Source organism: Microcaecilia unicolor, chromosome 5, assembly GCF_901765095.1.
Source record: "Microcaecilia unicolor chromosome 5, aMicUni1.1, whole genome shotgun sequence".
Taxonomy (NCBI): Eukaryota; Metazoa; Chordata; class Amphibia; order Gymnophiona; family Siphonopidae; genus Microcaecilia; species Microcaecilia unicolor.
Window position 1 is genome coordinate 351837143 of NC_044035.1, and position 1153433 is coordinate 352990575.

Below are 1153433 nucleotides of genomic sequence, written 5' to 3' on the forward strand. Positions count from 1 at the left end.
CAGCCTCCACGATGCCCTTGGCTGCATCGCCGGTGCCACTGGGGAAGGCTCCAAAATTACTGCAGCACTGCCCTGTGTCTGAGGAAACTGTGCCCGTGAATCTGCTGCGCAGAAAAACAGGCCTCCATCACTGCCGACTCCACGCAGCCTCCTGCACACAGCCCCGATGCTACTCACTGCTTCCCACAGCCATCCGGAGGACTAAAACAAATTACCACTAGACAGGCAAAACAAGGGAAAGCCAGTGACACCCACACTTACTCTTCTGCAAACAGTGCCTTAGTCTCCCACAACCACGGTCTACCCAGGCAGCCCCCCTGCAGCCAAAAAAGACAGCCCAGTGCCTTAAGCAAAGGAAAGGGATTTTGTTTAGGGGGGTTTTTTTCAGCAAAGAGCCCTCAGGGAAAAAACAGAGGAAAGCCAGATAACCAGAGGCACCTGGGGTAACGAAGGGAGAGTGAGAGACCCGGGGTGACCAGGCATCCCGCTAAAGCTGGCACCAAACAGCCAGAGCACCCCCCCCCCCTCGCTCCACTGAGCTAGGCGACCTAGAAGAGAAGTTCCCCAAAGCAGAAGAATCCAGGACCTACTGGAAGTCCGTCCATCCGCCCGCTGAAGACAGAGATATACTGACTATTGTGGGAGCTTATCCATCCTATATCACCGAGTTCAAGTCAGTGATTTCTATCTCTATCTGCTGGTAGATGGACACAGCCCACTATCTCTGGATTCATCTGTTGTAGATGCTAAGGAAGGTGGGTTTCATGTTTAATCCACATCTTAGGCCCGTTCCCTGTGAATGACACACTGCATCTCTTCTAGGGCACTCGTTAAAAAAAAAGAAAAAAAAAATTACCACCAGAAGACTCGGGAGGAATACAACAAGAAAAGTCACAGCTGCAAAAGGGGAAATGAAACCAGGTGTTTTGTTGCTGTAAATATCCCTTTCAACACTTGTGGCACCAGTGTGCCCCTATTTTGGTCCCATTGCTGAGTCTTCAAAGATTACTACATTATTTATTTTCTAATACTTTTACACATTTTTTTTCACAAAATGAGCCCCCCCTCCCACCACCTACAGAGCCAGTGGTGGGAGGGGGGCTGGTTGGGAGGCGGGGTTAGTGCTGGGCAGACTTATACGGTCTGTGCCAGAGCCGGTGGTGGGAGGAGGGATAGTGCTGGGCAGACTTATACGGTCTGTGCCAGAGCCGGTGGTGGGAGGCGGGGATAGTGCTGGGCAGACTTATACGGTCTGTGCCAGAGTCGGTGGTGGGAGGCAGGGATAGTGCTGGGCAGACTTATACGGTCTGTGCCAGAGCCGGTGGTGGGAGGAGGGATAGTGCTGGGCAGACTTATACGGTCTGTGCCAGAGCCGGTGGTGGGAGGAGGGGCTGGTGGTTGCGAGGCGGGGATGGTGCTAGGCAGACTTATACGGTCTGTGCCAGAGCCGGTGGTGGGAGGCAGGGATAGTGCTGGGCAGACTTATACGGTCTGTGCCAGAGCCGGTGGTGGGAGGAGGGGCTGGTGGTCGGGAGGCGGGGATAGTGCTGGGCAGACTTATACGGTCTGTGCCAGAGTCGGTGGCGGGAGGCGGGACTGGTGGTTGGGAGGCGGGGATAGTGCTGGGCAGACTTATACGGTCTGTGCCAGAGCCGGTGGTGGGAGGCAGGACTGGTGGTTGGGAGGTGGGGATGGTGCTGGGCAGACTTATACGGTCTGTGCCAGAGTCGGTGGTGGGAGGCGGGACTGGTGGTTGCGAGGCGGGGATAGTGCTGGGCAGACTTATACGGTCTGTGCCAGAGCCGGTGGTGGGAGGAGGGGCTGGTGGTCGGGAGGCGGGGATAGTGCTGGGGCAGACTTATACGGTCTGTGCCAGAGCCGGTGGTGGGAGGCGGGGATAGTGCTGGGCAAACTTATACGGTCTGTGCCAGAGCCGGTGGTGGGAGGCGGGGCTGGTGGTTGGGAGGCAGTGATAGTGCTGGGCAGACTTATACGGTCTGTGTCAGAGCCGGTGGTGGGAGGCGGGGATAGTGCTGGGCAGACTTATACGGTCTGTGCCAGAGCCGTTGGTGGGAGGCGGGGCTGGTGGTTGGGAGGCGGGGATAGTGCTGGGCAGACTTATACGGTCTGTGCCAGAACTGGTGGTGGGAGGTGGGGCTGGTGGTTGGGAGGCGGGGATAGTGCTGGGCAGATTTATACAGTCTGTGCCCTGGACAGGTACAAATCAAAGTAGGATATACACAAAAAGTAGCACATATGAGTTTATCTTGTTGGGCAGACTGGATGGACCGTGCAGGTCTTTTTCTGCCGTCATCTACTATGTTACTACTATGTTTTGGTTTTTTTTTACTTTGTTCACAAAGTCATTCAGGGGTTTTCTAGCTTCTACAAGAAGATGACTCAAATCTGCATATAACAGGAACAATTATTAGAGAAACAAACCATCTTTATCAGTAGTAATAGAAATTTGCCAAAAAAAAATGTTTCTGTGAACAGAACAAGAACAAACTTTCTCCAGCTGCGAAGCAGACCATCCCCGACCCAGTACAAGAGACATCACTGGTTGGGTAACAGCATTTCTCATTTCCTAGGAATACCTGCTATTTTGTCTTTTAATGGCCTGCCACTGACCCACTTCATATGCATTTTGCTGAAAGTCACGGATTGGAGTCACGAAATTGCCTAAAAAGTGGCAGAATGATGGTCTGCTCTGAAAGCCACAGGTATCTGAAATCCTGTGCGGCAGTCTCATCTTCAGTGCAATGTGCTTGGTTAAGCATTGCTCTCTTCAGACGCCACCTTCAGTAAAAGCCTTGGCCATGGCATGTGCTACTTTCAGTACTTTCTTCTCCTTGGCATCTGGACCCATGTTGTCACGAGCAAGCCTCAGCCAGTAAGCCTCTGTCCTCTGTAGGTAGTCTGTGTATTTCTCTTCAGGCTGGACAGGTGGATGCTGCTGCTCTTCTAAGAAACAGAAAAACAAGAGAAATGGAAGCCCTCCTCATTCCATGTTCTGCTTCAGAATGATCTTGCATTCAACACAAAGTCCTAACAGACCTGAGCTTTTAATCACCCCCTCCCAAATGCAGATAGTTTATGTCAAATCACCGCTCTTAAAACATGCTCAAATTACCCTATGAAGATGCAAAAATGAAAACTTGATGTCAATCCCCTACCCACTACAAATTCAGTGGAATGGAATGGGTCGATGTGGAGAGTCTGTTTACGCTTTCCAAAAATACTAGGACAAGGGGGCATGCAATGAAGTTGCAGTGTGGTAAATTTAAAACGAAACGGAGGAAATTTTTCTTCACTCAACGCCTAGTTAAACTCTGGAATTCGCTGCCGGAAAAAGGTGGCTAAGGCGGTTAACTTAGCAGACTTCAAAAAAGGGTTGGATGGCTTCCTGGAGGAAAAAGCCATAGAATGTTATTGAATGGACGAGGGAATACAGTATTTCTAGGATGGGCGGGACAAATTGCTTGTTCTTTGGGCCGCTGTCAGTGACAGGGTGCTGGGCTCGATGGACCCTTGGTCTGTCCCAGCATGGCAATGCTTACGTACTTATGTACCTTGAGCAAGTCAGATAACCTGCAAATACTGCCCAGCTGAGCTCAGAACCTTGTCAGCAATTGTTCTGTCTCCCATCTGCTGGTTCGTGGACATAACCCCACAGGTTCTGGACTGGTTTGGTAAGGAACCTAAGGATCTAATGATTAAACTTTTGGAGTCTCTACTCCAATTACTATCAAATAAATGTCATAATTAGTACCTAGCACTGGTTGCCAGTTCGGGCACAAATAGATTTCAAGTTGGCCTGCTTCATTTTTAAAGTTTTAAATGGCTTAGCTCCTGAGTATATGTATAATTTGATTTCCTTATCCGCTAGGGGCACTTTTAGATTGAGAGACTGTCGACTTTTAAAATTTTCCATATTTAAAAGGGTAAGGTTTAAGAAAACATTTGAACAGTCTTCTCTTATCAAGCTACTCCGATATGGAATATGTTGCCGCCTTTCACTAAATGGTCGCCTACTTATATGATAATTCGTAGTAATTGAAAAACCTACTTGTTTCAAAAATACTTGCCATAACTTCCTATAAGTGCTCCGATTAGATTAGAAATGAAAGCAAGAACACCGTGTATTTCAGATAAAACCGAACAAGTTTGACTTATGGCTTTCCTTCCCAACAAAAAGAGTTCATATCAGTCTGATCTTACCTTCACTCTCTTCAGAGTCTTCCTCATTCTCATCTTCCTCATCCCCTCCTTCTGCACCTTCAGCTTCATCTCCCTCCTCTTCTGAGTCCGACTCTTCCAGCCACTCCTGGGTTTCTTGGAGAAAAGAAGTAAAGTAATAGCAATAAACAGGAGAACAGATTTGATGGCAACTTTTCACTATTTGGGATTGGAATGCATTTCACAAACATGCAACCACCTCTGGGCATATGAACTGGCTTTTTGACTTGGACGAAAGCGTCTCAAAAGGAGCGGTGAGGACCCAGGCTACTTTTACTTGTACTCAGCAGAGGTACGAAAAGAGAGGCAAAGGAGTAAAAACAGAATTTACTCAACCTAACAGCAGCTAAGACTACAATTCAAAGCTAGCTCTGTGCTCTAACCCCTAGAACACAGGGGTCCTTTAACAAAGGTGTGCTGAAAAATGGCTTGTGTTAGTGTAGGTGAGGGTTTTGGCGCGCGCCAATCCATTTTTCGGCGTACCTGTAAAAAAAGCCTCTTTTTATTTTTGCCGAAAATGGACGTGCAGCAAAATCAAAATTGTCGCAAGTCCATTTTGGGTCTGAGACCTTACCGCCAACCACTGACCTAGTGGTAAAGTCTCACATGGTAACTGGGCGGTAATGACGTACGCGCCTCCGAAAATAAAAATTATTTTACAGAAGCGCGCCAAAAATGAAATTACTGCAAGGGCCACACGCTAGCCTGGTGGTAACTCCATTTTGGCATGCGTTGGGCGCGCATAGACGCTTATGCAGCTTAGAAGAAGGGCCCCATAGTCTTTCCAGAGGCCAGGCAGCCAGAAGGCAATTATCAATTAATCCCACACTGCAGGCACAATGGAAAGCATAGTAACATAGTAGATGATGGCAGAGAAAGACCTTATGGTCCATCCAGTCTGCTCAACAAGATAAACTCATTATGTGCTACTTTATACCTGACCTTGATTTGTATCTGCCATTTTCAGGGCACAGACCGTAGAAGTCTGCCCAGCACTAGCCCCGCCTCCCAACTACTAGCCCCGCCTCCCACCACGGGTGCTGCCACCCACTCTCCGCTAAGCTTCTGAGGATCCATTCCTTCTGAACAGGATTCCTTTATGTTTATCCCACACATTTTTGAATTCCGTTACCGTTTTCATCTCCACCACATCCCGCGGGAGGGCATTCCAAGTATCTACCACTCTCTCCGTGAAAAAATACTTCCTGACATTTTTCTTGAGTCTGCCCCACTTCAATCTCATTTCATGCCCTCTAGTTCTACCGCCTTCCCATCTCCGGAAAAGGTTCATTTGCGGATTAATACCTTTCAAATATCTGAACGTTTGTATCATATCGCCTCTGCTTCTCCTTTCCTCCAGGGTATACATGAAAAGTCACAGCTCGATCATTTACCACACTTGAATTTTATTTCACTATTATAAACCATTGATCAAATAAATTACTTCAAACTTTTCATCATTAGGTAAGTAGAGGTCACCAACAATATACAGGTTACCGATTGGCTGTCCTAGCTGAATGCTACTAGATTTCAACTTATTGTGACCTGGAATAGATTTGGTCTGTGTATGCAAATTTAAAATGAACTTTGATGCGGCCTCCTCCTCTTCCTTCCCCCAGTCCCCACACCAGATAGATTAGTAGCTTCAACTTACTGGGATCCATTTCCACCAGGACCTTCCACTCATCCATCTTATGGAGGTCAATGCAATATAGATCGTTCAGGGTGAACTGGCGGTCTCCAACTTCGAACATGCCACCGTACACGTAGAGAAGCCCATGTTTCACTGCTACCATGGCACTAGAGCGAGGGTATGGCTCCACCTGGGGTCCAGAGGCGGCTTCACCTTCTTCATCACTCTCATCCGAATCGGACTTCTCTGCTTCCATACTGGGGGCCGGAACCATCTGTTTGATGGTCAGCATGGTACCGTCCTCTGTGATCACCTCTTTGGTGATCTCCGTAGGTCCCTGAGGGGTCGGGATCTCACTCTCTTCCCCCTCTGCTGTTTTTGCCTCAGTTTTTCTACCTCGTCGGCGTTTCTTCTTTTCTGATTTTGGACCCTGGTGACAGAAATGGTGGATAAATCATCTGTACAACTAAACAATTGAATATCGTACTATTATCTCCACTTAATTCAACGCCTCCTCTTCCCTCCGCAACCCCAAGGAATCTGAAAGCTTGTAAGCATGGATTTTGTCTGTCAACTGCTCTCAACCAAGTCTTAACATAGCAACATAACATAGTAGATGACGGCAGAAAAAGACCTGCACAGTCCATCCAGTCTGCCCAACAAGAAAACTCATATGTGCTACTTTTTGTGTATACCCTACTTTTGATTTGTACCTGTGCTCTTCAGGGCACAGACCCGTATATGTCTGCCCAGCACTATCCCCGCCTCCCAACCACCAGCCCCGCCTTCCAACCACTGGCTCTGGCACAGACCGTATAAGTCTGCCCAGCACTATCCCCGCCTCCCAACCACCAGCCCCGCCTTCCAACCACCGGCTCTGGCACAGACCATATAAGTCTGCCCAGCACTATCCCTGCCTCCCAACCCCCAGTCCCGCTTCCCACCACTGGCTCTGGGACAGACCGTATAAGTCTGCCCAGCACTATCCCCGGCTCCCACCACCGGCTCTGGCACAGACCGTATAAGTCTGTCCAGCACTATCCCCGCCTCCCAACCACCAGCCCCGTCTCCCACCACCGGCTCTGGCACAGACCGTATAAGTCTGCCCAGCACTATCCCCGCCTCCCAACCACCAGCCCTGCCTCCCGATCTTGACTAAGCTCCTGAGCATCCATTCCTTCTGCACAGGATTCCTTTATGCTTATCCCACGCATGTTTGAATTCTGTTACCATTTTCATTTCCCTTCCCTTATGTGCATGTCTCCCCTCTTCCACAGTCTTGTCACTGACTTTCCTCTATCATAGCAAACCAGAGACTGTTTACCTTCCCCCACCCCCCCTTTTTTTTCAGGCCTCAAAAGTAGTGCACATATAGGAGAAACTTCAGAACAGCAGACATATTTAGACATGACAAGTCTAGGGGAAGAAGGGTTAACCAACTGGCAGCACAGATATATGTAAATATCGGAGGAGCATCTGGGCTGAAAAGAGCCTTAGTGCAAATAGTAGATCGTGAAATTTGTTAATTATGAATTATTTTTTAAATTTATCAACTCTACTCCATTACAGCTGGCAGCAAAACTGGGTTGATGAGTTCCTAATACTTAATGCAAGTAGAAGGGCCCATTTACACATGAGTTTATATAATGCAGTCACCATCAGCTTGTGGCCATTCAAAGTCTGGGTTGTGAGACAGATTTCCTGTTTCGAGATCATATTTGCAGATGTGCTTGGCATTTTATGCTATACTGGTTGTAAGTGGAGTGGAGTAGCCCAATAGTGCAGTGGCCTGAGAACTAGATTCGATTCCCACTGCAGCTCTTGGTGACTCTGGGCAAGCCACTTAACCCTTCACTGCCCCAGGTACAAAATAAGTACCTGTATATAATATGTAAACCAGTTTGATTACGTAAGTACATAAGTATTGCCACACTGAGACAGACCAAAGGTCCATCAAGCCCAGCATCCTGTTTCCAACAGTGGCCAAACCAGGTTACAAGTACCCGGCAAGATCCCAGAACAGTACAATACATTTTATGCTGCTTATCCCAGAATTAAGCAGTGGATTTTCCCCAAGTCAGTTTAATAATGGTCTATGGATTTTTCCTTTAGGAAGCCGTCCAGACCTTTTTTAAACCTCGCTAAGCTAACCGCCTTTACCACATTCTCTGGCAACGAATTCCAGAGTTTAATTACACGTTGAGTGAAGAAACATTTTCTCCGATTCGTATTAAATTTACTACTTTGTAGCTTCATCGCATGCCCCCTAGTCCTAGTATTTTTGGAAAGAGTAAACAAACAATTCATGTCTACCCATTCCGCTCCACTCATTTTATAGACCTCCATGATATCTCCCCTCAGCCGTCTCTTATATATCGTACCCCATCCCCTTTCTCCTTCCCTTTGAAAGTGAACAGCAGCTGTCTTCTAGTTCTCTTCAAAACTGAAGTCCAATTTTTGAGCACGGAAAGAACCAATGTTTCCAAGGGAAAGATATTTGGATAAGATGGAAATCTGATCACAATACTGGACTGAAGGCCGGCACAGGTGCTCTAGCACTGGGACTGGGTTTTAAAAGTAAGATAAGACCACATATCACTTTAGACTTTGATGTTTTGACGGCCAGGATATGGAGTTTGGCGGGCAGTGCAGGGCTTAGAGAGTGCCAATATCGCATTCTCCATAGGGCCTATCTAACGAAGGCTCAAATATTCAAGATGGGGGGAATATCTACGCCCTTATGTGGGAGGGCTCCGGGATCTCTTTTTCATTGTTTGTGGAGCTGCTATAAGGTGAGACATTTTTGGGACTCCATTGCTCAATATCTGGCAGATCTTTTGGACTCGAGAGTCATGTGCTCTCCGATGGGAATTTTGTTAGACAAATATGAAGCTTTTCTTTTACAAGGTGGCTTGACCCGTCAGTTGGTTCGGAAGGCCTTTTTGATTGGTAAGAGGCTAATACTGAGCCAGTGGGTGGCGGAGACCCCTCCGGATTTCTGGCACTGGCGAAACAAATTGCATGAGTTCATGTTGTTTGAGAGGAGAAATGTGGGCAGCTCCCCTGGGCGGCGGAGGCAGTTTCTAGATATTTGGGGGCCATATATTCACAGGCTGTCTCCTAAAGGGCGGAGTTTAGTGGTGAACTCGCTTTAGATACACACTGAGGTGGGGCCATCCTTTGTTGTAAGGAGTTGGGAGTCTGGATATCTCTTAGCAGGGGGAGGGGGGTAGGTAGGGGGGGAGGGAAGGATTTTAGTGTTTGTCTTACTGTTCTAATTTTTGATAACATTTCTTGTTCCTTAAGATTTCGAGAGTGGTGGAAGTTTGGTATGGGTTGGGGGAATATATGAGTCCATAGTCCACTGTTCTAGCATGCTGGCAAGGGGGGAGGGGGGTTCTATACCAAAACATTGATGATAATGTTATATGTTAAGGTTTTTGAGCTGCGAATTTGTTAATTATCAGAGTATACATTATGTTTTCTTGGTACTGTTATCCGTGTAATATCTCTATATATAAAAGGCAACACCAACGTTCTATGAAGCCTCCAGCCGGAAGTGTGAAGGGGGAGAGATATCCGGTTTCCCCATGAGTGTCTGCCCCGCCCTCGCTCTAACACAAACAGTGAAGGAAAACAGCAAAGCAGGAAATCAAATCGTTCTCTCTGTAACAATGAAGGACTCAGAAGGGGGAGGGGAGAGAGGGCAGGGACACACACACTCCCACATGCACACAGAAGAAAACCTTGCTAGCCCCCCGTTTCATTTGCATCAGAAACGGGGCTTTTTTTACTAGTCATCAAGAAAATTGTTGAACCTTAAAAGTAAGATAAGACCTGTATGTTAAATAACCTTTAGCTGCCCTGCAAACCAGCGGCTCTTCTCCATTTCATAGAAATATATATCATTGAAGAAGTTCCCTTCGATGCTCTCCTCCTCCTCCTCATCATAGACGCCACCAAACAAGATACTTCGGCTGCCAGGTCCCACTGCCACCGAGAAGCCAGTCCGAGGAGAGGGCTTCATTCCGGAGGCGTTCAGGCGTGACCAGACCCATTTATCTGCAGGCAAAGATCATGGAGAGGGAGGTTCAGTATCTTACAATCAAGCCAATTTATATCAGCTAGTATTCCCCCCCCCCCCCCCCCCCCCCAATTAACCCAGGTGGCTCATTTTCAATTTTTCAGTCTCAGGAAATAAATATATGTATTTAAATAAAATGAGAGAGCAGCTGTTTTGCCTGAAATCTTCCGTTTGGAAAATCTGTGCTGGATGAGGAGAGGTGGTATTTGGGTTTACAGATGTTAGAACGACAAGAGTTAGTTGAACATCTACCTTTTGCTGGAGGAAGATGAATCATGAGCAGCTGCAGAAGACAAATTTGACTTCTAGAACCAGGTGAAGTTGAGCTGCCCTGTGCCAGAATTATGGAAAGAATATTTGGCAGTAAACAGTGTCACACAAGTGCTGCACAACCTTTCATCTTAAAAGACTATTACTACTATTTAACATTTCTATAGCGCTACAAGGCATACACAGCACTGTACACCATACACAAAAAAAGACAGTCCCTGCTCAAAGAGCTTACAATCTAGATAAGACAGGTAAACAGACAGAACAATTAAGGGTAAGGGAATAAATAGGTGAGGATAAAGGACAGGGCAAATGAGTTGAGGTTAGGAGTCAAAAGCAATGGCAAAGAGGTGGGCCTTAAGTTTGGACTTGAAAACGGCCAAAGTCTGTTCAGAACTCTGCTGCACGTCTCATATTCCGCCAGAACCGATATACTCATATCACCCTTCTCCTCAGGTCACTTCACTGGCTTCCGATCAGATACCGCATTCAATTCAAGCTTCTCCTTCTTACCTACAAATGCACTCAGTCTGCTGCCCCTCACTATCTTTCTACCCTCATCTCCCCTTACGTTCCCGCCCGTAACCTCCGTTCACAGGATAAATCCCTCCTCTCAGTACCCTTCTCCACCACCGCCAACTCCAGGCTCCGCTCATTCTGCCTCGCCTCACCCTATGCTTGGAACAACCCTTACGCCAAGCCCCCTCCCTGCCCGTCTTCAAGTCTTTGCTTAAAGCCCACCTCTTCAATGCTGCGTTCGGCACCTAACCCTTACCGTTCAGTGAATCCAGACTGCCCCAATTTGACTGCCCCTATCGGACCGACCGTTCACTTGTCTATTAGATTGTAAGCTCTTTGAGCAGGGACTGTCTCTCTTTGTTAAATTGTACAGTGCTGCGTAACCCTAGTAGCGCTCTAGAAATGTTAAGTAGTAGTAATAGTAGTAGTAGTAGACGCACAGACTCTGGAAGTCGGTTCCAGGCGTGAGCTGCAGCAAGCCAAAAGGAACAGAATCTAGAATTAGCAGTAGAGGAGAAGGAGACGGATACGAGAGATTTATCTACAGAACGGAGACTGAATTCAAACCTCATAAGGTGCCTCGGGACACAAATGTGGAAGGTCCTAATTTATAAAAGAGTAAGTTCCAGCAGGAAAAGAAAATAATTCCCTTTAAAATGGTGACTGAAAGGCTCCAGTCCAGGTTTTAGATTAAAGAAAAGAGAAACTGCATCGTATTTTGATGAAAGCAGGGGAGTAGCCACAGGGGACCGCAGGTGCCTAGACCCCTCCACACACTTTGGGCTCAGGCCCCCTTCCAGATGCCTGGCAGGCAGGGACGCTCAAGCCCTGCCAGCCAGAGAGATTCTCCGCTGGAGCCGCTGCCTGTGCTGCTTGATGCCGGAACTTCTGCACATGCTCAGTCCATGCACTCAAGTGCAGGCATCGGAGGCTGGAACACCTTGCTGGCTTTCTCGCTGCTCGGGCAGCATGGGCAGGAGCTCCAGCAGAGAATCTCTTGGGCTGATGGGACTCGAGCATTCCAGCCAGCAAAGGTATGATTCAGTGGTGGTGTGGGGAAGAGAACAGAGAAAATGCTTGGAGCCCCAGTCCACCCCTGCCTCCCCCCCAAATCGAATTCTGGCTATGCCCCTGGTTGAAAGCATATGTATGAGGCGGAGCTCCAGCTCCCAGAGTAGCTGCTTGGGATTCATATGGATTCAGAGTGAAAATGGGGAAAGGAAATGAAGGCAGAGTGCTGTGGCTCTAAAATATGACCAGCTCCGGCAGTACTTTCAAAATCTAGCTGGTTATGACACTTTCCATCGAACCAATGTAAGCATTATTTGAAAACTGCAGAACGTAAGTCACCAGTCACAGCTGAAGAGGGTACCCAGGAAGTCCGCCCAGAACATGACATACTCTCCAACTACTGGAGTTGCTGTCGAAGTCCACTCCAGCACATCCAGATGTGTCTAGCCATAATCAGGGCACAGACCGTACTACTACTACTACTTAACATTTCTAGAGCGCTACTAGGGTTACGCAGCGCTGTACAAGTTAACAAAGAAGGACGGTCCCTGCTCAAAGGAGCTTACAATCTAAAGTACGAAATGTCAAGTTGGGGCAGTCTAGATTTCTTGAATAGTGGTTAGGTGCCAAAGGCAACATTGAAGAGGTGGGCTTTGAGCAATGATTTGAAGATGGGCAGGGAGGGGGCCTGGCGTATGGGCTCAGGGAGTCCGTTCCGTCGGAGCCTGGAGTTGCCGGTGGTGGAGAAGGGTACTGAAAGGAGGGATTTGTCCTGAGAGCGGAGGTTACGGGTAGGAACGTAAGGGGAGATGAGGGTAGAGAGTTAAGGAGGGGCTGCAGATCGAGTGCATTTGTAGGTTAGTAGCAGAAGCTTGAACTGAATGCGGTACCTGATTGGAAGCCAGTGAAGTGACTTGAGGAGAGGGGTGATATGAGTGTATCGGTTCAGGCGGACTGAACGGACTGAAGGGGGGATAGATGGCTAAGTGGGAGACCAGTGAGGAGTAGGTTGCAGTAGTCAAGGCGAGAGGTAATGAGAGAGTGGATGAGAGTTCAGGTGGTGTGCTCCGAGAGGAAAGGTCGAATTTTGCTAATGTTATAGAGGAAGCAGCGACAGGTCTTGGTTATCTGCTGGATATGCGTAGAGAAGGAGAGGGAAGAGTCAAAGATGACACCGAGGTTGCGGGCAGATGAGACGGGGACGATGAGGGTGTTATCAACCGAGATAGAGAGTGGAGAAGTGGGTTTGGGTGGGAAAACAAGAAGTTCGGTCTTGGCCGTAGAAGTCTGCTCGGCCCTGGCCTTATTTCCCAATTACTGAAGTTCCCATCTAAGCACCGCTAAGTTTTGTTTTGCTTTCATTCTCTTTCTATATAGGAATCCTTCAGTTTATCCCACTGAGCTGGTACTTCTTTCCTTGCTAGAAGAAATGTAGTCAGTCTTGCATAAGGAATGCGACTGGTTTCTTGGTCTTCTGCATCTGACCTTCCAACCATTCCCTGCTGCTTAAATGTCTTTGTGTTCTAGGCGTAATGAGTATTGTGTTGGACTAGTTTCTGTCTTTTTGAAAGGACCGCGCCCAAAGGGTAAAGGTGCCCTATTCTCAAGCCCCTTGGAGAACAGACCCGTGGAGTCTCACAGGGTTCTCTGTTTTTCCCAGTTCTGTTCAATGCATTTCCTCAACCTCTGGGGCAGTGATCAGAACTATGCAATGTTCACACTTTTGCTATGTCGACAATGTTCAGATTTTCTGTCCAGTGAAAAGTTTGATTGTGGATACATTTGCACTGATCGAATCTTAAGTATCATAGACACCTGAATGTCAGCTAATCGAACGAAATTAAATCGTGATAAGACTGAAGTACTCTGGATAGGTAGGAAGTACCACCCGCCCCCCCCCCAACCTTAACAGTGGGTCCCCTCTTGAACAGCTACGACTAAGTTTAGAGATGTGAGCACTACTTAAGATGCTCTAGTGACCCTGGGACAATCAAATTACAGCCATTACTTTAAAAGTTTGTGTGCGTCCGAGAATGGTTAGATAGATAAGATCTTTTCTTTGCCTTGTTGACCTCAAGACTGACAACTACATAATCTCACTTGGATTATATCCAAATTCACCCAATAAATACCTAGTAGGCAGTGGGAAAAGGACCTCACCTTTGTTGAGGTCTTCGTATGTATTTATTGATTTGGATTTATTAACCACCTTTATGAAGATATTCACCCAAGACGGTGTACAGCAGGTACAGTTTAACATAAAACTTACAATTTTGTTAACAGAATAACAATAGTAAAATAACCAAGAATAAACGAAATACAATAAATGAGGTAAACTTGAAACAGTATCAATCAAAAATATACATATTTAACAGCACTGGAATTCAAATACCAGAGATATAATACAATGTTAGGATAATACTAATGATACACCTAATAAGCAGCATTCAAACATTCAACTGACATAGATATGATGCTAAAGATTTTCTACAACATGGCTTACCATATAGCTGAGGGACCAAGAGCAGCTATAGGATGGGAACAAGATGCCTGGTATATTGGTTTCCATCATCTTCGGACTGAGTTGCAATATTATGATCTTAATGTTTAGGGCTTTGCGCAGCTTAAGTCCTCAAGATTTTCCATCTTTGCTTCCTTATTATCCAACAAGACCTAGGATCGAATCAGAGCGCTGATCTTTGGATTGGTTCTGTCCACAAGACGTGGCTGAATTCTACCTTAAGTGTACCGTATCAAGGTCAGCTCCCCCTCCCCCAAATTATTGAATTTACTTCTTGATGAGCGTAGAGTGAAATCAGATCACATGGTACTCTCTGTTTGAGATTTAGATTTGCCTGCCTATGTTTGTTTTGCTTTATTAATTGATTTATTAAGCAATTTAGTTACTATTCATAAATATAATTTCCTTAGCTTTCTGTTATTGCTATAACTATTATCATTTTGCTGTATTCTTGTTTTTGTTATAATCATCTTTATACTATTGAACTGATGTTATTATATTATTTTAACTTTCTCGTACTCTGCCTCAAACCAGATTGCCACTGGAAATAGTAGCATATAAATGCCATTTCAGATCGGATTATTTTAGCTGCGTGCCAAACTGCTGAGTGACCGTGTTGAAGCATACAAATGTGAGCCATTAAGAAAGCAGACATGGAAGCAAGCAAAACATTTCACTTTTCCTTCCCATTATTCAGGAGAATTTCATTGCTGTCATCTTCTCCGATACACTGTGGATTTGGTCCTTTCCCTTCTCCCGTGCAGAAGAACATCCTTCCTGCCACCTATTTTGTAGGACTCTGTCTCCTAGGAAAGAGCCTGCTATTTATTTGTTCAAGTACAACCTTTTGTAGATACAGCCTGACACTTTCTCTAATTGCTCGTTAGCTCCACACAAAAAAGAAAAACAAAACATGTTACCACCTGATTACTGTGTTCACTGCCAAAGTCCGTCCCCAAGAGGAAGAGTCGTAAGATGTGAGTAATCTGCGGTGCTCCTATCCAGAGATCTGCCATGAATTTAATCAAGCTGTGCCGCTTTCTAAGCTTGCTCTTCTCCTGCCCCTGCTTTCACTCATCTAGACACCCCGTCCTGTCTTTCAAAAGAGTGTTACTATCAGGCCTTTGAGTCGTAGGCGAGTGCTCAGCAAAGGCCACTTAGTCCCTAACAAAATTTCTGAAAACGTTTGTGCAGATCCAGAATAAATGGAAGACAGGTTTCATATGAGAACACACGTGCTGAAGGGGTTGGTATTTGCTTTTAAAATGGGCATAAGGTGACAGAACATAATAACATAGTAGATGACGGCAGAAAAAGACCTGGACGGTCCATCCAGTTTGCCCAAGAAGATAAATTCAAGTGCTATTTTTTTTATTTGTACTGTCCTCTTCAGGGCACAGACCGTATAAGTCTGCCCAGCACTGTCCCCGCCTCCCACCACCAGCTGTGGCACAGACTGTATAAGTCTGCCCAGCACTATCCCCGCCTCCCAACTACCAGTCCCGCCTCCCACCACCAGCTCTGGCACAGACCGTATAAGTCTGCCCAGCACTATCCCTGCCTCCCACCACCGGCTCTGGCACAGACCGTATAAGTCTGCCCAGCACTATCCCCGCCGCCTAACCACCAGCCCCGGCACAGACCGTATAAGTCTGCCCAGCACTAGTCCCACCTCCCAACCACCAGCCCCGGCACAGACCGTATAAGTCTGCCCAGCACTATCCCCGCCTCCCAACTACCAGCTCTGCCACCCATTCTAGGCTAAGCTCCTGAGGATCCCTTCCTTCTGCACAGGATTAACCACCACACCTTTAAAACGAACATATTGATATCTCAGTGCCAGAATCTCCAAGACTCAGGCATCACAAGCCTCTATGACCTCTGGTATTTCAGGAAGTTCTGATACTTCATGAATTATAATCTATTCTGCTGCTGCAAGAAGAGAGGGTGAAAGCAAATGTTCTGTAGCAGAAATGCAGGGAGGTTGTAACGCACTGGACAAGAGGTGGGAAGAAAGTGCTGTAAGTATCATGCAAGCAAAATTTTAATACCGAGGCTTCCTCTCAGTGTTCAGAGGATTCCTGCAGCTGCAAATATACCACTCAAACTGACAGGTAGGTGCAGTGAGAAGATCAAGACTAAGAAGCAGTGAGTTAACTGTGGACCAATGCCTAATGCAGCTTAAAATGATGTACCGTGGGATGCACTCAGGCAGTCCGGTGGGGAGGGGGGGGGGGGGGGCTTCCTGCACTAATCAGTTAGCACAGCTAACATTATTGCTCACTAGCTGGTTATCACAGGGTTACCACATGAGTCCTTACTACCTATAAAATAGGTGATGGTAAATGCTTATGCTATTTATTTATTTACTAGTAAAAAAATCCCGTTTCTGATGCAAATGAAACGGGGGCTAGCAAGGTTTTCTTCAGAGTGTGCATGTGGGAGTGTGTGTGTCCCTGCCCTCTGCCCTCTCTCCCTTCCCCTCTGCTGTCTGTCCTCTCTGTCCCCTCCCCCCTCGGAGTCAAGTCCTTCAGTGTTAAGTTTCCTGCTGCGCTGTTTTTGTGTTACAGAGATAGTGAGGGCTTCTGCCCTCTCTCCCCTCCCCCCTCTGAGTCCTTCACTGTTACAGAGAGAGCGATTTGATTTTGTGCTTTGCTGTGTTTTCCTTCACTGTTTGTGTTACAGAGCGAGCGAGGGCGGGGCAGACACTCATGGGGAAACCGGATATCTCTCCCCCTTCACACTTCCGGGTGGAGGCTTCATTTAGAACGTTGGTGGTGCCTTTTATATATAGAGATTTTATTTATTTGCTGCATTTGTAACCCACCTATTTGCAGGCTCAATGTGGCTTACATAGTACCGTCAAAAGCGTTTGCCCAGTCGGTGGATAACAAATACAAAGTTGTATAGTGATCGTATGAGGTATAAGTGGAGGGTCGGAATGGATGAAGATTGCGTGATGTCCTGTTCGATCATAGTCATGCTGTGTTGGTAGGTGAAGAGGGTTACGTGGGGTCGTTGGGGTAGGCCTTTTTGAAGAGGTTGGTGTTTAGTGATTTCCTGAAGTTCAAGTGGTCGTGGATTATTCTCACAGCTTTTGGGAGCCCATTCCATAGTTGTGCACTTATGTAGGAGAAGCCGGCTGCGTAAGTTCTTTTGTATTTCAGTCCTTTGCAACTTGGGTAGTGTAGGTTTAGGTAGGATCTTGACGATCTGACTTTGTTTCTTATTGGTAAGTCTATAGGGTCTGTCATGTATCCTGGGACTACGCCTTACATGATTTTGTGGACTAAGGTGCAGATTTTGAAGATGATCCGTTCCCAAATTTGGTCCTGGAGGCCCCCCCGGCCAGTCAGGTTTTCAGGATACCCACAATGAATATTCAAGAGAGATACTGACATACAGAGAAGGCAGTGAACGCAAATCTCTCTCATGAATATGCCTCAAGGACCAGGTTTGGTGTACTAGATATAGTGGAATTGGAAAAGATGCAGCGAAGGGCGACTAAAATGATAGCAGGGATGGGACGACTTCCCTATGAAGAAAGACTAAGGAGGCTAGGGCTATTCAGCTTGGAGAAGAGATGGCTGAGGGGAGACATGATAGAGGTATATAAAATAATGAGTGGAGTGGAACAGGTGGATGTGAAGCGTCTGTTCACGCTTTCCAAAAATACTAGGACTAGGGGGCATGCGATGAAACTACAGTGTAGTAAATTTAAAACAAATCGGAGAAACGTTTTCTTCACCCAACGCGTAATTAAACTCTGGAATTCCTTGCCGGAGAACATGGTGAAGGCGGTTAGCTTGGCAGAGTTTAAAAAGGGGTTAGATGGTTTCCTAAAGGACAAGTCCATAAACCGCTACTAAATGGACTTGGGGAAAAATCCACAATTCCAGGAATAACATGTATAGAATGTTTGTACATTTGGGAAGCTTGCCAGGTGCCCTTGGCCTGGATTGGCCGCTGTCATGGACAGGATGCTGGGCTCGAAGGACCCTTGGTCTTTTCCCAGTGTGGCATTACTTATGTACTTATGTAAGAACAGTCTTTTGGTTCATTATTACATCTTAAAGTCACTCAAATAAAAAAAACCTTCTTCCGAAAAGCTAAATAGCATAGTTCAGTTCTAATATATGAAGGAAAATAATTCCAACTCTGTGAAAATGCATATTGCAAAAGATCGGAGGGCAAAGTATCATCTGATTACTTAAGCGACATGACAATATTGGAAGAGTTACAATAACTATGATCATCATCTTTCTGGTCGTACTTCTCATGTTCACTGTTAATCAATGCACGTCTTCAGAAAAGTCTTTATCTTGTAGAGTACCACACGGATCTATTCCATCTCCCCTCCTTTTCAATATTTCCCTAAGTCCTCTTGCCACTGTTCTTCAGAATTTCAATGTTTCTTTTCACATTTCTGCTAAGCAGAGAAGGGAGATAGTCCGTGCTCAGAACACCAGCTTCAGCAGTTTAGAAGTAAGATCAATGCTGGGCAAATTTCTACAGTCTCGGTCCCGTAAATGGCAAAAATGGACCAGGATCGAGGCTGGAGTGGGCTTCAACGGCAACTCCAGTAATTGGGGATTAGGACCGCTGCCGGGCAAACTTGATGGCCACATCACAGCAAGCATTGCCAGCATCACTTTTTCTGTTTAGTTGAAAAATCACACAGTTATTAGGCGATTTCTCCGCAAAGGAAACAATCCATTAAGGTTATTGTGTCCCTCGCCCCTTCTGTGTGCCTTCCACCTAATAACGTTTGAATCGTTCCTCCAAAGTCATGCCAATCAATGTCACAGATCATATGACACCCAGTGACCCTCAGCTCAGAATCTCTTTTCTCTTTCCTATAGGGAAAAAGACCAGCTCAGTTCAACTCAACCAAAATCTCAAGGAGAACAGCATTTCCTGTGATGTCGCTGAGCATTTTGAAAGCTACCCTGCCTTTGGTTAGTCATTAGAACCATATACAAATGTACGCTAAATAAAAGGAGGAGAAATCCTGGCATCATGAAATCTTCCCACATCTCCTTGTCAATATATACTTCATTTGAATCCCAACTCAGATGTACTGGGCCTCATCGTGACTCTTGCCAAGGTTAATTGTGCTTCCTCAAAGAAAGTGCTGCTAGCACCAGAAATCCTTTTCACACATTTTACCAGTTCTGCACTAAGCACACATCTTCACTCGCATTAGCACCTCCGATACTCAAAAGCCAGACGCCATAAGGAAAGCTGCTGGCCACCAGCTGATCGTACCTTCCTTTTCTTTGCCTTCATTTTTCAGCAAGAACATGTCTGTGTGCAGAACGCCTTTATCCACATCCTTCTTAACCTTCTGCAAAAGACAACACCAAGAAGCAAATGGTCAGTCAACTTTCACCCTAAGCTCTAATTTTTAATTGCCTCAGAAAAATGAAAGCCCAAGTTAACTTCACTAGGATCTGAGCCCAAGCAATTTATGTGCTTGATGTGCTACTTTACAGTAAAACCAGCCCCCTGCTGCTCATCAACTATCCATCGAGCAACTGAAATTCACTATCTTTTTTCCCCTCTTTTTAACTTGTCTTGTGTTTTCCTGAACGTATTTTGTAAACTAGTAAGAAAGGCCTGTTTCTCAATCAAATGAACTCTGGACTCGATTTCAACAAAACTAAACTGTATAGTCAAATAACAAGCTGAATCCTCATAAACTATATGTAGACTTGTATATATGTATAATGCGATATCTTATTTTCCTTAATTTTTATTTGATTTTTATTTTTATATTCTTTTCAAAAAATGGAGAAAAAAGACCTCATCAGTCCCAGCATGACGATGATATTATTCAATTTCTCAATCGATTTAATCGTCTGCTTGTTCTAGGACTCCATTATAATCCTCGGTCTTAAAAAACTCCACCTCTCTTTTAATGCTAATAAAGTTATTCAATTTCAATGCTCAATTTCAATATTATAATCGTGATTGTTTTCAACAACGAATTCAACACTAATGTGCACAGTAAAAAGCTAAGTAACATTAGTGTTGAATTCGTTGTTGAAAACAATCACGATTATAATATTGAAATTGAGCATTGAAATTGAATAACTTTATTAGCATTAAAAGAGAGGTGGAGTTTTTTAAGACCGAGGATTATAATGGAGTCCTAGAACAAGCAGACGATTAAATCGATTGAGAAATTGAATAATATCATCGTCATGCTGGGACTGATGAGGTCTTTTTTCTCCATTTTTTGAAAAGAATATAAAAATAAAAAATCAAATAAAAAATTAAGGAAAATAAGATATCGCATTATACATATATACAAGTCTACATATAGTTTATGAGGATTCAGCTTGTTATTTCTCAATCAAATGAAACAGGCACTAGCAAGGGTTTTATCTATTTGTATTTGTTTTGACCTGAACTGTTTTAATATATGTTTTTTTTTTTTAATTATTGATAGTTTGTGTTTGAGTGGAGTTCCTAAGTGTTGTACATCATTGTTCTATTGACAGAGGAGGGGTAGTTGTTTGTGTAGTTCTTGGCTTTTTCAGTGTGTGTGTATATGATTCAGACAGTAACTGTGTATGTGATAGTTAGATTGTGTGTGTGCGTGTTTCTGACAGTGACAGTGGTGGGGGTGGGTTTGATGAACTGCGATGGTGCATGTGTGTGTGAGTCAGTAATTGTGTGTGTGTGTGTATGACAGTTACCTTGTGGGGGGGTGGGTTGGGGAACTGTGTGTGTTGTGTGTCACAGAGAGAGATCGTGTGTTTATGTGTGAGACAGGGGAGGGTTTTTGAGAGGGTGGTAGTTTTTTTTAATCTGTCAGAATGAGAGAGGGGGGTGGGGTGATAGGTGTGGTGAAGTGGTCTGTGTCGGTGTCGGGCTTGTATTGGGGTTCCGAAGTGTTCATCATCTGTGTTGTATTCTCCAAGGAGGGGTCAGTGTGTGTGTCTATGAGACAGACAGTGATTGTGCATGTGAGAGAGTTATTGTGTGTGTGTGTGTGTGTGTGTGTGTGTGTGTGTGTGTGTGTGTGTGTGACAGTACCAGAGGTGAGGGTTACATTTTTTTTTCTCTGTCAGAATGACAGAGGAGGGGGGAGGTTTTAGATGTTGCATGAGTGTGTATGTGTGAGTCAGTAATTGTGTGTGTGTGTTGGTGGGGTGAACTGTGTGTGTTGTGTGTCACAGAGAGAGATCGTGTGTGTATGTGTGAGACAGGGGAGGTTTACTGACAGGGTGTTACATTTTTTTTCTCTGTCAGAATGACGGGGGGGGGGGAGGTTTTAGATGTTGCATGAGTGTGTGTGTGAGTCAGTAATTGTGTGTGTGTGAGTCAGTAATTGTGTGTGTGTGAGGTGGGGAACTGTGTGTGTTGTGTGTCACAGAGAGTAGTATGTGTGAGACAGGGGAGGTTTTCTGACAGGGTGTTACTTTTTTTTTTCTCTGTCAGAATGCTGCTGCTGCTGCTTGGGCTCTCTGAATGACATCATCCGAGGCTTCAGTCCCAGGCACAGCCAATCAGAATGGAGGCACGGACCCAAGCAGCTTCATGGAATGTTCATGGTGCAAATTATTATATAGGATAAGAAATAAATAAATGATGCAGATTTGGGTGGAGAGGAGTAAACAGGTCAGTACAGTGATTCCCTGCTGGAAGGCATAAGAGCGGGTGACATTTTAGGAAAGCAGAAATGAGATGAGCATTTTTGGCCATATCAGGGAGATGTATTGCCACAAGTGTTTCGTTGATGTTTCTGCAAGTGTGAGCTCAAAAGCCATGTCCTGTAACAGCACCGTTCTTCCAAGCTCTGACTCCATACCATGGCTCCTAGTTTGTGGCATTGCTAAAACAACTGAGCAGAAGGAAATGACTGGTCTAGATCAGGGGTGGGCAACAACCCAGTTTCCATAATGAATATGCATGAGATCTATCTGCATACAATGTAAGCAGTACATGCAAATCAATCTCATGCATATAGTAGCCCAGTGGTTAGTGCAGTGGACTTTGACCCTGGGGAACTGAGTTCGATTCCCACTGCAGCTCCTTGTGATTCTGGGCAAGTCACTTAACCCTCCATTGCCCCTGGTACAAAATAAGTACCTGAATATATGTAAACAGCTTTGAATGTAGTTGCAAAAACCTCAGAAAGTCAGTATATCAAGTCCCATTTCCATTTATTGTGGAAATCTTGAAAACCTGATTGGGTTCTAGTCTTTAAGGACTGTGGCTGCCCACTCCTATCCTAGATGGTAGGGAACTTATGGGGGGGGGGGGGGAAACAAATTAAAAAATATATAAAAGGTTTGAAATGTCATAAATCGTGCTTGTGGCTGCAAAATACGAAATTGCCTGTTACTGGAAGAAGATTTTGCCTATGGGAGGGAGGGAGGCCCCTGACAGGCTTTGGAACATGAGCAAGATTTCAACGGCAGAAAAACAATTTAGTCCAATTATGGAAAAACATGGGGACCTTTTAAAAAAATGATACGAAGAGAAAGCGTTATCTGAAATGTGGGGGAAGAACAGATGAACAAAGGCTTTCTCAGACAAATAATTTTACTGAACTAAAATGTTAAATTTAACAAGACTGCGTTCAAGATTTAAACATTAGCTGTTATACAAAAGAAATGCATGAATGGCAATGCAAAAGACTGTATTGTTTTTGTTAAAAACACAAACAAAAAAATATGTAACAGATTTGAAAAATCCACTTGCCTGAAGCAAGTGAATTTATTGAGGGAGGTAGTAGCGTCTTGAGCTAAGAAAGCTGTATCTTCAACTCAATCAAGGACAATAGGAGGATTCAAGGGACACAGTCTGTGGCTTGGGGGGAGGGGGGTTGTGAACAGAAGAGGGACATGAGAAGGCTGCAAGGGTAAGGGAACGTGAGTGGAGGAGAGAAAGGACTACTAACAAACATTTCTGAGCAGCACCATTTTAGAAAAGTCATGGATGTCAGCATACAGACATTTTAGACAAAACGCCTAGAGTAGGGGGTGGGCAACCTCAGTCCTCAAGGGCCACAACCCAGTCGAGTTTTCAGAATTTCCTCAATGAATATGCATGAGAACTATTTGCATGCACTGTCTCCATTGTATGCAAAAACAGACCTAATGCATATTCATTAGGGAAATCCTGAAAACCCGACCAGATTGTGGCCTTCAAGGACAAAGGTTGCCCACCCTGGTCTTGAGCCTGTGATATATTTTACAAATGTAGAAGCCTAATGTAAAATCGACATCTCTCTGCCCCCTAAGGCATCCTAAAACATATAGCACATCAACAGCAATGTCTCAAAATGTGGTACACAGCCCACACAAGCTCACACCATCATGCCCTGCCTCCATAGGGCAGGTGCATAGTGACAAGGTCCCCGCTGCATCCCTGGTGTTCATTCAGTGTAGTGGTACTAGTGCTCTAACCACTAAGCTATTTCTCCACTCAATTCTGCACTGCTCTGGGTTGCAACACATTTTGCAGCTCGGACTTGAGTGGAAAAGTAGCTTAGTACTTACAGTACCAAGCTTCTTGTCCTGGGGTTCCTGGTTCAGATTCCCCTCACAGCAGTACAAAACATTTATCAACTGGCTTTTTTTGTTGTTTTTCTTTAATTTATTTATTTTTACTCAGCACTGCACAGAAACAGAACAAGGTAATACACCATTAGTAAATACAAGATAAAGGGCATCAAATCACAAAAAACACTCGCCTCCACATACCCTCCCCTCCTCCTTCCTGTACACATTAATTGATTTGCTTACTTTATTTTTTGTCTATTAGATTGTAAGCTCTTTGAGCAGGGACTGTCTTTCTTCTAAGTTTGTGCAGCGCTGCATATGCCTTGTAGCGCTATAGAAATGCTAAATAGTAGTAGTAGTAGTGAAATACAGTAAAAAAGAGTGTTGTCCACGGCCAACCGAGCAAGGAGTATGGGAGAAGAGATAACCTCCATGACATAGGGCCGCAATTGAAGCAGAGTCTTCAGGGTAAAGCCTGGTTTCAGCTAGGGCAAGCAGATGAAGGGTATGAGAGATAAAAGAGGACATGGATGTAGGAGAGTTTGTTGCAGTCAGAGCGGGCGTTCCAAAGAGCACAAGAGAAGGGTAGAGAAGAAGGGGGGGGGGGGGTGGAGAGGAATAGAAATAAGATTGGAGGTATCACGGTAAGGCCTACACGAACAGGATGTGAACCAAATCTGGCTCACATTTGAATACCAAGCTAGAGAAGGTGCTGGGTTTGATAAGATAAGTGTCACGCAACCACAATGCTATACCTATGCGTTGTTATGATTTTCGAAAGATAGTTGTTTTGTTGATTGCTTTCAGGTCTATGGAATGCATTACCCGCAGACCTGAAAGCAATCAACGAAACAACTATCTTTCGAAAATCTCTGAAAACATTCTTCTTCAACAAGGCCTACAATGAACACCTATAATCTCACTAAGTCACCTCACCAACCCACTCAATTATGAACGCTCACCTTATACAACTATCCTAATCACTCCTTTCCTTCTTCCCTCTTCCCTTCCTTGATCGTTACACATTACTAATTGTATCTGATATCTTGGTACAATAATGTCAACAAATCTATGTAAGCCACATTGAGCCTGCAAATAGGTGGGGGAATGTGGGATACAAATGCAATAAAATAAAATAAATAAGTAATCGTATAAGTGATTTCAGCATAGGGAGGTTGGGGGAAGAGTCAATGATAAAAAAAAACATACATGAGCGCAGATTCACCGAGGGAGTGAAGTGACAGTAGTCGTGTCTTGCTATACTAGCTGTTGAGCCTGTTAAAACGGGCTAGTATGGGGTTTTGGCAAGGCCCCCTCCCCTCGCCACTGCCCTCCCCCCCCCCGAGGTCGCCGCTACCGGTCCCCCGGAGTCGCCGCCACCACTCCTGCACCCAGCCTGGGCCCTCTCTTCAGTATTGAACTTACACTGGCGAAACGCAGGCAGCACGCAGATCAGCTGAGCTCCTATCGGCCTTCCTTCTCTGCCCGTGTTCCGCCCTCGTGCGACGTTAACGTCGGCAAGGGCGGGACACAGGCAGGGAAGAAAGGGCGATGGGAGCTCAGCTGTTCTGCGTGCTGCGTTTCGCCGATGTAAGTTCAATACCGAAGAAAGTGCTCGGGCCGGGTGGAGGGGGAGCGGTGGCGGCGACCCCGGGGGGGGGGGGGGGGGGGAGCCGTAGTGACAGCGGCTGCTTCGTGCAGTTTCCCTCTCTGTCCCGCCCCTGTCATCACGTATTGACGCGGGGGCGGGACAGAGAGGGAAGTCTCTACTGCGCATTTGCCAGTGAGTACGGTCACTCGCCATTTATATGTTTGATGAGACTCTACCTCATTTGACTTAAGAAGATTATTGAGTTACTCGAAGTACGCTCTACTATATTTTTGGTTTTTCTCTACCATTTGAAGAAACAGTAGGTGAGAGCCAGCATTTTTTGACGGGTTTGTAAAATGGCAGGCATAGATGTTTTGCAGCACTAAACATTTAAAGCTGGCTGCAGTTTCAGAAACTTGGGACATACCAAATAGCAATGTTTACAGCCCTCCCACCTAGACATCTTTCTAAGGCATGTATTTAAACATCATGCTTGTTATTTTACAGTCTCTGGCAGAGGCTGTTTGGGAAGGTTTGTACTGGCTCCAAAAGCAGCAGTTCTTAGACAGTGCCAAGGGGGCAGAATGATGAACATGCTTAGGACCATTCATAATACGCAAACCCCTGGGGATGTGTTGTATTCGTAGGTATTGTAAAATAGTAAGGTAATGTAATTCATTCTGTATTATATTTTTGTTCAATTGAATGGTTTCCATCCATTTTTCTTCTAAACTTTGTGAATTCAATACATCACCTTCGTCCAAACAATTCTGATCTTGTAAAAGTCTTTGTAATCTTCCATCATCAAAACTTAACACATTAGCCCAAGGGTCAAAAGACATGGTCGTTCTTCGAAAAACGCTATCAACAACACAGAAGAAACCTGTCTTCGCAAAAAACAATAGTAGTCAAAAACAGCGAAGATCACGTCATCTTCGCTGTTTTTGACTACTATTGTTTTTTGCGAAAGGTTTCTTCTGTGTTGTTGACATGCTTAGGACCAAACAGGATCACAGAAGGGACTCGAAGCACCTCGGAGGAGGGAGGGGAAGGAAACAGGCGAGGGGGCAAGAGGTATTTGGAATGGTACTAGAAGGTGGGGGGAGACAGCAGGAATGGAGACGGAGGGTTTCAGATGACAGACCTGGGTGGACAGAAACGACAGTCAGAGTCAGCACCAGTGCAAATGGTCACAAGGACAGCGTTGAGGTGTCACTTATTCATGATTTAAAGGTGGTCTATGTTCATCTGGTGTTGGATGTACATTGGCATGCTATCCGGAACATGGGATGGCCATTGCTAACACAGCGCTGCCCTTGACACTCACTCACCTGCCCTACACGTTTTAGTGGCTTAAATATTTTGACCTGCCCTTTTGTAAAATACTGGCTTATACGTTTTGACCACACAAATGCAGAAGTGCCAAGATGGAGAGATTTAAAGAACGAAAAAATAATGACCATCATACAGTTAAATGGATCCTCAGAAGCTTAGCGGAGACTGGGTGGCAGAGCAAGTGGTGGGAGGCGGGGCTAGTGCTGGACAGACTTCTACGGTCTGTGCCCTGAAAATGGCAGATGCAAATCAAGGTCAGGTATACACAAAAAGTAGCACATATGAGTTTATCTTGTTGGGCAGACTGGATGGACCGTGCAGGTCTTTCTCTGCCATCATCTACTATGTTACTATGTAAATGTGCACAGTAGTGTACAGATAGAGTTTGCTGTCCGTGGAGTCAAGGTCAGACAAAGGACTGTGCTCACCATATACCCACACCCCCCCCCTCCAAAAACCCCCCACAAATTATTTGTGGGGGAAGATGGCAGAAGTACATACAGAGTGCATTTTACCTCCTGGGGGACTTTCAACTCTATAAGATCTAAACATCACCTCTTGTAGGTTAGTACCTGAAATGTTACAAGTGCTTCTAAATTTGGTGAGAAAAATTTTCCATAGTAAGGAAATACCTCATTATGCATGGCAAAGTGATAATTGTTTTCCTCTTCCCGTCTTCCTTGGTGACCTTGCAAAGTGGACCTGTAGGTTGAACTTTTCCATACCTTTGCCTATCTGCCCTGTGTTATGTGTCCGAAACACTCCAACCCCTTGACAGCTCACTGAAACACAGGTGCATTGCGTGTGACTCCACTGCCACTCGGCCACAGAGCTAAAGGAATTCTGCAACGTCACAAGAATTCCTCAGCAGGTCAGACAATATTTTCAGAGGCATAAATTAAAATGTTGACATTTTCTATAAGTTTTGATTGAATGAAGTTCATTTCCTACTTAAAATTTGGAGTGGCCTAGTGGTTAGTGCAATGGACTTTGATCCTGGGGAACTGAGTTCAATTCCCACTGTAGCTCCTTGTGCTCTGGGCAAGTCACTTAACCCTCCATTGCCCCCAGTACAAAATAAGTACCTGAATATATGTAAACTGCTTTGAATGTAGTTGCAAAAACCTCAGAAAGGCGGTATATCAAGTCCCATTTCCCTTTCCCTATTTGAGATTCTACATGGAATGTTGCTACTATTGGAGATTCTACATGGAATGTTGCTACAACGCGGCCGCACAGGCGTTCTGTGCAGGACGTCAGACTCACAGAAACAGAAGCCTGCACGACCGCATTAGTGATCTGCAAGGGCAGACTTCTACATGGAATGTTGCTAGTGGAGGAGTAGCCTAGTGGTTAGTGCAGCAGACTGATTCTGGGGAACTGGGTTCGATTCCCACTGCAGCTCCTTCTGACTCTGGGCAAGTCACTTAACCCTCCATTGCCCCTGGTACAAAATAAGTACCTGAATATATGTAAACCACTTTGAATGTAGTTGCAAAAACCTCAGAAAGTCGGTATATCAAGTCCCATTTCCCTTTCATGTTTTAGTCTGTAAACAGCTTTGCTCTGCTAGGCCAGATAAAGTAGTATAGTCAATATTAAACAAATAATATTCCTCGGAAGCAGACACAATGGTTTTGACTTGGTTCTTGCATACCATCTTCGTACCGTGTATGCCTGAAACCTACATATTTGCTATAAGAAAGTCTAACCAAGCCTCGCCTCTGGCTTTTATATTATACTGTGTGGCTGGTCCATTCTGCATCCACATTCCTTTCTGCTAATATGCTATTGTGTGTGTGCAGAAGGTTCCTTTAGCATGCTTTTTATTTTAAGGTGTATTTCATCTGTTACAATCCAATTTATATCACCACCCAGGATTACATTCATCAAAGTATGTCCCTGTGTGTGTGGTGTGGTGGTGGGGAAACAGAGGATGCACAAAACTAGACACCTACATTTTTTTAAAAATGGCAGGAAGGAGGAAGGCACTGGGCAAATTTCCTCAGGATTATTTTACCAATAAGCATTAGAGGGGAAGGAATTTATTCCATCCTGTAACAGGCAGTCCCAGAGGAGGAAAGCAAGCAGACTGAAGGAGCTCAGTAAGCTGACACTGCGTGTAGCCAATATCACTCCGTCCTCTCCATTTCACAAAGACAGTGGGGGTTGGAGGCTATCACTCAAAGCAGTGACCCAGCTAAAAGTTTGCCCCTGTGATTGGGAAGCAGCAGGAAAAAGGGAGCAGGAAGCTCTGCTAAATGAGGGCCTTTTATTATTTTCGCTCACTTTAGTTTCTTTTACAAATGCTGGTTTTCTTTCCATGCCAAACTAACTCCATTTAAGAATCCCCACACGTATGAAAAGGAAAAAAAAAAGAAGTCCGCTCTGCATTGCAGAATAGAACTTTCAAATTCACCAGCTTCCTGAAGAGGGGGGTTCCAGGTAATCGCAAAAGTCAGCCCCTTAAAATATTCATTAGCTTGATCGAGATATCATCATTTCTATCCAAACATTTTTTTCCAGTTTTCTTTTAAGTTACTTGCATTTGTTAATGTTAGGGTAGTAGTGTACACTTTCAAACATCAGTGCACAAAAAAAAAAATCCTGTTGACTGTATTTATAATTCCTTGTGAAAGTCTTCACTTTCTGCTGCCTAAAAAATACAATTCAAAATGCCATAAAGGAGGAATTTGTTTCACTGACTTACAAAACATATTATCAATGTGAAAGGACTGTTATAGAAATATTCAAGAGAGAGACTTTGACGAGGCATTGTAAATATAGTCAACGGTATTTAGGATACACGCCTGAAGCGTAACACTGATAAAACTAAATTCTTGCCATTTAATAATTACTACTACTACTTAACATTTCTAAAGCGCTACTAGGGTTACGCAGCGCTGTACAATTTAACATAGAGGGACGGTCCCTGCTCAAGGAGCTTACAATCTAATAGACAAGTGAACGGTCAGTCCAATAGGGACCCTGATACGATGGTAGCTCATAAACTGGTTGATCAGATCAAGTATACACTCCCCCCCCCCCCCCCCCACGGTGAAGATCTTGGGGGTTCATGTTGACCAAACTCATTTGAAACACACCTTTGCTTTTTGACGAAGAGTGCTTTTTTTTTCTTCTCCGGAATCTAAGGTGAAGAAGCAATTTTCTTTTGAATTTGAGCAGTTTAGATTATTAGTGCAGTCGTTATTGTTATTAAAGTTGGATTATTGTAACATAGTACTTAAGTACATAAGTAATGCCACACTGGGAAAAGACCAAGGGTCCATCGAGCCCAGCATCCTGTCCACGACAGCGGCCAATCCAGACCAAGGGCACCTGGCAAGCTTCCCAAACGTACAAACACGTAACATTCTATACATGTTATTCCTGGAATTGTGGATTTTTCCCAAGTCCATTTAGTAGCGGTTTATGGACTTGTCCTTTAGGAAACCGTCTAACCCTTTTTTAAACTCTGCCAAGCTAACTGCCTTCACCACGTTCTCCGGCAATGAATTCCAGAGTTTAATTACGCGTTGGATGAAGAAAGCTTTTCTCCGGATTGTTTTAAATTTACTACACTGTAGTTTCATTGCATGCCCCCTAGTCCTAGTATTTTTGGAAAGTGTGAACAGACGCTTCACATCCACCTGTTCCACTCCACTCATTATTTTATATACCTCTATCATGTCTCCCCTCGGCCATCTCTTCTCCAAGCTGAAAAGCCCTAGCCTCCTTAGTCTTTCTTCATAGGAAAGTTGTCCCATCCCCGCTATCGGCAGATAAAGACCTGTACGGTCCATCCAGTCTGCCCGAGTAGATAAACTCATTTCATAAATGTATGAGGTGATCCAACATGATCTTGATTTGTTCATTCCACTTTCAGGGCATAGACCGCTGAGGTTTGTCCAGCACTGTCTCCATTCCCAAACTTCTGAAGATGTCATCGAAGCCCCTGAAAAGCTCCAGTGCATTCCATCCACATGTATCCAGGCCACGATCAGGGCACAGACTGTAGAGGTCCGCCCAGCGCCGGCTTTGCTTCTCAATTATTAGTGTTGCCACCTAGTTTCCGCTAAGCTTCTTTGGATCAATTCCTTCTAAACAGGATTCCTGCGGGTTTATCCCATGCATTTTTTGAATTTTGTTACAGTTTTCATCTCCACCACCTGGCGCGAGAGAGCATTCCAAGTATCCACCACCTTTTTGGTGAAAAAATACTTCCTGCCATTTTGTCCTCTAGTTCCACCTTATAAAACAAATAGAACGTTAGGTATTATTAGGAAAGGAATAGAAAACAAAAGTGAGAATGTTATAATGGCTTTGTATTGGTCCATGGTGCAACCGCAACTCAAATATTGTGTTCAATTCTGGTCGCCGCATCTCAAAAAAGATATAGTGGAATTAGAAAAGGTACAGAGAAGGGTGATGAAAATGATAAAGGGGATGGGACGACTTCCCTATGAGGAAAGGCTGAAGCTTCTATGGCTCTTCAGCTTGGAGAAGAGATGGCTGAAGGGAGATATGATAAAGGTCTATAAAATATTGAGTGGAGTGGAATGGGTAGACGTGAATTGTTTGTTTACTCTTTCCAAAAGTACTAGGACTAGGGGGCATGCGATGAAGCTACAAAATAGTAAATTTACTACGAATCGGAGAAACCTTTTCTTCACTCAACGTGTAATTAAACTGTGGAATTCGTTGCCAGAGAATGTGGTAAAGGCGGTTAGCTTAGTGGGGTTTAAAAAGGGTCTGGACGGCTTCCTAAAGGAAAAATCCATAGACCATTATTAAACTAACTTGGGGAAAATCCATTGCTTAATTCTGGGATAAGCAGCATAAAATGTATTGAGCTTTTTTGGGATCTTGCCAGGTATTTGTGACCTGGATTGGCCACTGTTGGAAACAGGATGCTGGGCTTGATGGACCTTTGGTCTTTCCCAGTATGGCAATACTTATGTACATGATTCCACTACTCAACATTATCTCTTGGTCTACATGCCTTCGTATAAGCAGATGACATTCAGATTATTGCTACTTACACCAGATCACTCTTTCTGATCTTAATTCAAAATTAGCTATCTTCGGCAAAATTGAAACTGAGTCCTGAAAAAAACCTGTGCTCTTACTGTCTCAAATTGCTTCTTCCATTCTTATTCCTTCAATTATTGCATGTTCTTCAACTTCATTTCAGTCTTCACTTAAAATTCTTAGATCACATTTGACTCAACTTTTTCTTATCATTCACATATCTCCAACGTGGTATAACGTTGCTTCTATAAACTTTTTCTTCCATCCACCATCTTTTCACAAAACCAGCTCTTCTAGTATTCATCCACTCCCTAGTTATTACTGTACTAGTTTTTATTATGGAATTAAACATACAGAACTAAGACTACTTCAACTGGTACAAAATACAGCAGTAAAGTTAATAACTGGGACAAAGAAAATTTGATCACGTTACTCCTCTCCTTCCAAGAACTACTACTACTTAACATTTCTAGAGCGCTACTAGGGTTACGCAGCGCTGTACAAATTAACGAATAAGGATGGTCCCTGCTCAGAAGAGCTTACAATCTAAAGGACGAAATGTCAAGTTGGGGTAGATGAGATTTCCTGAGAAAAGATGTAGTGATTAGGTGCCGAAGGCGACATTGAAGAGGTGGGCTTCGAGCAATGATTTGAAGATGGGTAGGGAGGGGGCCCGGCGTATGGGCTCAGGGAGTTTGTTCCAAGCATGGGGTGAGGCGAGGTAGAAAGGGCGAAACCTAGAGTTGGCGGTGGTGGAGAAGGGTACTGAAAGGAGGAATTTGTCTTGAGAGCGGAGGTTACAGGTAGGGACGTAAGGGGAGATGAGGGTAGAGAGGTAAGGAGGGGCTGCAGATCGAGTGCATTTGTAGGTGAGTAGGAGAAGCTTGAACTGTATTCGGTATCTGATCGGAAGCCAGTGAAGTGACTTGAGGAGAGGGGTGATATGAGTATATCGGTTAAGGCGGAAGATAAGACGTGCGGCAGAGTTCTGAATGGACTGAAGGGGGGATAGATGGCTAAGTGGGAGGCCGGTGAGGAGTAGGCTGCAGTAGTCAAGGCGAGAGGTAATGAGAGAGTGGATGAGAGTTCGGGTGGTGTGCTCAGAGAGGAAGGGCAAATTTTGCTAATGTTATAGAGGAAGAAGCGACAGGTCTTGGCTATCTGCTGGATATGTGCAGAGAAGGAGAGGGAGGAGTCGAAGATGACACCGAGGTTGCGGGCAGATGAGACGGGGACGATGAGGGTGTTATCAACTGAGATAGAGAGTGGAGGAGAAATGGGTTTGGGTGGGAAAACAATAAGTTCAGTCTTGGCCATGTTCAGTTTCAGGTGGCGGTTGGACATCCAGGCAGCAATGTCGGATAAGCAGGCCGATACCTGGGTTTTCGCAGTGATTTCTGGTGTGGAGAGATAAAGCTGGGTGTCGTCACCATAAAGATGATAGTGGAAACCATGAGAAGAGATCAGGGAGCCTAAGGAAGAGGTGTAGATTGAAAAAAGAAGGGGCCCAAGAACCCACCGCATCACTTTAAAAGCCCCCACTTTAATTCATGAAATTCTTAATTCAGGTACACCACTATACCTTTCCCGTTACTTAATTCTTTACACCCCCTTCTGGAGCATTAAGATTGTCTCAATCAAATTCACTATACATCCCCCTCAGTTTGCCAAATCCGTTTCAATTTTACCCGATCTAAGGCATTTAGAACCACTGGTCCAACTTTCTGGAACGCTTTACTTCTTCGACTGCAACTGACCACCTCTTATACAGACTTTCGCTCTGGTCTCGAAACTTTCCTCTTCTGAGACGCCTGTGCCACTAATTGCTAGGCTTTTTAAGTCACAGTCACCAATTGGGTCCTGCTCGGGGAGCCCTGCATACTACAGTGTTTAACCTTTCACTGTCGTTTCCACAACTTGCTCTGTCCTATAGTAAACGGAGTTCTTGATTTTCACTCCCCTTTTTCATTTGCATTTAATTTTAAAATATAAACCGCTCTGAAAGTTATTACACAGGTACATCAGATTTTTAATAAACCTGAAACTTCTCCACATTTGGCAAAGCTTCATTGGCTGCTGGCATCCTTTCAAATACAATTGACATTTTTGTGTTTAGTGCGGAAGAGTAAACATAACGAGGGCTCCAGTCAATTTGTAGAAAGGATAAAGGAATAAGGCTCCTGAAGTACGCTCTGCTTAGCTGGGATATTTATTGAACAAGCAGTCTTCAAGGAGGGCAAACCAAAGTCTTGAAATCAAATGTTTTCGATTGTAGGGCCGACAGCATATAATCATTTCTCTACTGAAATTAGGAAAGAGGAAAGCTTTATCTTACAGAAAGAGACTTAAAGCGTCTTTGTTTATTAAGACTTTTGGGGATACAGGTTGTTAATATAGGGGTCCTTTTACTAAAGCACGCTAACAATTAGCGTGCGCTAAATGATAAGACGCCCATAAGAATATAATGGGTGTCTTATTCAGCGCGTACTAATCATTTGTGCAAGCTAAATCTGTTAGCGCGCTTTAATAAAACGGACCTCGTAATTTGTAGTTGCCTGCTATTTAGTGATACTTTTGTAATTAGATGGACTGTTTATGAAATACTAGCCGTTAAGCCCGTAAAACGGGCACATATTAGTGCAGACCAATTTGATGGGGCCCCATCTTAGCCCCGCCCCACCCTAGCTCCACCCACCGAGCTCCTGAGCTCCAGGGCCGGCCACTCCACCCACCGAGCTCCTGAGCTCCAGGGCCGGCCATCCCTCCCTCCGAGCTCCAGGCCATCCTCTCCAAGCTCCAGGACCATCCCTCCTCGCTCCAAGGCCCCCCTCCCCCCCCTGTCTCCCAGCTCCAAGGCCCGCTCCCTCCCCCCTCTCTCCCAGCTCCAAAGCCCCCCTCCCTCCCAGCTCCAAGGCCCCCTCCCTCCCCCCTCCCTCCATATTGTAAACGTCATCTTACCTCATCGGGTTACAGTAGCAAGCAGCAGCAGTGAAACGCATGTGAGCTGTGCGCTTCAGGTGCCTTCCTTTCTCTCTCTCTCTGCTCCCGCCCTCATTTCCTGTTTCCGGGAGGGCGGGACCACAGCTGAGAGAGGGAAGGGAAGGCTCTTGAAACGCCGAGCAGCTTGCATGCTTTTCACTGCTGCCGCCTGCCGCCATAACCCCGACGACGTAATTTTGATGACGTTACAATTCTGAGGGAGGGGGAGTGGAACTTGACGGGCGGTCGGGGCGGAGTTGCCCTGCCTCTGGTTGACGTAACAACGTGTAAACTTCAGAGGGAGGGGGAATGAAACTCGACGGGTGTTCGGGCGGAGTCGCCCCGCCTCTAGACTGTTGCTCTTTCAACGTTCGGACCGCACATTTACAGGTGAGTCGGTCACGTCTCATTTATATGTTTGATGACAGACTGTGATATTGAGGCTATTTTAGGGAGTATGTTGGGTTTTCATATTGTGTCTAATTGTTTCATTTTAGTTATGTACTGTTTTGTCTGTATGTTATATTTATGTATGTTACTTGTAACTCAGTAGATCTTTGATGGGCTAGAAATAAATATAATAATAAAGACATCAGACACTACTAAAATGTACCATACAAGAAAAGCTGCCCTTGAACAGAGCCAAAATAATTAGTTAAAAATCTGAAATAGTCAAATGGGTCATCGTCTTCCTAATAAAATTCCTGAGAACTAAAACCTCTCACACACAAAACTAGTCAAAACCCAGCAACATAAAATTTTTTTAAAAACTTAAAAAAAAAAAAAAGCAGGTTTTATTATTTTCCTAAAAACATTAGATCTCCAGTCTCTTTTGGGTGAGCAAAACAAATACTCTTATATTAAGGGCCCTGTTTACAAAGGCATGCTTGCATTCTTTAGCGCAGCCTGCTTAGACGCCCGCAATATTCCTATAGGTGACCACACAGCATGCGCTAAAGAACGTTAGCACGCCTTTGTAAACAGGGCCCTAAGTATTTTGCAACCCGAGTTCCTTGACAGGAGGCATGCATCAACATGGAGGCCAGCCAGGGGTAGGTTCGGATGAGATTATATGAACTGTAGTTTTTGGAAGCCCGACATGGCACATTCTGGTGACGGCAAGGACAGCTCTTACCTGTTTAGAATAGCCCCCGTAGACAATCACATTGCCATCCTGTGTGGTAACCATCTTGCAGCCGGACCGCGGGGTTGGGCCAGTCCCCAACGGACACAGTTTTGCCCAGGTGAATGTGTCCAGGTTAAAGGCGTACACATCGTTGTAATAGATGTAATCTCTAGGTAAAAGCAATAAGCAAAACTCACACCAAGAATAAAGGGAAAAGTTCTTAAAGACTACAGAATCCAAACAATACTAAGATTCATTTCAAGAAATACAAGTGGTTAAACCAGATGGCAGGAATCCTCTAGAAATAATACAACCAATTTAGCCGCTCAAAATGTCTGTACCTTATGGAACGTTTGAAACAAATTTAGCTTATAATGGCAATAAATATTTGGTTCATGCTTCTGCCTCATTTAGATCTGAACTTGGAATGTCAGCCTTCTTATACAGGACACTATGAGGATTGCTGCTTAAATTCACCCCCCTTTATTGTACCCTGCTTGGCAGGTAAAGAAAAGAGAAGCAGAACATTTTTTTTGGTCAAGAAAGTTTACAACAGAAAAGAAACACATGGATCTGGTTTTCCAAAAGGCCCTTCCCATCCTGTGCTTCAAAAGGCAGGGCCTGTTAGATCAGCTCAATGCGTGGCAAATGGAAAAGTAACCAGCTCCAGTATTAGCAAGACAGATAACGCAGCTGTAGTTGTACAAGAAACAAAGCCAAACAAACAAAAAACCCCACAAAACACTTATTGTAGTCAAAGATATTGAAGTTTTAAGTTTTGAAAGCTTCTACTGATGGTAAGAGGAGAGGAGAGATGAATAAATATGGATTTGCTGTGCTGACATTCCTCAGAGCTACATGTAAGTATCACTCTGATTACATCTTTGATATACCACTATATCAGCGCTGCGTACGCCTTGTAGCGCTATAGAAATGCTAAATAGTAGTAGTAGTATATCAAAAAATATATCCAAGCAGCATACAGCTAAATTAAGAGAAAGGTGTGAGTAACCACAGTATGAAAATTTTTTTTAATTTTAATTTTTAATCCACTATAAAGAGGATTATTGATTGAATCTAGAAATATATATTATCCTCGTTTGGTTCTCTAAACTTTTCTGTAGTAATAACACACAAAAGGAGAACAAGGAACACATGAAACAAGCACAGGACACATCGCTGGATGTCGCAGGGCCGGGTACCTAATTCTCAGCCAGAAAATGCCTGGCTGAAATAATACATTTTCAAGGCGAATGCTCAAGAGCAAATCTGTATGCCTTGACACAAACCTGAATTACTAGTATGATCTAAGTGAAGTTGAAGGTGAGAAGGATTAGCCAGAAGATTCTTTGACAGGAGTGAAGATTTTGAGATGGAGAATACTGTATGAACATAATAACACCCACCCCCCCTGCTAAAAGTAACCCAGATCAATAAACCTGGTGGGTAATGGCTACAATTTTAAACGGTATCCAGTAAGAAATCAGAAGCCAGCACCAACAGGGGAGTGATATGATCATACTTTTTAGCACCAAAAGGCAATTTGACAGAGGTATTTTGAATCAATTGCACTCTCTTAATAGAAGAAAGATTTGAACTCTGGAGAATGGAATTGCAACAGCCCAAACCATGACAGTACTAAACAGTGGAGACGATGGAGAGTATTATGGTCCAGGATGGATTGGGTATCAGCAGTCGTTTCAAAATAAAGAATGTTTTTCACAAGATTTGATACATGTGGTTCAAAAGGTCAAATATCTAACTAGAGTTAATCCCAGAACCTTAACAGATTCCTGAAATGGAAATGAACTACCATTATGCATCCGAGAGTAAGAATTAGCAGCCGATTTAAACCAAGGAAACAGAATTGCAATGGATTTAGGAAGATTCAATTTCCTCCAATCGTGGAGAAACTATGGACACAAAAATCAAGAGCGGCTAGAAGATGTACATCAACTGCATAAAGGAAAAATATGAAGCCGAGAGAGGGAATCAACAATGGAAGGGGAGCCATGAAAATATTAGAGTACAGAACCCAGGACCGAGCTCTGTTGCTCACCACAGGAAAGGTTGTATTAAACTGGGGTGGACTGGGATCAGTACACTTTAAGGGAACAATTATTTACATAGAACTGAAACCATGAAACTGCATTTTCTGAAATATGAAAATCGAAGAGACTCTGAAGAAAGACAGAGTGGTCCACTACGCCAAACGTTGTAGATAAATCTAATGACAGCATAAGAACATTCTTTCTTAAAACCAGGTTAGTTAAAGTCAGTAAGGCCCAGAAGAGAATGTCCATTAAGAAAACTGGTATGACTTAGATGTAAGACAGAAACAAAAAAAGGCAAAGATCTGCCACAGAAATAGCAAACAAAAAGAAAAAAAGCAGATCAAAAAAGACAAAAAAAATGGAACAGGAGGGTAACAGAAGAAGCGGTTTATTACAAGTTACCCGACATGGCCATGTTTCGCCCTCAGGCTGCGTCAGGGGTACAAAAACCTAGTAGGGGTAAAAAGCAAAGTGAACCCCTAAAAGTAGTCATACAACCACCTTACATAAGTGCTTCCCAAGCTTAGCAGTCTTAGCAATGCTATGTTGACTGGCATTCATTTTGTCCAGATATGAGGAAAGCTGAGTGGTCATGAGCTTCTCAACAACTTTAAAGATGAGCGGTAAGCTTGAAATGGGACGGTAATTACCCGCAACATGAGGACCACCTTTTGCAACCTTTAGTGGAAGATAAACAATTAGTAGTTTCCATAATTAATTTGACTATAATATACAAGAAGGGAAGGAAAGCTGTAAGAGACAGGTAGGTGTAGGATCCATCAATGCTCTATGTGGGTATGTTTGTTAGCAGTCTATGAGATTAATTTACTTTCCAGAAGATGGAAGGTATTTACTGTTTTAATTGTTATTTGTACATTTGCGTATTAATTTGTTTGGGACTGTGTATGTTTCCCTGTTATCCGCATACATTTATGTGGAATATAAATGAATAAACTAAAACTGAAGTAGGATTCATAGCTTGCACTGAGGCATATTTACAAAGCACTTAGCCTTCCAAAGTTCCGTAGGTTTCTAGGAAACTTTGGAAAGCTAAGTGCTTTGAAAATATGCCTCACTGTGCACTCAACCTCCAGTAACGAAGGGAGCCTGAAAACAGAGAGACTCCTAATAGGAGGATTACAGGAGGGAAACTGGTAGTAGAAAAAAAAAAAAAAAGGGGGGTGGGGAATGTCTAAGGAAGTGACATCAAGAACATCTTCGGGTGACCTATTAACTCAAGCAGGAAAAGTAGACTTTAACTAGAAATGCTTTGGCAAAATCATCAGCTATTACACTCAAGGAACTAAGATGCATTTGAGGAAGGTTATTATTAAGTTGCCTGACCAACCTAAGAAGTCTAGATGTATTACTTTCTTGAATAATGTGCGATAATAATTTCATTTGGCATTGTTTACAAAGGCGCTATAAAATTTAGCCAATTCTTTATATTTCGATAAAGCAGCAACATAGGAGACTTTTGCCATAAACGTTCACAGTAGAGCAGTTGATCTTCAAGAGCCATAAGCCCTGATACTATGGCGAGGAATGTCTCAACTGGTGGGAGAATTGCTCCTGCAGTGGAGCTGAAGCGTACAAAGCTGATTGCAGAGTAGAGTTCCAGAGGTCAGCTTGGGTTGACGATGGCAGAGTAGAAAAATATCAGGAAAAAAAAAACAGCACAAGACGACACAAAAGATTCTAAAGTAAGAGCCTTAATATTTCTAAATGTCTGCAAGGGTGGGGAGAGGACTTATAGACATATAGTTAGTGGAAGACCAGAGAATAGTGGCAAGGTAACAGTCGAGCCAAGGTACTGGGGTTTCCTTAAGACAGATAATAGAAGATGTGCTAGCTTCATGATTGATTAGGAGGTCGACTGTATGCCCTGCAATATGCATTGGGTCAGACACAACCTGAAACAGGCCAGAGTCATTCAGAAAAGAAAAAAAATCTGAGGCTATCAGACTTGATGAGTTAAAAAGGTGAAAATTAAAATATCCTAATGTAAGCAATATAGGGAGTTCCAGTAGAAGAGATGCTTGAGGCAGAGAGCAGCAGGAAAGGAATCTGTGGAGAGTTACAGACAAATCACAAAGGTTACAAATACCCTGTTTCCCTGAAAGTAAGACATCCCCCGAAAATAAGACCTAGTAGAGGTTTTCCTGAATTGGTAGATATAAGGCCTCCCCCGAAAGTAAGACCTAGCAAATTTTTGTTTGAAAGCAGGGCTGCCGAGAGCCAGACAAGGCCGCCCCCCCCACCCGAGGTCGCCAGCCCCCCCTCTACCCACTCTCTGTCGCTCCCGGAACTAACCTTAAACGCCTCCTTTCACCTTCGCAGCAAGCAGCAGCAGGGCAGACCTCTCCTTCCTTCCGTGCTCCGCCCTCGCGGACGTTACGTCAGGCGAGGGCAGGACATGGAAGGAAGGAGTTGCCTGCCCTGCTGCTGCGAAGGTGAAAGGAGGCATTTAAGGTTAGTTCCGAGAGCGACGGAGGGCGGACGGGCCAACCCCGATCCAACCCGATGTTTCCCCGAAAAATAAGACAGCCCCTGAAAATAAGACCTAGCGCATTTTTGGGGGCAAAAATTAATATAAGACAGTGTCTTATTTTCGGGGAAACACGGTAGTAAAATAAATCAAAAGCACAGATACAGCACAGACAGCTGAAGAGTGGATCTTCACATTCTGGTATACCTAAAGCTTGAACACAGCACTGACAACTGAATGGATCGCCATTAAAAACACATGCAGGCACCATATTGATACACTAAGCATGAACACCACCACAAGAGACTAAAGCCGACTTGATGGAGTTTGTGTTCACATATGGAGCCTGGCCATAGCTTTAATTCAACAATCCTGGTCACCTCCGACTCATGGTTTTTGAACCAATGGAGGCTGTCATTCCAGTTAGGAAACTGTGGTCTTATGAAGCCCCGTTAACGTACAGTCCAAACATAAAACACACCAATTACTTAGACCCGACACTAAAGCAAGTCTACTTTCTATAACATGACATATGAATGTATCCATTACCTATAAAAACAGCACGTTCATCTGGGACAGAATCCCACTGTAACATGAATGGAGGTAACCCCTGCTCACAAACTGCTGACGTTTACCTCTGACATAAGAGAGATAGGCTAGTGCTCTCCTATACTCAGCACAAGCAGCACAGGAAAAGATTCTTCAAATTTAGCTGTGAATGGACGTGATGAATCACAGCACCAGAGAAATCACTGCTCACCTGGAATATCACATTTATATGCTCAATGAAGTTACATAGAAATACTTTTAAAACAAATAGGACGAAATAATTTTTTCACTCAATGAATAGTTAAGCTCTGGAATTCATTATCGGAGGATGTAGCAACAGCAGTTAGCGTACCTGGGTTAAAAAAAAAAAAAAGCTTTGGACACATTCCTGGAGGAAAAGTCCATGGTCTACTATTGTGACAGACCTGGGGAAAAGCCACTACTTGCCCTGGGATTGGTAGCATGGAATGTTGCTACTATTTGGGTTTCTGCCAGGTACTTATGACCTGGATTGGCCACTGTTGGAAATAGGATACTGGGATGGATGGACCACTGGTCTGATCCACATGGTTATTCTTTTGTTATGTTATAAGCAGCTTATTTCATGTACTGCTTCTAGGGTGCAAAACTCCTAATATTGTGGCCTGACCACCGTAGTACCCAACTTAATGTAAGAGCAATCACTGCAGCAGAAATTTTAAAATAAAATAAAAAAAATCCATGCTGTCAAAATGCAGGAATTTTATAAGTACGTAAGTATTACCATACTTATGTACAAAAGGCAGGAATTTTCCTGTACATTTAAAGAGGTGAGTGAAGAGGAACACATCAAATAATAGTATCTGTAAAACACAGCAATGCTAAGGAGAAATTAAGTCCTAACCGAACATTTTTATTTCATTTGTCCTTCCCACTATTCCAGAACCTGTGAGATAGTTATGTCCATCAACCAGCAGGGGGAGATAGAGAACTAGAAAACTGAGCTGAGACATCTCTCTCTTGGCATCCAGTCCGGTTTCTCAGTGTTTACATAGATAAGCAGTAAGGAGAAACTCAGAATAAACAACAACAACCTTAAACTCGCTAACCTAACAATACCCAGATGAGCAACCATGTGTGAACCTCTCATCTCTACACAAGTTGCAGAGAACAAGAGATATGCCGGAAGCACCATGCAAGGTGATAGTCGTTATCTGGTCCATTACTTTGCACCGACTAAACATCTCAGAAACCCTGGGCAGGCCTCTGGCATAGTGGGAAGGACTAATGGAAAGAAATTTATCAGGTAAATTTCTCCTTCCATTACGTAGCTTCCCATTATTCCAGTACCTGTGGAAACTCCAACTAAGAAATTCTTAGAATGGTTGGAAACATGGTGCTACTGCCCTTAGGAAAGAAGCCCCAAACTGGCGTTTGAGCGCACCGCAACGTCCACCCTGTAGTGTTTGGCAAAGGTTTACAGCGTCGACAACGTCGCCACCTTGCAAATATTCACCACAGACAGTAAGGTAGTTTCCGCCCAGGACGTTGATGTACACCTCATAGAATGAGCCCGCAAGGCTTGAGGAGCCAGCTTCCCTGCAAGCAAATAAGCTGATGCGAAAGAATCCTTCAGCCAATCTAGTAACTGTGGACTTGGGAGCCATAAGGCCAAGCCTCTATTTATCAAAAAGCACAAACAATCTGTCTGATTTGAAAAAAACATTTGTGAATTCCAGATATCTAATGAGGACTCTACACGCATCAAGAAGCTTCAAGGAAGAATACTGAACTTCATCCTCTCTGCAAAAGGATGGAAGCGCCACAGATTAGTTGAGAATAAATGCCGATACCACATTCAGAAGGAAAGAACCATGCACAGAGAGACCCCTTCGCCTCCAAAAAGCAGAGAAAGGGATCCCATCAAGTCTGGTTCTTTCCAACGGCTGAAGAACTTGAGCACTTTGGCATTCAATTTCACCGCCATCAAATCCAGAAATAAAGAACCCCATCGGTCCACTATCAGCTGTAAACTCTGGCTGATAGTTCTCATTCTCCCGGGTCTAGGAAATGCCTGCTGAGAAGTCAGCCTCCGCATTCAAAGATCCAGCGATATGAGCTCCCGACAAGCAGAGAAGGTTATTCTCTACCCAACTCATGAGGGAAGCCACCTCTACCTCCAGTGGACTTCTGCGGGTCCTGTCTTGCATGTTGATATAAGCCACCACTGATGTATTGTCGGAGAAAAGTCAGACCGGGGCCCCCACCAGAAAGAGAGCAAAGTCGCACACGGCAATTTATCAACCACAGAGACTCCTGTTCTGTCCAGGTGCCCTCTGCCAGATGGAACTTGTAATGAGATACTCAACCCAACTTGCTGGCATCCGCTGTCACTATCTCCCATTGTGTTACTGGAAAGGGAGCTCCAACAGTCAAATTCCTGGACAATCACCATTGCATACTTTGTCTGGTAACCAGCATCCAAGAAAGATGAAAGTCGTACTTCTGCAGCACCAGAGTCCAGCGGCTGAGAAGGGGCTCCTGTAAAGTCTGCATATGAACCCTTGCCCATAGCACCACTTCCATCGCTGTCATCACTGACCCTAGAACCTGAGTCTGCCATGACTGAGAAGACGAATCTGTTGAAACAGCTTAAACCACCTGCGTTCTGTGAGAAAGATCCTCTCCCTTGCTGTGTCAAATAGAATGCCCAGATACTCCAGCATCTGCGATGGAGTCTGCTCTTCTCGAATTGATCACTCAACCCAATGACTGCAGAAGATGGACAACTGCCTGTCGCCGCCACACTGTCTAAATAGGATGGCGCACAAATGAGCAAGTCATCAACATACAGATGAACTCCGATTCCCTGGTGCCGAAAGAAGGCCACCACCACCACGGTAAAGATGCTTGGTGCCATGGCGAGACCTAAGGGGCAAAGTCCTGAACTGAAGTGATGGCCCAGCACCACAAAATGTATATGCAAGTACGCCTCCTTGAGATCAAGGGCAGCAAGAAATTCTCCCGGTTGAACCAAGGCTATAACTGGTCAGCGTTTCCATGCAAAAGTAGGACACTTAGAGGCAGCCATTTAGACCTTTGAGATCTAGGGCGAGTATCTGACTTGTCCCTGTTCGGTCTTGGGAACTGGAACAATGGCCCAGAGTGCCAGCAAGGAATATACAGTGGCCTGAACCATGACCGCCTTGGTTCCCCCTTTCAAAAAGGAGATTGCAAGGAGCGACCAGGAGGTAGAACTCCAACTTGTAACCTTCTGTAAGAATATCCAGAACCCACTGGTCTGACATGATTTTGGCCCACTCCTCTCTAAACTCTTGAAGACATCCTCCCACCAGAAGAGAAGAGTTGACTAGTTCGGGAGGCATTGGGCGTCCTAGCAGAATGAAAGGAGGACTTCCTGACGATTGGCGTCTTTGAAAGCGGGACTTCTGACCATTGTTGTTCATGACTAGGTTGGTACCGTCTGCTGTCTTGAAATTCAGATAGAGAGCCCCCTGAAGACAGATGACCAGTGGCTTTCGGCTTATCTTTTGGCAACCGCTGTGACTTAGTTTTCCCCAGTTCTTTCACCAAGTTACTGAGATGATTTCTCAATAGCCACTTGCCCCAAAAGACCAGTTGAACTAGACGTGACTGATGCAGCATCCGCTGCCCAATGCCGTAACCAGTGTTGCCGATATGCCACAACAGTCACAGATATTCTACGGGCCGTAACATGTCAAATAGCATCCGCCAAGTAGGCCAACCCCACCTCTAGCTGGGTGTTATGATGTCCATCTTGTGCTGCCGACTGCTGATGCCACTTCAGGCATGCTCTTGCCATGAATGAGCTGCATATTGTCACTTGAAGGTCCAAAGAGGCCACTTCAAAGGCTTGTGTCAGTGAACCTTCTAGCTTCCTATCCTGTAGGTCTTTTATGGCAATGCCTCCCTTCTACCAGCAAGGTGGTCTTCTTAGTCACTACGGTAACCAGGAAGCCCAACCTAGGACGCTGCAATTTATCTTCCTCCTCCGGAACTAAGGGGTAGAGGCGAGCCATGGCTTCTCCCACTCTCAGCCCCGCGTCCGGTGAAACCCATTCTGCTGTAATCAGGCCCTGAATGTCTGGATACATCTGGAAAGCTTTAGAAGGCCTTCTAAGCCCCCTCATGAATGATGAAGATGGAACTTATGATGCCAAAGTAGAATGCTCCTCAATGGAAAACATTGCCAGTGCCTCAGAAATAAGAGTACTAAGCTCCTCTTTATGAAACAACCTCAGTACTTTCGGATCATCCCCCTCCTCAAGAGGGAGCTCCCCTCCTCTAACAGCTCCTTCAACAATGGCTCCTCTGAATAGACCAAGGCCACATCAGATAAGGAGGAAGAAGCAGACAGAGCCTCATCTGCCCACTCCTGAAGGTGTGAATGAGATCTCTTAGGAACCGAAGACGCAGTGGGGCGAGAAACTGAAGCACCTTGCAGCAACTCTGACTGTCCCTGCTTCAGTAAATAGGCCTGGTGTGCAAAATGGTGCCCGTTCCCGCACTACCCTACATCAAACTACACACCAGCCCTGCAGGAGAGCCGGAAGACCCCAGAATGTTCGGATGCTGTGCCAAATCAAAAGATGTGCTGCTGCTGTTTCCTCCGTGTCCCGTGGAATTCATGGCTTGACAAACTTCAACGCTCTGATGCTGGGTCCCACAGCAAGACCACCACTTAACTGCTTCCGCGGGAGTCACCATTCACCCTGTCACCAGTGCAGTACATATCCCAAGCGATGAGTCAGGATCCCTCACCTGTAACAAGTAAAACTTGCAGTCCTCCAAGCGGTTCTGAATTAAACTTTAGTCAGACTTACCACTGCTGGCTGCTCCCTCCAAGCTCAGTCTCCACAAGTCTTACCATAGATGAGAAAGAATAATGACTGATACTCTGTCCCACACTCTCCAGGAAACTTCTTTCTTTCTCCTTTCATTTTATTTTTAAAGATGGTTGAGCTGGAAAAGGAGAGATCCATGGGAAACAGGAGAGAGATGAAGGGATGGAAGAAGTAAATTTGCAGGCCCCACAGACAGAGATCTGAAGACCTTTAGATATATCTCTGCAGACTCAAGCCACCCCCAAAACTCAACTAGGGACCAGATGACCACTGGAACAGGAGCAAATCACTCAGAACCAGAGACTGAAAAGCGTGTCCATCCACCTATTGAAGATATAAAACACCAAGGAGCTGGACTGGATGCCAAGAGAGAGATGTCTCAAATCAGTTTTCAGCTCTCTACCACCACCTGCTGGTTGATGGACACAACTATCCCATAGGTTCTGGAATAGTGGGCAGCTATGAAATGGAACTGCATTTTCTTCCATCTGATAACCAACCTTGTGCTCTCATGAAATCCCCCAAAAACAATTAACTCTCTCTTGCAGGCCACCAGTCGGTGGCCACTTCTCCCCAAGGGACCACCAGGTACTCTGAAAAGCAAAGAAGAAAATTTTGTCAGTATGCATGGGGGAAGGGGGACAGGAAGGAAGATACACAGGGGTAACAGGAAATACATTTTTATTGTTCTAAAAGGTTGCAAAATGTTTAGATAGAAAACTCAATTCTGAAGTATTGCCTGTAAGCAAAGAAATGGAAAGTGTAGGTCTCTATGAGCTTATAAGCAGAGCCGGTAGTGGGAGGCGGGGCTGGAGGTTGGGAGGCGGGGATAGTGCGGGCAGACTTATACGGTCTGCGCCAGAGCCAGTGGTGGGAGGCGGGACTGGAGGTTGGGAGGCAGGGATAGTGCTGGGCAGACTTATACCGTCTGTGCCAGAGCCGGTGGTGGGAGGCGGGGATAGTGCTGGGCAGAGTTATACGGTCTGTGCCAGAGCCGGTGGTGGGAGGCAGGGATAGTGCTGGGCAGACTTATACGGTCTGTGCCAGAGCCGGTGGTTGGGAGGTGGGGCTGGTGGTTGGGAGGCGGGGCTGGTGGTGGGCAGACTTATACGGTCTGTGCCCTGAAGAGCATAGGTACAAATCAAAGTAGAGTATACACATGCCCCGTAGTCCATTTGGAAAAAGTAAACAAACGATTCACGTCTATCCGTTCCACTCCACTCATTATTTTATAAACCTCTATCGTATCTCCCCTCAGCCATCTTTTCTCCACGCTGAAGAGCTCTAGATGCTTCAGCCTTTCCTCACAGGGAAAATAACTCAAAAAGAGGAAGAAAGGAGACAGATATCAATCCACACTTAAAAGATAGCAGGATTGTGGCAGCGAGTATGAAAAGCAGAAAGATTATACAGGCCTTCCCATGGAAGCCAATGGGCCGTTATCTGTCAGACAACGGCTCTGAAACAGCAAACATCAGCAGTACAGGCTACACAACATTCTCACACTCTGAGCTCAGATCACCAATGCTCCCCTCTGTTCTCCATTACCTTTTTAGTTTTATGATCCTTACAAAAGAAAATAAATGGACCTACACATTCTTTTTCACAGAAGTGCTTCATCGATTCCTGAAATTAGTCCAGGGGTTTCAATTGCTCAAATGACCTAGAATTAGGCAGGAAATGTTGTCTCAGCGGCTCTAGTCTAGGACGCGGGGGTGGGAAATGCTTTGGCGGCTCTAGTCTAGGTCATAGGTCACGGGGGAGCAGGAAATGCTGTGGCGGCTCTAGTCTAGGTCATGGGGGGCCGGAAATGCTGTGGGGGATCTAGTCTAGGTCACGGGGATGCAGGAAAAGCTGTGGCGGCTCTAGTCTAGGTCATAGGTCACAGAGGGGCAGGAAATGCTGTGGCAGCTCTAATCTAGGTCATGGGGGGCCGGAAATGCTGTGGGGGATCTAGTCTAGGTCACGGGGGCAGGAAATGCTGTGGCTGCTCTAGTCTAAGACATGGGGCAAGGGAGGCAGTGAGATATCAAGCATCAGAGAAATGTGTGGAGGAGTGGCCTAGTGGTTAGGGTGGTGGACTTTGGTCCTGGGGAACTGAGTTTGATTCCCACTTCAGGCACAGGCAGCTCCTTGTGACTCTGGGCAAGTCACTTAACCCTCCATTGCCCCACGTAAGCCGCATTTAGCCTGCCATGAGTGGGAAAGCGCAGGGTACAAATGTAACAAAAATAAAATAGATACTATTGGAGATTCTACATGGAATGTTGCTACTATTGGAGATTCTACATGGAATGTTGCTATTCCACTAGCAACATTCCATGTAGAAGCCTGCACGGCCACATTGGTGATCTGCAAGGGCCGACTTCTACATGGAATGTTGCTAGTGGAATAGCAACATTCCATGTAGAATCTCCAATAGTAGCAACAGTGGAGGAGTGGCCTAGTGGTTAGGGTGGTGGACTTTGGTCCTGAGGAACTGAGTTCGATTCCCACTTCAGGCACAGGCAGCTCCTTGTGACTCTGGGCAAGTCACTTAACCCTCCATTGCCCCACGTAAGCCGCATTTAGCCTGCCATGAGTGGGAAAGCGCAGGGTACAAATGTAACAAAAATAAAATAGATACTATTGGAGATTCTACATGGAATGTTGCTACTATTGGAGATTCTACATGGAATGTTGCTATTCCACTAGCAACATTCCATGTAGAAGCCTGCGCGGCCACATTGGTGATCTGCAAGGGCCGACTTCTACATGGAATGTTGCTAGTGGAATAGCAACATTCCATGTAGAATCTCAAATAGTAGCAACAGTGGAGGAGTGGCCTAGTGGTTAGGGTGGTGGACTTTGGTCCTGAGGAACTGAGTTCGATTCCCACTTCAGGCACAGGCGGCTCCTTGTGACTCTGGGCAAGTCACTTAACCCTCCATTGCCCCATGTAAGCCGCATTGAGCCTGCCATGAGTGGGAAAGCGTGGGGTACAAATGTAACAAAAAAAAAAAAATTTTTTTAATGTGGAACAGGCTGCACATAAGCATCAGAGAAACATTCCTGCAAAGCTGTACGCGAGCAATTTTCAAAGTCATCTCGACAAGTAAAACGGTGTTCTACCTGCAAAATCTTCCCACCATGCCTATGGATAAGCACACGCAGCACATCATTATCCGCATAAAAGAGGTCTTCCCAGGAAGAGGGTTTGGCCAGGGACTTTAGTCAGAAGAAGCACCCATAGAAAAGCCAATTTCTGCAGATTCTTTTCATTAAGCCAATTTTTGGAGTGACGGTATGCGCGTACTTTCACTCTCAAAACTGAAGCAAAATACTTGTGCAGTAAATACACCCAGACTTTGCAACAATATGGACTGAGTAAAAACTTCCCTCTAATATAGCAATTAATTTGTAAGGTGCAGGAAAGGTCAGTACTTTAGTGAAGGGGGAGATGGATGTAATAGACATCATCCCACGGAGGAATGTGAGGGCAAAAAACAGTAAAGGACCGAGTTAAACACCGATGATTGTTAGCTATCAAGACAAAAATTAAATGGGGTCTAGGACACTGCAAACAGAAGCTAACATAAAACATTTAACATAAAACTACGTTACTTTAGACGTGTAACATGGCTGCAGATCTCCGGTCGATTAGCACCAGTGTTTTCACTAGTAGAATTCATTTAAAACCATGCGTTCTCCAACCAACTGAATGGAGAATAATCCATATTCGTTCATGGCAATATATTAGATATGTTTACATCGCATTTTTTCTAACTTTATCTCAGTTCTGTCTTCTCCTCCGTTCTCTATTCGTAGGCATTGGATTTATATACTTTGCATATTTCTTTACCAAATCCTGGTAAGAATTTTAGCCTTTTCACCTTAAATATAGTACCTTGAGTAATCACAATATACAATGATGAAACGCAAAATAGGTACACAATTTTTTCTTTCGTTTTTATCATTCCTTATTATTTTATATAGCATTTTGAATATATAATCCAAACCCCAGTTTTACTGACACTAAAAATGGATAACACTACAATTAGTCATTCACAAATGCTATTTTATATATCTACATGAACACATTAGACATCATTTTTTAGTCTTTAGTAGTATATCTATTTTATCATTCCTTTTTGATAAAAGTCTGACTATATAGTACACACATGAATGTGAATATTTCACCTTACATTATCATATTTATATATGGATATTTATGTATGTTTTTTTATTGGATTTCCTTTATAAATTTTAAATACAGAGATTTAAATGTATGTATTTTGCTTTATACTGGATGTCTATGTATGGATCTGTATGATATATGCAGTATTTTATATATATTTTTCATGGTTTTCTATATATACAAACATCCATCATTATTATCCTTTATATATATAAATATAACTCTTATTGATTCAAGTCCTTCATTGTACTTTTACTATTATTATGTTTTTATAATCTATGTTACTATTTTATTGTTTTTTATAATCTACATTATTACGGTTATTATCATGATTATCATTTTTTATTATTATTATTTTTTTTTTTTACAGATGGTGCATTCCCCCTCCCCCTCGTTCCCCTCCCCTGTCCCCCCTCCACCTCCCTCCCAGTTCCAGGGTCCCCCCTCCCTCCCTTCGAGTTCCAGGCCCCCCTCCCTCCAAATTTTAAAAGTCATCTCTCTTACCTCATTGGATTTAGGGCGGCAGCAGCGGTAAAAAGCATGCAGGCTGGGCTCGGTGCTTAGTTGTTTTCCCTTCTCTCTCAGCTCTGGTCCCACCCTCATTTCCTGTTTCCGCAAGGGCGGGACCAGAGCTGACAGAGAGAGACGGGAAAACAACTAAGCACTGAGCCCAGCCTGCATGCTTTTTACCGCTGCTGCTACCCTAACCCCGACAAGTTTAAATAGATTACTTTTAAAATTTGGAGGGAGGGGACCTGGAAGTCGATGGGAGGAGGGAGGGAGGGAACAAACTTCCGGTGGGTGAAATACTGGGGGTGCTCGAGCACCCACAGCACCCACGGAGTCGGCGCCTATGCATGTGCAAGTCTCCTTGACTTGACTGAAGAAAGCTATTCTGCTATCACTGTGAACTCAACACAAAGGACAGTATTTATCCCTTCCCCCCTTTTTTTTTTGTGCAACGACATTAAGAATTACAGGTTTACCCCCAAGAAGCAAAGAGAAGCCCAGCTGTGAACTCCTTACTTGATCTGCTCCCATATCCTGGTAGCCAAGTGCAGCACCCATAGGTCCTTATAATGGTAAAACTGTTCTCCATCTGGCGACGCAAACTCACCACCAAACACCCACAGCTGGCCACCTCCCTGTGGCACCACCACAGCCTGTAGGGAAATAAAGGAGCACAGTTAAAAACCCTTCCGACCCCGAGAGCCTCACACTCTGAGAAGGGCAGATATGACAAGGTGGCTCAGCTGAAATGTTTCCAATACAAAGGGTAAAAAAAACACAAAAACAGAGGAAAAACCTCTGCGCAAGTCCAGCAGGAATCGAGGAGGAGTGGAGGAAGACACTAATGACGACCACCAGGAGGTTAAATATTAAAAATTATTTAACAAGAGCACCAGAACAATATAGAGACCTGCACGGGAACCCTGCAGAACCCACAGGATTCCCGTGGGCACGGAAGCAGTTCCTGCGGGGTTCCCGTGGGCATGGAAGCAGTTCCTGCGGGGTTCCCGTGGGCACAGAAGCACTTCCTGCGGGGTTCCCGTGGGCACAGAAGCACTTCCTGCGGGGTTCCCGTGGGCACGGAAGCACTTCCTGCGGGGTTCCTGTGGGCACGGAAACAATTCCTGCGGGGTTCCCGTGAGGATAGAAACAATTCCTGCGGGATTCTCATGGAAGTGTACGCTGCACTTGCGCCAGCCTCTCACCTACCGAGTACCAAGTTCTTTGAGTGCTTTCTCCTCCTCCTCCTCCTTGCTTTAACAGCACAGATGCGGAAAGTCTCCATTAAGGAGGTGGTAGAGACATAAATGGTGATGGAATTCAAAAAGGCGTGAGATGAACACAGGATCTCCAATTAGAAAACGGAAGTTATGAAAAGCCTGAACTTAAATGGCTGCATGTGTGTGGATGTGTCGAGTGACGCATAGATGGCGACTCCATCTGTGATGAACTATGGATAATAACAGGAAGACTTGTATGGTCTGTCTCTCATATATGGCAATCTGGTTTAGGATGGGCTTAGACAGCATAGTAACATAGTAAATGACGGCAGATAAAGACCTGAACGGTCCATCCAGTCTGCCCAACAAGATAACTCATTTTACATGGTATGTAATACTTTATATGTATATCAGAGTTGGATTTGTCCCGGCCTTTCTCAGGGCACAGACCGTCGAAGTCCGCCCTGCACCGGTTTTATTCTCCATATACCGGCGTTGCCACCCAATGTCCGCTAAGATTCCTTGAATCCATTCCTTCTAAACAGGATTCCTGTGTATATCCCATGCATGTTTGAATTCCATTACCATTTTCATCTCCACCACCTCCTGCGGGAGGGCATTCCAGGTATCCACCACCCTCTCCGTGAAAAAATACTTCCTGACATTACTCCTGAGTCTGCCCCCCTTCAACCTCAATTCATGTCCTCTAGTTCAACCGCATTCCCGTCTCCGGAAAAGGTTCATTTGCGGATTAAAACCTTTCAAATATTTGAACGTCTGTATCATGTCACCCCTGTTTCTCCTTTCCTCCAAGGTATACATGTTCAGGTCGGCAAGTCTCTCCTCACACGGTTTGCAAAGCAAATCCCGTACCATTTTTGTAGCTTTTCTTTGCACGGCTTCCAGTCTTTTTACATCTTTAGCCAGATACGGCCTCCAAAACTGAACACAATACTCCACGTACTCCAAGTACTCGGAGTACTGGACAGCAACTTTAGTAGCTGGAACAATGACAACAGCGCTGGACAGACTTTACAGTCTGTGTCCCGCAAATGAGAAGAAAAATAGGCTGGAGTGGGCTTTGATGGCAACTCCAGTAGTTGGAACATAAGGACAGGGCAGACTTCTATGGTCTATGTCCCAGAAACACCAAAGAAAGACCATAATCAAGTATATAAAATCATGTTCATTGTTGATTTAATCATGAATTGATAATGACTGTGATTATTGGGCAGACTGGACAGACTGTTCAGGTTTTTATCTGCTGTCACTTACTGTTACTATTAATGCTCTCTGCTCCCAGGCCGATGCGCAGACCTCAGCTCTGACATAGGCATAAGCATCAGATGTCACCTGACCTACTGGCGTGTGCACGTGGCAACCTTGTGTTAATATGTGTTACAACTAGAGACTCCTCCACCGGAATAGTGGTGGGCTGAGCTCTATAGCCTAGGCTGCTAAGAAGCACTGATTAGGCCAGAAAATCTGGTGATGGCTTTGCAGCTGAGTACTTGCTGAAGCAGGGCCCAGCTGACAAGCCTTATCAGGATCTGGGGTAACATCCAGATACAGTTTTAAAGGTTAGATGAAGGATTAAATGAATTGAATAACTAAAACTTAGGTCAAGCAATTGAATTTAAAATGGAGTCCTTTTCATAAAATGGATACCTATCCCTGCATTAGTCAGAGAGTTGTTTACCAAAAAGGATGTTACAGGTATTGAGAAATTGTAAGAAGGGGAAGATTTGGGCTTCCGATCTAGCTTGTGGTCAGTGACTGAAGGCGGATGGGATTTGCATGGTGGAATATACTGTCTTAATGAGTGAAAAAAGGTATATAAGAGCTGCCAATCTGGGAGGAGCTTGGATTTTTCCCCAACTCTACCCAGAGGGCAGAACTACGGTCGGTTGTTCTGACACTTTGACTGATGAGAGTACCAGACTGATTGAACTTGTAATTGGGTAAGATTCAAATAAATGTTATCACCTAGCTCCCTTGTTTGTGTCTATTTCTTGGCTATGTACCTTCTTTCTCCTAATACACCTACACAGATAAATTATCCTCTATAATACCCACATAAGTAAGAAACCTCCCACTCATTAACACAGTACGTGGAAGAATAGATTCACTAAGATGCTCTTAGAAATTAGGAGCCAGAAAACAGAGGTCATATTTGAGAGACTTATTCTGCGCCTTCTGAAACCCTCTCTCCACCTCCGTGGGCAAGGGTCCTGCGGGGGTCTAGAGAGGGGTAATTAAAAACAGTGGTGACCCCGACTGCTCATTTTCTGATTCTTGTATTTACGCACTTATTCTCCCTGACTCTCGCCAGACGTAATGCATTCTTTCAATAAATTAACTACATAAGTTGCACTTCTGGTCTGTTTAAGTTTTGCCTTTCCCCAGATAGATACAGAAGTCACCTTGCCGTCTCCCACAGAGGGAACCACCGTCAGCAAAGAAGAGCTACCCCATAAAGTATCTGACCTGAAGGCTATATAGCTGCCAAGGATCGCTAGATTAAAGGACAGATGAGCAGACCCCAACATTACCCGGTGTGGGCTACAAGATATCATTATGCAAGAATTTGTACAGATGCATCAATTGATCCATGGGGGAAAAAGAAAAGCACTCCACTTACTGGAGTTGCAAGAAGCTTTGTCCTTTGTCCTTATGTCTGAATCATCTAACTCGTAAGTCCTGCCAGTGAATCAGGGACAAATCTTACATGTGTGCACCAGACTGTTCCAAGTTCCAGCTTCCGTTCCTTCCTTGCCTGCAGTGCTGCGGCTCAAACCCAGATAGAGACTAAGAGAGCCGACCGGATTTTTTTTTTTTTTTTAATGTATCATTAAATTCTTTGTCGAAACCAATTCTTCCAGTGAGTCAGACTCTGAAGGCTTCACTGAAACAGATTTCATCGAGACCTTTAACCAGACAAAACGAGCAAAAAGCAGCCGATATCTACAATATGTTAAAAGACACCGATATAGAAAAGTCTGCAGAAATGATTAGCGACTGGTTGGAGTGGGACAAAAATAACGATGCTGGTGTTCCTAATACAGAATTTCTGTTAGAAGAGGACATTATAAAGGCTGTTCAACCATATCACGATATTCCAGAGAACAACCAAAACGATGAGGATGAAGATGATGATGTGCCAACCATGACTATGAAGCAACTAGCAGTTGAGCCCGTAAAAACGGGCTGGTATTGGGGTTTTCCTTCCTTCCTTCCTTCCCTCCCCACGAGGTCGCCACCGCTACCGTTCCCCCCGGAGTCGCCGCCGCCATCACTCCACCCGGCCCGGGCCCTCTCTCTCTCCGCTACTAAACTTACACATCCATTCGCCGGAACGCAGCACGCACATCAGCTGAGCTGCCGTCGGCCCTTCCTTCTCTGCCTGTGTCCCGCCCTCCTGTGACGTAACGTCAGCGAGGGCGGGACACAGGCAGGGAAGGAAGGCCGACGGCAGCTCAGCTGATGTGCATGCTGCGTTCCGGCGAATGGATGTGTAAGTTTAGTAGCGGAGAGAGGGCCCGGGCCGGGTGTGTGTGTGTGTGTGTGGGGGGGGGGGGGGTAACGGTAGCGGTGACCTCGGGTGGGCGGGTGCGGTATCGACCTCGGCGGCGCAGTTTCCCTCTCTGTCCCGCCCTCGTCATCACGTATTGACGCGGGGGCGGGACAGAGAGGGAAGTCTCTACTGCGCATTTGCGAGTGAGTCGGTCACTCGCCGTTTATATGTTTGATTGCTGCCCTTGATAAAGTTATCAGATTTATGGAGGAACGTGCGGCCGAACCTTTAGAAATCATGCATCTTAGGCAAAAGACTGATTTGGCAAGAAAAAAAAAAAAACATATGAGTAAAACAGCTAAAGATTACCGACTTTAAAAAATGAGAAATTGCTGTACAACACACCACAGGTATTTATTTTGTGTTTTGTGTTGCAGATGATTGTTGTACTGTAAATACACGCAGTGCTGTAAATAAAACATTTTCCACACTTAATAGTATTTCTTTGTTCCGGTAATAAGCGTACTGATAGTACGTGGTTACATAACCATGTATCCCGAACACCACACACTGTGCTCCACTATAAAACTAATTTCTATAGCGCTACTAGATGTACGCAGCGCTGTACACATTACATGAAGGTACTTTTACTGCCCCTAGAGGGCTCACGATCTAAGTTTTGGTACCTGGGGCAATGGAGGGTTAAGTGGGGTTAAGTGACTTGCCCAAGGTCACAAAGAGCTGCAGAGGGAATTGAACCTAGCTCCACAGGACCAAAGTCCACTGCACTAACCACTAGGCTACTCCACCACTAGCAACATTCCATGTAGAATCTCAAATAGGGAAAGGGAAATGGGACGATATACTGTAACTACACTCATAGCGGTTTACATAGTATATACAGGTACTTATTTGTACCTGGGGCAATGGAGGGTTAAGTGACTTGCCCCAGGGTCACAAGGAGCTGAAGTGGGAATCGAACCCAGGACACCAGGATCAAAGACTGCTGCACTAACCATTAGGTTAAGCCAGGAACATTGATGAAAAAAATGTGAAGAGGTCTGTGAACATACAACAGTTCACCTTCCCCTCCTATCAGAGTTCTATGGAACAAAATGTATCAGACTGCATTGCTCACACTGTCCTGAGGAGTGTATAAAGCTCAAATAGGACTTGCAGCAAGCAGCACTTATGGACCACATAAAAATTTAAATAATTTCCACACTTGCTGGTGCTGCTGAAATAAGGAAGGGTGTGAAATAATTATGAAAATACTATCTGGAGCACCGTTTCGGTCCAGACCATCTGTTCTCCTAAGAGAAGCCACCACAGTGCCACCTGCTGGACGGCCACATGCCTGCTCAAGACAAGGAGCAGCAGTCAAGCCTCATGGCTGACACTCAGTTCTCACAGACTAGCAGATTACCTTCAAAGGAAATGATCAGTTATCAAACCCATATTAAAGGCTAGAGAGAAAAAGATGTGTGCGAATTATAGGCCTCCAGCCAACCAACCTTGGTTACCTAAGCTTCTGGATAAAGCTGTTTGTAAACAGCTAACAGAATTTCTGGATGCTTATTGAAGACTAGTAAAAGAGGCCCGTTTCAGAGCAAATGAAATGGGCGCTAGCAAGGTTTTCGTCGCCAACAGCCCCTCCCTCCCTGGCCAACCCCTTCGTTGTTCTGCCATTGCTCCGCCCCCAACATCATGACATTTGACGCGAGGGCGGAGCCCGGAGCAATTCCCCCCCCCCCGCCTCCCTCCCTGCCAACCCCTTCGTTGTTCTGCCATTGCTCCGCCCTCGAGGGCGGGGCCCGCAGCTATTTTGGTGGCTTCACCACCACGAACCTTCGAACCTTTTTGAAGGAAGTCAGGGCTTGGCCTCACTGACGTCAGTGTCCTCAGAACGTTGAGGGTGAGTTTTATTATAGTAGATTAGATGTAGCTGTCAGGATTTAGGGAGAAAAAAAAACCAAGACAAAAACAATTTCAGCAGTGCCAGAGCATTCCATTTTAAAACGTCTGGCTGAAGGAAAGGAAGTGCTGTTGGTTCTTTTGGACCTTTTAGCGGCTTTCGATTTAGTACAATACACAAGATTATTTATTTATTTATTTGTAACATTTGTATCCCACATTTTCCCATCCATTAGCAGACTCAATGTGGCTTACAAAATACCGTAAAGGCGTACACCAAGTCGAGAAGGGTAAGCAAATATAGATTGAAATACTGGTCAGGTAAGGTTAGGGTATAAGGTACAATAAGGGTCAACGATAATAAGGAATATATTATGTCCATACGATCTAAGGTTATGTTGTGTTGCAGAGTTAAAGCATTTAAGTAGGGTCAGTGGGATAGGCCTTGCACAACAGGTAAGTCTTTAATGATCTCCTGAAGTTAAGATGGTCGTAAATCGTTTTCACAGTCTTTGGTAGTGCATTCCACATTTGTGTGCCTAAATAGGAGAAATTGGATGCATAGGTTGATTAATATCTTAGTCCTATGCAGCTCGGATAGTGGAGGTTCAAATGGGTACGTGATGTACTAGTTCTATTTCTGGTTGGAAGATCTATCAAGTCAACCATGTATCCTGGAGTTTCACCGTAGATAACCTTGTGGACCAAAGAGCAAATTTTGAAGGTAATGCGTTCCTTGATTGGGAGCCAATGCAGTTTTACTCAGAGAGGTTTGGCACTATCGAATCGTGTTTTGCCGAATATCAGCCTGGCAGCTGTGTTTTGGGCTGTCTGGAGTTTCTTCATGAGCTGTTCTTTACATCCCGCTTATATTCCATTGCAGTAATCTGCATGGCTCAGAACCATTGACTGTGTCTGGTTATGGAATGTTTCCCTCGGGAAATAAGGTCTTAGACGTTTAAGTTTCCACATAGAATGAAACATCTTCTTTATAATGGAGTTAACTTGGCTCTCAAGTGTAAGATGGCGATCAATTGTAACTCCTAAAATTTTGAGGCTATCAGAAATAGGAAGAGAATGATCAGGAGTGTTTAGGGTTGTGGGTTTATAATGATTACGAGGGGAAGAGAGGATAAGACAATGTGTTTTTTCGGTGTTTAGTTTCAGTTGAAATGAGTTTGTCCATGATGTTCAGACTGTGCATGATATCATTTGTAATTTTCAGAAAGGTCATGTCTGAAAGGGATGTAAGTGGTGACATCGTCAGCATAAATGAAGGGGTGAAGTCTTTGATTGAATAAGAATTTGGCCAGAGGGGACATCATTATATTGAAGAGTATTGGAGATATTGGGGATCCTTTAGGTACTCCGCAATGTGCTTTCCACGGTGGTGAAATGTTTGTTTTTGATTTAACTTGGTATGTTCTGGTGATTAGGAAACCCTTGATCCAAATAAGTATATTTCCTCCAATCCCAAGGTGATCAAGTAAACATAAAAGTATATTGTGGTTTATCATGTCAAATGCGCTCGACATGTCAAATTGGAGGAGGCGTATACTTTTACCTATGGCAATTTCATGCTTGAATTTAGCCAGAAGAGTGAATAGTACAGTTTCAGTACTATGGAAGGGGCGGAATCCTGACTGTGATTCGTGTAATAATGAGAACTTGTCCATATATTCCATAAGCTGTTTGGACACCATGCTCTCTATCAATTTAACTACTAGTGGGATGGATGCGACTGGGCGATAATTGGTAAGGTCGTTCAATTTTGTCTTTGTGTCTTTCGGTAATGGGGTGAGTAGGATGTTGCCATGTTCATCAGGGAAGAGACCATGTTGGAACATGTAATTTAAGTAACATGTAAGATCTTCAATGAAGCAATTGGGGAGGAATTTAAGTAGGTAGCTGGGGCAAGCATCCAATTTACAATGTTTATTGAAGAATTTTCTAATCGCTTGGGTAACAGATTCAACAGTGATAAGAGCAAATTTAGACCAGTAACGGTCAGCTGGGTTATTCTTCTTAATTTGGATTCAGTCCATTGATGAAGTTATTAATGTCAATGTTATACTGAGGAAGTGTATTACGTAATTTTACCATTTTTTCCTTAAAGTAGTTGGCAAGTTCATCTGCAGATGGGATGTCTGAGTTAGTTGTTGTAACGACATGCTGATATTGGATCGGGTGGTTCAGTACTACAATGGATTATATCTTTTTTGACCAATAAGAAACTTGTTTTGGTTTGTATTTTGTTGTGTTTGCTATCAATGGCTAGCTTCCTTTATCGGGACCTGTATATTGTGGAATACAAGAACAAACACTGGATTGTACAGAAAAATCAGAACTGAGTTTCAGGGGGATGTCTCTGAATGAAAGGATAATATAAGCACCTTTGGAGGAAATTAGAAGACAGTAGGTTGGAAACACTATATTTATGCAAATGATAAAGTTAATTATTCCTATGAAAGATCTCAATACTTTTTTTTATTGCTTGAAAAGCCGAAAAGAAAACGATGAAACCATCGTAAAAGTCAGGAATGAAAATGAAGAACTATGATCGTTCATACAATAGGCAAACTATTATCAACAGACACAGCAGTAACAAAAAAAATAAAAGAAAAAAAAATCACCTCAACAGATCCCGATAAATTTTACGAGTCAATTTGTTAAAGGAGAATATTGAATACTAGTAAAAAAGCCCCGTTTCTGATGCAAATGAAACGGGGGCTAGCAAGGTTTTCTTCTGTGTGCATGTGGGAGTGTGTGTGTCCCTGCCCTCTGCACTCTCTCCCTTCCCCTGTGCTGTCTGTCCCCTCTGCTCTCTGTCCCCTCCCCCCTCGGAGTCAAGTCCTTCAGTGTTAAGTTTCCTGCTGTGCTGTGTTTGTGTTACAGAGATAGTGAAGGCTTCTGCCCTCTCTCCCCTCCACTGTTACAGAGAGAGCGATTTGATTTCGTGCTTTGCTGTGTTTTTTCCTTCACTGTTTGTGTTACAGAGAGAGCGAGGGTGGGGCAGACACTCATGGGGAAACCGGTTATCTCTCCCCCTTCACACTTCCGGCTGGAGGCTTCATTTAGAACGTTGGTGGTGCCTTTTATATATAGAGATTTTTACTTGGTTGAAGAACAATGTTTGGTTGTAAATATGGATAAGACAGAAGTGGTGAGAATAAATAGAATTAAATGCTTCCCTACAAAACTTGGATTTGAGGTTATATGGGCCAATGATAACTACTACAGAAGAAAGCGGTAAAAGATGAGAGTTTGGATTTCTCCAGTTGTGATTTTGTGAAGCATTTTCAATGAATGGTTAAAACAGCTTAATGGAAATTGAGGTGGATAAGGCTATGATCAATATGGTTGTTTCTATCATCATTGGATTACCGCAGTGCCATTTTATTAGGGTTCCCCAACATGTTGATTAGGCACATACAAGTTGTACAGAATGTTAACAGCTCAATTTCCGGCGGCCATTTTAAACAAGCGGCGGCGAGAGGATCAGCGGCAGCGGGCAGGAAAGCGTGGGGAACTTTCCTGTCCCGAAGCAAGACACTTGACCACCAGGGTAATCTGAGGTATGTGTGGGGAGGGAAAGCAAAGTTTTATGGTTGCAAAACACCCCGCAGGACCCGGGTCCATCCCCGTGGGATCCCCGTGGACCTCGGTCCATCCTCACGGGATCCTCGCGGTCCTGGAGGGAATCCCCGCTATCCCTGTTCCCACGCAGCTCTCCAGTCAGGAGAAGGCAGAGCCCCTCTAAGCCTCCAAGTGTACACAGTAGAAAAGGAATTAATCCAAGCACAGATCTAGATGCCTTACCTGGTGAGCACAGCGTCTGGGTGGTGGGTTGGGTATGTCAAATTTTGTCCAGGAGTTCTTTTTGATATTGTAAATATACAGGTCATTGTACAGGAACGTCTAGGAAGAAAGATGGGACACAAGCTAATAAAATGTCAAACGTTAAAGTAACAAAATAATAAGTTAATGCTTTATTGTGCGGGTATATGGAAACCCATTAACTTTTTTTTTAATGAAATTTGAGTTTCTTCCATCCAACCAACAATAAGCTAAACAGCTCAATATAAGGCACTAAACTGAAGAACCTGGTAAACCCATCAAAAGGTGAAGAACACAAACCAAATTGTGTGCATGGGTCACTCCATGTATACAAGATCTTCTAATTTTTTATAAGGACAGGCAGACATCCTCTTCTCCTGAGACACAGGAGAGACTCACACCTCCTTTCAGTCCACAGGAGACAGAAGTGCCAGGTAGAGAATGAAACGGGGACAAAGTTTGTCTCTGTCTCTGCCCTGCCCCCGCAGGCCCTGTCCCCGTGCCCGCTCCATCTCCATGGGATCTGCAGAAGCCTACAACAATTATAATTTTATATTTAAATCTTTTTCTTAAAGTATACAATGGAACAATATGCTGTGCAACTGTTGTGTATAAATTACAAATAGAAACAATAACAGTGAGCAGCTATAATAACCCTCCTCATCATCACCCTCTACCCTTCCAACCCCAAGAGTAACTGATTTCTACTACTCCAAGGAATCCTAATCCACCCTGTTAAAATGTCCAAGGGTACAAAATACAACCCATTCTGTATGCCCTAGAGGGGAGAAATATGCCTTATGAAGCACTGTTATTATTTGGTAATCTGTGGATGAGTAAGAAGTCATCAACAATCTCAGGATTCAGTCTAGCTCTCCTGTCTTCCACAGTCCTTCCTGCAATAGAAGATGTGCTGGTAGCAGGAATGTACAGGATCCCCCATGCAAATTTTGCTAGCTGTGGCCAGTGTGTTTGCTTGTTCTTCAAAAAAAAAAAATCAATCAATATATCGTTGTCTGCATCATTCAAAACATAAACAGTCCAGTTCATTAACAGGCTTCAATGTAGAAAATGACACAGGGACAAAGTTTGTCCCCATCCTCGTGGGCTGTGTCCCCATCCCCTTTATCGTGGGTTAGGGAGGGCTCACCGAGGATTTGCGGGGCGGGAGTGACGAGGGAGCCAGCCAGCCAATTACCCCCCCCCCCCCCCCCCCCCCCCCCCCCCCCCCCCCCCGAGCGTAGAATCTACGCTAAAATTTTGAATTCTGCATGACTGTGGAATTCTGTGCAAATTTTGCGCTCTGCAGTCACACAGAATTCCAGCAGGAGTAAAAAGCAGAAGACTACGAGCCCTTTGTCCTAACAGGTAGACACCTCCACAAATGAAACCCAGACCTACATCTTATCTAACCCATCATTTCACTGAAAAACTTTTCTAACACAACAGGAAGTACTCAGTTATCTGGTTTACATGGGAAAAATGGGACCCCTTACATAGTTTTCAAAATACTTTGCAACTGTTTAAACATTTACTATGACTTTTGAAAATACATTAGTCCAACCTTTATCAAGGAAACTCCCTTAGCAAATATTTTGCACCGTCTGCTTTATTTCGTTGCAAAAGTGTAATCGCAACTATCATCTTTGCTAAACCAGATCTTAAAGGTCATCTCCTGAATGACATTTTTGGAAACAGAGATCATCCAGTTTTTACAGCATCTTGCAGTTAACACCTGTCAATAAATGTAATAATGGTACATCTGTTTTGGGGTTGCTTAGATAAATGTTGGGGGGGCCCATTTTTTCTACACACTCTGTACATAAAACAAGCTTTGTGCTGTGCTTATTTTTTTTTTTTTACCAGGTTGAACCACCACCAGCTGCAATTGAGAAAAAGCAGTAATATGACTCTAGGGAGGAACCCATGAAAAAGAAAATAGGAAGGTGACAATAATATTAAAACATAACACTGACACAGTACTGCAGAAAGCAGGAATGCTATTTCTTTTCAGCTTTAGAAACTCTTAGGTGTGAATGTGCTCTCACTGTCGCTGCTTGCTAATAATGATGATCGATGAGTGACCTGGGTAATATACTCCCGGGCCAAACACCAGGACCATGAAAGGCAGAAGCAAAAGAACACACAGGATTCTATGACAAAGAGCGAGGGAGAGCAGCAAGTTATCACCGACTGCTGAAAGCACAACTGACTTCTTTACATGTAGTGAGTGTGGTAAAAGCTTTACTGAGAAGAATACACTGACCAAACACCAGAAAATCCACACAGGAGAAAAGCCATTTAAATGTAGTTAGTTAAATCTAGATTGAAAGCCCACCTGTTTAACATTGCTTTTATCCACTCGCCTCCACCAACCCTCCTCTCCTCTTTCCTCTACACATTAATTGATTTGATTTGCTTACTTTATTTATTTTTTGTCTATTAGATTGTAAGCTCTTTGAGCAGGGACTGTCTTTCTTCTATGTTTGTGCAGCTCTGCGTACGCTTTGTAACGCTATAAAAATGCTAAATAGTAGTAGTAGTAGAACTTCTTGCTCTTTTCCCTCCGATTTACATTTTTATTGGGTTGATAAAAACACAACTATTTCATTGTTTACAAATGCAGGCCCACAATTTCAATAGAAACAGCCTCCCTTCCACCCTCTCCCAATTAAGTGCACTACTACTGCTAATCATTTCTATAAAGCTACTAGATGTACACAGCGCTGTACACATTATAGGCAGGTACTTTCTCTATCCCTAGAGGGCTCACAATCTAAGTTTTTGTATCTGGGGCAATGGAGGGTTAAGTGACTTGTCCAAGGTCACAAGGTGTTGTAGTGGAAATTGAACCCAGGTTGCCAGGATCAAAGACCACTGCACTAACCATTAGGCCACTCCTCCACTCTCTTACAGCCACACCTATTACTTAATCCCTTTCAGTTATACGCCATGCATATCATAACCCTCTTGACAATTCTTATTTTCCCACCCTCCACCCCTGTGTGGAGACCCAAGCTACAAAGGGCTGCAGCTGACTTCTCTTTCTGAGTAGATGGCACACAGGAATCAGAATGAAATGGGAAAGGGTCTGATTAAGGGAGGGGAACAAACACACCCATCACTTGCATGAGCTTAATAACGGTTCGAAGGCATTCCAGGCTCATTAAGTATTAGTGTGAGAATGATCCATCATAAATCTTGATATGTCATTCATGGTTAGTGTTTTATGTAGCCACAAGGAGTCTTTAAAAAGAATATTCATACATTGAAAAAAAAGATATAAAAAAAAGAATACTTTACTTTTTGCCCATTGAAATATTCACCTCCAAAAAGAATCAACTCATCTTTCTCAGGATGTGCAGAGAAGGAGGCGTTTAACCTGCAGGAGGCAGAGAAAGGAACAATCAGTATGCAGAGATGTTTATATTGCTGTACCATATGCCTGGAATAGACTTCCTGAGCCGGTCCGTCAAGCTCCATCTCTGGCCGTCTTCAAATCTAAGCTAAAAGCCCACCTTTTTGATGCTGCTTTTAACGCCTAAACCTTATTCACTTGTTCAGAACCCTTATTTTATCACCCTCACCTTAATATTCCCTTATCTCTTGTTTGTCCTGTTTGTCTGTCCTAATTAGATTGTAAGCTCTGTTGAGCAGGGACTGTCTCTTCATGTTCAAGTGTACAGCGCTGCGTACGTCTAGTAGCGCTATAGAAATGATAAGTAGTAGTAGTAGTGTTTGGGATTCTGCACAGAATGCTGCTACACTTTGGGATTCTGCATGGAATCTTGCTCCTCTTTGGGATTCTGCATGGAATCTTGCTACTCTTTGGGATTCCGGAATCTTGCTACTCTTTGGAATTCTGCATGGAAACTTGCTACTCTTTGGAATTCTGCATGGAATCTTGCTACTCTTTGGGATTCCTGAATCTTGCTACTCTTTGTCCTTATCCCTTATGTGTGCTGTCTGTCCTGATTAGATTGTAACTCTGTTGAGCAGGGACTGTCTCTTCATGTTCAAGTGTACAGCGCTGTGTACGTCTAGTAGCGCTATAGAAATGATAAGTAGTAGTAGTGTTTGGGATTCTGCACAGAATGCTGCTACACTTTGGGATTCTGCACAGAATGCTGCTACACTTTGGGATTCTGCATGGAATCTTGCTACTCTTTGGGATTCCGGAATCTTGCTACTCTTTGGAATTCTGCATGGAATCTTGCTACTCTATGGAATTCTGCATGGAATCTTGCTACTCTTTGGGATTCCTGAATCTTGCTACTCTTTGTCCTTATCCCTTATGTGTGCTGTCTGTCCTGATTAGATTGTAACTCTGTTGAGCAGGGACTGTCTCTTCATGTTCAAGTGTACAGCGCTGCGTACGTCTAGTAGCGCTATAGAAATGATAAGTAGTAGTAGTCTTCAGGATTCCGGAATCTTGTTACTCTTTGGGATTCTGCATAGAATTTTGCTACTCTTTGTTTGTCCTGATTAGATTGTAAGCTCTGTCGAGCAGAGACTGTCTCTTCATGTTCAAGTGTACAGTGCTGCGTACGTCTAGTAGCGCTACAGTAATGATAAGTAGTAGTAGTGTTTGGGATTCCGGAATCTTGCTACTCTTTGGGATTCTGCACAGAATGTTGCTACTTTTTGGGATTCTGCATGGAATCTTGCTACTCTTTGGGATTCCGGAATCTTGGTACTCTTTGGGATTCTGCACAGAATGTTGCTACTCTTTGGGATTCCGGAATCTTGCTACTCTTTGTCCTTATCCCTTATGTGTGCTGTCTGTCCTGATTAGATTGTAACTCTGTTGAGCAGGGACTGTCTCTTCATGTTCAAGTGTACAGTGCAGCGTACGTCTAGTAGCACTATAGAAATGATAAGTAGTAGTAAGTTACCCGCTCCTACAGTAAACCGTCTTATAGAGATCGTACAGCAGTCATTGCTGCTGTGGTTCATCTCACAGACAGATCTGAGACAGGAACACCCCATTACAAAGCTTCGTTGCAGTAAATGTACTCAGACTCCCATATTAAGACACTCCCTGGAGAACTTCTCTATACTACAGCCATAAAAAACACACAAAGTTATCAGCAGCAAAAGACAACTTGGTCCACCCAGCCTACCCTGATCATACTCAATCTGTGCTCTTCTACCTTCCCTGCTCCTGCCACTTTGCACTTGTCCCAAGCTAAAAGTCGGTCAATGTTTTGGCTCTTAAGACCTCTACTGAAGTCTGGTACAGGTGTCCACCACCCTCACTGGTGGGGGGGGGGGGGGGGGGGGGGGGGGGGGGGGGGGGAGGGGAGGAAACCGTAGTCTTATAGTCAGTTCCCTCCAAGGACCAGGTTAGTTTTTCAAGTGCTAAAATTAGCAGTTACATTAATTACCCTGTGAGCAACTGGAAAAGTATTTATTGAAATGACATGTTTATTCAAACTATTAGGCTCCACAAGAGCGTAAAATAAAAATATTTCCTTACGAAGGTGCGATACATTTGTGAGATGGAGAGACTGACAGCCATTAAAAGAAAATCCTTGCCTATGTGGGAAAAGGCTTGGAAACCCTTTTTGAATGTGTGCACTGGATGAAAGGTTGAAGGTCAATGAAGGGGGAGGGGGTAAAAGGGATGGGAAGGGAGGGTTTTGGGTTGGAAGGGAGGGTTCTGTGGGGTTAGGGGGATAGGTAAAATATGGAGGAACTTTAATAACAAAATTTAAAATGTTTTGAAGTGACATACGTATTCGAATTGACATGGATAATTGATTAGAATATCTGTTCAAGAAGGTACTCTGCGCTACAATCTAGACACCTGTTCTATTGTGTGCTGAGCTGAGCTGAGTATATTTTGTACTGTATTACCAAAGTTCAATAAAGACTTCTATAAATTAAAAAATAAAAATATTTCCATTTACAAATGCAATTAGGGATACATTGAAGCCAAGAACTATCGGCCAGTCTCTAATTTGCCATTCCTCTCAAAAATTGTGGAGTCGGTCGTTCTAAACCAGCTTCAATCCTATTTTGATTTTATTAATGCCTTGCACCCACGCCAGTCAGGGTTCAGGACTGGGTTCTGTACTGAAACTGTAACCACTACCCTCTTAAGCGAGCTTCATAGTAATCGAAACACAGTAAAATAGCTCCGGTAGTCTCTTTAGATCTTTTAGCCACACCTTTGATCTGATTAACCACAATTTTCTTTTGTATCGTCTAGCATCCTTAGGAATCTCCAGGGTGGTCTTTGCACAGTTCTTGCAGGGTGGTGGACTCTGGTCCTGGGGAACTGAGTTGGATTCCCACTTCAGGCACAGGCAGCTCCTTGTGACTCTGGGCAAGTCACTTAACCCTCCATTGCCCCATGTAAGCCGCATTGAGCCTGCCATGAGTGGGAAAGCGTAGGGTACAAATGTAACAAAAATAAAATAGATACTATTGGAGATTCTACATGGAATGTTGCTACTATTGGAGATTCTACATGGAATGTTGCTATTCCACTAGCAACATTCCATGTAGAAGGCTGCGCAGGCTTCTGTTTCTGTGAGTCTGACGTCCTGCACGTACGTGCAGGACGTCAGACTCACAGAAGCAGAAGCCTGCGCGGCCACATTGGTGATGTGCAAGGGCCGACTTCTACATGGACTGTTGCTAGTGGAATAGCAACATTCCATGTAGAATCTCAAATAGTAGCAACAGTGGAGGAGTGGCCTAGTGGTTAGGGTGGTGGACTTTGGTCCTGGGGAACTGAGTTCAATTCTCACTTGAGGCACAGGCAGCTCCTTGTGACTCTGGGCAAGTCACTTAATCCTCCATTGCCCCATGTAAGCCGCATTGAGCCTGCCATGAGTGGGAAAGCGCAGGGTACAAATGTAACAAAAAAAAACAAAAAACTGTCTTTCCAAGTAAGACAATCCATTTCTTACTCCACCTCTTTCCCTCTGCCACGTGGTCTACTCCAGGGATCAGTGCTCTCTCCATTGCTTTTCAAATCTCTTTGTCTGCCCACTAGCTTTACTTATCCAGTCCTGAGGGATTAGCACCTATTCATATGCTGATGGCTTTCTTTTGGATTTCTATACTAGTGCACTCACTATTGATTTATAGCCCCTTCAAAACTGTCTGCACTCAGTGGCACAATGGCTGAAGGAACAACGCCTTGTCCTGAACCCTGAGAAGACAGTGGCATGTGGGATCTCGGGCTCTTTGTCTCCGCCCTCCGTTGTTCCCATTCTGTTCGACAGGCACATCATGCCGGTCTCCTCTTTTAAGTATCTTGGAAATATCATTGATTCGGCACGGTTCTTTATCCCCCTCCCCCCCCCCATTTGTCACATTGTTAAAACTGGTCTCTTTTTTCTGCACAGATTAAAGTCAATCCAAAATCTGCTTGACTTCGATTCTCTGCTCTCTCTTCTACGCTGGCATTACTAAGTCTAATGTTAAGCGTCTCCAAACTTTACAAAACGCAGCAGCAAGCATCATCTGCTAGACAAATCATGACCATGATTCAGCACTTCTCCACCATCCATCTTTACTAGCTAGCGATTGAATTTCAAGTTAAATTTAAAATTCTCATTATGACCACAAAGTTCCATACAGTAATACTCCTGTTATCTTGCGTCCCTAATAATTCCATATACCCCTTCTCGTATGCTTCGCTCCCTGAGTGATAATAGATTAGCAGGATGGGGGGAGGGGGGGGGGAAGAACCAAAGTAAGGGCTAGTGCCTTCTACCTTCTCGCACCTGGTTTATGGAATTCTCTTCCACGATACCTCCAGTTAGAAACCTGTCATATCTCATTTCACTTTTCTCCGAAGACCTTTCTTTTCAGTTGGCATTTAAAACATGACTGCAGGTTGTTCCTGTGATGTGGGAATTGGCTTTTAGAACTGATAGATGTAAATTAATTGTATGTTTGCTCTCCTCTTGAGTGTTTGTGTACTTTTAACTGCTTTTAACTCCTAACCCTTATTCACTTGTTCAGAACCCTTATTTTATCATCCTCACTTTAATATTCCCTCATCTCTTGTTTGTCCTGTTTGTCTGTCCTAATTAGATTGTAAGCTCTTTCAAGCAGGGACTGTCTCTTCATGTTCAAGTGTACAGTGCTGCGTACGTCTAGTAGCGCTTTAGAAATGATAAGTAGTAGTAGTTGATCTGAATCAATTTAATTTTACAGCCCTGTTTTGTGAGTGTAAATTCTGTGTGCTTGATCTTTCCTATTTGCAAATGAGTTCCTTTTCTTTTATTCCTGTTTTTTTTTTAACTGTTTTATTGGGAACCCCCTCGATTTGTCTACAATTTTTCACTCTTTCAAAAAGTACAAAGACCAGAGGACACTCAATGAAATTACATAGAAATACTTTTAAAACAAATGCTTTTTTCACTCAAAGAATAGTTAAACTCTGGAACTTGTTGCTGGAGGATGTGGTAATGGCAGTTAGCGTATCTGGGTTTAAAAAAAAGATTTGGACACGTTCCTGGAAGAAAAGGCCATAGTCTGCTATTGAGATAAACATTGGGGAAGCCACTGCTTGTTCTGAGATTGGTAGCATGAAATGTTGCTACTATTTGGGATCCTGCCAGGTACTTGTGACCTGGAATGGCCACTGTTGGAAACAAGTTACTGGGCTAGATGGACTAACGGTCTGACCCAGTATGGCTATTCTTATGTGGTAGCTTACAGGAACTATTTTTATATCCCTTTTATGCTTCTTTCCTTTACCTTTTCTCTTTCATCTTTCTAACCCATGGGAAATGCTGTCATCTGTATCCTACCGTAACGTACCAGATATTTGAATACTTGCCTATCTCCCCTTTAGGAAGTACACATTTAGTTCCCTTGGTGTGTCTAAAGGGAAACCATTTTGCTGGATCTCCTTTCAAATACTTCTACCTAATGTTATAATGCCGTTGTATCGCTCCATGGTGCGACCGCACCTTGAGTATTGTGTTCAATTCTGGTCGCCACATCTCAAGAAAGATATAGTAGAATTGGAAAAGGTGCAGCGAAGGGCGACTAAAATGATAGCGGGGATGGGACGACTTCCCTATGAAGAAAGACTAAGGAAGCTAGGGCTATTCAGCTTGGAGAAGAGACGGCTGAGGGGAGACATGATTGAGGTATATAAAATAATGAGTGGAGTGGAACAGGTGGATGTTAAGTGTCTGTTCACGCTTTCCAAAAATACTAGGACTAGGGGGCATGCGATGAAATTTAAAACAAATCGGAGAAACGTTTTCTTCACCCAACGCATAATTAAACTCTGGAATTCATTGCCAGAGAACGTGGTAAGGCTGTTAGCTTAGCAGAGTTTTAAAAGGGGTTAGACGGTTTCCTAAAGGACAAGTCCATAAACCACTACTAAATGGACTTGGGAAAAATCCACAATTCCAGGAATAACATGTATAGAATGTTTGTACGTTTGGGAAGCTCGCCAGGTGCCCTTGGCCTGGATTGGCCGCTGTCGTGGACAGGATGCTGGGCTCGATGGACCCTTGGTCTTTTCCCAGTGTGGCATTACTTATGTACGTAACCAATGACCTTTAGTATGTGTGGCCTTCAGAACTGAGTATAGTCAGTACTCAACATCAGAACTCACCAGAGACCAGCACAAAGGTAATATTACTTCCTTCTTTGTAAAAGAGATACCTCTCTTTATCTATCCGAGTATACTACTAACCTATTTTGTGAGGTTCCCATACTACAACACTGTATGGCGCTCTCACACTTCTTGCGGCTTAAACTCATTGCCACTACGATTCAGCAGTTGAACAGGCAGCAAAAAGACTATATCGGAGTATCCAGTCCCCTGAGGAAGCCGTTGGGTGAAACGAGCCCCCATTGAGACCAGGATTCCACTGCCGGAGACTGCCTTTTAAGCTAAGTTCAACTTTTTGTTGCCCTTACATGGGGCCACTTTACTGTCACTATTTTTTGGATGAAATTTGTTTGCACCGTAATAAATTGTTTTTCATAATTGTTCTTATAAAAAATTGCTCACAGGTATGGTTGGGGTTTTTTTATGATCAATGACAGAAGCTGTGAACTGTGGCTTGGATGCTTTGCTTTTCATTGGCATCCATCTGAGGTCTTTTCCCCCACCATTTCCCCATGGTGCTAGATGAACAGAGGCTTTTTCTCACTCTTCAGTTTTAATTGAGCTTGGGACATTCATTGAGTGAGTTTCCGTTTATTCTCGTTACTACCCTATACTTTACCTATTGGGACTGCAGAGATTTGAGCCTGTAATACAGACTTTTAAGTTACAAATAAAGCAGCTCTATCTGAATTAGTACAAGCCCTTAAACTGGAAAGCTAGGGAAATCAGGTGTCAATAATTTCACTGCAGCTAGGCTGATTTTCAAACTTAACATCTGAGCAAAATTAACAATCTCACACTGGCTTCCAATATGCCAGTGCATTTTGTTTAAATCACTATGCTTGTTGTTTCAAGCGGTGTATAGCTTAACCTCTGAATTATAAGATTTATTACAACCATCGTTATTTGGTTTTTCCATCTAGATTGTGCAATTTATTAATTTTTCAACCCCCTTGCAGAATGTGGCATTTGATATCTGCATATTTTTAATACATTATACACTTTCTATTATCTCAATATACAACAGCCTGCCTACCTGCATTCGTCTAGAATCTTACTTGATTTTTTGAAAAAAATTAAAAGCATTTCTATTTGAGAAATAAATAATATTGTGGTTGGAGGTCGAATGGGACTAGATTTTATATGATGTATGCTCCAGACTATATGGTACCATTAATAAACTTACCTCAAAGAAATTATCTCAGACTCCACCTCCCAAATTGCAAAAAAGTGATCTACAAAACTGTCCACTCTGCAGACTTCACTTACCTAGGAACCAAATGGTGGAACTCCTGACCACCCAAAATAAGAAATATACAGGAATATCCTAGATTCCGCAAAATCCTCAAATCGTTCCTATTCAAACAAACCCTCACAAAGAACAACCATATCTCAAACAATTATTACCTGAAATGGTTATTACTCTATTTACCATTAACCTTCTCTTTGCTTCATGTACAATTTCTCATTCATAATAGATTTTCTAAATGTTAAATATCCATAGCTATCCCACTAGGTTTATGATACTGTATTGTAAAATTGGATTCTTACAACAAATTGCTTTCTTATGCATTATTCTTTATTATGTATGGTAAAATTATGTATCATACCTGATAATTTTCTTTCCATTAATCATAGCTGATCAATCCATAGACTGGTGGGTTGTGTCCATCTACCAGCAGGTGGAGATAGAGAGCAAACTTTTGCCTCCCTATATGTGGTCATGTGCTGCCGGAAACTCCTCAGTATGTCGATATCAAAGCTCCATCCGCAGGACTCAGCACTTAGAGAATTACACCCACAAAGGGACACTCTGCCCAGCTCACCACCGCCGAAACGGGGGAGGGGAATTAACCCAGCTCATCCCCACACAAGTGGGGGAGGGGAATCCGTCCAGCTCATCCCCGTGGAGCGGGGGACACCACACCCGCCGATGCGGGGGGATCTGGCTTATCCTGCAACCGCAACCGCGGGAGGAGCTGACTGACCCTAGCACCGCCGAAGCGGGAGGGGTACAAAACTGCCCTACAACCGCACGAAGCGGGAGGGAGTGCCGGCAGAATTTATGTCTCAATGCAGCCCCGTAAAACGGAGGGGAGAGGAATGCAGCAGCTCACTGTAACACAAACTCGTCTCAACTCTTGAAGAATCCAAGTGAAAGAAGAACTTGAACACGAAGTCCTCCTGAAGTAACTGAAGGCTAAACTTGAACCTAAAATTCAACCAGAATATAAACAGTACAGATATCTGGGAGGGGCTATGGATTGATCAGCTATGATTAATGGAAAGAAAATTATCAGGTATGATACATAATTTTACCTTCCATATCATCAAGCTGATCAATCCATAGACTGGTGGGATGTACCGAAGCAGTACTCACCCAGGGCGGGACATAGAAATCCCTGACCGCAACACTGAAGCTCCAAACCGGGCCTCCGCCCGAGCAGCCACAGTCAAGCGGGAATGCCTGGCAAAGGTATGGGCCTTCCCCGCGGCCACCCAAGCCGCTGCAATGGCTTCCTTGCCCATCTTGCCACTGTAGGCTTAGAAGCCTGCAGACCCTTACGAGGACCTGTAAACAGGACAAACAGATGATCCGATTTCCGGAAATCATTGGTCACTTCCAAGTATCTGATGATGACTCGTCTCACATCCAGAAATTGAGAGCAGAGTATTCCTCTGGTAGACCTCCCTACGAAAGGAAAGGAGACAGAGCTGCTGAATCACATGGAAGCGAAAAACAATCTTGGGCAGGAAGGAAGGCACTGTGCGAATAGTCACTCCTGCCTCAGTGAACTGCAGAAAAGGCTCTCGACATGAGAGTGCCTGGAGCTCGGAAACTCTTCTGGCTGAAGTGATAGCCACCAAAAAGACTGCTTTCAACGTCAGGTCTTTCAGAGATGCCCTCGACAAGGGTTCAAAAGGCGGCTTCTGCAATGCTCTTAGCACCAGGTTGAGATTCCACGCAGGCACCACTGAGTGCAGAGGAGGGCGCAGGTGATTAACTCCCTTGAGAAAGCGCACCATATCTGGCTGCGAAGCCAGGGAAGCACCCTTCAGGCGGCCCCTGAAGCAAGCCAGAGCCGCTACCTGAACTTTCAGGAAACTGAGCGACAGGCCTATGTCCAGACCTTCTTGCAGGAACGCCAACACTGAAGAAATTGGAGCAGTGAAGGGAGAAAGTGAGCCTGCTTCACACCACGCTGCAAAGATACGCCAAACCCTGGCGTAAGCAGTAGAAGTAGAGCGCTTCCTCGCTCTCAGCATAGTGGCGATGACCTTGTCTGAGAAGCCCTTCTTTCTCAGACGCTGCCGCTCAATAGCCAGGCCGTAAGACCAAAGGGGGAGGGATCCTCCATCACCACGGGACCCTGATGAAACAGGCCCTGCTCCACTGGCAGCCGCAGAGGATCGCCGACTGAGAGCCTGATCAAGTCCGCATACCAGGGACGTCTGGGCCAATCCGGACCCACCAGGATTACCCTGCCGGGATGCTTTGCCACCTGGTCTAGCACCCTGCCCAACATGGGCCAGGGCGGGAACACATAGAGAAGCTCTTGTGTCGGCCACTGTTGAAGAAGAGCATCTACTCCCAGGGATCGAGGGTCCCGTCCTCTGCTGAAAAAGCGTGGCACTTGACAATTGGCCGATGACGCCATCAGATCTAGGCTCGGCTGGCCCCAGCGCTTCGTGATGCCCAAGAACGCCTGAGCAGATAGCTGCCACTCTCCGGGCTCCAAGGTATGGCGACTGAGAAAGTCCGCCTTGACATTCATGACTCCGGCAATGTGGGCCGCTGACAGCTGTTCCAGGTTCGCTTCCGCCCACTGGCATAGATTCATGGCCTCCTTGGCTAGAGGGGCGCTCTTGGTACCTCCCTGGCGGTTGACATAGGCCACAGCCGTGGCATTGTCCGACAGGACCCGTACAGGCTTCAACACCAGTACCGGGATGAACTCCAACAACACCAACCGAATGGCTCTGAGTTCCAGGAGGTTGATAGACCACTTGCCTCTGCAGCAGACCAGAGCCCCTGCGCTGTCCTTCCCAAGCAGTGGGCTCCCCAGCCCATCAAAGAGGCGTCTGTCGTGACGACAATCCACTCCGGGGTCACCAGAGGCATTCCTGCAGACAACTTGTCTGTCTGCGTCCACCAGCTCAGCGCCTTGCGCACTGCTGGGTCCAAGGGAAGGCGCACAGCATAATCCTCCGACATCGGAGTCCAGCGCAGCAGCAGAGATTGTTGTAGTGGTCTCATATGAGCCCTGGCCCAGGGCACTACTTCCATCGTGGCCATCATAGAGCCCAACAGCTGCACGTAGTCCCAAGCCCGAATTGGAGAGGCTACTAGGAACTAGTCCACCTGAGCCTGAAACTTGACAATCCGATTGTCTGGCAGGAACACTCTGCCCACTTGGGTGTCGAATCGAACTCCCAGATACTCCAGGGACTGAGTCAGGCGCAGCTGGCTTTACTCCCAGTTGATGATCCACCCCAGGGAGCTCAAAAGAGCAACCACCCGGTTCACAGCTTTGCCGCACTCTGCATAAGAGGGGGCTTGGATCAACCAGTCGTCCAGATAAGGATGGACTTGAACTCCTTCCTTCCTCAGGAAGGCCGCGATGACCACCATTACTTTGGAGAAGGTCCGCGGCGCAGTAGCCAACCCGAACGGGAGGGCTCTGAACTGGAAGTGTCGGCCCAGTACTGCAAAACGCAGAAAGCGTTGATGAGGAGGCCAGATGGGAATATGCAAGTACGCTTCCTTGATGTCCAAGGATGCCAGGAACTCTCCTGCCTTCACTGCCGCTATAACAGAGCGGAGGGTCTCCATGCGAAAGTGCCGAACTTTCAAGGCCCAATTGACCCCTTTGAGGTCGAGGATAGGCCGTACAGAACCTCCTTTCTTTGGTATCACAAAGAAAAAGGAGTAACATCCCTTGCCAAGCTGATTTTCTGGCACCGGAACGACCGCCCCCAGGCGGATCAGATTGTTCAAGGTCTGCTGCACTACCACAGCTTTGACCGGAGACTTGCAGGGAGAAAGTACAAACCCGTCTTTTAAGGGTCGGCAGAACTCTAGCTTGTAGCCGTCTCTGATGACTTCCAGCACCCAAGCGTCTGAAGTTATTGTGGTCCACTCGCCCATAAACGAGGACAGCCGTCCTCCAATCTGCACTGGGGCGTGGACCAAGGCCCCGTCATTGGGTACGAGACCCTGGGGGAGGACCGGAGGGAGCACCTCCGGGACGGCGGTCTCTGCGAAAGGAATGCTGCTTGGGGGAGAAGTTCCTCTTGAAGGAAGAGGGGGCAGAGGAGCCCAACCTGCCCGGGCGGTACCGACGGGCTTCCTGAAACCGTCCTCTGGAGGTACCAGGGCGAGTACTAGCCCGAACCCTGACCTCTGGTAACTTCTTGCCCTTAGACGTGCCGAGATCGGTCACGATTTTGTCCAGCTCGACCCCAAAGAGCAGCTTGCCCTTAAAAGGCAATCTAGCCAGGCGGGATTTAGAGGCGTGGTCAGCAGACCAATGTTTCAGCCAAAGCCACCGCCGCGCAGAGATTGTCTGAGCCATGCCTTTCGCTGAGGCCCTCAAGACATCATACAGCAAGTCTGCCAAATAGGCTAAGCCCGACTCCAGGGCCGGCCAATCAGCCCTCAAGGAAAGATCCGAGGGGAAAGCCCGCTGCACCATAGTCAGGCACGCCCTGGCCACATAGGAGCCGCAAATTGAGGCCTGCAAACTTAAAGCAGCTGCCTCAAAGGACGACCTTAAGGCCGCCTCCAATCTTCTGTCTTGGGCGTCCTTTAGGGCCGTGCCACCTTCCACCGGCAACGCCGTTTTCTTAGTCACCGCAGTGATTAAAGAATCCACGGTAGGCCATAGATAGGCCTCACGTTCACTTTCAGTCAAAGGATAGAGGCGGGACATAGCCCTAGCCACTTTAAGGCTCGCTTCCGGGACATCCCATTGAGCCGCAATTAAGGTGTGCATGGCATCATGCACGTGGAAGGTTCTAGGCGGGCGCTTCGTCCCCAGCATAATGGCAGAGCCAACAGGGGCTGAGGGAGAGACGTCCTCCGGAGAGGAAATCTTCAAAGTGTCCATGGCCTGTACCAACAGGTTGGACAAATCCTCTGAGCTAAAAAGCCGCGCTGCAGAGGGGTCATCCGCTCCATCCGAGCGGGGATCCGTCTCCTCCAAGGAATCCGCAAAGGACCGTTGGGAGACCTCAGATACGCTGCCCTCATCTACATCGGAGGAGACAAAGTCCTCCAAGGCCTGGGAATCAACCTGAGGGCGTTTACCTCTGGGAACCTCAACCTCTTTACCAGACGAGGGAGCAGGGGCAGCGTTTTGCATAAGGAAGGCCTGATGCAGCAGCAAAACAAACTCGGGGGAAAACCCCCCAGACTGTGTACTTCCGCAGCCTGGGCAACAGCCCTAGACGCACCCTCAACCGGCGCTCGCAAGAGCGGGGGAGAGACATGCTGCGCATCCAAAATGGCGTCCGGCGCAACACTCCGCGAAGGAGCCGCGCGGGAAGAACGGCGCTTAACTTTAGCCGCTTTTGTGCCGTCGCCCAAATTAAGGGCGTTCATGGCATTAATGTCTCCAACCTCAAGGGCGGCCCAAGAAGAAGCCGTCCGAGCCGCGTGGCCGGCCAAGATGGCGGAGGCGAGGAGCGGGGGATGGGCGTTTATGGCGGGAAAAATCGCCACGCCGGAGGAAGGACCGGGACATTCATCGGCCACGAAACTGTCACCCAACAAGGGCGAATCAGGCTTTAAGACCCCCGCATCCCCTCTAGAAGCGCCCAAGCGATCCGGGGAGCGACTCTTTACGCCCTCGCCCTCCGACGCCATATGCCACGTGGAGATAAATCGGGGAACCCCCTGCCCGCTATAAAAAGGTAAAAATTACCTGCTGTCCGCTCCGAGCTGTAACGACCTGGTGTCCCAGTGAGTAGCTGCAATAAACGTTTAAATAAACGTCGAAATAAACGCCTTTAAGGACGTTCAAAATTTTTTTTTTTTTAACGGAGCCAGCGGGAGGGGGGAGAAAAGGAGGGACCTGGCACCACCAGGTTTGCACTTGCTCAAAAGAGCCCTCAACCCCAGGCACTCAACAAAACCTAAGAATTAGGCTTGGAGGCCTAGCCAGAGCTGCTGCTGTGTGTGACCACCACCTGCTGAGATAGAGAACATACTGGGGAGTTTCCGGCAGCACATGACCACATATAGGGAGGCAAAAGTTTGCTCTCTATCTCCACCTGCTGGTAGATGGACACAACCCACCAGTCTATGGATTGATCAGCTTGATGATATGGAACCTTTATTATGTATGTTTATTGTAAGCCACATTGAACTCAAACTTGTTTGGGACAATGTGGGATATAAATGTCACAAATAAATACATATATATGATGTTATTTTGCAGAATTTCATTTGTACGGTGTGAACTGCATTGAACCCAAAGTCTTTTATTGATAATTTGGAAGTTTGAGCAGGCCTGAAAGCAGTCTCTTACCGGGGAGGAGGAGGAGGACAGGGTGTCTCAATTATTTGGGTCTTCTTAGCATCAAGGGTTTGGAACTCTGCTATCAGAGCTTCGAGGTCTTCCTGAAAACAAAAACAAATAAAATAACTTCGCTACAGGTTGCTGCTGAATATCTGTGAGGCTTGGACAGTCTACCGTTGTTTTGTTTGACTTCTTTACACAAATCACCTTTACAGCTTCATGAGGTGTAGCTGTGTTAGTATGCAATAACAAAAGCAACAAAGAGGCACTTTACAGACAAACTGATTTATTAAAGTATGAGCTTTCAAGGTCAGGGGTCCACCATTAGATACATGACAGGTAGTTGAGGAGGTAGATATGTATACATCTAACGAAGCTGACTCCTAACCTTGAAAGCTCATACTTTAATAAATCATTTTGTCCATAATGTGGCACCAGTCTGTTCTTATAAGATTTATAGTTATAATTTCACTTTCATTGGCACCCTAAACAATCCAGAAAACAAAACTGATTAAACCATTTTTTCTTCTTTTGTGCGGAAGTACGCTTTCTAAAGATCATACACTGTGTGAACACTGGTCTACAAAATATTGAAATAAAAAGAAATGTTCAGTGCATAATACAACAAAATGTAACAGCCATATAGAGAAGGCGGGAACTATGTTTCAGGGTTAGGCAAGTCAGTAGTCAGAAACACAGTAGCCTGGTTAGAGCAGCAGACTGTGAATCAGAGAGACCAGAGAGAGTTTTAAATCTCACAGACTCTCCTTCAAGGAGGTCATTTCATCCAATCCTCCACTACCTCAGGTACAACTTTGATTGTAAGTCCTCTTGGGACTGGGAAATACCTACTGTACATGAATGTAATTGACCTTTACCTACCACTGGAAAGGCGTTAGTTAAATACTAAAATAAACAAATGATAAAGACCCCCAGGCTCATACAGATGGTCCATTTTCATTATCTGCAAATGTACCTCAGAGTCTACTTCTCCAGCTTGTTGTAACCACTCAAGACCTATGTTACCACTTTTACCCTCACCAATATCACTGGAAGATTTGTCCTCCAGCACCCTTCTATGAATTTAGTCAACATATTAATCTGGAAGAAACCTGACATTTCATACATGGTTTTACTGCAAGTTTGAACTTTATGTTTCTTTTACTTGAATTTGTTTTTTAAAGAAGTATATTACTTTATAACCTAGAAGTTATGTTCTTGGGCACATTACCAAAGGATCTTGTTCTGGTTCGCTGATGACATTTTGCTCTTCATGCTATCACTGGAATGTCGTACAAGGTACTTTATGTTAACAGCAAAGAGAGAATTGAAGGCTTATCACAAAGACCTCATGAAATGTCCTTTACACGTGCCCCATTGAGGCTAGAAACACTGGCCAGAATACAAGTGTTCAAAAGGCTGAAGGCCTGGAAGCTGTAAATTTCCACACATAAAAAAAGAGTGATTTCCTTACTATAATAACCACCATACCTTTAAAACAAATATATTGATATCTCAGTGCCAGAATCTCCAAGTCTCAGGCATCACAAGCCTCTATGACCTCTGGTATTTCAGGAAGTTCTGATACTTCATGAATTATAACCTACTCTGCCGGTGCAAGAAGAGAGGGTGAAAGCAAATGTTCTGTAGCAGAAATGCAGGGAGGTTGTAACGCACTGGACAAGAGGTGGGAAGAAAGTGCTGTAAGTATCAGAGAATAAGCTGAGGTAGGAAGACAGAGAAAAGCAGAGTACTCTATGGTGGGAGATGAAAGGGTGCTGCATCTGGAGGATGGAGCATGCAGCGCCCTTAGGCACAGGAGCTGAGCACCCCTAATATTGAGCAAGCTTCTTCACTGCTGTATTGTTTGGCATCCCCAATCATTTTGAAACATTGGTATCTATGCCTTCTGGAGAGATGCAGTATTCTGGGGGGGGCGTGTACAGGATAGAGGCTTAGTAGAGAGCAGGAGTGTATTGCCTCATGGAAAATGATGGTGGAGGTGAGACAGGTAAGTACACTATTTTGGTTAAACAGTTGCCAGTAAAGGATGTACTACCCCCCAAAAGAATACTACAATATTTCAGTGGAAGGAAGACAGTGCAGTACTTTTTTTTTTTTACATTTGTACCCTGCACTTTCCCACTCATGGCAGGCTCAATGCAGCTTACATGGGGACAATGGCGAGTTAAGTGACTTGCCCAGAGTCACAAGGAGCTGCCTGTGCCTGAAGTGGGAATTTAACTCAGTTCCTCAGGACCAAAGTCCACCACCCTAACCACTAGGCAATTGTCCCAGACGAAACCTTGAGCTAGCAAGAGATGTTCCAGTATTTTGTAGAGTTATTTATAGTTAGATTAGATTGCCTGCTGTTCATGTAACTGAAACAGTCAGAACAAAAAGGAAATGTCTTTCTTATTTTTTTCAAAAAGAAAAGCAAAGAAGGAATTTCCCAGCAGATAGGTACAGATTATATCCCAGCGTACATCAGCAAAGGTGGGCTGCTTAAGGCACACGTTCGGGGTTACCAAAATGTATTTAATTTGCGTGTTCCCCCACCTATTCTGATCTCATACTTTGAAGAGGGAAGTATAATATTCCGGGGCTGAGGAAAGCACTAATGAGGAGGGGAAGGGGTGCAATATTTCAGGGGAAGGAGCATACAGTAAGGGAAGCACAATATCCAGGGAACTGGGGGGGGGGGAGGGGCAGAAAAGTGTAATATAGCAGAGGATGAAGTGTGCATCACTCTATGAGTGTAGTACCCTGGGTTAAGTGCAGGTGCAGTTTCTTGGTGGCTGGGGTGTGCAGTACTCTGTGGGTAGGAAGAGGTACAGTATTCTGAGAGTGTGCAGGGCTCTTTGGGGAGGAAGAGGGACAGTGTAGTGTAAGCTAATGCACGCCTCAAAGTTTACCTACTTGAGCACACAGTTATGGAATGCATTGCCGCGCAACTTAAAAACGATTTACGAACTAACGAACTTCCGCAAACTACTGAAGACCCATCTCTTTAACAAGGCTTACCACAAAGATCAACCAATGTGAATATACACAACTCCTCCACATATATTCAGAGCTGTCTTACAATAATTGCTTGTTACACTAAGATCATGTTTTATCATTACCATGTTGCCCAAGATCCTTCTATAACACTAAATGTCTATTTTCTAATATATTTCCACCTTTCATGATTATTGTAAGCCACATTGAGCCTGCAAAGAGGTGGGAAAATGTGGGATACAAATGCAATAAACAAATAAGGGGGTTGCAGGGCTCAATACTCCAGGTCTCTGGGTGCTTGAGAAGCCCCAATATAGAGCAAACACCATTACTCTGAGTACAGAGCATTCGCTTTTGTTGACTTTTCCACCCCAATCAATTCACAAGTTCAGTCCCACTTGCCTCCTCTTTCCGGGACCGCTTAGACACCTTTTTCTCCAGTTTGGCCGCCGTTTTCTCGGCCCCTTTCCCCTTCTTTTCCTTCCGCCCCTTCTTCCCCATGCTTCCCAGAGGCTGAGCTCGCTGCTGGCGCTGGACAGTGACGTCACATCCGCTTCCTGTCTGGAGTTGGAGAGACGGTACAGCTCACAGCGCCCTCTGCTGGCTGGAGGACGTATTACTGCGAGACCAGTGACGGCCCTCACTAGTGCATGCATGGATTTGTAGTTCTGGTTGCCTGATGCACTCCCAGGTCTGTTATCAGGCTTCATTCAAGATAAAGAGATTTGGGACTTTTCGTCCACAGATTTTGGCTATGGGAGCACAGTTTGTCCTCCACTTTCCCTGAAAGTGTTTCCTTAATCATCATCTGCAGCTTCCTCCTCCTTCCCTTGCGCTGTTCTTCTTTTTTCCTTCCTCTAAGCCTGGCAGCTGCTTCTGTTTTCACAGCTGCTCTTCACCTGGCAGATCCGCCAAGTTACCCAGTTCCAGGAGGGAGACGTTCTAGGTAGTCCTGGTTTTAAACTCACATCCTAAAGCAGTGTGGGATGTGTAGTCCCTGATTGATCTACCCATTGAAATCAGTGCGGCAGGTCCTACTACTACTACTTAACATTTCTAGAGCGCTACTAGGGTTACGCAGCGCTGTACAAATTAACGAATAAGGACTGTCCCTGCTCAGAAGAGCTTACAATCTAAAGGACGAAATGTCAAGTTGGGGCAGTCAAGATTTCCTGAATAGAGGTGTAGTGCTTAGGTGCCGAAGGCGACATTGAAGAGGTGGGCTTTGAGCAAGGACTTGAAGATGGGCAGGGAGGGGGCCTGGCGTATGGGCTCAGGGAGTTTATTCCAAGCATGGGGTGAGGCGAGGCAGAAAGGGCGGAGCCTGGAGTTGGCGGTGGTGGAGAAGGGTACTGAAAGGAGGGATTTGTCTTGAGAGCGGAGGTTACGGGTAGGGACGTAAGGGGAGATGAGGGTAGAGAGGTAAGGAGGGGCTGCAGATCGAGTCCATTTGTAGGTGAGTAGGAGAAGCTTGAACTGTATTCGGTATCTGATCGGAAGCCAGTGAAGTGACTTGAGGAGAGGGGTGATATGAGTATATCGGTTAAGGCGGAAGATAAGACGTGCGGCAGAGTTCTGAATGGACTGAAGGGGGGATAGATGGCTAAGTGGGAGGCCGGTGAGGAGTAGGTTGCAGTAGTCAAGGCGAGAGGTAATGAGAGAGTGGATGAGAGTTCGGGTGGTGTGCTCAGAGAGGAAGGGGCGAATTTTGCTAATGTTATAGAGGAAGAAGCGACAGGTCTTGGCTATCTGCTGGATATGCGCAGAGAAGGAGAGGGAGGAGTCAAAGATGACACCGAGGTTGCGGGCAGATGAGACGGGGACGATGAGGGTGTTATAAACTGAGATAGAGAGTGAAGGGAGAGGAGAAGTGGGTTTGGGTGGGAAAACAATAAGTTCAGTCTTGGCCATGTTCAGTTTCAGGTGGCGGTCCCAGGCCATAGTCCATCATGAATGATGAGGTTGGCAGACATGATCCAAGACTGGTCTAAAATCTCGCTCCAGGCTGGACCTGAATACCTTGGAAGCTCTGGCACGAGCTTTCGAGGACCAGAGTACAATTCATTTAAGGGCTAACAGAACGCCTCCAAATGTTTTGACAATAGAGTTTCTGATACAATACAGTATTCTGTATGTTATGTATGTAAATATTAGTCACGCCTAGGTTCTTCCCCTGTAAACGTCCCCTTGCATGTACACGCTAAGTGAGTTGTGAGTGTCTAAAGCCAAACAAAAACCAGGATGTTTTCCAATGTGCGGCCAAAATTGGCCATTTGGTTTTCACTGAACCAAAGTCGAAGACAAAACTACTACTTATCATTTCTGTAGCACTACTAGACGTATGCAGCGCTGTACACTTGAACATGAAGAGAACGTCCCTGCTCCACAGAGCTTACAATCTAATCAGGACAAAACTAGTCCCGCCCTGGGCTGGCCCCTGAACAGCATCCACTCCCTACCCCTCCCCCGACCAGAAGAGCCCCTCTCCTGAACCCACTCATCAGTGGCAGCCCCACCTCCAGGGGGGCAGAAGCAATCCCCACTTTCTCTTGCCCACATTGGCTCCAGTCTCAAAATGGCTGCCACAGCCTCAAGCAGCAGTCTCATAAGAATACTGCTGGAGGTCCCAGAAGCTATTTTGACACAGATAGGCCTGGGAAAAGGGATGCTGCTGACACTATACAGAAGTTATGGTTAAAAGATGGCCGCCGACTAAACATCACACTGTCAGTTAGCTCCGGGTGCCTTAGTTTCACCAGACAGCACATCGGGCTAAAATTGAGTCAAACCAGCACATCCTATACATCACGCCGAGAGTTAACTACAGCAGGGCTGAATTTGAGCCGAAAGGGGTCTGTTACTGTGCAGAAATAAACTGACAGCAGGTCGGTTTTGGCCACTGTTTGAACATTGCACTGACGGTTAGCTTCAGTTATTCCCCGTTACCCAGACTGACCAGTGAGCTGGAACTGGACTACTTTCGGCCACTGCCTAAACATCTCGCCGACAGCTGAAACTGAAACCGGACTACATCGGGTCACCACCTGCACATCGCGCTTCCCTTTCCGGGGCCGTTGGTCTGCTTTCTGTTGTCTTTCCCTGCACGCCTCGCTGACTGAGAGTGGTTCCGGCGCTGCATCCTTCGCTCCCCATTCCTGCGTTGCAGAGAAGGTGCCCCGTCCCATCGCTAGTCAGTTGTTACACTGGTCAGCTGTTCCTTGGAGTTGTAGTGATGGAGGTCCCTGGCTGGAGTGCCCCGGCGGTTGAGGCTGCGGAGGATGGCCGTTTGGTCCGCCATCTTGTTTCCTGCTCCGCTGACTCCGTCGCTGTGGATGCCTGCCTCCGGCTTCATTTGTTCCACATGGCCTGTTGCAATCCCGGCTGGGATCGACTTGCTGGATCCATCTGTGTCAGCCTAGACTTTCATCTTTTCCCTTGGCCGCCAGGACTTTCGCCGTTCATCTTTGCCTCCCTTTGCCTCCATTACTTTTCCCTTCTTTCCCTCTTTTGCCTCTCTAATTACTAAAATGTAACTATAATGTATTTATTTTAATTGGTTCATTGTAAGCCGCTTTGGGGCCGCATCACTGTGGCAAAAGGTGGGGTATAAATGTACTGAAATAAATAAATATGGACTACTGTAATGCCCTTTATAAAGGAATCAGAAGTAAAGATCTACACCTCTTGCAGCTTATACAGAATACTGCCATTAAAGTCATCACAGGACACAAGAAATATGATCATGTCACCCCTCTCCTCATCTGCACACTGGCTGCCATTGTTGCATCACATAATCTTTAAAATCTTGCTTTTGGTCTACAAGGTTCGTACTTCTGGGGAACCCCTTACACTTTCTAATCACCTGACTCCCTACTGCCCTCCCAGATCTTTCAGATCATTCCAACAAAATCTTCTTGTCGTCCCATCATTCACGCTCTTAGTCATGAGACCATGTAGCACTCTATTTTCTTGGTCAAAGGCCCAGACCTCTGTAATAAACTTCTTAGATTGTGTCACTCCCTCCAACAGTTTCAAACTGAACAGACATTTCTGTTTACTACAGTCTCTATGACTGACCCTGCCCCGCTTTGGCTCTACTGACGGCTGGCTTGAGTTTCATATCTTCTACCAATTATCTTTCTCCTCCCCCTCCCAGCTTTCCTATCAATATTTATTTTATTTATTTTTATTTTTGTTACATTTGTACCCCGCACTTTCCCACTCATGGCAGGCTCAATGCGGCTTACATGGGGCAATGGAGGGTTAAGTGACTTGCCCAGAGTCACAAGGAGCTGCAGTAGTTCTACCCCCTCTTCCTCTCTTTTCACCAACTCTCCTGTGCTCGGTTCTTATTTTCTAATTCTCCCTCTCTTAATTGTACTAGTTTGTAAACCACCCAGACATTAACTTGAAGGGTGGGGTAGAAGCTCTGAATAAATTGGAAACGTGGAGGTGCGTCCAGGAAGGGGGGCTGTTTCTGGTCAGGGGGAGGGAGTGGGGGCTGTGCAGCACAGTTTCAATTTAAGCTGAAAATGCAGTGAAATGTTTGGCTTAAACAACGCCAAACCACAAATTGCTGAAACCGAAATCCGGTCAGCCTCGACACTGAGAGTTCAGCTAGCATTTATAGTGTGCGACGGCAGCCAAAAAAGCAAATAGGATGCTAGGAATTATTAGGAAAGGGATGGTAAATAAGACCAACAATATTATAATGCCTCTGTATCGCTCCATGGTGCTACCTCACCTTGAGCATTGCATTCAATTCTGGTCTCCGTATCTCAAAAGAGATGTGGAGGGGCATAATCGAAAGGGACGCCCAAGTTTTCCTGAGGACGTCCTCGCAAAACATCCCGATGGAGGAGCAGGAAAACCCGTATTATCGAAACAAGATGGACGTTTCGATAATACGGTCGTGGACGCCCAAATCTTGAAATTTAGGTCGTCCTTAGAGATGGTTGTCCTTAGACTTGGTCGTTTCTGATTTTCAGCGATAATGGAAACCAAGGACGCCCATCTCAGAAATGACCCAATGCAAGCCCTTTGGTCGTGAAAGGAGCCAGCATTTGTAGTGCACTGGTCCCCCTGACATGCCAGGACACCAACCGGGCACCCTAGGGGGCACTGCAGTGGACTTCATAAATTGGTCCCTGGTACATAGCTCCTTTACCCTGTGTGCTGAGCCCCCCCAAAACCCAGTACCCACAACTGTACACCACTACCATAGCCCTTATGGGTGAAGAGGGGCACCTAGATGTGGGTACAGTGGGGTTTGGAAGGCTCACATTTACCACCACAACTGTAACAGGTGGGAGGATGGGCCTGGATCCGCCTGCCTGAAGTGCACTGCAGCCACTAAAACTGCTCTAGGGACCTGCATACTGCTGTGATGGACCTGAATATGATATTTGAGGCTGGCACGAAATATTTTTAAAGATTTTTTTTAGGGCGGGAGGGGTTAGTGACCACTGAGGGAGTAAGGGGAGGTCATCCCTGATTCTCTCCGGTGGTCATCTGGTCAGTTCGGGCACCTTTTTGTGCCTTGGTTGTAAGAAAAACAGGACCAGGTAAAGTCGTCCAAGTGCTCGTCAGGGACGCCCTTTTTTTTCTATTATGGGTCAAGGACGTCTATGTGTTAGGCACGCCCAAGTCCCGCCTTCACTACGCCTCCGACACGCCCCCGTGAACTTTGGTCATCCCTGCGACGGAAAGCAGTTGGGGACATCCAAAATCGGCTTTCAATTATACTGATTTGGGCAACCCTGTGAGAAGGATGCCCATCTTCTGATTTGTGTCGAAAGGTGGGCGTCCTTCTCTTTTGAAAATAAGCTTGATAGTGGAATTAGAAAAGGTTCAAAGAAGAGCGACCAAAATGATAAGGGGATCATATGAGGAAAGGATAAAGTGGTTAAGGCTCTTCAGCTTGAAAAAGAGATGGCTGGGGGGGGGGGGGGGGGGTATGATTGAGGTCTGCACAATCCTGAGTGGTGTAGAATCAGGTAAAAGTGAATCGATTTTTCACTCTTTCAAAAAGTACAAAGACCAGGGGGACACTCAATTAAATTACATAGAAATAATTTTAAAACAAATAGGAGGAAATATTTTTTCCCCTCAAAGAATAGTTACGCTCTGGAACTCATTGCCAGAGGATGTGGTAACGGCGGTTAATGTATCTGGGTTTTTAAAAAGTTTGGATAAGTTCCTGGAGGAAATGTCCGTAGTCTGCTGTTCAGATAAACATTGGGGAAGCCACTGCTTGCTGAGAGATTGGTAGCTGTTTGGGTTTCTGCCAGGTACTTGTGACTTGGATTGGCCACTGTTGGAAGCAGGATACTGGGCTAGATTGACCATTGGTCTGACCCAATATGGCTATTCTTATGTTTTTATGCACTAGTGCTCACATTCTATAAATATGCACACACAGTCGGTGCATAAGTTAAAGGCACCAAGTCATAGAATGTGAGGTATATGCAGTGCATTTTTTCTACCAAAAAAGGTGCCGGTACTCAAATGCTAGGCCATCCTTCAGGGGTGGGATGACCACTGAGGGACCCACCCCACAATATCCAGGCACCCTGCAACTAGTCACAGGATCTATCTCAAGGCAGAATTGGTGTGTAGAGCCTGAGCTCTTTCATTAAAACTTGGGGTCCACGGGTCAATTTTAGCAGACAATGGAAAAGGTGCCGGTACTCAGTACCCCCAAGTACCCCCTCAAAAAAAAGCCCTGGGTATATGCATACTCTATTTTTATAAGACCCACGTTGATTTCAGCTTCTGGGATGTACAGATTCAGCGTGCGCTGGTTCTTACAGATTTTTTCATAGACACAAAGGAGTTTACGTGTTCTTGAATTCAATTGTTAGAAATCATGTTTCTGTTTTTCCTAGACTTTCTTTTCCTGCAGGACAGCCTCTCATTAGGAGAACAGCATTTTTTCTCTTCCAGTCATCAAATCTCCTTCCTCAGAGCTTTCAGCTGTTGGTAGCCATGTGCATTTGTGGGTATTAGATACCCAGATAAGATTTCCGACAAATCCTCTTTGCACACAATATTTTCTTTGCCATGATAATCAGCTCTAAGAAGTAGTGGAGGTTTCATGTTGCAGGAGTCTGCACATTTCTCCTCTGGTAACAAAACTACACGAGTATTGTTTTAATCTATTGAAATGCAGATCTTGCCTTCCAGGCCCAGTGGCAGGGTTGGTTTTCTAATTGTACAGATTGTTCATTCAACAGTGTCCTAAACCCTGTAATGTCAGCAAATTAAAAGCAACCTGCAGTGATATGTTAAGTTCTGGACATTGCTCACAAAAGGCACATTAGATCAAAGGAGATTAAAGGTTTTTTTCTCCTGTTCAAGTAGTGGCTTTGTTTCACACAGACTATCCCTTCTTCAGAGACCTGAGGAGACTACAGTGAAATGTTGGACTGAGTAAAGGGAAGTGGGACTTGATAAACCGCCTTTCTGAGGTTTTTGCAACTACATTCCACACTCTTATCACCTCCTGTCTTGATTATTGTAACCTACTTCTCACCGGCCTCCCTCTTAGCCATCTCTCTCCTCTTCAATCAGTCCAAAACTCTGCTGTGCGACTCATTTTCCGCCAGTCACTATGCTCACATTAGCCCCCTCCTTAAGTCACTTCACTGGCTCCCTATCCGTTTCCGTATTCAGTTCAAGCTTCTCTTATTGACCTATAAGTGTATTCACTCTGCTGCTCCCCAGTACCTCTCCACTCTCGTCTCTCCCTACGCCCCCCCCCCTCGGGTTCTCCGTTCTGTGGATAAATCTCTCTTATCTGTTCCCTTCACCTCTACTGCTAATTCTAGACTCCGTTCCTTTTGTCTTGCTGCACCTCACGCCTGGAATAGTCTTCCCGAGCCTGTGCATCTAGCCCCGTCTTTGGCCGATTTCAAGTCCAAACTTAAAGCCCACCTCTTTACCACTGCTTTTGACTCTTAACCACTGCTCACTTGCCCTGTCCTTTAACCTCACCTATTTATTCCCTTACCCTTAATTGTTCTGTCTGTTTGTCTTATCTACATTGTAAGCTGTTTGAGCAGGGACTGTCTTTTGTGTATGGTGTACCAGGGGCGTAGCCAGACACCCAATTTTGGGTGGGCCTGGGCCCAAGATGGGTGGGCAGAAGAACCCCACTCCATTCCACATGGGATTTGGTCTCTCCTTCTCTCACCTGCATGCCATATGGTCTCTCAAACATCCCCCCTCTCCCGTATGCCTTTTAAATAGCAGATTTTCACCAGTAGCAAGCAGCAACTAATATACACTGTTAATGTTGGCCCCATAGCCTTCCCACTGATGCAAATTCCTGTTTCCACATAGGCAGGAATATGTCAGAGGGAAGGTTGTGGGGCCGGTGTGAGTAGTATGTATCAGTCGCTACTTGCTGCAAGCGAAGATCTGCTATTTACAAGGTATGCAGGAGGGACAGTTGTTGGGAGTTTTCAGCTGGTGGGGCTTGGGAATCCCTGCCAGCCACATTATAGGTGTGTTGCTACTGGGTGTGCCTGAGCCCAAAGTGGGTGGGCCTGGGCCCACCCAGGCCCACCCTTGGTTACGCCACTGTGGTGTACAGCGCTGCGTATGTCTTGTAGCGCTATAGAAATGATAAATAGTAGTAGTAGTAATAGTACAGTCAAAGCGGTTTACATATATTCAGGTAGTTATTTTGTACCAGGGGCAATGGAGGGTTAAGTGACGAGGTCATTACCAGCACATTTAATTTTGTGGGCAAAATTAGTGCAAAATAAAACTAAATAAAATAAAGAAATAAAAACAAAATAAAACTACAGAAAATTCACAGCTCAGTTTGTTGAAGCATATTTGGAAAAAGTGCATCTTTTACACCAGTGTTTCCCAAATCGGTCCTGGGGTACCCCCTTGACAGTGTATCTGAAATGAATACGCATGAAAGAGATATGCATACAATGGAAGCACTGTATGCAAATCAATTTCATGCATATACATTGTAGATATCCTGAAAACCTGACTGGCAAGGGGGTACTCCGGTACCAACTTGGGAAACACTGTTACACAATGATTTAATTCCGTGCATCTTTTTTTTTTCTAGGGGGGGGGGGGGGGTAGGAGGGAAGTCACAGTTTTTGCACAAGCTTTTTGCTTGCTGGATTTTTCTTTTCCTTGTATATTATTCTCTTTCAAAAGTTGCAGGGAAAATGATGCAAGAAAGCTAGTGTAGACACTTAGGGGGGGTCTTTTACTAAGGTGCGCTAGTGTTTTCAGCTCATGCTAAAAATCAGTCGGCGCTAAACGCCAAGACATAAGTACATAAGTGTTGCCACACTAGGAAAGACCAAAGGTCCATCAAGCCCAGCATCCTGTTTCCAACAGTGGCCAATCCAGGTCACAAATACCTGGCAACATCCCAAAATACCTGGCAAGACATCCATTATATATTCCTATGGGTGTCTCAGCGTTTAGCGCAGAGGCGTAGCTACGTGGGGCCAGGGGGGCCTGGGGGGCCTGGGCCCCTGTAGATTTGGCCCTGGACCCCCCTGCCACCAACCCTCTCGACCCCCCCCTGCCGCCAACCCTCCCCCGCCGTGGGCTACCTTTGCTGGCGGGGAGCCCCAATCCCCACCAGCCGAGGTCCTCTTCTTCCCGTGAAGGCTTCGTTCTGTTTCAGAACGAAGCCTTGCGCCGGAGGAAGAGGACCTTGCTGGCTGATCTGCAAGGCTTCGTTCTGTTTCTGTGAGTCTGAAGGACGTCAGACTCACAGAAACAGAACGAAGCCTTGCGTCGGAAGAAGAGGACCTCAGCTAGTGTTTTCAGCTCATGCTAAAAATCAATGGGCGCTAAACGCCAAGACATCCTATATAATAAAACGCACCTCCAATGTTCTGAAGCTGACTCTGTGGCTGAGGCATTCCTGCTCTCTGGCTCCAGGCAGCTACTAAACTGACGCGTCACATAGTTCCGGGTACGTCACCAACACGAGGCCCCCCACTGCCGCCCTCGCCGCAACACCACACCCCACCAGGTCGAACGACAGCAGCACAAGGCCCCGCCTCTGCTGCCCGCACCGCAACGACCCTGGAACTTGGAGGGAGGGAGGGAGGGGACGGACGACCCTGGAACTTGGAGGGAGGGAGGAACGACCCTGGAACTCGGAGGGAGGGAGGGAGGCAGCCACCATGGAACTCGGAGGGAGGGTGGGGCCACCCTGGAACTCGGAGGGCGAGAGGGAGGGGCATGAACCTGGAACTCGGAGGGAGGGGGGGGGCCCATGGCACACACTCTCATTCTCACAGACACACTCGCACCCGATCTCACTCTCTCTCTGTAACACACACACAGTCGCACATTCACTCTCTCTCTCTCACACAGTCAGTCTCACACACACTCTCTCAAACATACTACACACTCAAAGGAAAACCTTGCTAGCGCCCATTTAATTTCTTACAGAAACGGGCCTTTTTTACTAGTAAGTACATAAGTATTGCCATACTGGGAAAGACCAAAGGTCCATCGAGCCCAGCATCCTGTTTCCAACAGTGGCCAATCCAGGTCACAAACAGGGCCGTGCCTAGGGTCTCTGGTGCCCCCCTGCAGACTATCGGCGCCCCGCCCATGGTACCCATGCCATGTATTTAGTTTGGAATATGATGGTCTTAGATGAAAAAAATGGACTAATTTATGTAATGTATGTGAAATTTGTGCACTAGTAGGTCAAGCTGGCACATGGTATCACACCATATATATGGCTTTGACTAGGATTGTCTAGTTGAAGGGAATGAACTATATGTGAAATCTGTGCATTAGTCAGGCCAATTCACTAAAGGCTGCAGACAGTATGCATGGCAAATACCACCTTATTCATATTGCAGCCAGTCATCAAATGGTTTAAGAATCGCCCATTTTTCTATCAAAAGTATATTTCCTGAAGACCTCTACCTGCTGACCCAAAGTAATGGCTTCCTCCAAGGGCTGTCTCCCCCTCTGGGGGACTTTCTATCAGTCCATCTATGAACTAAGAAACCTCTCTGGGGCTCCTCAAGACCCCCAACCTCTCCCTGCTGCCCAAAATCCCAGAGGTAATTTCAATCTTCACCTTCCTGTCTGCATGGCTTCCACACCCTGAATAGTGGCAATTTTGGTGGACACAGAAATGTTCTGTGATCTTTCTTCAGAATGATCTAATGTACCTGCAACCAAATGACATGACACAAGTATTTGAATGCTTCACTATGTTGTGAAATCCCCTTAAGCCTTAACTCATTAAAAAGCACTTATTCTCCTTTGCCTGGCGCTTGCTGACCACATTAGAAAACAGAACCATGCTTTTGTTTTTTCCAAACACAGCTGTAATGATTCATTAAGAAAAGCTTACTGTGAGGAAATGAAAGCCTTCTCCCACCAGACTGTCGGCTTGCCATGTTCTCCTGGTGTACAGGAGGAAGGTTAATGTTTTTAAAAAATACAACTGGACGGCGCAGCGCCCTTGAAGGCAGGTGCCCCCCTGCGGTGCTTACCCCGCTTACCGGGTTGGCACGGCCCTGGTCACAAATACCTGGCAAGATCCCAAAATACCTGGCAAGACACCCATTATATTCCTATGGGTGTCTCAGCGTTTAGTGCCAGCTGATGTTTAGCCTGAGCGGAAAACATTAGCACATCTTTAGTAAAAGACCCCCTTAGGAAACTAACTTTTGAGTTTACAGAAGAGTATCCAACCTCATCGGCCATTCAGGGGAATCCTGCTTCCTGTCCCGAGTCTCTGTGAGGTCTTCTCCATATATATGACCAGGAAAAAATGACTATTTTCAGGTTTGTGATAAGGTGCACAAGAGGTCTGACTGATCTATCATCTCCTCCAAATTCAGAGACAAGCTTTTTGGCTGAGTGGGCTGATCAATCAGTAACAATGCCAATAACTAGGGTTGCCAGCTTGTCCCAGTCGACCAAACACGTTGATCCAGTCCTGGTTTTATCCATAATGTAGCAAGATGTGAGCACAAATCCAAATTGTTGCCTATTAATGACAATAATTGATCATTAGTGCCCAATTATTGGTGCAAATTGGCTTATTACTCAAATTGTGAGTGATGTATATGTTATTTGGGGGTAAAATGTGTTTTTAAAAAGACAGAAGGTTGCTTGTACCATCTCCCAAATTAGCACTCACCAACCACCCGCAATTTAGAAGGAGATAAAAGGCTAAGACTGTGCGTCTATGAGAAAGTATTTTTATTCATTGACCAAGTATATTGATACAATTAATATTTTCTCATGGGAGGATAGAACTGCTGCGTACATATGCTCTCTGTATCCATCGCTCCCACATATAGAACTGAGACAGCTATTTTTATACACTTGTGTTTAACAATGATTTACAAGCCTTCAATAAGTTATCTTACCCAGGATCATCTAGTCTACTTTCAAAGCCATCTGGTCTTTTCTCACCTGTTAAACCACATTCCCTGTGTTTATGGTCTCCTCACTGATTACCCTTGAATGCAGACTACAGTTAGTGCTTACATTGCTGAGGGAGCTCTTATATGTGTAGCTACAGGAGGAGCACCTGATAGCCTACTTGGGGGGGGGGGGTAAGCAAACACTTACCTTTCCGACCTGTCTCTTATTTGACACCAGGCTTGGATAGAGACAGTCCTGGGAGGCAGGTGGTGGTGGTGCATAAAAAGAATGCGCCAGTGTTTTAAACAAAAGTGCACCAGGCAAAGCTTTCAGCGTCACTGAAGTTTGGCTGTCACCGTAAAGACATGTTTGTCAGGGAATAACTGTTGGAAAACATGCATCGCCTTATATGGACGTCCATGCATAATGGACGTCCTTACAGTTCCATATATGGATGACCATCCCATATATGGACAGGTCAGCATGTGGACGTCCTAGCATATATAATGGGTCCGCACGTGGACGGCCGTCACGCATGGATTGTCATCACGCATGCGGGGCCTTATTTGGATGAATACGTGTTCACACGTGCGGAGTCTTCCTTATATGGATCATTATCAAGTGTGCGAACCTCTTCATATATACACAATAAAATATGTATGTTCCTTATATTTCCCATAGCTTACGGCGGGCCTGTAAGAGTGATGTCCTTTGGCAGTTCTGCAAGAAACATGTCCTTGTTACTGTACTTTGCACTTATGAATATTCCTTATATTTCCCGTACCTGGATGTCCGCAACTACATGCACTGTACTTGTGGAACAACCAGATACATCAGAGAAGTCCAAAGTATAGTAATAAGGACGTCTTTCTCGTAGAACCGCCGAAGGACAATCATATGACAAATGTTAGCAAGTACAGTGAATGTATTTGCTAACATTTGTCTTGGGGACAACCTTTGGCGGTTCTGAAAGATGGGCGTCCTTTTTTACTATACTTTGGACGTCCCTGATTTGGACGTTTCGCACTGCAATAATGAAATGTCTAAGGACGCCCATACTATTTTTCGATTATACCTACCTGATTTTGGATGACTTCATGAGGACGTCCTAATTCAGACTTGGATGACCTTTCAAAAATGCCCCTCCACGTTACTATGAGCCAACAGCCGCGTGGCTGCTCCCTGCACCCCTTCTGCAGCGTGCACCACAGAACAAGAAGTAACAACAGAGGGAGAAGGGAACTGGTGGAGCCGACATCCGTGCGGCTGCTCCCTGCACCCCTCCTGCAGCATGCATCCGTGGCGGGCCGCTCCTACCACCCTGCCTTTGGTACACCACTGATCTGAATTCAAGAAAGCATGGGAAAGGCATGTGAGATTCCCTAGGGGGAGAAGAGATAGCGGATGATATGGCTGGGCAGACTGGATGAGCCATATGGCTTATATCTGCCATCATTTTTGTGTGTGTGAAGTGACAGAGCTTTGCCACCAGGTGTCACAGGTTTCTCGTGCGAGCTTCAAGAAGTTTTAAAGCACCCATTCCTCACCACGAATCTCTTGCGTGTTCTGTCTGGTGTAATCATAGCCAGGCTGTTGCATCATTTTCTCAAAGCTTTTATACATCTGAATAGAGTAAAACAAAAATACAGGAACTAGGCACTCTAAAGGTAAGCTGATTAACCACGGTGACGGGAAAGTATTCAAACATTCATTGACTCCGTCAACAGCTTCCTTTTCCTGACCTCAACGTTGGATGTTTGTAGCACAGAGCCAGTCTGTGTGCAAATCCTGCACTGTCCTCCTGTACTTAGGATCATTTTCTGTGGATTCGGTTACTTGAGTGCATTATTCTACTGCTTCCTCATGGGGTTATAGTGGTTCATCACCTGGGTGAACCAGCGAGGAGGAAGAGCAGTAGAAGGGCTAGCATGTGTTATCCAACCGTACTTTACAGAAGAGAATGAGTAGAGGAGTGTGGTAGCCGTGTTAGTCCACTCTTAAAGATTATCAATAGAAATCAAACCAAATAAAACATGGAAAAGAAAATAAGATGATACCTTTTTTATTGGACATAACTTAATACATTTCTTGATTAGTTTTCGAAGGTTGCCCTTCTTCCTCAGATCACCTACCAACACCCATTCTGTTAGAATATCAATGAAATGCTTTGATGTCCCCATGCATACCCCCACCCTCCCACTCTGTCAGACTGTCAAAGTAATGCTTTGATGTTTCTCTCATATCTGCTACCACATTTGCTTATTTCCGAGCTAAAAACGCTACCGCGGCTTAGTTAAAAAAAAAACTCTCGATGAATAGTTAAGTTCTGGAACTCATTGCCAGAGGGTGTGGTAAAAGCAGTTAATGTGGCTGGGTTTAAAAAAAGGATTGGACAAACTCCTGAAACAAAAGTCCACAAACTATTATTAAGTTAAATTTGGGGGACGCTACTGCTTGTCTTTGGGATTAAGTAGCATAGCTTCAGTTAGCAAGCATATTAAGATGTGAAGTGTGCTGCTGGAGAATATAAAGAGATGGATCTCTCCAGCAGTGGCGTCGCGAGAGCAGCTGACACCCGGGGCGGGTCGCTGCTGCGCCCCCCCCCCCCCCCCGGGTGCAGCGTGGTGCACCCTCCCCCCTCTGGAGCGCAACCCCCCCCCTGAGAACATACCTGTAAGGCGGTGAGGGGCGGGCGGGAGAGCCAATCCGCCGAGTGCACGCCGCTGGGGGGTGTCGGTGCCTTGCTGGTTCCCTGCTCTCTCTGCCCCGGAACAGGAAGTAACCTGTTCCGGGGCAGAGAGAGCAAGGAACCAGCGAGGCGCCGACACCCCCCAGCGGCGTGCACCCGGGGCGGACCGCCCCACCGCCCCCCCCTTCCTACGCCACTGCTCTCCAGTAGGATCTGTTATGTATTTGGAGCTGGGAGTAAAGAACAAGGGTTAGGATCTGTTAAGTATGTCTTCTATTACTGAGTGTTGGAAGTAAAGTACAAGGGATGGACCTATCCAGTAGGATCTAGGTACATAAGTACATGTAAGAACATAAGTATTGCCATACTGGGATAGACTAAGGGGCCATCAAGCCCAGCTTCCTGTTTCCAACAGTGGTCAATCCAGGTCACAAGTACCTGGCAAGATCCCAAAATAGTACAATACATTTTATGCTGCTTATTCTAGAAATAAGCAGTGGATTTTCCCCAAGTCCATTTTAATAATGGTCTATGGACTTTTCCTTTAGGAAGTCATCCAAACCTTTTTTTAAACCCCGCTAAGCTAACCGCTTTTACTACATTCTCTGGCAACGAATGCCAGAGTTTAATTACACATTGAGTGAAGAAATATTTTCTCCGATTTGTTTTAAATTTACTACTTTTCTAGCTTCATTGCATGCCCCCTAGCCCTAGTATTTTTGGAAAGAGTAAACAAACGATTCACGTCTACCCCTTCCACTCCACTCATTATTTTATAGACCTCTATCATATCTCTCCTCAGCCATCTCTTCTCCAAACTGAAGAGCCCTAGATGCTTCAGCCTTTCCTCATAGGGAAGTCGTCCCATCCCCTTTATCATTTTTGTCGCCCTTCTCTGTACCTTTTCTAATTCCACTATATCTTTTTTGAGATGCGGCGACCAGAATTGAACACAATATTCAAGTGCGGTCACACCATGGAGCAATACAAAGACATTATAATGTCCTCATTTTTCCTCTTTCCTAATAATACCTAACATTCTATTTGCTTTCTCAGCGGCCACCGCTATGGCCGTTAGGTTTCTTCTAAGCAACCTAAAATAACCTCTTCCATAGACAAGACACTGGGCTTGATGGACCATTGGTGCAACCTATCATGATACTCCTCCTTATGTTTTTAAAACCCATGTCATCTTACAGCCTAATTACTTCCGCCCCTTATTCTTTGCTCTGGGTTTTGTGCTTTCTTTTGTTCAAATATCATATGCATCATTCTTGTCTGTTCCACTTTTAGCCCAGAATAGCAGTCAGAAAATTAAATATTGATTCTACCAGCAGGCATAAGTGACACACTTGGCTTCTTAGTCACCAACCTGTCACTGCCAGGCAGATCAGTATCCCCAGTGTGGACGTGAAATAGACAAGCACACATGACATTAAAACCAGAAAAGGTACCTGGGCAATGAAAGCACAGTTTTGTGTCCAGGGTGAGAAATCACAGGAGAGCATTCCTGCATTGTTAGGCCTCAGAAAGGACCGAAGAATATGCTTCCCTCCTTACACTTATGGGGAAGTAAACATCTCATATTCATAGGGTTACCATACATCCACTTCCCCCCCCCGGACATGTCTTCCTTTTCAGAGGACTGTCAGGGGTCCAGGTGGTTTTTACTAGCCTGCCCGTTTGTCCAGGTTTCTGGGCAGGCAGGAAAGCTGGCTGGCCTTCTCCCCCCCCCCCCACCCCCCCCCCCCCCCCCCCCGAATCTACTGTAATGTGCCCTGGTGGTCTAGTGGCCTCTTCGGAGCAGGAAAGAACCCCATTCCTGCCCGTCTGCTTCCGCCACTTCTTGAAAATGACTGCTGAGACATCAAGCGGTAAGGTAGGCCCGGGGGGGGGGGGGGGGGGGGGGTTGATATGCTGCTCATGGATAATGCTGCTCATGGATGGGAGGGTAAGGAGCTATTTGCATACCAAGGAGGCAGTGCATGCAAATCTCTCTCATGAATATACATTGTGGATATCCTGAAAACCTGACTGGCTGGGGTGCCTCCAGGACCAGGTTTGGGAACCACTGAGGTAGAGTATTAGATGATTTGGGAGATCATTAAGAGGGGTTCATTAGAAGAGAAGCAGAGATGCCAAGAGGGAGATTTTAGCACACTCCCCTCCCCCCCCCCCCCCCCCCCCCGCCAGCCTGCCCCATTCTGCCCCAACCCCACCCACTCTAGCTTTCTAACTCCATCCCCTGACCCACCTCAACCAGTGGTGTGCTGGAGCGGGCTCTCACAGGCTCACGAGATCCGTTTGTTAAGTTTTTAAGAATTTTGGGAGCCGGTTGTTAAAGTAGGCCTCCCCATGGCTACTTTAACAACTGACTCCCAAAATGTGGGCTTGGGCCCCCTCCTGAATTCATTTGTACTTTGCTGGCAGTAATGCTGGCCCCACCAGCCAAGTAAATAGACTGCTGCTGCTCCCCCCTGCTCCTTGTTTCTGACTCTGAGCATCAGGCTGGGACTTTTCATGAAGGTTCCATCATGCTGCTCAGAGCCAGAAACAAGCAACAGAGAATGGTGGCAGTCCATTTATTGGCTGGTGGGGCTCGGCAAAGGTATGCCTAGCGTGCCCGCACAAGGGAGGGGAGAGAGAGGCATGTATTCCCCCTCCCCCCAAAAAATTTCAGGGCCGGCTATGCCCGGAGAGAGAGCCCGTTGTTAAAAATTTACCAGCACACCCCTGACCTCAACCCACACGGTCATTTCAGAAAATACTTTATTTATACCAGTGACAAATAGGGATGGATGAGAACTACAGCTAACCATTTCTCTTATTCTTCCCGTCATCTTCTCTCACAACTTGTCTTTTAACTTAGCTTCCCAATCAGTCACTTTCCTTGTCTTAGGATGTAGGATGACACTGTCAATGTTGCACCAGGCCCTAAAGTAAAAATGAAGCAGCAATTGGGAAACTAGAACAAGCTGGGCTGCTGTAGATCTGTACGCAGGATCTACACGTTAGCAGAATTCTTCACTTCAGTCACACATGTAGAACATGGACAGACCCTCATCTAATACAGAATAAGAGACCGTAAGTTAGAAAGAAACGGACAAACAAATAGAAACATCTAAGGAAGCCAGACTCTATGAACAAAGCAGCACTAGTACACTAGAAACAAATGTTTTTCCTTCTGTACGTTACAAAATACGAAACTGGAATGATGGACTTCCCCCAAAGCTAATACTTTCCAGTTCCTATAAATTAAAAAAGTAAATACATTCTTGTCAGCAGGGGGACAATTCTTTCTTTCATGTCTTCTGAAGACGTAATGGTATCCAGGCTTTTTGGAGAACAATTCATAGATACTTAAGGGACTCTTTTTGATCAATGTATAGTCTTTTCTTGGAAGAGAGTTTTTTTTTTTTTTTACATTTGTACCCCACGCTTTCCCACTCATGGGAGGCTCAATGCGGCTTACATGGGGCAATGGAGGGGTAAGTGACTTGCCCAGAGTCACAAGGAGCCGCCTGTGCCTGAAGTGGGAATCGAACTCAGTTCCTCAGGACCAAAGTCCACCACCCTAACCACTAGGCCACTCCTCCACTGTTGCTACTATTTGAGATTCTACATGGAATGTTGCTATTCCACTAGCAACATTCCATGTAGAAGTCGGCCCTTGCAGATCACCAATGTGGCCGCGCAGGCTTCTACGTGGAATAGCAACATTCCATGTAGAATCTCCAATAGTATCTATTTTATTTTTGTTACATTTGTACCCTGCGCTTTCCGCTTTCCCACTCATGGCAGGCTCAATGCGGCTTACATGGGGCAATGGAGGGTTAAGTGACTTGCCCAGAGTCACAAGGAGCTGCCTGTGCCTGAAGTGGGAATCGAACTCAGTTCCTCAGTTCCCCAGGACCAAAGTCTACCACCCTAACCACTAGGCTTATGAGATTCCTGATAAAGATTCCTGTTCACGTCATAGCAAAGCCTAGGCATTGGGGAGGAAGTGCACACTTAATCGTTGGTTGCAAGATGTGCCTCCCTCTTTTCGGTACTGGAGAAATAGACTACATGTGTTAATGTTATGAGAGGTGTAGGCTGCCCTTGCTACTCACACAAGGCAAAAGGCTTTTTTGTCTGTTTGGAGTTGCTGTCTACAAACTATCTCACACAAGGCCAGAAATACATTCCAGAACATATCATGATTTGGTTATCGCCTACAATAGGCTGTCTTGGGGTCCTCTGCCTGGGTGGAGGGGGGGAGGATGGGGTTGGGAGGATGTTGGGAAATCTTGGGCACGCTAATCTTAATAAGATGGCCTGGAGTCATAAGAATCCAGACAAGGGACCATCAAAGTTGTATTCTCAAAGGATCAGGATCATGGGGATGGGTGGTAGCAGGCTGGTCACAACTATTTGGATCATATATAAGTACATAAGTAATGCCACACTAGGAAAAGACCAAGAGTCCACCGAGCCCAGCATCCTGTCCACGACAGCGGCCAATCCAGGCCAAGGGCACCTGGCAAGCTTCCCAAACGTACAAACATTCTATACATGTTATTCCTGGAACTGTGGATTTTTCCCAAGTCCATTTAGTAGTGGTTTATGGACTTGTCCTTTAGGAAACCGTCTAACCCGTTTTTTAAACTCTGCCAAGCTAACTGCCAAGCTAAGTTTCTTTTGTCTCATGCTGTACGGTGCTTTGTTCATTGTTATATATTTTTGGTTCTGTGTTCTCAAGTACTTGTCTGTTGACTTTGCCTTCTATTATTGTTCAGCAGTATGCTGTATGGTTCTTTTGATCCTGAATAACAACCATTACAACTTTTTAAAAAAAACTTTCTACCTACGTTGTTCTGGCATTTTATTTTTCTAACTGGTTTAGTTACAATCTCCCTTTTCCATTTTCTTAAATGATTTTTTTAGCGTCTCATTTCCATTTTTCCCTCTTCTCGTCTTCCCTTTGTCCCTGTCTGTCTCTTACCTTTGCCAACCTATTCTGCCTTTGTCTTTTACTCACTTCCTAATCCCCATTTCCATCCTCATATTCTTCCCCTCCCAAGTTCTCATCTATCTTTATCTGGCTCTCATTTCCTCACCAACCCCAGCCCCTTCCCTATAACTCAACCTTTCCTGACATCTAGGCCATTTCTTCTTCCTCTTAGCCCCTACCCAGCTTCCCATGCCTCTTTTTCAACTTCTCACCAGTCCCATTTCCATTTTTCTCTGTCCTTCATAGTCCCATCTCTTAACATTGCTTTCTAAGTCCACACAGCTCTCTGATCCTTCACATCATCTCTCCATACCCTCTCTAGACACACTTTAATCCATCCTTCCCTCACTAGAGGCTCAAATCCATTTGTCCCTGTCTCCAACCTACTACAGGCTGGTCCATCCCCTCCTCCTTTCTAGAGATGCATGCTTCATTTCCTCTGTTCACCCTCCCTCCCTCTCCCCCCCCCCCAACGTAGAGGCTCTTCCCTCCCTTTTTTTATTTGCTCCTCTCTCTTGCATGCCCCCCTCTCTACAGACTTCCTTTCCCCCACCAGAGACTACCCACCTACTCATTTGATGTTCTTTCTCTCATCCTCACCTCCACCCACCTACCCACTCACTCACATCCATCCACTAGATGATTTTTCCCTATTTTCACTCACCTGATGCTCATTCCCCCCAATATCACTGTCACACATCCACCTGATGCTCTTTCCCCTCATTCTTACCCACCCACTCACCCGATGCTCTTTCCCCCCATCAGCACCCACCCACTCATCCAATGATTTTCCCCTCATTCTCATCCCCACTCACCCACTCAGTGCTGTTTCTCTAATTCTCACCCCCATCCACACAAATACCCTTTCCCCCCATTCTCTTCCATTCACCCAATGCTCTCTTTCTCCCAATCTCACCCCACCTATTGACACTCTTTTCCCATTCTCACCCACCCAATGCTTTCCCCCCCCCCCAATCTCACCCCACCCACCAATTCAGCTAATGCTCTTTATTATCATGCCACCTGACCCCCAGCCAGCAGCAGGAGAAGGGTTAATAAGACGTCATCTCCTGCTTCCGTGGGACCAGTCTTACAATAAGAGATGTAACATAGTAACATAGTAGATGACGGCAGAAAAAGACCTGCACGGTCCATCCAGTCTGCCCAACAAGATAAACTCATATGTGCTACTTTTTGTGTATACCTTACTTTGATTTGTACCTGTCCTCTTCAGGGCACAGACCGTATAAGTCTGCCCAACACTATCTCTGCCTCCCACCACCAGCTCTGGCACAGACCGTATAAGTCTGCCCAGCACTATCTCTGCCTCCCACCACCAGCTCTGGCACAGACTGTATAAGTCTGCCCAGCACTATCCCCGCCTCCTAACCACCAGTCCCGCCTCCCACCACCAGCTCTGGCACAGACCGTATAAGTCTGCCCAGCACTATCCCCACCTCCCAACCACCAGCCCCGCCTCCCAACATGTGAGGTTTAGCTGTTTGTATTGCAAGACTGCTCCCACTGCAACAGGAAATGGCACCTTATTATTGCTTCTGCTGCCACACCACACCAGACCTGCTGAGTGGGAGTGTCAGCCTCATTGGTGGGAGTGCGGGAGATAACCTGTGAAAGCGGGAGACTTGAATGGATTATGGAAAAGGGGGCTCCTGCCATAAGCTGATCAAAGAGACGTTTTCTGAGGTGCATCTATGTGCTCATATGGGGAGGGAGGGGGGATATTATTTGCATTTGCAACTCTCTTTAAATTAGTCCCTTGTTTTCTTACCCCTGTCACTCTATTTTATCTATCTACATAAGTACATAAGTATTGCCATACTGGGACAGAACAAAGGTCCATCACCCCCCCCCCCCCCCCCCCAGCATCCTGTTTCTAACAGTGGCCAATCCAGGTCACAAATACCTTGCAAGATCCCAAAAAAGTACAAAACATTTTATGCTGCTTATCCCAGAAATAAGCAGTGGATTTTCCCCAAGTCAATTCTATTAGATTGTAAGCTCTTTGAGCAGGGACTGTCTTTCTTCTATGTTTGTGCAGCGCTGCGTATGCCTTGTAGCGCTATAGAAATGCTAAATAGTAGTAGTAGTTAACAATGGTCTATGGACTTTTCCTTTAGAAAGCTGTCAAGACCCTTTTTAAACCCCGGTAAGCTAACTGCCTTTACCACATTCTCTGGCAACGAATTCCAGAGTTTATCTATATGTTCCATCTTTGTTTACATCCTATGCTGTCTGTTAAAATGTTTTATTGTGTATTGTGTTGACATTGTAAGTAGCATACTATGTCATGGAGGAGGAGTGGCCTAGTGGTTAGGGTGGTGGACTTTGGTCCTGGGGAACTGAATAACTGAGTTCAATTCCCACTTCAGGCACAGGCAGCTTCTTGTGACTCTGGGCCAGTGGCGTACCAAGGGGAGGGCGATGGGTGCGGTCCGCCCCGGGTACACGCTGCTGGGGTGGGGTGTCGTGTGCCTGTCCACTACGTTCGTTCTGTGCTCCCTCGGCCCCAGAACAGGTTGCTTCCTGTTCTGGGGCAGAGGGAGCATGGAAATGAACGAAGCGGATAGGCACGTGGCACCCCCCCCCCCCCCAGCGGTGTGCACCTGGGGGGGGTTCTTTCGCCGGGGGGTGTCATTTCAGGGGGGGAACATTGGACACCAAAGGGTTAAATTAAGGGATGTTCTCAGTGTAATCCAGTGGCACTTGGGTGAGATCTGATATTGCTTCCTTTTTCCCTTGCAAATTTTCCACCTGGGCAGGAGGAGTACAGAGGGAGACGTTTGTTGTTTCCATTTGAAGTCATTTCTGATCGCAGGGACTGTTCCAGGAAGTTTCATTAGCCGCCCTATCTGCTCTTATCACTCTGTATTAATAGGAGAACGGAGTCAGCTCTGCTGCAATAACAGCAGACAGCGGTGCAGATAAAGCTGCTCTCTGTAATGGCTCCTTCCTTTAATAGGAGAGGAGGAATCTTTCCTGACTCATGACTGCAACATGATTACAATCATTTCACTTCTTTCTTTTGAAATGTAGCAAACAGAAATAAAACAAAAATAGAGAAGAGAAGATGATACTTTTTTTTATTGGACTAACAATACATATTTTTTTTACTAGCTTTCGAAGGCAATAACTTCTTCTTTGGGTCAGTAAAGGAGTGTGGTAGCCGTGTTAGTCCACTCTTAAAGGTTATCAATAGAAATCAAAGCTTTCGAAGGTTGCCCTTCTTCCTCAGATCGGAAATAAGCAAATGTGGTAGCAGATAGTATATATAAGAGAAACATCAAAGCATTACTTTGACAGTCTGACAGAGTGGGAGGGTGGGGGTATGCGTGGGGACATCAAAGCATTTCATTGATATTCTAACAGGATGGGTGTTGGTAGGTGAGAGGAGGGTAATAAACAGAGAAATACAGCTTTATGGTTTATAATGGGTTAGAAAACCCAGATCCTTATTAAGTCCTGTTTGTTGGGTGTCAAAATATTCACTCATTCTTATTTCAAAGGTCTTACGTTCCTGTATTGTTTTAAAATTACCTTTCAGTATTCTTACTGTGAAATCACTGGTGCAGTGTTCTGGTCTTGTAAAGTGTTGGCCCACAGGGGTGGGGGGCCTGACTGGCACCGGCTATTTTCATGTGATGTCTGTGCAGATTGAATCTTGCCTTAAGCATCTGGCCTGTTTCTCCACTGAATGATATATACCACATTGGAAGATGAGCATGTAAAATAGTCCTTTATGTTGAATATTTTTCCTTTGTGAATGACTGTGGGGTCTTGTGAAATGTTTTGGCATAGTTTGCAGCTGGCTGTGTTACACGGAAACGTGCCCTTTTCTTTTTCCGTCTGTGTTGGAAGTTTACTTCAGATCAGCTTGTGTTTTAAATTTGGTGGCTGTCGGAAGGCCAGCACTGGTGGGGATGGGAATATCTCTTTCAGTAATTCATCTTCCTGAAGTAGTGGCTGTAGGTCTCTTATGATTTTCCTCAGTTTCTCCAGCTCTGGGTTGTATGTCACTACAAGGGGAATTCTGTCTGTGGCTTTTTTTTTCTTTGTACTGTAGCAGATTTTCCCTGGGTGTTTTGAGGGAGGAGGCAATATTCTTGGAGATTATTTTGGGGTTGTAGCCTTTCTGTTTGAAGGATGCAGTCAGAGCCAGAGGATAGAGACAGACACCTTGAAACCCTGACTGAGGAAAATCATAAGAGACCTACAGCCACTACTCCAGGAAGATGAATTACTGAAAGAGATATTCCCATCCCCGCCAATGCTCCCCCTTTCCAGTGCAGAGGCTGTGGTAGAATCCAGCCAATGAGAAGGCTCTAGTAGTCACAGGAAGGGAGGGGCTGATCTGCAGGGGCTGTGGTAGAATCCAGCCAATGGGAAGGCTTTAGAGGTCACAGGAAGAGAGCGGGGCTGAGCTGCAGGGGCTGTGGTGTGGAAGCTGAGCACTGTGCAGGGTCTTTATTTAGAGACAGTCAGTGAGTTTTTTTGGGGAGGGGAATAGTGTTGTTTCATCAATTGAAATCAGCACTTCGGTCCCATAATGTCATTTAGGGTTACCATATGGCTCCAGAAAAAGGAGGACGGATTGAGCCAGCCGGGTTTTACTTCCATTGCTTTCAATGGAAGTAATTGAGCCAGCCAGGTTTTACTTCCATTGCTTTCAATGGAAAGCAATGGAAGTAAAACCCAGATGGCTCAATCCGTCCTATAATGTACCAGGATAGGGTTGAAGAAATCCAGGACTGGCTCGGAATTTCCCTCCTGGAACTGGGTAACTTGGCAGCTCTCCTTCTCTACCCATTAAGCCTCTCCATAAAAAGCATGTGCTTGCATAGTCCCTATACTCACTCACAAACTATTACTGATATCATGATCATACCCAGAGCTTAGGCTCTGCACTTTTCACTGCTACTTCTGGAGAGGTAAAATGGGGGATGGGGTCCCTGGTAAGAGGGCCCTTAAATATGTTTCTCTAAGGCCCAATATAGTGTTAATCCTGCCCTGCTGGCTGTGTTGGATTTTGGGAGGAGACGAGCTAATACTCTTAATCCTTTGGAAAGCAGAGCTGCCAGTTATTGAGATCTCTGACACAGCTCAGTTCCCATAAAAATGTTGGCGGCGTCCAGACTTTGCCTAGAAATGGATTGGGTGTTGGCCAATTTAAGGCAACCAAAATCTTAAAAGATCTGTATCTATCTATAGCCATGTCCACTCTGAGTGGAGGAGTAGCCTAATGGGTAGGGCAGTGGGATTTGATCCTGGCAACCTAGGTTCAATTCCCACCGCAGCTCCTGACCTTGGGCAAGTCACTTAACTCTCCATTGCCCCAGGTACAAAACTTAAAGTGTGAGCCCTCTAGGGACAGAGAAAGTACCTGCATATAATGTATACAGTGCTGTGTACTTCTAGTAGCACTATAGAAATGATTTTTTTGTGAAATATTTTATGTACATTGTAAACTGCTTTGATGCAAAAGGCAGTACATTTATAGAGAAATAAATAAACCATAAGAGGGCTGTAGTTTTTGCTCAGAATGTTAGTCCAGTCTTAATCGAGGATCCTATGGCATGGGATCTTTCTCTTTTGAAACAAGAGAATAAAAACATATTTTAATGACTGTGTTTGATGCACTCAAGTGAGTTGATTCCTTTCTTGTTTCAGGTTATCAATAGAAATCAAACAAAATAAAACATGGAAAATAAAATAAAATGATACCTTTTTTTTTGGACATAACTTAATACATTTCTTGATTAGCTTTCGAAGGTTGCCCTTCTTCGTCAGATCGGAAATAAGTAAATGTGGTAGCTGACAGTGTATATAAGTGAAACATCCAAGCATTACTTTGACAGTCTGACAGGGTGGGAGGGTGGGGGTGGGTAGGTATGCATGGGGACATCGAAGCATTTCATTGATAGGATGGGTGTGGGTAGGTGAGAAGAGGTGATAAACAGAGAAATACAACTTTGTGGTTTATAATGGGCTAGAAAACCCAGATCCTTGTTAAATCCTGTCTGTTGGGTGTCAAAATATTCAATCATTCTGACTTCAAAGGTCTTACATTCCTGTATTGTTTTAAAGTTACCTTTCAGGATTCTTACTATGAGCCATGAGTGGGAAAGCGCGGGATACAAATGTAACAAAACAAACAAACAAACAAACAAAACAAATCACTGGTACAGTGTTCTGGTCTTGTAAAGTGCTGGCCCACGGGGGTGGGAACCTGACTGACACCGGCTTTCTTCATGTGATGTCTATGTAGATTAAATCTTGTATATACTTATATATACTATCTGCTACCAGATTTGCTTATTTTCGATCTGAGGAAGAAGGGCAACCTTCGAAAGCTAATCAAGAAATGTATTAAGTTATGTCCAATAAAAAAGGTATCATCTTATTTTCTTTTCCATGCTTTATTTTGTTTGATTTCTATTGATAACCTTTAAGAGTGGACTAACATGCCTACCACACCTTTCTTGTTTCAGAATTTCTTCACACTGGCTTTGTGCTAACTCAACAATTCAACCCATGAAGGTAGGGCACCAAGCTGTTCCTGCATCTTCTCTGAAATCTCAGGTATCAGAGCTCCTGTGGCAAAGATCAGTGAATCATCGGGGAATGAGGTGGCAAGGAGCGTCTTTGGTTTTGCTTTGTGTGTGGAAAACTTAATCCATATATAGCTTGGGGATATTTGGCCCCAGCCCTGCATCTCAACCACTTGTCTTTGGTGCATTGCTGATCATAAAACAGTCTTCTACGAGGGATTAAATATTACCATGTTATTGCAATTCATTTTGTTGGCTGGGGATATAAGACAGCCTGTAGGGCTGCTGCATGTCTGGATTAGCAGCAACACTAGCTTGGCACTGGGAAGGATGCCTACCGCTTCATACATGGAGAGGCTTGCTTCTCAGCCACACATTCAAAATAACCAGAGCAGCTTTTTAAAGAGGGGAGAGAGGTACAGAGCATTTGTAAAAGTTGAAAGCATTTTTTTTTTTCAGTGGCTTGAGTGTTTTATTGGTCCTGTTTTAGTTTTGTGTGTCTATGCTATGGAACGCACTACCGAAGGCCATAAAAACAACGCAAGACCTAACTATCTTCCGAAGGCTACTGAAAACAGATCTGTTCAAGAAGGCATACCATAAACATCCATCCTAAATACTAAATAATGAGAATATACCCAACCTAGACACAACCGAAATCTTATCACTTGACTGATTAACCTCTTTGCTATTAGTGAACAAGCAACATCACTTCAATCCTTATGTTGAATATGGTCTCTCCATAGTCGATGACCTTATGTGTGTTATAATACAATTATCACTCTGGAACCTTCATGCAATACCATAATGTATTCTTCTTTACCATGTATGAATGCACACGGTATATATATATATATATACCATGATCTGTCCCATATATGTTATGTAAAAAGAAAAACACAAAAGGCAACAGTCTACTTGCTACATAAAAGTCTGTTATAAAAAGTAGACCGATACACATATATAAAAACAAAGAAATAATTTATTCAAACCAAGATAAAAGCAGTACCCGACGTGGCCACGTTTCGCCCTCAGGCTGCGTCAGGGGTAAAACTACAAATAAAAACATAAAAATAGTGATAACATCATCTCAAGTTATGTGCATATATATATAAAAAGTCATAACAGCAAATGATAAAATAAAGTACAATAAATACATTACACATTCAAAAGTAAAATGGAGGAGGAGATAAGACAAACCACTTTCCAAACATATAAAAGTGTATAAAACGTTGGATGGATTTAATCAAATCTAATAATGTATCAATACATACCTAAAAATCAGGGGTGATCAACATACCCCTTCAAAAAAAGCCTAAATGAGCTTGTTTGGTGATTGAGGGAGAAATAGAGTGTTTTCTCTTTTAAAAAAAGGGGAAGCCACAGCACAGATAGTATTGCTGTTGCACTTTGATCCAGAGCAGTGTCTGCTGACAAGTAGTCAGCTTTAATCCATGTGATGTTATGGGAGATGGCAGCATTGAGTAAAGCAGATGTATAAGTATATTTACTATAGAATGAGTTATGGCTTTTGAAAGTTAGTTTCATTTATGCAGCCATGTCTTTTGATGATGCTGTATAGTAAAGGCTGATAAAGTTTTAGGATTCAAGGTGGTCTATTTGTAGAAGATTTATAACAGTGAGTAATTGAATGCTTTACACCATGAAATATAGTCAATTGTTGATATGATGAGAATTTTAATTGAGCTGACTGGTGAGTTGTAGAGTTTGTGATACATGGGCTGATCAAGATGGGATTAATGTATATCTTTTTAATTTTGTTTTAGGCTTTTTTTGAAGGGGTATGTTGATCACCCCTGATTTTTAGGTATGTATTGATACATTATTAGATTTGATTAAATCCATCCAACGTTTTATACACTTTTATATGTTGTGAAAGTGGCTTGTCTTAACTCCTCCTCCATTTTACTTTTGAATGTGTAATGTATTTATTGTACTTTATTTTATCATTTGCTGTTATGACTTTTTTTATATATATGTACATAACTTGAGATGATGTTATCACTATTTTTATGTTTTTATTTGTAGTTTTACCCCTGACGCAGCCTGAGGGCGAAACGTGGCCACGTCGGGTACTGCTTTTATCTTGGTTTGAATAAATTATTTCTTTGTTTTTATATATGTGTATCGGTCTACTTTTTATAACAGACCCATATATGTTATGTTCCATGTATGTTCCAATTATGTTACCATGTATGTATGCACCTTAACGCAACACTATTTGTAATTCTGTTACCCGGAAATGGCAACCGGCATTACGGCAAATGTAAGCCACTTGAACCTGCAAATTGGTGGGCAAATGTGGGATACAAATGCTACAAATAAAAATAAATAAATTAGCCATCAAGTATTATGCGCTTACGTTTTATTGCTTTGTTTTGTGTAGTGTGTTTATGATATTGTTTTATTTGGTTTGATTGTTACCTGCCTAGATCTTATGTGATTGGCAGGAGAGAAATGTTTTTAAATAACTAAAATGACTACATAGAATCTGAGGAATTGGTCTTTCATGGGACGTAGCCAGACCTCAACGTGGAAGGAGGCCAGAGCCCAAAGAGGTACATTTTGGTCCGCTCCCCACCCACTGCCGCCACTGTACATACCTTGGCTGGTGGGGGTCCCCAACCCCCGCCAGCTGAAGCCTTTGCTCAGCACTGGTCTCCGGCGCCGCCACACTGCCTGCTCTCTCTTCTTCTCACACCCAGCACGCTGGTTTTAATGACATTGAACATTTGATGTCCTGGAAGGCTGCAGTGGTCCAGCTCTTTTGCATCCCTGCTGTACTCAAGCCTTCTTCTGAAGAGCTACTCCTTCCTACGAAGGGCAGGTGTCATCTGTGGTTTTCACTGTCACTGAATCTAGCCGTGGAGTCTGCAGGTGCAGTAGAGGCCTTCACAATATTCTGCTCAATTTCTCTAAAAGGAGCGTACCTGACGTGAGAGGAACAGACACCGCTGCCGCAGGCCAGCAATGGACAAAGTCTTCAGCTGGCGGGGGTTGGGGAGCCCCCCACCCCACCAGCCAACCAGGGGCCCACAGCAGAGGGGGGTGCCCGAGCCAGAAAGCAAACCCTTGGCTTAAGAGAAGGATATTACTACAGAGGGGTGCCCTGTTCGCAGGGCTGGTGTACCCCTAGAACAATGGACTGATCATATAGGGACCCCCCCCCCCCCCCACCTAGCTACGCTGCTGCTTGCTACATATATTTTTTATTTTATTTTTGTTACATTTGTATCCCGCGCTTTCCCACTCATGGCAGGCTCAATGCGGCTTACAAGGGGCAATGGAGGGTTAAGTGACTTGCCCAGAGTCACAAGGAGCTGCCTGTGCCTGAAGTGGGAATCAAACTCAGTTCCGCAAGACCAAAGACCACCACTAGGCCACTCCTCCACTGTTGCTACTATTTGAGATTCTACATGGAATGTTGCTATTCCACTAGCAACATTCCATGTAGAAGTCGGCCCTTGCAGATCACCAATGTGGCCGCGCAGGCTTCTGCTTCTGTGAGTCTGACGTCCTGCACATACGTGCAGGACGTCAGACTCACAGAAACAGAAGCCTGCGCAGCCTTCTACATGTGGAATAGCAACATTCCATGTAGAATCTCCAATAGTAGCAACATTCCATATAGAATCTCCAATAGTATCTATTTTATTTTTGTTACATTTGTACCCCGCACTTTCCCACTCATGGGAGTGGTAAATGCGGCTTACATGGGGCAATGGCGGGTTAAGTGACTTGCCCAGAGTCACAAGGAGCTGCCTGTGCCTGAAGTGGGAATCGAACTCAGTTCCGCAGGACCAAAGACCACCACTAGGCCACTCCTCCACTGTTGCTACTATTTGAGATTCTACATGGAATGTTGCTATTCCACTAGCAACATTCCATGTAGAAGTCGGCCCTTGCAGATCACCAATGTGGCCGCACAGGCTTCTGCTTCTGTGAGTCTGACGTCCTGCACGTACGTGCAGGACGTCAGACTCACAGAAACAGAAGCCTGCGCAGCCTTCTACATGTGGAATAGCAACATTCCATGTAGAATCTCCAATAGTAGCAACAATCCATGTAGAATCTCCAATAGTATCTATTTTATTTTTGTTACATTTGTACCCTGCGCTTTCCCACTCATGGCAGGCTCAATGCGGCTTACATGGGGCAATGGAGGGTTAAGTGACTTGCCCAAAGTCACAAGGAGCTGCCAGTGCCTGAAGTGGCACCACTTTTGCATGTTTTCACAGCAGGTACGTACTTTTCCGTTGAAAAATGACTACAGAGAAATCACTCCCAAATACTCACACCTGCTTTTTCTATGGGTAACACATCGATCTAGAGTAAAATTCAAGCTCCTGAATCTCGTATTCAAAGCACGCACCCGGACTGGCTATTCAATGCACTGATCTCTCATGCTCCTCCATGCCTATCGTACTGGCAGAACAATATGCTTTTAACAATTCCCCCTCCCCCCCTCTTTGTCAGGCACATTTGTGGAAGAAACCCAGGTTTCCTTTTTCTGTACTGGTCCCATTATTAGGGAATTCTGTCCCTCATTATTTACGAGTGGAAACCTCACTGGCCAGATTTAAGACAGGCCTTAGAGACTGTATTCAGGTCTTTGAGGATCGCTTGCTGCAGTGTAATGGTGGGGGGTGAAAAAGGCTGCAGCAGCTCAGTGGCGTTCCTGGCCTGGATGGCACCCGGGGCGGAGCGCCGATGCGCCTCCCCCCCCCCGGGTGCAGCACGCCCCCCCCACTAGATGACACCTCCCCCCCTCCAGCAAAATGATACCCCCCGGGGTGCACGCCGCTGGGGGGGGTGCCGTGGCGCGTGCCTGCTCCTCCGAGTTCGCTAAACTTCGTTCGTTCGCTGCAGCTCCCTCTGCCCCGGAACAGGAAGTAACCTGTTCCGGGGCAGAGGGAGCTGCAGCGAACGAACGAAGTTTAGCGAACTCAGAAGAGCAGGCGCGCGCCGCAGCACCTCCCAGCGGCGTGCACCCGGGGCGGACCACCCCCACCGCCCCCCCCCCCTTGGTACGCCACTGCAGGAGCTGCAGTAGAACTTTTTTTCTTTCTTTCCTCAGTCTCTGGTGTTTCTTTTGTTTTTTTTTCTACTCATTACTTGTGTCTCCTATAGGAGTCCTTTTACTAAGGTGCGCTGAAAAATGGCCTGCGGTAGTGTAGGCGCGGGTTTCGGGCATTCACCGATCCATTTTTCAGCGTACCTGTAAAAAAGGCCTTTTAAAAATTTTTTTGCTGAAAATGGACGTGCGGCAAAATAAAAATTGCCGCTCGCCCATTTTGGGTCTGAGACCCTTACCACCAGCCATTGACCTAGTGGTAAAGACTCACGCGGTAACCGGGAGGTAATGACCTGCGTGTGTCCGATACACGCGTCCGAAAATAAGAATTATTTTTCAGACACGCGTAGCGGACGGACGTGCGCCAAAAATGAAACTACCACAAGAGCCACACGATAGTCATGCGGTAACTCCATTTTGGCATGCGTAGACGCTTTCACGGCTTAGTAAAAGGGAAAGGGAAATGGGACTTGATATACCGCCTTTCTGAGGTTTTTGCAACTACATTCAAAGCGGTTTACATATATTCAGGTACTTATTTTGTACCAGGGGCAATGGAGGGTTAAGTGACTTGCCCAGGGTCACAAGGAGCTGCAGTGGGAACTGAGTTCAGTTCCCCAAGGGCCCCATAGTTTGGTACTTGATTATACAAATGGTGGTGTAACAAGTCTGGCAATAGATCTGTAACAGAGTGGACACCCGGGAGGGAGTGGAAAACATGAAAAAGGATCTGAGGAAGCTAGAAGAATGGTCTAAGGTTTGGCAATTAAAATTCAATGCGAAGAAATGCAAAGTGATGCACTTAGGGAATAGAAATCCACGGGAGACATATGTGTTAGGTGGGGAGAGTCTGATAGGTACTGGCGGAGAGAGGGATCTTGGGGTGATAGTATCTGAGAATTTGAAGGCGACGAAACAGTGTGACAAGGCGGTGGCCATAGCTAGAAGGTTGTTAGGCTGTAAAGAGAGAGGTGTGACCAGCAGAAGAAAGGGGGTGTTGATGCCCCTGTATAAGTCGTTGGTGAGTCCCCACCTGGAGTATTGTGTTCAGTTTTGGAGGCTGTATCTTGTTAAGGATGTAAAAAGAATTGAAGCGGTGCATAGAAAAGCTACGAGAATGGTAAGGGATTTGCGTTACAAGACGTATGAGGAGAGACATGATGACCTGAACATGTATACTCTGGAAGAAAGGAGAAACAGGGATGATATGATACAGACGTTCAAATATTTGAAAAGTATTAATCCGCAAACGAACCTTTTCCGGAGGTGCGAAGGCGGTAGAACGAGAGGACATGAAATGAGATTGAAGGGGGGCAGACTCAAGAAAAATGTCAGGAAGTATTTTTTCACGGAGAGAGTGGTGGATGCTTGGAATGCCCTCCTGCAGGAGGTGGTGGAAATGAAAACGGTAACAGAATTCAAACACACGTGGGATAAACATAAAGGAATACTGTTCAGAAGGAATGGATCCTAAGGAGCTTAGCCGAGATTGGGTGGCAGAGCTGGTGGTGGGAGGTGGGGATAGTGCTGGGCAGACTTATACGGTCTGTGCCAGAGCCGGTGGTGGGAGGCGGGGCTGGTGGTTGGGAGGGGGGATAGTGCTCGGCAGACTTACACGTTCTGTGCCCTGAAAAGGACAGGTACAAATCAAGGTAAGGTATACACAAAAAGTAGCACATATGAGTTTATCTTGTTGGGCAGACTGGATGGACCATGCAGGTCTTTTTCTGCCGTCATTTACTATGTTACTATGTTAATAGACATGACCTAAGCTACTGCAACTAAACATTTACAGAGTAGGCCAAGTGTACACAGCACTGTACAGACATAGAAGAGAGTCCCTGCTTCCTGGAGCTTACAGTCTGGTTGACAGATGGATACTGATAAGTTATACCTCCTGCAGTGTGGTCAGGATAGGAGACCAGCACTCTTGCTGTCTGTCTTGAAGGTGACCATCAGGGGGGAGGAATGCTGGCTTCGACCTAACCCCTGGTAAGCCTTTCCTTGGCTGAGAGGTGCCCAGCTCTACCACCAGCTGCCTTTCAGGTGCTGTGGAGGACTTGCAGCTCATCTGCTTATCCTTACAGCCTTCTCCGGGTTGACTCCCAGGTCCACTCTGATCCACTCAGGGCACCCGACGGCACGAGGGGCATTTTTTTCTTTACATTTATTTTTCTCCCAGTTACTACTTATGGCTCCAGTACACTTTCTCGTCTTGGCACTGTCCCTTCCTAATCTGTTTCTCCATCTGAAACCACTGTACCCTTTGTATTCATCATCTCACCATCTCTTTTTTCCCTCTTCCTTCTTCTCAGCTCTCAACCTTCAACATTTCCTTCCTTCCATTCATCCATCTCCTTTCTTTCTGAGTACATCTCGCCTTCGTCGCTGTCGTCATACCTCTCCTACTCTTCTCCGTACTCTCTTGCTCCTTCTCCTGCTCTCCGCCGGGGACATTAATCCCAATCCTGGTCCTCCACATCAGCTCTCATCCTATTTGTGCAGGTCACACCGTGATATCTCCAATCTAATTTCTGTTCCTCTGCTTCCCCCTTCTTCTCTGCCTTTCTCTTGCGCTCTGTGGAATGCCCGCTCTGTCTGTAACAAACTTTCCCACATCCATGACCTCTTTATCTCTCGTACTCTCCGTCTGCTTGCCCTAACTGAAACTTGGCGTTACCCTGAAGACTCTGCTTCAGTCGCGGTCCTAGGCCATGGAGGTTATCTTTTCTCTCATACTCCTCGCCCGGTTGGCTGCGGAGGTGGTGTCGGGCTACTACTTTCACCCTCTTGTAGATTTCAACCTCTTCTTCCACCTCAGTCTCACTGCTTTTCTTCCTTCGAAATCCATTCCCGTCTATTTGCTCCTCTGCCTCTCCGAGTAGCAGTCATTTATCGATCCCCTGATAAGACCCTTTCTTTCTTTCTTTCTTTCTCACTGACTTTGATGCCTGGATTTCCTTCTTTCTTGAACCTTCATCTCCTTCCCTCATTCTTGGGGATTTTAACATTCATGCTAATGATCCCTCTGAATCTTATGCTTCTCAGTTTCTTGCTTTAACATCCTCTTTCAATCTTCAACTGTGCTCCACTGCCCCTACTCACCAGAATGGCCACTGTCTTGATCTTATCCTCTTCTCAAACTGCTCACTCTCCAGTTTCTGTGCCTCAACTCTTCCCCTCTCTGACCATCATCTGATAACTTTCACACTTAAGCACCCTCCTCCCCAGTCCCGTCCAATCTTAACCAATACATTTAATAATCTTCAGGCTATTGACCCTTCTACTCTGTCCTCCAGTGTTTCAAATCTCTTCTCTACCACTATGTTATCCAAGTCTGTCAATGAGGCTGTCTCTTCCTATAATACTATTCTCTCCTCTGCTCTGGATACTCTCGCTCCTCCCATTCCCCTTTCTGTAAAACGTACCAAACCCCAGCCTTGGCTGACCTGTAGAATCCGCTACCTATGTTCCTGTTCCTGCTCTGCCGAACGCATTTGGCTGAAATCCCGTGCCCATGCTGACTGCATACATTTCAAATTCTTGCTGACCTCCTTCCAGTCTGCTCTTTTACTTGCCAAACAGGACTATTACATCCAGTTGCCTCCCCATTGTCGTGGTAAGACCAGGGCAAGTAAATGCACAAATATTTCACCATGAAAGAGAGACACTTTCCCATCGTCTGGTGTTGCTCACCTTTCAAGGGCATCGTTCTTCTAATGACATCCCACAGACTTCATCCTCTTCAGTGTGGAAAACTCTCTCACTACTGAAACTCAGAAACTTAAAGCTCTTCCCAGGACTCTGCAAGATGAGAAGAAACAAAAAGAATCGAAGGTAAGATCAGAGCGGGCCAGGAAATGCAATGTACAAAGTACAACTCTATATGATACAACTGGATTTATTTATCTTTATCATCCTGCCTTATTGCAGGGCTGGAGGTACAGGCAGGGCCAGCCCAACCCAGTAAGCGGGGTAAGCACCGCAGGGGGGGCGCCTGCTTTCAAGGGCGCCACATGGGCTGCTGCCCGCCCAGAGCGGGGTCGTCCCCTCCACCAGAAGTTCCATTCCAGCCCAGAATTTTAAAAGTCCCTCCCTCCCTCCCTCCCTCCCTCCCTCCGTATGAATTTTAAAAGCCATCTTCTTACCTCGTCGGGGTTACGGGGGCAGCAAGCAGCACGCAGTGAAAAGTGTGCAGGCTCGGCGCTTCAGCCTTCCCTTCTCTGTCTCTCAGCTCTGGTCCCGCCCTCATTTCCTGTTTCCGCAAGGGCGGGACCAGAGCTGAGAGACAGAGAAGGGAAGGCTGAAGCGCCGAGCCTGCACGCTTTTCACTGCGTGCTGCTGCCGCCGTAACCCCGACGAGGTAAGAAGATGGCTTTTAAAATTCGGAGAGAGGGACCCTGGAACTGGGAGGGAGGGAGACTCTGGAACTGGGAGGGAGGGAGGGAGGGAGGGAGACTTTGTTCTTCACCTTTTAAGGCACTGGGCTGAAAAAGGGGGCAGGGTGGGAGAAGAGGGAGGGAGAAGAGAGAAAGAAAATGCTAGATGGGGGGGGGGGGGGCGCCAACTGATAGTCTGCAGGGGGGCACCAGAGACCCTAGGACCGGCCCTGGGTACAGGGAAAGCAACTCTATGAAGGACCAAACAGAGCGCCCCCTGCCCCCCCCAGGCTGCTGATGGCCGAAAGTAAGAGAATAGCAGGAAGAGGCACTCTTCCTTCCCCTCCCCCCGGGCTGACGGCAGCCTGGTGCATGTTCTGTTCTGAACTGAAATGTTTGAAATATGCTTCAGTGCTGCAGAAGCGTGAAATGCTGCTGTTGGGCAGGTTCTGGCTGCTCACTGATGTATTTAAAATCATCTATAATCCGCCCATCATACATTCTGAGCAGAGTGCAGGAAGTACCAGGCATCAGAAAATAGTACAGTCAGACAATACTACAAATAAGGCCACGTAATATAAAGTTAATTAAATCTCCAAGCACACCTAAAACCACTTCAAAGTCCCTCTGCTCATGCTTGCAAGACAAGGATACATTTGACCTTCCTTTGGAAAGTTAAAAGACCAGTCTCCAATCACAATTCGATCGGCAAAGAATTCCATAACAGCGGACCAATAATTGCAAAATGTCTGACTCCAGGTAAACACTGAGTGGCAGCTAAAAGACAGGATCCCAGAGAACACCCTGTCTGATACAAGGAAATTACTGTCTGGAAATAAAATGGTGCCATGAGAAGTAAAGCCTTTCAGATCAGCACTGACACTTCAAACTGCACGTGGCATCTGCTGGGTAGGAAATATGGAATTGGAAAAGGTACAGAGAAGGGTGACGAAAACGATAAAGGGGTTGGGATGACTTCCCTATGAGGCAAGGCTAAAGCGGCTAGGGCTCTTCAGCCTGGAGAAAAGACGGCTGAGGGGAGATATGATAGAGGTCTATAAAATAATGAGTGTTTAGTCTTTCCAAAAATACCAGGACTAGGGAGCACACAATAAAACTACAAAGAAGTTAATTTAGAACGAATTGGAGAAACTATTTCTTCACTCAGCGTGCAATTAAACTCTGGAATTCGTTGCCAGAGAATGTAGTAAAAGCAGTTAGCTTAGCAGGGTTTTGTATAGCTTCCTAAAGGAAAAGTCCATAGACCATTATTAAATTGGACTTGGGGAAAATCCACTATTTCTGGGATAAGCAGGATAAAATGTTTTTTTTTTTTACTGTTTTGGGATCTTGCCAGGTATCTGTGACCTGGATTGGCCACTGTTGGAAACAGGATGCTGGGCTTGATGGACCTTCGATCTGTCCCAGTATGGCAATGCTTATGTACTTATGTACTTGGGATTCTGAATGGAATGTTGCTACTCTTTGGGGTTCCACGTGGAATGTTGCTACACTTTGAAATTCTGCGTGGAATCTTGTTATTCTTTAGAATTCTAGAATCTTGCTACTCTTTGGGGTTCTACATGGAATGTTGCTACTCTTTGGGTTTCTGCCAGGTATCTGTGACCTGGATTGGCCACTGTTGGAAACAAGATGTTGGGCTTGATGGACGTCCCAGTATGGCAACACTTATGTACTTATACAAGGGGAGTAATGGAGCACTTCTATAACAGGGCATCTCCAGTTCAGTGCCCCAATGACATGTAATAGCAGTATATTCCCTAATCACACCTGGGCTATAGAATACCAGCATAACCCAGTATCAGCGAGCCTAACATCTAGGCACCTGGAGTTAGACCAGCCTAAATGTGGCTTAGACATCCCATAACCTACAATATTCTGTAAGTTACACGTGTAAGAAGGAGCCCCACCCATATGTACACCCCCTTGCGGTTATGTGCTATAGCTTCCATTAAAGCTGCCAACTGGATCCAGATTCGCAGGACACGGTTGATCCAGTCCCGGGTTTACCCCGTTGCATGGTGGGACTTGTAGTTCTGATTTCTCCATTGCAGTCCCAAAGAAAAGCAAGACGACTTTCTAAAGAAAGAGTCCATAGACTATTATTAAAATGACTTCGGGAAAATCCACTGCCTATTTCTGGGATAAGCAGTATAAAATGTTCTGTACATTTTGGGGATCTTGCCAGGTATTTGTGACCTGGATTGGCCACCGTTGGAAACAGGATGCTGGGCTTGATGATGGACCTTTGGTCTGTCCCAGTGTGGCAATACATATGTACTTATGACTACAAGTCCCAGCATGCACTGGGGTAAACCCAGGACTGGATCAACCCTGTCCTGTGAATCTGGATCCAGTTGGCAACCTTCGCTTACACATGCCCTGATAAAGTGGCGCTCAGGGTGCTTAAGTGTGTAAGTGTGCATTTAACCATGCAAAGGGGCGTGTAACTGAGCACCTATAGAGCTGCCCTTCACACCCCCAGTCACAAGCAAGGCTAAGTGCATTGATTTTAACATGGCAACTGGAAGACTGAGAGTAATCCATCAGTGGAGCACACACTGGCTTCCCATTAAGGAACGTATTGCCTTTAAGGTCTGTATCTTGATTCATAGGATTATTTACGGAGAAGTTCCTGGATACATGCTAAATCTAATTGATCTACCACCCAGAAACAGCTCCAGTTTCTCCCGATCCTACTTAAATTTACATTATCCAGTTTGCAATGGCCTTAAATATAAATCTACCTACGCATCCAGCTTCTCCTTCATAGGCACACGGCTATGGAATGCATTACCCAAAATCTTAAAATTAACTCAGAACCATCTAAATTTCAGAAAACTGCTGAAGACCACCCTGTTCAAGAAGGCTTCCCCTCCAGACCCAACCTAACTTACTTCTTTGTTATCGCAAAATTCATGGACCTTACTATCTTTATTTCTCTAATTATCTTTGTTGTTTTTACGATACCTATACGATTATTATCATCCATTACATTGTCTAATTGTATTTTCTGAATTGTAACCTGCCCTACGGTTTTGTGTAAGCCACATTGAGCCTACAACTAGTGGGAAAATGTGGGGTATAAATGTGTTAACTAAATAAATAAATAAATGAAGGAATGACACACCAAGTAATAGATTTAATCAATGGAGTAGTTGCAGCTTATACTATCACACATTGACAATATTCTTCACCTGCAGTCTCATCCAGGATAACTTGGATTCCAAGTATGAGGTGGAGAGATGATGCTCTCAGCCCTGAAGCTGATAAGAAACCATGCCACATGCTCACAGGTAACGAAGAAAGCGAGCTACAGTTTCAGCACAAACCACACACTAGGGCTGCCCTGTTAGCCACAGGGATCTCAGCCCTCAGCCCCCCCCCCCCCCCCCCACACTTGTCAACACTGCCCTGTCTTTGCAGAACTTGCGGTCTCAGCAGAACTGTAGACTCGTTGTGCCTGATGTTTTCCTGGAAATTCAATGCCGGAGCTCAAACGTGACCTGGCATTAAATTTCTCGGTATAGTACTGGTGGCAGTAGCCAGCAAAATGCCGATCACCACCGGCTGAATATCAGACCCTATGGGGCTGATATTCAGACCATGAAAGTTAGCTAGGTTGACTTCCGCGGTCGGTGCTGAGCCCCAGATGTTGAATTCCGGGCTGTTTCCAGTGACTGGCATTGAATATTTGCTTTATTTTTGGCCAGTTTCAACTTAACCAGCCAAGTTAATAGCCGGTTTAAGTGCGACCGCACATTGAGTATTCAGTTCTTGTCATCGAATCTCAAAAACGATATAGAGGAATTAGAAAAGGTTCAAAGAAGAGCAACCAAAATGATAAAGGGGATGGAACTTCTCTTGTATGAGGAAAGGCTAAAGAGGTTAGGGCTCTTCAGCTTGGAAAAGGGCAGGATTATATGATTGAGGTCTACAAAATCCTGAGTGGTGTTACATAAGTACATAAGTAATGCCACACTGGGAAAAGACCAAGGGTCCATCGAGCCCAGCATCCTGTCCACGACAGCGGCCAATCCAGGCCAAGGGCACCTGGCAAGCTTCCCAAACGTACAAACATTCTATACATGTTATTCCCGGAATTGTGGATTTTTCCCAAGTCCATTTAGTAGCAGTTTATGAACTTGTCCTTTAGGAACCGTCTAACCCCTTTTTAAATTCTGCCAAGCTAACCGCCTTCACCACGTTCTCCAGGCAGCGAATTCCAGAGTTTATGTGTTGGGTGAAGAAACATTTTCTCCGATTTGTTTTAAATTTACTACACTGTAGTTTCATCGCATGCCCCCTAGTCCTAGTATTTTTGGAAAGCGTGAACAGACGCTTCACATCCACCTGTTCCACTCCACTCATTATTTTATATACCTCTATCATGTCTCCCCTCAGCCGTCTCTTTTCCAAGTAGAAGTAAACTGATTTATTTTTACTCGTTCCTAAAGTACAAAGACTAGAGGACATTCGAGGAAGTTACACGCAAATACTTTTAAAACAAATAGGAGGAAATATTTTATCACTCAACGAATAGTTAAGCTCTGGAACTCTTTACCGGAGGATGTGGTAACAGCAGTTAGTGTATCTGGATTTAAAAAAGGTTTGGACAAATTTCTGGAGGAAAAGTCCATAGTCTGCTGTTGAGGTAGACATGGGGAAGCAACTGCTCACCCTGGGATTTGTAGTATGGAGTGTTGCCATGATTTGGGCTTCTTCCAGGTACTTGTGACCTGGCTTGGCCACTGTTTGAAAATAGGATACTGGGCTAGATGGACCATTGGTCTGACCCAGTAATGGCTGTTCTTATGTTCTCTGTAGACAGTGGAGGAATGCAGCCACACCTCCCCCAAGACACACAGTGTGCCTGAATTTTCATTGCTTGTCAACAGAGAACTTATCTGATATTATTTGTATAAAAATTGTAAGTTTGCCATCATTTTGCAATTGTTTCTGCCTGTGTATCCTGCACCTCACCTTCCTCTTACTGAGCAAACTAATTTGTTCCTGACTTTTGTCTTCTAGGGGCTCCCCTCCCCTTCCGTCACCTTTCTAACCTTTTTTGGTTTGTTTGTTTGTTTTTGTCTTTTCCTGTCTATTACCTCTGGTTTTACATTTTTCTGTGATATGCTGAAAAATTCCCTTTCTTTGCTGACCGGGCAATTTTCTCCTCTGCACACTCTTCATAAAGGCGGTTCATAAATCCCAATATAAAAGTAGGGCAAAACCAAAAAGATTTTTGGCAATAAATCCAAATGGTTAATCAACAGAGCCAAGAAACGGATACAATTCCTTAAGAACTGCTACGCTGTGGGACTCTGGAGGGGTGTAGCCAGACTTCGGCAGGAGGGGGGCCAGAGCCCGAGGTGAGGGGGCACATTTTAGCCCCCCTGGTGCCGCCTCCCACCCCCCATTACTGACCCCCCCCCCCCCCGCTATTGCTGACCCCCACCACCACCGCCGCCAATTTTGATGACCCCTGCCGACGACCCTCTCGACCCCCCTCTCACCGCCAACCCTCCCCTGCCGTCGCCGTGGTCTACCTTTGCTGGCGGGGGACCCCAATCCCCACCAGCCGAGGAGGTCCTCTTCTTCCTCTGAAGGCTTCGTTCTGTTTCTGACGTCCTGCACGTTGTATGTGCAGGACGTCAGACTCACAGAAACAGAACGAAGCCTTGCTCGGCTGGCGGGGATTGGGGTCCCACGCCAGCAAAGGTAGCCCACGGTGACGGCGGGGGAGGGGGTCGAGAGGGTCGTCGGCAGGGGGGTCCAGGGCCAAATCTACGGGGCCCCACGTAGCTACACCACTGCTCTGGACTGATCCCTGGAACATGTGTCTTATCTTTGTCAGTGCTCTGATGAAAACTATCTGGCTGTTCTCATCTCTTTGGCTGGTTGAGGTCTGCATCTAGCCTGAATTCTCAGCAGCCAGTGTGCTTTGCTCTACATTTTCTCTCTTCAGGCAGAAACTGCTTCTGTTTCAATGGACCAGTTCCCATTCTTTCAACTGAAAAGGGCTCTGAGCTGTGCTGATGCTCATCAATCTCAAAGTTTCAACTTGATGCAATCAAGGGACAGAGTTGCATGCTGCAAAGAGAAACCAACATCCTTGGTTAAAAGATATGCATCACTAATTGCTGTGTATTAACTTGCCTTGGGCTTTCAGATAAGATAGCAGTGCAGCTGCACTCACTGGAGCCCTGGTGCACATTTTCTCCCCTCCCCCCACACTGCCACTACACAACCATAAATTGGGTATCAAAGGATGCTTATTTTAAAACATGGCGTGCCTGATTTTAAGTTTAAAACATAACTTATCGTTTAAAATTGCACAAAATCTAAAAATCCTAGGAGTTACCATCGACCGAAACCTCATACTCGATACTCACGTGAAGAACACAACGAAAAAGATGTTCCACGCCATGTGGAAACTCAAAAGAGTAAAACCTTTCTTCCCGAGATGTATCTTCCGTACCTTGGTACAATCAATGGTAATAAGTCATCTGGACTACTGTAATGCACTGTACGCTGGCTGCAAAGAACAAACCATCAAAAAAACTCCAAACAGCCCAGAATACCGCCGTCAGACTCATATTTGGAAAAACCAAATACGAACGTGCAAAACCCCTAAGAGAGAAACTTCATTGGCTCCCACTTAAGGAATGAGTTGCATTCAAGATCTGCACAATTGTACACAAAATCATTCACGCAGATGCCCCATTCTACATGCTAAACCTCGTGGACTTGCCTCCCAGAAACGCCATGAGATCATCCCGCAAATTTCTCAATTTGCACTTCCCCAGCTGCAAAGGACTAAAATACAAGCTGATACACGCCACCACCTTTGCTTACATGAGCACGCAGCTGTGGAATACACTACCTACAGCCCCGAAAGCTATCGATGAAATAACTAATTTCCGCAAATCTCTGAAGACACATCTATTCAACAAGGCCTACAAAGAGAATCCATAGCCTTACAAACTACCTCACCAACTCACCCAACCACTACAGTCCACCTATATCTTGCCTAACACATTCCTTCTCTCTTCCCTCACCTACGTCTTGGTACTTTACTAATTGTATCTGATATCATGGAATGATTATGTCATAACCAAACTCTGTAAGCCACATTGAGCCTGCAAATAGGTGGGAAAATGTGGGATACAAATGCAATAAATAAATAAATAAATAAATTCCTTATTGCTACCCCATATCCATTCCTATCTATCTTCCTACGCCTACCTTCCAACGCGCATTTCCTCCTGCACCCAATTCCTCCTATATTTATTTTATTTGTTTATTTATTACATTTGTACCCCGTGCTTTCCCACACATGGCAGGCTCAATACGGCTTACATAGCAACAATATAAACAATTACAAAGTCGTAGAAAGAATATACATTTTGTGGTAAACGCAAAACAATGGGGTTAACGGAAAGTAAGTTAAAACATATGAGTAATATTCTATTTACTTACCCGTGAACCCCATTAATACTGCGTTTACTCAAATTGTATATTCCTCTTACGACTTTGTAATTCTTTATATTGTTACTATGTAAGCCGCATTGAACCTGCCATATGTGGGAAAGCACGGGGTATAAATGTAATAAATAAATAACCTGCTTTTACCCAATATTTATTTTTGTTACATTTGTACCCTGCGCTTTCCCACTCATGGCAGGCTCAATGCGGCTTACATGGGGCAATGGAGGGTTAAGTGACTTGCCCAGAGTCACAAGGAGCTGCCTGTGCCTGAAGTGGGAATCAAACTCAGTTCCTCAGTTCCCCAGGACCAAAGTCCACCACCCTAACCACTAGGCCACTCCTCCACTGTTGCTACTATTTGAGATTCTACATGGAATGTTGCAACATTCCATGTAGAAGTCGGCCCTTGCAGATCACCAATGTGGCCACTCTGCTTCTGTGAGTCTGACGTCAGAGACTCACAGAAACAGAAGCCTGCGCAGCCTTCTACATGGAATGTTGCTAGTGGAATAGCAGCATTCCACGCAGAATCTCCAATAGTAGCAACATTCGATGTAGAATCTCCAATAGTATCTATTTTATTTTTGTTACATTTGTACCCCGCGCTTTCCCACTCATGGCAGGCTCAATGCGGCTTACATGGGGCAATGGAGGGTTAAGTGACTTGCCCAGAGTCACAAGGAGCTGCCTGTGCCTGCAGTGGGAATCGAACCCAGTTCCCCAGGACCAAAGTCCACCACCCTAACCACTAGGCCACTCCTCCACTATCACATAGATAATAACCATAAAACACGTCAGAAACAGGTCATCACAACACAGTAACATGTAGTTCATTAGTAGCTGTGCAATGATAGAAATGCCAGGTGAAAAAGATGCTTCTTCAGTAACCTCTTAAAAGACATAGCCCTCCCCCCCCCCCCCCCCCCCCCCCCCCAATATTCAGTGCTATTTAACTGGCCAGGAACGGCTCCTGGCCAGTTGAACTGGCTCTCTGGGAATATTCAGTGGAAGATAGCCAGTTATCTTATCTCCGGCTGAACATTCCCAGTCAGCACTTAGCGGATATTGTGTGATATAGCTGGTTATCCATGAATATTCAGTATTTTATTTATTTATTTATTGCATTTGTATCCCACATTTTCCCACCTCTTTGCAGGCTCAATGTGGCTTACAATACATCATGAATAATGGAAATATGTAAGAAAATATACAATTATCCTTGTCGAACTGGTTTTCAGTCGGCGCATAGCCTGGAAACAACAATCACTATCATTGTCTTAGTTGGTGAATTACACTCTCATCTTGATTCTGGGAAAATTGTTCTTCTAGTCTCCTTAGACCTTTCTGCAGCTTTTGACTTAGTTCATCACACTCTTCTCCTTTCTTGTCTCCACTCCCTGGGAATATCGGGTACTGTCTTGTCTTGATTCTCTTTCTACGACTGTTCATTCTCAGTAAAGACTCACCTTTCTATTTCTCCCTCCCTTTTTCTCTTGTGGAGGCCCCCAGGATTCTTTGCTTTCACTGCTACTCTTCAACGTCTTCCTGAGCCCCCTGGCAACGTTACTTTTGGATTTCAATATTCACTTTTCCGTTTACGTTGATTTTTTCCACTCTTGTGGGTTCCGTTGATCTTGCAGCTCTCCAGTGCTGTCTTTCTTCTTTGTCTCATTGAATGTTGGCTCACAGACTAGTCCTTAATCCTTCTAAGACCATGGCCTGTTGGGTCTCTGGTATGCTAAATCCTTTTGATCCTGTTCTCTTTGGTGTCCCTATCCCTGCGGTCATCTCCTTCCATTATCTAGGGGTTATCTTACACACTCCTCAAGCAAGGCTTTCTCTCTTTGTTGTCTGCTTTCTATCCACAACTGTTTAGATTTCCAATCCCTACATACTTTGATGCGTGCTCTGGTCATTTCTCAAACTGACTATTATAATTCTATCTGTATGGGGATTCCTCGTTCATAACTTTGTCGCCTACAAACGCTCAAAATACCTGTGCATGTTTTCTTCTTAGGGCAAAAAAACATTGATTGTGTATCTCCTCTTTTTATACAGGTCCAGTGGTTACCGGTGGAGTGTCAAATCTGGTTTAAGGTACTTTCCCTAGAACACAAAGCATTACACTTGGGTACTTCCTCATACCTATCCTCCATACCCCGGCCCAGTTGCTCTAGTCTATTCACTGCAATTGCCTTGTGTTGCCCTCCCCCCAAAATGCCCAGAAGTCTACCTTCTTTTTCAAATCCCTAAACTGTGGAACGATCTTCTGTCTGAAGTTTTTTTCGTTATCCTTGATTAAATTCTACTACTACTACTACTACTATTTAGCATTTCTATAGCGCTACAAGGCGTACGCAGCGCTGCACAAACATAGAAGAAAGACAGTCCCTGCTCAAAGAGCTTACAATCTAATAGACAAAAAATAAATAAAGTAAGCAAATCAAATCAATTAATGTGTACAGGAAGGAGGAGAGGAGGGTAGGTGGAGGCGAGTGGTTACAAGTGGTTACCAGTCAAAAGCAATGTTAAAGAGGTGGGCTTATTAAAGGCACACTTTTTTCCTAGTACTTTCGGTGTGTCACTGGAGTGTGGTCAGCTGTGAGTTGCATTTGCTCCTGTAGTTCTGATGTGCATATTGTAATTTTGTTTTATCTTCTATCTTTCCTTTACTTTTATCTATCTTTTGCTTTTAATATTTGTTACATGTTGTCATTTTGATTATAAACCACTTTGTTCCTTTGTTGATAATTGCGGTATATCAAATATTTTTAATAAACATAAAGAATATAAGGGGACACTCCCCCCCCCTTTTGGCCTCTCCCACATAGTTCCACCATTTCCAGCGTCTTCTTCCCTCCACCCTTCTAGCCCAGCAACTGCTCCCTTCTTCTCTCCTCCCAACCCTCATAGCCTGATATATTTCTGTCCCTTCCACTCCCCCCTGCATCTTCCTGTCCCTTCTCTCTTCCTTCTAGTCCCCCTCCCCTGTGGCCCACCATTTCTCCCTCTCTCTTCCCTCCCTCCCATTATCCAGCTTCTCTTCCTTACTTCCTTCTGCCCCTGGATCCAACATCACTCTTTCTTTCTCCCTTCCTTCCCTCTCCACCCCATGTCCATTCTCTCTTCCCTTCTCTCTCACTCCCATCCTTGTGCCCTGGGCCAACATCTCTTTCTTTCTTTCGCTTCCTCCTCTTCCCCATGCAGCATATCTCCCTCCTCCCACCCCTGTATCCAAAATTTCTCCCTCTCCCCCATGTGCATCTCTCCCTACCCTTCCCTTCCACCCCCTGTCCAACATTTCTTCCTCTTTCATCCCTCTCCCCCCATGTGCAGCATCTCTCCCTCCCACCCCACCCCACATCCAACAATTCTCTCCCTCTCCTCGCACTGGAACAAATGTATCTATGCACGTACTAAGGGAAAGGAAGTTTTAAGCCCAGAGAATTTACCCAGCTTGCAATTAAGTTACTTGGGCAAATTCCTTTGAAAACTGACCTAACACTGCCTCCACTGCCTATATCCTTTCAGGAGTATCAAACAAAGCTGAATATATTATTGTGATTCTTCCATTTGTGAAGTTTTTTCACACAAAACTTTGTAATTTTATACTTCAGATATATTTTCTGTAAATCTCACTCTTTGGGGCTGTCCGGCCTTGGCATTTCTGACTTGTACTAGAGGCAATGGAAAGAGAAAATGATTTGCCCAATTACCTTGGTTTTCAACTCATTACTGCAGAGCTGCCAAGTTACCCAGTCCCAGGAGGGAGACTTTTTGGCCAGTCCAGTTGTTCAACTTATATCCCAATTCAGTGTGCTATTTATTGTCCTTGATTCTACCCACTGAAATCAGTACTACAGGTACCATTTATTTATTTAGAACATTTATATCCCACAGATTCCCACCATGGGGGGGGGGGGGGGCGCTATATGGCTAACAACATTTATGAAAAGAACATCATACATATTCAAGGTCGGGGCAGAGAATAAGGAACATCGTGGGAGGGGAGCAAACAACAGGAGATACAAACGAGCAGTGGCGTACCAAGGGGGGGGGCGGTGGGGGCGGTCCGCCCCAGGTGCACGCCGCTGGGGGGGGGGGGGTGCCACGCGTCTGTCAACTTCACTCATTCCCTGCTCCCTCTGCCCCGGAACGGGTTACTTCCTGTTCCGGGGCAGAGGGAGCAGGGAACGAGTGAAGTCGACAGGCGCGCAGCACCCCCCCAGCAGGTAAAGATGCACCCGGGGAGGAGTGTCATTTCACCAGGAAAAGGTTCCGTTGTTTCACCACTGGGGGGGGGGGGTGCCGCGCGTATGTTGGCAACGCTCGTTCCCTGCTCCCTCTGCCCCGGAACAGGAAGTAACCCGTTCCGGGGCAGAGGGAGCAGGGAACGAGTGTTTCCGATAGACGCGCGGCACCCCTCCAGCTGGTAAAGATGCACCCGGGGGGGGTGTCCATCGTTTCGCCGGGGGGGTCACACTGCACCCAGGGGGGGCGCATCGGCGATCCGCCCCGGGTGACAGCAACCCTAGGAACGCCACTGCAAACGAGGGCTGGTAGGAAGTTAAATAACAGAAGAGTATGCTCGACCACATAGATAAGTCTTAAGGGACTTCTTGAACAGATTATGGTCGGTGGTCTCGTTTAAAGTAGATGGTAGAGCATTCCAGTAACGAGGACTTGCAAAGCAAAAGGAGGAGCTGAAGAGCAATTTGTATCTCAGATTCCTGCAGTTAGGGTAGTGGAGAGTAAGATAGGTTTGAGAAGGCTTTATAGAATTCCTGGAAGGGAGGTCAATTCAGGCTGAACATATAAGCTGGAGCTTCCCCATATACAATCTTGTGGGTTAGCGCACAGATTTTGAATTCGATACGCTCCTTTATCGGGAGCCAGCGAAGTTTCTGTCTAAGGGGTTTAGCTGCTTCAAACCTTGATTTTTCAAATATTAATCTCACAGCCGTATTTTGCACCGTCTGAAGTTTCTTTAGGATGAGTTCTTTCATACCATAATGCATTAGGATAGAGTTGCCAGAAATCCAGGACTGGTCTGAAATATCCCTCCTGGAACTGGGTAACTTGGCAGCAATGCCAGCAATAACCATTAAGCCACTCTATTTGAAGCATGCGTTTGCCTAGTCCCTACAGTATGCTCTTTCACAAAGCACGAGCAGAAGAAAAAAATGGCTAAAGATGTAAAGAGAGGTGGCAGGACCTTTTTCAGATATATTGGAGAAAGGAGAAGAGATAGGAATGGAATTGCGAGACTGAAGGATAATGAGAATGGCTTTGTGGAGAGTGATGAAGATAAAGTGACCGTGCTGGGCAGACTTCTACAGTTTGTGCCCTGAGAATGGCAAGGACAAATCAAACTCAGGTATACACATAAAGTATCGACTGGATGTACTTATTAATGTACAGGTCTTTAACTGCCATCATTTACTATTTTACTGTGTTACCTCCTCTGTACCCAGTTGAAATAAGTGTGTGATAGGGGGAGGGGGGGTTAGAGGTCATGAATGAAGATCTTGGTGGGGCCTACAAATGTATGTTTGCTCTGCCCACAGATCCCAGATCTTCCTAGCTGTAATCTGAAAATTTCTATCCTCCTTAGAGCCCATCCCTGGACCTCTCTCTCTCTCTCTCTCTCTATTTTTCTCTGTCTAAGCTGCTTCTTTCCTCCTTCCATTTCTCTTAGTCTTTAGAGCAAGAGGCTAGGGTTCTAGTGAGCCACTGAGTGGAGAAGGATCCCCACCTTATACTTCTTTACATGTGGAGTGGAGGAGTGGCCTAGTGGTTAGGGTGGTGGACTTTGGTCCTGAGGAACTGAGTTCAATTCCCACTTCAGGCACAGGTAGCTCCTTGTGACTCTGGGCAAGTCACTTAACCCTCCATTGCCTGCCGCATTGAGCCTGCCATGAGTGGGAAAGTACAGGGTACAAATGTAACAAAAATAAAATGCTCCATATTTGAACATTCTCTGGAGGAGAAAACAGCAAGGCTAAAGCACATCCCTCCAAAAGCTCATACTTAAATGTCATTGGGCCATTGTTCACTCTTTCACTTTGACTCGTCCCAGTCAAGGTGGGCTCCATTTACCACTGCACTTTGCTTTCTGCCACTCAACCAGCTCCTCACCCAACTTACTGACTTTTTTGGCCTACCTCAACACCATCCAACCTGTTGACCCGTCTCCTACGTGAAGACGTATGAAAGGTCTTACCGAAACAAACCACATCCACTGCACCTCATTCATTTACCACAGGTTTGGCTACCTGTTCAACAACTCTCCCTCATATTTTTTTCTCTGAATTGTATGCCAAGAAAAGCTCAGATCTACTGGTGAGCGTTCGTGCTCTGCTAATCTCTCAGCAGGTGGCCAAACACCCCCATGGACTCTAGGCCTTTCCTCCATGGTTTCCTTCCATTGTTGTACTGGTGCCTTTCAACCTGCTGTTTTGCAGATCCTCACACTTGGGTTACTAACAATGGATAGCTCGGTATATTTATTCAACCTTACAGCTATTCTATTTGGTCAGTTGGACTGTGATACTGTGGAAAACTCCATTGTTGTCCCAGAGGAGATGCACTTTTCATCTCACCAGGACTTTCCTGACTTAAATAACTCTGGGCTAGTAAACAGTAGTTCTGTCTGTGAGTCCACTCCACTTCCTTCACCATGGGAAGCTCAGACTTGTGGCGCCTTGGCAAAATCAGATTCAGTGGCCGAGTGCCAGCAATAAACAATATGGATTCAGGACTACCACTGGCCAGCTTACCTCAACATATCAGTCCACTAAAGATAAAAAAAAGTTTTAATTGAAAATATTTTGAATTTGTGCTTTATGGGCCCTGTTTATATGGCCCATAGTTAATTACCTCTGCCAGCTCATAAAATAATGCTCCTGTTAGGAAACGGTATGCCAACGGAGGGTCAGAGTGTCACCTTACTCAGTCCACAGAGGTGCCAAGAATGACACCTCAGTTTGTTGGAGGTTTCTTGTCTTAGAGATTTTCCTCATTTGCCCCCTTCCTTTTTTCATTCTCTCTCTTATCTGTCTCCCCCAGTGCCCTTATCAGTTGCCAGTGCAATACTTCAGCTGTTGATGGGATAAACTCTACCAGTCCTTCTTCTCTCTCTGTCTCTTCTACTGGACGGTGGTAGGGGCTCTCCTGGCTGTCTCACACACAGCTCCTCTGACTGTCTTTTCTAGACCTACTGGCCACCTCACACGTGTCTCCTCTCTCTGCCTTTTCTAGTGGATGGTGGTATGAACTATACTGACCCACTTCACATACACGTCCTCTGTCTAGAGGGGCTGATATTGAAAGCAATTTAAGCAGACATATCACTGTTCTGTGTGGCTGGAGACCAGTAACCAATTCAACAAACACAGGCAACGCCACTGTTCTCTTAGGCTATATTCAATGAACAGCAACATTTAAAAGGAGATGATGCACTGCTTGCGTGATGAGGTCAGGTCTGCAATAGCAAAATCCTGTTTTAGATTTTGCTATTTCATTTGGTTTACCGAGGCATAAGTACATAAGCATCGCCACGCTGGGACAGACCAAGGGTCCATCGAGCCCAGCACCCTGTCACCGACAGCAGCCAAAAGAACAAGCAATTTGTCCCGCCCATCCTAGAAATACTGTATTCCTTCGTCCATTCAATAACATTCTATGGCTTTTTCCTCCAGGAAGCCGTCCAACCCTTTTTTGAAGTCCGCTAAGTTAACCGCCTTAACCGCCTTTTCCGGCAGCGAATTCCAGAGTTTACGTGTTGAGTGAAGAAAAATTTCCTCCGATTCGTTTTAAATTTACCACACTGCAGCTTCATCACATGCCCCCTTGTCCTAGTATTTTTGGAAAGCGTAAACAGACGCTCCACATCGCAGTGGCGTAGCCACAGGTGGGCCTGGGTGGGCCGGGACCATCCACTTAGGGCTCAGGCCCACCCCACAGCAGCAGCACATATTTAGTGCTAGCTAGTGGGGATCCCAAGCTTCGCCAGCTGAAGACCCTCCCCCTGATGGTGCTGAAAACACTGCTCTCCACTTCAGCAGTCTAAGCTTCCTAAGCTGCTGATACTGGCCTCATCGCATTGGGGGGGGGGGGGGAGGAGAGCACTTGGTGCCCTCCCACTTCTTGACTAGGCCCACCCAAAATCTGCTGTCTGGCTACGCCCCTGCCACATCGACCCATTCCATTCCACACATTATTTTATTTATTGCATTTGTATCCCACATTATCCCACCTCTTTGCAGGCTCAATTATCTTGTAGACCTCTATCATATCTCCCCTCAGCCACCTTTTCTCCAAGCTGAAGAGCCTCAACATTTACATTTTGCTTCCACTTTTACTTTTAACCGTAAGCATCAGACGTAACTGAGTAAATGTCATAAAAATTGGCAAAATCAGTGGTGGCCACCTGAGGCAGGGCCTCAGACCGCACTCTTTTGGAGCGGCATCCACGCCCACCGTGCTCTGGCATTGCCCCCTGCCCTTCCTTCCCTGAATTTACCTTCTTTTCTTGCTTTCCAAAATCCAGGGCCCCCTGAGTTACCTGAAATCCTTTCCATGGGGATATATAGAATTCAAAAACGGGCCTGGTCAGAAATTAAAGCTGAACCCAAATAAGACAAAAATTCTATGGTTCAAGAAACCTGATGTGGTTGTACCTTCCCATATTAGACTGACTGCTGATAGGACGCTGAGTCACGGGTGTTAGGAGCAATCTTGGACTCTTCACCGTCCTATGGTCCGCAGGCTAACCATCTTTGGAGGAAATCATTATTTAAGTTTATTTTATTTATTTATTGGGATTTATTAACTGCCTTTATGAAGAGATTCACACAAGGCGGTGTACAGCAGCTACAGTTTAACATAAAGCTTACAATTTTGTTAACAGCACAACACTAGTAAAATAAACAAGAATAAATATATCAAACATATAAACGGAGAGTGACCGTACTCACTCGCAAATGCGCAGTAGAGACTTCCCTCTCTGCCCCGCCCCCGCTTCAATACGGGGGCGGGACAGAGAGGGAAGTCTCTAATGGCATGCTGCAGACGTCGGAACCGCTCCCCCTTCCCCCCTCCCCCGGAGTTGCCGCCGCCCCTCCACCCGGCTCGAGCAGCACTGTAAACTTACATCATTCAGCACACAGCAGCAGGCACATCAGCAAAGCTGCCGTCGGGCTTCCTTCTCTGCCTTTATCCCGCCCTCGCCGACGTTACATCACACGAGGGCGGGACACAGGCAGAGAAGGAAGCCCGCCCCGACGGCAGCTTTCCTGATGTGCCTGCTGCTGCGTGCTGATGTAAGTTTACAGTGCTGCTCGGGCCGGGTGGAGGGGCGGCGGCGGCGACTCCGGGGGGGGGGGGCTCGGAACCCCCCCCCCATTCCAAAAGTAGCCCGTTTTCACGGGCTCAACGGCTAGTAAATATATTAAAAGAGGTAATCTTGAAAATAGTAAACTGAAACCTAATAGAACTACCGTGAAACTGTATCAAAAATTATACACATTAACAGCACTGGAATTCAACGTTAGGATAATACTAATGATACACCTAATAAGCATTAGAACATTCAACTAACACAGATATGATGCTAAAGATTTTCTACAACACGGCTTACCACATAGCTGAGGGACCAAGAGCAGCTATGCGATGGGAACAAGATGCCTGGTACAGAGTCAGTTGGGATAATTTGGTGGTTAGCTAAGCTGAAGTCATACCTACAGACAACTGAGACTAATTCGATCATTTTTTACAACAGAGACTTTTGCTCTTCTGGTACAGCATGATTATGTCAATGTGTTGTATATGAGAATTTGTTCTAGATATTTTCACAAGTTACAGTTGATTCAGAAATGTGCAATAAGATTAATTTTCAGACTAAACAGATTTACCAGTGTTTCAGAATATATGATGAGATTGCATTGGCTTCCGGTAAAGGAGCGTGTCTCTTTTAAAGCATTATGGGGTCCTTTTTACTAAGGTGCGCTGAAAAATGGCCTGCGGTAGTGTAGACGCGTGTTTCGGGTGTGCGCAGAATTATTTTTTAGCGTGCCTACAAAAAAAAACGCCTTTATTTAATTTTTGCCGAAAATGGACATGCGACAAAATAAAAATTGCCGCATGTACATTTTGGGTCTGAGACCTTACCGCAAGCCATTGACCTAGCGGTAAGGTCTGACGCGGTAACCGGGCGGTAATGGTCTACGTGCGTCAAATGCCATGCCATGCGCCAGAAAATAAAAAAATATTTTTCCGGACGCGTGTGGTGGGCGTGTGCCAAAATTGAAATTACCGCAAGGGCCACGTGGTAACCAGATGGAAACTCCAATTTGGCGCACGTAGCCACCTACGCCGCTTAGTGAAAGGGCCCCTATGTATATTGCATTAGATTTGATATGGTTCTGCTTCATATCTTTTGATCATTGCAGTTTTAAGATCCTTGTTTGATCATTCGCCAAGATTGTCAAGTCAATTAGGGCCCTGTTTACTAAGCCGCGTTATAGGCACGTTAGCGTTTTTAATGCGCATTAACCATTGTCGTGAATTAAGGGGTCCCGAGCCCCCCCCAAGAAGGCTTAAATGACCTTAATCTTGACTCCATCTCTGAATAGCCCTAGAACTGGGGCAATCAGGGGGTTGTGAAGTTCTAAGAGGAGTTGCCACTGAAAGAGACGATAGATCTAAGAGACCCGCATTAGTCCGCCTCTCAGCACTGGCAAGGAACAGATACCAGCCTTATGACAAACTGGATTTAGGTTACAAGTTATATAATGCAGCGAGTGATAGCCTGATACAGCAGAAGCATTTATACTTACAGCCTTTCATCATTAAGTTAAGCCCACAAATCATCATTTCGAATAAGGATTTTATTTGTACATCAGGCTTTAATCAGGTACATTCAGCAGACAGATTCTGGGTACAACCGGACAGAGCTTCGCCGTCTGACAGAAGCTTTGGAGAAGACTCTCTCAACTAAGGCAAAATCTCTCCTCTTTTATACTCTATCCTCTCCATAGAAGTGAATGGTGAGATACCTAGCTAATATTTCGCATTTCTGAGAGCATACTTTCCCATGCTGTCTGCTGTCGGATGTGCCCACCTCCTTCCGTTCTCAGCTACTGCTAATTATCAACATGTTTTGGGAAGCGTTGAGATAACAGTTTCACATCTTCCGGCTGCAATACTTTTCATACCATCTCAATACCTTTCATACCATCTCATGAACTCTGTATTACCTCTGTATCATTGTATCATCTGCTTTTTTTTTCAGATTCTATTAACTTGCAGGAAGAGCAAGTCCTTGCTCAGCCAGTCATAGATTTTTAAACCTAGCTGGTATTTTTACAGCCTGAGTCCTAAAATCTGGCCTTCCACCCTTCCGGTGGGCATCTTGCTGTAGTATAATTATACATTCCCCACTTGTCACCCCCTCTGAGGAGGGGTGACACAAAGCTCGTCAAGCTCGTCATCATCCATTCCAGAAGGTGGCAAGCTATCAAACGAGAGGGGGAGTTTTGGTCTTACAAATTGATAGAAGGTATGGTGCAAGACAAGAAACTTCATTCTTAGGTGGTATATTTTTGGGCATATGGAATTCCCTTTATATTACCCAAACCCTTGGGCCTTAATCTTGATGTTACCCCTCTTGAGGCGTACTCAAACCTGTAGTGAGAGAGGTTTTATGAATGAGTTCATCTACAAAATCCCATGAAGTATAGGTATGCGGGTAATAGCAATTTCAGGTGGATCATACTAATAAATACTTTCAGGTCTTTCTATGGCTTCTATTGTATCTGTAGCATAGTGCATGGGGAGATAATCCAATGTATCTGTCTCAGTGGTCCTTGGAAGGAATAATGGTTTTGATTAAGCATTGTTATGGGCTCAACAAATAGTACTCTGATTGCAGGCTGTTTAAGGTTGTAGGTATTCAGAATCCTTAAACAGGTCGGGATTCCTGGACCTTACCAGTACTCATCATTAGCATCCAATCATGAGCACTAATAAGTGGATAGCAAGTATGAGGTTGCCTCATACAGCAAAAATGGTCAATCCTAGGAAAATTTATATTAACCAAGGTCATGCATGGATCTTGACATATGCATAATGACCTGGAAGTATGGGAAGCATTGTATATATCCGTTACCCCACTTGGAGCTTAGTCAAACCTACAGAAAGACATGCAGCTCAAGTAAGCCTACACCACAGTTAAACAATTGCATAACAGGTTGATACTAACAGAGTTTACACCTACATTATGATATCAGAGCCAGTATTAGGGTTTGATGTTACATAAACAGAAATAACGGGGAAACTCGTGGAAAAACAATTAGAACAATTAAAGGAAATAATAGGAAAATAAAAATAAAACCTTTTCAATATCTAGACAGGATTGCTGCTAAACTGAAAATAAAACATAATATGAATCTATAATGTCCATAAACAGCAACAGTAGTTCTCAAATTAAGTATCAGTTCAAAAGTTTCTTTCATCGAACATGGTCGAGGCGGTGGAAGCGTTGAAGAATCTGGACGGAGTTCTGGAAGATCCAACAGGGCTGGGAAGTGGCCGGTCTTGAGATGGTTAGGCTGGTAACATCTGGTTCTGCGGCTGAGTAAACACGTATATCTTTCACATGTGGTCCAGTAGTTTGCAAGGTGTAAAGATTATTGCCACAACCTTGGGGGATCTAACATCATTTGGGCCAGGATAAATTTTGAAGACGTACTTGTGGTGTACAAAGTGGGATCCTTTCATGTCTTTATTCTAGGCATACACTATCATAATCAGTCCATCAAGAGCCAGAGGCTGGCAAAGGAATAAGCAAAATAACTGTATGCCTGAATGATATATTGCTATATCTTAGTGGGCATAATCAGTGTGAATTGAATAGACATGAAAGACAATGTCAACATGGAGAAAACAGTGCTAATTAAGTGCAAAAGCAAAAGGGAAACCAGAAGGGTTCAATAATGAAAAGCCAATTTACATAAATGCAAGACAGATTGGTAATTATTACAAAGGCATGATCAAATAACAATGGTAAAGTATATGGAACAAAAGAGAAGATTACAAAAAAAAAACAATTAGAATTTAGAGATGATGGTAAATGTTCAATTATTGATGTATGGAGGGCAATGCATCGCAATCTATCGCCAATAGATATGGAATAAAGAAGGGTAGATTAGCAAATAGTCATAGTCAAAGTTGCAGACCAATGTGCAGAAATTTAAAACTCATAACTAGTCCAGGTATTGGAAGTATCTTGTGGAATCACGGTCGCTGTCTGTTGTAATAGAGAGTTCATACATAAAGTGCCATGTATGTTCTGGAAAAGATGAGCAGCATGCAAAAATATTTAATATAGCAGAATATTTAAGAGCATAACCAAGAAGGTCTAAATTAAGGACATCATTTGGACAAAAGAAAATTCTCATTGGAGAAGTTGGTGCTCCTTTTTCTTGCCAGAGGTCAGTTGCAGTAGAAGTACTAAACTGGAATAGAGGCGGTAGATCAGGAATTGGATTTGCAGTCTTCACTCATCCTACATGACTTAATAAATAGAGCTGAGATGTTGCTGGCACAGGAAGTTAGCAGAGTTTGAGGAAACATTGTGGTCAGAGTCTGCTCTAGGAAAATACAACAGCCTTTAATATGATATTTAGAGAGATAGAGAAAAGCCAATATCAGAAAAGAAAGATGTAAAAACTATATATTTCTATGAGGCCTCCTCACGTGACCTTTACAAGGTTTAAATAGATCAAATGAGAAGGACAGTTACCTATAGTCCTCTGTAACAGTTCAGAGCCAATTTGGAAAATGAAAATTATATTAAATTTTAAACTGATCCTTTCTATGCTTTCACAATTTGGGCCCTAAATTATGACAGCATATCAAGATTCACATTCAGAGGGATAGCTAAAAATAAGCTTATATATTCCCAGGAATCAATTTACAATTTAGAGTATATTTTAAATACAGAGGATAAGCAGCTTTACAAATAGAAGCAGTTCTTTAAACATTTTAGTAAAAGTCAAAAATCAAGGATATAATAACAATTTTGATTAATGCAATAAATGCACAAATTGACCCGTAGGATATGTGCATATGGACCAGTATGGTAATTAATACTTCAGAAGAGGAAAAGGAGGAAAAGAAGGTTATTACTTTATCTGTTTTCCATAGGTACGGGTCTCAATAAAAAGGGAGCTGGCAATTGTAGCTAGTCTTATCTGAACATAGCTCTGAAATAATAGCAACCTAAATTTCTTTAGTTCTGATTTACCAGTTAGTTATGTTATGCAAGGGTTAATCTCTAAACCCTATTGAGAACCAGAAATGCTGGAACTCTGTCTTAAAACCATAAATCTTTAAGAGGCAGGGAAGGAAGTTTGAAAGTTGTAGATAAGACGTGAAAAGAAAAAATTAAAATACTTAATACATTCTTACGGAACACATCCCCAATAAAGAGCCAGGAAGTGAACATCAGCACTAGTTATTTTAAACAACGTCACAAATAAACAGTGTTTTTGATGGCATATAATATAGAACCTTTTATAGTAAATATCTGGAATAATTAAGCAATTTTCAAAGAACACATACACGGACATACACTTATAAAATTACAACTAAAAAGTGCTTGCATTTCTAATGAAAGCAATTTATCAGAAATCAAAAACATCATGTCACAAATCAAACAAACATTTCTTAAATGAAATAATATACAATCCTGGAAAAAAACACTCCTTTGAGATTTACTACCACTGCAGTTGATAGGCAATCTCGCAGAGTAACCTTAAAGCACTAATTTAAAACTAAAGAAATGATTCCTTAATAAATAGCTGGTGTAATTTATGCTATCTATCACAGGACACATAGCAACATATAGACATAAAATTAAAACAGTAATCAAACCCTGATTAGTAGAAAACTTAAAGCTCAGAAGAGGAAGCAAGATATTTCTAGATGTAGTTCAAAACCAATCATTGGAATTGTGCACGGTTAAGGAATTGTTTAGGCTTTCAAAAACAAAAGACATAAAAATAAATATTCCAGTAGCCAATCACAAGTCACAGCACACAGACAGAAAAGGAAAACCACACTCATACACAGACACAGTTATAGTCCTACATAAAGAGGTCCCTCTGTATTGAGGACAAAATCTTAATCCTAAATTTGGTAAAATAAAACATTTAAATTAGAGATAATCCAACAGGCCATGAAAGTATACAAAGGCAAGCTTAATAGTAACACATACAATAAATGAAAATGTACTCACGATTCGTGCAATGTAATCTCCAGCGCAGAAAATCAATTGAGAAAGAGAACAGTTGGTGGGATCACTATGCCCTTCCGAACTCTCGGTGGCATAGGGAGGTCAACCGCAAAATAGAAAGGTTTGTTTCGGAAAGTCCTTACCAGAGATCTGAATAGATGTCAGATCACCGGTATCTTGGTGTTGGGTGCGGAGAGGAAGATATGATATAATGGGTAGTGAACAATATCACCCAATATATATAATAACGGGACCTAGCGAGCAAGTGGTCTACAAATAAATTTCAAACCTGTTATTTCCTATAGAAAAATGAACTAGATTAGTAACATATATATTGACCAGTCCTAGAACCTGGTACAAGGTCAGTAGTTGAAGAAGCAGCTTCAGAGATAGCAGGGAGACCTAGAAATGATATGTGTTAACAGTTTACAAAAACATGCAATGATTATCCTGATAGTAGAACATGCAGAGACATAACACAATCATACTCACGCATCTGCTAATGTACTCCAACATAGGGATCCAAAATAAAAATTACTAATTGGCGGAAAGCTCTACGCTTTCACCGCAAGTGCCATTAGGAGAAAGCAAGACAGAAACTGCAAACAGAAATATGCCTAGAGAGACAGTACAAAAGTAAATAAATACGTAGTGTCAGCTATTATATATTTATACTACTCTATCCCAAATTAATAAATACTACTCCCCAGAGTGTGCTTCTAAAGACAGCTACAACTTGCCTGCCAAAAACTACACTGGTAATTATTGGCCACGGGCTCCAACACCGTGATAGAGCCCCCAAAAAGGGACATTGCAAACACTCCCAAAATAAACCCAAAAACCTGCGAATAAGGTCCTCTGAGTCGAGGAGCAGCGGTCCAATGGGTTTCCGCTGATTAGCTACAACATAATCACCCCAATGAACCTTAAATGGTCTACAAACCCGTAGCGCTACAACGCAGTAAAATAAAAATTTTATAGGTTAGGCTCTCCCGCGTATACAACTAACCATTTCTAAAATTTTAAATACCCGAGTCAACCTGTACACAATCGCAACGAAAGTCGTTAGACGTCTCTTTATTAACCCCGCGGTCATCTATACAAGTAACTCATAGGTGGGCAATAATGCCGAAACCGCAGGCCATTCCGAAAATGGAATGGAAGTCTGCCCCTAATAAATAAGATGCCGTCATCCATTGAAGGATCCCCTTCAATGCATGTAAGTCCCAGACATCGGTATCAAAGTTAATTGCATGACACTAGTAGAATAAAGTAGACAGAAATATTAAGAAATAAAGGAAAAAAGGGAAAAGGAAATAATAAATATGGCATGTCCCTAGAAAGAACCTCTGAAATCTAATCCAGAAGTAGCAAGGAAAAAAATTGTATTAAAGGGAAAAGAAACAAGAAAGCTCTTCGGGTAAGGCACCTTAACTTTACCGGGTATACTAAGGTTGCCACACAGCAAACTATGAAAGGAAAGCTTGAAGGTGGTAGAGCAGAACAGGAAGGTATACGTAGCTTAATGTTTTCTTGTATGGCTGATAAGATTAGTGTTAAAAACATGTAAAGATTATAGATGAGCAGCGGACCAGCGCAGCCATCGCGGAAGTAAAAGGTATGAAGATTTGAGCACGAATATTTTTACAAGAAAAAGTCTGTATCTAATATGCCTTGGAAACCACGCTATACCCCTGTGTCATAGAACACAAGCACAATATGATATCATTTAAATAGAACAATAAAACAAAATATGCAACAGCCTTCCTAAAATACATTATAGTGGACTATTAAGATATATCTCTAGGAAGTGAGTAATACCATTTACAGTATAAGTCATGGGGGGGCCACTAGGACAAAGAAGGAGAAAGTCGGTTTTTAAAGGGGAAAGTCAAGTAATGTATGTTTAAAGGAAAGATACCCTTTTAATACTTTGTAAGCACATGGTGTAGCACAATAAGGTCTATCAAGCTGTCAATTGCAGCACAAAAATAAAGGAACCTGTCTCGGGGTTAAAATCATGGCTCAGAGCCAGAATGAGAAAGCCTTTGTTTAAGGGAGATGGAATGAAATAGAGAGCAACACCCAAAAGTCAAAGCAGTATGAGCAGTGAATATTGGGGAGTGGGAGATAACGTCCTAATAAAATGACACAAAAGGAGAAAAAAGTATGCCTTGATAAAAGGAGAATGCAGAGTAAGACTAAGATACAGTGAAAGCCAAGAAATACATCCGTACATTCTTACATGTTCAGAAGTGCACTTACAACGGACTTGGCATGAAAAGATAAGTCATTTTACAATTATGGTGCCTGCTTAAGGAACCAATTTTGAGGGGAAACCGGAGTTGAAAGATACCTGTGTAAAAGACTGTTATACCACTTCAGCATAGAACAGGGACAAAAACGAACGGAACAGGGGGAAAGGAGAAAAAAAAAAAATCACTTTCTTAGCTTTTAAAAGTGAACTGTAGAGCCTCCTCTGCCAAAGCAGTGCTGGACTGATAAGGCAGCTAAAGTGGGCAAGCTTCCCAGAATCTCATGTCCTTGAGATAGTGAACTACAGCACTTGTTAGGGAAAACCTTTAAAAGCTACAGAAAGAAATGGCAGTTTCGGAAGCCTGGATAAGGATATTAAAAAATGTAAGAAAAAGGGGTTTAGAACTTACAACTCTTCGGGCAAGTTTAAATAGATTTACAAAGGCAGATTCGAAGCCCAAGAGGGAGTATATATTTACTAGTAATGTAATAAGCTTTGATCCGGAAAGAGAATCAAACCTCACACCACATGGGACTGAGAAGGAGAAAGAAAAGTTTTCTAGGAAATCCAAAAAAAAAATGATTTCTGGTTTGCACAAGAAGCTAAAAAGGTGTCTGTAAGGTATTAAGTTACCCCAATTGGTACCGTGCGGGCCACACCCTTATAAATTTTACACGGACCGCAGACATATAGTGTAGGAGTCGGCAGAGCACCAGAGAGGAGGGCAGGGAGGATTATTGTGGCAGAAAAAGGGGGACAAGAACAAAATGTTGTGGAGGAAGGGATTCAGATTGGACTTAAGGAAGGAAAAAGGGCTATGGGGGTGGGGTGAGAGCACAGGACTGAACAGTTGTGAAAAAGAGCAATCAGTTGAACTACGCAGTAAATAATAAAGATTTTGACAGGTGGAAATGAGAAATAAGAAAAGCAGAGACAGAACAGTATAGTTCACACAAAAATACAATTCAGACAGAGCGCAAAGACACACACAAAGATGCAAAAGGAAAAAGAACGGAATAAGAGATACTACGCAGTAATTCATAACAGCTGAAAAGATACATCTGTCACATAAGTATACCCACTACAGTTTCCCACAGGCATAAGGAGAAACGGAAATCAGAGGTTGTAATTCAGCGCTAAGAAAAAGAGCCAAGAAAAGTACAGAAAGAAGGGGGGCTGGGGTGTTAGAGGGGAAAGCATAGTGCAGAGGACTGAAAGAATACTTAGAGAGATAAGGGGAAAACAGCAGTTAGACGACGGTAATCAGCTACAAAGCTGAACACCGTAATTACTGTTTCCAATAGGAAAAAAAAAAGAGGAGGAATAATAAAAGGGACAGTCCCGAGACGTGAAAAGAGTCTCGTGGATAACTGTTACAGCACAAGATCAAAAGTATGTGTCGCACACACAGAGTGAAGGCAATAGCAGATGTGAAAAGATGGGGGCTGTATAAGAACAGAGAAACCAAAAGGATTTTAGAGGAGAGCAATCTGAAAGCGTGCTGTTCTCCTAGAGTAAAGGAAATTACCTCGATACGGGAACATACAGAAGAGAAAGAGCAGGATTAGACCCAGGGGAGTAATAGGAAGAGGTAGGTAGAAGAAGTTAGGATGAAGGAGAACAGGAAAAGGGATTAGGGAGGAAAGTAAGGTCGACAGAAGAAGAAAGAACAGAATACATAGTGAGAACAAGGGGACAGGGATTTGAAAAGGAGGGATTAAGACAGAACACAGGGTGGGATTGGAAACAGAAAATGCGCAATCTCTAAGGATTGTTAAGCGAGAATGCTAGCATAAAGACCAATCCAAAGATTTTGAACATTGAAATAAGCTTACAGCAAAACCCAAATCGCAGTCGCCTGGATTCGTTGTTATGCTTCATTCACACAACAAGCACACTCTTGCGCACATCACGCAAATCAAAGAGATAGACAGGATAGGAGAAAGAAAAGAGGGTGAGAAAAACAGAACAGAATATTGAAAGACAGTGATGGGGCAAGAAAAGGCAAGAAAAGGACAGCAATCAATTGGAAGATAAAACAACAGAATTTTAGTCAAGAGCTAGAATCAATCCCCACTTTGACAAAAATTCGCATGGCGTGTTTAAATCGAACGCTGGGTCACCAATGTCGTGAATTAAGGGGTCCCGAGCCCCCCCCAAGAAGGCTTAAATGACCTTAATCTTGACTCCATCTCTGAATAGCCCTAGAACTGGGGCAATCAGGGGGTTGTGAAGTTCTAAGAGGAGTTGCCACTGAAAGAGACGATAGATCTAAGAGACCCGCATTAGTCCGCCTCTCAGCACTGGCAAGGAACAGATACCAGCCTTATGACAAACTGGATTTAGGTTACAAGTTATATAATGCAGCGAGTGATAGCCTGATACAGCAGAAGCATTTATACTTACAGCCTTTCATCATTAAGTTAAGCCCACAAATCATCATTTCGAATAAGGATTTTATTTGTACATCAGGCTTTAATCAGGTACATTCAGCAGACAGATTCTGGGTACAACCGGACAGAGCTTCGCCGTCTGACAGAAGCTTTGGAGAAGACTCTCTCAACTAAGGCAAAATCTCTCCTCTTTTATACTCTATCCTCTCCATAGAAGTGAATGGTGAGATACCTAGCTAATATTTCGCATTTCTGAGAGCATACTTTCCCATGCTGTCTGCTGTCGGATGTGCCCACCTCCTTCCGTTCTCAGCTACTGCTAATTATCAACATGTTTTGGGAAGCGTTGAGATAACAGTTTCACATCTTCCGGCTGCAATACTTTTCATACCATCTCAATACCTTTCATACCATCTCATGAACTCTGTATTACCTCTGTATCATTGTATCATCTGCTTTTTTTTTCAGATTCTATTAACTTGCAGGAAGAGCAAGTCCTTGCTCAGCCAGTCATAGATTTTTAAACCTAGCTGGTATTTTTACAGCCTGAGTCCTAAAATCTGGCCTTCCACCCTTCCGGTGGGCATCTTGCTGTAGTATAATTATACACCATGTACGCACCTTTACCATGTATGTGCCTACAATATCCCTATAGGCGCCTACACGGTTAGTGCACACGCTAATTGTAGGCACTTTCAAAATGCTCACGTGTCTTAGTAAACAGGTCCCTTAATTCTTCGCCCAATGTCGTTTGGTAAGATGACATTTCGGAAGATTTAATATTAGTTTTGTTGTTATTCTATAGAAATCAAACAAAATAAAACATGGAAAAGAAAATAAGATGATACCTTTTTTATTGGACATAACTTAATACATTTCTTGATTAGCTTTCGAAGGTTGCCCTTCTTCGTCAGATCGGAAATAAGCAAATGTGCTAGCTGACAGTGTATATAAGTGAAAACATTCAAGCATTACTATGACAGTCTGACAGGGTGGGAGGATGGGGTTGGGTAGGAGGTATGCATGGGGACATCAAAGCATATCATTGATATTCTAACAGGATGGGTGTGGATAGGTGAGAGGAGGGTGATAAACAGAGAAATACAGCTTTATGGTTTATAATGGGCTAGGAACCCCAGGTCCTTGTTAAGTCCTTTCTGTTGGGTGTTAAAATATTCAATCATTCTGACTTCAAAGGTCTTACGTTCTTGTATGGTTTTAAAGTTACCTTTCAGGATTCTCACTGTGAAGTCACTGGTACAGTGTCCTGATCCTGTAAAATGCTGACCAACAGGTGTGGGAACCCTACTGGCACCAGTATTGTTCATGTGATGTCTATGTAAATTGAATCTTGTCTTAAGCATCTGGCCTGTTTCTCCAATATAGCATCCTTCCTTACATTTTTTACACTGAATGATATATACCACATTGGAAGATGAGCAAGTGAAAGATCCCTTTATGTTGAATATCTTTCCTTTGTGGGTAACTGTGGGGTCCTGTGAAATATTTTGGCATAGTTTGCAACTGGATAAATTACAGGGACGTGTGCCCTTCTGTTCCTTTTCAGTCTGTGATGGAAGTTTACTTCTGATTAGCTTGTGTTTTAAGTTGGGTGGCTGTCGGAAGGCCAGTACTAGTGGGGATGGGAATATCTCTTTCAGTAATTCATCCTCCTGGAGTATAGGTTGTAGATCTCTTATGATTTTCCTCAGTTTTTCCAGCTCTGGATTGTATGTCACTACAAGCGGGATTCTGTCTGTGGATTTTTTCTCCTTGTACTGTAGCAGATTCTCCCTGGGTGTTTTGAGGGAGGAGGCAATATTCTTGGAGATTATTTTGGGGTTGTAGCCTTTCTGTTTGAAGGATGCAGTCAGGCTTTTAAGGTGTCTGTCTCTGTCCCCTGGGTCAGAGCAGATACAGTGGTATCTTGTGGCTTGGCTGTAAATGATGGATCTTTTTGTATGTGAAGGATGGAAGCTGGAGTTGTGGAGGTAGCTGCATCTGTCTGTGGGTTTCTCTCCCATTATCTATCAGAATTGAGAATAATTATTTAAAGTTTCATAAATTGTTAAAGACATATTTTTTGGGGATGCTGTTATTTCTATTCTTGTTAATAGTATGTGTGAAATATTACTCTATCAGTTACCGAGGCCTTGGAAAAAAATCTATACTGTATTGATTTAAGGCATATTATCTTTAATGCTATTAAAAATTGTTAGTTTTCAAGTATATAATGTTATTAGGATTACCTTTGGGTTTTCTTAATTTGTAAATCACATTGAACCCTTGCAAGAGGGAAATTGCGATAAAAAAGCCTTACATTGACATTGGTCCCTATATGGGAAAATCCTCTTGATATTCCAGGCCATAGGAGGGTTGTCAATAGCTTTTTTAATGCAATGTCACACAAAGTGAGTGCAAATCTCTCCACGTGCTATATGCGTTCCCATTTAGTAAAACGAAGAAAGCCTCCAAAAGCTTCTGTTCTGTGTGTAGAACTTAGTTTGTAAACAGGAATAGCCCCTGGCATTCATATGTTACTGATGCAAGAGGAACCGGACTGTTCCGGGATCGGCTTCAAATGCAGCAGCAAGAATAATCAGAACCAGCCACTTTGCAGACTAGGATAGTACGTTTCTTATGGAATTAATTTCTGCCACAGTTTCTCTGTTATTCTGCTGTATTGCAACATAATATCTTCGTGTTCCTATGTTTCGGGGTCCTCTCCAGTTCTTTTTAAGTGAGTTCTTATGGGTTTCAGACTGACTGGTTCAGCTCAAGATGCCAAGACCCTGTTCTCACTGAACCTTTTTCAGTTTAAAACTGATTTAAATGTCCCCAAGTCTCTCTAGGCCAGGGTGTCTTAGCCCAGGGCTCGGGACACACCTAGCCAGTCAGGTTTTCAGGATACCCACAATTTATATTCATGAGAGAGATTTGCATAGAATAGAGGTAGTGCAATCAAATGTATCTCATGCATATTCATTGAAAGAATACCAAAAGAGTTATCGTACTCTACCTAAGTACAATTATCAATATAATAATTCAAGTACCAGTCTTTTTGTTTTAGAATCACATAGAGGGGCATAATTGAACGAAAACGTCTATCTCCATGGGCATTTATCTCCGAGAACGGGTCCGTGAAGGGGCGGACCGAACTGTATTTTCGAAAAAAATAGACGTCCATGTTTTATTTGACAGTTTGTGAGCTGGGCGTTTTTGTTTTTCAGCGATAATGGAAAATGAAAGCGCCCAGCTCAAAAACGAATAAATCCAAGGCATTTGTTCGTGGGAGGGGCCAGGATTCATAGTGCACTGGTCCCCCTCACATGCACCCTAGGGGGCACTTTTACAAAAACAAAAAAAAAGGTAAAAGAGCTCCCAGGTGCATAGCACCCTTCCCTTGTGTGTTGAGCCCCCCAAATCCCCCTCAAAACCCACTGCCCACAAGTCTACACCATTACTATAGCCCTAAGGGGTGAAAGAGGGCACCTACATGTGGGTACAGTGGGTTTGGGGGGGGTTGGACAACTAATAAGCATTAAGCAGCACAATTGTAACAGGTAGGGGGGGATGGGCCTGGGTCCACCTGCCTGAAGTCCACTGCACCCCCTAACATCTGCTCCAGGGACCTGCATACTGCTGCCAGGGAGGTGGGTATGACATTTGAGGGTAAAAATAAAAAGTTGTGAAACATCATTTTTTGTGGTGGGAGGGGGTTAGTGACCACTGGGGGAGTCAGGGGAGGTCATCCCCGATTCCCTCTGGTGGTAATCTGGTCATTTAGGGCACTTTTGGGGCCTTATTCGTGAAAAAACAGGGTCCAGGAAAAGTGCCCTAAATTCTAGCTACAAACGCATACTTTTTTTCCATTATCGGCGAAAGGCGCCCATCTCTCCTCGGCCGATAACCACGCCCCAGTTCCACCTTCACCACGCCTCCGACACGCCCCCGTCAACTTTGTACGCTTCCGCGATGGAGTGCAGTTGAAAACGTCCAAAATCGGCTTTCCATTATACCGATTTATTCGTTTTTGTGAGATAAACGTCTATCTCCCGATTTGGGTCGAAATCTAGGCGTTTTTCTCTTTCAATTATAAGGTGGTTCGTATACAGGATTGAATAGGGAAGTGGAGTGGGGGAATCTATAAAAGGTAGCAATAGTGTGGGAGGTTTCAACCTCATTTTCTGCGTAAGCGGAGCTGTAAGGCCGATTTCATTTCCGGCATTCCATGAAGGTGGCCATCTTGGCGAATGCCTATAGTTAGGAGAACCTACAACAGTTGAGGTGAGATACAAAATATATTATATAGCATTGGGTGTATATTTGTAAAGGAGTGGATGGTAATGATATTCCTGTCTTGTTGCTGTGTATAGAACTGGAGCCCCTGAGGACGCCTAGTGCGAAATGCGTCGGGCTTGGACCTACCACGCTTGTGAGGGTTTGGACTAGAGAGTTGCACGGGGACAGAAATCCAACCCGTCCCCACCCATCCCCACTGGAATCCAACCCGTCCCCACCCGTCCCTGTAGGAAATCTAACCCATCCCCGCCCATCCCCGTGAGGAATCTAACCCATCTCCGCCCGTCCCCACAGAGAATCTTACCCGTCCCCGCCTGTCCCCGCAAGAATTTAACCTGTCCTCACCCACAAGAATTTAATGGTACATTAAAAGAAAATTCCTGTCAGCTCTCTCAGTCTCTGGGTTTGAGCCGCAGCACTGCAGGCAAGGAAGGAACGGAAGCTGGAACACTCTGGTGCGTACATATAAGACTTCTCTGATTCACTGGCATTGTGTGCTAAGAGATCACCACATGCACGCGCCAGTAGGTCAGGTGACATCTGATGCTCACGCTTATGTCAGAGCTGAGGTCTGCGCATCAGCCTGGAAGCAGAGAGGATTAATAGTAATAGTAAATGACAGCAGATAAAAACCGGACCGGTACATCCAGTCTGCCCAATGTTCACAATCATTATCAATTCATGATTAAATCAACAATGAATGTGATATTATATACTTCTGTGGTGTTTCTGGGACATAGACCATAGAAGTCCGCCTGGCCCTATCCTTATGTTCCAACTGCTGGAGTTGCCCTCAAAGCCCACTCCAGCCTATTCATCTTCTCATTTGGGGGAAACAGACCGTAAAAGTCTGTCCAGAACTGTCCTCATGTTCTAGCCACTAAAGTTGCTGTCTAAACCCTTTCCAGCCCATCCAAAACCAGATTGCCATTTATGAGACACAGACCGTACAGCCAGAGTCACCATGTGAGTGTTATACAACACATCCACACACATGCAGACATTTAAGTTTAGGTTTTTTATAACTTCCATTTTCTAAATAGAGATCTTCTGTGTTCATCCCATGCCTTTTTGAATTTCGTCACCATTTGTATCTCTACCACCTCCTTAATGGAGGCTTTCCACATCTGTGCTGTTAAAGCAAGGAGGAGGAGGAGACAGCACTCAAAGAACTTGGTACTCAGTAGGTGAGAGGCTGGCGCAAGTGCAGCGTACACTTCCACGGGAACCCCGCAGGAACTGCTTCCGTCCCCGCGGGATTCCCGCAAACCCCGTTCCCGTGCAAGTCTCTAGTTTGGACTAAACGCTTTCCTACAAGATGGTTTGGAGGGCTTGAACTTACTACGTTGGTAAAAACCAAGGAGGCGGTACACAGCTGAGGAGCTTTTAAAATGCACCGCTCACGATAACATTACGGGAATATGCCATTGCTGAGTTTTGCTTAGAAGAGAGACTTTGACAATTTGAAGATCTACTACAAAGATGGCAAAGAACTTTGATATGAGTAATAGAGTGATATAATGAGCAACTTGTTATATTCAGAATTGTATTTGTATTGATGTGAGACTTCTGTGATTAGGAGAGGTGACTATAAGCTCTATTAATTTTGGCATGCATGATGGTATGAATGGTTGCAGTGGCGTAGGAAGGGGGGGCGGGAGGGGCGGTCCGCCCCGGGTGCACGCGCTCGGGGGGTGCCGGCCCCACTGGTTCCCTGCTCTCTCTGCCCCGGAACCAGAGAGAGCAGGGAACCAGCGGGGCCGACGCAGCTCCAAGTGACGTGCACTCGGGGCGGATCGGCCCTCCCGCAGGTAAGAATGCGATCCAGGGGGGGTCGTGCCGTGCTGCACCCGGGGGGGGGGGGTGCGCAGCAGCAACCCGCCCCAGGTGCCATTAGCCCTCGCTACGGCACTGAATGGTTGTATTATTTGGTTAGACTATAGAGTGTAGTTCATATATTGCAGTACAAGCAGGAAGTATATCCACATAAGAAGTGTAAACAGTTTGAATAGTTTATTAAAAAATAATAATAAAATGATGTATACTAAGTGATTCTAAAACAAAAAGACTGGTACTTGAAGTATCTCATGCATATTCATTGTGGATATCCTGAAAACCTGGCTGGCTAGGTGTTCCCAAGGACTGGGTTGAAAACCCCTGCTCTAGACCAGTCTGTGCACTGCGGTTGAAAATAGAAGCGTTTTCTATAGCAGAGAACCAATTGACTCCTAAAAAGAAGTTTATGGTTCTTTCTTTCATGCTCTTCTCAGTATTGTACAGTCAAAAAGCACCAAGAGCCTTTCAGAAATAAGGTGGCCTAGTGGTTAGAGTGGTGGACTCTAGTCATGAGGAACTGAGTTCGAATCCCACTTCAGGCACAGGCAGCTCCTTGTGACTCTGGGCAAGTCACTTAACCCTCCATTGCCCCATGTAAGCCGCATTGAGCCTGCCATGAGTGGGAAAGCGCAGGGTACAAATGTAACAAAAATAAAATAGATACTATTGGAGATTCTACATGGAATGTTGCTACTATTGGAGATTCTACATGGAATGTTGCTATTCCACTAGCAACATTCCATGTAGAAGGCTGCTGTTTCTGTGAGTCTGACGTCTGTGCAGGGCAGAAGCCTGCGCGGCCACATTGGTGATCTGCAAGGGCTGACTTCTACATGGAATGTTGCTAGTGGAATAATCTCAAATAGTAGCAACAGTGAAGGAGTGGCCTAGTGGTTAGGGTGGTGGACTCTGGTCCTGAGGAACTGAGTTCAAATCCCACTTTAGGCACAGCTCCTTGTGACTCTGGGCAAGTCACTTAACCCCTCCATTGCCCCAGGTACAAATAAGTACCTGTATATGTAAGCCGCATTGAGCCTGCCATGAGTGGGAAAGCGCGGGGTACAAATGTATCTAAAAAAAAAAAAAAATCAATATTCCAGTATAGACCTGACACTGTATTTCGGAGCACAGCTCTCCTGCGTCAGGAGTCTGCATTAAACCCAAATAATTAAAATTGACACACAAAAAATGGCTCATATTAATATAAAAAAGAAAAGTGTAAATGATGTCTGATAATACTCATAATTATACCAAAGATATAAAACAAATGTACATCTAAAAACAAAAGGGTAAAACATATTCAACATTGTTTCATCATAAAGAACAGGGAAAATGGCTTAGTTGAATTGTAGACAAACTTAAACTATGAATAAATATGTAAATGAGCTAAAATATAAAAAAAAGGCATATACCTAAAAACAAATGAGTGACTGTACAGACACAAAGAGGGACTATGAATTATAAATAAATATGTATATAAATCTACGATCTTAAGAAGGCTCTTGATGGTTTTTTTTTTTTTTTTACTTTGTTTTGTACTTTGAACCTTCTCTGTACTATTGTATTGTACTAGTACCACAGTAGATGATGGCAAAAAAAGATTAATTGACTTATCCATTCTGCCCCATTACTCTATCCACACTGCCAAGGACACTTTAGAACTGCCATAATGGGACAGACAAAAAAAAAAAAGGTCCATCAAACACAGCGTCATGTTCCCGTTCACAAGTACTTGGCATGATCCCAAAAAGTAGATGGACTCCATGCTATTTACCCCCAGGCGAAAGCAGTGACCTCCCCCCAAGTCCACTTTGACAACAGTCTATCAACTGTTTCTCCAGGAACTGGCTCAAACCTTTTTTGAAGTTCAGCTCCCCTAACTGTTTTTTACCACATTCCTCCACTTAAGTGCCTATGTGCGCCCAACGTGCGCCAATTCCGAGTTACCGCCCAGCTACCGCATGGCCCGGGCAGTAGTTTCATTTTTGACGCGCATCCAATACACGCATCAGAAAATATTTTTATTTTCTAGCGCATGGGCGGTAATTGGCCTTAAAAAGCTGCTAGAGGAACCTTGAACGCACTCTGCAGAGTGTACCTTAGCCATCACAAAGAGCAAAATGCAACATGCAACACTATTTCTGGGATAAGCAGTATAAAATGTTTTGTACATTTTGGGGATCTTGCCGGGTATCTGTGACCTGGATTGGCCACTGTTGGAAACAGGATGGTGGGCTTGATGGACCTTCGGTCTGTCCCAGTATGGCAATACTTATGTGCTTATGTACTTAGGATTCTGAATGGAATCTTGCTTCTCTTTCGGGTTCTACATGGAATGTTGCTACACTTTGAAATTCTGCATGGAATCTTGTTATTCTTTAGAATTCTAGAATCTTGCTACTCTTTGGGGTTCTACATGGAATGTTGCTACTCTTTGGGTTTCTGCCAGGTATTTGTGACCTGGATTGGCCACTGTTGGAAACAGGATGCTGGGCTCGATGGACCTTTGGTCTTTCCCAGTATGGCAATACTTACAGTGGGGGAAATAAGTATTTGATCCCTTGCTGATTTTGTAAGTTTGCCCACTGACAAAGACATGAGCAGCCCATAATTGAAGGGTAGGTTATTGGTAACAGTGAGAGATAGCACATCATAAATTAAATCCGGAAAATCACATTGTGGAAAGTATATGAATTTATTTGCATTCTGCAGAGGGAAATAAATATTTGATCCCCCACCAACCAGTAAGAGATCTGGCCCCTACAGACCAGGTAGATGCTCCAAATCAACTCGTTACCTGCATGACAGACAGCTGTCGGCAATGGTCACCTGTATGAAAGACACCTGTCCACAGACTCAGTGAATCAGTCAGACTCTAACCTCTACAAAATGGCCAAGAGCAAGGAGCTGTCTAAGGATGTCAGGGACAAGATCATACACCTGCACAAGGCTGGAATGGGCTACAAAACCATCAGTAAGACGCTGGGCGAGAAGGAGACAACTGTTGGTGCCATAGTAAGAAAATGGAAGAAGTACAAAATGACTGTCAATCGACAAAGATCTGGGGCTCCACGCAAAATCTCACCTCGTGGGGTATCCTTGATCATGAGGAAGGTTAGAAATCAGCCTACAACTACAAGGGGGGAACTTGTCAATGATCTCAAGGCAGCTGGGACCACTGTCACCACGAAAACCATTGGTAACACATTACGACATAACGGATTGCAATCCTGCAGTGCCCGCAAGGTCCCCCTGCTCCGGAAGGCACATGTGACGGCCCGTCTGAAGTTTGCCAGTGAACACCTGGATGATGCCGAGAGTGATTGGGAGAAGGTGCTGTGGTCAGATGAGACAAAAATTGAGCTCTTTGGCATGAACTCAACTCGCCGTGTTTGGAGGAAGAGAAATGCTGCCTATGACCCAAAGAACACCGTCCCCACTGTCAAGCATGGAGGTGGAAATGTTATGTTTTGGGGGTGTTTCTCTGCTAAGGACACAGGACTACTTCACCGCATCAATGGGAGAATGGATGGGGCCATGTACCGTACAATTCTGAGTGACAACCTCCTTCCCTCCGCCAGGGCCTTAAAAATGGGTCGTGGCTGGGTCTTCCAGCACGACAATGACCCAAAACATACAGCCAAGGCAACAAAGGAGTGGCTCAGGAAGAAGCACATTAGGGTCATGGAGTGGCCTAGCCAGTCACCAGACCTTAATCCCATTGAAAACTTATGGAGGGAGCTGAAGCTGTGAGTTGCCAAGCGACAGCCCAGAACTCTTAATGATTTAGAGATGATCTGCAAAGAGGAGTGGACCAAAATTCCTCCTGACATGTGTGCAAACCTCATCATCAACTACAGAAGACGTCTGACCGCTGTGCTTGCCAACAAGGGTTTTGCCACCAAGTATTAGGTCTTGTTTGCCAGAGGGATTAAATACTTATTTCCCTCTGCAGAATGCAAATAAGTTCATATACTTTCCACAATGTGATTTTCCGGATTTAATTTGTGATGTGCTATCTCTCACTGTTACCAATAACCTACCCTTCAATTATGGGCTGCTCATGTCTTTGTCAGTGGGCAAACTTACAAAATCAGCAAGGGATCAAATACTTATTTCCCCCACTGTATGTACTTATGCACATAATGTGCTGTTGCACGAGTGAGGAGAATCAAAGGATCACTGTTCACTACCAACTGATGATAAAAAATATTCCTAAATGAATGTATTTGTAACATTTGGAGGCTTGGTATGGTTGGTTTCTGTCTACTCCTCCTGGGCTCCTCTGATGTTCTTTACTAGATATTAAGTATGTTTGTATGGTGTTATTTTAATGATTAGTTATTTGTATGATTTTAATTATTGTTTTGTGTTTAGGTATTTTTGTTGATTTAAAGGGGTTGTTATTAACTGAGCATAAGAAGAGAAATTTGTTGAGAAGTTACAGATTTTCTCATAGACCACAGGTCTGTCTCCGTCATACAGAAAAAAGATCCTCCAGGGACCCCAGTGTTAGGGTTGAACTTACTTTTCAAGCAAACAGAGCATAAAATGTGGAATTAACTTGCAGGGCAGTTTGCTGGCATACTTCTGAAACAGTGTGAGGCATATTTTCAAAGCACTTAGCCTCCCAAAGTTCCATAGAAACCTATGGAACTTAGCCTCCCAAAGTGCTTTGAAAATATGCCTCTGTGTCTTCCATAAATAGGATTTAAATTCCTGGAACAGGAACAGACGGAACAGAAAAAGAATCCACAAAATCAAATTTTGCAAGCAAAAAGCTTCTGCTGGACGTGTGACAGGGCCTTTGATCAAAAGTGCTAAATTTAAGAATTGGGCTAAAGTCCTGCCATACTTTTTGCAGAAGATTTACAGTGGAGGAATATCTTTTTCTGTATGTTCCCCTCTCTTTCCCCCCTTCACCCCTATCCAGAAGTTGCATCCCTAGGTCTGAGAGTGCTTTTTAAAAAAACTGGTAAGAGTGACTTGCAGGCCTGAGGACACATAACATAAAAAATGGTTGCTACCTTTGCTAAAGAAATATTTAATCCTAGCAAATCTGTAAATGGCTTTTAGTTAAAGAACACACATCAAACAGTGACTGATTTACAATAAAACTCACCTCCAGCGTTCTGTGCTTGGGACCGTGGCTCCCTCAGCACGGAGGTGGTCTGCTAGGCAGCATCGAACCCAATGACGTCACCAAACCCAGCTGATCGCAGGAACTGGCTTCTGGCATGCGCAAAAAAAAAAAAAAGGAGAAAAAAACAAAAAGGCTCGAGAAGCACTCCCGAACCTGCCGTGCTCTAACGAGATCAACAACTGCCATCAGAACGCTCACACCGCACGAGACCGCCACCCAGCTGAGGAGAATACCGCCGCCCCGACACTGCTATCCTCCCGAACCTGCCGCGCACCATACTGCCGCCCCGAACCGCCCTCCGGACCCGCAATAACAAAAACAAAAAAGGTCAAGAAACAGCCTCCAGCCGCCCTCCGGACCCGCACTAACAAAAAAAACAAGGTGAACACACTGCCTCCAGCCGCCTCAACAGGGGACGTCAAACAAAGCAAAAAGACTTCAGCAGGCTGCGCAAGAAGATACAACGAACTGCAGCCTTCTCTGGACGAGGTTCACGCCGTCCTGAACCGCCCTCCCGATACTGCAGCACTAACAACAGGGCAAGCAGGACGAGGTTCACAGACACCGATCCTGCAGACAGCAGTGCAACGTCTAAACGAGCAGGTACAATTAAGGGGGCAGAAACTTGAAGGGGAGACAGACAAACACATGGAGAGGGGGTGAGAGAACAGAACGGGAGGGAAGGGGAGAGGACAAATGTTGCAGATGGATAGATGGATGGATGGAGGGCATGGGAAAAAGAGCACAATCGCTGGAAAAAAGAAGGAAAAGGAATTCAAAAATGAAACACGGGGGGGAGGGGGGGCACCCTTACATTGCCACTCACAGGAGGGGGGGGCAAACTTCTAACAGAAAGGGGGGGACTGCACTTCACACAGAAGGAGGGAGACATGCACACACACACACACAGACTTTCACTCTCTGTGTGTCACTGTGACACACACTCTTTCGAACACACACACACACACACACACTCTGTCTCACTGTCACACCCACACTCTCACACAGGCATACACTCTGTTTCAATGCCCACCCCTGTGGTCCTACAACAGCTTAACGGAAGGATATGGAGACACACACATGCTCTCTCTCACACAGAATCAGTCTACAAATCTCTGTTTCTCACTGTCACACACATTCTGTCTCACACACACACACACACACACACACTCTGTCACACACACATACACGGTCTCTCTCACACGCAGGGAGGGAGGGGGCAGGAACTTGAGGGGGGGGGAGAAAGGGGCCTGGAACTTCAAGGGGAGACAGACAAAAACACATGGAGAGGGGGGAGAGAACAGAACGGGAGGGAAGGGGAGAGGACAAATGTTGCACATGGATGGATGGAGGGCATGGGAAAAAGAGCACAATCGCTGGATTAGGAAAAAGAACTGGAAATCCAAACACAGGGGGGGGAGGGGGGACCCTGCACCTCGGACAGAAGGAAGGGGTCATGCACACACACACACACACACACACACACACACACACAGTCTTTCACTCTTTGTGTTACACTGTGACACACACTCTCTCAAAGACACACACACACTCTGTCTGTCTGTCAGACACACTCTCACACACACATACCTGCTCTCTCACATGCAACCAGTCTTTCACTCTCTGTGTCTCACTGTCACACACACACTCACACATACACTCAGATTCACTGCTCGCCGCTATGGTCCCAGAACTTAAAACACTTTTCGAACAACTCTATAGTTACCAAAAACAAAAAAAAAACATTGCTAGCGCCTGTTTCCTTTCAAACAGAAGCGGGCCTTTTTTACTAGTAGACTATAATCTGCTTTTCAAAAACTTCCGGATTTGAGTTTGAGCCCGAGTGTACTTTTCAGAAGAGCAGATATGCCTCAACAACTTTGGCTGGCTTCTGAGACACATGTGAAAGTCTTTGCATGACATCTGCTTAAATTTGTGCTGCATGAACAAAATTTCTTTCAGGTCAGCAGGATTCTTCTGCTCTTCTGTGTGTAGATATTTATCTCTATTAAACTTGATAATACCACTTTTCATGAAGCACAAACAAGGCGATTTACAATCAAATTAGAAAAGTGAAAGGAACGCTTAAATGTACCATAAGAAATAGAGGTTGAAGGGTAGGGCAGGATGTTGACAGAGATAATTAGAGAGCAAGACAGTAAGAGCCAGATGCACTAAAGACGTCGGTAGGGAACGGGAATGCATCAACGATAGGGAATGCAAATGAGCTACTCGTTGTAGCTCACTTGCATTCGCTATTTTCCTCGGTTGCCAGTCGGAGAATCGGGACGTCCCTTTCGATTATGCACCTCTACCTGGTCTCTTCAGCCAATCAAAGCACGTTTAGCTGGCTGGTGTCAGCTAAACGCGCTCTGATTGGCTAAAGAGACCAGGAAGAGGTGCATAATCGAAAGGGACGTCCTGATTCTCCGGCAACCGAGGAAAATAGAAAAATTTTGCTGTGGAGGGGTAAGTGGCGCGGCGAAGACAAAATAGAAGGGGGAAAAAAACCCCGCCTCAGTCACGAGCGCAGGTAGAGCGAAAAACGGCGAAAAAAGACGTTCCTCACAAGCGCAGGGAGAGTACGTCCATAAAGGATGCCCCTCACATGCGCTCATTGCTTTTTTTTTTTTCTTTTTTACCTTTTTTTGGGGGCCCTTTTCCTTTCCGATTCCCTCACAGGAGCCCTAACGAGAGGTGCAGACCTCCCGTTAGGGTTCCTACGGTAAGGGAATCGGAAAAACGGTAGTGCATCTCATTATAATAGCTTTTGAATAATTTGCATTCCGTTTTCATTGCCTGCTACCGTGACAGGGAAAATGGCCTTAGTGCATGCCCCTGGTAAACTACTTGCGTTTTAAACTGGCTGGAACCAGTTTAAAACGCAAGTTGTGGGCTCGTTAGGTTTAGTGCATCTGGCCCTCAGAGAAGTCTGCAGGCACCAAACTCAGGGGTCCTTTTACTAAGGTTCCCTGAAAAATGGCTTGCGGTAGTGTAGGCGCGGGTATTGGGCGCACGCCGATCCATTTTTCAGCGCGTCTGTAAAAAAAAGGCCTTTTTTTTCTTTTGCCAAAAATGGACGTGCGGCAAAATCAAAATTGCCGCATGTCCATTTTGGGTCTGCGACCTTACCGCCAGTCATTGACCTAGTGGGAAAGTCTCACGCGGTAACCGGCGGTAATGACCTACGCGTGCCAAAATGCCACTTGGTGCGCGTCCGATACGTGCGGCCAAAAATAAAAAATTATTTTTCGGCCGCGCGTATCAGACACGTTCCAAAAATGAAATTACTGCAAGAGCCACGTGGTAGCCGTGCAGTAAATCCATTTTGGCACGCGTTGGGTGCGCATAGAGTGGAGGAGTAGCCTAGTAGTTAGTGCAGTGGACTTTGATCCTGGGGAACTGAGTTCGATTCCCACTGCAGCTCCTTGTGACTCTGGGCAAGTCACTTAACCCTCCACTGCCCCTGGTACAAATAAGTACCTGAATATATGTAAACCGCTTTGAATGTAGTTGCAAAAACCTCAGAAAGGCAGTATATCAAGTGCCATTAACAAGATTCCAGGCACAATCTCAAAGAGTAGCAACATTCCATGTAGAACCCCAAAGAATAGCAAGATTCCGGAATCCCAAGGAGTGGAACAATAGCCTAATTAGTGGTTGCTACTATTACAGATTCTACATGGAATGTTGCTAGTGGAGGAGTAGCCTAGTGGTTAGTACAGTGGACATTGATCCTGGGGAACTGGGTTTGGTTTCCACTGCAGAACCTTGTGACCCTAGGCAAGTTACTTAACCCTCCATTGCCCCTGGTACAAAATAAGTACCTGAATATATGTAAACCGCTTTGAATGCAGTTGCAAAAACCTTAGAAAGGCAATATATCAAGTCCCATTTCCCTTATGCGGCTTAGTAAAAGGGCCCCTCAGAGATGATATAGTGAGTTCCCGTGAGTACAACAGGAAGAACACATCTCGACTAAAGCATAGTCTCTGGGGACTTTTTGACCTGGGAGATTTACAACACTGCGATCTTCGCAGACTTGGTTCAATCCAACTTGAAAGAGCAGGTGCAAGATGTTGGAGGTGGTCAGGAGATTAAGGGAAAAACGCATCAAGTATCACTGGCCTTTTCCTTTTGGCCTCGATTTGGTTACATTAGATTCACCCCTCCACTACCCAGGAGAGAGATGCCAAATGGCAGCAGGTGATCACTGAAGGGTGTCGATTGCGACAACAGCGCAAGCATTATGTAACGGCCATTAAAACTATGGCATGGCTGAGGCCAGGGAGAAGAGGGATAAGACACACTGTGGAACATTAGTATTAATTCCTGACCCCCTCCTCCGGGTAATGCAGTGAACGCAGGGGAGAATGGTTATAGGGGGAAAGAGCTTTGGATGGTAGTTTAGGGGTGAAAAGATTTTCCTGGGACCAGGGAATAATATGAGACACGGAGCTGTAGGCTGGGAGGAGCTGGTTGGTTTATGGAGTTACTTTCTTATTGTGTAGACGAGGTCAACATGAGTTTTTTTGGGGGTGGGGGTGGGGGTGGGGGTGGGGCAGAGGGTGAGATAGGTTAGAGGTGGGGGGGGGGGGGGGGGAAAGGCCGAAGGTGAAGCACAGATTTGGGGAGTAAGAGAGGGAAAGGGACAAGGGTTGGTGCTGTGCCCATGCTGACATGAGTGGGGGAGGGATTAGAATAGTTACTTTGAATGTAAATGGGCTTAACTCTCCAATAAAGAGAAGGATGCTATGGAAAGAAGTGGAGCAGTGCCAGGCAGGTATAGGTTTTCTCCAGGAGACTCATTTGATGCAGAGATATGAGCACTTGCTGAGTCATAAAAAAATATCCTGCTATCGGCACTGGCATCCAACTGCAGGGAAAAAAGAAGGAAGGGTTGGGAATTCTCTTTGCTAGGGATCTACAGCCGGACATCAAATAAGTCATCTGGGACCGGAAGGGAGATTATATCCTGGTATGGGCTATTCTGGGGAGAGAAGAATACAACTTGGTATCGTGGGATAAGCATAAAGGAATCCTGTGCCGAAGGAATGGATCCTCAGGAGCTTAGTCAAGATCGGGAGGCGGGGCTGGTGGTTGGGAGGCGGGGATAGTGCTGGGCAGACTTGTACGGTCTGTGCCAGTCTGAGCCGGTGGTGGGAGGTGGGGCAGACTTATACAGTCTGTGCCAGAGCCGGTGGTGGGAGGCGGGGCTGGTGGTTGGGAGGCGGGGATGGGGCTGGGCAGACTTATACGGTCTGTGCCAGAGCCGGTGGTTGGGAGGTGAGTCTGGTGGTTGGGAGGCGGGGATAGTGCTGGGCAGACTTATACGGTCTGTGCCAGAGCTGGTGGTGGGAGGCGGGGCTGGTGGTTGGGAGGCGGGATAGTGCTGGGCAGACTTATATGGTCTGTGCCAGAGCTGGTGGTGGGAGGCGGGGCTGGTGGTTGGGAGGCGGGATAGTGCTGGGCAGACTTATATGGTCTGTGCCAGAGCTGGTGGTGGGAGGCGGGGCTGGTGGTTGGGAGGCGGGATAGTGCTGGGCAGACTTATATGGTCTGTGCCAGAGCTGGTGGTGGGAGGCGGGGCTGGTGGTTGGGAGGCGGGGATAGTGCTGGGCAGACTTATACGGTCTGTGCCCTGAAGAGGACAGGTACAAATCAAAGTAGGGTATACACAAAAGTAGCACATACAGTGGGGGAAATAAGTATTTGATCCCTTGCTGATTTTGTAAGTTTGCCCACTGACAAAGACATGAGCAGCCCATAATTGAAGGGTAGGTTATTGGTAACAGTGAGAGATAGCACATCACAAATTAAATCCGGAAAATCACATTGTGGAAAGTATATGAATTTATTTGCATTCTGCAGAGGGAAATAAGTATTTGATCCCCCACCAACCAGTAAGAGATCTGGCCCCTACAGACCAGGTAGATGCTCCAAATCAACTCGTTACCTGCATGACAGACAGCTGTCGGCAATGGTCACCTGTATGAAAGACACCTGTCCACAGACTCAGTGAATCAGTCAGACTCTAACCTCTACAAAATGGCCAAGAGCAAGGAGCTGTCTAAGGATGTCAGGGACAAGATCATACACCTGCACAAGGCTGGAATGGGCTACAAAACCATCAGTAAGACGCTGGGCGAGAAGGAGACAACTGTTGGTGCCATAGTAAGAAAATGGAAGAAGTACAAAATGACTGTCAATCGACAAAGATCTGGGGCTCCACGCAAAATCTCACCTCGTGGGGTATCCTTGATCATGAGGAAGGTTAGAAATCAGCCTACAACTACAAGGGGGGAACTTGTCAATGATCTCAAGGCAGCTGGGACCACTGTCACCACGAAAACCATTGGTAACACATTACGACATAACGGATTGCAATCCTGCAGTGCCCGCAAGGTCCCCCTGCTCCGGAAGGCACATGTGACGGCCCGTCTGAAGTTTGCCAGTGAACACCTGGATGATGCCGAGAGTGATTGGGAGAAGGTGCTGTGGTCAGATGAGACAAAAATTGAGCTCTTTGGCATGAACTCAACTCGCCGTGTTTGGAGGAAGAGAAATGCTGCCTATGACCCAAAGAACACCGTCCCCACTGTCAAGCATGGAGGTGGAAATGTTATGTTTTGGGGGTGTTTCTCTGCTAAGGGCACAGGACTACTTCACCGCATCAATGGGAGAATGGATGGGGCCATATACCGTACAATTCTGAGTGACAACCTCCTTCCCTCCGCCAGGGCCTTAAAAATGGGTCGTGGCTGGGTCTTCCAGCACGACAATGACCCAAAACATACAGCCAAGGCAACAAAGGAGTGGCTCAGGAAGAAGCACATTAGGGTCATGGAGTGGCCTAGCCAGTCACCAGACCTTAATCCCATTGAAAACTTATGGAGGGAGCTGAAGCTGCGAGTTGCCAAGCGACAGCCCAGAACTCTTAATGATTTAGAGATGATCTGCAAAGAGGAGTGGACCAAAATTCCTCCTGACATGTGTGCAAACCTCATCATCAACTACAGAAGACGTCTGACCGCTGTGCTTGCCAACAAGGGTTTTGCCACCAAGTATTAGGTCTTGTTTGCCAGAGGGATCAAATACTTATTTCCCTCTGCAGAATGCAAATAAATTCATACACTTTCCACAATGTGATTTTCCGGATTTAATTTGTGATGTGCTATCTCTCACTGTTACCAATAACCTACCCTTCAATTATGGGCTGCTCATGTCTTTGTCAGTGGGCAAACTTACAAAATCAGCAAGGGATCAAATACTTATTTCCCCCACTGTATGAGTTATCTTGTTGGGCAGACTGGATGGACCGTGCAGGTCTTTTTCTGCCGTCATCTACTATGCTACTATGTTCTATGCTCTGAATAGCCCCAGGGACAGGCTTATTCTAGGAGGACATTTTAATATTCCTCTAGAACCAAGTATACATAATTCAGGTAGTAGGTGTGGGAGGGTGGAGGAATGGGGTAACTTGCAGGAAATGGTGGGGTGCTTAGGGGAAGTAGACGTATAGAGGAAAATGCACCCAGGAGATAGAAGCTATTCATTTTATTCAGCCCCACATCAAGCCTACTCCCAAATTGATTTTCTCATCGGGAAAGATGTGATCCCTACGGTGGGTGAGGTGGAGATGGGTAATATTACCTGGTCAGACCCTACACTGCGCTATAACTGCAGGGAAGGAAGCAAGAATTGGGGCATAGATTTTGGTGGTTAAATGATACTTTGCTGCAGGACAAAGAGCTGGTCCGAGACTTGCGGAAGGATATTGACTATTTTGAATACAATTTCCCTCAAGATTCCCCCTGGGCCATGATGTGGGAGAGGTTTAGGGTCACCATTAGAAGGTGCTAAATTATGTGGGGATCACGGAGAAAGAAGGAGAAAGCAAAGTGTATGGCGGGGCTATGGGAGGTGAATAAAGGGTTGGAGACTCTGCTTCAAAGGGGGTAGGGTGTATCCCAAAAGCTTCAGGTACAATTGGATAGTCTGAAAAGTAAGCTGTGCTCAATAAGCGGAGAAAATTCACCTGGACATGTTAAAGGCAAAGCAATTAACGTGAGTAACATAGTAGATGACAGCAGAAAAAGGCCTGCACAGTCCATCCAGTCTGCCCAACAAGATAACTCATATGTGCTAATTTTGTGTATACCCTACTTTGATTTGTACCTGTGCTCTTCAGGGCACAGACCGTATAAGTCTGCCCAGCACTATCCCCGCCTCCCAACCACCAGCCCCGCCTCCCAACCACCAGCTCTGGCACAAATGTCCCCAGGAGACACGAGACACCGCTCCGCCCAACGAAGTCGCTTGTCCTCTGGTAGAATGCGCCTTAATGCCCTCCAGAACAGATTTTCCAGAAAGAAGGTAAGCTGCGAGAAGCCTGCGTAGAGTGGCCCTGACAGCCATTGCCTTGAGCTGAGAGTGGCAAGGAGATTCCAAAAAGGCGTCTGACAAAGGACAAGCAAATTCTAAGGTGTACCCGTCTCGAATAACCTCTAAGACCCACTGATCGGAAGTTAGATGACGGCAGAAAAAGACCTGCACAGTCCATCCAGTCTGCTTTGGCTTTACTCTGTTTTGTTGGGGTTTTTTTTGTCATGGTCTATTATGTCGGGGTGCCCAAACTTACATTCAAGCAGTAAATTGACTCTGTTTTACACTCCTAACTTATTCACTCTGTTTGCTCCTTTCTTTCCCCTCCATTTAGTTTGAACACTTCTCCTTGCCTTGGTAATAACTCACCTTATGTTGGATTCACACTCTACTCTTTAAAACATCTTCAATTCGTACAATCAACTACTGTGAAACTCCAAAAGCCTGGGGGGGGGGGGGGGGGGGGGGAAACCCATAGAACAAAAGCAATGGAATCACATATTTCAAGAGTTTGCTAAGATCTCAATAGCGGCCAATGGTTGACCATCAACCTGGTGGAAAATGGATACCAGGTATTATATCAGTAGTATCCCATAAACTTCCAAAACATATACAGAAATTGCTTCAAATTGTGCTGGCAGCAGTGTGGGGAAAGGGGAGCCATGTTTCATATACTCTGGGAGTGTGGAAAGATAAAACCATTCCGGAAGGGATGCATACGGGCAATGGAAGCGAATCTTGGGTCTTGAGCTGTGGAGAGATCTGAAGCTTTTTTTTTTGTTTTTAATAGAGGATCCCGAGCTGGGACAGGACGACTGGCAATTGTAAAAATTTCTAGTGGTAGCAGCATAATGTGAAATGGCTGCTTGTTGCAAAGGGGACAGAGAGCCTTTGTTACAGAAATCTCAGAGCAGAATGAGTGATTATTACCAGCCGAATAGATTGACAGCTATGAGGCAGGGAAGGTTCATAAACACAGAGTACAGATGGTGTAAATATTGGACTTGGTAACAACATTTGCAGGCTTGAGGGGACTGAAGCCACTCCTCGTGTTATCAATCCACCGATGGGGGGGGGGGGGGGGGGGGGCAAAGGACATGTTTTTGTCACAGTTAACTTGGCTCTTACTATCTCATTATAATCTGGTTTGGCAGCTGGGTATGGGAATAGTTCAGAGGGGAAGGGGATTGGAAAGGTGAAGGTTTAAGGGAAGAAGGCCACAATGGTTTACATAAAAGCAGTGTGTTTTTACTAGCAAATGTGAGGCCACCCTTCAGGGGTGGGGTGATCACTGAGGGACCCATCCCACAATAGCCAGGCCCCCTGCAACCAGTCACAGAATCTATGACAAGGCAGAATTGGTGTGTAGAGCCTGAGCTCTTTCATTAAAACTTGGGTTCCATGGGTCAATTTTAGCAGACAATGGAAAAGGTGCCGGTACTCAAATGCCAGGCCACCCTTCAGGGGTGGGGTGATCAGTGAGGGACCCACCCCACAATAGCCAGGTCCCCCACAACCAGTCACAGAATCTATGACAAGGCAGAATTGGTGTGTAGAGCCTGAGCTCTTTCATTAAAACTTGGGTTCCATGGGTCAATTTTAGCAGACAATGGAAAAGGTGCCGGTACTCAAATGCGAGGCCACCCTTCAGGGGTGGGGTGATCACTGAGGGACCCACCCCACAATAGCCAGGCCCCCTGCAACCAGTCACAGAATCTATGACAAGGCAGAATTGGTGTGTAGAGCCTGAGCTCTTTCATTAAAACTTGGGTTCCATGGGTCAATTTTAGCAGACAATGGAAAAGGTGCCGGTACTCAGGACCCCCAAGTACCCCCTCAAAAAAAGCCCTGCCTAAAAGAATAAAATCAATTTGTAGAAAAGGTTGAAAGGAACTTCAAATATTTTAGGAAAAACACCAGGGGCGTAGCCAGACAACAGATTTTAGGTGGGCCTAGACAAGAAGTGAGTGGGCACCAAGTGTTCTCCCTCCCCCCAAACCACCACCAAAAAAATATCTCAGCAGGCGGGAAAATGCTTCTTTCTACCTTGGCAGTCTGTAGCAGGCATGCGCTGACAACAGAGCATGCGCAGGTGCCGGTATCGTGGAGAGTAGTGTTTTCACTACCATCAGGGGGAAGTCTTCAGCTGGCCGAGCTTGGGATCCCCACCAGCTACCGCTAAACGTGTGCTACTGTTGGGTGGGCCTGAGCCCTAAATGGCTGGGCCCTGGCCCACCTGTGGCTACGCCACGCTGAAAAATACATTCATGCTATAGCAGAAACCAAGGTTGTACAGCATATAAGGTTCTCCGTGATCCTGCACCAGGTGTAGCTAACAGTCTAGTCAGGGAGGAAATATTGCATGCTAACTGGAAATAGTGAGTTTTCAGTAATGTCTGCTGCGCCATGCCTTATGGACACCCTGAATCAATGTTTTTGCATCAACTCAGAATCAGAAATGTCCTCTGTTTTGCTCCAGAAGACCAGCCAAGGGCAGACTTTTGCAATTCCCTTTCTATCATTTCTCTTTTTTTCCTGAGTCATCCAGAAAATCATACAGGACAAAGCGTAAGTCATTCTTGTAGCTCCGTTCAGGCCTCATCAACTATGGTTTCCCATTTCTAGTAACCCTAGCTCAATATTAGGCCTTATGCCTAGGGACCCATCCAGCCCTTCAGAAGGGAATCATGCTCTTTCCCAACTTGAGTTCCCTGTTGCTCACAGCATGGATATTGAAGGTGGCGTAATCTGCTCCATACCAGTTTCTAGAAAAGTAAAGGAAGTTTTGTTGATCTTCAGTAAACCAGCTACCCAAAACATAGAAACATAAAAAATGATGGTAACGCCTCTCTGGTACAATGTAAGCCACATTGAGCCCACAAATAGGTGGGAAAATGTGGGATATAAGTGTAACAAATAATAATAGTCTCGTAGTGGGCATCCTTAGGTGACGTCAAGACCAACCGGTTGGCACCTAAGGAGCGAAGAGAGCGTGTTGGAGTGTAGAGAATTACTGAAACAGAAAGATAAGAGGGCGAACCAACGCACAAAGCCTTATGAGTTAAGTAACTTAAACCAAATACGGTACATAATTGGTAACCAGTGAACCTGAAGAAACAATGTAGTGACCAGATTAAACCTTTTGGCTTGAAAAAGGAGACGGACGTACTGCAGAATTTTGGAGAAACTGAAGCCACCGCATCTGAACCTGGGAGATACTGGCATATAAACAGCATTGCAGTAATCGAGTCTGGAAATAATAAATGCATGAATGAGTGTGTGAGTAGATGAAAAACTCAAGTATTTTTGGATACAGCAAATATGATGAAGCTAGAACCCCCCTCCCCCTGTTGTTTTTTTTTTTTTTTTTTTTTTGGGGGGGGGGTTACTACCAGGGAGAGATGATGTTCAAAAGTCAATGAAGTCAATTATCACCCCTAAATAACAAAATGATGGACCTGGCTGAATTTGGAGGTTAAATAGAACAGGGGTGAGAGAAGGTTCTTTGTAGAAGCCAGTGATCCAACATGCAGTTGTTTCGGAAGTGTTCAATATCAATTTATGCACAGATAGCCAATCTGATAAGGCTTGGAAAGGAAAAGGGAAATGGGACTTGATATACAATCTTTCTGAGGTTTTTGCAACTACATTCAAAGCGGTTTACATATATTCAGGTACTTATTTTGTACCAGGGGCAATGGAGGGTTAAGTGACTTGCCCAGAATCACAAGGAGCTGCAGTGGGAGTTGAAATCAGTTCCCCAGGATCAAAGTCCACTGCTCTAACCACTAGGCTACTCCTCCACTCATTCCACCAATAAGAGCCAACCTCATCAGTGATGTCACAATGGCTTGATTGCCCAATACTTGGCTCACTTCTGATATTGTGATGTCATAAGGGAAAGGGAACTGGGACTTGATATACCGCCTTTCTGTGGTATTTTGCAACTACATTCAAAGTGGTTTACATATATTCAGGTACTTATTTTGTACCAGGGGCAATGGGGGGTTAAGTGACTTGCCCAGAGTCACAAGGAGCTGCAGTGGGAATCAAACCCAGTTCCCCAGGATCAAAGTCTGCTGCACTAACCACTAGGCTACTCCTCCACTATCAACATTCCATGTAGAATCTCAAATAGTAGCAACCACTAGGCTACTCTTCCACTCCTTGGGATTCCGGAATCTTGCTATTCTTTGGGGTTCTACATGGAATGTTGCTACTCCTTGAGATTGTGCCTGGAATCTTGTTAATGGGACTTGATATACTGCCTTTCTGTGGTTTTTGCAACTACATTCAAAGAGGTACTTATTTGTACCTGGGGCAATGGAGGGTTAAGTGACTTGCCCAGAGTCACATGGAGCTGTAGTGAGAATTGAACCCAGTTCCCCAGGATCAAAGTCCACTGCACTAACCACTAGGCTACTCCTCCACTAGCAACATTCCATGTAGAATCTCAAACAGTAGCAACCACTAGGCTACTCTTCCACTCCTTGGGATTCCGGAATCTTGCTATTCTTTGGGGTTCTACATGGAATGTTGCTACTCTTTGAGATTGTGCCTGGAATCTTGTTAATGGGACTTGATATACTGCCTTTCTGTGATTTTTGCAACTACATTCAAAGCAGTTTACATATATTCAGGTACTTATTTTGTACCAGGGGCAATGGAGGGTTAAGTGACTTGTCCAGAGTCACAAGGAGCTGCAGTGGGAATCGGACCCAGTTCCCCAGGATCAAAGTCCACTGCACTAACCACTAGGCTACTCCTCCACTAGCAACATTCCATCTAGAAGCCTGCCCTTGCAGATCAGCAATGTGGCCATGCAGGCTTCTGTTTCTGTGAGTCTGTCGCATTTACTGACCGGCAGACCAAGATAGTGTACGATCTTAAAATTACAATAAGAATACAGTTGGTCAAAGAAAGGAAATTAATAGGTAAGAACAGATTTCACCATTATGATTTTACAATGGCAAGGAACACCAAATTTCTAACAGGAAAGGAGGATAGTGCTTATATGGAAATAAAAGGGAATTTTAGCAACTGTATAATTTAATAGAGTGGAAAAATGGTGACATTTTTAATAACAAAATGGGGCCTTCCCAATAAAGCATTTAGCTTATTTTTCTTAATTTTTCTCCCCAGCTATCGTAGGAAGACAGAAGAATGAAACTGTTCTTGTTTCCGACAGACCACACAAGATTTTGTGCATACAAATTTGTAAACCACTGTTCTGTTTGGTTTGATATCAAAAGAGTGCTGAATTGAGGTACAGTCCTTGTATCATAGTAGGTGGGTGGTGAGTTATCTTACTAACACTTGCTAACCACAGAGCCTTTTAAAGCTTAAGGGACACTTGTAAAGCGGATTGTGCCAGGTACTTGTGACCTGGACTGGCCATTGCTGGAAACTGGGCAAGATGGAACCCTTGGTCTGACTCAGTACGGTAACCCTTAAGTTATACTGAACACTGCATGGGACAGCAGTGCACTGACAAGGCTTTTGCCAGACCAGTGGTTATACAATTACAATTAAATTAGATAGGATAGAAGGAACAGGGAAGAAGGGAAAGGGTAAGAGAGTCTAAAATGGTCCATGGATATGTTGTTAGGAAGGACTTTAGGGTATACGTTGAACCCTTGGAGTAGGCTTTCCAAGATAGGCTGGTCTTAGGTAGATTCCTGATGCTGAGATGACTCTGAGTGGTTTGAACAGCTTTCGGCAAGGCATTCCGTTAAGGGGTGCTGTGGTAATACCCCTCCAGACCAGTTGAAATAGGCATGCCGAGATTAGAACCTTTTTGGGCAGGAAGAGGTGGGAATCGTCCGGGCAGGCCATGTTGATTTAGTATGGTGGAAATGGAGTGGAAATCTGCTCCTGTAACCTTCTAAGGCCCCACTTGCGAAGGTAACGCTGGAGGCGATATGGGACAATACTGTGAAGACTTCAACAGGCAAGATTGACATGCTTTCAGGAAACGTACAGAATTTAAATGTTGCATTTACAACAATGAAAAATGAGGTAAATGAGAAAATAAATCTTTTAAATGTTGACTCTATCAAAATGAAAGAAATAACTGCGAAATTGATACAGGACAATGCACCAATTCATAATAGACTTGAATATTTTGAAAATTACAATCGATTGTTAAACTTTCCTCGAACACCAGTGTATTCACCTACGGACATATTTAAAAGATATTTGATTGAAAATCTAAAAATTACCTCTGGAAATATACCGCCCGTGAATAAAATCTATTACTTACCAACTAAAAAAAAAACAAATGGAGATTTACAGAGTCCTCAACAACTACAATGAGATTTGAATGTTTCAGAACTATTGGAAACTTCTCTGTCTTCTATAACAGAGAGACCAACATTGCTGGTATCATTTGTATTCCAACAAGACTTAGACTTGGTGAGAAAAATGGCTTTAAGAAATTTGCAGGTTCCTTTCTATGGAGGGAATATCTGGGTTTTCCCAGACGTTACCAAATTGACACAAGCTTGAAGGAAAGACTTTTTAGCACTACGACCTGCTACTTTGTCACTGGGGGCTACTTTTAATTTGAATTACCCATGTAAATGCAATATAAAATATTTGGGTGTAAAATATGTTTTCTTCACACCTGACCATTTGAAACAATTTATAGATCAGAAAAAGCTGCCATGAAACAGGTTGGAGCCAAACAGTATTGATTTCAGGGTTAAGATCTACTATAATAAAACTCACCCTCAACGTTCTGAAGTCACTCAGTCACTCCCTGAAGGGTTCATGGATTCATGGTGGTGAAGCCACAACATTGACCATGTCTCTCTGCCCCGCCCTCGCATGACCAATCAGAAAAAACACCCTCAACATTCTGAAACACAAAGGACCATCACAACACCGTTCCCAGGCAACACTAGGCAACGTAAGACGGACCAATCAGAGGAAACTACGTGACAATAAGGGAGGAGCATTCCTCAGCAGAATGGCTCATTATCTGTGCAGCACGGAGAGCACAGAACCACCGCTGGAACGAGAGAAGAATATTCCTTCTGTGGGTATGTGCAAATATAGACCGGGGAGGGGGGGGGGGAGAAACACTCACTCACTCACACACACACACACACACACACACACACACACACAGTACAGACCTGTGGTGAAGAGGTGCTGAAAGGAGAGCTGCTGTACCCTGTGGCTGCTGAACAATGCAGAGGGGAGGGGGCCCCCCTGCAGGAGGGCCCCAGGCTGAAAGGCCTAGCACACTTGGAGCTGAGAAACACTATGAAGGGGAGAGCCCCAAGCATGCAACCAGGAGAACCAGGAGAGCCCAGGCCTGTGGACGGAGGAAGGACCAGAGCCCAGCAGCGCTTGCTGAGGAGCCAGCTCACCCTGACTGTAAGTCCTGGCCATAACATTCCTAAGCTGGGTGAAGAACAGGGGGCAAGAAGGCAGGGCCCGGGTTCCAGAGCAGGGTTCTCTGCATCCAGTATCAGAGGAGAGGTGGTGGAAGAGAATAGCGGAGAGTCTGAAGAGGACGTTAGTGAGGAAGAAGAGGAGGAGAAGGAATCCAGGCCTAGGGCCTGGCAGAAGAAAGAGGCCCAGCATATGACTCCTGAAGAGGTAATTAGATCAGTGAAGAAAATGAATCGAGTAGAAGGTGAAATAGAGGTACTGAGGAAGCGGCTGAAGCTAGCAAAAACTATGTGTAACCTGGCTTCCACTGGCCCACGAGACAAGTATGTTAAGGGAGTTGAAGCGCTCCAGAAGCGGCTTACAGCAAAACAAAGGCAGCTGCAAAAACTAAAGAACTGCAGAGATAATCCCCTTCGTGAGGTTTTCCTGAACAGGGAGCGCGTGCAGCAGACCCAGACGCAGTCCCAGATCCAGCAGGAAGCAGAACCCAGAGACACACAGGACTCCGTGGTTCCAGACACCCCAGAGGCTATGCTGGAAGGGACAGCAGGGGAAGAGAAACAGCAGCAGCCAGAAGGAGGGAAAGACAAGACTGACACAAATAATTCCCAGTTATCACCAGTATTTTATTTCCTACAGGATTCCCAAGAGCTAGGTGCTCCATCCACTTACCAGCCTTGTAGAACAGAGGCTCCTAGTCCAGTTGTGGCAGGTACTGTGGATAAGGAGGGGCTCCAGCACTGCATGCAGCAAGAGAGCCTGGCAAGTTTGGAACACAAAAGAGCTATGAAACTGAAAAAAATTCAAAAACGTCCCTTATACTTAGAGAGCTGGCAGGGCATAGCCGAACCCACAGAGAAGAGCTCAGGTTTGCTGGGAGAGACAGAGAAGAAAGACAGCCTGGAGAATCAGAACAGTTTGAATGCTGAGGAGAATCAGAACAGTTTGAATGCTGAGGTAGGAGAAGAATCACTACACACTGAGCAAGTACAGAAGTTACCAGGAACAACGGGAGGGAAAGTAGAGCAAAAACAAGGGGTTTTGCAGATGGAGACAGAGACTAAAGAGGATGGGAAAGTACAGGAATGGAGTAGTGGAGTACTACAAGAGATGGAAGAAGCTGAGAGCAAATATGGTGGACAGAGGGCGGGAACATCGTGGGAACACCACAGTCACTCATGGACAGAATTGATAGGGCAGACCTCTGAGCAGGGCTGTCCAAGAGCTGCCATCCAATCTCAATCAGAAGTGCTGATGACATCATGGGGGAAGCTCAGTGACAGGCAGGGGCTCCCAATAGATTCTGCCACTCAGAAACAAGAAGAAAGAGCAGAAGGGAGCTTCTCAGAAACTCATGCCCATCAAAGCAGGAGTCCCAGAAAGGAGAGAGAGAATTGTGGAGAGTGTCAGCTGCACCAGGAGGCGGAGCCAAGACCCAGATCGAGTGAGACAGGGCATGGAGGAGAGTGTCAGCTGCACCAGGAGGTGGAGCCAAGACCCAGACTGAGTAAGACATTGCCAGATACAGAGAGAGTACATGAAGGAGAGTGTCAGTTGCACCAGGGGGCGGAGCCAAGTCCCAGACCCAGTAAGACAGAGCATGGAGGAGAGTGTCAGCTGCACCAGGAGGCAGAGCCAAGACCCAGACTGAGTAAGACAGTGCCAGATACAGAGAGAGTACATGAAGGAGAGTGTCAGCTGCACCAGGAGGCGGAGCCAAGACTCAGACTGAGTATGACAGTGTCAGAAACAGAGAAAGTGCATGGAGGAGAGTGTCAGCTACAAGAGGAGACAGATCCCAGACCTGGTCTGAGTGGGACAGTTGCAGAGCAAGGGAACGAGTGCTGGTTGGGAACAGCAGCAACTGGCAAAGGACTGGAAGTAGAATATTGCAGAGGGGGAAGAGACAGAAACAGCACAAGTGAACTGAACATAGTGGGGTTAGTGGACATGGGAGAGGAGGGAGGGGAAGAGAGGGGGAGGGGAGGAAGGCAGGAAGGGAGTGGGGAAGGGGGGAGCATACTGGTATCAGCCCCTTTATCCTTTGCAGCAGTAGTACGGGGAGGAGGGGCAGAGACAGGGAAGGAGGAGGGGAGGCAGGAGTCAGACATGGAGACAAGGGGAAATCCATTTTCTGGTCCGTTGCGGGGTCCCGGGAGCGGTGTTACCCCAAAACGTCGAAATGTTGTCCAGCTGCGTTGGGTGGGCACAGGGGTAGCACCACCTAGAGAGGTTGTTTTAAGAATGGTATTCTCCCTTGGCTTTATCCCTGAAGATTTGTATGCATGCATACACCCTGTGGGAATCCCTGAATATGATATTAGTTTCTTAACAGGGCGAGGTTTGGACCTGTTTTGGGAAAAGTACACAGAGGTGCAGCATCAGGGTAGATGGGTGGATTTTAAGGCTGTCCCCATCAGTAGACAGGACGCAGTCCAGATTACCATTTTGGTACGTAATGAATCTCTTATGGCTGCAGACCTGTCATACTGGTTGGGACGGTATGCCGAAATTAGGACCCCATTAAGCAAAATACCAGACCAGAGTCGTGTGTGGGCGGGGGGGTGGAGTGCCCTTGTAAAATTAAAACAGGCAGGCTATGTCACCCAACATATACCTTCAGCCGCATACATTGGAAGGGATCGAATTCAATGCTTTTATGCAGGACAACCCAGACAGTGCTACAGGTGCGGATCTTTCCGTCACTTCAGCATGTCATGTACAGTGTTAAAGTGCTCGCGATGTGGTAGTACAGATCATGACACCAGCGACTGCACTACCATACGCTGTAACCTGTGTGGAGGCTTGGGGCACCCTTTTAGCAAGTGCCCACAAGCATCGCACAATCAGGTAGAGGAAGAGAGGAGGGGGGAGGAAGGGGCACAAGCAGAAACTACAAGGATACAAGGACAGAAGCGGGAAGCATTAAAGGGATTAATGGATAAATCAAATACCACTATTCATACAGAGGCAGGCACTAAGGGAAAGGGAAAGGGGGAAAAAAGGGCATCAGGTTTGGATCACATTCAAAGAAGGGGTATTTGTGAAAGGATGGAAGAAGGAGGTGGGGAGAAGGGGGGAGAAGAAGGGGAAGCATGGACCCTGGTAGGGAAACATGGAGGGAAGGGGGGTCGGAGGAAGGAGGGGAGGGGGCTAGCCCGAGCGGGGAGAACAGATATTCTGGAGAAGAGCCAGAGTAATCGATATGCAGTGTTTCAGGTTTCAGGTGAAGGAGAGGGTGATCTTGAGATGAATCCACCCCAAAGGGAGGTTTTGGAGGAGAAGAGGAGGGAGGGGAGGGGAGCAAGGAATGAATCATCTGAAAGACTTAACAGAGAGGAGCCAGCAGTGTTACCCCCAAGTCTAACATCACATCCTACTAGTTTAACGAAGGGCCTCATGCAGGAAATAGAGGAGGGTAAGGAAGGGATGAAAGGGGAAAGGGCTGGTCCAGAGGAAACCAAGAAAAAAAAGGGTAGAAAGAAAGCCGGGGAAGATGACTCAGAGTGGGAGGATTTGGAATTAGAAGAAATTATAGAGGATCCTGAAGAAATGATGGGGGCAGGAATATCTGTGAAGAGGGATTGCGGTGAAGAGATGAGGAGGGGTAAGAAATTTAAGAAATAAACCATGGCTGCCTTGTCCTTAATCTTTGCAACTCTGAATGTAGCCAGCATAAAGGCAGAGAGAACTAGATTTGTCGCCTTTAGCGATTTGACCCAGTGCAAGGTAGACTGCATCCTGTTGCAGGAGACTCATTTGGATTCTTTGCAGCTCCTGCACCGGGCCAAGAGAGATTGGAAAGGGGGGCCCTCATTCTGGTCTCTGGCCAAAGAAAGATGCGCAGGGGTGGCTATTCTTTTTGCCACCCGAGAAGTGGAGATTACGAGGGAAATAGAGGTGGAGATAGGGAGGTGTGTTGTCTTAGACGTTTTCATTAGAGGGGTAGCAGTGCGAATCATTAACTTTTATGGGCCCCAGATTAGTTGGGAACGCAAGCAGCTGTTGCTCCGGGTGAAACCGTATTTATATACAAGCAAATTGGTGGTATTTGGAGGAGACTTTAATATGGTCTTACAGCAAGCAGATAGAAAGGGGTCCAGGCGTCAGGTGGGTTATGACAGCCTCCAGCTGGCAGCAATTGTAAAACAGGCAAGACTGGAGGTGGCGGGAGGGAAGGGGTTCACTTTTAGAAGGGGAGACAAGGAGAGCCGTATTGACTGGCTCTTTGTAGGCGGGTTGGCTAAGTTTCAGGGGCAGCCGAATAGATGGACGGAATATTCAGATCATGCCTTAGTTTCCACAGTCTTAACAATATGCGAAGGGGCGCAGAAAGGCCCAGGATTTTGGAAACTGAGTGCAAAGTTATTAGAAGTAGAGGAAAACAGACAAATATTTGAGGGTTTTTTAGCAGACCAAGAAACACTATGGGAGGTGATGGATGATAAGGGAGCCTGGTGGGACATGGTAAAGGGGCGAGTCAAGGCCCTTTTCCGGTCCCTAGCCAGGAAGCAGAGTCTGGGGTTACAGGCACAGTGCTGTCGTCTTCGTAAGCAATTGGACCACGCGGTCTCCAACCATCTAGAGAAGGGAGAGATAGAAGCTTTGCAGGCCCAGTTGAGGCTGTTGCAATATGATCGATACGCTGCTTTGCTTCTGGAAAGGGAATATGGGCATCGGTATTCCCCGGATCCTTTCCAGAATTGCAAGGTAGCAGTAGGACACAAGGTCATTTATGCTATGAGAGATGAAGCAGGGCAGCGATTGACGAACCAACGTTCAATCGAGGCCAGGGTCATTCGGTTTTACACCCAATTGTGGGGGAAAGAGAGCTTGGTTTCTAACTTCATGCTATCATACGTGCAGAGTGCCCCAGGCTTGGAAAAGGTTTCGGAGGGGGAGATGGAACAACTGCTTAGGCCCATTACCACAGGAGAGGTAGATGATGCTATTGATACGCTATCAGCACGTACAACTCCGGGTCCCGATGGGCTGACCCCAGAGTTCTACAAAAAATTCCGTGTGGTCCTGATTCCAGTGTTAGCTGCAATTTTTAATAATTGTTTGCAGAACGGGCGTTTGGCCCCTTCACAGCAGTGTTCTATTTTGGTTCTCCTCGCAAAGAAGGGAAATCTGGAACTTATCGAGAACTGGAGACCCATAAGTCTTCTGAATGTAGATAGGAAAATAATGGCCAGGATTATTTACAACCGCCTGGCTGGGGCAGTGGGTGGTCTCTTGTCCTCAGCACAGTTTTGCTCGGTGAAGGGGAAAGGGGCAGTGGAAGCAGTTTGTACCATCCGTGAAATAGTGGAAAGGAGTCAAGGTGGGACAAAGGGAAAGTATTTGCTGACCCTTGATCAGTCTAAGGCTTTTGACAGGGTGTCCCAGGAGTACCTATGGCTAGTGCTTCGGTGCTATGGGATACCCGACCAGTTTATAGGGTGGATCCAGACTTTGTATCGCAATGCAAGGAGTAGCACTCTAATAAATGGTTGGGTGGGCAAGAGCTTTGCAGTGAGGTCAGGGGTACGGCAGGGGTGTCCCCTCAGCCCCTTGCTGTACGTCCTTTCCTTAGATCCTTTCCTCAGAAGGTTGAGTGGAGGGTTTAGCGGTCAACTAGAGGGCATCTCTTTGGGTTCACACACATGGCGATGTGTCGCCTACGCAGATGATGTCACAGTAGTAATCAGTAGCAAGGAGGAAGCCGAGCGAGTTCAGACCTGGATGGCAGAATACACACAGGCTGCGGGGGCCCAGATAAACCAGGATAAGAGCTCCGCAATTTGGGTAGGACAGGGCAGACCAGCTTTCAAACTTCCCAGTCAGTACCCAGTAGCAAGGGATGAAGTACGGATCCTGGGTCTCTGGGTAGGCAGACAGGACTATGATACGATCAACTGGGAGAAGGGGCTGGATTTAAATGCTTTACTTTTTGTCTGTTAGATTGTAAGCTCTTTGAGCAGGGACTGTCTTTCTTCTGTGTTTGTACAGCGCTGCGTACACTTTGTAGCGCTCTAGAAATGTTAAATAGTAGTAGTAGTAGTAGTAGGAGAGTCGAGGAAAGGGTGGCCCAGTGGAAATCATATAAGTTGCGGTTTGTGGAAAAACTGCATGTCATTAAGACCTATCTGATACCCCTTCTCCTGTTCATATCCAAGGTCTGTTTACTGCCTATATCGTTACATGCCAGAGTATACAGCTTGTTTTTCCAACAGCTATGGGGGAACAGGATGAATATTATCCGGAGGGAGGTGACCTATTTGCCCAAAAGGGAGGGGGGGTTGGGAATGGTCAACCCTGTGGTACATTTTAGTTGTTTCTTTTTCCAACAAAATCTGGGAGGGGTCTTGCGGGAAGGGAGGCCGGCTTGGGCAGACTGCATGGCCTCCTGGCTTCAGCGGTACTTGAGGGATTGGGTGAGGGGAGGTCAGGCAATGCCCCTGCGAGGGAAGGCGGGATACTTGCCACAGTACATCTCACCTCTGTTGAGATTGGTGAAGAGATGGGGTATCACAGTACAGGAAATCCAGAAGGAGGACAGGAGGCAGCTACAACACCGCATTATTCAGACACACTTTTCAACACGTCTAGCCTTGAGGGACTGCCCAGGTCCAATACAGGAGGAAGGTCTGGCTTTCCTCAATTCATCACGCCTCCCCCGGAAGATTGCGGACATGGCCTGGCTGACTTTCCACAGCCGGCTTTATGTTCGAGCTAACATGAAAAATAGAAACAGCAATGATCGTAAGTGCCCGAGGGGGGAGTGCGTGACGGAGGATGAAACAATGGACCACTTCCTCCTCAAGTGCCCGTTCAATCAACAAGTCTGTCAGGCAGTAGCCCGCCAATTAGGGATTCCTTTCTTCCACCAGCTATCTTATGCAGAATGGGCCTATGGAGGGTTTCCAAAAGGAAAGGGGTGGTGTAGGGAGACACTGTATATCATCGCTGCAGCCCTTTGTTACTTCCTGTGGCAGGCACGCTGCCAAGCTTCATTATATCGGAAGTGGCTGTCTGTACAGGAGGTGGCAGGGGATGTGGTACATTTTGTCCAGCAGCTGGCAGTGAGGGAGAAGGAGCATTGTTCTGGACTACAGTGGGCAAGGCATTGGAGGGGTTTTTCGTTTCAGCCTCCCTGAGTGGGAGGGTTTGTTGAGGGGCGGGGGTATTGGCCAGTAAGGTTTTATTTATGTATTAGTTAGCGGGTTTTATTGCTTGTTTTATCGCTTGTTTGTATGCTTGGTTTGTCTTGTTGCAAGTTTCAATAAAGACAATATGACACACACACACACACACACACACAAAATAACTCTGTGACACATACACACACACACAAAAAAAGCCACTTGCTAGCGCCCGTTTCATTGGTTTCGGAAACGGGCCTTTTTTACTAGTTTGATAGTATAAAGTGGATAATCTGTTAAGTCTTTCTTTAAAGTTTACTTTGATTCTCATCTCCTGAGTGTATTTACGGTCTTTGTCCCCTATTCGGTGGTCTAATGCAAGATGTATTCATTTTTTTTATTTCTTTACTATGAACATATTCTTGTAAAATGGTTTAATCTGATTTTCCTATTCAAGTGTGAATGCTTGTAAATTGATTAAAAATCCTATATAATAAAACTCACCCTCAACGTTTTGAAGACACTGACGTCAGTGAAGCCAAGCCACTGACGTCACTTCCTTCAAGACGGGTTTGAAGGGTTCGTGGTGGTGAAGCCACCGAAATCGCCAAGTCTCGGGGCCCCGCCCTCGCGTCAAACGTGATGACGTCGAGGGCGGAGCAATGGCGTCACACATCGAGGGCAGAGCAATGGCGTACGGTGCGTTCAGGAGGTGCGGAGCAATGGCGTCAGAACGACGAAGGGGTCGGCAAGTAGGTAGGGAGGGAGGGAGAAGGGGGGCTGTTGGGGAGGAAAACCTTGCTAGCGCCCATTTCATTTGCTCCAGAAACGGGCCTCTTTTATTGGTGATAAAGAAAGAATTTAAAAAAAGAAATCTGCTCCTGTAACCGTCAACTCCAGCCCCCGAGACGAATGGTGCAGCGATCTGTTCGAGCCCCAGAAATGTCAGCTAGGAGAAGATGGCTGCACCCCAGATCACCCAATATGGCGCTCCACTCCTCCAGCGCCTATCGGAGCCTCACACGGTTGTTTTATATGGCTTGAAATGTGGGGCACTGGCCAACAGAATCATGAGCCAGAGGCCTGTGAGCTCATGCACAAGGTAGTCCCAGGTGCTGGCCCCAGAACTGCTCTGCATGATCATCTAATCTTACTAATGTAAGTCAGCCTTAAAAATACAAATTAAGATGCAGTTGAACTAACTTAACTTTTAGGAGCTGAAAGTCCCTTCTTCATGTCCAAACAGAATGAGTAAAAGACAACATACGTGAATAATAAAATGCGGTCCAATGAAAATGTGAGGTGGAAGGGGGATATCTGACATGTTGGAATGATTAAGGGTCTCGGAAATGTATGGCTTGTGTTGTGTTAATAAGCCCAGATCTCTGCTAAATCCTTTCTTGTTAGTTCTGAGTTGACTAATCGTTTTAATTTCAAAAGTCTTAAGTTTCGGAATGATTTTGAATTTTCTTCTTAATATCCAGCTCAAGATAATTATGCAGCGATCTCCCCTTGGCATTGATCTTCTTTCTGATGTGTAATTTTTGTGTTTGTGTAAGCTGATTTTTGTCTTTAATTTCTGGCCAGTTCCATCAGCGTCACAAGGCCACTATCTTGGTAGGAAGGAAAAACCTCAGATTTATCACAGGCATGTTACGTTTTTAACCTGTTCAACATCCATCATAGGCAAAAAAAAAAAAAACCCTTCTACCTTCCCTTTTTTAAATTAAATTATAGTTTTAAATATTTCAGTCTTTCTAAAAATAAAACTCTTCAAACAGTGCTTAGCTTTTGAGCAAATCAGATGTCCTGACGTTGGCTACTGTTTCGCAGTACTCTACTGACTCAGGGGGATCGGACCATTCTGCCACGTGCTCCATGGCCCGTTCCCCTTGAGGCAGCCGTAGAGTACTGAACGGACCATGGAGCTCGTGGCAGAATGGTCCGATCCCCCTGAGTCAGTACAGTACTGCGAAACGCTGGCCAACATCGGGGACATGTATTCTGCTCAAAGGCTAAATACTGTTGAGAGAGTTTTTTGTTTTTTTTAGAAATATAATTTAATTAAAAAAAGGGAAGGTGGAAGGTTTTTTTTGCCTATCATGAATGTTGAATGGTTTAAAAACGTAACATGCCTGTGATAAACCTGAGGCTTTTCCTTCCTATCAAGATAGAGCTCTTGAAAACTGTTTGAACACTGAACACATAACCAGTGAAGTAGTTTATTGCAGGGGCGTAGCCAGACTTCGGCGGGGGGGGGGGGGGTCCAGAGCCCCGAGGTGAGGGGGCACATTTTAGCCTCCCCCCACCCCGCCGCCACCACCAACTTTGCCCCCCCCCCCCGCCGCCGACCCTCTTGACACCCCCCTCCTGCCGCCAACCCTCCGTCGCCTACCTTTGCTGGTGGGGGACCCCAACTCCCGCCAGCCGAGGTCCTCTTCTTCCCGCAAAAGGCTTCCTTCTGTTTCTGACGTCCTGCACGTCCAGCTGATCTGCAAGGCTTCGTTCTGTGAGTCTGACGTTCTGCATGTTGTACGTGCAGGACGTCAGAAACAGAAGGAAGCCTTTTGCGGGAAGAAAAAGACCTTGGCTGTCGGGGGTTGGGGTCCCCCGCCAGCAAAGGCAGGCGACACTGAGAGGGGGGGGTTGAGAGGGTCATCGGCAGGAGGGGTCCAGGGCCAAATCTACGGGGGCCCTTCTTAGTTGAGTTTGTGTTATGCAGTTCCATCAGCGTTGCATCCCAACGCCTACGTTTACTTTTAACGCGAGTAAATGTTTCACGCGCGTTAAACGCTAATGTGCCCATAGAAATGTTGCCACTGTGTTTTTTTGTTTTTTTTCTCAGTTCATTATATTCTTTTCACGTGCCCTTTGTAATGCCTTTCATAATGTAAGTAGTTATGATCATCACAATTTATAATACTCTTTCTACATTTCCTTGTTTTTACTGCATTCTTTACCATGTTAGATGCTTTCTTTTACTATGTAAGCTGCACTGGACCTGCTATATGTGGGAAAGAGCGGGGTACAAATGTAGTAAATAAATAAATATACAGGTGCGTTAGCGTTTAACGTGCCTTAATTTTAAAGGTGCGTTAGAAACGCTAATGCTGTCTCAGTTTCTGCTTTAGAGGAGATGCCGGAGTAGGATGCCCTGGTGCTGAATGCCTGTGGTATCCTGTGATACGTGCTAGCGTGGTTTGCAATGTGGTCTATTTAGGGAAGATAGGAGCTGAGGAGAATATCTAAATGCAGGCTCAGGCCTTAGATTCCTATCTGCTTGCACAACAGATGCTCTTCAGTGTGCATTAGGCATCTCATAAACAGGGCTGTACTGGCTCAAGCTACTGTCCTGCCAATGGCGGATACATCTGCTAATGCATGAGTCAGCCAATATCAGACGAAGTGCCGAGACGTGCACGCTGTGGAAAGTACATAAGTATTGCCACACTGGGACAGACCAAAGGTCCATCAAGCCCAGCATCTGGTTTGCAACAGTGGCCAATCCAGATCACAAGTACCTGGCAAGATCCCAAAACAGTACAATACATTTTATGCTGCTTATCCAAGAAATAAGCAGTGGATTTTCCCCAAGTCTATTTTAATAATGGTCTATGGACTTTTTCTTTAGGAAGTCATCCGAACCTTTTTTTAAACCCCGCTAAACTAACCAGTTTTATTACATTCTCTGGCAATGAATTCCAGAGTTTAATTACACGTTGAGTGATGAAATATTTTCTACGATTCATTTTAAATTTACTACTTCATTGTGTGCCCCCTAGTCCTAGTATTTTTGGAAAGAGTAAACAAGCAATTCACATCTACCCGTTCCACTCCACTCATTATTTTATAGACCTCTATCGTATCTCCCCTCTATCGTATCTTTTCTCCAAGCTGAAGAGCCCTAACAGCTTCAGCCTTTCCTCATAGGGAAGTCGTCCCATCCCCTTTAACATTTTCGTCGCCTTTCTCTGTACCTTTTCTAGTTCCACTATATCTTTTTTTGAGATTTGGTGACCAAATATTTGAGGTGCATCATTTTTGTTTTCCATTCCTTTCCTAGTAATACCTAACATTCTATTTGCTTTCTTAGCCGCAGCAGCACATTGAGCAGAAGGTTTCAAAGAGCAGAGGCCACAAATCGAGTGCCGCCGTGAGCAGGAACAAACAAAATACAATAAGATCCACGCGATAGTCCCGTATGATTAGTTCTGTAGGTAATTACTCAGATGCCTGATGTGTTTCGGCTCTCAGCCTGCATTGTGTACTGGAGCGAAGTGAGAACTGATAAGGAAACAGGTGTTACACAGGAAAAAGGCCAAACAAAAATTAAAAAAAAAAAAAAAGAATAACTAATAGAGGAAAAAAGAAAAAAAACGAGCTTCACTTTGCCTGTGAAAGCTTTATTTTCTCTAGTGAGAATGTAATTATGTGAGATAAATTAGGATAACTAAAAAAAGGGGGGGGATATTTCTTATTTAGATAAAATCATCAAAACAACTAGTTTAAAAATAGGCAAGAAATTATTTTTATTACATTTGTACCCCGTGCTTTCCCACTCATGGCAGGCTTAATGCAGCTTACATGGGGCAATGGAGGGTTAAGTGACTTGTCCAGAGTCACAAGGAGCTGCCTGTGCCTGAAGTGGGAATCGAGCTCAGTTCCTCAGGACCAAAGTCCACCACCCTAACCACTAGGCCACTCCTCCACTGTTGCTACTATTTGAGATTCTACATGGAATGTTCCAACATTCCATGTAGAAGTCGGCCCTTGCAGATCACCAATGTGGCCACGCAGGCTTCTGCTTCTGTGAGTCTGACGTCCTGCACGTACGTGCAGGACGTCAGACTCACAGAAACAGAAGCCTGCGCAGCCTTCTACATGGAATGTTGCTAGTGGAATAGCAACATTCCATGTAGAATCTCCAATAGTATCTATTTTATTTTTGTTACATTTGTACCCTGCGCTTTCCCACTCATGGCAGGCTCAATGCGGCTTACGTGGGGCAATGGAGGGTTAAGTGACTTGCCCAGAGTCACAAGGAGCTGCCTGTGCCTGAAGTGGGAATCGAACTCAGTTCCTCAGGACCAAAGTCCACCACCCTAACCACTAGGCCACTCCTCCACTGTTGCTACTATTTGAGATTCTACATGGAATGTTGCTATTCCACTAGCAACATTCCATGTAGAAGTCAGCCCTTGCAGATCACCAATGTGGCCACGCAGGCTTCTACATGGAATGTTGCTAGTGGAGGGAGTGGAAAACATGAAAAAGGACCTACGGAAGCTAGAAGAATAGTCTAAGGTTTGGCAATTAAAATTCAATGCGAAGAAATGCAAAGTGATGCACTTAGGAAGTAGAAATCCACGGGAGACGTATGTGTTAGGCGGGGAGAGTCTGATAGGTACGGACGGAGAGAGGGATCTTGGGGTGATAGTATCTGAGGATTTGAAGGCGACGAAACAGTGTGACAAGGTGGTGGCCATAGCTAGAAGGTTGTTAGGCTGTATAAAGAGAGGTGTGACCAGCAGAAGAAAGGGGGTGTTGATGCCCCTGTATAAGTCGTTGGTGAGGCCCCACCTGGAGTATTGTGTTCAGTTTTGGAGGCCGTATCTTGTTAAGGATGTAAAAAGAATTGAAGCGGTGCAAAGAAAAGCTATGAGGATGGTATGGGATTTGCGTTACAAGACGTATGAGGAGAGACTTGCTGAACTAAACATGTATACTCTGGAGGAAAGGAGAAACAGGGGTGATATGATACAGATGTTCAAATATTTGAAAGGTATTAATCCGCAAACGAACCTTTTCCGGAGATGGGAAGGTGGTAGAACGAGAAGACATGAAATGAGATTGAAGGGGGGGGCAGACTCAAGAAAAATGTCAGGAAGTATTTTTTCACGGAGAGAGTAGTGTATGCTTGGAATGCCCTCCCGCGGGAGGTGGTGGAAATGAAAACGGTAACGGAATTCAAACATGTGTGGGATAAGCATAAAGGAATCCTGTGCCGAAGGAATGGATCCTCAGGAGTTTAGACAAGATCGGGAGGCGGGGCTGGTGGTTGGGAGGTGGGGATAGTGCTGGGCAGACTTATACGGTCTGTGCCAGAGCCGGTGGTGGGAAGCGGGACTGGTGGTTGGGAGGCGGGGATAATGCTGGACAGACTTGTACGGTCTGTGCCAGAGCCGGTGGTTGGGAGGCAGGGCTGGTGGTGGGGAGGTGAGGATAGTGCTGGGCAGAGCAGATGGGGGGAAGAGGGGTTGGTGGTTGGGAGGCGAGGATAGGGGAGGGCAGACTTTTATACGGTCTGTGCCAGAGCCGGTGATGGAAGGCGGGACAGGTGGTTGGGAGGCAGGAAAAACTGCTGGGCAGACTTATACGGTCTGTGCCCTGAGAAAGACAGGTACAAATCAAGGTAAGGTATACACATGAGTTTATCTTGGGCAGACTGGATGGACCGTGCAGGTCTTTTTCTGCCGTCATCTACTATGTTACTATGTTACTATGACTTATACGGTCTGTGCCTGTGCCAGAGCTGGTGGTTGGGAGGTGGGGCTGGTGGTTGGGAGGCGGGGATAGTGCGGGGCAGACTTATACGGTCTTTTTCTGCTGTCATCTACTATGTTACTATGGAATAGCAACATTCCATGTAGAATCTCCAATAGTAGCAACATTCCGTGTTGAATCTCCAATAGTATCTATTTTATTTTTGTTACATTTGTACCCCGTGCTTTCCCACTCATGGCAGGCTCAATGCGGCTTACGTGGGGCAATGGAGGGTTAAGTGACTTGTCCAGAGTCACAAGGAGCTGCCTGTGCCTGAAGTGGGAATCCAACTCAGTTCCTCAGTTCCCCAGGACCAAAGTCCACCACCCTAACCACTAGGCCACTCCTCCACTGTTGCTACTATACATGGAATGTGGCTATTCCACTAGCAACATTCCATGTAGAAGTCGGCCCTTGCAGATCACCAATGTGGCCGCGCAGGCTTCTACATGGAATGTTGCTAGTGGAATAGCAACATTCCATGTAGAATCTCCAATAGTAGCAACATTCCATGTAGAATCTCCAATAGTATCTATTTTATGCGCTTTCCCACTCATGGCAGGCTCAATGCGGCTTACATGGGGCAATGGAGGGTTAAGTGACTTGCCCAGAGTCACAAGGAGCTGCCTGTGCCTGAATTGGGAATCGAACTCAGTTCCTCAGTTCCCCAGGACCAAAGTCCACCACCCTAACCACTAGGCCACTCCTCTCTCTTAATTAGTTAAAAAAACACTTCTTTAAAATTATAGGTGCTTTCCAGACCCACACAGGACCAATACCACTGGCAACTAACGCTGTCCTTATATGGAACCCTAAGCGCCTGGGGATCACTCCTGCCCCGTACCTTTAAACCACCCCTGATTGCTTGAAGCAGGCTGGGGGGGCTATGGGAGGAATGGGGGGGGGGGTCTTTAACAGGGGAATAGGGAAAGCCAATGAGGGTGAAGACATAATTAAGGTGTCTTTGGGCAGTGGAAGGTCTGGAGGGACTGGGAAGTGTGTTTTTCTTTTGGGTGGGGGGGGGGGGGAGTCTTGGCTGGGGAAGGGAAAATCTGGATATTGCTTGTGTTCTACAGTACCAGCCCCTTTTAGAAAGGCTGCCTGGGAGCTAACACAGGGCCTGATGCTCTCAGGAAGGGATGGTGAATGAATAGATATGGACGGGCTGGAGTGTAAATTTTAAGGGGCTTCGACGTTAGCTTCAGAACTTTTAGTACAAGAACAGTGCTGGGCAGACTTCTACGGTCTGTGCCCTGAGAAAGGCAGGGACAATCAAACTCAGGTATGCATATAAAGTATCACATACCATGTAAAATGAGTTTATCTTGTTGGGGAGACTGGATGGACCATTCATTTACTATGTTACTATCTGCATATTCTCCCAGCCTTCTTTGGGGTGACTTCCAGGTCCACCCTGATTCACCCATGGCCTCTGCTCCAGGTGCCTCTTCACCCTTCAACCCTCGACCAACCAACCCAGGCCTCTTTCTCCTCCTTTCCTGACATCAACGAGGAGGAAACCGCTCGCCTTCTTTCCTCCTCGAAATGCACCACCTGTTCCTCTGATCCCATCCCCACCAACTTACTTAACACCATCTCTCATACTGTCACCCCCTCCATCTGTCATATCCTCAACCTCTCTCTCTCCACTGCAACTGTCCCTGACACCTTCAAGCACGCCGTAGTCACACCTCTCCTCAAAAAACCATCACTTGACCCTACCTGTCCCTCCAACTACCGACCCATCTCCCTACTATCCTTCTTCTCCAAAATACTTGAGCGTGCCATTCACAGCTGCTGCCTTGATTTTCTCTCCTCTCATGCCATCCTCGATCCACTTCAATCCAGTTTTCGCCCTCTACACTCGACAGAAACAGCACTCTCTAAAGTCTGTAATGACCTGTTCCTTGCCAAATCCAGAGGCCACTACTCCATCCTCATCCTCCTCGATCTATCCGCCGCTTTTGACACTGTCAATCATGATTTACTCCTTGCCACACTGTCCTCATTCGGGTTCCAGGGCTCTGTCCTCTCCTGGTTCTCCTCCTATCTCTCCCACCACACCTTCAGAGTTCACTCTCATGGATCTTCCTCCACCCCCATCCCGCTATCTGTTGGTGTTCCCCAGGGATCTGTCCTTGGACCCCTTCTCTTCTCAATCTACACCTCTTCCCTGGGCTCCCTCATCTCATGGCTTCCAGTATCATCTCTATGCGGACGACACCCAGCTGTATCTCTCCACACCAGACATCTCCGCGGAGACCCAGGCAAAGGTATTGGCCTGCTTAACCGACATCGCTACATGGATGTCCAACCGCCACCTGAAACTGAACATGTCCAAGCCTGAGCTCATCGTCTTTCCACCAAAACCCACTTCTCCTCTTCCTCCACTTTCTATCTCAGTTGATAACACCCTCATCCTCCCCGTCTCATCTGCCCGCAACCTCAGAGTCATCTTCGACTCCTCCCTCTCCTTCTCGGCACACATCCAGCAGATAGCCAAGACCTGTCGCTTCTTCCTCTTCAACATCAGCAAAATTCGCCCTTTCCTCTCTGAACACACCACCCGAACTCTCGTCCACGCTCTCATTACCTCTCGCCTTGACTACTGCAACTTACTCCTCACCGGACTCCCACTTAGCCATCTATCCCCCCTTCAATCTGTTCAGAACTCTGCTGCACGTCTTATATTCCGCCAGAACTGATATACTCATATCACCCCTCTTCTCAGGTCACTTCACTGGCTTCCAATCCGATACCGCATTCAGTTCAAGTTTCTCCTTCTTACCTACAAATGTACTCAATCTGCTGCCCCTCACTACCTCTCTACCCTCATCTCCCCTTATGTTACCACCCGAAACCTCCGTTCACAGGACAAATCCCTCCTCTCAGTACCCTTCTCCACCACTGCCAACTCCAGGCTCCGCCCATTCTGCCTCGCCTCACCCTATGCCTGGAACAACCTTCCTGAGCCCTTACGTCAAGCCCCCTCCCTGCCCATCTTCAAGTCTTTGCTTAAAGCCCACCTCTTCAATGCTGCCTTCGGCACCTAACTCTTACCTTCAGGATATCCAGACTGCCCCAATTTGACTGCCCTTATCGAACTGACTATTCACTTGTCCTTTAGATTGTAAGCTCTTTGAGCATGGCCTGTCCTTTTATGTTAAATTGTACAGCGCTGCGTAACCCTAGTAGCGCTTTAGAAATGTTAAGTAGTAGTAGTAGCCTAGTGCTCCCTTTGGCCAGTGGCGTTCCTGGCCTGGATGGCACCCGGGGCGGAGCGCCAATGCGCCCCCCCCCCCCGCTAGATGACACCTCCCCCCCTCCGGCAAAATGACACCCCCCCCGGGTGCACGCCGCTGGGGGGGGTGCCGCGGCACGCGCCTGCTCCTCTGAGTTCGCTAAACTTCGTTCGTTCGCTGCAGCTCCCTCTGCCCCGGAACAGGAAGTAACCTGTTCCGGGGCAGAGGGAGCTGCAGCGAATGAAGTTTAGCGAACTCGGAGGAGCAGGCGCGTGCTGCGGCACCCCCCAGCGGCGTGCACCCGGGGCGGACCGCCCCCCCCTTGGTATGCCACTGCCTTTGGCTGCTTACCAGGTGCTGTGGAGGACTTGCAGCCCATCTGCATATCCTCCAGCAAACGCTCAGCACAATGCCTGCACCTATGCTAAATAGTTCTGGAAGCACAGAATTTTCTTGTTCTGACAGTGCAAACTGGGAATCTGTTCTCCACCAGCTCTCTCTCCATGCAAAAGAGAAGCTGGGCGTATTTCAGCAATTTGCAAAGTAAAGATGCTGTTTATACTTTTACAATGAATAGAGTCCTGATAGTGTCACATTAGCTTGAAGGGGGTCTTACAGCATAGGCAGTTTCAATTCACAGAGGAGAATGCTGCATACTAACTCCTACAGATCTGATGAGGAGTGACCCGGGGGGGGGGGGGGGGGAGCAACGCCCAGCATGCACAGAGAACAAGGCAAGCCAATAGAAAGAGTCCCAAAAGACACAGGGAGTTGGACATGTGCTCTAAATGAGCCTATTACAGAGAACTACAGGATTACAGATAATGTAAGCTGGTATAAACAATGCCTAATACATATACATAAACAACAAACAGACTACCTCCATGCAAATAGGGGCAGAACATTTATAACTTAAAATGCAGTACATCACAGCTAGGGAATTATTTGTAATCCTGTGTGTGCCGTGTTGCAGTGGCGTAGCCACAGGTGGGCTTGGGTAGGCCAGGGCCCACCCATTTATGGCTCAGGCCCACCCAACAGTAGCACGTTTAGTGGTAACTGGTGGGAATCCCAAGCTCCAATAGCTGAAGATTTCCCCCTGAAGGTAACGAAAATGCTACTCTCCATGACACCTGCGTATGCTCAGTTTTCAGTGCATGCCTTCTGCCAAGGTGGAAAGAAGCTTTTTCCCACCAGCTGAGATAATTTTTGTGTGTGTGTGTGGGGGGGGGGGGGGGGGGGGGAGAACACTTGGTGCCCACCCAATTCTTGCCTAGGCCCACCCAAAATCTGTTGTCTGGCTACGCCCCTGCGTGTTGTGTTTATTTTTGGGGAAGGGTAGATTTTGGGAGTGCAGCAGTTTACAAAGTGGTGGGTGTGGGGTATTTGGGGGGGGGGCAAGTCAGTTTGTAGAGTGATGGGAGAGTTGCATGGTAGTTTTTTGGATTGAGGTAGTTTGCAGGGTATCGGAGAATTGTGAGGGTAGCTTTTGGTGGTGGAGCAGTTGCAGAGCAGTGGGGCAGTTGCAGGGAATAATTATCAGGGGTGAGGTAGTTTTGGGGCATGGGGGGGGGGCAGTTGCAGGTACTAATTTTGAGGGTGGGATAGTTCCAGGCTGTAGATTTTGGTCGTCGGGGCAGTTTATGCGAGGGGTGGTAATATTTTGGGGTGGTGGCTTATTTTTCTGGAACTCAGTTTAATCTGGCCCAATTTTCCACCTCAATATGTTTTTTTAAAACCATTTTTTCCTACATACTAAATTTAATTCCATTAAATTCTCAGAGGCCTTTTTCTTAACACCTAGCCCACGCTAATAGAATTAGCATGCACTAAACGCTAAGAAGCGTCTTAGCATTTAGTTCAGGCCTACTTCCACTAACGTCTGCTAAGCTTTAGTGTGGTCCATTTTGCCCCGCCTCCCTGCTGCAACCCTACATACCTGGGCTGGTGGGGGTCCCCCAAACTCCGTCAGCAGACTTCCTGTGCCACGCTGCCTGCCCTGATTTCCTCCGAAGCTAGCGGATGTGCGTAAAAAACCGGTAGCCGGGCAGTAACTCCAAATTGATGCGTGTAGGCTTACTACTACTACTATTTAGCATTTCTATAGCGCTACAAAGCATACGCAGCGCTGCACAAACATAGAAGAAAGACAGTCCCTGCTCAAAGAGCTTACAATCTAATAGACAAAAATAAAGTAAGCAAATCAAATCAATTAATGTGAACGGGAAGGAAGAGAGGAGGGTAGGTGGAGGCGAGTGGTTACAAGTGGTTACGAGTCAAAAGCAATGTTAAAGAGGTGGGCTTTCAGTCTAGATTTAAAGGTGGCCAAGGATGGGGCAAGACGTAGGGGCTCAGGAAGTTTATTCCAGGCGTAGGGTGCAGCGAGACAGAAGGCGCGAAGTTTGGAGTTGGCAGTAATGGAGAAGGGAACAGATAAGAAGGATTTATCCATGGAGCAGAGTGCACGGGAAGGGGTGTAGGGAAGGACGAGTGTGGAGAGATACTGGGGAGTAGCAGAGTGAGTACATTTATAGGTTAGTAGAAGTTTGAACAGGATGCGAAAACGGATAGGGAGCCAGTGAAGGGTCTTGAGGAGAGGGGTAGTATGAGTAAAGCGACCCTGGCGGAAGATGAGATGGGCAGCAGAGTTTTGAACCGACTGGAGAGGGGAGAGGTGACTAAGTGGGAGACCAGCAAGAAGCAGATTGCAGTAGTCAAAGCGAGAGGTGACAAGGGTGTGGATGAGGGTTTTGGTAGAGTGCTGGGAAAAAAAGGGGCGGATTTTACGGATGTTGTAAAGAAAGAAACGACAGGTCTTGGCAATCTGCTGGATATGAGCAGAGAAGGAGAGAGAAGAGTCAAAGATGACCCCAAGGTTTCAAGCTGAGGAGACAGGTAGAATGAGAGAGCCATCAACAGAAATAGAAAACGGGGGGAGCGGGGAGGTGGGTTTGGGGGGGAAAATGAGAAGCTTGGTTTTGGTCATATTTAATTTCAGGTGGCGTTGAGACATCCAGGCAGCAATGTCAGACAAGCACGCTGAAACTTAGTAAAAGGGCCCCTTATTCGGTTAGCTAGGTAAATTGCCTTGCATATCAAGTCCAATAAAAATGTACTAATTCTTTAAATGAGACTGCTCAGCAAAACGAACATACAGAAATCAATCATTCCTTCTTTTTCATAGTTAGCTTAATTAGGTCACTAAAATTTTCTCTCCAGCAGCCTAGAAAAAAAATGTTTTAAGTCTGCTAACATTGTTGTTTGTTTTTTTTAACAGATTGCCACATTTTACAATTGTCTGTTTACAAAAATAAATTAACCTAAGCTGGGAGATTTGAGATTGATGCAATGGAACTACATTAGATTTTGGCTTCCGGAACGTTGTAGTTGCAACGGAAAAATAAAGAACACTTAAACATGGGCCAAAAAGAAAGAAAAATAAGGGAACTCGCTTTTTTTTGGGGGGGGGGGAGGGAAGGCTCTTTGCCAGGCAGCAGAGGAGCCACAGAGAACACTGTTGCTCCTCACGCTGAAAAACAAACTGAGGAGCGCGGTCATGCGACAGGAGGGAAGGCACTCCACGCATGTGCAGTGCGGCACGGCATGAGCACGCACCAGAAGGCTCTAAGAAATCTTTTCTTTTTTTGCTATGCGATATGCAGGTTCCCGGGCCAACGTGGATCGTCGACACACTTGTGAGAATGATTTATTTGATAGAGGTGTATAAAATAATGAGTGGAGTTGAACGGGTAGATGTGAAGCATCTGTTCACGCTTTCCAAAAATACTAGGACTAGGGGGCATGCGATGAAGCTACAATGTAGTACATTTAAAATGAATTGGATAAACTTTTTCTTCATTCAACATGTAATTAAACTCTGGAATTCGTTGCCAGAGAATGTGGTAAAGGCGGTTAGCTTAGCGGAGTTTAAAAAAGGTTTGGAAGGCTTCCTAAAGGAAAAGTCCATAGGCCGTTATTAAATGGACTGGGGAAAATCCACCATTTCTGGGATAAGCAGTATAAAATGTTTTGTACATTTTTGGGATCTTGCCGGGTATTTGTGACCTGGATTGGCCACTGTTGGAAACAGGATGCTGGGCTCGAAGGACCTTTGGTCTTTCCCAGTATGGCAATACCTATGTACTTATGTCCTCGGAGAATAACTTAATCTAAGCTGGAAGATTCGAGATTGATGCAATGGAAATACATTAGATTTTGGCTTCCGGAACGTTTTAGCTGGATACAGGAAGCACTGAGCAAACGGTTGGTTAAAGTGTTGAAACTGTACAGAAAAAGCCATTAAGAGAGCCCTTGCATTTCAGTTACCAAGATACAAAGAGGTAATACACAGCTCTCCACTACCTCCAGCTTCTGGTAACAAAGGTAGAGCAAGGAAAGGTGAGAACTCCGCGTGTCAGGGCGGTGAGTGGCTCTCCTCCAGGCCAGCATGAACCTTTTGGTTATACTAGCTTGCTCTACACAGCCGATCGCTTGCAGGGTGTTTGTGTGGGTGTTGGAAATCATAGGCTTGCAGAGCAACACAATGAAATACACATTATTGTCCTTGTATATAAAGTCCAGTCCAGTAGCATCAGCCAGCAGACTTCCTCTGTGTGGCTCTGCTTACATAATGAGGGTCACGCTGGTGGGTTTGTCATCAGAACAGGGAAACACCATGCACCTCCCTCTAGCATACTCCACCCTATCAATGTTCAAATGGAAGCCACTCTAGCGAAACAAAAAACCCTTTAACAGTGAGGTGACGGACTGGTGCAGAATAAAGTTTGAAAAAACGATAGACAAGATGAGAAGGGTTCTCTCCTATGGGGCAGTCGACACAGAATGGATTCCCCCTTCGTAGAAGCAGTCAGGATTCAGGTTTCTTTTATTTGATAAACTGCTAAAGGTATAAGGTATCATAGCGGTTTACAGTATCAATAATGGGGAGCCACTGCACACTCAGAGCAGCCTGTGTAACTCAACTAGTCCCCCACACTTCACATCTTGAGATCTTCCCCACATTCTCTCACCCACTCCTCCCAAGTCTTATCCCCTTGTCTCTCCAGTTCCTCACCCAGGCACTCTTCCCCCAATACAGTTTAGAAGGAAGGGATCCTCAGGAGCTTAGCGGAGATTGGATGGCAGAGGCGGGGCTGGTGGTTGGGAGGCGGGGCTAGTGCTGGGCAGACTTATACAGTCTGTGCCAGAGCCAGTGGTGGGAGGCGGGGCTGGTGGTTGGGAGGAGGGGATAGTGCTGGGCAGACCTATACGGTCTGTGCCCTGAAAAAGACAGATACAAATCAAGGTAAGGTATACACATATGAGTTTATCTTGTTGGGCAGACTGGATGGGACCGTGCAGGTCTTTTTCTGTCGTCATCTACTATGTTACAGGCTTTTCTTCCAACACCTTCACCACCAGCCCTCTACCCGCATCTGCCTCTTACCAGTCACTTTGCAATGCTAACAATTCCTGGCTCTCCTCCCCCTTTCAAAGCTCCCCCCCTCCCCCCCCCCCCCACACACAAATCAGCTTTATCCAGAAAAGCTTGCTGCCATTCCTGACTCTGAAAAGTTGTTCGCTTTGCAACACTACACAATGACTAATCCTTTACACAATTCTCACAAGAATAACACAGGAGTTTGAAATGCACAGGCTGCTATACAGTACCAGAAGCAGCTTCAATAAAAGTGGGGGGTGGGTGGGAAGCACAGCATGGTGACTGCCACTGACTAAAAAACCACCAGTGTCTTAAGGAAACAGTGGTTCATGGAAAAGCTTATGTTCCTTCTATACTTCACACCTGCACTGTAGATACAGCGTCATGAAATGCAGCAAGGTACATTTGCCTCAGGCCATGATGACATGATTATTTGGCTTGTGAAAAAGAAAAATAACAAACATGGTAAAGCCCTGCAGTTAGTCTTACTGTATAGCAGTGTAGTTATGAGTGGGCACAGGCCCACCCATTCTTGCCGCCCCCAAAACACCTCATGGGCAGTGCCTCACTCCTTGCTCACTCTCTTCACCGCTGGCGGCACAGAAGCTGCCCGTCTATCTCTGAACCCCCCCTGCCCCCCCACCCACCCACCAGTCTACCTTCGAGCAGTTGCCTGCAGCAATTCCTATAGGCAACCTTTGCCAGCCCTGGCCAACAGGCTTCCTTCTACATGCCACCCTCAATGATGTCACTTCCTGTTTCTTCGCTGGTGCAGCAGGGACATGGTAGAGGAAAGCCTGCAGGGCTGGCGCAGGTTGCCTACACGCTGCTTGGAGGTAGACCGGGGGAGCCAGGGTTTCCAGAGAGAGGTGGGCAGAGGGGCGGGGTGGGGAGAGAGGAGCACATGCCAGGCGGAGGGGGATAAAGATGATAATATATGGGGCAGAGATGAAGGGAAAGGCTTAAAAAAAACTGTAGAGTATGTACAGGGGTGGGGTGGGAAGGGCCCACCCACCTTAACTTGGGACCCACCCGAAATGGAAGGTCTGGGTACACTCCTGCTGTACAGAAGTTACTACAGCCCAGGGAAAGGCCCACCCCCCTGAAACTGTTGGTTATATTTTGAAGGAGGAAACAGATACACGGGCACCACACGTAGATCTTTGCTGAAAACACTGCTTGCCCCTGTTATAATTCAACGACTCTCACATCCTGAAAAAAAAATACACAAACCAAGCCGTAAGACAGCCAACGCACAGAATGAAGTAAAACTACACAAGAGCAGGGTAAGGGATTGGTCAGAGCGCTTTATCGAATACTGACAACACACAACAGAGTAATGCAGCAAAGACATCACTTAGAATTAAGACTAGCTGGTATTGCTTCATTTAAAAATAAATACAGGAGTTAGAAACTGCAAAATTAAATTAGTAAAACAAAACCTATAACTAGGAGGAACAAAACAAAATAAAATACTGGACTGTAACACGATCTAGATTATTTTTGTTGAAATCAACGTTTCAAAAGGTATCACAGGACCTTCTCAGGAAAAGGATCCACATTCCAGCAGTACTGTCTAGGACCCTTTGGTGACAAATCTTGTGCTTTTCTGAGCAAGTGGTTCAAGGCAGTGGTAGGCCTGTTGGTCGGGCATTTATCAATGAGGAAGATGCCTCAGGGGTCAACTGGTTTCAACAGCTCAAGTGCCAGTAGAACATTAACATGAATGAAGCAGCTCTGAAGGTCTCAGGTCCTAAATATATCCAGTTACAGAGTGAGAGAGAGGGGCTAGGCCAGTCCTGCATTTCTGACCACCCCCCTGCCTGCTACATTCTGGGATCAGCAGAGCTAATTTCAACATGGTAGAAACAGGGGTCACATATCCCACAATGCATTGGGATGGAAGATGAGAAACCAGGGCTGATCCAAATGTCTCTTTCCTTCAGCAGCTCTGGCGACCAGAGCAGGTTCAGTTCACGTGCTGTAGAGCAGTCAGTCAACGAGGCCACCGCAAAGGGACCATCACTTCTTCCCTACACACAGAAGCTGATAAGTTACTGCTCCTGCTTCAGCTTCCGAGTACAGACAGTGATCAGCTGACGCCACAGAACTTTGTAGAAAAACGGCTTGGTCCAAGAAACAACACAAACCAGGAAGAATGCACTGGACCCTCATCCCAAGCTGTATACTGACTCTGAAAGCGAGTTTGTGCTGTAGAAAAACTCAAAAACATTTACAGTGTGAGCTGCGTGAACAGTCTTCTAAACTCCAACACCAATCTTGTGCTTGTAGGCTGCTGGACACTCACACATGTGGATAAACATAAGCTCTTTTCTGTATAGCCATCAGGACCAGGTCTGCGCTCCTTGCTACCACTAGAAGTGCGAGGTTCCTCACACTTGCCCTGTAGATCACAAGGGAGCACAAACTCCAACCCAACAGCGTAACAGAAGAAACTGGTCCTAAACAGTTATGTGGTTTTTTTTGTGTTTTTTTTTTTTGCTGTGAAGTACAGCTATAGCTATATAGCATATCATCAATTTATGAGACCTTTAGATTTGTAACAGCATTTTGCATTTCACACTACATCACAAAAACCAGCTGGGATGAAGTATAGCACATGACCTAATCACATTTAAAGAACATTTCCTGCATATTTCAAAAAGTCCTCCGAGAGCTGCCATGGCAATATATAGTATCAGTAACAAGGGGAATGAGTACGAATGGACAGTCCAAACTTGAGCCATGATTCACCTCTCTATCTGTAAGATGACATTTTCCAGAATAGCAGTTGCAAACATGGTATCAACATTTTCGCTTCTGTATTTTGTTTTCAAAATATTTATTCTAGCAAGTCCTTGTGGAACATTTCTTTTCTTTGCATAAAAAAGAAAAGTTATAATTGAATCTATCCAGGCAAAGGAGTCAAAGTATGGGTCGTGACTCTGAGTCACAGGTCAGCTCAGTGCAGTCGGGCCACGAGAACCTCGTTGCTTCAAATGTAGCAGATCTCTGCACAGACGGTGGGGTGGGGGGGGGGGGGGGATCAGGCCTAACTTCTCTGTTTGCATTTGCTGGATACAGCATGAAGGGAGGAAGACTTTTGCCTTGGCCTCCCCCCGCCTCAATGCTTTAGTTCAGAGGAGTGTTGTTCTGTCTTCTCTAGTGATTTTAAATACAAGGACGGTTGAGGAACGAGGGAATTGAATTATGTTGACAGAAGGGCTTTCTTCTCCACTTCCTGCAGGAGGTGCTGAGCTGCCCGATGGCTTGATTGGACAGGCTGTTTTGTCCCTGAAAGCCTTAAACAAGTTTTGGGATTGTCCTGTTGGGCCAACAAATTCTTCCTTTTATTCCTCTTGGCTTACGACTGTTGAGGTACCGCTTCCAGCAGCTTCTGACATAGCACAGTGGTTGATACTGCTCACCGGAGGGAGGGGGGAGACACAAAAAGAAGGTTTTCAGTATAAACATCAGTTATCCTGAAATAAGCATCAGCAAAATACAGTAAACGCAACGTGGTCCAGGAACCTACAGAACACGGGGTCACAAGGGGAGATCCGATCGCAAAGCTGGTCACATTCCTTGCCAAAATGACAAGCTGAGGGCTTAGAGGCCCTTTTGCTAAGCTGCCCTCGTAAATGGGCTTACCACGCCCTAACATGGGACTTTTCCTCCCGCACACTAAGCCCAGTTCTAGCATGGTTGTTGAATTTCTGGCCATGTTCTAATCTTAACATTAATGCACAACCACTTAAAAGAAATTTACACATAGAAACATGACGGCAGATAAAGGCCAAATGACCCATCCAGTCTGCCCATCCTCTGTAACCCCTAATTCTTCCTGTTCCTAAGCGATCCCACGTGTGCACTTACCACGTCATGGTTAGGAGGCATTAAGGGCTCGCACATTAACACTGTTATTCAGTTAGCGCATGGTAAGGACCAAGGGTGTAGCTAAGTTGGGCCACGGGGGCCTGGGCCCCCATAAATTTGGCCCTGGACCCCCCTGCCGACGACCCTCTCGACCCCCCGCTCCCGCCGTCAACCCGCCGTCGCCTACCTTTGCTAGCGGGGGACCCCAACCCCAGCCAGCCGAAGGTCCTCTTTTTCCTTTGTTCTGTTTCTGAGTCTGACATCCTGACGTCAGACTCAGAAACAGAATGAAGAAGAGGACCTCGCCTGACGGGGGTTGGGGTCCTCCGCCAGCAAAGGTAGGCGACGGCGGGGGAGGGTTGGCGACGGGGGGGGGGGGTCGAGAGGGTCGTCTGCAGGGGGGGGAGGTCTAAGTTGGTGGTGGTGGTGTTGGCTAAAATGTGCCCCCTCACTTCGGGCTCTGGACCCCCCTCCCGCCGAAGTCTGGCTACGCCCCTGGTAAGGACTAGCTGAATATTGCTTCCACACCCCTTCCAAAAAACCCCCAAAACTACCACATGCTTATGAAGGAGTGGAACGCCGAACACTACCCGAATACTGCTGAACAACAGGACAACCTCATGTTTTGTGCCTACTGATGGACGTATACTTATGCACTCTACCTCTGCTTTTGGCTGTTTAGCCACACCTTATTACTGCACTGGACATTTGTGCCTTATCCAGTTTTACTGTTTACTAACCAAGAAGGTTGTTGTTTACTAATGTAAGGACAGAATGCAGGACTATTAGACATATAGCTTGTAACAGTAGTTTGCAAGGCCTATACAAGACCAGCTTGCATGTAGCAACGCGACCTTGGAGGGTGCTGACACCCCCTGCATTCCTGAGCCGAACCTTATCTCCTGTGCTAGAAAGGAGCATTGTGTGTGTGTGAAGAATAAGCTGCTAAGTTTCGTTTTTCTTGCCAGTATCATTTCAGTGTTATGACGTGAGTATGTACTGGGACTACAATTTTGTACTGTAAGAACTACAAAAGTTTACTGCGCATGCCAGTTGTGATGTGTAAGGGGCCAAATGCGCAGGCCCAGTAGGGAAGTATAAATGTAAGTGTCAGATGATTTATGACACACAGTGTCCCGAGACTACTCGGTGCTGTTCACTTGCTAGCAATAAAGTTGCCTTGTTTGGAACCAAAGTTTGCCTTTCGTCTCCTGATTTCCCACCTGTTTCATTGGCGACCCAGATGGGACAGAAGTAGAAAGGGGAATCGGATTATATTCTTCCCCTCCCCCACTGTGGTCGGGTCAGGTTATCGATCCCCACCCGAGAAGCTGGTGAGTGGCCACCGCTGATTTCAGCGTCCATCTCCCGGAGGAGGGTCGATCAACTCCGCCTGACTGTAGAGGGGCTGTGTGGTTCCGGCAAGGCACCTTTTCTATTTCAGAAAGAAGCGTACGACGGCGCAGCCTGCGACCCCGGCGGACAGGCGAGTATACTCTACGTAGTGACCGGCCCAGTAAGGACCGAAGAAGAGGCGTGATCACCCTCTTTTAGCCAGTGACTAATACGGACTATTGGTATCCGACTAGGTCCCGAAACTCACTAGGCTCCGGCGACGAAACCGAGCGGCGAACGGGAGGGTTTCTTGTGGCGTATGAAAGTGTGTGAATGGGCTTGCAGTTCCAGGCCGGGCGACCGCGTCCTGGTCAGGCCGAGTGTTGACCCTTTTGTGTCTGGTGGAACGAGACCCCTTACTCCTCCACCGCCCCTTCCCCCTTTGTCCGTCACCTGTCCTTTGGCACTCAGGTTAGGATGGGCGGGGGTGGGTCTTCACCGTTAGACTTAATGACGGAACACTTTAGCGAAGTGTTCGACCAAGATAAATGTAGCAGGGCCGGGATGATACAGAGATGTCAATTTATGTGGCCAGGGCTAGGAATTGCCGGATGGCCCCCGGGAGGGTCATTCGAGTATGAAAAAGTGGCGGCGGTCATGAATATTGTTATAGTTGAGGGAAACCCAGGCTGTCCCGAGGACATCCCATACATAGAAGCGTGGTTGGATGTAGTCCGGGACCCGCCGGCTTGGGCCCAACGGAAGGTAGAAAAGGCCGCCCTCATGGTGGTAAAGCAGAGAAAGGGCCGGAAAACTAAACTTAAGGCCCTGCCGACCCATGCCTTCGCCCTCCAAAGCTCGGCAACCGCTGCCGTTCAGAAGGCCGCAGGGCCCGCCCCCATACGGCCTACCGCCCCTAGCGCTGAAGCCACTGAGACCACGCCCCCTGCTACCATTGGTAAGGTAGGAGCTACGCCCAGTACGACCAACACACTTTCTAGAATGAAACCCCCAAAGGAAACCCTAGGGAAAGTTCAGGGTTTGCCCAAAAAGAAGCCTCCGAAGGCCCCGATTCTTGCTACGGCGGAAGCATACGAAGACGACATCGCGCCACCGCCGTATGCCCCGATATACCCCGACATCGCGAGCCTGGAGGAGGGCCCGGATAACGCTGAGGCTTCCGGGTCAGAGTCGGAGGCTGGAGAGACGTCCCGTCCAGACTCACCTGAGTCACCGGGCCCCGCAACCATACGGAAGAGTAAACGGGTTGTGAAGAACATTACTCGGTTCCCCCAATCGAGTCCGCGCAACGCCCTCCCTTCGAGCAGGAAAGAGGGAGCCACTAACCTATTCCCAGTTCGACAATCCACCACCTATACCCCTAACCCGGCGGAAGGGGGGGGGCCAGCCCATTGAATCAACAGTTTATAGCCACGTTCCCTTCTCAAGTGCCGACCTGTATAACTGGAAATTGCATGGGCCGTCCTACGACCAGAAACCCGAGCAGTTGGTGGAGCTGGTGGAAGGCATTATATACAGTTATAATCCGACTTGGGGGGACCTTAGGCAGTTGAGCGCCCACATCCTGACTACTGAAGAACGCCGCCTTTTACAACAAAATATGGAGCAAGCTGTCCGGGATGCGAACCCCACCCATGCCAACTTACAGAATCTAATAGAGACGGAGGCGCCCCTCGCTGCTCCTGCGTGGGACTGGACCTCCTCCCTAACTAGCTGGTTGCCAACCTCCGGGAGCCTGCAAGGCCTCCTTGTCATGGGTGGCCTGTTTCTATTGTCCTGTTTACTAATTCCTTTATCTCTTCCCTTAGTTTTCAGGTGTCTCCGCTCCACCATGGAAAGCATCGCTGACCGCCGTGCTGCTGCCCAACTTATGGCTCTCCAGATGTACTCTCCCATTCCCCAGTCTGATGAAGCTGACGATGAAGCACCTTGTGGCTGATGTGCACTTTGAACCCCCTGAGTCACTTCATGGGCCATTACCCTTGTGCCAGCAAAAGACCGGCTACAAAGGGGGGGGGACTCCTCTAGGGACCCTCCGTCTCAACCCCGGCGAAGCAACCAACGGCTGCGCAAGGGCTTAGGGCTCGCTTGTTGCCTCCCTCGCTGACTATCCTTGTCCTCTCTTTCCTTTTCAGGATTCATGGAGGTGCGGTTCATGGAGGTGATACTCTCCACCTAGATGGATGTTCAAGTATCAAAAGGGGGGAATGAAGGAGTGGAACGCCGAACACTACCCGAATACTGCTGAACAACAGGACAACCTCATGTTTTGTGCCTACTGATGGACGTATACTTATGCACTCTACCTCTGCTTTTGGCTGTTTAGCCACACCTTATTACTGCACTGGACATTTGTGCCTTATCCAGTTTTACTGTTTACTAACCAAGAAGGTTGTTGTTTACTAATGTAAGGACAGAATGCAGGACTATTAGACATATAGCTTGTAACAGTAGTTTGCAAGGCCTATACAAGACCAGCTTGCATGTAGCAACGCGACCTTGGAGGGTGCTGACACCCCCTGCATTCCTGAGCCGAACCTTATCTCCTGTGCTAGAAAGGAGCATTGTGTGTGTGTGAAGAATAAGCTGCTAAGTTTCGTTTTTCTTGCCAGTATCATTTCAGTGTTATGACGTGAGTATGTACTGGGACTACAATTTTGTACTGTAAGAACTACAAAAGTTTACTGCGCATGCCAGTTGTGATGTGTAAGGGGCCAAATGCGCAGGCCCAGTAGGGAAGTATAAATGTAAGTGTCAGATGATTTATGACACACAGTGTCCCGAGACTACTCGGTGCTGTTCACTTGCTAGCAATAAAGTTGCCTTGTTTGGAACCAAAGTTTGCCTTTCGTCTCCTGATTTCCCACCTGTTTCACTTACAGCATGCAAATGGCAAAAGCCAGAACGCTTTAGTGCGACCTGAATGAGGTCATCTTTCCTGCATTAAGCGTGCATTAGCGATTTACATAAGAGAGCCCCTTAGAGAGGTGCAGTAACGTTTTGCCATCTGTAAGTGTTAGGCGGTGAGAGTCTGCTAGGTACGGATGGGGAGAGGGATCTTGGGGTGATAGTATCTGAGGATCTGAAGGCAACGAAACAGTGTGACAAGGCGGTGGCCATAGCTAGAAGGTTACTAGGCTGTATAGAGAGAGGTGTGACCAGCAGAAGAAAAGGTGTTGATGCCCCAAGTCGTTGGTGAGGCCCCACCTGGAGTATTGTGTTCAGTTTTGGAGGCCGTATCTTGCTAAGGATGTAAAAAGAATTGAAGCGGTGCAAAGAAAAGCTACGAGGATGGTATGGGATTTGCGTTACAAGACGTATGAGGAGAGACTTGCGGACCTGAACATGTATACCCTGGAGGAAAGAAGGAACAGGGGTGATATGATACAGACGTTCAAATATTTGAAAGGTATTAATCCGCAAACAAACCTTTTCCGGAGATGGGAAGGCGGTAGAACGAGAGGGCATGAAATGAGATCGAAGGGGGGCAGACTGAAGAAAAATGAGAGAGTGGTGGATGCTTGGAATGCCCTCCCGCGGGAGGTGGTGGAGATGAAAACGGTAACGGAATTCAAACATGCGTGGGATAAACATAAAGGAATCCTGTGCAGAAGGAAGGGATCCTCAGGAGCTTAGCCTAGAATGGGTGGCAGAGCTGGTGGTTGGGAGGCGGGGCTAGTGCTGGGCAGACTTAAACGGTCTGTGCCAGGGCTGGTGGTTGGGAGGCGGGACTAGTGCTGGGCAGACTTATACGGTCTGTGCCAGAGCCGGTGGTGGGAGGCAGGGATAGTGCTGGGCAGATTTATACGGTCTGTGCCAGAGCTGGTGGTGGGAGGCGGGGTTGGTGGTTGGGAGGCGGGGATAGTGCTGGGCAGACTTATACGGTCTGTGCCCTGAAGAGGACAGTACAAATAAAAAAGTAGCACATATGAATTTATCTTCTTGGGCAGACTGGATGGACCGTGCAGGTCTTTTTCTGCCGTCATCTACTATGTTACTATGTAAGGCCTTTGATACTAAATCTAATTTGAAGGTTACCCTATAAAAGGGCCAGGGAGGAAGGTATTAACCAGGGGCAGACAGAGAGTGGTTTGGGCCCTGGGCAATGAGGACCACTGCTCCCCCCCATGGTCCTGCTGTCCCCCTCTTCCCCTGCCACTGATCTGTTTCTTTGGTCCTGCAGTTAAAATTGGTCATCTATGGAACTTTCCTCTGCCATGGCCTATGCTTGTGGAACAAGGAAGTGACATCAGAAGAGGGCGGGCTGCAGCAGAGGGAAGTTCCGGCATCAGCAGCAGATGGTCGATTTAGCTGCCAGTGACCCCACCTGAGAAGTGGGGGGGGGGATCTCGCTCTCGGTGGAGAAAGACGTTGCACACTGGGCATGTGAGAGGGAGGTACTGCCTCACCCCACCACCCCCACCCTGGGCCCTCACACCCATATAGTCAGTCCTCCCCTGGTATTAACTTGGAAGAAACTTGTTACAGAACAAAACATGTTAATTTATAATTTACAAGAAACAGCCCAAAGCAGCGTACACCAGTGTTTCACAAGTCGGCCCTGGAGTAACCCCCGCCAGTCAGATTTTCAGAATATCCACAATGAATATGCATGAAACTGATTTGCATACATTGCCTCCATTCTACGCAAACCTCTTTCATGCTGAAAACCTGACCGACAGGGGGTACTCCAGGACTGACTTGGGAAACACTGGTGTACACCATCACCAAAAATACAAGAGCCACGGTTAACGGAAATCACTCTAGTGAGGCAGTGACCATGGGATCTCTCAGGGCCCTGTGGTAGATCAAACTCTGTGATAGCCATTAGCAGCACTGCACAAGGACTCGAGGGAAAGCGTGTTTGCATGGGACACAAAAAAAAAACAAAAACGTAAATGGACAGGTAGGGCTGAAAAAAGTGAAATTAGCCTTTAAAAAAAGCTCAAAGAACCTTCTGCTCAGTGTGCTGCTGCGGCTAGGAAAGCGAATAGAATGTTGGGTGTTATTAGGAAGGGTATGGAGTCCAGGTGTACGGATGTTATAATGCCGTTGTATCGCTCCATGGTGCGACCGCACCTGGAGTATTGTGTTCAGTACTGGTCTCCGTATCTCAAAAAAGATATAGTAGAATTAGAAAAGGTACAGCGAAGGGCGACGAAAATGATAGTGGGGATGGGACGACTTTCCTATGAAGAGAGGCTGAGAAGGCTAGGGCTTTTCAGCTTGGAGAAGAGACGGCTGAGGGGAGATATGATAGAAGTGTATAAAATAATGAGTGGAATGGATCGGGTGGATGTGAAGCGACTGTTCACGCTATCCAAAAATACTAGGACTAGAGGGCATGAGTTGAAGCTACAGTGTGGTAAATTTAAAACGAATCGGAGAAAATTTTTCTTCACCCAACGTGTAATTAGACTCTGGAATTCGTTGCCGGAGAACGTGGTACGGGCGGTTAGCTTGACGGAGTTTAAAAAGGGGTTAGATAGATTCCTAAAGGACAAGTCCATAGACCGCTATTAAATGGACTTGGAAAAATTCCGCATTTTTAGGTATAACTTGTCTGGAATGTTTTTACGTTTGGGGAGCGTGCCAGGTGCCCTTGACCTGGATTGGCCACTGTCGGTGACAGGATGCTGGGCTAGATGGACCTTTGGTCTTTCCCAGTATGGCACTACTTATGTACTTATGTAATGGTTAAGGACTGGATGGCTATGAATTGATTTTTAAAAAAGTGTAAAATTATGTATCTGGAGAGCAAAAATCCATTAGCAGGACAAGAACTGGAAAATATTTTTAAAAAGAAACCCGAGAGTAATTATTTTGGAGGAAGACCAAAAAGGGAAGACCGGGTGAAATCAGCTGTATCAAACTTCCAGGAACAGAAGACAAGCTCAAGCAGCAGAGGTCCAGCTGGGTCAGTGCCGATGGCTAAGGACGCACGATTTACTTCTCAGAGTAGCTGTGAGAATTGAAATCCCTGGTCTTCCATGGAAGAGTCTCCATCGCCAAGACCTAAGTTTGCCCTGCGATGACTGGCTAAAAATGCCAACCTTTCCACACCAGAGATGGCCTGCACGTCTTTCTGAAGTGTTACGACTGGAACTGGAACAATATAAATGAAATGCTGACAGTGTCACTCCGAGAAGAGGTTTCCAGTGTGTGGTAGGTATTGTTTTACACAAGGAGGTGATTGCTTGCCATGCTTCCTCTGGAATAACAGATCAGGGCCAGCAGGAGGCCCCACCTTCCATTCCAAAGGAAGCCCATTCAGGTTTTTAATGTTTATTTTATGCTATAAGTATCTATCTCAGGTCATGGTTTTTTTTTAAATTATTGGATATGTTGGTTGTAAGCTACCCAGAATCAGGGGCGTAGCCAGATACCCAATTTTGGGTGGGCCTGGGCCTTTAGATTGTAAGCTCTCTTGAGCAGGGACTGTCCTTCCCCATGTTTAAACTTGTACAGCGCTGCATAACCCTGGCAGCGCTATAGAAATGCTAAGTAGTAGTAGTAGTAGTAGTAAGATGGCTGGGCAGAACTCTGCCTTGACCCACAAGTGATTTGGTCTCTCCCTCTCTCGTCTGTATACTATGTGGTCTCTCAAATATCCCCTCCTCTCCTGCATACCTTTTAAATAGCAGATTTTCACCGGCAGCGAGCAGCAACTAATACACACTGCTCATGTTGGCCCCACAGCCTTCCCTCTGATGCAACTTCCTGTTTCCACATAGGCGGGAATACATCAGGGGGAAGTATGTGGGGCCGGTGAAACCAGTGTATCAGTCACTGCTCACTGCAGGTGAAGATCTGCTATTTACATGGTATGCAGGAGGGACGGTTGTTGGGAGTTTTTGGCTGGTGGGGCTTGGGGATCTCTGCCAGCCACATCATAGGTGTGCTGCTACTGGGTGGGCCCGAGCCCAAAGTGGGTGGGCCTGGGCCCATCCGGGGCCACCCTTGGCTACGCCACTGCCCAGAATTGTAGGTGCAGGATAGAACATTTTTTAAAAATAATACATTGTTTAAAGAAGAAAGGTACCAGTGACCTGGCAAAATATCGTCACCATTCATCTGGGCGTGAACGCCGCAAAGTACTTACAGATGCCCTGGCGAATCCACTTGGGTTTCGATTTCCACCAAACCCCAAAGTAGTAAACCGGGATCCCAGTCAAGATGATACCAAAGCCAATGGCACATTCCACTGGAGTCATCCAGAAGGAGACGACAATGAGGAAGATGCAAGCCAGGATGAAGAAGATGGGCAGAAGAATGTTTAGCTAGAGGAGGAAGAAAAGATATGCCGTTAAGCAGGGGAGTCACTGTAAGCTCCACGGGCCCAAGCAGCCAATCTTGGCTCTCACAGCATCACGAGAATGAGCCTGGGATTTCCCAAGCTCCAGTGCTGGACATCCGAGTCTGGATGGGTCATTAATACTCTCATCAATGACATTTCCCACTAATTCTATAACCATGCACTCACATTTTCATGCTTACTGCCCAAAAATTGGGTGCTTAGCTGATAAGTTAACTGGCAAATTAGGTGCTAATTGGCACTAAAACAATAACTGGAGATATTTGGAGTTCACTGGCACTAATTCGCAGTCGCACGTACTAACTGCGCAGTTGCTATTCTAGAATCTAAGCGTCCAAAAGCTATAATGCGTAACTGCAAGGGATCATGCAGGTGAGAGGTCAAGGGTGCGCCATGCGCTAAGATTCTAGAATAATGTCTGTCACGCACGCAGCTGTAACATTTATTCGCAGTCATTTACACCAGCCACCGATACGGCATAAGCAGCCACGCCTAAATGTTGGCAAAGCTGTCTTATGTAGTATTCCGTAAGGGCAATAACATGCATAATTGCCGATACAGAATTTGCGCTTACAGCATAGCGTCATAGTGCTTCTATTTCAGTCAGGGCTGCTGAGGGGGGAGGAGACCAAATTCCCCGGGCCCAGCATCCAAGGGGGGGGCCCGGCGCCAGGGTCTCTCTCTCTCTCTCCTGCTCCTGATGGGACCTGGGTGATTGCGTCCCGACAAGAGCAGGAGAGAAAACTCCGGTACTGGGCCCCCGCTGGAGGCTGGGGAGGAGCAGACACAGCAGGACTTCGGGCCAGGGCCCCCACCCCTAGGCCACGCCAACAGAAGAGGTCTTCCTCCAGCGCTGCTCATGCTCAGTTTTGAAACGAAGCATGCGCGACGCGAGAGAAAAAGCAGCCACAGGGGCAGGGCAGGCAATGCGTCCGAGTGAACAGCAGAGCCTCGGAATCCCCACCAGCCAAGGAATTTGGGGTTGCGGTGGGGAGTGGCAGCGGCCCTGCCCCGTATCAGTCTCTTGGCGGCCCTGATTTCAGTAGCTTTTCAGGCTGTCACATTTGTCTCTAGAGAAACACATCTGATGCCTAGGAAGCTGGGATAAGATATTGAAGCAATTAATAAAGGTTCCTTCTTCTGATGGAAACCATCTGGTCCTGTGATAGCCTAAAAGACAGTGATCCACAAGATCAACACCTACAGGATGGGAAAGACACATTAAGTTTGCCACCCAAGGAAGAGCCTGTTTCAAGGTTCATAGTGTGAGACCCGGTGCAGCCAATCTGCTCTTTCACTACCAGTTTTCTTTTGTGTAGCCCTGGTGGTGTTACAGACATGCTCAGTACCAGAAATAAAAAGCTCACTGGACAGTGTGTACTAGAGAAAGCATTGTGTCTATCCAGTGAAAGTTATAAATCATCCTTTAATGAAATCAAGTTATAAAAAGGGGAGCTTGTCGTTAACAATATAATCCTTCCTCCCAGCTCTCTTCCTGCAGGTATTAACCTCCTCGCCCACATTGTCCTTGTCATACAGCCCCTCATCCCTGTCTCGTTGGGCATGAGAAGGTGAAATACGCCTCCTTCACCCCTCACCTTGATGGGTCTGTGCAGCTCAGGGCTTTTGTAACGTAGCCACATCATGCCGATGATCGCCAGCGCCACACACAACCAGTTGAAGAAACTGAAGAAGTTGATCACCGAGAAGATGTCTTTAGAGAAGGCGTAGAGCAGGGTCATGGCACACTGTGGACGACAGGAAAGCAACAGCAGGAGCTCAGACAACAGGGTGAAACTCAAGGGACTTGTATTTCTAGAAAAATACTAGCATCTCCGCCCCTCCCCTCCCCCCCCCCCCAAACTCAGTGTAACACAAGACCATGAGCAATGACATCTAGAGAAGGGAAGACTTCCCATGGCATATACCAGCCTGAAACAAGTTAAGAGGCTCTCTGTGGACCTCCCAGGAGGGCTCACGTAGCCAAGCCAGAGGGCTATACATCTTCTTAAGGCCCTCAAATAACTTGAGATAAGTGCTCTTGGTTATTATGTTTATACACGAACATCTTGATGACTGTTTTTCAATAAAAATAAGGAAATGAGCAACCCAATGCATTCGGTGACCCGATGAAGAGGCTAAGTGAGCCATGAGTCGCCGTCGAGTCAGTGCTTTTGGTTTGGCGTTGGGTATATGTTGTTATAACGCAGGAAATAACGGCAGCAGGAGAAAAAAAAACAAGACAAATCATCCCATTCGATCGGCCCAGCCATGTGCCGTCTGCACTACCAAAGGCACCTCCCAGCAAAAGACCTTTCCCTATCCAGAACAATCTTTTATCCTCCACTTTTCATCTCCACCATCCTGGGCCCATTTAGCAGATACGTGGATGATAAAACAATATTTATTAAAAATAGGTGGAAATAAAATTAGAAAGCCCGACACAGGCCGTGTTTCGCTCAACTGGGCTGCATCAGGGGCTACAAGACAAACAATTATATACACATTAATAACTTAAAATTTAAAATGTAATCTCAGCTAATAACACTAAACACCATAAAAAGACATATAAATCAAATAAGTAAAATATCATCAAATCATATTTTATAAGAGTTTTTTTTTAATTCTAAAGATTATTTCAGGTATTGTAATATGTATCCAATCCATATTTAAGGTCATTTATGACATAAATATGATTATATTGTGGTATATATGTACATACTAGTAAAAAAGCCCCGTTTCTGATGCAAATGAAACGGGGGCTAGCAAGGTTTTCTTCAGAGTGTGCATGTGGGAGTGTGTGTGTCCCAGCCTTCTGCCCTTTCTCCCTTCCCCTGTGCTCTCTGTCCCCCCCCCCCCCCCCAGTCCTTCAGTGTTACGTTTCCTGCTGTGTTTGTTTGTGTTACAGAGAGAGTGAAGGCGTCTGCCCTCTACCCCTCCCTTCTCCAGTCCTTCACTGTTACAAAGAGAGCGATTTCGTGCTGTGCTGTGTTTTCCTTCACTGTGTTACAGAGAGAGCGAGGGCGGGGCAGACACTCATGGGGAAACCGGATATCTCTGCTGCTTCACACTTCCGGCTGGAGGCTTCATTAGAACGTTGGTGCTGCCTTTTATATATAGAGATGATTTGATGATATTTTACTTATTTGATTTTTATGTCTTTTCATGGTGTTTAGTGTTATTAGCTGAGATTACATTTTAAATTATTAATGTGTATATAATTGTTTGTCTTGTAGCCCCTGATGCAGCTCAGTTGGGCGAAACACGGCCTGTGTCGGGCTTTCTAATTTTATTTCCACCTATTTTTAACTTCACAAACATTTTTCATTGAGAACTCCACAAAATACACAGTCTCGTTTATCACAGTATTAACAACCAATATATACCAATCGTAACAAAATGTAAGTGTACAACCATTCTCGAATTTTCCTTTTTCTCTTCCATATTATTAACCCTCCCCCCCCCCCCCTTTTTGCTTTAACGTTGTTATATCGAAGACAGGCCAAAATAAAGTTTCACATTAAACTGCACCTCATTTAAACATTCAATGTATGCAACAGCGTCTCAAAGGCTAACCCCTCTTCAGTTTGTCCATCCTTTCCTTCCCTCTCCCCAAATCCAACAATCTACAAACTCTAGTTTATTAATCGGAGAGTTATATCAAGAGAGAGAAAGAGAGATAGGAAACCCAAAACATGCCCAAACCGCAAATTATGTTTCACTTTGCCAGACTCCACCTATTTTTAATAAATATTGTTTTATCATCCACGTATCTGCTTTGGTTGTTTTCCATAAGTTTGCAGATCGGTTAAGCTGTGGTTTTCTTGGACTTTTCCCATTTAGCTCCCTGCAGCACCTGATGCTGTGGCCATTACAAAAGCAACCCCCCTACCCTCTGTCTCTCAGCGCATACTGTCAAGACCCTGGCACAGTCATGGCAGCCGTGTCCGCCGGAGTCCCTGGTACTAGAGAGCTGGAGAAAACAGATTTAGTAAAACTCAGTGTAAGCCTGATCTAGCGGGGAAGCGAAACGCACAGAAGTGTCACTAGAGAATGATGGATTCATAGCGATACATTAACACTGTGAACTGGGTGAGCTGGACTTTGAAGGCACTTACTGTAAAAATCAGGGATGGAACTGGTGTCAGGAGCCGGGGGTGAATCATGGCCAGAAGAGATGGCAGGTGACCCTCCCGGGCACCCACAAAGAACAATCTGAAAGGAAAAGCAAGCGGCTCCTTCTTTACTGTGGCATACAAGGGGTTAAATTTGTGCTCGACATACAGAAGAGAAAGATGCAACAAGCTCCAGACCCGACCCCAAGTTCAACAAGCATTATCTTTCCTTTCTGAGCACACTACCAGAACCCTCTTATCACCTCTCGCTTAGACTATTGCAACTTGCTTCTCACAGGTCTCCCACTTAGCCATCTCTCTCCTCTTCAATCTGTTCAAAATTCTGCTGCACGACTAATATTCCGCCAGTGTCGTTATGCTCATATTAGCCCTCTCCTCAAGTCACTTCACTGGCTTCCTATCCGTTTCCGCATACAGTTCAAACTCCTCTTATTGACCTATAAGTGCATTCACTCTGCAGCTCCTCAGTACCTCTCCACTCTCATCTCTCCCTACATTCCTCCCCAGAAACTCCGTTTCTCTAGGTAAATCTCTCTTATTTGCACCCTTCTCCTCCACTGCTAACTCCAGACTCCGTTCCTTTTATCTTGCTGCACCATATGCCTGGAATAGGCTTCCTGAGCCGGTCCGTCAAGCTCCATCTCTGGCAGTCTTCAAATCTAGACTGAAAGGCCACCTTTTTGATGCTGCTTTTAACTCCTAACCCTTATTCACTTGTTCAGAACCCTTATTTTATCATCCTCACTTTAATATTCTCTTATCCCTTATTTGTCCTGTTTGTCTGTCCTAATTAGATTGTAAGCTCTGTCGAGCAGGGACTGTCTCTTCATGTTCAAGTGTACAGCGCTGCGTACGTCTAGTAGCGCTATAGAAATGATAAGTAGTAGTAGTGTTTGGGATTCTGGAATGTTGCTACTCTTTGTCCTTATCCCTTATGTGTGTTGTTTGTTGTTTTGTTACATTTGTACCCCGCGCTTTCCCACTCATGGCAGGCTCAATGCGGCAGGCAATGGAGGGTTAAGTGACTTGCCCAGAGTCACAAGGAGCTGCCTGTGCCGGGAATCGAACTCAGTTCCTGAGGACCAAAGTCCACCACCCTAACCACTAGGCCACTCCTGTTTGTCTGTCCTGATTAGATTGTAAGCTCTGTGGAGCAGGGACTGTCTCTTCATGTTCAAGTGTACAGCGCTGCGTACGTCTAGTAGCGCTATAGAAATGATAAGTAGTAGTAGTGTTTGGGATTCTGGAATGTTGCTACTCTTTGGGATTCTGCATGGAATCTTGCTACTCTTTGGGATTCCGGAATCTTGCTACTCTTTGTCCTTATCCCTTATGTGTGTTGTTTGTTGTTTTGTTACATTTGTACCCCGCGCTTTCCCACTCATGGCAGGCTCAATGCGGCAGGCAATGGAGGGTTAAGTGACTTGCCCAGAGTCACAAGGAGCTGCCTGTGCCGGGAATCGAACTCAGTTCCTGAGGACCAAAGTCCACCACCCTAACCACTAGGCCACTCCTGTTTGTCTGTCCTGATTAGATTGTAAGCTCTGTGGAGCAGGGACTGTCTCTTCATGTTCAAGTGTACAGCGCTGCGTACGTCTAGTAGCGCTATAGAAATGATAAGTAGTAGTAGTGTTTGGGATTCTGCATGGAATCTTGCTACTCTTTGGGATTCCGGAATCTTGCTACTCTTTGTCCTTATCCCTTATGTGTGTTGTTTTGTTACATTTGTACCCCGCGCTTTCCCACTCATGGCAGGCTCAATGCAGCTTACATGGGGCAATGGAGGGTTAAGTGACTTGCCCAGAGTCACAAGGAGCTGCCTGTGCCGGGAATCGAACTCAGTTCCTGAGGACCAAAGTCCACCACCCTAACCACTAGGCCACTCCTGTTTGTCTGTCCTGATTAGATTGTAAGCTCTGTGGAGCAGGGACTGTCTCTTCATGTTCAAGTGTACAGCGCTGCGTACGTCTAGTAGCGCTATAGAAATGATAAGTAGTAGTAGTTAACCACCAGCGTGCACCCCTCCTTCAAGCCCATCGCTCCTTGTACAACTGAGCGAGTCAGTTTCCCCTTTCAGATGCCTAAAAATAGGTGGGAAAATGTGGGATATAAATGTAACAAATAAATAAACTGTGAGCTAGTTGGGGTGGGGGATGAGGGAATCGTGTAACAGGAAACAGTAGCAAAGCAGCCCCCAGGGCACAGGCATTTGGGAACCCACAGCCTCATTTACCCAGGGGAAGAATTTCAGCTGGGCATCGAATGGGCTGAATTCCCTAAGTTACTGTGATTTGCAAAATCCTACAATCTGATTGGTTCCTAAATCCAAGCAGTCCACCAGAAGCCCTGAATGTACTGACGTGGCCTAGTGGTTACAGCCAGGGTTCAAACCCTTCCTCTGCCAATGACACACCTGTAAGAGCAGTTCTGTAAAGGGCACCGATTGGGTCCTATGAAACTGGCATACTACTGGCATGGCATCAGTGGCGTAGCTAGGTGGGGCCACAGGGGCCTGGCCCCCCCCCAAAGTTCATCTGGATTTGCTGGTGGGGTCCCCAACCCCTGCCAGCTGAAGCCTTGTCCAGCGCCCGTCTCCGGCACCGCCACGTTCCCTTCCCTGCTCGCTCTTCCACCTCATCTCCTACACACTCCTTTTAGTGAAATTGGGTTTCTCTTAAAGGAGCATGCAGGACATGAGGAGGAAGAGAGAGCAGGGCAGGGAACGTGGCGGCGCTGGAGGCTTCAGCTGGCGGGGGTTGGGGACCCCTGTCAGCCAAAGGTATTTGCTGCTGTGGGGTGCGGCAGGTCGGTGGGGGGGAGCGGCTATGCGGCAGACTAAAATGTGCCCCCCCCACCTCAGGCTCTGGCCCCCTCCCACCATGAGGTCTGGCTACGTCCCTGGCATTAATAGCAAAAGCGCTGTACCCAGTGGGTGGAGTGAGGGAATGTCATGGGCGTTCCATCTAGCAACACAATCACATCTGATAGTATCAGATGCACATTGCAAGGTGCACTTCCATGGGCCAGCTTATACCTGCCATTCACCTGCCGTAAGCTGTCCCGCCTACGCTTCAGCATGCCAAAGCGGGTTTCACTTCTATTCTATAATGGGTTAGCTGCACCTTAATGGAGTAGCTTAGTGGTTAGTGCAGTGGACTTTGATCCTGGCGAAGTGGGTTCAATTCCCACTGCAGCTCCTTGTGACTCTGGGCAAGTCACTTAACCCTCCATTGCCCCTGGTACAAATTAAGTACCTGAATATATGTAAACCGCTTTGAATGTAGTTGCAAAAACCACAGAAAGGCAGTATATCAAGTCCCATTTCCCTTAATTCCATTATAGAACTGGTGCTGTGCATGCCTCTTTGTCACGTCTACACTTAGTGCAGCGGCCGGGGAACCGGGTTCGATTCCCACTGCAGCTCCTTGTGACTAGGCAAGTCACTTAACCCTCCATTGTCCCAGGTACAAATAAGTACCTGTATATAATATGTAAACCTCTTTGACTGTAACCACAGAAAGGAAGTACATCAAATGCCATCCCCTTTCCCCTTTGTAGAGCTGCCCCCACTGTGGCACTGGCCAAGTCAAATCTCCCACTGTCTCAGGTACCCCACTTAGACCTAAGTTGTATAAGAATGTTCTGGTAGCTTCTGAGGGGAAGAAAGTTTTAGCTGTCTCCCAGGTCACTAACTCCAAAGCATGCTGGGACCTGCGGTAGCGTTTGTGAGCTGTACTGCACATGAAGCTTGGATTTCTCTTAAATCCCATCACCGAGTCATGCCAATGTTAAAGCAATTAAGATTTTATTCCCAGTTCGGGTCTTCCTGGGTCAGCTGGTGGTACTGCAGAGGCCGTGCTCACAGCCTTTGGGGGAGTCCATCATTGCTCGATGGTGACACCTAGTGGTCAGAGTTAGGGTCCAGGCTTAGAGGGTTCCAGAAGGCTCCGGGCACTGTTCCCTCTAGGCTGAGTGGGAGTCCTCCATCTACAAGTCCTGCCAGTGGGGGTCGCTGGTTCAGTACCACATTTTCAATAGGGAGGACAGGCAAGCTCTGTAGGACTCCAGGGAACCGGTTGAAAACATAATATTAAAACACCCCCCCCTCCCGCTTAGAGGGAACAGTGGCTCTAGCTAGTTACAACTGAAGGCTCCTGGCACCACAGGCCAGTGCCGATTCAGATGAAAAACCAAAACAAAAGGAAGCTGCCAGGCAAGGAGAACCCAAATCAATCCTATTACACTCCTATATATTATAATGAGAGTTGTAGACCCTGGGCCCTGTATTAATGGTAGTGCTGGTCAAGTACATTCCAGAAGGGGCCCCATCTTTCCTCTCAATAGCTGATGTGGAAATCTAGCAGTGCAGGCCTGGGCCTTGCTGCCTGTGCCTACGTTTCACGACACCTGCGTCTCTGTCAAAGGACACTGGCTCAGGGGCCCTGTGATGGGGAACAGTGGTCCTTACCTGGAAGAGGTGAAGAGGGAGCCATTCACAGACCCAAAGCAGGATAGGCCAACGAAGACAGGAATGATCCAGGCCATCACGCCCAAGTGATAATTACCAAAATCCTAAAAGTTACACAGTTGGTTAGTACAGCAGCTCCCACACTATGGAGTCACAGACTCATCTAGTGAGCTTGCAAGTGGCTCCTGGTGACACTTAATTAAATACTTCCGCAAGACCGGCTTTTGGGGTGAGCAACGTGGTGGAGGCGGGGACCGAGCAACGAAGCAGGCCAGGGTTGATAACAACAATATAATGACTGATCAGCTTTTATCTAGAGAGTCTCCCTGGCAGAAAATACTTTCTAACACTCCACGTACAGCCTATGCTGGGGCTGTGGGGGGCCTGCAACACTGGCCCCACATGCGACAAGAAGCTGTGGAGGGCGAGCCTTCCTGCGCTGGAGGTGGACTGCATGCAGGGTGGGGCCCTTCCTATATGAAAGATATAAAAAAATGGTGCTCTTAAAGGAAACATGCAGTCTGTACACCTATCTCTGCCCCCAAGAATGTAAACTTGGGGGGGGGGGGGGAAATCTCTATTTTTGTTTCACATTACTTTTAATATACTTTATTTTGTAAACTGCTGCCATGTGGTGGTATATTAAAAAAAAAAAAAAAAAAGGATGAAACATGGTCATCTTTTGAGACTTCCCAGGAATCAAGGGCCCACAGTATGTTTGCTATAAAGGGATCAGTTTGCTCCTGTTTGCCCCACCATGACATGTGCAGTATTATGTTCTAATGCAGTGCTTCTCAACCCAGTCCTCAGGGATTCTCAGGATATTCACAATGAATATGGATGAGACAGATTTACGTACCCAGGAGGTAGCGCATGCAAATCTCTCTCTCTCATATGCATATTCATTGTGAAGATCTGGCTGGATGTGCCCCCCGAGGATTGGGTTGAGAAACACAGCTCTAGTGTGTAAGATCCTGGAGGAGAAGGATGTCAGCCAAGGATTGAAGTCCCAGAACAAAAGTACCCAGGACGCTATAGGAAGGTGTAAGACCAACTGCAAAGATTCTGGGTTTGCCATTTGCTAGATATCTGGACAGTGCGACTCAAGATTGAGAGAGATGATCAGATGGAGTAGGAAGTTCAGAAAGAGGAAATAAGCTGAAGAGGGAGCAGATGGAGAAGGGGTTGGTTGGCAGGGGAGTACATCATAATTGTTTAAACACAGATTATTCAATGCTAGTGTACAATACTACAAGCTTAGAAACACAATTTAATATTTGTACAAGTCTTTCCAACTTTCATTGGGTTGGAAAGAGTAACAGCAAAATTAGAGAAGGAGTGACGCCAGTGGTTCCCAAACTTGGTCCTGGAGGCACCCCACAGCCAGTCAGGTTTTCAGGATATCTACAAGGAATATTCATGAAAGAGATCTGCTTGCAGTGGAGGCAGCGCCTGCATATCTGTCTCATGAATATTCATTATAGGTATCCTGAAAACCTGACTGGCTGGGGTGCCTCCAAGATCAAGTTTGAGAACCACTGGATTAAAGCCTTGCAAGTGACCATGTTTGTTAATCTGTTCGTGAGCCCTTGAGTAGGCTTAGGAAGGATCTTGGCCAAGGCCTAGGGTGGACCAAACAGGTGCTACACAAACCCACAGCCTCAAAGCCCTGCACACTCAGGACACTCAACCAGCACCAGCAGAAAAGGGAGATAGACCACTCAGGCAGGTCTCACGGCCGAACAGGAACCCACTCGTACAGAGTCCAAGTGTACGGGTCTCACGGCCGATCTGGAACCGAGTCACACACTAGGGAAGGGAAAAATAACAATGAGGGGTCCCAGGAGGGACTGGAGCACAAGCAACGCACACAACGCTAGCTAGACACAAGGGAAGGGCGACAGACAAGAAGCTGGCAGGTACCGGCTATGACCAGGGGAAGAGAAAGCCAAGGACAGAATGGGACTCAAGACTCTTTAAAAGCGAAGCTCCACAGGTACACTCTAAGCTCTACCATACAGCACACAAATACACTAGGCTGTGCCACACAGCACCCAAGGGAAAAGGGAAGCCACCTATAAGAATACACAGGACTATGCCACTCAGCACTCAAGGGAATCCACACACAAGAGTACACAAGGCTGTGCACAGAGTCAAATAACAGATACTAGAGATAAAGATAAAAGCAAGCAAACATGGAAAGCTGCCTTACACACACCCAACAGATAAAGAGCAAAGCTTACAAGAATCAGGAGCCAACCACAGCAAAGAGTTAACGCAGGCTAAAGGGAAGAACTGCCTTTAACACTCAAGTCAGGAAGAAGAAGGGCTTACACTGCAGACAAAGGGTTAAAGCTAACAAAGGAAAAACACAAACAATGTTCTTACCAGAACTTAGCAGCACCCACAGGTGCACAGGAGCACGGTAATCAAGGAAAGCAGCTAAGCAAGGGAAGCAAACAAGCATACGCTGGGAATAACCCGCACACAGAGACAGAGTACCCACAGGTGCACAGGAGCAAGGTAATCAGGGCAAGCAGCTAAGCTAGGGAAACAAACGAAAATACGCTGGGAACAACCAGCACACAGAAAAGCTACGAGCAACAAGGAGAGAGTAAGTAAACTCCTACAAAGCACGGTGTGCTACTAGCACAAACAGAGAGAAGGAAACAGGCTTCAGATGACAGGAATCAAACGCTAAAGCATAGACTGAAGGGAGAGGTAGGATTAAGCAGATCTGACCTCTGGTCAACTCAATCCCTAACAGGCCACTCAGAAGCGAGACCCAGTCATTCTCTTGTCTGTCTTAGCAGAATCATAACAATGTTATCACCAGATTCGTAGAATCAGGGCTCCAGGTGCTCGGCAAGTGCAGGTGAGGAGGAACAGGCCAGGTATTAGATAAGCACGACTGCTTTACAAAAAGCAGGAGGGGGGCTTTCCGCAGTGTACTACGCACATAACCAAGGTTCATATGTCAATCTCACCACAGCAACAGCTTCAGAATTCAGCATCTCGTCCGTCGTCAGGGTGGTGAAATACGCCAGGTTGGTCAGCACATACACCAGGGTGACTATCGGCAGGGAGATAATGATGGCCCGAGGCAGGTTCCTGTTAAACAAACCAAGAGGTGACGGGAAGCCCTGTCACAGGATCCTTCCTTTGCTGAGCCTTAAAAAAAAGCATCACCTATATCTAAAAACTTGCTGGCGACAGGCACTCTTCATGGCACACACCACGCTTCAACCTGGAGGGCCCACAGGGAAAGTACAATTAAAAAAAAAATTTTTTTTTAATTATTCTATGCATGGCAGGAATTTGCACAGATTAAGACTCTCTCCTTTTCTGGAACATTCTCTGGAATTTATTAAGTTTAGGCACTGCCTTTTTTTTTTCTAGGGATGACTATCCATGGCTCCACCCCTTAAGGCGCAGGATGACTATCCATGGCTCCACCCCTACAGCAGTCATGCCCTTGTCACTGGCAACGCAACATATAAAAAGGCAGCACTGCAAACATTACACCAGCCCCTAGAATAACATGTATAGAACGTTTGTACGTTTGGGAATCTCGCCAGGTGCCCTTGGCCTGGATTGGCCGCTGTCGTGGACAGAATGCTGGGCTCAATGGACCCTTGGTCTTTTCCCAGTGTGGCATTACTTATGTACTTATGTCCTCTACTTGGCTCACTTTTATTACATAGAGCAGTGATTTAACCTATTGTGATGTCATAGTGGCTCATTCCACCAATAAGAGCCAACCTCATTAGTGATGTCACAATGGCTTGATTGTATAGAATGTTTGTACGTTTGGGAAGCTCGCCAGGTGCCCTTGGCCTGGATTGGCCGCTGTCGTGGACAGAATGCTGGGCTCAATGGACCCTTGGTCTTTTCCCAGTGTGGCATTACTTATGTACTTATGTCCTCTACTTGGCTCACTTTTATTACATGGAGCAGTGATTTAACCTATTGTGATGTCATAGTGGCTCATTCCACCAATAAGAGCCAACCTCATTAGTGATGTCACAATGGCTTGATTGTATAGAATGTTTGTACGTTTGGGAAGCTCGCCAGGTGCCCTTGGCCTGGATTGGCCGCTGTCGTAGACAGGATGCTGGGCTCGATGGACCCTTGGTCTTTTCCCAGTGTGGCATTACTTATGTACCAAATCATCTCTTACTGGGAAAACAGAAAAGGATTTTCTACATGGAAACTACATATCAGCAGAATATCTCATCTCGGACACAGAACATAATATTACACAGCTTTAAAACATCAATATACATCAGAACTACAATTACAAGAAATGCCACTTGCTGCTACGACCTGGCGAGGAGCACAGCTGGGATCAATTTAAGGCAACAAAAAGCACATCTACCTGATGGATTTGGGTCATTCAGGGAAAGGCTGAGCCAGTCTTGGCTTTACCTTCATTGCATACAGAGGGGGTAAAACCAGAACTGGTTCAGATTGCTCCTAATGACCTGGAGCTGACTGAAAGCTCACAAGTTTTTTCAGATTTAAACTACAGCTAAAAGGAAGCAAATTATTAAGGGCTGCAGGGTCATCTGGTCTAAACACAACTGCTCAAACCTTTCGGAGACACAATTGTGGCCTATTAAAGCAGAGACTGGTAAGTGCCACCTTAAAAAAATGTGCTTATACCATTTAAGGAAGTGCAGTAATACGTACATGCAGCCTGTGGGAGCCTAGAACAGCTGAACCAGGAAGGTGGTGACCTTTCAACCTGAAGGTGACAGGTTTGAGGCTGGCTTGTGTATGACTGGAAAAAACACTTGCTAAGAGACTTTTAATAAAATCTTTAATTGGATGGGTGGGACATTTTTAGAAGGCAGGAAGTAAAGACGCCAGTAAGGACAGAAATCGTTCTGTCTTGCCTCATCTCTCCCGGGGGTGGGTTGGGGGCATTAGAGACATTACAGTTAAAGAAAGGAAGACCTATATACCGTATTTTTCGGACTATAAGACACACCGGACCATAAGACGCACCTAGGTTTTGAGGGAAATAGGAAAAAAAAAATTTTCCTTTTTCCCTCCTCTAAAACCTAGGTGCTCCGGTGCATCTTGTCCGAGTTCGGGATCGCCCTCCCCCCGGCCCTGTCACCACTTCTCCCTACTCACGTCACGCGATCTTCCCTGGTGGTCTAGTGACGTCGGGGCAGGAAAGAGCCCCCTCTTTCCTGCCCAGCGCGCTGCTCTCCGTCCTCCTGTATGCTGCCTGACGGTCTCGGCGAGATTCAAAATGGCCGCCGAGAATTGAAGTCTCGGCGGCCATTTTGAATCTCGCTGAGACCGTCAGGCTGCATACAGGAGGACGGAGAGCAGCACGCTGGGCAGGAAAGAGGGGGCTCTTTCCTGCCCCGACGTCACTAGACCACCAGGGAAGATCGCGTGAGTAGGGAGAAGTGGTGACAGGGCCGGGGGGAGGGCGATCCCGAACTCAGGGGGAGGGCGGGAGGGAGGGAAATCTCTACCTTCGGACTATAAGACGCACCCCCCATTTTCCTCCCAAATTTGGGGGGAAAAAAGTGCGTCTTATAGTCCGAAAAATACAGTACATCAGTGCAGAGAGGAAAACCAGAAAAAGCAGTTCAGCACACCATCTTCTGCCCAACGCACTTACTTACTTGTACGGATCGATCATTTCCTCCGTAACAAAATTCAAATAGTTCCTAGAAAGCAAAGTAAGACAAATTATTTCATTTACTGGACTTCTGCCCTGCCTCATCATGAAACACACCCAAAGCTGATTGAACTAAGAACACAAGACATAAGCATAAAATCAGCAAATATTTACAATTAAAAAAAAAAAGCTTATAACATTAAATCATCCACAGCCCATACATAAATTTGCAATGTAATTAAAACAAGTCATTTGGGGAACCTTTTACTAAACCGTGTGAAGCATTTAATCTGTGGTTATCACGTGGTTACTGCTAGTACAGAGCTGCCTTAAGGGGTCTTGCGATATTTTATTTTTTTTATTTGTTACATTTGTATCCCACATTTTTCCACCTATTTGTAGGCTCAATGTGGCTTACATAGTACCAGAGAGGCGTTTGCAGACTCCGGTGTGAACAAATACAAAGTGATGTTGTGGTAAGATAAAGTTCATGTGGCACAGCCTCATTAGGGAATCGGAGAACGGAAGAGTTGAGTCATGTCCATTACGTACTTTAGTTTTGTTGTGTTGCAGAGATCAGTCATTTATGTTGGATCGGTAGGGTATGCCTTTTTAAACAGGTTAGTTTTTAATGTTTTCCGGAAGTTTAGGTGATCGTACGTAGTTTTCAAGGCTTTTGGTAATGCGTTCCACAGTTGTGTGCTAATGTAGGAAAAACTGGATGCGTAGGTTGATTTGTATTTGAGTCCTTTGCAGCTTGGGTAGTGCAGATTTAGGTACGTTCGTGTTGATTCGGATGTGTTTCTAGTTGGTAGGTCGATCAAGTCTGTCATGTATCCCGGGGCTTCACCGTAGATAAATTTGTGAACCAGAGTGCAGATTGTGAAAAACTACACTGGCTCCCAATCAAAGAACGCATTGCTTTCAAAGAGGGGTTTTGCGCTTTCAAATCGTGTATTTCCGAAGATGAGCCTAGCTGCTGTGTTTTGAGCGGTCTGAAGTTTCTTTAAGGTTTGTTCTTTACATCCCGCATAGATTCCATTGCAGTAGTCTACATGGCTTAGTACCAGGTTGCGAAATGTTTCCCTCGGGAAGAATTGCTTCACGCGTTTGAGCTTCCACATTGAGTGGAACATTTTCTTTGTCGTGGATGTCACTTGGCTCTCTAGTGTTAAGTAGCGGTCCATTGTAACGCCAAGGATTTTCAGGCTGTCTGAGATAGGGAGGGTGTAATCTGGGGTGTTGATGATTGTTGTCCGCGCTGTGTTGGGACGAGAGGATGAGTGTGTTTTTTCTTTGTTGAGTTTTAGTTGAAATGCATTAGCCCAAGAGTCCATGATGTTCAAGCTGTTCTTGATTTCGTTGATGATGATTTCTGTCAGGTTAGATTTATAAGGAATGTATATTATGACATCGCCTGCATAGATGAAAGGGTTAAAGCCTCGGTTGGATAAGGACTTGCCTAGTGGGGTCATCATTAGGTTGAAGAGGATCGGTGATAGCGGTGATCCTTGTGGTACTCCACAGTCTGCTTTCCACGGCGATGATATGTTTTGAGTTTGATTTTACTTTGATTTTATCAGTTACAGCGCGGTAAACGGGCGTAATGGGCGTTTTGTGTCAGGAAGTGTGGCGTGGGCAGGAGCGGGAATGGAAGGCATTTGGCAGGGAAAAAGGAAAATCAGAACGGCCTCTGCGAAAGTCCAAGCAACGCCATGAGAACCAAAAGGGACGAGACACCAACTTCCAGAATGAACTAACAATCCAAGAAGGCTTTATTGAGGCACCAAGAGGAGACCCGACACGGAAGCAACAATGCAAGAGGCACCCAGGCATTGTCCTTTGGATATACTTTGCCTGTCTGCCGACACTGTTATCCTAGGCATATCATTTTCTTGTTGCATTTTGCCACCATATACAGTATTGCAGTGTTCAGAGTGGTTTTTGTGACCCCTGAAGCAGGCGGGTTTGTCCACCGAAACACGGCCGCATGTCCGGTCTTTCGGACTGTTACTCCAGTGTGGAAGTCGTTGCCTCATCCTCTGCTTCTTGTAGAGTTAACGCTTGACCACTTAGAACCTCCAAAAATAGGAGACGGCAAGGGGTAGATTCAAGAAAGGGCACTAAGCAAGTACTATACTGCGCTGAAGGCGTTATGAAATACTAGTGTAAGTCGGTGTTTCAGCGCTAAACTTTATGTCACATGAAAGGCTGGTGTGAATGCCCGCGCCTAAATACTGTCAGTCGCGCATGTAAACTTAGCGTGAAAGTGCCCGACATGCTCCTGACCTGCCCATGCCCCTCCCTCTGAGGTTCCACGCTAGGTTTTTAGAATAGCGCGTAACTGCAAATTGGTAGCAATTAACCCGGCGAAAGGGTCATTACTGGCAGTTAAAACCAATTAGCGTGCACTTAAAATAATTAAGTCAGGCGCTACCCTATAATCTGTACCTACATTTTTCATATGCTAATCGCAAAATTGTGTGCCCAGGCTTCTAGAATTGTGTTAACCAGGAGCAGGTAATGTGCATTGATGTGAATGTGAATGCATGACCTGCAGTGGAAAAATACAGGGAAGGCCCTGCGAGGTACTGAGTTAGTTTTACTCATTCCATGCGTTGATTTCCTGCGTTAAAGCACGTTAAATGACTACTGGAATGGTATTGCTAATAAAAAGTTTTGTATTAATGTGCGTTAAATGCAAAATCTAGCACACTTTAATAAAATAGTGCGTTAAATGCAAAATCTAGCACACTTTAATAAAATAGCCCATAATATACAGAAAGAAACTGTTCTCCCTCTCCAAAGCATCAAAACTACAGAAAGCCCAAAACAGGCCGCCGCCGCCACCACCACCAACTTTGACCCCCCCCCCCGCCGATGACCCTCTCGACCCCCCCTCCCGCTGCCAACCCTCCCCCGCCGTCGCCTACCTTTGCTGGCAGGGGACCCCAAACCCCACCAGCCGAGATCCTCTTCTTCCTTCATTCTGTTTCTGAGTCTGACGTCCTACACGTTGTACGTGCAGGACGTCAGACTCAGAAACAAAACGAAGGAAGAAGAGGACCTCAGCTGGCGGGGGTTGGGGTCCCCCACCAGCAAAGGTAGCAGATGGCGACGGTGGGTTGACGGCAGGTTGGCGGCGGGAAGGGGGGGGTCGAGAGGGTCATCGGCAGGGGGGTCCAGGGCCAAATCTACGGGGGCCCAGGCCCCAGTGGCCCCACGTAGCTACGCCCCTGATAGGCAGCATGTTTGCAGGGTGGGTGAAAAGGAAAGGTTAAAGAGGGTTCGTTCAAGATGTGGCAACTTACCAGCCTCCGTAGGCAAAGAGACCGCTGTACAGTGCCAGGACCAACTTTCCTACGTCCGTGCTGGTGCCATCGAAGGAATGCTCAGGGCTCAGGTTGGTGATGTCGCCTGGGAACGAATGGAGAGCGAGGAGTCACAGGGAAGCAGCATACAAGGACACCTACAGCACAGCCTTCCCGTGTAAATCTCTCTAAGACACCTCTCATGTGCTCAGCAGAAGTGGAATGTTTTAAGAAGCTACATCCAGCATGAAAAGATGACTACCGACCATTGATTTAGGAATCTTTTGCATTTTAGATTCTATCTTTCTGCCAACCGTGTGTGAACTTTCCTGTCTATTTTATGGAGTTTTTTTCCCCTTCATCTATGATTAACGGTTCTTATATTGTAAACCGCTGCATTTTGTACGAAGCTAAGAGGTACAGCAAGTGCAATACAGTTTACGATGTCGTACAAATGGGTAGGAAAAATTGAAATTCTTTTCTTTTTCTCACTTTATTTTTCAACAATTTTTATTGATGACAAAACAATATAACAACATTATACAACCATCTGGCATCTGGTATCAAAATTCTTTTTCTCACTTTAATTATACTGCACGTGGAGGATAAAACATCGTAACGGAACATGCAGTTCAACAACTCAGCATGACAAAAAAATCAAGGTACTACATCTTTTAACATCATTAACTTAAAATCTGTAAATCCCAGTAGCAAATTCCTCTTCTTCCACCCAGTTGACTCTTATCCAGGAAGGAGGAACTCTTATAAAATGCGCCATTCCCCCTCCCCCTTTACTCACACAAAAAAAATGGGATTTCTAATGGGACTCCCAAGTGCTCTACAACCCCAGTATGGGACAGACGTCTCAGTGATGCAACCCCAAGTGAGATAATCCAAACTCCAGGGTCTCTCATTCACTGCCAGTCACAAGATTACATTCCACAACTCGCCCCGTGGCGTCGCACAGGCGCTGGAAATCCTGTATGAATGGGAACTCGGTTAAACCCTCGTTACTGGCATTATTTGAATTCTTTAAAGGTTGCACATGAGAAGGACTCTCGGTGCAGCCATGTGAAACCTTTCCTGGATTTCGTGCTTACAGCTCTGCAGCGCTTCTCACAGCTTTTCCTGCACAGCCTGAAGCCAGACATGAGAGCCTGAAACACAGCATCATTGACAGAGTGAGAGAGCATCTGGAAGAGCAGACAAAGATCCCAGGAGAACATCTGACCAGGCTCAAGTGACTGAGCTCAGGGGTGGAAGACACCAGCTAAATTTACATCCGTCCCCGTCACATGGGAATCAGCTCTCCTCTGGCCCTCCAGGTTCCTGCATTCCCTACTTTACACAGTTTACTCATAGAGGTTGGGGGGGGGGGGGGGGAACAACTGCAATGCTGTCACTGGTTTACCCTGTTCAGATCTAACTAGGGCCACGATGCACTAAAACAATCGTGGAGGAGTAGCCTAGTGGTTAATGCAGCGGACTTTGATCCTGGGGAACTGGGTTCAATTCCCACTGCAGGCACAGGCAGCTCCTTGTGACTCTGGGTAAGTCACTTAACCCTCCATTGCCCCAGGTACAAATAAGTACCACTTTGAATGTAGTTGCAAAAACCTCAGAAAGGCAGTATATAAAGTCCCATTCACAATCTCCAAGAGTAGCAACATTCCGTGTAGAACCCCAAAGAATAGCAAGAGTCCGGAATCCCAAGGAGTGGAAGAGTAGCCTAGTGGTTGCTACTATTTGAGATTCTACATGGAATGTTGCTAGTGGAGGAGGAGCCTAGTGGTTAGTGTAGCGGACTTTGATCCTGGGGAACTGGGTTCAATTTCCACTGCAGCTCCTTGTGACTCTGGCCAAGTCACTTAACCCTCCATTGCCCCTGGTACAAAATAAGTACCTGATTATATGTAAACTGCTTTGAATGTAGTTGCAAAAACCTCAGAAAGGCAGTATATCAAGTCCCATTTCCCCCCCTTTCCCCGTTAATGCCCGTTGCTTATCGATTCCTTAGCGAACTGGTAAGCAACGGGAATGCATCAAGGAAAGGGAATGCAATGAGCTGCTTGTTGTAGCTCATTTGCATTCTCTATTCCATCGCTAAACAGTCAGCCAATCGGGCGGTCGAGCATGTTCAGAGCAGCCAAGCATTATGCTGGCTGCTCTGCGCATGCCAAGGGCGTCCTTTATGGACGTCCTTCACTATATATAAAAAAAGACGAGCTACGCCTATGGACATCCTTTATGGACGTCCTTCGCCCCCCCCCCCCGAAATTGCCGCTGCTCCCCCCTCCCCTCTGCATTGAAATGACAGCTTCCCGCAGCCCCGCCATCCTCTGCACCCCCGGGGTCCCTCCCCCGCCGCCCCCCCGATGTCGTCGCCGCCGCCGCCCCCCTCCGTCTGCCACCGGGCCGGGCACTCACAGCGCCTCTCACCTCCGTGTGAAGGCGCTGCAGCAAGCAACAGCTGATCGCTTTCCTTCGGACTTCCCTCCTTGTGTAACTTATGGCAGACGGAGGGGGGCAGGTGGAGGGGGGAGCGGTGGCAACGACGACATCAGGGGGGCAGCGGGGGCGGGGCCATGGTTAAGTTCTGGATGGCCGGGGCTGCGGGAAGCTGGCATTTCAATGCAGGGGGGAGGGGAGAGTGGCGGCGGTGACCTGGGGGGGGGGGGGGAGGCTGAGCTAAAGGCGCTGAGAGAGACTTCCAGGTCTCTCAGCTGAGTGAAGCACGTCCATAAAGGACGTCCCTGATGAGCACTTTTTTCCCCCAATTTTTTTTTTTTTTTTAAACATTTATAGACATTTTTCAATCCCGCGCAGCCCCAACGACAGGTACAGACCTCTCGTTAGATTTTCCAGCGTTAAGGCAATCGGAAAAGGTTAGTGCATCTCATTACAATAGGGTTTCTACACAATTTGCTCATCTGCATTCCGTTTTCGTTAGCTGCTTCCGTCGTCGGAAAAAGGCTCGGCGAAGCCTTTAGTGCATGCCAGGCTTTACTACTTGCTCGTTAATGGCTCGTTACGTTTAGTGCATCTGGCCCTAGATCTTTTGGTTTCACATTTATCACAGAAGAACTAGCAGTGTTTCTTCACTGTAGGCCTCAGGGCCTGGTGGTGGCTATCAAAGCACAACTCTTCAACTCTTAGTACACCCTGCCTCAGGTCACAAGTCCCCTGCAGATCCTATTTCTCATGGTTCATTTGCGAGGATAAGCAATAGTCCTAACAAGTCTACCTGGCTAACGTTTTTATGGACGTTTCCCTCCAGCAACTTGTCCAAACCTCTTTTGAGCCCAACTGTTCCCGACGGTCAAGGTGACTAACACAGTAAGTTAGTCATTCAGACACTACAAGAAACAAACTGGCAGGTTTTAAACAAATTTAAGAAAGAATTTAGGGGTCCTTTTACTAAGGCGTGCTGAAAAATGGGCTGCGTTAGTGTAGGCCGTGTGTTTTGGGCGCGCAAAGATCCATTTTTCAGCGCACCTGTAAAAAAAAAAAAAAAGGCCTTTTAAAAAAACTTTTTGCCGAAAACGGACGTGCGGCAAAATAAAAATTGGAACGTGTCCATTTTGGGCCCGAGACCTTACCGCCGTCCATTGACTTAGTGGTAATGTCTCTCACGTTAACCGTGCGGTAATCGCCTATGTGCGTCAAGCCGGAGTTACGGCCGATTTTTGCTGCACAGCGGACGCGTGTCAAAAATGAAATCACCACGCAGGCCACGCGGTAGCCCCTTAGTCAATATACAGTTTCGTTCTGGAATTTGCCGACACACAACACGGGTAACAAGCCCATTAATAATTAGCATCCAGATAGGCTGGAACGTGCCCGTTTACTTCTGGGAGCAGACACTTCCTATTAGATCTACCAGGTACTTCCACATGGCCCAGGCTGGCTACTGTCTGAGACTGGATGCTGGGCTTGATGAACTAGTCTGGCTCAGAATGCAACTGATGTTCATCGACACACACAAACGCATTGAACTGTGAGGCCAGAAGCGTACCGAGGGCAGCTGACACCCGGGGCGGTCTGCCGCTGCACCCCCCCCCCCCCCGGTGCAGCCCGGCGCACCCCCGGAGCGCGCAACCCCCCCCCCCCCCACGGAGCGCAGTCTCATCAAGGGGGGGGCGGACGGGAGGATCGCCCCACCCCGAGTGCAGTTGCTGGGAGCTGCGTCGGTTCCGTTGGTTCCCCTGCTCTCTCTGCCCCGGAACAGGAAGTAACCTGTTCCGGGGCAGAGAGAGCAGTGAACAAGCAAAGACGACACCCCCCCCCCCAGCGGCGTGCACCCGGGGCGGACCGCCCCACCGCCCCCCCCTTCCTTCGCCACTGTGTGAGGCTGTTCCTGTGGCTTAGGCCACAAAACTGAGGCACCAGACATTAGTAACTAGATCCGCTATCCAACGGGACCAGTCTGGCCTAGATATGCAGTGGAGGTGATGTACCCAAGCCTGGGGGAGAGAAGGAGGAAAACAGATATTTATTTAGGAGAATTTGATATACCGCCTTAATTAATAATAGATCTAGGTGGTGTACAGTGTTACATGTAAAATTAAAAAGTGATGAAAAGAACCTACAATGTATTGATAGGAAAGTAACACATTCGTTCAAGCAGATTGGATACCAAGAAAACACCTTCCAACCACCAGCCCTGCCTCCCACTGCCAGCTAAGCTTCTGGGGATCCCTTCCTTCTAAAGGAATCCTCCTCAGAAGGAAGGGATCCCCAGAAGCTTAGCCGGTGGTTGGGAGGCAGGACTGGTGGTTGGGAGGCGGGGATAGTGCTGGGCAGACTTATACGGTCTGTGCCAGAGCCGGTGGTTGGGAGGCGGGACTGGTGGTTGGGAGGTGGGGATAGTGCTGAGCAGACTTATACGGTCTGTGCCAGAGCCGGTGGTGGGAGGCAGGTCTGGTGGTTGAGAGGCGGGGATAGTGCTGGGCAGACTTATACAGTCTGTGCCAGAGCTGGTGGTGGGAGGCGAGGCTGGTGGTGGGAGGCAGGGCTAGTGCTGGGCAGACTTATACGGTCTGTGCCCTGAAAAACACAGGTACAAATCAAGGTAAGGTATACACAAAAAATGGCACATGTGAGTTTATCTTGTTGGGCAGACTGGGTTGACCGTGAAGGTCTTTTTCTGCCGTCATCTACTATGTTACTATGAAACAAAAGACTATTAAGGAAGAGGGAGCGAACGCTCCTCAGTAAACATCTTTCCTTTTATTTTATTTTTTAAGGTTGTTGTGCTGGAAAAGGAGAGCTCCACTGGAAACAAGGGACAGGTGAAAGGAGGGAAGAATTAAATTCACGAGGCACCACAGACAGAGGGATCTGAAGACCTCCAGATATGACTCTGTAGACTCAAACCACCCGCAAAGCTCAACTGGAGACCAGTTGACCAACCTCACCAGCAGCAAATCGCTCAGAACCAGAGGCTGAAAAGTGTGTCAATGCACCTGCTGGAGACAGAGAACTAAAAACTGAGCTGAGAGACATCTCTCTTGCATCCAGCTCCTCAGTATTTTCTATCTCCAGGTTCTGGAATAGTGGGAAGCTATATAATGGAAGGGATATTTGTATAATACAGCCTCCAGGTTTTGAAAATGTGACTGAGAACTGGACGCTGTGCTGCTATTAACACACAGGCACGTATTACTGCTGCACAGCTGTGGCCCTGGTGCTCAATGCGGACACTAGAGACCATTAGCGCTGTACTAGCAGCTGCATTTACCAGCGCAGAATGTTGAGACTGGTCTAGAGCAGGGAACGAGCGTGCCAGGCGTTAGCGCAAATAACGTGCAAATGTAGTGAAGCGCATATAAATTAGGCATTTTGTATCCCTCCCAAATGCTCAGAAAGAGCACCCCGAACAAAGGTGCTTTACCGCCGTAAAAAAAAAAAAATAACAACACCAGGTCAGAGCAGGCATTAGGCTGTTGGAAGAGGGGATTTCTCATGATTCTTTCTGCAAAATCTGCCTGTTTCCATTGCTTTTGGAAGCAGAAAGACGCCCGTGCAAGCCCTTAAGCGCTGGTCGTGAGAAACAGCAGACCTAAGCAAAAGCACACATTAGTGTCTGTGTCCTGGGTCTAAATATAAGCGTCCAAGCAAAAACTATTTAGGCCGCAGAAAACGGACGCCAACACGTGCTTCGCGTTCGGGTTTTACCAGGCGCATGCGCACAGGAGCCGAGCTTACTGCTGAGCTCTTCTGCGCATGCGCCAACGCACAATCCTCCCGCCGAACTCTCTAATGCTCGACGTTATGAGCGCGCCTATATTCGCATCTCATTAGCGCTGGAGCATTAGGGCGCTGCTCCGGTGGACATCTTATGGCGCTATTCGGAACAGCGCCGGAGTTTTGAGCACAAAAGCCTGTACGAGAGAGAAAGGCACTTCCTGAAAATCACCCTACAAGAAGGATCTGAACACCCATTTCATTATACCAACCGCTGAGGGAGGGGCACACCCCCTTCCCCTCCCCCCTCTAGTCTGGCTGCTTGGATAAAGCGTGAAGATTTAGTTTAGTTAAATATCATTTTGCTGGTATCCTGCTCCACCAGGACCCAGAGCTGTCTACAGGCTTTGTGGAACTTAACTCTGCCTCCAATATTGTTTATCACTCAAAACAAAAACAGTGACACTTGTCTAGTTACTCCACGCCAAGCATAATCTCCTCTGCCCAGCTTCTTTATTCCCTGCCCCACCCAGAAGCAGCTGCTAAATGTCAAAGCCTTTCTTTTTTTACCTTCTCTGGTTTGAAACCGTAGTCACCACCAGTCATAAAAATAAGTTAAGTTAATTAACCTAACAAACACTCAAGTGATTCTATCAGGCAGTTTAACTAAGCCTCTGCCCTCCGAATGCCCAACCGTCCAGCGTTTTCCTTCCCTCCCTGCCTATCTGGTAGATCAAAACAGCAGTGAAAGAGAGGGGAAGAGCACAGCGATCATTAGAGAAAGATGGAAGATTAAAAACACACACAAGAAAGAGGAGAAAGAAGGTAAAGTCCTGCCAGCTTCCACTAATCAGTACAAAATCAGGACAAAGATCCATCTCTGTCCCCTGCTAGGCAGTGCCGTAGCGAGGGTGCCTGACACACGGGGCGGGTCGCCGCTGCGCACCCCCCCCTCCGGAGCGCACCCTCCTCCCCCGAAACGCACCCTTACCTTGCAACGGAGGGCAGGCGGGAGGCCGATCCGCCTCCAGTGCACGTCACTGGGAGCTGCGTCGGCTCTGCTGCTTCCCTGCTTTCTCTGCCCCGGAACAGGAAGTAACCTGTTCCGGGGCAGAAAGAGCAGGGAACTAGCAAGCCGACACCCCCCCAGCGGCGTGCACCCAGGGAGGACCGCCCCACCGCCCCCCCTTCCTACGCCACTGCTGCTAGGTGCCTGCAGTGCTGCGAGCATGATGACTTTCACCCGGTTCACAAACCACCAGCCCGGGACTGCACCTATTCAGCCAGCCTTGGTCTCCTCCTGTCCCTTGTATCCAGCTCAACCGGGGGTGCTGCCGAGGGGTGTCCTGCTGTCTCCAAGCCGGCTTCTCGGCTACAAGATGCAGCTAGACCCACCATGCTGCCCCAGTAACCCGGGTCCCAATTTCTGGCCAATGCACTTCCATGGTAACTGGTTTACTGGTGTGGGGGAGGGGGGGGCAACAAGAATGAAAGCCACTGATCTCTAATGCGACTCTCCAGGCTGCTGCGCTTTACCAAGGCAGTGCAAGAGCCCCAAGGCGATCAGTGTACAGCAGACACCCCTCAGGAAAGCAGGGCAAAAACTCCACCAGTGTAACCTGGTTTTTTTTTTTTGTTACATTTGTACCCCGCGCTTTCCCACTCATGGCAGGCTCAATGCGGCTTACATGGGGCAATGGAGGGTTAAGTGACTTGCCCAGAGGGGTTGGTGGTTGGGAGGAGTGGATAGTGGAGGACAGACTTATACGGTCTGTGCCAGAGCCGGTGATGGGAGACGGGACTGGTGGTTGGGAGGCGGGGAATACTGCTGGGCAGACTTATACGGTCTGTGCCCTGAAAAAGACAGGTACAAATCAAGGTAAGGTATACACATATGAGTTTATCTTGGGCAGACTGGATGGACCGTGTAGGTCTTTTTCTGCCTTCATCTACTATGTTACTATGTTACAAGGAGCTGCCTGTGCCTGCAGTGGGAATCGTAACCAGTTCCCCAGGACCAAAGTCCACCACTCTAACCACTAGGCCACTCAACGTGGCCGTGCAGGCTTCTGTTTCTGTGAGTCTGACGTCCTGCACATACGTGCAGGACGTCAGACTCACAGAAACAGAAGCCTGCGCGGCTGCGTTGCTGATCTGCAAGGGCAGGCTTCTACATGGAATGTTGCTATGAATCTTAAATAGTAGCAACATTCCATGTAGAATCTCAAATAGGGAAAGGGAAATGGGACTTGATATAGTGCCTTTCTGAGGTTTTTGCAACTACATTCAAGGTGGTTTACATATATTCAGGTACTTATTTTGTATCAGGGGCAATGGAGGGTTAAGTGACTTGCCCAGAATCACAAGGAGCTGCAGTGGGAATCGAACTCAGTTCCCCAGGGTCAAAGTCCACTGCACTAACCACTGGGCTACTATATGCATGAGATTGATTTGCATGTACGTTCCCTCAGAGTCCCGCTTTCTGACGTCATTTTCTCTTTCCGCGAGGATGTCAGACTCACAGAAACAGAAGCCTGCGCGGCCGCGTGGCTGATCAGCAAGGGCAGGCTTCTACATGGAATGTTGCTAGTGGAATGGCAACATTCCATGTAGAATCTCCAATAGTAGCAACATTCCATGTAGAATCTCCAATAGTATCTATTTTATTTTTGTTACACTTGTACCCTGTGCTTTCCCACTCATGGCAGGCTCAATGCGGCTTACATGGGGCAATGGAGGGTTAAGTGACTTGCCCAGAGTCACAAGGAGCTGCCTGTGCCTGAAGTGGGAATCGAACTTGGTTCCTCAGTTCCCCAGGACCAAAGTCCACCACCCTAACCACTAGGCCACTCCTCCACTCTGCACAAACACTTTCCCCCCCGTCCTAATGTTTTGATATCGTCCTCCTGATGCATTCTGGTACCTGTTAAGCTCATCTGTAATCCTGTCTGGCTCAAGTGCCTGTCAGCTGATACCATTTTTATTCTAGCCCCAGCAGGACGGGAGCAACTGATGACTATTTCTGCCCCATCAGGATAAGATGCACAGCAGAGTCAGTGGGGTGAGATCCAGGAGGCCGGGAACCAAGTGGCAGGAAAGCAGACAGGAAAACAAATTAAATCTCGGTGCACGTTTTTAAAATGACAGCGCTCCTCTAGAATCAGATCCCAGCATTTCTAGAACACTGGGCAACGCATTTAGGCAATCTGTGCCTTCGTCAGAGTGGAGTTTTACTGCAAGAGGAAACAAGACCATATTATGCCATTTGAAAGTGCATCAGACATGTAACACAGGCTAGTGAGCCATTAGACAAACAGACTTACAGTAACTCCACTCTGAGGACGCCATGAATTGTTAAGGGGGGGGGGGGGCAAGGTACTGTGTTTTGCGTGAACTTTGTTTAACTTTCTTCCGAAAAGATGTCTTCTGTGTTTGGAGTTTCCATCTTGCATCGGGGACTAGCATTTGAACCGAGAATTACATGATGTTTTACCTTTGTTACGCATTATATAAGACTGTAACACTTTCACAATTTGTATAGCTAAACAGTTATAAGTTAGAAAATAAGTACCTGAATATATGTAAACCGCTTTGAATGTAGTTGCAAAAACCTCAGAAAGGCAGTAGATCAAGTCCCATTTCCCTTTCCCCTCAATGTGGCTTACATAGTACCGGAGAGGCACAATCTCAAAGAGTAGCAACATTCCATGTAGAACCCCAAAGAATAGCAAGATTCCGGAATCCCAAGGAGTGGAAGAGTAGCCTAGTGGTTGCTACTATTTGAGATTCTACATGGAATGTTGCTACTATTGGAGATTCTAGATGGAATGTTAATGTTGCTATTCCACTAGCAACATTCCATGTAGAAGCCTACCCTTGCAGATCAGCAACGCGGCCGTACAGGCTTCTGTTTCTGTGAGTCTGACGTCCTCGTGGAAAGAGAAAATGACGTCAGAAAGCAGGAATCTGAGGGAACGAACTCGAGAGGAAGGCTGGAGACGGGCAGGGCTTTCAATGACGCGGCTGCTTCGACGGAGGTAATCAGGGGAGCGAGGAGAATTGCTGGGTGGCTCAGGAGAGACCTGTGAAGTGACGCATGTGCGGCACGTCGGTCACAGCTCATTTATATAGTAGGATAAGTGTTCTTTGATTTACAAGCGCATTTCGAATCATCATAATCAATGCTTAAATACGACTTTACTAAGTTTTATCTGCAAAAACCTTTTTAAAATTTATATCCCTGACGAATTAAGTGAGCCATAGGCAGTTGATGCTTTATTGCTTATGTGAAAAATATTCACCTCCAACGGTCCTTATTTTTAAGATCCACAATATGAAAGTGGTTTGAAGTTTATTAGCGCTGGGGTAGTTACTGGAGATAAAGCTTCCTGCAGTAGAGAGGCATTCTGACATTCTGAGTTTGACTTTCTAATGCTTTCTGGAAAATAACCTAATATCGTATTTGCTCTTCACTGCTGCAGTACCCCACAACATCCTCTTCAGTGCTAAATCCGAATACAGAAACCACCACTGTGTACACAGTGGGAAAGTTTATCTCAGGCCACCTAACCTGAGACAGGCATGTAAGTTACATCAATTTTCCATCTGAAAATTACCTCAAGGAAAAGTCCACATGCCAATACATTTACACCTGTTCTTTGGCAGACACAAGTTTTCCAGTTTGAAAGCATGCATGTGTATTTTTAGAAATTAAGCACACAACTCCAAACCCCACCCCATCTCTGTCCCCCCAGACAATGTCTCCAGCCAGCTGGAGAAAACTCATGTGTAAACAGAGTGTTTGTGCTTATGTTTACATGCATTATCCGCCAGGCAATTTTTAAAAAGCCACTTCTGAGTGTGCTCTTAACTGCTTTTTCAAATTAATGCACACTTTGGATTTTTTTTTCCCACGCTCACTTGACTTTCCCCGACAGCCTTAATGAGACATTCATGCACTAGAACTGGGTAGCTGAAATCTCCCATTATTACTGTGTTACCAATGCTACTTACTTCTTTCATCCATTAGCATTTCACAATCTGTTTCATAATCTTGGCCAGGTGCAGAGTAGTGGACCCCCCACTACTATACTCTCCCTCATCACCCATGGAATTTCTATCCAGAGATTCTAGTGTGCAATTTCTTTCCCACAGAACTCTTACTCCATTTGACAATGCATCCTTAATATACAGCCTGATGGGTGTTGCTACGATGTACTGCACATTGGACCTCTTTTACTAAACTGCGCTAGCGATTCCCATGCAGCGAATGCGATGCAGCCCATTCATGGGAATTTTTAACACGGTTTAGTAAAATAAGCCCTACTGCAAAAAGTCGTTTCCACAATTCATACTACACATTCCTGTGAGCTAACCAATGTTCCTTTTTAAATTGCACATGGTTTTGAAATGCCGACAGATCTTTCTGCTTTTTCCGGCATATAATGGCTGTTCTGCCAGCTATGTTTGCTGCTTCTGGAGTCCAGATAAAATCTGGCTGACCTCCATCTGGATTTGCACCAGGGGAAGCGCTTGCAGCCCTGGGGCTAGTCTTGTACTGAAAGCTACGAGATCTTGTCCTTCATACTGTAACACTGGCCCTGCAGCAGCAGGAAATGACAGGCAATTTTCTCCGCTTGGGAAAACTGGAGGCCAGAGTAGGGGATGGAAGCAAGGGAAAGGGAGTCAAGACAGATGCTGGGGAAGAGGGAAACTGAAGTGTTGGTGGAAGCAAAAGTTAAGAATGGAAAAGGAGGGATTATAGGAATGAGGGCTGATGCGGAGGGGGGTGGAAGACCAAAGGAACGGAAAGGTTACAGAAAACAATAAAGTGGTGACGTAGGTGAGAAAGATCAGGGTAAGTAAAAAAATGATTTCTTCAAGCAGTAGTGCTTGAGCCTGCCCCACTCAAAACAAGAGCTACACACCCCAGGGCAATGAAAAACAGACAGCATACAGCAGGGGCATAGCCAGACTTCGGCGGGAGGGGGGTCCAGAGCCCGAGGTGAGGAGGCACATTTTAGCCCCCCCCAACTTTGATGACCCCTGCCAACGACCCTCTGGACCCCTCCTCCCACCGCCAACCCTCCCCTGCCATCGCCTACCTTTGCTGGACCCCAATTCCCGCCAGCCGAAGTCCTCTTCTTCCCGCGAAGGCTTCGTTCTGTTTCTGACGTCCTGCACGTTGTACGTACAGGACGTCAGAAACAAAACAAAGCCTTTGCGGGAAGAAGAGGACCTCCGCGGCTGGCGGAGATCGGGGTTCCCCGCCAGCAAAGGTAGGCGGGGGAGGGTTGGCAGTGGGGGGGGGGGGGGGCGAGAGGGTTGTCGGCAGGGGGGTCCAGGGCCAAATCTACTAGGGCTCAGGCCCCCCCTGGCCCCACGTAGCTACGTCACTGGTATACAGTCCTACTGCCCTGCCCATTCAGGAGAGCAGACATGCAGGTGAAATGTCCGATTGCCTTAGATCAAGGTCCACTCACCTTTTCCAAGCTGGATAAAGCCCAGGATGATGATCAGCACCAGGGCCAAGAGCTTCGCTGCTGCAAAAGCATCCTGAACACGGGTCGCAGCCTTCACACTGTAACAATTCACCGCCGTCAGCAAAACTGCAGGAGAAAAGAAGAGACGCACCGTGAGGCTCAGGACGCCATGGAGTCCAGCAACCCCGCCCAGTCACATGGGAACCACTTCCTCCCGCCAGTGCTGTGCCTTCATCCTTACTGACCTGCTGCCAGGAGACATGCCCTGCTCTCTTTTATACCCCTGTGTCCAGGCATAAAAGAGAGAAAAGCTGCATAAAACAACCCTTGCATCTAAATCCTTAACCCTACAAGTAACACACAAAACCTTCATCCTGTTTACAACCCCTCTATACCCCTTAAGGGACACAGGGCTAGATGCACTAACCCCACGTAAAGAGCCCTTTCCTTACCGATCCCTTAGCGAATCGGTAAGGAAAGGGCATGCAAATGAGCTGCTCGTTGTTAGCTCATTTGCACGTGATTTCCTTCCTAAGGAGGGGAAGCCAGTCGGCCAGCTGAGCATGCGCAGAGCAGCCAATCGTTATGCTGGCTGCTCTGCGCATGCCAAAGACGTCCTTCACACACACACAAAAAAAAAGGATGTCCCTGACGAGCACCTGAACGTTTTCTTTCAGCTTTTGTGAAGGGCGTCCTTCTCGGACGTGTTTTACTTACGTGCCTGAAATGACCACAGCCATGAAGGTTCTCTCAACATTCTCCGTCCCCTCCAAGGTTGTTTTCAGCTTACGCCCCCCCCCCCCCCAGGATCGGGACGTGTGAGGGCGTCCAAATCAAAACTATTTCGACGTCCCTCCCTCCAGGTCTCTCTCAGCCAATCACAGCGCGTTTAGCTATCACCGGTATCAAGGGGGGGGGGGGGGGCAAGCTGAAATCAACCTTGGAGGGGATGGAGAATGTTGAGAGAGACCTGGAGGGAGGGACGTCTAAATCAAAACTATTTGGACGTCCCTCCCGCCAGGTCTCTCTCTCAGCCAATCACAGCGTTTTTAGCTGTCACCGGTATCAGCTAAACACGCTGTGATTGGCTGAGAGAGATCTGGAGAGAGGGACGTCCAAATAGTTTTGATTTGGACGTCCTCGCACGTCCCGATCCTGGGGGGGGGGGGTGGGCACAAGCTGAAAACAACCTTGGAGGGAACGGAGAATGTTGAGAGAACCTCCATGGCTGTGGTCATTTCAGGCACGTATGAAAAACACGTATGAGAAGGACGCCCATCACAAAAGCTGAAGGAAAACGTCCAGGTGCTCGTCAGGGACGTCCTTCACTCGGGAAAAAAAAAATGACGTCTCTGATGAGCACGGATGTTTTTTTCTTCAGCTTTTGTGATGGGCATCCTCCTCTGCATAGTCCCGCTCAGCAGCCCCAACGAGAGGTGCTGACCTCCCGTTAGGTTTCCCACGGTGCATGGAGTCGGAAAACCACTGTGCATCTACTAATTAGCTCATTATAATAACCTGTAGCTCATTTGCATTCCGTTTTCGTTAGCTGCTACCGTGACAGGAAAATGGCTTGGGGAACCAGTTTGTGCATGTCCCGGTTTACTACTTGCGCGCTAAACTGGCTAGAACCAGTTTAAAAACCACGTTGCTGGCTGGTCACGTTTAGTGCATCTGGCCAACAGTCTTTCAGAAGTGGCTGTGAAAGAGGCCTCCTGCGCTTCCTTCCCAGCTCCTGTAGGGTTTCATTTGTAGCTTCCAGGCACATCCTCTTGCCAGGTTTATATTTCCATGCTGTCTGACCAACCCTCACATCTGTTTATTCAGCTCTGGGGAGCAGACACTTCACCGCTGTAAACTTCCCTTAGTCTCTAGGAAAAAGCCACCATCCCTTCCCAACCGCTGTGGATTTATCATTCACCATTCCCCCTGCAGTGCTGGCTGCAGCCTACAGCTCCCTGGGGACAGGCTCAGCTCGGTCCTGGCTCTTTTAAGTATGCCCAGGTGCATTCTGGGTTCTGTAGTAGCAGGACTCCTCCGAGCCTGATGCCCGCTGTACGCGATACCAGCCAGGGAGCAAAAAGCTCCTCTACTGCACAGCACGGCACAGAAACTGCAACCTCAGCTAGCCAAGGCAGCTCCAAAAAATGCACTCATTTTCTCTTGTTCCTACGAGCCACCGATGTTAGAAAGAGATCTTTGTACCGGCCACGTCCCTAGATAGTCTCTGTAGAGAACTAAAACAAAAACAGTCCTTTCACCGACCTTGGAGGCTGCAACAAAGAAAGGATTCATACCTGAACACAAATGGACTCATTAAATCGGAAAGAAGGGGAGGGGGGGGGGGAATTCTGCTGTAAAGAAGGCTAACCTTACAAGAGTGCAGTTCATTTACTGTAAAATGATGTGTCCTGGAAGATCTCCCCCTCCCCCCCTATCCTCTCCCTCCAAGCTGCCCACCCTGCCTCTTACCCACAGAAGCTATGTATACTGTAGATCCTATGGATCAGAGGAATGGACATAGGAGAAAAATCTGTGCAAGAATGCAAACAGTACATAAGCACCGCCATACTGGGAAAAGACCAAGGGTCCATCAAGCCCAGCATCCTGTCTCCGACAGCGGCTAATCCAGGCTTCAAGAACCAGGCAAACACCCCCCCCCCAAAAAAAAAAAAAAATTAATAATGTTCAATGGACTTTTCCTTCAGGAATCTGTCCAAACCCTCCTTAAACTCCGTAAGGCCAGCTGTTGTCACTACATTCTCCGGCAACGAGTTCCAGAGTCCAACTACACGCTGAGTAAAGAAAAACTTTCTCCTATTTGTTTTAAATCTACCATATTTTAGCTTCATCTTGTGTCCCCTGGTTCTACTGTTGTTTGAAAGTGTAAACAAACGCTTCACATCTGTCCGCTCTACTCCGCTCATTATCTTGTAGACTTCTATCATATCACCCCTCAGTATGCTCATCTTTGTAAGTACGTTTATGTTAAAACAGGAGGCATCAGCAACCAGCAGTTCCGACATGCACTCAGATCAAAGAGCAGCCTCATGCCATGAGCCCACGTGGCCGCGATTCACTTTTTGGTAGTAAAAGGACATGACAGTCATCTTCCGTGGAAAGTGGGTGGGCCCAGGCTGATGAAACTCATCTTCCATAGGCACTCCTGCACTCTCCTGGGCCTTGTCCTGAACCCACCCTGTCATCTGCATTACAAAAGGCACCAACGGCTTCCTGTCTGAATCACCAGGGCTCACTACATCCCAGCAGCAGCTTGCATCAGCCAGAGGGAGTGGCAAGTGCTTTCCGCACCCGGGCAACCTGCAGAAAAATGCAGAAGAGACCCCCCCCCCCCCCAAGCAAAGGGCATTAAAGAAAAGCTCCGTTAACCAACCCTGTCCTCCATCAGAAGGGTGGTGTCAAAATCTCAGGCAGGGCAGCAGGAAAGGAGCCAGAGGCTTTATGGGGTCAGAGCAGAAGCTATTCTTTCAGCTTAAAACAGCAGAGAATGAAACCACAGAAACAGGCCGGACTGAAAACGTCGTTTTTGTTACATTCCGAAAACCCCAGCACCAGACAAACAGAATCCATTTTTTTTAACTGCGTTATTGCAGTTAATTTTGATTGTCTGGCCGTTTCCTGCAGCTCCTTTGGGCTTTCAGCTCAGACTGGAAGGTCAGCTGGGATGTGGAACTGTCCGCCTTCATTACAGGGGCTATACCCCCCCACCCCCACCCCGGGCTCCCTCTGAAACCCTGGAAACAGGTGCCTTACAGCTGATCATTAGGTGTTTATTTATTTATTGGGATTTATTAACCGCCTTCATGAAGAGATTCACCTAAGGCGGTGTACAGTTTAACATAAAACTTATCATTTTAACAGCAAGAGAATAGTAGAATAACCAACAATAAACAAAGACAACAGATGAGGTAAATATGAAAACAGTAAATTGAAACCTAATAATAGAACTACGGTGAAACTGTATGAAAAACAGACACATTTAACCAGCGCATTTTTTCTAGCAAAAAAGGTGCCGGTACTCAAATGCTAGGCCACCCTTCAGGGGTGGGGTGATCACTGAGGGACCCACCCCACAATAGCCAGGCCCCCTGCAACCAGTCACAGAATCTATGACAAGGCAGAATTGGTGTGTAGAACCTGAGCTCTTTCATTAAAACTTGGGGACCATGGGTCAATTTTAGCAGACAATGGAAAAGGTGCCGGTACTCAGGTCCCCCAAGTACCCCCTCAAAAAAAGACGCGCATTTAACAGCGCTGGAATTCAATCTTGCCTTTTTGCAATGACTGTGCTGCCATTTTTCTCCTTCTTGGCACTGTCAATGCTCCACCTGCTCAGTGGCGTAGCCACAGGTGGGCTTGGGTGGGCCAGGGCCCACCCATTTATGGCTCAGGCCCACCTAACAATAGCACATGTTTAGTGGTAACTGGTGGGAATCCCAGGCTCCGCTAGCTGAAGATTTCCCCCTGACGGTAACGAAAACGCTACTCTCCACAACACCGGTACCTGCGCATGCTCAGTTTTCAGTGCACGCCTGCTGCCAAGGTGGAAAGAAGCGTTTTCCCACCAGCTGAGATAATTTTTTTTTTGAGGGGGGGGGGGAGAACACTTGGTGCCCACCCAATTCTTGCCTAGGCCCACCCAAAATCTGTTGTCTGGCTACGCCCCTGCGTGACCTGCTGTATTCCCAACCGACCTGGGGAACTGAAGACTAACCATCAAAGACCCCCTCTATTAGACCTAGGTTCTGCTCAGGTCCCTCTATTCAGCCTAGAAACATCCTCTCATGTGACCTCTCTCCCCCACATAGTTCGGCTCAGTACACCTCAATCCTGCCCTACGGGACCCCAATCCTATCCCAGCTCTGCCAACGAACATTGAATCCCTCAGCACTGCTGTCCACCAGCTCCACGTGAAGTGTTTATAATTACAAAGCGTGCAAATTATTACACACTGATGTTCACAAGTGCTGACAAAGGGGTTTGAGGGTGAAGTGGGAGTAAATCAAGGATCACTTATGCCTCTGCTTTCTGCAAAGAGCTGCACCCCTCACCCAGTGGCAGAGAGGCAGGTTTGATTCCCAGGTCTGGCTGGAGCTAGAGAATCTAAGCTCAGTAAAGTCTCGATTCACCTACCCAAATGGAACCGACCTGCTGTCGGATAAATGAAAAGTCAGATAATACGGAAAAACAACGGTAACCCCTCAAACAATGCAGAAACAAAGCATTAAGCACAGGGTCCCGGCTGAAACGGTGGTAAGAGTAGGGTCCTGGGTTCAGAAAACGGAAAGTGAAGCCACATGACGTCACCAGGGGGGGGTCTGTTGGATATGCCGAAAGGTCGGATAAGTGAGACTATACTATATGCTGTAATTACCATCCGGTGATGATCCTCACGGCCTTGTTTTTATCCGGTTCTGGAGGGAGATAAATTGTGGTCAGAGGGATCTTCGCTACAGTGGCTGGGCCAAGTTAGGAGAGGATTAAATGGGTGGGTGGGTGGGTGGGTTGCAAATCACATTTGGCTTCAGCTGAGCTGTAAACTCAAAAGGCACAAGAAGAAAGTGCCAGGTCACCACCTTCTCCACCGGCTTTCTAGTTTTCAGTAAATAATTAATATAAAGACGGTCGCCACGCCCAAGCTGCACAATGAAAACTATCAAAACACCAAGGGCCTGTTGATCAAATTAGATCACTGGACTGGCTTAGTTCCACGGGGCGGGAGCAGGTCTGGCCTAAGTTCATAAAGGCTGGAATGTATAGGTTACTCCAACAGACTCTTTAATGCGGCTTCACATGCCTGCACCTACCCAAACCCGCCTCGGGGCATGTCACAATAAAACATGCAGACCAAGATGATAAAGGAGATGGAACTCCTCTGGTATTAGGAAAGGCTAAAGAGGTTAGGGCTCTTCAACTTGGAAAAGAGACTGATGAGGGGAGATACGATTGAGGTCTACAAAATCCCGAGTGATGTAGAACGAGTAGAAGCTAATCGAGTTTTCACTCGTTCCAAAAGTACAAAGACAAGGGGACAGTCAAGGAAGTTACACGGAAATACTTTTAAAACAAATAGGAGGAAATATTTTTCAGTCAACGAACAGTTAAGCTCTGGAACTCTTTGCCGGAGGATGTGGTAAAAAAAAGGTTTGGACAAATTCCTGGAGGAAAAGTCCATAGTCTGCTATTGAGACGGACATGGGAAGCAACTGGGATTTGTAGTATGGAATGTTGCTACTCTGAGATTCTGCATGGAATCTTGTCACTCTTTAGCATTCCGGAATCTTGCTGTTCTTTAGGGTTCTACATGGAATGTTGCTACTCTTTGAGATTCTGCATGGAATCTTGTCATTCTTTATGATTCCAGAATCTTGCTATTCTTTGGGGTTCTAGATGGAGTGTTGATACTCCTTGAGATTACTACTACTACGCATTTTTATAGCGCTACAAGGCGTACGCAGCGCTGCACAAACATAGAAGAAAGACAGTCCCTGCTCAAAGAGCTTACAATCTAATTGACAAAAAATAAAGTAAGCAAATCAAATCAATTAATGTGTACAGGAAGGAGGAGAGGAGGGTAGGTGGAGGCGAGTGGTTACAAGTGGTTACGAATCTTGCATGGAATCTTGTCACTCTTTACGATTCCAGAATCTTGCTGTTTTTGGGGGTTCTACATGGAATGTTGCTACTCTTTGAGATTCTGCATGGAATCTTGTCACTCTTTAGCATTCCGGAATCTTGCTGTTCTTTAGGGTTCTACACGCCACAATTTGGATTTCTGCCAGGTACTTGTCACCTGGATTGGCCACTGTTTGGAAAACAGGATACTGGGCTAGATGGACCACTGGCCTGACTCAGTAATGGCTACTCTTATGTTCTTATGTAAGATGCATAACAAAACACACAAACAGCAGCACCAGCTGGAAAACTGTATGTGGAAGCTGAGAAGCTCTGGTTGGCTTGGGTGTCCTAATTCTCTCTCTCTCTCTCTCTCTCTCTCTCTCTGCAGCCAAGTTGTTGTCAACTGATTCATTGCATGAGTCCTATGTTTTATTTGTACCAGTTATATGAAGGTTGTTGGGCAGGTTGGAGGAGTCAGCATTGCCTCTGTTAGAAAGCTATCAGAGAGGGATGATTCAACAGAAAGGAGGCAGGCTCTTCCAGTGATGCTGATAGGAGGTGCTGGACAAAGTCAAAAAGATGAAACACTAAGAGACCTGGAGAGGTTAAGAGAATCCCCACAAAAAAAGAAAAATAAGCCTGCATTGTGTTATCAACACAGGAGCAGGGGAACTGATCCCCCAAATCAAAGAAGTAATTTGCTTTTGCAAATCTACTGCAAGGGCTGCCTCTGAGCCTCTAATCCTTTAAGTAACTATGAACAAGGGAAGGATTTAGCCCAGTAACTACAAAAAAAAAAATCACACATTTCTGAGTTCTCCTCTCTTCTAGGGCCCCAGCCCTCAAGCAGGAAATTCAAGATTACTGGCATCTTGTGAGAAAGAATGGCTTGTTCCTTCGCATAAAACATTTCCAAACAAGGTACGTTCAGCTTCTTCTCCTTACAAACAGAAAATAAAACTGTCCATCTTCTAGTATTTACCCATTCCTACTGCTGGCATGGATACGCCTTCTGCAGGGAGGGAGACAGGCCTTCCCCTCAGGTGTCACTGGATTTGTACAACAATTTTCAGTTAAACTGGGACACAACAGCAGATCGGAAACACACGCGTGCAGCCGCCTCTGGGGTGGAACACTAATTTGTTTCAAAATTCTAGGAGGCGCTTTCCTGTAAAGGCGTCTATTCAAAGTTCAAAACTTTCTTGCACAGCAGCGTCTGATCTTCCATCAGAAATTTATTTATTTATTGCGTTTGTATCCCACATTTTCCCACCTCTTTGCAGGCTCAATCTTAATACTGTTAAAATAATGCTGTGCTACCACTGAACCATCACATTCAGCAGAATCCTGGTTTGCACTAGCGTTTTTAGCACGTGCGCTGTGTAGGTGGCTGTAATATTCCTATGTGCGTCTACACGGTTAGCAGTCGTTAAAACTGCTAGCATGCCTTTGTAAACAGGGGCCCTTACGTCGATTGTAAGTCCAACTGGATTATGATTATTGGGCTCAATATTCAGAAAATGCTGAGCTCCTAAATTCGTGTCCTATTTTCAGCCAAACTGAAAATTCATCTTAATTTAGGGGCTTAAGTTATGCTCATAAATTTTGGGTTTTGCCATTTGTTTGCCTGGATTTATAAGCCTAATTTATAATCAGTGGAAAGCTCCTAATTTTTTTTTTCCAGCCTTAAATCCACCCCTGTTTCCACCCACTTTTTATGCTCCTAAATTAAACAGTTTAGTGAAATTTTCAGTAAAAATGTAGACACTCGGCCTTACTACATTTTCAAAAAAAGCCAATGAGCATAACTCTGAAAGTTAAACCTTTTGCATAATCGGGCCCATTGTACCTAAATTTGACTTTCAGCCTCCACCTACCCAAACCACCCTGGGCGGATCACAGTAAAACACACTACTACTACTACCATTTAGCATTTCTACAGCGCTACAAAGCGTACGCAGCACAAACATAGAAGAAAGACAGTCCCTGCTCAAAGAGCTTACAATCTAGTAGACAAAAAATAAAGTAAGCAAATCAAATCAATTAATGTGTACAGGAAGGAGGAGAGGAGGGTTGGTGGAGGCGAGTGGATAAAAGCAATGTTAAAGAGGTGGGCTTTCACAGCAGCATTAACTCTTGCTTCCACAGTCCTTGTCCCCAGAATCCCAACCCCCACTTCATCAAAGCCATTTTTTTAAATTAACCTACGAACCAAAAGCTGGACGTAACCATCATTAGAAAAGACTCTGCCAAAACATCCTGTTTGGGACCAAAGGTTCACCTACTGGCCCTGGCTATTTGAAGGATTTTTTTTCTGCAAGAGGACCAGCAGTAAATATTAGATGTCATAATCTTTGCTTATCTTAAAAACAAACATCTCGGCAGGACATAAATTATATAAGACTAAGGTCACTCCAGTGCCATCAAATGACCTCCTCCCCTGTGAATAATGCATCTACCCCTGTCTGGCTTGGGTATGGAGGGTGAGAGGTGGGGGGGGGGGGCAGATATGTTAGCACAGGTGACATTTCCAGCAAAGCCAGTTTCACTGAGACCCATGTGCAAGACTGAGAAGCAGGAAGAGACTGAACTGCCTAGTACAGAGCCACGTGTCTGGCAGAGAAGGATGTGGTTCTTCAGGATGTGTTCGGGTGAAAGGGGGGGGGGGTTACTCAGGCTCCTTGTATTACGTTTAAGAAAGCTTAGAAGCCAGGCATAATGTATTTCTTACCTGAAGGGGGTGGGGTGGTCTTGGGATCTTTGTGTGTACATTTGTATGGGGTGGGGTGAATAGGTGTGTACATATTTGGTTGTGTCTCAGACTCCCTGGATGCATTTTGGTTAGGGGATGATTGTGAATGAAGATGTATGTGTGTGTGGGGGGGGGGGGGGGGGGAGACATGCCTCTGAGCTTCTGTATATTGGGTGGGGTCCTCTGATTCCCTTGTGCATATGTTTGTTTTTTTTGCTAGGGGATGATGTATCAGGCTCCTTGTGAATGAAGATATATATTTTTTTTGGGGGGGGGGGGGAAGACGTCCCTCTAAGCTTGTGTATATTTGGGGGGAGGTCTCAGATCCCCTTGTGCATATATGTTTGTTTGTAAGGGGATGATGTCTTAGACTCCTTGTGAATGAAGATATAGTTGTGTCGGGGGGGGGGGGGGAAACGTCCCTCTGAGCTTGTGTATATTGGGGGGGTCTCTGATCCCCTTGTGCATATGTTTGTTTGTTTGCAAGGGGATGATGTCTCAGACTCTTTGTGAATTAAAATATATTTGTGTGTGTGTGGGGGTGGAGACATCCCTCTGAGCTTGTTTATTAGGGGGGGGGGGGTCTCTGATCCCCTTGTGTATATGTTTGTTTGTTTGCAAGGGAATGATGTCTCAGGCTTCTTGTGAATGAAGATATATTTTTGTGGGGGGGGAGACGTCCCTCTGAGCTTGTGTATATTGGGGGGGGGGTCTCTGATTCCCTTGTGCATATGTTTGTTTGTTTGCAAGGGGATGATGTCTCAGGCTCCTTGTGAATGAAGATATATTTTTGGGGGGGGGCGGGGGGAAGACGTCCCTCTGAGCTTGTGTATATTGGGGGGGTCTCTGATTCCCTTGTGCATGTTTTTTTTTTTTTTTTTTGCAAGGGGATGATGTCTCAGGCTCCCTATGAGTGTGTTTATTGGGAGGGGGAGATATCTCCGCTCCCCTGGGTCTGCTTGTATATTATTTTGGGACGGGGATGCATTAAGCTTGCTCAGGGTGGGGTGTATATATATAATGAAGGAGGGGAGGGGGTAAGATGCATTGTGCAAGTATGCAATGTTGTGCACCCCTTCCCCACCCCCCATCCCGGTACTCACGCACGCAGAGGCAGGCCACCAGCTTGGCGGAGACCTCGGGCACCGGGCAGCTGGGGAAGAGCGGCTTGAGCAGGTAGGTGGCGAAGACCAGGGCGACGATGTACTGCGACGAGGGCCGGATAATGAGCAGCTCGATCCAGAGCTTGAGGAAAGCGGGCAGCTGGCCGTAGACCTGCAGCATGTAGGCGTAGTCCCCCCCGGACTTGGAGATGGTGGTGCCCAGCTCGGCGTAGCATAGCGCGCCCACAATGGAGAAGAGCCCGCACACGGCCCAGACCACTAGCGACAGGCCGGGGGAGCCCGCTTCCCGCAACACGCCCGTCGGGCTGACGAAGATGCCCGAGCCGATGATGGTGCCCACGATGATGGCCACCCCGTTCAGCAGGGTGATGGAGCGCTGCAGGGCCACCGCCTCCCCCGCTCCGCCCGGATCCTTCAGCATCTGGTCCTCCGCCTCCTGCACCGGCGAGCCCGAGCCCCGCTTCTTCATGGCTGAAATAGACGCGCAAAGGCTCCACGTGCTGCGCTGTCTCTGGTGCTGCTGCTGCTCACCCGGCACTCGCCGTCTCTCCGCTGGCAATGCTTTTTCTCCGCCGGCACTTTAAGCGCTAACACGCGTCTGATGCAAGACAGACTCCGCCCCGAGACTGCCCCCACACGGGGGCTGAGACTGAGAGCTCCAGACCCGCCTCCCGCGGACGATGACGCTCCGGACCGGGAGAGGAGCCCGGGGGTTGCAGCGCTTGGTGACACATAATAACCCAGATCTTCCTTGAGAGATGACCCAGATCCTTCCCAAAAAAGATCAGGCTGTGAGAGACGACCCACATCCTTCCGAAAAGGATGAGACTGCAAGAGACAACCCAGTTCTTCCCCAAAAGTATGACGCTTCAAGAGACAACCCAGATCCTTCCGAAAAGGATGAGACTGCGAGAGACAAACCAGATCCTTCCCAAAAAGATCAGGCTGCGAGAGACGACCCAGATCCTTCCGAAAAGGATGAGACTGCAAGAGACAACCCAGTTCTTCCCCAAAAGGATGACGCTTCGAGAGACAACCCAGATCCTTCCGAAAAGGACAAGACTGCGCGAGACAGCCCAGTTCTTCCCCAGAAGGATGATGCTGTGAGAGACAACCCAGATATTCCCCAAGATGAGATTGCAAGAGACAACCCAGAGCCTTCCCAAAAGGATGAGACTGCGAGAGACAAACCAGATCCTTCACAAAAAGATCAGGCTGCGAGAGACAACCCAGATCCTTCCGAAAAGGATGAGACTGTGAGAGACAACCCAGATCCTTCCCAAACGTATGAGGCTGCTAGAGACAACCCAGAGTCTCCTAAAAGGATAGGACTACAAGAGACAACCCAGATCTTCCCCAAACGGATGCAACTGCGAGAGACAGCCCAGTTCTTCCCCAAAAGGATGACGCTGCGAGAGACAACCCGGATATTCCCCAAGATGAGATTGCAAGAGACAACCCAGAGCCTTCCGAAAAGGATGAGGCTGCGAGAGACATCCCAGATCTTTCCCAAGAGGATGAGCCTGCAAGAGACAACCCAGATCCACCCAAAAGGACGAGGCTGCGACAGACAACCCAGATCGTTCCCCAAAGGACGAGGCTGCGAGAGACAACCCACCCAGATCCTTCACAAAAGGATGAGGCTGCGAGAGACATCCCAGATCGTTCCCAAAAGGATGAGGCTGCGAGAGACAACCCCAGATCCTTCCCAAAAGGATGAGACTGTGAGAGTCAACCCAGATCCTTCTGAAAAGGATGAGACTGCGAGAGACAAACCAGATCCTTCACAAAAAGATCAGGCTGCGAGAGACAACCCAGATCCTTCACAAAAAGATGAGATTAGGCGAGACAACCCAGATCCTCCCAAAAGGATGACACTGCAAGAGACAACCCAGTTCTTCCCCAAAAGTATGACGCTTCAAGAGACAACCCAGATCCTTCCGAAAAGGATGAGACTGCGAGAGACAAACCAGATCCTTCACAAAAAGATCAGGCTGCGAGAGACAACCCAGATCCTTCCGAAAAGGTTGAGACTGTGAGAGACAACCTAGATCCTTCCCAAAAGGATGAGGCTGCAAGAGACATCCCAGATCTTTCCCAAAAGGATGAGGCTGCGAGAGACAACCCAGTTCTTCCCCAGAAGGATAACGCTATGAGAGACAACCCAGATATTCCCCAAAATGAGATTGCAAGAGACATCCCAGATCTTTCCCAAAAGGATGAGGCTGCGAGAGACAACCCAGATCCTTCCGAAAAGGACAAGACTGCGAGAGACAGCACAGATCCTTCTGAAAATGAGGATGCTGCAAGAGACAACCCAGATCCTTCCCAAAAGGATGAGGCTGCAAGAGACATCCCAGATCTTTCCCAAAAGGATGAGGCTGCGAGAGACAACCCAGTTCTTCCCCAGAAGGATAACGCTATGAGAGACAACCCAGATATTCCCCAAGATGAGATTGCAAGAGACAACCCAGAGCCTTCCCAAAAAGATGAGATTAGGCGAGACAACCCAGATCCTCCCAAAAGGATGACACTGCAAGAGACAACCCAGTTCTTCCCCAAAGGGATAACGCTTCAAGAGACAACCCAGATCCTTCCGAAAAGGATGAGACTGCGAGAGACAAACCAAATCCTTCCCAAAAGGATGAGGCTGCGAGAGACAACCCTGATCCTTCCGAAAAGGACAAGACTGCGAGAGACAGCCCAGTTCTTCCCCAGAAGGATGACGCTGTGAGAGACAATCCAGATATTCCCCAAAATGAGATTGCAAGAGACATCCCAGATCTTTCCCAAAAGGATGAGGCTGCGAGAGACAACCCAGATCCTTCCGAAAAGGACAAGACTGCGAGAGACAGCACAGATCCTTCTGAAAATGAGGATGCTGCAAGAGACAACCCAGATCCTTCCCAAAGGATGAGGCTGCGAGAGACAACCCAGTTCTTCCCCAGAAGGATGGCTGTGAGAGACAATCCAGATATTCCCCAAGATGAGATTGCAAGAGACAACCCAGAGCCTTCCCAAAAGGATGAGATTAGGCGAGACAACCCAGATCCTCCCAAAAGGATGATACTGCAAGACACAACCCAGTTCTTCCCCAAAAGGATGACGCTTCAAGAGACAACCCAGATCCTTCCGAAAAGGATGAGACTGCGAGAGACAAACCAGATCCTTCACAAAAAGATCAGGCTGCGAGAGACAACCCAGATCCTTCCGAAAAGGATGAGACTGCGAGAGACAAACCAGATCCTTCACAAAAGGATGAGGCTGCGAGAGACAAACCAGATCCTTCCCAAATGCATGAGACTGCAAGAGACAACCCAGATCCTTCCGAAAAGGATGAGACTGCGAGAGACAAACCAGATCCTTCCCAAAAAGATCAGGCTGCGAGAGACGACCCAGATCCTTCCGAAAAGGATGCGACTGTGAGAGACAACCTAGATCCTTCCCAAAAGGATGAGGCTGCGAGAGACAACCCTGATCCTTCCGAAAAGGACAAGACTGCGAGAGACAGCCCAGTTCTTCCCCAAAAGGATGACGCTGTGAGAGACAACCCAGATATTCCCCAAAATGAGATTGCAAGAGACAACCCAGAGCCTTCCCAAAAGGATGAGATTAGGCGAGACAACCCAGATCCTCCCAAAAGGATGACACTGCAAGAGACAACCCAGTTCTTCCCCAAAAGGATGACGCTTCAAGAGACAACCCAGATCCTTCCGAAAAGGATGAGACTGCGAGAGACAAACCAGATCCTTCACAAAAAGATCAGGCTGCGAGAGACAACCCAGATCCTTCCGAAAAGGTTGAGACTGTGAGAGACAACCTAGATCCTTCCCAAAAGGATGAGGCTGCAAGAGACATCCCAGATCTTTCCCAAAAGGATGAGGCTGCGAGAGACAACCCAGTTCTTCCCCAGAAGGATAACGCTATGAGAGACAACCCAGATATTCCCCAAAATGAGATTGCAAGAGACATCCCAGATCTTTCCCAAAAGGATGAGGCTGCGAGAGACAACCCAGATCCTTCCGAAAAGGACAAGACTGCGAGAGACAGCACAGATCCTTCTGAAAATGAGGATGCTGCAAGAGACAACCCAGATCCTTCCCAAAAGGATGAGGCTGCAAGAGACATCCCAGATCTTTCCCAAAAGGATGAGGCTGCGAGAGACAACCCAGTTCTTCCCCAGAAGGATAACGCTATGAGAGACAACCCAGATATTCCCCAAGATGAGATTGCAAGAGACAACCCAGAGCCTTCCCAAAAAGATGAGATTAGGCGAGACAACCCAGATCCTCCCAAAAGGATGACACTGCAAGAGACAACCCAGTTCTTCCCCAAAGGGATAACGCTTCAAGAGACAACCCAGATCCTTCCGAAAAGGATGAGACTGCGAGAGACAAACCAAATCCTTCCCAAAAGGATGAGGCTGCGAGAGACAACCCTGATCCTTCCGAAAAGGACAAGACTGCGAGAGACAGCCCAGTTCTTCCCCAGAAGGATGACGCTGTGAGAGACAATCCAGATATTCCCCAAAATGAGATTGCAAGAGACATCCCAGATCTTTCCCAAAAGGATGAGGCTGCGAGAGACAACCCAGATCCTTCCGAAAAGGACAAGACTGCGAGAGACAGCACAGATCCTTCTGAAAATGAGGATGCTGCAAGAGACAACCCAGATCCTTCCCAAAAGGATGAGGCTGCGAGAGACAACCCAGTTCTTCCCCAGAAGGATGGCTGTGAGAGACAATCCAGATATTCCCCAAGATGAGATTGCAAGAGACAACCCAGAGCCTTCCCAAAAGGATGAGATTAGGCGAGACAACCCAGATCCTCCCAAAAGGATGATACTGCAAGACACAACCCAGTTCTTCCCCAAAAGGATGACGCTTCAAGAGACAACCCAGATCCTTCCGAAAAGGATGAGACTGCGAGAGACAAACCAGATCCTTCACAAAAAGATCAGGCTGCGAGAGACAACCCAGATCCTTCCGAAAAGGATGAGACTGCGAGAGACAAACCAGATCCTTCACAAAAGGATGAGGCTGCGAGAGACAATCCAGATCCTTCCCAAATGCATGAGACTGCAAGAGACAACCCAGATCCTTCCGAAAAGGATGAGACTGCGAGAGACAAACCAGATCCTTCCCAAAAAGATCAGGCTGCGAGAGACGACCCAGATCCTTCCGAAAAGGATGCGACTGTGAGAGACAACCTAGATCCTTCCCAAAAGGATGAGGCTGCGAGAGACAACCCTGATCCTTCCGAAAAGGACAAGACTGCGAGAGACAGCCCAGTTCTTCCCCAAAAGGATGACGCTGTGAGAGACAACCCAGATATTCCCCAAAATGAGATTGCAAGAGACAACCCAGAGCCTTCCCAAAAGGATGAGATTAGGCGAGACAACCCAGATCCTCCCAAAAGGATGACACTGCAAGAGACAACCCAGTTCTTCCCCAAAAGGATGACGCTTCAAGAGACAACCCAGATCCTTCCGAAAAGGATGAGACTGCGAGAGACAAACCAGATCCTTCACAAAAAGATCAGGCTGCGAGAGACAACCCAGATCCTTCCGAAAAGGACAAGACTGCGAGAGACAGCCCAGTTCTTCCCCAGAAGGATGACGCTGTGAGAGACAACCCAGATATTCCCCAAAATGAGATTGCAAGAGACAACCCAGAGCCTTCCCAAAAGGATGAGATTAGGCGAGACAACCCAGATCCTCCCAAAAGGATGACACTGCAAGAGACAACCCAGTTCTTCCCCAAAAGGATGACGCTTCAAGAGACAACCCAGATCCTTCCGAAAAGGATGAGACTGCGAGAGACAACCCAGATCCTTCACAAAAAGATCAGGCTGCGAGAGACAACCTAGATCCTTCCAAAAAGGATGCGACTGCGAGAGACAATCCAGATCCTTCCGAAAAGGATGAGACTGCAAGAGACAACCCAGTTCTTCCCCAAAAGGATGACGCTTCAAGAGACAACCCAGATCCTTCCGAAAAGGATGAGACTGCGAGAGACAAACCAGATCCTTCACAAAAAGATCAGGCTGCGAGAGACAACCCAGATCCTTCCGAAAAGGTTGAGACTGTGAGAGACAACCTAGATCCATCCCAAAAGGATGAGGCTGCAAGAGACATCCCAGATCTTTCCCAAAAGGATGAGGCTGCGAGAGACAACCCAGTTCTTCCCCAGAAGGATAACGCTATGAGAGACAACCCAGATATTCCCCAAGATGAGATTGCAAGAGACAACCCAGAGCCTTCCCAAAAAGATGAGATTAGGCGAGACAACCCAGATCCTCCCAAAAGGATGACACTGCAAGAGACAACCCAGTTCTTCCCCAAAGGGATAACGCTTCAAGAGACAACCCAGATCCTTCCGAAAAGGATGAGACTGCGAGAGACAAACCAAATCCTTCCCAAAAGGATGAGGCTGCGAGAGACAACCCTGATCCTTCCGAAAAGGACAAGACTGCGAGAGACAGCCCAGTTCTTCCCCAGAAGGATGACGCTGTGAGAGACAATCCAGATATTCCCCAAAATGAGATTGCAAGAGACATCCCAGATCTTTCCCAAAAGGATGAGGCTGCGAGAGACAACCCAGATCCTTCCGAAAAGGACAAGACTGCGAGAGACAGCACAGATCCTTCTGAAAATGAGGAGGCTGCAAGAGACAACCCAGATCCTTCCCAAAAGGATGAGGCTGCGAGAGACAACCCAGTTCTTCCCCAGAAGGATGGCTGTGAGAGACAATCCAGATATTCCCCAAGATGAGATTGCAAGAGACAACCCAGAGCCTTCCCAAAAGGATGAGATTAGGCGAGACAACCCAGATCCTCCCAAAAGGATGATACTGCAAGACACAACCCAGTTCTTCCCCAAAAGGATGACGCTTCAAGAGACAACCCAGATCCTTCCGAAAAGGATGAGACTGCGAGAGACAAACCAGATCCTTCACAAAAAGATCAGGCTGCGAGAGACAACCCAGATCCTTCCGAAAAGGATGAGACTGCGAGAGACAAACCAGATCCTTCACAAAAGGATGAGGCTGCGAGAGACAATCCAGATCCTTCCCAAATGCATGAGACTGCAAGAGACAACCCAGATCCTTCCGAAAAGGATGAGACTGCGAGAGACAAACCAGATCCTTCCCAAAAAGATCAGGCTGCGAGAGACGACCCAGATCCTTCCGAAAAGGATGCGACTGTGAGAGACAACCTAGATCCTTCCCAAAAGGATGAGGCTGCGAGAGACAACCCTGATCCTTCCGAAAAGGACAAGACTGCGAGAGACAGCCCAGTTCTTCCCCAAAAGGATGACGCTGTGAGAGACAACCCAGATATTCCCCAAAATGAGATTGCAAGAGACAACCCAGAGCCTTCCCAAAAGGATGAGATTAGGCGAGACAACCCAGATCCTCCCAAAAGGATGACACTGCAAGAGACAACCCAGTTCTTCCCCAAAAGGATGACGCTTCAAGAGACAACCCAGATCCTTCCGAAAAGGATGAGACTGCGAGAGACAAACCAGATCCTTCACAAAAAGATCAGGCTGCGAGAGACAACCCAGATCCTTCCGAAAAGGACAAGACTGCGAGAGACAGCCCAGTTCTTCCCCAGAAGGATGACGCTGTGAGAGACAACCCAGATATTCCCCAAAATGAGATTGCAAGAGACAACCCAGAGCCTTCCCAAAAGGATGAGATTAGGCGAGACAACCCAGATCCTCCCAAAAGGATGACACTGCAAGAGACAACCCAGTTCTTCCCCAAAAGGATGACGCTTCAAGAGACAACCCAGATCCTTCCGAAAAGGATGAGACTGCGAGAGACAACCCAGATCCTTCACAAAAAGATCAGGCTGCGAGAGACAACCTAGATCCTTCCAAAAAGGATGCGACTGCGAGAGACAATCCAGATCCTTCCGAAAAGGATGAGACTGCAAGAGACAACCCAGATCCTTCCCAAAAGGATGAGGCTGCGAGAGACAACCTAGATCCTTCCAAAAAGGATGCGACTGCGAGAGACAATCCAGATATTCCCCAAGATGAGGTTGCAAGAGACAACCCAGAGCCTTCCCAAAAAGATGAGATTAGGCGAGACAACCCAGATCCTCCCAAAAGGATGACACTGCAAGAGACAACCCAGTTCTTCCCCAAAAGGATAACGCTTCAAGAGACAACCCAGATCCTTCCGAAAAGGATGAGACTGCGAGAGACAAACCAAATCCTTCACAAAAAGATCAGGCTGCGAGAGACAACCCAGATCCTTCCGAAAAGGATGAGACTGTGAGAGACAACCTAGATCCTTTCCAAGAGGCTGCAAGAGACATCCCAGATCTTTCCCAAAAGGATGAGGCTGCGAGAGACAACCCAGTTCTTCCCCAGAAGGATAACGCTATGAGAGACAACCCAGATATTCCCCAAGATGAGATTGCAAGAGACAACCCAGAGCCTTCCCAAAAAGATGAGATTAGGCGAGACAACCCAGATCCTCCCAAAAGGATGACACTGCAAGAGACAACCCAGTTCTTCCCCAAAAGGATAACGCTTCAAGAGACAACCCAGATCCTTCCGAAAAGGATGAGACTGCGAGAGACAAACCAAATCCTTCACAAAAAGATCAGGCTGCGAGAGACAACCCAGATCCTTCCGAAAAGGATGAGACTGTGAGAGACAACCTAGATCCTTTCCAAGAGGCTGCAAGAGACATCCCAGATCTTTCCCAAAAGGATGAGGCTGCGAGAGACAACCCAGATCCTTCTGAAAAGGATGAGACTGCGAGAAACAACCCAGTTCTTCCCCAAAAGAATCAGATTAGGAGAGACAACCCAGAGTCTCCTAAAAGGATAGGACTACAAGAGACAACCCAGATCTTTCCCAAAAGGATGAGGCTTCGAGAGACAACCCAGATCCCTCCTAAAAGGATGAGGCTGCGAGACACAACCCAGATCCTTCCCAAAAAGATCAAGCTGCAAGAGACAACCCGATCCTTCCCAAAAGGATGAGCCTGCGAGACACAACCCAGATCCTTCCAAGAAGGATGAGCCTGCGAGACACAACCCAGATCCACCCAAAAGGACGAGGCTGCGAGAGACAACCCAGATCCTTCCCAAAAGGGTGAGGCTGCGAGAGACAACCCAGATCCTTCCCAAAAGGGTGAGGCTGCGAGAGACAACCCAGATCCTTCCCAAAAGTATGAGGCTGCTAGAGACAACCCAGAGTCTCCTAAAAGGATAGGACTACAAGAGACAACCCAGATCTTCTACAAAATAATGCAACTGCGAGAGACAACCCAGATCCTTCCGAAAATGATGCGGCTGCGAGACACAACCCATATCCTCCCAAAAGGATGAGACTGCGAGAGACAACCCAGATCCTTCCCAAAAGTATGAGGCTGCTAGAGACAACCCAGAGTCTCCTAAAAGGATAGGACTACAAGAGACAACCCAGATCTTCCCCAAAAGGATGCGACTGCGAGAGACAGCCCAGTTCTTCCCCAAAAGGATGAGGCTGCAACCCAGTTTTTTTTTTTTAAGCCTATGAAGTGATTTACCCTTTCCAGTTTAAAGATTTATCTTGACATGTACTTGATTGTTTATTGCCTGTTTGATGTATGTCTTTCAGACTGATGCAAGCCACATTGAGCCTGCCCATGGGTGGGAAAATGTGGGATATAAATGCTATAAATAAATAAATCTCTGACTGGTTCTGAGACCTTTTCTCTTTTATATTGTTTACGTGCATATTTACTTGTGTGATTTTTGTATCGATACTATTTTTTAGTGAATCATGTTTTTTTTTTTTGTGGTGTGTATTGACAAGCCATATCCTCCCCAGAATAATGAGGCTGCAAGTGATAGCCAGGGCAGGATTAACCCTTGGGTGAGCCCCAGGAAAACAAGTACATTTGGCCTCAGCATTACATAAATACATGTTCAGGTCAGTTCTAAGGGGGTTACTTTACTACAAAATATACTATTTTGGGTTCGTGGGTGCAGTCTAAAAAAATCTACCTACTGGACTTAAAACAGATGAAAAATGAAAAATATATATTTATAAGTTTATACCTAAAAATGTGTCAAACCTTTTTTCACGAGATGAAAGGTACAAATACATTTTTTTTGTTGCACACTTGTCATAAATCTTATCTTTACCCATTAGATATATAAAAAAAACATAAGACTAAAAAACTAACATTGCCTGAAGTCTGCCATAGCAGCACCCAATATAAAAGACTCAGTGTACGCATAGCTTCTCTCCTGAAACGCAGCAGTAACGGCAATTCGTGATGAATTTAACAGTGTATTGCATAGCACACACGATATAGAGGCTCCAGAGGTCAAAGGTCACCCAATTACAAAAAATTGACACTGTAAGGTTGTTTAAATCTACCTCAATCTCAGAACAGGAGTGGAGGAGTGGCCTAGTGGTTAGGGTGGTGGACTTTGGTCCTGGGGAACTGAGTTCGATTCCCACTTCAGGCACAGGCAGCTCCTTGTGACTCTGGGCAAGTCACTTAACCCTCCATTGCCCCATGTAAGCCGCATTGAGCCTGCCATGAGTGGGAAAGCGCAGGGTACAAATGTAACAAAAATAAAATAGATACTATTGGAGATTCTACATGGAATGTTGCTACTATTGGAGATTCTACATGGAATGTTGCTAGTGGGACTCTGGGCAAGTCATTTAACCCTCTATTGCCCCATGTAAGCCGCATTGAGCCTGCCATGAGTGGGAAAGCGCAGGGTATAAATGTAACAAAAATAAAATAGATACTATTGGAGATTCTACATGGAATGTTGCTACTATTGGAGATTCTACACGGAATGTTGCTACTATTGGAGATTCTACATGGAATGTTGCTATTCCACTAGCAACATTCCATGTAGAAGGCTGCGCAGGCTTCTGTTTCTGTGAGTCTGACATCCTGCACGTACGTGCAGGACGTCGACTCACAGAAGCAGAAGCCTGCGTGGCCACATTGGTGATCTGCAAGGGCCGACTTCTAGTGGAATAGCAACATTCCATGTAGAATCTCAAATAGTAGCAACAGTGGAGGAGTGGCTTAGTGGTTAGGGTGGTGGACTTTGGTCCTGGGGAACTGAGGAACTGAGTTTGAATCCCACTTCAGGCACAGGCAGCTCCTTGTGACTCTGGGCAAGTCACTTAACCCTCCATTGCCGCATTGAGCCTGCCATGAGTGGGAAAGCGCGGGGTACAAATGTAACAAAAATAAAATAAACTTGCAGAAAGTGTCATAGACACTATGGCTGGGAAGCAAAAAAAACAAACAAACAAATTTAAACTCACAATACAATTGTGATAACAACGCTACTCAAAACATGTTAATGAAAAAACATCAATGTAAAATTAATTCTGAACTCCTAATTTGTATAAAATAGTGCTCCCAGCCATGAAAAGCTCATTTTAAAAAAAGCCCCACCATTTTAGGAGGAAGCAATACAACTGAATGAAAGACAAATGAGACCGGAATTGTACGAGTCTACTTTGTTAAGACATTGCAGGTGCAAAAGAATACCTTGTGGATTATGAGTTAATAAACAACCTACAATGATAAAGAAGATGAGACAGTGAGAAGCCATTTTTAATAAGTGTTCCCTGGACATGATAGTATCACTAATTAAGAGGGTATCAAGCATATAAATGGCAAGAGGCGTACTCAATCGCAAATGCGCAGTATAGACCCTCTCTGTCCCGCCCCCGCGTCAATACGTGATGATGGGGGCGTGACAGAGAGGGAACCCGCGCACCTGCGAGTGAGGGAACCGCCGTCGCCACCGCTCCCCCCCCCCAGGGTTGACGCTACCGCTCCCCCCACCCACCCGGAGTCGCCGCCGCCACCCACCCTCCACCCGGGCCGGGTACCTGGCTTCACTATTCAAACCGCCGGAACGCAGCACACAGCTCATCTGAGCTGCCGTTGGCCTTCCTTACCTGCCTGTGTCCCGCCCTCGCCGACGTTACGTCACACGAGGGCGGAACACACGCAGAGAAGAAGGAAGGCCGACGGCAGCTCAGATGAGCTGTGTGCTGCGTTCCGGCGGTTTGAATAGTGAAGCCAGGTACCCGGCCCGGGTGGAGGGGTGGCGGAGGGGACTCCGGGGGGGGAGGGGTGGCGGCGACCTATCCGGGGGGGGAGCCTTTCAACCCCCCCTTCTTTTACTAGCCCGTTTTTACGGGCTCAACGGCTAGTTTTACTAAGCTTAGCTCGAGTTCTTTGCAGCAGGGCCCATAGGAATAAAATGGGCCCCGCTGCAGATAACTCAAGCTAAGCTTTAGTAAAAAAAAAAAAAACCTCATAGACTTGTAAGAATAAGGAGAATAAAGAGAGAGAAGATTTAGATAATCAGTTGAAGCTTTTACAGAAAAAGGATGCATGTTTTGATCTTTTGTGTGAAGCTTTTAAGAAGAGTTCAGATAAGTTTATAAACGATTTAAAGCTTAACACATTTGACAAATGTTGTAGGGATGAGTTAAGACTATAAAGATACACCTGTGGAACAATGAGAAAAAGCGTTATAGGAGAGAATCCTCTGTAATAAAGAGACCAGGTATAGAAAGGGCAACTCCTAGAGAAAAAGCACAGGTTATTAATCAAAAACAAGAATGAGAGAGAAGAGACCAAGGGGTGACTTGGAGGATGTGTTCAGTTCCTCTGCCTCCCTTTATACAACCCCTCCTAGAAATACACTAAGGGGTCCGTTTACAAAGGCGCGCTGAAAAATGGCTTGCGGTAGTGTAGGCGCGGGCACCTGTAAAAAAAAAGGGGGGGGTTCTGAAAATGGACGTGCAGCAAAATCAAAATTGCCACGCGCGCATTTTTGGTCTGGGACCTTACCGCCAGCCATTGACATAGCAGTAAAGAATCCAGGTGGTAATGACCTACATGCATCAAATGTCACTTGGCGTGCATCTGTTACGCGCACCCGAAAATAAAAAATATTTTTCAGACGCGCGTATCGGATGCACGCCCAAAATGAAATTACCACGAGAGCCACATGGTAGTCGGTCGGTAACTCCATTTTGGCCTGCGTTGGGCGTGCGTAGACGCTTAAGAGGTTTAGTATAAGGGCCCCTAATATTGCAGATCAGGTTTTTCAGTTAGGTCAAATTTGAAGGAGAGATTCAAATACAGACAGTGCACACACTACAAATCAGAACAGAGGAAGCGGGAGAAGAAGACCCTATCATTATTCAATACCAACATACAGTAGATGAGTAATAGAAACAAGAATTGCATTGATAAGGTATATAACATATCAAAAAGAGAAATGACTAATATGGAAAGGATTGTATTACGTAAGGGTCTGTCTTTTGTCCCAACATAAGTACATAAGTAATGCCACACTGGGAAAAGACCAAGGGGTCCATCAAGCCAAGCATCCTGTTCACAACAGCAGCCAATCCAGGCCAAGGGCACCTGGCAAGCTTCCCAAACGTACAAACATTCTATACAATGTTATTCCTGGAATTGTGGATTTTTCCCAAGTCCATTTAGTAGTGGTTTATGGACTTGTCCTTTAGGAAACCGTATAACCTCTTTTTAAACTCTGCCAAGCTAACCACCTTCACCACGTTCTCTGGCAACAAATTCCAGAGTTTAATTATGCATTGAGTGAAGAAACATTTTCTCCGATTTGTTTTAAATTTACTACACTGTAGTTTCATCGCATGCCCCCTAGTCCTAGTATTTTTGGAAAGCGTGAACAGACGCTTCACATCCACCTGTTCCACTCCACTCATTATTTTATATACCTCTATCATGTCTCCCCTCAGCCGTCTCTTCTCCAAGCTGAAAAGCCCTAGCCTCCTTAGTCTTTCTTCATAATGAAGTCGTCCCATCCCCGCTATCATTTTAGTCGCCCTTCGCTGCACCTTTTCCAATTCTACTATATCTTTCTTGAGATGCGGCGACCAGAATTGAACACAATACTCAAGGTGCGGTCGCACCATGGAGCGATACAACGGCATTATAACATCCTCACACCTGTTTTCCATACCTTTCCTAATAATATCCAACATTCCATTCGCTTTCCTAGCCGCAGCAGCACACTGAGCAGAAGGTTTCAGTGTATTATTGACGACGACACCCAGATCCCTTTCTTGGTCCTAACGTGGAAACTTGCATGACGTAGCTATAATTCGGGTTCTTTTTTCCTAAATGCATCACCTTGCACTTGCTCACATTAAACGTCATCTGCCATTTAGCCGCCCAGTCTCCCAGTCTCGTAAGGTCCTTCTGTAATTTTTCACAATCCTGTCGCGAGTTAACGACTTTGACACCTACATATAATATTTTAATGTTAGATGGATCTTTTTAAATTTATGAGGAAACTCAAGATCATGGATGACTTTTCATAAAACACTACTAGTAGCACTGACTTGTCCATTGTGAGAAACGATAGTAAATGGTAGCCTCCAGCCAGGCACTGACAACCCTTTGATACAGACATACGAAACATTGGTATTGCAAGATATCAGTAAGCTGGAAGCAAAGAAGACAAAGGTATTCTATAATCGTAGGAAGAGAAGATGGCCATTGAGTAGATAAAACTATTACAATAAAACTTCTGGTAAAGATGGGGCTGTAGTTGTAATGGATACTGACAAGTATATTTCTGAAATTGAGAGACAAATAAGAGATGAGAGCTTCTATAAGAAACTTAAGAGGATCCCACGAGCAGAACTAAAAGTGAAATCAATTCTCTCTTGGACATAGCTATAGAGAGACAGTTTCTGATCAATAAGTAGAGGAGTTTGGTAGCCGTGTTAGTCCACTCTTAAGGTTATCAATAGAAATCAAACAAAATAAAACATGGAAAAGAAAGTAAGATGATACCTTTTTTATTGGACATAACTTAATACATTTCTTGATTAGCTTTCGAAGGTTGCCCTTCTTCGTCAGATCGGAAATAAGCAAATGTGCTAGCTGACAGTGTATATAAGTGACCAATAAGGAAATTGAGTTTCTGGAAGTTAAATATCCGGTTACTCCAACCATATACATTCTCCCCAAAATATATAAATGTCTTACCTCACCGCCAGGTAGGCCAATTATCTCAGCGATAGGCTCACTACTTGAACCACTTTCTGTTTTTATTGATACGTTTCTCAGACCATTTGTATTCAAGATATCATCTTATACTAGCGAGTCTGTAAGTATTATCAACATCTTGAGTGGCATGGAAAGCTTAGGTGATATTATCCTTGTAACTTGGGATGTGCAGTCCCTCTACACAAAGGTACTACAGATGGCTGCTAATGATATAATTGATGATACCATTAAAAATAGAGGGGTCCTTTTACTAAGACGCGTAAGCGTCTACGCTTGCCAAAATGGAGTTACGCCCGGCTACCACGTGGCAATTGCGGTAATTTCATTTTTGGTGTGCGGCCGATATGCGTGTGTGGAAAATCATTTTTGTTTTCAGCTGTGCGTATCAGACGCGCACCAAGTGGCATTTGCCACGAGTAGGTCATTACCGCCCGGTTACCGCGTGAGACTTTACCGCTAGGTCAGTAGCTGGCGATAAGGTCTCAGACCCAAAATGGACACTCGTCAATTTTCATTTTGCCACACGTCCATTTTCAGCAAAAAAAGGCATTTTTTGTAGGTGCGCTGAAAAATGATTCAGCACGTGCTCAAAACCCGCATCTACACTACTGCAAGGCCATTTTTCAGCGCGCCTTTATAAAAGGACCCCAGAGAGTTTTTTTCAGAGGGTAACAACAGAATTTATGGTTGAAATAAATAGCTAGCATGGTGGCTCTTACCAACATTTATTCTGTTTTTAATGGAGAGTACTATCGCCGGATAAAAGGCACAGCAATGGGAGCAACCATGGCCCCTTCGATTGTCAATCTTCATATGGGATTTTTTGAAGAAAAGTTTCTGAAAACACATATGTATAGTAACAATATCCTTTTATGGAAAAGGTACATTGATGATGTTTTTAATTATATGGCAGGGTACTCAAGAACTTTAGAAGCAGTTTTATATATGGTTGAATCAATTGGATCCCAATGGAATGGATCCTCAGAAGCTTAGCTGAAATTGGGTGGCGGAGCAGGTGGGGGGAAGAGGGGTTGGTGGTTGGGAAGCTAGGATAGGGGAGGGCAGACTTATATGGTCTGTACCAGAGCCGGTGATGGGAGACGGGACTGGTGGTTGGGAGGCGGGAAATACTGCTGGGCAGACTTATACGGTCTGTGCCCTGAAAAAGACAGATACAAATTCAAGATATAAGTTTATCTTGGGCAGACTAGATGGACCATGCAGGTCTTTTTCTGCCGTCATCTACTATGTTACTATGTTAATATTAAATTTCAGATGCAATAAGGAATGTGTACATTCTTGGATATTAATATTTCTTGCTCTGGAGGAAAATTTATTACAGATGTCTATAGGAAACCCATGGATGTAAATAAAGTTTTACACTATAGCAGTTGTCACAATAGAGCACTTAAAACAAATCTGCCTTACATTCAAGTTTCTGAGGCTTAAGAGATTGTGTTCAGACGAGGCTACCTATAAAGTAAGAACTGGAGAAACGGTCAACAGATTTAGAGAAAAAAAATATATCCAGATGTCTGTATTGAAAACTGCCTACAGCATGCAACACAGATAGAAAGGAAAGAGCTTTTTACAATGAAAACAGATAAGGGTAAGATTGTCTGTCCGCTCACTTTTAACCACATCAGTTTGATGGGATATTAAGAAAATATTAGAATATTATTAAAAGCATTAAGCATTTTTCTGATAGTGATCCGATGGTGGCTTTTAAAACAGAGAGAAATCTAAGGGACTTTTTAGTACCACCTGACTGTCTTCAAGGAAATTACCACTTGAACATTTCAAATGTGGTCTGTGCTCAGTCTGCTCAGTAAATTTGGAAATTAAGGAATTCAAACATCCTACAAATGGGGATACGTTCAAGTTATGCCAGTTCTCAAATTTCAAGACTGTTGGAGTTGAATATGTGGCAATTTGCCCATGCAAGACCAAGCACAGTTTTAATACAAGGATTGTTGCACATAGAAGTATCATAAAAAGACATATTAAGGACAAATCTTTAGTGGAACGCTCCTTACAATCTGGCCATATATTTGAGGACTATACATTTTTTGTACTTACAAGCCCTAAGACATCATGGAGAGGAGGAGACTTTGACAAGATCTTATTGAGAACTGAACAAATTGATTTTTAGGTTTCAGACTGTTGCTCCACATGGCTTGAACCAGGAGTTGGACTTACCAGTTTTTCTGTGATTATTTACATAGTGTGAGTAACTATCCAGCTCATTTTCGAAAGAGAAGTACATAAGTACATAAGTAATGCCACACTGGGAAAAGACCAAGGGTCCATCGAGCCCAGCATCTTGTCCACGACAGCGGCCAATCCAGGCCAAGAGCACCTGGCAAGCTTCCCAAACGTACAAAAGAAGGGCGCCCATCTTTCGACACAAATCGGGAGATGGGCATCCTTTTCTCAAGGTCAGCCAAATCGGCATAATTGAAAGCCGACTTGACCGTTCTTCAACTGCTTTCCATCGCGGGGACGACCAAAGTTCATGGGAGCGTGTCGGTAGTGTACCAAAGGCGGGACAGGGGCGTGGTTAAGAGACGGGCATTCTCGGCCGATAATGGAAAAAAGAAGGCCACCCCTGACGAGCATTTGGCTGACTTGGTCCATTTTTTCTTGTGACCAAGCCTTGAAAAGGTGCCCGACCTGACCAGATGACCACCGGAGGGAATTGGGGATCACCTCCCCTTACTCCCCCAGTGGTCACCAACCCCCTCCCACCCCAAAAAAACAAATTAAAAAACATTCTTTCCAGCCTCTATGCCAGCCTCAAATGTCATACCCAGCTCCATCACAGCAGTATGCAGGTCCCTGGAGCAGGTTTTAGTGGGTACTGCAGTGCACTTCAGGCAGGTGGACCCAGGCCCACCCCCCCCCCCCCTACCTGTTACACTTGTGGTGGTAAATGGGAACCCTCCAAAACCCACCCAAAACCCACTGTACCCACATGTAGGTGCCCCTCTTTACCCCTAAGGGCTATGGTACTGTTGCACAGTTGTGGGTAGTGGGTTTTGGGGGGCTCAGCACAGAAGGTAAGGGAGCTATGCACCTGGGAGCAATTTCTCAAGTCCACTGCAGTGCCCCCTAGGGTGCCCGGTTGGTGTCCTGGCATGTGAGGGGGGATCAATGCACTATGAATGCTGGCCCTCCCATGACCAAAGGGCTTGGATTTGGTCATTTTTGAGATGGCCGGCCTCGGTTTCCGTTATCAGCAAAAACCAAGGTCGCCCATCTCTAAGGCCAGCGATCTCATCATTTAGGCCGACCATCTCTAAGGTTGACCTGTTGAGATTTGGCCATCCCCGACCGTATTATCGAAACAAAAGATGGCCACCCATCTTGTTTCGATAATACGGGTTTCCCCGCCCCTTCGCCGGGCCATCCTTACAGGTGGGCGCCCTTAGAGATTGGCGTCCCCATTCGATATGCCCCTCTATATATGTTAGAGTGTTTTTATCTTTTAATATATTTTTAAATATTTATTTATGCTCATATAAATGTTAATGACTGTTTTTGTATTTGTATACTTTTTGTTTTTCATATTAATTTTTATTTTCTTGTGTACCTTTTAATATATTTTGGGGGGTATGTCTTGCTATTTGAAATTGCTTTGTGCTAAGTTTGTTAGCTATTTTTAGTGGTTTTTAATATAAGGTTGCCCATTTCTTCAAGTTTTGAGTGTGTATGAGTGTGTAGCACACCGTGTGGCCCTTTTACAAAGGTGTGGGAGGGCTAATGCACAGGTAGCTCACGCCCAATTGGCACTACCACTGGGGTGGCATGGATGCCTGGCAGTAATTCTGAGTTTGGCACGCGCTGAATCCCGCGGTAGAATTTTTTTTTCTATTTTCTACCGTGGGGCCGTTCTTGGCAATTACAGGCACTGCGCGCATGTTGGCGCGCACTGCATGGTTACCACATGGGTAGCATGAGAGCCCTTATCACTAGGTCAATGGGTAGTGGTAAGGGCTCAGGCCATAAATAGGCACGTGCTAGTTTTAATATTAGCGCAGGCCCATTTCCCGGCCCGTTAAAAAAATGGCCTTTTCCCCAGCCACGGTCAAAAGTGGCCCAGCAGGCACCCAGAAGACATGCCCACCCACCGCAGGCCATTTTGTACTGCGGCTTTGTAAAAGGACCCCTGTATGAATTGATTCACATTTTGTGAAGCAGTGACATCACTTCCAGTTTGTGACGTCACTGGAACACACGTTTTGAAATGCATAACCTGTGTGGTGTTTTTTTTTTTTTTTTAATGAGCTTTTCAATGACTTGGGACACTATTTTATCCAAATTAGGTATTCAGAATGAGTAATTATAGGAATATAATGGGTGTCTCAGCATTTACTGCAACCTGATTTTTACCACAAACTAAAAACTCTAGTACAGCTTTGTAAAAGACCCCCAAATGCTCTAATAGTTTCAGAGTGGGTGATAAAACCATTAGCAGACTGCATTTATATCAAAACTAGTAAAAAAAAGGCCCATTTCTGAAAGAAATTAAACGGGCGCTAGCAAGGTTTTCCTCGGAGTGTGTTTGTTTGAGAGAGTGTGTGTGAGAGTGACTGTGAGAGAGAGTGAATGTGCAAGTGTGTGTGTGACAGAGAGAGAGTGAGACTGGGTGCGAGTGTGTCTGTGAGAGAGTGTGTGTGTGAGATTGAGAGTGTGTGCCAGGGTCGCCCCCCTCCCTCCCTCCCACCCAGTTCCAGGGTCACCCCTCCCTCCCTCCCAGTTCCAGGGTTGTCCCTCCCTCCTTCCCTCCCTCCCTCCGTCCCTCCAAGTTCCAGGATCATCCCTCCGAGTTCCAGGGTAGTCTTCCCCCTCCCTCCCTCCCTCCCTCCGGGTTTCAGGGTCCCCCCCCCCTCTGTCCAAGTTTCAGGCTCCTCCCTCCCTCCTCCTTCCCTCCTCCCTCCCTCCCAGTTCCAGGGTCGTCGTCCCTCCCTTCCAGTTCCAGGCCCCCTCCCTACGAATTTTAAAAGTCATCTTGACTTACCTCATTGGGGTTATGGCGGCCACCAGCAGCGGTAAAAGGCATGCAGGCTCGGCCCTTTTCTCTCATTTCCTGTTTCCGCAAGGGCGGGACCAGAGCTGAGAGAGAGAGAAGGGCCGAGCCTGCACGCGTTTTACCGCTGCTGCTGCCGGCCGCCGTAACCCTGACTTGGAAGTGAAGATGACTTTTAAAAATCGGAGGGAGGGGGCCTGGAACTGGGAGGGAGGAAGGGAGGGATGATGACACCCTCATGCGTGTGACATCGCGTTCCTTTGCCTGGCAACTCTGCAGCGTTCCCTTCCCTCTCACTGTTCTGCCCTCGACGTCATCACGTTTTGACGCGAGGGCGGGACAGAGACAGGCAGCACGAACCGCACGAACCCTTTACTGCCACAGGGAGTCAGCTTCAGAACGTTGGAGTTGGAAATTATTATATAAGATATCTTTATTACATCATCAACTATGTAGAGAACATAGAATACCAACATCTACTATAATAAAACTCTCCCTCAACGTTCTGAGGACACTGATGTCAGTGAAGCCAAGCTCTGACTTCCTTCAAAAAGGTTCGAAGGTTCGTGGTGGTGAAGCCACCAAAATCGCTCCGGGCCACGCCCTCGAGGGCGGAGCAATGGCAGAACAACGAAGGGGTTGGCAGGGAGGGAGGCGGGGGGTGGGAAATCGCTCCGGGCCCCGCCCTCGAGGGCAGAGCAATGGCAGAACAATGAAGGGGTTGGCAGGGAGAGAGGCGGGGGTGGGAAATTGCTCTGGGCCCCGCCCTCGCGTCAAATGTCATGATGTTGGGGGCGGAGCAATGCCAGAACAACGAAGGGGTTGGCCAGGGATGGGGGTGTTGGCGACGAAAACCTTGCTAGGGCGCGTTTCATTTGCTCTGAAACGGGCTTCTTTTACTAGTAGCACAATAATATGCAAAACATTTGACAAACATAACTACAGATGCAGTCATTAGTTACCCTGAACCAATGCTTAAAAAAAACCCCAGAAGTTTCCCATGTGCACTTAGAGTGAGAAACCAGGTCCAATGTAGCATCAGAAGGGTTGGTTGAGAGAAGAGGTGGCTAGATTAATGCCTACACTAACTTCATCTGCCTTATTCATTATAAAAACAGGTCTAACTCAAAACATCTTAGAAACGCCAAACTCCTGCCCGTAACATGCCCTCTTGAGATTTGGATGCACTGAAGATGAACCGTGTGGAAAAACGTCTGAAAAATAGGTTTTGAAAATACTGATTTGGACGTTTTTGTGAGAAAAACATCTAAATACCGCTTTATGCCACTTTTTAGATGTTTTTCTCTTTTGAAAATGAGCCCCAAAGTGACCTGTGAGGGGGAGGGAGGTAAGACAAATAGAAGGGCCGTAACTTCTTGCCGTTTGCATTTGTTGAAATTAATGAAAATGATTGAACATAAAGCATGGTGGCTCCTGTTGGTGGAAAGGCAGCCAGGCAGATTGGAAGGCAGGTGAGGAAAATGGGAAAATTAAACAAAGACGGAACCAACAATTGTATATCTGACACGTGAGAACCAGATCTGCTTTCCAAGTCAGGGATTTTTCTTTATCAATTGTCCTTAGCTCCTGCACAGTAGACAATAAACAAGAGGCTTATTGCTCAGGCTGCACAAAAGATTAGTCCAGCAGCTCTGAAACAATTCATTGACCCGCAAATTTGGAAACTTAGAAGCCTAGTGTCCTCCATCCTTAGCCCTTGGGAAGTTGTTAGTGTTCAGATAAAGTAGGACAGTTTTGAAAGTTTTTTTCCATTTTGTTACTTCCGGTGATAGCTTTAACCTTATAGTTCCCCTAAATCAGTGGCGTAGCCAAGGGTGGGCCCGGATGGGTCCAGGCCCACCCAGTAGCTGCACAGGGATCCCCAAGCCCCACCAGTCAAGAACTCCCAACAACTGCCCCTCCTGCATACCTTGTAAATAGCAGATCTTCACCTACAGCAAGTAGCGACTGATACGTACTGTTGCACCAACCCCACTACCTTCCCTCTGATGTATTCCTGCCTATGCGGAAACAGGAAGTTGCATCAGAAGGAAGGCTGTGGGACCAACATGAGCTGTGTGTATTAGTTGCTGCTCGCTGCCGGTGAAAATCTGCTACTTAAAAGGTATGCGGGGAGGGGGGGATGTTTGAGAGACCGTATGGCATGCAGGCGAGAGAGGGAGAGACCAAATCACTTGTGGGACAGGGTGGAGTTCTGCCCACCCATCTTAGGTCCAGGCCCACCCAAAATTGGGTGTCTGGCTACGCCCCTGCCCTAAATATTGGGACAGGAGGGCAAGTCCCCCTCAAAAATCACAGTTGCAGTTGCCAGCTAGTCTAAAACTTAAGACAGAGCCTTGGAGGACCATCGCTTCCAGTGACAGGGATGGGCTTCTAGTGGTGGAGCAGCCGCTCATAGGCACTTGCCAATTCTGTCTATTGAGAAGTCTCTTCCTGATCGCTTCCAGTTTGGTTTGGTTAAGCCTTTTCTGGTCCATGAATATTTTTTTTAAATTTTTGATCCGGCAATTTCCTCCTGCTTTTTTGGACTTCAGACTCAATCAGACAGGCCTCTGTTAGGCTACAGTGCAACAAACCTTTATTCACAGTTACCCTGAATATTTTCCCCTCTTTTTATTCCCTCCCTAGTGGCTACAGACTCTGGCTTCTTACAGAGTTCAGTTAAGTGGAATTAGAAAAGGTACAGAGAAGGGCGACGAAAATGATAAAGGGGATGGCACGACTCCCCTATGAGGAAAGACTGAAGCGTCTAGGGCTCTTCAGCTTAGAGAAAAGGCGGCTGAGGGGAGATATCATAGAGGTCTATAAAATAATGAGCAGAATAGGTAGACATGAATCGTTTGTTTACTCTTTCCAAAAATACCAGGACTAGGAGGCACGCAATGAAGCTACAAAGTAGTAAATTTAAAATGAATTGGAGAAAATATTTCTTCACTCAGCATGTAATTAAACCCTGGAATCTGTTGCCAGAGAATGTAGTAAAAGCAGTCAGCTTAGCGGGCTTTAAAAAAAGGTTTGGATGGCTTCCTAAAGGAAAAGTCCATAGACTGTTATTAAATGGACTTGGGGAAAATCCACTGCTTATTTCTGGGATAAGCAGCATAAAAAGTATTGAACTTTTTGGGGATCTTGCCAGGTATTTGTGACCTGGATTGGCCACTGTTGGAAACAGGATGCTGTGTTTCATGGACCTTTGGTCTGTCCCAGTGTGGCAATACTTATGTACTTATGACTATCTACAGCCAAGGACTATGAACATGGTTTCCGGAGCATCCCCAGCCACCAGGCCACTCTTCAGTCCATCAATACCTTTTGGATGACTTATGAGAACTGTATATCATACCCCAAACCAGCCTTTTGCAAACCTTTCATAAGAACAGAACCACTTATCAGTTCCCAAGAGGTCAGGGTAGATTCCAGGCAGTCATAAATCACATGTACTTTACTTATCATATGCCCCTTCTTTGATTACTCTCAGATCCTGTTTTTTCTGTCCTCCGCTATAGATACATGATTGAATTAGCACAGGTTTCAATCTTTTTTTTTTTCTGTGCGTCGCCCTTTTTCCAGCATGCACAGGCCCTTTCCTGTTGCTTTATGGCGGTAGGTCTTTTGACGTGCATCCAGACGCTTACTTCTGTGGGACTTCAATTTCTATCTAAACAGTCTGTGACTTTAATCTCTGCAGGTATTTCCTGCTGGCAGAGATTTTGAATTGTCTGCACAAAAGATCACAATCGACCTTTTAAAAATGAATACACAACAGCAACCCACGTGCTGGAGCACGCAAAACCTCAGCAGTGAAGTTATATTATTGTAAGAATATTCTATTTCATACTATGTTTTGTCTCCTGCAGGGTAGCCATTTCCTTGCCCAGCCAGCTGAAGGGGCTTTTTATTTAGCCATGTGTAGATTTCATTAGTAGACAAAGCGGAAAGAGTTTGGTCAGGTCATGAGCCCGGCCGTAATTTGCCAGCATCTAGATCAGCAATTCTCAACCCAGTCCTCGGGGCACACCTAATCCCGTCAGGTTTTCAGGATATCCACAATGAATATGCAAGAGAGATAGAGTTGCATATCTAACTCATGAATATTCATTGTGGATATCCTGCAAACTGGAAGGGTCTAGGGGGAAGATGCACTAAAACAATCGTTAATGCCCTTTGCTTACCGATTCCTTAGCGAATCGGTAAGCAACGGGAATGCATCAAGGGAAGGGAATGCAAATGAGCTGCTTGTTGTAGCTAACTTGCATTCTCTATTCCATCGCTAAACAGTCGGCCGGTTGAGCATGCGCAGAGCAGCCAAGCGTTATGCTGGCTGCTCTGTGCATGCCAAATAAGTCCAAAAAGTGCCTAACACCCATGTAAAAAAAAAAAAAGACCAAGCTGCATGTCCCAAGTCCTCATGAGGGACTTAAAAAATTAAAAAAAAAAAAGTTATGGCACCTTCGCTATGCCTGTGGCTGTCCCTGCGCCTCCCTGTGCCGCTCGGAAAAGGAAGACGCCGCGCCGCTCACCCCGTCCACGGCCTGCTTCAAGAAGGCTCCAATGTGGCTCAATCGTAGCAGGAGAGTGCAGTTGAGGACGTCCATCCAAAAAGACGTCCTTTTTGGACGTCCTTCACTCAGCTAAGAGACCTGGAAGTCTCTGAGCCAATCACAACACGTTTAGCTGAGCTAAACGCGCTGTGATTGGCTCAGAGACTTCCAGGTCTCTCAGCTGAGTGAAGGACGTCCAAAAAGGACGTTTTTATTATTGCGGGGGGGGGGGGGGGGGAAAGGACGTCCAAAAAGGCCATCTTTTTGGATGGACGTCCTCAACTGCACTCTCCTGCTAGGATCGAGCCGCATCGGAGCCTTCCTGCAGCAGGCTGTGGAGGGGGTGAGCGGCGCAGCGTCTTCCTTTCGGGCGGCACAGGTTTTTATTAAGTGGACGTCCAAAAAGGACGTCCCTGACATTTTTTTTTCTTCCGATTTGCCCCGAGATGTGTAGACCTCCCGTTAGGTTTTTCATGGCAAGGGGATTGGAAACCCATAGTGCATCTCATTATAATAGCCTTTGGATCATCTGCATTCCGTTTTCGTTAGCTGCTACCATGATCGGAAAATGGCTCAGAGAAGCCTTTAGTGCATGCCACTACTTGCTCGTTAATGGCTCGTTAAGTTTAGTGCATCTGGCCCTAGGTGTGCCCCGAGGACGGGGTTGGGAATGGCTGATCTAGATATAATCATCTGGACAGGACTGTCCTGTGCAACACACGCCCAAGTGTTCCCGTGACACTCACACCCTGCTCACCTCAGTGACATCAGCAAGGGAAGCCAATGGACGGGGCGCACTTTTGGTGCTCCGGCTGCACCAGTCACACAAAGCTAACTATGGCCCTGCACGCTGGTCCGTGGATTTGATCATGTGACTTCTCTATTGCACAAGGGGCAGTGGCTACCAATATATTGATAGTGGAGCTTTTAAGATTCCTGTGTTGAGTTGTTAAGGCTTTATCGCTTTCAGGCCAACCTGCCTGGCAAACTAGGAAGATGCAGCCCAAAAATGTTATATCAGATCCTGTGTTGTTTAAGAAATTTTCATTTTGTTTGTTTTTCACAGAAACAAGTTGGTTGAGTGTGCAGCTCTATGGCAAGCAGATGACGTAACATTCTATTTAAGAGTTGTACAATCAGTCCCTAGCACCCAAAACAGTTCTTTTGGAAAATGAAATTCAGCACAGACTTGGGAGTTGAAAGACCATGACGATTTACTTCTTCAGCTAAGGGGGGTGGGGGAAAAGTTACCAACATGGGCTACTGTTAAGATGTGTTATGTTCCTATTAACCCCAGTTATTAGTAACTAGGTGGACCTATGCTAAAACAGCATGAGATAGTGGTAAAATAACACATGTTAACGGTAGACCGTGTTGATAGCTTTCCCCCTTAGTGTGAAGAATTTCAGTCTCTGCTAACCAGAGCTGATATTGTGATGTCATAATGCCTCATTCCACCAATGCCTAAGAGCAAACCTAATCAGTGATGTCATAATGGCTTGATTGCCCTATAAGAACATACTGGATCAGACCAATGGTCCACCTAGCCCAGTGGCCATTCTAAGTCACAAGCACCTGGCAGAAATCAAATTAATAGCAACATTTCATGCTACCAATCCCAGGACAAACAGTGGATTCCCCCATGTCCATCTCAATAACAGAGTATGAACTTTTCCAAACCTTTTTTTTAAACCCAGATATGCTAACCGCTGTTACCACATCCTCCAGCAGTGAGTTCCAGAACTTAACTATTCCTTGAATGAAAAAATATTTCTTCTCATGTGTTTTTAAAACATTTCCATGTAATTTAATTGAGTGTCCTCTGGTTTTTGTACTATTTGAAAGAGTGAAAAATCGATTCACTTTTACCCGTTCTATACCACTCATGATTTTATAGACCTCAATCATTTTCCCCTGTCAGCCATCTCTTTTCCAAGCTGAAGAGCCCATCAGGTAACTATGAGTCGGATTATTCTTCCTAATGTGTATCACTTTGTATCTGTTCACATTAAATGTCATCGACCATTTGGATGCCAGTCTTCTAGTTTCCTATGGTCTTCCTGCCATTTTTCACAATTCGCATGTGTTTTGACAATTTTGAATAGTTTTGTGTCATTTGCAAATTTAATCACCTCACTCGTCATTCCAATTTCCAGATCATTTATAAATATGTTAAATAGCACCGGTCCCAGTAGAGATCCCTGTGGCACTCCACTCTTCACTCTCCTCCATTGAGAAAAATGGGCATTTAACCCTATCCTCCGTTTTTTGTCCAATAACTAATTCCTAATCCACAGAAGGACATTGCCACCTATCCCTGACTTTGTAATTTTCTCAGGAGTCTCTCATGAGGAACTTTATCAAAAGCTTCCTGAAAATCTAGATACACTACATCAACCGGCTCACCTTTATCCACATGTTTATTCATGCCTGCAAAGAAATGAAGCAAATTGGTGAGGCAAGACTTTGGCTAAAACCATGCTGAGTATGTCCCATAAAACCATGTTTGTCTATGTGTTCTGTAATTTTGTTTTTTATAATAGTTTCCATTATTTTGCCTGGCTCCGACATCAGGCTTACCAGTCTATAATTTCCCAGATCACCCCAGAACCCTTTTTAAACATCGGCGTCACATTGGCCACCCTCCAGGTACTACGGACGATTTTAATGACAGGTTACATATTACTAACTGCAGAATAGCAATTTCATGCTTGAGTTCTTTGAGTACCCTTGGATGTATGCCATCCGGTCCAGGTGATTTACTACTCTTTAATTTGTCAATTTGGCTCAGTACATCTTCCAGGTTCACCGAGATTTCTTTCAATGCCTCTGCATCATCACCCTTGAAAACTATTTCCGGTACAGGCAGATCTCTTACATCTTCTTCCATAAAGACAGAAGCAAAGAATTAATTCAGTTTCTCTGCTATAGCATTGTACTTCCTGAGAGCCCCTTCTGCTCCTTTGTTACCTAAAGGTCCCACGGATTCCCTCTCAGGCTTTCTGCTTCTGATGCACCTGAAAAAGTTGTTACTGTGAGTCTCTTCATATTCTCTTTTAGCCTTCTTTATTAATGCTTTGCGTCTGACTTGCCAGTGCTTATGTGGCTTCTTATTTTCTTCATTTGGGTCCTTTTTCCATTCTTTGAAGGACACTTTTGGCTGTAGTAGCCTCTTTTACTTCACCTTTTAACCACACTGACTGTCGTTTTGTTTTTTTTCCACCTTTGTAAATACATGGAATGCATCTGGACTGGGCTTCCAAGGTGGTATTTTTGAATAACGACCACGCCTGATTTAGTATCCTAACCTTAGCCGCTGATCCTTTTGGTTTATTTTTTGGCTGTAATGGCCTCTTTTGCTTCACCTTTTAACCATGCTGGCTGATGTTTTCTATTCTTTCCACCTTTGCAAATACGTGGAATGCATTTGGACTGGGCTTCCAAGATGGTATTTTTGAATAATGTCCATGCCTGATTTAGTGTCCTAACCTTTGCAGCTGATCCTTTCAGTTTCTTTTTAACCATTTCCCTCATTTTATTATAGTTGCCCTTTCGAAAATTAAATGCAGCTACAGTAAATTTCCTTTGCAGGTTCATCCCAGATAGTAGCTCAAACTTGATCATGTTATGATCACCGTTTCCCAGGGGACCAAACATTGCCACTTCTCACACTATGCCCTACACGCCACCAAGGACCAGATCCAAAATGGCTGCCCCTCGTCAGTTCCTGGACCAGCTGCTCCAAAAAGCAGTCATTTATTACATCTAGAAATTTTATCTCCCTGATGTAACATTTATCCAGTCAATATTGGGGGTAATTGAAATCACCCATTATTATAGTGTTGCCCAATCTGCCAGCTTTCCTAATCTCTGTAAACATTTCTTCATCTGTCTGTTCGTTCTGTCCCGGCGGACGGTAGTACAGCCCAACAAGGATACTCCTTCCCTTCACACATGGAATTTCTATCCATAATGATTCCACGCTGCTGTGTCATGTGGAATGTTTATTTTATTTGACTCAATTCCCGCTTTAACATATAGCACAACCCCCCCCCCTCCAATTTGATCCTCTCTATCATTGTAATACAATTTCTAACCTGCTAACACAGTGTCCCATTGATTTCCTCTTTCCACAAAGTCTCTGAGATGCCTTTTATATCTATCTCATCATTTAGTGCTATATATTCCTAACTCCCCCATCTTAATTTTTAGGCTTCTAGTATTTGTATACAGGCACTTCAAATTGTGTTCTTTCCTTTGATCTACAAGCTGCTTAGAAGCTGAAAGGGATAAAGTACATCCCTAATCCTGCTCTGCACACTGAATCATGCGCTCCTAGACAGTCAGGTTTTCAGGATATCCACAACGAATATGCGCAAGATAGATTTGCATATAACGGAGGTAGTGCATGCAAATCTATGGGTATCCTGAAAACCTGACTGGCTATGTATGTCCTGAGGCCTGGCTTGAGAACCCCTGCGGTAAAGGAATAGAGGCCTTGTGTCGTTATTCACCATCTCCATTAGCACCAGTGGAAGATTAAATATCAACACAACTAAGCAAAAGCTTGATTGGGGAGGGTCAGATAAGAGGGAACACAGACATTCAGTAAATGGCATCCAACGCTGTTCTCTAAGGCAGGAGTTCTTCACCCAGTCCTCAGGTTTTCACGATAGCCACCACGAATATGCATGAGATAAAGTTACATGCAAATTCATCTCGCGCATATTCATTGCGGACATCACGAAAAGCAGACTGGCCTGGTTGAGAACCCCTGCTCTAAAGGGTGCTCCAGAATGAAGCGTTGGGCACGGAATTCTGCGTCTACCTTTCACCGTGAGGACTTACATCAACCCCTTGCCTAGGCCTCCCCCAGACCCCATCCAGGAGATAGGAGCAATATCCACCCACTCCTGCCTCCAGCACCACCACCTGTGCCCTGGCCCACACATGCATCCTAGGATGCACTGGGAGGGGTCAATCTGCCATACAAGGGAAACATTTTCTTTTATGACAGACTGATCCCATCCACTACAGCCCAGGATGCTGCGTGGGGGCCAAGGCGCTGACATTTTGATGATAACCGTGTCAAGAGGCAGGAGCAAGTGGCATGGTGCTGCTGCCACATTTAGGTAAAGGGTCTGGGAAGGCCTTGGCAAGGGGTCAGAGGATTCTAGTAAACTACCAGGGATTTTCTTTTAGAACAGGGAGGAGGGAAGGAGGCAACTAGACTACCAGGGTAACTTTTATTTATTTTTACTATCAGGGGAGGGGGGGGGGGGATCAGCTCAGAATGGAAGGGGCCCATTGCAGAAAGCAATCCAGTGCAGGGTGGTCATTGGAATGAGAAAAAGGTGCCACTAGACATCCGCTCTTCTGAACTAATCTTTCTATGCTGCTCAAGACCTGGCAAAAAAAAAAAAAAAAAGGTTCTCCACACATCAGATTTTGTTTTTTCTTTACTTGCATGGCCATGGAATGGTTAATGACCATATTAACATGCATTGTAATGCAATGTGTAGTAATGGTTTCCGCACGAGTTAACAGCCTCACTGAAACCATTTCTGCATTGCTCAGTCAGTAAAATCCACAGCAATTCTTTCTGCACGGGGCCCCTGGAGTCCGATGCGAAGTGGCAAAACTGCATGCCGGGTTCTTTGCCCAGAAATTCAGCCTTGCTTAGATGACAGTTCTCCCAGTTCAACGGCACAGTATTTCATTAGATTCCTCCACTCGGTGGTTCCACCAATAGCTGAAGGAGGAACAGAACAGGATAAATTCTGGGTCGTTCTGTCAACCAGCAGTAATGGAAGTTAGCTGTGCTTCCAGGGTACAGGGAAAAAAAAAAATCTCACGTGGCAAGACTTTTGCTTTATTAAATCTGTTTTATTAATATAATTTATTACTTGTTAATGAAAGGATTTCCATTTGGATTATATAAAAACACTGTATACAGAAGGAGAAATCTATGTTCCAAATTAGTCACCCAAAGCATCTTTACAAATACAGACATTTTACAAAATCCCTAAAAACAGACAGTATTTAAAAAAAACCCCAAAAACGAAACACAGAAAAGGAAGAGCTACTTTTAAAAATACATATTACAAAATGTATTAGTTAATAACTGAGGCTAGAAGAATTAAGGCCCTTTAAAGTTAAAACAATGGGATGAGACTGGGTATAGAGGGAAAACTGGTCCCAGAATAAAACAAGATAATTTTAAAATGAGACTGGAGGGCAGCAGGAGAGAAATTTGTTTAAATAGTAGATGACGACAGATAAAGACCTGCATGGTCCATCCAGTCTGCCCAACAAGATAAACCCCTATGGGTTGATACTCAAAGCGGATTTAACCAGCTAACCATTCAGTTTCAGAGGTACTGTACTGGTTAGTGCCTCTGAAACTCTCCAGTTAGCACCTAAGTGAAAACCGGTTATTTTGGGGGCATAGTCAACACTCTGACAGTTAAGCACTTAAACAGCCTGGTTAAATACATAAACAGGACTGCCAAAAAGTCAGTCCTGTCTTTATGCTGTGCCCCATAGCTGGTTAGTATCGCACTTAACTGGCTCTGCTTTAGCCGACTCCGCAAACACAGACATGGTCTGGTGCTGAATTTCCAGGTATAACGCTGGATAGCTGTGAACAAGACACAGAGCTTCACCAACTGAATACTGGGCCCTAATGTATACGATAAGATAACATATGCATACTTGCAGGGCCCCCGGGGCCCGAAGGGAGGCGATCTGCTGCCCTGCTTTCATGGAGGTGAGAGGCGCTGCGATTTCAATGCAGGGGGCAGACGGTTGACGACAGAGGGCGGGTGGGACTGCGGCGCCGGGCCCCTCTTGAAGGCCCGGGCCTGTGGAATTTTGTCCCCCTGCCCCCTCCCTCTCAGCAGCTATGCATACTTGATTCTTGAGCTGGTCCAGCTTCTGGCCATCAGAGACCAAGCCAAAGTCACTCCCTGCACCTGGTGCCATGGAATGCAGGGGGCCATATTTTAGGACTCCCACAGTTGCAGGAACAGACGATAAGAAAGTTCAATCACTTCCAGCTAAAAGAACTTCCTCAAACAAAAGTGTGTGTGTGTGTGTGTGGGGGGGGGGGGGGGGGGGGGTCACAGTCTTCTGTCAAACTTGTATCACCCAAGTTAGCAGTCTGATGGGCATTTGCCATGCCTCAGCTGAAAGAGGAAAAACTCCCTCGCCTTAAGGAACGATGCACACCTAGGAATGTATTTTCTGAAACGTAACAAGGCGGAGGGCCAGAGTGCACGTAGTCAAACATTAACATGGTGCTGTGCACCCAGTGAGCCACATTGGGGGGGGGCGAAGGGGAAGAGAATTTTCCCCACCCTGGCCAGGCACCCTGCTGGGTGGGGTGAAATCCTCAGTTTGAGCTTAAGCCCCTGCAGGTTCCCAGGGGGCCCATTTTGGAGCCAGGGCAGATAAGAGGTCAGCACAACCCTCCCACCTGCCCTCAAGTGTGTTGTGTTGTCTCTATCTCCTAGGATGGCGCAGCTTTGGTGCGAGAGTACTTGAGACTGGATTGTTAATATAGTTTTACGATTTATCAAGTGGATGTAGATGCAGCTGAGATAACGGCACCTTGAGTTGAACACCCCTTGCTGCGTGGCGGGGGAACTTTTGTGCCTTGAAGACTGGTCAATCTTGCTTACGACAGCGGACTGTAATACAGACGTGTTGGCTCTTGGGAGCTTGACGTTGGCTCGGGTACTCTAGTAACTTTAATGCTTGGTTGACTTACCAAATTGTTACCATTTTGAGTCCACGTGTCTGTGTGGTTATTGCATTATATGCTTAGTACATTAAGGCAAGGTCACAGTGCCACGGCTGCCCACATTATAGGCCCTGAGCCATTAGAAAAAGAGGAACTGTAAACAAATGGACGTCTCCATCTGACCATCTTTTTCAGTAAACCTACTATCACTTTTACGTGTATTCTGCCCTTTGATTGGTCTCTAGTATAAGGACCAATAAAGTAATGAGGTAAAAAAACAGCACTTATATTCACCCCCACTCCCAGAAATTCTCCTCTTCCCAACAGCTTCAAGTACAGACATTAATCCTGGAGGTAGATGCAGACATACTGTAGGCCAGTGCCGGTACTCAAATGCCAGACCACCCTTCAGGGGTGGGGTGATCACTGAGGGACCCACCCCACAATAGCCAGGCCCCCTGCAACCAGACACAGAATCTATGACAAGGCAGAATTGGTGTGCAGAGCCTGAGCTCTTTCATTAGAGGTCCATGGGTCAATTTTAGCAGACAATGGAAAAGGTGCCGGTACTCAGTACCCCCTCAAAAACAACCCTGGCCATTGTACACACAGAAGACTCAGGAGTAATGTCAGCAAGTATTTTTTCACAGAGAGGGTGGTGGATACGTGGAATGCCCTCCCGCATGAGGTGGTGGAGATGAAAACAGTAATGGAATTCAAACATGTGTGGGATAAACACAAAGGAATCCTGTTTAGAAGGAATGGATTCAAGGAATCTTAGCGGACATTGGGTGGCAACGCTGGTAACTGGGAAGCAAAACCAGCGCTGGGAAGACTTCTACAGTCTACGCCCTGATCGTGACTTAATAGATAGGGATGGGCTGGAGTGTAAATTTTAAGGGGCTTCGATGTTAGCTTCAGAACTTCTACAGTCTGGCAAAGACAAATCAAACTCGGGTATACATACAAAATATCACATACCATGTAAAATGAGTTTCTCTTGTTGGGCAGACTGGATAGACTGTACAGGTCTTTCTTTATCTGTCATTTACTATGTTACTCTTTGGGGTTCTACATGGAATGGAGGGAAGGCCCGAAGGGAGGCGATCTCAGACTGCCGCTGCTGCGCTTCTTTTACACGGAGCGAGGTCAAGGTGAGGGGCTATAATTTGAATTCAGGGGAGCCCAGCCTGGTGGTGGACGGAGGGGGGGGGGGCGGGTGGGTGGAGGGGACTGCGGCACCGGGCCCAGGGAATTTTGTCCCCCCTGCCCCCCCCCCCTCTCGGCGGCCCTGATAAGAAATGTTATAATATTTTGACGAGAGATCTGGTTTTCCTTAGAGGGCGACCAAAACTGTCCTTTTGGTTTTGACTGAAACCAAATCTGCAGCCAAAATTTGCCACTCAGTTTCAGCCATACTATGTAAAATGAGTTTATCTTGTTGGGCAGACTAGATGGACTGTAAGGTCTTTACTTGATGGTATTTACTATGTTACTCTTTGGGGTTCTACATGGAATGTTGCTACTAATTGGGATTCCGGAATCTTGTAACTCGTTAGGATTCCAGAATCTTCAGAACTTTTCAGTACAAAAACAGTGCTGGGCAGACTTCTACGGTCTACCCCCTGAGAATGACAAGGACAAATCAAACTCAGGTATACATATAAAGTATCACATACCGTGTAAAATGAGTTTATCGTTGGTCAGACTGGATGGACCGTACAAGTATTTATCTGCCGTCATTTACTATGTTACAGAACACGTTTTTATCCAGACAAAAATGCAGAGATCCTTGGTCTTCATTCCCAGACCTCGAGGGTCACCCATGGGTCACATTTTCAGGACACACCTAAAAAAAAATGTTTGAGAGAAAGTTGCATACAATGGACGTAAGCATGCAAATCTCTCATGTGTTTTCATTAGGGATACCCTGAAAACCTGACCTGTCATACATGTATGTATATGATCCAGGAGAAAATGTTTTTATTGCATTTTGTGTTCAGTTAAGCTCGTTAAGGGTCACATCTTTTATAGAAACCAAAATCAATTCAGAACAAATACGCTTTTGGGGATAGTGATCTACATAAAGGTAGAACAAGATAATTTGTGACACTGGCAGATAAGAATGGCCAGAGACAGCTCAGAAATACCAGAGGTGTTCTTGTCACACAGAAATTGCTCTAGGTCTTTGAAGGGGAAGGACATCTGTAATTTTTGTAGGTTATGACCATATTTCATAAGTACATAAGTATTGCCATACTGGGAAAGACCAAAGGTCCATCAGGCCCAACATCCTGTTTCCAACAGTGGCCAATCCAGGTCACAGATACCCGGCAAGATCCCAAAAATGTACAATACATTTTATACTGCTTATCCCAGAAATAGTGGAGTTTCCCCCAAGTCCATTTAATAATGGTTGATGGACTTTTCCTTTAGGAAGCCGTCCAAACCTTTTTAAAACTCCGCTAAGCTAACCGCCTTCACCACATTCTCTGGCAACGAATTCCAGAGTTTAATTACACGTTGAGTGAAGAAAGTTTCTCAGATTCGTTTTAAAATTTCCTCTGACAGAAATAGACCCCAGCACTGAGAAAGTGAACACATGCTGTTCAGTTCGCTCCCACCGCTCCTGGTTTAAGTCTCTGCACCTCATTTTTGAACAGGAAAGATCCCGTCTATGCTCAGACAGGACAGAATACAAGCACTAGTTGTTACAACTAATAAGACAGTATTTCCATTTTTTTTTTTTTTGGTTTCTACAAAATCAAATGCTCCCAGTCTCTCCTTTATACGTTCTTTATCACAAAATTACCATAAACACAGAGAACACCAATGTCACCCTAGCCAACCTGATGAGGAGACCTGCTGCTTTGAAACTGTTTCCAGGAAACCATCTCCTCCCTGAGTGGCAGACTTGCTCCCGTGTCAGGGTCTGAATTGGAGCCCTTGGTACATCCATTTAATGGATGAGAAAAGACTGCTCTGTGGCAAGATCTGTTTTTTTGACACTGAACCTTCTGTCTCAAGGACTGTGTTACAAAACAGTAAAGAGCACAATTATAGAAAGCAGGCCGTCCAGATTTAACTAGCTGCATATTTGTTCCATGTTTTCCCTCGTTTCAAAGAGATACCATTGCACAGCCTACTCTTAAATTAGCCCAAACCAGAAGCAGACTAATCAATTAATACAGCATTCGTCACTCGCTAATTCTGCAGTCAAAAACTTTCCACTTTCCAGCAGAGGGGCAGCTGAAGTTGTACTACAAAACCAAATCATTGTGCAGCGTTTAATGAACAAACTGGGAAAATCGAGACATAAAAGACCTAACCAGTGGTGTAGCAAGGGCGGGGGTCAGCTCCGCTGGTTCCCTGCTCCCTCTGTCCCGGAACAGGTTACTTCCTGTTCCGGGGCAGAGGGAGCAGGGAACCAGCGGAACTGACACCCCCCCAGAGGCGTGCACACGGCAGGCAAGAATGCACTCGGGGGGGGTGGGGGGCTTGGGTGATGCGCCGAGGGAGGGGGTTGATGCACAGTGGCGAACTGCCCCGGGTGGCGGTCGCCCTCACTATGCCACTGGACCTAACCATCCCTAAACCTGGTCCCTGAATTTCCAGACCCGAAGGAAACTGATGTCCTAAAACACACACTTTTAAAAAAACCTGTTGATTAAATAGATTTGTAAAAGCACCACGCAGACAAATGTAAACTCATGATGGCTTCAGCAGCAGACAGCCCTTAACAGGAGAGTGTGTGAGCTGCCAGAGACCAACGCTGGGCAAATGGCTGCACTTGAAGAGAGATATTCTTGCAACAGAGAAAAAGAACACAGCATTTACAAACATCTAACATTAACTGCATTGTCAAACCGTTGCATTTCCACTTCCTTCCCACAATGCTTGTGCTAGCTGGCTGGTAAAGCCGACAATCCTTTGGAGAAGGACTGGAATGGATTCGTATTTGGACCTTTTGAATGTACAGCATATGGTTAAGTCATTTCCATCCTAAGAAGAATCAAATACCTCTGATTTCGTTTTAAGGACTATTCCACTCCACAGGCTATCTGCGCAATCTGTAGAAACATCATTCTGAAAATAAGAATGACCCCCCCCCCCCCCCTGAAACTCCCCCAAGTACCATCTGATCTCAAAACTCAGTGAAGGCACGTATTCAGTAGTCAAATGGCATCATGATTTCTCTCTTATCAACTATGGAGTTTTATTGTTAACCGCTTTGATTTGACTGACGACTAAAGCGGCATATCAAATGTATTAAACATTAAAACCCCTTCAGAAAATATACCGTATGTCTCACCGTGGCAGTTTGAGAACTTTCCGACTTAAATAGTTTGTAAAGAAAATGCTTTAGAAGGGAAAAAAAACCCACTAATTCCAGGCATTTTCAGTTAATGGACAGTGGCAGGAAAATATATTCCACCACATTTCATGAGGTTCACATGTTGAAAGAAGAGTTTCCAAAGAACGCTCTGGCCACTGGGTCGGGGAGGTGGGGGTCGAAGGGGACATCACTTGGCAGAATACTGAACAGGACCAGTTCTGAGATTTCCTGTTCCAGGCCTGTTACTTTTGTGAGTTGCCATTAACCTTTCTACCTTCCTGTCCCGGTCGGCTTACTGTTGATGGGAGTGCTCCTTGACCTTTGTCTCGAAGTGGAACACATTCGGGAGAGGCCTGAATGAAGAGCGGACGGTTCGGTCCATCAGCGGCTGCAGGGGCCGGAAGTTGTCCACCATCTTCTTTTCCTCTTCACCGATGGAAGTGAAAAACAGGCTCCGAAAGGCAGCAAGCTGGAAAGGAGAAATCGGGAAGAATACAGAATATTCAGTTTACAGAACAATATTGGTTCCAATCTTTTTGAGATCAGTCAACACGGCACTACAGGGAAAATGTTGTTTCTTCTCCAACAAGAAAAATGGTTTCACTGGTCAGCTATGTTCTGCTACTGTGTATGACAGACTTTTTATAAGCTAAATTAAAAGATCTTAATATATATATATATATATATATATATATATATATATATATACATACTTTGAAAGAAAATCAGGAGAGGAGACATGACAGAGATGTTCAAATACTTCCATGGCCTAAATGCACATAAGGCAAGTCCCTTTCAATTGAGAGGAAGCCGGGAAATAGGGGGCATATGATGAAGCTGAAAGGGCACAGACTCAGGAGTAATCTGAGGAAAAAAAAACAAAAAAACGACAGAACAGCAGATCGTAGGCAGTGGCGTACCAGGGGGGGGGGGCGGTGGGGGCGGTTCGCATGTGTTCACTGCTCCCTCTGCCCCGGAACAGGTTACTTCCTGTTCCGGGGCAGAGGGAGCAGTGAACACTTGCAAACTCGGAGCCGACAGGGCGACAGTCACGCGCCGCGGCCCCCCCCCCCCCCCCAGTGGCGTGCACCCAGGGGGGGTGTCATTGGCGATCCGCTTTGGGTGTCAGTCAGCGTCGGAATGCCACTGATCGTAGGGGTTAGAAAACAAAACTATCCAAGATTTTTATTTTATTTTTTCTTACATTTGTACCCCGCGCTTTCCCACTCATGGCAGGCTCAATGCGGCTTACATGGGGCAATGGAGGGTTAAGTGACTTGCCCAGAGTCACAAGGAGCTGCCTGTGCCTGAAGTGGGAATCGAACTCAGTTCCTCAGGACCAAAGTCCACCACCCTAACCACTAGGCCACTCCTCCACTGTTGCTACTATTTGAGATTCTACGTGGAATGTTGCTATTCCACTAGCAGCATTCCATGTAGAAGTCCGCCCTTGCAGATCACCAATGTGGCTGCGCAGGCTTCTACATGGAATGTTCTAGTGGAATAGCAACATTCCATGTAGAATCTCCAATAGTAGCAACATTCCATGTAGAATCTCCAATAGTATCTATTTTATTTTTGTTACATTTGTACCCTGCGCTTTCCCACTCATGGCAGGCTCAATGCGGCTTACATGGGGCAATGGAGGGTTAAGTGACTTGCCCAGAGTCACAAGGAGCTGCCTGTGCCTGAAGTGGGAATAGAACTCAGTTCCTCAGGACCAAAGTCCACCACCCTAACCACTAGGCCACTCCTCCACTGTTGCTACTATACATAGAATGTGGCTATTCCACTAGCAACATTCCATGTAGAAGTCGGCCCTTGCAGATCACCAATGTGGCTGCGCAGGCTTCTGCTTCTGTGAGTCTGACGTCCTGCACGTACGTGCAGGACGTCAGACTCACAGAAACAGAAGCCTGCGCAGCCTTCTACATGGAATGTTGCTAGTGGAATAGCAACATTCCATGTAGAATCTCCAATAGTAGCAACATTCCAAGTAGAATCTCCAATAGTAGCCACATTCCAAGTAGAATCTCCAATAGTAGCAACATTCCATGTAGAATGTCCAATAGTAGCAACATTCCATGTAGAATCTCCAATAGTATCTATTTTATTTTTGTTACATTTGTACCCTGCGCTTTCCCACTCATGGCAGGCTCAATGCGGCTTACATGGGGCAATGAAGGGTTAAGTGACTTGCCCAGAGTCACAAGGAGCTGCCTGTGCCTGAAGTGGGAATCCAACTCAGTTCCTCAGTTCCCCAGGACCAAAGTCCACCACCCTAACCACTAGGCCACTCCTCCACCACCCTAACCACTAGGCCACTCCTCCACCACCCTAACCACTAGGCCACTCCTCATAAAACAATAAATATATAAATAAGTAAAAACCCGACACTGCCATGTTAGCTTCGACAAGGGCTGTTAAAAGACCCAGAGGTGCCTGAAATGATTCCTCTTAGTATATTAATTCAAAAGGAGTGAAGCCTGTGAAACTGGGATTACCTTAATCAGTGGGAATTGGATTAGAGACTCAAGTGTTTGTTTTGTTAAATAATTTCTGGTTTTAAAAGAGGAAAAATGAAATCAGTTGTATTATTTCCACTAATATTGGATCCTCAGAAGCTTAGCTGAAATTGGGTGGCGGAGCAGGTGGGGGGAAGAGAGGTTGGTGGTTGGGAGGCGAGGATAGGGGAGGGCAGACTTATACGGTCTGTACCAGAGCCGGTGATGGGAGGCGGGACTGGTGGTTGGGAGGCGGGAAATACTGCTGGGCAGACTTATATGGTCTGTGCCCTGAAAAGGACAGGTACAAATTCAAGGTAAGGTATACACATATGAGTTTGTCTTGGGCAGACTGAATGGACCATGCAGGTCTTTTTCTGCCGTCATCTACTATGTTACTATGTATGTAATATACGTATGTTTCCAATGAAATAAATTGACTATACACCGTTTTGGGTTTGAGGAAGCCAACCAGACGATCAATGTGGAATAATGATTCAGATAAATAATAACTGGGGATAATCAGGTTAATACCACGTTTTCTTTGTTTACTGTTGTTTAATTGATCTCCTTGTCTTGTTTCACTCTCCCTATTTTGTGGTCTAAGGAAGAGTTTATAATTACCTGATTGAAATAATTCTTGTATTATTTTGTCTGTATTTCAGGCAAGTTATTTTAGTGCTTGTAAAATTAAATTCTTATAAATATAATTTTAAAAAAGACCTAGAGGTGTAGAACCCCGTTTCCAACAGTGGCCAGTCCAGATTACAAGTACCTGGTAGAGACTCAAAACATAGTAAGATTGCAAGCTAATTAATCCCCTTAGCAATGGTTTATGGGCTCTTCTTCCAGGAATTTGTTCAAACTTTGTCTGTGGTAGTACCTTGAGCACAGACTAAAATACTTGGAGGGGGGGACATTAGATATACATACGTTTGTATATGCTTCATTATGTAGGGAAGGGGAAGAGAAATGGGACTTGATATACCGCCTTTCTGAGGTTATTGCAACTACATTCAAAGCGGTTTACATATATTCAGGTACTTATTTTGTACCTGGGGCAATGGGGGGGATTAAGTGACTTACCCAGAATCACACGGAGCTGGGGAATTGAACTCAGTTCCCCAGGATCAAAGTCCACTACACTAACCACTAGGCTACTCCAATAGCAACATTCCATGTAGAATCTGAAATAGTAGCAACCACTAGGCTACTCTTCCACTCCTTGGGATTCCGGAATCTTGCTATTCTTTGGGGTTCTACATGGAATGTTGCTACTCTTTGAGATTCTGCCTGGAATCTTGTTAATGGCACTTGATATACTGCCTTTCTGTGGTTTTTGCAACTACATTCAAAGCGGTTTACATATATTCAGGTACTTATTTTTTACCAGGGGCAATGGGGGGTTAAGTGACTTGCCCAGATTCACAAGGAGCTGCAGTGGGAGTTGAACCTAGTTCCCCAGAATCAGAGTCTACTGCACTAACCACTAGGCTACTCCTCCACTAGCAACATTCTATGTAGAATCTTCAAACAGTAGCAACATTCCAGAATCTCAAACAGTAGCACAGAATTTCAACATTCCATGAAGAATCTGAAATAGTAGCAACCACTAGGCTACTCTTCCACTCCTTGGGATTCCGGAATCTTGCTATTCTTTGGGGTTCTACATGGAATGTTGCTACTCTTTGAGATTGTGCCTGGAATCTTGTTAATGGGACTTGATACACTGCCTTTCTGAGGTTTTTGCAACTACATTCAAAGCAGTTTACATATATTCAGGTACTTATTTTGTACCAGGGGCAATGGAGGGTTAAGTGACTTGCCCAGAGTCACAAGGAGCTGCAGTGGGAATTGAACCCAGTTCCCCAGGATCAAAGTCCACTGCACTAACCACTAGGCCACTCCTGCACTAGCAACATTCTATGTAGAATCTCAAATAGTAGCAACCACTAGGCTACTCTTCCACTCCTTGGGATTCCGGAATCTTGCTATTCTTTGGGGTTCTACATGGAATGTTGCTACTCTGAGATTGTGCCTGGAATCTTGTTAATGGCACTTGATTATATACCGCCTTTCTGAGGTTTTTGCAATTACATTCAAAGCGGTTTACATATATTCAGGTACTTAATTGTACCTGGGGCAATGGAGGGTTAAGTGACTTGCCCAGAGTCACAAGGAGCTGCAGTGGGAATTGAACTCAGTTCCCCAGGATCAAAGTATGTTTTTTGTCCAGGTTTTAGGCATAGCACAAATGTTAAAAATAAGTAAATTAAGTAAGCTACATTAACTTTTACCATTTGCTCTGACAATGAGTTCCAGAGCTTAACCATAAGCTGAGTGAAAAAATGAATTTTTTCCTATTTGTTTTAAATGTGCTTCTATGTAACTTCGTAGACAGACCCCTCAACTTTGTACTTTTTAAAAGAGAAAAATGATTCGCGTTTACCCATTCCACTTCATTCACTGACAGATGATCAAAAGCCCCGCGCTGTGCCAAACAGCGCTCTAAAAATAGCGTTGGAACAGCACAGGGCATTATTAGACCTATGATCAGAGATAATTGCATGCAAATTTAAGCACACAATTATCTCTGATCATAGGGTAGAAGTGCGGGAGATCCTCCCGCACTTGTTTGACAGGACTGGGTTGTCAAAAGCCCAAACCTGTCAAATACAGGGGCTGGAGGTCCATGGGACCACCAAGCCCCAACTACCCCTGCCCCGAACAAGGCAAAACGGGGCAGGAGGTCCGGCAGACCTCCGGTCCCCCCGATGACCCCCCCCCCCAAGGTTCAAGGAGGGCTGATGATTCGGTGGGTCTCCAGCCCCCCCTAACTCCCCTCAGTATTTCAAAAAAAGTCCCTGGTGGCCCAGTGGGCAACCCCCCCCCACCCGAGTGACAGGGGGGGCTGGAGGTCCGCTGCACCTCTGGTCCTCCCGACACAGTTCAAGGAGGGCTGGCGATCCGGTGGGTCTCCAGCCCCCCCTAACCCCCCAGCATTGGCAAGGATGCCTGGTGGCCAGTGTCAATCCGTCCCCCTCCCTACCCCTGTACCCTGGGTTGGAGGAGGGAGGTAGCCTGCCTCCCTCCTCTTCCTTTGACGCCACAAAAAAGCGGCGCCCAGCCCTGCCCAGTGTATCCTGGGATGTGCTGGACGGGGCCTCACACCATATAAGGATCTCCAGCCCTCCCTGAACTGTGTTGGGGGGGAGGGTCGGGAGGACCGGAGGTTCAGTGGACCTCCAGTCCCCGTGTCGCTTGGGGGGGCGGGGGTTGGTCACCCACTGGGCCACCAGGGACTTTTTTGGAAATGCTGAGGGGAGTTAGGGGGGAGCTGGAGACCCACCGGATCTCCAGCTCTCCCTGAACCTGGGGGGGGAATCGTCGGGGGGACTTGGACCTGAAAAAAAAGGTACCAAATAAAGTGGACCAAATTCTCACCAGGGACGCCCTTCTTTTTTCCATTATCGGCCGAGGGTGCCCATCTCTTAAGCCCGCCCCGGCACGCTCCTGTCCTGCCTTGGTTACCCTTCCGACATGCCCCCGGGAACTTTGGCCGTCCCGGAGACGGAAAGCAGTTGGGGACGCCCAAAACTGGCTTTCGATTATGCCGATTTGGGTGCCCATCTCCTGATTTGTGTCGAAAGATGGGCGCCCTTCTCTTTCGAAAATGAGCTGGTTTATGTACAAACACATGGGCCGATGCTCAAAACCTAACTCTAGTGTTAGTGAGCACACAAGTTCAGAGAGCTCTGGCACTGGAGGCAGCACGCACACCAAAGATTAGCGCAATTATAAATCCTATGCAAATTGAGGTCCTTAGCTATTCCCTGCAATGCTCAGAAACAGAATACAAACCAAACCCTGCCCTTACTGACGGAAACCCAACGGCAGCTTAGGTTTCCAGTGGAATAAGGGGCCGGGGGCTTGCTCCAGATCGGGCTTAGGGAGAAACGAGCTTTCCACAAAGACCTGGCTTACAAGATCTTTTGCTAGCAGCCAGCTTCTGAAGGGTGAAATGCCTGCAGATCTGCTCACTGCTGCTCCCTGACCCCCTCACTGCAGACACTTTGCTTTGCTGTCAGATCATCAATCATGGTCACTAAAAAAGAACATTGGGGAGAAGTTCATTTACATTTTTTTTATCAGTGTTCTCTTGTCTTGTGCTGGAGATCATAATTGTCCCAGAAGGTGCCTCTTCCCCCCCCCCCCCCCCCCCCCCCGGACATGCATTGGACTCCCTCTTCCCCAGTTTGACTGGGCATGAGTACAAGAGCTTTGGAGTGGAGGAGTAGCCTAGTGGTTGCTACTATTTGAGATTCTACATAGAATGTTTCTCACAGAAACAGAAGCCTGCGCGGCCGCATTGGTGATCTGCAAGGGCAGGCTTCTACATGGAATGTTGCTAGTGGAGGAGTAGCCTAGTGGTTAGTGCAGTGGACTTTGATCCTGGGGAACTGGGTTTAAGTCCCACTGCAGCTCCCTGTGACTCTGGGCAAGTCACTTAACCCTTCATTGCCCCTGGTACAAAATAAGTACCTGAATATATGTAAACTGCTTTGAATGTAGTTGCAAAAAATCCTCAGAAAGGCAGTATACCAAGTCCCACTTCCTTTTCCCCTTATTGTACAGCTCTTGTGCGCATGCAGCAGGCATTTACCTCCCCCTTAACTTCCCGATGAGCAATGCTAACAGAGCGCACATAATTTGCATATTATTACTGTTGAGCATTGGGAAGGGTTTTTTTTTGTCCCATTCTGGCAGCATTTCCTGGCGCTGTTCCTTACAGGGCTGGAGTTTTGAGCATCGGCCCAACAGAACGAAGAACTGTACACAGTCAATCTAGTACCTTACAAAAACGAACAACAACTGAACAGGAAATAAATCTCTATAAAGGCCTACTTAATATTCAGCAGTCTAGCATTAAACATCAGATTCTGTACTTAGCAGTGGAGAGAAAACCCTCCAACATGCTGGGTTGGTGCGTTCCGGCTATCCTGCCCCAGACACTTTATGGTTGGGTCAGGTCTGTGCTGTGCTGAGTCCCCAGTACTATCCTGTCTTTAAATAAATTCTTTCACAAGTTACTGCTCTTTAATTTGCATTAGACAATCGTCCATTGTTTCTCACGCCAATAAGTGCATAAAACAGGTACATCAGGTTTTAAAGTATCTCTCCTCTCGTACAACAGAAAACCCCCCAAAATGCACTTGAAAATGACGAGGAAGAATTTCAATAACATTATCACTTCTATCACAAGCCAAGATTTCCCTTTGTTTTGGCTTTCTTTGTTTTTGGGAGGGGGGGGGGGAGGCAGATTAAAGCAGTGGAGCAGCACAGCATTATAGAGGGACAGAAAGGTTTCTGTAGGGCTTTTGCATATTTTTCTCATTCTCTTATAGTTATGGGTTTTTTTAGGTAACCCCAGCCACAGATGCATGCGATTGTGGAGGTGGGTTGACCTGTGGTGGGGAAACAGTTGCTGTTACCATGGTAGCCCCTGCCAGTCAATGAGTAGCGCCAAGAAAGTGCCTGGGGGGGGGGGGGGTGCATCCCAGAGGTGGGAAGGGGCAAGAGCCCAAAGTGAGGGGGCACATTTTGGTCCGTCTCCCCACCGCCCCCTTGCTGCCCCCACCCACTGCCGCTACTGGCGGGGGTCAAGTCCGGCATCCTCATTTTAATGGAATTGCGCACACATGCTCGGTTTCACCAAAACGAGCGTGCCAGATTTGAGGGGACGAGAGAGCAGGGCAGGAAATGTGGCGGCGCCGGAGACCAGCGCTGGGGGAAAATAACCACAACAACAGCTGGCGGGGGTTCGGGACCCCCATAGCTACGCCACTGGTGCCTCGAGCTCTTGGGGTCAGTGAGAGTCCTAGGAGCTATCTTGACATGACATCCTCCATTTCTCTGTGATCAGCGTCAGCATGATGTGGGAACCAGTGTGCGACGCCTGCCAGGCAACCCTACTGTGGGCTGCCAAACAGCATGGAGGAACTCTGGAATGGTTTAATTTCAAATACTATATATAATAATGGCAAAAAATACAAAAAATTGCTTATCTCCAGCAAACAGTTGGAAAGCTGAAATTGCCAAAACTCTTGTTCTCATGCTCGGTATAGTGCTGTCTCGATCTTTAAGAAGTTATCTAGTGTTTTAGCACAAAATTGAAAAGGAAGAGTATGACTAGCTATAATCATACTTTAACTTACCCTTCTTTCTTTCCTGCTATTAATGTAATACCCATTATAATGGGATATTAACTAAAAGTTGGAACATACAAGAGCTCTCCAGAGTGTCTTGGGGGGGGGGGGGTGTTTATGGGTGGATGGAGATCCAGCCCAAGGTGTGTGTTTAAGGAGTAAGTTGCAGAAAGAAATTATCATGAGATGGTGAATGACACTGGGGGTGGGGGGGGGAGTGATAAATATGGGTGTTGCATTGTATGCGGGGTCTTTGGCTGCCTGTGATGCATGTGGGTAAGAGGAACCCGAATTATAGCTACGTCTTGCAAGGTTCCGCGTTAGGAGTTACGGATCAAGAAAGGGATCTGGGTGTCGTCGTCGATGATATGCTGAAACCTTCTGCTCAGTGTGCTGCTGCGGCTAGGAAAGCGAATAGAATGTTGGGTGTTATTAGGAAGGGTATGGAGTCCAGGTGTGCGGATGTTATAATGCCATTGTATCGCTCCATGGTGCGACCGCACCTGGAGTATTGTGTTCAGTACTGGTCTCCGTATCTCAAAAAAAAGATATAGTAGAATTGGAAAAGGTACAGCGAAGGGCGACGAAAATGATAGTGGGGATGGGACGACTTTCCTATGAAGAGAGGCTGAGAAGGCTAGGGCTTTTCAGCTTGGAGAAGAGACGGCTGAGGGGAGATATGATAGAAGTGTATAAAATAATGAGTGGAATGGATCGGGTGGATGTGAAGCGACTGTTCACGCTATCCAAAAATACTAGGACTAGAGGGCATGAGTTGAAGCTACAGTGTGGTAAATTTAAAACGAATCGGAGAAAATTTTTCTTCACCCAACGTGTAATTAGACTCTGGAATTCGTTGCCGGAGAACGTGGTACGGGCGGTTAGCTTGACGGAGTTTAAAAAGGGGTTAGATAGATTCCTAAAGGACAAGTCCATAGACCGCTATTAAATGGACTTGGAAAAATTCCGCATTTTTAGGTATAACTTGTCTGGAATGTTTTTACGTTTGGAGAGCGTGCCAGGTGCCCTTGACCTGGATTGGCCACTGTCGGTGACAGGATGCTGGGCTAGATGGACCTTTGGTCTTTCCCAGTATGGCACTACTTATGTACTTATGTACTTATGTATAGCCCCACCAGGAGGTCCTGGAGAGGCTGAATTAAGGAGTAGTTGCCTGCCCTTAATAGTAGCAATTGAGAAGGGAATGTGGAGCTCCGGGTTGGTAAGGGGAAGCCAGCCTGGAAGCAGGAACCAGAAACTACTACTACTACTTAACATTTCTAGAGCGCTACTAGGGTTACGCAGCGCTGTACAAATTAACGAATAAGGACGGTCCCTGCTCAGAAGAGCTTACAATCTAAAGGACGAAATGTCAAGTTGGGGTAGTTGAGATTTCCTGAGAAGAGGTGTAGTGATTAGGTGCTGAAGGCGACATTGAAGAGGTGGGCTTTGAGCATTGATTTGAAGATGGGTAGGGAGGGGGCCCGGCGTATGGGCTCAGGGAGTTTGTTCCAAGCATGGGGTGAGGCGAGGCAGAAAGGGCGAAGCCTAGAGTTGGCGGTGGTGGAGAAGGGTACTGAAAGGAGGGATTTGTCTTCAGAGCGGAGGTTACGGGTAGGGACGTAAGGAGAGATGAGGGTAGAAAGGTAAGGAGGGGCTGCAAGAACAAGAACAGGGGAAGCCTTAAAACGAAAATCGGAGAAAAGATTTCTTCACTCAACGTGTAATTAAACTCTGGAATTCGTTGCCAGAGAATATGGTAAAGGCGGTTAGCTTAGTGGATTTTTAAAAAAAGGTTTGGACGGCTTCCTAAAGGAAAAGTCCATAGACCATTATTAAAATGGACTTGGGGAAAATCCACCGCTTATTTTTGGGATAAGCAGCATAAAATGTATTGACCTTTTTTGGGATCTTGCCAGGTATTTGTATCCTGAATTGGCCACTGTTGGAAACAGGATGCTGGGCTTGATGGACTTTGGTCTGTCCCCAGTATGGCAATACTTATGCACTTATGAGGCCATGGTGCAGCTCTGAAAAGTACATCGTTGGAAGGAGGACAGCCAAAAGGGTCTGTGCCTGAAGGAGTACCAGATTCTGATTAGGATTATCGGGACCAGCCTTGGATTACAGATGACCCAAAGGGATGGGTAATGGACAAGGGGGACTGTAAATATGTACATACTTACAATTATCACTGGAAAGTTTGGGGAAGTGGCTGAGACTGAGGCACAAGGTCTTGACTGAAAGGAAGAATTTATTAAAGCAAATAAGTTACAAAGTGGTTTACCTGCCCGTTGCAGAATGATCAGTAAAGTCGGACTGCATAAAATCAAATCCTTGTAGTACAGTGTGGTTTTTAGTGTGGAAGTGACTAGGAAATGTACCATTGAGAAGCCCCACTTAATCTCCCATCACTTCCAGATCTCCATTCCAGCCCACGCTTGAATGGGGATATTTGTGACTGTGTAAAATGCAGTGAAACCGAGATAGATAATGTGTATCCCCGTGGCCCGGGTCCGATGGGGGGTGTTCAGGCCCCCAAGAGGACTGAGCTGGTGGCAGTGAGACCCGGATTACATTAAGTTATAAAATAATACAGATTAACTGACAAAGGCAGCAAACATGGCTAGTATTGATGTTGAGGAATGTCAAGTCTCGTTGGCTATCAGCCTTATCCAACGCCAACATGACATCTATTTTATTTATTGCATTTGTATCCCACCTTATCACACCTCTTTGCAGGCTCTACCAATGTTGAATTGTGGGCTGACACTTGGGATGAGGCCTGTCTTTCTGCATTAATCTGGCTGCCACTTTGGAACTTTTCTGTACAGAGGGCAGTGGTTATCCCTTGTTTTCAGTTGCATTTACACGACCTAAAGGGAATTTATATACTTTAGAACATAAATGCCAAAAAATTACCAAGTTCTATCATTAAAAATGGCTCTTTGTGTTTGACTGGGCACATAAGTTCACGGTTGTCAATGCTATGTTGTTTTATTTACACCCAGGATTAGAACCGCTTTGAATCAGAATGCTGTCTGCTACAGTTATCACCTAACCAACATGTCCTCTCAAAATAATCCTGAAGTACGTAAGTGTCAAGATCTTGCTTGACCCATCTCCTCTCTTCCCTTTCCAAGAGGAGACTGTTGACTATAAGCTACTCAGCGTGGTTCTCGATGTGTATCCCAACATCAGACAAGGGTTTGATTTGGGGACTGCCTGGTTTTGTCATTTTATTTTGGGTGTCCGCTGCATTCCACCCTTTGGATCGCACACTTCGGGGTGCAGTGTGTTTTTGAAACACTGTGTTGGCCTTACCTTCAGTTTTGTTTCTTGGAGAACTACAAGATTCAGCTCTATCTGCTGCGGTATTTAACATTTATACGTATCCACTTTGTGCACTGGTGAATGAACGTGGGCGTTGAGTTATCGGCTTTGTGTGCACAACGCTTCAAATTTGTTGTTTTTGTTTTACCTGTTCAAGTGTCCATTGAAAGTACTTGAAACAAATGCTGGAGCGCGTTTAGAAGTGATATTCTCAAACAGATGCTGAACGAAGACCCAGAGTTTAAATACTATCTGCAACCTCCTACCTGCTCTTCCATCACATCTTCGTGCTGATGGTGTCATAATAGTCTCCTCACTGTCAACGCATTTTCACATTATGGCTATAGAGTACGAAATTCCTCTCTCAAGCTTTGCGTGTTGAATGAAGACGAGCTTGATATATTATGACTTTAAAACAATGTTTCAGGCACTTGTTTTTTTCTGCTCATGCTTACTATAATTCATTTTTTTTTTTTTGGCCTCTTTGCTCTCTCATTAAAATCACTGCAGGCAGTGCAAAATGGCTCCACCTACTTAGGGCCGGCCTAAGGCAAGGTGCCGCCTGAGGCAGAGCTAACATGCCGTCCCCCTCCGGGTGTTTTACATTGTCATGGTGTCGTTCCAAACCTGGCAGCGGCAACAATTCCCATATGCTGCCCTGCTGCCGGCATCTGCCTCTTCACTTTACTGCGGCTGCCTTAGTCTCTGACGAAACAGGAAGTTACTTCAGAAAGGCGGCCGCAATAAAGGGAAGAGGCGGGTGCAGGGCAGCGTATAGGAATTGTCGCCACTGCCAAATTTGGAACGTCACCACGATAAGATAAAACGCCACTAAGCCGCTCCTTGAAATGCTGCTCCTGAAGAGTGCCGACTGAGGCACTCACCTCAGATGGCCTAGTGGTTAGGCTGCCCCTGCACCTACTTACTTACTGTGTTTTGTGTGCTTTACACTGGTTACCAGTTAGCCGGCACTTAAGCTTACAGTAATAGTGATAGATTTCACAGCACTTTATATTATGATGTCTCCGTTTATTTGAACCTGCCGTCTCGTATTACATGCCTTTTCAATCTTTAAGGTCTAGTGGGCGAGGGCTGTTGGCTGCGCTATCAGTATGGCTGAAACCCACCATCGATCTTTCTACGTAGCCGACTCAGGGCGTGGAATTCTCTCCCAGAAGCCATTAGGTTAGGAAGGGATCTACAAAGCTTTAGGAGGAAGGCAAAGGAATACTGTTTCTAAACTGCCTTTAGCTTAGATTAACTCACCGCTTCATTTAAGCATGAGGAATTGATTTAATTACTTTTGTTACTCAGTTTTATTGTGAACTTAAATGTTACTTGGGTTTTACATTCAGTATAATACTTTTTTTTAATATTATTCTTGATGGATCTCTTTATATAATTTCATGTTTTGCTCTACTCAGAGATCGGCAGATTGGGGGGGGGGGCCCAGCTAGACGTTATTTTAAATACAACTGGTGTACTCACTTGATTCTGAGTGACCTCTATGGGCTTCTTCTTGATAATCCAGGTAACGGACTCCGTCAGTGGTGGGGTCGTCAAAGATCCGTCGTAAGTCCAATAATCTGGGCAGGATGGCATCAGAGTGGAGGGATCAAAGTATGTAAAGGCAGCAACTGCATCCTAACATTAAAACGCATTGAAATATACAGAACAGTCATTATTTTTATTATCAAAGGTAATAAACAGAAATAAAACAAAATACAGAAAATACATTTTTTATTAGACTAACAATACATAATTTTGATTAGCTTTCAAATGTAACCCTTTTTCTTCAGACCAGAAATAAGCAAATGTTGACAAATATCAGAATATATAAGTGAAACACAAAGGCTTCCCAATGACAGTCTCACAGCAAGGGGGTGGGTGACAGGAAGAGATGGTTGGCTGATCAGAGGGTGACAAAGCAGTTGAATTTTAGGGTTTATAATGGGATAGAAACCCAGATCACTTTATTATCAAAGAAAATTATATCAAAATTCATCCTTTTCTGAAATAGATGGCTGAGCGGAATACCACAGATGTTGCTGCTCAGCTGTCTTCAGGGGTCTTTGGTCATGACTTTCTAGACCTGAACTGTTAACTTCTTCCTGCACCCCAGGCTCTGTTGGACCTACTCTGCTGTTAATGCAGTCAGCAAGGGGGAATGGATGGGCTCAAGCCCTCCCTTCTCTTTACACCGACACTTAAGTGGAAGAGGTAAAGGAAACTTTACACCAACAGAAAACAGGTTGTTATTGGAAAGAGACATTCATCTGATTTTTAAAAAGTTATGAACTCCATGAAGGGAACAGAGGTATCAAAGCCAGGAAAAAGTGGGGAGAGAGGAGACATTGATCAGATGTGTTATCTGACCGAAGCGTGAGACTGAAACCCTATTTTAAGTTGAATTACTTCACTCGCATTAACCAAACAGAACTAGAGATTTGTGAATAGTGTCGCTGCTGAACTTGAAACAGGTGACTGTCTGCCCAAGTCAAGTTTAGACAAAACCCAATCATCTGTCAGAGATTTATCAGGAAAATCCAAAGCAGATTTGCAGAAATACACTCTACAGAGGTTGACCCCCCCCACAGTAGATGACTGAACTGGTCCCCAGAAGCAAGGCAAACCAGTCTACAAAATTCAGAGCGACCACATATAAAAACCAAAATGTAGACCAGATTAGTCCAAAGTAGAGTTTATTTATTTATAACACAACAGAATTTGAGAGATAAATTGACGTCGTTCTATTGTGTTATAAATAAATAAACTCTACTTTGAGCTACTCTGGTCTACATTTTGTATTTTACCAGTGATTGAACCGGGCCATTCTGCCCTTTATCTGGTTGCTCAGTAAGGTGGATCCATAGAATAAGGAGATTAGTTGAGTCAACTTGAAATTGACAGGCTTATCCAATCAATTCATAAAACGTATTTTAAGAAGTTTGCACTTCCTGGAGCAGAACACATCACACCAGCTAAGACCGATAGAATGCCTACCCCCTCTAGTGGTAGCAATGGAAAACTACACTTCATGCGTTTTCTGTATCAGTCGGGCAACAGCTTGGCTTTACCAGAGGCGTAGGTCTTGTGAAACAAAATCTAATACATTTCTTTGATCAGGTGATTAAGGAGTTAGACAAGAGGAGAGTGCTAGTAGATTACTTGGATTTTAACGAGCCCTTTGACGCAGTTCCACACGGGCAACTTACAAACTGAACTCCCTAGGGATGGGCCCAACAGTGGCCGACTAGGTTAAAAACTAGCTGTATGGAAGATGAAGAGCAGTGGTAAGTAGAGTTTACCATTTCACCCCTTTCTAGGCTTCTTCAGGAACAAGTGCTGTGAAGTCTCAGTGCAAAAATATCTGCTTTCATGCACAAATCGTTCAGAACTTTTAGTACAGGAAGAGTGCTGGGCAGACTTCTACGGTCTGTGCCCTGAGAAAGGCAGGGACAAATCAAACTTGGGTATACATATAAAGTATCTTGTTGGGCAGACTGGATGGTCCATTCAGGTCTTTATCTACCATCATTTCCTATGTTACTGTGTTACTCTTTGGGGTTCTATATGGAATGTTGCTACTAATTGGGATTCCGGAATCTTGTAACTCTTTAGGATTCCAGAATCTTCAGAACTTTTAGTACAGAACAGTGCTGGACAGACTTCTACGGTCTGTGCCCTGAGAATGACAAGGGGAAATCAAACACGTATACATATAAAGTATCACATACCATGTAAAATGAGTTTACCTTGTTGGGCAGACTGGATGGACTGTACAGGTCTTTATCTGCCGTCATTTGCTATGCTACTCTTTGGGGTTCTACATGGAATGTTGCTACTAATTGAGATTCCAGAATCTTCAGAACTTTTAGTACAGAACAGTGCTGGACAGACTTCTACGGTCTGTGCCCTGAGAATGACAAGGGCAAATCAAACACGTATACATATAAAGTATCACATACCATGTAAAATGAGTTTACCTTGTTGGGCAGACTGGATGGACTGTTCAGGTCTTTATCTGCCGCCATTTACTATGTTACTATGTTCTTTTTATCTTTTTTAGGTGACGATGTGCCCCTGAAGCACGCCGTAGGGCCAAAACACATCACGCTTATTGTAACTGGATTGTTTTGACATGGCTGACCTCCTACTGGGCTTTGCAGACTTTTTTTTTTTGGAACTTTTATTAAAGATTCATTGACTAATATAGTCAGGTTTTCCTCTGTGTCTTTTTGTAAGTTTGCCTTTCCAAAATAAAGCGTACACATACGGAAGACCAATAGTGTGCTTCCAAAAAGATATTGGAGGGGGGGGGGCGTAACTTGCATGGAGATACAACCCTAACCAAAGGCACATGGGGGGGGATGAGAGACCTGCGTGGAGCAGCATTTTTTTGATTTAAAACCATTTGACTCCACAACCCATCACTTAAACTTAGAGCACGTTACAATAACACACACACTTGACTACTACCTAACACAGTGGTTCCCAAACCTGGTCCTGGAGGCACCCCAGCCAGTCCGACTTTCAGGATACCCACAATGAATATTCATGAGAGAGGTTTGCATGTAGTGGAGGTAGTTTATGCAAATCTCTCTCATGAATATTCATTGTAGGTATCCTGAAACTCGGACTGGCTGGGGTGCCTCCAGGACCAGGTTTGGAAACCACTGACCTAACGTACAAAATTTAAAACAAATAACAAAAAAAATCTCCCCCCTCCAACAACCTTACAGTAATGCCTTCAACAACAAAAAAAACCCCCACAACAAACAACAAAACCGAGATAGATGTATATATAAACAAGCAGTAAATCAAGTGGTAGCAACTTGGCCAAAAAGCCAGGCCCAGACCTTTTTCCAAAATGTAAGAAAAATGCCTTCAGAATGAAGTTCATCTGACACAGAATTTCAGAGCTTTGGCCCACAACATGCAAAAAAGTTTTATCTGCTAAAGACCAGGAAGAGAGAGCAAAGACCTGCTGAGAGGAATGCAACGCCTACAAAGGAGTATAAGGATCAACCCTCCAACCACGTAGCGAAGGTGGGAGGGTATGTGAGAATGAATGGCCTGTTGTCCTCGGAGAATACCTGCTACAGGTAAGTATCTTCGCTTTCTCTGTTGGGATCAAAGGAAACAAAAAGTTGGGTGGACTGTCTGTGGGGCTTAGTCCGCTTCATGTAATAGGCCAATGCTCGCTTGCAGTTCAAGGTGTGCAAGGTGCTCTCGCCTGAGGTTGGGGAAATAATGTTGGCAAGAAACTGACTGGTTCAGATGGAACTCTGACACCACCTTTGGCAGGAACTTACGGTGTGTGCGGAGGACTACTCTATTATGATGAATCTTAGTATTCAGTGCATCTACTACTAAGGCCTGAAGATCACTGACTCTACGAGCTGAAGTAACAGGAATTCAGTGGCTCAAAAGGAACTTTCATCAGCTGGGTGAGAACGATGTTGAGACTGAATCCGTCTGCTCATCCTGGAGTGTACTACTGTCCACCCTACCAGGATGAGCAGACGGACGCAGTCATGTTAAAGGAAATTAGGGACGCTAATAAAATGGGCAACGCGATAATAATGGGTGATTTCAATTACCCCAATATAGACTGGGGTAATGTAGCATCAGGGCACGCCAAGGAGGTAAAATTCCTTGGACTGCTTCATGGAGCAACTAGTATAGGAGCAGACGAGAGAAGGAAAAATTCTAGATCTAGTCATTTGTGGAGCACAAGGCCATAGAATGTTATTAAATGGACGTAGGGAAAAATCCACTATTCCTGGGACAAGCAGTACAAAATGCTTTGCTCCGTGGATCTTGTCAGGTGATTGTGACCTGGATTTGCCACTGTTGGAGACAGGGTGCTGGGCTAGATGGACCTTTGGTCTGTCCCAGTGTGGCGATGCTTATGTCTTATTCCATGACACCGGTGAAGGTTTGACAGGGGCTTTGACAAAAACAAACCTCTCATGAAGCAAACAACTAGAGGCTGACCAGAGAAGGGTTTACACTCTACACACTGATAAGCACTAATTGCACTAAGATGAACCCTTACGGAGTTGGTCTTGAGACCAGACTTGGATAGGTTCAGAAGGTATTCAAGCAGGGTCTATGTAGGGCAGGAAATAAGATCTAGGGCCTTGTCCTCACACCAGATGGCAAACCACTTCCATTTAAAAGAGTAACACCTCTTAGAGGAATCTTTCCTGGAAGCCAGCAAGACCCGGGAGGCACCCTTTGAAAGACCCAAGGAAGACAATTCTAGGCGCTCAACATCCAGGCTGTGAGGGACAGAGACTGCAAAAGAGATCCCTCATTCTGCGTGATGAGGGTCAGAAAACACTCCAAACTCCATGGTTCTTCAGAAGAAGAGGGAACCAATTCTCCCGAGGCCAGTAAGGCGTGATCAGAATCATGGTCCCGCGGTCTTCCCTACAAGAGGAATGGGAGGATATGCATACAGGCCTGTCCCCCAATGAAGGAGGAAGGTATGCAACACTAATCTGTCATGGGCCTAGAGCCTGGAACAGAACTGAGGGACTTGCCAGGCTGTTTCTGCCTGCCAGATAAGTGACTCAAAGGAACAACCCATGCCGGCAAGCCCAATGTGACATCCGGATGGCCTCCTGACACAGAGGGCATGATCCGGTGCTCCCTTGCTTGTTGGTGTAATACATGGCAACCTGACTGTCCATTTGAATGAGTACAATTTGTTAAGACAGCCGATCTCTGAAAGCCTTTAGAGTGTTCCAGATCATCAGAAGCTCCTCCATTGGAGTGGAGGAGTAGCCTAGTGGTTAGTGCAGTGGACTTTGATCCTGGGGAACTGAGTTCAATTCCCACTGCAGCTCCTTGTGACTCTGGGCAAGTCACTTAACCCTCCATTGCCCCTGGTACAAAATAAGTACCTGAATATATGTAAACTGCTTTGAATGTAGTTGCAAAAACCTCAGAAAGGCGGTATATCAAATCCCATTTCCCTTTCCAGGAAATTGATCTGGAGATCCGTTTCTTGGGCAGATGAAGCACCTTGAGTGTGAAGCCCATCTATAAGAGCTCCAGGAGAGACATAGCCGTCATCAGCACTATTTGCAGTTGAGGGAATGGAAGTCCCAGAGTCAAAATGATCAAACGGTCCACCACAACAGAGAGCGAGCAAGCTCCGGGGACACTTGAATGACATCTTCCAGACCTCCCGTGGATTGGAACCAATGACAGGCCAGGGTCCATTGGGCAGCTCTCATGTGAAGATATATCAAGGGAGTCACAAACTGAGGACGACATATGGCCCAACAACCTCAACATCTGCTGAGCCGTGACCTGCTGAGAGGCTCGAGGCTCAAACCTGAGAAGCCAGTGCGACTAGAGTGCCTGCTCTTGGCCCCAGGAGAAAGGCTCAAACCTTCTGCATATCGAGCAGTGCGCCAATGAATTCCAATTGCTGGGGAGGGCAAAGATGGGACTTGGGGTAGTTTAAAACGAACCCAATAGCTCGAACACCCGAATAGTACTCTGCATGGACTCCCAGTCTGTGTAGCAACTCTGCGACTACTACTAGACATTTAGTAAAGACCCTGGGAGCTGACGCAAGGCCAAAGGGCAACACACGGTACTGGAAGTGATGTGTTCCCAGCCAAAATCAGAGATACTTCCAGTGGGCTGGAAGTATCGAGATGTGTGTATATGCATTCTTTTAAGTCCAGAGAGCATAACAAATCATTTTCTCATGGAAAGAAAGGTGCCCAGGAAAACCATCCTGAATTTTTCTTTGACAAGCAATTTGTTCAGGGCCCTTAGGTCTGGGATGGGACGCATCTCCTCTGTCTTCTTCTGCACGAGGAAGTATCTTTTATAGGATCTCCATCCTTCTTCCCCTGGTGGAAGATTCGACCACATGGGCCTTCAGAAGGGCTGAGACTTCCTCTGCAAGTACCTGCTCGTGCTGAGAGCTGAAGTTATGAGCTCTTGGTGGGCAATTTGGAGGTTTCTGACACCAATTTAGGGCGTATCCGAGATGGACTATTTGGAGAACCCACCGGTCGGAGGTTGTAAGGAACCACCTTTCATAGAAAAACTTCAGCCTCCCACTGACCAGAAAGTCATGGAGGACGGACACTTTTAACAGCGGTTATGCTCTGCTGGAGCCAGTTTAAAGCTCATCCCCTGCTTTGACTGGGGAGCAGCAGGGGACTTAGGCACATGCTGTTGATGGGAATGAGAGCGCGCTGGGGTTGAGCCTGAGCAGGCTGGTGAGAGGAGGTGGTGTACCTACATCTCTGGACAGTAGTAGGCACCCCTCCTCAAACTTGCCAAAATACCTCCTAGATGAGGAGGCTGATACAGAAGGCACCGAGTGGAAGAGAGGAGAGATGGTATCAGTATGTTTTTTGATTTGATCAGCGACCTCCTCAACCTTCTCTCCAAAAAGCATCCGCTAACGTCTGGGTTCCAGAGATGATCCTGGAAATTCTAGACCTGCGAGCTTGATTTCAGCACCGGGTAAAGAACAAAATTGAGCATATACATAAGCTCAGATGGATTTAGTGAAGGGAAATCTTGCCTCACCAATTTACTACATTTCTTTGAAGGGGTGAACAAACATGTAGATAAAGGGGAGCCAGTCAATATTGTGTATCTGGATTTTCAAAAGGCATTTGACAAAGTTACCTCATGAAAGACGCCCAAGGAAATTAGAAAGTCATGGGATAGGAGGTAATGACTTATTATGGATTAAGGACTGGTTAAAAAGACAGAAAAACAGAGAATAGGGTTAAATGGTCAGTATTCTCAACGGAGAAGGTAAATAGTGGGACTCCCCAGAGGTCTGTGCTGGGACCACTGCTTTTTAAACATATTTATAAATGATCTAGAGATGGGAATAACGAGTAAGGTAATTAAATTTGCTGATGACACAAAGTTGTTAAATCGCAAGAGGACTTTACGAGAATGGCAGATGATGTTTAATGTGAGCAAGTGCAAACTGACACATGTGGGAAAGAGGAACACAAACTATAGCTACGTGATGCAAGGTTCCACATTAAGAGTCACGAACCAAGAAAGGGATCTAGGCGTCAGTGTTAATGATATGTTGAAACCCTCTGCTCAGTATGCAGCAGTGGCTAAGAATGTAGAATGTTAGGAATTATTAGGAAAGGAATGAAAAACAAACATGAGAATCTTATAATGCTTTTGTAGCGTTTAACTTTAAAAAAGGAGACTATGATAAAATGAGAAGAACGGTAAAAAAAAAAAAAAACCTAGGGGGGCAACTGAGAGAGTAAAAACTGTACAACAGGCATGGAAGCTGTTCAAAAATACCATCCTGGAGGCCCAGGCCATACATAGTCTGCGAATTAGAAAAGAAAGACGGAAGTCCAAAAGACACCCGGCCTGGTTGAAAAGTGAGCTGAAGGAAGCTATTAGGGCTAAAAGAAACGCCTTCAGAAAATGGAAGAAGGAACAGTCTGAAAACAACAAGAAACAGCATAAGGAGTGTCAAAGCAAATGCAAGGCGCAGATTAAGAAGGCCAATAGGGAGTATGAAAAAAAGATAGCATTAGAGGCAAAAAAACATAGTAAAATTTTTTTTCGGTATATTAAAAGCAGGAAGCCGGCAAAAGAATCGGTTGGGTCGCTGGATGACCGAGGGGTAAAAGGGGCGATCAAGGAAGACAAAGACGTAGCGGAGAGACTGAATGAATTCTTTGCTTCGGTCTTCACCGAGGAAGATTTGGGTGGGATACCGGTGTCGGAAATGGTATTTCAAGCGGACGAGTCGGAGAAACTTACTGACTTCACGGTAAACCTGGAGAACGTAATGGGGCAGTTCGGCAAACTGAAGAGTAGCAAATCTCCTGGACCGGATGGTATTCATCCTAGAGTACTGATAGAACTGAAAAACGAGCTTGCGGAGCTACTGCTAGTGATATGCAACTTATCCTTAAAATCGAGCATGGTACCGGAAGATTGGAGGGTGGCCAATGTAACGCCCATTTTTTAAAAAGGCTCCAGGGGAGATCCTGGAAATTATAGACCGGTGAGTCTGACGTCGGTGCCGGGGAAAATGGTAGAGGCTATTAAAAACAAAATTACAGAGCACATCCGAGGACATGGATTACTGAGACCAAGTCAGCATGGCTTTTGTGTGGGGAAATCTTGCCTGACCAATTTACTTCAATTCTTTGAAGGAGTGAACAAACATGTGGACAAAGGGGAGTCGGTTGATATTGTGTATCTGGATTTTCAAAAGGCGTTGGACAAGGTACCTCATGAAAGGCTACAGAGGAAATTGGAGGGTCATGGGATAGGAGGAAATGTCCTATTGTGGATTAAAAACTGGTTGAAGGATAGGAAACAGAGAGTGGGGTTAAATGGGCAGTATTCACAATGGAGAAGGGTAGTTAGTGGGGTTCCTCAGGGGTCCGTGCTAGGACCGCTGCTTTTTAATATATTTATAAATGATTTAGAGATGGGAGTAACTAGCGAGGTAATTAAATTTGCTGATGACACAAGTTATTCAAAGTCGTTAAACCACGACAGGATTGTGAAAAATTACAAGAGGACCTTACGAGACTGGGAGACTGGGCGGCTAAATGGCAGATGATGTTTAATGTGAGCAAGTGCAAGGTGATGCATGTGGGAAAAAAGAACCCGAATTATAGCTACGTCATGCAAGGTTCCACGTTAGGAGTTACGGACCAAGAAAGGGATCTGGGTGTCGTCGTCGATAACACACTGAAACCTTCTGCTCAGTGTGCTGCTGCGGCTAAGAAAGCGAATAGAATGTTGGGTATTATTAGGAAAGGTATGGAAAACAGGTGTGAGGATGTTATAATGCCGTTGTATCGCTCCATGGTGCGACCGCACCTTGAGTATTGTGTTCAATTCTGGTCGCCGCATCTCAAGAAAGATATAGTAGAATTGGAAAAGGTGCAGCGAAGGGCGACTAAAATGATAGCGGGGATGGGACGACTTCCCTATGAAGAAAGACTAAGGAGGCTAGGGCTATACAGCTTGGAGAAGAGACGGCTGAGGGGAGACATGATAGAGGTATATAAAATAATGAGTGGAGTGGAACAGGTAGATGTACTTTTGGATTCACAAGGCGTAGGGAGCATGCAATGAGGCTAAGTAGTATTAAATTTAAAACAAAATCAGAGAAAATATTTCTTCAATTAACGTGTAATTAAGCTCTGGAACTCACTGCCAAAGAATATGGTAAGTGTTTAGCCTAGCAGGATTTAAAAAAAAAAAGTTTTGGACAAGTTCCTAAGAGAAAAGTCCATAAACCATTATTAAGATGAAGTTAGGAAAATCTATGCTTATTCCTTGGATAAGCCGCATAAAACCTGTTTTACTCTTTTGGGATCCTGCCAAACACTTGTGACCTGGATTGGCCACCGTGCTTGATGGACCTTTGATCTGTCCCAGCATGGCAATGTTTTTGTACTTGTGTTGAACTTGTTTCAGGGAAGGTGTTTATTACATTGCATAGCATTAAATCATAAGGACACCACACTTTATCTAAAGAATTATGCAAGAGCAGGGCCTCAGGCTATGAAACTGGAGAGGAAGGTTCAGAGGAGCTCTGAGGAAATAGTGAAAACCAGGGGAAGGTGTCTGGAGTAGAAAGCAAACAAGTCACGACAGAACTGAAGTGAAAAATGGGCATGTTGGGGGAAGAGAGGAAAGAGGCGCTGGATGTGGAGAGTGGAGGAGTGGCCTAGTGGTTAGGGTGGTGGACTCTGGTCCTGAGGAACTGAGTTTGATTCCCACTTCAGGCACAGGCAGCTCCTTGTGACTCTGGGCAAGTCACTTAACCCTCCATTGCCCCATGTAAGCCGCATTGAGCCTGCCATGAGTGGGAAAGTGCGGGGTACAAATATAAAATAAATAAATGTTGGATTAATTCGGGAAACCTATCTGCTCAATTTAGGAAAGCAGCAGTATACCAAGTTCTCAAGGGGAGGTCACAGCAAATTCAATCATAAAACAGTATCACTGACAAGGCCTTCATGCAGCCCCTGACATACTCGGGAGACAAGGATGACATTTTCTGGCATAAACCGAGCAGACTGCAGTTTGCAGCAAGGAGGAGGAAATCGACCGAAACCTCACGATAGAAAGCCAAGCGAAAACTACAACAAAGAAAATGTTCCAATCAATGTGGAAACTCAAACGAGTAGAACCTTTCTTCCCGAGGGAAATATTCCGCAGCTTGGTGCAATCAATGGTACTAAGTCACCTAGACTACTGTAATGCAATTTATGCAAGCTGCAAAGAGCAAATCATTAAGAAACTCCAAACTGCCCAAAACACCGCAGCCAGACTCCTATTTGGGAAAACGAGATTCGAAAGCGCCAAACCCCTAGGAGAAAAACTGCACTGGCTCCCAATCAAAGAACGAATAGCGTTCAAAACCTGCAGCCTAGTCCGTAAAATTAGTCACGGGAAGTCCCCGGTATACATGGCAGACCTCATAGACCTACCAACCAGAAACACAAAAAGTACAACACGTACAGTGGGGGAAATAAGTATTTGATCCCTTGCTGATTTTGTAAGTTTGCCCACTGACAAAGACATGAGCAGCCCATAATTGAAGGGTAGGTTATTGGTAACAGTGAGAGATAGCACATCACAAATTAAATCCGGAAAATCACATTGTGGAAAGTATATGAATTTATTTGCATTCTGCAGAGGGAAATAAGTATTTAATCCCTCTGGCAAACAAGACCTAATACTTGGTGGCAAAACCCTTGTTGGCAAGCACAGCGGTCAGACGTCTTCTGTAGTTGATGAGGTTTGCACACATGTCAGGAGGAATTTTGGTCCACTCCTCTTTGCAGATCATCTCTAAATCATTAAGAGTTCTGGGCTGTCGCTTGGCAACTCGCAGCTTCAGCTCCCTCCATAAGTTTTCAATGGGATTAAGGTCTGGTGACTGGCTAGGCCACTCCATGACCCTAATGTGCTTCTTCCTGAGCCACTCCTTTGTTGCCTTGGCTGTATGTTTTGGGTCATTGTCGTGCTGGAAGACCCAGCCACGACCCATTTTTAAGGCCCTGGCGGAGGGAAGGAGGTTGTCACTCAGAATTGTACGGTACATGGCCCCATCCATTCTCCCATTGATGCGGTGAAGTAGTCCTGTGCCCTTAGCAGAGAAACACCCCCAAAACATAACATTTCCACCTCCATGCTTGACAGTGGGGACGGTGTTCTTTGGGTCATAGGCAGCATTTCTCTTCCTCCAAACACGGCGAGTTGAGTTCATGCCAAAGAGCTCAATTTTTGTCTCATCTGACCACAGCACCTTCTCCCAATCACTCTCGGCATCATCCAGGTGTTCACTGGCAAACTTCAGACGGGCCGTCACATGTGCCTTCCGGAGCAGGGGGACCTTGCGGGCACTGCAGGATTGCAATCCGTTATGTCGTAATGTGTTACCAATGGTTTTCGTGGTGACAGTGGTCCCAGCTGCCTTGAGATCATTGACAAGTTCCCCCCTTGTAGTTGTAGGCTGATTTCTAACCTTCCTCATGATCAAGGATACCCCACGAGGTGAGATTTTGCGTGGAGCCCCAGATCTTTGTCGATTGACAGTCATTTGTACTTCTTCCATTTTCTTACTATGGCACCAACAGTTGTCTCCTTCTCGCCCAGCGTCTTACTGATGGTTTTGTAGCCCATTCCAGCCTTGTGCAGGTGTATGATCTTGTCCCTGACAGACAGCTCCTTGCTCTTGGCCATTTTGTAGAGGTTAGAGTCTGACTGATTCACTGAGTCTGTGGACAGGTGTCTTTCATACAGGTGACCATTGCCGACAGCTGTCTGTCATGCAGGTAACGAGTTGATTTGGAGCATCTACCTGGTCTGTAGGGGCCAGATCTCTTACTGGTTGGTGGGGGATCAAATACTTATTTCCCTCTGCAGAATGCAAATAAATTCATATACTTTCCACAATGTGATTTTCCGGATTTAATTTGTGATGTGCTATCTCTCACTGTTACCAATAACCTACCCTTCAATTATGGGCTGCTCATGTCTTTGTCAGTGGGCAAACTTACAAAATCAGCAAGGGATCAAATACTTATTTCCCCCACTGTACATACCTAAATCTTCACTACCCAAGCTGCAAAGGACTAAAATATAAATCAACCTACGCGTCCAGCTTCTCCTACATAAGTACGCAACTATGGAATGCAGTATGAAAGGTCATGAAAACAATGCATGACCTAATAAACTTCCGGAAATCATTAAAAACCAATTTGTTCAAAAAGGCAAACCATAACGATCCAACTTAAACACCTGAACCCTGCAACACAACGAAACCTATACCAGAACTGGACAAAACTTAACTCTTTCTCCTTGACTACCTAATTTACTCTGTCACTCATGAACTCAACGCAATACCACTCTGTATTTGTCATATCGGAATTGGCGATCGCCATCACGGTACTATGTAAGCCACATTGAGCCTGCAAATAGGTGGGAAAATGTGGGATACAAATGCATCAAATAAATAAAAAGAATATCCTAGAGCCAGTAAAGCCTGCACAGCCCAAAGTTGGGAGATACATTTAGCACTGTGGGAAGTGGGGGGGGGGGGGGGGGGGGGGGGGGGGGGGGGGGAATAAACTGCTCCTTACCAGACACTTCTGCAACTATATCACGTGGGTTCAATAAACTTTAACTTCCAGAAATTTTTCTCCATTTGGTTTCACAGGGGTTAATTCTATAAGGAGCCATTTCTTGGGAGACCCAGCAGGCAAGTAGCAGTACTCTAGTCATTTAAACGCATAAATGACCTCTTACAGAATAAAGACTACTGAAAAAATGATGCACCAAGCTTTGACTGTGCTTACTTCGACAGCGGTCATGCACATGGGTGGATTTTGGTTCAGTGCATGTTACAGAACACTATAACTTACATGTGTTGGCGTGGGCATTTACACCAGTAAGTGGCCGTGCCCTATACGTATGCGTATTCTCTGCCACTTGCTAGTCTTCCAGAAAGAAAAGTACAGGCCATCCAAATTTCAGTTTCTGCACCAAAACTGACCGGAAATCTAGGTCTGGGTTTTGGCCGAGAACAAAACAGTAGCCCTGCCCCGCCACGGCTGCAAGCCCATAATCCCCCTTCCCTCAAAAGAAAACCTGTTCTTCCCATCGGGCCGCCCTCCAGCTCTGCCCTCCTTCTCGCCCCTCCCCCCTCAGTAGGCCCTCCCCGGGGCCTACTTTTTAAAAGCCCTGGTGGTCTAATAACATCTTCAGGGGCGGGAGCAGCCGAGTTGCTCCTGCCCCCCAATGGCTGCATTTTGAAAATGGTGGCTGAGACTGCTGCGGGAGGTCTCGGCCTTCATTTTGGAATTGGGAATGGCATGAGCAAGACCGACTTCCTGTCATGCCATTCGCAGTTTCAAAATGGTGGCCACAAATTCCCGTAGCAGGACTTGTGAGGCTGCCGCTGGAAGTCACAGCCGACGTTTTCAAAATGCAGCCAGCAGGGGGCAGGAGGAGCAATTCGTGATGCTCCTGCTCTGAAAATTAAAAATGGACAATGGCCGGGGGGGGGGGGGGGGGGGCATGGTCCCCCCCCTCTTGCCTCTAAAAGGGGGAGCTGAACAACTTCAGAAGAGACTGAAAGAAAGCCCTTCTGGCAAAGGAAAAACACTCCAGTTTTTCACGAGGAGGGAATGGGTTTTCTTTAGGGGATGGGGGGGGGGGGGGAAAGACTAGCTCAAGGGGACAAACTTGTGGCACTGGTGGCTGAGGGCGGGGTCACAGTTTCATTTTTGGTTCTCTCTGAAAACGAGTGGTGGATTTCAGCCACGGATATGGTTTTGGTCGGCCTCCAAAGGAAATCAGGCACGTACTTTTCTTTATAGAATAGGCTTACAACCCCATTACAGAAGTTACCCCTAATTGTGTTCTGAAGATGGAGTGCAGGGATTAACACATCTCATGAACCCAAAGGGGCCTCCGTTATCCTGAGGGTGAAAGAAGATTTTAAGCACCCGAACTATAAAATCGGTATAGTCTTAGAATCAGCTGCTCTTACAGCAGGTCAACGACACCCTAATGATACTATGAAAATTAAGAGCACATTGTGACAAATAAAATGCAGGTGATCTAAGGTGCTGACGCCTGATTCACCTCTCTCTCATCTGACCACAACACAATCTTGTATTGGTTATCAACCGAAATGGCAAACGTCTTTACGGTACTTTGTAAGCCACATTGAGCCTGTCAGGAAGTATTTTTTTCACAGAGAGAGAGAGTGGTGGATGCTTGGAATGCCCTCCTGCGGGAGGTGGTGGAGAAGAAAACGGTAACTGAATTCAAACATGCGTGGGATATACATAAAAGAATCCTGTGCAGAAGGAATAGATCCTCAGAAGCTTAGCCGAAATTGGATGGTGGAGCCGGTGGGGGGAAGAGGGGTTGGTGGTTGGGAGGCAAACTTATACGGTCTGTGCCAGAGCCGGTGATGGGAGGCTGGACTGGTGGTTGGGAGGCGGGAAATACTGCTGGGCAGACTTGTACGGTCTGTGCCCTGAAAAAGACAGGTACAAATCAAGGTAAGGTATACACATGAGTTTATCTTATTGGGCAGACTGGATGGACCGTGCAGGTCTTTTTCTGCCGTCATCTACTTTGTTACTACGTAAATAGGTGGGAAAATGTGGGGTATAAATGTAATAAATAAATAAATAAAGGTCCAAACAGAATGCGTGTTGCATGTCGTTAGATACAATTTCATAGCCAGAAAATGAGTTTTCCGGTCAATGTGGTGCTTTTGGATCGTTTTGAAGGCTGTAGGGATAGGAGGTACTTTACTGACCTGATTTTCTATCAGGACAAACTTTTATAGAGGTTAATACTCTTAAACCTCTTTTCACTATACGACAACTGCATTCAATCTATGTTTATTTTGTAAACCTATTATACTACGTAAGCCGCATTGAACCTGCTAATAAGTGGGAAAATGTGGGGTATAAGTGTTACAAATAAATAAACAAACAACTTTCCCGTGGAGTACTCCGAGGCTGAGCCCTTTCTCCGATTTTTTTTTTTAAGTCCATTGTTGTATCTTACTCAATAATTTGGTCTTAGCCCCTATGTTTACACTGAATACTTCCTTTTGGTGGCACCAGAGGGGGGGGGGGGGGGGGATTATGATGCAATGGGTTTGCAGCATTGTTGGCAGGTAGTGACTACATGGTTATATGACACTCCGATGGTGTTGAATAAGACTAACTTGTTGGGTAACTGGGAAGAAGACCCAGCCCAATATACCTGTGATAGTAATAAATGTATCAACTACAGAAACAGTTTCTTCTAAGTATTTGGGGGGGTTGATAGACTCATCTTACATTTTCTGCCCATGTTACTGCAGTAGTTCGTAAGGGTTATGCTACTCTGCGTAAATTGAGGACCGTTAGCAATTACTTTGATGAAAAGGCTTTGTTGATAGTAGTGTATGTATTTATACGTCTCGGTTGGATTATGGAAATGCAATTTTGGCAGGGATATCAAATGAAAGTTTAAGAAAAATCACAGACCATACAGAATACACAAATTCTGATTTTGGGGAGGGTCCATAGATTTGATTATATTACACCCTTATATTTGCATTATCATTGGCTACCAGCGAGTTATAGGATCCTCCTTAAATTGATGGCCCTTACCCAACGGTCTTATGAGCCTAGTCCTTACTCTCTGGTGACATTGTATATCCCTGCACCGAATTTTCAATTTTTGGATGCATTGCAATTAGCAGTTCCTCCCTTGGCTAAGGCTCACTTAGCCTCGACTAGGAAGGGCGCATTTTTGTATTTGGCTCCTGTGCTGTGGACTGGGCTTCCACAGGTTCTGCGGGCTGAAAGATCTTTACCGCATTTCAAATGCCTTCTTAAAGCACATTATGAAGTAGCTGCATTTGATGTCACTCTCCCTGGGGATTAGCAGGCTTGATGCTTACTTATTGATGGTTGGTTTCCTTTTGTATGTGCGTCACTGGCGTAGCCAAGGGTGAGTCCAGGCCCACTCAGTAGCACCACACCTATGTGGCTGGCAGGGATCCCCAAGCCCCACCAGCCAAAAACACCCAACAACTGTCCCTCCTTCATACTTTGTGAACAGAAGGTCTTTGCTTGCAGTGAGCAGCAACTGATACATACTGCTCGCACCAGCCTCACATCCTTCCCTCTGACGTATTCCCGCCTATGCGGAAACAGGAAGTTGCATCAGAGGGAAGGCTGTGGGGCCAACATGAGCAGGCAAGAGAGGGACAGACCAAATCACTTGTGGGACGGGGCAGGGTTCTTCTGCCCACCCATCTTGGGCCCAGGCCCACCCAAAATTGGGTGTCTGCCTACGCCCAATGTACGTTTGTACCTTCCTATCATAAATTGGAGTTCCTTTTTCTTTTATGTTTTTAATTTGATTTTACTTATACGCCAATGTGATTTTGTATAAAGTTAAGTGGTATATTAAATTTAATAAACTATCATTCACAATCAAGGGGAACAAAAACCTTGGCCTAAAGTTGCCTAGCGAGTGTTCTCTACCCTATCTCATTTAAATCAACACACCAGCAATCCGATATCTATTACCAGGGATGTGTGCCATGATAACTTTCAACAAAATACACAGTTCAATCAGGGGCGTAGCTACTATGGGGCCACGGGGGGCTGGGCCCCCATAGATTTAGCCCTGGACCCCCTGCCGCAACCCTCTCGACCACCCCCCCTTCCCACCGCCGTCACGCACCTTTGCTGGCGGGGTACCCCAACCCCTGCCAGCCGAAGTTCTTTCCTCGGCCGCGCAGCATTGCTTGCTGAATGATCCGATCAAGCTTCTGTGCGCGATTCTGACGTCCTGCACATTGTACGTGCAGGACGTCAGACGCACGCACAGAAACTTGATCAGATCATTCAGCAAGCAACACCGCGCGGCCGAGGAGAGGACTTCGGCTGGCAGGGGTTGGGGTCCCCGCCAGCAAAGGTGCGTGACGGGAGAGGGTTGGTGGTGGAAGGGGGGGGGGGGGTCAGCAACGCCGTGGGGCCGGGAAGAGGACTTCGGCTGGCAGGGGTTGGGGTCCCCCGCCAGCAAAGGTGCGTGACGGGAGAGGGTTGGTGGCTGAAGAGGGGGGGGGGGGGGTCAGCAACGCCGTGCGGCCGAGAAGAGGACTTCGGCTGGCAGGGGTTGGGGTCCCCCGCCAGCAAAGGTACGCGGCGGGAGAGGGAAGGGGGGTGAAGGTTGTTGGTGGTGGCGGGCTAAAATGTGCCCCCTCACCTCGGGTTCTGGACCCCCCCCCCCGTCGAAGTCTGGCTACGCCCCTGAGTTCAATATTATAAGAAAAGTTTAAAGACAGCAACTGTCAGAGCACCGAAGTCAGGATGCGCAAATGATGCCACATGAGGAACAGCGTTTCACATCGCCACATCCACGTGGTGAAATGTATATTAAGTTTTGCCATATTACCTAAAGGTATAATGACCTTAAATTACCTTGTACTTAATTGACGGGAACAGGTCGATCACGCTCTGAAGCTCAGGGTGATGGGTCCCCAGCTGCAGAAGAAAAAAGTAGGAAGAAACGATCAGAATGCAAATGCCGCTCACAGCTGGTATCTAATTTGACACTACTACTACTACTATTTAGCATTTCTATAGCGCTACAAGGCATACGCAGCGCTGTACAAACATAGAAGAAAGACAGTCCCTGCTCAAAGAGCTTACAATCTAATAGACAAAAAAATAAATAAAGTAAGCAAATCAGATCAATTAATGTGAACGGGAAGGAAGAGAGGAGGGTAGGTGGAGGCGAGTGGTTACAAGTGGTTACGAGTCAAAAGCAATGTTAAAGAGGTTGGTTTTCAGTCTAGATTTAAAGGTGGCCAAGGATGGGGCAAGACGTAGGGGCTCAGGAAGTTTATTCCAGGCGTAGGGTGCAGCGAGATAGAAGGCGCGAAGTCTGGAGTTGGCAGTAGTGGAGAAGGGAACAGATAAGAAGGATTTATCCATGGAGCGGAGTGCACGGGAAGGGGTGTAGGGAAGGACGAGTGTGGAGAGATACTGGGGAGCAGCATAGTGAATACATTTATAGGTTAGTAGAAGAAGTTTGAACAGGATGCGAAAACGGATAGGGAGCCAGTGAAGGGTCTTGAGGAGAGGGGTAGTATGAGTAAAGCGACCCTGGCGGAAGATGAGACGGGCAGCAGAGTTTTATGGAGAAGGCTGACTTTCACCAACTCAGTCATGGCTTCAGCCCAGACAACAACCCCCCCCCCCCCCCCCACTCCAGACTGTCTTTGCATTGAAACTATTTGCAGCCCTTTCAGTAATATTCAAACTGTTAACCAGTTGGGGGTAGGGCCGTTCTTCTCATATCCCTTGACCTCGCTTCAGCTTTCAACCTCATCGATTGCCAGCTTCTACTGTCACACACTTCAGGACACGGGACTCCACTGGCTTGCTTATTTCCCTAAGGACGGATCTTATTACGTTTCCTTTAATTCCTCAACTTCCCTGTCACACTCTTGTGCTGTTCCTCAGAGCTCGCTCTCCTGGCTCTACTTAGTCTTTTGGTATCAGTGGCTACTATTCCATTGATGATATCCAGTTTCTTTTTCCTGCCAATTTCTCTTGCCCAGATCTCTCCTCTTGATGCTGCCTGCTATCTCTTGGATCACTGCCAACCAGTGGCGTAGCCAGACAGCCAATTTTGGGTGGGCACAACATTTTTTTCTGCCCCTGTCCTACTCCCACATCACCCTCTCTCCTACTTCTATGTCCAACATTTTGTTCTCTCTCTCTCTTCTTCTGCATCTCTCCCTCCCATCCCATGTCCAACTTTCTCCCTCACTCCTTACCCCCCTGTGCAGCAACTCTCGAAGAACTTCTGCCTGAAATTCTTCTCCCCGCTGCTGCATCGGTCCCTGCAGTATTCTTTTTTTTCGCCCGTCGCCAGCTGCGCTACGATTCACAGAGGCCGCTCCGCTCCCCCCTGCAGCGTCCATCCGGCCCTCTCTGATGCACTTCCTGTTTTCGTAGGGCCGAATGGACGCTGCAGTGGGGAGCGGCGGCGATGTTGTTGGGTTGGGGCGGGCCTAGAGCAAAAGTGGGCGGGCCCGGGCCCGTCCAGGCCCACCCGCCCCTGCTGCCAACTGACTTTTGAATGGCCTAGGTATTAGAAGGATTCAGAAGATCACTGGTCACTCTTGTACACTCACTACTCCCTCACTCCTCAATCATCCTGATCAAGTCTCTCAGGATTCTGGGCCATCACCAATTCCTCTCTTAATTTTGAGGTACAGATTTTTTCCCAACAGGAAAATCCTGTTTTACAGTGCTTCATTGTATGCCAGAGGTTCCCAAACCTGTCCTGGGGGCTTTCTAGACCGGTTTTCAGGATATCCACAATGAATATTCCTAAGAGAGATTTGCACGCAGTGGAGGAAGTCTAAGGAGAAAGGTCCGATCCTAACCCCTCTGCTCCCCTTGAGGATGATAAAATAAGGGTACTGAACAAGTGAGTAACGGTTAGGAGTTAAAAGCAGCATCAGAAAGGTGGGCTTTTAGCCTAGATTTGAAGACGGCCAGAGATGGAGCTTGACGTACCGGCTCAGGAAGTCTATTCCAGGCATAGGGTGCAGCAAGATAAAAGGAACAGAGTCTGGAGTTAGCGGTGGAGGAGAAGGGTGCAGATAAGAGAGATTTACCCAGTGAACGGAGTTCCCGGGGAGGAATATAAGTACATAAGTAGTGCCATACTGGGAAAGACCAAAGGTCCATCTAGCCAGCATCCTGTCACCGACAGTGGCCAATCCAGGTCAAGGGCACCTGGCACGCTCCCCAAACGTAAAAACATTCCAGACAAGTTATACCTAAAAATGCGGAATTTTTCCAAGTCCATTTAATAGCGGTCTATGGACTTGTCCTTTAGGAATCTATCTAACCCCTTTTTAAACTCCGTCAAGCTAACCGCCCGTACCACGTTCTCCGGCAACGAATTCCAGAGTCTAATTACACGTTGGGTGAAGAAAAATTTTCTCCGATTCGTTTTAATTTACCACACTGTAGCTTCAACTCATGCCCTCTAGTCCTAGTATTTTTGGATAGCGTGAACAGTCGCTTCACATCCACCCGATCCATTCCACTCATTATTTTATACACTTCTATCATATCTCCCCTCAGCCGTCTCTTCTCCAAGCTGAAAAGCCCTAGCCTTCTCAGCCTCTCTTCATAGGAAAGTCGTCCCATCCCCACTATCATTTTCGTCGCCCTTCGCTGTACCTTTTCCAATTCTACTATATCTTTTTTGAGATACGGAGACCAGTACTGAACACAATACTCCAGGTGCGGTCGCACCATGGAGCGATACAACGGCATTATAACATCCGCACACCTGGACTCCATACCCTTCCTAATAACACCCAACATTCTATTCGCTTTCCTAGCCGCAGCAGCACACTGAGCAGAAGGTTTCAGCGTATCATCGACGACGACACCCAGATCCCTTTCTTGATCCGTAACTCCTAACACGGAACCTTGCAAGACGTAGCTATAATTCGGGTTCCTCTTACCCACATGCATCACTTTGCACTTGTCAACATTGAACTTCATCTGCCACTTGCACGCCCAATCTCCCAGTCTCGCAAGGTCCTCCTGTAATCGTTCACATTCCTCCTGCGACTTGACGACCCTGAATAATTTTGTGTCATCGGCGAATTTAATTACCTCACTAGTTATTCCCATCTCTAGGTCATTTATAAATACATTAAAAAGCAACGGACCCAGCACAGACCCCTGCGGGACCCCACTAACTACCCTCCTCCACTGAGAATACTGGCCACGCAATCCTACTCTCTGCTTCCTATCTTTCAACCAGTTCTTAATCCATAATAATACCCTACCTCCGATTCCATGACTCTGCAATTTCTTCAGGAGTCTTTCGTGCGGCACTTTGTCAAACGCCTTCTGAAAATCCAGATATACAATATCAACCGGCTCCCCATTGTCCACATGTTTGCTTACCCCCTCAAAAAAATGCATTAGATTGGTGAGGCAAGACTTCCCTTCACTAAATCCGTGCTGACTTTGTCTCATCAGTCCATGTTTTTGTATATGCTCTGCAATTTTATTCTTAATAATAGCCTCCACCATCTTGCCCGGCACCGACGTCAGACTCACCGGTCTATAATTTCCCGGATCTCCTCTGGAACCCTTCTTAAAAATCGGAGTAACATTGGCTACCCTCCAGTCTTCCGGTACTACACTCGATTTTAGGGACAGATTGCATATTTCTAACAGTAGCTCCGCAAGTTCATTTTTTAGTTCTATTAATACTCTGGGATGAATACCATCAGGTCCCGGTGATTTACTACTCTTCAGCTTGCTGAACTGACCCATTACATCCTCCAAGGTTACAGAGAATTCGTTTAGTTTCTCCGACTCCCCCGCTTCAAATATTCTTTCCGGCACCGGTGTCCCCCCCAAATCCTCCTCGGTGAAGACCGAAGCAAAGAATTCATTTAATTTCTCCGCTACGGCTTTGTCCTCCCTGATCGCCCCTTTAACACCATTTTCGTCCAGCGGCCCAACCGACTCTTTGGCCGGTTTCCTGCTTTTAATGTATCTAAAAAAAATTTTACTATGTATTTTTGCTTCCAACGCTAATTTCTTCTCAAAGTCCTTTTTTGCCCTCCTTATCTCCGCTTTGCATTTGGCTTGGCATTCCTTATGATCTATCCTGTTACTTTCAGTTGGTTCTCTTCTCCACTTTCTGAAGGATTGTTTTTTGGCTCTAATGACTTCCTTTATCTTACTGTTTAGCCACGCCGGCTGACGTTTAGTCTTTTTTTCCCTTTTTTCTAATACGTGGAATATATTTGTCCTGAACCTCCAGGATGGTGTTTTTAAACAGCATCCACGCCTGACGCAAGTTTTTTACTCTGCGAGCTGCTCCTTTCAGTCTTTTTTTCACCATTTTTCTCATTTTGTCGTAATCACCTTTTCTATAGTTAAACGCTAGCGTACTTGATTTCCTAGTTTCACTTCCTTCAATGCCAATATCAAAACCGATCATATTATGATCACTGTTATCAAGCGGCCCTCGTACCGTTACCCCCTGCACTAGATCATGAGCACCACTAAGGACTAAGTCTAGTATTTTTCCTTCTCTTGTCGGCTCCTGAACTAGCTGTTCCATGAAGCTGTCCTTGATTTCATCAAGAAATCTTATGTCCCTTGCGTGTACAGATGTTACATTAACCCAGTCTATATGCGGGTAATTGAAATCCCCCATTATTATTGTGTTGCCCAGTTTGTTTGCGTCCCTGATTTCCTTGAACATTTCCGCATCCGTCTGTTCGTCCTGGCCAGGCGGACGGTAGTACACTCCTATCACTATCCTTTTCCCCTTTGCACATGGAATTTCAATCCACAGTGATTCCAAGGAGTGTTTTGTTTCCTGCAGAATTTTCAATCTATTTGATTCAAGGCTCTCGTTAATATACAATGCTACCCCTCCACCAATCCGATTCACCCTATCACTACGATATAATTTGTACCCCGGTATGACAGTGTCCCACTGGTTATCCTCCTTCCACCAGGTCTCAGAGATGCCTATTATAACTAATTTTTCATTTAGTGCAATATATTCTAACTCCCCCATCTTATTTCTTAGGCTCCTGGCATTCGCATATAGACATTTCAAACTATGTTTGTTGTTCCTAAGTACATCATGCTTAGTACTTGACAGTATTAATTGGCAATCTTTTGTCTGATTTTTATTGTTATTTAAGGATACCCGATCTACTACAATCTCTTTTGCAACCTCACTATCAGGATACTCTATCTTCCCTGTTATGTAGGGAGAGATGAGAGTGGAGAGGTACTGAGGAGCTGCAGAGTGAATGCACTTATAGGTCAATAAGAGGAGTTTGAACTGTATGCGGAAACGGTTAGGAAGCCAGTGAAGTGACTTGAGGAGAGGGCTAATATGAGATTAACGACACTGGCGGAATATTAGTCGTGCAGCAGAATTTTGAACTGATTGAAGAGGAGACAGATGGCTAAGTGGGAGACCTGTGAGAAGCAAGTTGCAATAGTCTAAGCGAGAGGTGATAAGAGCGTGGATGAGGGTTCTGGTAGTGTGCTCAGAAAGGAAAGGGCGAATTTTGGTGATATTATAGAGAAAGAAATGACAGGTTTTAGCAGTCTGCTGAATACGTGCAGAGAAGGAGAGGGAGGAGTCGAAGATGGCCCCAAAGGTTACGAGCTGATGAGGCAGGAAGGATGAGTGTTAGCCACAGAAATAGAGACTGGGAGAAGAGGAGAGTTTGGTTTAGGGGGAAATAGCAACAGTCCTTCCAGAACCCAGCAGTTGTGATCCCTAAATCTGTCCACTAGATGCTGGAAATCTGTCCACTAGATGCTGGGAATCCCCCCCCCCCCCTTAGTCCCAGCTTTGTGAATGCTGTCTCTGCAAGATCTCTATCCTGACCGGCCTCATCCAAGAATCAGGCCCAGGCTCTAAGAATTTTAAGCACTTAACCCTAAAGAAATATTACCTTCAGAAATACTCCGATGACTGCTAAACCATTCTCCTCCATAATGGCTTCTTCAAAGCATTTGTACAGGTCAGAATTCCAGTGCACTAAATGAAGCTGAAAAACAAACATTAGCAACATATGACGGTCAAAGAAGAGGGAAATCTGCTTGTCTTGGCTTTAGACTGAAACCAGATACGCCCCGAAGCTCCTGTTCAGCTCCTTGCTCTCACTCACTTCTTAGAGGCTCAAGACTGAGCAACCGGAGGATGGTCTGGAACTCATCTTCTTGCCATCTAACCTGCTTTTTATCAAGACCTCTCAGTACCTGATGTGTGGCTACTGCAGCTCACCTGGGTTCTCTTCTGCAGCTCCTGGCAGTGGGGTGGCATGAAAGAGTAGCCGGTTGGAGGCGGGGGCAGTGCTGCGTAGTATTATATAACATTTTCTGTTACGTTAGCTGGGTGGCACGCCCGGTCGAAAGGTCCTGGGAATAACATGGCCTAGCAACCCAGTATATGAAGGTAGTTCAGAGATAACATTACATTTGCCATGGAGACAAGGGGGCTGCTTTAGAAACGCTTCTGTTCTCTCTCTATGTGGGGGGAAAAAAAAAAAAAAAACCTTAGTGAAACCAAGCCTGAAACCTGACCTAGTGGTTCCAGCCTTTTCTGCTTCACACTCTAATACTGAGGGTCTTAACCTTTTTTTTTTTTTTTTGGTTCCTGCACCCCTTTAACTGATCAAACAAACCCTTGCACCCCCTTCCCTAAACCATGTGTCCACTAGTGACTACTGACAGATACCTGCGTCACCGTTAACCAGTAAGAGTGCTACCCGCTAAAGCTTAATTGAAAAACGTTTTTGCCAACATTTTTGTCGGGGAGATACAATTTTAAATTGCACTGAATGCATTTTAAACAAAATGAAACCTCAAGCAGCCAAGGGGGGGGGGGTCTAACTACTCCTTAACCCCCAAAATGGGCTTCTATCATTGGTTTCTTTCAAAACCGGAAAAAATTAAATGCTAACAAAACTAAATTAGAGAAAATTTTTTTGCCTCCCCTTATTCACCACTAAAATTATAGCACCAGCCAGTCATATTACCAGTAACTACTTCACTCTGTCGAGAAAGTTTCAATAAAATTGCCTCAAATTTCAACACCCTTCTTTGCGTCTCATTTCACCTCCTCCTGCTTCTGGGCAGCCCTGGCTCTAGTGCTCTCTGGTAAGAACCCTGTTCACCCTCACCCTAAATCATTGGGATCATTTAAGAGCCCTTTCACGAAGCCGTGCCAAAAAAAACGGCCTGTGGTAGTGTGGGTGCGTGTTTTGGAGGGGCGCTGGACCATTTCTCCATCGCGTCTGGGGAAAAGGGCATGCGGCAAAAACCAGCACACGTCTATTTATAGCCTGAGCCCTTAACGCCACCCACTGACTCAGCGTTAACTGTTCAGCACGTGTCAACTGTCGATTACTGCCAGGAATGCCCCCCCCCCCTCCCCTGTGGTAGAAAAATTTCTAGCATGGGTTTTCGGCACGTGCCAAACTCAGAATTACTGCCAGGTGCACGAGTCAGCTGGGCGGTAATGCCAATTTGACATAGTAACATAGTAGATGACGACAGAGAAAGACCTGTACAATCCATCCAGTCTGCCCAACAAGAAACTCATATGTGCTACTTTATGTGTACCCCTGACCTTGATTTGTATCTGCCATTTTCAGGGCACAAACCGTAGAAGTCTGCCCAGCACTAGCCCCGCCTCCCAACCAACAACCCCACCTCCCATCAACCGGCTCTGCCACCCAATCTCCGCTCAGCTTTGTAAAAGGGCCCCTCAATGTCTAACAAAAATCATAGGAGCCCCCCAAAGTTCATGTAACTATTTAACAATTCCTCCAAATGCTTTATGATGTGTAAAATTGTAAAACTCCCCCAATGTGCTTTGCAACATTACCAAAACACAGCCGTCTTGGCTCTCTCTCGTGATCTATTTTGGGCGGCTTCTCTCCACATACCTCTGCTGGAAACACTTTGCTGTCCACAGTGTGCTCTGAACCCCAGTCGTTTATAGCTCCCCAGTGGAAATGGAACTGCTTTAGTCTGAAGTTATTATTCAGGGGTCCCCCAGTGACCACTGTAAGTTTAAAGAAAAAAAAGTTAAAATTACTCCAAACTGATTCTCATGGATCCGCCTACTATATTTCAATGGCACTCACATATATTATTATTATTAACATTTGTATAGCGCTACCAGACACACATAGCGTTGAACACCTGACACACAGAGACAGTCCCTGCTCAATAGAGCTTACAATCTAAAAATAGACAGACAGACAAGACAATTAAGGGCGAGGAAAGTACTGGGTGAGAAGGAACAAGGATAGGGGAATTGAGTAGTGGTTAGGAGCCAAAAGCAGTGGTGAAAAGGTGGGTTTTCAGCATAGATTTGAAAACAGAGATGGAGCTAGGCGTACAGGCTCAGGAAATCCATTCCAGGCATAAGGTGCCGCAAGGGAAAAGGAACGAAGCCTGGAATTAGCAGTGGAGGAGAAGGGGGACGACAAGAGAGATTTGTCCAGCGAGCGGAGATTACATATATCAGATACCGCATTCAATTCAAGCTTCTCCTTCTTACCCACAAATGCACTCAGTCTGCTGCCCCTCACTATCTTTCTACCCTCATCTCCCCTTATGTTCCCGCCCGTAACCTCCGTTCACAGGATAAATCCCTCCTCTCAGTACCCTTCTCCACCACCGCCAACTCCAGGCTCCGCTCATTCTGCCTCGCCTCACCCTATGCTTGGAACAACCTTCCTGAACCCTTACGCCAAGCCCCCTCCCTGCCCGTCTTCAAGTCTTTGCTTAAAGCCCACCTCTTCAATGCTGCGTTCGGCACCTAACCCTTACCGTTCAGTGAATCCAGACTGCCCCTATCGGACCGACCGTTCACTTGTCTATTAGATTGTAAGCTCTTTGAGCAGGGACTGTCTCTCTTTGTTAAATTGTACAGCGCTGCGTAACCCTAGTAGCACTCTAGAAATGTCAAGTAGTAGTAGTAGTATTATATATAGCAGTGATTTAACCAGAGCTGAGATTGTGATGTCATAATGCCTCATTCCACCAATGCCTAAGAGCCAACCTCATCAGTGATGTCACAATGGCTTGATTGGCCTATATTTGTCTCACTCTTATCTATTAGATTGTAAGCTCTTTGAGCAGGGACTGTCTCTCTTTGTTAAATTGTACAGTGCTGCGTAACCCTAGTAGCGCTCTAGAAATGTTAAGTAGTAGTAGTAGTAGTAGTATATCAACTGACTATGCAGCGATATCCTATATAGGATCTTAATTCCTTTAAGGGACAGATTTTTCACAAGACTTGGGAGCCTTTATGGAAGACACTGACTGAGGTGGCTCATAAAGGAATTTTACATGGATTACTCCGATTATGTTGCATAACCAGGGTACAAACTCAATGTGAAGGTTAAAACTCAGTGGTTCACTTGTTAAGTTTTGTCACTGGTCAATGCAGAAGTATTATTTGGCTATCCCGATATAAATTTTTATGTTTGACCATTTGGCTTTTCTAATATTTTGATTGCTTAATTCTATTCTTGATTGCTTAATCTACTCTGTCACTTATGAACTTTAATGCAATACATCAATCTTTGTATTTCTCATTCCGGAATTGCAGTGGCGTTCCTGGGGGGGCTGGCACCCGGGGCGGATCGCCAATGCGCTCCGCCCCCCCCCCCGGGTGCAGCGCCCCCCCCGATGCAGCGCGGACTCCCCCACGAATGAACCCCCCCCCCCCCCGCCGGGTGCCGCACGCGCCTGCCCTCTGTTGGTCCATGCTTCTTCTCTGCCCCGGAACAGGAAGTAACCTGTTCCGGGGCAGAGAAGAAGCATGGACCAAGGGAGGGCAGGCGCGAGCGCAGCACCCACCCCCCCCCCCCCAGCGACGTGCACCCAGGGCAGACCGCCCCCACCGCCCCCCCCAAGGAATGCCACTGCGGAATTGGCGATCGCCATTACGGAACAATGTAAGCCCCATGGAACCTGCAAATAGGTGGGAAAATGTGGGATACAAATGCAAATAAATAAATAAATAATATAAAAAAATACTTGAATATAAAATCAATTAAAAGGCCTTGAAAGCAATGCACGACTTAACAGCATTCCGGAAGTTACTGAAGACTAACCTGTTCAGGAAGACAAACCATAATGAACCATCATCAGTGACCTATAATCTAAACTCTATTAGAACCAGATAAAATTGAACTCTATTCTTCTGATTGCTTTAATTAATCTGTCACCAATGTACATTAATGTTTTACCCCCTCTCTCTTATACCGTTATGAACTTTAATGTTATTTGTATTTCTCATGCCAGAAATGGCGATCGCCATTATGACATAATCCTGCTTATAATCGAAAGAGAAAAACGCCTATATTCCGACCTAAATCGGGACATGGACGTCTTTCTCACGCGGGTGCCCAAATCGGTATAATCGAAAGCCGATTTTGGGCGTTTCCAACTGCACTCCGTTGCAGGAACGAATAAAGTTGATGGGGGCGTGTCGGAGGCGTGGTGAAGGCGGGACTGAGGCGTGGTTATCAGCTGAGCAGAGATGTGCGTGCTCGGCCGATAATGGAAAAAAGAAAGGCGTTTTTAGAGAGAATTTAGGTCACTTTTGTTGGACCCGTTTTTTTTCACGAAAAGGTCCCAAAAAAGTGCCCTAAATGACCAGATGACCACCAGAGGGAACTGGGGATGACCTCCCCTGACTCCCCCAGTGGTCACTAACCCCCTCCCACCAAAAAAAAAACCAAACAAACACTTTTTCCAACTTGTAAGCCAGCCTCAAATGTCATCCCCAGCTCCATGACAGCAGTATGCAGGTCCCCAGAGCAATTTTAGTTTAGTTGGTGCTGCACGGGACCCATGCAGAGAGGAAAAATCGGAAGAAAAAAAAAAAAGCAAGCAAGTGCAGTCAGGGACGTCCAAATTAAACCGATAGTAAAAGGGGGAATCGAACCAGCAACCTTCTGATTACAAGCTCAGTGCACCACTGCTTAGACGTCCTTCCTTTTCCATTAAGTCCCTCCAAGTTTCTGTCAGCCAATCACAGCTCATTTAGCTTTGGTGTAAAAAAAAAAAAGCAGCTTTCGATTACACCGATTTCGCCGCTTTTGAGAGATCGCCGGCAATCTCCCGATTTGTGTCGGAAGATCGCCGGCGATCTCTTTCGAAAATAAGCCCGATAGTTTCTCTGATTTAAAATTCCTGGTTTTTAAGGTAGTTAGGTTATCTTGGAGTGGAGGAAACCTTGACAATTTACTATTGAAGCAGGAACAAAGATTGATATTTGAACTAACAATCTCAACTGCTTTCTTCTTCGAGTCTCTCTACAAAATCTGGAAATATCTGTATTTTTGATCCAAGAAAAGGAGAGTTCACGTGTCTGAAATAAAGTTTAAATATATTATCCCGATCCAGTTGTAAAGCAAATGTAACCAGCAGTGTAGTTCTGACATTTTTCTTGAGTCTGCCCCTTTAAATCTCATTTCATGTCCTCTCGTTCTACCGCCTTCGCATCTCCGGAAAAGGTTCGTTTGCGGATTAATACCTTTCAAATATTTGAACGTCTGTATCATATCACCTGTTTCTCCTTTCCTCCAGAGTATACATGTTTAGTTCAGCAAGTCTCTCCTCATAAGTCTTGTAACGCAAATCCCATACCATTCTTGTAGCTTTTCTTTGCACCGCTTCAATTCTTTTTACATCCTTAACAAGATACGGCCTCCAAAACTGAACACAATATTCCAGGTGGGGCCTCACCAATGACTTATACAGGGGCATCAACACCCCCTTTCTTCTGCTGGTCACACCTCTCTCTATACAGCCTAACAACCTTCTAGCTATGGCCACCACCTTGTCATACTGTTTCGTCGCCTTCAAATCCTCAGATACTATCACCCCAAGATCCCTCTCCCCGTCCGTACTTATCAGACTCTCCCCGCCTAACACATACATCTCCCGTGGATTTCTATTCCCTAAGTGCATCACTTTGCATTTCTTCGCATTGAATTTTAATTGCCAAACCTTAGACCATTCTTCTAGCTTCCGTAGGTCCTTTTTCATGTTTTCCACTCCCTCCGGGGTGTCCACTCTGTTACAGATCTTAGTATCATCCGCAAATAGGCAAACTTTACCTTCTAACCCTTCGGTTAGAAAATGTCTCTGTGTCTCTCTATGTGTAAACTGGTTTAGTTCTACCACAGAGAGGTGGTAATCAAATCTGTGACTCATTTTTGGGCTAGTCTCTGACTACCTACAGCACCTTAAGTCTTCTCTTGCAGCTACTGTCTCTCTATGTCAATTGTTCAGCGCTGCGCACGTCTGGCAACGCTATATAAATGCTAATAGTAATAGTAGTAGCTACCCCGAGGTCTATTATCTCCATTTCGCGATCCAGCCCAGCCACCAAAAAACAAACAAATCTTCCTCTAGAAACTGGTGCATATGTATAATTCATTTACTGAATTTATTTTCCGTCCTATTCACAAAAAAGGTTCCAGAAAAAAAAAAAAAAAAAAAAAACTTTGACATTCAAAGGAGTAAATACAATAAAGTGGAGACCAAAGCATGAGACAATGGCTTTGTATTTTACAATAAACTGAACAGTTTTATGAAATATGTTGTGTGTTGTGTTGCTTAACTTTGAGTTATCAATAAAATTACTTTAAACTTAAAAAAAAAAAAAAAAAAAAAAGAATTCCCAAAATGAAATGCAACAATCTTTAGAAGTAAGACTTATACAACACCATAGCTGTACTCAGTGTCGGGATGAAAAAGCACCATTGACCTTTCATCGTTTACAAGCTCAACATTTATTTACTGACCTAAGAGTTTGTGCTCACAAGGAAGTGACCTCACGCGTGCGGAGTTGAAGATATCAATTCTGTATCATTTTCAAAAGAAAGACGCCGGATCTTTACCTTGGACTGTGCAGTTCTGAAAGGGTTAAACAGGGAACATGACCTTTATAAAAAAGTTATTTGTGTGACATTATTGCGGCTGGGGGGGAGGGGGGACACCCAGCGACTGTTTAAGGTGCCATGTTCGCAACTTTCACCCCGAGTCGATTAGGAGAAGACAGCTTGTATATAGACATTGTGTTGTGCAATTTATAAGATAGATTATTATTATTATTTTTTTTTATTATTTAGGTTTGTTGGCAACTGTTTCCTTAGCATGACAACCCTGGAAATAGGCAGGGGGGCTGCTGAAATGCCCAAATGTTTTGAGTGCTGGACGCTGTACTTTGAAGACTTTAGCACCGGTGACATCGGATCTCATACATGGTATCTATGTTTGCAGAACTGCTTCAGACAAATCATTCTTTTACATTCACCTTGTTAAGGTTCTTTATACACTGTAGCGACAGCACATTATGTTACATTGGAATGGATCCTCAGAAGCTTAGATGAAATTGGGTGGCGGCAGTGGCGTCGCGAGGGCAGCTGACACCCGGGGCGGGTCGCCGCTGCGCACCCCCCCCCCCCGGGTGCAGCGCGACGCACCCTCCCCCCCGCCCGCGAGAACATACCTGGAAGGCGGTGAGGGGCGGGTGGGCGGGCCAATCCGCCGAGACAACGCCGCTGGGGGGTGTCGGCGCCTCGCTGGTTCCTTGCTCTCACCCGGAACAGGAAGTAACCTGTTCTGGGGCAGAGAGAGCAAGGAACCAGCGAGGCGCTGACACCCCACAGCGGCGTGCACCCGGGGCAGACCGCCCCACCGCCCCCCCCTTCCTACACCACTGGGTGGTGGAGCAGGTGGGGGGAAGAGGGGTTGGTGGTTGGGAGGCTAGGATAGGGGAGGGCAGACTTATACGGTCTGTACCAGAGCCGGTGATGGGAGACGGGAAATACTGCTGGGCAGACTTATACGGTCTGTGCCCTGAAAAAGACAGGTACAAATTTAAGATACGAGTTTATCTTGGGCAGACTAGATGGACCATGCAGGTCTTTTTCTGCCGTCATCATCTACTATGTTACATTGAATTTTTGCTGCATTGTCGGCTGTGAAATAAGATATTGCACTTTTTGGACATTGGAGTGAGTTATACACATACAAGAGAGCATGTGATGGTGTGAAAACATAATTATAGGGTCTGGACATTTTGTTAGGGCTTGTCCTATGACCTACTTAACACTGTTTCATTTTGCTGATGCTCTTTTTAAAAGAATAAAATATATTTTATAAAACCATTCGATTTATTGCTGTCCCATGTTTTATATTTCAACATTTTTATTAAATGACAATACCAAACAACATTCATAGTATGAATACACGATTCAAACAAGAAAAGTGGTATGCACTAAGTTCAATACAATACATACCGTCATCAGACTTTTAACTTTTTATCCCCTCCCCCTTCTTCTATTGTCCCATGATTTATAGTCTCCACTTGACTGTATTTAGTCCTAGAAAGATTCCAAACATGCCTATATTGCTTAATAAACATATCATGCACACAAACCCCTTGCAGCTCAGCCGGCAGACCATCCATCTCTTCCTTTCTATATCCTGTCACTCTCTCTCTGACACTTCTCCAATGACAGGCCATCCCATGCATGTTGACTATCCTGGGAATGAAGAAACATGCCTCAGCCTACCTCCTTTAAGCCTCATACTGTGACCTTTTATTTTTAAAACTTCCTTCCTCTTGCGCAGAGAAACTTAAATCTCAGTTATATCCTCGTCTCTCACAGAGTAAACATTTAGATCCTTGAATCTCACTTCATAAAAAAAGGATTATGGTACAGACCTGCACCTTTTTGGAAGCCTCCCTGCCGGCTACCTCTATTCTGTATTCTTTGGAAGGTGCAGCCTGAATGCCCTAAATGAAGTTTCCTAGATGACGGCAGAAAAAGACCTGCACGGTCCATCCAGTCTGCCCAAGAAGATAAATTCATATGTGCTACTTTTTTATTTGTACTGTCCTCTTCAGTGCACAGACCGTATAAGTCCGGCCAGCCCTATCCCCGCCTCCCAACCACCAACCCCGCCTCTCAACCACCAGCTCTGGCACAGACCCTATAAGTCTGCCCAGCACTAGTCCCGCCTCCCACCACCGGCTCTGGCACAGACCCTATAAGTCTGCCCAGCACTATCCCCGCCGCCCAACCACCAGCTCTGCCACCCATTCTAGGCTAAGCTCCCGAGGATCCCTTCCTTCTGCACAGGATTCCTTTATGTTTATCCCACTGGTAACCTTTGCTTACACATCTTTCCATTTTTCTAGACTCGATCGCCATCCTGTAGAACTGTTGCATGACTTGAAAGTCATGAGATATAATCTCTCTCCTGAGCTTATACACTTCATTCTAGGTCTCTGCACCTGAAAACGCAGAACTTCTCTTTTGCATTAAATTTTACTTGCCAATCACTTCCTATTTCCTGCCCATCGCTGCAGATGTTCATATGACCTGCAAAAAGATTAAACATTTCCTATCAACCCTTCTGCAGCATCACTTCTGAAAATATTTTAAAGACATTTCATTTATCAAGCCTCTTTCCTTGGTACAAGCATTTACCACTACTCACCAATTACTTACTACCTTCCAAGCCAGTGAAACCCTGAGGACTGACCCAGTTAGCTTATGAGGCTCATCTTGGGGACAGCATCAAAAGCTTTATTAAAATGAAATAAAGCACGTCTGGGGCTCATCCCTCATCTAACTCTTTAACCAATGAGCCAAAGAAATGGATACGATTTAACATACTCTTCTTCTAGTAAAACCATGCTGCCTAAGAGTCTACAAGCTGCTGGATTTCCTAATTTCTGTAAAGCGAATGCTACATACCTGTAGAAGGTATTCTCCGAGGACAGCAGGCTGATTGTTCTCACTGATGGGTGACGTCCATGGCAGCCCCTCCAATCGGAATCTTCACTAGCAAAAGCCTTTGCTAGCCCTCGCGCGCCGATGCGCATGCGCGGCCGTCTTCCCGCCCGAAACCGGCTCGTGCCGGCCAGTCTCATATGTAGCAAGACAAAGACTAGGGAAGACACAATTCCAAAGGGGAGGCGGGCGGGTTTGTGAGAACAATCAGCCTGCTGTCCTCGGAGAATACCTTCTACAGGTATGTAGCATTCGCTTTCTCCGAGGACAAGCAGGCTGCTTGTTCTCACTGATGGGGTATCCCTAGCCCCCAGGCTCACTCAAAACAACAACCATGGTCAATTGGGCCTCGCAACGGCGAGGACATAACTGAGATTGACCTAAAAAATTTACCAACTAACTGAGAGTGCAGCCTGGAACAGAACAAACATGGGCCTAGGGGGGTGGAGTTGGATTCTAAACCCCGAACAGATTATGAAGCACTGACTGCTCGAACCGACTGTCGCGTCGGGTATCCTGCTGCAGGCAGTAATGAGATGTGAATGTGTGGACAGATGACCACGTCGCAGCTTTGCAAATCTCTTCAATAGTGGCGGACTTCAAGTGGGCTACCGACGCTGCCATGGCTCTAACATTATGAGCCGTGACATGACCCTCAAGAGCCAGCCCAGCCTGGGCGTAAGTGAAGGAAATGCAATCTGCTAGCCAATTGGATATGGTGCGTTTTCCCACAGCCACTCCCCTCCTGTTGGGATCAAAAGAAACAAACAATTGGGCGGACTGTCTGTTGGGCTGTGTCCGCTCCAGATAGAAGGCCAATGCTCTCTTGCAGTCCAATACGTGCAGCTGACGTTCAGCAGGGCAGGAATGAGGACGGGGAAAGAATGTTGGCAAGACAATTGACTGGTTCAGATGGAACTCCGACACAACCTTTGGCAAGAACTTAGGGTGAGTGCGGAGGACTACTCTGTTATGATGAAATTTGGTGTAAGGGGCCTGGGCTACCAGGGCCTGAAGCTCACTGACTCCACGAGCTGAAGTAACTGCCACCAAGAAAATGACCTTCCAGGTCAAGTACTTCAGATGGCAGGAGTTCAGTGGCTCAAAAGGAGGTTTCATCAGCTGGGTGAGAACGACATTGAGATCCCATGACACTGTAGGAGGCTTGACAGGGGGCTTTGACAAAAGCAAACCTCTCATGAAGCGAACAACTAAAGGCTGTCCTGAGATCGGCTTACCCTCCACACGGTAATGGTATGCACTGATTGCACTAAGGTGAACCCTTACAGAGTTGGTCTTGAGACCAGACTCAGACAAGTGCAGAAGGTATTCAAGCAGGGTCTGTGTAGGACAAGAGCGAGGATCTAGGGCCTTGCTGTCACACCAGATGGCAAACCTCCTCCATAGAAAGAAGTAACTCCTCTTAGTGGAATCTTTCCTGGAAGCAAGCAAGATGCGGGAGACACCCTCTGACAGACCCAAAGAGGCAAAGTCTACGCTCTCAACATCCAGGCTGTGAGAGCCAGGGACCGGAGGTTGGGATGCAGAAGCGCCCCTTCGTCCTGTGTGATGAGGGTCGGAAAACACTCCAATCTCCACGGTTCTTCGGAGGACAACTCCAGAAGAAGAGGGAACCAGATCTGACGCGGCCAAAAAGGAGCAATCAGAATCATGGTGCCTCGGTCTTGCTTGAGTTTCAACAAAGTCTTCCCCACCAGAGGTATGGGAGGATAAGCATACAGCAGACCCTCCCCCCAGTCCAGGAGGAAGGCATCCGATGCCAGTCTGCCGTGGGCCTGAAGCCTGGAACAGAACTGAGGGACTTTGTGGTTGGCTCGAGATGCGAAGAGATCTACCAAGGGGGTGCCCCACACCTGGAAGATCTGTCGCACTACACGGGAATTGAGCGACCACTCGTGAGGTTGCATAATCCTGCTCAACCTGTCGGCCAGACTGTTGTTACGCCTGCCAGATATATGGCTTGGAGCACCATGCCGTGACGGCGAGCCCAGAGCCACATGCTGACGGCTTCCTGACACAGGGGGCGAGATCCGGTGCCCCCCTGCTTGTTGACGTAGTACATGGCAACCTGGTTGTCTGTCTGAATTTGGATAATTTGGTGGGACAGCCGATCTCTGAAAGCCTTCAGAGCGTTCCAGATCGCTCGTAACTCCAGAAGATTGATCTGCAGATCGCGTTCCTGGAGGGACCAGCTTCCTTGGGTGTGAAGCCCATCGACATGAGCTCCCCATCCCAGGAGAGACGCATCCGTGGTCAGCACTTTTTGCGGCTGAGGAATTTGGAAAGGACGTCCCAGAGTCAAATTGGACCAAATCGTCCACCAATACAGGGAGTTGAGAAAACTCGTGGACAGGTGGATCACATCTTCTAGATCCCCAGCAGCCTGAAACCACTGGGAAGCTAGGGTCCATTGAGCAGATCTCATGTGAAGGCGGGCCATGGGAGTCACATGAACTGTGGAGGCCATGTGGCCCAGCAATCTCAACATCTGCCGAGCTGTGATCTGCTGGGACGCTCGCACCCGCGAGACGAGGGACAACAAGTTGTTGGCTCTCGTCTCTGGGAGATAGGCGCGAGCCGTCCGAGAATCCAGCAGAGCTCCTATGAATTCGAGTTTCTGCACTGGGAGAAGATGGGACTTTGGATAATTTATCACAAACCCCAGTAGCTCCAGGAGGCGAATAGTCATCTGCATGGACTGCAGGGCTCCTGCCTCGGATGGGTTCTTCACCAGCCAATCGTCGAGATATGGGAACACGTGTACCCCCAGTCTGCGAAGTGCCGCTGCTACTACAGCCAAGCACTTTGTGAACACCCTGGGCGCAGAGGCGAGCCCAAAGGGTAGCACACAGTACTGGAAGTGACGTGTGCCCAGCTGAAATTGCAGATACTGTCTGTGAGCTGGCAGTATCGGGATGTGTGTGTAGGCGTCCTTTAAGTCCAGAGAGCATAGCCAATTGTTTTCCTGAATCATGGGAAGAAGAGTGCCCAGGGAAAGCATCCTGAACTTTTCCTTGACCAGATATTTGTTCAGGGCCCTTAGGTCTAGGATGGGACGCATCCCCCCTGTTTTCTTTTCCACAAGGAAGTACCTGGAATAGAATCCCAGCCCTTCTTGCCCGGATGGCACGGGCTCGACTGCATTGGCGCTGAGAAGGGCGGAGAGTTCCTCTGCAAGTACCTGCTTGTGCTGGAAGCTGTAAGACTGAGCTCCCGGTGGACAATTTGGAGGTTTTGAAGCCAAATTGAGGGTGTATCCTTGCTGGACTATTTGGAGAACCCACTGATCGGAGGTTATGAGAGGCTCGAAATACGGGAAGGGAAAAACCAAAAAGGGTCTTCCCGAAACACTTTCTGAAACTTTCTCTGAAGAAAACGAGTCGAAAACGACGCGCGAGGTCAACTTTCCGGGGCACGAACGGCGAAACACGACCGTACCGAGCGCAGACAAAAGAAGACTGGCCGGCATGAGCCGGTTTCGGGCGGGAAGACGGCCGCGCATGCGCGGTGCGCATCGGCGTGCGAGGGCTAGCAAAGGCTTTTGCTAGTGAAGATTCCGATTGGAGGGGCTGCCGTGGACGTCACCCATCAGCGAGAACAAGCAGCCTGCTTGTCCTCGGAGAAACATTTCCTCATCTGTTTGTTTGCTCTGCTCCGTCATGGTGGATGGTAGTACAGCCCTACTAGTATACTCTTTCCCTTCACACCTGGGATTTCTATTCATAAAGATCCCACGCTGCTCTTTTATGTACTACTAAACATTTCTAGAGCGCTACTAGGGTTACGCAGCGCTGTACAAATTAACAAATAAGGACGGTCCCTGCTCAGAAGAGCTTACAATCTAAAGGACGAAATGTCAAGTTGGGGTAGTCTAGATTTCCTGAGTAGAGATGTAGTGATTAGGTCCTGAAGGCGACATTGAAGAGGTGGGCTTTGAGCAATGATTTGAAGATGGGTAGGGAAGGGGCCTGGCGTATGGGCTCAGGGAGTTTGTTCCAAGCATGGGGTGAGGCGAGACATAAAGGGCAGAGCCTGGAGTTGGCGTGGTGGAGAAGGGTACTGAGAGGAGGGATTTGTCTTGAGAGCGAAGGTTACGTGTAGGAACGTAAGGGGAGATGAGGGTAGAGAGGTAAGGAGGGGCTGCAGATTGAGTGCATTTGTAGGTTAGTAGAAGAAGCTTGAACTGTATGCGGTGCCTGATCGGAAGCCAGTGAAGTGACTTGAGGAGAGGGGTGATATGAGTATATCGGTCCAGGCGGAAGATAAGACGTGCAGCAGAGTTCTGGATGGACTGTAGGGGGGATAGATGGCTAAGTGGGAGGCCGGTGTACAATGTTTATTTTGTTTGACTCAATTCCCTCTAACATATAGTGAATCCCTCCTTCCAATTTGTTGTACTCTACCACTGTGATATAATTTGCACCTTGTTAACAGTGTGTCCCACTGATTGTCCTCCCACCAGGTCTCTGAAATGCCTCTTCATTTAGTACAATATACTCAATTCTCCTATCTTATTTTTAAGGCTTCTAGCGTTTGCATATAAAAACACTTCAAATTGCCTTTCCCCCCCCCCTCGCATCTATAGGCTGCTTTTAAGTTAACGGGGATAATTTGCATCCCTTACTCTGCTCTCCAATTGAACATTCCTGGTTTCTTTCACCATAATTGAAACCTCTCTATCGGGATTCCCTAGAAGGTCCTGTTTCAATAGTATCCTTCAAGGATACTCCACACCGAACCATGCGCTCCTGGGCGACTGTTGGCTCCCCCCAGTTTAGTTTATTTCCTTTTTAAATGTTAGTGCCAGCAGCCTGGTTCTATCCCAGTTATGGTGGTGAGGCAGAGTCCATCCTTTCGGAATAGCCCCCCCCCCCCACCCTTCCCCAGAATGTTGCCCAGTTTCCTAACAAATCTAAATCCCTCATCCCTGCACCATCGTCTACCACGCATTGAAACTTTGGAGCTGGTCCTGTGTGTGGAACAGGGAGCTACCCTGGAGGATCTGGATTTCAGTTTTCTACCTAGGAGCCTAAATTTGGCTTCCAGAACCTCCCTTCCACATTTTCCTGTTATTGGTACCCACGTGTACCAAGACAGCCGGCTTACTATCTAAAATCCTATCTAGGTGACGGGTAAGATTAACTGGTACTATTACTACCCCTTCCCCTCCCCTGCACACACACAGCTCTCTTCCAGCCTCCTCCCCCGTGGTATCCCTGGTACGCACAACCCCCCCTCTTCCCATGACATTCTCCATCTCACCCCTCCCTCTCCTGTTCTTTTCAGAGGAGAAGGCGGGCTGCATGCTGGGCCGTGTCCTCTACTCCTTTGCTGTGCTGGCTGCAGAATCTGAACTGCGCAAGACACAGTAGAGCGCCACAGTTCAAACTCTGCATTTGGAGCTAGCACGGCAAAAGAGGAGGAGGATGTGACTCTCTCTTCCTTTTCAGTTTGTACTGCAAAGTGCAGGAGAGGGATGGGGGGGGGGGGGAAGAGGAAACGACAGAGGTAAGCTGGAGGATGTTGCCAGAGGGGGGATGTGCATGCTAGGAGAACCACACTGTAGGAGGAACTGCATGCCACTGTGTGTGTGATGGGGATGCCAATGGGTGGGGGGGGGGGGGGAGGAGAAGGGCAAGCTGTGGGGTGCCCTAGGTAAGGTGTACGTGCATGCACTGAGGATGCCATGGAGGAAGGTGGGGAGAGAAGAGGGCTAAGGTGTACTGAGAGGATTTATCAAAAACGGGGAGGGTGTATGAGGGAGGGTTGGAAGCAATGTTTCCTCTAAGGAATGGCCTGGTGTGTGCAAAATTTTTCTTCATGTGAGCAACAAGTTTTAAAAACCAACAGTTTTTCACCACCAGTATTAACAATACTTTTCTGTGTATATGTATATCTATATACACACACACATACATAAGAAAAAAAACATTTTTGTGAGCGACACTCATAACATGTACGAGCAATCACTCATGCGCTCCACTTAGCGGAAACATTGGTTGGAAGCTATGGTGGAATATACATTTGGTAAGGGGAAAGGAGAGCGAGAGAGAGGGGAGTGTGTGTGGGGGGAGAAAGAAGGATTTCAACTTTACAGTTAGTATGTGTGAGCACGCAGGGGCAAGGGGGGGGGGGGGAAGTAGGATTTTACAAAGACAGCTATGAGGTATGTGCACTGGGTTGGGGTGAGGGAACTGAAGGTAGAAAAAGAGCTATGGCATATTTATGGAGGTGGAGGGTTAAGAGTAGAGGACAACTGAATTTCAGTGTGGTTTTCAGAATTGGCACCGAAACTGGCTCAAAATTCGGATGTTGGCTGAAAATGCCTGTGCACTTTTAGCAGAAAACAAAAACAAACAAAAAAAAAACTTTCTCCCCTCACAATTACTCTCAGCACTCTCCCAGCAGAAGATGGGAGCACTGGCAGCAGCTGCCCCGTGCCAAGTCCTCCCCCAACGGCAGCTGTCCCCCCCCCCCGAGACCCTCCCCCACATATCTTTTCATTGGTGGATAGTGTGCGTAGGGGAGCCTCCACTCGCTCCTGCACACGCCCAACCCAGAAAATGGCTCTCTTGCAGATTTGGTTTCAGTAGAAACTGAAGAGCCTGGTTTCGGTCAGGCACTAGATGAGAGGGGACTAAGAGAATGTGTGTGTACCCAGGGAGGGATTGGAGAAAGAGATGGAGAGAGAATGGGGTGGGGGTGGGTGGAGGTCTTGCTATGATGGAGAGAGAAAACAAAAGCTATAGGGATCTGCACCCTAGAAAGAGCAACAGAGAAAACTGAGGATTGAATGGTTTTTTCTTTTTTTGTTACATTTGTACCCCGCGCTTTCCCACTCATGGCAGGCAGGCTCAATGCGGCTTACATATTGCATATAGGTCCTTATTTGTACCTGGGGCAATGGAGGGTTAAGTGACTTGCCCAGAGTCACAAGGAGCTGCAGTGGGAATTGAACCCAGTTCCTCAGTTCCCCAGGACCAAAGTCCACCACCCTAACCACTAGGCCACTCCTCCTCTCAAAGGGAAAGGTGGGAAGGTAATTCAGCTTAGGGGGAAAAGGGGAGTGAGACTGCTGTAGAACGGGGGGGCAGGGTCTGAGCTGGGAGAAAGCTGAGGGGGAGAGGGGGTTGTGTGTTCTGAGGCACAGAAGAGCCAGGCTTTTATGCAGAGGGAAGTCTATACAAAATAATTAGAAAGAGAATTCAGAAATGCACAGTTTTAGGTTTGCTTTTTTATAATCTGTACAAAATACTCAAAATGTTTGCGCAGAATTCCCCCAGGAGTAAATGTTGTACAGGAACCTCCCAGAAGCAGCAAAGCCGGTTTCAGAAAGGAACAGGCGGATTATATTCAAAGTCCTTGACATAGACTAAGGCTATAAAAACGCATGAAATCACTTTGATTTATTTGTATATATTTATTTATCACCCCCTCATTAAAGAAGGACAGCAATTAAGAAGCAGTGACGACGGACATTACCAGCTACTTCACCAATGACAAAATAGCCATTCTTGATCTGTGTCTTTCACCTGCAGAGACTGAAAGTGGCCATGATTTCTGTCAAGAGCAATTCTGAGAAATATAGACAGATAACATGGTGAAAAATGTGACAATTGCGCAACAGCCTCCTTAGAAAAAAAAAGAAGGTACCACTGCCTAACACTGCAGAAAGATAAGACGTAATAAGCTCCTGCTTATCAGTATATTAACTATATAATGAGCGTGAGGCAGGAGACGGTATCGCAGGTATCACAGCTTTACTACCCAAAGCAAACACGAGCAAATAACCGTGCCAGAGGGCGGCCTGTTTACTTATGGATTTCTCTTCATTTAGTGCCCTTTCAGTAAGTTGCATTAGCCCACCCTTACGAGGGCCCTTCCCACGCAGCAAGGTCATTTCTGGAGCGGCTGTCAAAAAGGCATTTTTTTTTCTATTTATTTTATCTTGGCTGTGCTGCACTAATGTAGGACTCCCACATTACGAATGTGCTAACCAGTTAGCGCGGGGAGTAATAACATACTAGAACTTTTTCTTGTATTCCGCAAATACCTCATCGAAGTTCTGTGCGGATTACAGTCAAGAAAATGGTTTACCAAACAAAAGAATTACAAATGTACTAATAAATCATACAACATACAATATAAAACAGTCTAAAACAGGAAATGATTTTAACAATTCAGAAGGAATTTTCAAAAATAAAAGAAGTCTTCAGGTCTACCCTAAATTGATTACAGCTCACAGTGGCCGATAAGGAAGGAGATAATATATGCCTGGATAAGATAGCAATGTATTAAATATAGGGCTGTTCAGCGATTAAAATTTCAAAGCGAATGACTATCAGGTTCATTTTCAAAAGAGATAGACGTCCAAAAAAGTGACAAATGTTTCTCACAGAAACGTCCAAATCAGTATTATCAAAACCTCTTTTTGGACATCTTTCTCTGAAGTCCGTCAGAAGGACATCCAAATCTGAAGGGGGCACGCAAGGCATATTTAAGGCGGGACTTGGGGGTTCCTAAGACATGGACATCTTTCAGCAATAATGGAACAAAAAGTCAAGACGTTTTGAGCTAGACCTGTTTTTGTAATGAATAGCTGCAGTGGGAATTGAACCCACTTCCCCAGGATCAAGGTCTGCTGCACGAACCACTAGGCTACTTCTCTACTCCACACAAAAGGTGCCCCAAATGACCAGATGACCACTGGAGGGACTCAGATCACGTCCCCTTCCTCCCCCAAATCACAAACCATTCTTCCAAATAGCACTTTCAATAGGAAAAGATAGACTTTTTATATAGAAAATGACCTTTCCTTCCCTTCCTGTTCTGATTTTGGACATTTTACAAAAGACGTCCAAATTCAGACTTAGATGTCATATCCAAAAATGTCCCTTGTGCATTTGACTCACCCAAAGTCACTAAGGAGCACCACTGGGAATTGAACCCATGTTGCCAGGATCAAAGCCCACTGCACTAACCGTTAAACCACTCCTCCTCTGTTCTAGACGTCTTTGCGTTTGAAAATGGCTGAAAATCAAAGACGTCCAAATCCAAGGACGTCCATGGTATTTTTGAAAACAAAGATGGACATCCATCTTCTTCGAAAATGACCTTTTCCCCGGCTCCGATTTGGATGTTTTACAAAGATGCCCAAATTCCAACTTAGAGGGGCATTTTCGAAAGAAACTTCCAAGTGTGATTAAAATTTTTAATCGCACAATTGATCGCTTCAAGTCGCCCCCTCACATTTTCACCTGTATAGTGCAAAGTATAGACTGCAGATGTCAATTCTCAAAACTGACATATTGTACTTCAGTTACTAAACTGAAAATAAAATCATTTCTCTTAACTTTGTTGTCTGGTGATTTTATTTTTCTAATCATCTTATTCCTTGTCTCTGGTTCTGTTCCTCTGTCTGTGCTCTCAACTCAATTTTCAGGGCCTCCTCTCTTCTTCCCCTATAACATCTTTCACATTCAACTTTCTGCCATTTTTCTTCCTCCTTATAGGAGAGAGTAGCATGATGCGATTAATCGAGTTAAAATTATCAGTGCCAGCTCAAAAAATTGAATGCGATTAATCACATTAAATGGCCAGCCCTAATTAAATATTTTTTAAAAATCTCATCTCTTTAGGACTAAGATAAGCAAAGTGTCAGTATGTAGCTGATTAGTGCTTCCAAGCCTATTCTCCGCCCCTGACAAACCCCCTCCAAACAAATACTACACGCTTAGCACGTGCAGATGGCAAAACTAATGCAGAACACTCTGGTGCGTCCTGCATTAGGTGCTTATTAGCATCTTAACACAGCTTAGTAAAAGGGTCTTTTGTGTTTAAAGGAAGGATAATTACAACATGGGGTACACTGCGCCTCTCACTGACAAATAGGATAAAAAGGCATCACGTCAATAGATTTTTCTCTCTTTTTCTACTTCTCTGTAATTATTTTTTTGTTAAATACTTGTGAACTCTGATGAATTTTACAATTTTTTCTCTGTTACATCATTTTATTGATGAGATGAACGGTGGTGTATTGAACTATTAAAATGACCGAACAAAATCCAGAAAGTCTTAAGAACATACGGTAGAAATTTAGGGGTATATTTACTAAGGTGCGTTAGCATTTCTAACGCACCCTTAAATTTAAGGCACATTAAACGCAAATCGCCTATACATTTCTATGGACGTGTTAGCATTTTTAACACACGTAAATGGCTTACGCACATTGCAAACGCTAACATGCCCCTAGCGCACCTTAGTAAACATAGGCGTTAGTTTACCGGGGAAATTCTCAGTTACTGTTTTGTTAGGGGAGGATGTGCCCACGTACCAACACCCCAGTCACTTATGTTTAAATCATTTTTATTTGAAACATAACAATAACAAAGTCCGCAGCATGTGTTTACAGATTTGTTAAAATACAACTTCAATTCTTAACAATCTCACATACCTTGAGTTATTTCGTTTTATTCCCATGCCTCCCTCCCTTATCTCCTATTCAATGTTTCGTCAACTGAGACAACATAACAATCGACAAATAATAACATATCACATTTTCTGTCTCCATTCCTAAATCTTCATACCTGCCCTTTCCCCGCCCTTTCCAACCCCAGCCCAACTTCTTCTATCCTCTCCCACAATGCAAAAGGTTTCAAAAGTTTAACAGATAAACTACGTGCTGCTGGTGTCATAGTGTCCCAAAAAGGATGCCATCTCTGTTGAAATTGTTTTCCAATCTTTGAGTCAAAGTCTTTGATGGCCATTCGTTCTATACGCAACAAGGATATCTTACGAGTCCGCCACTGTTGCCATGTAGGATACTGATATGACATCCATTCAGATAATATTGTCTGCTTGCCAACAATACCCCAGTCACTTAAATAGGGCTGTATGTACCACCATCCCAGCTAATCATATTTCCCATTTTAAACTTAGCTTTTTTTCTTGTTCTGGAACAATTTGACAGCCTTACAGTGTCATAGCATTTCTTGGCAAAATTCAGCTTAAAATCAAATGAATAAAAATTCTATTTTGCACATCAAATCCTTTTTGTAACTTAAAAACATGTGACATACTCAGGCAGAAGCATTAAAAGATATAGCGGCATATTTTCAAAACACTTGGACTTACAATGTAACCTATGGAACTTTGTAAATCTAAGCGCTTTGAAAAGGGGTCCCTAACCAGCTCATTTTCGAAAGTGATCGCCGACCATCTTCCAACACAAATCGGAAGATGGATGGCGATCTCCTGAAACCGGCCAAATCGGTATAATCGAAAGCCGATTTTGGCCGGCTTCAACTGCTTTCCGTTGTGGAGCCGGCGAAATTTCAAGGGGGCGTGTCGGTAGGGTAGTGAAGGTGGGACGGGGGCGTGCTCATGAGATGGCCGGCTCCGCCCGATAATGGAAAAAAAAAAAAAAAAAAGCCAGGCTTGACGAGCATTTCGCCAGCTTTACTTGGTCCCTTTTTTTTCACGACCAAATTTCGAAAAGGAGCCCCAACTGACCATCGGAGGGAATCGGGAATGACCTACCCTTACTCCCCCAGTGGTCACCAATCCCCTCCCACCCAAAAAAAAAAATCCAAGTGCTCATCAGGGACGTCCTAAATCAAAAGTATTTTTGCTTGGCTTTTTCAGTAGTACCAGTGAGATTTGAACTGGCCACCTCTGGATTACAAGACTGGTGTTCTAACCACTTGGCCACAGCTCCATTTACTTGGATGTCCTTCCCTTTTGATTATGCCCCTTCAGGTCTCTCTCAGCCAATCACAGACAGGGGTCTCTCTCAGCCAGTCACAGCGCATTTAGCTGTCTTTGAGTGGCTGAGAGAGATCCCTGTCTGTGATTGGCTGAGAGAGACCTGAAGGGGCATAATCAAAAGGGAGGGACATCCAAGTAAGTGGAGCTGGTCTTGTAATCCAGAGGTGGCCGTCCAAAAAAGTGCACGTCAGGGACGTCCTTTCACTAAAAAAAAAAAAAAAAAAAGGACGTCCCTGACGAGCACTTGGGATTTTTTTTCCACTTTTTTTGAAGCTGGCCATCTGTAAACCCGGCGATTTCAACATTTGACCTAAATGTTGAGATTTAGCCGGCCCCAACCGTATTATCGAAAGAAAAGATGGCCGGACATCTTTTTCGATAATACGGTCGGCACTGCCCCTTTGCGGAGCCGGCCCCAAAGATGGCTGGCACCGTTCGATTATGCCCCTCACAGTCACCTCCAGAGCATGGACTAACTTTCTTACATACCTGAGTTTTCAGTAGTATCATCAAATTCCACCACGAAAGAATAGCCATTGTTCCAGATCTGCAGACACGTTGTGGGATCATAGCAGATTGACAAGGGTTTCAATTTAGGATCGAAAACACTGCTTCTAGCTTGGATGTCAATGGGAGACTGTTTAGTTCCCCCCGTGACGGATGAGGAGCTCTGCCACAGTGGATGCACTAAATGGGACAAAGAAAGAATATTAACTGTAGTAGCTCAGCTGTAATCCTATGTTCCTTTGACTCCTCTCTCTCCTTCTCTGCTCATATCCAGCAGATCGCCAAGACCTGTCGTTTCTTTCTTTACAACATCCGTAAAATCCGCCCCTTTCTTTCCGAGCACTCTACCAAAACCCTCATCCACACCCTTGTCACCTCTCGTTTAGACTACTGCAATCTGCTTCTTGCTGGCCTCCCACTTAGTCACCTCTCCCCTCTCCAGTCGGTTCAAAACTCTGCTGCCCGTCTCATCTTCCGCCAGGGTCGCTTTACTCATACTACCCCTCTCCTCAAGACCCTTCACTGGCTCCCTATCCGTTTTCGCATCCTGTTCAAACTTCTTCTACTAACCTATAAATGTACTCACTCTGCTGCTCCCCAGTATCTCTCCACACTCGTCCATCCCGTGCACTCCGCTCCATGGATAAATCCTTCTTTCCTGTTCCCTTCTCCACTACTGCCAACTCCAGACTTTGCGCCTTCTGTCTCGCTGCACCCTACGCCTGGAATAAACTTCCTGAGCTCCTACGTCTTGCCCCATCCTTGGCCACCTTTAAATCTAGACTGAAAGCCCACCTCTTTAACATTGCTTTTGACTCGTAACCACTCGCCTCCACCTACCCTCCTCTCTTCCTTCCCGTTCGCATTAATTGATTTGCTTACTTTATTTATTTTTTGTCTATTAGATTGTAAGCTCTTTGAGCAGGGACTGTCTTTCTTCTATGTTTGTGCAGCGCTGCGTATGCCTTGTATTGCTATAGAAGTGATAAATAGTAGTAGTAGTAGTCTCTTGTAACCAGAGCTAATATTGTGATGTCATAATGCCTCAGGCCACCAATAAGAGCCAACCTCATCAGTGATGTCACAATGGCTTGATTGTCCTATACTTGGCTCACTTTTATTACATAGCTCTTTGAGCAGAGACTGTCTTTCTTCTATGTTTGTGCAGCGCTGCATACGCCTTGTAGCGCTATAGAAATGCTAAATAGTAGTAGTAGTAGTCTCTTGTAACCAGAGCTAATATTGTGATGTCATAATGCCTCAGTCCATCAATAAGAGCCAACCTCATCAGTGATGTCACAATGGCTTGATTGTCCTATACTTGGTTCACTTTTATTACATAGCTCTTTGAGCAGGGACTGTCTTTCTTCTATGTTTGTGCAGCGCTGCGTACGCCTTGTAGCGCTATAGAAATGCTAAATAGTAGTAGTAGTAGTCTCTTGTAACCAGAGCTAATATTGTGATGTCATAATGCCTCAGTCCATCAATAAGAGCCAACCTCATCAGTGATGTCACAATGGCTTGATTGTCCTATACTTGGTTCACTTTTATTACATAGCTCTTTGAGCAGGGACTGTCTTTCTTCTATGTTTGTGCAGCGCTGCGTACGCCTTGTAGCGCTATAGAAATGCTAAATAGTAGTAGTAGTAGTTCCTGTTTCACTGCTCTTCACAGAAACACTGCCACTATAGATCAGTTCCTTCTGTGATCATTAAGGTGATTATAAGAAGTTAAGATAAATATATCACCACAAGCCTAAGACCACTCATCACGTTATAAGAAGTCTTTGGGAACTATCTGCAATTGTCCTTTAGTACTAAATGAAAAAGAGCAGTTTTTGTTGTGCTCAGTCACTACTTCATAAATAAGCTGACAGGACACACCTTGTCCGGGTGTGCTTATAGATTACGGTAATTAAAAGCTGAAATTGCACACGTCCCTGTCCAAATTCAGACTCGGTTCAGAATGTTGCACCATTCTGCTGTGATGACAAAAGGTCTTTTCAAAAAAGCAGTATGGAGGAGTGGAAGAGTAGCCTAGTGGTTGCTACTATTCGAGATTCTACATGGAATGTTGAAAGTGGATGAGTAGCCTAATGGTTAGTGCAGTGGACTTTGATCCTGGGGAACTGAGTTCGATTCCCACTGCAGCTCCTTGTGACTGTAGCCAAGTCACTTAACCCTCCATTGCCCCTGGTACAAAATAAGTGCCTGAATATATGTAAACCGCTTTGAATGTAGTTGCAAAAACCTCAGACAGGCGGTATATCAAGTCCCATTTCCCTATTTGAGATTCTGGATGGAATGTTGCTACTATTGGAGAGATTCTAGATGGAAATGTTGCTATTCTACTAGCAACATTCCATGTAGAAGCCTGCCCTTGCAGATCAGCAACGCGGCCGCGCAGGCTTCTGTACGTCAGACTCACAGAAACAGAAGCCTGCGCGGCCGCATTGCTGATCTGCAAGGGCAGGCTTCTACATGGAATGTTGAAAGTGGAGGAGTAGCCTAATGGTTAGTGCAGTGGACTTTGATCCTGGGGAACTGGGTTCGATTCCCACTGCAGCTCCTTGTGACTCTGGGCAAGTCACTTAACCCTCCATTGCCCCTGGTACAAAGCAGTACCTGTATATGCTATGTAAACTGCTTTGAATGTAGTTGCAAAAACCAGAGAAAGGCAGTATATCAAGTGCCATTAACAAGATTCCAGGCAGAACCTCAAAGAGTAGCAACATTCCATGTAGAACCCCAAAGAATAGCAAGATTCCGGAATCCCAAGGAGTGGAAGAGTAGCCTAGTGGTTGCTACTATTTCAGATTCTACATGGAATGTTGCTAGTGGAGGAGTAGCCTAGTGGTTAGTGCAACAGACTTTGATCCTGGGGAACTGGATTTGATTCCCACTGCAGCTCCTTGTGACTCTGGGCAAGTCACTTAACCCTCCATTGCCCCTGGTACAAAGCAGTACCTGTATATGCTATGTAAACTGCTTTGAATGTAGTTGCAAAAACCATAGAAAGGCAGTATATCAAGTCCCATTTCCCTTTCCCCATTTGAGATTCTATATGGAATGTTGCTATTCCACTAGCAACATTCCATGTAGAAGCCTGCCCTTGCAGATTAGCAATGCGGCCGTGCAGGCTTCTGTTTCTGCGAGTCTGATGTTGCTAGTGGAGGAGTAGCCTTATGGTTAGTGCAGCGGACTCTGATTCTGGGGAACTGGGTCCGATTCCCACTGCAGCTCCTTGTGACTCTGGGCAAGTCACTTAACCCTCCATTACCCCAGGTACAAATAAGTACCTGTATACACTATGTAAACAGCTTTGAATGTAGTTGCATAAACCACAGTAAGGTGGTATATGAAGTCCCATGCCCTTTATCAGGAAGCTAAGGCACCCCTCACCTACTTCTAAAGAGCATGCTACAGCATAGATATTTGTTAATAGACCATTTGTCACTGATTCCACAACAAAAGATATTTACACAAAGACAGGTTGCTCACAGGAACAAAAAGGGAAAGAAGAAGATAACATTTAATTTATTCCAAATGGATTTCAACAGGAGGTTAATCTGTCTTCTCATACCAAATCTCCTATGGAGGAGCATGCATGAGAAAAAGAATAATTTTCTTTGACTTTGCAGGTGCAACTAAGAAGCAGATAGAGAAGCTTGTAGATAAAAGGGGAAATTTGCTTCGTCTGATTCTAGTTCTTTACATTTAAGAAACATCAAGCTAGGTCACACAAAATGTTGAAATAGGCCTGCCGTCATGCCTTTGACAGCAGCCGATCCAGGGGGATCCCAAAGAATTGATCCACTGCTTGCAGCCCCTTCCCAAAGATGAACTGCTAAAGTTCTAACCTAAGTTGCAGACAGATTCATGGACAGTGAAGGGTAAAATGGATAGGCAGAAAGAAGGGAAAACAAGGATGAGAAAGGGAGACTTGTGAGTATGAAGAGGGAGAAGGAAAAGGGAGGGGACTGAGGAGCAAGGAGACAGAAAGCGGGGAAGAAGGGACCATGCCAGAGGTTACCAAATCTAATCCTGGAGGCACCCCAGCCAGTCAGGTTTTCAGGATATCCACAATTAATATTCATGACAGAGATTTGCAGGCAGTGGAGGCAGTACATACAAATCACTCAAAAAAGATGTCAGGAAGTATTTTTTCACGGAAAGGGTGGTGGATGCTTGGAATGCTCTCCCGCAGGAGGTGGTGGAGATGAAAACGGTAACGGAATTCAAACATGCGTGGGATGTGCATAAAGGAATCCTGTGCATTAGGAATGGATCCTCAGAAGCTTAGCCAAAATTGGGTGGCGGAGCAGGTGGGGGAAGAGAGGTTGGTGGTTGGGAGGCGAGGATAGTGGAGGGCAGACTTATACGGTCTGTGCCAGAGCCGGTGATGGGAGACGGGACTGGTGGTTGGGAGGCGGGAAATACTGCTGGGCAAACTTGTACGGTCTGTGCCCTGAAAAAGGCAGGTACAAATCAAGGTAAGGTATACACATATGAGTTTATCTTGTTGGGCAGACTGGATGGACCATGCAGGTCTTTTTCTGCCATCATCCACTATGTTACTATGAATACTCATTATGGATATCCTGAAAACCTGACTGGCTGGGCTGCCTCCAGGATTAGATTTGGGAATCACTGGCCTATACATAATGCTGGAGGGCATTATGTATAGTCCTAACCCTTATCCCTTACTTGTCCTGTCTGTCTGTCATAATTAGATTGTAAGCTCTATCGAGCTGGGACCGTCTCTCCATGTTCAAGTGTGAAGCACTGCCTAGGTCCGGTAGCGCTATAGAAATGATAAGTCGTAGTAGTGTTGCAACCGCACAATAGGCAGCATCCTGTCAACAAGCAACACATGATCCGACCAGGAGGACAATAGGGACCAGGAGCAGAATGTGGGCACTGCCCTTGCAACTTGATTTTGCTGTTACTCTATTCTATATTATGCGCTGCACGTGTAAAACTGTCACGACAAAGTTATTGAAATGAGACTGGGAAGGGGGGAGGTGGGGGTGGGGGGGGGGGCAAAGAGTCACTCACACTCCACATTTCGCAGCTTGTAGGAGCAGGCGGCCAGGCTGCAGAACCTCCCGGGCTGCCCCGATCGCAGCTTTCTGCCCCGGAACGGAGCGAAGAGGGGAAGAAGCAGCAGCCGCGCCTTCATGGTGCAGAATCTCCCGCAGAACCACCACCGCTGCCGTTCCTTAGTCTCAGCAGCCCACAACTACTTAAGCAGCAGCAGCAGCTGTCAGTCAGAGAGAGCCCCGCCCCGCCCGCTGAAGCACCTCCCCCAAGCTTCTGCTTCCGGTCTGGGTAGGGACAGCCTCTGAAGCTAATGGCTCACAATAACTAAGATTCGCGGGAAACTAGAGGTCATAAATGAGTTGCAAATGCCAGAGGCTGTTCCAATGATCTCCCCGGCTAACGTGCTAAAGAGTATTTCGACTGAAAATGTCTTTAAACTGGATCCAACATTCTCAGGCTAGGCTTGAGCCAGTCATTGCATGCAGGGACTTGTAGTTCTGATTTTTCTCCATTACAGTCCCTAAGGAAAAAAAAAAAACAAGACTACAAGTCCCAGCATGCACAGGGGGTAATCCCCGGACTAAACCCTGTCCTGGATACACTTGGCCAAGGAACTTTAAGAGGCAGGACAGGAGATGAAGTGACGTCAAAACGCTGAAACCAATTAGGCCGAGCTGAGTTTTCCCTTCCCTGTGCAGCCGTCATCCCCGTATGCTCAAAACAAAGCAAGCAAACCTATGAGCTGCTGCATCTGGGTGGGTTATCGTTCTTTATCGTTGGTAGCTATATTTTCAAATATGCCAGCTTGTTGCAGCATACGGATGTACAAAGAGGAAGCATAAAAACGGGATAGCTTTTCATGGGTAGAGTAGTAATCTGTTATAAATCGTAATCAGTGGGCAGTTGGAAGGGCTGGGTTACAGGGACACTCTAGCATGTTATATTCGTGCAGAGATTTTTTTTTTCTCCTGGTAATGGGCCACTAAAACAGACATCATGTTATGAGAATCAGGTGCTTAATATTTAGAGTTTCTATCTATCTATTTATTTATTTTCTACATTTGTATCCCACCTTTTCCCACTTATTAGTAGGCTCAAAGTGGCTTACATAGTTCCGGAGAGGTGGTTACAGACTCCAGTGTGAACAAATCAGTGGCGTTGCCATGGGTGGGCCAGGGCCCACCCACTTAGGGTTCAGGCCCACCCAACAGTAGCAGACTTTTAGTGGTATCTGGTGGGGATCCCAAGCTCCACCAGCTGAAGGCTTCCCCCTGATGGTAACGAAAATGCTACTCTCCATGATACCGGCACCTGCGCATACTCAGTTTTCAGGGCATGCCTGCTGCAGACTGCCAAGATGGAAAGAAGCATTTTCTCGCCAGCTGAGATATTTTTTGGTGGTTGGGGGGAGAAGGGGGAACACTTGGTGCCCACCCACTTCTTGCCTAGGCCCACCCAAAATCTGTTGTCTGGCTACGCCCCTGGAACAAATACAGTAAAGGGGTACAATTACAGTGACAAGTATAGTAAAGAAGTATTGGTAAATAGGTTGGGGTGATTCAGACAAAATGTTAGGGTGTGATCATGCGTCAGGGTTGAAAACTGTCCCCACCTAGAGTATTGTGTTCAGTTTTGCGAAGGATGTAAAAAGAATTGAAGCGGTGCAAAGAAAAGCTACGAGAATGGTAAGGGATTTGCGTTACAAGACGTATGAGGAGAGACTTGATGACCTGAACATGTATACCCTGAAGGAAAGGAGAAACGGGGTGATATGATAAAGACGTTCAAATATTTGAAAAGTATTAATCCGCAAACGAACCTTTTCCGGAGGTGCGAAGGCAGTAGAACGAGAGGACATGAAATAAGATTGAAGGGGGGCAGACTCAAGAAAAATGTCAGGAAGTATTTTTTCACGGAGAGAGTAGTGGATGCTTGGAATGCCCTCCCGCAGGAGGTGGTGGAAATGAAAACGGTAACAGAATTCAAACACGCGTGGGATAAACATAAAGGAATCCTATTCAGAAGGAATGGATCCTAAGGAGCTTAGCCGAGATTGGGTGGCAGAGCCAGCCGGTGGTGGGAGGCGAGGATAGTGCTGGGCAGACTTATACGGTCTGTGCCACAGCCAGTGGTGGGAGGCGGGGCTGGTGGTTGGGAGGCGGGGATAGTGCTGGGCAGACTTATACGGTCTGTGCCCTGAAGAGGACAGGTACAAATCAAAGTAGGGTATACACAAAAAGTAGCACATATGAGTTTGTCTTGTTGGGCAGACTGGATGGACCATGCAGGTCTTTTTCTGCCGTCATTTACTATGTTACTATGTTTCCTGATTAAAAAGCCATATTTCATTATTCGGTGTTTATGTCAGACACTGTGGGGTATGCCTTCTTGAACAGGTGAGTTTTTAGGTTTTTTCGGAATTCTAGATGATTATTCGAAGATTTCATGCGTTTTGGTAGAGAATTCCAGAGCTGTGTGCATATGTAAGAGAAATATGACGTATTTCATATGACATATGCTTATGACATTCATATCCCACATTTAACATGTATTAGGTTGAAACCTAGGAGCATTTGAAAGCTTTTTTTTTTTCTTTAACCTGTGCCTAGATGGTTTGTGGGAACTTTGCTCCTTCTGTTGTGAAGAATGCAGTGGTATATTATAAAAATGCACTTAATATTGTTTATTACTTTTATTTACTACTGGTTGATATACAGCAGAAGTTAACCAAGTCAACTTCATGCTTTGTAATATAATTTTTAATAGCATTTTGCTCAGTCATTACCCAAATACAAATAAAATTATAATGTTAATTAAACGACCGTGTCTGCCTCTTATGGTAGCTTTTGTTAATTAAATCCGTGTCAGTAAAATATTTGCAAGAGCGATTTTATTATGCAGGCAAACAATACATCGCCAAAATAAAAAATAGCAAGCAACACAGTATTAGTGGCCAAGTTTATACAAAGTTGATTATTTTCAGTGGAAAATAAACCTGTTGGCTGCCTGCTATGTGAATAATCCATCACTGTTTAACTATTGCTACCAAGCATTACATATTTAGGGCATATGCCTTGATTGTTTACATGTGTTTATCTAGACCTTACATGCACATGGCATTGCTTATTAAACCCAAAGGCAAAACCAAAGTGTGGTTAAATAATTTGGTATAAACTGTGTTGTTTATGGCTTTACTTGTTATGAAATGATTTGAGTCCTACTGATCTGTACATATGTTGTGTTATTTTGGTGGTGGGCTTATAGGGAGGGAGGGGAAGTGTTCTTGTGGTAAAAGTAAAAGTTTTTATTGTGCCCAGTGGCATAGGAAGGGGGGGGGGGCGCCCCTGGTGCACGCGCTCAGGGTGTGCCAGCCCCGCTGGTTCCCTGCTCTCTCTGCCCCGGAACAGGTTACTTCCTGTTCCGGGGCAGAAAGAGCAGGGAACCAGCGGGGCCAACGCAGGTCCGAGTGACGTGCACTCGGGGTGGATCGGCCCTCCCACAGGTAAGAATGCGGTCCGGGGGGAGGTTGCGCTCCGGGGGGGGTGCGCCGCAGAGGGGGGGTCGCGCTGTGCTGCACCCGGGGGGGGGGGTGCGCAGCGGCGACCCACCCCGGGTGCCATTAGCCCTCGCTACGGCACTGATTGTGCCATGTTGGATGGTTTACTGTTTTTTCTTGTTCTGTATGAAGCTTACCAACCAACTTGTTTTGCTTTTAATAAAGATGATTAAAACATTAAAAAAAATAACTTTTGGATATTACTGAATTCTATTATTCTGTCTCACTGTGTTTCCAGTTTTGGCGCAGTATGAGCCATCACAAGAACAAAATATAAGAAAACCAATGGGCTGCATTAGGGGCTTATAGCCCATTTAGTTATGTTTCCACAAATGAGAGATCTGTTTGACTGAAAATAGTTTTATTATTTTGACTTATAAACCACTTGTCCCTGAAACATGCTCAAACAACAGAATAATCCATTTGTGTATCTAAAAGGTAAAGTTCTACAAAACAGATGAAGATATGATTACATGTGCCCCAATGAAAGGAGAGTTTAATTCAACTTCCATTTAATTTCAATATATTCCATCATCTTGATAACACCAGGCTTCCCAAGGCAGATTATAACAACATTTAAGATGAACCCATTAGGAAACAGGATATCCTCACTGACAATTGGCCATCTGTATTTTTGCAACCACATCCAAAGCGATTTTTATCTGGGGCGAAGGAGGGTTAAGTGACTTTACCCATTGTCACAAGGAGCTGCAGCGGGAATCGATTCCAGTTCCCCAGGACCAAAGTCCGCTGCATTAACCACTAGGCTACTCCTCCGTATTGTATTGTATTGTATTGTATACAGTGTATTTAGTTTTTAGTGTAGAAAAATGAGCACAAAATACAGAGTTTTAAATTGCTGTTTCTACCAACTATAATAATTTTTAAGCTGTTTTAGTGATATTCAATTGTTATTTCATGATATTTATATCTACATATGGTATCATTTTATTTTCCATGTTTTATTTTGTTTTATTTGTATTTATTACCTATATCTACATATGTAAAGCTTTCAAATAAATTAAAAAGCTGTCCAATAAGTAAAAAAAAACAAAACCATTTTGTCCTCCACCTTTTAAGGCACTGATTATCCAATTGACACAGCTTTAGACTTGTTACAGATGGACCAACAATAAAAAAAAAAAAACAACAATGTGGATGCAGCAGCTCATGTGTTTGCTCGCTTTGTTTTGAGTAAATGGGGATGACTGCACTGGGCAGGGGAAACTCAGACAGTCCTAATTGGCTTCCTTGCTTACAATGGACTAGATTGGCTCACTTCCACTCCTGTTTATTAAACCTCCTTGCACTTGGCAGCTTTAATTTAAAGAGGAAGTATTTTGGTCAGAAGTAGAACCTGGAGAGGACTTTGCCCAATGTTACATGGGACCTGAGCTCAGGGATGCTCCAGAGGTAGTGCTCACTGCCCTGAAAAGGGAAAGAGGGGACAGGGGCTGAAGAAGGTGAAAAATTATTTTTAGTTGGACTTAACTCACATGTTTTTCAGCACTAGTTTAAGGAGAGTTACATTCACGTACTCTAGGTATTTCCTGATCCTCAGAGGGCTCTCTATCTGGGGGGGGGGGGGGGAATCATCAACTAGACTACTGTTAAAATGTGTTATTTCACTATTATTTGTGTTACGTTGTATCACGTTTTCTATTCCGCAACAACCTGTACAGTTCAGGGCGGAGGATTACAGAAAAAGAGAAGTGAACCAATATGTTCAGGAATTACATTATGTTGAAACTACAAAACCACGAAATCTAATACACAAATAATAAATTGCATAATAATTCATACTATTTAAAATCAAGAGTTTGAAAGACCACATTTAACAAAAAACAAGGCTTTCAGACATTTTCAAAAACTCAATTAATTGTCTACAAGCCCTAAGTGACAGAGGAAGCCCATTCCATAGTGATGCTATTTGATATTGTAAAGACGCAGAATGATGTTTACTTAGTTACTGCCAGAAAATGTAATAAAAACTGGTCCTTAATGTTATATCTTGAAGTGGCACCATGAAATAATGTTAAAAAGTGCAGGAGCCTCACCAGTCAAGATTTTAAAAACCGTAACACACAATTTGAAATCAATCCGTGCCTTAATCGGCAACCAATATAACAGGGAATAATATCTTTGCATTGAGTCAGATCTGGTTAAACCATAGATCAGTCTAACTGCAGTATTCTGAGTGATCTGCAAGTAAGGCTTTCGAGCAGCCGATCAAAGCAAGGTTAAAATAATCGAAACGAGACAACAGCAACGACTGAACAAGTATCCGAAAAGACTCCACTGTAAAATACTTCTTTATTGATCTCAACTTCCTAAGAATATAATAAGTAGATTTCATCGTAGCATTTACCAGAAACTGCATAGTTAGTAGATTGTCCAATTCAACCCCCCCAAATTTTGGAATGAAGTCTAATGAAAAAAATATTATGCTCAAAATTAAAATGAGTACTATATCTAGGACAGTAACTTGGTTCTAACCATAAGAACTTACCTTATTGATTTTAAGTTGATGGACTGAAATGCAATTTTCTATTATACTCATACCCCAGTTATTAATAACTAGGAATTATTGTATCATATGGGACCTGGCTAATATAGCATGAGTTAGTGATAAAATAATAGAATCTACATCGACACATATACCTTTGTATCTGAGCAATGGAGGGTTAAGTTGCTTGACCCCAAGATCACCAGGAGCAGCAGCAAGATCTTGAACCCTGGTTGTTGCTGCTCAGTCTGGTGCTCTCACCACTAGCCTGCTCTCAGCCATAGTGATCCATTGGGCCCAACATTGCAGAGGGAAAGGAACAGACTCAGGAGTAATCAAAGGAAATATCTTGTTATGGAAAGGATGATGGATGCATGGAACAGCCTCCTGGTGGAGGTAGTAGAGAAGAGAACAGTGTCTGAACTCAAAAATAAAATAGTTTGGCTGCCGTGCTATTCCATGTTAAAGGTAATAAATAGAAATAAAACAAGAAGAAGGTTTTAGATACATACCCTGTTTCCCCGAAAGTAAGACATCCCCCCAAAATAAGACCTAGTAGAGGTTTTGCAGCTATTTTAGTGAGTTATATATAAATTTCCTGCACCAGAGTCTTCTATAACGATTTTGTCAGACCGTGCACACAGCTTTTTTAAAGGTAGAGTGTTGTTGAATAAAGGTGTGTTTAATTGAATACTCTTCAAGGACTGATATTACCAGACAATACATACATGGTGTAACAGACTCCTGACGCAGGCCAGTTGGGCCGAAACACAGCTGTGTCGAGTCATATCACCTTAATAAATTTATTTAGTTTTTTCATTTTGCCTGTGTCGTCTCTTTTTTTGATTTTTATATTTTATTCATAATTTTGGTTTTTATTAGTTTTTTCTTCCTTTTGTGCATTTTGTATTTTTCACTTTTTATAATTTTCTTTTTTCCACTGTTTTTTTGTTTATCTTTTGTTTTTTTCTTTTGTTCTTTCTCTTTTCCTTTTTTCCGTTTTTTGCGTCATCTTCGCTGTTTTTGACCATTGGTAGATATAAGGCCTCCCCCGAAAGTAAGACCTAACAAATTTTTGTTTGAAAGCAGGGCCGCCGAGAGCCGGACAAGGACGCCGCCCCCCCACCCGAGGTCGCTGGGCCCCCCCTCCACCCACCCTCCATCGCTCCCGGAACTAACCTTAAAAGCCTCCTTTCACCTTCGCAGCAAGCAGCAGCAGGGCAGACCTCTCCTTCCTTCCGTGCCCTGCCCTCCCCTCGCAGATGTTACATCAGGCGAGGGCGGGACACGGAAGGAAGGAGTGGCCTGCCCTGCTGCTGCTTGCTGCGAAGGTGAAAGGAGGTGTTTAAGTTTAGTTCCGGGAGCGATGGAGGGTGGGCGGGCCAACCCCGATCCAACCCCGATGTTTTCCCGAAAAATAAGACAGCCCCTGAAAATAAGACCTAGCGCATTTTTGGGGGCAAAAATTAATATAAGACAGTGTCTTATTTTCGGGGAAAAACGGTAGGAGGATGGGGCAATACGTGGAAACATAACATGCTCATAGGCGCCCCGTATAAGAGGCTTGGGAAGGCTAAGGGGCTCATTTTCAAAGCACTTAGCCTTCAAAGTGTCCTATGGAACTTTGGAAGGCTAAGTGCTTTGAAAATATGCCTCTAAGCCTCCCCAGCCCAACTGTGACCTGCTTCCCTTGCCTTCTCCTCGAATTCAGCAGGGCAGGAACAACAAAATTGTACTTTCCTCTCCCTGCTGGCCAGCCAGCACTCTTTCCTCCCTCCCCTCCCCTGTCCAGCAAATTCTTCGGTGCAGGCAGTCTTGCCTGCCCGCTGCCGGCGCTGACCCTCCCCTGCTGCCGAACATGCTGTACTGTAATGATGGGCTACAACTTTCTGTTATATAAAAAAAAACGAGCTTAAGGAGGATATTTTAATATCGTACTATCGCAATAATCCCCTTCAGACATTATCTGTTTTAACAGTTGACTTCAAATCTCATATTACATGTGTATTTTTGACAATCCTTCAATAGAGGAGAAAAAAAAGGAGTGAAACCCGCCATGGACCCTGAAGAAGGTTCAGAACTCTGGCCATAGTCGGCCATGGAGTTTGGCTAACACTGGGCATCACGCACAGCAGCTAATAAACACTGCTCATGTTGGCCCCACAGCCTTCCCTCTGATGTAACTTCCTGTTTCCGCATAGGAGGGACAGTTGTTGGGAGTTTTCGGCTGGTGGGGCTTGGGGAATCCCTGCCAGCCAAATCATAGATGTGCTGCTACTGGGTGGGCCTGGGCCCACCTGAGCCCACCCTTGGCTATGCCACTGCATCCGGCTTCTCCTACATAAGCGCACAACTATGGAATGGCCTCCCAAAAGCTGTGAAAACAATCCACGACCACCTGAACTTCAGGAAATCACTAAAAACCAACCTCTTCAAAAAGGCATACCCCAACAACCCAACGTAAACCTCTTCATCCAGCAACACAGCATGACTATGATCATACTGGACAACACGCAATCTTCATCCCTTCCGACCCTCCACATATACCTCATATGATCACTATACAACCTTGTATTTGTTATCAACCGACTGGTCAAATGCCTTTGATGGTACTATGTAAGCCACATTGAGCCTGAAAATAAGTGGGAAAATGTGGGGTACAAATGCAATAAATAAATAAATAAAAATCCTGTTAGGGATAGGTAACCAATTTGGGTCTCTTAAAATTGGAGTACTATGATCCAATTTTTGTCCATTAACTACCAAATGCACTGCCATATTTAGGACCACTTGAAGTCGTTTTAAACTGGTTAGTGCAGTAGACTTTGATCCTCTGGAATTGAGTTAAATTCCCACTGCAGCTCCTTGTGACTCTGGGTAAGTCACTTAACCCTCCATTGCCCCAGGTACAAATAAAGTACCTGTATACACTAAGTAAACTGCCTTGAATGTAGTTGCAAAACCACAGAAAGGCAGTGTATCAACTCCCATTTCCTTTTCCCTTTTTGAGATTCTACATGGAATGTTGCTATTATTTAAGATTCTGTTGCTACTATTTGAGATTCTACATTGAACATTGCTAGTGGAGGAGTAGCCTAGTGGTTAGTGCAGTGGCCTTTGCTCCTGGGGAACTGGGTTCAATTCCCACTGCAGCTCCTTGTGACTCTGGGCAAGTCACTTAACCCTCCATTACCCCTGGTACAAAATAAGTACCTGAATATATGTAAACTGCTTTGAATGTAGTTGCAAAAACCTCAGAAAGGCAGTATATCAAGTGCCATTAACAAGATTCCAGGCACAATCTCAAAGAGTAGCAACATTCCATGTAGAACCCCAAAGAATAGCAAGATTCCGGAATCCCAAGGAGTGGAAGAGTAGCCTAATGGTTGCTTCTATTTGAGATTCTACATGGAATGTTGTTAGTGGTGGTTAGTGCACTGGACTTTGATCCTGGGGAACTGGGTTCAATTCCCACTGCAGCTCCTTGTGACTCTGGGTAAGTCATTTAACCCTCCATTGCCCCTGGTACAAAATAAGTACCTAAATATTTTATTTATTTGCTGCATTTATATCCCACATTTTTCCACCTATTTGCAGGCTCAATGTGGCTTACAATATAATACAACAACAATCACATTGATGGAATTAGAAAATCAGAATATAGATTACAGATAAGGTGCAAAAAATATATCATGGCAACCATATTAACGGAGTGAGAATTTCAGCATTGTTGCAGATAAGGTGCAAGGAAATTTATGTCTAATAAGAAGTGGAAAATAGATAAAACATTACATAATGATATATTTGTTTATTTTAACTTACACCCTAATTACTGATTATTATATCTTGAAGTTAAAGTAAACAAATATATGTAAACCGCTTTGAATGTAGTTGCAAAAACCTCAGAAAGGCAGTATATCGTCCCATTTCCATTTCCCTATTTGAGATTCTAGATGGAATGTTGCTACTATTGAGATTCTGTTGCTACTATTTGAGATTCTACATGGAATGTTGCTATTCCACTAGCAACATTCCATGTAGAAGGCTGCGCAGGCTTCTGCTTCTGTGAGTCTGACGTCCTGCACGTACGCTCAGGACGTCAGACTCACAGAAACAGAAGCCTGCGCGGCCGCATTGCTGATCTGCAAGGGCAGGCTTCTACATGGAATGTTGCTAGTGGAGGAGTAGCCTAGTGGTTAGTGCAGTGGACTTTGATTCTGGGGAAGTGAGTTAAATTCCCAGTACAGCTCCTTGTGACTCTGGACAAGTCACTCAACCCTCCATTGCCCCAGGTACAAAATAAGTACCTGTATATACTATGTAAACTGCTTTGATTGTAACCAAAGAAATGTGATATGTCAAGCCCCATCCCCCCCTTTCCCACGTTCAAGTGCTATCACATATGCCACATGTAAAAGGCAGGTGTAAGCATTGGCACCAATGCACGCAACTTACAGTATTCTATAAGCTGTGTGGCCCATCCATATGTACACCCCCCCCCTGCAGTTATGCACTACCTTACAGAACAGCGTCCAAGTGCAGTTACATAAGTAATTGCTGTTTATCCCTGTTTGAGTTCCAAAAATTACATGCTGAATTGGCGCCTAACTTGTGGAACACTGTAGTCAAATATGTAGCCTTATTTACTTTATTTACTCTTCATCTGGCTTTAGCGTCTGTCTGTCCTCAGGCAGCTGATAAGGGGCACCAAATAAAATTCCCAGCCTCTGACACCACCGCCAGTGCCTGACCTGGTCTAAAGGTTAAACCTTCTCTTCCCACCTCTTCTTCAGTCTGGCATCTCACCCTCCCTTTTCCACTGTGGTCCTGTACACTTTACATTGGTTGCCTGCATCTTCCTTCTGCCATGTCCCACCCACAGGAAACTGCATCAGAGGAGGCGGGAGGCAGCTGAGCAAAGATGCAGGGGCAGGCCTAAAACCACCTGTTCATGCTGCTGCCACTCCTAGTAACCAAGGTAAAGCGTACAGGACCACAGTAGGGGGGGGGGGGGGAGAGAGAGAGAATAGGAGAGATGCTGGATTGAGCGAGCAAGGGAGAGATGCCAGACATAGGGGGTGTGCTGGGGATGGAAGAAATATGGGGGTGGGGGGAGGCGCTGTAACAAGTTGGCTTAGGGCACCATAATTCCTTCAGCCAGCCCTGGTCCTCAGTGTCCACACGTTGACTAGCAGGGTTTCTCATCTGGCACTTGAGTACCCCCAGCTAGTCTAGTTTTCAGAATGTCCTCCATGAATATCCATAAGATTTGCATGCACTGCCTCCACCACATGCATAGTCATTGTGGATATCCTGAAAACCTGACTGACCAGGGGGTACTCTGGGACCACTTTAAAAAAACTGGTCACTGGCCAAGAGTGTTAGCACCACATAGCAGGGACTTTCCCTTCTGTACACCTTGTTGGAATGTAATTGTATTTTACATGCATTGCCTGTCACCTATTATTTCTCTGTGATTACTCTGTGACCTCTGATGTGAATTACTTAGAGAGGTCACACAGCTATGCAACTTCCTGTGGGGGTTTAGATGCAGCAGATGCAGCACATGGAGCACATGGAGCTCATGATCTCTCCTAACCTGAGAGGATCTATGGTGGTGTGAGCATCCATTACCATCTAAGCACATGGAAGGAGCTGATAATACAAATGTATAGTAATATGTATATATAAGCCTGTCTGATTATAATCTAACTACAAACTGTGAGTAAACAGATGTTTTGTTACTTCAACTTTAAAGTGACTCAGCAGTGAATTATTCAGGGGTGAATGAGAGAGAGATGAAGAAAGAAATTAACATTTCTAAAGCTGAAGCTGTGTGTACTAAAATCTGCTAATTATTTACTACAAATAATCCAACAAAAGGGTTATGGGCCCAGGGTCCAGGAATTGAAAAAGAAGAGAAATATTACCAGGCAGAAAAAAAGGCCACATTTTTCTCTTAAGTTTTAAAGGAAAGATTCAGTCTGTCTCTCTCTCCCCCCACACAGCAGACAGAAGGCTAAGAAAATGGCTGAGGGAAGAAATTCACCATTGTTCTATTCTCTCAAGGTGCCTAGATTAACTGAGTTTAATTATCAGCAGTGGGAATTAAGATTCATATGTTTCCTTCGAGCAAAAAGATTAGATATATGCTTAGACCAAGACAGAACAGCTGAAAATATGGCTGAATGGGACAATGCAAACTATTATGTGAAGTGCATGCTTTTGGAAGCTCTCTCAGAGAAACAAGCCATATTAGTGGAGGGAAAAGATACACCAAAGGACATTTTATATAAACTGAGAACTATGTATGCAACTACATATGCAAAGCAGCAACCAATTTGGCTGGCAGAGTTGAATGAAACCAAATTAAGGGATAAAAGTAAATGTAATGATCACATTATGTATCTTATGTCTTCATTTCAAAAGTTAGAACTTTCAGGAATTCCCATGTGTGATGCATTGAAAAGAGCATTTCTTTTTACCTCACTATCAAAGAAGTTTGATGTTTTTAGGTCTGTAAATGAGGCCATTGAAGGGCAATCTTTTGAACAGACAACATCAAAACTAAGGCAGGAATGCATAATAAATGATTCTGAGGAGATGTGTTCTCAAAGCAAGTCAGAGAGAAATGAAACAAATTTCTTGGCAAAGAACAGAGGAAGGCGGAGCTATGGGAAAACTCCACCCAAGGGCAAGCTGATTTGCTACTCATGTGGAAAGGAGGGACATGTATCTAAATGGTGTAAGGAAACACAAAACACTCCCTCTAGCTCACCTAAGCCAATGGAACTAAAGAATTTTCAAACCAGGAAATGTATGAAGGACAAAGATAAACACAAGGGCTTTCTAATGGCAGAAAAATCTTTGACTATGGTAAATAATAATTCAAATGAAAGTACTTGGATTTTGGATTCAGGGAGCACATGCCATTTAACCAATTGTAAAGATTTCTTTCAGGAAATGTGTCCAGAAGAAGGAATTCTTAAAACTGCAAACGCAGGGACTGCTAAGATCCAAGCAAAAGGTATTGGATTCTTAAAATGCAAAGTGTCTAATGAAGTTAAAGAAATTCCTGTAAGTGATGTCTTGTATATTCCCCAAGCAGTTTGCAATATGCTTAGTGTATCTACATTAGATAAGAAGGGATTTGCGATTCATTTTGAAAACAGCAAGTGCACAATCTCTAAAAATGATGAAGTGTATGCTGAAGCTTTTATGCATAATGATGTTTATAAGCTGAACATTTCAGGTGAAGCCTCACATCTGGCGCAAGTAAGGAAGAATGATGGAAAATGTAGTCTGGAAATCTGGCACCGCCGCCTGGGACATCGTGATTTTAAGGTGATCCAGGATCTTTACAGTAAGCAACTAGCCACTGGCATTCAGATAAGTGCAGATGCTGGTAAAATGGAGAAATGCATAGACTGTGTTACTCAAAAAGGTGTAAGACCCTCATTTCCTGCATACACAGGAAATAGGAGTAATAAAGTGCTGGACTTAATACACAGTGACTTATGTGGACCGTTTAATATCCCATCATTGGGAAATAACAGATTTGTGCTAATATTCTTGGATGATTTCTCTAGATATTGTGTGGCCTATTTGCTGAAAGAGAAAAGTCAAGTCACAGACATGCTGAAGAAATACGTAGCCATGGTGAGCAATAAATTTGAAAGAAAACCAAAGGTTCTTCAGACCGACAATGGTGGTGAGTTCACTTCACAAAGCATGCGCACATTTCTAGAACAAGAAGGCATTCAACATATCACAACAGTAGCTTATACACCAGAGCAAAATTCTGTTGCAGAGAGAAAATTTAGGTCACTTGTGGAAATGACCAGATGTATGCTGTCAGATAGCAATCTCCCTAAAAGACTATGGGGGGAAGCCATTCTCACAGCAGTGTACCTACAAAACAGAATGCCAACTAAAGGCGCGGAGCGCACACCACATGAGACATGGCATGGTAGGAAGCCAAACCTGTCACACATAAGAACATTTGGAAGTACAGCATATGCTCATATACCAAAACAAAGAAGGCATAAGCTGGATTCCACAACAGAAAGGGACATTTTAGTTGGCTATGCTCCAGGACACAAAGGATATAGAATTTTGAATCTGAAAACTGGCATTGTTGGCATAAGACATGTTACATATTTTGATGAAAACAAAAGGGTTGATAAAGGCTGGATTATCCCAGATGAGCCTTATCATCCAGAATATGAAACTAGAACCATAATAGACATGCCAGTGTATATAAATGCCATACCAAGGCAGATGTCTGAAAGCAACTCATCTGTATCTAACGAGGAACAGGCAGAGGAAGCAGACACAGAAAGGATCATTGAAGAAGACAGTACAGTTGGAGAAGGGGAATCAATTGGAGAAGGACTCTCAGATATAGAGGATGCAGAAAGGTCGGACCAACCTGTTGTCAGACGCTCATCCAGGGAAAACAAAGGTGTTCCACCCCCAAGACTGTCTTACCTAACAAAGTCAGCAGAAGCTCAAGAGCCCTTAACATGGGATGAGATTGAGAAAATGCCAGCAGAAGAAGCTGCTGAATGGCATAAAGCTGCACAAGAAGAAATTGATGCATTGGATAAAAATAATACTTGGATTCTTACAAAATTACCTCCTGGCAAGAAAGCTATAGGATGCAAATGGGTATTCAAGTTAAAAAGGAATGCACAAGGAAAAGTGGAAAGGTATAAAGCCAGATTAGTGGCAAAGGGATATCTTCAAAAATATGGAGAAGATTTTGATGAAGTGTTTGCACCTGTAGTGAAACACACGACAATCAGAACACTTCTGAGCATTGCAGTCTCAAAAGGCATGCAAGTCAACCACATTGATGTGAAAACAGCGTTTCTTCACGGAGATATAACTGAAGACTTGTACATGGAACAGCCAACAGGTTTCATAAATACAAAACAAAGACAGCTAGTGTGTAAATTAAACAAAGGTCTTTATGGATTAAAGCAAAGTGCAGAATGTTGGAATGAAAAATTGCATGAAATATTGACAAATTTAGGATTTAAGCAAGGTGAAGCAGATAAATGTTTGTACACTAGGTGCACAAATGGACAATATGCATACATTTTAGCTTTTGTTGATGATCTGCTCATTGCAAGCAAAAGTGAGCAAGAGTACAAGGACATTGTAAAGTGTTTAAATCTCAATGTTGAGATAAAAGAACTTGGTAATGTGTCATACTATCTTGGTATAGAAATTGAGAAACAAAATGATGGTTCTTATCTTCTAAGCCAGAAGCAGAAAATAAATGAGCTTATTGAAAGTTTAGGTATGCAAGATGCCCAAGTTGTAAGCACTCCCATGATCACTGATTTTCTGAAGGATGAAACAGTAAGAGAACCTTTACCAGATAACATCCAATATAGATCAGCCATAGGTAAGCTTTTATATCTAGCTACCACATACAGGGCTGATATAGCAAATGCAGTAGGAATTTTGAGCAGAAGGGTCAGCTCACCTACCAAATCAGATTGGACTGCAGTTAAAAGGATGGTAAGGTATTTAAAGGGTACCATTGATTGTAAATTAAAGATTTCAGCCAATAGTAATCCAAAACTAATATGTTACTGTGATTCAGATTGGGCAGGGGATCATTCTGATTATAAATCCACAAGTGGATATGTGTTTATGTATGGAAATGTACAAATTTCATGGGCCAGTCATAAACAAAGTATTGTGAGTTTGTCTTCTACAGAAGCTGAATACGTGGCCGTATCGGAAGCGTGCAGAGAACTGATGTGGATTGAAAAACTTTTGCTGGATTTTGGAATAGCTGAAAAGAGACCAATCCAGATAATGGAAGATAATCAGAGCTGCATCCGACTGTCACAGAATGACAAGGTTCAGTCACGCACCAAGCACATCGCAACGAAATACCACAACGTGCGAGAGTTGGTGAAAGAAGGGGTCATCAGTCTACACTATTGTCACACCAGTGAGATGACAGCTGACATCATGACCAAACCGTTACCCAGAGAACATTTTGTGAATCTGCGTATAAAGCTTGGACTTTGTATGAATAAATAATTGCATGACAGTTATGCATGAGAAGGGGTTTGTTGGAATGTAATTGTATTTTACATGCATTGCCTGTCACCTATTATTTCTCTGTGATTACTCTGTGACCTCTGATGTGAATTACTTAGAGAGGTCACACAGCTATGCAACTTCCTGTGGGGGTTTAGATGCAGCAGATGCAGCACATGGAGCACATGGAGCTCATGATCTCTCCTAACCTGAGAGGATCTATGGTGGTGTGAGCATCCATTACCATCTAAGCACATGGAAGGAGCTGATAATACAAATGTATAGTAATATGTATATATAAGCCTGTCTGATTATAATCTAACTACAAACTGTGAGTAAACAGATGTTTTGTTACTTCAACTTTAAAGTGACTCAGCAGTGAATTATTCAGGGGTGAATGAGAGAGAGATGAAGAAAGAAATTAACATTTCTAAAGCTGAAGCTGTGTGTACTAAAATCTGCTAATTATTTACTACAAATAATCCAACACACCTTGCCTTTCTATTAGTAATTTATCTGCCGTCATTTATTATGTTACTGTGTAATAACAGTATTGCGATACTATTTAGCATTGTCAATGATGTTTTGTCATTGGTTAGCTCTATCACATCTGCCGAAAGACGCCCATGGATCTACCAACAGGAGTTCTTTAAGCCAAATTTGAGTGTAGAGTAAACCATCAAGCTCTTAAGTTACGCTCTGCAGTTAGGAGAGCCAAAAGAATGTTATGTTCACATTGAGTAAGGAGGGAAAATGACTCATCTGTAAGTGCTCCAAAGCCTCAAAGAAATGTTTTCTTTACTCCCTTTCTTGCTACTTACAGCAGAAAAATAAATAAATAAATGTAGAGTGACTGGGGGCCCTAATTTTGTGTCTGTGCCCAGCTCAGAAATGAGGTCATGTGCTTCAGGATGTGGGAACGAGAAAATATTTTTGGAAGCCGCACCCTACTGCTGGTGATTTTGATTTCACTGCCTTCGGTGGTTTCCACAGCAACTAAATCAAGGAAAAGTGTATAAATGAAAACTAAGCCATAAATAAAACACAAGTTAAAGCTTTGCTTCTTTCAGCTAAGTATTGAACCTTGTGGTCTAGAGGCTGCAGAGTTTTTTCAAAGTTTCTCTCTGATGTTAACAAGTCACTCTGTGGATCAGATATCAATCTGGAACTGCAGATTCAAGAAAGCTGGGAAAAAATATTCTGTTTTGCAGTTCACAGTTCTTTGTGAAAGTGACACACGGACAGAAGGATGAATGGCAGGACAGATGTGGTCTTCCTTTAATGTTTCTTTCATGTTACAGGTAACAGAGAGGCAGGTATAATAACTTGCGGTATATACTAACTACTACTACTAATCACTTCTACAGCACTACAAGGCATACGCAGCGCTGTACATCATACATGAAAAGACAGTCCCTGCTCAAAGAGCTCACAATCTAAAAATGGAATGTTGCTAGTGGAATAGCAACATTCCATGTAGAATCTCAAATAGTAGCAAAAGAATCTCCAATAGTAGCAACATTCCATGTAGAATCTCAAATAGTAGCAACATTCCATTTAGAATCTCAACTAGTAGCAACAGAATCTCCAGTAGTCGCAACATTCCATGTAGAATCTCAAATAGTAGCAACAGAATCTCCAGTAGTAGCAACATTCCATCTAGAATCTCAAGTAATAGCAACATTCCAGAATCTCAAATAGTAAAAATATTCCATGTTCCACTGCTCTAACCACTAGTCTACTCCTCCACTAGCAACATTCCATGTAGAAGCCTGCCCTTGCAGATCAGCAATGCAGCCACGCAGGCTTCTGTTTCTGTGAGTCTGACGTCCTGCACGTATGTGCAGGACGTCAGATTCACAGAAACAGAAGCCTGTGCAGCCGCGTTGCTGATCTGCAAGGGCAGGCTTCTACATTACTACTACTACTTATCACTTCTATAGCGCTACTAGGCATACGCAGCGCTGTACACCATACATGAAAAGACAGCCCCTGCTGAAAGAGCTCACAATCTAAATAGGACAGGCAAACAGACAGAACAACTAAGAGGTAAGGGAATTAAAGAGGTGGGGATAAAAGGGTACAGGGCAAGTGAGTAGTGGTTAGGAGTCAAAAGCAGCGTTAAAGAGGTGGGCTTTTAGCCTGAATTTGAAAACGGCCATAGACGGGGCTAGACGTACAGGCTCAGGAAGTCTATTCCAGGCGTGAGGTGCAGCGAGATAAAAGGAACAGAGTCTGGAATTAGCAGTAGAGGAGAAGGGGACAGACAAGAGAGATTTATCCACAACATTAACGTAACATTAGTCTGGAATTGGGCACATCAAGTTTGAACAGAAGCTTGTCTAGGTAACATGAGGATCCATCACTGTCATAAGTACATAAGTAATGCCACACTGGGAAAAGACCAAGGGTCCATCAAGCCCAGCATCCTGTCCACGACAGCAGCCAATCCAGGCCAAGGGCACCTGGCAAGCTGTCCTAGAAGTAAATCTACAATCAGGGTCACTGGATAGGACAAAGGACTTTAAAGTATTAGTTATTTTATTTATTTATTTGTTACATAGGGGTTGGATAGCTTCCTAAAAGAAAAGTCCTTAAGCCATTATTAAAATGGACTTGGGGAAAATCCACTATTTCTAGGATAAGCAGCATAACATGTATTGTACTGTTTGGGATCTTGCCAGTTACTTGTAACTTGGATTGACCACTGTTGTAAATAGGATGCTGGGCTTGATGGACCTTCGGTCTGTCCCAGTATGGCAATACTTATGGGTTGGGAGAGATCCTATCGTTGTTGGAAATGCCCACAAGAGCTGTGCCATGAATGCTCACATCCTTTTACCGATCAATGCTCAAAACTAACAATGTGCTTATAATTTGCCTGCTGTTAGTGTTGAGCCTTGGTCAATAATTCCGAGTTTTGTGCATTGGGCCCTAAAAATATTATGATATTCCTTTTAAAGGTTAATTAGTCATGGGTTTGCGCAAACACACTCAAATTCTATTATCCTACATTCTCTCCATCACAGTCTCATTTCGATTTCCCTGTTAAGGGACCTGTAGATAACTGGTATTTGGTCTCATTCCATCACAAGCATCAAACTATGCCAAGAGAAGGGAGTTAAGCAAAAAAAAAAATTCCAGCTCTGCCCTTTGGACATGCAGAGTTAGCAATGCCAAAATTATAGATTAAGTTTATATCTGTTGATACCTGGTTACTACAGTAACTCATCTGTTAGGATATGTGAAGCAGAAGACTCCAAACGTGTTGAGTAGCTACAGAAAACATAGTAAATGACGGCAGATAAAGACCTGAATGGTCCATCCAGTCTGCCCAACAAGATAAACTCATTTTACATGGTATGTGATACTTTATATGTATACCCGAGTTTGATTTGTCCTTGCCATTCTCAGGGCACAGACCGTAGAAATCTGCCCAGCACTCTTGTACTAAGTTCTGGAGCTAACATCAAAGCCCCTTAAAATTTACACTCCAGCCCATCCCTATCTATTCAGTCACGATCAGGGCATAGACCGTAGAAGTCTGCCCAGAACTGTTCTTGTATTAAAAGTTCTGAAGATTCTAGAATCCTAAAGAGTTACAAGATTCCAGAATCCCAATTAGTAGCAACATTCCATGTAGAACCCCAAAGAGTAACATAGTCACATAGTAAATGACGGCAGATAAAGACCTGTTCGGTCCATCCAATCTGCCCAACAAGATAAATTCATTTTACATGGTATGTGATACTTTATATGTATACCCCAGTTTGATGTGTCCTTGCCATTCTCAGGGCACAGACCATAGAAGTCTGGCTAGTATTGTTCTTGTACTAAGTTCTGAAGGGGTGTCCATATAGCTTTTAAAATATGAATATTTATATTGACTTTATTACATTTCAGAGTCTTTAAATGTTTTACCTACCCGAACAGGCGATTCAATTATCTCACTCCCTGGCATCCACTAGTCTGTTCTTAATGTGATTATATAGACAGAGTTTGATATTGGTAATTTATCTCTGTGCAGGTCTCATGGTGAAAAGCAGCATTTCTCGAAAAGTAATTATGTGTATAATCAGGGCTTAATTTCTGGCAGAACAGCCTAGAATGTAATTTTGCACTTTTTCCACAGGAGTGCTCTGTTCCAGCCCTGTCCTTCTAAGACAGGAGTGGGCAACCTCGGTCCCCAACCCAGTCAGGTTTTCAGTATTTCTCCAATTAATATGCATGAGATCTACTTGCATACAATGGAGGCATGCATATTGGGTAAATCCTGAAAACCCAGACTGGAGGAGGGGGTGGTGAACCTAATCTGTAATCCAGACCCTTTTCTCCTGTTTTGGCTGACCAATACCCTCCCGGCTCCACAGTTCTGCTTCCTTTTTGTCTGTAAATTGTCAACTAGTCCAACTATGTTTTTGTTTATTAAAACTTTATAAATCTTTAATGGATAAATCAAAGCGATGCACATTAAAAAAAATGTATGTGTAATGCCATGATGCCAACTGCTTCTAGAGATGGTTAAATAAAAGATTGCATTTGGCCTGTAACATGACCAGGACCTGCTTGGGGGGGGGGGGGGCAAACAGGGCAGTTGCCCTGGGCCCCCACAGAGAGCCCCCCCCCCCCCCCCCCCCCCCCCCGTGGTCCAGCATCACTTTCCCTTCTCTCCACCCAGGCCCAAAATCTCCTTTTCCTTCCTGGTCTAATTTAAATGCATTTTTCTTCACAAGGGTCGCTGGTGTGGCACTGATTCTGATACACTGCCTGCAGCCAGCCCCAGAGCATTCTTTCTGCTGCATTCCTCCCTGCCTTGACACAACGCCCTGTTTCCACCTGAGCAGAATGCAGCAGAGGGAAAGCTCTGGGGCCAGCCACAGGCAGTGTATCAGAATCACTGCCATATTCGTGACCCTTGTGAAGAAAAATGTATTTTAAGGTAGACTGGAAAGGGGAGGGGGAGGGAGATGTTGGACCAGGGTGAGGAGAAGGGGAAGGGATGCCAGACCATCCCCTAGAGCCATTTTAAGGCAGATGGGAGGGGGGGGGGGTGAGAGGAAAATGCCAAACCTAGGTTGGGGGATGGGAATGGAGGAAGAAATTATGAGCCTGGGACAGAGGGAAGGGAGAGAGAGATGTTCAAAAATAAATGGATGAAGGGAGGAAAGACAGAGGGAGAGATGTTGGATCCAGGGGTGGAGGAGAGGGGGAGATGCTGAATGGAAGGGCAGTAGGGAAGAAATAGGGAGATACTGTAATTTGGAGCTAGGGACCAAATACAGGGAGGGAAGAGAGAAGAGATGCTGGATCATGGAGGTGAGGAAAGAACAGGAAAGAGAGAGGGAGAGATGGTGGATCTTGGAGGGACAGTGTAGGAGGGAAGAGAGATGAAACAAGAAGATGCTTAGAGATGGAGGGAAAGGGATAGGGAGGTGTCAGACTACATGTGTGGGGGAGGGAAAGGGAAGGGGAAAGGTGGACGTACAACCATGTGGGAGAGGCCAATGAGATAAGTGAGAGGAGAATAGTGATGTGGTAATGGGGAGTAGATGAAATATGGAAGGGAATAGGAGGTTGTGGAAGGAGTGAGATAGGAAATGAGAGAGCTAGGGAGTGAGAGAAGGAGATGGAAATTGATAAGTAGCTGAAAAGTAAAAAGGAGGGTGAGAAAGAGGATGATGATGATGATGATATCTGGAGAGAGGCAGAAAAGGAAAAAAGGGAAGAAAAAGCTAAAAGGTAAATAAATAATATATCAGAGACAGATGTAAAGGAATACAAAAAGACAGGAGGAAATAGGAGAAATGACAAATGGACAGCAACCACTGGAAGGAGAATTGGCAGAAGACAGACAGGAAAGCAGAAAAGAGAACCTGGAAGCGATATGATTGAAAATGAAAACAGCAATAGAAACAGAACACAGAAGTCAAACACAGCGAGGATGACAAGAAGACTGAACAGCAGGCGATGCCCAACATATTGAAGCTTTATTTACAACATCCGGGACTCAACACAAGTTGTGTTTTGGCCAAAAATGGCCTGCCTCAAAAGAGAGTTCCAGCATCAGCATTTGTTCATAGAGAATCAGCAGTAAGCTGACAGATACTACTGCACAGTTTTCAATAAGTATACAACAGTATATGTATTATCAAAAAGGCTATCTAGGAAGTCCATACATCCAATAGAAGACTCCTGAGGCAGGCCATTTTTGGCCGAAACATGACTCACGTTGAGTCCTGGATGTGGTAAATAAAACTTCAATATATTGGACATTGTCTGCTGTTCGGTCTTTTTGTCGCCCTTGCTGTGTTTGCCTTGAAAATGAAAAGGGGAAATGGGACTTGATATACCGCCTTTCTGAGGTTTTTGCAACTACATTCAAAGCGGTTTACATATATTCAGGTACCTATTTTGTATCAGGGACAATGTAGGGTTAAGTGACTTGCCTAGAGTCACAAGGAGCTGCAGTGGGAGTTGAAATCAGTTCCCCAGGATCAAAGTCCACTGCACTAACCACTAGGCTACTCCTCCACTAGCAACATTCTATGTAGAATCTTCAAACAGTAGCAACATTCCAGAATCTCAAATAGTAGAACAGAATTTCAACATTCCATGAAGAATCTCCAATTGTAGCAACCACTAGGCTACTCTTCCACTCCTTGGGATTCTGGAATCTTGCTATTCTTTGGGGTTCTACATGGAATGTTGCTACTCTTTGAGATTGTGCCTGGAATCTTGTTAATGGCACTTGATATACCGCCTTTCTGAGGTTTTTGCAACTACATTCAAAGCGGTTTACATATATTCAGGTACTTATTTTGTACCAGGGGCAATGGAGGGTTAAGTGACTTGCTCAGAGTCACAAGGAGCAGCAGTGGGAATTGAACTCAGTTCCCCAGGATCAAAGTCAGCTGCACTAACCACTTGGCTACTCCTCCACTCCAGCAGAGAAAACATCCAGACTAAAAAAAAAAAAAAAGGTAGAAAAAGTGTTTTATTTTTGGAATGTATTAAGTGGAATATGTTAGCGCTGGAATATGGCATCACAGTTGTCTTTGTATTGTGTTCAGTATAAAAGGAAGTGCATTTCTATTTTTAGTTCTCCAGTGCTGCAGTACTTGCCCAGTTTAACTTCTTGAGGTTCTCAGCTCAGTTTTGTACTTCATGTCTAGTTTGTGATACCTTATTCTGTATTTGGTGAAAGTCTGTCTGTGTTTTGTGTATGAATAAAGTTATTTATATTTATTTATTGCATTTGTATCCCACATTTTCCCACCATATGGCAGGTTCAATGTGGCTTACATACCCTGTTTCCCCGAAAGCAAGACATCCCCCGAAAATAAGACCTAGTAGAGGTTTTCCTGAATTGGTAGATATAAGGCCTCCCCCGAAAGTAAGACCTAGCAAATTTTTGTTTGAAAGCAGGGCCGCCGAGAGCCGGACAAGGCCGCCCCCCCACCCTCCGTCGCTCCCAGAACCTACCTTAAACGCCTCCTTTCACCTTCGCAGTAAGCAGCAGCAGGGCAGACCTCTCTGTCCTTCCGAGCCCCGCCCTCGCGGACGTTACGTCAGGCGAGGGCGGGACACAGAAGGAAGGAGTGGCCTGCCCTGCTGCTGCGAAGGTGAAAGGAGGCGTTTAAAGTTAGTTCTGGGAGCGACGGAGGGCGGGCGGGCCAACTCCGATGTTTCTCCAAAAAATAAGACAGCCCCTGAAAATAAGACCTAGCGCATTTTGGGGGGCAAAAATTAATATAAGACAGTGTCTTATTTTCGGGGAAACACGGTATTGCAAAAAAGGTGGTTCTAGTACATAATACAGAAGAACAATAAACGCTTAGGTTGATATATTAGCATATTGTGAGAGAGGTTAATATTATTCTTTTCCATTTCTGAACTTTTCCTGATGTAAGGTGGTGTGGGATTAGGCAGATCCAGGAGGGAATTTATATATAGTAATGGTGGGAGGGGGCAGCAACATGTCTAACATGGGCCAAGAACATGACACTTCTCCAAACCTAAGCGCTAGTTCAGTTGTGCAAAAGGTTAATCCTCTTAGGCATGAGAGCAGAAGATTTTATAGCCTTTTGATGATCGTTTTCACAAAATCAATACATGAAAGGAGAAATGAAGAAATGTAAGAAACAAACATCAGCATTTGTACAAGGAAGGAAGGAAGGAACGATTACAGACGTTTCTTGGCCAGGGTTGTGCCCTGTACCTAAAGTAATTTCCTTTATGACTAGTGGAAATTAAAAAATAAAATAAACTCTCTCTGAATAGTGTTATTTTCCTGCCTACAAAAATCCCTGCTGGCCTCCTCCTCCTCCTGCATGACTCAGGCTGTCCTCACTTTTGCCACCTTGCAGATTTAGCATCATTTCAGTAACTTTTTTCATTATTCTCCTTATGAGCAGAGAAAACTGAATTTGCCAGATCTTGCAACAGTGAAAATACTGAAAATACTGAAACACCGCTGGGCTCGCCTGTGTTACGAAAAGGCGGTACCAAGTTATGTCTCAGATCGAGAGAGAGCTCATTTTCCAACTTCTCTGTAAACTATTCTCCCTTGCTGCTGTGTGTAAATCCCTATATGAATGTTACGAAATCCGAATGTGAAAAACAGCATTAAGTCCATCGGTTTACATATTATATAAAAACAGTGAGACTGAGCTGGGGAAGAACAGAAAGACAGGGGCAAAGAAAAGGGAAGGATTCGCCTGCAAAATGACAGAAAAACGCCAGCTAGCCAAGGAAGGAGGTGTGTGGGGCAGAGCTTGGATTAGGGCCCAGTTGCTGATGTACACTGAACTAACGTAATATGAAATGTGTATCGTACAAATTAAGAAATAAACACCACTTTGCGCGTCTTCCTGTGAGTTAGTTTCTGTTTTATACCACTTACAAGCCTGAAAGCGAGCTGTAGTCTTCATATAAAAAAAGAGAGCATACAGTGAAATTCACATCCATTGTGTCTGGCACACTTTGTAGTGTTTAATAGGTTTTCTGTGGGACTTTCTTTTCATGTCATGAGTTTACTTTTTTGAAGTTCGACATCATTATCAATCCTGACATTTCTTTACGTTAATGCTCACCAGTATTGACTTAATATGGGGTACAAAGAAGAAAGACGTTTTAACAAGTCTGTTCTGGCTACAAAGAAATCTTGCAGGTGCCCACACGACACCCTGTGGCAAACAGCGGACATGAGGTAAGTAGGCAGACTGGATGGGCTGGGTGGTCTTTGCCTACCCTCATTTGCTGTGTTATAACTTTCAGCGTAATCAGAACATCTTAATTTAGAAATGCATTTCAGTCTTTGGAGGATCGTATCGAGCCCCTGAATCTTCAATGATCTACTTCACTTTGAAATTCAATTCTACAATAAGCCAAAGGGGGTTTCTCTTATTTTGTTTCTAAATAAGGTCTAGAGCCTTAATTTGATACTGTACACATTGAATTGACTGTTAATGTACAAGGGTACCCACAAAACACATTGGGTTCCTCTTGCACTACATAGGCTGGGCGCAGGGGACGGTGTGATCTTGGAGATGTTTAGTCGTCTAGCGATGGACAAAGGGTTTTAAAATATCAGAATGTTTCCCCCTCTCCTTTTCAAGATCGCTGCCTACTGCAGAGCACAAGACGGAATATGCCCAGGGCGGGTCCGCAGGGGCAAAAAGCCCCTGCACTCAACAGGACTTAAGTTGCGTACGGACCAGCTTCTGCTTTTAACTCCTAACCCTTATTCGCTTGTTCAGAACCCTTATGTTATCATCCTCACTTTAATATTCCCTTATCTCGTTTGTCTGTCCTAATTAGTTTATAAGCTGTGTCGGGCAGGGACTGTCTTCATGATCAAGTGTACAGCGCTGCGTACGTCTAGTAGCGCTTTAGAAATGATAAGTAGTAGTAGTAGTTACTCACGGGCAGCATTCTTGTTCTGCAAAGTGCAAGCTGCAAGGGAGCAGAATCTGACCGAATGCCAGCGCTGCTTCCACAGAAGACCCAGACCCCCTTTCATCACCTGCATCCTCACTGCCAGTCTGACAACGACAGCTCTGCAAAAACCAGCCAACCTCTGAAAATAGGGCGCAGCAAGCAGATCAGTTCCTCAGATCCCAGTCCCCTCTTACAACGGTGCTCAGTCTTCCTCTTGCCCATCGTACAGGGCAGGTCCTGGTTACTATTCAACACAGCCCTGCTTCTTTTTCACTGATTGGCTATAAGTTTGTTGGAGGCGGGGCTTAGCACACGTGCTTTCCTGGGATCTGTGTGTCGCTATGTTTGTTGGAGGCGGTGCTTAGCACACGTGCTTTCCTGGGATCTGTGTGTCGCAAGGGCTGTCAGCTCTGGACTTACTCCCGTTATAGTTTTCATGATTTCGGGCTTAGGTAGGAATCCTTTCTTGAAATTTTGTTTTGAATCATAGAAAGGTAAGTGTCATGGATGCTAAGCAGAGGAAGAATGCATGTAGAATAAAAGTGGAACTATTGTGATATTAAGCATCTGAGTGGACCACATCTAACTGTTAGTTCACTTGTTGTATTGCACTGTCACTGATAGGAAAGCAGAAACGCCCATATTAAAGAAAAATATGAATATGTAAATATAATACAATAAAAAATTAAGATAAAAATAACAAAAGAAAATACCATTTGTAATTCTGTTACCCGGCAACCGCCATTACGGCAAATGTAAGCCACATTGAGCCTGCAAAGAGGTGGGAAAATGTGGGATACAAATGCTACAAATAAATAAATAAAAGAGGTTATACTAGATAAGAGATCGCCACGGGAGTGCAATGAATGTATAGGAGGTTCTAAGCACAATTAATACTGGTTACATTCTGGGAGGTGTGCACGCATGGAGGGCAGTTGCAAGGGGTGGGCAACGGTACCTGTCTTAGGTGGGGGGGGGGGGGGGGGGGGGAAGAGTTGCCAACATTTCAAAATGATTGGGGGTGACAAACAAATCAAATTACTCCTCCTTGGACACAATAAAGGAGCTTTCTCAGATCTTGCTCCCATGTGGGGGAGGCAAAAATAAAATAGACTAACTCAAAAGGATGATGTGGTAATTAGCAAGATGAAGCCCAAAAGAGGACATGGAAAGCAACTACTGTCTGGGGTACCATTTTGTCTGGTGGCTGTCCTGCATATGTGAATTCCTTCAAGAATATCCTAGTCCAGATCCATTTGGACTTCCTGACCTCACCTGGAAATCTGAAATAGATAAGGATAAAAAAAAAAAGAGCCCCCCTGCCTCAAAGCACTTCCAATAAGGCTGTGTTAACAGTGTTTTAGGTTCAAAAATTTATGATGGTTACTACTACTACTTATCATTTCTATAGCGCTACTAGACATATGCAGAGCTGTACACTGGACATGAAGAGACAGTCCCTGCTCGACAGAGCTTACAATCTAATCAGGACAAACAGCACACATAAGGGATAAGGACAAAGAGTAGCAAGATTCCATGCAGAATCCAAAAGAGTAGCAAGATTCCGTGCAGAATCCAAAACAGTATCAAGATTCCGGAATCCCAAAGAGTAGCAACATTCCGTGCAGAATCCCAAAGAGTAGCAAGATTCCATGTGGAATCCCAAAGACAACTACTACTTATTTCTATAGCGCTACTAGATGTACGCAGAGCTGTACACTGGACATGAAGAGACAGTCCCTGCTCGACAGAGCTTACAATCTAATCAGGACAGAAACAGCACACATAAGGGATCAGGACAAAGAGTAGCAACATTCCATGTGGAATCCCAAAGAGTAAAAACATTCCATGTGGAATCCCAAAGACGACTACTACTACTTATCATTTCTATAGCGCTACTAGATGTACGCAGCGCTGTACACTGGACAAGAGACAGTCAGAGCTCATAATCTAATTAGGACAAACAGGACAAAAGGGAAAAGGGAACTACTAAGGTGGGAGTGATATAACATGGGTACTGAACAAGTGAGTAAGGGTTAGGAGTTAAAAGCAGCATCAAAAGGGGGGCTTTTAGCCTAGATTTGAAGACGGCTTTATATTGTCTTGAAATACTTGAACATTATCCTTCCTTTTATAGTTCCTGAAAATACATTTCTGTCTTTTTTTAGCCTGTATATGTTTATTGATTGCCTTCCTTTGCTCCTCTAGATATCAAAGTTATTCTCTTGTTGAGCACATCTTAATGAAAATTAAAAACGGTGCCTCATCATTGTGGCAGGATCTGCGCACAGCACTTCAACTGTAGCTGAGGCAGGAAATTACCTCCATTTGGAGTTTACATAATTACATTCCATTAAGGGGGGGAACTAATATTAGTTGAAATTAAATACAAAACGTGTTCACTTTTCCTTCCTCAAAAGAATTTCTGAGACTCAGTTCTGGTGACATGGCTTTCTAGTGTAGACCCTCCCCAGGGTCCAATTTAGACTCTTAGTATCTGCACCACATATCGTGACTAAGAAGTGAAGCAATCTATCCATGTGTTTATTTATAAATTATTGCATAGAAACAATTTGTCCTATGAACCAGTTAATCATTATCGGGAAAGGGCATTGTCCTGGGAACCAAAATCAGCAAGGGCTTCATTCACTTATATCCCATTTTACAAAAAAGAGACTTGAAAGAAACAAACAAAATCCCCTGTCAGCACGATGATAGGTGTTAAGAGGGTATGTAGGTAGAATGAATTTCCTACTCCCATCTTTGGCATATGCCAGGGGCGTATCCAGACTTCAGCGGGAGGGGGTCAAGAGCCCGAGGTGAGGAGGCACATTCTAGCCCTCCCCTGGCACCACCGCCGCCACCACCACCACCACCAACTTTGACCCCCCCTCCCATCACCAACCGTCCCCCGCCGCCGCCGTACCTTTGCTGGCGGGGGACCACAACCCCTGCCAGCCAAGGTCCTCTTCAGGCGCAAGGCTTCGTCTGTTTCTGTGAGTCTGACGTCCTGTACGTACAATGCGGCCGCTGGCTGATCTGCAAGACTTCGTTCTGTTTCTGTGAGGCTCATAGAAACAGAATGAAGCCTTGAGCAGGAAGGACCTCGGCTGGCGGGGGTTGGGGTCCCCCACCAGCAAAGGTAGCCGACAGTGACAGTGGATTGGCAGCAGGAGGGGGGGGGGGGGGGGTCGAGAGGGTCATCGGCAGGGGGGTCCAGGGGCAAATCTACGGGGGCCCAGGCCCCCACGTAGCTACACCACTGGCATATGCATCAGAACAATTACTATACTGGTTTCTTGGTATACAGTCCAGAACTCAATCAACTCACATCATCAACAACATCTTATCAATATACTTTATAGATTCTCTTCATATAATTGTTAAACATTTTTAGTGACCTCAGTGATGTTTATCACCAACAGCCCAAAGGTTTTTATGGTGATATATCTAACATAAACTTCTTCATAGGTTCACTCTAAGATATTCATCTATTTCTTCTATAAAAACACTTTTTTTTTTTTTTCAATAAATGCACTTATCTTATTTAGTTTTCATTCAGTCGGACTCAGGGGTTCTATTGTCCGACATGCATGTTTTGCTTAAGAGTGAGCTGTCTCAAGGACATTCCCCCTGAAATCTTTCTAGCGCCAGCTCTACTAAATTACTCCTGTGCACATTTTAGTTTGTTATATATTAATGTTAATGCTGTTCACTGCTTTGCATTATTTTTGGACACATCACAGCACTGTTTAAAGTTTCTTATCCTGAGCTAAACACGCAGTGAATCTATGCTTTAGAAGAGGATGCTTTTTTTTATATATATAATTGTTGGTGTGCAATGAAAGTTTATTTTGATCCCTTTTGCTTTGGATTGATGGTGAAAATATAGCAATGCATTCTGTACTGTATCTGGTACAGTGTTTGCCTTCCACTTTGATGGTCCATCGCATTTAAATATTAAATACAAAACAGAAATGTGTTTCTATTGGAGAGGAATTCGTTCCACTGCATATCTGTATCAGATAGGCTCCTTTTTTGGTCGTTTCCCCATTCTGAAGTTACCCACTTACTGCATCTGCCTGTACACTGTATTAAAACATTCTCAAACAGCTGTGCACTTTCCATTAGGGTCTGTAATTGTCTTGTACTCATAGGAGCCGACTCTGTGGGTGCTTGAGCACTCCCAATATTGAGAAAATTCCTTGTATGTGTCCAGGGAGGGGTTATTTCCACTGGGACTAGCACCCCCAATAATTCTGAAAAGTTAACTCCTATGCTTGTACTGCTCTACTGTTCAATTACTCATTCTTAGATTATTTTCCTAGGTTAATCCAGTAAATAGGGGTACCTCGTTTGACCTTTTTTCTGCACACACAAACTATGAATGCCTCAGAGAGCAAGTTTTAGTATTTTTTAACTGAAGGCCACTTTGGCAAAACGAAACCTTTAGTGCTTCAATGTGAGAGCCAAATCTATCACTGGACACAGTAAACACTACCCTGAGCAGGGGGAGTTTTCTTTCAGTGATCCCGGCAGCTTAGGGATATTCAACAACTCATGTACCTAAAATTTAGTGTGCTCCGTTTTGTTAACTCTCCCACAGCATCTCTCCCTCCCTTAACCATCCCCTCCCATACACACACGTCCTCAGTCCTATGCCAGCTAGTTTCAACTCCCAGCCTCCTCTCCTATCAGATAGCCTTCACAATCCTGTCTGCCTACCATCCCCAGCAGTTTGTCTGTCCTTGCAATATCTTAATCCCTCTTTACCTTCTTGGAGGCTTGCTTCCAGCACCCGTTCCAGGCATTGATCTCACAATCTCATGAGAACAGCACAGGAATTTAAGCAATGAGTGGCTGAAACTCACTGAGAAATGTGAGGAGCTGGAAGTAAACCAAATAGCTGTTCCAGAGGGATCACCTGTTGCAAGCCTCCAGAGAAGGTAGGATAGAGTATGCACTGGAGAAGAGAGTTAGCCAGTTGTAATTAGGGATGATAGATACCACCCCGTGACCCCTGGGCCTTACTAGGGAGAAAACTGACCTAGGACTTAAGCAAGCAGCAGAGGGGTGCACACATGACATTCCTGCTCTCCTGCCCTTTGTGATTGCAAAACATGTGGACAGTGAGTTAAATTTTACCTCTGCAGTTTACATGGGGATGTGTGACAATTTTGGAAAAAGGATTACATTAATGCTACAGCTGGAGAGTAAACAACCAACCAAAACAACAAAACACTTGTAGTCAAAGTAAAACAAACAGATGTTAACAACAAAACTCAAAGCAATAACAGAAGGTACTTTTACCAGGGGCAGTGGCTAGTTTTCAAATAGCCCATTTACCTAGATTATTCTAGGAGGGGTAGTGTTGGAGTGGTCATGATTGCTGGGGGGGGGGGGGGGGGGGGGGGAGGGACTTACATCTATTATGCATGATCTCATGCTTTTGAGAGTTGCTTTTACAAATTCTTGATAAATTATCTTAAGACTGTGGACATAAATCTCCACAAAACCCCCCAATGATTTTCCAAGCTCCCAAACATATGCAATTACAATACCACCATTAGAAGCTATTGTTTCTGAAGTATAGAGTGCTGTATATGGAATGGTGGCAGCAGATCAAATGAAGGGCCCCCAAATAAAATATCACGAAAGGGTCTCCAGAGCTAGGAAAATCCGCCTCAGAAAATACAGAAGTCGCTATCCTCCTAATTCTATAAAAGTCACCAAAAATTGTATGCACAAATTTAATTAGATAATGAGCTACTTAGTGCCAAATAACTGGCTTTTTAACAATCAATTATTGGCACTAATTAGATTAATTGAAATTTCCATGTTTAAATTTAGGCACGAGTAAAATACGGGGGGCATGGAAATGGTAGGGTCATGGGTGGAATGGGTGTGTTCCTAGCATTCATGTGCAGTTATAGAATACCGGGGATATGCGCCTAATTTAGGAGCGTATATTGGCACCACATTTCAGTTGATGCAAATGGCCTGCACCTAAATTTAGAGGTGGGAATAACTAGTGAGGTCATTAAATTTGCTGACGACACAAAGTTATTCAAAGTTGTTAAATTGCAAAAGGATTGTGAAAAATTGCAAGACGACCTTATGAGACTGGGCAACCAAGTGGCAGATGACTTTTAATGTGAACAAGTGCAAAGTGATGCATGTGGGAAAGAGGAACCCAAACTATAGCTATGTAATGCAAGGTTCCATGTTAGGAGTCAACGACCAGAAACGGATCTCGGCGTCGTTGTTGATGATACATTGGAATGCTCTGCTCAGTGTGCTTCTGTGGCTAAGAAAGCAAATAGAATGTTAGGTATTATTAGGAAAGGAATGGAAAACAAAAGCGAGGACGTTATAATGCCTTTGTATCAGTCCATGGTGCAACTGCACCTCAAATATTGTGTTCAATTCTGGTCACCGCATCTCAAAAAAGATATAGTGGAATTAGAAAAGGTACAGAGAAGGGTGATGAAAATGATAAAGGGGATGGGACGTCTTCCCTAGGAGGAAAGGCTGAAGCATCTAGGGCTCTTCAGCTTGGAGAAGAGATGGCTGAGGGGAGATATGATTGCGGTCTATAAAATAATGAGTGGAGTGGAACGGGTAGACGTGAATTGTTTACTCTTTCCAAAAATACTAGGACTAGGGGTCATAAGATGAAGCTACAAAATAGTAAATTTAAAACGAATTGGAGAAAATATTTCTTCACTCAACATGTAATTAAACTCTGGAATTCGTTGCCAGAGAATGTGGTAAAGGCGGTTAGCTTAACAGGTTTTAAAAAGGGTCTGGACTGCTTCCTAAAGGAACAGTCTGTAGACCATTATTAAATTGAGGGGAAAATCCATCGCTTATTTCTGGGATAAGCATCATAAAATGTATTGAGCTTTTCAGGGATCTTGCCAGGTATTTGTGACCTGGATTGGCCAATGTTGGAAACAGGATACTGGGCTTTATGGACCTTTGGCCTGACCCAGTGTTGCAATACATATGTACCTCCTCCAACATCAGCAGTGGGGGAATGGCAGCCAGATTGTTATGCTGGCTGTGGAGGGTGCCGGGGACTGCGTTTGCTGCACCCCTTCTCTCTGACTTGGGTGCAGCGATGGTGGTGACCAGGGAGGGCTGTGTTCCCAGACAGCCCTAACATGCAGTGCCAACCCAGAAACCCCATGTCATAGCACAACAGGATGGAATCCAGTAGTGTGAGCTGCCTAAGATAATCAGACCTGTTGGAAATTTTTGCACACTCCAGCGGGTGATCTTTTCTGTGCATTGCTGGGAAAATGTTTGTTCATCGCTTGGACAGCTCATTTAAATAGTAATGAGATGTTATCGATATATTTGCATTGGTTATGCATTACACCCAAAATAAAGTTTGCTTTAGACTGGTTACAACCGGTCTAAAACAAATGTTGGAAGCACAGTGAGCTTTGTGCATCTGGGTGTAAGTGTATGCTTACAGCACACAAATGGCGAAGACCAGCAGGTGTAGGAGCTGAAGACTACTAGGCACACATGCACCCAATGTGGCCACGCTGTGCCTTAAAAAAAAGGCTGTGTCAGGGGTAAAACTGTCAATTCAGACATATAAAACAAATTAAAAGAAAACCAATACAAAACTCAAATCAAATCAATGTACATAAAAATTCTTGGTTATATAAATAAGCCAAATCATGATAAAATAATAAGACCATGAAACTACAAAAAAAAAATAATATACAAAATAAAACATATTGAGGAATGGAGTATAACAACTACCAAAAAACAAAAAAATAAACCCTACTATATTCATGTTCAAATCTCGGACTTAAAGTGTCCGGATTTTTAGTAGGAAGGAAAAAGCCTCAGATAAGTCACAGGTTCTGAAGATATTTGTACCTATATTTGTTAGGGGTGAGCAATTAATGCATTAATAACACAATTCACGTGTTAAAATTTAACGACATGATTTTTTTAAATGCTGACCCATGCCCCCTCCCCCCTACACTTACCTTAACAGGTCTCCCTTCATGGAATCTCAGGCAGTGGCACTGATTTGTCATATGCTGCAGACCCAGAAGCATTCCCCCCCCCCCCCCCCCCCAAACTTCCTTTTTCACCATACAGTGCAAGACCAAGCTTCTGGGTGAGCTGAATACAGTGTGAGAGTCGCTACCTGAATGTTGCAAGACCAGGCTTCCAGGTCCTTTTCACAGCTGTGGGAATCGCTGCCATAGGGAATCTGTTGCAGACCCCGCACACATTTTGGTAGCCTTCTCTGTCCACATACTTCCAACAGGAAGGTTTCCAGAACTGTACAGATGTGACCATATGATATTGCTATTGCCCATGAATAATGTTACATGCAGCAAGGCAGTCTCATATGCATATTGCATATCCATTATTAAAAAAAAAAAACTATTGAGAGAAAAGTAATACAATACTGATTCAATGTTAACGTAAAATATTGAATAGCATGTTGTACAGGATAATCAAAAACATCCAATGAATTGTATTGACACCTTCCACTTTTTTTGAAAAAATAAGGGAGGAAAAAGACCTCATACAACTGTGGCAAACAACTACACAGAGAACATGCACACAGTTAAAAAATTAATCAATCGGTCAAAAAACAACTGTGTGCATGTTTTTCAGCTGATTAGGTGGCCTAGTTCTCTGTGGGGTAGTTTGCCACAGTTGTATGAGGTCTTTTTTCTCCCTTATTTTTTTTTTTTGTAGAAGTGTCAGTATAACGATTCACTGGATGTTTTGGGTTATCATTATTTAGTGAGTGAATCTGATCCGTGTGTGTTTTTTGTACCTTGTGTACAGGATAATCAGCCACACTGAGTATTTGTTCAAAAAGGAGGTTTGACACAGTTCTAATGTTGATATTGTTGAGCTCTGTCCATCAGAGATTTAATTCTGCGGATCATTTTTGTACATATCTAACTTTTTTTTGCTGAACAGTAGCCAGGGTGAACAATAGGTGCTGCTTACCAGCATGCTTAAGTCATTTCTGTCTCAGATTCAAAATGTTTACTGTTGGAGGTTTCAAAACTTCTGAAAGAAATTGTGTATGCTAGAAAAAAAAATAAAGCAGGTTCCTATTATCTTCACAGTCTCAGTTTAAAACAGCCTCCTCCCCTGGACAGGAGTTTCATCACTCACTTTAACTTTACAGTCCTGTCCTCCACCCCACAGTCAATTTCAAATAATACTCAGTTCCATTACTACCATATCCATAGCCAGGTAAGTACCTTCATGGTTTTTAGAGAGAGCCTTCGCTCTCAGCTTCTAGGTTTCATATGGTCCAATTCCTCTCCCCTAGCTTCTCTAGAGGTGTTCGTTATATTGGGCTAATAGCACACCACACCTTTTCTGGGCCTCTCCTCCTAGTTCTGGAAGCGTCAAGAGCCTTCTCCTGTGTGCTTTTCTCTTAAAAGGAATCCTCTGCTATGGGTCCTCCCTGGTCCCATGTTCAGGCCTTGGCTGGAGCTCCCTCTAGTAGCCCCTTCAGGTCATTACCCAGGTGTCCCATTGGAGCTCCTTCTAGGGACTATATTATGGCATTTTTCAATCTTTTCTATATGAGAGCGCCCTCTGGCGGCCTCCTCAGGGTAGGGCAGTCCTGTGTTTATCACAGTATGTAGTTTACTGATCCCTCCCCCCCCCAAGTTAATGTCTGCCACCTGCTTTCAAAAAGCAGCTACACTTGGAATTATGCAGTTGACTTGGCACTCAGAGGACACCACAGGTCAAACTGAGCTCACCCAGGAAAAATAGGAACTTAGTACCAGGGGCATAGCCAGAGTTGACATTTTTTTTTTGGGGGGGGGGGGGGGGCGGGGGAGCAGAGTTAACATGGGTAGTATAGACAGTACCTGCGAACTTTGGTCAAATTCGTTTTTCTGTCACATTAATGAAGCAATACACCTCAAGGCTGCAATGTAGTACAGTGCAATGTAAAGCTAATCAGCAGTTCCATAAACGTACGTGTTTTTAAACCTTTCCAGAGGTCACTATTATGTTTAAAAACATCTTTTGGCACTTTTCAGCAGACAAGTGTGCAGCACATTGAATTGTCTGACATTTTAATTTGCCTCTGCCTTTCAGTGCTTAGAATCATCCCAGTTGCTCACTGCTGAAGGCCAGAATGTGCAATTTATTTACTTTTTAGAGGTTAGCAATGGTGACATGTACAGCACTCCACCAAGTTGGAAGAAGTGTGTGTGGGGGCAGGATTCTTTTTGCTACTCTGAAAGACTAGGCATGGAAAAGAGAACGCCCATGCACCTACAAAAAAAACAGCTGTAACTTCATCTCCTCCCCCTTCATCCCTATCTCGGTAGTCTGAAGTTCACAAGCTTTACTCTCTCCATTGCTTGGTCCCTCTTTTATTATTTTTCACGTTGAGTCCCACTCACATCTTCCGCTCCGCTCACTTTGTGTCATCACTGGCCACAAAATAGCACTGCGAAAGCCAAGAATTTGGAAACCAATAGAAAACAATGCGATATGGTGGATAATGAAGTACAACTCAATGCAGCACATTTTCAGCAATCACCTGCATCAGGGGCATGCAATCATGTCTATAAAACAGTAAATGATTCTCATATATGGATACACCAAAATCATATGGCTTACAAACATTTATAGACAGACTATTCAATGAGAGGAAAGAAAGGAAGACGTGATGGAGGGGGAGCAGTGTTGGATCTGGGGGTGCAGGGGAGAATGAGAGATAGATGATTGTGTTCAATAGGAGAGAGCCAGTATGAAAGGGCGAGAGAAATGCTTCATCTAAGACTGTTTGATTTTAATTTTAGATGGAGTCAGAAACATTTTTATTGGATGGACAATTTCTGTTGCACAATGAATCAATGGCTGTCTGTAAATACTATACGAAAGAATTCAAATATCATCGCAGTTTCATGTCACTTCAATACCATCTAAAATCAAAGCATGCTTTCGCTCTTAGATCAACAAATACTAGCGCAACTGTTTCATCCTCCTCCTCTTGATATCTGTTTTTATTAACAAGAAGCTACAAAAATAGAAAGTTTCTAGGCTATAACTATAAAATATATAAATGTAACAAAAGACAATTCTATTAAACAGAGAATATCAATATCAAATAAAGCACAGCGTTCATTTCACCCCTACATCATATACATAAAAAAAAAGTTTTTCCTTTTTAGATCAGAAGAGTCAGTCCATGGAAAGTATATCCACATATACCAGTACAATCACTACTACAACAAATAATTTCTACAGCGCTACCGGTCGTACACAGTGCTTCACAATTGAACATGAAGAAAAGACAGTCTCTGCCCAAAAGAGCTTCACCATATATTTGGTTGTAAAACCATCCATGTAGTCCACTGAAAAAATATCAGTCTTCTCCCATGAAACTTCAATCACAATCTCTTCAGTCCATAACTTCTCACAGCGATATAGGCACAATATAACATTCTACAACTCCAGTTTTAAAAAGATCATCCAGCCCGACACAAATTTGTGTTTCGCCCCATGGGCATCCTCAGGAACTGTCAGCCAAATAACAAATAAACCCCATTTTTGGCAGGACACACAGCAGGAGAGTCCAAACAGCCTTTCCTTTCTCTTGCATGCTGACTCTTCTGATCTATTTGGAAAAACTTTAAAAAAATGTATATGATGTAGGGGTGAAATGAATGCTGTGCTTTATTTGATATTTTATGTTTCAATAATTTTTATTCAAAACTTAAGGAAGAAGAAAAGTTAACATCATCATGTATGAATGTCTGATATTTTTCCCCCATGTGGCTAAACACATAGTACTTCTACCCCAACAAATAGGACTTAACCTTCCCTCCCATTCCCTTCCCCTCCCACCCCCACCCCCCTTGTTTCCCTTGCTATGGCATCAAATGAACATAATAACGCAGGGTACAGGGCAATATCTAGAAGTTTAACAGTCTACTCCTGGCAGTTGGGAGTCAGAGTATTCCAAAAGGGAGTCCAAGTGAGTTGGAAAAGCACTCCAGTCTTCGTTTTAAAGTCTGTAATTCCCATCCTCTCTACCCGCAGTAATGTTATCATACGCACACGCCACTGCGATACTGTAGGGTAGTTGTATGTAAGCCATTCTTGCTTGTTTAGCCACTACAATAGCTTTGCGTACAAAAGCAGTAAATCCTGATGGGACAGGGTGTATGAGAACAGGATGGCCTAGGAGCAGCGCCGAGTCATACTTCCAGCCCGCCTTCCACATCTCAGAAACATATTGTACTAGCTCCTTCCAAAATCGGACTATGCCCTTGCAGGACCAAAACATGTGGCCCCCCGATCCCTGCATTTGAGGCACTCTCCCCAATTATTTGATATTTTATTTAATTTACTTATTATTACATTTATATCCCACATTTTCCCACTGATCGCAGGCTCAAAGTGGCTTACAAAGTCTGTAGTGCAAGCTACAGTCCAAGAAAAACAATTATACAAATCGAGAATAAGATATAAAATAACAATTAAACATCAAAAGGCAAGTGATCATGACAGGTACCGTATTTTTCGGACTATAAGACGCACCGGACCATAAGACGCACCTAGGTTTTAGAGGAGGGAAATAGGAAAAAAATTTTTTCCTTTTTCCCTCCTCTAAAACCTAGGTGCTCCGGTGCGTCTTGTCCGAGTTTTGGACCGCCGTCCCGTACTTACACGATTCCATGTTCCCTGGTGGTCTAGTGACGTCGGGGCAGGAAAGAGCCCCCTCTTTCCTGCCCATCGCGCTGCTCTCCTTGCTCCTCACTGCTTTCTGACGGTCTCAGCGATATTCAAAATGGCCGCCGAGATTCTCGGCGGCCATTTTGAATCTCACCGAGACCGTCAGAAAAGCAGTGAGGAGCATGGAGAGCAGCGCGATGGGCAGGAAAGAGGGGGCTCTTTCCTGCCCCGACGTCACTAGACCACCAGGGAACATGGAATCGTGTAAGTACGGGACGGCGGTCCAAAACCGCTACCTTCGGACTATAAGACGCACCCCCCATTTTCCTCCCAAATTTTGGGGGAAAAAAGTGCGTCTTATAGTCTGAAAAATACGGTAATTATTGTCCTTGGATCTGAGTTTATAGTAATAGTTAATTCTTTAAGTTAGGTTAAACCTGGGGAATAAGCCTTCTTAAACAAAACTGATACTGATATTATCTGTTTAATTTAATAAAATTGTATTTTGTTACATTTATATACTTTGTAGTTATAGTCTAGAAACTTTCTATTTTTGTAGCGTATTTGAACTTTGAGGAAGTGTTTATGATAATTAGATTCCTGAGTTTATAATTTTGATATTAAGAAGAAGAACCAATTAGCAAAGTTCAAAACAACATGATTACAGATGATATAACCTGCTGGGTAGTGAATGATACATACCCGTAGCAGGTGTTCTCCGAGGACAGCAGGCTGATTGTTCTCATGACTGGGTAGACGTCCACGGCAGCCCCCTCCAACCGGAAGAAAAGTCTTGCGGGAGGTCCCGCACGTGGGGCACACCCACCGCGCATGCGTGGCCATCTTCCCGCCCATGTGCAACCGCTCCCGCTCAGTTAAATGACAAGCAAAGGAATAAGAAAGACACAACTCCAAAGGGGAGGAGGGAGGGATGGTGAGAACAATCAGCTTGCTGTCCTCGGAGAACACCTGCTACAGGTATGTATCATTCGCTTTCTCCGAGGACAAGCAGGCTGCTTGTTCTCACGACTGGGGTATCTCTAGCTCCCAGGCTCACTCAAAACAACAAACAGGGTCAACTGGGTCTCGCAACGGCGAGGACATAACAAAAATTGACCTACGAAGAACAACTAACTGGGAGTGCAGCCTGAACAGAATAAAACCGGGCCCAGGAGGGTGGAGTTGGATTCAAACCCCAAACAGATTCTGCAGCACCTATTGCCCGAACCGACTGTCACGTTGGGTATCCTGTTGGAGGCAGTAATGTGATGTGAATGTGTGGACTGATGACCATGTCGCAGCCTTGCAAATCTCTTCAATAGTGGCTGACTTCAAGTGGGCCACTGATGCCGCCATGGCTCTAACACTATGAGCCATGACATGACCCTCAAGAGTCAGCCCAGCCTGGGCGTAAGTGAAGGAAATGCAATCTGCTAGCCAATTGGAGATGGTGCGTTTCCCGACAGTGACCCCCTTCCTATTGGGGTCGAAAGAAACAAACAATTGTGCGGACTGTCTGTTGGGCTGTGTCCGCTCCAGGTAGAAGGCCAATGCTCTTTTGCAGTCCAATGTGTGAAACTGACGTTCAGCAGGGCGGGTATGAGGACGGGGAAAAATGTTGGCAAGACAATTGACTGGTTAAGGTTGAACTCCGACACCACCTTTGGCAGGAACTTAGGGTGAGTGCGGAGGACTAATCTGTTATGATGGAATTTTGTATAAGGAGCATGAGCTACCAAGGCTTGACGCTCACTGACTCTGTGAGCTGAAGTAACTGCCACCAAGAAAATGACCTTCCAGGTTAAGTACTTCAGATGGCAGGAATTCAGTGGCTCAAAAGGAGGTTTCATCAGCTGGGTGAGGACGATGTTGAGAACCCATGACACTGCAGGAGGCTTGACAGGGGGCTTTGACAAAAGCAAACCTCTCATGAATCAAACGACTAAAGGCTAATGGTAAGCACTAATTGCACTAAGGTGGTTTCTTACCGAGTTGGTTTTGAGACCAGACTCCGATAAGTGGAGAAGGTATTCAAGCAGGGTCTGCACAGGACGAGAGCGAGGTTCTACGGCCTTGCTGTCACACCAGACGACAAACCTCCTCCACTTAAACAAGTAACTTCTCTTAGTGGAATCCTTCCTGGAAGCAAGCAAGACCCTCAGACAGACCCAAGGCAGCAAAATCTATGCCCTCAACATCCAGGCCGTGAGAGCCAGAGACTGAAGATTGGGGCTCAAAAAACCTTCTCTGTAATATCAAAAATATATAGAGTGTTAAAAACTGGTATAACAACCTCAAGGGTCCTTTTACAAAGATGCGCTGAAAATGGCTTGCAGTAGTGTAGGCGCAGATTTTGGGCACATGCTGATCCATTTTTCAGCGCATCTGTAAAAAAAGGCCTTTTAAAAATTTTTGCTGAAAATGGATGTGCAGCAAAATCAAAATGGCTGCGCATCCATTTAGGGTCTGCGATCTTACAGACAGCCATTGACCTAGCGGTAAAGACTCACGTGGTAACCAGGCAGTAATGCCCTATAAGCACCAAATGACACTTGACGCGTGACCGATACGCACATCCGAAAATGAATTACCACAAGAGCCACGTGGTAGCTGGGCGGCAACTGCATTTTGGCACACGTTGGGCACGCGTAGACGCTTACACGGCTTAGTAAAAGGGCCCCTCAGTGCTCAAATTTCCAGACATCAATTAGCTTAAAGTGTTTCAGAAGACAGCAGATAAGGACCGTATATTCAATACCAAGGTATTCAGGATAGAAACACCATCTTGGAATATGGTAGTAGCCATCCGAGATCATTGCGTGAAAGTATTCCCTTCTCACAGATGTTGACATTCAGAAGCATATGTACCCAAGACAAAGACTTCAAAACACAAGCTCGGGCATTTCAGCAGAATCGCAATTACCCACACAAGGTCTTGAAGCGGGCATACCTTAGAGCCAAATATAATAATAGAGACCTATTATTACAGAACAAGCGACAGATCCAATCAGATGACACCCTGATGGTTTTTGTAACCCGGTTTGCACCTGGAGGGGTGACAACAGCAAAGATTATCCGTCAACATTGGGATATCATGAAAACACATCCTGTGTTTGCGAACACAAATTTAAGGATGGCATACTCTCGCTCCAAGAATCTGAAAGAGGTAGTGAGTCCTGCTGGCGTGCCTCAAATGACACAGCTAAGTGAAAATCCTCTGCCTGGTCATTTTAAATGCAACAGATCCAACTGCACAACATGCATCATTACTCTGCAGACAGATAAATTTACCAATCACCAGAACAAAAAGATGTACAAATTGAGACAGCATACCACCTGTCAATCATTCAATGTAATCTATCTGGTCATATGCCCATGTAATAAAGTGTATATAGAAGCAGAACACTGCACACACGGATGAGAGAATATCGCTCAAGTATTATGGCTAGAACACCTGGGGTGCCTTTAGTGCAGTACTGTGTAACGTATTCCCATGATTTTACTGATCTAACTAAGGTGTCTAGCGTTAGAACAAGTCAAACTAGGAAATCGTGGGGGCGATCTCAATAAGAAACTTCTACAGACGGAAGTCTTTTGGACATATCATCTGAAATCTCTGGAACCGGAGGAACTCAAAACATATTTATATTGGGGGTGTTACATATGAGAGTTCGCTTCCGGCGGGCCCCCCGGTGTACATCCAGCAACGGAGCCGTTAAAAAGTGTGACCGCCATGTTGAACAGTCAATATCTGCATTCGGAGTGAGGACACAAGTGCCAGGGAAAGACACAACAGTTGTATATGATACCTTGTGATAATGCTGAAGGACTAATATGTTGTTTATTTAATCAGATCTGCAATAAATCCAGATCCCTCGACAAAGCCCAGGTGAAACAGGAAGCTGTCGGGGTCCGGAAAAGGCATAGAACATGCAGATAAGTGATTGATTGCCCTTCAGAATAAGAATACTTTAAAGAGTTGGACTGCATTTCACAAATCAAAAAAATTAAAAAAGTATCAAAAAGAAAAATATACACAACATAAAACAAAAGAAAAAAAGCCAGTTGTGTACCACTATATTTTGACATTTAGGTGGCGGGGGTGGTTTTGTCAGTGATTACATATAGTCACAAATGCTTAAAAAAGTCCAAGCGAGGAGTAAGAACTCGAACATTTCCCCTCTCATTGAACGTGCAGTCTGTAGCGGATTATACAACGGCTATTGTACTTAAGTTAGATACTTATTGGAAGTTCAAGCCCATTTTTTTTGAAGTAATTAACATTACAGCTTATCCTAGAAATAAGCAGTGGATTCTCCCAAGTCCATCTTAATAATGGCTTATGGACTTTTCTTCCAGGAAATTATCCAAACCATTTAAAAACCCTGCTAAGCTCTTTAAATTACAGTGCAGTTATTTGCATGGATGATGTATACAGGGCAGTACATAGGCAAGGTTCCTACTTACGCATGTTAAAAGCCTCTGTTCAGTGTGCAGCAGCAGATAAAAAAAAATAGAATGTTAGGAATTATTATGAAAGGAACGGAAATCTGAGCTTATTATAATGCATAAAAATCTGTTTTACCGTTCTGGGATCTTGCCAGGTACTTGTGACCTGGATGGGCCACTATTGGAAACAGGATACTGGGCAAAAAAGATACAGAAGAATTAGAAGAGGTACAGAGAAGGGTGACAAAAATGATAAAAGGGATGGGATGACTTCCCTATGAGGAAAGGCTGAAGTGTCTATGGCTCTTCAGCTAGGAGAAGAGATGGCTAAGGGAAGATATGATAGAGGTCTATAAAATACGGAAAGGAGTGGAATGGGTAGATGTGAATCAGTTATTTACTCTTTCCAAAAATACAAGGACTAGGGGGCACGCAACAAAGCTACTAAGTAGTAAATTTAGAACAATATTTCTTCACTTAGGGCCAGATTCTACATATGGCGACTAAAATCTAGGCACGTCCGATTCATGCGCCTAGCGGTATTCGATAAGCTGCGTCTACATTCAGATGCGGTTTAAAGAAAATGGCTAGGTGAACACGCCAAGATTTAGGTGCAGCTATTTACACCAGTGAAAAGCTATGGTAAATGCCTCTGCCTAAATCTAAATCTAGACATGCTCCCCTGCATTCTATAACAACGTGTAGATGTGATTAATGGCCCTGATACGCCTACACTCCTCCCATGACCACGCCCCTTTTTGGCTGTTAATGTGGGAATTTACACATGCCACTTTTTAGAATACGCCTAAAAAGAAGTGCACCTAAATTTCAATTATGCTGAATAGTGTTGATAATTTGTCATTATAGGCCGATCAAGACTAATCATTACTTAATTTAATAGCGAATGTAAATTGGCTGCAAGCATAAATTTACACAAGCTACTCAGCGCGCCATATGTAGAATCTGGGGGTTAATGTGTAATTAAACTCTGGCATTTGTTGCTACAGAATGTGGTAAAAGCGAGTATTTGCAGAACAGTTCTTAGGTACCCATTTAGCACTTACTCTGGTCTGTACGTACATACACGCTGTCACAGGCAGGGCATCTCTGCTGAGGATTTTCTTCCTTTCTCCACGTTTTCCCCTACTAGCCAGGTTCCACACAAGCGCAGTTCCTGCGAATATGCCTTTTTCCCAAATAGAGTTCTTTATTATGAAAACTGGAGTCTTCTTCTGGGGATTTTATGTATAACACAGTTGAGTGATGCCCCTTGGTGAGGACTTAAAAAAAATTTAAGTCTTATTATAATTTCAAACAGCAAATACAGTCTTAATTTAGGAGACTAATTCCCCTGCAGTACTCCTGACAGAGTCCTCAAATCTCTGAAAGTACAGTCAATTTCCTTGTCTTCCTTCTCATCAGGCAAACCACCTAATCACTGGAAAAAACATAACTGGTACTCCACCCTCCCTGGTTCTTGTAAGGCAGGGGTTTGGAGCCCAAAAGAGCCTTTCCCACCCCCTCTTTCTTAAGTCCTGTTAACCAGTGGTTAACAACCTTGTTCCATTGAAAACTCTTCTTCAACTCATCAAAAGCCAAAACCAAAAAGGAAACAAAAGCCCTGGCTTTAGTCCATAGCCACAAGGGCTGAGGAGCCACCTCCCTTGCAATGTTTTATTTTGTCACACTGGCTCACCTGATGTTGCCATTGGCAAAATAAACCCCAAATGTCTGAAGATTCTGGTAAAAAAAATGCCATTCAATTCTTCCTCTGCTGCCCTAGGGCTGTTTCTTTAATTCCTCGCTCACTGGCCTCATCCATGTCCATGTCCTGGGACCATTCCTCAGTGTTTAGGTTCTCAGATTCTGTCTCCATGGGCTGGAGCACTTCCTTTATGTCTGGTTTTCCCTGCCCTTCCGCTTCCTCCTCTTTAACTGCCTGTATTTTCAATCCTCACCATAAACGTCTGGCCACTTCTTACTTTGATGGACAACCTGATGATTAGGAAATCTTGAATCCCCACCTCTCAGGTTAGTTCCATTTCCTAGGAGTCTCATCTTTGGCTCCTTACAGCACACAAGTGCTGGTATTCTAAACATTTATGCCTAGGCTACAGAATTATCTGTCATACACTTGTGTCCTTGCTACTTCATAGTTGGACCTTTGCAATGTTTGTTTCAGAGAACAATCTTTGTAAAAGGGAAACCACCTCAGTTTTGAAGAAAGATAACGTTGATGGCAAAACCAAGTTGAAGAATTAATTTAGAGCAAAGACTCCAGAGCTGCTTTATTGGTGTGTAGAACTGTTATGCAGCAATGGAGAAACACATTGGGCTGAGGAATATCAGAGTCAACAGTAATTATGATGGTGGGGGGTGGAGAGAGATTATTGGAAGCTTCTTGTTAAATTACTTCATGAAAAAAGGGTATGATTTACTAAAGACTGTATCCTTCAGAATCAGGCCTTAAGCATTCCCTGTGTGAAATGAAGCTGAGGTGATTAAATCTGCAGATGACACAAAATTATTCAAAGTTGTTAAAATGCATGTGGATTGTGAAAAATTGCAGTAAGATCTTAGGAAGTTGGAAGACTAGGTATCCAAAATGGCAGATGAGATTTAATGCACACAAGTGCAAAGTGATGCACACTGAGAAGAATAATCCAGATCATAGTTTTTGTTTTTCTTTAGTCATCTTTTCTGTGTGTATGTAGCACATAGATACTTGTGGAATGTTACTGAAAATTTGCAATAAAAATAAAATGATTCTTTAGCTTGGAAAAGAGATGGCTGATGGGGGATATGATAAGAGGTTTACAAAATCCTGAGTGGTGTAGAACGGGTAAACGTAAGTCAGTTTTTTACTCCTTCAAAAAGTACAAAGACTAGGGGACACTTAACAAAGTTATGTGGCACTACTATTAAAACAAACAGGAGGAAATATTTTTTCATTCAACGAATAGTTAAGCTCTGGAACTTGTGGTATCAGTGGTTAGTGACATGGGTTTAAAAAAAAGGTTTGGACAAGTTCCTGGATGAAAAGCTCATAGTCTTCTATTGGGAACATAGGGAAGCATATGCATGTCCCCTGGATCAGTAGCATGAATATTGCTTCTCTCTGGGATTCTGTCAGGTACAAGAGAGCTGACTTGCAGGAGTTCCTGGGCGGCAAGTTAATGAGAGTGTCCATGTAAGCAGGAGCGTCTCCATAGATAATTTTGTGCACCAATGCACAGATCTTGAAAACGATACGGTCCTTCACAGGAAGCCAGTGCAACCTCTCCCGTAGTGGGCTCGAACTTTCAAATCTCGATTTACCGAAGATGAGTCGAGCTGCTGTGTTCTGAGCAGTTTGCAATTTTTTTAGTAGTGTGGATGTGCATCCCCCGTAGATACTGTTGCAGTAATCGAGACGACTTATAACTAGGGACTGGACTAGGTTGCGGAATACCTCTCTAGGGAAATAAGGCTGGATACGCTTAAGCTTCCAAAGAGTGAAGAACATTTGCTTGACTACAGAGCTCACATGCTGCTCCAGTGTCAAAGATCTATCAATTATGACTCCCAAGATTTTTAGGGACTCCGAAATTAGCAGGATGAGCTCAGGAGTGATTAGTGTAGGAGGTCTGAGTTTGTTGAAGCGAGAGGAGAGGATCAAACAATGTGTTTTCTCGGTGTTGATTTTGAATCGAAATGAGTTGGCCCAGTCAAGCATGGTGTTAAAGCCTTGTTGGATCTTACTAGCTATTTCACTTAGGTCTTTCTCAAAAGGGATGAAGATAGTGATATAGTAACATAGTAGATGACGGCAGAAAAAGACCTGCACGGTCCATCTAGTCTGCCCATGATAAACTCATATGTGTATACCTTACCTTGATTTGTAACTGTACTTCTGTCCAGCAGTATTTCCCGCCTCCCATCACTGGCTCTGGCACAGACCCCGTATAAGTCTGCCCTCCCCCATCCTAGCCTCTCAACTACTACTACTACTACTAAACATTTCTAGAGCGCTACTAGGGTTACGCAGCGCTGTACAAATTAACGAATAAGGACGGTCCCTGCTCAGAAGAGCTTACAATCTAAAGGACGAAATGTCAAGTTGGGGTATATGAGATTTCCTGAGAAGAGATGTAGTGATTAGGTGCCGAAGGCGACATTGAAGAGGTGGGCTTTGAGCAATGATTTCCCCCCCGCCACCCAATTTCAGCTAAGCTTCTGTGGATCCATTCCTTCTGCACAGGATTCCTTTATGCCTGTCCCACGCATGTTTGAATTCCGTTACTGTTTTCATCTCCACCACCTCCCGCGGGAGGGCATTCCAAGCGTTCACCACCCTCTCTGTGAAGAAATACTTCCCGACATCTTTCCTGAGTCTGCCCTCCTTCAATCTCATTTCATGTCCTCTCGTTCTACCGCCTTCCCATCTCCGGAAAAGATTCGTTTGCGGATTAATACCTTTCAAATATTTGAACGTCTGTATCATATCACCCCTGTTCCTCCTTTCCTCCAGAGTATACATGTTCAGGTCAGCAAGTCTCTCTTCATACGTCTTGGAACGCAACTCCCATACCATCCTCGTAGCTTTTCTTTGCACCGCTTCCATTTTTTAACATCCTTCGCAAGGTACGGCCTCCAAAACTGAACACAATACTCCAGGTGGGGCCTCACCAACGTCTTATACAGGGGCATTAAAACCTCCTTTCTTCTGCTGGTCACACCTCTCTCTATACAGCCTAGCAACCTTCTCGCTACGGCCACCGCCTTGTCGTACTGTTTCATCGCCTTCAGGTCCTCAGATACTATCACCCCAAGATCCCTCTCCCCGTCCGTGTCTATCAGGCTCTCCCCACCTAACACATACGCCTCCCTTGGATTTCTACTCCCTAAGTGCATCACTTTGCATTTCTTCGCATTGAATTTTAATTGCCAAACGTTAGACCATTTTTCCAGTTTCTTCAGATCTTTTTTCATGTTTTCCACTCCCTCCGGGGTGTCCACTCTGTTGGAAATATTGGTGTCATCCGAAAAAAGGCATATGCTTGTAACCCTTCGGCAATGTCACTCACAAATATATTGAACAGAATGGGCCCCAGCACCGATTCCTGAGGCACTCCACTACTCACCTTTCCCTCCTCCGAGCGAACTCCATTCACTACCACCCTCTGGCGTCTGCCCGTCAACCAGTTCCTAATCCAGTTCACCACTTCGGGTCCTATCTTCAGCCCTTCTAGTTTATTCAAGAGCCTCCTGTGGGGAACCGTGTCAAAAGCCTTGCTGAAATCTAAGTAGATGACGTCCATAGCACGTCCTTGATTTAATTCTCCTGTCACCCAGTCAAAGAATTCAATGAGATTCGTTTGGCACGATTTCCCTTTGGTGAAACCATGTTGTCTCGGATCTTGCAACTTATTGGCTTCCAGGAAATTCACTATCCTTTCCTTCAGCATGGCTTCCATTACTTTTCCAATAACCGAAGTGAGGCTTACCGGCCTGTAGTTTCCAGCTTCTTCCCTATCACCACTTTTGTGAAGAGGGACCACCTCTGCCATTCTCCAATCCCTTGGAACCTCTCCCGTCTCCAAGGATTTATTAAACAAATCTTTAAGAGGACCCGCCAGAACCTCTCTGAGTTCCCTCAGTATTCTGGGGTGGATCCCGTCCGGCCCCATGGGTTTGATATCATCAGCATAGATAAATGGGTTTAGTCCCAGTTTGGAAAGAGCCGCTGCCAAGGGAATCAACATCACGTTGAAGAGGGTTGGCGAGTGGGGAACCCTGTGGCACTCCACAGTCTGCTTTCCAAAGAGGTGATAAGGTAGAGTTGGCGTGTACTTGGTAAGTTCTTGATGTAAGAAAGCCTCTCAGCCAGGCCAGTACGTTTCCACAGGCACCGAGATAATCTAGGAGCTGCAGCAGGATGCCATGGTGGACCATGTTGAAGGCACTAGACATGTCAAACTGTAAGAGCAAAATACTCTTCCCTAGAGCTATTTCCCTCTTGAAGTTGGACAGAAGAGTGACAAGCACAGTCTCAGTACTGTGGAGCGGTCGGAAACCCGATTGCAAGGTATGCATTACATATTTACAAAGCATCTATATTTTCCAATAATATAAATATCCTTTATATATGCATTTGAAGCAAACGAATTCCTACATCTATGGAAATGTAAGATTATCAAAAGGCAAAAATCATAGAAAGCTACTTAACTATTTTGGAATGTGTTAAATTATTATCTAGTTCACTAGAACAATAAGGGACTGGAAAATGTTAAATAAATTATAACTCAGGGCTTCCTAAACCTGTGCCGGTAATCCCAGGCATTTGTGTTTTCAGAAGATTCATAAGGCATATCTATAACATGAACTGGAGATTCAGTATCAGCCTTATTTTAGACAGGTTGTAGAAGCAGGAATTGAGACGTGCAGGTCAGCAGTGCATCTCAAGTTTCACCAGTATTTCAGAACTGAATCTGCTGAATCTAAAATACAGGAGAAGGAGAAATTAGACCTTACCTGCTAATTTGCTTTCCTTTAATCCCTCCGGACCGGCCCAGGATTGGACTGATGGGTTGTGCTCGCCTACCAGCAGGTGGAGACTGAGAAAAAACTCTGACTCTAGATAGCCAATAAGAGCCCTGGTCATGTGACCTTAGCCTCAGTATTTGAATAACAAAGCAGAAAGGAAAGATCAGACCTATCTTCTGTGCCATGAGGAATATAAGCAGCCAGAAAGCACTAGCAAACAAAACGTGCTTATCATACGGCGGAGCCGTGAACTTGGGCTCACCAACAACTCATTGTAGAGCTGAGGTATGGCCAACTATGTACAGATTTATGAGCATATAAATATACGAATTTATTTCACTGTGAAAAGATATAAACAGGAAAAACTTGCAGAATATTTAAGATATAGCCTTGTAACTTGTAGAACCTTTAAGCATTTTCTTAAGACTGTCTAACTCACAGAAATTGCTCTGTAGACGACAGTTTAAAATCTGTACACAGTAAAGTGGAATATATATATTCTGAAAGATACCACGGGAGGGGCCTGGGCCGGTCCGGAGGGATTAAAGGAAAGCAAATTAGCAGGTAAGGTCTAATTTCTCCTTCCTTAGCATCCCTCCGGACCGGCCCAGGATTGGACTGATGGGACGTAACAAAGCAGTAGTCCTAAGGGAGGGACCCCCGCAAACCAGCGGTGAGCACTCTTGATGCGAAGATGGCCTCCTGACGACACTGAACATCCAGCCTGTAATGCTTAGAGAATGAATGAAGAGAGGACCATGTCGCCGCCTTACAGATTTCCGCTGGCGGAACCAAGGAGCACTCTGCCCACGAGGCTGCCTGTCCTCGAGTAGAATGAGCTTTAACCGTCTCCGGAACTGGTCTGCCTGATAACAGGTAAGCAGACGCTATCATCTCCTTAATCCAGCGAGACAAAGTTGCCTTAGAAGCTGACAACCCTTTGCGGTGACCCGCAAAAAGAAGAAAGAGACGGTCCGAGCGACGGAAGTCTTCAGTAACCACGAGATACCTTTTAAGGACTCTCTTAACGTCCAGAGTACGCAAGTTCCGCTGCTCCTGTGTTCCTGAGGCCGATCCCAGTACCGGGAGAAAAACCGACTGGGAGAGATGAAAACGAGATAGCACCTTAGGCAAAAAGGAAGGAACTGGCCGAAGGACCACGCGCTCTTTAGAGAATTCCAGGAATGGAGATCTACAGGAAAAAGCTTGCAACTCTGAGACCCTCCGAGCAGATGCAATAGCCACCAAGAACAGTGCCTTAAGCGTTAAATCCTTCAAAGAACAAGCTTGTAAAGGCTCAAAAGGAGGTTTTGTTAGAGTCGTGAGAACCAGATTGAGATCCCAAGATGGAAACACCGCCCTGATCGGAGGACGAAGGAGACTTACCCCCTTCAAAAAACGGACCACATCGGGAAGGCTGGCGACAGACTTACCCCGAATGCGACCTCTGAAACAGGAGAGAGCTGCCGCCTGCACTTTGAGTGAAGAAAGAGAAAGTCCTTTATCAAAACCTCGCTGCAGAAAATCTAACATCTGAGCCACGGACGCCCGGAGAGGGACAACGCCCGCCTCTGCACACCAAGCCTCAAAAATTCTCCAAGTACGAATATAGCTCAGAGAGGTGGAACGCCGACGAGAACGAAGCATGGTGGAAATCACAGGTGCTGAGAAACCCCTCTTAGCTAACCGGGCTCGTTCAAGAGCCAAGCCGTAAGACAAAATCGAGCCGGATCTGGATGTGGTACTGGTCCTTGCACCAGCAAGTCCTTGTGCACAGGAAGCTGAAGAGGAACCACTGCCGACAGACGTTGGAGATCCGCGTACCACGGACGCCGAGGCCAGTCTGGAGCCACCAAAATCACTGGCCCCTCGTGTTCCTCGATCCTCTGTAGGAGACGACCTATTAGAGGCCATGGCGGAAACGCATATAGAAGACCGGAGGGCCACTGCTGTAACAGAGCGTCTACCCCTGCCGCTCTGACATCCCTGCGGCGACTGAAGAACCGAGGGACCTTGGAGTTGAGCCCTGAGGCGAACAGATCCAGAACTGGAGTGCCCCAGCGTTGCACTATGCATTGAAAGGCCTGATCGCTGAGAGCCCACTCCCCGGGATCGAGAGTGTGTCGACTGAGAAAGTCTGCCCGCACATTGTCGACCCCTGCTACATGCGAGGCTGATATGGCGGAGAGGTGAACCTCCGCCCACGCGAGGAGACTCTCTGCTTCTCGATACAAGAGACGACACCTCGTTCCTCCCTGGCGGTTGATGTAGGCCACTGCCGAGGCATTGTCTGAGAGAACTCGTACCGCCTTGCCTACTAGGAGATGACCAAAGTGCTGCAGGGCTAACCGAATCGCTCTGGTCTCCAAGAAATTGATGGATTGAGCCGCTTCCAGTGGGGACCACAGCCCCTGGGTCCACTTGTCCAGGCAGTGAGCTCCCCAGCCCCGGAGACTGGCATCTGTTGTTAATGGTATCCACCGAGGCGACTCCAACGGCATTCCTGCCGAGAGATTCTTCATCCGTAGCCACCAGCAAAGAGAGCTGCGTTCTGGATGACGGAGTAACAACTTCATCGTGAGAGGATGTCGCTGAGAAGACCACCGGGAGAGCAGGGACCACTGAAGAGCCCTCATGTGCAATCTGGCCCAGGGCACTACCTCTATTGTTGCTGCCATCGAACCGAGAACCTGCAGATAATCCCGAGCCGACGGGGTTTTCTGATGAAGTAATCCCAGAACCTGAGACCTGAGCTTCAAGACTCTTCCTTGCGGGAGGAAAACTCGACCCTTCTCTGTATCGAAGGTGACTCCCAAATACTCTAGCGACTGAGAGGGAACCAACCGGCTCTTGGCCAGATTCACTACCCAACCTAGGGACTGCAAGAAAGCTACCACTCGCTGAGTGACCTGACAACTCTCCTGATAAGACTTCGCTCTGATCAACCAGTCGTCTAAGTAAGGATGAACGAGGATTCCCTCTTTCCTGAGAGCCGCTGCCACCACTACCATAACCTTGGTAAACGTGCGTGGAGCCGTCGCGAGACCAAAGGGCAGAGCTCGAAACTGGTAATGCTTTCCTAGGATGGCAAAGCGCAAGAACTGGTGATGAGCCGGACATATCGGGATATGCAAATAAGCCTCTGTGAGATCTAATGCTGTTAAATACTCTCCTTGGCGAACTGCCACTATGACGGAGCGAAGAGTCTCCATACGAAAGCTTGTGACCTTGAGCGCCCGATTGACAGCCTTGAGATCTAAAATTGGCCGAAAAGCATCTTCTTTCTTTGGGACCACAAAATAAATTGAATAGCGACCCCGCTTCTGCTCTGAGGGAGGAACTGGATAAATTGCTTGAAGATCTAAGAGCCTCTGCAGAGTCTCCCGAACCGCCCGCGCTTTGCAGCGAGAGCGACAGGGGGACTCCAGAAAGGCTTCTGAAATAGGCCTTGCGAACTCTAAGGCATAACCGTCTCGAACAACGTCCAAGACCCACTGATCCGAAGTAATGTGGACCCACCTCTGATAGAACTGTGAAAGATGAGCTCCCACAGGGACCAGCGGAGAGTCCTTCGCACCTTCATTGGGAAGCACGAGACGGGGAGCGAAAATTCGCGGAAGAAAATCTACCTGCTCTTCGGTAACCCCGAAAGGACAGAGTTCTGTTAAAAAATCTAGACCTCTGTGTCTGAGGACCCCTATCAGATAGAAATCTACGGAAAGGACGAATACCACGACGACCAAACAAAGCACCCCGACTAGGCAGCCGAGGCCTATCTTCCGGGAGACGAGGAACTTTAGCGTCACCTAGAGACTGCACCAACTTATCCAATTCCTCTCCAAACAAGAAAGAGCCCCGAAAAGGGAATCTACTTAACTTAGATTTGGAGGCTGCATCCGCCGACCATCCTTTTAACCAGAGGGAGCGACGTGCAGCGACCCCCAAGGCCAAGGACTTAGAAGATGCCCTCAACAGATCATATAGGGCATCGGCTAAAAAGGCAGAGCCCGTCTCAATCTTGGCCACTTCTACATCAATAGCACCTAGATCATCAGAAGATCTATCCAAAACTCTTTCCGCCCAACGAAAACAAGCTCTGGCCACCAAAGAACCACAGATGGCCGCCTGCACTGCCAGAGAAGAAACATGAAAACTATTCTTTAGAAGAGTGTCTAGCCTCCTATCCTGGGCATCCCGTAGAGCAGTCCCTCCATCCACAGGGACCGTATTGCGCTTAGTAACCGCCGAGACCACGGCATCCACCACGGGAAGCTTAAGCAGAGCTCCATCCGCCTCCGGGACAGGATAAAGCCGATTCATAGATTTGGAGAAACGAAAACCAGCATCCGGGGCCTCCCATTGTGCCTTAATAACCTCCCAAATATCCTGATGCATAGGGAAAGTTTTAGAGGAAGACCTAGATCCCTTTATCAAAACATCAATTTTTCTCACCTCTGAGACAGGGAGCGGATCCTCAAAATGCAACGTTGAGGCTACCATGGAAATAAGTTCCTGCAAGTCCTCCTTGTGGAACACTCTAGCCACCGAGGGATCCTCCCCCTGTGGTAAGGGCACTGAGTCTGAATCCAAGGAGGGAAAATCCTCCCAAGAAGGATCTGCTAGGTCCTGAAGACCCTCTTCTTCCTCTAAAAGGGGCATATCCAGATCCTGGTGAGAAACAACATCCAACTGTGAGTCCCAATCCCTAAGTCTCTTGGGAGGGAGAACAGAGCTAACAGGATCCCCTGGCGCTGCTGCTCCTGCCTTGTCCTTCTGCATAAGAAAAGCGCGGTACATCTGCAGCACAAACTCAGGAGGAAATCCCCCTGCCTGAGTGCCTGCAGCCTGCACCATCGCCCCTGATTCTGGATTCCCTAAGGCCCCTGAAGTGCGGGAAAGAGACTGACCCCCCGAAGGAGAAACCGGAGGAGGAACCAAAATGGCCGCCGTTCGCGCCAAACTTCCAGCACCACCCCCCGATATCGCGCCTGAGGCCTCCGCACTCAGCGGCAAAGATAACGAGGGAGAAGGAAGAACTGCCGCACTGGCCCCCGAAACCGACGAAGGGACGGAGGAATCATGCGCTGTGCAGTACTTACAAGCGCCGGAGGAATTAACTCCCCGACGCTGACATACAGAACATCGTTTTAACTTGTCCGACATATTGAAGTAAGACGCGAGCACGCGCGTGCACGCGCCGGCGCGGGAGCCTTTTTTTTTTTTTTTTTTTTTTTTTACAATGCTCCCCAAGAAAAAATAGCGATAGCTTCAGCAAAATAAACAGAAATAAATTCTGGCCCCAATCAATAGACTGCAAGTTCTACTTAGGCTGGCTGTTTGTCTTACAGCTCTTTTCTCTTTTTTTTTTTTTAACAGCTGCCTCAAACAAAGCCCAATGCTCGTTAGGTCAGAGGGGAAAAAAGATTCCTCTTTTAAATTACACTGGCTGCCTCTCCCAAAGGCGAACGAACACCTTTCCTCAGAAAGGGTGGCCCTTCCCTCTTATTTTATTATTATTATTATTATTATTTTTTTTTTTTTTTGAAGTATATATTTTTAATAATTATCACTGCACAGGAGGGAGATGGGGAGGAAGGGGGGAGGGACTCGGGACACCCGAGTGTAACACCCCAGAGGCTACAAATAATGATAAAAATCTGGGAAAAGCCTCTAATCAATACTTCTCAGGCACAGAAAAGAAGATACACAGAAAAGAAACCTATATAATATAATAGAGAGACTAATGGGCTCGCTTCCTACCTGCTGGGAGACTGAGAAAATACTGAGGCTAAGGTCACATGACCAGGGCTCTTATTGGCTATCTAGAGTCAGAGTTTTTTCTCAGTCTCCACCTGCTGGTAGGCGAGCACAACCCATCAGTCCAATCCTGGGCCGGTCCGGAGGGATGCTAAGGAAATAGACATTTATGTGCCAGGTGTACACAGCATAAACATTCATTTTAGAAAAATGCACTAAGGGGCCTACTCCCCCCCCCCCCAGCGTCCATCTAATTTAACCACTTTTGATAAGTGGTCAGGGGCCCATGATCTTATTCCCTTGGGGCCCAGATGACTGTTAGTCCGCCCCTGTATATAACATTGACAGGTTCAAAACTGACACATATGTTATCTTTGCAACCTTGAAAACATAATCTCTGGGCCAATGAGAGACAGAGCTGGACCTGCAGCATGGCCACCCCACCCGGGCAGCCGTCACCCCCTTACCTTCCTGCGTCTTCTCTTCTCCTCCCTCGATCTGTCACTCTCACTGCTCCTGCATGCCGGGACCTAGGTTATCGTGTTAATGCAATCATCTGGGTCTTGACACACAGGAGCAGGAGAGAGACAGACCCCAACACTGGACACCCCTGGGAGGCTGGGCCTGGGAATCTTGCCCCCCCCACCTCCATGGCCCTTTCGGTTATTATCCTGATGCTCTCACAGTGACCGATTTCTTTTGTCAGTTTGGCAATTGAGGGACAAAAACCCAAACCACTGGGGAATTAAGAGATAACCCCCCCCCAATCCCTCCAGTGGAGTGTTGCTCAATAGTAGCTGTTTCCCAAAAAATCTAAATGTGCTTGGTAGCACATATAGCTCCCAATGTTGTTCTTTTAGGACCTAGCCTTTTAGTCCCCTTCTAAAATGAGGAATAAAAGTCTGAACTTGCCACGCCCTTGTCCCACCCATGACACTCAGACCACACCCCCTTTCCATGCTCTTGAGTTTGATATGTGCATATCCCAGCTTTGTAAAATGGGAAGTTACATAAGAAACTTTTAAGTGTCAGTTTATGTAAGTATGAAATGCGAATAGGGCTTGAAAATGAGGGCCTATATGTTTCATGCAATCCTTGTGAATATCCAGATAATGCATCTGATATGAGATCTCCCTGCTGTAGTTCTTATTTTAAAAACAACAAAAGTTACTTTATAAACTCTTCTTGGTTTTGCACTTAATATATTTGGTATGTGTAAGCATATTTATCTCTAGAGCTGTAGAGATCAAATTTGCTATACATTTGGCCATGTTACCTTATAATCAGCCAGAATGATTCTAAATCCAGGATTAAATGCATCTGTCTTTCCCTTGAATCTTCCTTATATAGAACTGCACAATGTCATTCATGCTTCCTGTATGGGAAAGAAGGGCACTATAACATTTATAGTTTCCAATACTACCCTCTAGTGGCTAAAATATTGCTAATCAGAAATAAATCTTTCTTCCATTAGCCACACATTCTTTTAGACGTTAGGACAAAAGTTCTTCCTTCTGAATGTATTTTACCCAATTCAATAAAGCAATCAATTTGTTAAAATGAGAACAGGAAATAGGAATAATCTAAGAAAAACTTTGTTATGGAAGGGTGGTGGGTGCATGGAACATTCTCCCAGTGGAGGTGGTCATGGAGATGAGGACTGTATGTGAATTCAAGAAAACATGGGACACGTGCAGAGAATGGGATTAAAAATTGGTAGGTGGGGTGGCTGATAGGATAGGCTTTATGGTCTTTATATGCCATAATTTTCTATGGTTTTATGTATGTTTTTAATATCCTGACCTACATGGCCTCAGGTAAAAATCAGTCCTTCTTAGGGACTTCTTTATTTGGAATTTATGTATCTATCAGCAACAAACTCAGGAGTTCTTTGTCTAAATTGTTTCAGTACCCTCAGAGCAGAGGGGCTGTCAGTGTAGAGTAGCTGCTGAGCAGTGGTAAATGTTAATAAGTGGTGAAAAGGCAGCTAGGCTCCAGTTGGATATCTACTGTACCGATAAAAGTTTTATATGCTTGTGAGCATTTGAAGCATCAAGCTTATAAGATAAAATATACAATTAGTAGAATGCTGGCCCTATATCTGTGTAAGCTTCAGGCTAAGAGAAGCATTTTTAAAATTAAAATGGGCTTCTGATGACTCGCTCTACTTTAGGAGTCACTTAAAAGAGTATTACGCCTTGTACACCGCTCGACTGATATGGCAGCGATTGAAGCTTATCTTTCAGAGTGACTCTTCCTACATTGACTACCGAGCAATCTACTAGCCTGGACAGTAACATCCGATGAGTGGTGAAAGCTATTAAATTGCTTCCAGCGCATAAGACTCCGGGCCTGGATGGCTTTTCTGGAGAATTTTATAAAATGTTTGAGCTTGCTGCATTGCTTACTGGTCTTCCCAATGCAGTGCATATGGGGGAGCCATTTCTGGCTATGATGGAGGTATGAATTGCAGTGATTCCTAAGCCACAGAAGGATACTACTGACTGTCAATCATATCGCCCTAAATTGGTGCTTAATGTGTTATAATTCTTGTTAAAGTTTTGGCAAATAGGCTCACTGCAACCCTCTCTGCATTAGTTCACCCAGATCAAGTAGGATTTATTCCTAGCAGACATGATTCAGACAATATAGGTTGGACCATTAATTTCATAAATATTGACCATGCTACTCAGACTCCCATGTACCTTCTTGGCATTGATGCTGAGAAGGCCTTTGATAAGAGTCCATTGGCCCTTCATGATCTGTTTTAGCTAGGTTTGCAATAGGCGCTTATTTTAGGGGATGGATCAAGGCTTTCCATGCTCAGTCCTGTGTGTGTGTATATATATTAACAGTGAAAACTCCTCTATGTTTGGACTGGGTCAAGGCATTCGGCATGGCTGCCCTTTGTCCCTTCTATTATTCGCCTTAGTGATGGAATCTCTGGAAGCTTCTGTTAAAAAATATCCTATTAGTGGGCTCCAGGTGAGAGATATGACCTGATGGGGTACATACGAGGGTACTCAAGGAACTCAGAGAAGTTCTGGTGGCTCCGTTGTTTGACCTTTTCAATGCTTCTTTAGAGTCTGAACTGGTCCTTGAGGACTGGAGAAGGGGGAATGTGGTCCCTCTGTATACGAGCGAAGCAAGAAGGAGGTTGGGAATTACAGGACTGTTAGTTTAGCCTCAGTGGTGGGTAAACTAATAGAAATACTTCTAAAGCAGAGGATTGTGAAGTTTCTAGAATCGAATGGACTGCAGGATCTGATGCAGCAAGGTTTTACTACAGGCAGGTCTTGTCAGAGAAATCTAATTGATTTCTTTCACTGGGTGAATAACAAGTTGGATAAGGGAGAAGTGCAAAATGTGGTGTACTTGGATTTTAGCAAAACCATTAATATGGCTCCGCATAGGTAACACATAAACTGAGTGCCCTCGTTATGAGCCCTAAAGTGACTGACTGGGTTAAAAAGGGTAGTGGTAAATGGAGCCTGATCTGAGGAAAAGGATGTTATCAGTGGTGTGCCATCGGGATCCGTCCTTGGGCCGGCTCTTTTTAACATCTTTGTGAGTGATAGTGTGTGGAATTCCTGCAAAAAGAAAAGAAAAAAAAAAAAAAAAAAAACTACTGCAAGATGCAGTAATCAATGACCATACCATGCAAATTACTGACGCTTAAAAAACCGCTGCAGTAATCCACAGCTCATTGCTCCCTCTCTCCTTCCCTATTTAAAACTATTTCCTTGGTGGCACCCCTTCCTCCACCCCACTTCCACCCAACCAGAATTTAAAAAAAGAAGTCCCTAGTGTCACCACCCCCTTTTCAAGCCTCCCTGGATCCAAGTACCTTGAAGAAGGCAGAAATGCCCACTCGCTCCTGCATCTGGGCTGTCATCTCCAATATGGCAGCCCCTGCCACTTGTGGTGCCAGTCTGTCATATAAGGGAATTTCACTGTTATATAGCAAATGGGCCCTGACCCAGGATGCATTGTGTAGGGTAGGGGCCACCATTTTGGAGATGACCTGGAGGCAAGAGTGGGTCAGGAGGTGGGGTGGGTGTGTGCCATTAGACATCAATGGCACACACCCACCCCACCCATCAATTTAAAAGTTTTGGTTGGGGAAGAGGGGTGCCAGTAGACCTTTTATCGGGAGGAAATATGCTTAGGAGGAATGAAAGACTATCAGAATTTAAGGAAACATGGGACAGGCATGCAGAATCCCTTAGGAAAAGGAGATAGTGGTTATTGAGGAAGGGCAGACTGGATAGGCCATTTGGCCCTTATCTGCCTTCATGTTTCTAGGAAGGGGGGGGCAGTCATGTTGGGGGTACCATAGGTAAATTTGTGTAGTGTGTGTGTGAGCAACCAGGTGGGGTTAAGTCTTGTCATTTTGGGGAATAAGACAGAGCTAGAATGGGGCACCCACCACAGGGGGAAGGAGATGGAGACCAATGCCAACTGCATGGGCTCTATGCCAGCCTCAGAACTGGTGATAAGATTTCTGGCATTCAGCTCCAGTGGAAGACAGTGCACAGCACTGAATGCTGCGGAGTTGCTGATCAGCTCTTTAGCAAGCATTTTAATATGCTGTATTAGATGTCAACCAAAGGACTGCAGAAATCCTTTTAGCATACAACAGCCATTAAGAACCAAGTAAACCGCTTAAAGGCATGCTGTAGCCCCTGGCAGCTTTCTACATCAGCCCCCCCCCCCCCATTGTGTTTTTGTCTTGAAATAAACTATGAGAAAGTAGATGTACTTTTTTGGGGATCTGCTGGGTTCTTGTGACCAAGAATGTCCACTGTTGGAAACCGGATGCTGGGCTTGATGGATCTTGGTCTGATTCAACAAGGCGTTTCTGATAATCCTATTGATTACCTTTAAAAGTGGACTAACACAGCTACCATGCCCCTCTACTCCTAGAAACCAAACTCCCAGATGGAGATAGACACAGTAAAGCCAGTGCAATCCGTAAACCATACCAGGAATCATTAATACTGCTGCTCATAAGTTGCTGTCATCTTTTGATAAGTCTTTAAGTATTCCCTGGTTCTCTACAGCACGTGTGTCTGTCTGGAACAACCCTAAATTTAAAACTGATAAAAAGCAAGTTTCGTGGTCTCATTGGCAGTGCATAGGCATATGGATCCTTAATGATTTTATTGACTTAAAAAACAAACAAACTTGGAAATCCTTCACAGATATGAAAACTGAACTCTCACTGCCTGATTCTCAATTTTATCAATGGCTACAGATTACCTCTATGCTAAGGAGAAGCAGCTTACAAGTTCAGCATATGCCTCGAGCTCTAGAACTTGTTGACATAAATTTACGGCTCCAGCATACAGGCCACGCTGCTTCCCACATTTATAAATATATCCTAAGTAAGCTTCCTATTAAATGTTCAGGTTTACGTAGATGCTGGGAGGAGGACATCCAACAATCTATCTCAGATAAGTTATGGCAGCAGCTATGGAGTTCCTTATTTAAGTGTTCTAAATCATCATCAACCTTGCAATCTTTATACTTTTTCATGCACAGATCATTGTGGACGCCTCTTAAATTACACACTATTGACTCCTCTAGCTCTAACTAATGTTGGTCTTGTCAAACTCAGCAAGGCAATTTAAAGCACCTTGTATTTGATTGTATGTGTATTCAGTTATTGGAATGACATATGGCTATTAATGGTAGACGTATTCCTCCATCTTTCTGGTTCAATGTCCTACAAGTATGTGGTACTTAAAGACCAATGTTTTAAAGGTGTTCTTAAATCTAATGAATGTACCCTTATTAATACCATGCTATCTTTAGCCTTAAAAGTAATTTTCTTGCATTGGAAATCCTTATATAACATTACTTACGAAGAATGGTGGAATTTGTTGTTTCAAGTATGAAACCTATTTTGCTAAAAAGTCATTCCGTTTTGCTTTGCGTGTGCAAAAATGGTCTCCACTTGTATCTTATTTTGAAGATGCTTAGTCTCGTATGCTATGTTTGCTTATTTGCTGTATTTCATGCTATGGCTTATGCGTGAAATACGCTTTTTCACATATCCTTCCCCCCCTCCTCCCTCTTCTTCATTATTATTATTATTATATTCTTATGTACCTTATATGCTTTATATTCTGAAATCCTTATTCTATTAATGTGAATGTCATTGTAACATTTTGTAAGCCACATTGAGCCTGCAAATAGGTGGGAAAATGTGGGATACAAGTGCAGCAAATAAATCTTTTAGACAAATATGTACAGTGCTTCTCGCTTCAAGACTGCTATTCATTGTCTTTACCTGTATATTGAAAATCAATAAAAACACTAAACTAAAATTACTATAGCTGGTAGAAACAGGGGTCCTGCTAAAACTTGGATGTCGTGGACCCCCGCGGATCCATCCATCCGAGTTTTATATCGTGACTGAAAAAGAGATACAGCAAAAGGTGCAAAGCAGCCTTCCACACTCTGCTGAGCTTGTATCTCATTCTTGTAAGAAACAAACTCCCAGAACAAAAATGTTGTGGATTATTAAGACTAAAAACAATTTCCATTTTGAGGAAAATAATTGGAGAAGAGTGAAAGAAGCGCAGTTTGGCCCCAGTTGTGTGACAGACTCCTGAATCAGGCGGTATTTCTCGGAGCTTCGTTTTACCACAGTTACCCCATCACTTAAGTGGCTATTTTTTTTTTCTCTGTCTAACCTGTTCGCGTGTTACCCTCAAGTTTCCCTCTTCTAGTTTGTTTTCTCTCTATTTATTACCTTTAAAGTAAACTCAGGCGGCGGCAGCTAGAAATATCCGCTCCCCTCACCAACGCTCCCGCCGCCATTTTGTGCCGTTCGTGTGGTGAATTCGATGGTTGCAGTGACGACGCTGCGCCTGCAGGGGGCTCTGGGCGCGCGCGCGCTCTCTTTCTCTGTCTCTGGCTTTAGCCTCGTCGCCGCAGCGCCACGCGCCAGCCAGGCCCGGCCCAGACCAGACGAGAGCAGCACAGCAGCTGAGGGGGAAGCGCGGCCCGTCGTCTCGCGAGGAAGGACGCCATTATCGCAGCTCCGCCACAAACAACACGAGAACTCGCCCCAACACACGGTAATTCAAACCTGCAGCCGCTGCGCCGCCATGTTAGCAGCGCCGCGTCCAGTCCGCCAGCTTCGCCGTCGCTCCGTCCGGGCCCTACTACTCGCTGCTGCTGGGAAGGATGCGGAGGCTGAACTGAGGGTCCGGGGTCTGCGGCCTTCGGGGGGAGGTGGGTCGGGGAGTCACATTCCGCCCTGCGTTCCGGGGAATAGACAAGGCCCCCCCCCCACCAAAAAAAAAAAATGGAAATAAAATGAAGAGATTGTGCAGCCCCCCCCCCGGTCTTTGTGCTTTTGGGGTGAATAGGGAAGTAAATATGCTTTAAGGTGGGAGAGAGGCAGCAGCAGTCCTTGTTTTGGGAAAACTAAAATGTCAGGATATTTTTCTTCTTTTAGAGGGGAGTTGACGGGATTGAAAAGCAAAAATGCCTTCTTATTTTGTGATGATGCACCCTCCCCCCTCCTCCTGTTTATAAACGCGACTGGCCGCCTTTCTCGTTTATTTTGGGCACCACCGAGTCACCCCTGGCTCAGTCTCTCGCTGTTTGTAGCCTTAGAATTATCAATAGACATCAAACCAAATAAAACATGGAAAAGAAAATTGGACATAACTTAATACATTTCTTGATTAGCTTTCGAAGGTTGCCCTTCTTCCTCAGATCGGAAATAAGCAAATGTGCTAGCTGACAGTGTATATAAGTGAAAACATTCAAGCATTACTGACAGTCTGACAGGGTGGGAGGATGGGGGTGGGTAGGAGATGCATGGGGACATCAAAGCATTAGAATGAAAGTGTCTTTTTTTTCACAAGCTGTCTCCTTATTTCTTCTGCTCCAGGCTGACCTGTTTGCCCTCTCGCTTGCTTTCTCTGTATATGCACGCTTTCTAGACCTTTAAAATCGTATTTGTTTGTGGGAAATAGCAAAAACAGACAGTTCCCTTTGCCCTGCACGCCCTTGGTACAGTTCAGGGCTGCACACGGGGTATAAGAGGGTTGGGTGCAATGATTTCTCCAGCCTAATTAAATGAAGGAAAGAAATTGACATGGGAAGGGTTGGGAATGGCTGGCAGCAAAATAACTCTTTGACAACTTAGTGGCACATGACCAAATTTTGGTATTGGAGGAAAATGGGTCAGATTGGATGGGGGGGGGGGGGGGGGGGGTCTAGACAAACAAAGCATTTCTGTAGGACAGGAAATTCCAGTATCTGCATCATAGAAACGGTGATACACAGCACTTAATAAATTGCTCTTTTCCTCTCCTGGTCACAGACATAGACACAAAAATACACGTGTGTACACATACACCTACACACACCCCTACATATGCACACAGAGGAGTTGGCAGTTAATCAAATCTATAATCACTTCCGTTTGCTAATCATACCTGGGAACTTTATACAATAATCATGTAAATAAAGTTGCATCATAAACACGAGGGATGCTCCGCATGTTTTTCCCACGCCATTCACTCCTCCCCCTTGTTGCCTCACCCCTGGCCTTGATGGGCTGGCTGTTAGTGGTTCACATTTGTATTTCATGTTCTTTGTTGTACATTCTACTTTTGAAACTTCTGATGACTGAACTATAGAGCCGTTGAACTGTGTGGTTTGCTACTTGTATTGCCACCTAGTGATGGAGAAGCATGATAATACCTTTTGCCTCGGGACAGTGGCGCCCTGTGGATAAAATCCATCTTTTGAAATGTGTTGACAGTGACATCTGTTGGTTAGGTGTACAGTAGAGTCTCGATTATCCAACATATTTTGGTGACAGCACAGCATTGTCATTGAGATACATGTGGGTTTCTCTTTCCTGGCATCAGTTAAAAGTCTGCAGTGCTAGGTAAGATTCTTGGGCACATTAAGTTTTAAACTAGTTTTACTGTTTTCTCTTTTGAAGCATGCATTCAATGTGCTTCTGTTTTATCTCTTATCCACTTATTCTGTATTATCAGACATTTTGATTATCTAGCAACTGGTTGGTCCCATTTATGTCAGATACATGAGACTCTACTGTGTTTATAACACTTATTTTTTCCAAAAGAATGATGAAGGTTTGAAAACTGCTCCTTTCAAACTGCTTCCTCTCTTCCCCTTCCAGGACACAGAGACAACACAAATACAAACACACAGATTCCTCTGCATGTGTACTTCTACACGTGCACCCGAGTGTGTTTCCCTGTTTATTAATTGTGTATATGATTTATGGGTTGCTTATTTTAACATAGTAACATGATGTAGATGAGGGCAGATAAAGACCTGTATTGTCCATCCTGTCTGCCCAGCTAGAGACTCGTAGCATATTACATATACATATTTGATCTTGATTTGTCCTTGCCATTTTCAGGGCATAGACATAGAAATCTGCCCAGCACTGGCCTTGTTCACAAGTTACAGAAGCTGTCATCAAAGCCCCACTCCAGCCCAGCCCAGCCACGATCAGGGCACAGACTGTAGAAATCTGCCAGGCACTGGCTTTACTTCCCAATTGCTGAAGTTACCATCTAATCACTGCTAAGTTTGTTTGGTTACGTTCTTACCATACAGGATTCCTTTGTGTCTATCCAATGCATTTTAAAATTCTGTTACTGTTTTCATCTCCACCACCTCCCGTGAGAGGGCATTCCAGGTATGTAAAACCCTCTCTGTGAAAAGAGTACTTCCTGCAACCTAAACTCATATCCTCTAGTTTTACTGCCTTCTAGTCTGTGGAAAAGGTTTGTTTGTATGTTACAACCTTTCAAATATTTGAATGTCTGTATCATATCACCCTTGTCTCTTCTTTCCTCCAATGTATACATCTTCAGGTCCTCAAGTCTCTCCTCATACGTTGCTTTTCTCTGAACCGCTTCAAGTCTTTTTATGTCTTTAGCAAGGTACGGCCTCCAAAACTGTACACAATACTCCAAGTGAGGCCTCACCAACAACTTGTACAGGGGCATCAACACCTCCTGCTGGTTGTACCCCTCTCTATGTAGCCTAGCATCCTTCTGGCCGTGGCCACTGCCATGTCCCATTGTTTTGTCACCTTGCGATCCTCAGAAACCATCACCCTGAGGTCCATTTCCTGAGCTGTGCTCATCAATCTCTCACCTCCTATGTCGTACATTTCCTTTGGATTTCTGCACCTCAAGAGCATCACTCTGCACTTCTTGGCATTAAATTTTAACTTGGTAAATAAATACAGTTACCATAACTCAATACAACAATAATATGTGAATGAAAAATGTGCTCAGTTCAATCCTAATACACCATTACAACCCGTGCAGGTCATTGGTTATACAGGAGGAACCCTCATTGCACATTCAACTGTTCCATAATCATATGCACGTACATACATTCACGCTTACCCAAGCATATAATTCAATTTCAGAAGTGCTTATGCTTATTCATGAGCGACCATAGGCATATCGTATGTATCTTACATGAACAGTATAAACGGTATAAATGTGCAGCAACCCACCCCAGCAAAATAACATTCAGTACTTATTTCTTAGCTCTTCTATGAAGTGTCCATTCTCATCTCGAGTGCTCCATTACTCCGGTCCCCTGCAGAACTGCATACTACCCATGTGGCAAAACTTTAAAATGTAACGTTCAATATTTTCTTAGCATTTCTTTGACTCAAGTTTCACCAGAGCTTCTTCAGAAGGAAACCTTAATATATAACATATCGGATGCCCTCCCTGTGGGAGACAAAGCCAAGTGCATGTTCCCAATGGGAATAATGGAGCACCTGAGAAAGGACACTTCATATAAGAGCTAAGTACTGAATGTTATTTTGCTGGGATGGGTTGCCTCACATTTTTACTGTTTATACTGTTCATATAGGATACGTATTATATGCCTGTGGTTGCTCAAAGGTAAGCGCTTTTGAAATTGAATTATACGCTTGGGTAAGTGTGAATGTATATACATGCATAGGGTTATGGAGCAGTTGAATGTGCAATGATGGTTCCTCCTGTCTAACCGATGACCTGCACGGGTTGTAATGGTGTATTAGGATTGAACTGAGCACATTTTTCATTCACATATTGTTGTATTGAGTTATGGTAAGTATTTACTGAATTGTAGTTTAGAATACAGTGATTAGTTGTAGTTTCTTTATTTTATGATTAAATTTTAACTGCCAGATCTTTGACCATTCTTCTAATTTTTGGAAATCTCTTCTCATGGTTTCTACTCTCTCCAGGGTATCCACTCTATTAGCAATCTTCATGTCATCTATAAAAAGGTAGACTTTTCCATCTAACCCTTTAGCAATGTTCCTTACAAATATATTAAACAGAATTGGCCCCAGTACCGATCCCTGAGGCACTTCACTACTCACCTTCCTTTCCTCTGAGTGAATTCCATTTACCACTATCTTCTGTCACCTGTTGGTCAACCAATTTCCAGTCAAAGTTCAGTCTTCTCAGCTTACTCAGGGGTCTTCTGTGAGGAACCGTATTAAAAGCTTTTTCTGAAATCTAAGGGCCCTGTTTACTAAGCTGTGCTATAGGTGTGCTAGCGTTTTTAGCATGCGCTAACGCTAGAGACACTCATAGGATTATATGGGTGTGTCTAGCGTTGGCACGTGTTAATTTTTAGCGCACACTAAAAACGCTAGTAAACAGAACCCCAAGTACATTATATCTAGCACGTGTCTCTTATCCAGTTCTTTGGTCACCCAAAGAAATCAGATTCCTTTGGGAAAACCATGTTGCCTCGGATCCTAGAAAGTTAAATCTTTTCCTTTTATTTTTCCTACCACCGATGTGAGGCTTACCAGCCTGCAGTTTCGCATTTCTTCCCTGTCCCCGCTTTTGTGAAGAGGGAGCACATCCACTAGTCTCCAATCCTGTGGAACCTTTCCCCTCTGTAAAAATCTATTAAATAAATCCTTAAGAGGTTCCACCAGGATTTCTCTCAGCTCCCTCACTATCTACCTGGCCCCATAGCTTTGTCCACTTTAAGATTTTCAAGTTGTTTTATAAATGCTTTCTACCATGACTGGTGCAATATTCACTCCATTCCAAGATACACCCATAGCAGTTGACAGTCGTCCTTCTTTTCCGTGTTCAAGGAAGAAAATCTAGAAGAAATATTTGTTTAGCACGTTGACTTTTTCCTCATCGCTCTCCAATTAGCTGTTCTCAGCATCTTTCACTCTTACAATTCCTAGCCTTTTCCCAATGTATCTGAAAATGGTCTTGTCACTTCTCTTTACAACTTTAGCCATTTTTTTCTTCTGTCTGTGCTTTCGCTAACTCTATTTCCTTCTAAGCTTCTTTGAGTTTAATCTGGTTATCTTTTTCGTGATCCTCTTATTGCGTTTTTCTGTATTGCTTGAACAAAGCCTCTTTTGCCGTTGTTTTTTTGGCCACTTGTTTGGAGAACCGATAGGCTTCCTGTTTCTCTTGTTTTTGTTTACTTGTATAAACAAAAACAAGAAAAACAGGAAGTCTCTTGGGATTTATTAAGGGTTATGCAACGGGTATAGCTGAATTTAAATAACGTATGTATTAGCAACATAGCAGTAGTAATATGACCAAATGTCATTGTAAAAAAACAGTTAAAAATACAAGGTAAACTTGGAGGTAGACAAATTAAATCCCAGTAATAGCAATAATGTGATACAAGGTCAGAATTGTACACATTAAAGGAGTACAGCAGATTATTGACATAACAGAAATATAAATGCTGTACCATAATAGGCAGCATGATGGTAGACCATTCATATAACATAGATATGTTGTACTGTGCTGACTTTGTGAATAACTTAACATTTTAATGGTAGCACAGGGAAGAAATATAATTTGCTGTCAATCTAGTCACCCATTTAATCCAATGCCTTGGTTCAACCCAGCTCATCTATTTATACACCCCACTCCCAAGTGCTGTTGGGAGTGGGGTGTATAAATAGATGAGCTGGGTAGGATCAAGGCATTGAATTAAATGGGTGACTAGATTGACGGCAAATTATATTTCTTTCATTTATATCCCACAATCCCAATAGATAAGGTTCAGGGTGGCTAAGTAACTTACTGTGATTAACTACAAAAAATTATGCGGGATAATATACATTGAGTAGTAGTAAAGTAAATGAGGATAGAGTATTATAATATGTAATGGAAACGAATGCTAGCTTCAAAAAGGTAACAAATTATAGTCATCCATGTATAATAACAGAGTAGAAATGAGAAATTTGAATAATTGTACAATTAGGAATTTAAATTAATTATGAACATCTGTGATAAACAGAGGCTTTAAGGTATTTCCAGTAGTTCTGTACAGTTGAATAAGTTATATGGAACCGGTCTTGGTTACGGGGTATGTGGTTGGTCCAGGTGCAGAGTAAGTGGATAGCTAGTCATCACAGCTGTTAAAGGCTTGGGAGAAGAGCCAGGCTTTCAGTTGCTTCCTGAAAGTTAGCTTTGAGTTGGGCATAACCCCTTAGAGTGAGCTTGAGGACTTAAGAGGCCTCAAAGGTTTGTAGGGGACAGACTTATTTTTTAGGTACCCTAGACCATTTTCTCAGAGGGCCTTGAAATTCTGAGAGTTTAATTTAAATTTGGCCCTGTAGAGTGTGGGTAGCCAGTGCAGCGTTTGCAGGAAGGGTGTGATAGTGGCCACACTGCTAGCAACTCTTTGTGGTCTGACCAATATACAGGGTTTTACAGTAGTCTAGTTGTGATATTGTCACGACATGGACTACTGTGATCAAATTTGTATTTTTGGTTCATAGAGAAAGATCTGTTAGCGTTTTTTGACAGTTACAGTGCATAAAAATAATGTACATTAATCTGTGCATTAAATTCTATTTAAAATGTTTGAAAAACAAACAAATCCAAAAATTGGGAGAAAATATCAAAAAATTATAGAACAAATCGTGTTCAAGGTATGCACTCTAGTCCATAAAATCATTCACGGGGATGCCCCAGCTTACATGTTAGATCTGGTAGACTTGCCACCCAGAAACGCTAAAAGATCATCCCGCACATTCCTTAATCTTCACTTCTCCAGCTGTAAAGGTCTAAAATATAAACTAACACATGCGTCAAGCTTTACTTACCTGAGCACGCAGCTTTGGAACGCATTACCGAATAACCTAAAATCTATATACGAACTAACAAACTTTTGAAAATCTCTGAAGACCTACTTCTTCAACAAGGCATACCACAACGATCAATAATTGTAAATGTAACACATCTTCACTTTACATTGTAAGCCACATTGAGCCTGCAAATAGGTGGGAAAATGTGGGATACAAATGCAACAAATAAATATAAGAGCAAGCTGAAAAACTTTTCCATAGATGTCCTTAATATATTTATAGACTAGCTGATATCTGGTAAAATTCACTAGAGGAGCTTCTCATTCTCTTCATTCCTCTCCAGCAGTCACATTCTCATCCTGGCCCCAGCCTCTTATTCTCTCCACTCTGGACCTTCCCACTAGCCCCCTGATTCTTGTGCTGCTGTTCCTTATGGAGGAGTAGCCTAGTGGTTAGTGCAGTGGACTTTGATCCTGGGGAACCGAGTTCGATTCCCACTGCAGCTCCTTGTGATTCTGGGCAAGTCACTTAATCCTCCATTGCCCCTGGTACAAAATAAGTACCTGAATATATGTAAACCGCTTTGAATGTAGTTGCAAATAAACCTCAGGCGGAATATCAAATCCCATTTCCCTTCCCCTTATTCTCCCGTGGCTGCTCCAGTGATGACTGCACACATTTCTTACAGCAAACGCCCATAAAACTAAAGTCTAGGGTGGTTTGTGCATACGCTGCAATGTGTGTTTGCATATGCTGTCCAGCTCAGACAGATCTGCACCTCTCTACCTGTAACCTATAGGGCCTTTGATTCAACTGATTAAATACCAATAAAACATTCTGTTCATATATTCCTTCCTTCAGGTTTTTAAAATTTTTATATACATTAACCTGTTTTCAAGGTTTATTTGTTTACATTTTCACTGATACTCTGGACTATACACTGCTATGAAGCTCTTTGAGAATGGCAGTATATTAAATATGGCAAATAAATAAATTGTAACTATTGCAGTGACTATAACAAAACTACTACTATCGTGTATAAAATTGCTTGGAAGTACAGTAATACAGAAAGGGCTTGATATTTGAAGCGATTAAAGCAGACAGCCTAATGGGCATATTTTCAAAGCACTTAGCCTTCCAAAGTTCCATAGAAACCTATGGAACTTTGGAAGGCTAAGTGCTTTGAAAATATGCCTCTAAATCACACTCCGCAGGCTGGCTGCCGATGTTCAATGGAACTTAACCAGGCAGTGCTGCTAAATATTGGCACCAAGCAGCCATTTTGAAAGAGGATAGGAGAGGGGCTTTCTGAGGGTGGAGCTGGGGAGGAGCTGGTAGCTATGTGGGTGCCGGCAGTATTCAGTGCTGGTGCCTGCATAGCTAAGCAACTAATCTGGACCCGCTTAGCTATGCAGGTGCAGGTACTGAATATCAATCAGCACCTTAATAGTTACCAGGTGGTGGCCTGAAATTGATCCTCCTTCTTCCCTCCTCCAACATCACTCCGATCTCCCTCTCAGAAGACTCTCACTAGAGGTCACGTTGGCCATTGTGTATCAGGAGCTACTACTAATTATTTCTTTAGCGCTACAAGATGTACGCAGTGCAGGAGCTGCTAGGGACAGAGCGGAGTTCTCTTATGCCCTGATGACTGCTAGACCATCAGGCCTCTTTGGGTACACCCAGGGGACCTGCTGTGACTTGAGTGTGTGGAGGGAGGACGTATAGATTCCTTATGTGGTGCCCTGCTAATATTGAGCTGCTACTACTACTACTTAACATTTCTAAAGCGCTACTAGCTGAGACGGGGGTCCTGACCATCTTATCAGCTGAGGCTTGCATAACTTCCCACAGCTAGTCATGTTCTGTGAGAGCAGGATATTCAATGCTGGTGGCGGTATTTGGAGCTAGTTTAGCCGGTGATGGTCGGCGCTTGCTGATGCCAGTTGAATATTGACTGAGAAGTTTTTTGTGTCTTTTCTTTGACAGATTGCTATGTGGTTTTCCCCTTTACTTCGACTGCTTTGTAGTTTTTAATACCTGTATCCCTCATCTGTCTTATGAGGTAGAAGGGTAAGCTTGGGAACAAACTAATCAACGGACCCCCACACTTTTTATTTAAGTACTAGTAAATCAGGCCCATTTCTGACACAAATGAAACGGGCGCTAGCAAGGTTGTCCTCGGAGTGTGTATGTTTGAGAGAGAGTGTCTGAGACTGTGTGAGAGAGAGAGAGAGAGTGAATGTGTGAGTGTGTGACAGAGAGTGAGACTGGGTGCGAGTGTGTGTGTGAGAATGAGAGTGTGTGCCGTGGGCCCCACTCCCTCCTTCCGAGTTCCAGGGTCATCCCCCTCCCTCCCTCTGAGTTGCAGGGTCGCCTCTCTCCGAGTTGTAGGGTCGTCGTCCCCCTCCCTCCCTCCGAGTTCCAGGGTCGTCCCCCTCCCTCCCTCTGAGTTCCAGGGTTGCCTCCCTCCGAGTTCCAGGGTCGCCCCCCTCCCTCCCTCCGAGTTCCAGGGTCGACCCCCCTCCCTCCGAGTTCCAGGGTGGTCGCCTCCCTCCGAGTTCCAGGGTCGCCTCCCCCTCCCTCCCTCCGAGTTCCATGGTCTCCCTCCCTCCGAGTTCCAGGGTGGCCCCCCTCTCCCTCCCTCCGAGTTCCAGGGTCGCCCCCCTCCAATTTCCAGGGTCTCCCTCCCTCCCTGCCCTCCGAGTTGCTGCATCCCACCTCCCTCCGAGTTCCAGGGTTCCCCTCCCTCCCTCCGAGTACCATGGTTCCAGGCGCACTCGCTCCAAATTGTAGAAATCCTCTTCACAGGAAAGCAAAAGCATTGTTAAATGGCGTGCAGGTGCAGCGTCAGCACTTCTCTCTGTGTTAGCAGTGGTCCCGCCCTAATTTTGAAAACAGGAAATGAGGGTGGGACCAGAGCTAACAGAGAGAGAAGGGCCGAGCGTGCAAGCCTGGGGGCGCAGACCTGGGGGGATGTGGCGTTGCGGCAGGGGCAGGGCCTCATGCTGGTGTGCTGTTGGTCATTGCTGCGGCTGACGTAAGTGGAAGTACATAACGTGACAGTGCAGGAAGCTTCAGCCATGGTCCACCAGGGAGGCAGCTTCAGAAAGTTGGAGGTGGATTTTATTGTATAGGATATTCCTTAGTGTCCCTCCGGACCGGCCCAGTTCACACCTTCCTGCAGGTGAGACTGAGAACTCTGATTCTCGAGAGAACCAATAAGAGCCATGGTTAACTAGATTCAGTATTTTCAGTCTCCAGCAGGTGGAAGGTGGCGAGCCCTTCAGTCTCTTGCTTTACTCTTTGTTCTTTTCTGTCTTTTATAAAAAAAAAAAAAAAAAAGCAGTGTTTCATTACTTCTGTGAATATAATAAAGAGTTATTTTTTTCCTCTGTGCACCGGTGATTCTTGCTTTTCTTAGAGGCTGAGGACTACGGAGGTAATCTGTGCACCTTGGGGGTGTAACACTCGGGTGGCCGAGACCCTCCCCTCCCCATCCTCCCTTTGTAGTCTTTGTTCAGGCAAGAACTGCCTTCGTTATATGCTGAAGCGATAGCCTGAATCTCTTTGAGGGAAGAGTGTTTGCAGGCCTGGGAGAGACAACCATGTTAAAAAAAATAATAATAAAGAATCAAGAGGCGCAAATGAGCAGGGCAGTTCTGTTTCGGCCCTTACTGTATTGGAGTGAGTTGGTTTTGTATTTCTTTTTTCGGCCCTTCGGGAGTTCGTTTAAAAAAAAATGCCTCCAAAAAACAGGGACTGCGCTATGACTGAAAAGCTCCGATGCTATGTGAAATGTCAGCAGCGGGGCCTTTTGGCAGCAGGTGTTTGCAAATATTGTACCGCTGCCGAAATACTGCCAGTTTCAGGGTTGTCAGAGCCCGCGTCGGCTTCACCCTCCACCTTCTAAGGTGAACTCGGGTGCCAGTGAGACACGGGCTCCCTTTTCGGTGGGAAACTCCGCCATTTTAGAACAGCAGTCCGTCTCAGGGGGGCCGGCCTGTTTCTGTTCCGATGCACTTCCCTAAGCCTGCTGCAGTGCCCATGACTGAGCTAATGGGAGTTCCTGAGGGTGGATTCCTTCCTGAATTTGTTCTCCAGATGTTTCGGGCTTTTCTCTTGCAGGGCTTGATGGACCTTTGGTCTGTCCCAGCATGGCAATACTTATGTACTTATGTAAGTCTAGTCCTGTTTCAGGAGCTCCTTCTGTGTTATCAGACAATCCTTTATCTTCTTTTAAGTGGCCCAGAGTATCCTGGGATCTGGAAGAAGGTCGTGTCTCAGACGCAGACCCAGAGATGCCTTCTCGTGAAAAAGATGACTATATGGGAGACACTACCTTTTCTGAAGATTCCAGTGCGGCAGATCCCAGCGCAGAGATGACGCTTTCTGGGGAAGATCAGTAAGAATTTTTCATAAGGAAGATTTACAGGCGCTCATCTCTTTAGTTTCTTCTACCCTACATTTTGAGGAAGAATCCATGGCCATGGAGGGCTGTAAGGTGGATCTTCTGGTAAAGGGTATTAGCCTGGCAAGGACTTTTCCTATGCATCAAGCCATCAGATGGGATGTGCTGGATTCTCCATTCTGACTCCCACAGTCCATGATTCGTCTCTATCCGGTTCACGATCAAGATAAATCTCTCCTCCGGCCTCCAGTGGTTGATGCGGTTGTCTCCACTGTTACCAAACGAAATACAGTACCTGAGGATGGAGACACGGCTCTTAAGAATGTTCAAGGTTGCTGTATGGAGACTATTAAAGAATAGTTTTGATGTCTTGGTTCTTTTTACGGTTTCAGCCCTCTTGTGGTGCCAGACGTGGAGGCAGAGATGTGGGATCCTCCTTCCCCCATCCCATCCCTCCCAATGAAGGTGTCCGGGTCCAACCTCTAATTCCTGTGGGAGCTTGCTTAACACAGTTTTATTGGAGGTGGGCCCAGATTACTTCCAGTCAGTGGATTCTCAAGGTTATTCACAATGGGCATGCCTTAGAGTTTGCATCATCTTCCAGATGCTTTCCTGGATTTCCCCTTTTGTTTTAGCCTCAAGATGGGTGCGGCCAGGGATACTCTGGGAAGGCTTCTCGAATTACAGGCTGTCTGTCCAGTTCCTGCATCATAGACAAGGTTGTTATTCCATTTACTTTTGTCGTCCTGAAGAAAGAGGGTTGCTTCCAAAAAAAGTTTGGACCGCAATGCGGTCAGTCAGTCCCTCAAGGTCACCAGCTTTCATATGGAAACTTCGCTTGGTAATAGTAGCTGTTCGGATTGGGGATTTTTTGACGGCATTGGACTTAACAGAGGCTTATCTGCACATTCTGATTCGTCCAATCCACTAGCAATTTCTTCATTTTGCTGTTTTGGGCAAGCATTATCAGTTTCAAACATTGCCTTTCAGCCTCGCTAATGCTCCTCGTACCTTCACGAAAATCATGGTAGTGGTTGCGGTGGCTCGGAGGAAAGAGGGCATTTTAGTGCATCCTTACCCGGACGATTGGTTGATCAGAGCAGAGTTGTATCGGGAGAGTCTGCAGGTCACTGCTTGGGTGGTTCATTTCCTTCAGTCCCTCGGTTGGATAGTCAACTCTCTCCAGGGCTGCCTAGTACCATCTCAGACACTCAACTGTCTCGGGGTGTCTTTCAGTACGCTGCATGGTCGAATGTTCCTTCCTCAGAGCAGGATTCTCAAACTTCAGGATCAAGTTTGAACACTCCTGTGGAAGCTGGTACTGTGTGCGAGAGATTATCTTCAGGTTCTAGGATCCATGGCAGCGACGATAAAGGTGGTACCTTGGGCCAGGCCCACATGAGATTTCTGCAGAAGTTTCTCTTGTGCCGATGGTTCCTGCAGACGGATTCCCTGACTATAAGGCTACCACTCAGACCTCTGGAGCATGGCAGTCTCCGTTAGTGGCTGTGAACGGCCAATCTGACCAAAGGAGTTCCTCTGGAACCACTTCAATGGATAATGGTCACAACTGATGCCAGCCTCAGAGGCTGGAGAGCTCACTATGTAGGGCGTTTTACACAGGGCCTTTGGTCCCGGCAGGAGACGAACTGCTTGATCAATCTCGTGGAAACCAGAGCAATCCGGTTGACAGAGATGTTTCGGTCCCTTCTTGAAGGCAACCCAGTCCGCATCCTCTCAGACAATGCCACAATGGTAGCTTATGTCAGCTGACAAAGAGGGACAAAGAGTTGATTGCTAGAACAGGAAATGGCGCTTCTCATGGTTTGGGCGGAGCATCATCTCACGGGTCTTTTGGTGTCGCATATAGCGGGAACTGCAAACATTCAGGTGGACTTTCTCAGTTTCCACACTCTAGACCCAGGAGAATGGATGCTCAGTGCAACAGGGTTTCAAGTCATCATCAATTGCTAGGGGCTTCTGGTCATGGATCTCATGGCAACATCTCTCAATTCCAAGGTTCCAAGATTCTTCAGTCTCAGGAAGGATCACAAAGCAGAGAGCATAAATGTTGTTCTTCAGCTTTGGCCGCTGGAATTTCTTTATACATTTTCTTTGTAGCCTTTTCTGGGGTGTCTCATTCAAAGGATCAACAATTATAATCTAGGTCTCAACTCTATAATTAGTTACACATTATATTACAAATTACTCACTAGTAACTGTTTAACATTATAAAATATATTTCTTTATTAATAGAACAATACAACTTTTCTAAAATAAAATCCATTCCCTTAACCCTTAGTTATTAACCAATCCATACACCAATACATTTAAAACCAAACAATTCTCCACAATACTCTTTCATTACATATTCAAATAACATATATCTGGCAATCTTTTACATCAATGTGTGATCATAGCTCTTTAATCATGTATTAATCCACTGCTCCAGAGTCTCCCACAAGATTCAGCCTTGCTTCAAATCAGACTCATTGAATCACCAACTTGTAAAATAGTTCTATCCTTTTTTCCAACAAACCGTTGTAACGTTAGTGATAAATCTTGAACAACCATTGATGATGTCAGTCAGCAACATCCAAAATTGTCCATTTTCTCTGTTAGCAGTATCATATGTTCCAGATATATATATGTTTTGAAAATGTTGTTACATTTGTATTAGAGTTTCAATCTCTCCTGTTCTTATAGTATTCCACCATACGACCAGGACCCAACATGCTCATGTTTCGCTATAAAAGTGTCATCAGGGGTCTTGAATTCTAAACACAATAACAGTGGGTTAACTATAATTCTACTTAATATGTATCATTGTTAAAAACTCTCAAAATTACACATTATCATGCTATCATAGATACACTTACTGGCTCATCCAGGTGGTGGGGTAGTCAAATACCAGCGATGCGGTGGTGAGCTAGAACTGCTCTCCCAAACGCATAGATGGTTATCAGCAAACACAGAGGTTAAGTACTCTAGAGGTTCAACCACTCAATCTCTTTATTGAGTCCAGCTGGAGCTACCGTGTTCCATTGAAATATATACCGTTGCTCCTTCCTAAGTAGTGCCTGAGGCATGTTACCACCCCTTTCTAACTTAACACAATCAAGGACAACAAATCGAAACTCCTCTAAATTGTGTTGCATTTCCAACCAGTGGGCTACAATAGGGGCTTCCAAACGAGCTGTACGTATGTTACTTAAATGCTGTGAAATACGCAATTTAATCCTCCGAGAAGTCAGGCCAATATACCACAAACCACAAGGGCAAATCACCCCTTATATACAATTTATAGTGTTGCAATTTGTGTTTTGATAAAGATGATGTATTTTCTCAGAGTGAGGAATTTGAATTTGAGTAACTTCCATAGCATACTGACAATATGTACATTGATTGCATCTATGGTGGCCACTATTTCCCACTGAACTATCACGGTTACATCTTTTCTTAGCCAATTGTTCACCTAGATTCATACCCCTAGAAAAAGCAAACCGGGGTGTGACCTTAAATGCAGGATGAATATTTAACATGGGCCAATATCGACGAATGATGTTTATAATATCATTAGATGCTCTGGTGAAAGGTAAAACACACGTTAAAGGTTTACATTCATTAACCTTATTCACTTTCCATTCCCATTCAGGATGATAATTAAATACTCGCTTAGCGGCATTTTTCAAAACTTTGTGGGGATAGCCTCGAACCCGAAACCTACTGATCATCTGTTCTGCCTGAGTGCAGAATTCTTCCCTAGAGCTACATGCTCTACGTACTTGTAACAATTGACTTGTAGGGATACTATCTTTTAATGCTTTTGGGTGATGGCTACGGTAATGAAACATACTATTACGGTCAGTGTTTTTACGATATAGTCGGGTATGAAATCTATTGTTATCCCAGCGAATGTTGATATCTAAAAAATTGACTTCACTGACTCCTATATAATGCACAAACTTGATGTGATCACTAATTTCATTTAATTCTTGCAAAAACATTTTTAATTCCAATTCAGTGCCTTGCCATATCAATAGTATATCATCAATATACCGTAGCCATTTAACTACCCCTCCAAAGTGTTGAGATGTGTAAATACCTTTCTTTTCCAATTGATCCATATATAAACACGCAATAGTAGGGGCTACAGTAGCGCCCATTGCTACTCCTATTATTTGTAAGTAAAATGTGTCCTGAAACTTGAAATAGTTGTGATATATCACCAATCTCGCCATCCTGCCTAACAACTGAATTTTAGAGGCTGACAGAGGCAAGTTCTCCAACAAACTATCTATTAGTTGTATCGCATCTATCTGCGGTATGTTTGTATAAAGAGCTGTGACGTCCAACGTCACCAGACATATCTGCGCTTTCTCTGAAATTTTAAGTTGATCCAATATTTCCAAAAGATGTGTTGAGTCTCGCACATAAGATGTGATGGACTGTAAGCAAGGGCGCAAGTGAAAATCAAGATATTGAGATAAAGTTTCAAATAATGATTGACATCCCGACACAATGGGCTGCCCAGGGGGGTTGACTCTATCCTTATGTATTTTAGGAGTAAAATAAATTATCGGAACTCTAGGATATTGACGAAATAAATAGCGGTATTCCTGGATGGTTATGACTCCATCTTTAACCGCTGTATTCAGTAATTGATGGACCTGATCTTGATATTGTTCTGTAGGATCTTGTATCAAGACTGCATAGAATGTTTGATCTGCCAATTGTCTTAAAGCTTCTTCATTATATTTACTTACATCCTGAACAACCACCCCGCCACCCTTGTCGGCACGCATAATTATTATACTTGTATCATTTTGTAATTCAGTCAAAGCTTGGCGATGTGAAAATGCTAAATTACTGTACTGTTTACCCATGCGTGTTTCAAGTTGCTCTACATCATGCATAACCCATTGTTGAAAGGTTGCAACTACTGAATCCACTGGGCCACAAGGGACCCATGTGGATGGAAGATGATATTTTTGCAAAAATGTTTCAGTTTGTGAATTACTATCAGTTTCAACATTATCATCGTCAAAAAAAATGTAATCTTAAACGTAATTTTCTAAAAAATTTTTGCAAATTCACACAAATATCAAAAGGGTTATGAAATTGTGTCGGGACAAACGATAAACCAAGACTCAACACTTGTAATTGATATTGGCTTAATTGCTTGGAGGACAAATTGAAAACTATCGTCAAGTCTTCTTGCCCTGCCTCTTCGGTCGCACGACCGGTTGTGTTGTTTTTGTATTTTGAAAGTCTTGAACACCCGATGCTAAAAAAGACTTATTATATGCCTGTCCTTCCCTTCCACTGCTGCCTATGCTCTTACAGCTATCTGTTACTTGCTGTTCCTCTCCTGATGAGTCACTAGATGAATTGATAAACGTGACTCTCTTGCCTTTCCTGTTTCTCCTGGATTTTCTACCCTGGTTCATCCAGGGATAAACAAATCCCTTGGTATAATCGAGTTCGTCACGTTTGTATTTAGAGATTTTTTGTGACCTAATCTCCTGCCTATATCGTTCAATCAACTGTGTATGTTCTTTAAATTTTGACTCAAAACTCTCAGGAGAACTAGCCATTTTAAGCATTTCTAATTTTTGATCTAGTTCCTGTTTACTTGCCTCTAGTGGTAGGGAAGGACAGGCATATAATAAGTCTTTTTTAGCATCGGGTGTTCAAGACTTTCAAAATACAAAAACAACACAACCGGTCGTGCGACCGAAGAGGCAGGGCAAGAAGACTTGACGATAGTTTTCAATTTGTCCTCCAAGCAATTAAGCCAATATCAATTACAAGTGTTAAGTCTTGGTTTATCGTTTGTCCCGACACAATTTCATAACCCTTTTGATATTCGTGTGAATTTGCAAAAATTTTTTAGAAAATTACGTTTAAGGGAGGGGGACCGGGGCAGCTTAAAGTTGCTATAGAAATGCTAAATAGTAGTAGTAGTAGTAGTAGTTTACAGAACCGGGAAATTGGCTTCAGAGGTGAGCAGAGTGTTAATTTTCAAATAAAAAAGTTTTCAAAACCTTTCTAAAGGATAGATATGAAGGTAAGCAGTTTAGTACTCGAGGACATATATTCTAAATTCTTGCCGCCTGAAATGGAAAAGAGTATTCAAGAATAGATTTAAAACGTATATTTTTAGAAGCAGGGTAACCTATTCGAAAGGTGCGAGGGAAGCAAGAGCTACGACCAGAGAAGGGAATCTCAAGCAAGATCACAAGGTCCTCTGAATTCTGGCCATGAAGGCGGAGAGGGGGGAGCGGCGGTGACGACCTCAGGGGAGCGGGGCACGGGGGGCGGAGGATGGCAGGAGGTGGAGCTGTGGGAGAAGGAGAAATAGAGAGAAAGGAAGGGAGGGGGACCGTGGCTGCTACAGTTTTGAGTTTTCTTTTGATTTTATTTAATACAGGGGGAAGCGGGGAGCAGCGTCAACCTGGGGTGGGGCAAGGGCGTCCATACAGGATGCTCCTGACGAGCACCTTTGCCCCCTCCCGATCCTTTTTTGCTTTTTGGGTTTTTTTTTTCAATTTTATGCAGGGGGAAGCGGGGAGCCACGTGCTCGTGTGGATTTTTTTTATTTTCAAACATGCCAGCTTGGATTTTTATGCTGCAGGGAGAAGCGGGGAGCAGTGTCTGTATGACAGCTCAGGCCTTAACGACAGGTCTGACTTCACGTTAAATATACTACGGTAAATGATTCGTTGCAATCGTCGTTATGGTTAGTGCATTGCGAATTGTTCACATTTCAATTGGAAGTGACTCGTTTGCATTCCGTTTTCGTTAGCTGCTAGCGTCGTCGGAAAATGGCCTTTAATGCATGCTACAGTTGAAAATTTGTTCGTTAAAGGGTCATTAAAGGGCCAAAATAAGCTGTTTATGCTTCCTGAACATATGAAAAGTAACACACTTCTACAGTAGAAAAAAAAACTAAAGGCTAAAAAACTTCCACTGTAGTGAAATAGGTGTGGATAGCAACAGTATTGACATGAACAGGCAGTGTGAGTGGTTAGATGTCCTCTGATATTTGTATTTGAGTCATTGTTGAATTTATTTTGTCTTTTTAATAGTAGCAAGTAAGTCTTTTCTATATACCTTTTGTAGTTCTTCAAAGATGCTAAAGTATATAAATGGCGAGTGACCGAACTCACTCGCAAATGCGCAGTAGAGACTTCCCTCTCTGTCCTGCCCCCGTGTCAATACGTGATGACGGGGGCGGGACAGAGAGGGAAACTGCGCTCCCCCCCCCCCCCCGAGGTCGCTGCCACCGGTACCAGCCCCCCCCCCTCCAGTTGCCGCCGCCACCCCTCCACCCGGCCTGGGCCCTCTGATCGCAATTAATTCAACTTACATCGCCGCAGCACGCAGATCAGCTGAGCTCCGGTTGGCCTTCCTTCCCTGCCTGTGTCCCGCCCTCGCCAACGGTACGTCACACGAGGGCGGGACACAGGCAGAGAAGGAAGGCCAGGCCGACGGGAGCTCAGCTGATCTGTGTGCTGCGGCGATGTAAGTTGAATTAATAGCGAACAGAGGGGGCTGGGTGGAGGGGTGGTGGCGACTCGGGGGGGGGGGGGGTACTGGTAGCGGCGACCTCAGGGGGGGGGGGCTTGGAAAACCCCCATTCCAATAGTAGCCCGTTTTAACGGGCTCAACGGCTAGTTATTACATAAAACATTCAATTTTGCAATAGTCTACGAGGAAGAACATACATATAATTCAATAGACTACAAGTGTCTAAAGTGCTCAGATTGATTTGGTATCTCCAGACACAGTATATTTATTTTGGGTTTATTTTTCAAATATTTTGCCAGGAGGTTTTACTGTTTTTGAAATGAATTGGAACATCAAATATTTTTTGCTATTTCTTAAAATGTCTTGAGGATTTGCTTAGTTTCAAGTCTTCATACTGGACGGGTTTGGCTTCCTTAAGCATCTGGTATGTGTGCACTGAAGCCTGTCCACTAGATGTCCCTATTAATGATTGACTTCATTTCCCTCCCAGGAGCTGTGAATCCTTTCTTCATAGCATTCCAGGACTGCTACTTCCTTTTAGACTTCACCTGGGAATTAAACTGAGGTCCTCTACTGCGTAGCACTTGGACTATGATCCATCAGGCTGACCACCAGTTGTCGTGGTTCTATCCCATGCAGCATGTAGAACATTTAAGGCCCGATGCAGTAAGCTGCACTTCCATTTGATTTTCTCATGCTAATCTTACTCTTGATGCAGGAAGAAAGGTTAGCATGTGAGAATCAGTGTAAAACCACTGGGCTAAAAGGTAGCCCGGTGGGAATATACAATGCTACATAAAATATTGTTCACAATGTAAAAAAAAACCAAAACCCTAAACCGTGTGCTAAAATCTATTGCAGTTTTTTAAAAAACTCTTTTTACCTGCCTTAGGGACCCCAACTCCTCCCTGAAGATGTTTCTTCCTCCCCCCACCCCAACCAAAAATACCGTGGGGGCCTGAGTGGATCCCCTGATACTCTGCGTGGACTCTCAAGCATGCCTCTAGACTTGGGAGGCACAAGTGATGCTGACTACCTCCTGCTTTTGTACCACTATCTTGGAAAATTGTGGCACCTGACTCTGTATGGTGCTTTGGGGATCAGCCTGGTAAATTATGGAATCATTGCTTTATTTGGCAGACTCCGAGGTCAGTCTACTAAAAAAGACAATTACCGTATTTGGCAGACTATAGCCCATGTGTGGGGTCATATACTGCCATTTTTCAAGATAGTGGCACAGAGGCAGTTATAAGTGTGCTATGTGCTTGGGAGGTTCTGGGGAGGGGGTCACATGGGCCCTCAGGGTATATGGGGAGGGTTGGCTACAGGGTCCACTGACCACTAGAGATCTTTGGGTTGAGGCCATTGACAACCAGAGACATCTTTGGGTTGGGGACCAGGGGCCATTGACCACTAGAGACATCTTTGGGTTGGAGACCAGGGACCATGGGCTACCAGAGTTATTGTGGGGGCATCAGGGACAAGGGGCCATTGTGGAACCATTGTTGGTGGGCTCAGAGGAGGTCCTGGGAGTTCAGTGTCTTGTGTATCTATATATATCATCCTTCTTGTCATTCCATGAGCCAGTTGCTCATGCTGTGATAGCAAGGGAGATTTTTACTTCTGATGCAGCAGATAGCTGTATATTACTGCAGTGGTGTGCACTGTTTTTTCCCACTAGTGCATGGTTTTGAACACTGGTAATTTGTATGCCATCAGTTACTACATTGACGATACATTGAAACTCTCTGCTCAGTGTGCAGCTTCGACGAAGAAAGCAATTAGAATGTTAGATATTATTAGAAAAGGAATGGAAAACAATAATAAGGATGTTATAATGCCTTTTGTATTTTTTTTTTTTTGTTACATTTGTACCCTGCGCTTTCCCACTTATGGCAGGCTCTATGCGGCGGGCAATGGAGGGTTAAGTGACTTGCCCAGAGTCACAAGGAGCTGCCTGTGCCGGGAATCAAACTGAGTTCCTCAGTTCCCCAGGACCAAAGTCCACCACCCTAACCACTAGGCCACTCCTCCACTGTATTGCTCCATGGTGTGTGCAATTCTGGTCACAACATCTCTAAAAAGATATAGTTGAATTGGAAAAGGTATAGTGAAGGGCGAAGAAAATGCTAAAGGGATGGGACGACTTCCCTATGAGGAAAGGCTAAAGTGGCTAGGGCTTTTCAGCTTGGAGAAAAGACGGCTGGTGGGAGATAAGACAGAGGTCTATAAAATAATGAGTGGAGTGGAACAGGTACATATGAATCACTTGTTTACTCTTTCCAAAAATACTAGGAGTAGGGGGGCATGTAATGAAGCTGCAAGGTAGTAAATGTAAAACAAATTGGAGAAAATATTTCTTCACGCAGCTTATAATTAAACTCTGGGATTTGTTGCTAGAGAATGTAGTAAAAGCAGTTAGCTTACTGGGTTTAGAGAAGGTTTTTGATACCTTCCTAAAAGAAAAGTCCGTAATCCATTATTAAGATGGACTTGGGAAAATCCACTGCTTATTTGTAGGATAATCAGCATAATATGTATTGAGTATTGTTTTGGGATCTTGCCAGATACTTGTGACCTGGATTGGCCACTGTTGGAAACAAGATACTGGGCTTGATGGACCTTCGGTCTATACCAGTATGGCAATGCTTATGTTCTTATGAGTAAAAATTTGCTTTAGTGCGTGCATTAGAGAGCTGTGTTATGAAGCTTCGCACTGTGTTCTAATGCAGCACTTACTGCATTGAGGTCCTAGTAAGAATTCTTGTACCATTGTTTAGTTGTTTTAATGCTAATCTTGGTTTTAGAGAAGGTAATACACTTTCAAATGCAAGTGACATTTATTTAGGGTCTCTGCCACCTCTTGTTTAGCTTTTTCTACTTACGTGAATTGATCTTGGGAAATAAATGTATACGTAGTCACGGGTGGGCCAGAGAAGTAGTTCTTCATTTGATTTTCTTTATTGACTGCCTCTTTATCCAACACCGCTCCTGCTTTAACGGGTCTGCGGCAGCAATTCACACATTCTGTCTGCCGCTACCCCGGGGACAGGAAGCGACAGGCAGTATGTGATAATCACTGCTGCTACTGTGCTGAAGTTACCTGAAAACTCTTGGAGTTTGAAAGTCTAAATAACATGCAAACCTATCAAACTCTGGGAGTTTTCAGATGAATTCAGTACAGCAGTGGCAGCGATTACCACACGCTACCTGCCGCTTCCTGCCCCTGGGGCATCAGCAGGCAGCTTTTGTGGATCGCTGGACATTGGCTTCCAACTTGGGTCTGTTCCTTCCAGATAGATGTTGCTCTTGTCAGGGGAGGAAGAGTAGGCCCATGGGCCAAATACTGGTTTGAGTTGTTAAGGAAAAGATGGTGATAAATCTAGAAAAGATAGCTCTTAAGCTAGTATTGCATTTCTGGAAGTGGTAATGTCTGATGTGATAGAACCACAGTGCTTTGCTGGTGATCTGTGAGCTTCTCATTCTGAGCAACCACCCACTCTCCTCCTCCTTTTTATATGAGGATAATTAACTATCTCCCCTAAGGAGGAGGGAAAGGTGAGTAGTGGAGTGCCTCAGGGATCGGTGCTGGGGCCGATTCTGTTCAATATATTTGTGAGTGACATTGCCGAAGGGTTACAAGGTAAAGTTTGCCTTTTTGCGGATGACACCAAGATTTCCAACAGAGTGGACACCCCGGAGGGTGTGGAAAACATGAAAAAAGATCTGAAGAAGCTAGAAGAATGGTCTAACGTTTGGCAATTAAAATTCAATGCGAAGAAATGCAAAGTGATGCACTTGGGGAGTAGAAATCCAAGGGAGATGTATGTGTTAGGCGGGAAGAGTCTGATAGGCACGGACGGGGAGAGGGATCTTGGGGTGATAGTATCTGAGGACCTGAAGGCGACGAAACAGTGCGACAAGGCGGCCGTAGCGAGAAGGTTGCTAGGCTGTATAGAGAGAGGTGTGACCAGCAGAAGAAAGGAGGTTTTAATGCCCCTGTATAAGACGTTGGTGAGGCCCCACCTGGAGTATTGTGTTCAGTTTTGGAGGCCGTATCTTGCGAAGGATGTTAAAAAAATGGAAGCGGTGCAAAGAAAAGCTACGAGGATGGTATGGGATTTACGTTCCAAGACGTATGAAGAGAGGCTTGCTGACCTGAACATGTACACCCTGGAGGAAAGGAGGAACAGGGGTGATATGATACAGACGTTCAAATATTTTAAAGGTATTAATCCGCAAACGAATCTTTTCCGGAGATGGGAAGGCGGTAGAGCGAGAGGACATGAAATGAGATTGAAGGGGGGGGCAGACTCAGGAAAGATGTCAGGAAGTATTTTTTCACGGAGAGGGTGGTGGACGCTTGGAATGCCCTCCCGCGGGAGGTGGTGGAGATGAAAACGGTAACGGAGTTCAAACATGCGTGGGATATGCATAGAGGAATCCTGTGCAGAAGGAATGGATCCTCAGAAGCTTAGCTGAAATTGGGTGGCGGAGCAGGTGGGGGGAAGAGGGGGTGGTGGTTGGGAGGCGAGGATAGGGGAGGGCAGACTTATACGGTCTGTACCAGAGCCGGTGATGGGAGGCGGGACTGGTGGTTGGGAGGCGGGAAATACTGCTGGGCAGACTTATATGGTCTGTGCCCTGAAAAGGACAGGTACAAATTCAAGGTAAGGTATACACATATGAGTTTGTCTTGGTCAGACTGGATGGACCATGCAGGTCTTTTTCTGCCATCATCTACTATGTTACTATGTAAGGTGTCCTAGAAGGCTCCTGTACACAGTTCCACATCTTTTGAAAGACCAGAGCTTTACAAGCTTGGGAGTTATAACAGCTTTTACCACAAAAGGAAAAGAAAAAAGAGCCCTTCTATCACATATGTAATTGCATGTAATCTCCATCCTCCCAACACTACAGCAGTGTACCAGTCTTGACATGTGGTTTCTCTGCTGATGGGATCTGATGTTTGTTTCCTTTTCATTAGCAATGGGAGGCTTATATTTGACAGGATTCTCAAATTGTGAGTGGTTCAGCAGTAATGTTGCTGTAACTATAAACGCTCGGAGCATTTTTCTAATTGGAAAGGTGGACTAAGATAACTCAAGCAGCAGTGTATTTTAATATCTTTTGTTAGGAACATGTCCTTTAACATCCATGACCCATTCATGGTCATATGAATTGAGAAATGGCTGAAAAAGCAAAACGTTGGTCATCTGTTCCAGGAAGGCATTTATTTAAGAATAAAAGAATTATTTTTCTTTCAGTTCAGTTGGTTATTCCTAACTATTAAGCATAGCTGTTGTTTTGTGTTACAGTATCTCTTTTGACTCGGGTGCAATGAAAAAATTACTGACACCCTAAGGGTGCCTTGAACCAAGAAAGTTTGGGAACCGGTACACTAGACAACAAGTTGTTACTCCTGGTTCTTCCCAAATTCTTACTTATCCATTCTGTCTTGGCTGGATTGTGACCTCGACAGAACAGTGGCCCGTGCAGCACTGTTTACCCTTTGCAGAGGTGTATAGATGAAGCAGTACCAAAACAGAATATAAAAAGTGGCTTTGGGAACTGCCTTTACTCTGCTCTAACTGAATCAACAGCCTACTCTCTATTAAATCTTATTGCTCATCACACTTGGTTTCTTCATTTTTCATTGCTAGCTAGGAATCTGTTCTTATGAATCTGCTTTAGTCATTGCGTTCTGTCATGGAGGCTATCTTTTCTTTCACATACTTTACTCAGAGGCTGTGATAGTGGAGTTGAAATCTTTCGCCTTCCTCTCTTGAGACCTTGCTTCTTGCACCCCCCCGGTGTTTTGTGTTTGTCTTTCTTAGTCCTTTTCTTGAACTTGTAGTCTATTATGTATATCTGGGTACCTGGTCAAAATAACCCCGACAAAATGGCCCCGACAAAAAAGCTCCTGACATAAAAGTCCATGACATAACAGCCACTGTCAAAATGGCCTGCCCACAATATAACCCTTGACAAGTTAGCCCCCCGACAAAAGGGCCCGATCAGGCTGCCCAGAATATGGGACTGCATTTTTTCCTAATAATTTTACCTTGCCAATCAGGATAAAGTTGGTAAGACTGAAAATGATGACAATATTGTTTGTTTGTTTTTTATTTATTAGCATGTTGATGGAACAATGGTTTCTTTAAATAGCTGAACAGATCATGAATACCAGTTTGTAGCTATAGAATTTTGTTTATATATGCTTTATGCAATTGAATGTTGGTAGGAGTGTTTTGGGCTCATTTTCGAAAGAGAAGGACGCCCATCTTTCGACATAAATCGGAACCTGTTACGTTTGTGGAGGAAACAGCGAGCCCTCCAAAACCACCACAAACCCACTGTACCCACATCTAGGTGCCCCCCCTTCACCCGTAAAGGCTATGGTAGTGGTGTACAGTTGGGGTAGTTGGTTTTGGAGGGCTCAGCACACAAGGTAAGGGAGCTATGTTCCTGGGAGCATTTTATGAAGTCCACTGCAGTGCCCTCTAGGGTGGCCGGTTGGTGTCCTGGCATGTCAGGGGGACCAGTGCACTAGATATGCTGGCTGCTCCCACGACCAAATGGCTTGCATTTGGTCGTTTCTGAGATGGACGTTTTTGGTTTCAAAAATCGGCAAAAATCAGAAACTTCCATGTCTAGGGACGCCCAAATCTAGAGATGGCAATTTTAAGGATTTGGATGTTCCTGATGGTATTTTCGAAACGAAAGATGGTCGTCCATCTTGTTTTGAAAATACGGGTTTCCCCGCCCCTGGATTTGGACGTTTTGCAAGGACGTCCAAATCGAAACTTGGACGTCCCTTTCGAAAATGCCCCTCCACATCAGTGAAGATTTCAGTTGTAGTTTATTATATTTTTTTGTGATGTTATTTTTTTCTTAGGGGCTGTTTTGTGTAGAGGCAATTTTGTCGAGGGTTGTTTTGTGGGAGGGGCCCTTTTGTCAAGGGCAATTTTGTTAGGGTGTGAAATGTCAAGGGTTATTTTGTTACAAAGCTGTTTTGTCAGGGCTCTTACGACTGGGTGCCGTGTGTCTCTGATGTGCTATACAAACAACAGCTCCGTCTTTGGGAGTTCTGACTATTGGATTTTAGTTTTCTAAAAATATATATTGTGTATGAATATACTTGGTAATAGTATACACAGCTAGTTTTAGTCACGAATCTGAAAATAGTAACTAGTTCTGTGGACATCTACATCCAGTTGTTATTCCGAGGGTTCAAAGTCACCAAACTTAATTATAGAATGATTGATTCAAGGCCATTTTTCAGTCCTTGAGGACACTGTGTTTGCATGGATTCCTTCAACTTTCATGACAATCATGTCACTTCTGTGAAGAGTGAAGTTTTAGATGTTACATTAATGCTATCTTTTACAAAACATTTACCAGTTTGCATGTATCAAAATGTGCCTTAAGTGCTATTATGTTGCTAGAAATAGTAATACTGGCTGGCCTGGTGGCAGAAGATCCCCGGATTTCCCTCTTGGTCAGCTAGGGATGCTGTGGAGACTGGTCAGTCTCTGGTTGAGGGAGCTGTGGTCATTGCTTAAGGGTGACACCTAGAGGCCAGATTCAGGGACCATAATTGCATGGTTCTAGAAGGAGCCCTGGCCCTTGCCACAGGCATCGCAGTAGCCAAACTAGGTGTGCCGGGGGGGGGGGGGGGGGGGGGGAGAAAAGATTAAGGGAAAAAACCCATGGTATCTGTGAATGGAGGCTCATGGCACCAGATCCCAGCTCTGGTTCTAGCTGAGCTGGAAGTAAGAGGGATCAAGTAAAAACAGCTGGATGAAGAAAACAAAACATGAGATAGTGATAGTATTTTAGATATCATTTGATCTGATTTCATTAAAGCACAATGCCCAATTTTTTTTTTTTTATCTGTTACATTTGTACCCTGCGCTTTCCCACTCATGGCAGGCTCAATGCAGCGGGCAATGGAGGGTTAAGTGACTTGCCCAGAGTCACAAGGAGCTGCCTGTGCTGGGAATCAAACTCACTTCCTCAGTTCCCCAGGACCAAAGTCCACCACCCTAACCACTAGGCCACTCCATAACCAGTTAAGTATTTACTATTGGGCTAATTTGGCAATCAGTGTTTTGTGCTTATCTGGGCACAGGTACTGAATATCCAAGTTTCTGGTGGTGCCTGGATGTTATGGGTACAGCCAGTATTCAGTTCTGTACTCACACAGTTAGGATAGCCTTTTTTTACAGTCCAACATGCTTGGATATCTATCTGTGGTGCCTGGATAAATTCCAGGTCTGTCATTGGATTGCCCTTCTCCTCCACCGCCAACTCCAGGCTCCGCCCTTTCTGCCTCGCCTCACCCTATGCTTGGAATAAACTCCCTGAGCCCATATGCCAAGCCCCCTCCCTGCCCATCTTCAAATCCTTGCTTAAAATCCACCTCTTCAATGTCGCTTTCGGTACCTAACCATTGGACCTCTATCCAGGAAATCCAGATTGCCCCAATTTGATCGACTGCATTTTTTGTCCTTTAGATTGTAAGCTCCTTTGAGCAGGGACTGCCCTTCTTTGTTAAATTGTACAGCGCTGCGTAACCCTTGCAGCGCTTTAGAAATGTTAAATAATAGTAGTCACTGGATTGCCTTGGTATTAACTGGAGAGTGCTTTGATGGTCAGAGTAGATATTTAGTGGCAATTAACTGGATAGTGCCACAGAATCACTTTGAATATCAACCTATATGGTATTAACTACATGATGATATTACTTTAAGAAACGGAGGAACATAAAACATCACTGCAGAAGTGATAGGAACAACACTGTATATATAAAGAGGAACCAGCTGAAAGTTGTTTGACCCAAAAGCCTTATTTGTCCAGTCTGTAGTTTCCAAAATGTTTCTTAAATTCCTAGAACCTAAATATGTGGATATGAGAGGGAGAGGAAATCAGGGCATTGGTTAGTCATGACTCCATATGCTTGGCTTCACTGGATTCTTTGCAGGTTGTGATACTTTATTTTATTAGGCTAGAGATATGCTGTATGTGAGCCTCCAAGTCTATAAAGGAATCTTCATCAAATGTGTTCATCATCTTTGGATAATTGCTTTGTTGCAATAAAAGTTATCACAGCCTGCAAAAAATCCCAGGTTCCTCCCAGTCCAGTGTAGCTCCCAACTATACTGTTTGTAGTTTTGCTCTAGTTTAAACATTTTGAGGAGTTAAATACTTGGGGACCCTTTTACAAAGCTGCAGCAAAAAGTGGCCTTAACACGCCCTTCCTTAGCGACTTTCCGGACCAGCCCAGAACGATTGATGGGTTGTACATGCCTTCCAGCAGGTGGAGACAGAACTCTGACTCTAGGGAGAGCCAATAAGAGCCCCTGCCAGCTAGAGCCAGTATTCTCAGTCTCCAGCAGGTGGAAAGTGGTGAGCCCTTCAGTCTTATTTCTCTCTGTGTTCTCTATCTCTTTTTACTGTACAGCATAGCTTGGGTTACCAGAGTTTAGTCTTTTAAGTGTGATAATTATTCTCTTCTGTGCATCCGGGAGTTTACCTGTGGTTGGAGGCTGAGGTCCGCGGGGGTCTCTTACAGCCTCAGAGGTGTCACACTCGGGCGGCTGGGTCCCTCCCCCCATGTCTTCCCTAGCATCCCAATGATGCTGTGCTCCTAAATGTTTTGCCTCAGTCTCTTCAAGGGAAGAACAGTATAGGTAGGGAGAGGCAGCCACACAATCAGCTGTTCGGCAGTGCAAATGAGCAAGGCAGCTCTGGTTACTTCCTTGTTAGAGACTAGCCTCCTCTCTTCTTTTTACTGGGTTTGGAGCAGCAGTACTGAAGTAAGGGGCTGCAGGATTGAAAGGTGTCATACTAGGTGGATGGAATGTCTACAGTATTGTGAGTACAAATGGTTGGCATGTGGTACTTTTGAAAGACCTATGCCAGGGCTTGTCAGTTCAACCCTTTCCTGGAGCTGTAGGAAAGAAAACATTCTTTGGGTCCCCTTTCTGACAGGTACTACCTATGCAAGGAGTAAGGTGCATACGCTTAAAAAATAAAATTCAAGAGAAGGGTATTCATGTAGAATTAAAAAAGGTTTTTTTACTTTGAGCTTGGCTTGGGACTTTCACCCAGAAAACACATGCTTCTATATAGCCAAACTCTTATTTTTAACCAGGCCTACTGGCCTGGTTTCTGACTGTTCCTCATCAGGGTGCTTGGAAGGTGAGCTAGGAAGTTTATTAGTTGGTCCAGGTGTGTGATTTGTACACTTGTAAAGTTGCTTGTGCAGAAAGATTGAACCTAGCTCAGAGTAAAACCTGTTTGGATCTTTGGCATGGGGGCTTGTTCCCATATAGAGTTAGAATGGTGAGTGAAAACAAAAAGCCCAGTAAAGCCTTTGCGGTACTATAGCAGGGAGCCACTCAACAGCAACAGGGAGGTCCAATGCTTGTAATGGAAACCAAAATGAGTAAATTGGAGGCTATTTGTACTGAGGGTATGCCAGTATGCATTACCCTGGCTGCACTTCATGTAACTCAGGGATCCTAACCACAGTTGCCCGGCTCTTCTTACGTCTGGATACATAACAGGTAAGCCAGTGCTCCTCACTGAAAGCTGTGCATCAATTAGACCTACCTATCAGTAGTAGAAGTTCAAATTAAGGACTTCCAGACACAATTTCAGAAAGGGCCCCTAGAGGAAACAGCATCCACTCTGAAGATATGGAAACACTCTTAAGTGGGGCCTGCTTGCAATGTAGTGCTTGTTTGGGTGGAAGTTATACCATTGCAATTGACCATTCACACAGTTTTTTCTAACTTAATTTCCTTTTTTTTTTTTTAATACTAGGTGGTTTTTAACCATGTGATGCAGCATTACAATATTTGCTTCTACACATCTCTAGCTGCAATTAGATTTTATCTGGTTTTAATCTTGGATTTGAACTGCTGCTATGATGTACCAAGGTTAGGAGAGCTCTTTAAAACTAAATATTATCCTTTCATATTTCAGCCAAAAGTAGAGAATTTTTCTGGCAGCATGTTATCATTGAGCATTTGTTAAAAATCAGTGTTTTTAACTGTCAAGGTCTGACAAAGCGTGCATAAAAACTTGTTACTCTTGGCTGAAGCCTCACTTGTGAAGTGTTGAAACTGGCTTACACTTGTGGATGTTTGAAATTTCAATTGACAATAATTATAGAAAAATGTGGGAAAAGTTTTCCTAAACTTTCTGTGGGTATTTTTCCTTGCAGGACTAATCCTGTACTTTGATTTCTGTCAAAGCAGATGAATTGAACTGAAAGAGAATTTAGAGGTGGCAGAGCATTCTAAAACTTTTGGGGATGCAAAGCTATTTAGACAATACTGAGAAGAAATGATAATCATGGTAGAATATATAACTGGGGAAATCAGTTTCCTTTTAGCAGTGACATACATTCTAGTTCTTATGATGCGTCTGAGACATTGTGATAAGAGAATAATCGGTGTGAAACTGTGATTCTAGGATACAAATTATATTGAAATGATAAAATGTAAGGGTGGCATTACATTTTAAAGATGAGACAGACTCAAATGGGATAAAAAAAGACCTGCAGGAAACAGCATACAATGAATAGAATCTTTATGGTAGAAAGTCTGTGTGTGGTGGAGGTATACTGAAGTCCAGCTGGGCAGGGTGAAGAGAGAGAGAGTGAAATACTAACAAGTTAGGATGGCTAAAACATTTAGTAAAGGTATTTCAATTACTCTAATATTGATTGGGTAGATATCTCATCAAAACATACAAAGCAGGGAAAGTATCAAGGTGCAGTAAATTCAGTGGCGTTCCTGGGGGGGGGCGGTAGGTGCAGTCCGCCCCGGGTGCATGCCGCTGGGGGGGGGGGTGCGCCGCACGCCTGTCCTCCGTTGTTCCATGCTTCTCAGAGAAGAAGCATGGAACAACGGAGGACAGGCGCGCGCAGCACCCCCCCCCCAGTGGCGTGCACCCGGGGGGGGGGGGGTCCGCGCTGCATCTGGGGGTCGGGGCGCATCTGCGATCCACCCCGGGTGTCAGCCCCCCTAGGAACACCACTGAGTAAATTACTGCTTTTTGAAACTACTGATCCTGAAACTGCTGAGGGAGGGAAGTTACTTTAGATCTAGTTCTTATTTAAATACAGGACCTGATGCGACAGGTAGTGTTGGTGGATTTTCATGGTGATAGTGTGGTGTCATGATCAAATTTACCATTATCCCTAGGAGGATGACAGATTACTATAGAAATTCTTGGTGTACTACATTACATAAATCAAAGCAGTTAACAATACAAATTTAGCAAAAACAAACCATAAGCATAAAACACAAGTTAACAATACACCCATCCACTTATTCATGAGATACAATTTTCCTTCCCTTTCTTCACATCCTAACACATCCAGACACAATATCCTCCAGGATACAAAATCACACACTGGACCAGAAAAGAAGAAAGAGGCGGAGGCATAGCACTAATCTATTGATCCCACTTTACCACCAAAACCATTGCCGAGTCCATAACACCTCAACTTGAAATTGACTCAATGAGAATCCACAACAAAACCCTACGCGATCATTTGAATTGTGTCTTGTTTTACAGACCTCCAGGTAATTGGAATGAAGGCCAGATTAACCTCATGTACTTCATATCAAACACATGTGTAACCAACTCCAATATACTAGTATTAGGAGACATCAACCTTCACTTAGAAGACCAGAACTCTACCAACGCACGAGAATGCAAGGAATTCCTCCGTCTATGGGATGTCAAATGGCCATAAATGCAAGCAACCCACATCAAAGGGCACACACTCAATATCATCTCACACAAATTCTCAACAGACCAGAGCCTAACAATAACAGATACTAAATGGACAGAAATACCGTGGACCGACCACTACAAACTAAACCTATCCATACATTGGCGGAAGAAGGGTTTACAGCGAATACAAGAACACAGATCCTACGGCACAAGAGGTCAAGTAGACACGAAAACATTCTGGCAACTGATATACAATAACGAATGGACAGTACAACTAGACTCTATATACTACCTCATAGAATGGATAAAAGATGCAAAGGCATATTAGATGAAATTGCACCCTTATGAACAAGATCCTCACGCAAGCATAACTCGACACCATCGTTCAATGATGAACTGAAAAAGCTAAAAACACAGACCAGGAAACTCGAACGAGCATGGAGTAAAACAAAAAATGAACATACACTCAACACATGGAAACAAATACAAAGAAAATACAAATACGCAATAAGACAGACCAAAACATCATACTATAAAACCAAAATAGGGACAGATTACAAAGACACGAAGAAATTATACCAACTTGTGAACAAACTCGACACCAACTTGGTCACTACCACGAATACAGATATCCCATCTGCAGATAAACTTGCTAAGTATTTCAATGAAAAAATTGTAAACCTACGCAACACGCTACCCCAGAACAACACTGACATTGAAAACTTCCTTAATGAGTTGGACCCAACCATTGGAGAGTACCCGGCAGACCGGACCTAGCTAAACTTCGCCCTCCTTACCGTCGAAACAGTTACCAAGGCGATTAGCAGGTTTCCAACACTCACTGTAAACTAGATACCTGTCCCAGCTACCTAATGAAATCCGCCCCTGACCGCTTCATAGCAGACCTCACATCCCACCTAAACTACATGCTTCAGCAAGGCCTCTTCCCTTAGGAAAATGACAATATTCTACTCACCCCAATACCAAAAGACACCAAGAAAAAAACAAATGAAATCACTAACTACCATTCAGTATCATCTATCCCGTTGGTGGTTAAACTGATGGAAAGCATGGTAACCAAACAACTTACAGATTATATAAACAAATTCTCAATATTACACGAATCACAGTCAGGATTTCGCTCCCTCCACAGCACTGAAACAGTATTACTCTTCTAGCCAAATTCAAGCAGGAAACAGCTACAGGCAAAAACATCCTTCTCCTCCAATTTGACATGTCTAGTGCATTTGACATGGTAAACCATAATATATTAATAAGATTACTAGACAAGTTCGGGATTGATGGTAACATACTTAGCTGGATCAAGGGCTTCCTAACCACAAGAACATATCAAGTAAAATCAAATTCAAACATCATATCACCGTGGAAAGCAGACTATGGAGTACCACAAGGATCACCACTATCACCGATCCTATTCAACTTAATGATGACCCCACTTGCCAAGTCCTTATCCAACCAAGGCCTTAACCCTTTCATATATGCAGATGATGTCACAATATACATTCCTTACAAAACCAAACTGACAGAAATCACCAACGAAATCAAGCTCAGCATGAACATCATGGACTCATGGGCAAATGCATTCCAACTAAAACTCAATGAAGAAAAAACACATTGTCTCATCCTCTCATCCCAATACAGCGTGGACAACCCCACAAATATCAACACCCCAGATCACACCCTTCCTATCTCAGAAAGCCTGAAAATCCTCGGCGTTACAATGGACTGTAACTTACCACTGGAGAGCCAAGTGGCATCCACAACAAAGAAAATGTTCCACTCAAACGCGTGGAACAATTCTTCCCAAGGGACACATTTTGCAACCTGATGCAATCAATGGTACTAAAAGCAGGAAACCGGCCAAAGAGTCGGTTGGGCCACTGGACGAAAATGGTGTTAAAGGGGCGATCAAGGAGGACAAAGCCGTAGCGGAGAAATTAAATGAATTCTTTGCTTCGGTCTTCACCGAGGAGGATTTGGGGGGGACACCGGTGCCGGAAAGAATATTTGAAGCGGGGGAGTCGGAGAAACTAAACAAATTCTCTGTAACCTTGGAGGATGTAATGGGTCAGTTCAGCAAGCTGAAGAGTAGTAAATCACCGGGACCTGATGGTATTCATCCCAGAGTATTAATAGAACTAAAAAATGAACTTGCGGAGCTACTGTTAGAAATATGCAATCTGTCCCTAAAATCGAGTGTAATACCGGAAGACTGGAGGGTAGCCAATGTTACTCCGATTTTTAAGAAAGGTTCCAGAGGAGATCCGTGAAATTATAGACCGGTGAGTCTGACGTCGGTGCCGGGCAAGATGGTGGAGGCTATTATTAAGAATAAAATTGCAGAGCATATACAAAAACATGGACTGATGAGACAAAGTCAGCACGGATTTAGTGAAGGGAAGTCTTGCCTCACCAATCTAATGCATTTTTTTGAGGGGGTAAGCAAACATGTGGACAATGGGGAGCCGGTTGATATTGTATATCTGGATTTTCAGAAGGCGTTTGACAAAGTGCCGCACGAAAGACTCCTGAAGAAATTGCAGAGTCATGGAATCGGAGGTAGGGTATTATTATGGATTAAGAACTGGTTGAAAGATAGGAAGCAGAGAGTAGGATTGCGTGGCCAGTATTCTCAGTGGAGGAGGGTAGTTAGTGGGGTCCCGCAGGGGTCTGTGCTGGGTCCGTTGCTTTTAATGTATTTATAAATGACCTAGAGATGGGAATAACTAGTGAGGTAATTAAATTCGCCGATGACACAAAATTATTCAGGGTCGTCAAGTCGCAGGAGGAATGTGAACGATTACAGGAGGACCTTGCGAGACTGGGAGAATGGGCGTGCAAGTGGCAGATGAAGTTCAATGTTGACAAGTGCAGGGTGATGCATGTGGGTAAGAGGAACCCGAATTATAGCTACGTCTTGCAAGGTTCCGCGTTAGGAGTTACGGATCAAGAAAGGGATCTGGGTGTCGTCGTCGATGATACGCTGAAACCTTCTGCTCAGTGTGCTGCTGCGGCTAGGAAAGCGAATAGAATGTTGGGTGTTATTAAGAAGGGTATGGAGTCCAGGTGTGCGGATGTTATAATGCCATTGTATCGCTCCATGGTGCGACCGCACCTGGAGTATTGTGTTCAGTACTGGTCTCCGTATCTCAAAAAAGATATAGTAGAATTGGAAAAGGTACAGCGAAGGGCGACGAAAATGATAGTGGGGATGGGACGACTTTCCTATGAAGAGAGGCTGAGAAGGCTAGGGCTTTTCAGCTTGGAGAAGAGACGGCTGAGGGGAGATATGATAGAAGTGTATAAATAATGAGTGGAATGGATCGGGTGGATGTGAAGCGACTGTTCACGCTATCCAAAAATACTAGGACTAGAGGGCATGAGTTGAAGCTACAGTGTGGTAAATTTAAAACGAATCGGAGAAAATTTTTCTTCACCCAACGTGTAATTAGACTCTGGAATTCATTGCCGGAGAACGTGGTACGGGCGGTTAGCTTGACGGAGTTTAAAAAGGGGTTAGATAGATTCCTAAAGGACAAGTCCATAGACCGCTATTAAATGGACTTGGAAAAATTCCTCATTTTTAGGTATAACTTGTCTGGAATGTTTTTACGTTTGGGGAGCGTGCCAGGTGCCCTTGACCTGGATTGGCCACTGTCGGTGACAGGATGCTGGGCTAGATGGACCTTTGGTCTTTCCCAGTATGGCACTACTTATGTACTTATGTACTTATGTACGTAGACTACTGCAATGGAATTTATGCGGGATGTAAAGAACAAACCTCAAAGAAACTTCAGACCGCTCAAAACACTGCAGCTAGGCTTATATTTGGAAAAATGCGATCTGAAAGCGCAAAACCCCTCCGCGAAAAACTACACTGGCTCCCAATCAAAGAACGCATTGCCTTCAAGATCTACACCCTGGTTCACAATATCATCTACGGTGAAGCCCCGAGATACATGACAGACTTGATCGACTTACCAATTAGAAACACATCCGAATCAACATGAACTTATCTAAATCTGCACTACCCAAGCTGCAAAGGACTTAAATACAAATCAACTTACGCATCCAGTTTTTCCTACGTAAGCACACAACTGTGGAACGCATTACCAAAAGCTTTGAAAACGACGTATGACCACCTAAATTTCCGGAAATCACTAAAAACTAACTTGTTTAAAAAGGCATACACTACCGATCCAACTTAAATGCCTAATCTCTGCAACACAACAAAACTAAAGCACGTAATGGACATAACACAACTCCTCCGTTCTATGATTCCATAATGTGGCTGTGCCACATGAACTTTATCTTACCACAACATCACGCCTCTCCGGTACTATGTAAGCCACATTGAGCCTACAAATAGTGGGAAAATGTGGGATAAAAATGTAACAAAACACAATTTCATTATGTATTCTCCATTCCCATGATCATTCCTCCTCATAGTTATCCCAAAGAATAGTGCACATTTTTCTCAAATAATAAACACTTAAAAGGATCCTAACTCACTTTCCAAATGTTAATTAGAAATGGAAATTCTGTGGAGCTCTGTGTATTTCTGGTTTTAACATTATGTAATGTGGCTCACTATGATAGTACTGACATTCATGCATCCCTCTGTGTAGAAAGGTTGTTCACTTCTTTTTGTGGAATTCCCTCCCAACAGTCTTATAATATCCACCCAACAGTCCCTTACTCACTGCACTTAAGGGCCATTTTTCATCAAAAAGTTTATCCCACATACCTGTCATATGGTCATAAACCACTGAGATGACATGATGTACCTGTTGGTAAACCAATCCAAGGGTATGTGTGTGTAAATCCCTCCAGTGCCATTGCTGAAACTATTACCCCTCTGTCCTGGCTCAAAGTCCCTGCTCCTGGAGAGGGACAGGTATCTGGAACCAGCCAGTGGTGGGCCAAAGTGCCTGTGCACTACACTCCAGGCCCACTGTAGTGTGTGAACTAAAACATGATGTCGTACATGCCTTGGCAACACTGCCATCTAGGCAAGCAACCCATAGGATAGATGATAAGATGCACTAATTTGTCTCTCCAGTGTAACATCACAGTTCTCTGTATCAAAAACCCAGTCTCAGGCCTGATGTAAATGTCCAGCCATGTTATAAATCCACAGGTTGGAGAGACCTAAGCCACTCTCATTCTGATGCAGCTGCAACAAGGCCATGCATATTTGAGCCTTCCTGTTACCTGACAAAAAATAAGGGATCTGTGCCATTTGCGAAGATCCAAATGCATCAAAATCAGAGGCAATACATGCCACTTGGGCAAAAGAATCATTCTCACTAAATGAAATTTCACACTCAAAGATAAAGGAAAAGAATTCTAATTAGTCATTAAAGCTTGAGTATTTTGAAGAACAGGTACATTCAAAGCTTATAGTCGAGAACTGGTGAGGGATTCACAATCCTAGCTATTTAACAGACTCCTTCTCCTGCACTAATGGGAAGACTCTCTCTTAATTTGACTCCTCCCCTTTCATAACACTCAAGGCCACTGACTTTCCTGGGTTTACATGGAAGCCTGAACCTCCTAAAGGATGTAAAACCCATGGTAGCCCCCTGACGGTTGCAAATAACTACTAATAAATTATTTGTATAAAGTTTGTCTAAATTCACAGTTGCTAGCTTCAGTTGTTGTTTTAGGTCTGTTATACTGGACCAGATATAGCGAAGTGGTCTGGTGAAGCCCTGTAGGATTTGAAAAACTAAACAAGCAGCTTTGAACCTGAGTCTTTCTGCTATGGGAAGCCAGTTTGTTTAGATGAGTTAAAACACTAGTATATCTATTCAATCTGTATATTAGTCTAGCAGCTCTATTCTGTATGATTTGAAGTTTTTTTTTCTGATATTGACAATACCAAGAAATAGAATGTTACAGTAATCCAAGTGAAGTAGGACCAGCGCTTTTTTTTGTAGGAAAGAAGGTACCGGTACTTATTATGGGTGGGGTCATCATCCTTTTTTTTCCCCCATATGGTAGCCACACCATCATTGAAAATACTATACCAGTATAGGAGAAAAAAATAACTTGTGATTTTTTTTCCATTATAATTTCTGTAAGCTCCCGTATACCCAGTGCAAATAAGATGTACATTCTCAAATTGGACATTTCCTTGTCATCAGCAGCAGATGAATCCATTACGAATGGGTTGTGTCGACCTACCAGCAGGGGGAGATAGAGAACACTGAAAACCATAGTGCCTCTAGGATGGCTAGCTCCATCTGCCTCTCAGTATTTCTCTATCTCCCAGCAGGGTTGGATGCAGCTTGTTCAGCTCCTGAAAATTCTGCTTGGGGTTGCTCCTGTGCTTTTGCCAGTTATAGCAGGGGTGTTGTGGCTAAGTGGAGCCCGCTTTAAAGGCACATAGGTTCGCCCTTTCCCTGCCTTACCCTTCCCCCTGTGTGTGCAGGCATATAGGTTCGCCCTTTCCCTGCCTTTCCCACCCTCTTCTGCCTCCGGAGTGCCTCTGTAGCTGTTTGCCTCCAACTTTCCTCACAGCGTTAACAAAAAAAAAAAAACCCCACGCTTTTCAGCGCGGCTATTTCTGAGGCTTTTCCTGACTGTGCAGCGTGACCGGAGCTCGTTGACTCGATCCTTTGAGGTAAGAGCGGTACTCAGCTCCTCCGGGTAGGGCCTGCGGACAGCGTTCCGATCGGGGTGATTTTGGTGCGAAGCCGCCATTTTGAATTTTATTCCGCTGTTTTTCAGCAATGGCTGCTGAGGGAGCTAAGCACTGTTCCCGTTGTGGCAAGCGCAGATCAGCAGCGAGGCTCTGTAAAACGTGCTGTTTAGACGGTAGAGCCAGTACGAGCATGGCGAGCGATGATTCTTCCCGCTCGATGGAGCTGGCAGCGGGCGCCATCTTGGAAGCGCCACATGGCTCAACCCCCGCGGTTGAGGAGGAGTCTGAGAGCAGAGGGGTGCCTCGGGCTGAGGCTACCAGAGGAGCTCCGTTCCCCGTGGCTCCTAATTCGGAGACGGGAGGTCAGGGTGAGTTTTTCTCCCCGGAGTTTGTGCTTATTTTACATAAAGCCTTCATGCTGAAAAGAGCTCTGCCGCAGGTGTCTGACACTGTGTTGCTACTTGGTCCCCCTCCAACTCATGATGGCCCGGGGCTGATATCAGACGTGGATTCCCCTGAACGTTGAATGCACGCTAAACATAGATGGGTAAATTTCCCGTCGGAGAGTGGCGCACCCCCCTTCCCCCCCCCCCCCCCCCCCCCCCCCATGGTCGGGCTATGGGGACTCTGAGGGATCTGGCAGGCCTTCGTGGTCTGAGGAGTCAGAGGAAGGTGCCGGTTTGCCACTGGCTCTGGATGATCCCACTGCGGTTCGGATGTCTAATGCTTTCAGGACCTCTGATCACCTTTTTGTATTGTTGTCAGGTCCTCGTAGAGGGTCTCCAGCGTCTAAAGCCACTATAGCCCATTGGCTTAAGGAAGCCATTTTTTTTGTATATCTGCTGTCTGGCCGGCCTCCGCCTGCCGTCTTTAAGGCACATTCCACAAGAGCGATTTCTTCCTCTTGGCCTGAGACGGGAGCACTCTCTCTTCAAGAGATATGTAGTGCAGCTACTTGGGCTTCTAAGCTCTCTGCCTGTCATTATAGGCTGAATGTGGCTGCCAGGAGGGACGCGCTTTTTGGAGCACAAGTGCTTGCGCGTGGTGTGGCTTGTTCCTGCTCTATTTAGGGATTGCTTTGCTACATCCCATTCGTAATGGATTCATCTGCTGCTGCTGACAAGGAAGGGAAAATTAGGTTCTTACCTTGGTAATTTTCTTTCCTTTAGTCACAGCAGATGAATCCATGATCCCTCCCTGATTGACTCTGTTTCGTGTTCAGTTTTACCTGCAGACTTGTTCCCTCATTGGGAGAAGTTGAAAAACAGTCTTCAGGATTTCTGTTCTTCTACAGGAGGTTGAGTTCGTCCTTCCTTTGTATTATTGCTCCTGTTTTGGGGCATTCTTTTGCTGTGAGGAAAGTTCATGTGATGCTACTTTGCGGTTTAACACTGCTTTGGAAGCGTCAAAATACTGAGAAGCAGATGGGAGCTAGCCATCCTAGAGGCACTATGGTTTTCAGTGTTCTCTATCTCGCCCTGCTGGTAGGTGGACACAACCCATTCGTAATGGATTCATCTGCTGTGAATAAAGGAAAGAAAATTCCAAGGTAAGAACCTAATTTTCCCATATTGGGGTTTGGTAACTATTGCTTATGGTTCCACAAATGATGACATAACATTGTGAACCAATCAGCTATAAGTATAAATTGTGATATTCTGAATTAGAAGTTTAGCATAACCAACTTCTATAATCTTTAAGTATAATTTGTAACTGATATAGGGGAGACAGAAAAAAGGTAGATTTGAAAAATAGGTGCTAGAGATATCAGCATTTCTAGAGGCAGCCTTGGTGTGTATATAGTTAATTTTAATTTAACCAACTTCTATAATCTTTAAGTATAATTTGTAACTGATATAGGGGAGACAGAAAAAAGGTAGATTTGAAAAATAGGTGCTAGAGATATCAGCATTTCTAGAGGCAGCCTTGGTGTGTATATAGTTAATTTTAATTTAACCTTAATGGTCTCACCTGCATTTAGTGATTAAAATATTTTTGGATTGGTGTGGACAAAACAATATTGCTGATCTGCATTCGTATTCTGAGCTAGATTTCTGAATTGTTAGTGAAGTTGATATACTGCCTTTTCTGAGTTGCAGGTCAAAGCGGTTTACAAAATCATAAATGTCATTTATTACTTTTTTCATGTAGAAGAAGGCTGCCTTTTCTGTTTTTTTTTTTTGTTTTGTTACATTTGTACCCCGTGCTTTCCCACTCATGGCAGGCTCAATGCGGCTTACATGGGGCAATGAAGGGTTAAGTGACTTGCCCAGAGTCACAAGGAGCTGCCTGTGCCTGAAGTGGGAATCGGACTCAGTTCCTCAGTTCCCCAGGACCAAAGTCCACCACCCTAACCACTAGGCCACACCTCCACTCCACATTTGAGTCTAGACCACTGTAAAACATCTTCCCCATCCCCATCAGAGATAACCCATTGAACAGCAAATCATGATTAACTGTATCAAATACAGCAGTTACGTCAACAACAACAGGGCTCTGCAAAGACTTTTTGTGCAGCATACAGTGAATATCATCACTGCTGTGAGGGAAGTTTTTCAGTGTTTAAAGAATCAGCATAACCCTGCTTGGTTGTCTTCTATTACCTGACTTGAAGCCAAAAAAACTTCAACAACTTTGAAGTGAAAGGAGATGAAAAGCTCCACGGACTTTTTGATGAAGTCAGTTCTTGTCATGTAGTGTGCAAGAGCTTGTTCACAGTCCAGAGTGAGGAGAGCTTTCTCACGTTTGATGTGTGTGAGGCTTAGGGTAGGAGGTAGGCAGTATACCTATTCGATTACTATCTTATTATTACATTGTTTAATTGTATTTTACTAACTGTAGCCTGCACTATGGTATTGTGTAAGCCACATTGAGCCGACAACTAGTGGGAAAATGTGGGGTATAAATGTGTTAAATAAATAAAATACCTTTTCACATCACTAAAGAGATGAAATGAGATTGAAGGGGGGCAGACTCAAGAAAAATGTCAGGAAGTATTTTTTCACGGAGAGAGTAGTGGATGCTTGGAATGCCCTCCCGCGGGAGGTGGTGGAAATGAAAACGGTAACGGAATTCAAACAAGCGTGGGATAAGCATAAAGGAATCCTGTGCAGAAGGAATGGATCCTCAGGAGCTTAGTCGAGATCGGGAGGCGGGGCTGGTGGTTGGGAGGCGGGGATAGTGCTGGGCAGACTTATACGGTCTGTGCCAGAGCCGGTGGTGGGAGGCGGGGCTGGTGGTTGGGAGGCGAGGATAGAGCTGGGCAGTATTATAAGGTCTGTGCCAGAGCCAGTGGTTGGGAGGCGGGGATAGTGCTGGGCAGACTTATACGGTCTGTGCCCTGAAGAGCACAGGAACAAATCAAAGTAGGGTATACATAAAAAGTAGCACATATGAGTTGTCTTGTTGGGCAGACTGGATGGACCGTACAGGTCTTTTTCTACCGTCATCTACTATGTTACTATGTTACAAGTCGATATTCAAAACGATTTGACCAACCAGAAACGTCTCCTGGTTGGTTAAATTGTTTGTTTGGGACTAACCAGTCATTTTCAGTGACACTGAAAATGTCCGGTTAGCACCTATTTCAAAACCAACTATTTTTTTTTTTTGGGGGGGGGGGCAGAATCAGCACTTGGCCAAATAAGTGCTGATATTGAGCACTTAACTGGCCAAAGTAACTGCATAAATAGGACCACATAAATTGTGTATGTTTGTGTATGACTAAGACTTGAAGCTCACTGATTCTTCAGGTTGCGCTCTCTGCTAGCTACATGTGAGATACTTACAGCGACAAGGACTCCCATCAGTTCAAAAAGGTGGTGTCATGAGTGAAGAAAACATAATATTCAGGTTCCATGGGACTGGTACCTTTTTATTTATTTATTTGTAGCATTTGCATCCCACATTTTCCCACCAATTTGCAGGCTCAATGTGGCTTATATTTGCCATAGTGGTGGTTGGTATTTCCGGGTAACAGAATTACAAATGGTATTGCGTTAAGTTGCATACGTACATGGTAACATACATGGAACGTAATATACATGGAACAGATCATGCTATATACAGTGGGGGAAATAAGTATTTGATCCCTTGCTGATTTTGTAAGTTTGCCCACTGACAAAGACATGAGCAGCCCATAATTGAAGGGTAGGTTATTGGTAACAGTGAGAGATAGCACATCACAAATTAAATCCGGAAAATCACATTGTGGAAAGTATATGAATTTATTTGCATTCTGCAGAGGGAAATAAGTATTTGATCCCCCACCAACCAGTAAGAGATCTGGCCCCTACAGACCAGGTAGATGCTCCAAATCAACTCGTTACCTGCATGACAGACAGCTGTCGGCAATGGTCACCTGTATGAAAGACACCTGTCCACAGACTCAGTGAATCAGTCAGACTCTAACCTCTACAAAATGGCCAAGAGCAAGGAGCTGTCTAAGGATGTCAGGGACAAGATCATACACCTGCACAAGGCTGGAATGGGCTACAAAACCATCAGTAAGACGTTGGGCGAGAAGGAGACAACTGTTGGTGCCATAGTAAGAAAATGGAAGAAGTACAAAATGACTGTCAATCGACAAAGATCTGGGGCTCCACGCAAAATCTCACCTCGTGGGGTATCCTTGATCATGAGGAAGGTTAGAAATCAGCCTACAACTACAAGGGGGGAACTTGTCAATGATCTCAAGGCAGCTGGGACCACTGTCACCACGAAAACCATTGGTAACACATTACGACATAACGGATTGCAATCCTGCAGTGCCCGCAAGGTCCCCCTGCTCCGGAAGGCACATGTGACGGCCCGTCTGAAGTTTGCCAGTGAACACCTGGATGATGCCGAGAGTGATTGGGAGAAGGTGCTGTGGTCAGATGAGACAAAAATTGAGCTCTTTGGCATGAACTCAACTCGCCGTGTTTGGAGGAAGAGAAATGCTGCCTATGACCCAAAGAACACCGTCCCCACTGTCAAGCATGGAGGTGGAAATGTTATGTTTTGGGGGTGTTTCTCTGCTAAGGGCACAGGACTACTTCACCGCATCAATGGGAGAATGGATGGGGCCATGTACCGTACAATTCTGAGTGACAACCTCCTTCCCTCCGCCAGGGCCTTAAAAATGGGTCGTGGCTGGGTCTTCCAGCACGACAATGACCCAAAACATACAGCCAAGGCAACAAAGGAGTGGCTCAGGAAGAAGCACATTAGGGTCATGGAGTGGCCTAGCCAGTCACCAGACCTTAATCCCATTGAAAACTTATGGAGGGAGCTGAAGCTGCGAGTTGCCAAGCGACAGCCCAGAACTCTTAATGATTTAGAGATGATCTGCAAAGAGGAGTGGACCAAAATTCCTCCTGACATGTGTGCAAACCTCATCATCAACTACAGAAGACGTCTGACCGCTGTGCTTGCCAACAAGGGTTTTGCCACCAAGTATTAGGTCTTGTTTGCCAGAGGGATCAAATACTTATTTCCCTCTGCAGAATGCAAATAAATTCATATACTTTCCACAATGTGATTTTCCGGATTTAATTTGTGATGTGCTATCTCTCACTGTTACCAATAACCTACCCTTCAATTATGGGCTGCTCATGTCTTTGTCAGTGGGCAAACTTACAAAATCAGCAAGGGATCAAATACTTATTTCCCCCACTGTATATATATATACCATGTGCATACATACATAGTAAAGAAGAAGAATACATTATGGTATTGCATGAAGGTTCCTGAATAATAAATTGGATTGTAACATACATGAGGCCATCGACTATAGATTTGAAAGTTTGATATGAAGGAGACCGCTTATGAATTTAGAGACAATTGGACATGGTGAAGCTAGAACCTGTTTTTTTTTTGGATATGATAGGCAGACAGGGTAGTGAGGTGCTCTCAAACAGAGGATATTTAAAGTTCTCACCGATCCAATTCAACCTCTTTATTTCATCCCTTGCCTCAATACACCTGGGGCTTAATGAACTACTGTTGTCCTACGTGGATGACATCCTGCTTCTCTTACCAACTCAGTCCTGTAGCAAATGGTATGACTGCTGTTAGCACCTGGGCCCTGACCAATATTGAATGCACAAAAAACCAAGGTCCTGTGGTTCCGAAATAAGGGAGTTGAGGTCCCATCATCAGCATCTTTGTGCAGCGGTCAAAGCTTTACAGTCAAATCTGAAACCAGAGTTTTAGGGGTCTTGCTTGATTCTTTACTCACCTTCTCTTCCCATATTAATCAGCTATGGAAGAAAACACTATTCAAAATGAGACAGCTACGTCGAGTCAGACCATTTTTCAACCAAAAAGCCTTCACACTACTAGTTCAAATGTTAGTCCTACCTCACTTGGATTACTGTAATGCTCTAGTTCTTGGTATTAAGTGTGAATAACAGAAAAAACTGCAAATCATACAGAATTTTTTTTTTTTTGTTACATTTGTACCCCGCGCTTTCCCACTCATGGCAGGCTCAATGCGGCTTACATGGGGCAATGGAGGGTTAAGTGACTTGCCCAGAGTCACAAGGAGCTAGCTGCCTGTGCCGGGAATCGAACTCAGTTCCTCAGTTCGCCAGGACCAAAGTCCACCACCCTAACCACTAGGCCACTCCATACAGCTGCAAGACTAATATACAGATTGAATAGATCTACTAGTGTTTTTCGGCTCATCTAAACAAACTGCACTATAGCAGAAAGACTCGGGTTAAAAACTGCTTGTTTAGAGGGCTTTACCTCTGAATTACTGACTAAGACCACTTTGCTATATCTGGTCCAGTCTAACAGACTGAAACAGCAACTAATGGTAGCATCGCCATTTGAAAAGGCAATTCGAAATCAGAAAATTTTCAGCTCTTTATTCCCTATACTTGGAGTCAAAATATGGACCTCTCTATCTTAGTACATAAGTATTGCCATACTGGGAAAGACCAAAGGTCCGTCAAGCCCAGTATCCTGTTTCCAACAGTGGCTAATCCAGGTCACAAATACTTGGCAAGATCCCAAAAAAGTACAAAACATTTTATACTGCTTATCCCAGAAATAGTGGATTTTCCCCAAGTCCCATTAAAACAGAAAACAGGTACCTCAACTTCAGGAAGAGGCTAAAAACCTTTCTCTTCCCAAAGACTGCTTCATAGTAATGCATCATGACTTCTACTTCCTAGTATCATCCATTATCCTTTCCTTCAATGTTTTTAGTCTCATGCATGACACCAATGGTCTCTAATGTTTCTCATACCTCACACTAACACTATCTGCCTTTGTCTCACCTAGACTATAAACCGCACTGAACCCTGGAAAGGGGATATTAGCGGTATACAAGAATTGAATTGGCTGTAGACTCATGAGGCTAAGATTGCTGTCTCTTTTTTATTTTTTTCAGGATTCTATAGATACTTGCTTTAATGTGCAGAATTTAGAAGGATGACAAATGTATTTGGACTGCTTTCTCAGTTTGAAACCTCTATCTGCAGCTTTCCTGTACTCTTCCAGTGTCTCCAACAGTAGAGACTGGAGGAAGGATCCAGCCAACGGGAGAGCACTGGGGCCAGAGTACTTGAAGGCTTGTCCAGTCACAGGAAGGGAACTGGTATACCTGGGGGAGAGCTTCTCAGGACTGTATAAGTAGTAATGCTTTTATGCATGAGGAGACTGAGCCCTGCTTTTGAGGCACTGAGCTAACATGGATGAGAGGAGTGCCAGGGGGTGGGGGGAGTGCTGCTGACTGAAGTAGAGAGTTGTCACTAATTGCAAGAACATTATACGATGATGGGCAGAGCTAAGCAGTAGGCAACAGCAAAATGCCAGAAACGTGTGCATGTGTGAAAATCCAGTGTGTGTGTTTTGTGTGTCTTTCTCTGGTGAGGCCATTATTATATTCATAGAGCTTCCCTTTGAAAATTTGGCCTGGAGTAGTCTACTGCTACAAATGTAGTGATGTATATACTAAATGGAAATAACTTTTCAGTCTGATGAATTTACCCATGTGACTAATTAGCTGCCCAGATTCCTTTCAAAAACTGGCTTAATACTGCCTGCGCTCTGTGTCCTTTGAAAGGGACCAAAGAAAGCTAAATATACTTTTCTGTGATTTGTGAAGCCTTTTTTTACACTTAAATATTTCCAGATTTATAGCCCTGCACATTGCCTGTAAATCTCACTCTGCTTGGCATCTCTGGTTTGAACCAAAGGCAACTGAAGAGGAAAATGACTTGTCCAGTTTCCCTGGTTATCAGCCCACTGCTGTAATCACAAAGCCACTTCATTCAGAGAGTGAGTGCCTACACAGTCACCACATTCACTTGTTGCTTTATTCAGAACTTGGCCTTTCAGTTTACTCTATGCTACTTCTGGGAGGGGTGAAGAGTGGGGGAGAAAGTCACGAACTAAGCTGTCCCATCCTTTCCTCTGAGTGAGACTCCTACAGCTATACATCCATACCTACATTCATAAACACAGAGGGGTTGGAGAGAATCCCATGAACCGTACTCCAAATGCTTTTCTAGCCCTTTTCTGTGAAAATGTACTAATTAAAATGAGCAGAACTTTACATTTATGGCTCCCTTTGTGCTTGAAGTCTAGGCCAAATGGCACGCCTGGATGTACAAAGTTCTTTGCAGTTAGTGAGAATTTGAAACATCGAGTCTAGTATAACATTAGCTGATTCCCAAGGACTTCTGAGGAATGGTAGATCTATTTTGCCAAAATAGCATGCAAATGCATTGTTCTGTTGCCAGGTGCCTTGGGGGCTTTTTCATAGAACTTTTGGGACAGCAGTATAGACTGACCATGATCTGAATTTTGGAAGATAGTTTTTATTGGCGCTGAAATGATATTGGATAAATAACTCTAGCACTGGATGGTGTTCCCATTCAGAATAGTTTATGACATAGATTCTCATCTGCTGAAGCCAAGTTTAGACATCTTTGCTAACCACAAAGCATTTTGTTGCAGTTCTTCAACTGGATTCTACCTGCCTGCTTTCCTTTCTTTATTAAGTAGAAAGTAAGGAAAGAAGGCTAAGTATTCACACTTGGTTAAAGAGCAGTGTTAGTCTAACAGTGTAACATGTATGTGTTATATTTTCAGCTATTTTATTTTCTCTGTTGATGAGCAAGATGAAACAGCCACATAAGTGGTTGATGATACCTACTACTACTACTTAACATTTCTATAGCACTACAAGGCATACACAGAGCTGTGCACCATACACAAAAAGACAGTCCCTGCTCAAAGAGCTTACAATCTAGATAAGACAGGAGACAGACATAACAATTAAGGGTAGGAGAATAAAGAGGTGAAGATAAAGGATAGGGCAAATGAGCAGTGGTTAGGAGTCAAAAGCAGTGGTAAAGAGGTGGGCTTTGAGTTTGGACTTAAAAACGGCCAAAGAGGGGGCTAGACGTACAGGCTTGGAAAGTTTATTCCAGGCGTGAGGTGCAGCAAGATAAAAGAAACGGAGTCTGGAATTAGCAGTAGAGGAGAAAGGGACAGATAAGAGAGATTTATCAACAGAACGGAGTACCCAAGGGGGGGGGGTGTAGGGAGAGACGAGTGAAGAGGTACCGGGGAGCGGCAGAGTGAATGCACTTAGACGTCAATAAGAGAAGTTTGAATTGAATGCGAAAACGGATAGGGAGCCAGTGAAGTGACTTAAGAAGAGGGCTATGTGAGCATAGCGACTTTGGCGGAAAATGAGTTGCGCAGCAGTGTTTTGGACTGATTGAAGAGGAGAGAGATGGCTAAGAGGGAGGCCGGTGAGAAGCAGGTTACAATAATCAAGACGAGAGGTGATAAGAGTGTGGATAAGGGTTCTGGTAGAGTGCTCGGAGATGAAGGGACTGATTTTGCTGATGTTATAGAGAAAGAAATGACAGGTTTTGGCAATCTGCTGAATGTGAGCAGAGAAGGAGAGAGAGGAGTCAAGGTTACGAGCAGATGAGACAGGGAGAATGAGAGTTCCATCCACAGAAATAGAGAAAGGGGGGGAGAGGAGAGGTAGGTTTAGGGGGAAAGATGAGAAGCTCGGTTTTGGCTCTTCTTGGTCTAACCACAAAGCATTTTGTTGCAATTCTTCAATTGAATTCTACCTGCCTGCTTTCCACATAAGTGGTTGATGATATCTGCTGGAGATGGGATGGAGCAGCTGTCTTGGAAAACCTTTGCCTGTGTCTATTCCAGTGCATTACACCCACATGGAGGCACTTCAGTTTTTTCTTATCCCCTCTGCCTAATGGATGTGCTTTGTAGCTCTCTCAGCCCCTGTCTTTTGCCACTTTTTACTGTCCAGAGGCATAAATAAAGATAAAACAAAACCAAACAAAATGAAAAAAAGACAAGCCCACTTTTTACCCTTTAGATCATTTTTGTTATTCACTGAGTTTGATCTAGTTGCTATGCTTTTCAATATGTCAAAGGAAAAGCCAACTTTTAAGAGGAGCTCCATTTGTGATAGAAAGATGGGCATCAAAGGTGAGCACGGGGTCTGTGTGTTATGCCTCTGTTTAACACATGATTTAGGCAATTGTTCAGCCGTTATAGGATGTCACCAAGATTCAGCTCAATCTACAGGCTTAAACTTGCATATCAAAGTGGTAATTCTTTTGACCCTAAGATGCTTCACTTTCTTGTTGAGAGAATGAGATGTATTCCATCCATTCATAAGCCTTCAGAATCTGGTATGGTTCAGGAAGCAGTCCATAAAGAGCAGAAGACACGTCTTCTAATGTTGAACACACTTTATTCCAGTCTGTCAAGTACACATAGAGGGGCATAATCGAACGCGAACGCCCATCTCCATGGGCGTCTATGTCCAAGAACGGGTACGCGAAGGGGCGGGACAGACCGTATTTTTGAAAAAAATGGGCACCCATCTTTTTTTTTCGATAATACGGTTTGTGCCGGGCAAATGCATCAGATATGTGTGGATTTGAGCTGGGCGGTTTCGTTTTTCAGCGATAATGGAAACCGAAGGCGCCCAGCTCAAAAACGAACAAATCCAAGGCATTGGGTCGTGGGAGGGGCCAGGATTCATAGTGCACTGGCCCCCCTCACATGCCAAGACACCAACCAGGCACCCTAGGGGGCACTTGTAACAAGTAAAAAAAAAAAAAAGTAAAATATCTCCCAAGTCCATAGCTCCTTTCCTTTGGGTGCTGAGCCCCTCAAATCCCCCCCCAAAACCCACTGCCCACAACTCTACACCATTACCATAGCCCTTATGGCTGAAGGTGGGCACCTAGATGTGGGTACAGTGGGATTTGGGGGCGGTTTGGAGGGCTCCCATTTACCACCACAAGTGTAACAGGTGGGGGGGAGTGGGCCTGGGTCCACCTGGCTGATGCCCACTGCACCCACTAACAACTGCTCCAGGGACCTGCATACTGTTGTGATGGAGCTGGGTATGGCATTTGAGGCTGTCATACAGGCTGGAAAAAAAAGTTGTTAAAGTTGTTTTTTTTTTTTTGGTGGGAGGGGGTTGGTGACCACTGGGGGAGTCAGGGGTGGTCATCCCCGATACCCTCCGGTGGTCATCTGGTCATTTAGGGCACTTTTTTGGGACTTGATCGTGAAAAAAAAAGGGTCCAAAAAAAGTGACCTAAATTCTCGCTAAAAACTTCCATTTTTTTCGATTATCGGCCAAAGGTGCCCATCTCTGCTTGACCGATAAACACACCCCAGTCCCGCCTTCAGCACGCCTCCGACACGCCCCCGTCAACTTTGTTCGTTCCCGCGACAGAGTGCAGTTGCAGGCGCCTAAAATCGGCTTTCGATTATACCGATTTGGGTCGAAATATGGGTGCCCATCACATTCGAAAATAAGGCTGATAGTCTGACTTGGCCACATTTTGCTTCCTAGAGGCTGCATCAGGAGCTACAACTAATATAATAAAATTCAAAATAAACAGCAGATATATATAAAACCAAATATAATAATACATTGTATATGATTAATAAAATATAATTATAAAAACTAAAGGTAATTAAAACATTAAAAAATTATATCAATTGTAACTTAAGGCATAAATCTTAATACGCAGACACACTAATACATATTAGTTGGTCCGTCTTAGCTTACTCAAATAAGTCCATTTAAAAAGGAAAGTGAAGCAAAATCATAATGTACATAAATAAACTAAACTAAAATAGCTAAAAAGGGGACACAAACCTGTTAGGGTCCCACAGGGCACACATACCTAATAGTAAGTAGAGTCTTCCAAAACAGACAAAAAATGGTAAAATGCCTAAAAAAAATACAATAAATCAAATTCAAAACCAAACAAAGTAAACAGTTAAAAAACCTTCATGCAACAAGAACAAAAATCAGGTACTTACAAATAGCACTTCAAGGGCTGGTACACAAAAGCTTGCCTTCATATCATTCAGACATTCTTGCTCAGCTTTCATACATTTATACTTCTTCTCCCAGGTCATGGGATTTTCACACAAGAAGACTTTTAAAAGGCATAAAAATACTATAACATTGATTATCCCAAATATAGTCTAAAAAGGATGGTGGTTGATTATTTATTAATAAATCTTTGGTAGAGAGTACTCGTCCATTGGACTGTAAATGAGTGACAGTGAAAGCACAAGGGGATGCAGCACCCCACATAGAGAAGGGGGTACTGCAGGGTTCTGCCCTACCTGCCAAAATTATTCCCTCCGTGTCGTTTTGTGAAGTTCAGAAAGTCATTTAAATTTTGCTTTGGGTGCAAAAGCTCTACACTAAAATTCCACTCCTGCTATTTAGGGATCTTCTATGTTTGTCCCATACAGTTATGAGCAGGACCACTACAGAGTAGTCTCTATGTTTGCCCAGGGACCATTCTGATGTCACTGTGCCTAATCTGACCTGCCTTCAGATTCAGGTAATGGACAATGGGCCTTCCTATTAGACTTTGTTGATCGGGAGTCTCTTTCATTGCTTGTGGAGGGAAGGATAAATAGACTTGCCTGAATCAGGCGCCTAAGACTTTGAGCATTGTCCAGTATTGCTGAGTAAGTATTTCTGAATAGTGTTTCTTGTTCTCTGAGGACAAGCAGGCATAATATTCTCACATGTGGATGATGTCATCCACGGAGCCTGGTGTGCACACTGCCAAGTGCATTGTTATTTTAAATCTTTGAGACAGTGCCTCCACTGCACATGCGCGGCTGCCTTCCTACCTGTGGGACTAATAATGTCATTTTCCGTGGAGCAGAAAGGTTGTTTTATAAAATCTTTCCTCCATGCATCAAACGTTTGCCTTTTTAGTGCCTTTCCTTTTTTGGGATTGTTTTGAAAGGGATTGTTTTCTTCATATTTTTTTTTTTCTATATTCAGTTTATTCATTTTTCTCAATTATTTTTCATTTTTCAATTTTCAGACTTTGGGCCCTCTGAGCCCATCTTTTGCCTGAGAAACATTGACCATTTTTGGGTACGTGACTATTCGAGGTGTCCGGGCCAGTGAGCCTTTTGACCTTGCATTAGCCATTTTTCCTTCCATGTCAATGAGGGTGCTGAGTGGCTTTAAGATGTGTATTCAATGCAATAGGACTATTTCAGGCATAGACCCCCATAACTGCTTGGGTCCAGAACACTGAGACATACAGTGTACCCTCTGCCTGCACATGGCAAGCGAGGACCCTTAAAGCCTGCGGAGTTCAGCATGAAAAATTTTTTGGTTCTTCATTGACACCAACATCTGCATCGAACATGGCAAGGGATTTGGTACTCAACGTGGAACCTGTGTTGGCATTGACATTGGGTGCACCAATACAACATTGAGATGGTCTGATGTCAGACTCAGTACTTCAGCTATGCAAGGACTCTATTCGCTCTTCGTTGGTTTTGCGTGTATTAAGGGACATGCAGCATAAAACAAAGCTAAGAAGCATCGCCATCGTTCTCCCTCTAGGCATTCTACCAACACCTCCCCTTCATTGACATCCTCGATACGAGCTGCATCCACACTACTTACTGAGCCGGTACCGACGCCTACTCTACAGGATGAAATCCAGGCAGTGCTCAAAGAAGAGCTCTCAGGGCTACTGCATACGCAGTTTCTACAGGCTTACAGGGTGCTTGCATGAGTCTCAGCCCAGCCCATTAATATATCAGAGAGGTAGTCATAGGAGAGATCCCACACTGGCTTGATGCCGATTGTCAGGGCCATCACAAACCTGACTGACGGATGCGTTTTTGTTGACAGAGGAACTTTCTCCAACCTTGGAGATTCATCTGCCTTGATGCAATTCGATGCAGAGCTAACACTGTAGTAAACACTCTCTTCCGTGTACTTCCCATGAACAGAACTTCGAAGTGTCAGACTCAGACCTCTCCTGGGAGATGGATCAGGACCCACAGAACATCCCACATGAGGCATTCTATGGCATCCTGTCTGATTCTTCTGTTCCACCTGAGAGATGTACATCTCCTCCAGAATGTATATCGTTTCCTGGCCTTGTCTGTAAGATGGCTCAAGCCATACCTTTCAAATTAGAGACAGAGGAAGAACCTCATTCAGAACTCTGAGGTACTAGATTATGACCTCCTCCTAGAGAAGGAATCACTGTTCTGCGTCATACAATGTAGAAAATATTCTAATCAAAAACTCTGAGACTCCATTGACAGTTCAGGTCGCTCCAAAGAGAATTGATAGAATGTATAGAATACAGAAATGCACTGGGTTTGAGAAAACTCGCTAGAATATTAGACTCTTTTGTCAGAAAAACTTTTCAAGCTTCATTGCTAACCAATCGTATCTTAGATTATTAACTTTATTCCATAATTTACTTAAAATCTCTAATACACTCTCCTTTGCAGAATTTCTTCCACCTGAGAAGGTGGACAAATTTCATAAGCTTTACATGAAACTTCTGGACTTGTAAATATTTGGCAAGGTAAACCTTTGATGTCTCTTCACGCATTTCCACCTTAGGAGTAGCAATGTGGCATCTTTCCTGGCTCTGGATGTGAGCTATGTGGCTGAAATCTGCTGTACAGGAGCCTCTAGGTCCCTTGTCATGGAGAAAATTTGTTCAGTAACAAAGTTGAGGAAGTGACCAACCTAATTAAAAGCAAACAAGAGGGACAAATCTCTATGAATAAAAGAGCAACAACTGAACAGTGGAGATAACCAAGAAATAATTTTAGGTACACCCTGGTCCTTGGTTATCTCCACTATTTGGTTGCTGTGACCTAATTAAAAAAACATACAAATACTATTAAAACTCTGTCTGGGCCACAAAGGTCTGCTATCTCTTCTTCTAGAAGATTTGCAGGAGGTTTTTGTCATTACCCTGGGATGAATACCATCTGGTCCAGAAGATTTGCTATTCTTCAATTTGTCAAATTGCCCCATTACATCCTCCAGGTTTATAGAGATTTCATACCGTTTCTCCGATTCGTCAGATTTGAATACCATTTCTGGCACTGGTATCTCTCCCAAATCTTCTTTGGTGAAGATCAAAGCAAAGAATTCATTTAATCTCTCTGCTCTGGCTTTGTATTCCCTAATCGCACCTTTTACCCCTCGGTCATCTAGCGGTCCAACCGATTCTTTTGCCGGCTTCTTGCTTTTAATATACCTAAAAAATTTTTTTGCTGTGTTTTTTGCCTCCAACCCAATCTTTTTTTCAAAGTCCCTCTTTGCCTTCCTTATCAGCGCTTTGCATTTGACTTGACATTCCTTATGCTGTTTCTTATTATTTTCAGTTGGTTCCTTCTTACATTTTTTGAAGGATTTTCGTTTAGCTCTAATAGCTTCTTTCACTTCACTTTTTAACCACGCCGGCTGTTGCTTGGTCTTCCTCCCTCCTTTTTTAATACACGGAATATATTTGGCCTTGGCTTCCAGGATGGTATTTTTGAACAGCATCCACACCTGTTGTAAATTTTTGACCCTCGCAGTCGCTCCTCTAAGTTTTTTTTTTCCCACCGTTCTTCTCCATATTCTCCTTTTTGAAAGTTAGCTAACATATTGGATTTCCTGTGTATACTTACTCCAAGAATCTGATCATATTATGATCACTGTTATCACTTAGTTGCAAAATTCATTTATGTTGCTAGCCTGGTAGCTGTTGAGTCCAACATGTGAGAAAATTATGCCTGCTTGTCCTCTGAGCAAGCTAAGTTATCTGTAGCAGGTGAAGACAGCAGGCACATATTTTCATATCCCTCCTGCCTCCCGTTAGAGTTGTCTTTTTAGCTTTAGTACTGTATTGCTGGTACAGGGCTCGAGTATTGGGCAGGACGTGCATGTGCAGTGGGGCACTGCCTCAAAGATTTAAAGTTGACAGTGCACTTGGCAGTATCTGCATTGGGCTCCATGGGCGATGTCACCCACATGTGAAAATATATGCGTGCTGTCCTCAGAGAACATCTAGTATAGGTAAGTAACTTAGCTCTATGCTGGGTCAGTGATTGTAGAGCAACATTTTAACAAGACAAGTTAGTGTCTGTTTTGTATGTGCTTTTGTAAAAAGAAAAAAAATGAATTAATTGATCTATTTAAAATTATGGCCATAAGTAATAAAATTCATTTGGAAAAGTGAAACTTCTACTTTGTCTCGTCTGTTATTGCTGTTTTTTTAAGTATAGTTTAGGGGTGGAGCATCTTTCATTCTGCACCTTCCCTACATTCAGGCATCTCTTGCCCCCTTTGTCTGGTATCTAACTGCCCTTTCCCTCCTCCTTCCCCAAGGTTCAGAAGTTAACTCCTGGTCTCCCTCATGGCCTAGCTGGGTAAACAGCATTCCCCATCCCCTGTAGTTCAGAACCTCCACTCCCACTGCCCAACTAGGCAGCACAACAGGCCCTGCAGCCCCTGTCGTCCCAGCTGCTTCTTGAAGGATAGCAACTGTGAGAGAGTAGAGATTGTATTGTATTATATTGTACATAAGTAATGCCACACTGGGAAAAGACCAAGGGTCCATCGAGCCCAGCATCCTGTCCACGACAGCGGCCAATCCAGGCCACAGCGGCTTATATTCCACTTTGATCCAACAGATGAATCAAGAAGGAACTCACTTGACTTTGCACATGGTGGGGGAGGTTGAGAAAGGGGCAGGGCACAGCGAGAGAAGTTTGTTGAGTGTCTGTGGCTTCTTCCTCCACTTGACTCTGTGCACTGGTGAGGCAGCAGCTATAGCCGGTTTCTTCCTGCAAGCCTCATCTCTCACTTGATTTGCGGAACTGGCAGTGGGGTGGCAGCTTGTTTATTGAGGCTTGAGCTGCTTAACTTCACTGCACTGCTTCAAGAGTCATCTAACTTCAAAGGTGGTTGGCCTGCCATGTAACCTCACCAACATATGGTGACTTAAGAACATAAGAATAGCCATACTGGGTCAGACCAATAGTCCATCTAGCCTCATATCCTGTTTCCAACAGTGGCCAATCCAGGACACAAGTACCTGGCATAAACCTAAATAATAGGAACATTCCATGCTACCAACTCCATGGTAAGCAGTGGCTTCCCCCTGTGTATCTCAATAGCAGACTATGGACTTCTCCTCCAGGAAATATTTAAAACCCAGATACGCTAACCGCTGTTACCACATCCTCTGGTAGTGAGTTCCAGAGCTTAACTACTTGTTGAGTGAAAAAATATTTCCTCCTATTTGTTTTAAAAATATTTCAATGTAGCTTCATTGAGTGTCCTCTGGTCTTTGTACTTTTTGAAAAATTAAAAAAATTGATTCACTTCTACTCGTTCTACACCACTCAGGATTTTGTATATCTTAATCATATCTCTCCTCAACCATCTCTTTTCCAAGCTGAAAAGCCCTAAACTCTTTAGCATTTCCTCATCTGAGAGACGTTCTATCTCCTTTATCATTTTGGTAGCTCTTCTTGTTACCTCTCTGCCTGTTTGCTCCCCTCCAGGAGGTGGGGTATATCCAAAAATTGTTAATTCTCGGCTCCAGCATGCCTCATTGATACACAATGCACAAAGACTTTACAAAATGCAAAATTTTATTCTTAGATTCTAGATGTCCCAGTGCCCTCTCTGTTTCCTCCATCTGATGCATGGAGCACCCATCCAATTCTGGACACCATATCTCAAAAAAAGGTATAGTAGAATTAGAAAAGGTTCAAAAAAGGGAATATTTTTTCACTCAAGGAATTGTTAAGTTCTGGAACCTGTTGCCAGAGGATGTAGTTACAGCGGTTAGCGTATCTTGGTTGATTTGTTTATTTATTTTTAAATCTTTTAACCTGCCTAAAAAAAAAACTTAAACAGCTTATAATTCAAACATGCATAATTAAAAATAGTACATAAAAATAAAGACCTAACAGTAAAGTCTGCTCAGATTACATAATTTGAAAAAAAAAAAGATTACTCTTTTTAAAAGAGTGCCTGCAAAAACAAACTTGTTTTCAGCACTTTTTTAAACAGAAAAAAAATTTACAAAAACATACATACATACATATTCTGTTCCTGCTATGGAAAATGCACATGCAGATCTTTCAACATAATGAATCTTATTCAGACCTAGTACAAACACACGTTTACTGAATTCAGACCTTAAATTTTGCTGTGGCTTATACAATTGTAATATTTGCTCTAATTACCAGGGCATGGGGTGATAAACTGGTAAATCAAGGTTAAAAAAACAAACAAAACACTGTAGGTGACAAAACAAAAATTCTCACACCAAAGATGCTACCAACTTCTCTATTAAATCTTCAATAGACTTGACATGAATTGTGTTTTGGCCCACAGGGCCTACCTACTACTACTACTACTTAACATTTCTAAAGCGCTACTAGGGTTACGCAGCGCTGTACAATTTACATAGCGGGACAGTCCCTGCTCAAAGAGCTTACAATCTAGTAGACAAGTGAACGGTCAAATTGGGGCAGTCTGGATTTACTGGACGGTAAGAGTTAGGTGCCGAACGCAGCAATGAAGAGGTGGGTTTTAAGCAGAGACTTGAAGATGGGCAGGGAGGGGGCTTGGCTTATGGGCTCAGGAAGGTTGTTCCAAGCATAGGGTGAGGCAAGGCAGAATGAGCGGAGCCTGGAGTTTGGCGGTGGTGGAGAAGGGTACAGAGAGGAGGGATTTGTCCTGTGAACGGAGGTTTCGGGCGGGAACGTAAGGGGAGATGAGGGTAGAAAGGTAGTGAGGGGCAGCAGACTGAGTGCATTTGTAGGTAAGAAGAAGAAGCTTGAATTGAATGCGGTATCTGATTGGAAGCCAGTGAAATGACCTGAGGAGAGGGGTGATATGAGTATATCGGTTCTGGCAGAATATAAGACGTGCGGCAGAGTTCTGAACAGATTGAAGGGGGGATAGATGGCTAAGTGGGAGGCCGGTGAGGAGTAAGTTGCAGTAGTCAATGCGAGAGGTAATGAGAGCGTGGACTAGAGTTCGGGTGGTGTGTTCAGAGAGGAAAGGGCAAATTTTGCTGATGTTAAAGAGGAAGAAGCGACAGGTCTTGGCTATCTGCTGGATATGCGCAGAGAAGGAGAGGGAGGAGTCAAAGATGACTCTGAGGTTGCGGGCAGATGAGACTACTACTACTACTTAACATTTCTAAAGCGCTATTAGGGTTACGCAGCGCTGTACAATTTAACATGGAAGGACAGTCCCTGCTCAAGGAGCTTACAATCTAAAAGACAGGTGTACAATCTAAAGACAAGTGTAGAGTCAGTCTGATAGGGCATACTATATTTCACGAAAGGTTAGGTGCCGAAAGCAGCATTGAAGAGGTGAGTTTTAAGCAGAGATTTGAAGATGGGTAGGGAGGGGGCTTGGCGTAGGGGTTGAGGAAGATTGTTCCAGGCATAGGGTGAGGCAAGGCAGAATGAGCGGAGCCTGGAGTTGGCAGTGGTGGAGACGGGGGGAGGATGAGGGTGTTATCAACTGAGATAGAAAGTGGAGGAAGGAGTCTGAGATTAGTAGAAAGATAAATAACCTGCAGTTGGCTAAGAAGATAAGTCATAAGAGAAATCAAAAAATCTCTCAACAAAACTGCTGACCTTAGTTTCTAATTGCCCACCCTTAATCCCAACCCTTGAGACATCGTATTCATGTTTTTTTTTTTTTTAAAAGCTCATGCTTTTCTCTGACAGCAGCAATACCAGATTCCCCCGTTTCCAATCACCTCCTCCCGCAAGGTCATCCCACTCCCGATCTGATCCTCCCAACAAGATTCCCACATCCCGATCTGATTAGATCCCCCTCCCCAGAAAGACCACTCTCATCTGATAGATCCCTGAAAGTTCCTCTTCCAAACAAGAAATTCTATAAAAGCCTTGACCATTCTCGCACCCCCTCCCCTGAGAGACAATTGGCTCCCCCTCCCACCCAGAGTCCTACCGAGATCCCCTCCCCCTCCCCTCCCCCCCCCCCCGGAATCCCCAGGAGCCATTCTTGGTGTGCTGTTCGTGGGATGGAGCAGGAGCAGTCCTCTTCTGCTCCTGCCCCATCGTGCTCTGGCAAAAGTATGGTCACCACGATTTTAGTGGTAGTCTCATGGTACTACTGCTAGGAGTCAGCCTTCAATGACTAGGCTGTCCCCTAGTGGTAATACCGTGAGACTACTGCTAGTGTCATGTTGGTCATGTTGTTGCCAGAGCTCAACACAGCAGAAAAAGAAATGGACCGCTTTTGCTCCGTTCTAGTAGCTTGCCAGTGTCAGCCTCTGGGTAAATTCTGGGGAGGTTGGGGGGGGGGGGGGGGTCCGGGTGGACATGAGGGGAGTCCGACTGCCTCTTGGGGGAGAAGTTGTGAGAATGGGATGGTGCTTCTATGTAATTTTGTTTGGGGGAGGGGTTGGGGATGATTCTGTTGGGGAGGATTGGATCGTGAGGGGGAATTTGTGTGGGTGTGAGTTGTGCAGGACCTGACATGACTGCACTTAGTGCTTCCTCTTGAGATGGTGCTAAGTATAGCTGCGTTATTGGCAGTCATGAGGGCTAGCCATGGCCCTGCTTGGCCCCTGTCACACTCAACGTATTAAGCATCTAGCTGTTTTAGCACATGTTAAAGGTTAGCCCATGTGCACACTAATGTCTAACATGCAGTAAAACTCACGCTAACTGTTAACGTGGCTTAGTAAACATCCCCCTAATTTGTGTACCTGAAGCAACAGAAGGTGAAGTGATTTCCTCCAGATGACATGGAGCACCAGTGGAATTTGAACCTTGGCTTCTCTGATTTTCAGCCTGCTGCTCTAACCACTAAGCTACTTTGTCCACTGACTCCATCTGCAAACATGCAGAGTTGTCTCATGATGTATGCAGTCCAGGTCATTGCTACTCATCAACCAGCTAGAATTGTAAGATTCTCTAAAATACTCTCCATATTTTTGCTCTGTGTGTTGGAGAAAAAAAGTAGTATTAATACAGACTGACAATCAAGTGGCAGTGTACTGTATCAACACGCAGGGAGGCATTCTTATCACTATAAATTTAAAAGGAAAGAGGTCTATCTGTAACATCAACATCAAAAAGTTTGTTTAATGCTAACTCATATATATCTACATACACACTTGTTTTTGGATTTTGTAAGTTATCACTGTGCCCAGCAGACCCTCTAATTCACTGTTCTCTCTTCATTTTGTACAGATTACCAAACATTGACAGAGCTGTGAGTTGCAAGTTGCCATACCTGCCTTTTCCATTGTTATTACTACATGACTCCAAATGATGTCAGAACAGGATTTAGCAGAAGTGGTTCAGATTGCAGTAGAAGACCTGAACCCTGATCACCCAGGTGAGGACAATGCCAAAGTCTGGCAGTTTTTATTCGGTTTTCAGATAGTTTGAAAATATATTATCTGTAAAACAGACTATTTGTTTTCGTATTATATCAACTATTACCAATTTTTTTTTACATTGAAATTTTAAATGTACATTTATCTAAATGTATCCAGAAATATGCATTGAAACAATACAAATCCATATTAAAAAAAAAAACCACAATGCATACTAATTCACATTACAAAGAGGACCTTGCGAGACTGGGAGAATGGGCGTGCAAGTGGCAGATGAAGTTCAATGTTGACAAGTGCAAAGTGATGCATGTGGGTAAGAGGAACCCGAATTATAGCTACGTCTTGCAAGGTTCCGCGTTAGGAGTTACGGATCAAGAAAGGGATCTGGGTGTCGTCGTCGATGATACGCTGAAACCTTCTGCTCAGTGTGCTGCTGCGGCTAGGAAAGCGAATAGAATGTTGGGTGTTATTAAGAAGGGTATGGAGTCCAGGTGTGCGGATGTTATAATGCCGTTGTATCGCTCCATGGTGCGACCGCACCTGGAGTATTGTGTTCAGTACTGGTCTCCGTATCTCAAAAAAGATATAGTAGAATTGGAAAAGGTACAGCGAAGGGCGACGAAAATGATAGTGGGGATGGGACGACTTTCCTATGAAGAGAGGCTGAGAAGGCTAGGGCTTTTCAGCTTGGAGAAGAGACGGCTGAGGGGAGATATGATAGAAGTGTATAAAATAATGAGTGGAATGGATCGGGTGGATGTGAAGCGACTGTTCACGCTATCCAAAAATACTAGGACTAGAGGGCATGAGTTGAAGCTACAGTGTGGTAAATTTAAAACGAATCGGAGAAAATTTTTCTTCACCCAACGTGTAATTAGACTCTGGAATTCATTGCCGGAGAACGTGGTACGGGCGGTTAGCTTGACGGAGTTTAAAAAGGGGTTAGATAGATTCCTAAAGGACAAGTCCATAGACCGCTATTAAATGGACTGGAAAAATTCCTCATTTTTAGGTATAACTTGTCTGGAATGTTTTTACGTTTGGGGAGCGTGCCAGGTGCCCTTGACCTGGATTGGCCACTGTCGGTGACAGGATGCTGGGCTAGATGGACCTTTGGTCTTTCCCAGTATGGCACTACTTATGTACTTATGTACTAAGAGCCAAATGAGCAACAAGCATCACACATTAGTCCGAGATGCTGTTCAAAAAGCATACACAGTGAGACACAAATTATTATGTAAATCCTATTTACCTGCCATTAAAAAAAAGGAAATTATTTCAGCTTTTCCTTCTCTAACAAAAAAATGAGTTGAATCTAAAAATATATAAGAACTATTCCCAAATGTCACCAGACACTTACAAGGAAACTTCAGGGAAAAAAAGAGACCCCCAAAGTCAAGACTCTTGGTCTTAACTGTAGGAAGGTATTACGTCTTAATTAAGTAGTTTTTGCAACATCTGGGAAAATCCATAATCTTTTGTCCAAAGAAAGAGACCATTTTCATACCAAAATATGCTTTCAAAATTAACTTCTTATTCTCTTCCAATAGGTCCCTTGACAGTTTAGATTAAAATTACAGAGTTTGAATTTCAAAAATAATGAAGTAGTATGCTGAGAGTAACGGATTAGCAAATAAACTACAAATATATATGTATTTGATTCAGTCTGCACTGCAGTACACACTCAAAAACCCCTCCTATTTAGCTGGAAAATAAATATCCAAATTTACAAGTTACAAACACCTAATATTTATTGGGTTTAAAGCCCCAGTGACATCTACTTTACCTTTAAGTGAACCGTGTTACTTACATCAATTGTCCCTCATCAGTCGCATGCTTGTGTCTATCCCTTTACTGGTGAGATTCACAAATGCTGCTATTGAGAAGGACGACTTGGATTTCAGATGTATACCTGCTTGTAACTTACCTTGAGATTGGATTTCTAAAATACAAGTAAATTACAAATTTTCCCATTCAAATGGACTTTGTCTGCTGTTCTAAGGCAGTGGAGGGTGAAAGGCCTTGCTTATGGACATACTAAAGCCTCAGGACTTGAACCTGTTACTTTTAAAACAGGAAGAATTAGGGGTTACAGAGGATGGGCAGACTGGATGGGTCATATGGCCTTTATCTGCCGACATGTTTCTAAAAGAAAACTGAGCTTTCCAAAGCCTTTATGAATTGTAGGAATCCAGCTAGGACTACACTTTTTTCAGTCTTGAAATACTTTTTAAATACATTGGAACAGTAACCTGCAGAATGCCTTGTGATAAAAATAATTTGATAGTTGTGCCAATGTATATTGGGAGATATTAGCGCTCTTGAAATTTAGTTTGAAAAAACAAAAAGTATCATAAGCAACTGTTTGGAAAACTTAGAGTAACTGTACTGTACTCTTTAGCTGTAATCCCTTTGCGTTGCTAACTATATGGATGGCATTGGAGCACACATTTCAGTTGCTTGCTGTGGTCCATAATTGAAATCCTCCTATAGTGAACTTGTTTTTCTTATTTAATTTATATCTCGCATCCCAACAGATCAGGTTCAATGTGGCTAACAACTTATTGTGATTAACTGTACACAAAGTGATGCAGGATAGTATACATTAAGTGGTAATAACAAGATAAATGAGGATTGAGTAATTACAACTTGTTTTATAACAAATCCCATAGCATCCCTCCAGACTGGCATAGATGGGTTGTGCACTCCAACCAGCAGATGGAGACTGAGAACCATAAACACCTCAGACACCTATAATAACAGAAGCCTTAAATATATGGTCTTAGTAATGCACTGGGAGAGATTCTATTTATTTATTTATTGGTATTTATTAACCACCTTTTTGAAGAGATTCACACAAGGCGATGCACAGCAGGTACAGTTTAACATAAAACTTACAATTTTGTTAACAGAATAACAATAGTAAAATAACCAAGAATAAACTAAATACAATAAATGAGGTAAACTTGAATAAAGTAGATTGAAACTTAATAATAGAACTACTGTGAAACAGTATCAAAAATATACACATTTAACAGCACTGGAATTCAAATACCAGAGATGTTAGCATAATATTAATGATACACCTAATAAGCATTAGAACATTAAACTAAGATAGATATGATGCTAAAGGTTTTCTACAATACGGCTTACCATATAGCTGAGGGACCAAGAGCAGCTATAGGATGGGAACAAGATGTGTGGTACAGAGTCAGTTGGGATAATTTGATGGCTAGCTAAACTCAAGGCACGTTTTTTTGTATAGTTAAGAGATAAGAAACTGATGTAAGTTAGCGTGTGTAGCAAGCTAGTTGAGGTGCAGAATGAGTGTATAGTCAGTTACCCTATGTATTAAAGGCTTGGGAGAAGAGCCAGGATCAGTGAAGTGGCTCATTATTTATGCATCACAGTGTTTAAAATGGTATTTTAATGCATAGTGGGTGTGGGACACCTTTTGGCAAACAGTTTGAGAGCTTTGTTGAGAAGCAGATAAACTTTCACATTTCCTCATGAAAATTGTTATTCATGCTGTTTGGAAGAAACTACTACTTGCTGTTTGTAACCCAATCAGAATCATGCGTCTGAACGCTGCATCTTGACTACAAGAATTTTCCTATTTGTTTTATTTCAGATGTATCAGTTCCTCTTCCAGAATACTCCCATGGCAGTTTATGTTTAAATCTATTTATTAGTTTCAGTATTTAAACAAGCATTCTACTTGTACAGAAATACAACGTTAAATATAAGCCGAAAAGGAAATATCATACATTGTTATTCATAACATATCATCTTATATAATAAAACTCACCCTCAACGTTCTGAAGACACTGACGTCACTTCCCTCAAGACGGGTTCGAAGGGTTCGTGGTGGTGAAGCTACCGAAATCGCCAAGTCTCGGGGTCCCGCCCTCGCGTCAAACGTGATAGCGTCGAGGGCGGAGCAATGGCATACGGTGCGTTCAGGAGGTGCAGTGCAATGGCGTCAGAACGACGAAGGGGTCGGCAGGTAGGGAGTGAGGGAGGGAGGGAGAAGTGGGGGGGGGGGGGGGGGTTGGGGAGGAAAACCTTGCTAGCGCCCGTTTCATTTGCTCCAGAAACGGGCCTCTTTTACTAGTTATATATATATTCAACGTTTCCTTAGACCACTATTCGGGGACATAGTCAAAACTTGAGAAGAGTTATTTGTGGATTAATTTAACATATAATAAAGCTACACGTGGTGGCATCACATGATTCTTATATTATCTCAGTTGTTTAGTATCTAGAAAAGATTTCAACTGTTCTGGAACAAAAAAGGAATATTTAGTTTCAGCAAAACGGACCAAGCATTTACAGGGATATGCTAGGAAAAATGTCCCTCCCAGTTTCAGAACTTCTTGTTTCATTTTCAAAAAATCTTTCCTTCTGTCTTTGTCGAGTAACATCGGGATAAATCCAGATTTTCTCCCCATAAAAAGGGGTCTTTGGCAATTTAAAGTAAAGTCTCAAGATTGCATTTAAGTCCTGTTCAAACACAAATGTAATTAGCAAAGTGGCTCTGATCGTTGTTGTTTCAGTTGATTGCTCCGAAAAAGCAGAGAGATTGTCAACATCAATATTAGGCTGTTCATTTACACATTCATATTGTCCCTCTTTCATAGCTGATTTTTGCGGTATATAGTATAACTTTGTTATAGGAGGAATAGTTTCTTTAGGCATTTTTAAATTTTCTATTGGATAGCAGAGCCGGTAGTGGGAGGCGGGGCTGGAGGTTGGGAGGCGGGGATAGCGCGGGGCAGACTTATACGGTCTGTGCCAGAGCCAGTGGTGGGAGGCGGGACTGGAGGTTGGGAGGCGGGGATAGCGCTGGGCAGACTTATACGGTCTGTGCCAGAGTCGGTGGTGGGAGGCGGGGATAGTGCTGGGCAGACTTATATGGTCTGTGCCAGAGCTGGTGGTTGGGAGGTGGGGCTGGTGGTTGGGAGGCGGGGATAGTGCGGGGCAGACTTATACGGTCTGTGCCAGAGCCAGTGGTGGGAGGCGGGACTGGAGGTTGGGAGGCAGGGATAGCGCTGGGCAGACTTATACGGTCTGTGCCAGAGTCGGTGGTGGGAGGCGGGGATAGTGCTGGGCAGACTTATACGGTCTGTGCCAGAGCCGGTGGTTGGGAGGTGGGGCTGGTGGTTGGGAGGCGGGGATAGTGCTGGGCAGACTTATACGGTCTGTGCCCTGAAGAGCACAGGTACAAATCAAAGTAGGGTATACACACAAGTAGCACACATGAGTTGTCTTGTTGGGCAGACTGGATGGACCGTGCAGGTTTTTTCTGCCGTCATCTACTATGTTACTATGTTACTATCAGGAATTTCTTAAATAAATCAATAGGTAACATTCCAGAAATTTTAGGAAAATTCAATATTTGTAAATTCAGCCTTCTATTATAATTTTCTATTTGTTCAATCCTTCTGTTCAGCACAATCTTATCTTTAGCCACTGCTACTTTAAAACTTTTCAAATGTTCCAATTCTTTTCCCATTTGAGTTTCTCTTATAATTAAGTCCTTTTTCAAAACTTCCACATTGTTAACCAGTTCATCAAACTTGAGGGATAAAGCATTTACCTCAGCAGAAGATTTTTGTAATGTAGAGACCATTTTGTTAAGTTTAAGCCAAATCTTTTCCAGATTAACCTCGGTGTTACTTACAGAAGTCTCAGGTGTCTTTAGTACCTCTGACTCCAAGCACTGAGCCGACAGTGTAGGCCCCCCACCAGGGGAATCTTTCCCCACCACTTCGGAGGTTTGTGGATTCCTCGCCTGCAGTGCAGCCAGTGCTGAGCACGGAGGAGTATTAGAGATTGAGGGCAGTGAGAGGGACGCCTCAACTCCCAGCAGGAGCTCCGCTTCTCCGGAGGGCTCTGCTAAGGGATTTCCCGCCCCCTGTTCACTTCGAGAAGCCTTCGTTAGGAAGCTAGGAAGCGATCTAAACTCTGTTGATTCGGCGACGAGGTTAAGGTAGGTGGGGGGATAGACCTCACCAAGCCTTTCCTTTTAGTATGAGGCATTTTAGAGTTCAAAAGAAAAGAGAATTCTTAAGAAAAAGGAAAAACGCTGAGCCAAGAGATGCTTCTTGCTTTCACCACATTGCCATCTTGACACGCCCCCCCCCATGGCAGTTTATATCAATAAGTACAATAACCTTAATCTTCTTTATCCAGCTAGACCAATCCAGACTAATGGGTGGCTAAATGGCAGATGATGTTTAAAGTGAGCAAGTGTAAGGTGATGCATGTGGGGGGGAAAAAAGAACCCGAATTATAGCTACGTCATGCAAGGTTCCACGTTAGGAGTTACGGACCAAGAAAGGGATCTGGGTGTTGTCGTTGATAATACACTGAAACCTTCTGCTCAGTGTGCTGCTGCGGCTAGGAAAGCGAATAGACTGTTGGGTATTATTAGGAAAGGTATAGAAAACAGGTGTGAGGATGTTATAATGCCATTGTATTGTTCCATGGTCCGACCGCACCTTGAGTATTGTGTCCAATTCTGGTTGCCGCATCTCAAGAAAGATATAGTGGAATTGGAAAAGGTGCAGCGAAGGGCGACGAAAATGATAGCGGGGAATGGAACGATTTCCCTATAAGGAAAGACTAAGGAGGCTAGGGCTTTTCAGCTTGGAGAAGAGATGGCTGAGGGGAGACATGATAGAGGTATATAAAATAATGAGTGGAGTGGAACAGGTGGATGTGAAGCGTCTGTTCACGCTTTCCAAAAATAGTAGGACTAGGGGGCATGCGATGAAACTACAGTGTAGTACATTTAAAACAAATATAAGAAAAATTTCTTCACCCAACGCATAATTAAACTCTGGAATTCGTTGCCGGAGAATGTGGTGAAGGCGGTTAGCTTGGTAGAGTTTAAAAAGGGTTTGGATGGTTTCCTAAAGGACAAGTCCATAGACCGCTATTAAATGGACTTGGACAAAGACACAATTTCGGGAATAACATATATAGAATGTTTGTACATTTGGGAAGCTGCCAGGTGCCCTTGACCTGGATTGGCCACTGTCGGGGACAGGATGCTGGGCTTGATGGGCCTTTGGTCTTTTCCCAGTATGGCATTACTTATGTACTTATGAAATGACAGACAAAAATCGAGAACGCCATGCATACAGTGCAACAGGACTCGTCTCACTCGTGCCACCAAGTACTGCTAATATGGCATTGTCATTTTAAAAGCCCAGCAGCAAATGCTAGGAGGGGAACAGGAAATTACATTATGACAATAGAAAAAAATAAAAATCACATATAACAACCACAATTCATGTTGGTATTTCAACCAATATGGTTCCAGGGATTTAAGATGAAACATCTAATAAAGTTCTTTTTGAAGCAAAAGGTTGTCAGTGTTGCCCCTTCGTACCAAGGGAGCCACTCTATCTACGGCAAAACACACAAAATCATCAAAACTGTGAGGAAAGGCTAAGCAATGTTGCACTAAAGGAGCACCAAGCTTTTTTTTCTTGTGGTGCAGGTCCTGTGTTCATTAATACGTACATTTATTTATTTATTTATTGCATTTGTATCCCATATTTTCCCACCTCTTTGCATGCTCAATGTGGCTTACAATACATCATGAATGGTGGAAATATATAAGAAAATATACATTTAATATTACAGAAGGATCTTGGGTAACATGATAATGATAAAACATGATAGTAGTATAACAAGCAAATATTGTAAGACAATTCTGGATGTATGTATAGGAGTTCACATCTGTTGATCTTTGTGATATGCCTTGTTAAAGAGATGGGTCTTCAGTAGTTTGCGGAAGTTATTTATTTATTTATTTTTATTTATTTATTTATTGCATTTGTATCCCACATTATCCCACCTCTTTGCAGGCTCAATGTGGCTTACAATTCATCGTGGATATTGAAAATAGATAAATATACATTTGGTTTATAGAGGGTTTGGGTTACATGGTGGTGAAGTACATGGTTGTATTACAGCAAAGACGTTATAAGACATTCCTATCTATATTAAAGATTGTGTAGTTACACATGTTGTTCTTTGTGATATATTTTTTCGAAGAGACAAGTTTTCAGTAGTTTGCGGAAATTGGCCAGTTCATGGACCGTTTTCAGGTTGCGTGGTAGTGCGTTCCATAGCTGCGTGCCCATATAGGAAAAGGTAGACGCAACAATTTGTATTTCAGACCTTTACAATTGGGAGGATGAAGATTGAGGAATGTGCAAGAAGATTTTATTGCGTTCCTGTGAGGTAGTTCTATTAGGTCTGACATGTAGGCTGGGGCGTCTCCATGGATGATCTTGTGGACTAGGGTGCAAAGTTTGAACGTGATGTGTTCTTTAAGTGGGAGCCAGTGTAGTTTTTCTCGTAGTGGTGTCGCGCATTCATATTTTGATTTGCCGAATATTAATCTGGCTGCTGTGTTCTGGGCTGTCTGGAGTTTTTTTAAGTATTTGCTCTTTGCAACTAGCGTATAGTGAATTACAGTAGTCCAGATGACTGAGTACTAGTGATTGTACCAGATTGCGGAAGACAGACCTTGGGAAAAATGGTTTAATTCTTTTTAGTTTCCACATTGAGTGGAACATCTTCTTGGTTATGTTTGTAGTATGATTCTCAAGTGTTAGGTGTCGATCAATGGTGACTCCAAGAATTTTTAGGGTGTCCGAAACTGGTAGCATAGTAGATGATGGCAGAAAAAGACGTGCACAGTCCATCCAGTCTGCCCAACAAGACAAACATATGTGTATACCTTACCTTGGTAGGTTTAGATTAGGTGTGTTGATGGTGGTGAATTTATTTTTATTGTATTGCGAAGTGAGAACAAGGCATTGGGTTTTTTCTGCGTTAAGTTTCAGCTGAAATGCGTCTGCCCAGGAGTTCATGATGTGTAGGCTATGCTTGATTTCGTTGGAGATTTCCCTTAGATCTTGTTTGAATGGGATGAAGATCGTTACATCATCAGTATATATATATATATGTTCATAGATTGTTTTTAAGTTGCGCAGCAGCGCGTTCCAGAATTGTGTGCTCAAGTAAGAAAAGGTTGACACATGCGTTAGTTTGTATTTTAGACCTTTACAGTTGGGGAAGTGAAGATTAAGGAATGTGCGGGATGATTTTTTAGCATTCCTGGGTGGCAAGGGTATCAGGTCTGATATGTAGGCTGGGGCATCTCCGTGAATGATTTTGTGAACTAGGGTGCATATTTTGAACGTGATGCGTTCTTTAAGTGGGAGCCAGTGTAGCTTTTCTCGTAGGGGTTTAGCACTTTCATATTTTGTTTTACTGAATATGAGTCTAGCTGCAGTGTTCTGGGCTGTCTGAAGTTTCTTGATTATTTGCTCTTTGCAGCCAGCTTAGAGTGCGTTGCAGTAGTCTAGATGACTGAGTACCATTTATTGTACCAGGTTGGGGAAGACGGTCCTTGGGAAGAAAGGTCTTACTCTTTTTAATTTCTACATTGAGTGGAACATCTTCTTGGTTTTGTTTTTCGTGTGACTCTCAAGTGTTAGGTGTCGATCAGTGGTAACTCCAAGAATTTTTAGGGTGTCCGAAATTGGAAGATTCAGCTTTGGTGTGTTAATGGTGGTGAATTTGTTCGTGTTATGTTGCGAGGTGAGTATTAGGCATTGGGTTTTTTCTGCATTGAGTTTCAGCTGAAATGCTTCCGCCCATGCATGCATTTATACATGGAGGGATGATCTAGTTTTCCTCACATAAATCTTATTGCAGGTACAGCGCAAAATGTGTATTATATGGTCAGTAAGACATGTAGTAGAATGCTTTAGCTGAAATACTTTATTATCAACAGTGATAGGATTTGTGAAGCTAATGGTCTCTTCAGTAACCACATGTGTTTTACAGCTGGGGTTCCTGCATTTTAAATGACCAGCGGGCACATTATTCAATGACTGAAAGCCATTCACAGAAGGTAGCTGAGTGGGACACAAAAGTTCTTTGATATTCTTAAAAAGCCACCCTTAGTCACTGTTGGGCAAACACAAGATGCGTTTTCACTATTTCCCAGTTTTTATGAGAGTTTTTTCTACATTAAAGACACCTCTCATTTTTTGAGAATTCTTACGGAGATACATTGTCCATTTGAACAGCGGATTTTGATGGCAGCCTTGGATGTAAGGTCTTTATACACCATAAAACCTCAAGATGAAGCTCTCTCAGTCATTTGGAAGGTGTTAGAGTCCAGACAAAGACCTCATGATATTCCGCCTGATTTTTTACAGCAATTGGCCAAATTGGCACTCTGTGAAAATTATTTTCGAATGACTTATATTTGGTTAAAATCTTCCTTACACATTACTAAATATACATTATGTAAGCACTCTGGGCAGATTCATTGTATTTCTATTGGATAAAAATTACATAGAAAAATATTTAATCAGCTACAAGTTAACAACACAAAAGATGTGTTTTGCTCTAAGTTCATAATGGGGATTTGAAGTCCTTTACAAGCTCTCTATGTAGCTGCAAAGACCTATGGAATACATGATGTTGCACACTCGCAAAGAGTAGGGTTGAATGGTCAGTATTCTCAGTGGAGAAGTGTAGTTAGTGGGGTCCCGCAGGGGTCTGTGTTGGGACCGCTGCTTTTTAACATATTTATAAATGACCTAGAGATGGGAGTAACTAGTGAGGTAATTAAATTCACAGATGACACAAAATTATTCAGGGTCGTCAAGTCGCAGGAGGAGTGTGAAAGATTACAGGAGGACCTCGCGAGACTGGGGGATTGGGCATGCAAGTGGCAGATGAAGTTCAGTGTTGACAAGTGCAAAGTGATGCAGGTGGGTAAGAGGAACCCGAATTACAGCTATGTCATGCAAGGTTCCGCGTTAGGAGTTACGGACCTAGAAAGGGATCTGGAAGTCATCGTGGATAAGACGTTAAAAACTTCTGCTCAGTGTGCTGCGGCGGCTAAGAAAGCGCACAGAATGTTGAGTATTATTAGGAAAGGGATGGGAAACAAACACGAGGATGTTATAATGCTGTTGTATCGCTCCATGGTGCGACCGCACCTCGAGTATTGTGTCCAATTCTGGTCGCCGCATCTCAAAAAAGATATAAAGGAATTAGAAAAGGTGCAGAGATGGGCGACAAAAATGATAAAGGGAATGGAACGACTTCCCTATGAGGAAAGGCTGAGAAGGTTAGGGCTCTTCAGCTTGGAGAAAAGGCGGCTGAGGGGTGATATGATAGAAGTCTACAAGATAATGAGCGGATTAGAGCGGACAGATGTGAAGCATTTGTTTACACTTTCAAACAACAACAAAACCAGGGGACACAAGATGAAGCTAGAATATGGTAGATTTAAAAAAAAACAGGAGAAAGTTTTTCTTTACTCAGCGTGTAGTTGGGCTCTGGAACTCGTTGCCGGAGAATGTAGTGACAGCAGCTGGTCTTACGGAATTTAAAGGGGGTTTGGACAGATTCCTGAGGGTAAAGTCCATTTTTTTGGGGGGGGGGGGGGGGAGTTGCCGGGTTCTTGAAGCCTGGATTGGCCGCTGTCGGAGACAGGATGCTGGGCTTGATGGACCCTTGGTCTTTTCCCAATATGGCGGTACTTTTGTAAGTACCTCGATGCGCATGCTCTCCTTAATGGCGGTTTTTGTACCGACAGCGTTTTTCTGACTATACGGATAATCACTATGTTCTGGGTAAGTCTCTTCCCCCCCTTTTTTAATTTGCCTTAAATTCTGCATGCAATAATAGTACGGGGCGCTTCTACATCCCAACCTTCGGTCTCTGGCTCTCACAGCCTGGATGTTGAGAGCTTAGAATTCACTTCCTTGGGTCTCTCTGAGGGTGTCTCCTGGGTTTTGCTTCCTTCCAGGAAAGAGTCCACGAAGAGGTGCTACTTTTTCAAATGGAGGAGGTTTGCTGTCTGGTGTGGTATCAAGGCTTTAGATCCTTGCTCTTGTCCTACACAGACCCTGCTTGAATACCTTCTACACTTGTTTATCTTAGTGCGATTAGTTTATCTTAGTGCGATTAGTGCTTATCATCAACCGGTAGACGGTAAGCCTGTCTCTGGACAGCCTTTAGTTCGCTTTATGAGAGGTTTGCTTTTGTCAAAGCCACCTGTCAAACCTCCACCAGTGTCATGGGATCTCAACGTCATTCTCACCCAGCTGATGAAGCCTCCTTTTGAGCCACTGAATTCCAGCCATCTGAAGTACTTGACCTGGAAGGTCATTTTCTTGGTGGCTGTTACTTCAGCTCATAGAGTCAGTGAGCTTCAAGCCTTGGTAGTGCATGCTCCTTATCTCAAGTTTCATCACAACAGAGTAGTCCTCCGCACGCACCCTAAGTTCTTGCCGAAGGTGGTGTCGGAATTCCATCTGAACCAGTCAGTTGTCTTGCCAACATTTTTTCCCCGCCCTGCTGAATGTCAGTTGCACACCTTGGACTGCAAGAGAGCATTGGCCTTTTACGTGGAGCAGACAAGCCCCTTCAGACAGTCTGCCCAAATGTTTGTTTCTTTCGATCCCAACAGAGGGGGGAGTCACAGTCGGGAAACACACCATTTCATATTGGCTAGCAGATTGCAATTCCTTTACTTATGCCCAAGCTGGGCTGACTCTTGAAGGTCATGTCACAGCTCATAGTGTTAGAGCCATGGCAGCGTCGGTGGCCCACTTGAAGTCAGTCACTATACAAGAGATTTGCAAGGCTGCGACGTGGTCATCAATCCACACATTCACATCTCACTACTGCCTTCAGCAGGATACCCGATGCGACAGTCGGTGCTGCAGAATCTGTTCGGGGTTTAGAATCCAACTCCACCCCCCTAGGCCCATTTTTATTCTGTTCCAGGCTGCACTCTCAGTTAGATGTTCTACTTCGTAAGTCATTCCTTTTTATGTCCTCGCCGTTGCGAGGCCCAGTTGACCTTCTTTGTTGTTTTGAGTGAGCCTGGGTGCTAGGGATACCCCAGTCGTGAGAACAAGCAGCCTGCTTGGCCCCGGAGAAAACGAAGATACATACCTGTAGCAGGTATTCTCTGAGGACAGCAGGCTGATTGTTCTCACAAATCTGCCCACCTCCCCTCTTGGAGTTGTCCTTCTCCTTCTTATTATTGCTGTCTTATCTAACTGAGTGGGGTTCTCATGCGACGGGTGGGAAGATGGCTGCGCATGTGTGGTGTGCGCGCCCCGCGCGCTGGAGGGCTCTAGCAAACTCTTTTGTTGCTATGGAAGATTTCTGTTCCTGGGCCGCCGTGGACGAACAATCAGCCTGCTGTCCTCGGAGAATACCCGCTACAGGTATGTATCTTCGCTATCTTGTTGGGCAGACTGGATGGACCATACAGGTCTTTATCTGCTGTTATCTACTATGTTACTATGTTAAGGCAGTGAACAATATAAAATCACAATAAAATATGGAAAATTGAAATAGATCGCTAGGTACAATAGGAAAGTAATCCACAATCATACTGTAAGAATAGAATATAATAATACTATCACCTCCCCCCCCCCCCCAAAAAAAAAAAAAGAAAAACTTACCCAACCCCAAGCAACACCATATTAAAACTAAAAATTACCTGTAGAGTGTATGCTTGACAATTCGTCACCATCAGTAAAATGGTCCCCAAAAGCTTTCAAAAATAAGTGAATTTTCAAACTGGACTGAAAGTTTGGATATGAAAGTTCTAAGCAAATACTGTTTGGAAGGGCATTCCATAAAGAAGGCACTACATAATAAAAAGTGCAATGTCTTGTTTCATATTTTGCATCACATATATTAGGAAATCTTAGCAATCTAGGTGATGCATAAAGAATTCATGGAGCCAAACAAAAATGAATTCCAGAATGCATACCTTTGTGAGTTAGTCATAATTTTAAACTGTAATTTAATGTGTGACTGGTAACCAGTGATATTGAATAAATAGCAGTGAAACATGGTCAAAATGCCTTGAATAGGAAAAAATATGTATTGCATTCTGTTTTGACTATTTAAATTTGGCTTTGGCATTGGCATACCGAAGTGTTCCAGGCTCTACCACTCCTTATATCTCTGAGCACACCACCAGAACTCTCGTCCATGCTCTCATTACTTCTCGCCTTGATTACTGCAACTTACTCTTCACCGGCCTCCCACTCAGCCATCTATCCCCCCTTCAATCAGTTCAGAACGCTGCTGCACGTCTTATATTCCGCCAAAACCGATATACTCATATCACCCCTCTCCTCAAATCACTTCATTGGCTTCCGATCAGATATCGCATACAATTCAAGCTCCTCCTCCTTACCTACAAATGCACCCAGTCTGCGGCTCCTCACTACCTTTCCACCCTCATCTCCCCCTATGTTCCCGCCCGCAACCTCCGCTCACAGGACAAAGCCCTTCTCTCAGTACCCTTCTCCACCACTGCCAACTCCAGGCTCCGCTCATTCTGCCTTGCCTCACCCTATGCCTGGAACAATATTCCTTTACCCATACGCCATGCCCCCTCCCTACCCATCTTCAAATCTCTGCTTAAAACTCACCTCTTCAATGCTGCCTTCGGCGCCTAACCGCTCGAGAAATATAGAATGCCCCAATCTATCCACCCTATCAGATTAACTGTTCACTCGTCCTCTAGATTGTTCACTTGTCTTTAGATTGTTCTCTTGTCTTTTAGATTGTAAGCTCTTTGAGCAGGGACTGTCCTTCTATGTTTAAATTGTACAGCGCTGCGTAACCCTAGTAGCGCTTTAGAAATGTTAGTTAGTTAGTTAGTTAGTGATGTCATTGGAATAATTGAAATTTCTCTGCCTTCCATCTGCTGGAAGGGGCAAACAGTCTATTGGTCTGGATTGGTCTAAAAGGACTCAAGGAAAGGAAATTAACAGGTAACAATAATTTCACCAGAAGAGAACATTGATTAATAAGCTATAAATCGCAGAGATAATAATCATCCTTTTTTTTACCATAGTAAAAACCCAATCCATTCCAACTTGTAACCACAAACAAGTAAGATAGACCGAATTTTTGTTTTTTAATAACAATTTATTACATCATCTATTAATAGGGACTGAGAGTCAAATATAAAATGGCTGTGACTGAGAACACCAGAAGCTCACAATCACTTTTGTGTCTTACTATAAGCTGCTTGGTTACTTTGCCATCTAAAAACTTAGTGACCTTGAAATTTCTTGTTAGGGTTCCATTAAAAGTCCAAGGGATTTTCATGTTTTCTTTTCCCTTACAGTTGTATTGGAGAATCATGAAGTTACAGAGGATGATTTGGGGCCTTCTCTGAAACGACAGCGAATAGAAATAAACTGCCAGGATCCATTCATTAAGGTTCAGCTTTTTTTATGTTATACTCCCTCATGTATTGATATCTAGAACAGAGTTTACCAATCAGTGAGCAGTGGGGAAACCTCAGGGGTGCTGTGAAAATTTGGCTGCTGGTACAGGAAAGACTGCACTGAGCGTTACTGCTGCCAGTGCCAGCCATACCCTCTCTTTCCCTTCCCCAGCTCTCAGCTCCATGGACTCCTAATGGTAGGGGCAGTCAGCGAGCAGTCTCCTTAGCTGCTGTTGCTTTCTCTGTGAGCTTTTTTTCTGATGTTGGAACCACATGGGATCACTGGGTCTTATGAGGCTGTCAGGACCCATGAGATTCTGACTTCAGAAGGAAGCTGCCTGGGAAAGAGTGTTCTTGCTCAGTTCCCTTTCCCAGCTGGAGACTGTCTAGATGGCTAAAGAGGGAGCTTTAGAAACATCTTTTCTATACCATTCGGTATTCTGGAATAATCCTCCTCTTGTTATAAAACAAAACCCATTTTACTTACATTTCTGTGAGAGTTTAAAAGCACACTTATTTCAAAGAAGTATTTGTGTGATAGTAGCTGCTAATATTATAGCTGTGTTATAGTCTGTACTTTTCAACCATTGATGCATTTTTATTTTGCTTTTAAATGTGAACCGCTTTGGACCTTATTGGGAGGAAGTGGTCATTAAATAACAAGATTAGATTGGATTAGAAAGTGCTGATACTGGGGGTTGGGAAGGGAAGGAGGGAGGAAAAGGTGCTGATGCCAGGGTAAGGGAGAGAAGGTAAGGTAGTGATGCCAGGGAATGGGGGAAAGGAAGGTGATGGTGCAGGGTGGGGAATGGTTTCAAAATGAACACAGTATAGGTGTGCCACAACCTAAAGCTAAGTTAGGAACCGCTGCTTATGATGATGTGGTGGTGCTCATGTATATAATTACTGGCAGAATGGTATTTCTAATTTTAATTTGATTACAAATAAAGAACTTTTATTTTTTATGCCAAGCTTGTTGTGGATAGTCTTCTGCTAGCACCACCACACCGAACTAGTAATCAATTTTGCATTTGATGCTTGTTATAGGAAAAGGATGAAGCATGCATACCCTCTTCTGTGAAGTTCAGTTGTCTATATTGTGCAGCAGGAGATACACAGAGCAGATCTATAGAAGAGTTTAGTGCAGTGGCATTCCTAGGGGGGCTGACACCTGGGGCGGATCACCGATGCGCCCCGCCCCCCCGGGTGCAGCGCCCCCCCCCCGGCAAAAGAACCCCCCCCCCCCCCGGGTGCACGCCACTGAGGGGGGGGAGGGGGGGTGCCGCGCGCCTGCCGGCTCTTCGTTTTCATGCTCCCTCTGCCCTGGAACAGGAAGTAACCTGTTCCGGGGCAGAGGGAGCATGAAAACGAAGAGCCGACAGGCGCGCGGCACCCCCCCTCTCCAGCGGCGTGCACCCGGGGCGGACCGCCCCCTTGGTACGCCACTGCTTTCGTGTATCTTTGCAGTTCTTTTACTGCTGGTGATTTGCAGGACCTGTAGTTTGAGTTATACATATGTACCACTAGATGGCACACTTGCTCTTTCTTGCAGCAACATTGGACAAAGATTTTCCTCCTGCGGTTTCATGTCTGCACATAGACACTGATTTTGGTACTGTAAAATACATTTAGTTTAACCTGATAATTCAGTAACATGGGTAGATGCAGGTATCAGTTATCCTTTTTAAGGATTTGAATACAGTTTTATACAAGAGAACATCAAGTTTAATTGATCTATATAGTCTGTGTTTATACCAGGGGCGTATCTGGACTCCGGCGGTAGGGGGGGCCAGAGCCAGTGGGAGGGGGCACATTTTAGCCCCCCTCCCCGCCATTGCCGGACACCCCCATCCCTTCCCGCTGCCAACCCTCCCTCCCCGCCGTCGCTTACTTTTGCTGGCGGGGGGCCCCAACCCCCGCCAGCCGATATCCGCTTCCTCCTCTGAGTCCTACCTTTAAAAATATTTCTTCAGCTGGCGGGGGACTCCAACCCCCGCCAGTCGACCCAAGATCTTCTTTAACTTTCTTCTATCTTCGTCCTCCGCGTGGCCGACGTGTTGCTGCTGTTGTGCAAAGCTGAAATCCAGTTTTGGAGTCTGACTGACGTCGTAACGTGCTGCGACGTCAGACTCCGAAACTGGATTTCAGCTTTGCACAACAGCAGCAACACGTCGGCCACGCGGAGGACGAAGATAGAAAAGAAGATCTCGGGTCGACTGGCGGGGGTTGGAGTCCCCCGCCAGCAAAAGTAAACGACGGAGGGGAGGGTTGACGGCGGTAGGGGGGCCACGGCGAAATCTGCGGGGGCCCAGGCCCCTGTGGCCCCACGCAGATACGCCCCTGGTTTATACAGTTCTTTTGTTTTTATGTATCTACATGAAAGGCAAACATTTAGCTCAGTTATATATGGTACATTGGTCAACAGCTGGATTATTGTTCTGGGTTAGTGAAAGACATATTGATATTGTTAGATAAGTCCAGATCTATAGAAGGTTCATAAATGGTTGTGTAGCTGTAATTTTCTTACAGCACATAAACCAAAATGAACATAAATAATACGGGAAAGGTCTGACTGGATTTGCTTTGGGACCTTTGTGGTGATGATGATTTTTGAAGGAGCATTAGAAGTAGGTTGGATATCTCATAGATAACATGCTTGCTTACTAATAGAAAGAATAACATGAGATTAAAAGAATCCGTCCCTAGTGCTGTCTGGTCATAGTAGCCATCTATCCCCCCTTCAGTCTGTTCAGAACTCTGCTGCACGTCTCATATTCCGCCAGAACCGATATACTCATATCACCCCTCTCCTCAGGTCACTTCACTGGCTTCCGATCAGATACCGCATTCAATTCAAGCTTCTCCTTCTTACCTACAAATGCACTCAGGGGCTCATTTTCAAAGCACTTAGCCTTCCAAAGTTCCATAGAAACCTATGGAACTTTGGAAGGCTAAGTGCTTTGAAAATATGCCTCCCAGTCTGCTGCCCCTCACTATCTTTCTACCCTCATCTCCCCTTACGTTCCCGCCCGTAACCTCCGTTCACAGGATAAATCCCTCCTCTCAGTACCCTTCTCCACCACCGCCAACTCCAGGCTCCGCTCATTCTGCTTTGCCTCACCCTATGCTTGGAACAACCTTCCTGAACCCTTACGCCAAGCCCCCTCCCTGCCCGTCGTCAAGTCTTTGCTTAAAGCCCACCTCTTCAATGCTGCGTTCGGCACCTAACCCTTACCGTTCGGTGAATACAGACTGCCCCAATTTGACTGCCCGTATCGGACCGACCGTTCACTTGTCTATTAGATTGTAAGCTCTTTGAGCAGGGACTGTCTCTCTCTGTTAAATTGTACAGCGCTGCGTAACCCTAGTAGCGCTCTAGAAATGTTAAGTAGTAGTAGTTAAGAGGAAGGAAGAGAGACATAAAAGTATTTCTGAAGATATTTAATCAACATACATGCTGAAGGGCTGTTTTTTTTTTTTTTTTTAAGAAGTGTTCTACAGCAAAATGAGGAGTTGTTTTAAACATTCATACTTCATTGTTTAAAATGATTACTTTGATCTAATACAGTCCATTATAAGGAATCATAACATGCACCAATTCCCCCCCGGGACCAAATTATGTTATTTTTATAAAGAACACAGTTGCAAAACCTTTTTTCTCACTGAAAGGGAAAATGTCTGATATTTAGGTGTGCTCTTGTCAATCGTTCATTCTCCAGTGCAGAAAATGAGCAAAACATTTTGCTAGTTGAAATACTAAGAGTTCCCCTGAACTAGGCAGATGGCCCTGAAGATGTATGTTTATTTATTTATTTATTCGTTTAGCAAAACTTGATGATATATCTCATCAAATAAGTTTTGAAGTATCTTAAATTTCAATAAAACAACATGAAAACCCACTGTCCTCCACTGACCAAATCCATTTAGCTCCCTCCATCTTAATACTATTAACTACCCCAGTCACCCCCATCAACTAAAAATCCAGGTTTTCACCTTATTCCTGAATGCCATGTAATGTCACTCAAACTCAAGTTCAAATAAAATTCTAATTAAAATGCCAAGTAATGTTGCTAAAAACGATGTTCAACAGATATAGAATTCACTAAGTTAGATGCATAGCTCAAAGATGTGCATATCTGGGTACTGCAACCTAACACTATTAGGTACCTCAAGTAAAAACTCCTATGAAGATCACCATGACCTTGAGGGCTGATATAAATACAAAATTCTTCTTAAATACAGTGGACCATCCAAAAACAAAGCTCTGAACACCAGACAAAGAATCTTAAGCTGATTGTGAGCCTTAATGGGTAACCAATTATGGCTCCCATAAAATAGGTGAGAGATGATCGGATGTCTTTTTCTGCATCAGTAAGTGTGCGGCTATACTCTGGATCAAATGCAGCCTCCAATTTGATATTTAGGCAGACCACAATACAGAGTATTATAGTAGTCGAACCCAAAAGTAATAAATGCATGGATCGGTCCAATAAGACAGCACAAATGATGACATTTTGTTTCTTACTAACCCATAAAAAGTGGGATTTCTCTGGATTTAACTTTAATTCTGTCTGCCAAAACCATCTGGAAATGTCAGTAAGGCAGCTATTTACTAGATTCCCTTCACTCAACTGATCAGAACCAGTCTCCATCCGCAGCTGAATTCACCCGCAAAGAGATGACATGGAAGACCAGACCACTCTTTTTAACCTGGGCCAGTGGACTAAGAAAAGATGAAGGGAATAATACCAAGCCTTGTAGAAAGCCACACTATCTTCTACATTCTACCAGACCTACAGTCTCTTTAGCTGCAGATGGTAATTAACCATATCAAAGGCTAGGGAAAAAAAAATCAATATAACATCTATACTCTTGTCCAAGCCATAACAAACATTGCTCAGAAGAGATTAACACATTCTGTCCCATGACCACTCCAAAATCCAGTTGTCTTGTGCTAAGCCCATTCCCTATCTGCTAGTTGCTCATACACAAACTTTTCAAGAAACTTTCTCACAAATTGAAGCTGAGAAACTAGCTGATAAGAAGATAGACTTTGATGATCTACATCATCACTCTTGAGGATTGACTACACCATTTTAGTATTGCCAGAAACTGACCTTAGGTGAGTGATACCCAGCTGATTTGGACAACATTTAATTTCCTCAACATCGAAACAGTCAAGCAAGCGACTCACAGGTTTGCCAAGACCCACTGCAAACTAGATATATGTCCCAGTCACTTACTCAAGTCCACCCCTGACCGCTTCATAGCAGACCTCACTTCACACCTAAACTTCATGTTACAACAAGGTCTCTTCCCTAAGGAATATGGCAACATCCTACTCACCCCATACCAAAAGACGCCAAGAAAAGCACAAACGATCTCACCAACTACCGCTCAGTTGCGTCTATCCCATTAGTAGTAAAACTCATGGAGAGCTTGGTGACTAAACAGTTTACGGATTACCTGGACAAGTTCTCAATATTACATAATTCACAATCTGGATTCCGATCCCACCATAGCACCGAAACTGTCCTAGTCACCCTCCTGGCCAAATTCAAGCAGGAGATAGCCATAGGAAAAAGCATACTCCTCCTCCAGTTCGACATGTCGAGCGCATTCGACATGGTAGACCACAACATATTACTAAGACTGCTAAGCCACTTCGGGATGGAGTGGAGGAGTGGCCTAGTGGTTAGGGTGGTGGAATTTGGTCCTGGGGAACTGAGGAACTGAGTTCGACTCCCACTTCAGGCACAGGCAGCTCCTTGTGACTCTGGGCAAGTCACTTAACCCTCCATTGCCCCATGTAAGCCGCATTGAGCCTGCCATGAGTGGGAAAGCGTGGGGTACAAATGTAACAAAAATAAAATAAAACTGAAGGAAATGTAATTAACTGGATCAAAGGTTTTCTAACCACCAGAGTTTATCAAGTAAAATCAAAGTCAAATATATCACCACCATGGAAAGCAGATTGCGGTGTACCCCAGGGATCACCACTATCACCAATACTCTTCAACATGATGATGATTCCACTAGCACAGTCCTTATCCAATCACGACCTTAACCCATTCATTTATGTAGATGATGTTACAATCTACGTCCCCTTCAGACATGATCTGACAGAAATAGCCAATAAAATCAACGATGGCCTGAACATCATGGACTCCTGGGCTAACTCATTCCAACTGAAACTAAATACTGAAAAAACACATTGCCTCATCCTCTCCTCTCAACATAACAAGTACAAACCTATAACCATAAATACTCCTGGACATACCCTCCCTACCTCAGACAGTTTGAAAATACTCAGCATTACACTTGATCACAACCTTACTCTCGAGACCCAAGTAAACTCAGTAACAAAGAAAATGTTCTATTCAGTGTGGAAGCTCAAACGATTAAAACCTTTCTTCCCAAGAGCAACCTTTCGTTATCTAATACAATCAAAGGTCCTAAGCCATGCAGATTATTGCAACGGAATCTAACTCCAGACCACCCAAAATACAGCAGCCAGGATGATATTCAACAGAACACGCTTCGAAAGTGCCAAACCACTTCGAGAAAAGTTGCATTGGCTTCCAATCAAAGAACGGATGACCTTCAAAATCTGCATCTTAGTCCATAAAATCATATATGGCGTAGTCCCAGGATACATGACAGACCTTATAGACTTGCCAATAAGAAACAAAGTCAAATCGTCAAGATCCTACCTAAACCTACACTACGCAAATTGCAAAGGACTGAAACACAAAACAACTTACGCATCCGGTTTCTCCTACATAAGCGCAAAACTATGGAATGGCCTCCCAAAAGCTGTGAAAACAATACACGACCACCTGAACTTCAGGAAATCACTAAAAACCATCCTCTTGAAATGGCCTAACCCAACGACCCCATGTAAACCTCTTCACCCAGCAACACAACATGACTATAATCGTACTGGACAATATGCAATCTTCATCCCTTGCGACCCTCCACTTACAACTCATACGATCACTATACAACCTTGTATTTGTTATCAACCGACTGGGCAAATGCCTTGACACTACTATGTAAGCCACATTGAGCCTGCAAATAGGTGGGAAAATGTGGGGTACAAATGCAATAAATAAATAAATCCATATGCTATCTGCAAGAATAATGGCTCCACCCACTAGCCACTTTACTTTAAAAGCCCAGTTGGAACAGGATTTGAGTGACATGATCTTGCTCTCACCTTTCTCAACATGTCACTTATTTTCTCAGCAGTGAGCAGAGAAAAACAATCAAGAGCTAGACCCAAATCTCACCTAGTTGCAGCCATGTTACTCATGCTGATTTAATTGGTCAGCTGTAAATTCAGAATAAATCTCCCACTTACTCAGATGTGGCTCGGACAACTACAACAACCAGAATCAATGTCTTGCCTCAACCCAAAGACTCTAGTGGACTTAAACACCAGGCTAAATAGACATGAGGCTCTATACCCTCCACATCCAACCAGTTATATGCTCATTCTGATTTTTTTTATCAGTAATCCTGTACCTAGCCATTGCCTCCTACCTAAGACTTTTTCCAATTTCTATCTGCTACTGTCACACTGGGAGAGCAGACAGCCTTAGCAAGAGCAAAGAGAGTCTGTTAAACATTTCGTTTCCTGTCTATACAACAAGGGTCCATATCCACTAGTTCTCACAATTGGTAGGGTTCTTCTCTAGTCCCTTCCTCCTCTGGGTGAATTTCTCCAAATTTCTAGGCAAGGGCACAGAAGTATTTGAAATCATTAACACACTCTAGGACAGCACTTTTTTTTAGAAATTAGTCACCAAGAAAATTTACTTTTCCAACAGTCTATAAATGATCAAATGACTTTTCCCATTGGTTATAGGTAAATTATATGCAAATCAATTCCAGTCCTTGTTGCTTTTAAATAGCAGCTACTCCTTCTTAATCCTTTGTTCCACTGGGGTCAATAGTGTCACAAAAGGGGGAAGGTCCCACCCAATCCTTTTCTTGTTAAGGAAAACTCCCAATTTGATCTTCCCTTAGGTCAACACACTCAACAGTTCTTCCTCCTCCTCAAAACAGACACAGTAACAGAGCAATCACTTTTTGCTATCACTCTGTCCAACAGAACAGATTTCACTTTACCAAATGTTAGAGCCACCTACAGTGGTGGCGCATAGAGCCAACAGGGCCCTCTTTTGGAGATCCTTCACACTTGGGGTGAAGTTTCTTCTTCACATCAAGAAGGGTTCTTATAAGGACTTTACTTCCATTAAAACAGTCCAGCTCCCTTTTTCCTTTAAATTATATTCAGCATATCCTTATTGTTCCTACTAGTAATCAAAATCCAATTGTTCTTTCCAAAGGTAAGTGAATATGCAAATTAATTCCAGGTTTCTTCAGGCTGAAGTAGTCAAAGCTTTAGGCTTTCTAGGTTCCAGCAAATCCACACCAATCTTCTGCTTTAATATTCAGGGCAGTTTCCACCCTAAATCCCCTCGGTTTCTTAACCAGACACCCTTTCACAACCAGGGCAGCTTTGCAACTAAACTTCCTTTGACTTTAGACTTTTAACTTAATTCCTTTTTCTACTCCATTTCTGATTTCTTCCCTTGGGAGGCTTTTATCTTCAGGGTCTCTTTCCCTTTGTTTGTCAGCCCACTTGTCGCTCCCTTCTGGGGTCCTCAGCCCTGGGATATCTTGCCCCCATCTATCAGCTTCCTCCTTGAAGCTTTCCCCAATCTCTCCCTTTCTAACAAACCAATTACAGGGTTTTAACATTTCCCTTAGCAGCCTGTATTCAGGTTAATCATGATCAGCTGGGAGTACTGCTGACTGCTCAGCCCCTCCTCCAAAGCTTCCCAGCTCCTTTATTCTCTGAGTTGATGAGCTCAGTGCCTTCTGGAACATGTAGTTTCTAGCTTTCCTTGCTATAGTAACAAGCAATGGTTGCTTAAGAACATAAGTGTTGCCATACTAGGACAAACCGAAGGTTCATCAAGCCCATTATCCTGTTTCCAGAAGTGGCCAGTACAGGATTCAAGTACCTGGCAAGATCCCAAAACAGTAAAATAGATTTTATGCTGCTTATCCTAGAAATAAGCAGTGGATTTTCCCTAAGTCCATCTTAATAATGGCTTATGGACTTTTCTTTTAGGAAGTTAGCCAAACCTTGCTAAGCTAACTGCTTTTGCCACATTCTCTGGCAATGAATTCCAGAGTTTAATTACACGTTGAGTGAAGAAATATTCTCTCTGATTTGTTTTAAATTTACTACTTAATAGCTTTATTGCATGCCCCCTAGTCTTGCTATTTTTGGAAAGAGTAAACAAGTGATTCATGTCCATCCATTCCATTCCACTCATTATTTTATAGACCTCAATTGTATCTCTCCTTGCCTGTCTTTTCTCCAATCTGAAAAACCCTAGCCGCTTTAGCCTTTCCTCATAGGGAAGTCATCCCATCCCCTTTATCTTTTTTTCTCCCTTCTCTGTACTAATTCCACTATATCTCTTCTGAGATGCAGTGACCAGAATTGCACACAATATATTTAAGGTGCGGTTGCACCATGGAGCAATACAAAGGCATTATAACGTCCTCATTTTTGTTTTCCATTCCTTTCCTAATAATACCTAACATTCTATTTGCTTTCTTAGCTGCCATCACACACAGATTAGAGGGTTTCAAAGTATTATCAGCGATGACATCTAGATCCTTTTCCTGATCAGTGACTCCTAGTGTGGAATCTTGCATGACATAGCTATAGTTCGGGTTCGTCTTTCCCACATGCATCACTTTGCACTTGCTCAGATTAAATGTCATCTTCCATTTGGATTCCCAGTCTCGTAAGGTCCTCTTGCAATTTTTCACAATCCTCTTGTGATTTAACAACTTTGAATTACTTTGTGTCATCAGCAAATTTAATTACTTCACTAGTTATTCCCATCTCTAGATCATTTGTAAATATGTTAAAAAGCAGCGGTCACCGGACAGATCCTTTTGGAACCCCACTATCTGCCGTTCTCTATTGAGAATACTGATCATTTAACCCTACTCTCTGTTTTCTGTCTTTTAACTAGTTTTTAATGCACAGTAGGGCTTTACCTTCTATCCCATGACTCTCTAATTTCCTCAGGAATGTGCCTCAATGTCTGCTTGAATTTGAAGGGAGGAGACAGCCCAGAATGATAACCCAGGAGTTGGTGGAGCTCACATGAATAAAATCTTCAAAATATGCAGATGCAATCAGAAGAGTCAGGAGCAAGATCCAATAGCTGGGTAGTCAGAATGAGGTTCAGGGTAGCCTCAGTGTCCAGTTGAATTTGAAGGAAGGAGACAACCCAGAATGGTATTAGAGGAACTGGTAGAGCTCATTTCCCTACTCAGAAATGCAGCACTTTGGGGAACAAAAATGGCAACTGTTGTGAACAACCACTGATCAGATGTCCTATGCACATATCTATATCTTTATGAATGAAAGAGAACCTGTTGTAGGAACATTCTCAGTCCTAGAAGAAGATTGAATTTCACCTGTTTCTTGTGTATTGTTCATTACTGTTATTTTTCCCAAGTAGATGTTTTCTTTTTTTTTATTTCTCAGAGTTTTAGTAACAGAAAACAGTCATATTAGTCTCAGAACGTGTACCAAGCTCATTAAACATAAATTGTCATACACATCTTTTATTTTATGGGACATCCTAAGGTGGTTATTTTAGAAACTCTATTCGTGTTTGGATCTATGAAAACCGGCATTTATATGTCCCTATTGCATGGTCATCCAAATCCCAATTTTATAAAGCTGAGATGTGGATATCTAAAACTGTTGTACATCCATATGGCAAGGGGGGGGGGCATGGTCTGGGCATGTTTTGGATGGGACGTAGGCAGGGGCTAAGAGATAGATGTCCAATTTCGATTGCAGAAGGGGAAGGAAAATCCATGTTCAAAAAGAGGGTCGTCCATATTTAGACCTGGTACTTGGCACATCTAGGTTACAGAAAGGCGCTCTGATGGAACATTTTTGTACTGGAGGAAGTAAGGAAAGTCACAGTAAATATTTTCCTGTCCTTGGAGGGCTCACAAAAAAAAAAAAAAAAAAAAAAAAAGGAAGAAGAAACAAATTATAAAAAGCTGCAGTGGGACTTGAACTATCAACCTTTGGTTCTCTGTGCTGGTTTCGGCAGGCTGCTCTAACCATTTGGTTACTCCTTCATGTGAATGCCTCTGTGGCCATTTTATAATATGGATGGTCCAGATGTCCATTGTTTTGCCCCATTGATGGATGTTTCAGTTTGTAAAATGAATGCTCATGCTGAACGTAGCCAGCACTTGGACGTTCATTTCTCACGTATTTGAGAACAGGCTGAATGTCAACAGATTCCGTTCTGAAATACATGAGAAATGGATGCTCACGTGACATAGAGACTTGGATGTCCTTTTTAAAATGCGTTCCCACATGCCATCCCCATGCGCAGAATTTATATACATCTGCGGAACCTGATATTGTATCGGATCCCTAACCTGTTAGTACTCTGAGTATAGAACTTCTGAGTGAATGATGAATAGACTCCACAAAGTTCAAACATTGTTTCTCACATTTTCCTCCATTGGATTGTTGCAACATTACGAGGCTGATTTTTAAAACACTTAGACTGACTAAGTTATATAGTAACCTGTGAGCACCTAAATATCTCCAAGATGAGTGTTGGCCTTTCTGAAATGTTTTCCTATGTCTGCTTTTAAGCACTGTAAGATATAAAGAGGCTTATTTTCAAAGCACTTAGCCTCCCAAAGTTCCATAGAAACCTATGGAACTTAGCCTCCCAAAGTGCTTTGAAAATATGCCTCAGTGTGCACTGATGAAACACATAGGGGCTCATTTTCAAAGTACTTAGACTTACAAAGTTCCGTAGGTTAGTATCCAAGTCTAAATGCTTTGAAAATACACCTCATAGCTTTAAAACATGTGGAGTGATTAGCTGGGTGGCAGACGGTAATCTTGAGTAAGTGATATGTACGGTACAGTTCTTTCTTTTAAAACATATTATTTCCCTCTAGTCGTTCCTGTTTTCCATTAACCAGACGATATGCCTACGGTTGGACAGCATCGAGGCAAAACTCCAGGCACTAGAGGCCACCTGCAAGTCACTGGAAGAGAAACTTGACCTTGTCATGAACAAACAGCAAAGCCCCATCCAAGTTCCAATGGTTGCTGGATCTCCACTTGGTGCCACACAGACCTGGAATAAAGTGCGATGGTAAGAAGAGGCCAAATTAACTGATAGAACCAAACAATACTGTGGGGTTGGATGCTACCATAGTTGATCATTATTAACCCAAAATGAGTTTGAAAAGTCTAGTATAGATTCCAAATGAGAAGACTGTAGGTCACAATGTAGCTCTGTAACTGACATAATTCTGTTTTATTTTTAAACTTATATATTGATTGCCTCATTCTCTGAAAAGGAGACCTAAAGCTGTTGACATAAACTAGTACATGGATAATTGCAAAATCATCTGAAAAATGATGCACTACCCAGTACTGAAGCAACTGCTATAATAAAGGTGAACAGTAAGCCCTGTTGACATCTTTCTCAGTATTTGCCAACATTAAGCCTGACTTTGGCCAGTTCTCCTTACTTTCTCACCATCACAGTGATCTACGGTACCATGGAGTTCTTGTTTTCTGTATGATGAATAAATAAATGACTTTCAGGAGCCGTTGTATTTACTAAGTGTCAATTTGTTTCTTCTAGGAAGTAAACTGCTTTCCAGTGTATGATGTGAACCACAGTTAGACCCAGACTAAACACATCACACTGGGGCACAGGCAAGCTGTAATTATTTTCGGATGAATTCATTTGTGCTTAGGAAAAATCTCATCAAATGTACATTATAATGATAGTGAACGTGAAGTTGATCTGAAGTTCAGTTGCTGGAAATTTTGGACGTAATCCTGAGGGAGAGTGGCTCTGTTTGTTTTGACCTAGGTCTTAGACTCACCTCTAAGTGTTTCTGTTGCGTGAGAGTATTTTTATTTTTAAACTTTACTCTCATAGCTTTCTAATGAAATTTAATTTTGTAGCATTTGAACACTTCAGTCAGGATTTCATGTTTGTGTCTGTTTTCATGTATCTAAGACTGTATTTAAAAAAACCTTTTTGGAGAGAATAGTTGGTACTTAGTTGTAGGACACAATGCATCAATGTTTTCAAGTTCTTTTCAAGCGTGAAAAGTACCTCTTGCCGTTAACTGGATTAACTGGAAAGAAATGTTGTAGCCATCCCCTGGATTTGGTCTCTCTCTGTAGTTATCCTCCCCTCCATCCTGTTAATAGCAGAGACCCTGCACCATAATTCTCATTGCACCTTACAAGCTTCATCAGAACTAGTTTCTTCTGCTCAAGTCTTGCAGTTCTGTCTCCATGCAGGCTTAAATTATTTCCATTGCTGATCACTCAGAATGAGGGCTGCCACCTTCATACCAATCTCAAACTGTAGTCCTTGCAGCTTGGAAATTGAGCATTGTTTTTTTTTCTGAAGACTGCAGTTTTGATAAGGCACACAATAGGCCTCACTTCCCTGAGAGCTGCATTCCTTCATGAGCTGTGGAACTAGCCGAGATACTGAGGAGACCATTGTATGTGTTTAGTGCTGAGCTCTGGGAGAGCTTTCAGTCTTGGTGATGTATGATGACATCGCCCCACTTGTGTACGTGATCAATCCTGCTGTCCTTAACATATGTTATTTTACCCTCAGACAGACTCGCAGGCATATTCAACCTCTTTATGTATAATTTCTTTCCAACAATGCATTGGGTTGGAAGGAATAAAAAGGCTTAAATGAAAAGTTTGCTGGAAAACATCTAGGTGGAGTAAAGTTGCCTAGTGAATGGAATAAGTTGTGGATACTCCTTGAGATTTTATTATCCTCAATGGTAGCTTTTAATGCTTTAGGTGTTTTCTTTCTGGACTGGGTTCAGTAGTTCTTGAAGAAGTCAGTGCTTCAAGCACAGAGTGTCAGGTTCTGTATTTGTATGTATACCTCTCATGCAGGTGGACATGGGTTTCTTTTATTGCTCTGTTGTCAGGCCTGAGTTATAAGCTGAGATAACCAAGCTTTATTATACCCCTAAACGGCTCCTCAAGATGTATCCTCAAGCATCTGATCGATGTTGGAGAAACTGTGACAGTTGGAGCACATTTTATCATATCTAGTGGACTTGCCCGAAGGCTCAGCTTTATTCAACCTCTATATTGGAATTAGTCCAACAAATTTTACATAAACCCTATCCTCAATGGGCAGGTACCTCTTACATCTTAATCCTCTGGAGATCACAGTGGAGCACCAAATGCTGGCAACACAGATGTTACTGCTGGAAAATTGGCGGCCCAATCTTGGAAACAACAATCAATGCCATCTATGTCTCGAGTTCTTCAAAAATTGGATTTTGTTTTTCAAATGTCCAAACTGACTGCAGTGAGGCATGGACGTTTAGCTGCTTTTTCTAAAGGCATGTTTATGAAACATGGAGATCCACTTCAACTCGGGGATCTCCATCTTAACTGTTTGTGATGCATTCCTGAGAGGGGGGAGGGGTTTGGGTGATGGTAACTTGGGATGGGGGTTTGTTGGCTCTTGACTTTATTATTTGTTATCTTGATCTTGCCTTTGTAGTGCTTGCATCTTTATAAATAAAGCTTTGAATACATTAAAAAAAAAAAGATAACCAAGCTTGATCCACTACTTTCTACTCTTTCCAGCCCAATTGCATTTTGGAAAAAAGTTATATGTAAGGGCTCGAAAATGTCTGTCTGGAGGCAAAAAATCTATTTGAAAGCTTAATTAAATTGGACCAAATTTAGTGTGGGGGGAAAATACAGGGAAAAAGCACATCATTTTTGATAATGGGCTGGATCGGACTAGAGATTCCAGAGAAAGGCTTAAATGAAAGGTTTGCTGGAAAGCATCTAGGGTGGAGTAAAGTTGCCAAAGTGGCTGAATGCATTTTTATGAGAGGAAGTTCCAGAATGTGCAGCATTGATACATTGGAAAAGTAGCTGTTAAGAATTTGCTCATTTCAAATTGCTTTTCACCTTGCTTGGTCACAGATTCACCATATCTGACATAGGGGGTCTTTTACTTAAGATTAGGGAAAGGGAAGGGAAATGGGACTTGATATACCACCTTTCTGAGGTTTTTGCAACTACATTCAAAGCCGTTTACATATATTCAGGTACTTATTTTGTACCAGGGGCAATGGAGGGTTAAGTGACTTGCCCAGAGTCACAAGGAGCTGCAGTGGGAATCGAACCCGGTTTCCAGAATCAGAGTCCGCTGCACTAACCACTAGGCTACTCCTCCACTAGCAACATTCCACGTAGAAGCCTGCCCTTGCAGATCACTAATGCGGTTGCGCAGGCTTCTGTTTCTGTGAATCTGACGTCCTGCACGTACGTTCAGGACGTCAGACTCACAGAAACAGAAGCCTGCACAGCTGCGTTGCTGATCTGCAGGGGCAGGCTTCTACATGGAATGTTGCTAGTGGAGTAGCAACATTCCATGTAGACTCTCCAATAGGGAAAGGGAAATGGGACTTGATATACCGCCTTTTCTGAGGTTTTTGCAACTACATTCAAAGCGGTTTACATATATTCAGGTACTTATTTTGTACCAGGGGCAATGGAGGGTTAAGTGACTTGCCCAGAGTCACAAGGAGCTGCAGTGGGAATCGGGCTCAGTTCCCCAGGATCAAAGTCCACTGCACTAACCACTAGTCTACTCCTCCATGTTATCTGCATGTTATCTGCAGCAGGGCCCATAGGAATAAAATGGGTCCTCTGGCAGATAACATGCACTAATTTAGTAAAAGACCCCATAATCTACTTGCACAACTCTTCTCCATTGTGACAACAGCTGCAAGAATAAGAAAAGAAATACCAGTCCAATTACAGTTGATATAGAGGCATATTTTCAAAGCACTTAGCCTTCCAAAGTTCCATAGAAACCTTTGGAACTTTGGAAGGCTAAGTGTTTTGAAAATGAGCCCCTATAGTCTCAGAGATTAGGAAACAATAATTTGCTTTTGAGATGCTGTCACCTTCCCACTCTTTATTTTAATGAACCCTCAGGTTATGGAAGGATGAGGTTATGAGCTGTTATAGTGGAGATTAATCTTAATTGTTGTTAGTTTTATTATGCAGTTTACCAAAAGGATTATTTTTCTACCATGTGCCAAGGTGACTTATAGGAATTGCAGTGTGCTTCTGTTCTCCAGTGATGATATCATCTCTCCGCAGTACAGCAGTTACTTTCATAAGAAAAAGAAGGCTGTGAAAAGAAGCATAAAAATAGGGAGACTAGAGAGGCAAGGAAAGGAAAAGAATTCTATGACAAAAATATTCCAAAATTTGAAAGGTATAAATAATGTATGAAAAGACAGAATTTTACAGAGAAAAGAAAAATGGAGATTGGGGCTATGACAGTTTTGGTCAGTCTTTCTTTGGCTGTGACCTCATGATCATAGCCAAATAGAATTGTGTCTCTCCCACCCCTCCCCCCCCCAAAAAAAGTGCTGAATGATACACCTATGGAGAATCCACCCAAGCTTTGACCCCAAACATGGGTTTTGTGACCCCATTTGGGGTCCCAGCCCACAGTCTAGGAAGCTCTGGGCTATGATCTGTGAGTTGGAGGGGCTAATTTAAAAGAGTGGCTAAAAATTTTCAACAAAAGTGACAGGCCTATTTTAAAAGCTTACAAAAACACGTGCATCCAGACCCAATAGGAAAACCAACTCAAAATGATCAAAAATGGTTTCCAATAAGCAGACTTATAGCAAAATACTTAAATATTATTATGTGATCGACCATTAACTTTGGGAACCTACTACACCGACTGCAGGCTGTTTTTACCACAACATTATCATCATCGGTCCTAGTGTACAAAATATGTGAAAATAAAATACTCAAAAGTCCAAGTGCATTAATTTTATCTTGATAGAAAATCCTCCTTTTCATAAAATGATGAAATTACTAACTTGTCCAAAAATCAGAAAAATAATCTGCATCGGGACTACCACAGCCATAAGGTCCATTCCATACTCATTTCTATAAAAAGAAATAATAGTGTCGGCATCCTTATTGTAACTAATGAACCAGCAGCTAGTCACAGTCACTTGTAACACCACATGACCAATGGAGCAAGTTGCAAGCATACCGATTAGCAGACATCCAGTCAAACTGGTGATGTCCATTCAGGCTCAGTGGTCAACTGTATTAAATACATCCAGAAATTCTTCACTGTAGTTGAGTTGTTGTTCACAGTTACCATGTGCCAGTCAAGGACAACTTAAACAATGACCTTCCATTATAGGTCATCTATTTTTATGTTTTTTTTTTTTAGTAGTTAGAGTTCCACTAAATGGAATGGTGTTGAGACTGCGGTGGTATCCAATCCGATGCAAGTGAATTATTTTGGTACGTCCAACAGATACTAGTGGGCAAGGCTAGTGAATAACAAATGCTGATGTACAAAGGAGTGTTCTGCCAAGTTCTAGTCACTCTGTAATTAACAGGATAAGTTCATAAGTATTGCCTTACTGGGAAAGACCAAAGGTCCATCAAGCCCAGCATCCTGTTTCCAACAGTGGCCAATCTAGATTACAAATACCTGGCAAGATCCCAAAAAGTACAAAACATTTTATACTGTTTATCCCAGAAATAGTGGATTTTCCCCAAGTCCATTTAATAACGGTCTATGGACTTTTCCTTTAGGAAGCCGTCCAAACCTTTTTTAAACTCCGCTAAGCTAACCATCTTTATCACATTCTCTGGCAACGAATTCCAGAGTTTAATTACACGTTGAGTGAAGAAAAATTTCTCCAATTTGTTTTAAATTTACTACATTGTAGCTTCATCGCGTAGTCCTAGTATTTTTGGAAAGCGTGAACAGACGCTTCACATCTACCCGTTCAACTCCACTCATTATTTTATAGACCTCTATCATATCTCCCCTCAGCTGCCTTTTATCCAAGCTGAGGAGCCCTAGCCGCTTTTGCCTTTCCTCATAGGGAAGTAGTCCCATCCCTTTTATCATTTTCGTCGCCCTTCTCTGCACCTTTTCTAATTCCACCATATCTTTTTTGAGATACAGCGACCAGAACTGAACACAATATTTGAGGTGCGGTCGCACCATGGAGCGATACAAAGGCATTATAACATCCTCATTTTTGTTTTCCATTCCTTTCCTAATAATACCTAACATTCTATTTGCTTTCTTAGCCGCAGCAGCACACTGAGCAGAAAGTTTCAATGTATCATCAGTGAAAACACCTAGATCCCTTTCTTGGTCTGTGACTCCTAACGTGGAACCTTGTATGACGTAGGTATAATTCGGGTTCCTCTTTCCCACATGCATCACTTTGCACTTGCTCACATTAAACGTCATCTGCCATTTAGACTCCCAGTCTCGTAAGGTCCGCTTGTAATTTTTCACAATCCTCCCGCGATTTAACGACTTTGAATAACTTTGTGTCATCAGCAAATTTAATTACCTCACTAGTTCCTACTCCAAGCCTTCAGTAGTTGAACTGCACCATGCGCACTGACCACATGCTTTATGTTCAGGATCAACAGTTTCTTCAGGATTATATAAGGGTCCTTTTACTAAAGTGCGCTGAAAAATGGCCTGCGGTAGTGTAGACACTTGTTTTGGATGCACGCAGAATCATTTTTTTCAGCGCACCTGCAAAAAAATGCCTTTTAAAAATTTTTTGCCGAAAATGGACGTGCGGCAAAATGAAAATTGCCACGTGTCCATTTGGGGTCTGAGACCTTACTTCCAGCCATTGACATAGCGGTAAAGTCTCACTCGGTAACCGGGCGGTAATGACCTACTTACGTCAAATGCCACTTGGCGCACGCCCATACGCGTGTCTGAAAAGAAAAATTATTCTTCGGACGCATGTATTAGATGTGCGCCAAAAATGAAATTACAGCAAGGGTATTATTATTATGGATTAAGAACTGGTTGAAAGATAGGAAGCAGAGAGTAGGATTGCGTGGCCAGTATTCTCAGTGGAGGAGGGTAGTTAGTGGGGTCCCGCAGGGGTCTGTGCTGGGTCCGTTGCTTTTTAATGTATTTATAAATGACCTAGAGATGGGAATAACTAGTGAGGTAATTAAATTCGCCGATGACACAAAATTATTCAGGGTCGTCAAGTCGCAGGAGGAATGTGAACGATTACAGGAGGACCTTGCGAGACTGGGAGAATGGGCGTGCAAGTGGCAGATGAAGTTCAATGTTGACAAGTGCAAAGTGATGCATGTGGGTAAGAGGAACCCGAATTATAGCTACGTCTTGCAAGGTTCCGCGTTAGGAGTTACGGATCAAGAAAGGGATCTGGGTGTCGTCGTCGATGATACGCTGAAACCTTCTGCTCAGTGTGCTGCTGCGGCTAGGAAAGCGAATAGAATGTTGGGTGTTATTAGGAAGGGTATGGAGTCCAGGTGTGCGGATGTTATAATGCCGTTGTATCGCTCCATGGTGCGACCGCACCTGGAGTATTGTGTTCAGTACTGGTCTCCGTATCTCAAAAAAGATATAGTAGAATTGGAAAAGGTACAGCGAAGGGCGACGAAAATGATAGTGGGGATGGGACGACTTTCCTATGAAGAGAGGCTGAGAAGGCTAGGGCTTTTCAGCTTGGAGAAGAGACGGCTGAGGGGAGATATGATAGAAGTGTATAAAATAATGAGTGGAATGGATCGGGTGGATGTGAAGCGACTGTTCACGCTATCCAAAAATACTAGGACTAGAGGGCATGAGTTGAAGCTACAGTGTGGTAAATTTAAAACGAATCGGAGAAAATTTTTCTTCACCCAACGTGTAATTAGACTCTGGAATTCATTGCCGGAGAACGTGGTACGGGCGGTTAGCTTGACGGAGTTTAAAAAGGGGTTAGATAGATTCCTAAAGGACAAGTCCATAGACCGCTATTAAATGGACTTGGAAAAATTCCGCATTTTTAGGTATAACTTGTCTGGAATGTTTTTACGTTTGGGGAGCGTGCCAGGTGCCCTTGACCTGGATTGGCCACTGTCGGTGACAGGATGCTGGGCTAGATGGACCTTTGGTCTTTCCCAGTATGGCACTACTTATGTACTTATGTACTTATGCATTTGAAAATAGCCCATACCACGTTAGCTATTGCATTAAAATATACTAGTCTCTCCATAACTAACTATAACACACCACCATTCCACCCTTATTCTGAATGTCTTTCTTCTATAACTGCTTGACTAAATCTTCTTGTCATCCTTGATATCTTTGTAACACCAATTGTATCTTTTTACCCTGGAATGGCGATGCCATAACGGGTCTTTGTAAGCCACATTGAGCCTGCAAATAGGTGGGAAAATGTGGGATACAAGTGCAATGAATAAATAAATAGTGTTTAGCACTCAATATTGCAACAAAAGATCATGATGTGCAAATCTAACTCGCAAATAAGCCTTGTTTATAAAAGATATTGGACAACCATGTTCCTTAAAGTGTGGTGCTAAGCCATTAGCCTGATGTTTAAAATTGATGCGAGAGGGAAAAATTGGCTCATGGGGTCCTACTTTCAATTTGTTGGGATGACAGTATGAAATTTTACTAAATTATGATGATCCACTAGTTTCCTAAATAGTGAAAATAGTCAATCGACCGTCTGTCTTTTGAAGGAATAGATCAAGAAATGCAATCAGAAATTGGCAGTGCATCATAAATAGAAGATCAGAATCCAAAGAATTAGGCCAATTGAAAAAAAAATCAAGCTCATCACAAAGAAAAAAATATATATAATCCAAGACCCCCTTTCTATAAATTGATATTCTGAAACCATAGAATCCTTCGAGATTCAGGCAGTAAAAGCACAATTTGACACCAAGTAGTGTGGACCAAGCTCTGGCAAGGAAACCAAACATTGACTATGGTTTATGTTTAAATCTGTTTTTATTAGTTGGAACCACATAGTCTATGGAATATACACATGTCACATTCAACCTGTATAACAAAGCATCTACATTTCCATACATTTCAACTAGGTATTTCTTTTGTTTTCCCCCTCCCTTCCCTCGCTTCTCGTATTGAATCCCTTATACTGAACAGACAACCATATAGGAATGATCTTGGTCCCCAACTTCTTTTATTTTGTCCCCCCCCCCCCCCCCGGCCCTCCCCCTACCCTCCCAAACCTAATCTCTCTTTCCTTTCTCCTGTCACATCATACAAAGCAGTGGGTTTAAGAATTCAACAAGTGGCTTCTTGCCGCAGCAGTCATAGTGTCCCAAAATGGTGACCATCTTTGCTGGAATCTCTTGCCCATCTTAGAGTCAAAGTTTTTTTATAGCCATGCGTTCCAAGCGCAACAGAGATACCATACGAGCACGCCATTGCTGCCATGTGGGGTATTGGTATGACAACCATTCAGTCAGGATTACCTGCTTGCCAACAATTATGGCCCTTAAAACAAATGCATTATATCCCTTTCTGGGCGTCATCCCTAAGTTGGGGCAACCAAAAAGTAAGGACGAGTTATATTGCCATGATTGTCCCCACAGTTTGGCAACATAGGCTATAATCAGTTTCCAAAACTTCTGAATAGCCACACATGACCAAAACATATGGCCCAATGTTGCTCCTGCACTGCCACACTTTGCACATTCTCCCCATGGTGAGAGTCCCATATGAAACGCTCTCTTTGGAGGTATATGCAATCGCAAAACCATTTTGTACTGTTGACTATGGTTTATATAGGAGTCCAGACAGGTCAAGGTGGGCTCTGGCAGGAATCAGGAGCCACGGTGTGAACAAATATAGCCCGGTGAGGCACATTGACACAAACTGGTAAGAGATCAGAATTTCACTTCAGCAAAACTCCCTCAGGAACTGAATCCTACAGGCTGATGGTGGAACCTCATAAGAAGTACTCGATTTTGAGTACCAGTTTTTCTGCCAGTTTTCAAATACATTGGCATGTGTGTCCTCAGGCAGATCTTGCTATCCAAAGATTGTATCTTGTGTTTATACCCAGTGTCTCTGCTTAACTATGTTCAATATGGCATCTCCCTTATTTATGAATGAAAAGAAACCCCATAGGGATGATTATATTGGGCTTACTAACATTTACATAAGTAAGTTAGAGAATACTATAAATGATAGTTAAAAAGTTATAATCCGCCTACAACTAGGCGGAATACAGCAAAAATAGTCATAAAATGTGCTTAACAGAAAACCGACGGACAACTACTGTGTACTAAAGTGTTGCATTTAGGCCTGCTATTAACACGGTGTAATGAGCATTGCCTAAATATAGGTGTGTAGATGCTGACTTATTACAGCTTCAACGTGGTGCTTGCAAGTTTTTCTAGACAGAAACTTGTGATTGCCTTCTGCAGCCCAGACCATTTCTCTCCTTTGGTGGTCCCCCATTTAGTTACTAGCCAGACATGATCCAGCTTAACTTCTGTAATCTAACAAATGCAGGCTCTCCTAGGTCAGTGTTGCTGGCTGGGAAGCTCCAGAGTAAAGTTAGCTCTCTGAATTGTTTGTGTGAGAGTAAAACTGGAGTGGATTAATTAGAAACAAATGTTTTGGTTTTGGCAGCACAAAAATAGAAACTGTCTGAGTATCTTTAGCTTATCAAGGAAATACAGCTACACATACACACCCCCCACACTCACAAAGACACAAATTCTTTCCATTAATTTGTACAACAGTATTGCAAAATATAGACCAGTTTTATCAGTTAAACTGATGCTTTCAGGACCTTTGTTATAACTTTTCACTTTTCAGTCATGATTATTCTAGGAATTCCTTTAAAACCTTGAATAGGTCACACAGAACTTGAGAAATTATGGGAATAATTTTATAAAGCTTTCTCTGCATGTGAAGCTTATTTTATGTGTAGAAAATAATTTTCCTTTTGATCCTGTTTAGTCCCGATGAGTGAGTTATGACCCCTTACCAGTAGATGGAAGCAGAGAGACCTGGAACTTACCAGTGACAGCATCACAGTATAAAGTATGATTCTGCACTGGAACTTGCCAGTATTCTCTGTTTCTGGCAGATGGTCAAAATTTGGATTGGTGCAGCAGATTCTGGTTTGTTTTTGGCCTTACTCCCTTGGGTGCAGTCAACAGCTTGTGGCCCTTAGGTTGAGTGCAAATAAGCTGTTTTAGGGATTGGGCCATGGACCTTTCTGCTTTTTGAGTACCTGGACTACTATCTCTGCCCCAAAACCTTGGCATAGGGATCTTTGTCTTGGTGTAACTTGGTACCTCTGGCAGTAGTTTCCTGAAATCCTACCAAGCAGGGTAGTGATTCCCAAACCTAGTCCTGGAGGCACCCCAGCCAGTCAGGTTTTCAGGATATCCACAATAAATATCCATGAGAGATATTTGCATGCACTGCCTTCACTGCACTTCTGGCTTATCTGACCCTTTATCATCATTCCATATATTCCCACATGCGCCCTTCGTTCTCTTGACGATCATCACTTATGTATCCCTAATGTACGCCTAGTTTGTCTTGAGTCAACCTGCAAATCAGCAATGATCTATCTGGCACCATCCCTCTTGATTTCACTTCCAAACATTTGTGTCTTGAGCGCTCCTTTCCTAAATTCAAGTGTGCTATAAAACTTATCTCTTTTCTTGTGCTTTTAGCATTGTTTTTGTTATTATTATTATCTAATTTTTTATTATCTAGTTTTCTTGTTTTATGCTTTTATGTTACACTTCTGTGTCTTATTGAAATTGTGTTTCCTTTCCTCTCTTTTATTGAATGTTTTAATTTGTACATTGTTTTGCTGTTACTTTTGTAAAGCTGTATATTAAGCTTAATAAACCATAAACCATTTAAGAAGATGGTCACTTTTGAGCTGGACTTCTGAAGACAGTGCCGAAGGGTACTAGTCTTGGGAAAGCTCTAGCCATTACCACAGGAAGTTGTGAGCCTACTTTTCCACCTGCCCAAAGTGGATGCCCTAGTTACTATGACTCGGAAGCCTACCATTTCAGCAGAAGAAGGTCTAGTATTGAAGGACTCCCAGGATCAGAATATAGATGTCCTCCCAAAATAGGACATTTCCTCTTCTATTATAAAAGAGTTCAGGTTGCAGTTTTTGGAAATTATGTGCCCTGTGATTGAGACAGATTTCAGCAATTGGTGGAGAGTCCTGAGGTGGCCCATCTGGATTCAGGGGCAGCCTTTGTGGCTGATGACCTAGTCAGAATAAGTGCCAAGTCAGTGGCCTCCTTGATGGTGGTGTAGAAATGGCTATGGCTCTGAAATTGGTCTGTGGAAGTGGTGTTTATTGGTGCTTAAACAAGCTATTGTGTAGGGGTAAACTATTTGAAGAAGATCTTGAGTACTTAGTTAAGGGTCTGGGAGAGGCTAAGCCCTCCAAAGATCAAATTTGTCAAACATTGAAAGGTCTTGTGAGTTGGTATCACCCTAAGGATTGAAGAAGGTTTCACTCTGGAAAAAGTGTCCCATATTCCTCTTCTTCTGGAATAACATGTATAGAATGTTTGTACGTTTGGGAAGCTTGCCAGGTGCCCTTGGCCTGGATTGGCCGCTGTCGTGGACAGGATGCTGGGCTCGATGGACCCTTGGTCTTTTCCCAGTGTGGCATTACTTATGTACTTAACAGGAATTAGCACTTTTGAGATGTTGGCAAGTCTCAAGATGTTCAGGGAGCCGCCTCCTGTAGAGCCAAAGGAGTGCGATGATTTTTGGTGCCCCCCCCCCCCCGGAGCAGTCCAAATGGGAGACCAGTTAGGACTATTTTATTGAGAGTAGGTCCATATCACCACAGACCAGTGGGTCCTCAAGATTATTTGGCAAGGATATGTGGTTGAGTTTGCAGAGTCTTCTTTTTACAACATGGTGGTGTCTCTTTGTGGCTCAGTGGCCAAAAGGGTGGTGATAGAGGGTCACATAAGACAGTCTGAAGGTTCATCAAGCCCAGTATCCTATTTCCAACAGTGGCCAATCGAGGTCCAAGTACCTGGCAAGATCCCAAAAGAGTATCACCATTTCTTTCTCCATACCTCTACTCGCCCTCCTTGTAGTTACCAGCATTTTACTGGCACTTCCTTCCTACCTTCCTTCGGTTGATGCAGAATTCAGTTAGTTATGTTCTGGGCCGGTGTGGGATCATACACAGCCTTGAGCAACTTGCTACCTTGCCAACCTCATATAGGCAGTTATGATGCAGTCTAGGAACATAATACCACACTATCGTGGATGTCAAAGTCTTCCCCTGTCCCACCGCTAACTAGCATCATTTATTCACTAATATTACCTTTGATTCTAGCCCTCCTCCATGGAGATATGCAGCATCTGCAATCATGCATATGCTTTCAATGTGATAAGATATATTGTAATTTCTATTTCTTCTGCCAATTTTGTAGTATGTCTGTATATTTTCTTGTATTATGAAAGTTAATTTGTAATCCACCATGTTTTTAATGATAGGTGAAATGTACATTTATTAAATGAAAAGAAAGGAAATTTGGTCATAAATGATACTAAGCATTCCTATTTTGTTTGACTATTTATAGTTAGGAGGAAAAATAGTTACCAAAAAAAAAATCCATTTCATACCTCAGTATTTTCCTGAAAGTATGATTACAAAAGCTATATGGTATCTGTAATAGGTGAGTGACATCACAACCTTTCTCACACACAGCCATTATCAGTACATAGTCCTTCCATTTGGACTTTCCTCAGCTTCCAATGTATTCAGCAAGTGTTTGGTTGTGCTAGTAGACTTTTTGAGCAAATAGGATCTCTTAAAATTTTTTTTAAACTCTTTATTTAGCTTAATAGGCAACACACATTTCTTAACATTACATTGAGATGAGAACAGAGAGATACCAACATAATGAAGTCCATACTTTGCCCGGTCATCCTCTCCCAAAGACATAACCTCATCTGTGCTACCCCCATCACAATACCAAACAAGGAAAATCAAGTGGCAAATGCATAAAAAAAACAAGTGGGAAATACAAAATGTTACTCCAGGAACCATTTATTGATCAAAATCAGACATGGGAATGGTTAAGGAGAGGTGAATTGAAATGTAAGGATGAGTGATTCATAGTTGCATCCCAGAATAGCGGATGACAGACAAGGTGGTTCACTGCAAGTATAGGAAAAACTGGTTCAACAGACATCTGTAGATGAAAGAGATGAAAACAATTACTTATCTCATAGCTGGCTGTGAAGCTCTGATGGCACAAACTTTCTATGAAGAAAGGCACAATAAGATGGTGAGTCTCATCCATCGGAAATGTTGTAAACATTATGACATTGCTTTACCAGAAAAGCACCTGGGATCATGATCCAAAGAGAATGATTGATAATGAAGAGGTTATGATCACTTGGCATCTTCCCATCCCAACCGATAAGAAACTAGAAGCAAGAAAACTGGACATAGTAGTGGTGAAGGAGAAATACACGAGAATTACATTGCTTATGTAGGTGTCCGTGCCAAGTCGTTATTTTTGAATCATGTTGAGAGAGAGAAGACCCTCAAGCTCCAAGAAATGCAGTCCGAGACAAAATGTAGCAGAAAGTATAGACATTTTCCTATTGTTTTGGGTGCCGCAGACTTAATTAAAGGATTTTTAAGCACACCTTGATAGGTTGCCTATACAGTACATGTTAAATCTTATGAACTCTAGAAGGAAGATCTCTTGGCACGATGCAAGTACTACAGACAGCAAGTGTTAGCAGAGCTTAGAAATGAGGTTCATTAGTATCATGGTACAGTGATGTGAAAAAATATTTATCTCCCTCCTGATTTCTCCCCATTATTGCATTTGTCACATTGAATGGTTTTTGATCTTTAAACAAAATGTAATATTGTTCAAAGGGAACCTGAGTAAACACATAACAGTTTTTAAATTAGTGCTTCATTTATTTAAAGAACAAAATAATCCAACATCCATAGCAGCCATGTGAAAAAATAACAGCCCTCTTTAGTTACTTAATCAGCCAAATGACTGCATTAATTGATAATTAGATTTAGCTGATTAAACACAGCCAGGCTTGATTTCGGCTAGCCTGGTTGAATCTGAACCTCACTTTACCATGAGAGTGAAGTAGTCACCACAGAGTTTCTACAAGAATGCTAGACTTTGATTAAATGAAATTCCAGAAGCGATGAGAGAAAAAGTTGCTGAAAAAATATATTAATCTGGAAAGGGTTACAAAGCCATTTATAGGAGTGGTCAGCCTATTTAAATTACGCCAAGGGTCCAGTGACAACTCATCCAGGAAGTTACAAAACATCCCAAACGAACATCCAAAGAACTGCAGGCCTCTCTAGCCTCCAGCTAAGGGCATTGTTCATGACTCCACAATAAGAAAGAGACTGGGCAAAAATGGGATTCATGGGAGAGGAGCATCAATTCTCATCTCATATTTGCAAAAGCACACCTGGATGATTCCCAAGCCTTTTGGGATGATGATCTACAGTATGTATAGACAAGTCAAAAGTGGAATTATTTGCACAACACAGGTCACATTATATCTGACATAAAGCCAAGTACAGCACTCCACTATAAGAACATCATACTAGTAGTCAAACATGGTCGTGGTAGTGTGATGGTATGGGGATGCTTTGCTACCTTGGGACCTGGAAAACTTGCCATTATTGAAAGAATCATGAGTTCTGCACTGTACCAGAAAATTCTTCAAGAGAATATGTCTAGTCATCAGTCTGTGAGCTGAAGTATAATTGGGTTATACAATAACAACTCATCATAAATTCAAATTAACAAAACGCAACTATACAACATGTATTCTCTACAGCTCTACTGTTTTTGCTAATTATCTTGATTTCCAGTTTAATGATCCTAATTATTCAAGCTTTTTTTGTCATGAATGAAGTTTAACCTATTACCTTTAGCTCTTATCAAAGGACGAACTTTCCTCTTGTAACCTAACCTAATTTGTCCCTTTACCCCAACTATGTATTTCTCCTATCCGGAACTGGTAATCACCACTTACGGAATTATGTAAGCCACATTGAGCCTGCAAATAGGTGGGAAAATGTGGGATACAAATGTTATAAATTAATAAATACAGCAAGACAATGATCCAGAACACAAAAGCAAGTCTACATCTGACTGGCTAAGAAGAAACGAAATTAAAGTTTTGGAGTGGCCTAGTCAAAGTCTGTTTCACCCAATATAGATTCTTTAGCGGGACCTGATATAAGCAGATCATGCAAAAACTATGAATGTGTCAGCTCTGTAAAGAAGAGTGGGCTAAATTTCCTCAACAATGATGTGAAAGACATATCAAATAATTGGAAGCATTTGGTTGCAATTCTTGCTGCTAAAGGTGATGCAAACAATTATTAAGTTTAGGGGGCAGTTACTTTTTCACATGGGTGATATGAGTGTTGGATAACTTGCTTCCTTAAGTAAATGAAGTTATAATTTAAAAACTGTTATGTGTTTACTCAGATTCCTTTTGTCTAATATAGTATTACACTTTGATTAATATCAAAAAACATTCAGTGGGACATAAACGGAATAATATCAGATATTTGATATTGGGTGGAGTAATTTTATTGATTAAGCTGGTACATGGTTTGTCTCGGTGTTTTTTTTTTTAATGTGGCTTTTTAAATGTTGCTTTAGGTGTATGTGTTTGTGTGTGTGTGTTTTTTTTTTCTTCAAACTGTACCGGGCCTAGGCAATAGGCGGGTTAAAAATAAATGAATAAATCAAGAAGGGGAACATCTTTTTCACATCACTGCAAAGGTGCTGCTGTAAATATCAGAGCTTATGACCCCATTTAGTTCCCCCACCTGCAGGGGGACTTAAACTTCCTCAGGCACCCTCAACTGCCAGCATGTGCAGAGAAAGTCACCTAACCATCATAAGATGGCTGCTGTTCTTGCGTGCTGGAATGTGAACCATGAGGATTGTGCACCTACCTTGATGGAGCCAGCCCAGTTGATTCAACAGCCTGCCTTGATGGTTCTCTAAATGCAATGAGAGCTCAAACAGCTATGCTCTCCCAACCACGTCCTGAACTGTAACTGCTCTTTGCAGTATGCTGACTGCCACTACTAAGGCTTCAACCTTGCTGTGGAGGTGCCTCGTTTCACACCGGAAAACGCATTCCCCTTTGCTCACACAGGAGCTTACAGAAAGAACACGCTGGCAGCAGATGCTCTGGAGTCTGCAGGAATAAAACAGTGGCTGCATCCATAGTCTCCTGAGAGTCAGGCTGGCATCACTCTTCTTATGCAGCCTCCTGCCTCAGAAATTTTAGCTGCTTAGGCCCCATGGCTTCCCCTCTCTGCAGACCAGGGAAAGGCCCCTAGGCACACTTGCCCTACAGAAATATGGACCCTGGTTGCCTCCATTCTCTCTGCTACTCCACTGCAGGTTACCTTACATTTTTTAAAGATTTTATTGTGAGCAGACTTAGTACATTCCCCCCATCAGTACTTAGCAAAGGGAGGACACAGGGAGGAGGAACTAGAATCTGGGGAAGTGAGGGGAAGGGAGAAGAGAGAAGAAAATACTGGATACTCGCCCTATGCTGCCAGGGGCCCCCAGCATAACTTCATCTCACCATGCTAAGGCTCGCATGGCAAGGCTTGGGCCTCACAGAAAGAACTCGGAAAAATCACAAAAAGGTCCATAGACAGATCCCTGAGACATTCTATAGCCAAGGACTTGACCATAGGACTGTAGGTCGTAAACTGTGCCCCAAAGTCAGACCCAACTAACATCCTGCTGCACAAGGCCATCTGCATCAGCTGCTAGAGGCACATCGAATTCCAGTGCTGCACCACCTCTTATATCTCCATCCCCATGTCTTAATGAAGATATTGTAATCAATAAAAAAAATTATACTTGAAACTTTCTCTTTTATTACATGTATTTACTTGAACTACACATTTTATTTCTTCTGTTAGATGCTTACTGCCCTTTTCACCTCTTCATTCCAGTTGAACAGGTGCCCCTGAAGGCATTTCTTCAATTTAGAAATTGCATGGTGCTAAGTCTGGGCTGTATGGTGGATGGGGTAAGACAGTGAGGCCCATCTTTGCAATTGCCTCTTTGGTGCTTTGTGCAGTTTGAGGCCTAGTGTTATGTTGCAATAAAATTTCCTTCTTGTGCTTCCAAACTCCTCAATCATTCTTCAAGAGTTTTTAGGTTTGCTATGTAATGGTTGAGTGATTCTCTGATTGCCATTTTGAATTCGTCAACCTTTCTTGTGTGAGACTTATCCATTGCTGTCATAGGTCGTTCACTTTGTTTTTGATCATATATATTTACATAAGAACATAAGCATTGCCATACTGGGACAGACTAAAGGTCCATCAAGCCCAGAATCCCATCTCCAACAGTGCTGAATCCAGGTTACAAGTACCTGGCAAGATCCCAAAACAGTACAATACATTTTATGCTGCATAAGTCCATAAGTCATTATTAAGATGGACTTAAGTGGTGGATTTTTCCCAAGTCCATTTTAATAATGACTTATGGACTTTTCTTTTAGGAAGTTATCCAGGCTTTTTTTTAAAAACCCTGTTATGTTAACTGTTTTTACCACATTCTTTTTCAACAAATTCCAGAGTTTAGTTACACATTGAGTGAAGAAAATATTTTCTCTGATTTGTTGTTAAATGTACTACTTTTTAGCTTCATCGCATGCTTCCTAGCATTTTTGGAAAGAATAAACAAAATGATTAAAGTCTACCTGTTTCACTCCACTCATTATTTTATAGACCTCTATCATATCTCCCCTCAGCCATCTTTTCTCCAAGCTGAAGAGCCCTAGCCGCTTTAGCCTTTCCTCATAGGGAAGTCATCCCATCCCCTTTATCATTTTCGTCGCCCTTCTCTGCACCTTTTCTAATTCCACTATATCTTTTTTGAGATGTGGCGACCAGAATTGAACACAATATTCGAGGTATGGTCACACCATGCAGTGACACAAAGACATTATAACGTCCTCATTTTTGTTTTCCATTTCCTAATACCTAACATTCTGTTTGCTTTCTTAGCTGCTGCAGCACACTGAGCAGAAGGTTTCAACGTATCATCAACGATGACACCTAGATCCCTTTCTTGGTCGGTGACTCGTAACGTGGAACCTTGCATTACGTAGCTATAATTCGGGTTCCTCTTTCCCACATGCATCACTTTGCACTTGCTTACATTAAACGTCATATGCCATTTAGACGCCCGGACTCGTAAGGTCCTCTTGTAATTTTTCACAATCCTCTTGTGATTTAACAACTTTGAATAACTTTGTGTCATCAGCAAATTTAATTACCTCACTAGTTGCTCCCATCTCTAGGTCATTTATAAATATGTTAAAAAGCAACGGTCCCAGCACAGACCTCTGGGGAACCCCACTAACTACCCTTCTCCATTGAGAATACTGACCATTTAACCCTACTCTCTGTTTTCTGTCTTTTAACTAGTTTTTAATCCACAGTAGGACACTACCTGCTATCCCATGACTCCAGTTTCCTCTGGAGTTTTTCATGAAGTGCTTTGTCAGACACCTTTTGAAAATCCAGATACACAATATCAATTAGCCCACCTTTATCCACATGTTTGATCACCCCTTCAAAGAAATGTAGTAGATTGGTGAGGCACGATTTCCCTTCACTAAATCCATGTTGGCTTTGTCTCATTAATACATGCTTTTGTATATGCTCTGTAATTTTGTTCTTTATAATAGTTTCTACCATTTTGCTCGGCACTGACGTCAGGCTCACCGGTCTATAATTTCCTGGATCTCCTCTGGAACCTTTAAAAAAAAAAAAATCGGTGTTACATTGGGTACCCTCCAATCTTCCAGTGCCATGTTCAACTTTAAAGATAAATTACATATTATTAACAATAGTTCCGCAAGTTCATTTTTCAATTTTATCAGTACTCTGGGATGAAAACCATCTGGTCCAGGAGATTTGCTACTCTTCAGTTTGTCAAATTGCCCCATTATAGCCTCCAGGTTTATAGAGATTTCATTCAGTTTCTCTGACTAGTCAGCTTTGAATACCATTTCTGGCACCAGTATTTCTCCCAAATCTTCCTCGGTGAAGACCGAAGCAAATAATTCATTTACTCTCTCCACTATGGCTTTGTCTTCCCTGATCGCAACTTTTACCCCTCGGTCATCTAGCGGTCCAACTGATTCTTTTGCCGGCTTCTTGCTTTTAATATACCTAAAAATTTTTTTACTATGTGTTTTTGCCTCCAATGCAATCTTTTTCTCAAAGTCCCTCTTTGCCTTCCTTATCAGCGCTTTGCATTTGACTTGACATTCCTTATGCTGTTCATTATTATTTTTGGTCGGTTCCTTCTTCCATTTTCTGAAGGATTTTCTTTTAGCTCTAATAGCTTCCTTCACTTCACTTTTTAACCATGCCGGCTGTTGTTTGGTCTTCCTTCCTCCTTTTTTAAATATGGGAATATATTTGGTCTGGGCTTCCAGGATGATATTTTTGAACAGAATCCATGCCTGATGTAAATTTTTGACCCTTGCATCCGCTCTTCTAAGTTTTTTTTTTTTTTCACTGTTCTCATTTTATCATCGTCTCCTTTTTGAAAGTTAAATGGTAATGTATTGGATTTCCAGCGTATACTTACTCCAAAGCTAATTTCAAATCTAATCATATTATGATCACTGTTATCAAGCGGCCCCAGCACCATTACCTCCCGCACCAGATGATGCGCTCCACTAAGGACTAGGTCTAGAATTTTTCCTTCTCTTGTCGGCTCCTGTACCAGTTGCTCCATAAAGCAGTCCTTAATTTCGTCAAGGAATTTTATCTCCCTAGCATGCCCCGATGTTACTTTAACCTGGTCAATATCGGGGTAATTGAAATCATCTATTATTGTGTTGCCTGGTTTGTTAGCGTCCCTAATTTCCTTTAAGATTTCTACTTCTGCCTGTTTATCCTGGCCAGGCGGAGGTAGTACACTCCTATCACTATCTTTTTTCCCCTTTACACATGGAATTTCAATCCATAGGGATTCCAAGATGAGTTTTGTTTCCTGCAGAATTTTCAATCTATTTAATTCAAGGCCCTCCTTAACATACTCTGCTATGCATATACTCATATAAAATATACATGCACATCAGGGGCATATCTGGACTTCAGCGGTAGGGGGGGCCAGAGCCGAGGTGAAAGCATATTTTAGCCCCCCCTGGCGCCGCCCACCCCGCTGCCATCGCTGACCCCCCCCCCCCTGCCATTGCCAGCACCACCTCCAACAAGTTTGACCCCCTCTTCGACCCACCCGCCCGCCATCCGTCGCAGTCTGTACCTTTGCTAGCAGGGGACCCAACCCCCCATCAGCCGAAGTCCTGCGTTTGGTTTCTTCTGAGTCTGACGTCCTGCTGCACGTACAACGTGCAGGACGTCAGACTCACAGAAACAGAACAAAGCCCTGCAGATCGCAAAGCTTCGTTCTGTTTCTGTGAGTCTGACGTCCAGCACGTTGTACGTGCAGCAGGACGTCAGACTCAGAAGAAACCAAACGCAGGAAGAAGACTTCGGCTGGCGGGGGATGGGGTCCCCCACCAGCAAAGGTACAGATGGCGACGGTGGGTTGGCGGGGGGGGGGGGGTTGAGAGGGGCGTTGGTAGGGGGGTCCAGGGCCAAGTTCACGGGGCCCAGGCCCCCGTGGCCCCACAGCATCTACGCCCCACAGCAGCTACGCCCCTGATGCACATACATTGGAACTCTGCCTCTGCTCCACCTGGATTACACCCTGGGTGCACCTATATGAGGTGTATATATAAGTATGCATTTTCTTATCGCTACACGTGCACATATATTGCTACATAATTCCAGAAAAGACCTTTTCCATGTTAAAAAAAAGGCTTTATAAGCAGAAGAGCCTTTATAAAAATTACTTTCATAAGGTTCAGGTATTTTCACTAATGAAAGTGATTCACAAATCTTTTCTACGGACTGCCATTTAGAAATTAAAAGTTTTACTATTTTTATTTATTCATTCATTCATTCTTATATCCCACAATTATCCAAAACAAGCTTGGTTCAATTTTTGGCATTATTTGCTAGAAGGAGTAATCCATTTCTTGATCTGAACATTTTGCACCTACCATGGACTTCCTTCATAGAATAATAAACCTACTACTGTTTTCCGTAACGATATGTGGTCTATTTTATTCATGATGAAACTGTATACTATTTTGATCTGTAGCCATATTAAGTTTTTATTAATTTATGACATTTTTATCCCATATTAGCCTTAGAGTAACTCAGGTTCAGTGTGGCTTACATGACAAACAAATGTTTACATAAACAGATTGTAGTGCTATAACATTGACTTCATAAAAGGAGATATAAGGGTAGGTGAATATTGAAGAAGATTACCTGGAGAGGAGACTATACTTTATAATTTAGTTTATTAAACAAATAATGGAAGATGAATGGGTATGGGCTCAATTAATCTGGGCTAGATAGGATTAAGGTGGAAAGAAGAATTGTAGTTGTGGATTCTGTTCAAATAAAATTCTTTGTTTTCTGAAAGACTGAATTGAAAAAAATGGATATGCTACTACTACTACTTAGCATTTCTATAGCCCTGCCAGGCTTACGCAGCACTGTACAAGTTTAACATGGGGAAGGACCGTCCCTGCTCAAAAGAGCTTACAATCTAAAGGTGACAAGCTATGTAGTCAGTGTAGGTATCATGAGTGGGGAAGGTGGTTAGGCGCCAAAAGCAAGGGAGAAGAGATGGGCTTTGAGTAAGGACTTGAAGATGGGCAGGGAGGGCGCATGACGTATGGGCTCGGGAAGGCTGTTCCAGGCATATGGTGATGCGAGGCAGAAGGGGCGGAGTCTGGAGTTAGCGGTGGTGGAGAAGGGTACAGATAGGAGTGATTTGTCCTGAGAGCGGAGGTTACGGGTGGGAGCATACGGGGAGAGGAGGGTAGAGAGGTAATGGGGGGCTGCAGATTGAGTGCACTTGAAGGTTAATAGGAGAAGCTTGAACTGTATACGGTAGCGGATCGGGAGCCAGTGAAGTGACTTGAGGAGAGGGGTGATATGAGAGTATCGGTTCACGCGGTAGATAAGACGTGCGGCAGTTTATGCACCAGCTTTGGTAGAATAAACCAATGTTATAATGTGAAACTAAAATGGAACATTCATGTACAGAAAATGTATCTGAAAATTGATTATTTACAGAATTATATTTTCTGTATCTAGAACAGTGAAGGGATTAGCAGCCCTTCAGCTTGTAAGATCCACTTAACCTATTCTAAAAATTCATCACCTTCCTTATAACCAGCATTTTTTCAGTATCTAATTTGGTGGATTTCCTGAAGCCTTCACATGTGGGAACACACCTGGTTGCAGATGCCTAGAGTTGTGCATTTATAGGTACTTGTAACTCTCACTGCTCTTTAAGGCTACTTGTATCCTGCTGATTTCACATTGTTAGTCTCTCTTATGCAGATAAGGCTCCTATCCACCCTAAGCACTTTTTGTACTCCCCGGAATAGTAAAACAGAAGAGGATTGTGTAAAGTGCCTAATTTATGTGCTGTGCTAGAAATATGCACTTCTCCACCTTATCATTGTAATAGATTTATCATTGATAGAGTTTGAGGAATGAAGGAAAACTCTGGGTCCTTGACTTCTTACCATAAACTGTGGCACATACTTGTGCATCCAGGTTTCTTCCTTCTCCATAAAGGTACTAAATAGAGGTAAACCAAAACATAGAAAAGAAAATAAGATGATACCTTTTTTTCATTGGACTAAGGTAATACATTTTTTGTCTAGCTTTTGAAAATAACCCTTCTTCAGATCTTTTCTGTTTTGTTTTATTTCTATTTATTTCCTTTAAAAGTGGACTAACAAAGCTACCACACCACTTCCCCATAAAGAAAAGGAGATGAAAGCTCTCTTTCTCACTTCATCTGACATGCAAAAGAGTTGAGTTTATAGCATTTTATCTAGAGTTTGACAATTTGATCTAACAAGCTTTTTTAGCAAAATATCCATGTGTTGTGTTGTAGTGTGATAACATCTGTACTTCTCTTTTGAACCTTGAATTTGTTTTTTTAATTAATTAATTTTTGCATTTCAATATATCTTTACTCTTGTACAGTGAACTTTTAAAGTTGTGTGTCCAAAAGAAGTTGTTTTTAGAACAGGAAATTGTTAGTTAAAAAGAAAAGGTGACTGCATTGAGTTATACACTTGTTATTGTACGTCATAGTACAGCAGATCAAATATGAAGTTTAGTGTTGTCCTAACATTAAAATCACCACTTTTGAGGGTCATCATGAAACTATACTGGCAGAACTACGGTAAGATTAAGGCATATGTTTCAGAAGTTCCAATATGAGAATATAAAGAGAGTTGGAGATGAAAATGCATCAGTAGTAACGTGTTCTGTGCAAAAATAGAAACTAGAAGAGGATAGTGTGAGCCAGGACTGAGCCATGGTGGCAGAACATTGTTGGATCAAGGAACTAAGTATTGAAATAAAGATTAACACATAAAAGAAATATAATGTGATACCTTTCAAGATGGACTGCTGCTGGAAATGAATGACATTCCCCAATAATTGTGCACAGTAAGGGGAAAAAGTGGAGACCCCACTATATTCTGTGCAGGTTTTAAGAATACTGGCAGTTGCATATGTAAATCGTTAAATTAGGTGCTAACCAATCAGTGATAATTGGAATAAATTGTTGCTAATTGGCACTACTTTGCAGTTACATGCATAACAGCACTTAGTTGCTATTCTGTAAACTTAGCGTTCAAAGTCATTAGTGTGTAACTGCAAGAGGGGGGGGGGGGTTCACATGGTGGAGCATGGGAGGGTCAGGGGTGTTGCAAGCTTGTGCTGATCTTCTAGATTCATGTCAGTTATACACACAACAGCAACATTTAGTCACAGGCATTTACATTAGCTATTGACATGACATAAATGCCAACTTATGCTAATATTCTATAACAGGAATTAGGTGCATAATTGCTGATATAGAATTCACACTTAACACCTAACTTCAGGCAATCTGTACAGAACTTATCCCATAGTGCGCAATATTAACAACATCCATTTCAAAACAAAAAAGAAAATAAATATTTTTTTTCTGGTTGCCGTTCCTAATTAACACTCCCTTCATCAGGTCAGAACAGAATGAGTAAAAAAAAATCACCCACCCAGAAAACATAGGTGCTTTCTAATAATAATACTGTGAAGAGGAATGGTGGGTAGGTTGGGGAAGGGGATGATGATGGATGGATGAAAACAACATACGACCACCTAAACTTCCGGAAATCACTGAAAACTAACCTGTTTAAAAAGGCATACCCTACCGAACCAACTTAAATGCCTGAACTCTGCAACACAACGAAACCAAAGCACGTAATGGCATAACATAACTCTTCCGCTCTTCGATTCCTTGTGTGCCTGTTCCACATGAACCTTATTCTACTGCATGTATGTGTTAGGCGGGGAGAATCTGTTAGGTACGGACGGGGAGAGGGATCTTGGGGTGATAGTACCTGAGGATCTGAAGGCGACGAAACAGTGTGACAAGGCGGTGGCCGTAGCTAGAAAGTTGTTAGGCTGTATAGAGAGAGGTGTGACCAGCAGAAGAAAGGAGGTGTTGATGCCCCTGTATAAGTCGTTGGTGAGGCCCCACCTAGAGTATTGTGTTCAGTTTTGGAGGCCGTACCTTGCGAAGGATGTAAAAAGAATTGAAGCGGTGCAAAGAAAAGCTACGAGAATGGTAAGGGATTTGCGTTACAAGACGTATGAGGAGAGACTTGATGACCTGATCAATGTATACTCTGGAAGAAAGGAGAAACAGGGGTGATATGATACAGACGTTCAAATATTTGAAAAGTATTAATCCGCAAACGAACCTTTTCCGGAGGTGCGAAGGCAGTAGAACGAGAGGACATGAAATAAGATTGAAGGGGGGCAGACTCAAGAAAAATGTCAGGAAGTATTTTTTCACGGAGAGAGTAGTGGATGCTTGGAATGCCCTCCCGCGGGAGGTGGTGGAAATGAAAACGGTAACAGAATTCAAACACGTGGATTGGGTAGCAGAGCCAGCAGGTGGTGGGAGGCGAGGATAGTGCTGGGCAGACTTATACGGTCTGTGCCAGAGCCGATGGTGGGAGGCAGGACTGGTGGTTGGGAGGCGGGGATAGTGCTGGACAGACTTATACGGTCTGTGCCCTGAAGAGGACAGGTACAAATCAAAGTAGGGTATACACAAAAAGTAGCACATATGAGTTTGTCTTGTTGGGCAGACAGGATGGACCATGCAGGTCTTTTTCTGCCGTCATTTACTATGTTACAACATCACTTTGTTTCTGTTCATACTGAAGTTGGCGAACGCCTCTCCGGTACTATGTAAGCCACATTGAACATGCAAATAGGTGGGAAAATGTGGGATACAAATGTAACAAATAAAATAAATAAATGATCAGAAGGTGGAAGGCAGTACAAATTTATGGTTTATAGGGACCCTTTTACTAAAGCTTGTCACTATGTGCCATATAGCCCATAGGTATAAAGTAGGATGGGTAGCATTTAGAGTCCCTTTTACAAAGGTGTGCTAGTGTTTTTAGCGCACGCTACCCATGTACATGCCCTTAGGATTATTATGGGTATCTACATGGTTAGTGCACACCAAAAACGCTAGCACACCTTTGTGAAAGACCTCCCTTAGCGTGCTCTGATATCTGTTAACAAGTGCTAAGCTTCGTAGTTTGCTAAGAAATCAAGGTCACTGTTGAGTTCTTTCCTGGCAGTTCTGATGTGTCTGATCATTTTAACTTCGTCTTACATTTCTAGATTGTTTTGAATTTTCCTTTGCTAAGTGTTAGAATAGTTCAGGATGTTCCAGATTGAGACCAAGGCGTTTTAATGCATGATACTGGAATTAAACACTTACTTTATGTCAGGAATAAAATTGTGTAAAGATTCTGTTATTGGGATAAATCAGGATTTTGCAGGAATAAACAGAATTATACCAGAGGATCCATGTTGCAAAAAAATTAAATAAAATTACTTCTTACATGTATATTGTGATAAAGTCACATCCAGGATAGTTGGGTTAAGGCAGTGTCAGTTTGAAATACAAGTCCCAGAAGGCATTGTAGGCAAGGAGCCAGGGGGTGAGATGAAGAATCCGGGCTAGACTCCTAGCTGCAATAGGGGAAGACATGGGTGTAAGCTGGCAGGACATGTGGATTGGCTGCCACTAGGAGGAGAGATAGGAAACCCTGTGTGCAGGAGCTCATCATTAGTCTAATGCTCAACTCAGCTGGTTTGGGTGTGGGGGAAGCTAATGGAAGGAGAATGATTGGTTGTGAGAGCAGAAGCCAGGGATTGATTAGGCAGGTGGGAAGGAGGAGAGAAGCAGATACAGACTGAAAATCCTTGGGTAAGAGAAGTCCCTAAAGTTGTGCAGGCTGAAAACCCTTGGGTAAGAGAGGTCCCTAAAGTATTGAATTTACCAGTGAAGCAGATAGCAGATGCAGGGTGGAATCCCTTGGGTATGAGAAGTCCCTAAATTATGGAACCTATTATGAAGGTAAAGAGAGTAGAAGGTAGAAACCTCTGCTTTGTGATTTAACTGTGATGATGAATTGAATGAACTGCTTCTATGTGGAATTGAACTACTGTTTATTGTGCACTGAATAAAGAGCCCAGATTGGAGCTGACTATGAGCCTGTATTGAATCCTGGTATGTGCTGATAGCCTACTGCTTAAAGGGGACTATTTGCCACACACTTTATTTTATTTTATTTTTTTGTTTTATTTACATTTGTACCCCCACGCTTTCCCACTCATGGCAGGCTCAATGCGGCAGGCAATGGAGGGTTAAGTGACTTGCCCAGAGTCACAAGGAGCTGCCTGTGCCCGGAATCGAACTCTGTTCCTCAGTTCCCCAGGACCAAAGTCCACCACCCTAACCACTAGGCCACTCCTCCACTCCACTTTCAGGTGGCTTACATGTGCTTAAGTTGGAAGGTGAATGCTGCTGTTAGAACTGTGTATCAGGTCTACTAGAAACCTGCATGGAATAAAGTCCTTAAGATTGAAGTTGCGGGTGGACATTTATTTCTTGACTGTACCAGGAGCCTGTGGCTGGAGGAGATTGTTCTATCCTTGGCTGCACCTAGGGGCACCTGCTTACAATACGTTGGCTGTTTGTCCATCACTTGCTGTAGAAAAGCTTAAAATAATCCACTTGCTAGTCTGTGAAAAAAAGCTAATAAAGCGTAATCATGTTTGGAAGTAATCAAGCAAAGCAGTATGCTGAAATAAGAAATGTTTAAAAAAATTGAAAAATAGGAGACATAAAGTAGAAGGTCCTTAAATAAAAATAAATCATTTAAAATTGTCTTGCATATTTTGCAGTTTCATAATATATTTCATATTTATGAATATAATATCATTATTAATTCTTCATCTGCTTTTCCCTTCTGAAGCTTATGATTAAAGTACAAGAGTGAATAAACAATATGAAAGGCATACTGCTTGTACGCTGGATCCTGTTCCTTCATATTGGTTTAAGGAAGGTCTTTTTCTTCTGTCATTAATACCGATAAATAACCGTTTTTCTATTGGTTGGTTGCCCTTTCTTTGGAAGCACTCCCTTCTTAGGCCAATTTTAGAGAAGACTAACAGATCCGTCTTGTTGCAAATTACCGCCCTGTTTCAAACCTCTGCTGCTTATCTAAACTGACTGAAATACTACTTTTCTAGCAATTAGTGTAGCACATAGAAAAGCTTAACATATAGCACCCATGCCAGTCATCTGCATCATAGTACGGAGACTGTTATTACAGCGCTATTAAACAGCATTCATTCTGCTTTTGAAAATGGACAGATTGTATTGGCTGTGTCTTTAGATTTGTTACCCACTTTAGTAGACCATGCAATATTACTGTCCAGTCTGAGATCCATTAGTGTAGCTTGTACGTTATTACAGTGGTTTACGTCTGTCGTACAAGGTAGAATGTTTCCTATACATCTTCAATTATGGTACAGCATCCTTTTCCCTATGGTGTTCCACATGGCTCTGTAGTGGTACCGTTTTTATTCTATATTGTTCTATATTGTCAACGACATTCTTCTTCTTGACTATATTGATCCATTATGAGTTAATATCAATAAGATGCAACAATGTTTGGACGCTATGCTTTCTTGGTTAATGGAAAATCATCTGATCTTAATCCCATGTAATAGTATGGCCATCGGATTTATCAGTGGCCCTTCTATGCCTTTAGGAGTTACATCCACTTCTTTAGTCACACAGCTAAAATATGTAGGAGTTATTTTTGATCAAAACTTATTGTTTGAAAACCAAATTGCTACCTTGGTAAGTAGATGTTTCTGGACTTTAAGACAATTCCACTGTGTTTGTTATTACTTGGATGCAATTTCCTTTCTCCCCCAGTGCTTCTTGCTCCCTTAATTGTCTTGTCTGTCTGTATTTTTAGATTGTAAGCTCTATTGAGCAGGGACTGTCTCTCTGTGTCAGGTGTTCAGCGCTGCGTGTGTCTGGTAACGCTATACAAATGCTAATAATAATAATAATTTCCATAGGCGGTCGGTGGCCCAACTGTTTGGGGAGGCTAAAGGGGGCGGTGTTAGGGGTGGGGCAAAAAAATAAATAAAATAAATAAAAATAAAAGTCATAATTAATATCTTTTATTAAATTTAGATATTAGATATGTATCATATGTCAAAGAATAAAGTGGTTGCTCAAAGCATATTCTAAGCACAATAGCTCAACTGCAAAACACTATGCACAACTTTGTGCAAAAACACACTCAGAACCTTACTGTACCATAAATATTACACTGGGCAGAACCTAATACACCAATATACCACCCATACGGAAAATGCAGACCGTCAACAATATGAAACAAGGGATCATATCATCACAATTATCATGTAGAGCCACAAAACACCCTAATTCATGTTTAATGTGGGATAAAATGCCGTAAATAAATATAAACTTTTAATGTTGAGCACCTGATTCTCAAAGTGGACATATTCCAAACACTATAATGAAAATAAAATGATCTTTTCTACCTTTGTTGTCTGGTTGTCCGATTCTGCTGCTATCTGTACTCAGTGCAGGTCAGGAAGTCATCCTCCTTAAATATCTCCCTGGCAACCCAGCCAACCCCCCCTCCCCCTGCTCTCCCAGCAGTAAGGTAAACAAACCATAAACCAATTTCTACAATTGGTTACACAAGGCTAGAGGGCTTTCACTGCAGCTCCTGCTGTGAGGATGGAGGTAAATCAACAATTTAAACCTCTCAGAGCACAGCAGGGGAGGCTTAGCCTGTCCAAGCCTCTTATACCGGGCGCCTATGATAATTTCACAGAAAACTCTTCTTTATACACTGTTTGCTTCTCATCTAGCTTACTGTAACATTGCCTGTGCTGAACCTCCTTTTTACATCATTAAGGTCCTCTTTTACTAAACCGTACTAGTGATTCCATGTGACAAATGTGACATTTGCCTCACCTGGAATCACTAGTGCAGTTTAATAAGAGTCCCTAATTGACTACAAAGAGTACGAAACACGGCAATAAGATTTCTTTATAAGAATTAATATTTAGGAAGCAGAAATATCAAATAATCCAACTCAATTACTACTTTCTGTTGCAATTAACACTTACAACAAGGTTGCGTTGAATGAAGAGACAGTAAAATATCTCAGATTTAAAAAAGGAGACTTCAAATCTCCAAGGAACACCTTATCAAAAGGTCAAAACCGTCCCGAAGGTAGTCATTGTTATCATTGGTCTCAATAACACCTGAAAAAAAGAACAAAGAACAACATTTCCCAAAGGGAACCCCCCCCCCCCCAGCTATGTTCAAAAAAAAAAAAAAAAAATAGGTGAAAATTACCATAATACCAAAATTCACTGAAGACAGCACTCTCAAAATCAGTTAGAAAATATGTTCCCCCCCCCCCAAAAAAAACCAAAACAAAACTGCACAGAAAAAACAATGACTTACCTCAACAGGATTGTGAATCTTCATATCCAAAGTTCATCAAGACGATCAGTTGCCCAAGAAGTAGCACAGTATTCCATAAACCTTGACAATGGCCACTTAATAAATTTTGGATATGATGGTTTTTTGAGGGACATATTTTGTACTTTGGGAGTGCTGTCTTGATTGAATTTTGGTGTTTCGGTAATTTTCACCTGTTTTTTTTTTTTTTTGGAACTTGTTTTTCTGTGTTCTTTTGTTTAGGTGTTATTGATGATAGGAATGACTCCACCTTTGGGACAGCTTTGACCTTTTTATAAGGTATTCCTTGGAGATTTGAGGTCTCCTTTTTAAAATTTGAGATATTTTACCATCTCTTCACACAATTCAACCTTCCTCTAGTAATTGAGTTGGATTAATAAGAATTCTTTCCCATACCACAAGGTATGATTCTGTTACTCCCCTCCTTTAACAATGGTGGCTTCCTATTTAGTTTAATTTACAATACAAATTCCTATTTTGGCACACTGTTTATAATCTACTATAATAAAACTCACCCTCAACGTTCTGAGGACACTGACATCAGTGAAGCCAAGCTCTGATTTCCTTCAAAAAGGTTCGAAGGTTCGTGGTGGTGAAGCCACCAAAATCACTCCGGGCCCCGCCCTCGAGGGCGGAGCAATGGCAGAACAACAAAGGGGTTGGCAGGGAGGGAGGCGGGGGGTGGGAAATCGCTCCGGGCCCTGCCCTCGAGGGCGGAGCAATGGCAGAACAACGAAGGGGTTGGCAGGGAGAGAGGCGGGGGGTGGGAAATCACTCTGGGCCCCACCCTCGCGTCTAACGTCATGACGTTGGGGGCGGAGCAATGCCAGAATAACGAAGGGGTTGGCCAGGGAGGGAGGGGGGTGTTGGCGACGAAAACTTTGCTAGCGCCCGTTTCATTTGCTCTGAAACGGGCTTCTTTTACTAGTAATCTATATTCTGCTTGTCGTTTCTTAGATGACAGGTGATTACATATACTTCCTGTGCATCGTGCTTATATAGAATGAACCTGTCAGTGCATTTTTTTGTGCTGCTTCCCTGCTATTGAACTCGTAGCCTCCGAACCTTCTTACCAGAGTCATCTTTCCTAAAATTTAGGTCAGCACTAAAGGCTTTTTTGTTCTGGAAGGCTTACAGTTACTTACGATGACTAAGAGCAGACTGGCACAGCCTATACCAGTGGTTCCCAAACCTGGTCCTGGAGGCACCCCAGCCAGTTAGGTTTTCAGGATATCCACAATGAATATTCATGAGAGAGATTTGCGTGCACTGCCTCCACTTCATACAAATCTCTCATGAATATTCATTGTGGATATCCTGAAAACCTAACTGGCTGGGATGCCTCCAGGACCAGGTTTGGGAACCACTGGCCTATAATCTTTTCTTTTGGTTTTCTTTCCTTTAATGATCTCTTTTTTTTTTTTTCTGTTTTTACTATTACTATATAGATTTTGTTGTACACTGCTCTGTTATGTCTGTTAGGAAGGGCAGTCTGTTAGGGTCAATAAATCATAAACCATAATTTTAAATGTATCTTGGGTTAAGGTTAAGAGTTAAAATTGTGTTTCAGGGTATAGGAAAGACTTTAGTTACTTTTGTTTTTCTGTTATAGATCTTCTGTTCTCCCTTATTTCTTATTTCTTCTTTATATTTATAGCTGAGAAAATTGGATATGTTTAGTTCCTTGGCTTGTTTTGATTGCCATTTTAAAAATTAACATTAAGTGAAAAACTGTAAATTAAATCATAGTAAAATTGCAGTAAAAGTGGATTTTGATAATAGACCGTTAGTGAAAGTATGCATTTCCTCATTTTAATTTTCTTAAATGAGAAATTTGAAGAAGAAAAAGAGCGAATACCTTAATTTCTCACTGTAGAAGAACTACAGAGGAAGAAAATGAGACATTTCTTTCATCCAATAAAAAGGCGTCACCCTTTGCATAAGGAGATTTGACAGCTTTGTAGCAGTTTTCAGAAAGACACTCCTAAATTGAATAGATATATTTAGCATAAATCATTCTGTATTAAGAGAGGACCTTAAAGCCAACCCCCCCCCCCCCCCAAAAAAAAAAAACGGTGTTACAAAGCCGTGGCCGTAGCCAGAAGGAGACTAGGCTACATCGAGAGAGGTGTAACCAGCAGAAGAAAGGAAGTGTTGATATCCCTGTACAAGTCACTGGTGAAGCCCCACCTGGAGTGTTTTGGAGGCTGTATCTAAGGATGTAAAAGGACTAGAAGGTCCAGAGGACTTGGTGGCTTGTTAGGCAAGAAATAATTACCAAGTGCCACGGAAAATTAATTATTTTATTTTATTTTTATTTAGATTTTGCTCACTCCTTTTTCAGTAGTAGCTCAATGTGATTTACATTCAGATACACTGGGTATTTCTCTTTGTCCTTATATGTTTATACAGAGAAAAATTTCCTTGTAATCAGAAGAAGCAAATTGGTAATGAAAACATGCAAAGCTAGCATGTAGTTTATTGTTAGAGTTTTGTAATCTGTGTGAGCATGCAGTAACTGAAAACCATGCAGGCTGATTGTGGTGAAAGAGGGAAAAAGCTCATGTAGTTGAAGTATGCGGTGAGTGCAGAACTACTTTACCCGTGCATTCCTGTATTCGCATGTTGATCCAGAAATTCTTGCAAATCTTCTGGTGACTCAAATGATCTGGTGGAATTGTTTAGTGTTATAGTCATCCTTGCTGGGTACTGGAGACCATAACGAGAACTAAGATTCTTTAATCACTGGTGAAGCTGTAAAAATTGCTTTCGCTTAAGGGCTGTAGATTTAGACAGATCTGGTACTGTTGTGAATTTCCGCCCTTCATAGCTGATAGTTGGGATAGATCTTGCTGTGGTGGAAAGTGCAGGCCCTTGGCGACAATCGGGCGCGGAGTCTTGTCCTCGAATTTCAGCTTGCTCATGATACAATGAGGTCTTCCTAATTCTAGGGGAGATTCCAGCTGAAGTTGTAAGATCGATGGAAGCCATGTAGATAAGAATTTCAACATGTCTGAGCCCTTAGCGCCTTCTATGAGACCCAAAATTCTCAAGTTGTTTCATTGGCTTCTCTTAGTAAGATCCTCTATTTGTCTTTTTAGATGTAGAAACTTATTTGCCGTATTTCTCCGGTGTTGCTGCAGATCTTTGACTGTCTGCTCAGCTTTGATCTCAAGTGTCTCCAGTTTGGTGTTAAATTCAACTAATATTGAGGTAAGAGAAGTTATATCAGCTTTAAGCTCATACGCTATATTAAAATGTTTAGTGTTGAGCTCCCAAATGGCTTTAATTTAGTCCAGGAGAGCATCCTTTGCTGTACTGGAATTTTTGATGGGCGCCATCTTTTCAGGAGATTGCGGATCACATTTTGATCTTTTTGATCCTGATGCAAGAATAGGTCCTGATTCTTGTTTGTATGGTTTGTTAGACATCTTCCCAAGTTTGAAGATAATATTTATCCAAGCTAGGAGCTGTTTTAGTCCTCGAGATTTAGTAAATTAGCAAATCCTGAGAGAGAGCTTTCCTACTAAGCAGCCAATTTTCACGAGGTTCTTTAGTACCCCCCTCCCCTATTCACTTGTAATTTTGAGTGAATTAAGGAAATCATAAAAAATCATTGTAAAAACACAATTTACCATTATTCCTAGTCCTCAATATTCAGAGACGAGCCTTCAAATAAGGAAAAACTAAATAATAATCTTAAACTTAGACTACTGCAGGGTTTACAGATCAGCCAACCTATCAGTGGAACTACTTCTGAGTTGCTAAATACTTAGGCGGTGCACATTCTCTTGGAATTATAAAATTTAGAAGCTGTTTCCAGTCAAAAAACATAAAAGGTTTACTCCAGAATTATAGAGCATAAGCAAGGAAATTTCAACATATAACTCGCTCTGAGAGCATTGACCTTGACAAGTCAGGAAAAATACAAATGTGAGACCTGAGAAAAGTTTCATTCAAATGGCTGAAGTGTAGATGTAATATTCAATTCTGATCAAGCTCCAGTGCAAAGGTAAATTTTAAAGTAGTCCTTTGTGTGATAACTTCCAAATTCTGTTAGATCCATAGTAGCTATATCTCCTTGATCTCCAGCAGATCTTCAAATGCCAAATACATAATAAGCTCTAACAAGAGGAGGTAATGCATCTGATGGTATCTTTAGTACTTCAAGAAAATATTTACGAACCATGTCCATAGCTGAGACTGAAGGTGATCTTGGAAAATTCAGTATTCTCAAATTGTTCTTCTCTAATTAGTTTTCCAAATATTCAATTTTACAGTACATGAACTTGTTTTCTTTCATCAAAACTTCATTACCCTCTTGCAGTGATGACAATTTTGTATCAATAGTTTCAAATTTGGAAGAATGTTGTTTCAAATAAGCCTGTTCATTCTGAACCTTTTTGAAATCATTAAAGTCACTCACCAATTGTATCTGTTAGTCTGGTTGTGAGCCCTTGGGCCCAACCAAGGCCTAGCATAGGGGTTAGGCTAAGGCCGAGGGCGGGCCGAGCAGGCACTACACACTACCCCAGCTACCAAGCCCTGTACACACACACGCAGCAACCAACTTGCACCTCAGAAAAGGGAAGATGGGGCAATCAGGCGGGCCTCACGACCTATCTGGAACCGATTCACTCAGAATTGAAGCATGCAGGCCTCACGGCCTAACTGGAACCGACTCATACTTAGGGAGGGGAGAAAGGGACTAAACGAGGGGTCCCCCACGGGGACCGGAGCACCAGTAACACTCTCAGTGCTGGTAATCAAGGAGAAAGGGAAGCATACACAGAAACACGTCAAGCCGTAGCCCACCACACACAAAGAAAGTGAGGGACTGTAGTATAAGATACTGTAGGCAGAGACCCTCAGCAAACAGGGAAGGGAAAAGTCCGCAAAACAGAGTGCGGAGCCTAACACACACACCAGCACAGAAAGGGACAGTGCTCTGTAATACAGGAGGTGGTACAGCAAAGAAAGGACTGAAACAGTCACAAAGAGAAGACTGCAGTAAACAGATAACTGCCAGAAGCAGAGAAGCTGTGCAGACAAAGGGTTAAACCAAGCTCAGCACACAGACAGCAACCAGAGACAGGGAACACTGCAGACCATAGGAGCCAACTTTTCAAAATTATTGGGGGTGCTAAGCACAGTGGAAATAACCCTTCCTTGGACACATACAAGGAATTTTCTCAATATTGGGGGTGCTCAAGCACCCACAGTGTTGGCGCCTATGCTGCAGACAACGGGTTAATTGGGAGTACAATGAAAAACAAACAAACAACCCCCAGGGAGAGAAACAAAAGGCAAGACCTGCCAAGCAGAAAACAAACACAGCATGAAGGGAACTCTGAAGGAAGGGGAAGAAGCAAAACAAACGAACTGGAACAGAACCAGGAGGAACTCGCCACACAGCACCCGAGCAAACAGAGAAACCCAGGTGTAGTGAGAGAGGTAATTAGACACACGCAGGCAGCAGCCGGCAAACAGAGACAGAGCAATAGAAAATTGTAAGCCAGGAAAGGAGTAACAACTCCACACATGCACAGAGCTAATAGCTCAGACAGAGCAAAAGTAAGGCTTCAGCAGAATTGGAGAAAACGCCAAAGCAGGGGTTGACGGGAGAGGTGAGCTTAAGTAGATCAGACTGACATCAGCTCAGCCCCTGACGGACCAATCAAGAGCGGCTCCAAGCATTCCCCTGTCTGTCTAGCAGAATTCTAACAGGATCATAACAGTATCACATTTTGAAGAGCTGAATTCACCACCTGGATAGTTTTCCAGAGTGATTCAAAAGTCATGATGATTGGTCTGTTTACATCCAGCAATACCGGCTTGCAGACTTTTCAAATCTCTCCTACTTCCTCACCATTGGAGGTGTCATAACTCCAACTGAAGGAGTTGTTCCTATGTTGTGCTGGAAGTGGAGGCAGCCAGAGAGAGTCCCCCCAGTAGTGAACACAGCACGTGCACTAATTTGGTATTGCCACTCTGCTTTTCCCCATTGCATTCAGCATTCCAAGTTGCTGGGGGACCACTGTTACTGGGCTCAATGAGATCTCATCTGTACTGTGGTCCACAGAACTCTTTGTGGGCCTGGTTGAAGAAACCACAAATTTTGTTGCTTTGGGCCGTGCCTCACATGCTTCCAAGGTGTGGTGCTTAGAGGCTGAAGTGGAGCCAGTCACCAGGGGAAGGTCTTCTTTTTCTTTCCCGTGGAGAAAAGTGCCTTCAAGTAGTTTCCCTCGGTGCTACCGCGGAGCTCAGACCACAGCATCTATACTTGATGCCATCTTGGCTCCTCCTCACAACAGTGCTTTTTAAAATCAAATTTATACTTGTGTATTATTTTGAGAAGTGAATATTTCATTAAAGAACAGGACCTGTGACCAAAACTACTGGTGCTATTAAAATGCATATCCACATTTGTCCTATGCCCCATCAACACTTGAATTTGGTTAGCAGTAAATGTTAGACATATGATAAAGGCAAAATATACTGACAAATCTAAAACCTCCAGACACCCCTTTGTGTGCTTCGTCTTGCTCCCATTTGTTGCACCCTCTTTGTTAGTATGCCTGCAGTGGTTTATCATAGTGCCATCAACATTTTTTAAAGGATCTGCGTTATAGAGCAGTGACATCATCAAAGAGAATAGAGCTCACTGTTCCATGAAGACTTAAAGCGCAGTGCATCGGGCAAAGTTGATAAATGTTATTGTCTCTCCAAGCGTTAGTAATTTGTTATTAAGTTGAGGTTTAGGTGTAGGAGTATTAGAGCCCTTTATCTCTTGTTTATATTGGTCTTCTTTTATGTTGAAATGCACATTTTTGATTTTCTTGTCTTTTTTTCTCTCCCGCAATCTAAACGCTTCAGAAGTTCACTATTATTTAAATGATGATCAGCATAGCATGTGCCCATGTCCTGGAGTTTGTAACATAAAGTTGTGGCTAAAATTGCCCTAATAAAATGGTTGTCCATATTATGAAAGAAAGTGACCCCATTTTCACTTTGAAAGATTCTGAGACCCCATATCATTCTACTGGAGTTTAAAGGCTATGCCATAATTTCTCTTTGTGTCAACTTGGCCCAGAAAGAATTAACAGTTTGTGGGCTGGTAGAGACAATTCTTGTTCATTTTTTTAACCATATATCTTACTCTTAGCAATCAATTATAGATTTAGGGGTCCTTTTACTAAAGCTTAGCACATACTAATGGACATTAGCATGATACCCACACTAAAGCTTAGCACATACTAATGGACATTAGCATGATACCCACACTAATGTCTGTTAGCGCGTGCTAAGCCTTAGTAAAAAGGCCCCTTACAAATGCTTAAGAGTTTAAGGTAGAAGTTTTGTACAAATGTTTTGTTAACTTTTATTTATTTATATTTATTCATAGCGTTGTTCCTCAGACTACAGTGATACTGAACAATGAGCGACAAAACTCTGTGGTGGCCAAGATGGTTGGGCAGGAAGAACCATTGAATAGATCAACAGAATCCCTGGACAATATATTAAGCAGGTCAGTACAATTTCCCACTAGCTTTTTCTCCTTTCTTGTAGTGACATGTGAAACAAGCATGCCCTTCAGCAAAGGTATCGCTGCAATTGCATACTATAGAGAAAAGTGAATAGGAGTAGGTTAAAATCAATGATAGCTATTTTTGGGGGATTATAAAGAGGTATACAGGAATAACATGTATAGAATGTTTGTACATTTGAGAAGCTTGCCAGGTGCCCTTGACCTGGATTGGCCGCTGTCGTGGACAGGATGCTGGGCTCGATGGACCCTTGGTCTTTTCCCAGTGTGGCATTACTTATGTACTTATGTCCTCTACTTGGCTCACTTTTATTACATAGAGCAGTGATTTAACCTATTGTGATGTCATAGTGGCTCATTCCACCAATAAGAGCCAACCTCATTAGTGATGTCACAATGGCTTGATTGTATAGAATGTTTGTACATTTGGGAAGCTTGCCAGGTGCCCTTGGCCTGGATTGGCCGCTGTCGTGGACAGGATGCTGGGCTCGATGGACCCTTGGTCTTTTCCCAGTATGGCATCACTTATGTACTTATGTACTTATACAAAGTAGCAGCTTCACTACTTAAGCGTTCAACATCCTTTTATATTTTATCAACTATTATCGTTAGGGGAACCAACTTGCATTATGAATACGGTGCTGTTTGTAAGTGAAAGCATATCCTGCATATTGGAAATAATAATTAGAGGCACCTTTGTCACTTAGATCAGTTTAGAAATTATCGTCAGTTTAGGAGACGACATTTTTACTTGTTAAGTTTGTAACCTGATTTACGTGTGTGTTCTTGGCTTTTATTGCATTGTGACTTCTTAGAGTATGCTGTAGCTCTCTTTTGTTACCTGGATGAAACTATTTAGGTATATGCGGGCTAGAAGACTCAGATGTATTGTAACATAATCGATGGAGTGGACTGGAACTAGAGATCAGAATGCTGAACTTAATGGCTTTTTGTAGTGCTGTAAAGACATGGCTTTGTAGTCTATAGGCTGGCTTAACAGATGGGGAGTTAAACATCTATATAAATAAATCCCACCTCGAACGTTCTGAAGCTCACTCCGTGGCAGGGAAGCACTGAACTCCTGTACTCTTCGTAGGCTAGGCTATCAGGACCACTCACCCTCACTCATAGACCCGCCCTCAGCCACGCCCCATCTGTACATAAAATGCAACCTCAACGTTCTGAAGCCATCAGCACTCTCCCTGAAGGGTTTGTTAGTTCATGGTGGTGAAGCCATCCAACTCACCATGTCTCTGTGCACCACCCTCGTGTCAAACGTGATGACGTCGAGGGCGGAACACAGACGGTCATCCACACACCTGCCCCCACCCACACACGTGTCACTCCCTTCCTCCATCCCTCCCACTTCAAGGCCCGTCACGCCCCTACCAACGAGTTACACACTCCCCCTCCCTCCGATTGCAGCACACCCCCTCCGCGTTAGTGCCCCCTAGACCCTCTGCACACCACCCCTTCCTCCGAGAAACCTCCCCCGAAGCCTTCGCCTACCTCTGCTAACGGAGACGAACTTCTCTTCTCGCCTGCGAGGCGTGGCTTGATGAAGGAGTATCTGTCGAAGTCTCTGTGCGTGCGTCTGACATCAGACACATGCACAGAAACTTCAACAGATGCTCAATCAACAAGGAATGCCCCGCAGTCCAGAAGAGAAATTCGCCTCTGTCAGCAGAGGTACGCAGAGGCTTCGGGGCAGGTTTTGCGGAGGAAAGGGTGGTGTCCACAGGGTCGTGCCACGGGGAGGGGGGGCAGGCAGTAACGCGAATGGGGGGAGGTTCTAATCGGAGGGAGGGGGGAGTCTGGAACTCAGTGGGAGGGTCTTGAAGGGGGCCTTGAACTGCGAGGGAGGGGGTCTGCAACTCGGGAGGGAGGGAGAGACGGAGGGATGGAGGGGGGTATGGAACTCGCCAGGGAGAGAGGATGGGTGGGAATTTACCTTGCTAGCGCCCGTTTCATTGTGTTTCGAAACGGGCCTTTCTTACTAGTATACACATAAAATATTTCAACTTATCGTAGAGTTGATCCATAAAGATTGCTTATATTTTGTTTGTTTTGATCCAGTCTACTTTTACTGTATAACGCCGTGAGTCATTCTATCCTTATTAGAAGGACAGCATATACAGTGGTGGAAATAAGTATTTGATCCCTTGCTGATTTTGTAAGTTTGCCCACTGACAAAGACATGAGCAGCCCATAATTGAAGGGTAGGTTATTGGTAACAGTGAGAGATAGCACATCACAAATTAAATCCGGAAAATCACATTGTGGAAAGTATATGAATTTATTTGCATTCTGCAGAGGGAAATAAGTATTTGATCCCCCACCAACCAGTAAGAGATCTGGCCCCTACAGACCAGGTAGATGCTCCAAATCAACTCGTTACCTGCATGACAGACAGCTGTCGGCAATGGTCACCTGTATGAAAGACACCTGTCTACAGACTCAGTGAATCAGTCAGACTCTAACCTCTACAAAATGGCCAAGAGCAAGGAGCTGTCTAAGGATGTCAGGGACAAGATCATACACCTGCACAAGGCTGGAATGGGCTACAAAACCATCAGTAAGACGCTGGGCGAGAAGGAGACAACTGTTGGTGCCATAGTAAGAAAATGGAAGAAGTACAAAATGACTGTCAATCGACAAAGATCTGGGGCTCCACGCAAAATCTCACCTCGTGGGGTATCCTTGATCATGAGGAAGGTTAGAAATCAGCCTACAACTACAAGGGGGGAACTTGTCAATGATCTCAAGGCAGCTGGGACCACTGTCACCACGAAAACCATTGGTAACACATTACGACATAACGGATTGCAATCCTGCAGTGCCCGCAAGGTCCCCCTGCTCCGGAAGGCACATGTGACGGCCCGTCTGAAGTTTGCCAGTGAACACCTGGATGATGCCGAGAGTGATTGGGAGAAGGTGCTGTGGTCAGATGAGACAAAAATTGAGCTCTTTGGCATGAACTCAACTCGCCGTGTTTGGAGGAAGAGAAATGCTGCCTATGACCCAAAGAACACCGTCCCCACTGTCAAGCATGGAGGTGGAAATGTTATGTTTTGGGGGTGTTTCTCTGCTAAGGGCACAGGACTACTTCACCGCATCAATGGGAGAATGGATGGGGCCATGTACCGTACAATTCTGAGTGACAACCTCCTTCCCTCCGCCAGGGCCTTAAAAATGGGTCGTGGCTGGGTCTTCCAGCACGACAATGACCCAAAACATACAGCCAAGGCAACAAAGGAGTGGCTCAGGAAGAAGCACATTAGGGTCATGGAGTGGCCTAGCCAGTCACCAGACCTTAATCCCATTGAAACTTATGGAGGGAGCTGAAGCTGCGAGTTGCCAAGCGACAGCCCAGAACTCTTAATGATTTAGAGATGATCTGCAAAGAGGAGTGGACCAAAATTCCTCCTGACATGTGTGCAAACCTCATCATCAACTACAGAAGACGTCTGACCGCTGTGCTTGCCAACAAGGGTTTTGCCACCAAGTATTAGATCTTGTTTGCCAGAGGGATTAAATACTTATTTCCCTCTGCAGAATGCAAATAAATTCATATACTTTCCACAATGTGATTTTCCGGATTTAATTTGTGATGTGCTATCTCTCACTGTTACCAATAACCTACCCTTCAATTATGGGCTGCTCATGTCTTTGTCAGTGGGCAAACTTACAAAATCAGCAAGGGATCAAATACTTATTTCCATCACTGTAAGCCCAAGTAAATGAATAAATGAGTGTATGTGTGTATGACTGGATGACTTGTCTGTACTCCATTTGCTAACGGCAGAAGGCTAAGGAGTAACATTCTACATGCAGTTAAGCTTGTACTACTGCTACTACTACTTAACATTTCTAAAACGCTACTAGGGTTACGCAGCGCTGTACAATTTAACATAGAAGGACAATCCCTGCTCAAAGAGCTTACAATCTAAAGGACACGTGAACAGTCAGACCGATAGGGGCAGACAAATTGGGGCAGTCTGGAATTCCTGAAAGGTAAGAGTTAGGTGCCGAACACAGCATTGATGAGGTGGGCTTTAAGCAAAGCAGACAGCTGAGAGATCTCTCTTAGCACATAAGGCAGTGGTGAGGGCAAGGAAGGGTGATGACTGTAGCCATAGGAGCCAACTTTTCAAAATGATTGGGGGTGCTGAATTTATTTTTTTTACAGGTGGTGCATTCCCCCTCCCCCATCCTCTCCCCCTCCTCCCCCCTCTCCTGCCCCCGCTCTTCCTCCATCCCTCCTCTCCCCCCTCCTCCAAGTTCCAGGCCCCCCTCCCTCTCCTCCGAGTGCCAGTCCGACCCCAGCCTGACCTCTTCTCCCACAACTGTCCTCCGCCCTCGCATTCCTGTGTACCGCCCAGAATTTAAAACTCATCTTACCTCAGGGTGCCAGCGGCAGCAATGAAAGGCGAGGAGGCTCAGCGCTTCAGCCTTCCCAAATGAGGGCGGGACCAGAGCTGAGAGAGAAGGGAAGGCTGAAGCGCTGAGCCTCCTCGCCTTTCATTGCTGCTGCTGGGACCTCGAGGTAAGATGAGTTTTAAATTCTGGGCGGCACGCAGGAAGGCGAGGGGCAGACGGAGGAGTGTTGAGGGAGGGCACTGGGCAGGTTGGGCTGGCTGGGAAGGGAACTTCCGGCAGGCCAAATATTGGGGGTGCTCGAGCACCCACAGCACCCATGGAGTAGGCACAGTAGCTCTAGGAGGGCCATATAATGGTTCTTTCTACCTGCACCCACTGTGAAACACATCTGCAATTTTTAATGCAACAACCAGATATTCTGGTAGCAGATAAAGATGATGATATAGGTTAAGCAATGACAGTAGTCATTTAACTTTTTCTAGTAGATATCTTCAGAGTTCCCAGAATCAGCTTGAAACTATAGATATTTGAAAAATACTGTAAAATGCCCAGATATGACAGAACCCATTATGTTTCCATAGTGTTGAATAGACTTCTTTTTTCCCCCCCTTAGTGTGGTTCCTGGACGCAGGCAAAACACCATAGTAGTGAAGGTTCCAGGTCCTGATGACAGTCACAACGAAGACGGAGAGAGTGGATCTGAAGCCAGTGACTCTGTTTCCAACAGTGGCCAGTCAGGAAGCCATACTATTGGGCACAATGTTACACTTATCACTTTGAACTCTGAAGGTAGGCATTGAGATCTAAGAGCAGAAGGTTTTATCTAAACAAAATGCATTAGGAAGAATTGGTGACTCTGCAGTCATTTGTCTCTACCACTTCACAGGGTAAGATAGACTTGAATAATGTAGTTGTGTTTTATTTCTTGTGAATATCTTTATCTGAAGACCAGCAGTTCACTATAGTCACGCACATGGTGATCCCCTGATGGTGGCTTCTTCACTTCTTTAACAAATATTTCTATTCCACCAATCTGGGTGAAAACCTCTGTCAACCCACTGCAGAGTATACGCTGCATACCCTGGCTTAGAAGTGAGATTCATTACTTTTGTAGTATGTGCAAAACTAACCCTTTTGGAGACATTGCCCCAGTGTATAAATTATAGTAATATGAAACATAGCAACATCCCAAAAAGCAGCAAGGCATACATTTATCTACCTTACACAACTCAGTAAAATTGGCGTACAGACCATTAATTAAATTCTTCAGCAAAAAGTAGTGACATCACTTTCTTCCAAATGGCCCAGCTACTGAAAGTGCCCAAAAATTTATTTCACCTTAAAGAAAGTTGGATCCAGTGGGAGACACTATCTGCCAAACACAGCAGATAATGCTGGCACATTCAGTTACTAATAACCAGGGGCGTATCTGGACTCTGGCGGTAGGGGGGGCCAGAGCCAGAGGGAGGGGGCACATTTTAGCCCCCCCCCCCCGGCGCCACCGATCCCCCCCCGCCATTTCCGGACCCCCCCCCGCCACTGCTAGACCCCCCCCCCTCGCCACCAATGACACTCTCCACCCCCTCCCGCTGCCGCCAACCCTCCCCCGCTGCTGTCACTTACCTTTGCTGGCGGGGGACCCCAACCCCCCGCCAGCCGAGGTCCTCTCTTCCATGCAGGCTGCGCCGCTGCAAGTTGCAATGCTTCCTGTTCTTCTGAGTATGACGTCCTGCACGTACAACGCGCAGGACGTCAGACTGAATTCCAAATTCTGAGTCTGACGTTCTGCACGTTGTACGTGCAGGACGTCAGACTCAGAAGAACAGGAAGCGTTGCAACTTGCATCCTGCACGGAAGAGAGGACTTCGGCTGGCGGGGGCTTGGGGTCCCCCGCCAGCAAAGATCGGCGACGGGTTGGTGGCGGGCGGGAGGGAGGGGGAGGTGGAGAGGGTCTGTGGTAGGGGGGTCCAGGGCGAAATCTGCGGGGGCCCAGGCCCCTGTGGCCCCACGCAGATACGCCCCTGCTAATAACACGTGTTAATAACTCGAACTTCAAGTCTTTAATAAGATTTGTCAAGTAAGAAGGGACATTCCCATGTCAGACCATAAAACAACATCATCAAAACTTTAACCATAAACTGCACAGGCAACCAGTACATAGAACTTTAAATGCTGTGATACATGGTCATGGTTCAAACAGCCCATCAGAAGATGGATTTTCTAATTTTGAACGAGCTGCAATACTTGATATACTCTAATGGCAACCCCATATAAACTGCTTTGCAGTAGCCAAGCCTTGATAGAATGAGATCTTGAATTACTGTATATATTAGTTGATTTGGAAGATTATGCAATTTAAATCAAAGCCTCATTATAAAAAAGGCAACTGGGCTACTTTTCTAACATGAGAATTAAGGAATGGCGAAGAATTCAATGACATCAAAATGAACAAACTTCACTTTTTATATGCCTACTTTTAGTATTCTGAAATTTGAGAGAAAACCAATTTTTTTCAAGCAGGTATTAAAAAGAACAGTAGCCTGATTAAGACTAGCAACTGTCTTCCATAAGTCAACCAAAATCAGAATCATGAACTGAATATCAATAGTGAATATATATATTTTTTTCCCTGAAAGTAGTAGTCCCCAGGGGTTGTAAGTAAACATTGCACAGTACTGGGGAAAGTTCTGAATCATGTGGAACACTTGGAAGTGGAGATCTGTGATCGGAAATAGCTTCTCCCCACTTTACCAATTCTTGCAGAAATTAGGTGAATCAGTCGAGAACTCAGCCTCCACAGCAAAATACCCTCAGACATTGGAGCAGGTAAACTGATAGTATCAAAGGTTGTTAACATATCTAAAGAAAACTATCAAAACGGGTCCTCTTGAATTGATGACTTGATGCAGCGTTTCTAGGAAAATAACCAATAAAGTTTTTGTACTATAACCAAGTCAGAAATCAGATTGGGAGCAGAATCTGAAAAGAATCCAGAAAAAACTCGCAATCATAGGCGCTGCTTCTGTGGGTGCTCGAGCACCCCCAATATTTTGAGGCATTACCAGTCTGACAGCAGAGAGCCTCGGACCACTGCCAGCCTGCAGCCATCCAAAACTGATGGGAGAACGAAGTTCCAACGTGTATGACGCTGGCCTGGCACAGTCATTCATAAAAATCCAGTAGCACTATAGCGATGCAGACAGGCTGCTTCCCTTTCCTCCCTGCAGTTTGCTCCACCTGACTTGCCTTGATCTCTGCCATACAACAATCCAGACAGGCTGCTTCGGGACCTCGGTCTTCCCTTTGATGCACCCCACCCCTGTGGGAACAGGAAGTTAGAGGAGGCGGGACGCATCACCAGGAAGTCCAAGGCCTTGAAGCAACCTGTCTGGATTGCTGTACGGCAGAGATCAAGGCAAGTCAGATGGAGCATCGAACTGCGGGGGAGAAAGGGGAGAGAGGTGCTGTACCTGGGAAGGGAAATGTGCAGGTGCTGCTCTGCTGGTTTGGGGGGGAGGGGACAACAGGTGCTGGAAGGGGAGGGGAGAGAAAGGAAAGAATAGATAATGGACTGGGAGGGGGGGAGGAGAAAAGAGGGGGAGAGATACTGGATGGAAGAGGGGGGAGATACACTGGACCATGGGGGTGAGGAGCGGGGAGAGATACTGGCTCCAGGGTAGGGGTACAGGAGGAAGGGAAGAGAGATGAAGTACAAGCAGATAAAGGAGAGATGCTAGCCTGGGTATGGGAGGGAGTGTAAAGACGGGGGCACAGAGGGGCAATGCTGGCCAGAGAAGAGAGATAGGGAATAACAGGATTAATTCTGGAGACAGGGGAGGGGTGGATAGAGACACACAGGGTCAATGCTAGCGACGAGGGAGTGGATAGAGAAACAGGGTTAAGGCTGGACAAGTGGGGGTGGATAGGGAGATACAGGATCAATGTTGCACAAGGGAGGGTGGACAAGGGAGGGTGGATAGGGCTATACAGGGTCAATGTTGGATATGGAGGGGATAGGGACACAGAGGGGGCAATACTGATGAGGACACTGGGGAAATGCAGGACAGGTTAAGGTACAGACACACTGGGGAGATGCTGAATATAGGGGAGGATAGGGACACCAAAAGGTAGATGCTGAACATGGAGGGAAGGATAAATAAAGGAATACAGACAGGAGATGCTGGATAGTACTTATAGGGACACAGAGGAAAGATGGATGGTGGACATGGGGAGAAAGGAAATGTCAAATGGACAGAAGATCCTGTAAAAATAGTTAAAAATGGAGCAAAGCAGAAAAGAGACAATAAAATTATCAGACAAGAAAGGTAGAAAAAGTGTTTTATTCTGAATTTATTAAATGGAATATGTCAGCTTTTGGAAATTTGCATCTCTGATATTTTGCATTTTACTTTTTATTTTATTGCTATACATGCAAGTCTGACTACTTGAGGTTTCCAGATCAGTTTTTTGTCTTCATATCTTTGTTGAGGTTATGCTTGTGTTTTGTGTGTGTGACCAAGGTAGTATTCTGCTAACTTGTGTCTGTCTGGAGATCTTATTGTAGTCCTGTTTGTTTTGTGTTTTTGTTTTTTAACTATTGAAAAGATTTTTTTTAAACGATTGAAGTTTTAGAGCCCAACGTATTATTTACAGTGCTGCCTTTTTATGCATAAAGTTGTTCTCTTTGAGTCCTAGGAGTTAATGCTGTTATGATATGGTACCGTTATGAGTGTGTTTTTACATGAGTTTGTTCGTGGTGTGTTGGCCTTACTGAGGTGACATCAAAACTTTAATTTTAGTTTGTCATAACATCAGTCATGGTTTTAGAAGATTTTGCAGGATCTGAGTTTGTTGAAGTGGTTGTCTATAGCAGACTTGTGTATGATCAGGTTTAAATTATGAGATGTTGCCTCTTGAGGGATTTATACATACAGTTGAATCGTTTCCATAGATGTGTATGTGGTTTAGTGTTGATAAGTACTTCAAATAAATGAGTTTAAAATATGTAACGTCATCCATAATAACAGAAATTCATTGTTATGGGGCACATGAAGGCATTTTTTGTCAGTAAGAGAGATTAAACAACCATGATGAAAGTAGTGGAAAAAGGTACAGTGATGTGAACTGAAAGATCATGGGACTGAAGGGTGTAGAGAGACAAGAAACAAGACAGAGAAAAATCAACGTCAGTGTAGGAAAGGAAGAAGGTAAGAGGAAAAGCAAGAAACTGAAGTGGGACCAATCTTCAGTTCTATTTTGAACCTACTCTGTTTTGCTGTGTAATTAAAAAAGTGACTTCTCAAGCTGTCTCCTGCTCAGGTTGTTGCTGCAGGTGCAAAATAAGTTAATATCGTTGATTTGCGTTGGTGTATATATGTCCATTTTTCTCATGCAGTATTTAGTATTGGCATAGGTCTCTGATTTTGTGAACAGTTAAAGAGATTAGCTGAAAAGTTTATTCCCTTTTCTTTGGAAAAGTATAAATAATTAAAACAATGTAATGCCTAGACAAGAAGAATACATAATACAAAGTGAGTTTTGTGCTTGAAAATGGAATGTGCGTCTCTTCTCTTGTATTTTGCACAGTACAGGAAGAAAAGCATTTCTGTTTCTATTTGTACAGTATTCCACTGCATACAGGGTATGTCTTCTTGGGATTTCCAGTTCAGTTTTTGTCTGCATATTTGTATTTCTAATTTGTGGTTACTTATTCTGTATTTGTTGAGAATCTATGTTCTGCATGTGGAGTGGAGGAGTGGCCTAGTGGTTAGGGTGGTCGACTTTGGTCCTGGGGAACTGAGGAACTGAGTTCGATTCCCACTTCAGGCACAGGCAGCTCCTTGTGACTCTGGGCAAGTTACTTAACCCTCCATTGCCCCAGGTACAAATAAGTACCTGTATACAATATGTAAGCCGCATTGAGCCTGCCATGAGTGGGAAAGCGCAGGGTACAAATGTAACAAAAAAAAAAAAAAATGTGACTGAGATCTCCACCCAAGCACATGCCTAATTGGAAAGTGCACATCATTAAAACGTGGTGCATACGTTTCTGCTAGTTGGTGTTCTGTAAGACGCGATTTGTGCGCATTCCTGCCACGTAAAAGTAGGTGGTTCCTTATAGAATGTGTGCCAAGTTGAGTAGCCCCAGTCATTTTGAAAAGTCGGCTCCTATGCTTGCAATTGGACCATTACTACAACTTCCAAAATTTTATTAAGAAAAGGCAACTTGATAATTGGTTGATAAGACCCAGGCTGATAAATAGATAATAAGGAACCTGTCTGAACCCCAAAGACTGTGTAAAACTTATTGTAGTACAAATGCAACTGACAAAATTTTAATTTACACTCTTTAATTGTCACTGCTGGACAATGATCTGGCACTCAAAATGTATTCTTCAGCTTTGTTATAATTCCCAGTTGCTCCTTCTTTGAAACCTGCCTAAGGGACCCTTTTACTGAAACTTAGTGTGTGCTGACAGAATTAGCACGCACTAAATGCAAAGAAGCCCATAAGTATAAAATGAGCTTCTTATTGTTTAGTGTGTGCTGAGCTTTAGTAAAAGGGCCCCTTGTTTTTATTTATTTATTTATTTGTTGCATTTGTATCCCACATTTTCCCACCTCTTTGCAGGCTCAATGTGGCTTACAATACATCATGAATAGTGGAAATAAGAGGAAGTAGACATTTAGTATTACAGAAGGATTTTGGGTTACATGATAATGAAAAACAGGAAAGTAATATAACAAGAAAACATTATAAACATGATCGTAATATAGCAAGAGAACATAATAAAACAGTTTTGGTTACATGTGGGAGAGTTCACATGTGTTGATCTTTATGGTATGTCCTGTCAAAGAGATGGGTCTTCAGTAGCTTGCGGAAGTCGGTCAGTTCATAGATCGTTTTTAGGTTGCGCGGCAGTGCGTTCCAGAATTGTGTGCTCAAATAGGAAAAAGTTGATGCGTACGTTAGTTTGTATTTTAGACCTTTACAATTGGGGAAATGAAGATTAAGGAATGTTCGAGATGATTTCCTAGCATTCCTGGGTGGTAAGTCTATCAGGTCTGACATGTAGGCTGGGGCATCGCCATGAATGATTTTATGAACTAGGGTACATATTTTGAACGTGATGCATTCTTTGAGTTATCTATACTATACTATGTAAGGGTTGCCTTGTTGCTCTAGCAGGATAGTTTTTAAACTAAATTGTTTGGATTTCAAGATATTACATGGTCAGGCTCCATTGCTCTTTCCTTCTTATCGGAAAGACTTATGACAATGAAGCTTATTGCTCCATTTCTCATATGTAAATAAGATTAAGTACAAAAGTACAAAAGGATTTCTTAGAAACAATAGCATATCACACAGTTTTAAATTGGAATGTCCTGCCCTTAGAAATTAGATCAGTAGATAATATGATATTTCGCAAGAAATTGAAAACTTATCTCTGAGAAACACTTATCTGGTGGTTTTAATGTTGTTTGTCCTAGGAATGTCTAGTTTCTCTCTTTGTAGTCCACATAAGACCATTTTGGTAACGTTTTCACAGGAAGGCACCCTAAAGCCTCTTGTAATTCCTTAATCAAAGTAATTTAATCTGGATGGGTGTTTAGGAGTCTTTACCCCCTTTTGTTATGGGTAGCACCATTAGCTCACACTCCATCAAAATAATTCTTTAGGCTGATTAATCATGGTATGGATTTTAGCTATTAAAAATTCTTGTTTGGCGTATCAGGTAGGCTACAGTATTCAAGTAATTAAAGATTAAGATGCTTGAAATGCAATCATTTCCTTTCAGAATGTCTTTGCTCCCTCCAGTTTAATTTATTTATGTAATTTATATCCCACATTATCCCAAGAAAACTCAGGTTCAGTGTGGCTTACAGTGAAGATTAATTGAACAGAGATATAATTACATTAAAGTAGGCACAGTACAACTGTTAATAGAAAATAATAATCTAAGGAGTGAAAGTTACAATGAACATGTTAAAGATATGTAGTATATGAGGTAATCCCAGTTAATCAAACAGCAGAATTAACACCACATCTGCAGATTTGCTACCAAATCAGCAGAACTCCAGGGAGCTTGATGCTTACAGAAAATGGTTTGAACATTTTTTTTGTTTATATCTGGGCCTTGGTCTTTTGAGTTGATGAGAGAGATTCTCACAGTGACTGGACTTTTACATACAGATCTTCATTATTATCCTTCTGATAAATAGTGAGCCAATGATTGGTAAATTGGTGAATGACCCCGAATTCACTGAGTATGGCCTATACACAGGCCATCTTATGGCCCTGTAAACAGTGTGAAGGACAGTAAAATTATCGGTCTATGAGACCAAACCACCTTTTAAATCTATCTAGATGGATTTTGAGGAAAAATATTAAATCAAGTGAATGGTCTTTCATGGTGAGGCATCCTTATCTCTTCCGTTGCCTTTAACTCAAAGGGACAATTTTTCATTTGATTTTGTGTCCATGATTTTTCTGATGATGGCGTAGAAGAAGGTTAGCATTACTGACCTTTTCAAGGCTACCTACAAGTGTCTAGGGGATGTCTCCTGCTGTAGTATCTGCTTCAGGATGTTTCTGAAGGCCATCAAGATCTGCAAGATGGAGACATAAAGAAAAGATCTGGTTTTACCAAGCATGTAATCAGGAACATAAGGACCATGGAGCTGACATTGGCTCAGGTACCATATCCTATGGACAGATCCAGATGTTGAGGCAGATCGTGGACTCAATCTAGATTTGAGCATTGGGCTCTGAACAAAAACATGGAGCCAGTAGTGAACAGCTTTGAAAACACACTGATAAACTTATACCGATTTCCTTTACATGACTTAAAGAGCAAGGGGATACTAAAGGTTGCCTTCCTACCCCTAAAAACAGCTGCACCTAGAGGAAAGTTCTACCCTTATCCTAAGCATTCACTGCATCCGTATGGAGAGGTCAAACTTCACATTTTGGTTCTTCTTCGAGACATCCTGAGGAATGTCAGCTCGTCTGCTGAGTCCCATCAACTCTTTGGCTCAACTGTCTTTAAGGAGAAACTTTGGAGTCAAATAATGCTAGCAATTGCTCAGCACATGAAGAGTGCTGAGTCTTCATATGAATATGAGATAAGCCATGCTTAAACAGATCATGGGATCTTGAGCCCGGCTTCTTGTTTTCAGCGGTATCAGTCTGTCACGACAGGTCTCCAAAATGTAGTTAGTTTTTCACTGATCATTTCCAAGCATAAGCGATGACTTCTCAAACCTACTTTGTAGGGATGTGCACAGGCAAAATATTTTTGGTTCCTTTAAGATTTTTCAGCTTTTCTTTTCTTTTTTAAATTCAGAAAATATAGGTATAAAATAGTTAAAAATAATAATACAGAAACTCACATTATAGCATTCTAGTCCACTTGAAGGAGATCTTTCAGTTTTTCTCAGTTTTCAGACTTCTTTTGAATAGTTTGACATTCATTTAAATAAAAAAAATGCTTCAGATTCGGCACATCATCTGAATATGGCAGGTTTTTGGTCTCCCTGGCAGGGCTGGTGTGCAGTTTGATGCATGAGACTGTGGGAACGGCACCATTTTGTTGACTGGTAGTGAGGAGCAGCTTCTGGCTGATCATGTGTGGAGCACAGTCGCCATTTTACAGCCTCATGGCCTGACAGTGCATTCAGATGCATCAGGATCTTTGTTTTCTCTGGAGTTTATGTTGCTCTTACACCAGGCCTATTTACTGAAGCAGGGGACTGTCAGTTGCTGCAAGGAGCTTCAGTTTTTGGATAACATATTTCCTTATTGCTGAACTCTTGCTGGTTCATCTGGAGGACTGACAACTATGTCACTGTTCTTCTGTGAAAGATGTGTATTGAGGGTATTCTGGGTGTGAGAGGAGTGTGTATGAGAAGTGTTTAGGAGGTAAAACAGAGTAGTGAGAGTGGATTTGTGGGGGGGGGGGGAGGGTATGGGGATGTTGATTTTATGTGTTTTGAATACAAAAGTGTATGGATGAGGAGTGTGATATCTGGTGGGAAAGGTGATCATGGGGGAGGGAGGAAGCAGTTGGATGTCAGGGGAAGAAAAGCGTGTGGGGGAGGGGCATGTGAGTGACGGAGTTGTCTGGGGTGGGGTGGTTCATTTCCTTGAAATCCCATTCAGGGGACTTGGGTCCACTGTCTGGTGAGTGTAGTGGGATGGGGGGGGGGGGGGGGGGGGGGGAGGAGAGGGTAAGTAGGGATTGGTCGGGTGGTTATGACCAGGTCATACAAATGTTTGTAGCCCAGACCAAGAAAGCCTTTATGCTTGAAGTAGAATGGCTGTTTGGAGCTTCCCATTATCATGTGCATACTACGAAATACTGGTTGTTGATGAGTGTTGACTTAAAAATAATGTCATACAATGTCACAGGCCTTAATATGCCACAGAAACGACAAAAGCTCTTTAAAGAATTATTGCAACTTGGGCCGCATATTGTGTTTTTGCAGGAGACACACCGTTGGGTGCACGAGAGGCTTCTCACTCACCCTAGTTACCCACTCGCTTGGTTTGCCTCATCTGAGTCCTGTAGGAGGGGAAGGGTGGGGTGGCGATATTAATTCACTCCTCTGTGCCTGCCAGGGTTATTAAAGTTAATAGAGACCCGGGAGGGAGATTTTTATACGCCCATATAGTCCTTGATGAAACAAATGTTACCTTGGCGACAATATATGCTCTGAATGAGAAACAAGACTTCTATGTTCGTGTGCGGAATACCCTCTCTGAATTTACTCAGGGTTCCCTGATAATGGGAGGGGATTTTAATGCAGTAATGGATACAGTTCGAGATCGCACTAGGCCATCACCCATCGGAGACTCCAAATTGTCCACTGCCCTGGGCTCACTTTGTACATTCCTTAGGTCTTCTAGACATATGGCGACTTACACACCAAAGAGATCGAGACTACACTGTCACGTCTGTGGTCGTGACCACCCTCAGACTTACCCTATTTCTGGGAATCAGTGTCTGTGCTGGTTTCTGTCTCCTTCTGAGTTGGCTCTGTTTCTGTCTCTGGGTGCTGGCCACTTCCAGCATGGCGCTGATTGCCTCAGTATACTGCACCTGTGTGGGTTTAACCTCTCTGTGCTTCAGTATACTGTTCCTGAGTTAGCTCTATCTCTGTGGGCTGGCTGCTCTAATGGCTTCACTACTCTACACGTGTGTATTGGGCCTCTCTGTACTTCAGTGGGCTGTTCCTGAGGTAGCTCTGTCTCAGGCTGGGTGGGCTGGCTGCTTCCAGTCTGACACTAATTACCTCACTAGACTACACCTGTGTGGGTTAGGTCTCTCTGGGCTTCTGTATGCTCCTTGCCTGTGGCCTGAAGGGGTGACCTCATCTGTCAGGGCCTTCTTAAGGAACTGGTGTTCTAGTCTTCAGTGCTTTTGCATTGCCAATGCCTCCGCAGTGCCTTAGGTCCCGAGGTTAGTGTACTGTTTGCACAGTTAGCTTTTCTTGTCTTTTCTTGTGGGCTTCCAGCTCTTCTGCTTTGCTGGTTACTATCACCTGTGGGCCTTGCCTTCTGGCTCAGGGTATTATTGCTCGTAGGCTTTCTGCCTAGTCTATTACTTACCTGTGGGCTTCTTGCTTTCCTGCTCAGAGTATTATTGCTCTGTGGGCTTTTTGCCCTTCTGTGTCTATTGTTCTGTGTATTTGAATTGGGGGGGGGGGGACTGGGGTTATGGGTAACTTGTTACTGTTACAAGTTGTTTAGGGAATGAAATAGAAAACAAAAATCTCAAGAAGTTTGATTGAGCAATGTTGCGCTAGTTTTGATTGTGGGGAAGGCATTTTTGTTGAACCTTGTGCCCCCTTCTATTTTGTGCATGTAATTGGCTGTGCCAAAATTGCATAATGCTGTAAGTGATATGTTGTATGTTTTGTCCACTTGTTTGAACTATCAATAAAGACTTCTGGCAAATTAAAAAAAAAAGGTTTCATAGAAGGGGCCCCTTTGTGTTATCACTTAGAATAAAGTTAAGATATTACAAAATGAAAAAAAAAAAGATAATAACTTAGAAAAATTATATTGTCTTCTGCTGTGGAATGTGTACACAGCTTTATTCTAGCACAAGTGGAGCACCCTGCTGCATGGATTATAGTAGATGAGAGATCTTTTTGGATTTGCACTTTCATGTGACCACTGAAGGGAAGAGAAACCATGAGAAGCGATCTCCAAACGCTAAAATGGTCAAGGCTCCGGCAGTTAAAATTTAATACCAGGCAGTTAAAATTTAATACCAAGAAGTGCAGAGTGATGCACTTGGGGTGCAGAAATACAAGAGAGTCGTACCGGATAGGATGGGTGAGATTGATAAGTTCAGCTCAGGAGAGGGACCTGGGGATGATGGTGTCCGAAGTTCTCAAATTGACGAAAAAGTGTGACAAGGCAGTGGCCGTGGCCAGAAGGATGCTAGGCTGCGTAGAGAAGGGTATAACCAGCAGAAGAAAAGAGGTGTTGATGCCCTGTACAAGTCATTGGTGAGGTCCCACTTGGAGTATTGTGTTCAGTTTTGGAGGCCGTATCTTGCTCAGGATGTAAAAAGACTTGAAGCGGTTCAGAGAAAGGCGACAAAAATGGTAGGGGGTTTACATATCAAGACATACATGGAGAGACTTGCTGACCTAAATATGTATTCCCTGGAGGAAAGGAGAAACGGGTAATATGATACAGACGTTCAAATATTTGAAAGGTATTAATCCGCAAACAAACCTTTCCAAAGATGGGAAGGTGGTAGAACTGGAGGGCATGAATTGAAATTGAAAGGGGGCAGACTCAGGAATAAAGTCGGAAAGTATTTTTTCACTGAGAGGGTGGTAGATACCTTTAATGCCCTCCCACGGGAAGTGGTAGAGATAAAAACTGTAACGGAATTCAAAAACGTGTGGGACAAACACAAAAGATCCTGTGTAGAAGGATCGGATCCAGAGAAGCTTAGGGGAGATTAGGTAGGAAAAGTGGTCTGTGCCCTGATCAGGGCTGAAAAGATTTGGATGGGCTGAAGTGGAGCTTTTCAGGGTCTTTGACAACAATTTCAGAAATTTTAGAACAAGACCAGTGCTGGGCAGACTTCTATGGTCTATGCCTTAAAAAAGGCAAGGATAAATCAAGATCAGGTATACATATGATGTATCACTTTATACCATATGTAATGAGTTTATCTTGTTGGGCAGACTGGATGGACTGTACCGGTCTTTATGTGCCGCCATCTACTATGTTACTATATACTATATAAAATACATCTTATAAACATTTCCTACTATTTTGGAACCTATAGAACAGCGATGTAATTTGTTGGATCTGTGTTTGCTGTCTAACGTTCATGTTTGTACTAGGCAGTACTGATGTGTGTCTGAATAATCATCTATGCTCCTCTCATGTTTTGGATGTCCGTTTTTCTACGTGCAGGTATATAGGAAATAGGGAGGCAAATGGGTCTCAGGGACCGAGAGCTCTGTGCAGCCTATAAAAATTACAGATGCAGCTAATAAAAGCCTAGTTCAGCCTGCCAGGAGCAGATTATTTGGACAACTCATGGAGTTCTTGGCATTTCCAACATTATCTGATGACAAAATGTGTCATCTGACTGAGTAGCTGATTTCTTTTGGTGGTTTATTTTCCTGTACATGCTTGTAATAACTGAAAGGGTAGCTGTTACTGATCATAAACTGAAAATAGATTGATTGAGTGCAATGGTTTACAAGGCCATGGATTTATATTCTTCCTTTTGAAGGTTCAAAAGAAAGAAGGCTTTTTTTGTATGAAACTTGTAAATTCGGGAAACAATAGCTCCTAGCACTCATTTTCTCTTATCTCATTACTTTACTTTACAGTTGTTCTTTTATTCCTCAATACATTGCAGTTTTCTACAGATTACATCTCATAACCATCAATCTCTGGTGAATAACAATCAAATATTAAAACTAAAGATAAAAAATGGCATAGTCAGAAATTCCATATACATGCTTTTAAAACTTTCTTCAAAATATAACTAGATAGTAAAAAAAATTCTTATTTTTTAGGTTTTATTGTTATTATAATGTTTGTGATGTGGAATGGCTGTGTTCTTTCTGAATGACAGTGCCCTATCCTATTTTGTTTTGGATTCCTTTCCTGACTTTTTTGTTAAAACTTTAACTCGCCAAGATTTGGATTTCTCAGGATTTGGCGATTAATCAAATCTTGACTAAACATTAAAAAATGTTTTTTAAATTTTCGTAAACAGAGAGCTCTGTATAGATTTAATGCGTAGAGGAAGCTCGTTCCAATTAGAAGTTGCCTGATAGATAAAAGTAGCAGATAAACTAGTTCTATATTTCAGACCTTTAGGACTTGGGAAGAGAAGTTGTGAAGAAGTAGTGTGTTTTAAGCCTGTAAAATGTATTGGATATTTTCCTGTCTTAAATATGTATGAAGTGTATTTCTCCTGTTTAGCTAGCAGATGGTGCATGCTTATACTTAAAGCTGTTACAGAGGACTGACTTCTCTTTCTTTTAGTGGCACACAGATAATAGAAAGTACCTTGCAGTGATGTAATCAGTTTTTATTTGAAAATTGACTGTTCTGGGCTCTGATTGGCCTGGAGGTTTGAAGTTACCCAGCAGATGCTGGCTGTTGCTTTAGGTTCAGCCTGGGAGAAGGAGAGAGAGATCTCTTTGCTGAAGCTCTGTGAACAGATATATGTCCTGATCTGCCCAGGTGCTTTCTAGGAAGTATGCAAGTTTTTAGTTAGTGTTATAATTTATCCATATTTCAGTTACCTGTTATTGTTTGCCAATATTCAATATTGTTCAATATTTTAAAGAGAATAAACATAATTGTTTATTCGCCCTGTTTGTTTGGAGTGATAAAGAATCCTGGAGGTTTGTGTGTTGAGTCTGTGAGTTCTTTCTGGGAACTGTGAGACCACTGGGAGTGTGGCCTCCAGTAACCTAGAAATCACTGGGGATAATTTGAGAGCGTCAGACTCACCCAGAAGTAGTTGTGACCCAGTCCGTGGGAGGAGGGTGCTAATGTAGAGCATGAGTGGCAGCTGCAGGCAGACCTGAGCTGTGCTGGGGATGGATATACCACAGGGTAACCCCAGGCAGGTGGCTAGGTGTTTCTTGACAGAAGTATTAAAGGATCTCGAGAATGGTATTTACTAGAGTGTAGCCGGACCAAATCTCTCAAATAAGAAAGAGCTAAACCATATAAGATCTTAAAAAATACTACTCAAACCTTAAAATGAATCTGTTCCTCAATAGGCAGCCAGTGGAACTTTACCAGCAGAGGAGTCACGCTTTCTTATCCATGTGCAGAAAAAAGCAAACGAGCTGCCGTGTTCTGAATGGTTTGTATTTTCTTAATATAGGTTTTCTGACATCCTGCATATATGATGTTACTATAGTCCAGCATAGACAGAAGGGGACTCTGAATAACTATATGGAAAACTGGAGGCTCCAAAAACATGTAATTTCTAATTACAAAGTAATAAAGCATATAACAAAAAAAACCATAAAAATGAAAAATAAATTATTATAAGTGCATAAAATTTAGAAGCTAAAATAAATTAGCCGTATAAACTCACATATAGTTAAGAAGGATATAGTAATATAGTAATCTATATTTGAAAGATATTAACCTGCAAATGAACCTTTTCCGGAGACGGGAAGGCGGTAGAGCTAGAGGACATGAATTGAGGTTGAAGGGGGGCAGACTCAGGACTAATGTCGGGAAGTATTTTTTCACAGAGAGGGTGGTAGATATGTGGAATGCCCTCCTGCGGGAGATGGTGGAGATGAAAACGGTAACGGAATTCAAACATGCGTGGGATAAACACAAAGGAATCCTGTTTAGAAGGAATGGATCTACGGAATCTTAGCGGAGATTAGGTGACGCCGCCGGTAATTGGGAAACAAAACGGGTGCTGGGCAGACTTCTGCGGTCTACGCCTTGATCGTGACTGAAAGGTAGGGATGGGCTGGAGTGTAAATTTTAAGGGGCTTCGATGTTAGCTTCAGAACTTAGTACAGGAACAGTACTGGGCAGACTTCTACGGTCTGTGCCCTGAGAAAGGCAAGGACAAATCAAACTCAGGTATACATATAAAGTATCACATACCATGTAAAATGAGTTTATCTTGTTGGGCAGACTGGATGGACCGTACAGGTCTTTATCTGCTGTCATTAACTATGTTACTCTTTGGGGTTCTACATGGAATATTGCTACTAACTGGGATTCCGGAATCTTGTAACTCTTTAGGATTCCAGAATCTTGAGAACTTTTAGTACAAGAACAGTACTGGGCAGACTTCTACGGTCTACTCCCTGATCGTGACTGAATAGATATGGATGGGCTGGAGTGTAAATTTTAAGGGGCTTTGATGTTAGCTTCAGAACTTAGTACAAGAACAGTGCTGGGCAGACTTCTACGGTCTGTGCCCTGAGAAAGGCAAGGACAAATCAAACTCGGGTATAAAGTATCACATACCATGTAAAATGAGTTTATCTTGTTGGGCAGACTGGATGGACCGTGCAGGTCTTTTTCTGCCATCATCTACTATGTTACTATGTTACATACCATGTAAAATGAGTTTATCTTGTTGGGCAGACTGGATAGACCGAACAGGTCTTTTTTCTGTCGTCATTTATTATGTTACTATGTTTACTATATTGGAGTTGTCACTCTACCATGAATTAAAATAGCTGTCACCTTTGTTTGAAGGTCATGGATTTAAGTTAAGAATGCAGATTGCATACTATTCAAAGTTTAAAAAAAGGCAGGTCTCTTACATTTGTAGTGATATGCTGTTTCTTAAAGCGATTAGAATCCAAAATCATGAGTGGAGGAGTGGCCTAGTGGTTAGGGTGGTGGACTTTGGTCCTGAGGAACTGAGTTCGATTCCCACTTCAGGCTCAGGCAGCTCCTTGTGACTCTGGGCAAGTCACTTAACCCTCCATTGCCCCATGTAAGCTGCATTGAGCCTGCCATGAGTGGGAAAGCGCGGGGTACAAATGTAACAAAAATAAAATAAAATCCCTAAAAACCTCACTCTATAACAGTGGTTCTTAACCCAGTCCTCAGGACAAACCTAGCCAGTCAAGTTTTCAGGATACCCATAATGAATATGAATGAGAGATTTGCATACAGCGGAGGTACTGCATACAAATATGTCTCATGCATATTCATTGTGGATATCCTGAAAATCCAAACTGGTTAGATGTGTCCTGAGAATTGGCTTGAGAATCTCTGCTCTACAATAGTAGTGATGTTTTATTGATAATTACTGAAGTATTGGCTTTAATTGAAGGGTTCTTGATCCATAATATTTTGGTCTTTTGAAGATTAAGCCTTAATTTTTTAATTGAGCATTTTAAATGCTGACCTGATGTTTTTAAGACAACGTCCCTTTCATTTGGAGTATATGCAGAGGAGACCTTCAGAGAGAATAGAAACATGTTTCAGGACTGTAAATAATATTATACAGAATAAAAACTTAAATTGTTGTAAAACCTTTGTGTCTATTAGTTTACATAAACAAACAGTACTTGTTACTAAGCATACTATATTCAGATTGATGTATCGGAGATGGAAACAGAGCATAGTGAAATATTCTTATATCTTCTCATTTGTAACCTCTCAGTCCAGAATAACTTTCCACTTGGTCGACCTGTTTGCAGAAAGTGATGGTTGTTCTTTATAGCTGTTTACATGACTTTAAACTTTGAACTGATTTTGTTCATTTTTAGTGTCTGGCAATATACCTGCCTGACATACACAGAGTTGTACCTAAAAAACTAGTATCTGTTTTTTATTTTCTTGCCAAATATGTTCTGTAATAATAAAAATAGGACACACATGATATTGTCGTATTGACTATTGGCTGCTAAAGTAGCACAGTGTTAACATGCTGTAAGTTAGATGATCCTACGACATCTCTGGTCAAGGGACAGCAGAAGGCGCACAGTTCACCATTTCATCTGTCGTTCCTTCGTCCGGTATTCATGAATTAACTCTTCATGCTTCATTTATTTAGAAAGATGAAAAAAAATATATATGTACCTGATGAGTGGAGGAGTGGCCTAGTGGTTAGGGTGGTGGACTTTGGTCCTGGGGAACTGAGGAACTGAGTTCGATTCCCACTTCAGGCACAGGCAGCTCCTTGTGACTCTGGGCAAGTCACTTAACCCTCCATTGCCCCATGTAAGCCGCATTGAGCCTGCCATGAGTGGGAAAGCGCAGGGTACAAATGTAACAAAAATAAAATAGATACTATTGGAGATTCTACATGGAATGTTGCTACTATTGGAGATTCTACATGGAATGTTGCTATTCCACTAGCAACATTCCATGTAGAAGGCTGCGCAGGCTTCTGTTTCTGTGAGTCTGTCAGACTCACAGAAGCAGAAGCCTGCGCAGCCACACTGGTGATCTGCAAGGGCCGACTTCTACATGGAATGTTGCTAGTGGAATAGCAACATTCCATGTAGAATCTCAAATAGTAGCAACAGTGGAGGAGTGGCCTAGTGGTTAGGGTGGTGGACTTTGGTCCTGGGGAACTGAGGAACTGAGTTTGATTCCCACTTCAGGCACAGGCAGCTCCTTGTGACTCTGGGCAAGTCACTTAACGCTCCATTGCCCCAGGTAAGCCACATTGAGCCTGCCATGAGTGGGAAAGCGCAGGGTACAAATGTAACAAAAATAGATACTATTGGAGATTCTACATGGAATGTTGCTATTCCACTAGCAACATTCCATGTAGAAGGCTGCGCAGGCTTCTGTTTCTGTGAGTCTGTCAGACTCACAGAAGCAGAAGCCTGCGCAGCCACACTGGTGATCTGCAAGGGCCGACTTCTACATGGAATGTTGCTAGTGGAATAGCAACATTCCATGTAGAATCTCAAATAGTAGCAACAGTGGAGGAGTGGCCTAGTGGTTAGGGTGGTGGACTTTGGTCCTGGGGAACTGAGGAACTGAGTTCGATTCCCACTTCAGGCACAGGCAGCTCCTTGAGACTCTGGGCAAGTCACTTAACCCTCCATTGCCCCAGGTACAAATAAGTACCTGTATACAATATGTAAGCCACATTGAGCATGCCTTGAGTGGGAAAGCGCGGGGTACAAATGTAATAAAAATAAAATAAAAATGACGATACACACCTCTCCTTTAACATAGTAAATGTATTGGTAAAGTAGTCCTCCCAACAAAAGAATGACAGATATGTTTTAGCATGTGGGTGTCATATTCCTGTACATTTCTGCAACGGTGTTGTAGCTGTAGAAAAAAAAAAAACTCCTGGAGCATTTTGACTGCATGTATAGACTAGTTTCTAAATGAATGGCATGCATTCTCAAGTTTAAATATGTCAGTCTTCAGTGTATATCTTCTGGACCATCATTCACAGAATATAAAGAACCCTACTGATATGTCATGAAATGTTTCTGTCCTGCGACTAATTACATGGTCAGAAAAATACTGATTTCTTAGATTATCATGCACATAAAACAATCAAGTAATTGCAGATTATCCCCAAGCCACAGATTTATATCAAGAGGTCTTTTTGTACTGCTCAATCTTTATGCAACACAGATTGGCATTCTCCTGAGTAAACAGTAATTTGGTAAGTCTATAAACTTTGTAAGGATCCAGAAATCTGTTTTGCAAACAAGTGTGGGACTCATGAGAGCTTCAGAAAACTCCTGATTGTTAGGTGGAGTTTGTTAGCAGCATGTGAAAGGAAATTCCAGAAGTATAGAAGCGAATGGGCCAGATTCCAGTTTTGGGCAAATAATAATAATCATAACAATATGCCAAAATTCTGCATATTTGTTTATACAGTTTTTTTGTTTTGCATCTTTTGACCCAGGATTTAATTTCTCTGGAAGATAACAGGAAGAAAAAATATCATACAAGTAAAAACTTGCAGAAAATGATTATTGAATGGTTACCCCCTCTTTAATGGCTAAAGTCACAGCCGAGAGCATCGGGCTGTGGCTGTCAGCCTGACTTTCTAGGCTGCTAGAGTAACATTTCCTCAGGGTGGTCTCACAAACAATGTTACTCATTTGCCATGGTAGTCAGCAACCTGCAGGACTCCTGTGCTGCAGACTCCTGCTATAAATCAAGGTGCAGTAAAAGTAACACACATTTTTTGTGAATTAAAAGCCTTATTTATGTCATAAGAACATAGGAGTAGCCATACTGGGTTAGACCAGTGGTCCATCTAGCCCAGTATCCTGTTTCCAACAGTGGCCAATCCAGGTCACAAATACCTGGCAGAAACCTAAATAGTAGCAAAATGCCATTCTACCAATCGCAGGGCAAGCACTGGCTTCTCCCATGTCTGTCTCAATAGCAGATTATGGACTTTTCCTCCAGGAACTTGTCCAAACCTGTTTTTAAGTCCAGTTACGCTAACCGCTGTTACTACATCCTCCAACAAAGAGTTCCGGAGCTTAACTATTCATTGTGAAAAAATATTTCCTCCTATTTGTTTTAAAAGTATAACTTCAATGAGTGGCCCCTAGTCTTTGTGCTTTTTGAGTGTTGCGTTCAATTCTGGTTGCCGTATTTAAAATAAATTGGGGAAAATACTTCTTTATTGAATGTGTAATTAAACTCTGGAATTCATTGCCAGAGTATATAGTAAAAACAGTTAGCTTAGCGGGGTTTAAAAAAGGTTTGGATAGGTTTCTAAAAGAAAAGTCCATAAGCCATTATTAAGATAGACTTGGGGAAAATCCACTTCTTATTTCTAGGATAAGCAGCATAAAGTGTATTGTACTGTTTTGTGGTCCTCCTCCCCTGGGTTGGGTGCCTGTTTACCGAATGCAAGGGTAACAGGCAGCCCAACCCAGGGGAGCAGGACCACAAAGTTAACATAAGTGTTGCCATACTTGGACAAACCAAAGGTCCATCAAGCCCAGCATCCTGTTTCCAACAGTGGTCAATCCAGGTGCATGCTAATGTTTGGCAGTGCATACTAAGCTTTAGTTAAAAGGACTCCTAAGTTAAGCATCTACCCATCAATCTTGCTTGATAAGGCAATGATAAGAGAGGTGGAAGTAGCACAGTGACACTCAGGAATGTGTTTATAATGGCAGTCTTAAGTTACATTTGTAGACCACTTTCGTCAAACAAGTCCAATTCTAAATGATTTACTGCAAAAATATTACTGTATACTTTAAAATATTAATGCATCGTAACATAGTACATTATACTTCATGGGACTGAAGGCACTCATCTTTGCTCCATATCTCACATTTCTTCCAGAGGAGTGGGTTTCCCTGCTGTATTTATTTGATTTTATATTTAGCCTAAACCAGTTATTAGTGGATTATAGCATAACATGCGTAGAATAATACTAAACACATTCCGCCCGATATTCAGCCCATGATGGGAAGTGGCATACGAGCTGCATACAGCAGTGGGCTGAACTGACCTCGGATATTGAATGACCGGTCATGCGGAGCTCTTAGCATTAAATATCTAGGTTTCGGTGGTCACTCGGAAGTTAACTGACTCCAGCTGATATTCATACTAGTGCCTAGTTAACGTCATTGCATAAAGTTAGGACAGCCTTTTTACTGTCCTAACTTTATGTGGTTACTTAGCTGATTAGTGGGCTAAAAATTGACACTAACTAGCTAACTTCACGCTGTGCCCATGCTCTGCTCCTGGCCTGCCCCTAATCTATCTGGTTAGGGGATACCTGGTTAGCGGGAATATTTACTGGCACTAATGGTTAAGTGCCACTGAGTAACCCCAGATAGTCCTGGGCAATCCATTTAATTGGCCAGGAGCCTATCCTGGCTTTTTTAAATGCCTTTGAATAACAGGTCCATGTAAATCTTTTATAGGATTACAATATTGTTAATGGAACATGTTTTGGGCTGGGAGTTTCACTCTAGTGAGCATAATCTTTTTATTTATTTATTTTTTTAAGTTCTAACTTGATTAAGATTTTTAGCAAAAGTAAAATGCTGTGCTAGCAGTTTTAACCAATGAAAAACAAAGGGAGACAGTTAAGCTGTTAACATAAAGAGGGAACTGAGTGAAACAAAGTAAATATTCTACATGAAACAGATAGAATCATGGAATCCTTGTGGATACAAATTCCATGTGTGAAGGGAAAAAGTATACTGGTAGGGCTGTACTACCATCCACCAGGACAGAATGAATATACAGATGATCAAATGTTTACAGAAATTAGGAAACTGGCAAGTCGATCAACATTATAATAATGATTTCAATTACCCCAGTATTGATTGGATAAATTCTACATCAGGGAGCACCATGGAGGTAAAATTCTGAGGTGTAATAAATGACAGCTTCTTGGAGCAAATGGTCCAAGAACTGACAAGAAGGGAGCTATTTTAGATCTAGTCCTTGGTGGAATGCAGGGCATGGTACAAGAGGTAACGATGTTGGATCTGCTGGGAAACAGTGATCATAACACGATCAAATTTGAACTGACTTCTGGAGTGAAGTCACTAAAGAAATCTACTGTAGCAGCATTCAGTTTTCGAAAGGGTGGCTATGACAACATGAGGAAAATGGTTTTAAAAAAGCTGGAAGAATCAGCTGCAAAGGTTAGGACTTTAAATCAGGCTTGGATGTTGTTTAAAAATGCCAATGTGGAAGCCCATATCAGATGTACTCCCACATATTAACAAAGGTGGAAAGAAGAGCAAACAGCAGCCAGCGTGATACTTGCAGTGGAGACAAACTCATAGTAACTCCTTTTTCAGGTATATCAGAAGCAGAAAACCTCTGAGGGAATCCGTGGGACAGTTAGATCATGATGGAGCAAGAGGGGCACTCGGAGGACAAGGCCATAATGGAGAGATTGAATGAATTCTTTGCGTCGGTGTTTACTGAAAAAGATGTAAGAGATCTACCTGCAATGGAAATGGTTTTCAAGGGTGATGATAGTAAATATAGTAAATGACGGCAGATAAAGACCTGTATGGTCCATCCAGTCTGCCCAACAAGATACTTTATATGTATCCCCAAGTTTGATTTGTCCTTGTCTTTCTCAGGGCACAGACCGTAGAAGTCTGTCCAACACTGTTCTTCTTCTAAGTTGTGAAGCTAACGTTGAAGCCCCTTAAAATTTACACTCCAGCCCATCCCTATCTATTCAGTCACGATCAGGGCATAGACCGTAGAAGTCTGCCCAGCTCCCATTTTATTTCCTAATTACCGGCGTCGCCACCCAATCTCCGCTAAGATTCCGCAGAACCGTTCCTTCTAAACAGGATTCCTTTGTGTTTATCCCACGCATGTTTGAATTCCATTACCGTTTTCATCTCCACCACCTCCCGCGGGAGGACATTCCACATATCCACCACCCTCTCCGTGAAAAAATACTTCCTGACATTAGTCCTGAGTCTGCCCCCCTTCAACCTCAATTCATGTCCTCTAGTTTACCGCCTTCCCATCTCCGAAAAAGGTTCGTTTGCGGATTAATACCTTTCAAATATTTGAATGTCTGTATCATGTTACCCCTGTTTCTCCTTTCCTCCAAGGTATACATGTTCAGGTCAGCAAGTCTCCTCGTACAGTTTGCAACGCAAATCCCATACCATTTTTGTAGCTTTTCTTTGCACCTCTTCCAGTCTTTTTACATCTTTAGCAAGATATGGCCTCCAAAACTGAACACAGTACTCCAAGTGGAGCCTCACCAATGACTTGTAGAGGGTTATCAACACCTCCTTGATGCAGAGGAACTGAAAGAATCTTGCTGAACCTGGAAGACATACTAAGCCAAATTGACGTTAAAAAGTGGTAAATCACCTGGACCAGATGGCATACACCCCAAGGTACTGAAAGAACTCAAGCATGAAATTGCTGATCTGCTGTTAGTGATCTGTATCCTGTTGTTAAAATCATCCGTAGTACCTGAAGATTGGAGGGTGGCCAATGTGATGCTGATTTTTTTAAAAGGGTTCCAGGGGATCTGGGAAATTGCAGACCGGTAAGCCTTTCAGTTCTGGGGAAAATAGTGGAAACTATTATAAAGATTAAAACTACAGAACATGTAGACAAGCATGCTTTAATGGGACAGAGTCAACATAGGTTCAGCCAAAGGAACTGTTGCCTCACCAATTTGCTTAATTTCTTTGGAGGTGTAAATAAACGTGAAAGCTCTTGACAGAGTTCGTTATGAGAGACTCCTGAGAAAATTAAAAAGTCATTGGATAGGAAGCAGTGTCCTCCTGTGGATTAGGAATTGGTTATTGGACAGAAAACAGAGGGTAGGGTTAAATGGCCATTTTTTTCAGTAGAGGAGGGTGAATAGAGGAGGGTGAATAGTGGAGTGTCGCAGGGATCTGTACTGGGACCGATGCTATTTAACATATTTATAAATGATCTGGAAAATGGAATGACGAGTGAGGTGATTAAATCTGTAGATAACACAAAGCTGTTCAAAGTTGTCAGAACGTATGCGGATTGTGAAGAATTGCAGAAGACCTTAGAAAACTGGAAGACTGGGCATCCAAATGGCAGATAACATTTAATGTGGACAAATGCATAGTGATGCACATTGGGAATAATAATCCGAATCATAATTACCTGTTGGTAGGGTCCACCTTAGGAGTAGGAGTCAGCACTCAAGAAAAAGATCTAGGTGTCATTGTAGGCAGTACGCTGAAATCTTCTGCTTAGTGGGTTTTTTTTTTTGTTACATTTGTACCCAGCGCTATCCCACTCATGGCAGGCTCAATGCGGCTTACATGGGGCAATGGAGGGTTAAGTGACTTAGTGTGCGGCGGCAGCCAAAAAAGCAAACAGGATGCTATTAATTTTTATGAAAGGGATGCAAAATAAGACCAAGAATATTATAATGCCTCTGTATCGCTCCATGATGTGACTTCACCTTGAGTATTGTGTTCAATTCTGGTCACCGTATCTCAAAGAACATATTGCAGAATTAGAAAAGGTTCAAAGAAAAGCGACCAAAATGATAAAGGGGCTGGAATTCTTTCCTATGAGGAAAGACTAAAGAAGTTAGGGCTCTTCAGCTTGGAAAGAGACTGCTGAGGGGGATATGATTGAGGTTTGTAAAATCCTGACTAGTGTAGAAGTGAATAATTTTTTCACTCTTAAAAAAATGCAAAGACCAGGGAACGCTTGATGAAATTACATGGAAATACTTTAAAAACAAATAGGAGGAAATATTTTTTTGCTCAAAGAATAGTTAAGCTCTGGAACTCACTTCCGGAGGTTATGGTAACAGCGGTTAGCATATCTTGATTTCAAAAAGGGTTGGACAAGTTTCCGGAGGAAACGTCCATAGTTTGTTATTGAGATGTGAGCAAGTGCAAGGTGATGCATGTGGGAAAAAAGAACCCGAATTATAGCTGCGTCATGCAAGGTTCCACGTTAGGAGTTACGGACCAAGAAAGGGATCTGGGTGTTGTCGTCGATAATACACTGAAACCTTCTGCTCAGTGTGCTGCTGCGGCTCGGAAAGCGAATAGAATGTTGGGTATTATTAGGAAAGGTATGGAAAACAGGTGTGAGGATGTTATAATGCCGTTATATCGCTCCATGGTGCGACCGCACCTTAAGTATTGTGTTCAATTCTGGTCGCCGCATCTCAAGAAAGATATAGTGGAACTGGAAAAGGTGCAGCGAAGGGCGACTAAAATGATAGCGGGGATGGGACGACTTCCCTATGAAGAAAGACTAAGGAGGCTAGGGCTTTTCAGCTTGGAGAAGAGACGGCTGAGGGGAGACATGATAGAGGTATATAAAATAATGAGTGGAGTGGAACAGGTGGATGTGAAGCGTCTGTTCACGCTGTCCAAAAATACTAGGACTAGGGGGCATGCGATGAAACTACAGTGTAGTAAATTTAAAACATATCGGAGAAAATGTTTCTTCACCCAACGTGTAATTAAACTCTGGAATTCGTTGCTGGAGAACGTGGTGAAGGCGGTTAGCTTGGCAGAGTTTAAAAAGGGGTTAGATGGTTTCCTAAAGGACAAGTCCATAAACCGCTACTAAATGGACTTGGGAAAAATCCACAATTCCGGGAATAACATGTATAGAATGTTTGTACGTTTGGGAAGCTTGCCAGGTGCCCTTGGCCTGGATTGGCCGCTGTCGTGGACAGGATGCTGGGCTCAATGGACTCTTGGTCTTTTCCCAGTGTGGCATTACTTATGTACTTATGAGATGGACATGGGGAAACCCCTACTTGCCCTGGGATTGGTAGCATGGAATGTTGCTACTAATTGGGTTTCTGCCAGGTACTTGTGACCTGGTTGGAAGCAGGATACTGGGCTAGATGGACCATTGGTTTGACCCAGTACGGATATTCTTACGTTCTTAAATTCTTTATTTGAGAAGGTTTAGTTAGTACGTTTACTGACATGTTTTAACTGATTTTGTAATATTTTACTTCACCTAGATTGTTGGATCGGTGTTTTAAAAATGAATATATTAAATATCCACAAAATTGAATCAAAATATAAGCAGATAGAGTGGTAGACATACCTAATCAAAAGCTTATCTATACATGTACACGCACTCACCTCTCCCTCCCTCCCTCTCTCTCTCTTTCTCACTTTCTATAGATTGCTATAGGTATCTATGATTTTTTTAATAAACTAATAGAATTATAATACAGGTGACTTCATTTAATGAAAATACAATTCTTTCTTCCCTTTTGAATATTTGTTTTAATCTGTTAATAGTTTACTGTCTGTTTTGAGCATCCTTTGATATATACAATGTTATTTTGGTAGTACAAGCCAGCATCCTGTTTTCCTGTTTTCAGTACAGCTGTGTATATAGTTGAAAGCTTCAGGGAGTATTTAAATTAAGAAGAGCCCAAATCCCATCTCCTCTTTTCACTTGAGCTACAGCACCTGCTGGTGTAGCAGCTGTATTGTGTTTATGATTCACTTTTCATGCTTGCCTGTTGAACTGCATTGTTGTATTGTGGTGTGGACATGATCCAATTTCCTGTATGTGGTTCTATGACAAGAATTGTTTTTGTTTTGTAGGTGGAGATGATAGGACCTTACCCCTTTTCAAGGAAAATAATAAAAAGCTAGTACCCTGACATTTACCTGTGTTGCTTCAAGTAGCAACCTTGCAGTTTGCTTAGGTATATGTTTTTTCCTGGTTTATAGTCCTAGGAGTCACTATTTACTTGGCATGTAATCTTCTGATATATGATTCAATATGGTAGTAAGTAACAACAGGTGACAGAAGATTAAGACCAGTTAGCCCATTTAATCTTATTTTGAATGTAGTGTAAAAATCAGTGCTAAATGTAGAGTGGTGGACTTGCAAAATATATGCAAAAAGTTTAAATCCAGTATTGTTCCTGGGGTGGGGTATGAAATATTGGTGTGGTTTGTTACTTCCATTCTACTAATTAATCTTTATTCATGTTCATGGTCATTGGCGTAGCTTGGAATTTTGAATAGGGGGTGCATCTCACACCACATCTTCCCTCTCCTCAAACCTTAAAATCACCTCCAGTTTTCATCTGGCAAAACCCCCCAAAACCTCAATATATGGTCACGGTCTGTGTCCAAGGACAATTGAAGTAGAACGAATAGCTTGCTGTTCTATTGAAGTCTCCACAAATGTTGTTAACCCACTATCTTTAGAGCTGGTTCTAATGAGTCTGTTAAAACACCAGTTACTGATTGCTTGCTAGAATGAGCCAAGGCACTAAAGCCTTTCATTTGATGTTCTAAAGATTCCAACTTGACAATGGTTAGCTGAAATTTTTTTGTCAAAATACCAGTACAGTAGCGGCTTTCTGGGTGATCTCTGCCACCCATACTGAGCCTACAGAGGAACCAGGCAAGCAGGTGGCATTTGCCATCTTTGAGTCAGCTGTACATGTCTTCTCTCATTCTCTTTTTAGCAGCTTTGACACCATATGCAGCAAGGATGAACCCAAAGTCACACAACTGCTGGTTCAGCACACTGTCATGTAGTTTTTAACCCTAAAAATTCAGGGGTACATAGGTATAGGGTGACTGGGAAAGGGTTGGGTCCTGGGAGCTAGCGAGTTCACCTCTTGCTTATACTGTGGTGTCACCGGACGTCCCAAAATAATTTTTAAAACATATTTATTTATTTGGATTTTGCTCACACCTTTTTCAGTAGTAGCTCATGGTGAGTTACATTCAGGTACACTGAATATTTCTCTGTCCCAGGAGGACTCAATCTAAGTTTGCACCTGAGGCAATGGAGGGTTAAGTGACTTGCCCAAGATCACAAGGAGCGGAGCAGCAGTGGGATTTGAACTGGCCACCTCTGGATTTCAAGACCGTTGCTCTAACCACTAGGCCACTCCTTCATTTGATCCATCAAGGAGAGAGTGGAGTTAGTCTCTGCCCCAGAGAGTTAACAGTGACAAGCTTAATGTGTTGAGATTGTATTTTCAGAAGAAAGATTCATCCATTCAGCTTTAGAGTTCCCTGTTTTGGGGTCCAAAGATTGATGGTTTAAATACTGAATGTACCAGCTGAAGAATAGACAGTGGCACAAAGGATTGCTTAATGGAATATCAAGCCCTCATAATCCTAGACGTCAAATACCTAACTGAGAAAAGTACAAACTTCTTCCCCCTTTTAGTTATCACCATGGGCTACTGTTAAGTTGAGTTATTTTTAGCACAAGGCTCTATTTTATGTAGTGAGGCCTTGTGGTAAAATAACCCATCTTGACAGTAACCCATAACATTGGTAACGTTTCCCCTTAATGTATTTATTATTTTGCTAAAAATGACCTAAACCTCGAACTGTTTCTGGACGAACTCACCAGACATGATGAACCATTCAACACCGATAGATCATGGACATCATTCTCTCCCCCAACCACAACCTTAGTTCGACAATTGCTACTCAAACTACCAAATCCCACTGCTCACTGGACACATGCCCAAGCTGCCTACTAAAGAATCTCCCAACTGATTCCTAGAAAGCATCATAACCTATCTAGCCGACCTACTAACCACAGGAACCTTCCCTAAAGAAAAAGGTAACATCATTCTAACATCCATACCTAAAATTCCCAAAGCAAGCAAAAGAGATGTCAAAAATTAGAGACCAATGGCCTCACTTCCCCTTGTAGCCAAGCTCCTGGAAAGTATAGTCAACAAACAACTCACTGAATACCTGAACAACTTCTCAATACTCCACAATTCCCAATCAGGCTTCAGATTACGCCACAGCACAGAAAGGACGCTAATCGCACTCATCACCAACTTCAGAAGATAAATCGGTCAGAGCAAGAACATACTACTACTACAACTGGACATGTCCTCGGCCTTCAATATAGTAGACCACCACACCTTATTGTGAATACTTGACAAGATCGGAATTAGAGGAGCAGAACTCAAATGGTTCGAACAATTCCTGACCAGGAGGTCAAACCAAGTCAAAATGAAAAATGAGCTATCCTCCCCCTGGAAAGCACAATTAGGTGTTCCACAAGGATCTTCCATCTCTCCAACCCTATTCAATATCATGATGGTCCCATTAGCTAAAACTCTCGCCAAGCAAGGCCTCAACCCATTAATCTATGCTGATAATGTGACCATCTGTATCCCTTTCGAAAGCGAGATCAAAAACATCTCAGAGAAAATCAAAGGAGGCTTAAACACATTAGAAAATTGGGCCACTGCATTCAAGCTTAAACTCAACAGAGACAAAACCCAATTCCTGGCAGTAACAGCACCCCATAAACAAACAACCATACTCAACATAACCATAGACAGGACTACATACCCCTGACAACCTAAAATTCCTGGGAGTAATCGATGATCAAAAACTTACGTTCGAACCCCAAGTCACTAAGGTGGTAATGAACTCATTCCACACAATGTGGAAGCTGAGGAGAATCAGAAGCAACTTTCCCGCAAAAGTATTCCAACTATAGTACAATACATAGTTCTTACACACCTTAACTACTGCAAAGCAATCTACTCCGGCTGCAAAAAACATAACATATCACCAAGAGATTTCAAATGGTTCAAAACAGAGCAGCCAGACTCATCTTTAGAAAACCTCGATACAAAAAGAACCCCCCTCTACTACAATTCCTCTATTGGCTCCCAATCAAAGCCTGCATTATCTTCAAACTCTGTACCATGGTCTGGTTCATAATCTACGGTGTATCACCTACATATCTATCAGACATGATCATCTTACCTCTTAAGAACACATTGAAGAGGCGAGGAACTATCTGACCCTGCACTACCTCAGATGTCACAAACTCATCTACAAGACTGTTCATGCAGCGAACTTTCCATACCAAAGCACCAAGCTGTGGAATACCCTCCCCATGGCACTAAGGTCCATCACACCTTACACTAACTTTCGGAAACATCTTAAGACCTACCTGTTTAAAAGGTTCTTACCCATGAACAACAAAAACTAATCCATTCGCACCCATAGAACTCGCTGAAGACCCCTCTCCCTATAACTTCCCTTTTTACCATGCCCCCTCCCCTCTCTACTTTCTACATCCCTATCCTTACTATTAAAATGTATTTCTCTACCTCCACTTCACTTTCAAAATGTAATTTCACTACCTCCACTAACTAATATTTTAAGCTACATCAAACCAAACATGTTTGGAAAATGGGGGGTATAAATGCTGCTATAAATAAATCTTCAATCTACTACACAACACAGGATATTATGGGTTACAATATATGCACGTAAATGAGTTATGAGAGGGCAAGTTTCAAATCATTTTACTCAAGTAATTAAGCAGGTACCTGAGTAAACGTGGGTTGAAACCTTCTGCTCAGTGTGCTGCTGCGGCTAGGAAAGCGAATAGAATGTTGGTTATTATTAGGAAAGGTATGGAAAACAGGTGTGAGGATGTTATAATGCCGTTGTATCGCTCCATGGTGTGACCGCACCTTGAGTATTGTGTTCAATTGTGCTCGCCGCATCTCAAAAAAGATATAGTAGAATTGGAAAAGGTGCAATAAAGGGCGACTAAAATGATAGCGGGGATGGGACGACTTCCCTATGAAGAAAGGAGGCTAGGGCTTCTCAGCTTGGAGAAGAGACGGCTGATGGGAGACATGATAGAGGTATTTAAAATAATGAGTGGAGTGGTACAGGTGGATGTGAAGCGTCTGTTCACGCTTTCCAAAAATACTAGGACTAGGGGGGCATGCGATGAAACTACAGTGTAGCAAATTTAAAACAAATCGTAGAAAACTTTTCTTCACCCAACGCATAATTAAACTCTGGAATTCATTGCCGGAGAACGTGGTGAAGGCAGTTAGCTTGGCAGAGTTTAAAAAGGGGTTAGACGGTTTCCTAAAGGACAAGTCCATAAACCACTACTAAATGGACTTGGGAAAAATCCACAATTCCAGGAATAATATGTATAGAATGTTTGTACGTTTGGGAAGCTCGCCAGGTGCTCTTTGCCTGGATTGGCCGCTGTCGTGGACAGGATGCTGGGCTCGATGGACCCTTGGTCTTTTCCCAGTGTGGCATTACGTGTGTACTTATGAAAACATCAGTGGATAAAAGTACCTGAGCTGTGAAACAGGAAAAGTGCTTTTATTCACACCACAAATGGGCTGGTCCAGGAGGATGGCAGAGCTGGCAGATAACAAATAAGGATTTAATTTTAAAATCTCTGCGCATGACTAATGGCGCAGACTTTGCATCTGCCGTAAAGCTGAATTCGTGGCATATTAGCTAAATGTTTTTCATCTCACTATAGAATACAATACTTAAATACATTACTTATTTCTTTTTCTTCACAGTAGGGCCCAGAAAGTTGTGGAATACTCCGCTATTAGATTTGAAAATGGTGTGCAAGAGTAGACTGGATATTTATTAGGTTAAGCATGAGAATGCAAGTGTAGAACAAACCCACCTGCACCCAAACCAATATGAAAACTGGTGAATACATGTTTTTGTTTGGTGTAACTACAATGCCAGTATAAATGTCTTCCACTTCCCTTTCACCGCAAGGTAGGTGATGGTGTGTTTGGACATAATTATAGAGGGATAAAGTGAACAAGGTGGTTTCAATCTGTTTTATCTGGCAAGTAAATGAACCATGGTGTGGGCCTTGAGTAAACCCCTTATCTTTGCCCACACCCAAAATGTTCCTCAAAAATACTTGCTTTTGGACTGAGTAATGCCATATGAATCAACAAGGTCAGAAATAGCCTCAGGCCAGCCATCAGCCACTTTGTTGCTTGTTCATCAAGTAAAAAGCAGTTTTTGCTCTTCAGGGTGTAGTTGATTGGCAAACCTAAGAAAACAAGAGAGTGATGAGCAGGCCAGTGGTAGTGATGAGCAGGCCAGTGGTTTTACTGGTGTTCCCAGGTTTTAATTTTCTATGTATCCAGACAGGGCAAACTGGTCATACATTTTGGTGCACAGAGGGAGCTAAGACAGACAAAGCTGGGGAGTATCCACAGCTGGGCCTTAAGAGGTATAGACACCTCCAGTGTTCCTGCCCACCCACAGTGTGTACTGTGCAGCTCAGGGGTTATCATAATGAACTTGGAACTCACACACACACATGAAGCTATAAGAAAACTAAGGAAATTATTTAACATAATCCAAATTCTTAAAGGAAAAATAAGATATGTAGCCAGTGTCCTGTCAAGAGAGAGAACTAGAGTAATAAGGAGGATCATCTTATAAACCATCTAAATAGAACTCATCCTAATCTATCCAGACCCCTAATAAACAAAATTTCATAGCCTCAGACATTTTTCTCTAAGAAATGACTGGATAGGATCTAGAAAAACTACTTAACTCCAGAGAACGTTATCATAAACTTAGAGGAAACTTGAGCTGAGTGCCAACACCTGGGATTTCAATTGTAGCGAAACTTTCCTCTGGAGTTGAATATGGTGACTTACATCAGGAAAAATATAAATTCTGTGCCCACAAAAGGAAATATCGTTTTCATTTAGCAGGATAAGCCTATGTGCTTTAGAATGCTTGCTGTTATGCTTTCCCTTATAACTCAAATCTGTAATATCTTGCTATACAAGAGGGAGACAGCTTTCTCACCCTGCTACTACTACTTATCACTTCTATAGCGCTGCAAGGCATACGCAGCGCTGTACATCATACACGAAAAGACAGTCCCTGCTCAAAGAGCTCACAACCTAATAGGACAGACAAACAGACAGGACAACTAAGAGGTAAGGGATAAAAGGGTACAGGGCAAGTGAGTAGTGGTTAGGAGTCAAAAGCAGCGTCAAAGAGGTGGGCTTTTAGCTTGGATTTGTAAATGGCCAAAGGCGGGGCTAGACGTACAAGCTCGGGAAGTCTATTCCAGGCGTGAGGTGCAGCGAGATAAAAGGAACGGAATCTGGAATTAGCAGTAGAGGAGAAGGGGACAGGAGAGATTTATCCACAGAACGGAGTACTCGGGGGGGGGGGGGGGGAGCGGAGAGGTACTGGGGAGCGGTAGAGTGAATGCACTTGTAGGTCAGTAAGAGAAGTTTGAATTGAATGCGGAAACTGATAGGGAGCCAGTGAAGTGACTTGAGGAGAGGGCTAATGTGAGCATAGCGACTCTGGCGGAAAATGATTCGCACAGCAGAGTTTTGGACTGATTGAAGAGGAGAGAGATGGCTAACTGAAAATCAGAGGATAACTAAAATGTTCATTTAAATGCTGAGAATGAGACAACAGAGTTATGGTCCCTTTGGGGGTAATTTCATAAGTCCTGTCTGAAATTTCAGAAATAGTACCCATTTATACAGGCAACATTGGGTGCCTGTGCCTTTATAAAATGGGTTCTTAGAACTGTCTCTAATAGTACACACGTGTTCTTGCACAAATTGAAACCTTGTCCAAAGCAGATGTAAATGTGTTCATGTAGTCTATGCATGCTTCACCTCCACCCATACTTTGCCTCCCATCAATGCCTATCGTTATGTTTGTATGAGTACCTGTAATCACATGAAACACCTATGAAAAAAGACAAGGGTTGAATCCCTAAATGAAGACATGGCCAGGTGGAAGAGGAGGGAATTTGATGTGGTGGATTGTCTCCTGGGTTTTGTTGAAGGTATTAACCTGCAAATGAACCTTTTCCGGAGACGGGAAGGCAGTAGGACATGAATTGAGGTTGAAGGGGGGGCAGACTCAGGACTAATGTCGGGAAGTATTTTTTCATGGAGAGGGTGATGGATATGTGGAGTGGCCTCCTGCGGGAGGTGGTGGAGATGAAAACGGTAACGGAATTCAAACATGCGTGGGATAAGCATAAAGGAATCCTCAGGAGCTTAGCGGAGATTGGATGGCAGAGGCGGGGGCTGGTGGTTGGGAGGCGGGGTTAGTGCTGGGCAGACTTATACGGTCTGTGCCCTGAAAAAGACAGATGCAAATCAAGGTAAGGTATACACAAAAAGTAGCACATATGAGTTATCTTGTTGGGCAGACTGGATGGGATCGTGCAGGTCTTTTTCTGCCATCATCTACTATGTAACTATTGTATGCAGATAGATTTCTTGCCAATTCATTGGGAAAATCTTGAAAGCCCAACTGGGTTTGCGGCTCTTGAGGACCGACAATGAGCAGCCCTGTCTTAAAGGAAACAAGAAGTTTTTGCAGGAAACAAGGTTAAAAAGGTAACTGGGAGTGGTTATGGTAGATTGTAGGGGAAGTGCTGATCACTATTTATAATGAGTCAGAAGACTTTTCTTTTGTTTACTTTTTCTCTGTTGTAGAACAATCTGCATGAGTTGTGGCTTTTCTCCACTTTCTTTTTTTCATTAGTGTATGGCGAGAGCTTTCTGTTAATTACAAGGCTGAATTTGATGGATTTCTTTCAATGAAAGCAGCTGCATAACTACTCTGTAAGAGAAAGAAACACATTTTTTTTTTAATTGTGTTTTGTGAATCAGTCTCATTCCTCTTGACTTTCTCCTTCACTGGAAAGAGAAGGCACAGGGTTGTTTTGGATTCATTTGCTATCTCCCCTCCCCCCTTCCTATAATTTGTCATTAAAATGATGAGATAATGCACATATTTTCAGTTGTTACTCTGTTTATATTATTGTTATCTGTTTTGTGAATAAAGGCAAAATACCAAGTACAGGTCACAGCAGCCAGGGCCAAGAACAGCAATCCTTACATGCAAACTGCTTAGAAAATGAGAGAATGAATCTGCTTGTTTATTTTTTTAGCATAGCATGGTTGCAATTAAGTACTTGTTATAAAGTAAATGCGCTAGTCTTGTGTTACTGTGACTATTCTCACTCTATAATTGTGTGAATTTCTGTAGCTTCAAAGGTACTAGATTTATGTGAACTGTTTCTGATGGTGGTTTTGTTCTTCCTTGTACTTAGATACAGTTTTCAACCCATCTATTAAAAATTAATGAATACACTTCTCATTTCTTTTTGGAAACTCTTACATTATTTCTAATGGTATTGTGTCATTGTGGGTTATAAATAGCCTAAATGATTGTACAATAGTAAAAGTGTTATACAGTCTTGTGAAGCCAGGTTTTGTTGTTAACCAATTGATAGGTCATCATGAAATGCTTGTAAGCTGACAATAGATTGTCAATGTCAACAGTAATTGTAGACTTTTTAAAAATAATTTTTGTTAATGAATGTGTAAAGTGTAATTCGTTCATGTTCAAAAATGTGTATATGGTAAAAAACCATAAAACTACTATAACAGTCCATTTGGCTTCCATGTGGCTGTGTTTCAATGGAGCATTGTCTATATCAGTGGAGGGACCAGAATCTCAGCAGTTGATGGTTATGGAGTTCAATGCCTTTGCTTCTTGGGGTTGTGCTTTGTTACTATGCTATGTTGGTGTGTGTACTGCAGACTCACAGGTTAACCTGCCTTGAGAGTATCGGGAGCTCTGCAGCAAGCATATATAGAACCAGACTGTCCTTAGGAACTCCAGGGGCTGTACAAGAAGGTGTAACATGTAACATACCACATGCAGACTCTCCAAGGCTCTGCATACATAGTAACAGTAGATGACAGTAGATTATGACCAATTGGCCTATGTACTCTGCCATTTTTTCAGTCTACACTTCTAAGGATATATCCCTGTTCCTAGCCTTTACCATTTCACCATTTGTAGACTATCACACCTTATCTAGGTCAGTATTTACTGTCTTTTTATCCTGAGTAGAGGAGCATACAGATTTGCATACTTAAACCAAAACCAAGGCCCTTGCACTCAACCTGTCCTACTACCAAGGTCAACCTAAATTGCAAGATTAGGTGTTCAGGATACAAGTTGAACAGGTTTCATCATATAATGCTAAACATTATTTTAATAAAAGTGAAACTTATAAACCACTTTATCAAGGCATGAGCTTTCAAGGATCAGAGACCCCTTTGTCAAATGATCTGATGAAGTGGACTCTGGTGTGCTGCAGCTGGCTTGTGCAAGCCGTTAATTTTTAAAACCTTTTTGGAGCCGGTTGTTAAACCGGCTTTCAAACTTCTCGGCATCATTGTCCTCCTTCTCCTCCCCTGTGACTTATTCCAATGGTGTAGCTACAGGGGGGCCTTGGGGGCCCGGGCCCCCATTTCTGTCTCAGGCCCCTCCAACAATAATGGCCAGCCAGGCAGTTTTTTGCTTCCTCAGGGTCCCTGTTCCCGCAGTCAGGCATCTGAGCTCTCCCTCCCTTCCTTTTGGATCCAGCTGGCTATCTCTCCTCCCTATTTCCAGCAGTGAAGACAACTGCTTCCGGCTGCACTGGCTGCTGCTTCATTCTGCCTTTTCACCTTCCTGTGAGTGGGACAAAGCAGCGAGACGGACCAGAGCAGCCGGAAGCCGCTGCCCACGCCTCGGCTCATTGCTGGAAACAGGAGAGATAGATGGCCGGACCCAAAGGAAGGGAGGGGGAGAGCTCAGATTCCTGACTGCGGGGACAGGGAGCCTCAAAACAAAGCAACCAAACCATGTGAGCTACTACTTTCACGTTCTTGTTCTTTATTGTTGGTAGCATTTTTATTTGATCCCACTTATATTTTCAAACATGCTGGCTTGTGCAGCATACGGATATACACAGAGGAAGTATAATAACGGAATAACTTTTCATAGGTAGAGTACTAATTTGCTATAAATTGTAATGGATGTGTCATTTGGAGGGACTGGTTATAAGGATACCCTAGCGTGCGTTTCATTTGTGCAGAGATTTTTTTTCTTTTTGTAAAGGGCCACTAAAACAGACATGAGAATCAGGTGCTCAACATGCAGAGTTTCTATCTATTTATGTGTTTTACTTATAACATTTATATCCTACATTAAACATGAATTAGGTTGAAACCTAGCAGCATTTAAAACCTTTTCCTGTGCCTAGATCAAAAGAGAAAGATGGTTTGTGGGAACTTGCTCCTTTTGTTTTGTAGAATGCAGTGGTATATTATAAAAATGCACTTAATATTGTTTTACTACTATTAATAAGAGAGATATTGAATAATGAGGGCAGAGCTACCTTTATGCAGAAGTCCAGAGTCAGTCTAAATGTGCCAGCATTGTCCAGTTCAGAACAGTATTAGCCGCCAAGTTCATACAAAGTTAAGTTCAGTGGAAAATCAATGTGTTGTCTCAGGCTGCTTGCTATGTGAATATTCTCACTGTTTCATTATTGCTACCAGTAATTACATATTAAGGGCATTTGTTTTAAACTTTGTTTTGAAACGTTTATCCAGTCCTTACATGCACATGGTTTTGCTTTTTAAACCCAAAGGTGACTCCTAAGGGTGGTTGAATAATTAGGTGTAAATTGTGTTTCTGACTTGTTTTGAACTGCTTTGGGTCCTGCTGATCTGTACAGCTGCTGTCTGGAATTTTGGAAGATGGAAATGAGAAGATAATAATTAAGTTTTGCATGTATTATGTATGTGTCAGTTTTTGAATCTCCAGAATAGTGGTTTTAAATATCCAGCTTTGAGATGGGCCACCCTTGGCATCTTTGAAGTCCTTTACCTTTGCTGGCAGGGATTCCGAGCCCCACCAGCCAAATGGACTGCTGCTGCTCCCTGCTGTTTGTTTCTGGCTCTGAGCAGCTTGCCAGGACTTCTCACGCAAGTATCCTTGAGAATTCCTGGCATGCTACTCGGAGCCAGAAATGAGTAGCAGGGAATGGCTGTAGTCCATTTATTTGGCTGGTGGGGCTCAGCCTCCCTGCTAGCAAGGGTATGCCTAGCATGCTTGCATGGGGGAAGGAGGAGAGAGGAATGCGTTGCCCCCCCTAGTCTACCCCAGCCCCCCCCCCCCAAAAAAAATTGCAGGGCTGGCTAAGCCTGGAGAGAGAGCCTGTTGAAATTGGTTAGTCTATAACCAGAAAGGCAACCTGTGATCTGTTTTCATATAGCAGAGAAATTGACAAATGTAATATTTTACTGCTTAGTTGAATATTTAAATTCAAAACTGTTTTTCATATTCTTATTGTGATCTGATTCTCGCTGGTCATTTGAGCATTTGTAGTTGCAAAAGCTTTTGATTCACTGGGGGGTAGTTCACATATCATCACCGTGGAAAGCAGACTGCGGAGTACCACAAGGATCACCGCTATCACCGATCCTCTTCAACCTAATGATGACCCCACTAGCCAAGTCCTTATCCAACCAAGGCCTTAACCCTCTCATTTATGCAGATGATGTCACAAAAGGTAACTGGGAGTGGTTATGGTAGATTGTAGGGGAAGTGCTGATCACTATTTATAATGAGTCAGAAGACTTTTCTTTTGTTTACTTTTTCTCTGTTGTAGAACAATCTGCATGAGTTGTGGCTTTTCTCCACTTTCTTTTTTTCATTAGTGTATGGCGAGAGTACCACAAGGATCACCGCTATCACCGATCCTCTTCAACCTAATGATGACCCCACTAGCCAAGTCCTTATCCAACCAAGGCCTTAACCCTCTCATTTATGCAGATGATGTCACAAAAGGTAACTGGGAGTGGTTATGGTAGATTGTAGGGGAAGTGCTGATCACTATTTATCACATATCATCACCGTGGAAAGCAGACTGCGGAGTACCACAAGGATCACCGCTATCACCGATCCTCTTCAACCTAATGATGACCCCACTAGCCAAGTCCTTATCCAACCAAGGCCTTAACCCTCTCATTTATGCAGATGATGTCACAAAAGGTAACTGGGAGTGGTTATGGTAGATTGTAGGGGAGAGAGAGCCTGTTGAAATTGGTTAGTCTATAACCAGAAAGGCAACCTGTGATCTGTTTTCATATAGCAGAGAAATTGACAAATGTAATATTTTACTGCTTAGTTGAATATTTAAATTCAAAACTGTTTTTCATATTCTTATTGTGATCTGATTCTCGCTGGTCATTTGAGCATTTGTAGTTGCAAAAGCTTTTGATTCACTGGGGGGTAGTTCACATATCATCACCGTGGAAAGCAGACTGCGGAGTACCACAAGGATCACCGCTATCACCGATCCTCTTCAACCTAATGATGACCCCACTAGCCAAGTCCTTATCCAACCAAGGCCTTAACCCTCTCATTTATGCAGATGATGTCACAATATTCATTCCTTATAAATCACCAACGAAATCAAGATCAGCCTGAACATCATGGACTCATGGTCAAATGCAATTTCAACTAAAACTAAACAAAGGAAAAACACACTGTCTCATCCTCTCATCCCTATACGGCGCGGATAACCCCACAATTATCAACACCCCAGATTACACCCTCCCTATCTCAGACAGCCTGAAAATCCTCGGCGTTACAATGGACCGCAACTTAACACTAGAGAGCCAAGTGACATCCACAACAAAGAAAAAGTTCCACTCAATGTGGAAACTCAAACGCGTGAAAGAATTGTTCCCGAGGGGAACATTTTGCAACCTGATACAATCAATGGTACTAAGCCATGTAGACTTCTGCAATGGAATTTATGCGGGATGCAAAGAACAAACCTTAAAGAAACTTCAGACCGCTCAAAACACGGCAGCTAGGCTTATCTTTGGAAAAACGCAATTTGAAAGTGCAAAACCCCTTCGCGAAAAACTACACTGGCTCCCAATCAAAGAACGCATTGCTTTCAAAATCTGCACTCTGGTTCACAAAACTATCTATGGTGAAGCTCCGGAATACAAGACAGACTTGATCGACCTACCAACTAGAAACACATCCGAATCAACACGAACGTACTTAGATCTGCACAACCCAAGCTGCAAAGGACACAAATACAAATCAACTTACGCGTCCAGTTTTTCCTACATAAGCACACAACTGTGGAACGCATTACCAAAAGCCTTGGAAACTACGAACAACCACCTAAACTTCCGGAAAACACTAAAAACTAACCTGTTTAAAAAGGCATACCCTACCGATCCAACATAAATGCCTGATTTCTGCAACACAACAAAACTAAAGAACGTAATAGACATCTCTTCCGTTGTACGATTCCCTAGTGTGGCTGTGCCACATGAACTTTATCTTACCAGAACATCACTTTGTATTTGTGTACACCAGAGTCTGTAACGCCTCTACGGTACTATGTAGGCCACATTGAGCCTACCATATAGGTGGGAAAATGTGGGATATAAATGTAACAAATAAAATAAATAATAGAATTCAGTATTCTTTTAAAAAATTGACAGATTATTATTTAATAGCTGGATACCAGATTTAAAAGTATGGATTAGAAAATAGTTCCTTTTCTACTTGATATTTATCCAGTCCTGGACCTTGGCAGTGTAGCTAATAGAATTTTGCATGGTAATAAGGAGTAAGGGAATGGGACTTGATATACCACCTTTCTGTGGTTTTTGCAACTACATTCAAAGCGATTTACATTGTATATACAGGGACTTATTTGTACTGGGGGGGGGGGGGGGGGGGCAATGGAGGGTTAAGTGAAGGAGCTGCAGTGGGAATCGAAAACAGTTCCCCTGGATCAAAGTCTGCTGCATTTACCACTAGGCTACTCCTCCACTCCAGGTGTTTGTTCCCAGTTTTGTTAGAGTAAACACAGTTTGAAACCTAGTGCAAGTTTATTCCTGAAATATTGATATGGGCAGCTTCTTACTGTTTCAATGAAGGACAATAGAGTATATTCATGCTCTCTAGTTCTGTTGGTTTTGCTCATGTGGCAGGATAGTTAAGGGAACTCACTCCAACAGAGTGACTCAAAGACAGGAAAGATCACATTTCAGCGGACGTGCTTTTAGAGGATGGCTATGCTCACTTTGCATGTATCAGACAAAGTAAATGATACTTCTCTTATGCATCATCACTGCGGTTTGGAATATTCACAATCATTTAGGTGCATCTCCTGGAGTACAGCAATCCATGCATTGTACATTTCAATGTCTGTAGGATTTTACATTGATATAATGATGAATCAGGCAACATATTCAAACCATCATCAACCTTAGTAGTTTTCTTTGAGATTACACACATTCTTTATTGTTATTTAAGGCCACTGCCCCCACCTTTTTACTATGTAAGAACGTTCCGACTCCTAGGTAGTTTTTATTTATTTATTTTTACCTTTGTCCTTTGTTGTACACATATATAACCTCCCTTTTCCTTAACACACCCTCTCTCCCCATACATTTTCAAGAAGGCAAAAGTTCTTAAAGTTCCTGACCCAAATGGAGAAAGCATAACTTTCTATACCTCTTCCAATTTAACAATGAGGCTTCACTAGAAAACTTGTATGAGGAGAAGATGGCCCTATTTTCATAGCCTAGCTTTACTATAAAAGCTTTAATTGTAGTGATTTCCACCAAATTACCACAGTTGTACATACTAATTTCATTGATGAAATAGAATTTGAAAGTATGACAAAAGTACTAAATAGTAAGCTAAAAAAATTGTACTGCTTGTGTTAGAAGTACTAGTCACGTTTTAGACATGCATATCGTTTATCGTTTATTCATTTATTATACCGTTTCAAATTGTGTTCACAAAACAGAACGGTTTACATAGCAATATAAAAATCATAATAAAAACAAACATAAAAGAACTCCATCAAAATGATAGGAAAGCACAGGAAGCTAAAACAACCATTCTAAAAGGTAACAACACCAACACATACTGGACAACCATTCATAACAAGTACATAGACTGTTATATTATTTTACTGCATATTCATTCTACCTAATTCTGCCTATTTAACTAGCATTTAGTCATTTATATTGCATTAATATCCAAATTCCAATTTTACAAAGCTGAGAGATGTGTATATGGCAAGGGGACATGGTCTGGGCATGTTTGGACAGAAGTAGGGAAGGCCTAGAAAATAAATGTATATTTCCTATTCCACAAGGGGAATGTGTGTCTGTGTCTAAATTGATTGACGTTGGCATTTATACCTGCTACCTGGCTGTCTAGGTTTCAGAAAACTGTTCATATTGAGCAGTGCTCCATTGGAGGGATTAAGGGGTGGGTCTCCACCTTAATCCTACAGTGATTCATATCCCTCCCCCCCACCCCAAACAAAAATGTGAAACTGGCAAGAGATATTGGACTCTATAGTTAGGGAAGATGTAAAAGTTTAGATTTCTAAAATGGCTAACACAAATATTTACATCCCACCACCTAAGTGCTTACGTTGTCATTTGAGAACATGACTATTTATGTGCCCATTTTGACCTGTTAATATTTTAGACATGTTTGGTTCTAAAATGGATGTTGCTGCTGCATGTAATCTGCATATAAATATTTCTTATGTATTTTAGAACATAAGCATTTGCCATACTGGAACAGACCGAATGTCCATCAAGCCCAGTATTCTGTTTCCTAGCATGGCCAACCCAGGTCACAAGTATCTGGCAAGATCCCAGAATAGTACAATACATTTTATGGTGCTAGTGGATTTTCCCCAAGGCCATGTTAATAATGGCTTATGGACTTTTCTTTTAGAAAGCTATCCAAATCTTTTTTTAGACCAGGCTTTATGTGGTAGATCTGTTCTAATACAGGGGAGTAGCCAGAAACCCAATTTTGGGTGGGCCTGGGTCCAAGATGGGTGGGCAGAAGAACTCCATTTGTCCCACAGGTGATTTGGTCTCTCCCTCTCTCGCCTTCATGCCATATGGTCTCTCAAACATCCCCCCCCCCTCTCCTACATACCTTTGAAATAGCAGATTTTCACCAGCAGCGAGCAGCAACTAATTACACACTGCTCATGTTGGCCCCACAGCCTTCCCTCTGATGCAACTTCCTGTTTCCGCATAGGCAGGAATACATCAGAGGGAAGGCAGTGGGGCTGGTGCAAGCAGTATGTATCAGTCACTGCTCAATGCAGGCGAAGATCTGCTATTTACAAGGTACGCAGGAGGGACAGTCGTTGGGAGTTTTTGGCTGGTGGGGCTTGGGGATCCCTGCCAGCTACATCATAGGTGTGCTGCTACTGGGTGGACCTGAGCTCAAAGTGGGTGGGCCTGGGCCCACCCTTGGCTATGCCACTGGTTCTAAAATATTAGTGGAACTTGAGATATCCCAACCTAGATGTCTCAGTTCAGATTTGTATGTTCTTTATAAAATCCGCTTCTCTGTCATTCAGTATAGGAGATAATGAGGTGGCGTTTGTCCATATGCATTAATAATAATAATAAAACTTTATTTATAACCCGCTATATCTATAAAAGTCTAAGCGGGTAACAAATCACATACAAAATATAAAAGGACAGAACAATAAAAATTATTTCTTTGCTCAACAAACTCTACAAAAATTACTATGTTACTCTAAAATTAAAACTTACAACAGATTAAAATTTACATGGTAAATCATACATAGAAGGAACCAGTTCTTAACGATCTGCCTTTTTTGGTCACCGCTGCACACTGATCAGAACATTTCAATGTGTTGCCCATGATGACACCTAAGGTAGAACCTTGCATCATGTAGCTATAATTTGGGTTACTTTTCCCTATGTGCATCAGTTTGCATTTGTCCACATTAAATGTCATCTTCCATTTGGATGGCTGGTCCTCTCGCAATTTCTCATAATCCACATGTAATTTAACAACTTTGAATAATTTTATGTCATCTGAAAATTTGATCACCTCACTTATTCCCATTTCTAGATCATTTATAAATATGTTAAGAGGAAACCAGTCTCCGTACAGATCCCTGTGGTACTCCAGTATTCCCCTTCCTCCATTGAGAGAATTGGCCATTTAATCCTGTGTCCTGCAAATGATGCAAGACAGATGTAAATTTGGCAGCTCCACTAATTGGAAATAAAGGCCAGTGTCGGCCAGACTTCTATGGTGTGTGTCCCGCAAATGGCAAAAGACAGATAAGTCTGTGTATTGTATATCACTTTATTATCATATGCTACAAATGAAGATGCTGTGCATCTCAAGGAGGAAGGGACAACATCTTAATATTGGCATTAGCAAGTTAAATACTGTTTGAAATTCTTTTGATTTTAATATATATTGTTCTAAGAGTGCATCATATTTAACTGCCTATATGTGGTTGGCATAATGGCAAACTACCAACAAGTGTTTAATCATGAATGACTGTAACCTGCACAGAATGGTAAGTGCGGCTCTGCCTGCTTTGTTGGGTAGACTGGATGGAACCATGCAGGTCTTTATCTGCCATCATTTACTGTGTTAAAATACCAATGAAATCAATGAAGGACTGAACATCATGGACTCTTGGGCAAATTCATTCCAACTGAAATTGAACACTGAAAAAACACACTGCCTTATCCTCTCATCTCAACATAACAAGTACAAACCCACAACCATAAACACTCCAGGACACACCCTCTCCATCTCAGACAGCCTAAAAATACTCGGTGTCACAATCGACCGCAACCTTACTCTTGAGAGCCAAGTAAACTCCGTAATAAAGAAAATGTTCTACTCAATGTGGAAACTTAAGCGTGTAAAACCTTTCTTCCCGAGGGAAATTTTTTGAAACCTAATACAATCAATGGTCCTAAGCCATGCAGATTATTGCAACGGAATCTATGTGGGATGTAAAGAACAACTCGCAAAAAAACCCCAAACCACCCAAAACACAGCAACCAGGCTGATATTCAGCAAAACACGATTCGAAAGTGCTAAACCCCTCCAAGAAAAGCTGCATTGGCTCCCAATCAAAGAATGGATCATCTTCAAAATCTGCACCCTGATCCACAAAATTATCTAAGGCGTAGTCCCAGGATACATGATGGACCTCATAGACCTACCAACCAGAAACAAAACCAGATCATCAAGGACATATTTAAATCTGCATTACCCAAATTGCAAAGGACTCAAATATAAAACAACTTACACATCTAACTTCTCCTACATACGCGCAGAACTATGGAACGCACTCCCAAAAACTGTGAAAACAATCCATGACCACCTAAACTTCAAGAAATCACTAAAAACCAAACTCTTCAAAAAAGCTTACCCCACCGATCCAACATAAACCCCCACACCAGGCAACACAGCAAAACCAATGATCGTACTGGACAATACATAATCTCCACTCCCCTCGACCTTCATGATACCTGATACACATCTTCCTCATTAGACCACAACTTAACCTTCTATTTGTTTCTCAACCGGACTTGGCGAACATCTTTATGGTACTATGTAAGCCACATTGAGCCTGCAAATAGGTGGGAAAATGTGGGGTACAAATGTAACAAATGAATAAATAAATTGTAGTCAGGGTTTGTCCAGGGGAATCCAAGATGGCCGCACTCCATTAAGACGCTGCAGGTCGGGATCTTACCTCCGAAATAATGCCTAAACGTCGAGGGAGAGTAGCGGCTAGAGCTTCCCCGCTACTCCCTCCATTGCCTGGTACTATTGACCGATTCTTTAGACCGCCGGGTCTTGCCTCTCTAAGCGGGATGTCGCCAGCTGGAAATGCCGTTGAACTGGAGACTTCGGCTTCCTTTGGCCTCGATGTCACACTAAGCCCCGCTACGCGTTCACCCACCTCCCCAGCCGATTGGCGTGAGTTCTTTCCTCCTTGAATCGACAGGGTCTACCCCGGAAGGTACAGAGGGCCCCGTAGAGCGTCGATTGGAAGCACAGTTAACAACGGAGAAGGGAACGGAGGGCATTTTGCCCAATGTGACGCCGCGGAGTGAGGGGAGAGGAGCTGAGGAACAGAGACGGACTCCTGAGCTGACTTCCACAAGGTTTGAAATTCCTAAAGCGTTAGTAGAAAAATCAAAAGAAGTGACATTAGATACTCTATGGGAATTGGTGTCTAACCTGGGATAAAATTTTCTTAACCAAAACAATGAGACGTTACCAAGACTAAAATCTTTGGAGACTGATTTTCAAAAAAAAGAAGAGGAGTTTAAAGGTTTGGAAGACAAATTTGGAAAACTAGAGGAAAAAGTTGATAAAAAAATTTCGAATTTTGAAGTAATTCAATCTACGATGATAAAAGATTTGACCAGTCTTAGGATGAAGACTGAAGTGTTTGATAACTATACTAAAAGTCATAATTTAAGATTTGTCAACTTTCCCAGAGTACAAAATGTAACTCCTCAGGAAATGTTAAAATGCTATTTGCGTGAGATCTTGGATATTCCTGAACAGAATCTTCCACCCTTTACCTTGGTCTATTATATTCCTGGGGAAGACCTGAATCGGATGCCTGAAAAACCAATAGACATTTCTCTTTTGCTTGAAACTACTGACTCTGAACTTGCCTCAGCCGCCACTTTGGTGGCGACTGTGGCATTATTGCCAGATAAGTATTGGATATTCCGCAGCCTTTTTTAGGGTTTAAAATTCTCCTGTTTCCAGATGTCTCTAAGGAGACTAGACGGCGGAGGAAACAATTCTTACTCCTAAAGCCTGAAGTATTGCACTTGGGGGGTACCTTTTTTTTAAGATACCCCTGCAAGTGCATAATAAGGCTTGGGGGGGGGGAAATATGTATTTATGGAACCTTCTCATGTGTCTGCACTTATTGCCTCAGCAAAATTGGATAAACGATAAATAAATTAGGCAACCCCACTTAATGTAGTGCGATATCCAGTTATATTTTCTCTTTCTGTTGTTTGTTTCCAGTATTTTTCCTACAGTTTGGATTCCTGATTTATGGACTTGAGTGTCAATTTCTTATGAAGAGCGAAATTATATTACTTTTCTTGATTAAGTTTTTCTGAGAAAGATTTATGTATATGTATGATACTTCCTAAACAAGATGTTCCTTGTAATAATTTGAATAATTGAATAAATAATAAATAAATAAATAAATAAAAAATAAGTAAATAAATTGTAGTCATAGGGAATCTCTTTTCTTATCAATTAGTGAAGATAAGAGATTTTTTACGCAGGAGACACGATAATGTTTTTAAGGGAAGGACAAATGAATCATTTATTGTAATACACCAAAGGTATACATGCCTCAAAATTATTTTCTTGCATAGTTTCACATTAGATACTACATATGGATGCTAGATAGGGAAAATAGAGGGGGGGGGGGGGGGTATTCCATGGCTTTTGGAATAAAACCATTTCCTTCTTATTTTTAAAGAAATAACATTTAACAAAAAGAAGAAAATAACAACAACAACAAACCCAACTACCGAAGAAAAAGACAACTAATAAAAATAAATACATCGAACACCCCCACGGAACCATACCACTCAATCCAACTAGGATACATCAACGCAAGATCAGCAGTAAGCAACTCAGTAGACATACGAGACTGGATTACCACAGATAACTTAGACCTTCTATTTATCACAGAAACATGGTTCCATAGCCCCACAGACCCCGCCATCCTAGAAACATGCCCACCAGATTACAAAATCACCCCCTGGACAAGAAAAGGAAAAAAGAGAGGAGGCGGAATAGCTATTATTCACAAACCCGAATTCACCATCACAATCACGGGTGAATCTACCTCACCACAACTTGAAATTGCATCGACAAAAATTAATCACCCAAACCTAATAGGACACCTTAACACAATCCTATTCTACAGGCCACCAGGAAAATGGCAAGACTCCCAAGCACAACTCATGGACTTCATCTCGAACTCCTGCGTATCTGGCTCAAACATCCTTATATTAGGAGACATCAACCTACACCTAGAAGATGACACCTCACCAAGCACACGAGAGTGCAAAGAATTCCTAAAACTCTGGGACCTGCAAGAACCCAACATGCAACCAACACACAAAAAAGGACACACACTAGATATTATAACAAACAAATTCGAACCGGACTCAACTATCATACTCACTGACACAAGATGGACACCTACATTATGGTCAGACCACTACAAAGCAAATGTCTTTCTCTGCTGGCGAAAAACACACATAAACACAATCAATAAACATGAGCGAACAACATACACAACAAGAGGAAAAATAGACCCCACAATATTCTGGCAACAGATCTACCAGAATGAATGGTCAACAAACGCTGACACCACCCGATTCTTCCAAGAATGGGACGATCTATGTACAACAACATTAGACAGAATCGCCCCAATCCAAACCAGAACATCACACAGGAAAAAAGCAAATCCATGGTTCACCGAAGAGCTGAAAAAACTTAAAACACAAGTCAGGAAACTAGAACGAGAATAGAACAAAAAGAGAGACGAACAAACACTAAACGCCTGGAAATTACTTCGGAGAAAATACAAATATACCATAAAACAGACCAAAAGACGTATTACAAAACAATAATAGGACCAAACTACAAAGACACACACAAACTCTTCAACCTTGTGAACAAACTGCTAGACACCACACCAGTTACAAACAACGACAAAGATATACCAGACGTTGCCAACCTTGCAAAATACTTCAAAGAGAAAATAATACAACTACGACTCAAAATACCCGCCAGCCCTATTGAGTACGCCACACTTTTAGATTGTCTAGATCCAGAAGAAGGAACATACCCAGCAGACAGAACCTGGACCGAATTCGAAACACTATCAGAAGACCTCATCTCCGAAACTCTCAAAAGATATGCTAAATCCCATTGCAAACTAGACATATGCCCAAATAACCTCATGAATTCTGCTCCTCAACAATTCAGAATAGACCTAACGAACCATGTAAACTTCATGCTACAAAACGGACTCTTCCCAAAAGAAAAAGGAAAAATCTTACCCCAATTCCTAAGGATACAAAGAAAAGCACGAGCGAAATAACCAACTACAGACCAGTAGCATCCATACCACTAATAACCAAAATAACCGAAGGAATGGTAACTAAACAACTCACAAACTATCTAAACAAACACTCAATATTGCATGATGCCCAATCAGGATTCCGGTCGAATCATAGCACAGAAACAATATTAGTCACCCTTATGACTAAATTTAAACAAATAATTGTGACTGGCAACAATATACTCCTTCTACAATTTGACATGTCAAGTGCCTTCGATATGGTTGACCACGGAATCCTGCTACACATACTTGAATACTTTGGCATTGGAGGACATGTCCTGAACTGGTTCAAGGGATTCCTAACCCTACGTTCGTATCAAGTCACATCACATTCAACCACGTCTAAGGCATGGACACCTGAATGCGGAGTACCACAAGGATCACCCCTCTCACCAACCATTTTTAACCTAATGATGATCCCCCTGGCTAAACTCCTATCAAACCACAACCTCAACCCATATATATACGCTGATGATGTTACAATATACATCCCTTTCAAACAAGACATCAACGAAATCTTCAATGAAATCAATCAAAGCCTACACATCATGAACACATGGGCAGATGCATTTCGTCTGAAATTAAATGCAGAAAAAACTCAATGCCTGATACTCACCTCCCAATACAACACAAAGGAATTTACCGCTATAAACACACCAAATCTAAACCTTCCAATCTCAGAAACGCTAAAAATCCTTGGAGTCACTATCGACCGCCACCTAACACTCGAAACTCACGCAAACAACATAACTAAAAAGATGTTCTACTGCATGTGGAAATTGAAAAGGATAAGACCATTCTTCCCAAGATCCGTCTTTCACAGCCTAGTGCAATCCCTCGTACTCAGCCATCTGGATTACTGCAACTCACTATACACAGGTTGTAAAGAGCAAATACTGAGGAAACTTCAAACAGCCCAAAATACAGCAGCCAGACTCATCTTCGGAAAACCAAAATATGAAAGTGTACAGCCATTAAGAGAGAAACTACACTGGCTACCACTCAAGGAACGCATCACTTTCAAAGTATGCACATTAGTTCACAAAATCATTCACGGCGAAGCCCCAGCCTACATGTCTGAGCTAATAGATTTACCACTCAGGAACGCCAAAAGATCATCTTGAACTTTCCTTGACCTTCACTTCCCCAACTGCAAGGGCCTGAAATATAAGACGCTACACGCGTCGACCTTCTCTCACAGAAGCATGCAGTTTTGGAATACACTGCCGCGCAACTTAAGAACGATCCATGAACAAGCTTCCTTCCGCAAATTATTGAAGACCCATCTTTTTGAAAAAATATACGGAAAGAGCCAAAACACATAAAGTCCATATTCACTGTTCACTAATGCATCATACATCCAACTCTGCAATCTCATCCCCGTAATCTCACATCATTCATACCTCCAATCAGAGAAATATGTATACCATATGTCTTCATGCCTTAATATTGCCCTTTAAGCCTCTCATTGTCCCCTTCCAAGGTTTCAATGTCTGTGTTCCATTGTTATATTCCATAACGTTACTTCGATTGTCTCGCTTAACTCTACACAATGTAATCCATAACCAAGTTGTAACAAATTGTATTTCCTTCACTTATATCATATTGTAAGCCACACTGAACCCGCAAAAAGGTGGGAAAATGTGGGATACAAATGCAATAAATAAATAAATAACTATTCCTATGAATCTAGAAATAATATTTGACCATATGCCTCAATTACATACAACAAATAAGCATACGTGGAGCAGCATTTTAGAAAGGATATCTAAGTTAGATCATCACAAATAGACATCCATCTCACATGTATTTTAGAACAGGATATAAACTGTTTTAGAATACGTGTGAGCTGGACATCCTTGTGTCGGAAATGTCCAGCATGAACATCCATTTTAGAAACCGAAAAGTTCAAATTATAAATGTGGAAAACAAGGGACATGGATGCCTATGTGGCAGCAGAGGAATGTCAATCTTCTAAAATGGCCACATAGAGCAGAGGGATAGCCTAATGGTTATAGCAGTGGGTCGAGAATCAGGGGACCCAGGTTCAAATCCCGCTTCAGCAGTTTGTGATTCTTTTTGCTAATTGTGGGCCCTCCAGTAACAGAAAGATACATAATGTATTTGAATGTACACCACTTCAATATCCTTCAGGTTTGCGGGTGTCATATATTCAGATACTTTTCAAAACTTAGTATTGCAAGATGTGTATAATTTGGGCTTGGCTGATCAGGGGAAAAGGAATAATTTAACAAGAGCACAATGAGAGGCTCTTCAACCGTTGAGAGAAGATCGGAGTTTGATTATTATGAGAGCGGATAAGGGGGGGGGGGGGGCTATAGTGGTACAAGATAGGGAGCAGTACTTAAAAGAAGCTAACCATCAGTTAGGGTAATATAGATATTATGTGAAATTAGCGGGAACCCTACAAGTGATAATGTACTGGTAGTGTAGAATATTGTGACCCAAGCAAACGTGCAGGGAATAATTACAGCTAAAGAATATAAATATTTAGTAAGACCGTGTCCCCGAATTCCAGTAATTTATTTTGTCCCTAAGATCCATAAAGGTCTTAAGGACCTCTCCCCGGGAAGACCTATAGTGTCGGAGAAAGGCTCTGCGTTTGAGCCTTTATCACAGTATTTTGACTTCTATTTGCAACCCTTTGTGGCTCAGATCCCATCATATATGTATAAGATTCAGGGCATATGTTGCAGATTTTTCAACAATTAGATACTGCTTCAAATTTGCAATATGTTTTGGTAACTTTGGATGTGACTGCGCTATATACAAACAAACCACAGTCTACAGCTTTACACCTCATAGATCAGTATCTACAAGCATCATCTTTGTCAGGAGAGCACATTCAATTTTTGAATCAATTAGGAAGACTAGTTATAACTAAAAATTATTTTGAATTTCAGAATAAATTCTTTTTGCAAATTAAAGGGGAGGCCATGGGAGCCACTTTGGCCCCCACAGTTGCCTGCTTGTATATGGCTCAGTTTGAAAGGAAGTATGTAGTTGGGACCTGGTTTAAGGATAGTGTGAAACTTTGGAAACGTTTTATAGGCAATGTGCTTTTAGTGTGGAGTGGGAGTATCAGTGAACTACTGAATTTATCACATATCTTAACAGTTGTGATCCCAACATAACGTTTATATCCACGATTGGAGGACATAATATCAATTTTGTGGATATTAATATTCGTTATGATTCTAGCGGTTTCAAAACTCAGTCATGTCATAAGGAAATGGATAGGAATACTCATCTGCATTTTCAAAATTTTCATCCTAAACATTTAAAAGAAAGTATACCAGTGGGGTCAGTTCCTCTGCTTTAAATGTTTGTGCACAGAACAAACAATATTTATATCTCAAGCATCTAGTACGAAGAGCAGGTTTTATTAGAGAGGATCTCCTAAACGGGTTGTGAATAGAGCCTTTAAACGGGCAGTTAATTCACAAAGGGGATGGTTGTTCCATCAGGCGCCTAACACCATGGATTCACTATGACTTGTGTTCTTCCTTTTTTCAATCAAACCGATAAAGTAAGCACTATTATTAAAAAAAAAACATTAGTGAGTTGCCTAGGTTTGCTTATACAAGAAATCAGAATTTGAGTACAATTTGAAGTCAAAGTATATATCCTCAATTGGATATCTCTGATAAAGTAGGTCATTATAAGTGTGGGCATTTGTATATTGCGATTTATGCATTGAGACGGAGAGAATACAGGTCTCCCATTCCTCTAAGGAGTTTTGATTGAAAGCGAAAACAGACTGTAATTCAAAGAATGTAGTATATGGGATAATATGCCCATGCGGAAAATGGTATATAGGACAACAAATCAGGCCCATAAAATTCAGAATTGCACAACATTTGAGCAATCTGTGGTTACGTCATATAGAAGTTCCACTAGTTCAACATTGGCTTCTACACAATCATTTGCCTACTGATCTGTGTTTTGTTATATTATTGCAAATTAACACCAACAGGGGAGAGATGTATCTCGTTTCTTATTGTGTAAAGAACAAAAACTTATTTACACTTGAAGGACAGTGGAGGAAGTGGATTGGGTACTATTGGGATGTGGCTGACCAAATATAAGTGACATAATTTCCGGGGAAATTCAGACGCCCAGTGAACGTTGCATTTCGCAGGGGAAAGAGCGATGCCACGAGTTGGCCTGAGAGTGTTTTGAAAGTAGTAGAGTATGAAATAATTGTAATTAATGCAATATAAGTTTATGTATGTGTATTCACGTTATTTGAGAGCACTGTGGCTTGTGGTGAATGTGAATTTTGTTTGTTTGATTTTAGTCTCAGCTCCTGAAGACGCCATTTTTTGGCGAAATACGGCACCATATAGAGCTCAGACACGCTAGATCTTTTAATTAAATGTATGGACGTAAGAGGACAGTTTGCGACTTAGCACATCAGCAGACGGTGGAAATACCTCTTGGTTTGCGTGGACAGCCTTTCTAAAATTGATTGAAGATGTGGTGAAATCATGGACTGGATGCGCTTGGATTACAGAAGTTCTGGGAGAGCATTTCACCAAATCAATTTGGAGCAACATTGGTTTGCAGTTATTTTGCATGATTAGTAATGACTTATTGAAAGGCCACCAGGAGGTTATAGTACATGTTTTAGTGAAAACGGTTTAACAAAAAATAATGCTAATCCTAAGACGCAACATTTTTGTATGTAGTGTCCAGTAGCAATATATTGTGTATAACGTTGTTAGTAATAAAGATTGTAAACTTTGATGTTCGTCTCAAAGTGGCAGTTTCTAGTAGATATATTCAGATACAATAAATCTTTTTCTGAAGTGGGATTTGAACCTGAGTCCCTTGGTTCCCTGTCTACTGCCTTAACCCATTGGCTGTTCCTCAGACCTGCATGCTGCTTTGTTAAGAATATCCATAACGGAGTTGTCATAGTGCCTGCTATCCCTAGCTGGTTTCACATTCAGGGGAGAGAGAGGAGAACAGCAACCACTGGGGGATTAATGAAGTGTCGAGTCTTCATTCCTCCAGTGGACATCTGCTTTATCAGAGCATCTTTCTGTAACCTGTACGTGACAAGTACCGGTCTAAATACAGATGCGTATCTTTTTAGACTTGGATGTCCCTTCCCCTTGTGTAATCAGAGTTGGATGTCCATCTTTTGGGCCCTCCCTAGTCCTGCCGAAAACCCACCCAGACCACACTCCCTTGCCATATGGACGTACTGCGGTGTTAGACATCCATATCCTGCCGTTGTAAAATACATGCAATATGGATGTCTAAATGCAAGTTTTCAGACATCCAAAACAAGAGTACAGCTTCTAAAATAACCTTCTAAACTATTACTGGAAAAAGTTTTATTATCTAAAAAGTATAATTTTGGTGAGTTGCCAAGATTCAAAGTTTCCTACCTATGGGCAATGATGACTTGAAATGCACCCTTAAGGAGAAGGAAAAACATTTAAAATGGTTAGGCATTCAAATATAAAGAAACTTTACTTTGAATCTGAGACTTAATGTTGAACACTATGTCCTCTGCCCCCCCCCCCCCTCCCCCCGAAGCCATACATTTATTTCTGTTTTAAACTATATGTATGGAGAGAGAAATGCTGACTTAAAATAATGCTTCGGCACTATTGGCTGTTGCTGGTCACATAATGATAAAAAGACTTAAGGGGTCTTTTACTAAAGGTTAGCTCGAGTTATCTGCAGCAGGGTCCATTTCCTTATGGGCCCTGCTGCAGGTAATTCGAGCTAACCTTTAGTAAAAGACTCCCTTAGTATTGGGGGAGGGGGGGGGAGAGTTAGACTCACGGTATGAGAAACAATTTGGTAATTGATAAAACACATTTGTTCCAGTACATACTAGTGAATAACAATATATATATAAAGCTTTTGCATCAAGAGTTAAACATAGTATGAGGTAGATGATTTTATGGTTCACTATCTTCTTCTTTTTTTTTTTAATACATAAATTAGTTTCGCTTTTTTGGCATATGCGCTGAAGTTTTTTGAGTAGAAAAGAATGAAGCTCCTGGGATGGGGCTAATAATGAAGGAAGAGCCCTAAGACATCAAATTGATAGTGTTTTCAGAAAATTGTTTTCTCTAGAGTCCTGCTACACACTGCTGTTTGTAATGGGAAACACTGTACAGTAACGGGATGTTACATAATCCTAAATTACAAAGGAATTCCTCTGCGATTACAAAGAGCATCCTTTTCAATACCAGGGAAAACTGAACATGATTAATGTTCTGCGGAATGACTATCCTAGAAGGCAATATGAATGTGTGACTTACTACAATGTGTCGCCAAGAACTGCTATGAACTATGTTAATATATAACACTGGTCTCTGGACACGATGCAGTATGAACAGGAAAACGATTAATAATAATGAAAAATTAGTGTTAGCGCTGTTGGCTTTAAGTTTGTATACCACTTGTTTACTTTGAAGTGTAAAAGTTTGTGCCGACTCAAAAGACAACAAAGATTGGTTGTAATGGAAACCCATTGCATCTGAGCACCATTTGCAATATGGGATATATAGGTTTGCTTTTCAGTAGAGAAGTGTCTATTGCATAAGACTATACCGTGATCCAGGCTGAAACAGGGGCATAGCCAGACTACTGATTTTGGGTGGGCCTAGGTAAGAAGTGGGTGGGCACCAAATGTTCTCTCCCCCAACACCACCACCACCAAAACAATATCTCAGCTGGCAGGAAAATGCTTCTTTCCACCGTGGCAGTCTGCAGCAGGCATGCACTGAAAACTGAGTATGCGCAGGTGCCAGTATTGTGGAGAGTAGAATTTTGTTACTATCAGGGGAAAGTTTTCAGCTGGCAGAGCTTGGGATCTCCACCAGCTACCGCTAAACATGTGCTACTGTTGGGTGGGCCTGAGCCCTAGGCCCACCTGTGGCTACGCCACTGGGCTGAAGGGGCATGGAAACCGAACCAATTTTTTTTTTTAACGACTTGAGGTTTGCCATGCTGGGTCAGACAAAAGGTCAATCAAACCTAGTACCCTTTCTCTGACAGTGGACAGTCCAGTCACAGGTACTGGCACTGAATATCTGGGTCTGGAGGGGGCACTGACATTCAGCGGTGGTACCTGGATAGCTACTTAGGGGGTCTTTTTACTAAGGTGCGCCGCAAAATGACCTGCGCTATTGTAGACACTTGCATTGGAAGCGTACAGGTCCATTTATTTAGCGCGCCTACAGAAAAGGCCTCTTTTTTTTTTTTTTGTCCGAAAATGGACGTTCGTCAAAATAAAAAATGGTGTGTGTCTCACGCGTTAACTGAGCAATAATCGTCTGCCCGCTTACAATACCGATTACTGCCTGGTTAGGGCTGCACACCGGAAAATAAAATATATTTTCCGGCGCACGTAATAGACGCGCGTAAAAAATGAAACCACTGTCTGGGCTACGCCGTAGCTGGGCAGTAGTTCCGAATTGGTGCGCTTTGGGCGCACATAAGCGCCTACGCGGCTTAGTAAAAGGGTCCCTTGGATAACTTAGGGGGAGATGGATAGCACCTCAGCTGTCAGACAGGATATTCAGCAGCATTGTCTGTTTATTTGCTGCTGAATATCCCATCAGGGCTTCCTTAGTGTAACTGGGTGGAAGTCTGCCCTACTCAGTTAAGAAGCGCTGAATATTGGCTCCTTTGCAAAGGATACCTCTGAAAAATGCTCCAGGAATAGAATCTGAAGAAATGACGGTGAGGCAGAGGATGCCAATGGAACAGAAATCCCTCAGACTATGTCAAAAGAGCTCAGAACAAAAAAAACTGCTACTGCCGGGAGGCTCCGTTGTTAACAGAATCACAAATCAAGGGCCACAAAGAGGTTAAATGTCTCCCAAGTTCCTCAGCTAGCAGGAACACAAAGCAGAAATCAGATAAGAAAGTAAGGATTCTAAAACTGATGATAATATCCATCGTGGGGGAGAGACTTAAACCCATGGTCAATACTGTAGCTTTTCAGAAGTTGTACCAGTTCATGGTAAGGGAGAAGGGAGGCTGCAACACACAGTCAGCTTTGACACGTTGCTCCAATCCCTCTGTAAACAAGAAGGTTTACCCGAATGACCTGACATACCATAAGTAATCATAAGCAATCCATCTATTTACCGGTTCAACTAATTATTAACAACAATGACTCAGAAAATATCTCCTACCAACCTTCTTACCCTCCATGCTCTTCCCAACTTCTCCTTTATCGCCCCACCTCCTTACCTATCCCTATCCTTTCTCTCACATCTCTTCTACTCCATTTACTCCTTGTTCATTTGTCCTATCACATACCTCCTTTGTTGATTCTGATACTACAGATTGTATTCTCTTGTTACTACGTAAGCCGCATTGAGCCTGCGATGAGCGGGAAAGCGCGGGGTACCAATGTAATACATAAATAAATAGATAAGGTTTTAGATACTCTGTATTCGCTAACCGGAGTGAATACGGTGATCCTTATAGTTATCAGGCTAAAAGCATTACTTTTTTTTTTTTTTAATATTTAACTTTGTTTATTAATTTTCATTATATACAAAGATATCATCTTTGATAAGATACACCAATATTGCCACCTTTTTACAAAAAGTAATCAAATATAGTAACACTATTCCATAATTATATTAGTTTATAGTCCACTAAACAATGTGAGAATTCAAGATGGTTTGAAAACCAATGGAAGTTGGAATTTAAACATAACATAGAATTTAAAAAAGAAAATAAGTAGGAGGTTACCCTCTTAATTATACAACCTTTTCTTTATATATGGACTCAACCTTTGTCACCTTGCGCATTAACGCAAGTACGTAATTGTTCTGGGTCAAAGAAAATATATCTTTTTTCGTTTAAAGTCAACAGACACTTGCATGGAAAGCGTAACTGAAAATTTGCCTTAATAGCCAAGGATTACTTATTTTACAACACTGGAATATATACAGACATTTACAACAAATACTTCACTCCTGAGGCAGCCAATTTTATTGCTGAAACATGGTCCATGTCGAGTCCATTGCATCTTGTCTTTCAATAAATTTTGCAACAATCAACCTGTGGCATTTTCAGCTGAAACTGAAACAAGACAATACTGATACTGGGCCGGTTTTGGCGTCGAAACCAAAACAAAATTTGGTCAGCCTCTAGTGTGGTGCAAAGGTGTGAGTGCTTCTAGCACACGGACTTGGTGGCTGCTAATTTTCAAATGCAGGTAACAAATTTGTTTTCTTTTGAAAATTGACTGAGGTGTATGCATGCTAACATTTCCTCCTCACATTGCAAACAATAGTAGAGATTTCTAAATTGTTGCCTATATTTATTCTATACCTTCCTCTACAGTTAGCATAATTTATTCAGGTAAGGTTCTGCAGGATAAAGTTCCTTTTTACACTTAGAAAGAAGAAGGCATTGCTGTTTTTCTTAAACTGGTATGCCCTGTTCAGTTATGGTAGGAAAGTCATGCTATAGAGCTTGTTCTCTTCTTGAAAACATCAGAGTTATTTTAACCCATGGATTTCTCATCACTTGGGACAGTTTGCTACTATTTCCAGATGTCTGTCAGTCTGACAGGAAGGGTTTCATTTCAAAGGGAGCTTTTTAATACAAAGAAACGCAATAGCGTGACATACTGAACTCGATTTGTGTGTGGATTGAATTAAGGAATTGTTGTAAACAAGTGAAAATGTAAAAATGTCCATTGAGAATTCTACACAAGTTGTTTTTGTTCTGTGATTAACATATTTTGTTTTTAATACAGTCCTAAGATAATTACTAGTCAAGGTCCTTGATCAGGAATGGGAAAACAGGCTGTTAGAAAAAAGCAGTTTGAAACCTGGGTCTCAGATGGGCCAGTAGACTGAATTGCTATTTCATCATCAAGGCAATAAGAAAAATGAGACCATTTAAAAATTACATGCACTCTTGACAAAGGCAACTCTGTGTCTTTTTATATCAACCCCCCCCCCCCCCTCCCACATATACAATTATCTGCTCTTATTGTCAGGGAAAATCAGCAAAAATACTTTGAGCACTGCTCATTACCTGTAATGCAAAATCTAACTGAAGAGAATATCTCACTGTAGACGTTGGGGTCAATATTCAAAGTGATTTAATTCTTCAGGAGAGGCTTCTGGCTGGATAAAGCGTTTGTGCAGGGCTGAATTCTTTACGGTGATGTTCCAGGCTACATGATTAATCTAATCACCCTACTGCCCAGGAATGCAATAAGACTATCCTGTTCTTACTTAAACCTTCATTACCCAAACTGCAACGGTCTCGAGTATAAATCCACATATGCTTCATCCTCCATCAGCTCACAGCTCTGGAATACCTTACCAAAAGCATTAAAATCCATCCAAAACCATCTAAATTTCAGGAAATCTCTCAAGACCTTCTTATTTGGAAGAGCCTACCACAAAGACTCAACCTGTGTCTCCACTTCTAGACACACATCAATCTAATGACGATTCTGGGCTCATGCACCCTTCCTTCTTTTCCCCTGGATTTCCAGTTCCTTTTGTTCCTTCCCTGTCCTTTCCGCTATTTCTTATGTAGGTTATATCTTGTATTAGTTTAATTCACTGGATTGGCGTTTGCCATGACGGTACGATGTAAGCCACATTGAGCCTGACACAGTTGGGAAAATGTGGGCTATAAATGTGATAAATAAATAAATAAATAAATATTGGTACTTCTAAAGCCATAGCCGGCGATTTTGTGGATGGTCGAAGGGCGGAGTCAGTACGTATGTGGTTAAGTGCCGATATTCAGCTAATTGGACAAATCACACTGCATAAAACTCAGTCTAGTTTAACGTAGGTGGTTACATGATGAATATCGCACCTAACCGTAGTCAGCCGCACATAACTGGATATTCAGTGCCTGTGCCAGATACTGGACGTGGCCGAGCATTGACTATCCAGGCACAATCCTGGCGGAGGCAAAAAAAAAAAAACCCCATAAGGAAAGAACAAGGCCACAGAGTTATTCTTTATATTTAAAACTATTGTCTGAAGTTGTACGTTCAGATGCTAGCATCCTGTCTTGTGTTCTAACCTCTTGATTTTGTGCTTTAGAGGACTATCCTAATGGGACATGGCTGGGGGATGAGAATAATCCTGAGATGCGAGTGCGTTGTCCAATCACTGCAGCCGACATGCTCCACATCAGCACTAACTGCCGGACAGCTGAAAAGATGGCGCTGACGCTGCTTGATTACCTCTTCCATCGTGAAATCCAAGCAGTCTCTAACCTGTCGGGCCAGGGGAGGCATGGGAAAAAGCAGCTGGATCCACTCATGATCTATGGCATTCGCTGTAAGTAGAGTTTCCTGTAGTTCAGAAATGATCTCGCCTCTTGGAGAGGCTGTGTTTATGTGTATATTGAAATAGTCAGGCAAGTGGGCGAGTGTAGTTATCAGTTAAGCAAACAAAAGCACTATCTTACGTATAAAAATTATAGCACTTTGTACTTACCTGCATACAGTTGCTAAATTATATTCTAATACTGAAAACACATCTAAGTCCTTGGAAATTATAGCGAAAGCTGGCATAAGAGATGGTGCCACAGTATGATTTGAACATATGCAAATAGATATAGAGAAGTAAATTTTGATATGACCAATTGTGTATGAGTTTGTTTTGTTAGGATTATTCTGTGATGAACGTATGGCTTCAGAACTGTACAGAAAATGACCATAAGTAATTTGTCACACAGTAAAATGCAGATTTTAGATAGAATGCAGAAGTCAGAATTGAGACCTACATGTTGGAACATGTCAAACATTTGTACTGTTTGGAAAAGGATCTGCCCAGTGTAGAGCCTATTCTAAAATACATGCAGGAATGAACGTGTATATTTATTTATTCATGACTTGATACACAGCTTTAACTGACAAACAGAACACAGCGGTTTACAGGTAAAAATAAAAAGCAAAGAAAAGAACTATAATAATTAAATAATAAACGTGCATACAAGATCAACATACTCTGCCTTCGCTTAAATTCTCACAATGTAATCCATAACTGAATTGTAACAAATCGTATTTCCATTATTTACAATGTATTGTTAGCCACACTGAACCCGCAAATAGGTGGGAAAATGTGGGATACAAATGCAATAAAATAGAGTGGAGGAGTGGCCTAGTGGTTAGGGTGGTGGACTTTGGTCCTGGGGAACTGAGGAACTGAGTTCGATTCCCACTTCAGGCACAGGCAGCTCCTTGTGACTCTGGGCAAGTCACTTAACCCTCCATTGCCCCATGTAAGCCGCATTGAGCCTGCCATGAGTGGGAAAGCGCGGGGTACAAATATATAAAAAAAAATAATAAAAATAAATAAAATTAAAAAATAAAATTCAGTAAAACTGGCAGTCATACACACCCTCTTTCAGATCTGGTACCCCGGTGCTGGCTACATACAGAGGGAGAAGCCATTTAAACCATCAACGTCTAAAACATCAATGGGGGTGACAATGGCCACATGTACGTCTAATTTTTGGCTCTTATCCATGTATGACATAGATGTAATGTGCCAATAAATAGATGTTCATGCCTGCCGTTTTGTAAACCTACACGTCTTAAGCTGCTTTGAGGTTTTATCAACTATGGATGAATAAATCTTATGGACATCATTTTGAGACTACTGATTTTTTTGTTTACAGTCTTGAGCATTTGTATTTTGGTGACTTTCACCTTTCTTTTGTTTACCAAAATGAGTCAGCCATGCACTGCCAGCTGACGATAAGGCACAGCTAAGGCAGTTTTTTTAAAAGTCTTTTGGATGTAACTTATGTGGAATCAAGTAAAAAAAAAAAACTAAGCAATTGTTTCCCCAACTCAAGAAAGGGGATGAAGTGGGAAAAGAACTATGCCTTTTCTTCTGAAAGAGCCTAGATTACTGCTGCTTTTGGATGTATTGTTGAATTGAGCCAAGCCAAAAGATGTATTAAAATAAAATTAAAAAAAACCTGATGTTTTCATATAAATCGCTACTGAAAAAGAGATAAATTCAATTTTGGTTCACGCTCCTCATATGGATTTTTAGTGGAAAGATTTTCCCTCCTTTCTCTTTTGGAGAAGGAAAACAAATGTGTATTTAATTTGAAGATATTTTGAAAAATGTATTACCAGAAGCCTGTAAGTATCACTTTTTCTAAATGAAGGGGTGTATGTTTATATAAAAAAATGCTTTCATGATATATGACATACATTATACCACAAAAAAAGAAAGCTTTATATTTTGAGGTATTTGTTCTCATTCGTTTTCTTGTGTGTAGTGGTAGGAGACACATTTTAGGTGACCAGCCAGATTTCTTTAAACATACACTTACGGCTATAAGTGGCTCATTGTTGTGATTACACAAACATAAGGGAGCTCCTGCTGAAAGATGATCGAGAAATGGCATCAATTTCAGTGAATTTCTTTTTGCAAATGAATGTGCAGGTATGACTCCGGAAGGTTGTTAACAAAATTATTTGCAGATACAGAGAGTGCAAGTCAAGTAAACTAGGAATTTGTGTGTTTAAAATATGTGCCACAATTGTACGGACCCATGAGATAACTTTTAGATCACTTGTTTGGAAATGTAGAATCTGATTAGGTTCTCTTCCCCTTCCCTCAAATAAAGCCAGTTATTTCAAAAATTTGTTTTCAAGCAGAGTTGCTGAATGAAATTGCCTATGGTTGCTAAAAAAAAATCATGCAGAAAGGGCAAACTACGATAGCTGGTGCCCAAAGATGCTTGTAATTTTAAAACATTGGAAACTTGTTTTAAATTCATTGAGGTGTTCTTTCTCTAAGCTGTGGGAAAAAGGGCCCTGCCGTAGCAGTGGGGGCTGTTTTTCTCTACTGCAGCAGGTAAAGAGCCCACCCCTCCCCCTGCAAAAAAAGGCCATGTGGTAAGATTACTCGTGGGGGGGGGGGGGGGGGGGAGGCACTTACCACCACCCATTGAGGTGGCGGTAACCCAGTACTAACCAGGTAGCGTGTGGTGTTGCCCGATTACCACGGGTTAGCGCCATGCTATAAAATAGAAAACATTTCCAGCATGCTGGAAATGGCACATACTCGAAGCAGAACTAACACCAGTGGCAGTTCTGGGTTAGCATACGGTAAGCCTGCATTGGGCTTACCGATACTTTGTAAAAGGGCCCTTGAAGGAGGCAGCCTGACCATATGTGTGAATGTGTAAGCCTGGTTTTTCCTGCTGCCTCTTCTGACTCTGGGCCAGATGCACTAAAGTCGTCGGAAGAGCCCTTCCCTTACCGATTCCATAGTGAATTGGTAGGGAACGGCCATGCATCAAGGAAATGTAATGCAAATGAGCTGTTTGTTGTAGCTCATTTGCAGGGCCGTGCCGATGCGGTAAGCGGGGTAAGCACCGCAGGAGGGCGCCCACCTCTGGAGGGCGCCGCCGCGGTGCTTACCCTCGCCCCGCGCCGCCGAGGCCTTTAAATCTTTTACTTGCAGTCGCAGCAGCGTCTGTGAAAGCGGAGCGCTGCCGACGTCTCCCTTCCCTTCGCGCTGTTGGTTCCCTCAGTGTCCTGCCTTCTTCTGACGTCAGAAGAAGGCAGGACACTGAGGGAACCAATAGCACGAAGGGAAGGGAGACGTCGGCAGCGCTCCGCTTTCACAGACGCTGCTGCGACTGCAAGTAAAAGATTTAAAGGCCCCCAGGGCGCGCCGCGATCATCTTCACGGGGGGAGGGGGGGGCGCGCGCGCGCGCCAACTGTTCATCTGCGGGGGGGCGCCAACTGTTCGTCTGCGGGGGGGGGGGGGGGGGGCGGCACAGACCCTTGGCACGGGCCTGCTCATTTGCATTCTCTATTCCCTCGGAAAACAGTCAGCCGATGCTCGATTATACCCCTCCTCCAGGTCTCTCTCAGCCTATCCCAGCGCATTTAGCTGTCACTGGTGTCAGCTAAACGCGCTGTGATTGGCTGAGAGGCCGTGGGTATGATGTCCTTTTTTTGTTGTTGTTGTTTTGAGTGAAGGACGTCCATAAAGGACGTCCCTGACAAGCACTTGGATGAGGTGGACATCTTCCTGCAGTTTTTGTGATGGGTGTCCTTGGACGTGTTTTTCTTACCTTTTGGACGTCCCTCCCTCCATGTCTCTCCGCCAATCAAAGCGCGTTTAGCTGATACTGGTAATAGCTAAATGCGCTGTGATTGGCTGAGAGAGACCTGGAGGGTGGGACGTCCAAAAGGTTTTGATTTGGACGTCCTCGCACATCCCGATCCTGTGGGGGGGGGGGGGGGGGGGGGGGGAGGGGGATCTCAAAACAACCTTGCAGGGGCTGTTGAGAGAACTGTGGTTCTGGTCAGTTCAGGCAGGTAAGAAAAATACGTCCAAAAAGGATGCCCATCACAAAAGCTGCAGGAAGACGTCCAGCTGGTCCAAGTCTCGTCAGGGACGTCCTTTTTTTTGTTGTTGAATGAAGGATGTCCATAAAGGACGTCCCTGACGAGCACTTGGATGTTTTTTTTTCCCCGATTTTTAAAACTTTTATAGAAGTCTTTAGAGGCGAAAAAATCCCAGGCAGCCCCAACGAGAGGTGCAGAGACCCCTCGTTAGGTTTTCCACGGTAAGGAAAATGGAAAACAGTAGTGCATCTCATTATAATAGCCTTTCAGCGGTAGTGCAGCTCATTATAATAGCCTTTGGATCATTTGCATTCCGTTTTTGTTAGCTGCTACTGTGACAGGAAAATGCCCTTTAGTGCATGGTATGGTTTACTACTTGCTCGTTGAACTGGCTTGAACCAGTTTAAAACCGATGTTAATGGCTCGTTTTTGTTTTTGTGCATCTACCCAGTAGATGCCATTTTGAAAGGTTTCAGGCACAGTGAAAGGCTGTAATTTGCTTAGCCCCCTGAGGAAGCTCAAGAGTAGAGTGAAACAGAGAGCCCCGTTGGGCGGAGATTTAAAGCTAAGTGTCATAAAATATATATCTCATGATGTGCCTTAGAATGTTATAATTATTAGGAAATATCAAATAATTCATGGAATGAAAATGGATGTAATGAATACAAACGTGGAGTTTTTTGACCAATGATAATAACGGAGTCTAGAAGAAGCTGGCACTTAGGAAAACATTTTTTGATCCTTCTGCCAAGTGTGGACTGTTGAAGTCTTTTTCTCCACAATATAAATGAGAATTACATCACATGGTAACAGCTCATGGTGATTAGTTATCATGTTTTTGAAATTTCAGCTTGCTAAGTATATTTTATATTCGATTTTGCTGAAATTTGTCTGGTTATTACTGTATCTGTGTTGTGCTTGTCAGACCCTTGGTGTACTCTTTGCTAAGTACAGCGACTACAATGGAGACAGCATCAGCCCTAATGGATGACTACTACTACTACTACTTAACATTTCTAGAGCGCTACTAGGGTTACGCAGCGCTGTACAAATTAACGAATAAGGACGGTCCCTGCTCAAAGGAGCTTACAATCTAAAGGACGAAATGTCAAGTTGGGGTAGATGAGATTTCCTGAGAAGTGATGTAGTGATTAGGTGCTGAAGGCGACATTGACGAGGTGGGCTTTGAGCAATGATTTGAAGATGGGTAGGGAGGGGGCCTGGCGTATGGGCTCAGGGAGTTTGTTCCAAGCATGGGGTGAGGCGAGGCAGAAAGGGCGAAGCCTAGAGTTGGCGGTGGTGGAGAAGGGTACTGAAAGGAGGGATTTGTCTTGAGAGCGGAGGTTACGGGTAGGGACGTAAGGGGAGATGAGGGTAGAGAGGTAAGGAGGGGCTGCAGATCGAGTGCATTTGTAGGTGAGGATGACAGTGTCCTCAGGCATATCATATGTATAGATGGATAGATAGAAACATAGGTGTCAACTGATACAGCGCAGGTGCTCTGCCATGTCTATTCATTTGTGCATGTGTATTTTGTTGTCACTGTTTTAATTTTTCATTGTTTCTTTCCCTTCTGCTGCTGCCTCTGTCATAAGCATGCTTGAATTCTTCCACTGTTTTGGCTCCGAGAAAAAGCTTCATTATAGTTAACCAAACCAGCTTTGCATAATTTTACTGTTTGAATTACATGCAAAGTGGAATACAGTCTTACTCATTCCTTACATTTATAAATTGTTTTTATTACGGGAAGTCTGGGCTAGGTGTGGTTGAGCCATGTATCATTCTTGTCTCATTTCACTGCCCTAGGAGCAGTAGACATTGCTAAATAAACCACAAACTGTAGGGTGCTCATTGAGGGTGATTTTAAATTGCATTTCCTTGGGTAAAACATTGCTTTTCCAGTAGAAAAGGACTACCCAATATGGGGGTAATTTTTAAAAACCTTTTCTGGGTCAAATAACATTGGGTGCGAGTATACACATGTGAAAATTAGGCGTTCTGCATGACTGTGCCTAGTTTATGCGTAGGTGCTCCTGGGGGCATAGCTTGAGTGGGATGAGGTGGAGTTGTGATGTATAAATGGGTATGTATATGCAAAGAATACATGCACACCTTTGGAGCAAGTTTAAATTAATGCATGAAAATTTTTGTGTTGCTAAGAGTCATTGTATGAGCCTAGTTTATAGGTGCCTATCCAGCTCATTTTTGAAAGAGAAGGGCGCCCATCTTCCGACACAAATCGGGAGATGGGCGTCCTTCTCTCAGGGTCGCCCAAATCGGCATAATCGAAAGCCGATTTTGGCCACCCTCAACTGCTTTCCGTCGCGGGGACGACCAAAGTTCAAGGGGGCGTGTCGGCAGTGTACTGAAGGTGGGTCGGGGGCGTGGTTAAGAGATGGGCATCCTCGGCCGATAATGGAAAAAAGAAGGGCGTCCCTGACGAGCATTTGGCCGACTTTACTTGGTCCCTTTTTTTCACGACCAAGCCTCAAAAAGGTGCCCGAACTGACCAAATGACCACCGGAGGGAATCGGGGATCACCTCCCCTTACTCCCCCAGTGGTCACCAACCCCCTCCCACCCCAAAAAAATTTTTTTAAACACATTTTGTTCCAGCCTCTATGCCAGCCTCAAATGTCATACCCAGCTCCATGACAGCAGTATGCAGGTCCCTGGAGCAGTTTTTAGTAGGTGCAGTGCACTTCAGACAGTCGGACCCAGGTCCCCCCCCCCCCCCACCTGTTACACTTGTGGTGGTAAATGTGAGCCCTCCAAAACCCACCCGAAACCCACTGTACCCACATGTAGGTGCCCCCCTTCATCCCTAAGGGCTATGGTAGTGGTGCAGAGTTGTGGGTTTTGGGGGGCTTAGCACACAAGGTAAGGGAGCTATGCAGCTGGGAGCAATTTGTGAAGTCCACTGCTGTGCCCCCTAAGGTGCCTGGTTGGTGTCCTGGCATTTGAGGAGGACCAGTGCACTACGAATGCTAGCTCCTCCCACTACCAAATGCCTTGGATTTGGTTGTTTTTGAGATGGGCGTCCTCAGTTTCCATTATCATAGTAACATAACATAGTAACATAGTAGATGGCGGCAGAAAAAGACCTACACGGTCCATCCAGTCTGCCCAAGATAAACTCATATGTGTATACCTTACCTTGATTTGTACCTGTCTTTTTCAGGGCACAGACTGTATAAGTCTGCCCAGCAGTATTCCCCGCCTCCCAACCACCAGTCCCGTCTCCCATCACCGGCTCTGGCACAGACCGTATAAGTCTGTCCTCCACTATCCATATCTCCCAACCACCAACCCCTCTTCCCCCCCATCTGCTCCGCCACCCAATTTTAGCTAAGGTTCTGAGGATCCATTCCTTCTGCACAGGATTCCTTTATGCATATCCCACGCATGTTTGAATTCCGTTACCGTTTTCATCTCCACCACCTCCCGCGGGAGGGCATTCCAAGCATCCACCACCCTCTCCGTGAAAAAATACTTCCTGACATCTTTCCTGAGTCTGCCCCCCTTCAATCTCATTTCATGTCCTCTCGTTTTACCGCCTTCCCATCTCCGGAAAAGATTTGTTTGCGGATTAATACCTTTCAAATATTTGAACGTCTGTATCATATCACCCCTGTTCCTCCTTTCCTCCAGGGTATACATGTTCAGGTCAGCAAGTCTCTCTTCATTATCGGCGAAAACCGAGGTTGCCCATCTCTAAGGTCGACCTAAATGCTGAGATTTAGGCATCCCCGACCGTATTATCGAAACGAAAGATGGACGCCCATCTTGTTTCGATAATACGGGATGCCCCGCCCCTTCGCCGGGACGTCCTTAGAGATGGGCGCCCCATTCGATTGTGGCCCTCCATGTTGCCTTTATAAAATTAAAACACTGGAGGTGGTATCACCAGAATTTTTTTTTTTCAAGTGGAAATTTATATGAAAGAGACATCAACATTCAACATAGCCATCGTAACCTGCTTGTTGGCGTAAGTCATGTATTGATAGTGAAGTTTTAATGTTGCAAAAGAGAAGTTCTCGCATGAAAATTCCACATAAAAATTTGTTGGGATCATCTGCACTTTGTTCATAAAGCTTCTGAGGGCAGATGATGATATTCATGACTTGAACCAATAAGCAGGTTACGATGGCTATGTTGATACCTCTTTTGAATAAATTTTCACTTGAAAAATTATGTTCTGATGATACCAACTTCAGTGTTTTGCTTTGTTTTGGTCACGGGCTCCTTTTTTTTTTTTTGTTTGCTGTGATACTATAAAAGAGACATAAAATAAGCTTCCTTTTCACATTTCATATAGGCAACCCTGCTTTGAAGTTACCTTTCACATTGTTAAATTTGTGCATGCCTGGCCTGTGTGCTTGTAAACTTAATCAGAGAGGAGGCATTACTAGGTATAGTGTAATATAAATAAAACAAAAGAAAGGAAAATAAGGTGATTCCAATTTTTTTTCTATTAGACTAACCATAGAGTGGAGGAGTGGCCTAGTGGTCTTGGGCAAGTCACTTAACCCTCCATTGCCTCAGGTACCAACTTAGATTGTGAGCCCTCCTGGGACAGAGAAATATCCAGAGTACCTGAATGTAACTCACCTTGAGCCACTACTGGAAAAGGTGTGAGCAAAATCTAAATAAATAAATATTCTAGAATTCTAAAGAATAACAAGATTCCATGCAGAATTTCAAAGTGTAGCAACATTCCATGTAGAACCCCAAAGAGTAACAAGATTCTTTGGGGTGCAGGAGTGGTCTAGTGGTTAGAGCACCAAGGTGGCCAGTTCAAATGCTCCTTGTGATCTTGGGCAAGTCACTTAACCCTCCATTGCCTCAGGTACAAACTTAGATTGTCAGCCCTCCTGGGACAGAGAAATATCCAGAGTACCTGACTGTAACTCACCTTGAGCTACTACTGAAAAAGGTGTGAGCAAAATCTAAATAGATAATAAATAAACAACTTATGTTCTGCATGCTGGTGTCATTCATAGCTGTCTTGGGTCGTTGCTGACTTTTTATCAGCTATTGTCATTGCTGCTGCCTTTACATCATTTCTTCAAGTTTGTTTATTTTTCACTAAATATACTGTCTTTCTTGAAGGCAAAACAAAGTGGTTTACAATCAAATCAGAAAATAGAGAACAACACAATTCATCAGATAGGAGAGCATTAGAAATAAAATAGGTAGGCAGCAGGGGATGGAGAAGGAAGAGTAGAAGAGGGAAGACTTAGCTGGCTTGTGCGTGCCACTCACCATAGACTAGGTATTTCTGAAGACTTGGCTAAAAAGGTGAGTTTCTAAAGCTGCTTTCATGAAGCATCTCCCCGTTCATATCTTCTAGAGTATTTCTCTCTCTCGACTCACAGGATTTTTAGTGATGGCGCCAACATAGAACCCACTTTCTCCAATCTCAGGTAGACTAAATGTCTGTTGAACATACACAGAAGTTCCATGGTTCTTGGTCCTTATTTATCTGAGCACAGCAGAAATGCAGATTTGCTGTCTGTTTGGTAATTTTCTTCACTTTCTCCCGATTCCTTCTCCCCACTGTCTCTTTCCCCAAAAGCAAAAAATGAAACACTTTTCTTGGTTGTCTCTTCCCCACCCTTCCAGTCTCTACCATTGAGTTTGACTTGTCCAAAACTATGTTCCCAATGGCAAACATACCCGGGTTCAAGAGTTCAAAGTACTGTCTGTGTAGGGAAGCCATTCCCAACCCAGTCCTCTGGGCACACCTAGTCCCATCAGGTTTTCAAGATATCTACAATGAATATGCATGAGATAGATTTGCATGCACTGCTAGTACAAAACTGGTATGCACAGAACCATACAATTCAAGACTTGAGGTTTTTTGTTTTCAAAGTCCTTCATACATCTTGGAGAGGCAGCAACATTGATAAATGCCTCCAACAAGAAGAACAAAGAACTATGTTCCACATGAGAACCCTAGCACTCCAGGGTCTCGATTCAGAGATAGATTACAAACCCTTTCTTTAATGTGCTTACCTGTGTGCACATCTTTGGATGGCGTTGCCACGGGTTAAATTTTCCTGTCGCAACAGTTCAAAATCCCCAGAAGCAGATCTTTTGATCGAAACGTTGTATTTGATATGAGCGTCAGCATCGGGTGCAAAAACTTCTTTAGCCAGCGCTGAGCCTGCTAATACAGTATAAGTAGTCGCTAATTTTCTTTTTTAATGTTCTCTTTTTGCTTTGTGAGTGTGTGTGTAGTTTTCATGAGGTCTTATGTTTAATGTCTCGTATGAAGGTAACTCTAAAAGTACATAAGTAATGCCACACTGGGAAAAGACCAAGGGTCCATCGAGCCCAGCATCCTGTCCACGACAGCGGCCAATCCAGACCAAGGGCACCTGGCAAGCTTCCCAAACGTACAAACATTCTATACATGTTATTCCCGGAATTGTGGATTTTTCCCAAGTCCATTTAGTAGTGATTTATGGACTTGTCCTTTAGGAAACTGTCTAACCCCTTTTAAAACTCTGCCAAGCTAACCACCTTCACCACGTTCTTCGGCAACGAATTCCAGAGTTTAATTATGCGTTAGGTGAAGAAATATTTTCTCCGATTTGTTTTAAATTTACTACACTGTAGTTTCATCGCAGGCCCTTAGTCCTAGTATTTTTGGAAAGCGTGAACAGACGCTTCACATCCACCTGTTCCACTCCACCCATTATTTTATATACCTCTATCATGTCTCCCCTCAGCTGTCTCTTCTCCAAGCTGAAAAGCCCTAGCCTCCTTAGTCTTTCTTCATAGGGAAGTCGTCCCATCCCTGCTATCATTTTCGTCGCCCTTCGCTACACCTTTTCCAATTCTAATATATCTTTCTTGAGATGCGGCGACCAGAATTGAACACAATACTCAAGGTGAGGTTGCACCATGGAGCAATACGACGGCATTACAACATCCTCACACCTGTTTTCCATACCTTTCCTAATAATACCCGACATTCTATTTGCTTTCCTAGCCGCAGCAGCACACTGAGCAGAAGGTCCCTTTCTTGGTCCGTAACTCCTAACGTGGAACCTTGCATGATGTAGCTATAATTCGGGTTCCTCTTTCTCACATGCATCACTTTGCACTTGCTCACATTAAACGTCATCTGCCATTTAGCCGCCCAGTCTCCCAGTCTCGTAAGGTCCTCTTGTAATTTTTCACAATCCTGTCGCAAGTTAACGACTTTGAATAACTTTGTGTCATCAGCAAATTTAATTACCTCGCTAGTTACTCCCATCTCTAAATCATTTATAAATATATTAAAAAGCAGCGGTCCTAGCACAGACCCCTGAGGAACCCCACTAACTACCCTTCTCCATTGTGAATACTGCCCATTTAACCCCACTCTCTGTTTCCTATCCTTCAACCAGTTTTTAATCCACAATCGGGCATTTCCTCCTATCCCATGACCCTCCAATTTCCTCTGTAGCCTTTCATGAGGTACCTTGTCAAACGCCTTTTGAAAATCCAGATACACAATATCAACCGGCTCCCCTTTGTCCACATGTTTGTTTACTCCTTCAAAGAATTGAAGTAAATTGGTCAGGCAAGATTTCCCCACACAAAAGTCGTGCTGACTTGGTCTCAGTAATCCATGTCCTCTGATGTGCTCTGTAATTTTGTTTTTGATAATAGCCTCTACCATTTTCCATTCATATATATACGCTTTTTGTTATGAAAATGTTTTAACACATTTAAATTTCAAATGCATTTAGAATAAAAGTTTAAAGGATAAATAATATCATAGATGTTTTGGTTTCTGGAGGCAAATGATTACATGTAGTAGGCTCAAGGGGACCTAATAGCCTTGCCACTGATGGATATCCGATGCCTCCTCCAGGACCTTTTCCTCTTTTTTTAGTAATATGTCACAGTGTTGTTTTATTCCCTTGGGTATACAATGATTTTTGTGGTGCAAGCTTTATTGTTAAACATTTGTGCTTTTTTTTTTACCCCTTTTTTTCTATTTATCGCTCTTTGGGTTTCTGTCAGGTACTTGTGACCTGGATTGGCCACTGTTGGAAAAGGATACTGGGCTGGTTGGACCGTTGGGCTGACCAAGTATAGCTATTCTTATGTTTAGGGTTGTAACTGTTGTAGTAAGTATTGTTTTGTTCTAAACTGCCACTCTGTGGAGGATGCCCTGGTGCTTCCTTACCGTCCTCATCTCACTATAAATATTCTGTTTATCTTGTGTTATTTTGGATTCTGTTACCTGTTTTGTTTCCACCACCTCCTCTAGAAGGGCATTTCAGGCATCCACCACTCTTTCCATGAAAAAAAAAATTATTTGGAGCTTCACATCATGGTCCCAAGTTCTGCTGAAAACGGTTTGCCTTTTGTACACCTCAAATTCCTTTCAGTTGTTTAAATGAATATGTCATAATATGCTCCTATCTCTTGTCTTCATTTCTACTTGTATACCCAAAATGTTGCACTTCAGGGCTGCGGTAATGATGACAAGACCTTTATGGGGCCCTCATTTACTGGTTCCAAGGGGGGGGGGGGAGAAATAGGCTCTTCGCCGAACTGAATGACCCCCTCTGACCTCAGTGATTTACCCCTCACCCCCCTAGACACCATATCATACAAACCCTTCTCTGTGCCTCTTCTTCAACACTACCCCTCCTATACCCTCTTCCACATCATTGCACTCAACTCCTCTCAATCAGACCCACCCTCCTTCCTTGAGCCCCCACTTACATTGTCCTGTCCCCATATTTCTCATCAAACTGCTCTTTCCCTTAGCTAGGAATTAATTTCCTATTTCTGCACTCACTGACACTGTTCATTGTACACCTACATACTTTAGTGTGCACTACTTCCTCCAGCAACTTGACTCCATGGTCTTCCTCTGAATCTGCAGCCCACCCTGCCTCTACTATCACTGCAACCATGCTGCTAGATTCCTCCTACCTGCTTTTATCACATATTGAGGCCTTTCTCTTTAATTATCATCATTACGTCCTCTGGGTTTTGCATCCTGGGAGGGAGTCAGTACAAGCTGCATTCCAATTCTCCAGACCAGCCTACACTATTTTGGCTGGTACTGTCTTCCATGCTGGCAGCAGTGGCAGGAGGAAACAAGAGACATGGCAACAGAAGGGAGCCATGAGTTTGGCAGCAAGATCCACCATACGTTCTGGGGAGGGGAGAATTGAGCAAGTGTAGCAGTAGGCATACTATAATGAGAGTTTTTCCTGGAAGAGAGGGAGGAGCAAATACAACTGCAAAGGGTCTTTTTTGAGGACAGGCAGGATGTCAAGCCCTCGTAAATGGGAGACATTCAGGCTCATTTTCAAAAGAGATGGACCTCCATCTTCTGACATAAATCGGCACTTGGACATCCATCTCTCAGAGACGTCCAAATCGGTATAGTCGAAACCCGATTTTGGATGTCTCTAGCGGAAGTCCGCCACAAGGATGTACAAATCTGAGGGGGGCGTATCGGAGGCGTGGTGAAGGCGAGACTTGGGCATTCCTAAGACTTGGACGTTTTTGAGCCATAATGGGAAAAAGCAGACACGTCCATGACTAAAACTTGGACGTTTTCACCTGGACCTGTTTTATTGCGAATAAGGCACAAAAAGGTGCCCGAAATGACCAGATGACCACCGGAGGGAGTTGGGGATGACCTCCCCTTACTCCCCCAGTGGTCACTAACCCCCCTCCCATCCTCAAAAAACATCATTAAAAATATTGCTTGCCAGCCTCAGATATCATATTCAGGTCCATGACAGCGTATGCAGGTCCCTTGAGCAGTTTTAGTGGGTGCAGTGCACTTCAGACAGGTGGGCCCAGGCCCATACCCCCCCTACCTGTTACATTTGTGGAGGAAACAGCGAGCCCTCCAAAACCCACCAGAAACCCACTGTACCCACATATAGGTGCCCCCCTTCACCCATAAGGGCTATGGTAGTGGTGTACAGTTGGGGGTAGTGGGTTTTGGGGGGGGCTCAGCACACAAGGTAAGGGAGCTATGTACCTGGGAGCAATTTATGAAGTCCACTGCAGTGCCCCCTAGGGTGCCCCATTGCTGTCCTGGCATGTCATGGGGACCAGTGTACTAGTAATGCTGGCTCCTACCACGTCCAAATGGCTTGCATTTGGATGTTTTAGACTTGGACGTCTTTGGTTTCGAAAATCGCCAACTATCAAAGACATCCAAATCTAAGGACGTCCTTGGTATTTTTGAAAACGAAAAATGGACGTCCATCTTTTTTCGAAAATGACCTTTTCCCCGCCTCTGAATTTGGATGTTTTACAAAGACGTTCAAATTCCAACTTAGACGTTTCTTTCGAAAATGCCCCCCATTGTCTAATAGAGCCTGTGTGTGAAGAATTTTTTTGAACTGGAAAATCTGTCTTTTTATTTTTTTTGCTCTTTCTTTTCCTTTTCTCAAATTGTAGAAACTTTTTCTTCCTTGTTGTCATGTGCTGACCTCTTATTTTCCCCTTTGACGTCCTAGTTAGCGTTTTTTTTTTGGGTTGTCATTTAAGTTTTCTTTATTTTTTTACATGCTTGCCTGCTTCTTTTAGGGGGTGGAAAACCATGATTTTTAGCAATATGTTCAAGTGGTACAGCAAGATAATATGATACATGGGGGTTGCAGTTCCTAGGATCCAGTCACCTTCATTCGTGTTCACAGATGACAAGAGAGCACTTCAAATTCTAGTCCATCAATATCAGTGTCAGAGGCATCTGTCTGAAGGGGGTCTATGAGCTGTACCAGAGCGCCCCCCCCCCCCACTGTCGCAGGTACAAATAAATACTTGTTTATAATAAGCAAACCTCTTTAACATTGCTTTTGACTCGTAACCACTTGTGCCACTCGCCTCCACCTACCCTCCTCTCCTCTGTCCTGTACACATTAATTGATTTGATTTGCTTACTTTATTTTTTGTCTATTAGATTGTAAGCTCTTTGAGCAGGGACTGTCTTTCTTCTATGTTTGTGCAGCGCTGCGTACGCCTTGTAGCGCTATAGAAATGCTAAATAATAGTAGTAGTAGTAACCACAGAAAGGCGGTATAATAAATCACATTCTCTTTCCATTAAAGTCAAATCAATATTGGAACTTCTTGGAGTATGGTGTCAAGCATACCAAATGTGGTATCTTTGAAGCATCCCCAGAAAGGGGTGCTTAATTTCCTTGACATTTGAGGGGTTATGCCACTCTCCAAGTCCCTGATGCTAGGTCACCTGATTCTTTTCAGGAGGGCATCATTTCACTTATTCCACCTTCAATCTTGTTTTAGGTAGATTATCAATGTAGAACATTCTGCTGCCAGTTCTCAACCCATTTAGTCTGTGATTCATCAGCACCAAGGCTGTGAAAGGTGTTATCTGTCATCTGCTTTAGTGTCTATTTGGTGCATTGAGAGAGGAAACCTCCCCCGAAAACAGGCATACATCTATACCTATGTCTCCAATGAAGCATTGGGGTCTATCCAAGTTCAGGCTCAAACACACAGCTCTCCCTTAGAATACATTTATAGGTCTGAATCGGAGCAGTCCTGGGATTCTCTGAGTCTGCGGCGTTCTCTAAAGAGAAGGGCTCCACTGACTTTCCATTGTAACCCCACTCCTCCCCATGAAAGGAGAAAGCCTCTCCCGGTGGGCCTCTTATTTACTGATTTCATCCGGAAAATGATGGACGCTGTTCCATTTGAAATTAGAAACTGAACAGGAACCAAAAGAAGAAACACTGGACATCCTCCAGTTCTTTGGCCTCCCTTAAGGAAGCTGTGATAGTGCCCATTCATAGAACGCTTGAGGATGAGAATGTGAGGGACCTCCCACTCATCTCTGTACAACCAGTTAATAAGAATGTGGATTCTCTGTATAGAATTTGGAAGGCTTCCAGATTTGAGAGGCAGTAAATTCCATTCTTTGGAATTCAGATCCACTCTCGAGAGCCAAGTCACACACTTCACTGATTCTGGTGAGGGATGCTAGGACTCTGGATTTTCTTTTAGAAGAAAGTATTCTAGATGCGTGTACATAGCTTTATGGGTTAGTATATGTGAAACAACATGTGTAAGACTGAGGAGCTTGCACACTTTTCCTTAGGATAAGACTGGGCAAGGGGAACAATGTGGAAAGTGCATGGCCAGGTGATATTTATTGCTTTCAAAAAGCATCAAGGGCCTCTGCAATAAATATTAGGGCTCACAGACTTTCATAGCTGTGGGTTTCAGGATTTCTCTCTACTGCTGGGATGTCAGAGGGCCTTTCCTGCACTTAATAATGAATCTCTTAGGAGGTAAGGTAAAAGAGGAACACTCCAGTCCCTTTACTGATTCGAATGGAATCCATCCCATTTTCACTGCAGGCAGACTCACCAGGGATCTTGCTCTCATCCAGTAGTTTACCAAGGGCAGGGCGGTGCAGGCAGCAAGAGGGTGCATGGAGCAGGTGCACAGCTGTCTGCTTTTCCCGCCCCCTGTCCCCTTTGACGTTTCTTCCTGTTCTAGGGCAGGGGACTGGCAGAACTGACAGCCATGCACCTGCTTTGCACACCCCCTTACTAGTGTAAAGGTGTGTGTGTGGGGGGTAACGTGCCAGGGGGACGCAGCAGTGACCCGTCTCGGGTGGTGAGAACAAGCTAGGAACGCGCCACTGCTCTCATCTGAGAAATCAGAGAGCTCAGAAGGTACAGCTTGTTCCCCAGTCAAAACTTGTGATAGGTTTTGACTGCCTTTAGGTGAATATGACCAGAGTTCTGGTATCCATTTTATTTATTTATTTATTATTACATTTGTACCCCGCACTTTCCCACAGAAGCAGGTAGAATGCGGCTTACATAATAAACAGAATTACAATTATTAGATTCATTAGATTCATTCTGTAACACCCTTCCAGCAGAAGGGAAGCTAAGGTATTATGTTAACCAGCAAGTTCCTGGAGGAAATGTCCATAGCCTGTTATTGAGATAGACATGGGGGAAGCCACTGCTTGCCCTGGGATTGGTAGCATGGAATGGCGCTACTAATTGGGTTTCTGCCAGGTATTTGTGACCTGGATTGGCCACGGTTGGAAACAGGATGCTGGGCTAGATGGACCATTGGTCTTCAGTGTGCGAAGGAAGAGTGAGACTTGGAGGTGATTGTGTCTGACGACATTAAAGCTTTCAAACAGGTAGAAAAAGTGACGGCCAAAGCCAGAAGGATGCTTGGGTGCATAAAGAGAGGCATGACCAGCAGCAAAAAGGAGGTGATAGTGCCGTTGTACAAGTCTCTGGTGAGGCCTCATTTGGAGTACTGCGTGCAGTTCTGGAGACCGCACCTACGGAAAGATATAGACAGGATGGAGTCGGTCCAGAGGGCGGCTACCAAATTAGTAAGTGGTCTTGAATGCAAAAATTATAGGGCCAGGCTTATGAACCTCAACATGTATATGCTAGAAGAGAGGAGGGAGAGAGGAGACAGAAGGGGTGGTGGAAGCATGGAATGGCCTCCCGGTGGAGGTGGTGGAGTCGAGGAGTCGAGGACCGTTCCAGAATTTAAAAAGGCATGGGATAAGCATGTGGGATCGCTTAGGAAGAATTAGGGGTTACAGAGGATGGGCAGACTAGATGGGGTCATATGGCCTTTATCTGCGTTTTTGTGTTTACTATGGGTTCTAAAGATTGTTTGGCAAGGATACAGAGTCCACCTATTTGATGATCCACTAAATTGCATACCGATAGTATCTTGGTCTAGCTCTCCAAAAAATACTTAGCAAGGAGCTCTCTTCCCTCATATAAACTAATGTGGCAGGAGTTCCCTAATGGTCAGAACAGCAGACTGAGAGTCAGGGATGCCCAGCTGAAATTTTACTGCAGCTGTTTGTGATCTTGGCCAAGTCACTTAACCCTGAATTGCCTCAGCTACAGACAGATTGTCAGCCCTCCAGGGACAGGAAAATACCTACTGTACCTGAATGCCTTGAGCTACAACTAAAAAAAAGTGTGAACTAAATTTAAAACTTCTTCCCCTTTCTCTACTGCGGCATCAAGTACAAATCCACGTATGCTACCTCCTTCTCTTTCATCAGCACTCAGCTTTGGAACTCTTTGCCAAAGACCATTAAAACCATCACCAACCATCTAACTTTCAGGAAATCTCTAAAGACCATGTTATTTGGAAGTGCTTATCCCACTGCCTCTGCATGTGTCTCCACTGTTGGAAGCGCATCGATCTAGGGATGTTTTGGACATATTCCCCTTCCCTCCAGGTTTCCCTAATCCTTTTGTCCATTCCTACTCTTCCCCAATATCTCTTGTAGGTTTTGTGCTGTATTAGCTTCATTTTACTGCATTGGCGTCTGCCTCTGTGGTCCGTTGTAAGTCACATTGAGCCTGACACTGTTGGGAAACTGTGGGGTACAAATGAGATAAATAAATAAACCCATTCCACCAAGGAAAAGAGGGAAGGCATTTTACTCTTTTTTTTTTTTTTTGGTTTTTTTTTTTTGTTACATTTGTACCCCGCGCTTTCCCACTCATGGCAGGCTCAATGCGGCTTACATGGGGCAATGGAGGGTTAAGTGACTTGCCCAGAGTCACAAGGAGTCACATTTTACTCTTTAAGGGGGTCTTTTACTAAGGCACGCTGGCATTTTTAGTGCACGCAAAATGCTAAAGATGCCAATGTGTTCCTATGGGTGTCTTTAGCATTTGCCTATTTTTAACATGCGCTAAAAACACCAGCACGCCTAAGTAAAAGACCCCCTAAGTGTTTCCTGGTCACAAAGAAGGTAGGAGGATTCTGTCCTGCCGTAGACCTAGGGCTTTGAACAAATTTCTGGTCTGAGAAGATTTCAAGACAGGGAATTAAGTTGCCTAGGGAAACTAGCCTAAAAAAGAAGACTGGTTATGTTCATTGAACTTGAAGGGAGCATACACGCAGATAGAGATACACCCCAAGCAAAAAAACAGGAGACAAACCCCTGCAAAAACACACAAACAAACCAAGAGCAGAGGTGATCCAGAAAGTGAAAAGATACTATTGAGAAATGACCCAACCAGGCCAAGTTTTGGTTTGCCTTCGTCAGGGGTCAGCAAGGTTTTCCATATAAAATCAAAGAAGTTCAAGAAAACTATTCCTAATACTTGGAATTGTGTGGTGTAGTTCTGCTGCTCAGTCCAAAGTGCAACATAGTAAAAGGAGCCCTTAGAGAGCCCTAAATTGGTCTCTGAAAACTTACTGAACACTTAAATTTAGAAGCATAAAAAGTGGGTGGCAGGAGGGGCAGATTTAGGACCGGGACAGAAAGTTAGTAGATTAGCACCAATTTTCAGCACGACTCATAAATTAGGCTAGACAAGCCTACATTTATAAGCATAGCTGTTAACCCCCTAAATTAAGATGAATTTTGAGCCGAAAGTTGGACTGAAATTAGGGCACAAATTTAGGAACCTAACTGAGCAGCCTAAATTTTGAAGCTCAGCTTTTTAAACTATAGGGCCCTTAATGTTCATTAAATGGCAAAAAGCTGCATTTATTGTAATGTCATTGCGTGTTTAAAACTGTTGGAAATAAAAGTGCAATTTAAAATTAATTTCTTCTGTCATTTAAAGGTGTTGGGGCTATATATTTTTTGAACCCCCTCTGCCTTTTGCTAGATGTTGGTGTTTTTGTAGTTTATTGCTTGTCATTCCAACATTTTGGTAAGTGCTTCTTTTTCTGTACTGTAGTGTGCCCCTTCCCTGCTTCATTATATTTGTCATCATCAGTTGCTCTGAATTCTTCTTGTAGCAGACACATTTTTCTTAATAGTCAAACTCTATTACTGATAGTCTGAATGCTCACACGGGGTACGTTTATAACAGGGCACCTTACTTTCCTTAACCATGCATATTTTATACCTAGTTTATAAAGGCAATGTAAGGGCCTATGTTCCTTTATGAAATAGGCTGACAAAAAATCCTCAGTAGATCACAAATGCTCTCACACAAATTAATACCTACTTCAAGGCAGTGGCATAGCCACGGGTGGGCCAGGGCCCACCCATTTATGGCTCAGGCCCACCCAACAGTAGGTCATGTATAGTGGTAACTGGTTGGAATCCCAAGCTCCGCCAGCTGAAGATTTTCCCCTGATGGTAACGAAAACGCTACTCTCCATGACACCGGCACCTGCGCATGCTCAGTTTTCAGTGCATGCCTGCTGCCAAGGTGGAAAGAAGCTTTTTCCCACCAGCTGAGATAATTTTTTTGTGGGGGGTGGGGTAGAAGACTTGGTGCCCACCCAATTCTTGCCTAGGCCCACCCAAAATCTGTTGTCTGGCTACGCCCCTGCTTCAAGGCAAGTTCAGCCATGTGCCAGAGCCAGTGGTGGGAGGCGGGGCTGGTGGTTGGGAGGCGGGGATAGTGCTGGACAGACTTATACGGTCTGTGCCCTGAAGAGGACAGGTACAAATCAAAGTAGGGTATACACAAAAAGTATCACATATGAGTTTGTCTTGTTGGGCAGACTGGATGGAACATGCAGGTCTTTTTCTGCCGTCATTTACTATGTTACTATGAGGCATATTTTCAAAGCACTTTGGGAGGCTAAGTTCCATAGGTTTCTATGGAACGTTGGGAAGCTAAGTGCTTTGAAAATGAGCCCGTATGTTACTATATGTGCATGTGTACTGTACTCTGTCTCTATGCTTATTGCAGCTCCTCCTCAGCAACACCTAAATGCAGACCATGTGAAAGCATGCGTGCTTTTATTGGCATGTGTTTTTCTACCTGCGTGTTCAGCTGTGTCATTTCATAATAGCCATTTCTATATGTAAAACATGCTTTGAAAGCAGAAAATGTTTTGTATGAGTAAAATTATCTCCACGGTCTAAAAGCAAACCAGTAACTGTGGAAGAGAGAAGATCTCTAAATATATATGGCAGTATTATAACATATCCTTATAACCCGCCTGTTCCAGCTCGGTTGGTGAAATTCAGAAACCCAGATGGCAGTATATCCAACATAGCTACCAGAAGAACACATTTTGCTAAATTTGGAATTAATTAAAACATTGTGGGTTTAAATGTTGGCTAAACAGAGAAACAGTATGTTTGTTTAAGTCGTACTTAATTCCATCATCCTTCACGGCTGATATTGACATGCTAGTTGAAAGTGAATGCTGGAAAGTTTGCTACGGATTAAGATGGCATTGGTGAAGGAATTATTAGAGGACTGACAAGTTTGATAGTTGTTTGTTTCTTTCACAAGCTTTTATTTAGTTTTTAGATCATTCAACTTGTTTTCTGTGTAGTATACTAAAACATATGTTTTATACGTTTTCGAAGCCCAAAATGTGTAGATGAAACTCTCAATGTTTCGGTCAAGCATTGATAAAAATAAAGAAAAAAAAATTAAATTTGTGGAAAAATCTCAAAGCCGATGCATCTTTCTACCTTGAAAAGATAGAGATGTTGTCCAAACTAACATCTTTAAAAAAGATAACTCAGTCCACCTAATAATTTATCAGGGGAGAATTAACATTAAATTTAGCTGCTTCCAGGAAAAAAAAAAAAGATGATTTCATGCAACTTGGAAACTGAATTCCTAAAGCTTGTATTCTTCCCTTTCCAATTTGAACCTTTTTTTTTCTCTTGAAAAAAAAGTCAGAGTGAGATGCCTTAAAGATGACAGTTTTTGATGCTGGTATAGTGTAAATAGACATGTTCTTTGGGTTTTTGTCAGGCCAATCATTTCCAAAACCCACAAGCTTCTTTAGTTTTTCAGTTCATTTTTCTTGGCAGCAAATACATGCCAGTTTTTGTCCTTGCCAGATGGAACTCTGAAATGCTATTGAAAAGGCTTATTTAGTCGTGTGCTAAAGGGAGAGTCATAAATGGATACAGATTAAGTATATGAATGTGTATACACAGTCGTGCACACACATCTGTATGTATACCATGTCTAGCTTTCTGTTCATCTGTGCTGTTGCAGCTCTGACTACAATTGAGCACTCTCAGCTGTGAAACCCTTGTATATGTCAATAAAGCGCCTGAGGCAGAAGAGTGATTAGCTGGAAAACTGGGAGGGTAGCAAGGGGAGGGGAGCGCTGGATTTGGGTTGGGGCCATGTATTCCTTCAATGACTTTTCAATGGGTGCTGGTATTATATCTATAAGAAAGGATAGACCATCAGTTTTTGCATCAGCAAGGCTGCCCAGTACAATTCTGGTAGCTCTGTTTTTAGATTTCCTGTACACATTGTGCCAAGTCTTCTAATCAAGACCTTTTAATCTGGAAAAATGCTATTTTGACTGAAAGCATTGTTTTAGATACTATTTACTAAACAGCAGGCATCAATTTCAAAAATATGGGGTGCCCTTCTACAGTATAAAATTAGCCCTGAAAAATAAAATACAGAGATCACTGAATCATTCCTGGCATTAGATTTACATATGTGCATCCTCACACTTGGATTTTTCTGTGGCAGGAATCAGGGACAACCTAGATAATTAATCTTTTTTTGGCCTCCTGCACTATACTAATGATGATATATCATACTGTAATAACACACATTTTAAAAAGATCATCTACAAACAGGGTCCACAGGTGGTTTATGTATTAGGGTTTTGTGAAATACGTAAACTCATACCCATGCATAAAAGATTGAGCCTAAGCAGGGGATGGTATAAAAATAATTTTCCTTCTGGAGAGCCAAATGGTGCATTTGTAGGGATTTAAGAGCTGGAAGGTGTATAAAGATCTGCCATAGGAAAGAAAAGAACAATTTTCAAAGCATTTACACATGTGGATTGCCCTGGTTGAAAATTGTCCCTCTCATAAGGCCTTTTTGATGCTGCTTTTAACTCCTAACCCTTATTCACTTGTTCAGAACCCTTATTTTATCACCCTCGCTTTAATATTCCCTTATCTCTTGTTTGTCCTGTTTGTCTGTCCTAATTAGATTGTAAGCTCTGTGGATCAGGGACTGTCTCTTCATGTTCAAGTGTACAGCGCTGCGTATGTCTAGTAGTGCTATAGAAATGATAAGTAGTAGTAGTAGTGGAACAGGTGGATGTGAAGCGTCTGTTCACGCTTTCCAAAAATACTAGGACTAGGGGGCATGCGATGAAACTGCAGTGTAGTAAATTTAAAACAAATTGGAGAAAATGTTTCTTCACCCAACTTATAATTAAACTCTAGAATTCGTTGCTGGAGAACGTGGTGAAGGCGGTTAGCTTAGCAGAGTTTAAAAAGGGGTTAGACGGTTTCCTAATGGACAAGTCCATAAACCACTACTAAATGGACTTGGGAAAAATCCACAATTCCAGGAATAACATGTATAGAATGTTTGTTCGTTATGTACTAACTCTTCTTTAGAGAGATTTCTGACATGACAGACATGAAAAATCAAAGATGACTACAGAATGGGGTATGATTTACGATTTTTTGCTGTGTTAGACACATATAGCACCTAACGTAGTTTTGTAAAAGACATCAATTTAGTAAGTGATTTGAATATATAAAATGTAACCGGGACATTTCTGGTCAAGAAATATAAATTGTTTAATTAACCTGTCTTTTACAAAACTACGTTAGGTGCTATATGTGTCTAACACAGCAAAAAATTGTGTAACACAGGACACGCTCAAGCATCCCGCAGTAACTGTAAAATGTGTGCACGCTAACCATGCATTAAAAAATACTTTGGGATTTTTTTTTTATGAGGGAGCATGTCAGGGGCATAGAATGGGGTGTTCCTGCCTTAGCTGGTTAGCATAGGAATACTGCATGAACCCACCTGCAAAATGAGTGGCAATATGGGCTCATGTCCTAATTTTAATAAAGGCGGCACATTAATGGCAGCCCTAGACCATGTCCGTTAATTTAGAAAACAGAAACTTGGCCATTTTACGGCTGCAGTAAAAATGGCCCTAGCATGCGAGAAAGACCCATGGAAGGACCTGCTAAGGACACGTTTTGCAGCAGCTTAATAAAAGGACCCCTTGGCATGATGGTAAACATTTAGAATTCCTTTTACATAGCAGTGTCATAACCAGGGTTGTGTACTGGGTACACCAAACGTTTGATTCCAACTCCTGTATTTTCTTTTTATTGTCCGACCCCCAACTCCATTTCTTTATGTTCAAAATTAGGACTAGTGACCACAAAATATATTTATTTGAAGTTTGAATAAAGAACCTGAAATAAAAATAATGTAAGTATAAAATGATACATTTAACATATAATGTTGGAAGTTTTCATTTTGATGCTGGAGTTGGAGTAAATTCATGTCTACCGTCTGTCCCCACAGCCCTAGTCATAATTGCATAAGTCATTTGCTGCCCTTTTTTTAAAACAATTTATTGAGGTTTTGTATTATATTACTACAAGAAAACTATAACATTAGCCAGCCATTATAAACAGCAACCATAGCACAACTTGGTCCACATGAACCCTTCTCCTTCTCTTATCCAACTCCACTCTCCCAACCTTCCAGTCTGGCCTCCTCAGCATCCTTATACGATCTTTGTTTTTGAATGTCAGTCAAACATTTCCACATGGGCAATAAAGTCCAAGCACTCTCTCCAAGCCAGCCATGGTAGGGCCTCCACCTGCTTCCAATTTTCCACGATAAGGCTTCTTGTCATCATTATAACCTACTTAATCAGTCTTTTCTTGATTTTATGTAGACTGTGTGGCACAAGACCTAACAAAACAAATTTTTGCATCCATTCAAATGGTGTCACCCAATAAGCACTGTATTTCCCTTCCTACCCTTTGCCAAAAGTCCACCAGTTTTCCACATCCCCACCAGATATGCCAGAAAGTCCCTTCCTGACCACAGTGTCTCCGGCATGCTCTAGAAGCTTCTGGGAATTTTTTAAGCCAAGAGGGTGTGAAAGAAGGAAGACTAAAAATGAAATTATGAGACTGAAAGATGCTGTGAACCACTATGTGGAAAATAATGAGGAAAAAGCAAATATGCTAAACAAATACTTCTGTTCTGTGTACACAGAAGAAAATCCTGGGGAAGAAGGATCACAATTGACTGGCAAAGCTACATATGAGAATGGTATGGATATGGCACGGATATTGAGGGAGTTCAGAGAGGTTCTGTCAGGTCCTCTTAAAGATTTGTTTAATAAATCCTTGGAGATAGGGGAGGTTCCTTGGGATTGGAGACGAGCGGATGTGGTCCCTCTTCACAAAAGTGGTGACAGAAAAAAAGCTGGAAACTATAGTCCGGTAAGCCTCACTTCGGTTATTGGAAAAGTAATGGAAGCAATGCTAAAGGAAAGGATAGTGAATTTCCTGGAATCCAATAGGTTACAAGATCCGAGACAACATGGTTTTACCAAGGTAAATTGTGCCAAATGGATCTGATTGAATTCTTTGGGTGACCAGAGAATTCTATAGAGAACATGCGCTAGATGTAATCTACTTAGATTTCAGCAAAGCCTTTGACAGTTCCTGATAGAAGGCTCTTGAATAAATTTGACAGGCTGAAGTTAGGACCCAATGTGGTGAACTGGATTAAGAACTGGTTGACAGACGCCAGAGGGTGGTGGTTAATGGAGTTCACTTGGAGGAAGGAAAGCTGAGTACCGGAGAGCTTCAAGGATTGGTGCTGGGGGCCAATTCTGTTCAATTTATTTGTGAGTAACATTGCCGAAGGGTCAGAAGGTAAGGTCTGCCTTTTTGCAAATGATACCAAGATTTGTAACTGTGGACACTCCAGAGGTAATAGAAAACATGAAAAAGAATCTGCAGAATTTAGAAGAATGGTCTAATGTTTCACAATTAAAATTCAATGCTAAGAAGTGCAAAGTAATGCACTTAGAGAGTGGAAATCCAAGGGAGAAATATGTGGTAGGCAGTGAGAGGCTGATATGAACAGACAGGGAGGGGATCTTGTGATGATACTATCAGAGGATCTGAGGGCAACAAAACAGTGTGACAAGGCGGTGGCCATAGCCAGAAGGATGGTAGGCTGTATAGAGAGAGGTGTAACCAGCGGAAGAAAGGAGCTGTTGATGCCTCTGTACAAGTCATTGGTGAGGCCCCACCTGGAGTATTGTGTTTCGTTTTGGAGGCCATATCTTGCTAAAGATGAAAGAAGAAGCTGTCCCGAGGAAGGCAACAAGAATGATATGGGGCTTGCACCAAAGGACATATGAGAAGAGACTGGAAGTCTTGAATATGTATACCCTACATAAGCACCACCATACTGGAAAAGACCAAGGGTCCATCAAGCCCAGCATCCTGTCTCCGACAGCAGCCAATCCAGGCTTCAAAAACCTGGCAAACCCCCCCCCCAAAAAAAAAAAAAAAAAATTAATAATGTTCAATGGACTTTTCCCTCAGGAATCTGTCCAAACCCCCTTCAAATTCCTTAAGGCCAGCTGCTGTCACTACATTCTCCGGCAACGAGTTCCAGAGTATAACTACATGCAGAGTAAAGAAAAACTTTCTCCTATTTGTTTTAAGTCTACCATATGCTAGCTTCATCTTGTGTCCCCTGGTTTTGTTGTTGTTTGGAAGTGTAAACAATCGCTTCACATCTGTCCGCTGTACTCCGCTCATTATCTTGTAGACTTCTATCATATCACCCCTCAGCCGCCTTTTCTCCAAGCTGAAGAGCCCTAACCTTCTCAGCCTTTCCTCATAGGGAAGTCGTTCCATTCTCTTTATCATTTTCGTCGCCCTTCTCTGCACCTTTTCTAATTCCTTTATATCTTTTTTGAGATGCGGCGACCAGAATTGGACACAATACTCGAGGTGCGGTCGCACCATGGAGCGATACAACAGCATTATAACATCCTCGTGTTTGTTTTCCATCCCTTTCCTAATAATACTCAACATTCTGTGCACTTTCTTAGCCGCCGCAGCACACTGAGCAGAAGTTTTCAACGTCTTATCAATGATGACTCCCAGATCCCTTTCTAGGTCCATAACTTCTAACGCGGAATCTCCCTAGAGGAGAGGAGGGACAGGGGAGATAGAGTGAAGGAGTAGCCTAGTAGTTAGTGCATGGACTTTGATCCTGGGGAACTGGGTTTGATTCCTACTTCAGTTTCTTGTGACTGGGCAAGTCGCTTAACACTCCATTGCCCCAGGTTCAAATAAGTATCTGCGTATACTATGTAAATCACTTTGAATGTAGTCGCAAAAACCACAGAAATGTGGTATATCAAGTCCCATTCCCTTCCCCATATGATACAGATGTTTACATACTTGAAAGGTATTAAAATAGAAACAAATATTTTTCAGAGAAGGGAAAGTGGTAAAACTAGAGGACATGTATGACAGAACAGTGTGTTCCAAAATGCATTGGGTATTTCTTAAAGTATATTTCTGTAGTTTGGCCAGCAGGTGGTGCATGTTTATTTAAAACTGTTACAGAGGGATGACCATTCCTTCTTTTAGTTAGCAGACAGATAAAGGAAATGTCTGTAGTGATGTAACCAGCTATTTTTGAAATTTGTTGTTCTGGGCTCTGATTGGCCCAGGAGCTCATTTCATGTGGATTGTACTAGCTTTTGCTCAAGTTTCAGCCCGGGAGAAGAGAGAGAAAAAGCTCTTTGCTGAAGCCGTGTAAAACATTTGATAAGTGGTGAGCAGCTATATGTCCTGATCTCCCCAGGTACTTGTTAGAAAGTAAACAAATGTTTAATAAAAGGGCTTTTTAATGTGTAAATAGACTTTACATGTAGAGAAACCTTTATAGAAATAACTCCTTAATATGTACTTGCAGAGCCAAAGCACAGTCCACGAAACCTGCTTAGAGCTTTGTAAATCCTAAGGATATCTGCTCTGTATTTAAAGGAGTGGCCTAGTGGTTAGAGCACTGGTCTTGCAATCCAGAGGTGGCCAGTTCAAATCCTACTGCTGCTCCTTGTGATCTTGGGCAAGTCACTTAACCCTCCATTGCCTCAGGTACAAACTTAGATTGTGAGCCCTCCTGGGACAGAGAAATATCCAGAGTACCTGACTGTAACTCACCTTGAGCTACTACTGAAAAAGGTGTGAGCAAAATCTAAATAAATAAATAAAGGATTTTTTAAATGTTCATTTTTACTGTTACTACTAAAGTGTACTTTATGGTTTAGACAATTTTTCTCTGTTGTGCAGCTTCCTACGCAAAGCTCCATAAGAAATGGGTAGAAGACCCCACTGTTAGAATCCAGAATTGTTTCCCCAGTCCCCAAATATAAATGTACCAAATGAAATGAAAACTGGTCTAAAAATGAACCAAAATAAAAAAAAAATTGTGAGCCCACTAGGGATACAGAAAGTACCTGCATATAGTAAATGTAAGTTGCTTTGGTTCTACCATGGAAAAGCAGTATATCAAATCCATGATGCTTTTTACATCTGTGATTAAAACCCATCAGAGCAGAGTGCAATTGAATTATCAATGCATGCGAATGGTCATATTACAAACAAATACCTGTAAAAAGAACAAATTGCAAACATACAAAATATCACCATAAAGCTATATTGTAAGTCACCAACATTTTCTGCAGCAGTCTTAACAGATGAAAATCACATTTTATAAATATCTTAAAGATACTAACCCTAGTCTTTTGTTTATTTCCTTAATGTCTTCTATCCCTTATTTCCTAAAATTGTGCTTTATTCATTTTCCATCATCTTGGAAAAGCTGATCAGATTTGAATTAAAGATTAAAGAGGTCTCTGTTCCTTGGCAATATCAGAGTGCATGCTTTATAAAAAACAAGTCAGTATCACAATAGTCTGTCTTAAAAGTTTTTTCACTTGTGGATTTTCCTTAAGAGTTATCGAATAATCATAGAACTAGTTTTGTGTCTTAGCTACTATTGGAAACATGCATAGTGGGCTTCCGTTCATTCATTTATGCAGATGATATTACGATCTATATCCCCTTCAGTCATGACCTCTTTAATATCTCAAATGATATTGAACGTTGTTTGAGCATCATGGACTCCTGGGCCAACTCATTTCAGCTGAAATTGAACACCGAAAAAACTCATTGTCTTGTCATCTCATCTGCCTTTACTGCTTATAAGCCTAAAACCATAAACACCCCAGCTTATTCTCTCCCTATCTCAACTAGCCTTAAAATCTTAGGTGTTATTCTCGATAGCCATCTTACTCTAGAAAGTCAAGTAACAGCCGTTGTAAAGAAGATGTTTTACTCCCTGTGGAGACTTAAGCGTATTAGTCTGTCTTAAAAGTTTTTTCACTTGTGGATTTTCCTTAAGAGTTATCAAATAATCATAGTGGAGGTGTGGCCTAGTGGTTAGGGTGGTGGTCCTGGGGAACTGAGGAACTGAGTTCAATTCCCACTTCAGGCACAGGCTGCTCCTTGTGACTCTGGGCAAGTCACTTAACCCTCCATTGCCCCATGTAAGCCGCATTGAGCCTGCCATGAGTGGGAAAGCACAGGGTACAAATGTAACAAAAAATAAATAAAAATAAAACTAGTTTTGTGTCTTAGCTACTATTGGAAACATGCACCTTGTTAAAAATAGTTTTTAAGGACTTCATTATATTACCTACAGATTAATTGATAATTTGATTGATTTATTAAAACGCCAAAACAGCATACTCATTCACAACAAACCATATCACTAAAATAAATTACTTAATTTGATGTTTCTAGTCAAGTGGTCCTTTACTTTTCCACAGTTTTTCCCATTTTGAGCTGTTAAATGCAACCTATCTCCAGCAAATCCTTGGCTTAGTAAAGGAAATGTGGGAAGAGTTCCCTAGTGGGATGAATGTAGTATGGCATGTGGTAAAACAATAGTATTTTAATCCAAAGAAAGCTTTAAACAAGTCCAACATACTTAAAAAGAATACTGCAGCAAACAGGCCAAGATAATAGTATATGAATTTCTTCTTAGCTCAGAACGGATTTATAGCCAGCTGGGAAAGTCCACAAGACTGTGTAGTCAGTCAGCCTGACAGAAATAGATTTTCACGTAAATCTGTTAAATAGTGGAAAGAGATACAAAACATGTTTATCCAGAATTAGGGCATAAAGAGGGCAATTCTATGACTAGATGCCTCCAGCTAGGTGCCCAGAGGGTGCGACAGGAACCTAGTCCATAAAGGAAAGTAGTGCCTGCTCTCTATTATAGAATACTAGTGTAACTGGATATTAATGTGCTTAACATTTAGGTGGTCATGATTAAGCCAGCCATAGAGCTGTAAGATAGGCACGTAAGTTGGTGCCCCGCCTGTGTCTCACCCATGCTGTGCCCCTGTGTATGTCCTCTTGCAAATATGCGCTATGTAAGTTAATTGGGTATATGATAGTGTGAGCAGGTGTAAGTTGTGGACCCTCCAAAGATACAGCCAAGGCACAGTATAAAGTAGAACAAAACTTTCTTATTGGTTTGTGGATCAAGTATACGCCCTTGCCTGGTAACTTATGAGTAAGCATCATCCTCTTGTAGCTGAGCCTCATTGCAAAGGGAGTGGTTCCATCCAGGGTACAGTCAGTCACCATGTGCACAGGAACATGTACTTAAAAGATCAGAGTTCTATAGACAAGGAAGGGCCTGGATTCTGTCAAGCTAGGAGGTGAGCAATTTGCAGTGTTTCACTGTGAACGCTCCTAGCTTGGCCATGCTTCCCGTTCCTTATCTATAACTCACAGAGGCCTACCCTGAAGGGCTGTTCATTCCTGCTCTGGATTTTTACTTTTTTTTTCTGACTGCTGCTCTGGATTTTTATTCTGATTGGAGGAGTAGCCTAGTGGTTAGTGCAGCAGAGTTTGATCCTGGGGAATTGTGTTCGATTCCCACTGCAGCTCCTTGTCACTCTGGGCAAGTCAAGTAACCCTCCAGGAAAAACTGCCTTTTGCCATGCCTTTTGTATTTTATAAATATACTACGCTTTCATGGAGCATATGTGACATTCAAAAGATTTATGGATTAAATGTTAAAATCACAATGTGTTGACTTACAATGAAGACTGACTAGTTTATTCACAGAGGGCTCAGTTCTGTAAATCCAGCCATATACAGTTGAGGAGACAGAAAATATTACTTGATTTATTATCCCAGCCATAAAGGAAGATGCCTGGGTCATTTTTAGTGTTTACAGGATCTTTATCCTACATTTCTTCTTTATCTTTGCATCTCCTGTGACAGACCACACTCAAATGTCAGTCCTAAGTACATGTCTTCTGTAACACTATTATCTCGTATTCCTAATGTCTGTCAATGCCTTCTGTAATGCCACTATCTTGTACTTCATGACCATGTAACCCAAAATCCTTCTGTAAAACCAAATGTATATCTTTTGCTATTTCCATTATCCATGATATATTGTAAGCCGCATTGAGCCTGCAAAGAGGTGGGAAAACATGGGATACAAATACAATAAATAAAATAAATAAAATTTAGATGGTCATTAGTATTTGAGAGAGCGTCAGAGCAATAAAGAAACTTCTGTATACTATACTGTAACAGTATTTCAGACCTGTGATCAAACTTCTGTGGACTGTTCCTTTTCTCAACTAACAAATCAGAAGGCAGTCTGAAAGCAGGGTTCTTTGAAGAATTCAAGTGGGAAGAAAATAGGTTTTTCACTTGTCCAGTTGGGGAGGAGAGGGGCTAGAGTGGAAGGCAGTAAATTCTGAGGGGTCCTTGCTTCTGGTTTCAAGTGTCTGATGCATGCTAGTTAGGGACCTACAAGCAGGTGGGGGAGTTTGAATGGAGTGATATACCTGTGAAACTGAAGCACAGGTGTCTTTAAGGTGAGCTCAGGGAAGACAGAAACCTCCCGTGGAGAAATAGGGCGAAAGCTTGCTTGCTTGTGATCTTGTACTTTTTTTCTCAGCAGGAAATTGTTTTTGGATCATAATTACTTTGTGGTAGAGATGGAGTGTCTTCCTACAACTTTCTGTAACACTCCAAGATTATATCTAGTGGAGCATCTTTGTCCTGATCGCATCTTTCTAAAATGACTAGAGCAAGTGAGAGACTAGCATCACGCAGTGGTACTTGAGTCTAAAACTGTTCTTATTAAAAGTAAGGTGCAGAGCAGTGAAGCTGCATGAAAATGACAATTTTCTTTCAAAAGAAGGGGAGAACTGTGTTGCAGTGGATGTTTCTTCACAACATATTTAAATATCAATAACAGCAGCTGAATAAAAGATGAACCGTAGTCAGTCTTTCAAGACGTTCCAATGAGCCTCTTGAAAGATGTCCAAAACAGACTCCTGAAGACAGTCCATCCTCTGTTAGAAGCAAAAGGAAATGCACATGATTCACTGATTGGAATAACAAACTGTAACAGTGGGGAGTGTGTGCAGCTTTGTAAAAAGAAATCTTTGCCTTACTATTGCTCTTTGTCATACTGTAAAGTTAGAAAAAAAACTGCCACAAACAGCCCAGAAATGAAAGAATTAGTGGTTGAACACAACAGTCCTAATTGTTTGAGCTAAACAGGGAGGCAGGGTGGGAGGAAATAAGGGAAGTGGAAAAATGGTGGAGTAAAGTAAAAGGGCCAACTGATCTTTATGTAAGAAAAGTAAATAAAAGGAAAAGGAAACTGCTATGGTTCTCCAAACAAGTGGTTGCAAAAATAAAGGCAAAATAGGTAGTGTTCACAAAATATAGACAATCACAAGAACAACACAGAAAAGCATGAAATGAGATTGAAGGGGGGCAGACTCAAGAAGAATGTCAGGAAGTATTTTTTCACAGAGAGAGTGGTGGATGCTTGGAATGCCCTCCCGCGGGAGGTGGTGGAGAGGAAAACGGTAACGGAATTCAAACATGCGTGGGATAAACATAAAGGGATCCTGTTCAGAAGGAAGGGATCCTCAGGAGCTTAGCCTTGAATGGGTGGCAGAGACGGTTGGGAGGCGGGGATAGTGCTGGGTAGACTTATACGGTCTGTGCCAGAGCCGGTGGTGGGAGGCGGGTCTGGTGGTTGGGAGGCGGGGATAGTGCTGGGCAGACTTATACGGTCTGTGCCAGAGCCGGTGGTGGGAGGCGGGGCTGGTGGTTGGGAGGCGGGGATAGTACTGGGCGGACTTATACGGTCTGTGCCCTGAAAAAGACAGGTACAAATCAAGGTAAGGTATACAAAAAAAAAACTGGCACATATGAGTTTATCTTGTTGGGCAGACTGGATGGACCGTGCAGGTCTTTTTCTGCCGTCATCTACTATGTTACTATGAATATACTATGGAATGGCCTGAAATAACAACAAAATAATTGGAAAACCGAGCATATGCGTGACGTAGGGCAGGCAGCGTGGTGGTAAATATCGTCACAGGAAAGCTTTTGCTGGCAGGGCTTGGGGAACCCCACCAGCCAAACTAGCAGACTTTGGAAGGCCTGAACCCAAATTGGGGGAGCCCAAGGCCCCCCTGTGCCTATGCCACCGGAATGAATGAATGACAAAGGCACATGTATGAATGGAGCAGATACCACACCATTCATGGAAGAAAGCATTTATGAACATCTTTATAAACTAAAAGTTACATAAGAACATAAGAATAGCCTTACTAGCTCAGACCAATGGTCCATCTAGCCCAGTATCCTGTTTCCAACAGTGGCCAAGCCAGGACACAAGTACCCGTCAGAAACCCAAATAGTATCAACATTACATGCTACCAGTCCCAGGGCAAGCAGTAGCTGTCTCAGTAGCAGACTATGGACTTTTCCTTCAGGAACTTGACCAAACCTTTTTTTTAAACCCAGATATGCTAACCACTGTTACTCCATCCTCTGGCAAAGAGTTTCAGAACTTAACTATTCATTGAGTGAAAATATATTTCCTCTTATTTGTTTTTAAAATGTTTCCATGTAACTTCTTTGAGTTTCCCTAGTCTTCGTACTTTTGAAACGAGTAAAAAAATCGATTTACTTCTACTCATTCTACACCACTCAGGATTTTGTAGACTTCAATCAATATCTCCCCTCATCCATCTCTTTTTCAAGCTGAAGAGCCCTAACCTCTTTAGCCTTTCCTCATATGAGAGGAATTCCATCCCCTTTATCATTTTGGTTGCTCTTTTTTGAACTATTTCTAATTCCGCTATATCTTTTTTGAGATACGTCAACTAGAACTGAATGCAGTACTCAAGGTGAGGTCACACCATGGAACAATACAAAGGCATTATAATATTTTCGATCTAATTCACCATCCCTTTCCTAATAATTCCCTAGCATCCTGTTTGCTTTTTTGGCCGCCACTGCACACTGAGCAGAAGATTTCAGCATATTATCTACATTGACACCTAGATCTTTTTCTTGAGTGCTGACTCTGAAGTTGACAAAGCCTGGGGACAAATGAGATACGTTCTAGGATACAGAGAGAGCTTTGAGAAGTTTTGGTGGGTCCCTCTAAAGGATGTATTTAATAGATCCTTGGGGATGAGAGAGGGTTCAGAGGATTGGGGAGGACTGATGTGGTTACTCTTTATAAGAGTAGTAACAGAGAAGAGGTGGGAAGTAACTGGTGAGGCTCCACTTGCAGAACTGAGTTCAATTTTGGAAGTCATATTTTACCAAGGATATAAAAAGAAGCAGTTAAGAGAGAGGCAACCAAAATGGTATGGAGTCTGTAGCAGAAGACGTATGAGAAGAGGCCTGCGAAGCATTTATTGTTTCCCTGCTTTTGCAGCTTTACCCTTGCGTCGAGCAGCTGGCTTATTTATCTTCTGTTTGTGCTTCGCTGTTGCTGCTGAATTTGGGCTTTGTTTCACAACTTCCTCTCACTCAGTAAAACATTTGACAGAGTTTTTGTGACCCTTGAAGCAGGTGAACATCAGCTGAAACATGACTGTGTGTTGGGTCTCTTTAATTGATGGTGCTTTGTCAATAAAAGAGTTTTTTTTTTACACTTGATTCCTGGAAGTTTCTTGGTCCACCCCCCACTTTGGATCTAGGTACAGAGAATAAAGCAACAGAAGGATAGATGGGTCACAGTAGGTTCAGGTAGATTATGACCTGTGTCACAGAGGCATTTACCCTCCTAACCTTTGGCCTTATATAATTCCTTTGCTGTACTGGAGTATTATGAAGATCAGAAAAGAAGTACTGAGATGGAACCAGGGGCAAGGGATGTAACTCAATCCAAAAGACCTGCCAAAAACCATGACAAATTGGCTCAAAGCATAAAATTCTTACTGCTAGGAGACACTATTATAAGAGGCATTAAGGTAAGAACACAGTTCAAGGGTCCCAATCTGGTGAAATGCCTTACAGGATCCTCTGCTACCAGAAGTACCAACCAAATACTGAATGTGATCTGAGACGAGAGTAAGGATTCTAATACTGATATTGTAATCCACCTGGGGACAAATGAACTGGCCAATAATAGCAAGTTTGGAGCACGGAGAGCATTCCATAAGCTTGGGAGGGACTCAAGTCTTTGGTTTTGACTGCAGCTTTTTCAGAAGTTACTCCTACATATAGAAAGAGAGAGGAAAGACTACGTAAAACAGAGGAGTTCAATAAGTGGCTTGAAGTCTGGTGTAAAGAAGGTTTTAGATAGAGATAGGAGGATGGGGCAGTACATGGAAAGATAGCAGGCTGTACTGTAATGATGGGCTAAAACGTTCTGAGACAGGAAAAAGGATCCTTGCAGAGAAATTCAGGCAGTATGGAGCTCATTTTCAAAAGAGAAAAAATTCCAAGAACTGTCATAAAGCACTATTTGGATATTTTTCTTTGCAAAACGTCCAAATTGGTATTTTCAAACCCTATTTTGCAGACACTTATCTATGCAATTCGTCTGCAGTGTGTCCAAATCACAAAGGGGGGAGCCTGTTAGGGGTGGGCTCAGGGAATTCCTAACATTTGGACGTTTTACAGCCATAATGGAACAAAACAAAAATGTCTAGGTCTAAAACTTTGTTTTGGTCTGGACCTGTTTTTAGAACGAATAAGGCAACATTTTTCACTTGGATTTTTTTTTTTCAAAAATGCCCCAAAAAGATAAACTCACAGTGTACGAAAACATCTTGCATGTGGCCGTTCTCAGAAGAAAAAAAAAAAGATGGACATTTTGCTGTTTCGAAAATAGAAGTATTTCCTATTCGGGTTTCGCATGTTTAACGCAAAACATCCAAGTCCGACTTAGACGTCATATCAAAAATGCCTCTCCACGTAACTTTGAAAGTCTTAAGTGCTTTGAAAATACATCTTTGTTACTATGTTTTGGTTTTAGTGAATCAAGAGGATGTGCACTCCTGCTGTTAGTGCAAAATTTAATTTTCTAGTTTTAAGATATTAGACAGATTAGTTTTAGTATAAACACTTTGTACATAGTAATAATGTCATTGGTCTAATATGCAAATTGTGAGTCTAGTATACACATAATGGGGGTAATTCTAAACACCACCACCTAGATTTTGGCATGGAAATATACAGTTTCTGGTAATTGCTATTTTGTGAGTACCTGCCAGTATTTGATTAGCATGTGCTCTGCAGGTGGGTGTTCACGGGGTGAATTGTGGGCAGGATGCAGATTTATGCATGTAGATTGTAAACTACTAGAATCTATGTGCATTCTTTAACATTTTAGGTGCAATCATTTATACCAGCTCTAGGACTGGTGTATGTGATCGCACTTAAAATATAGATGCAACTTACCTGATATGCTAATACTCTGTAGGGAAATGTGACTGCCTACTTTTCCTTGTACAAAAGGCTCCTAATAGGCATCCCTATGTAGAATTGCCCTTAATCAATTTTCTGTAAAGTGAGATGAATTTTTATTGTCTTTTAATATGGATATTGTTTTCCTATGAACAAGGGAGTGAGTGAAACAAACTGAGAGTAAAAGAAAAAAAAAAAAGACTCTTTCTTACTACAGTACCTGAATATAACCTTTATTGAGCTGCCATTGAAAAAGTGTGAGCTAAATAATAATTATATTGATGGTAATAGCAATTGAAGAAAAAAAGAATGGCCTGAATGACTATATTACAAAAAGCAAAGCGCCCACGTTCATTGAAGTCTGCAACTAAAAATTACTGGAAGCATATAAAATGAAAGAATTAGAATTCAGGTTCAACAACTGGAAAGGCAAACCACTGCATGGCAAAAATACATAGGTTTTTGTCACATTTTCCATCAATCTTCTATGATGGCAATGGATGAAAATTGAAGTGCTTAGAAAAACAAACTGAAGGAGTGATCTTAGCAGCCCAAGAGCAAGCAATATAAACAAATGTTATGAAAGCTAATATTGTATTTCAAATGACAGCAAATGCTGATTATGCAAAGCCAGCGATGAAACTGTAGACCATCTAATCTGTGCCTGTAGCAAATTAGCCCGAACTCACTATAAACGATGCCATGATCAAGTAGCTAAACTAATCCACTGGAATCTGCAAAAAGTATGGTTTTACTGTAGCAAACAGCTATTGGGATCATACCATTGATAAGGTTTAATCGTGGGGGATTTTTGTGGAGCTGCACAGTGTAGAATTTGCACGCAATTCCTACCCCCCACAGAATGCACACAGTTCTGCACTTGCTCTGTAGAATTCTGTGAAGTGCTGACATTGAGTCTCTCTTCAATGTGTCGCCCGCAGCAGGAGGAGGAAGAAGTGAACCACTGCACATCAGGTCACTGTCACCTGGTCTGTAAGCTTAAGCCCCACTGCTCACATGAACCATGGTCACTGTGGGGAAGGGTGGAGGGTGAGCAGAGGCATATCTAGGTGGGTCGCCAGGAGAGCGTCCACTCCCCCAAATGGACTTGTTCCGGCGCCTATTTTTGACATGATCTGTTGCATTTAAAATACGCAGCGGTGTTGTCGGCAGTCTGCTCTACACTCTCCCCGTGCCCTCAACTTGGCTACGCGTCTGATGGTGAGGGCAGAACAATATGATTGTGTGCATAGAAGGAGAGCAAGGTGAGACTGTGCCATGAAGATGAGAGGAGGCACAGCAAGGTAAGTTTCACATGGGAGGAGGGGCAGAGCAAGGTGAGAGTTTTCTAAGGGGAAGGTGGTGGGGCAGAGCAAGATGAGTGTGTGCCATGGGAAGGGTAGGTGGGGGGGGGGGGTAGAGCAAGGTGAGGAAACGCTAAATAGGTTAGGGCTCTTCAGCTTGGAAAAGAGATGACTGAGGGGAGATATGATTGAGGCCTACAAAATCCTGAGTGGCGTAGAACGAGTAGAAGTGGATCAATGTTTTACTCTTATAAAGTACAAAGACTAGATGACACTCAAAGTTATAAGGAAACACTTCTAAAACAAATAGGAGGAAATATTTTTTCACGCAACGAATAGTTAAGCTCTGGACCTCTTTGCCAGAGGATGTAGTAACAGTTGTTAGCATATCTAGGGCATATCTAGGGTTTTAAAAAGTTTGGACAAGTCCCTGGAGGGAAATTCCATAGTCTGCTACTGAGACAGACAGGAGGAAGTTACTGCTTGCCTGGGGATTGGTAGCATGGAATGTTTCCACTATTTGGGTTTCTGCCAGGTACCTGTGACCTGGATTGGCCACTGTTGGAAACAGGATACTGGGCTAGATGGACCGTTGGTCTGACCCAATATGGCCATTCTTATGGGAGGTGGAGGGGCAAAGCAAAATGAAAGTGTGCCATGGAGATTGGGAAGACAGTGAAAGCAGAATGTATGCCATGGGGATTTTGTTTTTGTTTTTTTGGGGGGGGAGGGGGAGGCAGAGAAAGAGAGTATACCCTAGAGGTTTTGTGACCTATTAGTTTATAATCCACCTGATGCCTCTTCTGATAGTATTTTTTTTTTTGTTAGAATTTATTTCTGAACTTTCCCAGAGGTACAGCAGATTATCGATTTTGGGTGACTTTAACATGCCAAAAGGCCGTGAAAGGAATGGTATGCATTTGCTGTTTAGGGAATCTATGAAAAATCTTTGTTTTGTCTCATTAGTTCAAACTTCTACCCATAAGTATGATAATTTCCTAGATTAAATTTTTGTGACTCAGGATTTGGTAGTTAAAATGATTTCAGTTGATAATTTTCCAGTTTATTGGTTGGATCATTATTTTATACATTGTAGTTTTAAATTCTGTTTAGATTTGCCTTTAGTTATCTACATGAATGAAGAAAATGAAGGGCTAACGTGCGGTTAGTGCACGCCAACAGCACTATCGCCAGGCTAATGTGCTCCTGGTGGTAATTCTGAGTTTGGCGCATGCAGAATCCTGAGGTAGAAAATAATTTTCTACCGTGGGAGACATTCCCAGAGGTAATGAGCAGTTGGCACGCACTGCCTGGTTGCCACACAGATAGCACGTGAGCACTTATCCCGCTAGGTCAGTGGGTGGCGGTAAGGGCTCGGACACTATTTTTAATTTCAGGGCACACCCATTTCCTGGCCCATTAAAAATAGCCTTTTTTCCCAGCCATGGTAAAAAATGGTCCAGCACACGGCCAAAACATGTGTCCATAGTACTGCAGGCTACTTTTTACCGCGGCTTAGTAAAAGGCCCCCCCCCCCCCCAAAGTGTAAAAAAAACACTTGGTGTGGAATGATACTGCAAAAACAATAGTTCTCTTTGTAACATCCCCCTCGGATGTAAGTTTGGAGGAGGGGTAGAGCTTTGGATTGAAATGCTTGAAAAAATGGCAAATGAGGTTTTAGATGTTCAGACAACTTCAGGACCTCACAGATGTAACCCATTATGGTATCATCAAGGGTTATTCCTTTTAAAACGTCAAGTTAGACAATCAGAGAGGAAATGCAGAAAGAATCCGCCTGTTGAATTAAAAATTAAAGTTAGGAAATCATTAGGTATTATCAACAGATTTTGAAAAGTAAAAGTGGTGGAGTGGCCTAATGGTTAATGCAGCGGTCTTTGATCCTGGCAACCTGAGTTTGATTTCCACTACAGCTCCTTATGACATTGGGCAAATCACTTAATCCTCCATTGCCCCAGGTACAAAATTTTAGATTGTGAGCCCTCTAGGGACAGAGACAGTACCTACATATAATGTGTATAGCGCTGTATATGACTAGTAGCGCTATAGAAATGATTACCGTACATAAGTACATAAGTAATGCCACACTGGGAAAAGACCAAAGGTCCATCGAACCCAGCATCCTGTCCACGACAGCGGCCAATCCAGGCCAAGGGCACCTGGCGAGGTTCCCAAACGTGCAAACATTCTATACATGTTATTCCCGGAATTGTGGATTTTTCCCAAGTCCATTTAGTAGTGGTAGTAGTAATCTTACATCTTTACCTAATCCTGTAGAGTTTAATGATTCTCTGACCAGTGCTGGTTTTTCTGATTTTTTTTTTTTTTTTTAGATGAAAATACTTGCGCTGGGGTTTACTAAGCTGCTAGCGCAGCTGGCTGTGTGCTCATGCTGACACAGCCACACGGAAGCCGCTAGCACAGCTTAGTAAACAGACCCCTTGATTTGTCTCAGATTAGTAATCCATTGCAGGAATCAGTATTGGCATGTTATCCTTCAGATGATACTTGTACCAGTACTGCAGGGATAACTTGGGAAAATGTTTCTTTGGTTACTGAAAAAAAGGTGTCCAAATCTATAGGATAGTAAAATTTCTAGAAGCTAATGGGTTACAGGACCCAAGGCAACATGGCTTTACCAAAGGAAAATCCTGCCAAATGAATCTTATTGACTTTTTTGACTGGGTGACCAAAGAACTGGATGAGGGACGTGCACTAGATGTAATCTACTTGGACTTCAGCAAAGCCTTTGATACAGTCCCCCACAGAAGACTCGTGAATAAGCTGAAAGGGTTGAACTTAGGACTGAAAGTGGTGAACTAGATAGGAAACTGGTTGACCGACAGGTGGCAGAAGTTGGTGGTAAATGGAATCCGCTCAGAGGAAAGGAAGGTGAGCAGTGGAGTTCCTCAGGGGTCGGTGCTGGGGTCTATTTTGTTTAATATATTTGTGGGAGATATTGCTGAAGGGTTGGAAGGAAAGGTTTGCCTTTTTGCGGATGACACGGAAATAGCCAATAGAGTGGATACCCTAGAGGGAGTAGAAACGATGAGAAGGGATCCCCGAACATTACAAGAAAGGTCGAGGGTCTGGAAGTTAAAATTTAATATATCAAATACTCTGGGGTATACACAATAATTTGATTTCTCAGTAGATTAATTCAGTAATACAGTCCAGAAACCTTTCTTACTTTTTAAAATATTTTTTTAAATATTTTATTTTTGTTACATTTGTACCCTGCGCTTTCCCACTCATGGCAGGCTCAATGCGGCTTACATGGGGCAATGGAGGGTTAAGTGACTTGCCCAGAGTCACAAGGAGCTGCCTGTGCCTGAAGTGGGAATCGAACTCGGTTCCTCAGTTCCCCAGGACCAAAGCCACCACCCTGACCACTAGGCCACTCCTCCACTGTTGCTACTATTTGAGATTCTACATGGAATGTTGCTATTCCACTAGCAACATTCCATGTAGAAGTCGGCCCTTGCAGATCACCAATGTGGCCGCGCAGGCTTCTGCTTCTGTGAGTCTGACGTCCTGCACGTACGTGCAGGACGTCAGACTCACAGAAACAGAAGCCTGCGCAGCCTTCTACATGGAATGTTGCTAGTGGAATAGCAACATTCCATGTAGAATCTCCAATAGTAGCAACATTCCATGTAGAATCTCCAATAGTATCTATTTTATTTTTGTTACATTTGTACCCCGCGCTTTCCCTCTCATGGCAGGCTCAATGCGGCTTACATGGGGCAATGGAGGATTAAGTGACTTGCCCAGAGTCACAAGGAGCTGCCTGTGCCTGAAGTGGGAATCGAACTCAGCTCCTCAGGACCAAAGTCCACCACCCTAACCACTAGGCCACTCCTCCACTGTTGCTACTATTTGAGATTCTACATGGAATGTTGCTATTCCACTAGCAACATTCCATGTAGAAGTCGGCCCTTGCAGATCACCAATGTGGCCGCGCAGGCTTCTGCTTCTGTGAGTCTGACGTCCTGCACGTACGTGCAGGACGTCAGACTCACAGAAACAGAAGCCTGCGCAGCCTTCTACATGGAATGTTGCTAGTGGAATAGCAACATTCCATGTAGAATCTCCAATAGTAGCAACATTCCATGTAGAATCTCCAATAGTAGCAACAGAATCTCAATAGTAGCAACATTCCATGTAGAATCTCCACTAGTAGCAACATTCCATGTAGAATCTCCAATAGTATCTATTTTATTTTTGTTACATTTGTATCCTGCGCTTTCCCACTCATGGCAGGCTCAATGCGGCTTACATGGGGCAATGGAGGGTTAAGTGACTTGCCCAGTCACAAGGAGCTGCCTGTGCCTGAAGTGGGAATCGAACTCAGTTCCCCAGGACCAAAGTCCACCACCCTAACCACTAGGCCACTCCTCCACTGCACTTTATATGCAAATAGTGCTCAGTGACTGGGCCACCACTCGAATCGACTGGCAGTTCTAACATGTGCCATGTCCATCAAGCCATCATCGCACCAGAATCCTCCTCCTCTACCCCATGAGATTTATTGAAGCAATACTTTAAGACGAGCTTTCAAACATCTAAAATTACAGTATAAACTGTCATGCATCAATCACTTACTTATATGGAGATGGCCATAGGTCTCATAATGTTCGGTGGCTGCCTTGTGTGATCCGTGAAAAAAAGTGTACTGAAAGGTGTCTTAAAAATGTTTTTTCATTCCCTTGTAGTTACTTGAGTTCCCGACATGCTGGCATGTTTTGCTTGTTTGCGTCATCAGGAGAACATAAATCTGAAATAAATCCAGAAAATTGTCATCATCACATTTCACACACAATTATAACAGTTGTCTATCTTCTTTCAAAGTTTCTTTATACGATAACCCATATATAAATTATCTTCAGCAGACCTGTGGTAGGAGCTACCCTCTCAACCTCCCAACCGGCAGACTCTCGACCATTCTTCTAACGTTCGGAGATCCCTTCTCATTGTTTCTACTCTCTCCAGGGTATCCACTCTATTGGCTATTTTCGTGAAGGATGATCAGCATGATGTCATCACAAAATTCAATCAAAAATTTGGGGGGACTGGCTGAATAATCAAGAACTGGTTCTAAATATGGATGTCAGCAGATATGTGGATTTCTCCTCTTTAGAATTTAAACCCTTTCTTCAGGACAAAGAATTTATCATTGTTCAGTCTGGTAATGTTAGGATTTCATTGTGATGATCAAATGAAATTAAATCTTCAGATTAATAATGTGATGAAATCTTGCTAGTTCCAATTAAGAATGATATGTCAGTTGAGGCCAGTATTGACTAAAACAAATCTGGTGAAAATTATACATGCTCTGTCACGTAAACTGGATTTCAGGGGTTGACTCAGTTTAAAAAGATTACAGTTGGTAGAAAATATGGTGACCTGTTTGATTACGGACAAGAAGAAATTTGATCATATAACACCTGTTTTGGCAGAGTTGAATTGGTTACCAGTGTCAGCAAGGATGAATTTCAAAGTTGTTTTTGCTTGTATTTAAAGCTTTTTGATTGAGAGTTCCTAGTTACCTCTTTACTGTGATTAATAGGTATATTCCTCACGGAAATTGTGTTCTTCACAGCGAACTTTATTGCGACTTCCTCCTCTATGGTCAAGTGAACAACTACCATGAAACTTGTCTTTTGTTATTTTGGCCCCACCTTGTGGAATCAGTTACCGGAGGATAGTAGGTGTATGGAGAATTATTTGCAGTTCCTTAGGACCACAAAAACCTGCTTTGGGCAATTGTAAATGTTGAGATTTGGTTATCTTTTGTATTGTTAGAATCTTGTTTACATATGTTAAAAAAAAATTTTTTTTCCACCACGCTGCGGTAAAAGGGGGCCAGCTGTGGCATTGGCGTGTGGATTTGGTGTGCACTGAAGCCTCCTTTTACCATAGCGGGTAAAAGACATTTTATTTCAAAGGAAATGGCTGTGTGGCAAGTTAAACACATGCCTCACGCTATTTCCTCGGGGAGCCCTAACAGCCACCTAAGTTAGGAGGCAGTAAGGGATCCCACACTAACCTGGTGTTAACTGGGCGGCACACAACACTACCGGTTAAGCTCCTCTGGCGCAGAAATTAAAAAAAAAAAGCATGCTTGAAATGGCGCATGTTGGGGGCAGGCACTACTGCTGGGCTTTTGTGATAGCCTGGTGGTAGCACCTGATTGGTGTGTGCCAATGCTGCCCGTAGCTTACCGTGCCATTGTAAAAGGACTGCCTAGGGTGTAAATGCGGTAAATCATTGCATTAGTGACTCCTGAACTGTTACTGTTATGCGGCCGTATTGAATTCTTTTGCACCTTTCTCATTTCTTCCCCTCTGTCTTTCCTCACCAATGACTTCACCCTTAATGTATCTGATCGTTTGTTACTAGATTGATGTTAGCCTTTTTCAACTAATGTAAGCCACATTGAGCCTGCCCATGGGTGGGAAAGTGTGGGATATAAATGCATAAATAAATAAATAAATCAAATGAGAGGGGAGCAGGGAAAGCAGAGTATTTGCTGTGGTAATGGGAGAAGTGACGGAGAAAGCTGGGATTGTGCCATGGGGATGGGAGTGAGGGCAGAACAAGGTAAGAGTATGCCATTGGTGTGTGTGAGGGGGGTGGGTGGGAGATATAATGGTAGCTAGGGAGAGGAAGTGAGAAATTGAGAGGTGGGGATGTGTGCCTAGGGGGGACTGAGAGTGAAGGGTTGGAGGTATTGCATGTGGGAGAAGACTTTGGGGACAGAATGAATTAGAGGTCTTGCTGGGAGTTAGAGGGCGAAAGAGTTGGAGTGAGAGAAGGAGCTGGCGATTTCAGGCCTTATGATGGGGAAATTCTGTGCAAAAAGACTACAAATGCAGAATTTTGTAGAATTTTCAAAAATTTTATGCAGAATTCTCCCAGATGTAAAGGTGCAGTCTAGAGCTTGCGCGCCTTTAAAGTACAAACTGACAGGCACTCGAAGTACACTTCTGGCATCATGCTCATAGAAAAGAAAAATATATAGTTTATAGATGTGGCAATGCCCAGTAATAGTAGAATTGATGAGAAGCATCTGTAAACAATATTATTTATATCATTTTGTACTCCACCTAGAATTGGTAAGATAGGAGTCCTTTTACCAAGCTGTGGGAAAAAGGGCCCTGCGCTAGTGACGTGGGACGCTTTCCCCACATACCAGGGCCCTTTTTTACTGCAGCGGGTAAAAAGACCCCAGGTACACATGGCCATGCGACAGGGAGCCCTTACCACCACCCACTGAGCCAGTGATAAGGGCTCCCATGCTAACCCAGTGGTAACCGTGCGGCGATGCCCGATTTCTGACGGGTTACCACCGCGCAAGCCATTTCCAGGGTGGGGGGTGGGGATTCTTTTTCCCCCTGAAATGGCGCGCGCTCATGGCGGGACTGCCGTCGGCAGCCACATTAGGCTGGCAGTAGCCCCGGAAGAGTGAGCAGTAAGCCCACGTTGAGCTTACCGGAGCTCTGTAAAAGGGCCCCATAGAGTGGAATATAAATGTTGGAATAAATAAATAAACAAAATACCTTGATTTAAAAATTGAAGTGGAATGACTGGAGTGAAAATTGATGGTAATACCAGTTTTGATTGGAGCTCTTGGAGCAATACCGATGGGACTCAAATTCCGAGCTAACAGCAGTCGGCACTGGCTATGATCTGCCAATCGTAAGACATAATAATAAGAATAATAAGAAACAATAAGAAATGCCTCTTCAGCCTTTAAAATGCTGTCTGTTTAGGTAAATGATCTAGTTGTGAAAACAAAATTTTTAGCCTTTGCCTCTGAACTCCACTCTAATGTTAGAGCCAGTTGAAATAGAGGCACCACAGCTGTGGAATAGCAGTGGGAACTCCAAATGCATCTGTAAACAATGTGAAGAATGGAGGATCACAGCAATAGTAAATCTAAGTGGCCTGTGCGGCAGAATCATAAAACGCTGCGAGAGGTTGAGATCTTTGTTTGGATGTTGTTTTTGGGATGAGACGCCATTCATCCATCTCAGAAACTTGCTTTCTCTCCAGCACAGCAGCCCTCAGACAACAAATAAATTCCCCATGACAAATAGAGTGATGGAAAACTGTTTAGAAAGCGGAATCTACTCTTAAGAGAGATTATTCTTCCAGTTTATACTTATGGTCGGATGGGTCTTTACCATTTCTATTGCATAGCTTCATGCGTGACTGCATTGCCATAATAATTAATCCTTGTTTGGGGGAAAATGTGAAGTACACTCATCTCACTGGAATTCAGACACAGCTGTAAATAGATCCCGTCTACTACTACAAATAATACTCTATTTACTGCAGACTAGGATAGTTTTTTCAGCTAAAAATAATTCAGTTCTGCAGTTTGAATCTTTTGCTAGCCTTTTAATGTTTTCCTAAGATGAGCATTTAATTGTAAAGCAGCATAAACTGCTTTCGGCTGAATTCGTTCAAAGATGGTGACCTGTGAATGTAACATAATAGTTAAATAATACATTTGCATTTAGTTACCTGCCAGTGACATAGGTCTGTTTATGACCTGGTAGTAAGTTGTTTCCCATATTTATTTATTTATTTTATTTATTTATTGCATTTGTATCCCACATTTTCCCACCTCTTTGCAGGCACAATGTGGCTTACAATGTGTAGTTATTAGTAGATAGTAGATTAGGAGCAGGGCTTTATTTGAGGGGGTACTTGGGGGTACTGAGTATCGGCACCTTTTTAATTATCTGCTAAAATTGACCCATGGCCCTCAAGTGTTAATGAAAGAGCTCAGGCTCTACACACCAATTCTTCCTTGTCATAGATTCTGTGACTGGTTGCAGGGGGCCTGGCTATTGTGGGGTGGGTCCCTCAGTGATCACCCCACCCCTGCAGAGTGGCCTAGCATTTGAGTACCGGCACCCTTTTTTGCTAGATAAAATGCACTGATTAGGAGATAACAGTTAGTGTTACATGGAAGGTGGCATGATCGAAATTCAGACAAGTTAATGTAAGTATAAAATATTACTGATAATAGGTAAGGTGGAGATGTCATATAAAATAGTGTAGTCGGGGTTCAGACAAGTAGGTATAAGCAAGAACAGTGTTGATAATAGGGAAGGTTGCTATGTATTACGTTTCTAGTTGTTGCTCTTATTGGTATGCCTTGTTGAATAGGTGGGTCTTCAGGGATTTGCGAAAGTTAGTTAGTTCATAAGTAGTTTTTAAGCTGTGCGGCAATGCGTTCCACAACTGTGTACTCAGGTAAGAGAAGTTAGACGCATGCGTTAGTTTGTATTTTAGGCCTTTACAACGGGGGAAGTGCAGATTAAAGAGATGTCAATTTTTTTTCTGTGCTTTTACTGTGCCATTTAATGTATTTTCAAAAACTTAGTTGATCATGGTACCATAGGTTGAATATACGTAACATTAAATTTCTGACTGCATTAAGGTGTGTGTGTGTGTATATATATATATATATATATATATATATATATATATATATGTTGGAAGAAAATTATTTATTTTGGGGAAAATAGCTCTAGAGCAACTCGCCACTGCTTATAATTTAAGAGCAGGTGCTGTATTTATATTGATTTCTCCACCAATCACCAAAGGTGATAATTGCAATAAATTAAATAAATTAAGTATACTCAGAACACAAAGAGACCGTATTTTTAGTTTCCAAAAAAGGTTGATTTAATATACAATTGCACACGAGAGGTAGGTTTTAAAAGGAATCTTTACAGGTAATCTGTGCTTAAAATAGAACAAAGTAGCAGGTAGGTTAACTTACAAGTCCTTGTTACAAGCATGCTGTGGTCCAGCTGATTGATGAGCACATGTTGAGGACAGGAGGGCTTCTGCAGCTGAAGAGAATCTGACTTGCTTGCAGTGAAGAGAATCTGCCTTGCTGCAGTGAAGAGAATCTGACTCTTGGGGAAACAGCTTGTCCTTTTATATCTTGCAAACTGCAGGAGGATATGCCATGTGGATCTTTGTTCTGATTTCCTGGTTTCCACACGACCCCTGAGCATTTGCAAAGCATTGTGGTATCTTGGTCTCATGTCTGCACACGACCCCTGAGTTGGTCTCATGTCTTATGACATCACGAGACTTACAGTCTGGATGTTCTTTTGATGTCCTGCTCAGTCTCTGGGGCAGATACACATTACAAGTCCTTCCTTTCTGCACATGTCTGGAAGCTGATGGGAGGGGCAGGTATACCTTTGACAAGCAAATGTCCTGTTTATGCTTCCTCTGAGTTCTTTTGTTTTATTCAGGTGTCCACCTTAGTCCATCTTTTGTTAGGTGGGAGGGCAGAGGAAGCTCTTTTGTGTTTGTTAAGTGTGTGTAGTTAACTTATTCCTGCTCTCAGAAGCTCCCAGAAAAAGGAATGGAGAGAGAGGGGCTTGAAATAAAACTATTCTCTCTGCTGCTGTGTCAAATATATATTTTTAAAAGATACACAAATATATTGCTGTATATATAATCCAGCAAATATGCTACATATTTCAGTAATAAACTGATACCGTTACATATATATATATATATATATATATATATATATATATATATATATATATATATATATATAATTAACTAAATTTTGGTCTAATAGCAGTATGTATATATAAGCAGCATGTACAGTATAAACATAAATGATACACAAATATAAGAACTTCCACATTTCTACTTAAACAGCCACATCTACTGCTTTTAACATCAACTATGTATGTCCTCCATAGACAGGAGATGATTCATTGATTGTGCACACTGCATTGAAGAGTGTGAGGTGAAGATTATTCTCTGCTGACTGCATTTTGTGGAGGACATGGGAACTGATTGAACTAGTTGGTTCCTGTTACTCAGCCACACTTCTACTTTAATGGCTGCCTCTGCAGCCCGTTGCTAAAGGAGTCTAGCAAAAGAACTCTCTGGCATGCTCATTAGCACAGCTGTTTCAAATGGCTCAGTGGCAGTGGTAATTGTTTTTATGGTTATTTCTTAATAACATCCTTCAGTTGTTCTCTTGCAGAATTGTTTGGCTGTTTAAGTGGGATGGGGGAGGGGTCTAGGTGGAATTTAATATCTCTTCACTCTGGGAGCTTTCCTAATAAACATTTTATAACTAGCAAACATATTTTGATAGCATTTACTCATTAGTTTTAATTCAAGGTTGCAGGTGTTAGGATCACCCAAGCCATGTGCAGACCAGTTACTACTATGGCTCTAAGCAAAGTCAACCAGAAACATATATATGCCGGCCACGTTAGATGGTATAGATAATACAGCAGAGATCAGTACTGTTCTGATTTCTTCAGTACCATTCTGAACGCACATCACTTGCTTTTGATTTGGATATTGTTTAGAATCCTGCTATAATCTGCATTACAGAATCATGGCTTTTAGACACAAAAAACGGTTTGTTGAATCAGCTGCTTCTCCATTCACATTCTGTTCTGTTCTATGTTTTCAATATTGCCCACATTCCATGCCCACGTTCCACACAGGATTCATAGTGTTGTACATTCAGAAAAAGACCTAAACATCTGAGTTAGTTTCGTACTTACAGGGGAGAGGTTGAATTGCATTACTTTTGTGAAAGGGAATGCAGTGTTGGTGTGAAATATTTCTCAGTAAAGATTGATTTGTTCTAGTTAGCCTGCCACTTCTACATCTTTGTTTTCTATCATTCAACCACCGTCTCTGGAAAAGGTTTGTTTGTAGATTAATATCTTTCAAGTATATGAATGTCTCTATCATAATACCCCATCTCTCCTTTCCTCCAGGGTGTACATGTGCAGGCCCTCAAGTCTTTATTTTATTTATTTATTTATTTATTTATTTTGTTACATTTATATCCCACATTTTCCCCCCTATTTGCAGGCTCAGTCTGGCTTACATAGTACTACTACTACTTATCATTTCTAAAGCGCTACTAGAGGTATGCAGCGCTGTACACTTGAACATGAAGAGACAGTCCCTGCTCAACAGAGTTACAATCTAATTAGGACAGACAAACAGGACAAACAAGAGATAAGGGAATATTAAAGTGAGGATTACTACTACTACTACTATTTAGCATTTCTATAGCGCTACAAGGCGTACGCAGCGCTGCACAAACATAGAAGAAAGACAGTCCCTGCTCAAAGAGCTTACAATCTAATAGACAAAAAAAATAAAGTAATCAAATCAATTAATGTGTACAGGAAGGAGGAGAGGAGGGTAGGTGGAGGCGAGTGGTTACAAGTGGTTACGAGTCAAAAGCAATGTTAAAGAGGTGGGCTTTTAGTCTAGATTAGTCTAGGATGATAAAATAAGGGTTCTGAACAAGTGAATAAGGGTTAGCAGGGGCGTAGCCAGCCTTCCGTGGGGGAGGGGGCCAGAGCCCGGGGGGAGGGGGCACATTTTAGCCCTCCCCCCAGCGCCGCCCCCCCACCGCCGACATTGCCGCCCCCCCCCCCCCCCCGCCGCCACCGCAGCCTACCTTTACTTTTGCTGGTGGGGGATCCCACTCCCCGCCAGCCGACGTCGTCTTCTCAGTCGCTTCCTGCTCTTCAATTTGTTTGCTGACGTCCTGCACGTACAATTACGTGCAGGACGTCAGCAAACAAATTGAAGAGCAGGAAGGACTGAGAAGACGTCGGCTGGCGGGGAGTGGGATCCCCCGCCAGCAAAAGTAAAGGTAGGCGGCGGCGGGGGCGGGTTCGCCGGGAGGGGGATCCTGGGGTGAATCTGCGGGGGCCCCGGCCCCCTCAGGCCCCACGTAGCTACGCCACTGAGGGTTAGGAGTTAAAAGCAGCATCAAAAAGGTGGCTTTTAGCTTAGATTTGAAGACGGCCAGAGATGGAGCTTGATGTAGTGGCTCAGGAAGTCTATTCCAGGCATATGGTGCAGCAAGATAAAAGGAATGGAGTCTGGAGTTAGCAGTGGAGGAGAAGGGTGCAGATAAGAGAGATTTACCCAGTGAATGCAGTTCCCGGGGAGGAATGTAGGGAGAGATGAGAGTGGAGAGGCACTGAGGAGCTGCAGAGTGAATGCACTTATAGGTCAATAAGAGGAATTTCAACTGTATGTAGAAATAGATAGGAAGCCAGTGAAGTGACTCGAGGAGAGGGCTAATATGAGCATATTAGCCCTTTCCTCAAGTCATAGTGACATAGATTCGATTGCAGACTCTGGTGTAAACAAATACAGAGTGATGTAGAGATAGGATAAGGTTCATGTTGCATGCCAACATAGGGGCGTTGTAGTCGGGGGAATTGTGTTGTGCCCATGATATATTTTGTTGTTATTGTGTCCATACTGTATTATGGTTTTGTTGTGTTGCAGCGGTCAGGTTTTTATGTCGGTTTGGGTTGTGATGCAAACCCCATATAATTTTTGTCACTTTTCTCTGAACCGCGTCAAGTCTTTTTACATCCTTAGCAACACATGACTTCCAAAACTGAACACAATACTCCAAGTGGGGCCTCACCAACAACTTGTACTGGGGCATCGACACCTCCTTTCTCCTGCTAGTTATACCCCTCTCAATGCAGCCTAGCATCCTTCTGGCCGTGGCCACCAGCTTGTCACATTGTTTCATCACCTCGAGATCCTCAGACACAATCACCTTAATCTCCCTCTCCTGAGCTGTGCTTAGCAATCTTTCTCCTCCTATCTGGTACATCTCCTTTGGATTTCTGCACCCCAAGTGCATCTCCCTGCACTTCTTGGCATTAAATTTTAACTTAAAATACCTAAATCCTGAAATCAAACTTCATAAACAAAATGAAAATAATTTTAATAAATATTTATGCTGCTCTGAGTGAAGAAGGTTCTCTGCACCAAAAGATATGGGTGATTACTAAAGCAATAACTTATTACCATCATTGCACCAGATGCCATACCACTCCTCCTTCTAGAAGGAAAGAGTCATTCAATATGGAAGAGAACGCAAAAAAAACTGTGCTGAAAATTAGTCATTCAGTAATCACTTCTTCAGTCACTGAATTGTTGCAAAAAATGTCTCAAAATCCTCTGTAAGTACTTATACTCTTGTTCTGTAAGGTCATATACTTTTGTTCGGTGTCAAAACAATCTTAAACATTCCAAAACTCCAGAATGAAAAAAGAATTTTATTTTTCTATTTTGTGACTAGAATATGTCAGATTTGAAATGTACATCCTGCCAGAGCTGGTGTTAGATATGGCTGGGGCCCAAGGCAGATATTTAGGAGGGGACCCCAGAGCTTACTAACAGGCTGCACCTTCTTCAGCTTACAGCTGGCCTGGGGTTCTCTCTGGCTAGGGGGCCCAAACACAGTTTCCTAGTTGTACCTCCCCTAACACTGTCTCTTGCATGTGCTATCATATTTTGCACAGTATAGGAGAAAATGCATCTCTTTGTATTTCTCTGTGCTGTGCTAAATGCAAGGTCTGGCCTCTTGGGATTTTGATTTAATTTGTTTATGATTTGTGGTCACTTATTCTGTATTTGGCATTTGTGTTCTGTGTGAGTGACCAAAGTATTCTGTTAGCATCAATTTTCTATGTAGTATTCTATAGTACTTTGGCTTGTTCAGTTTTCTTGATGTATTGATATTTTAGGGCCCCACTGTAATATTTAGGGCATATTTGGGGGGAATCATATGTGTGTTGGCGGACTGTGGCTCAGTGGAGGATGAAGAGTGCACCTTCTTATATTTCCACTAGCTCTCAATGTGGCCTGCAGCCACTGAGGCCAGCACTTCTACTCCCATTGAATTTATTGGGAGTGGGGTAGGTGTGCAGTAGGAGTAGGGGCATAGGCGGTCGGTGGCCCAACTGTTTGGGGAGGCTAAAGGGGGTGGGGCCAGGGGTGGAGCTTAAATCCATAATTGTCTGATAACACACAGAAAAAATAAATAAATAAAAATAAAAGTCACAATTAATACCTTTTATTAAATTTAGATATTAGCTATGTATCATATGTCAAAGAATAAAGTGGTTGCTCAAAGCATATACTAACCACAATCGCTCAACTGCAAAACACTATGCACAACTTTGTGCAAAAACACACTCAGAACCTTACTGTACCATAAATATTACACTGGGCAGAACCTAATACACCAATATACCACCCATACGGAAAATGCAGACCGTCAACAATATGAAACAAGGGATCATAATATCACAATTCTCATGTAGAGCCACAAAACACCCTAATTCATGTTTAATGTGGGATAAAATGCCATAAATAAGTAAATAAATATAAACTTTTAATGTTGAGCACCTGATTCTCAAAGTGGACATATTCCAAACACTATAATGAAAATAAAATAATCTTTTCTACCTTTGTTGTCTGGTGACTTTGTTTTTTTGATCATGCTGGCCAAGTATCCGATTCTGCTGCTATCTGTCCTCTTAACTCTGGTTCCAGGGCTTCCTTTCCATTTATTTCTTTACTTTCTGCCTTTCTTCTTCATTTCTTGCCTTACATCCGTAAGTAAAAGCTGGGTCCTCTGCAGACTTGACTGTCCAGTGGATCCAGCTTCTGCCTATTTTCTCCATCGATGTGCAGGTTTTCTCCCTTTTCCCTCATCTCATCTCCTTCCTCTGTCTTCCCTCTCCTCCATGCATGTCCAGAATTTCTCCCCTTCATTCATGTGCATCTCCTTCCTGTCTCGCCATCCATGTCCAGCAACCCTCTTCTCCCCTCTAGCCACCCACCCATGTCCAGCAAATCTCCTCTCCCCTGACCTCCCCTCCACCCAGCAACCCTCCTCTCTCCCCTGCCATCCCCTCCATCCACCCATGTCCAGCAACCCTCCTCTCCCCTCTAGCCACCCACCCATATCCAGCAAATCTCCTCTCCCCTGACCTCCCCTCCACCCATGTCCAGCAACCCTCCTCTCTCCCCTGCCATCCCCTATCCACCCATTCCAGCAACCCTCCTCTCTCCCCTGCCATCCCCTCTATCCACCCATTCCAGCAACCCTCCTCTCTCCCCTGCCATCCCCTCTATCCACCCATTCCAGCAACCCTCCTCTCTCCTCTGCCATCCCCTCTATCCACCCATTCCAGCAAACCCTCCTCTCCCCTGCCCTCCATGCATATCCAGCGAATTCCCTTCTGTCCCCTGCCTCCCCTCCATCCATACCCGGCAGCGCCAGCGCGATTCTCCTCTCCCCTTTCCCTCCTCTTGTTTACTATCTGGCCCGCGCCATTTTTAATTTACCTGCGTTCCAGCGTCGGCCCGCCGCGTCATTTCAAAGCCCGCCCTGCTGCCTGTCTCTATTCTTCCCTCCCTTTGCGATGTGATTCGTTCGGCAGAGTCCCGCCTTCTGACATCATTTCCTTGAGGGCGGGACTCTGCCGAACGAACACATCGCGAAGGGAGGGAAGAATAGAGACAGGCAGCAGGGCGGGCTTTGAAATGACGCGGCGGGCCGACGCTGGAACGCAGGTAAATTAAAGATGACGCGGGGCCGATAGTAAACAAGGGGAGGGAAAGGGGAGATTCATGGCGCTGCTCGCTTGCTCGCCCGACGCCTAACTCTTTCCTGCTGGCTGGGGAGGCTTAGCCTCCCCAAGCCTCTTATACCGGGCGCCTATGAGTAGGGGCGTGGGCAGGACATATCAGATGACAGGTGTTTCTCTAGTGCGCATCCATCCAACCTGTTGGCCCACCCAAAAATGCCTTCTGGCTACGCCACTGAAGCACACTGACTAGGAAACGGGGCAGAAGTGCTACACAAGCACACCTCCAAACCTGCAGACCTTTGGCTTTGCAAAGGCCCTGAATGAATGTCCTCACCTTCCTTATGAGGGCCTTCACTGATGATAACATGACTACAGGAATTAGGCTTGAAACCCACAGAACACCAGAGTGAAGCTTGAAGCCCACAGAACACCAGAGTGAGGCTTGAAACACAGAACACTAGAGTGAGGCTTGAAACACAGAAGGAGTGGTAGCAGAAGCAACAATGCAAGGAAAATACAGACTGGAGCCACTTCTGAAGCTGACCACCGGGAGACAAGGTGAGACTGAAAGTGGAGTCATAACCACAGTCGTGACAAGAATCATCCGAATTTACAGAATTCCTAGTTACAGAATGCACATCTATAGCCTTTTGCTTATTCTAGTGCTCTCCAAGAAAAATAACCGCTGATTGTTCACCATTCCTAGAATTTTTATCAACTTTACTAATTGATCTCCAGAAAGTATACATATTAGGTGATATTAATGTACCAGGTGAATTGTCTGTTGATGAGTTATCACCACAGCAAAGATAATGGAAGATAATATTAGGACGATTTCTATTTAGACAACTTGTGAAAGACTCTACATACTCAGCAAGTCACATGTTAGATCTAGTATATTTACCACCTGCTTTATTCTAATCCCCGATTGTAATATCCCCTTTTGTTCAAGAAATTGCATGGTGTTTAGTAATGTTTGAATTCTCAATGAAAGACTTAAAGGGTCGAAAAGACAGAGAAGTCACAATGTTACAGAAGAACGGTGAAAAGAAAACTTAGAGGAGCGACTACGAGGGTCAAAATTTTACATCAGGTGTGGATGCTGTTCAGAAACACCATTCTGGAACCCCAGGCCAAATATATTCCGCGTATTAAAAAGGAGGATGGAAGACCAAACGACAGCCGGCGTGGTTAAAAGGTGAGGTGAAGGAAGCTATTAGAGCTAAAAGAAAATCCTTCAGAAAATGGAAGAAGGAACCGACTGAAAATATTAAGAAATGGCCGCAAAGCTCTGATAAGGAAGGCTAAGAGGGACTTTGATCTCCTGCGATTATAAAGAAAACGGTTAGTAGCTTAACTTGTGCTTGAGAAGAACATTACTCTGCAAAGAAGGAAAAGAAAGGGATGTGACTAAACCTCCGAATGAACATAAAATGCAAAACTAACCATTTTATTACCTCTTCGTGCTGGGGTCTGCAGATAATAAACCTTTGCTAATAAGAGTTTGTTTACCCTTCCTGTAGATTTTCTCTGGCTCGACAAACATGGAGTATCTGAGAGACTCTGAGGGAACAAACTCGAAGGGAAGGCTAGAGACGGGTAGGGCTTTCAATAACGCGGCCACTTCGACGGAGGTAGTCAGGGGAGAGAGGAGAATCGTTGGGTATGGGTGGCTAGAGGGGTGGGCAGGGGAGAGAAGAGAATCGCTGGATATGGGTGGCTGGAGGGGGGCAGGGCGAGAAGAGAATCACTGGGTATGGATGGCTGGAGGGGGGCAGGGGAGAGAGAAGAATCGCTGGGTATGGGTGGCTGGAGGGGGGGCAGGGGAAGAGAAGAGAATCGCTGGATATGGGTGGCTGGAGGGGGGCAGGGCGAGAAGAGAATCACTGGGTATGGATGACTAGAGGGGGGCAGGGGAGAGAGAAGAATCGCTGGGATGGGTGGCTGGAGGGGGGCAGGGGAGAGAAGAGAATCGCTGTGTATGGGTGGCTAGAGGGGGGACAGGGGAGAGAAGAGAATTGCTGGGCATGGATGGCTGGAGGTGGGCAGGGGAGGGAAGAGAAGAGAATTGCTGCTGATGATGGATGGAGGGGAGGGCAGGGAGAGGAGAGTTGCTGGTCATGGGTGGATGGAGGAGAGGGCAGAGGGAGAGGAGGGTTGCTGGACATGGGTGGATGGAGGGGAGAGCAGGGGAGAGGAGCGTTGCTGGACATGGGTGGATGGAGGGGAGGGGAGGGAGAGAGAAGAAATGCTAGACATGGATGGAGGGGAGGGAAGATTGAGGAAGGAGATGAGATGAGGGAAAAGGAAGAGAGGAGAAAAACTGCACATGGATGAAGAAAATAGGCAGAAGCTGGATCCACTGGACAGTCAAGTTTGCGGAGGACCCAGCTTTTACTTACAGATGTAGGGTAAGAAATGAAGTAGAAAGGAGGAAAGTAAAGAAATAAATGGAAAGGAAGCCCTAGAAATGGAGTTAAGCGGACAGATAGCAGCAGAATCGGATACTGGGCCAGCATGATCAGAAAAACAGTCACTAGACAACAAAGGTAGAAAAAAATCATTTTATTTTCATTATAGTGTTTGGAATATGTCCACTTTGAGAATCAGGTGCTCAACATTAAAAGTTTATATTTATTTACTTATTTATGGCATTTTATCCCACATTAAACATGAATTAGATTGGAACCTGGGATCATTTCATTTTTTTTTCCTGGAGTGATGCATTACCCCCTCCCCCCCCCAAGGCTCTCTCCCTGGCTATAGCCAGCTCTGCAATTTGGGGGGGGGGGGGGGGCGAGCCTGTTGTTAAACATTTACCAGCACACCACTGGATATAATATATGTAGGTAAGACTCTGGACTCATCTCTACCAGCAATGTTTGAATATCAGAGTGAAAGAGTGATTATGAAGCCTTTTGTCTATAGTTTGGGAGTTTTCCTAGACACTAATTTGACAATGCAAAAACATATAGACCATGTGGTTTATGCGTCTTTTTTTTCAACTTTACGTGTTGAGCAAGCTGAAAGATATGGTGACACCATATGACTTTCGAACGATTGTACAGAGCTTAGTACTGACAAACATTGATTATTGTAACTATTTCTGGGAATATCATTATCCAAGCTCTGCAGGTTACAGGTTTCTTGACACCTGAAGTTGGCTCATACGCCGAAACACGGCTGTGTCAGGTCTTTGATGTGCTGAAATTGCAGACTGTATTAAAGGTCCTACATGCTGAGACTTGTGAATTCTTGTTTTTTTCCACCTCACTTCTTTTGGTTTTGTTGTTTACACGTCTGTGAGGTTTGTACTTTCTCCTTTTTTCTTAATACGGCATATCTTACATAGTACATATTTTACAGGTAGGTGTACACATGGGTGAGACTCACACTTGCCTGGTTTACCTGTATGTAACTCACCTTGAGCTACTACTAAAAGAAAATGTGAGAACTAAATCCAAATAAATAAATAAATAAATAAATAAATAAATAATGTGCTTAACTTATAGAAAACTATAGATTATTTTTTAATCTCCAACTTATCAAAATTCTGTGTGGCTTTTGTTTTCTCCTCAACTTCTATTACAACTCACAAAAAATATAGGAGAATATTTTCAGAAACACTTATGTAACGTATGTGAGGTAGGGTCTCATACCTTACAGGATGGCTACTATTCACATCACTCCCGTGGTGAATCCTATACTCGTGCATCAAAATATAATCATTGACTCATACCTCCACCGTCCTATACTTAAGTCTTACTACAATACAATTAATATATATATATATTACATTTGTACCCTGCGCTTTCCCACTCATGGCAGGCTCAATGCGGCTTACATGGGGCAATGGAGGGTTAAGTGACTTGCCCAGAGTCACAAGGAGCTGCCTGTGCCTGAAGTGGGAATCGAACTCAGTTCCTCAGTTCCCCAGGACCAAAGTCCACCACCCTAACCACTAGGCCACTCCTCCACTGTTGCTACTATTTGAGATTCTACATGGAATGTTGCTATTCCACTAGCAACATTCCATGTAGAAGTCGGCCCTTGCAGATCACCAATGTGGCCGCACAGGCTTCTGCTTCTGTGAGTCTGACTCAGAGAAACAGAAGCCTGCGCAGCTTTCTACATGGAATGTTGCTAGTGGAATAGCAACATTCCATGTAGAATCTCCAATAGTAGCAACATTCCAAGTAGAATCTCCAATAGTAACAACATTCCATGTAGAATCTCCAATAGTATCTATTTTATTTTTGTTACATTTGTACCGTGCGCTTTCCCACTCATGGCAGGCTCAATGCGGCTTACATGGGGCAATGGAGGGTTAAGTGACTTGCCCAGAGTCACAAGGAGCTGCCTGTGCCTGAAGTGGGAATCCAACTCAGTTCCTCAGGACCAAAGTCCACCACCCTAACCACTAGGCCACTCCTCCACTCTACTGTAGAGTATAAATAAGACACTTAGCTTAGCAAACTTGCACTCCTTATAACCAGTGTGCCTGCAGTGCATGCAGATCTCTCTCATGAATATTCATTGTGGATATCCTGAAAACCGTACTGGCTGGAGTGCCTCCTGGACCAGGTTTGGAACCACTGGAATAGGCTCCTTACCTGTCACCCAGTTATAGAATTGCCCCCTAGGTGTCACTATTGAGTGATGGCTGAAACTCTGTCCACTCTGCCTGGCCCAGTAATCAAACTCAGAAGGTTCCCATGGCCGTGCACACACCTTGCCACTGAGTCCCTCTGATTGTGAATTGTGGTTCGTGCTCTTTAATAATGGGTTCACCAATTAAGAAGTTGATGATAACAATACTAAGCTTGTTGTTCTTCATTTATAAAATACTTCAAATATAAGCAAATGCGGTATGAAACTGTTTTGCATCAACAAATGGAGTGTCTGGAATATACACTTGGCTACCCAACTCCTTTTTGATTTTATATCAGGTCACCTTTTCTATAAATTTGGAATCACAGAGTCAGACTGGTATCGAATTAAGCAGAGCATCGATTCCAAATGTAGGACTGCATGGCGGCGGAAGCAACGAGGACAAAGTCTTGCCGTAAAAAGTTTCTCTAGAAGAACACCATCCTGCTCTTCCTTTAATGGATCAGGTAACTACTGTGTTCTGGATATTTTAGATTAAAGTTTATCAACCAGATGTAATAGACTAAGAAATCCTGTAGCCACAGGGTGTAAATCTACTAACATAAAAATAGCTCAACTGTGTTTATTTTTTCTAAGCAAAATCTCCAATTATGGAAAATAATGTATAGATGTTCAAAGTGAAGCTGCAAAACAAATAGGCATAATGTTTTAAAATGGAAGCCACTTTTTAGGAGATGTCCTTCAATTAGTCTATATGTTGTAATGGTATTGTAATTTGACCCAGCTGTGATTTACACATCATGTCATGGGACAATGGATTCATAGTCAGGTCTGGAATGCCTGTAAGATCAGTGGAGGAAGCATTAATATCTTTATTCCTGTAAATCATTACAGACCTTGCTTGGAGCTGTTGTTGCTGCTCTCGGCTACACCTGATTCTTGAGTTCTTATCCTCCACTGACTTTCTGTAAACTCAGGCAAATTTACTATCCTTTTGTGCCTTAATTTTCAGAATCAGTGATATTTTACTTCCCTGTCTTCCCTGATACTTGTTTGGCATGTGCAGCTCCAGGTGTTCATTCCAGAAACTTTTCGGCCGTTGTCCTTCTGTGACTTTTAAGCATCATTTCTAGTTTAATCATTTATATAAGATCCTGCTGTCCATAATAATAGGTATATGCTAAGGAAAGGAATTTTGTAGCAGTGTACAGGTATGAGTAAGTAAGCTGCCAGCAAAATGAAAACCTGTTGGCCTTAGAACTGCTTTCATGCACACACTTGGCTGTTGCTCATGTGTTAAAGGAAGTGTTGTGCGTCTCATATTAAAAGCGGTATTTTGGAGTGTAGCCCAAAGAAGAGGAAGCAGATTTATTCTCCTGCAATAAACTCTTGGCTGCATATTAACAGTAACCACCAGTACCTTAGACAGAGATGCCAAAATCTTCTGTCAATGGAAAAATCTAATGCTCTAAATGAGATTCATTTCCAAAACTCACAACTTAAAAACAACCTTTATTATAAGTATAACCCCTAGCACAAATGGTACTAAAGCAGATGTTGCTTTCTCGCTGTATCTCGGTGCCACTATTCCTTTCTTGTCCAGTAAAGAGCTTGTCACGTTTGTACGTATCTATGATAAATGAAAACGTGTTATGATGGAGTAAGGGACTGGAAACAAACAAAAAGTAGGTAAATAAGCCTTACTTATTTATTTGTTACATTTGTGCCCCACATTTTCCCACCTATTTGCAGGCTCAATGTGGCTTACATAGTACCGTGAGGCAGTAGCTACCTCCGGTGGTGAAACAAATACAGAGTGATGTTATAGTTAGTGAGATAATTATATTACAGACACAGTAGGGAATCGTAGAGAAGAGGAGTTATATAGAGTTCATTATAAATTTTTGCTTCTTTGTGTTGCTGGGTTAAGGCATTTAAGTTCGGTCAGTAGGGTATGCCTTTTCGAACAAGTTGGTTTTTAGTGATTTCCAGAAGTTGAGGTGGTCGTACATTGCCTTTACGGCTCTTGGGAGTGCATTCCAGAGTTGCGTGCTTATATAGGAGAAACTGGATCCATAAATTGATTTGTACTTAAGTCCTTTGCAGCTAGGGTGGTGAAGATTTAAGTATGTTCGTGATGATCTGGTTGAATTTCTGGTTGGCAGGTCTATGAGGTCATACATATATCCCGGGGCATCGCCATAGATAATCTTGTGGACCAGGGTGCAGATTTTGAAAGTAATACGTTCTTTGATTGGGAGCCAATGTAGTTTTTCTCGAAGGGGTTTGGCGCTTTCGAATCGCGATTTTCCAAATATAAGCCTGGCTGCTGTCTTTTGAGCGGTCTGTAGCTTCTTTATGAGTCTTTGCATCCCGCGTAGTACTGATACCACCTTATAAATTATTCATTTTGAGGCCAGCATGGTAACTCAGTGGCAAGTGCTGCACACCACCCTGTGAAAGGTTTGGGTTTGGTGTGTGGGCTGGGCCTCTGCTTCTTGCGCTGGTCTGGGATGATATGGAGGCAGGAGAAGGGAGGGGATTTCATCCATTGCTCAATAGTGGCACCTATATGTAGGGTCTACGTTAGCTGGGTTCCAGACAGAGCTGTTCTTTGTGGTCCCCATTTTCATTTATTTATTCTTTGTTGTGTAAACCACCTGTTTATTTAATACACTTATAAGAAGTGAACAGTAAACATATACAGCTGATGTCTGGCCTGAGTTTGGAAGGGGGTTGATTATTAAGACAGGGGAAATAACTATGGGTAGTTGCAAATGAAAGCTCATGGCACCATAGTACAGTAGTTTCAGTTCTGAGTGAGCTGGAAGCCCAAAGTGCAGGAGCAACCTACAGGACCAAAAAAGGTATTTTCATAATTTTATTCTTCTGAAAGGCTGGTATGTAAAGTGCATCTCATTTTGTGTATAAGGATCATGCTTGTTCCCTTTCTATTCTCTCTATACCACTTTTTTGCCTGCCTTTTCCTTTAGGTAGTCTGTCCCATCTCTTTAGTATGGCTTCCTTCACACCTCTCAGTGGTCCCATGTGCTGTTGAATCTGCCATGCTTCTTTCTATCGCCAACAGATATCCTGCTTGGCTACTGTTGTCTCCATTTCAGGGTCCAGCTTTTTTTGTTTTGTTTTTCATCTTTCCACATTCTTCTGACCCTGTCTTCTTCAGGTTTTAATGCTTTTCTCTACATCTACACGGATGATGTGCAGCTACTCATACCCATTGACTTACCTAACGCCCTGAATAAACTGATTACCTGTCTAACATCAATTCAAGAATGGGATAAGCCTGAACCCAAGTAAAACCAAGCTTCTCTGGGTCCCTAACACAGGTGGATACATACCTGACATCAAAATCTCTTTTGGGAAGTACGAACTCCCCCTCAGATCACAAGTCAGGAACCTTAGAATACAGTTAGATTCAACACTTACTCTGATTCCCCAAATCCAAGCAACCTTCAAGAGCTGCTACTAGTATTTGTGACAGCTGCCTCTCTCCTTACATCGAGAAGGTAAATCTTATTCCAGTTGTGCATGCCATGGTAACATCAAGACTGTAATGCACTTTACAATGGTCTGACTACAAAGGGCCTGCACCAACTCCAATTGACTCAGAATGCTTGTAAGTGAAGTGACCACATTACACCATTTTTGCAAAAACTTCATGGGCTACCAGTACAATAAAAGGCTAAATTTAAAACTCTATGTGTGATCTTCAAGGCCCTTAAAGGAAATAGCCCCCCGATTACCTGAAGAATAAGATGATCCTCTACACACCTCCAAGGACACTAAGGTCCTCTCAAGGACTATCACTAACCACACCCTCTCCAAAAGACATTACACGATATGATACCCGCAAGCGAACCTTCTCCAGAGTAGCCCCCACACTCTGGAATACACTCCCTGAAAGGCTTCGCTTAACACAAGACTATCTCTACTTCAGGAAGCAGGTGAAGGCTTGGCTCTTCAATCAGGCCTTTAATGGAAGAAGTAACTAACTTCTTAGTCTCACTCACACACAAGGAGTGACACAGGCTGCACATACTGCAGCAGGATATGTTTATTCACTCCTACACTAGCTGAGATGATATTTACCCATCTCTCTGACCTCATATGCAACTTTCTTTAAATCAGTCACCTTACTTTCGAACTCCTCTTACTCTCTTATCTATCTATATGTTCCATCTTTGCTTATACCCTACGCTGTCATTAAAATGTTCTATTACATATTGTGTTGACATTGTAAGTAGTATACTATGCCATGCTTTGCATTATTATTTGAATATTTTTACTGCTGTAATTGTCTATTGCTCATGTTTTAGTCATTCTTACTGTACACCGCCTTGAGTGAATTCCTCCAAAAAGGTGGTAAATAAATCCTAATAAATAATGTAGTTTTTCTAATTAAGAATTTTAGCATTTACTATGTATCTAAAGTAAGCTGAAAACTGCTATAAATATGGCAACCGATCTTTACGGAAGTAAAATAAACAAAATCAAGAGAAACAGGAAGCCCATATGGTTCTCCAAGCAAGTGGCTGAAAAAATAAGGGCAAAAGAGGCTTCGTTCAAGAAATACAGAAGAATGCAACAAGAGGATCACAGAAAGGATTACTAGATTAAACTCAAAGAAGCAAAGAGGGAAATACAGCTAGCGAAAGCGTGGGTGGAAGAAAAAAATGGCTAAGGATGTAAAGAGAGGTGATAAAACCTTTTTTTAGATATATTGGGGAAAGGAGAAAAAAATAGAAATGGAATTGCAAGACTGAAAGATACTGAGAATAGATATGTGGGGAGTAATGAGGATAAAGTGAACATGCTAAACAAATACTTTTCTTTAGTGTTCACAGAAGAAAATCCTGGAGGAGTGCGGTCGGTTGCCAAGGGAATATCTGGGAATGGAGTAGATATTGCGCCATTCACAGAAGAAAGCGTTTATAAACAGATTGAAAATCCAAAAAATGAAACAAAATTAAAATTGTGGCCTGACTACTTCATTGGCGCTATTAATACATGGGCAGCAATACGTGGAAGTTCTGAGATTGCCATTTCCACATGGAAGTGCCAATAATTCATGGGGAAGCTGCTGCGTCAGTGTTGTTCATTATTTTCAACAGGTATATTTGTAAAATGGCACATGCCGGCAAATACGCACGCATTTCTGCAGATCCTTTTCTAAATCACTACTAGAAATGAGCATATCCTGGTCTGGGTGTCTCAATTCTGAGCTCTATGTATGTTCTGTGTAAAATGGGGCTCCACCTTTCTGGCAAGATCTAATTTCCCCAGCATTGTTAACGTTGGGAGCTACGCTGCTGTTAACTGAGATGCTCTGGATTGTTAAAAAACACTAGAAATACAAATTTGTACTATAAAATGGAGAGAGTAATTATAAAATATGGGATGATTATTTCAGGCTGCTACAATGTAGTGCATAACTGATATCATTCCACCTTTAAGGACCTGATTCATTAAGAACTTTCTCCCATTCTGTGCCTTGGAAAGGACTTTGATGAATCATCCCTCTCAACAAACAAGAAACACACAAATTCAAAATGAATATAAAGTGGCCAATTACTGCATTGTTTTAATCTCTCAGGAAAATGATCTTAGTGGTTTATAAAGAACAGAAATCTCCCCAAAATGGGCTATAGGTTTCTCTAAGGAAAATGACTTAAGATTGACAAAGGGCCAACCATTTCACATGCTGCTATTCTTCTGGAATTTAGTAAATGAACCTTAAATTCACAAAATTGTGGTGAAATTCTAAACGTAGAGGATCTCTAATTAAAAAGTGAATGGTATAAAAAACAAAACCTAAAGGGTTGTATATATGTTTGCATGTCAAGTGGTGCTTATATGGCAACTCTGGCTGTATCAACTAGGGCCAGTGCTGGGCTGGCTTGTATGGTCTGAGTCCCATATATAGCAATTCGGCTTAGGATGGGCTGTGGAGAGCTTCAACTGAAACTCCAGTAATTTGGAATGTGAGGACATTACCGGGCAAATGACAAGACGGATTCAGATAGGCTGGAGTGGGCTTTGACGACAATTTGGAACATAAAGACAGAGCTGGGCAGACTTCTACTGTCTATGTCCCTGAAACAACAAAGGAAGACCATGATCAAGCAGAGGATTTCAACATATCTTCAGCGATGATGCCTAGACCACTTTCATGGTTGGTGACTCCTAATGTGGAACCTTGCATTACGTAGCTATAGTTCGGGTTCCTGTTTCCCACATGTTAACAGCATAACAATAGTAAAATGACCAAGTATAAACACAATAAATGAGGTAAACGAAAACAGCAAATTGAAACCTAATAATAGAACCACCGTGAATCAGTATTAAAAAAAATACACATTTCACTGCACTGGAATTCAAATACCAGAGATATAATACAATGTTGGCATAATACTGATACACCTAATAGGCATTAGAACATTCAACCAGCATAGATATGATGCTAATGATTTTCTACAATACAGCTTACCATATAGTTGAGGGATCAAATGCAGATATATGATGGGAACAAGATGCCTGGTACAGAGTCAGTTGGGGATAATTAGTTGGTTAGCTAAACTCAAGGCAAGTTCTTGGTATAGTTCAGCAAGAGATAAGGAACTGATCTAAGTTACAGTATGTGTAGCAACCTAGTCCAGATGCAGAATGAGTGTAAAGTCAGTCATCCTATGTATTAAAGGCTTGGGAGAAGAGCCAGGCTTTCACCTGCTTCCTGAAGTAGAGGGAGTCGGAGTTTGGGTCATAGATGAAAATGTGTGCAGTAATTTTGCCAAGGTAGTTTACAAAGTGAAAGTAGGCACATATGTTCTCTTAAAGAAGAAATGTATAATTTTACCCATTGACTTTACACCTATGTCAGCTGTTAAATTACCCTCAAACTATTCTTGACATTACTTCGAAATGTTAACTTTAACACATCGGAGTATGATTGTACCTGGCAATAGCATATACAGATTTTCTTTATTGCTATGATCCGCCTAAAGCATGTAACTAAATGAGTGGGAGTTAAAGGCATTTAAACAATACATTTACATTTAACACAAATATACCACACACAAAAAATGAGTAAAATGGTTTACATTAGCGTAGTTATTAACCAATCAGTGGGGGAGAGGAAATAACCACATAATGAGGCCTGGGTTACAATAGTTAGTATAAGTGAGTTTGGGGGGACAAGTGTATACAAATTCTTCTGTGAAATCAACCATTTGCAAAGGCAAAGGCTATGGTGAAGAAATAAGCCTTTAAAAGAGCATTGAACTTATTGATGGAGAGTTCAGATCATAACTTAAGGGATATTGAGCTCCAAGTGTAGGTGTTGGAACAGTGAAAGAGGAAGTTCTGGCTAAACGTGAACGGACTTGTAGATGAGTTGGGAATGTTACTGGGAGGAGCAAAGGGCATAGATTTGTGTATTTGGCGAAAGAGATCTGTAGAGAAATGGGGGAAGACCCGTGTAAATAATTTGGTATGTCAAAATTAGGATTTTGAAAGCAAGATGATGGTAAATAGGAAGCCATTGTTCATCCTCTAGCAGGGGAATTACACTATTATATTTCCTAGCACCATGAATCAACTTAACTGTGGTACTTTGTACAAGTTAGAACTTCCTAATCTGGTATTGTTGTAAGCCTTAAAGAACCGAATTGCAGTAAAGATGGGAAATTACTAAGGAGTGAACTAATAGGTGGAGTGATGTCAAAAAATGAGTGACTAGCTGCCCTAATTTGTTGCAGTGTGAATAATGATCTTTTCACCTGTGAGGAAATATGGTTGGAGAAAGTGAGATGATGATCAAATACAAAGCCAAGAGTTTTTTTGATGGAGTTTGAATTCCATATATCGAAGGCAGGCACAATAAAGTAGATGGGCTGATCCAGGGGGAAAACAAAGCAACTCTTAGGTACACTCAGCTTCAGCTTATTTAGCAGCTGGCCAGTCAAAGATTATATTGAGTTTACCTGATATTTCAGTGATGGATTGTGAAGTATGCAATTTCAGGGTCAATGGAGTTGAATGTTGTCTGCGTAAAAAGAAAAAGGAAATGTCAAATGTCTGTATAAGAAGAGCAAGCGGAGTTAAAAGTTTGTTAAAGATGTTAAAGAGAACCGATCCAAAGATCCCTGAGGTACATCTTTCCAGCCGGTCTATTTCACTTCATTATATTATCTTGCAAGCCTATTCATTCAAAATTTTATTTCCTCAAAGTTCTTCACACTTATCTGGATCTGATTGCTTCCAGCTTGCTGCAGTGCTCTCCACCTCCAACCTTTCCTCATAGGAAAGTCATCCCATCCCCTTTATCATTTTCGTTGCCCTTCCATGTACCTTTTCTTTTTTGAGATGCAGTGACCAGAATCGCACACAGTGTTCAAGGTGCGGTCTCACCATGGAGCGATACAAAGACATAACATCCTCATTTTCCATTCTTTTCCTAATACCTAACATTGTATTTGCTTTCTTAACCGCCGCTGCACACTGAGCAGAGGGTTTCACATATTGTCAACGATGATACCTAGATCCTTTTCCTGGTCAGTGACTCCTAATGTGGAACCTTGCAACTTAGCAATAGTTCAGGTTCCTCTTTCCCACTTGCATCACTTTACACTTGCTCACATTAAACATCATCTGCCATTTGGATGCCCAGTCTCCCAGTCTCGTATGGTCCTCTTGCAATTTTTCACAATTCTCTTGCAAGTTAACAACTTTGAATAACTTTGTGTCATCAGCAAATTTAATTACTTTCACTTGTTCCCATATCTAGATCATTTGTAGAAATGTTAAAAAGCAGTGGTCCCAGCACTTACTCCTGCGGAACTCCACTATCAACCCTTCTTGATTGAAAATACTGACCATTTAATCCTACTCTCTGTTTTCTATCTTTTAACCAGTTCATGAGTATACATTTTAAAGTAGTGCTCTTAAAGTTAGAATAAACTGTATACTATCAAATGCTGAAGATTTCTGGAAGTACAGATGAAACTAGGTTGCGCTCTACAACTAGAATCTGGAAGTGCCAACGCTGGAGGAGAGGTAGCAGACTGCAGGAGCCCCAGAAGACGACACCTCTCTCTAGAATTTCTCATGCAATCTCGCCAAACTTTACCATATTGCTTGCGTTATCTTCTCTAGGCCCAGAAGATTCTTGTTTAACTCCTTTTTTTCAGTAATGGTTAGAATTTGACAAATGGAGTGCGTACTGGTTACATACCGAGATGGTAATTCAAGTGCAGCTAACAGCTGCTCATGCTGTAAACTAATCCTAATAATGTTAATCTTTATGGCAGACACTGTTCTAGAAAGTAATGGTGCTACATGTTTGATGACAGTGTGTTATATATGATTTAGACTGAAACAGGAAGTGTTTACTATCAGGATTAACCTCTTGTCCATTGCAATATGAACTAGTTTTGTCTTGCTTGGACCCTTTTGAAGACCAGTACCAATATTTTAAACATTTTAATAGTGTGTTTGCCATAGAATAAGTAATTTCAGGATTCACTTCTTCCCATCTGTTAATCTAGTATTTATACAACACACTAGGAGAGCTGGAAACACGATTGCCTTAAAATTCCAAGCCCTTGGGGAGTTGTGGAACAAGGTCTCTAATCATTAATTCTCTTTTAGTTCCAATCTTGTTTTACTGGAGCTGATCTGATGTGAGAAAATGAATCCATCCCATATTTCATTTGTTTGCTTATTGATGAGTCAGATGTTTATATAAAACAAGCCACGCTAAGTCATGCAACATTCTGTTCCAGCAGTGGTCAGACTGGGTCACTTGGAAGAACCTGGCACAGAGGTTTTTACCCTAGTCCTCTGGGCACACCCAGCCAGTTGGGGTTTTGGAGATATCCTGAAAACCCTGACTGGCTACGTGCCCCGAGGACTGGGTTGAAAACCTCTGACCTGGCAGATCACGATAAGGACATCCATTCACTGCTGCTTCCAGAAATAGGTACTGGTGAACTCCAGTTCTGTCTGTCTGGTAACTGGTAATGGACCTGCCCTGTGCATTCAGCACAGGCACATACGTCGAAACTCAACTGTGTCGAGTCTGTTGTACATTAGGCTTTTGGATTTGATGACAGAATAAAAGGTTTTGTACTACACCTCTGCAGTGCATTTTGTCTAGCATAAAAGGTGCCGGTACTCAAATACCAGGCCACCCTTCAGGGGTGGAGTGATCATTGAGGGACTCCCCCCACAATAGCCAGGACCCCTGCAACCAGTCATAGAATCTATGACAAGGCAGAATTTGTATGTAGAACCTGAGCTCTTTCATTAAAATACGAGAACCATGGGTCAAGTTTAGCAGACAGTGCAAAAGGTGCCGGTACTCAGTACCCCCAAGTACCCCCTCCAAAAAAGCCCTGCACCTCTGGAACCCTCATCTTCTGTTGCCTCACTTTTTTTTTTACTTTTTCTGAATTAGCGAGTAGCACATACAATAAATGAAATTAAATTACATTTGTCAAAACCAGTCATACGATTAACAAATTTCAGAGCTTAAGAGATAACTTTGTACTGTATATAGGTCAAGTAGGCGTGGAAATAGGTTTCTAAGTTTGCCCGTTTAAAACTGTGCAAATATGTTATAAAAGACTCTGCCATGGCTTTGCCGCTTATGAAGTATGTTTAACACCAGCCAAAGATACTTGTGCATTTGGCACTTTGTACAAGAGAAAGGGCTATTTTATAACAAAAATGCACAAAAAAGAGTAGCATTACAGTGGAAATATAAATATCTAAGTGATGTTAGATACACATGCTTGCTTGTATATGGCACATTTAAGTTTTACTTTCTGGACAAGCATTCTGATCAACAGAAGGAATGAGTGAGAATCCACCAGCACACAAGGGAGAGAAGCAGCAGAGATTCCGATGCACTAAGGTGTGCTTTACTCTTGATTTCCCCATGTTAATCTTATTCCTGATGCAGCAAGAAATTTTAGTGCAGGAAAATCAGTTTCAAACCACCGCACTAAAGGGGTAGTGTCATGGCCGTGCAAAAGGATCAGCCAGCCAGCCAACCAAAGATCTCTGGTGTCCCAGGAAATGTTAGCACCCCTACCTTTAGGGTGGGTCTGGATGTCTCAACGCCACCTGAAATTAAATATGACCAAAACCGAGCTTCTCATTTTCCCCCCCAAACCCACCTCCCCGCTCCCCCCGTTTTCTATTTCTGTTGATGGCTCTCTCATTCTCCCTGTCTCCTTAGCTCGAAACCTTGGGGTCATCTTTGATTCTTCTCTCTCCTTCTCTGCTCATATCCAGCAGATTGCCAAGACCTGTCGTTTCTTTCTTTACAACATCCGTAAAATCCGCCCCTTTCTTTCCGAGCACTCTACCAAAACCCTCGTCCACACCCTTGTCACCTCTCGTTTAGACTACTGCAATCTGCTTCTTGCTGGGCTCCCACTTAGTCACCTCTCCCCTCTCCAGTCGGTTCAAAACTCTGCTGCCCGTCTCGTCTTCCGCCAGGGTCGCTTTACTCATACTACCCCTCTCCTCAAGACCCTTCACTGGCTCCCTATCCGTTTTCGCATCCTGTTCAAACTTCTTCTACTAACCTATAAATGTACTCACTCTGCTGCTCCCCAGTATCTCTCCACACTCGTCCTTCCCTACACCCCTTCCCGTGCACTCCGCTCCATGGATAAATCCTTCTTATCTGTTCCCTTCTCCACTACTGCCAACTCCAGACTTCGCGCCTTCTGTCTCGCTGCACCCTACGCCTGGAATAAACTTCCTGAGCCCCTGCGTCTTGCCCCATCCTTGGCCACCTTTAAATCTAGACTGAAAGCCCACCTCTTTAACATTGCTTTTGACTTGTAACCACTCGCCTCCACCTTCCCTCCTCTCTTCCTTCCCGTTCACATTAATTGATTTGATTTGCTTACTTTATTTTTTTGTGTATTAGATTGTAAGCTCTTTGAGCAGGGACTGTCTTTCTTCTATGTTTGTGCAGCGCTGCGTACGCCTTGTAGCGCTATAGAAATGCTAAATAGTAGTAGTAGTAGTCTCTTGTAACCAGAGCTAATATTGTGATGTCATAATGCCTCAGGCCACCAATAAGAGCCAACCTCATCAGTGATGTCACAATGGCTTGATTGTCCTATACTTGGCTCACTTTTATTACATAGCTCTTTGAGCAGGGACTGTCTTTCTTCTATGTTTGTGCAGCGCTGCGTACGCCTTGTAGCGCTATAGAAATGCTAAATAGTAGTAGTAGTAGATTTCAAAACTTTTTTCAATCTAGTTACTACCAATACAATCCTTTAACCCAGTAACTACAAACTTAGTATATCAAACCCGTTTTTTTTATTTTAATAATATCAACAACTCTTATCTTTCCACATAAATGCCTACTGCATTTTATTATATTTTCCTATTGACCTATTATCCCTTCATTCATACACACTCATACATACTACACAGCCCTACTGTCACAACTCTATAGCGAGATACAGAGATGTTTTCCACATTAAATTACAATGAAATTGCCTCCCCACTCTTCTCGAATGAGTTATATAAGTCTCTTCTCCTCCTTTTATAAATCCTTGACGATATACATAAACAAAAACGTCTCTGATCACAGTTATCATGTGATTAACTCAGTCACTTCGCTAATTAAAACCCGTATGTTTTTTGGACTCTATTAGTTCAATGCTAATCCTTGTGTCACTTCAGGCAACTTCGTGATGTATATTTGTAACCTGCGGTCCTTATTCTTCTGCAGTTTTCTCTGCACTCCTCGTGAGTATACATTTTAAAATCCTCAGGCAGGCTGTAACCATTTCCTTTCTTCCCATCGCTAATGAACTGGTTGTTGTGTTCCCATGCTCACTCCGAGTTAAACCCTACGCATTCTAATGCGTTTCGCTCGTGGCGTCTTCAGGGGCTCAACGAAACAAAAATATACAATTAGGACATAGGAAAACCTATCATCTTCTTCCATCTTATCTATCTAAACTTTTCAAATATTTGTTGATTTCGTACCTTATACCATAACATCGACTGCTTATTCAGGGTGGGTCTCTCCCAGGTGTCTGAAGCAATGGATCTGAAACACTTGAATGCTAGAGCATACATGTTAGGAGAGATATCCATTAACTTCCTACTGCTGATAATGGTGAATAGGTGTTTTGGCTTTACAAAAATGCATATTTCACTAGCTGCTGCTCGACAGTTAAAAAAAAGAAACTTTAAAAAGAATAAAGCAACCATCTGGAGTACCCATGGTCCAAGTAAAAGAAATTGTTTTCTCCTCTTCTGAGCTAATCTCTAGCTATATCCGGATACACCCTAACATGATTCCAAAATTTCACTTGATAATATTTAAAAAAACATTCACAGTACACGGTCAGCAACCAAGACTAACATCACCAAAAGTATAACAGGAGTTGTATTTTCTATATCTGAAACTTCTAATAACCCTAACATATCTATAGTTTGTGGAGAAAGTTGATCCTCTTGAGATCAGTTAATGTACTCCTTGCAACAGGCAAATGATAAAACTTAGTAACTGGATTTATTACGTCCTGAGGAATTTATCACGTATCTTTAAAACACTGCCTTAAGCGAAACTATGATTTTTCAGTTTTATAATGTAGCACTGTAACATCTTAACCGAGTTTGTATTTAAATCTTATATAGCAGAGATTTTCTCAACCTGCTGCTCTACTTGTGTAAATTTAGATTTCCAAATTATCAAGCGTTTGCTGGTGCATTGAAACGTTCATACTCAGTTTCTGAATTTTGTGGCGTTTAAGGTGTCCACAGAGTATAGATTGCTTCCATATATTCTCAAAAGAGAAGACTTCAGGTTGTAGCAAGTGAAATTGATGAGGAAGGTGCCTATCAGACGATTCATAACAGCTGCAGTACTTAACTGGGGGTCTCTTACTGTTGAAGTAAATACAACCCATCCCCACTCCCCACCTCAGGAGAGCTGCCTCCCTACTGGTCCTATCATGGCTTCCTCCAACACACGTTGAGGTAATAGAGCTGTGATCTCCCTTTCAACTTTGGTATTGTCTTCTCCTGCTCCCCCCCCCCTCCCCTCAAGGGCAGTTCTCTTTGTGGTCTGTGGTTGAAGGTCCATTTTCAGTGGAAGCAGAAGCGTGTGGTTTTTTGGGGCTTAAAGATGTTTCTGACCTGAAAGTCTGTGTTAGGATGCCTGGCTCTGGTTTTGACAGAGCTGGCTGACCTCCCGAAGCACCTCCCGGAGTTTACAACACTGAACAAATGCATCCACGGGCAAGAAGATTATGTCAACTGGGCTTCAGAAGGAAAACCTTACAGTTTGTCCTTGCATTTAACCATTGTAATCAGGAGGAAAAGAGTTAAGACCTGGAACAGGGTAATAGTTGCTGCCTTTTTGGATTATTCTCCCTGAGGGTACTAAATGCATGCTGGTTTTTTTTTTTTTTCCTGACAGTGCAATTTTACATGTTTTACTCCACAGTTCATCCAAATTTCAAGTGGGCGTGATGGGGGCATGTTTTTGGTGGGACCTGGGCGGCCCCAAAAGAGAGATGTTTTTGCTGCAATAATGGAACAAAATGAAATTGTCTAGGACCAAAATTAAGATGTTTTTGGCTAGATTTGTTTCAATCGCAACTAAGTTACCAAATGACCACAGGGAATGGATTAAGGCACAACTGCCCTCTCTTACTCCCCTAGTGGTCACAGACCCCCTTACAGCCCCCTAAAATGTAACAATGACAGTACATCCCAGACTCTTTGACAGCTTCACGTATGACGGCCATTCCTATTAAAGCAGCAAGCAGGTCCTAGTGGTCAATGCAATAGACTGTAGAGAAGGAGACCCAGGACCATATCCCACTCTTACACTTTTTTTGGAGCATGTAAGCCCTTTAAAACACACTAAATACCTACTGTGTCTACATATACATAGTAACATAGTAGATGACGGCAGAAAAAGACCTGCATGGTCCATCTAGTCTGCCCAACAAGATAAACTCATATGTGCTACTTCTTGTGTATACCTTACCTTGATTTGTATCTGCCATTTTCAGGACACAGACCATAGAAGTCTTGCCCAGAACTAGCCCCACCACCCAAACACCAGCCCCGCCTCCCAATCTCGGCTAAGCTTCTGAGGATCCATTCTTTCTGCACAGGATTCCGTTATGTTTATCCCACGCATGCTTGAATTCCGTTACCGGTGACACCTGCAAGTTTGAGAGCTATTGTAGTAGTGTACAGTGAGGTACAGTAGGGATTTTTCTGCTCCTGGTGTGCTCACCATACAATATAAGAGGGTTATGGTGAGATGTGTACTTGGGACCTTTTATGTGAAGTCCACTTCAGTACCCCCTAGGCTGCTCCACTACTCTGCTGGGATGTTTGTGTGGCCAGTCTACTAAGAATGATGGCTCCCAGACATCCCAATGACTGTTTTTTGGGGGGCGTTTTTCTCTTGGATGTTTTATTTTCCAAAATGGTCCCAAAAGAAAAAGGCACTGAGCACAAAACATCTAGGAAAAAGGCAATTTCTGAACCAAAAAGAGACATTTTTCAGGTTCCAAAATGGCTGTGCTCATCATTCAATTTTTGGATGTTTCTAGCAAAATGTCCAAAATCGGACTTAGATGTTTTATCAAAAATGACCCTCTTAATGTTATTGGTTCATCTTTGTAGAATGCCTTACCTACCCATCTTATATTGGAACATTCCTTAGTTAATTTCATAGAAACAGAGAAAAATGAAGACAAATAACGACCATATGGCGTATCCAGTCTGCCTGTCCATGCCATCTGTTCTGCCTATCACTTCCTTAGAGATCCTGTGTATTTGTCCCAAGCTCCCTTGAATTCAGATACTGTTTTCATCTCCACCACTTCCACCAGGAGGTCATTCCACGAATTCATCACCCTTTCCATGAAAAAATATTTCCTCAGGTTACTTCTGAGTCTGTCCCCTTTCACCTTCATTCTTTATTCCTGGAGTAGAGGAGTAGCCTAGTGGTTAGTGCAGTGGACTTTGATCCTGGGGAACTGAGTTTGATTCCCACTGCAGCTCCTTGTGACTCTGGGCAAGTCACTTAACCCTCCATTGCCCCTGGTACAAAATACGTACCTGAATATATGTAAACCACTTTGAATGTATTTGCAAAAACCTCAGAAAGGCGGTATATCAAGTCCCATTTCCCTTTCCCTTTCATTTCAGAACTTCCTTTCAAATGAAACAGACTCCTCTTCTGTGAATTTATGCTGCATAGGTTTTAAATGTTTCTCATATATCTGGTGTTTCTTCCAAAGTATACATATTGAGATCTTTAAGTCTGCCCCCATAAGCTTGATGACAAAGACAAAGACCACTGACCATTTTAGTAGCCACCCTCTGGACCGACTCCATCCTGTTTATCTCTTTTTGAAGGTGTGGTCTCCAAATTTGTACACAATTTTCCAAATGAGGTCTCACCAGAGTCTTACACAGGGGCATCATGACCTCCTTTTTCCTACTGGTCATTCCAAGCATCCTTCTAGCTTTCGCCATTGCATTGGAGGGCAGACTTATACGGTCTGTGCCAGAGCCGGTGATGGGAGGCGGGACTGGTGGTTGGGAGGCGGGGAATCCTGCTGGGCAGACTTATACGGTCTGTGCCCTGAAAAAGACAGGTACAAATCAAGGTATGGTATACACATATGAGTTTATCTTGTTGGGCAGACTGGATGGACCATGCAGGTCTTTTTCTGCCGTCATCTACTATGTTACTATGTTAAGATCATCACATACGATTATACCCAAGTCCCGCTTCTCTTTCGTGCACAAAGTTCTTCACCCACTAAACTGTACCGTCCCCTTGGGTTTTTGCCATCCCAGTGCATGACCCTGCATTTTTTGGCATTAAATCTTAGCTGCAAAATTCCAGACCATTCGTCCAGCTTCACCAAGTCCTTCTCATGTTATCTACGCCATCAGGGGTGCCTACCTTATTGCAGATTTTGGTATCGTCCGCAAAGAGGCAAACCTTACCAGACAGCCCTTCAGCAATATCACTTAGAAAAATGTTTAAAAGAACCAGACTTTATTTACAGACACTTTTTCTCTTAATTAGCCTACTTGAAACAGCCTGAGTGTTGACTACGCCAGCTTTGGCTCTTGATTTTACTCATATTCTTTTACTGGTCTTTGGCTCTGAGTTTAACTGTTATTTCAGATATTAACTAATTTTTTGTTTTCTCTTTCCCTTTCTCTTTCCTATATTACAGTGGAGTTCCTTTCTTACACACACACACACACACACACACACACACACACACACACACACACACACACAAGTAAAACAATAATATAGTCAAAATACTTACACTGGTAGGGAATATCATAAATAAAGGATTCAAGATATATATCCAGGTCAAGTACGCAGTCAAGAATAAAGGACAGGTGAATTGTAAAATGCCACTGCTTTGCACTCACTTTTTCTTGTGTCATATTCTCGATTGTAATAAAATCCACAGAGCACCAATATTGATAGGTTGTTATATCAATATTGGTGCTCTGTGGATTTTATTACAATCGAGAATATGACACAAGAAAAAGTGAGTGCAAAGCAGTGGCATACCAAGGGGGGGCAGGGGGGGGCGGTCCGCCCCGGGTGCACGCCGTTGGGGGGGGGGTGCCATGGCACACGCCTGTCGTCCTGTCTTCGAGTTCGCATGTGTTCACTGCTCCCTCTGCCCCGGAACAGGTTACTTCCTGTTCCGGGGCAGAGGGAGCAGTGAACACATGCGAACTCGGAGCCGACAGGGCGACAGGCGCGCATCGTGACACCCCCCCCCCCCCGCGGCGTGCAACCGGGGGGGGGGGGGTCATTTCGCTGGGGGGGGGGGGGCGCGCGTCGGCAATCCACCCCGGGTGTCAGCCAGCGTCGGTGGTGCAGACAAAAGTGTCATTATACTAATGTCAACAATGACACATTACCAATAGGGATTAATAAACCAACTTGCCCCTATTAGCCAGATGGTTTTCACACAGCCTAGAAAATATGTAAACAAGTAAAATCTAAATAATAAAACTCACACAAATAGCCTCAAAAAAGCTATTGAGATGGACTAAAAGAGAGTAAAAAAAAAAGTTACAACACAATGATTCTTCCTTCAGCGTAGCAGTGTCTACATCTCATGTATAAGCAGTCTGCCATACTGTGCACAGCTGCAGCTGTTTTATGCTCCAATTGAGGACAAAGGTCAGTTATTAAAAAAAAAAAAATCTTATTTTCCAAATATTTTAATACAAAAACTTTGCCAGTGTAATTACATATCAGACTATAAATGAAGTCATCTTTCTTCTAATAAAGAACAAGTATAAGAAACCAATAATACCTCTCTCAAACAAATCATTGGGGTATGGTCTTGGCATGTTTAAGGTGGGGCAAAGGAGGTGGGTGGGTGTAAAAAATGAATGAAGGGGGGCAGACTCAAAAAAGATGTCAGGAAGTATTTTTTCACGGAGAGGGTGGTGGATGCTTGGAATGCCCTCCCACGGGAGGTGGTGGAGATGAAAACGGTAACAGAATTCAAACATGCGTGGGATGTGCATAAAGGAATCCTGTGCAGTAGGAATGGATCCTCAGAAGCTTAGCCAAAATTGGGTGGCGGAGCAGGTGGGGGAAGAGAGGTTGGTGGTTGGGAGGCGAGGATAGTGGAGGGCAGACTTATACGGTCTGTGCCAGAGCCGGAGATGGGAGGCGGGACTGGTGGTTGGGAGGCGGGAAATACTGCTGGGCAGACTTGTACGGTCTGTGCCCTGAAAAAGGCAGGTACAAATCAAGGTAAGGTTTACACATATGAGTTTATCTTGTTGGGCAGACTGGATGGACCATGCAGGTCTTTTTCTGCCGTCATCTACTATGTTACTATGAATGTTTATTCCAGATTTCAGAAGGGGAGAATACATGTCTGTGTTTTAACAGATCCGTTTCGGTATTACCAAGGATTTCGCTAAAGTGCTCCTATTTGCTCCACTGCACAAATTAGGAGAGGTCGCCCTCATAATCCCCCACTGCTGGCAATAAATACCGGGCTCTGTGGCAGATTGAGGAAAAATAAACTTGTATGTTTTTAAAATTTATTTATTTCTTACATTTGTATCCCACATTTTCCCACCTTTTTGCAGGCTCATTGTGGCTTACATAATACCGTTATGGCATTTGCCGGTTCCGGTATGAACAAATACAATGTGATATTGTGGTAGATTAAGGTTCATGTATTGTAAATACAGTGGGGGAACTTAGAGAAGGAAGAAGAAGAGTTGAAGATGTCCATTTCAGTCTTTGGTTTCGTTGTGTTGCAGGTGTCCAGGTTTTGTTAATGTTGGTTCGGTGGGATATGCCTTCCTGAACAGGTTTGTTTTTAGTAGATTTCGGAAATGTAGGTTGTCGAGCGTAGGTTTTACTGCTTTTGGCAGTGTATTCCATAGTTGTGCACTTAGATATGAAAAGCTGGATGCGTACCGTATTTTTCGGACTATAAGACGCACTTTTTTCCCCCAAAATTTTGGAGGAAAATGGGGGGTGCGTCTTATAGTCCGAAGGTAGAGATTTAGCAGGCTGCCAGCCCTCCCGCCCTCCCTCCGAGTTCGGGATTGCCCTCCCTAGGGTTACCTCCCCTCCCCCCGGCCCTGTCACCACCTCTCCCCTTACGCGATCTTCCCTGGTGGTCTAGTGACGTCGGGGCAGGAAAGAACCCCCTCTTTCCTGCCCAGCGCGCTGCTCTGCATCCTCCTGTATGCTGCCTGTGACGGTCTCGGCGAGATTCAAAATGGCCACCTAGAATTGAAGTCTCGCGAGGCCACTTCAATTTTCGGCGGCCATTTTGAATCTCGCCGAGACCGTCACAGGCAGCATACAGGAGGATGCAGAGTAGCGCGCTGGGCAGGAAAGAGGGGGCTCTTTCCTGCCCCGACGTCACTAGATCACCAGGGAAGATTGCGTGAGTAAGGGGAGAGGTGGTGACAGGGCCGGGGGGAGGGGAGGTAACCCTAGGGAGGGCAATCCCGAACTTGGAGGGAGGGATTCGGACAAGACGCACCGGAGCACCTAGGTTTTAGAGGAGGGAAAAAGTGCGTCTTATAGTCCGAATTTTTTTTTTCCTATTTCCCTCCTCTAAAACCTAGGTGCGTCTTATGGTCCGGTGCGTCTTATAGTCCGAAAAATACGGTAAGTTGATTTGTATTTGAGTCCTTTGGTGCTTGGGTAGTGGAGATTTAGGTATGATCGTGCTGAGATAAATTATTTATGATGCGCTTATGTTGCTATTTCACTGCATAACTGTTTGTGCCATTCCATAAAATTTATGTTCCCATTTTGATCCATTCATATTTTAGATGTTTGTTTTTTTTTTTAATGGATTTTTACACTGCAAGTAACTAGCATATAAATGTCCAGTTCTCCATGTATTTTAGAACAGGCTTTATGTTGAGAGATCAATGTGAACTTACATCCCAACCCAGACATCTCAATTCCGATTTGAATGGCCTTTCTGAAATGACACTCTTTATACAACAACCTTGTACTATGTGCTTTTCAGCTGCTGAAAACTTACAAACACAAAGCAAATTAGCTAATTTTTACACTTTTCTCTCTATCTCTTTTCTGTAGACTATATTCGCCGTCTATTTTAGACATCCCATTGTATGACTGCCTATATAATTTTCTAGCCAGTTGAGTCAAAAATATAAAATTCAGTTTGCAGCAACTTCAGATATGTTGCTTTCCCCTTGCAGCATGCAAAAATATTTTTGTACTCCTTTTACAAAGATATTTTACAAAAATGTTCACAATTTTCTAAAAAAATAAAATAAAAAGCTGATAGTTTTGAAATGAAGGGTGTTCATCAATAGTTCATCCCATTAACATATGTTGGTATCGTGGTCCTAGGCCAAATATTAAATATGTATTGATTTATTTCCTTTTTAATATGACACAATATTTGGGTACAACAATTTAAAGCAAAGGAATGTAGCATGGAGATCAGATCAGTGGTTCCCAAACCTGCCCTAGGAGATCCCCAGCCAGTCAGGTTTTCAGGATAGCAACAGTGAATATACAGAAGAGAAGTCTGCATGCAGTGGAGGCAATGCAGGGAAATCTCTCTCATAAATATTCATTGTGGATATCCTGAATACTTGACTGCAGGGAAATAACCACAGGGGACATGGAGGGGCACAGGCACCTCAAATGTACATGAAAGAATATTATGGCAAGCAGCTTTTACTTTTTAGAATGGACTTCCTCATTTACGATTGATGCAGAATGGCTACTGACAGAAAAAGGATGTTTGGCTTGATGGACTATTCAGCTCAATAACTTTTTGGCATTTTTTATGTGCTGATGATTATTATTGTTGTATTGCAATTATTATGTTCTCTGCCTTGAGTTTATGGAAATGGGACTTATAAAAGAATACACTGATATTTGTGTTATTTTGGACCTGATGTTTGTCATGTGTTTGCTTTCTACACAAGTCTCAACAAGAAAGGAAGAAGTCAAAGGTGTTTATCCCTTATATTAATACTAGCCGTTGAGCCCGTAAAAACGGGCTAGTATAGGATTGGGGGGGGGGGGTTTGAAAGGCCCCTTCTCCTCGCCGCTGCAAGGCCCCCCCGCCGCCGAGCTCGCCGCTGCCCCTCCGAGGTCACCTCTACGGCCCCCCCCCGGAGTTGTCGCCACCCCTCCACCCGAGCCGGGCCCTCGCTTCGCTATTGAAACAGCGCGGGAACGCAGCACACAGCTCAGATGAGCTGCCGTCCTTCTTCTCTGCCTGTGTCCCGCCCATCTCTAAGGATGTCCCAGCGAAGGGGCGGGAAACCCGTATTAAAACAAGATGGGCGTCCATATTTCGTTTCGATAATACGGTTGGGGACACCCAAATCTTAACATTTAGGCCGACCTTAGAGATGGTTGTCCCCGGTTTTCAGTGATAATGGAAACCGAGGACGCCCATCTCAGAAACGACCAAATCCAAGCCCTTTGGTTGTGGGAGGAGCCAGAATTCGTAGTGCACTGGTCCCCCTGACATGCCAGGACACCAACCAGGCACCCCAGGGGGCACTGCAGTGGACTTCACAAATTGCTCCCAGGTGCATAGCTCCCTTACCTTGGGTGCTGAGCCCCCCAACCCCCCCCAACCCCACTCCCCACAACTGTACATCAGTACCATAGCAATAAGGGGTGAAGGGGGCACCTGCATATGGGTACAGTGGGTTTAGGGTGGGTTTTGGAGGGCTCACATTTACCACCACAAGTGTAACAGGTAGGGGGGGATGGACCTGGGTCCGCCTGGCTGAAGTGCACTGCACCCACTAAAACTGCTCCAGGGACCTGCATACTGCTGTCATGGAGCTGGGTATGACAATTCAGGCTGGCAAAAAAAAATTTTTAAAGTTTTTTTTCTTAGGGTGGGAAGGGGTTGGTGACCACTGGGGGAGTAAGGGGAGGTCATCTCCGATTCCCTCCGATGGTCATCTGGTCAGTTTGGGCCCCTTTTCATGGCTTGGTCGCAAGAAAAAATGGATCAAGTAAAGTTGGCCAAGTGCTCTCAGGGACGCCCTTCTTTTTTCCATTATCGGCCGAGGACACCTATCTCCTAATCACACCCCAGTCCCGCCTTCGCTACGGTGCCAACACGCCCCCGTGAACTTTGGTCGTCTCCGCGACGGGAAGCAGTTGAGGACGCACAAAATCGGCTTTCGATTATGCTGATTTGGGCAACCCTGAGAGAAGGACGCCCATCTCCCGATTTGTGTCGGAAGATGGGCGCCCTTCTCTTTTGAAAATAAGCCTGTTAGTCATTTGTCACAAATCAGATTTGAAGGATGTGTCCTAAATTATTTGTCATAACATCAGATGTGGTATTAGAACATTTTGTAGGAAGTGATGTGTGTTGATATGTTTGTCTTTATAGTAGATTTGTATCTGGCCAAGTTGAAATTGTGGGATACTGCCTCTGGAGTTATCTTTAAATATAACTGAAATGTTTTCATATTTGTGTATAAGGTCTAGAATAAGTACTTGAAATAATTGAGTTTAAAATATTTCAAAGTGTCAGTCCACAACTCCTGGAAACCACCTAGAAATCCACAGTCAAATGCACTCTGAATCATTATTTGTTGAGAGTATGGCTAGCACATCTCTGATCTGTATGTCTAGTGCCCCCCAAAGAAAATCAGTTCTGGCTACACCACTTCCTGATTGGCTGGGGAATCACTGTGAGGCCTTTTATAAAGGTGTGCTAGTATTTTTAGTGCACGCTAAAACTAAGCGTGCGCTAAACGCTAGAGATGGTCATATATTTCTACGGGTGTCTCTAGCATTTATAGCATGCGCTAATAACACTACCGTGCCTTTGTAAAAGACCCTCACTTTTATTTGAATTGAGAACATGAAAATAAGATCAGGAGATTAGATACTGAGGTACTGCAGCATCTCCTGCCATCTGAGCACAGCCCCATAGATATTTTTAAATCAAAGTAAAAAAAAACAGGCATTGAGTCTTTTATTACTCAACTAGTAAAAAAAGCCCGTTTCTCATTGAAATGAAACGGGTGCTACCATTAATGTTCTCCCCCCTCGTCTCAGGATCCCCCCCCCCTGTTGTCGCAGCACCCCCCTCCCCCCTCTCTGTCTCGTCTTAGGACCCCCCTCTATCTGGGCCCCCCCCTCCCATTTCCTCCGGTCAGTGCCTCCCTCCCTCTGTGGCCTCCGAGAGCAAGGAGGACGTGTGTGGGTGCCCCAGCCCTTCGTACGTGGCAGCTGCTGTTTAAAAAGTTTTACCTCTCCTGCTCGTCCGGCAATACTGAAGTGCAGCAAGTACAGACGCCGCTTCTTTCAGCTGTTCCTCTGGTCCCGCCCTCATTTCCTGTTTGCAGAAGGGCGGGTCCACAGGAACTGCAGAAACAGAAGCGAAACCACAGAGTTCCCTCGAGGGTGGGGCAGTGATCGGGAGTGCGATAACTTCCTTTACTAGTCCCTTTCTACTAACAGCCTGTGTCTTCCTGTGCAGATTTGTGAGCTGTCAGACTTTACTCAGTTTTAATCTGATTTGAAAGGTAATTTTTAAAAATGCCTATTGACCGCAAAAAGAACAAGCCCTGCTGAATGGAAAACAAGTTTCAGCCTAATGAAGATTAATCGAGCCACTGTGACATTTGATGTAAAACATCACTGCTCCTCATGTAATTTGCATTTTCAGGCATTTTCTCCTGCTTGCCTTAAAAATCATATGATTTGAACTACAGAAAGGAAAAATATAGCAGTAATTCAACAATGCAATGAAGAGCTACCACCATGAGCTCCTGGAATGATCAAGTAGGGAACAGTTGTTTAACATTTCAAACAACAAAAAAAGAGGACTTTCCATGAAACTAATGACCAGCATGTTAAAAACAAATAATAGAAAGTTTTTTTTTAATGCAGTGCATAAATAAGCTGTGGAATCTGTTGCATAAGGTTTGGTTAAGGTGACAAATGTAGCAGGATTCAAGATAGGTTTGGACAAATTCTTGAAGGAAAAGTCCATAAAATACAGTGCACTCCATTTAAGTGCACATTGGATAAGAGCATGCTCTGTTTAACTGCATGCCGTACTTTGGTCCCGTTTTTGGCACCATCAATTTCTATGGGGACAAACTTCGGTTTAGCGCACCAATGATAAGTGCAAGATTCGCTTATATTCATGGTTAAAGACCGCTGCTCTGCAGGAAAGACTTCGCATAAGCGCGCGCATGGAATATGGAAGCCAATTGGCGTGTGACAACCAACGAGATTTCAAATTTACTGCCTCTTTAACTGCCACAGGCAGAATAAGCAAAAGAATGCTGTTAGAGCATGCACTGGGGCCGTCGTCGTCATCGCAGGGGAACTGTAAGACTTTAACACTGGCTGAACGAATAGAAGTTCTTAGAAAATTAGAAAACAAACAAAGTGAAGCATCTATTGCTAAATAATATGGTGTCAATCCCAGTCAAATTTCACATGTCTTGAAGCAGAAAGACCAGTTTCTGGAAGACTGGCAAAACAATACAAATCCACAATGGAAACGAAAACGGGCGGGAAAAAAGCTGAGGAGGTAGAAGATGCTCTTCTTCGGTGGTTTTCTCGAGTCAGGAGCAGACAGTTTCCTGTCAGTGGTCCACTACTTATGGAGAAAGCTAACCAGCTAGCTGAAAGTCTTGGATTAACTGAATTCAAAGCCACTGTTGGATGGTTGGAAAGATGGAAGGAGAGGAACAACATAAAATTCAAGAAACAGCATGGTGAGAAACAAGACGCTGATGACTTTGGTGCTGAAAATTGGGTTGTTTCAGTTCTTCCTACCATCTTGAACGAGTTTGCACCTTGTGACATTTTCAATGCTGACGAAAATGGTCTGTACTGGCGAGCGATTCCTGATGGAACACTTGCATTCAAACATGCCGAAACTACTGGAGGTAAAACATCGAAGGACCGACTGACCATCCTCCTCTGCTGCAATATGGATGGGAGTGAGAAGTTGGAACCCCCTGTCATTGGAAAGAGCAAACAGTCCCATTGCTTCAAGAAAGTTAAGCGACTTCCTGTGTCATATGAGGCTAACGCAAATTCATGGATGACTGGGGAAATTTGGAAGCAGTGGCTAAAGAAGTTAGACACTAGAATGCGGGCACAAAAGCGTCAGATTTTGCTGCTATGTGATAATTGTGCTGCACACAGGGATGATGTGAGGCTGGCTAACGTCAAGGTGGTCTTCCTGCCACCAAACACTACCTCTCCGATCCAACCTATGGATCAGGGCATAATAGCCAATTTCAAACAACATTATCGGGCTCTTGTGCTACGTCGTCTGATGAGCGTTATGGATGACCAGATTGGCAAGGATAAATGTGCTGTTGAACTAGCTTGTAATCTATCACTGTTGGATTCCCTACGTATGCAGAAAGAAGCTTGTAATCATGTTACACAGGCAACCATTGTGAACTGCTGCAAGCGGGCAAGCTTTGTTAAGGATGTGGAGGGGGATGCAGCTGTTGCAAACGTGTCAGATGAAGAGGTTATTGACATAACAGCCGGTGTTACTGAAGAGGAGTTCCATCACTACATAGCTGTTGATTACGATCTACAAACAGCTGAAGACAGCACTGATGTCGAGATATGCACCTACACGCAGGCAACAACGGCTGATGATGGAACAGATGAAGAAAAGAGCAGCGAGGCACATGCTGATGAAATTCAACAACCTTCTCCTGTGACATTTGCAAGAGCGCTGGAGAGTCTCAACACCGTGCGGGCCTATCTGGAGGCCACTGGATGTCAGTGCTATGACAGTTTTTACCGTCTGGCAGATATAGTCTATGGAACTCACAGACGCAAGAGTGTACAGAGGACTATAACTGATTACTTCAAGTAAAGCCTAATGTCAGCTAACTGAGACAGGTGGATGTGAAGCGTCTGTTCACGCTTTCCAAAAATACTAGGACTAGGGGGCATGCGATGAAACTACAGCGTAGTAAATTTAAAACAAATCGGAGAAACTTTTTCTTCACCCAACGCGTAATTAAACTCTGGAATTCGTTGCCGGAGAACATGGTGAAGGCGGTTAGCTTGGCAGAGTTTAAAAAGGGGTTAGACGGTTTCCTAAAGGACAAGTCCATAAACCGTTACTAAATGGACTTGGGAAAAATCCACAATTCCAGGAATAACATGTATAGAATGTTTGGGAAGCTTGCCAGGTGCCCTTGGCCTGGATTGGCTGCTGTCGTGGATAGGATGCTGGGCTCAATGGACCCTTGGTCTTTTCCCAGTGTGGCATTACTTATGAGACTGTATACTGTACGTATAATAATAAACAGTACTGTACATATGTTTATCAGATGTCAAGCTTCTTTGGGTCACAACGCTTAAGTGCACGCTCTGGTTAACTGCATGCTTTTCTTTGGTCCCAGACCCTTGCACTTAAGCGGATTGCACTGTATTCGGAAAAAGCCATTGCTTATCCCTGAAAATGAGCTATGAGAAATATATATTTTGCGATCTGCTGGGTATTTTGTGACCTGAACTGACCACAATCAGATGGTCGATGGACCATGCTCTGACTTGGCATGGCTTGTCTGAAATTCAGCTGGTCAAGGGTATATTAAGCTAATCCAGTAAAAAGACTATCACCTATACATCAGCAATTTCTAGAAACAAAATCAGAACATTTCTAAAGAGCAGAATTTACTTAAACGTAGAAAATTACAGCACATAAAAATTATATGGCCTATCAAGTCTGCCTATCTGTATCACCTACTAAGCTCTACAGTCCTTTCCTCTCCTTTAGAGATCCTCTGTTCTTGACCCATGTTTTCTTGAATTTAGGGAGGAAGTTATTGATGTGGGTTACCATTAAGATATGTTAATTTATCACAAGTCATACTATTTTAGCATAGGGTCCCATTTTATGCAATGAGACCCAGTGCTAAAATAGCATGACTTGCAATAAAATAACCTGTATAAACAGTAGCTCATATTGATAACTTCTCCCCTTAGATACATTTCTTTTCCGATTACAGGCAAGGATCCTAATCTCACATGTGGGTGACGCCAACACCCGGTGCGGACACTGCCAAGTGCACTGTCACTTTAAAACATTGAGGCAGTGCCCCCGCTGCATATGCCTTCCCGCCTGATGCCTGAGTGTGGGACCAGCAGTCTTTCATTTTATGTGGAGCAGAAAAGTTGCTTTTTAATCTCTCCTCAGCAAGTCAACATTCGGCTTATTAAAATCACCTATTAGTAATATGTCCCCTTTCATAGCTATATTGTGAATATCTTCAATCAAATCTCTGTCCATTTCTTCTGCCTTTGAATAGGGTCTGTATATCACACCAATGTAAATAGATTTTCCACTGAGATTTCTTTCAGTTCCTCCACATCATCACCCTTGAAAACCATTTCTGATACAGGTAGATCTCTTACATCATCTTCTGTTAAAACCTAATCAAAGTTCATTCTTCCGGCACTCCTCTTTATCTCTTCCACCTCTTGACTTCTTATCTACCTGCAAGGCTCCTTCGCACCATATCAGCTAACATGCTTAATGTTCCCTCTCTTCGTGCTGTGTGTCAAAACATTATCCGTTTCTGCATATATAGTATAATTGGCTCTTCCCTATGGGATACCCTGCCTGCCGTTGTTTGCCTAGAAAGCTCCTTTGGCAAATTGAATCAGGATCTCACCTGTTTGCTGATGTATATGGGACATGATAAGCTGTAGCCCTGGCCTGGCAGTTGCTGGCATGTGGGGCCAATGTCCTAGCTCTGAACTCCCCTCCCCTCTCTTTTCTTCTCTATCCTATGTGATTGTAGTTCTCTTCTGTTTATAACATGTTTTCATTTAATGTAAACCTCTCTGACTGCTGCCTTAAGAGCGGTATATTCAGTGCTTTTTTTGTGGGGGAAAAAAGTACCGGTACTCATTATGGGTAACCTTAGGGGCGGGGTCACCATTTATGCCTCCACCCCTATGGTAGCCACACCTGCATTAGCCACACCCCTTTTACCAGCCATGGCACATATAAACAGGCATCACTGAAAATATTATACCGGTATAGGAGAAAAAAATAACTTTTGATTTTTTTTTTCATTATATATGATTTCTGTAAGGTGTTACAGCTGCAGTATACCCAAAATGACACAAACCAAATTAGCATTCAGACCAGGAATTAGGAGAATAGTTTTGCCAAATCTGAAACACAATGTATTATCAAAATCTCAGAACCTAACAGCTCCCTATTCAGATACTTGGCCTTGCAGTCACACATGCAGAACAGAGATAGCCTCTCTTCAAATTCTTCAAAAATTAACCTGAAATCCTAAGAAGCTAGACTGTGTGTAGCACAATACCAGAAAAACAGAAAGAAACGCATTGCTATACATTGCAAAATAGGACAACAGATATTAAGTCTCAAATTGGACATATTCCAAACACTAAAATTAAAATAAAATTATTTTTTCTACCTTTGATGTCTTGTCACTGTTTTTCTGATCATGTTATTTATTTTATTGCATTTGTATCCCACATTTTCCCACCTTTTTGCGGGCTCAGTGTGGCTTATGTTGGTCCCAGTCTCTGATTCTGCTGCTCTCTATCTGTTCTTTTAACTCTGTTTCCAGGGCTTCCTTTCCATTTATTTCTTTACTTTCCTCCTCCTTCATTTCTTGCCCTACATCCATAAGTAAAAGCTGGGTCCTCTGTGGAATTGACTGGAGGAGGTATAACGTGGATCCTCCAGCAGTTTTCCCTTTCCCTCATCTCCATCCATGTGCACCTTCTTCTTTTCTCTTTCCTCCCTTCCATCCATGTCCAGCATTTCTCCTCCCTCCCCTCCCCTGTCTACCCCTCCATCTATCCATGTCAGCATTTCTTCTCTCTCCCCTGCCCTCCCTTCCCATCCGTATCCTGCGATTCTCTCTTCCCTGCCCTTTCCTCCTATCGATGTCCAGTGATTCTCCACTGCCCCCTGTTCTCACCTACCATCTATGTCCAGAGATTCTCCAGTCCTCTCCCCCTGTTCTCCCCTGCTATCCATGTCCAGTGATTCTCCCTCCCTACTTCCCACTACCCATCCTGCTTGCTTGAGAGTCTGGGCCCCCCAGCATCAGCCAGTACAAGGCCCGGCACCAGCGCCAATGAGCCTTTGCACCCAATGCCATGCACTCGGGAAGGCCCTGTTAGTTCTGCCCTCTCTGAAACATCACGTATGCGTCAGAGAGGCAGTACTAACAGGGCCCCCACGAGCGGATAGGCTCGAAGGATGAGTGTGCTGGTGCCGGTCGGGTCTTGTACTGATTGATCCTGGACTTTCAAGAAGATAGCGAGAAAATGGGAGCGGTGAGACTGAGACTTCGGAGGTGAAAAAAAGGTGCCGGTATGCTGTACAGGCACAAAAAAAAGCAGTGGATATATCAAGTTCTAATCTCTTTCCAGATTAACCCACAGTGCCTCCTCCTTACTCTGTGATTTCTGCAGTTCTGTTGGTTTAATATATATTTAACATATATTGCTGCTCCTCCCTTTTTTTTTCCTACCCTGTTCTTCCTGAATAGGCTGTAGCCCAGGGTAAATGTGGCCCAGTCATCATTCTTCTTGATCTAAGACTTCATAATTGCCACGAAATCTAAGTCAACCCCTTCCATGACTGCTCTAGATCCAAAACCTTATTTCCTTTGCTGTGGGTATTAGTATACATGGCTTTCCAGATGTTGCCCTTTTTCCCATTTCTATATAGGTATTCAATATTTTACTTACCGGGGGGGGGGGGGGGGGGGGTGTTCAGCCATCCCCAACAATTCTGATTTAAAGCCTTCTTCAGTTGGTTCACCAATCTGTGCCTTGTTTGATAGATGGACACCTTCTCTGCTCAGTACCCCTAGGAAAATCATCCCAATGTGCTTTGCAATATGTCAGAACATAATCTGTATCTCCCTTCAGCTGCTGATTGCTGTCACGATCCTGTGCAAACTTGTTTTATCTTTTTGGGCAGTTTATCCAGCTGTATTTGTGCAATTCTAAAAATAATATCTTTTTTTTCTTTTGGATGTTTTTACGGACTGGGTGCTGCGAATGTTTCTGACATATTACATTGTAATACAAACTGGAACCTTGTTTAAATGAATAACACACTATGAATCCAGTTTATTATTATTTACTACTAAAAGTTCACTTCAATATTGTAGCTCATTTTTGATAGTTTGTATTTTATCCAGGTTATCAATAGAAATCAAACAAAATAAAACATGGAAAAGAAAATAAGATGATACCTTTTTTATTGGACATAACTTAATACATTTCTTGATTAGCTTTCGAAGGTTGCCCTTCGTCAGATCGGGTTCTACATGGAACGTTGCTACTCTTTGAGATTCTGCTGTGGAATCTTGTCACTCTTTAGCATTCCGGAATCTTGCTATTCTTTGGGGTTCTACATGTAGAGAGGTGTGGTAGCCGTGTTAGTCCACTCTTAAAGGTTATCACTAGAAATCAAACAAAATAAAACATGGAAAAGAAAATAAGATGATACCTTTTTTATTGGACATAACTTAATACATTTCTTGATTAGCTTTCCAAGGTTGCCCTTCTTCCTTAGATCGGAAATAAGCAAATGTGTTAGCAGATAGTATATATAAGAGAAACATCAAAGCATTACTTTGACAGTCTGACAGAGCGGGAGGGTGGGGGTATGCATGGGGACATCAAAGCATTTCATTGATATTCTAACAGGATGGGTGTTGGTAGGTGATTTGACGAAGAAGGGCAACCTTCGAAAGCTAATCAGGAAATGTATTAAGTTATGTCCAATAAAAAAGGTATCATCTTATTTTCTTTTCCATGTTTTATTTTGTTTGATTTCTATTGATAACCTTAAGAGTGGACTAACACGGCTACCACACTCCTCTATTTTGTCCAGCAAATTATATTGTAATGCTAGAACATCTGCTGTGGACTGGCAATGAATTTTTTAAATTTCAAACTTGTAGCTCATATTTCAAATAAGCTTTTAGATAAAAAAAAAAAAAGAAGACACCATAAATTAATTTGCTTCAGACATCCTAGTTTATAAACTAATAACATTTTGTCTCCATTTGCATGGAGGCAAGCTGTTTGATGTTTATGTGAATATGTTGAGCATTGTCTAACAGATTACAATGTCTTTATCTTCAACGTGGATAATACTACAAATCCCTGTAATTCTGTAGTTTCCTGTAGTGGGCTGTGCCTGAGCACATGTTCCAGATCTCTGTGTCTTATGGGAGACTTTCTTTTGGCTTGCCTGATTCTCATTGCATGCTGGGTTGGTTGCCCCCCCCCCCCCTCCCCACCCTTCTCCATCCAGTCTGTAAGAGTTTGTCTGCAGCATTCTCCTCAGTGAACTGTATCTGCCTATGCTATACTTTGTTGTATGACACCTTTTTAAACCACTGTGATGCTATCAAGATTTTACCAGTATAAAAGTACATACAACACCTCTCTCCTGCGGCCAGCTTCTCTCTCGCATGGAGAGAGGACTGGTTAAGAAAAGACTCCCAGTTTGCCAGGCAAAAATTCTTGTCCAGCACATCTGAACTGTAATTAATTTTTTCCTTTATTTGACTACTTCATTAAAGAAGATTTTCGTTTAAGAATTCTGAGTCTTCTTATAATAGTCTTCCATACTCTGGATTAGCTGCATGCCATTCATGCCAGGCATTAAATGGGTAGAACAAATAATCATTTTAGACACGATGTAGAAAAACACAGAAAGAAATTTCAGTAGTGATTGATTGGAGGGGTGGATGAGATTGTATGATATGGAAGAAAGCTAGAGGTTTACCCTGTGGCTAAGGAATGTTCAAATTTATTTCAGTTGAAAGGTATATAGTAAATGTTTCTGAAAAAGTGACTGGATGAAATAATTTGATGAGTTCAAGCTTGCTTTCGGAACTACAGAAGAACTTTGACAGAAAAGCAGTAATGTATAATTCTCTTTGTGTTGGTATTAGTTTGGCAAGAGTTTTAAAAAGTCATCAGAAGTTATGTTCTTGTATCTATATCGATCTATAGGTTTGAAAAATTCACATTAATTTTTTATTTAGGAGTCCTTTCATGAAACTGTGGCAAAGGGGGGCCTATGGTGGTATCAACACGTGATTTTGACGTTCGCTGAGGCCCCCTTTTACTGCAGTGGGTAAAAGGCAGGTCTTTGTTTTTTTCAAGAAATGGCCATGTGGCAAGTACTTGCCACGTGGCCATTTGGGGGGGGGGGGGCACTTATCGCCACCCATTGAGATGGCGGTAAGGGCTCCAGTGCTAACCAGGCAGTACGCGGCACTACCCCATTATCGCCAGGTACACACTGGCGCTACAAAAATTGAAATATTTTTGCAACATGCTGGGGGAGGGAACTACCACTGGGCTGCTATGGTAGCCTGGCGGTACTTCCCTTGCAGCGGGCAATAACCCCACGTTGGGCTTACCGCCACTTCGTAAAAGGGCCCTTTAGATCATTAAACATCCTGTAAACATTAATTTTCTAAAGATAACAAGAATGAAACAGTTTAGATAAATGGGTGATAGATAATTCTGGAAAAGCCTTTTCAGTTGTGCTGTAGCAGAGCCCCTTTGTTCCATATTTGTCCATTGTAATAGTTACATGTCTTTCTAATTTTCCTACATACAGAGAAAAGTACTCTACCACCATGCCTCCTCAGTTGGCTGTTTGTATTATTCCCAGTAAATTCCATTGGGGAGTAACTTTATAAAGGAATTTTTCATGTGAAAGGGCTCTTACCAGTTCCCAAGGATATTGCTTGCATTAAAGTATATACAGTGACAAGGAGTTGTAAACTTTCATGGAACCCTTGTATAGGCATGTTCACGGGAGTATTTTGGGCAGAGTGTACGGTAGATGGTGTCACAAGTAACATGCATGTTTTATGTGTAAATATCAATGTCCAGGCCACAATCTAGGTTCCACTTTTGCCTTATCTACTATAATAAAACTCACCCTCAACGTTCTGAGGACACTGACGTCAATGAAGCCAAGCCCTGACTTCCTTCAAAAAGGTTCGAAGGTTCGTGGTGGTGAAACCACCAAAATCGCTCCGGACCCCGCCCTCGAGGGCGGAGCAATAGCAGAACAACGAAAGGGTTGGCAGGGAGGGAGGCAGGGTGGGGTGGGAAATCGCTCCGGGCCCCGCCCTCACGTCAAACGTCATGACGTTGGGGGCGGAGCAATGGCAGAACAACGAAGGGGTTGGCCTGGGAGGGAGGGAGGGGGGTCTTGCTGACGAAAACCTTGCTAGCGCCCTTTTCATTTGCTCTGAAACGGGCCTCTTTTACTAGTTGTTTTATAAAGACACTTGGAGGGGCATAATCGAACGGAAACACCTATCTCCATGGGCGTTTATCTCCGAGAACGGGTCCGTGAAGGGGCGGGCCGAACCATATTTTTGAAAAAATGAACGTTTTTGAGCTGGGCGTTTGTTTTTTTTAGCGATAATGGAAACTAAAAACGCCCAGCTCAAAAACGTCCTAATCCAAGCCATTTGGTCGTTGGAGGGGCCAGGATTCATAATACACTCACCCCCCTGATATGCCAGGACATCAACTGGGCACCCTAGGTCAGTGCGGTGGACTTCAGAAAAAGCTCCCACAAGCATAGCTCCCTTACCACGGGTGCTGAGCTCCTAACCCCCCTCCCCCAAAACCCACTACCCACAAATGTACAGCACTACCATAGCTCTTAGGGGTGAAGGGGGCACCTACATGTGGGTACAGTGGGTTTTGGAGGCCTCCCATTTACCAGCACAAGTATTGCAGGTGGGGGGGGGGGATGGGCCTGGGTCCACCTGGCTGAAGTGCACTGCGGTACCCACTAAAAGTGCACCAGGGACCTGCATACACGCAGGCCTCTAGGACTGGTTGCTGCTATATAACATTAGCACACCAGTTGACACCTGAAGACTAATCTCTCCAAAAACGTCCTTTATTGGAATAACCGCCTTTACTCACAGTTAACTGCAGATAAGAGGTTGTGCCCCACTGGCAACGAGTCTCCCTGGTACTGAGATTAGCAGTAGGTCAGAGCTGGCAGAATGGTGTACAATGCCCTTTTTCAGCCACATTCAAGGTAAGAACTAACGTGGCTAACACAGGAAAGGGAACTAAAACTGGCTTACAAAAATGGCCACTACCGCATGGACTACAACAGGAAACACAACAGGGCACACTCTGACCCAGTAGGCAGGGGGAAAAGCACCATGGGAGAAGAGCCTACCAACATCGTGAGACTGTAACACAAGCTAATGAAATCACGGAGCCCAATACCCTACACCCACCACAATGCAATGCTGATGTGACCCTGTACTGCACCCGAGAGCCACATCTGACCCAGGGAAAGGCTGTGACAGAATCGAACACATTCTGCTGTCATGGAGGTGGGTACTGCATTTGAGGCTGGCATACAGGCTGGAAAAAAGTTTTTAAAGTGGGGTTTTTTTGGTGGGAGGGGGTTAGTGACCACTGGGGGAGTCCGGGGAGGTCATCCCCGATTCCCTCCAGTGGTCATCTGGGCAGTTGGAGCACTTTTTTGGGACTTGTTCGTGAAAAAAAAGGGTCCAAAAAAAGTGACCCAAAATCGCGGTAAAAATGCCTTTTTTTTTTTTCGATTATCAGCTAAAGACGCCCATCTCTCCTCTGCTGATAACCACGCCCCAGTTCCGCCTACACCACGCCTCCAACACGCCCCGGTCAACTTTATTCGTTTTCGCGATGGAGTGCAGTTGGAAACGCCCAAAATCGGCTTTCGATTATACCGATTTGGGCGCCTTTGCGAGACAAACGTCTATCTCCCGATTTAGGTCGCACTATAGGCGATTTTCTCTTTCGAAAATAAGCTGGATAGAAACCTACTCGTCTTCATACACTTTTAGGATATTTTTAATTTTTTCAGTATTTTCATCATGGTGGTTTTGTTTCAAGTTGTTTTTACCATATTTTCTTTCTTGATCCGATCTTCTAGAGTGGCTTTGTTCAGCCTCCTTTCTTTTGAGTTTTGAATTTTGTATTTTTCTCTTAGTGCCCCTCCTCCCCCCCCCCCCCCCCCCCCCCCCAGTAGATTCAAACTTTGCCTTTGCAAACTCACAATGGCAGTCAAGCATCGTTTGGGGATAAAGGAAGATGTTGCTATGGTATCTGCCCAGAGATGTCGCCTAGTGTCACCATGCCATCTAGGAGTTAAGATTGTAAGATATTTTCTCTACCATTGATATTGAAAGACCCATGAGCTGCACCATCTGCTGGCAATGAATTGTCACCAAGGGAGCCTCATTCATTCTTTATACTGAAATTAGAGCTTAATCCTGAAAGCAGAGAACCTTCCAAATCTTTCAGCTTGGATCCAAAGAGGAGAGGCACTGAGCATCGAGTAAAGGCTTTGAACTCTCAACACCATTTGCCTAAGACACATGTTGTTGAATTTGCCCTGAAAGGAGGAAGGTGAATACTGGAGTGCTCCAGGGATCTGTACTGGGACTGGTACTGTAAACATATTTATAAATGATCTGGAAATGGGAATGATGAATGAAGAGATTAAATTTGAAGTGGGATTGAATGAGGTGATTAAATTTGCAGATGACACAAAATTATTCAGAGTTGTTGAATCGCATGCAGACTGAGATGTTGCAGGAGGACCTTAGGAAATTGGAAGACTGAGTATCCAAAAAATGCAGATAAAATTTAATGTTCAAAAGGCAAAGTGATGCACATCGGGAAAAATAATTCAAATCATAGTTACTTGATGCCAGGTTCCACTTTAGGAGTCACCACAAGAACACAAGAAAAAAATCTAGGTGTCATCATAGAGAATACACTGAAATCTTCTGCTCAATGTGTGGCGGTGTACAAAAAAAGCAAACACTTCACCTTGAGTATCGTGTGCAGTTCTAGTTGCCATATCTCAAAAAAAGATATAGCAGAATTAGAAAAGATTCAAATAAGGACAACCAAAATGATTAAGGGAATGGAACACCTCTCATGTGAGGAAAGACTTAAGACGTCAGGGCTCTTCAGCTTAGAAAAGATGGGTGAAGGGAGGATATGGTAGAGGTCTACAAAATCCTGAATGATGTAGAATGGGCACGCGTGCCATAGGTTCGCCATCACTGCTCTAATGCATGTGTACATTCTCCAAGCTACACATAGAGACTTTTCTCTTGGCATAGGCACATCTATGGCAGTTATGCATATGTAACTGGTCTACAGTGACTTTTGTAAGATACTTAAAGCTAATCACCTGTGGAGAGGAGCAACTTTAAAACAACAATTCAAATTATGTCCAAGTGATCTCCTCCACCCACTTTCTACCTCTGTCTAAATAATGCAACAGAAAGTTTAAGCACTTAGTTCAGCTGGACAGTTTCTCAGCCAGAGAATATCTAATATATGGCAGTTGTAAATGTGAAGCCAGAGAGTTTACGTTACTGTGATTTATAACTGTTGACGTATCCTCCTCATGATTCTGTTTGTTTTTTATGGAGAATGTTTAAAAAGGGCCAAATATTACTTTTGCTTATTTGGACCTTTAAGATGTGGGAGAAGGCAAAAAAGAGAAAGAAGAAACAAAGGATGTTTTGCTGAAATTTATTATTATTATTTTAAAATATTCTTGTATTTAATTGAGATCAGACAAAAAGCATCAACTGTCAAAAGCATAATCATCATACAGTAACCGAGATGTGTAACATGTCAAGAACATCATAACTGATAATAGACCCCAGTTTCAAACTTAGCTCTTTCCTTCCCCACCTCCCTTTCACAGATGCAAAATATATAATCCACACAGCCAAATCATAATTTTGCAAATACGGTATTAGTCTGTATTTTAATCTGGATGTTATCCAGCTTTTAATTGCCTATGATTCATGGGATCAGGATTTCCAGCACAGTCTTCTTATAGATTGGACAAAATTGCATAGTGGATTGATTCACACAAATTGATCCTTAATTCCCCCAAATCAGAAGCATTGTGAGCATGAAGGAAAAATAGGACACGTCCATTTTTTTCTTCCTTGTATTCAAGACACTTTGATCCCTGTATCTCTTGGAGTTATTCTTGACAATAGATTTTTCCTTCACCCTCCATGTATCCTCAGTGGTCAGTAAATCCTTGTGTGTGGTCAGAAAGATTAGATCCCTTAAACCTTTCCTTGATTCCAGATCATTAAAAGTCATGCTGCATGCCCTTGTAGTGAACTGTTTGGACTTCTGCAACTCTTTATTGGCAGGACTTCCTTTATATATGTTTATAGCTTACTCAAAATAAAGTGGTAGAATTGCTTTATAATGCTAACAAGTTCAACCCTACCATCCACCTTATTTATGAGCAACACTGGCTTCCAGTTGTTAGTAGGATCAAGTTCAAAATCTCAGTGTGGGCCCATAGTTCTTACTAATCTGGTACCCCTGTATACCTAACTTCCTCCCTTAATCCATTTTGTCTACAGGGTTTCCTCAGACCCTATCAGGCGAACTTCTCATTCATCCTTTCCTTGAGTAAACTAAAATTGGATTCTTCTTGGAGTACTGCCTTTCGCTGCTTGGTCCCTTCACCATGGAGTTTATTTGTCAATCTCTTGTTCAAGAGCACCAGTTAAAATTTTTTTTTTTTTAAATCATCCCTGAAGACATGGCTTTTGAATCAGACCTTTTCTAGGCTTCAGTGATTGGCAGGCTGCCCTCTCTTTTGCCCCACCTCGCATGTCCACCGCCTGGACCGATATACTCATATCACCCCTCTCCTCAAGTCACTTCACTGGCTTCCGATCAGGTACCGCATACAGTTCAAGCTTCTCCTACTAACCTACAAATGCACTCGATCTGCAGCCCCTCATTACCTCTCTACCCTCATCTCCCCTTACATTCCTACCCGTAACCTCCGCTCTCAAGACAAATCCCTCCTCTCAGTACCCTTCTCCACCACCACCAACTCCAGGCTCCGCCCTTTCTGCCTCGCCTCACCCCATGCTTGGAATAAACTCCCTGAGCCCACACACCAGGCCCCCTCCCTGCCCACCTTCAAATCCTTACTCAAAGCCCACCTCTTCAATGTCGCCATCGGCACCTAACCACTACACCTCTATTCAGGAAATCTTGACTGCCCCAACTTGACATTTCGTCCTTTAGATTGTAAGCTCATTTGAGCAGGGACTGTCCTCCTTTGTTAAACTGTACAGCGCTGTGTAACCCTAGTAGCGATCTAGAAATGTTAAGTAGTAGTAGTAGTATGTTGACAATACCTTGTTTTTACAGTTATTAGTTTAAGGTCACTGGGTAACTTTGATATACTGTTCTTCTCCCCCTTTTATTCTCCATATTGTATATTTATTTGTATCTTTTCATGGTCTGCTGAATACCTTGGGTATTGTACACTGCCATGATGGCTTGTCTGAAATAGCGGTATGTCAAATAATAGATTAAATTAAGAAAAATAAAGTATTCAAAGTCCCAGGTTCTTTCTATCCTCAAACTTAAACTTCATATATTGATTAAAAAAAGAAAAAGCAGCCCAGATCAAATGGACGGTAGCTTGGTAGGTCTTGCATTGAAACACTAACATAAAAGTCTATATACTAACTAATTTTTGTCTTGATGGTGGGCAAGGGCACACAGTCTCTCTCTCTCTCTCTCTCTCTCTCTCTCTCTCTCTCTCTCTCTCTCTCTCTCTCTCTGTGTGTAAAACCTGACATTTACACCTCACCCTGACTGACTGTCTAACTTAGTTAATACACATGGATTTTCCTCCACATCTGTAAAATAACAGCTGGTGTTCAACAGATAGAAAGCTCTTTGTATCCTTCAGTAACAATGCGTTTTCATTATTCCTTGACCACCTAGCAGGCTACATTCATATCACAGATGCTTTTGAGTCACAGGCTAGTCGAGGTCAGCAAATAATCCCACACTAGAGGTTTGTTCTCAAGGGGTGTTCTGAATGCCATGTTGCATTTCTTGTTAGACTGTTGTAGGAAATGTAGATTAAATTATGTTTAGTTATACATGGAACAGATTTCATACTCCATCATTCAGTTTTAGTCAGGATATAGTATACCCAAAAATGATTGCGTATGTGGAGAAGGCAAGAGTTATATGACATTCATTGCCTGCCCTGTCAACTTTGACAGCATGTGTAGTATGTAGTGACCGCTAACTTCCTGCATCAATTTTCATCCATTACTCATTACGTATTGACTTTTTTTTGGACCTGGCAACTTCCTGCTGCTCCTTTGGGCTTCCAGCTCAAATGAAATCAGAGCTAGGATCTAATGCCATTTGCAACTACTTGTGGCTGTTCTCTCCCAACTTACTGTATTTTTTACACATATAACGTGCCCATGCATATAACGCACACACGCATATAACACATGCAGGTTGTGAATTTATGTAAAAATGAACTGGTATAACACGCTCACAGATATAACACATGCTAATTTTCAAAGCACTTAGATTTACAAAGTTCCAGAGGTTACTAGCCAGCTTATTTTCGAAACAGATCGCCGGCCATCTTCCGACACAAATCGGGAGATGGCCGGCCATCTCCTGAACCCTGCCAAATCGGTATAATCGAAAGCCGATTTTGGCCGGAGCCAGCCAAACTTCAAGGAGGCGTTTTGGCAGGATAGCGAAGGCGGGATGGGGCATGGTTACAAGATGGCCGGCTTCGCCTGATAATGGAAAAAAGATGACTGGCTCTGACGAGCATTTTGCCGGCTTCACTTGGTCCATTTATGTTTAGGACCAAGCGTCAAAAAAGTGCCCCAGTTGACCAGATGACCTCTATGCCAGCCTGAAATGTCATACCCAGCTCCCTGACAGCAGTATGCAAGTCCCTGGAGCAGTTTTTAGTGGGTGCAGTGCACTTCAGGCAGGTGGACCCAGGCCCTGTTACACTTGTGGTGGTAAATGGGAGCCCTCCAACCCCCCCCCCCCAAAAAAAACCCCCCACTGTACCCACATGTAGGTGCCCCCCTTCACCCATAAGGGCTATAATAATGGTGTAGAGTTGTGTGGAGTGGGTTTGGGGGGGCTCAGCACCCAAGGTAAGGGAGCTATGCACCTGGGAGCTATTTTTATTTTTAATTATTAGAAGTGCCCTAGGGTGCCTTGGTATATCAGGAGAACCAGTGCACTACAAATGCTGGCTCCTTCCACGACCAAATGCCTTGGATTTGGCCGAGTTTGAGATCGCTGGCATTAGTTTCCATTATGGGCGAAAACCGATGCTGGCCATCTGAAACCCGGCCATCTTTGACATTTGGCCGGCCCAACAGTATTATCGAAACGAAAGATGGCTGGCCATCTTTTTTGATAATACGGTTCGGGACTGCTTTTTGTGGCGCCGGCCAAATAGATGGCCGGCAATCTATTTGGCCGGTGCCGTTCAATTATGCCCCTCCACATCTCTCTATATAAAAGGCAACACCAACGTTCTATGAAGCCTCCAGCCGGAAGTGTGAAGGGGGCGAGATATCCGGTTTCCCTATGAGTGTCTGCCCCGCCCTCTCTGTAACACAGTCAGTGAAGGAAAACAGCAGAGCACGAAATCAAATCGCTGGCTCTGTAACAGTGAAGGACTCAGAGGGGGGAGGGGAGAGAGGCCAGAGGGCAGGGACACACACACTCCCACATGCACACAGAAGAAAACATTGCTAGCCCCCGTTTCATTTGCATCACAAACGGGGCTTTTTTACTAGTAACTTTATAAGTCTAAATGCTTTGAAAATGAGCTCTAAACCTTATTTTCAACAAATGTGTGAGTTTGGCAATTAGCACGTCTTAGAAAAATAAGCTGGTATAGAATGCCCAGCACATATATTTGGGGGGGGGGGGGGGGGGGGGTTGCGCTTTGTAAAAATTCATATAATGCACATATCCCCCAAATTCTATATAGTGCGCCTAGAAACCTGCACTGAAATCCAAGTGTGTTCTATAACAACGCACATAACGTAATTGGCTTAACAAACTAAACAGCATTGAGAACAGCTCTTAAGCAATAATGAGCACTAATTGGCAAGAATTAGAACTTAAGCGCATTCTGTAATGCAGTGCACCTAACTTCTAAAGCATGCAGGCAAAATGGGTGTGGTTATAGGTTGGGAACTAGGTGTTTTCGTGGGCGTTCTGAAATTTACATGTGTAGATATGGCCCAGTGCACCTAAATCTATGTGCCGGGATTTATGCCACGTTTTCGTTGGTGTAAATAAAATAAATAAATAATTGGCACTGATTTCCACTCTGATTTTGTTAGACACCATATATAGAATCTCCCTCTATATGCGTGAAAATATGGTATAGTCCAGTAATTGAGCCAAGGCTCTCTGGTTTTGGACTGTGCACTCCCTCTAAAGTATTACAAATATGAGACCAAAATTGGGCCACTAGGTGTTATATTGCAGTACATTGCAATTCTTATATCCCATGATCCATAGTAACATAGTAGGTGACGGCAGAAAAAGACCTGTATGGTCCATCCAGTCTGCCCAACAAGATAAACTCATATGCGTTACTTTATATGTATACCTGACCTTGATTTGTATCTACCATTTTCAGGGCACAGACCGTAGAAGTCTGCCCAGTACGAGCCCCGCCTACCAATCTGCGCTAAGCTTCTGAGGATACAATTCCTCTAATTTGAAAGCACTTGAAAGATCAAATAGCAGCAAAACTTGTTTACCCTCACTTGTGTATTCTCATTTCAGAACCTAATGTTCCCAATGCTGTCTCAGTGCTATGTTTACTGTGAGATCCAGATTATGAAAAATGCAAAATATTGAATCTCTCCGAGTAGTCTGTCAATTGTATGACCACGGTACCTTCCAGCATCTTTGCTAGGAAAGGAATTGACGCTACCAGTCTGTCATTGTGTCTATAATTGTTGCAGTTGTGCAGTCAGTGTGCTTTTCTCTGTAGCACCCTTAAAATCCAGCTGTCTTAGCGTAATGGAACTGCCATTGAGTCAGCACTCTGTAGTGATTTTTAAAATTAGTCAAACCATCTTTTCTGGGATTTTTTAGCAGGGTTACCAGCAGAAACTGATGGGCAAGGACCAGTCTGGTGGTTGGGACGGTGGTAAATGCTTTGTGTTTTCCATGTGGAAGATTCCCAATTCAGTTCCTGGGTTCAGACTTCTATTCCCCGAGTCAGCCCTTGCTGTAACTGAAGTGTTCCACAACCCAAAGGGTGGAGGAAATTGTGTAAAATGATGCTTAGACAGCCAGTTAGAGACTTATGATTGTTTACTTCTGAAAGAATTCAAGGTACATGTCCGCTCTCCTGGGATTTTTGCTACAGCGACCCAACTAAGGTATATGTATGAATTGGGGCGGGTGGGAAATGATATAGAAAATAGGAGAAAATTCCCTGGATATTGCAAATGAGGGCTTATATCACTAGATCACAGCCTAGTTCCTACTGAGCTGGAAGAAGTAGATGAAGGAGAGAACTGCAGGATTAAAAAAATAAAAAGATGTTACAAGAACTTATGCTTAATTGTGGTTTAAAAGAAAGGTTATGAAGTGGGAGACCACGTGTCGCTGGACATACTGAAACCTTAATGCCTGAACTCCTTGTCTTTCCACCCAAACCCTCTTCTCCTCTTCCCTCACTTTCCGTCTCTGTTGACAACGCCCTCATCCTCCCCGTCTCTTCAGCCCGCAATCTCGGAGTCATCTTCGACTCCTCCCTCTCCTTCTCTACCCATATCCAGCAGATAGCTAAGACCTGTCGCTTCTTCCTCTATAATATTAGCAAAATTCACCCATTCCTCTCTGAACAGACCACCCGAACCCTCGTCCACTCGCTCGTTACCTCTCGTCTTGACTATTGCAACCTTCTTCTCGCTGGCCTCCCGCTTAGCCACCTATCCCCCCTTCAATCTGTCCACAATTCCGCCGCACGGCTTATCTACCGCGTGAACCGATACTCTCATATCACCCCTCTCCTCAAGTCGCTTCACTGGCTCCCGATCCGCTACCGCATACAGTTCAAGCTTCTCCTATTGACCTTCAAGTGCACTCAATCTGCAGCCCCCCATTACCTCTCTACCCTCCTCTCCCCGTATGTTCCCACCCGTAACCTCCGCTCTCAGGACAAATCACTCCTATCTGTACCCTTCTCCACCACCGCTAACTCCAGACTCCGCCCCTTCTGCCTCGCATCACCTTATGCCTGTAACAGACTTCCCGAGCCCATACGCCATGCACCCTCCCTGCCCATCTTCAAGTCCTTACTCAAAACCCATCTCTTCTCCCTTGCTTTTGGCGCCTAACCACCCTCCCCATTCATGTTACCTACACTGACTACATAGTTTGTAACCTTTAAATTGTAAGCTCTTTTGAGCAGGGACTATCCTTCCCCATGTTAAACTTGTGCAGCGCTGCGTAACCCTGGCAGCGCTATAGAAATGCTAAGTAGTAGTAGTAGTTTGTATTACTCAATGGTGAGGATTGTTGGCCCCATTAAGATCCCGGTGTAGCAGTGACAGGTCTATATGATGAGTATGGATAGTGGAGGATAGAGAAACACAATTCACCATAGTCAGCTGAACGAAAAAAAAAAATAACATTTAAAGGTAACTTCATTTTTCTTCTTTGTTGAACAGCTGATGTGCAGCACATTGACATTTCTTCCCTTCCCTTACCCTCTTTTTCTGATTCTTATCCCCGCCCCCCCTCCCCTGGAAATGCCACATTAAACTCAGGCCTCACACTTTGAGAGAAATGTTCTTAGAGATCCAGAATGCTTAATTCATTTTGATAGCAAATAACTTACAGTAAATTGTTGTTGGGGGGGAAAAAGGGTCAGGGATCTTTCTTGATGGGATGACAAGAATCCATGTATCATGCAGTCATTACAGCTGAGTGAGGTTAGCTTAAAATAAATATTTAGCTTAAGCTGTATTACTGCTGAGTTATAGATAGAACAGTTTATGAATTGTTAAGGGTGAGGAATAATTTGAAAAACTATGTAAAAAATGTAATACAAGTAAAGAACATAATAAATTGGAAGGAAGAAAGACAGAGAAGATATTAACAATAGCATCAATCTTATTTTGTCCCCATGATTAAAAGAAACTGAAATCTCTGTGGCTCTTCCATGACACCCTGCTTTTAACCAGAAAGCAGCTTAAAAGTAATAGTAATGGTAATGCACATTTTAATAGCACAAAGGATCGTTGTGCTTGCTTTCAATATCTAACCTGCAATGTGGAAGTGTGTTGTGCAGTAATAAAGTGTCCTTTCTTGTGTGACATTGGTGGTAGTGTGTACGTGACATAATGTTGAATTCTGTCCATATTTTTTCAGAGTGTGTTCAGAGCACTGCGTCAGCATCTAATGAGATCCAGCAGACCCAGCCTCAGGCATTGCACTACGCATTGGCCAATGCTCAACAGGTCCAAATTCACCAAATTGGAGAAGACGGACAAGTCCAAGTAGTATGTGCTCATGTCTTCTTTAATTTTATCCTAGTGGAAAGGCAAAACACAGTACCTTTCAGTTTCCACTGTTCAGTTTCCAGCACTTTATTTTCTTGAAAACAGTATTACTTATTCACAGGGTCTACCATTTTATATTTTTCTATTAGAAAAGATAAATACTGCAAATAATTGTCAGTTCTTATGATTTGCGTAAGTGGAACTTGGATAATTATTTATATTTTATTTTATTTATTTGTTACACTTATACCCCGCGCTTTCCCACTCATAGCAGGTTCAGTGCGGCTTACATAGTGGTAGGTTACAAATTGTAGTAGAGAGAACGTATATTATAGTGCATGTGAGATGAACAGGGGAAGGGTTAGTATTGGCGGGAGAGGGGCGGGGGATAGAGTGGAATTAACAGGGGATGGGGTATGAGGTAGATGTGGGATAGGTAGGGCGAGGATAAGGGCATTAATAGAGGACAAGGTCTAAGATAATATGGGTTGTTGTCTGATCTGTTGTTGTTGTGTGTAATCTAGTCTGTAATCAGTTTTGTAATCTAGTGTGTAATCAGTTTTGTAGTTTATAATAATGTACAGTATCCTCATTTTTTTCATACTCTCTTATATAATCATTTCTGCATGTCTGTAACTCATATTCTCTTTTTCTAATATTTGGAAGGTAAAGCTTTGATTTATTATGGTGAGGTACCTGCTCAGTTTCCAGTAAGCACCAAGTATTGATGGAAGTGCAGCTGCACTTCTGCATATACCTAAATACACAAACCAGAATCAAAAAATGGCTACTGATAATAAGGTGGCAGCTTGTTATCACAGCTAATAAGCCCTCAAGACCAGCACCGGAAAACCTTTAAATGTTTTTTAAGGGGGATTCTCAGCGTATTAACTCACCCAGAATGAGACCCAAAAAATCAATCTTGAAATCTCTACGGGTGGTTGAGCTTCTCAATCACTGAATCCCTCTATTGTTTTTTCCTTAAAGTGCTCTAATCACTACCAAGTGAATATTTTCAAAATAATAAAGAGATACCCAAAGCTTTTTAAATCAAAGTGTATACTTAAAAAAACTGATATCAGGCTGACACCTTATAGTTCCAACAGTCCTCAGTTAAAGACTAAATGCTAGACCTCATTATGGTCCTTCTGCTCTATAAAGTTCACAAAAAAAGGACTGAAAAATCGACCACATCTAGGTCTTTAAACTTGAGAAAATATCAAAGAAGGCACTTATCTTCCAGTGTCTCTGTCGTATCAACTCTCCTTAATGCTGAAATAGGTATAATGGCAGAAGTTACTCCATGGCAATCGTATATCTACTCTTGTGCATGGACCGTTATTTCTTCAAATACGCGGTCCCAAGCTCAGTGCCATTGCTTCCGCCCCTAATTTATTGTCTATCATCAAGAGTCCAACACGGCAGGGTTTCGTGCAAAACTTCCTCAGGAACTCCGAGATAATTGTAAAGCTAGAAGCAGTCAGCAAAAATGTTGCATATACCAGCAGACAGGGATGGAAAGAGAAAATTATGAGCAGAATGGAGGGGCTATGACTACTTCTGTTCCTACTACTAACTCTCATTTATATAGTACTACTAGACGTATGCAGTGTTTCTCTGTCTCTACCATTGCTGATTTCTCCTCCCACCAGTTCCCCTCTAGTCATACTAAAGTGTTGCTACTATCTAGAATGAACCCTCAAAGGAAATCTACTGTAACTGCATTTAATTTTCGAAAGGGCGGCTATAATAAAATGAGGAAAATAGTTAAAAAGAAACTAAAAGGATCAGCTGCTAAGGTTAGGATACTAAATCAGGTGTGGATGTTATTCAAAAATACCATCTTGGAAGCCCAGTCCAGATGCATTCCATGTATTTGCAATTGTGGAAACAATGAGAAAATGACAGCCAGTGTGGTTAAAAGATGAACTAAAAGCAGCTATTACAGCCAAAAGATTGTCTTTCAAAGAATGGAAAAAGGACCCAAATGAAGAAAATAAGAAGCAACACTGGCAAGTCAGATTTAAAGCATAAATATAAAGAAAGCTAAAAGAGATAATAAAGAGAAACTTGCCACAGAGGCTAAAACTCACAATAACAACTTTTCAGGTACATCACAAGCAGAAAGCATGTGAGGGAATCTGTGGGACTGTTAGATCGCAAAGGAGCAAAAGCGCTCAGGGAGGACAAGGCGATAGCAGAGAAACTGAATGAATTCTTTGCTTCTGTCTTTATGGAAGAAGATGTAAGAGATCTGCCTGTACCGGAAATGGTTTTCAAGAGTGATGATGCAGAGGAAATCTGAAAGAAATCTCTGTGAACCTGAATGATGTACTGAGCCAAATTGACAAATTAGTAAATCACCTGGACCAGATGGCATACATCCAAGGGGACTTACTGAAAGTACTCAAGCATGAAATTTCTGATCTGCTGTTAGTAATATGTAACCTGTCGTTACTACTAATCATTTCTATAGCCCTACTAGATGTATGCAGCGCTGTACACATTATATACAGGTACATTCTCTGTCCCTAGGGGGCTCACAATCTAAGTTTTGTGTACCTGGGGTACAGATGATTAAGTGACTTGCCCAAGGTCATAAGGAGCTGCAGTGGGAAATTGAACCCAGGTTGCCAGGATCAAAGCTCGCTGCACTAACCATTAGGCTACTCCTCCACTCCAGTCATGAAAATCGTCCATAGTACCTGAAGATTGGAGGGTGGCTAATGTGACACTGATTTTTAAAAAAGGTTCTAGGGATGTTCTGGAATCTTATAGACCGGTAAGCCTGACATTGGTGCCGGGCAAAATAGTGGAAACTATTATAAAGAATAAAATTACAGAACACGTAGACAAACATGGTTTAATGGGACAGAATCAGCATGAGTTCAGCCAAGGGAAGTTTTTCCTCACCAATTTGCTTCATTTGTTAGAAGGTGTGAACAAACATGGATAAAGGTGAGCTGGTTGATGTAGTGTATCTAGATTTTCAGAAGCTCCTGAGAAAATTAGAGTCATGGGATAGGAGGCAAGGTTCTGGTGTGCATTAGGAGCTGGTTATTGGACAGAAAACAGGGGGATAGGGTTAAATGGTCATTATTCTCAGTGGAGGATGGTGAACAGTGGAGTTCCGCAGGGATCGGTACTGGAACTGGTGCTATTTAACATATTTATTAATAATATGGAAATCTTAACGTCGAGTGAGGTGATTAAATTGGAAGACTAGGCAACCAAATGGCAGGTGAAATTTAATGTGGACAAATGCAAGGTGATGTACATTGAAAAGAATAATCCGAATTATAGTTACCTGATGCTAGGGTCCACCTTGGGGGTCAGCGCTTAAGTAAAAGATCTAGGTGTTGTAGATAATAAGCTGAAATCTTCTGCTCAGTGCGTGGCTGCAGCCAAGAAAGGAAACAGGATGCTAGGAATTATTAAGAAAGGGATGGTGAATAAGACTGAAAATACTATATTGCCTCTGTATCACTCCATGGTGCGACCGCATCTTGAGTACTGCGTTCAGTTCTGGTTGCCATATCTAAAAAAAGATATAGTGGAATTAGAAAAGGTTCAAAGAAGTGCGACCAAAATGATAAAGAGGATGGATTTCCTCTCGTATGAGGAAAGGCTAATGAGGTTAGGGCGCTTCAGCTTAGAAAAGAGACGGATGAGGAGGAGATATGATTGAGGTCAACAAAATCCTGAGTGGTGTAGAATGAGTAGAAGTAAATAGATTTTTTACTTCTTCCAAAAGTACAAAGACTAGGGGACACTCAAGGAAGTTACATGGAAATACTTTTAAAACAAATAGGAGGAAATATTTTTTCACTCAACAAATAGTTAAGCTCTGGAACTCTTTGCCTGAGGATGTGGTAACATCGGTTAGCATATCAAGGTTTAAGAAAGCTTTGGACAAGTTCCTGGAGGAAAAAGCAATAGTTTGCTATTGAGACAGGCGTGGGGAGGCAACTGCTTGCCCCGGGATTGATATCATGGAATGTTGGTACTACTTGGGATTTGTCAGGTACTTGTGACATGGCTTGGCCACTGTTTGGAAACAGGATATTGGGCTAGATGGACCATTGGTTTGACCCAGTATGGCTACTCTTATGTTCTTATAGAGTGATTTGTACTTGAGATGCCTTTTGAGAGAAGTTGTATCTGGAGGCTTTCTCTTTGTATGCTGTCTTCAATTAAAATTGGTGGTGTTGTCAGGGCAAAAAGGAAGATATTCTTGAGCTCTCACAGTACTTGAAAGAGAAGTCTTGCCTAGAGCTCAGAAGAAGGAAGGGGTAAGCAGAATATAGAAGGTATTAGGGAAGATGAGTAGCTCAGAACCTTTGATGGCAAGGAAAGCCTAAGAAAAGAAACTGCAGGAAAGCATCAGAGAGGAGGAGAAGAAGAATATGATTATGAGAAGGATGGAGATACAACAGATTATAGCAAAAGGGTGTCTAACTCTCACTAGGTTGAGTAAGATGGGTAAAGGGATGATACCTTCAGAGATGAACAATGGACTTGCTGCCCAGTTAATTGTAGCAGGAAGGAGGATATTGCTACTGGTTGGAGAAGCATGGACCCTCTAAAAATGGGCAGTGGTAGGAAGAGTTAATTTTTTTTATGGAGTTAGAAATGATGTCTGTGACAATACATGCAAAATGGAGCGAGTGCATATGGAAACGGATTCTGCTACAGTACAATCATTGAGAGTCAAGAGGGAGTGGGGATAAAAAGGGGTAGATGAGATCAGACATCACTGGATTGGGAAGGGGGAAGGTGTGGTTGGCAAGAGGGCAGGAGAAGTTTGCAGGTTGAGTTGCGTAAAATTTCTATCAGAATTGTTTTTTGCTGATTGTATGCTAAATGGGAGGATTATTAAAAATGAGTAAAAATGTAAGTTTCAAAAACAAAAATACCTTCCACACTGAGATACAACTTTATCCCTTCCTTTCTCCCCACAACCTGATGCTCCACGCATTCCTCATCTCTTCTATTTCTCTTCCATTCTATTCCAGAGTGAAACTTTCTTCCATCCAACCTACTTCCTTCCCACCAACTGCTATACTGATGCAGTGTCCCTCCTTGCCTTCCTGTATTCATTTTGTTCACCACCACCTCTCACCCTTGCACACATAAAGGGCAATTCTATAAAGTAGGCTCTAATACTAATGTGCATATTATGCATATAAATGTTTAGAATACTTTCATATCTGAACTTAAGTGTGCACCTACGCATGTATATGTCAATATTAGTCCTAAGCGCTGTTCTGTAAATATGCACCTATCTTGCACAGCACATACTTGCCCCTGTATAAGACGTTGGTGAGGCCCCACCTGGAGTATTGTGTTCAGTTTTGGAGGCCGTACCTTGCGAAGGATGTTAAAAAAATGGAAGCGGTACAAAGAAAAGCTACGAGGATGGTATGGGAGTTGCGTTCAAAGACGTATGAAGAGAGACTTGCTGACCTGAACATGTATACTCTGGAGGAAAGGAGGAACAGGGGTGATATGATACAGACGTTCAAATATTTGAAAGGTATTAATCCGCAAACGAATCTTTTCCGGAGATGGGAAGGCGGTAGAACGAGAGGACATGAAATGAGATTGAAGGGGGGCAGACTCAGGAAAGATGTCAGGAAGTATTTCTTCACGGAGAGGGTGGTGAACGCTTGGAATGCCCTCCCGCGGGAGGTGGTGGAGATGAAAACGGTAACGGAATTCAAACATGCGTGGGACAGGCATAAAGGAATCCTGTGCAGAAGGAATGGATCCACAGAAGCTTAGCTGAAATTGGGTGGCGGGGGGAAGAGGGGTTGGTGGTTGAGAGGCTAGGATGGGGGAGGGCAGACTTATACGGGGTCTGTGCCGGAGCCGGTGATGGGAGGCGGGACTGGTGGTTGGGAGGCGGGAAATACTGCTGGACAGAAGTACAGGTACAAATCAAGGTAAGGTATACACATATGAGTTTATCGTGGGCAGACTAGATGGACCGTGCAGGTCTTTTTCTGCCGTCATCTACTATGTTACTATGGGTGGGATATAGGCAGGGCTTATGGTTACCATATGTCCGGATTTACCCGTTCATGTCCTCTTTTAGACGACATGTCCGGGTAACCAGGCGGGTTTTGCCAATCTGCCCGTTTGTCCGGATTTCTGGACAAATGGGCAGACTGGTGGGCGGACAAACGGGCAGATTGCTAGCCTCCCCTCCCCTTACTTACCACTACCCTAGTGGTCTAGTGACCTCTTCCGCCTTTGGGGCAGGAAAGAGCCCCCTCTTTCCTGCCCGGAGTGCTGCCGTGCATGCATCCTTCCTGTTGATGATCTCGGCGCCGATTCAAAATGGCCACTGAGAATTGAAGTGACCTTGCGAGACTTCAACTCTCGGTGGCCATTTTGAATCGGCGCCAAGATCAGCAACAGGAAGGATGCATGCACGGCAGCACTCCGGGCAGGAAAGAGGGGGCTCTTTACTGCCCCGATGAGGTCACTAGACCACCAGTGCAGTAGTAAGGTAAGGGGAGGGGGGTGACGGGGTGTGTGACAGGGGGAGGGGAAAATGTGACAGGAGGCGGAGCGAGGGTGTGAAAGGGGGTGGGGTGTGGTGGGGGCAGGGCATGTGTCCTCCTTTTTGGGGGACAAAATATGGTAACCCTAGCAGGGCTTCCACTTAGGCACTCACACTTACACCAGCTCTATGCCAGATGCATTGATACAAGGTGACACTAGTATTTTATAAGAAAACCTAGACACCTAGGTTCTGTTATAGAATAAACTCCTTGAACAATCCAAAGCACAAAAGCACAATGGGCCTCCAAAGATGGGTTGGCTTCTAAAGTTTATTAAAGGTCCCGACATGGGCCGTGTTTTGGCAGAGCACCTGCGTGAGGTATCGTCAGTGTAAGTCCTTTGTTCCTTCAAAGATCGGATATGGTGAAAACTGAAACTTTACCAACATGGCTAATTTGTACAACTAAAAAACACTGCCAAGACTAACAACAACAGACCATTCATCTGTATGAATTAGCCACATTGGTAAGATTTCAGTTTTTAACCATTGTATGTATTGGTAATACTTAGTCCTTTGTTCCTTCAAAAGATGATCCCTGACACAGGCACTTCACCGAAACACGACCCATGTCAGTTCCTTTAATAAACTTTAGAAGCCAACCCATCCTTGGAGATCTGATGTGCTTTTTTGGGGGGATAGAATAAACTCCCACCCACTCTCGCTCCCTTTTCCCTTCTTGTAATGATGTGTTCCCCCTCTCACACTCTTACTTTGGTTATTTTATATTTATAGACCACATTATTTGAACAAATATTTTGCTGCTGCTTAGCAGTTCACCAACCTCTCTTCTCCTTCTGGAATCATGTCACTTATCCTTTCTCCCTTGGTGACATTGTTCACCCCTATTCTTATCTCCTATGTAGTCTTGCTATTATAATAGTTCCTTCTCTCTCCCATCAGCCCCAGTAAAAAAGAGCAAAACCCAAAGGGAAATAGTGAGAATTAAAGGGAAGGATGGGTTTAGTAAAGATTAAAATCAAAATAAAGTAACATAAACAAATGCTTTTGTTCTGCATCCATACTAGAAGGGGACAGGGTGGTGAACCAAAGGCAAGGACATAAAGAGCTGTGGGATGAATGCGTTACAACTCGCTGAAAGAAAGCTGTGGAAACTGTATATCCCAGAATATCAAAGAAGCTAAAAGGAAGTACTGATTATAACTCTCACACCTATCGTTTGAAAAAGGATTGTTCTAGAAGACTGGAAAAGAGCAGGAGGAAGTGGAAAACTACAGATCCATTAGTTTAACGTCGGTGGGGGTAAGATCATGTGGATGATAGTGCATTATAGAATCATAAGCAACATGGTTTCACAAGGGAAAACCCTTTCCAAACAAGTTTGATTGATCTGTTAGATGAAGTGACTAGATTAGAATATCATGGAGGTGAAGTAGATGCGGCTTACCTGGAAGTCAGTAACGCCTTTGTTACGCTTCCACATAGAAGAATGGTGAGCAAGTCAATCGGCATGGGAGTCAGAAAAAAGGGATAAAGTGGATGAGGATTCAGAGAGAGGTAATCAAAAGGATTCACATTGGTGAAGGAAAACTGAACATCAAGTTGCCTCAAGTATCAGTGTCAGGTGCTGTCTTCTTTGGTATCTTTATAAGTGTCAGTGGGAGAGAGAAGAGAATGTGCCAGAGAGGTAAATACGATGAAAGATTTTATAACTTTTCAAAAATAGTTAAAGGTATGTCACCTATGCATTAATCCTATTAAAAATTCAAATACATAAATTTAAGATGCAGAAATTCAAGGTCAGATATCTTTTAGGGGTTGAAAATCTAGCAGTTATTGTGACAAAGCAATTGAGTTAGTGAATAGAATATTTGGGTACATAAAGAGAGGGGCATAATCTTACCTCTTTGGTGGTCTCTAGTGAGACCCCGTCCTGAGCTGTGCGTTCCGTTCTGGAGATGTCTACAAAATGTTTTTATGTACCTAGGTCTAGATGTGTGCTGGAACCAATTCAATCTTGATGAATTGGTGATTTAATTTTGACAGATTTATGTCTACTGGTTGTCTGGGTAGGCAAAGAAAAGCTTCTGCTGCCATGTTACTGTGGACTGAGGCAGCCCCCTTATGGAGGAAGGGAACGTGAAGAGGGAGAGGCAGCAATGGAAAAAAAGACAAATTATTTAATTAAAACATTGGAAGTGGGATGGAGATGATGTGTGTGATCAAGGCACCCATCAGGGGTTTGGGAAGGATGACGGTACATGTGGGCTGTGTAGTAACTAAAACAACTTGAGTTATGACTGACAGGCTTTCAGTGGGATTCTTGAATTGACTTGTGCAATAGAAATAGCAGAGCCCCAACTGCAAGGCCAGTGAAAGGAACTGGTGTCATAGAATTGCAAATTGGTGGGACTTCGTCCTGTCCCCCGTGTGGAGAAAGAAGTGAGAATAGCAGGTTGCGTGAATGCAGTATAGGACACATAAAACCAAAAACTTGGTGCATCAAGAATTAGAGGTTTTCAACCCCATCTTGAGAAAATGGGGTTGCCATGAGAGAGGCAGCAACCCGGGTAGCCATTCATGAACACAGAACTCCAAATATGTTATTCCAGAGGCTGGCCAATGTAGAGAAATGTGTGGCCAGTGGTACTGCTGTGATACTGAGTTTGGAACTGTATTTTTTCAACTTCTACTACTACTACTACTTAACATTTCTAGAGCGCTACTAGGGTTACGCAGCGCTGTACAGTTTAAGAAAGAAGGACAGTCCCTGCTCGAAGGAGCTTACAATCTAAAGGACAAAATGTCTAATTGCTAAAGCACTCAGTATTTGGTTTAAATAAAGATAGTTGCTGGAAGTTATGGCAGCCATTTTTACTACAGAGATGGCATGGACAGGAGCAAGTGGGGATCACTCCAGCCCCAATATGCCACTAGACCACCAAAGAGGTACGATAAGCTGGGGAGGGGGGCTTCCAGAGGGTCTAGAGGGGTTCGTCCGGGGGGAGGGAGGAACTAGGTTCGAGCCGTGCCTGTTGCGGGGATGGGAGGGAGTCAGTGAGAAGTCTTCTGGTTCAGGGGGGGCTGGTTGCTGTCGTGACAGGGGCAGAAGAGGAGGGACACTAACAGGAGGAAGGGAATGGTAGGAATGCAGGGTGGGACGGAAGTAGGTCTCAAATATAAATTGAGATTAAATTTTTAATTCCTTTTTTTGGCCAAAAAATCTTGGTTTATATTTGAGTATATACAATATTTCTGTTCTTTTCTCTCATCAATAGTGCACACTGTTGCTCAAATAATGCACACTAATAACAATATTGCCACTGAAATTTAAAAAAAAAAAAAGGCAAAAAATCCCTTAAACAATACAAAATATTGAAGAAAATGAAAATGTTTGGCCTGCATACTCCTATTATTAATGCAGGCAGTCCTGGATGGAATCCCAGCTGGCAGGCTTTCTTCGAAGGAGAGAAAAAAAGATACAAAAGCAGATTGTCCTTGCTGAATTTTTTATTTTCTGAAAGGAAAAATATTCAAGCACAGTGTGGGTTGGGTTTGTTCTCTTAATTGTACTGTGTATATGGTCCTTATTGTTAGTTTGATAAACTTAGAAAATGATTTTTTTTCCCTTCAATAAATACAGTTCTTTTCAAAAGAAAAGAAACTATTTGAAATAGAGAACTTTGGATTTCTTTTAAATCTACAAGCAATTGTTCTTTCCTTATAAAATAAGATTGCCTTTCAGATAATTTTTTTAATATGCATTTTATGAGGGGCTATTTAAAGGGAAACGGGACTTCATATACCGCCTTTCTGAGGTTTTTGCAACTACATTCAAACTGGTTCACATATATTCAGGTTCTTATTTTGTACCAGGGGCAATGGAGGGTTAAGTGACTTGCCCAGAGTCACAAGGAGCTGCAGTGGGAATCAAACTCAGTTCCCCAGGATCAAAGTCCACTGCACTAACCACTAGGCTACTCCTCCACTAGCAACATTCCACGTAGAAGCCTGCCCTTGCAGATCAGCAATGCGACCACGCAGGCTTCTGTTTCTGTGAGTCTGACGTCCTGCACGTACGTGCAGGACATCAGACTCACAGAAACAGAAGCCTGCGCGGCCGCGTTGCTGATCTGCAAGGGCAGGCTTCTACATGGAATGTTGCTAGTGGAATGGCAACATTCCATGTAGAATCTCAAATAGTAGCAACATTCCATGTAGAATCTCAAATAGGGAAAGAGAAATGGGACTTGATATACCGCCTTTCTGAGGTTTTTGCAACTACATTCAAAGCGGTTTACATATATTCAGGTACTTATTTTGTACCAGGGGCAATGGAGAGTTAAGTGACTTGCCCAGAGTCACAAGGAACTGCAATGGGAATTGAACTCAGTTTCCCAGGATCAGAGTCTGCTGCACTAACCACTAGGCTACTCCTCCACTAGCAACATTCCATGTAGAATCTGAAATAGGGAAATGGAAATGGGACTTGATATAACGCCTTTCTGCGGTTTTTGCAACTACATTCAAAGCGGTTTACATATATTCAGGTACTTATTTGTACCAGGGGCAATGGAGGGTTAAGTGACTTGCCCAGAGTCACAAGGAGCTGCAGTGGGAATCAAACCCAATTCCCCAGGATCAAAGTCCACTGCACTAACCACTAGGCTACTCCTCCACTGGCAACATTCCATGTAGAATCTCAAATAGTAGCAACCATGAGGCTACTCTTCCACTCCTTGGGATTCCGGAATCTTGCTATTCTTTGGGGTTCTACATGGAATGTTGCTACTATTTGAGATTGTGCATGGAATCTTATTAATGGCACTTGATATACTGCCTTTCTGAGGTTTTTGCAACTACATTCAAAGTGGTTTACATATATTCAGGTTCTTATTTTGTACCAGGGGCAATGGAGGGTTAAGTGACTTGCCCAGAGTCACAAGGAGCTGCAGTGGGAAATAAAAGCAACTACAAAACAAAATGTTGCTTGTTTAGACTTAGACATTCTAGCAATAAACCACCTAAAGGCAGAAGAGCAGGGCCAGTCGTCCAAGGGATGTGTTCAATTTTTTTTTACCAAACTTGATTTCTCTGGCTTTTGGAGTAAGTGAAATCCAGCAGAGCTGTGCTTGAACTACAGTACAGTCTCGATTATCCAACATTCGTTGATCTGACCATCTGGCATATGTGACAGACCCCCGGTGACATCACTATGTTGCCATTAAAAAGTGTGCAGCTTCTCTTTCTGTTTTCCTGCTTAGCACAGAGGGAAGTTTCGCACCTCAGACAATTAGTTTCAAACTCGGGTCTCTAAGTTTACTGCAAAACAGCACCATTGTGAGCCAGGACCCTGTTTTTAGTGCAATACATCACCTTTGACCTGAGGTTACCATTGTTTTTCATATTATCCGACTTTTCACTTATCCAGCAATGGGTCGGTCTCTATTCAAGACTTCACTGTACTGGTAACATGGTAACATAGTAAGTGATGGCAGATAAAGACCTGAACGATCCATCCAGTCTGCCCAACAGTCACACTCATTATCAAAATAGAGTTCCTCTATGTTCATCCCACATCTTTTTGAATTCTGTCACTGCTTTTGTCTCAACCACCTCTCAGGAGGGCATTCCAGGCATCGACCACTCTCTCCGTGAAAAATAATTTCTTGACATTACTTCTAAGTTTACCACCCTGCAACCTCAATTCATGTCCTCTAGTTTTACCATTTCCCCTTCTCCGGAAGAGATTTGTTCCTATATTAATACCTGTCCCCTGGCCCTTCTTTCCTCTAGGCTATTCATATTCAGGTCTTCCAGTCTCTATTCATACATCTTTTAGCGCAAACCCCATATCATTTTTGTCGCCATCCTCTGGACTGCTTCTACTGTTTTTACATCCTTACTAAGATATGGCCTCCAAAACTGAACACAATACTCTAGGGGCTTCACCAGCGACTTGTACGGGGACTGCCAAACGTTCTTCTAACTTTTGCAGATCCCTTTTCATGTTTTCCACTCCTTCTGGGGTGTCCACTCTATTACAAATCTTGGTATCATTCACAAAAAGGCGAACCTTACCCAATATGTCTGATCCACACGAATCTTATCCTATCATAACATCTCTTTGTATTTGTTCATACCAGAGTCGGCGAACGTCTCTCCAATACTATGTAAGCCACATTGAGCCTGCAAATAGGTGGGAAAATGTGGGCTACAAATGTAACAAATAAATAAATAAAATAATCTTTTGGCAACGTCACTTACAAATATATTGAACAGAATTGGCCCCAGTGCCGATCCCTGAGGCACTCCAATACTCACCTTTCCTTCCTCCAAGTGAATTCCATTGATCACCACCCTCTGGGATCTATCCGTCAAACAGTTTCTAATTCAGCTCACTACTTTGGGTCCTAACCCCAGCCTTTCAAGTTTATTTAAGATTCTCCTATGAAGAGGTGTGTCAAAGGCTTTGCTGAAATCCAAGTAGATTACATCTAGCGCACGTCTCCGATCCAGTTCTCTGGTCACCCAGTATGATTTACCTTTGGGAAAACCGTGTTGCCTTGGATCTTGTAACTCATTGGATTCTAGGAAATTTACTATCTTTCTCTTCAGCAATGCTTCCATTACTTTTCCAATAACTGAAGTGAGGCTTACCAGCCTGTAGTTCCCACTTCTTCTCTGTTGCCACTTTTGTGAAGAGGGACCACAGCCACTGTTCTCCAATCCCGCAGAACCTCTCCCGTCTCCAAGGATTTATTAAACAAACCTTTAAGAGGACCTGCCAGAACCTGTCTAAATTCCCTCAATATCCTGCGATGGATCCTCTCTGATCCCGTGGCTTTGTCCTTCTTCAGGTTTTCAAGTTGTTCATAAACATGTTTTTCTGTGAATGGTGTGACATCCACTCCATTCTCATATGTACCTTTACCATTCAGTCAGCGGCGTACCAAGGGGTGGGGGTGGTCCGCCCCGGGTGCACGCCACTGGGGGGTGCTGCGGTGCGCGCCTGCTCCTCCGAGTTCGCTAAACTTTGCTCGTTCGCTGCAGCTCCCTCTGCCCCGGAACAGGTTACTTCCTGTTCCGGGGCAGAGGGAGCTGCAGCGAACGAAGTTTAGTGAACTCGGAGGAGCAGGCACGCGCCGCGGCACCCCCCCCCCCAGCGGTGTGCACCTGGAGGGGTGTCATTTCGCCGGAGGGGGGGAGGTGTCATCTAGCAGGGGGGAGGCGCTGCACCCGGGGGTGCGCATCGGCTCTTCGCCCTGGGTGCCATCCAGGCCAGGAACGCCACTGCATTCAATCATGGTCCTTCTCCAGGATTTTCTTCTGTGAACATAGAACAGAAGCATTTGTTTAGCATATTTGTTTTTCTTCATTGCTTTCTACATAGCTGTTCACAGCATGTTTCAGTCTCATAATTCCACTTTTAGCCTTCCTCCTTTCACTAATATACCTGAAAAAATTATTGTCTTCCATCCTTATATTTCTAGCCATTTGCTCTTCCGCCAGACGTATCTCCCTCTTGGCTTCTTTCAGTTTCTTCTGGTATTCTTTTCTGTGTTCCTCTTCTTCAGTTTTCCTGTATTTCATGAACTCCACCTCTTTTGCCTTTATTATCTCAGCCACTTGGAGAACCATATAGGTTTCCTTTTTTTTCTAGCTTTTATTTACACTCCTTACTTAAAGGTTAGTAGCCATTTTAATAGCTCCTTTCAGCCTGAGCCGTTGTCTTTCCACATCTTGTATGTCTTCCCATCCCCTCAGCTCTTTCTTCAGGTATGTCCCCATTTTGTTAAAGTCAGTATGTTTGAAATCCAGGACTTTGAGTTTTGAATGACTGCCATCCGCTGTAGCTGTTATATCAAACCATTTGATGATCACTATTACCCAGGTGGGCACCTACTCTGACATTAAACTGACGTTCCCCATTTGTCAGCACCAGATCCAGCATTGCTCCTTCCCTCGTGGGATCCATCACCATTTGTCTGAGAAGAGCAAACACTTTGAAAGGCATCCACTATCTCCCTGTTTCTTTCTGATTCTGGAGATGGATCTTTCCAGTCACATCCGGCAAGTTGAAATCTCCCAGTAACAGCACTTCCCTTTTCTTTCCCAACTTTTGGATATCTGCAACCAGATCTTTGTCAAGCTGCTCTGATTGTGTTGGAGGTCTGTAGACCACACTCATATGGATAGAGGTTCCGTCTTCTCTTTCTAAGGCAATCCATATTGCGTCTTCCTTTCCCCAACCCCCTGCATTTCAGTCACTTTGATATTATTTCTCATATATAGAGCTACTTCTCCACCTTTTTCACCATCTCTATCCTTCCTCAATAGATTTTAGCTTGGTATGTTTGCGTCCCATTCATGGGAATCATTGAACCTTGTCCCTGTGATAGCGACAACATCTAAATCTGCTTCTGTCATCAGGGCTTGCAGATCATGATCTTTGGTGCTTAGACTGCCAGCATTTGTGGTCATTGCTTTCCAGCTATATTTCAGTGGAAGTCTCATTTCCTGTGTAGTTTTTTGTTTAGTCTTACCTACTATGGTATTGCTAAGAAGTGAATTGCTAAGATTGTTGTCTTCATTGCTTTCTTTAGTACTGTCACAGCTTGTCTTTTGCTGGGGGTGACTACCAGAATTGACCTGCTTCCAACTGCCACCCCCAGCTTCTAGTTTAAATGCCTAGACACAGATTGTTTGAATCTCTCACCAAGGATTCTTTTTCCTACCACAGTGAGATGCAGCCCATCATTACAATATAGTCTTTTGTTTTTCCATGTATTGCCCCATCCTCCAAGCTTTTAGCCACTTATTGTTGTTCTCAGTAGTTTGTAGTCTTTCCTCTCCTTTTCCATAAGTAGGTAGAACTTCAGACAAAGCTTTTAAGTCCTCCCCCAACTCCTGGAAAGCTCTCTGGTCTACAAGCAGGGTATTATTGGCTAGATCAGTGTTAGAAGAACCCTTAGTCTCTTCTCTGATTATAATCAGTACTTGCCTGGTACTCCTGCTAGCTGAAGAGCCTGGAAGGCTTTTTACTTTGCTGTGCTCCTTGCATCAATACATTCTCTTCTGTACTCTTATCCCCCGCAATTTTAACACATTAAAACCTTAATTTACAGGTAAAAAATAGAAAAATATTATACCCAAACGTTCTCTTGCTATTGCTCTGTTGCCCTATCAGTATCCGTTGTTCTTCTATTGTTCAGTTGTTCTTTTCCATTGTTTTATTCCCCTTAACGATACTTGGACTTTGTATTAACTTAACTCCTCACAATGTAACCATAATTATGTTGTATCAGACTGTATTTCCATCACTACAATGTATTGTAAGCCACACTGAGCCCGCAAATAGGTGGGAAAATGTGGGATACAAATGCAATAAAATAAATAAACTGTATTCCAAAGTTAATGCCTCTGATAATGGAATCCGCCTAGCGGCAACAATTTTCTGGTTTGAGTTTTATTTGTGCTTTGAGAGTGTCTTTTCTCTTGAACTACCCTCATTGGTTCTGGTTCCATCTCAGTTCTTTTTTTTTTTTTGTGCATCACAATGCTCTAGTGCAGTAAAAGGATTATGTGGGGCAGCAATTGTGAGGGCTGATGCTTCTGTGTTACATGGCTTAATCTGCCAAATAGATAAGAGCTCTTACAAAGTATAGGTAGAGTTTTTACAAAGAATGGGCAACAAGGTTCATCTCCTTAGGCATGAAGCAAGGAAGCAGGAGAAGAGAGGCAGAAGGGTGCATAACACGTATTCCATCATTTTACTGGACTAATACATTTAGCTTTCAGAGGCCAAAACTTCCGTCCTCAGGTCAATAGAGTATAGTGCTGTTACAGTATCCTGTCCTGACCTGAGGAAGGGGGTTTTGTTCTCCGAAAGTTAGTCAAAATGTATTAAAATTAGTCCAATAAAAAGATTATCTTATTTACATGTTCTGGTTATAAACATTTATTACCTCTACCACCCTCCTCCCTTACCCATCTTACTTACCCACATCTAATTGTCCACCTCTTTATTTAAATCTGTTTATTAGCAGAAAAGATAACATACAAACAACATTGCAGAGTAACAATCTGACAACCAGTATTTTCAGCATTCTCGTACAGTGTATTATGTTCTGCTTTTTTATTTGTCCCCTCTCTCTAGTCTTCCCCCCCCTCGCTCATCCCTGTCCCCAATCCCCCCTCCCATCCCTCCCCTTACCCACCCCTCCCACAACATAGATGATCCTATTAACAATTATAACTATGATATGAACTCTGATAATCAGTATAAGATTCGACTTCTCGCTAACGGTTGCAACGTGTCCCAGAAATTCGCCCATGTCCTCTGGAATCTCAGTCCTTCTCTAGAGGACAAATCCAGTAGTCCGCACCTCTCCAGCTTTAGGAGTTCTATCATTTGTATTCTCCAGGTTCTTAAAGCAGGAGCTCTAGTGTCTCACCAATGTAATAAGATGACTCTCTTTCCCATCAGTATTGCTCTCTGCAGGAAGGACATAAATCCGGGCAGTGCTGGCTTAATACAGTTGTATTTACCAAACAATAGCATTGGGTGTCTCTGTATTGTGCGTCCCCAATATCTCTTGATTTCGCCCAGAATTTGAGTCCATAGCTGCAGTGTATGTGGGCAAAACCAGAACATATGACCAAGCGTAGCCTGAGTCTGTCTACACCAAGGGCACGCATCCGATTCACTGTACCCAGCCTTGCAAGCTCGTGTTGGCGAAATATATAATCGTAGGGCGAACTTATACTGCATCTCCAAGTATTTGGTGAAGATAGAGGTTTTCCACATGGAGGATACAAATTTGCTCAATGTCTCTCCAGAAACTTCAATCAATAGCTCTTCTGCCCAGTGCTGAGCTCTACTTCTAAAGTCTATGTCTTCTGTGGTATCTTGTAGAGCTCTATGATGGTATTTGAGTGGCACCGACTCCTGTGCCCCCAATGTCATGTCCGTGCTCAACATGTCTTGTACGTCTTCACTTAAGTTAGACCAGCCCAATGCTACTATGTAGTGCTGCACCTGTAAGTAAGGAAAGCGGTCTATCTCCCGTAATTTAAATTCCTGACACAAGTCTACAAAAGTGCGAGTTTTACCCTCTTCAGACACCAATTGATATATATACTTTATTCCAAGTGCCCGCCAGCGGCCAAATGCCACAGACGACGTGCCCTCCGGAAAATCCGGATTATGTAACAATGGCAAAAAAGGTGTCGCCCTCCAATCGAAAAGGTGCCACCTGCAAAGCCATCGCCACGCTGCTCTCGCCGAGGCAACCATTGGGTTCCTGACCAGATCTCTACTCAATCTCCCTCCGGGCACGTGTAACACCCAGCCCAGGTGTGCAGTAGGGGACATGGCCAGCTCTGTTGGAGTTGCTGAAAAATCCTGGCTCCCCACTAGCCAATCTCTTATGTGCCTCATGGCACAGGCCACTGTTAGTTGTCTTATATTAAGCAAACCCATCCCCCCCTGAGGTCTTGGCTTCTGAATCACATGTAAGGGGAGTCTAGGCTTTTTGTTATTCCAGAGGAAATTCTGTACTAGCCTGTTTAGAATCTTCTCCTCGTTTCGCCTCAGATATAGCGGTAACATCTGAAAATTGTAAAGCCATTTCGGGACTATTATCATGTTTACAAGGCCTATCCGACCCATAAGCGAGAGTGGGCATGAGCTCCAAAGCTGCAGTAAGCATCTCGTGGTATCTATGAGGGGTTGTACATTCCTATCATACAGGGTCCCCAGATCAGTTGGAATAGTGATTCCCAGATAGCTAAACTGGTGTTCTTCCCATTGCAGTGGGAGGGGACCCCTCCATGTAGCTCTGATTGTAGCATCTAAGGGTATCGCCAACGATTTTGTTTTGTTAATTGTGTACCCAGACAACCTGCCATATGCGCTGATTACTTCTAGAAGATTTTCCAATGAGGTCTGAGGGTCACCTAGTAGCAGCAGGACGTCATCTGCATATGCGAGCACCTTATGCTCTTTCCCAAAGACCTGTATGCCTCTGATGTCTCGCCGCATTCGGATCTCAACCAAGAGGGGCTCTAGTGTCAGTAAGAAGAGTAGTGGAGAGAGGGGGCAACCTTGTCGTGTGCCTCTGCCTATGTCAAATTCTGGCGTTTGGACCCCATTCACCCTAACTGCAGCTCTTGGTAGTGTGTACAAAGTTATTATCGCTTGCAGAGTCCATCCCTCCAATCCTACGCCCTTTAATAGTTCAAACATGAAAGACCAATTCACCTGATCAAATGCCCGCTCTGCATCTAGGCTCACAATCATTCGGGGGACCTCAAGCTCCGCCCCGGATAGCATAGCCATAATGAGTTTCCTTACATTTAAGACTGAATGTCGGCCCCGGACAAACCCCGTTTGGTCCTCCCCAATAAGCAAAGGCATCAAGGGTGCCAGGCGGTCAGCCAGAATCCGAGATAACAATTTGGCCTCTACGTTTATTAAGGAAATCGGCCTGTATGAGTTAGGCTGCAAAGGGTCTTTGCCTTTTTTTGGAATCAAGCTGATTGTCGCCGAGTTAGCATGCCTTGGGAATTGACCTGTATCTACTATGGCGTTGAGGTGTTCTGTTAGTGGCCCTATGATCTGTGGGCTCAGCATTTTATAAAACTCTCCCGACAGACCGTCTGGCCCCGGAGCTGAGTGTAGCTTTAATGCACCTATAGCCCTTTGCAGCTCTATTGCCTCTACTGGATTGTTAAAGGCAGCCAGCCGGTCTAAAGGGATCTTCCTCAATCGCTTCGCTTGCAAATATCTCTGTATCTCTTCCCGAAGGCCTCCCTCCTCTGGGCCCTTTTCGTATAAAGTGGCAAAATGTTTCCTGAATATAAGTGCAATCTCTTCTAGGTTAGTCGTTACCCCGCCTGTGGCCTTTTGTATAGCTGGAATGAAGCATGATTTCCGGGCCCCCTTCACCAGTCTAGCCATCATTCCTCCCGCCCTGTCTCCAAACTTGTGTAGTTTATATTTCCTGTACAGTAGGGATCTCATTGTCCTTTCGTGTATTAAGCTGTTTAATGCTGCCCTGGTGGACACCAGCAATTCGTGCTGTGACTGTGCGGGATTCCTAGTATAATTCCTTTTTGCCTCTCTTAGTTTCTTCTCTAGGCCTATTATACCTTGTGTGATCTGTCGATTGCGTTTGCTAACATAGGCAATTATCTCGCCTCTTAATACTGCCTTGGCGGCCGACCAAAACAATATAGGATCTTCCCTATGGGCCTGATTGTGTACTATGTACTCCTCCCATTTCTTCTGTAAGAAGCTCATAAAGTCCTTAGAAGTGTATAGATAAGCTGGGAACCGCCATCCCGGCCTCTGCTGAAAAAATGGCATGGATTCCAGGTCCACCCAGATGAGCGAATGATCTGATATTTCTTCTGGGCCGATTTGGGCGCTGATTACTCTGGGGAAGAGATCTTGGGATGCGAATATGTAATCTATTCTGGACTGCGTGCGGTGTGCTCTAGAGGTGTGCGTATAATCTCTCTCCTCCCCGTGTAGCAGTCTCCATGTATCTACTAGGCCCAATTCCTGACAGAAAGCCGCCAACATTGCAGTGGCGGGCTCCCGTCTCATCTGGCCAGTGCCTGATCTATCTAACTCCTCGTCCATCACTTGGTTCATATCTCCTGCAAAGATCAAGGGGAATTTTGCCTGATTTTGATAGCGCGCTAACAGTTGGGCGTAGAAAGTATGTGCTGAAGCGTTCGGGCCATATATAGAGACTACATGTAGTTCCTTCCCCTGTAGGTTCAGCTTAATCCCTACCACTCGCCCTTCTCCGTCTTTAAACATCATTTGTGCTTGGCACAGCAAGGCTTTATGGATTAGGATGGCCACCCCCCCTCTCCGCCCTGTTGCTGGGGAGCAGAACACCTCACCCACCCAGTGTCTCTTTAATTTCTCATGCTCTTCCTGGGAGAGCCTAGTCTCTTGGAGGCATGCTATCCCTACACCGTGGCGTTTTAAGGCCGCCAGTATTTTAGTTCTCTTAATGGGGGAAGTAATGCCTCCAACATTCCATGAGATTATTCGTACTTTCCTAGGGGACGTACCGGCTCTCCGATTGCCTGAACTTTAAGTAATCTCTATGTTCTTTCTCCCCAGGGCACCCAGTCTTGCCCCGAGGGAGTGTATCCCCCACCGCACACCGTAGCACTATTAGCATAGATTGGTACCAGCTAGACAAGCAATAGAAATAGTGTTTAGGTTCATTATCATCTTGTGCTTTTTCTGTATCCCTCCCCTTCCCTTTTCCCCTTCCTTCCCCTTCCCTCCCCCTCCCCCCTCCCGTTTGATTCCCCCGTTCATCACCCCTCCAGCCCTCATGACAACTACCCATTTACTGTGGGTTTTAGGGGTTTCCTAGCCTCCCGGCCCCCGACTCGTATGTTCTAATTTTTACCAGCTTAACAACCCTTCTTAACAACTGACAATGTTTAACGACACAACTTTAGCCAATTGTATTCATATATACATCAATGTATTCAGTCATTACCCACAGTTGCCCTTTCTCTCTGTTCCAGCTGTTGTACATATTTCTTTGCTTCTTCAGGTGATCCCAAAACTTTCCATTGTCCTTGTTCTTTGATTTTTAGAATCGCTGGGTATGTCAACATGAACTGTATATTCAGCTCATGCAAGCGTTTGCAATGCGGGGAATACAGTTTCCTCTTTTCTTGTAAGGCTGCAGAGTAGTCTTGAAAAATGAGAATTTGATGCCCGTCAAACTTAGTCTCGTTCCGTTTTTGTCTGTATCCTCTTAGAATCTCTTCCTTATGGATGTAATTGTGCACTTTCAGAATCACAGTTCGCGGGCTGCGTCGGCCATCTTGCTGTCGGCCTATCCGGTGGGCCCTCTCCAAGCATAAGGGCCCCGCATGGTCTGACAATGCGAACTCCTTTGACAGCCATTTTTCCAGCACTGACGGCAGTACTGAGGCTCCCACAGATTCTGGTAAGCCTATTATTCTCAAATTTGCCCGACGGGATCTATTTTCAAGTTCATCGAGTTTTTCAGCAAGTGACCCGGTTTTGGTCTCAAGCGCTCTCACCTGCTGCAGAGCAGGGGGAAGTGTCTCCTCCATTGCCACCATCCGCTGCTCTATCTCTCCAGTCCTCCTCACTGTATCTGTTAGAAGCTCTTCCAGCGTCGTCAGTTGAGCGAAAACTTTATCAAATTTTACTTGGATCGGCTCGATCACAGTTCCCACAGTACTTGCAATTTGTCGCAGTTGCTCTTCCGAGAATACCGCGGTGTCAGGTTGTGGCGGGCTCTCTTCCACTCCGCCGGTCGTCCTCGGTTTCTCTTTTTCTTTTTTAGTGCTTTTTGGCGCCATTGTTGTTGTTGAAGCGCTCAGAAATTTTTCCATGCGATGTGCTGTCGCTATTCCTTCCAGGCAGCAATTTTCTCTACAATTGGCAGGGTTTTTGAGAGTTAATTCGAGTCGGGGCCCAGGAGAACTCGGCACCACGTCTGCCTTGCCCTAAAGCATCACGTGACCCCTTGTCCACCTCTTTATACACTACATTATTGCTGTTATCCATTCTATGTTATCTTGTAAACCTGTTATATTATGTAAGCCGCATTGAAACTGCTAATAAGTGGGAAAGCGCGGGGTACAAGTGTTACAAATAAATAAAAAGAACTATATTATTTTACATCTGAGGTCTGTCATACTGTTTTTACAATCCCAGTTTATGCAACCCATTTAGGAATCGGGTAAAGTGGTATGGGGAACAGGAATAATGATGGAAGGGGTTTTGCAAAGAGATTGTTTCAGTTTGCTTGCACACATCTGGAACAGCACTGTTTTGGCAGAACATTTAACTTCCTGCAACTTTTGCAGGAGGAATAACTGGTACTAAATCTTATGCAAACTTGACATAAGAATTATCCCTCTGATATTGAAAGCTATTTAACCGTCCAGGCGTGGCTTATCGGCGCTTAACCGCTAATATTCAGTGGGAGATAACTGGTTATCGCTGGTGAATATTGCCGGCTACCCACTAGTGCATAACCAACTATATTGCATGACTTAACCAGTTAGGTGCCAATATCTAGTGCCTAACCAGATAAGTTTAGCGGTCAAATAGGACCACATAAATAGCTATCCTATCTTTAACCACTAAAAATTTAACCAGTTAATACTGAATATTGACATAACTGGTTAACTTATTAGTGGTTAAAAAACACAGATATTCGATGTCGGTCACTGGAAATGGCCTGGCATTTAATATTTGGGTTTAACGCCGACGGTGGACAGCAAAAGCACTGCCTGGCACCAGCTGAATATCGGGCCCTATATTTGTAGATTACTTTTCCCCCAAAATGACCCAAAGCAGCATAAATCATGCCATAACATATGGGCTTACCCTGGCCTTTATTCTCACCAAGGAATTAGCTAGACTGCATCATATAATTAAAAAAGAAAAAAACAACAGTGTCGACTAATACTCTGCCTCTCAAACTAATTCACCACATGGAGCTTCCTGACTGACTATCCCAATGTGCTCCCAGATGCTTCCAAAGGAACTCTCAAAGGGCTGATCCCCTTTGCTTTGCCCTTTTGAGACTGACTTGCCAGCGGCAGACTTCAGTTAAATATTAGGCTGTAACCAGGGGCATAGCCACAGGGTGGGCTTAGGAATCAGGCCCGCCCAGTCAACAGCAGCAGCACAGGGCCAGTGAGGAGGGAACCGGAGGCTATGTCAACATCTGTACTACCTAGTGACCAGCAAAAAAGATTAGTCCTGGCTATGCCACTGGCTGCAGTGTTAGCGGGAGTGAGCAGAGACAGTGGCAATGGCTGCAGTAGTGTAGTCTGGACATTGGTACAGACATTATGGGGGGAATTGTATAAACAGTCCTCCGAGTTGGGCGCTGTTTATAGAATAGCACATACCTCCGGGATTTGCGAGCATTTACACCGACTGAAAGCTGCTATCAATTCTGCTGCGTAAATTAGGCGTGGATCCCCCAAATTTCATAATACTGCACTCATCTCTAGTGAACACCCCTGACCCACTCCCATGGTCACACCTCTGTTTTTACACATGCATGTTTACAAAATAGCGCTTAGCAAGATGCATGCATAAATCCACATTTTTGCCAATTAACGCCAATAATTGACAGAAATGTTAAGGGCCCAATTATTAGTGTTAATTGGCTTGTCAACCAGTTCCATTCCACCCGCAATTTTGAGCACCATATGTAGAATTTGATGCAATGTGCAAAGGACAGGATGGACAATCCCTTCTCAGCTCCTGATCATCTAATAAAATAATTTTTTTGCTCAGCCTTTTTGGCATCGGAAGCCGCCTCTGCCCTAGGGATATGTCCCTGATTATTTAATTTTGCTAATGAGAGCAGATTTTTGCATGCATGATTTTTTTTTCTGTAATAATTCTTGGTGAAAAGATGCGCTGTTTCAAAATTATGCACACAGATGTATGGATTTTTTTGTGCTGGTTTTTCTTTGATTTTGTCTATCTTTAGATTTGACCCTAAATATTTGAAAAAGATGAGGTTTATGATGCCACACTTATATAATTGGTATGGCGGTTACATGGTTCATACTGCCTTATCAAATTCCTTGCTATCAAATTTCAATTTTTACAGCTGTGTGTTCTGAATTGATAGGAATGTGTTTGTCCAAGCATCTGCATGACATGGGAATGTAGCACCTTAGTGCTTAAATTTAAGAGCATTGCATTTGTTTTCTTCTGATGCTTCTTGTTTTTATTTTGTTGCTGTGGATTCCACAGGGTCATCTTCACATAGCTCAAGTGCCTCAAGGAGAGCAGGTGCAGATTACTCAGGACAGTGAGGTGAGTGAACATGCCGTCACTGGGAAAGCAGTACCCTTGAGCGATGGACAGAGGGGGGGCTTTGACAGATCTGTTAACCCAACATGGCCCATGAGCACAAGCTGAATCATTAGAAAACTGATCTAGTTTCCTATAACCTTTGTTTAAGTTTTTGCCTGTTGCTTGATCTAGGGTTTGCCCTGCTCTTAGTTGTCAGCCGCTTTGATCTGAAATGGTTTGGTATAAGCAGCCTATAAATGTTACCTGTAATGGTAATGTAAATGCAGCAATTACAATTTTAAGAGAGTTCATTCTGTATAATTTTCCAAAATTTTTTCTTTGTATCTCTATTTCATTTTATCTTGTTTGACCCTCTTCTCTACTGTTAGAGCTTGTCTTTTCGTGCTGTATGAACTAATTTTTTTGATCCCACAGTTTCTTTCCTCCTTTCCACTCCCAGCTCAGTCAGAATTAGGACTGGGTTGTAGTTCCATGAGCCTTCATTCACTCACGTCCCAACTCTATCCTTCCCTACCTTTCACATCCCAGCTGAACTGGGAAGCATAAGATGTAATATAGGGCATTGAAGCAGATCTTGTCATCTAATCCAACAGACTATGGAGTGGATGAGTAGCCTAGTGGTTAAAGCAACAGGTTGAGAACCATGGAAGCCAGGATTCAAATGTCATTGCTCCTTGTGACCTTGGACCAGTTTTATTGCCCTCATTGGGGACAGGGCAATACCTGCTGTACCTGAATGTAACTTGTCTTGAACTACCAATGAAAAGGTGTGAGCTAAAGCCAAATAAATAATAACATAATGCATATATTTACATGTGATTTTGAAAATTGTTACAGCTAAAGTCTTTGAGTTACTAAATGGGAAAATAGCTGTATTTGTGTCCAGAAAAACTAGTGGCACAATGTGACATACAGGGGCGTAGCTAATTGGGGGCCACGGGGGCCTGGCCCCCCCCCCAGATTCGGCCCTGGCCCCTGCCGACCCCACCTTCCCGCCGCTGCTAACTCTCCCCTGCCGCCACCATTGGGTACCTGTGCTGGCGGGGGTCCCCAGCCCCCGCCAGCCAAAGTCTTCCTCTTCAGCCGGTCTCCGGGCTGGCGCATTGCTGCAGCGGAAGCCTAGGATTCTGTTTCTAAGTGAGTCGTCCTGACGTCCTGCACGTTCAATGTGCAGGACATCAGGGCGACTCACACAGAAGAAACAGAACCTTAGGCTTCCACATCAGCTGCAGCAATGCGCCGGCCCGGAGACCGGCTGAGGAGGACCGGCTGGCGGGGGTTGGGGACCCCCACCAGTACAGGTACCTGACAGCAGCGGGGTACTCAGGGGAGGGTTGGCGGCAGTGGAAAGGGGAGGGACGTCGGGGGGGGGGGGGGGTTCAAAGGTGGCGGGAGGTGTCCGTGGCACCGGGGGGGGGGGGGGCTAAAATGTGCCTCACCTTGGGCTCTGGCCCCCCCCCCCTCCTGCCGAAGTCTGGCTACGCCCCTGGACTGACATAGGATTATCTACAACTACAAAGGCCTTTGGGAAAACATAGAAATTAAAAAGCAGGGACAATAGAGAGAATCAGATGTCAAGTTTTCACAAACCCTAATTTGTCCTGCTCATTGCTTTGTATCTGCCACCAGAAAGATGCAACAAGGTTTGTGAGGGCACTATGATGTACAGTGCAGGTATTTTTAGCACAGCATGAAAGTGGCACTGGACAGTGCTATGACAGAGATATTTTATGATGTGACTACTGGAATATGCCATTACCTTCCGAAAAAAAACCTTGAAAACTAATGCTGCTTTTAATATCCTTCTTTTGTCTGAGTCATCATTTTGGATGTGCTGCCAAGAAGCCTTGGGCAAATCCTGTAATAGTACTGTAATATAATATAGGAGAATTTTCTACTTGAAATGGATATTTTATGGTGTGACTTGAAATATGACATAGGCTGTTGTAGCTGCAGCTTTTTCGTGGCTTGGCCAGTACAAGTCTTAGATGGAGAAGCAAATGGAACCGAGGAAAAAATTCAAAGGCAAGCTGCCAGGTATTTTCTTAGATCTTAGTTTATAGCTTTGTTTTTTGTGTTCTTAGGCTTATGTAGGAGACCCCTCAGATGGGCTGCAGGGTTTAGGGAGAGCTCAGGGTCCTTATCTTTTCTGTCCTGAGGGGCTGAAGGAAGATATAGTTAGTTCATGGCCCTGAGTAGGCAGAATGCTTTACGTGGATTGAGGCATCTCTTTCTCTTGTGTTTTTTCAACAACTTCTCCCTAATTAAACAAGGTCAAATCCAGCTCTGCTTTTGCCTGGATATGCAAAAATGTGCAGCCCTATTTTAGATAGATTATGTAGAGGAGTGTGGTAGCCGTGTTAGTCCACTCTTATCAACAGAAATCAAACAAAATAAAACATAGAAAAGAAAATATGGAAAAGAAAATAAGATGATACCTTTTTTATTGGACATAACTTAATACATTTCTTGATTAGCTTTCGAAGGTTGCCCTTCTTCGTCAGATCGGAAATAAGCAAATGTGCTAGCTGACAGTGTATATAAGAGAAAACATTCAAGCATTACTATGACAGTCTGACAGGGTGGGTAGGAGGTATGCATGGGGACATCAAAGCATATCATTGATATTCTAACAGGATAGGAGTGGATAGGTGAGGGGAGGGTGATCAACAGAGAAATACAGCTTTATGGTTTATAAAGCTGTATGTCTCTGTTGATCACCCCACCCCTCACCTATCCACACCCATCCTGTTAGAATATCAATGAAATGCTTTGATGTCCCCATGCATACCCCCACCCTCCCGCTCTGTCAGACTGTCAAAGTAATGCTTTGATGTTTCTCTTATATATACTATCTGCTAACACATTTGCTTATTTCCGATCTGAGGAAGAAGGGCAACCTTCGAAAGCTAATCAAGAAATGTATTAAGTTATGTCCAATAAAAAAGGTATCATCTCATTTTCTTTTCCATGTTTTATTTTGTTTGATTTCTATAGATTCTACATGGAATGTTGCTATTCCACTAGCAACATTCCATGTAGAAGTCGGCCCTTGTAGATCACCAACGTGGCCGCGCAGGCTTCTGCTTCTGTGAGTCTGACGTCCTGCACGTACGTGCAGGACGTCAGACTCACAGAAACAGAAGCCTGCGCAGCCTTCTACATGGAATGTTACTAGTGGAATAGCAACATTCCATGTAGAATCTCCAATAGTAGCAACATTCCACGTAGAATCTCTAATACTAGCAACGTTCCACATAGAATCTCTAATACTAGCAACATTCCATGTAGAATGTCCAATAGTAGCAACATTCCATGTAGAATCTCCAATGGTAGGCAACATTCCATGTAGAATCTCCAATAGTAGCAACATTCCATGTAGAATCTCCAATGGTAGGCAACATTCCATGTAGAATCTCCAATAGTAGCAACATTCCATGTAGAACCCGATCTGAGGAAGAAGGGCAACCTTCGAAAGCTAATCAAGAAATGTATTAAATTAGATAATTATGGAAATAGGAATTGAGAGGTGCAGGTCAGTGTGTCTTAAATTTCACCAGTATTTTAGAGCAGACTGTGCTGGCATAGAGCCTATTCTAAAATACAGGAGCAATAGACATTTATGTGCCGGATGCATTCAGCATAAACATCCATTTTAGAGAAATAAATGGATAGAAAATTGATGGGTTCAAAGCCAGCACATAATTTGTTATCTTTGTGACCTTGGAAACATAACTGGTTATTATCCTGAGGCTGTAACAGTAACTGGTTTCTTTTACCAGTTTGGCATTTGAGGGTTGGGGGTGGGGGGGACAAAAACTACATGGGCATTAAGAGGGCAACTCCCTCAATCACTCTGGTGGAGTGCTGTTCCCCAAACCCTGAATGTGTTTGGTAGCACGTATAACTCCCAAATGTCGATGTTGTAGGACACAGACATCTAATCCCCTTCTGAAATCGATACTAAATCTCTGTGAACTTGCCACACCCTCATCCTGCCAAGACACAACCAAACCACACCCCCTCGTCATTTTTATGCACTTCAGTTTGATAGGTGCATATCCCAGCTTTGTAAAATGGGGACCTAGTTGTTTGTGCAAGATGAATGTGTTAAATGCCAGTTTGTGTACGTATCAAGCGCGAATAGGACTTGTAAAATGAGGTGAAGAATAAAAACTTATCTTCATAGTCAAAATGAAAAGACAAAATATTTAGAAAGGCTTGGAACTTCTTTTCTTTTCTCTCTCCCTCTGGGAACTACTCCTCCCTGCTTCTAGTCCAGGATTCTCCTCTTTCCTTACTCCAGGCTTTGTTAGGAATTCACTCTCCTAACATGGAAGGCATCGGAAAGTATATCCTTACTCCAACTCTATCACAGGACTCCTCGAATCCAAGGGAGAGCTATCCATAAGCACTCTCCCTACCCCTCCTTTCTCTTGGTTGCAACTCCCCAAGCCTCAAGAGAAATTAAGATTACTACTACCAAGGTCTCTCCAAGGACTTCAGGCCTGTCACTGGTACAAAATCCTGGCTGAGTAGTACAGTCTTGTGCCTTGAGTATTGATCCTACCACAGGTAATTTTCAAAAATGGAATTTTTTTTCACTCCCCAAATTCCAGGCTCTCCCCACCATGGATAAAGGAATACAATCTTCAACTTCTTCCCCAGTGGACTTTACTTTCATCTCCAGTCATAGGACCTTGGAACCCCAACACCATCCATTGATTTTTTTTCTCTGACAAAGGAGGTGAAAGAATGTAGGCCCTCAGCTTTTTCCTTTGTCCAAGGTCTAGGCCAAAACCAAGGAAACAGCTTCTCTGGACCCTGTGCTCTCTTGAGTTCTTGGCAGAAAAACAGGCAAAAGACAATATTCCTTCACAAACTACCAGTTAGGTGCCAATTTTCCAAGTTTATTTAAAGGACTTCCTATCCTGACCATCAGTGGGTATGTCTACATACTACATAAGGGGTAGGGAATGTGTGCAGACAATGACAATGGTGAAGGAAAGAGGAGAGAACTACAATATGATAGGACAGAGGGGGGAAAATACACTTGGGATAGCAGCATGTTCATATCTCACATCCAACTTACTGTATGAGGAAAAAGAATCAAGAGTAAGCATCTAAAATAGAAATATTTTAAGATCAGTCATAAATTTTTGTAAGGATGTTTGAAGTGTAAGATGTTGGGGAAGCGTATTCCAGACTTTGTGTCCTTGTACAGAAAATATTGAACTTCATGTAGTGTCCAGTACTATCTCGCTAAAAGAAGGGATGACAAGTCGGTTTTGATGTGAAGATCTAAGTTCTCTAGAAGGACAGTAGGGAGTTAGAAGCCTAGAAGGTAAGGTGGTTCTCCTACATTGTGAATATTGAAAACTAGAAATAAAATTTTGTAAGTGATACGGTGGGAGATAAGCAGCCAATGGTCTGCTTTAAAGAGCAGAGTTACATGATCATATTTACGGTAGCCAGTGATTCATTTGATGGCTGTATTCTGAATGACTTGTAAGTGCTTGCAGTCCTTGGCTTTAATTCCTTTATGTAATGCATTGCAATAGCTTAGTTGACTGATAACAAGAGAATGGATGAGAATATTTAAGGCTGAGGGATACAATAATGAGCAGATGGAACGGATCATATTTAAAGAGACCATTTAATCACTGCGGGGATCTGTGGGGTAAATGTGAGGGAGGTATCCAGGATCACTCCCTGAACTCGGGTACTGGTAACTAAAGGGACAGTAGAGTAGAGTAAAACAGGCGTGGCATGTTTTGCTCTGATATTTAGTGAAAAGGAAAGTCTTGGATTAAGGATGTTTATTATGTTTTAACCATTCTGTTAACTTTGTTAACTTGCTGTTTATATTGTGAAATTGTATAGAATCAGCTGGGTCCAGAGTATAGAGAACCTGAATGTCATCTGCATAAATACAGGCTGTGAAGTCTAGAGTTGGCAGTAGAGTCAGCAATGGCGCCAGAAATATGTTAAAAAGAACAGGTGCAAGGATGGAGCATTGTGGGACTCCTGACGCCAAAGAGAACAGTAGAGATGTGTTATAAGAGCAATCAGCAAGATAAGATGAGAACCAAGTTAAAACTGTGGCCCTTAGGCCTATCTGATGAGGCCTGTGGAGTAGAATTGGATGGCCAACAAGGTCAAATGCTGCTGTAAGGGCAATAGAGAGAGAAGGAGTACAGATTTCCCAAGGTGCAGATGATAATAGATGTAGGTGATAATATTCGGTAATTTTGTCTTGGTGCTGTGATAGTGTCTGAAGCCTGTCTGATTAGGGTGAAGAGTGTTTCTAGAAGGTTTTGAAGCTGTGTGTGGACTATAGGTTCTGCAATTTTTCCCATAAATGGGAGTTGGATATTGGGTGGTAATTATTACAGTCAGCGCATTGGCAAGATCTTTACTTTTATGTCTTATAATTGCAGATTTCCATGCTGTGGGTACATGGCCATTGGTGAGACTTGAGGTGATCATGTACATCAGGAAAGGATTCAGTGTTTCTAACAATCTTTTAATAAAACTGGAGGGAATAAGGTCATGTGGAGCCGTGGTTAGCCTCATGGAACTGACTAACCATGATACAATTGTAGGGGTGGGGTGGGGGAGGTTGACGTTGGCAAATATGTTACAAGGGAAATGGGTAGGGGAGCTGTGATTATTGCTGTTAGGGGTGGAATTTGTAGACAAAGTGCATCTCAGAGTAATTTATTTTCAAAATGAGTAGCTAAGTCTTGGGAAGAAGGAAGTGAGCTAATCACACTGGTAGGGTTTCAAATAGTAGTAAAAATATTTAAACTATAAGAAGTAATAAGATCATATACTAGGTGGTGTTTACCTCTTAAGGAGCTAGTAGACCTATTTTCAAGAAATTAATACAAGTCAAGTTGGACTTCAGGATGGATTGGAAAAAGAGTTCTAATCTTAGGCACGAGTACAGGGTGATAGGTAGCTGATGGTCTATGTCCCTAGAAAACCGGAATCATTTGGGCAAGAGAAAATGTTGTTGAGAGAAAGGAAGAAAAAAATAACGTCAGGAAGTGAAAAAAAAAAAAAAAGCTGGCATCATGATGGCTTAAAGATGCACACAAAGGAGCAGGTCTTGCCCCTTGTGCGTGCTTCTTTGGCGTGTGCTGCTTGAGTGCTTCAAAATAAAGTAGCTGACTAATTATATCACTTCTGGTATAGACGGGGTCTGGTGCCAGGGAATGCTGCATTCACGGCGGCTCGTGAGGCAGCAGATGTAAGCACAGTGTCAGAGTGAGCCTGGAACACAGAGCAGTAAACAGCACAGGTGAGACAGCAGCATTCCCATACTCTTCACATGGCCCTTTCCCAATGGGCAAACAAGCTGCTCACTCATAATACATCTGCTACAGCTGGTGGTACCCCTGCAGCGCATATATTACAAGGGGTCCTGAACAGTCGATCACTAGGGCATTATAGTGACCTGGGTCGCACTTAAACACTGCTGTATTCCTCTATGGTGATTTAGATTTATGGGGTCTCTCTTGTAGAATGGGTCTGGTGAATTGGTTTATTTTTCTGCAGTGCCTCAAACTTCCCTCTGGCAACACATTTAGAAAAACCTGCAAAACTCCCAGAAAATGACTAAAGTGAATGACTTAATTAGTTCCCTCACAAAGATTTTGGTGACTACTAAAGAAAGTAGCACCTTTGGCTCAATATGCAGGACGTCAGACTCACAGAAACAGAAGCCTGCGCGGCCGCATTGGTGATCTGCAAGGGCAAGCTTCTACATGGAATGTTGCCAGTGGAGGAGTAGCCTAGTGGTTAGTGCAGCGGACTCTGATTCTGGGGAACTGGGTTCGATTCCCACTGCAGGTCCTTGTGACTCTGGGCAAGTCACTTAACCCTCCATTGCCCCTGGTACAAAATATGTACCTGAATATATGTAAACCGCTTTAAATTTAGTTGCAAAAACCTCAGAAAGTCAGTATATCAAGTCCCATTTCCCTTTCCCTATAACCCAATGATTGCAGCCCAATAAAATTGCTCGACCACTGTCCTGGAGGCACAGAATAATGATGTTTCAATAGAGAGCCCAGCCAGGCTGCAACCCCAAATGTGGGTCGTGACCTCCTTTTGGACTCCCAACCCACAGTTTAGGAAGTGCTGTGGTAAGAAAAGAACTTCTGAGATGACCTCTTTTGCAACAAGATATGTTTCTTACTCTCTACTTGATCGTTCGTTGTCTTATATAAATGTGAAATAGACAGGTAGGTAGCTTCAAAGTGTAGCCCCATCAAGTGTGCTTTAGAGAAAATTCTACTGACTATTTCTGGATTCCTTTCTTAGCAAAGTCTTCACCTGCAATTCCTTGACCTTACATAGTTGTGTATTCATAGTCCATGTCTGATAGGAACTCATCCACCAATGATTTTGGAGCCATGGGCAATCTTGGCTCATGCCTGTCTATTTGTGTCATCAAATTCTCATACTCTGGCTGCTGAACCTATCTTATGATAGCTCTGGATATATACGCTGAGCGCACTACAACTTGTAACCTAATTCTATTGAACTTGTAAATTCTTCTAAGGGCTATTTCAATGCACAAGTCCCTACTATGCTTTGAAGATGCTGTCCATTGTATGGGAATGAATGTATCCTTTCATAGCCCTGGTACACCTTAGTACAGAGCCTCCGCTCCATCCCCCCTCACTGATCTATGACTTCTTTCACTACCCTTACAAACTTGTAAAGACACTTTAGAATGACTCCCTTGTTGTTTAGTTGAACCCATTCCTTTTCTATAATATCCCTTACCATAAGGTGCCTTGGAAAGTTAATCTTGGATTTGAACGATCTCCCAAGAATGGATCTGCCTTCCTGTACTCCATATGCTATTTTGCCACTTGAACACTAGGTCAAGACATAAGAAGCTGTTCAGAGCAAGGTGACAAAATTTGTTTGGGGTTTGTGCCAAAAGACCTATGAGAAGAGAATGGAATGCCTGACTATGTATACCTTAGAGGAAAGGAGGGGCAGAGGAGATATGATTCAGATGTTTAAATAATTGAAAGGTATAAAAACAAAGCTTTTCCAGAGATGAGGAAAAGGTAAAATTAGAGGACATGAACTGAGGTTAAAGGGTGGTAGACGTAGGCGTAAGGTCAGGAAATACTTCACAGAGAGGGTGGTCGATTCCTGGAATGCCTTCCCAGGGAAGTTGATGGAGACAAAAACAATGATAGAATTCAAAAAGGCCTGGGAAAGAAAGAGGATCGCATGTGCACTGATAATGTCAATTGTAACTATTTTCATTTTCTTACTTTTTAAATTTTACTGAACATTTATAAATAAAAGAGGGATAAAAAATAAGAGAGGATAGTAGAAAAACAAAAGTTAAATGACCTCATTGATGTTGATGTGTTGAGGAATACTGGGCAGACTTCTACAGTCTGTGTTCCCGACGGCAACTGGCAACCCTAGCTACTTAACATCATTAACAAATTCCCTATGTGCCCCCACGTCATCTGCGTTCACTGAATGGTCCTCACAGGTCCAAAATACACAAAGTCTTCTTTTTCCTTGCCCCTGCTTTAGTGTGGCTCTATGCCTACTGTCTGAATTCTCACTGATTCCGTTTAGAGCAGGTCCTAAAACACACTTCTTCAGATTAGTCTTTAAGAGACTATGAAGTATTAGTTTATTTATTTATTTTTTGTTACATTTGTATCCCGCGCTTTCCCACTCATGGCAGGCTCAATGCGGCTTACATGGGGCAATGGAGGGTTAAGTGACTTGCCCAGAGTCACAAGGAGCTGCCTGTGCCTGAAGTGGGAATCGAACTCAGTTCCTCAGTTCCCCAGGACCAAAGTCCACCACCCTAACCACTAGGCCACTCCTCCACTGTTGCTACTATTTGAGATTCCACATGGAATGTTGTTATTCCACTAGCAACATTCCATGTAGAAGTCAGCCCTTGCAGATCACCAATATGGCTGCGCAGGCTTCTGCTTCTGTGAGTCTGACGTCCTGCACGTACGTGCAGGACGTCAGACTCACAGAAACAGAAGCCTGCGCAGCCTTCTACATAGAATGTTGCTAGTGGAATAGCAACATTCCATGTAGAATCTCCAATACTAGCAACAGAATCTCCAATAGTAGCAACATTCCATGTAGAATCTCCAATAGTAGCAACTTTCCATGTAGAAGTCGGCCCTTGCAGATCACCAATGTGGCCGCGCAGGCTTCTGCTTCTGTGAGTCTGACGTCCTGCACGTACGTGCAGGACGTCAGACTCACAGAAACAGAAGCCTGCGCAGCCTTCTACATGGAATGTTGCTAGTGGAATAGCAACATTCCATGTAGAATCTCCAACAGTAGCAACATTCCATGTAGAATCTCCAATAGTATCTATTTTTTTTTTTGTTACATTTGTACCCCGCGCTTTCCCACTCATGGCAGGCTCAATGCGGCTTACATGGGGCAATGGAGGGTTAAGTTACTTGCCCAGAGTCACAAGGAGCTGCCTGTGCCTGAAGTGGGAATCGAACTCAGCTCCTCAGGACCAAAGTCCACCACCCTAACCACTAGGCCACTCCTCCACTCCTGATCATACTTGACCCAAATGCAGAGGGGGTTTAGGGATGGCATACCACAATCAGCTGTGAAACATTTTTGTCTGTATGTGCCTTGACTGGCTGGTTGCTTTCCTGTTTAATTATTGAGTCCTTTTCTGTTTCTCCTACCTAATTTTATTGTTAATCCGCCTAGAATTGCATTGTGAAATAGGCAGTATATAAAATTCCTCATAAATAATAAACTCCAATAGTTGAGATGTAAGGCCAGTGCCGGGCAGGTTTCTACAGTCTGTATCCGGAAAACGGCAAAGAAATATTAAGTATATGTATTTTATATACATTCATTGTGGTTTTAATGTGACTATTGAGCAGATTGGATGGACCATTCTAGGCATTATCTGCCATCATCTACAATGTAACTATCCAGCTTATTTTCGAAAGAGATCGCCGGTCATATTCCGACACAAATCGGGAGATGACCGGCGATCTCCTGAATCTGGCCAAATCAGTATAATCGAAAGCCGATTTTGGCCGGCTTCAACTGCGTTCTGTCGTGGGGCTGGCGAACGTTCAAGGGGGCGTGTCGGCACGGTAGCGAAGGCAGGACGGGGGCGGGATAGGGGCGTGCGTTGAGATGGCCGGCTTCGCCCGATAATGGAAAAATGAAAGCCGGCCGTAACAAGCATTTCGCCGGCTTCACTTGGTCCATTTTTTTTCAGGTCCAAGTCCCAAAAAAGTGCCTGAACTGACCAGATGAGCACTGGAGGGAATCGGGGATCACCTCCCCTGACTCCCCCAGTGGTCACTAACCCCCTCCCACCCTCAAAAAAACAACTTTAAAAACTTTTTTTGCCAGTCTCAAATGGCATACTCAGGTCCATCGCAGCAGTATACAGGTCCCTGGAGCAGTTTTAGTGGGTGCAGTGGACTTCAGGCAGGCGGACCCAGGCCCACCCCCCCCATACCTGTTACACTTGTGGTGGAAAATGGGAGCCCTCCAAAACCCACCCGAAACCCACTGTACCCACATGTAGGTGCCCCCCTTCACCCCTTAGGGCTATGGTAGTGGTGTATAATTGTGGGGAGTGGGTTTTGGGGGGCTCAGCACCCAAGGTAAGGGAGCTATGCACCTGGGAGCTATTTATTTTTTAAACTTTTTAGAAGAGCCCCTAGGGTGCCCGTTTGATGTCCTGGCATGTGAGGGGGACCAGTGCACTACAAATCCAAATGCCTTGGATTTGGCCAGGTTTGAGATCGCCAGCTTCAGTTTCCATTATGGCCAAAAACCGATGCCGGCTATCTCAAACCCGGCCATCTCTGACATTTGGCCGTCCCCAACCGTATTATCGAAAAAAAAAAAGATGTCCGGCCATCTTTTTTGAAAATACGGTTGGAGCTGGTGCAGGAAACTCATTTGAACACCCGGGACAAAATCTTGCACAGAAGCCATCCTAAGATGTGTGCAAAGCCTACTGCACTTTATTACCTTGGCTTCTAAGAGGCCTAGTCCCTGCTCTCCCCCCCCTCCTCATTTGAGCCAGAGCTTTTTAGAAAATATCAGCACTTGACTTGAAATGCTTATCCAGTCCACAATTTTCAATATCGCCTCAGAGTCCTTTGCAGTCTCCTGCTTTCCCCTGCTGTTCTATAGCATTCAGGGGCCTTTCCTCACTCTCTAAATCTGCATTTGCACAAATGAGATTAATTGATCTGGTACTAGTGGGATCTGTCCATTCTCCACAATCCAGTACAATCCTAACCCTCATGCCTTCTGATTTCTTCCCTATAAGTGGAGGAGTGGCCTAGTGGTTAGGGTGGTGGACTTTGGTCCTGGGGAACTGAGGAACTGAGTTTGATTCCCGGCACAGGCAGCTCCTTGTGACTCTGGGCAAGTCACTTAACCCTCCATTGCCTGCCGCATTGAGCCTGCCATGAGTGGGAAAGAGCGGGGTACAAATGTAACTAAAATAAAAAATAAAAACTAGAAGCAGTGTTCCCTCTAATTTTTTGAGGGCGACTTCAGATGTGCACTAATTTTGTCATTATTTACCTCTGTTTCTCTCCTCTCTTACCCTGTACCTCTTGCTTCTCGTCTAACCTCTTCAGCTGGCATGGCTAAGAACCCCTGTCGACTTTTTGGGCTGGCAAGGTCTGGGAATCTCTGCTAACCCTTCAAATCTGTATAGGTTGCACATGCTTGGTCATGCCAACCCATGCTGTCAGTCATTTTTCTGTGACAGTCCAGTACACTTCATTTGCTGGTGGTTTCATGATGGAAGCTACCAGCTTACAAGTTTTCAGAATACTTAGTAGGAAAGGCTCCCAAGTTTTGAAGTGCATTCACAAAAAGGTGTCTGTGGAAGAGCCTTAAGCAGTGGCGTAGCTAGGGTAGTTGACACCCGGGGCCGGTCATTTTTTAACACCCCCCCCCCTCCCCCTGAAATCCAGTACTAGGCATACCGAGAATACAAAACACTCAGGACCTATAGAGCAATTCTACCATACCATAAGCAGTAATTTGTACGAGTCACACAAGGAAAAGGAAAGCATCTTAAACACTACAGTGAGCACTAGAACATCAATTCACCTATTATAAAATGAAAACAGACAGATTAGTACAGATTGTCGATCCTGCACAGTCAATGCCAACCGAAAGCCATGTCTTTTTCACAAATAGATACACCCTAATCCACTATAGAATAAGTAATCATAAACTTTCTATTTAGACAAAAATTAAACTGAACCCCTGATGCCAGTCTCTGCATACAATGCAACACCACAGAAACAGAAACTGTCCCCTAGTGCTGTGCAAAATATAAAGACAGCAGATGTAAATTTGAAAAAAACTAACAAGTACCAATCACCACTTTACAAATTAACAAATAGAAATAAAACAAATAATATCATTTTATTGGACTAATACATTTAGCTTTCAGAGGCCAAAACCTCCTTCCTCAGGTCAATTCAGTATAGTACTGTTAGTGTCCTATCCTGACCTGAGGAAGGGGGTTTTGTTCTCTGAAAGTAAAATGTATTAAAATTAGTGCAATAAAAAGATTACCTTATTTACATGTTCTATTATAAACATTTATTAACACAGCTACAATACTACTTTATCCTAAAGCAAAAAAATAAAAATATATATTTACAGTTCGTTGTCTGCTTTCCTCATCTTTTCACTGTCTTCCTTCTATCCAGCATCTGTCTTCGCCCTCTCTTTCTGCCCCTTCCATCCACTGTCTGCCCTCTCTCCCTTCCATCCACTTCTGCCCCTTCCATGCACCATCTGCCCCAGTCTGCCATCTCTCTCTCCCCCTTCCATCAACATCTGCCCTCTATCTCTGCCCCTTCCATCCACCATTTGCCCCAGTCTGCCCTCTTTCTCTCTCCCCTTCCACCCACCATCTGCCCTTTCTCTCTGTCCTTTCAATCCGTCTGCCCTCCCTCTCCCATCCGTCCAGGGTCTGCCCTCCCTCACGTGCCCCCCTTCCATCCAGGATCTGTCCCCTCTCTGCCCCCTCTTTTCAGCCCTCAGTTCCAGTCCCCTTCATCCACCACATGCCTTGCATCCCCCCCTTTCAGCCCCAGACCCATTCTCCCACCTGCCCCAGGCATGGACCCATTTTCCCTCCTGCCCCCTTGTCAGACCCCAGTTCCAGCTTCAGACCCCTTCTCCCATCTGAGCACTCCCCTCCCCCCTCTGAGCACCCCACCCTCCCCAATCCCCTTCTCCCCTCTCTGAGCACCCATCTCAGCTCCCCCACCCTCCCTAATCCCCTTTAAGCACCCCTCTGAGCTCCCCCACCCTTCCCCAATCCCCTTCTCCCCTCTCTGAGCTCCCCCACTTTCCCTAATCCCCTTTAAGCACCCCTCTGAGGTCTCCCACCCCTCCCCAATCCCCTTCTCCCCTCTCTGAGCTCCCCCACCCTCCCTACATAAGTACATAAGTAGTGCCATACTGGGAAAGACCAAAGATCCATCTAGCCCAGCATCCTGTCACCGACAGTGGCCAATCCAGGTCAAGGGCACCTGGCACGCTCCCCAAACGTAAAAACATTCCAGACAAGTTATACCTAAAAATGCGGAATTTTTCCAAGTCCATTTAATAGCGGTCTATGGACTTGTCCTTTAGGAATCTATCTAACCCCTTTTTAAACTCCGTCAAGCTAACCGCCCGTACCACGTTCTCCGGCAACGAATTCCAGAGTCTAATTACACGTTGGGTGAAGAAAAATTTCTCCGATTCGTTTTAAATTTACCACACTGTAGCTTCAACTCATGCCCTCTAGTCCTAGTATTTTTGGATAGCGTGAACAGTCGCTTCACATCCACCCGATCCATTCCACTCATTATTTTATACACTTCTATCATATCTCCCCTCAGCCGTCTCTTCTCCAAGCTGAAAAGCCCTAGCCTTCTCAGCCTCTCTTCATAGGAAAGTCGTCCCATCCCCACTATCATTTTCGTCGCCCTTCGCTGTACCTTTTCCAATTCTACTATATCTTTTTTGAGATACGGAGACCAGTACTGAACACAATACTCCAGGTGCGGTCGCACCATGGAGCGATACAACGGCATTATAACATCCGCACACCTGGACTCCATACCCTTCCTAATAACACCCAACATTCTATTCGCTTTCCTAGCCGCAGCAGCACACTGAGCAGAAGGTTTCAGCGTATCATCGACGACGACACCCAGATCCCTTTCTTGATCCGTAACTCCTAACGCGGAACCTTGCAAGACGTAGCTATAATTCGGGTTCCTCTTACCCACATGCATCACTTTGCACTTGTCAACATTGAACTTCATCTGCCACTTGCACGCCCATTCTCCCAGTCTCACAAGGTCCTCCTGTAATCGTTCACATTCCTTCTGCGACTTGACGACCCTGAATAATTTTGTGTCATCGGCGAATTTAATTACCTCACTAGTTATTCCCATCTCTAGGTCATTTATAAATACATTAAAAAGCAACGGACCCAGCACAGACCCCTGCGGGACCCCACTAACTACCCTCCTCCACTGAGAATACTGGCCACGCAATCCTACTCTCTGCTTCCTATCTTTCAACCAGTTCTTAATCCATAATAATACCCTACCTCCGATTCCATGACTCTGCAATTTCTTCAGGAGTCTTTCGTGCGGCACTTTGTCAAACGCCTTCTGAAAATCCAGATATACAATATCAACCGGCTCCCCATTGTCCACATGTTTGCTTACCCCCTCAAAAAAATGCATTAGATTGGTGAGGCAAGACTTCCCTTCACTAAATCCGTGCTGACTTTGTCTCATCAGTCCATGTTTTTGTATATGCTCTGCAATTTTATTCTTAATAATAGCCTCCACCATCTTGCCCGGCACCGACGTCAGACTCACCGGTCTATAATTTCCCGGATCTCCTCTGGAACCCTTCTTAAAAATCGGAGTAACATTGGCTACCCTCCAGTCTTCCGGTACTACACTCGATTTTAGGGACAGATTGCATATTTCTAACAGTAGCTCCGCAAGTTCATTTTTTAGTTCTATTTATACTCTAATCCCCTTTAAGCACCGCTCTGAGCTCCCCCACCCTTCCCCAATCCCCTTCTCCCCTCTCTGAGCTCCCCCACCCTCCCTAATCCCCTTTAAGCAACCCTACCCCTCCCCAATCCACTTCTCCCCTCTGAGTCCCCCCCCCCCCGACAGCTGAGATCCGTTCTCCTGCTGCTCCTACCCTGTCCTGCCTTTAAAATTTTTTTCGAAGCGCCATAGAGTGGCAGGCAGCGCGCCTCGCGTCTGCCCTGCTAGTAAAGAAGATCTTGCTGACGTCATCGCCCTTCCCACATTGAGTCCCGCCCCCCTCTGAGGCAACTTCCTATTACCTCGAGGGCGGGCGGGACTCAGTGTGGGAAGGATGATGACGTCAGCGAGATCTTCTTTACTAGCAGGGCAGACGCGAGGCGCCCTGCCTGCTGCTCTCCGGCACTTCGAAAAAAAAAATTTAAAGGCAGAGCACCCCCCTACCCGATGACACCCGGGGCGGACCGCCCCCACCGCCCCGCCCTTGCTACGCCACTGGCCTTAAGTTGTATTATCTCTTAAGAGAATCAACTATGGGCAGATAGTTACCTGCAGCTGAGATGGTAGACCTTGGCAATGGATAGATGCCCTTCCTATTCCCAGACGTTTCTTTGCTTCAGGAGAATGACCCAGGGTGACCTAGGTTGTGCTGAATGCTGTTTTAGGTCTAGGGGCATAGCCCACAGCTCTCCAGCATACCAGTTCAAGGGGATACTATCAAAATAGGCTACCATTAAGATGTGTTATTTTGCTGTTAACCCTAGTTATTAATAACTAGGTCTCATTGCATAAAAAAAGGACCTGTGATAAAATACCACACATTAGTGGTAAATTAACATGTTTTAACAGTAGCCTATGTTGATAACTTGCCCCATTAGCATGAAGAGTTTTAGTTTCTGGTAACCAGAGTTGATATTGTGATGTCATAATGCCTCATTCCACCAATGCCTAAGAGACAACCTCATCAGTGATGTCACAATAGCTTGATTGTCCTATACTTGGCTCATTTCTGATATTGTGATGTCATAATGCCTCATTCCACCAATGCCTAAGAGACAACCTCATCAGGGATGTCACAATAGCTTGATTGTCCTATACTTGGCTCACTTTTATTACATATAGCAGTGATTTTGATTTCTAGAGACATTTCTTTAATTAAGGGGGGGGGGGAGTTATAAACATGGGCTAACATTAAGACATTCTATTTTACTGTAAACCCCAGTTGTTAGTAGCTAGGTCTCCTTGCATAGAATGGGACTTGTGCTTAAATAGCATGAGTTAGAGGTAAACTAACCTGTCTTAGGGGTAGCTCACAACGATAACCCCTCAGTCTCGTGGTAGGGGGAGCCCTTTGCATTAATATGGTTCTATCCTATCTAGTCCTTATTAGCAAATGCTAAGTGGAAGACAATTGCTGGGTAAGAGAAATCTCTCATTCCTCTAATTCAAGGTTTTATTTTGTGAAGCTTGATAATAGTTTGACAGGATTGTTTGACAGGATTATCAGCACCCCTTTAAAGCAAATTGGCATTTCTTTTGAATTGTGTAGTGTTACACTGTCACCAGGATTCTCTGCTACTCATCATAACATTTTCAAAGAAGTCTGATTTGACTAATACAACAAGTTAAGTTAAAACGATTTTAAAGTTTGGAATGCTTAAATGGAATTTGGATTTTAGATTTAATGATCTTTTCCAAACTCGGGTTAAAGGTGCAATACAGCTGAGCCACTTGTTATTTTCTGGCCCCAGAGGACTTACAATCTAAGTTTGAACCTGAAGAAATAGAGGGTGAAGTGAGGTTTCCAAGGTCACAAGAAGCGTCAGTTGGAGAGGCAAGATTTGAGCCTTTGCTTTCCTGGCACTCCGCCTTCTGCTCTAACCATTAACATACTCTTCCCTTTCAGAGTTTGAGCAGCAGAATTACATCATGAACTTTATTAGAGAAGGTAGATTCTGGAAGGGGAAAGGGAGTGGATATACTGCCTTTTCTGTGGTCACAATCAAAGCGGTTTACATATTATATACAGGTATTTATTTTGTACCTGGGGCAGTGAAGGGTTAATTGACTTGCCCAGAGTCACAAGGAGCTGCAGTGGGAATCAAACCCAGTTCTCCAGGATCAAAGTCCGTTGCACTAACCACTAGGCTACTCCAAAGTAATTCCAGAATAGGATACTTTGGAAACCTGCCTTGTTAAATGTATAACATTCGCCAGATGTTCTACAAGTTTAACAGATACATTTGTTTTGCTTTCCTAATTTATTTTCATTGAATATTTTCTTTTTAATTTTCATAGCTGAATACCTCTTGTTTATAGGTTACAGTGTTTAAAAGTTTTTTTTGGAAGTGATGGCTGTTTGATTCCAATAATAAAATGCTTTATTCTAACAGGAATAGGGTTTCATGAAATAGAAATAGATGGTAGAACAAGAGTGGTTGCTTTGTCATAGCAAAGACTGTATTCATTAGTCATAAGAACTTAAGAATAGCCATGCTGGGTCAGTCCAAAGGTCCATCTAGTCCAGTATTCTGTTTCCAACAGTGGCCAATCCAGGTCACAAGTACTTAGCAGAATCCCAAATACTAGCAAGATTCCCATGTCTATCAATCCCAGGGAAAGCAGTGGCTTCCCCATGTTTATCTCAATACTAGACTGTGGACATTTCCTCCAGGAACTTCTCCAAACCTAGATATACTAACCACTGATACCACATTCTCTAGCAACGAGTTCTAGAGCTTAACTATTTGTTGAGTGAAAAATATTTCCTCCTATTTGTTTTAAAATTCCCCTGGGGTGGGGGGAGTGGTGCGCCTATGTATAGGCATCTATTCTATAAAGGAACATAGGTGCCTACTTCTTTTTGAGTATACTAGCATAATTTAGGTGCGCACACACTCAATGCTAGCCTTGTGCTTAAATGTCAAAAAGATGCACATAACTTACAGTATCCTATACTATGCACAGAAGCATGAGTCCCTCTCATGCTCTACCGTACTTGTCCGTGTATTCACCTACCAGTAAAATATATACTGTTTAAAATATGTGCAAATGGGGGAGTGGGGAGGAGGGGGAAAATGGTTAATTCACTGGGTGAAATGTATATCCATCCACCTTGGGTCATATGTAACCTATGGAAATTGCGAAGAATTAGGTGTGAGTTACAGTCATGTTAAATGTCATCAATAAAAGGTTAGAATATACTACTGGAAGGGAGAGGGAGGTTGGGGATGGGATAGGATGAAAGAAAAGTGTTATAATATGATAAAAAGAATACGCTTAGCTCTTGATTGGTTGTTTCGACATTAATGTATGGAATACGGAGCTTGTTGGATGGTTATTTTGTAGAATCATCAATAAAAAATGTTGAAACATAAAATATGAGCATATTTACAGAACAGCACTTGGGTGGAATTTTATCCTCTATGCACATATGTGCCCATTAGTCTAATCATTTATACGCATAATTGGCCCTTATGTATAATCAGTCATTTAACAAAATTACCCCCTATGGGTGCAATTCTGTAAGTGGGTGCTCCTTATAGGTGCCCCGATGAGGTGAGGGGCTATTCTAGCACAACACCTGGGTGCCTAGATTCCATTCTAGAATACTAGCGTAACCTGGCATTGGTACGCCTAAAGTCTTGGCACCTGCAGATAGACCAGCCATTGGCCTTATTTAATTGCAGGTGCCTAAATGCAGTGGGGGCACACCTAATTTGCAGTATTCTGTAACGTGTGTGTACGTGGGAGGCACACCCATGTCCCCCCCTTTCCCATTTACTGTATCCATGTGAACACCGTCTTGCATGTATGTGCTATGCCACTTACGTGAACCTTTACAAAATAGCACTTTGAGGAGGACAAGCAGGCCATATTCTTACATGTGGATGATGTAATCTATATCACCTGGTGTGGAGCATAAAAAAAGCTAATATATCTTTAAGAGCATGGGCAGCGTCCACACTGCGCATGCACGAGTGCCTTCCCACCCACCGTGAGAGCGTGGTACCATCAGTCTCTTCTCATCTGTTGTGAGGAGAGGACGAGCTTTCCGTGGCTCCTCACACCGTCTGGTGCATGAGTACTTTTCAGAGCAAGTAGTGCCTTCCTAAGAAGATTTTTGTATTTTTTTTGTCATGTTTTTTTCTTTTTTTCTCCTTATTTGTTTAGGTAGTTTCTCTCCCCCCCCCCCCCCCCCCCCCCCCCCCCCACACACACACACTTTTAGGTTTCGGCTCTCTTAGGCCTGAGCTCCAGTTCCTCTAATTTTTTCAGGTGGTTTGCCTCTTTTTTTCTGGCACCATGGAGCCGTTTGATTTGGCCATGGCTTTTTTCCAATCCATGTCATTGAAGGTTCCTAATGGCTTTAAACACTGTACCCGCTGCAATAGAACCATCTTTGGCAAAGATGCTCATTCCTGGTGTCTTCAGTGTTTGGGGTGCTTATCGTCATGTAGAGGGTAAGCCCATCTGTGGACAGCCTCTAGTTGTTCGTTTCATGAGAGGTTTGCTTTTGACAAAGCTCTCTGTCAGGCTTCCACCTCTGTCATGGGACATCAACGTTGTCCTCACCCAGCTGATGAAAGCTCCTTTTGAGCCACTCAATTCCTGTCATCTGAAGCACTTGACCTGGAAGGTCTTGTTTTTGGTGGCTGTTACTTTAGCTCGCAGAGTCAGTAAACTTCAGGCTCTAGTGGCTGATCCATCTTACACTAAGTTTCATCATAATAGAGTAGTTCTCCGAATGCACCCTAAGTTCCTGCCTATGGTAGTGTTGGAGTTCCATCTGAACTTGTATTTCCAACATTTTTTCCCAGACCTCATGTCCATCCTGGCAAAAGTGCATTGCACATTTTGCACAGCAAGCAAGCATTGGCCTTTTACTTGGAGCAGTCTAGGCCCTACAGTCCACCCAGCTTTTTGCTTTTTTTGATCCCAACAGATTGGGGGTCACCATCTTGAAACACACCATTTCCAATCAGGACCATGGCTGCGTAGGTAGCCCAGTTGAGATCAACCTCCATTGAAGAAATTTGCAGGGTTGCAATGTGATCTTTAGACTAGGGTTACCATATGGCTCCAGAAAAAGGAGGACACATTGATCCAGTCCGTGTTTTGCTTCCATTGAAAGCAATGGAAGTAAAACCCAGACTGGCTCAACCTGTCCTCCTTTTTCTGGAGCTATATGGTAACCCTACTTTAGTCCACACATTCACATCGCATTACTGCTTTGAGCAGGACACCCGTTGGTTTGGACAGACAGTGCTGCAGAGTTTGTTTGGGGTCTAGAATCCAACTCCACCCCCCTAGGCTTGTTTTGTTCTGTTCCAGGCTGCACTTTAGCACAGTTGCATATAGTTTAAGGTTAATTACTATTTTGTCCTCACTGTAGCAAGGTCCAGTTGACCTATGGTGGCTTTTTGATGAGATAGGGATTCCCATTTGTGAGAATATGGCCTGCTTGTCCTCGGACAAAGCGGAGATACTTACCTATAGCAGGTATTCTCCAAGGACATTAGGCCATTCATTCTCACATACCCTCCCACCTCCCCTTGGAGTTGGTTCCATGCTATAATATCGTACTTATGGTCCCGTGCTCTTGCAGCGGGCGGGAATCACTCGTGCATGTGTGGTGGGGATGCTGCGTGTGCTTTTAAAACTATATTAGGTATTTTATGCTCCACCTGTGAAAATGAATGGCCTGCTATCCTCAGAGAATGCCTACTACAGGTAAGTATCTTTTCTTTACCCTCAAAAGTGCTGGTATTTGGTACATTTACACATGCAGGAGGTGCATAGAAGCTGGTGCCCAGTTACAGTATTACTCTTTATGTGTCTGGTGTAGTTTAGGATAAGAAAGGGCTCAAATAATGTCTGCGGGCAATTAAATTGATCAGACATATAAGACAAGAACTATTCAGCATAACCTTGATCTAAGTATCCGTACAGAGGTACTTTTATATACAGTTTCCACACATAAAAGGGCTTTTATAAAATTACCCCAGGGGTTACATGTGGAAACGTATGCATGGTGATAAAACAATGCTTGCTTTTATGTGACATGTATATAGGTATGTTCTGGGGCAGAGTCACATGGTACACTTGTACTTTTTATGCTAATATTTAGGCCTGCTCCTGAGCAGGTGTAAATGTCCACAGCTTCAGTCAAACTTCAAGACGCATAGAGGCTTGTTTTCAAAGCACTTAGACTTGCAAAGTTGCATATTAACCTATGGAACTTTGTAAGCCTAAGTGCTTTGAAAAAAATGAGCCCTCTAGGCACCTATGTGTCTTTATAAAATGGGCCCCCTTCTTACCCTCTTCTAAAGTCGCCTTCATAATCAATTGTTTAATTTAAGCTTTCTAGCCTAAGCAAAACTGTTTCCCCATCATAGAAAAAGAAAAACTGTGTAAGGCATTTTTCCATGCTGTTTTATTGCCAAAACCTTTCATAACTCATCAAGAATATCATAGGTTAGTAGACTTCCTGTAAGTCAATTGAAATAAGTTATTAGATAAATGGAAAGGAAAAAGTGTTGGGTTGCCTAAGGAAGCGCTACTGATTAGCCAATTTCTTCACCTTCCCATTTGCTGTTTTATTTTACAGGGTAACTTGCAGATACATCAGGTTCACGTTGGACAAGATGGACAGGTAGGAAATACTTGTTTTCTTTTTACATCCAAGGCAGAATTGATGCCACTGTTAAAACTTGGCTTGGAAGGAAGAACTGCATGAATCCATATTTCAGTGATGTATTCTTAACCATGCATAAAAGTGTTGCCTTAAACATCTCTGCTACACATGGAATAACTGTGGGGTTAAAGTATCTCTGTACTACACACAGCATAGAGAGAGAAAAGCATGCAGTAAAATGTTGATTTTTTAAAGCAGCGAGTCTGCCTGGATTCCTTAATATAACATTTTTCTTATTTCTCGGCTTCATTGGTCTGTTTTCTTTTGCTTCATAACGTATTTTATTTCTTATGATTTTATATGCTGTGCCACAGTTAGGGCCACATCCTCTGTAAAAACCCCTCTCCTGAAGTCCGCTGCTTAGTTTTTTACATAAGGAGGTTAATAATCAAAAAGATATTCTGCAGGTAAGGTCATGGGTGCTCTTGTAAAAATGTTTTATTAGCAGGTGGGATTAGGTGAAGGGAAGGAAAATACATTTTGAAATCATTGCATGTCCTTTTCAGCATGTAGTTTGTACCTGTTTCCATGCAAACAGAAAGTGCACTTGTATTTTACACCTACATTGTGCATCTTGGCCCTCGTTTTCAAAGGGCACTCGGTTAACTTGCAGTTACCCATGGGCAAGATCAGAATTGCCCTGAAAAAGTGTCTCTAACTTAATTTCTTAGATTTAAGTTCAGCAGTTGGCTAGTTCTGTGGCATTAGCTTGTACAAATCACAGTATCATTTTTTTTCACTGCCTCTGTGTTGTAAGTACTATGTTTAAATTATCTTTGTTGGACTGGTTGATACAAAACAGTACTTCCAGTCAATATATCTAAATCAACCTTGGAGATTACCAACTAAGGTGCATGATTTTTGTGTAACTAGAATCCCACCCCCTTCCTAATGGCACTATGGTAGTCACAGAGGGGAAAATAAAACCACCCCAACAAGAACAGTATAACAGTTGCATATTTAACAACTGACCACATGCAAGGGCAGACAACGTTTGCCAGAAAAGTTCCCAAGTGGCACAAAATTTAGTTTGCTGCAAATTGGTAAAGTCTTGAATCTGAAAGCATTGCAAGTGCAGTTGATAAATCATGTAAGAGTGCCAGCGTTGGAGTGAAGGGCCCGTAGTAGTCAACCAGTCAAACAGGATCGTTTTCAAGGCCAGCAAAATTACAATATGAGGAAACGTCTTCCCTCCAGTAGTTGCCCCTGCATCGAAAACAATGAATCAAATAGAAGCAGTGGCGAGGACGGAACAGAGAACGTCCACAAACAGTGAAATAGTGTCAGCATTGGGACCAAAACTGTTACACTGCTACACATGTCCAAGACATATAACCCAAAGAGACGTTAGGAGCATGACATTTAGGGCAAGTCCCTTCAATAGCAAGACCTGCTGTAGCTGCTCCATGAGGGGAAATGTTCAAACAAAGGGCAAATTTGTAGAGCAATTAATGGTTGGGCATTGAAACTGCTCGTTTCTGGATTGAGAGAACAAAGGCGTGTATCACAGATGGAGTGAGGTCTTTATGCAGATCAGTACTCCACGCCCTACCGTCTACACCTCTATTCTCAAGACCAACTCTATAAGGGTTCACCTTAGCACAATTAGTACTTATGTGTAGAGAGTAAGCCAATCTCTGGACAGCCTCTAGTTCACTTTATGAGAGGTTTGCTTTTGAGAAAGTGCCCTGTCAAACTTCAACTTCAGTCATTGCACCTCAACGTTGTCTTCACCCAGCTGATGAAAGCTCCTTTTGAGCCACTTGATTCCTGTCTTCTGAAGTACTTGACCTGGAAGGTCTTGTTTTTGGTAGCTGTTACTTCAGCTTACAGGGTCAATGAGCTTCAGGCCCTAGTGGCGGATCCACCTTACACAAAGTTTCATCATAATAGAGTAGTTCTCCACACGCATCCTAAGTTCCTGCCTAAGGTGGTGTCGGAGTTCCAACTGAACCTGTCAATTGTCCTTCCAACATTTTTTCCCAGACTTCATGCCCATCCTGGCTATAGCTCATTGCACACCTTGGACTGCAAGCAAATATTGGCCTTGTACTTTGAGCGGGCTAGGCCCTACAGATAGTCCACCCAGCTTTTTGTTCCTTTTAATCCCAATGGGATGGGGGTCGCCACTGGGAAACGCACCATTTCAATTGGATAGCAAATTGCGTTTCCTTCACTTATGCCCAGGCTGGGCTGACTCTTGAGGGTCATGTCAAGGCTTATAAATGTCAGGACCATGGCTGCATTGGTAGCCCACTTGAGACAGCCTCCATTGAAGAAATTTACAAGGCTGCAATGCAGTCTTCAGTCCACACATTCACATTGCACTACTACCTTGAACAGAATACCCGATGTGGTAGTCGGTTTGGACAGACAGTTCTGCAGAATTTGTTTGGGGTCTAGAATCCAACTCCACCTCCCTAGGCCTGTTTTGTTCTGTTCCAGGCTGCACTCTCACATAATTGTATATAGTTTAAGGTTAATTATTATTTTGTCTTCTCCGTTGCGAGTTCCAGTTGACTATGGTGGTTGTTTTTTGATGAGCTAGGGATTCCCATATGTGAGAATATGGCCTGCTTGTCCTCAGAGAAATCGAAGATACTTACATGTAACAGGTGCTCTCTGAGGACAGTAGGCCATTCATTCTCCCATACTCTTCTACCTCCCCTTGTAGTGGCCTCATTTATTTTTTAATATGCTTTATTATTGTACTGAATGGTCCCGCGCTCTCGCAGCGGTCGCGAAGGCACTTGCCTGTGCATGGTGGGGACGCGTGTGCTCAAAAAAGCTATAACTGTTTAACCTCCACACCGGGTGACGTGGATGATGTCACCCACGTGTGAGAATGAATGGCCTGCTGTCCTTGAAGAATCTCTGTTATAGGTAAGTATCTTTACTTTAATTGTACAGCGCTGCGTGACCCTGGTAGCGCTTTAGAAATGTTAAGTAGTAGTATCTGCCATCTGTTACTTTGTTGCTATAAAAAATACGTAATATTCTTGTCCAAATGTGTGACCAAAACTCTTGTAAATGAACACAATAATAAATCATATGTGAGAGTGTTCTGATGTCAGCCTTATCCCCCTAATTCTATAAAAGTTGCCAAAAATTGCACACGCAAATTTGGGCATGTTCAATTTGTGCACACAATTTAATTGAATAATGAGCCAGTTAGTGCCAATAATTGGCTTTTTAATAATTTTTTCTGCTAATTGAAATCATGTATGCACATAAATGTAGGCATATCTCAGAAAAAGGGGGCATGGAAATGGGAGGGTCATGTGCTTTTTGGGGTACAGCGTGGGCATGGATTCAAGTTACATGCACACTTATAGAATAAAGGGGTTCCCTGCATAAATGTTTTCGCTGGTGCAAATGGATGCGCCTAAATTTACATGCGACCCCTGTGCTTAAGTGCAATTTTATAAATTGCACCTAACTTTAGGTGCAGCTTATAGAATAGCGCTTAAGTGGATTTTTGGGCGCGATTTATAGAATTCAACCCTATATGTACACACCAGCACATGCCCTTCATTCATTTATTTTTATTTATTTTATTTATTTATTTGTTGCATTTGTATCCCACATTTTCCCACCTTTTTGCAGGCTCAATGTGGCTTACATAGTTCCGTTTACGGCATTAGCCGGTTCCGTTCTGAACAAATACAGCGTATAACGAATACACAAGGTGATGTTGTGGTAGAATGAGGTACATGTGTGATAGGTATAATTGGGAGGGGAGGAAGAGTCAGGTAATGTCCATTACGGTCTTTGGTTACATTGTGTCGCAGGTGTCCAGGTATTTTTTATGTTGGGTCGGTGGGGTATGCTGTTCTGAACAGGTCTGTCTTTAGTGCTTTCCGAAAATTTAGGTGGTCGAGCGTAGTTTCTACTGCTTTTGGTAGTGCATTCCATAGTTGTGCGCTTAAGTAGGAAAAGCTGGATGCATAGGTGGATTTGTATTTGAGTCCTTTGCTGTTTGGGTAGTGGAGGTTTAGGTATGATCGTGCTGATTTTGTGGTGTTTCTGGATGGCAGGTCGATGAGGTCTGTCATGCATCCTGGTGCCTCGCCGTAAATAATTTTATCAGCAGTCGTGCGGATTTTGAAAATGATATGCTCTTTGATTGGTAGCCAGTGCAGTTTTTTAATAATGACAGACTAGTTCTGCCCCATTCTGCTAAGGCTAAATGGGAGTTGACTAGGAGCAGTGCATTCTATTTGGCTCCTGCACTTTGGAATTCTCTGCCAAAGCCGCTTGGCAGTGCTGACACAGCTCATTCAAAGTGAATGGGCTGTGTTGGCACTGGCACACTGGCAACCGCTAGCACGGCTTTGTAAACGGGGGTATCTTAGGTTTGAAAAGTATTATACTACTTTTCACTCTTTATTAAAGACGTATTTTTTTGAATTGGTATTTTGCAATTATTAAACATACTAACAAATAATTTTTTCCCTAGTTGGTGGTCCCAGCTTTGGCGTATAGTGATTTCAGTCAGTGTGAATGATTCTGTCCTCTATTCTTTTAGGAAGAGCGATCCTGTCCTATTATTTTATGGAGTCCTCCTTTAATTTCTTTTAATTATAATTTTATTGTTAACTGCTTCGACTTGTCTGACAAAAGAAGTGGTATATCAAATTCGATAAATGATAAACGTCTAGTATCACAGACCTGTATACGTTTAGATTTTGTAATTGCCATCCAATAAGATCTATGTATTAAGAAATATGCAGATTTTGTTACAGATGCAGACAAGAATGCTTTGAAGGTTGAATTCAAAAATATTCAACCACCTAGTTTCATCTAATGTTCCCAAATGTTTTCCATACTTAGGTGTTTTGACAGTGCTTGTGTTCTGGCTTCCATTACCCATTCATTATCTAAATCCTGTAAAGAGATTCCATTATACTGAATGGAATGTTTAAGTTGTAACCATTCAATAGATTAGGATGCTGTCAAATGATAGAGTTCTCTTAATTCTTTGAAGGACCTACATTTATAATTTGACAATAATTGTCCAAGAGATCAAATTCTCCAAGTTTGCCAGCACTATCAGCTTAGTTTTCATATTTATCTATATTAATTTATTATACCACAGTGACCTTTGAAGAGTCTGTCCTCCATATGATAGCACTGTGCCCATCTGTTTAACCCTTGTTTTCTCTGTTGATAGCTTGTCTGAGAGACTTCTGTCATAAAAATGAATTGCACAGATTTTTTTTTTTTTTTTAATTGAAGTTTTTGAACAATTGCATATTGACAACATTCTCATAACAGTCATATATCACATACAGAATGTTTAAACATCAAAAACAGAAAGCAGTGTATCCCCCCTTCAACCCCTCCCCCCTATCCCTTGCCGCAAACCCCCCCTCCCCCCTTGTTAATAGTGGAATATCTTAATATGAAGACCGTGTTATAGCAGTCATAGTCTTGGTATAATCAATTTAGGTGCATCCAGGTCTATCCCATTTTGTAATTGCCAGGCTCGATATTGTTCCCATTGCAAATTAAATTTTGTTACATGTCCCAACCGTAGAGCTGTCATCTTGGACATTTGATATAGATAGTCCATCTTGTGTATCACCTTTATCGCTGGTGGAGCCAACTGGCTTTTCCATGCTGATGCCAGTGTGATTTTTCCAGCTACCAGCCAAACTGTCGTGAGCCTGTGAACAGCCAGCCGAACTCCTGGGGGTCGAATATGTAGCAAACAGACCTCCGGTTTAGTTGGGTATCTTACCCCAGTCACTATAGCAAATAGGTCCAACAGTTCTGTCCAGTATGATTGAATCTTAGGGCAAGACCCTTAGGAATCCACTTTCTCAGTCAATGCTGGAGCAATTGGGCTTTGATGCAGATATCTGTTTGTGTGTCTTCCAATAATGCCGTTTGATGTTTCAGATACCTCTAAGAAGACAGCTTGCTCTTATTGTGTTGTTGCCAGTTTTATTTGAGGGGAGAAACAAAAAAAAATGTTAACTTTGTGCCTCTAAAATGTTTACCTACCCTAATATATTTAAAGCAGCTATGCCTGCCACTTTCTGCAAAATAGAAAATTAGCTTAAGCAGACCTATCAAATCATTTAGTACCTTTTATTATTCTAATGGCTAGGTTTTAGATTGATTGGAGCCTTTTTGTGCTGTAATTTGGAAGGTCATTAAATAAAGAGTTGGCATAATCGATTCTGCTAAACACCAGAACCTGCACTAATTTACGTAATGAGGCTGTATCTACATAAGGCTTTATTGCCCTTATAAGGGTTAAGCACCAGAGCATCTCTTAGATATAGAGGCAAGGCGTTGGTTGAAAGATAAATGACAATTGTCACCCTAGAATTTTTAAAGAAGAGAAAATGGCTAAGGAATGGCCAGCTGGAATTGGAGCTACCTGAGGGGTTGTCAGGAATCCACTAATCCAAATGGCCTTTGACTTTGGTTTAATTTCTACCTTGCAATTTCATCAAGGCCTGCATTAAATGAAGTTTAAGTCAATCTTACCTGGATCAACAAATGTAAGAACTTGAATATCATCCACAAAAAAATAAGCAGAAATACCTCTTGAGTGAGGAGAGCAAGCAGACTCGAAAACAAAAAGAATAAGAGATAGTAAGGAACCCTAGGGTACCCCCAAAAAAGGCTGCTGAATTACAGAAGAATTTGATGAATGGTGGACATAAAAAGACTTATCTAGTAGGAAAGAAAAAAAACTATATCTCTGAGATCAATATGCTTCAAATATTGAAGAAAATGATGGTGGTTGACAAGGTCAAATGTTGCTGCTGTCTAGAAAGACAATAAGCATTACTTGACCCCTATCACGGTGTTCATGAATTTCAAACTCTCTCTATAATTTATCTGTATGGATAGAATATCACAGGAGTTTCTTAGTATATACAGTAATTTCTCTCATTCAGGATCCAAAACACTTAATATAGTAATCTTTGTATGTTTATGTTTACTGCATGGATTCAGTATAAACCTGTTGGTAACTATTTTCCAGAAATATAACTTGGACAGGCCAGTTTCTACACCTGCCACCTTTGTAATGTCTTCTAGGTCTTGTTTAACATGACTCTCATATGTACTGGGTAAGACAAAGCTATTTTGAGCTCCTACTTCAAGTTAATAGTTTTCTCCTTCGCTGGGTTGCTGGACTTTTAGATTGGGGAAAATCAAAATTGTGTGACCTTGATATTCAACAATAACCTGGTACTTGCTTGAAGAATACAATTCACTATCTATGGATTGCAAGTATTTCACTCTCAAAGTAATTAATTAAAAGGGGAGGAAAGACTTCAGATGCTCGGTAACCACTTATACTTTTTTTTAATAGTGGATACGTCACTGCTCAGAGTTTACCTTTGAAAATTTAATATTTTCGGATGTAAACTACTGGCGAGTGTCGTTATGAGTCAAAAAAACCTCTCCAAATGTGCCTCTTTTATTTTTTTAGAGTTTCTTTTTTTCTGTTTTCAGATACTTATAATTGGATATATAGAAGGGCACTTATCTGGTGTGTGGGTCACACTATTGGGTACGCTCTACAGCGAGCCCCTGTTTCGCCAATGCTTCGTTAAGAGCATGACCAATGAGTACCATTTTTCAAGCAGACACATCAAAAGGGGGTACTCAAAGTGGCCATGGGTCATGCTCTTAATGAAGCATTGGCGAAACAGGGGCTCGCTGTAGAGCGTACCCAATAGTGTGACCCACACACCAGATAAGTGCCCTTCTATATTTCCAATTATAAGTATCTGAAAACAGAAAAAAAGAAACTCTAAAAAAATAAACGAGGTGCATTTGGAGAGGTTTTTTGACTCATGATGACGCTTGCCAGTAGTTTACATCCGAAAAATATTAAATTTTCAAAGGTAAACTATGAGCAGCACGGTATCCACTATAAAAAAAAGTATAAGTGGTTACCGAGCATCTGAAGTCTTTTCCTTCCCATTTAATTAATTACTTTGAGAGTGAATACGTGCAATCCGTAGATAGTGACCTTGATATATTGCAATGGTACTTTGGCCTTTGTGGCTGCAGAATTGCCCATGCTTTAGAGGGTACCATAGAATTTTAGCCATCTCTTGCTGAGGGTATCACAATGTTCCAGTGTTAGTGGAGACTCTTGAAGCAGAACGCCGCGCGTTACAGCTGCTGACCGCATGGCTTCTAACACAAGCTTTAAAAAAAAAAAAATACTGCCAGAATATAATATTGAATGAGCATGCAAATTACTGCCGCATTAAAATCGTGGCAGTAATCCACAGCTCATTGCAAAATGTCTTCCTTCCTGTCAATGCATGAGTGGTGATTGGCTCACACACTGACAAGAAAGGGAACATTAAAAAAAAAAAAGCCACCGGACCTTTATCTCTAACCTCACCCCCTTCTCCCTGACTTAGAAATATTCCTGGTATCTAGTGGCACCCCCCACTCCCCTGACCTGACTCACCCCCTTCCAAAATTTAAAAAAAAAAAAATCCCTGGTGTTTAGCGTTACCTCCCCCAGGGTGTACCTTGAAGAGGCCAGAGCGATGCCCACTCATTCATGCCTCAGCACCATATCTTGAAAAATGGAGGTACCTGACTGCACGTGGGGAGCACTGAGTGAGGTCAGGTGCTAATATTTTCCAAGATGGAGATGCCAAGACAGGAGCAAGGGGAGTTATCATTCCTGCCTCTACAAAATATGGCGGTGGGGGTGAGGGCTACCAGTTACTAGAGATGTTTGGGCAGAAGCTATGTCAGGACAGGGGTTCGGAGGGGAGGGTCTCTGCTTACCTTCTATTTGAAGTGGGAATGCAAAGTTGATGCTCACGTGTTTCAGTGCTTTCATTGACAGACTGGAGCTGTACTTTGACATTGTCTTTTCCTTAAGTTCTTCCACTGAGACTTTTTAATAATTCCTTTACTTGAAGAATTTCTGTCATTAGCATGTTGAGCATTTAACTCCCTCGGTAAGGGGTTTGTATAATCCACCATTGTAGATTTAAAGCTTGCCATCTTTCCTATAATCCCATGTGTCTTAATAGCAAGTTCAGAGGTCTGATGGAGGTTGGAGGGAGCAATTTGCCAAGATGTGCAGGAGCTTCAGCATTACTCTACCATCTTGGATTAGCCAACTAGCGCCTCTTTTTCTTAAGAGGCAAGAAAATTATTATCCAGGAAGTGATCTTGGAAGTAGATAGGGAAAATATACGCACTGGTATATTGGGTAATATGACCCAAGCCCAGTATCTGGGCAGCCTCTACATTTCAGTTCTTTTCTGTTTCATTCTGTGTAGTGAATCAAAGAGTAATCAGTACATCTTTTATTGAGGAGGTCCCTAATATTAAATAAGAAAGATGCTTAATTTGTTTGCTAGCTTTTTCTGGCAGTGTAAGTCTGATTAGTCTCAGCCAAAAGATAGATTTCCTTGTTCAGAAGGAAATTACTCAGAATTATCTCTTGGAAGGTTTTAGAAAAAAAAAAATCTGTAGTATGTTGGCACGCTTTAAGGATTGACCTGATTTATGTTTATATTCAGGCTGGATTCCATTTTCTGTGGTGCAAATAATATTTTAGTCTGCAAGAGAATACTCATCTCAGAATATTAAGCAAGAAAATTGAGAGGGTCTCTTGCAAGATTCAAAAATAGTAACTTCTGCTGGAAGTTAGCAAAGTCTGCTTTATTTTAAGCTCGCTTTCATCTCAAGGGGAAATAGTGATTATTGTGTATTTCTGTTTTCTCTGTTGATAGCTTCTCTGAGAGACTTTTGTCATAAAAATGAATTGCACAGATTTTTATTCCCTTAGGAATCCACTTTCTCAGTCAATGCTGGAGCAATTGGGCTTTGATGCAGATATCTGTTTGTGTGTCTTCCAATAATTCCGTTTGATGTTTCAGATACCTTTAAGAAGACAGCTTGCTCTTATTGTGTTATTGCCAGTTTTATTTGAGGGGAGAAACAAAAAATGTTAACTTTGTGCCTCTAAAATGTTTACCTACCCTAATGTATTTAAAGCAGCTATGCCTGCCACTTTCTGCAAAATAGAAATTTAGCTTAAGCAGAAGACATTGGGGTATTGGGTAAAAGCTACATTTTCAATCTGTTTATCTGGGCGAGGTTTCAAAGAGAATTGGCGAAGCATTTGTTTCTCCAGTGCCCTAAGTCTCCTTCCCTGATGCAAATTTCAGTGTAGCAATGAATAGGAAAACTGGTGCAAAATAGCTTTCACACAATAGATGGTTTTGTTTTTCTTTTGGTCTGGCACATGGTTAAAAGGGTTTAAGAATGATTTAGACTTTTCATTTCTAGCTTAACTCTTGGCCTTGGCTTTCATAGTTCCACTGTTTCCACTGAAAACCACCGAAGACAGCAAATTTGTCTGCACTTGAGTAATTCTCTTGATGCTCCAGTATCGTCAGCTCAAGTCAGCTGATTCTGCTCTGCCTTGATTACAGAGTGCAAAATGCTCTGCTCAACACTCCTGTATTTGTAGGTTCCTTCTGTTTACTAAGGTGGTATATCAAATCCATAACCCTGACCCTGAGCTAGTTTCTACTTTTGCTTGGCCCATTCATTAAGGCCAAGAAAATTGTAAGTGGCTTTACCATATGATACTAAATAGACAAATATTCAACCCCCCTCCCTCCCCAGCTAAAAACAACAGGAAACAACAAAGAGTATTTACATGTTTAAGTTCATTTTTTTTTTTCAGTAACCAAAACCTACCTGTTTTTCTTTTTTTGCATTACGAATATGCAGCTGTTTTACCACAGCATGATGAGGAGTACGTGCAGGACGTCAGACTCACAGAAACAGAAGCCTGCGCAGCCTTCTACATGGAATGTTGCTAGTGGAATAGCAACATTCCATGTAGAATCTCCAACAGTAGCAACATTCCATGTAGAATCTCCAATAGTGGCAACATTTCATGTAGAATCTCCAATAGTGGCAACATTCCATGTAGAATCTCCAATAGTATCTATTTTTTTTTTTGTTACATTTGTACCCTGCACTTTCCCACTCATGGCAGGCTCAATGCGGCGTACATGGGACAATGGAGGGTTAAGTGACTTGCCCAGAGTGACAAGGAGCTGCATGTGCCTGAAGTGGGAATCGAACTCAGTTCCTCAGGACCAGAGTCCACCACCCTAACCACTAGGCCACTCCTCCACTGTTGCTACTATTTGAGATTCTACATGGAATGTTGCTGTTCCACTAGCAACATTCCATGTAGAAGTCGGCCCTTGCAGATCACCAATGTGGCCGCGCAGGCTTTTGCTTCTGTGAGTCTGACGTCCTGCACACTCACAGAAACAGAAGCCTGCGCAGCCTTCTACATGGAATGTTGCTAGTGGAATAGCAACATTCCATATAGAATCTCCAATAGAAGCAACATTCCATGTAGAATCTCCAACAGTAGCAACATTCCATGTAGAATCTCCAATAGTATCTGTTTTATTTTTGTCACATTTGTACCCTACGCTTTCCCACTCATGTCAGGCTCAATGCAGCTTGCGTGGGGCAATGGAGGGTTAAGTGACTTGCCCAGAGTCACAAGGAGCTGCCTGTGCCTGAAGTGGGAATCCAACTCAGTTCCTCAGTTCCCCAGGACCAAAGTCCACCACCCTAACCACTAGGCCACCACGCTAACCACTAGGCCACTACTCCTAGTGGTTTGAACTATTGGAGTAGCTTTGTATGGTGGATTGATCAGATTAATACATCATTGTGGGCATTGTGTCTTCCTATGATTTATAAAGCTTAGCGAAGATTGGGTGGCAGAGCCGGTGTTGGGAGGCGGGGCTGGTGGTTAGGAGGCGGGGCTAGTGCTAGGCAGACTTCTACGGTCTGTGCCCTGAAAATGGCAGATACAAATCGAGGTCAGGTATACACATAAAGTAGCACATATGAATTTATCTTGTTGGGCAGACTGGATGGACTGTACAGGTCTTTCTCTGCCGTCATCTATTATGTTACTATCCAGCTTATTTTCTGAGAAGGGCACCCATCTTCCGACACAAATCGGGAGATGGGCGTCCTTCTCCTAAGGGCGCCCAAATCGGCATAATCGAAAACCGATTTTGGGCGTCCTCAACTGCTGTCCATCACAAGGACGACCAAAGTTCAAGGGATTCGTGTCGGCAGTGTACCGAAGATGGGACGGGGACGTGGTTAAGAGATGGGCATCCTCGGCCGATAATGGGAAAAAAAGGGCGTCCCTGACGAGCATTTGGCCGACTTTACTTGGTCCCTTTTTTTTTCATGACCAAGCCTCGAAAAGGTGCCCGAACTGACCAGATGACCACCGGAGGGAATCGGGGATCACCTCCCCTTACTCCCCCAGTGGTCACCAACCCTCTCCCACCCCCATCCCCCCAAAAATTATAAAACATTTTTTTGCCAGCCTCAAATGTCATACCCAGCTCCATCACAGCACTATGCAGGTCCCTGGAGCAGTTTTAGTGGGTGCAGTGCACTTCAGGCAGGCGGACCCAGGCCCATCCCCCCCCTACCTGTTACACTTGTGGTGGTAAATGGGAGCCTTCCAAAACCCACCCGAAACCCACTGTACCCACATGTAGGTGCCCCCCTTCACCCATTAAGGGCTATGGTAGTGGTGTACAGTTATGGGGAGTGGCTTTTGGGGAGCTCAGCACCCAAGGGAAGGGAGCTATGTACCTGGGAGCAATTAATGAAGTCCACTGCAGTGCCCCCTAGGGTGTCCAGTTGGTGTCCTGGCATGTGAGGGGGACCAGTTCACTACAAATGCTGGCTCCTCCCACGACCAAATGGCTTGGATTTGGCCGGTTTTGAGATGGCCGCCATTAGTTTCCATCATTGGCGAAAACCAATGTCAGCTATCTCTAAGGGCGGCCCAAATGTTGAGATTTGGCCGTCCCCGACCGTATTATCGAAACAAAAGATGGCCGCCCATCTTGTTTCGATAATACGGTCGGAGACGCTGCTTTCCGGGGCCGTCCCTAGAGATGGGCGCCCCCGTTCGATTATGCCCCTCCATGTTACTAGAGTTTCTCAGAACTGCATTCCCCCACTAATCCCATCAAGCACAAGTGATGCCTTTACAAGGCGGAGGTAACATGAAAACTTTTCCAGATTGTAAATTCCACAGATCAGGAGCTGTCCCTTCTGTGTGACTGTACAACTATTAGCACCAGGGGCGTAGCCAGACTTAGGCAGGAGGGGGGTCCAGAGCCCGAGGTGAGGGGGCACATTTTAGCCCCCCCCCCCCCGGCGCTGCCGACCCCTCACCACATTTGACACCCCCCCCGGCACCGCCGCTCCTCCCCTGTCCCTTTTGACCCCCCTCCCGCTGCCGCCAACCCTCCACCGCCAGGTACCTTTGTTGGCGGGGGTCCCCAAATCCCGCCAGCCAAAGTCCCCTTCAGCGTCGGTCTCCGAGTCCGGTGCATTCGCTGATCTGGATTCTGTTTCTGTGAGTCCTGACGTCCTGCACGTTCCTACATGCAGGATGTCAGGACTCACAGAAACAGAATCCAGATCAGCAAAGCGCCTGAGACTGGCGCTGAAGAGGACTTCGGCTAGCGGAGGTTGGGGACCCCCCCACCAGCAAAGGTACCTGACGGCGGCAGCGAGGGAGGGTTGGTAGCGGCAGCGGGGGGGGGGTCGAATGTGGCGAGGGAGGGTCAGCAGGGGGGGGAGGGTAAAAGCAGGGGGCCAGGGCTAATTCTGCGGGGGCCTATGCCCCAGTAGCCCCACCTAGCTACGCCCCTGATTAGCACTATATAAATATTTAGTAGTTGTAGTTTCCAAGTACCGATCAAGTTTATGTAACCCTAGATCTTGTCTCTTTACCACTTAAAGCTGGCTATGTACAGTACTGTGCTTAGACTGTCTGAGATGTAATTACCAGGGACATTGTTTTCTGCTTTTTGTAAACAGTATGTTCTGGATTAAGGATCTTGATTGTGGAAATGAACTGTGTGGGGAAGGTTGTGTAGGCTGCATGTTCGTAACCTTTGTGAAATAAAATGATACGTTCTCATTGATGGTTTAATTCTGACTCTGTGACTAAATATAACACAGAGGATTCAAGATGACTGATTAGAGTGCTTAAGAAGGATCTGGGGTTTTAATCTGTCGTTTAGCCTCATGCATTTTTGACTTTGGAATTGATTTGTTTTAAGTGGATGTAATTAATATACAGTTGCTTGGCAGGGGTGAGTGGCCTTCAAATTTGGGAATTTGGTATGCTTGGTTTGATCTTTAGCCTGCCCAATGAATTACTTAGTATGTATATATACACATGACATAAACTGGGAACTTCTGCCAGCTAAATAGCAAGCAGGTGTAAATACATCATCTTTCTGTGGGGTCATTTTCAAAGAGAAATTATGTACATTCCTTCCATTAGAAAGGTGGTGTACATTATTAGCATATCTGCCACTCAAGCAGTGGCGTTCCTAGGGGGGCTGACACCCGGGGCGGATCGCTGATGCGCCCCACCCCCTGGGTGCACACCGCTGGGGGGGGGGGGGATGCCACGCGCGCCTGTCCTCCGTTGTTCCATGCTTCTTCTCTGCCCCTGAACAACGGAGGACAGGCGCGCGTGACACCCCCCCCAGCAGCGTACACCCGGGGCGGACCGCACCTACTGCCCCCACCCCCCTAGGAACGCCACTGCACACAAGTTAGATAGCTTGTCATTAACAGGCACGGTAATTTTCTGTGGCTGAAAAGAGTGCTGTGTGATGTGCCCCTTTCCTCAGCCTCTTGTCATGATTTTGCTTGCTACATGCCCCCCCACCACCCAGTGAAGATGAATTACATACAACAAGAATTTCCATGAACAACATTCTTAGAAATGTATTCAGAAATGAAAAAGAGAAAAAAAAAGAGCTAGTTCTTTGTACTTCAGTTTAGTGGTTTTCATTAGCATCTTTTATGTTGGCTTTAAAGAAGACAAGAACTTTTACATATTTTTCAAAATAGTCTGTTTACAGTTGCTGTCCATTAATACGGCTATGCCCAGTCATTCTTGTCATTAGTACTCATTTTTAATGCTTTTATGATGTTTCATTGGATTAGGAATATGGTACTAAGATCATCATGTGTGTTCAGAGAGTTCTTAAATTAACAGGAAACAGTAACAGTTAAGGATTGCATAAGTACAGTTTCCAAAAGCAAAGAGAGTGTCTTTATAATTTCTCAATTTAAAAATGTTGTCGTTCATCGCCTACTTTCTTCTTCCCCACTTTCGCTTTACATTTTTTACTTGTCTACCAGGCGCAGCAGGTGGGGGAAGAGAGGTTGGTAGTTGGGAGGCGAGGATAGTGGAGGGCAGACTTATACGGTCTGTACCAGAGCCGGTGATGGGAGGCGGGACTGGTGGTTGGGAGGCGGGAAATACTTCTGGGCAGACTTGTACGGTCTGTGCCCTGAAAAAGGCAGGTACAAATCAAGGTAAGGTATACACATATGAGTTTATCTTGTTGGGCAGACTGGATGGACCATGTTACTTCCTTCTTTCTCTAAAAGTCTTCCTAACAATGACATCAAAACGTGAAACATAATCAGTGACAGGTGTGTGAACCCTGAGGTGCACCCGATAGTGATGACCAGTTGGCAGATAAATTACCCAGAAATTTAACACAATAAGTTCTAAATCAAAAAAACTCTCAAACCATGACAAGACATTGCCCGTTATACCAAACCTACCCAAGGTTCCCAACAGACTACATGGTCTTCCAAATGAAAACCGCAAGACAGATCTAATTGCATAATAAGGGCCCCTTGTTTCTTACCTACCACTACTACTACTACTATTTAGCATTTCTATAGTGCTACAAGGCATATGCAGCGCTGTACAAACATAGAAGAAAGACAGTCCCTGCTCAAAGAGCTTACAATCTAATAGACAAAAAATAAATAAAGTAAGCAAATCAAATCAATTAATGTGAACGGGAAGGAAGAGAGGAGGGTAGGTGGAGGCGAGTGGTTGCAAGTGGTTACAAGTCAAAAGCAATGTTAAAGAGGTGGGCTTTCAGTCTAGATTTAAAGGTGGCCAAGGATGGGGCAAGACGTAGGGGCTCAGGAAGTTTATTCCAGGCGTAGGGTGCAGCGAGACAGAAGGCGCGAAGTCTGGAGTTGGCAGTAGTGGAGAAGGGAACAGATAAGAAGGATTTATCCATGGAGCGGAGTGCACGGGAAGGGGTGTAGGGAAGGACGAGTGTGGAGAGATACTGGGGAGCAGCAGAGTGAGTACATTTATAGGTTAATAGAAGAAGTTTGAACAGGATGCGAAAACGGATAGGGAGCCAGTGAAGGGTCTTGAGGAGAAGGGGTAGTATGAGTAGAGCAACCCTGGCAGAAGATGAGACGGGCAGCAGAGTTTTGAACCGACTGGAGAGGGGAGAGGTGACTAAGTGGGAGGCCAGCAAGAAGCAGATTGCAGTAGTCTAAACGAGAGGTGACAAGGGTGTGGATGAGGGTTTTGGTAGAGTGCTCGGAAAGAAAGGGGCGGATTTTACGGATGTTGTAAAGAAAGAAACGACAGGTCTTGGCAATCTGCTGGATATGAGCAGAAAAGGAGAGAGAAGAGTCAAAGATGACCCCAAGGTGTCGAGCTGAGGAGACAGGGAGAATGAGAGAGCCATCAACAGAAATAGAAAACGGGGGGAGCGGGGAGGTGGGTTTGGGGGGGGGAAATGAGAAGCTCGGTTTTGGTCATATTTACCTTGAAGCATTCTTATGTAATCTAATAGTGAAATTAACAACGTTTCTGTACTATAATTAATACGAAAGCCTGATTGAGTATCATGTAATAAATCAAATTGGTCCAAATATGATACCAGTTGCTTAGTCACCAGTGCTTCCATTATTTTAACTAAATGTGGAATAGACGTCACTGATCTATAATTAGTAAAATCTCCTTTTGACACTGAAGAATTTTTTAATATGGGTGTCAAAACAATGTTAGAATACTTATTGGGGAATATTCCATTATTGAGATGATGATATATCCAATAACAAAGAGCTCTTTTAAATTCTTGTGGCATAGATTTCATCAGGTTGGACAAATGTCTATATAACAATGAGATTTCGCAAATTTTTGTATTATAGAATCTAGATATTTGATGGAAATCTTATGAAAGTTACTCCAGATACAGTCTGCTAAACAGTTCTCAGTCGGCAATAGATAATTGCAAAAATTGTTCTTAAAATTATCATATGCATCGATTCAAGTAAGGATTACATTTTTGTTTGAAAAAAAGAAGCCAATTTATTGGTATTTGGTAATAATTCACCTGAATTTTCAGTAACCTTTGTTGTATCTGTGAGAGAATTTACAATATTAAAGAGCTTTCTCACATTAGAAATATCTCTATTTATTAACTCTGAAACATGTTTTTTCTTAGCATTAACAGTTGCTTTCTTGTAAGCATTTATCGCTGTATGCCAGTTTCCCTTAGTTAAAGATGACATATCCTTTTTCCATATCCTCTCAAGTTTTCTACAATTGCATTTCATTATTAATAGATCATTCGTAAACCATTTGTTGCCCAGGTGCTTAATCTTTTTCTGATAAATTGGAGCTATATTATTTAAAATCAATTCATAGTGTCCTTTCCAATCATTTAACCATGTCACCTGTTCTACCTCTCTACTAAAGGAAATTGTTACATGATGGATTGCCAGAATTGAGTTTGAGCAATCTGTGGCCTGCACGACTTTGTTGTTAAGCTCAACCTACAAGGTATAATTTTATCTTGTAATGCTGCTGGCCAATGTATGGTAAATGAAGCCTGAAAGTGATCTGTCTATATAATTTTATTCCAAACTGGATTGGAAAATATTGTATCCTTTTCAGTAGTATTAAGATTAGCTAAATAAATCAAGTTGATGTCCTTTTTCATGTGTTGGATTAGATCATGGTAATATGTTCACTTGCATATATAAGTGCCCATTAAGACACCACTTATGCATGCAAAGCACACGTAACTACACACGCCCAGTTATAGAATTGACCTGCTAGCCTTTTATTTATTTGTTTGTTACATTTGTATCCAACATTTTCCCACCTATTTGTAGGCTCAATGTGACTTGCATAGTACTGGAGAGGCGTTTGCCGACTCCGGTGTGAACAAATACAATGTGATGTTGTGGTAAGATAAAGTTCATGTGGTACAGCCACATTAGGAATCGTAAAGCGGAAGAGTTGTGTTATGTCCATTACATGCTTTAGTTTTGTTGTGTGGCCAAGGTCAGGCATTTACGTTGAATCGGTAGGGTATGCCTTTTTAAACAGGTTGGTTTTAAGTTTTTTCCAGAAATTTAAGTGAGCGTACGTCGTTTTCAAGGCTTTTGGTAGTGCGTTCCACAGTTGTGTTCTTATATAGGAAAAGCTGGATGCATAGGTAGATTTGTATTTAAGTCCTTTACAGCTTGGGTAGTGTAGATTTAGATGTGTTCGTGTTGATTCGGATGTGTTTCTGGTTGGTAGGTCGATTAGGTCTGTCATGTATCTAGGGGCTTCACCATAGATAATTTTGTGAACCATGGTGCAGATTTTGAAGGCAATGCGCTTTTTGATTGGGAGCCAGTGTAATTTTTCACGGAGGGGTTTTGCGCTATCAAATCGCGTTTTTCCAAATATAAGCCCAGCTGCCGTGTTTTGTGCGATCTGAAGTTTCCTTAAGGTTTGTTCTTTGCATCCTGCATAGATTCCATTGCAGTAGTCTACGTGGCTTATTACTATTGATTGTATCAGGTTGTGAAATGTTTCCCTCGGGAAGAATTGGTTCACGCGTTTGAGTTTCCACATTGAGTGGAACATTTTCTTTGTTGTGGATTTCACTTGGCTCTCCAGTGTTAAGTTGCGGTCTAATATGACGCCGAGGATTTTCAGGCTGTCTGAGATAGGGAGAGTGTAATCTGGGGTGTCGATGCTTGTGGGGTTGTCCGCGTTGTGTTGGGATGAAAGGATGAGACAATGTGGTTTTTTTCTTTATTGAGTTTTAGTTGAAATGCATTTGCCCATGAGTCCATGATCAAGCTGAGCTTGATTTCATTGGTGATTTCCGTCAGTTTAGTTTTGTAGGGAATGTATATTATGACATCGTCTGCATAGATGAAAGGGTTAAGGCCTTGGTTGGATAAGGGCTTGGCTAGTGGGGTCATCATTAGGTTGAAGAGGGTCGATGATAGTGGTGATCCTTGTGGTACACCACAGTCTGCTTTCCACGGTGGTGATATATTTGAGTTTGATTTTACTTGATATGTTCTTGTGGGTAGGAAGCCCTTGATCCAGCTGAGTATGTTTCCACGAATCCCAAACTTATCTAGTAGTCTTAATAATATTTTTTGGTTTACCATTTCGAATGCAGTCGACATATCGAATTGGAGGAGGAGGATGTTTTTGCCTATTGCTATTTCTTGCTTGAATTTGGCTAGGAGAGTGAGTAGTACTGTTTCAGTGCTATGGAGGGGGCGAAATCCTGAGTGTGATTCGTGTAATATTGAGAATTTGCTTATATAATCTGTAAGTTGTTTGGTTACCATGCTTTTCATCAGTTTGACTACCAGTGGGATGGACGCTACTGGATGGTAGTGATTTTATTTATTTTTTTCGTGGTATCTTTTGGTATCGGGATGAGTAGGATATTACCGTGTTCCTTAGGGAAGAGACCTCGTTGGAGCATGTAATTTAGGTGGGATGTGAGGTCTGCTATGAAGCGGTCAGGAGCAGATTTCGTTAGGTAGCTGGGACAGGTATCTAGTTTACAGTGAGAGTTGGAGAACCTGCTGATCACCCATGTAACTGATTCGACGGTCAGGAGGGCAATGTTTGACCAGGTTCGGTCAGCCGGGTATGCTCCAGAGGTTGGGTCCAGCTCATTAAGGAAGTTTTTGATGTCGATATTGTCCTGAAGTAGCATGTTGCGTAGGTTTACAATTTTTTCATTGAAATACTTGGCAAGTTTATCTGCAGGTGGGATGTCTGTATTCATTGTAGTGACCAAGTTGGCGTCTAGGAGTTTGTTCACGAGTTGGTATAGTTTCTTCGTGTCTTTGTAATCAGTCCCTATTTTAGTTTTATAGTATGATCTTTTGGTCTGTCTTATTGCGTATTTGTATTTTCTTTGTGTATGTTTCCATGTGTTGTATGTATGTTCCTCTTTTGTTTTTCTCCATGCTCGTTCGAGTTTCCTGGATTGTGTTTTTATCTTTTTCAGTTCCCCGTTGAACCATGGTATCGAGTTATGTTTACGTGGGGTTCTTGTTCGTAAGGGTGCTATTTCATCAAGTATACTTTTGCATCTTTTATCCCGTTCTGTGTGGTAGTATATGGAGTCCGTTTGTGCTGTCCAATTGTTATTGTACATCAGTTGCCAAATGTATTCGTGTCTACTTGACCTCTTGTGCTGTAGGATGTGTGTTCTTGTAGTCTTTGTGGACCTTTCTTCCACCAGTGTAGGGATAGGTTTAGTTTGTAGTGATCAGACCAGCGTGTTTCTGTCCATTTAATATCTGTTATTGTTAGGTTCTTGTCTGTGTGAGATGAGATCGAGTGTGTGCCCTTTAACGTGGGTTCCTTGCATTTGTGGCCAGTTAAGATCCCATAAATGGAGGAATTCCTTACATTCCCATGCAATAATAGAGTTTGTGTCTTCTAAGTGAAGGTTGATGTCTCCTAATATTAGTATATTGGAGTTGGTTACACATGTGTTTGAAATGAAGTCCATGAGGTTTATCTGGCTTTCGTTCCAGTTACCTGGAGGTCTGTAAAACAAGACACAGTTCAAATGGTCACCTAAGGTTTTGTTGTGGATTCTGATTGAAGCAATTTCAAGTTGAGGTGTTATGGACTTGGCAATGGTTTCGGTGGTGAAGTGGGATCGGTAGATTAGTGCTATGCCACCGCCTCTCTTTTCTTTTCTGGTCCAGTGCGTGATTTTCTATCCTGGTGGGCATAGGTCTAGAATTATAGGGTCCTTTTGGTCATGTATCCAGGTTTCAGTGATGAAGAGTAGGTCAAGGTTTTCTGACATGATCCAGTCTGTTAGTATTTCTGTTTTATTTACCGCGGATCTGGCGTTGATGTAACCCACTTGGATTGTTTGGAATGGGTCTTCTGTGTTTGGTGTTGTGTGGACTTTTGTTAGTTGTCGTTTCATTGTTAAGGTGAGTTTATTAGGACCCTTCTTTCGTTTCTTTTGTGGTTGTCTGCATGTTAGTGTTCTTCCTTTGTTTAGGCTATTGTCAGTTTGATGAGGTGTGGTGTATCTAATCAATCTTTGATGATTGTGTAGTATGGTTATAATGTTACATTATGTTAGTGGGGTGGTTAATGTTAAGTGGATCAGTGTTAAGGAGTAGATTAGTAGGTGTAATTTGAAGGTATTCATATTGGTTTCTGCTCACTGTAAGCTACCAATAAGACCGTGTTCTGGTGGTTGGATGCGTGATAGGACTTTGTTCTTTGGTGTGGAATCTGGTGTTCTGGTCTTCTGTGTTATTTCATCTTGCCTTTCGGCTGTTGAGAGCAGTATTGGATTCGGTATCAGTGAGGTTTAGTGGGCAGAGGAGATGGGAGGGGGGAGTAGTTCTGAGACAGGGTCCTCCTTTAATCTGTCTGGTCGCAACTGATTGCTTCCCTCCTACCTTGCCCCTAGGGTCTTCAGGCTCATTTCAGGTTATGTCTGGAGACAGATGGGAGGCAGGGGGGGGGGGGGAGAGGGGGACTTTGGAGCACTTTTAGCTTTAAGACAGTTACTTTTATATAGAAAGAAGGTTGTAGCAATGTAGTACAGAGACATGCAAAGTGTGATAGATTCTGCATAGAAAACTGCTTTTGCAAAGTATCAGTGTGTTTTTTGCTCTTGTCCAGGCATTTGTTTCTTTCAATAAGTTTCAATATCACCTGTCTTAGCATTAATATATTTTAAATGAAATGTTTAAATCCATCTTTTACCAGTACCAGCACATTATTCATTATGATGTTCAGTATATTTTGTTGCACGTTAATCTCATGTTAACTATTAAATAAATCTTCATTACTTGTGACTTTGGATTTCTAACCTGAATTAATAGTCATAAGCAGGGTCAATATTTCAAATTTAAAAGAAAAACAGCTTTTTATTAATTTATGGGTTCATTAAAACTTTTTGTAGAGTGGTCCTATCAAGAATGTTGTGACACATACATGGCTAAGGTATGAACTGGGTCTATTCTGAAAATAGAAATTTTGATAGAGACAACATATGCAATTGAGGGAAGAATAAAACTCAAAAGCCTTTACTTGTGAATCTGCCATTAGTGGAATAAAAGAATCATACCTTGAGAAACCTAAAATCATTGTTTTCTTAGGATAAGCAGGCTATTAGTCCTCACTATTGGGTGACATCATTCAATTTAGCCCAACATGATGCTGTGAGTAACCAACTCTAGACTTTAACAGAGATTTTCAGCATAAGACTTCCTGCAGTGACATCACATGGGGGTCACCTCAGTTATTTTTTTCTGTGTTCCAGATTTTTTCTGTTTTTTAATTCTTTATAATTTTACAACCAGTATCACAAGAATAATCTTGTTACAGCAACACAGAGCAAATATGTATTAAGGTATAACCAATAATTGGAAAAATATAAGGAAAAATAATCCCATCTCCTTTTTAGACCACAATGAGTGGAAGTGGAGGCACGCAATTTGAAGGAATATACAAAGAAAAGAGAAAAAGAAAGGAAAGGGTTTTAACACATACAATACCCTCATGTTAAATTACTGCATACACATCGAGCTGGAGGCAAAGATAACTTTTTAGCATCAACAAAAAAGTTCATCTGCTCAGGTATAAAAAAAAAAAAAAAGACATATTTACATCCAAGATAACAACTTACACATTTGCAAGGATATTTCAATAAAAAATGAAGCACCCAGTTTCCTAACTTGCTGCTTTAATGCTAAAAAAGCTTTCATCCTATCTTGTGTTGATTTTGTGACGTCTGGAAAGACCCAAACTTTCTGTTCCAAGAATAATTCCTGTGACCTCCTAAAGTATAGCCATAAAAGAGAGTTCAAATCATTCTCAAAGACTAATATCACCAACAATGTAGAATGCTCAATCACATCCACAGTAGAATTTAACAAGAAAATTACATAAGTACATAAGTATTGCCATACTGGGAAAGACCAAAGGTCCATCAAGCCTAGCATCCTGTTTCCAACAGTGGCCAATCCAGGTCACAAATACCTGGCAAGATCCCCAAAAAGTACAAAACATTTTATACTGCTTACCCCAGAAATAGTGGATTTTCCACAAGTCCATTTAATAATGGTCTATGGATTTTTCCTTTAGGAAGCTGTCCAAACCTTTTTAAACACTCCGCTAAGCTAACCCGCCTTTACCACATTCTCTGGCAACGAATTCCAGAGTTTAATTACACGTTGAGTGAAGAAATATTTTCTCCAATTCGTTTTAAATTTACTACATTGTAGCTTCATCGCTTGCCCCCTAGTCCTAGTATTTTTGGAAAGCGTAAACAGACGCTTCATATCTGCCTGTTCAGCTGTTAAATTGTTCACATCTACTCCATCATTTTCAATCCGCTCTTCCTTTTGTATATTTCCTTGGGAGGTATTGCTACCAGTCTTCATTGACGAAACTGGTAAAAAGATTTTATCAAATATATATATTTTTTTGCATTGGTAGCATCAACTTGCCTCAGTATATTCTGTCCCTTCTCTCTGGTTTACTTTACTTAGGGTTTTTGTACATTTTCACATTTTTTTTGTGCTGCTTGCAACCTGCACCAGTTTAAATGCATCAAGCCACACTGGTCAATTTAACAGCAAGCCATTTTTACTGCAGTCATTTTTTCTGTAGATGTCACAGGGCTAAGGAGCCCCCTTCAGCTTCAAAAGCTGCAGGCAGTGTCGCAGGACCAATTGGTAACTGATATTCATAATTGCTGCCTGGTGGGCTTTGGGCCTGAATATAGTCCCTCAAGGTGTCATAAGTGACAGCATTGGTCAGTGAGAAGTGTTTGTGGTCATAAAAGCCCCAAATTCTATTAAAAAAAAACCACCAAAAATTATTTGTATAAATTTGGGCGTGTGCAATTTAATTGAATAATAAGCCAATTAGTGCAGATAATTAAGACCTTAAGCAATTATTGGTGCTAATTGGATTTAATTAAAATTAACGCGTGTAAATAGGTGTGGTATCTGCACGTAAAATTTTACACGCGATACCGCAACAAAAAGTTGATGATGGTATTCACTTGGATGCTCTGTACTTAGGCTATACGAGATATCTGAATTTTTGTATGTACTCTATTTACAAGTCATCAATAAAAATTGTTGAAACGTAAATTTTGCACGCGAGTCCTAAAGAGATTGCGGTATCAGGGGTGTTCCTTTAATTTCGTGACTAATTTGTTGGTGTAAATGGTCATGTCTTAATGCGGTCATGGTTCCCGGTGCTAAGCGCTATTCTATAAATGGCGTCTAACTATGTGCCGTTTATAGAATAGCACTTAGCTCTATTTTTTAGGTGCCATTTATAGAATTTAGTTCAAAGTGAATAAAAAAGAGTTTTCAGTTCGTTAGTCCAAGCCACGTGTATTGGCACCAGAGATGTTCACCCACCTGGACCCAACAGCTGCATCAAACGCAGAGAATGCATCAAGATTGGGAAGATATTTACCCTCAGTGCTGAGAATCCGGAGAGGCCATCAGTGACCAATGGTCTTTGAAGTCCCGCACAAAGAAGTAGGATTCCAGCTGTTCAGTACTGGCATTGAAGGATACTGTATGTAAAATATAGGCTTAGAAATGTTGGACCTCTTTTCCACGTACGCCATTGATTTCGGTTAGAGAGATGTTTATAAAGGATTTGCTTGCAATTTTCAACTTTTTGCTGGCTGCTCTACCTCCTATTGAGAAGATTTATAATGTTCCTGTTAAAAACAAAACAAAATGTTCCTCTTTGGAAGTGCAGAATGTCTCTCAGGACTCTGTTGAAGATCTGGATGTATCTCGGGTTTTGCAAACTTCAGTGGAGGCAGATACACAGCCCCTTCTACGTTAGTTATGGTTCTTGCTTTGGCTATGGATTGTGACTATGTCTTGAAGACTTATATTTCCTTTTTAGGTTTAAAGCCTTCTATTTTCCCCTGATGTAGCCAAAGCTATACAAAATAGATGTAAGGAGTTTCTGGCATTTGAGACCTTTGGCTCGTCAGTGAGGAGCTCATTTTTTTAAGGGGAATATGTATATGTTTTGGCTACCTGATCACTTGAAGAAATTTATTTCTGAAAAGGTGTTGATTTATACTACTACTACTAGATGTATCATCACTGTCCACAAAACACATAAGAAGCAATCCCTGCTCAAAAGAGCTTACAGACAGGACAAATAATGGATTAGGGAGTTATTTATTGTGAGAATGTTTAAAATAAACATGGGTACTGAACAGGGGAGGTAAGGGGTTGAGAATTAAAAGCAGCATCAAAAAGGTGGGCTTGTAGTCTAGATTTGATTTATGATAATGTACCTTAAGATCTTTGTTAGTAGTTACAAGTTAGTATAAAGTCCTCTGCTTTTTTTTTCTGGCATATCTTTTTTTTCCTTGTCAGTTTTCTGTTTTTTGTTTGTTTGTTTTTTTGCTTCTCCCCATATTGTGGTCTTAAAAAGGTCTTTCTATTAAGTATTTTCCTGTGCAAAATTTGTTGTATAGCTTTATTTTCTTAATATGGGAAGTTATTTTTTTTCATTGTGATAATGGTATTTTGCAATGTTGTATATTTGAAATTCCAGTTAAAAAATGAATTTTTGGACATCATTAGAACATGATTCCAGGAGTATGATGATACTGGTGGCTGCCATCACTCCTTTAATATACTGTTGTGCAGAAGCCCACTCATCCCTTTATTGACTTGGGAGATGCATTGGCCTCCAAGGGTCTCAGTTTAAGCCAGCAATTCACCTCAGGCTACCTACCTGCTGGTTGCCTCTCTACTTATGTCAAGTGTAGCAGGAAGTTGCACCGAGTCATTAATCTGCATTGAGGATTAGACCCCATCAGACAAGATATGTTAAAAAAGAAGCTTTATCTTACTATGCCCAGACTCAGACCTTCTCTTCAGAATATTTTCTGAAATGAAGTCCGATCATTTCTAGGGATCCCCCTACAGATCAGAGGATTTCTCTGAACAGGAGGCATCAACTGGTCTCCCCTCAGACTCTTCTCATCCCCAGTAAAGGAGAAAGTCTCTCCTTCATGGATTTTGTGCTGTAAATAGCTGAGACCATTCAGTTTCCTTTAGAAAAGAAAGATAAGCCTAAGGCAGAATCTTGGACATCTTTGAATTTATCAAACCCCCCACACAAGGCATGATATTGCCTGTTCACAAAATCCTTAAAGATGTACAGATGAGAATGTAGGGAACTTCCTTCTTTACATAGCCTGTTGATAAGATGCTCCAAGATTCAAAAAAACAACAATTACCACACCAATCAATGGTGGTCAAATCTGCTCTTGAAAATGCAAAAAGAATGCAAAGCATAAATAATTTTCAAATACAACCTGAGTGTGGAATAGCAGAATTCAGGCTGCATACATTTAAATAGAAAGCACAGTGTGTCTTCTGTTGCCTGTGGTGTATTTCTCCAGACCAGGTTGTTGTGTGATGTGCCTACTTTTTACATATGTAAAATGCTTTATCAAATGACCTCTTATAAATCCGGTCTAGCAGCTTTTAAATGAATACATTCACAGTTTTATGATGCCCACTGTGTATTGTACAGTCTTATTTTACAATCTCCATTTATTTCCAAACATTGCTGCTGTAAATTTCATAAATAGGCAGATTGAAAACATACCCATTTTATCTTGGAACTTATAAAGCTTTAAAAACAAGAGAAAAGCATCTTATTTAAGACAGTGTCCAGTGCTTAATTTTCTGTTATCCAATTTTGAAGTCAAAATTTCATGCTGACCAGATGCTTTGCAAAGTTATCTTTCTGTCATAGGAGAGGTAAATCTTTCTTGTATGTTTAGATTGATAGTGTACATAAGTACATAAGTAATGCCATACTGGGAAAAGACCAAAGGCCCATCGAGCCCAGCATCCTGTCCCCAACAGTGGCCAATCCAGGTCAAGGGCACCTGGCAAGCTTCCCAAACGTACAAACATTCTATACATGTTATTCCTGAAATTGTGGATTTTCCCCAAGTCCATTTAGTAGCGGTCTATGGACTTGTCCTTTAGGAAACTGTCCAAACCCTTTTAAAACTCTGCAAAGGTAACCGCCTTCACCACATTCTCCAGCAACGAATTCCAGAGTTTAATTACGCGTTGGGTGAAGAAACATTTTCTCCGATTTGTTTTAAATTTACTACACTGTAGTTTCATCGCATGTCCCCTAGTCCTACTATTTTTGGAAAGCGTGAACAGACGCTTCACATCCACCTGTTCCACTCCACTCATTATTTTATATACCTCTATCATGTCTCCCCTCAGCCGTCTCTTCTCCAAGCTGAAAAGCCCTAGCCTCCTTAGTCTTTCTTCATAGGGAAGTCGTCCCATCCCCGCTATCATTTTAGTTGCCCTTCGCTGCACCTTTTCCAATTCTACTATATCTTTCTTGAAATGCGGCGACCAGAATTGGACACCATACTCAAGGTGCGGTCGCACCATGGAGCGATACAACAGCATTATAACATCCTCACACCTGTTTTCCATACCTTTCCTAATAATACCCAACATTCTATTCACTTTCCTAGCCGCAGCAGCACATTGAGCAGAAGGTTTCAGTGTATTATCGACAACGACACCCAGATCCCTTTCTTGGTCCGTAACTCCTAACGTGGAACCTTGCATGACATAGCTATAATTCGGGTTCTTTTTTTACACTTCATACATTACTTCTTAAAGCCAGGCTCAGGACTGTATTTACTGAGTTAAAAGAGAGTCTGAAACTGCAGTGGTTTATTGCAGTGATGGTGTTCTTGGTCCCACTAGAATGGTTACCAGATTTTAAAAAAAAATGTTTTCTGCTATGCATGTCTGTTACAAGTATTGATTTATGTCTCTGAGAGATGTGAACTATTCTTTCATTCAGATTGACTGGGTAAAGGAATAGTGGTGGATACAAAATGGTTCCGTATTTTTTTAAAATAATACCACATGAACTGGAGGAAATGATTGGCTGTCATATGTATCTTCACATAATATAATTATACATTTCCCTTCCTGTGTGATCTTAGAAGCTCATATCTGTTCATTAGTCTTTAATGTCAGTCTGATTTGTAGACCTTAGTTAAAGAAACTGAGCTGGTCTTGAACAATTTCATCCACCCCTTTTATGTTTATACTGAAAGTGGTGTGAGTGTTTTGTGTATTGAACGTCAAATCCATTTGTAGAATAAGCAGCATAGTAACATAGTAGATGACGGCAGAAAAAGACCTGCACGGTCCATCCAGTCTGCCCAACAAGATAAACTCACATGTGCTACTTTTTGTGTATACCTTACCTTGTTTTGTACCTGTCCTTTTCAGGGCACAGACCGTATAAGTCTGCCCAGCACTATCCCCGCCTCCCAACCACCAGCCCCGCCTCCCACCACCGGTTCTGGCACAGACCGTATAAGTCTGCCCAGCACTATCCCCGCCTCTCAACCACCAGTCCCGCCTCCCACCACCGGCTCTGGCACAGACCGTATAAGTCTGCCCAGCACCATCTCCACCTCCTGCCACCGGCTCTGCCACCCAATCTCGGCTAAGCTCCTTAGGATCCATTCCTTCTGAACAGGATAAAATATATTGTACTTTTTTAGGATCCTGTCAGGTACTTGTGACCTGGATTGACCACTGTTGGAAACAGGATGCTGGGCTAGAATTAGCCTAGAATGGGTGGCAGAGCTGGTGGTTGGGAGGAGGGGCTAGTGCTGGGCAGACATATACGGTCTGTGCTGGGGCTGGTGGTTGGGAGGCGGGACTAGTGCTGGGCAGACTTATACGGTCTGTGCCGGGGCTGGTGGTTGGGCGGCGGGGATAGTGCTGGGCAGACTTATACGGTCTGTGCCAGAGCCGGTGGTGGGAGGCAGGGATAGTGCTGGGCAGACTTATACGGTCTGTGCCAGAGCTGGTGGTGGGAGGCGGGGATAGTGCTGGGCAGACTTATACGGTCTGTGCCAGAGCCGGTGGTGGGAGGCAGGGATAGTGCTGGGCAGACTTATACGGTCTGTGCCAGAGCTGGTGGTGGGAGGCGGGGATAGTGCTGGGCAGACTTATACGGTCTGTGCCAGAGCCGGTGGTGGGAGGCGGGACTGGTAGTTGGGAGGCGGGGATAGGGCTGGCCAGACTTATACGATCTGTGCACTGAAGAGGACAGTACAAATAAAAAAAGTAGCACATATGAATTTATCTTCTTGGGCAGACTGGATGGACCGTGCAGGTCTTTTTCTGCCATCATCTACTATGTTACTATGTTGATGGACCTTTGGTCTGCCCCAGTATGGCAGTACTTATGTAGCTAGAATACTTTGACCAACCTACATACGAGGACCAGAAATTATTTTATCTCCCTGGGCCCATTTAGTAAACTTTATTGATGGTAATAATGTTAATATATTGAAGCTTAAAACAGTTCCATGCATCAGAAAGCTACTGCCAAAATGTTACTTATGTTTTTGAAATATTCATTTTAAAGTCCACTGGAATTCTATTTGAATGAAAGATATAATATCATTTTTGTTATTATTATTATTATTATTCAGACACCATTATTATGTGCATTGTGAATATATAACATTCCAAATAGGTACATATATTCTTTATTAAGTCACATAAACCACTGGAAGACGACATAGGTTAGAAAAACCTGTTTACTCTTTCCTACTAGACAAGATATTTTGATGTCTTTCATACTCGTGTTTCAATTACAGTTGATACCTGGTCTTGCTTCATGATACATCATAGTACTCATTTTCACTCTTTCCAGCCTGTTATACCATTAGGTTTATTTGCAACATATGTGTATATTATTGAAAATGTATTTATGGGATGGGAAGGCGGTAGAACTAGAGGACATGAAATGAGATTGAAGGGGGGCAGACTCAAGAAAAATGTCAGGAAGTACTTTTTCACGGAGAGAGTGGTGGATGCTTGGAATGCCCTCCCGCGGGAGGTGGTGGAGATGAAAACGGTAACGGAATTCAAACATGCGTGGGATAAATATAAAGGAATCCTGTTCAGAAGGAAGGGATCCTCAGAAGTTTAGTGGAGATTGGGTGGCAGAACCGGTGGATGGGGGGGGGGGGGGGGGGGGCTGGTTGGGAGGCGGGGCTAGTGCTGGGCAGACTTCTACGGTCTGTGCCGTGAGGATGGCAGATACTAATCAAGGTCAGGTATACACAAAAGGTCGCACATATGAGTTTATCTTGTTGGGCAGACTGGATGGACCGTGCAGGTCTTTCTCTGCCATCATCTACTATGTTACTATGTGAGACGGCTTATAACTCTCTTAAATGGCCAAACTGATTAAAGTTCACGCTGAGATGACTCCTAGAGATAGTCCGTATAAAAAAAAATGAACCTTAAGCATTGAGGAAAAGTTATCAAGTGAATCTCTGTTTGCAGCAAATTATGTTGATTCCAACCTGTGTCTAACCACCCTAACATGTTTGAAGCAGGCAAAGGGATCATCAACAGATTAAGAAAAATCAGACTTCTTTTATCTTATGTTTACATACTTCTAAATGTGTTCTTATAGCACTTCAAGAGACTAAGCCCAAGCCTGTGGTCTCTCAAGCCTCAAAAGCATTCAGATAAAAGTATAGCATATATCTAATGTAAGAGTAAGGAATGGTTTCAAGTGTTTAAAAAAGACATTTTGTTGTTTGAAAATGTAAATCAGGCAGAATCAAATATAATAGCTTGCACCAGTAAATAGTCACGTGTACTGTGAGAATAATGTGACATTAAAGCTCCTAGCCAGATGAATTCACATGAAAACCAGGAATCTGCAACTGATTTAAGTGTGTAAAAACTGCATTCTTATTGTGCCTTTGTTTCCTTGAAGAGATTTGGGGAGGGGGCCTTCAGGGCATGGGGTGTTTTTAAAATTACACTGTAATGTAGAATAATCATCTACAGATTACTAAAACTTCTGCTTAGGAATACGTGGTCTGTGCTAAATCATTTCCCAAAGAATACGATTGTCTAGGCATAATAAAAAAAAATTTGATTTTCCTCTATATTTTGATTTTCGAGTGTGTGCAATTATTCAACACTGTGGGCTAATTATACAAAGCAAAAGGAATCTCAGAAAACGTCAAATGAAGCACATCTAGACCTGAGAAACTTAGCAGTGTTTTATCAAGCTGATATGAAAAAGCAGTCATATGGCATCTTATATAGTGAAGAAAAAGAAATGTCAGTTACTACTACTACTTCTACTTATCATTTCTATAGCGCTACTAGACGTACGCAGCACTGTACACTTGAACATGAAGAGTCGGTCCCTACTCGAAAGATCTTACAATCTAATCAGGACAGACAAACAGGACAAATAAGGGATAAGGGAATTAATAAGATAGGAAAGATAAAACATACAAGGGTACCGTACAAGTTAATAGAGGTTAGGAGTTAAAAACAGCATCAAAAAGGTGGGCTTTTAGCCTATATTTGAAGATGGCTAGAGATGGAGCTTGACGTTCCGGCTCAGGAATATTCCAGGCATATGGTGCAGCAAGATAAAAAGAACGGAGTCTGGAGTTAGCGGTGGAGGAGAAGGGTGCAGAAAAGAGAGATTTGCCCAGTGAACGGAGTTCCCAGGGAGGAATGTAGGGAGAGATGAGAGTGGAGAGGTACTGAGGAGCTGCAGAGTGAATGCACTTGTAAGTGAATAAGAGTTGTTCAGCAGGGGCTTCTTTTTTTGCATAATCAGCAGCAAGCTATTGTTTTCAACAATAATAGATTAGCCCAGCGTTACCCAAATTTGTCTTGGGAAACCCTTTGTTCATCAAGTTTGTAGGCTATCCATATTGACATCCTTAAATCCAACTGGCTAGTGATCCCCGTTCTCAAAGACAGGTTTAGGATCAACTGGATTAGCTCCTTGTTGATTCTGTTGTGCAGTGCCACAAGGGTTCCTTCTTTGGTTGGTTTGATAGCAACTGGACTGTCAAATATATATTTGACTTAGTTCAGATAACCAGGAACCACTTGAGGCTGACAAATAACAATAATCTAAACTGAATCCAGGCAAGACTGAGCTTTTGATGGTTCATGATCAGAACCTTATTACCAGTGAAGCTGAAGAGGTTCATAATTTAGGTATGTATCTGAATTCAGCATTGGACATTGCAATGAGGAAGTCCCAACAGCCCCCTCTAAATAGCAGGTTATAAGTTCGGATGTTTTCTCCTACCCCTTTGTTGTGTACAGACTTACACCATCTATCAAGCAGAGGGAGGGGTAAAAAAATGAGGTCCAATTCCTTTGTCTGACAAAACAGTGCATCATGCCACTGCCTCCCCTGCAATGGCCAACTCCAGCTAGTTGCAGCATCCTCCACCCCTCCAGCATATCTCATTTCTCTTCTTCTGCTCTATCCCCAGATTTGGCAATCCCCTCTCTCTCAGGCTACTCCTCCCCTTTAAATGAATTTTTCCTCTTCTTGATCACCAGCAGCAGTAGTGTTTTACATAGTGCTACCTGCACTGCCCCTGGCGTCTTCTCTCTGTCACACCTCTACAGAAACAGGAAGTTACATCAAAGAGGGTGGAGCACAGCACACTGGGGCTGGCCCAGGCAGCATTATGTGAAACACCTACTTCTTCTGGTGCTTGGGAGGAGGAAAACACATTTAAAGGTAGGGGATTTGGAGAAAGAAGGGGTGATGCCTGACACAGGGGAGGGAGCGAGACATGCTGGACAATGGGGGGAAGAGAGAGGAAAGAGGTAAGGAAATGTTGGACCCGGGGGGCAGAGGGAAGGGAGAGATGTTAGATCAAGACCTAGACATAGAAGGGAGGGGAGGGATGGAGGAATGTTGTACTCCAGGGGAGACATAGAAGGGAGGGGAGGGATGGAGGAATGTTGTACTCCAGGGGAGAGAGGGAGAGATGTTTGATCCAAAGGTGGTGGGGAGGGATGGAGAGATGTTGGACTATGGGGTGGAGGGGATGGAGGGAGAGATACTGGGCCTGGGGGGCAAAGGGGAGGGAAGGAGTATGCTGTGCTTGGGGGAACATGAGACCAAAGGGAGATGTAGGACATGGGGTGGGGCAGATTTTGGATTGGGAGTATAAAGGGAGATGTTGCACATAGGGAGATGGAGGGACGATATTAGTCACAGAGAGGGAAATGGGAAAAGATGTAGATGCCAAATATAGAGAGAGCCATTAAAAAAAGGGAGGAACTAGTTATCAATATGGTGGGCTAATGAAACCTCAGTATAGCAAAGGGAACAAAAGATACTGTGATGTGAAAAATATATAGAAAAATGGATCGGCAGCATCAGATATAGAACAGTGGCCAGGCTATTAGGTCTCCTATAGCGCTCAGCTATTCTAGACCCTTGAGCCTACTGCATGATAACAATCATTTGCCAAGCCGGACCTGAGGTCTTTTTAAAATCATACTTTATTTAAATATCGTATGTGACCATGTGCTTACGAATAAAAATGCAAAATCTCAACAAAATTTCAAATTGCAACAAAATGTAGAAATGCTACCAAAATCTGGGACACCCCAATAAAAATATGAAAATAGCAACTACTTATCTGCATATGCAGAGTCAGCACTGAAGAAGGAACTTTTTACTGCCCGACGCCGATACCCATGTCTCAAACAGCGTTTTGGTCCAAAGACCTGCTTCCGGGGACTGTAGAGTGTCGCCACAAACTGTAACACAAAAAGTGCGTAATGAAACAAGATAGCTTCACATCACTACACAAAGAAACACAAAACTTCTAAAAACTCTTTATATCGCTTAGTTTCGGCTGGCACCCTGACTCACATAACAAAAAATGGCTCAGGAGGGTGGGACTATGTCAAACCTCGTTTAAAAGGAATCTACTTACTACGTGGTGACATAAACTTTTATTTGAATGTATGAATATGTAAACATGAAGGAGTATAAATATCCATTGTGAATCTGTAGAAACTTACGAAACCATCCGAGTAAGTCTAATAAAGTAAAAGGTACTTAGACATCTGTGGAACAATTTAATCCTTGTGGAGTGATAGTACTCAAAAAATGGATCCATCGATGTTCTTTCATATGCAGTTTAGCATTAATATCACCTCCGCAGTAGATAGATGTACGTGTTCCAGAACTACAAAGCGTAAATCCGTGAAGACATGTCCTGCTGCTACCCAATGTTCCACCAGAGGAGCAGTCAAATCAATGCATTTCAGCCAACTCTTGTGTTCAAAAATCCTAATTTTAAGGGCAAGCAGTGTTTTGCCCACATAAACTAAGGAACAAGGGCAGGTGGCATATACTACTTGAGTAGTGACACAAGTGGTGAATGATTTCAATATAATACGATGCCCATTTAGATTTTTAAAAAGTCCCTGAAAAAGAATTGTTACGAATACTGCATTGATTGCAAGGAAAATATCCTCAGTCTTCTGGAACTGTCTGAATGTTTTGCAAAGGCAAAAGAGAAGGTGCCAGCATATCATGAAGATTGCTGCCTCTTTTAAATGCTAACAAAGGAGCGGGACATAGTGCGGGAAGCAGAGACAACACGTGCCAGTGCTTTAAAAGAATGAAACGTACTTTATTTGCTCCTGGAGAATAAGGGAGAATGCACGTTCCATAATGAACTTTTTCTTGTCCTGATGATAACAATAAGTGTGCCCTGGCAGCCCATCTTGCCCGTTTGTAGGCTCTTCTTACCACCTTTGCTGGATATCCACGTTGAAGAAATTGAAGAGACATGTCTTTAGCTTGTTTTTTGAACTCAGAAATTGTAGAACAAATCTGCTTTAACTGTAAGAATTGTCCTACTGGAATGCTTTCATGGAGCTTACGCGGATGGGCACTATGGAAATGAAGAAGGGTGTACCAGTCAGTAGGCATACGGAATGCTGTGTAAGAAAATCCAGTAGCTGTTCTAGAAATTCAGAGATCTAAAAAGGAGATCTGCTTCTGCATGAAAATGGTAAGAAAACTTTAGATTTGGATCACCTTCATTCAACCAGTTGAAAAACAGTGTTAAACTTTCTCTGTCACCAGCCCACAAAAGAAAAACGTTGTCAATTAAAACGTTTCCAAAATTGAACCTGTTGATGAAAGACAGTATTAGATAAAAAAAATTTTGTTCAAACTCAGAAACATATAAATTAGCGATATCAGGTGCGACTGTGGCACCCATAGCTGTACCTTTGACCTGAAAAAAATATTTCTTTTGGAATATGAACATTTTTTTGTAAGCACTAGGTCCAGCAGTTTAATGAGGAAATCTGTGGGAAGATGTTGTTGTCTTTGCGTGTTCAAAACATGTTCTAACCACTTGTAGGCTAGCTTCTTGAGGAATATTTGTGTATAATGTCTCAATGTCAGCTGTCACTAGGAGAAGTTCTTCATTTTCAATTGGACAAGCGTCTAACTATATCATAAAGTCTGTAGAATCTCTAAGATATGAGGGTGCCAAACACACTAATGGGTGTATTTTCAAATCACTTAGACTTACAAAGTTCCATAGTAACCTATGAAACTTTGTAAGTCTAAGTGCTTTGAAAATGAGCCTCTAAGGGTCTCAAAAAAGTGTCGATGTAAATTGACAGAGGTTCAAGTAGAGATCCTTTGCTGGAAATGATCGGGCGTCCAGGGGGATGGTGTAAATTTTTGTGGATTTTTGGAAGTGTGTAGAGGACCGACATCACAGGAAAAGAAACAGTAAGAAAATTACTCTCACATAATGTGATATAATTATGTTCCAATCCCTCTTTCACAAGAGTATCCACTAAAGATTTAACTTTGTTGGTCAGATCATGATTGACTTGTGAATAAAATGTGGTTTGGGCTAACTGCGATTCAATTTCATCAATATATTGTTGACGATCCATCACAACGACAGAGCCCCCTTTATCAGCCAAAGATTCCAGACCATTGACCCGACAGCAAATGCAGAAACACAAGCAGTAATTAACATTTCTTCGGTGGAATTAACTGATTTTATTGAGCAAAGGACTTTCCTTTCTCCCAACACCTAGGTCTGATCTTTTTTTGATACAAGAAAAAGCTTTTTTTTCGAGTGTTAAGACTCAAAGTATTTTTTGACAATAATATATCGGCCACAATAAGTGAAGAATCATGAGTTAAACCTCCTTCCACCTGGCTTCCTCCGGGACCAGTAGATCCAGTTATTTAAGTTTTCCAATGACTGGTCACTCAAGATCTGATCAAAGAATTTCCTTTTGGGTTTCCTCATCACAACCTTACTCGATCTGAATGTTTAGCTATACATGAGTTAAGGAATCACCCCTCTATAATTATTAAACCGGCTGATAAAGGGAACTCTGTCGTTGTGATGGATCATCAACAATATATTGATGAAATTGAATCGCAGGTGGCCTGTTTTATAAAGACGCATAGGAACTTATCTGTCTTTACAAAACTGCCCCGAAAAAGCTGCAGAACTCATGAAACACAATCAGTTATCTCTGCGCATAAATCATGCATGTAAATCGTGACTACCCACACGTTATGTCTACTTTTACCTGTGGGCTGATGTTACAAGAGGCGTTTTATGAGGGTATAGAATTACCCTCCACATGGACGTCCTCAGGAAAGAGGCTGACATTCTATTCTAGTTTTTATTCTGAAAAGAAATTAGATACAAGGGATCAAGAATGTCAGTCTGGGGGGAAATATGACTGTCTGAAAACTTAATGGAATGGGACCAAATTTGGTATGGTACAGAAATGGGGGAAATAGATATTAACTTTGAAAAGGGGCCAGATTGATTGGGGGATTCCAAAGAAATAACCCCCCATAAACCTATATATGGTGCTAAAACTTGCATGTAACGCCCAATTTGTGTGTGCAATTTAATTGCATTACAAGTCAATTAGTGCCAATAGTTAGGCACTAACAACCCATTATCAGCGTTAATTGTTTATGCACACATCTGTAAAGATACATACATAGCATCCATAGGATGGGCACGGGTGGGTCAAGGGCATTCCTGGAATTTGCATGCAATGTTACAGAATTAGGTAGATCTGTGTCTAATATAGGTGCAAGGATTTACACCAGGTTTCAGTCAGAAACTGGGCATGGATTTAGTGCCAAATGCTACTCTATAAAGGGTGCCCAACTCTGAGCGCTATTTAAAGAATAGCGCTTAGCTCTCATTTTTTTCAATGCCATATACAGCAGTGGCATATTCAAGGGTGGGCCCGGGTGGGCCCAGGCCCACCCACTTTGGGATCAGGCTCATCCAGTAGCAGCACACCTGTGATATGGCTGGCAGGGATCCCCAAGCCCCACCAGCCAAAAACTCCCAACAACTGTCCCTCCTGCATACCTTGTAAATAGCAGATCTTCGCCTGCAGCAAGCAGTGACCGATACATACTTCTCACACTGGCCCCACAGCCTTACCTCTGACGTGTTCCCGCCTATGCAAAAACAGGAAGTTGCATCATGGGAAGGCTGTGTGGCCAACATGAGCAGTGTGTATAAGTTTCTGCTCGCTACTGGTGGAAACCTGCTATTGAAAAGGTATACGGGAGAGGGGGGATGTTTGAGAGACCATATGGCATGCAGGTGAGAGAAGGAGAGACCAAATTACCTGTGGGACGGGGTGGGGCTCTTCTGCCCATCCATCTTGGGCCCAGGCCCACCCAAAATTGTGTGTGGCTAACCCCTGATATACAGAACGTAGTCGAAAGTGTCCAGAAAAAGTCCCAGTGCATTTCTGCAGCAGAGGCAGGTCCAGTATCTGGAGCATAGAAACACTTATGCTGGAACTAAGCCATTAAGGAAGCGCTCCTTTCAAACAAGCACTCCCTCTCCTGGTCACAGATGCACACACTCAAGCACATAGAAAAACTCATAAACACATCCATGCACAACATATGGACAGACTGATACACAGGTACACAGAGGAGCTGAAATTATTCCATGAGGCATACTCTGCTTGCCTTCCCTACCACTCGTCCTTATTCCTTCTGGAATGTCTGTTAGAGATTGTGATATGCAGAAAATTCTGTAATTAGGAAGACGTGGAGATGTTTCTGGCTAGTCTAGAGTGAAGCACTAAACTGTCATAAAAAGTCTGCAGGGTATTTTGTTTGTGTCATCATGATGTACCATATGCTAACAAGAATAAGCCTCCCCAAACACAACTGCGTACCAGTGCAGCATTTTATGATAAATTATCTGTCCAACAGATTTTATTCATTAAATGGCATCTAACCACGGAATTGATCAGAACATACAGAATTTCTCAAGAGAGTAAACAAAAGCTGGTTTGTGGTTGCAAGTGTGTGACATGCTGTTCTTTCAGAGACTGTGGGAAGCCTTTTGTATCTTGAGTTCTTTATTGCTCTGGCTCTTGGGTCAGACTCAAATATAGACTCAAATTTAGAAGAGACTGGACATTACAGACTGCCATCACTATTCTGATTTGGAGAGTGTGAATCATTAGCAAAGCTATCACGGATTCCATGCTTTTAACTCGGTAAGATTTTCCTCCACATTTTTTGATCATTTTCATTTTTCCCATGTCCACTTCCTTCTCTTGCTGCTATTTTAGAATAGTAGACTGTGGATTTGCTGTACTCTTAAACTTCATTTTCTCCTCATCAAAATGTGTCACAATATCCAGAAGAATTATTTCTAAATTCTTAGAGAACATAAGAGCAGTGGCGTAGCCAAGGGTGGGCTTGGGTGGGCCCAGGCCCATCCACTTTGAGCTCAGGCCCACCAGTAGCAGCACACCTATGATGTGGCCGGCAGAGATTCCCAAGCTGAAAACTCCCAACAACTGTCCCTCCTGCATACCTTATAAATAGCAGATCTTCGCCTGCAGGAAACAGTGACTGATACATACTGCTTACACCGGCCCCACAGCCTTCCCTCTGACGTATTCCCACCTATGCGGAAACAGGAAGCTGCATCAGTGGGAAGGAAGTGGGGCCTACATGAGTAGTGTGTATTAGTTGCTTCTCACTGAAAATCTGAAATTTAAAAGGTGTGCAGGAGAGGAGGGATATTTGAGAGACCATATGGCATGCAGGCGAGAGGAGAAACCAAATCACCTATGTGATGGGGTGGGGTTCTTCTGCCCACTCATCTTGGGCCCAGGCCGACCCAGAATTGGGTGTCTGGCTACGCCCTTGCATAAGAGTAGCCATACTGGGTCACCCTCAGGCTGCGTCAGGGGTACAAACTATCAAAAGTGTATATAAATATATCATATACACTAATAGTGGGATGAGAGCCGTTATTCCAAAAATCTAGTTGCACTTATCTGCGACTTCCAACTGAACTGATATGCATTAATGTGACAATCAACCGCAACCTGACTCTCGAGAGCCAAGTGAACGCTACAACAAAAAAAATGTTCTACTCGATGTAGAAACTCAAACGCATAAAACCTTTCTTCCCGAGGGAAATATTCCACAACATTATACAATCCATGGTGCTAAGTCACGCAGACTATTGCAACGGAATTTATGCTGGATGTAAAGAACAACTTACAAAGAAACTCCAGACCGCTCAGAATACAGAGCCAGACTAATATTTGGCAAAACAAGATTCGATAGTGCCAAGCCCTTCCATGAAAAACTGCATTACTTTCAAAATCTGCACCCTGTTCCACAAAATTATCTATGGCCAAGTCCCAGGATACATGACAGAACTTATAGACCTACCACTCAGAAACATAGCCAGATCATCTTGAACATACCTAAACCTCTACTATCCAAATTGTAAAAAAATTAAATACAAAACAACCTACGTGTCCAGCTTCTCCTATACAAGTACACAATTATGGAACGCATTGCCAAAAGTTGTGAAGACAACCTATGACCACCTAAACTTCAGGAAATCATTGAAAACCTACCTGTTCAAAAAGGCATACCTTGCCGACCCAACGTAAATGCCTGCACTCTGCAACACAACATAACCAAAGCTTGTACTGGACACTAAATAATTTTTCCTCTCCTTTATTCTGATTTTAACTGAAACATATGTTCCTTACTCAACCATAATACCACCTGTATTTGTTTCTTTACCGAACTGGAGAATGCCTCTACGGTACTATGTAAGCCACATTGAACCTGCAAATAGGTGGGAAAATGTGGGATACAAATGCAATAAATAAAATAAATAAATATGATTAATGCAAGTTATTGGTAAATAGGCCTCATGAACAATAATGGGGCTTGCATTAAAAAATGCAGTTAATGGGGCAGCTTTGTAACTGGGTGCCTCTGTTTAGATATACCGAGGCCACACAGTAGGAGCTTATTCAGTCAAGGAACCTGGGCACTTGGGTTCTGTTATTGAATGCGAGTATAAACCAGTATTGGTGCACCCACAATTATGCCACCATAGAGCTGGTGTTAGGTGGGAGACACACCTTTGTCCTGGCTGTGCTCCTCTTCTGTGTACGCCCCCACTGCAAATACCCACAATGTATGTTAAGTGGGATTTTACTGGATAGCCCTTAGGCACAAAATTGTGATTTATATGCCAGATTCTTATTGCCTTGGCATCATCTCTAAGGTTATACCGACTCCCTCGACTTTTAAACTTTAAGATCTGCAAACCAGTGCTTGATAGATGTGCTTACCTTGAAATATGCAAGATTGTGTGACACTAGGGCAAGAATATTTTCTATAGCTGTACCAGCATTATGGAAGATATTATCCCCTCCCTTGAGATCATGTACAGAACATCTAAAAACATATTTATTTATTTGTTGCATATGTATCCCACATTTTCCCACCTATTTGCAGGCTCAATGTGGCTTACATAGTACCGTATTGGCGATCGCCAGTTGCAGTCTAATGGTTACAAAGTGAGTAATGGTATAATAAGGTTCGTGTGTACAAGACACAATAGTGGATCGTAGGGAGGGGGAGTTACGTTTTGGCCATACGTTCTTTGGTTTCACTTGTGTTGCAGGGTTTAGGTATTTAGGTTGGGTCGGTAGGGTATGCCATTTCGAACAGATTAGTTTTTAGTAATTTCCGGAAGTTTAGGTGGTCATACGTTGTTTTTACGGCTTTAGGTAATGCGTTCCATAGTTGTGTGCTTACATAGGAGAAGCTGGATGCATAAGTTGATTTGTATTTGAGTCCTTTGCAGTTTGGGTAATGGAGATTCAGGTATGTTCGTGCTGATTTTGTTTTTCTCAGAGGGGTTTGGCGCTTTCGAATCGTGTTTTTCCAAATATGAGCCTTGCTGCCGTGTTTTGGATGGTCTGAAGTTTCTTTATGATTTGTTCTTTACATCCCACATAGATTCTGTTGCAGTAATCTACATGACTTATTACCATAGTTTGTACCAGGTTGCGGAATGTATCCCTTGGGAAGAATGGTTTCAGTCGTTTGAGTTTCCACATTGAATGCAACATCTTCTTTGCTGTACCTTTCGTTTGGCACTCAAGGGTGAGGTTACGGTTGATTGTGACGCTGAGAAGTTTCAGGCTGTCTGAGATAGGAAGGGTGTGGTCTGGGGTGTTTATACTGGTGGGTTTGTATGTGTTGTATTGGGATGAGAGGATGAGACAGTGTGTTTTTTCTGTGTTAAGTTTTAGTTGGAATGCATTTGCCCATGAGTCCATGATGTTCAAACTGAGCTTTATTTCGTTGGAGATTTCAGCCAGATCCTGTTTATACAGAATGTATATTGTGTCATCATCTGCGTAGATGAAAGGGTTGAGACCATGGTTGGATAAAGACTTGGCTAATGGGGTCATCATTAGGTTGAAGAGGATTGGTGATAGTGGTGATCCTTGGGGTACTCCACAGTCTGCTTTCCATGGTGATGATATGTTTGAGTTTGATTTCACTTGGTATGTTCTAGTGGTTAGGAAGCCCTTGACCCAGTTAACCGAAGTAGTCTAGTAGTCTTAGTAGTATTTTATGGTTTACCATGTCGAACGCACTTGACATGTTGAATTGAAGGAGGACTATGCTTTTATCTGCTGCTATTTCCTACTTGAATTTGGCTAGGAGAGTGATTAGTACTGTTTCAGTGCTATGTAGTGGCCGAAAACCTGATTAAGATTCATGTAGTATTGTGAATTTGTACATATAATCAATGAGTTGTTTGGTTACCATGCTTTCCATCAATTTGACTGCCAGTGGGATAGAAGCTACCAGGCGGTAGTTAGAAATTTTGTTCATTTTTGGTATCGGGGTGAGTAAGGTATTCCCATTATCCTTGGGGAAGAGACCATGTTGAAGCATGTAATTTAAGTGGGATGTTAGGTCTGCTATAAAGCGGTGGGGGGCGGCTTTTATCAGGTAGTTGGGGCAGGCATCTAATTTACAATGGGTATTGGAGAACCTGTTGATCGCCTGGGTAACTGTTTCGACGGTGAGGAGATTGAAGTCTGACAAGGTTCTATCTGCTGGGTATTCACCGGAGGTAGGGTCCAAGCCGTTGATGAAGTTTTCTATGTCGGTGTTGTCCTGAGGTAATGTGTTACATAGGTTTACGATTTTTTCTTTGAAGTATTTAGCAAGATTGTCTGCAGTTGGGATGTCTGTGTTGGTTGTGGTGACTGAGGTGGTATCTAGTAGTTTGTTTACGAGTTGGTATAATTTTTTTGTGTCTTTGTAATCTGGTCCTATTTTAATTTTATAGTAGGATCTTTTGGTCTGTTTTATAGCATATTTATATTTCCTTTGTATTTGTTTCCATGCGTTGAGTGCATGTTCATCTTTTATTTTTTTCCATGCACGTTCAAGTTGCCTGGATTGTGTTTTTTAGTATTTTCAGTTCTTCGTTGAACCATGGTATCGAGTTATGCCTGCGTGAGGTTCTTGTTCGCAAGGGTGCTATTTCGTCTAGTATGTTTTTGCATATTTTATCCCATTCTGAGAGGTAGTATATGGAGTTCGTTTGTGCTGTCCATTCGTTATTGTATATCATTTGCCAGAATGTTTCCAAGTTTATATGGTCCCTGGTGCTATAGGTTGTGTTTTCTTGTGTACTTTGTGGACCCTTTTTCTGCCATTTTAGGGATAGGTTTACTTTGTAGTGGTTGGTCCATCTATCTCCATGGGCAAATATGATACTGAGGAGTAACATACTGACAAGAGGATCGCTGCTATTGTGTTAAAAAGACGAGAACTGATGCTGTTTAACAATTGATATAGGTCACTGATTTCACCTCGTTTTATGACTTTATAGATTTTAGAAATTTGTGGCTTTTGTTTTTGTATTGTATTCGATATTATATTGTGTGTGATCACTGGAAGGCACAGGCTTTAAGTCATTTTTATAATAATAATAATAATAATGAGCACATATGTGGCATTATTCTCTACATTTACACACACACATATTACTACTACTACAAATCATTTCTATAGCGCTACCAGTCTTACGCAGCTCTTTACAATTGAACATGAAGAAGAGACATTTATAAATGTAAGCACTTAAGTTATAGAATTGTCCTATAAATCATAAATGCATCTTAATAAATCTAGCCCTGAGACTGTAAGTCCTCTTGAACAAGGAAATACCTAGTGTACTAGATTGTTACCACCTTAAGCTTGGATTTGCAAAGGCGAGTAATTAAATTTAAAATCCAAATCCACATTACAGTATGTGCTCATGAAGCATTAAGACCTTTGCTCTGCTTTAGCTTACTCTTATTTTAGGGATGCTCATAAACTGTAAAAATTTTTGAATCTTCTGGTCAACAAATGTGATTCCAAATTTGAACATCAAAGCAGCAGAAAAAAAACAAGGACAAAAAAGTAAAGCTCTTTCTTCCATGTCTTTGTGTGCTTGCCAGTTATTCCCACACCCACTCATGCTCACTGACCAAAGTAAAACCATATTCTGTAAACAAAAGCAGAGAATCTGAATAGTTCAGGGCCGATACTGAGTCATCATAATGGAAGAGCAGTTTGGAGTACCAAGTGAGGGCACTGTTAATATGGCACAGTTGAAAAGAAGCTTTCGCTGTCTTCCGTCGTCTGGCTTCTTCCTTAAATTAATGTTTTCATTAAATAACATTTGGATATAAAACAGCTGGTGCGATCCTCCAGGTGAATAAAGCAATCTAAAAACTGGAAAAATAGACACACACACAATGCCAGCTTTCAAACAGTTTTTTTTAATAATAGAAAGATGTTACACAGCCACTTTGGTTATATGCAGCATGAATATCTAGCAGGAGATTGATGCTCCTACCTGCCCTTAGACATGTGGACAGCTGACTGTCCCTACTTCCCCGTCCCCACCAACCACCACAAGACATCATAGCAAAGTAAGCGACTCGAAGCAGGCTTGCTCCCCATTATTTAGCAGGTTTTGTATGACGTTCATGTAAAATAGTTTACAGTAATGCAAGAGACAATAAAGGGCAGAATGAAATAGGTATTTGCCTGTTCTGCTTAATGGCCTATCCATTGTGTGACTATCCAAAGTAGACTGTATGGTAGAGAAGTTGTTTCCTTCTCCAGGGAGACTCCAGCATTGGCAGGCTTGTCTGTCTTTCTCCCCTCCCTCCCTCCCTCCCTCCCTGTCTCTATACAGCATTGCTCTGGGATTGCATAGTGATCATGATGTATCTTGGGCATAATGGTTGGTGAGCTTCAGTGGTGACCAGCAAATACTCAGCAGTTATAGAGTTGTATGACCTACATCCAAAGATCCATCAAGAGATTGTACTCGATGGATAATTCCAAACAGGGTTGGCTCTACCACTATGTAGTCTAGGCATCCACCAAAGGCAGTGGCGTAGTAATGGCATGGCAAGACAGTAACATTTGAAGGCTGCTTTCACCACTTGCATACACTCAAGCCCTGCCATGTCCCACCCCTCTAACAGGAACTTTGTGCTACTGAATATCCGTGGATAGGCAGCTGAGCACCATTTAACCAGGGAAGAGCCTCTCCTGCCTGGTTAAACGGTTTTGAATATTGGACAAAGTCTAAGAAAAAACCCACACTTATAGCATAAAGTCAGCGGCAAGCCTTCAGCCGCCGACACCGGCAATCTCCAAGCATGCTCGGTTGGCTCTTGAACTGAGCATGCTCGGGAAGTGCCAGCATCAGCAACTGGAGACTTGTGCAAAACGTCCAAAATCGGACTTAGACGTCATTTCGAAAATGCCCCTCCACGTAACTTTTTAATTCTGCTTTGAAAATACACCTCCACGTTATATAGAGAAAAGCAGAGAGCAATTTAAGGCGCTGATTTAAAAATGTGGTGGATTATATTCAGTCAGATGCGGTCAGCATTTAAAAAAAAAATTCTGGCCGTTGCTGGCAGAATCGTGCTTGAATATTCAGTGCCAGCACCTGTCTGGGTACCAGCATCGAATATCCAAATTTGCCTGGCTTTTCAGGTCCGGCACCTACCTGGGTACCAGCAGTGACTTTCTGTACAATCGTTGACCTGCTGCTAGTTATCCTGTTGCACTGATGTGCAATAGTTGTACTCGGATAGCCAATTTGCTGTCCAAACTTAACTGCCTATTTCCTCTATTAATTTTAATATTCCGGCTTTTGCAGGAAACATCAAGGTGGATTACATTTATAACTGAAATGAAAACCAAATATAATAAATCTGTAATACATAAAAGACTCAGCAAAAAATACAGTCTTAGAAACTTGAAAAGAATTATTTTGCAAAACAGCTTAAAAGGAGCCATGTTTGATGATGTTTCCTAAAATGTTGCCTAGCCTCAAAAAGGATATAAAGAAAATGGAAATCTTATAGAGAAGGGTGATTTGTTAGGAAAGATAAAAGCTTAATGAAGGTAGTTATAAAAAGAATGACGATGGGGACAGAACACTTCCCTTATGAAGAGAGGCTAAACAGGTTAGAGCTCATCAGCTTGGAGAAAAGGTGATTGAGAGGAGATAAGATAGAAGTTTATGAAATTATGAGTGGGGTGAATGGTTAAACAGGGAACAGTTATTTAACTTGTCAAATTGAGTGGAATTGTGGCCTAGTGGTTAGGGTGGTGGACTTTGGTCCTGGGGAACTGAGGAACTGAGTTCGATTCCCACTTCAGGCACAGGCAGCTCCTTGTGACTCTGGGCCAGTCACTTAACCCTCCATTGCCCCACGTAAGCTGCATTGAGCCTGCCATGAGTGGGAAAGCGCGGGTACAAATGCAACAAAAATAAAATAGATACTATTGGAGATTCTACATGGAATGTTGCTACTATTGGAGATTCTACATGGAATGTCGCTACTATTGGAGATTCTACATGGAATGTTGCTATTCCACTAGCAACATTCCATGTAGAAGACTGCGCAGGCTTCTGTTTCTGTGAATCTGACGTCCTGTACATACGTGCAGGACATCAGACTCACAGAAGCAGAAGCCTGCGCGGCCACATTGGTGATCTGCAAGGGCCGACTTCTACATGGAATGTTGCTAGTGGAATAGCAACATTCCATGTAGAATCTCAAATAGTAGCAACAGTGGAGGAGTGGCCTAGTGGTTAGGGTGGTGGACTGTGGTCCTGGGGAACTGAGTTTGATTCCCACTTCAGGCACAGGCAGCTCCATGTGACTCTGGGCAAGTCACTTAACCCTCCATTGCCCCATGTAAGCCGCATTGAGCCGGCCAAGAGTGGGAAAGCGTGGGGTACAAATGTAACAAAACAAAACAGCACTAAAACAAGAGAACACTCCATGAAGCTAATGGCTAGCAGACAGAAAACAGATCATAGAAAGTTCTTTTTATGCAGCATATAATTAAGCTGTGAAATATGTTGCTAATGTGGTCAAGGCAACTGATATAGTGGGATTCAAAAGAGGTTTGGACAAGTTTCTGGAGGCAAGACCATAAAATATATTATCCAGGTAGACTTGGGAGAGCCATTGCTGATCTCTGGAAATGAGCATGGCTTTTCTTATGTTTATCAATTACAGGGGTAGCACAACAGCTTTTTGGTAGGAGGGATCAAAACAGAAAACAATCTCCAACCCTGCGCCCAAGCTCTCTAATTGCTGATGCTGTGTTGGGTAAAATATTGTCATTCCGCTGCCTCTATGTAAACAGTTATTCTGCTCCCTAGGAACCACAAGGAGTTGGTTCCATGAACATGGACCGGCATAACAAAAAGCTCTCTTTCTCTCTGAGGATAAGTGAAACTCTGCCAGTGAAGGCAGATTCAGTAACCTTAATTGCGTGACCAGGCTCCTTTTTTATTTATTTAGATTTTGATAACACCTTTTTTCAGTAGTAGCTCAAGGTGAGTTGCATTCAGGTACTCTGGATATTTCTCTGTCCCAGGAGGGCTCACAATCTAATTTTGTACCTAAGGCAACAGAGGGTTAAGTGACTTGCCCAAGCAGTGGGATTTGAACCGGTCACCTCTGGATATCAAGCCAGGTGCTCTAACCACTAGCCTACTCCTCCACTCCACTCCACTAGCTAGAACTGTAAAATTGGCTCTACTTCTGGTAACCAATGAAGGAAACATAAATTGGGAGTAATATGTGCACATTTCTTAGTAGCATTTTAAAAGCCACATTGCAGTATTCTGAACTTGGTCTAATCTTTTCAAATTGCATTGAGAATTGTCTTGGTAAAAAGGTCTTTATAATTATTCAACTTGTCACCACGGCATAGGCTACTTTTGTTCAGTTACGTGGCCCTAGGTATGATCATAGTTAATATATCAGTCTTAAGCTTTAAAAAAAAAAGCATATTGCATTGTTAACACAGTTTTAAACCCTCAGATTATCATTCTAAGAATGCTTTCTCTCTTTTTTTTTTAATTCACCTTCTACACCATCTTTTCCAATCATTTGACTATCTAAACTTCAGTCTGTATCCTGTATTTTACATAAAGTGTACTTGTGTGGCTTAGTGGATTTTTGAGCAGATGCTGTTTATGGTTCACCCCTAAAGAGAACACCCAGCACACTGCTATTACTTTACCACAGCTCTGTTAATAACATCCAAAGTTATTTATACTACTTGAAACAATTTAAGTGCTTGGAAAAAAAAAAAAAAACCTTACAAAACTGTCTGAAATCTTAATCATCCTCTTTGCCTTGGATCAGATTCTTCAAAGAAGCAGTTACTCAGAAACTAAAATGTGTGTTTAAACATTTTTGCCAGTGGGCTTCCACATAGATCCAAAACCGATCTTCATCGCTGTAATGCTTTTTATGGATCCAAATAAGCTGAAAGAGACCCACCAAATATCTTCCCATGTGAGACTGCTGATCAGTGTGTGATGCCTTCCAGCCCCCTTTGAAACTTCATTGGGGGGGGGGGGGGGTCCTCAAGGATGTAGGCATTTCTATTGAGAAATGCTTTGTCCTTCAAGGATACAGCTCTCCCCCCTCCATTTCCTTCTATCACAAGCTTAAGTAGAGAGACGAAGAGTAGACAAAAATACCCCCAAATAAAAAACAAGTATGACAATGGGGACCGCCCAGAGGTCTCCAGGGGCTGCTTTTGGCCCCCAGGCCTTGCACTGAAGAACACTGCTATAAAGGAAAGTAAGCTGCTATTTTGCTTTGTAGAATAGACTCCTAGCAGAAGCCCTGTCATAGTGTCTGGTAGGCAGCTCCAGTAAGAATTTCATTACCAACCATCTGACCATATCATTCACTGGTATCAGAAGTATTTACCAACAATTTTGTCCTCTTCCAGTTGCATTACCTTAGTTTGGTAGTGAATATTCAGACAGGTTGAGAGGTGGGGCTAGTGCTGGGCAGACTTCTACGGTCTGTGCCTTGAAAATGTCAGATACAAATCAAGGTCAGGTATACTTATAAAGTAGCACATATGAGTTTATCTTGTTGGGCAGACTGGATGAACCGTACAGGTCTTTTTCTGCCGTCACCCACTATGTTACTATGTATGTAACGCATCATTATCAGAACCAAGAACTTGAGTGAACTGAGGGGAGGTAGTTCTTTGTATAAACTTTCCTCTCATGGCTCACTTCTTCAGTTAAATTTTGTTTCCATTTTTGTTGAAAATATGACATTTATTGAAATTGACATTTTTTTTCCAAACTGGTTTCCAGCTGTGATGGTACCATATCACCCAGAAGTATTGCAGTCAATACAATGCTAGGTAAAAGCATACTTGGAAATTCATGTCCTGTGTATTTTTAGTAGCTGGCTCAGAAGAACTTGTTCGAATGAGAAAGCACGATATTCTCATGAGAGCTTTCATGGAAAGTGTCACGTATGTGAATGTTTCCTTGTCTGTGCTCACCTCGCCCTCTGGTGGCCAGAACCGGTGGCTGCTATGGACTGTCAACTGTTCCAGACTTCAGCCCACTCCAGTCCGGATTTTCCGGGCTACCAGACTTGCTTCTCTTGTTTGTGCCTGAACAGCACCTGTAGCTGCCTTGTGATTCCTGCAGGTGAACTTCAGCAGCTGATGGGCTTTATTAATCACCTGGAAACTTCTGTGTTTGCCTTTGCATCGCCTAAGGTCCCTGGTTGGTTGGTGCTTTGTTGCACTTCTGCCTAGTCTGGTTTCTTGTATAATTCCTTGTCTGATTCTAGTTAGTCTGTGTGTAGTTTAGCTTAGGTTTATTTGCTTATTTCCCTAGTCTTGTTTCTGGTCTGTATTCCTTATCTAGTTTCTGTTTTTCTGTGTCTTTTGCTTAGTGGCTGCTCTGCAGCTTTCAGTCCTGTCTCTTGTCTGTCAGTATTTGTACCCTGTTTCAGTGGCTGCTTGGCAGCTTTCAGTTCCTGTCCTTTAGCTTGTCCATTTCCTGCTTTGTGTAGTACTGTCTGTCTGTGAGTCCTAGCCCAGTTTCCTGCCTTGCTGCCCATGTATATTCCTTTCCCCTCTGACCCTCAGTCCCTGTTCAGCCTAGTTGGTATCCAGTGCCTGCCCTGTCCTGTAAGTCCTGCCGGCCGCCTGCACCCAGGGGCTCAACTCCTGGGGAACGGCGGTCAAGCGCAGGTGAAGTCTAGCTGTTTCTGTCAGAGTTCTGCTTTGTCTCTGGTGTGGGGTGGTTTTGCCTGCCACTGCTGCTCCACGGCAATGGCCCAAGGGCTCACGAACCTAGTTTCTGCCTTGAAAACCTGACAGAAAGCATCTGTTTTAGGGAGGGAGTTGTGAATGGAATGGATATAGGGAACAGCTTTTGCCTGGTAAACACTCGAAGCTGTCTGTCATCATTACGACTACAGCTGGATTTGATTGAGGAATTTAGTTTTCATTTTATACTTTTTCTCTGTCAAAGTTGAAATTTTCAGCCTTTTAGTCCATAAAAATAATGGCTTTTGAGTACTTCTTATTTTATGCTCTGAAATATTGCCCTGAATATTGGCAAAAAATGGTATTTATTTATGACATCTTTTTATTGGACTAACCTAATTTTATTTCTTTATTAATTTGCATTTGCTTTTTGCTCTTCATTTCTAGACTGCCTGTTGGAGGCAAACATTTCATTCCTCAATTCAGAATGAGCAAAAGATGACATTGCCACCAATGATAGTTTCAAGGGGGAAGGTAGTGGTGGGAGGAGAGAATTAATGATTGGTCAAAAGGTGATGGGAATTGGTTAAATGATTGGTCAAAAGGTGATGGGAATTGGAATTTTACCTTTCCTAATTAATTAAGAAGCTTGAGTTTTGTTGAGTCATTTCTTGTCAGTCCCAAAGGATCTAATCATTTAGGGGCCTTCAGACCTGCTTGCGCAGGTCAATCCTGCGTGCTAAGGCCATTTTTATTGTATGGGTAAAATGGCCGCTTTTATTTTTTCATTTTTGCATTAATTGCCACACGCTAATCTTCCCGACACCTATTTTTTTTAGACGTACTTTATTTAATAATGATACATTTTAAATACAACTATAAAAAGATCCAAATCCTCATCAATGATACATTCCAACTACTGTGCAATAGTACAATAGGCAAAATTAGTTATCACCTGATAATCTTCTTTCCATTAGTCCCAGCAGATCAATCCAGAGACGAATGGGTCATGTCCCCCCACCAGCAGGTGGAGACAGAGAGAACCCCATAGTCCCAGCACATGCAGACCCGTGCAGCCAGCCCACTCCCAGCACTGTCGATACCAAAGCAGCTGAAGAAGAAAAACAATCCAATATGCAATACCACTCCTGCCTCCAGAGAACCCTTGCAGGCTCTTCCTCTACCGCCACAGCGGGAGGGAAACCACCTAAGTGGTAATTGTAATCATGAAGGTACTCCGTCCTCCGACACCTATTTTGTATACTAGTCAGCGTGTGGCAATATAGCTGCACTAAGCAAAGTAGAGCAGTGCACGCCTACTCTCCACTCCCTGGCCCGCCCCCATTGCTAACAATCAAATTTTATTTCATAGTGCGTGGATAGTGTTGCCCCACAGTAAGCACTTTTTTGCTGCGGTAAGCACCTGTTAGTGCTTACCGCAGCTTAGTAAAAGGGCCCCTTAACTTGGTATTTTATGACATGAAAATGGAAGTATTACGAAAAGCAGATATTGACTTTCTTGAAAATGGTATTTCATCAAAAGTGGATTGAAAGCTGCTGGTGGTTGGAATGGCAACTTTCTAGGGGTTTCTGAGCTACGGTCGTTGGGGCTATTGAATAATATCAAATTTGATCTATTGCTAGCTTCACATATTTGTCTATCATCATCTTATAAGAAGTTATTTTTAGTTGTTCCCAATTTATGGAATTCTCTCCCTGTTGAATTAAGACTTGAATCAAATTACATGTATTTCCGTAAACAGCTGAATACTTGGTTATTTCAAAACCATTTATGGTCTGTTTATGCAGTGTGAATTTTGACTTGTGTTATTAATGGTTTTATTTTTCCAAATAATATGATCTTTTAGGATCATATTTATTGTAAATCATCTTGAGCGGTGTTTGATGGTATGTAAGATTTATGTATTATATGTGTCACGGTTGTGCCCATGTTTCATGCTCTCAGTCACCTCGCCCCCCCCCCCCCTGGTGGTTAGACCTGGTGGGTGCTATGGACTGACTGCTTGCTGTTTCCCATGTTCCAGAAGATGGTCTGGTCCGGATCTTCCAGCCTTCCAGATTGTTTTGGGAGTTTTTTGGAACGAAGCAGTACCCGTACCTGGTGAACTCCCTTGTATGTTGCCTTTATTAATCATCTGGAAAGCTTTCTAGTTTGCCTTGCAACAGAGGTCGTCTGATGAGTTTCTCGTCGGTGAGTGTTGTTGCAGTGCTACCTTGTTACTCTTATCTTGCCTTTGACCCTGTCTGGTTCCTGGAATATTCTTCTGCTTGCTGCCTGTCTGGGACCCCGGTTTGGTTTCTGGAGTGTTCTGCTGTTTGCTGGCTGGCTGCTGAACTCTGCAGTTCTGACTTCCTCCTCGGTCTGTTAGTCCTGCCGGCCGCCTGCACCTAGGGGCTCAACCCCTGGGGAACGGCGATCAAGCGCACGTGAAGTTTGACTGATTCCTGTCCTGCTTGCTCCAGCTTGCGTTGCCTCGGCTGCAGTTTCCGTCTGGTAGTTCCAGTCCTGGGTTTGCCGGTACGTCTGTTCTGCCTTATCTTGTGTTTGGGTGATGCTCCTGCTGCTGCCGCTCCTCGGCAGTGGTCCAAGGGCTCACTAGCCCAGTGGTTCCGCAAGAATCCTGACAGTATGTATTGTACTTCTGTGTTTGATTTTATCCTGCTATCTAAGGAGAAAGGCTGTTACAGGTAAGCAACTTTGTTTTTGTTGTGGAGTCTGCCTAAGAGTCATTTAGACTTGCAGTGCAGGAGCTGCTATGTGCCTAGCATCTGCACCACTATTGGTTATCCAGGGTCTTCGGCTGACCTGAAATTTATGTGGGTGCCTAACCAGGACTGCGTTTTATGCTGTTCTGTGTACCCAGTCAGGTATGCGGGTACCGGCATTGAATGTGGACACATGGTGTTTGCTGATCGGTTGGCTGGTCTTTTGTTCTCTTTGACCCCTGAGGAAGGCCTTTTTGGCCGAAACACAGACCGTGTTGGGTCCCAATAAATCATTTTGGCTTTTAACATCTATTCAGTCTGGTCTTTCTGGATATCTTCCGCTTGATTTGTTGTTTTCAAGCTTTCAGGTCAAACAAGATCTAAGGTAAAAAGCTCAGGCTTAACTTGAATAGCACACCAAACTGTTTACTTAAGCGCTGCATTTTACATCTTGAGGAATGGCACACACATTGTTCCCAGCCTAATCTTTAACCCTTTGGCTCCAGCAAACAGAATAGTCTGCAGCACCTCCATCCCCTATCCAGTAGATGATTCATTATGCAATGTTAACATTTCCTGTTCTAGCAAGCTCCTCTTCCCTGCAGTGTCTCCATTTAACACCCAATACACCACCCCAGGCATAACCAGCAATTGCCAAATGTCCAGGCTGAGCGAGACATCAGTCTCCTCCAGTGTTGCTAGATGGGCAGTTTTCACGCCCAATTGGGCTCCTTTCCACGACCTGCTGCGGCTTTTTCACGCCACGTGCGGGTTGCGGGATTTTGGGCAGCTTCTTGTTGGCCCGCCGGCGGTTTTTTCACCCGCTGTGGTTTTTTTCCCGCGGCCATCGGCTGCGGGTTACCCAGTTTTCCCATGGCCGCAGCCAGTAGAAGCCCCACGGAGTCGGGCTTAATGACGGCATGTGTATGCAAATGACCTCATTAATATTTATTAATGATGCAATTCATATGCAAATTGACTCATTAATATTTATTAATGGTGTCATTCAAATGCAGATTGACTTTGTGCGGTTTGGGGCTGGCTTTGGGCATGACAAATTTTTCCCATCTGGCAACACTGGTCTCCTCAGGGGTAGCTGCAGAACTGAGGCCTGCATTGGATATCTGTTGCCCCGACACGCTTGGTTCAAGAAAAAGCACTCCTTCCTTGGGAGATATGAGAAAGGCTTTCTTCATCAGTCCATTGAGCTTCCTCAACAAGAAACATCAGGAGCATGAAGAAAGGTAAAGGAGGCCTGAGCAAAGGCACCCTTAATCTGACATTTTGGCTCCTCCCCCTATATAACAGAACATGTAGGAACGAATAAACTTCAAAGCCCACACACTGATCCACAAGATCCTCCACGGAGAATCTCCAAGTTACATGACCAATCTAATCGACCTCCCAGCTAGGAACGGGTCCAAATCTTCTCGAACATATCTCAATCTTCACCTGCCTAATTGCAAAGGTCTCAAATACAAAACCTACTATGCATCTAACTTCTCCGTTATAGGCAGCCAACTTTGGAATGCCATACCAAGATTCATACGAACAACAAATGAACATCTAAGCTTCCGAAAGCTGCTGAAAACATACCTCTTCAAACAAGCCTATCCCAACGATCCAATTTAATTTATGACCATAATTCCACACTACTAACATTAAACATGCCTCAATCCTCCCCCCACTTCTCTTCATCTTGTCCTTCTCTATACAATTGCATTATCTCTGTGACTTTTTTTTACCCATACACTGTATTACCTCTTTGATACCTTGTATTACCGCTTTGACACTTTGTACCCATACATTGTGCTATCCCTGTGATACTTTGTACCCAAACATTGTGTCATCTCTGTGATACTTTGTACCCCTACATTATAAGCCGCAGCGGGGTATAAATGCTATAAATAAATAAATAAGACACATGCTATGCCATCAATAGTTTCTCTATTATTTTGTGGTCTTGTGATTTATTTTTTGTTTGCTTCTTTGTTATTAGTTGTGGACCCATGTATTTATCTTTTTCTCCTTGTAGAATATTTTAAGATGCTTAAATTAAAAAATAGTATATGTAGCATAAATGTTATTATGGGCAAAATGCTAATTTTAGAGCGCTACCTCCAGTTGGACAAAATCAAAATACAAATGGTTTTAGTAGTTTGGAATCCTTTGAGTTTCACAGCTTCTGAGTGGAATATTTAGATCATTAGTTGAAATTTGTTGTCCTTATCTGTTTAACCTACTTATTTTGCAGTTCATGAGTTTCCAGTTGTATCTGTTTAGGAGAGTAAGGGGCTTATTTTCAAAGCACTTAGCCTCCCAAAGTTCCATAGAAACGTATGGAACTTAGCCTCCCAAAGTGCTTTGAAAATATGCCTCTAAGTCTTTTATTTTGGGCTTTTGGTCTTGCCAGAAAATGTCTTGAAGTCAGTGGGAGTTACGACATGTCTGCTTTTCCCTTCTTCAGTGTCCCTTCTATCTGTCGAATGTGTTGTCTTGCACGTAAAGTATCTTTCCAGACATTATCAGGGCCATTCTGTAGCATAAGCACTAACATTTGCCTGCCTATTATACATGTAAATGTATCGAATAACGGCATTTACACAAAAATATCAAAAGTACATCTCAGTGCTATTCTTCTGCAAATACTTATGTTTATATGTTTTTCTATTGAACTTTCTGCATATTATCCATCCCAGTACAATTAACAGCACATATTTTCCATACAACTCAAGTAATATACATTTCGTGTTTTCTTGAACATTATTCATATACTTTTGAATTTTGCCCCCCCCCATGCCCTCCCGTCCCCTCAATCCCGTAAACTCCCTCCTCCTAATACTCAGAACATCTCTCTAAACATCTACTAATATCAACATTTACAGATACATTTGCTAACAATAATTATCAACTCCCTATCGATAACTATCTTCCGGTACATATACCCCTCATACCTTACTTTATAACTTGTCAAGTGTAAAAAACTGCTTATCTCCATCCTACCTCCATCCCTCCCTTCCTTCCCTGCCCTCCCCATTTCTCAAAATGCTTGTCAACTGCCGGATATAGAGAGGTCTCTCTTTGAACCCGGTGTCCATTCGATTTCCACATGTGAGCATATTCGTTGATTCCGAAAGTCCACTTTTATGTTGTTATACACATTGGGTTTCAGGAGTGCGTCAACTAGTTATTTGCTCAACATTCAAAATCACCTTACCCTCCCCCCTCTCCCTTCCCCTCTCCCCTCCCCCCCTGACCTTCATCATCCTTCTGCAAATACTTAATGTACAGAGTGTATTTGAAAGCAGGTTGTAGACATAGGCAAAGCTTGGACAGGGCTCAAACTTAGTGCGTAGTGTATAGAATACTGTAAGCCATTTGGGTGTCTGCAGTACTTAGGCACTAACACATCACTATTATAGCAGGCTTAAGTGCTGGGGCCTAAATGTTATGCATGTATATACCTGGTTATGCTTCTTATTCTAAAAGGAAAGAAGGTGCCTAGTAGTTAGTGCAGCGGACTTTGATCCTGGGGAACTGGGTTTGATTCCCACTGCATCTCCTTGTGATTCTGGGCAAGTCGCTTAACCCTCCATTGCCCCTGGTACAAATAAGTACCTGTAAACACTATGTAAACCGCTTTGAATATAGTTGCAAAAACCTCAGAAAGGCGGTATATCAAGTCCCATTTCCCTTTCCCTATTTGAGATTCTACATGGAATGTTGCTGCTATTGAGATTCTGTTGCTACTATTGGAGATTCTACATGGAATGTTGCTATTCCACTAGCAACATTCCATGTAGAAGCCTAAAGAATAGCAAGATTCTGGAATCCCAAGGAGTGGAAGAGTAGCCTAGTGGTTGCTACTATTTGAGATTCTACATGGAATGTTGCTAGTGGATGAGTGGCCTAGTGGTTAGTGCAGTGGACTTTGATCTTGGGGAACTGGGCTTGATTCCCACTGGAGCTCCTTGTGACTCTGAGAAGTCACTTAACCCTCCATTGCCCCAGGTACAAATAAGTACATGTATATACTATGTAAACCCATTTCCCTTTCCCTATTTGAGATTCTACATGGAATGTCGCTGGTGGAGGAGTAGCCCAGTGGTTAGTGCGGCAGACTTTGATCTTGGGGAAGTGGGTTCAATTCCCACTGCAGATCCTTGCGACCCTGGGCAAGTCACTTAACCCTCCATTGCCCCAGGTATAAATAAGTACCTGTATATACTATGTAAACCGCTTTGAATGTAGTTGAAAAAAAAACACCGAAAGGCAGTATAGTGGAGCCACCAGAGTTTCCTTCAGTAGCCTCAGATGTTTGCCATCTGGCTCCATCACTTTAATTTAGCTAGGTGCTCCCCAAACACAGTCCTCTGAAAATTGTTCAAGTTCTATCACATTTCTATTCTTATTTGCATTTGTCTTCTTTGGTCCTACTCCCAGCCCTTCATCTGTGAACAGAAATATTTGTTAAGCAATTGTGCCTTACCTTTATCAGCTTCTACATATTCCTCCTTTGAGTATAACAGTGCCACTTTTACTCTTTCTCCTATCATTAACATCTAAAAAAAAATGTCTTCTTCCCCCATTTTACTGTACTGGCTATTTTTAATTCCATTTGCATCTTTGCTTTCCTGTCTACTCTACCAGCTTCTTTTAGCTTTACCAGGTATTCTCACCTGTCTTCCTCTTTCTGCGATCTCTTTTTTTTTACCTTTTCAGCTACTTCTTTTGAGAAACAAAGTATCCTTCTTTTTTCTTACTTTTATTTACTTTCCTAAAAAAAGGTTTGTTGCCCTTAAAATAGATCCTTTCAGTTTTTGCCCACTGCCAGATGTTTCCAGTGTAATAGCTAATTGAGGCATCCCCTCCATCTCTAAAATTAGTTGTTGGGGTTTTTTTTTTTTTGTCTAGAATCTTCACTTTTGAATGAACCCTCTCCACATCTCTCTTAATATTGAACTACACCATCTGGTGATCACTGGATGCGAAATGATCACCCACTATCACATAGCTATATTTTGAATGTCTGTCTTCAGTTAAATCTCTGTCCCCTTTTTCTGCCTGTATAGGAGGCCTGCATGTCACATCAGTGTAAATAGAATTTCTATTCCCAGTTTCAAGATGAACCCATAGTGTTCATCCTCTTGCCTTTCTTCCTACCCTGTCTTTCCTGAACAGATTATAACCCGGTATAACTACAGTATAACTGTGTATGTGTTTTGAGTATAACATAGTAACATAGTAGATGACAGCAGAAAAAAGACCTGCATGGTCCATCTAGTCTGCCCAACAACATAAACTCATATGTGCTACTTTTTGTGTATACCTTACCTTGATTTGTACCTGTCCTTTTCAGGGCACAGACCGTATAAGTGCCCAGGTCTGTCCCCGCCTCCCAACCACCAGTCCCGCCTCCCACCACCGGCTCTGGCACAGACCGTATAAGTCTGCCCAGCACTATCCCCGCCTCCTAACCACCAGCCCCGCCTCCCACCAGCGGCTCTGGCACAGACCGTATAAGTCTGCCCAGCACTATCCCCGCCTCCCAACCACCAGTCCCGCCTCCCACCACCGGCTCACCTTGATATGTATATTGGGATTTATTATGCTTGTTAATAATGAAGAATTTAGTTTCTAAGGTTCATGATTGTGATTAAAGTCTAGGTTTTTTTGTGATAACTATATCCCAGTCATGGTTCTCCATGAATCAAGGCTCTGTGATCACCACTAAATTAAACTTGGCCTCTTCCATCACAGCTTCTCTAGATCCCAAACCTCATTTCCCATAAAACTCTTTAACCTGCTTTTTTTCATGAATGGCAGTGCAGTTTGCTGACGACAAAAGTTCGGTTGGCAGCAAAAATTTGTGAACTTAATAACTTATTAGTCTTTTCTGTGTGTGATTGGATGCTATGTAGATATTGTAACCCTTGTGTATTTTTTATATGGTTGAATTGTGGATCGTGTAATTGTTTTGTATTTTATGTTTTCTCGGAAGGATAAACCGGATAGGCTGTATGTTCTTTGTCTGTTGTCATTTTCTGTTTCTGTGTTTGCTTTTATGTGCTGTTGTACCTCTGTTTTTATTGCTCACATTAAGCATGTAATAAAATAAACAGAAATGCCTCTTCCACTTTAGAGTGATTGGAAGAAGACTTATCAATTAAAAATAGCATTTTATTCCCATTACTTAAATGCTTTGAAAAAAATCTACATAAACCACTGATGCTGACCCTCTCAGTGTGGTCGGAGTTCACCTCTTCCCTAGTAAACTCACTTAATATATTTCTTAGAAAAGTAAATAATGTGCATTTGCAGTATTTATCCTTTAATGTAGACATCCCGTTGTCCCTTGTGTTCTCCTAGGTTTTTAGTTTATTGGTTTTGTGATTTGTTCTGCCTTTATTTAATAGCTGCACTGTTTGTCTTGCATTGTAAATTGTCTTTCTGTAGCATTCAACTGGGAGTTCATTTGCTAATACCAAAGTGTGCACACTAATTGCTTTTTGTGCTCATTCCCAGTTTACTTGTCTATGGCTTATAGCTTAGCGCAAGTTCCATTCAAGTATAGTAGATGTTGTCCTGTTCCCGGTTTTCTTACAGCCTACATTAATGTGATTTAGAGGTTTAAATGTCAGCTCTGTGTGTAAATGCAGAAACATTTAAATACTGATTTTACGATGTGGCTGTTTACATGTGGAACTGTCACAGGACATACAGATTCAAAGGAGGTGTATTCCGAGCGTGGTTTGGGTGGTGCAAGAAAGTAGATATATATATATATATGTGTGTCTGTCTCTGGGCAAAATGTTGAGAGTGGCTAATTTTTCATGTCATGGGTCCATAAGGAGTCTGCTAAATTACATGTTTGAACTTCTTTAACTGTTCAAATTTTTTTTCACATAGAAGGATGAGGTTCGGACTGTTGTATTACATATTGTTGCTCTAACAGAATGCATTAAAAACTCATTTTTTGTTTCTGGTAACTTTAGTCACCTTTTCCCAGAAGTGGTCACATATTTCCAGTTTTATATTGGGACTATCAGGGCTTTATTTTGTGCCGGTACGCATCGGTACGGCGTACCGGCATCTTTTTCCCCCCCGGCAAGTCCTGCAGCAGATCACTCCCCTACTTACTGTTTTTTCTAGGACTCGGCGGCGTGAACGGTGCAGGCAGCGATTGAGAGAGGATGGCAGCGTCGGAGCTTCCCTCTGCGAGTCCCGCCTTTGCGGAAACAGGAAGTTGAAAGAAAGTAGGCGGGACTCGCAGAGGGACGCTCCGATGCTGCCAGCCTCTCTCAATCGCTGCCTGCACCGTTCACGCTGCCGAGTCCGACGCTGGCAGCCTTTCTTTAGTCCTTTGTAGCAGGCAGTGGAGAAGGAGGACGGGCTGGGGAAAGAAGAATCGATAGAAGGGGAGGGCAGGGGAGAGAGGAGAATCGCTGGACATGGATGGGAGGCCAGGGGAGAGAGGAGAAGCGCTGGACATGGATGGCAGGGGAGGACATTTTAGGAGGTGAAGGCCATTGTGATAACAAGGTTTATGGTGAGAAGTTAAAGCACAGAATTGAGAAGGAGCAACTGAATCCAAGGCTCCACCAATGATATTTACTAATAACTTGTATTAGTTGCAGATTAGCACGTGTTCATTAATTTAGGTTAGTAAGTCTATGTACTGGCAGCTGTACCCTCAGTGTAAATCTGCCTTTATGCCATTCACAAGTTAAAGGAAGCTGTCTTCTTCATGGCGTTCTCATTTTGACAAATTGTGTGAGCTTGCTAATGCAGTTCCCACATAAATGCAGAGGGTACTGCAAGTTAAGCTGAATGTATTGCCTTTGTATCTTATAATATACTTGTTTGTTTTTAATCTATCTTCTGAAGATCATGTGGCTATTCAAAATTCTACTGACTTATAAGTGATGAATTCTTATATGGGCTTTCTTAAACTATGTAAAATAAGCTCAGTATTCAATTTCTAACAGTGCCAATCCAGATTTCATGCATGCACGACCAGGGATAAGTAGTGGCTTTCTCCAGGTCAATGCTAATAACAGTTTATAGACTTTTCCTCTAGGAACATGTCAGTGGATGCCCCAGAGGGAGTAGAAACCATGAGAAAAGATCTCCAAAAACTAAAAGAATGGTCAGAGGTCTGGCAGTTAAAAATGTAATGCCCAGAAGCACAGAGAGATGCACTTAGGGGTTCAGAAATCCAAAGCAGATGTACCAGATAGGAGGAGAGAGATTGATAAGCACAGCTCAGGAGAGGGACCTTGGGGTGACAAAACAATGCAACAAGGTGGTGGCCATGGCCAGAAGGATGCTAGGCTGCATAGAAAGGGGTATAACCAGCAGAAGAAAGGTAGTGTTGATGTCCCTATACAAGTTGTTGGCGAGGCCCCATTTGGAGTAAATACCAGATGGAGTGGAGGAGTGGCTTAGTGGTTAGGGTGGTGGACTTTGGTCCTGGGGAACTGAGGAACTGAGTTCGATTCCCACTTCAGGCACAGGCAGCTCCTTGTGACTCTGGGCAAGTCACTTAACCCTTCATTGCCCCATGTAAGCCGCATTGAGCCTGCCATGAGTGGGAAAGCGCAGGGTACAAATGTAATAAAATAGATACTATTGGAGATTCTAAATGGAATGTTGCTATTCCACTAGCAACATTCCATGTAGAAGCCTGCGCGGCCACATTGGTGATCTGCAAGGGCCGACTTCTACATGGAATGTTACTAATGGAATAGCAACATTCCATGTAGAATCTCTAATAGTAGCAACAGTGGAGGAGTGGCCTAGTGGTTAGGGTGGTGGACTTTAGTCCTGAGGAACTGAGTTTGATTCCCACTTCAGGCACAGGCAGCTCCTTGTGACTCTGGGCAAGTCACTTAACCCTCCATTGCCCCATGTAAGCCGCATTGAGCCTGCCATGAGTGGGAAAGCGCAGGGTACAAATGTAACAAAAAAAAAAAAAAACAGTACAAGGCTTCCTGTGTCAATTCCACAGTCACAACATTATAATTTCGAACAAACTGTAAGAAAATGATAGCATATTGGTTTGGTAACAAGTAGAATTCAGGTTTCATAATTACCAAACAAATAAGAATACAATTTAGACACAACAAAAAACAATATGCTTCAAAACATAACACATAGATGTGCATAATAAAATTATAGGAAGTCCGAATAGATCATTGGACAGCCAAAGTAGTTAAAAATGGACAAAGAATGTGGTGAAAATCCAACTGAAAAGAAACTGCAATGAAAAGAATTGATCATTGTATACCGTATACTTAAAACTTCTTTAATAATGTGTCGGGCTAATGTAGTTACTCTGCCTGATGCTTTATTAAAGAAGTGTGACTCTCAGCATACTTGGACATTGAATTGGACATTTTGTGCCAACTTACAGTTAACAGTTTGTTAACATTTGATATACTGCCCCAGCCTTTTCAGCTCTAGGCTGTTCATAATAAAAACAAAATGTCAATTTAAAATTGCCAGAAAGGAAATCCATAGTCATGACAGGATAGACCTAATGCACACATTCTAAAAAAAAAAAAGTCCACAAAAATATTAAAATAAAACAAATTTCATACTACCATGTATTTCCCATTTTTATCGGTAAATCTTTCTCTCTCCATCTGGCTAAATGGCAAAAGCTAATATTAAAAAAATGAGTCTTTAATAACTTTTTTAATGATTTTAAATTCATTTCTGTGCATTTAGCTTTTAGATGATTGTTCCATGCTTATGATGCCAGAGTAGTTTCTATGTCTTGCCAATATGTTTTTTAAAAGGCTGTTTTGGTTTCATGTTGTATATCTAAGAAATAGATTCAGATGCATAAGACCAAGAATAGAATGTGCTCTTATGAAATGTTTGCCAGCTAAAGTATGTAAGGTATGTCACCTTTAGAAAAAAGTTAAATTGTGGCTCATTTGATTTGCATTTAGGTCCGTTGATCAAAACTGGGAAAAGCAATAGGGTCAGGGAATGGGGGTAACAATTATAATAGTGATCTTAAGATATAAGCATTGCCATGCTGGGACAGACCAAGGGTCCATCGAGCCCAGCACCCTGTCTCCGACATCGGCCAAAAGAACAAGCATTTCATCCCACCCATCCCAGAAATAGTGGATTATTCCTACATCCATTCAATTACATTGTATGTCCTTTTCCTCCAGAAAGCCATCTAACCTTTCTTTTAAACTCCGCTAAGCCAACCGCCCCAACCACCTTATCCGGCAACGAATTCCAGAGTCTAACCACGCGTTGAGTGAAGAAAATCTTCCTACGATCGTTTTAAATTTACTACACTGCAGCTTCATCGCATGCCCCATTGTCCTAGTATTTTTGGAAAGCGTAAACAGACGCTCCACATCAACCCGTTCCATTCCACTCATTATCTTATAGACCTCTATCATATCTCCCCTCAGCTTCCTTTTCTCTAAGCTGAAGAGCCCCAGCCTCTTCAGCCTTTCCTCATAGGGAAGTCATCCCATCCCCTGAATCATCTTTGTCACCCTTCTCTGCACCTTTTCCAATTCCACTATATCTTTTTTGAGGTGTGGCGACTAGAATTGAAAATAATAATCGAGGTGCAGTCACATGAATGTTCAGACAAGTTGAGAGGTGGGGCTAGTGCTGGGCAGACTTCTACGGTCTGTGCCTTGAAAAAGTCAGATACAAATCAAGGTCAGGTATACATATAAAGTAGCACATATGAGTTCATCTTGTTGGGCAGACTGGATGGACCGTACAGGTCTTTTTCTGCCGTCACCTACTATGTTACTATGGAGCGATACAATGGCATAATAATATCCTCATTTTTGTTTTCCATCCCTTTCCTAATAATACCCAACATTCTATTTGTTTTCCTAGCCACAGCAGCACATTGAGGAGAAGATTTCAACGTATCATCAATGATGACACCTAGATCCCTTTCTCGGTCCGTGACTCCTAACGCGGAACCTTGCATGACGTAGTTATAGTTTGGGTTCCTCTTTCCCACATGCATCACTTTGCACTTGTTTACATTAAACGTCATCTGCCATCTAGACGCCCAGTCTCCCTGTAGGTTTGGGATATCGTGCAGAGGGAAATTTATATGTCCAGCTTGGGATGCAGGGATTTCCCCTAGTATTGTACAAGAAGTTCCACGAAACATAGATAAGACCCTGTTGTAAAACAGGTGCAGGACTGCACGTCTGCCTGTCCAAGGAGTTCTTTTACCAAGCGGCAGTAAAACGACCCCTGTGGTGGTGTTGGTGCGCAGGTTTGCTGTGCACTGAGGCCTCCTTTTACCGCCGTCAGTAAAAGGACATTTTTTAAAATGGAAATGGCGGTGCGGTAAGTGTAACACTTACTGAGCGGCCATTTCTGGGTGGGGGGTTGGGGGTGCCCTTACCGCCTCCTATTTAAGAGGCAGTAAGGGCTCCCGTGCTAACCCAGTGGTAAAACATTAAAAATAATTTTTGTGTGCCAGAAATGCCACGTGGTGGGAGTTGGCACTTCTGCTTGGCTCCCGCAGTAGCCCGGCAGTAGGGCCGAATTGCCGTGGCTTGGTTAAAGGTTTTCCCAAGTGCAGTAGGGGCAGTGAATTTGAAAAGCTGCATGTGGGGGAAAACACCATATATATATATATATATGTGTGTGTGTGTGTGTGTGTGTGGAGGGGGGACTCCCTCCCCCCCCCCCCCAAACACGTGTAGGAGCAGGTTTTCAAAATCACTGTCCCTTCTGCACTTGGGGACTCTTTTACCAAGCCACGGCAATTTGGCCCTACTGGCAGTAGGGCCGAATTGCCGTGGCTTGGTTAAAGGTTTTTCCAAGTGCAGTAGGGGCAGTGAATTTGAAAAGCTGCATGTGGGGGAAAACACCATATATATATGTGTGTGTGTGTGTGCGTGGAGGGGGGACTCCCTCCCCCCCCCCCAAACACGTGTAGGAGCAGGTTTTCAAAATCACTGTCCCTTCTGCACTTGGGGACCCTTTTACCAAGCCACGGCAATTTGGCCCTACTGCCGGGCTACTGCAGGAGCCCGGCAGTAGTACCAACTCCCACCACGTGGCATTTCTGGTACACAAAAATTATTTTTACTCACTATCCCAAGCCAGCAGAACCAGCGTGTCCCCCTGACCCCTGCAACCACAGTTGGCATACCCTGATATGACCACAGAACACATCCAGACTCCCTTATGAGATCTGTTCCCTCCCACCCACAACCTTCCCCAGCTTGAAGATCTTCTTTCCCACTCCTGGCCCCTCTGGAGTCGCTGGTGTCTATCGGAAGCAGGAGCAATGCCCATTTGCAGCTATTCATATGGCCCTGGGTACAGATATGGCCAGTGTGACCCCTAGTGGCAATTTTATCATAGGGGTTATTTGGCAGCCTCCTTAATGGTAATATTGCAAGATTACAATAGTGGGGTCAGAGCCACATTTGTACCCAGGACCAAACAAGCAGGAGTGAACAGGCATTGTTCTTGCTCCCACTAGATGCCAGGGATGGGGATCAGGGGTGACTCAGAAATGTTCATTGTTGCTATGTAGGGTGGTCTTTGTGCCTGGGGTAATCAGGTGCTTTTGGTGGTATAAGAGTAGGATTGGATCTCATGGGGTGGCTTGACTGTTGGGGACACCAGGGATGAAGGTCAGGTGTGTTCTGTAGTTGTTGGAAAAATGCCCTAGATCTTGACCTTTTCAGCTGCCCCTTTCTTTGTGCCTTGGATCAGCTGCAAATGCCAATGTCTACCATTTTTGTAATCAACATGGATTCCCCTTGTAAGATAGAGAATCCAGATCAATATTATAGGTTTGTCTTAACCATTCCCTCTTGCTGTCCTCTCCATGCCTGCAGGAAAGCTCAGTGGGGTAGGTATCTCCACATTTAGATAGCTGCTTTTCTAAAATGGCATTTAACATGTAGGCCAAACTACCGTGTAAATGCTTCTATTTACACATAGGCAGGGCTTTTTATGAGGGGATACTTGGGTGTACTGAGTACCGACACCTTTTCCATTGTCTGGTAAAATTGACCCATGGACCCCAAGTTTTTTTTTTTTTTTATTTGTAGAAGTTTTTATTGAATAATGGTGATACAGAACACTAAACAAGAATATTATTCAGATCAACTCAACACATGTTCAAACAAATATCAAAAGTTTCACTTTTTAAACAGAAAGTAAGGTCCTGTAGCCATTATAGTTGAATTGTATTGACACTTCAAAAAATTTTTAATTTTCTTGTTTAATATCTATCCCCCTAACCCAACCTAAACCTCCCTCTTAACCCTATCCCACCCTCCCCTATCCCCCGTCTCTCTTCCAATCTTATACCCTCCATCAAGCACATGCTTTCAAAAAGGATTTCCAAACTTTTTCCCATTTGGGCAAGGAATAGCGCTTGACAGCTGTCAACCTCTCCATCTCACAAATATATCTTACTTTCGTAATCCAAGACACCAGTGAGGGAACCCGCTCCACCTTCCACTGCTGAGCCAAGTTTATGCGGGCAGCATGCAAGGATCCCCTCACAAGAGCCCACTGACTAGCCGTAAGACCATCCGGCCTGCAACCCAAAATGAAAATCAAAGGATGCCACTGCACAGCTCTTCCCGTCCAGACTTGAAGTCGTGACTGCACACTTTTCCAGTAAGCCTGCGCCTTTGGACAGGTCCACCAAATGTGTCCCATAGTTCCCACTCCCCCACACTTTCTCCAACAATCTTTCGAGACATGGGCATACATGTGGTGTAATCTCTGTGGCGTGAGGTACCATCTATAAAATACTTTAATAGCATTTTCCTTCACGGCTACCGCCCGGACCCCAAGTTTTAATAAAAATGTTCAGGCTGTACATAGCAATTCTGCCTTGTCATAGATTCTGTGACTGGTTGCAGGGGGTCTGGCTATTGTGGGGTGGGTCCCTCAGTGTTCACCCCACCCTTGAAGGGTGTCCTAGCATTTGAGTACCGGCACCTTTTTTGCTAGAAAAAATGCACTGCACATAGGGATGCTTCTAATCTAACCTAAATTTAGAAAAGACTGGAAGTCTTACATCTATCATCAGCATTTTTTTCTTCCAGTCTCTTATAGTACAAGTCACAGAATGTAAATGAAAATTGACCTTATTTTTATGGACTTCTGAACTGCAAACGAAGAGTTTGACTAGTCCAGGAAGGAGATCAGCTTGGTCCCAACTGGGATAAATGATTATGCCTTAGCAAGATCTGGATAATTTATTATTGGCTGGTTTGGGTAGATAGAAAGATTTGATGACTACATCCACATAGAAAAAAATGACATGCCTCCCAACTTTAGGGTTTGAAAGTACAAATCTGACTATTTTGGTTAGCATAATAATGGATTCCGTCTTAAAGGGAGTGCTGAATGGAGTAAAGTTCAGAAATTATTTTCACTACACCACCGCAGAGTATGAGCACTGTGAAAGGAAAATTGATGTCTGCAAACAGGAGGGGGCCAGCTGAAATCACAGTTTTTATTTCACATTATGAAATGGCTAATTTAACAAAAGGGTAGAACAGCTTCCGCCTCTACTGTCCCTAGTCAAAGGCAGGCATGATGCCATCACATTCCTGGACCCTGGGAATTCATGAACATGCTTAGTGGCGTTTAGGATTGGATTTACTAAAAGGAGCTACTGCTTTCCTGCAAATGATATACCACATGCCCCGTTTTCCACAATGGGGCCTATTCACTGCTAATGTGATAAATTGTGTTGGCATATGCTAATGCAGTAGCTTACTGCTGTAATTGTCTGTTTCTTATGTTTGACTTAATCTTGTTGTACACTGCCCTGAGAGTGAATTCCTTCAAAAAGGTGGTAAATAAATCCCAATTTCTGGAATTAGAAGCGGACCATCTTTCATGGTCAGTACACTCCTACTGCCAAAGGAAGAAAAGCCTCATGTGTAAATGACCATCTAAGAGCTAGCACACATTATTCTGAAAGACTTTTTTTTTCATATGTTTCCCTGATGTGTTTCTGCCTGTGTGCCTCTTAAAAGTCCTTTGAAAAACTCAAAATGTGTTGCAGTGCCAAGCTCATTCTCTGAAAGCTTTGACTTTGAAATAGAGGAATCCTGTGTTTAGAGTTTGCAGAGAATCCCCACTTGTGTGGATTTCTGGAATAGCCATGGAAAGTCCTCCACAGGGAATAGGAGAGGCAGAAGTGGCAATTGTAGTGGCTTTCCTCTTCTCTTCCCCCCCCCCCCCCCCCCCCAACACACACTGATCGGAGCAAGAGGAGAAGAAGGAATTGGGCTGCATGCTGGGCTGTGTTTTCCAGGGCCTAACTACAGATTTGAGCCATGCAGGACACCATACAGAAAAAGCTAGAGGATGTAGGAATAGCTGAGGGTCATGCTAGGGTTAAAGAAGACAGAGAGATGGGGCACGGAAAAGAGAACTAGGGGGAAAAGAAAGAGAGAGAGAAAGCTGGAGGGGGGGAGTTGGACTTGGGGGGGGGGGGGTCAGCAGAGGGAGACAACTGGGAGGCTGGGTGTTAAACCTGTGGGAGGGAGAGGGGTTCAAGCAAAGTTGGAGAGGCAGTTATCTGGGGAATGTGGAACATGGAGAGTAATAATGCTGGGAAGAAGCCTGAAGAGGGAGAATTCTTTGGGGGGATTGGGGGAGGGTGTGAAACCTGGGGCAGGGAGGAGCTAGCCTCTATGATGGAGGAATTCTGTGCAAAAGGAATTACAAAGTCAGTCTTTAAAATATTCTGAACAGAATTTTTAATAATAGCTTATGACTTTTAACAAATACTGAGTTTTTTTAAAAATTGAATTTGTAAATATATATTATTTATTTATTTATTGCATTTGTATCCCACATTTTCCCACCTTTTTGCGGGCTCAGTGTGGCTTACAATACATTATGAATGATGGAAATACAGTTTGTTACAATTCGGTTAAGGATTACATTGTGAAGAGTTATACGAGACAAAATCAAAGTATCATTAAGGAATATATCAATGGAAAAGAACATTGAAACATTGGAAGGAAAATAACGGGAAACTAGAGGGTCTGAGGACAATATATAATAACGAAAAACATATGGTATACATTTTCTGTGATTAAAGGTATGAGTGTGGTGAGATTTCAGGATTGAGAATTCATAAGTGGATGTGTTGATGTATAGAGAAAAGAAAGGAAGTACTTTAATAAAGGATCAAAAAGTATCATTCCAAAAAAACAAGAAAAAGCAGTCTTAAGTCCTCAATATGGAGATCATTGTTATATAGAGAACAAAGGGAAAGAGAAAGTCCAAACCTCATGGACATGTAGACAAACAACAGAGTGAGGAAAGAAAAGGTGAGGATATCCAAAACGTCTGTGTATAGGACCTTTAATATAGTCACAAATTCAACAAATCAAGGACCCGACATGACCGGGTTTCAGTGTGTGAGCCTGATTTAGGGGTCAACAAACCTGTAACGTATGTTGGAGGAAAAAGGAGTTGATCAACGTGCCTTTGAATATACCATACTTAGGAGTCCTTTTACCAAACAGCGGTAAAAGGTGGCCCATGGTGGCGTCTGAGACCACCTTTTACAGCTATGGGTAAAAGGTGGATTTCTTTAAAAGACCAGTAAATGGCCATGTGCTAATGAAACACATTGGCACGCGATCATTTGCTGGGGGAAGCTTTTAAGGAGGCAGTGAAGACAGTAATAGAAAAAAAAAGCCTGAACTACTGCCAGGCTCCTGAGCAAGTCTGGCGGTAAGGCCAATTTCCTGTGTGCAAATCCGGCAGTAACCCTATCGCCGGGGTAGTAGAAGGGCCCATTAGTCTAATGGCAATACCATCCTATCTCTTATTCCGTATATGAACTCCTTATAATTGACTGCTCAATCTACTATGTCAATTAAGATCTTTACTGTAATACCAATGTATCTCTCACTCCGGAAATGGCGATTATCATGACTGAACAATGTAAGCCACACTGAGCCTGCAAATAGGTGGGAAAATGTGGGATACAAATGCAATAAATAAATAAATAAATAATGGGCTTAAACTATTATATTTATGCGGACCATGTACAAATTATTTTTCCAGTCATTAATACCTTGGAGGATATATTTAAAATGATGACTACTAGTTTAGAATATATGTCTGAGTAGATGTTTTATCATAGTTTGAAGCTAAATTGTGTCAAAACTTCCTTGCTATGGATTGGAAGTAAGAAATTTCTGCACCAACCGAATATTTCTTGTTTGAAGGAAAGACCATTTCCCTACTAACAATGGTTCGTAGCCTGGGAGTCTGGCTGGACTCTACTCTAGATGGAAGTTAATCGTATTGTTACGTCAGTCTTTTTCAGATGTGTTCACTGCGTCAAATTTGCTTTTTTTTCTCCAAAGCTGATCTTCAGATATTGGTGTCAGGGCTAATTTTTTCACATATGGATTATTGTAATTCTTCATATTTAGTGTAAAGGGGTCCGCTTCCTCCGCTCTGGGTTGGGGCCGGCAGCCCTGTTAGGCTCACAGGTTTCCAGAAAAGAACCAGACTGCCATACGGACTTAAGACCAAAGTGCTTTATTCTCAATTCAGTCCCACTCTCAAAATTGAAATGCAGTTCACAAACAGGGTTCAGGCCGGGTTCCAAACTCCAGCCAACATTCAGTTCCGGCCCACTTCCTTTGCACTACCTTCCCCTCTCCCTCAGAAGGGCTTAGTCAAAGTTCAGCCTGCTGTTCTGTACATCCCAATAATTCCCAAACTTTCACAAACAGTCTCTTCAAAGGAAACCACTACTTAATGCCCCTGTCCTCTTCACAGCACCCAGGAGGACCCTGTACCAAACAGGGCTGGCAGCTTTCCTCCTACCTCACAGCACCACACCCCTGTGGCCTCTCATACTGCCTTCATGTGCTGGACAGGGCTACATTTACATTCTCACACTCCATGGCAGCTTACTTTTCCCCCCCAGGGAAGCTTCAGTAGCAGGCCCTTTCCGTCCTCCACCTACTCCATGGCAGCTTCTCTCTCAATCAGTTTCCTCTCCCTCCTGGGAGCCACCTGGAAATCTCTCTCTCCTCTCACACCTGGAGGGAATTATATACTGGCGATGCAGCTAAGGGACTGAGCTTTACCTCCCCTTCTCCCTCTAGTGGGGAAGGGAGTAACTGGCTCCCCTAGCACTGAGCCACTTCTCTCCCTGCTGGGGTTGGAAATCCGTTCCACCCTTTTGGGGCTACCCTCCCCTCTCCTGCTTGCAAGGGCTTCTGGGAACTGTAGTTCAGGGATTAGCTGCTTCTCTGTGGGGGCTCGAGTGCTAGCCTTGTCACATTAGGAGTTTCTAAAGTATTATTATCTTGTTTATAATTACTTCAAAACACAGCAGCTAGGATCATATTGTATAAGACTAAAGAGGTCTTTTACAAAGGTGCACTAGCATTTTTAGCTCACGCAAAAAATCAGCTGGTGCTAAACGCTGAGACACCCATAGGAATATAATGGGCATCTCAGCGTTTAGCGCCAACTAATTTCTAGCGGAAGCTAAAAATGCTAGTGCACCTTAGTAAGAAGACTTCCTAAAAGCAATAGGGTCACTCCCTTATTGAGAGAACTCCATTGGCTACCTGTGGCCACTAGAATAGATTTTTAAATGATTTTTTTTGTTTTCAAAATTTTGTATGGTAACTGTCCTCAATATTTTATCTACAGTCACCCTACTTTAGTATCTGACTGTTCTGTCCACACCAACAAATTTGAAATTATGTCTCCTTCGTCGTTTAGACTCTCCTCAATAAACAAAGCACTTTTCAATGTAGTTGCTCCTCAAAAATGAAATTCTCTGCCTTTTCGCATTAGAAGAGAGACAAACTATCTGAGGTTTTTAAAATGTTAAAAACCTGGTTATATGTTAAACATTTTGGATAGTATTTTGAAAATTACTTTTTAATGGGTTTTAAATTTATGCTGTTAAACCTTTCTTTTATAAACCGTTCTCAAACCCGTTGGGTGAAGATAGTATATAAAAACTCTGTTTCTTATTATTATACAAATTAAGATATATCCAAGCTGTCAGGGAAAGAATTTAGATCCATACCTCCATCTTCCCTAATGTCTCTGAAACCTCTAGGTGTATAATAAATATTCTTAACTGAGAAAATATCCCCTTGAGAATATTACAGAATATCCAGAGGGGCTAAGTAATATGTAAGAGGAAAAATTTTTTTATAGTAAGTTTTTAAGAGAAAGTGAAGTCTTGTATTTGAGTAGGAATGGTAGAGAGAACATTACAGTACCTGGCAATGAAGTAGTACATGGTCAATGCCTGGAATGCCCTCCCAAGGGAAGTGGTAGAGACAAAAACAGTGCTGGAATTCAAAAAGGTGTGGGATGAACACAGAGGAATGCTATTTAGAAAACGGATGGTATAAAAAAAAAAACCTTAAATGGCTGCATGTATGTGGATGTGTAAGTGACACTTGGACTTTGTAGGTCTGTGTTCTGTATATGGCAGTCCAGTTTAGAATGGGCTGGAAAGGGCTTCAATGGCAACCGGAACCAAGGACAGTGCTGGGCAGACTTTTACGGTCTAGGTCCTTCAAATAACAAGATGGATTCAGATAGGCTGGAGTGGACTTTGACAGCAACTCAAGTAGTTGGAACTTGAAGACAGAGCCGGGTGGACTTCTATGGTCTGTGTCCCAAAAACACCAAAGAAAGACCATGATCAAGTATATAATTTCACGTTCATTGTTGATTTAATCATGAATTGATAACGAGTGTGACTGTTGGGCAGACTAGATGCATTACTTTCTATGTTATGCATGTTAACCCTGGAAAGATCAACTTGCGAGTCAGATTTCTGTATTTTTTTCACTCTTTCTTCTCCATCAGAAAGCCAAAGGTGGAATGAGAGGTCTGTGCCAGAGCTGGTGGTGGGAGGCGGGGCTGGTGGTTGGGAGGCGGGGGATAGTGCTGGGCAGACTTATACGGTCTGTGCCAGAGCTGGTGGTGGGAGGTGGGACTGGTGGTTAGGAGGCGGGGATAGCGCTGGGCAGACTTAACGGTCTGTGCCAGAGCTGGTGGTGGGAGGCGGGACTGGTGGTTGGGAGGCGGGGATAGTGCTGGGCAGACTTATACGGTCTGTGCCCTGAAGAGGACAGGTACAAATCAAGGTAGGGTATACACAAAAAGTAGTACATTTGAGTTTATTTTGTTGGGCAGACTGGATGAACCGTGCAGGTCTTTTTCTGCCATCATCTGATATGTTACTATGTTACAATGTTAATCTCACTTCAGTTTTCTGGGGCCTAGTATACCATCACTTTTGCGGTGTTGTCCAGTTTGCAGCATAAAGGCCTACTTGAAATTAACGGGAGTGATATTCACTTGGCAGCGCTCAGCGTTTTGCTGACTGCCACTGGCGTTATACCCGAAAATTCAGTGCCGGTCCATGTCTGGGTATGGAATTGAATTTCCAGGTTTGCACAGCTAGCTAAACCATAGCCAGTTAAGTGCAATGTTCAGCTGCGGCACACAGTATAAAAATAAGACTGACTTTTATGTTATCCTATTTATGTGCTTATCATCGCTGGTTAAGTGCTGACTCTGTCCCCAGAACAGCCCCACAGTAGGTAGTTTTCAGTTAGGCAGTAATTAGATGTTTTCAGTGGAGTTCTAAACATGCGATTTTACTGGTCAGGAGCCGTTTCTGGCTAGTGAAATCGCTTTGAATATCAACCTCAATACATTTAGGCATTAGAATCCTTGAATAGAAAACTCTAATAAATATTCCTAGTGTCTATTTACAGTTACAGTAAGTACAGTGATAAAAACTCACAAGCAAGGGATATATGAGAATTTATTTTGTGGCTATACTGAGTACCCCTTCTAGTGACACCACAAGCCAACAGACATTAAACACTGTTTCAGACTCAAGGCTTGTTAGTAATAACAACAGACTAATTAAAAACATTACAATATGTAAGATTCCCAAGTGTGCTGTTTGCATTTCTTTCTTTGTCACTGGATCATTTGGTCAGATTTTAAGGGTACACAGTCCTTGTTCTCTTTCCTTGTATGTGACTATGTACTTCCATGCCTTAGGGCAGTTTCAGACAGGGCATAAGTCTTGAGAATCGTTTTTTTTTCTGGGGCCAGCTCTGATGCAAGGAATGGAGGTAGCGTCTGATAGAGATGCTGGGTACACATCCTAAGCCTAATTTGTAGAAGTCTTTGTTTTATTCTTAGCAAACATTTAAAAACAAATTGTAAATTAGAATTAAAAATACTGCTTAGCTTGAATAAAATAACACGTTTTCGGTTTTGGGCAAATATGGCTGAAATAAAACTTTGATGGGGGTATCAGTCTGTGTGAATGTATTCCAGTAACATACAGGTTTGTGGGCATTGCCTGTTCATGATTAAAGCAAATGCCTTTTTTCAATAGAAGATGCTCCAAATTTGATAAATGCAATCTGGATAGGGATAGGAGCACATGAGAACTAGCGTTTATAATGTGATCTCAACACCTTTTTTTTTTTTTTACCCACAAATGCATTATCTGGAACAAAAATAATGTAAGCATGAGCTTATTTTGTGTGGCAATTCATGCATGTGTGGTGTTAGCATGGTAGATTTGTACTTAATAGATGTTAGCACTTCTGCCTCTTTTAAAGTTATAAACTGTGAAGTCGGTATTCCGCTAGCTGGTCAAAGTATAATTTTAAACGTATAAAATAAGTATTGCGCCATACTGGGACAGACCAAAGGTCCATCAAGCCCAGCATCCTGTTTCCAACAGTGGCCAATCCAGGTCACAAATACCTGGCTAGATCCCAAAAAAGTACAAAATATTTTATGCAGCTTATCCCAGAAATAGTGGATTTCCCCAAGTCCAATTTAATAATGGTCTATGGACTTTTCCTTTAGGAAGCCGTCCAAACCTTTTTTAATAGATTTTCTCCGATTTGAATTTAAAACAAATCGGAGAAAACTTTTCTTCACCCAACACGTAATTAAACTCTGGAATTCATTGCCAGAGAACGTGGTGAAGGCGGTTATCTTGACAGAGTTTAAAAAGGGGTTGGACGGTTTCTTAAAGGACAAGTCCATAAACCGCTACTAAACGGACTTGGAAAAATCCACAATTCCAGGAATAACATGTATAGAATGTTTGTACGTTTGGGAAGCTCGCCAGGTGCCCTTGGCCTGGATTGGCTGCTGTCGTGGACAGGATGCTGGGCTCAATGGACCCTTGGTCTTTTCCCAGTATGGCATTACTTATGTACTTATGTACGTTTGGGAAGCTCACCAGGTGCCCTTGGCCTGGATTGGCCGCTGTCATGGACAGGATGCTGGGCTCGATGGACCCTTGGTCTTTTCCCAGTGTGGCATTACTTATGTACTTATGTACGTTTGGGAAGCTTGCCAGGTGCCCTTGGCCTGGATTGGCCGCTGTCGTGGACAGGATGCTGGGCTCGATGGAGCCTTGGTCTTTTCCCAGTGTGGCATTACTTATGTACTTATGTACGTTTGGGAAGCTTGCCAGGTGCCCTTGGCCTGGATTGGCCGCTGTCGTGGACAGGATGCTGGGCTCGATGGACCCTTGGTCTTTTCCCAGTGTGGCATTACTTATGTATGTACTTATATGCATACTCAGCAGTGTGTATGATGTGGAATGTCTAGGGTGGAAGTTATCAATGTAGGCTACAGCTAACCACAGTTATTACTAACTAGGTCTCATTGCATAAAATGGGCCTGTTCTAAAACGGCATGAGTTAGTGGTAATATAACACATCTTGACGGAAGCCCACATTGACAACCTCACCCCCTTAGATGTTTCAAGTTATACCTGCTATTGGTGTGGGCCACCCCTGCAACACCCCAAATCCTATCCCATTTTTGAACTTTGCCCATTGAATGATATATATATATACATCGAAAATTATCTGTCCAAGTACCACAGATTTTGTAAAAACGCCCTGATGTGGTTGTCGCTGCTGGTGACCAAGTAAATGTTTTTGACTATGGACAGATCTGATCATCTCTTCCCCCCCCCCAACCCCAGCTCAACTTTACTGACTCCCTGTCCCCTTTTCTGCATCCAGTATAAAATTCTTACTCATGTTCACACCAACACACAGGTGTATTCCTTCTTACCTCTCAATGTTCATCACTGTCTAACTCCTTCCTGGGTTTTATGTTCAGCTCTTGCTTTTCATTTTTCTCTCCTTCTGGTTGACTTCTTTCATCTGGAATCTACTTGCCACTCAGCTTTTTCCATTCTGCCCCTTCCCTCTGGAAATACCCTCCCTTACGATCTATCCGTACTGAACTGTTTACCCTTGATTTATGCTTAAAGCCCATCTTTTTAGGCAGCTTTCCCACTTTTGCCTCTTATAGGTGCCCAGCTGCGGAGCTGAAGCTGGTCCTTTTTTTGTCTCCTGTCTGTACTATCCCTATTTGATTACTATTTCATTATTATGTACTAGCACTCCTGCTGCCCCCTCCCCCACCTTTCCTCTAAAGCAGTCACCTGGTCTAGGAGGCAGGTTTTTATTTATTTATTTATTTATTTATTTTTTGCAAAGCAGAGGTGTGGCTATTATACTAGAATAAGCCTTTGCTTTTCAAACATGTGTTTTTTGGGATCAGGCCTGTTACTGCTGGAACCTCTCTGTCTTGAGCTAAGCCAAATATCTGCATTCTCTCATTTTATCTATCTGGCTAATCCTTACTGTTGTGCTGTCTTCTGGCTTTCTGTTCTGTTTCTCTAAACTTTTTCTGTGCGTATTTCAAAAAAAGAAAAAAAAAGTCTAACTTTTGGCTTATTCTGAATCTTGTGTACTACTCATACTATCTTAAACTGTTAAATTTCTGATGTTTATTTTTATTTATTTTTGTTACATTTGTACCCCGCGCTTTCCCACTCATGGCAGGCTCAATGTGGCTTACATGGGGCAATGGAGGGTTAAGTGACTTGCCCAGAGTCACAAGGAGCTGCCTGTGCCTGAAGTGGGAATGGAACTCAGTTCCTCAGGACCAAAGTCCACCACCCTAACCACTAGGCCACTCCTCCACTGTTGCTACTATTTGAGATTCTACATGGAATGTTGCTATTCCACTAGCAACATTCCATGTAGAAGTCGGCCCTTGCAGATCACCAATGTGGCCGCGCAGGCTTCTGCTTCTGTGAGTCTGACGTCCTGCACATACGTGCAGGACGTCAGACTCACAGAAGCAGAAGCCTGCGCAGCCTTCTACATGGAATGTTGCTAGTGGAATAGCAACATTCCATGTAGAATCTCCAATAGTAGCAACATTCCATGTAGAATCTCCAATAGTATCTATTTTATTTTTGTTACATTTGTACCCTGCGCTTTCCCACTCATGGCAGGCTCAATGCGGCTTACATGGGGCAATGGAGGGTTAAGTGACTTGCCCAGAGTCACAAGGAGCTGCCTGTGCCTGAAGTGGGAATGGAACTCAGTTCCTCAGGACCAAAGTCCACCACCCTAACCACTAGGCCACTCCTCCACTGTTGCTACTATTTGAGATTCTACATGGAATGTTGCTATTCCACTAGCAACATTCCATGTAGAAGTCGGCCCTTGCAGATCACCAATGTGGCCGCGCAGGCTTCTGCTTCTGTGAGTCTGACGTCCTGCACATACGTGCAGGACGTCAGACTCACAGAAGCAGAAGCCTGCGCAGCCTTCTACATGGAATGTTGCTAGTGGAATAGCAACATTCCATGTAGAATCTCCAATAGTAGCAACATTCCATGTAGAATCTCCAATAGTATCTATTTTATTTTTGTTACATTTGTACCCTGCGCTTTCCCACTCATGGCAGGCTCAATGCGGCTTACATGGGGCAATGGAGGGTTAAGTGACTTGCCCAGAGTCAAAAGGAGCTGCCTGTGCCTGAAGTGGGAATCGAACTCAGTTCCCCAGGACCAAAGTCAACCACCCTAACCACTAGTCTTGGTCTTGGTAGAAATTAGATATTTATCTGTGGTTTTCCTACATACTCCTCCAGCCTTCTCCCCTACCTTTTCTCTAAAGCAGAGGTGTAGTAAGGTGTTTTAATACAGCATTGGAGATTGGTTTCACAGATAACACATTCTACAGATCTTTGCTTATGGCCATTAAGAAGTGAAAGGTAGAGGTGGTTGATGATTCTCTTCTGAGGGGTACAGAGGTACCCATCTGCTGACCAGGCATGATGTCCAGGGACTTGTGCTGTCTGCTTGGTGCTAAAATTCACGATATAGCAGAAACTCATCAAGCCTACTGACTACTATTCTATGCTGCTCATCCATGTAGGCAAAAATGATATTGCTAGGTATCCTACTGAACATATCAAATGTGACTTCATGGCCCTAGAACAGAGGTTGAAGCAGATAGGTGTACAGGTGCCTGTTGAGGGTAAAGGCTGAATGAGGGAAGCTCACATCCTAGACCTGAATGTGCAGCTGCATGGATGGTGCCTACGTGAGGGCGTCGGTTTCCTTGACCATAGAATGAATTTCCAATAGCTACTAAGCAGAGAGGTGTTCATCTATCAAAGAAGGAGCAAAGTGTCTTCTGTAACAGACTGGCTAATGTACTAAAGAGGGCTTTAAACTAAATTCACTAGGGATGGGCAAGAAAAGCCCCAACGTAATTAATAACCCACAGGAGTGCAAGACATCAAAAATCTTTATAGAAAAGGGAAAAAAGGATAATATCTGGAGAGCTTTGTATGCCAATTCCCGTAGTATGGGAAATAAATTTCTAGATCTAGAATCAATAGTGGTAGAAGCCAACTTGGATTTAGTGACGGTCAGAGAGATGCGTTTCACGGAAGAAAGAGTTTATAAACAGCTGGAGAATCTGAAGGTGAACAAAGCAATGGGGCTGGATGGGATACATCCCAGGATACTGAAGGAGCTCAGAGAGGGCCTGGCGGGACCTCTTAAAGATTTATTTAATAGATCTTTAGAGACGGGAGAGGTTCCGCCAGATTGGAGATGAGCAGATGTGGTCCCTCTTCACAAAAGTGGAGACAGGGAAGAAGTGGGAAACTACAGACCGGTAAGTCTCACGTCGGTGGTAGGAAAAATAATGGAGTCGCTGCTGAAAGAAAGGATAGTTAACGTTCTAGAAACCGACGGGTTACAGGACCCGAGGCAACATGGCTTTACCAAAGGAAAATCCTGCCAAACAAATTTTATTGACTTTTTTGACTGGGTGACCAAAGAACTGGATGAGGGACGTGCGCTAGATGTAATCTACTTGGGCTTCAGCAAAGCTTTTGATACAGTCCCCCACAGAAGACTCGTGAATAAGCTGAAAGGGTTGAACTTAGGACCAAAAGTGGTGAACTGGATAAGAAACTGGTTGACCAACAGGTGGTGGTAAATGGAATCCACTCGGAGGAAAGGAAGGTGAGCAGTGGAGTTCCTCAGGGATCGGTGCTGGGGCCTATTCTGTTTAATATATTTGTGGGAGATATTGCTGAAGGGTTGGAAGGAAAGGTGTGCCTTTTTGCGGATGACACGAAAATAGCCAATAGAGTGGATACCCTAGAGGGAGTAGAAACGATGAGAAGGGATCTCTGAACGTTAGAAGAATGGTCGAGGGTCTGGCAGTTAAAATTTAATCCAATAAGTTTTCTGGGTTTAAGAAGTTCATAGGCACTTTCAAAGGGAACATATATGTGTACGTTGAAAGCTAGGTACAAGATTATGTATGTGGATCTCTTATCTGCACCCTTCTCCTCCACTGCTAACTCCATACTCCGTTCCTTTTATCTTGCTGCACCTTATGCCTGGAATAGACTTCCTGAGCCGGTACGTCAAGCTCCATCTGTGGCCGTCTTCAAATCTAAACTAAAAGCCCATCTTTTTGATGCTGCTTTTAACTCCTAACTCTTGTTCACTTGTTCAGAACCCTTATTTTATCATCCTCACTTTAATATTCCCTTATCTCTTGTTTGTCCTGTTTGTCTATCCTAATTAGATTATAAGCTCTGTCGAGCAGGGACTGTCTCTTCATGTTCAAGTGTACAGCGCTGCGTACGTCTAGTAGCGCTATAGAAATAAGTAGTAGTAGCAGTTTGGCAAGAAGTTTGAAGATTACAATGGTCTATATCAAGGGTTTAGCAAGAGACAAAAAGCTTCCCAATAGTCTTTTTTGGTTTGGTGTTGATTGGTGTCAACATTGCACCAAGTTGAAATGACTATAGGGAGTAATTTTAATATCTATAAGGACTTCTTTGTAAATTAAACTGGTAATGAGTTTAGAATAGGTCTGCGTGGGCCACTGAAAAGAGCACAGCAATATTTTGTGTGTCCAAAGAAAAGTCACTGAGGCCAGTTGTGTGAGTAACATGACAATACCATTACAGCAGTGCCACTTAACCCTGTGGCACAATTGAAGCCTAGGACTGAAATGTCAAGGGTTGCATGGAGTTTGTAGCATTCTCTTTATAAACAATACATACAGTTAATTTTTTCCTTTACCACAGAACTAAACTTTTCCTGCTTGCCTTGTGACATTTCAAAGTATAATACCATTTCATATCTTGTATTTGTGAAAAGAGACTTTGATGCCATGAGCATTTCATGAGTCATTTTGTAAAGCTTCTTTTTTTTTTCTCCCTGTGTAGAAAGCGTGTTTTATGCATAGAAAATGGTTCTTATAAAATCGCATAGGGGTGTAAGAAGGTGCACAGAAGGTTTGCACCCAGTTTTGTGCTATTGGGCAGGCTCAGCAGGCGCAGTTTGGGTGAGGTTTGCAATGCATGCACATCTCCTATAATAATTTGCACCTCCAACGTTCTGAAGCTGACTCCGTGGCAGGTTTGTCAGTCTGTCACCATCTCTCTCTGTCCCACCCTCGCGTCAAAACGTGATGAAGTCGAGGGCGGAACAGTGAGAGGGAAGGGCACGTTGCAGAGTTGGCAGGCGAAGGAACGCGACGTCACACGCATGAGGGTGTCGTCGTCCCTCCCTTCCAGTTCCAGGCCCCCTCCCTCCCATTTTTAAAAGTCATCTTCATTTACCAAGTCAGGGTTACAGCGGCCAGCAGCAGTGGTAAAACACGTGCAGGCTCGGCCCTTCTCTCTCTCAGCTGTGGTCCTGCCTTCATTTCCTGTTTCCGCAAGGGCAACACCACAGCTGAGAAAGAGAGAGAAGGGCCGAGCCTGCACGCGTTTTACCGCTGCTGCTGCCCGCCGTCGTAACCCTGACTTAGTAAGTGAAGATGACTTTTAAAAATTGGAGGGAGGAGAACTGGAAGGGAGGAAGGGAGGGATGACGACCCTAGAACTGGGAGGGAGGGGGGACCCTGGAACTGGGAGGGAGGGGGGGACCCTGGAACTGGGAGAGAGGGGGGGACCCTAAAACTCGGAGGGAGGGAGGGAACGACCCTGGAACTCGGAGGGGGGGAGGGAGGGGGAGACGACCGTGGAACACGGAGGGAGGGAGGGGGGACCCTGGAACTGGGAGGGAGGGGGCACACACTCTCAATCTCACATACACACTCTCTCTCTCACAGACACACTCGCACCCAGTCTCACTCTCTCTCTGTCACACACACACACACTCGCACATTCACTCTCTCTCTCTCTCTCTCACACAGTCACTCTCATACTCACTCTCTCAAACATACACACTCCGAGGAAAACCTTGCTAGCGTCCGTTTCATTTCTTTGAGAAGCGGGCCTTTTTTTTACTGGTACTTTATATAATACACATGTACACCTCTTTAGATCAGATATAAATTTTTTGGAGATTATTATAGGAACTTATTTTATAAAAGCATACAGACACCTATGTTGCTTTTATAAATTACTATCATCAGAAAAAAATCCAATCAACACAACTGATGTAGGAGCAACAATTCAAACATTCAAAAATATATGTTTATGTATAAGAGAAAGAGGACCTTCGTCTCATAACTCAGTCTAGTCCACTGGTCTGTTTAGAACGGAGCAAAATAATGCTTGCATAACTGAAAATACAAAAAGTGTTTGATCCATTAACGCTGGGGTTTACTAAGCCACTAGCGTGGCTAGCTGTGCAATAGAGCCGACACAGCCTGTCCCTCAGCTCGAAACCTTGGGGTCATCTTTGACTCTTCTCTCTCCTTCTCTGCTCATATCCAGCAGACCGCCAAAACCTGTCGTTTCTTTCTTTACAACATCCGTAAAATCCGCCCCTTTCTTTCCGAGCATTCTACCAAAACCCTCATCCACACCCTTGTCACCTCTCGTTTAGACTACTGCAATCTGCTTCTTGCTGGCCTCCCACGTAGTCACCTCTCCCCTCTCCAGTCGGTTCAAAACTCTGCTGCCCGTCTCGTCTTCCGCCAGGGTCGCTTTACTCATACTACCCCTCTCCTCAAGTCCCTTCACTGGCTCCCTATCCGTTTTCGCCTCCTGTTCAAACTTCTTCTACTAACCTATAAATGTACTCACTCTGCTGCTCCCCAGTATCTCTCCACACCCGTCCTTCCCTACACCCCTTCCCGTGCACTCCGCTCCATGGATAAATCCTTCTTATCTGTTCCCTTCTCCACTACTGCCAACTCCAGACTTCACGCCTTCTGTCTCGCTGCACCCTACGCCTGGAATAAACTTCCTGAGCCCCTACGTCTTGCCCCATCCTTGGCCACCTTTAAATCTAGACTGAAAGCCCACCTCTTTAACATTGCTTTTGACTCGTAACCACTTGTAACAACTCGCCTCCACCTACCCTCCTCTCTTCCTTCCCGTTCACATTAATTGATTTGATTTGCTTACTTTATTTATTTTTTTGTCTATTAGATTGTAAGCTCTTTGAGCAGGGACTGTCTTTCTTCTATGTTTGTGCAGCGCTGCGTATGCCTTGTAGCGCTATAGAAATGCTAAATAGTAGTAGTAGTAGTAGTAGTGTTCATTTTGAATGCGCCGCTAGCGTGGCTTAGTAAACAGACCCCTAAATATATGTACAGAAAAAAGTCAGATTCACTTACCTGTATGAGCAGCAAGAAGAAACTCCAACAAGATGACTTTTTATTCAGTCTATCCACTTGCCACTTTTTGTGGTATTTTTGCATAGGGCGCTCTGCTATGAAATTACCCCTCTTAATGCCTATTTAATCACTAATGAGAATTTTTTTCACCCAGGCAAGTTTTCCTTTTGAAATAAAAGTTTAGAGGCTCTTTGGGGTTTTTTTTTTCTTTTTTAATATTATGTCATCTTAAGGAGAACTCTTAACCATTTTGGTTGCTTTCCTCTGATCTTGCTTCAGCCTCTTTATCTCCGTAATGAGATATGGCCTCCAGAACTGAACACAGTACTCTAAGAATGGCCTCACCAATTACCTGTGCAAAGGCATTATGACCAGGTCCTTTCTGCTGGTTGTACCAGATGAGATTTGGCCTTGGGCATAAATACCTTCAGTTCTAGGTTTAGATACTACAGGGAATTAGTGAAGAGGGAGATTTGTGATGAACATTTATTGCTATTTTAGAAATGTTTAGTACCTTCAAAAAATAACTGGTGTGTTTCGTTCCAAGTGGAAAAGTTAATAGAGACCAACCTTCAGTGGGCTTAGTGTAAGTGCTAGAAGTAAAACCCTCTGTACAGAATTAATATTGTCATGCTACTGCTCTATATGGTGTACCTGCTCTGTGAGAGCACAGTATGTATGTGTGTGTGTGTGAAGGACACTTGATTGCTGTTGTCCATATTGTACCTGTACTGCATTGCACTCTGTGTCTGTGGGTGTCTTGAGCCAGTTAGTATAGAGAACCAAAAAAGAGAGTCTAGTGGCACATTATGGACTAACCAATTTATTGTGGCACTAGTAAAAAAAAAAAAAGGCCTGTTTCTGACACAAATGAAACGGGCGCTAGCAAGGTTTTCCTCAGAGTGTGTATGTTTGAGAGAGAGAGAGAGAGAGAGTGTGTGTGAGAGATGGAGTGTGTGTGTCAGAGAGAGAATGAGAGAGAGAGACAGAGTGTGTGTGTGTTTGTGTGAGAGAGAGAGTGTGTGACAGACAGAGTGTCTGTGTGTGTGTGACAGAGAGATTGAGTGTGATAGACAGAGAGTGTGTCAGAGAGTGTATGTGAGAGTGAGTGAGTGTGTGCCCCCACCCCCCCTCTCGCAGGGTCCCCCTCCCCACCCATACCTCTCTGGTCTCAGGACCCCCTCCCCACCTCCCTCTCCCCTGCCCCCCCCTGCAGCCACCCATATCCAGCGACCCTCCCCTCCCCCCCAGCCACCCATGTCCAGCGATCCTCCCCCCCCCCCCCCCCCCCCGGCGCATCAAACCCCCTCGCCACCCGCAGCTGCCACTGGTAACGCTGTCCGGCCACTGCTGCTTCTACTGTTGAGCAGCAGCGGCCGCTACAAAAAGAAAAAAAGCAATAAATGTTTTAAAACCTGAAACACGGCACCGTAGACAGCCATCAGGCATTGGCTGTCAGCTCTGCAGCCGCTCCTCCTCTCGCCTCTCACGTCGCTGCGCTCCTCTGGGGTCTTACTCCAGGGGCAGTGACATGGAGGCGAGAGGAGGAGCGGCTGGCTGCAGAGCCGACAGCCTATGCCTGATGGCTGTCTACGGTGCCGCGTTTCAGGTTTTAAAACATTTATGGCTTTTTTTTCTTTTTGTAATGGCCGCTGCTGCTCAACAGGAGAAGCAGCAGCAGCCGCACAGTGTTACCAGTGGCAACTGCAGGTTGCGAGGGGGTTGATGTGCTTCGGAGGGGGGTGTTGATGTGCCGGGGGGGGGGGGGGGCTTGGGTGATGCGTGGAGGGAGTGTTTGAGCGGTGCACTCACAGCTGATTCCCAGGCAGGGGGAGGAGTAGGGAAACACTCGAAGCAAGTTGCTCCGAGTGTTTCCCTACTACTCCTCCCCCTGCCTGGGAATCAGCTGTGAGTGACGTCAGCCTGGCTACGGAGCCTAGCTCAGCAACTCCAGGAGCCACGGACACAGGCAGCTACTTTAGAACGTTGGAGGTGAGAATTATTATATAGGATGAGCTTTCAAGGACAAGTGTACTTTGTCTAATGTTTTTGTGTGTGTTGTGAGGGAATATTGCCCTACTGCTGCCTGTATTGTGCCTATTCAGTAATGGGCATTTTCTGTAGATGGAGGCTTGCACTGTTATTCTCCATGCTGTACCTCTCTGTGAAGTTTCTGTCTCCCGTGTTTTCAGGCTACATCTTTCAGAACTGGGTATTTAAACAAAAAGCAAGTACCCTATCCCATGTGTGATGGAGCTTGTTTATCACAGGGATATTTACAATTGACATTACATGTGTTTTGATACTTATGGATTTGGATTATATATTTACTAGTAATAGAAGCCCGTTTCAGAGCAAATGAAATGGGCGCTAGCAAGGTTTTTGTCGCCAACACCCCCCTCTGTCCCTGGGCAACCCCTTCGTTGTTCTGGCATTGCTCCGCCACCAACGTCATGACGTTTGACGGGGCCCGGAGCGATTCCCCCTCCCTGCCTCCCTCCCTGCCAACCCCTTCGTTGTTCTGCCATTGCTCCGCCCTCGAGGGCGGGGCCCGGAGCGATTTCCCACCCCCTGCTTCCCTCTCTGCCAACCCCTTCGTTGTTCTGCCATTGCTCCGCCCTCGAGGGCGGGGCCCGGATCGATTTTGGTGGCTTCACCACCACGAACCTTCGAACCTTTTTGAAGGAAGTCAGAGCTTGGCTTCACTGACGTCAGTGTCCTCAGAACGTTGAGGGTGAGTTTTATTATAGTAGATTTGTCTTTCTAAATCTGAGCTCAAGGCATATTATGATCAGGAAGAGAAGGGGTATCCCTGCTCCTGAGGGTTACAAGCTAGAGGCTTCATTTTCTCATTAATGTGAGTTAAGCACTTAATAAATAGGTCCCATTGAGAATAACAAAACTTGCATTAAATAATGTGCATTGACAGGTTACCGCAGGTTTGTACATGAGGCTATAAGGGAAGGGAAATGGGACTTGATATACCGCCTTTCTGAGGTTTTTGCAACTACATTCAAAGCGGTTTACATATATTCAGGTATTTATTTTGTACCAGGGGCAATGGAGGGTTAAGTGACTTGCCCAGAGTCACAAGGAGCTGCCTGTGCCTGCAGTGGGAATCGAACCCAGTTCCCCAGGACCAAAGTCCACCACTCTAACCACTAGGCCAATCCTCCTCTGCCTTGAGGTAGCAGAAGGTTATACAGCTTATCCAAGGTCACGAGAAGCATTAGTGAGGGAAGCAGAATTTTAATATGGGGATCTGAGATGCCCATCCCTCCAAGTGGTACACTGCCCCCCAACTACCTCCTCCCTTTTTCCAAACCCCCAACCCACAAAATCCACTAATGGAACATTCATTGAAACTCATATGGCATAACAGGCAATTTCCGTGAAGAAGTATTTCCTCGGGCACTTCCGAGTCTATCCCCATTCGCCTTCATCCTATGCCCCCTCCAGAGCTTCCTTTCATGTATGCAGCATAACTGTTTAAATGTCTCTATCATATATCCCCTCTCCCACTTTTCTTCCAAAGAATGCAAGATCTTTGTCCATCCCCACATGCTTTATGACGAAGAGACCTGACCATTTTAGTAGCCGCCTTCTGGATCAACTCCATCCTGTTTCTCTTTTAGAAGGTCTCCAGAATTGTACACAATATTCTAAATGAGGGCTTCCCAGAGTCTTATATAGGGGCATCATCACCTCCTTTTTCCTTTATTATAGGTGAGCTACTCAGCACCTTATTCATGGCAGCAGTTAGGACAAGCCTCTTCCTTGGATTGAAGACTGTCTCCCTTTGTTCTCCGTCCACTGCTGCTATTCCTTCACTTTTGCTGCACTATTAGGTTTTGGTTTTTTTTTTTTTTTTGGGGGGGGGGGGCGGGTATAGTTTTGAATTTAAATTTATCTCTTATACTTGTCGTTTCTTGTTACAGGACTCTGGCCTTTGTAAGGTTTCAATAGATGCATAAAAATACCAGTAAAAGCAGTTGTATGACTTTTATTCTGGGGCTAAGCACCCGTTTTGTGTTAGGGTAGTAAGCAGTTATAGAACAGAAAAACAGATGCTTACTCTGTAAAACAATAGTTTCAGGCTCAAAGCTTTCATAGGTCTGCTTTAAATTCACACTACATTTTACTCTCTCTCTGTCTCCCTTTCTGAGTCAAAAAATGTAAAACTTGAAAAGGACAAAGAAAATTCAAGGTGATGATTGGAAGGTTGAACTTCCTCGAGCAATTACTGGCTTGTGCAGCTAGGAAGGAAGAGCTTTGGCTAGCCCATGAATTTTACTGACATGTGAAAGCCTGGTTTCCTGTCCAGGCGCTTCAGGCTACCATCAAAGGGATTTGTGCAGAAGGGTGTCTGCAGGCCACAGCGTGCTGGAAGATATAAGGCATCGGAAAGCTTCTGTCCACTTCATTAAATGGCATTAAAGAAGCAGCATAAATTTGGTGTCAGCATGGGATCCTAACACATTTACTAAGGTGTTCTTTTTTTTTTTTGTTTCTCTTTATTGGTGTCAGCAACATAGTAACATAGTAGATGACAGCAGAAAAAGACCTGCACGGTCCATCCAGTCTGCCCAACAAGATAAACTCATATGTACTACTTTTTGTGTATACCCTACTTTGATTTGTACCTGTCCTCTTCAGGGCACAGACCGTATAAGTCTGCCCAGCACTATCCCCGCCTCCCAACCACCAGCCCCGCCTCCCACCACCGGCTCTGGCACAGACCATATAAGTCTGCCCAGCACTATCCCCGCCTCCCACCACCGGCTCTGCCACCCAATCTCGGCTAAGCTCCGTTTAATGACGTGCAGAGTACACCAAATACTGAAATAAAATAAATACTTAAGCTCCACTGCAGAGATAAATTCCAGTGCTATGATTCAGTCTTATCACAATGCACACATTAAAAGCTTTTAATTTGACATAATCTCTTGAGGCATAGCAAACTGGTCTGTTTTACTCATATCTTCCCTTGTGACAATCCTGGCTTGGCCAATGAACAGAACCACATCATTTGCAAAAAAAATGTATTCTATATTCCTCACTCTCGACATCAATGATAAACAGTTACAGCTTTCAACATGGGAAATCCAACCACTCTCTTTGCTTAAAAAACAAAAAAGAAAACATACAAAATCAACATTTATCTATAATAATATATACCTTCTTCCCGCTCTCCCCAGAAGCCGCTGACTTTTCTGTTTTCCTCCCCATACTACACACCATTCATCCCCCAATCATCTCACCCCCACAAACCCTTGCGTCCTCCATCACATTCTCTATGGCATCGTGTGGCAGGCAAATATGATGGAATTAGCCAAATATGAGAGTATGCTTTATCAGACGTCTCACAAAGAGGAATGTAGACAATATGGGGCATATGGACCAAATTTTTGAAAGAGAGTGTGTCACTGTGTTCTAAAGTACTGCAGATTTGATGCATGTTAAGTGCAAAGCTTGCTCTCTAGCCATTGGGGGGTGTTCTTAGCATGTTGCCGTACAATTACTGCACATGTGATAAGTGTAGTGACAAGGTCAGGGTCTTGTACAGCCAAAGCAGTTCTCAAACAGGAGGATGTAAGTGCATTTATGCCATCTGCACCAATGACAGCGTGCGGTAAGTGACCATGAGCTAACTGCGGTTTACAGTTCCCCGCCCATTCCCTTCCCATAACCCACTCATTTGCCACCCCAAAACAGACTACGTAGGTGGCATGTGAAATTAACATACACTATCGTGCCAGTGGGGGCAACGATGTCTGGTGAGAGTCATGAAAACCATCCATCCCTGTCTGGAATTAGAAATCTACTTCTGTTTCATAGTCCATCAAAAGAGATGCTATGAGCACACTGAATCACAGGTGGGCGTTCAGAGGGGGAGCTGCTGATGAGTAGAACAGTGTGACCCTACTCAGACTGGCTCAAATCCCAGTTGCAAAGTGTGTGAGGCTGTTCTGCTGGTCTGTCTGCATATTGAATTGACTGCTTACATTTTTAAAATTGTTTTGCAGCCAAAGAATGCTTGCATGTACAGTTACAGTGGTGCATTCCATTGAGAATAATGCAAGAAGGAAGAAGTGATTTCTTTATAATGACTATAAAAGTTTCTTATCTGAGATACTAAACTTTGTAGTATGTTTAGCACTGCCAATGTGCTGGTTGTAGGTCTTGTGCAGGGTCTTGTATCAACACTACTGTCATTTGTATTATGGATTATATTTCAGATAACTTTTAGAACATAAGAACATAAAAATAGCCATACTGGGTCAGACCAATGGTCCATCTAGCCCAGTATCCTGTTTCCAACAGTGGCCAATCCAGGTCACAAATACCAGACAGAAACCCAAATAGTTGCAACATTCCATCCTATCAATCCCAGGGTAAGCAGTGGCTTCCCCATGTCCATCTCAATAACAGACTATGGACTTTTCCTCCAGGAACTTGTCCAAACCATTTTTAAATACAGATATGGTAACTGCTGTTACCACATCCTCTGTCAAAGAGTTCCAGACCTTAACTATTTGTTGAGTGAAAAAAATGTTTCCTCCTATTTGTTTTAAAAGTATTTTAATGTAACTTCATTGAGTGTTCTCTAGTCTTTGTACTTTTTGAAAGAGTAAAAAAGTCAATTCACTTCTACTCGTTCTACACCACTAAGGATTTTCTAGACCTCTGTCATATTTCCGCTCAGCTGATTCTTTTCCAAGCTGAAGAACCTAACCTCTTAACCTTTCCTCATACGAGAGGAATTCCACTCCCTTTATCATTTTGGTTGCTCTTCTTTGAACCTTTTCTAATTCCTTTATATTTTTTGAGAAACGGCGATATATTTGAGATATTTCTTTGATCTTATTTACCATACCTTTCCTAATAATTACATTTTTTGGGCCGCCGTTACACACTGGGCAGAAGATTACAGTGTATCGTCTATAGTGGAGGAGTGGCCTAGTGGTTAGGGTGGTGGACTTTGGTCCTGGGGAATTGATGAACTGAGTTCGATTCCCGGCACAGGCAGCTCCTTGTGACTCTGAGCAAGTCACTTAACCCTCCATTGCCTGCCGCATTGAGCCTGCCATGAGTGGAAAAGCGCGGGGTACAAATGTAATAAAAAAAAAATAATAATAATGACAGCTACATCTTTTTCTTGGATGCTGACTCCTAAGGTGGAACCTAGCATCAAGTAATTATGATTTGGATTATTCTTCCCAATGTGCATCACTTTGCATTTGTCAACATTTTTTAATCAATTTTTGGTTTGAACTCAGGGGTTAGGTGAATTAATAGTCTTTCCATCTTCTGAAATATGGGCTTTGTACTAACTTTGAAACTGGGTTTTCTCTCTCTCAAAAATATGTGGTTCAAATTAATTTATAAAGACTTTTTTTCCCCATTTTATGGGGTACAGTTGTGGAATATGTTGCCTCTGAATATAAAAAAGCTGCCATCTTATCTGTCCTTTAGGAAAGTTCTGAAACTCATTTAATTAGTAATTTCCATTTTTATTTAATTGAGTTACTGTTACTATTTATGTTACTGTTACTAAATGTTAACTCTATTGTAGAGTCTTTTAGATTAGTTAACCGCTGTGAATCCATTGGGATATTGACAGTATATAAAAGTCCAATAGAATAGGACGTTAAATTTCATCTGCCATTTGGATGCCCAGTCTTCCAATTTCCTAAGATCTTTCTGCAATTTTTCACAGTCCACATGTGTTTTAACAACCTTGAATAGTTTTGTGTCATCTGGAAATTCAATCACCTCACTCTTTGTTCCAATTTCCAGATCATTTATAAATATGTTAAATAGCACCAGCCCCAGTGAAGATCCCTGAGGCACTCCACTATTCACCCTCCTCCATTGAGAAAAATGGGCATTTAACACATTTCTGTTATTTCTGTTCAATAACCAATTCGTAATCCACCACAGAACATTGCCTCCGATACTATGACTCTTTCTGGTCCGGGTAGATCTCTTAAATCTTTTTTTTTTTTTTGTTACATTTGTACCCCGCGCTTTCCCACTCATGGCAGGCTCAATGCGGCTTACATATTGTATACAGGTACTTATTTGTACCTGGGGCAATGAAGGGTTAAATGACTTGCCCAGAGTCACAAGGAGCTGCCTGTGCCTGAAGTGGGAATCAAACTCAGTTCCTCAGTTCTCCAGGACCAAAGTCCACCACCCTAACCACTAGGCCACTCCTCCACTCCATAAAGACCAAAGCAAAGAATTCATTCAGTCTCTCTGCTATGACTTTGTGCTCCCTGAGTGCCACTTTTGCTCCTTCATGATCCCACAGATTCATTCATAGGCTTTCTGCTTCTGATGTACCTAAAAAAGTTTCTCGTCATAATTTATTTTAGCCTTATTTATCAGTGCTTTGCATCTGACTTACCAGTGCTTATGTTGCTTCTTATTTTCTTCATTCAAGTCCTTTTTCCTTTCTTTGAAGGACATTCTTTTGGCTCTAATAGACTGTTTTCTCTTTCACTTCATCTTGTAACCACGCTGGCTGTTGTTTGCTCTTCTTTCCACCTTCGTAAATATGTGGAATGCATCTGGTCTGGGCTTCCAAATTGTATTTTTAAACAACGGAAACACAAGGAAAACAACCAAAGTGGAGGAACACTGTGCAAAGATTCCACAAGGGGTAAGAGAAATAGGATAGAGGATATGTCTTCCAACTTGAGACAACTGTACACCAGATAAAACACTAATCAGTCTTTATTAATCAAAATTAAATGCTGCTACAGTAGATTTCCTTTGAGACTTCACTCCAGATATTAGCTCAAATTTGATCATGGTATGATCACTGTTTCCCAGCAGACCCAATGCCATTACCTCTTGTACTGTGTCCTGCATTCCACTAAGGACTAGATCTAAAATAGCCCCTCTTCTTGTTGTTTCTTGGACCAGTTGGTCCAAAAAGCAGTCATTTATTATGTCTAGGAATTTTACCTCCCTTGCGCTCCCTGATGTAACATTTATCCTGTCAATATTGGGGTAATTGACATTTTTATGGTGTGCCTGCCTGAGTGCCCTCAAACTCATTGTGTATGAGGTAGAATTGCTTGTGTGTTGTTGGTAATTGAAATCACCCATTATTATACTGTTGCCCAGTTTGTCAGCTGTCCTAATTTCTGTAAACATTTCTTCATCTGGGTCGTTCTGTCCTGGTGGACTGTAGTACAACCCTACCAGAATACCCCTTCCCTTCACACATGGAATTTCTATCCATATGTATTCCACGCTGCTATCTGTTTATTTTGTTTGACTCAATTCCCTCTTTAACATATAGCGCAACCTCCTCTCCTTTTTGATCCACTCTATCATCGCGATGTAATTGTACCCTGTTTGCACAGATTTCCATTGATTGTCCTCCTTCCGCCAGGTCTCTGACGTGTCTATTATATCTGCCTCTAGACTATATTTTAATACAAGATCCCTGGTAAATAATCGTGAGGTCTGAAGAACTTCCTACCAGAGTCTTTTTCTAGGAGGAAAACGGCCTCAAAGAGCTCATAGATATCACGTATTTTATAGAGCTTAATCGGATCTAACTGATCCTCTCTTCATCATGGGTCGTAAAAAACCTCCATTGAAAGAGTACTGCTACTCAAAATAATACTTCTATGTCAATTCTGCAGTCTCAATATGAAAAAACAATTATATATATATATACTGGTTCAGGAACAGACCTTGCAAACCTCTGGCAAGCATTAAGTACTGAAGTGGCACTTATCTTTTTCTTTCACGAGCCCTTCAATATGTGCTGAACCGCTACATCTGTTGCAGGTCTACGTGCAGCATATTATCTGCTATCGCTTACAGCAAGATATACCCTCTGGCCCCAAGCTTGTTAGAAACATCAGTGGAAAAGGAATGGGCTACTCTGTTGGTGACCTTGAATTGGACAAAATTAATATTTTACGTTTATTTTTTAAACATGTGAATGATGTTTTCTTGGGAGAGAAAATAAATATATTTCCTGATTTGGCTAAGGAAACTTTGGTTAGAAGGAAGGAACTAATGACGTCTAAGTCAAGAGTTCTGACTTTAGAAGCCACCTTCTTTATCAAGTTTCCTTGTAAATGTATTATATTACTTGGATCAAACACATATCTCTTTTTTGACCCCAAGAAACTAAAAGATTTTGTTGAAAGCAGAGAACGAATGAAAGAGCTCCCTGGGGTTGTCTCGGTGGATAATGCTACAGCCTGAATGCAATGTTGGTGGACCTTCCGTTCCAGGTCTTTATTAAAAGTAAAAATTTATTTTTGTCTTTTATTTTTCCTCTTTTTCCTTATATAATGTTTCCTAGCTCTTGGATCCTTAAATTGTGGATAAAAGTAAGACTATAATTACCTTCAGTGTGTATTAATGGTTGTGGAACTAAGTATGTAGGTTTTCCGACATTTATTGATTATATGAATGTAAAATGAAAAATTTAATAAAGAGAATTAAACATAGAGTCATTTAATTAATTAAACCTTGTTAAGGTACTAGTTATATTAGACTAATATAAAGAGCCTTAAGATTATATGGTATATATTGTGTGATCTATTTAGTGTTTGCTCCTCAGAAAGTAATGAAATGTAATGAAAACTCTCCTCTTGTTATCCTAATTAGAATGATTGATTATGAATGAAGACTATACATGAAGAGATGTGCTAGGGAAGGGTGGATGGAAATGAAGGGAGGCTATGTTTTAATGCTGTAGGCTGTGACAGAAAGTTCAAGTTTAAAACTATGGGGTAAAGGGTTTTACACTATAGAAACCAGTTCAAAAAGTTTGCTTTTTAAAAAAAAAAAATCATACCGTCTTTATCAGTAAACCTACAATTCCTCTTTTACCCCTAATCTTTAAATCACCAAAGAACAGAGCAAAATAATGTTCACTTTCCCAGAGAAATGTTCTCTTCTCTCAGAACATCTACAAATGCACTCAGTCTGCAGCCCCTCATTACCTCTCTACCCTCATTTCCCCTTACGTTCCCGTCCGTAACCTCCGCTCACAGGACAAATTCCTCCTCTCAGTACCCTTCTCCACCACCGCCAACTCCAGGCTCCGCTCATTCTGCCTCGCCTCACCCTATGCTTGGAATAAACTTCCTGAGCCCTTACGCCAAGCCCCCTCCCTGCCCATCTTCAAATCTTTGCTCAAAGCCCACCTCTTCAATGTTGCTTTCGGCACCTAACCTTTATACCTTTCAGGAAATCTAGACTGCCCCAATTTGACTGACTGTACATTTGTCCATTAGATTGTAAGCTCTTTGAGCAGGGACTGTCCTTCTATGTTAAATTGTACAGCGCTGCGTAACCCTAATAGCGCTTTAGAAATGGTTTAGTAGTAGTAGTAGAACATCTCAGAAAGAAGGTTACCTGGGAGCTTTCTTCTCTATATAGTTTAAGGGGACTGCTTCAAACAGATCCTTTGAAAGTTAACACAGTAATCAGATTGCCTTAGTATTCATATAAAATTAAATCACTGCCTCTGTACTGCAGGAGAGAACACCTTTTGTCCATTTCTTCTGTGCCAGAGCCGGTGGTGGGAGGCGGGGCTGGTGGTTGGGAGGTGGGGATAGTGCTGAGCAGACTTATACGGTCTGTGTCAGAGTTGGTGGGAGGCGGGGCTGGTGGTTGGGAGGCGGGGATAGTGCTCAACAGACTTATACGTTCTGTGTCAGAGTTGGTGGTGGGAGGAGGGGCTGGTGGTTGGGAGGCGGGGATAGTGCTGGGCAGACTTATACGGTCTGTGCCCTGAAGAGGACAGGTACAAACCAAAGTAGGGTATACACAAAAAGTAGCACATATGAGTTTATCTTGTTGGGCAGACTGGATGGACCGTGCAGGTCTTTTTCTGCCGTCATCTACTATGTTCCTCTGCAGTCCCTGCTGCTTTCCATCCCCCAGACAGCATTCTCAGACGGTTCATACAGAGGGTGTATGCTGCCTCCAGTATACACCCTCTGTGCCACTGGCAGAGGGCGACAATCGTCCCTTGGGGGTGCCAAGCACAATGCAAATTATCCTTCCTTGGACACAGTGAAGGAGCTCGTTCAATATTGTGGGTGCCCAGCACCCAATGGCTCCCACAGAACTAATTCCTATGTCTGCAGGATTCCCAGGCTGACTCAACCCCAATAGATGAGGGATCCAAACATGGATCTCCAGCAATACTACAACCTACTGTAAGTCACAGTGGGTAATTTTACTCGAGGATGTTTGGGCGTAAAAGGGCTTTTCTAAAACTGCCCCAGGAGTTAATGCATTTAAAAGTGTGTGCAGTGCTGAGAAGGCACATACCTTCATGCAACCCTCATGTAGATATGTTCAGGGGCGGAGTTTCAACAGTCATGATTTGTGTATATTGTTTATTTTAAAAAGCACATGGTCACATGTACTTTATGCACAAGCATTTCAACCTGCTCCTGAATAGGTCTAAATGTCCATGACACCTATTTGTCTTTGTAAAATAGCCTTGAAATAGGTGCCCATTTGGCCTTCACACATAGGTGGCTTGTTATAAAATTATCCTCACTACCTAGGGCGCTCAAAGTTAGTCGCCTAACTGTAGACGTGGAAATGAGATGAAAAGTATAACTTCGTGCCCAACTGCCTATATGTAGGCATGTGCATTTATACCAACTTTTGGCTAGTGTGTTTGCATCTAAAGTTGGGTGTGCCACTTAAGTTATTATTCTTTAACGGCAGATGCACATGGGACTGCCATTATAGGATCCCCCGTGTAGAATTATGTGTGTATCAGTTTTTCAAGCGATACCTCAGTTATAAGGATCCACTCATCAATCAAGCATACTGCAAAGATGAGTAATCTATTTAGAAGTAGGGGAGAAATACATAGATTAGTAAAATATATTGTTTGAAGAAAAAAAAAAAGGAAATGTGGAGTCTAACATAACTACTCCCCTCCCCCTGCATAATGCTGTTTCTGCAGCCACTGTAAAACTGGCTATTGTGCAGTAAGACTCCTCTCTCATATGGTTGGCATGAGGTCTGTGATCCCCATTTTGAGCTCCAGACGCACAGCATGAGTGACCCTGTGGCTATGAAATCTCCATCCCTGGAGTATAGAAATAGTGAGCAAAGAGCTGCAGATCCTCTCCCCAGACTCCAGGAGTAGTTTTCTGCAAGCTTCGGGATCCTCTCCTGGGGTCCTGAGAGCAGAGCAGTGTCAGTATAGGCCAGAGGATTCTCAAACTGAAGGCTAGGAAGAGCACAAAGTCTGTCTGGATCTAAGTATTCCTTCCCTGGAGGCCAAGAGGATAGAGAAGTCAGTGTGAGCCCAGGAATAAGAACATTAGATGTGCCATATTGAGTCCAACCAGAGAGGTCCATCAAGCTTTAGCATCCTGTCTCTGACATTGACCAATCCAAGTCACAAGTTTCCAGCAGGATCCAAAGGAGTCGGTCAGTTTCTCATTACTCATTCGTTTCAAACCCAGTCATAATAACTGCCTTGACATCATGTAACAAAATAATTCCACAGCTTGATTTGCTTTCAACCATCTTCCGAAGACTAATGAAAACAGAGCTTTTCAAGAACACATACCATAAACATCCATCTTAAATACTACATAATAACACTACACACGAACCATACAAAACCGAACTCTTATCACATGACAGACACCACCACCCTAAACCTTATGCAAAACAAGATCTCTCTACAGTCGATGACCTAATGTAGATTATAATGCAATGTATCACTCTGAAACCTTCAGGCAATACCATATTTACTCTCCTCTACCATGTATGTACGCACATGGTATATATATATATATATATATATATATATATACCATGATCAGTTCATATAAGTTATGTTCCATGTATGTTATCATGTATGTAGGCACCATACGCAATAACCTTTGCAATTCTACTACCCGAAATGGCATCCGCCTTTACGGCAAATGTAAGCCACATTGAGCCTGCAAATTGGTGGGAAAATGTGGGATACAAATGCTACAAATAAGAATAATATTTATTAGTCCATGGAATGTCCTTTACCATTTGAAGGAGTAAACAACAATTCCTGATTTACCAATTCCTCCCCACCCGTGATTTTATATTTGGCTGTTAAATCCCCCTCAGCTGTCTGTTTAGTCTTTTGCGATAGGCGAGCCATTCCATCCTCTTTATCATTTTGGTTCCTTTTTCTCTGTACCTTTTCTGGTTCCACCAAAGAGAGAGGACTTAGTATGGGCCTGACAATACCTCATGCAATTTTTTTTTTAGATTGCCTTTGATATTAATTATTCTGATATATTCCTTTAAAAAATGTGAGAGATGGCCATTCAGAATTCTTAAAAAAGAAGAATTACTTTTTCAATGTGTCTTTGGTTAGGTTATTTCAATGTGGGTGGTCAGAAAGCAGCCAGGGTATTCATCACACAACAGCACCACTCCTACCTTACTGAAGGAAAAGAAAGAAATTAAAATTTTAATTAAACTGGAACAGTATTTATGTTACCCTAGTAAATATGCTCCAGTCTGCTGCTGCTACATACTTACTACTACTACTACTTAACATTTCTAGAGCGCTACTAGGGTTACGCAGCGCTGTACAGTTAAACAAAGAAGGACAGTCCCTGCTCAAAGGAGCTTACAATCTAATAGATAAGAGTGAGACAAATATAGGACAATCAAGCCATTGTGACATCACTGATGAGGTTGGCTCTTAGGCATTGGTGGAATGAGGCATTATGACATCACAATCTCAGCTCTGGATACCAGAGACTGAAACTCTTCACACTAAGGGGGGAAGTGGGCCAAGTATAGGACAGTCGAGCCATTGTGACATCACTGATGAGGTTGGCTCTTAGGCATTGGTGGAATGAGGCATTATGACATCACAATCTCAGCTCTGGTTAAATCACTGCTATATGTAATACTACTACTACTACTACTACTTAACATTTCTAGAGCGCTACTAGGGTTACGCAGCGCTGTACAGTTTAATAAAGAAGGACAGTCCCTGCTCAAAGGAGCTTACAATCTAAAGGACGAAATGTCAAGTTGGGCAGTCTAGATTTCCTGAATAGAGGTATGGTGGTTAGGTGCTGAAGGCGACATTGAAGAGGTGGGCTTTGAGCAAGGGTTTGAAGATGGGCAGGGAGGGGGCCTGGCGTATGGGCTCAGGGAGTTTATTCCAAGCATGGGGTGAGGCGAGACAGAAAGGGCGGAGCCTGGAGTTGGCAGTGGTGGAGAAGGGTACTGAGAGGAGGGATTTGTCTTGGGAGCGGAGGTTACGGGTTGGAGCGAAAGGGGAGATGAGGGTAGGGAGGGGCTGCAGATCGAGTGCATTTGTAGGTTAGTAGGAGACGCTTGAACTGAGTAATGCTTCATTCCTGACTTGAGTAAGCACTTTGTTTCCAAAACTTTGCACATTCTGTACAGCATATTGCAGCATTGTTCTTTCATGGGTATCTCCCTGCAAGCCACAGAGCTAATAGGCTGGGCCATTCTTCTTTTGTTTTCTAGAGGCCTGTGTCATCTATTCATCTCCCTGCTTCCTTAAGAGAGGTTTGTTCAGTGAAGACTGTAAAAATTTCAAGCTCTTTTACCTGTGAACTTTTAAAAAATAGTTTGTAGTATGGTAGTTAGTCCTCCAGTTTCAGTCATGGCCATCATACTTTCGCCTCCCCAGTGGGGCGGAGTCGCAGGGTGTTGAACTGCCTTGTATGTTTTCTCAACAGGATAAGAAAGGACCATTTTCGGCTCATGGCTCAGAAACTTGACCTTTAGGCAAAGGGTGAAGTAACAATCTTTTGCCTGAAAAATGCAGACCAGTAAATGACAACAAGGCTCATGCAGCTTAGCTAAAGGAGAATCCCCCTGTCTTTGATTGTCTGATAGGTAGGATTTTTGAGGTCTTGAAGGTTTTGTGCTGAGGATGCTGCCAAGTTGCTAAGCACTGTACATTTTACAACTCTACTTGATTTCTTGGTTTGATGTGTAGAGGTCACTTCGTGCGTTTCTAGGAGGTTGCATAATCCATTACTATCATCTTTCTGGCAGCAGTGAGCCTGAGAAACTGTGACAAAAAGCAAGTAAGGAATCACTTACAAATGGCAAAGTGCTGTCTGCAAGCTTAATATTTAAAACTTAAGGATACATCCAATACAATGATTTGCTGAGATTAGTTCGCCCTTTAAGATTGAAATCTGATAAATGACATTTATAGAATTGCTAAACTATGGAAGAAGCCCCAGTTTCTGGAGTCTCTCGGGTGCAATAAATGTTTGTATGCGTGTGTTGTAAATGAAGAGAAAGCAGATGTTCACTGTTAATTGCTTTGCAGTGGAAAGAATGGGTTCCATTTGTAGATAGTCCCTGGTAAAATCGAGACGGTCTCTGGGAGGCCTGCTAACTAGACAGAGTAGATCCATACTTCTCTCTATATGCATCCATGAAAGCCTTTATAAAGTGCATTTGTACAGCATTAATGGTTAAATTCTAAGCAATGATGCATGTGATCGTGTTATTTCAAACATCTGTTTTGTCAGATTCTACCTTTTTTGGGAAGGATAAACCTGAAGACAGCCTCAAGTCCTTACAGATTCTTAATGGCAAAACCCTTCTGGGCTTTATTATAATTAATAAGGCCAATATTCAAAGTGAATTAAGCGGGCAGGAGCCTCTCTTTCCCACTTAAATAGCTTCCCGGTGCCTAACGGGGGATATTCACTACTACTACTACTACTATTTAGCATTTCTATAGCGCTACAAGGCGTACGCAGCGCTGCACAAACATAGAAGAAAGACAGTCCCTGCTCAAAGAGCTTACAATCTAATAGACAAAAAATAAAGTAAGCAAATCAAATCAATTAATGTGAACGGGAAGGAAGAGAGGAGGGTAGGTGGAGGCGAGTGGTTACAAGTGGTTACGAGTCAAAAGCAATGTTAAAGAGGTGGGCTTTCAGTCTAGATTTAAAGGTGGCCAAGGATGGGGCAAGACGTAGGGGCTCAGGAAGTTTATTCCAGGCGTAGGGTGCAGCGAGACAAAAGGCGCGGAGTCTGGAGTTGGCAGTAGTGGAGAAGGGAACAGATAAGAAGGATTTATCCATGGAGCGGAGTGCACGGGAAGGGGTGTAGGGAAGGACGAGTGTGGAGAGATACTGGGGAGCAGCGGCACTCAACCAGACAGTGCTGCTGAATATCCCCTGAGACTGCCCAAACAAAAAGTGGGCTGATCAGGGGCGGCACTGGGGAGGAGCCCCAGGTTATGCGGGTGCCGGCAGTATTCAGTGTCGACACCCGCGTAGCTAAGCAGCTTCAATTAGGACAGCTCTAGAACTGTCCTAAATAAGGCCGTTTAGCTATGCGGGTGCCAGCTCTGAATATCGGGCTGGCACCCGCATAATTTTTTGTTCAGTGTAAAAAAAAAGAGAAAAAAAGCCCCTGAGCCCCCTCCCATCCCTATGTCCTCCTTTCCTCCTCCCTCGCATTAATGCCCTCCCCCACCTCCCTGGGCCTACCTACATCCTTGGTGGTCCAGGTAGGTCAGGGGAAGGAGAGAGGGGGCTGTGCTTGGCACCTTGGAAAAATGGCTGCTGCTACCTCTCGCAGTAGGTCACAGTACTGTACCGCAAGCTGCCACGAGAGGTTGCAGCAGCCATTTTCCCAAGGTACCACAAGGGGCAGGAGCGAGGGAGCTGCACGTCTGCCCCCAGTGATCCTTGGTAAGCTCAGGGGAAGGGCTTACTTTCACCGTTGGGGAAGGCAGGGGTTGGAGGGTCTTAATGCGTGAGGGAGAGAAGGAAGAAAATAGGGGACATTGGGACAGGAGGGGGCTTGGGGCTTTTATTTTCTGGAAAAAAAAAACCTTATGAGGGCCAAGCGGCCCGATATTCAGCTGGGGTAGCATAACTCAAATGCAGCCCCAGCCAAATATCAACCAGGCCTACATAACCTCCGGCAGCCTGCCTGCCCCAAATTATGCCCTGATATTCAATGCTGGTGCCCGGATATGGCCCAACACTGAATATTGGGGAATAATTTAACCGGCGACGATCAGCATTTAAAAAAGTCTTACCGCCGCTGGCTGAATATCGGGGTGAATGTTTTCCTTTTATATTTGATGAGAAAGAAAAAAATAGAAAATTTGCATACTTAATTGTCTAACGTGCACTTACCTTTGCTCGTATGTAAAGTTGAGATGGTCTGAAAGAAAACAATCTTTTAAAATATCATTTATTGTGTTTTAGCAGGACATTTGACCCAAAGCAAGTTGTTTTCTTTTCATGATTCAACAGCTAAGGAAGTGAGACTAAAATAGCAATTGTGCGTTAGACATACTCATCTCTGCTTTGTCACTTCTTACAGAACATCTGCTTATTTGCCAGTTGGCTCTGCACCTGGATTACAAGTATATAGGAAAAGTGACGCAAGCATCACTTTTAGTGTGATACGTTCTGTTGCTTATATTTTGCAAGTTTATTTAAGCTTTCTTGTTGATGTTATATTGAGAAGAGTTTTATAGGGCTTGGGGAAAGAGTTGTTTGACTTTCTTAAGAGACCGGCCCGATATTCAACCAGAGTTATACATTCCTTGCCAGCTGGTGAATGTATAACTCCACAGTCTGTGGATTTTCAGCCACTGTAAACATAGTATCAGACAGACTTTAAAAACCCTCTAACTGATCCAACGAGCAAAGTCACAAAATTATTTGTTTATCACTGATATTTAGACACTCTGGGCTAGATTCTATATATGGCACCTTAAAAATTGGCGCAGAAAAAAATACATTGAGTGTCTGTGTACGTGACAAAATTTAGTTGTGGGCATTTACGCCAAGTAAAATGTGGTGTAAATGCCTACGCCTAAGTTAGGCTTAGAGCAGGTATAGTCTATAAGAGCACGCATAGTTTTTAGACACGATCATGACACACCCATGGCCACGCCCACTTTTCCAATCTGCATTTTAGAATTTACCACATCACTTTCCAGAATACTCTTAGAAAGTTCTGGACGTAAATTCTAGTTAATGCCAATTAGAGTCAATAATTTTTTGATTTTTTTTTTTATTTGTTACATTTGTATCCCACATTTCCCCACCTATTTGTAGGCTGAATGTGGCTTACATAGTACCGGAGAGGCCTTTGCAGGCTCCGGTGTGAACAAATACAGGGTGATGTTGTGGTATGATCAAGTTCATGTGGCACAGTCACATTAGGGAATCGGAGAACGGAAGAGTTGTGTTATGTCCATTAGGTGCTTTAGGTTGGTTGGGTATGCCTCTTTAAACAGGTTGGTTTTTAGTGATTTCCGGAATTTTAGGTGGTGGTACGTCGTTTTCAAGGCTTTTGGTAATGCGTTCCACAGTTGTGTGCTTATGTAGGAAAAACTAGATGTGTAAGTTGTTTTGTATTTAAGTCCTTTGCAACTTGGGTAGTGCAGATTTAGATAAGATCATGTTGATTCGGATGTATTTCTAATTGGTAGGTCGATCAAGTCTGTGATGTAACTCGGGGTGAAGTGGCAATTATCATAGAAACATGACGGCAGATCAGGGCAAAGTGGCCCATCCAGTCTGCCCATCCTCAGTAACCACTAACTCTTCCTTTCCTAAGGGATCCCATGTGCCTATCCCACGCTTTCTTAAATTCTGACACAGTTCTCGTCCCCACGTCCTCCACCAGGAGGCCATTCCACACATCCACTACCCTTTCCGTGAAAGAGTATTTTCTTAGGTTCCTTCTAAGCTTATTTCCTCTTAACTTCATCATATGCTCCTCATCCCAGAGTTTTCCTTCATTCCTGTATATTAACAAATTGTCTCTATCATATCCCCTCTATCCCACCTGTCTTCTAGTGTATACATGTTGAGGTTCATAAGCCTGTCCCTATATGTTTTATGACAGAGACTGCTTACTAATTTTGTAGCCGCCCTCTTGACTGACTCCATCTTGTTCATATCCTTCTGTAGGTGCGGTCTGCAGAATTGCACACAGTACTCTAAATGGGGTCTCGCCAGAGACTTACACAAGGGCACTATTATCTTGTTTTTTCCTGTTGGTCATTCCTCTCCCTATGCATCCAAGCAGCCTTCTGGCTTTGACTGTCGCTCTTTCAATTTGTTTGGAGATCTTAAGGTCATCAGACACAATCATTACCAAGTCTCATTCTTCTTCCATACACAGAAGCACTTCACCCCCTATATTGTACTGCTCCCCTGGATTCTTGTAACCCAAGTGCATGACCCTGCATTTCTTAGCGTTAAATCTTAGTTGCCAATTATTGGTCCATTCTTCAAGCTTCGCTAGATCCTTCCTCATGCCATCTACACTCTCCGGAGTGTCCATTCTATTACAGAGTTTGGTATCATCTACAAATGCAATGAGACAAACCTTACCAGACAGCCCTTCCGTAATATCACTCACAAAGATGTTAAAAAGAGCTGGCCTGAGGACCGATCCCTGAGGTATACCTCTGATAACATCCTTTTCCTTGGCGCAAGCTCCATTTACCACTACCCTCTGTCTCCTCCCATTTAACCAGTTTTTAACCCAGTTAGTCAGTTTAGGTCCCATACCGAGGGCACTCAGTTTATTTATCAGTTGCCTGTTTGGAACCGTGTTGTCCTTCAAAATAAAATTTTCTACTGAAGTTGCTAGTCGATACTGGTGAAATATACAGGCCCTGACCAGATTTACAGCCTCTTAGTTGGGCTCTTGAATTTTTGTTTCCTTGTGTGAATGGATCCAATGAAAAACTCACTTGAGAGCTGAGCAAACAACCTGCTATCAGAATAGAATATGAATCAAATTCGTATTAGGTTTGATTTGGCAGACCTCAGCTTCTAAAGAGAAAAACTGAAAAGAAAACAACATTTCTAGCACAGAATGTTAAATAATTGTCTCCTTTTTGGCTGCAGTGTTTCCCAAAAGAAGCTTCCCGCCAGGCAGTCATTTCAGCTATTCATCATTTGTTATTCAGTGAATATATTTTTAACAGTTTTAATGAGGCTTTCACCCACTCTGCTACGCCCTTATTTCCATGTTCTTGCAATAGTTAAAGTGTGCCCCACTTATTTTTTTGTTATCCTTTAAAACAGAAGTATAATTAACACATTTGAAAGAAAAGCTTTTTATTCTTTCCAACCCAACAGATATTGAAAAGAAAATATACGTTTATTTTTTAATTTAGATTTAACTCACACCTTTCTCAGTAGCAGCTTAAGGCAAGCTATATTTTATTTATTTTCTATATAACATCTGCAAGCCAGAAAGCTATCAGATCAGTGAACTTTCAGATACAGTAGATAATTTCTTGCACTTGCAGTCCTTACAATATAAGTTTGTACCTGAGGCAATAGACGGTTAAGTAACTTGCCCAACCTCACAAGGAGCACAGTGAAATTTGAATACTGGCTTCCCTGGCTCTCAGCTCACTGCTCTAACTATTAGACTACTCCTCCACTTTACAGATTGAGAATATCCTAAGAACATAAGTGTTGCCATACTGGGATAGACCGAAGGTCCATCAAGCCCAGCATCCTGTTTCCAACAGTGGCCAATCCAGGTCACAAGTACCTGGCAAGATTCCAAAAGAGTAAAACTGATTTTATTCTGCTTATCTTAGAAATAAGCAGTAAATGTTCCCAAGTTCATCTTAATAATAGCCTATGGATTTTTCTTTTAGGAAATGATCTAAACCTTTTTTAAACCCTGCTAAGCTAACTGCTTTTACCACATTCACGGTCAACAAATTTGAGAAGTTTAGTACACATTGAAGGGGTCTTTTACAAAGCGGCGGTCATCATGGAAGCAGTCCGTTTCACAATTCAAAGTTCACTCATAATGATTTGGATTGACGAAGCTTTCAAAACTTGGCCATGTTGGCAGTAAGTATTTTTCATTGTTTGAATAAAAAAAAAAGAAAAAGAACCAATGACAATATAGTGTTTCCTACATGAGTTTTGCTACTCAAAAAGAATGCACACTTGAGCTGATGGTCCAAAAATTATTTAGGAAAAACTTTGAGAACTGTTGGTTGTAAGTTTAATGGTTTATATGTTTAACCAGGCCTGGTATAATGGAATGAATGAAGATCTTATAAGAAAAAGTTTGATCTGCTGGAACATTGTATTATATGTAGTTTAGGATTGTTCCTGCTGGAAAGAATTTGGCCCTTTAAATAATAAAGCAAAGGCATTTTTCTGTTTTACACCAGCCATGGAAGGATAAAATGAAGCTTTAACTGGTTCTTAGAACAAAGGCCTTTACCATAGGAATAAAAACACAATATAGACAAGAAAAGGACAGGAACCAATCCATGTAATATAAGAGATTTGCGCACCTGAACATGCATATCCTGGAGGAGAGGAGAAACAGGAGTGATATGATACAGACGTTCAGATATCTGAAAGGTATTAATCTGCAAACGAACCTTTTCCGGAGATGGGAAGGCGGTAAAACGGGAGAACATGAAATGAGATTGAAGGGGGGCAGACTCAAGAAAAATGTCAGAAAGTATTTTTTCACGGAGAGAGTGGTGGATGCTTTGAATGCCCTCCCGCGGGAGGTGGTGGAGATGAAAACAGTAACGGAATTAAAAAATGCATGGGATAAACATAAAGGAATCCTGTTCGGAAGGAAGGGATCCTCAGAAGCTTAGCCGAGATTGGGTGGCAGAGCCGGTGGGGGGAGGCAGGGCTGGTGGTTGGGAGGTGGGCAGACTTCTACTACTACTACTATTTAGCATTTCTATAGCGCTACAAGGCATACGCAGCGCTGCACAAACATAGAAGAAAGACAGTCCCTGCTCAAAGAGCTTACAATCTAATAGACAAAAAATAAAGTAAGCAAATCGAATCAATTAATGTGAACGGGAAGGAAGAGAGGAGGGTAGGTGGAGGCGAGTGGTTACAAGTGGTTACGAGTCAAAAGCAATGTTAAAGAGGTGGGCTTTCAGTCTAGATTTAAAGGTGGCCAAGGATGGGGCAAGACGCAGGGGCTCAGGAAGTTTATTCCAGGCGTAGGGTGCAGCGAGACAGAAGGCGCGAAGTCTGGAATTGGCAGTAGTGGAGAAGGGAACAGATAAGAAGGATTTATCCATGGAGCGGAGTGCACGGGAAGGGGTGTAGGGAAGGACGAGTGTGGAGAGATACTGGGGAGCAGCAGAGTGAATACATTTATAGGTTAGTAGAAGAAGTTTGAACAGGATGCGAAAACGGATAGGGAGCCAGTGAAGGGTCTTGAGGAGAGGGGTAGTATGAGTAAAGCGACCCTGGCGGAAGATGAGACGGGCAGCAGAGTTTTGAACCGACTGGAGAGGGGAGAGGTGACTAAGTGGGAGGCCAGCAAGAAGCAGATTGCAGTAGTCTAAACGAGAGGTGACAAGGGTGTGGACGAGGGTTTTGGTAGAGTGCTCGGAAAGAAAGGGGCGGATTTTACGGATGTCGTAAAGAAAGAACGACAGGTCTTGGCGGTCTGCTGGATATGAGCAGAGAAGGAGAGAGTAGAGTCAAAGATGACCCCAAGGTTTCGAGCTGAGGAGACAGGGAGAATGAGAGAGCCATCAACAGAAATAGAAAACGGGGGGAGCGGGGAGGTGGGTTTGGGGGGGAAAATGAGAAGCTCGGTTTTGGCCATATTTAATTTCAGTTGGCATTGAGACATCCAGGCAGCAATGTCAGACAAGCACGCTGAAACTTTGGTTTGGATGCAAGGTGAGATATCAGGGGTAGAAAGGTAGATTTGGGAGTCATCAGCATAGAGATGGTAGGAAAAGCCATGGGATGAGATTAATGAACCAATGGAAGAAATGTAGATAGAAAAGAGGAGGGGACCAAGAACAGAACCCTGAGGTACGCCGACAGGCAGAGGGATAGAAGTAGAAGAGGATCCACCAGAGTGAACACTAAAGGTGCGGAGGGAGAGGTAGGAAGAGAACCAGGAAAGGACATAGCCCTGGAATCCAAGTGAGGACAGGGTATCAAGAAGTATGCTGTGATCGACAGTGTCAAAAGCAGCGGAAAGATCAAGAAGAATGAGGATGGAATATTGACCTCTGGATTTAGCCAGTAATAGGTCATTGGAGACTTTAGTAAGCGCAGTTTCGGTTGAGTGGAGAGGGTGAAAACCAGATTGTAATGGGTCAAGAATAGCATGTGAGGAGAGAAAATCAAGGCAGCGGTGGTGAACAGCACGCTCAAGTAATTTGGAGAGAAAAGGAAGGAGGGAGATGGGTCGGTAATTAGAGGGACAAGTAGGGTCAAGTGAAGGCTTCTTAAGGAGAGGTGTGACCACAGCATGTTTAAAGGCAGCAGGGACAGTCGCATGGAAAGTGAGAGGTTGAGAATGTGACAGATAAAAGGAATAAGAGTAGGAAAGATGGCATTAAGAAGGTGGGTGGGAATGGGATCAGAGGAACAGGTGGTACATTTTGAGGAAGAAAGGAGAAGTGTAGTTTCCTCAATAGTAACTTCAGGGAATGAGGGGAAGGAGAGAGAGGGGAACGGACTAGTGGAGGGAGAGCTGGTGAGGTAGAGAAAGCAAGGTTTATCTTTTGAACCTTGTTGTGAAAGAATTCAGCAAGGGTCTGAGGAGATAATGAAGGGGGAGTTGGGGGAGGGGGCACCTTGAGGAGAGAGTTCAATGTGGTGAAGAGAAGTCGAGGATTAGAGCCAAGAGAGTTGGTCAGTTGGATATAATAATCCTGTTTGGCACGTAAAAGAGCAGATTGGAAGGAGGTCAGCATGAACTTAAAGTGTAAGAAATCAGCAAGGGCCTGAGATTTCCGCCAGAGGCGTTCGGCGGAGCGGGTACAGGAACGTAGGTAGTGGATATTAGAAGTCAGCCAAGGTTGGGGTTTTGTACGCCTTACTTCTATGGTCTGTGCCCTGAAAATGGCAGAAACAAATCAAGGTCAGGTATACACATAAAGTAGCACATATGAGTTTAAATTGTTGGGCCAACTAGATGGACCATGCAGGTCTTTTTCTGCCGTCATCTACTAAGTTACTATATGCACCCAACCTGAACAGTGGGCATATAGGAAGCCAATGCAACTTCTTTAATAATGGATCTCTTAGCCTAGCAAATCAGCCTAACCTCAGTGTTTTGCAACGTCTGCAACCGGCAGCCAATCTTTTTCATAATTCCCACGTAAAGAATGCTATAATAATCCAATTGACTCATTACTAAAGCTCGAACAATTTGATTAAGTTGGTCAAGTGAAACATATCTTATATGTCACAATTGTCCCAATCTCCAAAAGATTTTTTATAATTTGATGCTCAAATGATAACATAGGGTCTAACAAGACAATACCTTTAAAACGGATCCATTTTTCAGGAAGGAGATTGTTTACCAAAGGCAGTGTTAAAGTACCGAGCCACATCTTTCTTGTCTTGCCTACACTGAGTTTAAGATGATATTCAAAAACCCACTGTATTAATTTGATGTAGGACTCAATGCAAGGTATTAAGTGATATACACGCATAAATTAATTACTGATAGCACACAGAACCATTTATGACATATAGTTATAGACATTCCCGCAGCCCACCCAGTTTAAGCGCTGAAAAGTGCGCAGCTGAGCAGCCACTGCCATTCTGCCTCGCAGCAGCGCTGGCCTGCTCAGCCACCTCCCACCTGCTTTTTAGTCTCCTGGGCGGCACTGGTCTGAGTCTGACTTCTGGTCCGCTTGGCAAGCGCTACATAATTGCCATCCAGCGCCAACGTCTCGCCTCTGCGCCTTCGCCGCTCTGGTTTGTTAAATGTAAGCAAGCTCAGCTGCAGAGCATGCACCACACTGCACGGCCTGCTCCCCACAGTGTGCATGGCACGATGGCGCTGCGGTTGCATGCAGTACCGCATGGGAAAGGCTACTTCCGGGCCCGGCTGTGTCGCGGGCTCAGCTCCTCCACAGTCAGTCCATACTGTGCCTGGCTGCCGGCCAGTTCTAGATTAAGTCTTGGTGTGGGTGTTGGTTCTCGAATCGATCATCACAGCAGCAGCAGTAGAACTCCCCGTGGCCCCACACAACACAGGTACAGGAGCCATGTGCAACTGCAAGCAGCAGCTGCCCAGCAGATAACATATATATTTTTTAATTTTTTCAACCTGTCATGTAATTGTACTCAAACTTCTGGCTGGTGGTGGTGGGCTTCTGGGTGGGGTAAGCACTTCACTGCCTACAGGGCAAAAAAGGTATATTTTTTTGCCCTAGGCAGTGAACAGCCCACTCCCTCCCAGAAACCCACCACCAGGCACCAGCCAGCATTATCATTACTCTTGTAATCAAAATGATGGCTCTGGTGGGGGGGGGGGGGGGGGGGGGGGGGGTGGACTCTTTACTGACTAGGGGGAAAAAAAAAAGTATATTTAATCCTTAAATATATATCCTTTTTGCCCTAGGCAATGAAAAGCCCATCCCCACCTAGAAATTCACAAACAATAAATTGTAATAGTGCCCATCCATATTCGCTCTGGGCCCACCCAAAATGTCAGGCCTGGCTACGCCACTGCATTCCCGGGGCAGGATATGCTCTTGTACATGTCTTTTATCACATGATTTCTACCAGCACAAAGTTAGTACTGCTTCGGAGCATAGGTAACTATGCAGCAACTTTCAGGGAGGTAATTCTCTAAAGGTCCATATGTTCTCTTTATAAAAAGCTACACCATATGTGCCTATGTGCTTTTTCAGCCTAGGGGCCCTGTTATAAAATGACCCTCTGTGTTTCTATATAAACTGTAGCATCATGGCTTCATCAGCTAGGTTTCTAAATATGTTTTCCCATTAACTCCCCCGTGGGCTGTGAGTCATGCATCAGGGCTCATAAATAATACTTAATTGGCACATCACTTCTATTTTAATGACTTTTCTGTAGAATTTAAACTTCATTAGCGTCATACATCTATGTCAATATAGGTTGCTTTTTTTTGTTTAATAAAGCTGAGTGTTTCAAGTAACAGAAGTTTTTAAACTAAACTAATTGAAGTGACTTATTTTCATTAGAGAAATTCCAGTGATGCTATTAAAGTTGAACAATTTTTAAATCAATGTTAAGATCTAATCAGATACAGCTCAGTGTTTCCAATAATGTTTGCTTATATACCTCATTGGTATAGGTATAGTTTATGTTTAAGAGAATCAGATTTATAAGCTCATGTTAAAGCAGCAGTTAGATTATAGTGCATGCTGCATCATTCAATTCAATGAAAACTGCATCCTCAATCCAAAAATGATTCAAAATCATAGTTCCATATTATAAATTCTTAAGGGAAGCAGTATATTTGGGAAGTGAATTTGTAACTCAGTGAGTCTGACGTTTGTTTTTAGTTTGGGTGTTAACATTGTAGCTACTGTGTTCCTATGTGTCTTGTACTTTATGTAGCCTCTGTGCATAGGGTTACCATATTTGATCTCCCAAAAAAGAGCACACATGCCCCGCCCACACCCCACCCCCTTTCACACCTCGCTCCGCCCTTTGTCACATATTCCCCTCCTCCCTGTCACACACCCTGTCACCCCCATTCCCTTACCTTATTCTACTGCCCTGGTGGTCTAGTGACCTCTTCGGGGCAGGAAAGAGCCCCCTCTTTGCTGCCCAGAACGCTGCCCGGCATCCTGTTACTTATCTCTGCGCCGATTCAAAATGGCCACCAAGAGTTGAAGTCCCGCGAGACTTCAACTCTTGGTGGCCATTTTGAATCGGCGCCGAGATCAGCAACAGGATACAGGGCAGCGCTCCGGGCAGCAAAGAGGGGGCTCTTTCCTGCCTCATAGGCGGAAGAGGTCACTAGACCACCAGGGCAGTAGAGTAGTAAGTAAGGGGAGGGGAGGACCGGGAGGTAGCATAGGACGGCCAGCCAGCCAGCCTGCCCGTTTGTCCAGAAATCTGGAAAAACGGGCAGATTGGCAAAACCCACCCGGTTGCCCAGACATGTCCTCAAAAAGAGGACATGTCCGGATAAATCCAGACATATGGTAACCCTATCTGTGCATTCACCCTCGGATTCTATAAATGGGCGTCAACTAAATTGACTAACAAGCCAATTAGCACCACTGATTGGGTGCTAACAATTGGATTTGCTGAGTGCTATTCTATAAAGATCCACACAGCGCACAACTCAGGGGGTGTGGCCATGGGCGGGTCAGAGGCATTCAAGCCAAGATTTACACCAGGTTTCAGTTGCTGTAAATCCTCATGCCAAAAGTGTCGTGGGAAAATCAGTTCTAAGCACTATTCTATGTTCTGCGTACCATTTATAGAATGGTTTTTGGAAGCAAAAACAGTACTGGGCAGACTTCTATGGTCTACTCTCTGATCGTAATTGGATAGGGATGAGCTTGATTGTAAATTATAAGGGGCTTCGACGTTAGCTTCAGAACTTTTAGTACAAGAACAGTGCTGGGCAGACTTCTACGGTCTGTGCCCTGAGAATGGCAAGGACAAAGCAAACTTGGGTATATATATAACTAACTTGTTAGTCTCACTCACACACACAAGGATTGACTCGGGCTGCACATACTGCAGCGGGACATGTTTATCAACTCCTATCCTAGCTGAGATAATATTTAACCATCTCTCTGACCTCACAGGCAACTTTCTTCAAATCAATCACCTTACTTTCTAATTTTTCCTACTTTCTTACTCATCTATATGTTACAACTTTGCCTTACCCTTCACTACCAATTATAATGTTCTAGTACATATTGTGTTGTCATTGTAAGTAGTATACCATGCCATACTTTGTATTGTTGTTCGAATATTTTTACTTCTCTAATTGCCTCCTGCTCATGTTTGATCTATTCTTACTGTACACCACCTTGAGTGAATTCCTTCAAAAAGGCGGTAAATAAATCCTAATAAATAAATATAAATTATCGCATACCATGTAAAATGAGTTTATCTTGTTGGGCAGACTGGATGGACCGTTCAGGTCTTTATCTGTCATCAGTTACTATGTTACTCTTTGGGGTTCTACATGGAATGCTGCTACTAACTGGGATTCCATAATCTTGTAACTCTTTAGGATTCCAGAATCTTCAGAACTTTTAGTACAAGAACAGTGCTGGGCGGACTTCTATGGTCTGTGCCCTGAGAAAGGCAAGGACAAATCAAACTCGGTTATAGACATAAAGTATCACATTCCATGTAAAATGAGTTTATCTTGTTGGGCAGACTGGATGGACCGCTCAGGTCTTTATCTGTCATCATTTACTATATTAGAATAGTGCTCCATGCAGATTTTGTTGGCGCCATTATTTGGTTGCCATTTACTGAATCTAGTCCTCTTGTCTGCCAATGCTAGAAATCTATATCATAGATCACATATCTTTAATATTACAATGTGTTCAGAATATTCAATTATTAATAAGCCACACTGAGCCTGCAAATAGGTGGGAAAATGTAGGATACAAATGCAAATAAATAAATAATCATTTGTTCATTGAGACCAAGAGGCTCATTTTCAAAGCACTTAGCCTCCCAAAGTTCCATAGAAACCTATGGAACTTAGCCTCCCAAAGTGCTTTGAAAATATGCCTCCAAGTAATCCATTCTAGACCATTTTCTTTTTTGTCATATTTGAGTGTCTAGCACACATTTAAACCTTTATTACTTCTCTACACAATAGTAGGAAAGCTGTCAAGGGCAGAACTAAGGGTATTAAAGGTAACCAGTAAAAGAAAGTGAAATAAATAGCTTCTGAGGTTCTATTGAGCTATATATTCAACAAGGGTTTAGCTAATGTTTTATTTGGAAGCTAAGTTACCTTGCATCCTATTTAAACATGGAGCTACTTTAGAAAATGTTATTCCACTTTTGAAGAATTTATTTTGTAATAACATAATAGAATCCAATAGAGTTAGCTGAAAATGTTGGATAAAATAGTGCGGTCGCCATGTTAGTCCAGGTAATACATAGAAATAAAAACAAAACAAAGAAGATACGATGATAAACTTTGTTATTGGAGTAACAATTCATTTTTGACTAGTTTTTGAAGGCAATGCCTTCTTATTCAGGTTAGAAATGGGTTGAAATTCCATGTGTAAAGGGGAAAAGGGTAGTGATAGGAGTGTACTACCGTCCCCCTGGCCAGGATGAACAGACGGATGCAGAAATGTTAAAGGAAATTAGGGACGTAAACAAACTGGGCAACACAATAATAATGGGTGATTTCAATTACCCCGATAGTGACTGGGTAAATGTAACATCGGGGCACATTAGGGAGGTAAAATTCCTTGACGAAATCAAGGACTGCTTTATGGAGCAGCTGGTACAGGAGCCGACGAGAGAAGGAAAATTTCTAGACCTAGTCATTAGTGGAGCGCATGATCTGGTTGCGGAAGGTAATGGTGCTGGGGCCGCTTGATAACAGTGATCATAATATGATCGGATTTGATATTAGCTTTGAAGTAAGTATACATAGAAAATCAAATACCTTAGTGTTTAACTTTAAAAAAAGGAGACTATGATAAAATGAGAAGAACAGTGGAAAAAAAAAAAACTTAGAGGAGCGGCTGCGAGGGTCAAAAATTTACATCAGGCATTGGATGCTGTTCAAAAACACCATCCTGGAAGACCTGGCCAAATATATTCTGTGTATTAAAAAAGGAGGACGGAAGACCAAATGACAGCCGGCATGGTTAAAAAGCGAGGTGAAGGAAACTATAAGAGCTAAAAGAAAATCCTTCAAAAAATGGAAGAAGGAACCGACTGAAAATAATAAGAAACAGCATGAGGAATGTCAAGTCAGATGCAAAGCGCTGATAAGGAAGGCTAAGAGGGACCGAAAAAAGATTGCGTTGGAGGTATATTAAAAGCAGGAAGCCGGCAAAAGAATTGGTTGGACCGCTAGATGCCCGAGGAGTAAAAGGGGCAATCAGGGAAGACAACGCCGTAGTGGAGAGATTAAATGAATTCTTTGCTTCGGTCTTCACCGAGGAAGATTTGGGTGGGATACCGGTGCCAGAAATGACAAGTCGGAGAAACTTAATGAATTCTCTTTAAACCTGGAGGATGTAATGGGGCAGTTCTACAAACTGAAGAGTAGCAAATGTCCTGGACCGGATGGTATTCATCCCAGAATACTGATAGAACTGAAAAATGAACTTGTGGAGTTATTGTTAGTAATATGTAATTTATCCTTAAAATCGAGTGTGGTACCGGAAGATTGGAGGGTGGCCAATGTAACACTGATTTTTAAAAAAGGTTCCAGAGGAGATCCGGGAAATTATAGAACGGTGAGTCTGATGTTGGTGCCGGGCAAAATGGTAGGTATTATAAAGAACAGAATTACAGAGCATATTGAAAATCATGGATTAATGAGACAAAGTCAACATGGATTTAGTGAAGGAAAATCTTGCCTCACCAATTTACTACATTTCTTTGAAGGGGTGAACAAACATGTGGATAAAGGTGAGCCGGTTGATACTGTGTATCTGGATTTTCAGAAGGCGTTTGACAAAGTACCTCATGAAAGACTCCAGAGGAAATTGGAGAGTCATGGGATAGGAGGTAGTGTTCTATTGTGGATTAAAAACTGGTTAAAAGATAGAAAACAGAGAGTAGGGTTAAATGGTCAGTATTCTCAATGGAGAAGGGTAGTTAGTGGGGTTCCCCAGGGGTCTGTGCTCAGACTGCTGCTTTTTAACATATTTATAAATGACCTAGAGATGGGAGTAACTAGTGAGGTAATTAAATTTGCTGATGACACAAAGTTATTCAAAGTCGTTAAATCGCGGGAGGATTTTGAAAAATTACAAGCGGACCTTACGAGACTGGGAGACTGGGCGTCTAAATGGCAGATGATGTTTAATGTGAGCAAGTGCAAAGTGATGCATGTGGGAAAGCGGAACCCGAATTATAGCTACGTCATGCAAGGTTCTACGTTAGGAGCCACAGACCAAGAAAGGGATCCTGGTGTCGTTGTTGATGATACGTTGAAACCTTCTGCTCAGTGTGCTGCTGCGGCTAAGAAAGCAAATAGAATGTTAGGTATTATTAGGAAAGGAATGGAAAACAAAAATGAGGATGTTATAATGCCTTTGTATCGCACCATGGTGAGACCGCACCTCGAATATTGTGTTCAATTCTGGTTGCCGCATCTCAAAAATGATATAGTGGAATTAGAAAAAGTGCAGAGAAGAGCGACAAAAATGATAAAGGGGATGGGACGACTTCCCTATGAGGAAAGGCTAAAGTGGCTAGGGCTCTTCAGCTTGGAGAAAAGGCGGCTGAGGGGAGATATGATAGAGGTCTATAAAATAATGAGTGGAGTTGAATGGGTAGATGTGAAGTATCTGTTTATGCTTTCCAAAAATACTAGGACTAGGGGGCATGCGATGAAGCTACAATGTAGTAAATTTAAAACGAATCTGAGAAAAAATTTCTTCACTCAACATGTAATTAAACTCTGGAATTTGTTGCCAGAGAATGTGGTAAAGGTGGTTAGCTTAGAGGAGTTTTAAAAAGGTTTGGACAGCTTCCTAAAGAAAAAGTCCATTGACCATTATTAAATGGACTTGAGGAAAATCCACTATTTCTGGGATAAGCAGTATAGAATGTTTTGTACTTTTTTGGGATCTTGCCAGGTATTTGTGACCTGGATTGGCCACTGTTGGAAACAGGATGCTGGGCTTGATGTACCTTTGGTCTTTCCCAGTATGCAATATTTATGTACTTCCTTGGCCACCCTTTAAATCTAGACTGAAAGCCCACCTCTTTAACATTGCTTTTGACTCGTAACCACTTGCAACCAATTGCCTCCACCTACCCTCCTCTCCTCCTTCCTGTACACATTAATTGATTTGATTTTTTTATTTTTTTTGTCTATTAGATTGTAAGCTCTTTGAGCAGGGAGTGTCTTTCTTCTATGTTTGTGCAGCGCTGCGTACGCCTTGTAGCGGTATAGAAGTGCTAAATAGTAGTAGTAGTAGTACATATGTACAGAAGATGACAATATCAGAATATATTAGTGAAGCATAAAAACATTCTATTGACAGTCTCATGGGAAAAGATAGTGGGGGTGAGAAACGGGGAGAGATGGATAGATGATCAAAAGTGTCAAAGCAGTAACTGGGGCATAAATGTCAGTGTCCACGTGATAGAAATAACTCTTTGGGGGCCATTATTCAGCCCACGGTGGTCCATGATTTTTTAAACTCTGCCCATTCTGGGATTTGTATACCTGGACACTGGCATTGAATGTCAGGTTATTAGGCTTCTGCTGTGACTTACCTGGGTACCGTTTATATTCCTGCCTGATTAACTTAGGGCAGCCTCTTTTTTGTGTAAGTTTACTGGGTAACTATTGGTACTGCAGCAGAATATTAGGACCACCCCTGCCCTGCTCAGATAGCACCCAGGCACTGCCTGCATTTTCAGCCATATGGTCAGCATGATTTACCCCCAGGTAGGAGTCTTTTTACCTGGTTAAATCACGCTGAATATCAACCTTTATATTTTTGGACCAAATCTGTCAGAGTATTTGCTGCACCATATGCCTGGAATAGACTTCCTGAGCCGGTACATCAAGCTCCATCCCTGGCCGTCTTCAAGTCTAAGCTAAAAGCCCACATTTTTGATGCTGCTTTTAACTCCTAACCCTTATTCACTTGTTCAGAACCCTTATTTTATCATCCTCACTTTAATATTCCCTTATCTCTTGTTTGTCCTGTTTGTCTGTCCTAATTAGATTGTAAGCTCTGTTGAGCAGGGACTGTCTCTTCATGTTCAAGTGTACAGCGCTGCGTACGTCTAGTAGCGCTATAGAAATGATAAGTAGTAGTAGTAGTAGTCTTTGGGATTCCAGAATCTTGCTACTCTTTGTCCTTATCCCTTATTTGTCCTGTCTGTCCTAATTAGATTGTAAGCTCTGTCGAGCAGGGACTGTCTCTTCATGTTCAAGTGTATAGCGCTGCGTACGTCTAGTAGTGCTATAGAAATTATAAGTAGTAGTATTTTATTGTCTGCAATCATCCAGTCTGGTTTGTTTGTTTGTTTTCTGTCTCACAAGTTCCTTGGGACTCTTTGACAGATCAACACAAGTTAGAGGAAATAAGACCAGCTTTAAAACATTTCAGTCTTCTATTGCATCATTTTCTCAGGCTATTTTCTTGTGATATATCTATCCCAAAGTGTATGGGAAATCATTTCTCAAATTTTGTACTATGAAATTTTGGTATTTTTTTGTAATTTTGAAGTTGAATGCTTTTCAAGTCCAGCGAAGAAAAGGCATGTTATTTTCTTTAGCATTAAAAATTTCTACCAATTATTACTCATCTTCCTCATCTAATTAATTATACTCCTAAACCCTGTTTTATCTTCCCTTTTCTAGTTCTACATCTGTTTTTGCTTCCTTCTTCCCCCTTTCCCTTTACATTGCTTATTTTCATCATTAATTTATAATTGATTTATAGTGCTATAAGAACACTTATTTATCTTATTGCCTTATCAGCAGTGTTATTTTCATAAGATATATAAGGTAATTTCATGGCTTGTTTCTGTATCCATTTGTTCACTGTTCAAAAATTTATAAATAAAAGTTATTTTTTAAAATAACTTCTATCAGTTACTGGAAAGACTTGCTGGCATATATAACATAATCTACAAATATAAACTTTGGTTGCGGAAAAAGCAAATGTAAAGACTTGGATTATGGTCAGTCTTTATGTTCAGACACTGAGATAAGTTGATTTGTTATGCATTGTCTGACCTGGTATGTTTTGTGGTTGATTTTTCTTTTTTTCTTTTTTTCTGTTCTTTCTGCTCAGCGGGTGTTACTGTTTTAATTTTCCAATAAAGAATTTGGACTAAAAAAGAATAACATCTTTAGTCCTTTTTAACTTTTCAGTCATCTGCTCCTTCATGTTTTTATGTTGACATTTATATTTCTTAGTCACTACATGTCATGTGTTGATGATTATTTGATTTTCCTACAGTAGCTCAAAGTTTGAAAACACTAAGTACAAGAGTGTAATTCTATCTTTCTTATTTAACAATTTAAGATTTATTTTTTGGTATTTTGTGGATGAGGTTTGATAACCTAGACAAATAGCAACTACAGCGGAGCAGCCAATTTATCTTAGTGGTTCCTCCGCACCCTTTCTTTCATTCTAGACAGCCCCATGGTGTATCGTGAGCCTTGTCGTGGCAGACTGGTTGGAAAAAGAATGAAGCTTTATTTGAAAAAAGCATGTTAATATTCCTTTGAAACTCATATGGTTTAAATACACTTAGCCACAGCATACCATAGTTTATGATAAATGCTGAATACAAACTGACCACAGGAGCCAAAAGCGGGCATTGTTCAGTAGAGTTTTATCCTTCCCCTCTATTTCTGTGGTTCACCTTCTTGCATTTTGTCAATTGTTTGTACAAGTGTATTGATGAAGCCTCAAAATGGACATTACTGCATTTCATTTATTCCGTAATATCGGCTAGATTAAAGCAGATAAGGTTGGCTATAGGTCGAAGGAAATGGAATAGTTATAGAAATACAAACATTTTATAATTCTATAAAGAGGTACCTAAAAGGAGCCATATTTTGTACAGGAAAGAAGGCATCTATTTTCCTTTACAGAATACTAGCATAACCAGATACATATTCGTGTATGTGGTTAGGCGCAAATACTAATGTGTCATAAAGACCTGCGTGGTTCATCCAGTATGCCCATCAGGGTGGGTGGAGTTGAATCTGGCATTCTACACAGGTTCTAGTTCATGATTAAATACTGGTGTACTTTATCTCTGTCTCTCCCTGTGTATTTTGGGGCACAGATGTAGACCTTTACCTGGCACCCGGTCCCTCTTCCCCAACTACTGGAGTTGTCATCGAAGTCCACTCCAGCCTTGAGCCTGATCTGTTTTTGCCATTTTCAGGACCCAGACTATAGAAGTCTGCCTGACATTGGTCTTCATTCCCAACCTCTGAAACTGCCTTCAAGGTTCACTCCAGCTATGAGATCATTTAAGTTTAGCTTTAATTGGATTCTATCCATTTTCTCTATAGTGTTCCTCTGTGTGTATCCCACGCACTCTTGAATTCCCTCCCGCTTGAGGGTAGTCGAGGCATTCACCACCCTTTCTGTGAAAAAGCATTTTCTGACATTCTTCCTGTCTGTCACCCTGCTAGCTCAACTCATGGGGGTTGAGGTTGCAGAGTGGGAGACTTAGGAGCAATGTCAGCCAGCCAGAGAACCTGTGTAAATGCTTTCACCTACACTGGAGTGATGCACAAGTAAGTTATTGTATTTTGTAAGTTACACTTGTAAGTGTGAGATCCACTTGCAAACTATACGCTATTGATGATGAGTGTATAAATACCAGTAATCCAGCTATTTGCTATTCCATAACTGTCTTATTTAGTTAGTTAGTTAGTTGTTTGGATTTTGCTCACACCTTGATAAGTAGTAACTCTAGGTGAGTTACATTAAGGTACACTGGGTATTTCCCTGTCCCTGGAGGGCTCACAATCTAAGTTTGTACTAGAGGCAATGGAGGGTTAAGTGACTTGCCCAAGATCACAAAGAGCAATGGTGGGATTTGAACTGGCCAACTGTGGATGTCAAGACTGGTGCTCTAACCACTAGGCCACTCGACTCCACATCAAAAATCATCCCAGCAGCCAGGTCATTTTATGTGTCACCGTATCCAAGAACATATTGAAATGTATTTATTCAAAATTTAAACTCATATGTGAATAATAAAAATTTTTTGAAAATTATCTTCAGATATCACAACACATCACAAAATTATCTCAAGCACTACTGTGAAAATCGATCTTTGCGATTTTTACATTGCTTTGCAAACTATGATTGAAAGCTACTTAGCTTAAGAAAAAACTGGAGCCTCAGGGTAGAGGTCTACTAAAAAACAATATACAAAATAAAACGTGTATCCATATAGTGACAGCTCACACTCATTCCATGCAGTCACCCTTTCAGCATAGGAAAGATGGCAGCAGCGGTGTTTTTGCCTCAGTATAAATAACAAACAGCTGATCTGCAAACACAAAGCTGATTGGTTGAAGAGAGCATATACAAAACCAATCAAATTAAAGACCACCACTCCAGCTCCGCATTTAATCCGTGAGGATTCAGAGTTTTTAATTGAAAATCCAGCGTTGCTCCTTATAATTTAGCATCTGTTCCATAACTATCTGCATGTATGTGCACATAGGCACATACATGCCAGTGTTCTAGTCAGAAACCTGCATTTTTGGCACCTAAATGTTTCCCACACACACTTTATACAATTACCTCCATAAAGGGAGCTTTGGGTAAGTGGATTACAAAATGTCTACTTTATAAGGACATATACGATGCCTGCTAGGATTTACACTAATATTTTATAAAGACAAACACAGCACAGGCACTATACCTGCTTAAAAGCAGGCATAAATGTTTGTTCACATATTATTGAACTATATGCATAAATTAAGGTCGTTTATAGCCAATGCATGTTCTTTGTAACTCTGCCTGCACTCTGCTCAGACCATTCCCCCAGCAATGCCTGTAGTAAAAGTTAAGTATGTGCATGACATTGCGTGCACTTTTACCCCCTGGTGTAATTTTATAAGTTAGCCACAGCAGTTTGGCACTTTTATGAGCCATTTTACAAACTCACACATACACGGATTCTATGTAACGTGCCTAGAGATTGACACCAAAATCGGCGTGAATTCTATAACAATGCACGTAATTTAAGTTTAATAAGCTAAGGAGCACCGATATCAGCACTTAACAAGCAATAATAAGCACTGATTAGAATTTAGACACACAGCTCAGTAAGCTTATTCTGTAACGATGTGCATAGGCAAAAAGTGACGTGGTTATGGGCAGAGAAATGGGTGTTTCATGGGCGTTCCAAAATTTATGTGCCTAGTTATAGAATATGGCCCAGTGCGCCTAAATCTATTCGCCATGATTTATGGCATGCTTTCGTTGGTATAAATGAATTTCACAGAGATTTAGGCGCTGAAATATCAACTAAGCGTATTCTATAATCAGGCGTGGTTATGGGCGGAGGTTGAGAACCAGGGGATGTGGAGATGCCCCATGTTTGTACATTCTATCAACAAGAAGGCTGACTCTGTATACAGAGTTCAGAAGGCTCCCAGATTTGACAGGAGCAACACCTTCCTCACCATTCTGTGGCAGTCAGGTCAAAAGCATCAAGTCTCATTCCATGGTGCCCCAAGGGAAACTCGGACATTGCATGCTTTTGGGAGAAAGTTTGTTTTCAGAATGTAGTCCTCACTTCCTACATAACTTCTTACCAGCTCTTCATGAAACAATAAATGCAAAATGTACACAAGGTAGACGAAACATAGAAAAATGAAGGCAGATAAAAACCATATGGCCTATCTAGTCTGCCCATCCATGCCATCTACTCTCCCTATCACTCCCTTATAAATCTTAAGTACTTGTCCCAAACTGTCTTGAATTCAGATACTGTTTTCTACTCCACCACTTCCACCAGGAGGCTGTTCCACGAATTCACCACCCTTTCCATGAAGAAGTATTTCCTCAGGTTACTTCTGAGTCTATTCCCTTTCACCTCATCTTATGACCCTTCGTTCCAGAGCTTCCTTTCAATTGAAAGAGATTCATCTCCTGTGCATTTATGCCACATAGGTATTCAAATGTCTCTATCATATCTTCCCTCTCCTGCCTTTCTTCCAAAGAATACATATTGAGACCTTTAAGTCTGTCCCCACTTGCTTTATGATGAAGACCACTGACCATTTTTGTAGCTGCCCATCTGGACCTACTCCATCCTGTTTATATCTTTTTGAAGGTGCGGTCTCCAGAACTGTACACAATATTCTAGTTGATGTCTCACCAGAGTCTTATACAGGGGCATCACCACTTCCTTTTTGCTACTGGCCATTCTTCTCACTTTGCACCCAAACATACTTCTAACTTTCAGCATTGCCTTTTCTACCTGTTTGGCCACCTTAAGATCATCACATGCGATCACACCCAAATCCCGCTCCTCTTTTGTGCACAAAAGTTCTTCACCCCCTAAACTATACTGTTCCTTTGGTTTTTTGCAACCCAAATGCATGACCCTGCATTTTTTTAGCATTAAAACTAAGCTACCAAATTCCAGATCATTCCTCTAGCTTCGCTAAGTCCTTCCTCTTGTTATCCATATCATCAGGGGTGTCAAACCTATTGCAATTTTGGTGGTATCTGCAAAGAGGCAAACATCACCAGACAGCCCTTCAGCAATATTGCTTACAAAAATGTTTTTAAAAAACTGGTCCAAGAACCGAACCTTGCGGCACACCACTGGTATCATCTTTTTCCTCAGAATGAGCTTCATTTACCATTACCCTCTGTCACCTTCCACTCAACCAGTTCCTAACACTGTCAGTCACTTTAGTGCCCATAGCAAAGGCACTCAGTTTGTTTATTAGTTGTCTATGCAGAACCATGTCAAAGGCTTTGCTAAAATCAAAATATACCACATCTAGCACTCTCCCTTGATCCAATTCTTCGGTTGCCCATTCAAAGAAATTAATCAGATTTGTCTGACAAGACCTGCCTCTAGTGAAACTCTGCTTGGGATAAACTTATGTGTCTATGTTTGCTAGTGGGCAAAGGGAAGGAGTTTGGAAAACACATGGTTCAACTAAGTTATGGTGCTTTTGAAATGGCATCAAGAACTTCTGCACTATTAGATCCTGGAGACTTATAGCTCTGAGCACCCGATCCCATCTTCTCCCCAGCTCCTTTTGAATGGATGCTGATAGGGATATATATATATTTTTTTTATTACATTTGTACCCCACGCTTTCCCACTCATGGCAGGCTCAATGCGGCTTACATGGGGCAATGGAGGGTTAAGTGACTTGCCCAGAGTCACAAGGAGCTGCCTGTGCCTGAAGTGGGAATTGAACTCAGTTCCTCAGGACCAAAGTCCACCACCCTAACCACTAGGCCACTCCTCCACTGTTGCTACTATTTGAGATTCTACATGGAATGTTGCTATTCCACTAGAAGTCGGCCCTTGCAGATCACCAATGTGGCCGCGCAGGCTTCTACATGGAATGTTGCTAGTGGAATAGCAACATTCCATGTAGAATCTCCATAGTAGCAACATTCCATGTAGAATCTCCAATAGTATCTATTTTATTTTTGTTACATGTGTACCCCGCGCTTTCCCACTCATGGCAGGCTCAATGCGGCTTACATGGAGCAATGGAGGGTTAAGTGACTTGCCCAGAGTCGCAAGGAGCTGCCTGTGCCTGAAGTGGGAATCGAACTCAGTTCCTCAGGACCAAAGTCCACCACCCTAACCACTAGGCCACTCCTCCACTGTTGCTACTATTTGAGATTCTACATGGAATGTTGCTATTCCACTAGAAGTCGGCCCTTGCAGATCACCAATGTGGCCGCGCAGGCTTCTACATGGAATGTTGCTAGTGGAATAGCAACATTCCATGTAGAATCTCCAATAGTAAGCAACATTCCATGTAGATCTCAAATAGTATCTATTTTATTTTTGTTACATTTGTACCCTGTGCTTTCCCACTCATGGCAGGCTCAATGCAGCTTACATGGGGCAATGGAGGGTTAAGTGACTTGCCCAGAGTCACAAGGAGCTGCCTGTGCCTGAAGTGGGAATCGAACTCAGTTCCTCAGTTCCCCAGGACCAAAGTCCACCAACCACCCTAACCACTGGGCCACTAATTATTATAGATGTGGCTTCCCATTATAGGCACACTCAAACCATATCCTTTCAAACCTTTGCATATCGGTGGCTCTACATATGCAAATAGTGATAGCAAAAAAAAACATCATAAGAAGATTTTTCTGCCATGTTCCCTAAGAACAAAGGGGTCAAACACAGAAGCTATCCTTTTCGAAAGGATGACAATCGATCGTCTCTCTTAAGTAGAAGTCACTCCAGTTTCTAATGAGGAAAAAAGGTACACGGATTAAGTGTAATCATGGATATGTGCATTCCTTCTTTTAGTAATAAATATTCATGATATAAATAGTATAAATTCAACTTTATCTCTGCACATACTCAGTGATGGAAAGGGTCCATCTGATTAGATAGTTGCTACATAGGAACAGCCATGATTTGAAGCATGTAGCAAGACTTCATTCCTCCTGTGCTTAAGGCAAATATAGTCCTTTTAGGCATCACAGTTAATATGTATAAAGTTTTCTTTCATATCTGTAAAGGTATTGCTGTTGTATTACTTACCACTCTGGAGGAAAGGAGGAAACAGGGGTGATATGATACAGACGTTCAAATATTTGAAAGGTATTAATCCGCAACGAATCTTTTCCGGAGATGGGAAGGCGGTAGAACGAGAGGACATGAAATGAGATTGAAGGGGGGCAGACTCAAGAAAAATGTCAGGAAGTATTTCTTCACAGAGAGGGTGGTGAACGCTTGGAATGCCCTCCCGCGGGAGGTGGTGGGATGAAAACGGTAACGGAATTCAAACATGCGTGGGATAGGCATAAAGGAATCCTGTGCAGAAGGGAATAGATCCACAGAAGCTTAGCTGAAATTGGGTGGCAGGGGGAAGAGGGGTTGGTGGTTGAGAGGCTAGGATAGGGGAGGGCAGATTTTTATACGGGGTCTGTGCCGGAGCCGGTGATGGGAGGCGGGACTGGTGGTTGGGAGGCGGGAAATACTGCTGCACAGATTTATACAGTCTGTGCCCTGAAAAGACAGGTACAAATCAAGGTAAGGTATACACATATGAGTTTATCGTGGGCAGACTAGATGGAACCGTGCAGGTCTTTTTCTGCCGTCATCTACTATGTTACTATGTTACTATCTAACACTGGTACAAATGAGCTTGATGAAAACCATTGGTTAAGCCTACATACCAGACACTATTTCTTTGCTTCAGATAACATGAATACCACCAAAACCTTTCTTTGTAAGTAATTCATCTGGTATTTAGAACAAGCAGACACCTTCAAATTATTTTTCTTACTGGCTTCAATCTTAATCCAGCGGTGAAAGGACTGAAAAGTACCTACTATTTAGCTCCTCTTACTGTTATGGATCAAAGTAAATCAAGCTGCTGTTAACTTCTCTGCAATCAAAAGTATGAAATATAGGCTGAAGAATCGAAATTTGAAACTCAAAATCTAACAATGCAACAAGTACTGTATATATTCATCCATAATAAAAAGAGTACAGTTGACTAGAAAGAAAATTAAGCAAGACTTGACTTATCCCTTTCATGCTTAACTTCTTTTCTGTTCTCTTTGTAGATTTCCTTTAATGCTTTCAGCTTTTTTGTATTATAAGTAAAATTATTCCCTCACACCATCATGGTGTCTAAAAGAACTACATGAATACACACAGTATAGGGGTCTTTTATAAAGCTTTTCCATGTGTAAATCCTGTTTTACACACAGAAAACATGCTCTTGTAAATAGTGTCCAGGTATGAAAGCGGAAAAGTAGACACGTTGAAAGACTGAGGCTGCTTTTATGCAGTTGCCGCTCTGGCATTCCTGGGGTGTAGTTTGGTCGGAGTGGGAGCAGAGTTGTGACATGCATCAAATTTATAAAACACACGTATGCACACAAAGCACTGGGATCGTGATCCCGAGAGAATTATGAAGAGGTTATGATCACTTGGGGCATCTCCATTCCTACTGATAATAAACTATATGCCAGGAAAGCGGACATAGTGGTAAAAGGGAAATACCAGGACAGCGTTGGTCTTAGAAGTGTCAGTCCCAAGTGATTACTCTGTGAATAGTGTGGAGAGAAAGAAGATGCAATCAGAGACCAAGAAAGATGGCAGAAAGGAACAGAAATATTCCCATAATTTTGAGTGCCACAGGCTCAATTAGAAAGAATTTCAAGTACTCTTGAATAAGTTGCCTACATATGTTATATCTTATGAACTCCAGAGGGAATTCTCTTTGGCACAATGCAAATATTATAGCAATGCTAGCAGTAAATTTGAGAGATTGAGGTCATACTCCACATACTCTGGCTTAGGAGTGAGGTTCGTTACTGTCCAACTAACCCATTTGGAGACATTGCCCCAAGAGAATAAAAAGGGTCAAAGGAAGCCACACATAAAATTCAACAGCAGCTGGGGATTACTGTCTATCTCTGAGGGGGAAAGAGTAAAGTTTTCTCCTCAAGTCTTGCTGAGTACTTTCACATGGTGACTCCGTTCTATAAAATCTATACCAAATCTCAGCAAGCAACACTGCAATTGAAGTTGGGTTGGAAACAAAAAGGAAGAATACAGACTGGTCGCACATTGCCCAAGATAAAAAGGTGCCCAACCCATCGTAAATGCTAGGGCTAGAGATGGTGGTAGTGAGTGTGTAGACACTGCAAGAAAAACCTCTTCAAAAAACTAGATCGTCAAATGAAGAAAAACAAGTAGCAAATGCATAAGTATAGTGAGAATTGCAAAGTGTTTCCATAGGAAACATTCATTGATCAAAACCAAAGAGGTGAAACCTATGGATGAGCGAGTCATTGTTGCAGCCTAGGACAAAATAGGATGGTTCACAGCAAGCATAGGAAAAACTGATACAATAGACATCTTTGGATTTTGTAAGAAAGAGCTAGAAACAGTTACTTATAGCTGGCTGTGAAGTTCCTGATAACAGAAAAAAATCTATACAGAAAGGCCACATAATGTGACACGTCTCATCCATTGGAAACTTTGTAAACAGTACAATCTGCTGTACAGGAAAGCACTGCGACCATGACCTGAATAGAATTCTGAAGAATGAAAAAGTTATGATCACTTGGGACATTCCCATTCCAACCAGTATAAAGCTGGATGCCAAAAAACCAATATAGTGATGAAGGACAAAAACACAAGAACCTCATTGATGATAGCGGTGTCAGTGCTAAGCAAATAGAAACAGAGAAACATGACGGCAGATAAAGGCCAAATGGCCAGTCAGTCTTCTCACCTCCGTAACCACTAGCTCTTCCTTTTCCTAAGGGATCCCACGTGCTTGTCCCACACTTTCTTAATTCTGACATTTCCTTATCTTCGACCACCAGGAGGCCATTCCACGCTTCCACCACCCTTCTGTGAACGAATACTTTCTTAGATTCCTCCTAAACCTATTATTCTCACTTCATCGTATTGCTCCCTCATTCCAGAGTTTTCCTTGCATTTAAAAAAGGCTCACTTCTTGTACATTAATGCCCCTGAGATTTTTAAATGTCTGTATCATATCTCGTCTCTCCCTCCTCTTTTCTAGCATATACATGTTGAGCTTCATAAGCCTGTCCCTATATATTTTATGTCCAAGACCGTTTATGAATTTTGTAGCTGCCCTCTAGACCTACTCCATCCTGTTTATATCTTTCCGTAGGTGCAGTCTCCAGAATTGCACACAGTACTCCAAATGAGGCCTCGACAGAGACTTTGTCCTGCTGGTCATTCCTCTCCTTATGCACATGAGCATCCTTCTGGCTATGACCTTCGCTTTTTCTACCTGATTGAAAACTTTAAGGTCATCAGACACGATCACCTCCAAGTTCCACTCTTCTTTGTACACAGAAGCACTTCACCCCCTATATTGTACCGTTCCATTGGATTCTTGTCACCCAAGTTCATGACCCTGCATTTTTTAGCATTAAATCTTAGTTGCCAAATATTGGGCCATGCCTCAAGCTTCGCTAGGTCCTTCCTCATTTCATTCACACCCTCTGGGGTGTCCACATTGTTGCAGAGTTTGGTAGCATCTGCAAAGACAGAAACCTTACCAGACAGGTCCAGAATAGCTCCATCCCGTGTTGGTTCCATTACCCACAGCTGAAACAGTTCTTCCTGTAGGAATGCAAGATCCCTTTGCTGCTGGACGACCCCACAGCAGGGACGTCCTAATCAACATCGGCATATTAACTCACAAAGATGTTAAAAAGGGCCAGTCCCAGAATCGATCCCTGCGGCACGCCACTGATAACATCCCTATCTCCAGAGCAAGCTCTATGTACCACCACTTTGTCTCCTTCCGTTCAACCAATTTTTAACCCAGTCCCATACCGAGGGTATTCAGTTTATGAGTCACCTGTGTGGAACCATATCAAAGTCATTGCTGAAATCTAAGTATACCACATCTAGTGCCCCTCACACGTCCAACTGTTTTGGTCACCCAGTCAAAGGAATCAATCAGATTTGTCTAACATGACCTGCCTCTAATGAAGCCATACAAGGAGAATATTTTATTCGGGAATCAATATTTCTCAGCACACACACACATTCCTGCTTTACTTAAAAAAAAAAAAAAAGGCAATCAGAGTTTCACTTACCAACTCTTTCCACACTGTCTCAACTAAACTTCACAACTATCAGCCAATCAAATGGCTTTTAGCTGTCTCCATGACTCCTGGTAATTGAATGTAACTACATAAAGGCAGTGTATCAAATCCCATCCCATTTCCTGATCTCCTAATTGTCATTCAGGTCCTCCAGGCATGCCCTCCTCTTAATGTACATGCTTAGCACAAACTTTCAACCAGCCAGAACATTTACAAATTTAAACAATCACTGCTACTGCTGGTATTTTTGTTATCTCTCCCCAGTCTCACTTTCACATCTCCTCCAAACCTCTTCTGTTTTATTTGAACACTCTACAGGCTCACCCTCAATGAAGAGTTCCTCCCACACCAGGGATTTACATAGCACTGGCTGTGTCCTGTAAAACAAGACCAGCACAGCCAGAGTCTGTCTACTTTACTTCCATGAAGTTAACAATAGCAAGTGTGCTATGGCACCCTCATAGATAAGGCAACCCTAGCTTATTGATGAGATTTTGAACCCAAAATTTCTCACAAGTATATATGTGTAAATGGAGCCCCACCACTATGTAACACAGCGTCCCCTTCATTTTATGTGCTGGCACCTAAAGTTAGACTCCCTTGTGTACTTAAGTTGTAGAATACTAGGACTTACACATGTATAATGCATACTTGTGCCCATAAGCGCCTTCTATAACTAAAGCACACAAATCGCTTATGGCCAGATTCTATATTTGATGTTGAAAAAGTTAGTGCCAATGGAAAACTCGTCTACACGTATTGTATAAACCGCGCTTAAGGTTAGGCATGGTTTATAGTAACATAGTAGATGACGGCAGAAAAAAGACCTGCACGGTCTATCCAGTCTGCCCAACAAGACAACTCATGTGTGCTACTTTTTGTGTATACCCTACTTTGATTTGTACCTGTGCTCTTCAGGGCACAGACCGTATAAGTCTGCCAAGCACTATCCCCGCCTCCCAACCACCAGCCCCAACTCCCAACCACCGGCTCTGGCACAGACCGTATAAGTCTGCCCAGCACTATCCCTGCCTCCCAACCTCCAGTCCCGCTTCCCACCACCGGCTCTGGCACAGACCGTATAAGTCTGCCCAGCACTATCCCTGCCTCCCACCACCGGCTCTGGCACAGACCGTATAAGTCTGCCCAGCACTATCCCCACCTCCCAACCTCCAGCCCCGCCTCCCACTACCGGCTCTGCTATCCAATCTCGGTTAAGCTCCTGAGGATCCATTCCTTCTGAACAGGATTCCTTTATGTTTATCCCACGCATGTTTGAATTCCGTTACCGTTTTCCTCTCCACCACCTCCCAGGGGAGGGCATTCCAAGCATCCACCACTCTCTCCGTGAAGAAATACTTCCTGACATTTTTCTTGAGTCTGCCCCCCTCAACCTCATTTCATGTCCTCTCGTTCTACCGCCTTCATATCTCCGGAAAAGGTTCGTTTGCAGATTAATACCTTTCAAATATTTGAATGTCTGTATCAATATTTGTATAGAATATGCATAGCGCCATTCACATGACTATTTATTTATTGCATTTGTATCCCACATTTTCCCACCTCTTTGCAGGCTCAATGTGGCTTACAATACATCATGAATGGTGGAAATATATAAGAAAATAGACATTTAGTATTGCAGAAGGTTTTTGGGTTACATGATAGTGTTAGAACATGATAATAATATAACAAGAAAACATTATGAGACTAAAATTTAGGTTCAGCCATTTATGCCAATGAAAAGCTGGTGTAAATGTCCATGCCTAACTTTAGGCGTGGAATGGGTTATTGTATAACACTGCGCGTAAATTTTAGCAATGCCCACGACCTACCCATGGCCACGCCCACTTTTGACATCCACGCGGAAGAAGTTATGTGGACTACTTTATATAATACACTTAGCGAGTAGTGCGTGTAAATTCTAATTAGTGCCAATAATTTATTATGAGTTTTATTACCTGCCTTTATAAAGAGATTCACCCAAGGCGGTGTATAGCAGGTACAATTTAACACACAATTTTGTTAACAGTATAACAATAGTAAAATAACCAAGAATAAACATAAATACAATAAATGAGGTAAACTTCAAAACAGTAAATTGAAACCTAATTATAGAACTGTGAAACAGTATCAAAAATATACACATTTAACAGCACTGGAAATTCAAATACCAGAGATATAATACAATGTTAGCATAATACTAATGATACACCTAATAAACATTAGAACATTCAACTAACAGAGATATGATGCTAAAGATTTTATAGCTGAGGGACCAAGAGCAGATATATGATGGGAACAATGTGCATGGTACAGAGTCAGTTGGGATAATTTGATGATTAGCTTGTTAACATCCAATTATTGGCACTGATTGGCTTGTTAACCAATTGAGTTGCGCACACAGATCAGAATAAACCTAGATTTGCGAATGCAACTCTAGTCGCACTATATAGAAATTGCAGGTTAGCGTTTAAATGTGAGGAGGGCTTACACATGGGTGGAACATGAGTGAGTCTCCTGGTTATGGGTGTAGCTTACAGAAAACTATAAGTTATGTGTGTCTCTTGGTGCACTTTAAGTTCCAACAGTTAAACTTGCCATAGACATGGTGTAACAGTTGGCGCTTACATTTGGGCATCAATGCCTACTTATACTAGTATTTTATAAGAGCATCTTGGTGCCCTTTCTGTTATAGAATTAGTGTTCAACACACAACATTGGGTTCATCTAAAATAAGGCACCAATTTGTAGAAATACCCCTTAAGTAACAAAGTGAATATTTTCAAATTGGCGCTTAGCTGACATGCTAGCATAGACATAAGTAAGTGTGCACATGTGTGTGTCTATACTAGTACTCTAAATATAAACATGTAACATAGTAACATAGTAGATGACGGCAGAAAAAGACCTGCACGGTCCATCCAGTCTGCCCAACAAGATAAACTCACATGTGCTACTTTTTGTGTATACCTTACCTTGATTTGTACCTGTCCTTTTCAGGGCACAGGCCGTATAAGTCTGCCCAGCACTATCCCCGCCTCCCAACCACCAGTCTCGCCTCTCACCACCGGCTCTGGCACAGACCATATAAGTCTGCCCAGCACCATCCCCGCCTCCGGCTCTGCCACCCAATCTCGGCTAAGCTCCTTAGGATCCATTCCTTCTGAACAGGATTCCTTTATGTTTGTCCCACGCATGTTTGAATTCTGTTACTGTTTTCGTTTCCAGCACCTCCCGCGGGAGGGCATGCCAAGCATCCACTGCTCTCTCCGTGAAAAAATACTTCCTGACATTTTTCTTGAGTCTGCCCCCCTTTAATCTCATTTCATGTCCTCTCGTTCTACCGCCTTCCCATCTCCGGAAAAGGTTCGTTTGCAGATTAATACCTTTCAAACATCTGAACGTCTGTATCATATCACCCCTGTTTCTCCTCTCCTCCAGGGTATACATGTTCAGGTCCGCAAGTCTCTCCTCATACATCTTGTAACGCAAATCCCGTACCATTCTCGTAGCTTTTCTTTGCACCGCTTCAATTCCTTTTAAATCCTTAAAAAGATACGGCCTTCAAAACTGAACACAATATTTCAGGTGGGGCCTCACCAACGACTTATAGAGGGGCATCAACATCCCCTTTCTTCTGCTGGTCACACCTCTCTCTATACAGCCTAGCAACAATTATAAACATGTGTAATGCATACATAAATGTTAGCAACTACTTTTATAGAATTGCCCTGTTAGAGACATCTAAAGAAGAAGAATCATCCAGTAACTGGAGCTGCAGAGTTCCCTTATCTCTTGAAAGAACTACCTACACATGCTAGTCCATCAGGCCCCATATGCTTAAAGATACTACTACTACTACTACTTGACATTTCTAAAGCGCTACTAGGGTTACGCAGCGCTGTACAATTTAACATAGAAGGACAGTCCCTGCTCAAAGGAGCTTACAATCTAAAGGACAAATGTACAGTCAGTCAAATAGGGGCAGTCTAGATTTCCTGAAAGGTATAAAGATTAGGTGCCGAAAGCAACATTGAAGAGGTGGGCTTTGAGCAAGGATTTGAAGATGGGTAGGGAGGGGGCTTGGCGTAAGGGCTCAGGAAGTTTATTCCAAGCATAGTGTGAGGCGAGGCAGAATGAGCGGAGTCTGGAGTTGGTGGTGGTGGAGAAGGGTACTGAGAGGAGGGATTTGTCCTGTGAGCGGAGGTTATGGGCGGGAACGTAAGGGGAAATGAGGGTAGAGAGGTAATGAGGGACTGCAGACTGAGTGCATTTGTAGGTAAGAAGGAGAAGCTTGAACTGTATGCGGTATCTGATTGGAAGCCAGTGATCCTTGCATTGTAGGATTCCTCACATTAGGATTACATTTACCCATGTGGCTCCTCAGTGCTCCAAAGGAGCATTCCCTTTTGTGGATCCATCCACAGTCTCATCCACATCCCACAGCTCCTCTTTACATTTTTAGCATCTGACACAGATCACTCAGAGGGGCCATTCATAACACATGATATTACCGCACTCCAGGGCTCTCCACAAGTGCTCTCAGGATATTCTGTCAGGCAGCATTCCTAAACCACTCTATGACAGCTAAAGTATCCACACTTTTTTTAAAGAAGTTTTAACTACTCCACTGCTGGAAATAATTGATGCATGATGTGGTATCCTTTGACCTTTAGTTTTTTTAGGCAAAATGTTAAACCAGAATGATTGGCATATAAGCTATTATGGGTCAGGTTTAAGGGGGAAGAGGGAATCCCAGATAGTTCTTTTCTCTTCCTTAGTTTCCAAGCTAAGATAACAGAACAACATAAAGATCATATCAGCGTGATTAAGGCCGAAAAGGTATATAAATTTAGGGTATGAACGAGGGAAGAAAATAAAGTCAAGATATTAGGAAAGGAAATATTTGTATCAGTTTGATTTAATATCTCATGTGCATGTTTAATTTTTGACACGTCTGTAAAAGTGTTTTCTGTTTTCGAATTGTTTGTGTTTGTGTTTTCTTCATATCAGTAATTTTAGAAGTTTTTAAAAAAATGGTATAAGGCAATTAGACTACTGAACCTTCTATAACCATTCTCTCCCTCTTCTTCCTTCCCGTCCTAGTCGCTACACATTACTAATTGTATCTGATATCCTGTAATGACAATGTTTACAAAGCTATGAGGCATATTTTCAAAGCACTTTGGGAGGCTAAGTTCCATATGTTTCTATGGAACTTTGGGAGGCTAAGTGCTTTGAAAATAAGCCTCTATGTAACCCACATTGAGCCTGCAAATAGGTGGGGGAATGTGGGATACAAATGCAATAAAATAAACCTATTTTTTGAGGTCTGTCTTAGGGCAGTGGGCAGATGTTTCATTTTTTTAAAAATTATCATTTAAATAAAGAATTTAAAAAATTTGCTCACTGCCCTAAGACAGACCTTATTTAATTTTTGTTTTAGACATCCTTCTATAGATTAAGCCTAGCTCTTAAACCCAGCTCTTCATGAGTCACCAAAGTTAAATGTCTTCATTTAGCCATTAGCTCCAAATCTTTTTTTTACATGATGTTTAATTATGTGTCACTGGAGTCCTAGCACACACCAGTGGTGATTGTTTTCATTTTCTGAGGTAGAACAGTTATTTGCTGACCCAGTGCCTTGTTGGTTTTAAATATGCTATAAAGACAGTTTGCAATCGTCAAAACAGTTCAAGGTCTCATTGTTTAAACCTCATCTTCAAATGCATTCCAATGTGAGACATAAAAAGAAGAAATGGGAAAAGAAAACATATTCACAGTTTGATGTTAATCAACATTTTTATTTAAGAAAAGAAAACATTTCCAGCTTGTTTGTATACCAAAGACAAAACAGCATTACTAAACGGGAAAAAATCCCTAGATTTTAAGGTTTCTGTTTGACATAAACATAAAATATGACAACAGATAAGGACCTCAAGGTCTATGTACTCTGGCCAACTTTCTACAGGGAAAGTGAAGAAACAAATATTGCACCCAAAGCCAGAACATTGGGTTTTAAATTTAAAAAAAATGTCCTTCTTTCCTGAGTGGAACGCACAACATCGGAAAGATCTGTATTACTTTGCCCACAAAACTGCACTTGTTTAACCTTAAAGTACAATTTCAATATCTTCATTTTATCGAATGTTATCTTCTTTCATTTTGCAATGCCATAGACCCAGTTAATCTTTGACTTTCCCCTCACTTCATCATAACCAGAAATCCTCTGTGTTTATCCCAGGCTTTTTTGAAGTCTGTTATTGTTTTCCCCACTTCCACTAGGAGACCATCCCATGCATCCATTGCTCTTTCCATGATGACATTTCCTGGTGTTGCTTCTCGGTGTACTTCTTTGGACATACATATTTGGGTACATGTTGGGTATCATTAGGAAAGGTATGGAAAACAGGTGTGAGGATGTTATAATGCCGTTGTATCGCTCCATGGTGCGACCGCACCTTGAGTATTGTGTTCAATTCTGGTCGCCGCATCTCAAGAAAGATATAGTAGAACTGGAAAAGGTGCAGCGAAGGGCCACGAAAATGATAGCGGGGATGGGACGATTTCCCTATGAAGAAAGACTAAGGAGGCTAGGGCTATACAGCTTGGAGAAGAGACGGCTGAGGGGAGACATGATAGAGGTATATAAAATAATGAGTGGAGTGGAACAGGTGGATGTGAAGCGTCTGTTCACACTTTCCAAAAATACTAGGACTAGGGGGCATGCGATGAAACTACAGTGTAGTAAATTTAAAACAAATCAGAGAAAATTTTTCTTCACCCAACGTGTAATTAAACTCTGGAATTCGTTGCCGGAGAAAGTGGTGAAGGCGGTTAGCTTAGCAGAGTTTAAAAAGGGGTTAGACGTTTTTCCTAAAGAACAAGTCCATAAACCACTACTAAATTGGGAAAAATCCACAATTCCAGGAATAACCATATATAGAACGTTTGTACGTTTGGGAAGCTCGCCAGGTGCCCTTGGCCTGGATTTGCCGCTGTCGTGGACAGGATGCTGGGCTCGGTGGACCCTTGGTCTTTTCCCAGTGTGGCATTACTTATGTACTTATGTACATTTGAATAAGCATCATCAAGTTATTTGGGAAATATGAGCCTGAGAATTAAGAGTGAGGTCAATCACTACAGCCCAATGAATCGCACAGAGGAGATGCTGTTCCAGGCACCAGGACTGAGGCCGCTAACAACGACTAACCTGCGGAAGTGCCGGGTATGCATTCCACCAGAGGGAAGAAGGAAGCACTGCCAGGCATTGCTCCACCTATGTACCACTGTCCAAACGCCAGTTCCCCGGTGCAATGTGTGCTGGCATAGGGCCATGCACTCCATAGAGTCCTGAATCAGGATGCAAGAAAATCCATGTGTCTGCACGCATATGCATGCGAAGCCGGTGCTGCTGCCGCATTTGAGAACCCTCGCCAACGCTCCCGTGGACAGCCAGATTTGGGCTCAGAGGAGGCTCCCATTGAACCGAAGCTCTTGTACCATCAACCTGTTTCCCGTGCGCACACCAACATGTGCTCATGCTTCCTGCCATTTTTGCTGGCTCCATAATACACTTCCCTCCTGGCCTGCAGCTAACGTAGAACCCCGAACCGGCCCGTAGAACCTCTTCGTGTGAACTCATCACCTACACACCCCCGGTGGAATCAGTGACCCCTTCTGACCCCTCGAGGAGCACAATGAAGGCAAGAGCAAGAAATATAGTATCCTGCACATGCATCAGTGGAAGGGGAGCAGCGAGCCAGAAGGGCAGCAGCTTGTTATGGCGACAAGGGAAGTACATAAGTGCCAATTTGTCCTCAGGAACCACTACTAAGAGCCGCCCTTTGTAGTACCTGAACCGTTGGAGCAGCAGGAAAAATGACGATGTACCTCTGCAATCGCAGTCCTTATTGCTTCCAATGGCCACCTCTTCTCCACCTCCTTCCCTTTTTCTCTGGCTATGTCTCCTTCCCTCCCATCTACCTTTCCTCCTTCCCCTTCTCTATCCCTAAACTGACTTTCTTAAGTCTACTATCCCTTCCTTAACTCCCCCTCTAAACCCACCTCCACTGGCTGTGCTGGGCCACTACCCACTTGTGTTTGTGACTGCCTAGTGTCTGGGTCACTGGCCTTAGAATAGAATTCCTGCTTCATGGAGCTGGGCAGGACAAACAATACAAGAGTTTAGGAGAATCAGGAAAAAGATATAAAGGCTCACTAGTTTATTTATTTATTTATTTTACAGCACTTATACCCCACAATTTCCCACCGCTGACAGGCTCAATGTGGCTTACAACATTTAAATAACAAATAGGCGAGTATAATAAATGGAAAGGGATAAGCGGGGTGGAAAGGTAAAGATAAAAAAATGGGTTGATACTAGGCATCCTTTAAGTGAAGGCATGAACTAATTAATCTAGTTGAAGTAAAGCTGTAAGAAATATTTTTCTCATAAATCAATATACACAAAGAGGAAGTGGGGTGGATGGCTGGGTCGGAGAGAGCGAGAAGGTGGGATTTTAGGCAGGATCAATCTGCTGTTCAAAAGGTCCATTACATTCCAATACAAAACACTATAACTCTCATTACCCAGAAAATACCAAACTCAGGAGCCACCAATACTCTGAGAATCTATTAAACCAGATCTTCATAAAAGTTAAAGCCACTTCTGTCATTCTGAGTCTCTGAGGCAATGCTTTTTCAATCTTTTTATGGCTCTGACCCCATGATTTTGGCCAAGTAAAATTGTATGACCCCCGGAGGTACAGAATAATAACACAGCTATGGAGAGCCCACCCAGGTTGTATCCCAAATGTGGATTTTGAAACTCCATTTGGGGGCCCAACCCAAAGTTTGGGAAGGCCTGCTCTGAGGAGATTCATGCTTCCCTAAGGTGAGAATGGGTAATTACGAGGCACTCAGACCTGGGGTACTTGTACTCCCGCCCTCTGGCCACCTCTCTTTTACTTGCACCACAGAAAAGCCTCTGTGAATTCAGCCCTAAAGGCTTGAAATCTCCTTGTTTGTCTAGATTAGGAATGCAGATCAATTCAGTTGAGACTTTACCCTAAAGCTCATTGTGGATGATTCCAGTTAGTATGTCTGCATTCAGTAGCTTTGCACGTCACATGCCAAGGAAAACTCTAGCTTTAAGAAGGTGTTGGAGCAGCAGCATGTGTTTTGCATTGATAGGAGTGGAAAGGGCAGGGGAGCCAAGCCACTGCTGAGGAAGAAACCTTCCACTGCAGCTATTGTCAGCATCCTGGAGGGAACTCAGATGTTCTGCCCCATTTCTTTTTATTTACACCCATCACCATTAGTGCTTTGGCTGCACTTTTCAGTGGCAGCTATTTTGTTTCAGGCTTGACAGACAGCTTCTTTCCCTTTATTCACCTTCTCACAATGGTAATATATTTCAGATGAATCTCGGTGAAGTCTAAAGCCACACACTGTACAGTATAAAGCTTATTTGTTCCATAAGCAAAGCTTCCTAGGGTACTTGAGTTCTCTATTTATTATTGCATTGGCATTGAAGCTGCCTTTAACTTAGTTTGAAATGCCAGATTTCAGCCGCAAGGGTGTGTCAGAGATTTTATCGACTGCTCATTTCTATCTCTTTGAAACCAGGCCAGTAAGTTGTAATCAGGGGGAAAGATAGAGCTGTATGAAATACTTGCAAGTCCAGCCCGGTGGTTCAGAGGCAGGACTTTGTGCTACCATGCAGAAACCAAGTCCAAGACTTTGAGCCAACAACAGCTGGGCATTGGCAGAGACAGTTTTCAGAGCCTGTGTGAGGCATGCAGTGACATCTGCTGTTTGTCTAAAGATTAAGGTGTACCCTTGCACTCAACTGTAGAAGGAAGACAGGAGGACTGCAGATAAAGATGTGAGAAATCTCCAGGTAGCTGGGGAAGAAGGCTTAGGACACTGTTGCCCCTGGTTCTAATTGACGTGGTGGCCCAAAGGAACCAGAGGACTCTAGTAAAGAAAACAAATGTGCATACATAGAGAAAAAGGAATGAGAATTGAGGGTCATCTGATGCTAGAACACAAAATCTGTCAGATACTCTTTGGAGTCAGTGAGGGCTGCGGATACAGCCAGCACTCACGGCTGCTGGGAGAAGGGCTATGGATGGAACGTTCAGCCATTGTGCAGTGGTGACGGGGACTGGGTAGACAAAAGGCTCACAATTTACAGGTTGTGGAAGGAGCCCTGGTGCATGGGCCTGGGTCAAAGACCATCAGCCCAATGGAAGTGAGGGAAGGAATAAAACAGAAGGGGGGGGGGACCCTCTGTAGAGTTATGAGTAGGTTCATTACACCATAATCTATTAGAGGGTGGTTCTACCTCCTCCCCCCAACACACACACACTGAATATGTATGTAAAGAGAGAGAGACATTATATACAACAATTCATCTTAGAAACAGCTATTCAGTGTGTAAATAACAGCATGCACACATTCACACTACTCATTCGAACCTGGAATCTCTGCTGGTGATTAATGGGGCAATTATACTTAGCTCTATGGTATCTTGCTTCAAAAATAAAATAAACAAACATATATATATATATATATATATAATTTGCACGTCTGGATGCCTGGGTTCGTAACACAGTTCCCATTGGTCCGCCCTGGGGATGACGTCACAGGGCGGACCAATGGAAAGTGAGAGGGAAGGGAACTCAGCAGCAGCCACCGGAGGTGAGTAAACAATCGCCCCCACCCCCCCCCCCCCGTTACATGACCCCCTACCTCCCTCCCTCTTTCCACTCCTGTCTGTCCGAGTTCCACGGGCCCACTCCAGTCCGACGGCCCTCACTCCCGTCTGAGTTCCACTCTCCTTCAATTTCTGCGCCCCCCCTCCTCCAATTTCCGCCGCCCAGCGCCTCCCTCCTTCGCTCTCTGTGGCCTCCAAGTGCAAGCAGGACGTGTGCGGGTGCCCCAGCCCTTTATAAGTGCCAGCTGTTGTTTAAAAACATTTTACCTCCTGCTACGCCGACAACAGTGAAGTCCAGCACGCACGGAGGCCGCTTCAAGACTGCCTTTGCTTTCGCTTCTGTTTCAGCTGTTCCTCTGGTCCCGCCCTCATTTCCTGTTTGCGGAAGGGCGGGACCAGAGGAACAGCTGAACAGAAGCGAAAGCAAAGGCAGTCTGAAGCGACATCCGTGTGTGCTGGACTTCATTGTTGCCAGCGTAGCAGGAGGTAAAACGTTTTAAACAACAACTGGCACTTATGAAGGGCTGGGGCACCCGCACAAGTCCTGTTTGCACTCGGAGGCCACAGAGAGAGAAGGAGGGAGCCGCGGGGGTTGTGGAACTCGGACGACAGTGGGTGCATGGAACTCGGTCGGCATGGGGCAAGAGGGGGGGGGGGTCCTGAGACGACAGAGGGGCTGAGGGGGAGGGGCAGGTCCTGGAACTCGGAGGAGAGGGAGTGAGGCAGGTAGGGGGGCGTGGAACTCGGAGGGAGGCAGGTAGGGGGCATGGAACTCAGAGGGAGGAGGGGGCTTGGAACTCGGAGGACGGAGGGAGGGCGGTAGGGAGGGGGCCCTGGAACCTTGCTAGTGCCCGTTTCCTTTCTGTTGGAAATAGGCCTCTTTTACTAGTGTGTATATATATATATATATATTTCATTTGGCTCCTTAATTGCTCCTCTTACATGTGTAATGCTCCAAGCAATGCCACTGTGTTTTTTTAGAATGTGTAGATTGATAAAATAAATGCCCCTACTGTATGAACTGGGAAATACCTGTATATTTGCCAGTATCCTTATGTTAGTTTACAAAAGGCTCCACATTCAGCAAAATATGGCTTTCAATGTCCCATAATCAATTCCCTTGTATCTTTCCAACACAAGAATGCTGGAAAGAAATTATATGCAGGGATCAAGTATGTCTGTGTGTGTGTGTGTCTGTCTCTCTGTCTTAGGAGCAAAGTAACTCTGAAAATTTAATGAGATAGCACCAAATTTGGCATGAGGAAAACCTGCTGAAAAGATACAAGAAGTTTAAAAATGGGTCAGATCAGACTCAGGGGGGGAGGTGGGTGTGTGTGTCGGGAGGGGGGGTCCTAAATTAAAAGAGCCTGCGAAATAGCCCAATGCATTCTATGGAAGAAGTAGTTCCAGCTTCTAATATACAGCATAGAAACTTTGATATACTGAAACGTAGTACTTAGGGAATTGCTCCTTTTAAACTGCCTCTCTCCTCTTCTGTACTCTCCCATTCACAGACACACATAGCCATTCAGGCACAGATGCACATGAATTAGAAATAATTCAGTCATGCTTTTCCCACCTCATATCCATTGCACCTGCTGCCAGTCCCCAGTACCTGCAGTGCTGGCTGTCATGCCCTGATGCTCAGAACTGCCACGGTAAGCAACAGTGCAGAATTAATACTGCCAAAACAGCGCAGAAAATTAGCTGCCAGTGCTCAAGGAAATGGTATGCAAATTATATGCACACCGTTAAAGCAAAAGCAAGGAGGGGGGAAATGTGCTGGGCACATGTGCAGAAGAGTTTCGCGCAGGGGCATAGCCAGACCTTGGCAGGAGGGGGGGTTCAGAGCACATTTTAGCCCGCCTCCTCCAGCCACTGACCCCTCCTCCGACACTTTCGACCCCGCCGCCAGGTACCTTAGCTGGCGGGGGTCCCCAACCCTCGCCAGCTTTAGTCGTCTTCAGCGCCGCTCTCTGGCGCGTTCTCTGATCTGTGCTGTTAGTCCTGACACCCTGCACGTTCCGTTTAAGTGCTCCTGTGCGCATGCGCCAGGCAAAATCCAACGTGATGCACATTTCTGCACCTTTAAATATAAGCTGCTCAATTTTTTTTTTTAATCTTGGAAGGCTTATATTTAAATTCAGGGAACAAGGGCCAATGTGTGCTTTCACTTTTGGGTTTGCTTGGACTTACGAACTTTTGTTTCTCACTACTGGCGCTTAGGGGCTCGCATAGGCTTCCTTTTGCATCAAAATTGTATAAAAAAAACAGCAGATTTTAAAGAATCATTAGAAATCCTCTCTTCAATCACTCTTTGCTCCCAGCTGGCGTTATTTTTTACAGAGGTAAGGCGGCTTTGTTTTGTATGCTGTTCTTTGAGCTTTGGCAGGGAATAGGAAATGAGCTCATTAACATGCGTTTGACTTCCTTAGCATGCTATTTGTACTAATCTCTGGCGCGCGCATTGTTTCCTGCACCAGAGCATCTGAGCATTCTGCACGCACTAATGCGGGTGCTTGTTCGGCACCAATGGCCTCTAGCGCCCACTTTTGCTTTTGAGCCTTGGGGCCTCAGTGTCTCAGATGTGTATGTCATTTTCTTTGTTGTTAATTCTATTGTGAAACCTAGTGACTGAACCATGTAGTTTGCTACTGGTTGCTATGTGTACAGACATCTAGTGATGGAGATGCTACAGGATAGTTTGCACCTTGTGGTTCAAGTGTACAATGTATCCTTTCAGATCTGTTGGACATTGGCATGCAAATGGTTTGAAGACGAGGGTGGTAATATATATCGAATTGTAGAAGGAGGATGTTGTTTCCAATTGAAATTTCCTGTTTAAATTTAGATGTTAGAGTGAGTAGAACGGTTTCTGTACTATGGCCTGGACGGAAACCCGATTGCCTCTTCTACCCTTGCTCCACCTCTCCTACTCCTTCACCCCCTGTCCTTCTCTACCTACCTATCACTTTTTGTTATTCTGTTATACTTTATTTTTATTTATCAATATCCTGTAATCACTATTACTATGTAAGCCGCATTGAGCCTGCTTTGAGTGGGAAAGCGCGGGATACAAATGTAATAATAATAATATCTTGTAGTCTTTCCAGACCAATGGAATGTTTGAATACCACTCTATTCCAACTGTTACCCCCACTCTCCTTACACACACACACATGTATGGAGCACAGATGCACATATATGTGCTCACAGAGGAAACACAGATACAGCCACAGATGTGGGGTTGGAAAGAATTCCGTGAGCTGTGCTCCGCATATTTTTCTCCACTTGTTGGTACTGGTAACTCCCATTTTATTTCCAAGTTGTTTCAGAAATTTAAAGCACTCATTCTACTTCAGCTCCATTGTTTACAGGACCTGAGGAAATTTGGATGGTGTTGCTATTTGTCTTTAAATATCTGTGATACCACAATCTTGTTGGGTCAAGGGTGAAAAGGATGCTCAGCCCAGAAGTAAGGATTGGGATGTGGGTTTAAATACAGGCTGTAGTGATATTAGGACTATGATCACCAGAATAAATCAAGAAAACAAGAACTAATGTTTCTCTTACTTGTGCCCCGCTTAGTTGAAATTGAGGTGAAGAGTTGGTCTAATGGTTCCTTAAAACTAAAAATCTTTTTCTGCAGAAATAGGCTTTGTAGATTATTTCCAGACTAGAAAGAGGATGGATCCCCATGCAGCATGAAACACACATTTTATATTATTTAAAACACACAGAAAAGTGTGCATTTAGTGTGACATAATGGTATATTTCTCCTTTCTTATTTATTTAATAAATTTATACCCCACATTTTTCCAGCTAGTTGCAGGCTCAATGTGGCTTACAAAAATCTGTAGGAAGGCTAACAGTACAGAAAAGTACAATTAAACAGTGTAAAAGTAAGATAGTAAACATCATTTAAACAACAATATATATATAGATATTCACAGACTTATATATGTCTTGTGGGGGACTCATCTGAAACTGCCATGCTAAAGTGTGTCTCAGTAGAAATAGCAGGAGACAGAAATATGGAAAAAGGTGGCAGAGAAAAGACAATATGGTCTATCCTGTCTAGCCATCCCTTAGATATCAATGTACTAGTCCCCAAGCTTTCTTGAATTCAGATACAGTCATTACTTTTACCACTTCCACTGGGAGGCTGTTCTAATCATGCCACCACCCTTTCTGTAAAGAAGTATTTCCTTAGATTACTCCTGACTCTGTCCCCTTTCACCTTAATGCCATGCCCCCTTATTCCAGAGCTTCTTTCAATTGAAAGAGACTCACCTCCTGTGCATTTGTTCTGCAGAGGGATTTAAATATCTCTATCATATCTCACCTCTGCCCGCTTTATTCCAAGTATATTTATTAAGATTGTCCCAAAAGATGTGTTCATTGGTAGGCAAAGTAAGTTTGGTATGTGAGTAGTGATTGATGGTGCATGTGAGCTTTGTGTTTATCGTATGTTATAGATTTATCTACATTGAGTGAGGTTAGCTGGGGGCGTCTGGGTTAGATGTCAGGGCATAGTGTGATATACATGTGTGTGCATATATATGTTTGAGGGATAGATAGCTATGTTGGGGGTGAGTGTGTGCTTGGGGGATTGGCATGTTGGAAGGTATTACCGTATGGGGATGGGGAGGTTGGGAGAGGTAGTGCTTGTGGGGGATTGAGGGACAGTGTATGTGTGACTGTGGATTTGTAAGTTCCTCTTTTCTCTGAATTTTCCCCAGTCACCCTGCACTCACTCTCTGAACTCTCTTACACTATTGCTTCTCTCTCCCTCCCCTTCACCAATCTCCCTTCTTCCATGCCATGAACTCATGCACTTTCCCTTTCCTTGCCATCCATCCTTGTACTCTACTTTCCCTGCTACACCCTTCATTCTCTCTCTCCTTCTCTGCTCCTCAAGTATTCTCCCTTTACTCTTTTCTCTCCCTGTACTCCTCTTTCCTTCCCTGCTCTATCCCTTATGATCTGCCTTCTCACCTCAACCTTCTCCTTCTCTTAACCCACTTCTCTTCGGTAGCCATGCCCCTTTTGATATGTTCTTTTCCTCTCTTCTCCTCCTTCACATTAATTCTCCATTCCCTTTCTTTCTAACCCTGCCTATTCCCTTAAACTCCACCACTCTTTCTTTCCTCCTTTCTAGCTCCTCCCTTTCAGTTCTGCCCTTCTCCTTCATTCTTCTAGCCTCTCTTCCCCTTCCTTAGGCTCCTCCCCTTCCCTCTGTTTACACTATGCCCTTTCACCCATCCATTTTTTTCACAGGACAGCTCTGCCTCCCCTGCCAAAGCTTCCTGGGGACTCTCACTGACTCTTTACCCCACTGCTTCTCTCTTCATGCTGGTGGGAATTCCTGCTGAACTATAAAACTGCTGCTTTTTTTCCTGCCAGAGGGACCTGGGGACTCTGCCAGTTCTTCAGGCTACTGCTCTGTAGAAAGAGCGATACCATATGCATCTGAAAACAACCAGATGCGATAGACGGATGGAGCCTCTCCAGTAGGCACTATTGCTTAAGCAACATGTGCCTAAAAATAAAAGAAAATTTAAATGTTTTAAATATTCATTCTTTTTAGAAAGGTCAGCTTTATATGAAACAATGTGCATAGTAATTACATTACATTAAGGTCTTATAGCCCACTACAGCCAACAAATCTAAGTGGGTAACATCAAGAGAAGGAGCATACAAAAATGATCACAATCTTGGAAACATACAGTAAATATAACATCTATGAGTCAAGAAAGATATTTCCTAAAAAGGAAAGTCTTTAATAATTTCCGAAACTCGAAATAATGTTCTGTTTGCCTGAAAAAAAGAAGGAAGAGAGTTCCAGCTCTAGAGGCTGCCTCATACGTTAGCGAAGATTGTAGAGGATGTAAAGCTTTTACTTTACGAACAGTAGGAAATTCTAGCATAAAAAAGATTTCTAGTAACTCTACTATGATTCCTGATAAGAAAAACAAATGATCAATTAAATAGCCTGGGGAGTCTCCAGGAAAAGTTTTAAAGATTAAGACTAGAACCTTAAACTGTAATCTGGCCTCTACTGATAACCAGTGCAATTGCGACATAAGAGGGGAAATAGAATCCTGCAAACCAGGAATCACACGGGATGCAGAGGAAATGGTCGGTGGCAGCACGTCTTCTGATTTGGCGCAGCATCCGAATATGCCGTGGACTTACTTCAGGCTCTCTGGCAGGGCCGGTGCACGGTTTTGATGCAAGAGAGCATGGGAACAGGCACCATTTTGTTGGGGCCGACTGGCGGTGAAGAACAGCCTCTGTCTGATCATGTGCAGAGCACAGCCTCAGGGCCCAACAGAGCATTCAGTTGCATCGAGATCTTTGGTTTCTCCAGGGTTTATATTGCTCTTACACCAGGCCTATTTACTGAAGCAGGAACAATCAGAGTTGTTGCAAGGTGCTTCAGTTTCTCGCTTCGCTGCCCCTCCCGCTCCTAAGAGATCTCGCTTAGACCTCCAGGAGTGGGCAGATGAGGGCTATCTCTGCTTCTCCCTCCTTATCTGATGTGGCCTCAGTCTGTTCAGAGGAGCCATCATTGAAGGAGCCATTAGAAGAGGGACAGCTCCCTCTTGAAGAGGAGGATGACTCAAAAGTACTGAGGTCGTTTCATAAGAGGAGCAGAGTGGAGTGAAGGAGTAGCCTAGTGTTTAGTGCAGCGGATTTTAATCCTGGGGAACTGGGTTAGATTCCCACTGCAGCTTCTTGTGGCTCTGGGCAAGTCACTTAACCCTCCATTGGCCCAGGTACAAATAAGTATCTATATATACTATGTAAACCGCTTTGAATGTAGTTGCAAAAACCACGGAAAAGTCCCCATTCCCTTTCCCTCAGTACTCTTATTTCTGGGGCACTGGCGGTGCTTCATCGATCATGAGGGGGCTTGGAGGCCTTTCTAAGGCCTTCCTGATGGAGCCAGACATTCAGTGACCTGATTACAACAGAATGAGTCTCACCGGACGTGGGGCTGAGAGTTGGAAGAGCCATGACTCACCTATACTCGTTAGTTCTGGAGGAGAAAGATAATTGCAGCTTCCCAGGATGGACTTCCTTATTACGGAGGTGACTCAGAAGACCACCTTGCCATTGGAAGGGGGCATTGCCCTAAAAGAACTATAGGATAAGAAGAAAATGCCCCTCTGTACCAGCCTGGTTGTCAGCAATAGGGTCAGAAATCTGACTTTCATGCATGCCAATCTTTCTTTTGTGCAGACAGGAAGTCCTCTTCTCCGCTAGAGTATGCAATTAATTTGTTGAAGACGTTGTTTGTCAAACAAGATGCTAAGACAATTGAAAATGTGGATAGTAACAAACCTAGGATCTGTTTTATCAATGTCTCTTTTGTGGACACAATGTGGCCTGAAGGATTTCTCCCTTTCCCCACCTTTGACACAATTTTTTGCTGAACTGTATATAAGGCCCTTAAGTAATACTGAAGGGAAAGCTTTGTCTTACTTTCTGTAGATGAAACCTACTTTATTATGATATCAGAAGAAAAGTGAGCCTAAAATGACTTCTTAATTCTTAGTCTTGTAATCTTGATACATGCAGCCTGGAAGGCTGTATGTCGACCCTGACTAAGCTGGATCTTTCATAGTGTGGTGTTATACATTAAGAGGGTAATATTCAGCCCACAGGGGTAAGTGGCTTGTAAGCTGCTTCCAGCTGCAGCCTGACCTAACCTCAGATTTTCAATGCTGGGACATGCGCAGCTTGAATGTCTGAGTAAGTGTGTTGGCCTGGAAGTTAACCTGGGCCCAGCCAACATTCATACCCTCACCTGGTTAACTCAGCACATGAAATAAGGACAGCCTTTTTGCCATCCTGACTTTATATGCTTTCTTAGCCAGTTAGCAGGCTGAATATCACGGCTAACCGGCTAAGTGTTGGCTCCATCCCTGGACTGTCCCTAACCTAGCTGGTTGGCAGGGATGTTCAACAGCACTACCCAGTTGTCTCTGAATATCGGCAGCCCCAAGATTTTTGTTTAGTTTTTTTTTTTTGTGTGTGTGTTGGGGGGGGGGGGGGGGGTTTAGTAAAGATTGAAATAAAGGAAGGCTCCTATATACTGAGCAATTAAATTGTAGCATCTGAATCTAGTGCCCCTACAATAACTCATCCCTTGATATCTATTTTCAATTAGTAGAAGTAGCAGCATGCGAAAGTAATTAATTAAAAAAGTAACAACCTAACATATTTGTAGTAAATTCAGCACCTGGTGGTTGGGAGGCGGGGATAGTGCTGGACAGACTTGTACGGTCTGTGCCAGGGACTGGTGGTTGGGAGGCGGGGATAGTGCTGGACAGACTTGTACGGTCTGTGCCGGAGCCGGGGTTGGGAGGCGGGGCTGGTGGTTGGGAGGTGGGGATAGTGCTGGACAGACTTGTGCGGTCTGTGCCAGAGCCGGTGGTTGGGAGGAGGGGCGGGTGGTTGGGAGGCGGGGATAGTGCTGGACAGACTTGTGTGGTCTGTGCCAGAGCCGGTAGTTGGGAGGAGGGGCGGGTGGTTGGGAGGCGGGGATAGTGCTGGACAGACTTGTGCGGTCTGTGCCAGAGCCGGTGGTTGGGAGGAGGGGCGGGTGGTTGGGAGGCGGGGATAGTGCTGGGCAGACTTATACGGTCTGTGCCAGAGCCGGTGGTGGGAGGCGGAACTGGTGGTTGGGAGGCGGGGCTAGTGCTGACCAGACTTACACGGTCTGTGCCCTGAAGAGGACAGGTACAAATCAAAGTAGGGTATACACAAAAAGTAGCACATATGAGTTGTCTTGTTGGGCAGACTGGATGGACCGTGCAGGTCTTTTTCTGCCGTCATCTACTATGTTACTATGTAACCACATTTAACTAACCCAGGCTTCTGAGCTTTCATGTAAGATGGACTCCTTAAAAAATTACATTCTTTACAAAATATAAATTAGCCATGCTTTGTCACCACTGTTATGGTCGTTCTAAGGTTTGTGGACATATAGAATAAAAGTTCACCACTGTATTATTTTAGCTCAGTGTATTATTGATTATTAAGCTCTGTAGTTTTGGGATGCTTTCTTTGTTATTATGTTGTATGGTGCTAATCAAAACTATAATAATAAATTAACCACATTTTTGGAAACTCCTTCATATTTTCTCCTGAACATCACTCGATTGGTTTCCACATCTGGTCTGTGCTTCCATATGTTTCCGTGAAGCTGGTTGCAAGTTTGTTTATAGAACAGTTGTTATCAGAAATCAAGTCTCAGTAATTGGTTTCTTTATTTGCAGGTGTTACAGGGTGCTCAGCTGATAGCAGTTGCCTCAACTGATCCTACAGCTGGGGGGGTAGATGGGTCTCCTTTGCAAGGAAATGATATCCAGGTCCAGTATGTCCAGTTAGCACCAGTGACCGACCCTTCTGCTACTACACAGGTTTGTATTTTAAAAGCAAGTTATCCATCTCCCAATATGTTATATGAGCTGTTTTGTAGAAAGTGAGAATAATTGCCTAAGGATATGCCTGAAAATCCGTTGAGTTTAATAGCGGTTGACCCTCCTGGTGATGCAGGTGGATGTCTGTCCAGGCTATTATAGTTGGCAACGTGATCACTAGGAAAGTAGATAGTTGGGTGTCTAATGGGAACAAGGATCATTTGGTAACTTTTCTGCCTGGTGCAAAGGTGGCAAATCTCACAGGCACCTAAATAGGATTTTGGTCAGTGCTGAGAAGGAGTCAGTTATATGGGTACCAGTGAGATGCGAAGATTGGGAGGGATATTCTGAAATACAAGTTTAGGCTTTTAGGTCGAAAATTGAAATCCAGACCTTCAGGGTAGCATTCTTAGAAATTCTCCCTGTTAGACACTCAGGACCCCGGAGGCAGATAAAGTTCCAAGATCCAATGAGTAAATGAGATGATGGTATAGGGAAGAAAGATTTTATTTATTTATTGGGACTTATTACCCGCAGTGTACAGCAGGTACAGTTTAACATGAAACTTACAATTTTGTTAACAGCATAATAATATTAAAATAACCAAGAATAAAAATAAATACAAAACAGTAATTGAAACCTAATAATAGAACTACCAAGAAACAGTATCAAAAAAATACACATTTACCAGCACTGGAATTCAAATACCAGAGATATAATACAATGTTAACATAATACTAATGATCACCTAATAAGCATTAGAACATTCAACTAACATAGATATGATGCTAAAGATTTTCTACAATATGGCTTACCATATAGCTGAGGGACCAAGAACAGATATATGATGAGATCAACATTTTATTTATTAGGATTTATTTACTGCCTTTTTGAAGGAATTCATTCAATGCGGGGTACAGAGCCAGTTGGGATAATTTGATGGTTAGCTAAACATCATTCTTTGTATAGTTAAGCAAGAGATAAGTTACAGTGTAGCAAGCTAGTCCTGGTGCAGAATGAGTGTATAGTCAGTGATAGTATGTATTAAAGGCTTGGGAGAAGAGCCAGGCTTTCACCTGCTTCCTGAAGTAGAGGTAGTCTCCGCGTTATATGTAGCCCCTCAGGGAGTAAATTCCAGAGTGTGGAGCTACTCCTGAGAATGCTTGCTGGCAGGTATCACATCGTACAATTTCTTTCTGTCCTCAGAGAATCCCTGCTACAGGTAAGTATCTTCACTATGTCAATAAAGAGCAGCATTCTGTAATTGCGATGCCTTCATACTCTGCTGCAAAATGCCCCAATAAAGTGAGTTATAGTAATCAAGTCTGGACAGACGTTGGAGAAAGTTGTAAGTCAATATCGTTCACCAGACTGCTTATCTCATGATTCAGCTGTAATTCTACACTAATGGTCTTTCTAAAGACCACATTACTTATCGTCGCTATTCCTGATTCTCAATTGTTGAATCAAGTATCAGACTCCTGATGCAGACCTTCAGCCGAAACCAGCGTTGTGTTGAGTCATTTTTTAATTTCCAATAAATACTGCTTCACTCCAGTACTACTGTGTTCTTGTCTTTGGATATCCTGGTTTTTATTCCCACTTTTCTCTTTGTTAAAGTAATCACTAGACCATATAGGTTTAAGTCTTCTTAGAAGTAATAATGTAAGAGGGCTGACTGAATGACCGCCTTAATTTGAGATCTGTTTTATTTATTGCATTTGTATCCCACATTTTCCCACCTATTTGCAGGCTCAATGTGGCTTACAGTGTGTCGTCGTTAGTAGATAGTAGATTGGGAGATAACAGTTAGTGTTACTTAGGAGTAGTATGATCGAAATTTAGACAAGTAACTATAAGTAGAAAACATTAATGATAATAGGTAAGGTGGAGATATCATAGAAAATACCGTGATCGAAATTCAAACAAGTAGATATAAGCAAGAGCATTGTAGATAACAGGGAAGGTTACGATGTGTTACTTTATAATTGCTGCTCTTATTGGTATGCCTTGTTGAATAGGTGGGTCTTCAGGGATTTGCGAAAGTTGGTTAGTTCATATGTAGTTTTTAAGCTGCGCGGCAATGTGTTCCACAACTATGTACTCAGGTAAGAGAAGTTAGACGCGTGCGTTAGTTTGTATTTTAGGCCTTTACAACTGGGGAAATGCAGATTAAGATCTCATTGTAAGTGTAGAGTTTTAGATATCACCTAACTACAAACCTGGTGTGACACAAGGATCTGCATTTCTTTAAAACAACATAAACAAGAATGTCGGACAGCAGGACAGTTAAATTCAATGATCTCAGTTTTTGAAAGCTTTAGGACCAGCTTATTTGTGGTCATCCAACCTCCAACAACTTGCAAACAAAGTTTCGATTTGGTAATGACATTTGAAAGATAAAAAGAAAAACTTGAACGTCTGTATAAATTCAACACTGTATATTAAACTCACTGATTTTTTTAAAAATTATTTATAATTTCTTATATACCACCTGCAAGCCCGAAGGGTATTAAAGCAGTGTACATTCAGGTACTAAAGGAATTTGCTGTCCCCAGAGGGTTCATAATCTAAGTTTGTACCTGAGACAATGGAAGTTTGTGACTTGCCCATGATCACAATGAGCTGCAGTGAGATTTGAACTGCTCCCTCTAACCATTAGGCTACCCCTCCACTCCACTCCATTTTGACAAATGAGAACTAAATAGAGATTGAATACTAGAGTGGACAATGCAGAGCCCTGCAGAACCCCTGCTTTTAAAAGTTTCAGATTGGAGGAGGATTTGTCCAAAGAAAACCTGCTGGTGCCAGTTTATCGGGTAAGAAAAAAAACCAAGACAGGATGGTATCAGGTAGCCCAAACAATTCCAAGCATTTCAAAAGGATTGGCTGACTAATATTGTACAGATAAAATATCGAGCAATACCTTAAAATAGTGATTATGATAATATGATTTAATTGTAATGTGATTTCATTTCTACTGTAATTTAATTTCTAATTTCAATTAAAAAAAATATTGTGAACACTGGTCCAACCCTTGTCAGATAGCATCCACTGTGGAAAGGAGGAGTCAAATGCTATGTGACCTTTAAAAACTGTATCAAAATGGGTCTTTTTTAAAATCTTTATTTATGCTTTTAATTACAATACGCAAGGATTCCCTTGTACAGAAATACAGGTAGAAACGAATTATAATAATTATAGTCCAAACACTCACATATAACGTTTTAAGGCACTGTATAAGGAAAATCTAAATAAAGAGTGTTTTATTTCACAAAATATAATAACATGATACCTTTCTTAGACCCCAATTTGGAGGGGAGAGAAAAGAGAGAAGTATTACCGACAAATATTCAAATTAAAGGTATTGGAAATACAAGTTCATTTCAAAAGCTAGTTTGTACTCCATCAGCCTCAAGTTATAAGAATCAGAATCCCTAGAACAACACAAATTCTTTCAAGTTCTCTCGGCCTTCCTTAACTCATGTCTTAAACACTTCAAATCAAAATCAATCCAAAGGGTGACAGAGCTGGAACAAACTGTTAAAGATGGTATAGAGTCAACAGGATACAGCTCCATAGAAAGTAAAATGCAATATGGAATCTTTAATGATAGAAATTCCATGTGTGATGGGGAAGCGTATAATGGTGGGATAAAGAAGCAGACAGTGAAATGCCAGCATAAATTAGGAAGTCTAACCAATTACTTACTTCAGTACTGATTGGATAAATGTCAATCAGGACATGCTAGGGAGGTAGTTTCTAGACTCTATAAATGGCTCCTTCAAGGAGCACCTGGTCCAAGAATCATCAAGAGGAAGAACTACGTTACATCTAGTAGTCCTCACTGAAATGCAAGATCTGGTAGAGGAAAGGGTTACGTTGTTATAGTGACACTGAAGGGAGACAAGTTTCGCAACTTCATTTTGAACAAATTGCAGTGGGGTAAGATAGTTTTGTGGGAGACCAAAGAAGTATGTTGCAGTAATCTAAATGGGAGATATTGAGAAAATTGGATGAGCGTTTTGGTAGCAGAAAGAAAGGGTTGGTCTTAGCAATGTTGAAAAGGAAGAAACAGCAAGCTTTAGCATCCCATGTCCAGCAATTCTCTCTCCCCTGCCCTTCCCATGTCCAGCAATTCTCTCCTCCCTTGCCCTTCCCTCCCATCCCATTATTTCCAGCGATTCTCCGCCTCTCCCCTGCCCTCCATCGACGTACAGCGATTTGTCCGTCCTCCCCTGCCCTCACCTCTCCCATATCCAGCGATTCTTCGTCCCCCAGCATCCTCCTTCACTGCCTGCCAGCCAGTCGGACTCAGAAGCGACGGTGCAGGCAGCGATTGGCTGGCAGCGTCGTAGCTTCCCTCTGCAAGTCCCGCCTATGCATAAACAGGAAGTTGTAGGCGGGACTTACAGAGGGAAGCTACGACGCTGCCAGCCAATCGCTGCCGGCACCGTTCGCCTCTGAGTCCGACGCCGGCTGGCAGGCAGTGAAAGAAGACAGCTGGGGGATGAAAAATCGCTGGATATGGGAGGAGGTGAGGGCAGGGGAGGGACGGAGAATTGCTGCACGTCGATGGGAGGGCAGGGGAGAGGGAGAATGGCTGGAAATAATGGGAGGGGAGGGAAGGGCAGGGGAGAGAGAATTGCTGGACATGGGATGGGAGGGAAGGGCAAGGGAGAGAGAATTGCTGGACATGGGAAGGGCAGGGGAGAGAGAATTGCTGGACATGGGATGGGAGGGAAGGGCAAGGGAGAGAGAATTGCTGGACATGGGAAGGGCAGGGGAGAGAGAATTGCTGGACATGGGATGGGAGGGAAGGGCAGGGGAGAGAGAATTGCTGGACATTGATGGGAGGGCAGGGAAGAGAGAATTGCTGGACATGGAGGGGAGTGCAGGGAGAATTTCTGGACATGGAGGGGAGAGAGGAGAATCGCTGGGAGGGGAGGACAGGGAAAGAGAGAATTGCTGGACGGGGAGGGGAGGACAGGGAAGAGAGAATTACTGGACATGGAGGGGAGGGCAGGGAAGAGAGAATTGCTGGACGGAGGGGAGAGAGGAGAATCGCTGGACGGGGAGGGGAGGACAGGGAAGAGAGAATTGCTGGACATGGAGGGGAGAGAGGAGAATCGCTGGACAGGGAGGGGAGGACAGGGATGAGAGAATTGCTGAACATGGAGGGGAGGGCAGGGAAGAGAGAATCGCTGGACGGGGAGGGGAGGACAGGGAAGACAGAATTGCTGGACATGGAGGGGAGAGAGGAGAATCGCTCGACAGGGAGGGGAGGACAGGGAAGAGAGAATTGCTGGACATGGATGAGAGGGGAGAGAGGAGAAATGCTAGAAATGGATGGAGAGGTAGAGTAGGAGATAGAGGAGAATTGCTGGACATGGAGGGGAGAGAGGAGAATCGCTGGACCAGGGAGGGAGGACAGGGATGAGAGAATTGGCTGAACATGGAGGGGAGGGCAGGGAAGAGAGAATCGCTGGACGGGAGGGGAGGACAGGAAGACAGAATTGCTGGACATGGAGGGGAGAGAGGAGAATCGCTCGACAGGGAGGGGAGGACAGGGAAGAGAGAATTGCTGGACATGGATGAGAGGGGAGAGAGAGAGAAATGCTAGAAATGGATGGAGAGGAGAGTAGGAGATAGAGGAGAATTGCTGGACATGGATGGATGGAGGAGTTGGCTAGGAGAGAGGAGAAATGCTGACTTGGATGGAGGAGAAGGGAGAGAGAATTATTGCTTTATATGGATACAGAGGAAGGAAGAGAGATGAGAAATGCTGGACATGGATGGAGGGGAGGAGAGAGGAGACGTGCTGGACATGAATGGAGGGGAGGAAAGAAAAAGAAGATGCACATGGATGGAGATGAGGGAAAGGGAAGAGGAGAAAAACTGCACATGGATGGAGGAAAATAGGCAAAAGCTGGATCCTGTTATACCTCCTCCAGTCATTCCATGGAGGAGGACCCAGCTTTTACTTATGGATGCAGGGCAACAAAAGAAGAAGAAAGGAGGAAAGTAAAGAAATAAATGGAAAGGAAGCCCTGGAAACGAAGTTAAGAGAACAGATAGAGAGCAACAGAATCAAAGACTTGGGACCAATATGGATAGAAAAACAAAGTCACCAGACAACAAAGGTAGAAAAAATCATTTTATTTTCATTTTAGTGTTTGGAATTTGTCTTATTTTGCACTGGGTATACTGGAGCTGTAACAGCTTACAGAAATTATTTATAATGAAAAAAAATCACATTATTTTTTCTCCTATACTAGTATAATATTTTCAATGATGTCTGTTTATACGCGCCATGGCTGGTATAAGGGGTGTGGCTTAATGTGGGTGTGGCTATAATAGGGGCGGTGCCATGTGTGGTGACCCCGCCCCAATGAGTACCGGCACCTGTTTTTCTACAAAAAAAAGCACTGGAAATAGGTACCACCTTGTCCTCATCAACCTGCAAAATTGCCCTTCATGTGTGCAATGAATTGAATGGTTCTGTCCTATGCAACTCTAGGTAGCACTGAGAAATATAAAGTTAGAGGGCTGTAAAACCTTCCTACACTTAGGATTATTTACTTGTTTCAACAAAACTGCAGGTCCAGCTATATTAAATAATATCAAAGAAGTAAGGATAGATCTGGAAAATATTCACCATAAACTATATTCCTAAAATAAAACCATAATTCAGAGCTTTGGCAGAGAAATTCAAAATTTGAAGGCAAAAAACTCTAGTAAGCAGGAATGTTCATTCACAAATGCATTGCCTTCTCACTCTAGTGTACTAAAAATATAAGCTGTAAATAATTCCATGGGCTTTCATTATATTTTACAACCATATTTTCTACTGTGTTACTGCATATTACTGAGTTCCAGTAAATGCAGGGTGACATCCCTAAAGAAATCACATGAGTTTGATTATCCCTCCCCCCACCCAAAAAAAAAAAATCTGTCTTAAGCACAGATCTGTATACATTTTTTTATTTCTAGCACTGAGCTAGAATGCACCCTATTGATTGATGTATTTAGCTGTCTTCCTCTGTTCTTCCCATCTTGCCAATCCATTTTGAAGACTGAGAGGCAATAGCATATGTGTCCATAAAGCAATGAGTAGGGTGGACAGTTAAATAGAGATTGATTGTTTTATCTTTAAACAATACTAAAACAAGAGATCACTCTATGACATTCACAACCAGCAGTATAGAAACAAATTGTAGAAAATATGGTTTCACGCAGTGTAAAGCTTTGAAATCGGTTGCAGGAAAACATGTCAAAGCAATTCAGGGGGTTCGAGAGGTTTGGACACGTTCCTGGAGGACAAGACCATTTCATTATATACATATTTGTTTGTTTACTTATTTATTGGGACTTGATTAGCAGCCCTCTGCCAGAAGTCTGTGGGAAGTGTGCAATTTAATTAAACATAATAAATATGTAAGGCTTAATAAAATAATCATTCAAATATAAATTTAACTTAAAATGCTATTAAAATTAACCCTAATCAAAAACAGTTAATAGGAGCCAGATTAAGAATGGCTTGGAAAAAAAAAACAGGGTTTTACTAACTTCCTAAAATGATGGTAATTGTATGCCAAATGAATCTTAATAGATAGCGAATTGAACAGAGTTGCAGCATGAAAATCAAATGCCCATTTCTCGTAGTAACATAGTAGATGATGGCAGATAAGAAAGACCTGTGCGATCCATCCAGTCTGCCCAACAAGATAAACTCATAGCAGAAGGTATGATGTGATACTACATAGGCATACTTGATCTTGGCTTGTCCTTGCCATTTCAGGGCAGAGACTGTAGAAGTCTGCCCGGCACTGACCTTGTTCTCCAGCTTCTGAAGTTACCATCAAAGCCCCACTCCAGCCCATCTGAATCTGTCCAGCCACGATCAGGGCACAGACCGTAGAAGTTTTGCCAGCATTGGCTTTGCTTCCCAATTCCTGATGTTGCCATCTATTCACCGCTAAGCTTCTTTGGATCATTCCTTCCATACAAGATTCTTTGTGTTTATCCTACATATTTTTGAATTCCATTACTTTTTTATCTTCATCGCCTCCCATGAGAGAGGATTCTCATAGACATTTTTATTTCTCTGTTTCTAGGCAGTGGCGTAGCCAGAAGTCAATTTTTGGGTAGGCCAACAGGTTGGATGGGTGGGCACTAGACAGTGGTGTGCTGGTAAATGTTTAACAACAGGCTCTCTCTCCGGTCCACCTCTGCACCCCTCTGTCCACCTGTGCACCTCCCCTCAAAATTGCAGAGCTGGCTATAGACGAGGAGAGAGCCTGGGGGGGGGGGGGGCAATGCATTACTCTCTCCAGGAAAAAAAAATTAAATGATCCCAGGTTCCAATTTAATTCATGTTTAATGTGGGATAAAATGCCATAAATAAGTAAATAAAATATAAACTTTTAATGTTGAGCACCTGATTCTCAAAGTGGACATATTCCAAACACTATAATGAAAATAAAATGATTTTTTTTCTACCTTTGTTGTCTGGTGACTGTTTTTCTGATCATGCTGGCCCAGTATCCGTATTCTGCTGCTATCTGTTCTCTTAACTCCGTTTCCAGGGCTTCCTTTCCATTTATTTCTTTACTTTCCTCATTTCTTCTTCATTTCTTGCTCTATATCCATAAGTAAAGCTAGGTCCCTCCGCAGACTTCACCGTCCAGTGGATCCAGCTTTTGCTATTTCTTCATCTATGTGCAGATTTTCTCCTCTCTTCCTTTCCCCTCATGTCATCTCTCACTCTTCCCTCCCCTCCATCCATGTCCAGCATTTCTTCTCTCTCCCTTCCCTCTCCTCCATCCATGTCCAGCAACCCTCCTCTCCCCTGCCCTCCCCTTCATACACCCATGTCCAGCAACCTTCCTATCTCACTCTTTCTCCCCTCCATCCACGCATGTCCAGCAACTCTCCTCTCCCCTCCAGCCATCCATACCTAGCAATTCTCTTCTCTCTCCCCTTGTCCCCTCCATCCATCCCCTGCAATTCTCTTCCCTCCCCTGCCCCCCATCCTTTCATCCATACCCAGCAATTCTCCTCTCTGCCCTGCCCCTATCCAGCCATACCCAGCAATTCTGGTTCTGCCCCTGCCCCCCTCTATCCATCTATATACCATACCCAGCAATTCTCTTTCTTCCCTGTCCCCTCCCTCCAGCCATCAGTGATTCCTCCTCTCGCCCCCTCCCACTCCCATCCATGTCCTGCGATTCCACCTGCCCGCCCGGAGCCCTCTTCTCCCCCCCAAAAAATGTACAGTGCAGGCTGAGCTCCGTTCCCGCATCTGCCTCCCTCACTCTCACGGCAGCGCTTCCCAACGCTGCCCACCGCTGCCACGATCGCAGGATCTACCTCCCTTCCGTCTCAGCACTCAGCAGCAGCGGTAGCGAATCATACACGCTGCCTCCTTCTAACCCGGAAGCAGCAGAGGAGACGCTTCCGGGTTAGAAGGAGGCAGCGTGTATGATTTGCTACCGCTGCTGCTGAGTGCTGAGACGGAGGGAGGTAAACCTGCGATCGTGGCGGCGGTGGGCAGTGTTTGGGAAGCGCTGCCGTGAGAGAGAGGGAGGCAGATGCGGGATCGGAGCTCAGCCTGCTACCTCCGCTCTGCTGCCTCCACTGCTGGGTGGGTCTGAACCAAAACTGGTGGGCCTGGCCCACCCAGGCCCACCCGTGGCTACGCCCCTGTTTCTAGGTATAGAAAGTAGAGCCTGTTGACAGGATGCGAGTGCTCTGGTAAATGTATGAGCATTTAACTGATCAAAGGAAGAGGGAACTAAATGCTTTAAACATGTGAAAAAACCAATAAAAAATGTTAGACTACACACCAGTGAACCATTAAAAAGTATTAGCCTGGTAGACTCGAGAAACCCATTGCTCATCCCAGGAATTAGCTGAACTACTTTTTGGGATCTGCTGGTTACTTGTGGCCTAGACTGACCACTGTCGGAGAGAGGATGCTGGGCTCGATGGACCTTGGTCTGAGTCAGCACAGCTTTTCTTATGATACGTCCTGGTTTATCAATGTTTACCACCCACCTGCTGGGATAGCAGAGAAAGCAGAACAGATTTACCTCAAATACCCAGATTGCGTTAGTTCTAATACAGTACTTAGCCAAAGATTACACGAAAAGGAATGATCAAGGAAAATGGATAAAAGCCAGATTTTGTGGTATGCTAAAAATAAACTAAATGTAGATAATTGATTGAACCTAAAAAAGGCAAATGTTATAGAAGTGATCTTAAGTGGGTAATCAGAGCAGGTACTGTGTAAACTGAAAGCCACAGAGTAACCACCCACATGGGAGGTTCAAAGTGACTGTCTTCATCAAAACGGCACTAGGAGAATAAGAAGGAACACAAATTCAATGTTTGCCATAGTGTTGAAATAGTTGTTATATGTGAACGATGCTCTGCAAGATTCTCTTGTGCTAAATGGTTGTGGCCATTCATTTTCAGAGACACAAGGCGGATTAAATCCAACATAAGCAATACAAGTAATACCACTGCACGCAATGGTCTCACAAAGTAAAGGGAATATGGCATTGACTGGGACAGCTTGGAATGAAACGTGGCCTAGCATTATGAACTGTGCTGTGCAGGTTCCTGTTAAAAGGGGCTGGACCATCCCCATGCTCTATGATAGGCTGCTGTGCTTCCTCTCCAGCGGGCTCTATGTGGCTTACAATGTTTAGGAAAAGTACAATGTAATAATTTTGGTGCAAACAGAGTAGAGAGAACACAAAAACTGTAAAACCTAACTAATAACTCAAACCTGCTCAAGAATTTTTAAAAATAAAGATAAGACCTTCTTGGCCTCAGAATTCAGATGTTTCCAGATGCATCAAGAGATACTCTAAGCGATGTCACCCGTTTCTATTGCTTAAGCCAGGTGTACTTCGGATTGGTGCTACGTTTTATTTGTGTTATCCTTGTAAATGTGTAGTTAGGTACCATTCTGTCAAGTATGTATTTTTTGAATCTTCTCATCTCACTGTTTTTCTCCCAGTGAAACGGGTCGCGGGGGGTTAATTTTACCCTCGTGATTATTGCTTTATTTTGAATATTGTATTGTCTTTACTATTTGCTTGTTATATATTCATGCTCCATCATTATCATGTTAATATAATACTAAATGTTTATCTCTTATATTTCTCCACTGTTCATGATGTATTGTAAGCCACATTGAGTCTGCAAAGAGGTGGAAAATGTGGGATAGAAATGCAATACATAAATAAAAGCCAGCACAAGTTCCTTGTGTAGAACCTGATAGTTTTGCTGAAGAGGTTCAGGACCAACAAAGGGTGCTACACAGCCAGCCTCCCTATTGAGGTCAGAGCCAACCCATTATGAACTTGTGGGAGAGAGATGAACTATATTGCAATAAAGGTGCCTTCCATATTGTATCCGTCAAAAGGTTGGCTTTTGAGCTCAGCAAGGAGGTTACTACTTGGCCTTCATGAATTTACATTTGCTAAATAATAGCTGACCCTGTATACATGGAACTTGTGCTTGCTTGTGCTGGAGAGGGAACTCGGCAGTCTGTTCTGGATCTCAGGGTACAGACTGTAGCTTGTTCATTCTCATGATCCCCATGTTGGACTGAGCCCTCTACTAGCCAACTTTGGAGGAATTCATAGGGTCTGGATCAAACCTGAAGAGGTGGCAATCCAATCTACACCACACGACCCTCTCTCAGCTTATTTTTACTTCTGCTCAGTTTGCATTTTTCCCTTTGCCCAGTTTTATTTATTTATTTATTTTATTGCATTTGTATCCACATTTTCCCACCTCTTTGCAGGCTCAATGTGGCTTACAATACATCATGAATAGTGGAAATACATGATAAGATAGATATTAGTATTTTATGACCTTTCTGGTATACTCTCTTTGTAAAATATGCACAATGTTAAGTGTAATTCTGATATACTGTTAAAAACCTTATATTGGTTTTGCTTTCCTTACTCTCTGCATGAAAGATTTAATTAACATTATAAATACCAATAAAGTTATTACAGTGCAAGGCAAATTTGATTTAAATCACCATTTCAGTCACCAGTGAGGAAGCAGTATAAATTTGACTTAAATCTTTAGACAGGAAGATACTGCACTGATAAAACTGAAACTACAAAAGGAATGTCTCCCTGTTTATCTGAATTGTATTACAAATGAAATATATATGTAATACCCCATGGAATGGGTATTACTGAAGTGATAGATGTATCCAGAGCCCTGGGACGAGGGCTGGAGTGGTACGAGTGGGAGAAAACCCAGCCCAAGGGGAGTGGTTTTGAAATAGAATGCAGGAGAAAAGAGTTGCCCTTACAGTGAATGACAAGGGGTGGGGGGAGTGACGAAGGGGATAAAGGTTGGAGTTATGCTGAGAGTGGGGTCGTCTTTGGTTGCCTGATGGTCCCCTGTCAAGAGACCAGGAGCAGAAAAGGGAAATCTTGAGTAAGGAGTGTGATCACTGGCTGTAAAGGATTGTTGTGGCTCCTGAAAGCGGCAACTGGGATACTGTGTGTGCTACGAATGGGCATAAGGGATACCAAGACCGGGAGCAGGGGATTGGAGCTAGGGAGTGCTCAGTCCCAGGACCAGGGTAGATCCAGAGGGGGGTCAGACCAGAGGAGGGTCTGAGCCTGCTGAGATTGAATTTCTGTTGAGAGGAGGAGAAACAGCCACTGAGAATAGCACTGCTTTATAGGATAGACATGGACAGGTGAACTGTGTATATGCAGATATTTGGTGCCCATAAGGTATCCTTGTAAATATACCTGAGAGGAGAAGTGGTATAGCAGTTCCCCTGAGGAACACCAGAAGGATTGGATCTCATTTGGAGCTTATGTGCTGTTTGGACTGCTTAATAAAGGTCTTGCCTGATGCAGCGCTGGAAGAAATAAACAGTTTAAGTTGCATAAGCTGCGACTACGGTGTATATCTGAGCATGAGGGTGCAAGAGCCTTCCAAACCCCCGGACCGCTATTCCGGACCATAGATCCACTCCCAAGTTCGACTTCAGATGAACCAAAATGGATGAGTGAGATGAGAATAGCCCTGAGTATGAAACTGAACAAAACTGAACTGAGTCTCTAGAGTGGACAGTGGCCAACGGTGTCCTGTTGTCTTCGTGGTGTGGATCACTGGCTCAGTTATTGCTTTGCTGAAAAAGTTCCTTATCTTCCAGGGAAGTCTTGTATCAAGCTTCTCAGGTGGTGCCAAGTTGTCATCGATGATCGGTAGTTCAATACCTTTGATGGCACTGTGATGATGTGTCCATTTTTTCATCAGCTAGTTGATGAAGTGATGCAATCCTTTGTGAGAGGCAGTGCTGAGTGCTCCAGGGATGTAAGTTTGTGGGATGTGCAGTTGTTCAAGAGTCTTTGGAGAATCTTTCTACTTCTCCCATTCTTGTCGTATTTCTGGTAGTAATGGAACATCCCACTCATCAGTATGTTGGGAAAGCTCCCTCAGTAGGGATCTTCCTGGAATGGTAACTGGAGCCCAAAAACCCCAGTGGATCGTAGAGACTATTGACTGTAAACAAGATACCTCTGTGTGTATATGGTTTCTTTTTGGGAGAGTCTTGAAAGGTTAACATGTCTCTCTTTAGATTCCAATGTAATCCAAGGCTTCTCTGAAGCAGAGGGGTGTCTACTCTTAGATCTAGGTCCTTTAGATCTTTGGCATGATCCTTTGCAGGAAATGCTCTCATTACTTCTGGACTGTTGGAGGTGATTTTATGAAGTCTCAGATTGGCCTCTGCCAGCATTGATTATGTTCTCTTTAGCAAGTCAATGGCCTCTCCTGCAGTAGGTAAGGATTTCAAACCATCATCAACGTAAAAGTCTCTCTCAATGAAGCATCTGGCATCCATGCCATATTCTCTTTCACCTTCTTGGGCTGTCCTTCTAAGCCCATAGGTTGCTACTGCAGGTGATGGACTATTACCAAATACATGAACTCTCATTCTGTATTCTACAATTTCCTAGTTGATGTCGGAAACAAAGGTTATGATGTGCAAAACTTACAAGAAAGTTAGATATATTTCTGGAGTCCGCCAAGGAGGTCCAAGTAAAGTATAAAAAGACACTTATGACTGTCTGTTATTTAGACACTAAAGAGTGTGCCAAAACCACAACGTCATGTGCATGTTTGTATATGTAGTTTTATTACTTCATCAGGTTATAATTTAAATGAGCGTGTTTTGTTTTACAACTTCATTATTTAATATTTTTGGATTTTAAAAATATTTTTAATTGTTTATATTATATGTTTATATCAGATTTTTAATGTCTTGTACACTCCTGAGGCAGGCGCTTTGGTGCTGAAACACAGCAGCTGTATCGAGTCATTTGGTGTTCTCCAATAAACATTTGGAATTACATATACGTCTCCCTCTTTGTTTGGAAAGAGCCAGCTTGCCCTCCTCCCTTTTTCTTTGTCTGATTGACATTTGTAGAAATCCAGTGCACCTCCACTGTTTGTGGTTTCTGCCCCTATTTTGATGCTACCCATGCCCCACCAAAAACACCCCCTTGAATTTGGATGGTGGAGCAAAACATCTAAAATCGGGGTGTTGAAACTTGCAACTTGGACATTTTGAGAGAAAAAGATTCTTCTGCCTTCTTATAACTTTTTTGGATGGGTTTTTTGTTGTTGTTGTTGTTGTTTTGAAAATGAGCCCCTAAGCCTTCCTTTCTTTGTTGAACTGTTTGCATTTGATATGCATGTTTGTCTTACCCATGATATAGCAGCTTCACTGAACTATTCCAAAATCATGTCTCTCTAGTGGCCATGATTATTTTGCCCTTGTACAAATTTCTCAGTAGATCTCAAAACTCAATGGAGTGTGTATCCAGAACCGTACACGTATACCGCAGTACTTCAGGAGTATGCTCGGCTCCTCTTTTTGCGTCATTTTCTATTCATCCACCCTCTCCCTTGCCCAGATCAACTTAGCGCAACAACCCCTGTATTCATTTACCTTTGCATTTTTAGGGAGGGGGTAGGGCTTGATTAAATTTGGAAACTGTACAAAGCAGATCGTTAATAAACCAAAATATATTTTATTGATACGATAAAGATAAAATATGCATACAATAGTCCGTATACATAAATAGCCCGACACAGGCCGTGTTTCACCCAACTGGGCTGCTTCAGGGGCTAAAAAAGATAATAAGTAAATAATAAGTGGCAGATCTAAACATCTAAATAAAAACCATATAATAATGATATAAAATGATAACATAAAATTATATAAATTTAAAAAAGACGACATTAAAAATACAGCCAATGTGAACTTGTACCATTAAGAGCCAAATGACATTGAAGATATGGTCACATAAAAGTTATAGCATTAAAGCTGTCTGATGTCTAGTGAGCCTTTGTGTTCACAATTATTTTCATGTATTTTCCATGTGCCTTCTTTGGATGTTCGTAAATCATTTTTCTGGACTTCTGTAATATATATTTGTATATGTATGTTGTGGATACATTAACCACTGGTGATCAATATACATGACGTTTACAATTTGAATAATGAGTCTGTGGGATTTTGATATTATAGACTTTAATGCTATAACTTTTATGTGACCATATCTTCAATGTCATTTGGCTCTTAATGGTACAAGTTCACATTTGGCTGTATTTTAATGTCGTCTTTTTTAAATTTATATAATTTTTATGTTATCATTTTATATCATTATTATATGGTTTTTATTTAGATGCTTAGATCTGCCACTTATTATTTATTTATTATCTTTTTTTTAGCCCCTGAAGCAGCCCAGTTGGGCGAAACACGGCCTGTGTCGGGCTATTTTATGTATACGGACTATTGTATGCATATTTTATCTTTATCGTATCAATAAAATATATTTTGGTTTATTAACGAATTGCTTTGTACAGTTTCCACTTTGGAGTTTGCAGATCGTCTGCCCCTTTGCTTTCTTGATTAAATTTGTGCATGTATACCATCCACAAGGGCTGATCAGGGCTGTGATCTCTCACCTCAATATATTACATAGTAATGTAGTAGATGATGGCAGATACAGACCTGTATGGTCCATCCAATCTGACCAACAAGATACTCATAGCATAGATATAATGCGATACTACATAGGCATACTTGATCTTGATTTGTCCTTGCCATTTTCAGGACACAGACCATAGAAGTCTGGCTGCCACTGGCTTTATTCTCCAACTTCTAAGTTGTCATCGAAGCCCCATTGCAGCCCGTCCAGCCACAATAAGTGCACAGACTGTAGGAGTCTGCCTGGCACGGGCCTATCTGTCCAGCCACAAACAGGATACAGACTGTACAAGTCTGCACATCACCGGCCTTGTTCTCTAGCTACTGAAGCTGAATCTGGCCAGGCACAATCAGAGCACAGGCAGTAGAAGTCTGCCCAGCATTGGCTTTGCTTCCAAATTACTGATGTTAAACAGTAACCAGAAACATTCACAGGCGGAATCAAACCCAAGTTTCCCTACATTGATAGGCCGTAGTCCTAACCCCTATGGCACAAACGTACATTCACAGAATATAATTTGAAATTATGATTATTGAATGTGAGAGTGTCTCTGAATTAGGTTCATTGTTTACAAAATCCAAATTTAAAATCTATTTTAAAATCACTTATTTTATCAACCCTGCTATTACAAAATACAGGGTTTAATGAAACATGTCTTTCTAGGCAGATCTGTTTTTTCAGGAGTTTTCCATGTTTAAATGCCCTGCAAGGAAGAACACACAAAGAACAACTTCCGTGCTGTTTGCCTCAGTAGTGCCAATGTAGTAGATGATTTCAGTGTTCACCATGTACAAGCACCACAAGGTAGAGCAACGTGATGTTATCTGTACCTAATACACAAAGGATAAACAAGGAGTTTAAGCACGTAAAGGACTTGTCAGCTTCCTGTTTAAGCTGTGGGCTTTTACCCAAGGTGTTGCCCCAGTGGTGTAGCTAGGGGGGGTGCCAGGGCAGTGGCTGCTCCCCCAAATGGAGTTCTGCCGGTACCAGCGCCTATTTTTTTCTCAACGTGTTGCATTGAAAATGTGCGCTGGCAGAAGTCCGCTCTCACGCTGCTTTCGCTCCCCCCGTGCCGTCAACCTGTCTCCACTTCTGTGTTGCCCAACTAATTGGCTATAATATGAGATTTTAGCAAAGGTAAACAGGCTTCCCCTAAAGATCACCCTACTAGAAAGAATAATCCAAATGTTACAAGGAAATCTGTGAATATGCCTATGATTCACTGCCCACTACTGAGTGACCATGGACAGCAGACAAAATCATACATAGAAACAAAGCTGCTCAGCTAGGTAGAACAAGGCATGTGGTCTAATACTAAAGCTCAAAAGAACTGCTTTGAGACATGAATGTGAACACACGCACACCAGTGGCGTAGCTACGTGGGGCCTGAGGGGGCCTGGGCCCCCGTAGATTCCAGCCTGCACCCCCCTCCCGGCGAACCCGCTGCCGCCTACCTTCACTTTGCTGGCGGGGAACCCCCCGCCAGCCGACGTCCTCTCCATCCTGCTCCTGCTGTTGCATGCATTGCTGACGTCCTGCACGTTGTACGTGCGACGTCAGACTCAGAGAACAGAACTCTGTTCTCTGAGTCTGACGTCCTGCACGTACAATGTGCAGGACGTCAGCAATGCATGCAACAAGAGCAGGAGCAGGACGCAGAGGACGTCGGCTGGCGGGGAGTGGGGTCCCCCGCCAGCAAAAGTGAAGGTAGGCGGGGGAGGGTTCGCGGCGGGAGTGGGGTCGGAAAAGACGTGGGGGGGCGGCAATGGCGGCGGGGGTGGCGCCGGGGGGTGGGCTAAAATGTGCCCCCTCCCCTTGGGCTTTGGATCCCCCCCCCCCCTCCCAAGGAAGTCTGGCTACGCCCCTGACGCACACAACTGAGCAAGTTTCTTTATCTTAATTGACCATGTTGGCATCATTCTTTTAAAGTAATGGCTCAGAGTTGATAAAAGAGAGCAAAACCTGGTGGCTGTTGACAGTCATGGTGGAGGTGTGGCATCTGTGATCCTCTTTCAATGAATAGTGCCGTAGAAATCCAAACTATTATTTAGTGCAAATAGGAAACCTTGCAAAACCTCTCTTGCATTGTACATGTATATTCAAGACTAGGAAGATTTGGTTTTTTTTTTATTTTTGCAGTTTTTTACTAGTTTAAATTTATATCACATTTTTTTTGTATAAAACTCTCTCAACCAATTCCATAAATGTTCTGGATTTCTAGCTGTGCTATCCAGATTAAGACTGGCACTCTAGGGATAAAACTCATGACATGAGAATGAGTCTCTCAGGAGCTGACACGACCAGGCAACAGGAGAATCATTCTGTGATGAAGTCGGACAGGAAGAGCTGCACTCCACATCTTAATCAGATCTCACTGTGTGGTAACTCCCATGCGAAAACAACAGTAATGATGAAAAACTATGAAAACAAAACAGCCAGGCAGAAGCAACCTAGAGGTCACATATTTCTACAGTGAAGTATAACACTGGAGATGTACTGCAGCAAGTTTCATAAAATCACCAGATAGTTTAATAGCTTGTATACCATTAAATCTAGAAAGATATATATTTTTTTCAACTGAAAAGGATAGACTCACCATGAATTGGAATTGTTGCATACTGGAATATACAGCCCACTCTACTGTAGAAGCTGTCTGATGCTCCGGTAAATTCCTGAGCCATGAACAAGTGGTAATTGCTGGTGGAAATATTTGGCAGAATTGTGTGGAGCATATGAGAAATCGCAGCAAATGACCTGTAAAATTCTATGGGAAAAAAAAATATCTTACTGACCTTTTATGGCTCATTGGCAAAAGATCACAGGAAAAAGGGGATGAATTAACAAATTGACACTCCCAACATTTAGAAACCAAAGTTTTTATAACACGAAGATGCGTGTGGCATTTCATGAGAACAGGCTCAGTCCTTACTGTAAGATTCTCTGGAAGTCGTCTTTCCAGCCTGTATATTTAATATAGACTTGAGGATTGGGATGGCTGCTCACACATGTCAGACTTGTGCTAATTCAGCCCCTTTTTGTCTGTTGTTAATGTAAGAAATGCAGCGATGCACAGAGTGATGGGAATGTAGATGCAGCTGGGCTTTATGATATATTTCTGCTGTTTCACACTCCCCCGCTCTGCTGTCCCTCTCCTTGTCATCACTCTAACGTCTCATCCCCAAATCCTTTTCATCTCAGTCACGCCTTTACCTCTTGGGTCAATGATTTCCTTTTTGAATGTTCTCCTCAACAGTTAGTGTTTATGATCCTCCTTCACTTGCTATATATGTGACATCTGGTTTGTTCTCTATTTTGCTGTGTATTCATGTGCGCCTGCCTTCTGAGTATTTTATCAATGGAAAATAAGGGGAACAATCCTCAATGAGGAATGCCAATTAATGTTCCACATAAACAATCATTTTTTAAATTTTTTTTTACATTTGTACCCCGCGCTTTCCCACTCATGGCAGGCTCAATGCGGCTTACATGGAGCAATGGAGGGTTAAGTGACTTGCCCAGAGTCACAAGGAGCTGCCTGTGCCTGAAGTGGGAATCCAACTCAGTTCCTCAGTTCCCCAGGACCAAAGTCCACCACCCTAACCACTAGGCCACTTCTCCACTGTTGCTACTATTTGAGATTCTACATGGAATGTTGCTATTCCACTAGCAACATTCCATGTAGAAGTCGGCCCTTGCAGATCACCAATGTGGCCGCGCAGGCTTCTGCTTCTGTGAGTCTGACGTCCTGCACATACGTGCAGGACGTCAGACTCACAGAAACCGAAGCCTGCGCAGCCTTCTACATGGAACGTTGCTAGTGGAATTGCAACATTCCATGTAGAATCTCCAATAGTAGCAACATTCCATGTAGAATCTCCAATAGTATCTATTTTATTTTTGTTACATTTGTACCCTGCGCTTTCCCACTCATGGCAGGCTCAATGCAGCTTACATGGAGCAATGGAGGGTTAAGTGACTTGCCCAGAGTCACAAGGAGCTGCCTGTGCCTGAAGTGGGAATTGAACTCAGTTCCTCAGGACCAAAGTCCACCACCCTAACCACTAGGCCACTTCTCCACTGTTGCTACTATTTGAGATTCTACATGGAATGTTGCTATTCCACTAGCAACATTCCATGTAGAAGTCGGCCCTTGCAGATCACCAATGTGGCCGCGCAGGCTTCTGCTTCTGTGAGTCTGACGTCCTGCACGTACGTGCAGGACGTCAGACTCACAGAAACCGAAGCCTGCGCAGCCTTCTACATGGAACGTTGCTAGTGGAATTGCAACATTCCATGTAGAATCTCCAATAGTATCTATTTTATTTTTGTTACATTTGTACCCCGCGCTTTCCCACTCATGGCAGGCTCAATGCAGCTTACATGGGGCAATGGAGGGTTAAGTGACTTGCCCAGAGTCACAAGGAGCTGCCTGTGCCTGAAGTGGGAATCGAACTCAGTTCCCCAGGACCAAAGTCCACCACCCTAACCACTAGGCCACTCCTCCACCATAAGTAAAAAGGGAACAAAAGAGCTTGCAATGTTGGGAAAAGAAAAATGCAACTAAAGCAAAAAGAGGGAAAAAGGAAACGGAGACATCAGGTTTATATCAGTGGTCATGCTATTAGGTCTCCCATAGCACTCAGCTATCACAGACCCTTAAGCTTACTGCATAGCATTAATCACTTACCAACTAAGACCCAAACCTCAAAGCACTTCAAAAGCACTTTCTATTTATACTTTATTAATAAAACTAAAAAATCATGTGAAAAAATGTATATAGAAAAAACTCTCACAGCAATCTTCTAATCAAGCTTACAACATATTAAAAATTGTATAATTGGCGACTACTTATCTGCATTAGCAGACTCAGCGCTGATCAAAGGAATCCTCCACTGCCCAACGCTAGAACATCTATGGAACACAGCATTTCAGTCTAATGACCTGCTTCCGGGGAAAGTGGGAGTCGCACGCACCAAAACGTGTCTGGCAAACCACGCCAACAAAAAGATAGGCGCAGAAGCATTTTCATTACTATTCATTGTGCTAGAATTGGATAATAATGCTTGTAGTTGGATATGTTGAAATAATCAGGGCTCATTTTTCTTAAACCATGTATTAAAGTCTGCATTTTGTTTTTATAACCTGATGGGCATAGTAATAATCACACTTATCATTTTTATATAGGTAGTGGTAGTGATGCCCAGTAATTCAGTTTCAGTGTGGTGCGTCTGAAGCCCGTCTGGTTAGAGTGTAATGAATGTTTTATCAAGGAAGCCATCTAGTTGTTCTTGAACTATAGATTTGATTATTTTTTATATAAATGGAAGATTGGAAATAGGACGAAGATTAGTGAGAATAGAAGCTCCAAGCATTGGAATCTTTGGCTTTGGACGAATGTTTCCAAGCAGAATGGAATTAACTATGTTTGAGACTAGTAGTGATCATGGTGGAAAGATAATGGTAATAAAATTGTTTAATATAGTAAGAAGGAATAGGATTGTGTGGTGTTGTAGTTTTTCTAATCTTAGCGAGGGTGTCTGGTATGGCTGTCATTGATGGAAGATTGAAAGTACAATTATTGCATCTTAAGTTCAAAGCCTGTGTTGTAAATGCCCTGCATTTACCATACAAAGCAGACACCCACCATACGAGCCTGAAGCCCATTCCTCTGCAGATAGCAGGTGTGCACCCACACTAATCCACTGAAATGAAGCCATAGTGGGGCATCCCATACTCCACCCTGAACATGAATTCTCCTCCCCCCTTCACAAGCTCCCCCTGTCAAACCACCCCTGATCCAATCCACCCCCCCCCCCAAAGATCAGACATAAGGGCTAGTGTAGTGATGTACAGTTGTGGGTAATGGGTGGGTTTTGGAGGGCTCAACAGACAAGATAAAGGAGTAACGGTGAGATGCCAATAAAATGTAAATACAATTAAGTATAAATCACAAAACATACTAATCGTAGAGAGCAGATACACAAATTTCCTGTCATTAAATACTTAACAAGCATAAAACCTCCTCGTTATTTCCATTCAGCAGAATAACATAACAGTCCATAAGAAACTAAAAGCCTGAATATGAAGTTCACTGCAGTGCCCCCTAGGGTGCCCCATTGCTCTCCTGGGATGTCTGGGGGACCAGTCTAGTGAAAATGCTGGCTCCTCCTACATCCCAATGGCTTGATTTTTCTACATTTTTCACTTGTACAGGGTATTTTCCCCCCCAAAATGGCCTGAAAAGATAAGCGCACAGAGCATAAAAACTTGTTAAAAATGGTATTTTTGAATGAAAAAAAAAGACGTTTTGTGGTTTTGAAGATGGTCATGTTTTCTATTCAGATTTGGGATGTTTAGTGCAAAACGTCCAATGTCCGACTTGGACGTCATATCAAAAATGCCCCTCATAGTAACCTATGGAACTTTGTATGTCTAAGTGCTTTGAAAATGAGCCACTATGTATACTTTTGGCTATGGATATGCCCACTATCTACCTTGAGTTGGATTATCTTATTGAGATCTGCATTGAATCTTATAAATAATGTAATGTAACAATAATAGAAATATTCAAAAAGTAATTCAGATTAAGGAACCAAAAATACTCCGATACTTGGTGGAAGCCCCCTTGGCAACAATAACAGCCACGAGTTGTTTTGGGTAAGTGTCTACCAACTTGGGATGGTGTAGTTTTTGCCCATTCCTTTTGGCTGAATAGCTCAAGTTCTTCAGATTTTGCTACGCATTTTCTGCTCGATTCAGGTTCGGTTTATGGCTGATCCATCAAGGACAATTGCTTTCTTCTTGCTGAGGCCACTCCATTGCTGTTTTTTCCTTTGTGCTTAGGATTATTTTCTGTGGTGGACTCAAGCCTCCCTATTCCCACTGCTGCAAGACATCCCCACAGCATAATGCCTCCACTGTTTTGTTTTGTTTTACTTTAGATGATATGCTGTATTAGTTTTTTGCCACACATATCATTTATCATTGAAACCAAAGAAGTTCATCTTTAGTTATCAGCAGACCACAGAACCTTCTCCCACATGCGTACAGTATCCCATAATTATTTCTGTACAAATGCTATGGAACACATTATACAGCAGTGACTTCCTTTTTGTCACCCTCCCATACAGGCCATGTTTGTGGAGTAATTTGGAAATATTAAAGAGTCAACGTTTTCCCCAGTCTCAGCCAGAGACTTCTGTAGTTCTTTAATAATAATCTCAGGTTTCATAATGACCTTCTTGAGAAGTTTGATTAACTCATGGCTGCTGACATGATCAAGATAGTGTCTTGATGGTGACTATTTTGAACTTACAGTGCTAGACTTGGAAATGCTTCTTAGTCTTCGCACAATCTGTCCCTTTGAAAGTTCTTTCGGCACCTCCACGTGTGGCATGTTTAGACCTTTGCTTCAAATTCATATCGTGTAACAGAAACAACTTGATTTTTCATCTGGGAGTATTTGAATCAGCTCAGGTACTGTGATTGCTTAGAGGTGAGCTTTATTAACTAATTAGGTGCCTTATTAAGGCCATTTTCAGAATGGAGACAATTTGAGTTTGCTATGACAAAGTGTGTGAAGATTATTCAATCAAGACTTTTTGATTTTTTATTATTAATTACGTTTTGAATCTTTCTGTAGTTCTTTAACATTGAAAATGTAAAGAATGATATATAGATCAGTGAAACAAACTCCTGTTTAATGCATTTTGAATTGTATTTTTTAGACAGAACTTTGTGAAGACTTTTATAAGACATGGTACCTTTGAAGTTAATTCATAGAGTTCATTTAGTACAGTACAGAATCTGGCAGCAAGGATAGTACTGAACAGATCATGCAAGGAGAGAGTTACACAGAGTTACTCAAATGCTTCAGATTTTACGCTGGCTGCCAGTAAACCACAAAGATCAAAATTAAACTCATGATTTTTATCTTTTGACCTCTAAGGGGAAATAACCTAGCTTGCTTTTCAAAAACACTTTGGAGTCCTTTTGTGAAGTTGTGGCAAAAGGGGGCCTGCACTGGCGATGACGTGACTATGGGAATTGAGTTCCACCATTTTGAACCCAGGTAGCTAAATTCCACCGTGTAGGTGGACTTGTATACTACGTTTTTTGCAATTGGTCAGGTGAAGTAAATAAATAAATAAATAGTAGGTAGCCAAGTGAAGCACTTGCCATGTGGCCATTTCGGGGGGAACAGTTACCACCACCCATGCTAACCTGAAGGGAAACGGGCAACGCGCACTGAAATATTTTTGCAGCACCGGAAATGGCACGCAGCAGCCCAGCGATACTTCCCTTTTAGTGAGCGGTAAGCCCGCGTTGGGCTTACCTCCGCTTCGTAAAAGGGCCCGTTAGTTAGTTTAAGTTGATTAGAGTGTTGAGATCTAGCCAGGAAGCCTTGCTGAATGTAGCCTCCCTTGAAGGTACCACACTTAAGTGGGGTTAGGGCTTTTCCGATCACTAACTCTATAACAACTATTTCCAATAAAATGATGTAACAGTTATTTTTAAGATCATGTTATGTAGGGTTTTTATTACTTGTATTAAAATAATGTGGTTTGTTGCTTAGGGATCTTTCCAGTTATTCCTGAGTTCAAGTTTGTTTGTTTATTTATTGCATTTGTGCCCCACATTTTCCCACCTCTTTGCAGGCTCAATGTGGCTTACAATACATCATGAATAGTGGAAATACATGATAAGATAAGTAGGTGGGGTGATTTTCGGATTGTATGATGGTTTTAGGCAGGACTTTTCAACCCAGTCCTTGGGGCATATCCAGCCAGTCGGGGTTTTCAGAATATCTGACTGGCTGGGTGTGCCCTGAGGACTGGGTTGGAAACCTCTAGTTTAGGGTGCATATTGAGTTATGATCAGTTCCTGCTTTTGTAGCTCCCTCTCTCTGGAATTGTCTCCCAAAACATCTTAGACTGGAAGAGTCTTATATTAAATTTCAAAAATTTTTGAAAACGTATTTATTCCATGAGACAGTCGAAAATAATCTGTGATAAAATGGCAATACTAGTTAGAATTGACTATGCAGTAAAATTTATATGTTAGTCATGTTGTTGTTATGAATGGCTGTTTAGCAAAATTGGTGTTTTATCATTTAATGAATGGCTGTTTTAGTTTGCTTTCCTATCAACTTGATGGAGTTCTTTTATGTTTTTATTATTATTTTTATATTAATATGTAAACCGTTTCTGTTTTGTAACCACAGTTTGAGACGGTATAGTAAAATGAATAAACGATAATATTTTATTAGTTTCTGTGATGTGTTGTGTGTGTTTTTTATTTGATCTGATCAATTTTTGTTTGTTTTATTGTATTCTTATTTGTTGTAATTGTTTCTATTGAGTGTTTTGTTATTGTACTGTCTTTAACCTCAAACAAAAAACTGGGAAAAATATAACAATAACAGTTCCCCCCACAAAACAATGATGAAAAGATAATGAGAACTATTGACCTTAAATATATATACTCTAATAATGTTTTAAAGAGATTTTTAATACATAAATTGTTCAAACTTTACAAAATATTCAGGCATCAAAGAGATTAAAGCCCCCCATACCATACACAATACACTTCCCCCTGTTTATTAAGCCTTGCTAGTGACTGACACGCGGCGTGCCAACACAGCCCGTTCAAAGTGAATGGGCTATGTCAGCATTAGCACATGGCAGCCACTAGCTTAGTAAAAAGGGGTTAATGTATTAAAAACCTTTTTTAAAAAATGATTAAGGTTGTATGTATTTTAGGCCAATAATTCACACTGGGGCCCTTTTACAGAGCGACGGTAAGCCCAACGCGGGCTTACTGCTTGCTTTTCCAGGACTACCGCCGGCCCAGTGTGGCCATTTGCGGTAGTCCCGCCCTGAGCACGCACCATTTCTGGGGGGTGGGGGGGGGGGGGGGGGGAACCAGCGGAAATGGCTTGCATGGTTATAACCCGGTTGTAATTGGGCATCGCTGTGTGCTGCCTTTATTGCTACCTCAGTGGGTGGTGGTAAGGGCTTCCTGCCGCATGGCCATGTGTGCTGGGAGCTTTTTTTACCCGCTGCGGTAAAAAGGCCCCTGGTGCATGGGAAAAACAGCTCCTGCCGCTAGCGCAGAGCCCTTTTTCCTGCATCTTTGTAAAAGGACCCCATTATCTTTTCATTATTGTGCTATTTTTAACATATTTGTCTGATGATGGAAATATTGCATTGTTTATATTTGGTATCTATGCTACTTTGGTATGGTATTTTTATCAATTGCCTGTGTATTATCACTTTGAGTGGTTTATGAATGATTAAATTTATGCTCTGAGTTTCTGAATGTTTTTTTCTTTCTTTGTTTTAGAGTACTGAAACTCTTCAGTCAGCAATCCAACCAGAAATGCAGATCGAACATGAAGCCATCCAAATACAATAACGTAGACCTAAGGGAGCTGCCGTCATTCTCTAAAGCAGACTGCGTAATAACTGTACAGCCATTCAAGACAAAAAGATCGCCCTTACCGATCACCCGGAGAGTCTCTCATCTGCATAGCAAGAGCTTGTTACATCCTCTTCACTTGACCCTGGCACAAATTCATGTCTGCTAGGTACAGAAAGCTCCACAAGAACATTACATGGTCTATGAAACTGGTGTTAGCAAAACAGGATTAAACGAGTACTGACAAGTTCCTTTGTTAAGTGTAACTGTCCATCAGTAGTAACTTTGAGGTGAGGTTATTTTACTTTACCACGTATAGGCAAAAATAATCACGTTTAGTTTCCACTCTTTGAATAGCCTTTTTTTTTTTTTTTTTTTTTGCAACAGTCTTTATAAGAAAAGAAAACAAAACCTGTAAAAAAACAAACAAACAAACAAAACAACCCTGTATGTGAGAATATAAAGAGCCTTTTTGCTAGTGGTTTTCTGTTTGGCATATTGAAATAGATTTTGCATTTGTTACAGAGGACTACTAACAATTTCCTTTGCATTGTTACTTAACTTTTCTAGGAAAAGAATGTTATTAAAAGCTGTAATTATGCATTTCTAATTAAATAAATAAATGTGTATTTATGATCGGTGCCGCGAAACCTCAGTTGCAGGGGTATCGTATTTTCTAATGCTAAATCGTGAGCAGCGTGTACTATATTGGGGTGCATGGGATGGAATGAGACAGAAACGGGCAGAAGGAATCATGGATATTACACCGATTTGGATGGGGGATGGGGAGGGAGGGGGTATTGGCAACCCTGCTTTGCAGCTTGAAGATGGAAATTGTAATCTCAAGACATCCCTGCTAACACATTTTACTACTACTACTACTTAACATTTCTAGAGCGCTACTAGGGTTACGCAGCGCTGTACAGTTTAACAAAGAAGGACAGTCCCTGCTCGAAGGAGCTTACAATCTAATAGATAAGAGTGAGACAAATATAGGACAATCAAGCCATTGTGACATCACTGATGAGGTTGGCTCTTAGGCATTGGTGGAATGAGGCATTATGACATCACAATCTCAGCTCTGGTTAAATCACTGCTATATGTAATACTACTACTACTACTTAACATTTCTAGAGCGCTACTAGGGTTACGCAGCGCTGTACAATTTAACAAAGAGAGACAGTCCCTGCTCAAAGAGCTTACAATCTAATAGATAAGAGTGAGACAAATATAGGACAATCAAGCCATTGTGACATCACTGATGAGGTTGGCTCTTAGGCATTGGTGGAATGAGGCATTATGACATCACAATCTCAGCTCTGGTTAAATCACTGCTATATGTAATACTACTACTACTACTTGACATTTCTAAAGCGCTACTAGGGTTATGCAGCGCTGTACAATTTAACAAAGAGAGACAGTCCCTGCTCAAAGAGCTTACAATCTAATAGATAAGAGTGAGACAAATATAGGACAATCAAGCCATTGTGACATCACTGATGAGGTTGGCTCTTAGGCATTGGTGGAATGAGGCATTATGACATCACAATCTCAGCTCTGGTTAAATCACTGCTATATGTAATACTACTACTACTACTTAACATTTCTAGAGCGCTACTAGGGTTACGCAGCGCTGTACAATTTAACAAAGAAGGACAGTCCCTGCTCGAAGGAGCTTACAATCTAAAGGACGAAATGTCAAGTTGGGGCAGACTAGATTCCCTGAATAGAGATTTAGTGGTTAGGTGCTAGTTTGTTTGAAAGTCCATCGGTTTCAACACTCTTCAAAAGACCATGTTTTGGTAATTGTTTGTGGTTATTTGGGGGAAGACAAAATAACTTTCAATATTTGAATTGCTTATGTTCTCCAGCTTTAAAAATTCTCCATCACCCCAAGAATATAATAATATGAAGCTCTGGATCAGCAGCTCAAGAAATTTGATTGTTCTGTAATGAAAGTCATTACATTATCGTTTCTTACATGTGAGTGACATGATCCGACAGAGCCCTAATATCTGTTTAAGAGGCTTTTGGCAGAATCCCACAGTGCATGCACAGGTGCCTTCCCACCCGACACATGAGTGCAGGACTATTAGTCTCAGTTTTTCCACAGAGCAGGGAGGTCATGTCAGCGATCTCTCTTCAGTTTGTCTGAGAATTTCCCATTCTAGTTTTTTCTCTTCCTGTTCTCTCTGGACCTAAAGGATGCGTATACCCACATTCAGATACTCCCAAGTCACAACAAGTATTTCCGATTTTTGAGTAGGGAAACACCAGTACTGCGTCCTGCCCGTTGGCCTCGCGTCTGCTCCCAGGGGGTTCACAAAGGACTAGATTCAGTAAATGGTGCTTTAAAACAGAGCTGAAAAAATCTGTGTAGGTTGCTATTTTATAAACAGCGCTCCAAGTTGGGCATCATTTGTAGAACAGCGCTTAGTGACGATTTCTACTACAGATATTGGACACAAAGATTTATAGTAGCTGAAACCTGGTGTAAATTCTGGCATGTAATTTAGTTGCAGATCCCCGGTATTCAGTAATATTGCACACATGTTTAATGAATGCCCCTGACCTGCCTATGCCCCTCCGATGGCCATACATTTTGAGTGGCGTGCTATGATTTGGGTGTGAATCTTTATAGCCTAGCACGTAGCAAAACTGTAAATACGCAAATCCAAATTATTTCCAATTAATACCAATAATTGATAGCACCCAATTATTGGGGCTCATAACCAATTTAGTTGCACATGCATAGTAAGAGGTTTGTTGTTTGGTCTGAGGGCAAGGCCCTAGATTCTCTTTCTTGTCGTACAGGAAAACTGCTTGAGTACCTCCTGCACCTCTCTGAGTCTGGTTTGAAAAACAACTCTGTAAGGATTCACCTCAGTGCGATTAGTATGTACCATTACCATGTTTGAAGTAAGCCCATCTCTGTAGAGCCTTTAGTTGTTTGTTTCATTAGACACAGCCCGTTATCAAACCTCCAGCTCTGTCATGGAACCTCACCATCATCCTCACCCAGCTGATGAAAGCTCTTGATCCACTTGACTCCTGTCATCTGAAGTACCTGACCTGGAAGGTCTTTGTTTTTGGTGATAGTCACTTCAGCTCGCAGAGTCAGTGTTTCAGGCACACACTCTTATGTTCATTCCTAAAGTAGTGTTGGAGTTCCATCTTAATTAGTCAGTTGTTCTGCCAGCCATTCTTCCCAAAGCCTTATGCCCATCCTGGCGAAGGTTCAGTGCACACCTTGGACTGCAAGTGAGCCTTGACCACCTATCTGGAGCAGACTAAAGTCCGTAGACAGTCCACCCAGCTTTTTGTTTCTTTTGACCCAAACAGGATGGGGGGGCAGCCATCGGTACACACACTTTATCCAATTGGCTAGCAGACTGCATCTCATTCATTTACTCCCAGACTGGGCTGACTCTGGAGGGTCATGTCAAGGCACAATATCAGAGCCATGGCTACATCGGTAGCCCACTTGATCAGCCTCCAATAAGAAGATTTGCAAGGCAGCAAAGTGGTCTTCAGTCCACACATTCACACCTTACTACTGCCTTGAACAAAATACCCGAAGTGACAGTCAGTTTGGTCAGATGGTCCTGCAAAATTTGTTTAGTGTCTAAATTTCAACACCCACCTATGCCCATGTTCTTCTGTTCCAGGCTCCACGTTCACAACAGGCTATATTAAGTTAAGGTTGATTTTGGGGGGGGTGGAGGGGGGAAAGCCTTGCCATTGCAAGTCCTTATTGTCCTATCATTGTTGTCTTTGGTGAGCCTGGTAGATTGGGATTCCCACTTGTGTAGAAACGATGTCCTGCTTATCCTCAAAGAAAACGAAGTTTCTCACCTTAGCAGTTTCTCACATACCCTCCCTCCTCCCGTAGGATTTGTAGTCTTTTAGCTATATTATAGCACTGATAGTCCCACACTCGCATGTCAGGTGGGAAGACACCTGAGCATGCACAGTGGGATGCTGCCAGACTCCTCTTAGAGATACTATACTGGGCAGCATCTGTACTGGGGTTCGGTCAGATGGTATCACCCAAATGTGAAAATATGTGTCCTGCTGTCCTTGGAGAACACATGCTACAGGTGAGTAACTTTTTTTGCTTAATTGTAAATGTTAACAAAGTGCTTAGTAATTACCAGTATTTTTAAAACAATTGAATACTAATAATTTAGATTTAGATTGCAGATTTTGTCTTCAATACTTAGGAATAAATCCAAAGCTCGCTTCGGGGTGGATGACCTAGTACCGCATTTCTTTTGCCTGCATTCCGAGTTCCAAAGAAAAGAAGGTTATGGAAGAATAATAGCAATTTTAATGGGTATTTCTATATTCTGTCCATAGTTCTGGACACAGAGATCCTGTGGACCAACCACTGATAAGGTGCCATGATGATAATGCTCCTATCTAGAATGTATAAATTGAGGAGAAAATCACTAAGAATACTTGCAGTTAACAACAAGATGGAGCCTCATATCTTTTTGCACGGATATTCATATCACTCCCCTGGTGACTCTATCAACATGCATGGGTTTAATCATCGACTAAAACCACCTCCACCCTAATGTTGTAATTGCAATAATATAACTTATAAAGCCACACCATCATGTGCAAATATATATAAATATGTAGCAAAAGACACTTAGCTTAAGGAGCATATAAACTCCATCATTCAGACTGGCGTGTGTAGAAGCCCCGACAGTGCCTGTTTCGCTATGCTTCTTCTGGGGGAACTCACACCATTTAGCCTGATAACACAAACCATAAAATACAAAGTGTCATTCTCTCACCACCACTGCAAATATTCATAACATTCAAATCATTAACGTGGACTTACTGAATCGTGTCTGGACACAGCTGCTTAGCTGTTGATACAAAATGGCGCCTCTGCTCACTTTAAAATGTACAGGCTACCGGAAACAATTGCTCATCACTTCCGTAGCGGGAAACCTTAAGTGCTCACATGAAACTGCCCCATTGTAACATTGTATTGAGGCCCTCGGGTTCCACCATATTTAACCGGTGTATCCAGAAGGTCTCACGTTGCAACAGTTTCCTATTGTAATCGCCTCCTCTGATTGCTGGATCGACACATTCGATTACCTTACATTTAAGATCTTCAAAAGTGTGACTTTTAACCACACAATGTTGAACTAAAGGGGCACCTAAGTTACATGCATTGATCCTCGATTTATGCTCTATCAATCTAGCATGAAGCGATCTGATGGATTTACCTATGTATAATTTATCACATGGGCACTTGATGTAATATATTATGCCTTGAGTCCGGCACGTTGTATACTTTTTCAACTTGTATGTTTTGCCATTGTGTACAAAATGATCACCCTCTTCTGTGATCTCGCATGTCTTACAGTGAGATTTACCACACATGAAGTGTCCCATTTTTTCTTGCCTGTTAGGTGCATTATTATTTGACAGGGCTGGTAAGTACGCTGGACTTAGAATCTCTTTTAAGTTCTGAGATCGAGAGAAAGCAGTCCTTACTGTGTGATTCTCAAAAAGAGGATGTGATCGCATTATATCCCAATGACATCTAATAATGTCCGCTATCGCTTCCCCTCCAGGAGCATAACGTAACACACAGGTTAAGACATCCTCAGCCTGCTTGTTTGAATGACTCGGTTGCAATAGTAATTCTCTATTATTGAACTTAGCGCGTGTATACGCTTTTTTCAGAATCTTATGTGGATAATGTCTTTGTAATAATTTGGCACCTAAAGCGTCCGCTTGTGTTTTATAATCATGGAAGTCAGTGCAAATTCTTTTAAATCTGAGAAACTGAGAAAAAGGCAAGCTCCGTTTTAAAGCCCTGGGATGACAACAGTGATAATCCAGAAACGTATTTCTGTCAGTTGGTTTAGAAAAGACCCGGGTAACAAAATAGTTATGAATCAGATGCACTTCTACATCTAAAAAATGTATTTTGGTATCAGACCATGCCATTGTAAATTGAATATTGGCATGGCATGTATTTAACCATTGAAGAAATTCCTTGAGTTCTTGTATATCACCGGACCACAGCATGAAAATAACATCTATAAACCTACGCCACATGCGATGAAACAAACAATATTACAGTTTCCGACGAAACAACCGGGACCTCTTAGTGCTTCAACTCCTTCTGCAACTCTTGACGCTTTGACGTCGATAGAGAGCGGAGACGGGGCTTCCTTGAGCCCTGTGGAACGCACGGCACCACGCCAGCCGGGGAGAGAGATTTTCGCAGCAGCCCAAGCAGCAACGGACACCGGAGTAGTGCAACCAGCGCTGCCTGAGGGGAGGTCTTCTGCGAATTTGAACGGGACTCTGGAACATTTTTCTACGGCCTCGCAGGCCTCAAAGGTATTGCCCCAAGAAATTGTTTCTAAGTTATCCCGCCGGGAGATCCTACCTCTCTCCCCTTCACTGGCAAGTGGTATAACTAAACCTGCCGTTGTGACATTAGAGTCACTGTGGGACATGGTCTACAGCACTCATTCCTCCATGCAGGCCATGATTCATGAAAATGCTAATGATATCAAAGTTATTTCTCAAGCCGTTCTGATCCAAGCACAAGAGACTGCACAACAGTCCTCTAAGATGGGAAATTTGGACTCTAAGATACAAGAAATGGGGACTTTGGAAGCAGCCTTAGTTAAAGATAATAATTTCCTTAATAAATGCTTGGAATACCTGAAAAACCAGGTTAGAAGGCTTAACCTAAGGTTCCTCAATTTCCCCAAGTCTCCACTAATTTCTTCTCTTGACATGGTTAAAAAATATATGAGTGAGATTCTGGGGATGGATAAGGAATCATTACCTCCTATCACACGAGCTCAATACATCTGGAGCCTTAAGGGGAGGGATGGAGAACCCCCCTTACCGGTAGTGGGAGAAGTTATGAACCTTACCTCTTTCCTGGAAAACTCATTGGAACTTATTACCCAGAGGACAACTATGCTGGTCACCTTTGTTTTGGAGCCAGATCGGAATGCTGTCTTAAGACTTTCATTAAGACATTTAGATAAACTGTTTATGGGTTCAAAAGTTAGAATTTTTCCTGATCTCTCTAGGCAGACGCAGGTAAGGCGCAGGGCCTTTTTAGCCCTGCGCCCTAGAGCTGTGGCCGTGGGAGCAAACTTTATATTGCGTTTTCCCTGTATTTGTAAAATAGTGCTGGAGGGTAAACAATATCAATTCATGGACCCTAAACAGCTTATTGATCTTCTAAATGCAAGGTTGGAAGTTAATGTTGCATGTCCTCCCTAATAGCAGGCTGGAGGTTGACCTAAGAGGTGGCAGAAGTAAGGTTTTTTTGTTTTTTTGTTTTTTTTTCCTCTAGGTTTTCTAAAATCTTGGAATCATATTTCTTTTCTGGTGGACGAAGTTGATATCTGTTTTATTTTCCTTGATTTATTGATTATGTAAATGTTATGTATTTCATTGTCTCAATGTGTTTGAGATTATATAATAAAAATATGTTAAAATAAAAAAAATAAAAAAAAACCTGCGCCACAATATAATCTTATTGGCATAAGGTGAACTGTATAGCCATTTCCTCTCAAATGTTGCCATAAAAAGATTGGCCAAAGGAGGAGCAAAAGTGGCGCCCATGGCGACTCCGGATTTCTGCATGTTGATAGAGTCACCAGGGGAGTGATATGAATATCCGTGCAAAAAGATATGAGGCTCCACCTTGTTGTTAACTGCAAGTATTCTTAGTGATTTTCTCCTCAATTTATACATTTTTTAGTAGCCTACATTTACAATAGGAGGAAGTCAAGCCATATAGTTTTTTGTTAATTTTGAGAAGATGGCCTATCTAGAATGAGCAGCATCTTTGTTTTTCTGCCCTTCCCTGTTCCAAGGAGACATGTGTCCCAGTCAAGCTGTTTGGATTGCGCAAGTAATTGGGAAGTCAGCAGAATGGGAGAAAGAATGGATATGCTCCGAGTAATGTGGAGTGTAGAGACATGCTTTATAAATCAAAGATACTGAACAGTGCACTGGTTTTGCTTGTTTTTATACATGGAAATCTGCCATCTTTTGCAGACAAGAAATTCAATTCACTGGATGTTAACGTTGAAAAAATGCTGGCACGGGTGCTTAGATAAGAGGGAGTTGAGATAGATTATTTCTCGCCAAAAGTACTGCCCTGTGACATTAATGGTATTGGAAGTACATATGTCCACAGAGTATACGCTGAGCACATATGCATCGTGGACTAATTTCAATGAACATTCCAAGGTGTCTGGCAAACTCTTCATTCCGCTTTATTCACACCTCCCAAGCCAGCCATGTTCAAACTGCTTCTCAGTTCTAGAAAGAAGCTTAAAAAATGCTCTCACTTCTCATCTTTCCTATTCTTTGTGGCTGTGGTGTTCAAACTGCTTGAAAGAAATGCCAAGGATGTGACCATGTGCTTGTTGGCATTTTTCTGTCATTTATCTCTGTCAAAACCAAGCTTTTGTTCCATTGGATCCACATCAGAAATCAGTTGATTCATTTTTCCGTCCTTCCAGCTCTGTGTGCTCATTACCTGCCACATTAACTGCACTTTCTAATTTTATGCGTTGTTAGGCTGACTTTCAGATATACCCCATCACCTCTTCAGGTACTATGTGAATAAGCCACCTGTCTCCCAACTGCTTATTTAAAACGATGCTGTCCTAAAATGACAAGTCACATATAGGTCAATAGAACACCACCGTCTTCGGTTAAACATTAAAACTCATCTTTACAGATATGTGCTCTTCTAAATCACTGATAAAAAGAGAGAGAAGCTGGTAATAAATGGAGCTTTGGGTGATCATTTTACAGAGAAGGATCCAATTAAGAACCTAGGATCCCAATCCGATGACATCATGGCTGGGAGGTGATCTTCTGAAATTCTGGGGATCCTGCTTGAGCCAGTAAGTTTTGTTGACCACCCACAATTGCTGCTTTTAGGTGACTCCTTTATTTAAAAGTGGATTTACTACTCTAGGAATGGATTCAAGAAAGTATGCCCATGCCTCTCTTGCACCAGGTTCTAGGTTACGACCTTTTTTTTAAGCCTTCTGTGATGAGGTTATACCAAATTTTGCATCTGAACTTTTGGATACATATAAGAAAAATATACACAAGCAAGTGCAGACAGTTGGTTAAGAATTTTTAATTGCAAAAATAAGTGCAAAAATAATATCAAACTTTTTAGCATCATCTTAGCCCCTCTAGTTATAATGCTGAGAAACTGTTTATAAAAAGCTCCTAGGATGGTCTGTAGTTTAGCACAATTTATACTTGAAACAAGATTAGATCTTAATTTTGGTCATTGGTCATATAAGTACATAAGTAATGCCACACTGGGAAAAGACCAAAGGTCCATCGAGCCCAGCATCCTGTCCATGACAGCGGCCAATCCAGGCCAAGGGCACCTGGCGAGCTTCCCAAACGTACAAACATTCTATACATGTTATTCCTGGAATTGTGGATTTTTCCCAAGTGCATTTAGTAGTGGTTTATGGACTTGTCCTTTAGGAAACTGTCTAACCCCTTTTTAAACTCTGCTAAGCTAACCGCCTTCACCACGTTCTCTGGCAACGAATTCCAGAGTTTATGCGTTGGGTGAAGAAACATTTTCTCCGGTTTGTTTTAAATTTACTACACTGTAGTTTCATCGCATGCTCCCTAGTCCTACTATTTTTGGAAAGCGTGAACAGACGCTTCACATCCACCTGTTCCACTCCACTCATTATTTTATATACCTCTATCATGTCTCCCCTCAGCCGTCTCTTCTCCAAGCTGAAAAGCCCTAGCCTCCTTAGTCTTTCTTCATAGGGAAGTCGTCCCATCCCCGCTATCATTTTAGTCACCCTTCGCTGCAATTTTTCCAATTCTACTATATCTACTATCACCTTTATTTCATATACCACCCATCAATATAATTGTCTTAAGAAGTTTACAAAATAAGCAAAGGAACAAAAAGGGCCAAGAAAATGGCAAAAACACAAAAGGTGACCTATGTTTCATCACAATACTAAATTATAAGTTACAGAAAGTTACTAAGGGAAGTTAGGGTATATAGCATGAACTGAGACCAACAGTGCTGAGTAACCCATCAGTTGGGGGGAATGTCTTAGTAAAATAATATGTCTTCAAGGCTAGCTTGAAAGAAGTCTCCAACCAGATGTTAAGAGGGAGGTAATTCCACAGAGTGGAATGCAGTGATTGAGTAGGGTGATCAAGCGTAAGGATGTCTGTATAGAAGGCCTGGTGGGTGATCATCAGGATTCTAAAGGGGATATAATAAGAAATTGGGAGCCATTCTCTTTCCAATAAAGGGGTAACCTTGTCAAATTTCTTCATTCCATGAATAAGTTTTATCGTATTATTCTGGACCAACTGTAGAAAGTGTGTGGTGAAGTTTTGAGATCACAGTAGAGAGAAGTACAGTAGTCCTGTCAGGAAAGTACGAATGAATGGGTCAAAAGCCTAAGCACCTTCATTTCAAGTAGTGGTTAAACAAGTCTGAACTATCAAAGAATAAAGTATGATTTTTTTAACCAAGATATTGGTCTGTGTATCAAAAATAAGGAATTTATCAATTGTGACACCAAGGAATTTTACAGAGTCACTCAATGTAACTGAAATACATGAATGGTAGGTAATTTGGGCAGTGAGAGGGACTGATGTCCAGAAAACAACACAGAAACTGTCTTCGTGGGATTAAGTTTGAGACTGTTGGCGTATAACCAGTCTGCTATAGTGCCAAGCTCAGAAGAAATATCAGCGATAAATGAGGAGAAAATATTATAAGATATATAGGAGGATGGGCAGTGTTATGGTCCTGTTGTGACTCGAGCAGTGAGCTCTTGTGCCTCGACTGAGCACGGTGGATAGAGTCGCGCCGCGCTCGGTCAGGCAACCGGACAACCCCTAGCTTCACCTGGGAAGCGACCACTGTTCCCCAGGGGTTGAGCCCCCAGGTGCAGGTGGCCACCAGGACTTCGGGAACCGGACGGGGTTGGGCCACCCAGATCAGGCTAGAAGCAAGGCGGGTGAAGACTCAGAGGGTGAGCCGATACAGTCCAGAGATCAGGGTAAGCAGCAAAGCAACAAGTATCAGGTTCAGTCCAAGGGTCAGGGCAGGCAGCAGGGCAACAAGTATCAGGTCCAGTCCAAGGGTCAGGGCAGGCAGCAAAGCAACAAGTATCAGGTCCAGTCCAAGGGTCAGGTAACGGTAGGCAAGTAAGCAATGAAGCACACGAGATGAGCACCAAACTTCTATAAGCATAGAAGCCGAAGCAAAAGTGTGCCAGGAACTGCCGGCCTTAAGTAGTCCCCACTTCAGCAGTAATCACGGGCAGCTGCCACGAATGCTCCAGATTGGTGCCTGCAAGGAAAAAGGTGGAACCTCGAGAAAGGCGCCCAATCCCGTGCAACCAGGCCATGCGAGCTACCCGCACCGGAAACCGGTGTGGCTTCCGGAACGCCGCCAACGCCCGATGGCTGTCCAAACAATCAGCTGGACCCCCGCCCACAGCTGGAGCGACATAGCCGGCCATCGGAACCGGACCCCAGAAGACTGCCGCCGACAGCCCGCATGACCGGCTATCGCCGCCGGGACGAGACTCAGCGGCGAATCGGCCGCACGGACCGCAACTCAGGTGAGGGATGTAACAGGCAGTACATGGAAAAATAGGCTGTACTGTAATGATGGGCTACATATTTCTGTATATCGAAAAAACAAGAAAAACCTCTATGCAAATCCAAAAGAACTCCAGAAAAGTAGAGGATATCACACAGCTCCAAAATGTGTTAGGAGAACAAGTAGTCTTTATTTCAAAACACCAATAAATGCCCAACATGGGTCTGTGTTTCAGCGGAGACACCGCCTGTGTCAGGGGTTTAATTAAATTGCTCTCTATTAGAACAATCTTCGGTATTTGGTGCTAGAAAGCGAGGAATCTACTATGATACAAATAAAGTACTATAATGAATAATGGGAATGATCTTTGTAAAAACAATTCTGTGTGGTAAGATATTTATGCCTGAAGCAATACTGAATAAAACCCTAAATCCCTGAAGCAACTGGATTAGTGAAACAGCGCTATTTTGGATTGGGCTATGGCAAACTGAAATAGATTGCGTTTCTGTCAGACTGCACAAGAAACATCGAAAGAGAAGTTTTAAGATAAGATATATGACTTGAACTAAAATATATATGCAAGAGAGTATATTAGTAAAGAATTTTATATATAATTTGAAAAATGGACTGATGAAGATAATGGATGTGAGAAGAAAGAGTCTGGATACACATTCTGATGGTCATCAAAACCATTAGTATTATAGAAAATAGGGAATGTTTTTTGAAGGTGATTGTTTGATGGAGTTCTTATGACTGAGATAATTTCAGACCACAATTTTTGCATTCAATTATTGAAATAATGAAGAGGGTCACAATACACTTCTTCAGGAAGAAAAGTGTGTCTGCTAACATCTACCAAACCAAACGATGCCGTTTCTTTATTTGCATCATAGTCGATGCTGCTCTTTGCACCATATACAGAAGATTTTTCTAATAGCAATTTAATTAGACCCTTGACACAGGCGGTGTCTCCGCCAAAACACAGACCCGTGTCGGGTCTATTATTGGTGCTTTGGAATAAAGACTACTTTTTCTCCTAACACGTTTTGGCGCTTCTACTTTTCTGGAGTTGTTCTACATAGTTCTGTGACAGGAAAAAAGATCCTTGGGGAGAAATTCTGACAGTATGTTTCTAGACATTTAAACTAGAGGGTGAGGGTGACAAAAGGAAGCAAGGGAATTCAGAAAGTCACCCCCAGAATAAACATGATGGAAGATAATGTTAATATAGAAAGCCATCTAAATTCACTTAACACATGGAAAGCAATGAGCACAAATGCTCATAGTCTACGTAAAAAGATTCAAGATTTGCAAGCCCTGATGTTTGAGGAAGACTTGTATATTGTTGCTATTACAGAGACATGGTTCAATGATTCCCATGAATAGAATGCGACCATACAGGGCTATAATCTTTTTAGGAAGGATAGAGAGGGCCGAAGAGGTGGAGGAGTGGCACTGTATGTGAAAAATAATATCAGATCAGCTGAAATGCAGGGAACCTGGGGAAAGGATTAAACTATATGGATCGTTCCGGAAAGAGAAGATGGAACTTGTATCTATATGGCTGTTATCTACAAACCTCTGGCACAAATGGAGAAACTGGACAAGGATCTGATCAAAGATATCTATAAGCCTAGAATGAAAGGGGAGATGCTGTTGCTGGGAGATTTCAATTTGCCTGATGTGGATTGGAATGTCCCATTGGCAGAATCGGAAATAAGCTGAGAGATCGTGGATGCCTGTCAAAGTGTTTTGCTCAGACAAAAGGTGACAGAACCCACAAGGGAAGAGTTGATGCTAGATCTAGTGCTCACAAATGGATTTCAGACATGCTGATTTTGGTAAAATGGGGAAATACCTGAAGGGAGCTGATAGCATGGGTAGGCATAGGAGAAGTGGAAGCTCAGTGGTCCAAGCTGAAAGCTGCTATAAATATGGCAATAGATTTTTATACAAGGAAAGTGAACAAAAACAAGAGAAACAAGAGGCTTATATGGTTTTCCAAATAAGTGTCCGAAAAAATAAGGGCAAAAGAGGCTGCATTCAAGCAATACAGAAAAGATTACCAGATTAAACTAAAAGAAGTGAAGAGGGAAATACAGCTAGTGAAAGCACAGGTGGAAGTAAACATAGCTGATGATGTAAAGAAAGGTGACAAGACCTTTTTCAGATATCTTGGAGAAAAGCTAGGAATGGACTTGTAAGACTGAAGGATGCTGAGAATAGCTATGTGGAGAGTGATCAGGATAAAGCGAACATGCTAAACAAATAATTATCTGTGATGTTCACAGAAGAAAATCCTGGAGAAGGCCTGCAGTCGGCTGCGAGGATATATCTGGGAATGGAGTGGATATTGCACCATTTACAGAAGAAAGTGTTTATAAACAATATGAAACTCTGAAAGTGGACAAAGCTATGGGGCTGGATAGGATGCATCCCAGGAATACTGAGGGAGCTCAAAGAAGTCCTGGCGGGACCCCTTAAGGATTTATATTTAGAGATGGGAGAGGTTCCGTGGGATTGGAGACAAACTGATGTGTACTGTTCTCTTTAAGCTGAATGGGAATCCTCCAACTAGTATGGAAAATACGATAGTCAAACTGCACCCTCCACTTACAGGACTATAAGTGGAGGACTCCCGCGCAACTTAGAAGGAACAGTGCTAATGTCCTCTTCACAAAAGCAGGGACAGGGAAGAAGTAGGAAAGTACAGGCCAGTAAACCTCATGATAATGGAGTCGCTGCTGAAGGAAAAGATATTTAACTTTCTAGATTCCAACAGGTTGTAGGATCCAAGGCTACATGGTTTAAATCCTGCCAAAGGATAAAGTTGTATTGCTCTGTTTGTCACCGTCCTCTCACCTACCCACCCCCATCCTGTTAGACTATCACTGAAATGCTTTGATGTTCCCATGCATATCTCCTGGTCTCTCCCCCCTATCCACCCCATCCTGTTAGACTGTCACTAGAATGCTTTGATCTCACTTATATATACTGTCATCTACCAACACTCGCTTATTTCCGATCTGACGAAGAAGGGCAACCTTCGAAAGCTAATCAAGAAATGTATTAAGTTATGTCCAATAAAAAAAGGTATCATCTTATTTTCTTTTCCATGTTTTATTTTGTTTTATTTCTATTGAATCCTGCCAAACAAATCCGATTGATTCCTTTGTCTGGGTGAACTGGATAAAGGACATGCTTTAGGTATAATCTGCTTGGATTTCAGCAAAGCCTTTTATACAGGTCCTCAAAGAAAACTCTTGAATAAGTTGAGAGGGCTGAACTTAGGACCCAAAGTGGTGAACTGGATTGGAAACTGGTTGACCAACAGGCAACAAGAGTGTGGTGATAAATTGAATCCGCTCAGAGGAAAGGAAGGTGAGTAGTGGAGTACCTCAGGGATCTGTACTGGGGACGATTCTGTTTAATATATTTGTGAGAGACATTGCTGAAGGGTTAGAAGGGAAAGATTGCCTTTTATTGATAACAAGATAGCCAATAGAGTAGATGCCCCAGAGGAAGTAGAAACCATGAAAAGAGATCTCCAAAAATTAGAAGAATGGCCAAAAGTCTGGCAGTTAAAATTTAATACAAACAGCAGCAGTGATCCAAGGAAGGACGAGAAGGTTCACTCAAATGTAACTTTAATGGAAACTAGAGCCAACCTGGCCAAGTTTCTGATAACCTTCATTAGGGGTCACACTGGTTTTCAAATATATTCGCTGGTAAATGCATAAGTAGCCAATATATGCTACAATTCCTGTGCTGAAGAATCAGCTCAAATGCAGAGGGGCAGGGACAGCTCAGGAAAGAGACCTTGGGGTAATGGTGTCTGAGGATCTCAAGGTGATGAAACAATGCGACAAGACAATGGCCACAGCCAGAAGGCTGGTAAGCTGCATAGAGAGGAGTATAACCAGCAAAAGAAAGGAAGAGTTGATGCCCCTGTACAGTGTTGTTTGTGAAGCCCCACTTGGAGTATTGTGTTCTGTTTTGGAGACTGTATCTTGCTAAGGATGTAAAAAGACTTGAAGTGGTTCAGAGAACAGCAACGAAAATGGTATGAGGTTTGCGTCACAAGACATATGAGGAGAGACTTGAGGACCTGAACATGTATACCATGGAGGAAAGAAGAGACAGGGGTGATATGATACAGACATTCAAATATTTGAAAGGTATTAATCTACAAACAAATATTTTCCATTAGCTGTTGTGTTACAAGGCCTTCCATCGTTTTGTTCAATAGTGGTATTGAGGCCACTGGTCTGTAGTTTGTGATGTCGCTGATCTTGCTTGCTCGTTTTTGGAGACGGGTATGAGCACTCTGTCACCTTTGTAAGGAAGTGACCAAGTTGGAACATATATGTGATGTGTTTGATGAAGTATTCAATGAACCAGTCCAGTGGGTTTTTCATCATATAGTTGAGGCATTTGTCTAGTAGGCAGTATGCAAGTGCATATTTTGTCAGTAGTGATTTTACTGTGTTTATTTTGGGTGGAATGGAAGTGGTCCATATTCTGTCTGGCACGGAGTGGTTGTCATTTGTTTCACATTTTTGTAGATAGTCTGTGATGGTTATTTAAGGTTTTGCAAGGTTTAGTCTTGTTTGCTATTTTGTTTTTGAAGTGCTGTCCAAGCTCATCTGCAGTTGGTGGTGTTTCAATTGTTGCCAATACATTCTGGGTTTTCAATAGTTAATTCATGAGTTTGAATTTTTTTTTTGTGTTGGGCTGTCTGAGGTTTGTTTGTGTATGTACTGTAGTGTTCTGCTTTTGCTTTCTTTATGCTGTTTGTGTATGATCTTATTGCTTTTCTCCATATGGCTTTGCTTGTGTCTGTTTTGGTTTTGGCCCATGCTCTTTCAAGCTTCCTGCATAATTTTTTCATGTTTAGTAGGTTGTCATTAAACCGTGGACGTGGTTGGTTTTTGTTTCTTATTTTCGATTTGGATGGTGCTATTTTGTTTAATTTGTTTTCGCTTCTTTCATCCCAGTTTCTCATGAAGTGTATGTCTTCAGGTGATAAGTTGCTGTTTGCGTTTGTCGCTGTTGTCCAGAAGGTGGTGCTGTCCACTTTCCCTCGGGTAGTGGATGTTTGTGGAGTTTTGGTTTCTCTTTTCTTCCCATTTTCTTTCCATTGTAGTGTGAAGGTGAGTTTCCTATGGTCTGACCAGGGTACCTCTTCCCATTTGTGGTTTGTTAGTATTTGATTGTTTTATGTTGAGAATCTGTGAGCTAGTATGTCTAGTAGGTGTCCTTTTGTGTGTGATGACCCGCCTTGTGCTGTTATGAAGTTCCATTGGTTTAAGTAGTTCATTAGGACTCTGGAGTTTGTATTGCTTTTTTTTTTTCTAGGTGCAGGTTTAGGTCTCCTATTAGAAGGACATTTGGGTGATTGGTGGAGATGTTTGATGCGAAGTGCATAAAGTCATCCTGGGCATTTGTCCAGCTTCCTGGAGGATGGTAGAATAGTATGATGCATAGTTGGTCAGTTTGTGTTTTGTCAGTGTTTTTCAATGGCTGAGGTGGTATTTTTAGCAACTGGTTCTACTGTGAAGGTGAATTTGTATATTATTGCTACACCTCCTCCCCTCTTTTTGTTTCTGTTGATATGTGTTATTTTGTATCCTGGTGGGCAGAGGTCTAGTATTGCAGGGGTAACATGAGTAGGGTTACCATATGTCCGGATTTATCCGGACATGGCCTCTTTTTGAGGGCATGTCCGGGCAACCGGACGGGTTTTGCCAATCTTCCTGTTTGTCCAGAAATCCGGACAAATGGGCAGATTGCTAGCCTCCCCTCCCCATACTTACTTACTATTGCCCTGGTGGTCTAGTGACCTCTTCCGCCTTCGGGCAGGAAAGAGACCCCTCTTTCCTACCCGGAGCGCTGCCCTGCATACATCCTTCCTGTTGGTGATCCTCGGCGCCAAGTCAAAATGGCCGCCGAGAGTTGAAGTCTCGCGAGGTCACTTCAACTCTCAGCGGCCATTTTGAATCGGCTCAGAGGATCAGCAACAGGAAGGATGCATGCAGGGCAGCACTCCGGGCAGGAAAGAGGGGGCTCTTCCTTGCCCCGAAAAGGTCACTAGACCACCAGGGCAGTAGTAAGGTAAGGGGAGGGGGGGTGATGGGGTATGTGACAGGGGGGAGGGGAAAATGTGACAGGGGGCGGAGCGAGGGTGTGACGGGGTGGGGTGGGTGTGAAAGGGAGTGGGGCGGGGTGTGTGGTGGGGGCGGGGCATGTGCCCTTCTTTTTGGGGGACAAAATATGGTAAAACCTGAACATGAGCAGGGCGCACATCTGTAAGCATGTGCCAGATTGCAATGGCACGTACTTTGCAGGTGTATACTCACATGGGGTAGCATGAGTAGGACACACATTTACGTACACAGATTATAGAATAGGCTTCAATAGGTGCTTTTCTAGCAGCTAGATCTAGGTGCTCCTTTATAGAATTACCCTCATAGGGTAACAGGGCACCTATGTACCACCTCCAAGCTGTGTGAGACACCTTCTTTCCTTTTTAGTATACTAGTGTAAGAGGTTAGATATGTGCCTATAATTTAGGCATGAGGGCCAGCCATAGACCTAGTGTAAGTGCTCACAACTCAGTGGCGTAGCCACAGGTGGGCCTGGGTGGGCCAGGGCCCACCCAACAGTAGCACAGGTTTAGTGGTAGCTGGTGGGAATCCCAAGCTCGGCCAGCTGAAGACTTCTCCCTGATGGTAACGAAAACGTTACTCTCCATGGTACTGGCACCTGAGCATGCTCACTTTTCAGCGCATACCTGTCAAGGTGGAAAGAAGCGTTTTCCCGCCAGCTGAGATATTTTTTTTTGGTGGTGGTTGGGGGGTGGGGGGGGGGGAGAACACTGGGTGCCCACCCACGTCTTGCTTAGGCCCACCCAAAATCTGTTGTCTGGCTACGCCCCTGTCACAACTAAGTGCTGGAGATATGTATATAACTGATAGTATTCTATATGCAACATGCAAAAGTGTGATTCCTGCCCACGCTCCACCATTCTTAACAATACGTAACACAGGTGCATATTTAAAGAATAATGCTTAGGTGGAATTTTGACATTCACTCGCATATCTCCAAACATATTACTCTAATAATTTCCATGTGTAATCAACACATAAATATTAGCAGCCACGTTATAGAATTATCTGCATAATGTGCAATTAATGAATGGCTCATTTGGCTTCTTCTGGGTACTTCACAAATACTGCACAGCACGATTTATGACTAGGGTAAACAGCTAAGTGTTGATATCTCTGAGGTATGTATGTATGTACAAGTTACAGCTGCAGATCTGTGGGAAGCAAAATGTACCTGGGACCTCGCCAACACCAAATCCCCTGAAGCTTGAGGGAAAAAAAAAAAAGGAAACAGTACAGTGTAGAGCATAGAGCAGGCTAACGATCAACCTCGTTTCAATAAGTTTGCCAATGAAACCAAGCAGGGATGGTTTCTTTTCAGCAATAGTAAGATAAATAGAAAATCTTCATTTGGTAACAGCCAGAACAGTTATGCTTTATGAGAACTCTGTCATGCAGGCTAGGTCAGCTACTTCATATTTGAAGACACAAAAATGTTCCCTGGAGGAGGCTAAATTATTTGTTTAACAGAGAAAACAGCTGTAGGCCAAAAAAAGTACCAGGAGTCTTAACCACAGAGTAAAGTGTTCTATCTCTGTCTCATGGCTGACTTCTTTAATATAATCACACAGGGACTGACACCAGCAAAAAAAAAAAAAGATGAAAAGAGAGCTTTAGGGACTCATTTTCCCAAAAAGAAAAGAAAAAGTCCAAAAAACAACATAAGGTGGCAGAATGATGTTTTTTCTCTTAACATCCAAATTGCAATTTTCAACACCCCGATTTTAGATATTTCAACATTTTAGATGTTGTAACAAATTTCCGAAAACTACTAAAAACCAGCCTATTCAAAAAGGCATACCACAATGATCCAACCTAATTATTAAACAACTAGTGAAAAAGGCCCATTTCTGTTTTAAAGGAAACGGGCGCTAGCAAGGTTTTCCTCGGAGTGTGTATGTTTGAGAGTGAATGTGCGAGTGTGTGTGTGTGACAGAGAGTGAGACTGGGTGCAAGTGTGTGTGTGAGAATGAGAGTATGTGCCAGGGTTCCCCCTCTCTCCCAGTTCCAGGGTCGTCATCCCCGGTATGTCTCCCATTTGCAGGGGTGTCCCCCTCCCTTCCTTCCTTCCTCCCAGTTGCAGGGTCCCCCCTCTTCCCATCCTCCCTTTTTCCCAGTTGCAGGGTCCCCCCTCCATCCCTTCCTCCTTTTTTCCCAGTTGCAGGGTCCCCCTCCCCCCTCCCAGTTGCAGGGTCTGTGTGTCTCCCCCCTCCTTTTGTCCAGTGGAAACAGCTGTAAAAACGGCAATGAGAAGCAGCTCCTAGGTTTCCTTTTTTTTTTTTTTTTTTGAGTGTATAGGAATGACGGCTGCTTTGGGGAGTGGAATCAGAGATTAACCAATGGGCTTCCTTGCTTACCATAGACTTGCTTTGTTCACTTCCACTCCTGTCTATTGAACGTCCTGCAGCATGTCATAGCAGCCAATCAGTGGCACTTCAGGAATGACGTCACTTTTATCTACTCCACTTTCCTGAGCAGCTCTGGCTGGAAACCATGGTTCCAGGCAGCCTCAGAACATTGGAGGTGAGAATTATTATATAGGATGATACTCTACCAAAACCAGACAAAATCGAACTGTTTACAGTTGACTGATTCATGAACTCTGTTACTAATGAACGTTAACGCACTACCATTTATTTTGCCGAAATGAACTTCTATATTTGATTGTCTAACTGACTCTATACTTTACTTTATCAGCTATGAACTTTAATGCAATACCACTTTGTATTTCTCATCCCGGAAATGGCGATCGCCATTATGGCATAATGTAAGCCACATTGAGCCTGCAAATAGGTGGGAAAATGTGGGATACAAATGCAACAAATAAATAAATGTTTTGCTCTGTAGTTCATCCAAATTTCAAGGGGGTGTGTCGGGGCGGGACATGAGCAGCAGCAAAAGATAGAAGTTTTTCTGCAATAATGGAACAAAATGAAAATGTCTAGGGCCAAAATTACAACATTTTTGACTAGACCTGTTTCAATCACTACTAAGTGACCAAATGCTGCTCTAAATGACCAAATTACCACTGAAGGGATTAAGTCATAACCCCCCCTCCCAGCCCCCTGTGTCAGTAACAGTACATACCAGGCTCTATGACAGCTTCAGATATGATGGCCATTCCTATTACAGCAGCAAGCAGGTCCCAGGAGTAGCCTAGTGGTCAGTGAAGTGAACTGTAGAGAAGGGGACATAGGTCCATATATCCCACTCTACCTGGTACATTTGTGGTGGAATGTGTGAGCCCTCCAAAAAAAAACCCCACTATGGGGGTCTTTTACTAAGCAGCGGTATGCCCAACGCGGGCTTATTGCTCGCTAAACTGGAAGTATTGCCAGGCTACCGCAGCAGCCCGGTAGTAGTTCGCACCCCCAGCATGCACCACTTTGGCACTACAAAAATATAGTAGCTTTTGTAGCACCGGTGCTTACCCAGAGGTAATCCCCCATGTGAGTAAACACCTGCAAAGTATGTGTCATTGCTTCTTGGTGCATGCTTACAGATGTGCGACCTGCTCATGTTATCCCCATGTGAGTATACACTTGCAAAATATGTGTATGTTACAGCCGGGTTAGCATGGGAGCCCTGACCGCCACCTCAGTGGGTGGTGGTAAGTGCTTCCCCCTGAACTGGCCACGTGGCAAGTGCTTCACTTGCCGCATGGCCATTTAAAAAAAAAAAATCCTTTTACCCGCTGTGGTAAAAGGGAGCCTCAGCTCACATCAAAAACACGTACGTACACCAGCGCAGGCCCCCTTTTGCCACAGCTTAGTTAAAGGACCCCTAAATACCTACTGTACCTACACAGAGGTGACACCTGCAGGCACCAGAGCTATTGTACTGGTGTTTTTGTTGGGTTTTAGAGGACTCACCGTACAATATAAGGGGGTGACAGTGAGTTGTGTACCTGGGACCTTTTATGTGAAGTCTACTGCAGCGCCCCCTAGGTTCCCCACTGCTCTTCTGGAATGTCTGTGTGGCCAGGACCCAAGCATATGAGATATGAGACATTTAGGAGCATAGTTATCAACATGGGCTACTGTAAGGATGTGTTATTTTACTACTAACTAGTTCCCGTTTTATGCTCTGAGACCTACGAGGCTCCTTTTCAAAGCACTTAGACTTAAGTTCCTTAGGTTTCGCTGTAACTTTGAAAGTGCTTTGAAAATATGCCTCTTAGTTACTAATAGCTAGAGTTAACAGGAAAATAACACGTCTTCATGGTAGCCCATGTTAATAACCCCTCCCCACCCTCTGTGGTTAATTTAAAAGCATGTTATTTACGTGTATATCCTGGATACATATTTTTTAAAAAAAAACAGTTTTAGCCAGGATTTCAACATATAAATCTACATTATGCATAGATGGAAAGGGGCTGTGATTTGGGAAGGGATTGGTCGGACTTGGGCAGAACCAAAATTACACGTGTATTTCCCATTTCAGAAGTGGAATGCAGTACATAATGCTTATCTCAAACAGCAGATGTTAATGTTAAATGTAGGTACTGAAATGAAATGCCCTTTTTTAAAAAAAACAATTTCAACTAGGTCTTATTTCCGGTGTGCCCTGGAGTGTCTGCACCGCCCTCGCGTCAAAACGTCATGACGTTGAGGGCGGAGCTATGACACTCGAGGGCCGAAATGGAAACGCCACAGCGAACAAGGCAAGTAGCTCGGAGGGATGGAGGGAGGGGGCCCCTTGCTAGCGCCCGTTTCATTCCGCTCAGAAACGGGCATTTTTTCCTAGTTTATTGATAAAAGCAGAGACACAAAAGTGCCACAAAATTGTAAATGGGAAAGCATCAAGCACAAGTATAAAAACAAGGCAACCCCCCCCCCCCCCAAAAAAAAAAACCCTCTGCCTTTAGCAAATTACAGAACAAAGCACAACTTTTTCAGATTTTGAAACATAGAACCAACCCCCCCCCCCCCCCTCCAAACTTCCCCCTGCCCTTACTTAAATAGAAAGCAAAATGCACACATAGATGGTAGGTGATATATGTGTATTTATATTTTACTGTATATCAAGAGCCCAAGGAAAGGAAAATGGGACTTGATATACCGTCTTTCTGAGTTTTTTGCAACTACATTCAAAGTGGTTTACATATATTCCGATACTTATTTTGTACCAGGGGCAATGGAGGGTTAAGTGATTTGCCCATAGTCACAAGGAGCTGCAGTGGGAATTGAACCCAGTTCCCCAGGATCAAAGTCCACTGCATTAACCACTAGTCTACTTGTCCACTGGCAACATTCCATGTAGAAGCCTGCCCTTGCAGATCAGCAACACGGCCGCGCAGGCTTCTACATGGAATGTTGCTAGTGGAATAGCAACATTCCATGTAGAATCTCAAATAGTAGCAACAGAATCTCAATAGTAGCAACATTCCATCTAGAATCTCAAATAGGGAAAGGGAAATAGGACTTGACATACCGCCTTTCTGAGGTTTTTTGTACCAGGGGCAATGGAGGGTTAAGTGACTTGCCCAGAGTCACAAGGAGCCGCAGTGGGAATTGAACTCAGTTCCCCAGGATCAAAGTCCGCTGCACTAACCACTAGGCTCCACTCCAAGCAAGCTCACTTTTCCCACCTCCCAAGGGCCCTTCAAGCACACAGCCCATAATTTACCCAAAACACAAATATAACGGAGTCAAAACATCCAGGTCTGTAATGAAGGATTCACAGGGTTTTTTTTCCCAGAACTGAGCTAAGGTCAGCTAAGCAGCAATAAGGCATTTTTGCACTCGGAAGTTCTTTGCAATGGTGAAGCCAGTGCCCTTTTATACATGATTGTTTCGGCGCTTACATATTTAAGTTGCCAAGTTGGCTGCATCAATGTTTTTCACATTCACAACTGTAAATCAGATGCTCCCACTGCGCAGATCTGCCACATGCACATCCATTCCAGCATGTATTAGAAAATGATCTATGTTGGCAGATCCGTTTCGAAACTAGAACTAAGAATTGGACACACCCCACCCTGGACGTATCAATTCTGATTTCTGCCTTCTATCTAAAATGGACCTTCATCTATATTTGCCAGAATCCTGGTTTTTCTCTCACACTTAAGGACTATGTCAGCAGAATTAGGATTTCATCCCTGCCTGATTTCTCTTCCTGAGAATTATGAGGGAGAACAACAGGGGAAAAATGTAGGCGTAGATGTGGAGAACTGGTCAACTGAGCAGAAAAAAACAAAACTGAGCAGCTGAAGAAACCGCTGCGTGTGGCAAGAGCCGCACACGCTCGGAGCTTTACACTAAGTTCTGAGTTTTGGGAGAGCAGTTCTGTCCTGCACCCTTAGATGATATCACCCACTTAGTGTATGACTCAGTCCTGCTTGTGGATGGAAAAAAGTAAGTCCTCCGAGGCTTAAGTTAACAACTCTGAATCATGATGCTTTACATGTCCCTATCTCCTCAGATATTTCATATTTCAATTTTATATAATGTACCGCTTGTAAACAAATGTATATCTAGGCAGTTTACATTAGTTAAAGTCATAATTTTGGGAAAGGAGGGAACATGCCTAGGCTACGTAAGTGCATTATGAAAGGAGGTCTAAAAATTTGCTCCATGAAACACAAGGCAGGGAGGATATGATGAGAAAAAAACAAGGACAAGTGTCAATTTGCCATTTCAGGGGTTTGCGAAGTACTTCATCAAGGCCTGATTGAGTTAGTGGTAAGAAGAAATGTCTTTGTAAGTAAGTTTTCAGAAGAGGCATAAATATTTTAAAGGACAAAGTTAGAGGGGATCGAGTTGCCACAATATCAAAACATTATACTCCTGTTATATGGGATCGAACCTTAAGCTGAGTAGGGACTACAGTCAGACTTTTCTGTGATAGCCACAGGGATCCTGTAGGGTACTGAAACGCCACAGAGAAGGCGACAACCTTGGAGCTTACTGGGGGACAAGGATGAAACCATGCCTGAGATAGATTTTTGGGAAAGCAAATGACAGATGTGTTTCCTTGCTTCAGAAATGAAAGTGCCATTAAGTTCAACAAGTACCATCACTGATTTTCTTCCTGAATCTCATGTCTTTGAAAGCCTGGCTGCCATGTGTGCTTCTGTTTATTGCTGTAAATGCATGTACAAACAAGATGGAGAAGATTAAAAAATATAGGGGGTTGGGTGGGATTCCTATCTATATCTCTAGGTCCATTTGAGTCTTCATATTCTAGCCTTCTGAAAGCTCCCCTTGTACATCCCAGCTCATCCATACTCCACCACCCTAGTGCCCCTATCTTGATCATTCTGTGGTTTTACTGTAACTGCCAAGAACATGCTACAGAAACTCCCAGTGTTCAGTAAGTGATAGATGTATACCCTGGAGGAAAGGAGAAACAGGAGTAATATGATACAGACGTTCAAATATTTGAAAGGTATTAATCCGCAAACGAACCTTTTCCGTAGATGGGAAGGCGGTAGAACTAGAGGACATGAAATGAGATTGAAGGGGGGGGCAGACTCAAGAAAAATGTCAGGAAGTATTTTTTCACTGAGAGAGTGGTGGATACTTGGAATGCCCTCCCGCGGGAGGTGGTGGAGATGAAAATGGTAGCGGAATTCAACCATGCGTGGGATAAACAAAAAGGAATCCTATTCAGAAGGAATGGATCCTTAGAAGCTTAGCGGAGATTGGGTGGCAGAGCCGGTGGTGGGAGGCAGGGCTGGTGGTTGGGAGGCGGGTCTAGTGCTGGGCAGACTTCTACGGTCTGTGCCTTGAAAATGGCAGATACAAATCAAGGTAAGGTATACACAAAAAGTAGCACATATGAGTTTATCTTGTTAGGCAGACTGGATGGACTGTGCAGGTCTTTTTCTGCCGTCGTCTACTATGTTATGTAGATACGCATCTTTCAAAAGTTAGTATATATAAGCTATCCTCCAGTTTCATATGTTTAAGAAAGCTGAAGTCAAATTTCTCCTGTTTGCCCTAACAGCATCATTTCAGGATAGGAAATACCAAGAATACCCAATGGCCTTCTCTTGAGCAACACACCAGGACACACACCTATAAGAATTTGGGGCAGAAATTTGTCCATGAAAATATCCATTAAATCATGTTGGACTCAAGTTCACGTACTCCTATCCCCGCTCCTCTGTTAAAAAGGCCTTGACTTGGCTTCAAAATATTGTCTTTGTGTGTCTGTGTACTATTCAAGCTGCACACGCCTCACTTCGGTATCTTCCATGAGGAGTCAAGCAGCAGGGCAATACTCTACCCCAACATAAATAATAAGGATAATAATTGTTAAAATAATTTCCATGGATTCTGCTCCATGTTTATTGGCCAAAACTAATAGAAGGCTCCTGAAAAGGGGCCAGCCTGTCGAATATGGTTTCAATTTATTGAAAACGATATACCTAATTCCTTTCCAACTGTGTAAACACATTTAAATTGTTTTTCAACAGATTTTTGATACTGAATAACAATGTTATTTGCTAAGTGTTAATCGGGAAAACGATACGGCTGACATAACTTTTTATTATAACCATAAGGTACCTGTTCAGTACTGGGAATAAATCTTGTACCGTACTATTCAAAGGAGAAGCTTTTGTCTAACCCCAAAAAGTACACTTTCTGCATTAAATAATGATCAAGATTTTTACAATGTGCATGAAATATTCAACTGAAATTAACTCACTAAAATCCAGTTTCTTACAACTGTAGAGGAGAATTTAGATTTCCATAAATTTGACTATGAAGGCTGATTGCATAATTAATACAACAGAGTCTAGCCTTAATTATGCTTTTACAAGCAAATGCAGGCTATTATAGGATGCGCTGTGCGATTGGCTTAGATTTGTCACATGAGTGTGTTTATTTGCAGAATATTATAGGATGTGCTCTGTGATTGGCTTGGAGGTGTCACATGATTGTGTCTAATTGCAGAATATTATAGCATGTGGTGTGATTGGCTTGGAGGTGTCACAGGGGCGTACCCGATGGCAGCAATACAGCAAAAGAAAAATGATCAACTATGTTGCTTTATCTTTTTAATTTGTTTACTAATTATGGCTAGTACTTGGGATTATGCAAGGCCATCCAGTCATCTGGGGGACTACACTGGGTCCCCTGCTTCTGGGCCCTCTCTCCTGACCACCCAGGCGCACCAGTGGCCTAAGAGCTGCAGTAGAAGGAGTCCACACGATGGATTGTTTTGCACCAGATCATGAGCCAAATCTCTCCACCCAGGTGCTCTTTAAAATCCCAGGAGGGGGGCATTCCTCCATCCTCCTATCTTTCCGCTCCAGCCCCACATGCTCTTAGGATCAGTCTTGGCATTCTGCTAAACTTAGAATATGACAGAAAATAAGGACCGTAAGACCCATCTACTCTGTACAAACACCACAAACCTGTCTGGCTTTTCTTTTTTAAAGTTATGGTGTCCAGAACCAGACACAGATCACCAGATGAGGGCTAACCAAGAATGTGCTCGTAGAAACATGGAAAATGATGGCAGATAAAGGCCCTACAGTCAACCTAGTTTGTCCATCCATACCCATCTTCACTGGGAGGCTGTTCCATGAATCTAATATTCTTTCTATAAATAAATATATTCAGAGACATTATCGCCTGTTTTCTTTTTCAGCTGGCGATATCTCTCTACACCCTGACATTCCTCTAGCTCTGGCCTCTGCCCTGTCACAGTGTTATACAGCCTTAAAATCATTGAGATGATCACCCTGAGATCTGTCACCCGATTGGTGCATATTAGTATCCCAACCCCCATCCCTTTCTGCTGTTTTTTTTCTTGTGCACTTTTTATATTTCGTCTTAGGAATCCACCTTTTACCACACTCCTTGGGTTCTCTTAAATCACTGTTCATTTTGTACCCTCAGGAGCGTTCTGTACCAGATTTAGTGTCCTCTGCAAAAAGACAGCCTTTGCCTACTACTCTGCACTATAATTTTTGAAATCATTAAAGAGAGCTGAGTCGGTATGTCTTCATTCACGGAGAGAGAGGGTTTAATTGCAGAACCTTTTCCTGGAATGGACGAGATGTAAGCCAATAGATGTAGCTGAGAACCAGAAAAGCCTAATTCAAATCCCAAAGTAGCTCCTTGTGATTTTGGGTAAGTCACTTAACCCTCCATTGCCTCAAGGTAGAAGCTTAGAATGTGAACCCTCTAGAGGCAGGAAAATATCTACTGTTCTTAGATGTAATCAGTGTGGTTTTTTTCAGGCAAAAAAGGGGCCAGTACTCAAATGCTAGGGCTACCCTTCAGGAATAGGGTGATCACTGAGGGACCCACCCCACAATAGCCAGGCCCCCTGCAACCAGTCACAGAACCTACGACAAGCAGAATTGGTGTGTAGAGCCTGAGCTCTTTCATTAAAACTTGGGGTCGGGTCAATTTTAGCACACAATGCAAAAGGTACCGGTACTCAAATGCAAGGCCACCCTTCAGGGGTGGGGTGATCACTGAGGGACCCACCCCACAATAGCCAGGCCCCCTGCAACCAGTCACAGAACCTACGACAAGCAGAATTGGTGTGTAGAGCCTGAGCTCTTTCATTAAAACTTGGGGTCCTTGGGTCAATTTTAGCACACAATGGAAAAGGTGCTGATACTCAAATGTGAGGCCACCCTTCAGGGGTGGGGTGATCACTGAGGGACTCACTCCACAATAGCCAGGCCCCCTGCAACCAGTCAGAATCTATGACAAAGCAGAATTGGTGTGTTTAGAGCCTGAGCTCTTTCATTAAAACTTGGGTTCCATGGGTCAATTTTAGCACACAATGGAAAAGGTGCCAGTACTCAAATGCGAGGCCACCCTTCAGGGGTGGGGTGATCACTGAGGGACTCATCCTACAATAGCCAGGCCCCCTGCAACCAGTCACAGAATCCATGACATGGCAGAATTGATGTGTAGAGCCTGAGCTCTTTCATTAAAACTTGGGGTCCATGGGTCAATTTTAGCAGACACTGGAAAAGGTGCCGGTACTCAGTACCCCCAAGTACCCCCTCAAAAAAAGCCCTGAATATAATACACCTTGGGTTACAGAAAAGTGGCACCAGTGTTCAGGGGCACACAGAGAGCTATGCTAAGTTGTTAAAATCCTTTAAACTGCTATTCTGTGATCCCACTGAAACCCTGGCAGGGCACATCATGCTACATTCGCTCACTGCTGTCTGATTGTTGAGTGTGATCTCATGTATGATTTCACAGCATTAACCATTACAAAACTGTTCTCTGTGCCTGTTTGACCATGACTTTCCGTTCTGTAAAAGTGAGGCAAAAAGAGTCTTTGTAAAACACCTTCGATTTCATTCCATATTTCGTGATGCTGTTCTGAATGTGGTGACTCCCAGGAGAATTATAGGTGATTGGGATTATGTGCCATTGGATAGAGTTTTCTTTTGAGTCGGTGTAGATGTTTGGTTGGTTGGTTGACTGTTAGAATCTGCAGTGTTCCAGTCTGCCTCAGTAACTAGATGAATTAAATAAATAAAAAGTACCATGCACCGGGGCCTGAAGTTTGTTCCAATATAAGCTTGCATGCCATGTAACTTTGCTGAAAAACAAACTGCATGGCCTGAAATCTGAATTCCACTTATTTATTTATTATTACATTTGTACCACCCTGCGCTTTCCCGCTCATAGCAGGTTCAATGTGGCTCACATAGTAATGGGGATTACAGAGTATTGATAGAGAAAATATAAGTATGGCAGAATAATGAAAGAGGAGATAGGTAGGTGGAGATGGGCAAGGGAATAGGAGAAGGTGTGAGCAGGGGTAGGTGAGCATAGGAGAAGGGTAGTGGAGGTGGGGGGGGGGGATGGTACATGGGATATGTATAAGGGAATTTAGTGGGAGATGTCGTTTGGGTTATTGTCGTCGTCTCCTGGATATTTGTTGGAGATATATATATATATATATATATATATTATGAGCTGGGTCTCCATTCCACTTGGTGGCCAGAGCTAATCCTGCTTAGCTTGGCTGACTGTTTCCCCGGTATGGGCTCCAAATCACCTCCTCACTGCACTGCTTGTCCTGGTTTAACCTCTCCTCAGCTGACCTGCGCCCCAGGATCAGCTCACGACTGGGACAAACAAAACTTCAGCAGTCTTATAGTTCTTGAAAACCACAGGTCTGTATTTTCTCAGCACCTTTTAACACAATCTTAATCTTCAAGCAGTTTCCTCATCAACAATGCAAGAGTCAGTTCAGTTTTTCCACATTCAGCTTATTAACACAGTCCAATCTTAACTCAGAATATCACACCCAGCAAACCTTTGTCTTGCTCCCAATTGTAGCCTCCCCTCATCAGCACTATCTTCTACCCTTAGATAGTTCATGGGTTAGCTTCTTCCACCAGTGGCTTCCCCACTGGATTATTTTCTCCTCTCCAAGTATACACAGCTTGGGCCACACTCCCGCCACCAAAGCCTTTACCGTTCCTGAGGAAGTTTGAGCCACCCCTCCAACCTCCACGCACTCCTTCTCTTTCTCTTCTCCTCCTTCCTCTATATCCCATTCCATCTCCTCCTCCATCCTCGATTCCCCCAGCTGCTGCTCATTCCCTGGATCAGAGCTCATTTCCCAATCATTCACCCCTCCCTCCAGTTCCTGAGAGTCTTGCTGATGCCCCAGTGGTTTCTGGGACTGGTAGTTTCTCTCCCTAACCAGTGTTTTCACTGGGGCCTTGACCACTAGAGGGCGAACCTTTTGTCTAGAAGGGATTAGTGAAGAAGAATCATTACATTTCAAAGGAATACCTCTTCCCTGTCCCGGTCTCAGTATGACTGGAACTGGACCCCTTTCAGAGTCCTCACAATCTATATATCTATATATAGATATAGATATATTTTCGTTGTCTCTAGTTATATTTTGATAGCAAGGGTATACAATGTGTTAAAGCACAACAGACGCTTTTTAGATATGTGACAATTTTTATAGCTAATTTGGTCATTGCAACTGCATTGGTGTGGTGTTAATTTGAGTTGTGTCATTATATCATTAAGATTCGTTTTTTCAAAACCAGTTGTGATGTCAGAAAATGTGATAACAGACTTCAGTACCGTTAACAGATGAGCATGGATCAGTCCTCTGGAAAAGACCTGCAACATCTTAACCCATCTGGATCAAAAATGTGAAGAAAGAAGATGGGGTGATGAGTGTATATTTACTGAAACAGATTCACATGGTACAAATCTTCAAAGCTATGCGGCTTAATATACCCGCCATTGTTTCCTGGCTTTAAATTGTGTTTTTATGTACTTCTTTCATCTCAAAAAGGATTAGAAAAGTTACAGAGAAGGGCCACCAAAATGATTAATGGAATAGAATGAGTCTCACATGAGGAAAGACTGGCTAAGGTTCTTCAGCTCAGGGAAGAGACGGCAGCTAGAGTTCTAGAAATTCCTGAGTGGAGTGGAATGGATAAATTAGTGGCATAGCCAGACCTAGTATTTTGGACTTACCCAGAGTTAACTTAGATGGGCCCTTCCATGACACACCACACCACGCCCCCTCCCTGGAGACATCCTATATAATAATTCTCACCTCCAACGTTCTAATGTGCCTGGTACCGTGGCTCCCTCGGAGGTGGTCTGCTAGGCAGTTTAGAATGCACTGACGTCAGTGATGTCACTGACAGCTGATTCCAAGGCAAGGGGTGTTTCCCTACTCCTCCCCCTGCCTGGGAAACAGCTGTCAGTGCCCCTCCCTCGGCGCAACACCCAAGCCCCTGCTTTGCAAAACCGCAAGCCAGGCAGGGGGAGGAGTAGGGAAACACGCTCCGCGTGTTTCCCTACTCCTCCCCCTGCCTACCAATCAGCTCTCAGTGCCCTCCCTCGGCACAGCACCCAAGCCCCTACCCCCCCTCGACGCATCACCCAAGCCCCTACCCCCCCCCCCGGCGCATCACCAAAGCCCCTACCCCCCCTCTCGGGCACATCAACTCCCTCGCCACCCACAGCCGCCAATACTAACACTGTCTGGCCGCTGTCGTCACTGCAGCCGCTCCTCCTCTCCCCTCCATGTCACTGCCCCTGCAGGAAGACCCTGGAGGAGCGCAGCGACGTCAGAGGGGAGAGGAGGAGCGGCTGCAGAGATGACAGCCAATGCCAGATGGCTGTCTATGGAGCCGTGTTTCAGGTGTAAAATCTTTTTTTGGCTTTTTTCTTTTTGTACCGGCCGCTGCTGCTCAACAGGAGACGCAGCAGCGGCCGGACAGCATTAGTATTGGCGGCTGCGGGTGGCGAGGGGGTTGATGTGCCCGAGGGGGGGTAGTGGCTTGGGTGATGTGCTGGGGGGGGGGGGGAGGGGTTTGGGTGATGCGCCGAGGGGGGAGGGGAGGGTCGCTGGACATGGGTGGCTGGAGGGGGGCAGGGGGAGGGGAGGGTCGCTGGACATGGATGGCTGTGGGGGGGGCAGGGAAGTGGGAAGGGGGTCCTGAGACCAGATGGGTGGCTGCAGGGGAGGGCAGGGGAGACAGAAGGGACGCTGCAGGGGGGCAGGAGGAGAGGAGGGTCACTGGACATGGGTGGCTGCAGGGGCGGCAGTGGAGATAGGTGGGTCGCTGGACATGGGTGGCTACAGGGGGGGCAAGGGGAAAGGAGAGGAGGGTTGTTGGACATGGGTGGCTGCAGGGGGGCAAGGGAGAGGAGGGTCACTGGACATGGGTTGCTGCAGGGGGAGAGGAGGGTTGGTGGACATGGGTAGCTTTGGGGGGGGGCAGGGGGAGAGTAGAGTCGCTGGACATGGGTGGCTGCAGGGGGAGCAGGGGAGAGAGGAGGGCCGCTGCACATGCGTGGCTGCAGGGGCCGAGGAGGGTTGGTGGGGAGGGGGTCCTGAGACCAGATTGGTGGCTGCAGGGGGGGCAGGGGAGACAGGAAGGACGCTGCGGGGGGGGGGGGGATTACCTTGCTAGCGCCTGTTTCATTGCCTACTGAAACGGGCCTTTTATACTAGTAAAAAATATTATAGGGATTTTTTTTCACCTACCCCTCATCAACATCTCTCCTTCTCCACAGTGTCCCAGCATCTGCCTGCCCGTAACTGAACCCTCACTGAACCCCATCTCTTCCCAGTGTACCATACAAGCATCCCTGGCACCTGCAGTGATTTATTATTGCTGCCCGTGCTGGACTCGCAAGCTTCCATCGGCCAGGTCCCACCAGACAGGAAACAGGAAATAACGTCAGTGAAGGCGGGACCCGTCTGATGGAAGCCTGAGGGGCCAGCGCGAGCAGCAATAATTAATCCCTGCAGGTGCCAGGGATGCCTGTAAGGTACACTGGGGAGGGACAGAGTTCAGTGATGGGTGGGCAGATGCCGGGATGCCACGGAGGAGAGATGATGATGTGGGGTTCCACTGCTGGGTGGTCCTAAGCCAAGAATGGGTGGGCCTGTGCCCACCTGTAGCTATGCTGGAGGATGTGGTAAAACCTGTTAGTGTTGTGTTGCTATGTGCTGTTGAGTTGATGTCAGCTCATGATGACCCTATGGATAGTTGTCCTGAGCTGTGTCCAGTCAAGTCAGGTGGCTAATTGTCAATAGAGGGGCATCCATTGCTTTGTTAGTGTTCCTCTTTTGCATTGACTGTAGTCATTAACGTTATGGAGAATAAACGAGCAGATCAAAGTGACATCCAAAGGATTTTATTAGAGATAACGTATATAAGAAAGTTGCCCGACACAGGCCGTGTTTCGCCCACAGAGGGCTGCGTCAGGGGCTACAACAAACAAACAAATCAAATTATAAAATATCAAACTCATAAAAACTATATAATATACAAAATTTAAAAACATAAGATATTGCTATTGTTTTTAAAACACAGACATAGATTATCAACAATAAAAATGTCTTATGAAATGTTAATAAATATAATAATAAGCACAACAAACAACACAAAAAAAATATAAAATATATTAATATAATGTACAAATGAATCATCACGTCTCTAGTACCACTGATAGACTAAAACAGAATATATATATATATATATCAGCAAAGCAAGGGCACTGATGCAACCAACATATAAAAATATAAAAAAATAAAAAATATATATATATACATAAGCATAACAAGAGGTCAAATAATAAAATAATAACGGGACATGTACCTAAAATGTATCCTTCCGAAAAGAACAACTAAAATGTATCCTCCCTAAAGGGAGAGTGTTTTGGGTGGAAAGTGCATTTACATTCATACTTTCAGATTTCCAAGAGCACGTAAACAGGTTTTCGTGGAAAACGTACCCACACAAATTGCAGGTTCAGATTTCCCCAGGTCAGAATTCAAAGAGAAACTCATCCCTTTGAAAACTGATGTGAAGTCCGTGGGTAAAAAAGTGCTTAGGTGCATTGTTTCAATGTTGCTTCCAATATCAACTACTGAACATGCTGAGTCAATGTTGATGTGATTGACATCATGGTCACAGTATCTTTGGGCAGTGGATAAGTTCATGACCTGAGCATACTTTTTTTTTTTAGGGGGGTGGGGTGGGGAGGCAGTAGTGGAGTCTGGACTGGTTTCCATGGAATGTTCATGTGATCTTTCCACGAGGATGATGAAGGTGATGCATTAATACAGAACCAAAACAATGCTTGTATGTCTGTCTGCCCCCCGGTCATTAGAAACTGGGAAGAAGTTCACAGCCAGTGAAATCTTGCCTTAATATCTAGTCTGAAAAACTCATCATAGCAGCAAATAGCAAGTTCTGATTTTTCAACATATTTGGTTTGTTGTCAGTGGTCTGAGCCAAAATCCCTCCAACATTTATTCTACAGTATATGCAGTAAATACAATTATTAAGAGCTCAGAGATACACACCCCTCTTCCTCTGGGGAACTGCAGAGCCATAAATCACAATTTAAGATCTCTAGAAGGGATAGATTGTAAGGCAGTGAAATTGAAGGTTGGGAAAAAGAAAGGTAGATGATTAGGGCTTATACTGATTTATCGCCCATCTCAGTTGGATATGATGAACATGTTGGAATTAGTTTATCAACATTGCTTGGATTATAGAAATGCAATCCTGATTAGAAATATCTGCTTGCGTTTAATAGATTTATTAGAGTTACAAAGGGAAGCATTTATCCAAGGTTGAATACAGTAAATTATTCACCCACTCATTTAAGGCACAACAAGTTGATCTTATTGTTAACTACACCGAATGCGTACGGAAAAAGGATGGGTTGGCATCTGACAAAGGAACCATTAATGTAGTCAGATCATTACCTCCTAAGTTTTCAAATTTATTTGGTGAATGAGGTGATTGAGCATGTAATAGGGAAAAGAAAACAGTGGAAATGAGGGACTGAGAATTAGGGTAGCAACTTAGAGGTTGAGAACCCACAGCATGTGGTACAGGAGTGGAACAGAATGATGGTATCACTGTTGGATATAGTGGCTGTTCTCAAACGGGGGAGGGGGGGCTAAGAAACAAAATATAGACATTTGGAAAGATCCTGCCAAATGTCAAAAGATAATGAGCACTGTAAAATATGCAGCATTTAAATTAAGGAATATAAACTCAGACTGCAGGAAACTATGAATCTATGGAGGCAGTGTTTAGCTGGCAGTAGTCAAATTTTCTTTAAATGTTATCCACCACTGGCTAAATTAGATCCAGAAACGCAGTGCTAGCCCCTATCCATGTCTGGGGTGGCTGCTGAGAGTTACCCTGATGTTCAGCAACAGTACCCAGACAGCTAGCTACCCAGTTAATTTCTCTCCTCTCCTCTTCAATCTGTTCAACATTCTGCTGCACGACTAATATTCCGCCAGTGTCGTTATGCTCATATTAGCCCTCTTCTCAAGTCACTTCACTGGCTTCCTATCCGTTTCCGCATACAGTTCAAACTCCTCCTATTGACCTATAAGTGCATTCACTCTGCAGCTCCTCAGTACCTCTCCACTCTCATCTCTCCCTACACTCCTCCCCGGGAACTCCGTTCACTGGGTAAATCTCTCTTATCTGCGTCCTTTTCCTCCACTGCTAACTCCAGACTCCATTCCTTTTATCTTGCTGCACCATATGCCTGGAATAGACTTCCTGAGCCGGTCCGTCAAGCTCCATCTCTGGCCATCTTCAAATCTTTTTGATGCTGCTTTTGACTCCTAACCCTTATTCACTTGTTCAGAACCCTTATTTTATCATCCTCACTTTAATATTCCCTTATCCCTTATTTGTCCTGTCTGTCCTAATTAGATTGTAAGCTCTGTCGAGCAGGGACTGTCTCTTCATGTTCAAGTGTACAGCGCTGCGTACGTCTAGTAGCGCTTTAGAAATGATAAGTAGTAGTAGTAGTAATTTAGGACAGGGCGGACAAACAGAATAGTCAGTGGTGGCAGTGCCACTGAATATTCTGTTGGGACCTGAACAGCGTGCTAGTTATTCAGGAAGAAGCCTCTCCTACCCTGGATCTGGTGCTCACAAATGGGGAAAGTGTGTCTAATGGTCGAGTGGGTGCCCACTCGGGCAGCAGTGATCGTCAAACAGTTTGGTTGATACAACAGCTGGAGGTTGAGGGCAGCCACTCAAAACTCCCAAGTCCTGGATTTCAAACATGCTGACTTTAGTAAAATGGGGGAATACCTGAAGAAAGAGCTGATGGGCTGGGAGGTTATACGAGAAGCGGACAAGCAGTGGTCCAGGCTGAAAGGAGCTATACATATGGCTACTAACCTTTATGCGAGGAGAGTAAATAAAAAGCAAGAGAAACCGGAAACCGACATGGTTCTCCAAGCAAGTGGCTGAGAAAATAAAGGCTGAAGAGTTGGCATTCGTGAAATACAAAAAAACTCAAGAAGAGGAACGCAGAGACGATTTTGCTCCTGAGATCTGGGCTCTTCCTCATGTCCTGATCAGCCAGTATGCCCCCATGATTAGTTTGCGGGGAACTGGAGGTCTCTGCTTGTCTCGTGGGGGGAAGTTGTACTGGGTGGGCAGGTGCCCAATTCCTCCCTTCTATTTAGGTACTAGAAGAAAAAGCAAGAACGCAGATCAATCCAAGAAGCAGGTGAAGGCATACAGCTCCCTCAGCGTATCTTACTGCATGGCCATCTTAGATCCATCCCTAAAATGGCTATGTTTATTTATTTATTTGTAGCATTTGTATCCCACATTTTCCCACCAATTTGCAGGCTCAATGTGGCTTACATTTGCCGTAGTGGTGATTGCCATTTCCGGTTAAGAGAATTACAAATGATATTGCATTCAAGTGCTTATATACTTGGTAAAAGAATACATTATGGTATTGCATATAGGTTCCTGCATGATGGATTGGACTGTAACTTATGTCATCAATTATTAGAGAGATCTTATTCGACATAGGGTTAAAGTGGTACTGCATTAAGGTGCGTACATACATGGTAGAGAAAAATACGTTATGGGATTGCATATAAGTTCCTGAGTAATAGATTGGATTGATATGTTGGGTTGTCATTTATAAAGAAATCATTTTCGACATTAGGTTAGAAGTGGTAGTGTTCTGATACAAAAGTATTCCCAAAGGTTGCTGATATCATGATGAAAGACTCAACCTGACAAACTAAAAGAAAAATATTAACCTTATCTACAAGAGTTCAAACTTCTTACTTTATTATGCAAATGTTATGTAAATATTTTAGCATTACCTAAAATCCACTGATGCAGGTGAATACACTGGAAAAATTGCACCATATTCAGATCTTTTAAGCTTCATTCCAAAACCAAAACAAACCAAACAGAAAGAAAGAAATTAATCTGCCTTGGGGAGCTATAATTATATCCATGAGCCTGTGATAGTGTGTTGCAGGAGTAGATGATAGTCCTTTCAAATTCATATGAGCAGCTTTGTTTTCCAAGCAATGCATTTTTTTTCTCACTGCTGTACATATTTTTCTCTTGTCAGGTAATTTTTTAAATCTCTTTATCACCCAATATTTATCCCTGGGACAATGTTCATTTTGCACATACCATGCCAGTAGAGAACCTCATTCCTAATCCAGGGTAGGTGGAATATGATTTCAGTCTCTCAAGTTTACTGCTAACATACTTGCAACATCTTAATAATTCCTGAATGAAGGAAGCTCTCTTTGGTATGATATACATATGACGAAACAGAGGATTTATGTCTGTAACTTCTTATGTGAAATGTATGACATATTTGTTTCCTGGTGCATTTCCCTTGTTTGGCCAGCAGATGGTAACTGTCTTTTTTTTTTTTTTTTTGTAAAGCTGTTACAGAAGAGACAGTTTTTTCCCCGCCTAGACTGTGAGGTGGTAATCTTTAGTCTCAGATAGGGAGAGGAGAAAGAAAGATCTCTTCACTGAGGCCATGTGAGCAGCTATATTATAACCTGTGAGCAGCTATATTTCCTGAACTCCCCAGGTACTACCCTGGTAGTAAACAAATATTTAGTTAGTTTTACTATTGACACCTGTTTGATTTACCTGTTATTGTTGTTATATTTTCACTATTTTTCCTTTTACCATTCACGGTTCAATTTCTTGACAATAAACCTTATTAGTTTATTGACTCTGCTGTCCTGGACTAAGAATCCTGGTGGTTTGTGTTTTTGTCTGTGGGTGTTTTCTGGGAACTGTGGCCCCAGTGTCCTTAGAAACCACCAGGGAAATAACTTGTGGGTGGGAGACTGGGCGGAAGGGTATGCCAGTATAGAGCACGTGCGCAGGTGGTAGCAGACCTGAGCAGTGCTGGGACAGACCTTTTAGGTGGCTGCAGGGTTAACCCCCCCAGGTGGGCGCAAGACGTTTCATGACAACATGTATAGGCAACTTATCCAGGTGTGCTTGGAAATTCCTTTTATCAGGTCTATGGCACCCAAAACGATGGGACATGTTTCTTTATACTTCTGACACGTTTTCTTGCTCTCAGACTGCATTTCTTGGTATTTGAGGATCTTATGCCTCTCCACCCTGACTTGTGAAGGGACAATGTCTCCGAATGGGTTAGTTTTGCACATCTAATAACAATATCAGCTATAAACATAATTAAGATCAATCACACTACATATAATACAAGTTCCTCTTACTGTATATTGAGTCGTTAATTTCCCTTAAAAGCTAGGAGAAAAAGACTTGAGAAGCTTGACTATATATGTAATAATATCTTACAGTTGAGCAGGCTTCCTCATGAGTTTCTGAAAACCCCCCTCCATTGTATTTTTATTATGTCATTTCTTTTTCATTAAATTTTAATGGCAATCATATGCCACTTAAGTAGCTGTTCGTCAGCTAAGCCGCTGGAAATTTTGACTGTTATTTTTGGTGAAAAATTGACATAATAAAAATATAGCGGAGGAGGTTTTTCAGACTCACGAGGAAGCCTGCTCATCTGTTAGGGGCCCTTTCACTAAGCCGTATAGGCGTCCATGCGCGCCAGATTGAAGTTACCGCCCAGTTACCACGTGGTCCTCGCGGTAATTTTGATTTTAGCGGTCATCCGCTATGCGCCTCTGAAAAATATTTTTTATTTTCTGGCGCACCTCAAGTGGCATTTGACGCACATAGACCATTACCACCCGGTTACCGCGTCAGACCTTACCGCTAGGTCAATGGCTTGCGGTAAAGTCTCAGACCCAAAATGGACACGCGGCAGTTTTCATTGTGCCGCATGTCTGTTTTCAACAAGAAAAAAAAAAGCATTTTTTGTAGGTGCGCTAAAAATTAATTCTGCGCGCGCCCAAAACCGCGGGCCATTTTTCAGCGCAGCTTAGTAAAAGGACCCCTAAGATACTTATCTTATCATAAATATAGTGTGAGCTTCTGAAGTCTTTTCCTTCCAACACTTAAGGAGAATTAATGACTCAATATGGAGCGAGAGGAACTTGTATGTAGTGTGTTAGTTTTGCACATACCATGACGCTAATGAACCTCACTCCTAAACCAGAGTATATGGAGTAAGATCTCAGTCTGTCAAATTTACTGCTAACACTCACCATAGTGCTCGCATCATGGCAAAGAGAGAGCTTCCCTCTGGAATTCATAAGATGTAACATATATAAGGCAATTTATGGAGGTGTGCGTGAAATTTCCGTTTAATCAAGCCTATGGCTGTTAATATTAATGGGAAATATTTCTGTATCCATCTGCCACTTTTCCTTGGTCTTGTCTCTCGCCATGTAACTGCGCTAACCTATCAGGACTGTCACACTTCACTGCGGCAGCCCAATAAGTACATAACATAAGTAATGCCACACTGGGAAAAGACCAAGGGTCCATCGAGCCCAGCATCCTGGCCCCGACAGCGGCCAATCCAGGCCAAGGGCACCTGGCAACCTTCCCAAACGTACAAACATTCTATACATGTTATTCCTGGAATTGTGGATTTTTCCCAAGTCCATTTAGTAGTGGTTTATGGACTGGTCCTTTAGGAAACCGTCTAGCCCCTTTTTAAACTCTGCCAAGCTAACCGCCTTCAATGATTATTTATAGTCAGGGTATAGTGTTGGTGAAGCACTAGCTCAGTGGTTCCTAAACCTGGTCCTGGAGGGACCCCAGTCAGTCAGGTTTTCGGGATACCCACAATGAATATTCATGAGAGAGATCTGCATGCACTACCTTCTTCGAGCTAATCTCTTTCATGAATATTTCATTGTGGGTATTCCAAAAACCTGACTGGCTGGGGTGCCTCCAGGACCAGATTTGGAAACCAGTGCACTAGCCCAGGGCTGCCGAGGGACTGAGCCGGGCCTGGGGCAAGGCCGCCCCCAGGTCCCCCTTTGCTGCCTTCCCCAATCGCTACTGCTGTTGCCTCCCTCTCCTGCTCCCAGGCTGCTGGCACCACAGTCCTCAGTCTCCAGCTGCCTACCCCAGGTCCCTCGACAGCCCCCTTCTGTCTGCCACCCGGCCCCCTGCATATAAAAAAAAAAATCTCTAAATCATCAGCACAGCACTTCGTGTCTGTGTGAAAGTGGCAGATCGCCTCAGGCCTTCCCTCACTGTGTCCCTCTGTCGTCTGATGTAACTTCCTATTTCCACGAGGGCGGTACACAGTGAGGGAAGGCCCGAGGTGGTCTGCTGCTTTCTCACAGACCCGAGGTGCTGCACTGACAATTTAGAGATTTTTTTTTTTAATGCAGGGGCCCCGGTGGCAGACAGAAGGGGGCTATCGAGGGAGCTGAGGGTAAGCAGGTGTAGGCAGGGCCCCCCTTGGAGGCTCGGGCCTGGGGAATTTTGCCCCCCCCCCCCTCTCGGTGGCCCTGCACTAGCCCAGAGGTTCCCAAGCCTGGTCCTGGAGGTACCCCAGCCAGTCAGGTTTTCAGGTTATCCACAATGAATATTTATGATAGAGATTTGCATGCAAATCTCTCTCATGGCTATTCATTCTCTGACTTCCTGTCAAAGTCTCTCACAATGCAAACTCTAAGCAGATTGCTCCAAGCTGTATGTTGTGGTGGGATGTAGTAAATTTAAAACAAATCGGAGAAATTTTTTCTTCACCCAACGCGTAATTAAACTCTGGAATTCGTTGCCGGAGAACGTGGTGAAGGCGGTTAGCTTGGCAGAGTTTTAAAAGGGGTTAGATGGTTTCCTAAAGGACAAGTCCATAAACCACTACTAAATGGACTTGGGACAAATCCACAATTCCGGGAATAACATGTATAGAATGTTTGTACGTTTGGGAAGCTTGCCAGGTGCCCTTGGCCTGGATTGGCCGCTGTCGGGGACAGGATGCTGGGCTCGATGGACCCTTGGTCTTTTCCCAGTGTGGCATTACTTATGTGTCATCTACTATGTTACTATGTTACTTATGATGTAGCCCTTGGCCTTCAGCTATCCAACATGTGCCACCTTGTAGCAGGGGACATTCTGCCCAGACCGGGATGCATTCAGGGACTTATGTAATAAACTGTGCACTTGCTTCAGACTCAGTAAACTAGTAGCGTGGAAATTACAGCAGTGTTCAAAAAAGGTTTAACTGAGAGAAAAATGTCTGTGGAGAGCTGCAGTAAAAATTGTGTGCATGGGGGAGCTTAATTTACGCACTGTGGGCCGATCACTGCTGAGGTGTGGTGACTAAATGGATATTAAGTTCCAGCTAGGCCTGAACTTAATATTGTACCTTCCCCCTCCCCCCAGAAATAGTAAAAACCTCTCTTTCTCCCACTTGACTTGGTGGGCATTTATGGAGGTGGGAGTGGGGGGCTGTCTTCTCAACCTCTGCATCTTTTAAACATATGAAGGGTCATGGGAGGGGAATCTGCTTGGCCCCCAGCATGTTTTTTTTACAATTATTGGGGGTGGGGGTGTCTGGGGTATACTCACCTAGTACCTGTGTTTTATTGGTAAATGAGAAGGGAGTTTGCTCATCTACTATAATAAAACTCACCCTCAACGTTCTGAAGACAACGTTCTGAAGTCACTCAGTCACTCACTGAAGGGTTCATGGATTCATGGTGGTGAAGCCACAACACTGACCATGTCTCTCTGCCCCGCCCTCGCATGACGGACCAATCAGAAAAAACACCCTCAACATTCTGAAACACAAAGGACCATCACAACACCGTTCCCAGGCAACACTAGGCAACGTAAGACGGACCAATCAGAGGAAACTACGTGACAATAAGGGAGGAGCATTCCCCAGCAGAATGGCTCATTATCTGTGCAGCACGGAGAGCACAGAACCATCGCTGGAACGAGAGAAGAATATTCCTGCTGTGGGTATGTGCAAAAATAGACCGGGGGGGTGGGGGGGGGAGAAATTTTTTAAATGCCTAATGCCAGTACTGAAGAGTGCCAGAGGGTCTATAGCACAGACTATATTTGGGATCGCTTGACATGCAGTCAGAGGAGCCGGAAAACAACGTGCCCGTCACCATCTGGGACGTGGGCGAACAGGACAAGCTGCGGCCCAGCTGGAAGGATTACCCGCGACCCAGCCAGCAGCAAACAGCGACCAAGGACAGCACAGCACATCCCCCAACCCCCAAGCAAAAAACAAAACAAAAAAAGACACACATCAACAACCTGCACACACACCGCACCCTCACACACACACACACACACACACACACAAAATAACTCTGTGACATACACACACACACAAAAAAGCCACATGCTAGCGCCCGTTTCATTGGTTTCGGAAACGGGCCTTTTTTACTAGTAAGTACATAAGCACTGCCACGCTGGGAAAAGACCAAAGGTCCATCAAGCCGAGCACTCCGTCTCCGACAGCGGCCAATCCAGGTCCCAAGAACCTGGCAAAACACCCAAATTTAATAACGATCAATGGACTTTTCCTTCAGGAATCTGTCCAGACCCCCTTTAAACTCAGCAAGGCCAGCTGCCATCACTACCTTCTCCGGCAATGAGTTCCAGAGTCTAACCACGCACTCAGCCCATTACAGTTTTGTAAATTTGGAGGTGATGGTGGGGATCGGTTTTTCTCACCAGGAGCTGTAGAACAATCATCACAGGTATCTAATTATGCTGGTACATGAAGCTAAATTCCCGGGGATGGAATACCAATGCTCTATGCCAACAGTGGGCAACCTTGGTCCTTGCAGGCTGCAACCCAGTTGGGTTTTCAGGATTTGCCCAATGCATATACGTGAGATCTATTTGCATACAATGGAGGCGACGCATGCAAATCAAATAGATCTCATACATATTCATCTTTCTCCTCACTGCAATGTGTGTTTTAGTCATCGCCCCTGAAGATGCAAGTTTGCGAAACACTAATTTCTGTTGGGGCTGGCATTTTGTCTACGTAAGGACGTTGAGGTTCTATAACAGCAAAAGCGGGGAAGAGGGCCGGTTCGTAAGTTTTGGCAGCCTTTTGAATCAAGAGTTGCAAGATGCAATATTCTGCTCTCTATGGACATATTGAAATGCTGAGCGCAGTTCTAGACATTGAATGAACTTTTTTTGAAAGACTTTGAGCAATGGTCGGATAATCAAATGACATCATTTTAAGTGTTGAGGATTCGTCTGCTAATTTGAAGCAGTGTCATCTTTATAACATCTTGGGTTGTGTTTCTATGTCAACACAGACTAAACTGGAAGAAGAGTTTTGTGATAATATCCATATGCTTGAATAGTAAATAATCCTGATCAGTGCTCTGTGTGAATGTGATGCGAATGGTATTTGGGAGCAGTGGGGAGAACGTTGGGTTTTATAAAGGGGGGATATATTTTGTATAGTTGAACTTCAGCAGTGTTTAATAAAGCATTTTGAATATATTTTAATAGTGGTTACTAAAAGTGTAATATTATTAGAATGTAACTAGATTGCAATCAGGCTACTCATTATTGCTTGGGATACGTATTCATTGGGGAAATCCTGTAAACCTGACTGGGTTGCAGTCCTTGAGGACGAGGTTTTCCACCCCTGCTCTGAGCCTTCTGGGCACCTCTCTGCATTGAGGGGTAACCGCTAATGCAAAAATCCTTCCTGCTTCAGCTTTAAGCTGTACCCACTAAAGTATGCTCACAAAGGGAGCTAAGCAATGGGTACAGCTTAGCATTCATTAAGAGGTGACCCTCCCCACATGGTGCCCTGTTTCAACAGAAACCCAAGAGTCGGTGGCATTCAGCAGAGAGACTGCTGCAGCTCAGTAACTCTTCCATTAGTAGCAGGTACCCATGGAGTAAAATTCAGCCCCCTCTAGTGCTATCATGAGTGCAGGTGCATAGCCAGACCTCACGGTGGGAGGGAGCCAGAGCCCGAGGTTGGGGGCACATTTTGAGTGCTGCCTCGCCCCCTCACAAACAAACACTTTTGCTGGCAAGGGTCCCCAACCCCTGCCAGCTGAAGCCTTCTTCAGCTTGGTCTCCGGCACAGCCGTGTTCGCTGCCTGCCCCCTGCTCTTCTTTCTTCTTGCTCCCCCTGTGCACGCTGATGCTGTTCGCTGCTGCGCTGGAGACTGCTGAGCATCAGTGTGCACAGGAGGAGCAAGAAGAACAGAGGACAGGCAGTGAACGCGGCTGCGCTGGAGACCGCTGAGCGTCAGCGTGCACAGGAGGAGCAAGAAGAAAGAAGAGCAGGTGGCAGGCTGCGAACGCGGCTGCGCCGGAGACCGCTGAGCATCAGTGTGCACAGGAGGAGCAAGAAGAACAGAGGACAGGCAGTGAACGCGGCTGCGCTGGAGACCGCTGAGCGTCAGCGTGCACAGGAGGAGCAAGAAGAAAGAAGAGCAGGTGGCAGGCTGCGAACGCGGCTGCGCCGGAGACTGCTGAGCATCAGTGTGCACAGGAGGAGCAAGAAGAACAGAGGACAGGCAGTGAACGCGGCTGCGCCAGAGACCGCTGAGCGTCAGCGTGCACAGGAGAAGCAAGAAGAAAGAAGAGCAGGTGGCAGGCTGCGAATGCGTCTGCGCCAGAGACCGCTGAGCATCAGTGTGCACAGGAGGAGCAAGAAGAAAGAAGAGCAAGTGGCAGGCTGCGAATGCGTCTGCGCCAGAGACCGCTGAGCATCAGCGTGCACAGGAGAAGCAAGAAGAAAGAAGATCAGGGGGCAGGCAGCAAACGCAGTTGTGCTGGAGACCGTGCTGACCAAGGCTTCGGCTGGCAGGGGTTGGGGACCCCTGCCAGCCAAACCAGGGGCCCAGGCCCCGTGGCCCCCCATAGCTACACCCCTGTCTCCCCCTCCTAACAAGCAGGTTACCCTTTTACGTTTGCTGATTTCAAAGGTGCAGAGTTTGAAAATGCATCTGTGGACGTGTATATCCCGTTCTCCCTGAAACCTCTGAATGAGTTCTAATCCCCCACTACAAGGAAGGTTCCCCCCCAGGACGGTTAAAGGTGTCTGTCTGCCTCTCACAGGACCGGGCTCAGCAGCAGAGCGCTTCTAGACCTAGAGAGTTAAGTGTGTGAAGGGGGTGGAGAGGGAATCCCAGGCTGGAACTTGAGACTTTCCAGCTGAGAAGGAAGAATCCAGGGGAGATACATGTGGATGAAATCATTCAACACTGCAATCAGAGTTGTCGGTGTCAAAGGAAGTCTCAAGAAACTGGTGAATCTGGATCTGTACAACAGGACGGCAAAAGGTATCGGTGAAGCCTGAGCTCTCTGCTGCAGGGTAAGTGTCACAAGCTCATGCTAGCAAACTCCTTTCGGGAAAGTCTGTGCCGTTCCCGGGCTCTGGAAAGCGGTCTGGATTTCAGGGACCTGGTAGCCAGCAGCCCTGCTTCCATCGTTCCTTCCAGAGACACCTAATTTTGCTCCTGCAGCTCAAAACCCTGGTCTTGAAAGAGCAGAGAGAGGCTGTAAGTGAGGGGGTGGGTGGGAGCATCTTGCGGGGGTTTCTAGAGGTGACGGGGAGGGAGGCCCACACAGGCTTAACACTCACTCGGTGCTGCAAATCAGCTACTGGGAGCTCCGGCATAACCTCACTCAAAGGGGTTTAGGTCGAGTCCAGTGAGTCTGGCTTAGAACTTTCAGATCATTGGCTCTCAGCTGCGCCTAACTTGCCCCGGTAGTTAAAAGCAGCTGTGAATCCAATGAATGCCTGCAGAACTCTGTGTAATTAAGGGTGATTGTATCTTCATCTGAGAAATAGTTTTGAGCTGATGGAGAAAAAGACAAAAAAAAAGGGGGGACGGCTTATTTAGTTTCCATTCCATAAGTGAACAGACGGGTCAGTCACATTTTCCTAACATCAGTTTTGCGCAATGAAAGCTGCTTGAAAGTTCGTCCTTTCTGTCCAGATGTTACTGCTGGCTCTTTAAGTCCCTGCCCGAGCAGGGGATGCCCAGGCTGTGAATGAACTACCAGCCCCCTTCATCCTGTGCAATCCTTGCAGCACAGGCACGTGCCTTACCTGTCAGCTTAATTTACTGCTCTGCCTGAGCTGGAGTATTCCTGGGGAAAGGGGCAAATCACCTGTAAGGGAATAACAAGACTGTACAGGACAAATACTTTGTTGGGGGAAGGGACATTTTTACTACAACCCTGCAGTTATCCAAAGACTCAGATATACTTCAGAAAAAAGGGTGGGAGACGGGTGATTTGATAGGGATATTTAAATCTCTCTCCGTGGCATAACTGCACAGGAGGGGGTGAGTCTCTTGTAATTGAAAGGAAGCTCTGGAATGAGGGGGCAGAGGATGAAGGGGGAAGGGAGAAAATACAGGAGTAACCTGAAGAAATATTTCTTCACAGAAATGATAGTAGATGCATGGAAGCGCTTCTCAGAGGAGGATTGTATCTGAATTCAAGAGAGTATGGGAGGGGGAGCTAGATTGTAAGCTCTTCAGAGCAGGGACTGTCCTTATTTGTTAATTTGTACAGCGCTGCGTAACCCTAGTAGCGCTCTAGAAATGTTAAGTAGTAGTAGTAGTAGTAGTAATAGGGTGGATGGGTCATAGGGTCTTTATCTGCCATTTTTTTCTGTGGTTCTTTGCCCTTGAACGGAATAGTTCCCGTAGTGCTCTGCGGGATGAGAATCTCCTAACAGGATACTCTGGATTACCACTGTTGACCTCTGTTAAGGCTGTATTACTACTACACCAAGCACAGTGCTGAGCGAATCTGTCGTGAACTGAGGTCCCTGTACCCTAGCCAGGACCAAGGTGCTCAGAGAGGGGAACGGTCAGCCGTCCTACCCTTTCCAATCTGGAGTGCCATATTGCTTCTTGCCCTACATTGCTCTGCTGTCCATTCAGCATTAGCTGTCCACATGAGGAAACTCTGTGCTTGCTGTCGTCATTGCTGAGGACCTGATGCACAAAACCTACCAGGCCAGCAACCTGCTTTTTAGACCAGTTCCAGCCAGTGTAGCGAGTGGGTTATTCAGCGGGAGATGCACAAAGGGCTTCTGCGGGGTTTTTTTTTACTGTGTGGGGGCATCAGACAACGGGAATCTTATGGCTAATCTGTTTAAACGAGCTATTAAGCATTCAAATGTGCATTCCAAGGGATGCACAGAAGCAGCCCCTACCTTTACTGGGGAAAATTTAATGGGAGGCCTGGAGCTGTCAATCCTGACAGTTCTTCATTGTTGCACGTACTCCACAGCCGCTCCAGGGTTCTCCGCCACTCCTGCCCGCTTCAACCTTCTCCCTCACAATTGTGGCTCCTCTGGAGGGCTGGGGGGCAGCTTCGAGTGTACCGGGGACAGGGAGGAGAAGGATCTGGGGAAGAGACAAGACGTTGCAGAGCAGGGAGATTGCTGACCGCGGCAGTGAAGTATGGGATTGGAGGCGGGGGGCCCTTTTTTCTCATGCCCTCTCTCCCAGTGGCAGGAAGGCAGGGCAGATACCGGAGCCCCAACATGAGAGTCCTAAGGGCCCCTGGAGGAGGAGGGAGCTCATGGTCAGCACCCATCAGCCACTGCTCCAGCCCCAGAATCATACCCCTGAGCACACCCCACAGCAGTTTTGAGAAAAAAAAGCTACATCCAGCTTTCATACACGCAGCTTGTTTGCTTGTATGAAAGCTGGGTGTAGCACAGCTGTTCTGAGCATGCGCGGAGGAGCCAGGCTTAGCGATTGGCTGCTCTGTACATGCACAGCATAGTGACTGGTCGATATACTCGCTGTTTTTGTGAGCAGCTCATTTGCATGCAGTGGTGTTCCTTTGTCGGCTGCCACCCGGGGCAGATCACCACTCAGTACCCCCCCCCAGGGTGCAGTGCCATCCGTGTCCCCCAGGTGCAGCATGACAACCCCCCCCCCCCCGGCGCATCACTTCCAAGTCCCCCCCCCCCCCGGTGCATTCTTCCTACCTGCTGGGAGCAGCTGCACGGCTGTCGGCTCCGCTGGTTCTCTGCTCCCTCTGCCCCTGAAGTAACAGCAGAGGGAGCGGGGAACCTGCGGAACCGGCTGCTCCTTGCACCCCCTCCTGCTGCGTGCACCCAGGGCGGACAACACCCACTGCCCCGCCCTCATATGCCACTGTTTGCATGCAATTGTTTGTGCAATCCCTCGCTATTTCCACCTCGGTAATTTTTACTGCAATGGAAATAGCGATTTTGTGCATTTCCCCTCGATTGCTGTGTTCACTTGGCAATGTGCGTTGCCTTTGCTGATATAGCCAGCTTTCCCACCCCCTCCCCCCAGTATGTATATGATGGGTTAAGATGCAGAGAACTGATGGTTGTCAGGTATACCTCTGCTCAAACTTTTAGAGATGGAGTCAGTGTTTAAACCAAATGCTCCCACTCATTCTCTTCACCTTAGTTTGAAACTTTCTGTTAAAGGTGCCAAGTTCTGGAGCCATTGAGAAGATGGGGCTCCTTAAGCACCTTGAGTGGAGGAGTAGCCTAGTGGTTAGTGCAGTGAACTTTGATCCTGGGGAACTGAGTTCGATTCCCACTGCAGCTCCTTGTGACTCTGGGCAAGTCACTTAACCCTCCATTGCCTCAGGTACAAATAAGTACCTGTATATACTATGTAAACTGCTTTGAATGTAGTTGCAAAAACCACAGAAAGGTAGTACAGTGGTGGAAATAAGTATTTGATCCCTTGCTGATTTTGTAAGTTTGCCCACTGACAAAGACATGAGCAGCCCATAATTGAAGGGTAGGTTATTGGTAACAGTGAGAGATAGCACATCACAAATTAAATCCGGAAAATCACATTGTGGAAAGTATATGAATTTATTTGCATTCTGCAGAGGGAAATAAGTATTTGATCCCCCACCAACCAGTAAGAGATCTGGCCCCTACAGACCAGGTAGATGCTCCAAATCAACTCGTTACCTGCATGACAGACAGCTGTCGGCAATGGTCACCTGTATGAAAGACACCTGTCCACAGACTCAGTGAATCAGTCAGACTCTAACCTCTACAAAATGGCCAAGAGCAAGGAGCTGTCTAAGGATGTCAGGGACAAGATCATACACCTGCACAAGGCTGGAATGGGCTACAAAACCATCAGTAAGACGCTGGGCGAGAAGGAGACAACTGTTGGTGCCATAGTAAGAAAATGGAAGAAGTACAAAATGACTGTCAATCGACAAAGATCTGGGGCTCCACGCAAAATCTCACCTCGTGGGGTATCCTTGATCATGAGGAAGGTTAGAAATCAGCCTACAACTACAAGGGGGGAACTTGTCAATGATCTCAAGGCAGCTGGGACCACTGTCACCACGAAAACCATTGGTAACACATTACGACATAACGGATTGCAATCCTGCAGTGCCCGCAAGGTCCCCCTGCTCCGGAAGGCACATGTGACGGCCCGTCTGAAGTTTGCCAGTGAACACCTGGATGATGCCGAGAGTGATTGGGAGAAGGTGCTGTGGTCAGATGAGACAAAAATTGAGCTCTTTGGCATGAACTCAACTCGCCGTGTTTGGAGGAAGAGAAATGCTGCCTATGACCCAAAGAACACCGTCCCCACTGTCAAGCATGGAGGTGGAAATGTTATGTTTTGGGGGTGTTTCTCTGCTAAGGGCACAGGACTACTTCACCGCATCAATGGGAGAATGGATGGGGCCATGTACCGTACAATTCTGAGTGACAACCTCCTTCCCTCCGCCAGGGCCTTAAAAATGGGTCGTGGCTGGGTCTTCCAGCACGACAATGACCCAAAACATACAGCCAAGGCAACAAAGGAGTGGCTCAGGAAGAAGCACATTAGGGTCATGGAGTGGCCTAGCCAGTCACCAGACCTTAATCCCATTGAAAACTTATGGAGGGAGCTGAAGCTGCGAGTTGCCAAGCGACAGCCCAGAACTCTTAATGATTTAGAGATGATCTGCAAAGAGGAGTGGACCAAAATTCCTCCTGACATGTGTGCAAACCTCATCATCAACTACAGAAGACGTCTGACCGCTGTGCTTGCCAACAAGGGTTTTGCCACCAAGTATTAGGTCTTGTTTGCCAGAGGGATTAAATACTTATTTCCCTCTGCAGAATGCAAATAGATTCATATACTTTCCACAATGTGATTTTCCGGATTTAATTTGTGATGTGCTATCTCTCACTGTTACCAATAACCTACCCTTCAATTATGGGCTGCTCATGTCTTTGTCAGTGGGCAAACTTACAAAATCAGCAAGGGATCAAATACTTATTTCCACCACTGTATATCAAGTCCCATTTCCCTTTCCCAGTGCCGTAGGGAGGGTGGCTGACACCCAGGGCGGTTCACCACTGTGCACCCCCCCCGGGTGCAGCACAGCGCACCCCCCCTCAACACACGCACCCCCCAGAGCGCATTCTTACCAAAGGGGGTGGGCGGGAGGGCCGCCCCACCCCGAGTGCAAGTCGCTGGGAGATGTGTCTGCTCTGCTGGTTCCCTGCTCTCTCTGCCCCGGAACAGGAAGTATCCTGTTCCGGGGCAGAAAGAGCAGTGAACCAGTGGAGCCGACACCCCCTCCAGCGGCGTGCACCCGTGGCGGACCGCCCCCGCCCCCCTTCCTATGTCACTGCCCTTTCCCTATTCGAGATTCTACATGGAATGTTGCTATTCCACTAGCACATTCCATGTAGAAGCCTGCCCTTGCAGATCCAGCAATGCGGCCGCGCAGGCTTCTGTTTCTGTGAGTCTGAAGCCTGCGCGGCTGCATTGGTGATCTGCAAGGGCAGACTTGTACATGGACTGTTGCTAGTGGAGGAGTAGCCTAGTGGTTAGTGCAGCAGACCTTGATCCTGGGGAACTGGGCTCGATTTCCACTGCAGCTCTTTGTGACTCTGGGCAAGTCACTTAACCCTCCATTGCACTGGTACAAATAAGTACCTGAATATATGTAAACCACTTTGAATGTAGTTGCAAAAACCTCAGAAAGGCAGTATAACAAGTCCCATTTCCCTTCCCTTATATTCATGGGATAACCTATGTAGCCTGCAGTGCAAATGGCTTAAAAAACTCAGTAGTGCTGGAATATTTCTTGAAAACGTACTGCCTACCCACAGGTCACCTTGGCTTTTCAAAGAAGGAAACGGCCTGCATGTTGTGATTGGTGGACGCTATTTTCAGCTGGCCATGTGTCTTTTATTGGCTGATGTAACAATGTTTCCCACCAAATATGTTGTTTCTGTGTGAATTGTTTGGATTTGTAGAGACCTGAATCTGGGTGTTAATACAGGATTATATATTTAAAACATTTGTAGTTCACCTATTGCTAATCGTTCTAGGCCGTGTATAAATACAAATAGAAAATAGAAAAGCTACAAAAATCAATACAAACAAAATCCACCAGAAAACTCTGTAATTATTTGCAGAACCTACAGTAACTTTTAAGGAGGAAGGACTGCCTCTCACCCTCGGCCACCATCCCACTTGCTAATACCATTAACTCATGCGATAGTTAATATTGTGATTACAACCTTGTTGTTTTTAACGCAAAATCTCCTCTTTGTTTTTGTCTGTGTCTCAACCAGCCTGTAAGCTCCAAGAAGCAGAAAGTGCTATAATTGTACCTTGGTAAACTGGTGCCTATGGCTGGTGGCACTATACAAATAATGGAGTGGAGGAGTGGCCTAGTGGTTAGAGCACTGGTCTTGCAATCCAGAGGTGGCCAGTTCAAATCCCATTTCTGCTTCTTGTGATCTTGGGCAAGTCATTTAACCCTCAGGTACAAATGTAACTTACCTTGAGCTACTACTGAAAAAGGTGTGAGCAAAATCTAAATAAATAAATATATGGAATGTTGCTACTATTGAAGATTCTACATGGAATGTTGGAACTATCTGAGATTCTGTTGCTACTATTTGAGATTCTAGATGGAATGTTGCTAGTGGAGGAGTGGCTTAGTGGTTAGAGCACTGGTCTCGCAATCCAGAGGTGGCCATTTCAAATCCCACTGCTGCTCCTTGTGATCTTGGGCAAGTCACTTAACCCTCCATTGCCTCAGGTACAAACTTAGATTGTGAGCTCTCCTGGGACAGAGAAATATCCAGAGTACCTGAATGTAACTCACCTTGAGCTACTACTGAAAAAGGTGGGAGCAAAATCTAAATAAATAATAATAATACATTGGGCAGAGCTAGAAACATCTGTTAACCATCTGCAAGGTGAATGAACTGACCTGGCTTCTCACCTCTCTCTTTCCATCCACATCTTCCACTTGTCAACGGCCTTCACTGGAGCCTCTCCTAAGTATTTCTACAATATCTGTTAGACTTTCTCCTCGTGCTATTGAAATAATCGCAGACCATCTGTTTTCCTCCAAACAGAGACTATCATGGGGTTATTTCAACACCGAGCAGTTCCTTCTGTTGTCTTGCTCCTGGTTCTCCACTGTCCGTGGCCGGTTGGACTTTCACTCTTTTCTAATTCTCTGTTGGTGATGGTGTAGAGTTGGCGCTTTCTCTTAATGTATTGCTCTCAACATTGGGTCATGTTTTCTCTTGCTCTTGGCCTGGTTCTGTATTGGTTTCAGTGCTGGGTCGGACTTTCTGTGGATTTGGGCCTAAGTCTGTATTGGCTTTAGCATAGGGTTGGTATTCTACTACTACTACTACTTAACATTTCTAGAGCGCTACTAGGGTTACGCAGCGCTGTACAATTTAATAAAGAGAGACAGTCCCTGCTCAAAGAGCTTACAATCTAATAGACAAGTTGAACGGTCGGTCTGTTAGGGACAGTCTGGTATTCTGTTGATTTGGGCCTGGCTTTGTATAGCTTGCAGTGCTAGGTCAGACTTTCTTTTGCTCTGGGCCTGATTTGTTATTGGTCAGTGCTGGGCTGAATTTTTTATTGCTCTGGGCCTGGTTCTGTATTGGTGTCCATGCTGGGCTGGGCCTTCCCTTGCTCTGAGCCTGGTTTATTTATTTATTTATTTATTTAATTGCATTTGTATCCCACATTTTCCCACCTTTTTGCGGGCTCAGTGTGGCTTACAATACATTATGAATGATGGAAATACATTTTGTTACAATTCGGTTATGGATTACATTGTGAAGAGTTATACGAGTTCTGCACTGGTGTTCGTTTTGGACTGGACTTTTCTTTGCTCTGGGCCTGGTTCTGTATTGGTGTCCATGCTGGGCTGGGCTGGACTTTCCCTTGCTCTGAGCCTGGTTCTGCATTGGTGTTCGTTTTGGACTGGACTTTTCTTTGCTCTGGGCCTGGTTCTGTATTGGTGTCCATGCTGGGCTGGACTTTCCCTTGCTCTGAGCCTGGTCCTGCACTGGTGTTCGTTTTGGACTGGACTTTCCCTTGCGCTGGGCCTGGTTCTGTATTGCTTTCCATGCTGGGCTGGTCTTCCACCCTTATCTTAGTTTTGCATTAGTGTCTGTGTAGAGTCAGATTAATTTCTCATTGTATTCTTTAATATAATATAATTTAATTGAATGTTGGCACTTCAGAAGGGGTTCATGTATCAAGCTTGGCCTTTTTTTCAGCTCCAGCTCCTCCTTTCTGCTCTTACAGTAGCTCTTGTCTGTAGTGTTACCTTTCATTCTGATGATTGCCCGTTGTCTAGATTAAAATCATTTCAGTCTTATTATTGCAGTAAATTTTTGCTACAATGATCTCATATAAATATTTTTATAAGAACTTTCCAAATTTCTTGGTATTGTCATAATCCTCTTAAAATTGTGTGTGTGTGTTTTTTTTATTTTAAAAGTTGGAGGTTGACTGTAGATTGGGAGGGATGAGACAGATATCATCTATTTCCTCTTATCTGTGTATGATTACTGGAGCTCTGTCTCCTGTGGTCCTTTTGTAATTTTGAAAGTAGCTTTGTCTGAACCTTTGGTCTTACATTTGGTTTATTTGTACCTTTCAGGTTACGAGATGTTGGGGTAGCTGATACCCAGCTTCAACTCTACCTGCTGCTATATCTGATTGCTAAGTCCCTCTAGTCTTCTCATTGATTTTTAAAATACTGACTTGCATTTCTTTGTTTCTACTACTACTAGCCGTTGAGCCCGTTAAAACGGGCTGGTGGGTCGCCACCCCCTCCCCCTGAGTTCGCCGCCCCCACCGCCCCTCCATCTGGCCGTCTCTTTGCTATTCAACTTACATCTCTGCAGCAGGCAGAGATCAGCTGAGCTCCCGTCGGCCTTCCTTCTCTGTCTGTGTCCCGCCCTGTGTGACGTAACATCAGTGAGGGCAGGACACAGGCAGGGAAGGAAGGCCAACGGCAGCTCAGCTGATCTGCCTGCTGCGGAGATGTAAGTTGAATAGCAAAGAGACGGCCAGGTGGAGGGGTGGCGGCAGCGGCGACTCCGGGGGGGGGGGTAGCGGTGGCGACCTCGGTGGTTCCCTCCCCTTCGCGCAGTTTCCCTCTCTGTCCTGCCCCCCCCATCATCTCGTACTGACGTGGGGGCGGGACAGACAGGGAAGTCTCTACTGCGCATTTGCGAGTGAGTATGGTCACTTGCCGTTTATATGTTTGATTACTACTATTTAGCATTTCTATAGCGCTACAAGGCATATGCAGCGCTGCACAAACATAGAAGAAAGACAGTCCCTGCTCAAAGAGCTTACAATCTAATAGACAAAAAAATAAAGTAAGCAAATCAATTAGTGTGTACAGGAATAAGGAGAGGAGGGTAGGTGGAGACGAGTGGTTACGAGTCAAAAGCAATGTTAAAGAGGTGGGCTTTCAGTCTAGATTTAAAGGTGACCAAGGATGGGGCAAGACGTAGGGGCTCAGGAAGTTTATGCCAGGCGTAGGGTGCAGCGAGACAGAAGGCGCGAAGTCTGGAGTTGGCAGTAGTGGAGAAGGGAACAGATAAGAAGGATTTATCCATGGAGCGGAGTGCACGGGAAGGGGTGTAGGGAAGGACGAGTGTGGAGAGATACTGGGGAGCAGCAGAGTGAGTACATTTATAGGTTAGTAGAAGAAGTTTGAACAGGATGCGAAAACGGATAGGGAGCCAGTGAAGGGACTTGAGGAGAGGGGTAGTATGAGTAAAACGACCCTGGCGGAAGACGAGACGGGCAGCAGAGTTTTGAACCGACTGGAGAGGGGAGAGGTTAAGTGGGAGGCCAGCAAGAAGCAGATAGCAGTAGTCTAACCGAGAGGTGACAAGGGTGTGGATGAGGGTTTTGGTAGAGTGCTCGGAAAGAAAGGGGCAGATTTACGGATGTTGTAAAGAAAGAAACACTGGGCCTTCAGGATTGAAAAAAATGTAATCCTTTAATATCACAAATACCCGACACGGGCCGTGTTTCGGCGTACAACCGCCTGCATCAGGGGTCTTGTAAATACCAGATGCCTGCAGTGAGCAGCGACTGATACATACTGCTCGCACCAGCCCCACAGCCTTCCCGCTGATGTCTCCCATCCAGTGGCTGACCAGGGTTGCACCTGCTTAGCTTCCTGCTTTTCTCCTGTGACATCAGCGGGAAGGCTGTGGGGCTGGTGCGAGCAGTATGTATCAGTCGCTGCTCACTGCAGGCATCTGGTATTTACAAGACCCCTGATGCAGGTGGTTGTACGCCGAAACACGGCCCGTGTCGGGTATTTGTGATATTAAAGGATTACATTTTTCTCAATCCTGAAGGCCCAGTGTTTGCTTTTTTTTGTTTGCCTTGTTGTATTTGTATGCTCTTTTCCCTCTCTTTTGTGACTGTAAAGAAAGAAACGACAGGTCTTGGCGATCTGCTGGATATGAGCAGAGAAGGAGAGAGAACAGTCAAAGATGACCCTAAGGTTACGAGCTGAGGGGACAGGGAGAATGAGAGAGCCATCAACAGAAATAGAAAACGGGGGGAGCGGGGAGGTGGGTTTGGGGGGGAAAAAATGAGGAGCTCGGTTTTGGTCATGTTTAATTTCAGGTGGCGTTGAGACATCCAGACAGCAATGTCAATCACAATATACATAAACAGATAATCCTACAGACCAAAAGAAGGAATTGTCTTGCACTAGCTAAATGCAGCTACAGCAACGATTGCATTTTTCATTTGTAGAACTAGTTTGCATTTTAATTTTTATCTTTTTATTATTTTAAGAATTGTATATAGTTCTAAAGTCTTATTTGTTTTAATGATGTTTGTAATGATGATTATGTTTGTTTTATTGTAACCCGCTCAGATGTTACGATGTGCAATAAATGTTGTTAAATAAATAAATAAAAGACCATCTTCACTGGATTACAGGCTGTCGTACATAAACAGCACTGTACAAAATAACTCAATAAACCCTTACAATTAAATAGCTTTAAAAACATAAAATCTGCTGGTAGCATTCTTGTAGCTCCAAATACTCTTCACTTAGTGTATCGCTTCATGGAGCACAAAACCGAAATATGTTTACCACAATACCGTACACTATAATGAATATAAATATCAATGTAATGGTGAAAAGAAATCAGTCAGTGTGTCACCATGCACACAAGCAATGCATCGCAAATGCGGAACAGAGCTACTTCCGCTAACAACGGTGACTGTGTTCACACATCACCGTGATCTCTTATGTGAACAATTAATAAATTGTAAAATAATAAATAAACAATATTAATAATAAATAAATAATAGTAAGTAAATAATAAACATAAGAACATCAACATTTTCATACTTGGACAGACCGAAGGTCCGTCAAGCCCAGCATCCTGTTTCTAACAGTGGCCAATCCAAGTCCCAAGTACCTGGCAAGATCCCAAAATAGTACAATATATTTTATGCTGCTTATCCAATATATAAGCAGTGGATTTTCCCCAAGTTCATTTTAATAATGACTTACGGACTTTTCTTTTAGGAAGTTGGCCAAAACTTTTTTTAAACCCTGCTAAGCATAACTGCTTTTACTACATTCTCTGGCAATGAATTCCAGAGTTTAATTACATGTTGAGTGAAGAAATATTTTCTCTGATTCATTTTAAATGTACTACTTTGTAGCTTCGTTGCATGCCCCCTAGTCCTAGTATTTTTGGAAAGAGTAAACGAGTGATTCAAGTCTACCCATTCCAGTCTGTTCATTATTTTATAGACCTCTATCATATCTCCCCTCAGCCATCTCCTTCCCAAGCCGAAGAGCCCCAGCCGCCCTAGCCTCCCCCCCCAACAGGGAAGTCAGATCACCTCCCCCACCATCCCCATCACCCTTCTCTGCACCCCCTTCAACTCCACTATATCTTTCTCTAGGTGCGGTGACCAGAACCGCACACGAGGTGCAGTCGCACCATGGAGCGACAAACGCTTGGAGTCCTATTCAAGTCACTATAGATGGTGTGATGTTATTACTCAATATGTTGACTGCACTTGAAGGAATACGAAACAGGGCACCTGGTAGAGCTGCAGTCCATGGAGACAAATGCCACAGCTAAGTTACAGAATGATTTAAAGAGCTTTTTGAAAATTTATGTGACTGTATTTTAGGCACATTAAGTTCAGTACTGTTGTATTTCTTTATGGACACAAAACTCCACATGAACCCATAATTGTTCCCATAAGAGATCACGGTGATGTGTGAACACAGTCACCGTTGTTAGCGGAAGTAGCTGATAGCTCTGTTCCGCGTTTGCGACGTATTGCTTGTGTGCATGGTGACACACTGACTGATTTCTTTTCACCATTACCTTGATATCTATATTCATTATAGAGGTTCCAAAACTTTTTTCAGTTCACGGCACACTTTGTGTCTGAGCAGTTTTTTGCAGCCCCCCTCCCCTCCCAGCCACACCAATCTTCACCCCACCCCCTCCCCAGCCACACAGGTCTCCATCTTTTTCTCTGCACAAATATAACAGTGCTAGGGTGTCCCTATAACCAGCCCTTTCAAATGACACACTGATTACGATTTATAATAAATGATGACTATTCTACCTATGAAAAGTTATTCCATTATTATACTTCCTCTTTGCACATCTGGACAGAACTGAGTTCGATTCTCACTTCAGGCACAGGCAGCTCCTTGTGACTCTGGGCAAGTCACTTAACCCTCCATTGCCCCATGTAAGCCACATTGAGCCTGCCATGAGTGGAAAAGCGCAGGGTACAAATGTAACAAAAATAAAATAGATACTATTGGAGATTCTACATGGAATGTTGCTACTATTGGAGATTCTACATGGAATGTTGCTATTCCACTAGCAACATTCCATGTAGAAGGCAGCGCAGGCATCTGTTTCTGTGAGTCTGACGTCCTGCACGTATGTGCAGGACATCAGACTCACAGAAGCAGAAGCCTGCGCGGCCACATTGGTGATCTGCAAGGGCCGAATGTTGCTAGTGGAATAGCAACATTCCATGTAGAATCTCAAATAGTAGCAACAGTGGAGGAGTGGCCTAGTGGTTAGGGTGGTGGACTTTGGTCCTGAGGAACTGAGTTCGATTCCCACTTCAGGCACAGGCAGCTCCTTGTGACTCTGGGCAAGTCACTTAACCCTCCATTGCCCCATGTAAGCCGCATTGAGCCTGCCATGACTGGGAAAGCGCGGAGTACAAATGTAACAAAAAAAAAAAAGAATGACAACGTGGATGCAGCAGCTCATAGGTTTGCTTGCTTAGTTTTGACTTCATCCCGTCTCCTGATTTCATCCAACCTCCTTGGCAGTCTGCTCCCTGTCCCCAGTGGCTGTGACGAAAAAAAAAAAAAAGCTTGGGGTCACAGCAGCCTTCAGGCATGCGCTGTCGGCTCTGCTGTTCCTCTGCCCCTGCTGATGTCAACTTCCGGGGGGGGGGGGGCAGAAGACCAGCAGAACTGACAGCACCTGCTTGAAGGCTGCTGCAGCCCTGCGCATGCTTTTTTTGTTCCTGTTTTTCTGCCGCTGCTGTCTGCAGTAGCGGTTCGGGTGGGAGGGAGATCGGGATGTGCTGCGGCACACGGTTTGGAAAATGCTGGTGTACGGTATTGTTGTAAACATATTGTGATTTTGTGTTTCATGAAGCGATACACTAACTAAGCAAAAAGTATTTGGAGCTGTAACATAGTAGATGACGGCAGAGAAAGACCTGTACGGTCCATCCAGTCTGTGCCCAACAAGATAAACTCATATGTGCTACTTTATGTGTATACCTGACCTCTTTTGTTATCTGCGCTTGATTTGCATCCGCCATTTTCAGGGCACAGACCGTAGAAGTCTTCCCAGCACTAGCCCCGCCTCCCCCCACCGGCTGTGCCACCCAATCTCCGCTAAGCTTCTGAGGATCCATTCCTTCTGAGCAGGATTCCTTTATGTTTATCCCACGCATTTTTGAATTCCATTACTGTATATCAGTTTTATTCTCTTCTTACAGACATTCCTATATATTTTTTACAGGTAGCATTTATATGGCAACACTCATAACATCCAGCTCAGGAATAAATGGAAAGAGCACATTTGCACTGACACACTTTCAGGAGTATTGGTGTAGAACATTGCTCTGGGGACAGTGATGAATTTCTGCTGGGTCATGCCAGGTCGTTGACCTGGAACGTTTTGTCACTGCTCTGAAATCTTTTAGAACTTGCTGCCTTTCCCCAGTTGCAGCTGGAGTGGAAGTGGGGGGGGGGGGGGGGGGGTCCCTCTGCTGTTCTGGATCGGGGGGGGGGGGGGGATGTTCCCTCCGCTGTTCTGGATCAGGGGGGGGGGGGTTCCCTCTGCTGTTCTGGATCTAGTACTTTTTATCTTCTTTTCTAGAAAATTATCACTGACAGGAGAACTGCTGTTGCATTTCCCTGTCTATTATATGGAGATAAAGTGCTAAATACCTGGAAGCCACGAACGATAATCCACATCAACATAAATTCATGGTGGCCTCGGATTTTATTGAGATAGAATGCTAAAACCAATAGCTCCATTCACCCCTACCCCCACCAGCGTCACATCTTGACTGTGTTCTCTCCTTCCTTCTGCCTTCCATCCCATGCAAGGTTCAAGTTACAGTAGCAAAATGCGTAGATTGACAATCCACTGTGATCTGTAGTACTATCTTCTGGGGGGGGGGGGACTGTTTTAAGGGTCAAGAAGTGTGGATTTCATGTACCACTTCTCTATGGTGGAACCATTCCAACATAATAAGATAGCAAAGCTTTATCTATAGAATCTGTTTATACGCATTATTTATCAATAGAAATCAAACCAAATAAAACATGGAAAAGAAAATAAGATGATACCTTTTTTATTGGACATAACTTAATACATTTCTTGATGAGCTTTCGAAGGTTGCCCTTCTTCGTCAGATCGGGTTCTACATGGAATGTTGCTACTCTTTGAGATTCTGCTGTGGAATCTTGTCACTCTTTAGCATTCCGGAATCTTGCTGTTCTTTGGGGTTCTGCGTGGAACGTTGCTACTCTTTGAGATTCTGCCTGGAATCTTGTTACTCTTTAGGGTTCCAGAATCTTGCTATTCTTTGGGGTTCTACATGTAGAGAGGTGTGGTAGCCGTGTTAGTCCACTCTTAAAGGTTATCAATAGAAATCAAACAAAATAAAACATGGAAAAGAAAATAAGATGATACCTTTTTTATTGGACATAACTTAATACATTTCTTGATTAGCTTTCGAAGGTTGCCCTTCTTCGTCAGATCGGAAATAAGCAAATGTGCTAGCTGACAGTGTATATAAGTGATAACATTCAAGCATTACTATGATAGTCTGACAGGGTGGGAGGATGGGGGTGGGTCGGAGGTATGCATGGGGACATCAAAGCATATCATTGATTACAGCTTTATGGTTTATAATGGGCTAGGAACCCCAGATCCTTATTAACCCAGATGTCCCCATGCATACCCCCACCCTCCCACCCTGTCAGACTGTCAAAGTAATGCTTTGATGTTTCTCTCATATATACTATCTGCTACCAACATTTGCTTATTTCCGATCTGAGGAAGAAGGGCGACCTTCGAAAGCTCATCAAGAAATGTATTAAGTTATGTCCAATAAAAAAGGTATCATCTTATTTTCTTTTCCATGTTTTATTTGGTTTGATTTCTATTGATAACTTTTAAGAGTGGACTAACACGGCTACCACACCTCTCTACGCATTATTTAGAAAGTGTAAAGCACCACAGAATTAAAGACAATGTTCTGTTAAGTTAAGAAAAAGGCAGAAAAGATCACGGAATCCTGTCCTAATGGATCTGCAGAACAGGTGGCAGTAAACAGGATAGGTAAACCACCAAAGGCAGTTTGGGCAAATGGCAGGAGCTACAGGTTGAGGCGGTCACACCGTCACATCTAGAATTTCACTAACAAATGAAGAAAACAAAATATGCCGTCTGCAAACTGATCCTTGAGTATTGTGTTCAGTTCTGGTCGCCGTATCTCAAAAAAAGATATAGCGGAATTAGAAAAGGTTCAAAGAAGGGTGACCAAAATGATAAAGGGAGGAAAGGCTACAGAGGTTAGGACTCTTCAGCTTGGAAAAGAGATGGATGAGGGGAAATATGATTGAGGTCTACAAAATCCTGAGTGTAGAATGAGTAGAAGTGAATCGTTCCAAAAGCACAAAAACTAGGGGACACTCGAGGAAGTTACATGGAAATACTTTTACTACAAATAGGAGGAAATATTTTTTCACTCAATGAATAGTTAAGCTGTGGAACTCTTTGCCGGAGGATGTGGTAACAGCGGTTAGCGTATCTGGGTTTAAAAAAGGTATTTGTGACCTGGATTGGCCACTGTTGGAAACAGGATGCTGGGCTTGATGGACCTTTGGCAATACTTATGTACTAATGAAATTCCTGGAGGAAAAGTCCATAGTCTGCTATTGAGACAGACATAGGAAGAAACTGTTTGCCCTGGGATTTGTTGTATGGATTGTTGCCACGATTTGGGTTTCTGCCTGGTACTTGTGACCTGGCTTGGCCTCTGTGTGGAGGACAGGATACTGGGCTGGATGGACCATTGGTCTGACCCAATATGGCTACTCTTATGTTATGTTCTTATATTTGTTGTGAGTAGTCACATTGTGAAAATCTCTTCGATCTTTATTAGTTTAGCGGCTCTTTCTGTACCTTTTCTAACATTTTGAGTTCCCAAGTCTGAACCCCTCGAGATAGGAGATGAGATCATGACCGTTCATCTCCAGTCACTTTCTTCCTTCACGTTCAAATGAGCCCATACCTTCAAATGGATTTTTTGTCTGCCAGCTTTACTTCTCTATTTGACGTGAGAGCAAGAGAAATAGGAAATTCTTTTTTCTAGTTTTCTCAGCATGGGATAAATGTTTACCTCAAAATAGGCCACAGCCTCTCCTGCCTTTATCATTATCTGTTTCCAATCCGCCCGGACCACCAGTACTGCTTACACTCAGAGTGGAGAATGAAATGCAGGAAGGCCCTTGACCTCCAGGGGTAATGGCCAATGGAAGACAGGATTATCAACGTTCCTACCCAGGTGTCACCTACACCAGAGCCAGTCCCAGTTAGGAATCATCCTCTCCCCACTGTGTGATTATAGCCCCAGCTCTCTCTGAGCATGCTCAGGACAAACCGACTCATTAACTTTCTAAGAACATAAGAAAAGCCATTTGGGGTCAGACCAAGGTCCATCAAGCCCAGCATCTTCTCTGTGACACTGCCCAGTGTGGGTCAAAAGTACTTAGCAGATCCCCAAAAGTAGATCTGTTTCTCATAGCTAATTTCCTGGTATGAGTAATGGATCTCCAAAGTCTACTTGGGTAATAATTTATTCTGGACTTTCCCTCTAGGACATTGTTCAATTTTGCATCCTTTCGAACGCCTTTCAATGACTCTTGGCTTCCGGCATCTCATAGTTGTAAATTAATTAACAAGCCCATCTGGTCACTCCATAGGAGCCGACTCTGTGGGTGCTTGAGCACCCCCAATATTGAGAAAATTCCTTGTATGTGTTCAAGGAAGGGTTATTTCCACTGGGCTTAGTGCCCCCAATAATTTTGAAAAGTTGGCTCCTATGGGTCACTCGGAGACATTATTTTGATGTATTAAGTGCAGGTCATCACTGTCATTATAAGTGCAATTTTTGAATTCCAGAAGCCATAGTGAAAACAGGATGGCTTAGATACCAATATCAACCTTTTGGCAGAGATGAGTTTGCCTAGTGTCATCTGCTCACCTGTGGGAAGCCTGGAAGTATTTAATTTCGCCACTAGCTGAAAGAGCCCTTAACAAAATAATGGAAAAACACGAGCCTTTCCTGGGCAAGCCAGAACCATGGTCACCTTCACCGCACTGCTCATCCCCCACTCCCCTCTCATGTGCCTCAGGGTGCAGGGGTCTAGCGTCCCTCCACTGCTGGCTTGTGTCAGCGGCCGTCTGCATGTAGCATGCAGCATTGTGTCCTGGCATCACATGCAAACTGGCTGCCTGGAGACAGTAAATAATAAGTATACAAATTGCAGGGTGTGATGGGATTTTGGCCCTGAAGCTCTGGCACATTTACCATTTTTCAAAAGGGAGCTTGCCTGTCTTGGCTTTCGAGTACTTGATGAAACTGATGGCAGAAAATGCAGCTGGTTCACTGCTCGGCATTGCTCCGGGAATATTTGTATTCCAGGTAGTTCCATTAATTGTTGCCACCCTCAGAAGTGAGAATTTCACAATTGCTTTCCCATGTTTTTGGAACAAAAGCACAAAGTTGAAGACAAGAAAGAAAGAAAGCAGTAAAACCTGACTCTAGTTATATAGAATTACAAGTCCCCTTTCACCTGCCCGTCCATTTTGGAGCTTTGCTTCTGTTGTGTGTGTCTCTGGATTCATTTAGGACTTTAAAAAGTTTGTGACTGCTGTTGTCTCAGCCTTCTTGTCTTGGCTCTTATTGAGATTTTTTGGCGTCTCCTTCCTTCAGCCCGCTCAGACGTCACTCGGCTTTGGAGTGTACGGTGATTCTTTTTAGATATGGGAGAAAATCCTTGGGGATTTTTGTCTGTCCGAGAAGGACTGCATTAAAGGGAAAACAAAAGCTAAGGCAAGGTAACATGAAAATGATAGGCATGGGGGGCATTTCTTGTTTCAGTTTTGTGCAGGGGTGGAGCAGAACGCCCCTTGCTTTTAACACAGGACAGGAGAAATGTGAATCTTCCCTCAGGCAAGGACAGTAGGAAGTAAAGATCTTTCATATCTGCAAGTTTTCATGCAGGAGTGGCCATCTTTCTCCATGTGCTTGAGCTGTACCTACCCAGCTTCCCAGGGAATGTTGGCGATACCTGCCATAAATCATTCGGAGAGAGGCCTGAAATTAGAAGGCTGTTACCCTGCCATAATGAGTACTTTCGTGGAACATGAAGGCAGGAATGGTGTCTTCCCCTTCGCAATCCCATTTTCATAACGTTTACAGAACAAATTGTTAGCAGTTGTACAGTGGGAAATAAGCCTGTTTCTATGTTTGCCCTACACTGGATGTTACTGAAACATCCATGTTGCTTCCATTCCAGACTGATCAGTTGGCGCTCTTCGTTATTGATGCCCTGTTGCAATACTGTGCAATGTTCAAGATCTCTGTCTGCTTAGAGCGTTAAAAAGTACAAAATATTTTGTTTTGTTTGCCACCTCTGGGTTCTTAGCAATGGGTAGAGTCACCATTCACTAGGTGTCTTTGCTTACTTGCTTCGATAAGAGTGTAGTGCTGCCCAGCTCCCATGCTAACTCTTGCTTCCTGGCTTGGGGCCTTGGACGGGGCTGTTTTGATTTTGGGTAGAAAATGAGGATGCAGCTACTCTTGGGAGTGGCCATGCAAAAGGACATTTGGAGGGTATCACACTACTGGGAAAGGTTACCAGACCCTCCATTATTCAAAAATTAAGAAATGCTGCCTTGATTCCCATCTCAAAACTCAAGATCCAGTTCAATCTCCCACACCACTGCAGGACTGTAGAAAGCGCCCTTATTTTTCCATGACTCTCTGAACTTTAGCTGTCTGGATTTAGCGAAAATGATGGGAGAAGACGTCAAAAGGGGTCCGAAACTTGAGTTTGTGGTTGCGACATGGGCAGGCTCCTCATAGGATGTCACTGTCCTGCACTGCCAGGGAGCCGCTTGCTTTCTGGGTCTGCATGATTTGGTGAGCACTGATTTAGGGTGAGAATTGGGTGTGTACATGGCTTACACTAGATTTGGTTGGTCTGTTAATCTGAACCACTAGGACTGATTCTGTTGTTAAATGTGTCACAGTCTAGTTTTAAAAGACTAGAATGTAAGAATAGTGGTACTGGGTCACAACAGTGGTCCATCTAGCCCAGTACCCTGCTTTCAACAGTGGCTAGTTCAGGTCACAAGTATCTGAAAGAATCCCAAATAGTAGCAAGATTCATGCTACTGATACCAGGGACAAGCAGTGACTTTCCCCATGTCTATCTCATTTGCAGACTATAGACTTTTCCTCCAGGAACTTGTCCAAACCTTTTTTAAACCCAGATATGCTGACTGCTGTTACCACATCCTTTGGCAATGAGCTCCAGAGCTTAACTATTCATTGAGTGAATAAACATTTGGTCCTGTTTGTTTTAAAAGTAGTACCATGTAACTTCCTTGACTGTCCCCTAGTCTTCTCTTTTCCAAGCTGAAGAATCCTAACCTCTTCAGCCTATCCTCATATGAGAGGAGTTCCATCCTCTTAATCATTTTGGTCCCCAGTATTCAACGCTTGGTCGCACCATAGAGCAATACAGAGGCATTATAATAGTCTCTGTCTTATTTTCTATCTCTTTCCCAATAATTCCTAACATTCTTTTTGCCATTTTGGCCACCACCCGCACAACAGGAAGAAGACTTCAGCATATTGTCTATGACAACACCTAGATTTGTTTCTTGGGTGCTGACTTGTAGGGTGGAACCTAGCATCAAAAACTGGGATTTGGATTATTCTCCCCAACGTGCATCATAAAGAACATAAGAATAGCCATACTGGGTCAGATCAATGGTCCATCTAGCCCAGTATCCTGTTTCCAACAGTGGCTAATCCAGGTCACAATGCCTGGCAGAAACCCAAATAGTAGCAACATTCCATGTAGAACCCCAAAGAATAGCAAGATTCTGGAATCCTAAAGAGTGACAAGATTCCATGCAGAGTCTCAAAGAGTAGCAACATTCCATGTAGAACCCCAAAGAATAGCAAGATTCTGGAATCCTAAAGAGTGACAAGATTCCATGCAGAGTCTCAATGAGTAGCAACATTCCATGCTACCAATCCCAGAGCAAACAGTGGGTTCCCCGTGTCTTTTTTTCCTCCAGGAACTTATCTAAACTTTTTTTTTAAAACCCAGATGTGCTTACTGCTGTTACCACATCCTCTAGCAAAGAGTTCCAGAGCTTAACTATTTGTTGAGCGAAAAAAAATATTTCTTCCTATTTCTTTTAAAAGTATTTCCATGTAACTTCATTGAGTGTCCCCTAGTCTTTGTACTTTTGGAAAGAGTCAAAAATCAATTCACTTCTACTTGTTCTACACCACTCAGGATATTGTAGACCTTAATCATATCTCCCCTCAGCCTTCTCTTTTCCAAACTGAAGAGCCCTAACCTCTTTAGCCGTTCTTCATGTGAGAGAAGTTCCATCCCCTTCATCATTTTGGTTACTCTTTGAACCTTTTCTAATTCCACGATATCTTTTTTGAGATATGGCGTTTAGAACTGAACGCAGTACTCAAGGTGAGGTCGAACCATGGAGCGATACAAAGGCATTATAGTATTCTCGGTCTTATTTACAATCCCTTTCCTAATAACTTCTAGCTTCCCGTTTTCCTTTTTTGTCTGCTGCCTCACACTGGGGAGAATATTTCAGCGTATTGTCTATGACGACACCTAAATATTTTTCTTGGGTGCTGACCCCCAAGGTGGACCCTAGCATCGGATTATTCTTCCCAATGTGCATCATTTTGTAATTGTCCACATTAAATTCCATCTGCCGTTTGGATGCTCAGGTTTCCAGTTTTCTACAATTTTTCCACAATCTGTGTGTGTTTTAACAGCCTTGAATCGTTTTTGTGTCATCTGCAAATTTAATCACCTGACTTGTCATTCTGATTTCCAAATCATTTATAAATATGTTAAATAGCACCAGTCCTTGTGGCACTCCACTATTCACCCTCCTCCACTGAGAAAATTGGCCATTTAACTCTATCCTCTGTTTTCTATCCATCATCCAATTCCTAATCTACAACAGGAAACGCCAGAAGTGGAACGAAATGTCCAGCAGCGCAGAAAGCAGTCCAAAGAAGAGAAGAAGACACATCTAAAATGTAACCTTGGAGTCATCTTTGATTCCTCTCTCTCCTTCTCTGCGCATATTCAACAGATCGCCAAAACCTGTCGTTTCTTTATCTACAACATTAGCAAAATCCGCCCCTTCCTTTCTGAATACGCTGCCAAAACCCTTATCCACACCCTTGTCACGTTGCTTGGACTATTGCAATTTACTTCTCACTGGTCTTCCACTCAGCCATCTCTCTCCTCTCCAGTCTGTCCAAAATTCTGCAGCACGACTTATTTTCCGCCAAAATTGTTATACCCACACTAGCCCACTCCTCAAGTCACTTCACTGGCTTCCTGTCCGCCTCCGTATTCAGTTTAAACTTCTCGTACTGACCTTTAAATGCATCCACACTGCAGCCCCTCATTACCTCTCCACTTTCATCTCTCCCTACATTCCTCCCCGTAATCTCCGCTCACTGGACAAAACTCTCTTGTCGTCCCCCTTCTCCTCCACTGCTAACTCCAGGCTTCGTTCCTTTTCCCTCGCGGCACCTTATGCCTGGAATGGACTTCCTGAGCCTGTACGCCTAGCTCCATCTCCAACTGTTTTCAAATCTATGCTGAAAACCCACCTTTTCACCACTGCTTTTGGCTCCTAGCCACTACTCAATTCCCCTATCCTTGTTCCTTCTCACCCAGTACTTCCCTCGCCCTTAATTGTCTTGTCTGTATATTTAGATTGTAAGCTCTTTTGAGCAGGGACTGTCTCTCTGTGTCAGTTGTTCAGCGCTGCATGCATCTGGTAGCGCTATACAAATGCTAATAATAATAATAATAATAATAATAATAATAATAAAAAGGCTTAATTTATGTTACTCTGTAAAATGTCCCAACGGGGCCATGTTTCACCTCACTAGAGGCTGTGTCAGGGGATAAAACAGCTATTAAATTCTCTTGAATGAGAGAGACAGTTGCTGTGTTTCTATCAACCCTGCAAGCTGCAAGGCTGTTTGTTGCTGCTTTTAGTGGATTTTAGCTCTGTTGCATACATAGTAACATAGTAACATAGTAGATGACGGCAGAAAAAGACCTGCATGGTCCATCCAGTCTGCCCAACAAGATAAACTCATATGTGTATACCTTACCTTGATTTGTACCTGTCTTTTTCAGGGCACAGACCGTACAAGTCTGCCCAGCACTATCCCCACCTCCCAACCACCAGCCCCGCCTCCCATCACTGGCTCTGGCACAGACCGTATAAGTCTGCCCTCCACTATCCTCGCCTCCCAACTACCAACCTTTCTTCCCCCACCTGCTCCGCCACCCAATTTTGGCTAAGCTTCTGAGGATCCATTCCTACTGCACAGGATTCCTTTATGCAGATCCCAGGCATGTTTGAATTCCGTTACCGTTTTCATCTCCACCACCTCCCGCATGCGCCCTTTGGGACTGCAATAGCGGTTTTAGCCCCTGATGCACCCTCTAGTGAGGTGAAATATGGCCACGTTGGGACATTTTACAGGGTGGCACAAATAAAGACCTTTTTTAAAAATCATATTAGACGTGTGTTCTGCTCTTCTTTGGATTGCTAATTGCCTCCTATCCCATGAGTTTTTCATTTTATCAGGAGGGACTTTATCAAATGCTTTGCTGAAATCTAGATACACCGCTTCAACCAGCTCACTTTTATCCACATGTTTATTCACAAATTCAAAGATATGAAGCAGAGGCATAGCTACGGGTGGGCCCAGGCCCACCCAGTTTTACAGCAGCTGAGCAGCCATACTGTTGTCACAGCCGTAGTTTCTTCCCTCACGGCGGCGGCCCGCTCAGCCACCTCCCACATGCTTTTCTCATCAGTCGGCAGTCACTGGCAGCTCCTTCTCCTCAGCCAGGGCGCGACCCCGGGCCTCATGTAATCTTGCGCTAAACACAGTCTCGTGGAGTTGCGGGCACTGTTATTCTTAATTTACAGCAAGCAACCTCAGCTGCACGCGCCATGCGTGTGCCACCACGCCACCACACTGTTGTCTCTCTCCCCCCAGGCCCGTCCAGGGCCCGCAGTGCACAGTTGCGCATGGCACAATGGCGTCGTGCTAGTGCACACAGTGCCGCATGGGAAAGGTCGCGGGTGCAGCTTCAAGTCCACACTGTGCTTGCCCTGCCCTGCCGGCCAGGTCTATGATTTGAAGTCGGTTCTCTTGGGGAGTCAATTGATCGCAGTCGTACAACTGCAGGAGCCAGGTAGTAATTGTATTTGTACTCAAAATACTGGCTGGTGGTGGTGGGCTTCTGGGTGGGATAAGCACTTCACTGCCTAGGATGGAAAAAAGGTATATTTAATGATTAAATATACCTTTCTTTTTTGCCCTAGTCAGTGAAGAGTCCCCCCCCCCCACCCAGAAGCCCACCACCAGCCAGCATTTTGATTACCCAGGTTCATTTTTAAAAAGGTGTCTAGATCTCTCATTTTTGGTAGGTTTTTGGGTGGGGATGGTCTCTGCAGTGCCTAGGTTTAAAAAAAATATGTAGGCAGTTTTCTCTGGGTGGACCAGTGCGGAGGTGGGCTCAGCATTGCCCAGGACATTAAAGAAAAGTATTTTATATTTAATGCCACGGGGGTTGGGTGGGTAGGGATTAGGACAGGGCTGAGCTAGGCTACAGGGAGGGGTGGGGTGGTAGGATGCGGCTTATGCTTAGCTATGGGATGGATGGTGGGGAAGGGAAGATACTGGACTACAGGGATGGATGGGTGGGGGTAAGGTAGAGAAGGGAAGGGCTGATGCTGAGCTATGGGGACGGATTGGGAATAGGGAAGTGAAAAGCTGATGCCAGGTAACTGGGATGGATTGGGGGGAGGGAGAGAGGAGGGAAGGGCGTAGGGAAGGGAAAAGCTGATGCCAGGGGCTTCTGGGATGAATGGGGGGGGGGGAGGTAGGGAAGGGAAGGTCTTTATGCTTTTGTAATATGTTTTAAAATTATGTGTATTGAATTGTGATCTGCAGCGATAGTGTGGCTTAGAAATCAACTCAATACATTTTTGGTTCTGTATTCTGTAATTGATGAGGGTTGGTCTGTGGTCTGCGTGTGACTGAGCAGGGGAGAGTTTCTGCTGGCATGTGGTTTGTATAGGGATCTATGGGTCTGACTTGTCTGGCTTTTCCAATGGGATGCGTACTGCTGTTGTGTATATTCACTGCTGCCTTTTTTAAGGTACTGTTATTGGAACTGGTGTTATGGTTTGCAATATAGGCTCTGCAGGATTTAGTGTTACTTCACAAAATACCTGGCAGTGATGGGATTTTATTGCTATTATTGAGGTGCTACCAGAATTTGAATACATTGTTATATGTCTGCTGTAATTATAATGCAGGATCCTGTCATGTGCGTTGAGATGTTTGCTATTTTAGTAGACTTATGTCTGGTCAAGTTTGATATGGTATAATGTAACTATATTTACAAATATTGTTTTTTTATGTATGTATATTTATGTTGATGTAGGGCAGCTGTTGGGCAGCATTCTAAGGCATTATTTTGTAGTATCCCGAGAAACACTACTCATACCTATATACATAATGCCCACCCATATTAGCTCTGGGCCCACCCAAAAGGTCAGGTCTGGTTACGCCACTGATATGAAGCAAATTGGTGAGGCAAGACTTTCCTTGGCTGAATCCATGTTCACTCTGTCCCCTTAAACTATGTTTTTCTGTATTCAGTGATTTTATTCTTTATAATAGTTTCCACTGTTCTGCCCGACATGGATGTCGGGCTTACTAGTCTCTAATTTCCTGGATCACTCCTCGATACCTTTTTTTAAAATAGGTGTATATTGCCACCCTCCAATCTTCAGGTACTACAGATGATTTTAACAGCAGGTTAAAGATCACTAACAGCAGATCTGCAATTTCATATTTGCTGTATACCATCTGGTCCAGGTGACTTTCTACTCTTCAATTTGTCAATTTGGCTCAGTATATCTTCCAGGTTCACTGAGATTTCTTTCAGTTCCTCTGCATCGTCACCTTTGAAAACCGTCTCTGGTACTGGTAGATCGCTTACATCTTCTTCAGCTGCATTCGGCCGCACGCTTACTGAAAGCCTGGTTTCCTTGCACTCATTAGAGCAGGAGCTTTGCAGTTGGGCAAGGATGGTGGCTGGCCTTTTGCCTCTTTGCTGGCATAAAAAAAATACAGTTTAGTAACTAGTGATTATTCTGCATGTGACTTTCCCTGTTTTTGAAGTGACCATGGCTCAGAAGCCCTCTCGCATTCAAACTTAACTTATTTTACTGCTTACATGGATATCATGCAAGCAGCAGATCTTATGACAGCTGGAGGTGCAGTGTATTCTTGTGACAGCTTCTCTGTCTCTAAACCAGCACAATGGAGAGCTTGCAAAGAAAGCGCCAGAATTTGCATCTCTTGGCAGGAAGCAGATGATAAATCACTTCCTACTCAGAAACATCATTGCTTTCTTTTGTTGCAAGAGATGAGATCAGTGCTTTGTGGAGGGGAGTTATCAGTTGGCCCTAAATGTTAAATAAAAATGTGTTCAAAATTCAGAGCTAATCCAAGGCAGCTGTGACGGAAAGAGTGCCACTGCCTCGGCTGCAGTGCACTAAGTACCATTAATAATAAGCCATGAGAATCCAGAAAATGTGTCAAAGCTTCTCTGGAACCATGGCCAGAAACACCCAGGGAAGAGCGTGCTAAGACACCCTGAGGACAGAAACTCTTCTCCTGCTTGAACAGTTTCACCATATCACAGCCAGCAGTGACTGATCAGCCTGAGTGCATGGCCAGGAACCTTGATCAGAAAATATTGTTGCTGATTGGTTGCATGTGGAAGACGAGGTCTTAGAAAGTCATGCACGTTGCAGTCACCCCTTGTTTCTTTGCTACGTATCGAGGAGGCCTGTTTACGCGCAGTTCAGTGCCACGTTAACTGTTATCACATGCTAATTGCTACTACTACTACTTAACATTTCTAAAGCGCTACTAGAGTTACGCAGCGCTGTACAATTTAACATAGAGGGACGGTCCCTGCTCAAAGAGCTTACAATCTAAGAGACAAATGAACGGTTAGTCCGATAGGGGCGGTCAAAATGGGGCAGTCTGGATTTACTGAACGGTAAGAGTTAGGTGCCGAATGCAAAGACTTGAAGATGGGCAGGGAGGGGGCTTGGCGTAAGGGCTCAGGAAGGTTGTTCCAAGCATAGGGTGAGGCGAGGCAGAATGAGCGGAGCCTGGAGTTGGCGGTGGTGGAGAAGGGTACTGAGAGGAGGGATTTGTCCTGTGAACGGAGGTTACGGGCGGGAACGTAAGGGGAGATGAGGGTAGAAAGATAGTGAGGGGCAGCAGACTGAGTGTATTTGTAGGTAAGAAGGAGAAGCTTGAATTGAATGCGGTATGTTAAATGTTTACGAAGTACAGTCCAGATCCATTCCGTTCCCCCAATGGCACTTTCCATGTTAGTTAACACAGCAGTTCACGCAGTTCACTTAGCGATCACTCAACTGCTGCTTTCCACAAAGTGCTGGGGTCACCCCTAACAGTTAATGAACAATTCTTCAGCTGACATTCCTTAACTTACCCTGTTATTTATTTATTTATTTATTTGCTGCATTTGTATCCCACATTTTCCCACCTATTTGCAGGCTCAATGTGGCTTACATTGTTCCGTCATGGCAATCGCCATTCCAGAGTGAGAGATACAAGTGGTATTACATAAAGATCATGAGTGGCGTGGAGGGGCATAATCGAATGGCGCCGGCGAAATAGATCACCGGCGATCTATTTTGGCGGTGGCGCAACAGCTGGCCATAACCGTATTATCGAAAAAGATGGCCGGCCATCTTTTCTTTTGATAATACAGTTTGGCCCAGCCAAATGCCAGTGTTCGCCGGGTTTGAGATGGCCGCTTTTGTTTTTCAGCAATAATGGGAAAAAAATGCCGGCGATCTCAAACCCGGTGAAATCCAAGGCATTTGGTCGTGGGAGGAGCCAGCATTTGTAGTGCACTGGTCCCTCTGACATGCCAGGACACCAACCGGGCACCCTAGGGGGCACTTCTAAAAATTAAAAAATATATATATAAATACCACCCAGGTGCATAGCTCCCTTACTTTGGGTGCTGAGCCTCCCAAATCCCTCCCAAAACCCACTCCCCACAACTCTACACCACTACCATAGTCCTTATGGGTGAAGGGGGGCACCTACATGTGGGTACAGTGGGTTTTGGGGGCATAGTTCTTATGGGTGAAGGGGGGCACCTACATGTGGGTACAGTGGGTTTTGGGGGCATAGTCCTTATGGGTGAAGGGGGGCACCTACATGTGGGTACAGTGGGTTTGGGGGAGGGGTTTGGAGGGCTCAAAACTTACCACCACAAGTGTAACAGGTAGGGGGGGATGGGTTGGGTCCGCCTGCCTGAAGTCCACTGCAACCAACAAAAACTGTTCCAGGGACTTGCATACTGCTGTCAGGGAGCTGGGTATGACATTTGCGGCTGGCATACAGGCTGGCAAAAAAGGTTTTTATTTTTATTTTTTTAGTGTGGGAGGGGGTTGGTGACCACTGGGGGAGTACGGGGAGGTCATCCCCCATTCCCTCCGGTGGTCATCTGGTCAGTTGGGGCACCTTTTTGAGGCTTGGTCGTGAAAATAAAAGGACCAAGTAAACCCGGCAAAATACTAATGCCGCTTTTTTTTCCCCATTATCCATGAAAGCTGGCCATCTGGTAGCCACGCCCATGCCCGCCCATGTCCCACCTTTGCTACGCTGCTGACATGCCCCCTTGAACTTTCGCCGGCTCGGCGATGGTGTCAAAAAAAGCAGCTTTCGATTATACCGATTTCACTGCTTTTGAGAGATCGCCAGCCATCTCCTGATTTATGTGGGAAGATGCCCGGTGATCACTTTCGAAAATAAGCCTGATAGTAGATTAATCAATCAAGTATAAAGAGATCACAATTCGGGATAAGAGAAAGTAGTATTGCGTTAAAGTTCATATGATGGGTCGTTGCGGTATGCCCTGTTGAAGAGGCAGGTCTTCAGTGATTTCCGAAAGTTGGTTAAGTCGCGCATTTTTTTCACGTCAAGTGGTAGTGCATTCCATAGCTGCGTGATTATGTAGGAAAAGCTGGATGCATGTGTTAATTTGTGTTTTAGTCCTTTGCAGCTGGGGAAATGGAGATTTAGGAATGTGCGTGCCGATCTGTTATCATACTTCAGGTGCAAACTCGTAGCACACTTTAGTAAATAGGTTTCTTTACGTTCTTCTGTGGAATGAATGAGACAGTCTCGGACAGGACACATGGCGATTGGGCTGCACACAGGTTCTTTGTGATAAGGATAAGTTCATTTCCTCCTAGGGTGGGACATTGCTCGCCCTGTGAATTTGAATAATGTATATTTGCTAATGTCTGCCCACTATATAGAAATATGCAGGATTTAATTATTACAACATGTTAAAAAATATAAATAAACTAGCCTTGAGTCAATCCTAGTGTCGGCCCCATTCCAACTATGAACTTGCTGTTCCAATTTTTCTAACAGCAGGGGGTTAAATCTGGCACTGGTTAGCCAAGTTTGTAGGTAATCTTATATAGGGGCACATTGAGATCCATTCCAGCAAAGGTGTCCCAGAGGCTAGCGTTGGAGAGCCAACATACTGTCATATCCTACAGGAGCCAGAGGAGAATGCTAGACCCTTCGTACCTCCCTTAGACTGGAATTAAACAGGGTAAGATGCTCTGCACATGGTACATTAGAAGGCAATGCCTCTAAATCAAGCAGGATGCTGTCTCCATGGCTGGGCTGTCAGTGGTAGGCATTCAGCTCCCTCCTCTGTACTTTTAATGGTCCTAAATCATTAGTGTACTTGGCTTGGTACATGCTATACAGGCTACATTGATTAAACAGGGTAAATTCAGCATCTGGAAGCACACCGAATAAAGTTACTCCTCATCTGATTGGTCCCAGACGGTTTATATATAGCACTGCATAGAGAAGGGAACAGACAGGTTGGGGGCTTGGCTGGCAGAGTGAATCCATACATAAGAGTTCAGACGCTGCAAGAAATATCAGAAATTTGACTTGCAGTGATCATGGAGACTGGAGACAGGAAGGGGGGAAAAGGAAAGACAAGGAGAGGAGAGGAGAGGTGAGACAAGGGGAAGAAAGGAAAAGATAAGCATATAAGTATTGCCATACTGGGACAGACCAAAGGTCCATCAAGCTCAGCATCCTGTTTCCAACAGTGGCCAATCCAGGTCACAAGTACCTGGCAAGATCCCAAAAATGTACAAAGCATTTTATGCTGCTTATCCTAGAAAAAAGAAGTGAACCTTCCCCAAGTCCATTTTAATAATGGTCTATGGACTTTTCCTTTAGGAAGCTGTCCAGACCCTTTTTAAACCCTGCTAAGGTAACCAACTTTATCACATTCTCTGGCAACGCATTCCAGAGTTTAATTACATGTTGAGTGAAGAAACATTTTCTCCGATTCATATTAAATTTACTACTTTGTAGCTTCATCGCAAGCCCCCTAGTCCTAGTATTTTTGGAAAGCGTATACAGATGCTTCACATCTACCTGTTCAACTGCACTCATTTTATAGACCTCTATCATATCTCCCCTCAGCCGCCTTTTCTCCAAGCTGAAGAGCCCTAGCTGCTTTAGCTTTTCCTCATAGGGAAACTGTCCCATCCCCTTTATCATTTTCGTCGTTCTTCTCTGCACCTTTTCTAATTCCACTATATATTTTTTGAGATGTGGTGATCAGAATTGAACACAATATTCAAGGTGCGGTCACACCATGGAGCGACCGCACCTCGAGAGACAAAGATGTAAGGTGAGACAAGGAGAAGATACTCTCCTTCCTCTCCTTCTTTCTCCTCCTTCTCAGAAGTTTCTACTGAAGAAACTGCCCTTCTTCTTTCCTCCTCTAAATGTACTACCTGTTCCCCTGATCCCATCCCCACGTACCTACTTAACACTATCTCTCCTACTATCATCCCTGTCTTCTGTCACATCCTTAATCTTTTACTCTCCACTGCAACTGTTCCTAGGACCTTCAAACATGCTATTGCCACTCCACTCCTTAAAAAACCTTCACTTGACCCTACCTGTCCCTCCAACTATCGCCTCATCTCCCATCTCCCTTTCCTCTCCAAATTACTGGACCGCATTGTTCACCGCCGTTGCCTTGACTTTCTCTCTTCTCAACCTATTCTTGACCCACTTCAATCCAGATTTCGCCCTCTTCACTCTACTGAAACTGCACTTACTAATGTCTCTAATGATCTGCTTCTGGCTAAATCCAGAGGTCTCTATTCCATCCTCATCCTTCTTGACCTATCTGCTGCTTTCCTCACTGTTGACCACACCTTACTCCTCGATACGCTATCCTTGCTTGGATTCCAGGGCCCTGTTCTTTCCTGGTTCTCTTCCTACCTCTCACTCCATACCTTCAGTGTTCACTCTGGTGGATCCTCTTCAACTTCCCTCCCACTTTCAGTAGGTGTGCCTCAGGGTTCTGTCCTTGGACCACTCCTTTTCTCCATCTATACCTCCTCACTTGGTGCCCTGATCTCATCCCATGGTTTTCATTACCATCTTTATGCTGATGACTCTCAGATCTACATCTCCACCCCTGAAATCTCTACCTTAATCCAGGGCAAAATCTCTGCCTGCTTGTCTGACATTGCTGCCTGGATGTCCCAATGCCATCTCAAATTAAACATGGCTAAAACTGAACTTCTCATTTTTCCCCCTAAAACCTCCTCCTCTCTTCCCACATTCTCTATCTCTATTAATGGCTCTCATATCCTCCCTGTCCCCTCGGCTCGTAATTTTGGAGTCATCTTCGACTGCTCTCTCTCCTTCTCTGCTCATATTCAACAAATCGCCAAAACCTGTCGCTTTTTTATCTTCAACATTAGCAAAATTCGCCCCTTCCTTTCTGAACACGCCACCAAAACCCTTATTCACACCCTTGTTACTTCTCGCTTGGACTATTGCAATTTACTTCTCACTGGTCTTCCGCTCAATCATCTTTCTCCTCTCCAATCTGTCCAGAATTCTGCAGCTCGACTTATTTTCCGCCAGAATCGTTTTGCCCACACTAGCCCTCTCCTCAAGTCACTTCACTGGCTCCCTGTCTGCTTCCGTATACAGTTCAAACTGACCTTTAAATGTATCCACTCTATGACCCCTCACTACCTCTCCTCTCTCATCTCTGCCTACATTCCTCCCCGTGAACTCCGCTCTCTGAACAAATCTCTCTTGTCGTCCCCCTTCTCCTCCACCGCTAACTCCAGACTTCGTTCATTTTGTTTATGCCTGGAACTGTCTTCCTGAACCCATATGTCTAGCTCCATCTCTACCTGCTTTTAAATCTATGCTGAAAGCTCACCTTTTCACTACTGCCTTTGGCTCCTAACCGCTACTCATTTGCCCTCCTCCTCCCTGTTCCTCTTTACCCTGTAATTCCCTTGCCCGTAATGTCTTGTCTGTCCGTTTTACCTCGATTGTAAGCTCTTTGAGCAGGGACTGTCTCTCTATGTCAAGTGTTCAGCGCTGCGTGCGTCTGGTAGCGCTATATAAATGCTATTAGTAGTAGTAGAGGCAAGGAAAATAGTGAGAGGTGAGGGATTCCGCATTCTAAACTGGGAAGCACAGGATTGAATGCAACATGGGTTGTAAATGGTTTGATACCGGGCCAAAAAGAACAGAAGGGAAGAAGATACAGAGAAAGACAGGGAGGTTACACAAGTTGTTGAAAATCAACAGTGAATGAATGATGTGGTAGGGTTTGATGTTTGCTCACGTCTTGTACTCAGGGATTGTGCTCATGGCTAACCTTTCCTCTCCTGACGAGTATGCATGTTTGCTTAACAAATATGCATTTATGGGTTTTCTTCTTCAACATCCTATAAACGCCAAGCAGTTTTCTTTCTAAATCAATATTTTATTGAACCCTTTTACATTCCACAATGTATACAAATGGCAGTTTTGATGGATGTCCTACAACGTGCAAAGAGAGGACATTATTTCTTCTTTTCATCACAAGAGCAAGCCCCAGAAGAGCCATGGCATGGGCTACCTAGAAATTGAAACCAGGTTGAAGCTTTAGTCCATCGGGGGTTAAAATAAATCTAAGCCGAGTACAGCATGCATAACCATACAGTAAAGAACCTCGGGTTGCCTGTGACCTTGAAACCTTTCATCATATCTCCTTGTAATTACAGTGTGTTAACTAACTTCAAGCATACAACACTGAACTGGCAAATGGGTGAACCCAAGTTCCAATCCCTCCTCATTTAATATCTTTGCGTTGTAAGCGGTGCAGGGCAGGCCCTTTCCCTTGCCCGACGCTGTGTATTTTATTGACCATCTTCTGCTGTGTTTGAGTCATCAGGATAACTGTGATAATTCCTAAACTGAAAAGTGATCTGCTGTCTGTAGGGATAAGAAAGGATAATCCAGCCGCATTCACATCCATATCAGTGGGAACAAATGTAGTGTTTCAAACTGGTGAACACGTTGCTTTCTGGGGAAGGTGGAGGCATTCGTACAATCCAAACTCCTCGCTCACTGCCCAGAGAATGTGGCCTCTGGACAAACCAGCCCAGGATTAACTGACACTGGATAATGTTTTTATCAGTGTGACAGTTTTCAGAGATGAGATTTCATAAATCAGGAAGCGCGTTTCCCCTTTTCTCTCCCAATGCACTTAGGTCTTTGCAGTGCTGGCAAGCAACCCGGTTCCTGGAGGGAAACTTTAGCTGTTTGACAACGCCCACCTGTTGCATTGTGGTCTCTGTAATGATTATATTACATAGAGGAGGCGGGCTATTTATTTATTTATTGGGATTGATTTACTGTCTATTTGAAGAAATTCACTCAAGGCAACGTCCTGCAAGAATAATCTGGACATAGACAATAAACAATTACAGCATAAAATATTCAAGTAACAGCACACATTATGGCATAGTATGCTACTTACAATGTCAACATAGATGGGACATATAGACAGATAAATTAACAGGAGTCACCCTTATTTTCTAACTTAAAAGAAACATTGCATAAGAAGTCAGAAAAATGATCTGTGCTAGAGCGGGAGTGGAGAAATGAGCAAGCCATGCTGCAGTATGTGTAGCTGGTGTTAATCCTTGTGTGCGTGATTAGTCAGTCATGGAGGAAGTCTATAGTCTGCTATTGAGACAGACATTGGGAAGCCACTGCTTGCCCTGGGATTGGTAGCATGGAATGTTGCTACTCTTTGAGATTCTGCATGGAATCTTGTCACTCTTTAGGATTCCAGAATCTTGCAGTTCTTTGGGGTTCTACATGGAATGTTGCCGCTCTTTGATATTCTGCATGGAGTCTTGTTACTCTTTAGGATTCCAGAATCTTGCTATTCTTTGGGGTTCTACATGGAATGTTGCTACTCTTTGAGATTCTGCATGGAATCTTGTCACTCTTTAGGATTCCAGAATCTTGCTATTCTTTGGGGTTCTACATGGAATGTTGCTACTCTTTGAGATTCTGCATGGAATCTTGTTATTCTTTAGGATTCCAGAATCTTGCTATTCTTTGGTGTTCTGCATGGAATGTTGCTACTCTTTGAGATTCTGCATGGAATCTTGTCACTCTTTAGGATTCCAGAATCTTGCTATTCTTTGGGGTTCTACATGGAATGTTACTACTCTGAGATTCTCAGAGCTCAGAAGCTCCAGTTGCATCTTCTATTAAAGGCTTGGGAGAAAAGCCAAGCTTGCACCTGCTTCCGACAGTAGAGATAATCTTGCATTAAGCAAAGCCTTTTTTGGAGTTCGTTCTAGAGTGCAGAGTCTACTCTGGAGAAGGCTTGCTGGCGGGTGTCATATCACATGATTTTCTTTGGAGAAGGTACAGTTAGGGATTCTTCTTAGGAAAATGTTGCCATACTGGGACAGACCAAAGGTCCATCAAGTCCAGCATCCTGTTTCCAACAGTGGCTAATCCAGGTCGCAAATACCTGGCAAGATCCCAAAACAGTACAATATGTTTTATGCTGCTTATCTCAGAAATAAGCAGTGGATTTTCCCAAGTCCATTTTAATAATGGCTTAGGGACTTTTCTTTTAGGAAGCTAGCCAATCCTTTTTTAAATCTCGCTAATCTAATTGCTTTTACCACATTCTCTGGCAATGAATTCCAGAGTTTAATTACACGTTGAGTGAAGAAATATTTTCTCCGATTTGTTTTAAATGTATTACTTTGTAGCTTCATTGCATGCCCCCTTGTCCAAATGTATTATACTATTTTCTGTACCTGGAGGGATCGCGTTTATAAGAAAAACAGTTTCAGTGGGATTTGAACCTGTGTCCTTTTAGTTTCAAATCCACTGCACTAACCACTAGGCTACTCCTCTGTTCTGCAGGGACCTCTCTGTGGTCATTTTCATAAGAAATGCTTCCAGACAGACATCCCCTGTGTCTTGTATTCCCTTGTTTATATAATTTAAATGTTTCCGTTTGTAAAGTGGTTGTTCAGGATGGACATATCCTGCATAATGACGTCCTTCTCATGTATTTTCGAACAGGAAATCTGGATAATTTTTCCTGTTCAAAAATTGCTGTGAGATGGACTTCTTTTTTTTTTTGGACGCTATGATCAGGACGTCCCAATTTGACTCGGACGTTCTTTCAAAAGCGCCCCTCTGTGTTTTTTTATAAGATACCAGGACAAAGCAGCAGAATTATGTGCCTAGACTGAGGCCCTGGACATTTACATCTGCTGGGGTTTAAATGTTTATGCATGAAAATCAAGACGCTGCTCTGCCGCTGAACAGTCCTACGTGCGGGTTACGTAAAAGTACACACCATCTTTCACCTCATGTACTTTTACACACGTCACCTGCTTTGCATGAACAAATCTGTAGCAAATGAGTCCGTTATTGGACTTGGTGTAAGAGGACTGGCTCATCCTGTCCAGGACGACGACAGGATCTGCAAACATTACTCTGTTCTAAGAAAGATTTGGGGCTGTGGATGTAAGGGAAAGGAGGCCAGAGGATGGCAACAGAAAACTTTAATGAACATGCATTAGGCTGAATTGCATTTTCTGTACAGAGGAGAAGAGAAAAACCGCCATTTTCAACTTAACGTGTGCATTTGTTTGACCAAGAGCTGAACAGGAAAAACATTGGCGTAGCCTGATGGCTAGAGTAGGGCTGAGGACCAGGGGAACCCAGCTCAAATCCCACTGCTGTTCCTTATGATCTTGGCCAAGTCGCTTAACCCTCCGTTTCCTCAGGTACGGAGTCAGATTGTGAGCCCTCCAAGGATAAAAAAAATACCTAATGCATATGTCTTTGATAGCTTTCAGGCAGTATATAAGAAATGAAATAAATAAATTCTAAGTGATTCCACGTTAGACTTTGATACTTGCCTTTATTTCTCTTTTACCGGGGCCAGGTTTGATCAGAACTACAGTCCGTGTTTTGGGATGGGATCCAAATGTTATCTCCTCTGTTTCTGGAGCGCCAGGTCTACTTCCCTCTGTTTGTTTGTTCTTTAGAATTATCAGGAAGGGTTTGGGAAGCTCTGGTGTCCTGGGAAGTAGGAGCAGTCAAGGCGTCGGACATCTTCAGGTCCCAATGAACTGGTAAACTAAGACCTCCTTTTACTAAAAACATGAACGTGCCTTAGTAAAAGACCCCCTAAGTCTGATCTTCCAACGCCTGCTTCAAGGTTAGTCATATTGAGAAAAATCCCATAATGCATTGACTTCCTGCTTCCTTGTGAGCCGGAAAAGGTAGTCTAGGGAAATGGGACTTGATATACTGCCTTTCTGAGGTTTCTGCAACTACATTCAAAGTGGTTTACATATATTCAGGTACTTATTTTGTACCAGGGGCAATGGAGGGTTAAGTGATTTGCCCAGAGTCACAAGGAGCTGCAGTGGGAATTGAACTCAGTTCCCCAGGATCAAAGTCCACTGCACTAACCACTAGGCTACTCCTCCACTCATTCCACCAATAAGAGCCAACCTCATCAGTGATGTCACAATGGCTTGATTGCCCGATACTTGGCTCACTTCTGATATTGTGATGTCATAAAGGGAAATGGGACTTGATATACCGCCTTTCTGAGGTTTTTGCAACCACATTCAAAAGGGTTTCCATGGTATATACAGGTACTTATTTGTACCTGGGGCAGTGGAGGTTTAGGTGACTTGACTTGCCCAGAGTCACAAGGAGCTGCAGTGGGAATTGAACTCAGTTCCCCAGGATCAAAGTCCACTGCATTAACCACTAGGCTACACTAGCAACATTCCATGTAGAAGTCTGCCCTTGCAGATCAGCAATGCGGCCGTGCAGGCTTATGTTTCTGTGAGTCTGACGTCCTGCACGTCAGACTCACAACAACAGAAGCCTGCATGGCCGCATTGCTGATCTGCAAGGACAGGCTTCTACATGGAATGTTGCTAGTGGAATAGCACCATTCCATCTAGAATCTTAAATAGTAGCAACATTCCATGTAGAATCTCAAATAGGGAAATACGACTTGATATACCACTTTTCTGAGGTTTTTTTGCAACTACATTCAAAGTGGTTTACATATATTCAGGTACTTATCTTGTACCAGGAGCAATGGAGGGTTAAGTAACTTGCCCAGAATCACAAGGAGCTGCAGTGGGAATTGAACTCAGTTCCCCAGGATCAAAGCCCACTGCACTAACCACTAGGCTACTCATCCGCTCTAGAGTAAATCCCTGAATTTTTAGATATTCAATAACCTTTATAGCAGCATGATGTAGATGAGAGGAAGGGAACCTGAAGAAGGCAACAAGAGCCAAAATCCAGTAAGACTGGCATTGCAAAATCAGGATTGAGTAAATGTCGTAGGAGGTCAGCATTTCTGCTTTTCCGTTATATGATTTCTGCCAATGGCATTAGGGCTGGAAAACTGTCATAGGCAGTGATTGAAGGGCTAAGCAGTACCTTGTCAGTCTACGCTTAGTAACCGATCAAGAGGCAATTCACAACAGCTTTATTTTGTGTCTCTTTTCAACACTACCTAGAAACAAACACACTTTTTTTTAATATTCTAGGCAGCTTTGCAAGGAAACTGATTATGGGTATTTTTTTAGTTATCTGAGAGCTTGTAAAATGTTTCCTCAAACTTACAATGACCTATGTCTTGGATACAGAAGTGGGGGGGGGGGTATGCGAATGATTCACAAACACCAAAATCTAGATTGGGAATGGCCAGCGAAGAGAGGATGGTAACCTTTCTGATACATCGACTACAACAGCTTTCACAAATATTTTTCACCTTCTCAAATGGTCCCCATTCTACTGTGAATACATCAGATTGCAAATGAGGTTGGTTCGACTGCAGTGTTTTGCATGCAGCTGATAAGAGTGAGTGAAATACCCTGGAGTTAGATCTGTCTCCCAACACTTTTTCTTTCACGGACTCCAGCCTTATCATAAGTACATAAGTAATGCCATACTGGAGTGGAGGAGTGGCCTAGTGGTTAGGGTGGTGGACTTTGGTCCTGAGGAACTGAGTTCGATTCCCGGCACAGGCAGCTCCTTGTGATTCTGGGCAAGTCACTTAACCCTCCATTGCCCCATGTAAGCCGCATTGAGCCTGCCATGAGTGGGAAAGCACGGTGTACAAATGTAAAAAAAAAAAAAAGACCAAGGATCCATCAAGCCCAGCATCCTGTCCATGACAGCAGCCAATCCAGGCCAAGGGCACCTGGCAAGCTTCCCAAACGTACAAACATTCTATACATGTTATTCCTGGAATTGTGGATTTTTCCCAAGTCCATTTAGTAGTGGTTTATGGACTTGTCCTTTAGGAAACCGTCTAACCCCTTTTTAAACTCTGCTAAGCTAACCGCCTTCACCACGTTCTCCGGCAACGAATTCCAGAGTTTAATTATACGTTAGGTGAAGAAAAATTTTCTCCGATTTGTTTTAAATTTACTACACTGTAGTTTCATCGCATGCCCCCTAGTCCTAGTATTTTTGGAAAGCGTGAACAGACGCTTCACATCCACTTTTTTCTTTTTCTGTTGACTCAGAAAGTTATCGATGAGGCTCTATGACTTTAGGGCTTTCAAACAGTACCAGTGCTTCTCCATTACCATGTGCCCACCACCAGGGGCGTAGCCAGACATCACGGTGGGAGGGGGCCAGAGCCCAAGGTGGGGGGGGGGGGGCACATGGTCTGCTGCCCCGCTGCCCCCCACCTACTGATGCAGCAAATATCTTGGCTGGCGAGGGTGCCCAACCCCTGCCAGCTGAAACTTTGTCCAGTGCTGGTTTCCAGCGCCGCCGCCGCATTGCCTTCCCTGCTCTTTCTTCCCCTCACATCCTGCACACTCCTTTTAGTGACATTGAGCATGCTCAGTTTCACTAAAAGAAGTGTGCCGGACGTGAGGGGAAGACAGAGCAGGGCAGGCAATGCAGCGGCGCCAGAGACTGGCGCTGGACAAGGCTTCAGCTGATGGGGGTTGAGGACCCCGCCAGCAAAACCAGGGGCCCAGAGGAAATTTGGGGGGGGGGGCCAGGCAGCTCTGCCACTGTCCACCACACTGACTGGCTTCGTACAGAGTAAGATGATGGAGGTGCAGGTGGAACCCACAAAGTTTCAGGGACATCGCAGGCAGTGGTGTGCTGGAGCCGGCTCACAAGAGCCGGTTGATAAATTTTTAAAGTTCTTGCGAGCCGGTTGTTGTGGCAGGCGAACTGGCTCCCAGGGGCAGCGCAACCTGGCGGTAAGTGAGGTAAGCATGGCAGGAGGGCACCACAAGCCATGCTTACCTCATCCCCCGCCGCTCTGGGGGGGTTTAAATTGTTGATACCTCCATCGCAGCAGCCGCAGTTAAAGCCCATCTCTAGTTTTCCCTTCATTCCCATCAGTGTCCCACCGTCTTCTGACGTCATTTCCTCTTTCCGCGAGGTCGGGACACTGACAGGAAACAAAGGGAAGGCTAGAGACGGGCTTTCACTGCGGCTGCTGCGACGGAGGCAGGGGAGCGAGGAGAATTGTTGGGTGGGTGTGGATGGCCGGACGGGGGCAGGGGAGAGAGGAGAATCGCTGGGTGGGTGTGGATGGCTGGAGGGGGGCAGGGGAGAGGAGAGAATCGCTGGGTGGGTATGGATGGCTGGAGGGGGGCAGAGGAGCCAAGGGAATCGCTGGGTGGGTATGGATGGCTGGAGGGGGGCAGGGGAGCCAAGGGAATCGCTGGGTGGGTATGGATGGCTGGAGGGGGGGGCAGGGGAGAGAAGAGAGTTGCTGGACATGAATGGAGGAGAGGGAAGGGAGAGAGAAGAAATGCTGGACATGGATGGAGGGAGAGGGAGGAGTGAGGAAGGAGATGAGATGAGGGAAAAGGAAGAGAGTAGAAAACTGCACATGGATGAAGAAAATAGGCAGAAGCTGGATCCACTGGACAGTCAAGTCTGCGGAGGACCCAGCTTTTACTTACGGATGTTGGGTAAGAAATGAAGAAGAAAGGAGGAAAGTAAAGAAATAAATGGAAAGGAAGCCCTGGAAACGGAGTTAAGAGGACAGATAGCAGCAGAATCAGATACTGGGCCAGCATGATCAGAAAAACAAAGTCACCAGACAACAAAGGTAGAAAAGATCATTTTGTTTTCATTATAATGATTGGAACATGTCCAGTTTGAGAATCAGGTGCTCAACATTAAAAGTTTATATTTATTTACTTATTTATGGCATTTTATACCACATTAAACATGAATTAGATTGGAACCTGGGATCATTTAATTTTTTTTTCCTGAAGTAATGCATCCCCCCCCCCCTCCCCAGGCTCTCTCCCCGGCTATAGCCAGCTCTGCAATTTGGGGCGCGCAGAGGTGGACCGGGGAGAGAGCCTGTAGTTAAACATTTACCAGCACACCACTGATCGCAGGTTCTGCTTTTCGATCATGTTCTGAGATTTTGGCAATGGTTGTTCATAAACCTGCTTGACCACTCAGGATATCCATAAATATAATGAATATGCTTGAGAAATATCTGCATCCATATCTGTTAAAAAGGGGTTAGACAGTTTCCTAAAGGACAAGTCCATAAATCACTACTAAATAGACCTGGGAAAAATCCACAATTCCAGGAATAACATGTATAGAATGTTTGTACGTTTGGGAAGCTCGCCAGGTGCCCTTGGCCTGGATTGGCCGCTGTCGTGGACAGGATGCTGGGCTCGATGGACCCTTGGTCTTTTCCCAGTGTGGCATTACTTATGTACTTATGTTCTCTACTTGTCTCACTTTTATTACATAGAGCAGTGATTTAACCTATTGTGATGTCATAGTGGCTCATTCCACCAATAAGAGCCAACCTCATTAGTGATGTCACAATGGCTTGATTGTATAGAATGTTTGTACGTTTGGGAAGCTCGCCAGGTGCCCTTGGCCTGGATTGGCCGCTGTCGTGGACAGGATGCTGGGCTCGATGGACCCTTGGTCTTTTCCCAGTGTGGCATTACTTATGTACTTATGTCTCACTTTTATTACATAGAGCAGTGATTTAACCTATTGTGATGTCATAGTGGCTCATTCCACCAATAAGAGCCAACCTCATTAGTGATGTCACAATGGCTTGATTGTATAGAATGTTTGTACGTTTGGGAAGCTCGCCAGGTGCCCTTGGCCTGGATTGGCCGCTGTCGTGGACAGGATGCTGGGCTCGATGGACCCTTGGTCTTTTCCCAGTGTGGCATTACTTATGTACTTATGTCCTCTACTTGGCTCACTTTTATTACATAGAGCAGTGATTTAACCTATTGTGATGTCATAGTGGCTCATTCCACCAATAAGAGCCAACCTCATTAGTGATGTCACAATGGCTTGATTGTATAGAATGTTTGTACGTTTGGGAAGCTCACCAGGTGCCCTTGGCCTGGATTGGCCGCTGTCGTGGACAGGATGCTGGGCTCGGTGGACCCTTGGTCTTTTCCCAGTGTGGCATTACTTATGTACTTATGTTATCACGCTGGCATGACAGAGGGCTGCAGGTTTACTAGTTTTAGCTTAATCTAGTTCGTGATTTACATGTGGCAGTTTCCCGGCAGCTGTAGTTCATTCCACTTTTGCACAAGACTTCAAGCCGTGATTTCTAACTCACACTGGAACAGTCCTAGTATGGGAGAGGGAATGTGGTATCCAGATCTCTTCCCCCCCTCCCCCCCCCCGCACCAAAACTACAGCTGTTGATGAGAAACACAAGGACCACCATGTCTACAATTAACTGCAATAGGCTGTGTCCCCCATTGACAAACTTGCTTTCATGCCTGGGGTAGTGTGTGGCAGGAAGTTAATTGCTTTTTTTTTTTTATTAGAGCTTTATTTGGGTTCTGTAAAACGCCAGTGTGCAGTGTGAACATGTTTTAATCTGTTTTCTTTCTGTAATTCTGCTCTTTCTGATGTATGAAATTGTCTGATGTATGGACTCTGTGTCTCCTGCCGGTGCAGCTGCTTTGCAGGGCCTGGGTTGAGCGTATTCGGAGTTCTGTCTGAGGCAAGTGTCTGAGGAAGGAAAGTCCAACCCTGAGGAATGTGTACAGGGCCCGTCATATGACCCACTCCTAGAAAGTGGGAATAGCAGTTCGTAGCATTTATATGTTCTGTGGATTTCACTTGGTGGATTCCTGGTCCTTGAAGAATCCAGTCGCTTCCCCTCTGTCTAGCAGAGCTGTATCATTACAACCTGTACTCCGTGGCTGGTCAGCTCCCTCTCTTGTCCATTGTGCTGCTGAACCAACTCAAGGCCAGCAGACGCTCTTGAGTCCACATTCAAAAGGGGGCCTCTGAGAGCTAATCACCCCCCCCCTTCTGGCAAACAACCAAAACCATGCATATATTTTAGGAAAGAGCAACATATATAACATTTATTTATTTAACACATTTATATCCCACTTAGTTGCAGGCTCACAATACCGTAGAGGTAGACTCCGGTTCAATAATACAAATACATAGTACAATAGAAAGCATGGTTTTTTTTGTTACATTTGTACCCCGCGCTTTCCCACTCATGGCAGGCTCAATGCGGCTTACATGGGGCAATGGAGGAATGTGAACGATTACAGGAGGACCTTGCGAGACTGGGAGAATGGGCGTGCAAGTGGCAGATGAAGTTCAATGTTGACAAGTGCAAAGTGATGCATGTGGGTAAGAGGAACCCGAATTATAGCTACGTCTTGCAAGGTTCCGCGTTAGGAGTTACGGATCAAGAAAGGGATCTGGGTGTCGTCGTCGATGATACGCTGAAACCTTCTGCTCAGTGTGCTGCTGCGGCTAGGAAAGCGAATAGAATGTTGGGTGTTATTAGGAAGGGTATGGAGTCCAGGTGTGCGGATGTTATAATGCCGTTGTATCGCTCCATGGTGCGACCGCACCTGGAGTATTGTGTTCAGTACTGGTCTCCGTATCTCAAAAAAGATATAGTAGAATTGGAAAAGGTACAGCGAAGGGCGACGAAAATGATAGTGGGGATGGGACGACTTTCCTATGAAGAGAGGCTGAGAAGGCTAGGGCTTTTCAGCTTGGAGAAGAGACGGCTGAGGGGAGATATGATAGAAGTGTATAAAATAATGAGTGGAATGGATCGGGTGGATGTGAAGCGACTGTTCACGCTATCCAAAATACTAGGACTAGAGGGCATGAGTTGAAGCTACAGTGTGGTAAATTTAAAACGAATCGGAGAAAATTTTTCTTCACCCAACGTGTAATTAGACTCTGGAATTCGTTGCCGGAGAACGTGGTACGGGCGGTTAGCTTGACGGAGTTTAAAAAGGGGTTAGATAGATTCCTAAAGGACAAGTCCATAGACCGCTATTAAATGGACTTGGAAAAATTCCGCATTTTTAGGTATAACTTGTCTGGAATGTTTTTACGTTTGGGGAGCGTGCCAGGTGCCCTTGACCTGGATTGGCCACTGTCGGTGACAGGATGCTGGGCTAGATGGACCTTTGGTCTTTCCCAGTATGGCACTACTTATGTACTTATGTAAGTGACTTGCCCAGAGTCACAAGGAGCTGCCTGTGCCTGAAGTGGGAATTGAACTCAGTTCCCCAGGACCAAAGTCCACCACCCTAACCACTAGGCCACTCCTCCACTGTTGCTACTTTTTGAGATTCTACATGGAATGTTGCTATTCCACTAGCAACATTCCATGTAGAAGTCGGCCCTCCCTTGCAGATCACCAATGTGGCCGCACAGGCTTCTACATGGAATGTTGCTAGTGGAATAGCAACATTCCATGTAGAATCTCCAATAGTATCTATTTTATTTTTGTTACATTTGTACCCTGCGCTTTCCCATTCATGGCAGGCTCAATGCGGCTTACATGGGGCAATGGAGTGTTAAGTGACTTGCCCAGAGTCACAAGGAGCTGCCTGTGCCTGAAGTGGGAATCGAACTCAGTTCCTTAGTTCCCCAGGACCAGAGTCCACCACCCTAACCACTAGGCCACTGATAAACATCAGTATAAAACAACAAGGAAATAAAGAGAGGGTAGTTATAGAAATCTAATACGGTTCATATTTTGTTGTGTCGCATGAAGTAGGAAGTTAATTTGGATCAGGGAGGTAGGCCTTCTTAAACAAGTTGGTTTTCAGTAGTTTCCTGAAGTTAAGATGGTTACGATTAGATCTCACGGTTTTGGGCAAAGTGTTCCACAGTTGTGTACTTATGTAAGAAAAGCTGGATGCATAAGTCGATTTGTATCTAAGTCCACTGCAGTCTGGATAATGCAGATTTAAATAAGTTCAGGATAGGCTGGTACTGTTTCTGGGTGGTAATTTTATGAGGTCCAACATGTATCCAGGAACTTCACCGTAAATAATCCTGTGGACGAGAGTGCAAACCTTAAAGGCAATACGTTCCTTGGTGGGAAGCCACTGCAGGTTTTCACGAAGGGGTTTGGCACATGACATGAATGGGCCACAGATGACACACTTGGGTGAGTTCTGAATGAAGCTGAGGGGAGCAGGTTCGTACCGGCGCAGACTGCTCATTTGGCACAGCGATAGGTGTAAATCGGAGGTATTCACTTCCAGTCCTTGGGGGTTGTCGACAGGTCATGTTTTCAAGCTATTCCCTAATGAATATGCATGTGGTAGATTTGCATTCGGTAGAATGCATGTAAAACTTCTCTTCCATATGCTTTAGGACCGTACAGTATACACGTCCTAGGTGCAGCACTTGAGGTCCATCGGTGAATATCAGTGGTGTAGGTGTCTAGTGACAAATGCCCAGACAGACAAACTGGACATATTTTACTTTAGGTTGGGTAGCATTGTTTATAGTAACACAGTAAATGACGGCAGATAAAGACCTGTATGGTCCATCCAGTCTGCCCAACAAGATAAACTCATTTTACATGGTATGTGATACTTTATACCCGAGTTTGATTTGTCCTTGCCATTCTCAGGGCACAGACCGTAGGTCTGCCCAGCACTGTTCTTGTACTAAGTTCTAAAGCTAATGTCGAAACCCCTTATACACTCCAGCCCATCCCTATCTATTCAGTCACGATCAGGGTATAGACCGTAGAAGTTTGCCCAGCACTGTTCTTGTACTAAAAGTTCTGAAGATTCTGGAATCCTAAAGAGTTACAAGATTCTGGAATCCCAGTTAGTAGCAACATTCCACGTAGAACCCCAAAGAGTAACATAGTAACATAGTAAATGACGGCAGATAAAGACCTGTTTGGTCCATCCAATCTGCCCAACAAGATAAACTCATTTTACATGGTATGTGATACTTTATTTAATTTGTCCCTGCCTTTCTCAGGGCACAGACCGTAGAAGTCTGCCTAGTACTGTTCTTGTACTAAGTTCTGAAGCTAACATCGAAGCCCCTTAAAATTTACACTCCAGCCCATCCCTATCTATTCAGTCACGATCAGGACGTAGACCGTAGAAGTCTGCCCAGCTCCCGTTTTGTTTTCCAATTACCGGCGTCGCCACCCAATCTCCGCTAAGATTCCACGGAACCATTCCTTCTAAACCGTATTCCTTTGTGTTTATCCAAGTCTATTTCAGTTAGATAGGAAAGATGCCTAAAAAATCAGAGGCACCAGACTGAGCTTCAGTGAATGCTCCCCATATTTTAGAGAGATGGGCACGACAGGTGGTCAGAGGAGAAGCTTCGGATCAGGCCACAGGCAGTGTATGTGCAATGTTGCCACTGCTACGAGGCTCGACCAAGGTCAGTCCTCAAGGGCAGTCAACAGACCATGGCGTTGCTACTGGATATGCATGAGAGGGATTTGCATGCCTGCTACATCCACTATATGCAAATCTCTCTCATGCATATTCATTAGGCAGATCCTGAAACTCTGGTCTGTTTGCGGCCCTTCGGGGACTGATCTTTGACAAGCCTGTGTTATCACAGTGTAATTTATTTATTTAGAAATTCTTGTATCCCACTGTTATCCAAAAAGGGTTTCGGTTCAAAGTGACTTACAAATTATGTTCTGATTGACTGTTACAACTTTCTTACATTTCACATTTTGTGTTGACACTTTTACTGCAGGAGCAGAGTAGATTTGTCTTTCAGCCATAGCAATGCCCTTCTCCATTTGCTTCACGAAGCCCTTGACCTTTTCTGTGCTGGAACATGTGTGTAGCAGATTACACACACGCAGTGTGACCTCACTTACCAGAACGCTCTGTGTAATGACATCCAGATCCTTCTCAGCCTTTGATCACTGGAATATCAGTCTTGTGATATCAATATGCAAAGACCGCCGTTTGTTTGTCTGTTGCATTCAGAGCTTACACCTTTATAAGTGAGAGGGTTCGCAGGGCCGCCCAGCTGCGGGACGGCTTCACTGCTTTCCTCTAAATTATCTGTAGCTGGAGAGTAGTTGTCAGGAAGGTGCTTCTGGTACTTGAACTCCATAATAGGAACTGCTTGAAGTAATTAGGAGTCCTGTTTGAAAGTTTAGCAGCTGTAGTCGGGACAGATAGATGCCTTGCAAATCCTTTGTGCTGCTCATTTGTTTGAGGAATGATGTAAAGTCCCTAGAGTCTCTGGACCTTTTTTGAATGAAGTAACTGCCACAGTTTGCAGTCTGTTCCAACCCACTCATTTATAAGCCCAGAGTATTAGCAGAGCCAATTATGGGCAAGATGCACTAAACTAAACGAGCCTTTAACGAACAAGTTTTAAACTGTGGCATGCACTAAAGGCCATTTTCCGACGGCGGTAGCAGCTAACGAAAACGGAATGCAGATGAGCAAATTGTGCAGAAACCCTATTGTAATGAGATGCACTAACCTTTTCCCATTGCCTTAACGGTGGAAATCGCCGGAAAATTTAACGAGAGGTTGTACCTCTCGTTGGGGCTGCACTAGATCGAAACATTGTCAAAAACGTATGTCATATACGCCGCCCAAAGACGCCGTGCCGCTCCCTCCCCATTTTTCAATCAGCTGATATTGGAGAGTGCAGTTGAAAGCGTGCATCACAAAAATAGCCTTCCATTTTGGCCAAATAATAAAAACTTCCTTTTTGGCCGTGCTTCACTCAGGTGAGAGACCTGGAAGTCTTTGAGCCAATTACAGCTGATTTTCCAGTCATGTCATGGGGGTTGGGTCTGTCAGATCAGATATCGACATATATGAGGGTCATAGATGAATGGATGGGACAGATAGGCTTGTTCTGAACTTGGAGAAGAATGAGATTATGATTGTTGGTAGAGTGAAGGATGATTGATGGCCTCAGACAGTAACTGTGTGGAGTCGAAAAGTCTGTTACAAGCAGGGCTTTTTTTGTGGGGGTACTTGGGGGTACTGGGTACCGGCACCTTTTCCATTGTCTACTAACATTGACCCAAGTACCCCAAGTTTTAATGAAAGAGCTCAGGCTCTACACACCAATTCTGCCTTGTCATAGGTTTTGTGACTGGTTGCAGGGGGCTTGGCTTTTGTGGGGTGGATCCGTCAGTGATCACCCCACCCTCGAAGGGTGGCCTAGCATTTGAGTATCGGCACCTTTTTTGCTAGAAAAGATGCACTGGTTAAAAGTGAAATGAGGTTATTGGGGATGATATTGGATGCACACCTTACTATTCAAACTCAGATTGCTCACGCAATTCAAGCATCTTTTGCTCAATTACGCCTGTTGTATCGTTTAAAGCCAATGCTACCCTTTTTTGATTATTGTGCGGTCGTTCGGAGTATGGTGTTCACAAAGGTGGAGTAATGTAATTCACTGTACTTAGGGGCATAGGAGCCAACTTTTCAAAATTATTGGGGGTGCTAAGCCCAATGGAAATAACCCCTCCCTGGACACATACAAGGAATTTTCTCAATATTGGGGGTGCTCAAGCACCCACAGAACCCACAGAGTCGGCTCCAATGCTTAGGGGTATCTAGTGCTAGAGGGGTACAGAATGCTGTGGTACGGGTGGTTGGGGGTCTCTCAAGATGGGACCATGTTATTCTGGCCCTGAAGCAGCTACACTGGTTTTATTTATTTATTTATTTATTGCATTTGTATCCCACATTATTCCACCTCTTTGCAGGCTCAATGTGGGTTACAATTCATCATGGAGGCTGGAGGTAGAAGACAACATACAATTGGTTTTACAGAGGGTTTTGGGTTACATGGTGGTGAAATACATGATGGTTTTAAAGCAAAAGACATTAAAGAACATTTCTGGATATATTAGAGATAGTGCAGTTACACTTGTTGATCTTTATGATATATTTTGTCAAAGAGATAAGTTTTCAGTAGTTTGCGGAAGCTGGTCAATTCATCGACTGTTTTCAGGTTGCGTGGCAGCGCGTTCCAGAGCTTATGTGCTTGTATAAGAAAAGGTTGATGCATGCATTGATTTGTATTTCAAGCCTTTGCACTTGGGAGGATGAAGGTTGAGGAATGTGCGAGAAGATTGTTTTGCGTTTCTGGGTGGTAGTTCTATTAGGTTACCTGTGTAATGTAGGATTCAGTTCCAAGTTCTATATTTGCTTCATCAGACTGCGTACGGGAAGTTCCCTGGTACTTTCAGTCTGTGGTGGTGGTGGTTTGTCTCCGCTTGGGGTTTGAGATGTGACTCTCTGAAAAAATTAGCGACTGACTCCCCGTTACTATACACCACCTTGAGTGAATTCCTTCAAAAAGACAGTAAATAAATTGGAATAATTAAATAATGCTCTTTTCAGTTGCAGGTCTAGTATTATGAAACGTTTTTGCGTAGCTATCTGCCCTTCTGTGAGAACGTAGGACATTTTGAGAAGCTTTTGAAAATTTGTTTCTTTCTACTGGCTTTTTAGAATGATGCAGAGTTCAGAAGCCACTGTGGGGGGGGGGGGGGGGGGGGGGGGGGGGGTTGTGGGGGAGTGTGTTTGGTTTTGAAGAAATTGTGATTTGTATGTTTTGTTTTACTATTATGTATGTTCTGCTGTTAAACTGCTTGGTTTAAGCCGGGTATGATCAATCAATCAATCAATCAATCAATCAATCAATCAATCAATCTGTAATTCATGTAAACTGCTGGAGAGCTGAAGTTCCTCATCAGCCTTCACTGGCACATCTAATCTTATGCTGTAGTGCTGGGCTTTAACCAGTGGTGTGCTGGAACAGGCTCTCACAGGCTCGCAAGAGCCGGTTGTTAAGTTTTTAAGAATTTTGGGAGCCGGTTGTTAAAGTAGGGCCCTCCATGGCTACTTTAACAACTGGCTCCCAAAATGTGGGCTTGGGCCCCCTGCTGAATTCTCTTTTACTTTGCTGGTGGGGATGCTGAGCCCTGCCAGCGAAGTAAATAGAATACTGCTGCTCCCCGCTCCTTGTTTCCAGCTCTGGGAAGCAGGCTGGGACTTCTCGAGCATGTGAAAGAAGTTCCAGCATGTTGCTCATAGCAAGACATTGGGAGTGGTGGCAGTCCATTTATTGGCTGCCAGCAAAGGTATGCCTAGCGTGCCCGCAAGAAGGAAGGGAGGAGAGAGAGGCAAGTGTTGCTCCCCCCCATCCCCCCACCCCCACCCCGGCCACCCCTGGCTCTTCCAACTGCAGAGCTGGCTACGTCCAGAGAAAGAGCCTGTTGTTAAAAATTTACCAGCACACCCCTGGCTTTAACACCCAGCTAGTTAGATTTTCAGTTTATCCACAATGAATATGCATGAGATAGATTTGCATGTACTACCTCCCTGGTATGCAGACAGATCTCATGCATATTCATTGTGGATAAACTGAAAACCCAACTGGCTTGGGTGTGTGTGTTGAGAAGCACCGCTGTAGTGTGGGGAAGAGGAGTGGCCTAGTGGGTTAGTGTAGTGGACTTTGATCCTGGGGAACTGGGTTCAGTTCCCACTGCAACTTCTTGTGACACAGGGCAAGTCACTTAACCCTCCATTGCCCAGGTACAAATAAGTACCTGTATATACTATGTAAACTGCTTTGAATGTAAAAAGGTGGTATATCAAGTCCCATTAACAAGATTCCAGGCACAATCTCAAAGAGTAGCAACATTCCATGTAGAACCCCAAAGAATAGCAAGATTCCGGAATCGCAAGGAGTGGAAGAGTAGCCTAGTGGTTGCTACTATTGAGATTCTGTTGCTACTATTTGAGATTCTACATGGAATGTTGCTAGTGGAGGAGTAGCCTAGTGGTTAGTGTAGTGGACTTTGATCCTGGGGCACTGGGTTCAGTTCCCACTTCAGCTCCTTGTGATTCTGGGCAAGTCACTTAACCCTCCATTGCCCCTGGTACAAAATAAGTACCCAAATATATGTAAACCGCTTTGAATGTAGTTGCAAAAACCACGGAAAGGCAGTATATCAAGTTCCATTCTCATCTGGACTGTTGTCTTGGATAGGTTCAGGAGGGGAATAAGCTTGCTGTACCTGCCATGTTTATAGCATTTTCATTTTATTTAGGAGAGTCAAAACTATTGCTCGACAAGTATGCACTTAATGGGAAACTGGAGGGTGGTGAAAGCTCCTGCTCGTGCTTCTGATTTGTGTGACCTTGCATGTTGATCAGCTGTTGGGTTGGCCAGTATCTTCTTGCTGAATAAATCACAAATCACTACAGTTAATAAACTCCAGGAAAGGGTTACTCCAATGTTAAAATGCTCCAAGAGGGGAATGTGCTCCTCCTGGATACTAATGGTCACCTTCTCCCTGGTAGTGTCGTGCATTCAGCACATACAGCATTTCTTATTTTTCTCGATGCTATAATAAAATGAAATAGTTGAATTTGACCATGGAGATGGTCACATGAGGTCCTATGACCTTCTAACATCTGTGAAGACGTACCTGCAAAGTAAACCCATGTTAAATAATCCTACAATATGGTTACAGTCTACTGCAGACTTGTGGGGAAAGTACCAGGTGAACCTCTTGGGCCTGTTGTGTGCTTGTGTTTAAGCTGAGCCCCTTCCTCTCCTGAGGAACACATACATTGCTTAAACTGACTTCAGAGGCAGGTAAATAAGCTGTTATTAGCAACCTGCTCTCAGCATTCCTTGTGATGAACAAATATTGAAGCTTTCTTGTGCATCCTAGCCTGTATCCGGTTGCTGTCCACGTTGCCAGCGGTTTCTCTTGATGTTCTCCTCTTCCCGTTGGCAGCTTTCCTCTGAGGCTCTTGGAGACTCATACAGTCCCAGCAGTATTCATGGCACTTGGCTGCCATTCTTGATAAGGCATCAGGCCCTCGGGTAGGAGCCATGCCAAACACATGCTCCTGAGCCTGCTCCGGCCGGTGGAGCTTTCAGGACTGCTGTAGGGCAGAACCGAACGCTTTGTGTTCATGTTCATGCTCAGTTCGAAAGACCCCCCCCCCCCTCCAAGTTACTTAAGTAGGTGCCACCCTCCACAGAAAAACAAAACTTTTCTGTGATGGTGTTAGGTCACACACTTGCCCACTTGTGAGGGTCTTTTCAAATAAATCATTTTGCTGGTTAGATTTAGAGCTAATGGGTCAATAGTGAGGTGGTGATGGTCGGTGTTTTGCTAAACACTGATCACCTCTGGCTAATTTAGACCCGAACATTAGTGCTGAGCCATATCTATGCACTGGCACTGAATTGGTGGGTTTATGGCAGGACCCAGAAGTTATCTGACTATGGTTGACTTGCATAAGCTAACCAGGCAAAGATAAGACTGACCAGACTCTGCTCCGGCAGCCCGGAAAGTGCTGTGGCAGTCAGAGGGGGATATTCAATGACCCTTTCCAGTTAAGTTCTGCTGATTATCCTCTTCTGATCCAGGGGCGTAGCCAGAAACCCAAATTTGGGTGGGCCTGGGCCCAAGATGGGTGGGCAGAAGAACTCCACCTTGTCCCCCAAGTGATTTGGTCTCTCCCTCTCTCACCTTCATGCCACATGGTTCTCAAACATACCCCCTCCCCTGCATACTTTTTAAATAGCAGATTTTCACAAAAATCTGGCTGTGAATACACACTGCTCATGTTGGCCTCACAGCCTTCCCTCTGATGCAACTTCCTGTTTCCGCGTAGGAGGGAATACATCAGAGGGAAGGCTGTGGGGCTGGTGCGAACAGTATGTATCAGTTGCTGCTCGCTGCAGGGGAAGATCTGCTATTTAAAAAGTATGCAGGAGGGACAGTTGTTGGGAGTTTTTGGCTGGTGGGGCTTGGGGATCCCTGCCAGCCACATCATAGGTGTGCTGCTACTAGGTGGGCCTGGGCCCACCCTTGGCTATGCCACTGTTCTGATCTGCTCAGGAGGCCTCTCTTCCTGGTTAAAACAGTTTGAATATTGGGCCCTTAGATTTGTTGTTTCTCTCATTATGTATCTATTAATAAAGATCTGGATGAATCAGGCCCTAAATCTGCCCTTTGTTTTTGTTTTTTTACCCCGCGCTTTCCCACTCATGGCAGGCTCAATGCGGCCAATGGAGGGTTAAGTGACTTGTCCAGAGTCACAAGGAGCTGCCTGTGCCTGAAGTGGGAATCGAACTCAGTTCCTCAGGACCAAAGTCCACCACCCTAACCACTAGGCCACTCCTCCACTGTTGCTACTATTTGAGATTCTACATGGAATGTTGCTATTCCACTAGCAACATTCCATGTAGAAGTCGGCCCTTGCAGATCACCAATGTGGCCGCGCAGGACGTCAGACTCACAGAAACAGAAGCCTGCGCAGCCTTCTACATGGAATGTTGCTAGTGGAATAGCAACATTCCATGTAGAATCTCCAATAGTATCTATTTTATTTTTGTTACATTTGTACCCTGCACTTTCCCACTCATGGCAGGCTCAATGCGTCTTACATGGGGCAATAGAGGGTTAAGTGACTTGCCCAGAGTCACAAGGAGCTGCCTGTGCCTGCAGTGGGAATCGAACCCAGTTACCCAGGACCAAAGTCCACCACCCTAACCACTAGGCCACTCCTCCAGTTATGTTGTGCTCTACTTTTAGGTACTTCAGTAACCAGACGTCTAGGCTAGATAGAAACTACTGCAGTATTTAATGGTCAGGGTGGGCAAGAAGACACTTCCTTCTAGGAAAACGGTGTTGCCTGCTGCTTCAGGTGACCTGATCTTTGACATGCATATGGCCAACATTGGAAAGCTTAGAAGCTGGTTTGCCTGTTTCAGAGCAGGAAAGATAAGTAACGTCTTGCTCCAATTTAAAGAAGCAAAAATATCTGAACTTCAATGTCAGAAAAAAGTCTGTTTTCTTGGCTCAGATGAGACGTTCCAAATGCAAAGGGAATCGTTGATATCACACAGCGCTGTGGCTTCCTATGATGCCAGGATCTGAAAGCTTGGCAGGATCCGAATAACTGTTAAAAATAACTTTTAAAGCACTCTCTCTGCAGGGGGGCTCTGAATCTGCTTCTTATGTATCACTGCTCCTGCAATTCATTCCCCTGGCAAGGTACTGACCCAGTTTCAGCTGCTTTTGGAATAAAACAGAAGCTCTGACTGCATCCAGAGCAGATCGAATTGTAATTGTACAGCTAATATTTGCTTTTAACCTTTTGATGCAAGGAACTGAACCAAACACACCAGCGCTTGCTATAAATCTTGAGCAAGGCAGTTAGAAATTCCAGCCTACTGTGGGGTGGCTATTAGGCAAAAGTGGAGGAAAGTCCCACTTCCCCCAATCAGTTAGTTATTTAGTCACCTTGAACCTGGGAAGGACATTTGTAGATGTCTTGAAAGACGGAAAAATGACTATGGATAAATACCCATGTGATCTGTATAGTCTGCCCATTCATACCACCTTCTCAGCTGTACAATTGCATTCCTCTCCCTCGGAGATTCTCTGTGTGTGCTCATGCTTTCTTGAATTCATATACAGTTCTTGTCTTCACCACCTCCACCACCCTTTCTGTAAAGGAGTATTTTCTTAGATTACTCCTGAATCATCCACTTTCAGCCTCATCCTATGACCCCCTTGTTCCAGAACTTCCTTCTAATTAAAAAGTCCTGTCTCCTGTCCATTTCTACCTTGTGGCGGCAGAAATGTGGCTATAACAGGGCGAAGAAGACCTATGCAGCCCAACCCCCTGCCAGACTAAAGTCTAAAAGGCAGGTTTAGCAATCAGCCAGGTCTCAAAGATCCAGTTTCTCATTTTTTTCTTTCACTCGCACAGTGTAGGATTTGCTCCAATTTTCTTCTGTGCTGCCGTATTTTTAGAAGAGCAGTTACCCTGAGCACCTCAGCGAGCTTCACATTCGGAATCGCCACCCAGGAAAAGTATCTAAGGTGTCAGCGTGGACAGACGATCTTTTGTTCAGTGTGTGGTGACAGCCGTGAAAAGCAAACAGAATGTTAGGAATTATTAGGAACGAAATAGAGAATAAATCAAAGAATAACAATGCCTCTGTATCGCTCCAGGGTACAACCGCACCTTGAGTATTGTGTGCAATTCTGGTTGCTGCATTTAAAAGAAAACCAAACAGAATTGGAAAAGGTGCAGAGAATGGCAACCAAAATGATAGAGGAGATGGAACGACTGTCACGTGAGGAAAGGCTAAAGAGGTTAGGGCTCTTCAGCTTGGAGAAGAGACAGCTAAGGGGGGGATATGATACAGGTCAATAAAATCAGTGGTGTGCTGGAGCAGGCTCTCGAGAGCCGTTTGTTAAGTTTTTAAGAATTTTGGGAGCCGGTTCTCCATGGCTACTTTAACAAATGGATCCCAAAATGTGGGCTTGGGCCCCTCCTGAATTCTCTTTTACTTTGCTGGCGAGAGAGAGCCCCCTGTTAACAATTTACCAGCCAGTGGTGTGCTGGAGCAGGCTCTCACAGGCTCTCGAGAGCCCTTTGTTAAGTTTTTAAGAATTTTGGGAGCCGGTTCTCCATGGCTACTTTAACAAATGGATCCCAAAATGTGGGCTTGGGCCCCTCCTGAATTCTCTTTTACTTTGCTGGCGAGAGAGAGCCCCCTGTTAACAATTTACCAGCACACCCCTGAATAAAATCCTGAATGGAATAGGTGCATGCAAATGGATTATTTACTCTTTCAAAAAGTACAAAGACTAGGGGACACTCCATGAGGTTATGTAGTAGCACATTTAAAACAAAATCGTAGAAACTATTTTGCACTCGATGAATAATTAAGCTCTGCAATTTGTTTTCCCAAGGATATTTATTTATTTATTTGTAGCATTTGTATCCCACATTTTCCCACTTATTTGCAGGCTCAATGTGGCTTACATTGTTCCGTAATGGTGATCACCAATTCTGGAAGAGAAATACATATTTAAGGTGAAGGAGACAGAAATAAAGGTGTTGGATTAACTTCAATCGTGAATAGATTAACTTGGACAATCAGGAATATTAAACTTCAGTCTTATTGATTAGTATGGACATGGTAGAAGCTGATAGTGAAACTGGGTTTTCAAAAGTTTCTGGAGGTGAAATCCATAAATCATTATTAAGGTAGGCTTGAAGGAAAGTCACTGCTTATCCCTGGGGGGGGGGGGGGGGGGGGTAGGTGATATGGAATCTTGCTATTTTCGGGGATCCTGCCAGGTACTTGTGATCTGGAATGGTCACTGTTAAGAGACAGGATACAGGAATTGATGGACCTTGGGTCTGACCCAGTGTGTGTGATTCCTTGGCCTCAGGATGAGTAGCACTGAGGGGGTTGAATTGATTTGCTATAAACAGGGCCTAACCTTGCAGGATATGTTCCTTTTAAAAGAACAGGTAGAAATGTTGACACATTTATAAAACTTTACGAAAGAGTAAATGACAGATATGCTGAAGAATTTCCCTTTCCACAATGTGTTTTTCATTCTGCGAGAAAAACACCCTGTACACCAAGGATGAACTCCTGACTTGATTAGCTTTGTAACCTGACCAGTGAAATTTTAAACCGGCTGATGTGTCTTTAAAGGACAGTTCAAAATGCTACATTCAATGTGCAGAGTAAGAAGACGGTATTGTTTCTCAGAATAACAGACCTGACCCTTTCTTGGGTATTTCCCAATCTCGCTCTTTGAAGTAAAATATGGGGAATCTGCCAGGATAGGATGAGAGCGTCCAGAGCTGATGGTTGCAATCTGCCGCATTGTTTTGACAAAGTCCGTGTGTTGGGAGCTCTTTACTACCATGAATAATCAATCAGTAGATCTCTGTTTTCAGCATCTGCCATTGTAAATTCTCTTCCTCAAAATACAAGTCAATTGAAGATGAGGAAAACTGAGTTCATAAAACATTCAGAGCAAAACTCAGAGTTGTAAGGCAGCTCACTGTAACATGGAATTATATGTAGAGGTCAAACCCTTCAAGGGCAGCCATGGTCCCAACTGAGAAAACTTGCCAGATATAATTTCCCTGCTGTTATTTCAAAGGATTTCGTCAACTTTGTTGACCCAAAAATCATTTCCTCTTCCCTCCCACCTCGCTCTCTCTCTCTTGCTCTCTTCCTTCCCCCCCCCCCCCCCCCCCCCCCGTCGATTCCCATGGGTTTATCTCTTTATACTACTAAAAGATATTAACAGACTCCCATCTTTATCTGAAGTCATCAAGAACTCCATATTTTGGCAAGCTGTCCTATACAATTGGGCCACTTGCTGTCCAATTCTGTATTTCTTGTTAAAAAAGGTTAACGGATTTGTTTTGCAAAGAAGATTTGGAGGCGTGGGATGAGCTCTTATGCTGTGGCCCATGGAAATGGCAGTTCTTCAATGCAACATATCTGATTGTTGTCTATCTAACCTATGTATATCCTCTGTCGTTGTTTTTGTTAACTTTCATCCCCCTCCCCCCCACCCACTGTAAACTGGGGGGCCTCATTTACTAGGGATCTCCTCTCATTCTCTGTCTATGGGACGGTGGTATCGTGAGCAAGGGTTTCGCACGGAGCTTCTACAGATACAGTCACTCAGGGGGGTGAAAGTAAAACAAAACACTTGAGCTCCTTTTACCATGCTGCAGTAAAAGGACTCGTGCGGTGGCATCGGCGCTTGGGTTTGCCACAGGGGGTAAACGGATTTTTTTAAATGGAGGGGGCGCTGTTGAGCACCATGTGAGACAGCAGCACTGAAACAGAACACCTGCTGATTCATAGAAACATGACAGCAGATAAAGGCCATATGACCCATCCAGTCTGCCCATCCTCTGTAACCCCCAATTCTACCTGTTCCTAAGCGATCCCACGTGCTTATCCCATGCCTTTTTAAATTCTGCAACAGTCCTCAACTCCACCACCTCCACCGGGAGGCCATTCCACGCCTCCACCACCCTTTCTGTGAAATAATACTTCCTTAGGTTACTCCTAAACCTATTCCCATTATGACATCACAATATGAGCTCTGGTTACCAGAGACTGAAACTCTTCACACTAAGGGGGGAAAGTAAGCCAAGAATAGGACAATTGAGCCATTGTGACATCACTGATGAGGTTGGCTCTTAGGCATTGGTGGAATAGAAACATAGAAACATGACGGAAGATAAAGGCCATATGAGCCATCCAGTCTGCCCATCCTCTGTAACCCCTAATTCTTCCTGTTCCTAAGCGATCCCACATGCTTATCCCATGCCTTTTTACATTCTGGAACAGTCCTCGACTCCACCACCTCCACCGGGAGGCCATTCCACGCCTCCACCACCCTTTCTCTTTTCTCTTTCTCTAGGAAATAGGTCTTTGGAATAGCAGCACCGCTCACACTTCCGTATCCAGTCTTCTACATCTCTTTTCATCTGAACCCAAAAATAAGTCTTTCTCAAATTCTTGAATGTGGTATCCAGCGCAAAATGACCCCGCTGATCATGATACGTCCTTAATATCTCTTCCTTCAAGGTACCTGGCACTACTATCTGCAGGACATCTTCACCCAGACGTCCATCCTCAAACATAGTAACATAGTAGATGACGGCAGAAAAAGACCTGCACGGTCCATCCAGTCTACCCAACAAGACAACTCATGTGTGCTACTTTTTGTGTATACCCTACTTTGATTTGTACCTGTGTTCTTCAGGGCACAGACCGTATAAGTCTGCCCAGCACTATCCCTGCCTCCCAACCATCAGCCCCACCTCCCAACCACCGGCTCTGGCACAGACCGTATAAGTCTGCCCAGCACTATCCCTGTCTCCCACCACTGGCTCTGGCACAGACCGTATAAGTCTGCCCAGCACTATCCCCGCCTCCCACCACCGGCTCTGGCACAGACCGTATAAGTCTGCCCAGCACTATCCCCGCCTCCCACCACCGGCTCTGGCACAGACCGTATAAGTCTGGCCAGCACTATCCCTGCCTCCCAACCTCCAGTCCCGCCTCCCACCACTGGCTCTGGCACAGACCGTATAAGTCTGCCCCGCACTATCCCTGCCTCCCAACCTCCAGCCCCGCCTCCCACTACCAGCTCTGCTATCCAATCTCGGTTAAGCTCCTGAGGATCCCTTCCTTCTGAACAGGATTCCTTTATGTTTATCCCACGCATGTTTGAATTCCGTTACCGTTTTCATCTCCACCACCTCCCGCGGGAGGGCATTCCACAGTGCTCGTTTCTCCGCAGAATCCAACTCGTCCGACTCAGGCACTTGATTAGTTTCCACCAGCCTTTACTCCTAAGCCTATTCCCTCTTAACTTTGTCATCTGCCCCCTCATTCCAGAGCTCTCCTTCATTTGAAAAAGGCTCTCTTCCTGTACATAAATGCCCTTGAGATATTTAAATGTCTCTATCATGTCTCCTCTCTCCCTCCTCTCTTCCAGCGTATACATGATGAGGTTCATAAGCCTGTCCCTATAATTTTTGCGTTCAAGACCGCTTACTAATTTTGTAGCCTTCCTCTGGACCGACTCCTTTTTATATAAGAAGATATCCACTTCAATCCATGGCTTTTCCCCAAAATTTCTACTGTATTTTGTCTCCTATTGCAATGGCTATGGGGAAAACATGGAAAAAGACGGAGGACTGAGCCCAACTTTCTACAGAAGGACTCGGCATCCAAGGCCGAGGATGGTGGCTCGACAGTCATACTTGGTGAGATCTATGCTCTGACTGAAAGAGATCTTTTCTGAAACTAAAGAAGAGATTGGGGAGATTAAGGAAGATTTTACCTTGATCAAAAATGAGATGGCACATTTTAAAAATAGAACAGAAACTTTGGAAACCAAGCAATCTGTGGCGGAAGACAATATTAAAACTCTTCGGAAGCAGTGCAAGCGCATTGCACAACTTGAACGTGATCTCGAAGACGGCGACAATCGAGCACGAAGAAATAATATTAGATTTCTTGGCTTAGCTGAGAATGCTGAAGGCTCCAGGTGGTGGAGATGAAAACGGTAACAGAATTCAAACATGCGTGGGATAAACATAAAGGAATCCTGTTTGGAAGGAATGTATCCTTGGGAGCTTAGCTGAGTTTAGGTGGCAGAGCCGGTGGTGGGAGGCGGGGATAGTGCTGGGCAGACTTATAATGTCTGTGCCAGAGCCGGTGGTGGGAGGCGGGGCTGGTGGTTGGGAGGCGGGGATAGTGCTGGGCAGACTTATACGGTCTGTGCCTTGAAGAGGACAGGTACAAATAAAAAGTAGCACATATGAATTTATCTTGTTGGGCAGACTGGATGGACCGTGCAGGTATTTTTCTGCCGGCATCTACTATGTTACTATATTATTATGTATCCAGGAACTTCGCCGTAAATAATCCTGTGGACCAGGGTGCAAACCTTGAAGGCAGTGGCATACCAAGGGGGGGGGGCAGTGGGGGCGGTCCACCCCGGGTGCACGCTGCTGGGGGGGGGGGGTGCCGCGCACCTGTTGGCCGAGTGCGCTCATTCCCTCCCTGCTGCTCCCTATGCACGGAGCAGGTTACTTCCTGTTCCGGGGCAGAGGGAGCAGCAGGGAACGAGTGGACTCGGAGCCGACAGGCGCGCGGCACCCCCCCAAGCAGGTAAAAATGCACCCGGGGGGGGTCACGCTGCACCCGGGGGGGGGTGTAATTTCGCCAGGGGGGGCGCGCTGCACCCGGGGGGGGGGGCACATCAGCGATCCGCCCCGGGTGTCGGCCAGCCTAGGAATACCACTGCTTGAAGGCAATACATTCCTTGGTGGGAAGGAAGCCAATGCAATTTTTCATGAAGGGGTTTGGCACTTTCATATTTTGATTTTACGAAGATCAGTCTGGCTGCTGTACTCTGTGTGGTCTCCACAAACGGATTAGAACCTCCAAGGGTTTGACCTCTCATTGTAAAACTAATGCATATCTGACCACATGTACAACTTTGTGCCTGCAAATCAATGTACTTTATTTATCAAATCTATATTCTGCATTATCCAATCTAAGTGGGTTACAGTAAAACATACACAATGTTAAAACAATACAAAAAATACTATGGATTCAAGGGTCTGAGGCAGAGGTAGGTATTATCAGAGAAATCTAATCAATTTCTTTGACTGGGTGACCAGAGTTTTAGATCAGGGTAGAGAGCACCAGATGTGATGTTCTTGGACTTCATTAACGGGCCCTTTTACTAAGGTTTGTAGGTGCCTAAGCGCGTCCAATTTGGAACTATCGCTCGCCTACTGTGAGCCCCGGGTGATAATTCCATTTTTTACATGCGTCCAATTCACGCGGCAGAAAATCATTTTATTTTCGACTGCGTGGCGCTAACCGGGCAGTAATCGGCAGTATATGTGCGCTGACGATTACCGCCCGGTGAGTGAGACCTTACCGCTAAGTCAGTGGGTGGCAGTAAGATCTCGGTCCCAAAATGAACACGCGCCAATTTTAATTTTGCCGCACGTCCATTTTCTGCCCCCAAAAAAGGCCTCTTTTGCAGGTGCACTGAAAAATGGACCTGCATGCACCCAATACACGAGTCTACGCCAGCGCAGGCCACTTTTTGGTGCACCTTAGGAAAAGGACTCCTAAGACCTCAGATACGTGGGTCTACAGAAGCGACTTCTACAGGAACTGAGCACCTTTGGCGCAGGCCCAAAGTGACTGACAGGGTTAGAAACTGATTGAATGAAAGGCAACTCCCTTTTATTTATTTATTTATTTATTTATTATTACATTTGTCCCCCTCGCTTTCCCACTCAAAGCAGGTTCAATGCGGCTTACATAGTAATAGGGATTACAGAGTATTGATAGAGAAAATATAAGTTAAGTATAGCAGAATAACCAAAGAGATAAGTAGGTAGAGAAGGGCATGGGTAAAGGGAGTAGGTGAGCGTTGGAGGAGGGGTAGAGGAGGCGGGAGGGGGATGGGATACGGGATAAGCATAGAGAATGTAGGTGGGAGAAGTAGTCTAGGTCATTGTCGTTGTCTCCTGGATATGCGTTGGCACAATCTTTCTGCCACCGTAGGCGTGGCGTGCCTCTGGGCCGGTCGGGGCCGGAGAGGCTGAATTTTGTTTGTTTTTTAAATTAGGAATTTCTGCTGGTGCTCCACAACAAGATAAGTCCGGAAATGAGGAGGAACACTAGGAATGAAGGGGGTTTGGGCAGGAGTGATCCCTTCAGTAACATTTGGTGGGTCTTCCCTTCACTGTCTATGGACACACACAATTTAAATTTAAGTCTGGCTTTAAATTTGGAGCTCGGTATACAATCCTGGTGACCGCACCTTCAAAAAGAATATAAAACAGATGATGTCCGTCCAAACAGCAGTTAATAAAATGGGCAGTGTTTTTTGTCATAAAACGTATAAATGTGTGTACCCTGGTATACCAGAGGTGGAGGGGATATGATCTGTAGAAGGAGGTGAATGTATTAGGCTTTTTTATTTAATCCTTGTGTTATTGTATTTCCTGGGGTGTCCAGTCTCTTTGTATGTGATCCTCATTGAACTGCAAGGTTTTGTGGGCTATAAAAATAAATTGTTATGCTATGTTATGCAGGGCGGCCGAGAGGTGGGGACAGGAGGGACAAAATTCCCCGGGCCGGGGCCTCCGGGGGGAGGGGGGCCCGGTGCCACCGTCACAGTCCGGCCCATCCGCCCTCCATCGCTCCCTGGCATTGAATTTAAGTGCCTCACCTTCGAAAGCACAGCAAGCAGCGGCAGACCACTCCTTCCTTCCGTGTCCCGCCCTCGCCTGATGTAACTTCCGCGAGGGCGGGACACAGAAGGAAGGAGTGGTCTGCCGCTGCTTGCTGCGCTTTCGAAGGTGAGGAGCTTAAGGTCAGTGCAGAGGGCCCGGGGTGGAGAGAGGGCCCGGTGGTGGGGCGGCCTTGTCCCGGGCCTGGCCCAGTCTCTCGGCGGCCCTGATGTTATGATAAATGCCTTAAAAAACAACGCACAACCTAACAATCTTCTGAAAATTACTAAAAACCAACCTGTTCAAAAAGTCATACCACAGTGATCCATCCTAACTACCAGACAACAAAATTCTTCCAGAACTAGACAAAACCGAATTCTCTATACCTGACTGCAGGACGTCAGACTCACAGAAACAGAAGCCTGCGCAGCCTTCTACATGGAATGTTACTAGTGGAATAGAAACATTCCATGTAGAATCTCCAATAGTATCTATTTTATTTTTGTTACATTTGTATCCTGCGCTTTCCCACTCATGGCAGGCTCAATGCGGCTTACATGGGGCAATGGAGGGTTAAGTGACTTGCCCAGAGTCACAAGGAACTGCCTGTGCCTGAAGTGGGAATCGAACTCAGTTCCTCAGGACCAAAGTCCACCACCCTAACCACTAGGCCACTCCTCCACTGTTGCTACTATTTGAGATTCTACAAGGAATGTTGCTATTCCACTAGCAACATTCCATGTAGAAGTCAGCCCTTGCAGATCACCAATGTGGCCGCGCAGGCTTCTACATGGAATGTTGCTAGTGGAATAGCAACATTCCTTGTAGAATCTCAAATAGTAGCAACATTCCATGTAGAATCTCCAATAGTAGCAACATTCCATGTAGAATCTCCAATAGTATCTATTTTATTTTTGTTACATTTGTACCCTGCGCTTTCCCACTCATGGCAGGCTCAATGCGGTTTACATGGGGCAATGGAGGGTTAAGTGACTTGCCCAGAGTCACAAGGAGCTGCCTGTGCCTGAAGTGGGAATCGAACTCAGTTCCTCAGTTCCCCAGGACCAGAGTCCACCTCTGCTGATTTTAAGAAAAGAAATTGTCTTCTTCTCTTTTGAGTCTCTTTCGAAACATCTGGGAATAAATGTACTTTTAGTCCAAAATTGTATCTTCTCATAATTCCACCACATGTGAAAAAGGGATCCACAGATTTTCTTAATTCTTCTCTATGCCAGTGGCACTCAGAGGTTTTATAGATTTTGATAGAACTTATGAAACCCTTTAGCTGTTTCCGCATTTGCCATGGCAACTTCCCTCCCCCACAGTCCATTTCTGTTTTGTTCACAGTTGCCAAGCTTAATTTTCTGGCCATGTTATCATATTCCATAAAGTTTTATTTCAAAAGACACAGTCGAGATTGTCCCTTCAATTTCCAGGACAGCAATCTTGTTCCTGACTCTACCATTTTCTGGCTGCCAGACAGCTTATGGGCACCCTGCAATCTAGAAAGTTCAGTGTAAAGTATCTTTACTTTGGACAAGGGTTACCTTCATAAACGTTTTACCTGCATCTGACAGAACAAGTGAAGGAGTTTCTTCCATATTTACCTCCAAATATTCTTCTCAAGCTTTCTTGTATTTCTCCCCTCTGTAATGATTTCCTATACTGTGAGAATCAATATTCTATCTAGTTACAAACAACAGTATTCCTATACTTCAAGTAACTGCCAAGCCTTATTTAATAATTATTTCACAATTCTTTATTTATTACAATACAGTGCATAAGTACATAAGTATTGCCATACTGGGACAGACCGAAGGTCCATCAAGCCCAGCATCCTGTTTCCAACAGTGGCCAATCCAGGTCACAAATACCTTGGCAAGATCCCAAAAAAGTACAAAACATTTTATACTGCTTATCCCAGAAATAGTGGATTTTCCCCAAGTCCATTTAATAACGCTCTATGGACTTTTCCTTTAGGAAGCCGTCCAAACCTTTTTGAAACTCCGCTAAGCTAACCGCCTTTACCACATTCTCTGGTAACGAATTCCGGAGTTTAATTACACGTTGAGTGAAGAAAAAATTTTCTCTGATTCGTTTTAAATTTACTATATTGTAGCTTCATCGCATGCCCCCTAGTCCTAGTGTTTTTGGAAAGCGTAAACAGACGCTTCACATCTACCCGTTCAACTCCACTCATTATTTTATAGACCTCTATCATATCTCCCCTCAGCCGCCTTTTCTCCAAGCTGAAGAGCCCTTGCCGCTTTAGCCTTTCCTCATAGGGAAGTCGTCCCATCCCCTTTATCATTTTCGTCGCCCTTTTCTGCACCTTTTCTAATTCCACTATATCTTTTTTGAGATGCGGTGACCAGAATTGAACACAATATTTGAGGTGCGGTCGCACCATGGAGCGATACAAAGGCATTATAGCATCCTCATTTTTGTTTTCAATTTCTTTCCTAATAATACCTAACATTCTATTTGCTTTCTTAGCCGCAGCAGCACACTGAGCAGAAGGTTTCAATGTATCATCAATGACGACATCTAGATCCCTTTCTTGGTCCATGACGCCTAACGTGGAACCTTGCATGACATAGCTATAATTTGGGTTCCTCTTTCCCACATGCATCACTTTGCACTTGCTCACATTAAACATCATCTGCCATTTACTGTAGATGCCCAGTCTCGTAAGGTCCTCTTGTAATTTTTCACAATCCTCCCACGATTTAACGACTTTGAATAACTTTGTGTCATTAGCAAATTTAATTACCTCACTAGTTACTTCTATCTCTAGGTCATTTATAAATATGTTAAAAAGCAGCGGTCCCAGCACAGACCCCTGGGGAACCCCACTAACTATCCTTCTCCATTGAGAATACTGACCATTTAACCCTACTCTCTGTTTTCTTTTAACCAGTTTTTAATCCACAATAGAACACTACCTTCTACCCCATGATTCTCCAATTTCCTCTGGAGTCTTTCATGAGGTACTTTGTCAAACGCCTTCTGAAAATCCAGATACACAATATCAACTGGCTCACCTTTATCCACATGTTTGTTCACCCCTTCAAAGAAATGTAGTAGATTGGTGAGGCAAGATTTCCCTTCACTAAATCCATGTTGTTTTTGTCTCATTAATCCATGCTTTTGAATATGTTCTGTAATTTTGTTCTTAATAATAGTCTCTACCATTTTGCCAGCAACCGGCGTCAGACTCACTGTTCTATAATTTCCTGGATCTCCTCTGGAACCTTTTTTAAAAATCGACGTTACATTGGCCACCGTCCGATCTTCCAGTACCATGCTCAATTTTAAGGATAAATTACATATTTCTAACAATAGCTCCGCAAGCTCATTTTTTAGTTCAGTACTCTGGGATGAATACCATCCAGTCCAGGAGATTTGCTACTCGTCAGTTTGTAGAACTGCCCCATTACATCCTCCAGGTTTAAAGAGTATTCATTAAGCTCCGACTCGTCTGCTTCGAATACCATTTCCGGTACCGTTATCCCACCCAAATCTTCTTCAGGGAAGACCGAAGCAAAGAATTCATTTAATCTCTCTGCTATGGCTTTGTCTTCCCTGATCGCCCCTTTAACTCCTCGGCTTCCTGCTTTTAATATACCTAAAAAACATTTTTACTATGTGTTTTTGCCACCATCGCAATCTTTTTTTCGAAGTCCGTCTTGGCCTTCCTTATCAGCACTTTGCATTTGACTTGACATTCCTTATGCTGTTTCTTATTATTTTCAGTCGGTTCCTTCTTCCATTTTCTGAAAGATTTTCTTTTAGCTCTAATAGCTTCCTTCACCTCACTCTTTAACCACGCCGGCTGTCGTTTGGTCTTCCGTCCTCCTTGTTTAATAAGCGGAATATATTTGGCCTGGGCTTCCAGGATGGTGTTTTTGAACAGCACCCACGCCTGACGTAAATTTTTGACCCTCGCAGTCGCCCCTCAAAGTTTTTTTTTTTTCACCGTCCTTCTCATTTTATCAGTCTCCTTTTTTAAAGTTAAACGCTAACGTATTTGATTTCCTATGTATACTTACTTCAAAGCTGATATCAAATCCGATCATATAGTGCAACTATCAAATATCCAAAACCATTAGTTTAAAACCAATATCTCTCATCCCTCTCTCTCTCACTCCTCATTCACACCATACAATCTCAATCAACCTTATTCCCATCTCTCCATCTATAATATACATAATGTACAGTAAAATGTTATATCCTCAACCCAAATCATTGCAAACGTTGATTGATTCAAACTAAACATTGGAGAATTTTCTTTCAGCTTGTTGATATTAGTACTAACTTTAATTTTATTACCCACACTACCAAACCACTTCCCCAAATACCGAAGCAAAGTCCAGTATTACAAGCTCTTTCTTCTCTGAGCTAATGCTTCAGCGTATTGTGGGCTGCTGCAAACCTTCCAGCATGACAATGAATGGCCTATGGGCAAAAGTTCCCGTGCAGGAAACAGAGTTCTTTCACTGTGTAGCCTTTTTTTTTTATAACTTCTTCACAGCTTGATCACTTCTCAATTGTACTCACAATTATAGCTTCCAATAGCGCTAAAACTTTCAAAGACTCTTCTCTTATGAGGGAACTAAATCCCCTTCAATGCTTAGTTTCAATGGTCTTCAAGGTTATCAATAGAAATCAAACAAAATAAAACATGGAAAAGAAAATAAGATGATACCTTTTTTATTGGACATAACTTAATACATTTCTTGATTAGCTTTCGAAGGTTGCCCTTCTTCCTCAGATCGGAAATAAGCAAATGTGCTAGCTGACAGTGTATATAAGTGAAAACATTCAAGCATTACTATGACAGTCTGACAGGGTGGGAGGATGGGGGTGGGTAGGAGGTATGCATGGGGACATCAAAGCATATCATTGATTACAGCTTTATGGTTTATAATGGGCTAGGAAACCCCGTTGGTCAGCATTTTACAGGACCAGGACACTGTACCAGTGATTTCACAGTGAGAATCCTGAAAGGTAACTTTAAAACCATACAAGAACGTAAGACCTTTGAAGTCAGAATGATTGAATATTTTAACACCCAACAGAAAGGACTTAACAAGGATCTGGGGTTCCTAGCCCATTATAAACCATAAAGCTGTATGTCTCTGTTGATCACCCCACCCCTCACCCATCCTGTTAGAATATCAATGATATGCTTTGATGTCCCCATGCATACCTCCGACCCACCCCCATCCTCCCACCCTGTCAGACTGTCATAGTAATGCTTTGATGTTTCTCTTATATATACTATCTGCTATCACATTTGCTTATTTCCGATCTGACGAAGAAGGGCAACCTTCGGAAGCTAATCAAGAAATGTATTAAGTTATGTCCAATAAAAAAGGTATCATCTTATTTTCTTTTCCATGTTTTATTTCGTTTGATTTCTATTGATAACCTTAAGAGTGGACTAACACGGCTACCACACTCCTCTACTTAAAATGGTCTTCAACAAACTTGTAAACCCTCATACAGCAAAGTGACTCCTTACAAGTGAAGTCTCTTTTTTTTCAGTGCAATCTAGACAAATCAGTGCAATCTGTTGTGCATCTATCATAGCGCCTGATTCTTAAACTTCCACTGGCGCTGAATCTTCTACAACTTCTTCTTCTTCTTTTAATATAAAATCGAATCCTCCCCAATGCTTAGGTTCTAATTTCTTCAACTATCTATTCAGCAGACTTGCCAAGGTCTTCTGTAATAATGAGACATTAGTCCTCCACTGCCTCCCTCTACCATCTATCATCCACCCTATTAGGTAACACCTCTCCCAAGAGCATTGCACGATCTGTCGGAAATCACAATACAATGATATTCTACTTCATCCTAGAATTGCTCCTTCCCCCTTTTGACAAAAGAGGCTGGGACACTCTTCTTTCTGGGTGGTATTACTTTGTATCCCTCATGACCTGTTGAAGCACTGCCCAGGGTAAATCTCTCTCATCTTGGTGCACTCATTGAAGCTTTAAGAACATAAGAACATAAGAGTAGCCATACTGGGTCAGACCAATGATCCATCTAGCCTAGTATCCTGATTTCCAAACGATGGCCAAGCCAGGTCACATGTCCCTGTCAGAAACCCAAATCATGGCAACAAACTACAAATCCCAGGGCAAGCAGTTGCTTCCCATGTCTGTCTCTTGACTTTTCCTCCGGGAAGTTGTCCAAACCTTTTTTTAAAACCAGATATGCTAAACGCTGTGACCCCATCCTCTGGCAAACAGTTCCAGAGCTGAACTATTCGTTGAGTGAAAAAATATTTACTCCTATTTGTTGTAAAAGTAAGTTCCTCAAGTGTCCCCTAGCTTTGCTTGGTTTCAAGAGCTGAGACACTCACTGAGTAGCGAGGTGTGCTCTTAAGATCAACTAATATGGTACGACTCCTGTCCTCTCCAACTTCCTGTTACAATTCCTTGCTCTCTGGCTGAGGCTGAGTCCCAGCTCTCCTCACTATCACCGATAGGGGACCTCATCAGTGGTTTTAGAATTGTGTGATATTAGGCATTCATGGTTTGTTAGAAGTAGATATAAGATTTGGCAATATTGCATGAGGAGTTGAAGGGTTACAGCTTGGGGTATATTTGTTACACATTGATGCCCTGTCTATAAACAAAACTGGGGATACTTTAGGTTACCAGTGGTCTTTCGATTTATGGCAGGTACATTAGCTGGCAGATAGGTGGGGAGTTGTAAACTAACACCAAATGCAGTTCACTGTGTCCACATTGAGATGACCAGTGTAACCGTCATGCCAGTGACCCTGTCACGGTTTGGAAACTGAGTAGTGAGAGGCCAGAATCAGAGCTGCCAAGTTGCCCGGTTCCATGAGGTACATTTCTGACAGGACCTGCAGGACTGAATGCAGTGAGTAGGCTCAGCGACTACAAACCGCACACTGCCTTGACATTAAGTTTAAAACCAGGGCTGGCTAAAAATCGCCCTCCTGGAACTGAGTATCTTGGCAGGCTCTGCAGAACTCCAGCGATGCCAAATGTGAACTGTCCTAAAGAGTGAGATTTACTGTCCCAAAGAGTGAGATTGAAGGCCAAAAAGTGAACATTTTTTTCAGACAGTGCAGCTAGGATATAAATCTAGAAACCATTTGAGTGCCATATTGCTTTGCAAATGACAAAAAAAAAGCAGATAAAATGATATTTGCTTTTCTTTCAGCCGAGAGGGGGTAACTGTGCTAGAAATGGAAATCGCCCTGCACTGACTTGCAGAAAGTAGGTGCACGGGATTCAGATCACAAGTACCGGCACTTCTATGTGCAGGGACAAGGAGTGATTTGGGGGTGGGGGGGGGGGGGGCACAGATTTCTTAAAATATAAATCAATATATTCATCTAGCTTCTCCTACTTCAGCACGCAACTATGGAATGCACTACCGAAAGCCTTAAAAACTATGCATGACCTAACAGCCTTCCGGAAATTACTAAAGACCAACCTGTTTGAAAAAATATACCTTAATGAGCCAACATAAATGACCGAACATCATAACTCTACCACAACCAGATAAAATCGAATTCGATACACCTAACTGCTTCAATCAATTTTCACCAGTGAACATTAACGCATCAGCCCTTTACCTCTCATGCTTCAATTGATCTTTCTACCCAACGTACTCAACAAGTTACTTCATCATCTGTTGTTTGTTTATTTATTTATTTATTTCTTTTGTATCCCACATTATCCCACCTTTTTGCAGGCTCAATGTGGCTTACAATGTATCGTATTTGGTGGTAATGGATTAGAACATAATCAATTATTATTACATAGAAATTTTGAGTAACATGGTAGAAGTTTAGAACAAACAGATATTATAAAAATAGGTCTGTGTAAGGTAAAGGAGATACATGCATTTATATTTGTTGTTCTGTGTGGTATGCCCTATTAAAAAGATGGGTCTTCAGTGATATTCGGAAGTTTGTTAGTTTGTAGATCTTTCTCAGGTTGTGCGGCAGTGCATTCCATAGCTTGGCACTCAGGTAGGTAAAGTTTGCTGCATGCGTAAGTTTGTATTTTAGACCTTTGCAGCTTGGGAGACGGAGATTAAGGAATGTGCGGGCTGATCTTTTGGCATTCCTAGTCGGTAAGTCTATCAGGTCTGACATATAGGCTGGGGCATCTCCATGGATGATTTTGTGAACTAGAGTACAAATCTTGAACGTGATGCTTTCTTTGAGTGGGAGCCAGTGTAACTTTTATCGTAGTGGTTTGGCACTTTCATATTTTGCTTTTCCGAATATAAGTCTGGCTGCGGTGTTCTGGGCTGTCTGAAGTTTCTTGATTGTCTGCTCTTTACATCCAGCGTAGAGTGCATTACAGTAGTCTAGGTGACTGAGCACCATTGATTGTACCAGGTTATGGAAGACAGTCATTGGGAAGAAATGTTTTACTCTTTTTAATTTCCACATTGAGTGGAACATCTTTTTGGTTGTGTTTTTCATATGACTCTCAAGTGTAAGATGACGATCGATAGTCACTCCAAGAATTTTTAGGGTGTCCGAGATAGGGAGAGTCAAATTTGGTGTGTTTATGGTGCGTCTATGAACTTTAATGTTAAACTGTTTTGTATTTCTCATGCTGGAAATGATTATCATTACAGCATAATGTAAGCCACATTGAGCCTGCAAAAAGGTGGGAAAATGTGGGACACAAATGTAACAAATAAATAAATTTGTTGCATTTGTATCCCACATTTTCCCACCTATTTGCAGGCTCAATGTGGCTTATGTGAGTACCGTACAGGCGATCGCCAATACCGGTATGAGCAAATAACAGAGTGATGTTGTAGTAGAGTACAGTTCATGTGTTACAGATACGTTAGGGAATCGTAAGGGGAAGAGTTAAGTTATGTCCAGTACGAGCTTTAGTTTCGTTGTGTTGCAGGGTTAAGGCATTTAAGTTGGATCGTTAGGGTATGCCTTTTTGAATAGGTTGGTTTTTAGTAGTTTCCGGAAGGTTAGGTGGTGGTTTGTTGTTTTCACGGTGCTTGGTAATGCGTTCCATAGTTGTGTGCTTATATAGGAAAAGCTGGTTGAATAGGTTGATTTGTATTTGAGTCCTTTGCAGCTTGGGTGATGGAGATTTAGGTATGTAAGAGAAGGGACTCACAGGGTATGAGAGTGAGAGAATCTTCAAATGAATGCCTTTGTATTGCTCCATGGTACCACCACACCTTGAATACTGTATGCAATTCTAGTCACTGCATCTAAAAAAAGATATAGTGGAATTAGAAAAGGTACAGAGAAGGGCAATGAACATGATAAAGGGATGGGACGACTTCCCTATGAGGAATGGCTAAAGCGGCTAGGGCTCCTCAGCTTGGAGAAGAGATGGCTGAGGGGAGATATGATAGAGGTCTATAAAATAATGAGTGGAGTGGAACGGGTAGATGTGAATCGCTCGTTCGCTCTTTCCAAAAATACTAGCACAATGGGACATGCAATGAAACTATTAAGTATATTTTTTCACTCAACAGGTAATAAAACTCTGGAATTCATTACCAGACAATGTGGTAAAAGCAGTTAGCTTAGCAGGGTTTAATAAAGGTATGAATAGCTTCCTAAAAGAAAAGTCCATAAGCCATTATTAATATGGACTTGTGGAAATCCACTGCTTATTTCTAGGATAACCAACATAAAATCTATTTTACTGTTCTGGGATCTTGCCAGGTACTTGTGACCTGAATTGGCCACTGTTGGAAACAGGATACTGGACTTGATGGACCTTCGGTCTGTTCCAGGATGGCAACACTCATGTTCTTATGTAAGGGGCTCAGAGAGTGTGAGAATGAGAGAGCATTGAAATGACTATGACATACTCCTAATGAGTGAGAGAAGGGGATTGGAGAGTGTGAGAGTGAGAGAGCCTTCAATAGAGTGTGACACAGTCCTAGTGAGTGAGAGAAGGGGTTCAGAGTGAGACAGCCTTCGACTGAGTGTGACACTCCTTGTGAGTGAGAGCTTTCAAATGAATATTGAGTGACACTTAGATTTACAAATCAGGAACCGACTAAAGCCCCCCTGAGGACGGGGAGTTCCAGAGACACTGAGTGGACCTTGGTGGAGCCGAAAGATGAATTGGGATGGGATTTGGGTAATCCCAGGTGTGGATTAAAATTTCAGGCTGCTGGGGAGTACATGGTCATGAAGTTTTAATTCAATTTTACTGTTTTTGGAAATCATTTTATGTTCTGTTTTGCTGCCTTTAAAGGAGCTGATGTAGGATTTGAGCACATCCTTCATGGACAGATATTCTTTCGAAAAGAGGCCCATCAGTGGAAGGTCTATATGGTTGCGAGTATTGTGTAACAGCTACACTTAAGGGATTCTCTTGCATGTCACTGCCAGGAACAACCAACATCCACCTTCAAAAATCTGTTGTGCTTCAACAAGTCAACAGAAATATTCCTGGAAAACAACCAGCAAAAAGCAGTCATATTATATTGCTGTTGGCATATTATTTTTTCCACTGTTTTATTACCCTGTTTGGGAAAACAGTCTCCCATATATTGCTTGGAAATGTGGTGAGTGCTACAAGACTGCTGATCGCCTGGCGTCGGGGCAGTCATTAGGACACAGAGTACCGTGGTGCGTATCAGAAGCACATGTGGGGTGGCACCAATCCAAGGCCTTAGTGAGTCAGCCTGCCTCTCCTGTGTGCAAATGATCGCATGACCGCCCCGGCACCTTTCAGCCAGATCGCGAACCCAGAACCTTTCAGCCAGCTGCAGCAGATTTGCTGCTCCTGATTTTCCTGCCGCTCAAAACTGCAGCGAGAGGGGAGAATTTTCAAAACTCGGTGGCCACACAAATACTTCCAGCACAGGAAAGGGGAACCTGGTGGGGCTCATTGTACCAGCTGCCAAACAAGGGCCACCGCTGTGCCTGTCCTGAGCTCCCCCAGAAACCACACTTTAACAGTTGGGACCAGCCGGTAGTTAAACCAGCATACAGGGCCGGAGGAACGTGGTAAGCAGGGTATGCACGGCAGGGGGGGGGGGGGGGCACCAGAAACTGCCATGCTTACCCGTTGCTCTGCACTCCATTGGCCACTGGCACCGCACATCACAGCCTTCCCAAGACCTACCTTGAAGGCCAGGGTCCGCCCTGGTGGTGTAGGGGCCTCTGCAGTTACTCTGTCTCTGCTTTGCTCTTCTGCACCACGGGCAACGCCACTGTGTTTTAAAAATGGCTGCTGAGGCTTCCAGCAGCAGTCTTGCATCGTCACTGAAAGTTGGCCAGGTATTTTCTGTATTGTATAGAACAGTGTAGAAAAAGGAGCACAAAATACAGCCTTTATTAGTGCTGTTTCCACCAGCTACAATAAGTTTTGAAGCAGCTTTAGTGATATTAATTTTTTTCATGATATTTATATCTACACTAGTAAAAAAGGCCCGTTTCTGACACAAATGAAATGGGCGCTAGCAAGGTTTTCCTCGGAGTGTGTATGTTTGAGAGAGTGTATGTGAGAGAGAGAGTGAATGTGCGAGTGTGTGTGTGTGAGAGAGAGAGTCTGGGTGTGAGTGTGTCTGAGAGAGTGTGTGTGTGTGAGAATGAGAGTGTGTGCAAGTGCGTATGTGAGACACAGTGTGAGAGTGAGAGTGTGTTTCACACAGATACAGTGTGTGCGAGAGAGTGTGTGTGAGACACAGACTCTCTGTGAGACTGAGTGTATGAGACCAAGAGAGTGTGTAAGTGACTGTGTGACATATAGAGAGTGAATGTGATACAGTGTGAGACATAGAGTGTGTGAGAGACAGAGTGTGAGAGTGAGAGAGAGAAAGACATTGACTGTGAGAGAGAGTGTGTGTGAGAGAGAGAGAGAGTGTGTGTGTGTGACAGCAGGGGCGTAGCCACGGGTGGGCCTGGACGGGCCCAGGCCCACCCATTTTCCCTCCAGGCCCGCCCATCCGCATTGCTGTCTCCCTTTTGTCCCACGGAGGCAGCGCTTCCTTCCTGCCCTGTCTTCTCCCGAAGCTCCGCTGCATCGGTCCCTCCCTGCAAGTAGAATCCTCCTTCGCCGGTCGCGCTGCGCTGCCATGCAATTGCACACGCAGCTACGCTCCTCCCCCTGCCGCGTCTATCTGGCCCTCTGTGATGCACTTCCTGTTTAGGGCCGGATGAACGCGGCAGGGGGAGGAGCGAAGCTCCATGTGCATGGCAGCGCAGCGCAACCGGCGAAGGAGGATTCTACTTGCAGGGAGGGACCGATGCAGCGGAGCTTCGGGAGAAGACAGGGCAGGAAGGAAGCGCTGCTTCCGTGGGACAAAAGGGGTAGAGACAGCAATGCGGATGGGCGGGCCTGGAGGGAAAATGGCTCAGCTGCTGGGACATGGGAGGGAGAGGAGGAAGGGGCTGGAGGGAAGGGAGAGAGTTGCTGGGACATGGGAGGGAGAGGAAGAAGGGACTGGAAGGAAGGGAGAGAGCTACTGGATATGGGAGGGAGAGGAAGAAGGGACTGGAGGGAAGGGAGAGAGCTACTGGATATGGGAGGGAGAGGAAGAAGGGACTGGAAGGAAGGGAGAGAGCTACTGGATATAGGAGGGAGAGGAAGAAGGGACTGGAGGGAAGGGAGAGAGCTGCTGGATATGGGAGGGAGAGGAAGAAGGGACTGGAGGGAAGGGAGAGAGCTGCTGGGACATGGGAGGGAGAGGAAGAAGGGACTGGAGGGAAGGGAGAGAGCTTCTGGGACATGGGAGGGAGAGGAAGAAGGGACTGGAGGGAAGGGAGAGAGCCTCTGGGACATGGGAGGGAGAGGAAGAAGGGACTGGAGGGAAGGGAGAGAGCCACTGGGACATGGGAGGGAGAGGAAGAAGGGACTGGAGGGAAGGGAGAGAGCCGCTGGGACATGGGAGGGAGAGGAAGAAGGGACTGGAGGGAAGGGAGAGAGCCGCTGGGACATGGGAGGGAGAGGAAGAAGGGACAGGAGGGAAGGGAGAGAGCCGCTGGACATGGGAGGATAGGGAGAGAAAGAGGGGAGATGGATGGAAGGATGCAGAGAGAAAGGGGAGAGACTGGAAGGATGTGGAGAGAGAGGGGAGACTGAACAGAAAAGGGTAGAGAGACAGAGACACTAGATGGAAGGATCAGGAGAGAGGGTAGATGGGTGGAAGGATGAGGAGAGAAAGAGGGAAGACACTGGATGGAAGGGTAGGGAGAAAAAGGAGACGCTGGATGCAAAAGAAAGAGGGGAGCTGCTGGATGGAAAGAGGGAGAGGACAGAGTAGGGAAAGACTGGAGAATAAGAGGAAGGGGCATGTGGAGAACAAGGGTGAGGAAAAGATGAAAAGCCATAGGTGGTGAATGGACAGGAAACCCTGGCAAGAGAAAGACGAAGGAAATTAGAATCTAGAGACTGGGAGCAACACAATGAGAAAAAGTAAATGGCCATACAACAAAGGTAAAGAAAATAATTTTATTTTAATTTAGGATAAAGTAATATGGTACCTGTGTTAATAAAGTTTCAGAAACCAATACTTCCTTCCTTAGGTCAGGAGAGGATACCATAACAGCATTATACTGACCTGAGGCAGGAGGTTTTGGCCTCTGAAAGCTCATTGAAAAGGGTGTTAGGCTTTTAAATACATTTTCTGAAACCTGATGCACTGAAAAGCAGCACTTTACCCCTATGTGACAAATGCATCTGATTAGTGTGACTAAATTTTGCTGGGGAAGGGGGAATAGAGAGAAAATTTTGTGCCCACCCACTTTAGGTTCAGGCCCATCCAAAATTGGCAGTCTGGCTACGCCACTGTGTGACAGAGATACCTCCCCCCCCTCCTCTCTGGTGTCAGGCCCCCCCCCCCCTCTCTCTGGTGTCTGAGCCTTACTGTGCAGGACGCTGAGCTCTGGCTGTGCTTCGAAGAACTGACCAATCCTATTTAATAGAATGCACCTCCAACATTCTGAAGCCGAGAAACCTCGTGTGGTTGGTCACTTCTGCTTGTGACGAACCCGGAAGTACGTGATGTCAATTCAGGAGATGGATACAGAGAGCAGGAATGCCTTAGCCATGCAGTCAGCTTCAGAATGTTGGAGGTGCCTTTTATTATATAGGATAAGGTAAGATTTCAAATAAATTAAAAAGCTGTTGAGTAAAAAAACAACAACAACTTTTGTTCTTCATCTTTGAAGGCACTGGGCTAAAAAAGGGGGTGAAGGGGGGAGGGAGAAGAGAGAAAGGAGATGCTGGATGGGGAGGGGGCACCAACTGATAGCTTGCAGGGGGGCATCAGAGACCCTAGCACTGGCCCTGTGCCAGCATACTGCTAAATTCCATTTTTTCTTTCTGGATTAATAAATGTTTCCAGTTTATCAAAGCCTTTCCTAGGCAGCTCTCCCAGCATTATGAACCTTCTGACCATTATCAGCCCTCCTAACTGTTTCGCCCTGAGGTCTGAAAAAAAATGTGAACGTGCTATGAATGGAGAAACAGAATTGAAGAGAGAAGTTCTTCAAATAAATGTCTGCACCATAATTTCACTGCAATTAAATGTGGACACCTATACTCCTAGCAAAATACAAAAATTAGAACCAAAATATAATGGAGGAAAAGGGGCAGAAAATCCAGGAATTGAACCGAAACTACCAAGGTACAGGCAAGAGGAAAATCTGAACTGTCTAACCAGCACTGCTTCTGAAAAAAGTACACCCTGGAATTCATTGCCAGAGAATGTGGTAAAGGCAGTTAGCTTAGCAGGGTTTAAAAAAAAAGGTCTGGCCGACTTCCTAAAGGAAAAGTCCATAGACCATTATTAAATTGACTTGGGGAAAATCCACTGCTATTTCTGCGGTAAGCACCATAAAATGTATTGAACTTTTTCAGAATCTTGCCAGGTATTTGTGACCTGGATTGGCCACTGTTGTAAACAGGATTCTGGGCTTGAGGGACCTTTGGTCTGTCCCAGTCTGGCAATACTTATGTACTTATGACTGTCTCCCCTCCAGGTATGAGCAGTCCCAGGCCAGAGGTCTGAACCATGGGGAGAACTTCTCCCTCTCAGCATGAGATAGGTAGAAAGCAAAAGGTTGAGTTGACAGAATTCTCATTCAGAAACAGAGAACGCTCCTGTTTGTATGAGGATGTAGTCAGTAATTTGCATATTTTTGCTTTGATTTCCATGAATCTTTGGTTGTGGAGGCTGCTTCTCGTGCTGCGCTCTCCCAAACCTTAGAGACCATGCCAGGAGCTGATATCATGAGCTGTGTCTCTTTCCTGTTTAAATAAGATAGTTCCTCTATTATTTGTGGCTACCTGGGAAGGAATAAATAGCACTTTTCAATCTAAGCTTGGATGCATTTCCTTTGGTCCTTGCCAATGTCTCCTCTGGTTCCTTCCCTCAGCTTGGTACTGGCCCGTCTGCACTCCAAGCTGCTGCCTCTCCTGGTTCTGCACAGCTAATGCTGCTGGGCATCAGGTCCACATGGTTATCATCCCATTAGTGTGGCAGAAATATGCAGGTTATAAAACGTAACTCTTTAAGGTCGGAGTGGAGGGCTCAGAACGAGAGAGGTCACACTTCACAGTGGCTCATCTAAGTCCTAGACAGCAGATTATAGAGCGTAGAGATGAAGACAGAAAAAGAAGTGTTTCCCTTTAGTCTCGTGGCCTTGAATCCAGAAGAACCTTTTAACACTGCAATATTCAGTTTGCTGTTTTAACCCTGTAGTGCAAGCAATATTTTGGACTTTTGCTAGGCCTGAGTTCAAGGTGAGTTACAACCAGGTGCATGAATTAACCAATGAGCCAAATCAGTCTGCCCAGAGGTCACTTCCTCTCTGGTTCTCTAGCACTTTGGACAGATGAACCCAGAACTTCCGATACTAAATCGGCACTGGTTCTCCCCCACCCGGGCCTTTTACGCAACCTCTCAACCAGTGGCGTACCAAGGGGGGGGGGCGGTCGGCCCCGGGTGCACGCCGCTGAGGGGGTGCCACAGCGTGCACCTGTCAGCTGAGTTTGCTGACTTCGCTGCAGCTCCCTCTGCCCCGGAACAGGTTACTTCCTGTTCCGGCCTGGGCAGAGGGAGCTGCAGCGAAGTTAGCGGTCAGCGAACTCAGCTGACAGGCGTGCGTGCCGCGGCACCCACCCCCCAGCAGTGTGCACCTGGGGGGGGGGTGTCATTTCACCGGGGGGGGGGCACGCTGCTCCCAGGGGGGGGGGCGCATCGGCGATCCACCCCGGGTGTCATGCCGGCTAGGAGCGCCACTGCTCTCAACCCCCTCTTCCAACCGCAGGCATCTGTATCTGTCCCGAGTTTGTTTGAATTCAGTACAGAGCTGGCCTCTCTCACACACACTCCATTCCTGGATCAGAGCCCTGTTTTGTCTGCACACCTCAGAGGCAGGGAGCTTCTCTCTCATATACACCTGGATTAGTCTGTCTCATATACACCATTCCATAGCCACTGAGAGGGGGGGGCAGGGGGGGGGGGACAAAATTGCCTGGGCCCGGGCCTCCAAGGGGAGCCCGGTGCCGCAGTCTCACCTGCCCTCTGTCGTTGACAGTCTGCCACCGGGCTGGGCCCCCTGCATTGAAATCACAGCGCCTCTCACCTCCGTGTGAAAGCACTGCAGGCAGTAGGGCAGCAGATTGCCTCCCTTCAGGCCTCCTTCCCTCCCTGTGTCCCGCCCTCATTTGACGTAACTTCTGCGAGGGCGGGATACAAGGAGGAAAGGAGGGCAGAAGGGAGGTGATCTGCTGCCCTGCTGCCTGCAGCGCTTTCACACGGAGGTGAGAGGCGCTGTGATTTCAATGCAGGGGGGCCGGCCCAGTGGCGGACAGAGGGGGGGGGGGAGCGGTGGCGACCTCAGGGGGGGCTTGGGGGGCAGCCTTGCCCCGGGCCCCACCCAGTCTCTCGGCGGCCCTGTGCACATCTCAGAGGAAGGGAGCTTGTCTCTTGCTCATACCATTCCAAGTCTCAGAGCCTGGTGCTGTGAGTTTATAGACCGCACCCTGTGGGTAGGGAACTTCTCTTGGGTCTGCCCAATGATATAGGTAGGTTACAGCCAGCCCAAGTACAGTGACTGTCCTGCAGTTATACCTCAATTTCATACTGTAAGACCCAAGCAAAACTCCCCCCCTACATTGCACATATTGTAGGAGCCGACTCTGTGGGTGCTGTGGGTGCTTGAGCACCCCCAATATAGAGAATATTCATTGATTGTGTCCAGGGAGGGGTTATTTCCACTGGGCTTAGCACCCCCAATAATTTTGAAACGGCGCCTATGATTGAACGTATGAGAATAGCCATTTCAGCATCTTCAGCCTGGTGCCGATTGGCTTTGGACCTGGGCTGTGCCAGAACCCTGGAGATGGGGATCCTTCAAAGACCCTGTTACTCATCCTTGAAGCATGACAACAGTTCCTGCTCTGGGCTCTCCCTGGCTCTTCTGACCTTGTATAACAGAGGTTGATCTCTTTGCTGCTTTAATCCCCAGTAGGTGCTGCATTTGCTTCCATAGTCCATGACCTCCCTCCTTTGCATGTCTGACCCTTTTCTTTTTTGTATATTTGTTTCTGGTTTTAGATTTTTGGTAGAGTCTCGCTGTTTGGGTAGATGGTGGGTGTGAAACGGGTTTCCAATAGCTCAGGGACCGGGGAGTGCGTGGTTTGCTTCTGGGTAGTTTCTGCGTAAATGAATTTAATTAACGAAGAGCATGCAGCCCACTGATCGTTTGATGCTCCGATAGGGTACCTTTTCTGAGCTGTTCTCCAACACTGTAGTACCAGCTGTGAACTTGAGCTCCAAAAACAGGCTGTGAGCGTGAAACAAGTCAGCAGACCGAGTGGCGCTAAAGAGGGCAGGCAGTGTGGGCACCTCACCAGGATGTTCTGTGACATAAAGACGTCACTACTACTACTACTTATCATTTCTAAAGCGCTACTAGACGTACGCAGCGCTGTACACTTGAACATGAAGAGACAGTCCCTGCTCCATAGGACAGACAAACAGGACAAACAAGAGATAAGGGAATATTAAGGTGAGGATGATAAAATAAGGGTTCTGAACAAGTGAATAAAGGTTAGGAGTTAAAAGCAGCATCAAAAAGGTGGGCTTTTAGCTTAGATTTGAAGACGGCCAGAGATGGAACTTGACGTACCGGCTCAGGAAGTCTATTCCAGGCATGTGGTGCAGCAAGATAAAAGGAACAGAGTCTGGAGTTAGCAGTGGAGGAGAAGGGTACAGAGAGAGATTTACCCAATGAATGGAGTTCCTGGGGAGGAGTGTAGGGAGAGATGAGAATGGAGAGGTACTGAGGAGCTGCAGAGTGAATGCAGTTATAGGTCAATAAGAGGAGTTTGAACTGTATGCGGAAACGGATAGGAAGCCAGTGAAGTGACTTGAGGAGAGGGCTAATAAGAGCATAACAACACAGAATACCAATAGATGTTATTCGTATAACGCTGTCAAGTCAATGCAAAATAAATTCAATGAGGCTGATATTCACATCATGAGAGGTAGCCGGGACTGTGTTCGGGCCATTTCCAGTTGTATTTTGGCACTAGCCAGCAATATTCAAAGGGGGCTAACCGGCTGGCTATCTCCTGCTGAATATTGCTGGACAGCTGGTCAAGTGCCACTTAACTGGCCAGAATTTGCGGTTAAATGGTTTTAAATATCAGGTGTACAATCTTATTTTCTTTTCTATGTTTTCTTTATTTCTATTTATTACCTTAAAAGTGGACTAACACGGCTACCACATCATTCTACTCAAATATCAGGTGGCCATGACTATAGTTTTCAATACCAGATTTTCCACCAAGCAAATCAGGCAGGTACCTAAGGGTGGTAATTCTCACAAGCCCTGCTCAACCCAAGAGACAGTTTCTCCTTCCCCCCCCCCCCCCCCCCACTCTAGCCTAGTGGTCAGCGCAGCAGACTTTGATCCTGGGGAACTGGGTTCAATTCCCACTGCAGCTCCTTGTGACTCTGGGCAAGTCACTTAACCCTCCATTGCCCCAGGTACAAATAAGTACCTGTATATACTATGTAAACCACTTTGAATGTAACATAGTAACATAGTAGATGACGGCAAAAAAAGACCTGCACAGTCCATCCAGTCTGCCCAACAAGATAAACTCATATGTGCTACTTTTTGTGTATACCTGACCTTGATTTGTATCTGTCATTTTAAGGGCACAGACCGTAGAAGTCTGCCCAGCACTAGCCCCACCTCCCGCCACCGGCTGTGCCACTCAATCTCGGCTAAGCTCCTTAGGATCCATTCCTTCTGAACAGGATTCCTTTATGTTTATCCCACGCGTGCTTGAATTCTGTTACCGTTTTCATTTCCACCACCTCCCGTGTAGCTGCAAAAACCACAGAAAGGCAGTATATCAAGTGCCATTAACAAGATTTCATGCACAATCTCAAAGAGTAGCAACATTCCATGTAGAACCCCAAAGAATAGCAAGATTCCGGAATCCCAAGGAGTGGAAGAGTAGCCTAGTGGTTGCTACTATTTCAGATTCTACATGCAATGTTGCTAGTGGAGGAGTAGCCTAGTGGTTAATGCAGCGGACTTTGATCCTGGGGAACTGGGTTCAATTCCCACTGCAGCTCCTTGTGACTCTGGGCAAGTCACTTAACCCTCCATTGCCCCAGGTACAAATAAGTACCTGTATATACTATGTAAACCACTTTGAATGTAACATAGTAGATGACGGCAAAAAAAGACCTGCACGGTCCATCCAGTCTGCCCAACAAGATAAACTCATATGTGCTACTTTTTGTGTATACCTGACCTTGATTTGTATCTGTCATTTTAAGGGCACAGACCGTAGAAGTCTGCCCAGCACTAGCCCCACCTCCCGCCACCGGCTGTGCCACTCAATCTCGGCTAAGCTCCTTAGGATCCATTCCTTCTGAACAGGATTCCTTTATGTTTATCCCACGCGTGCTTGAATTCTGTTACCGTTTTCATTTCCACCACCTCCCGTGTAGCTGCAAAAACCACAGAAAGGCAGTATATCAAGTGCCATTAACAAGATTTCATGCACAATCTCAAAGAGTAGCAACATTCCATGTAGAACCCCAAAGAATAGCAAGATTCCGGAATCCCAAGGAGTGGAAGAGTAGCCTAGTGGTTGCTACTATTTGAGATTCTACAGGGAATGTTGCTAGTGGAGGAGTAGCCTAGTGGTTAGTACAGTGGACTTTGATCCTGGGGAACTGATTCCCACTACAGCTCCTTTGATTCTGGGCAAGTCACTAACCCTCCATTGCCCCTGGTACAAAATAAGTACCTGTATATACTATGTAAACTGCTTTGAATGTAGTTGCAAAAACCACAGAAAAGCAGTATATCAAGTCCCATTAACAAGATTCCAGGCACAATCTCAAAGAGTAGCAACATTCCATGTAGAACCCCAAAGAATAGCAAGATTCCGGAATCCCAAGGAGTGGAAGAGTAGCCTAGTGGTTAGTGCAGCAGATTTTGATCCTGGGGAACTGAGTTCAATTCCCACTACAGCTCTTTGTGACTCTGAGCAAGTCACTTAACCCTCCATTGCCCCAGGAACAAATAAGTACCTGTATATACTATGTAAACCACTTTGAATGTAGTCGCAAAAACCACAGAAAGGCAGTATATCAAGTGCCATTAACAAGATTCCATACACAATCTCAAAGAGTAGCAACATTCCATGTAGAACCCCAAAGAATAGCAAGATTCCGGAATCCCAAGGAGTGGAAGAGTAGCCTAGTGGTTGCTACTATTTCAGATTCTACATGGAATGTTGCTAGTGGAGGAGTAGCCTAGTGGTTAGTGCATTGGACTTTGATCCTGGGGAACTGGGTTCGATTCCCACTGCAGCTCCTTCTGACTCTGGGCAAGTCACTTAACCCTCCATTGCCCCTGGTACAAAATAAGTACCTGAATATATGTAAACCGCTTTGAATGTAGTTGCAAAAACCTCAGAAAGGCAGTATATCAAGTCCCATTCCCTCTACTTAGAGGGGCATGTAATGGGAAACCTGATCCTGGTGACGTCCCTGCAATGATGCAAAGACCTGGAGGCTGGAAACACAGCCTGCAAGCTTTCCAGCTCTGTGTTCAGAACCCCAGGACCTTCTGCTGGCCTGACCACAGGAAAGTGATTGACAGGCTAGAAACACAGCCATGCTTTTGCAAATTATTACTTAACTTTTCTTTTGTGTCACCATAATGGATGAGAACCAGACTGTGCAGTACATCAAAACCAAAGTGTTTTCCTTATGTTGCTGAAAAGTAACCTGGAACTGCTTTGCTTTTTATGTGCTGGAAACCGAATTTTTAAAGGCCGAGAAGCTGGAGGGATCAGAGCCTTCCACTTCCAAGAGAAACCTTGGCCGATGCCAATTTCTCCTTTGTGCTGTTTGAGTGCACGGAGCATGTCGAAGGATATTGTTAGTAGGGAAGCAGGACTTTAAACATATCATTTTAATTTCACTAGACGTTTACAGGGGAGGTTTTGCTGCAAAGCAGGGACAGTGGAACAGCTTTTTGGTTGGAGGGAACCAAACAGACCAATCTTTGTCCTTGTCCCTAAACTCTATAGATTCTGAGCCTGTGTTGGACAAAATACTGGTGAGGTCATGGCCCCGGTGGTCCACCCCCTTCTATTGTCTAAGGAGATTGTCCACTTCATTCATAGATTAAATGCCTGGACATCATCTGAAACCAATGCACAGATTTTCACCAAAGAAAAAGATTAATCATTTTAAAGAAAATTTCAAATTATATGTTTCAACAATTTTATTGATGAACATTCAAAACATACAACATTCAGTAAACAGAAAGAAAACAAGTTTCCCTGTTGTAACAGTCACATCTATTCAAGTAATGCCAATGTCATCGTGTTAACGTTATTCTCCCCCCCCCTCTTCCCCACCCACCCCTCCCTTCCCTTTCCAACCCCCCTCCTAATTTATTTAATTGCATTTGTATCCCACATTTTCCCACCTATTTGCGGGCTCAGTGTGGCTTACAATACATTGTAAATAATGGAAATACAGTTTGTTACATTACGATTATGGTTACATTGTGAATAGTTAAGAAGATAGAGTCAGGTTAATCACCTTTGGGGCGTAGAAACTATAGGATATGACGTTGGGGAATTGCTACGGTGATCGAATAATAGCAAGAGAGCGATGGGGTAAACAGTATTTATCTATGGGTAGATTGTTGGAAGGGAGAGAGTACGGGGAAGTGGAGTACGTGAAGTAATGTCTTGAGGCATTGTTGTGATGTATGTGGGATTTATATGGTTTGATCCTTGCGGTATGTTTATAATCCTTCCAGCCCTCTCATATACATGGCTGGGTTAACAATTTAGAATATAACTTCGCCCCTTCATTGGAAGGGTAACCCATAGGGCTTCCCATTTATCTCTAACCCTAGAACCGGGTATACTATCCATATGTCGAACCTCACATCGGTCAATCTTCATTTGACAGAAAATATCAAATTATAAGGGGTGACACAAGACACTTTGCACTTTAGAATCGACTGTGGCGGGAAATGAGATGAGCTGCCAGCAGAACTCCAAGTCCTGAGCCTGGAGAGTGGCCTTCTGACAGAGGACACTCGCACAACTCTGAGCTTTATCCTTCCTGGAAGAATCCTTGGACCTTGCTACTGTAGCTTTAATGATGTGATAATGCACAGCCCGCTTTCTTTTGTCCTCCCCCCTCCCCCACCCACCCCACAATTCTCTGGGTGATTAAGTCTATTCAACCCTTTCTTGACACCAGAGCACCCAAAACTCTCTTGCAGCCAGGCATTATTCAGTTGCCTTGATTACTGTAACCTTTTGCTTGCGGGTCTTCCTTTTTACAACCAGAAGCGCCTTCAGCTATGAGACCATTGTACAACACAGAATGTTTCAACCGCATTACCCCTATGTTTAAGGAGCAGCTTTGGCTCCTGGTATCGTGTAGAATTCAATATTATCTTTTGGTCCTAAGCCATTCGACCTTTTATTCTGGAGTCCCTAGTGATTCCCCATTGCTCTCAGCATACACTAAGATCCTCCCAGGCCAATCTTATAGTTGTATCACCTCATTCACAAATCAGCCTCGAGACCACTGCATTCAGCTTCGTCCTTATGGAATTCTCTCCCTATCAATGTCCAGAAGGAACGTTTTCTTTGCAAATTCAAGGAGATGGTCAAAGTTTGGTTACTTCCTACGCCTTTCCCAGCCTTTGACTCTTTTATGCGGGTCCAGTGGACTGGCTGAGTGGAGGCGAAAGAGGTTAGTGGTAAGTGGAGCTCATTGTGCGGAAAAGGATGTTACAAGTGGTGTGCTGCAAGGTTCGGTTCTTGGGCCGGTTCTTTTTAAACATTTTTATAAGCGATATTGCTGAAGGGCTGGCTGGTAAGGTTTGCCTCTTTGCCTTTGATACATGGGTGTAGTTTGTGGGGAGGGTGAGCGCTATAGAAATGATAAGTAGTAGTAGTAGTAGGGCAGAGTTAGTGAAAGTCTGGGGAATATGAGGTAGGGAGCCAGGGCATGGGCGTAGACTGGGGGGGAGGGCGCGCGACAACGACGACTTACCCGGGACGCCAGTAGTAAAAGAAACAAGCACGCATGCTCGTCTCCATCCGCTTCCCTGCCCTCTCAGCTTCCCACCCGCCCAAAAGGAAATGACATCAGAGGAAGGCGGGACGCAGGGAGGGCAGGGAGGCGGATGGAGACGAGCGTGTCTGCTTGTTGCTTTTACAACCCCCGCTCGCTCGACCGCCCGTTCGCCGCTGGACTGGAAGTGCTGGCTCCTGATTAGTCCGCTGTAAGGAAGGAAGCCATTTGGTACATCTCTGTTTCCACTCCCCCACGCAGCCGTCATCGTTCACTCAAAACACAGCAAGCAAACCTGTGAGCTGCTGCATCCACGTTGTCGTTCTTTAAAATTGCAAGCAAACGATGCATCACTTCCTCAAGAGCAGAGGTAAGAGGAGAAATGATAACACTTTTAGGTTGTGCAGTGTAATAATGAAATAATTTCAGTGGTTTCACATTAAGTCATGCCTTAATTGTTAGTTTCCTTTAATTTTGGTACTGCTTCATTTTCATTCTCCCTCCTCAATTTTTGTGGTCTAAGAAGGATGTTAGACTGTTTTCTATATCAAGTGTTAATGCTTGTTGAAAATTGCTTAAATTATAAATAAAAAGAAAAAAAGGTGAATCCTGGCTATGGTTATGAGTGGGTTTTTGCACAAGTTTGTGCAGTGGCGTAGGAAGGGGGTGTTGGGTGGTCCGCCCCAGGTGCACGCCGCTGAGGGGGGGGGGGTGGCGGCTCCGCTGGTTCCCTGCTCCCTCTGCCTACTTCCTGTTCTGGGGCAGAGAGAGCAGGGAACCAGCAGAGCTGATGCAGCTCCCAGCGACATGCACTCGGGGCGGTTCGGCCCTCCCGCCGTTCCTTACCGCTTTCCCATGTAAGTACGTGCTCCAGGGGGGGGGTGCGCTCCGGAGGGGGGAGGGTGCGCCGTGCTGCACCCGGGGGGGGGGGGGGTGCGCAGCGGCGACCCGCCCCGAGTGTCAGCTGCCCTCGCTACGGCACTGAGTTTGTGTATAGTGTTTTGCAGTGGAGAGATTGTGTTTTGACCTTACTGAGGTGGCACCAAAACATCAGAAAGGGTTTTAGAGCCTAAATCATGACACACTACATATGGTCGTTAATAAAAGGAGCTCATTATGAACACTATCCACCCTAACATCTTGAGTTAACTTTCCAGTTCAGCATTTTGCCTTCATACATATTCATTATGGTTATTCCCCAAAAAAGCCAGCTCTTTTTCCCTTCCTTCCTCCATATTAGCATATTCATTTGCATATATATATATATATATGCAAATGAATATGCTAATATGCTCCGCCCCATCCTTTGCCCCCCCCCCCCCCCAAATGAAACAGTCAAACTACGCCCATGGGCCAGGGTGAGGGAAAAAGATGGAAACTTGTAGGTAGATGCAGTAAAAAGAGGGAAATTGAACTGGTTAGTAATAATGAAATCTGGACAAAGCAGCAGAAAAATAAATGGAAGAAACTGGAAGGAAAAGATCAATGCTGGATATGGATGTAATGTAATGAAGGAAGTGAAGAAGACAGGAGGAGAGGGAAAAATGACAAATGGAAAAGGAAACCTTCGCAAGAGAGCAGAAACCAGAGACTGGAATCAACACGATTAGAAACATTAAATGACCAGACCACACAGGTAGAAAAAATAATTTTATTTGTAATTTAAAAACTAGCATATTACCAGAGGAGAGATCCAAGATGGTGCTACGCACCTGACGTGCGCTGGTTGTGATGAGAACAACATTCTGGCGGTTTATTATTGCGTCAGCATGTGCTCTGCTCTTTCCTTTTATATCAACACAGTTTGCAGGCTGGGACGCTATTATGGAAAATTGTTCTTAAGTCACATACCCTGTTTCACCTTGTCTCTCTCTCTCTCTATATATATTTTTTTTATAATTATTTTTTATACATTGTATGTGCCTTCATTTACATATTTTCATTCATCATGCACACATATACATGGAAAAGTGTTTTACACATTTTACTGGTTTTTTGTTTTTTGCACATAGATCTGTGTCTTCTTATATTTACTACATTATTATTTATTTATTTGCAATTCGTATCTACATGTTTTGATTCCCTGGTTTCTGATTTGTTACATAAGTACATAAGTACATAAGTAATGCCATACTGGGAAAAGACCAAGGATCCATCGAGCCCAGCATCCTGTCCACGACAGCGGCCAATCCAGGCCAAGGGCACCTGGCAAGCTTCCCAAACGTACAAACGTTCTATACATGTTATTCCTGGAATTTTGGAGTTTTCCAAGTCCGTTTAGTAGCGGTTTATGGACTTGTCCTTTAGGAAACCGTCCAACCCCTTTTTAAACTCTGCTAAGCTAACCGCCTTCACCACTTTCTCCGGCAACGAATTCCAGAGTTTAATTACACGTTGGGTGAAGAAACATTTTCTACGATTTGTTTTAAATTTACTACACTGTAGTTTCATCGCATGCCCCCTAGTCCTAGTATTTTTGGAAAGCATGAACAGACGCTTCACATCCACCTGTTCCACTCCACTCATTATTTTATATACCTCTATCATGTCTCCCCTCAGCCGTCTCTTCTCCAAGCTGAATAGCCCTAGCCTCCTTAGTCTTTCTTCATAGGGAAGTCGTCCCATCCCCACTATCATTTTAGTCGCCCTTCGCTGCAACTTTTCCAATTCTACTATATCTTTCTTGAGATGCGGCGACCAGAATTGAACACAATACTCAAGGTGCGGTCGCACCATGGAGCGATACAACGGCATTATAACATCCTCACACCTGTTTTCCATACCTTTCCTGATAATACCCAACATTCTATTCGCTTTCCGAGCCGCAGCAGCACACTGAGCAGAAGGTTTCAGTGTATTATCAACGACGACACCCAGATCCCTTTCTTGGTCCGTAACGCCTAACGTGGAACCTTGCATGACGTAGCTATAATTCGGGTTCTTTTTTCCCACATGCATCACCTTGCACTTGCTCACATTAAACGTCATCTGCCATCTAGCCGCCCAGTCTCCCAGTCTCGTAAGGTCCTTCTGTAATTTTTCACAATCCTGTCGCGAGTTAACGACTTTGAATAACTTTGTGTCATCAGCAAATTTAATGACCTCGCTAGTTACTCCCATCTCTAAATCATTTATAAATATATTAAAAAGCAGCGGTCCTAGCACAGACCCCTGAGGAACCCCACTAACTACCCTTCTCCATTGTGAATACTGCCCATTTAACCCCACTCTCTGTTTCCTATCCTTCAACCAGTTTTTAATCCACAATAGGACATTTCCTCCTATCCCATGACCCTCCAATTTCCTCTGTAGCCTTTCATGAGGTACCTTGTCAAACGCCTTTTGAAAATCCAGATACACAATATCAACCGACTCCCCTTTGTCCACATGTTTGTTCACTCCTTCAAACAATTGAAGTAAATTGGTCAGTAATCCATGTCCTCGGATGTGCTCTGTAATTTTGTTTTTGATAATAGCCTCTAGCCCTGCCTCCCAACCACCGGCTCTGGCACAGGCACAGACCGTATAAGTCTGCCCAGCACTATCCTCACCTCCCCACCACCAGCCCTGCCTCCCAACCACCGGCTCTGGCACAGACCGTACAAGTCTGTCCAGCACTATCCCCGCCTCCCAACCACCAGTCCCGCTTCCCACCACCGGCTCTGGTACAGACCGTATAAGTTTGCCCAGTCCTATCCCCGCCTCCCAACCACCAGCCCCGCCTCCCGATCTTGACTAAGCTCCTGAGGATCCATTTCTTCGGCAAAGGATTCCTTTATGCTTATCCCACGCATGTTTGAATTCCGTTACCGTTTTCATTTCCACCACCTCCCGCGGGAGGGCATTCCAAGCATCCACTACTCTCTCCGTGAAAAAATACTTCCTGACATTTTTCTTGAGTCTGCCCCCCTTCAATCTCATTTCATGTCCTCTCGTTCTACCACCTTCCCATATCCGGATTCTCTCGACAGTTCTGATTTCCCCATTGCATTTCCTTAGAAAAGCATGACCATAGGAGTCAACTTTTCAAAATGATTGGGGGTGCTGAAAATTTTTTTTTTTTACAGGTGGTGCATTTCCCCTCTCCCCCATCTCCTCTGAGTTCCAGGCCCCTCTCCCTCTCCTCTGAGTTCCAGCCCCCCTCCCTCTCTGAGTTCCAGGCCCCCTCCCTCTCCTCCGAGTTCCAGGCCCCCTCCTTCTCCTCCGGGTTCCAGGCCCAACCCCAGCCCGACCTCTTCTCCCACAACAGCCCTCTGTCCACTCCTGGCCTTCCTGCCGCCCAGAATGTAAAACTCATCTTTCTTACCTCGGGTCCCGGCAGCAGTGAACGGCGAGCAGGCGCGGTGCTTCAGCCTTCCCTTCTCTCGTCTCAGCTCTGGTCCAGCCCTCATTTCCTGTTTCCACAAGGGCGGGACCAGAACTTAGCGAGAAAGGAAGGCTGAAGCGCCGAGCCTGCTCGCCTTTCACTGCTGCCGGGACCCGAGGAAAGAAAGATGAGTTGTAAACTTCCTGCGGGTTAAAATATTGGGGGTGCTCGAGCACCCACAGCACCCACGGAGTCAGCGCCTATGAGCATGACTACAAGTCCCTGCATGCAATGAGGTAAAACCAGAACTGGATCAGCCTTGTCGCGTGAATCTTGATCCAGTAGGCATGGTAGCAGACACCTTTTGTTTGCCAGGGGCTTTTCATGCCAACTCATGGTACATAAAGAATTGGCAACTCTTTGCTAAAGTCTGAGGGAGTTTTGGTTTTGATGTATCATACGGTGAGTGCGTTAGCTGTTGTCCTGCTTCTTTTATGAAACTCAGGGATCCTTTTACTAAGCCGCCTAGGCGCCTACGCGAGCGCAAAGTGTGCCAAAACAGAGTTACTGCCTGACTACCGTGTGGCTCTTGTGGTAATTTCATTTTTGGCGTGTGTCCGATACGTGCGTCTGAAAATGATTTTTTTTTCTACGCGCGCAGGTCATTACCGCCCAAATTCTTTACCACCAGGCTGACGGGAAGGCTCAGACCCAAAATGGACGCGCGGCAATTTTGATTTTGCCGCATGTCCATTTTCGGCCCCCCCACCCAAAAGAGGCCTTTTTTACAGGTGCGCTGAAAAATGATTCTGCGCGCGCCGAAAACCCGCAGGCCATTTTTCAGCGCGCCTTTGTAAAAGGACCCCTCCGTTGGCAAATCAGAATTACATCTCCCTGCATGCCGTGGGGAAAAGCCAGGACTGGCACAGCTTCTGCTTCTGGACACGGAGCTGCACGATCAGCTCTAATGAAGCTTCAAAAGGGACGCTAACCCTTTTAATGCAATGTGTTCCAAAGAACCCATTTATCATAGGCAAAGAGCTTTGTTATATTATATTATATATCGCTGTTTATGGAACGGCACTCTGCTTATTGTATTACTGATGGCTTTTAGTTTTGCAGCTGTAATCTATTGCTTATTATTGGCAAAGGTAAGTCCTCTGGAAGAAGCAATAGTCTGGGAGTGTTTGGGAGGCTGTGGGAACTAATTATAGAAAACACAATACACGTGATATCACTTAGCAGATCTGCTTGCCTAAAAACTGTAATTTGTTTGGGTGACTTAAGGTTTCCAGTCACACCAGAACTGTTGCCAGGTACTGGGGTGTATTTTTTTTTTACATTTTTTCAGACTGGTGCTACTGACCTTCAGCTACAGGGCAACCAAGCTCATGGGCACTGATGCATGCCCAGGGGTTCCCGAACGTGGAATGCTCTTGGGCTTATAGAATTAACTTGCCAAAACTTCTTGGAAAAGTTATAGCAACTCCAAGGGCCTGATTCACTGAACTTGTTTTTTTTTTCTGTACGAAGAGTCAATCTAATTTTCAAGTGAAAGTAAGGGCATATTTCTTGGGTGGAGTTTGGGAGGCCGTGAAGGAAAATGTCTCTACTCCCAAGTGCACTGCTAGGACTCGGGGCTCGAATAGGGTGTCGATATGGATGAACAGCTGCTGCAGCCACACAGGGTACAAATATAGAGAAACACAGAACTTGCTTCCAGTCCACTGTCTTCTCTCATTGGCGGTGCTGAAGTGTTAGGGGGAGGGAGGAGCCAGACAGGGTGTAACTATAATGTGGAACTGGTCTTGAGTACAACGCTGCATCCTACTGGTAGTACTATAAAAAGCAGAGGGAGTAGAGAAAAAGGGCTGGAGGGCAGGGGATGAGAGAGTTTGTGCAACTTGTAGCACAGAAGAGGAGGAGATAACTCTGTGGGGGGGGGGGGGAGGAGAGGGAAAACAGTGTAGGGGGTGGAGGATTAGACAGAGGAGGGATATATTACAGAGCAGGAAAGGGGGTCTAGAAAGAGAGAGAGAGAGATTGCAGAGGGTGGTGTCTGCTTTGTGAGTCCCTATGCCTAGCAGTGATCCTGGGTGAGGGATTCGGCCCCGGATTCTGTGTGGCGGCCGAGCAACCCCGATGTTCACCTGTGGTGACCGCTGTTCCTTGGGGGTTGAGCCCCCAGGTGCGGGCGGCCGACAGGATTTACACTGAGAGACCAGAGGCAGGGTGCCAAGAAGGCCTGCTGACAGAAAGCAGAGGGCACGGATCCAGGTGCAGGCCATGGACCACGAGCAGGTAGCAGACGAGAGTAGACCAGGTCCAGGCAACGTGTCACAGGCAGGCAGCAGACGAGAGAGTAGACCAGGTCCAGGCAACGTGTCACAGGCAGGCAGCAGACAAGAGTAGACCGGGTCCAGGCAACGTGTCACAGGCAGGCGGCAGGGTGGTGGGGAGGGGTTAGAGAGAGAGAGAGTTGGGGGAAATGTGATAGACGGTGGGGCAGTTGGAGAGAGAGGAGGGAGATTTTGCAAAGCAGGAGGCGGGGAGAAAGGAGAAGGTAAAGTGGAGCTTGCAGAGTGGGGAGAGGGGCGAAAACCAGACAGGTGGTTGTTAAAGGCCAAGGGGTGAAGGAAAGAGGAGCGCTGGGGTCATGAGATTGCCAGTAAGAATTAGGGGAAACATTTTGCACCCCTTTTCCAGCCAACCAATATGACACCCCTAACCCTTGCCCCCCCCCAATTTAATTTAATAGTTAATGTGTGCCAGTGGTGTGCTTTCACTCTGCAATTCCTTTTCTTTATAGGTACATTTTCTAACTTAAATAAGACGTGAACGTTTGAAAACCACACTCCAAACCCATCCCCAAGACCACCTTTGCCTACTGTGGGTAAAACTGCAAACATAGTATCACTCTCTCACTTTTACCAATATATAGGGTGGTAATTTTCAAAAGCCTGTTTCTGCAATTAATGTATCCAAGAAAATGGCTTCGAAAATTGCCCAGAGAATGGGAGAATCAGACTCCATGAAACAAAAGGGCTCTGTCTAGCCAAGCAAAAAAAAACATTTCATAGAAAGCATAATATGTGCTATGCTGGGTCAGACCAAAGATTCATCAAGTCCATTATCATGTTTCCAACAGGGGCCAATCCAGGTCAGAATGGCTACCTTGCAAACAGGAGACATTGCAATAGTCTAACATCAAAGCTACTACTACTACTTAACATTTCTAGAGCGCTACTAGGGTTACGCAGCGCTGTACAATTTAACAAACAGAGACAGTCCCTGCTCAAAGAGCTTACAATCTAATAGATAAGAGTGAGACAAATATAGGACAATCAAGCCATTGTGACATCACTGATGAGGTTGGCTCTTAGGCATTGGTGGAATGAGGCATTATGACATCACAATCTCAGCTCTGGTTAAATCACTGCTATATGTAATACTACTACTACTACTTAACATTTCTAGAGCGCTACTAGGGTTACGCAGCGCTGTACAAATTAACAAAGAAGGACGGTCCCTGCTCAAAGGAGCTTACAATCTAAAGGACGAAATGTCAAGTTGGGGCAGTCAACATTTCCTGAATAGAGAGGTGTAGTGGCTAGGTGCCGAAGGCGACATTGGTGGGCTTTGAGCAAGGATTTGAAGATGGGCAGGGAAATGGAAAAAAAAAAGCTATGGAAATGGCCTGAAGTAACAGCAAAAGAGTTGGAAATAGGATTGAGGAGCCGTGGCCCAAATGCAGTGACCAGCTTTTGGCTCAAGCAGTTAACATCCCTTCACCAAGACATGGCAATCTGCAAAAATCAATGCATCAGACAGTCAGACTTACCACCACAGTGACTAAGAATGGGTAAAATGCTTCTTCTTCTTCCAAAGGGAGATGCAAGTAGACGTCCCAATTTACAAAAATTACAGACCGATAACTACAGTCAGGCTTTCCGGATATCCACAATGAACATGCGTGAGAGAGATTTGCTTGCGGTGGAGGCAGTGCATGCAAATCTCTCATGAATACCTCGCTCAAAAAAACACCCCTGCACTCTTAAACCTCTTCAGCCACCCTTATAAGAAGTGGGTAAATTCAATTATATAGGAGCCTCAGCAGCAGGGCTTTTTTTGAGGGGGTATTTGGGGGGTACTGAGTACTGGTACCTTTTCCATTGTCGGCTAAAATTGACCCATGGTTCCCAAGTTTTACTGAAAGAGCTCAGGCTCTATACACCAATTCTGCCTTGTCATAGATTCTGTGACTGGTTGCGGGGGGGGGGGGGGGAGGCTGGCTATTGTGGGGTGGGTCCCTTAGTGATCACCCCGCCCTTGAAGGCACCTTTTTTGCTAGAAAAAAATGCACTGCTCAGCAGCAACTCGTTTCACACAGGAAGTAGTCCTGTGACTTGCCTGCATCGTCATTGGCTTCCATATGGATAATTTCTTAATCTCTTTGCACTTTATCAATACAGTAAATTTTAGAAACTTTAAAACGTATCATTTTTTTAAAATTCAAACAATCATACTCAAATCCGTGCCAACATGGGCCATGATTGGCCACACTGGGTCAGGGCTCCTATATAATTGGATTTACCCACTTCTTATAATTTATTTATTTATTTATAGCATTTATACCCCGCTCTTTCCCGCTCAATAGCAGGTTCAGTGTGGCTTACAAGGTATGGGTACAAAGTATCACAGAGATAACACAATGTATGGGTACAAAGTATCATAGAGGTAATACAATGTATGGGTAAAAAGTATCACAAAGATAATACAATTGTATAGAGAAGGACAAGAGGAAGAGATGTGGGGGAAGAGTTGAGGCATGTTTAATGTTAGTGGTGTGGATTAGGATCGTAAGTTAAGTTGGGTCATTTGGATAGGCTTGTTTGAAGAGGTATGTTTTCAGCAGCTTTCGGAAGCGTAGATGTTCGTTTGTTGTTCGGATGAATCTTGGCATGGCGTTCCAAAGTTGGCTACCTATAACGGAGAAGTTGTAAGGGTTACTGAAGAGATTTAAGAGCGCAGGGTTGATTTTTTTGAATGATTTATGTTACCCCCACTATGCATATAGGTTTGCTGGACTATTTAATCGTGGTGAATCTCTCATGAATATTCATTGTAGATATCCTGAAAACCTACTGGCTGAGGAGCCCTCAGGACAGGTTTGAGAACTACTGATCTACAAGATACTCACTACAACAGATGCTGATAGAATATATATTCATATTGACTCTAGCATCATGGCACTATAGCAGAAGCAGTCTCAGTATAGCATGGATCAATTATTAAAGAAAGGCCTTTGATAGTGTCTCACTCTCCTGGATAATAAGTTGCTTTGAGATATACAAAATAAAACCAACATTGATTGAGTACATGAAATTCACCGTGAAAATGTGGCAAAGTACACTCCATTTACAGTGTGAAGAAAGACGGGATTCCTAACATCGAGCTCTACCGAGGAATACTTCAGGGAGACTCCTTCTCACCACTCTTGGTTTTTTTTTTTTTTATATAGCACTTAGTCTGTTGACTACTTCTTAGCTCTTTTTGGGTTATGGATTTAGCCTTAATGCTAGAACTGGCAAACACCCAGAGAGATAACATCACACCTGCTGTTTGTAGCTGACTTGAAACTCTACAGTCCCAGCGATCGACATCTGGCAGAATTCCATTTAGCAAAAAGCTTTTCAGATGACATCGGGACTTTTGGTCTGAAAAAACGTGTTAATCCAAACTTCCTAGAAGGAAAATTGACCAAAACTGAAAACATCACTCGGACTGATGATTGCGTCAGGTGTTAATAAATATCTAGGAATCAAGGAAGGAGCAACAATCCAGCGTAAAGCACTGAGAGAAAAGATCAGCAGAGAGTATTACAAGAGATTAAATTTACACTGAAAAGTGCTCTAACATCAAAGGATAAAGATACCAGCTATCAACAGCTTGCAATTTCTATACTCTCCTGTAATTTGGGAATTGTCGATTGACCTTAAATACCTTGAAAAACTGGATATACGAACAAGAAAACACCTCCAGCGTATGCCAAGGCTGTACATCCCTAGAGCCGAAGGAGGAATGCGGCTTCTAGAAATAAATTATACTTACAGAGCTACCGTCATGGGCCTCCAGGCCTATTTAACAGCATCAATGGATCCAAGCACGCAAAAAGTGCTGAAGTGAGAATCCAGGTCTATGATTAAACTTGGACAGGCATTGGATAAGCAGAAGGAATGAATGAGAATCCACCTATACACAGAGGAATGGAACCAACAGAATATGCAAAGCATAAGAAAATGTTCTTTGAAGAACTGGATCAGCAAACAAGGAAAAACAAGTGGGGAAGACACAAAAACAGTGTAAATCCCTAGCGGTAGTAACATGAGACTACCACTAGAGGCTGTGGCTGCTATTTTTGTGCAGAAACCACCAGGGCAGGAGCGATTGAGGTTCACTGCTGCCCTGCTTAGCCACTGGACCACCAACAAAGTTAATTAGGCTCAGGACACCTTGGGGAAGGTTGTCTATTTTTGGGGTGAGAGGCCAAGGGGAGGGTCCAGATATGTTGTGGGGGGAACAGGAGGATGGATCAGGTTATGTTGAGGGGGGCCTATGGACAGTGACAGGCCAGGATCCAGAAGCTATACAGCTACAGGTCAATATTCAGTGGAAAGAGTTAGGATCACACAAAAAGCGGTTCTGTCTGTTGCTTAGGTCGGAATATTGGCAGCACCCACATAACTCCTGGCTCCTCCCCCATGCCTGCCTCTGGAATGTTCCACTCCTGCCCAGATTAGAGTTGCCTGCTTTAGTGCTGATTATACAGCCCTTGTAACTGCCACTAAATAGTAGCCCCAACTCCCCCTTCATTATCTCCTCGGACCCTTGCTGAATTCTTTCACAACAAGGTTCAAAAGATAAACCTTGCTTTCTCTACCTCACCAGCTCTCCCTCCACTAGTCCGTTCCCCTCTCTCTCCTTCCCCTCATTCCCTTTCCTCCTTTCCTGAAGTTACTATTGAGGAAACTACACTTCTCCTTTCTTCCTCAAAATGTACCACCTGCTCCTCTGATCCCATTCCCACCCACCTTCTTAATGCCATCTCTCCTGCTCTTATTCCTTTTATCTGTCACATTCTCAACCTCTCACTTTCCACTGCGACTGTCCCTGCTGCCTTTAAACATGCTGTGGTCACACCTCTCCTTAAGAAGCCTTCACTCGACCCTACTTGTCCCTCTAATTACCGACCCATCTCCCTCCTTCCTTTTCTCTCCAAATTACTTGAGCGTGCTGTTCACCGCCGCTGCCTTGATTTTCTCTCCTCACATGCTATTCTTGACCCACTACAATCTGGTTTTTGCCCTCTCCACTCAACCGAAACTGCGCTTACTAAAGTCTCCAATGACCTATTACTGGCTAAATCCAGAGGTCAATATTCCATCCTCATTCTTCTTGATCTTTCCGCAGCTTTTGACACTGTCGATCACAGCATACTTCTCGATACCCTGTCCTCACTTGGATTCCAGAGCTCTGTCCTTTCCTGGTTCTCTTCCTACCTCTCCCTCCGCACCTTTAGTGTTCACTCTGGTGGATCCTCTTCTACTTCTATCCCTCTGCCTGTCGGCATACCTCAGGGTTCTGTTCTTGGTCCCCTCCTCTTTTCTATCTACACTTCTTCCCTTGGTTCATTAATCTCATCCCATGGCTTTTCCTACCATCTCTATGCTGATGACTCCCAAATCTACCTTTCTACCCCTGATATCTCACCTTGCATCCAAACCAAAGTTTCAGCGTGCTTGTCTGACATTGCTGTCTGGATGTCTCAACGCCACCTGAAATTAAATATGACCAAAACCGAGCTTCTCATTTCCCCCCCCCAAACCCACCTCCCCGCTCCCCCCGTTTTCTATTTCTGTTGATGGTTCTCTCATTCTCCCTGTATCCTCAGCTCGAAACCTTGGGGTCATCTTTGACTCTTCTCTCTCCTTCTCTGCTCATATCCAGCAGATTGCCAAGACCTGTCGTTTCTTTCTTTACAACATCTGTAAAATCCGCCCCTTTCTTTCCGAGCACTCTACCAAAACCCTCATCCACACCCTTGTCACCTCTCGTTTAGACTACTGCAATCTGCTTCTTGCTGGCTTCCCACTTACTCACCTCTCCCCTCTCCAGTCGGTTCAAAACTCTGCTGCCCGTCTCGTCTTCCGCCAGGGTCGCTTTACTCATACTACCCCTCTCCTCAAGTCCCTTCACTGGCTCCCTATCCGTTTTCGCATCCTCTTCAAACTTCTTCTACTAACCTATAAATGTACTCACTCTGCTGCTCCCCAGTATCTCTCCACACTCGTCCTTCCCTACACCCCTTCCCGTGCACTCCGCTCCATGGATAAATCCTTCTTATCTGTTCCCTTCTCCACTACTGCCAACTCCAGACTCCGCGCCTTTTGTCTCGCTGCACCCTACGCCTGGAATAAACTTCCTGAGCCCCTACGTCTTGCCCCATCCTTGGCCACCTTTAAATCTAGACTGAAAGCCCACCTCTTTAACATTGCTTTTGACTCGTAACCACTTGTAACCACTCACCTCCACCTACCCTCCTCTCTTCCTTCCCGTTCACATTAATTGATTTGATTTGCTTACTTTATTTATTTTTTGTCTATTAGATTGTAAGCTCTTTGAGCAGGGACTGTCTTTCTTCTATGTTTGTGCAGCGCTGCATACGCCTTGTAGCGCTATAGAAATGCTAAATAGTAGTAGTAGTAGTAGCCCACCTCATGGAGCCTCTCCTGCCTGCTTCCGTTGCTTTGCATATCGGGCCCGATGTCTTCACCATTTCCTTTTTATGTGGATTCACAGTACGAGAGGCCCCTAAGGTCACACTAAGACTTCTCACCTGTGACTGCAAGGGAATATTAGCTTGTTCAACAGCAAGAGACTTTGGAAGTTCAGGCAAATGAGATTTATTACAATCGCCGCCTGACTTAGATTTATTGCTAATTGATTCCTGGACATCCAATCCTGAATCCCAGTTACGTTGCTTAGCTGGGATTTTAATAATAGGTTATAATTTATCTTTTGAGTACTTTCAGAACTCTGGGTGTACACCATCTGATCCTGGTGATTTGTTATTCTTTATTTTATCAGTTTACTCGCTTAGATATTCAAGGTTCACTGATTTACTTCCATTTCTTTGAACCATCACTAACAAAGAATGTTTATAGGTGTGGGTGTTTCCTTGATATTTTCCTCAGTAAAAACTGAGGCAGAGGAAATGCGGATGTTATAATGCCGTTGTATCGCTCCATGGTGCGACCGCACCTGGAGTATTGTGTTCAGTACTGGTCTCCGTATCTCAAAAAAGATATAGTAGAATTGGAAAAGGTACAGCGAAGGGCGACGAAAATGATAGTGGGGATGGGACGACTTTCCTATGAAGAGAGGCTGAGAAGGCTAGGGCTTTTCAGCTTGGAGAAGAGATGGCTGAGGGGAGATATGATAGAAGTGTATAAAATAATGAGTGGAATGGATCGGGTGGATGTGAAGCGACTGTTCACGCTATCCAAAAATACTAGGACTAGAGGGCATGAGTTGAAGCTACAGTGTGGTAAATTTAAAACGAATCGGAGAAAATTTTTCTTCACCCAACGTGTAATTAGACTCTGGAATTCGTTGCCGGAGAACGTGGTACGGGTGGTTAGCTTGACGGAGTTTAAAAAGGGGTTAGATAGATTCCTAAAGGACAAGTCCATAGACCGCTATTAAATGGACTTGGAAAAATTCCGCATTTTGAGGTATAACTTGTCTGGAATGTTTTTACGTTTGGGGAGCGTGTCAGGTGCCCTTGACCTGGATTGGCCACTGTCGGTGACAGGATGCTGGGCTAGATGGACCTTTAGTCTTTCCCAGTATGGCACTACTTATGTACTTATGTACTTATGTACTAAATAAAGAACACAACGTAGAACAGTCCAACAGAAAAATTATGTCAGCCGAAAGGTGGGATAAAGGAGGTGGCTTTATTGAAGCAACTTAGAAGACCCAACACGGGCTGTGTTTTGACCAACTTGCCTGCATCAGGGGTCGTTCATTGGGATAAACTATAATCTGGAGGGTAATACTGTGCTTCCTTTGCAGGTTCAAAATCAGTTCGATCAAGGGGATTTTCTTCTTGACCTATCCTAACTGGAGCATGTCTTGTCTTAGTTGCTCCACTCTCTTTTTGGGTTGACATCATTTTTCTGTTGGTCAGTAAAACCTGAAGCAAATAATCTATTTAGGCCCTGTTTGCTAAGCTGCGCTAGTGTTTTTAGTGCACGTAAAAATTAGCGTGTGCTAATGCTAGAGATACCCATAGGAATTTATGGCCTGTTGTAGTGCAGGCACGTGTTTTGGGCATGCGCAGATCCATTTTTCAATGTGCCTGCAAAAAATGCCTTTTTAACATTTTTGCCAACAATGGACATGTAGCAAAATTAGATTTACAAAAATAAAAAAGAAAATAAAAATAAAAACATAAAAATAAACAAATAAATAATAAATAAATAATAAATAAAATACGCCAGACCCCCTCCCTGCCCATCTTCAAATCATTGCTGAAAGCCCACCTCTTCAATGTCGTCTTCGGCACCTAACCACTACACCTCTACTCAGGAAATCTAGACTGCCCCAAATTGACATTTCATCCTTTAGATTGTAAGCTCCTTTGAGCAGGGACCGTCCTTCTTTGTTAACTTGTACAGCGCTGCGTAACCCTAGTAGCGCTCTAGAAATGTTAAGTAGTAGTAGTAGTAAAAAAAATAAAAAATGTATATAATATGAAAATGTAAAAATATATAATTTATTAACCATGAAAAAATAATACAAAAATAGGGAGAACAGGACTCGACACAGCTGTGTTTCGGCCAGTCAGGCCTGCGTCAGGAGTCTTCTCACCATATAGTGGTTTCTTACTTTATTTATACATCGAATGATTTTATGTATTGTTATGCAGAAACCCTGATGGGTAAACAGTGTAGAATGGAGATGCTGATCTGAGCATCTCCATTCTACACTATTTTGAGTGAATTTTAGCGCTACAAAATTTCAGAAGAGACAACCGAAGAGTTATTTACGTAAACGTTCCAATACAGTTATAGGTTTTTTTTTTATCTCCTCTCAATTTTTTGCCTCAGCAGTGCTCATAGCCAACCATTATTTTTTGTTGGAAATGTATCTAGCACCAGATTCTTCATCGGCTTTTCATATGATCAATTTCATTAAGTTTCCATTTAAGTACTTATCTTTATAGATAGTTAGGCTGGAGGTTCAAAGTTGCAGGGGTAATCCCGAGAATAATATTGCAAGGCTGGCACTGAAAACGGCAAAGGGGGAAGTCTTTGACACAGCCTAGCTGTCGGACAACTTTGAACCCCCAGCCTGACTAACTATCTATAAAGATAAAACTTTATCGGTAATAACAAGGGGCAGAATCATATATATCTAGGATCCATTTAGCTTGAAGTTTTGTATATTTAGCGTTCCTAGTACGATATACCTAAATTTACTGCCAAATATACCAGTTGCTCTAACCGTTAGGCATATCTGTCTGCCATTTTGTAATATGGAAGTTCTTGTACTGCCACACAGACGCCATGTCCCTTGTTTCGCTCCATTCGTAGTTTGGACGTTTCAGGGGCCTTTTTACTAAGCCGCATAAGCATCTACATGTGCCCAATGCGTGCCAAAATGGAGTTACCGCCCGACTACTGCGTGGCTTTTGCGGTAATTTCATTTTTGGCGCGTGTCCGATACATGTGTCTGAAAAATATTTTTTCTTTTCAGGCGTACGTAATGGACGAGCGTCAAGTGGCATTTGACGCACGTAAGGTCATCACCACTTACCTCTAGGTCAATGGCTGGCGGTAAGGTCTCAGACCCAAAATGGACGCACGCGGCAATTTTGATTTTGCCACACATCCATTTTCAGGGAAAAAAGGCCTTTTTTACAGGAGCGCTAAAAAATGGATCAGCGCGTGCCCAAAACTCGTGCCTACACTACCACAGGCTATTTTTCAGCGCGCCTTTGTATAAGGACCCCTCAGTTTGTAAAATGGATGTTCATGCTGGACGTAAGCAGCGCTTGGATACCCATTTCTTATGCATTGTTGAACAGGCTGTACATCAGTAGATCCTGTTCTAAAATATAGGAGATATGGATGTCCATATCTGACATTCTGACTTGGACATCCTTTGAAAAATCCTGCCTCTTTACCTTACTACTTACTACTACTTATCATTTCTATAGCGCTACTAGACATACGCAGCGCTGTACACTTGAACACGAAGAGACAGTCCCTGCTTGACAGAGCTTACAATCTAATTAGGACAGACAAACAGGACAAACAAGAGATAAAGGAATATTAAAGTGAGGATGATAAAATAAGGGTTCTGAACAAGTGAATAAGGGTTAGGAGTTAAAAGCAGCATCAAAAAGGTGGGCTTTTAGCTTACATTTGAAGACGGTCAGAGATGGAACTTGACGTACTGGCTCAGGAAGTCTATTCCAGGCATATGGTGCAGCAAGATAAAAGGAACGGAGTCTGGAGTTAGCAGTGGAGGAGAACCTAACCACTATACCTCTATTCAGGAAATCTTGACTGCCCCAACTTGACATTTCGTCCTTTAGATTGTAAGCTACTTCGAGCAGGGACTGTCCTTCTTTGTTAAACTGTATAGCGCTGCATAACCCTAGTAGCGCTCTAGAAATGTTTAGTAGTAGTAGTAGTAGAAGGGCTCAGATAAGAGAGATTTACCCAGTGAACGGAGTTCCCGGGGAGGAATGTAGGGAGAGATGAGAGTGGAGAGGTACTGAGGAGCTGCAGAGTGAATGCACTTATAGGTCAATAAGAGGAATTTGAACTGTATGCGGAAACGGATAGGAAGCCAGTGAAGTGACTTGAGGAGAGGGCTAATATGAGCATAACGACACTGGCGGAATATTAGTCGTGCAGCAGAATTTTGAACAGATTGAAGAGGAGAGAGATGGCTAAGTGGGAGACCTGTGAGAAGCAAGTTGCAATAGTCTAAGCGAGAGGTGATAAGAGTGTGGATGAGGGTTCTGGTAGTGAGCTCAGAAAGGAAAGGGCGAATTTTGGTGTTATTATAGAGAAAGAAACGACAGGTTTTAGCAGTCTGCTGAATACGTGCAGAGAAGGAGAGGGAGGAGTCAAAGATGACCCCAAGGTTATGAGCTGATGAGACAGGAAGGATGAGTGTTATCCACAGAAATAGAGAATGGGGGAGGAAGAGAGGTTGGTTTAGGGGGAAAGATAAGAAGCTCAGTTGTGGTCATGTTTAGTTTCAGATGGCGCTGAGACATCCAGGCAGCAATGTCAGACAGGCAGGCTGATACTTTGGCCTGGATTTTGGCTGAGATTTCTGGTGTGGAGAGGTAGATCTGGGAGTCATCAGCGTAAAGATGATACTGAAAACCATGGAATGAGATCAGAGTACCAAGAGAAAATATTAACTTCTGGAAAGATAACATCTCTCCAGTGTTGCTATGGACACATTTCTCCCTTTCCTTATTTTGTTGTTTGACAGTGAAAATATTTGTACTCTCTGTTTTTTCAGAACAGAATTATTGCTCGGACAATATGTCAGATTGATAACCCAGGAAGTTGAGGAACATAAAAACTGCCATACTGTGTCAGACCAAAGGTCCATTAGGCTCAGTTTCTTGTTTCCAACAGTGGCCAATGCAGCTCATACGTCTCTGGCAAAATCCTCAAACGTAGATAAAGCCCAGGGATAAGCAATGGCCTTCTCCAGATCTACCTTAATAACAGTTTATAGACTCGTTCTGCAGGAACTTGTCCAAACCTTTTTAAAACACAGTTGCACTATTTTTATCTCATCCTCTGGCAACAAATTCCAGAGCCTTAATTGTGTGTTGAGTGAAAACAAAATATTTTCTCTGGTTTGTTTTAAATGTGCTACATACTGATTTCATGATGTGTCCTGTTGTCTTTGTGCTTTTTGATAGAGTAAACAATCGATTCGCGTTTACCCGTTCCATTCCACTCAGGATTTTAGGGACCTCGATCATATCTCCCCTTTGCGATATCCTCTCAGAGCTGAAGAGCCCTAGGAGTGGAGGAGTAGCCTAGTGGTTGGTGCAGTGGACTTTGATCTTGGGGAACTGAGTTTGATTCCCACTGCAGCTCCTTGTGACTCTGGGCAAGTCACCTAATCCTCCATTGTCCCAGGTACAAAATAAGTACCTGAATATATATGTAAACCGCTTTGAATGTAGTTGCAAAAACCTCAGAAAGGCAGTATATCAAGTCCCATTTCCCTTTCCCTATTTGAGATTCTACATGGAATGTTGCTACTATTGGAGATACTAGATGGAATTTATTTGTTGCATTTGTATCCCACATTTTCCCACCTTTTTGCAGGCTCAATGTGGCTTACGTAGTACCGTCAAAGGCGCTTGCCCAGTTGGTTGATAACAAATACAAGGTTGTATAGTGATCGAATGAGGTATATGTGGAGGATCGGAAGGGATGAAGATTGTGTGATGTCCAGTACGATCATTAGTAATATGTTCCTGGGTGAAGAGGTTTACGTTGGGTCGTTGGGGTAGGTTGTTTTTTTAGTGATTTCCTGAAGTTCAGGTGATCATAGATTGTTTTTACCGCCTTTGGGAGGCCATTCCATAGTTGTGCGCTTGTGTAGGAGAAGCCAGATGCGTGAGTTGTTTTGTATTTCAGTCCTTTGCAATTTGGGTAGTGAAGGTTTAGGTATGATCTTGATGATCCGACTCTGTTTCTTACTGGTAGATCTATAAGGTCTATCATGTATCCTGGGACTACGCCGTATATAATTTTGTGGACTAGAGTGCAGATTTTGAAGACGATCCGTTCTTTGATAGGGAGCCAATGCAACTTTTCTTGAAGGGGTTTGGCACTTTCAAATCGTGTTTTGCTGAATATCAATCTGGCTGCTGTAGTTTGGGCGGTCTGGAGTTTTTTTGTGAGTTGTTCTTTGCATCCCGCGTAGATTCCATTGCAATAGTCTGCATGAATTAGTACCATTGATTGTATTAGGTTTCGAAAGGTTTCTCTTGGGAAGAAAGGTTTTAGTCATTTGAGGTTCTACTACTATTATTTATTTATTTTTGTTACATTTGTACCCTGCGCTTTCCCACTCATGGCAGGCTCAATGCGGCTTACATGGGGCAATGGAGGGTTAAGTGACTTGCCCAGAGTCACAAGGAGCTGCCTGTGCCTGAAGTGGGAATGGAACTCAGTTCCTCAGGACCAAAGTCCACCACCCTAACCACTAGGCCACTCCTCCACTGTTGCTACTATTTGAGATTCTACATGGAATGTTGCTATTCCACTAGCAACATTCCATGTAGAAGTCGGCCCTTGCAGATCACCAATGTGGCCGCGCAAGCTTCTGCTTCTGTGAGTCTGACGTCATACTCACAGAAACAGAAGCCTGCGCAGCCTTCTACATGGAATGTTGCTAGTGGAATAGCAACATTCCTTGTAGAATTTCCAATAGTACCTATTTTATTTTTGTTACATTTGTACCCTGCGCTTTCCCACTCATGGCAGGCTCAATGCGGCTTACATGGGGCAATGGAGGGTTAAGTGACTTACCCAGAGTCACAAGGAGCTGCCTCTGCCTGAAGTGGGAATCAAACTCAGTTCCTCAGTTCCCCAGGACCAAAGTCCACCACCCTAACCACTAGGCCACTCCTATTGAAATTCAGACTCACAGAAACAGAAGCCTGCATGGCCGCGTTGCTGATCTGCAAGGGCAGGCTTCTACATGGAATGTTGCTAGTGGAGGAGTAGCCTAGTGGTTAGTGCAGTGGACTTTGATCCTGGGGAACTGAGTTCAATTCCCACTGCTGCTCCTTGTGACTCTGGGCAAGTCACTTAACCCTCCATTGCCCCTGGTACAAAATAAGTACCTGAATATATGTAAACTTGAATGTAGTTGCAAAAACCTCAGAAAGGCGGTATATCAAGTCCCATTTCCCCCTTTCCCTTATGACATCACAATAACAGAAGTGAGCCAAGTATCGGGCAATCAAGCCATTGTGACATCACTGATGAGGTTGGCTCAGGCATTGGTGGAATGAGGCATTATGACATCACAGACTCAGCTCCAGTGGAGGAGTAGCCTAGTGGTTAGTGCAGTGGACTTTGATCCTGGGGAACTGAGTTCGATTCCCACTGCAGCTCCTTGTGACTCTGGGCAAGTCACTTAACCCTCCATTGCCCCGGTACAAAATAAGTACCTGAATATATGTAAACCGCTTTGAATGTAGTTGCAAAAACCTCAGAAAGGTGATATATCAAGTCCCATTTCCCTTCCCTTCCCTAACCTCTTTAGCCTTTCCTCATCTGAGAGTAATTCTATCCTTTTTATCGTTTCGATTGCCCTTCGCTGTACCTTTTCTAATTCCACAACATTTTGAGATACAGTTGTACCACAAAGTAATATAGAGGCATTAAGATATTCTGTTATTTTCTCTATTCCTTTCTAATAATTCCTATCATTCTGTTTGCTTTTTTTGGCTGCTGCTTCCACACACTGAACAGAAGACTTCAGCAGATTGTCTCCAATGCTGCTCCGATCCTTTTCCAGGCTGGTGACACCTACTGAGGAGTCTAGGATTGTGTAGTTAAAAGTTATTCTTCTCCATTTGCAACACTTAGCACTTGTGCACATTAAAGGAGGGGAGGAAGAGATATCAGTGTGGGCTATAGTTAAGTCATGTTCCCATTATCCCCCGGATAATATATAGCGTGACCGAAATTGCGAGCGTAAATCTGGTCCTATTCTGGATTTGTGCATGCAATGTATTTACTTGACCAGCCAATCAGTGCCGATAACAAGCAATTATTCATACTAATTGACTAATTAGAATTTAAATGCACAACTTGCTAGGCATATTCTGTAAAGTGGTGTGTGTAAATTCTAATGCACGCTGTCAAAAAGGGGGCATCGCCATGGGTTTGGAATGGGAGTTCTGAAAATCTACGTGAAAATGATAAAAGGGATGGAACGACTTCCCTATGAGGAAAGGCTGAGAAGGTTAGGGCTCTTCAGCTTGGAGAAAAGGTGGCTGAGGGGTGATATGATAGAAGTCTACAAGATAATGAGCGGAATAGGGCGGACAGATGTGAAGTGTTTGTTTACACTTTCAGACAACAACAAAACCAGGGGACACAAGATGAAGCTAGAATATGGTAGATTTAAAACAAATAGGAGAAAGGTTTTCTTTACTCAGCGTGTAATTGGACTCTGGAACTCATTGCCGGAGAATGTGGTGGCAGCGGCTGGCCTTACGGAGTTTAAGGGGGGTTTGGACAGATTCCTGAAGGAAAAGTCCATTGAACATTATTAAAAATTATTATTATTACTTGTTTTGTTTATGGGTTTTGCTGGGTTCTTGAAGCCTGGATTGGCCACTGTTGGAGACAGGATACTGGGCTTGATGGACCCTTGGTCTTTTCCCAGTATGGCGGTGCTTATGTGCTTATGGTTATAGAATGCACCTGCTCTGTGCCTAACTTAGATGCTGGTATTTACACCAAGTTTTACTTGGCATAAATGAAGATGCCTAGGGTTAGCGCAGGCATGGCTGCTAGGCGTATTCTCTAAACCTAACAACAAAACGCACTAGTGTAAAACATTCAAACAATGCTGATCTATTTTTTTGTATATTGGAGAAAAGCCCTCAGAAACCAAAGGACTTCAACCCTTGGTAGAACACGGTTTCATTTCTAAACTAGTGCTTTGTTTCTTAAGTAGAGAGGTGTGGTAGCCGTGTTAGTCCACTCTTAAAGGTTATCAATAGAAATCAAACAAAATAAAACATGGAAAAGAAAATAAGATGATACCTTTTTTTATTGGACATAGCTTAATACATTTCCTGGAAGAGCCCCATGATAGAAACAAAGCACTGGTTTAGAAATGAAACCGTGTTCTACCAAGGGTTGAAGTCCTTTGGTTTCTGAGGGCTTTTCTCCAATATACAAAAAAATAGATCAGCATTGTTTGAATGTTTTACACTAGTGCACTAGCGCTTACTGTATTCTATAAACCCACTAGGCATATTCTATAAACTGTACTTAAATGTAAGAGAATACGCTTAGGTGGAAATATTTTCCTCGCCAATTTTTCAGGCGCCATAAATAGAGTCTAGTCCTTTATGCATCAAGATCCTGTGTTACAATAACCCAACTTGTGGTCACGTACCTCTCCACTCTCATCTCTCCCTACATTCCTCCCCGGGAACTCCGTTCACTGGGTAAATCTCTCTTATCTGCACCCTTCTCCTCCACTGCTAACTCCAGACTCCGCTCCTTTTATCTTGCTGCACCATATGCCTGGAATAGACTTCCTGAGCCGGTACGTCAAGCTCCATCTCTGGCCGTCTTCAAAACTAAGCTAAAACCCCACCTTTTTGATGCTGCTTTTAAGTTCTAACCCTTACTCACTTGTTCAGAACCCTTACTTTATCATCCTCACTTTAATATTCCCTTACCTCTGATTTGTCTGTTCTAATTAGATTGTAAGCTCTGTCGAGCAAGGACTATCTCTTCATGTTCAAGTGTACAGCGCTGCGTACGTCTAGTAGCGCTATAGTAATGATAAGTAGTAGTAGTAGTAGTAAAGTAACTCAACTTAACAGTATCCCAAACTGATAACTCTTCCCCCCACCCCCGAATTTCATCTGTCATTTGGTCTCCGAGTCTCTCAGGGTCTTCCTGCAGCTCCTCACAATCTGCTTGTGATGGACAGCTTTGAAGAATTTTGGTCTTCTGCAGATTTGGTCAACTCGCTTGTCTCTTTTTCAAGATCATTTATCAATATATTAATAAACACTCCACAATCCACCTTTCTCCATTGTGAACATTGACCAGTTAGCCCTAATCTCTGTTTTCTGTCTCTTAACCAGTCATCACCAATCCACAATAAGATACCGTGCCCTATCCCATGACTTTTCATTTCTTTGCGGTTGTCCTCTCTTGATGTCACCAGTTGGAATGTAGAGGACTGTACTGTCTCCAAGTTGATTCCTCTTGAAAAGGTATTCTGAAGGAAACAGAAAAATATAGGCAGATAAAGCCCATATGGCCTATCTCTAGTCTACCCATCCATGCCATCTACTCTCCCAATCACTCCCTTAGAGATCCTATGTACTTGTCCGTAGTAGTAGTAGTAGTAATTCAGAGGGGGGATGATGAGTGTGTTTTAATTAATTTTTAACTTATAACTGTTTTTATGTATTTTGCATGTTGTGTGCTGCCTTGTTATGGCATTAGCTTGAAATGGAAGATTATACTTATGTAATCACATGATACTTACTCATTGTAAGGCTTATGACGGTGGCTTCTCTTGTAAGGATTCTAGGCTGGAAAGCACCAGCTCTAATGTGATCGGCTACTTGTGATCGCTTGACTGTATTGTACTGACCACCACCATGGACATTGTTTTAGCTTTTCATTGCTTTTTTGCATGTGATGTGATCCAGGCTATTAAGTGGCTCAACATATCTTGCATTATAAATTGTAATGACCGCATAGACGTGTGTAGAATACATTAAGTAGTGGCCGTCTCTACAGAGGCCTGCCCTAAGTTATAAAAACGTTGCCTAGTGTCCTGAGTTGTAAACACCGTATTCTTCTCACGTCCGTGACTCTAGGCGATCTTTGTTACTGTGCCAATATTTGTACAGCACAGAAATATGATGGCACGCCTCGTTTATAAATCTTCTAAGTTTGTTTATAAAATTACATTGGCTTCCAGTAAAAGCACAGATCATTTTCAAATTATGCATTTTGATTTATCTTATTAGTCATGGATGTGCTCCAGGTTATGTGTCGAATCTTGCCATTTTTCTGTCCGAGAAATATAAGCCTCCAAGAAGATCTTCATTGGCTGCAAAGATTAGGACTTTAAATCTGGCATGGACGTTGTTTAAAACTGCCATCGTGGAAGCCCAGACCAGTTATATTCCACATATTAACAAAGGCGGAAAGAAGAGCAAATGACAGCCAACACGGTTAAAAGGCGAAGTGAAAGAGTGTCACAGTCACCCCCCGCGCTCCCTTTCCTCCACGTCGCGGTCCCGTGTGACTCACTCTGCTGCCTTCCACACTGCTCTTTCCAACAGCTACGTGTGTTCATTTGGGGGACCTGGATTTGGGTAGACGCTGCTCAGGCCCGCTCCCCACTGATGTCATCATTCTGGGCTGCCTTCTGCAGACGCTGCTCTCTGCCTCTTTGCCTTGCAACAGGTCGTCCTGGTTCCAGCGTCCTGCACAGCTTCAGCTTCCAGCCCTGATTCCAGCACGGCTTCTGCTTCCAGCTCAGCTTCATCTTCTAGCCCTGGCTCCATCTAGCCCTGGTTCCAGCTCCAGCACAGCTTCTGCATCCAGCTCAGCTTCATCTTCTAGCCCTGGCTCCATCTAGCCCTGGTTCCAGCTCCAGCACAGCTTCTGCATCCAGCTCAGCTTCATCTTCTAGCCCTGGCTCCATCTAGCCCTGGTTCCAGCTCCAGCACAGCTTCTGCATCCAGCTCAGCTTCATCTTCTAGCCCTGGCTCCATCTAGCCCTGGTTCCAGCATCCTGCACAGCTTCTGCATCCAGCTCAGCTTCATCTTCTAGCCCTGGCTCCATCTAGCCCTGGTTCCAGCATCCTGCACAGCTTCAGGTTCCAGCCCTGATTCCAGCACGGCTTCTGCTTCCAGCTCAGTTTCATCTTCTAGCCCTGGCTCCATCTAGCCCTGGTTCCAGCTCCAGCACAGCTTCTGCTTCCAGCTCAGCTTCATCTTCTAGCCCTGGCTCCATCTAGCCCTGGTTCCAGCTCCAGCACAGCTTCTGCATCCAGCTCAGCTTCATCTTCTAGCCCTGGCTCCATCTAGCCCTGGTTCCAGCTCCAGCACGGCTTCTGCATCCAGCTCAGCTTCATCTTCTAGCCCTGGCTCCATCTAGCCCTGGTTCCAGCGTCCTGCACAGCTTCAGGTTCCAGCCCTGATTCCAGCACGGCTTCTGCTTCCAGCTCAGTTTCATCTTCTAGCCATGGCTCCATCTAGCCCTGGTTCCAGCTCCAGCACAGCTTCTGCTTCCAGCTCAGCTTCATCTTCTAGCCCTGGCTCCATCTAGCCCTGGTTCCAGCTCCAGCACAGCTTCTGCATCCAGCTCAGCTTCATCTTCTAGCCCTGGCTCCATCTAGCCCTGGTTCCAGCTCCAGCACAGCTTCTGCATCCAGCTCAGCTTCATTTTCTAGCCCTGGCTCCATCTAGCCCTGGTTCCAGCTCCAGCACGGCTTCTGCATCCAGCTCAGCTTCATCTTCTAGCCCTGGCTCCATCTAGCCCTGGTTCCAGCTCCAGCACGGCTTCTGCATCCAGCTCAGCTTCATCTTCTAGCCCTGGCTCCATCTAGCCCTGGTTCCAGCTCCAGCACGGCTTCTGCATCCAGCTCAGCTTCATCTTCTAGCCCTGGCTCCATCTAGCCCTGGTTCCAGCTCCAGCACGGCTTCTGCATCCAGCTCAGCTTCATCTTCTAGCCCTGGCTCCATCTAGCCCTGGTTCCAGCTCCAGCACAGCTTCTGCATCCAGCTCAGCTTCATCTTCTAGCCCTGGCTCCATCTAGCCCTGGTTCCAGCTCCAGCACAGCTTCTGCATCCAGCTCAGCTTCATCTTCTAGCCCTGGCTCCATCTAGCCCTGGTTCCAGCTCCAGCACAGCTTCTGCATCCAGCTCAGCTTCATCTTCTAGCCCTGGCTCCATCTAGCCCTGGTTCCAGCGTCCTGCACAGCTTCAGGCTCCAGCCCTGATTCCAGCACGGCTTCTGCATCCAGCTCAGCTTCATCTTCTAGCCCTGGCTCCATCTAGCCCTGGTTCCAGCTCCAGCACAGCTTCTGCATCCAGCTCAGCTTCATCTTCTAGCCCTGGCTCCATCTAGCCCTGGTTCCAGCTCCAGCACGGCTTCTGCATCCAGCTCAGCTTCATCTTCTAGCCCTGGCTCCATCTAGCCCTGGTTCCAGCTCCAGCACAGCTTCTGCATCCAGCTCAGCTTCATCTTCTAGCCCTGGCTCCATCTAGCCCTGGTTCCAGCTCCAGCACAGCTTCTGCATCCAGCTCAGCTTCATCTTCTAGCCCTGGCTCCATCTAGCCCTGGTTCCAGCTCCAGCACAGCTCCTGCTTCCAGTCCTAGTTCCAGCTCTAGCACAGCTTCTGCATCCAGCTCAGCTTCAGCTGCCAGTTCTGGTTCCAACTTCCTCCTTCCTTTGATGCCTCTATTGGAGTAATCCAATAAGCAGAGACTCACCTACTGCTTGCTATAGTCCGTCTGTCCCCTAGGCAGCAGGGGGGGGGTCCTAGGGTCTCTGGCGCCCCCCTGTAGACTATGAGTTGGCGCCCGCGTGCCACCCCTCCGGCACCCGCGCGCCCTCGCCCCTCCCCAGCATCTCTTTTCTCTCTTCTCCCACCCTGTCCCTGTCCAGCGATTGTCCTTCGCCCCCATCCCCCGCCGCCCTTGGTGCTTTAAATCTTTAATTTACCTCCGTTCCAGCAGCCGCGCCATTTGAAAGCCTTGCCCCGTCTCTAGCCTTCCCTCCGTGAGTTCGTTCTGCAGTCCCGCCCTTGAGGAAATGACGTCAGAAGGCGGGACTGCGGAACTAACTCACGAAGGGAGGGAAGGCTAGAGACGGGGCAGGGCTTTCAAATGACGCGGCTGCTGGAATGGAGGTAAAGATTTAAAGTACCAAGGGCGGCGCGGTATGGCAGCGCAGCGTCGCAGCGGCGACCTTGAAGGCAGGCGCCCCCCTGCGGCGCTTACCCTGCTTACCGGGTTTGACCGGCCCTGCTAGGCTGGTAGGCAGTACTGATCCACGGCAGTCCAAGGGCTCACTCACCCTGAAAGGTGACAAAGAAGCTGTTAGAGCGAAAAGAGCATCCTTCAAAGAATGGAAAAAGGATCCGAATGAAGAAAATAAGAAGCAACATAAGCTTTGGCAAGTTAGATACAAAGGATTGATAAAAAAGGCTAAATGAGAATATGAAGAGAAACTTGCTGCAGAGGCAAAAACTCATAGTAACACCTTTTTCAGGTACATCAGAAGCAGAAAACCTGTGAGAGAATCCGTGGGACTGTTAGATCATGAAGGAGCAAAAGGGGCACTCAGGGAGGACAACATTATAGGGGAGAGATTTGAATGAGTTCTTTACTTCGGTCTTTACAGAAGATGTAAGAGATCTACAGGTTTTCAAGGGTGACCAAAGCAATCTTGGTGAACCTGGAAGACGTACTGAGCCAAACTGACAAGTTAACTCACCTGGACAAGAGGGTATACAACCCAGAACACTGAAAGAACTCAAATAAGAAATCGCTGATCTGTTAGTGATCTGTAACCTGTTGTTAAAATCATCCGTAGTACCTGAAGATTGGAGGGTGGCCAGTGTGATACTGATTTTTAAAACATGTTCAAGAGGTGATCAAGGAAATTACAGATCGGTTAGCCTGACTTCAGTGCCGGGGAAAATAGTGGAAACTATTATAAAGAATAAAATTATGAAACATGTAGACAAACATGGTTTAATGTGACAGAGTCAACATGGGTTCAACCAAAGGAAGTCTTGCCTCACCAATTTGCTTCCTTTCTTTGAAGGTGTGAATAAACATGTGGATAAAGGTGGGCCGGTTGATGTAGTGTATCTAGATTTTCAGAAAGCTTTTGATAAAGTTCCTCATGAGAAACTCCTGAGAAAATTAAAGAGTCATGGGATAGGAGACAATGTTCTGTTGTGGATTAGGAATTGGTTATTGGACTGAAAACTGAGGGTACGGTTAAATGGCCATTTTTCTCAATGGAGGAGGGTGAATAGTGGATTGCTGGTGCTGTTTAACATACTTATAAATGATCTGGAAAATGGAATAACGAGTGAGGTGATTAAATTTGCAGATGACACAAAACTATTGAGAGTTGTCAAAACACATGCGGATTGTGAAAAGTTACATAGTAACATAGTAACATAGTAGATGACGGCAGAAAAAGACCTGCACGGTCCATCCAGTCTGCCCAACAAGACAAACATATGTGTAAACCTTACCTTGATTTGTACCTGCCTTATTCAGGGCACAGACCGTACAAATCTGCCCAGCAGTACGTCTCGCCTCCCAACCACCAACCCCTCTTTCCCCCACCTGCTCCGCCACCCAATTTCGGCTAAGCTTCTGAGGATCCATTCCTGCTGCACAGGACTCCTTTAGGCATATCCCACGCATGTTTGAATTCCGTTACCGTTTTCATCTCCACCACCTCCCGCGGGAGGGCATTCCAAGCATCCACCACCCTCTCTGTGAAAAAATACTTCCTGGCATCTTTCCTGAGGCTGCCCCCCTTCACTCTCATTTCATGTCCTCTCGTTCTACCGCCTTCCTATATCCGGAAAAGATTCGTTTGCGGATTAATACCTTTCAAATATTTGAACGTCTGTATCATATCACCCCTGTTCCTCCTTTCCTCCAGGGTATACATGTTCAGGTCGGCAAGTCTCTCTTCATACGTCTTGGCAGTAAGGCCTTAGGAAACGGGAAGACTGGGCATCCAAATGGCAAAGGGAATTTAATGTAGACAGATGCAAAGTGATGTACATTGGGAAGAATAATCCGCATCACAGCTGATGCTAGTGTCCACTTTAGGAGTCAGCACTCATGAAAAAGACCTAGGTGTCATTGTGGACAATACACTGAAATCTGCCCAGTGTGCAGCGGCCAAAAAAGCAAACAGGATGCTAGGAATTATTAGGAGAGGGATGCAAAATAAGACCAAAAATGTTATAACGGCTCTGTTTTCCTCCATGGTTCAACCTCACCTTGAGTATCGTGTTCAATTCTGGTTGCCATATCTCAAACAAATATATAGTGGAATTAGAAAATGTTCAAAGAAGACCGACCAGTATGACAGAGGGGCTAGAACTGCTCGCATGTGAGCAAAGGCTAAAGAGATTAGGGCTCTTCAGCTTGGAAAAGAGACGGATGAGGGAGGGATATGACTGATTTCCAAATCCTGAGTGGTGTGGAGCGGGTGGATTTGAGTTTTCATTCATTCAAAAAGTACAAAGACCAGGGGGACACTCAATGAAATTGCAGGGGAAGACTTTTAAAACAAATAGGAAGAAATATTTTTTCATTGAAAGAATAGTTAAACTCTGGGACTCGGTGCTGGAGGATGTGGAGGAGTGGCCTAGTGGTTAGGGTGGTGGACTTTGGTCCTGAGGAACTAAGTTTGATTCCCACTTCAGGCACAGGCTCTGGCCAAGTCACTTAAACCTCCATTGCCCCATGTAAGCCGCATTGAGCCTGCCATGAGTGGGAAAGCGCAGGGTACAAATGTAACAAAAATAAAATAGATACTATTGGAGATTCTACATGGAATGTTGCTACTCTTGGAGATTCTACATGGAATGTTGCTATTCCACTAGCAACATTCCATGTAGAATCTCCAATAGTAGCAACAGTGGAGGAGTGGCCTAGTGGTTAGGGTGGTGGACTTTGGTCCTGGGGAACTGAGGAACTGAGTTCGATTCCCACTTCAGGCACAGGCAGCTCCTTGTGACTCTGGGCAAGTCACTTAACCCTCCATTGCCCTATGTAAGCCGCATTGAGCCTGCCATGAGTGGGAAAGCGTGGGGTACAAATGTAACAACAAAAAAAAATGTAGTAATGGCGGTTAGCGTATCTGGGTTTAAAAAAGGTTTGACAAGTTCCTGGAGGAAAAGTCCATAGTCTGTTATTGAGATGGATATGGGGAAAGCCATTGCTTGCCCTGGGATTGGTAGCATGGAATGGCGCAACTAATTGGGTTTCTGTCAGGTACTTGTGACCTGGATTGGCAGGATACTGGGCTAAATGGACCATTGGTCAGACTCAGTATGGCTAGGATTACCATATTTTGTCCTTTCAAAAAGAGGACACATGTCCCGCCCCCGCCCTGCCCCTTTTGCATCCTCTCCCCGCCCCCTGTCACATATTCCCCTCCCCTGCCCCCTGTCACTTCCACTCCCCAGGTTACCTCCCCTCCCCTTACTTACTATCTACTACCCTGGTAGTGTAGTGCCTCTTCGGGGCAGGAAAGAGCCCCCTCTTTCCTGCCCAGAGCTCTGTCCTTACCCTGCATCCTGTTGCTGTGACAGTCTCAGGATTCAAAATGGCTGCCAAGAGTTGAAGTCTCAGCGGCCATTTTGAATCCCGAGACTGTCACAGCAACAGGATGCAGGGCAAGGACAGAGCTCCTCCGGGCAGGAAAGTGGGGGCTCTTTCCTGCCCCAAAGAGGTCACTACACCACCAAGGCAGTAGATAGTAAGTAAGGGAAGGGGAGGCTAGGTTAGGCCCACCGGCCGCCCGCCTGTTTGTCCAGAAATCTGGACAAACGGGCGGACTGGCAAAACCCGTCCGGACGCCCGGACAGGTCCTCAAAAAAAGGACATGTCCGGGTAAATCCGGACATATGGTAACCCTAAGTATGGCTATTCTTATGTTCTTATGATATGTGCACATCCTGGCTTTGTAAAATAGATTACTGACCAATTTAATCAGACAAAATTACCAATTGAGAGTGATTGTCCTGTGCAGGATAATGAGCAATGGGTTTCTTTTGCAAGAGTCTCTCAAGAAATGATTAAACATACATTTTCTAAGGTAAATAATAGTTTTTGTAAAAAAAGACTCTTGTCAACCATCTGTAATTAAGGTTCTGAAGCAGTGTTTAGTCAAATCATTGATAGATGTCTTAAAGAGGATAACGTGCCTGATGTTTTCACCCAGGCTGTTGTTAGACCATTATTGAAGAATGTGAAAGCTGATTTGAACTCTGAAGAGAGATATAGGCCTATCTCTTCACTGCCTTTTATGTCAAACAGGGTCGCTGAGAGACGAGCCGGGCCCAGGGCAGGGCCATCACCACCGAGCCCCCCCCAACAGATCGCTGCCATGCCCTCCAGATTGCTGTTGCCCCCCGGATCGCTGCAGCCCACCAGGATCACTGCCGCCTGGTGCAACTGGAAATACCTTGGCTGGCGGGGTTCTCCAGGCCTAGGGTTACCATATTTTGTCCCCCAAAAAGGAGGACACATGCCCTGCCCCTTTCATGCCCTGCCCCCTTTCACACCCTCACTCCGCCCCCTGTCACATTTTCCCCTCCCCCCTGTCACACACCTCATCACTCTCCCTCCCCGTCACCCCCTCCCCTTACCTTACTACTGCCCTGGTGGTCTAGTGATCTCTTCGGGGCAGGAAAGAGCCCCCTCTTTCCTGCCCGGAGCGCTGCCCTGCATGTATCCTTCCTCCAAAATGGCCGCCGCGATGTCACTTCAACTCTCGGCGGCCATTTTGAATCGGCACCGAGATCACAAACAGGAAGGATGCATGCAGGGCAGCGCTCCGGGCAGGAAAGAGGGGTATCTTTCCTGCCCCGAAGGCGGAAGAGGTCACTAGACCACCAGGGCTGTAGTAAGTAAGGGGATTGGAGGCTAGCAATCTGCCCGTTTGTCCGGATTTCTGGACAAACGGGCAGGCGGGCCGTCCTATAGGACGGCCCGCCCGCTAGCCTGCCTATTTGTCCAGAAATCTGGACAAATGGGCAGATTGGCAAAACCCGCCCGGTTGCCCGAACATGTCCTCAAAAAGAGGACATGTCCGGGTAAATCTGTACATATGGTAACCCTATCCAGGCCCTGCCAGCAGAAGTCATTCTCCAGCACTGTTCTTCACTCCACTTCACTGCCTGTCCTGCCCCTGTGGCTGCTTTTTATCTCAGGTCGCGCATTCTCGGTTTCAAAACCGAGCATGCGCGCCTGAGGGGAAAAACAGCCACGTGAAAGGCAATGTGGCAGTCGACCGTGAAGAAGATCTCTTCTGCCTGTTGTATCTGCTGCTCCTCCGGGTCCTCCCCAACCTCCAAGGGGGGGCCCGATTTTTCTCTCTCCTGCTCCTGTTGGGAAGCGATCACCCGGGTCCTGTCAGGAGCAGCCTAGAGAGAGAGAGAGAGAGAGAGAGAGAGCGAGATCCAGGCGCTGGGCCCCCCTTGGAGGCCTGAGCCTGGGGAATTTTGCCCTCCCTCTCGGTGTCCCTGATGTCAAGGGTGATGGAGGGATTGGTCTATGATCAATTGGTGCATTTTTTTTTGGACTTTAATAAACTATTGGATGCGAATCAGTTCGGTTTTCACTCACACCATGAGACTAAGACGTCATTGTTATCATTGTTTGATGTGATATGTACTGGTTTCAGTAACGGACGACGTTTTTTACTGGTGATTTTTGATGTTTCAGCTGCATTTGATACTCTAAATGTTAATAAACAGATTACAATCGGTTGGATTAAGTGGCGCAGTTTTAAAGTGGTTTAACTCTTATGTTTTTTTTTTTAGAAGGAAGGAGTTTTAGTGGCCCTTTTACAGAGCAGCAACGTCGGCTTACCGCTCGCTTTTCCGTGACTACCGCCGGCCCAGCGTGGCTGCTGGTGGTAATTCTGAGTCGAATGTGCGCCATTTCCGGAGGGAAAAAACCCCCGGGAATGGTTAGTATGGTGGTAATTAGGTATCACTGCGTTTTGTCCGGATATCGCCGGGTTACCATGGGAGCCTTTACCATCATCTCTACTACTACTACTTATCCTTTCTAAAGCGCTACTAGACGTACGCAGCGCTTTACACTTTAAGATGAAGAGACAGTCCCTGATCGACAGAACTTACAATCTAATCAGGACAGACAAACAGCACACATAAGGGATAAGGACAAAGAGTAGCAAGATTCCGGAATTCCCTAAGAGTAGCAAGATTCCGTGCAGACTTCCAACAGTAGCAAGATTCCGGAATCCCAAAGACTACTACAACTTATCATTTCTATAGCGCTACTAGACGTACGCAGCGCTGTACACCTGAACATGAAGAGACAGTCCCTGCTCAACAGAGCTTACAATCTAATTAGGACAGACAAACAGGACAAATAAGAGATAAGGGAATATTAAAGTGAGGATGATAAAATAAGGGTTCTGAACAAGTGAATAAGGGTTAGGAGTTAAAAGCAGCATCAAAAAGGTGGCCTTTCAGTCTAGATTTGAAGACGACCAGAGATGGAGCTTGACGTACCGGCTCAGGAAGTCTATTCCAGGCATATGGTGCAGCGAGATAAAAGGAACGGAGTCTGGAGTTAGCGGTGGAGGAGAAGGGTGCAGATAAGACCTATTACTGGCTAAATCCAGAGGTCAATATTCCATCCTCATTCTTCTTGATCTTTCCGCTGCTTTTGACACTGTCGATCACAGCATACTTCTCGATACCCTGTCCTCACTTGGATTCCAGGGCTCTGTCCTTTCCTGGTTCTCTTCCTACCTCTCCCTCCGCACCTTTAGTGTTCACTCTGGTGGATCCTCTTCTACTTCTATCCCTCTGCCTGTCGGCGTACCTCAGGGTTCTGTTCTTGGTCCCCTCCTCTTTTCTATCTACACTTCTTCCCTTGGTTCATTAATCTCATCCCATGGCTTTTCCTACCATCTCTATGCTGATGACTCCCAAATCTACCTTTCTACCCCTGATATCTCACCTTGCATCCAAACCAAAGTTTCAGCGTGCTTGTCTGACATTGCTGCCTGGATGTCTCAACGCCACCTGAAATTAAATATGACCAAAACCGAGCTTCTCATTTCCCCCCCCCCCCCCAAACCCACCTCCCCGCTCCCCCCGTTTTCTATTTCTGTTGATGGCTCTCTCATTCTCCCTGTCTCCTCAGCTCGAAACCTTGGGGTCATCTTTGACTCTTCTCTCTCCTTCTCTGCTCATATCCAGCAGACCGCCAAGACCTGTCGTTTCTTTCTTTACAACATCCGTAAAATCCACCCCTTTCTTTCCGAGCACTCTACCAAAACCCTCACCCACACCCTTGTCACCTCTCGTTTAGACTACTGCAATCTGCTTCTTGCTGGCCTCCCACTTAGTCACCTCTCCCCTCTCCAGTCGGTTCAAAACTCTGCTGCCCGTCTCATCTTCCGCCAGGGTCGCTTTACTCATACTACCCCTCTCCTCAAGACCCTTCACTGGCTCCCTATCCATTTTCGCATCCTGTTCAAACTTCTTCTACTAACCTATAAATGTATTCACTCTGCTGCTCCCCAGTATCTCTCCACACTCGTCCTTCCCTATACCCCTTCCCGTGCACTCTGCTCCATGGATAAATCCTTCTTATCTGTTCCCTTCTCCACTACTGCCAACTCCAGACTTCGCGCCTTCTGTCTCGCTGCACCCTACGCCTGGAATAAACTTCCTGAGCCCCTACGTCTTGCCCCATCCTTGGCCACCTTTAAACCTAGACTGAAAGCCCACCTCTTTAACATTGCTTTTGACTCGTAACCACTTGTAACCACTCACCTCCACCTACCCTCCTCTCTTCCTTCCCGTTCACATTAATTGATTTGATTTGCTTACTTTATTTATTTTTTGTCTATTAGATTGTAAGCTCTTTTGAGCAGGGACTGTCTTTCTTCTATGTTTGTGCAGCGCTGCGTATGCCTTGTAGCGCTATAGAAATGCTAAATAGTAGTAGTAGTAGTAGTAATAAGAGAGATTTACCCAGTGAACGGAGTTCCCGGGGAGGAATGGGTGGTGGTAAGGGCTCCCTGCTGCTTGGTCACATGGTAAGAGTTATCTCACCACATGGCCATTTTGGGGGGTGGGGGGGATTCACTGACTGCGGTAAAATGGCCCCCACTGCTACCGCAGCTTAGTAAAAGGATCCCTTAGGGTTGTACAAGGGACTGATGCATCGGAATCTCAGTTATTATTAACAGGCGTTCCACAAGGTTCATGCTTGTCCGTGGTTCTTTTTAATGGGTTTTTTTTAGTACCCGTTTGTCAATTGTTAAACTGTTTTGGAATTCAGTTTAGGCTATTTGCAGATGATATACAGTTTCTTGTTCCTTTTGAGAAGAGTGTTTATGACATATTTATAGACTGAAGTTAATTTTGTGGTCTATTAATTGTTGGATGTCTGCAAATGGCCTGAAATTGAATATTAATAAGACACAGGCTTTATTGTTGGCCACTCTGACGATATTCTGTCAGAGTTTCAATTTGAGAACAATGTAATACCTATTGTGCGAAATCTGGGGGAGGCTCGACGAAGGATTGACAACGAAAGTGCAGGTACACAAAACGATCAGAGATGTTTATTTTAAACTGCGGTTAGTGAGGAGATCGAGGAATTTATCGAAGACGCATTATTTCGGAACTGTTGTACAGAGTCTAATCTCTCCATGTTTTGATTACGTTAATGCATTGTTATTAGAACTCCAGAGAACCCAGATAAAAGCGCTGCAAGTAGCAGAGAACACGGTTGCCAAGGTATCATCAGGGACCAGTCATTTTAGAACGTTACTCCTGTTTTAAAGAGTTTGATGGGTTGCCTGTTGAGCAAAGGATCCAATTTAAAATTCTTTGTCTGGAGTTTATTTATTTATTTATTTGTTACATTTGTATCCCACATTATTCCACCTACTTGCAGGCACAATGTGGCTTACATAGTACCGGAGAGGCCTTTGCAGACTCCGGTGTGAACAAATACAACGTGATGTTGTGGTAAGATACAGTTCATGTGGTACAGCCACATTAGGAATCGTAGAGCGGTAGAGTTGTGTTATGTCCATGACATGCTTTAGTTTTGTTGTGTGGCCGAGGTCAGGCATTTAAGTTGGATGGGTAGGGTATGCCTTTTTAAACAGGTTGGTTTTTAGTGTTTTCCGGAAGTTTAGGAGGTCGTACGTGGTTTTCAAGGCTTTTGGTAGTGCGTTCCCCAGTTGTGTGCTTATGTAGGAAAAACTGGATGTGTAGGTAGATTTGTATTTAAGTCCTTTACAGCTTGGGTTGTGTAGATTTAGATGTGTTCCTGTTGATTCGGATGTATTTCTGGTTGGTGAGTCGATTAGGTCTGTCACGTATCCAGGGGCTTCGCTGTAGATAATTTTGTGAACCAGTGTGCAGATTTTGAAGGCAATGCGTTCTTTGATTGGGAGCCAGTGTAATTTTTCGCGGAGGGCTTTTGCGCTTTCAAATCGCGTTTTTCCAAATATAAGCCTGGCTGCTGTGTTTTGAGCGGTCTGACGTTTCTTTAAGTTTAAGAGTGGAGAAGTAGCCTAATGGTTAGTGCAGTGGACTTTGATCCTAGCAACCTGGGTTCAATTCCCACTGCAGCTCCTTGTGACTCTGGGCAAGTCACTTAACCCTCCATTGCCCCAGGTACAAATAAGTACCTGAATATATGTAAACCACTTTGAATGTAGTTGCAAAAACCTCAGAAAGGCAGTGTATCAAGTCCCATTTCCCTTTCCCTTATGACATCACAATATCAGAAGTGAGCCAAGTATCGGGCAATCAAGCCATTGTGACATCACTGATGAGGTTGGCTCTTATTGGTGGAATGAGTGGAGGAGTAGCCTAGTGGTTAGTGCAGGGGACTCTGATTCTGGGGACCTGGGTTCAGTTCCCACTGCAGCTCCTTGTGATTCTGGGCAAGTCACTTAACCCTCCATTGCCCCTGGTACAAAATAAGTACCTGAATATATGTAAACCCACTTTGAATGTAGTTGCAAAAACCTCAGAAAGGCGGTATATCAAGTCCCATTTCCCTTTCCCTATTGGAGATTCTACATAGAATGTTGCTACTATTGGAGATTCTGTTGCTACTGTTGAGATTCTACATGGAATGTTAATGTTGCTATTCCACTAGCAACATTCCATGTAGAAGCCTGCCCTTGTAGATCAGCAACGTGGCCACGCAGGCTTCTGTTTCTGTGAGTCTGCGCGGCCGCATTGCTGATCTGCAAGGGCAGGCTTCTACATGGAATGTTGCTAGTGGAGGAGTAGCCTAGTGGTTAGTGCAGTGGACTTTGATCCTGGGGAACTGGGTCCGATTCCCACTGCAGCTCCTTGTGACTCTGGGCAAGTCACTTAACCCTCCGTTGCCCCAGGTATGTAATCTTAGATTGTGAGCCCTCTAGGGACAGAGAAAGTACCTGCATATATTGTGTACAGCATTGGGTAGTGCTGTAGTATTTGAAAACAACAAGTCTCAGAGATATTGGCAGCCAGGTTGCATATTTACCAACTGAATTGATTGTTGAGATCGGAACTAAAAATGTGTTTGATATTGCATCTTGTCATATTATTTGGTCTGATGATTGTACACATAAGGGGGGGAGATTCTATATATGGCACCTAAAAGGGGGCTGAAATCAGTGCTGACTAAGCGTATTCTATAATCGGGCACCCATGATAGAATACGCTTAGTTGATATTTCAGGCTCCTTTTACCAAGCGACAGTGAGCTCAATGCGGGCTTACCACTCGCTATACAGGAAGTACAGCAGCCCAGCGGTGCTCCCCACCTCTAGCGTGCCGTCATTTCCGGCGCTACAGAAATTTATTTATTTTTGTAGCGCCAGAGTGTACCCAGTGGTAATCTGCCCAATTACCGCTGGGTTAACACAGGAGCCTTTATCGCCACCTCAATGTGTGGCGGTAAGAGCACCCCCCCTGAAATGGCCACATGGTAAGTGCTTTATTTGCGGCCCAGCCATTTCCTGTAGGAAAGCGAGACTTCCCTTTTACCAGCTGTGGTAAAAAGGGGGCCTTGGCGCGCGTGTAAAACAGACGCCAACGGCAGCACTGGCCCCTTTTTGCCACAGCTTGGTAAAAGGGGCCCTCAGTGCCTAAATCTACACGCATCTATTGACACCAACGAAAAAGTGGCGTAAATCCCAGCATGTAGACTTAGGCACACTGGGCCATATTCTGTAACTAGGCACCTAAATTTCAGAACGCCCACAGAATTCCCTTTTTCCCCGCCCATTTTTGCCTATGCACGTTAGAGATTTGGCGCACATCGTTACAGAATACGCTTAGCAACTATGGAACGCATTACCAATCGCTGTGAAAACAACATACGACCACCTGAACTTCCGGAAACTCCCAAAGACTAACCTGTTCTAAAAGGTATAGCCTAACGATCCAACCTAAATGCCTTAACCCCACAACACAACAATATAAAAGTTTGTACTGGTCATAACCCAACTCTCCCTACTTATGACTCCCCCATGTGCCATTGACGTCATTTCTGTGTATTGCCGTCGAGGCGCTTTATAGCCGATTTCTCAATTTCTTCATTTTAAGGAAGTCCGACAACCATCTTTTCTTTTGGATTTTAACCGAGTGACAACCATAGAAGATTTGTTTGACCCCTGATGCAGGCTTTGATGCCGAAACACGGCCGTGTTGGGTCGTTAGTTGATTACCAATAAAGGTTCTTGGATTTCCTCCATATTTGTCCTCACTCTTTTGCTTTTATTGTTTTCGTTTTGCGTGAGGATTCTCCTCCCCGCTTGTTGCTTCCCCCATGTGCCTATCACACTGATCATTATCCTGCCATAACCTCACTTTGTATTTGTTCATACCGGTATTGGCGATCGCCTCTACTGTACTATGTAAGCCACATTGAACCTGCAAATAGGTGGGAAAATGTGGCGTACAAATGTAACAAAGAAAATAAATAAATAAAATAAAATTCTAATCGGTCCAATTAATGTTCATCATTGCTTGTTAAGTGGTGCTATCAGCGCTTACTAGCTTTGTTAGGTTACGCGCGTTACTACAGAATCTCTATATAGTATCCGGGGGAAGATTTCTGGAATAGGCTACCTTTAAAACTACAGATTTTATAAAATGTACAAAGGAACTTGAAAGACTGTTGTTTATGGACGCATACAGCTGGGGGAATGAGTAAGGATCCTGTGTCTGTTTTAAAAACGTAATTGATTTTATTTGTAATGGTGTTATGTTATGTTGTAAGTGTAACCTTGTGGTCCGCTACAGGGCCGCCGAGAGACTGGGCCTGGCCCGGGACAAGGAAGTTACGTCAGACGAGGGTGGGACACAGGGAGGGAAGGAGGCCCGAAGGGAGGCGATCTGCTGCCCTGCTGCCTGCAGTGCTTTCACACGGAGGTGAGAGGTGCTGTGATTTCAATGCAAGGGGCCCGGCCAGGTGGCAGACGGTTGACAACGGAGGGCAGGTGGGACTGCGGCGCTGGGCCTCCCCTTGGAGGCCCGGGCCCGGGGAATTTTGTCCCCCCTGCCCCCCCTCTCGGCGGCTATCATCCGCTAAGAACTATGGATTAAGTGGAATATAAGTTTTGTGATAAATAAAATAAAAAATAAACATTTAGGTGCTGGTTTATGCATACATCCAATGTGAATAGGACTTGTAAAATGAGGGACTTTGTCAGGGGCGGACTGAGGGTGGTCTGGGCCCAACACCCCCACTGCCCTGGTCCTACCTGAGGGGTCCTGGTGGTCTGGTGGCCTCTGAGGAGAGGCATGTTCTCTTCCTTCCTGCCTGCTATGCTGCCTCTATTTTCCTGCCTGCCGGTGCTGCCGTATTTTCAAAATTGCGGCTGAGACTTCCCACAGGGAGTCTCGGCCACCATTTTTAAAATACGGTGGTGCCTGGCGAGGGGATAGCGGCAGCCCAGCAGCCCGGGCAGGAAAGAAGATGTTCCCCCTCCCCCCCTGCAGAGGCCACTAGATCACCAGTGGCACGCCGGACATCCAAGCAGAGCCTCTGGGCGCTCGGCCACTGCCCGGTTGCCCGAATGGTCAGTCTTCCACTGGCCTTTGTGTTGTATGGTGTTGTGTATGTCTTCCGTGTGTTGTGCAAATTATAATGCTGTCAATAACAGAAACCATGAAGAAGCCCAGGGTCAGGGTCCATTCAGGGCCTTCTACTACATGGTGGCTGTAGGTGGGGACAACTCTTCCTTTCTTTCTTAAATGAGTTCCAGGGCCAGTGCATCGTACTGAAATACTATTGCTTTCCTGGTATCTACAGTTCACCTGCAAATGTGAACCCCTACTGTGGTTTGAGGCTGCTCAGGCTAAATATCTCTTGCAGGGGACGAATCTCTTTGTTTGGGTGAAGTACTGGACGCTCTTCAAAGAAGCTTAGCTCGATCTTCTCCCCACATGTGTCTCTTCCCTTGTCTGTAAATCTAGATTTGCAGGCGTTTAAAAAGCAGAGCGAGGAGTTTGTTTTCTAACTGAGACCGGCGTGGACATTCTTTCCACTGAGGTTTACTGCATGGTACAGAAGAGGAATTTCCTTACCAGTTGGAATCAAATGTTTGTTTAATTGTTCCCAGCTTGGACTAGACCTGGAGTTTCTTCTCCATAAAATAACTGCTGACTCAGTAAAGTGCGCAGTCGGAGGTCCTGTTTGGACTATGGTAGGTGCACTGAATGGGTTTTGTGGGAAGCAAAGTTTCTGTGCCCATCACACTCTCGCAGTTCTGAGCTTTTCTCCTCTTAAAGTTCACTCCTTCCTCTCATCCTCATTTGCCCCCTGTCATCGCTTTTTCCTTCCTTCTGCTGCCATTTTCCCCTCTCCTCTCTTCTTCCTGTCTCAGAAACATTTTTTCCTGTCTTTTCCCTTAACAAGGAGGACAATCCAGTTATGAATCCCAGTACATCTTTCAGTGAAAATCTGACCCATCAAAAATGCAGGTGTGACATGAGAACAGCTGTGATTCCTACCCCTTCCCAACCACGCACGTAATCTAGACATGCTTGATTTGATTTCTTAACATAGTAACATAGTAAATGACGGCAGATAAAGACCTTAACAGTCCATCCAGTCTGCCCAACAAGATAAATTCATTTTACATGGTATGCGATACTTTATACCCGAGTTTGATTTGTCCTTGCCATTCTCAGCGCACAGGCCATAGAAGTCTGCCCAGGACTGTTCTTGTACTAAAAGTTCTGAAGATTCTGGAATCCTAAAGAGTTAAAAGATTCTGGAATCCCAATTAGTAGCAACATTCCATGTAGAACCCCAAAGAGTAACATAGTAAATGACGGCAGACAAAGAAGACCTGTTCGGTCCATCCAGTCTGCCCAACAAGATAAACTCATTTTACATGGTATGTGATACTTTATACCCCAGTTTGATTTGTCCTTGCCATTCTCAGGGCGTAGCCCATAGAAGTCTGCCCAGCACCGGTTTTGCTTCCCAATTACTGGCGTCACCAGTCTCTGCTAAGATTCCGTAGATCCATTTCTTCTAAACAGGATTCCTTTGTGTTTATCCCACGCATAGTTGATTTCCAATACCGTTTTCATCTCCACCACCTCCAGCAGGAGGGCATTCCACGCATCTACCACCCTTTCCGTGAAAAAATACTTCCTGACATTACTCCTGAGTCTGACCCCCCTTCAACCTCAATTCATGTCCTCTAGTTCTACCGCCTTCTTATCTCCGGGACCAACTGTCTCTTCTTTGGCTCCCTCTGGCTTTGCTTTCTTTCCACAACTAGGTAAGCGAAGACCCCAGAAACCATTGACCACTATTAAAAACGGAATTCAGTTAAGGCTCTAATGTTAGTTGTTAAAGGCTTGAATTTTGAGGGACCTGTCTATTTGAGAGAGTTACTATGACCACATCAACTGTGTGAGACTTTGTTAGCTATGTCCTCTTTATCCATAGCCAGATGACCACTTTGATTGGTAGGCTCTGAAAGGCGAAATATCGGGAACCAACAAACATAAGCAAACATAACCTACCGCTCGCAAAACAAACAAACAAAACCCTTCTTTTGGCCCCACCTTATGAAACTTATTACTCTGGAGCTGAATGTGAAAGGGGGTTTCTTAGTTTTTGGAAAGGGGCTAAGAGATAGCTATGTAGTCAGTCTGAGTGGAAACTAGGGGCAGGGGGTTGATTTGAGTTTTGGCAATCTTAGCCAAATGATTACTGTTTTGTTATTTGATATCTGCTGTGGGTTTTTATTTGGAGTGGTGGGATATCCTATTTTCATAAATGAGTTAAATAACCATAGAGAAATAGCAGTGATTTTATTTTTTTTTGTTACATTTGTATCCCGCGCTTTCCCACTCATGGCAGGCTCAATGCGGCTTACATGGGGCAATGGAGGGTTAAGTGTCTTGCCCAGAGTCACAAGGAGCTGCCTGTGCCTGAAGTGGGAATCCAACTCAGTTCCTCAGTTCCCTAGGACCAAAGTCCACCACCTTAACCACTAGGCCACTCCAGTGTTTGTTCAAGGTATGGGTTAGAACTAGCAGTGCGGTGGGAGGGGCAGGAAGGAGGGAAGAGGGGTAGCATCCCTCACTTGAAGAACCAGGTTTCTGGGTTCCATTATATACGATAGTCAAAAGAAGTGTTTAGCTCCCTCATAACTAGTTGCAAGACCTCTGTCTGAAGATACAGCAAAGTTAGGGGCTTTGGACAACCAGCACAAACGCCGAGACCCTGAGATGCTCGGAGCTTCTTTTGGCTACAGACGTTCTGCTTGATATTTAGGCAGTAGTGTTTGAACCTGGTCCCCATTTTCAGTCTACTGTCATGAGTACCTGTCTGCATATGGAGAGCAATTTCTGTTTAACAACAGGTTTTAGCCTTCTAACCTTCTAGACCAGAAATGAAGACGGTTGTCCAGCAGGACTTTATATATCTTTTGGTCTGCACATCAGCCTGGGAGATGGTAGACTAGCAGTTATCAGGGGAAGATGGCAGGGGGCAGGAGCTGAGCAGTAAACAGGAGGCAAGGATTTCCAGCGTCCATGTTGACTTAGCTTTTGAAGGCAAGGGAAGGGATTTTTCCTTAGTACGTGGCTTCTCACAGGTAATTGGAAACACTGTCCACCAGAGTTTGTATAGGTTGCCCAGATTTGAGCATGGGTCATAGATCTGTGTGTAAACTAATTGGCAGTCATGGGTAGTTATGCACAGATCTGCTGTACGCTCCTATCGTATAACCTGCGTGCCTGATGCATCTAGCGCGCAACTCCAAAGGGAGTGTGGCCAAATGAGGGGGTGGACATTATGCTGTTCTAGGCAAAGTGTGGTCACAAAGCTTCAACAGCCAACAAAACCCATTCCCAAGTAAAAACTTTCAATTCTTAATCCAACTGTCCTTTAATGTAGTAATCATAACAAACAGAAAAGTCAACTTACAGTTCAGTTGCTTGCAAAGAATTGTTGCCTTCTGCAAACGGAGACTGGATCTAGTTACCTCAGAGACAAGGAGATGACCAGAATCTCAATGCAGCTGTAATACTCAACGAGGAATAAATGTGGTGAAGCATCTTGATGGAATATTGTCATTTCTGTGCCTTGATACAATTAGTTGGGCATTAAAATGAGTGTTAAGCTAGTATTGTTCACCACCCAGATCTGAATATCAGATTGAGCGGTATAAAAAGTTTTAAATGAACCATATTCTATAAAGGCTGTTTTGTGCAGAACAGTAGTTTAGTGTGGATTATCCTAGCATCTAACTTTGGTCGACCTATACAGAATTCCCCCCTCCCACCCCCTCCCACCCCCCGTATGACTGGCTGCAAATTCTGCTTTTGTTGATGTCATTGTTTATTTTTTCCTTTCTTGGTTTCAGAGAACCCGGCCCCCCTCCATATTGCGGTTGATTCATTTAATCATTTCCCTGCAATTAATGTCCCTATAGCCAGTCAGGACTGATGTGACTTCTTTTGAAAATATTTTAAAAATTTGTAAAAATGTTTGTTAGAGCTCATGGCGACAGATTCTCTCTGTGAGCATCAAACATTTCACTGCAAAATAATTTTAATTGTCAAAAAAAAAAAAAAAACCTTCGCATTGTGTCCTTTTAATTACTTGCTTTTGTTTCTAATCTCTGCTGTTTTGTGCAGAGCATTTCTCTAACTCAGTGTTTCCCAAGTGCGGGAGGCCTGTAGTACCCACCCCCTTGCCAGGTTTTCAGGATATCACAAGAAATATGCATGAGATTGATTTGCATACACTGCCTCCATTGTATGCAAATCTCATAAGTACATAAGTATTGCCACACTGGGACAGATCAAAGGTCCATCAAGCCCAGCATCCTGTTTCCAACAGTGGCCAATCCAGGTCACAAGTACCTGGCAAGATCCCAAAATCTCTTTCATGCACATTTATTGCAGATATCCTGAAAACCTGACTGGCAAGCGGGTACTCCTGGACCGGCCTTGGGAAACACAGCTTGCTAGCTCTGGATGCCTGAGAATGAGGAATATGGAATGAACTTCTCGTGATCCAGACTGCCTGCAGACTAGTTGGGCTCAGTGAATTATTGGTCTGGCCCAGCTTGAAATAGCTTATGTTCTTATGACATAAAAGCACCCATACAGGCCAAACAGCTCATGCCCATCACTCATGTTACTACATCATCTTTCTATTAATCTGGTCCAATGAAATGACCTAAATCTAAAGACAGTTCTGTTTTCAATAAGCTGATGAAAAAGGCCCGTCTGATCCATTCATCAGTAAAAGCGTTTCAGAGTTACTTTGCACTCTGTATTGTCTATAATGCACCCTTCACAGTCCGGGCCACGAGGGGTTCGATTTAACGGAATTTGATTTAAATCATTAGTCAGGAAGGTTTTGCACTCCAGAATTGTTGTTCAAGCCTGAGAAATTGAAGTAGTAACCTCCGAAGCCCACTTAGAAGCTCTGACCAGGGAAGACCAGCAGGTCCTTAAGAAAAAAAGGCATTTACCATCATGGAGATCCTTCCTGTTCGGACGCACTTCCTTCAGTAAAGTGATCAAACAACACAGGCATAAAGGAATAAAAGTATTTTCTGGGGTCAGTATTAACAGGTACTTCTCTGGGGATTTGGGAGTTAGCTCACACCATTCAGGCACACTAGGGGCCCTTTTACTAATCCGCGGTTGGCCCAAATGAGAATACCGCCAGGCTAGCACGCCCTCCTGGGGAAATCTCTCTTATCTGCACCCTTCTCCTCCACTGCTAACTCCAGACTCCGTTCCTTTTATCCTGCTGCACAATATGCCTGGAATAGACTTCCTGAGCCGGTACGTCAAGTTCCATCTCTGGCTGTCTTCAAATCTAAGCTAAAAGCCCACCTTTTTGATGCTGCTTTTAACTCCTAACCTTTATTCACTTGTTCAGAACCCTTATTTTATCATCCTCACGTTAATATTCCCTTATCTCTTGTTTGTCCTGTTTGTCTGTCCTAATTAGATTGTAAGCTCTGTTGAGCAGGGACTGTGTCTTCATGTTCAGGTGTACAGCGCTGCGTACGTCTAGTAGCACTCTAGAAATGATGAGTAGTAGTAGTAGTAATTTCAAATTTGGCAGCGCGCGTCTATAATGCGTGGATGAATTATTTATTTATTTCCTCCTACGTGCGCCAGTTTTGGCGTTAATCGGCACTTGGTGCACTTCGACCGCTCACTATGCGTGAGCCTTTACCGCTAAATCAATGGGTGGATTTTAAGAGCTAAGGCCAGTTTTGGGCACACGCTGGTTTCATTTTTACCGCAGGCCCTTTTCCTGTTCCATTGAAAAAAAAATCCCTTTTTTGTAGACGCGTTAAAAACTGGCCTGGCGCACGCCCTATACACGCGCCTACACTACCGCAGGCCACTTTTTACCGCTGCTTAGGAAAAGGGCCTCTAGGTATTTCCCTGTCCCTGGAGGGCTCACAATTTAAGGGGCTCTTTTACTGAACATTGCTAAAAAGTGGCCTTAGCGAATTCTTACGCTGAGGTGTTTTTAACTGCTGGGGTCAAATGGCCAATTGTTCTATTTTTCTTAATGACCATGCACTAATTTCCCCATTAGCGTGTGGCCTTTAGGCAATGAACCCCTCCTGCCACCCATATAGCCAGTAAGGGCTCATGTGCTAAGCACACGCTAAGCAGTTAGCGTGTAACAGTACAGCTGTGCTAACCGATTAGGGCAGAACACAGCCACTCGCTGCCCCCAGTGCTAAAAAAATACATTTTATAAGTACATAAGTGTTGCCACACTGGGACAGACCGAAGGTCCACCAAGCCCAGCATCCTGTTTCCAACAGTGGCCAATCCCGGTCACAAATACCTGGCAGAAACCCAAAGAGTAGCAACATTCCATGTAGAACCCCAAAGAGTAGCAAGATTCTAGAATTCTAAAGAATAACAAGATTCCATGCAGAATTTCAAAGTGTAGCAACATTCCACGTGGAACCCCAAAGAGAAGCAAGATTCCATTCAGAATGCTAAGTACATAAGCACATAAGTATTGCCATACTGGGACAGACCGAAGGTCCATCAAGCCCAGCATCCTGTTTCCAACAACTCCAGTTGGCATTCAACAAACGCAGGCAACCCCACTGTTCTTATAGGATATATTCACTGAACTGCAGTATTTAAGATGAGCTGATTCACTGTTTGCACAACAAGGTTTGCAATAGCAAAATCCTGTTCCAGGTTTGGCTGTTTCATTTGCTTTACTGAGGAATCATCACTTACACCTCACTTCTGCCTTTACTTTTTACTTTTAACTACAAGCATCAAATGTAACTGATTAAAAATTGGTGAAATGATTACTTCAGTAAAAGCAACAAATGTTTCCTTTAAAAGTAAAAGTGACAAAACATTTACTTGAGTACTCTAACTTGTTACATTTATTGACTTACTATGCAACACTGCAAACCATGGCTCCTAATGAGATTCACGAAACCACTGTATATTTTAGGGTGTAGTTAAGTACATAAGTATTGCCATACTGGGAAAGACCAAAGGTCCATTGAGCCCAGCATCCTGTTTCCAACAGTGGCCAATCCAGGTCACAAATACCCGGCAAGATCCATTTAATAACGGTCTATGGACTTTTCCTTTAGGAAGCCGTCCAAACTTTTTTTGAACTCCGCTAAGCTAACCGCCTTTACCACATTCTCTGGCAACGAATTCCAGAGTTTAATTACAAGTTGGGTGAAGAAAATGTTTCTCTGATTCGTATTAAATTGACTACATTGTAGCTTCATCGCATGCCCCCTAGTCCTAGTATTTTTGGAAAGCGTGAACAGACGCTTCACATCTACCCGTTCATCTCCACTCATTATTTTATAGACCTCTCAGCTGCCTTTTCTCCAAGCTGAAGAGCCCTAGCTGCTTTAGCCTATACTTGAGTACAGTAACTTGTTACATTTACTGACTTACTATGCAACACTGCAAATCGTGGCTCCTAACGAGATTCATGAAACCACCTTATGTTCCACCTGAAGCTTATCAAATATTCAGCTATCTGCAACTAGGGATGTTTTTTCCGAAGCTCTGAAGGTTGTCTCAACAGCTCCGTTTGTCCATTTCTTTTCTGCAGAAACAGTCTGGAAAGTGATGCACATGTAGTGCTCCACACACAAGCCTCTCATTCTGGGTTCCTTTTAATCAGAGAACAGTAATTCGCTTATACATATAATTAGCTGGAAACAGCCTCAGCCCCTGCTTTATAATGGCTTGCGGATTTAACTTTTATATCATTTCAGTGAAAAGATATATATCAAACCCCACAATTTACAGAGCTGCCTGACTGTTTATTTGCATGTAAAACAGTTAGCCTCTCCTCTTGCAGGAAGGGTATCATACCAGGGCTGAATTAAAAAGTAAATTAGTCAGGTGCCTGGGGAACAAAGGTTTAGGGGGGGGGCTGTCAAATGTGCTCAGGACTAGGGGCTAGGATTGCCGACTGGCTGGATTTTTTTTCAGCATTCTAGAGGTTTGTAAACTAACTGGCTTGAAACCAGAAAGAGAGCTAAAGTGTCTGGAATAGTTTACAAAGTTTAGCACCTGATAGCTCTCCAGTCCTTTCCTCTTCCAGTATGGAGACTGTGGTAGGATCCAGCCAATGGAAAGGCTTCTAGTCACAGGAAGGAGGACGCTGGGTTCTGCAGGGACCTTGGGGAGAGGGAGCCAGTGGGACCACTAGTGTAATGGCTGACTGACAGGCCACAGAGGGTGGTGGTAAACGGAATCCGCTTGGAGGAAAGGAAAGTGATTAGTGAAGCGCCTCAGGGGTCGGTGCCGGGGCCGATTCTGTTCAATATATTTGTGCGAGACATCGCTGAAGGGTTAGAAGGAAAGGTTTGCCTTTTTGCGGATGACACGGAGATAGCCAATAGACGAGATACCCTGGAGGGACTAAAAACCACGAGAAGGGATCTCCAAACGTTAGAAAAATGGTCAAGGGTCTGGAAGTTAAAATTGAATGTACAACACCTCCAGAAACCTTTCAATATATTAGTAGTTTTAAATTTTAATAAATATAGTGAATAGTGCTCAGATTGAGGTGATATCACAGATTAGGAACCATCTCCTCTATACTGCACTGTATTCCACCATCATTGCACTAGCGTCCACCTCCCTACCAGTATATCTGTTGAAAAATCTCTAATTCAATCATCTAGATGATATACCATCAAAAATGCGACTTATCTGTAGACTTAGATATCCAGTAGTGTAAAGTCCAAGTTGTTAATACTCTCCATGATTCCGATGGTCTCTCTGTGGTGATTCTACCTAATAAATCCGTGTGAATGTGTTTGTGCTCATCCCCAATCTTCTCTCCGTTCTCTCTCTCTGCTTCGTTCTCTATATGCTGGCATGTTTCGCCTTACCACGGCGTCACCAGGAGACCGTTTGCAATGGAAACTAGGGGGTCAATATTCAGGTGGCGGCGGTGAGCGTTTTGCTGACCGCTGCTGGTGTTGTTCCTGAATATTTAATGCCAAGCTCTGTCTGGGCTTTGGCGTTGAATATCCAGTTCTTATTTTTAATCTGGAGGCTCATCCTTGAGGCAGGAAGCACAGAGGAAAAGCTTTGCCAGCCAGAGAGGAAGGTTTTACTGCTCCCTCTGCCGGTGATGTGTTGCAGTTTGGAGGACTGGAGGGCAGGGGCTATACAGATGCTGGACTCAGGTGCGGACCTGGAGCAAAGTGAAAGGGGAAGAGAAGAGGAGAGATACTAGACATTGGGGAAGCAAAGGGAAGGAGGGAGAAAGGGGGCAGATGCTAGACTGGGAGAGAGTGGAAGGAAGAGAGAGAGAGACTCTGGAGAGAAAGAGATGCCAGACAGAGAGGACGGTTTTACTGCTCCCTCTGCTGGTGATGTGTTGCAGGGTTTGGAGGACTGGCGGGTAGGGGCTACACAGATGCTGGACTCAGGTGCGGACCTGGAGCAAAGTGAAAGGGGAAGAGAAGAGGAGAGATACTAGACATTGGGGAAGCAAAGAGAAGGAGGGAGAAAGGGGGCAGATGCTAGACTGGGAGAGAGTGGAAGGAAGAGAGAGAGAGACTCTGGAGAGAAAGAGATGCCAGACAGAGAGGACGGTTTTACTGCGCCCTCTGCCGGTGACGTGTTGCAGGGTTTGGAGGACTGGCGGGCAGGGGCTACACAGATGCTGGACTCAGGTGCGGACCTGGAGCAAAGTGAAAGGGGAAGAGAAGAGGAGAGATACTAGACATTGGGGAAGCAAAGGGAAGGAGGGAGAAAGGGGGCAGATGCTAGACTGGGAGAGAGTGGAAGGAAGAGAGAGAGAGACTCTGGACCAACAAAGGGAGGGAAAGAGATGCCAGACAGAGATGGTAGGAGGATCGGGGATGGGATTACAGGAGGAAGGAAAGAGTGGACAGAATCTTGAGATGTGGAGGGACAGGGACTCAAGAGATGCTGGCTGTGGTTCGGGCATAGGGACATGGACACAGAGGGACAATACTGGTCACCAGGGGAGGGATAGGGACACAGAGGGGATATGCTGGATAGGACCGATAGGAACATAGAGGAGATATGCTGGACAGGACGGATAGAGACAAATAGGAAAGATGGATGGTGGACATAGAGAAGAAATGTTGAAAAAAGCAGAAGAGAGACACTAAGACCAAAGCATTTTTCAGAAGCTAAAGCTCTTCAGATCCTTATCTCTGCCTTAGTAATTATTCATCTAGACTACTGCAACACACTCTTTAAAGGAATTCACCAGAAAGAACTTCAACGTTTACAACTTATGCAGAATATCACTGTGAAAGTTATCACTGGAGGACATAAGTTTGACCATGTTATTCCACTGCTGAAGGCAGAGCGCTGGTTACCAGTTCAATTCCGTATCATCCATAAGATTCTGACATTAGTACACAAAAGCCACCATTCTGGCCAACCATTCCTTCTTTCCCGGGGGCCCTTTTACTAAGCTGTGGTAAAAGACGACCTATGCTAGCATCAGTGCATGTTTTTCATGCAAGCTCAGGCCCCCCCCCTTTTACCATGGCGGGTAAAAAGCTGTCCAGGTTTGCCGAAAAGAAATGGCTGCCCGGTAAGTGAATCACTTCCTGTGTGGCCATTTCGGTGGGAAGCCATTACCACCACGGTTAAGTTCTGGTGCTACAAAAATTGAAAAAAATTCCTGTAGCACCAGAAATGGTGCACTCTGGGGGTGGGAACTAGCGTCAGGCTCTTGCAGTAGCCTGGCGGCACTTCCAGATTGGCAGGCAGCAAGCCCCTTGCTGTGCATCAACCCTTTAGTCCAGTGGTGTAGCCAAGGGTGGGCTCAGGTGGGCTCAGGCCCACCCAGTAGCAGCACACCTATGATGTGGCTGGCAGGGATTCCCAAGCCCCACCAGCCAAAAACTCCTGACAACTGTCCTTCCTGCACACCTTGTAAATAGCAGATCTTCGCCTGCAGCGAGCAGCGACTGATACATACTGCTCGCAGCATAGGCGCCGACTCCGTGGGTGCTGTGGGTGCTCAAGCACCCCCAATAATTTGGCAGTGGCACATGACGGCAGCGGCGTGACCGCTCCCTCCCTGCACCATCCGTCCTGACTCCCAACTCCTTGCCCTGCTGGCTGCACCGCTGTCTGTGCTGTCCATCAGCCCACTCGCTCCGCCTCCTACCTGGCTCCTTCCTTCAATGCTCCGGACTGACTCTCGGTGTGCAGACACTGCCTTCGTTTGCCGTCGGAAGCTTTCCCTCTGGCTCTGCTCTGCTCTGTTTCTGGTCCCGCATAGGCGGGATGATCAATCAATCATCACCATGCTGCAACAGAGAGGCAGAGCACAGAGGAGCTTCCGGTCCCAGAGCGGAGCCGCCATCGCGATGCCGAGGAAGCCCGAACTTAGGCAGTGGTGGGGTGGATCGGTGGCACCGCGCGTGACGGCGTGATCATGTCCTCAGTCCTGTCCCTCCCGAGTCCCGGCCCTGCACAGTTTCATTGTTCAACTTCCGGGCCCATGTGCAGCAGTTTCCTGTCCCGCATAGGCGGGAATCGCGGGATGCTGCAGCCTGCAGAGGGAGAGCTCGGGAGCGCAAAGGCAGCTGCTGTGTGGTCAGTGGTGTGCTTATCAGCGGTCCGGATTGAAGGGCAGAGACTGAGAGCGAGCCAGAGAGGACGAGGTACAGGGAAAGGTGCCAGCCCAGCCCCAGACGACGTAGGTAAGGTTATTTATTTAGGTGTGTAGACATATAAATCTGCATTACAGTGTGTTAAGCCTAAAGCTTAATGTAGTTCAGTAGAAGGGCCCCCTGGTCTAGTTAGCTGTATGAGCATTTGAACCCAATAATTTCATAGAACCCATATCCCTGTGGTGCTGGTGAGGCTGGAAATCGCAGTGCTTTCTCAGGAGGGAGCCTGGAACTGGGAGGGAGGGGGGCTGCAATGCAGAGGGAGGGGGAGGAGAGGGGGCGGGGGTGCCTGTAAAAAAAAAAATTTCAGCACCCCCAATCATTTTGAAAAGTTGGCTCCTATGACCTCGCAGCAGCCCCACTGCCTTCCCTCTGATGTATTCCCGCCTATGCGGAAACAGGAAGTTGCATCAGAGGGAAGGCTGTGGGGCCAACATGAGCATAAGTACATATGTAATGCCATACTGGGAAAAGACCAAAGGTCCATCGAGCCCAGCATCCTGTCCCCGACAGCGGCCAATCCAGGTCAAGGGCACCTGGCAAGCTACCGAAACATACAAACATTCTATACATGTTATTCCCCAAATTGTGGATTTTTCCCAAGCCCATTTAGTAGCGGTCTATGGACTTGTCCTTTAGGAAACCGTCCAACCCCTTTTTAAACTCTGCCAAGCTAACCGCCTTCACTATGTATTAGTTGCTGCTTGCTGCCAGTGAAAATCTGCTCTTTAAAAGGTATGCAGGAGAGGAAATCTGTTCACCTTTTGTTTGGATCCATAGTCAGTTCTGTGAAGGTTTAGCATTTTTGCAGTATAAAATGGAAGGGTTTTTAATGCCAGTGATGATAAGGAACCCATGCATTTTTTCCAACCCTTGTCATTAAAGACAATCATCTGGGTTGGAGGTTGGGTTGATTTCAGAGGCTTTTTCCCTTTTCTATTTTTAAAGCTTGATGCACTTCACAGAATTTTAGTCTTCTTAAAGTACTAATTTGCCATTGTATTAGGGAGATTTTTGTGTAACATTATCTATAATACTGTCTTTTCCTTGTTGGGATATATTACTATTGATTTTTTAGGAACCCTTCATTCTTTACAACAGAACCTTTCTGGATATGTCTAGAGATTCTGGGGGTTGATGTTCATCCAGGAGTGCTCAGCGTTTTGCTGACTGGATGTTCAGAGCCGGGCTCTAGCACTGAATTTCCGGTTATATGCAGAGGGCTAAAATTTAGCCACTTAAGTATGAAATTCAGCACTTAGCTGGCTAAGAAGAACCACTTAAAGACAGGACTGTGTTTTATGAGGTCCTGAATTATGCAGTTATCCTATATAATAAAACTCACCCTCAACGTTCTGAGGACACTGACGTCAGTGTCACTTCCTTCGGGTTCGAAGGGTTCGTGGTGGTGAAGCCACCGAAATCACTGTCTCTGGGCCCCGCCCTCACGTCAAACGTGATGACGTTGAGGGCGGAGCAATGGCATCACAGAGCGAGGGCGGAGCAATGGCGTCAGTGGCTTCACGACTCAGGAGATGAAGGTGGCGTGCATTGACGAGGTGCGGAGCAATGGCGGTCAGTGGCTTCACAACGCCGAAGGGGTGGGTAGGGGGGGGGGGGTTCGGGAGGAAAACCTTGCTAGCGCCCGTTTCATTTGCTCCAGAAACGGGCATGTTTTACTAGTAAGTACATAAGTATTGCCATACTGGGACAGACCGAAGGCCCATCATGCCCAGCATCCTGTTTCCAGCAGTGGCCAATCCAGGTCACAAGTACCTGACAAGATCCCCAAACAGTGCAATACATTTTATGCTGCTTATTCTAGAAATAAGCAGTGGATTTTCCCCAAGTCCATTTTAATAATGGTCTAAGGACTTTTCCTTTAGGAAGCCAGCCAAACCTTTTTAAAACCCTGCTAAGCTAACCACCTTTACAACATTCTCTGGCAATGAATTCCAGAGTTTAATTACACATTGAGTGAAGAAAAAATTTCTCTGATTCATTTTAAATTGACTACTTTGTAGCTTCATTGCGTGCCCCCCTAGTCCTAGTATTTTTGGAAAGGATGAACAAATGACTCATGTCTACTGGTTCCACTCCACTCATTATTTTATAGACCTCTATCATATCTCCTCTCAGCTGTCTTATGTTAATCGGTTAAGTGCTGACTCCACCCTGGAACGCCCACAAAATAGCCAGCTTCGGCTTGGGCACTATAACTTGGCATTTTCAGCGGTGCTGTCCAGTGAAGTGCTGAATATGCCCAGGAGCCATTGGCCGTTTACATCACTTTGAAGATCGACCCTTCTATATCCTACCCTTTGGAATGCTCCTCCTTCCTATCTGCGCATGGTATCATCACAACAGCAATTTAAAACCTCCCTCAAAACGTATCTTTTAAGCAAGCTTTTGACACGTAGGATTCTCTCTTTATTTCTTAGCTGCTCATATTAGGTTAGAGCATCTCTTGGTGCTTCAGACCAGGGCCGCCGAGAGGGGGGGCAGGGGGGACAAAATTCTCTGGACCCAGCGCCGCAGTCCCACCTGCCTTCTGTCGTCGACTGCCACCGGGCTGGGTCCCCTGCATTGAAATCACAGCCCCTCTCACCTCTATGTGAAAACGCTGTAGGCAGCAGGGCAGCACAGGCGCTGTGATTTCAATGCAGGGGGCCCGGCCCGGTGGCGGACAGAGGGGTGCAGGTGGAGGGGGGGGGGGGGGGGAGAGTTGACCTCGGGGGCAACGGGAGCAGCCTTGAATTGTAATCTTTACTTTGTGTCCCCCTCCAGCCATTTCTATTTCTTTGTCACTAGCTGTGCATCTACATTTTAGTATTTCTTGTGTAAACCACCTTGAGGGCTCGACTGAAGGGCGGTGTATTAATTAAACCTGGAGCTTAGGTTAGAGGGGAAGCAAGGGCGAGAATTACACTTGTCCTCCTACTCTGTAAAATGTGTGAATAAGGTCTAATATTTCCAGCACACACGTGTGCACAGGTCAAAGTAATCTGAAGAGGGTGCTGCTGTGCTGATCACCATTAGAGCGTTATGCAGGTGTCATACAGATACAGCACAGATAGCTGATCTTAATCACTACTACTACTACTTAACATTTCTAAAGCACTACCAGGGTTACACAGCGCTGTACAATTTTAACACAGAAGGACAATCCCTGCTCAAAGAGCTTACAATCTAATGGACAAGTGTAGAGTCAGTCAAGTAGGGGTAGTCAATTTGGGGCATTCACGATTACATGAAAGGTACAAAGGTATAAAGGTTAGGTGCTGAAAGCAATATTGAAGAGGTGGGCTTTGAGCAATGATTTGAAGATGGGTAAGGAGGGGGCTTGGCGTAGTGGTTCAGGAAGTTTATTCCATGCGTAAGGTGATGCGAGGCAGAATGGACGGAGCCTGGAATTGGCGGTGGTGGAGAAGGGTGTTGAGAGGAGGGATTTGTCCTGTGAGCGGAGGTTTCGGGTGGGAACATAGGGGGAGATGAGGGTAGAGAGGTAGTGAGGGGCTGCAGATCGAGTGCATTTGTAGGTAAGAAGGAGAAGCTTGAACTGTATGCGGTATCTGATCGGAAGCCAGTGAAGTGACTTGAGGAGAGGGGTGATATGAGTATATCGGTTCAAGCGGAATATAAGGCGTGCAGCGGAGTTCTGAACTGATTGAAGGGGGGGATAGATGGCTAAGTGGGAGTCCGGTGAGGAGTAAGTTGCAGTAGTCAAGGCGAGAGGTAATGACAGCGTGGACAAGAGTTTGGGTGGTGTGCTCAGAGAGGAAAGGGCGGATTTTGTTGATGTTAAAGAGAAAGAAGTGACAGGTCTTGGCTATCTGCTGGATATGAGCAGAGAAGGAGAGGGAGGAGTCAAAGATGACTCCGAGGTTGCGGGCAGATGAGACGGGGAGGATGAGGGTGTTATCAACTGAGATCGAGAGCGGAGGAAGAGGAAAAGTGGGTTTTGGTGGAAAGACGATAAGCCTCAGGCAGGGAGCAGGCTGATAGCTGTAAAGCATGGATGAAGCACAGACTGCTGAAAGGTGGATCTTCATCAGAACTGTATGCAGATATCACACTGGTACTTGGAAAGCAGGAATCCAGCCCAAACAGCTGAAGGGCAGATCTTCATAAAGGCATCTCACTGACACATGAATACATGGACAGCTGAACAGCAGATCCAAATGCAGCCTTCTCAAGGATGCATGTAAGGAAAGTGTGGATACAGCACAGATGGCTGATGAGGAGAATCAAAGAGACATTTTGAAAGTATCTAGTCATAGTGTAAGATGTGCACACAATTTAAAATTTTATTTTTAATAGTATTAAGATATAGAGATGGTAAAAGGGGATGGGATGACTTCTCTGTGAGGAAAGGCTAAAGTGGCTAGGGCTCTTCAGCTTGGAGAAGAGACGGCTGAGGAGAGACATCATAAAGGTCTATAAAATAATGAGTGGAATGGAATGGGTAGATGTGAATCGCTTGCTTACGCTTTCCAAAAATACTAGGACTAGGGGGGCACGCAATGAAGCTACAAAGTAGTAAATTTAAAAGAAATCTGAGAAAATAATTCTTCACTCAATGTGTGATTAAACTGTGGAATTCTTTGCCAGAGAATGTGGTAAAAGCAGTTAGCTTGGCGGGGTTTAAAAGAAGGTTTGGATGGCTTCCTAAAAGAAAAATCTATAAGCCATTACTAAAATGGACTTGGGGAAAATCCACTGCTTATTTCTAGGATAAGCAGCATAAAAAAATGTATTGTACTGTTTTGGGGATCTTGCCAGGTACTTGTAACCTGGATTGGCCACTGTTGGAAACAGGATGCTGGGCTCCATGGACCTTTGGTCCGTCCCAGTATGGCAACGCTTATGTTCTTATGTAAATCATGCTGTAGTCCTGAGGCATTTGACATCCTTGGTCTTTCCACGCACCAGGTCTAATTGGGCCTGACTCACTGCAGAGATGGTAGATCCAGGCTTGTGGGAGGGAGGAAAGAATGAATGCTGATACTTCTGAGAAAAGCCTCTGTGGCACTGAGCATGTTCCCCCTGGTACATCTTTCCAGCCCTCAGGTCAGCAAGGGGATCCCAAAACAATGTGAGCACTGTGTTGGAACTTAATGCTGAGATTTTTTCCTCATGCTTCACCGTGATCTTAACCTTTTTCTCAGGGAAGGACATCTGTGAAATAAGCAGAAAGACCTGTAATGGTAAAATAAAGGTCCTGCTTCCGCCCAGCTTAGGGGGACAGTGCAGGCAGACCCAGATGGCAGCCTAGCAGTGGCGGAATGTGAGCACCTGACAATTTGGTGTGGACGCCTGGATCGATAATTGTGTCAGCGCAATGGTTCTCAAACCTATCCTGGGGGGGACCACCAGCCAATCAGGTTGCCAGGAAATATCGGAAAAACATTATTGTAACAGTGTTGGTTTTTACGTATTGATACTCACTCAGATATTAGTTCTGGTGTATATGTGGTTTATAGGTATGGATGAGAAAATAGGATGTGAGTGTATGTTTGGGAAGAGTTGATTGGATTTTATGTGATATATTTGATGTAGTATTTCAGGTAATATTTAATTGAATGAATAAAGGAATTTAATGTGTATTGTGCATATTCATTAAGGATATCTTGTAAACCTGTCTGGCTGGTGGTTCCCCAGGACAAGTTTGAGAGTCATTGTGTTAGACTATTTATAAACTGTCATTAGAGCTGTCACAGGAAGGGACAGAAGATCCAAACCATGTGATTAGGTGAATGAGACGTATTTTCAGACATTCCCTGGCTTGTTGCCTGAGCCGCCTCTTAGTTTCCGTCATGAAGTGGTGAAATATGGTTGTTTTTCCGTTTGTGGAATGAGTCTCTAGGTCAGACGTTTGGAAAAACAATCAAAGGAACATTGCCATGACAGTATCTCGAAAGTGGAAGTGAGTTGGTGCTTCATTGAAACGGGAGCCTCTACAGCCCACCTGTGTCCTTGTACAACAGCGGATGGAGATGCTCCAGAAAGGATGGGGATGCTCCAGAAAGCATTCAGTACATCATCCTGTGCGAACACTTAGCATATGGTTCTCTACTTGTGGGAAGCATCTGTTCACTTATTTTTCTCCCTGAAATAAGCACGAGACACAATTACGTGAATTAATGGAAAACTGCTCCTGGCCAGTGCTGGGTTACCTCCAGTCTTGGAACGAGGAAACTGCATGTTTGTAAAATTCTGACAGCAAGTGAAAAGGTGTAATTCTAGCAAAAACAGTCACTCTTCCCAGAATCTTTCTATCGTCGGTGGATTGAACCTGATGAGATCTTGAAGGACTCCAGAGTTGGTACAAAAATGTTTAAAAACCTGCTGGTGAAAACAACTAAGTGCATAAGTATTGCCACACTGGGACAGACCGACGGTCCATCAAGCCCAGCATCCTGTTTCCAACAGTGGCCAATCCAGGTCACAAGTACCTGGCAGAAACCCAAAGAGTAGCAACATTCCATGTAGAACCCCAAAGAGTAGCAAGATTCTAGAATTCTAAAGAATAACAAGATTCCATGCAGAATTTCAAACTGTAGCAACATTCCATTTAGAAACCCAAAGAGTAGCAAGATTCTAGAATTCTAAAGAATAACAAGATTCCACGCAGAATTTCAAAGTGTAGCAACATTCCATGTAGAACCCCAAAGAGTAGCAACATTCCATTCAGAATCCCAAGCACATAAGTACATAAGCATTGCCATACTGGGACAGACCGAAGGTCCCTCAAGCCCAGCATCCTGTTTCCAACAGTGGCCAATCCAGGTTACAAATACCTGGCAAGGTCCCAAAAAAGTACACTACTACTACTACTATAAATCATTTCTATAGCGCTACCAGTCGTACGCAGCACTTCACAAATGAACATGAAGAAAAGACACTCCCTGCTCAAAAGAGCTTACAATCTAAATCAGGACAGACAGAACCAATAAGAATAAGGGTAAGACAGACAGAAGGACACACAGGGAAAGGGACTATTGAAGAGAGGAGGACAAGATAAAGGTTACGAGTAAGTGACAAGTTAGGAGTCAAAAGCAGCATCAAACAGGTAGGCCTTTAGCCCGGATTTGAAGGCGGCCAGGGATGGAGCTAGTCGTAACGGCTCAGGAAGCCCATTCCTGGCATAAGGTGCAGTGAGACAAAAGGAACGGAGTCTGGAGTTAGCGATGGAGGAGAAGGGTGCAATTAGGAGAGATTTGCCTAGTGAACGGAGTTCCTGGGAGGGAGTGTAGGGAAAGATGAGGGTGGAGAGGTAGAGAGGGGCTGCAGAATGAATGCACTTATAAGTCAATAAGAGGAGCTTGAATTTTATACGGCAACGGATAGGGAGCCAGTGAAGTGACTTCAGGAGAGGGCTGATATGTGCATAACGACTTTGAAGCTGTCCATACCTTTTTAAAACCCCGCTAAGCTAACTGCCTTTACCACATTCTCTGGCAACGAATTCCAGAGTTTAATTACACGTTGAGTGAAGAAAGATTTTCTCCAATTTGTTTTAAATGTACTACTTTGTAGCTTCATCGCATGCCCCCTAGTCCTAGTATTTTTGGAAAGCGTGAACAGACGCTTCACATCTACCCGTTCAACTCCACTCATTATTTTATAGACCTCTATCATATCTCCCCTCAGCCGCCTTTTCTCCAAGCTGAAGAGCCCTAGCCGCTTTAGCCTTTCCTCATAGGGAAGTCGTCCCATTCCCTTTATCATTTTCGTTGCCCTTCTCTGTTCCTGTGCTGGCCATTCAAAGCTCTGAGACACATTTCTAGTCACAGACTTAGAACATGTACACTTCGAAGGTGAACTTGGGTCAGTCCCACACTCCAAGGCTTTTGCACATTTGCATGTCAAACACTCCCCCCAGTAAGCTCTTTGGAGTGAGGACTTGATTCTTTCCCATTTCCAGAGGCAAAGTAGGACACACACCTTTCTCTCGTTAAGAACACAAGATAACGCCATGATAGAGCAGACCAAAGGACCATGAAGCCCAGCATTGACTCTTCACAGTGGCCAATCCAAGTAATAAATAACCGACATGATCCTAAAGAGTAGATCCAGACCTCCAGGAAGGCATTGGCTTAAAGGATAAAGCTGGAGTTGAGCACCATTTGCAACAGCATGCTCCTTTAACCTAGGGGTAGAGACACAGCGTCCCTGCTGACCAGGGTCAGAACTGCAAGCCTCCCTGAGTGCTGGGCTGGGGGGTAAAGGACTGACTTGGGAGTAAACTAAGGAAATGCTTGTTTTCGGAAAGGCTGGTGAAGTCATGGAACAGTCATGGTGGAGACAGATTGTATCTGAATTCAAGAAAGCTTGGGATAAGTACGTAGGATCTCTGGGGAGAGCAAGGGATAGTGGAGATTGGTAGCTGGATAGATGAATGGGCTTTTTCTGCTGTTGTTTTTTTGAGGTTTCTCTTTTCTTGTTGCTTACTTCCAGAGACAAGCAGCCTTTCCCCAAATTTAATAATAGTTTATGGACTTTTCTCCAGGAACTTGTGCAAACAATTTTTAAGCCATACTGAGTTTATCGTCCAGCTTCCTGCCTCTGAAAATAGCCAATTCAGGCCACTAGCACATGGCAGAATTTTCCACTTAAAAGCCAATTAAAGCCTATCTGTATGTTCCATCTTTGCTTACAACCTACACTGTGAATCAAAATGTTCTATTACGTATTGTGTTGACATTGCAAGTAGTATACCATGCCATACTTTGTATTGTTAGTTGAATATTTTTACTCTTGTAATTGCCTATTGCTCATGTTTGATCTATTCTTACTGTACACCGCCTTGAGTGAATTCCTTCAAAAAAGGTGGTAAATAAATCCTAATAAATAAATTGAATAAAAATTAATTTAAAATTCCAACTCAGTTTTACAGCCTCGGGTATGCCTTCAAGGTGTCACATGCCAGCAACATAACTCTGCATTGAGAAAAAACCCTGCGTTTTACTGTCAGCTGCTGGGGTTACTGAAATGGAAACTACCAGCAGGGCTGACTTAAGCACTAGGCAAACTGCAGTAGCAGAGTTGGCAGCTTCAGAGGGGTGGCACGAGCAGCTACAGGAAGTCCTGAACAGTTAACTATTTTAGGTATTGCCCTCATTCTATGTGTGTTCATACCTGCTCCCTCGACCCCTACTCATCAAAAATACCTGCGATCACATCAGTACATGCCAGTGGCTTAGCAAGACCTTGACATGGGGGGGGGGCAGATTTTAGCCCACCTCCCCACCACCAGGGGCATAGCCAGACAACAGATCTTGGGTGGGCCTAGGCAAGAAGTGGGTGGGCACCAAGTGTCCCCCCCCCCCCCACCAAAAAAATATCTCAGCTGGCAGGAAAATGCTTCTTTCTACCTCGGCAGTCTGTAGCAGGCATGTGCTAAAAACTGAGCATGTGCAGGTGCCGGTATCGTGAAGAGTAGCGTTGTCGTTACCATCAGGGGGAAGTCTTCAGCCGGCGGAGCTTGGGATCCCCACCAGCTACCGCTAAACACGTGCTACAGTTGGGTGGGCCTGAGCCCTAAGAGGGCCCACCTGTGGCTACGCCACTGCCCACCACTCCTGCCATCTCACATACCTTGGCTGGCAGGGGTCCCTATCCCAGTTCTGGTCTCTGCCGCATTGCCTGCCCTTCTCTTCCCCTCACATCACCTGCATGGTGGTTTTAGTGAAACTGAGCATGCGCGTTCGACTTGAGGGGAAGAGCAGGGCAGGTAATTCGGCGGAGAGCCGGAGACTAGTGCTGAAAAAACGCTTCAGCTGACAAGGGGGCCAGCCAAACCAGGGGCCCCAGAGCCAATTTTGGGGGGGCAGGTCTCCTATAGCTACGCCACTGGAGCATGCTAGTGTCTGAAAATATTGAAGAAAAATAGAAAGGAGTCTCAGTGCGTCATAGCCAGCAATTTGGCGCAGTGCACCTGGCAGTCTTCAGCCCTTCAGGCAGTTCATCGAAATGAAACTTCGTGCAAAGTCAGGCTCCATGAGACTCTTCGGACTCAATGCTGTTGAGCTAAGTAGCAACACATTTTTGCAGACGCTGTTGATTATGCTGGTCTAAGTTTATATAATGCGTGAAATCTGACCGTGCTGCAGCCTTATGAAATTGACCGCTATCGTCGATGAAGGCAGTTTGTCTAGGTTTTTGCAGTGCACGGATTTTTGGAACAGACACACATAAGCTAGTGTGAAAATGCAGTTCTAAAGCACATTTGATGAGACACCTTCAGAATGGTTTTATATATAATTGGAAGGAGGAAAGTGTCTGTGATTAGATTAAAGCCATTGTCACCTCTTAGGCTGCCTTTTAATTGCTTCTCTATATCAATGAGCGATCAGTATGGTGTTGTATTGATTGGCTATGAGACTTTCTCCTATTGTCCTTCCTTTTTCTCAGGCAGAACATTTGGTTATTTTTGGCTTTGAATGTTGTATCCTGTTAGTCTGGATATTGCTTTTGGTTGTCATCAAGGACAGTGTGGAAGGCAAACAGAGCCCTCATAGAAGAGGGGCCACAAAAATCCTGAATGCCGCGCTATCTAATGGACAACCAGCAACAGCGTTAAAAATGGCAGCGGTGTGTCCTTTGATAGAGAAGAACTACCTTGACCAGGAGGACAAGTTTGAAAGTTTTCCCGTTTCAAGGAAAACTTAGAACAAAGTGCCCCCCCCCCCGATATTCAGCGCTGTTTAACTAGCCAGGAATGGCGTGAGATAGGCGGTTATCTCTGCTTAATATTAGCACTTAGTGCATAGCGGCTAACCGGCCGTCACGCAATATAATTGGCTAGCCGTGAAAATTTAGCATTTTGCTGGCTAAGTTTAGAGGTCAAATCAGCCTGCATAAATAGCAGCCCTATCTATGCCTACTATAAACTTACCAGCCAGGGCTGAATATTAACTTGGCCGGTTACGTTTATACCAACCAACTCCCCCCTCCCGGTCAATGGAAACAGACTGGCATTGAAAGTCCTGGCTCAGCATCGATCGCGGCATTTAGCTGGCCTGCCTCCCACAGGCTGAATGTTGGCCGCTGTGTGTGTTCAACTCAACGGTTGGCTAGAAGAGAGAAACTGACTACATCCATGCCAATCTGAATTCAGACCAAGTTTATAGACTGGAGACAATCCTTGTATTCCTACTAGACGATCTTGACAGAAACGGAGACAGGGGATTTGCCTCAGTGTTAGCCCTGCTGGATTGATCTGCTGTTTTTGACACGGTGGCCAAACGACTAGCACGAACAAGTATCAATGGCACAGTACTTACCTGGTTCGGCTCCTACCTCTCAGACAGGCAACTGTTCATATGGTTTGGCAGCACCTCATCACCACTATGGGCGCCACAAGGATCGATAATGTCACCTCTTTTGTTAAAGATTTACCTCAAGCAACTAGCCGAGTTGATTTGGTTGATGGACTCTCAGTTCTACATCTACTCAGATGACGTGCAGCTACTGATATCCATCCAACCAGACTTACCCACACTCCCGAATAAACTGACTACCTGTCTAACAGCAACTCAAGAATGGGCTCAAAGTACAAACTTTGTTTGAACCTAAGTAAAACTGAGCTCCTGACATCGAAATCCCTTTTGGGAGCTACAAACTCTCACTGAAATCCCTTGGCTGCTCCTATCCAAATACAGAATAAATAACCATAAACATAAATTAGATGAAAACCCCAAGAAGCCAGATCTTGCATATAGTACAAAACCAGAGAAATAGAAAGAGATGTATTTCTTCCTACCCTGTGCAAAATATAAACATAGTACATACCAGGGATGGTGTTTGGGGGGGGGGGGGGGGGGTGTAAAACTAGGGTAACTGCTCTTGGCCTCATGGCCAGAGAGAACCCCAAGCCTGCCATAAGCTGAAGAACATGCAACCTGGTAGTGGGCTTTGGTGTCCCTGCCCAAATTTCTGCCCTGGGCCCCAGCCATGTCTAACACCAACTCTGGCAGGATGCCCATTTCAAATCTGACTTATTCGAATCACAAAATAGAAACATAAAATGATTTTTTTCTACCTTTTGTTGTCTGGTCATTTTATTTTTCAAATCATGTTGATCCCAGGCTCTAGCTTCTGCTTCTCTCTGTCTTCTCTTAACGCGCTCACCAAGGTCTCCTGTCCATTTGGTATTTCTTCTCTCTCCATGTCCACTATCCATCTTCTTCCATCTCTGTGTCTATCTTCCTTTTTGTTCAGCATCTCCCTTTCTCTGTGTCCCTATATTTCCCTGCCCAGCATCTCCCCTCTCCTTCTCCCCCATGCCAATGTGTGTCTCTCCTCTCTGACCCCACCCCATCCAGCTTCTCCCCCCCCCCCCCCCCCACCTTCCAGCATCTGGCTTGCTTGCTTGCCTGCCCATCCTTCCTACCTCCTCATGTGAGTTCAGTATTTGATCCCCTCTTCCTTTATTCCCTTGGTCTGGCATCTCTCTTTCCCTTCCGTTCCGGATTTCCAGAATCCACTCACTCTGTCATCACAGGAACCACACGGACTCCAGAGAGCTCAATAATGACTCGAACTTTATTTGCAACTTCAGCAAATAACAACCTCTGTTTCAATGATCTCTTTCAACACAGTCAGTAAAGTCATTGATCATATAACTCCGACCAAGTTCAGTCATCCGTGGGCAGCTTCTTTTTTCTTACCCCCACTTGCGGTTGGTAAGGAGCAATTCCTCTACAAAGTTATACTCATGGGCACAACCTTGTTATGCCTATGAAACACCAGGGCTAATTTCTTTGCCTGGCAATATTTATCACCACCAGATCTGGGCCTTTACACAACTATCTTCATTCTTGGGTATCACCATAAGGTTAACACTCAGCCGTCGGCAGAGCAAATCCTATCCTGAGCCCAGACTCCCTGAAGTTCTGGCTCTGCACCGGCTTCTAAGAATTTGACAGCAATCGTCCTGTTCTGTTAGCCAAACTGGAGTTGGCATTTCAGGGTCCCTCTTAATCTTCTGAGGGTCACTTGGCAGGAGGCCTGTGGATAATTCAAGACCTAGGCAACCAGGAACACTTTCCTGCTGTAATTCTTCACCTCTATTACCTACCAAGCTCTCCCCAATCTGTAACTCGGCAAATCAGGGCACGCCTCTCTCTGCATTAACGTCACAACCCCCCTCACTGGACTAGGCCTCCTTCCAGCCAGGGTCTCTTTTAATAATTCCCAGTCTAACCAAGGGTTACATGAGCACAGACAAAGAAGATGCTGGAAGCATCTTTCAGTTCTTCAGCGGCGTAGCCAGACTTCGGCGGGAGGGGGGTCCAAAGCCCAAGGTGAGGGGGTACATTTTAGCCCCCTGGCACCGCCGACCCCCCCACCATTGCCGACTTTGCCCCTCCCTTCCGCCGACCCTCTTGACCCCTCCTCCCACCGCCAACCCGCCGTCGCCTACCTTGGCTGGCGGGGGACCCCAATCCCCACCAGCCGAGGTCGTCTTCTTCTCGCAAAAGGCTTCCTTCTGTTTCTGACGTCCTGCACGTTCTATGTGCAGGATGTCAGACTCACAGAACGAAGCCTTGCAGGACGTCAGAAACAGAAGGAAGCCTTTTGCGAGAAGAAGAGGACCTCGGCTGGCGGGGATTGGGGTCCCCCGCCAGCAAAGGTAGGTGACGGTGATGGTGGGTTGGCGGCGGGGGGGGGGGGGGGGGGGGGTCGGGCGGGTCATTGGCAGGGGGGTCCAGGGCCAAATCTACGGGGGCCCAGGCCCCCCTGGCCCCACGTAGCTACGCCACTGCTTCAGAACTACTGAAAGAGGGTAACTTCCTGGCAGGTCACCTACTGTAGGTTGGAAGTCCAAATAGATGCCTACTGTGAAGCTATTTTAAAAAGGCAGATATGTGACTATCGGGGCTCCTTTTCGAAGCACTAAGGGGTCCTTTTACTAAGCCGCGGTAAAAAGTGGCATGCAGTAGTGTAGGCGTGTAGATTGGGCGCGAGCTGGGCCAGTTTTTACCGCATCTACAAAAAAAATGGGTTTTTTAAAAATGGGATGGGAAAAGGGCCTGCAGTAAAAATTCAACCAGTACGCGCCTAAAACCGACCTGAGCCCTTAACGTCACCCATTGATCTAGCAGTAAAGGCTCATGCGCTACACATGTGGTGACCGGTTGGCGCATAGGAGGAAATAAATAAGTAAGTCATTGGGCGCCAAACCTGAAATTACCACCAGGAGGGTGTGCTGGTCTGGCGGTAGTTTCATGTTGGCGCATGCTGCACGTGCGTAGAGCCTACCGCGGCGTAGTAAAAGGGCCCGTTAGACGTATAAAGTTTCACAGGTCACGGCATTGAATATCCAGGGTCAGCGGCGATCGCGGCACTTACTTCCTGCGGTCTGAATACTGGGCCCAGGGAACAGAGTCACACTGAAAGCAGAAGTTTCTGTTCTATTGCACGAGTCCCTGTATAAAACTTTCACTTTGAAAATTAATCCCAGGAAAAGTGCCAAGACATGTTTGCACAGGCTAATTTATGCAGGCAGACAGTTCAAAACCCCACCCCCAGAAAAACCTCCCCCTACAGCGAGTAACAGAAGTCCCAAAAATGGCATTTTGTACATACTTTACCCACACATATTGCAGCTGTGCTATAAAAGCCCATTTTTCTTGGGTGAGTAGCTGTTTATTTATTTGTTACATTTGTATTCCACATTTTCCCACCTATTTGCAGGCTCAATGTGGCTTGCATAGTGCCGGAGAGGTGTTTGCAGACTCCGGAATAAACAAACACAAGGTGATGTTGTAGTAGGTTAAGGTTCATGTGGTAGGACCACTCGCGGTGAAAAAAATGCACGATCTAACTAACTTGCGGAGATCACCGAAGACCAGCCTGTTCAACAAGGCACACCACGCTGATCCATCCTAATACCAGACAACGAACCTCAAGCCAGAACTGGATAAAACCTAATTCTCTATACTCGACTACCAAGGTCTACACTACCACGAATGAACTCTAACGCAATACCACTTTATCCCTCATTCCGAATATGAACTCTTTATACTTGACTGCTTAATCCACTACGTCAATCATGATCTTTAGTGTAATACCACTTGTATCTCTCACTCCAGAAGTGGCGATCGCCATGACGGAACAATGTAAGCCACACTGAGCCTGCAAATAGGTGGGAAAATGTGGGATACAAATACAACAAATTAATTAAGGAATCTTGCAACCGAAGAGTTGTGTAATGTTTATTACGAACTTTAGTGTTGTTGTGTAGCGGAGATCAGGCACTTATGTTGGATCGGTAGGGTATGCCTTTTTAAACAGGTGAGTTTTTAGTGATTTCCTGAAGTGTCGTACGTCGTTTTCAAGGTTTTTGGTAATTCCCTTCTGCCAAGGGTGATCAGCTGGAAAAATTGAGGCAAATCTTTTTTGTCATTTGCATTACACCCTCCTGCCCTATGGCCCGTAACAGAGGCTGCCTTGAAACTAGTTTCCACCGAGTCCTGCCACGCTTAGAAAGGGCAGAAGGAACGTAAAGGCTGGATGGCATAGAGCAGTGCACATTAAGGAACAGTTAATATGCTTTGTTACGACAAATTTCATTAGAATGAGTTTATAAATGGGAGCAGATATGACAGGCTGATAAACACCACAAACCCTTCTCTCCGTGTCCCCTTGTAAACCGCAGTACTGCAGACTCTGTGCGATCTTTGATCGTTACCCTCGCTGAGAATCCCTTAAGGGACAAAGACACTTTGAACTCCATTATGGGTTATGCTTCCCTCTTTGCTCTCTGAAGAAATAGTTTTTTTTTTGTTTGTTACATTTGTATCCCGCACTTTCCCACTCGTGGCAGGCTCAATGCGGCTTACATGGGGCAATGGAGGGTTAAGTGACTTGCCCAGAGTCACAAGGAGCTGCCTGTGCCTGAAATGGGAATTGAACTCAGTTCCTCAGGACCAAAGTCCACCACCCTAACCACTAGGCCACTCCTCCACTGTTGCTACTATTTGAGATTCTACATGGAATGTTGCTATTCCACTAGAAGTCGGCCCTTGCAGATCACCAATGTGGCCGCACAGGCTTCTGCTTCTGTGAGTCTGACGTCCTGCAAGTACGTGCAGGACGTCAGACTCACAGAAACAGAAGCCTGCGCGGCCTTCTACATGGAATGTTGCTAGTGGAATAGTAGAATCTCTAATAGTAGCAACATTCCATGTAGAATCTCCAATAGTATCTATTTTATTTTTGTTACATTTGTACCCTGCGCTTTCCCACTCATGGCAGGCTCAATGCGGCTTACGTTGGGTAATGGAGGGTTAAGTGACTTGCCCAGGAATCACAAGGAGCTGCCTGTGCCTGAAGTGGGAATCGAACTCAGTTCCTCAGTTCACCAGGACCGAAGTCCACCACCCTAACCCCACTAGGCCACTACTGATGCAACTCCTTGGATCTGTCCCCTTTCGGCCTTCGACCCCCGGCGCCTTGTTCTAGAACTTCCTTTTACATCTCACTGCAGCTGCTGTGTCAGAAATATGATAAATCAGGTTTTTAACACATGGCACTACAGCAAGCTTTGAGTTTCAGGCTGGAATACGATGGAGAAACACTGCCTCGCATCATCTGTTTTTGCTTAGTGTCGTGTTCGGCACCTATACATGTGTGGTAACCGATGCTATGTTGCTCTTCTGACTTTTATCACAGGATTAATAAAACGGGCAACTAAACCTTCAAAACTTGCTGACTGTAGGGCAACGAGGTCTTGTAGAATCAATCTCTGCTTTAGCCTCAGCGGTTATGTCTTGCAGAGTCCCGTCGCCGTTTTTGAGATTCGCCATGAACAGGTTGCAATATTATACACGATGAAAGTGTGGATCGGTCCTTTAAACTGGAAGAGCAAAAGGTTGGTTGAAGAGCTGAGTGACCTGGGGAAAGAACACGGAGTGCGTTACAAAACATCTGCCAGAACAAAGTTGTGACTGTGTAGAAGGGTCGAGTGTTTCTGTAATGAGTTTGCTCGCAGGCGTTTCTTTAATATGAACGTACCTGCTACAGATTAGCGTGACAGTAGAAAGAATGAGCACCCTATAATGCAGTGGCGTAGCCATAGGTGGGCCTGGATGGGCCAGGGCCCACCCACTTTGGACTCGGGGCCACCCAAAATTGTGACACTCTTGCCATGGCTGGTGGGTATTCCCAAACCTTGCCAGCTGAAGAATTTCTGTCCTTGGGCAGCCAGCGCTCTTCCAAATGTCAGCCAGCAGCACTTGCCTTGAGCTGACGCTAAGACCGGCCCTTCTGCACATGCTCAGTTTTCACACATGCAAAAGCACTGAGCATGCGTGGCCTGCCGGCAGCAACATCGATTTGAGGCAAGTGCTACTGGCTGCTCGAGTAGTAGCAGGAAATCTTCAGCTGGCGGAGTTTAGGGACCCCACCAGCTCAAGTATTTAATATTTGGGGTTTGTGGGCAGGGAGGGGTGGAGAGAAGAGCAAATTGGAGGGATACCGGGGGGGGGGGGGGGGGAGGGAAATTCCATGCCCGCCCACCTTGGGCTCAAGCCCACCCAAAATTGGCTATCTGGCTACGCCCCTGCTATAATGTCTGATGTGAAATTGCAGAGACTTGGCTAAAAAAAAGTTACGTAAAAGGCAAAAGGCTTACATAGAACCTTCTAGCATAAGACAGTTCCAAGGCTTGGATCATCCTACAGTATATCTACCATGTAATAGCAGTGACCTTCTAGATTCCAGAAGCCTTCGTTACATCACCCCTCGTTTTTTGGAAACTTGCGTTGGTAGCCAGGATTCTGTAGTAGCTGCTTGGCTGAAAATGCCACTCACCCATTTTTCCCTTTGTTTTTTAGTGGCCTTCTTGAGAGTGCCATCTGGGGCTCAGCTGAGTCTGTTTATGGCTGCGAGAAAGAGCCATTCCCCTTCCTGCACCCTGCTGTTCCTATGGACAGCAATCTTACTTTTTGTCTTTAAGGTCACGACCCAACTTCTGGGTTCATAGCGGTTAAGTTCAGCTGCAAGGCTGCTTTTGGCTGCTGTCATTGGATTTTAGCTCTGTTGCGTGTATGTGCCCTTTGGGACCACAATAGCTGTTTTAGCCCTGACACAGCCTCTAGTGAGGCGGAACGTGGCCACGTCGGGGCATTTTACAGAGTGGCACAAATAGTAACATAGTAGATGACGGCAGAAAAGGACCTGCACGGTCCATCCAGTCTGCCCAACAAGACAACTCATGTGTGCTACTTTTGTGTATACCCTACTTTGATTTGTACCTATGCTCTTCAGGGCACAGACCGTATAAGTCTGCCCAGCACTAGCCCCACCTCCCAACCACTGGCTCTGGCATAGACCGTATAAGTCTGCCCAGCACTATCCCCGCCTCCCACCACCGGCTCTGGCACAGACCGTATAAGTCTGCCCAGCGCTATCCCTGCCTCCCAACCTCCAGTCCTGCCTCCCACCACTGGCTCTGGCACAGACCGTATAAGTCTGCCCCGCACTATCCCCGCCTCCCAACCTCCAGCCCCGCCTCCCACTACCGGCTCTACTATCCAATCTCGGTTAAGCTCCTGAGGATCCTTTCCTTCTGAACAGGATTCCTTTATGTTTATCCCACGCATGTTTGAATTCCGTTACCGTTTTCCTCTCCACCACCTCCCGTGGGAGGGCATTCCAAGCATCCACCACTCTCTCCGTGAAGAAATACTTCCTGACATTTTTCTTGAGTCTGCCCCCCTTCAATCTCATTTCATGTCCTCTCGTTCTACCGCCTTCGTATCTCCGGAAAAGGTTCGTTTGCGGATTAATACCTTTCAAATATTTGAACATCTGTATCATATCACCCCTGTTTCTCCTTTCCTCCAGGGTATACATGTTCAGGTCAGCAAGTCTCTCCTCATACGTCTTGTTACGCAAATCCCAGACCATTCTCGTAGCTTTTCTTTGCACCGCTTCGATTCTTTTTACATCCTTAGCAAGATACGGCCTCCAAAACTGAACACAATACTCTAGATGGGGCCTCACCAATGACTTATACAGAGGCATCAACACCCCCTTTCTTCTGCTGGTCACACCTCTCTCTATACAGCCCAACAACCTTCTAGATACAGCCACCGCCTTGTCACACTGTTTCGTCACCTTCAAATCCTCAGATACTATCACCCCAAGGTCCCTCTCCCCGTCTGAACCTATCAGACTCTCGCCACCTAACACATACGTCTCCCGTGGATTTCTATAAAGCCTTTTTATCGTATTAGACGTGTGTTCTGCTCTTCTTTGGACTGCTTTCTGAACTGCAGAATATTTCGTTCCTCTTCTGGTATTTCCCGTATTGTATAACAGGCAGAGGGAGCAGGGAACCGGCGGAGCCGACAGCTGTGCGGCTGCTCTCAGCACACCAGGAGGGGGGGGCATGTTGCATCCGGGGGGGGGGGGGTGTGCAGCGGCGATCCAACCTGCCGACCAAGGATTGGCGCCCTTTGTACAATAGCCTGTAGTGCCAGGATCCATGCTCAACTTCGGACGCAAGGAGTTAGACCAACTGAAACCAATAAATCCCAGTGCAGAAGTTGGGCACAGATCCACGCTATTCTGTAACACTACGCGCATTCTAAAGGAACACCTCGATCCGCCCACGCCCCCCTCATGGCCACACCCCTTTACAGATCTGCACGGAAACACTTAGATGCTACTCTGTAAATGGGGTACATAAGTGTGTTTTCACGTGGATCTGCTGTTTCTGCCCCATTTTGGCACCTTGCATCCATTAGAACACTTTTCCGCATCGAAAATTCATCACAGAATTATCCCCTAATGTTCGGCACCATATATAGAATTCCCCTGAATCAGCCCACTGCGAACTGGAATGGGTAACGTTAACTCCAATTTAATGGTGACCCAATGGGGCAACAACCTTAACAATACATCAGTCACAGGGCTTTCCATTATTCACAAGAAGCAGATCCAGTCCTTGACAACTATGATACAGTCACTTTTTCCACATCTCCAGTTAACATTTCCAGCCCTTTTTTTTGCACCACTCACTGGCAGTTCCTCTGAGGCTAAATCAAACAGGTTCTCAGATCCTTCCAGTCTCTCCTACTCCTCTCCATCATGGTGCAGGGTTCTTCCCAGGAAAAAGTCCGAACACAAAGAAGAATCAAACCTTTACACCAAACAAATGGAGATAAAAGACAGCAAAGGCGACAAGAAAGTCCCCCCCCCCCCCCCCCCAAAAAAAAAGGTGTGGAACAAAGACTCAACATGAATCGTGTTTCGGCCATCAGACTTGTACCAAGAGTCTGTACCAAACAAATATTTAGTTGACAATCAAAATCATAAATATAGGCACGGTGATATTTGCATATAAAGCAGCGCCAATGTCGGTGGACAAAATGTTGGGTTTGGGAGGTGGGGTCTAGGGTCCACTGGACCACCAGGGCTTTGACAAGAGGTCATCCCTCCCTCCCCATGGCTGGGCACAACACTAACGCCAGCTCAGAGCTGGCATAGGATTTGCCGCAGGAAGAGTGCCCTTATTTGGCATGTGGCCCACTGAGCATTGGGGAGGAGTAGGTGATGGCCTGTTTAGCATACATTTGCACGCTTATTGCGCTCAGAGCCGGCGAGTTCGTTATTTCATGCGCTTGCCGGCTCTGAGCATTCGGTGGTAGCAAATGTGAGCGCTAGTCTGGCGTTAATGGCCTCTTGCGCCCGCATTTGCATCGAGACCTTGCAGAACCTCCTTCACACATTTTTCTATGTCATTGGTACCTACATGTATCAAGACAGCAGGCTCTAAAATCTTATCTAGATATTTCCCTACCTCTGGAGCAGGAGCGTAGCTACGTGGGGCCGCGGGAGCCTGGACCCCGTAGATTTGGCCCTGGACCTCCCTGCCGATGACCCTCTCGACCCCCCCTCCCGCCGTCAACCCGCCGCTGCCTACCTTTGCTGGCGAGGGACCCCAACCCCCGCCAGCCGAGGTCCTCTTCTTCCTTCGTTCTGTTTCTGAGCCTGATGTCCTGTGGCGGTGGCGGGGGAGGGCTGGCGGCAGGAGTGGGGTTGAGAGGGTCGTCTGCAAGGGGGGGGGGGGTCAAAGTTGGTGGCGGCGGCGGGGGTCGGCAATGGCGGGGCGGAGAGGGGGGTGTCGGCAATGGCGGAGGGGGGGTCAGCGCCGTCGGGGGGGAGGCTAAAATGTGCCCCCTCACCTCAGGCTATGGAGCCCCCACCCACCAAAGTCTGGCTACGCCCCTTCTCTGGAGGACTCACAGTTTAACCCTTTGATATGTAAAGCACCTGGATTAGTTAGGCCAGCAAAAGAGCTGTCAACATACCGGGGCACTGAAGATGACTAACTTCTGACTCTTTTCCAACACTATCTGGAGATTGACCCCTAAGTTTGTATTTGAGGCAATAAAGGATTAAGGACCCCTTTTACCAAGCTGCGGTAAAATGAGGCCTGCACTGGCGTCAGTGTGCATCAAGGCCCCATTTTACTGCACAGGTAAAAGGTAGGTCTTTCTTTTTTTTAAGAAATGGCAGTGCAGCAAGTGAAGTACTTGCCGTGTGGCCATTTTTTTTTTTGGGGGGGGGGGGGCACTGCCCGATTACAACCGGGTACACACTGATGCTACAAAAATAAATATATTTTTGTAGCACCAGATATGACAGTGCGCTGGGGTTGGGAAGTACTTCCAGGCTGCTCCTTGTGTGAGCGAAAGGACTCTTACCTCCCTCCCCTGTCTCTTTCGTTTTTCGACTATAATTTCGTAAATCAACACTGCTGTTTTAAGGCAGACAACTATCTATCTGTATGTTCAGATATAATGTTTAGTTCTTTTTCTTCTAGCCTGAAGACAAGACTATAACCAGGGCCGCCGAGAAAGTAGGCCGGGCCTGGGGCAAGGCCGCCCCGCCTCCGTTCACCCCGCCGCTGCCGTCCCCCCCCCTCCGCTGCAGTCCACGGTCTCACCTGCCTGCCTCCACGGCTCCGGGCCCCCTTTATTCAAAGTGGCAGTCACAGATCACGTCTCTTTTGGCCTTCCCTCCCTGTGTCCCACCCTCGTCTGATGTAACTTCCGGTTTCCGCGAGGGTGGGACACAGGGAGGGAAGGCCAGAAGAGACGCGATCTGCAACTGCCGCTTTGAATGAAGGGGGCCCGGAGCCGTGGAGGCAGGCAGGTGAGACCGCGGACTGCAGCGCCGGCGGCCTGACCCCGGCACTGGGCCCCCCTTGGAATTTCCCCCCCCGCCCCCTCTCAGCGGCCCTGACTATAACGCCTATAAGCTAATCACAAATGTATTTGTTAATTCTACAATGTGCTTTGATACTCTACTACCGTGACACCCCTCCACCCCCTTCTGTTCTGCCACTACACCTTCAGCAACCTGCATTATTTTAACTGAAATCTCATTCCCTGCATTTCAGTCTTGACCTGTAGCTATCCCCTTGCTATTGCAGTATAGACACACTGCTTTGCCAATGCACTGTAATACTTCCTGGGCTGGTATGTGGAAGAAGTGACCTAGTGGTTAGAACGGTTGACCTGATATTCAGGGGTGGCCAGTTCAAGTTCCACCAGTGGTAGCTGGCACCCTGAGCTGTTCACTTCATTCCCTATTACTATACGTATGTGATGATACAAACAGTGGTTTGTTTTGCATCTCAACAAAGATATAGTGGAATTAGAGAAGGGCGACGAAAATGATAAAGAAGACGGGACGACTTCCCTATGAAGAAAGGCTAAAGCAGCTAAGGCTCTTATGTAATGACCTGTTTCTTGTCAAATCCAAAGGTCATTACTCCATCTTCATCCTCCTCGACCTATCCGCCGCTTACTTCTTGCCACACTGTCCTCATTTGGGTTCCAGGGCTCTGTCCTCTCCTGGTTCTCCTCTTATCTCTCCCACCGTACCTTCAGAGTACATTCTCATGGATCTTCCTCCACCCCCATCCCGCTCTCTGTTGGAGTTCCTCAGGGATCTGTCCTTGGACCTCTTCTCTTTTCAATCTGCACCTCCTCCCTGGGCTCGCTGATCTCATCTCATGGTTTCCAATATCATCTTTATGCTGATGACACCCAGCTTTATCTCTCCACACCAGACATCACTGCGGAAACCCAGGCCAAAGTATCGGCCTGCTTATCTGACATTGCTGCCTGGATGTCCAACCGCCACCCGAAACTGGACATGGCCAAGACCGAGCTTCTTGTCTTTCCACCCAAACCCACTTCTCCTCTCCCTCCACTATCTCAGTTGATAACACCCTCATCCTCCCTGTCTCATCTGCCCGCAACCTCGGAGTCATCTTCGACTCCTCCCTCTCCTTCTCTGCACATATCCAGCAGATAGCCAAGATCTGTCGCTTCTTTCTCTATAACATCAGCAAAATTCGCCCTTTCCTCTCGGAGCACACCACCCGAACACTCGTCCACTCTGTCATTACCTCTCGCCTTGACTACTGCAACCTACTCCTCACTGGCCTCCCACTTAGCCATCTATCCCCCCTTCAATCCGTTCAGAACTCTGCTGCACGTCTTATCTTCCGTCAGGACCGATATGCCCATATCACCCCTCTCCTCAAGTCACTTCACTGGCTTCCGATCAGGTACCGCATACAGTTCAAGCTTCTCCTACTTACCTACAAATGCACTCGATCTGCAGCCCCTCATTACCTCTCTACCCTCATCTCCCCTTACGTTCCTACCCGAAACCTCCGCTCACAGGTCAAATCCCTCCTCTCAGTATCCTTCTCCACCACCGCCAACTCCAGGCTCCACCCTTTCTGCCTCGCCTCGCCTCACCCTATGCTTGGAATAAACTCCCTGAGCCCATACGTCAAGCCCCCTCCCTGCCCATCTTCAAATCCTTACTCAAAGCCCACCTCTTTGATGTCGCCTTCGGCACATAACCATTATACCTCCATTGAGGAAATCTAGACTACCCCAACTTGACATTTTGTCCTTTAGATTGTAAGCTCCTTTGAGCAGGGACTGTCCTTCTTTGTTAAACTGTACAGTGCTGCGTAACCCTAGTAGCGCTCTAGAAATGTTAAGTAGTAGTAGTAGATGGTTGATGGGAGATGTGATATAGAGGTCTATAAAATGTGGAGTGGAGCAGGTAGAGGTGAATCACTTGTTTACTCTTTCCAAAACTACTAGGACTAGGAGGCATTTAATGAAGCTACAAAGTAGTAAATTTAAAACAAATAGGAGAAAATATTTCTTCACTCAACGTGTAATTAAACTCTGGAATTTGTTGCCAGAGAATGTGGTACAAGCAGTTAGCTTAGCAGGGTTTAAAAAAGTTTTGGTTAATTTTCTAAAAGAAAAGATGGACTTAGGAAAATCCACTGCTTATTTCTAGGATGAGCAGCATAAAATCTGTTTTACTTGGAATCTTGCACGGTAATTGCGACCTGGATTGGCCACTGTCAGCAACAGGATACAGGGCTTGATAGACCTTTGGTCTGTTCCACTATGGCAAGCTTATGTATGTTCTTATGTACGTACTAAGACCATGCTTCCATACACACTCAGCTTTACCATTAAATCTTAATGGTAATGCTGAGCTTGTTCTAACGTACTCAAGATTAAGACACAGCAGGAAACTGAAGCGAGATTTTATTTTATTTGTTACATTTGTATCCCACATTTCCCCACCTATTTGCAGGCTCAATGTGTCTTACATAGTGCCGGCGATGCGATTGCAGACTCCGGTGTAAACAAATACAGAGTGATGTTGAGATAAGATAAGGTTCATGTGGTTGTGCCACATGAGATAGGGTAGGGGTGTCGTACATGGAAGAATTGTGTTGTGTCCATTCTGTATCTTGGTTATGTTGTGTTGCAGTGGTCAGGCTTTTATGTTGGGTTGGTAGGGTATGCCTTTTTAAACAAATAGGTTTTTTAGTGTTCTCCCGAAGTGTAGGTGGTCGTACATAATTTTCAAGGCTTTTGGGAGTGCGTTCCACAATTGTGTGCTTATGTAGGAAAAATTGGATGCGTAAGTTGATTTGTATTTGAGTCCTGTGCAGGTTTAGGTACGTTCGTGTTGATTTTGAAGTATTTCTGGTTGGTAGGTCAATCAGGTCTGTCATGTATCCCGGAGCTTCACCGTAGATAATTTTGTGAACCATTGTGTAGATTTTGAAAGCAATACGTTCTTTGATTAGGAGCCAGTGTAGTTTTTCGCGGAGGGGTTTTGCGCAGTCAGATCGGGTTTTTCCAAAGATAGGCCTGGCTGCCGTGTTCTGGGCGGTCTGAAGTTTCTTTAATGTTTGTTCTTTACATCCCGCATAGATTCCATTGCAGTAGTCCATGTGACTTAGTACCATTGATTGTATCAGGTTGCGAAATGTTTCTCGCGGGGAGAATTGTTTCACGCATTTAACATAGTAACATAGTAGATGACGGCAGAAAAAGACCTGCATGGTCCATCCAGTCTGCCCAACAAGATAAACTCATATGTGCTACTTTTTGTGTATACCTTACTTTGATTTGTACCTGTCCTCTTCAGGGCACAGACTGTATAAGTCTGCCCAGCACTATCCCCGCCTCCCAACCACCAGCCCTGCCTTCCACCACCGGCTCTGGCACAGACCATATAAGTCTGCCCAGCATTATCCCCGCCTCCCAACCACCAGCCCCGGCACAGACCGTATAAGTCTGCCCAGCACTATCCCCGCCTCCCAACCACTGGCTCTGCCACCCAATCTCGGCTAAGCTCCTGAGGATCCATTCCTTCTAAACAGGATTCCTTTATGTTTATCCCACGCATGTTTGAATTCCGTTACCGTTTTCATTTCCACCACCTCCCGCGGGAGGGCATTCCAAGCATCCACCACTCTCTCCATGAAGAAATACTTCTTGACATTTTTCTTGAGTCTGCCCCCCTTCAATCTCATTTCATGTCCTCTCGTTCTACCGCTTTCCCCTCTCCAGAAAAGGTTCGTTTGCGGATTAATACCTTTCAAATATTTGAACGTCTGTATCATATCACCCCTGTTTCTCCTTTCCTCCAGAGTATACATGTTCAGGTCAGCAAGTCTCTCCTCATACGTCTTGTAACGCAAATCCCATACCATCCTCATAGCTTTTCTTTGCACCGCTTCCATTTTTTTAACATCCTTAGCAAGATACGGCCTCCAAAACTGAACACAGTACTCCAGGTGGGGCCTCACCAACGTCTTATACAGGGGTATTAAAACCTCTTTTCTTCTGCTGGTCACACCTCTCTCTATACAGCCTAGCAATCTTCTAGCTATGGCCACCGCTTTGTCACACAGTTTCATCGCCTTCAGGTCCTCAGATACTATCACCCCAAGATCCGTCTCCCTGCCCGTACCTATCAGACTCTCACCGCCTAACACATACGTCTCCCTTGGATTTCTACTCCCTAAATGCATCACTTTGCATTTCTTCGCATTGAGTAAAACATTTTCTTAGTTGTGGCTGTCACTTGTTTCTCTAGTGTTATAGCTTGAGATGGGGGGGGGGGGGGGGGGTGAGTATTATCTCCTTCAAAAGGATCAATGAGAACAGTTAAGTGGACTGAATGTAGCTGACACAGTACTTCAACTGCTAAACAATACAGTGCCATCTGGTGGCCTCACAACAGATTGCATCTACAAAATAGGTTTGACACATACGCTGTTGCATATCACAACACATCCTACCCCCCAAGAGATTCCTGCTATTCCAGACGATGTTTTCTTAACAAATAATTTTTCCTTGCTCACCAGGCCCTTTTGGAAGCCTCAAGTGGTGGTTGGAATGCAGATAGCTCATAGAGCCAGGAGAAGAGGAACAGAATCCGCATTGAGTTTTCCAAGTATAGAATTAGAAAGCAGGATTTTGAGATTCGAGTCACTGTGCCCATCTACCACTTGGAAATGAAAATATCAAATGGTCTAAATTCAGAACTTTTCCACATAGGATGTCTGCTTGTCATGGCATTCAGCAGACTAATTACTTAGCCACATTGGCATGAAACGTTAGCTTAAAGATTCACAACTTCAGCCTGTTTGCTGTGACAAAAATAATAGGCTTCATACGGGGAATGAAAAATTAAGTATCTGAGCAGGAACAAATCCTGATACTGCTTATTCTGTTTCTAAGAGCCTGGGGTCTCATAACACTGAAGAGTCTTGGAGCAGGGCCCACAACAGTACGTAAGACACATTAGTCCATATGCTTGGGAAATTCTCTTCTATTGATTGCAGAAGGACGGAAACCTAGTCAGAAAATCCCAGATGCTCACTGATCATTGTCTAGAGAACATTCACCCACTTCAGCTTTCATTTTCTCCTCTTTATCTTTCTTTTCCCCGGACTTCACCCAGCAAAACCACAACATGGGAAAAGAGTAACGCATATAATTCGGTGCTTTTCCTTCGTTATTGATGCTGCGTGTGGAAAATCAGATTTTCAAGTAGTCTGAGATTGGGAGAGATTAACCCTGTGCATTAATTGCTGAAGGGGAAGCATTATTGTATTGAGACGAGAGAATGAGACATTGGGTTTTATCTCTATTGAGTTTTAACTTGAATGCCGATGCCCAGGATTCCATGATGGTCATGCAGTTTATTATTTCCTTGGTGATTTCTGTGGGGTTCTGTTTGAAGGGAATATAGATGGTGATGTCATCTGCATAGAGAAATGGATTGAGACCTTGTTTGGATAGAGATTTAGCCAGTGGTGTCATCATTAGGTTGAATAATATAGGTGAGAGCGGTGATCCTTGTGGTACTCCACATTCTGCTTTCCAAGGTGGAGATATATCTGAGTTTGATTTGACTTGGTATGTTCTGGATGTCAGAAATCCCTTGATCAAGGAGAAGACTGTTGTAAATTCTTTCTGTCAAATGTTATTCTTTCTCATATCAAAAAATACTCAAAATAGCGGGAACCCAAAAAAAGTAACCCAACTTCTTTTCAAGAGCACATCAATTGTAAAACTCTAAGACGATCCCAACTATTTCAGGTGGTGATACCTTTCTCTTCTTGCCCTCAGTTAGGCTGGCTCTGGTCATTTTCACATCAGAAGAGAAACAGCCTTAGCTATATACAACTTCTCCATGGACTGTCTATGGAGGCTTGAGTCTTATGTGATGTGTGACTGATTTCTTTGCACTGAGGGTTTACTGCCAGAACAGCAGGGGTCTCGCAATGTAGCAATGGCAGAAAACCCAAAAGTTAAATATATGCAGCTTTCAGAATATTCAATTTAGAGTGTGAGCTAATACAATAATTCAGATCCAACTACCAGAGCCCATGCTTTTTGCATTAGATGTTTTATTAAATTGGAATAATTGTACAAAGTATTTTTACATCACTTAATCCTCTTAAAACATATGGACAAAATTGATAATTACAAAAAAGTGTTATTTCAATAAATAATTTTACATCATTTTTCCTGGGCACGCTCCATGCCTGCAATGAAATGATGAGAAGCATAAGGACTTCTCAGGGACAGGCTGTACAGTGGCCAGTCGCCAATCAAGAGAAACGTGAAGTTTAATGGGAACTTAAGGATGTCTCCAATGTACCATGGGGTTCAAAGCAAAAGCCCTTTTCAAATGTGGAACTTATTATTTTTCGATTGTGTGAAATCACTCTCTTTAAATCCAGGCAGGATGGGAGCTCCGTGGGGTTGGGAAGGGCAAAGTGTCTAGATTTGCCCTCAACACTCTTTAGCTTGGTGCTTAGTTTTACCTCGGAGTACAGAGGGCCTTCCTAAATGATCCTGCAGGTCCCCCATGCAGTCCATGTTGGAGGCTTGTAGCTATAAGAAGTAAATGCCACCAGTTCATCTGGGACTAATTTTGGACTAGCTCTGGTTTGAGTGACTAATGCAGGGTTGCACTGGAATGTCCAGGGCAGAAACCAACCCCATGCTAGTTATACAGGTTTTCTGACTTAAACGTATGTCAGGGCAAATTATAGGGTCTTCTGTTATGATCCTTGGCCTGGCTAGAGCCAGCAGGTGAATGACGAGTGGATATGACGTGAACAAGGAGCCGTTCTTTGAATGGGTTTGCTTCAAGACATTTAATAGCTCTACCATTTACTGCAATTGTGCTGCTAGTACCTTCTAAGAGTTGTATGAATTGAATAAACTTTGAAATATTGCCAGAAAGCCTTGTTCACAGCCACACTTGTTTTCCTGGGGGAAAGAAATGGAAATCTCACCCACTAACATCCTGCTTGACCTGGGATTGGTAGCATTGGAATGTTGCTACTCTTTAGGATTCTGGAATCTTGCTATTCTTTGGGGTTCTACATGGAATGTTGTTACTCCTTGAGATTCTGCATGGAATCTTGTCACTCTTTAGGATTCCAGAATCTTGCTTTTCTTTGGGGTTCTACATGGAATGTTGCTACTCTTTGAGATTCTGCATGGAATCTTGATACTCTTTATGATTCCAGAATCTTGCTATTCTTTGGGGTTCTACATGGAATGTTGTTACTCTTTGAGATTCTGTATGGAATCTTGTTAGTATTTAGGATTCCAGAATCTTGCTATTCTTTGGGGTTCTACATGGAATGTTGTTACTCTTTGAGATTCTGCATGGAATCTTGATACTCTTTAGGATTCCAGAATCTTGCTATTCTTTGGAGTTCTATGTGGAATGTTGCTACTCTTTGAGATTCTGCATGGAACCTTGTCACTCTTTAGGATTCTAGAATCTTGCTATTCTTTGGGGTTCTACATGGAATGTTGCTACTAATTGATATTCCACATGGAATGTTGCTACTCTTTAGGATTCTAGAATCTTGCTATTCTTTGGGGTTCTATATGGAATGTTGCTACTCTTTGAGATTCTGCCAGGTACTTGTGACCTGGACCGGCCACTGTTGAAAGCAGGACACTGGGCTAGATAGACCATTGGTCTGATCCATTATGGCTGTTCTTATGTTCTTAAGAAACTGTTTGATACTAGTTTTGCAACCTGCCTCAGTTTATAGTTTTTGCTTTCTATGAATATTTGTCCTTTTTTGCTTATAAACTCTATTGTAAGTAAATCTTTTATGTCAGAACCCCAGTTCTGGCCTGGACTGAGTTATTCTGTGCCGATGGAGTGAAAAGAGTATTTTTTTTTTAAATCAATGGCCCTCCATTGAATGCTGGATGCACCAACAAATACTGATCCAGAAAGGAAGGGGTGACAGTAGAATTATAAGTTCTATAAATAAAACCACAAGCTCATTTCAACCCAGGCTTGTGTTAATATACAGCTCATTGGATTGATTAATGGTGCCAAGAAAACATGCATTTTACAGTAAGTGGGATAAAGGCTTTCTTTCAGTCCTTTTCCATTAACACCGATTAGCCTCGGAGGTGGTCAGATACATACACTGGCTCCATTTAGGAGGAATGGGGTTCATTAAATAGCTGTAAACCAGAGATATATGGTGAGTAATCCTTGAAAATTACATGCAAGACCCTAACTGAACTGGTAGATTGGTGCAACCAGGAAATAAAGACTCCTTAGGGAGGAAAGGTTTTCTTTAAAAAGTTGTTCCTTTTTAATGGCCCTGGGAAAGGTCTTAACCAAAAATGGGCCTAGAGAATGTGACAGCGAGGATAGTAGTCTGAAAGGGATGTAGGAATTCTGGCAAGGGGCCGACATGGAAATGGTTTTGTTTTGTTTTATTACTTGTAATCCACCAATGGTGAACGAAAGTGATATTTATTTATTTATTTATTTCATTTGTATCCTACATTTTCCCACCTATTTGCAGGCTCAATGTGGCTTACATGGTACCGCAACGGCGTTCGCCAGTTGCGGTAAGAACAAATACAGGTGTTATTGTGGTAAAAGAAGGTTCGTGTTTGGTAGATACATTGGGGAATTTAGGGAGGGGGGATGAGGGTTAAGGTATGTCCATTACAGTCTTTGGTTTTGCAGTGTCGCAGGAACTTAGGTTTTTATGTTGGGTTGGTGGGGTATCTCTCTATATAAAACGCACCTCCAACGTTCTGAAAACGCCACAAGTCCCAACGTTCTAAATGCATGGTGGTGAAACCAGGAATTCGCCCATGAGTGTTGGCCCCGCCCCCCATGTAAAACGTCATGACGTCGAGGGCGGACCAATGACACTCAACCAATCACATTGCGAACCCGTTACTAAGCGATGGAACGTGACATAAGACACATCGCGGAACAATGAAAACCAGCAGCACACAGTTGCTACGCGACGTCAACAGCAACGCTAAAAGGACCATATAGATCTCTGCTCTCCACACAAACAACGGACACGGAGGGCATATGAGGGAAGGAAAAAACCAGCACATACACACACACTCTCACTCTTAACTGGCTATAATGAGCAACTGACCTGCCACTATCACAGGGACTGCCAGCACCTCTCTCTCTCTCTCTCTCTCTCTCACACACACATACACACGAGACACAGAGGGGATGGAAGACAAGGAACGAATCGTTGGGTATGGAGGGGGCGGCAGGGGAGATAAGGCAATAACTGCCTCAAATGTTTGTGATGTGCTACGTACAATTATAATGCTGTCTCTTTATTTTGACCCTACCCTTTCACACTCTCTTTCACACAGACGCACACACACACACACTTACACTGTCTCTATCTCAGACACACACGCACCCACACAGACACACAAACACGCCTCAAATGGTTCAGCTGTCCGATGTAAAATTTCATTGCTGTCTCTTCATTTTCACCCTACCTGTGCACATACTCTTTCACACAGAGACACACACACACACATACATATACACACTCTCACTCTCTCTATAGCCTTGCTAGCGCCCGTTTCATTTGTTTACGAAACGGGCCTTTTTTTACTAGTATATATATAATCACATAAATAAAAACAATCAATAAACAAATTCTTCAACAATAACAAACAAAACAATGATAAACATATAGCAAAGTCCAAAACTTCTCAAGCAGTCATTCAAGCCCAGTGGGAACATGGTAGGCCAGACATAATAAATGTGCTTTCAAATGACGTTTAAAGGTGAATAAATGACACTCATATTTCAGCCCACACGGCAGTTTGTTCCACTCAGTTGCAGAGGACTCGCATTCTTTCAGCTCAAAGAAGAGCCAATTTGGGGAACAGCCTTGTGAACCTCACCTCAAGTTGCTTTCTTGTACCAGAGACATCATTCCAGCCAGAGGTGACAATTCGTGAAAAGCTTGAAGTAAGCAGCTCAGTGGACCTGACCTATAAGCTAGAAAGCAGGAGTTAGCGTCAATCCACTCCACCATCCGAAGGCTTCTCAGAAAAACTGGAAAAATGAAGGAAACGATTTAAGTTTCTGCTGAACTGCACTATAGTCCAAGAAAATGGAAGGAAAGGGAATGAATTTGTCAAAGTCTGTAAGACAGAGTCGTCCTCCAAGTGCCTGATGGGGGAAACCAGGGTGACATTTTGGCCATGAAATGAAGAGGTGTTTGTCACTGTGCTGCTAACACTTCAAAAGCATGCAAGAGCTTGTGCTACTTGTTACCTAGAGAATAAAAGGCTGGGAAACCCTGAGCAAAGCCGCAGGAATGCAGTGACGAATTCTGAGGAATAGGATGCACACACTTCAGTTGACAGCAAAGGTCATGACCTGGAAACAGTTAAATGAATACTCGGAGGACTTGGATGCACACAAAGTTTGAACTTCAGCTGACAGCAAAGGTCGTGACCTGGAAACAATTAAAGAAATTCAGAGGATTTGGATGCACACAGTTTGAACTTTAGCTGACACTAAAGGTCATGACCTGGAAACAATTAACTATGCTGTAAAGAGAATGGGATTGCTCCACAGTCTTAGGTTTCCATTCAGACAGAACTAGCAACCTAAATATAAAAAGCCCAGAGCCATGGCTAGACAATTCACACCGGTTAACAAGTGGAAGTGTGCCGAAGAGCTTGGAAACGGCGTTAACTGTGTTTAGATTTGATTTAAAACATAACGGGACCAATATTCAGAAAGCGCCAAGTTTCTAAATTTATGCTCCCAAGTTAGGCTCCTAAAGTTGTGCCCTATTTTCAGCCAAACTTAGAAGCATAACTTTTCTGCTAAAAATTCATCTTAATTTAGGGGCTTAAAAGTTATGCCATTCATTTGTCTACTTTCAGGAACCTAATGATGAAAATCAGTGCTAAGCTCCTAACTTCTTTTCCCCATCCTAAATCCGCCCCTGTTACCACTCACTTTTTATGCTCCTAAATTAAGGATTTTGAGTAAAAATGTGTGCACTTAGCCCTAGTAAATTTTCAGGGAGGTCAATTTATGATCATAACTCTCAAAGGGGGTCTTTTACAAAGCATCGATAAGCCAACATCCAAGTGCTCATCAGGAACGTCCTTCTTTTTTCCATTATGGGACAAGGACATCCAAGTGTTAGGCATGCCCAAGTCTAGGGTTACCATATGGCTCCAGAAAAAGGAGGACGGATTGAGCCAGCCGGGTTTTACTTCCATTGCTTTCCATTGAAAGCAATGGAAGTAAAACCCGGCTGGCTCAATTACTTCCATTGAAAGCAATTGCTTTCCATTGAAAGCAATGGAAGTAAAACCCGGCTGGCTCAATCCGTCCTCCTTTTTCTGGAGCCATATGGTAACCCTACCCAAGTCCCGCCTTCGCTACGCCTCCAACATGCCCCCTTGAACTTTGGCCATCCCTGCGACGGAGTGCAGTTGGGGACGTTCAAAATCGGCTTTCGATTATACCGATTTGGATGACCCTGGAAGAAGGACGTCCATCTTCTGATTTGTGTCGAAAGATGGGCGTCCTTCTCTTTCGAAAATGAGCCCGTTAATCTATGATTTTTTAATTTTCCTCAAACTCGGTTGACTTCAGCAGAGAATTATTTTATACCTTCTTACAAACAATACTGAAGTTTCCGGAAGCAGCTAGGCCACCTTTGCAAAGGATTTTCTATGTGGCTTCTACTGGAAAAAGAGCTTCTGAAGCTCCTGCGGATTTAAATATTTCAGATATATTGGAGTATAATATGACAAAGAGAGGGAACCAAGTACAGAAAAAGACCAAGCAAAAAAAAAAAAAAAAACAGCACAGAGGGCCTTTAAAAACAAAAGGGAACACAGTTCTTTCATTAAAAAATCCTTTAATAGTGAACTTTGATTGAAGAAAGACCCGACACGGGCCGTGTTTCGGTGCTACCGCACCTGCGTCAGGGGTCTGCATTAAACACATTACAGTAAACAATAAAAAAAATGATAATAATAACACAATACATACATAGTAACATAGTAACATAGTAGATGACGGCAGAAAAAGACCTGCATGGTCCATCCAGTCTGCCCAACAATGTAAACTCATATGTGTATACCTTACCTTGATTTGTACCTGTCTTTTTCAGGGCACAGACCGTATAAGTCTGCCCAGCAGTATTCCCCTCCTCCCAACCACCGGTCCCGCCTCCCATCTCCATCACAGACCGTATAAGTCTGCCCAGCAGTATTCCCCGCCTCCCAACCACTGGTCCCGTCTCCCATCTCCATCACAGACCGTATAAGTCTGCCCAGCAGTATTCCCCGCCTCCCAACCACCGGTTGCGCCTCCCATCTCCATCACAGACCGTATAAGTCTGCCCAGCAGTATTCCCCGCCTCCCAACCACCGGTCCCGCCTCCCATCTCCATCACAGACCGTATAAGTCTGCCCAGCAGTATTCCCCGCCTCCCAACCACCGGTCCCGCCTCCCATCTCCATCACAGACCGTATAAGTCTGCCCAGCAGTATTCCCCGCCTCCCAACCACTGGTCCCGTCTCCCATCTCCATCACAGACCGTATAAGTCTGCCCAGCAGTATTCCCCGCCTCCCAACCACCGGTTGCGCCTCCCATCTCCATCACAGACCGTATAAGTCTGCCCAGCAGTATTCCCCGGCTCCCAACCACCGGTCTCGCCTCCCATCTCCATCACAGACCGTATAAGTCTGCCCAGCAGTATTCCCCGCCTCCCAACCACTGGTCCCGTCTCCCATCTCCATCACAGACCGTATAAGTCTGCCCAGCAGTATTCCCCGCCTCCCAACCACCGGTTGCGCCTCCCATCTCCATCACAGACCGTATAAGTCTGCCCAGCAGTATTCCCCGCCTCCCAACCACCGGTCCCGCCTCCCATCTCCATCACAGACCGTATAAGTCTGCCCAGCAGTATTCCCCGGCTCCCAACCACCAGTCCCGCCTCCCATCACCGACTCTGGCACAGACAATGTGATTCTAATATCACGTTTAATATGGAAAGAAATATGCAGACAATAGATTTCCTGGATATATCTATATCTATATATATCTATCTATATCTATATCTATATCTATATATATATATATATACTGGAGAATGTATTTCATACATCGTTATATAGGAAACAAACTGATAGAAACTCACTGTTGCACTCTATAACACTAACAATGTTTGGGACAGTTAGTGCAATAACGACAGAGTATAAAGTCAAGAAAAGTTTGCTCCTTTCTGTTCCTTCATTTCTGCTGCTTTGTTGGTTTAGTATATGGACATATTTTTACATAGTAACATATCAACTAGATGAATATATAAATATAAAAAATCTCTTTGATAGGAACCAAGAAAACATTCATATAAATGAAAAATATAAAATATATTTAAAAAATCTGGATACATACATGAAATATTACATATTTCAAACTTATACCCACTCATTAACAAAAAACAAATTAAGGCAAATATAAATTGTGTTTGATAAAAATTCTTCCAACATATATAAGAAAATATATTTCATTTAATAGTAAGAGCAAGCATGCAAATAAACTTAGGTCAAAAGAGGGTGTGTCCAAGCAAAATTTTAAGTATATATATATATGTGGAGGTTGGGAGGCGGGGATAGTGCGGGGCAGACTTATACGGTCTGTGCCAGAGCCAGTGGTGGGAGGCGGGACTGGAGGTTGGGAGGCAGGGATAGTGCTGGGCAGACTTATACAGTCCGTGCCAGAGCCGGTGGTGGGAGGCGGGGATAGTGCTGGGCAGACTTATACGGTCCGTGCCAGAGCCGGTGGTGGGAGGCGGGGATAGTGCTGGGCAGATTTATACGGTCCGTGCCAGAGCCGGTGGTGGGAGGTGGGGATAGTGCTGGGCAGACTTATACGGTCCGTGCCAGAGCCGGTGGTGGGAGGTGGGGATAGTGCTGGGCAGACTTATACCGTCTGTGCCAGAACCGGTGGTGGGAGGCGGGGATAGTGCTGGGCAGAGTTATACGGTCCGTGCCAGAGCCGGTGGTGGGAGGTGGGGATAGTGCTGGGCAGACTTATACGGTCCGTGCCAGAGCCGGTGGTGGGAGGCGGGGATAGTGCTGGGCAGAGTTATACGGTCCGTGCCAGAGCCGGTGGTGGGAGGTGGGGATAGTGCTGGGCAGACTTATACGGTCCGTGCCAGAGCCGGTGGTGGGAGGTGGGGATAGTGCTGGGCAGACTTATACGGTCCGTGCCAGAGCCGGTGGTGGGAGGTGGGGATAGTGCTGGGCAGACTTATACGGTCTGTGCCAGAGCTGGTGGTGGGAGGTGGGGATAGTGCTGGGCAGACTTATACGGTCTGTGCCAGAGCTGGTGGTGGGAGGCGGGGATAGTGCTGGGCAGACTTGTACGGTCTGTGCCCTGAAGAGCATAGGTACAAATCAAGGTAGGGTATACACAAAAAGTAGCACACATGAGTTGTCTTGTTGGGCAGACTGGATGGACCGTGCAGGTTTCTTTCTGCCATCATCTACTATGTATATATATATATATATATATATATATATATATATAATCAATGAGGAACAAGAATAACGAGGAAATAACTCACCACACCAATGACAAAGGAGGCTTCAACAGACTAATTTCAAAAGGCTGATGCTTTCCAAAATTTTGTGTGATATGTTCCTTTTTAAAAATATATACATATATTATTTGATAGCAAAATAGAAAAGTATATATGTAAAAAGACAACATAATTCTCACATATAAATATCACATTGAAAACAATTGGTATTAGCACCAAAATGAATGCATTTCAATCAACATTGCCAACAAATCAGGTAATGAATATACAACATGCTCAACACAGATAGCATACAGACCTAATACATTTTAGAAAAATAAAAGACATAGAATTATAATTTTATAAAATACATATGTAATTTAAACATAAAATATTTTAAAAAATTTTAAAAAATTTTTTTTAATTTTTTTTACACATTGTATATTGCGTTGTAAATGGATCTTGCTGTAAAGCACAATTGAACTTTCGTGGTAAAAAATGAGGAGTGTGGTAGCCGTGTTAGTCCACTCTTAAGGTTATCAATAGAAATCAAACAAAATAAAACATGGAAAAGAAAATAAGGTGATACCTTTTTTATTGGACATAACTTAATACATTTCTTGATTAGCTTTCCAAGGTTGCCCTTCGTCAGATCGGGTTCTACATGGAACGTTGCTACTCTTTGAGATTCTGCTGTGGAATCTTGTCACTCTAGCATTCCAGAATCTTGCTATTCTTTGGGGTTCTACATGTAGAGAGATGTGGTAGCCGTGTTAGTCCACTCTTAAAGGTTATCACTAGAAATCAAACAAAATAAAACATGGAAAAGAAAATAAGATGATACCTTTTTTATTGGACATAACTTAATACATTTCTTGATTAGCTTTCGAAGGTTGCCCTTCTTCCTCAGATCGGAAATAAGCAAATGTGTTGGCAGATAGTATATATAAGAGAAACATCAAAGCATTACTTTGACAGTCTGACAGAGTGGGAGGGTGGGGGTATGCATGGGGACATCAAAGCATATCATTGATATTCCCCATGCATACCTCCGACCCACCCCCATCCTCCCACCCTGTCAGACTGTCATAGTAATGCTTGAATGTTTTCACTTATATACACTGTCAGCTAGCACATTTGCTTATTTCCGATCTGAGGAAGAAGGGCGACCTTCGAAAGCTAATCAAGAAATGTATTAAGTTATGTCCAATAAAAAAGGTATCATCTTATTTTCTTTTCCATGTTTTATTTTGTTTGATTTCTATAGATTCTACATGGAATGTTGCTATTCCACTAGCAACATTCCATGTAGAAGTCGGCCCTTGTAGATCACCAATGTGGCCGCGCAGGCTTCTGCTTCTGTGAGTCTGACGTCCTGCACGTACGTGCAGGACGTCAGACTCACAGAAACAGAAGCCTGCGCAGCCTTCTACATGGAATGTTGCTAGTGGAATAGCAACATTCCATGTAGAATCTCCAATAGTAGCAACATTCCATGTAGAATCTCAAAGAGTAGCAACATTCCATGTAGAGAGTAGCAACAGAACCTCAAATAGTAGCAACATTCCATGTAGAATCTCCAATGGTATCTATTTTACTGTCATAGTAATGCTTGAATGTTTTCACTTATATACACTGTCAGCTAGCACATTTGCTTATTTCCGATCTAAGGAAGAAGGGCAACCTTCGAAAGCTAATCAAGAACTGTATTAAGTTATGTCCAATAAAAAAGGTATCATCTTATTTTCTTTTCCACGTTTTATTTTGTTTGATTTCTAGTGGTAAAAAATGAAATTGAATACATTATTGTGGGAGAAATACTTAAATTGAAACATTAATATCAGCGGTTGAAACAAGTATTTCAAAAATTGAAAAAATTGAAAATACGAAATACTAATACAATTATCACTAAATTGTTGTTAACTATGTCAAAAACAAGGAACATGAACATCGCAATTAATAATTAAGATTTGACATACAACGAACGCTTTGTCAATGTTCCATAAAGGCATAATATAAAGTGGTCAGAGCTGCAGTGTAATTGCCATCGATTCAAAAAGAATATTAGTTGAATATTATAACAAATAACCTAATTTTAAAAGGGCAAATAGTAGTGCAATGAGAAGCTGTTAAAAAAAATATAAAATATAGTAAAACTAGTAAAACATGCCCGTTTCTTGCGGAAATGAAACGGGCGCTAGCACGGTTTCCTTCCGAACCTCTCCCCCTCCCTACTCACCCCTGCGGCGCTCTGAAGGCACTGTCCGCCATTGTTGCGGTCCTCGGCACGCCACCTTCAATCTGCTGTTTCGTTGGTTGTGAAGCCACTGACGCCATTTCTCCGCCCTCGACGTCATCACGTTTGACGCGAGGGCGGGGCCCCAACACAGCGTTTTTGGTGGCTTCACCACCACCAGGGCTTCGAACCGGAAGGAAGTGCCCGGAGGACCTGACAGTGACGTCAGTGTCCTCAGAACGTTGAGGGTGAGTTTTATTATATAGGATAGTCTGCCAAAAAGCTGCTTAGATTAGAACAACACCATCGGCAGTAAAACCAGCGTCTAAATGGATATTATGCCAAAATGGTGGTCAAAAAATGCCGGCAGTTGTCAAGGTATAATTAAGATTGAAGCAATACAGACTATTGTTTGGTTGCCGTCAATTCAAAAATAAAACTAGGTATAATAGCGCTTGACATAATATTACAAAGAAACGGGACATGAAAAGATGAAAAACTACTATTGAATTACATAAAATAAAAAGTAACTGTGAACTCGAACCTAAGCCCTAAGTGGGTGGGCCGTAGCCCACCCAGGCCCACCTGTGGCTACGCCACTGGTCTCTGTGCAGAGGGCAGTTCTCATTAAGTCTCTGTCTGCCCCTAGCTGTTGTAGCCGAATGTTCCTTCCCTAAGATCCCTCTTGATTTCTTTTGACTGCTCTCCTCCCCCCTCCCCCTCCCGTTGCTGCTCAGTGTATCCTGCATCATTCTTGTACCCAAGGTACAGCACATCCTGTATGTGCTGTACAGCCCTTCTGCCCAGTGTTCCTGCTTCATCCCTGTACTCAGTGTATTTACATCTGAGTATGTATGCGTTGTCCTTCTTGCAGAATGCACTTTACATCATTCCGTAATCCACCTTGTGCCTTCCCTTAGGATATCATAAACTCTGCTTTGTTTATCTTTTAGGCCTTAAGATTTCTTTTAAAGAGTATGTCTTGCTTTGGGTAGGGTTTACTAACCTGCATGATCACATTTGCTTCTGCTAACACATCTTATACTGTAAGTAAAGATGTCCTATTGCATAAAATGGAACCTGCACTGAGGGACCCTTTTACTTAGCTGCGTAGGCGCCTATGCGCATACAACATGCGTCAAGTTGGAACTACCTTCTGGCTACTGCATGCCCCGGGTGGTAATTTCATTTTTGATGCGCGTCCCAAACACGCGGTAGAAATTCTCTCCCGGGTGGCGCGTACCTAGTGGAAATCAGCAGTGTACGTGCGCTGACGGTTACCGCCCGGTTAACGCACGAGTCCATACCGCTAACTCAAGGGGTGGCGGTAAGATCTGATGCCGAAAATGGACGCGCGCTGCTTTTAATTTTGTCGCATGTCCATTTTCGGCCACACACACAAAAAAAAGGCCTTTTTTGAAAAATGGACCTGCGCGCGTTTAAAACACGCATTTACACCAGTGCAGGCCCTTTTTCAGCACGCCTTAGTAAAAGGGTCCCTGAGTGACATAAGTTAATGTGTCTTAATGCAGAGTAGCACATGGTTATGCATAGGGTTACCATATGTCCGGATTTACCCTCTTTTTAAGGGCATGTCTGGGCAACCAGACGGGTTTTGCCAATCTGCCCGTTTGTCCGGATTTCTGGACAAACGGGCAGGCTGGTGGGCGGGCCTAGGACGGCTCGCCCACCAGCCGTTTGTCCAGAAATCCGGACAAACAGGCAGATTGCTAGCTTCCCCTCCCCTTACTTACTAGTGCCCTGGTTGTCTAGTGATCTCTTCCGCCCGGAGCACTGCCTTGCATGCATCCTACATATGCTGCATTACGATAGTCTAGTTGTGATAGTATCAGTGATTGTACTATTAGCCGGAATGCTTGTCTAGGAAAGTGTTCTCTAACCCTTCTCAATTTCCATAGTGTTCTGAAATATTTTGATGTGACTGCTGATATTTGGCTTTCCAGAGATAGATGTTTATCAAGGATAATTCCCAGTATATTTAACTGTGTTTCGATTTGATATGTTTGTTGGTTGATTGTGAGGTTTGTGTGGACTAGGTAGAACCATGAATTTGTTTTTGTCTCTATTTAGCTTAAGTTTGAAGATTGTGGCCCAGTTTTCCAGAAGGTCCAGGCCTTTTTTAAACCTTACCCAATATTTCTATGATGTTGCTAAAAGGTGTGTAAATGGTGACATCATCTGCATACTTGAATGGGTTCAAACCCATTTGTTCCAATTTTCTCCCGAGTGGGGGTCATCATGGCATTAAACAATATGGGTGATATTGGAGAACCCTGTGGCACCTCACATTCTGAGATCCAAGAGGCTGAGAGTTGATCGGACATCTTTACAATGTAGGATGCCTTTGAAAAACCATTGAACCATGCTGCCACTGCATAGCTGATTCCCATGTTGTCGAGCAGGGTCAGTAGTGTTGTGTGGTCTACTAGGTCAAAAGAACTTGACATATCGAATTGTAGTAGTAAGATTTTCTGTCCTTGGCATATTA

At 44.0% G+C, this 1153433-nt stretch overlaps 4 protein-coding genes and 1 long non-coding RNA gene across 8 annotated transcripts; 1 reads left to right on the forward strand and 4 right to left on the reverse strand.

The window, feature by feature from the left end:
* Window positions 1-2302: 2302 nt before the first annotated feature.
* Window positions 2303-81632, reverse strand: KLHDC4 (kelch domain containing 4). Its single transcript, XM_030202712.1, has 12 exons — window positions 81512-81632; window positions 78119-78210; window positions 64289-64367; window positions 60968-61066; window positions 51017-51153; window positions 46314-46406; window positions 35867-36026; window positions 19546-19624; window positions 9726-9934; window positions 5894-6302; window positions 4222-4335; window positions 2303-2964 (listed from the first exon to the last, which is right to left on the reverse strand). Exons 1-12 carry the CDS (start codon window positions 81608-81610, stop codon window positions 2789-2791), a joined length of 1746 nt encoding a protein of 581 aa, XP_030058572.1. The 5' UTR covers window positions 81611-81632; the 3' UTR covers window positions 2303-2788.
* A 95211-nt stretch (window positions 81633-176843) lies between these two features.
* On the reverse strand, window positions 176844-247998 carry SLC7A5 (solute carrier family 7 member 5). 2 transcript variants are annotated; one of them, XR_003942260.1, is made up of 13 exons: window positions 247375-247998; window positions 236881-237006; window positions 224213-224318; window positions 220906-220950; window positions 218245-218368; window positions 215258-215361; window positions 210772-210868; window positions 208252-208401; window positions 206441-206618; window positions 196813-197526; window positions 193668-193677; window positions 180085-180088; window positions 176844-176855 (listed from the first exon to the last, which is right to left on the reverse strand). XR_003942260.1 is itself a non-coding variant. In XM_030204568.1 (10 exons), exons 1-10 carry the CDS (start codon window positions 247862-247864, stop codon window positions 197471-197473), a joined length of 1476 nt encoding a protein of 491 aa, XP_030060428.1. In that variant the 5' UTR covers window positions 247865-247998; the 3' UTR covers window positions 195394-197470. The 2 variants fall into 2 exon arrangements, 1 of the variants encoding a protein (XP_030060428.1); XM_030204568.1 differs by lacking the exons at window positions 176844-176855; window positions 180085-180088; window positions 193668-193677 and having other exon boundaries at window positions 195394-197526.
* Window positions 247999-284002: 36004 nt separating this feature from the next.
* On the reverse strand, window positions 284003-375258 carry CA5A (carbonic anhydrase 5A). Of its 2 annotated transcripts, none has more exons than XM_030204570.1 (7): window positions 375040-375258; window positions 343929-344126; window positions 323763-323881; window positions 321765-321860; window positions 315700-315762; window positions 297671-297826; window positions 284003-284608 (listed from the first exon to the last, which is right to left on the reverse strand). In XM_030204570.1, exons 1-7 carry the CDS (start codon window positions 375143-375145, stop codon window positions 284432-284434), a joined length of 915 nt encoding a protein of 304 aa, XP_030060430.1. In that variant the 5' UTR covers window positions 375146-375258; the 3' UTR covers window positions 284003-284431. The 2 variants fall into 2 exon arrangements, with proteins under 2 accessions (XP_030060430.1, XP_030060429.1); XM_030204569.1 differs by lacking the exon at window positions 375040-375258 and adding an exon at window positions 349004-349144.
* An 11001-nt stretch (window positions 375259-386259) lies between these two features.
* Window positions 386260-411334, reverse strand: LOC115469939. The gene is made up of 3 exons (XR_003942092.1): window positions 411254-411334; window positions 405770-405868; window positions 386260-386714 (listed from the first exon to the last, which is right to left on the reverse strand). It is a non-coding gene; the product is annotated as an uncharacterized LOC115469939 (long non-coding RNA).
* A 90-nt stretch (window positions 411335-411424) lies between these two features.
* BANP (BTG3 associated nuclear protein) lies at window positions 411425-928947 on the forward strand. 2 transcript variants are annotated; one of them, XM_030204572.1, is made up of 13 exons: window positions 411425-411581; window positions 471538-471685; window positions 486907-487001; window positions 499054-499253; window positions 537516-537638; window positions 542650-542825; window positions 602271-602510; window positions 661859-662026; window positions 706444-706574; window positions 730901-730972; window positions 753704-753748; window positions 901938-902081; window positions 928478-928947. In XM_030204572.1, exons 2-13 carry the CDS (start codon window positions 471616-471618, stop codon window positions 928547-928549), a joined length of 1536 nt encoding a protein of 511 aa, XP_030060432.1. In that variant the 5' UTR covers window positions 411425-411581; window positions 471538-471615; the 3' UTR covers window positions 928550-928947. The 2 variants fall into 2 exon arrangements, with proteins under 2 accessions (XP_030060432.1, XP_030060433.1); XM_030204573.1 differs by having other exon boundaries at window positions 730910-730972.
* Window positions 928948-1153433: the final 224486 nt, after the last annotated feature.

Bases quoted from the DNA above. Each gene is read 5' to 3' on its own strand.
- SLC7A5 (XM_030204568.1), bottom strand. From the start codon at position 247,864: ATGAAGAAGCGGGGCTCGGGCTCGCCGGTGCAGGAGGCGGAGGACCAG. The intron at 215,362-218,244 runs GTGAGATTGACA...TGTAACTTTTAG, and splicing joins ATTCTGAAGCTGTTGCTGTG to GATTTTGGTAATTATCACTT. The intron at 206,619-208,251 runs GTGAGGGGTGAA...TTCCTCCTCTAG, and splicing joins AGCTGCACAGACCCATCAAG to CTAAACATTCTTCTGCCCAT.
- BANP (XM_030204572.1), top strand. From the start codon at position 471,616: ATGATGTCAGAACAGGATTTAGCAGAAGTGGTTCAGATTGCAGTAGAA. The intron at 542,826-602,270 runs GTAGGCATTGAG...TTTGTGCTTTAG, and splicing joins TATCACTTTGAACTCTGAAG to AGGACTATCCTAATGGGACA. The intron at 602,511-661,858 runs GTAAGTAGAGTT...ATTTTATATCAG, and splicing joins CATGATCTATGGCATTCGCT to GTCACCTTTTCTATAAATTT.
- CA5A (XM_030204569.1), bottom strand. From the start codon at position 349,127: ATGAAGGCGCGGCTGCTGCTTCTTCCCCTCTTCGCTCCGTTCCGGGGC. The intron at 297,827-315,699 runs GTAATTTAAGGT...TTTTAATGTTAG, and splicing joins TCCCGTCAATTAAGTACAAG to GATGCAGTTGCTGCCTTTAC. The intron at 284,609-297,670 runs GTGAGTACACCA...TCTCCTTTCCAG, and splicing joins TAGAGGTCACTCAGAATCAA to CTTGCTGCCTTTCGGAGCCT.
- KLHDC4 (XM_030202712.1), bottom strand. From the start codon at position 81,610: ATGGGGAAGAAGGGGCGGAAGGAAAAGAAGGGGAAAGGGGCCGAGAAA. The intron at 46,407-51,016 runs GTAAGGAGTTCA...TTTGCTTTTCAG, and splicing joins AGGATATGGGAGCAGATCAA to AGTACCTGGTGGTCCCTTGG. The intron at 2,965-4,221 runs GTAAGATCAGAC...TCTGTTTCTTAG, and splicing joins AGACTCTGAAGAGAGTGAAG to AAGAGCAGCAGCATCCACCT.